This window comes from Ovis aries, chromosome 19 (assembly GCF_016772045.2).
Source record: "Ovis aries strain OAR_USU_Benz2616 breed Rambouillet chromosome 19, ARS-UI_Ramb_v3.0, whole genome shotgun sequence".
NCBI classification, from domain to species: domain Eukaryota; kingdom Metazoa; phylum Chordata; class Mammalia; order Artiodactyla; family Bovidae; genus Ovis; species Ovis aries.
The window spans coordinates 31,838,996-32,992,428 of NC_056072.1; the positions used below are offsets into that span (position 1 = coordinate 31,838,996).

The 1,153,433-nt window shown below is 41.1% G+C and overlaps 9 protein-coding genes, 1 long non-coding RNA gene, 1 other non-coding gene and 2 pseudogenes across 40 annotated transcripts in view; 6 read left to right on the forward strand and 7 right to left on the reverse strand.

Annotated features, from left to right (window-relative positions):
- MITF (melanocyte inducing transcription factor) overlaps positions 1-72,163 on the reverse strand; it is a 237,462-nt gene extending 165,299 nt beyond the window's left edge. Inside the window, 1 exon segment of the mRNA XM_004018330.5 lies at positions 71,893-72,163. Within this exon segment, the coding sequence (XP_004018379.2) occupies positions 71,893-71,996 (104 nt within the window). The 5' untranslated portion in view covers positions 71,997-72,163.
- Positions 72,164-255,021: 182,858 nt separating this feature from the next.
- FRMD4B (FERM domain containing 4B) lies at positions 255,022-629,868 on the forward strand. Of its 12 annotated transcripts, XM_042235971.2 has the most exons (25): positions 255,022-255,412; positions 330,728-330,783; positions 369,541-369,668; positions 487,440-487,505; positions 490,087-490,181; positions 501,533-501,625; positions 513,776-513,860; positions 549,433-549,489; positions 550,301-550,323; positions 575,748-575,831; positions 577,362-577,427; positions 579,909-579,966; positions 581,478-581,564; positions 602,763-602,839; positions 604,373-604,511; positions 604,993-605,134; positions 606,054-606,187; positions 606,283-606,402; positions 607,686-607,914; positions 610,421-610,477; positions 613,144-613,291; positions 618,055-618,174; positions 619,163-619,974; positions 624,044-624,176; positions 628,143-629,868. In XM_042235971.2, exons 4-25 carry the CDS (start codon positions 487,440-487,442, stop codon positions 628,261-628,263), a joined length of 2,946 nt encoding a protein of 981 aa, XP_042091905.1. In that variant the 5' UTR covers positions 255,022-255,412; positions 330,728-330,783; positions 369,541-369,668; the 3' UTR covers positions 628,264-629,868. The 12 variants fall into 12 exon arrangements, with proteins under 12 accessions (XP_042091905.1, XP_042091904.1, XP_060258211.1 ...); XM_042235970.2 differs by lacking the exon at positions 330,728-330,783; XM_060402224.1 differs by lacking the exons at positions 255,022-255,412; positions 330,728-330,783 and adding an exon at positions 357,824-358,022.
- LOC114109430 (ras-related protein Rab-2B-like) lies at positions 411,641-412,287 on the reverse strand (annotated as a pseudogene).
- LOC114109464 (U6 spliceosomal RNA) lies at positions 420,252-420,355 on the reverse strand. Its single transcript, XR_003586150.1, has one exon. It is a non-coding gene; the product is annotated as a U6 spliceosomal RNA (small nuclear RNA).
- Positions 629,869-634,170: 4,302 nt separating the features above from the next.
- On the reverse strand, positions 634,171-645,957 carry LOC114109350 (large ribosomal subunit protein uL23-like; annotated as a pseudogene).
- LMOD3 (leiomodin 3) lies at positions 639,438-684,010 on the forward strand. Of its 3 annotated transcripts, XM_060402229.1 has the most exons (7): positions 639,438-639,612; positions 654,804-655,024; positions 664,694-664,735; positions 666,274-666,400; positions 666,849-667,162; positions 669,829-671,214; positions 681,788-684,010. In XM_060402229.1, the coding sequence occupies exons 5-7, from the start codon at positions 666,872-666,874 to the stop codon at positions 681,812-681,814; spliced, it is 1,704 nt and encodes a 567-aa protein (XP_060258212.1). In that variant the 5' UTR covers positions 639,438-639,612; positions 654,804-655,024; positions 664,694-664,735; positions 666,274-666,400; positions 666,849-666,871; the 3' UTR covers positions 681,815-684,010. The 3 variants fall into 3 exon arrangements, with proteins under 3 accessions (XP_060258212.1, XP_011955082.1, XP_011955081.1); XM_012099692.4 differs by lacking the exons at positions 639,438-639,612; positions 654,804-655,024; positions 664,694-664,735 and having other exon boundaries at positions 666,241-666,400; XM_012099691.5 differs by lacking the exons at positions 639,438-639,612; positions 654,804-655,024; positions 664,694-664,735; positions 666,274-666,400 and having other exon boundaries at positions 666,663-667,162.
- A 1,076-nt stretch (positions 684,011-685,086) lies between these two features.
- On the reverse strand, positions 685,087-706,726 carry ARL6IP5 (ADP ribosylation factor like GTPase 6 interacting protein 5). Its single transcript, XM_004018335.6, has 3 exons — positions 706,511-706,726; positions 688,337-688,554; positions 685,087-686,011 (listed from the first exon to the last, which is right to left on the reverse strand). Exons 1-3 carry the CDS (start codon positions 706,684-706,686, stop codon positions 685,839-685,841), a joined length of 567 nt encoding a protein of 188 aa, XP_004018384.1. The 5' UTR covers positions 706,687-706,726; the 3' UTR covers positions 685,087-685,838.
- Positions 692,085-698,831, reverse strand: LOC121817232 (large ribosomal subunit protein uL23-like). The gene has a single exon (XM_060402230.1). It carries the CDS (start codon positions 698,823-698,825, stop codon positions 698,349-698,351), a length of 477 nt encoding a protein of 158 aa, XP_060258213.1. The 5' UTR covers positions 698,826-698,831; the 3' UTR covers positions 692,085-698,348.
- Positions 706,727-712,428: 5,702 nt separating the features above from the next.
- On the forward strand, positions 712,429-740,086 carry UBA3 (ubiquitin like modifier activating enzyme 3). Of its 5 annotated transcripts, none has more exons than XM_027958179.2 (18): positions 712,429-712,458; positions 712,644-712,685; positions 714,501-714,621; positions 716,022-716,102; positions 720,603-720,685; positions 723,838-723,918; positions 727,740-727,783; positions 728,124-728,188; positions 728,494-728,649; positions 732,182-732,284; positions 732,424-732,537; positions 737,409-737,462; positions 737,987-738,023; positions 738,110-738,191; positions 738,535-738,635; positions 738,755-738,818; positions 738,906-738,960; positions 739,302-740,086. In XM_027958179.2, the coding sequence occupies exons 1-18, from the start codon at positions 712,439-712,441 to the stop codon at positions 739,388-739,390; spliced, it is 1,392 nt and encodes a 463-aa protein (XP_027813980.1). In that variant the 5' UTR covers positions 712,429-712,438; the 3' UTR covers positions 739,391-740,086. The 5 variants fall into 5 exon arrangements, with proteins under 5 accessions (XP_027813980.1, XP_027813981.1, XP_027813982.1 ...); XM_027958180.2 differs by having other exon boundaries at positions 732,427-732,537; XM_027958181.2 differs by lacking the exon at positions 712,644-712,685.
- Positions 740,087-741,801: 1,715 nt separating this feature from the next.
- On the forward strand, positions 741,802-776,916 carry TMF1 (TATA element modulatory factor 1). Its single transcript, XM_004018337.6, has 17 exons — positions 741,802-742,160; positions 744,899-746,091; positions 748,292-748,395; positions 749,039-749,165; positions 754,993-755,098; positions 759,748-759,890; positions 760,143-760,309; positions 760,600-760,756; positions 764,989-765,081; positions 765,792-765,948; positions 769,226-769,418; positions 770,252-770,321; positions 770,549-770,641; positions 771,501-771,602; positions 771,883-772,035; positions 773,386-773,511; positions 774,082-776,916. Exons 1-17 carry the CDS (start codon positions 742,019-742,021, stop codon positions 774,223-774,225), a joined length of 3,270 nt encoding a protein of 1,089 aa, XP_004018386.2. The 5' UTR covers positions 741,802-742,018; the 3' UTR covers positions 774,226-776,916.
- Positions 776,917-783,358: 6,442 nt separating this feature from the next.
- On the forward strand, positions 783,359-839,187 carry EOGT (EGF domain specific O-linked N-acetylglucosamine transferase). 5 transcript variants are annotated; one of them, XR_003586098.2, is made up of 18 exons: positions 783,359-783,446; positions 785,026-785,081; positions 786,743-786,966; positions 788,350-788,450; positions 789,051-789,159; positions 792,677-792,771; positions 793,114-793,218; positions 796,737-796,843; positions 800,395-800,498; positions 806,267-806,359; positions 806,706-806,777; positions 808,223-808,309; positions 808,811-808,879; positions 812,671-812,732; positions 817,936-818,055; positions 820,221-820,323; positions 820,903-821,122; positions 838,904-839,187. XR_003586098.2 is itself a non-coding variant. In XM_027958182.2 (17 exons), exons 3-17 carry the CDS (start codon positions 786,757-786,759, stop codon positions 821,047-821,049), a joined length of 1,584 nt encoding a protein of 527 aa, XP_027813983.1. In that variant the 5' UTR covers positions 783,359-783,446; positions 785,026-785,081; positions 786,743-786,756; the 3' UTR covers positions 821,050-823,135. The 5 variants fall into 5 exon arrangements, 4 of the variants coding, with proteins under 4 accessions (XP_027813983.1, XP_027813984.1, XP_042091909.1 ...); XM_027958182.2 differs by lacking the exon at positions 838,904-839,187 and having other exon boundaries at positions 820,903-823,135; XM_042235975.2 differs by lacking the exon at positions 838,904-839,187 and having other exon boundaries at positions 783,422-783,776; positions 820,903-823,135.
- On the forward strand, positions 829,576-1,043,777 carry TAFA4 (TAFA chemokine like family member 4). 9 transcript variants are annotated; one of them, XM_060402233.1, is made up of 7 exons: positions 829,576-830,144; positions 910,596-910,731; positions 913,726-913,841; positions 929,265-929,369; positions 1,008,481-1,008,636; positions 1,034,725-1,034,808; positions 1,042,394-1,043,777. In XM_060402233.1, exons 3-7 carry the CDS (start codon positions 913,727-913,729, stop codon positions 1,042,576-1,042,578), a joined length of 645 nt encoding a protein of 214 aa, XP_060258216.1. In that variant the 5' UTR covers positions 829,576-830,144; positions 910,596-910,731; position 913,726; the 3' UTR covers positions 1,042,579-1,043,777. The 9 variants fall into 9 exon arrangements, with proteins under 9 accessions (XP_060258216.1, XP_060258218.1, XP_042091913.1 ...); XM_060402234.1 differs by lacking the exon at positions 829,576-830,144 and adding an exon at positions 864,943-865,112 and having other exon boundaries at positions 1,034,725-1,034,849; XM_060402231.1 differs by lacking the exon at positions 829,576-830,144 and adding an exon at positions 864,943-865,112.
- Positions 1,028,691-1,033,743, reverse strand: LOC114109432 (uncharacterized). Its single transcript, XR_003586100.3, has 2 exons — positions 1,032,178-1,033,743; positions 1,028,691-1,029,858 (listed from the first exon to the last, which is right to left on the reverse strand). It is a non-coding gene; the product is annotated as an uncharacterized LOC114109432 (long non-coding RNA).
- Positions 1,043,778-1,153,433: the final 109,656 nt, after the last annotated feature.

Sequence of the window (1,153,433 nt, forward strand, 5' to 3'; positions counted from 1 at the left end):
AGAGATGCACCGTGGCAGTCATGCCTACAGTCCACATATCTGATTCTTTGAAGCCACATATTTTACTCTGAAACCTATCATCAAAACTGGTCAATCCATAGTTAATGACAGAGCTCTCGCTCACATCAAGCTAAATATCCTGATAAGTCAATAGCAAATCTATCATTAACCACAATGTATAAATACTCATGAAATATACCTACCTTTAAAGCAGTACACCTCAACCTTAGCTGCCCAAATCATCTGAGGAGCTTCCTAAGAAATGCCAGTCCCCATGTCCCGCCCTAAACCAATTATATCAGAATCTCTGAGGGCAACCTCCTGACACTGGTTCTGTAGCTACTAAAAAGCTCCCCACGTCATTCTAATATGCAGAGTTCAGAATCACTGCTTCACAATCCTAAAAATAATGTGCAAATATATCTACAGAAATTCTTCAACATCTCTAATCCAAATTCAAAATCAGACAAATAGTAATTTAACAACATACTTTAGATCACAAGTTTGTTGTTTTTTTTTAATTTTTACTTTATTTTACTTTACAATACTGTATTGGTTTCGACATACATTGACCTGAATCCACCACGGGTGTACATGCGATCCCAACATGAACCCCCCTCCCACCTCCCTCCCCACAACATCCCTCTGGGTCATCCCCATGCACCAGCCCCAAGCATGCTATATCCTGCATCAGACATAGACTGGTGATTCAATTCTTACATGATAGTATACATGTTTCAATGCCATTCTCCCAAATCATCCCACCCTCTCCCTCTCCCTCTGACAAAACCTGGATATCAACAATTAGTTACCATGTAGTATTCATTTATATTCTTAACAAATATGAAGTAGATTATAAGCTCCATTGCCATTCTCTGTCATATCCCATACAGCATTTTGCACTGTTGATGCTTAACAAATGATTGTTGATCATACAAATAAATGAATAATATTATTTATCTCTCATAGTGGCCCTCGAAGGTGGGCATTATTAATTCCCTGTCACTAATGAGGATTTTTAAGCTAAGAAAGACTCTAATACAGTCAGAGTGACACATGTGCTCCACTTATCATAAAGAAAATGCCAAAATCACATGTCTTTTCAGAGAATTAATCAACACTGATCTTTTGAGCAAACATCAAAACCGTTATTTCATACAGATGGCCAATAGGCACGTTAGAAAATGCAAGCAAAACTATAATGAGGTATCACTTCAAAATGGTCTGAATGACCATGATTAAAAACCTACAGATAATAAATGTGCTCAACCATAATGCATTTGCAACAACGTGGATGGACCGAGAGATTACCATACTAAGTGAAGTAAGTCAGAAAGAGAAAGGCAAGCACCATGTGATATCACTTAAATGTGGAATCTAAAGTATGATACAAATGAACTTATGAATAAGGCAGAAACAAACTCACAGACATAGAAACCAAACTTATGGTTCCCAAGAGAAAAGAAGGTGGGGGGCATAAATCAGGAGTTGGAGATTAGCGGATACAAATCACTATATATAAAATAGACAAACAATAAGGACATGATGTACAGTACAGAGAACTATATTCAATATCCTATAATACCATTATGGAAAGAATATGAAAAATAACATATATATATGTATAACTAAATCAGTTTGCTATACACCAGAAACTAATACAACATTGTAGATCAATTACATTTCAATAATTCTTTTGAAAAAACTGATACATTTAAAAAGTCATTTTGAATACCAGCTCTATTATTTAATTTCAAAATCTGAGCATACTGCCACCAAATAAATCTTTCGACTGTCCAAATTCACACTGGACAGTTATCCAGGAACTCCATTTATGGCAAACATAGTTTAAACTCAAGCCACGTATCTAACTCAGTGTGTAAAGTTTTAAGAACTGAATGGAAAAAATTAACCATGTTTAATCTAAAATATGACTCAAAGCTTAGTAAAAGAATAAGTTGGTGAGCAGTAGTCAATAATTTAGTAGTCACCTAAATTATCCCTAAACACTGGTTGTTTTCAATATCAAACCCTGCAAGAAGGTGTCAAAATCTGGACTAAGCTTTTGAAAAACAACATAAAATTCTCCTGGCTAGCAAACACCAGGCTCAGGATGAAGGACCAAAGGTAAATGAAGCTGCTTAATATACTCAGCTCTAAAAATAAAAGAAAACCAAAAAGGAGGTAACAGTAGAATCAATGAAAATTCCTAACATATTTCCTCATCTCTAATCATTTGATCAAACAAATGAATGAATGATGCTATTTATCTCTCATAGTGGCCCTTTTCAGAAAAAAAAAAAAAACTTCTAATAGAAACTGGATCTCTTCCATAAAATGGAGCAAAATCTCATAATTTGCTGAGATTAAAGAGCTAAAAACTAAAGAGAAACCCATGCAAGAACCTGTGCTTCTTGACTAACTGAAACAATTTTTGGAAGAATATTCAAGATATCATCTTAAATTTTTCATAATGTTTCTTATATTAATATTATTGCTGATTTTGGCAGTACAGTATCTGAACTAAGATTTTGTAAGATGGCCCCAGAAACTGGCTTGGTTCTGCTGTTGCTAAGAAAAATATGCCCACATATCAGCAATAAAGGCAGAATGAATGACACATAATCCAGAGTGTACAAAAGAGCAAACTGCTACTTAACAACTACTATTTCGTCATCAGGCAAATACATAAATAATGACTTGAGCCTGGTGTTACGCCACATGCAAAAGCAAAAGTCTTCTTCTACCCACAACATTATGTTCTACAGAGAAAGATATACTTAGTTCCCTGGTATTTATACACGTTCACGTGACCCTGTGGGTTTTTATTTTTAATTCATAAGCTCTGTTACATCACACTTTAAGATGAGCAACAGCCTTGTATAAGAACCACGTGATAAACCAGTTGGGTCCAGTGTCTAATCTGATCTAGCACCCTGATCATAGATGAAGCATCTAGGCATCCTTACTTTAACCCCTTCAATGCACCAGGGTATTATTTAGAAAATTATTGTTCTAGTACCCTAAATGATACCTTAGTCATGCTGCCCTACAGGCTAATTGAAGAGAGATCTGGATAAGAAGTCAATGACACAGCATTACTGGTTGGGATCATTCTATAGCTCAACTCTTGCATAAGAATGTAAAGAACTGTACTCTCCCCCACACACAGCTCATTCCACCACACACTACAGAGTACGCTGATGATGCCAAATAGTTAAGATATTTTCTGAGTCTCTGACTTCTCAGGAACTATCTCCAGTCACTTCTCAGAAGTCAGTGAAGCTAGCTCTTTCTGTTCTGTGGTTTCTGCTCAGTGCTGCTGATTTTAATTTATAAAACAGGCTGAGTGGACACAAGAGAACTGTGTATCATCACAGGTGGGCACAAAACAATTCCAAACACCCTTAAGTGCCCATAAGACTCTGTTTCCAAGTCCTTCTGAGTTTTGCTCCTAGATACCTCTCAGATTCACTTTAAAGTCCCCATTACCTCTCAGCTGGACTAACACAGAAACTATCTCACCACTGTCCCCAGATTTTCCTCTTGCCACTAGCCTTGCTTTACCCCGGCACTCCCTGCTCAATCTCTTCTTCACACTGCAGCCTGAAGGATCTTTTCAAAATCCAAACCTGATCATATGATCCTTCTACCTACTTGACCCCACCCCCCCACCACCACCATTTTAAATTCTATAACAGCTTTCCATTTTGGTTGAGGTAAAGATCTAAATCCTTCCAGGGCAGTCAAGGCCCCAGGTGGTGTGGCTTCTACCAAGCTTCCTAGCTTCATCCTGCACGTGCTTTACATGGAGCCCCATGCTTGCATCACTCCTGTCTTACTGTTCCTGAAACACACCATACTCCCTTCCCACCCTAAAGCTTTTTGCACATGCTTTTTCCCTCTGAAATAGTCTACCAGAACTCAGCATAAATTTTACCTCTTTAGGAAGGCCTTCCCTAACCCCATGACCAGGTCAAATTCCCTTACTCTATGGCCTTCTATAATTTTTTCACAATTATCAATTGGTACTTAATATGTGATTATTGGATTAACTTTCATTCTCTTCATTGATTACCAGCCGCATGAGGACAGAGACCATGCCTGTGTCAACTAAGGTAACCCATTAGTCCCAATTTTCATGGAATAGTCCCAGTTCTTGCTGCTGCAGAATAATTACTAAATGTACCACCTTTACCTTCCAGAAAAACCCTATTATACTAAAACGTATATGGTTGTCTCAGGTATGATCATCACTGAACTCCCAGTAACTGCCACTACTTATATAAAGTAATCAATGAATAGTGATTGAACTACTAATGAGTATAAAATCTAATGTAATCTTGAGATATATTAAGGAAAAAAAGATCTGCTAAGTAGCTTTCCAACATACCACACTGCTAAACAGAGACAACTATCAAAGATATAGCCAAGTCTTAATAGCCTTTGGCACTGAGAATATTTTTGCTTAGTTACACACAATACTTCAGATCAACTCTAGAGAAGCACCATTGTGTCCATATTATTCCAAAATGGGTCACTGGAAGATCAACTGCTTTGATGAGGTCCGTACCCCAAAGGCTGTATAAAGAACACTTTGACCCAAATAAAGGTATCAAAGTGGGTTTTTCTACCACAGAACTGCAGTTTAAAAAAAAATGTTCTGCCTTAATTATTGCACTTAGTAAATGAAGGTGTTGTCTGTATATATGTCATTGTAGGCAATCAAGACTCCTCACATTCAACCATAGTGAGGAAGAAATTAAATTACCTCTCCATGTATTAATTGGCTTTAACCAATATAAAAGGCCTTTGTTGAACAACCATCTTTGACAAGGGAAATGTAGAATTAAGCATAGGGCATGTAAATATCTGCTTTGGGCACTAGCCAGCATTTGATCATTAAATCCATCAAAGCAGTAACAGTTTAGAACTATCTCCTGACTATAGCTCTGAATTCCCCACTAATCAGACTGAAAGAAGTAAGAGATCCACAGACTGCCAAAGGCAATAAAATAACATCCAGGCATTCCTCAGGTCTGAGGTGTGTTATGGCATCCCTAACACAGCTCCAGAGAGCTACAGTGCACCACAAGAATTTTATATAAAAGAGAAGTCAGGAAATAAGACCACCAATCAACACACTGGGGGAAATCATAAATGTTAAGAGAGGGAATCTGGCCCGGCTAGAAATAATTTTGGGAGGAGCTTCCTCAAGAAAAGGCAGGCCACTTCAATAGTTTTTCTTTACATTGAAAATTCTAAACAATCCATGTAGCCAAGATAAGAATCTTCAACAGAGAACGAGACAGGGATGAATGTGTAAAACCCTCTTCAAAAGGAAGCAGGACATCAGAATTTCCTTGCATTACTCATTTTACTGGCTTGTATTTTCTTCCTGCCTTAATTACGCATAGAACGAATCTAACAATAATTGTGATTTTAATTACAAGTCCATAGGCTCACAGAATTTTTAAAGAGTTCCATCTTCAAACTCTCAGAGGTTTGTTATTTATACAAAGCTTCAGAGAGAAAAGCCTGAATTTTCTGCATATGAGTTCAAGGACCTACATATAAAGGTCCATTAAGTCTTATTGTTACATGCACAAATTGATAGCAAACTAAATATATTTTCTCAAGATAGAATCTTTAGCTTTAAATTATAAACTGCCTCTTGACCCTCAATGTTAAGAACATTTTATTATCAAATGAATTCAACATTATAAAAAAGAAAAAGCCTCTCAGTTAAAAACATAAAATCTAAATCCCTCAGTTTAAGAAAAAATGTTTAGTACTACAAACAGATAATCTATACCCAAAATTTGCTTCTGCAAGGTAGTTTTTCACGTAACTAGCTTATATTACATGAACGCATTCATTTGTAAGGGACTTACTGTACAGTGAATAAAATTAACATTCTTCCTGCCAGCATAGCATGTACTGTCAAGTGGAAGAGATGACAATACACAAGCTAATAAGTAAATGATGAAAATACATGATCGCAGATATTCTTAATCACTTTGAAAGAAACCATCAGGAAGCTGTGATTTAGTACAGTATCAGGGAGTCAGGGAAAGGCCTCATTCTTTTTCCCTTCACCCCAAAAAAGGAGAATACACTTATAAATCATCAGAGTTCATGGGGACTACAGAGAGCTTCTTGTTCTTAGTTGAAGTACTTTTAAAATACTAAGTCAGATCTTCAAAAAGTATAGGTAAAATCATGAATATTTGTTAAAATATTACTTTAAAATTCTAGTTTCTAAACAAGAACAAAAAAAAAGATCCCAAATGGGGAAGAAATCCAGAGGATGTTACATGTGTGGCAATAGAATGAATGATTTTTTTAGTTTGAACTGGTGAGCTAAGAAGGCAAAAGGAAATTGTCAGGTCAGAAAAAGGTATAAGATAAAATTATGTCATTTTATAGACTCAGTTTTTTGGTCGCTTAAATGAAACAAGCTTGAAAAGTCGGAGAGTGATTCCAGTAACATCTGTCTCTACAATACACCCAGAAACTGGCAAGCTTTAACTGAAGAAAACTAGATTTAGAATCACCAGGAGTACACATGTACTACAGCTGTGAGGCCTCCATGTATACCCCACTGTGCTTTCCCTGTTCTAATAAGTAGAACAAAGTTGCTTCACAAGTTTTCAAATTCAAGGAATAAGATTTGCATGGTGAAGTCTTAGGACGACACCATGTCACCCCTCCACAAGACAGCCAACACCCCAGGGTCTTCCGTGGACTCAGGACTTCCTCCCCAAGGATGGTCTCTGCGCCTGGAACCCGTGAGCTTTCAGGAGCTCTAGAAACGCAGAAGAAAAAGAATTTGCAAGGAGACACATTATTCGGCATTATACCATTAAACCTTGCTCTCATAGGCTACAAGTGCAAACCACATTTTGAAACGATCAACTGTTAACTACACACATGTATATAAACTTTTCAAAATTCCAGGTAAAAAATATACACAAAAATATCAAATGCTAGTGTATATTTTTTTATTTAGAGACTTAAACATTAAAAAACACACATACACACACAACAACAACAACTTTTTCAATGTTAGACAATGGAAGAACCACAGAAGAAAAAAAAGGTAAGTGGTAAATAATGGGGAAAGGTCTGAGGGGACTCAAAATAAAAAGGGGGGTGGTGGGTGGGGGCTCAATTCTAAAAATGTGCAGAGAGTTCAGAGAGATTAACTATTGACATGAGGGGCACGAGGAACAAACCAAACTGGCAAAAATTGATCAAGAAGCAAAATAAAACACCGTAGTCATGAAAAATGGTAATGTATTTTCAGAATTCCAGAAAGATCGTAGAGTTGGCCATCTCAGTAACTTTTAAACTGTTTAAACAGCTCAGACTACACAGGAGTGACCAATGAAACTGCTCCGTGGTGCTGACTCAGTCCCTCCTTCTGAATGGGACAGGGTACATCTGCCTCACAGACTCTTTCTTCTATATAAATTAGAACAGAAACAAACCAAAAAAAAAAAAAAAAAAAATAGCCTAGCTCATCCATGATAAATATACACTTCTAAGAAGGGACTTCCCAGTATCCAGAAACTGTCTGCCTCTTCATCACTATGGGAAAATTTGTGGTTACTTTTACAAAAATGAGCTATTCAGTCAATGAAATTCTTAACAATAAAGTAAGCAATAATTCTTGCTTTTTCATGGTATAAAAGTACAAACTGTTAAGAATCAAGGTTTGCTTGTTTGTTTGTTTTATTGAGGCTTTCAATGGCTAAGTCAAAGATCTCTCTTGGTAAATGTGTCACATTATAGTTGAAAATATATGGGTTATTTTCAAATATCTTTTGATACTGATTTCTAACATAATGCCACAGTAATGAGAGAACAGACTCTGTATGATTTCAATACATTTAAGACCATGAAACTTTCGCACCTTGCTTTATTTCCCTGGATATGTTTCAATGTCTCCTCGTTTATAGTCTATGGGAACTTGAACAGAATTTGTACCCTGCTGTTGTGAAAAAAAAACTGTATAAATCTTAATTATGTTGAACTGGTTCATAGTGCTTTTCAGGTCTACTATACCCTTCTACTTTTCTATTCTTTCTATTGATTTTTGAGAGCTTGATATTGAAACTCCAAAAAATTCTTATCTACTAAAAACAGTATGTAATATATAGTAGAACTATGTGTAACTTTGCTCTGTGTTTTCCAAGTCTCCTGTAAGTATATTATTATTTTATAACTTAAAAAAAAAACAAGAATCAAGGCTTTTGATGTATCCCTTTGAGAGAGTGTGTGTGTACACATGTGTACATTCGTTTTCTGTCATTAAAGGAATTTCCATCAGAATACAGGCAGTTTTTAAAAGACACATTTGTTTTATTCCAATCTTTTTTATAAGTCAGGCAGCTCTTTTTTTTTTTCTTGAGGGAAATTAGGTATTTTATGACACTTCCCACAAAGCCCAGCAAACTCTTTCATACTAAAATAATTATTAAGAGTAAACCACAAGGCTCATTTGATATCCAAGAAAGATTCTTCCTTTCCCCAGCAAAAACCTCAGTTCAAAAGCGGTCTGAAACACAGACCAATACATCTTCTGTTTCTAAAAAGATGTTTACTGGTAATAAGAATGATAAAACTGTAGTTTCTTTCTGAAGGCTATATAAAGATTTATGGAAAGGTCACCCTGGTGGCTCAGATGGTAAAGAATCTGCCTCCAATGCAGGACTCAGGTTCGATCCCTGGGTCAGGAAGATCCCCTGGAGAAGGGAATGGCAACCCATTCCAGTATTCTTGCCTGGGGAATTCCATGGACAGAGAAGCCTGGAGGGCTACAGTCCATAGGGTCACAAAGAGTTGGACACAACTGAGCAACTAACACACACACAACAGAAGACACACTTTCTTGAGCATAAGTACCAGGACCTAACACAGTTCCTAGCAAGAAGATACCATGGATACATGCATTTATTTGAGCAGTCCATGAACAAACACATAGATTAATGGAAGGGTTCAAGTGAGACAAGTTCATAAACTGGATTTTCTAATACTGAACCTTTTTTTTTCCCACTTCTTATACTACGTTTCAGAAATGTTCTCTTCCATTTCCAAGCTGTCTGGCTAGAGGAATAGAAGTTGCATGAGAATACAGCCCACAGAGTCGGTGCTCAGTAAGCGTGTGGAGAATTAATGACTGACACATGAATTAAAACATGACTAGCAAATCAATACTTGAATGAATGAACAGGGAAAGAATAAACGGATGGTGGTGCCCTCCCACATCACCTCACTTTCTCTGGACTTGGTCTGTCACCTTCTCATGAAGCTGTATTTGAGTCTCAAGCCATTACCCCATCTTAAAGGGACTTGTCAAAACGCACTTTATGTCACTCCCTGTATTCTCACGAAGAGAAGTTTCGGGGGAAAACAGAAACATATGGTTGAGGAAAGTTGGTTCAAATTCTGCTTCTCTTCCTAAAAGCTCTGTGACTCTTGGCCAGGGTTTCTTCATCTTGGCTCTATCAACGTTTTGGGCTGCGTAACTCTTTGTCACAGAGGCTGTCCTGTGCAATGTAGAATGTTCTGCAGCTTCTTAAGCCTCTACTCACCAGATGTCAATATCACGCTGTACCCCAGTTGTGACAACCAAAGTCACGTCTCTAGATGCTGTCAAAAATCATCCCCAGGTAAGAACCACTGTTGTAGGCAAATTCTTGATGATTTAATCCTCGTTTTTCTCATTTGAAAATGTATGTTGGACTTCCCTGATGGCGCAGTGGATAAGAATCTGCCTACCAATGCAGTGGACATGGGTTCAATCCCTGGTTTGGGAAGTTCCACATGCCACGTAGCAACAAAGCCCATGTGCCACAACTACTGAGCCCACACTCTATGGAGTCTTCGAGCCTCAACTCCTGAGCCTGCATGCCTCAAGCCTGTGCTCCAAAAACAAGAGAAGCCTGTGCATGGCAACTAGAGAGTAGCCTCTGCTCACTGCAACTAGAGAAAGCCATGCAAAGCAACAAAGATGTTATAGAGCCAAAAATAAATAAATATTTTTTTAATGTGTATAATACCACATTTCTTAAGTAATGGTTGTAATAATTAAATGTAAAATAACTATAATTACAAAAAAATCTGACAACAAGAAGACTATAAATATTATTAGAGTGCCCATTATGTGTCAGGAACCAAATAGAGGGAGTCCTTTAAATTAATCCCCTTCAATCCTCACAACACCCATATGAGTGACTGTGGACACTCATTTTCACCATAATCACACAAATGAAAGCTGTCACATCCAAGAAACAAACTGAAGCTATCTGACTGCTCGAACCCAAGCTCTCACCTACCATACTCTGCAATCAAGCTCCAAACACAGCTTGTCATTCAGTAGGCCATTAACAAGTATCTGTACGCTTCCAATGTTTTCCTAATTTTCTTTCCCCAGAATAATCAGAGTTCGGTGTGTTTCCCTACTACATGAAATCTGGAAATGATGTCTTAAAGTCCTGTGTCAGTTATATCTTCCATATCAATTATATCATTGCTGCCTCTTCCATCCTTAAAATTATTGAGTGCCTCCTGCCTGATATATGCTGCAAACACTTTGTGTCTGTAGCATCTACTGGCACCAATGCTCTGTACTCAGCTGTTAAGTTCCTAAAGATCAGAGATTGGTTTCCACACATAAAAGAAGTCTCATTACATGTTTATGGGTGATGGTCTTGATCTTATACTAGAGAATAACAAAAATATATTTCTATTGATTTGACACTGTCAAGGTTTACAATGAAAAGCCATATAGAGAACATGAGAAGGGGTTAAGACAGCTGAATGTCAACTGAAATTGAGCAATTTTATTTTTTCAAATACTAAATTACATCTAATGAATAAAAGGAAAAAGAATCTATAATTGTTTAAGCTTCTCAATGCTGGGCCCTTGGCCATGATGCTTCCATTTGAAACAACAGGAAAAAAATCGGGTTGGCTAATATTAGCAGAGCTTTTTCTATAGGATTTAAAAGATCTTAGAAGATTAGTCTGTACATGAAAAATCACCATAGTTAAGAGCATATGAAGAATAAGAATTTAAAGTTAAAAAAAATAGTTATACAAAGAAAAGAAACCAAATCAGAAGACACATACAGTTTTATTACCAAATTTCTTTTTTTGACTTTTCTGTATAATAATAGGTTTCTATAATTTATACATGAGAATATTTACTTGAGGCTTACTTTAGTAGAAAAAAATCATAATTTGTAGGACATAATTGCTATTTTCCAGTTCAGTTACCTTCTGTAAGCATGCTGTTTCCCAATTATAAAGTAGTATTTCAAATACTATTCATGATTCCCTCAGTTCTAGCAAAGGTTCATTTCAAAGTCTAATCCTAATAAAAATGACAAGAACAATAACCTTTTTTTTTTTAATAAAAGAGACAGTGCGGGGGTCAGGGAAATGATCAAGTCCCACCAGAAACTACCATTTAAAAAGCCAGACATTCACTCAGTCGTGTCCAGCTCTTTGCAATCCCATCAACTATAGCCCACCAAGCTCCTCTGTCCACGGAATTCTTCAAGCAAGAATACTAGAGTGTGTAGCCATTCCCTTTTCCAGGGGATCTTCCCAACTCAGGCATCGAACCCAGGTCTCCTGCACAGCAGGCAGACTCTTCACTATCTGAGCCACCAGGGAAGTCCAAAGATCCCTTCACACACCCTAAAATGACTGTAATTTTTAAAAAAATCAACTGAAAATAAGAAGCATTGGCAAGAATATGGAAAAACTGGGCACTGGAAACTTAGTACATTGCTAGTGGGAATGTAAAATGGTACAGCTGCAGTGGAAAACAGTCTAAGAGTCCGTCAAAGCGTTTAACACAGACTTACAATATGACACAGCAATTCCACTCCTAAGTAACTACCTGAGAAAAATGAAAAATAAATTCCAATACAAAAATTTATACACAAATGCTCAGAGCCTCATTACTCATAACAGCTAAAAAGTGGAAGCCACTCAAATGTCCATCAACTGAAGAATAAAAAAAAAAAAATGTGGAACAGTCCTATGATGGAGTATTACTTGGCCACAGAAAGGAATGAAGTCCTGACACATACTTAAAACAAAGATGAACCTTGACAACTTAATTATTAAGTGAAAGAAACTGGATATAAGAGGCCATACGTTGCCTAATGCCACTGATATGAAACATCCAGTAAGCAAATCCATAGAAAGTAGATTAATGGTTGCCAGGGGGCAGGGGAAAGGAAAGTTGGAATTAACTGCTGAAAGGTACAGGGATTCTTAGGGAGATAATGGAAATATTCTGGAATTAGATAATGGTAACTAGTGCACAAGTTGTCAAACTAAAAACCACTGAAGTATAGACTTTAAAATAGTGAATTTGATCTTCTGTGAATTATATGTTAATTTAACCTAACACTAGAAAAAAAGGTTGGAGACTAAAAAAGAAAAACACTCAAAGATAAGCAGTTAGTTCTTCATCCCTGTAACCACCCAATACCCAACAGTGGTCTCAGCAGAGCTTTCTGCCCTGAAAAATCGCTCTGTCATTAGTGACATGAACAGCTGAAATGAGAAGTCAGTGCTGAATCTTTAAACATTAGAAATGGGTAAGGAGAGCCAAAGGAGGGGATTTAAATCCATTTCAGAGTAGAGAACCACACACACACACACACACACACACACACACAAGTGCACTTTTGACAGAAGAAATACGAAGATAGAGAAAGAAACTGACAAAGAGGAGGAAGAGTTCATCGTACGAAGGGAAAATGACATCAAGTCTGCACTGCCATGGTCTGTGTGCTCACTTCTGGTGTATCGGTTTGTCTGTGTAAATAAACTGATATGGCATCCTAAGGGGGAAAGAAAAGAGAACGCTACAAATCAGACTCAAAAAACACAACCAACGGCATAAACCAGAAAAATAAGAAATACAGCAGAGGAAATACATGCACAATTTTCTATCTAGTCACTTCTCAGCTATTTCCTCTTTCCAATCCTCCACAGCTATTTCCTGCTAAGCTTCTTCCTTCCTCTCTGCATTTCTTCATTTGCACGGTTTTTCCTCCCTGCACAAACACACTGCGCTTCCTTGGTGGTGTGCCAGACCATGAACTAACCTGAATTCCCCAGGGGTGAACCTCACACCCCACGACTGCCTCTGCTTCCTCAAATATTGCCCAGTTATTTTCTATTCCCATCTCAGTCATACATCCAGTCATCCACTCCCTCCCACAACAAATGCATATGAAGGGGAACTAAATCAAGAGCCAGTGGTGATCCCAGTCTGACAGTATCTCTACTCTCAGAACCTGTAGTTGAGGGATGGAATTCACTAAGTAAGCACAACAAAATGTAACATGACAAGTGACTTAAAGAATTAAGTATAACCACCTATGAAGGTATTTAATAAGGGGATGAGGAGGGAAGTAAAGAAGTATAAGGGAATGGGAAAAGAGGAGAGGACTAGTTCAAGAAGGAAAAATAGCATATGCAAGGGCTCTGTGCAAGAAAGTAGTATAACATGTGGAAAGAAATAAACAAAATCTGTAGAGGCCAAAGCACAGAAAGATCTATTGCAAAGCAAGTGGGGATTTGAGGTGGGAGGGGAAGGGCAAGAACAGATTATGATGAAGGGTCTTCATCCCAGCATCGGGAGAAGGGTTAAAGGGCTATGACAGCAACCCAGGAAGAGATAACAGTAGCTAGGCTATAGAAATGGTAGCAGAAATTCTGCAATATATACATATTGTCAAATAATAAAAATGATAATAACAACGATAGTGACAACAGCAGCTATCATTTGGTAAATGGTTATGACATGGCAAGACCTGTGCTATATACTATAAAAACATGGTCTTTTTTCTTCACAATTCTGAATGGTAAATATTAGTATTCTTATTTTACCATTGAGGAAACTGAGACTCAGAGGGAGTTCACTGACCTCGATGAGATTCCATGCCTCTGATATGTGATACAAGAGGGACTGAATAAATCTGCCTGGCTTCCATAGGCAGATTAACAAACACAACACAGTTTATTTACCATAAAAGTAACGTAAAAATATCCATTATTAAGGAGCCAGAAACAGGGCTAGCATGTTAAAAAGCAGTTGGGTTTTGAATCTTTCCAACAATTGTGTCAAATGGGCAGCAGCATCACCACTTTACACATGGGGAAACTGAGGCAGAGGCCTGTCAGCTGTGGGCATAAACGAGACCCATTAACAGCTTCCAGCTTAGTAAGCCGCAGAAGTGGGATCTGAATGCAATGAAGACAGCCAAGTTTGAGAGGGTCTTTCAATCAAGATAGAGATTGATTAAAAACTAAAACTGTGAGTCACTGCTGTATCTATAATCTGTTTAAAGGCCTCTGGAAAATCTAGAGTACACGTTGTTTCAGAAATTTACACTTGTATTTTTATTGTAATCTCTGACCCACAGCACTGGGAGTCCCAGATTTGTATCATTACATATGCCACCACAGCCCTGACAGCTCATAAAGATAACCTTGGTTATAGATGAAAAAATACTGAATATTTCCACCGAGATAGGCAGAAGAAATGATCTTGACAATTAAAGCAATATGTGGAATTATATTATTTTTCACTATTTGTATACTGAAAGTAAAGAGTTTGCCTGCAATGCAGGAGATCCCGGTTTGATTCTTGGGTGAGGAAGATCCACTACAGAAGGGATAGGCTACCCACTTCAGTATTTTAAGGCTTCCCTTGTGGCTCAGCTGGTAAAGAATCCACCTGCAATGCAGGAGACCTGGGCTCAATCCCTGGGTTGGGAAGATCCCCTGGAGAAGGGAAAGGCTATCCACTCCAGTATTCTGGCCTAGAGAATTCCATGGACTGTATAGTCCATGGAGTCACAAAGAGTCAGACACAACTAAGCGACTTTCACTTACACTGAAAGTATCAAAATTTCAAAATCAAACTGAAAATAAATGTTACTTATAGCCAAACAGAACAATGTTAGATCATGAGAATTTAAGAAAACAAAAAGTGTGAGAGAGGATCCCTGAATTCCTAATTACTCAACTATCATGAACTGTATCCCTTCAAATACAGAAATCTGAAACAGGATTGTTTTTCCCTCCCACTGAGTCCAACAAAATTGAATACTCTTCCTGTTTGGCCAAAAGAATCCTTTTTTTTCTATAAATGATTCACTCCCCCAAATTATTTAATGAATGATTCTTAGTATAATAGTAGATGCTATAAGAAATGTTCATTTATAGGATTTGTAGATATCACCACCCAGACAACAAGTACCTCTGTGAACATGAAGAATGTGAGAGTGCAGGTTAAAAAAAAAAAAAAAATACTTAGGCACAAAGATTGGCATTTTATCTTTCCCTGTGTCACCCTAACCTTCAGCTGCTGTGACAGATCTAATCCAGTTTTCATTCGCATGGCACTAAATTGCTTTGAGGAAAGCCAAATAAAAGAGGTATGCGTTATCCTTTGGGCCAAAATACAGTGCAAATTGCTGCATACTGCAATTAAAAGTAATTTCTCAACTTAGAGCAGAAGACTTTCTCTTTGCTAATGCATCTAGTGTTTATCAGAGACAGAAAAACCTACAATAAAAATCTCCTAAAAAGTGGGTATTTTTTCTGCAACCTTTATTGTCTACATGTGGTCTTGGTGCTTCTGCTTTAATAGTGTAACCCCCAAGCATCACTTGTTTATGGCATCTGCCAAAGTATTTTTACATGTTTAGTTTGTTGTCATGGCAACAGATGCAGACTAAGTAACAAGTCAGTATGTCCCAGGACTTGTTTCACAACCATCCCAAAGAGCTGTTGCTTGTCAGCTTCACAAACTACAGTGAGTCCAAAGGACATTAAAGGTTTTACTACCTGGAAAATCATTTCAAAAGATTCCTCAAGGCACTGAAAGAAAAAATCCTGTCAGATCATATCTCCTTTTTCCATTGAAAAGAACAACTGCCATACTCTTCAAAGGAATACCAACTAAATTCAACCTTTGAAAATAACAACAGATAATTAAAATTATTTCATAAACAAAGGTGATGAAATGTATGTGATGTATGATGTATGGCAACCCTGTTCTATATAATATGGTATGGTATGCATATCAGCAAAAATAAAGAGAGATCACATCACCAAAGAAGACATACAGATGGCCAAAAGCACAGGAAAAGATGCTCAACACCACTAGTTATTAGAGAAACGCAAAGCAAAACTACAATGAGGTATCACCTCACACGGTCAGAATGGCCATCACCAAAAAGTCTACAATGACCGCTGAAGAGGGTGTAGAGCAAAGGGAACCCTCCTACACTGTTGGTGGGAATATAAATTGATAAGCCACTATGGAGAACAGTATGGAAGTTCCTTAAAAAACCAAAAATACAGCTACTATTTGATCCAGCAATTTCACTCCTTGGCATATACTGGGGAAAAAAACATAATTCAAAAAGATACATGCACCCTGATGTTCACTGCAGCATTATTTTCAGTAGCCAAAACATGGAAGCAAGATAAAATGTCTATCAACACAGGAATGGATAGAGAAGATGTGATACATATATACAATGGAATATTACTCGGTCATAAAAAGAATGAAATAATGCCATTTACAGCCACATGGATAGACCTAGAGACTGCCATACAGAGTGAAATAAGTCAGAAAGAGAAAAACAAATGCCATATGATATTACCTATATGTGGAATCTAGACAAATGTTACAAATCAACTTATTTGCAAAGCAGAAACAGAGTCAAGATGTGCAGAACAAACTTATGGTTACCAAGCAATGGTGGAGGAGAAGAACTGGGAGACTAGGACTGACATATACACACTACTATGTATAAAATACATAACTAATAAAGACCTACGGTATAGCAGAGAACACTACTCAGTGATCTGCAGTGATCTAAGTGGGAAGGAAATCTTTAAAAAAAGAGTAGATATATGTATACCTATAACTGATTCACTTTGCTGTACAACAGAAATTAACACAACACTGTAAAGTAACTACTAACCCCAATAAAAACAAATAACAAAAATAAAAAGCCCTATAACTTCCTTCTTCAAATATCACACAGGGTAAAGGTTTTTCAAAATATATATATATATATATATATATATATATATATATATATACACACACACACACATATATATATATGCAGTTAAAATAAGCAACGCTATTTGTTTAGTGGGGGGTGAGGAGGAATCTGTAAACTGAATTAATCAACGGGGTATTTATATGAAGAATGATAAAATCATGATTTTTAGGTAAAGGTACTGATTCGGAGAGATAGCCACAAAGTAGCGTCAGGTGAGTAAAGTTACAGCCCACAACATGAGGCCATTTCTGTGAAAATTCTAACAAAGAGGACTTCCCTGTTGGTACAGTGGATAAGAATCCCACTGCCAATGGAGGGGACATCAGTTCAGATCCCTGGTCCGGGAAGATCCCACTTGCCCGCAGCTACTAAGTCCCTGAGCCCCAACTACTGAACCCACCCTCTAGGGCCCTTATCCTGCAGCTACTGAAGCCCATGCACCTACAGCCTGTGCTCTGCAGCAAGAGTAGCCTGCACACCACAAGGAAGAGCAGCCCCTGCTCGCCACAGCCAGAGACAGCTTGCACAAAGTCCCAAAGACCCAGTGCAGTCAAACATCAACAGATTAAGTAGTTTCTAAAAATTCAAACAAACTTTTCTATCTACGGATCTTGTTTGCCTGAGCAAGGAAATGATTGATGATACACAACAAATTATTAATATTATTTCTCTAGCAGGGCTGGATTCAAGATGGTGAGGAAGAAAATTAACATGTTTTTCTTTATGCTATTATTCCTTTGGAATTTAAATATATATATATATATATATATATATATATATATATACACACATATACAGAAAATTGAACTGAGGGAGGGAGGGAGAGAAAAATCAAAGAAAGGGAGGAGGAAGAGAAAAGAGGGGAAGGAAAAAAGAGAGAGAACAACACTACAGTGTTGCTGTCGGCAAAACCTGAATCTGTTGTTCCTGTTTTTTACCAGTGAGTGCTGCTGTTGACCAATTTAATGGATAAAAACAGGGAAATCAAATTTGGGAAAGGAACTCCAAAAGTCTGTCACTTTGTTTACTTTCGGGTCCCTTCAGCCAGCAAAGTAGTGTGGTTTAACTGGCTTGTTCTGTTTGATTTCTCTGATCTGCTGCTCGGGGTGAAAAATTCTGCACCAAAGAGTGATGGGATCAACTACAGTCATATCTCATTTCAGTAACAGAGACACCCACTTCTCTAAATGACAGCCTCACTTCTGGCAAGCGGAGATAAGGATTCAGAGTCTCAGGGCACAGCAATTTAATTACCTTAATTCTCATTATCAGAAAGTTCTCCGAATACCTCCACTCTACTGGTACTGGAGACTAAGGCTCCTCCACTGCTGCTCACTATTATTCAACACACGAAAATGAATTTTTTAAGTTCTATGACACAAACAAAACAGACCCAGCATGAAACATACAGGCATTTCTAATAATGCTCCCTGCATATACACTCACACAGATCCACACGAATGTTATGCAGGGAGTAGCTTTGAAAATTTTGGCAACTGATGCCTCTCAGAGTATTTTGCCCCTCCTTACAATGGACACTACTAGCCCTATCTTTAAAGAGTAAATAATTAGATTTAAAAGATACAAGATTTTAAAAACTGGGTCAGTCTGAACTTTCCAATAACCAAATTTTTACACTTTGCACAAGTAACTGTTTTTAATTTCATCTAAAGAGGCAGGCCCTTGGGTCTCTAGATTTCTTTCAATAGATAGACATTTCCTTACTGATTGCACATGAAAAGATCAGAAAAAAATATGATTTGTTTTTGCTTGCAAAAATTATTTATGACCATACTATTGATAGTAATCCAGCACTAGTAAAATGAACTAAGGAACACGTACTTTTCTAAGTTATGACATTCAACGAATCACCACACTATTGAGAAGAAAAACAACTTGGAGAACTTTCCAGGGGTCAGGGAGCTTCTTTCCACCCCGAGCTGAATCACAGTGGCGAAGGCGGATTTCACAATACCCCCAGGGTCTGTAAACACTGGCGCCAATCATAGCATTTGCCCTGATTAGCAAACTGGCTTCAGACCCATCAAAAACTTTCACATTTGAAATTTAACACATCTATATTTAGAACATGACTGGTAGGACATTTGCTGCAAGCAAAACAGCTAAAGGAAAAAAGGAAAAAAAAAAAAAAAAGCACTGAGTCTATATTGTTCTTAAAGACAAGAGATCAGAACTCTCAGACCTAAAACAGAAGAGGCTACTTAGGAAAGGCAGACACTGATTAGTGGAGGACATGCAGAGCACGCACAGTACAGTATCAGTAGTAATAGGGCATTAGGGATTAAGGAGTTTAATTTAAAACCAACAAACAGACCAGGAAGTTAGCAGTTGACCCTTGAACAACATGGGTTTGAACTGCATGAGTCCACCTGAACTTTTTTTCAATAGTAAATACTGGAGTACTACACTATATGCGGTTGAATGAATCTGCAGGTGCAGAGGGGCAATTTTAAGTTATATATGGGTTTTCCATAGTGTGGGCTCTCCTAACCTCTGGATTGTTCAAGGATCAACTGTACATGAGCCCTTGGACTTGATATAAGGGGGGAAAAAGGGGGAATGAGAAAAAATGTAGTCTGTTTCATGCCCTGTCTATAAAGAGGTTGGCTGGTCCTTAGTTCCAGTCATTTGTTGACTAGACAAGGCCCAATGTACAGATTTTCCAGTTTTCCAAGAGAAGCTTAGAAGCAGAGATTTTAACGTGAAATTTCCTAATTCTTTAAAATGATGACCACTGGTTCACATTTTATCCAAAAAAAAAAAAAAAAGTTTATGAGTCGATATGAATATACCTGTGATCCATATTCAGCCTTTAGGCTCAGGGTTTATAACTTTTAGATGTTCAAATAACTCAATTAAGTACTTAAATCAGTACCAGAAGACAAATACAATTTTTTTCAATTCTTATTTAAAAAACACACATCATAAAATTTACCGTCTTTTAAGTGTTCAATGGTGTTAATTATGTTCACACTGCTATGCAACCAATCTCCAAAGTTTTCTCATTTTGCGAAACTGAAACTTAATACCCACTAAAAAAATCCCCTTTTTCCTCCAACCCCTGGTTACTACCCTTCTACTTTCTGTTTCCAGGAATTTGACTATTTTAGATATCACATATAAGTGAAACCATATACTATTTCTCTTTTTGTAACCGGCTCATTTCACATACCAGTGGCCATCAAGGTTGTAGCATGTAACAGAACTCCTTCATTTTTAAGGTTAAATAGTCTTCCATTCTATGTATATACCAAACTTTGTTTATCCATTCATCCATTAATAGACATGTGAGTTGTTTCTCTCTCTTGGCTATTGTGAATAGTGCTATGCACGTGGGTGTGAAAATCTCTCTTTAAGACTTTGCTTTCAATTACCTTGGATATATACCAGAAGTGGAACTGCTGAATCATATGGCAGTTCTATTTTTAATTTTTTGAGGAACCACCATACTGTTTTCCACAGCATCTGCACCATCTCACAACCCCCTCTAATAGTGTACAAGATATCTAATTTCTTCACATCCTTACCAACACTTGTTATTTTCTGAGGTTTGTTGTTTTTTTTTTTTTAAGGGGTGAGGGGTGGCTGGTTGTTTGCTATTGTTTTTAGTAAAAGTCATCCTAACAGGTGAGATGTGATCTCTCACTGTGACTTATTTGCATTTCTCTTAATGACTAATGATGTTAAAGAACTGTTTCCATACTTGTTGGTCATTTGTATGTCATCTTTAGAGAAATCTCTATTCAAGTCCTTCACGTATTTTTTAATTGGGTTGATTATTTTTGTTGTTGAGACATTCTTCATATATTCTGGATTAACCTCGACTAGATATATGATTTGCTGATATTTTCTATAATTCCATAGCTTCTCTTTATAATCTATTGATTATGTCCTTTGATGCATAAAAGGTTTTAGGTTTGATGCAGTCCCACTAGTTTATCATTCCTTTCCTTGTCTGTGCTTTTGGTGTCATATTCAAGAAATCATTGTATAGTCCAATGTCATCAAAATTTTCCTCCATATTTTGCTTTAGGACTTTTACAGTGCTGTGTCTTATATTTAGATCTTAGTTTTTGAGTTAATTTTTGCATATGGCAAAACACAACTTCATGTTTTTGTATATGGACATCTCCCAACACAACTGGTTAAAGACACTGTCCTTTCCCCATTTTGTAATCTTGGACCCCTGTTAAAGATCATCTGACCATAAATGTGAGGGTTTGTTTCTGAGCTCTTTATTCTATTCCACTGGTCAATCTGTGTGTCTTAATGCCATTACCATGCTGTTTAAATTACTGTAGCTTTGTAGCAGACTTTGAAATCAGGAAGTGTGAGTCCTCCAACTGTGTTATTTTTCAAAATTGTTTTGGCTATCAGGGAAAATGCACATTTGTTATGAAAAACTCTGGTGTTTTTCCAAGATCCATGCTAGGAAATGCTCTTTTTCAATCCTCTACCACGACTAGTCTATAGAAGCACTAACTTCAGAAAGATTTAAACACATAATGCAACTTTCCCAACATTCCAAATTAACATTGGATGTAATATCCTGGCTTTGAAAATAGTGGAGGGAATAGTGATCAAGAGAACAGGACTCAGAGTCAAAAGATCTATATTTTATCTCCACAGTTTCCTCTCTATGTGAACTTGTACATATTATTTAATCTCAGTTTCCCCAACTATAAAATGCAAGTAATGATAGCATCTCCCAGGGCTACTGAGATGAACAAACAGAACATTGCAGATAAAGCCCTTAGCGCAGTGCCTTCCTGTCCCACAGTCAGCACTCAGTACACTTCCGGCTACTACTATCAATCTTGGAATTTATGCCTCTCAATATTAATGATTTTATTTTTAATGGTGGCATAATTTTTATGAAATAAAATGTAATGTCAGGCATCCAGGAGACCAATGTGGAAACAAATATCCTTTATTTAGTAAAGCTTGAAGTTCAATGTCAAAAGCAAGGAGCAGTCATGCTGAGATCAATAGGAAGAAGAGAGTAATAAAGCTAGGGTCATTTATATTGCCTTAATGAAACCTCAGATTTACTCACCCAAAACACATTTGGTATTAAAAACCACTGGCAGACAGAGACTCAATTTAATGCTTTACAAATTAAAAACCAAAACACCACACTGTTCAACAAGCTAAAAAGAAGAGAATCCCTCAATTTGGTCTGGTGTAGCCTGTATTACTAAGAGAGAGAGAGCTTGAAACTAAATCCCTTGTAAGTTAAATCTTGACCTAGGTCTTTTATTCATTAACTGGCCAGTTTCACATGTAACTGCTAACATGAGTATCTAAGAGAAAACTGTCAGGTAAAGTGTGTCGTGAGTCTCAAAGTTTAACCCTGCATCCATTCTCACTTATGTGGAAACCATCTGGTTTTCCATGCCTCCTTTGCAAAGTTACATGCCACCTCAGAACGGAGGAGTAGAACACGGCACAATCAGTCTAAAGCCATTCCTTCATCAGAGGCATTGGCTGATGCATGGGAACGTGATCTAAGTTTGGGTAATAAGAAAGGTTTGATCTTCTTTCTTGCTGTTCAGAAACAGCCTCCAGAAATATACCTAATCTCTCAATCTCTCTCATCTCTGGATGTGGAGAGAATAAACTGACTCAGGAATATCTGGCAGACATCTGGACATGAAGTAGAACCAAAAATAAACTGAAGGGAATTAGTAGCCTCAGGAATATCTGGTAGACATCTGGACATGAGATAGAACCAAAAAAAGACTAAAGGCGACATGTCACCGTGAAGGCACAGTAGATGCACAGAAATCAAGCCCAAGATATTAACACCAGGCCTCTGGGTCAAAACCGTCCTTACGTTCAAACCAACCCTAAAAGGACCTGCACTCTTCACCTCAAGGAACCAGTAAATCTCCTTTCTTGCTTGAGCTGGATTTTGTCATTTACAGCTAAACGGATTTTTACCTAGTACACTGATAAAAACGGATTTTTACTGGTACAATCACACAGGTAAAACAAAACTTTTAAAAAAAAGTATACACTACCAAGGATGCATGCCCAGACATATGCATTTGGGTCTCTAGCCTCAGATATTTGGATCTCGGAAGGACAAAGTCAGTCACACAAACATAAGGCTCCCACAGTCTTATGGGGAACTCAACATCAACATTGCTCCTGTTGTAACCAAGCATCTCTGCGCTAGGCTATAAGAGCCTGAAGATTTGACTCTGGGGAGTAATAAACATTTTGCAGATCTATCTTCTTCCCTCCCTCTGATGAGCTAAACTAGTTAATCTGTCCTGCTAGGACACACATTTATTTTTCAAAGTTAACCAAAATGAAGGAAGTCTGGATATTTGATGTGACATCATGAAGACCTTGGACTTCAATAGTGTCTTTCTTTAAAGCAGCTCAAAGAGTTTTACAGTCATTTATTGTCAAGATTCCCATAAAGTAGACAGAAGCAGGTATCCATGCCCCTGGGGGAAGCAAGACGGAGCCCTGATGAAGGTCACCAAACACTGGGCAGTTACAGAATAAAGCCACATTCTCAGGGAGTCTGCTCTGTTTTCAAAATAAATTATGTCTCAAAACTGCACTGGGGAGGAAGCAAAGTCAGAATAAAATGATTCTCTTGGTCGTCATTTCCCCAAGTGCACACACGCAGGTATTTTCCCTTCATTCCTCCTGCTCCTCAACAAAGGCAGATGAATTCTGTAGTGAAGTAACTCTGAGAAACACTGGACACAGATTAACAAGTGTGTTGACTGCTGGACACTTCAGAACCTTTAATATGCTGATGCACATTATGATGCTTGAGAAGGTTAAACAGGTAAACAAAAACACACACAAAAACTAAGGCTGGGGCCTGGCACATATATTCGTGCTCAGGAGATGTCACCAGAAGAGGCACTAGGAGGGGGAGTCCAGTGCCTGAGGCCAGGCTGCTTTGGTTAGGCTCCCACCTCTGCCACCCAATAGCAGGATGACCTTTCTCCATCAGTAAAATTGGGATCAAAATAATACCTTATAGTACTGGTACAGCAAAGTGCTTAAAGTGCACACAGGAAGCATTTAGTAAGTGTGAGGTGCTCTTGGTGTTCTGGTTGTTGGTGCCTTTTAACTGGATGTTAGAAGGTAGTTTACTAAATTTACTTGACCAGAGAACTCTTTTTTTTTCTTTTGCATAAAGTGTCCCTTAGCATTATTACCTGGCTGACCTCTGAACTATAATCTTAAATTATACTTAATGTCCCTCCTGCTTCTCTAAGGAGATACAAATCTCCCTGGATGTGTCTACCTGTCTACCTCTTTCTCTCTTACCCAACCCTCCCCCTGACAAGATTCCTTTTATCCCTTGAGGATTCAGTAAATGGACATGGTCTCAGGCTGAAGGTCATGCTCAGTTTCCCAAGGCTGAACTTTCTCTCTCACTTAAAACCTAAACTCATGAAAAATAAGGAAAGGGAGTCATCAGTCCCTGGATTACTCAGTAAAAAAAATTGCTAAGTAAAAACTGACTATGATGTGATTTAAGAGGGGGTGGGGAAGCTAGCAACAATGTGTACTTCAGTCAGAAAGAATGTAGTGTGGCTGTTAAATGGACACGTGTGGCCACCCAAGAGATCAGAGTTCAAGTTCCACTTCTACTTCTTACTAGTCTCCTGTCTTTGAGACGATTATCTGTAAAATGGAGATGAAAGATGGAGCTTAGTTCATGGGACTACTGCCAATTTAAATGCTATTTAACACATGTGATGGGCAAGGTGGGAGCATCAATAAATGCTCAACCAGCCACTGCTACTAAATTGTTGCTGCTGCCACAGCTGTTATTTCAGGACAGCAGTACCCCAGCACACCGTGACTCACTGCCATTGAGTCCTCATGAGAAACGCTCAAACCCCTCCCAGGACAACCCAAATTATAGTCAGGGCCACGTCCATCAGCCCAGCTCTGCCACCAAGGGTTCTCTGCCAGTACAAAAGCTTTCATCAAAGAGACACAGTAGGGAGATAAGAGATTTGTACCATTAGGGGGGAAAAAAAAATCCAACCACAGCACTTGGACAAAAAAATAACAGGTTGTCACTTGTATTAACCAGTCCAAACAAACAAAAGGAAAAACAGTGAGGTGCTAGAGCCCACAGTCCAGGCCAGTCTTTCCCAGGCTGGAATACAAAATGCTGGAGATTAACCTGAGGGTCTCTAAGAGGAAACAGACCTTGAATCTGACACTTCAGAAGGAATCACCACACAGTTTCTCTACTTTGTAACACGGAAGTGATGATTTTCCTTTTATAATAAAGAAGAATATTATAGAAGAATCTGCTTCTAACATCACTGTGTGGATTAGACAGTGGATAGTCCACTGTCTGGATACCTTTAGAAGCATCCATCTGAGTCACCTGAAAAATTTCTACTCTCTTGGAATCCAACAAGTTATTTACTACGGATTAAAGTGGAGACAATCTTGCTAGGTCAGCTTCACAACAAAGGGATTTCTCTAATATGGGAGAGGAAGGGAGGGAATTCACCTGTCAGGAATACTTTTGGTTAAAAATGTCCTATTACTAACAATCCATTAAAACCTCTAGTTTTACGACTCTTTCATATACTTAGAGGCCTAAGTTCTTGACACCATACACTGAGGGAGTTGTGACGGCCTATTCTGAGATCCCAGAAAATCCACAAAAGGATTGCTCAGAGAATTCTGATTCCTTACACTCACCCCAAAAAGCAGGCTCTAGAAACTCGGGTTTTCCAGGTGGCTCTAGTGGTAAAGAACTGCTTGCTGATGCAGGAGACTTGAGAGACACGGGTTCTATCCCTGGGTCAGGAAGAGTCCCTTGAGAAGGAAATGGCAACCCACTCCAGTAATCTTGCCTGGAGAATCCCACGTACAGAGGAGCCTGGCGGGCTACAGTCCATGGGATTGCACAGAGTCAGACAGAACTGAAGAGACTTAGCATGCACGCACGCACTAAATTCTGGGATTTATAAAAAGGACGAGTCGTAAGTTGCTGAAACCATTGATGACAATATCCACTATCAAAGAAAGCCACAGTTCATCCTGAGAAAAGAACAAACAGCATGTTGTTCCTTCTGGAGATTTACTGTGGAGAATAGTGGGCATTTAAAAAAAACCAACACTCTTCCCCAATGGCGCCTTTTGTACATACCACAAAAGGAAAGATGGAATCGTGATATTGCTAAAGTAAACAAAAGACGTTTATGAACAATTTTTCAAAATACACCATTAGAATAGCTCTTGAAATACTTTTAATATATTTGATGGAGGGGGCGGAAGACAAAAGACATAAAAGAGGACGACAAAAAGAGGAAAATGAACCAGGACAGAGAAAATTAAATTTACTCTTTATTCTCCTGTTAATACATTTCACATCATGGATCTCAAAGGATGGTATGGTGAAGAATCACAAAGGAGCCGAACAAAATGCAGTTTCCTGGAAACCCAGAATGAGTGAGGCTGGGATACTAGGACCAGTGAGGTTGGAGTGGAAGAACCAGTAAGGCTGGAGTACCAGAACCAGTGAGGCTGCAGTACCAGAACCAGTGAGGCTGCAGTACCAGGACCAGTGAGGCTGGAGTACCAGGACCAGTGAGGCTGCAGTACCAGAACCAGTGAGGCTGGAGTACCAGGACCAGTGAGGCTGCAGTCAGTGAGCCAGGAACCAGTGTGAGGCTGGAGTACCAGGACCAGTGAGGCTGCAGTACCAGGACCAGTGAGGCTGCAGTACCAGGACCAGTGAGGCTGGAGTACCAGGACCAGTGAGGCTGGAGTACCAGGACCAGTGAGGCTGCAGTACCAGAACCAGTGAGGCTGCAGTACCAGGACCAGTGAGGCTGGAGTACCAGGACCCAGGAATTCATATTTTGACCGTGCCCCCAGAGATTTTGACGCAGGTGATCCTGGGACTACACTGTGTGAAATGTTGCTTTTAGACACATGGAGTGAAACATACTCTGGATTATTCAAGACAGCCTTTATCAGAACCTTGCAAATAAGTGTAATAAGTTATCCCACAGACCCTGACAAATACTTCAACTAGAGTCGGGAAATATTCAGTTCTTATGGTCTGAAAGCAACATTAGCTGACATGCCATTTTAACAAAGACTTATGCGGATACGTGTGTATGTATATGTATGTGTGAATACATATATACATATGTGTTTCTAAGTAAACAGGTGACTAGGTATACTGTAAGCAAATAAAGCACCTCATCTTTCTTTCCTACCTGCCTGACTTGAACTATCAGTCAAGGATAACAGGGATTAAAAAAAAAAAGATGACTATCATACTGTCTGCAATTTAATACTGTACAGATGGGCAAGAGAGATGAGAAGCATCGAAGCAAAATATAATTTTTGGCACTTGAACTTGCCAAAAACCAACAGGGGCTTCCCAGGTGACTCAGTGGTACAGAATCTGCCTGCCAATGCAGGAGACATGGGTTCGATCCCTGGGTTGGAAATATCCCCTGGAGAAGGAAATAGCAACCCACTCCCGTATTTTTGCCCGGGAAATTCCATGGACAGAGGAGCCTGGTGGGCTATAGTCCATGAGGTTGCAAAAGAGTTGGACACAGCTTAACAACTAAACAAGAATAAAATAAACCATCAGAGGATACCAAGTCTCTGCTTCCAAAACAGCACTGTTCTCACACTTGGAGGAAAGAACCCATCTATCTACATGCATGGATTTAACTGGACTATCACTCTGACAGAGAAAGAGAATTTTAGTTGCTACCTGGGAAAGAAGGAAGAAAGCAAAAATGTGTTTTTCAAGAGAACTGGTCTCCACTCTCACCATGTAGCACATTATACTGAAAGCAGCATAAATGAGATGAGACTAAATTTCCTTATCAGTACTAGGGAATTCTCTAGTGAAGTTTAGGGCTCTATTCTCACCAATGTCAAGGAAATGAGTTAACTTTTATGTTCTCTTAAGGATCTCTTAAAAAACATAGCTAAAATATAATCTCTTCTACCATTTACCATTTGTAATTTCAATTAATTCAAATTGAAAATTCCTACACTCACTGAAGTAGATAGAAATAAAACCTATGGAAGACCCGGTGGTTACTCTGAAAAAGGTTAAGAATCCTGAGTCAAACAAATATAGATGGAGAATATTTCATTAGGATGATCTAGAAAAAAGAAAAGGCCCATGATAAAACAGGCTTTAAATGGTGAACTGTTACATGCAAACATTCCTCTAAAAATACAGGGTGCACCCCCTGCAATGTTGCTTGGATTTGGAAATCAGACAGAACTGGATTGAAATCTCAGCTTGTCATTTAATTAGCTATGTGACTATGGGCATGTCACACAACCATACCTGATCTCAGCGTCCTCACCTGTTAACTGGAAGAATAACCGTAACTATCTAATAGAGTTGTTGTGAAGATAAAATTAGATAACACATGCAATTCTTGGCACATAATAAGCATTCAATAAATGTTAGCTTATTATTATTCTATTATAAGGGTCAGGAATGTAGGCATGACAGTAATTTGACCTTCGCATCCACTGATTGACAGGGATGATAAAAAAAAAAAAAATTTAAGAGCTTATGATGCTCCCGGTCAAGGGCCCAAACAAGTAATTCAAAGTGGCTCATGTATTATTAAAAGCCAGCTTCGCAAACACCTCCCTTAACTACTGAGGTTCTTCCAGGGCAAGCCCTCCATGTAGGGCCACTTGGACTGAGCGGTACAGAATGCCTGGAGTTGCCATTCCTAAATCACAACTGGAAAATACCCCTTATATGGGTTGAACTGTGTGCCCCTCAAAGTTTTATGTTGAAGTCCCAACACCTCAAATGTGACCTTATTTGGAAATAATATCCCTGCAGATACCATTAGTTACGATGAAGACAGACAGGAGTAGAATGGGTCCCTAATCCAATATGACCAGTGTCCTTCCACAGGAGGGGAAAGGTGAACAGAGAGAAGCCAGGTGAAGACTGCAATTACGTCACCACAAGCTAGGGAGCCACCGGAAGACAGGAAGGGGGCCGGGAACAGATCCCTCCCTGGAGCGTTCGGGGAGAGCACAGCCCTGCTGACACCTCAACTCCAGATTTCCAGCCTCCAGAACAGAGACAACACATTTCTCTGGTTCAAGCCACTCAGTCCATGGCACCGTGTTTCGGCAGCTCTCATAAAGGCATAGACCCTATGAAGTTGGGCAATGCGGCAGCCTTATCTGGAGTCCACCGGCTACCTCCCAGAGATCTTGATCCCCAAATCCCCAGCATAACAAATGGGGCTAATATCTGTTTCAAAGGAATGTAAATGCCCATCGCTTGCACAGGTAATCTATTCTGTATGCTTCAGAAACAGAGTTCAGTAAAAAGGGAGACAACCTGTGAAACGCTCAGCCACATAGACCATCCCCACGACACTTGGTGTCCCGGGAATTCAGGAATCTGCATGGCAGAATGTTCAACCTGATGTTAGCCAAGACCAGTTGCTGTGGCCAAAAGGTATACTGCCTGCTTGGGAGCTGTTCAGACACAAAGCTTCCACGTTTTCTGATTTGTCTAAGCAGTGCTTCTGAAACTTTTCTGCGTGTCAAAATCGAATGAGAATTTGATTAGAGTCAATGGTTCTCTTCTGGGAAAACATACTTTAACGCAACATTTGCACACATGTTCAAGGGGCTACACAAGGCCAGCCTGGTGCACAGGTACGCAGTGCATTGGGCCTGGGCTTAGTTTCATGATCTGCTGTCACCATCTTAAAACTCTTACTTTTAAAACCAGGGGTCTCACATTTTCATTTTGTATTAGGTCCTGCAAATTGTATTGCTGCTTCCAGGAATACTCAGAAGTGTCATAATAATGGACAGCTGTCCCTACTGGTGGACAGTAAAGACTTGGGATTCTTATTCAATGGACTTTATTTGAGGGCCTCCTTCCTAAAAGGATACATGATCAGAAAATCAACATTAATTAATAAACTGGTTGCATATCTGAAAAGCACACGCTCAACCAAAACCAGAATCAGTCTGTCTCATCACTTAGTAGTAGTAGTATTTTTAAAGGGCTAGAAAGCAAATAACTACAAATGAGTTATGGTTCCAAAGTATGTCATACTGAAAATTAAATTTCTCCAGAATCACCGATACCATAAAAGAAACTTAGTATCAGGAAATTCTCAAAAACTTCAGAGGAACAGGAGCTGGTAAGCAGGAGAATTTGCCCTGATCTGCCAACTTATCTTGATCAACACAATAGTATCTGGGCATTGAGACTTCAGTTGCAGGTGGTCTCTAAAAACCATAGTCAGTGAACAAACAGGCCTGAGCGTTCATGCTCCTGTGTAGTTTCCTCCCACAAAAAACCTGGGCTGGCCTGAGACTTGCATTAACTAAGAAAAAGAGTGATGCTTTGGCAATTCTGGACCTAACTTCGGTGAGACTGTTAGCTTCCTTTCAATTCTGGAACGTTTACTCTGAAGATCTTCTGAGTCACCATGTAAGAAATCCAGTTATCCTGCTAGAGAGACCACAAGGAAAGGCTACCAGAGGCCCTGAAACTATAGGCAGGAAGACAAAATTCCAATTGTATCAGGGCCCAAGACAGATCTCCAGATTGCTCCAGCCCTGACCATCATATGCTTACAACTAAACAGTACCTCTATGAGGGACCCCAAGCAAGACCAGCAGAAAAATTGCCCAGGTAAGCCCAGTCAACCCTTAGAAGTGTGAGAGATAAAACAGCCATAGTTTTAAACTGCTACATTTGTATAGTATATATATATATATATATATACTATATACTATATACTATATATATATAGTATATATATATCGTCTTTCCAGTAGTCATGTACGGATATGAGAGTTGGACCATAAAGGTTAAGTGCCAAAGAATTGATGCTTTTGAACTGTGGTGTTGGAGAAGACTCTTGAAAGCCCCTTGGACTGTAAGGAGATCAAACTAGTCAATCTTAGAGGAAATCAACCCTGAATATTCACTGGAAGGACTGATGCTGATGTTTAAGCTCCAATAGTTTGGCCATCTGATGTGAGGAGCCAACTCAGTGGAAAAGACTCTGATGCTGAAAAAGATTGAGAGGAGGAGGAGAAGGAGGTAGCAGAGGATGAGATGATTGAGCATTACTGACTCAATGGACATGAGTTTGAGCAAACTCTGGGAGATAGTGGGAGACAGAAAAGCCTGGCATGCTACAGTCCATGGGGTCCCAAAGAGTCAGACACAACTGAGCAACTAACACACAGGGTGATTTTGTTACACAGCAGTGGATAACTGAAATAAACCCTAGACATTCCTGACATAAGCTCTAAACATCCCACTGAGAAAAGAGAGGCTAGGAACTGGCAATAATGAAGTCAATCAAGCGCACAGGTGAATGCTAATTGGTTTTTTTTTTTTTCAAGTTGTACTAGGTAATATTTAAAAATTGGGAGATCGCACATAAAAATCTAGATTTCTAGCTTCTGAGAAACCAGAATTATCAATCACAATGGACCTACATTCCCACATGGTCATAACCAGCAGAAGCAGAGTGGCGATTATCCCCTCTGCAAAGCACTCACTGTCCTGTCCCAAGCAACACAGCTTCACCAGCCCACCTCCCCTCAGTCACAGTGCCTGTTCTCTTGTCAGCTCACCTCTCAACCCGATGTTTAGCAGAGACTGGTACACAATTAGTCCTCAATACCTACTTGCTGAGCAATTGCACAAGGCATCAAATGCGCTTATTACCCCCATATGACTGCCAAATCCTATTATTACTACTTCAGGTATCCCTTCCCATCCGATCCTTTCACCATGGTCTTCATGTCCTCTTTTAGATCATTAACCTCCAAAGGATCTCCTAGTCTCCACGCTGTACCTCCAATCCATTCCAGGCCATCACTACCATGATCACCCATTTAAAACACAGATTCGGACATATTGTGGACTGTTCTCAAAAGTCTTCAGTGGATTTCTGGCTGTGATATTGTATTGGGGAAAACTGGGCAAGTACCCAGGATCTCTGGGTGTTATTTCTTAAAACCACACATTTTAGGAATCTACCACGATCTCAAAATATTTAATTTTTAAAATCTATGGACATCTTAAATGCACAGATTCTTTGACCCACAAAATCCACTTCTATCAAAATTAAACTTGTATGAATTTTTCAAGTGTCTGTGGTTGTTCCCCATTACCTAGAAAGCAAAGTCCAAACTCAGCGAGACTTCCAAGGCTCTTCTCAATCTGTCCTCATTGAAAACAGAAAGTCTCTGAAAGCATCAAACACACGCTGCACACCATGTCTATGCGCCCAGCCTGGGGCCATCCTCCACCATCCTGTAATCCCTCTGCATTCTCCTATTAAATACATGAGCTTCCAGTCCTCTCCTCCAAAAGGCCTTCTTAAAGTCTCCCAGCAGTCTCCCAGTTTCCTTATCCTACTCCCCATTAGATATTACTTGCATCTTCAGGGTACCCGGCCATCCTTGTTGCAGCCGTTTTTTCTATACTTATGTGGTAGGGACCATACAACTATCTCCTGCTCTCATCCCAAATTTCATAGCATCTATCAGTTCAGAGAGGTTAAATTCTATTCTCAACATCACATGGCATAGTGGTAAGCCTGAGAAGCCTTTTTCCAAAATCTCTGCACCTCCTGCCCTACTTCAGGGACAGAAAAGTTCCTTATTCTCAGAACCACTCTGAGCTAAAGCAGTCACTAGGAGAACTCTGCATATATTAGACGGGGAGACTCTCTTGAGTTAAATGGGAAGAGAATAGAGGACAAATATTTGCATCTTACGATACCCTCAATAACCTTACCTTCAGAAAGAGTGAACAAACATTTCCTCTCTCTAGTTTTAAACACAGAATAATTATATCCTTCACAGATACAAAAGTCATAGTAAAGGGGATGACATTTTCCATCACGCACTCCCTGCTTTTACACGCAATGCGTATCAGTAAGTGAATACCAAACAGAATTTTCCTCATTGGCTCTAATCCCAAAGGGGTCCACTGAGAGAGAGCTTAAGGAATTAGGAAGATATGGAATAAATCTGAGAACAAAAGTCTTCCACAGGTTAAGAATTTTAATCAGATAAGGAAAAGGTATGTTTATATGTTTTAAAGACAATTCAGAGTTATATGTGTTTGAAGGTAACAAACAAAAATATAGTTAAAGCTGAAACACACTTCATAATGTACATGTTAATAGGAAATGGTGGGCGTGTCTATGTACATATTTGACTAGGTATACTGTAGTTAAATAGAGCATCTCATCTTTCCTACCTGACCACTGAACTGTTTAGTCAAAAATAACCAGGATTTTTAAAACTATGACTCTATTGCAGACTCTAACGATGTCTGCAATTTAATACTGTGCAGATGGGCAAGAAAGACAAGAAGCATCCAAACAAAATATAATTTCTGGCACTTGAACTTGCCCATAAACCACCAGGGGATTCCCAGGTGGCTGAGTGGTAAAGAATCCGCCTGCCAATGCAGGAGACCCCAGTTTGGTCCCCGGGTTGGGAAGATCCCCTGGAGGAGGAAATGGCAACCCACTCCAGTATTCTTGCCTGGACAATCCCATAGACAGAGGAGCCTGGCAGGGTACAGTCCATAGCGTCACAAGAGTAGGACAGAACTGAGCACTCTGGCATTCATTCTGAATGCCCAGAGGAGAAGCAGCCATCTTGCAGTCACAAGATGAAAAGCAACAGAAGATAAGCCAAGATAAATCACTACAAGGATGGTTCTGACATCACGGAACCACTAAAAGAATGGCAGGGGTCACAGAGGCCTGGGTTTCTTGTATGGGAGACAAATGGATCCCCGTCTGTTTAGGTGACTGTTAGCTGGCTATTGTGTTTCATGCATGAAAATGTAAACCTGTCTGAAATACCGACTCTACCCCTAGAATCATGCCTGTCTCAGTGCTCTCTCAAGTGTCAGCTATTCTATCTCATACCCCATGCACAAAGAAGAATATCCACTCTCCTCAAACTCTTTCTCTTCCAAGAGCTTCATCTCTGTAAACAGCCGTAGTGTTCTACCCACCTGCCCATGTGAGAAATTTCAAAGCCATCTTTTCCTCCTTACTCTCTCCACTTTATGTCCAACTGATCACCCAGGGCTGTGCTTCTTCATCCCCAATGTGTCTCAGCCCCAGCCATCTCTACAACCGCCACACTAGTCCAGGGCTGTATCATCCCCAACGTACACGACTCCTCAGTTGGTCTTCTTTGTCACCACCTTCTGCAATCCATTCTCTATGGCCCTGCCACAGAGCCTTTTCAGAAACACAAACAGGATCCTTTGGCTCCTATTTAAAATTTTTCCAAAAAATAAAATAAAATAAAACTTTTCCAAGCCTCTTCACTGGCCATTGAATAAAGACCACCCTCCTAATTACGGCTTAAAAGATCCTCCATTGACACTGAACTCAAACTAACTTTCTCTCCAGATTGCATCCTTCAAACCAACCAACACTCTCAGCAGATATCCGCACACATCTGGAAGAAGTTCTCCCACATATTTCTGATTGAATAGCTTTACTCATCCTTCCAGAATCTAGGAATTCTATTAGCACCTCCATACTTTGACTTGAGAGTATCTACAACCTAGGTACAACCATTTGCATTTCTCCATGCTTCTGACTGCTCAGAGCAAGTTCTCACCTTCCATTGAAACACCAGGCACTCCCAGGTCAAACATAACACAACACCCTGCTTTTCTCAAATCCCATTTATAGTTCTGGATTACAAATGATGTTGTTGCTTCCCTACCTTTTTAGGTTTTATTTCTTTTTTAAAAAAGGAAGTTGAACTTAAAGATCTATTGCAAAACAACACAAAGGTGTAAATATGGATACTGTAGACACAGTGACCCAGATGACTAAAGTGGAAAATGTTACCAGCACTGGAATCAGTACTTAATTATTTCCGGTGACGTGTGTTATAATGTATGATTATCAGCCCTAAACGAGATTTAACAACAGAAATTCACACAATGTCAAACCTTTATGAACACAATGCCAGTTAGGATATTAAATAGACACAGACTCGATTTAAACATGGTTTAAGAGATGGCTTTTTTGTTTTTTTATTATGGAAATTTTAGTTCCTAACGTTTCCTGTGAGTCATTTTCCATGAATATAAAACTGTCCACCTAACATTGACCCTGACTAACTTTGACCTTTCGTGACCCAGAAAATTGTAAACACACGATTACGAGGCTTTTACTGAGTATTTTCAATTTGCTGAAATAGCTCCACTTATAGAAATATATCAACAAGAGACCTCAACATCATTTTCCACATATTAATCACATTGATTTCCACAGAGGGTTTGTGGAATTCATTTTAGAATAAACATTTTATATAAGACAGAAACATATTAGCCATAAAAACTTTTTAATGGAAACAATCAAGTGACAGTGATAACAATGATAACAAAAATCTTTGCTGTGCCTCTTATTTACTGAGTATTTCCCATGGTCCTTTTCTCCTTTGCCTTTCACTTCTCTTCTTTTCATAGCTATTTGTAAGGCCTCCTCAGACAACCATTTTGCCTTTTTTCTTCCAGAAAAACATCTAATTCTGCTTTATTGACTATGCCTAAGCCTTTGACTATGTTCAGTTCAGTCGCTCAGTCGTTTCCAACTCTCTGAGACCCCATGAACCACAGCACGCCAGGCCTCCCTGTCCATCACCAACTGCCAGAGTCCACCCAAACCCATGTCCATTGAGTTGGTGATGCCATCCAACCATCTCATCCTCTGTCGTCCCCTTCTCCTCCTGCCCTCAATCTTTCCCAGCATCAGGGTCTTTTCAAACGAGTCAGCTCTTCACATCATGTGACCAAAGTATTGGAGTTTCAGCTTCAACATCAGTCCTTCCAGTGAACACCCAGGACTGATATCCTTTAGGATGGACTGGTTGGATCTCCTTGCAGTCCAAGGACTCTCAAGAATGACTATGTAGATCACAACAAACTGTGGAAAATTCTTAAAGAGATGGGAATACCATACCACTTGACCCGCCTCCTGAGAAATTTGTATGCATGTCAGGAAGCAACAGTGAGAACTGGACATGGAACAACAGACTGGTTCCTAATCAGGAAAGGAGTACGTCAAGGCTGTATATTGTCACCCTGCTTATTTAACTTATATGTAGAGTACATTATGAGAAATGCTAGGCTGGAGGAAGCACAAGCTGGAATCCAGATTGCCGGGAGAAATATCAATAACCTCAGATATGCAGACGACACCACCCTTATGGCAGAAAGAAAAGAACTAAAGAGACTTTTGATAAAAGTGAAAGAAGAGAGTGAAAAAGTTGACTTAAAACTCAACATTCAGAAAACTAAGATCATGGCATCAGGTCCCATCACTTCATGGCAAATAGGTGAGGAAACAATGGAAGCAGTGAGAGACTTTATTTATGAGGAGCTCCAAAATCACTGCAGATGGTGACTGCAGCCATTAAATTAAAAGACGCTTACTCCTTGGAAGAAAAGTTATGACCAACCTAGACAACATATTAAAAAGCTGAGACATTATCTTGCCAACAAAGGTCTGTCTAGTCAAAGATATGGTTTTTCCAGTAGTCATGTACTGATGTGAGAGTTGGACTATAAAGAAAGCTGAGCACTGAAGAACTGATGCTTTTGAACTGTGGTATTGGAAGAGACTCTTGAGAGTTCCTTGGACTGCAAGGAGATCCAACCAATCAATCTTCAGATCAGTCCTGAATATTCACTGGAAGGACTGATGTTGAAGCTGAAATGCCAATACTTCAGCCACCTGATGAGAAGAACTGACTCATTTGAAAAGACCCTGATGCTGGGAAAGATTGAAGGCAGAAGAAGAAGGGGAGGACAGAGGATGAGATGGTTGGATGGCATCACCGACTCAATGGACGTGAGTTTGAGTAAACTCCGGGAGTTGATGATGGACAGGGAGGCCTGGCGTGCTGCAGTCCATCACAAAGAGTTGGACGTAACTGACCGACTGAACTGAATTGAACTCCCACGGTCCAGGCCCTATGCTAAGCACTATGCATATACATTATCTCACTGATCTCTAACAAAACTTGAGACTGCAATTAGAATCATCCATATACTACAAAAAAAAGAGAAAACAGAGGCTCAGAGAAGTTAGTAACTTCTTCATAGTCGCATATCTGGTACACGATGGAACCTTACTTATAACCCTAGGCCATCCGTCAGCAGAAGCCAGATTTCTTGATCACAAATGCAAACATCCACATAGCATTTATCGTGTAGCAGGAGCTGACAAACAGTTCATCTTCACAACAACCCGAAATAGCAGGTATTATTATATTCTCATTCTTCGTATGAGGAAACTTTAGCATGAAAGGTCAAGTTATTAGGTCAAAATGGTCGAGAGGATAAGCTGCAGAGATTCAGGATTCACACCCAGGCCAGCACCTCCAGGGTATAAACCTTTAAACCATCACCATGTCCTCTGTTGTCCCCCAAGTAATGACATCTCCAGGGCATGTATCACGTGCTAGACATTGTGAAACTTTCCATATATGATCTCATGAAATCCTCAGATAATTCTAAAGTAAGTGGTATTTTTATCCCCACTTCTCAGATGGAGGTTCTGTGGCTCAGAGAAGTTAACTCAGCTGTCTAGGGTCATGCAGCCAAGTGCCACATTGGAGGATACAAAGGGCAACGGCTGGGTTTCGCTCCCCACCTCTCCAGTTCCTTTCCTGAGGCATGAATGGCTGGGAAACAGTATGCATCAGACTTTCCGCCTCTGTAAAAAAACCATTCAGTTCGTATAGTCTAGGGTGTGACTATTCATAGGTACCTTTGAGCTAATCTACTAGGAGCCTGTGCAACCACAGTGCATCATACTACAGAACAATGCATGCTTTCTCTATAAATTACACACCCCAACCTAGCTTGGGGAAAGACCATCTTTTCAGTATGAACACTAGGAATAATTTGGTTTTAAAAACAGAGAAAGTCTACTGTTGTTGCCTTTTTTTTTTTCTGTACAGTTTGAAACTTTACTCCTTCTTCTACAGAAAGTACCTCTTGGTGTTCCATTCCTATCCACTTAAAAGTTCCATCATTTAAACCCAAACAAATCTCTCCAAAAAACACATTATGAATCTTATTAAGAAAAAGCAATTGTTTCATTATTCATTTTTAATAAAAAATGAAAGGAGTAGTATCAAAAAAAAATTAAACCTCATTTCTGGAAACAGAATTCAGTAATAAAAAATGCAACTACAGCAAAATAAACTGATAAATCATGGCCTAACATGTCAGGCCCACACAAATTAAAGAAAGCTGATTTGTGTGTGTCACTGGGCTTTTGGTTTTTGTAGAGATGACTTTAATAAAATTCCACAAGGCCACAGACTCATCTGGAGACAAAAATCACATCCTCAGCATCCTCAATAATATACAAAGTCAATAACAGTTGTTATCCTTAGCCAGGATAGGCACAGACATTTAATATGAATAGACAAGAGAAAATGCAGTCTGCCTTTTAATCATTCTTTCATTTATGGACTCATTTAATCAACAAATATTTATACAATGTCTATTCATGGGCTAATCTCTGGGAACACAATGATGAACAAAAGAGCCACACTCGCTGACTTCATGGACTGGGAAGACAAGACATAGAAGACATGGATGAATATAGTATCATTATGTAAGTAATTGAGTATGTAAGTAACTAGTATGAAGGAAAAGATCAGGAAGCCATAAAAGAATAACACAGCAAGCTAATTCAGATGAGGGGGCAAGGAGGTGGCTCAGGAAGCAACCTTTGAATTGAGACTGGACAATGGAGCAGACAGTAGGCAAAAGAGTGCTCAGAAAGTGTTCAAGATGGCAGAAAGAATGTGTGCAAAGACATAAGGTAGAAAAGATGAAAAGGAAACAGTGCCGCAGGGGTCAAGACCTCCTGGCTCTAGTTCCAGCTCAGCCACTAACCTGGCAAAGTCGTTTCACCCTTCTGGGCCTCAGTCGCTCCAACAGCGTTCACTGGCACAGTCAGCGGCCTCCTAAGCACCACCATAGGGACAGCTTAGTTGCTAAAGAGATGGCCTCATTCTTCTCAGAGTCCTAGCACTGGTACCTATGCTAACTCCCGGTGGCAGAAGCGCCTCCAGCAACCCACTCCCAAAAACGCACAAGGAGACTTCAATCGAAGGACCGCTCTGGCCAAGCAGCAGCCCTGCTGCCTCCTGGGAAGTTGCATCCAGAATCCTCAACCTGGAAACTTACAATATCCCTAGACTGTCCAAGACAAGGCCAGTTAACAGAACACAAGGAATACATTGTGTCAGTGGGTAAAAATGCCTGGGGCTCCAACTGACTCTTGACAAAGAGTTCAAATGGGAGGCCTGAGATAAGCCAAGGCTGGGGCGATATTTCCCCACAAGGGAGACAGAGCAACTGACCAGCCATGCACCTCGAAGGGGCACCTGTCTATATAAGATGCTAAAACATCAAAAGAAGTGGAAGAGATATTCTGGTAGAAAGGAGGAGGTTGAGATGCCCCAAGGACATTCTCCAGTCATAAAAGACGGTTCCTATACTGCCTCCTAAAGGGGGTTAATTGCAAGACCTTGAAACTCTTAAACAGTGTGATGCAAGTTTGGGGCAGAAACAAGTTGCTTGGGGCTGTAGAAGAGAGGCTGCCGGCCTCTGGCACCTCCCACCTTGCATAGCACAAAGTCTAACTGGATGGTGCAGACAAACTGAAAGAATACTAGTGTGAAAGTTCACCTGGTAAGTCTGCAGAGGACTCCCACGGGCCTCAGGCTGACCATGACTTCCTGCCCTCTTTCATGAACACCGCCCTGCACGGTACTTTCTTAACCAGACCTGTCTGCTCCTCCTCAACTCAGTGAGCACAGAAACTGTCTCCTGTTAATCACTCTACCTCAATCGATAGGTCACTTTAACAGTGAGGTATTAATAAATCAGCTCTATGCTGTGTAACCAAAAACTAGTATTAAGGCTATATGATAAAGCATTATAACCCTGACGTGGTAATTCAGGCTAAGAAGTCTGCAAGCCATCTTCAACTTCAATAAATAAAACTACTTCATAGTTTGCAAGGTTTTCAGTGCGAGATGCTTATAGAAAAATTTCCTGCTCTGCATATACAGAAATGTAATCAGCCACAAATAGGAAATATGCAAACACATTAAGATGATGGGGAGGGGGAGAAAATCGATGAACGTAGAGAAGCTATATCAAACCACCGGGGAAGGTCATTTGCAATTATCTACTCCACCAGCCTCGTTTTCATAAGGAGAGAAAAAAAAAATTTGAAGCTCAGAATGCTGAACGAAAATGCCCCTACCTGGTGACAAAACCATGACTTAAATGATCTCTGAGTTCTTAGATCATTGTTTTCCCCAGCACACTGGGCTGCCACTTCAATGAAATCACATCATGTTACTCCTCTAGCTGGAATCGGCAAAGGCTCTCCATTTTTCATGAGTAAGTGGCAAAGTGGGTACAAATGTCCACAGGGTCTTCCTCCATTTGGATCCCATTTCTTCTAGTGCCATTTCAACCACTTACCCCTTTGCTCAGCCAGTCTCAGCCAATCTCAGCCAAGAGGACAGTCATGCTGTCCTTGAATCAGGTACCCTCTTGCCCAGGGCCTACGTCCTAATCCTTCCCTCTGTCTGCTGAGCTTTCCCCCCAGATACTAGCATGATCCACTCTCTCTACTTCAGATCTTTCCTCCAATGCCATTTCTCAGTGAGGCCTTTCCTCGTCCACACAATGCTAAATTACAAGTCACCCTAAACCCACCCATGCTGTATCTTCTCTATAGCATGCATTGCCATTTAACATTTGTCTTTTACTTACTTATGTATTTGTTTCTACAGCTCTCCCCTCCCTGACATGTAAGCTCCTTGAATACAAGGATTTTCAACAATTTGGCTCACTGCTCTGTTCTTCAAACCTAGATGAGTGCCTGGCACACAGTAAAAACCTCATAAACATATGTTGAATAACTGGTTATATGGATTGATGGATGGAGTTCAAAAGAAGCTCAAATTCAGAGAATTCAAGAGCTGTGAAATGCCTCACAGGGTCTGGCAGCCCCTGGGCAACAGCCTGTGGCCTGGGTGTCATCTACCATCACTATGTGCCCACTCCAGAACTGGCATCCGCTGATACTGTGGGTGAAGGACGGTAAACGAATGAAGTGACACGAAGACTTGTCAAAGCAAGTCCCTGTGAGGCTGCATGACTCCTGGTTAGAAAGGCAACTAACAAGCCAGAATTTTTATCAGCAACAAGACGTTCTTACATGGAGAGATGCTGAAATCACCTCTGAATTGCTTCCCTGTGCCCCTCAGCTTAAGTAGAAGGGGATGGTTTGCTCAGATTGGACGTCCCAAAAAAGAGACCATATTTCAAAAACTTTCTGGCGTGAACCAACATTTGCCATGAAGCCTGAATGGCTGGCACAGCTGAACCTCCATGCATCATTCTAAATATAAAACATCAAGCTTCAATTATAACTTAATGACAGATATATAAAAGAAGATACTAAGAACAGCCAAAAACAAGGCAATAGGAATCAAGGCGAGATATTAAAACTGCATAGTATTTGGCCCACTCATCAAGAAAGGAACAACAATGACAACATTCAGACAGACTCAAGCGAACGTAAGCAGTTATGGTCTTTCATGTTTAAGAATCCAATAAAGGTTTGCATCCAGGCTGTATTTTACCCACTAGAACCTGAAATAGCAAAAACATCCACCAAGAACTACCTGTCTGAACTTGAAAGACACAGGCTAACCCTAATTCACAAACATGAAATCCCAGAGATCACTAAACACCTTGCTAATTTCTAGAGAGCCCAACAAATAGATAAACTGAAAACTAAAGTTTTCCATCCCCAGTCTCAGTGGGCCCTCCTGTGGGCTGGACAAGCTACCCAATCCAATGCTCTTCATGATATGCCTTTTTATGATCTGTTTACCAATGTGAATCCCCTGTTATGCTTTAATTAATTTCCTGGAGAATCAGGGGTGATCTCTATAATCACCAAATGAGGGAGAGCCATTTTTTAAGAGCATTAATTTCTTCAGAATCATTTCAGAGAAAGAAAAAAAAAAAAAAGCAAAATTGTGAGAAAAGAACTGTTGAAAAAGATTCTAGCATTTACTGAAATGGTAACTCTTACTTTCCAGTTCCCCATATTTCCATAGTTAAATCTAAGATGGGGATAGCTCTTCTCTTAAACCCACAAAGGCTGAAGCAGGTGCGTGTTTATAATATGCCATCTGTATAAACCTCCCCACTTGCTAATGGTGCACTGCTGGAGAACCATTTGGGACCATTCAAAACCATTAAGGCTATTAACTCTGACTATGGCCAAGTCTAGTAAACAAATGCCATCCCAACAGGAAATGAGTTAAGCTGGCCTCCAAAGTCACATAAGCAAATATTCCCGCAAGTCAGAGGGCCTCACAAAAAGCTTCTCATTGAATTCTTCTGCTGTTGGTTTCGCCCAATTGAAACCAGAGATATCGCTGGAAATGCTCATGTCAGGAAAAACCCACATTTAACTGGAGTGACTTGCGGCGCATTTGAAGTGACTCACAAGAGTTGCTAAGTGCTGCCCGGGTCTCTCAGGCCACCTCACTCATAGCAACAGCAGGTGCACAGAAAAATATTTAGGGAACCCTCATGGACTGTGTCCAGCTCCTCCTACATGAAGTCAAGTTCCTGATCTGGAAATTCTAGACCATAAACAGTCTCACAAAAGAGAAGAGGTCACAGCCAGTGGCGGTGCTAGGTATATTTTTGTCAGGTCCAAATAACACATTCTTTTCAAAATGGAGCTGCCTTCATGCTAAGACTACACCTAGAACACTTCATTTCCCAAATGAAATCATTCTCATCTTTGAAAAGTTCTCTCCAGTATGATCCTCCAAGAAGCCCTTCTTAGTACAGCAGGATCCATCCCTACTCCATTTGCTTTTCAGATTTAATCACTGCTTACATTCAGCCATCTGAGGTCTGGCTTTACTAGCCCAGATCCTAGCTTTAGTTATTCTGTCTTGTGTCATAATGGTTACTGCTCCACTCAACACTAAGGATCTGGGGGAACTTTTTCAATTCCTCGCTACCCCTATGCAGTTGCTTTACAACCAAGAGATACTATAAATAAATGCTGGTTGAATGGAAAGTATCTTAGTCTTGGATTTAATTTTCTCAACATCTCCAACTAGTCTAATAGCTTAAGAACCAAACCTACTTAAAAATTAACTTCAGTTTTAAGTATAATGAAATCACTCTAAGTTATTAACCCAACCACTCCATGTGTTTATTTTCCTATTTTGTAAAAGCAGGGCAGCCATTGGGTATGATCATCCCTAGGTAGGCAACTCTAAGACTAATGAGGTAATTTCCTTCAATGATGAGGTCTTCAGGATTCTCTGGAATTCACACCTCCCCATTAGTGTATCATGATTAAGACCCAGTTCCCTCTGGGGAGAAATGACACAAGAGCACTTCAGAATTTTCAAGCAACTCCTCACTACAGACTACTCAGGAGTCACCATAATCTCAATGTGATGGTCCCACTACTGTTACAGAATTAGGAGAGAGTTTACTACAGACAGGAAACGTCCCATCAGATTTGCGTAACTAGTTCTAAACTCATGTTCCAAGTGAGTAAACTCACTATGTTTGCATAAGGATTCATATACTTTTCAGTGAGTTAAAATAAAAAAAAGGATGACAGCGTAAAAGGGGTATTACCCCAAAACTCGGGTTGCAAGATCTTACAGATACAAATATAGAATGTCCAGTTAAATGTAAATTGAGTGATCAAATAATAACTTTTCAGTATAAGCATCCCATGAAATATTGGCAGAAAGTTTATACTAAAAATTATTCTTTGTACGAAATTCAAATTTACCTGGACATCCAGAATTTTATCTGGCAATCCTACTCCAAACTCAGAAACTGTATTTTTTTTTAATTTAAAAAAAAAGAGAGAGAGAGAAAGAGAGAAAGAAAGAAGAAACCACAGAGCAATGAATGTGTTTGGTGATGGCTTAATTTTCAGAAAGAATACAGTTAGTCATCAAATAGCATTACAGAACATTTCAGAACACTCGAGATAATGATGCAGGAAAAATAACAAGTAAGTTATACTGAGTACTATGTGTTGGATATTATGCCAAATCCTTATCTCATTTAATTCTTACTCCCTCCTCAAGAGGTAGTAACTATTACTATTATTACTATTAATGAAAGCAAGATACAAGGTAAACAAGTTGCTCAGTGTCACAGACTAGTAGACATAGAGTCAAATACAGACAGGTTTAATGAAAGGTCTTACCTGCTTACCAGCTGCCACATTTTACAGGTGAAGAAACCAAGAATCTTAGCATTTTGCCCAAACTCACACAGCTGCTCATCAGTGTGGCTGGGATTCGAAGCTCGCAGCGTCTGTATTCAGTCTTAGCCCTAACAAAACACAACCTCTCCAACTCATGCAAAATGGAGAAAATCCCTTTGCCACTTAAAACCAGTTGCAATTACCACTGTCATGTCAGAATGCTTCATCTTCAAAGAACAGTGAGTGCTTAAACCCAGAATGGCCTCCTCGGAATTCTTATCAGACCCATCCAGCTGAATTTGACTCCTTATAATCTTCAACGTTATCCTGAGTTAGATGGAGAATGTAGAGAAGAGTTCTAATTGGAGAAGAATTTGTTGTTACTGTCATTTCTGTACCAAAACATCTCTTTTAAAGAAGCCACTTATCTGATGTCAACTAGTCTTGCTGCCTAGGGGCAAATTCTTCCTCCTGTACATGAATCCCAAACACAGGCTATAACCTGGAACACAGACATGAAGCAGCCACCAGAGCCAGCTTCAAGATCCAATTATGTGTGGAGAGATCACAAGAGCGAAGACTTTTCCGCTTGGATCTGGAACTAAACAAACAGGATTACTACATGTAAAACGTCAGAGTTCAGAAAATATCAGAATGTATCCAGAACTCTACCTGTAGCAGACTTACCATGGGAACTCTCATATGCCTTATTTGAAGTGTTTGTCTACCTCTGGAATGAAGACAGATGTCTTTAACCAGAGAAAGAGAGAGGGAGTGTGTGAGTGTGTGTGTGTGTGTGTAAGCATGTGCGATACAAGGTATATATAATACAATGTTTATCTAACTTTACCCTCAAAAGTTCCTATAGGGAACAGAAAACATGTTGATCAGAATATGAGTTGGCTGCAGGAAAAGGAGAGGGTGTCTATGGAAAGAACTGACACAGAATTTTTCTCACTTAACTTATAAATACATAATAATCTATAACCATCTGAATACTAGACTGTGTCTTCCGTGAGAATATCGACTTTTTGAGGACAGACACCATGTCTACTTTATCCGCTATGGTGCTTCCCGGGTATATGGTACAAAGCAGGCACCCAGTGATGTGATGGATAAATGAATGAATGAGCAGGCACTGTTGCCACCAGTGAACAGTATACACACAAATCTTACTTCTGTCCTCACTGCCCTTAAAATATGTGACCGAGGTATGCATCCTCTCACAATCATGACCTCCCTTCAGAGTTAAATGGTGCGTGTGCATCACCATTTCTCACAAAGGCTATTAAGCTGGAATCATCCTAACTGGCCTCCGTGACACCAGACCTTGGCCACCCTCCAGCCTACTCTTCATCTGGCAGCCACAGTGCTCTCCGTCTACTTAAATCCACCCATGCTCCCTAGTGCTCCAGCCACACTCAAAAGTTCACGACGTCCAAAAGGCAAAATGCTGGGCTGTATTTCCAAGCATCCTGTCTAGAAGGCTCTCCTCTCATCTGCTCAGCCATCATCTTTCGATAACAAACTTGAACTTCCTTTCTTCTATGAGATTTCACTCTTCCCTTCTCCCCTCAGAGGAACTGACCCCTCCATCTTTTGTCCCTAAAGCTATAATTACAGACCTAACATCATATTCACCTTGGTGAGTTACAAGAGGCAGAACCCATGTCTTATGGACTGGCCATTGTAACCCTAGCACAGTGCCTGGAAGGCAGTCGGTACTGAACAAACGCTTCCTCAAGGGATAAACGGGTTGTAGAAAACAAACGTGGAAAACTCTGTTAAGCTAATCATTTCTTGATCTCTTATTCCACTGGAGGAATATTGTCCAGACTCATTCATTAAGTTCTATATTTATCTGCTAAATCTACCAGAACAATTATTGAAAGGAGGGACAATGGTGTGTGCTACTGTTGTTTTCATTGTTTAAGTGAACACCTGCTGACCAAGAAACTTCACAGAATGTTGCCTACTTGTACTCAGGATTGAGGTGTCAAAAACAAACCAAGGAGCCCCAAATCAGGAGCCATAGTAAGGGACCTCAGACAGAAGATACTTCTGAGAGAGCAAATAAGTTTCGCCTCTAGTGTCCATGGTGAGACATGGAAGCCTAGAGCAATGAATTCAGAAGGGCCCAAGGCTCCTTCTAGGTTCATGGAACAAAGAGAGGTGACTATAAGTAACATCTACTGAGGTGCAGTTGGGGGAAGGAATCAACAGAGCACCACATAGCCACCATTGTCCAGTCCTTCCCCTTGATTAAACATAAGAGGAGGCTGTGTGTGTGTGTGTCTGTATGTGTGGTCACTCTGTTGTGTCTGATTCTTTGCACACCCCATGGACTGCAGCCCACCAGGCTCCTCTGTCCATGGGATTTCCCAGGCAAGAATACTGGAGTGGATTGCCATTTCCTACTCCAGGGGATCTTCTTAACTCAGGGATCAAACCCACGTCTCTTGTGTCTCCTGCACCAGTAGGCAGAATATTTGCCATGGTTCCTCATGAATGGTTAGCTGAGGGTCACATGATTAACTAATGGCACAGCTGGGCCTGGAACCAGGCCTCCTAATACGGGCATTCAGTCAACATTTACTGAGCGACTGTTAGGCTCTGAATTGTGCCATCTGCTGAGATAAAATGATGAACAAAAATATTCAGAGTCATCAACCTAGTGAAATTTAGTTTCCTCGACGCCTAATCTGTGACTCCTCCTACCACTTCATAATGTTTTCAACTTCCACCTCCCCACTAGCAAACTCCCATTATATGTAGTGACACTGCCCTGATAATATAAAAGCTCTTTTTTAAAAAAAATACCTAACTCCAGGTACTTTCCTGGCAGTCCAGTGTTTAAGACTCCACACTTTCAATGCAGGAGGTGCAGGTTCAATCCCTGGTTGAGGAATTAAGGTCCCACATGCTGTGCACCAAAAAAAAAAAAAACATAAAAACCTAATTCCAAATATTTCACCCATATTATAACTATTCTTTCTTTCTCTTTATTCTATTTATCCAAACTTTTAAAAACTCATATTTAACCAACAACCCCACAGTGATATTTGAAATATTTTTCAGATAGCTATATCATTCCCAAATCTTATCATCAAAGAACTTATCACAATGTTAGAAGGAAATGTTAGTTAAGCTTACAGAGACCCTATAATTCATGTTTTCCAGAGGTTAAACAATTATCTTAATACTCAGGAACTCAAACCAGTGCATAATAGTTCTTACAGTAAGGAAGTTCTATTTTTAAACCTAGTCCAAATCTTACCACTAAAAGTTAAACTAAATCCACTGTATCATCAAAGACAACAAAAAAAACAGTCACCATCTTACATAAGATAGTGGAGTAAATGTGCTTTGGGTCTGCAATTTCTCAGTTTAATCTTTTTCTCTTTAAAAATGAGGAAAAAAATAATTAGTGGGAAAGTTAAGCAGGAAAAATGACTGCTCTGAAATCCTAAATAATTCAGCCAAAAATTTTCTTTTTTCTTCAAGGAAAGTAATTGACCCCAAAAGAAGTATTATCTACCTATAATTTTCACTAAAGAGTTTCCATTTTGACTATGAAGGAAACACATGATTTTTCAAATTCATGGTTTGCAAAATCCCAAGGCTCCAAGGAACACGTTATTTCCATAGAGTAAAAAGACACATTTGGGTCTTATTATAAAAAGGACATCAGAAATCAAAACTAATACTATGAACAAACAAATCTTAGCTAAAACTCATTGAAATAATCCAAATGGTTTCCATTCCAGGGAAAATAGTAAGTCAGCAGTTTGCATACGGCTGCCTTTTCTAAATACACAAAATAAGCAAAAACACCACCAGAGGAAAGTGCAAATGCTGAACCCTTTCTATTTCTGTTTCCATGGACTGCAATTCGATCAATATTGCCGCCTGCAGAGCTCCAGCACCATTTACGCACACATCCAGGTTGCCTCCAAAGTCCCGCCCCAAAGACTCCTAGACAAGGTTCAGGGAGCCCTCAATCAAGCCACAGAGTGACAAGACATTCTGGACTCCAGGCTCCAAACACTAGAACAGGTACTGCAAAGCCAGAAAAATTCATCTTTGAAGGTAAGGAGCAACCAAGAATGCTCACCAAGAACATTCAGATTCTAAATAAGAAAACAATGGGGACAGAGGCAGGCATTCCTTAAAGGACAAAAGACTCTGGAGGAAAAAAAAAAAAAATCAATGCATCATAACCCTTCACCTAGTACCATTAACAGTCTGTAGATGGTGAAGGACTGTTGAGTAAAAATATTCTATATAAGGAAACTTAAGGGAAGTATTCAAAACCCTTTACCCAGGATAGAAGACAACTCAATGTGCAAAATCCTAAGTGGGAAAAGTCTATCTGAGATTAAGAAAGAGTACATTAGGTAGGGAGCATCCTAAAAATCAAACTATCTTTGAAAAATAACAATAACAGAAAAGTGCTGTTTTAACATCAAGACAGAGAACTTACTTCCAAATCCCCATCTTCCTACAGAACTTGAAAGGACAATAATTAGTTAAGAAAATAGCAAAATGAGGAAGTGGTATTCGCTTACAATTTCTGTTAATCCCCACCAGCTGTAATTTAAGAAATTCAGTGACATCAGCATTTATAATGGATCCAGCAAGAATGACAGAACTGCGGATGGGGAATCATATGAGAGGGGGGAAAAGAAACTTGGGGGCAACTGGAAAACACATCTGAAGATGTGGAAAATTAATTCACTTTGCAGTGAATCACTTCAACAGCTTCAATCACCATCACTGCCAAAAATAACAGAAAAAGTGGAAAAGGAAGCAAAAGCACTCCAAATCTAATCAAACGATCCAGTGGAATATCTGAAAAAAAAAAAATCACTGAAACAAGTGAAGTAAACATTTCTGGAAACAAACAGAAAGTAATTTAACTATTCATGAGTGACAAGAACCAAAGATTTAACATTACGCAAAGAGTGTCACTTTTCAAAAAACACTCATGAACGACATGAACTTGTAAAAACGAAGTCACTTTGGTTATTATTTACATTACCTTCTTTGAAGACTGACAAAGAGTCAATTCCATGGTCGCCTTTTCCCCAGAGAGAGAAAATAGCTTCTGAGAAAACCATCCCAGTATTTTCACAGTGTCCCATCTGAGTTCACAGATGGATCCGGAACAGGTCTGAACTCCCCACACAAATGCCAACCAAGAGGTTTTACTGAGGCCAGAGTCAGAGGGAGAAGAAAACCACACCAAACTCAACTGACCGAACAACCTACAGAAGAGATGAAGACTCACCAGGGCTGCCTCAGCCCTTTGGCTGAACATTGAGTCTGCTGAACTGTCGCAAAAAGGAGATGATTACGGAGATGTGACTGTAGCTGCTTGGCCACACGCTTACATGCACCCTCTCTCAACACCAAGAAGACTAAATGAGAGATGAAGTGATAATTAATAGGATTGTTGGCAGCAGAAGCCAACTTCTTGAACAAACCAGTAATTGCTGCCTGCTTAAAATGACAGGGAATCCAGCCAGCAAGGAGGGAGGTGCTAACAATGGGAATCATAAAAGGTAAAAAAAGACTTTACATCAACAGGTTGCTTGGCTCCCATTCAAAACAGCCTCCTTATCTACACATTCAATGAACAATGATAGCAAATAAATTGAGAATCACATATAGGAGGACTAGAGATCAATAATCCTTCCAGAAATATTACCACAGATGTGAGATTTCCCTTCCACACACTCTCCAACACCCAAAATATCATATATTGATCTTGAAGACAATTATCGACTTGTAAATGATATCACACTGGAGATGAACATTTTTCCCATAAGTGCTACAGTTGACTCGGACACCCTTTGAGGATAGCCAGTCTGTTGAGAAACTTTCAACAGCAGCCACAGACGTAATTCATGCTCTCTATTTTGAAATTAAAACAAGGTCTTGGATGTAACTTCTCTAGGAAAGAAAAGGTATTTAGCTCAGAAGTTTTTTACCAGAATGACTGAACATTTCTGGCAAGGCAAAAGGACAGGTAGCACACAGTGGCTCCAATTTAAACCACTCGATCTCAAATAAGAGAGTGCTGATAACCAAACACTCTACTAAACAATGTTCCCCTGTTTAGTTCAGAGAAGACCAGCACACACTCAACACTCTCTAGCAAGAAACAGACAAATATAACTCTAACATCTTCTGATGCCCAGAGACATGAAGAGACAAGGATTCCATCTTCTGCCATGGAGAGATGTCTACAGAGATAAATCAGGGCAGCAGGCACATAGTTTCATAATGACTAATGTTGACCAAAACTCTTTATAAAATCAACTCAACAAGGAAAGACCTACCTAGCTCATTTGCTCAGGAAAACCCTGGCTCTCTGATGGTGTTGCAATGGATGACCTGACACTCTCCAGAAAACAGATCATGGCAAGAATACAGGCTTCCTGACAAGATGCAGCCCAGAAGTCCTTATGGATAACATCTCATGGAAATCTCTAACACTTTTTATGGCAGTTAAAGATACATGTGAGGTACTGAATCAGGAGCAGAAGCACTGAAAACTCAAATGGTTTTCATTTTTCTTAGTATACATGAGCATTAAGTGCTTTTTCCTTTTATTGCTGGCCTTTCTCCTCTCCCACTAATAAAAAATAAAAATGCCTTTACATTCATTCTGAGAATCTCTAACCCATTGCTGCTGGAACCCACTGTGTATATGGTTCATCGTTAAAGCCATCAATTAGAATTTTTATAACATCTTCCTCTCTATTAGATCATTATATCCTTTTATTGAAAATATTTAACTCAATACTTTGCAATGACTAATGTTCTTACACCCACATGTCAAGGCAGAAGTTATGTTCATTACACAATATTATGATGTTTCAAGACCTTTGGCATTCAAAGATAAACAGTCCAGAACGTAATAGACTGGCTACAACTTCATAAAGACATACACGAAAAGCAATTAACAAGTCAAGTTAGAGGGGAAAAAGAGAGAGAGAGATAAATAGAAAATACCAAGATGTTAGGAACTATACGTGTTCAGTGGGAGACCACAAGGATGGGCATGTAGACAAGACTTTTTGCTGTCACCAACTAAGGTCATTCAAAGAAGATCTTTAGTGGGGAATGATAAAAATTTACAACTTACACACCACAGCCCTGTGAATGACTACGTACACACCATCCCATCTTTTGCTACCTTTCTTGAAGCCTTCACAGCCTACCTCTTTTCAATCATCAGAAACAGCTTTGAAAACAAAGGACAAGGCAGCCAAGCATTCGGTGAGCACCTTTAATAAATAGATCTATTTATCTTGGATTAAGATGTCCAACCACACCCAGAGTCTCTCTTTACTTCATCAGACACCTAGTCCTGTTTCTCTTCCAAAGTCAACATGAGTTGTTGCCCCTGATCTCTTCCTATCCAGCCTTCCCTTCCATGCCTCAATATACACAGTAACCACTGCAGCAGGGTGAGCAGAGCTGACCTACTGGAAAAGACATTGATGTTGGGAAAGACTGACGGCAGGAGGAGAAAGGGACAACAGACAGCTGGATGGCATCACCAGTTCAATAGACATGAGTTTGAGCAAACTCTGGTAGGTAGTGAAGGATAGGGAAACCTGGCGTGCTGCAGTCTGTAGGGTCGCAAAGAGTCAGGCAGGATTTAGCCACTGAACAACAACTACTGTAGCAGGGCAGATAAGAGGGGAAGCTTTGAAGTCAAAGAGTCCTCCAATTTAAGTCTTGGTTCTGCCCTTATTTCAACGACTTCAGGCAAGTGACTTACAATGGCCAAGCCTAAGTTTATCTATAAAATGGGATCCTACCTATCTCATGGGGCTTCCCTTGGTGGTTCAGACGGTAAAGAATCTCCCTGCAATGCAGGAAACCTGGGTTTGATCCCTGGGTTCGGAAGATCCCCTGGAGAAGGGAATGGCAACTCACTCCAATATTCTTGCCTGGAGAACGCCATGGACAGAGGAGCCTAGTGGGCTACAGTCTATAGGGTCACAGAGAGTGAGACACGACTGAGCAACTAAACACACATACACTTACCTCACAGAATTAAATTATACAAAGCATTGGAAATGGAGCTAGTAGATGTCTCAATAACCTTGTAAGTAAACTAGATCTGAGCTATTCATTACTGCTAGTTCGGCTTCTTACTTTTCTAATACGTGAAAAATACAAAAAAAAAAAAATTACACAGGTAACTTCCTTATCCCAGGACTAAGACAGAGAGACAAAGGGAGACACACACACACACAAAAATTATTAATAAGGAAGCCATTCTTTTTATAATACACAAGGATACATTATAAAAGTGCAAAAGGTACAGATGGAACGCAGAAAAAGATGGCAACGTTCAATACTTTAACTCTATTGTTCTAGAATTTTCATTACTTTAACCCCAGTGGGTTTCAGTCTCCGAAATGCAGATGAGATTAAAGCACTGACACAAGACACAGTCTGTAGTAAGGACTTTGAAAATGCTAGGTGCTACTGCTATTATTGTCTTTGTTTGTGTTTCTTTGTTGTTATTAAACTGTATGATCTATCTGCTGTGCCTCTCGAAACTACTGGACCTACTGAAAACAATTCTTTTCTTCCCCCCTTCTTAAAAGAATTCCAAGCATTCTCAACAAGCACTCAATTAATGTTTACAATAGTGACTGTGCTTATAATTAAAATATGCTAATTTTCATTACACTGGGAGGTCAAAAGCATCACCTTTATCTTCTAGGCCATGACTAAACTGAGCTTGGTTACTTCAAAAACTGCCTGCAGAATTTCTAAGCCATCTTATTGCCTTCTGCTGGATTCTGTAGCAGTGGTCGCCACCATTGTTCTGTACTCTTTTCCCTGGTCCCTATTCTCACTCTTCATCTTCTAAAGAACAACAGAAATTATATCAAAATAAATTATATCAAAATACATATCTGAACAGCCCCACCCAACTTTAAAGATCTGGAAGTGATAAACCATTTTTATTGTAAATAAACTCATAAAAAGAGAAGATCAGGTGCCTGGAAAAGTTTCATTACTGTGGCTTCAAGTTTAGTCCACAACAATTTCAGAGCAGACAGTGTTTAAAAATATGTTCCCCAGTGAGATGCTTTTTAGATCAGAGAAAGAACCACTAGAAAACAGTTTTTAATACAACCACTCCTCATCATTCACGGATTCCCTATTTGCAAATTTACCAACTCACAAAAACTTACTTGTAACCCCAAAATTAATATTTGCAGCATTTTTACAGTCATTTGTGGACAGAGAAGTGAGAAATCTGAGTCACGCACACATGCATTTCCAACTGAGGTCAAACAAGGCAACACTCGGCCTCCTCGTTTCAGTTTTCACAAGTGTCTTGGGGTGGGGGTGGGGTTCATTCAGCACTACGCTATTTGCATTCTTTTGTTTTCTGTTGGTAACTTTACCAACAACCCCCAAGTCTCGTGGTGGTTTAATCCCTCGGTTGTGTCCAACTCTTGTGACCCTATGGACTGTAGCCCACCAGGTTCCTCTGTCCTGGGATTTTTCCAGGCAGGAATACTGGAGGGGGTTGCCATTTCCTATTCCATGGGATCTTACCAACCCAGGGATTGAACCCCAGTCTCCCACACTGCAGGCAGATTCTTTACCGTCTGAACCACCAGGGAAGCCCCTGCTAGTGCCAAGGTGTCCTCTAGTGGTACTGAGAATGAGAAGACTGTGAGGTATCTTATGGAGAAAGCACAGGTATTAGATAATCTCATTTCAGACATGACTCTGTTAGCCCTTAGTTCAATGCTATGGTTTAGTCACTAAGTCATGTCCGACTCTTGCAATCCCACAGACTATAGCGTGTCAGGCTCCTCTGTTAATGAATCTATCTTTTTTTTTCTTTTTGGCTATGCCCTGGAGTGGATTGCCATTCCCTTCTCCAGGGGATCTTGCCGACCTAGGGATCAAACCTGGATCTCCTATATTGCACGTAGATTCTTTACTATCTGAGCCACCAGGGAAGCCCATTTATATTGGTCGTTCTTTATTCAAGAAATTGTTATTGGACATTCACTATTCTGTAGGTGCCCAGGGAATTTACAAGTTACATGTTTCCTGGGGCCTCTTTCAGGTGACAACTGACAGAAATAAAATAAATATTTCCTATCAACATATTTATAGGTAGAAGATGGTTGATTTCTTAAAATACACGTCCTTTTTTAAATAAGGGCTTCAAACAAGGTGACAGCTAAAGGCTGTCTTCAGTGAAATCAGTTTAAAATATGTTTCTCACTTACACTATACATGATCTCTTACATTATCTATGATCTCACTTACATAGAGAACCTTAAAAAAAGGGGGGGGGGGGGGGGCTTCAGATACAGAAAACAGAATGTTGACTGCCAGACACAGGGGTTGTGGGGGTGGGCAAAAAGAGTGAAGGCAGTCAAAGAAAAAAAATTCCAGTTGTAAGATAAGTAAGTCATGGAATGGAATGTACAACATGGTGACTAGAGTTAATAATACTGTATTATAATAAGCAACAAGGATATACGCATACCACAGGGAACTATAGCTATTATCTTATAATAACTTTTAATGGAGTATAACCTGCAAAAATAATAAATCATAATGCTGTATACTTGAAACTAACTTAATATTGTAAATCAACTTTCCTTCAATTTTAATTAATTTTTAAATAAAAATTAGAAAAAACACAAAAAATACTGTATTGTATATTTAAAAGTTGCTAAGAGAATAAATCTTTAAAAACTTCTAATCACAAGAAAAAAATTTTTAGAAAAAAAAATTTTGTAACTATGTATAGTGATGGATATTAACTAGATTTCTTGTGGTGGTCATTTTCCAATATACACAATTATCAAATCATTACATTGTGTACCTGAAACTAATATAATGTTATAAGTCAATTATACCTCAATCAAAAAATAATATTTATATTGACTACATTTTGACTTGGTAATAACTGGATATATTGGATTAAATAACATATTGTGTGTGTGTGTGTTCTCAGTTGCTCAGTCACGTCCAACTCCTTGCAACCCCATGGACTGTAGCCCGCCAGGCTTCTCTGTCCACGGGATTTTTCCAGGCAAGAATACTGGAGTGGGTTGCCATTTCCTTCTCTAGGGGCTCTTCCCAACCCAGGGATCAAACCTGCATCTGTTGCATCTCCTGCAGGGGCAGGCAGATTCTTTACCACTGAGCCACCTGAGAAGCCCCAAATAACACACTACTCTCCTTTAATAAATATGTCACTTAAGCATATTTCTTTCACAGGGTAACTGAGTCCAAGTACACTCCTTTCTTCCCCGCCAGGAAGGGATCCTCTGGCCCAGGATGATCTGCTGTGGCTTCCGTGTTAGCCCTGGGCAGCCACGCATGTGCCAAAAGCAACAGCAGTTTAAGGTTGACCCTCTTTGTTCACCATCATCTCTAGACTCCACAGTGGACTCAATAAATATTTACTGAATATCATTTTACCTCATGGGAAAGGAAAATTTGCCCAAGGATCTTCCAAATCATTCCCAAACCATGACTCTAAGAAAATAGAGGAAGAGTTAGATCTCTTCACATCCATCTGTTGAGACACCCAAGACATAAATGTACTCTGAAAACTCCCCAAACTGCCTTGCCCATTTCCTCTTCCCTTTAGTTATGCGTGTCTTCATTTTCCACCCCAGCCTACACAGCCGATTCATCCTGTTCGCTCACTAAAATGAGGAGCTCAGAAATCCATCAGGCTGGGCAGTTTCTGGCCATCCTTCTCAGGCTTCATCCTGTGCTATGCTCAGGAATTCCCCAAACACACTGGATCTCACCCTCAAGTATCCAACTCACCACCTCTTTCACTTCTGCAGGGGTGTGAGTATGGATGTGGTGCAGGGGGGGGGGGGGGGCGGATTTCAATTACATGGAAAGAGAGAAACTGTCATTTTCCCTGTTTCTTTATAAAATTCAGGAAAGGGACTGTTGAGCAGAGAACCAAATTTCAAACAGTCCAGACAATACCACAAAAAGGCTGCAAATACCCTGAAAAATGCTGCCTTGAGAATTCCATATGTGTTTGTATGAATGTATGTCTGGTTTCTGGTAGGAAATGTCTCCCACTGATTGAGAATCAAACTAATTCCCATGCCTCTGCACACACACAACAGCTGGGGTAAGGGGTCGAAAAGACCATTGGGTGACAATCACATGCAAGTCTAGGTTAGGTTTGAAAACTCACTGCAAGAATCCCAAACACATGAAAACTGACTGTATGTGCTTAATGGTGACAAAACGATGGTAGTGTCAGCAGCACCTGCACAGATGAACCACTTCTTTGTTTCCTGTGTAAACTCCTAAATTATAATGGCAATGACACCAGTAGCAGCACTTGGGTGGAGCAGGAGGCAGAGAGTAACAGTAATGCAGGTACAGCAGCAGGTACAGCCAGCATCCACTGCGCCATTACTACAGGTAAGCACTCTCACTGCCTCACCAAACCTTCCCAGCCAGCCAATGAAGCCGGCACCCTCGTTACCCAGGTAACAAGTCTAAGCTGTAACTGATGAAGGCATCCACTTATGTGGACGAGATAATGGGGATTCTCCTCCAGAGAAAGATGGAAGTTCTTCAAACTAATCTCCCTTTCTGCTTCCCAGTGGTTGGTTTAGCCACAAGTTTGGGGGAGAAACTCTGCGAGGCTCAAGCAAAGCGTGTCATTTGACCGTGGTTGATTGTTCCACAATGTATACACAGACCAAAGCATCATGTTATACACCTGAAATATATAAAATTCTTATTTGTCAATCACACTGCAATAAAGCTGGAAAAAAGAAAAGAAAAGCAAGCTATCATGTTGGTGTGGATATTTAGTTTCTAAAATAGCTACATGGTGCTACTAGGACAGAAAAAATTCTAGAAGAGTGAAAGATACAAAGATATTGAAATTTGAGAACATGAGGTATTACAGCTTTTACTGGATAAAGGTAACTGTATAACAAGGCTGTCTTGTGAAATGTGGAAAGCTAAAGCAGGAACTCACTACAGGCCAAGTCGAAACGTGACAGTTAGGAATGACAGACGCCCGTGTGGACACAACCGTGGAGTTCGGCTGCTGCCCTACACAGCGTTGTGAAACCTAAGTTGGTGCACCTCATTATTTATTCCTCCACCTCGCTGGCCTATCATTACAATGAAAGGAAACATGTTGATAAAGGCAAAGATTGTTCTGGCAACAAAAGTAATACCTAACCCGTAAATAGCACGTGCTGTCTTTAAATACCTCTCTGTGAGGCATCCCGGAGTTTACCACTGTTCAACCTGCAGCTACTCCCAAAGTTCCTCATGCTAATCCCTGGTGGCTCAGACAGCAAAGAATCTGCCTGCAATGCAGGAGACCAGGGTTCAATCCCAGGGTCGGGAAGATCCTCTGGAGCAGGAAATGGCTACAACTCCAATATTCTTGCTAGAGAATCCCATGGACAGAGGAGCCTGGTGGGCTAAAGTTCATGGGGTCGCAAAGAGTTGGACATGACTGAGAGACTAACAGTTTTAATTTTTCACTTTTGAGAATCACAGGGTTAGTAGATTCAGAAGCCCAGGGTCAATCCAATATAAGACTCTGAAGAGCAAAAAAAGGCAGAAGAACCCTACAGAAGAATCTGGCTAGAGTTGGCCTGGGTTGGAATGATGGTTCTGGATCATCTAACCAAGAGATAATCTAGCCCTACTCCCCCTCTGTTCTGTGAACCCTCTTGTTTTCCTGCTCATTGCTTTTGAGTCATTTTACCTTAGTGCAGTGTCTCAAAGTAAAAATTCACTTCAAGTCAAAAATTCATTGCATTGCACCCTGCTGGTGCTGTGGACAAAGATGGAATCACAGTGAGAGCCTGGTTACTGAGCACAGGCTTTGGGCTGGGGAATCAAGTCAAGTATTTCTTTGTAATTCACTCAATTATCCTACAACTTAGATCATACTATTATCCACTCACCCCACTTAGTCCTCTGTTGAAACAGAGGCTACAGGAATAACTTGTTCAAAGAGGAAAAAAAAACTAGTAGCTGGTCAAACTGAAATTTAAGTTAAAAATCCTTCTTACTCTGAAGGTTGAACCCAGAACTCTAGACTTCTCTGACTGTTTACAGCTCTTAACCAGTTTACAATAAGAAGAGATTCTTTGCCAAAAAAGCATCAGGGCTTTTTGTCTGGAGAAGGTCAGCATGCAGCAAAAGAAAAAAAAAAAAAAACAAAAGAATCAGAATGCTTGGGTTTAAGTGGATTAAAAATAAGAAGAGGTTGAATTTCTTGGTAAGTAAGAAGTCCAGATCTACCCTATAGGCCCTGCTTGTTTGACATAACACTGGCCTTACCATGCCTTCTCCTCTAGAAAGAAGGATGGCCTGGTGAGATTCAGAATGAGGGGGACAATCTGTTATGTCGGGACACCCTAACATGCGACTAAACAGAGGCCGGCCAGTTGCAGTCACCCCGCCCCTCTGTTTTGGAAGCTCCCACATTCTACAAACTGTCTGGAATTCATTACAACAGGAAAACAGGCTGACAGTCGTATTTCAAATTTTATTCAGCAGAAGTTCTGTGGAAAACAATTTGGTCATGCGGGCACACTCAAAACCACCATCACTGTTTCTCAACCAAATCATTCAGTCAAGTGACTGCAGTGTGCTTCAAGTTTCACACTTTGCAAATCTCCGATAAACTACAGCCCTCTGAGACCTGGGAGAGGGCTCCTTATGGAAGCACAGCCAGGTTAACTCCAAGTCACTCAGAGCTCACATCTGGACAACCCAGCACCCTACCAGGTTTCACTGATATACATCTGATCACTAACATTCTAGAGGGAATTTTCCTTTTTTCTTTTTTTAAAATCAGTATGTGATTATTATCAATGACCCTCTCTAGCCTGACCATAACAAGCAACACCCTATTTTTTTTTTTTTAAACAAAATATATTCCAATCCAGGGTATCTTTCCTATGTGGAGACACAGGACTTATGGTAAAAGCATTAGGGAAGTGTGTGCACATCAGCATGTCCTGGGGGACTTACTGAAAGACACAGACTGCTGGGACTCCCCAGCCACAGTTTCTGATTCAGAAGGTCGTGGGTAGGGGCTGCAAATAAGCATTTCAAACAAGTTACTAAGGGACACTGAAACTGTTGGTCTGGAGGCCATATTTTGAAAATGATTGCACTAAGGTGATGGTGGTAGTGGTGGACGTACTGTTGTTGTTCGGAAATGGGGTGGTGATTTTAATCAGTGAACTGGAAATAGGAAGCAATCAATACAGAGAGGTGGGGCTCAGACAATGGATCAGCGCGGGTGGCCCCCATGGGAGCGACAGAAAATTTAAATTAACCACATTTAATCAGAAAAAGAAGATATAAAATGAAATAATAGAAAAGACCAAGGATAAACCTAAGCAAAGATAGGCACAACTCGATTCAGAAGCCAAAACCTTCCTACTAGGACCATGGTGATGATGGCTAGCTATCCACCAAAAGTGGGTTCTCCTTTCTAAGTTAGAGGTTTTGCTGCTCAGCTGGGGTCTCTCTTTCCCAGTTCCCACCCCAGCATCCAGACCTAGATATGAAACTGGACCTTGCCAGAGAATCTGAGCAGAAGTGATGCCTGTCACTTTGGGACTTAACTTACGCCTTCTCCTCTTCCTTTCCACCACCAGACACAAAAGATGCCAGGGTTCTAGGCAATGACAGAATCAGAAGATGGAAGGAGCCTGGGTTCTTGATTTGTCACATGGAGGAAAGCTGTCTGCCTACCAGGAACTACTACTTATATGATTATCATCTGCCACTTTGTTATAGCAACCAACATTAACCCAAAAGAAGGACTTAGTTTTCCCTGCCTCCAAGTTAGGGCTTCATTCTAAAACACAACAACCTTCCCAAGTTCAAGATCAATGGAAATAAAAGGAGACTCTCTGTGAGCACCCAAGCAAATCCTGGGATTCATTACGTTAGGCTTCCCTGGTGGCTCAGAGAGTAAAGCGTCTGCCTACAATGCAGGAGACCCGGTTTCGATCCCTGGGTTGGGAAGATTCCCTGGAGAAAGCAATGGCAACCCACTCCAGTACTCTTGCCTGAAAAATCTCATGGACTGAAAAGCCTGGTAGGCTACAGTCCATGGGGTCGCAAAGAGTCGGACACGACTGAGCGACTTCACTTTCACTTTCACATGTAACTCCCTGAAACTGATCCCTGTGATACAGAAGAGAGGCAAGCCTGTATCGATTTCTCCACCCCAAAGCCATGAAACTCAAGGGGCTGTTACAAGAATTTGGAAAAGTGACTATGGGCAGGCAAAATAAAGGTGCCCATTAGGGGAAACACATGAGGACAAGGGAGCTGGCTGCCAGTGAAATCTGATTAGAAAGATGACAGGTGTATGAAACCAAGAGTGAGAAAGAGGGATACCTCGGCCAGCAGAGTGACATGTGTATCACTGACTCCAGAAACAAGTCCCAATTAATTGCTCTTGCCATTCAGCCCCTTGCCATTAAAGCATGCATTTTAGCAACTGCAATACTATGATCAAGCAAATGGCATCAAATTCTCTCTCACTCACTTCTAAATCAACCGTGATATAAAGCATCCACATGCTATCAATATCGACAGAGTTGCATTTCACGACCCCGTCATTTAGCATTTATACCTCTAGCCTTCATCTAGATGTGATTAGTGTTTATTTACCTAAACACCAGTGGATAAATGACCATGCCAAGGTGATGCAAGATGTGGTTCCAGAAAGTCTACCACCAATTGTCCCATACACCACAAGCCAGGGACCAGTTTCTCTCACAGGTTACTCTCTAACCATGCTTCTTTGGAGCAATTGGGCAAACTTTTATTTGGAATGTCACCAGGAATCATGCCAGCTGTTTATATTTTTAGAGGCTCTTTTACATAAGCTATTGTAAACTCTACCTTGAAAAATGAACAGACTTTTCAAGAATGCATAGTTGGTGTCATCCTTTTCCCTTAAAAGGAAATGATCCTAACTGGCCAATACTATTTTAATGTTTATTCACAGTCATTATGCTTATTCACAGTCATTCTCTGCCCCAAGTATTATAAATTTGTTGCAAAGGGTTCTATTGGCTGAGATGCCAATTTTCTCAAGTTATACAGTTATTTGAGACTTATGAGTTATTTGAGTTTGAGTTATTTCTCAAGTTATTTGCAGTTTACACAGAGCAAACTGACCCTGAAATAAGACCTTTTCATTTTTGGCTAAAAGATTTCAAATGCAAAAAAAAATTAAACAGAAGTATACTCAGTCCTCTTGACAGAGAAGGATTGTTACAATATTGGAGTGCCTGTGAATACCACCTCCAACTGTTTAGGTTCAGGCAAGAGGAACAAGGTGGCCACATCTCACTGAGGTACCCAGGTAGACTTTATAGAGATTGCGCTAGGTTCCAAGTTAAACAGGAAAATCATCCTTATGTTTTCTGTGTGCTTTTCCCTTCATCAAGTTTCCAATCTCCAGTTATAAAAATAAAATGTATGTTTTGAAAAGCATGCTTTTTTTAGGACCAGTTAATATTCAGGAACATATCACAGAAAAGGTACTGAAGTAAGTACAGCATTCCTGTCTATTTTATCCTGATCTGACATACAACCTCAACCACGGGGCTCAATAACTTTTCTCTGCCTCAAATCTTCTTCCCATGGAAGCAAGTTAAGCTTCCCAGAAAGAAAACCTGTCCTACAAAAGCTACACACGGTCCCATCAGTGGGGACGACCACCCTTCCCATCGGCTCTTGACCTTGCGGGAAAGTAGGGGAATGTGTGTCAATGTGTCAGCAAGTTCTCCCACTCGGGGGTGGGGGTGGCAAGGGCGCAGGCCACAGAAACCTTCCTGAAATTGCTCAATAGCCCACAATTTTCTTATAGAAAGACACGATTTTACCAGTGCCTTCCCTAAAATTTCAACTTACCACGTTTGGATTTAAAATATTTGCTCCCACACAACCCAAGACCTTTTTCCCATGGACACTTGAATCAAAGAACACAGTTACTGACACTTGAATGCTTTGAAGATTTCTTTCGTAAAGGAGTGAATTAAAACACGCCATTGCCTATGGATGTCAAGTCTGATGGAAGCTAGAAGTAGTGCGTGGGAGGAGAGGCTTCTTCTTTTACTTTCTGCAGGAACACTGACATTTTCACATCAGTGTAGACAGGAAGCGTGTGACCCAGGGGCTGAAAACAGCCCTGGGAGTCAGGAGTTCTACATGGGTCATTTCTTTGTGGTGGGCATGGGCATTTGCTGAAATCGATCTCAGGCTTTACTTCTTAATCCTAGGTGACTTGGCCCTCTCCTTTGCACCAAAGATGCAGCCAAAAACTGTTCCTAAACTAAACATAAAGGAAGTATGGCCAGACCAGAATGATCTCAATGCAACAAAAGTGAAATGAGCAAGGGGACCATTCAAGTAAGACGATCCTGGAAGAAAGGAAGGATAATAAAAATACCAAGACCCATCTCCACGTTTAGTCCGGGGGTAGATTTGTAAAGACAAGCATAAATCTCTGACTCCCTGGACATTAGAAAAACATTTAAGACTAAGTTATAAACACTTATTTACAGTGAAGATTAATGCCTGTATGTCTTTCTCCACTGTTCATTTAGTAACTCTTTTCATGCATTACCTTTCATCTTCACAGAAGCCTTGCAAAGTAATTATCACTCCATCTTACAGAGGAGGGAACTCAGAGAGGTTGGTGAGCTTGTCCAAAGTCACACAGCTAGCGAATGGCAGTGGCAAGATCTGCGCTTTTAACCCAGACATTTGGCGCCTCAAAAATCACTTCCTCTATGAGGTCATTTCTAAAGACCCATCCAATAAAGCACCTTCTTTCCCAGGCACTGTCTATCAATAACATTCTATTTCATTTTCCTAGCATGAAAACTTGTCTTATTCATCTATTTGCTTCATTATCAGTTTATATCCCCCACCTCCAAGATGACAGCACCATCTAGTTTATCTGATTCTACTTTTGATTCCCTACACCAGCAAAGAGCTGTCATACGATAAGCACTTAATAAATAAGTGTTGTAAGGAAGGAGAAAAATGGGGTAGGTACAGAAAAGAAAAAAAAAACAAAAAACAAATCCATGTCCCTCTGACCCCAAAGTTATACTGCCTTTGCTGAAAGCGACTGAGTGACATTTGAGAAATGACCTGGGGAGGACAACGGGGGCTCATGACTTTGGGGTATCATTTACTTCCTAGTGGGTCTTTCTCTCACCATTGTCTCCACTTCCTGAAGCACTGCATTCCTCTCAGCCTGCCCTGGTTCAACCTCTGTGCGAACACTCCAAAGGTGTGTGTCTTTAACCTTCAGAGCATGCATGAAAGGCCACAGGAAGGAAGATGCAGCAAAGAAAGAAGGTAGCCATGTTTTAGACCAGACCTAGAGACACAAGGGGCCTGGTCCCCAGTCCTTAGGAACAGAAATAGGGTGTGGGTGTTTCAACAGAGATCCCAGATCTGCCTGCTGGTCCTCTCGCCCTCAGCTGGCTCAGGAAAGATGCAGCCTTCATGGCTTGCTGTAATTCCTTGCCCTCAAGTACACACTGTTCACCAGACTCACAAAAACCTCCTTATAAACGCTACATTTGTCTTTACAATATGAAAAGCTTGGGGCAACTACACTGACTATCTCTGACCCGCCTTCCTGACTGTTTTCTCCAAATAATGCATATTTGGAGATGAGTCAAACATATTTTTATAATTTACTTTGATGAGACAGACCTAACAGCAAAGTACATTTTATACTTAAAACACACACACAAAACAAATGAAACTCTTGCTTACCGTCCTTGAAAAATGACCAAAAAAACACAATTTAGCCAAAATTTTCTCCTCTTATTTATCCTAATACTGCCAGTTCTGAAACAAAGCAGTTGGAAGGGGAAATTTAGTAACTTTGATTTGTCCCAAGATACATTTTTTTACACTGAGGTCCTATTCCTGACAGTAAGCACATGTGACCTGTTCTAAAAAAAGGATATTTTCCACTTCTTGCACAACTGGAGCAGATATAAACATCAGCCTGTGCAAACGGCACTGCAGAACTCAAAGGGAATTAAACACACACACACATACACACACTTAAATAATTCTATAAATAGCAGTACTCGGGAAAAGGAAATCTCCAATAACACACAAAACCAACACTTAGAATCCCACTTTAATCAAGTTTTCCATCTAATCATACCACACAAGCAATCTGCATAATAAGATCTGAACATCTGCCAGGTTAACGTACTTCAATCTTGTCTATTTTGCTTCAGATACATAATTCTGCACTTGCCTTAGTGTTGTGATGCGGAGGGGGAAAATTGCAATCATGGTAAAATAGAAGAGAAGGAATTGATATTACTAGCATGTGCTAGGCACGCTACAAAGCACATTTACACATGTTATCTCAGTTTTAAAGTTTCCACCAATCCTAAGAGGACACTTCTGTAGATTCCACTTCACAGGTAAAGAAATTGAGAGTCCAGGAGGCTAAGAGTCCAGCTGTGAACACAGACACATCAGTTAAGTGGCAAAGCCGCGGGCACTGTGATTAATTAAGCATGGCTACTTCTGAACCTGTCTATGTGCATCCATTCTCTGCCACCCCAGGTGACCACAGAGCAAGAGGAAGAGCTGGGACTCTGGTGAGAAGTATAAAGGCAGGAATGTATCTGGGGGTGCAGTGGTTAAGACTCCATGCTTCCAATACAGAGGGTGCGAGTTTAATCCCTGAACGGGGAGCTAAGATGGAAGCATTATTATAACAAATTCAATAAAGACTTTAAAAATGGTTCATATAAAAAAAAATCATGCCTTAAAGCATGTAACATTTTATTTAATGTTATAAAGAACTATGCTTTGAGTATTGCTTGACATTCAATGCCAAAATCGAACCCCCTTATTTACTGACAAAACTCCACCCCAGTTTCCCTTCCTCTATTACGTTCCCATGGCTCATGCCCCTGATTATCACACTCCGTCCTGTATGTTTGGCTGGATCTGTGTGTTCCCTTCCCTCCCACTACAGAGGCGAGTTTTGGAGAAGGCGCAGCACAGGCAGGCCCCGTGCCTTTCACAGGGCAGCCCAGACTAGTGCACTGGAACACAGGACCAGAGCCAGAACCAGGCCCATCTAATCATGATGCCTTGGTTTCCTTCTCTTAAAATGTCAACAGCAAAAATACAAGCACCCAAGGTAGAAGTGAGACTTAACTGAGTTAACAGAAGTAAAATACCCAGAATCATTCCTGGCATGTAGTAAGCACTGCATGTTACTTGTTTTTAAAATTATAACCACAACATTATTGCTCTTATTTATTATTATCATCTCAAGCAGGTTGTGCAAGTTAACACATGTAAAACCACTTAGGACGGGGGCTGGCACACAGTGCGGCCTCAGTAAATGTTAATAGCATTCATCGGTATGAATTTGCAGGTACTCAATATATATGTGTACAATATGAATCTGTATGTATGTGATGATGCCACAGATGTTTTGTTTGTTTTTTTTTTAACCAGCATAAAGAAACTATTAAGGACTGCATTAAAATTATAAAACACAAAAGATTTATCTGCAGCACCTCATTAGGGGGGGAAGCAAAAAGATTTTACTAAACTTGGGATAATTTTATTGCATAACAACGCTGGCCTTAGAGAAGAAAGCCAGAGTCAACCAAATGCAAACACATTCTGGAAGGTCAGGACTCACTGCTAAGTAATAGAGAAGTAACAAGAACATCTGCTAACATTTACTGAGCACTAAATATGTGCCCAGCATTATGCTAATACTTTTCCATAGTCAATGTCACAATTAATGTCCTTAAGACCCTTAGGAGGCAGGCCCCTCAGTTGCCAGATGAAGAAACTGAGTTTAGAGGTCATCCAGCCTCCCCAAGGTCACTCAGCTTGTTAGGGACAGACAGAAATGATAGAACAATCCTCTTAAATCTCCATGTAAAGTAATTCTCTACAGATCAGACAGAAAGAAAAATCAAGAAAACTTTCCGAAATCAATACAAGATGGACAGTTCCGTCTTGCCAAGAATGAACAATCATTCATCTCATTTTATAAATGAAAGGGTATTTTTAATAGGAAGATGTGGGTGCATGCAAGGTCGCTTCAGTCGTATCCGACTCTTTGTGACCCTATGAACTGTAGCCCCCCAGGCTCCTTTGTCCATGGGCTTCTCCAGGAAAGAATACCAGAGTGGGTTGTCATGCCCTCCTCCAGGGGATCTTCCTGACCCTGGGATTGAATCTCTTATGTCTCCTGCCTTGGCAGGCAGGTTCTTTACTACTAGTGCCACCTGGGAAGCCCAGGAAAAATCTCAGACTAAATCCAAGAAATGGTGGTGACTTTACATGGAAATTCATGCATGTGAGCATGGGTTGGACACAACCATCTTTTCTTTCTCATCTGAATACAAATCTGCAACAATTTCACACACCTCTCTCTGAATCAGCATCTGGGAACCATTGCTCTATCTCATCCTGCCAATATAAACCTAATACTCATTTTCATTCCCATTTCTAATTTGTGGGAAGTTAAAGAACCATTATCTAAACCATTATTAAAACTTTGAGAAGAGGAGAAACTGGAATTAGATTAAATAAATTCTGAAGTCTGTCCAGGAAAAGGGCATTAGCAGCTACAAAGCCACAGAATTTAGCACCAAGTTGAGAGTCCCTTGGACTGCAAGGAGATCCAACCAGTCCATTCTAAAGGAGATCAGCCCTGGGTGTTCTTTGGAAGGAATGATGCTAAAGCTGAAGCTCCAGTACTTTGGCCACCTCATGCGAAGAGTTGACTCATTGGAAAAGACTCTGATGCTGGGAGGGATTGGGGGCAGAGGAAAAGGGGACGGCAGAGGATGAGATGGCTGGATGGCATCACCGACTCGATGGACATGAGTTTGAGTGAACTCCGGGAGTTGGTGATGGACAGGGAGGCCTGGCGTGCTGCGATTCATGGGGTCGCAAAGAGTCGGACACGACTGAGCGACTGAACTGAACTGAAACGAAACAAAACAACTATGAACCTGAAAGATGCTACCATATTTAAAAAAAATTTGATGGGGGGGGTACCTAAAGCCCTACAGAGAGTCCCTTCCCTGATGGTTCAATGGTTCCACATCTGACCCTGACCTGACTGTGCCCATGTGCGATATCTGGGTTCATCCTCTCATATCTGGCACCTTTCCTCTGCCACCCACCATTCACGGCTCATTTCCAGGAGAATACACCAAGGTTTCAAAAACCTTTGGGGAGGAACCAAACTGCAAACATTTCTTCAGGAGGCCCTTTTCTCTTGTGTGTGTCTCTCTATGACCCAGCTTCTCCAGTCATTGTGACCAAAGTGGAGTTCCATCACCTAAATCCACTGGCTTCACATTCCTAAAGCCTAGGAGGTCTGGGTTAGGAATGAAACTGTCTTTCCTCATCAAACACTTGCACATCTAAGCCTAGTCCAGATGAAGAATATATAAACTCCTCTTTGGAGACAGCATGGTGGATACCTATTTTAAAAGGAAGGCAGCCTTAAATGCAAAAACCAGAATCAAATGGCCCATCCAGAATGAAATACAAAGGGAGAAAACAACACATAGTCAAACAACAAAACACTATTGTGCCAGGCATTGTTCTAGGCCTGTTCATCTGCAACAGGGGTGAGTCTGTGTCCCATGGACATTTGGTGGCATCTGGACATATTTTTGGATGTCACAACTTGAGGCGGGATGCTATGGCCTTGAGCAGGAAGAAGCCTGGGATGCCGTTAAACATCCTGCAACACCCAGGACAGCCCCCACACCAAAGACCTATCCAGTCCAAAGTGTCAACAGCACTGATGATGAAACTCTGTTCTAGGTCCTGGGGGCATCACAGTAAACCAGGAAGACCCAGAAATTCCTATCCCCTTGGACCCTGCAATTTAGTACAGAGAAACACAGCATAACTGGAACCCATTAGAAAATGATAGACTAGGTCATAATGTAAGCACTGTGGGAAAAACTGAGCAGGGCAAGGGACACTGAGAGTTTAGACGGAGAGCCACAGCACAGAGCGTGCTCAAGGCAGGAAAGACATTTAAGGGAAGACATGAAGTCGGCTGGGGAGGGAATGAACGCTACTGCTCTCCGGACAAAGACAGAAAGTGCATTTGCTGGCACCAGCAAGTGCAGCTTACAAAGGGCCAGAGGTGGAGAGGTCTGGAGTGTTCCGGGAATGGTGAGGAGGCTGGCTGCAGCAGAGGGAGCCAGGGGAACAGCAACAAGAGACCCACAGTCAGCACTGACAGGGAGCCCGCCCATAAAGTGGTCTGCCTTGGACCACTTTAAGGGTCTCGAGTTTTACTGATACCAGGGAGGGTTCTGAAGAGAGAACATGATGTGATACATTTACCATGAGGTTTCTCAACCTCAGCAGTAACAATCTGGGTACAGATAATTCTTCATTGTGAGACTGTCCTGAGCACTGGAGAATGTTCAGCAGCATTTCCATTCTCTACTTACTAGAGGTCAGTAGTAACTCTCATCCATTGTAGCAACCAAAAATGTCTCCAGACATTGGTGAATGACCCCTGAGTGGGGCAAGCCACCATTCAGGTTGAAAACCAGTTTTAACATAGACATTGTGGCTCCTGTGTTGAAAAATCCACTGAGAGTCAGCAAGGAAAAAGGCAGGAGAACAGGTAAGAGAAAATTAGCCAGCGAGGCCAGGTGGCAGTCTGAACCAAAGTGGGAGCAGAGGAGTTGGTGACAAGTAGGCAGATTCTAGGGGCATCCCTGGTGGCTCAGATGGTAAAGAATCTGGCTGTAATGCAGGAGACCCACGTTGGATCCCTGGGTTGGGAAGAGCCCCTGGAGAAGGGAATGGCAATCCACTCTAGTATTCTTGTCTGGAGAATCCCAGGGACAGAGGAGCCTGGCAGGCTACAGTCTATGGGGTCGCAAAGAGTTGGACACAACTGAGCAATTAACAGTCTTCTTTTTCAGGAGGATTCTAGAGATATCTTCAACTCCAAAAGACAATCCAGAAAATACATCTGATAGACAAGGCAGTTGCAGCCATCTTCCCCTTCTGATTTCAACTTTTTCCAACCAAGATTACAAGAAGGGAGGTGCCCAGGCAAAGACTTGAGACAAAAAGCCACGAGGAGGAGGCCCTGAACATGCAGCCCTTGCAAAGTCACACAACAGATGTCGATGACAATACATCAGAAAACTGTGGAAAACTGTACTATAGGGAAATTTTGCCAACCCCATATATTTATTCACAGATTTTATTTCACTGGTTTATTTCAAAGAGCATGTGTCTGCTCCACAGACAAGTTTTACAACTTTTTTCATTTAGCCTTTCTCTGTGCACCGGTTCCATCCTGCACCTGTTTCCAGCTTCAACGTGTGAAACCAGCGCTTCCCACGTCCCCGAAATTTTCTTTACACGTGCAAGCTAGCTCCTGAGGATGCTCAACCCTTGCAAGTCTTTTTTTTTTTTTTTTTTTTTTTTGCCGACTCTGAAAAAGAACAGGCCCCAAATCCTCCAACGTGAGTTTCATGGCATTCATTTGGGTTTTTCCAGATGGTATTTTCCTCACTCTCTCAAATTTATTTAATGTTATGTATCAGCTACCATCAAAAATGTTCCAAACAGTCCGGTTAATTCATTTCTTTCAGGACTACACACACACACACACACACACACACACACACTCCCTCCCTCATTCTGGCCATGTAAGCATTTGCTTATAGAAGCAAAAGCAGAGACTGCTCGGTAAAACACTGGTCCCTTCAGCCGAATACAGATAAAGCCCCAATGAGCATAACCAACAATACCCTTTACACACTATTACTCCACACCCCCAACCCCCAACACACACAATCTAGGCTCACACACAAAACAGCCATTATGAAGAGAAACCACTAACTAAAGGCTGGTTTTAGGCAACTAACTGCATAGGAGGTTTCCTTCCAATCTCCCTGAAGCATCTGCCAAGAGGCTGCTTCAGCCACCCCGTCAGTCGGTGTGCTCTCCGCAGATTTTCTTCTCCAAAGTGGATTCAGAGTCTGACACAGCCCTGAAGGAAACGAACCTAACTGCACAAGTACCAATCCCCCATGCCCCAGCAGCTATGATCACATCCCTTCACTCCGGATTCAGTCCTTCCTTCACCATGATTTCTGGACCCTCTCCCCCTCTGCCAGCCAGGCCCCTTCACCCAAACACTATCGACAGTGAAGGGCCGGCAGGAAGGTTTGAAAAGGATGCAGAAGCACTGCTGAAGCTTCTAGTTCCAGCCTCATGCTACCTCACAACTGAGGGATGGAACTAAACCCTCTCTACTCTCAGCGCCTCAACTGACCACCTCTCTCTTAGTAAACACTGGAAATGTCCTGAGTGGCCACAGGACAGAGAGGAAGAAAGACAACCAAACTGCTCCAACGGACAAGTGGGAGTGGAGGCAGCGTAAGAAGTGAGCACTAGGGGTGATGGGACGCCAGACCAGCAGGTGTCTTCACTCTCCTCCCAAACAGTTTTAGAAGTGCCCAGAGAATTAAAGACATGTCGCGGCCCAACAGCGGTCACTCGCCAAATCTCCGTCTCAAAGTTGTTTTTTTTTTTTCCCCCTCCAGGGAAGGCCTGTATTTGAATCGGACCCCAAAGCCCTGGGAGTTCCACCTGGACAAGGAGACACACCCCCCCACCTCGCACCCCGCCCCTCCCACACAGGGGTGCCGCGGCCGGGAAGGTCAGGGGCGGGGCTCGGGAAACCTCACCTGGAGGCGGCCCGAGGTCGGTTTTCCCAGAGGGGCCCGACTCCTAAGCCGCCAACAACACAGGAGCTAATTGCTCATCTCTAACGTCGCGCTCGATCCACCGTAAGCTCTCCCTCCCCCAAGTTCTCAGCACGCTGGGATTTTCAGAAAAGGGGTTCACTCGAAACTAAAACTGACCGCGTCCCTGCCCGGCGCTCCTTCTCCCCCACCTCCGCGTCGGGGCACTCCCCAGCCCCCACCCGCTCTCCGCAGCTGGTATCCCCAACCGAGGGATCCCCTCGCCCTCGCGGGCTGTCCGGGGCTGTCCGCCGCACCCCCAAAATGCGCTCGGGCGGAGACCCTCGTTGGTGAACCCGTCCGGCCGGCACGGCCCCTAACTGCGGGGGTCAGTTCGCCCTCTGCCCCGGGGCAAGGGCACGGGGTCCTTGTCCCAGAGTCCGAGCCAGCTGCTTTCCTCGCCTCAGAGTGGGCGGCAACGGGTCCCCCAGGTGCGGGCCGCGCCTCCCTCCAGCTGTCACCACTCACCTGCTCTTCAAAGGTTGACTTTTGAGTTCGTAATAGGTTTTGGGCTCTTCGTGAAACTCCTCCCCGACTTCGAAATCCGGCACGATCCCCGATTCCGACTGCATGGCTCCAGCTTCCCGTCCTCGCACTGCTCCAAAGTGAGAACCGAGCCCGGGGTCGGAGTGGAGGTGGCGGGGCCTGGGTCCCCCGAGCGGTGCGCCCCCAAGCCTTGCAGAGCTCAGCCCGCTGGCCCGCGCGCGGCCGCCCGCCCCGGCGCCGGGAGTTTACACTCGAACCGGGACGGGAGGGGCGGCTGCCCGGCGCCGTCTGGGATCTGTAGTCACAGCCCGGCCGAGTATACCCGACTTGCCAGGGGAGCTGCTCGCCACAAAACTACAATTCCCAGAAGGCTACGCGAGGGCAGAGGCAACGTGGTAGACACCGCTAGTGCAACTCCTGTTTGGATTCATTGTCAATGTCAGCAGCTCCTCTCCCTTCTCTCTCTCCACTAGCTTCAAGGGTACAGACTTGACCATTTAATATTAATAAGAATGGACTCAGCTGTGTTCTCCTACCATCACTCCTCCAAGCTCACACATTCGCGAGGGCACGCCAAGTCCTTGTTAAAACATATATATATATAGTAAAGGGTTTTGGCACTAGAAAGTTTCAGCCTTCAAGTCTCTCTTAAACAGACTTTATATTAGGCTACATGCATTACAGCGCTGCTGCGACAAATCAACCTGTCCTCGATTTGGAACTGCGTGGAGGAACTTTCCTTCACTCTCTAAGTAAAATAGTACTGTTCTTGTGCGTCCCTTTCCTGTAACTAACTCAGTCAGGGCTTTTACGATACTTTTCATCCAGCTGAATGACTCTCTCCTTTATCGAATTAGTCACTTCTAATCCAAAGCAGCACTTGAAAGGTGCAGTTAATTTTAAAAGGCACAAAGTTACAAAACAGCGTCGTCACTGTCTGCTTTTAATTTCTCAGTTGGCTGGGACTTCAAATGAAATCGTCCTAACTTTACAGGAGTGAAGCTGTAGGGCACATAAAATGTACAAGTGTCAACTCCCCCCACCCCCACCACAGCTTCCCGGCACTCAGTTAGGTAACAGATTAACAGACACTGTTATGGCTCATTTGAACTTCCAGTCTTTCCCTCTGATTAGTTCCAGGACGGTATTTTTCTTTCTTTTAAAAGTGTTTGGAGGTATCAGGGAGGAAGTAGAGAGTTAGAGGGTGGCTTTTAAAGTTCTAAGACCCACAGTTGAAATCCCGAGTACTTCTCTAAAGTGCTGTGTAATCGTGAGCTTGTCACTTGATTCCTAGAAGCCTTAATTTCTTCAACTATAAAAGAGGAGATTGCAAAATCTGTTTTTTGAAGATGTTTCGAGGTCAAATGCAACAGAATGATCTGTAATCTATAAAAATGCTGCTCAATGGTCATTGTTTTATTTGCCAGATCTTGAAGATATTTCTTAGACTAACACTTCATTTGTGAGTTTGTCCTTTCAAAAGTAACAAATGATCATCCTGCGAGAAAATCCTAAGGAGGCTAGACTAATGACTGGTACCTCCCAGGAGTTGGCTGTTTGCTAGTTCGCCTTGGATGAAACATCACATTAGGTCCATACCAGTAAAATATTACAGAACCTGAACACTCCTGTGGAAAATAGGCATTTTGTGCTCATGAAATAGGATCCCAGATTCCATGATAGATACTACTGGAAATTAGGCATTAAAGTTAAAAAAAGACAAAAGTTATTCTCTGCCAGAAAAAAGAGGAAACGTAAAACATGCAAGAAACACTGAGACTATACTTGTGGTCTCATCTTGTTTCTCAACTATAGGTGACTGGAATATGGACTTCCCTGTAGCTCAAATGATAAAGAATCTGCCTGCAATGCAGGAGACCCGGGTTTGATCCCCGGGTTGAGAAGATCCTCTGGAGAAGGGAACAGCAATCCACTCCAGTATTCTTTCCTGGAAAATCCCATGGACAGAGGAGCCTAGCGAGCTACAGTCCATGGGGTCTCAAAGCATTGAACAAGACTGAGCAACTAACATTACTGCTACTAGAAGGGGATGAATATCATAATAACATGGAGGTGTTACAGGAATTTAAGGGGTATGGGCTAGAGACTCTTTATGTCTTGCACAATAACAAACTTTCTTATCTAAATATCATCCATACTTGTATTGAGAAACACTGGAATCTTCTTAATCTTTAGGTTCACTGGAAACCTTTTAATATGAGGAAAGCCACTGATCTGCTCCACAGAAAATGTGGATGAAAACAAGATTCTTGTGCCTAATTTTAGTCCGTTGACCTTCAAAGGCTATCAAGGACTTCGGGTTCAGTTCAGCTCAGTTCAATTGCTCAGTCATGTCCGACTCTGCAACCCCATGGACTGCAGCACGCCAGGGTTCCCTGTCCATCACCAGCTCCCGGAGCTTACTCAAGCTTATGTCCATTGAGTCAGTGATGCCATCCAAACATCTCATCCTCTGTCATTCCCTTCTCCTCCCACCTTCAATCTTTCCCAGCATCAGGGTCTTTTCTAGTGAGTCAGTTCTTCTCATCAGGTGGCCAAAGTACTGGAGTTTCAGCTTCAGCATCAGTTCTTCCAATGAATATTCAGGACTGATTTCCTTTAGGATAGATTGGTTGGATCTCCTTGCAGTCCAAGGGACTCTCAAGAGTCTTCTCCAACACCACAGTTCAAGAGCATCAGTTCTTCGGTGTTCAGCTTTCTTTACAGTCTAACTCTCACATCCATACATGACTACTGGAAAAACATAGTTTTGACTAGACAGACCTTTGTTGGCAAAGTAATGTCTCTACTTTTTAATTTGCTGTCTAGGTTGATCATAGCTTTTCTTCCAAGGATCAAGGGTCTTTTTGAATTATAATGAAATAGTCCATTTTGTCATTATATCCCACAGTGACCTGCTAGACCTAAGGGATCTAATCCAAAAGGGAATAAACTGTCAGGAAAGCTAAGACACCTGAACTTAGCTCCAACTAAGTAAGCTTGCCCTGAGGTACACACAGATAGCTGCTATTTTTTTCTCCTTCATTTTTTGTTCTGATCTCATCCTACTCGGTCCAGGAAGATGACTCTTTTCATCACCTATGGTTGGGTTATTGATGACAGTGCCATCTGCCACCCTGTAGGAGTAGCTATGAGACTGTTCCTGGCCCATCGGGGGGGCCATTTTCCTAGCCATGGTGATTCCTGGAGGGATGGACACAGTGTCCTACCGTGACTAGAAGTCCTCCTTGAGACTCTTCTTCTGGGGCATCTTGGGAAGACTGTCTGATTCTTGGAAGCATAGTGCTGGAGGTAAGGAAATCTAGAGCTTATTACTTATGGTCACAGAATAATGGCCATTTTTGATCAGCAGTGAAGCTGATAAAAAATGAGAGAAAATGAGACAAGATCAACAAAAAGAAGCAGAAACAAGCAAAATTGAGAAACAGACAATAACAGTAACATCGTTTCAGCTCCCCATTCCAACCACATCTGAAGTCAGATATCCTTGGACTTTTCAGATATATGAACCAAATTTTGTCTTTCTTTTTGCTGCAACTGTTAAAAATGTTCAAAGTAAAATGCACTGGTTATGAACATGGTATTCTGTTAGGTACCCAGACTACAAGAATGTATCTGACTTCCTGCCCTCAAGAGGCTCAAAGTTCAGGAGCTGAGTCGGGGCTTGTAGCACAATGAGAAGCCACACCCAAGGTGGCAAATGTTAGGCAGCAGATAACTGGTGTGTGATTTATACTTTATACTCATTTATCCCAACAACTATTTGTGGAGCCAACCACATTATGTGCTAGTTATGGGGGAAACGGCAGTAATGAGCCACCTGTATCCCCTGTACTCGGGATAGGGTCCCTGACTTTTTAGGAATAGTAGTGAAAATGATCTCATGGATAAATAAAGTGATAGGTAAATTCTACAAGTGTCTGAAAAAGAAGCAACCACTGAAGGCAAAAAAAGAGATAGTTCTTGGAGGAGAAGTGACTAAGCTACAAAAGAAAGAAAGAGTGGGGGAAGAAGGAAAGAGAAAAGAAAACGAGGAGGAGAGAGAGAGAAGAAGGACAGAAGAGAAAGAAAAAAAGGAAGGGAGAGAGTAAGAGAAAGAAACCTATGTATAAACTATGAAAACTACCACCAATTTCCAGGGGGAAAAAAAGAGAGAAATATGTTAATAATACCACAAGGATTCAGAAATTGAGAAATCTACAAGACATTGAGAAATCTTCAAAAAAACAAACAGCATGAAATAAAGGGGAAGGAGGAACTGCTACACAGATTTTTAAATATTTAAAAGACATATTAGGTACATGAGTTAAATCTCATTTTAAAAATGATTTTGGAAAAAAAGAGACATATCACTCAAACATTTTGCAGGCTTTATCTGAGTTCTGATTTGAACAAAGCAAAGAAGATGATTAATAAAAAATCCAAGGCAAAATTTGTGAAGCTTAGGTCTGAATATAAATTGCAACATAAATGGATTAGGAAAAGACTGGCTGAGGTATGAAGGGCGATTTAAATGAATTTAGGAAAGGAAATCTAATGAGTCTCAAGAATAGCTGATTGCCGTGCAGCAGTTGAAGAGCCACCAGGGTTAAGAGCTAAGCAATGAGTTTGAAGAGAGGCTTCCCTGGTGGCTCAGGTGGTAAAGAATTCCCCTGCAATATAGGAGACCTGGCTTCAGTCCCTGGGTTTGGAAAATCCCGTGGAGAAGGGAACAACTACCCACTGCAGTATTCTAGTATTCTGGCCTGGAGAATTCCATGGACTGTGTAGTCCATTGAGTCACGGAGAGTCAGACATGACCAAGCCACTCTCACTTTTACCTTGTTAAGAACTTCTAAAGAAAAATTATTCTGGCACTTACTAAAGAATAATAAGCCCAACATGATTCAGGGGGACTATTGCCATAGGTGTAGGAACAACAGCAATGGGTGAGGTTTTGCAGTAGAGGACACACTGGACTCAACTTCAAACACAACAAGAAAAAGTTGGAGATTTATATCCAAGAAACAGAATGTGTATTGGGATGTGGAAGGTGGTCAGTGGGTAGTAAATTACTAAAAAGGTAGTATAATTCTTTGCTTAAACTGACCTAACAGGATTCTTGCTGAAGGCAGGCTAGGTAATCAGATATTTCCTAGGGAATGGTAGGGATGAAGAAGGTGATCAGATATCGGGGTTGGGGCTGCTGGTTAAACTGACTTGACTGGATTCTTGCTAAAACTGGTCAATGCTAGTGGAAATCCAAAAGTCAAGGTCTAACTGGGAAGAGAATTCAGAGGCAACTAACTAAAGTTTAGTCCAGGAGAGAGATTCAAAGCAAAGAAGTGCCTTTTACAGGGAATAAATCCAATATTTTGTAACAACTTTAAATGGAGTATAATCTCTAAAAATTTTTAATCATTATTCTGTACTCCTGAAACTAATAAAATACTCTATAAATCAACTGTACTTCAATGGTTTAATTATTAAAAAATTGTTTAATTATTTTTTAAAAAAAGGGATGCCTTTTGAAGCTCATGAGCCCCAAAGCCCCTACAGTCCAAGGAGTCATAAAAGTTGGACACAACTTAGTGATTAAACAACCATGACCATGTTATTATTACATATTTAATTTCAAAAAATATTCAGAAGAATATCATACTGAATATACCATTTCATCACATACTTTTCCCTTTCATGTAATATGAGTAGCTTTCCTTGCCCACGACATCATTTCAATGTTTTTAAAATACACTTTCCATTCAGTAAATTTGCAAGACCTTATTTTTCTAATTTCTGTATTGCTGGACTTTTAGATTGTTTTCAATTTTTCACTATTTTAGGTAATTTCACTCCTATCCAAGTAACTAAATCTTTGCTCCCATCTACAATAATTGCCTAGAAATTAAACTGCTAGGCCAAAAAGCAGGTGTGCTTTTGAAATTTTTCCAAGAGGAATCTTTTTAAAACACAAATCTCATCTGGTCTTTTCCTTATTTTAAAATTTGAATATGCCAGGCTATTTCTGTCTGGAGCACCTTTATCTCCCCTTTTGCCCAACACACTCCTTCAAGACTCAGCTTAAATATTACCTTCTCCAGGAAGCCTTGCTTCCTTCACCAACCTTCACCAAGTTCCCAGATTGGTTTAAGGGTCCCATCCCTAAGTTTACGAGATATGCTATCTGCAGTACCCAATCCTGTAGTCATCTGCTTAACTTCTGTACACAGCTCTCACCACCCTAAAACCCCTCCTTCCTCCATCACCACCACCCCCCACCACACACACACACCCCCAATGCACTCCTCTCCCTGCCCAGATGATGAGCTCCCAGAACGCTGGGTCCATGCCCACAATGAATGTTTAAAAACTGTCTAATGCTTACTCCTTGGAAGAAAAGTTATGACCAACCTAGACAGCATATTGAAAAGCAGAGACATTACTTTGCCAACAAAGGTCCGTCTAGTCAAGGCTATGTTTTTCCAGTGGTCATGTATGGATGCGAGAGTTGGACTGTGAAGAAAGCTGAGCGCCAAAGAATTGATGCTTTTGAACCGTGGTGTTGGAGAAGACTCTTGTGAGTCCCTTGGACTGCAAGGAGATCCAACCAGTCCATTCTAAAGGAGATCAGCCCGGGGTGTTCTTTGGAAGGATTGATGCTAAACTCCAGTACTTTGGCCACCTCATGCGAAGAGTTGACTCATTGGAAAAGACTCTGATGCTGGAAGGGATTGGGGGCAGGAGAATGAGATGGCTGGATGGCATCACCGACTCGATGGACGTGAGTTTGGGTGAACTCCGGGAGATGGTGATGGACAGGGAGGCCTGGTGTGCTGCAATTCATGGGGTCGCAAAGAGTCGGACATGACTGAGCGACTCATCTGATCTGATCTGATTGAATAAATGAATGGATTACCTATCATGTGAAAAAAAAAAGTTTTCTAGCAAACACACATTGTTCCTTTTTGTAATGATAGCAAGGATATTGCAAATGAAAATAGAATTTTTAGTAGGTTTTCCACAGTGTCCATTTGTACTTAGGCAAATATTGATGGAACAAAATAACTAATTTCTTCTCCAACACTTATGCTCTATCTTAGTCTGAATTAATTTATCAAAGCAGAATTTAGCCTGTATCCCAGTGGCATGGTTGATAAGGAAACTGAGATTTTTTCATTAGAGCAACATGCAAACACGTTTAGACTTGCTCATGGGAGATTTAGAAAAATATGCTGGAAAATAACCGAATGAATCATATTTAGCACTTATTAAAGGAACTAAAATCAGAAATCGAAATAAGCCAAGATACATGCACATTTCCTGTTGTGAGGGTTGCAAGGGTAAACCTCAAGGGATCTGATGTTCCCAACCAAGTTAACACAAAACATTGTCAAAAGTTTTAAAAGACAAGGACTCATTTGTCAGGTTGCAAATGAAAATATATTCGTCTTTATTTCCTCCTAGAACTCAGTAAGGAGTAAGGACTCAGTGTGCTGTTGCTGAACTGATGTGTCAAAAGTAGTGTGCTAAAATATCAAGCCCCAGGGATCAAAGGTCAAGTAGCTGGGGGGAAAAAAAAAAACACAGAAAACTTCCAGCCTAGGAGCAAATGAAGAAGAAGAGGTCCCCAGGGACTTATTTCTTAGAGATGAGGAAAGGAATTAATATTAATTCCATAGGGATTAATACTTGTAAAATACATAGACCAGTGGTTAGCATATGACATACTCCATACAAGACTTTCATAAAGTAAGTAAAATAACTAAGTATTTCTTTATTCATTTTAAAAATATCTTTGTAGTACTTACTCTGTGCCACTCATATACTGAGAAAGACTGGTTGACTGATTCACAAAAGGTTTCCAAAGTTTGTTCAACTTAGACAAAAACAGGTTTAAATGTATACTAAACAGTGACTGTAGCCACAAAAGTAGAAGATGTTTGCTCCTTGGGATAAAAGCTATGACAAACCTGGACAGCATATTACAAAGCAGAGACATCACTTTGCCAACAAAGTTCCATACAGTCAAAGCTATGGTTTTTCCCGTAGTCATGTATGGATGTGAGAGTTGGACCATAAAGAAGGCTGAGGGCAGAAGAAAGGACTCTTTCTAGTTGTGGTGCTGGGGAAGACTCTTGAGAGTCCCTTGGACTGCAAAGAGATCAAACCAGTCAATCCTAATGGGTATCAGTCCTGAATATTCATTGGAAGGACTGATGCTGAAGCTCCAATAATTTGGCCACCTGATGCAAAGAACTGACTGACTGGAAAAGATTCTGATGTTGGGAAAGAATTAGGGCAAGAGGAGAAGAGGGCGACAGAGGATGAGATGTTTGGATGCCATCACTGACTCAAAGGATATGAGTTTGAGTGAGTTCCAGGAGATAGGGAAGGACAGGGAAGCCTGGCGTGCTGCAGTGCAGGGGGTCGCAAAGAGTCAGTTAGGACTTAATGATGGAACAACAACAAATACTCTGACCTCCTTTTCTGCATCAGAAGGGCCACTGGCTGGCTATGATCTCTGGCTCTACCAGTAACCAGCTGTGTGACCTTGAGTAAGATACCTAAAGCACCCTGATTCTCAATTTTGTTTTATGTAAGAATGGGGTGATAGTACCAAATTGGTGTTCAGTTCAGTTCAGTCGCTTAGTCGTGTCCAACTCTTTGCAACCCCATGAATCACAGCACGCCAGGCCTCCCTGTCCATCACCAACTCCCGGAGTTCACTCAAACTCAGGTCCATTGAGTCGGTGATGCCATCCAGCCATCTCATCCTCTGCCGTCCCCTTCTCCTCCTGCCCCCAATCCCTCCCAGCATCAGGGTCTTTGCCAATGAGTCAACTCTTCACATGAGGTGGCCAAAGTACTGGAGTTTCAGCTTTAGCATCATTCCTTCCAATGAACACCCAGGACTGGTCTCCTTTAGGATGGACTAGTTGGATCTCCTTGCAGTCCAAGGGACTCTCAAGAGTCTTCTCCAATACCACAGTTCAAAAGCATCAATTCTTCAGTGCTCAGCTTTCTTCACAGTCCAACTGTCACATCCATACATGACCACTGGAAAAACCATAGCCTTGACTAAACAGACCTTTTTTTGCAAAGTAATATCTCTGCTTTTCAATATACTATCTAGGTTGGTCATAACTTTCCTTCCCAGGAGTAAGCGTCTTTTAATTTCATGGCTGCAATCACCATCTGCAGTGATTTTGGAACCCAAAAAAATAAAGTCTGACACTGTAGTGAGAATTAAATAAGCATCAGTATAATACTCTTTGGTTTATATTGTCTGGAGCTCATAAGAACTCTTGGCTAACTTTATATTATTAGGAATCCACTGATGTCTGTTTAGGGACTTCCCTGGTGGCTCAGACGGTAAAGTGTCTGTCTACAGTGTGGGAGACCAGGGTTCAATCCCTGGTTTGGGAAGATCCCCTGGAGAAGGAAATGGCAATCCATTCCAGTAATATTGCCTGGAAAATCCCATGGACAGAGGAGCCTGGTAGGGTACAGTCCAAAGAGAACAGAACACTTTCTGTTTCTGTTTTAAGATCTCTTCTTGCAATTATGAAATAAATTACAGTTTGGAAAAGTATATAAACCACAAATGTATTCTTTTACAAATAATGATCTTTGTCCATTTATATCTTCTACCCTCAGAGAGGTAATCACTTTTATAGTAATCATTCCTTCTTTTCTTCTACAGTTTTAACACCTGAATATGCCACCCTAAGCCATACAGTCTATTCTTGTCTATTTGGGGGCTTTAGATATATGAAATTCGGCTAGGCAGCTTCCAAGATGGCCCTCCAGTGATTCTGGTCTCCTGGTGATCGCTCCCTACACTGAATCACGGCCGGTTGTGTGATTCATCTCTGGGGCTATCAAAAAAGTTAACTGCAACTTGTATCTAGGTCTTTCAGATTGTTGAATCTGTGTGGACCATGAGGAAAGTACAAGAGACCCATGTACACAGGAACTGAAGTTTCCCACCATGAGCCAACACCAACTAGCCAGACTTGTGACTGGGTCACATTAGAAGTGGATCCCTAGCCCAAGCCAAGCCTGAAGAAGACTGTAGACCGAAAGGGCTTTGGCCACAACATCATGAGCAACCCTGAGCCAGAAACGCTCCAAGCCACTCTTACAGCTCTGACCCACAAAACCATGAGCAGTAATAACATCTGTTGTATTAAAGCAAGAGGTTTTGGAGTCATTTGTTACAGATAAATAAATAATAGATAAATAGATAGATAAATAATCAGAAATTATACGATGTGAATTCTTGTGTATCTTGATTCTTCTACTCAACATTTTTTAGAGATTCATTTAAATGGTACTGTGTGTAACTTTATTTCTATGGCTGAATAGTGGCTTATTGTATGGATATATTTTAGTTTGGTTTTTATAATCATTTTTTGTTGTGGTGGGGAAGATTCTGTAGGGCTTGAGAAGTGGTAATTTTTGATCTGGAGATAGTTCATGGGCATCCCTGGTGAACCAGTGGTAAACAATTTACCTGAAATGCAGGAGATGCAGCAAGAGCTGCGAGTTCGATCCCTGAGCCAGGGAAGGTCCCCTGGAGAAGGAAATGGCAACACACCAGTATTCTTGCTTGGAGAATTCCACGGATAGAGGACCCTGGCAGGCTATAGTCCATGGGGTTGCGAAAGAGTCGAATACTACTTGGTAACTAAACAAACAAACAAACAAAAAGCTCTGCAGTTAGGGGAAGGGAGGATAAAACAGCATTTGCACCTTTGAGGCCAAATTTACCATTATGAATCCAAATATCTTGAATAACTCAAAACAAGAAGTTTTTGGAATGATCCTTATCTCTTTTCACTATAAACACAGTCATTCTGAGTGACAACCTTTCTTGTCCTTCATATCGTCTGACATAGACTCTAGGCTCCTCTGCCTCTGAAATCGAGCTAGAGGAAAGGACAGTGTGCACGCTTGCACCCGCCTGTAATATCCTTTCCTCTGACAATTAAAGTAAAGCTGACACGCTTTCAACCTGCTGCAGACTCAGAAAGTCATGTTTTCTTAATAGTTGGGCTGTTGATCAAGCAGGAATCCTAAGTACCTCCAACCCCCAGCCACCTGGTATGACTCAGCCCTTTGTACTCTGCCACTGTTTCGGTGGGACACACAGACTACACAACGGAGACTGCAAACCTGTTACGTGGGGGGAAACTGAGAACAAAAATTCCACGGCAAGGAATCTATATTACAGAAATACTCTCACAAAGGTGCAAAGATGTGTACACATGAATTTTCACTGAGATGTTTCTCATTACTTTGAAAAACCGGGACTATGGCAAAGGGGCGGTAGATAAATTATGATGATTCTTACAGCTGAATTCTAGGCAAGTGTTAAAAATAATTGAGACTGAGCACGATGAGCAGACAGAGAAAGAGGTCCAACATAAATTTTACATGAAAAAAAATTACACTGCAATCAATATATATCAATTCTATTTTCATTTAAGACACAAACTGTGTGTGTGTAATGGTGTACATAAATTAAACCACTAACAGCTATTATTGGGGCTGAAGAAGGAATTATAAAAAAATTCACTTTCAAAGTCACACATTTTGGATTATCTTTAGTGCTTGACATAGGACCTTCTTTTACCCACGCCTCCCAATTATTTCTACCATTAATCAAAGAGCCAGGAAAACCAGACAGCATGAAACAGATGAGCCATAAGTGATTAAAGTATATATTTCCTTTATCATAGTCCCTTTTTAACAATTTCATGAGTAATGTATTTTCACTTTCAAAAACTAGAAGGAGACTACAATAATCATTTAAACAAATTATCTGTAGTTGATCTACCAAAGGGAAATACACTTATCATTTGCCTGGACAGTGGTCCAAACTTTTGTCCAAATGTTACTATACACACACACACATATGCTAGCCTCTTCTTTTGTAGCTAATTTCTCTTCAGTATATTTTGAACAGCATTTTATATTAAAAATAAACTCATAATAATGATTAAACCTAAACAGTATTCCATTACATCAGGAATATATCAAGTGGTTGTTCATAACAATTCTTGGATTTAGAGGTAAATTTTTACTTGGTTTACAAAATACCCAAAGCTTTTATGAGAAATTATATGCACAATGTACACACATTTTTCTAGAAAGGGAGCCAGCAATTCTTCTCAGATCCTCCAAATATTAAATAATAATTAAAGAGGGAAAAAACAGAGTTGAGTGACCCTATGTTATAGCTGTACAAGAGATGTCATGACTATATAAACAATTCCTTCTTGATCATTTTCTTTGTATCGAGAAAGATATACTTTGCACTGTTATAAACAGTGCTATAAGTAAATCTAGGAGTTTTCAATTCTGATGTTTAGGAAAACATGAAAGGCATCAGTCAGTCAGTCAGTTCACTAAGTCGTGTCCAACTCTTTGCGAGCCCATGAACCGCAGCACGCCAGGCCTGCTGTCCATCACCAACTCCCGAAGTTTACTCAAACTCATGTCCATCGAATCGGTGATGCCATCCAGCCATCTCATCCTCTGTTGTCCCCTTCTCCTCCTGCCCCCAACCCCTCCCAGCATCAGGGTCTTTTCCAATGAGTCAACTCTTCTCATGAGGTGGCCAAAGTATTGGAGTTTCAGCTTTAGCATCAGTCCTTCCAAAGAACACCCAGGACTGATCTCCTTTAGGATGGACTGGTTGGATCTCCTTGCAGTCCAAGGGACTCTCAAGAGTCTTCTCCAACACCACAGTTCAAAAGCATCAATTCTTTGGGGCTCAGCTTTCTTCACAGTCCAACTCTCTCATCCATACATGACCACTGGAAAAACTATTGTCTTGACTAGACGGACCTTTGTTGGCAAAGTAATGTCTCTGCTTTTCAATATGCTATCTAGGTTGGTCATAACTTTCCTTCCAAGGGGTAAGCGTCTTTTAATTTCATGGCTGTAATAACCGTCTGCAGTGATTTTGGAGCCCCAAAAAATAAAGTCAGCCACTGTTTCCACTGTTTCCCATCTATCTGCCATGAAGTGATGGGACCAGACGCCATATCTTCGTTTTCTGAATGTTGAGCTTTAAGCCAACTTTTTCACCCTCCTCTTTCACTTTCATCAAGAGGCTCTTTAGTTCCTCTTCACTTTCTGCCATAAGAGTGGTGTCATCTGCATATCGGAGGTTATTGATATCTCTCCCAGCCATCTTGCTTCCAGCTTGTGCTTCTTTCAGCCCAGTGTTTCTCATGATGCACTCTGCATATAAGTTAAATAAGCAGGGTGACAATATACAGCCTTGACGTACTCCTTTTCCTATTTGGAACCAGTCTGTTGTTCCATGTCCAGTTTTAACTGTTACCTCCTGACCTGGAGTACTGCAATATTATTGAGACTCCTTGTGCTGAAAAACAGCTGAATGTGCTCCAGTTCAAACATCAATACAGAAGACATTTTCTTAGAGTCCTCAAAGTAGAGATTAGAAACCCCTAGATACTGAAACCCAACAAGCTCAATTATACAAAGCCTGTCACTGACTGCCAAACCTAAGACAGTGATCGGCAGAAGAAAAGCAGAAAACTCACAACAGAAAAGACGAGAGAAAAAGATAGGAACAGTTCAGCCATTAGGGAAAGAATGAAATAATGCCATTTGTAGCAACATGGATGGACCCAGAGATGATCACACTTAGTAAGTGAAGTGAGTCAGAAAAAGAAAGGCAAATATCATATGATATTGCTTATATGTGGGATCTTAAAAAGTAACACAAATGAACTCATTTTCAAAACCGAAACAGACTCACAGACAGATAAAACAAACCTATGGTTACCAAAGTGGAAAGGGACGGGGGATAAACTAGGAGTCCGAGATTAACACATATACACTACTATACACAAAACAAATAATCAACAGGACCCACTGTACAGCACAGGAATTATACTCGATATCTTATCATAACCTATAAAGGAAAAGAATGCGAATCACTCTATGTACACCTGAATCTAATACAACATTGTAAACCAACTGTACTTTAAAAAAAAAAAAAAAAGAAATGGAAAAAAAGATAGGCACAGGATGGGGGAAAAGAAATTAGGGCAGTTTTTTGAAATTACAACCGTTATTTGACTGAGTCAGCCTTCCTTCCTTTCTATCTTCTTCTCCTAAGAGCACCTCCCTTTCCCTTTGGGGAACTGCCCCCACCTCCATCACAGGTGGTATTGGTACATCTGCCAGTCAACAGTACCCAGCTCACTCTGGTCAAAGCAGTGAACTGCTGTAAACTAGGCCAAAAAACTTCTCAAATCCAGAAAGCCGAATCTCCTACAGAAATCCCAGGAAGGAGGACAATTGGAGCTGAGTCATCCAATAACAGTACCCTACAAAATCAACCCATGGGCTCCTGCTACAGAGATTCCCCCAAGAACCCCAGGTTCCTGCCCTTCCCCAGATATGATTATTTGACTCTTCCTTCTGGTCTCCAAGTTTCAACAATATTCTTCCAGTTAATTCCGTCTTTTTGCTTTAGTTAGTGAGAGTTGGTGTACAGTGATAATACATGGCCCATGGCCCACCCTTTGATTTTTTTTTTTTTTTTTTTTTTTTGCGCTGTTTAAAACGCAAACACACACACAGGCCCAATAATGCCAAGACACCTGCTAAGGTCTCACAGCTATTGATGACAGAGGCAGGACGAGGCACAGATCTGTCCTCAATAGAATATAAAAGTCTTAGGAACAGAAACAGGATCTTGTTTCATGGTGAGAACCCCATCCGTAAAACAGTGTGGTGGACAACTTAGCTATTCAATAAAAAATGAATGCTGTTACTGTTGTGTAGTCATTGTTTTTGTTTCTCGACTTAAACACAAGGAGAAGTGTCCAAGATATACTGTTAAATATAAAAACACACTTTGCAAAATGCTATGTACTGTGTGATCTTATCTTTGTCATCTGAAAATGTACTGTAATATTTATAACTGCATTGTGTAAAAAAAAAAATTACCTGGAATTAGGCTCCCCCATTCTGTTAAGAGTGGTCATCTCTGGCAGAAGAAAGGAAAAAAGCATTTAAAAAAAAATGTTTCAGTGTTATTTGAATCTTTGCAACTTAAATATATCACTTTGTGATGAGAAAATAATTGCTTAAATTCAGGAAAGGGAATAAGGAAAAAGATACAAAAAAGGATGAAAAAGACATAAGGATAAGAAAGATGAGAAGGAAGAAAGTAAAAAAGAGGAAACAGAAGAGGATTAGAAGGCAGATGGACAGTGACATTCCCTCGGGCACTCTGCCATGGACTCCTTGCTGATCCTCAGGATTACTCACCTATATTCCATTTTCTTCCTTCCAGTTCAGTTCAGTCGCTCAGTCGTATCCGACTCTTTGCGACCCCATGAATCACAGCACGCCAGGCCTCCCTGTCCATCACCATCTCCCGGAGATCACCCAGACTCACGTCCATCGAGTCCATGGTGCCATCCAGCCATCTCATCCTTTGTCGTCCCCTTCTCCTCCTGCCCCCAATCCCTCCCAGCATCAGAGTCTTTTCCAATGAGTCAACCCCTTGCATGAGGAGTTTCAGCTTTAGCATAATTCCTTCCAAAGAAATCCCAGGGCTGATCTCCTTCAGAAAGGACTGGTTGGATCTCCTTGCAGTCCAAGGGACTCTCAAGAGTCTTCTCCAACACCACAGTTCAAAAGCATCAATTCTTCAGCGCTCAGCCTTCTTCACAGTCCAACTCTCACATCCATACATGACCACAGGAAAAACCATAGCCTTGACTAGACGGACCTTTGTTGGCAAAGTAATGTCTCTGCTTTTCAATATGCTATCTAGGTTGGTCATAACTTTTCTTCCAAGGAGTAAGCGTCTTTTAATTTCATGGCTGCAGTCACCATCTGCAGTGATTTTGGAGCCCCCCAAAATAAAGTCTGACACTGTTTCCACTGTTTCCCCATCTATTTCCCATGAAGTGATAGGACCAGATGCCATGATCTTCATTTTCTGAATGTTGAGCTTTAGGCCAACTTTTTCGCTCTCCTCTTTCACTTTCATCAAGAGGCTTTTTAGTTCCTCTTCACTTTCTGCCATAAGGGTGGTGTCATCTGCATATCTTGAGGTTATTGATATTTCTCCCGGCAATCTTGATTCCAGCTTGTGTTTCTTCCAGTCCAGCGTTTCTCATGATGTACTCTGCATAGAAGTTAAATAAGCAGGGTGACAATATACAGCCTTGACGTACTCCTTTTCCTATTTGGAACCAGTCTGTTGTTCCATGTCCAGTTCTAACTGTTGCTTCCTGACCTGCAGACAGATTTCTCAAGAGGCAGGTTAGGTGGTCTGGTATTCCCATCTCTTTCAGAATTTTCCATAGTTTATTGTGATCCACACAGTCAAAGGCTTTGGCATAGTCAATAAAGCAGAAATAGATGTTTTTCTGGAACTCTCTTGCTTTTTCCATGATCCAGTGGGTGTTGGCCATTTGATCTCTGGTTCCTCTGCCTTTTCTAAAACCAGCTTGAACATGAGGGAATTCACGGTTCACATATTGCTGAAGCCTGGCTTGGAGAATTTTGAGCATTACTTTACTAGCATGTGAGATGAGTGCAGTTGTGTGGTAGTTTGAGCATTCTTTGGCATTGCCTGTCTTTGGGATTGGAATGAAAACTGACCTTTTCCAGTCCTGTGGCCACTGCTGAGTGTTCCAAATTTGCTGGCATATTGAGTGCAGCACTTTCACAGCATCATCTTTCAGGATTTGAAACAGCTCAACTGGAATTCCATCACCTCCACTAGCTTTGTTCGTAGTGATGCTTTCTAAGGCCCACTTGACTTCACATTCCAAGATGTCTGGCTCTAGATGAGTGATCACATCATCATGATTATCTGGGTCATGAAGATCTTTTTTGTACAGTTCTTCCATGTATTCTTGCCACCTCTTCTTAGTATCTTCTGCTTCTGTTAGGTCCATACCATTTCTGTCCTTTATCGAGCCCATCTTTGTATGAAATGTTCCCTTGGTATCTCTAATTTTCTTGAAGAGATCTCCAGTCTTTCCCATTCTGTTGTTTTCCTCTATTTCTTTGCATTGATCACTGAAGAAGGCTTTCTTATCTCTTGCTATTCTTTGGAACTCTGCAGAATGTGATCCACTGGAGAAGGGAATGGCAAGCCACTTCAGTATTCTTGCCTTGAGAACCCCATGAACAGTATGAAAAGGCAAAATGATAGGATACCAAAAGAGGAATTCCCCAGGTCATTAGGTGCCCAATATGCTACTGGAGATCAGTAGAGAAATAACTCCAGAAAGAATGAAGGGATAGAGCCAAAGAAAAAACAATACCCAGCTATGGATGTGACTGGTGATAAAAGTAAGATCTGATACTGTAAAGAGCAATATTGCATAGGAACCTGGAATGTCAGGTCCATGAATCAAGGCAAATTGGAAGTGGTCAAATAAGAGATGGCAAGGGTGAACGTCGACATTCTAGGAATCAGTGAACTAAAATGGACTGAAATGGGCGAATTAACTCAGATGACCATTATATCTACTACTGCGGGCAAGAATCCCTCAGAAGAAATGGAGTAGCCATCATGGTCAACAAAAGAGTCCAAAATGCAGTACTTGGATGCAGTCTCAAAAACGACAGAATGATCTCTGTTTGTTTCCAAGGCAAACCATTCAATAATATCACAGTTAACCAAGTCTATGCCCCAACCAGTAACGCTGAAGAAACTGAAGTTGAACGGTTTTATAAAGACCTACAAGACCTTTTAGAACTAACACCCAAAAAAGATGTCCTTTTCATTAAAGTAGGAAGTCAAGAAACACCTGGAGTAACAGGCAAATTTGGCCTTGGAATGCAGAATGAAGCAGGGCAAAGACTAATAGAATTTTGCCAAGAAAATGCACTGGTCATAGCAAACACCCTCTTCCAACAATACAAGAAAAGACTCTACACATGGACATCACCAGATGGTCAACACTGAAATCAGATTGATTATATTCTTTGCAGCCAAAGATGGAGAAGCTCTATACAGTCAACAAAAACAAGACCAGGAGCTGACTGTGGCTCAGATCATGAACTCCTTATTGCCAAATTCAGACTCAAATTGAAGAAAGTAGGGAAAACCGCTAGACCATTCAGGTATGACCTAAATCAAATCCCTTATGATTATACAGTCGAAGTGAGAAATAGATTTAAGGGCCTAGATCCGATAGATAGAGTGCCTGATGAACTATGGAACGAGGTTCGTGACATTGTACAGGAGACAGGGATCAAGACCATCCCCATGGAAAAGAAATGCAAAAAAGCAAAATGGCTATCTGGGGAGGCCTTACAAATAGCTATGAAAAGAAGAGAGGCGAAAAGCAAAGGAGAAAAGGAAAGATATAAGCATCTGAATGCAGAGTTCTTCCTTCCAGGCAGGTGGTAAGATTGAACTTCCCACACCCTTGAAGTTAGACTGAGCCACGTGTCTTGCTTTGGCCAAAGAAATGTGAATGAAAGCAAGTCATGTCACAGTATCCAGCTCCCAGTGAACTGCTGACCCAAGCTAGACCAAAAAGCTTCTCTCATCCAGAAAGCTGAATCTCCTACAGAAACCCCAGGAGGGAGGGGAATTGGAGCTGAGTCATCCAATAACAGTACCCTACAAAATCAACCCATGGGTTCCTGCTACAGAGATTCCCCCAAGGGCAGAAGCCTTTAATGGTAAGTGATTTATCACATGCTCTTCCCTTATCTATAGGAATCACTGATGGTAGCCACTCCTTATGGCCTGGGTCCCCAAGTGAGGCTGACAGGAACACAGCCTCCCCTCAACTCCAACCCATGATGGATATGGAGCATAAGAGATCTCTGTTATAGACAGAATGTTTGTGTCCATCCCCCACCTCAAATTCCTATGTTGATGTCCTGCCTTTGGGCAGTAACTGGGTTCAGATGAGGCTGTGAGGGTGGGGGCCTCATGATGGGATTAGTGCCCTTCTGAGAAGACAGCCGTCTCTTCACCTCTGTCAACTATGCGAGGACACAGCAGGAAGGTGGCTTTCTGTAAACCAGGAAAGGAATCCTCATCAGAACCCAACCATGCTGACACCCTGATCTGAGACTTGCCGATCTCCAGAACTATGAGAAATACATTTCTTTTGTTTAAACCACCCAGTCTATGGTATTTTGTTGTTGAAGTCCAAGATTACTATTACAGTCTCCTACAGAAAGTCAATGCTATGTCAGTGCTAACCAAAGAGTCCAGGGCTATTTCTCTAGCACTGCTTGGGCCATTCTCTCTCTCACCTCATGCACTACCACCACACCCACCCCATTCTGCTGAGCTTATACACTTCTATTAGAAGTTGTCTGAGTGTTTCATGATGCTGCAGCTATATTTTTCACTCTCTTTTGTAGGCAACCAGCCCCCCTTTTTTGCCCTTTAAGCAGCCTTCTTGAACTATTCCATCTACCCATATGTAAGCCTAACCTAGATCTCCTTCCTAAAATGTCTGCTATCACCCAGGGCTTGTCACTTTGCACATTTTTTTGTTTGGTTTGTTGGTTTTGGAGAACTTTTTTAGGTAACTTAAAAAAAAATTTTTTTTGCATAGTACCTAGAGTTTCCGTATTGCATCCACTCAGCTTCCTCTTATGTTAACATAGCCATGGTACATTTGTCAAAATTAAGAAATTAACATTCATATAATACTATTAATTAAATCACAGACTTCATTCAGATTTTCCCAGTTTTCCTACTAATGCTATTTTTCTGTTCCAGGATCTAATTCAGGATATTACAATGCATTTACTCATCAAATCTCCTTAATCTCCTAAAGTCTATACAGCTTCTCAGTCCTTTTCTTTTCTTTAAGACCTTATAACTTTTGAAAAGTACTAGTCAGGTGTCTTGTAGAATGTCCCTCAATTTGGGTTTGTCTGCTGTCTTCTCAGAACTAGTCTGGGATTATGGATTTGGGGGAAGAATATGACAAGGTGAGATAAGCTTCTCATCACACCACATCAGGAACTTACAACATCAATATGATTGATCATTAGTAATGTCAACCGTGATTGCTTGGCTAAGCTGATGTCTACCATATTTCTTCACTGTATTGTTACTATTTTTCCCTTCCCATATTTTTTTCTTCGAAAGAGGCACCAAGTCTAGCACACACTCTAGAGAAGGAGAATTAAGGTCCAACATCATTTTGGGTGGGGCTCCCCTGGTGTCTCAGTGGTAAAGAAGCTGCCTGCAATTCAGGAAACCCGGCTTCAATCCCTGGGTCAGGAAGATCTCCTGGAGGGGAAAATGGCAACCCACCCCAGTATTTTTCCCTGAGAAAGTCCATGGACAGAGGAGCCTGGCAGGCTACAGTCCATGGAGTGGCATAGAGTCAGACATGACTTAGTGACTGACAACGGCAACAACAATCATCTTGTATGCTCTCTCTCTCTCAGCTCTGGAGGGATGAGTTACTCCATCAAGTAAGCACCCCAGTGAAGAGCGTCATATGGCGAGGAACTGAACCCTCTGCCAATACGGGTGAATTTGGAAGTGCATTCTTCAGTCCCTGCTGACAACTTGAATGTACACTCGTGAGAGATCCTGAGTCACAGATACAGTCTCAGATTCCTGAACCCTGAAACTATGTGAGCTAATAAATGTTGGCCATTTGGGGGTGACTTATTGTATAGTAAGAGATAATGGGCTCACCAGAAAATACTTTCACCTCTTTTGGCTTTTCTAGCCTTATCTTCTTTGTCCTTTCCTCTCTTTTCATGTCATTCCTCAACTTCATGCCCTTGGCCGAAATGGCCTCTGAACATCTTCCTCAAGCCACCAGACCACCCTGAAGAACAGTCTCTCAGCTGTAAATTCTAGGGACAGAGAAACCCATTGGCCCTCAATGGGTCATGTGACTGACCACTCTGGTCCACGTCATGTGAATAAAATCAAGTTGTAGAAACATGGCTGCCTGGAGTCCAAGCTGCTGCGTGTATGGAGAGGGACACTTCTCAGAGGAAGAGGGTTAACATGGCCCTGGCAGACACACCTCCAGCATCCAACTCTATCTGCCTCACACTCTCAAAGGAGTGAGAGATAAAATATACGTTTTCTTCTGGACCCCAAATTCAGGAACTGATGATGAGAGACAAAAGTGTGCAGAGCTGGTGAACCTCCTCAGGTTCTTCCAAAATAGGCTATACCTACATCCACACGGCTAGACTGAGTTCACCTAGAAATGGCAGGAAGGATTCTTCCAAAAAAGGGATGACTTCAGAGACAAATGTGTAAAATGTAACATGTTATGTTATAAACAATGGAGTTCACAGCTATGTAACCTCCGTCTCCGTGGACATCCAGGGATATTTTCAGTAAGTCTTTGATTGTCAGTAAGGTGAGAGCTCTTACAAGGATTGGTTTAAAAATAAATACACTGTGGGTGAACTGCTTGAGGCAAAGCGTGAACAAAGAAACAAGTGTCCGGATGAGTTAATACTAGGCTTGGAAGGAGTCCCCTTAGGGTTTCCAGATGTTGAAGACATCTAGCTCACTTTACTAGTTGGGGTCCAGCAACAGCAGGATATTAATGACTAGTACTGTTGAAATCTAGCTCTCTGCCAGGAGGCAATGGAAATGGCAAAAGCTGTGTCGTAAAGTAACAGTCTACAAGAAAATACAATTTCTGACACTGCACAGAAATACTAAAATTAGCTTTTACAATGTGAGAACTGCCTGGGATTTTCAATTGCTTTGATATTTTAATATAGATGTGATTAACACACACATACATCAGAGCAACTGGAAAATACATAACATATCCAAATTTCAGAATCCATCACAAACACAGGTTGTGTGAAAACATTTATTTCAAGACTGTTTAAAATATCCTTGAGATAAAGAATGCAAAATTAGGGGCTTCCTTGGTGGCTCAATAGTATAGAATCTGCCTGCCAATGCAGGAGACACGGGTTTGATCCCTGGTCTGAGAGGATCCCACATCCCATGGAGCAACTAAGCTGTGCACCACAATTACTGAGCCAATGCTCTAGAGCGGGGGAGCCACAACTGCTAAGCCCATGTGCCACAACTGCTGACACTCAAGTGCCTAGAGCCAGCGCTCAGCAACAAGAGAAGTCACCGCAATGAGAAGTCCACGGGCATCACCCTCTAGTCTCAACTAGAGAAAAAAAGCCCGTGCAGCAAAGAACACCCAGCACAGACAAAAATAAATAAAATGTAAGTAGGACGTTAGAATTAAATTTTTCAAAAAAGGATGCAAAATGAATCCCTCCCAAGTGCAAAGTTATCGTGTTCAGCTCACAGCTAGACTCTTGCTAATCATCCCCTCCAGATTCAAAAGAGGGCTGATCACATCAATAATAAAGACTGCTAAAAGAAAAACCTCCCCAAATCTTCTGAGTCATCAGGTTGTAGCTGGAAAACATCAGACATAAGCTGCAGAATTCTATGGGTTTAAAAATAATCCTTTTTACTTTTAAGCCTGTCCTCTTGAATTTGACTAAAGAATTTCAGTACTCCTCTTCTCATGGCTCTTATCTGTAGAGAGAGCATCGCACCACATCAGAAGCAATAATTCATGCATTCCCTGGTGGCTTAAACAGTAAAGAACCCACCTGCAATGCAGGAGACCCAGGTTTGATCCCTGGGTCGGGAAGATTCCCTGGAGAAGGGAATGGCAACCCACTCCAGTACTCTTGCCTGGAGAATCCCATGGACAGAGGAGCCTGGTGGGCTATAGTCTATGGGGCCACAGAGTCGAACAAGACTAAGCAACTAACACACACCACGAGGATAATGCTTAACCAGAGAGGGAACACTCAGGAGACACCAGAGATGACACTGAGTAGATGGCTGGGCTCTTGTTGTCCTGTGCCTTTTGCTCTCAGCTCCATTCCTTAGGCAACAACATTCCTCAGGCTCTGTTGCCCTCTGGCTTTCAAGCAGTTTGGCCAATGGGAGGCACTGGCGCAAGGCCGAAGGACTAGAAGAGCTAAGTTGCTATTCTTTCTCTGGACTCTCTGAGTCACAGGGTACCTCTGATATGGTTGTGTCTGCTCTATAGCTTCCTTTCTACAGGAAAGCTCCTCTATCCCTGACCCTAGTTCCTGCCTGGCAGCCTATTATGATTCCAGCTTCCAGTATACGGCCCCAGATATTGGGCTCTACTAACTTATACCAAATAACTTATGTGGAAACTTTCTCTCTCCAGTCCTAAGGCTAGGACTAGCTTCCTACCTATTTCTAAACTCGTGTCCCCTCTATCATTTTTCAGTTATTTCATCACCTGTGTAACCAATCCCCTATACCAATTCCTCTGTTTGATATACCTAGTTGCTGTTGTTCAGTCACTCAGTTGTGTCTGACTCATTGCGACCCCATGAATTGCAGCATACCAGGCTTCCCTGTCCTTCACCATCTCCCGGCGCTTGCTTGAACTCATGTCCATTGAGTCGGTGATGCCATCCAACCATCTCCTCCTCTGTCACCCCTTCTCCTCCTGCCTTCAATTTTTCCCAGTGTCTTTTAATTTCATGGCTGCAGTCACCATCTGCAGTGATTCTGGAGCCCAAGATAATAAACTCTGTAATTGTTCCCATTGCTTCCCCATCTATTTGCATGAAGTGATGGTACCACAGGCCATGATCTTAGTTGTTTTAGTGTTGAGTTTTTAAGCCCACTTTTCCACTCTCCTCTTTCACTTTCATCAAGAGGCTCTTTAATTCCTCTTTACTTTCTGCCATAAGCGGTGTCATCTGCATATCTGAGGTTATAGATATTTCTCCTGGCAACCTTGATTCCAGCTTCTGCTTCATCCACCCCAGCATTTTGCATGATGTACTCTGCATATAAGTTAAATAAGTAGGGTAGCAGTATACAGTCTTGATCTACTCCTTTCCCAATTTGGAACCAGTCTGTTGTTCTATGTCCAGCTCTAACTGTTGCTTCTTGAGCTGCAGACAGGTTTCTCAGGAGGCAGGTCAGGTGGTCTGGTATTCCCATCTCTTGAAGAATTTTCCACAGTTTGTTGTGATCCCACAGAGTCAAAGGCTTCAGAGTAGCCAATGAAGCAGAAGTAGATGTTTCTCTGGAACTCTCTTCCTTTTTCTATGATCCAGCGGATGCTGGCAATTTGATCTCTGGTTCCGCTGCCTTTTCTAAATCCAGGTTGAACATCTGGAAGTTCTCAGTTCACGTACTGTTGAAACCTAGCTTGGAGAATTTTAAGCATTACTTTGCTAGTGTGTGAAATGAGTGCAATTGTGTGGGAGTTTTGAACATTCTTTAGCATTGCCCTTCTTTGGGATTGGAATGAAAACTGACCTTTTCCAGTCCTGTGGCTACTGCTAAGTTTTCCAAATTTGCTGGCATATGCAGTGCAGTGCTTTTACAGCATCATATTTTAGGATTGGAAATAGCTTAGCTGAAATTCCATCACCTCCACTACCTTTGCCTGTAGTGATGCTTCCGAAGGTCCACTTGACTTTGCAGTCCAGGATGTCTGGCTCTAGGTGAGTGATCACACCATCCTGGTTATCTGGGTCATTAACATTTTTTTTTGTAGAGTTCTTCTGTATATTCTGGCAACCTCTTCTTAATATCTTCTGCTTCTGTTAGGGCCATACCATTTCTGTCCTTTATTGTGCCCATCTTTGCATGAAATGTTCCCTTGGTATCCTTAATTTTTTTGAAGAGACCTCTAGTCTTTCCCACTCTATTGTTTTCCTCTATTCCTTTGCACTGATCACTTAGGAAGGCTTTCTTATTTCTCCTTGCTATTCTTTGGAACTCTGCATTCAGATGAGTATCTCTTTCCTTTTCTCCTTTGCCTTTAGCTTCTCTTCTTTTCTCAGCTATTTGTAAGGCCTCCTCAGACAACCATTTTGCCTTTTTTTCCTTGGGGATGGTTTTGATCACTGTCTCCTGTACAATGTTACTAACCTCCATCCATAGTTCTTCAGGCACTCTGTCTATCAGATCTAATCCCTTGAATGCATTTGTTACTTCCACTGTATAATGGTAAGGGATTTGAAGAACACGGAATAGTCTAGTGTTTTCCTTTCCCTACTTTCTTCAAGTCTGAATTTGGCAATAACGAGTTCATGATTTGAACCACAGTCAGCTCCCAGTCTTGTTTTTGCTGAGTGTATAGAGCTTCTCCATCTTTGGCTGCAAAGAATATAATGAATCTGATTTCGGTATTGACTACCTGGTGATGTCCATGTGTAGAGTCTTCTCTTGTGTTGTTGGAAGAGGGTGTTTGCTATGACCAGTGTTCTCTCTTGGCAAAAATCTGTTAACTTTTGCCCTGCTTTATTTTGTACTTCAAGGCCAAACTTGCCTGTTCCTCCAGGTATCTCTTAGCTTCCTACTTTTGCATTTCAATCCCCTATGATGAAAAGGACATCTTTTTTTGGTGTTAAGTTTTAGAAGGTCTTGCAGGTCTTCATAGGACAGTCCAGCTTCAGCTTCTTCAGCATTAGTGGTTGGGGTATAGACTTGGATTACTATGATATTGAATGGTTTGCCTTGGAAATGAACAGAGATCATTCTGTCATTTCTGAGACTGCATCCAAGTACTGCCCTTTTGTTGGTTATGAGGACTACTAACCCCTCTTTTTCTTCTAAGGGATTCTTGCCCACAGTAGCAGATATAATCACCATCTGAATTAAATTTCACCCATTCTGTTCCATTTTAGTTCACTGATTCCTAAAATGTTGATGTTCACTCTTGCCATCTCCTGTTTGACCACTTCCAATTTACCTTGATTCCTGGACCTAACTTTCCAGGTTCCTATGCAATATTGTTCTTTACAGCATCAGACTTATCTTCTACCACCAGACACATCCACAGCTGGGAGTTGTTTTAGCTTTGGCTCAGTCTCTTCATTCCTTCTGGAGCTATTTCTTTACTCTTCTCCAATAGCATATTTGGCACCTACTGACCTGGGGAATTCATCATTCAGCATCATATCTTTTTGCCTTTTCATACTACTCATGGGGTTCTCAAGGCAAGAACGCTGAAGTGTTTTGCCATTCCCTTTTCCAGTGGACCACGTTTTGTTAGAACTCTCCACCATGATCCTTATGTGGATGTGGATGTGGATCCTTATATGGATTATCCTTATGTGGATCCTTATGATCCTTATGGGTGGCCCTACATGGCATGGGTCATAGTTTCATTGAGTTAGACAAGGCTGTGATCCATGTGATCAGTTTGGTTAGTTTTCTGTGATTGTGGTTTTCATTCTGTCTGCCCTCTAATGGATGAGGATAAGAGGCTTATGGAAGTGCCTTCCTCATGGGAGGCACTGGCTGTGGGAAAAAGTGGGTCTTGCTCTGGTGGGCAGGGCCATGCTCAGAAAATCTTTAATCCAATTTTCTGCTGATGGGTGGGGCTGTGTTCCCTCCCTGTAGTTTGGCCTGAGGTAAGGGTATTGGTGGCAATGGATATACCCAGAATAACTTCAATTTTCTTGTCTAGACCCTAAATGATGCAGGGACACAAAACCAACATGCATGCATTCAAAAGTCAAAAGTAACAAAACTGTATGATTAAAGGAGTAATTTGGAGAGTCCAAAAAGTGTTCACAGAAGGCAGAAACCAGAGAAGTCTAAAGATTAAGTTTTCCTGTGGTGCATCATAGTTCCTAGTGTGACCCTTCTTCTACATCTTGACCTTATAGCTTCAGTGCCTACAAAGAATGGTCTTTTCCTCTTAGTATGAGTCAGCCAAATTTCTGAGGACTTACTAAGTTATGACATTGTTGGCACAGGATGCTGCTTTCCCTTACTCACGGTCTGGTCAGCTCTGGCCCCAAAAGACTGAGCACAACAATAATGCTACCTGACATGCACTGAACAGTAAGTCTGGGTAAGGAACCTTTAATCAGTTATCTCATTTATTTTACCTCACAACCTCATAAAGTAGGTATTATTATTTCCATTCTTAAGAGGGGGATTTCCAGACTTAGAAATTGAACACGCTATCTCTGAATACGGTTGTCTACTGCTGCATCTTCAGGGAGGATTGCACCTTCACTGGTCCTGCTCCTCCTAGAAGTCCAAGGGAGGGAAGGTTCCAGAAGAGACTGAGAATAGTGGAGGATCTAGGGGAGGTACAGTTCACGGGGTGGCAAAGAGTTGGACACAACTATGCGACTTTCACTTTCACTTTCAGAGGAGGGAGCCTGGCTGTGGAAAATTTTGCAAATAAGGCTCAGGAGGTACATTTAAAAACTGGATTCTCTGCTAAGGGGATGATGTTAGTATAAAGCATAATCTTTGTTGTTATTTAGTCCCTAAGTCATGTCCGACTCTTTGCGACCCCATGGATTATAGCCCGTCAGGCTCCACTGTCCATGGGATCTTTTCAGGCAAGAATACTGGAGTGGGTTGCCATTCCCTTCTCCAGGGAATCTTCCCAACCCAGGGATAGAACCTGCATCTCTTGCATTGGTGGGCAGATTCTTTACCATTGAGCCACCAGGGAAGTCTTTGTAGGTGGTAGCAACTGATTCAGTTTGGATTTTTTTTATAAGAAACGCCTTGGCCTACTTCTAGAGGGATCTGAAGACCTTCTCTTATTTAAAATAAACAGTATTAATATTGTGTTCAGAGTCTCCACATGAGCACAATTATTTGAAGCCCATTGACAATTCCCATCATTAAAAAAAATAAAAGGAAAGTTACCGAATTTAGAAACTGAACAATCACACTCTCCTGAAGTAAACTCATTACCATCTACCTCTTCCTCCATAAAAAATGTAATGAAAAACAATTTGGGTTATTTTTATTGCATTCCTAACCACAGCCCAGTGCATTGCAGTGATCTTTCTTGCGTGTCATGTTGAAAAGAGTATATACACAGTTTTCACAGCGTGATAGGTAAGATCATCTTCCTATACAGATACCTGCTAAAGGTTTTTAAAATTTTAATTGCACTTGTTCAAAATTAGGACCTCTGAGCTTTTGAATGGGTCAGCACAAAGCAAAACTGAGCCCAGGATTCAAATCCCCTACACACAGATGCACATACACACGTGCGCGCGCGCACACACACACACACACACACACACACACATCCATTCATGCAGTTGTATGCCTCCATTTAACTTCCTTGATGGAAGGCAGAATGTGTAAATCTATACCTCTACCCAGGGATGAGGATCTGGTCTGGAGAATCAAGGATTAAAGTGAATAATTTAAAAATACTGCACAATGAGAACAGCAACCTCTTACAAACCCTGGCTGTGCAGAACTACAGGCGGTCCAATGATGTCATGCAGCCACCACTGACATGAACCCTTTATAGAGTCCTGCCAGCTCCATGGAAAAGAGCATTCCTGCAGAAGGGTGCAGCTCAGGGTTGGAAAACAGAGTGCTGTGCTATGCTCAGTCACTTCAGACATATTTGACTCTATGTGGCGCCATGGTCTGTAGTTTACCAGGCTCCTCTGTCTGTGGGGTTTCCCAGGCAAGAATACTGGAGTGGGTAGCCACTCCCTTCTCCAGGGGATCTTCCTGACCCAGGGATTGAACCTGTGTCTCTTGCATTGCAGGTGGACTCTTTACCGCTGAGCCACAGGGGAAGCCCTAGAAAATAGGGAAACCCACTTTAATATTTGATATACATGAAAAAAGAGAAGAAAAAGTATCCTTTCTCCCCCTTGTAAATAAAAAGTCTAATTAAAATGTCAGAGGTCAATTTGAGCACCTTTGGCTAGGAATCTAAATGCAATAATGTGCCATTTCATACTATGAAGAGGAATTCTGAGAAAGGTAGAAAATGATCTGAATCTGGTTTAGTTTCAAAATTCAAATTGATTTCATTAACTTCCAAATTTGATGGTGCTGTAAACAGAGTGCTATGGGAAAATCTAAAGGCTTATCTCTAACTCTGCAGCCTTGGGCCCATTATTTGATCTCAATTTATAAAATGGGCATATTAACCCTTGCCTTACAGGCAGGGCATTATTTAAGAGTTAAACTGAAAAGTTTTATTTTTCCATCATGATACTTTCTAAGGTAAAATGTTATTTACTCTATTTCCTCATGAAAATTACGTTCTTCAGATATTCTGAATACTTTAAATTTTCAGTATAGTGAAGTGAATGTTGCTCAGCCATGTCGACTCTTTGTGACCCCAAGGAATAGTCCATGGAATTCTCCAGGCCAGAATACTGGAGTGGGTAGCTGCTCCCTTCTCTAGGAGATCTTCCCAACCCAGAGATCAAACCCAGGTCTCCCACATTACAGGTGGGTGCTTTACCAGCTGAGCCATCAGGGAAGCCCAATTTTCAGTATATATTTTTCTTAATTCTTAAAGATGAACCTAAGAACAACTGCTTGGGGGAAGCGGGAATTATAGCATGATTTTCTTTCTGCTTTTTATAGCTGGAATAAAATTAATATAGCTAAGGCTAGTGGAGAAAATTTCAGGAGTTACACATTTTACAAAAATAATAGTTAAGAAGCATATATTAAACTTGCTTATGTTTAATAGTTAGAATGATACAATATCTTCAGGGACTGGGTTTGTATCAAATATTTCTTCTTGTTTTTAATATTTAAACAACAAAAAAGAAACCCAAAGTGCTACAACTTAGACAAACCCTGAATAATCCTCCCAAATGTAGCATGTTATAAACTTCATTGTTTTTTATTATTGATACAATAGTTAGGAATATACTCCAAAGGAAACATGATAAAACAATTCCCAGGGAAAGCAAAGACTGAGTTTCCCTTTTTTTGTGAGTCCTTCGCTCAGTACATACAAAGGGAATGCAGCCAGGCAGGTCCCTCAGATGTTCATTAGCGCTAATGGGAGGACCATGGCCAAGGCATGCAGGGTAAGCGTGCGGCTCTGGAAGTGCTGGGTTATTTGGACAGGATAAGAAGCATCTGAGTGATCAGCACCTTTAGCATTTGTCATCTGCGGACTTCTTCTTCTTCAAAGAATATATTCCTGTTATTTTTTTAACTGGTCTTCATATTTTTTTGAAAGCAGAATACTTTTCCAGAGATGAATAAAATGGTAGATTATTTTACTATAATTACCAGACTGGTGAAAAAATTGAGTCCTTTCCGTATTCCTTTTAGATTCAGAAGGCAGGTTTGGAAAAAAAAAAAAAAAAGGTGTCATTAAAGAACCAATAGCAGAGTCACTTGGACTTTGTTTTAGAAAGTCGATGACAAACACAATTCTTCTGCCAATGACTTTGACTGATCTCTAGAGTCTAGATTTGGTGGAGACCACTGCTGGCAACATGAGGTTGGACCAGATGACACATAAGATCGGACATAAAAGTACAGATGAAAAAAAGGAAAAAGAAAAAAGTACAGATGAAGCCAAGTGTTCATGTTCTGATATGGCCTCATGACTCATGATGTGACCTTGAATAACTCCTCCAACACAGCTGCCCTGTCTGTCCAATGGGTAACAAATTCATACTTCACAGAGTACTGAAACTCTATTAATTTATAAGATGAACTTAGAATTGTTCCAGCGATGTTTGTTCATCAGATATTCAGATTTGGAAGCTGGCAAAGACATTCTATCCCACCACATTCTGAATTATAGGACAAAGAACCTTAAGCATTTTGCAAGTACCTCAAACTACGATGTGGAGAAGGAAATGGCAACCCACTCCAGTATTCTTGCCTACAGAATCCTGTGGACAGAGGAGCCTGGTGGGCTGCCATCTATGGGATCGCACAGAGTCAGACATTACTGAAGTGACTTATCAGCAGCAGCAGCAAATTACGATGGCTGTTTATAGTCTTACATGTTTTGACAGTTGCATCAATGACCATAACCTTTAATGAGAATCAACTACAACAGATATACCTTAATGACCAGTGCTGGCCCTTGATGGAACAAATGATGCTTTTTGATAACCTAAGTGATTAGGCCTGTGTAGTTCTATAGATATGATGACATATATGAATTCAAAATAGGAAGCTTCTTGTGTCACGAATTTGAGGAAAACAATAACTAGAGTCTGAAAATGTATTATCTAACATTGGAAGTCAGTTTCTTTGATGGCATAGCAGATTAAATAACAAATTTTTAGGGGCTATCTTGTGCAAAACTTCTTCTTTGAAGTAAAGGGAATTGATCATTTTCTGTTTGTTGGGCGTGTGTGTGTGTTTGTGTGTCTATGTTTACTGTGTACACTGGTTGAATTTGCTTATGTTACAACTCCACTGTAAATACCTGGAGGACAAGAACTGTGTTTCTAATGCCCACTACATAGGAATAAGTACTCAGAGGGTGCTTATTAATGGGTTTTGTTGTTAGTGCAACAACTAATTGCAGCTTTTAACATAATTACTGTGTAGAGCAGCTTTGAGCCATTGAACAGAAATATGCTGGGTCAGTGGTCTGGAGTCCTTAACAAACACATGGAAGGACTGCTACCAGTCTTCTTAGCTCTTGATTCTGAGTCCTTCCTCTCAGCTCTCCGCCCTCCTCCAGGCTGACAAAGTTCCTGTCCCACTCTCCCCGTGCAGTGGCCATCGTGAGTCTTCTGGGAGGCAGACACCGGTGAGCCATTCCCTCCAGTCTGGCCTGGCCCACACTCCAGTTCATCACTCTTCCCTTGTGACTCCATAGCCACACCTGTGATTTCATGTACCTAGTTCCACGAGCCAGTCTGAAACCTGCTCAGCTCTCTTCATCTGCCAGCGTGGGGTGTGCTGCCCTTGGGAGTGTGACCCACAGACCTCCAAGTGGAGGGCGGATTGTTGCCACAGCCTCAGCCACTGTATCTGACACACATCACTGTGTTTGGGCTGACGCTGTTTCCTGTGGCCAGGGACCGAGCGTGGAGGGATACTGAGGCAGGTCTGTTCATGGAGGCCACAGAGCTTCTTTGATGGGCAACTTTGGCTCAAGGGCTCCTGATGGTCTTGCCAAAGTTTCCTTGGAACTGCATTTAGAACCTCTTTCTCTTTTTCACTGGGACCAGATTTGCAACAAGGTCACCTATCATCTCCATTCTCTCTCATAGACATTTCTCCTAATGAACTTTGTCCATTTAATCCTGCTCTAGTACTTGTTTCTGAAAGGACCTAAGCTGACATACTGAAGGTAGGCTTTTACATTAAGATGGCAAATTGTATGTGGGGATGTCAATCTTATGAGGAGTTCTGGAATGAGAACAGCCTTTCAGAGTTGCCCCCCTGCCCTGGCGGTGTGGCTCTTAGAGTCTTGAGTCGAGAAGGATTCTGAAGACATGGGCTTTAGGCTAACGCGCTGCCACTCCTCCTTTCTGTACCCATGACAGACACCGCTAATTGATCATATGTACTTATGAACCAGAGCAGTGCTGAGTGAGCAATCAGCCATCAGCACAAGTGCTTATGGATGTCAGGCTCTTGTCATTATGCTTCAGACCTGAATGCAAGAACCTAAATGTGAAAGTGGTGTGTGATGACTGTTTGATTTTGGGAGGTTCAGGGTTCCTTTGTCAAGGTTTTCCAGCAACTCTCGGAATGCTTGCATGTTCCACGAGTCTGGGCTGGTTAATGCATGCCATCACCATTAGTCATCCAGTTCTGAATGTCTGCACTCACCACTTGCCACTACCATGATGGAGAAGGCCGTTTTCTACTACTTCTAACATTTTTATTACATGACTTCGAAAATTGTGTATTAAGTGAATACATGTACATAACTTGAAAAGTCTAACAAAGGTAGTCCTTAAAGTTTTAAAAATTTTAAGTTATTCCTTGCACTGTCCTTCATTTCTGACCCCCAGAAGCAATGCCTCCTTAACTCTACTAGCTGCCTCCCTTAATACTTACTTCCTTATTTCTAGAATTTTGCATGTACTAAGGTATCCACTGACTTTTATACACTTATACACACATACTTACACTTATACACACATACACTTATACCCACTCTACTCCAAAACCAAGCAATAATATATAGACATTATAGGAAGCATAATCTGCAAAGATGAAGATTTTCATTGAATAAGATAGTCTTATATGTTCTCCTGCAGAACAGTTAAAATCCTCAAGACCCTCCAGGAAGGGTCTTCCATCACATTTGTATATCAGTGTTTTCCCCCTAACCAAGGGACATTTAGCCACAAAATAATGGCAAGTGTCCATCTCCTGCAAACAGAAAATGGCTCCATTGGGAACATTTGTAATCATAGGATTTGTTTTCCCATGTACTAGAGCCTAATATTTATAGCCAATGACTGTGAAATCAGTCATTAACGGGTTCAAATTCCAGCCATGTAACTTTCGAACAGTGAGTCCTTGAGACAATTATTTCATTTCCTATGCTTCAGCTTTCTTATCTGAAAATGGGAAGAGTTGGAGAACCCACCTTAGAGAGGGGTTGCTAAAGTTAGCTGAGGAAATTCACGTGAAAAGATCTTCACACAGTGCTTAATTCAATAAATATTAACCACCATTATTATTCATTACAAGTGTGGCTGTCTTTTTTGCTTCACAGTTACAATACATTGAGTAATTCATTACTTATTAAGATAGGACATGAGTGATGTAAACTGAAAAATCTAGGCTGCTATATGGAGACTACCAATTAAAAACCATGGATGTCAGAGGTCAGAGTAGATGTTTAGCCCCAGCTAGTAAGATGATCCCCTTATGTGGCTTGAATCCCATTTCAATGAGTTAAGAAAGAGGCCCCCAATTCTGCAGGGGGTTTTTTTGGTGTTTGTTTTTTTTTTCTTTTTTCTTCTTCTCCTGACATGAGGGAGAGGCTTCAGGAATCCTTGGCCAATTTAAAGCTTGACCAATTTAAACCTGACAATTGCCTGCCAGTCTGCACTGTTCAAAAGATGACTGATAATGAGGAGTTTCTTAATTACCAGGGTTGCAGGCTTGTCAGATTATAAATCTCTTCGTGAGATGTAGCTAATTGGTACTGTCAAGGAGAGAAATTTAGAAAGACTTAGATAATAAGCAGATATTGAATTCAGTTCGGATGACTATTTTCTATTGTTTCTGGTCATAGCCCTGGTATATAATACATCTCCCATCTCTCTGCTCACATGTTGGTGGGTTTTGTCCCTCCTCCTTCTTCCTCAGTGGTACACTGGTAAGAAGTGAAATTTGTGGGATATTATTCCTCCTTGTCTCTGGAGGGCTGAAAAAATCTAAACCTAAAATCATGTAGATAGCATTTCACTAGACTAGTTTTTAAAGATCAAGAACTACGTTTTGTGAAAGAAACCTAGATTTTTAAAAATGGAAGACAAAGTTCCAGGTCTCATCTTGCTACTTTATAACACATGGGAACAGGAGTAGTATGCCCCCCTCAGTCTCATATTCCTCTCTGTAAAGCAAAGAAAGGAACATCCATTTCACAAAACTTTCTAAAAGGTAAATTAGATAAGCACATAAGCCCAGTGGCTGTCCATAGGAGGTGGCTGGTAAACTTTTTAAATTAAGAAAGTAGAACTCTTATTAGGTAGGTTTGTGGGGTTTTTTTTAATACAATTTCCAGGCACATTTTTTGGCTCTGAAAAATAGTGTTTTTATGGCTTAAAAACTCTTTTTTTTTTTTAGTGGTGAATAATGTTCCATTTCTGAATGTACACAGGTTATTATTTTTCCATTTGCCTACTGAAGGACATCTTGGTTGCTTCCCAGTTTGGGCAATCATGATTAAAGCTGCTATAAATAGTTGTGTGCAGGTGTTCGTCTCTTCGGGTAAATACCAAGAAGCATGACTACTGGATCATATGGTAAGGGTATGTGCAGCTTTACAAGAAACTACCAAACTGCCTTCCAAAGTGGCAACTTCATAGAATTTTTGCATTATCATGAAATCAAAGTCAACTTTTAATTTCTTTTCTACAATTTAAAATATAAAAACCATTCCTTAGTTGTATAACATACAAAAAAACTAGTGGTGAACTGGATTTGCCTATCCTAGACTAATTTGTTGACAGCTCCTTTGTCACCTAATTTAAATGACTTCTTTTCTTCCTTCTTTGTCATTAGACAAACATTCATGTTAGCATCAGAGTTCTCATTTTTAAAATGGAATGGTCAGTGGACCCAATATAACAACTGCTTGAGAATTATGTTGAAAGATCTATATGGTGCTCTTCCATCTCCATACACTAATACATGCACATTTTCTTGGTGTTTTATGAGTCAGGATTCTTTCAAGTGAGCGAGTGAGTGAAAGTCGCTCAGTCGTGTCCAACTCTTTGTGACCCCATGGACTGTAAGCCCACCAGGCTCTCCTCTGTCCATGGGATTCTCCAGGCAAGAATACTAGATGAGTTGCCATTCCCTTCTCCAGGGGATCTTCCCAAAACAGGGATCAAACCCAGCTTCCCTGTTTTATCTTTTTTTAGTTTTGCTTCCTTTTGGTCTTTACCCTCTGGGGTCTTTGGGAACTGTGTGTATGTGTAACACCATCTACCATACTGCTTCATTTTAGCTTAGGCTGGATTTGAAGAGCCAAAACAGGAAAACACTTAAGGAGACCTGAGACTCTCAGAGAGAAATAAATTAGAGCTGCTGTTTCTTTTAGCTTTGCTTTCCTGTTCTTTTTTTTTTTTTTTAGTGTAATCTCTCCTTTTATCAAACTTCATTTCATACTGTAAGAAAATGAAATCACTAAAGGCAAATAACCATATGAATCTGCTGAGTGTGAAGAGAAAAGGCCATGGTACAGATGAATGGATTAGAAGGGAGACACCTAACTCTAGGGGTGTATGACTTAGGATTCTTTCAAGTGCAGGTAATAAAAATCCAATTCACACTGACTTCAACAATAAAGAATATTTGTTAGTTTATATGGGCCTTCCATGGTGGCTCAGATGGTAAAGAGTCCTGCAATGTAGGAGACCTGGGTTTGATCCCTGGGTCGGGAAGATCCCCTGAAGAAGGAATGGCAACCCACTCCAGTATTCTTGCCTGGAGAATTCCATGGACAGAGGAGCCTGGAGGGCTACAGTTCATGGGGTTGCAAAGAAGTTGGACAGGACTGAGCAGCTAACACTGCTCTCTATACTGTTAGCTTATACAAACAAAAAGTTCAAACACAGCTGTACCCAGAGGTTTAGGAAAAGTCACCGAGAAGAGATCCCTCTCCATCATCCTTCCATGCAGTTTTCTTCCTTGTTGACCGTACTGTCAGACAGCTTCTCTTCCAAGGATGGCATCTGGCAGCTCCAGGCTTACATCATCCCAAGTTTCCATTCAATGTAAAAGGATCATGTCTCTTCTTCAGGTGCTCAAGCAAAATGTCAGAATTAGCTATGATTGAGCCAGACTGGCCTGACATAGGATAAATATTCATCTTTGACTATATTACCATGATTGCATGGCTGTGATATTCTGCGGTTGGGATCTCTGTCACACATCTACTCCCGGAGCAAAGGGTAAAGGCAAGGTGAAAGCAGCTCCATTCAACAACACGAACTAAGGGTGGGAAGAAGATGCTCCTCCAAAACAAAATTACCATGCTATTATCTGATTAAAAAAAAAAGAAGAAGAATGGACTTGGGCAGCAAAACTCACAAATATAAAGTTCAGAGTTTTTAATCACAGATTCTGATATCATTGAGAGTCTGGCCTAATTTCTTGCCAACGCCACAGCAATGAAATGAGAGCTATTTGCATAACTGATGATTCTGTTTTTGTAGTTGTTGATTTTATTGGGTGTTTTGCAATGTTTCAAAGAACTGCGTCTTTTCGGTCTTTAGTTGTTTGTCTCTCCCAAGAGAAATGACTTCAGAGAGTTAGATTGCTAAGGTTTAATCTCTCCCAAGAGGCCTAAAATGAAGAGCACTCTCCTCTCTTGCACCATTTCTTTATTCTCAACAAATTCCTTCCTTCCAATAAGTCCACTAGATACTGAAAGCTCAACCACAGAAAGTTTAAGCTTTCTGATCAACCAGCAGGCATTTAGTGGGTATAATAAAGAGAAGAACAGACCCCCAAATGCTGTTTCATCCACTGCTTTCAGTAAGGATACAGTTATATCACTCAAGACAGCCTAATGTTTTTCTTCAGGGAATTCCCTAGTGATAGTCCAGAAACAAAGTCTGAGATTTAATAAACACATAAAAGTATACCCCATAAAATATAACCATTTGTTGTAGCAGGGTTGACTAGGGTATTTCTTTAAAATCTCTGCTCTTTTTTGAAAATCTCTAACAACCATGCTCCAGTTAAAAATAAATACGTTCTTTCAAAAAAATGGACCCAACCTTGGTTCTTTTCCTATCTGTCCAATTGGTCTGCTTCCTCTCCTGTCATGCCCTCATTCTTGCTTTGTATCTCTCTACAAATCATGTTCTTTCTTCTCCTCCCTATTTGTCTTCTCCAGCCTCAGAGCTTTTCTCTCTATATACCTGCTTCTTTACTTATTTCATTTGTTGTCACACTTCAATGATCACTTCACTGGAGCTGGGGTCTCTGGACTGATTACTCCCCACCAGGAGCTGTATTGTCCATTTGCTCCAGTGAGCAATATATTCACCATTTTTCTTATGTGCCATAATATGTAAAATTTGGGAAACACAGTTGTAACTGCCTTCTATCCAGCTTTCTTACCATCACCAGGCTAATTCTTTTTTTTCACAAAGCTAATGGTTTCTTGCTTAGAAAACTACCTCATATTTTATTCTTCTCTCAACATCTTAAGTTTCCCACTATACACAGTCCAAAAATTCCTACCACCTGATTTAAACTTGCTTTTCAGTTTTCTGCCCAGACCTCTGCAAAAAATACACTTCTGCCAAGTGGATTGACTTAGCATCTTCTAAGAATGCCTTATTATTTCTGCCTCCCTGTCTCAGAATAAGTCTACCCTCCTAGAAAACTTCCAAACCCCAACTATCCTTCAAATCATTTCAAGTTCCTCATCCTCCATGAAGGCCACCAGATTATTCTGATCCATAATAATAATGTGTCTGTTTTGCCTCTGACCTCCAAGAAGATACTCTCTGTAACACTATGCTGTCTAATAGAATAGCTATTAGTCTTGTGTGACTATTTAAATTTAAAGAAAACTAAAATTCAGTTTCTAAATCACACTAGCTGCATTTCGGGTGCTCAGTAACCACGATGACTAGTAGCCACCATATTGGACAGCAGAAATATAAAGCGTTTCCAATCACTGCAGAAAGCTTTATTGAAAAGCTAAGTTTATGCTGGCTTCCCTGGTGGCTCGGATGGTAAAGAATCCTCCTGCAGTGTGGCAGACCTGGGTTCGATGCCAAAAAACTGAAGTTGAACGGTTCTATGAAGACCTACAAGACCTTCTAGAACTAACACCCCCCAAAAGATGTCCTTTTCATCACAGGGATTGGAATGCAAAAGTAGGAAGTCAAAAGATACCTGGAGTAACAGACAAGTTTGGCCTTGGAGTACAGAATGAAGCAAGGAAAAGGCTATTGCCAAGAGAACACACCGATCATAGCAAACACCCTCTTCCAACAACACAAGAGAAGACTCTAAACATAGACATCATCAGACAGTCAACACCAAAAATCAGACTGATTATATTGTTTGCAGCCAAAGATGGAGAAGCTCTATACAGTCAGCAAAAACACTGGAAGCTGACTGTGCCTCAGATCATAAACTCCTTATTGCCAAATTCAGACTTAAATTGAAGAAAGTAGGGAAAACCACTAGACCATTCAGATAGGACCTAAATCAAATCCCTGACGATTATACAGTGGAAGTGACAAATGTATTCAAGGGATTAGATCTGATAGACAGAGTGCCTGAAGAACTACGGATGGAGGTTAGTAACATTGTACAGGAGGTGGTGATTAAAATGATCCCCAAGAAAAAGAAATGCAAAAAAGGCAAAATGGTTGTCTGAGGAGGCCTTTTAAATAGCTGAGAAAAGAAAAGAAGCGAAAGGCAAAGGAGAAAAGGAAAGATATATCCATCTGAATGCAGAGTTCCAAAGAATAGCAAGAAGAGATAAGAAAACCTTCCTAAGTGATGAATGCAAAAAAATAGAGGAAAACAATAGAATGGGAAAGACAAGAGATCTCTTCAAGAAAATTGGAGATACCAAGAGAACATTTCATGCAAAGATGGGCACAATAAAGGATAGAAATGGTATGGACCTAACAGAAGCAGAAGATATTAAGAAGACATGGCAAGAATACACAGAAGAACTATACAAAAAAGATCTTCATGACCTAGATAACCATGATGGTGTGACCACCAACCTAGAGTCAGACATCCTAGAATGCAAAGTCAAGTGGGCCTTAGGAAGCATCACTACAAACAAAGCTAGTGGAGGTGATGGAATTCCAGTTGAGCTATTTCAAATCCTGAAAGATGATGCTTTGAAAGTGCTGCACTCAATATGCCAGCAAATTTGGAAAACTCAGCAGTGGCCACCAGACTGGAAAAGGTCAGTTTTCTTTCCAATCCCAAAGACAGTGAAAGTGAAAGTCGCTCAGTCGTGTCTGACTCTTTGCAACCGCATGGACTATCCATGGAATTCTCTAGGCCAGAATAGTGGAGTGGGTAGCCTGTCCCTTCTCCAGCAGATCTTCCCAACCCAGGAATCAAACCAGGGTCTCCTGCCTTGCAGGCAGATTTTTTACCAATTGAGCTATGAGGGAAGCCCAAAAAGGGTGGCCAAAGAACATTCAAATTACTGCACAATTGCTCTCATTTCACACACTAGCAAAGTAATGCTCAAAATTCTCCAAGCTGGGTTTCAATAATATGTGAACCTGGAACTTCCAGATGTTCAAGCTGGATTTAGAAAAGGCAGAGGAACCAGAGATCAAATTGCCAACATCCGTTGGATCATATAAAAAGAAAGACAGTTCCAGAAAAAGATCAACTTCTGCTTCATTGACTACACTGAAGTCTTTGACTGTGTGGATCACAACAAACTGGAAAATTCTTCAAGAGATGGGAATACTAGACCACCTTACCTGCATCCTGAGAAATCTATATATGCAGGTCAGGAAGGAACAGTTAGAACAGGACATGGAACAACAGACTGGTTCTAAACTGGCAAAGAAGTATGTCAAGGCTGTATATTGTCACCTTGCTTATTTAACTTATATGCAGAATACATCATGAGAAATGCCAGACTGGATGAAGCAGAAGCTGGAATCAAGATTGCCAAGAGAAATATCAATAACCTCAGATATTCAGATGACACCACCCTTATGGCAGAAAGTGAAGAACTAAAGAGCCTCTTGATGAAAGTGAAAGAGGAGAGTGAAAAAGTTGGCTTAAAAGTCAACATTCAAAAAATGAAGATCATAACATCCAGTCCTATCACTTCATGGCAAATAGATGGGGAAACAATGGAAACAGTGACAGACTTTATTTTTCTGGGCTCCAAAATCACTGCAGATGGTGACTGCAGCCATGAAATTAAAAGACGCTTGCTCCCTGGAAGAAAAGCTATGATCAACCTAGACAGCATATTAAAAAGCAGAGACATTACTTTGCTGACAAAGGTCCATCTAGTTAAAACTATGGTTATTTAGTAGTCATTTATGGATGTGAGAGTTGGACCATAGGAAGGCTGAATGCTGAAGAATTGATGCTTTTGAACTTTGGTGTTGGAGAAGACTCTTGACTGTCCCTTGGACTGCAAGTAGATCAAACCAGTCAATCCTAAAGGAAATCAGTCTTGAATATTCTTTGGAAGGACTGATGCTGAAGTTGAAACTCCAATACTTTGGCCACCTGATGCAAATAACTGACTCTTTGGAAAAGATTCTGACACTAGGCAAGATTGAAGGCAGGAGGAGAAGGGGAGGACAGAGGATGAAATGGTTGGATGACATCATTGACTCGATGGACATGAGTTTGAGTAAGCTCCGGGAGTTGGTGACGGACAGGGAGGCCTGGTGTGCTGCAGTCTGCAGTGTCACAAAGAATCGGACATGACTGAGCGACTGAACTGAACTGAAGTTTATTCTAGTTATTTAGTATTTAGTCATTGTTTCTGACTCTGGGTTGTCTTTTCCAGGGCCAATTTCCAATTGCCTTACTGCTTTGTTGCCTCCTATCATAAAGCCTGAAAAAACTAGATACTTCTATTTTCAGACTTCCTTCAAGTCGGCTTGTCCAGATCTGGCCAAAGCCTATTGGGAGGGCAACAAGTCCTTTATATGATCAAAGAGAGACGTCTTCAAGAAGATCTCTCTCATTAGATATCCTGTTCATTGCTTTTAGACATGTCCATGTGAGGATTTATCTAAATATGTAGCAGATATCTCATGATGCTGAAGGAAAAGAAAAACCAGAACTATCTCAGAAACTCCTACCCCTGAAATGGTTAAACCACTCAATCAATCCTAAGACTGCTGCTGCTAAGTCACTTCAGTTGTGTCTGACTCTGTGCAACCCCATAGACGGCAGCCCACCAGGCTCCCCCATCCCTGGGATTCTCCAGGCAAGAACACTGGAGTGGGTTGCCATTTCCTTCTCCAATGCATGAAAGTGAAAAGTGAAAGTGAAGTCGCTCAGTCATATCTGACTCTTGGTGAGCCCATGGACTGCACAGCCCACCAGGCTCCTCCGTCCATGGGAGACTACTAATACCCAGACATCTTGGTATGTGATCAATTACATTGTTATACCATTTAAACCCCTATTAGTTATAATACTAGTTGCAGTGTTAATTCTTAGGCAATAACTGCACCCTTAGTAAACATGCCTATATTTAGGCCTTGTCTCTTTAAAGACATTGGGAAAGACACTAAGACAAGAATATCCTCATAATACCTCTCTGACTCATCCATAGTGCGTAGTAGGTGCTCAGTAAACTCAAGGGTGCTGAATGATGTCTCACTGTTCCTAGGCTGGACCATGGGCTTGCAAATTTCTCTTCCGAAACTCTCTAATCTTAGCCTTTGTGAAAAAGTGTGTCATTTTAACAACAGCAACACTTCAATCTATATTTGTACCTGAAAGTTACACTGGAAAGGCGAGAAAGGAAGAAATAGAGTTCTTGATTTTTACCTCTAAGATACACCCAAGACATATCAATTACAAAAATTAATCTGGTAGCATGGTATTAGCAACAACTTGAAAGGAAGCTTTTGAGCCTCACTGAAAGCTTTGCCAGGTAATTTAGTCACACTTAGCTTTGAGAATCATTTGCAGTATATGGTGTGTGTGGTGTGCTATGTGTGTGAGTGTGTGTGTGTGTGTGTGTGTGTGTGTGACACTGTTGTGTATGTTCTCCTCAGTGGCTTATTTCAAAGACGTGTGAACTAAAATAGGATATTATTGAGTCCCTTTATCTGTTTAAGCCCTGTTTTCTAACCCATGTTGAAGTTCTCTATCTTAATCCAACAGGAATTCTCATTTCATTCATTCATTAAACAGCCATCATTTGAGTACCCACACAGACACCAAAGATCCAAAAATTAAAAAGATACAAGCTCTGCTTTATTAACATTTTATGGTGCTACCAGTTATAAATTTATCCCCTTTGATTCACTCTCCAAATCCAGCAGGAGGGGTCCTTCCTGCCCCCAGGTATGGTGCTAGCTCTAAGGCCAGCTCTAATGCTGGAAGTAACTGAACCACAAGGCCAGAGCTAGTCCCAGAGCTAAGACTGAGCTTGATTTTCTAGAGCCAATCTCTGAGCTTGATTTTCTTAATCCTGATTTTTCCTCCCTTCCATGGGAAAAAGTTTTGGGGACACTGGCTCTGGAATCAAGAGGTAGATTCCTACACCTGCCTTGTGCTAGGTGGAATAATGATGAAATACATGAGCATTCTAAGCCTTGTTTCTTTCTCTACAAGGTGGAGAACATAATAATATTTATAACAGCACCTATCCCACAGAGTTAGTGAAATTATCCAGGACATAGTCTTTTCAATGACTGCAGCAGCAGCAGCAGCAGCAGTCTTTTCAATTAGCAGTATTAAGTGCTCAATAAATGCTAGAGTGTATAGAAAACCATTTCAAAGCATCAGTTAGTGTGAACCAAGTGTATGGTGCAAGGAAGGAAAATGTCTGGAGGAGATCATATATATTCACTCCAGATTAAGTGGACAATGGGCTAGCTGGGATCAGATCAGAGATGCCCCTTTCTTCTGCAACAAGGGGCTGCACTCAAGCTCAGCTTCCCATGAAACCAAGTATAACATCCCATAGGCTCCAAGGTCTCCAGGTGCTGGGCACCTGGTATTGCCAGAACACTCCTTCTGAATAGCTGATCCTCAAATTGAGACCACCGTGCCAGAAAATCTGTGATTTCAAACCTGCTCCCTGCCCCTGAGGAGAGAATACAGTGGAATACCCTGATCTGGTGTGGACTTCTGGGGAGTAATGAGAGAGTGGGGACTCAGGCCTTCTCTTCTCTTGCTGATCTTGTATAAGTTGCTCCTTTCTCCAATAAAGACTATTTATTTCTTAAACCATAGAGTTTGTCTTGAACTCTAGTGCATGACAGGTGGAGGCTCAGAGGGGACTCAGCTTATCTAATAAGTAGGTATAAGATAGATGCTAACTGGCTGAATTATATTGGTCATAAAGCAAAGGATATCTGCAGGAAAAGAACCAAACAAGCTTTGAGAGAAAGATCATCCAGAGAAGCTGAGCATACCATAAATGAAACACAATTTGAGTCCTAAATTCCTCTTTCCTCATTCCATGTGTGTATTCCCTTTCATACACAATACTTCTATTTGCGATTTTTGTATTCTTTTTCTTAAAGGAGTACCTCAACTGTACAAGTTTCAGGCCCCGCAGACCTTGGCTGTAACTGATCAGCAATAGTGTCAAATGTAGCATCCTGTTACATGCAAGCTCTTCACTTAACATATGAAGAAACTGAAGATGGGAGAGTCATGACTTGATCTTTCTTGGCCCCACAATCAGGGTTGATAATAAGAACTTTAATCTCCGGTCCCCATAGTTGTATCAGCAACAGTAATGAGGCAACAGATCCAGCCCTTCTTCCCTCCACCCCAAGAAACAGGTAAGATTTCTGAAGCAGTTTTGGGAAATGGTTAAGTGGGGGGCATGCGACGGGGGGCGTGGGGGGGGGGGGGGGGGTGGGGACTGGAGCCAGACAGAGTTCAAAGTTTAAGCCTTAGTGATAACTATACCTGTCTCATTTAGGTATAGTTATCCTCACAAGGTTAGGATATCCTCACTAGGTTAAGTTATCCTCACTATAGGTTAGGTATAGTATCCTCACAAGGATTCAATGAATTAACTAATGAAAGCATTGGGAAGGTTGGCCAGCACATAGAAAGCACTCAATAAATGTTGGGAGAAGGACTGGAGCAGCATGCTTCTCAACTATTTTTTTTTTCCTTCATGGTTCTAGATCAACCTGCACTTGGGATGAAATGAGTGTTTTAAGCTCTGTTCCTACCACCAGATAGTAGGGATGTAAGAGATGAGCCCAGGACTGGCTTCAGGAATCAGGTTCAGAAGTTCTTTCTCTGTCCCAGGAAAAGTGCAAAGCAGTAATTCCATGAATGCGAATTCTTGCTTGATGAGATGCATCCAGGTCTAGACTTGAACAGAATACTTATGAAGTCTATAAGTGGTTACAGATCAGGTTACTTTCTTCAGTTAACCTTTACCAACAAAAATAACTCTGTTTAGATTTACTTCTTTCTCACAGGAGTCCATCTTCTCCTTACTTACCAATTGAGGGGAACAAAAGTAGGAAGAGAGTGCTGCTCTTTGGTTTCCTTCAAACAGAAGTCAAATCAACTCTGTAATTTAGGACAACCAATGCCAAATGGAGTGCTCTTTTAAGAGCTGAAGTCAGAGGCTTTCTGCTTCCCTGCTATGTTGCAAGGCAGAGGAATCTGCTGTGGCCGGAGCTCCAGGGCGAAGTGTCAAGGTACACTTGGTGCCTCCCAGGCCCCATAGAGCCATTCCTTGCTGAGGTCTTGCCAGCTCCACACTCCCCAGCCAGGGTGTGGCCCATCGGTGAGCATGGGTTCTGGAGGTACTGACGGGACACACAGATCCTTAGCTGTTGAAAATGCTGTTCCTTCTCTCTTTCATTTTTTTAAACACTCCTAGCACCTGGTATCATCAATTAGTCATAACCTAACTATTCTCTCTGCTGTGTCTGGCTGCTTTTACCTCCCATGGGATTTTATCAAACACCTTTTGCTTCTATCCCAATCCAACCTTCTTCTTCTTTCCCAGAGCATGAACTCTGGAGTTGAACAGCCTGAGTTAAAATCTGAGATCTGTTTCTTACTGGCAGTGTGACTTAGGCAAGTCACTTAAACTCTCTGTGCCTAAGTATCTGGATCTGTAAAGATAACAATTGTACCCACATAATAGGGTCCATAGGGCTGCAAAGAGTCTGACACAGCTGAAGCGACATGCACACAGTAGGGCCATTGCAAGGATAGTGCGTTAACATATCTATGCGAAGCTTTGGGAACATCCTGCTATGTAGCCAGTTGCTGACTATCATCTCTTAGTCTGCACCAAAACCCCAAGAGGTAACCATTATAATATCATTTTATAGACTGGGGTGAGGATATACTGCTACTCTGGGAATTGTGTAGACATTGATTTCATTTATATTAGGTACCAAATTCCTAAGAGGGACTTAGGCAATATCCAAGTTTATTTTTAAGGCTGGAGCAAATTATTCTCTAAGTATAATTAAGCACTTTTGAGAGTCCAGTAGGGATGATTATTCACTAATAAATGGTAATCTTAGTAATTCAAGATAATTAAAAAAAATTTTCCCTCTGACTGATCCTCAGGGAGAGACAGCTTTTTCAAACAGCTGGAGGATAGTCTAGAGGCTCAGGTAATGTTATTTCTGCAATTTATTATTTATTTACACTTGGGCAGGGGCTGACTCAACTGGCAGGAGTTAGGCCATTACTTCATTAATGTCACATTATTAATCTCATTACTTCCAATATCTCTATTTTAGAGACAGGTCCCCAGATCTTCTGAGACAGCTCTAATTTTAAAGATCCTATTGTGTTCTCCCTCAAATCATCAAAATCTCTCTCAATAAAAGTGCCAATATCAGAGCATCTCAAGTCATCTCCGAGGCTGATAGAGGCACACACAAGTAGAATCATCTTTTTACAGTGTGTGCATGGATTTCAATTTGGAAAACATCCACCCCAGGCCCCATAAATTATTGAGGCAGTAAATTTAAGAGCAATCATGTAGGATGTCCCAGTGTTAGGAGAGTCTGGATTATGGAAGCTGAGACTCTCTCTTGGCCGATTAGTTGAGGGACCATAAGCAAATTGCTTAATTCAAGTTTTCAACTTGGAAAATGAAGGTCTGTAGGCCCCTGCCCTTTGCCCTTTTTCTACTTTAAAGCAAAATGTCCAGGTAACTCTATAAACTAGTAACAGGAAAACAAACACAGAAGTAAATGCTGTGTTTCCATCTTGGGCTGAGTCAGGAGTTCTTGGTTAAGATGGAGCTGATATTTATCTGGTATGTACTGGTAAATAACAGCTGTCTTCCTTTCTGGTTAGGCCAGCATCTCTGCTGTCTGCTTAGTCTCACCCTGCCCTGAATTTTATATATTTTGGTGACACCCCTCTTCTCCTCCTCCCCTCCCTAATTAAGAGAGTTAAGGTGTATGTGAACTCTGGGGTCAGAATGACCTGGGGCTGAATCCTGACTCTGTATCCCACCAGCTCTGTGATCTCAGCTACTTAAGCTCTACTGCCTCCACTTCTATAGAGTAGGGACAACAGCAGGCACTCCTGGACATTAAATGAGCATCAAGCTCAGCGTCCGGCAAAATGTACACGTTTGCCATTATCATTAAAGTAAAAAGAAAAACCCTCAGAGTCTTCAGGTATAAAATGATAAGCAAAAACCTGTCCAATAGAAGGATTAAAGGAAAATCTAACAGTTGTGGAGAAAACCTACCATTATAAAAGGGAAAATTAAACCAAAGAGAAGAAGAAATGTAACCAAAATTTAAAATTTGCCTTATCAGTAGATAATATTCAGTTCAGCATATCAAGACAATTACAGAATATCAATTTAACTAAATACACTGTGATAGATTTATATCGGGAGGGTGAATGAAGGAAAATTTTAACAGAGCGAAGTTCATATGTGCCATAAGAGGCAATCATTAAATATCAAAACTGATTCATCAGTAAAAAGCAGCAGGGCTTCCCTGGGGACTCAGTAGTGAAGAATCTGTCTACCAATGCAAGAGGCAGGGGTTCAATCCCTGATCCGGGGAGACTGCTCTGCAGCCCGTCCTCCGCAACAAGAGAGGCCACCAGTGAGAAACCCATGAACCACAACTAGAGCCTCCACTCTGCAACTAGAGAAAAACCCATGCGGCAACAAAGACCAAGCATAATCAACAATAAATAAATACCATTATTTTTTAAAAATAGAAAAAGCAGCAAAAGCAAATCATTTAGAAAGGTGGATGGAAACAGGAAGAAATAGCAGAAAGTGTTGCACATGGCTGGTGAGCTAGACACGGATCAGGCAGCTCCTATTTTTTTCATCATTAGCCTTACAGCACAATATTAGTTAGGATTGTACAAGGCTGCAAGTAACACCAACAGCAACAAAATGTATGCCAGTAACAATGCTTAAATGTAAGAAAGTCTATTTTTCACACCACCAGAAACAGAATGTATGCAGGTAACAATCACTTAAACATAAGAAAGTCTATTTGTTGCTCAGGTGAAATTTCATAGGAGTATACTTCAGTTCTGGTGTGGGAGCTCCATTCCATGAATAAAACTTAGAAGAGCAAAACTCCTCCCAGCTCAGCACCCCTAGGAAGCAGCCTTCCTTTATGCAATCCAAAAACCACCTTTCTCCCAATAAGGTGGAAAGAAAGAAAGAAAGTGAAGTCACTCAGTCGTGTCCGACTCTTTGCGACCCCATAGACTGTTGCCTACCAGGCTCCTCCATCCATGGGATTTTCCAGGCAAGAATACTGGAGTGGGTTGCCATTTCCTTCTCCAGGGCAATAAGGTGGGGAAGGGATGAAAAAGAGACATGACAGGTTAGGGCCCGCAGTCTTTTCAGGAAGGCTCCTTGAAGCAGTCACACTTGTGCTTGCATCCTGTTGGTGAGAACCTATTCCATGCCCACACTGAGCTGTGAAGGAAGCTTAAGCACGGTTATTAGTGTTTATCTGAGACAGCCACATGCCTGACTACAGATTTCCTGTTACAGAAGAACGGGGGATTGGATATGGAATACAACTAGTTGGTCCCACAAGCACTTACAGACTAATTTAAATTTCTGAAACTTTAAATAAAATCTAAAGCAAACCAAATACAACACCATGTGTTATGTGGTAGTTAAGGGTTCAAGCTCTAGGATCAGAGGTCTGGGGACTGAATCCTATATTGTCCACTTAGCATTCCAGTTTTTTATCTGAGCCGACAATTAAAGGAGTTGATCCTAAAAAGTGCTTACAATAGTTGCTGGCATATGGTAAACATTCCTTTAGTGTTTGCTTGTTGTGTTGTCATAAACATTCCACAATTACGAAAATAAACAAGCACCTAAGCCTGTGATATCTGAGAAAAACCAATAAACGGAAGAGCCAAGATAAACAGAACAACTGAATCTCCAAGAGACATTTAGAGACTCATTCAGGGAGTAGATTAACAAATTTCAGTAAATACCTTAATAATATTCAAGAAGATATGGTATGAGTAAAAAAATAAATAAATGCATAGAAAGGGGCAACACAACAGTATGCGTGTTCATTGCAACACAACTAATACAACACACTCAGATTCTCCAGGCTTCCTCATTTCCACAGACTCACAGCGGCATCCTGGGCCTCAGCCCACCGAACATTAAAGCAACTGCCAGGCAATCACACCATGTGAGGTCAGCCAATCACAGCCCATGGTTTCTGGCTTCTCCCGCCATTTCTGGAAGTGGTGTGCATTCTGGTTTCCCCAGAAGGGATGGATGGTATAACTAGTGTTGGAGGTGAATTAATTCCAGTGGAGTAAACTTCGACCAGTGAGTGATAAGAGAGAGGAGAAAGTCAGACCACGAATATGAGAATAATAAATGTGTAATAAATGACTTCATGAATTTTCTTTTCTGCTGAGCATGAAAATGTTACTAAACATGTTCAAAATTTTATATATTAACAATGGAAACTTATGTATACTATTAGTCAAAGCCCCTAAATTAATCAGTAGAAGAAAATCAAAAATGTCAAGTTAACAAAAATTGGGAGTGTCTTGGGCAATAACAAGCTAGCAAGGAGACAACAGCTATGCTGCGAAAAACTAATAGTATAAATAGAATATGGAAGTTATAATGGTAAATGCCAGGGAAAAAAAAATCCCAAATATTGTTTTGGCAATTTTTTCTAAGTAGTAAGACCAGGAGGAACATAAGTTTTCATAGTATATTATTCTACATTGTTTAGTAAAAACTTGTAATGCTCAGATATTATGTTCCTATAGCTTCAGATATAGATAATTACCTTTTAAATTATGGAAAACTACATAAAGTCTCATGTTGGTTAACATGCCAGGGGGAGGTTTTGTCCAAGTTCTGTTCCACGTTTTATTCTTTTGGTTGCTTGAATATTGATGTGGATCAGGTATGACATTTATGAATAAAGTTATTAGGAGGGAAATTCATACCGCAATATAGACAATGCCCATCACTTCTAACACAGCAGTATAGACAATGCCCATCATGAAGTGAGCAAATAGCTAAGGAGTAAATGACACAATGTATGTAAGGCATTTAGTACAGGGCTTGGTGCCACTAAGTAAACATGGCTATTACTGTCATCTTGATATTGCTGATCTTCGGGGTTCTAGTTTTCAATTAACTGAACAGCATCCCACATGAAACTTTCAGAAACAAATCTAAAAAAAATTTCTTCCTTCTATCAACTCAGGGGCCAAAGATTTTACAAAAACTCTACGACAAATCCTGGTTCCTACCTTCACTTGTGATGAGGTTCTGAGCTTCAGTCCCCTTCTGAGAAATGGGGACAAGATGAAACTCAAAGGCTATAATTGCAACAAGCCACTAGTACACAGCTAAATCTTACTATGTGAAAGCTACTGTTGTTGCTTTTGTTACAAAGAGCCGTGAACCCAAATCCAGCAAACATACTAAATAAGAAATACTTTGACAAGCATGCAGGTCAAAGACAGATTTCTTGAGTCCCTCCTGTGCAACTGGGAAGCACAAGGGATTCACTGTCCAAATTCCCCAAGGCTGCCGTCCCCAAGGCTGCCAAGGCTAGGATCTGCTGCCTCCCTGTGGAATTTCATAGACGACACAGTCATCAGACAGGCAGGGCTTCTGGACTGGGATTTCATCACCAAGCCAAGCTCAGAAAGACCCCCCCGGGGGTTTCAGACTGTCTTGTTTGTGGGTCATTAATACTTCAGTCTTTACACAATTGTCACCTTCTCAATGAATCCTATTCAGGCTCCTCTGTATCTTTCACACTGTTCTAGCGTTTCCCTTTTTTGTTGCATTTATCACCTCGAAATATATTACCTAATTTACTTATTCCTATGCTTATTATTTGTTTTCTGTATTTTTCCTTTTACTTCACAAGGGCAGAGATTTTTGGAGTTTGTTTGTTTGGTCTAATTTGATTCCAAGTGCCTAAAATACTGCCTTCTATACTGTTTACTGCAGAAAAGGAACTCAGTATTTCTTGATTGAAAGGATGAATGAATGTCTTCTCCTGGACCATGACATGAATTGCTTGGGAACTTTGAAGCTATTAAGTGTTTTAGTTGCAATGAACATATGTGCATGGAAAACCACAGTCCATGGTGCCAGATGTAGTTTCTAATACAATCCATACTATATAATGATCAGCAACGGAAATGCAGAAGAAAGGCAGTGACACATATTCAGGTTTTGCTCCCCCAAGCAGACCCTGCTTTGTGTGCTTGTGTGTGTTATGACCCATGCAGGATTTTGAAGATGAATAATACGTGAAAGGAAGAACTAATTTCTTCCATGATGATTAGAGGGTAATAAGAGAGAAGCGGGAGTTTCATAAATCTTCAAAATTTTTATCTTATACTTTTAGCAAATGTGAAAAACATGAAACTGGCTTTTAAAAAGCACAATCCAAACGGGGACAGGCAAATAGTGAGATATGAATTCCTTTCTAGTCTAACATAACTGAAGTCCAGGATGTATGGCTTCAAAGTCAGGGCTGGGTTGAAATCTCACCTTTGAGACCTCATATGAGTCACTTTCACCACCCCTGAACTTCAGTATCCTCATCCATCAAATGCGTATTACCATTTAATTACTGAGAAATACGTGAGATAGTGAATTTGTAAATCAGCCGTTGGTGAAATCCAAACCCCAAGACACAGCTCTTTTTCTCCCTAATTATTAAAAAAAAAACAACAACAACAACAAAACTGGCTCAAGTCCATCTTCCCATCTACACTGTGAAATTAAGTCTATCTTCCCTGGACTGTTTTCAAGTGGGAGGAAGAGGTCACTTTTCCAGTGGACTGTGACTGGTCTTTGGCTATTGTTTTCTTTTCTCTGTCCCATGTTGAAAGAAATATGGAATATTTTGTCACTTGTCCCCCATACAGGGCAACTGTATGGCTCATGTCCAGTAAAAACTGGGGGGAGCAGAAGGGACCCACCTCCCAGCAAAAGGCAGCTGCTGAGTAAACGTAGCTGTTCTTAAAGGTGTATTAAACATCCCTCACGGAAATCTGTCACCGGATGTGTTTTGCTGGGGGTACACCCCTCCCAGCTCCCATCCTCCCACCCCTAGCCTCATCTACTTTTTCTTTCTCCCGGCCACCTATAACCTCTTCCTGAATGTTTGTGTTTCTAGCCTCTCGTGACCCACCTTAAGTGAACACTGAATCTGTGTCTGCATTTTCAGACACCCATAAAGAGTGTCTCCTCTGCAAGAGATGGCTCTGCTCTACAAGAAGCCATCTCACAGAGGACCTTCACCTCCTCACATAGCAGAGCAGCCACAGAACCTGGGACATACATCCACTGTTTAACACGAGTACAAACATCTTTGCTCTCAGTATGAGGAAGAAGGTAGAACACTTATGCTAGCACCATTAGAAGAAAAGTTTCTTTGCAGTTACACTTTCTCCCTCCTCTGCACCTTGCTAAGCACATGGTCGGTGCTCAGCAAATGGAGCCCTTATGATGACGCTTTCCTTGCGTTGAGATATTTGCAGCTCTGAGAGCAGAAGGCAGAAAGCAAAGCCTGAGATAGAGAAATCAATGCCGCCTTGGCTGGGTTTTCCCAAAGCAGGACCTGAGATAAGGACTCTGGAGCAGGTGGTTTATGTGGAAGCCAGGAAGCAGGGGAAGAAGAGAAGGGGGAAGTGGGAAAAGCTAATAATAGGCCTTGAAGACGTGGGTGAGTGCTCCAGGCCAAGGGGCTCCATCACACTGGGGAACCTTGGAGGAAGCAGGACAGAGATCAGGGGCCATTTGTCCATGACTCCCGACCTGCACAGATTAGAGTCTGCCTCTGGGGCACATTAACCTGTCTTTCATGCTGCATTTACAGGTTTGCCTTGCTATACGTGGAATCGTTGCCACTGTTGTGGACAAGTCCAAAGGGGAAGGGGAGGGCCATTTCTTCACTTGAATCGGGAGCTCTTGTTCTACCCCAGGTGCAGGGGAATACAGAGGTGAGCACAGGGAGGCGGAGAGGGCTGAGAACAGTATCTGTGCTGGGAGGGAAAGGCAAGAGCCCTGGATCTCACTCCGGACGTGGCTGCTAAGTACTGTTGACTAAGAACTTGAGTCTTCTGCACCCTTCACCTTTTCTGTCCTACTATGGGCAAGAAGAAAGAATGACTTCCACTGTGAACACACACTGGGTGTAGATGAATTAATCCCCCGGGAATTCCTGATGGCGATCTTGAACTACACAAGTAATAAGACAAGATATTTTTCTCTGTTCTACAGACAAGAAAACTAAGACCAGGAGAGCTAAAGGTATATACATATATGCCCAAGGTCACTCAGCTACACTACAGAAAAAAACTAAGCTTTGAGGCATTTAAAATTCCCAAATCCTTGCTCTTGCAGTCATCCAATATGAAATGGGGAAATCCATCACAGTCTGAACATACACAACAGAACACTGCAACACCAGGCAAGCAAAGGTTCTCTCAAAATGGCGCAGATTTGTTGCTGTGCTCCATAAAGCAGTCGCCCTTCTGTATTTCCTTCCTTCCTTATTAACTGTGCTGAGTGCAGTCTCTGTCCATCATTGCTCCTTGTAACATCTGCAGTCAAGAAGCAGGGGCTATTTATTCTAAGTCCATGCTGCCTTGAGGCCCTTAACACCTTAGGGGCCCAGGAAGAAGGGTCTGGCAGGCAGAAGGACTGAGACAGACTCAGGGAGGCTGGGAGTTAGGTAACTCATTTGCTAAATTTTGCTCAGCTCTACACACACACACACACACACATATTCCCCCCAGCTAGCTGCCTCTAGATACATACAAACACACACACACACACACACACATTCACACACACACGGAGTACACATTCCCCCCAGCTAGCTGCCTCTACATACACACACACTACACAGTCCCCCCAGCCAGCTGCCTAACCTTTCCAATCCAATGCAGTGAGTTGGGCTGGAAGCAAGGCTGGCAGTTCTTTCCTATGTCTGAGATTCCATAGGCCACAAGAAACTTTCTGCTGGACCAGATCCTGAACTAGTAGAATTCATATTACTTGGATGTTTCTGTTTTTCTGTTAACTTTCCTTTTCAAGGGGTATTTTTATGAGTCATTTGCTGGCTTGCCTTCTCCCAAGTCATCTGATTTTCATTTAGATGCTGCTCCAGCTTCACGATGAATTTTCTTTTTCTTTTAAAGTTGTTTTCGTTGGACTTAATTGGTCTGGTACTGTCTCTGACTGAAGTTTTGTTTCTGCTCGTTTTATGGGTGCTGGATGTGAGATTCATTTGGCTTAGTCAGCTCTGTATTTTCTTGTGTACTTTCTTACTTTTCACGCCTTTCCCCCCTACTGTTTTGCAATCAAGTAACTAAATCTTCATAGATTTTTCATTTGGCTTTATTTTTCCTAGTTGAGTTTTACTGTTTTCTAAGTGTTTCTTTCTCCTTTATTTCTTAATATGCTTTGTTCCTCTCCTGCTTTGGGACTTTGCTGAGGGAGTGATGGCTTTTCAGTCTTCTTATAAGAGGTTCCTATAGCCTCATTTGTCTTGGACAGCCCTGCTGTTCTAGTGTCCGGTCCAATACTCTTTTGAAAATGTCCCAGTTAGTGGATAAATTAAATGGTTGCTGTATCTGAAAGTGGGTTTGTTCCACTTTAATGTGCAAACCAGGACTCAACATGCTTCGATTCTACGGATCCAATGCCTGAAGACACATCCTTTTTTACATGTTACTCTCTGTGGGTTTACCTATAGTCTGAAAATGCTCCCTTTCTTTTCCTGAGAGTATATAATAAGGTAAAGTTGTTGATATACCTTGTGAGTAAATTTAAACTTGTGACTGGGCATCCATGTAGAATATGTCCTTAAGAAAGTATGGTAACTGACTGAAGATGGGAAATGAAAACAGGTAGGGAGGGATACACATTATTGGTTCATTTAAACTAAAGTGCTGAAATTAACGCTGCAATATCTTAAGTTCTGTTTCCATATTTTCCAGGAAAATAAGGAACCCTGGGGTCCCCCCCTGCATTTTTGCACTTGTAAGGGCTTTAGTTCACTGACCTGGATCTGAATCCCAGCTTCATTCCTCTCTAACTGTCCAATCTCCGACAAATTACTAATGCTTTTCTAGTCTTCTTCCGCCACTTGAAAATGCAGATAACAAAGGGCTGACCATTCAGAACGTTGTGATGATTACATAACATATATGTGGTACCAGACAGCGGTGGCAGTTGCACAACATTTTGTATGTACTAAATGCCACTGAATTTAGACTTTAAAATTGTTGATTCTATGTCAATCCACCTCAACAGAAGTTTTTAATTGAAGGAAAAGACAATGTGCGTGAAAAGTTCTAATGCATGGTGGTTGCTATATGGCCCATTCTCTGCTCTTAATAAAGGGTCAAGCTGTTCTAGGGCCTGATTGTCATAGAGCCAGGTTACCCCATGTGGGGCACTGCAGTGTCAGCGGACGCCATTCGCTTGCAGAGCAAGCATATAGCGCCCCCTGTTGTTCTGTGGCAATCTGGCCTGCTCCTTATGAATCTGGATGGTTTGTATCAGAATTCCCTGAGTCAACTCATTACAATGACAAACATGCAGATTCCACTTCTGGAAAATCTAATTCAGTAATTCTTGGGTGGGGCTCCTGATTTTCATTTTCCAACTCCCTCCCTGGGTGAATCTTACACGTGTGAGAATCAACAATTTAAACTCTTTACATCACCCTGAGCACAGTCATATGTGTCAGCTGGTACTTTAACTAGGATACTACTAATAAAAATGTCTCATAATTGTACTTTATATTCACGTGGTCCTCACTGGCTTTCTCTCAAGCACTGGGCAGCGCTTCTGATCCCGTTTCACAGATGTGGAACTGAGGTGCAGAGTTCCATCCACGGTCACACACCTCTCCAGAGGTGGACCCAGGACTGGATCCCTGACTTCCTGACATTCATCCACTGAGGCTTTCTTTCCTTTGAAAATAAAATTATTCTCATTAACTTCCAAAGCACTTTTTCTTGTTTATGCTTCCTGGGAATTTTTCCCCCATATTCTTTCTATCTCTCCTCAATTTTTTCTCTTTAAAGTGTTGACTTCCCCCTCAAATATCAGCATTATTCCTCTTCATTTATAATACTTTTTTTCTTTAACAGAGCATTCAGTTGTTTAGTTACTAAGTCATGCCCAACTCTTTGTGGCCCCATGAGAGCATTCAGAGGGGGTGGTTATATGAGTGACCATTCAACTTCACAATCAATGCACATGCAATCACCAAGAAGAGAGGCAGAGGAGGGGACTGCTTAGCACATTGAGACAGGAGAAAAGTCACAGAGGGGTATGTATGTGTGTGTGTGTGTGTATTTGCAAACAAATTTATGGAAGTACATTTATACATTCATGTTATCTGTGATGTGCCTTCTGGGTAAGGTAAACAACTATTCCAGTGTGCTGGCTCCTGGAAAACAAGACTTGGTTTCAAAACTGGGAAAGTTTCAGGCAAATAAGGATGCACTGGTCACCTTACCCCTGGGCCATGATGGGATTGGAGGTGGGGTGGGTGGGTGAGGGGCAGGTGGGAACAGACCTGTGGCCCTTCCATTGTTTTCATTAAAACAATCTCTGCAGACTTCAGGGTGCTCCAGCAGTTGCTTTGACTTAGCTTTGACTCCTACTGCCTGGCTTCAGCTGAGATGATGGATGATCTTATCTAAGGCAACTTCCAGCTCAGGACATCAATTGCCCCATTTGCTAAAGTGGGATTAGTGATAACAAGCATTTCCATAGAATTCAGAGAACTGGATCAATTAAATCACTTACAATATTATTTGGTCCACAGCAGGTACTCAAAAGGTACCAGGTATGCAACAGTTAGTACTGGACATGGCACAAAAGACTGGTTCCAAATAGGAAAAGGAGTACGTCAAGGCTATATATTATACGTCAAGGCTGTATATTATTTAACTTATAGGCAGAGTAATCATGAGAAACATTGGGCTGGTAGAAACACAAGCTGGAATCAAGATTGCAGGGAGAATATCAATAACCTCAGATATGCAGATGACACCACCCTTATGGCAAAAAGTGAAGAGGAACTAAAAAGCCTCTTGAAAGTGAAAGAGGAGAGTGAAAAAGTTGGCTTAAAGCTCAACATTCAGAAAACTAAGATCATGGCATCTGGTCCCATCATTTCATGGCAAATAGATGGGGAAACAGTGGAAACGGTGTCAGACTTTATTTTGGAGGGCTCCAAAATCACTGCAGATGGTGACTGAAGCCATGAAATTAAAAGACGCTTACTCCTTAGAAGGAAAGTTATGACCAACCTAGACAGCATATTCAAAAGCAAAGGTCCATCTAGTCAAGGCTATGGGTTTTCCAGTGGTCACGTATGGATGTGAGAGGTGGACTGTGAAGAAGGCTGAGCGCCGAAGAATTGATGCTTTTGAACTGTGGTGTTGGAGAAGACTCTTGAGAGTCCCTTGGACTGCAAGGAGATCCAACCAGTATATTCTAAAGGAGATCAGTCCTGGGTATTCTTTGAAAGGATTGACGCTAAAGCTGAAACTCCAATACTTTGGCCACCTCATGGGAAGAGTTGACTCACTGGAAAAGACTGATGCTGGGAGGGATTGGGGGCAGGAGAAGAAGGGGATGATGAAGGATGAGATGGCTAGATGTTATCACCGACTTGATGGACCTGAGTTTGAGTGAACTCCGGGAGCTGGTGATGGACAGGGAGGCCTGGCGTGCTGCGATTCATGGGGTCGCAAAGAGTTGGACACTACTGAGCGACTGAACTGAACTGATAGCACATATCTTAGCTATTTGAATATTTCATATGTGGCATTTATTAATTGCATAATTTAAATCACAAAGGTTTTTTTTTTTTTTTTTTAACTTTCAGAGAAACAAGACTTTAAAAAAGGAAAACCGTCTGATATCCTGGCACTGCTTTTTGGTCTAAGTTGTAATGATAGCTGTGTGTGTGATTCTCTGTGTCTCATCTTCTAAATATTTTCCACAGCTGTTCTTCTTTACTCTGTTATTAAATAATCTGTTTGACTTCAATTTATTTCAGTTCTCAAAATATAAAGCAGACCCTCTCTTTTGTCACATGCAGGAATGGGTCCAGTCCTACTTATTTGCTTATTGAAAGACTGTTGGTTTCCTTCTTTATCCAGTAGAAAGGGATGGCCAAAACAAGCACATTTCTGCTTTATTTAACTGCCAGCTGTGGCACTTTCTTTGTCTTAAAAGCTGTTTCTCACTCAGAGGTGCTTTGAGCGAGACTCAACAATGGAAAACAATTCACTCGTCCCTGCCTCGGGGTCCTGTTTATCCTTCCATTGTCCGGAAAACGACCTGTTTGCTTAACCAGAGGGCTTTGAGTTAAGCCTGTTCGTAAAAGTCCCCTGCTTGGAGAGCACAAATATGTGACAATTTTGAGTCTGGGGTTTCTTTAAAGATTCCTTACTCCAAATTTCTCAACGTTTTTCAGTAGGACGGAGGAATTCAAAAGTAGAAAAGTACAACTATTTATTCAAGCTGACAAACATTTTTTTCTTCACAATAGGACTGCAAACAGAACTTGATTTCAGGAGTTTGCTGCTCATTCCAACGTTGCCTTGAAGGCAGAACCTGTTTCATACTTGTACTCTGAAAGAAACAAGTTGTTCTTTTTTTTTTTAAATCCAATACAAATGCCACCTGTGCAAATTGCCCAACTTCTTTCTTATCTTTCCATTACTTGTTTTTAATGGCTTTAAAGCAGAAGACAACAGAGCTGAATGGCTGAGAATTCAGTTTTGGGGACAGGCTGCCTGAACTCACACTTTGGCCTGGCAACAATAGGCAAGTTCCTTCACCTCCCTCATTTCTAATAACAGTGAAACTTTAGCACACGGGGTCTCTGGAAGAACAAATGACATAGTAGTAAACAAGAGACTTAAAACTGGGCTTGGCACTTAGGGGAACAAACAGTGCTAATTTCCACTGGACACGTGGATGTATTTATACCAGACATGTTGCCAGCCAAAGCCTTGGCTTTCTTCTGCCCACTGAAGCCAAATAAAACACACAGAGACAAAAAACAAAAACAAACAAAAAAAAAACACAGAGACAGAGTCTGGAGGAAATACAGGATATAGAAAGGTGGCTTTAATTCTCAGCCGGCAAAGAACTGTTGGGGGTGTGAGGGGCACGTGGGACAGAGTAGGTTCCTGTCTCCAGATCTGCCCGCACCTTTCCATGAGGAGTCTAGGGGCTTATATAAGATGAGGGCTTGCAGTTAGGGGTCTGTGGTACGGAAGGATCTTCCTTCCACCTCTGTTCCTTCCACCTTCTTCTTCTTGCATTGTTTCAAAAACAGTCATAGGATGGTGTCAGTTACCCAATAACTGAGTCTGGTGGCCCTGCTGCCGCCTCCTTTCTGTAATCCAAAAAGAGAAAAACTAGAGGGGTGGTCTGTGAAGAGAGTGCTGTAAAGGTGAGCACCACATAGAGGATATAATTAGCACAGAGTCAAAGGATAACAGGTGCAAAATACAGATCATGCAGAGTTAGGGGCAGAAAAGCAAATTTAGTTACAGGCCACAGATTAGCAACACTTAAAGTAAAAACTAGGAGTGGCCAGGCCTGCTCACGGTTTCCTTCTTTTTTCTCAGGAAAGAAAAAAAAAAACTTGTTCCTCTTTTTTTTTCTTCTTTTCACTGCAATGGACAGAGCAGGGATTTGGAAACTCTCTGAAGCAGGGGTAGGCTACTGGGTAGCTAGTGAGTGTTCATGTCTGCCCAGCTCCTTCATTCCCTTCCTCTGGTAACAACTTCAGTCTTTGTGAGAATTGCTTTTGGTGGGCTCGCCCACTCCAGCACCAGATGAATTCACTGACCTACATTTGGCCGATCAGGTCCTTCCTCTGGATTTTACAAATAGACACTATGATCACGATAATGACAGCAATGATTAAAATAGTGAAATCTTTATAAAAGGCACTTACTGTGTGTCAGGCTCTAAGCACTTAATAAACTTAACCATCATGACAACCTAAGGAAGTAGATCCTACTGAAATAGGCTGGGACTCAGGACTCTTTACTGGAGTGCTTGCAACCTGGACAAAAGTCTCCTCCAGCAACTATATAAAGAACCTAAAGGGACTGAGAAATGGAGTATTTCCTGTCAAATCAGTAAAGAAGGATGTCACTGTTATCAGTGATTGCAGCTTTCCAACCTGAGCCGGTGAGCCCTGAGAAAACTAAGGAAGGAAAAGAACACCTCCCATGTAGCAGTCAAACCCTGCAGCCACTCCCTATGGTGAGCCCCGAGGAAGCTCAGGATGTGAAAACACAGAATACTGGCCTCAGATAGGTGAGGTGCATATCAAAGGAATGACTTGGTACGCCCAGACTCTTGTGTCTTCCCATACAAAGAAAAGTGCTAAATTCCTTGAGATATCTGGTTCTCCTCTAATTAACAATAACCTTTTCATGTTCAGACTACCTGCCCTTTGTCACAAAACTGCTATAAAACCTTGTTCCCATGTCGCCAGCCCCTCCGCACCTGCTCAGAGCAGCTCTCTCAGTGTTATTTGAGATGCTGCCTCCTGGCTTGAGGTCCTACAAACTCTCACCAAATAAAACACAATTCTCAACGTTTAGATTGTGAATATTTTTTCAGTCTACAGGACTAAAAATAACTGTCCACATACACATTTGGGGCAATTATGAACAATAAAATAAAATAAAATAAAACACCAACTGCCATTTCTGAGATGCTGGGAGTAAAAGCAAGGTACGTCCCTCCAATCCCTGCCAACCACTAATCTACTTCATGTCTCTATGGATTTGTCTACTCTGGGTATTTCACATCAACAGAATCATATAATAAAAAGACTTTAAGAAATTATTATTTTCATGCAAGGAAAGGCTTTAGGGGTACTCAAAGCACCCACCGACATGCATGAAGCAGAGTTCAATGTTTAAGCATCTTCCTTCTGTAAAGCTCTTACTCATGCTTTGCAGGTGATATAAAGAGGGATATTATTCACTTTCAGACTTCAAAAAGCATGTATATCATACAGACTGTAATTAAGCTACCACAGTTAGGTTTAAAAAAATGGTGTAGTACAGACCATTCTATACAGTGCAACCTAATACATAAGCAGTTTTTAAAGTTATTAAAGTTCACTTGTGATTTTAAGTCTTTGGTGGTGTGCTATTTTCAGAGAATTTTATTGCTTAATATATATACTTGGGCTTCCCTGGTGGCTTAGGGGTAAAAGAGTACACCTGTCAATACAGGAGACTCTGATTTGATCCCTGGTCCAGGAACATCCCACATGCCTCAGGGCAACTGAGACTTCGCACCACAACCACTGAGGCCTGTGCTCGAGAGCCCGGGAGCCAGGGCTACCGAGTGCTAGCGCTGCAACTACTGAGGCCCATACGCTTTCGAGCCTGTGCTTTGCAACAAGAGAAGCCGCCACAATGAGAGAACCGCAACTAGAGATCAGCCCCCACACACAGCAACCAGAGAAAAGCCTAAGCAGCCAGGAAGAGCCAGCACAACCAAAAAACTTAAAAATACATATATTTAATTAAGGACATATTCAGCCAAGCAACAAATATCTGGGGGAAGAAATGCCCTCCAAATGTGTCAGACATGGTGTAAAGTGCTAAAAATACAGATCCCCAAGAGCTTACTGAGTCTAGTAAGAATCTGGAGCATTAGCCAGCCCCCAAAATATTCATTTAATGAAAAGAAGGGAAATATGCTGAAATGTTAGGAGGATATCCTTCTAGGTTACTGGATTATGAGTCATTGTTATCATTCTCTTCTTTTTATTCTCATATTTTCTAGGCGTTTTTTAGAATGAACTTGCATTGTTTTAATAGTTAGAAAACCAGACTTTGATAAATCTATTCTCTACAGGAAGCTATACATAGAGAAAAAAATCTAAATAATTTGCGGTATGGCTAAATGGACATTTTTTATTATTAAGATGATCTTTCATAAAAAGGGTTAATGTTTTAAATGAACTTTTTTCTTTTTTGGTTTTGTTAAGCCTAAAACTAACTGTTATTCTTTTGTTTGTTTTTAAGAATTAAAACTCTTTGAAAGTGTTGCCTAGCTATGGCATTGATGTGTCTCAATTTCAAACATTTGTTTTATTGTTCCCCATACATTAATACTTTGGCCTCTTTTCATTCTGATGCTTAAGAGATTACTGCTTTGAGGAATGTGGTTACTCCAATTAAAACCTTGGAATAACTTAGGCTGTGTAGACCAAGTTTCTTGTTCAAGTAAACATCATTAATAAAAAATTTGCTCTGGGAAATGTGTGTTTTTTATGTAGTTTTGCAGATTTCTATTCCCTGAGGGGGGAAAGCAATTAAGAAGTTAAAGAAGTACATTTACAACAGAATAAATGCATTTAAACATATATGCTTTCTTCATACATCCAGTTACTATTTATTGAGAGGTTCCTCCATAAAGAATCCACCTGCAATGCAGGAGCCACAGGTTCAATCCCTGGCTCAGGAAAATCCTTTGGAGAAGGAAATGGCAATCCACTCCAGTATTCTTGCCTGGGAAATCCCATGGACAGAGGAGCCTGGCGGGCTACAGTCCATGGGGTCGCAAAGAGTCAGACACGACTGAGCAACGGAGCATGCATGCATCCTGTGTGTCAGGCACAGTACATTGGTTAATTTATGCAACCCACCTCATAACGTAACAAACCAGGATTTAGTTCCTGCCATTTCAGACATGGAACTGAAGTCTCCAGCAACCTGTTAATCCCCTAAGATCAAAGCGCTGGTATGAGGAGGAAGTGAAGTTTAAACTCAACTCTTTTGGATTTCCAAACCCATGTTTTTCCTCCATATTGTACTTCCTTTCATGGAGCAATGACTAAAAAATATATTTTAAAGTAGACTGGGATTTCTTGATTAACATTACTGACATTTTGGACCAGAAGACTCTCTATTGTGGGGGCTATCCTATGCATTTCAGCATGTTTTGCAGCTTCCCTGGCTTCCCTGTAAGATGCTGGAATCATCCCCTTTTATGATAACCAAAAATGTTTCCAGACATTGCTAAAGCCCCCTCTGGTCAAAGTCATCCCTGGCTAAGAATCATGTGCTAAATCATATTCACATTATTCAGAGAGAAAATGACCAGCTTTTAGAAAGATAGAACATAAAGGGATTTCCAAAGTCTGCTTGAAGGAGCTCATGATTATGTCAACATGAAACAAATAGAAACGGATACTGGAGATTTGACAATAATTGGTCTGGTGCAGACAGCTCAGTGAGGTAACTGAGACTCCAGAGCGGCTGTCTGCCAACTTTCCCCTTTCATTCACCACCCTGCCTCTGGGATAACAGCACTGAAGAGTAAGGGTTATGTCATATTTATACAAGCAAAGAAGGCTTTTCATTATAACATAAAGTATAGCATAGTCCTTCAGAAACATTAAATCAAATGAGATAAAAATCCAGAAAAGCAATCAGGCAGTTAACAACTTTTTTAGAAATGCTAACTCAACGACAGTCATTAGTCTAGACCCCTGGGAATTCTCAAGGGAAAAAAAAAAGTAGACTCCCCTTCATAGAGTCTGAAGTCTAGTAAGGAAGAAAGATATTAGGCAAATGTATTGTGCACAATTAATTAAATAATTAACAAAACTGTGTGGCTGCAAAGGATGAATCCTTGTTATGTGTTTTGATGTCCCGCCAAAAAGCACACGATCACCATTTATGCTAGGTATTAAGCCAGTATGTCTGAGCTCCAAATTCTTTTCTTTACATTCTGCCCTCTGGCTAAGCATTTTCCAGATGTTTCCATCAGGTGGCTTCCTGCTGGATTCTGTTAACAAGAAGCTTACAGGGAGCTCTGAAGGCAGGAGGAACTGAGAAGACAGTAGGCTTTGCTGGAGAAGGGATTTCCTCCTCTCTCTTTGCTTAGTGTTCTTGTCAAAGTTGCCCCAGCCTTTCAGCCCAGTGCAGCAGCTAGTTCCCGCCTCCAGTTCCTTCTAGCAACCCCAGAACAGCTCCATGCTCTACAGAGAAGCCAGAAGCAGATGGGAAGTGTCCTTCCTCAGAGCATCTCAATTCTGATAACCTCAACCTGTTTCCTTTTTTTTTTTCACCAGCTCCACGGGATAATCCACTGGATTAGCTCAGTGCTATGGTTTTTCCAGTAGTCATGTGTGGATGTGAGAGCTGGACCATAAAGAAGCCGAGCACAGAAGAACTGATGCTTTTGAACTGTGGTGCTGGATAAGACTCTTGAGACTCCCTTGGACTGCAAGGAGATCAAACCAGTCAATCCTAAAGGAAATCAACCTTGAATAATCATTGGAAGGACTGATGTTTAAGCTGAAGTGCCAATACTTTGGCCACCTGATGTGAAGAGCTGACTCAATGGAAAAGACCCTGACGCTGGGAAAGATTAAGGGCAAAAGGAGAAGGGGGCAGCAAAGGATGATATGGTTGGATGGCATCACTGACTCAATGGACATTGAGTTTAAGTAGGCTCCGGAAGTTGGTGATGGTCAGGGAAGCCTGGTGTGCTGCAGTCCATGGGGTCACAAAGAGTCAGACACGACTGAGCGACTGAACTGAACTGAACTGACAAAGTAGAAGCACAGGTATCCTTGCTGTGAACCAAGGCAAGGAGAAGACAATGGCTTCAAGTCGTCTCTATTCAATGGAGCAACTTCATAAGACAGAATCAGCAGGCAAGGGCTTGGGGACAGAGCAGTGAATGAGACAAAGTCCCTGCCCCCATAAAACTTGTGATCTAGCAGAAAGATCTAGACAATAAACAAGTCACAAATGAGTCACATGATTTGGCAGGACTATAAGGTCCACAAGCCAGGTGGTTTACAACAAGATAAATTCATTTTCCTACAGTTCTGGAAGCCAGAAGTCCAAAATTGAAGTTCTGGAGGGCTGGGCTCCCTGCAAAGGCTCTAGGGAGGACATTTCTTAGTCTCTTCCAGCTTTTGGGAGTGCCAGGCTTGTGGTCACACTAAGTCCTATCTCTGCCTCCATTTTCACATCACCTTTTCTTCTCTGTGTGTCTTTTATGAGGACACTTTTCTTTGGATCTAGGGCCCACCTGAACAATCCAGGATGGGCTCATCTCAAGATCCTTACCTTAACAACATCTGCAAAAATTTTTCTTCCAAAATAAGTCACATTCATAGCTTCCAGAGATTAAGATATAGCCGTATTTTTCTGGAGCCTCCACTCAACCCGTTACATGGGTGAAGGAAGAAGACAGTGACGAGGCCGGAGTAAGGCAGGCAGTTTTAGGTAAGGCTAGGACACACCTCAGTGAGCACGAGGGGCAGTTATGGACACGAGGGAAGAGCTTTCCAGACAAGAGAAAGAACAGGTTGGAAGAGCAGAGTCTTCCACCCCTCCCTTCCTTTCCCACTGCACCCTAAATACATTTCTTTTTCTGCTTCATGACATATGAATGTTCCCTCTGCATGGAACTCTTTAAATCTGTCTCCATGTAGCAGAAACCTATCATATTCTGCTTTCCATTCCCTTGGCCACCTAGCGCCTTTGGCCCCAGCTGCAGTGGACACTCCTGTAAGTTCAGATTCACCTTGTGTTCACACCACTGTGCCCCAGGCTTCCAGGCTCCCCTTCCTCTTTGCGCTTTAGCCCACCTCTGACTCTGTAGGAGCTGCTCAGCCAGAAGTGGGAGGAACTAATGCCCCCAGAGTCTGAAGCCGCTTGATAAATGCTCTTGACGCTTCAACTGGACATTCTGGCTGGCATTTTATATACTTCCATCTCTTTCCATGTGAATGTAAGCACTGGGAGGGCAGGGACTTTCTGACTCTGCAAATCCAAATATCCTCTGTCGAGTGACTCTGTGTGCATTGGTTATTTCAATCCCTCCACAACTCAGGGATTAAAATCTTGATTTTATGAGAAATCATCTCAATATTATTTAACCTTTGCTATTCTAAAATACACTAAAAGCATTATCTACTATACTTTATTCTGGAAAATAAATTAGAATTTCAATGTAGATTGCAGTAATTATACCTCAACCTAATCTTTATCAAAGTAATATAGGGAAAAGTGGAATAAGACTAATGCTATTTCTGTAAAATTAATTTATTTTTAAACTAAAACCCAAAGATGAATTTTAAAAACTCATCTACAAAGCTGAATAATTGGAGTCTTAGGCAACCTGTTAATTCACCAATTATACTCCAAGATCTTCTCCAAAACAGTGAAATTTTTTTTGGCTGTACCACACGTCATGTGGGAGCTTACTTCCCTGACAAGATATCAAAACTGTGCCCCCTGCAGTGGAACTGCAGAGTCTTAACCACTGGACTGCCAGGGACGTTCCTAAAAAGTGAAATTTAAAATCAAGTTTTCTAGATCCATATCAATACATTTCTCACTGTATTACACTTTCTTTTACTGAATAATGAAACATAACTTTAGATAACACTGGCCATCAAGTAAAATCTGATTAAATTGTGGGGGCTGAATTTCTTTTATTAAACTGCGTTTTTCCTAAACAGGGATGGGAACTAATATTTATTAAGCATCTACATCAGCGTTATTTGATTTCCTCACTAATCACACAATAGAAGATGTACTTTACAAATCCTTTTCAGTGATCTGGAAGCCCTCGATTTGACATAGAAGCACTTTCTTTTGCAGGGAAGCTGGGATAGCTGGTTTAAAAAAAAAAAATTAACCTCATAAAAGGTCATAGCTCAGCTGCTTTCAGTCAAATCAGGCCCAGTTATGATATGGCAGTAACATCATCAGATCAGTTACAGGAGGTACCATGTGGCCACATGAGAGAATGCTGCCAATCATTAACTGACTCAAAATTAAGTCTGCTAATACAAATGACATTTACTCTGGCTCTCATTTTTAACTATAGTTTTAATCCCTGTTCTGATCTCCTTATCCAAAGTAATATTTACAGGCAACTGGCATTCTATCCAGGAGATTTACCTACCTTAAACTATCCTCACGACCATCTAGAAGGTGTGTAACCATTAAAGTCCTCATTTAACAGCAGGATCACAGAAAGTCTTAATTACTGGTGAGGAGGGGGGGATAGGAAAAGTCACAGGCTACTCTTAGGGACACTCTGGGAACAAAAATGTATATAATCAGATGAAGCACAATCAAATACACATGCAATATACATATATACTTTCAAGGGTGTACACGGAACCCGATAGGTCCAAATATAAAGTTACACAAAAACTTAAAGAAAGCCTCACTAGGAGATTCAGGCTCAGAGAGCCACCAGCAGCAGTAACTTGTCTGAAGTTACCTAAACATGAAGGCTCTAGGTGTGTGGAGATGCATATCTGTTTAACCCCAAAGTCTGCTTCCAAGGGGGCAATACCATGCAATTTCCCAAGAAGTGTCAGTCAATTCAAACCCAAGCACATTCAGATTAACCTAGACAGCATAAAGAAGAGCATAACAAATATTAGTCCAACTTCATTAGCCTCGGGCCAAGTGCACTTGTCTTCTAACTCAGGAAAGATCTGAAAGTGGGAGCCCATTTGACCGGGGTACATCCCACAGCGCGACAGTCCGTTGGCCACGGGGCGCGTCCTGGCTTTGTCTCATCAAGGCTGGTCTGTGGAGCCCACTCAGGAGCGGCCAGCTGCCTTTGCTGTTGATTGACCCGATTCCCGTGGCCTGAACATTATTAGCAAAGTGCTGAGACACCGTGGACACACATCTCCAGAGGCAGACACAGACTAGGACACACTAAAGACCCCAGTTACCAACAGGCTCTGGATCAAGCTGAACAAAGCCAAGCCCTTCATTTTAGACTTGTCAGTTTTTATTTATTTCCACATGAAACGAAGAGGGAGCGCCGTGATGGGCACTTGACTGACAAGATTAAACGAATTTAGCTCTAGTCTAGGAAACTGTAGAGAGGCTGGAGCTCTGGGCTCTTTTAATTTGCTGATTTAGCCCCATGAAGATGCTTAAATTATAATGATGACTTTTTTATTAAGATGGGGAAAAAAATAAACCACCACCAGAGACTGGTATTTCTTTCATAGGGAAACCATTCACTCAGTTGTCTTGGTAGCTTAACATTTTATTTATATTACCTTAATATTCAAGCACACACACAATAGTCAAGCACAACTCATTTGGGTCCCAGGTTTTACATTAATGTGAATAACAAGAATTTTGAGTCCTGAATTATAGTTTTGAATAGTCCAGAGTTGCATTTTAGAAAATTACCAGCAGATGGCAGTATCTGACAAGGAGTTTGGATCATTTTCTCCCTGCTCTCCCTCCAATGGAGCCGAAAGTCATGGCAAATGGATGCAAACATGTAGGCAATGCCTTACAAATGCGCACGGTAGCTGATATTAGTTGTTTCGATCCTTTTGAAAAAAAATTTAAAAATAATCATTTGAATGCTTGCTCTAAACAGCCCAAATAATGGGTTCAATTTATTTCAAAAAATACCATTAACTGTGACAGGGGCTTCCCTGGTGGCTCAGAGGTTAAAGCATCTGCCTGCAATGTGGGAGACCAGGGTTCAAACCCTGGGTTGGGAAGATTACCCTGGAGAAGGAAATGGCAACCCACTCCAGTATCTTGCCTGGAGAATCCCATGGACGGAGGAGCCTGGTGGGCTACAGTCCACGGGGTCGCAAAGAGTTGGACATGACTGAGCAACTTCACTTTCACTTTCACTTATAGTAATATAAATGAATTTCCATCAATAAGAATGCTTTTTTAAAATATAGCTTTAATAGGGATGTTCCATCTCTTTGCCTCATGAATTTCTAATAACAATATCATTAGAGTTTTTCAATTCATTATTAATGTGCCAAGCACTAAATTATATATATACATATACATATATATATGTATATATACGTATATAGGTATGTGGAGCTAGGCAAGCTGCTAGACATCTCTCTTTCCCGTAGGCACCAAGAAATAATAAACAAAAAGATAATAACCAAGGGTTAAGAGAAAAGAATTTGGAATTTAGAGTGTGCCAGTTCTGGTTAGAACTCCAGTTTTACTTAACCTGAAAACTACATTTTACTATTACTACTTTTTTTCCACAGTGTCCTTTCTTTCTGTCTGGTTTAGATTATATCTCAGTAACTGTGCTTTGCAATGAAAAATGACACTATTTTATTTAATAAGTATACCTGAATTTGAGGATACAGTGGTGAAAAAAGCCAAGCCCTTCCTCTATGAAGCTTCCATTCTGGTTAGCAGAGACAAACAATAAAGATGTATACAAATAACATACCAGTTGTAGAAGTGATAATTAGTACAAAGAAAATTGAGGCAGGAAAAGAAATGCATAGTGGGAACGGAGGTGGGCTGGCGGGGCCTTTGAGAGTTGTTGGCTTTGGGGTTGAGTCCTGGGTGGTGACAGTGGTGAAACAATCTGACAGAAGAACATCCATGCTGAGAAACAGCAAATGCAAGGGCACTGAGGCAGCAAGGGACTGAGTATAATTAAGGAATTGTGGAGAAGCTCATGGGATGCAGCAGATTGAGTGGGAAAGGGTGATAGGAAATGGAGCCGGAGAGGGAGGCTGAGGTCAGACCAGGAAGGGCCTGGATACCTAGGCTAAAGAATTCTAAGTAAATTTCATTCTACATGTGTGGGGAGCCAATGAAGGTATAAAGCAGGAGGGTGATAGGGTCTGAGTCACCCTTTCACAGGATGTCCCTATGAACCATCATCTCTTCATTTTATACTTAAAGAGATTGAGGTATTCAGTGATTAAGTGATTTGCTCAAGATCACCAAGCTAGGAAGGGGTGGGTTGACTGAACTTCACTCATACATGCAGCAAGCTCTTACTAAAGCCACCTGTGAAATCCATACTTACGGTTATGACGAATAGTAAGATATGCTATCCTTGCCTTTTAGTTTTAAAAGCTAATTGAAGAAATGAGAGAGATTCAGAAAGAAGACACAATTTGAATAAAAACTATTATGCATCAGTTGATAGAAATAACATAACAAAATAAGTGGATTAATCAGGATACAACCATCAATTAATCAGATTTGGGCTTCACCAAAGAAAACAAAGGCATACCTAAAATTTTTAGAAATGTACTCTGATGGACTCATCCTAAGACGATCCCCCAAAGTGCACACCTTGTATGATTCCCTCGCCTTGAACAAGTCCAGGACCTCTGACTTGCTTCTAACCAACAGAGCAAGGCAAAGGTGATGAGATGTTACTTCTGTGATTGTATTTCTTTATTAAAAATCTATCTTAACAAAAAGGGTAAAGCCTCTCCTCGAACTGAAGAAGCAAATTGCCATGATTTCTAAATGGGAATTAATTCTGCCAACTCTGTGAATGAGCTTGCAAAATCATTCTTCCCTAATTGAGCCTCTGTTGAAACTTCAGCCCCAGCCAACTGCTGGATTGCACCAAAGCAGAGAACAAAGTTAAGCCATGCCCAGAGTTGTGAACACAGAAATAGTGAGGTAATAAAGTATGTTTATAATAAAGCCACTAAATTTGTGGCAATTTGTTATGCAGCATAAAAAACTAATACTTTCACCGATGTTGAGGAAACCACCAAGGGTTCATGTAGCTTCATCCCAGCCTTGTCTGCATCTCGTGATACTTGAGTGTAACTCCACAATCCTCAGGAAGGAAGATCTAATGTCATCCAACGAATATAAAACTCACTGGTATTTGAGGGAGGAGAGCAGTACTACTAGAAAAGATCATCCCAAAACAAACATGGAAACAAATGAACTAAAATACTTTCTGCTTAAGCCCAAACCCATCAGGACTTCAGATAACATAAGCTCTCCCTTTTCAAAGCCTTATGCAATGGAAATTGTTATTCAAAGTACAGAATGCCTGCATGCTAAGTCGCTTCAGTTGTGTCTGACTCTACAATCCAAGCATTGTAGCCTGCCGGGCTCCTCGGTCCATGGGATTTCCCAGGCAAGAATACTGGAGAGGGTTGCCATTTCCTACTACAGCGGACCTTCCTCACCCACAGACTGAATCTGCATCTCCTGCAGTTCCTGCGTTGAAGGCAGATTGTCTAGCACTGAGCCAGTAATAGTGATAATAGTGTTTCCCCAATTATGTTGGGCAGAGAAATGTCCCAAGATTTCAGTAAAGTAAAGAAGGCAAAGGAGAAGGCAATGGCACTCCAATAACTCTTGCCTGGAAAATCTTATGGGCGGAGTAGCGTGGTAGGCTGCAGTCCACAGGGTCGCGAAGAGTCGGACACGACTGAGCAACTTCACTTTCACTTTTCACTTTCATGCATTGGAGAAGGAAATGGCAACCCACTCCAGTGTTCTTGCCTGGAGAGTCCCAGGGACCGGGGAGCATGGTGGGCTGCCGTCTATGGGGTCGCACAGAGTCGTACACGACTGAAGTGACTTAGCAGCAGCAGCAGCAGCAGCAAAGAAGGGAAAAACACTTCGTGTTACACAGTCTTTGTTAGAGATTCCCAATGCACATAATAAGCATGTTAAAGGCCTGGCAAAATATACCTTGTAACATGGGTTTATGGACTTCCCTGGTAGCTCAGCTGGTAAAGAATCCGCCTGCAATGGAGGAGAACCCATTTCAATTCATGGGTCAGGAAGATCCCCTGGAAAAGGGACAGGCTACCCACTCCAGTATTCTTGGGCTTTCCTGGTGGCTCAGACGGTAAAGAATCCACCTGCAGTGCAGGAGACCTGGGTTGGATCCCTGGGTTGGGAAGATCCCCTGGAGGAGGACATGGCAACCCACTATAGTATTCTTGCCTGGAGAACCCCGCACCCATGGACAGAGGAGCCTGGTGGGCTACAGTCCATGGGGTCACAAAAAGTCAGACACAACTGAGCAACTAAGCACAATATGGATTTAGTCAAGAATTTTCCAAGTCTAATGAGGAATATCCACTTCTCTCTTCAGTATTTCCTCTTGATATTCACCAGAACTAGTGTTACCCGGGACATATTTTGATAAATGCTGGTAATAGTCATGGGTATGGCTTGCCTGACTACACATAGAAGAAGTTTAGGTAACAGGAGAAAGAGACAGAATTCAAAATTTGAAACAAATGTCCCCATGAAGTAGATGAAATATATGATGCAAAATGTGCTGAGATTTTTCTCTGTACCTTCCTCAAAAGGTCAAAAAGTTGACTATTTGGTTATTTATGTTATGATGATAAGTTGATTTGAAGCAAGACAGATTCAGCTTCACAAAGAACTAATTTTATGATTACTTACCACTTACATAAAGCTTACCATGTGCCAGATGCTACTCAAAGTACATTCAGTTCAGTTCAGTTCAGTTGCTCAGTCATGCCCCGCTCCCTGTGACCCCATGAACCACAGCATGCCAGGCCACCCTGTCCATCACCAACTCCCAGAGTCCATCCAAACCCATGTCCATCTAGTCAGTGATGCCATCCAACCACCTTATCCTCTGTCGTCCCCTTCTCCTCCTGCCCTCAATCTTTCCCAGCGTCAGGGGCTTTTTCCATGAGTCAGTTCTTCACAACAGGTGGCCAAAGTATTGGAGTTTCAGCTTTAGCACCAGTCCTTTCAATGAACACCCAGGACTGATCTCCTTTAGGTTGGATTGGCTGGCTCTCCTTACAGTCCAAGGGACTCTCAAGAGTCTTCTCCAACACCACAGTTCAAAAGCATCAATTCTTCAGCGTTCAGTTTTCTTTATAGTCCAACTCTCACATCCATACATGACCACTGGAAAAACCATAGCCTTGACTAGATGGACTTTTGTTGATAAAGCAATGTCTCTGCTTTTTAATATGCTATCTAGGTTGGTCATAATTTTCCTTCCAAGGAGTAAGCATCTTTTAATTTCATGGCTTCAGTCATCATCTGCAGTGATTTTGGAGCCCAGAAAAACAAAGTCAGCCACCATTTCCACCGTTTCCCCATCTATTTGCCATGAAGTGATGGGACCAGATGCCATGATCTTAGTTTTCTGAATGTTGAGTTTTAAACCAACTTTTTCACTCTCCTCTTTCACTTTCATCAAGAGGCTCTTTAGTTCTTCTTCACTTTCTGCCATAAGGGTGGTGTCATCTGCATATGTGAGGTTATTGATATTTCTCCCGGCAATCTTCATTCCACCTTGTGCTTCTTCCAGCCCCGCGTTTCTCATGATGTACTCTGCATAGAAGTTAAATAAGCAGGGTGACAAGCAGGAGCCTTGATGTACTCCTTTTCCTATTTGGAACCAGTCTGTTGTAGTACATTACAAACATTTATTTCCCCCATCTCACAGATCAAAAAACAGCAGCAACACACCAGCTTAGGTATGTATGTCAATTTCCTATGCTTATGAATCTGGAAAGTGGCAAGATTGGGATTTGAACCAGTGAAAAGGACAGAAATGATCTGGACCTAACAGAAGCAGAAGATATTAAGAAGAGGTGGCAAGAATACACAGAACTGTACAAAAAGATCTTCACGACCCAGATAATCACAATGGTGTGATCACTCATCTAGAGCCAGACATCCTGGAATGTGAAGTCAAGTGGGCCTTAGAAAGCATCACTACGAACAAAGCTAGTGGAGGTGATGGAATTCCAGTTGGGCTCTTTCAAATCCTGAAAGATGATGCTGTAAAAGTGCTGCTGCACTCAGTATGCCAGCAAATTTGGAAAACTCAGCAGGGGCCACAGGACTGGAAAAGGTCAGTTTTCATTCCAATCTCAAAGAAAGGCAATGCAAAAGAATGCTCAAACTACCACACAATTGCAATCATCTCACATGCTAGTAAAGTAATGCTCAAAATTCTCCAAGCCAGGCTTCAGCAATATGTGAACTGTGAACTCCCTGATGTTCAAGCTGGGTTTAGAAAAGGCAGAGGAACCAGAGATCAAATGGCCAACATCCACTGGATCATGGAAAAAGCAAGAGAGTTCCAGAAAATCATCTATTTCTGCTTTCTTGACTATGCCAAAGCCTTTGACTGTGTGGATCACAATCAACTGTGGGAAATTCTGAAAGAGATGGGAATACCAGACCAGCTGACCTGCCTCTTGAGAAATCTGTATGCAGGTCAGGAAGCAACAGTTAGAACTGGACATGGAACAACAGACTGGTTCCAAATAGGAAAAGGAGTACGTCAAGGCTGTATATTGTCACCCTGCTTATTTAACTTCTATGCAGAGTACATCATGAGAATCACTGGGCTGGAAGAAACACAAGCTGGAATCAAGATTGCAGGGAGAAATATCAATAACCTCAGATGTGCAGATGACACCACCCTTATGGCAGAAAGTGAAGAGGAACTAAAAAGCCTCTTGATGAAAGTGAAAGTGGAGAGTGAAAAAGTTGGCTAAAGCTCAACATTCAGAAAACGAAGATCATGGCATCTGGTCCCATCACTTCATGGGAAATAGATGTGGAAACAGTGGAAACAGTGTCAGACTTTATTTTGGGGGGCTCCAAAATCACTGCAGATGGTGATTGCAGCCATGAGATTAAAAGATGCTTACTTCTTGGAAGAAAAGTTATGACCAACCTAGATAGTATATTCAAAAGCAGAGACATTACTTTGCTGACTAAGGTCTAGCCAAGGCTATGGTTTTTCTAGTAGTCATGTATGGATGTGAGAGTTGGTATGTGAAGAAGGCTGAGCGCCAAAGAATTGATGCTTTTGAACTGTGGTGTTGGAGAAGACTCTTGAGAGTCCCTTGGACTGCAAGGAGATCCAACCAGTCCATTCTGAAGGAGATCAGCCCTGGGATTTCTTTGGAAGGAATGATGCTAAAGCTGAAACTCCAGTACTTTGGCCACCTCATGCGAAGAGTTGACTCATTGGAAAAGACCCTGATGCTGGGAGGGATTGGGGGCAGGAGGAGAAGGGGACGACAGAGGATGAGATGGCTGGATGGCATCACTGACTCGATGGATGTGAGTCTGAGTGAACTCCGGGAGCTGGTGATGGACAGGGAGGCCTGGCGTGCTGCGATTCATAGGGTCGCCGAGTCAAACACGACTGAGCAACTGAACTGAACTGAGTACAAATATGAAATCCAGCCCTCAAACTCTGCTGTGAAACTGCTTCTGTCATGTGAAACTCTCCTAAGAAGCTGTTAACATGAAGCTGGATTTGCAGAAAGTGCCAATTTCCAACCAAGTACTACCATGAAAGAATAGAGTGAAAAAAATCAGAATGAAACCTGTATGATTCTATTTTTATTTACAAATAAGGATAAATAAGGATATATATAATGTATATATTATATATATATTTCTAAGATATTAACTCTTTTTTTTATTTACTTACAGTTTCCAAATTTTTCTCTAATGATTTTATAAACATTCTAATTTCTGTACAGTACTAGAGAAAAAAATTTCAAATAGTGTATGTACAGTGAACACTCCACTAAACACCTAGTCTAATCATCATTCAGAAACAATTTCATCCACACTGTCATTTGTTTCAGATTCTTTGACTGAATAAATAATACCTATTACAGCTCCATTGATATTTGTATCATATTCATTATAGAAAAAGAAAATATAGGAAATCAAGAATAAAAATTAAATAGAACAAATTTATTTTAATCAGACTTCCAATAGGCAACCATGGCTTTCACTTTAGCTGTTTAGTTTTCCAATCTTTTTCTATGCATTTTTCACATATTAAAAATAAAGGCCAATAGTCATTACTGTCATGTCAATTTATTTTTTTAAAACTTTACATTTGAAATCTTTTCTCTTTGATAGTGAAGGGAAAATACAAGTTTTTGAAGTAAAAAATAACAAGTTTTTTTGATGCCTAGACCTGCACTGCTCACGGCAGCCACTAACCATACATGACTCTTGAGCACTTGAAATGCGGCTTGTCTGAATTGAGCTGTACTGTGTCAACTACACACTGGCTTTCAAAGACTCTGCACACACACACAAAAAGAATATAAAATATCTCAATAGTTTTTCATGTTGATTACATGATGAAATGATAATATTTTGATGCACTGGGTTAAATAATACACTATTAAAACTGTTAAAATTAGTTTCACCCCATTTCTCTGGGTTAGATTACATATTATCAGCCATTAATATGTTACCAGGATTATTTCACCCTGGTCCGTCTTACTTTGTTTAGAGTGGGCTGCCAGAATGCTTGCAATGCCGTATGTGCCCACATTCTGTATCTGCTGGACAGCCCCCTGCTCTCTACATCCACGTGCTCGCTCGTGTACATCCTTGGCAGCCTCCATTCTGGGACATCCTCTCAGTTCCTGTTCAGCACTAAAAAATTATGCGGAAAGAATAACCCCATTTCCTGATGTGGAAAATGGTGGGTCTGTTATCCTGGTGGATCCTGACTTTGAGGTAAAACAGTTGTGTGAAAAAACTTTAAATCTGGAAACTTCCAGAAAGTCTAGCAAACATACAGAAAGCTTACTGGCATCTTGGCTCTTAACCTTGGACCACATCACACCACAGTCAACCCGGCCAGCTCAGTATCTAAGCCAGTCCAAATAATACTAGAGCGAGACATGGCATATCGGCTTATTCTTGGGTAGCATTCGGGGTCTTACTGCGTCTTTCTGGCTAATCCCCAGCCCAGGAAGACAAGTGAAGGTTGTGCCAATGTGCAGGGAAGCCTGCAGCTCAATACCCCACCCTAGGGCATTATCAGGATTTATTCTTTCCTGCGATTCACACCATTTCCTCTCCACACCCAGCAAACTTCCTACAGTGCCCATGGCAGGTGACAGCCAACTTCACCTCCTTCCTGCAATGCACCCTCGTTTTCCAGAAGCCAGAGGCAAAGAGCCTTGATGTTTGCTAGGAAACTAGAACCAGGGAGCAGACAGAGGGCTCCCGAGTGTGATAAATCTTGATTAATATCCCTACAGCTGCCAAGTCACTCACTGTCTCCCCCAGACATAATACAAATAAGCACTTCATGCACTGAGAGCCCTCACAAAGACACACTGGTGGTTTCCAGTTGGCGACTGGGAGCAGATTTCTGTTAACTCTCAGTGAATTGAATTAAAATAAAAAACAGAATCTGATGAATTTTCCAAAAGTCTAAATTTAATCTTTTGAAAGCCTTGTCCTTTACTCCTTTATTATTAATACTTACCTTTATGTCCTTACTTTTATGAAATAATGATCATAATAAATAGCATGGATTTGTATGCTTAACATCTTGACAACCTCATATTAGCCCCCAAATACGGAAAGTGTCATAACTGCTCCAAAGACACAAATGTCTGGGAATCACTGGTCCAGGCTGACATTGAGGGGCAGCTTCCATACCTAATATGCATAAAATCTCTGTTTTATATAACAAAGACAAGCCCTTAGATTTCCATAACACCATTATCAAATTATTGCAAATAGAGATCGTCCTTTCCCTCTGCCCACCTTATTCCCACAAGATGGCTAGGACAGTGCCAGGTACATGAAGGTCCTCAGTAAATATGTATGGACATTGTGTAATGTGTCAGGCTTCCCTGATAGTTCAGTTGGTAAAGAATCTGCCTGCAAAGCAGGAGACTCCGGTTCGATTCCTGGATTGGGAAGATCCCCTGGAAAGGCTACCCACTCCAGTATTCTGGTCTGGAGAATCTGGTTGCAGAGTCAGACACAACTGAGCTAATTTCACTCTGTGTAATGCAGTAAGAATAACCGACGATGCTTCAAAACTCCATTTGATGTGCTGATTTTCTTCTGATTCTCCTTAATATTTTTGCAGAGATCCCAGAAAAGGCAAATTTAGTATAACAATTTCTTTCATAGATAACTTTTTAATATCAGTTGCCTTTACTAAGATTCTGTGTGTATATAAATAACCAAATATAGACAGTAAAGGTATAAATAACAAAATGCCTTGAGCAGTGGTGTCTTTAACTCTTTACAGACGCTAAAGAAGAGCCAACCACATCTTTATTAAGAGCCTAAACAGTTTTTTAAGTATCTATGGGTGAAACAAATGTTAAACAAGTGATATCAAGACATTGTGCTAAGTTTGTTTTGTTTTTGTTTTTGTTTTTTTTGTGCTAAGTTTTAAAGTGGTGGGATGGAATAGATCTGAGTTCAGAAAACTCCTGGACAAAGTTATCTAGTTTTTAAAAAAGGGGGTATGGGAATGAAATGGTTTAAATGAATACCTAATTCTCAGGTGAGTAGAGAAGGGAAAAAAAGAAATTTTGAGATGGAAGAGTAGGATCTCTAAAAAAGAGATTAGTGAGGTTTACATCTTGTGCTTCTCTTGGCTGGAAACTTGCTGGGGGAACCAAGGGTTACTTTGAGATTTCAGTTTTGAAACCTTGAGTGAAGGCAGAAGGCTGCCCAGATGTGAGTGGATACATCTGTACAAACATTTGGAAGAAAAGGAGCTTAAGCCAGATCAGTTGTGGACAGCTGTCCCTCATAGTAAGTGGCAATGATGGTCACTTCTTTGCACCACAGGGAAAGAGACACATGACCTTAAGTCAGCGTGAGTCACCAGCTCATTCCCAAAAAAGCATCACTGAGAAGACTATCATTTGGCATAACACATTTTAAAGATGTGCTAACATACTGGATAACATAAAGACTGTTTTGTCTGAGTTAATTCAATTTTCCTGCATTCACGCTCAATAACAATGATGTTTGGGAAATAACAGAATGATATTGGCATAAAGCAACTTCTTGGACCTATTTAGTAACATTCATGAGAGACTTTGATGTCTCCTGGTTTCTATCTGACAGCTGCTGGAGTTTATTTAATTACTTTGCTTATTCTCATCAGAGTGATGGTCTAATGAAAAGAGGAGGAAGAAATAATGGATTCTGCTGTCTGGATCAATGGGTCCCCTGAAAGCCTGCCTTGAAGGTGATAGGAGTCTAAGCGCTGTAGGGGAGGAGGTCTGTTTTATCTATTTATTGTAAATTGGAATAGAATTGACACTATTTACAAAGCATCATGCAATTTTTCCATATTTGTGGAGCAATTAACCTAGTAACTAAGCCTGAAAAAGTGAAAATATAAACTGCTGGAGAATGGCTGGGAAGGCAGGGTTAGGACTTGTGTGACCAAGCATGTGACGGGGAACCAAGGTTGAGGCCGTGGCTCTACGTGGCCAGCGATACGATATTGGACAGAGACTCTCACTGGGCCTCAGTTTGTTCACCTACAACATGGGGATGAAAATCCCATCTCCCTCCTGGGCCACTGTGAGGAGTAAATGATATTAATATGCACATGATGCTCCTAATGGTGCCTAATTTAGTAAGTATTCCATAAACTACTTTTAAAGCTTGATTAAAAGTTTTTTTAAATCAGGGACTTCCCTGGTGGTCCAGAGGCTAAGACACTGCACTCCCAATGCAGGGGGGCCAGGCACAATCCCTGGTCAGGGAACTAGATCCCACATGCCACAACTAAAGATCCTTCATGCCACAACTAAGACTCCTGTGCACCCAAATAAGTAAACAAATATTAACAAAATTTTTTTTCATCAAAGACAGTTTTTGTCGGTTTTTTTTTAAGTTTTTTGGTTGTGCCACGAGGCATTCAGGATCCTAGTTCCCCAATGAGGGGTGGGGAATTTGAATTGTATAGTCTTAGCCACTGGACCACCAGAGAAGTTCCCATAAATTATTTTTATAGCGTCATCATTATCACCACCATCTTCATGCAGTTCATTGGCTTTTATCCTGTGTTACCAGAATCTCATAGACTTCAGAGAGGATGATTACACCACCCTCCCTGAATATCACTCTGGTGGCGAAGGGTCACTGCTATCTTTTAGTCTTCCCTTTCAAACCATGCAGCGGTCCTTATATTTGTTTCAGATATTGACCAAAGAGCTCATTTGAACAAAAGTATTTTTTGTTCCCAAAATATTTAAAGTTTGTAAAAGCACTGATCTAGCATAAATCCTTCAATTATAAGTGAAGAAACTACATGAAGGAGTTAGGGCTTTGAGTTCCTCTTGGCCCTGCCTTTGCACCTCTCTCTTTTCTTTATAACTTTTTACAATAAACTATTCTGAATAAACGTAAAACTTGGTAGAATAATGAATGCCCATGTTTCCACCACCTAGCTTCTATAATATTTACTTTGTCATAATTTTAAAGTAAATACTACACAACATTACCATTTCATAAATACCACAGCATTTGTCTCTAAATGATTAAGGACTTTCAAAAACACAATTACAATGGCATTATCTCAATAGTAAAATTAAGACTATTTCCTTAATACCATGAAATATCTTGTCAATGTTAAAATTTCCAGTGGTCCCATTACATTAATGTTATTTTAAAATTTCGAGTCAGGATCTCAATGTAATCTACATGTTAAATTTGGTTAACAAGTCTAAATTTTAAAAAATACTATGGTTTTCTCCCTTCTTTCCTTGTCACTATTTATTTGTTAAACAATCATCTCTTTTGACATTTAGTGTAGTAATAATAATTTGTAATTATCGAAGGACATGGCCATATATTTTAATAATTATAGTGGTGGTTGGCAAATTTCATGCTGTTAAAAATGAGAGCCATCTACTTTAGCTTTTATGGAATGCTGATTAGATGCCAGGTGTGTATTTGGATTCATATAAATCAGTGTGAGGAAAATATTGGTATTATCCTAATTTCACAGACAAGGAAACCAAGAAACAGAATGGTTCAATCATTCTCCCAACAGGTAAGGGAGTGATTCAAGCACTCTGACTTTAGAACCAGAGTCCCCAACACAAAGTGAGACCATCCTTTATATTTCCAGGAGCTCTGCAGGCATACACAGACTTCTCAGTGTTTTGGTTTTGTTGTTACCTTTTACTTACCCCAATTTTTCACTGAGGGATCCATTTCTCCCTCAGTCTCACCCTGGGACTCAGACAGTAAGCACTGGAGACAGAGATCAAAACTGGGCATGTCAGTCTTCCCTGGTGGCTCAGTGGTAAAGAATCTGCCTGCCAATGCAGGATACATGGGTTTCAGCCCTGATCCAGGAAGATTCCACAAGCTGCAGATCCCACATGTGCAGCCTTCTTGGAGCCCAAAAAAATAAAGTCTGTCACCGTTTCCACTGTTTCCCCATCTATTTGCCATGAAGTGATGGGACCAGATGCCATGATCTTAGTTTTCTGAATGCTGAGTTTTAAGCCAAGCTGCTTATTTAACTTATATGCAGAGAGCAGCATGCAAAATGCTGGGCTGGATGAAGCACAAGCTGGAATCAAGATTGCTGGGAGAAATATCAATAACCTCAGATACACAGATGACACCACTGTTATGGCAGAAACTGAAAAAGAACTAAAGAGCCTCTTGATGAAAGTGAAAGAGGAGAGTGAAAAAGTTGGCTTAAAACTCAACATTCAGAAAACTAAGATCATGGCATCTGGTCCCATCACTTCACGGCAAATAGATGGGGAAACAATGGAAATAGTGAGACTTTATTTTGGGGGGCTCCAAAATCAACCTAGACAGCATATTAAAAAGCAAAGACATTACTTTGCCAACAAAGGTCTGTCTAGTCAAAGCTACTGTTTTTCAGTAGTCATGTATGGATGTGTGAGTTGGCCTATAAAGAAAGCTGAGCGCCAAAGAATTCATGCTTTTGAACTGTTTGTGTTGGAGAAAACTCTTGCAAGGATATCCAATCAGTCCATCCTAGAGGAAATAAGTCCTGAATATTCATTGAAAGGACTGATGCTGAAGCTGAAACTCCAAAACTTTGGCCACCTGTTGTGAAGAACTGACTCATGGGAAAAGACCCTGATTCTGGGAAAGATTGAAGGCAGGAGGAGAAAGAGACGACAGAGGATGAGATGGATGGATGCCATCACTGGCTCAATGGACATGAGTTTGAGCAAGCTCCAGGAGTTGGAGATGGGCAGGGAAGCCTGGCATGCTGCGTCCATGGGGTCACAGTCAGGCATGACTGAGCAACTGAACTGAACTGAAGAATTTTATGGAAATATTGGAAAAATCTTTCTTCTCTTTTGCATTTGAAATTACTGTCCCTATCTTGCCATCTCATGCAGGCTGAGAAAGAAAGAAACACAGAGAGGACCAAAGCTGAGAGATGGAGAGAAATTAGATCCTGGTCACTTTGTTTAAGTCCTGAGCAAGCCATGCCTGCAAAAAGACTAGCCTCGGTCTTTTGAGTTGCATGATTTAGTAACGTCAGTGCATGCGCATGTACTTGCTCACTTGTGTATGACTCTTGCGACCCTCTGGACTGTAGACTGACAGGCTCCTCTGTCCATGGCATTTTCTGGGCAGGAATATTGAAATGGATTGCCATTTGTTCCTCCAGGGGATCTTTCTGACCCAGGGATCGAACCCACATCTCCTGTGTCTCCTGCATTGCAGCCATATTCTTTACCCGCTGAGCCATCAGGGAAGCCCAACTTCCCTTTTGGCTTAAAACAGTTTGGTTGAAGGAATATAAATAAACTAAAATGGACTCTGACAGAGAACACTGCATAGTTAAAAAGGAGAAATCCTCATTCCCCTCCTTTCATGTGGCCGTGCAGATGCTGGCCAGGGGAATCACATAAAATTTTGACCTTAACAGGATATTGTTAAATGCAAAGGCTAAAAGATCTGTAGGAGAATAGCTGGTGACACCAAAAACACAATCGAAGGACATCTGCCAAATCCAAGTCCTCTATTGCCTTTATCTTGTTGTTAGGTTGAGATATGGCTTTAAGATCTTCTCCCTGAGAACTGATTTTTTTTCCCACTGTGTGACTAATCATTCTCAACTTCGTGAAGTCCATACAACACAGTTTGCCTCTTGCAGTAGATCTTAATACAATCTGTCCTGAGTGAGCGCAACCACAATTCAGTTGTTAGTTTGCTAAGTGTTGCTTGAATGTGTCCTGAACAAGGCACATATTCATTTTGGCTCTGGTTTTTGTTTTTTTTTAAATACACTTGCATTGTGATTTCTCATGGACCCTAGGCATTTTTGCTTCATGAGCTCCTTCCTCCTTAAAAAGATATTAAAAATTCTGTGTACCCAGTGCTCTGTGACAACCTAGAGGGGTGAGGGGGTAGAGGGGAGTTTCAAGAGGGAGGAGACATATGTACATTTATGGCTTATTCATATTGTTGTATAGTAGAAACCAACATAACATTGTAAAGCAATTATCCTCCAATTAAAAAAAAATCTGTGTTATCACTACATTGGTATTAAGACCAATATGGCCACACTGGGCTACATACTTTTTTTTTTAATGAGTTTATATTTTTTCCTTTTTTATTGAGGTATAGTTGATTTGCAGTGCACATTCATTTTTAAATCTGATTTTAAAATAAGTAACATTTTTGTGGACCCCTAGAAATGTATCCTAGGGCATATGATACAAACAAGTCTGGCCTGAGTAATTGTCAAATGCTAACCCACTCCAGTATTCTTGCCTGGAAAATCCCAGGGATGGGGGAGCCTGGTGGGCTGCCATCTATGGGGTCGCACAGAGTTGGACATGACTGAAACGACTTAGCAATCAAGGTATTTTAGGATGAGCACAGTTGGAAAGTGCACAGTCTAAACTTGAAATAAGCCCCCTCTATGTCTTTTCCACTATGACTATTTGACAAAAAATTTCTCTTTTCTTGGTGTAAATGAGCAGGAGCTTTAAAGCCAAATAGCACTGGGTCCCAAATATCAGCTTCCACTCTCTTCAACTCTGTCAATCAAACTTATCTGCGTATCATTGAACTAAGTGTAAAGATTGAGATCATAAAAGTTAGAGAGACCACTTAGCACAGCTTCTAGCTCATAGGAAGTGCTTAGTAACAATGGTAGTAGCATAATACCCTTTGTGATCATTCCACGCAGAGGCAGCACAGCAAAGAGAATGAGACTGTGAGCTTAGGGATCAGGGCTTGAATATGATCTCTGTATCTAAGGGGCTTCCCAGGTGACTCAATGATAAAGAATCCACTTCCCAATGCAGGAGACTCAGGTTCGATCCCTGGGTCAGGAAGATTCCCTGGAGAAGGAATGGTAACCCACTCCAGTATGCTTGCCTGGGAAATCCCATGGACAGAGGAGCCTGGCAGGTATAGTCTAAGGGGTTACAAAGAGTCAAACACAATTTAGCGACTAAACAGAAACCACTACCTAAGTAGCAGAGTGACTTTAAGCAAATAACTTAATCTCTCTCAGTCTGTTATTTCCTCTTTAAAGAAGCCACAGTAATATCTGTCTAGATTATTCTTCTAAAGGTATGCACCTTAAAGGTATACAGAGTGCTTGGCACTAAATAAGTGAAAAGTAAGTGTTATTTATTTCATTTAACCATTCTGTCTCCCCTATTTATTTGAGCTTTTTAAAATGGTATTTTTAAAAGATACTTGAAAACTTTTAAAAAAAACACCAAAAATGTCCTGAATTTCCTTTTCTTGGATTCCTTAATTGTTGCTACTCCATCATCCATATTCTTTATACATATCCCCACTACCATTAGTCATGATAATGATAGACATGATATTCCATTATCCCTAGACAGTCTAGTGTGTTTCCAAAAACACGGACATCCTCTTACAGAATCAGCATCTGAAGTTCCCAATCAGCACAGCAGAGATTCAACATACAGATCCCTTTCAAGTTTGTCAGCGTCACAGTAATGTCTCTTTGCCTTCTGGTCTGGGAATATGCTTTGCATTTAATTATCATTTAGTCGTCACTTCAGACTCCTCCAGTTTGGAGCAGTGTTTTCCTATACTGTATGTCAGTTATATTTAGAAGTATAAAAGTATGGCAGGCTTTTCATTCTGCAGAATGACTTTCAGTCTGGGTCCACTTTTCTCATGATCAAGCCCTGTTCATGCATTCTTGCCAGGAGTACCCCAGAAACAATGTTCTTTTCTGTGCATTACAAAAGGGATTGCATCAAGTTGTTCTGTCCCCTCACTGATGATATTAACCTTGACCACCTGATCAAATTGGTATCTACAGTTTTTATACCTTAAGTTCACTCATTTCTCTTTGTTAATTGACTAGTATTTTGTAACTACACCCAAATCTTTTTTCTTACCAAATCTGCACTCACCATCATTAGCATCCATTAAAGACTCCCACCTGAATTCCCACCTCTATTCCCTCATTATTTACTATTTTTTATGTCAGTATTGTGTCACAGATTTCCAATTTATTCAATGGATTTGCACTGATAATTTGGTACCATCTTTATCTTCATGCTCAAAATGCCCGTATTTGTAAGTGGGATCTCCTTCAAGCTGGCTCCTGTATATTCTTATCTACAGACACAGTAAGATATTTCAGGTTCATCTTAAATATTTCCTGTTTCCAAACCTTGGAATTGGCTATTTCTCCAAGAAGCACCGCTTCATTTTAGAAAGGAGGACATTTAAGTACCAACATCTGAATACTCAGTGTACTCATTGCTCCTAGGGTGTCATTGCTTTTTGGCTCTCAATAGAAAATATATGTATATACACACATACACATAGTGTATATACACATACATTTATACATATTAATATCCCTCTGTGTATATAAATATATTATAAAACCACAAGTGTATACTGCTATCTTCAGTTCTAAACCAATACCACTGGGTTCTTTCTAACCTTCTTTCTTCTGCATTTGTCAATATCTTTTCTGGCAGTGAGATATTTAGCTACCATTATCCTCAGTATACTTATCTATTTATTTGCTCAGCCACCATGCTGACTTTAAGCCAGGGAGGAAAGGAAAAGGAAAGAAAACAAGAGGAAAAGGAAAGCAAAACAGGAAGAGGAAGAATTTCCCTTTTTATTTAAAAATAAATACTTGCATTCTGGCTTCTTAAATTCAAACTTTAAGAAGAACTTAGGATTCATGCAGAATCCTAAGGTTCTGCATGAAACTGGAGGGTATCATATTCAGTTTAAAATTCTGCCTTGGAAATTTCTAGGTAAGGGAGGCATTCTTCACAAACACAAGCAATTATCTTAAGCAATGAAGCGAAAGGATAAGCTGATTCATATTGACCAACGTGGGAAAAACATTTTCATCAGTGTGGGTATAATCGGTTTCATATTTCCCAGGAAATACTTTGAGAAAATCTGATTAATTTCAACAGAAATAAACTTGATATGCCTAAGAGTACACCAAAGTTTCATTGAATTTTTTTTTCAACAAAGACAGCTTCTTTTATTTCAGAGAGAAATTGGAATATCCTTAATTGGTGTTTCTTTTAATCTTCTCTCAAATACATTCACTGCAGATATTATCATTTTTTTTTTTACTATTAGCACAGCAGAGATAATAAATCACAAAGAAATGGATTTGTCCTAAAATGGTAATCTCACTGGTCCCAAAGTACAGAATGGGCACTGTACATCTTCAGGGAGGCATCAATCACATAATCAATTTGATCAACATTTACAATCAATTTAGTTAGTGTTGCTGCTGCTGCTAAGTCACTTCAGTTGTGTCTGACTCTGTGCGACCCCATAGACGGCAGCCCACCAGGCTCCCCCGTCCCTGGGATTCTCCAGGCAAGAACACTGGAGTGGGTTGCCATTTCCTTCTCCAATGCATGAAAGTGAAAAGTGAAAGTGAAGTCGCTCAGTCGTGCCCGACTCTAGCGACCCCACGGACTGCAGCCTTCTAGGCTCCTCCATCCATGGGATTTTCCAGGCAAAAGTACTGGAGTGGGGTGCCATTGCCCTCTCCGCTATACCCTTTAGGGTTGCTTTTAGGAGGGTTTTATCTGGATTCTTCCTGAAAAGGAGGATTTCTCCCAGGAAATGGGGCTTAGAGTTAATCAGATGTGGGCTTAAGCATCACCCTTACTGTGTGTGGACGTTGGGCAAGTTACTCCATCTCTCTGAGCTTCAGTTACTCATCTGAAAAACAGAAAACAAGCACAAACCTGACCCACCCGCAGGATACTGTGATGCTTAGAGGAGGGCATTTATGAACACGTCCCAGAACTGTGCCTGGCAAAAGTGAGCCCTCAGGACACAGGAGCTTTTATTATTCATCAAGGGTTTTTATCCCCATTGTTTTCATCGTGGCCTTAAAAAATCCTCAGATACGCTGTTAGAGTGACCTCAGAATCCTCAAGTGACATTGCTATTAAAATACGAGGTTTTCGAATAAGATAGTCTGGGTTTGGGGGCTTCCCTGCTGGCAGAGTAGTAAAGAGTCCGCCATTAATATAATGCAAGAGATGTGAGTTTGATCCTTGGGTTGGGAAAATCCCCTGGAGAAGGAAATGGCAACCTACTCCAGTAGTCTTGCCTAGGAAATCCCATGAACAGAGGAACCTGGTAGGCTACAGTCCATGAGGTCACAGAAGAGTTGGATACAACTTAGCAACTAAACAACAAAATAACATCAAAATTCTGAGTTTATGCACTGGCTAGTCAGGGAATTTGGGCAAAGTCAAAGGAGCTCCATCAGCTGTAGTTTCTTTAGCCATATTGTGGCAGTGACCACACTCACCTCAAAGGTTTGGCAGAGGTAAATGGTGCCCAATATAGGACCTGGCACGTTTATGAAAGGCTTAATAAATAGCAACTCAGGTAATGACAATACTGATGAGGAAGAAGAAGGCAAGAACGATGCTGTTGATATTTGCATGAAAAACAATGGAATTTCATTTCTGGATCTTTCCAGCACATTCTATAGAGATTGCAAGTTTTTGAAGGCAGGGACAATATCTGGCTTGCTTTCACTTTGTTCTTTCTACTTAGCAACTCACATATAACAGGTGCTCTATAAATATTTGTTGAATGAATCAGTGAGTTGATAAATAAATTAATGCTTTGGTGATAGAACAACAAATTGTTCTACATATCAACAACTCTGGCTTCAGAGTCAGACAGATATGAGTTTGTACCTTAAAGTAATCATTTAATATGTGAATTTAACTAAGTTACTTGTTTCTGTCTCACATTTCCTACTTGTTAAATGGGAATAATAACAGAACCTACCTCATAGGGATGTGAAAGTTAAGTAAGAAACGTATATAAAGAGCTTAGCACTGTGCCTGAAACAATATGTGCTCAAAAAAAGTCAGCTAGTATGCGCTGCATGGACAGATGGCCCTTTGACCTGAACAACAACCAGAAAGGAGATTAATGTAACTTGGCTCATTTGAAGTGATGCCATGTTTTCCTAATGTACCAAAACAGCCTCCCAAGTTGGAGGGGCACAAATGTTTAGAAAGCCTCATCCTCTTGTAATACCCATCAAGATGGCAAAAATTAACGTGGAGGCCAATTACCTTGTGTGAAGCGTTCATAACCCCCACTCAGAAACTTGGTCTCAATGCACCATTACAATTAAACATGCAAATAGCAAGCCTTTTGATTCTTATCATTTCTGGTAAGGAAGAGCGTTTTCAATCTGCTGCATTTGCATCCATTTAGATAATGACGATGATGCCAACAGATTCTTTCCATTCCACTCCGCCTTTCATTCAAAGAGTCAGGCCCAGGGGTGCTTTTAGAGACCACATTTATAGATTAATTCTATCATGATGGAGCTGCAGGAATCCCTGGGGTAGCGAGAAGCACATATTAACTTTTGCCAGTGACACTGCACAAACATCAGATTATGAAAGCCAGTGGCAAATAACTCACCCCACTGAAAATATAAGGAAAATTTATGAGGCCAGAAAGAAAGAAAGAAAAAGCCACAACCAGTGGTACTATAATTTAGCTAAGGGTTTCAAATAACAAGGAATCCACAAACTAATGTCGCTTCCCCTGGCACTCTAAACATCATGGAGAGATTATTTGGGGGAATGACTCAACAGGAAGAGAGACAAATTCAAATCATTTGTCACCACCCATACCCCCTGCCATTCTGAAATTCCACAATGAATAAGACAGTGAATGAACTAAGCCTCTGGGCTTGCACTGCATACTACTGAGGTACAAAATTTCCAAGTACGGATATTTTGAACATCCCCTCCTCTTAAGACGGAAACAAGACAGTCCTGTTGACTTCATTCTTCAAGGACACTCGTGCCCACCTGCACATCTCTCAAAAGCCCCCATTCTCCCTGGATTTGTTTGTTGTTTGTTTGTTTTAGCCATGAAATTGGAAAAAGATGGACCTTAGTTTACTGAAGAGATTGAATTATAGCAGTAACCCAGCTGTGACATCACAAATGCGAATATGATGGACACATGACCAGCTACTCAGATAAAAGTGCACAAATATCCACACCCAGGTTCAATCACAATGTAACATTTATTTTAGAGGAAATTCACTGAACCCCTGCAGTTTCTCTGTGGAAGCCCTGGTCAAAAACACCTATGCCAGCTGAGTTCTAAGAGTGTGCCTCTTTTGTTTATGTATTGATTCCTTTATTCATCCATTCAGGATTTACAGAGCTACTATGTTTCAAGTGCCATGCCAGGTCCTGGAATGACAAAGGTAAATAAAGCAATGCTTCTACTTTGGGTGCCCTCAGACTGATAGAGGGTGGTAACATATGGCAACTGCCTCAGTCAGGGTATAACAACATACTGAGGACATGTAAGATGAAGGCGTGACTAAGCCTAGTCAGGAAGCCAAAGACGGCACTACTGAGGAAGTGATATTGGATCACCGTGCTTAAGATGTAACCCACCAAAAGCAGGGGAACAATGACAGGCATTCCTGGCAGAGACCACAACAGGGTCAAAGGCTTAGGAGCTGTGAAAAACCCGGGCATGACTCAGCAATGTGAAGAGCTGCATTGACTAGAACACAGAGTATGTACGGCACAGAAATGCTGGGAGAAGCAGCCAAGAACACACAGACGTGATTAAGTCGTGCTTATATGAAATTTAAACTTCATCCTTTGTGTAACAGGGAACTCCTGAACAATTTTAAGGATGGAAGAGTAACAAAATCAGATTTAAGTCACACAAAGATGATTCTATGATCTGTAGAAGAAAACAAGTCCAAGTGTTTCTGATGTCAGTGTAACTATTATCATCCTCAACTGCCCATGACTAGTTATACAAAACAAAAGCAGGCAGTTAAACCAGTCTTCAGACTACTCAAAAAGCCCAGTGGAAAAGGAAGTATATTTTTAGAGCAATGCTGTGTCTCCTACCCAGTGGGGATGGACATGCAATATTAACAGACGATGACGGGAGACACAATTTCAAACCAAGAAAAAACAGCTGCTACCTTGAACTAGTCATGAATAATATTTAAACACCAGCTGATAGCATTTTGTGGATTCCAGGCCACCATCAAAAAATGTCAAAAGTAATTTGTTATAAACACAGTGGAATTTCATCTTAAGATAGTGGTGGTGGTGGGAGGCAGAGGGGAGCTGTTGCCTAAAGCAAAAAATGGTTAGGGCCCAAATTACCCTAGAATTTCCTTAAATTGCCCACAAAGCACAGTGAGACACGTGCAGTATAGATCTAGAGTATTATTTATAAATGCAATCTGTACACAATAAGGTTTCTAAAGGAGCAGATATGAAAATGTAATTTTGCAGGACTTTTGCTATACCAGTGGATATGAGAATTTGCATAAGTTAAATGCATGCATAATATGAATGCTGCTGTAACACTTAAACAGTAAAACTGGCAAATAAATGTAATTTTAAAATACAAATTAGAAATGCTTCAAGGTTGTCCCCACAGTAATATAATGTCCTGCAAGCTGATACCCTGACCTGAGTGGGAAAACAGCACAGCCAGAAACTAGAGCTACACAAGGATCTCACATTGCTCAGAACTGCCTTAGACTGTAATGAGGTTAATAGTTATTACGGCGATCAGAGATTACTGTGGGCCTTTATTTCCCATCAAAATATTTTGAGTTTCGCAAAAAAAAAAATCTGGGTAAATCCATTCAGCGGTGCCTTGTATTTGAACAACATACGTCATGTATCCTGAAGACAGTAGCTGAAAACTACTGATTAACTAGGGCTTGGTCTAAAGCCTTCCCTCTAAAGAGGGCAGGTAGAGTGGGCAGTTCTGCACAGTCGGTACCAGAGCTCCAGGTAACATCAGGTCAACGTCCACATTTCCATGGAAGCACTCTTGGGTGTCACCCAGAGGTCACCCTCCAGCTGCGTGCTGACAGGTGGCTGAGGTCCACCCGCTGCCTGGCGGGGGCTGGCGGATCTCCGCTGGGGAGGACTTCACTGCCAGAACAGACTGTGGGAGACATCATTCCAATTTTAGGGGAGAATATCTTTTTTCTAAAACTCAGGAGGAGGCTGATCTTAAGGGCTAGTTTTGTATAAAGCTGGGTTCAGCAATGATGAGAAGTCGACTTTGAAAGACCGTAATGAAAAGTGTTTTCCCGTTGCAGAGGGCAAAGCAGGTCATGCCACTGAGACCTGTCATCCCCAGGAAGATTGACACAATCTTAAAACTGCATCACAGTCTTCCTCTGCCTTCTCCTCTTCTCTCTCTCCTCCTCTCCCCCTCAACTCTTCCCTCCACATTCTTTCACCACTTTTTTACACAGACACACTCACATCATATAGTGATTAAAAGCCTTAATTTTGCATTCAGTACATCTGGATTCTAACACATCTTTGATTCAACACATCTGATCCATTCTCAGATGGATCCTAAATAAGTTATTTACACTTCACATTGCTCAGTTGTAAAATGGGGCTAATATAACAGTTCCTACCTCCTAGGGTTGTTTTGGGAAGAGAATAACAAAACGCACATACTGTGCTCAGCACAGTGCCTGTCACACGTAAACTGCTCAACAAATACTCTTATTTTGTATTTCTATTATTATTTTTATTGTAATTATATGCTGCCTTGTAGCCTGCCAGTGTTTAATTATAATTTATACTGTGAACATTGTCTCATATCAGTAATATTCTTTAAAGTATAAGGCTGAATGACAGCATGGAAAGCCATTGTATAGGTAATGTAATTAGCAATATAATTTATGTCTTCTTAATCCTATTTCTTTTTCTTAACTAGTAAGAAAAAATGTTACTAAGGCTGCTAAATGCTTAGCCATATGCACCTAACATATGGATTTGTTTTCTCTTCACTTCAATTACAGAAAGAAGCAAGGATTATATTTCCCTAGATAACTTTTCTCTACAAATCAGTTACAGATTTACTATAAAGGATACAATTTTTATTTTTCTTGATAGCTATATCAAATGAAACTTTAAAATAACCTATTTCACCTCTAAGTGGTCCTGCCACAGGCTTTTAGTTTTGCAGTTAAGAGTGGGGACAGCTTTGCCATTTCAGAGTTTCAGTGGATGATTTGAAAAGAGGATAGTTATCTGATCCCTGTGAAAATATTCAAACTGCTTAATAATGGTGATGATGCTGATAATATTTTTCTCTAGAAAAAACAGCTCTATGATTGAGTATTCATCAAATGCTATTTCAAGAATTTTACATGCATGAATTTACTTATTTTCCTCAAGAACTCTTTTGGAGGGACATATGCTATCTCTTCACAGTTAACAGATGAAGAAACAGAGGTATTACTTCCTCATCTGAAAAAGGGAGATGTTACCGTCCACTGGTGAGCATCACAGGGCAGAGGGAAAATGAAATGCAGAAACGCTTTAGGATACTATTCACATCTCACGCAGGAATAAATCAATGATTACAACCTTCGTTTTGTGGACAGAAAACAGACATTTTTTCACACAGTATTGATAAAGTTGGGGCTTAGGCTTGAGTGTCTCATGGCTCCCAAGTTCTCAGGTGTTTGTGGCAGCCACACACTGTCTTGTTTCATAGGTTTCTCTCCTTCACAAATCAATACATCCTCTGCCAAATGGAGGAACTCATGCCCTCGTGTCAGCGAATAATTAAGAAATAGTGTGGGTTTTGCAGAAAGAATAATTTTTCTGAATAAAAATGATTTTCAATGATAAAAGTGACACATGATCTTTAGAATATGTCTACACAATGACAAAACATAAAGAAAAAATAAAAGTCACATTCATGTCACCTAGAGGGGACTGCTGATTGCATTTTGGTGATTAGTCTATCAGTTGTGTGGTGACACACACCCAACCACACACTGTAGTGACATGGAGTTCTTCAGCTCTGCAATGTGGGTTGCATGCAATAATATTAACTTATTAATTTAATGTTGATGCTAATTAATACTAATTACATCAAACATTAATTTATACCATTGTTTTTAATATCTGTACAATTCAGTTAACCACATGTATTTAACCAGACTCCTAGTTGACAGACATTATACTATTTTTTTTAATATCATAAAAATTTGATAAACCACTATGACATAATCCTTTGTATACTCTTCTGATTACCTTCTTAAGATAAACTCCTAGATGTGGAATTTCACAGTCAAAGAATACACACATTTTATATTTGGATTCATAATTAAGGTCTTAGTATCTACATAACCGGGCTTCACTGGTGGCTCAGACAGTAAAGAATCTGCCTAAAGTGCAGAAGAGACCCGGGTTCAATCCCTGGGTTAGAAAGATCCCCTGAAGGAGGGCATGGCAACCCATTCCAGAGCCTGGAGAATCCCAATGGACAGAGGGGCCAGGCAGGCTACAGTCCATGGGATCACAAAGAGTTGGACACGACTGAGTGACTAACACACACACATCCACATAATTGGTGTTTCCAAAGATAACAAAGGAGAGCTGCCACTTCGTCCTGGTTTTTAGTAAACAGCAGAGAGCTTTCACAACTGTACAACCTCTGAGTACAATTTCCCAGGTGAACAAGGTCAGAGGCCACAAATGCCAACAGGCTTGAGGATTATGCTCATTCCTCTTGGTCCACCTCCTCTCCCGCTCACGTCTCCTGAGAGAATAACAGTTTGCAGTTTGGATTAACTCAGTAGCCTGACTCTGAAATACTGTTTCTAGCACCTGCCAAGATTCGTACTGGGACCCCAGGACAATACAAATGATGGATCTCATTGCACTCTAAGAAGAAACTATCTGTGCTGACTGATGACATTTAAAACTAAAAAAAAAAAAAAATTAAGTTGTTGCTGTGAGGTGTATGTATTTGCACTGTCGTCTTTGTTTCTAGCAAGAACCAGTCAAATTATTCTCAGACTATTCTTTGTGACATCTGGGACAGAAATAAAATCTCCATGGATCTCCTCAGAAATGCAGTTCTTGAAGTCTACAGACAAGCATCCCGCCTTGTTATGAGCAAGGGGAAAAACAACCCATCCCACGGCCTTACGGATGCCTTAAATTGTAGAATGAATTAGCTGTTACTTGAAGTCTCTCTTGCTTTAGTAACTCAGTATCGCTGTATAAAAAGCAAGATTCTCAATGATTCTTCACTCTGGGGTGACACACAGCAGAGATGTAGTAGGGACACGTGGGTGAGGAACATTTTTTGTTTGACACGCACTGTCTCATTGCATTTTAATTATTTCACCCTTTGGTGTCCAGGCATGAGAAGAATATCAATGGCATTTGAAATGTTCCAAAAGCTGAAAATTTTTAATTTCCAAATTGTGTGTTTTCCTAACAGATTAATTCAGTGGTTTAGCATCAGAAAAAGCCGGTAAATTCTGACACTGGAAAAAATAATGATGCTTTATTGAAATACAGCATTTTTATTTACAAATTTTCACTCTGGCCCAAGCCTGGGTGGTAAATATTCTTCTCCCTTGACACTCTCTCAGACTAAGCCATAATGGGCTTATGTAAAGTTGCAAATGATGAGCACACAGAGAAAAGAATAAAGGGGAAGAAAATTCAAAATCTAGGAGGCTGGGAGGCAATAAGCAACCTGTACCTTTCAATTTCACCAAAGAAATGCATTTTGTCTTCCCAATACAGGTTTCCAGCACTTCTGATTTTGCAGGGCACCCCAGCAAAGGTTTACAGAAAAGAATGAAAATATCTATCCCTCTGCTTGCTCCCAGATGGATATTTCAGCAGAAATAAATGACACTGCATTCGTTGAGCACTTTATAATTTTCAAAGGACATTCACTTATCTCATTTGGCCCTCACATTGGAAGGGGCAGGTAGTTATTAATAGCTTGGTTTTATCAGAAAAGAAAAATTGAGCTCAGAAATACCTGCATAAAGTATCATGAGAAATAAAGCCTACAGATAATGCTTGGCACATAGCAAGCCTTCGATTAATGAAAGCTACTGTTATTGTTATCATTATTATTATGACCACCATAGATGACCTTAACAAGACCTCAGCCAGTGGTGGACTCTCAAATTTCCTAATTCTTTCCTCCACCATTTTAATGCAACTTACAGAAAGATGCTGAAAAATCAATAGGACCTTCTATTGTATTAATATATCTTGATTTATAAGTATATCCTGCATCTGATGTACAAGTCTTGTTATAAACAGAATACAATGGAATTATCTATCCCATGAGAAACCAGAGTCACCATCTAACCCATGATAATTTGAAGAAAAGACAGTGGAAAATTGTCTCTCAAATTAAATGACTGGATCATGGAAATTAATACCAAAATATTTTACTGCTTAAAGGATCTTTGTTTAAATATGTATCACACACTTTTCTTGTTTTTTAATCACTTGTGTCTGACTCTTCTGTAACCCCATGGACTATAGCCCGCCAGGCTCCTCTGTCCGTGGAATTCTCCAGGCAAGAATACTGGAATAGGTTGCCATTTCCTTTCTCCAAGGAATCTTCCTGACCCAGGGATTGATCCCACATCTCCTGCATTACAGGTGGATTTTTTACTGTTGATCCACCAGGGAAGCTCATATCACACAGCACTATATACAAAACAGACAATTAATGAGGACCTACTATACAGCACAGGGAACTTTACTCACTGCTCTGTAATGACCTATGTGGGAAAAGAATCTGAAAAAGAGTGGATACTTGTATATGTATATATTTGCATATGGATAACTGATTCATTTTGCAGTACAGACGAAACACAACATTTTAAATCGACCATATTTCTTGAGCGTTTCCCACAGCTGTATTTTAAAGACTGGGTGTTTATTTTTGAAAGGTAACATGGTAATCATTTTCATCTCATTATAGTGCACATTTATTTCCAATTATTTTGGTGCAGTAAGTGCAATATGTAGAAAGTTTTAGGTAATATTAAATAGAAAGTGATGTGATAAATACTTTTCCATTTTTGCTCATGTCTCAGACTTAGTGTGAACTTCAAAGAAGATATTTACCAAAGTACTTTGAAAAGCCAAAATTACATCTAAAACACTGACAATAAAAGGTAATATCTATAATAAGCATTAATCATCTAGTAATAGGTAATGATAATAATTATCTTTGTAATTATTTTTACAGTAGGTGAAAATGAAGTGCATATGTAAAACACACATGCTTCACACGTGTCAGTGCATGTTCTTTTTACAACAATTCTATGGAATAGAAACTGTTATAAACTTTTCTTATAGATGAGAAAACCGAAGTTTAGAAAACTGCAACAATTTATCAAGCTAGCATGTGGCAGAGCTAGGAAGCAAGCTCAACTCCCAAGTCCCTGTTTTGCCCCCCTAAATTTATTATTAATTTTCACACATTCACCAAATTTGGAAAAAAACTCAATGAACACTCATTTGCTAATCACACAGATTTAACACTTTTAACTTTCTTCTCTTCATTTCCCTCCCATCCTCTCCTTCTGGCTGTTTCAAGATAAATTCTAGGCAATATACGCTTCACCCACAAATATTCCAGTTAACGTCGTCTAAGAATAAGGACATCATCCTGCACAAACACAATCAAACCTATGGTAATTATCAGTAATTTCCTAGTTATCATCTCATGCTCAGTTTATAATAAAATTTCCTGAATTATTCCCCAAATGACTGTATTTTTCAAACATAAACCAAGTTTCGTATTTTGCCTTTGGATGTTATGTCTTTATATTCTAGGCCACTTCCAACAATTTTTTAAACTGGAATATAATTGCTTTATAATATTGTGTTAGTTTCTGCTGTAAAACATCTTAAACCAGTCCTAGGTGTACATATACCTCCTCTTCAGCCTCCCTCCCACCGCACCCTCCATTCCACCACTCTAGGTCATCAGAGCACTGAGCTGTCCCTGTGTTATACAGCAGCTTCCCACTAGCTAGCTATTTGACACGTTAGTGTAGGCAATGGCACCCCACTCCAGTACTCTTGCCTGGAAAATCCCATGGACGAAGGAGCCTGGTAGGCTGCAGTCCATGGGGTCGCTAAGAGTTGGACAACACAGAAGCGACTTAGCAGCAGCAGCAGCAGCAGTGTAAACAATGCCGTTGATTTTTTGAAAGACTGAGTTGTTCTGTTGAAGACTTCCCACTATGTTGTTGTGAGACTGTTTCCTTGTAACCCCTTTAATCTTTTCTTCTACTCCCCAAATTTTCAATAAAGCATCTTTTGCTGTTAAATGTCAAAAATTCTAAACTAAAAAGTGTATGTGTAAGTAAACAGCAAAACAATCCTTATCTTTAATTCTACTATGAATTAATAATGTTTGTCCTGACAGTAGAACAGTTATTAGGGGCTCAGTTCAAAGGAAAAGATAGAAGAATGAAGATACTCCACACTTAAAACTCCTTTGGTGTAAAAAACTGATGTCTGACATTTTAAAATTTGGCTACAATTTCATTCACATGCACAAATTCTGGGAAGATTTAAGCACTTGTCTTTTGAGGAACTTTGCCAAAGACACTTAAAAATCTATTGCTTCTGCCAATTATGGCAAGTCTGGTTAGATAATAGAGCCCTTTCTCTGTGATTTAAATGAAATTCAAGGAAATCATGGAGTTCAGTCCTACTCAAAAAGTCCCAGAAAAGCCTCTGAGCTACTCTTCACTACTAACCTGCTATTTTTACAAAACTAAACTTCTATTTGGACTTTATTCCACTGGCAACATTTAATTAACTGCAATATCCTAGACCTACCAAACCTGGAAATCTCAGGAAACAAGGAAAAAGGTAACATCAACTCACTTCGTAATATGTTGCAAAACTAGAGAATAACTGTGAGGAAAAGGATGGCTGGTCTCAGTCTTCAGCTTATGCAAAGGTGGAAACACTGGAGGTTGGAGAACTGGACTCAGCCTTAGAGTCAGGACCTGGGACAGGGTTGGAGACCATGTGTGATAATCACCAAGAGGCAGGTCTCTGAGGGACAAGATGCCTGAGAAGACAACATAAGCATTGTCTGGACTAGAGCAACTGGGGTTGCTGGAACATAGAGGCAGCTGCCCCTGGGAAGAGGCAAGAGACACATCAGGCAAAAAACCCCTGCCACTTAAGATATACCTTGAAACCCAACATACCAAAACACGGGAAGAAGGGAACACTGATACTCAATAAAACAGGCATTGGGAGAAAAATTCACTTCATTTATAAATGAAAATGATGAAGAAATCTGTAACCACGGTGACATGGAAGACCTGGAGATTGTCATGAGTGAGTGAGTAAAAGTCTCTCAGTCATGTCTGACTCTTTGCGACTCCATGGGCTATACAGTCCATGGAATTCCCCAGGCAAGAATACTGCAGCAGGTAGCTGTTAGGTAAAAGATGACCAGGTACACCAAAAGAATGTCTAGCAGGCTTTAATGGCGAAGCGCTCTGGGGCGGGTTCCTGGACCCCAACGGGGCAGGTCGAGGAAGTCCGCGCCTGCGGGCGTGTTAGAAGTTTGTTTATATATGCACCCTCCGAGGGATGGCAGGGTTTAGTGGATGGGGGTTTGGATAGGTTGCCGGTTCGAGGAGTCGCGGGCTGATAGGTCTTTCTATGTGGCTGGGGCGGGGCGGCTTTAGCGGTGAAGTGTGCTGTCAGACCTCTCTCCCTTAGGGACTTCTGCCGGCGGGGGGGAGAGGAGCAGCGGCTCCTCATGGCAACCGGCGAAGTGTGCTGTCATTGGTCCCCGGGAACTGGCAGGATTCTTCCGTTAGGGACCTTCTCGCCGGCGGGCGGGAGAGGAGGGGCGGCCCATCATGGCCCCTGGGGTCCGACCTTACAGTAGCCTTTTCCTTCTCCAGGAGATCTTCCCAACCCAGGGATCAAACCCCCAGGTCTCCTGCATTGCAGGCAGATTCTTTACCAGCCAAGCCACAAGGAAGCCCAAGAATACTAGAGTGGATAGCCTATCCCTTCTCCAGCACATCTTCCCAACCCAGGAATTGAACCAGGGTCTCCTGCATTACAGGCAGATTCTTTACCAACTGAGCTATCAGGGAAGCCCAGAGATTGTCATACTGAGTGAAATGTCAGAGAAAAACAGGTGTCATATGATGTCAGTTATATGTGGAATCAAAAAAAAAAAAAAAGGCACAAATGAACCCATTTACAAAAGAGAAACACAGTCACAGACATAGAGGACAAATGTATGGTTACCAAAGGTGGGGGCAGGAGTGATAAAATGGGAGACTGGACTTGACATATATACACTACTATATACATAAAATAGATGACTAATAAGTGAATAGCACAGGGAACTATACTCAATACTCTATAATGACCTATATGGGAATCAGTTCAGTTCAGTCGCTCAGTCGTGTCCAACTCTTTGCGACCCGGTGAATCACAGCACGCCAGGCCTCCCTGTCCATCACCAACTCCCAGAGTTCACTCAAACTAACGTCCATCGAGTCGGTGATGCCATCCAGCCATCTCATCCTCTGTTGTCCCTTCTCCTCCTGCCCCCAATCCCTCCCAGCATCAGCGTCTTTTCCAACGAGTCAACTCTTCTCATGAGGTTAGAATCCAAAATAAAGTGGATATATATAACTGATTCACTTTGTTGTACAGCAGAAACTAACACAACATTGTGAAACAACCGTACTCCAATAAAACATTAATTAAAAAAGAAATCTGTAACCAATGTAAAAATAATTGTTGAGGATTTCCTAAGAAAATAACATCCAGGAAAAAAATTTTAAAAGACCAAGAATGTATGAAACAAACACAGAGAAATGGGAAATGGAACAGTAAAAGGATCTGAAAAGGTAGAAATCCTGCACATGAAAGATACACTCACTGAAATTAAAAAGTGCCTCAGTAATTCTATAGTCAATAAACTGACAGTGCTGAAGCTCTCACAGAAAGTGTGGCATTGAAACATCAAAAGACAAATAAATACCAATCCTGAACTGTTATTGGCTACATAACAATCTAAAGATTCCTCGGTTCTGCCTCTGTTCAAACACGCTGGCAAATATCCGTTTTCTAAATAGGATAGCAACTGTGCTCAGTAGCTCAGTCGTGTCCAACTCTTTGCAACCCCATAGACTGTAGCCCGCCAGGCTCCTCTGTCCATGGGATTTCCCAGGCAAGAATACTGGAGTGGGTTGCCATTCTCTTCTCCAGGAGATCTTCCTGACCCAGGTATCGAACCTGCATCTCATGTCTCCTGCACTGGCAAGCGGGTTCTCTTCCACTAGCACCACCTGGAAAGCCTTTTCTAAAGAAGGTATTAATAAATTTACAAGTTCCAGGGATTACAATATAGACATTGTGGGTGGGAGAACCATTTTTGAGCCTATCATTGTGGCTAAGAATTACCCTAGTTTTAGCACCAAAAGTCTCACACTCCAGATCTCCTTCAGTCCCAAACAAACTTGGACATGTTTGCTCCTGAAATTCTCCCTGTGCTAGCAACAGAGGTGGCGGAAGTCTCTGTCTACCTGGAATTTTCTGAGTTTTAGCACTGAGAGTCCCACATTCCAGGCAACTTTTCCGTTCCAAGCAAACAGGATTGGTTGGTCACTGTCACTGAGACTCCCAGCTTCAGAGCACCAGTCCAGGAAGAGCTGTCCCCTTTATATCTTCCCCAGAGTAGAGAATACGACTAAATATTTGGAACACACATCTTAGGCAAGATGAGCCCACACAGATCTCAACAGAGCAATGGACTGAGTAGATTGCTCTATGCCATCATCAGTCAAACTTGAAAGCAAGGTTTATTTCCCAAGACAGACACAGGAGAAAGACTTTATAGGATGGTTTTTAATAAATGGTAACCAGCTGATCTGAAACATTTCTAAGGAGAAGGATAAAGAAATGGATAAACTACTGCAGGTGCAGTTTGAGGCAAGTTTATTATAGCCTTGTTTCTCTAGATGTGGGCTCCTGCCTACCAGGGCCAAAATCAACCATGGGGACTTATGAGAAATGCTAGTTCTTGGGCCTCTGAATTTATGATTCAAAATCTCTTGGGGCTGAGGTTCAGAAATCTGAATTTTAAATCATCATCATGCTTCAAAAACACCTGTTATGGACATACAGGTGTCCGCCAATGACTTCCTGTGTTGGATGTCCACATTTTTGTGTAATCTCCTCCCTCTGAGTGCTGGCAGGACCAGTGGCTTGCTTCTAACCAGAATAGGGCCAAGCTGGTGGGATGTCATTCACATGATGATGTTACATTATACTCTACATTTCAGAAGGGGGGAAAACTCTCCCTTGTGATAGGCTACCTGGCAAGAATGATGGCAGTTTCTAGATACTAAGAGGGGCCCCCGACTGACAGCCACTAAGAAAACCACCATTTCAATCTTGTGTTTGCAAGAAGATGAATTCTGCCAAAAACCTAAGGAAGTGTGGAGGAAACTCTTTCCCCAGGCGAGCCTTCAGATCCGATGAAGCCCCAGCTGATATTGGGGTTGCAAAATTCTAAGACTGAGAAGGATTCCTGACCCAGAAATTGAGAGATAATAAACATGCATTGCTTCAGGCTGCTAAGTTTGTGGTAGTCTGTTACTCTGCAAAAGATAACCAACTAATTCAACATCTAGAACTTGAGAAGCATGGCCTGGTGGTAGAGGGCACTGACTCAGGAAAAAACAGACCTGCTTTAAATTCCAGATCTGCTGCTTTTCAGCCTTGTGACCTTGGACAGTACAAAACCTCTTCAGGCTTCAGTTTCCTCTTTCATCATTGTGAAGGTCCAGTGAGGTAGAACCTGCCAACCCTGAGCACAAGGCCAGTCCTCTCATAAGAGTCCAGCACATTCAAATGCTTTCTTTATAAAATTAAAGTCTAATCTAGTCTAACGATGTGGACTACCAAAAACAGTTCCTCACAGTGAATGGGAGTCCCTTCAGGAGGACTGTCTGAACATAGTGGTAAGATCATTTAAGGTCCAATCAGATACCATCTGTCTACACAACTGAGTGACTATTAGCCACTGCTAGTATCGCTTCTCGGACCAGATGCTAGGATGGAAACACAGTGGATGATTCATTTGATTTGAAGTGAGGGAGGGGTGGTGGAAAGCATCCAAAAGGCAACAGTGTGAACAGACTAAAAATAGGCAGTTCTGTAATGCTTGGCTGTGGTTCTTTTCAAAGGTGAGACAACCAACTGCTGAATGTTTTGAGAATTCCAAGTACCTCAAGTATAGGTCACTGGGCATTACATGGCCCAGAAGAACAAATTATGCATTGCAGGTTAGGTGTCTAGGGAGACAGATTCTGAAAAGATAAGAGCTAGGAAGTTTATTAGGGAGTGCTTCTCAGGATCAGCTTTCAGGGGGGTGAGTGCAACAGAATGGGTGAAGAGAAATCAAGTTGCAGTTGCAATTTGAATAAACAATCAAAATGCAATTATAGTAAGATCTCAGTTCTAGAACTTCGATGTCTCTTTAAGGGTCCTAAGTTGCAGTGGGGTGTCACAACTTTATCCTCTTGCATCCACCAGTCTTTGGACCCAGGCTGTCCCTGAAAAGGGGCTTGACCTTCAACAAGGGAACTTTCTCCAACCAAGGGAAATTTCTGGTAAGGGCTGAGTATTGAGAGCTGTCAGACAGTCACAGAGCGAGAGTCCCGCCACACAGCACACCAAAAAGTAAAACACAGGATGCATTTCAAACAACGTCTAATTCATGGTTATTGTTATAATTTTTGTTACAATTCAATTAATGCATGCTGAGCTGCCAAGAGCACACTTTGTACTTAAATGGCCACTGCTGTCATAGACTAAGTAGAAAAACTTATCATTGGTTATCTAGTCATCCATTCATTTTATTTTATATTAAAAAAAAGCAACCCTGAAAGCTGTTCATTTTTTAAAATATGTAAAATACAAAAAGAGGATAATTAAAAATGGACATGAAAGTTAAAAAAAAAGCCAAAGATAGTGGTATGTTACAATCTAAGTGTCCTGCATTTTAAAATTTGGACCACTTACCACCATTTAGAGGGCTTCCTAGGTGGTGCAGTGTAAAGAATTTGCCTGCCAATGCAGGAGACGCAAGAGATGTGGGTTCTATCCCTGGGTCAGGAAGATCCCCTGGAATAGGAAATGACAACCCACTCCAATATTCTTGCCTGGAAAATTCCATGGACAGAGGAGCCGACCTGGTGGGCTATAGTCTACAGGGTCACAAAGAGTTGGATACGACTGAGCAACTGAGCACACAGACACACAGAACCATTTAGAACTATGTATTTATTTACATGATTTATTTAATACGTGACGCCTCTAGTCCAAAAGTATCAGAAGATAAGAATCTTTTTTTATGAGCATCTCAAACCTCTAGCATAGTATTTGACATATCAACACGTTAATATTTGTTGAATGAATGCATGCATGAAAAAAGAAACAAATGAAGCCAAGAAAAGGAATGTCTTAATAGACTGACACATTTATTATGAGCAGAGTGCAAAGGACACTACCTAATATCAGCAGCAGCCCCAAAACAACACTCGTAACATATATAGAGTCATGCTTCGTGAGGCTGTTTTTCGGGGCTCTCCCATGATATATACCAATGGTTTCTTAGGGAAGGGCTGTTAGCAACAGCAGGTAACCCCAAGTGCCTGCTGTTTTAGCTTGATCCAAAGTACAATTTGAGAATGTCTGGAAGAGCAAATGGTTGTATTCCCTGGCAACTACCTAGACCCCTGACTCTCAGCCAGTGTGAAAGTCACACTGCTGCACTGAAGAGCGTGCATAGATGTGCTGTGAAACCATGTCCAATATCTAGAATGATATGCCGTGTGATTATGGCAACTGAATGCTGCACCCAGTGGGTCCTAGGATGTCATGAAGAAAGAGGTACAATTTACTGCAAGACCAGAAAAAAGAGGAGCCAGTGGCTGCTGCAACCAGCTCAGGAGAGAAGCTTATGCCCATCTCTTTCCAAGTTCATATGCAGTGACTTCATGTTGGTCACTTATACCCAGTTCTGGTGGGTGTATTTTGTTGCTGTTTAGTTGCTAAGTCGTGTCTGACTCTGCGACCCCATGCATTGTAGTCTCTGTCCACGGATTTCTCCAGGCAAGAATACTGGAATGGGTTGCTATTTCTTTCTCCAGGGTATCTTCCCAACCCAGGGATCGAACCCACATCTCCTGCATTGGTAGGCAGATTCTTTTACCACTGAGCCACCAGGGAAGCCTGGTGGGTGTATCTACACCATGGCAATCAGCAAACCTACAAATAAAGATTTTATTTCTCCTTCAAAGAGTCAATTTACCCATATACTTCCACATATCACTTAAAGTGAAGTCTGGGATGATTCAAGACTGAGTGATAAATGTGTTTCTTCATTTATAAGAGAAGAGAGCTGATGACAGTTCTACCCAAATTGCAATACAGCACAGCACAAAGAGATGATATGACAAATAGTGTTCTGGACATTGTAAGATGAGGTTGACTGTAGCAGCTACAGTGTTGTACCTGTCCCGTAATTTGTTTAGTGCCATTTTGAATCTTCTAATTCCCTTTAAGTAGGCTGCCAAAACTGCTCTACCAGTTAACTCTCACAGCTCTGCTGGACTAAAGAAAGACAAGGGAGAGAAAACAGTTTAAAAACAGTAATTCACTAAAAGGACATGCCTTCTATGATCAGCAAAGGTGGGAGACACTAATGTGAGGCTTTCACTTGCTATCCCATTCCTCGAGTTCCTTACAAAGTGAGAATCATCTTGTCCGGAGGTGTGATTCTGGCATATAAAATGACGGATTTCTCAGTCAACATGGCTCCTCAGCAGCAGCCAACTACTTCATCTGGTGTTGACCACAGAACCAACCATCTGTTCCAGGGCTGGAAGAAAAACTGCCTGTTGGTCTTAATGATGGACAGAATAACACTGTACCTTATGGTTAACTAAAGGGATTTTTTTTTTTCAAGGGGATTTTTACTTTACACATTTTTTTTAACCCCTGCAGAAAACGTGATTCCATGGACTAGAAAGCAGAGAATACTGAATGGGATCTTAACTGCTAGTCTGGGTGAACTCGACCTGAATGACTCAGGAGAAAGCTAAGTAGACTCTGTGATCCTTTTAGCTTCCTCTTGTGAAAGCTGAGAAAATGCTAGAGCAGGGGTCCCCAATCTCTGGACTCCAATGCTTGGTGATCTGAGGTGGAGCTAATGGAAAATAATAGAAATAAAGTGCATGATAAATGTAATGTGCTTGAATCATCCTGAAACAATGCCCCCCCCAACCCAGGTCTATGGAAAAATTGTCTTCCAAAATTGTCTTTTTGGCCCCTGCTGCCAAAAGCTTGGGGACTGTGCTCTAGAGGATGCATGGAATGGAAGACAATCCCACTGCCACACAGAAAAGAGCATGAAGAATACCTGTTCCTCTGGAGTAATTAAAACCAAAGTGCCTACTGTGCAGGATACCACCCTGATCATCACCCAAACACTGGCATTTCATTACATGCCTGTCACTGTAAGTGTCAAAACACCTTCTCATAGAAAGCAAAGTCAGTTTCCTTTAATTTAGCTCCCTGATTGCTCTGCACAAGGAGATGCCATGCACAGACATCATCCTGACAGTATTCTACATTTTCTATCATAGACTCATTACACTGGTCTAAATGGAACTTCAAAATATAGTTGTCAAACATGACCATCTACACAGGATTCTGTGTCCATGAAGACAGAGAGTGCTGGCTGCAGCCTTTTGGCTCCATGGAATAGGAGACATCCAGATTGAGGAGAATTATTTATGTCATAATTTTTTACCTTTCACATCTCTTCCTATCTTTTCTGCTTGGTTGGCACTATTCAACAGGGAGTAAATGGACAAAACTATGTGCTAAAAATGACTCTTCACTACCTATCAATTACAGCATTGATTTTAATGACTCCTAAGAGTGCACATGACTTGATATAAATTTTAGTTACAGCTACCAGACTGATTAACACATTTAAGCCACCAGAGGGAGGCTTCTTGTGAGGAAAAAAAACCCCATAAAAACTTCCATTTAAGAGTTCATCTCCCTAGCCAATACATTGTCTCTTTAGGGTGGAGTTACCCTACCTGATTTATGGTTGTGGATTTGACTGAGTCTGTTGGAGAATATTCATTCGGTACAAAGGAATCTCTTGAGTTCACACAGTGACAGATCTCCTGTCCCCTTAGAGGATAAAGAACAGGCGCAGATGGTGACATCTGAAATATGACAGCTCTAAAGAGGCTATGAGAACACCACCACCTCTATTTTAGGGAGGTCAGGAAAGTGCTTTTTAAGAATCAGTGGTGCATGAGTAGGGAGTGAGATAAAAACAAACTTGGCACAAACAATATTTAGCTAGTTAATAGCATTTAGAAATATGGCTAACGTTTATTGCAGTGGCTTTCAAGCTTTTTGACTATGATTCATAATGAGAAATACATTTTACAAGGCAACTCAGGACACAAAAACACCAATATGAATACATGTAGAACAGATCTAAGTTTCATGAAACAATACCCTGATTCTTTCTATTCATTTCTGGTGTTAGTGCTGGTTATGACCCAATCAGGCCCAACCCACCTGGTGGCGCTAGTGGTAAAGAACACAACCCCAATGCAGAAGACATAAGAGACGAAGGTCCAACCCCTGGGTCAGGAAGATCCCCTGGAGGACGGCATGGCAACCCACTCCAGCATTCTCACCTGGAGAATCCCCATGGACAGAGGAGCCTGACGAGTTCATGACACAGTCCATGAGGTTGCAAAGAGTCAGACATGATCAAGTGACTTAGGAGCAGCAGCAGCATGACCCAATTAATTGATTTCATGATCCATCAGTGAATTATGGACTACAGTCCAAAATACTGATCTATAGCATACATATGATGAGCAGAGTCATGAAGACCAAGATGAAGGCATGGTGGCAAAATGTGCTCTGGAGTCAGACTGCCTCTGAGTCCTGACTCTCCTTCATACAAGCAAGTTTCTTAACTTCACTGTGACTCAGTTTTTCCATCTATAAAGTGGAATTACTAATATGTCAGGAAGTGGTTACAAAGATGGAAGGATACATGAAAAGCTCCTAGAACAGTAGCCAGCACAGTGACACCATTCCATAAATGTGAGCCCTTCTGTTGGTTATCTATGACTACAAATTTGCAAAAATTTATATTTGCTGTATAAATTATCCCCAAACTCTAAGGCCAATCAATTTAGTTCAGGAGTCTGTGGAGTTCAGATGGCTATTGGCTGATCAGCTCTCCCCCATGGGTTTCATCTCCCAACAGAATAGCTCAGTCATTTTCTTCTCATAATGATAAGAGAGACACACACAGCAAGTTCAGTTTCCCAAGCATCATGTCTGCTAACATCCAACAGCCAAAGAAAGGAAAAGTCAGAGTGGGAGGTCACTAGAATTACATAGTAAAAAGCATGGATATAAGGAGTGATAATAATTCAGGGTCATTAGCCAGAGCTATGATGATAATGGTGGAGTTTCTCTCTCTCTCTGCGCTAGGTGCTTTGCATTAATCAGGTTAAATCTTGACAACAACATATTACTGTGATAATAAAGACCGATGGCAAATGACAGTGTCCATATGAAAATTTCAAACAAAAGTCCATTTATCTGAGAAGTAGACCAGTCAAAGTGACTTAACACAGCTGAGTTAAGGTAAGGATAGCTAGACGACCCAAATGTGATCTTTGATGCTCTGTCTCCCTCCACCTCTCAACTGTTTTCCTCTACATGTTGGATCCATTGCAGAGACAACTTTTCCATGAAGCGCCTTATACCAACTCCAGATTTAAACCGCTCATGCAGCTTGTGATTTAGATAACCAACCATCCTGGTGTGTCGAGAATTCAGAGGTTTTCTGGGATGTGGGACACTCACTGCTAAAACTGAGCAAGCTCTGAGCAGACACAGATGAATTGGTCCTTCCTTTTGCAAACTCAGGGGAAGAGAGGGCATTTTCTTAATGGAGTTGGCACAAAAGTCCCTTTGTGGACTCTCACTAGTCTGCTCTGGATCATATATCTACTCCTGAACCAATGACCATGGTCAGGAAGATGAAGCCTTTGGCCAAGATTAGGTCATTTTCCAACCTGTGGTGAAGTTAACTCTACTCTTTCTGAATCTTATCAAAAGTGGTGGATGAGATAGATACCCAAAGGATCCAGGATGTACAAACAATGTAAGTCACTGGAATGCCACTGTTAACATTTTATAGATGAAGAAATTAAATCTCCAAAGAAATGGGAGTCTCTGAGAGGTTTAGTGAGTTTCTCAGGTCACATAACACAGAGTAGCTGAACCAGTATTTGAACTGCGATCTTTCTGGCTTTAAAGTCTGCACTCTTTCCATGGTCCAGGCTGTTCACCTACAGCAATAATAATACAAGTCTTCTGAATGCCTAATGCAGCACTTAAAAAACAAAACTGTACTTAAGAAAATAGTGAGAAGCTATAAATACCCTACTTTGCAATTCGCTGGGGAAAAATACAAAAATAAAGGCCATTTGCAGGGTATTTCTCCCCAAGAATATGCTTTGTCTTAATGTGTGCAATGAACTGTACAGCTTAAGAACTGTTTTTGCTGAAATATAAATAAAATAGTTGGACCATTTAAAGGTTCTTCAGGTTATGTTCAATTTGTGCAGAGGTATCAGGAAATTTTTCTCTCCCTGACCACACCCATATCCGCTGAAGAAGACTGAGAACTGCCATTGGATACATCTCAGCCACCTTCAAGTTCCCACTGACTCTTAACAATTTAGAAACCACCACACCCAGCAGTTCCCTGAGTAGCCACTGGCCACACCCAGCCTCAATCAACCCTCTTTTTGAGTGCTGAGATACTACAGACCATCCCTATTTGGGCAGCAGAGAGGAGAAAGTTTCCTTGCTTAGATTGTGTGAAACAAGGGCCCTCCGTGTCCATTCTTCACAAACATTTCTAGCCTCCTTGCCTGAAATGACTCTCTTGGCCCTACTGAGAGATGAGCAGCTGCCAGAGCTGACAGTTGGTAGTTTGTGCACCAGAGAGGCTGGCCGTGCTGGAGAAATACCATGTGGCTTATCATAACCATGCAGCATTTTGCCAGAGTAAAAATGACCAGGGCTCTATGAAAGAGCAAGAAGAAAAAGATGAATGGCCATCAGGTCCTTTGTGGATCCTAAAACCACCACTGCTCTGCCCAGCAAGGACTTGAAAGCAGCAGCTGCGGTCAGTGACCAAAATCAGAAGGGATGAAAGGAATGACAGGTCATTGTTCCTTTCAGTCCTGACTGCCTTGTCTAGAGCCATCACCCCACTGGCTGCAAAGGAGAAGATAAATAGCTGTGTGCGGCTTGAGTGTCTGTGTGCTTAAAAGCAGAGAGTGGTAAGAGAGAGGAGAAATTATTGTCATGGATGTAATGTTAAAAAATGATAGAGCAAAGCATGTAAACATTACACTTTAATGTTTTACCCTGTATGTATATTTTTAAAAGGCTTTAGTTATTAAAGGCACTGAAAAAAATTATAAAAAGTTGATGAGTCCACAAAAACTCTCCCCTTAACACAAATGGTCTATAAAGTAATACAGATTCGAGAAGAAGAAAGACATCTACTGAACAGCAGCTTGGTGTCAATCACATTATATTTAGCATCTAATTTAACCTTTACAACAGCCTTGTGAAGCAATCATCACTAAGCATAATTTTGCAGATAAGAAACTCAACTTACACAGGCTCAAAATCTTGCCTAAGAGCACACAGATAGTAAATGGGGACCTAGAACTTGAATTCCTATCTACCTAACCTCAAAGCTCATGCTGCTGCCTCCAAGCAGACAGCCTCCCAGACACAAAAACCTCTGGGGAAATTTTAACAGGAAATGCGACTCAAGAGTCAAGATAATTTGTTACTCCCATGGACTGTTAACTTTCCTAGCACTTATTTATATCCCTATCTGATTGCTAAACAGAACTACATAGATAAACATAGCCGGCTCAAATGAGAACCTTCTAAAGTATTTTATTATGCTTGTTTACTCATTTGCAATAGAGGTTTCTTCGAGACCTTTGCAGAGGTGAGATAACACACGCTCTGGTATAACCATGACCAGTGAGGTAAAGACTACATCATGACCTGAGTTACCAGGAACAAGTATTTCCTTCCAACACAATTAGCTTGGCCAGTCAACACTGCAACTGTCAAATATGGACTACTATTTTTCTATGCCAAATCAACGAGTGAGGATCCAAGATATTAATTACAGGGTAGAAATCACCCACCACATATTATTGCACCACACACTGCACAAGCAGTGTGAAGACTACCACGGGGATTCCTTCTGTTTGTAACTCAAAGCTGGGAGACATGTCAAAACAGAGGGATAAAGACTGTCAGAGCTCCAGAGCTGATGTTAAGCCATCCAGCTACAAACTGCTACAGAGGATAATGGGTCTCATTTCAGGCAAGTAAACATGTCATATTCTCATTAGAGGAAGCAGCAATGGGTAATTTGTACCTATAAAGGTAATTGAATGTGTGCATACCATTTCCTTCAGAGCCTGTGCCATGAGTATGCAAAATCTTGGAATAGAAAGCTCTTGTGTGGACTTCCCTGGTGGTCCAGTGGTTTAATAACTTTCCTTGCAATGAAGGGGACACAGGTTCAATCCCTGGTCAGGGAACTAAAATCTCACAGGCCTCAGAGTGGCTACGTCTGCATGCCACAACTAAGACCCACAGTATCCCACAACAAAGGTCCATGCAACAAAAGATCCCACAACTAAGACCCAACACAGACAAATAAATAAGTTGGTTTTTTTTTTTAAAGAAAGCTATTGCAATTGTTAAAAGGTTGCTTTGGGGTCAGATAATTCTATAATATTAATTCTGGGTCACCATCATTGCTTAGCAGTATTGACATACAACATGCCCTTGAAAACTTACCTAAGACCACGAGTGTTTCCCTTTTTCAGAAAATAGAGCTTTAAGCATTTGGGGCTAGAACTGTATGGTGTCTGGGGACATGGGGCAAATTTTATAATTCTTGGTTTCCCTAGGACCTGCTATATAGTGTATGACAAAGGCAGGCTTATAATAAATGCTTCTTGAATGAACAAAACATTTATTTAGTTTGCTTTTCAAAGTTAGCTCAATAAGTGCTACTTATTTCTGTTTAAATTATTACATCATACTTCATGTAGTTACCTCCAAGTGAGCTTGATAAAGGACAGAAACGGTATGGACCTAACAGAAGCAGAAGATATTAAGAAGAGGTAGCAAGAATACACAAAAGAACTGTACAAAAAAGATCTTCATGACCCAGATAATCACAATGGTGTGATCACTCACCTAGAGCCAGACATCCTGGAATGTGAAGTCAAGTGGGCCTTAGAAAGCATCACTACGAACAAAGCTAGTGGAGGTGATGGAATTCCAGTTGAGCTGTTTCAAATCCTGAAAGATGATGCTGTGAAACTGCTGCACTCAATATACCAGCAAATTTGGAAAACTCAGCAGGGCCACGGGATTGGAAAAGGTCAGTTTTCATTCCAACCCCAAAGAAGGGCAATGCTAAAGAATGCTCAAACTACCGCACAACTGCACTCATCTCACACACTAGCAAAGTAATGCTCAAAATTCTCCAAGCCAGGCTTCAGCAATACATGAATCTGAACTCCCAGATGTTCAAGCTGGGTTTAGAAAAGGCAGAGGAACCAGAGATCAAATTGCCAACATCCACTGGATCATGGAAAAAGCAAGAGAGTTCCAGAAAAACATCTATTTCTGCTTTCTTGACTATGCCAAAGCCTTTGACTGTGTGGATCACAATAAACTGTGGAAAATTCTGAAAGAGATGGGAATACCAGACTACCTGATCTGCCTCTTGAGAAACCTATATGCAGGTCAGGAAGCAACAGTTAGAACTGGACATGGAACAACAGACTGGTTCCCAATAGGAAAAGGAGTACGTCAAGGCTGTATATTGTCACCCTGCTTATTTAACTTATATGCAGAGTTCATAATGAGAAACGCTGGGCTGGAAGAAGCACAAGCTGGAATCAAGATTGCTGGGAGAAATATCAATAACCTCAGATATGCAGATGACACCACCCTTATGGCAGAAAGTGAAGAGGAACTAAAAGCCTCTTGATAAAAGTGAAAGAGGAGAGGGAAAAAGTTAGCTTAAAGCTCAACATTCAGAAAACGAAGATCATGACATCTGGTCCCATCACTTCATGGGAAATAGATGGGGAAACAGTGGAAACAGTGACAGACTTTATTTTGGGGGGCTCCAAAATCACTGCAGATGGTGATTGCAGCCATGAGATTAAAAGACGCTTACCCCTTGGAAGGAAAGTTATGACCAACCTAGGTGGCATATTAAAAAGCAGAGACATTACTTTGCCAACAAAGGTCCATCTAGTCAAGGCTATGGTTTTTCCAGTGGTCATGTATGGATGTAAGAGTTGGACTGTGAAGAGAGCTGAGCACCAAAGAATTGATGCTTTTGAACTGTGGTGTTGGAGAAGACTCTTGAGAGTCCCTTGGACTGCAAGGAGATCCAACCAGTCCATTCTAAAGGAGATCAGTCCTGGGTGTTCATTGGAAGGACTGATGCTAACGCTGAAACTCCAATACTTTGGCCACCTCATGCGAAGAGTTGACTCATTGGAAAAAACCCTGATGCTGGGAGAGATTGGAGGCAGGAGGAGAAGGGGACGACAGAAGATGAGATGGCTAGATGGCATCACCAACTCGATGGACATGAGTCTGAGTAAACTCTGGGAATTGGTGGTGGACAGGGAGGCCTGGCGTGCTGTGATTCATGGGGCAGCAAAGAGTCGGACACGACTGAGCGACTGAACTGAACTGAACTATAAAATACACCTCTGTCAGTGATATTTCTTACATGTATCTCATATAAAAGACAACTGATTTTTTAGTTCAATCTTGAAGGCAAAAACAAGCTAAGACACACACACACACACACACACACACACACACACACACACTATGCCTCCCTTCTGTATTCAGCCATGGCGCGCGTGCACGCACACACACACACACACACACACAATGCCTCCCTTCTGTATTCAGCCATGGCACACACACACACATACACACACACACACACACACACTATGCCTCCTTTCTGTATTCAGCCATGGCAGGTATCTCTGCTAACACTGATTCCTGTCCGGCTTTAGATACCCCACAGGGTGGCGAATCCAGGCAGCTACCACCAATTGGCTGAATTTGGCATAAAAGGCGTAGCTAATTTGGCATAAAAGGTGAAGCTATTGATCCTCCTTAATTTAGAATTTCCTTTGGGATAGATACATTAGAGATTATCAAAGTGTACAAAATAGAGCCAATTGGTGAATTTATACTTCCCACACAAAATGTAATTCTACTGGCAATACAATTCTGTTATAAGACGAAGCTTTTAATTTTGATGTTTCTTATATGAACATGATAGGGTTAGAACTATGGACTTTGTTTTGACCAGTGTCCTACCTTAGCCTGCTTTCAAGTGGTGCTGGATTCTCAAGTGTCCTTATTCCAGCTCCTTATGAGTGGGGCATTTCATGAGACATGACAAATAAAGTCTACTGTAGGATTTGTTTTTCTAATGGGATTTTAGATGGCACGATGAAAGAAAACACTTGAAATGGTCTTGGGCTACTGAGCTTGCTCTGACTCTGCTATCACCATGAGACAACAAGGGGTTGTTTCTTAAAGCTTAGTTTCAATGTGGAATATGAAACTGTATCAATGATCTTTTCTGTTTCATTACACTAAGCATTCTGTTTCATTACAACCCATTGGACTAATCTGAACTTTGAATGGATCTTTTAATCATGTATGATTTTATAATATCATGGATCAATCATGGAACATATTGGTTCACTGAGTTATGTAGATCTTTCAATTATTGCATATTTTATTAAAATACAAAAAAACACACCTATGTAAATATTACCACCATTCTCATTAGAAAAATCCATGGCATCAAACTTTTGGTATCAAGCTCACAGTGGTGCTTATAAATATTTTACAAAATTCTCATTTTCACTTGAAACCTTGAATTTTATCATTGGCAACAAATACTGTCAAGTTGTTTTCCTTGGAGTGACAGTCTAACTTTGTTCATTTACAAGAAAATGCCTGCCAAATATCCAAGTCTGGATAATCATAGTTTGTCTGTCAGTAGTTTTTCAATCAGAGATCCTGTTGCATGAAAAAAGCAGCTAGTTCAGCTCATAACTCACACAATTGCACAAATGCTTTTCTTTGACACACCTACAGTACTTCAAAATTCAGCAAAAATGCTTCAGGCATTCTTCCCATTTTGTCACACAGAATACCGAGGGTTAATATTTAATAATGATTCTTTAAAATTAACGATAAATAATTTGCTTCATTGAGGACACTCTTAAGTGAAACTGGCATTTGTTAAGTTTATTTTTTTAATTATTGCTATTTATTCCTCTGATTGATTGTAGTGAAGAATGTAATGACTGCTAAATGTTTGGTGCCACTGCTTTGATTAAAGCTCAGGCCAACTGCTTTTGTGCCAGATGTACCAATGTCAAAACTATTGTTCCAGGACTAAACCATGAAATTCAAAAACTTATTTAAGATTTAAATATTTTAGCACAGTTTTGTATTGGTTGCTGAGCATTCACCAAAAAGATAGTATGTGATGATGAGTCAATGCTGATAACACAGAAATGCAAGCCCAGCTTGTCTTTATAGTCATTCATTTATAAGATTTAATGTAATTTTGCAGATGAGATATTGATACAGTCTTTATGTTTGCAACTAAATTTGTAAATCGATGAGATGCTGTATCACTGGAAACTGGCCTGCCGCTATCCTTGCACTGACTTTTCAGGCAGCTAGCATTCAGCAATGTCAACTGTAGAGGATTTATTCGTTTATCGGCTACTGTGTGTGCTTCTCTAACCAATGAAATACTTATCTTGTAGGATGCTTCAGTAGCTGTTTCATTTCCAGTTTAAAAATCTGTAGCAAACAACTTTTGAATTTTAAAAAGCTCATCACATCTATGCTTAAAATTTTGAATTCTTTTTTCTTCAAACTCTTAATGACTACTCAAAGTCATGTCTCAACTGACACCAAAATACAATTTGAAAATGTTCTGTTGTCAAACCACAATAAGGTAAATTGCTAACAGCTATAAACATAGCTCCCCTCATCCTCAAGCTTCATCTTCTCCCACGATCCCATTTAATTACAAGTTCCACAAAGAAACTGTGGAATCCCAGCATTTATTTATCTGTGTGTATCCCAGCATTTACTAAGCAAAGCAAATTGATACTCAATAACTGACCTGTTGCACTGGATTCAAGATTTGGTGATAAAGGATTGCTTCTATACATGATATGAAAATTAAGGCTCAATTAAAATGACCATATTTTTTTGCTGCGAAGTAATGGTAATTATTCACCAAAGAATTAATCTTTGGCCACAACACACAGTCTTTCTGTTTTATTTTTAGTAAAAATAGCTACAATTACCAATGAGAGAATCCTGGTTGAATATTGCTTAAGCCACAAATGAGTTCAGTAACTATAAGTCCAGTGATGGGTTTGGCTTCAGGAACAGGTAGATCCAGGATATTAAAGATGCTGCCATACACTGCTACTGTTTGGGTCTCATTTCTCTTCTTGTGGTATTTTGGTTTTTCTCCCAGAAAGATGACTTCCACAGGTAAGGGAAGAAAATTTCTCACCGCCTGAATATATATTCCTATAGCTCATAATTCAACAAGGAGAGACATACTTTCTCTCTCCCAGCATTCATCTCTCAAGCCACCTGAAAGGATTTGTATTGGTGCTTTCCAGGGCTCACATGTTTCTGAACTTTCCAGTGATTCACATACCCCTGGATGAATCACCAAGTTAAGGAGGAAGTGGTTTTATGATTGGCCCAGACTTAAATACATGCTCACTTCTAAAAGCAGAAATAGAACAGACCACACTGGTAACTACTCTCCTAGTATTACATGGAGTGGAAGTGGATATTAAAGAAAAAAATGTCTGCTGCATTTTAGTTCATACAATACTTTTCATAATTATATGTATATTAATATATATACTTGATAATACAAAAAATAATAAGAAAAAAGTGTTATCACACAGAGAGAAGGCAGGAGAAATTTTGTGTATTTTCCTAGTTTTTCTATGGGTTGAAAATTTAAAAAGAGATCTGCTTTTAAATTTAAAGTATATTAAAGCATTTCCTCATATTCTAAAATATTATTTTACAACTTAACTGCAATGACTGGTTCAAAGAGCAGTCTTGGGAGATGTCCTAATGCTCACAAAACTCCCTCTTTCTTCAAAGTAATTTCAATCTTCTTGTAGGTAAAGTTACTATTTTCTCTGCAGTACTCCTTGGTGCTTAAGATAAGGTTACAGGGCAGAATCTGAGCCTCCTGTGTAAAGCATTTACTTTCTAGGCATAAAGATAAATTCACATTAAAATACTGAATCTAGAGAAAGATTGGAGTCACGTCAACACACACTCAGGCTTGCAGAAATTTGACATACAGCTTGGCTACATGTTTCTCTGAGTCCTGCATGTTTCTGAGCAGGCTGTGAGGCCAGAACTGAGTGTGTCCCTGAAGGCCAGAAGTGATGACCATGTTGCTGACCTAACTTGCTATTTTTGATTCTACTTTCTACTTGTTAAACAATGGAACAGTAAAACTATACAGTAGACATCCTTGAATTTGCATGAGCTGGATGCAAAGACGTTCAGTGAAAGTGTCATAAGTGAGGTGTGGAAATGAATGTGTTGTTTATGTTGTATTGTTAGGCAGGATTTGGTAAGTGGTATGCTGGGAAATATGTAACAACTGGTTCTCCAATAAAACAGTCATTATTTGTAGTGTTTGCCAATTTCTATGGAGTAAACACTCCCACAACGGTCGGTCTTAAACTGCCAACCGGACATCACTTAATATGTTACGAGGCTAAGGAGAAAACTGCTCCATTGGTTTTCACAAGCTGGTATAAGGCAGCTTCAGCACAACACTGACCCAGTCATTCCTTCTACCAGGTATTTAGTGAGCCCCCTGGGCTTCCCTGATAACTCAGTTGGTGAATCTGCCTGCAGGAGACCCCAGTTCAATTTCTGGATCAGAAAGATCCACTGGAGAAGGGATAGGTTACCCACTCCAGTATTCTTGGGCTTCCCTTGTGGCTCAGCTGGTAAAGAATCCACCTGCAATGTGGGAGACCTGGGTTCGATCCCTGGGTTGGGAAGATCCCTTCGAGAAGGGAAAGGCTACCCACTGCAGTATTCTGGCCTGGAGAATTCCATGGACTGTATAGTCCACGGGGTCGCAAAGAGTCAGACACAACTGAGCCACTTTCACTTAATTCTATGCTAGATACTGTGCTAGGCTCTGGGGATACCATCATGAGCAAATACAGATGTCATGTCTACTTTCTTGGGTTTGTAATGCAGTCAGGAAGATAGACATGAATCAAATACTCACAGAAATGAAAGTTAAACTAAACCGATGGAGAGCCATGAAACCAGGTAGTAGGTTTTACCTTGTCTGGAGGTCAATAAAGATGTCTTTGAGTGTTATGAGGCTACTGGTTTCAAACCAGAGGAAAAGCAGGTTCTGATATCTGAGTAGCTCCCCTTTTCTCCTGGTACCCAATTCCTCGAACACTTAGAATGGACTCTCTTTTTCTGATGAGACTGAATGATACATTCAGGAAGTGAATGAACTGAAATTTGTTACTTGGGGTTTTCCCTGAGCAGACAAAATCCTAAGAAAAGGATCTGAAGGTAAGTAGAGGAGTGGAGAAGAAGAGAAGGAAGTGAATAAAGAAGGGTGCATTTTCCACCCCTGTGTTCACAGCAGCACTATTCACAATAGCCAGTTCATGGAGACAACCTAAGTGTTCATTGAAAGATGCATGGATAAAGAAGATGTGGTGTGTGTATATATATACCACATCATACACACACACACAATGGAATACTACTCAGCGATAAAAAGAATGAAATAATGCCATTTGCAGCAACATAGATGGACCTACAGATTATCATACTGAGTTAAGTCAGTCAGACAAAGAAGACAAATACCATATGATATTACGATATTATGATATCACTTATATGTAGCATTTAAAATATGGCACTATAGAACTTATCCATGAAACAGAAACAGAGTCACAGGCATAGAGAACAGATTTGTGGTTGTCGAAGGGGAGGATGGTGGGGGAGGAATGGATTGAAAGTTTGGCATTAGTAGATGCAAAACATTATAAATAGAATAAAATAAATAGAATATAAAGGTCCTACAGGGAACTCTATATTCAATATCCTGTGATTAAACCGTAACGGGAAAGAATATGAAAAAGAATGTATATATATTGGCAATCCACTCCAGTATTCTTTCCAGGAGAATGCCATGGACAAAGGAGCCTGGCGGGCTACAATCCATGGGGTCACAAAGAGTCAGACACAACTGAAGCGACTTAGCACACACATGCATATATTAATATGTACAACTGAATCACTTTACCATACAGCAGAAATTAACACAACACTGTAAATCAACTAGTGTGTGTTAGTCGCTCAGCTGTGTCTGATCCTTTGTGACCCCGTGGACTAAGCCCACCAGGCTCCTCTGTCCATGTAATCCTCCAGGCAAGAATACCGGAGTGGGTAGCCATTCCCTTCTGCAGGGGATCTTCCCAAGCCAGGGATCAAACGTGGGTCTCCTGCATTGCAGTCAGATTCTTTTCTGTCTGAGCCACTAGAAAAGCCAGAAATCAACTATACTTCAGTAAAACAATTTTTTCTTTAAAAAGGTACATTATTAAGAAAGTTAGCATTACAAGCAGCCGGGGCTTAATTCTGCCTGAGACTCTGGAAGACAAGGTTGACAGCGTACCTCAGACTTAATTCATTCAAGGGGAGAGGGTGTTGGGGTATGTATCCACCAACTCCCAAAAGCCATCTGTTAAAGACTGCTTCTGAGAGGTGTAATTCCCAGCATTTCTGGACTGCTGTGCATATGCAAAGTGTATGCTCTTGTGGCAAAGAAGGACCTCAGGCAAGGAGAAGGAAGGAGACTTGGGAACGGGCATCTGGAAGTCAGGCAGATGGACCCAAATTGCTAAATGTCAAAGAGAAATGTGCAGGGCACTGACCATGACTGCTCAATTCAGCTCAGTCCAGTCGCTCAGTCGTGTCAGACTCTGCAATCCCATGGACTGCAGCACGCCAGGCCTCCCTGTCTATCAGCAACTCCTGGAATTTACTCAAACTCATGTCCATTGAGTCAGTGATGAGGTAAGTAAAAATTAAATTGTATGTGTGCAGATGCATGAATGGTAAGTGAATACCTTTGTAGACAATGTGTTTGAGGTTGTTTCGAATTGGTTCCAAGACTACAACTAGGGATGCATAAGCAGTTCATCATTGTATGCTGGAGTTCAACAACTAAATATGTTTGGATATCTCTGTAGTAATGTGTCCCCCAGACCAACACGAGTTTCATTTGTTACTCTCAAAAGCCATTGAGATTCCAACTTGTGATCTTTGAAAATGTGCAGCTGAGTGGCATGATATGCGTTGGTTGAATAGAATTCTTCAACTTCATTTCTTGACACTTCCCTCTTTTCCACAAAAGCCCTATACAGGTCATCACCAAATTACATTCACTTCCTCTGCTTCCTGCCATTGAGTTTTCACAAACCATTCTACCCATCTGGTGAATTCCTACTCGTTCTTCCACATCCAGCTCAAGCATCAGCTCCTCAGTAAAGCTATCCCTGACCCCGAGGATCAGCTCAGCTTGGGTTTAGTACTCTATATTTTAGAAGGAGAGTGGGAGGTGAAAAGCAATACCTCTAAAAAAGAAACTGCTCCCCTTTTTACTGAGATAAAACTGATATAAAATTACTCATTTTAAAGTGTACCATTCAGTGACATTCAGTATATTTACAGTGCCTTGCAACCATCATCTCCGTCTAGTTACAAAACATTTTCAACCCCTCAAAATACTTTCAACTCCTGTATCCATTAAGCAGTCACGCCCCAATTGCTTCCTCCCTTCAGCTGCTGCATTAAATGGCCTTCTATGAGTTTACTGTCCTAGATATTTCACAGAAATAAAATTTTATCAATATTGTCACTGACAAGACCTATTAACAATCCCCAGGGCATAAAAATAGACTCTGGGTAATAAAATAAAGCCTAACCTTTTTTTTTTTCTTTTGTGCTTCATCTAGTTTCATTTGGTCACGGGGTGCCCCAGGCAGAGGTCTTGCCTTCAGCACATCAGACCAGAGATCCTAGGGCAAATGGCTATACCCAGCACCTCATCCCTGAGGGCCATGCGCAGGCATGATATTGCAATTCAAAATGACGGTGGCTGGCGGAGTGTAGAGGCTTGGATCTGAGGAGCCAACACCTGTGCCAAACTTGCAAGAACTTTGCAGCCCACCGCCACTGCCCACCAGGTCCCCATAAAGTCCATAGCCCTTCCAGGAGAACATATGCTCGAGAGCGTGAGCTCACAGCTCTCCATTCTTTGATTGAAAAATAATGCTTTCCTGGACTTCCTTGTTGGTGCAGTGGATAAGAATCCGCCTACCAATACAGGGGACACAGGTTCATTCCCTGGTCCGGGAAGATTCCACATGCCGTGGGGCAACTAAGCCGACACACCACAACTACTGAGCCCACACTCTAAGGGCCCCCAAGCCACCAATACTGAGCCCACATACTGCAAGTACTAGCCTGCATGCTGCATGCTGCCCATATGCCTAGAGCCTGTGCTCCAAAACGAGCAGCCACTACTATAAGAAGTCCGTGTACCGCAAGGAAGAGTAGTCCCTACTCACTGCAACCAGAGAAAGCCTGAGCAAAGCAATGAAGACCCAGCACAACCAAAAATATAAATAAAGAAATAAAATTATTTTTTTAAAAAACAATGCTTCCCTTTGCTTCTAAACCAAAGGAATTTTGTCTTGGTCTCATTCTGTTGGCCCAAATGACACTGTGCAGGAGGACCCTTGTTAGGGACCAACTCAGAAGGGTCTGTAACAATACGTGACTGGTTTTCATGACTGGCTTCTTTCACTCGGCAGGTTTTTGAGGTTCATCCGTGTTGTAGCATGTGTCAGGACTTCATTCCTTTTACAGCTGAAGAACATTCCATTATATGGATACACCATATATATTTGTTTTTGGATTCATCAGCTGATGGAAATTTGGGTGGTTTCTACCTTTTGGCTGTTGGGACTAGTGCTACTATGAACCTTCGTGTACAAATATTTGAATACCTATTTTCAGTACTTTCAAGGATACACTTAGGAGTGGGGTTGCTGGGCCACACGGTGACTATGTTTAATTTTTTGAAGAACTGTCAAATGTTTTCCACAATGGCTGCATCATGTTACATTTTTACCAGCAATATATACGCATTCTAATTTCTAGAACTGCCCAGTTTTGATCCTAGGCTCTGCTACTTACAAAGTGTGCAAGCCTTGGGCAAGTTATTCCCTATACCCACTTTCTATCATGAATAAAAAAGAATAGAACTTACCTCAGATGATTGCCTTGAGGATTAAACCTGTTAGTATATGTAAAATACTTAAATAGTGCCTGGCCCAGGGGTAGTATTAAACATCAGTTATTTAATTATTATCTGCTATTATTGCACTTAAGCATTTTAACATTAAAATGCAAAGCTTATCTAGTTTTTCAGATTTTTATCTCCACTTCTTGGCACCAAACCTGGCAAACATAATATAATCAATGAATGTTTGGAGAATGAAATGGATGATAAAAGCTAAGAAACTTTTCAAAAATAGTGAATAAAAATATAAGCCATACTAAATATTAGACTATATAGCAACAAATAAATATCTAAACCATGTGGTACTCATACAACAATAGACGCAGAGCTGGATGTATAAGTAAGTAGTCCACAATAACCCTGACTTTTATAATTTGCATACATTTTTTTTAAATTTCAGAATGTAAGTTCTTGATATTTGATGGACAGATGATAAACAGAGAAGAAGAGATTATCCAATTACTGTTTCATAATCAACTATATACAAAAAAGGATGAAGAAGGTTATATTTGATACCAAATACCAAAGCAAATCCAAATGAATATAAATGTTAATATAAAAGTTAAATTACAAAACACTACAAGAAAATTTAACCAAGTATTCTTATATTTCTGCTTACAGAAATAAAAGCATGGAATAAATTCCCCTTAAAAGATCAATAAATTTCCATGTGTTAATTTTATATTCTGCAACTTTACTATATTCACTGATTAGCTCTAGTAATTTTCTGGTGGTGTCTTTAGGGTTTTCTATGTAGAGGATCATGTCATCTGCAAACAGTGAGCGTTTTACTTCTTCTTTTCCAGTCTGGATTCCTTTTATTTCTTTTTATTCTCTGATTGCTGTGGCTAAAACTTTCAAAACTAAGTTGAATAGCAGTGGTGAGAGTGGGCACCCTTGTCTTGTTCCTGACTTTAGAGGAAATGCTTTCAATTTTTCACCACTGAGGATAATGTTTGTTTGCATTCCTCTACACTAACAATGAGAAAACAGAAAGAGAAATTAAGGAAACAATTCCATTCACCATTGCAATGAAAACAATAAAATACTTAGGAATAAATCTACCTAAAGAAACAAAAGACCTATACATAGAAAACTACAAAACACTGATGAAAGAAATCAAAGATGACATAAATAGATGGAGAAATATACCAAGTTCATGGATCAGAAGAATCAATATAGTGAAAATGAGTATACTACCCAAAGCAAACTATAGATTTAATGCAATCCCTATCAGGCTACCAATGGTATTTTTCACAGAACTACAACAAATAATTTCATAATTTGTATGGAAATACAAAAACCTCAAATAACCAAAGCAATCTCGAGAAAGAAGAATGGAACTGGAGAAATCAACCTGCTTGACTTCAGACTGTACTACAAAGCTACAGTCATTAAGACAATATGGTACTGGCACAAAGACAGAAATATAGATCAATGGAACAAAATAGAAAGCCCAGAGATATACCACGCACCTATGGATACCTTATGTTTGACAAAGGAGGCAAGAATATACAATGGAGAAAAGACAATCTCTTTAACAAGTGGTGCTAGGAAAACTGGTCAACCACTTGTAAAAGAATGAAACTAGAACACTTTCTAACACCATACACAAAAATAAACTCAAAATGGATTAAAGATCTAAATGTAAGACCAGAAACTATAAAACTCCTACAGGAAAATACAGGCAAAACACTCTGACATAAATCAGAGCAGGATCCTCTATGACTCACCTCCCAGAGTAATGGAAATAAAAGCAAAAATAAACAAATGGGACCTAATTAAATGTAAAGGCTTTTCCACAATGAAGGAAACTATAAGCAAACTGAAAAGACAGCCTTCAGAATGGGAGAAAATTACAGCAAACAAAGCAACTGGCAAAGAATTAATCTCAAAAATACACAAGCAGCTCCTGCAGCTCAATTCCAGAAAAATAAATGACCCAATCAGAAAATGGGACAAAAAACTAAACAGATATTTCTCCACTGAAGACATACAGATGGCTAACAAACACATGAAAAGATCTCAACATCACTCATTATCAGAGTAATGCAAATCAAAACCACAATGAGCTACCATCTCACACCGGCCAGAATGGTTGCTATCAAAAAGTCCACAAACAATAAATGCTGGAGAGAGTTCAGAGAAAAGGGAACCCTCTTACACTGTCGGTGGGAATACAAACTAGTACAGCCACTATGGAGAACAGTGTGGAGATCCCTTAAAAAACTAGAAATAGAACTCCTATACGACCCAGCAATCCCATTGCTGGGCATACACACCAAGGAAACCAGAATTGAAAGAGACACATGTACCCCAATGTTCATCGTAGCACTGTTTACAATAGCTAGGACATGGAAGCAACCTAAATGTCCATCGGCAGATGAATGGATAAGAAAGCTGTGGTACATACACACAATGGAATATTACTCAGCTATTAAAAAGAATGCATTTGAATCAGTTCTAATGAGGTGGATAAAACTGGAGCCTATTATAAAAAGCAAAGTAAGTCAGAAAGAAAAACACCAATACAGCAGTATATTAATGCACATATACGGAATTTAGAAAGGTGGTAACAATGATCCTATATACGAGACAGCAAAAGGGACACAGATATAAAGAACAGGCTTTTGGACTGGGTGGGAGAAGGCGAGGGTGGGATGATTTGAGAGAATAGCATTGAAACAGTGTATTACCATATGTGAAATAGATCACCTGTTCAGGTTTGATGCATGAGACAGGGTGCTCAGGGCTGGTACACTGGGATGACCCTGAGGGATGGGATGGGGAGGAAGGTGGGAGGAGGGTTCAGGATGGGGAACACGTGTATACCCATGGCTGATTCATGTCAATGTACGGCAAAAGCCCCTACAATACTGTAAAGTAATTAGCTGCCACTTAAAATAAACAATTGATTTAAAAATCAATAAATTTCATTATTATAAACAGAAAAATATTTGATACTTCAAAACAAATAAGATGAAAAGGTGAAGAAAACTGAGAAAAAATTCTTTCCACAAGTATTACAGGGCTTATATATCCTTAATACATGAAGAATTCTTACAAGTCAATAAGTAATACAGCATAGTGGTAATAGAGAAATGGATAAAAACAGGTGAGCAATAATTTCCAAGAAGAGAAATCAATGGCAAAAAAAAAAAAACACACACATGAAAATGAAAAAGACTCAACTTTACTTGGAAACAAAGAAATGGAAATTTTAAAAGTGAAGAAGCCATTGTTACCTATCTAATTAATAGATTTTAGAAACTGTTAAGCCTTAGTGAACGATGTGAGTGCACTAAGATGGGGACTTTCAAATGTCGCTGATAAGTGTGCAAATTGTTGCAAATTTTATGAAAATTCTAGAATTTCTTTTAATGGAATCATATAGTATATTCTCCTTTATATCTGGTTTCTTTCATTTTTTAAATGTTTGATGCTTTTGAGATTTATCACTGTTTTGGTGTACAACAGTAGTCCTTTCTTTTTCACTACCAAATAATCTTCCATTGTGTGAATGTGCACAAATTGCTTATTTATCAATTTCTTGATAGACATTTGCTTTGTTTCCAGTTTGGGACTATTACAAATAAATCTGTTATGTACATCCTTTATTTTTAATTTTTAAAAATGTATTTTATTTATATTTTGGCCACACCACACGACTTACAGGATCTTAGTTCCCCGACCAGTGGTCGAACCTGCACCCCCTGCAGTAGAAGCACAGGATTGCCAGGACTGGATAACCACTGGACTGCCAAGGAAGTCCCAGCTGCTATGAACATCCTTAAACATATCTCTGTATGGACATATGATTCATTTCTTTTAGGTAAACACCTAGGAATGAAATTGCTAGACTATTCAATGAGTAAGTGAGTGTTAGTTGCTCAGTTGTGTTTGACTCTTTTGCAACCCCAAAGACTGTAGCCTACCAGGTTCCTCTGTCCTTGGGATTTCCCAGGCAAGAATACTGCAGTGGGTTGCCCTTTCCTTCTCCAGGGGATCTTCCTGACTCAGGGGTCGAACCTGGGTCTCCTGTTTTGTAGGCAGATTCTTTTCCATCTGAGCTACCAGGTAAGCCCCAGATTGCACAATAAGTGCACATTATACTTTGTAGGAAACTACCGAACTAATTTCCAAAATATCTGACTACTTTACATTTCCACAAGCAAATCCGAAGGTTAGAGTTGCTCTTTGCCTTCAGCAACACTTTGTACTGTCTTTTAAATTTTAGCTACTCTAGTGGTCATATATGTTTCTTTTTGATACAAGAATATCTTATGGGCAGTGCTGTGTTCACATTGCTCCAGATCTTGGTACATGATATCTGGTTATTTCATTCTTAACAGGTTATAGTAGATCAACAAGTTTAGGTAGCAAAAGCCTGATCCTTTTCAATCTTTCATCAGTTGACTCATCTCCTAATAATTTTTGAATCAATTATTTCATCACGGAATACAAAATGGTAATTAAAAAATTATCATTCCTTCTGCATTTTTTAAAAAATTTGGCTGCACCAGGTCTTAGTTGTGGCATACAAACTCTTAGTTGAGTTATGTGGAATCTATTTTCCTGACCAGGGATTGAACCTGGGTCCCCTGTGTTGGGAAGGGAAGTTCCCTTTCCAGATTTTTAACCAGAATTCTTTTATCAGCAACAACTTTCACATATTGATCAGGTCTACTGGGTTACCCTGAAATAGAATTTATACAGAAAACAGGGTAAATCCTTCAATCTTTCTCTATAGCCAATAAATTAAATTGTCAATAATTTTTCAGAGTTTCTATTGACATGGAAAATGTTTACAATATAATGTTTGCTGCTGCTGCTGCTAAGTCGCTTCAGTCGTGTCCAACTCTGTGCGACCCCAGAGATGGCAGCCCACCAGGCTCCCCCGTCCCTGGGATTCTCCAGGCAAGAACACTGGAGTGGGTTGCCATGTCCTTCTCCAATGCATGCAAGTGAAAAGTGAAAGGGAAGTCACTCAGTTGTGTCCGACTACTAGCGACTCCATCAACTCCAGCCTACCAGGTTCCTTCATCCATGGGATTTTCCAGGCAAGAGTACTGGAGTGGATTGCCATTTAGTGAACAAATAAAGACAAAACTATATTTATTAACAGTACTAGTTGTCTCTGCTTTGTAGGGTTATGGATAGTTCTTACTGAAACTACATTTTGCTATATTTTCCAAACTTCTATAATGAAGACGCAATACCTAAAAGATCTGTGCCATGAAAGTCATAAATTTGCTGACCTAATCAATGGATGACTGAGTTAACCTGCAGCTATCTATTGTATACTTTGTAAAAGAGGATAGAACATATTATTAATAGAGAGAAGGTAGAGTTTCAGACCGGAGAAGGCAATGGCAACCCACTCCAGTACTCTTGCCTGGAAAGTCCCATGGGTGGAGGAGCCTGGTAGGCTGCAGTCCATGGCGTCGCTAAGAGCTGGACACAACTGAGCAACTTCACTTTCACTCTTCACTTTCATGCATTGGAGAAGGACATGGCAACCCACTCCAGTGTTCTTGCCTGGAGAATCCCAGGGACGGAGGAGTCTGGTGAGCTGCCATCTATGGGGTCACACAGAGTCAGACACGACTGAAGCGACGCAGCAGCAGCAGCAGCAGCAGCAGAGTTTCAGACAGGCTAGCTCTTGAGTCTCTCAGATCTAATACATTTTCTTTCATCAGGCCTTAACATCTTTTACAAAGAAGTGAAATATTGGGTTGGCCAGAAAGTTCATTTGGATTTTTCAGTACCATGTTACGGAAAAATCTGAATGAACTTTCTGGCCAATCCAATAGAATGGGCTAGACTAGAAACAAAACTACTGGAAAGAAGAAAACATTGGGGGTTGCTACCATAAAGCCTTAAAATAAGATCTTGACAAAAAATCCAACAGAAAAAGGCCTCCTGCTCCTCTTTCTACTTATTGATAAATAATGATATTTATAGATTTTATATCAAGTCTGATCTCTCTGTTTTTATGACTCACACTAATGTTAGATACTTGTGATATGTCAGAATCCCATCCTTTCACATACAGAATCACTCAATGTGCTCAAAACAGTGCCATTTACCAATATGTGTCTTTTAAGTGTTCAAACATTTACACTAAAATGACTATTTTACAGGAAAACAACTGATCTAGGAAATCTGACTTAGGAACAAAGCTGATTACAAAATATTGCCCCCCTTTGATTCAGGCATCCAGACTTTTCCTGGAGCCACAACTTATTTACGGAAGTTGAACTCTTGCATTTTCATCTTCGGCATCTGATTGCCAGAATCTCAGAATGGCATACAAAAACACCTGAACTCACATCTTTTCCCCTGACAGCCTTTCTGTTCTTTAGAGCAGTTTTCATTTCCTTTTAGAGACAGTCTCTTTGGCCCTTTCAGAACTATTAGTCTGAAACATTCCTTAAAGCTTAAAATGATGTTTACTGAGATTGACAGTCTATGGAAGTCAGGATTTCCTGCTGGTTTGACTAAATAAAGTGTCTCCTCTATGACTATCACCATGCACTATTATATGGTCAGAGATGTTTCATGCTGTTCACCAGTGTAGTTAACCCAGAAGTGAGGACCATGAAAAGACTTCTTGAAGTAGAAATATAAAGATATCAGTATTTCTGAATAGCTGCTCTATCCTATACTTTACATTTGGCTATTTGTTTTATCCCAGCGTGTATCTCTTCTACCACCAAAAACATACACTTTTCTTTTGGAGAATCAATGCTTCCTATTTGTACCCATAATGTTTAGGTAGGATTGACTTTATCCTTCTGGGAATGGGATCCCCTCACCTTCAAACAAATGTATTTCTTTCCTTCAATCACTGTGATTTAGGAATGGATGTGTAAATAAAATGCATCAATTCCACATACTGAAAAAAGGAGCTATTTCCCTCTTCCATGGAAGCCATCAGAAAAGATAACTTACCTTTAGCTGGAGGATGTGGTGGGAGGCTGTGTGGCCTGAACTTCTACAGCCGTTGCTGAACGGTAAGCTAAGTCACTCGGGGACAAAGCCAATACACAGAGGAGAGTGAGACACAGATTTAGATCACCCACGATTCCATGAATCCTGTATCAAACAGTTATAGAGAAAGTGTTAGTCATTCAGTCATGCTTCACTCCTTGCAACCCCATGGACTGTAGCTTGCCAGGCTTCTCCGTCCATGGAATTCTCCAGGCAAGAATACTGGAGTGGGTTGCCATGTCCTCCTCCAGGGGATCTCACCAACCCAGGGATTGAATCCTGGTCTCCCACGCTGCAGGCAGATACTTTACCATTTGAGCTACCTGGTGGGCTACAAATCAAAACTCCACTGGACTTTTTAAGTTGTCAGTGATTAAATATGCCTACTTTTCTTAAACTAAGTTGGATTGAGTTTCCTGTTGTTTACAACCCAAGATTCCTAGCTGATATACTAGCTATAATTTACCATATTTCCCTCACCATAATGGGCTTTCCAGGTGGTACTAGTGGTAAAGAACCTGCCTGTCAGTGCAAGAGATTTAAGAGACTCAGGTTCAATCCCTAGGTTGGGAAGATCCCCTGGAGGAGGGTACAGCAATCCACTCCAGTATTTTTGCCAGGAGAATTCCTTGGACAGAAGAGCCTGGCAGGCTAGAGTCCATAGGGTCGCAAAGAGTTGGACATGGCTGAAGAGACTTAGCATGTACGCATGCACTTCACCATAAGCTTGTGAGATAAGTATTATTAGTACCCATCTTACAGTTAAAGATATCAACTCTCCAAGAATCTCAGTAATGATACAGCTAGGAGGTGAACTTCAGTTGTCCAAAGCCCATATTGTCAACCTCTGTGCCAACATTTCTCATAGTGTGGTCTGGGAATTTCTGAAGGGGATGTTCAAAACTCTAGGGACTTATAAAGTCAAAGCTACTTTTATTATAATACTAAGATATTATTTGTCTTTGCTACAACTATTATCTTATGAGAGCACAGTGGTGTTTTCCAGAGTCTTCATGATTTGTGATGCTATTACAAATCTGGTGGCATATAGAATATGTGCTTTTGAGTTCTATTGTTTTCTAGAATCTTCTATGGCAAGCCCTTTGGGGTTCTCAATATTAGAGTGTAAAGAACTCTCAAGATGAAAAAGTTTGAGAATCAGTGCTCCAAGCTCAAAGTGTGATTCAAAGTGCCCACAGCATTTGCAGTGATACTTTTTATCTAACATATATCATTTTCACCAGTACTTTACATAAATCAGGTGTCACCTAATTACCATTTCATGAAAAGTGGGATGACTGTTCCATCAGATTTTAGGGAGAATGTATCATTTTCTCTGTTTTTTCTTGGGGAATTCTAGAATTTGTGAATTTTAGAGAATTAAGGGCCCTTTCTAAGCTTCTTCTCAGGCTCTAAATTTAAAATGACCTCCTGGCAGAAATAAAAAATTTTCCAATTTAGTATTTCTAAACAGAGGTGTAACAGAGCGGGTGCATTAAGCCTGTGTGTGTTCTAAGTCGCTTCAGTTGTGTCCGACTCTTGCCACCCCATGGACCGTAGCCCGCCAGGCTCCTCTGTCCATGGGATTCTCCTGCCAAGAATACTGGAATGGGTTGCTATTTCCTGCTCCAAGGGATCTTCCCAACCCAGGGATCAAACCTGTGTGTCTTATGTCTCCTACATTGGCAGGTGGGTTCTTTACCACTAGTGCCACCTGGGAATCCCACATTAAGCCTGGGTATAATCAATAAAGGGGTGGATTTTCTGTAGAGGATTTAAAAACAATAGTAAAATCAATAAAAATTCTGTCTACTTTAAATCAGGAACATGCTCTGACAATCCTAAACAATGTCAAGAATAAAATACTCCTCTGATCAACAATTCAAAATTAAAAATACTTGTACTTGAATTGATATCCTAGAATTTGGCATCAGAACTCTTAAATTTTATCTCACTATGATCTCCCTGATTTGGATATGAAGTCTCTTCCTTCAGTTCTTGCCTTATAGACTCAAAATAATGATTTATACTTCATATTTGTATAGTATCTCTGACTCAATATTTACATTGAGGAATCTTCGCTCTTCCTCTGAGTCCACCCGCCTCTGATGGTCTCAAGATATTCTTGATGTATAAACAAAAATCCAGTGGAACTCCAGAGATATTCAGGATTGAAATCAACGTCAGGTCTGCAGATGCAAACTGCAGAGAATCTTCCAGTCCATTGCCTTTACACACCCTCCCATCCCATCTTCTCCTCCTCTCTTTCCCCTCTCGCAAATCACTGTAAGCACCCTGGTTCTCTCTTGGTTTTCCATGCACTCTGCTCTCCCACCTCAGGCTTTACTCATACTGTTCCTCTAGCCTAGACTGTTCCTCTCCTGTGTTACCATCTGGCTGGCTTCTTCTAACCCTCCAGGTCTCAGCTTACATACCACTTCCCTCAGGGGCCAATCCTGTCCATCTCTTCAGATGACTGACTCCCCTGTTATTCTTTCATCATCTCCTTTACTTTTCCTTCACAGCACTTATCACCATTTGTACACATACTTGGTTTTTGTCTCTCTCCCCCACCCTTGTGGCTCAGCTGGTAAAGAATACGCCTACAATGTGGGAGACCTGGGTTCAATTCCTGGACTGGGAAGATCCCCTGACGAAGGGGAAGGCTACCCACTCCAGTATTCTGGCCTGGAGAATTTCATGGACTGTACAGTCCATAGGGTCCCAAAGAGTCGGACGACTGAGCGACTCACTTTTCCCACTGAATTGTGAACTCCTAAGGGTGGTCATCATGTCTGTCTTATTCTCCATTCTCTCAACTCCACTAACACTGCCCCTGGCATATGAAAGGCAATTAATATATATTTTGTGAATAAATAAATAAATGAGTGAAAGAATGCTTCTTTCTCCAAAGAGGACAAAACGCCACCTAAAACTTCATGAGGAAGAGGCATATTATGGTTTTCAAAAAATAAGATTGCACTTGGGCACCTAAAAAGAAAAAAAATTGGAGAAACTAGTGATTTGGCCTAATTCCATCAAAGAATAATTGAGTGAAAAGAAATCAATCTTATACTGGCTCTTTTGGCAAGGTAGACATAAGAATTCATGCTGTAGAATCTATTTATGAGTTGTAAGATGGTCAACACCAAAATCAGATTGATTATATTCTTTGCAACCAAAGATGGAGAAGCTCTATACAGTCAACAAAAACAAGACCAGGAGCTGACTGTGGCTCAGATCATGAACTCCTTATTACCAAATTCAGACTCAAATTGAAGAAAGTAGGGAAAACCGCTAGACCATTCAGGTATAACCTAAATCAAATCCCTTATGATTATACAGTTGAAGTGAAAAATAGATTTAAGGGCCTAGATCTGATAGAGTGCCTGATGAACTATGGAATGAGGTTTGTGACAGTGTACAGGAGACAGGGATCAAGACCATCCCCAAGGAAAAGAAATGCAAAAAAGCAAAATGGCTGTCTGGGGAGGCCTTACAAATAGCTGTGAAAGGAAGAGAGGTGAAAAGCAAAGGAGAAAAGGAAAGATATAAGCATCTGAATGCAGAGTTCCAAAGAATAGCAAGAAGAGATACGAAAGCCTACTTCAGTGATCAATGCAAAGAAATAGAGGAAAACAACAGAATGGGAAAGACTAGAGATCTCTTCAAGAAAATTAAAGATACCAAGGGAACATTTCATGCAAAGATGGGCTCGATAAAGGACAGAAATGGTATGGACCTAACAGAACCAGAAGATATTAAGAAGAGGTGGCAAGAATACACAGAAGAACTGTACAGAAAAGATCTTCATGACCCAGATAATCATGATGATGTGATCACTCATCTAGAGCCAGACATCTTGGAATGTGAAGTCAAGTGGGCCTCAGAAACCATCACTACGAACAAAACTAGTGGAGGTGATGGAATTCCAGTTGAGCTGTTTCAAATCCTGAAAGATGATGCTGTGAAAGTGCTGCTGCACTCAATATGCCAGCAAATTTGGAAAACTCAGCAGTGGCTACAGGACTGGAAAAGGTCAGTTTTCATTCCAATTCCAAAGAAAGGCAATGCCAAGGAATGTTCAAACTATCGCACAATTGCACTCATCTCACATGCTAGTAAAGTAATGCTAAAAATTCTCTAAGCCAGGCTTCAGCAATATGTGAACCATGAACTCCCTGATGTTCAAGCTGGGTTTAGAAAAGGCAGAGGAACCAGAGATCAAATTGCCAACATCCGCTGGATCATGGAAAAAGCAACAGAGTTCCAGAAAAACATCTATTTCTGCATTATTGACTATGCCAAAGCCTTTGACTGTGTGAATCACAATAAACTGTGGAAAATTCTTCAAGAGATGGGAATACCAGACCACCTGACCTGCCTCTTGAGAAATCTGTATGCAGGTCAGGAAGCAACAGTTAGAACTGGACATGGAACAACAGACTGGGTCCAAATAGGAAAAGGAGTACGTCAAGGCTGTATATTGTCACCCTGCTTATTTAACTTCTATGCAGAGTACATCATGAGAAAAGCTGGACTGGAAGAAACACAAGCTGGAATCAAGATTCCTGGGAGAAATATCAATAACCTCAGATATGCAGATGACACCACCCTTATGGCAGAAAGTGAAGAGGAGCTAAAAAGCCTCTTGATGAAAGTAAAAGAGGAGAGTGAAAGAGTTGGCTTAAAGCTCAACATTCAGAAAACGAAGATCATGGCATCCGGTCCCATCACTTCATGGCAAATAGATGGGGAAACAATAGAAACAGTGTCAGACTTTATTTTTTGGGCTCCAAAATCACTGCAGATGGTGACTGCAGCCATGAAATTAAAAGACGCTTACTCCTTGGAAGAAAAGTTATGACCAACCTAGATAGTATATTCAAAAGCAGAGACATTACTTTGCCGACTAAGGTCCGTCTAGTCAAGGCTATGGTTTTTCCTGTGGTCATGTATGGATGTGAGAGTTGGACTGTGAAGAAGGCTGAGCGCCAAAGAATTGATGCTTTTGAACTGTGGTGTTGGAGAAGACTCTTGAGTGTCCTTTGGACTGCAAGGAGATCCAGCCAGTCCATTCTGAAGGAGATCAACCCTGGGATTTCTTTGGAAGGAATGATGCTAAAGCTGAAGCTCCAGTACTTTGGCCACCTTATGCGAAGAGTTGACTCATTGGAAAAGACCCTGATGCTGGAAGAGATTAGGGGCCGGAGGAGAAGGGGACAACAGAGGATAAGATGGCTGGATGGCATCACCAACTTGATGGACGTGAGTCTGAGTGAACTCCAGGAGTTGGTGATGGATGCCTGGCGAGCTGTGATTCATGGGGTCACAAAGAGTCAGACACGACTGAGTGACTGAACTGACTGAACTGAAATAGGAAAAACTAGTATATGGTGAATGAGTAAAAGTATTTTATAACTGGGTGGCTGGAAATGGTCTGTCTTGATCTAGATATTGAATACATGAGAATGCACATATATAATCAACAAGCTGTGTACATATTGCTGCATGCAATTTTTATCATGAAACTGAAAGTCGCTCAGTCATGTCCGACTCTTTTCAACCCCATGGACTACACAGTCCATGGAATTCTCCAGGCCACAAGGGAAGCCCATTTTTATCTTATCTTAAGATAGAATTTCCTATCTCACGTTAAAAAAATCTTCTTTATCTAAGTTGGGCTTCCCCGGTGACTCAGCTGATGCCTGCAAGGCGGGAGACCTGGGTTTGATCCCTGGGTTGGGAAGATCCCCTGGAGAAGGGAAAGACTACCCACTCCAGTATTCTGGCCTGGAGAATTCCATGGACTGTACAGTCCATGGGGTCACAAGAGTCAGACACTACTGAGTGACTTTCACTTTCACTAAATTGACAAATGAAGATTTGAACAAAATTGCTGACCAGACTAAATTGATGCTATAGCTTTTGAAAGTATCAAGAAGCAAACTGCTTTATGAAACTTCAACTAAAAAACCATGTCATGAGTTGCATTCCTGGTAGGAAGGTACATCACATAATTTAGATACATATCCTTTGGAAAAAAAAATATGTATACCTTTTCAGGAACATTACAGTGTTAAACCAATACATAGTATCCAAAAAGAACTCTGCTTTGAAATAAATAATTTTAGTGCTCACTCTTGAAATCATTTTCTCTGTCAAAGAGCATAAGTAGATGTCATCACTTTGAGCTTCTACGCTTCCAAAAGAAAGAGACAATGTAATTCATGGACATATTCAGTTGCTTCCAAAAGATGCTTGCCTTTGATAGACAGGTGGTCCATAAATTGATCTTTTCACATGGAAATTATGTTGCACTTAATTTTTCTCAGGGCCAAAACTATAAATAGAAAACAGGTCATTGTATCATGATAATAAATTGTTATTTATGCACAATGGAGATGAAAGAGTGACTTGCCTTCATAAATTACCTTTTCTGCATGATTCATTGAATTCTTCCTGACCCATGAATAATGAGTCCCCTAATTTCCTACAAAGAACTGGAGGAATTAAGACAAAGCAAGGGTGGGAGGAGTCGGAGAAAAATTATTGAATTAAGAATTTACATTGTCACATAGCAAAACATGAAGAATGTTCCATGGCCGTCTACATGAAATCGATGCTGCAAAATTTGAAAAATAGCAGACTGATGCCTCTTTATTCCCCTTGACAAGTGCAAAGGTTATTTTAACAATGGCACTTTAACAATGGCATTGAATACTTGTTCCATGAAAACAGTCTCCTTAAGAAGTACTAGTGTTAATAACATGTGGGATCCAAGCATCTTTCATGTAAAACCAGCAAAAAGTCTATTTTGCCTGTATAAGCTCTTTTTGTTTGCCCCCAAATTTAAAAGAAGCATATAAAAATGGTCTTTTCATTAAAATCACAATATGCTCAAAACTGAACTATACTCTGAAATGCAACATTCAACAGCAGAAAATGACGGTCTGTGATTAAGAATAGTTGACAATTTCATCATATGATTTTAAGGGGGGAAGAAAGAAACAGTTGACAATTTTTCTCAAAATATGTACTAATAAATTTATTAAAATGTGAGATGCTAGAGTTATCCTTTGTCTTCTCTAGGGAACCAGAAATACAGAAGATGAGCATTTACAGAAGAGAAATCAGTAACACTATTACAGAGTAATCTCATATTTATGATGTCAGTAAATTACCATAGTGTCACGATCATTTCTAATTTATAGAAGAGCAGTGTAGTAAAATACAAAACAAAAATGAAGATTCTTTCACTTTAAAAGTACTATTGGATCCATAATAGACAGAATTTTTTTCTTCTTCAAGAAAAGGAAAACAATAAATGCAGTGAAGCTTAGATGAGAGCCTGGTTTAGTTAGAAAAGATTACTTTTCTGCTCTCATACATTAAGATCTCCTTATTTCAGACTCCACTGACTTGACATTCATCATCATTTGGGTAAATGCTCAGTTAAGAGTCTTCCTTGTGGTGTCAGGTTTAGAATAGTGTCTGAGTAGCACACACTGATTCATACTCGCACGACTTCTTCTTAAAATACATATAAAGATTAAGGTGAAAATCAGAGCGATAATTCAAAGTAGATCTGATGGTCAGTCTACACCAATACATTGTATACTTATTCAATATAATAATTGTTTATAAGAAGTGTGTGCATGCTCAGTTGCTCAACTGTGTCTGACTCTTTGCAACCCTATGAACTATAGCCTCCAGGTTCCTCTGTCCATGGGATTCTCCAGGCAAGAACACTGGTTCAGTTCAGTTCAAGAATACTGGAGTGGGTTGTTATTTCCTCCTCCAGGGGATCTTCCTGACCCAGGGGTCAAACCCATGTCTTCCTGTACAGGCAGCCTGATTTTTTACCACTGTGTACCTGGGAAGTAGATCTTTTATCTGTCCAATGTTTCTGCAACACCAGATTAGACTTACTAGTAAACTATGTGGCCTCCTGCACTACAGGTGTGTGTGCGTTAGGCAGTCATATTGGTATTGTTTTCTTTCCATTCATCTTCAATTCCCTTCCTACTCAAGTAAGATCTCTCTCTCTTACTACTACTTAGAGACCAAAGATCCCAGAAATCAAAGGGATAAGAATGTAAGGAAAATGACAAAAGAAGACATAGGAAACGCCCCGCCAATAGCCGGGAATTGCTGTTTTTCATTTATTTCATCAAACACTAGATTGCGGTAACAGGGTAAGATCATATCAGATCAACAAAGATGCGCTTGAAACCATGCAAAGACACTGAGAATGGAGATGAGGGTTGAGGGTATGAATTAACTTTCCAAGGTTATATCTTAGTCTTTTTTGAAAGTTGCTCAGTCACCTCAGTCGTGTCCAACTCTGTGCGCCCCTATGGATTGTAACTTGCCAGGTTCCTCTGTCCACTGGATTCTCCAGCCAAGCATTACAGAGTGGGTTGCCCCGCCCTCCTTCAGAGGATCTTCCCAACCCATGGATCGAACCTGAGTATCTCCTGCACCCACAGGCAGGTTCTTTATCACTAGTGCCACCTGGGAAGTCCTTGTTTTGTTTTGAATGTTTCTCCCCCCAAAACCAGAGACTCTTTTAAGATCCTCATAATTTAAGAGCATATACAACCAAGAGGACAAAGCATAGATTCACTAGCGATCCTTGCACTCTATAAACAAACGAGATCAGTGGACTCCATCACTCTTTTAAATGAATAAGCAGAAAAAAAAAATTAAGAATCTATGGGAAAAAAGACAGACTCTTCTTACAGACTCAGAAGAACTAGCCTCTGGAATGATTTACCACAAAAACGGGGGGGGGGAATAAAAGAAAAATCCCTTTTTCCCCTGCACAAAAGTCCACTGTCCCCAAATCACACACACAAAAAAAAGGACAGAACATTTATGGAAGCTTTCTTAGGGAAGACTGTGGAGAGGACATATATATTTAAATCACACACCATTTAGGAGGAAAAAAAGCTGATGAATCTCCATTCACTAGTCATTTCTAATCTCAGCAGATTCCCACTTTGGTTGTACAGCTATGAGGAGGTCTTCTGGCTTCACCTTTCCTCTAAATAGTGCTTTGTTCTATTACTACTCTCCTTGAGATGCTCTCTGCCCATCCCCAACACACTCCAGATCCAATTTCTTCCTTCTCTTAGCCATGGAGACTTGAGCTTCCCTTTCCCTGGTGAAAACTGGATTCAAAAATCTAAACCAAAGACTTGCAATGGGTTTTGACAAAACATCTTGCAATGTTGGGTCTCTCTCTACACAGAGATAAGGAAATAAAAATGTCTTTGAAAGTTAAGCTCTTCTTATAAACACAGTCCACCATCCTCTTTAGTGATGTGCCCCACAAAAGTACTATAAATTCTTCAGAGGCAGGAACAGTGAGGCTAGATTTTTGTGCGTATCTATCTCCAGATACGTAGTAGTATCTCAAAACTGCATTTTACTGGGAAAACATGGAAGCTTTGATTTCAAAGAATTGTTATAAAATTCTTTGAAAGATAACTATTTTTTATGGAGTGCTGACTTTTATTAAGTGCTAGGAATTCTGCTACATATGTCCTTTAGATAGAGTATCTCAATTCTCAAAACAAACTTACAGACCATGATTTAATTAATATAGTCATTTTACAGATGAGAAAACTGGGGCTTAGAGAGATTAAGTTGCCTAAGGTCATATACCCAGTAAATACTAGAGCTGGGATTGCATAAGAAAAATGATTGTTTGAGAAATAAGAACTGTTCAGTTTTCATGATAATTTAAAGCCCTTTTTATTTGGTAAGATATTTATAGTTAATTCAGTCCTTGGTCTGCAAAAATTCTGAGTTTCATTTCTTTTATACACTGAATACTTGCAAAATGGTATAAAGTTAGTCAGTATTTATATACTCATTCCCCTTAATATCTTTGTGATACCAATAAGCATTAAGAAATTTATTCTCATTTAGTAGAACAACTTTGTTTAATTTCACTTAGTGCTTGATAAAAGGATATTTTAATGTTTCAGGCTATGTTTTGTAATATAGGAAATGCCATGCCAACACATCATTAACAGCACATTTCTGCCCACTGACTTTCCATCTAGAATAAGGAAATCTGTGTTGTGGTGATGACTGTACAGAGAGAATCAATGTCACTAATGTATCAACCAGTGAGTAGCTATATAAAACACACTATAAACAAAAGCCTAGCATAAATGGAACAGGCATGTCTCAGCTCCATCTTGGCCTAATAATTGCTGCATTTATCAATTCTCAGGCAATTACATGTTATAAGAAATACAGGACTTTAACTCTTGATGACTTATTTTCACATTCCTGATGGTGTGGATTAGCTAATTGGAAGAAGAGGAGCCTGTATGGTTAGTGTGCATTAATGTGGAGCTTGATCATGGCTGGGTTTCCACTCCCCATGGCTACAGTCAAACACGTGGTCAAAACCACTCTGCCCCATCATCTATGATACTCTTGCTAATTTTTAAAGAAAAAGCCTTTTAATGGGTCCCTATTTTAAAGAACAAATACTTAAGGAGAATGGATTGACTTTCCATGTTGTGAGGGGAAAAAAAATCCAGTTTTTAAAAGTGAATAGTTGACGTATAATATTATGGTAGTTTCAGAAAATCAAAAATTTAAAACCTTGTCTAAAAGCTCCTACTTGCTCTAGACTAGTCTAGGTTAATACCACTTGCCTCTCCTAGAGAACCTGGGTAAAAAATGAGGTTTTCTCTGCCTGAGGCTCTCTACCATACTTCTCCCTGCCACCTGTTATCTCTCCCTAGTTCTCAAATTGCAGCTGGTGTGTTACTCCCTCAGAGAAGCCAACTAACTTAGGACCTCCATCATAAACTAACTACAAACTGAACTCATATTTGGTAGCACTTATGAGTAGGCAATCCACTCCAGCACTCTTGCCTGGAAAATCCCATAGACGGAGGAGCCTGATAGGCTACAGTCCATGGGGTCGAAAAGAGTCAGACATGGCTGAGCGACTTCACTTCACTTCACTTCACGAGTAGGACTGGGCTTGCCCCCCTGGCTCAATGGTAAAGAATGCACCTGCAATGCAAGAGATGCCTATTCGATCCCTGGGTTGGGAAGATCTCATGGAGGAGAAAATGGTAACCCACTCCAGTATTTTCACCTGGAAAATTCCATGGACAGAGGAGCCTGGTGGGCTGCAGCCCATAGGGTCACTGACAGTCAGAGATGACTCGACGCACGTGCATGCACACATATGACTAGAATTAGATATTTAAAGAGCAGGCACTTTGTCTGGCAGACAAAACAACAGATGTTCTCTCAAGCCTACCTGCAAAGATGGGAGAGAAGGAGAAGGGGAGAGACAGAGAGGGGAGACAGAGAAAGGGGGAGGAAAGAGGAGGGACAAATGATCTAGTATTTTTTTGGCAGCATTTACTGCTGGGGAGCAGGTGACTGTGCCTGGTGAGGAGGAATGTTTAACCAACGTCTATCATTACATAGTATAGCTCCCACTATTGTCACAAATAAATTTACTGCTTAGGTAACATATGCAAAGCTGAAAAGATACAAGAGTTTGTAATGAAAAATGAGACTTCTGTCTGTAGTGGACTCACTTTCTGACCTGGACCTCAAAGGAAACCAGTTAGCAGCATTCTCTGTGTATTTTCAAACTTGAGCTCTTATATATTATATATATATATATTATATATAGTATGCATGTATATATGTATGCATGTATAACAATATTACTTTTGTATGTTATTTGTTGGAGAAGGCAATGGCACCCTACTCGTGTTCTTGCCTGGAGAATCCCAGGGACGGGGGAGCCTGGTGGGCTGCCGTCCATGGCGTGGCACAGAATCGGACACGACTGAATATTTCCACATAAACAGAAAAATGGTAAATTTTGAAAAAAAGAGATAAAACGTGAAAGACTTAAAATTATTTGTGTGTGGAATTGTAAATCACTCTAATTAACCTAGTCTGATTTTGTACAGGGTTTATATCACAGAGGCTCTCAGTCTGAATCCATCCTATTCTGTTATATTCCCAACATAATTTCAACTTTCCAGATATCCATTACAGGGACTTCCCTGGTGGTCCAGTGGTTAAGAACCCGCCGACCAAAGCAGGGGACAAGGGTTCAATCCCTAGTCTGGGAAGATCCCACATTCTGCAGAGCGACTAAACCCGAGTGCCACAACTACTGAGCACGGTGCTCTAGGGCCCTGGTGGCAACTGCTGAAACCAGCGCTCCTGGAGCCCACGTTCTGCAGCCAGAGAAGCCACCGCAATGAGAAGGGGGCAAGGAAGCCCCCTTCCTTGCACAACAAGGAAGACCCAGCGCAAGCAAAAATAATAATAATAATAAAAGTTTTTAGACAATAATCTTCCCTCGATAGACATTTTAAAAGCTATATATATATATATCAACTACAGAGAATCTTTTCATCCTCTAGAGTGCTTTCTCCCTTACCTCCTCACAAGCACCATTGGTGCCTCCAAACCACGCCATTCACTCCGTGCGTGTGTGTGCGCGCGCGCGAGAGAGAGAGCGTGTGCACGATTTTGCGCATGCGCATGTGCACGCACGAGCAGTTAAGGTGGGAAGTGACCCCCGGGGAGCGGGAGTGAGAGAGGAGGAGTGACACACAGAAGGTGGGACACACAATGTAAAGCCGCCACTCCTGGTGGCAGTGTAAGGTCCGCTGGGACCTTCTGAAGAGCCTTCTGAAAAGCCTCTCAGAACCGTCTGTGGTCGGGTACAAAGGAGGGTGTATTTCTCCCTGAGGCACCCAGGGCTCATTGTGAACCATTCACTTTTGGATTTGCTTCTCAATGGTACCGAGGCAAAATTGTCCGGTTGCACAGATGTTAATTATTCGAGACTACTCTTAATTAGTTGTGTGATTCAAAAAAAAAAAAATTAGTTGTGTGAATTCTGGAACTGTGACAGAAAGCCTCAGCTGGTCTGGTCTCTGAAGACAATCCCAGGAGCTTTCCAGAAGCCTGCTTTGTGGCCCCTCCCCCACGTATCTCTTCCTTCTTGAACCAGAACATTTTGTTTTAGTCAAGCTCACAGAGGCCACCCCCCCAGGGGGAACTTTAAAATTAAATGTTCAGGATGTACATGATTTTCAAACGCCCTTTGCCCATACAAACTAAAAGCTTCAGTGTCTCTGTCCAGGGAAATTATTCAGCTCGTAATCAAGTGGCATTGTGGAAGACCTAGTGGGCTCTGACTGTGAGCTGACCATTCATTTTCCTTTGACTTGTAATTTCCCTTGCTCCGGTGATTTGCACATTGCGCTGCACAGTGTATTAAGCACGTTGGCTGCCTTCAAGACCGTCTGAATAATTAAAGCGTTATTGAAGAGAGCATGGTACAGATTAGTGTATTAAATACTAATCTGCTTGTTCATTACTGCCTCCTACAAGAGCAAAACTGGGAGGCAGGAGGCCCCAATTCACATTAAATCTTCTGTTCCTCACAAAATACTTGTATGGACAAAAGGGATTGCCTAGATGGTCATTTTCAAAGAGTTTACTGGAAGACATAGCTGGTCTGTCCATCTGGTACTTCACCTTTGTGTGTGTGTGCGTGTGTGTGTGTGTGTTTTTAAACAGAACCATTAGTCGCAAAAAAATCTTCCTTCACACCAAAGACTAGCTTCAGCTAGGAGGAAATTAAATGCTCCAGGTAATAAAATATATGCATGAGGAAAATGACTTCCACTAGAGTTATACCAGGAGGAGACATAGACCAATGCTCATTTTAAAGAAATTCAGATCTAGCATTTTTTTTTGATGAGTCTGTACACAAGAGTTTGGTCAGCAGGGAGAAAAAGAAAGGATGATGTGTTATAATCACAATTTAAACTCTGCTTTACAAAATAAAGTGGCTTGTTAAAAAGAATGAGGTAGTTCTATAAAGATACCCAGAATACAATAAAAGGATAAACGAGACAGAGCAATAGCCATGATATAATCCCATTTGTGTAAAATCTAATTATTAAAAACTTTATATAGACTATCCAGATGTTTATAAGTGTGTCAAGTAATTTCTATAGGGTAACATAACCAGCTATTTTGGTGTCTCCTCTGGGAGAAGCAACTGATGCTAGGGAAGGGGAGGGTGAGCTTTTATTTGTTATATTGCACCAAAAATTTCAAAATAAGAGAAGAATACATTTTTTAAAATAGGCTAAAGAATAAAATGAATATCAGATTATATTATTAAAAAAAATTAGCTGAAGATTTTTGTACTTCCAAATACCCTTGTGATAGTTAAACTAGGGCCCTAAAACATTTTACAGCAAAGGAACTGTAGGGAAAATTGGTTTAGATTTCATAATTTTCAAAGAATCTTAAAAACGTGAAGCTCTTAGGTAGCAAGAATTTTAAACTGCAGATTTGAAGAAACGCTTATTTTTTCAGAAATCTATGTTCCCCACCTCTTTCAAAAACATTCCTCTTAACCTCAAAAGCAGTACAGTTATTTAAGAAGTACACATGGGGTTTGGAGTCAAAGAGAACTACATCAAATACTACCTCCCTTACCTATTAACTATGTGACTCAGAGAAACAGTGTTACTAAGTATCTGTTTACTCACCCATAATATGGGAGGATGGGGTGAGGAATAACAAAACTGGATCATTGTAAAACTGAACATAATGCTTATAAGGGGCTTAATCTATTGGCTGGTTCAGTTCAGTTCAGTTCAGTCACTCAGTCGTGTCCAACTCTTTGACATTCCATGCACAACAGCACGTCAGGCCTCCTGTCCATCACCAACTCCCGGACTTTACTCAAACTCATGTCCATTGAGTCGGTGATGCCATCCAACCATCTCATCCTCTGACGTCCCCTTCTCCTCCCGCCTTCAATCTTTCCCAGCATCAGGGTCTTTTCCAATGAGTCAGTTCTTCGCATCAGGTGGCCAAATTATTGGAGCTTGAGCTTCAGTATCAGTCTTTCCAATGAATATTCAGGGCTGATTTCCTTTAGGATGGACTGGTTGGATCTCCTTAGAGTCTTCTCCAACACCACAGTTCAAAAGCATCAATTCTTTGACACTCAGCTTTCTTTATAGTCCAACTCTCACATCCACACATAACCACTGGAAAAACCATGGCCTTGACTAGATGGACCTTTGCTGGCAAAGTAATGTCTCTGTTTTTAATATGCTGTCTAGGTTGGTCATAGCTTTTCTTCCAAGGAGCAAGCGTCTTTTAATTTCATGGCTGCAGTCACCATCTGCAGTGATTTTGGAGCCCCCCAAAATAAAGTCTGACACTGTTTCCACTGTTTCCCCACCTATTTCCCATGAAGTGATGAGACCAGATGCCATGATCTTCGTTTTCTGTATGTTGAGCTTTAAGCCAACTTTTTCACTCTTCTCTTTCACCTTCATCAAGAGGCTCTTTAGTTCTCTTTTGCTTTCTGACATAAGGGTGGTCATCTGCACATCTGAGGTTATTGATACTTCTCCCGGCGATCTTGATTCCAGCTTGTGCTTCATCCAGCCCAGCATTTCTCATGATGTACTCTGCATAGAAGTTAAATAAACAGGGTGACAATATAAAGCCTTGATATACTCCTTTCTCGATTTGGACCCAGTCTGTTGTTCCACGTCCAGTTCTAACTATTGCTTCCTGACCTGCATATAGATTTCTCAAGAGGCAGGTCAGGTGGTCTGTATTCCCATCTCTTTCAGAATTTTCCAGTTTGTTGTGGTCCACACAGTCAAAGGCTTTGGCATAGTCAATAAAGCAGAAGTAGATATTTTTCTGGAATGCTCTTGCTTTTTCGATGATCCACCAGATGTTGGCAATTTGATCTCTGGTTCCTCTGACTTTTTGAAATCCAACTTGAACATCTGGAAGTTCATGGTTCACGTACTGTTCAAGACTGGCTTGGAGAGTTTTGAACATTACTTTACTAGCGTGTGAGATGAGTGCAATTGTGCAATTTTTTGGCATTGCCTTTCTTTGGGATTGGAATGAAAACTGACCTTTTCCAGTCCTGTGGCCACTGCTGAGTTTTCCAAATTTGCTGGCACATTGAGTGCAGCACTTTCACAGCATCATCTTTTAGGATTTGAAATAGCTCAACTGGAATTCCATCACCTCCACTAGCTTTGTTCGTAGTGATGCTGGTATAAAACAAGAAACATTCAGTAAATGTTAGCTATTGTAGGTTTTGTAGAATTTATTACCTTTCAACATAGCGCATATACCTTCTCTGGAAGGTTTATATATCTCAGCCCTATTGAACTCTAGAGTGGCGAAATGACTTGGTTCAGCCCATGAATCACAGATAGAAGGTTCACTTCCAAGAAGATGCATCAACAGTCAATTCACGACTTATAATACATCGTTCTCTTTTGTCTCTCTCATGACATCAGCAATGTTTCAAATAAGGGCTGCACAAAAAGCCTGAATCTTGGAGTGAAGACAAAGATGGAACACTCAGCTCATCAACAATAGCTGTGATTCTAGTGTGAATGAGAAATCAACCTCAACGATGTAAGTCACTGAGATTTTGAATTGCTTGTTACTGCAGCTCAACCTAGCCTACTTGACTGATAGATGTATCTTCCCTCTCGGCTGAAAATTCCTGGGCAGACTTTTTGTTTATCAGTTAGACTTCTCATTTGTAAATATTTGAACTCTGTCTATTTAGTTTAAGCAGAGATAGAATTTGGTGAGGGATGTTAGGTGGTTCCCTGCATCTCTGGATGGCCCAGTAGTAAAGCTGGATCTACTCAGCCAGGAACAATGACCAGACTATTTAGCATTTCAGCTTCAGTGGAGATATCACAGCTGATGCCCCTACGCAGAGGCTTTGTAATTTGCACTGCCTAAGTCTGACCCTGATCTGAATCCTTTGACTGTACCTTCTTTTGATAGCATCTACCAGGTGTCCACATCTGATTGGCAGAGCCCACATCACATGCCTGCATTTAGATACAGGTGAGACTGGGGGAAAAATGTATGTCTGGAGAGTTCTACTCATAAAGTAGAATGTTCCTCAAACACAAGGAAAGTGTTCAAACATGAGGGGTGGCAAAAAGTAATTGACAAATGTCTACAACATGGTTCTGTTAAGAAAAGTATAGCTTTTTTTCTAGGTATTTACTCTTTTTGATTTGATGGTAAATGAGATTGTTTCCTTGATTTCTCATTCTGATTATTTGTTGTTAGTGTACAGGAATACAAGAGATTTCTGTGTATTAATTTTGTATCCTGTAACTTTACCAAATTCACTGATAAGCTCTAATAGTTTTCTGATAGCATCTTTAGAATTTTCTATGTATAATAACATGTTATCTGCAAACAGTGACAGCTTTACTTCTTTTCCAGCGTGGATTCTTTATATTTCTTTTTCTTCTCTGATTATCATGGCTAGGACTTCCAAAACTATATTTAATAATAGTGGTGAGAGTGGATATCCTTATCTTTTCCATGATCTTAGGGGAGATGCTTTCAGTTTTTCACCACTGAGAATGATATGTGCTGAGGGTTGTCATATATGGCCTTTATTATATTGACATAGGTTCCCTGTCTACCCACTTTCTGAAGAGTTGTGTTTTTTTTTTAATCATAAATGGATATTGAATTTTGTCAAAAGCTTTCCCTTCATCTATTGAGATAATCATATGGTTTTTGTCCTTTAATTTGTTAATGTAGGAGATTACACTGATTTTTGGACATTGAAAAATCCTTGCATCCCTGGGATAAATCCCACCTGATCATGGTATGTGATCCTTTTAATGTGTTGTTGAATTTGTTTGCTAGTATTGTTGTGGATTTTTGTGTTTTTGTTTGTCAGTTAGCCTGTAACTGTCTTTTTTTCTGATATCTTTGTCTGGTTTATATCAGGGTGATGGTGGTCTTGTAGAAAGAGTTTGGGATTATTCCTTTTTCTGCAACTTTTTGGAAGAGTTTCAGAAGGGTAGAGGGAAAGTACAGTGTACAATGATAATAAATTGTGTGCTCCGGGACCATAGCCGCTGGCCACATGTGGCTATTTAAATTTAGTTTAAATTAAGTGTAATTAAACTAAGTTCCCCCATCTTACACATTTCTAGTGGTCCATTGCTGTGTGTGGCCAGTAGCTAATATACTGGACATTGTAGTTATGGAACACTTCCTTCATTGTAGAAAGTGCTCTCCAACAGTGCTGCTCCAGGGAAATGAGCCTGATGTTGTTCTGAATTATATGGCACCATAAAGAGATGGCTGCGTGGTGCAGGATAGACAGTCCTGTGGAGTGTCCACAGGCTCTGGTATCCAGTGACGTCACCACCCCTTTGTGATACTAGGCAGATCTTTTAGTCTTTTCAGGACTTGATTTTCACATCTGTCAAACAAGGGCATGGTAATTGTCATGGAGTAAGTTCCCTCAGGCAGCCCCCCCACCCAAGACTCCAGTAATTGGCCCCCTGCTGCCACTTGTACTGAGTAGATTCCTGGATCAGAGTGCCTGTATGTAGAGATGGGGAGGGGATATGCGGGTGGGTTTCCACGCATATGAACCCTTGAGGATTGGAAACTTAGCTCCTTTTCTCTTTCAGCGGGTACCTTCTAGTCCCATATCCCCTGCAGATCTGGATTCACTATGATATGGGCTAAGTGCAGGGAGTTTCCAGCACTTCTGTATGGACAAGGACACTTATCAATCACAATCCCATGTGGTACAGGGGCCAGTTTCAGGGTTCAGCTTCTGTTTCATTTCTGTTGAAAACCAGGCACCTCCAGCCTCTAGATCTGATCTTTCTTCCTGAGTCATCCGAATTTTCTGTCCAAGACTAATGTCCTCTCGTCCTTACCCTCCTTTCCAAGCCCTGGAGGTTCAAGACCCTTTTCTCTTAGAGTACCACTTAGCAACAAGACTCCAGGTAAAAACAAGAGCCAGTTCTTCTAGTTCGAGCTCAACCTGAAGCAGTTTAATTCTCTCTCGGTTTTCACTGCCACCTCCTAGATTAAGCCACCACCACCTCTCATTGGGTCAGCTGCCAGCTTCCCTCACTGATTAATTAAATACAGTGGTGTAACAGGTGTTTATTTTCTATCTGATTGAGAGTCATGATGTTATTTTTTAACATTGCATTCCAGCCACTTAGTTGTGTGCACACCCAATAGCAGTTCAACAGCCAAAGTGGTCCTTATCAAATGGATAAACAGCATGCCTCTGCAGGCTTTAAAACCCTCTCAAGATTTCTTGTTTTCTTTAAAATAAAACCTAAAGTCATCAGATGGTCTAGAGGCCATGTAGTATGTAGATCCTGACTATCTTCTCTCCTACTATTATCCCCCTCTCTCAGACCATAGGGGGAAAATATCGGTGTGTCTATTGGAAAACTATACATTATCCAGACTTTAGATGACACCCCTCCAGGTTTTCTGATTTTGATTCTGTGGAAGTTATTTGACAAGTTTGTAATTTGGCAATGCAGAAATAATCTTTGTCTCTAGACATGCAAATCCATGTTATCTGTAAATTTAGCTGACTCTCCTCTCACCTGTGAGAGAAGTGAGTTTTGCCTCTCTCATATATGTTTATTTCAATATTCCTTTATTCCATAAAAATTTGTGCTGTTATGAATTATTCCTTGAACCATTAAATTTGCCACATTCCATATATGTGCAATGAGAGCACAGTTTTACATTTTTTTCTGAGAACTATCTTTTAACATTCCATTCCAGCCCCTTCTTTCTCCTTTCTCCTCAAATATTCTAGCTTATTCCCACTTTGGAATCTCTGTCCCTATTGTTTTCTTGTTTCAAAAGATCTTGTTTCCATGATCATCAGTTCAGTTCAGTTCAGTCACTCAGTCGTGTCTGACTCTTGCCGACCCCATGAATCGCAGCACGTCAGGCCTCCCTGTCCATCACCAACTCCCGGAGTTCACTCAGACTCACGTCCATTGAGTCAGTGATGCCATCCAGCCATCTTATCCTCTGTTGTCCCCTTCTCCTCCTGCCCCCAATCCCTCCCAGCATCAGAGTCTTTTCCAATGATTCAGCTCTTCGCATGAGGTGGCCAAAGTACTGGAGCTTCAGCTTTAGCATCATTCCTTCCAAAGAAATCCCAGGGCTGATCTCCTTCAGAATGGACTGGTTGGATCTCCTTGCAGTCCAAGGGACTCGTAAGAGTCTTCTCCAAGACCACAGTTCAAAAGCATCAATTCTTCGGTGCTCAGTCTTCTTCATAGTCCAACTCTCACATCCATACATGACTGCTGGAAAACCATAGCCTTGACTAGACGGACCTTAGTCAGCAAAGTAATGTCTCTGCTTTTGAATATGCTATCTAGGTTGGTCATAACTTATCTTCCAAGGAGCAAGCGTCTTTTAATTTCATGGCTGCAGTCACCATCTGCAGTGATTTTGGAGACCAAAAAAATAAAGTCTGACACTGTTTCCACTGTTTCCCCATCTATTTCCCATGAAGTGATGGGATCGGATGCCATGATCTTCGTTTTCTGAATGTTGAACTTTAAGCCAACTTTTTCACTCTCCTCTTTCACTTTCATCAAGAGGCTTTTGAGTTCCTCTTCACTTTCTGCCATAAGGGTGGTGTCATCTGCATATCTGAGGTTATTGATATTTCTCCCGGCAATCTTGATTCCAGCTTGTGTTTCTTCCAGTCCAGCGTTTCTCATGATGTACTCTGCATAGAAGTTAAATAAGCAGGGTGACAATATACAGCCTTGACGTACTCCTTTTCCTATTTGGACCAAGTCTGTTGTTCCATGTCCAGTTCTAACTGTTGCTTCCTGACCTGCATACAGATTTCTCAAGAGGCAGGTCAGGTGGTCTATGATCATGGATTCAGCTAAAATACCACTTCCTTAGAGAGATCTTCCTTTCCGAGGCTTATCTCTAATCTCTGTCTATTCCTCTTTTCTGTTGTCATCTTAGACTTACTACTACTACTACTACTACTAAGTCACTTCAGCCGTGTCCGACTCTGTGCGACCCCATAGATGGCAGCCCACCAGGCTCCGCCGTCCCTGGGGTTCTCCAGGCAAGAATACTGGAGTGGGTTGCCATTTCTTTCTCCAATGCATGAAAGTGAAAAGTCAAAGTGAAGTCACTCAGTCGTCTCCAACTCTTAGGGACCCCATGGACTGTAGCCCACCAGGCTCCTCCGTCCATGGGATTTTCCAGGCAAGAGCACTGGAGTGGGGTGCCATTGCCTTCTCCATTAGACTTACTAATTATCCAAATTTTCTTCTTCATGTATTTATTCAATTATTTTTTGTCCTATTCCTTCTTCTCTCTACCCTCACAAGGTAAGCTCCATGAAAGCTGGAACTCTCTATGTCCTGTTCACTACTTATCACTTGCCAGTGCTGGCAACTTAGTAGATATTCAATAAACATATGCTTATTTGAATGGATGGGTGAAAATAATTTAATACTTAAACGTTCCCTGAAATTACTATACCTTTCCAAACTGCAGTTTCATCAATTATCAAATAAATAAATGATTAAATAAACACAGTTTGACTCAGAATAATAGAAGGGGAGAAGTACATGCAGATATAGAGAAAACAAAATTAGGCATGAGTTGGTTGTTGTTGAAGCTGAGTGATGTGTGTACAAGTGTTCAGGATACAGTCTATTTTGAAATGTGATTAAGTTTTCTCTAATACAAAGTTTAAAATGAAAACAATGTATGCTGACCTTACACTGCATTGGCAGGCAGGTTCTTTACCACTAGCACTACCTGTGCATATTTGGAGGAACCCAGTGTTCAGTGTGTTTGGAGTTAGTTCAGTTCAGTCACTCAGTCATCTCCGACTCTTTGCAACCTCAGGGACTGCAGCACAGGCTTCCTTGTCCATCACCAACTCCTGGAGCTTGCTCAAACTCACGTCCATTGTGTCGATGATGCCATCCAACCATCTCATCCTCTGTCGTCCCCTTCTCCTCCCGCCTTCAATCTTTCCCAGCATCAGAGTCTTTTCCAGTGAGTCAATTCGACTTCACTTTCACTTTTCACTTTCATGTACTGGAGAAAGAAATGGCAACCCACTCCAGTGTTCTTGCCTGGAGAATTCCAGGGATGGCGGAGCCTGGTGGGCTGCATAGTCCAGTCTATGGGGTTGCATAGAGTCGGACACGACTGAAGAGACTTAGTAGCCGCAGCAGTTCTTCGCATCAGGTGGCCAAATTATTGGAGCTTCAGCATCAGTCTTTCCAATGAATATTCAGGACTGATTTTCTTTAGGATGGACTGGTTGGATCTCCTTGCAGTCCAAAGGACTCTAAAGAGTCTTCTCCAACATTACAGTTCAAAAGCATCAATTTTTCGGTGCTCAGCTTTCTTTACGGTCCAACTTTCACATCCATACATGACTACTGAGAAAACCATAGCTTTGACTAGACGGACCTTTGTCGGCAAAGTAATGTCTTTGCTTTTTAATATGCTGTCTAGGTTGGTCATAGCTTTTCTTCGAAGGAGCAAGCATCTTTTAATTTCATGGCTGCAGTCACCATCTGAAGTGATTCTGGAGTCTAAGAGTGGAGAGAATCTGGTCAGAGATGACAAAGGAGAGAGTCTGGAATGAGCAAGCACTCAGTAAGAGGGGAGCCAAGTTCAAGCTGAAGGGGTGAACTGAATTCTGTCTTCTTTATGTTTCTGAACCTTCTGCCCACCCAAGGGGAGGCAAGCCCTTTCCACTCTCCCCATGTCATTTCTGCACTTTTCTTTTGCCTCGTGTTCCTACTTTGTATCCTTCAACCTGGTTTCCACTTCCTGCCAGTTCAGCCACTTCCATGGATGCTTTACTAGAAAGCCATGTTGCTTGGTAGTTAAAAGTACTAAGATCAAAAGAAATCTGGATCTGAATCCTGGGTGTGCCACTGACTACCTGTGTGAGCATGGACAAGCATTTTAGCCTCTCTGAACTTCAGTCTTCTTATCTAAAAGAAGACAATTCTAATAGCTAGAGAGTTTTATGAAGATACAAAGAAGATAGTGTATGTGAAGAATGCAGCCAGTGAGTGGCATATAGTAAATGCTCAATAAATCAGGACTGTTGACTTGGCTCTATCCTAGCTGGATTCTTGAATGCTTCCTTCCTGCTTCATCCTTTTTCTGGCCACTGTACAAGGAAATTACATTAGGAATCACGGAAAGTACGTCTTTTCAACTTGAAATGCTAAAAGGTCCTCTTTTACTTAAGATGAAAAACTAATATTCTTCCTGCCTGGGGAGATGCTGATAGAAGGTAAAGGGACATTTCTCTTTCTCTTTTCATGGAATTTCCTTTGAACCATGGGCCTCACCCTGTCTTCCTTGGGAATTCTTTGGAGGCCTTCTATTCCTAGGTTTCTAATACTTATGAAAGTACTACTATAGGGAATCAGCCGGTAAGACAGAAAGGAGTTCATTTGAACCTCAAGTTTAGTAGAAAATATTTGTGAAGGTAAAAAGGACATTGACAAATTAGTTGGGGAGAAGTTTGATGAAAGACAGAGGAGTTGAGCATTTGGAAAACAGCTTGAAGGGATGGGGGGGTACTGACATCAATTTTCATTTCAAAGTGAAGGATGGAATTAAATATGCTATAAAGCCATCTTATACTCCCCAGCTAGCATACTGACTAGGAATGGTTGTGTTCCTAGAAAGGGAAGCATATGGTCACATTCCCACTCTGAAAAATCTGACGGCCAAGACAAACAAACGTGAACATTATGTCTGCAAGTAATGTATGAGGGCTGCTACTTTTCATTCGCTCCATGCTTGTGATTTTCAAATAGAATACAAATACTTTGATCCCGTATTTTTGCTCATGAGTGCCCCAGCCCAGGTGAACCCTTTTTATTGTTTGAGTCTTTTATTTCTCCTTCATGCCATTCTCTCTCTGGAAATTCATCGCAGAAAATATCATTGGATGCATATCTTAGTTTCATTCACAGATAAAATATGACTAAATCCACATACAAATGAGCTGGGTTTAATGGGGGTATTTCTGTTCCCATAGGATGAGTGGGATGAATAAAATACATTGCACGCATGTTTGCTTTCACCTTTTTGTACACTGAATATAAGTTTTTATGATGGGGAATGGGAGAGAGTGGCAGATTGCAGGGAAAGGAGAATATGGTGGTGGTTTAGTTGCTAAGTCGTGTCCGACTCTTGCGATCCCGTGGACTGTAGCCCACCAGGCTCGTCTGTCCATGGAATTCTCCAGGCAAGAATACTGCAGTGGGTTGCCATTTCCTTCTCTAGGGAAAGGAGAGTATAAGAGATGCCATTGAACCTGAGGGGTATACCTTCTGCAGTAAGAAGCATAAGTGACACATACCTGACACTGTTATACTAAAAAGGAAATATATTTCCATCTCAGTGGCTTCATTTCTCTCTGAGACAGCATGGTCCTGAACCACACTTTTTGGAAAGAACTCTAGATTGTTGCAGTGGTCCTGGTGTTGAGTCTCCAAGAAAAATCATAAATTCTCTGCACCTTCATTCTGCTCATCTGTCAAACAAGGAGTAAAAGGAAATTATCTGCTTGTTTGTTTCTGCCCTAAAGCCGATTCTACATCTGGTTGTCTTTTGCTGATTTAGGCAAAAGAAATAATTTTGACTACCTTTTGAACCTGAATCAGAGGGCTAGAACACAGAAAGACTTTTATGTTACTTTCTTTTATTTTAGATGCCATGGGTATCTCCAACAAAAGAGCAATGAAGATTATCATAAAATAGTCATATGAAGGGATATTAAACAATAGGTTAAAATAATATTCACACAGTTTTAGGGGCCTGGGAGCATGCTCTATATATAATGTATTTAACAAAATTGCCAAAAATTTAGGACACTAAATGACATAAACAGGATCACAACAACAATGAAAAGTGTAGAAAAAGATCAGTGTCCACATTTTAACAGTGGTTGACTCCTACTGGCAGGAATATGTCTGAGCCATTTTCTCTACTTCTCTACGTTCATTCTTTTTCTGTATTATTCTATATAGCAAAAATCCTTTCTATACACTGTTCATTTCCTAAAAGGAGCATGTTCTATTTTCTGGTCAGAGGCATGGGCTTTGAGCAGTTTTCCCTAGGCATGCGTGATGGATTTTTATGTCTGGAGTCTACAGTTCCTTGTGACAAATGGCAGGAATCTGAAAAACAGCCAGCTGGATTGGAGATATAGCCTGTGGTCACTTGATGGAGCAAAGCACTCTCAACTAAATAGCTATTGAATCCCTGGCCTTGGTGTTATTAAGGCCAATGCACCACCCAGAGAAACTAGCCATCCGTAAATGACTTTCAAACTACTGAAAGTGAATAGATCTCCCTGAGCTAGAGATAGGCCATTGACACTGTAGGTGGTTAGGCTGCAGTACAGGTGTTTCGAAGAACTTATTTGTGATACAAGCTCTTCTTCTATGAAAGAGTAGACTGTGCCAGAATTATGTGCCAGTATGGTTTTAGTGAATGTGTATTCTGTGCTCAGGCTTGTGCTAGACATAGAGGATACAGGATGAATAAGAGCCAGTTTTTATCCATAGGAACTCATAGTTTAGTACTTAACACAGACACGAAAATAAACTATGCTGCCCTGAGATGAAAGTGGTGATGGGATCAAACCCAGGAAGTTGGGTTGCTAAGTTGTGTCCAACTCTTGTGATCCCATGGACTGTAGCCCACCAGGCTCCTCTGTCCATAGAATTCTCCAGGCAAGAATACTGGACTGGGTTGCCATTTCCTTCTCCAGGGAAAGGAGAGTATAAGAGACGCCATTGAACCTGAGGGGTATACCTTCTGCAGTAAGAAACTTCCTGCTAGGCTCCAGGAAGTTGTGGGAGCTTCAAAGGGAAGTTATAAGTTAACTAAGGGCATGATTATTCTTGCGTGGGAAGTCCCATGAACAGAGGAACCTGGCAGGCTACGGTCCATGGGGTCACAGAGTTGCACATGACTGAATGATTAACACACAGACACACACACACAGACACACAGACACACACACACACACACATATACATCAGTTCAACACCTGCAGGTAACAGTCTTTTCAAGTACCAGCTCTGAATACCTGGGTTGGGGGCAGGGTGAGTGGAGGGCCAGGGTGTTAGGGCAGTCAAATTTGATTAGTCTAACCTGAAATAGTTATTGACCTCTAATTCAATCAGCTTGGGCAAGAGGGCAGTGTTACTAGCCCTATTGCCCGAAGGGCCAAAGCACTTATTACCACCAAAACCTACAGAATTGGAAAATGAAAAAGACATGAAGAAACCCAGTGGCACTGTGGGAAAAGCCCACATTTGTTACTGGACAGGCCTGGCAGAGTGGTTTCCAGTGATTCACTCTACTTCTAGGTGCCCTGATGTTTCTGTTCTGCCATACTTAAGCACGTCACACAATCAACACCATCAAGTGAGATAATGTGTCTGAAAAAAACTGTGCAAAAAAGTCAGTTATTCTTATGAATATATGTGTCCCTCTGTGTGTGTGTTAGTCACTCAGTCGTGTCCAACTCTTTGTAACCCCATAGATTGTAGCCTGCTAGGCTCCTTTATCCATGGAATTCTCCAGGCAAGGATATTGGAATGTGTACCCATTCCCTTCTCCAGGGAATCTTCCTGACTCAGGGATTGAACCTGGCTCTCCTATTTTGCAGGCATATTCTTTACCATCTGAGCCACCAGGGATACTTATGAATATAAGTATATCAAAACAAAAGTTCCGAATAGACAGAATAGAAGGACTGTATCTTTGGAATCAAATATGTGGACTTCAAATCCCAACAGCTAAACCGCTTCTAGTCATATGACCTTAGGCATGCTCTCTGCATATCTTTTTGTCAACCCAAAACAAGGATAATACTATCTAGCTTATAGGGCCAATGTAGAAATTAAATAAATGTCCCCAAATATGAATTACCTAGTCTAGTACCTTTGACACTCAGTAAATTTTAGCTGTCATCATTATTAGTAATTAAGGCATATTATTATCTCCCAGATGTGTCCACCCTTAATTTAAAAAAATCTTCCGTGATAATGCTTTAAATGGTCAATTCTGTTGGACAAAGGCCTATGACAAGGGATTTTCTTTAAACAAAGGTTCTTAACCAATAGAAATACTTGGAGAACTCTTTTAGAAATACTGAAGCCTATATCCCACTGTATACCAACTGGATCAGTATCTCTGAGCCTGGGACCCTGGCATCTGTATTTGTAAAAGCTCCACAGTAGAAGATAAAATGCTCACTAACCGTTTGTAGAATGAATGGATAAATATGTCAAATGAGTAACTGACAACCCTACAATGAACACAATGTATTTATAATAAATTGGGGGGCAAAAACATTTAATTCTGTACTCTAATGTGTGTTTTAAAAGTAGATCTATGTTTTGAAAGTAGATTTGCAAATAAAACATTTAAAGTAATTGCACAGAAGAGTTATAAGCACTTATTTGCTGGTAGAGTCTATGTTTTCTTGAGTGTGGTCATTCTTAGAAAGCCAGATGTTTTTGGTGAAAACTGCTTTACCACAGTAACAAATGGAGCAGTATAAAACTGCTATGTGAGAACACAGGTATTTGCTTCCAGGATGGAAATGCCTCTGCTTGTCTGTTGCTGTTTTCCCCTTGCATTTGCTTTTTGGTTTTTCATGCCTTTATAAGGATGGAGTTGTTGACAGACTGGAGTGCCGCAACCAGTTATACTCCTTGAGTGTTCTCTTCTTTTCCCTGATCAAGTTCTTGAGTTGCATTTACAGTTGGCATGCAGACCACTTCTTTTTCAAGCACTTAATCTACCAAACGCCACAAAGTAAAAATAAGGTAAGGATACTTGTAAGGAAAGAATTCAAAAAGAAAAAAGCTTTATATAGACTTATCAGCCCAGTTTAACCCATAAAAGGTTAGGAGGGAAAAAGTCCTCAGATAATTATGTGAGGTGAGGTACAACTGATAAGCCCTGGCAGGGTAGCTCGAAACTGTAGGCTGGGAGAGACTGAATATTTTATGGCTTAGCTGCATATGAGTTTCAGAAATGGAGACTCTTAGGAAATAAGCAATGAATTAAAAGGATTTTCAGATGAAATTCAACATAGCTATTGGAAGAAGAAAAAGGAAATTGGTTTCATTTTTATTGAAAGTGAGTTCGCTAGTCTGCGAGAGTGATCTAAAAAATAAGAAAATATAAAGTAGTTGATTAAACTGGATTCATAAATCACTCTTTAAAATTATTGCATGAAAAAAATAAATAAAATTATTGCATGGATTAGTGAAGAAGAGAGTTCATGAAAAAACACACCAAGATGTTAGAAGTCAAAGGAATCAGACATACCACATATCAAAGTCATAGAGTTGAATGTCTACAGGGTCTCTGAATCAGACGACTTGGGCGTAAGATAATAGGATGGGCTGTGAACTTAGGCGTATTGGAGTGTACATACTATTTTTTAACCCCTAGTGTTAGTTTGTTGCCATGTAGGATATAAGAGTGCAGCCTCTAATCTTTTAAAGAGAAGTTGGAAATCGAGGCTTTTTTTTTTTCCATGCAAAAAACTCCCAGTTTTTAAATATTGTAAATAAATTCAAATATTTAAGTGTATTAAATTAGCCAAATCAAATATATCAGTGGATTTGATCTGACCCATGGGCTACCGTTTGAGCATTCTGGGATATGGATCAAATATACGTAGGTATTGGAGCCTTTCAGAACTGAGTTTTAATCTCGTCCACCACAAACTATATATATGCAGTTAACCAATATTTGACAAGGGAGCCGAGACTACTCAATGGAGGAAAAATAGTCTCTTCAATAAATGATGTCGGATATCCACATGCAAAAGAATGAAACTGGTCCCCTGTATTACACCACTGACCAAAACAAACAAACAAACAAACAAAGTCAACAAAATGAAACAATCAACAAAATGAAAAGGTGACCTATGGAATGTGAGATATTTCAGATCATATATCTGATAAAGGGTTAATATCCAAAATAGTAAGAAACTCTTACAACCCAGTAGCAAAAACCAAATAATCCAGTTTAAAAATGAACAAAGGACCTGAATAGACATTTTCAAAAGAAGCTATACAAACAGCCAACAGGCACATAAAAATGTACTCAACATCACTAAACATCATGGGAATGCAAATCAAAACCACAGTGAGATAGCACCTCATATTGTTACAATGACTATTATCAAAAAGACAAATGTGGACCAGAATGTGGAGAAAAGGGAGCCCTTGTGCATTGTTGGTGGGAATATAAAATGGAACAGCCACAGTGGGAAGCAGTATGGAGTCTACTCAAAAAATTAAAAATAGAAGTAGCATACAACCCAGCAATCCCACATCTCAGTATATAGCTGAAGGAAATGAAATAACAATCTTGAAGAGATATCCACACCCCTACATTCACTGTGGTATTGTAATACCCAAGACGTGGAAATAACTTAAGTGTCCACTGATGGATGAATAAGAAAATGTCACATATATATGAATATAAATAAAGGAATATTATTCGGCCATGAAAAATAATGAGATTCTACCACTTTCAATAACATGGACTGACCATGAGGATATTATGCTAAGTGAAATGTCAGTCAGAAAAAGACAAATACTATATAATTTCACTTATAAGTGGGATAGTAAAAAAACCAAACTGATAGAGAGTAGACTGGTGATTACCAGGGACAGTAGTATTGGGAAAAAGGGTAAAAATGTCCAGTTATAATATTAATAAGTTCTGGGCACCTAATAGTGGTTATAGTTAGTGGTTGTATACTTGAAAGTTGCTAAGAAAATGGATCTTAAAATTCTCAGCACACACAGAAAAATGATAAGTATGTGAGATGATGGATGTATTAACTATCCTTGTTGTAATAATCATTTTGCAATATATACTTATATACTTTGTTTATACTTTTATAAATAATCATGTTGTACACCTAAAACTGGGGCTTCCTCAGTAGTTCAGCTGGTAAAAAGACCACCTGCAATGCAGGAGACCCCATTTGTATTCCTGAGTCAGAAAGATCCCCTGGGGAAGGGATAGGCTACCCACTCCAGTACTCATGGGCTTTCCTGGTGGTTCAGATGGTAAAGAATCCACCTGTAACGCAGGAGACCTGGGCTCGATCCCTGGATTGAGAAGATCCCCTGGAGGAGGGCATGGCAACTCACTCCAGTATTCTTGCCTGAAGAATCCCCATGGACAGAGGAGCCTGATGGGCTACAGTCCATGGGGTCACAAAGAGTAGGACATGACTGAGTGACTAAGCACAGCACACCTAACACGGTGTTGCATGTCAGGTATACCTGGATCAAGCTACAAAAACAGAACAACAACAAAAACGAATTATTTTCTCCACCCCAAAACCAATTTTCACCTCTTTGGGGATGATATTAATCAAATGAAAATATGTATTTTGAAAAGACTTACAACACAGTTCCAACTTTTGCCTCACTTTGGTATTAGAGATAATGGATACAAATCTTATTGTTCAATGCCTGAGAGAGTGTAGATGCACAATATATTATGGCTTTTACAACGAATGTCAACAAGATACATGGAGAGTAACAGGATAATTCTTTTCTTTAGAGTACTGTCAGGAGATATTCCGAGACACACCTACTTTCCGTGTTTTACTGCCACGCTCCCAGATCTTTATAAAGGCAATTTTACAACAGATCAGAAACTCTCTAGCAATCCCTCTGAGGATACCATTTCCCAGGAAATCCTGTTCTCTAAAGAATATTAGCAGCATTGCTATTCTTCTTTGCAACACTCAGCATATTTGTAAAATTCAAGGGGAAAAGAGTACTCTCAGCCGTTTTGTCAGAAAGAATAATCATCTTTGCTTAAACTTATCTTCGGTCAGTGACACACTGCTGCTTTGCAGCCAAAAGTCAATCTTTATCTTCTAAGCATAATGAAATCTATGCCCCAGATCCCTGAAGTGTATGAGAGGGTTCTTCTACTTGGCTTCATGCTTTTGTAGTGGTTTTGATGGTACATTCCTTCCAGGCTTGCTCCATTGTGATAGACTGTTAGCCAGAGTCCAGGGGAAAAGAAGATCCACAGTGCTGTAGCCTTTTAATGGCCTATTGCCTCATGCTTGGCAGGCTTCTCTGTAACAAAAGTAGAAACTGAACTAGGAGGACGTTAGGAGATCGTGTCCCAGGAGAAAATCTCTGCAGATGATGTCAGAACAATTAGATATTAAAAGTTGCAGACTCCACGATTATTAACAAGCTCAGGAAAACTAATTAAGAAGTGTGTAGAGGCTACCTGGCTTGCTCAGAAGTTTAACTTGCCAATGAAGATTCTGTACCCCAAGATTTGAGGAGTAATCTAGGAGTTTCCAACTGGGCTAACAGCTGAGGACTGGGATCGATGTCAGTATACATGGAAAAGAAACACAAAAGTTAGTCTTCTGGAGGGGCTTCTGTTATGGCCCTCAACTTGTACTTTAATTACCTATCTTGTTTTTTCAACTCGCCTGAAGGCTCCAAGGTGTCAAAATTGTAGTTTACTGCATGGTTCACTGCCAGGAACATTACTGTTAGTAAAAACTTGTTATAATGATTAATTATTATTTAACAAAGAATGAACCTTTACCATCCTGGAAGGGAATAAATATTAACATTCCCTCCAAAGAATGTATGTTTTTCAGTCAGGTGTATGAGTTTGATTTTTGGTGGTTTCACTTACACCTATGGGACATAGAGATAATTACTGTATATGTATATGGACCACCATTTCCTCATGGCAAAATAGGAATAAGTATAGACTCTGTTACTAAAGAGTTGCTGGGAAGATTAAATAAACAAATTTATATGAGTTTTATAATGTAATAATGTGTTAAGCTCAGTGCCTAGCACATAGAAGGAACTCAATAAGTGGTAAGTATTATTACTGTTGTTATGATGATGATGATAATTGCTAAGAAGTTTCATCTTATGGAAAGATGTTTTGAAAGTCAGGACATAAGAAAAAAAATCATATGTATTAAAATTTCCCTTGAAGATTCATTCATTGTGCTTAAATGAACAGAGCTCAGACTCCGGGAGGATCAAAAACCAAGAATTAACTTTTTGTTTCTTTTGCATTTTGGCCGTGACTTTCCTCTTTCCAAAGCAGTAAAGGCCAGAGCCTACTTTGAAGGGTAGAAGGGAGAAAGAGTTAATTAAATTTAATTTTCTTTTGGCCACGCTCACATCATTGAATTTGAATAAGCTGAACATATGTGTGGTGTGATTCCACTGTTTTGTAGCTCTTGATTTTTTTGAATGCTAAGTCTAAAGCAAGTTCTGGACACTTAAGAGCAACGATGGCTCATAAGAAAGGGAAGTATCTAATAGAAAAGGCTAATGAATCAAGTTAGGTAGGAAGCTCCATGGCCATTTATAGGTCACTGGAGTATTTTGTTACCCTTCCCAGGAACTTGAAAGGATAGATTTTCAAGTTTTGTGAAGTAGCCCTGATTGACTGTCCTCGTCTTAAGGTCAGCTGTGAAACCATCCCCCAGTCCTGGCCATTTCCCTCTCGAGAATGTCAATATGGGGACTTTCCTGGTGGTCAAGTGGCTAAGACTCTGAATTTCCAATGCAGGGGGCCCGGGGTTAGATGCCCTGGTTAGATCCCACATGCTGTAACTGAAGATCCTGCATGCCATGACGAAGACCAAAGATCTGTATGCTGCAACTAAGACCTGGCACAGTCAAATGAAAAAATAAATATAAAAACCAAAGAATGTCAACATGAGCAGACCTAATCATCTCCACCATCCGAATAACAATACCTAAAGTGTCCCCTGGCACATGCATCAGCTATGACCACCACTGTAAGAAACTATTGACTCTCTCGACTATAGGGAACTGGCTAGTCTAGTCCACTGAGTGCATGCTCATTCACTTCAGTTGTGTCCAACTCTTTGCAATCCTATGGACTGTAGCCCACCAGGCTCCTCTAGCCATAGGATTCTCCAGGCAAGAATACTGGAGTGGGTTGCCACACTCTCTACAGGGGATCTTCTCAACCGAATGATCAAACTCAAGTCTCCTGCATTGGCAGGCAGATTCTTAACCACTGAGCCACCTGCGAGGTCCAATTCTAGTCCATTAGTCCCTGGGAATTCTAGGAATTGAAGGAAGGTGTGGTGAGAAAGAGGAGGAAAGACAGACCAGCACAGACCCAGGCTCTTTAGAGAACCAGAGCCTTGCACAATGGTAGCTCATGAGCCATATCCAACATATTTTGTTTGGTTCACACAGTGTTAATTTTTTTTTAATTGGATGCCAACATTTTTAAAAATCAAGATATCTCTTAAATTTTGTAATTTCTGGCTTCCTTTGAAAAATCAGAAATGTTGGCAGTACTGAGCCTGTGTGCTCACATGGTTCCCAGCTGACTTCATCTGAATGGCAGTGACTTCATTGGCTCAGGTACACTTCTTCTGTTTTCTCCATGCCTAATAAGCCTTGTTCCCCTTGCTATACTTGTATTATGTATGGACTGTTACATTTCCATATTATGGATTTTCTTATGATAAAAAGAAAAGTAAAATGTTCCCTGTACCCAAAGCAGAGAATAGAAATGACCATGTGCCCGGATCTGAATTCCCTGTGCTATAGAGCAGGTTCCCACTAGGTATCTATTTTACACAAGGTAGTGTTTATCTGTCCATCCTAATCTCCCAGTTTGTCCCCCCGTCCCCTCACCTACCATGTGTCCACATGTTCCATTCTCCCCATCTGCATCTCTGTTCCTGCCCTGGAAAGAGATTCATTTCATTGTACAGCAGAAACCAACACAACATTGTAAAGCATTTGCATTCCAGTTTTAAGAAGAAGAAAAAAAAAGCCCAACCAAACAAAAATGACCATGTGATTTAAGACTTTTTATAGCCATTTGATTTTTATTCATTACAGTTAATAAAGAATTAATTTTATCTTTTTTGTTTCTTTGGCATTAAATACAATGCTTGACTTTTCTTGCTACCTATTGCCAGAACTTTATATGACTGGAGGGAATTAAGATAAAAATATCCATTTTTTTTCTTTTTAAAAAAATTTTCATTGGAATATAGTTGATTTAAAATGTTGTGTTAGTTTCCACTGTAGGGCAAAGTGATTCAGTTACACATATAGACACTGTTTTTAGATTCTTTGCCATGATTTAAGATGTTTTAAAATACTGTATATATCTTTCCATTCACATAATGTCCCACTAATACACACCTAAGGGGCACTTCTAGTTTTTTAAATTAAAAAAATAGTTTTTATTTGTTGTTGTTGTTCAGTCACTAAGTTGTGTCTGACTCTTTGTGACCCCATGAACTGTAGCACGTCAGGCTTCCCTGTCCTTCACTATCTCCCGAAGTTTGCTCAGAATCACATACATTAAGTCGGTGAGGCTATCTAACCATCTCATCCTCTGCTGCCCTGTCTCCTTTTGCCCTCAGCTTTTCCAGGATCAGGGTCTTTCCCAATGAGTCGGCTCTCTTCACATCAGGTGGCCAAAGTTTTAGAGCTTCAGCTTCAGCATCAATCCTTCCAGTAAATATTCAGGGTTTATTTCCTTTAGGATTGACTGGTCTAATCTCCTTGAAGTCTAAAGGACTCTCAAGAGTCTTTTCTGGGCTTCCCTCATAGCTCAGTTGGTAAAGAATCCACCTGCAATGCAGGAGATCCCGGTTCAATTCCTGGGTTGGGAAGATCTTCTGGAGAAGGGATAGGCTACCCACTCCAGCAGTCTTGGGCTTCCCTTGTGGCTCAACTGGTAAAGAATCCGCCTGCAATGCGGGAGACCTGGGTTCAATCCGTGGGTTGGGTAGATCCCCTGGAGAAGGGAAAGGCTACCAACTCCAATATTATTGCCTGGAGAGTTCACGGGATTGCAAAGAGTTGGACACGGCTGAGTGACTTTCATGGTTTTTCCAGTAGGCATGTACAGATGTGGGAGTTGGACCATAAAGAAGGCTGAGAGCCAAAGAATTAACTGATATGTTTGAATTGTGGTGCTGGAGAAGACTCTTAAGAGTCCTTTAGACTGCAGAGAGATCAAACCAGTCAATCCTAAAGGAAATCAACCCTGAATATTTATTTGAAGCATTGGTGCTGAAGGTGAAGTTCCAATACTTTGGCCACCTAATGCAAAGAGCTTATGGACCTTTGTCGGCAAAGTAATGTCTGCTTATAAATACACTGTCTAGATTTATCATATTTTCCTTCCAAGAAGCATCTTTTAATTTCATGGCTTCTGTTTTATACTAGTTGGTAAAAAGCCATAGTCCCCATCCCCTCAGTGTCCTCTGCTACTTACAACCACTGTAGCCCCTCCCCTGGGACCTAGGGGTTAAGGGCTGACACCAGCCCAGCAGAGGTGCTAGATGCCCATAAGCACCATTCATCTGCTAAGCTGACAGTGGCATTTTGGCGCAATCTATTACCTCCTCTGTTTCATGAGTTTCTGACCAAGGAATGCTCACTTCTGTACAGATTGGTTTTAGTTCAGTTCAGTTCAGTTCAGTCGCTCAGTCGTGTCCAACTCTTTGTGACTCCACAGCCCGCAGCACGCCAGGCCTCCCTGTCCATCACCAACTCCTGGAGTTTACCCAAACTCATGTCCATTGAGTCGGTGATGCCATCCAACCATCTCATCCTCTGTCGTCCCCTTCTCCTCCTGCCTTCAATCTTTCCCAGCATCAAGGTCTTTTCCAATGAGTCAGCTCTTCACATCAGGTGGCCAAAGTATTAATAAAGTTTTAAAATTGCTCTTTATCTTAAAAAAAAAAAAAACACAAAATTTATTTCTGCCTCTCTAAGACTTCTCATCTGTGGTACTATTCCTCACTGATAATGAACACCCTTGGTGCCCCAGCTGGTTCCAGCCCTCCAACCCAACGATTCTCAGAGCCTCCTGGTCCTCATGGGTACACATGCTAAGAAAAGTACTAAGTCCTCCTCAAAAGATGACATCCCTAGAAAATATTGCAGTGATGTTTCTGGCCTCAGGAAGAAACAAGACTATGAGTATTTGCTTAAAGAATCACAATTTAAACACAGTTTAAACATGTTTCTATTTTGCTTCCTATTCTATTTGGGGAACTATTTTTAGCTCCCAAAGTGTCATTCAGGATGTCATCCACCAGAATCGGTGTGGCTAGAGGCATCTCCATGACTCTGCTCCTCTATCTCAAACACAAGACATTCTCACCAGGCTAACTCCTCTGTGTCTTTCAAACTCTTACTTCCTCCAGGATCATGTCTACCAAGCTGATGATTTTAGCCCCTACTCTGCACCATGTAAACAGTTGCCTGTTTGCTGTACCCACTTCATATTTATCTCCAGCTCATAGGACAGTTCATAGCACACAGTCGAAATTAAAAAAAAAATTCATTGGATGAATGTCTGATTAAATGGAAGAAGATTTCAAATTCTGTAACCTGCATGCACTATCACACATCAAGACCATGAAGCAGCAGAAGTCACTGATCCCCAAAGACTCCTGTTATCACCAGCTCCACTGCTCGACTCTGAACTCTTCCCACAAGGGACCATCTTCGGAGGATTGCCTTTGAGAACTTCAGCCCCTGTCCTGGATGGAAAGCTAAAGTGCCTGAGAGTTTCTTCCTTACATCCAGAGAAGCCAAGGTCTGACTGATGTTGAAATATAAAACCCAGGTCTTTTTCCTCCAGGTGAGATAAGGTGTGAGGGATAGTTTCGAGCTCCCTTGCAGGGTCACACTGAGCTGGAACTGGACCTGAGATCTCATCCTTACCTGCCGTACCTTTCTTCCTGTCCCCCCTTACCCTATTCCCTCATCAGTTGGAGAACCCAATTCTTAGCTCAGGGTCTGCTTCTGGGAGAATCCAGTCTAAGAAGAATTGGCCAGTGAGCATTTATTGAGCACTTCCTATAGACAGAACCTCATTATTCAGTAATGCCAGAAAGTAGGTTGACTTGTGCTTGATTCCCTTTGACCCACATCTTTATCAGCAGTGCAGTTCTAAAAATACGGACCCTCAGTGATGCCATTTGAGCTAGGCCTTGTTTCAGCATTTTTTAGACTCAAACTTACCACAACAGTGTGCTGCTGCTGCTGCTAAGTCGCTTCAGTCATGTCCGACTCAAGTGTATAGCCCAATAAAAAATTAAAAAAAATAAAAGGACTCGAAAAAAATCAATAGCCTTTCCTCTGAAGTCCCAGAGAAGGTGTCAACTCCAGATTTTCTTGGATGACTCTTCCGGTGGAACTTTCACTAGCTGTAATGACATGGTTTTCCCAGGTACCAAAATAGAGAAGTTACTTTGAAAGGTCAGTAATGGAGTCTTTATGTAGGAGGTCTTAATTGAGGAAATCATTGATTTCCCCATTAATATTTTAACCTGCATAAAAGATAAGAAAGTGAAGGCTAATTTAGTTTTAAAAATACTCTACTAAAATAGATCAGGCTGTCTCAACCTTGGCAGTATTGGCATTTTGGGTCGGATAATTATCTATTGTGAGGATTGTCCTGTGCATTATAGGATATTTAGCAGCATCCTTGGCCTCCACGTCCAACACCATCTCAGCCAGCTGTGACAATCAAAACTATCTCTAAGCATTGTCAAATGTCCTCTGAGGACAAAATTGTCCCTGGGTAAAAATTATTTACCATACATAGGTATTCCATGGAAATTAAAGCCAGAGATTTTGAGGTTCAGGGGTTTTTAGAGTGTGTGTCAAAAGAGAAAACTATTATTTCTAGTCCATTAACTGTAACTGTAAAGGATGAAAGACATCATCTGAATTCTGGAGATTATCAGTAGAACCCTCTCTATAAACTGGCACCAAAGTGAATAGTTGAGATCATGACCAGCACAGATCACTCTTACATAGTGTTCTTTAGTAAAAGAGATTCACATAGTAAAGAAGATTGTTTTAAAATGTGTGCCATGATTTGTCCTGAATGATTAAAAGATTAGCTGGGAACTTGGTGGATCAAATCTAACAACTGATTAAACAGATTACTCCCTAGCACTTTTGGGTCAGCTTCTCTTGACTGCCTTTAAAAAAAGAAAGCAGGTCATAAACATCTGTTTTGAGTTCTCAGAAACTTGAAAAGATTAAAATCAAAAATAAGAAGAAAATAAACAAAGATTGTTTTACCATCTGTTTCCTAACGGTCTCTCACTTAAAAGTACTGCAGTTGCGGAGAAGGACAGAAATTGTAAATCTTTTGAATCCCTAAAGTAAGCCAGTAAAAAGGCCTTTGTGGATAACTTTACAGGCAGTGAGGATTATGCAGAATCTTTTTTTGTTTTAAATCCAATGCAAAGCGTGTATTTCCTGTCTGTTGGTGACGTCTATATCTGAGTAAAGTACATTGTCTGTCAAGCAGTCTGTGCCATATCAGGCCTCTGTCAACTTACAATCTCTTAGTGAAAACTGTAGAATCCAACAATAAATGCTTGGATATCTCAGATTCTTATTAAAATTTTTAGAAAATAATCTGAGGACACATGAACTTTCCTTATTTTGATCTCTTTAATGATCTGATGAATAAGTTATTATCATTGGAATCATTCATCAAAAATTAGTTAAAGAGAAGGTAGGAGCACTGATGCTGATGTCCCATCCGATGGCCAAAGTATTAGGGCTTCAGCTTCAGCATCAGTCCGTCCAGTGAGTATTCAGGACTCATTTCCTTTAGGATGGACTAGTTTGATCTCATACCTGTCCAAGAGACTCAAGAGTCTTCTGCAGCACCATAATTCAAAGCATCAATTCTTTGGTGCTCAGCCTTCTTTATGGTCCAGCTCCACATCTGTACATGACTACTGGAAAAACCATAGGTTTGACTATATGGACTTTGTCGGCAAAGTGATGTCTCTGCTTTTCAATATGCTGTCTAGGTTTGTCATAGCTTGGGTTCAGCTGGTAAAGAATCCACCTGTAATGTGGGAGACCTGGGTTCAGTCCCTGTGTTGGGAAGATCCTCTGCAGAAGGGAAAAACTACTCACTCCAGTATTCTGACCTGGAGAATTCCATGGACTACAGTCCATGGGGTCGCTAAGAGTCAGACGTAACTGAGGAACTTTCACTTTCATGGTTCATGGTTTCTTCCAAGGAGCAGTGTCTTTTAATTTTGTGTCTGCCATCACCATCTGCAGTGATTTTGGAGCCCAAGAAAATAAAATCTCCCGCTGTTTCCACCCATCTATTAGCCATGAAGTGATGGGATTGGATGCCATGATCTTAGTTTTTTGAATGTTGAGTTTTAAGTCATTTTTTTCACTCTCTCTTTCATACTCATCAAGAGGCTCTTTAGTTCCTGTTCACTTTCTGCCATTAGAGTGGTATCATCTGCAAAACTCTCCAGTTTTTAGCAAGTCTGTCTTTTAACAACTACGCAACTCTTCTCTCTGTCTTTTCTTCATCAGAAGTGAATGGGAGCACTCATTCTCCTACTTTGTTGAACTCTATTCTTTTCTCAAATGGGGGTGATGCCTAGGTTTCCCTCCCTCAAATGGAGAAGATTTTGTTTGAATAGATATTATACCTCAGGTCCTTTTGGAGTCTGGTGACTTATTCCCCCATCAATGCCCAAAGCCACAGACCTGGCATATCCTACTTATAATAAGGCCACAGCAAAATTTTTTCATGTGTTTCTGTTGCTATTTTACATATTAATACGCGAATGCTCTCCAGTGTTTGGCACTTTGTATTTTGGGATTTGCTTCTCAGGTTCTGTTATGTATGGTTGAACAATTAAATATCTACTCTGCTTTGTTCCTACCAAACTAATGGTTGGCTTGTTTTAAATATAAATCATCATAAACTCCATCTAGAGCCTGGCAAAGTCAACAGTTAAGTGAGTTGCCTGGTGGTCCTAATTGTAAAATGGACAGATAAGGTTTCATTGGTTTTCAACCCCAAGTTCTAGTCATTGTTTTATAGCTTAGTTGGGGAGACAGACATTAAGCAAACAATTACGCAAATAAATGTAAAACTACCAATCTGCTTAGTGCACGGGTTTTCAGTCTCAGTACTGTTGGAATTTTGGGCTGAATAATTCCTTGAGGGGCTGACCTGTGCACTGCAGGGTGAATACTAGCATCCATGGCTTCTACACGCTAAGGGACCTTCATGCCCCTCCTCTTCATCTGCGACCACCGTAGACGTCTCCAGACAATGCCAAACGGTCCCTGTGGGGCACAGTCTCCTCTGAATAAGAACCAAGAGGAGAGAGATTCATGGTATTATCCACAGCGATGATGGGAACATGATACAGCCTAGATCACCTAGAGAGATTTCCCCAAGGCTGTGGTATCTGAGCTAAGACCCTAATAATTAATAGAAGTTAACAATGACAAGAAAGAGGGGAAAGCAATTTAATCCACTCATCATTAACTTATTCATTCATTCAAGAAGTGTTCAGTCTTTAAAAAGTAAGACAAAGTTGGAGGAACAACCTGATATTAAGATTTACTATGTGGAAGACTTCCTTGGTAGTCCAGTAGTTGAGAAAACACCTTCCAATGCAGGGGATGCTGGTTTAATCCCTGGTGGGGGAACTAAGATCCCACATGTTGCAGGGCATCCACGCCTGTGGTCACAACTACAGAGGTCATGTACTCTGGAGCCCACGTGCACAACTAGAGAGAAGCCCGAGTGCCACAGTAAAGATCCTGCGTATTGCAGCTCAGTCCCAGCGCAGTCAAAAACAAAAATAAATATTTTTTAAAATAAGATTTACTATAAAGCTATAGTGGGTTTTCAAGGTGGCACTAGTGGTAAAGAACCCACCTGTCAATGCAGGAGACATAAGAGACGTGGGTTTGATCCCTGGGTTGGGAAGATTCCCTGGAGGAAGGCATGGCAACCCACTCCAGTATTCTTGCCTAGAGAATCCCATAGACAGAGAAGCCTGGCGGGCTAAAGTCCATAGAATCGCACAGAGTCCGGACACAACTGAAGTGATTTAGCATGCATGCACATAGTAATCAAGAGAATGTGGTATTGACTAAGTGATATATATGTAGAGCAATAGGACCAAATGGAGAGTCCAAAAATATTCAAAAATGACTCATGAAGTTTTTACAAAGGACTTAGACGATTCAACTGAGAAATGCTAGCTTTCTCAAGAAGTGACTTGGGAATGATTAGACACTCATATGTTTAAAAAAAAAAAAAAAGAATCTTACCCAAACCTTATACTTTATACAATTATTAACTGAAAATGTTCCATAGATCTAAATGTTAAGTGGAAAAGCATAAAACATTTAAAAGAAAACATGGAGTCAAATCTTCATGACCTGGAGTTGGACAAAGAGATTTTAAACTTTACACCAAAAGCATGATTTTAAAAAAGGAAGAAGTACTTAATGAATGCCTGCTATGTGCCAGTTCTCTTCTAGCTGCTGATGATACAGCAACAAATAAGTCAAAATAAGTCCTATGCTTATGGAATTTCCCTTGTAGTAAGAGAAGACAGTTAATAAACAGGTGAACAACTAATGCAAAGTGCAGAATCTACTTTATCTAGAGAGGACAGGGAAATACTCTCTGAAAATGTGAACTTTGTACTGATACCTGAGTAATGAGAAGGAGCCAGCCAAGCAAAACCCTGGGGGAAATAAATTCCAGGCAGGGACAGAAGCTTGCACAGAGTTACTATAGGGAAGGGTTTTAGAATGTTCAATACCAAATTTCCTTTACGTCCATTTTGAATCCCTGACCATAAGATTAAGAAACTGAAAGCCAGAGCTATTTAATGGCTAAGAAGCTGTTTTAATGATACCTATTTTTGGTGTCCATATAGGGACAAATAGACTGGTGCCCACATCACCCCTGGAATAGTAAAAATCAAGCATAAATTGTTATTTGATCTGATATTACTATGTTTAGGACAGTTTATCCAAGATCCCATTGTTTGAGTGGTCTGTTCAGTGGCTAAGAGAAAGAGCTCTTAAAATGTCATTGGCTATAAATGTAGTCCCCCTATCCTGAAGATGAAATTTATAAGAGAGATAAACAGCCTGTAATTTCTGTTAATAGGGTCTACAAGATGGCTTTATAATGAGAAAGGCAATTGACAAGATCATTTAAAACTAAATAATGTGGCAAATACATCCAGAGGCTACGTTTTCTAATAGGAAGTTTGCATTAGACAACATGTAATATTTAGCAGAGTACTTTCTCTGTGTTTATTTCTCCCCAAAACAGCAGCAGCTTCCAAAGTTCCCTACCCCAATCTGGATAGTTACCCAAGGATGCAAATGTCAAGGATGCTGTTGAATTTTAGACTGAGTGGTACCCAACTATCCTATTTTACAAACAAAGGATGCAAAGGTCAGGAAAGTTAAATGACTAGCCCAGGGTCATAAAATAATTTTTAACATTGCCAAGACAAGAACACCCTTCTCTGAGAAGTTTTCAACATTTCTTGCCTTTTATGAACTCTTGCCTCCATTTTGCACAGATTGCTCATTAAAGGAAGTATCTTACAAACTTAATTAAATCCATACTTCCCCTCAGCACTGCTCATCACATTGTCGTTGTTTAATTGCTAGGTTGTGTCCGACTCTTTTGTGACTCCATGGATTATAGGCCCACCAGGCTCCTCTGTCCACGAGATTTCCCAGGCAAGAATACTAGAGTGGGTTGCCATTTCCTTCTCCAGGGGATCTTCCTGACCCAGAGACTGAACCCGAGTCTCCTGCATTGCAGGCAGATTCTTTACCACTGAGCCATTGAGGAAGCCTGCTTATCACATTAAATCAGTGCTATTTGCCTGACCAAGAGACATTTAGCAATGTCTGGAGACATTCTGCTTATCACAGCCACTGTTAGGGTCTAAAGGCATGAAAACTCCCACAGCACAGAATCATCCAACCAGAGTGTCAGTAGTGCCACATCTGAGAAGCTCTGTCCTGGGCGTTGGTGCTGTCTTCTTCACTAGACTTCCATGTCAGTGAGAACTGGGGCTTTCCTAACTTATTCTTGTCTCAGCTACTGATGTTCAGTGCTTTCTCTGAACTTAATGGTCGGAGAAACTTAATTTAATTGTGAGCTACAATGAGAGATGAAAATTCCTTCAAAAAGTGGTAATGAGAAGCAGAAAAACTGTAGAAGGCCAATGATTACTTCCCTTGGTTAGCTGGAGACATTTAAAAGTAATGGTCTTTCATCCTTTGGGGAGCATAGATTACCCTTGAGAATCTCACAAGAGTTTTGGATGCTTTCTTCCTAAAACTGTCATTTGTAACACATTTTTCCATACAACAGGGCTACTGATATGCTAGAGAGGTCAAAGGATTCTGGATCTAGACAGACAGGTAGAATATTTTCTACTCTTCCTTGCCCTTCGGATAGTATAGTAAACTACTGGTTCAATACTGGCTTCCCAGGTCACTCAGTGGTAAAGAATCTGCCTGCCAATGCAGGAGGCCCTGGAGACTCGGGTTCAATCCCTGGGTTGGGAAGATCCCCTGAAGTAGGAAATGGCAATTCACTCCAGTATTCTTGCCTGGAAAATTCCATGGACAGAGGAGCCTGGTGGGCTACAGTCTTTGGGTTGTAAAGGGTTGGACCTGACTGAATATGTGTGCACGGTTCAATAGTGGTTGCCCTTATTCCCAAGAAAATTGGTTTCTACTTTAGATATTTTAAAATGATTCAAATATTAGAAATGGCCTACAGAGTCATCTAGTGAAATGAACAAGCAAAATGTAGATTATCATACAGTGTTTTAAAAAATGAAAATATTGAAAGTGGTAGTTGCTCAGTTGTGTCTGACTCTTTGCGATCCCATGGACTGTGGCCCATCAGGCTCCTCTGTCCATGGGATTCTCCAGGCAAGAATGCTGGAGTGGCTTGCCATTTCATTCTCCAGGGGATCTTCCCTACCCCAGGATCAACCTGGGTATCCCGCATTGCAGACAGATTCTTTACAATCTGAGCCACCAGAACTGAATCCATATCCATCAACTTGGATCACTTAAAAAAAAACGAACAACTTGTTATTAAGTGAAACACACAGGCTATGGTACCTTTCACATGCTGTGATGTCATGTATATTCAAAAACACAAATAACACAGATAAAATATTACTATATAATATACATAGAAACATATCTATACTGAAATTTGGAAGGATTCATACAAAATTCAGGATGGTAATTGCTTCTTGGGAATTAGAGATAAGAATAAGACTGGGAAGAGAAGGCAAGGGGAATGTCAAGTTTTTTGGAAACTCATTTCTTCTAATTGAAAACAAAGGACAATGGGCAAAAAAAAAAAAAAAAAAAAAAGCTAAAACGTCCAATCCTGATGGGTAGCTGCAAGGATGTTTGTTATATTCTGTATTTTAAACTGAATTATTCAGTATTTTAAATTTTTTTCTGAAAGAGGAAAAAAATCTCAGATATATAATGGAGATTTTCAGTTACTGAAACTCTAAAAGACATTATCCCACTCCTTCAAAGTATACTGGGTTCCTTACAAGTTTACTGTGTATTATGTTTGCTTTGGCAAAACAAGCAAACTGCCCTGAAATGCCTTGCATGCATGGCTTCATTTTTACAGTCATTGATTCACAAGTGTATTTTTCTTTTTCTGCCCACCTAGTTCTTATTCATGGTAGAGAAGTCAACGTGGATCCTCTAAAATATTTTAGTTTTCCTCTATATTTGGGCAGATTCAGTAAAGAGATGAAGGTAGGAAACATGTAGGGGAGGAGAGAGGCAGAAAGTTTTCTGGATTCATGAATGGAAGTAGATTTATACTGGTCTTATAAATGTTAGAACCAATTTAGGTTATGTGACCATGTGAATAAAAGCCATTTATTGCAAATTATATGCTCCAAAGCCAGTGAATATCATCATCATCATGTTTTTTTAAACAATGTACAACATTTGAAATCACATAATTAGGAACATCATTTAAATCTTAGCAAGAAAACAGAAGCAGATGTTTGTAACGGAACAGCCCCAGGTTAGAAGCCAACTGGCCAAGGTTTCCCTTCCTGTTCCACAGTAAATAGCCACTTGCCCTTGGGCAAGTCACCCTCACTCTCTGAGCCTCTATTTCCTGATCTGCAAAATGAGGGGATTGGAATGGATCAATAGTCACAACCTGGAGGCCCTTGAGTTGTTTCAAGCCTGCAAATATGTTTTTGTTTGGCCAAGTGCTTAAAATGGTTTCAAACTAGTGGTCAACATTTGGTAACTGAGAGATTTTAATAAGCATCCAGAATTCTGGGTTCTCTCGAAAAGCAAATCTGACAACACTGTTTCTCAACCATGGATTGTTACTGAGTAGTGGAGATCTTTGTAGACAGGGTATGTGCTTTCTAATTTGACCCAATGTACTTATTTGTGTTGTTGCCCGACCCTTCAAAGCTTTGAATTTGTAACCTATGGACCGAAAGTTCTCTGAATTTTTCCAAATCTAATCATTTCTTGACCCTAAAAAGGGATTGCAGCATGGCAACAGGGTCTTCCAACTGAACCAGACATATGGAAAGCTGAAACAGTATCACCACCAAATTGAAAGAGCCCTTCTAGTCATTTTTGGTTTCCCTGGTAGCTCAGAGTGTAAAGAATCCACCTGCTATGTGGGGGACCTGGGTTCATTCCCTGGGTTGGGATGATCCCCTGGAGGAGGGCATGCAACCCACTCCCATATGCTTGCTTGGAGAATCCCCATGGACAGAGGAGCCTGTGGGCTACAGTCCTTGGGGTCATAAAGAGTTGGACATGTTTGAGCGACGAAGCACAGCACAGCACAGACATTTCTGGAGTGTGGAGGAAAAACATGTTGAGCTAATGGAAATTGTGTTGCCCTGTTCTATTTACTTTTAAAGGAAATCATGAATTTTTGATGAAATAATCCTAGAAACATGAAAAGCAAGTCTAATGATTAAAGAGTGGCCTGTTTATAGAAAATTAGCATATCTAGATTAACATTTTTAAAATCTCCTTTCAGGAATAACAGAACAACATCAAGTTATATAGCTTGGACTTTAAATCTTTCCACCAAAGACACTCAAGTACATCCACACATATGAGTCAGAGGTTTCTGTTAACATATTCAAGTTTTAACCATGAGCAACTCAGGAAACACCAGACAGGCCAAAATACATGCCAGTTTGCAACCTTTTCATTGAAAGTGAGTTATTTCCAAAGTCATTACCAAATGATCTACTCCAACAAGAATGGAATCTTTGTGATTAAGTAACATTGTCGCAGAACTGCTAAAGGACATTTGTTTTATTTCCGAAGGACTGTCCTTGGCCTTTGGCAGGAAAGATGATAGTCTCTGAACGATCTGATTTAAGATTTCCTTGGACCCCAGTGCTCACTCTATTCACTAAGGAGCTGGACTGCAGGGCTGGCCTTTCTCCACGGTGTCTCAGCCAGTGAACTGCCAAAAGAAAATGATTAAAAAGCATTTTCACATATAAAAAGGACTTAGTGATGTACCCTCAAAGGATATTACAGTTATGAGGATTTCACTGGTGGTCCAGTAGTTAAGACTTCACCTTCCAGTGCAGGAGGTATGGGGTTCATCCCTGGCCTGAGAGCTGAGATCCCACATGCTTTGCAGCTAAAGAACCAAAAAACAAAACAAAAGCAACATTGTAACGAATTCAATAAAAACTGTAAAAATGGTTCACATCGACAAATCTTTTTTATAAAAGATAATTATGTGTGCATCATTGTGAGGTTCCCATTCAAGCATATCACTTCTATAATCTGGAAGTGAGGGCAGATAGCCTAACACAAGTTCACATTCAAAACTAATTATCAGCAACAGCTTCCTACTAGGTTGAATTCTATGAATTTGCTGATACTTGACCTTTAACTGCAACAAGGCAGTGTCCTATGATTTACCCTAATATTAGTTTGTGTTTCAGTTCAGTTCAGTTCAGTCGCTCAGTCGTGTCCGACTCTTTGCAACCCCACGAATCACAGCACGCCAGGCCTCCCTGTCCATCTCCATCTCCCGGAGTTCACTCAAATTCACGTCCGTCGAGTCAGTGATGCCATCCAGCCATCTCATCCTCGATTGTCCCCTTCTCCTCCTGCCCCCAATCCTTCCCAGGATCAGAGTCTTTTCCAATGAGTCAACTCTTCGCATGAGGTGGCCAAAGTACTGGAGTTTCAGCTTTAGCATCATTCCTTCCAAAGAAATCCCAGGGTTGATCTCTTTCAGAATGGACTGGTTGGATCTCCTTGCAGTCCAAGGGACACTCAAGAGTCTTCTCCAACACCACAGTTCAAAAGCATCAATTCTTCGGCGCTCAGCCTTCTTCACAGTCCAACTCTCACATCCATACATGACCACAGGAAAAACCATAGCCTTGGCTAGACGGACCTTAGTCAGCAAAGTAATGTCTCTGCTTTTGAATATGCGATCTAGGTTGATCATAACTTTTCTTCCAAGGAGTAAGCGTCTTTTAATTTCATGGCTGCAGTCACCATCTGCAGTGATTTTGGAGCCCAAAAAATAAAGTCTGACACTGTTTCCACTGTTTCCCCATCTATTTGCCATGAAGTGATGGGACCAGATGCCATGATCTTCGTTTTCTGAATGTTGAGCTTTAAGCCAATTTTTTCGCTTTCCTCTTTCACTTTCATCAAGAGGCTTTTGAGTTCCTCTTCTGTTTCTGCCATAAGGGTGGTGTCATCTGCATATCTGAGGTTATTGATATTTCTCCCGGGAATCTTGATTCCAGCTTGTGCTTCTTCTAGCCCAGTGTTTCTCATGATGTACTCTGCATATAAGTTAAATAAGCAGGGTGACAATATACAGCCTTGACGCACTCCTTTTCCCATTTCAAACCAGTCTGTTGTTCCATGTCCAGTTCTAACTATTGCTTCCTGACCTGCATACAGATTTCTCAAGAGGCAGGTCAGGTGGTCTGTATTCCCATCTCTTTCAGAATTTTCCACAGTTTATTGTGATCCACACAGTCAAAGGCTTTGGCATAGTCAATAACGCAGAAATAGATGTTTTTCTGGAACTCTCTTGCTTTTTCCATGATCCAGCGGATGTTGGCAATTTGATCTCTGGTTCCTCTGCCTTTTCTAAAACCAGCTTGAACATAAGGGAGTTCACGGTTCACATATCATTATTAGCACACTTAAAACAAAGTACTTATTTATGTTGATTTACATTATGATGTATACAAAGATTGTACATAGTAACTTCATATGTTTGTGCCACGTTTGACTATAAAAACACAGCAGCCTTAGGTTAGTGAAAGGAGAGGCTTTCATTTCATCTCAGTGCATGTGCAAAGGCCCTGAGGTTAAATGGAAAGATGAGGCATCAATTACAATAAACTCTCCCCACAGAGGCATGAAGTAACAGGTCATCCTTTTGTTATTTACGAGTGTGTTAAGTGCCTTCAGGGACAGAGTGTGTCCAGGCTTACACAAAAATGCATGATACATGGTATCTTTTCAGAAGAGGCGGAGTAACTTAGAGTGTATCAAGAGATGGCTGTCAGTCTCATTAATGGGATTCTTAGTAATTGACCCTGAGCAACAGACTAGCTGTATAAGTGTGGTTTTTGATATGGATAATATTTCTGAAATGTAATTTTTTTAATCCCTATGGTGAATCTAGAAAATAGTCCTATCTATCCAACTCATTACATTAATAATAAAATCATCAAAAAAGTTTAAATCTCATGTTGCAGTGGGGAAGACCTCCATTCCCACCGTCAGAAAGACCTGGGATCAGACCTTAACACCTGACTTACCAGCTGTGTGGGCTTCCTAGGTGGTGCTAGTGGTAAAGAACCTACCTGCCAATGCAGGAGACACAAGAGACATGAGTTCAATCCCTGGGTCAGGAAGATCTCCTGGAGGAGGGCATGGCAACCTGCACCAGTATTCTTGACTGGAGAATCCAATGGATAGAGGAGCCTGGTGGACACAGTCCATAGGGTCACAAAGAATTGGACATAAGTGAAGCAACTTAGCACATACACATTACTGGCTGTGTAATCTTTAGCAAATGCTTTCATTTCTCTGGGCCTCAGTTTCCTTGTGTGTAGTATGGAGAGAACAAGATGCTGACTTACGTAGGGTTACTATTAATAACTAAAAGGGACCACATCCATAATGTGCTTAACAAACATGAGCATGTTTTTCTTATTATAAATTAAGAAACATTTGCCCATTCACACGCTTTTAGCCACAAAATATGCAAGCAGTATATATGTTCTTTTCCTACATCTGGGTTTTCAGCAGGAGATCTTTGGAAAGCACAACGTTGCTGAAGCTAAAAGGATTGAATACTACAGTGATACTGTATTTTTTTTCATTGTCAAAAACTCATCCAGTAAGTGTGTATCTACCTCTAGCACAAACAAATACATGCATACATACACCTATTTATTTTGGAAATAAAATGTTTATGAAGCACGCTCTCATTAATTCAGAGGCGGAACCTCATGATACACATACGAAAACACATTCTTTTATACTGCACAGAACAGAGATAAAGGACTTGAAAGTGGGAGTCCAGGGAATTTCTAGCACCGTCTTGCACCAAAACGCTCAACCTTCAACATTCTGTTATGCACAGAGCAATAGGTGAGGCCCTCATTTTCACTGGAAAAGCTATTAGGGCAGAATTGCTTGCTCTTGTTGCTTATGGTGTCATTTTGTTCATAGGCATTTGTCTTGTCTCATCAACTAAATTTTGAGATTCTGAAAGTCAAGACCCATTTGTTTTATCTTGATTGTTGCCGTGTTTCTACATAGTGCCCTAACCAGCATTAAATATTCACTAGTCAGGATAAGGGGACGACAGAGGATGAGATGGTTGGATGGCATCACTGATTCAATGGACATGAGTTTGGATAAACTCTAGGAGTTGGTGATGGACAGGGATGCCTGGCATGTTGCAGTTCATGGGGTCACAGAGAGGCGGACACAACTGAGCAACTGAACTGAACTGAACTGAGTCATCCCAAAAGTATAGGAGTTGTTATTTGTTTTTTCTCTGAGTGTGTTTCTTCCAGCCAAACCCATAATATAGATCATAAGCAGGTGGTCCATAAATGGATTTAGCCTGAAGACATCTTTCATTTTATGTACAGAATATTTTGAAATTTTTGGTTGGCGTCAAGAATTTTTAAATGTTGGGAGATTTCATGTCAAAATCCAAATTTCCAGCTTTGGTTGAAAAATTAAAACATTTGATCAGTGGGACCAGCGTTCCCACATGGCAGCAGTGTGCGAGGAATGCCAGTGGCTGCGTCCTTTAGAAGGGGAGAATGCATTCTCTGGTTTGCCACAGTCTCGCCATTCCCCATTGCTTCACAGCTGTCTAGTTCACTGCTTTGTTACTTACTTGGACCATGAGTTTGTCACTTTTGAGAAGTTCTCAGGTTGCTTCTTCATACTTATAGTCTCTGGGGCTTCTCTGCTTTTCTGTTCAGTCACCGAACATACTCTCGCGTAACTGGAACAGTTTCTCTTAGGAAAGCAGTTGGAAGTGCTCCCTTCTTCAGGAAGCCATTTCCGGTTTTCCTCACTCAGATGCATCCTTTGAATTTCGCTTTTACGTGTATCACTTTTCACCTTGCCTAGGAAAAAAGCACTTGTTACAGGGCCTTGCTCATGGTAAGCACTCAAAACACCGAAGCCTTATTAGTACAGCTATTCACGTTTGCATCTTTTCTTGCAAATTGTTAAATCCCTTGCTAGAGAAAAGGATTTACTTATCTTTGTACCCCAGTTCCAGAGATTTATGTGGAATTAGTATAAATGTTCATTTAATTAAATATAAATTCAAACAGAGCTGGATTCATAATAAAAATTTGTTAAATTAGGGTGGAAAAACATCTGTGAACCTGTGACATTGAGTGGGAGACAAATGGTGTAGGGGAAGGGTGAAGCAGTGTTTCTCATGCAATGAGAATTTTTAAAAAAAAACCTTGTTAAAAATACAAATTTCTGGTCAAGGAGTCTTCTTTAAAAAAAAAAGATATATATTTATTTATTTTTGGCTGTACTGGATCTTCATTGGTGCACAGGCTTTCCGTAGTTGCAGAAAGTGGAGGCTACTCATTGTTGGGATGTACGGGCTTCTCACTGTGGCAGAGCGTGGGCTTAAGCATAAGGACTTCAGTAGTTGTGGCTCACAGATTCTGTAGAACAGGCTCAGTAGTTGTGGTACACGGGCTTAGTTGCCCCTTGGCATGTGGGATATTAGTTCCCCAACCAGGGGTTTAACCTGTGCCCTTGCATTACTAGGCAGATTCTTAACCACTAGACCACCAGGTAAGTCTCTCCATGAGCCTTTTGGAGCTGAGGTCCAGGAGTCTAGATTTGATCAAGCTCTATAGCGAGTTTCTAGGCATATCAACTTCACAGTAGTTCTCAACTGTGACTGTAACTAATTGCACCTATGGAGCCTAACTCCACTTTCAGATATTCTACTGTGATTGTGTTGAGTATTAAAAACAAAAACAAAACCATCCCCTCTCATTTGCAGCCTAAGTTGATAATTCTGTACTAGGATAAGAATAAATTTAAAATGATTTCTTTGTTCTATTGTATTGTGCCTTTTATTTAGCTATTTTTGAAAGTGATAATGAAAGTGTTAGTCGCTCAGTAGTGTCCAGCTCTTTGCGACCCCATCGACTGTAGCCCACCAGGCTCCTGGTATTTTATAAATATTGGCTTATTGGAAGACTAAGTTAGAAAGAAAGTCACTTTAATACTTTCTTTAATAATATGTAAGTTGTCATCAGGACTGAATTAGTTAATATACAGAAAGCACTTTAAAATTTTATTTATTTTTGGCTGTACTTTATTATAATAATACTTTAATAATATGAACTAATATTTATTAAGCATTTACCATGGGGTGGTGGTGGTGGTTTAGTTGCTAAATCATGTCCAGTTCTTGCGACCCCATGGACTATAGCCCTCCAGGCTCCTCTGCCAATGGGGATTCTCCAGGCAAGAATAGTAGAGTAGGTGGCCATGCCCTCCTCCAGGGGATCTTCCCAACCCAGGGATCAAACCCAGGTCTCCCGCATTGCAAGAGGATTCTTTACCTTCTGAGCCACCAGGATAGCCCTGAGGCAAGAATACTGGAGTGAATTGTGATTTCCTTCTCTAGAGGATCTTCCTGACCCGGGGATTGAACCTGCGTCTCCTGAATCTCCTGCACTGCAGGCAATTCTTCACTATCGAACCACCAGGGAAGCCCTTACCATGATTTGGCACTATTAAAACTTTTTAGGACTTCCTTGGTCCAGTGGTTAAGAATCTGCCTGTAAATGTCGGTGACACTGATTTGCTTCCTGGTCCAGGAGGATTCTACATGCCGCAGAGTATCTAAGCCTGTGTGCCACAGCTACTGAAGACTGCAAGCCTAGAGACTGTGCTTCACAAGAAGAGAAGCCACCACAGTGAGAAGCCCATGAACCACAGTGAAGAGTAGCTCCCGCCTGCCACAACTACAAAAAAGGTTCCAGTGCAACAGCTAAGACCCAGTGCAGCCAAAAATAAATTAATTAAAATTTTAAAGTGCTTTCTGTATATTGATGAATTCAGTCCTGACAACAACTTAGGTTGAATATTTAGAAAAGCTGGGCTTTCAACCCAGAGAAAACAGCCCTGGAGCTCCTATTGCCAAGCCAGAGCCCCTTTGCACCAAGAAAACCCAGAAAACATCCCACATCTTCTAGAAAATTCTCCTGGACTGCTCTGACCCAGACCAACCTTACTGACATATTTTATGTTGCATTTTTCACATTCAAGTCTGTGTCCAGTTTTTTCCTCCAAATATGCACTGAGCAACTTCTTAGGTGCTCAGCCTTATCCTATTCATCTCCCCTGCATTGCATGGCTCTGCTTTGCCCTACACTCTCGTGTGGTTCTCTAGCGACTGCTTCACATGTACCAGCTTCCTCTCCAAAGAAATTATGCCCTCATTTATGAGGGTGAAGCAAGCATTGATCTCTGCACTGCCCTCTTGCCTGTGGTCCTTTGTTGCTGTTCTCCTTGACTAGACAGTATGGCATGGTGGTTAAGGAATCTGCAGACCCAAGTTTAAATATAGGCATGACCTCTTTCTAGTTTCATATTCTTGGGTGGAGCAGTAAACTTCCCTGAGCCACAGGTTCCTCCTCTGCAAAATGGGGATCTTTTCACTCAGCTGACAGAGAATGGTCTGTTGCAATGTGCTAAGAACTGAACTAGGCAAACAAACCCTGGCCTCAAGGGGCTTCCAGGTCAACCCCTTTCTCTCAGGAGAATGAAATGACGTGATACCAAATAAAGTGCTTCCTTAGCTTATGTCAGGGGGTCATGTAATAGGCACTCAATAAATGTTATTCATTTAATATCTTCTATTTAATTAAAAGCAAGCAATCCATTCTGACACCTGAAAAAAAATTAATTAAACCTCACACTGCACAGATACAATATTATACGTTACTCCATCTCAAGCTTTTACTGATTTTGCTTTTCATTTCATGTCAGTAGCAGCTATGCCAGGGCCTGGGAAATCAAGACAGCCCCCCTCTCCCCCTTTACCATATATATATATATATATATATATATATATATATATATATATATATGTATATATATATATATATTTTGTAGGCTGGTGGTCAGAATAAGGAGGAGAACAAGGAGAAGAAGACAAGGAAGAGGAGGGGGAGGAGAAATGCCAATACCAGGGTAACAGAAGCAAGTCTCTTTCAAATACTGATACTGGATGATTCAACCAAAACATTCACCAAAATATAGAGCTGTATAATTGTGTAGTAGTCACAAAATATTCTTCAAAGCGGATTGAGTTTTAAAAATGAATTCATTCATATTGTATAGAGTAGTGGGTGTGGAACTGGGACACATTTAAAGCTGTTTGGGAAATATTTTCTCTTGGCCCTGTCCCGTGTACTCCAGGGCTCTACTTGCCAACTCATTTGGAGACAATAGGAAAACCTCAATAGATCCTTCACCAATGGTCCTCCCTTCTTCCTCTTCTTTTCTTTGCCATCCTACACTCAGCATCAGATCAAGGTGGAACCCCTGCCCTGCCGCTTATTAGCGATTTTGAATTAACCCCTCTCTCTCCTTTCTTCATCTGTAAAGAAAACACAATAAAACACTCCTGAATCACAGAACTGTTCTGCCTGGCATTGGGGAGGTTTTCTCTTTCACCCCTCTTCTTTATCTGTCTCTGCTTCTCTGTGTCATCCTCTCTCTTCTTTCTTTTCTCTTTCTCTGTACACTCCCTCCCTTCTTTCTGTTTCTTTCTTTCAAGAGCCGAAACACCAGTTTGCTGGAATCTCAAATTAAGTCATTAGTCGGACCCAGTCCCATCCTTGGCTAGATTTTGTGCCTCTTGCAGCCGCCGGTGTTTTATTCCCTTTATTCTAAGGGCAGTCGAGTTGGGATGCTTGAAACCTGGAAAGCGGAATCAAGTCCCTCCCAGTGCTGTAGAGCTGGAGGGAGAGAAGATAGGCGCGGGCTGGCGACCCCCTCCCTTTTCCCCACTCCTGGCAGCGCCAACCGCTCCGCGCCCCTTGGCACCAGCGCCTTTTCTCTGTCGGGAAGACGAGCCCAGCCCACAGCCGCGCGGCGGGGGCCGAGGGCGCCCCCTCCCTTCTCTCGCTCCCCTCTCCCCTTCTTCCCCTCCCGATACAATGACTGGGCCGGAACAGCGCCTCAGCCGTGTCTCATTGGCAGCGGCCGCCCCAGCCCCCGGAGAGGCGGCGGGAGGGGGCAGCTGGGGAGAGGGAGCCCAGAGCCGGGGCTGACAGCGAAGAGGAGGCAGGCAGGACGGAAGGACTACAGGACACGAGGAAGGGGGCCGGGAGCGCAGCTTTAAGTGTGGATCAAAGCGAGGACGCGCGGCGAGCGGCGGCGGGGGCGACTAACAGCCCTGGGTCGGGGGATGCGGCCGGCGCTGGCTGCCTTGCGAGTCCGGGAGTCTGGCTGCGCGGCTCATGTGCTGAGCTGGAGCTTGGGCAGAGAGGAGAAGGAAAAAAGCAGCCGCCCAGGAAGGCGCTACGTAGAGCGGAGTTGCGGAGCTGGCTCAGAGCCGGGTCCCCAGGTCCTGCGCGGTGAGCAGCCGAGACAATAAAGTAGCGGTCGACAGTCCGCCGAGCGCCCGAGGCTGGAAGCGGGAGAGCAGGTAGGTGGATGACTGCTCCGGGTGCCCGGAGCGCACTGAGGGGGACGACCGTGCGACGCGCCCCCACGGCGCCGCTTCCCGTGCGCCCCGGGCGCAGCGCGCGCGTTTGGAGACCCCCAGTGGAGGTGCGGGTCCCGGGCGCTCCTGCCGGCAGGAAACCCCGCCCCGCCGCTCCCTGGCTGCCTGCAGCCTCCGCTGGAGTCCCTCGGGCACTTGGCGCGGCGGCGCTTCGGTAGCTTTGGTAGTGTGGAGACAGGAAGTTTGGCGGTTTCTGGGCGTTGGCGCTGGTGGGGTTTGCAAACGCGCCGCCAGGGACCATGTGCTTTGGTTGCCGCGCGTTCGTGGGAGGTGGGGAGAAATGCTGATGAATCCCAGATCCCTCTGCCCAGAGATACTTTGAAAAAGCGGCGAAAAGAGTGGAAGGGGGAAATCCGTTGCGTTTGCAGAGGATGCTAAGGGTTTGGTTTGGCTGCTCTTTTCAAATAGGTGTGTCTGCCCCTAGCTGCTGCTGTGTTGAAGTGGCTGTGTGTGTGTGGTTCGCTCCCTCTCTATTTTCTGGAATATTTCACTTTTCATTTTTGTCTAGGGAGGGAAAAACAAAGGTGATATTTTGGGAAATTCCATTCGATCTGGGCTAGGGGATGAACTCTTCCTTTGCGTTGAATGATCTGTGCTCCGAACGATATTGCCGAGCAGTGCCTGGTCTTGTTCACAAAAGGGGTGAGAGCTTGTATTAAACCTTCCCCGGATCTGAGAAAGCTGCCGCAGGAGGAGATCTCGCTTGTTCTCCTTTGTGTGGCCGCTTCCTTCCAGATGTGAGAGGGTTGGGCTGGGCGCTCCTGGGTGGGGTAATAATTATCGTGAACATTCCTGCGATCTGCTAGGACTTGTAAGCATACCAGAGCCAACTCCTCTGAACTTTGCGAACCGACTTGGTCTGCTTGCTGGTGGTACCCAGACGGCAGCGGGGGCGTGGGGGGGGGGGCGAGGGCGGGTGAGGGGGCAGAACGACCCTGGAGTGCTGACAGCCTCAGTCTTTCGGGAAAGGTAGTTGATCCTTCACGGTTAGCTAGTGTTTGCCCATAAACTTGTCAACTCATTTGGAGGTTGGGTGCAGGATTTTAGCGCAGTCCCTGACATGCTGTTTCCTGTTGTAAAGAGAATGGGTCTGTGGAGCTTCCCTATCAAACCTCTGCAGGGGAGGAGAAGCAACTTCACCTTACTTAACCTCAGCAGACTGCTCTTTAATCCCCCAAACACACTCTCCTGCCAATGCAGGAGACCCCGGCTCAATCCCTGGGTCGGGAAAATCCCCTGGAAGAGGAAATGGCAACCCACTCCAGTATTCTTGCCTGGAGAATTGCGTGGACAGAGGAGCCTATCGGGCCACAATCCATGGGGTCACAAAGAGTCGGACACGTCTTAGTGACTGAGCACAAGCACACACATACCCTTTAGGAATGGTGCTTCAGAGAATTTACTATGAGACAGGCATCCCAATAGGCAGTTTGGGGCCATCATAAACAGTCCGCGGAGTGGTCAGCTGAGCCCTTGAGGGAGGTTAAGTAACCCGCTGTAAGTTACACTGATAATTTTTTATTTACATCAGGTCTGTTTCCAAATGCCAGGCTCTTAACCATAACAGTGCCTCTAAAAAGGCTGTGTTGTGGTGACACTGATAATGATGAAGCAAAAATAATTACAACACAATAACAATGGATTCATAAGACTATGGCTGAACCAAGGTAAACACTCAGGCTGTAATTTGGTCTCTAAATTAAATGTCATAAACTAGGTGATGGGTATATTGATAACTCTATGAGTCTTCTTTTGTGTATCTGAAAAATTTGAAATAAAGAGTAAATGTACCTGCACTTATGTGCATGCATGCGGGGACACACACACACACATGCACACGCACATTCACCCTTAGCTTTTGAACAGTGCTTATTATTGTTTTCTAAAAGATGGCCAGAAGAATTTATGCAATTCCAAGAACTTCCTGAACATAAGAGGTTTATCATTTCCTCATGACATCTCCAGATATTAATTAAACACTTCATTTGCTTCAGTTCAGTAATGCAGGTGTAACGCATTTGAACACTATGATGATGGAAATCCACCTAAACTACTATTATAGTGAGGTCTGTTTTTCATGATCCCTGGGAAAAAGTTCTCGGAAGTCTCTTCTGAGCATGCAAGCGATTGTCTTAAACTTCACTTGCTTTGAAAATGAATAATGGTTTTCAATTTGCATGTTAGTGGAGGGAAAGTTAATGGCTTCTCAAACAGGCAGACAGCTGTGTATGAGGCTGACAAGCTGGAAAAGTATGGGCAGAGTTAAGTTCACCAGCCTCTCCAGAGGGGAAATTCAGTTTTCTCAGGACTGTTTACTTGACTGGCCTCTATTTCTAGTGAGCCTGAGAATCCGAGCTCTCCATTTGAGTCCACAGACTGAATCAAGACTCTGCAGTGCTTTTGAGCAGACAAAAAGGAAATTTTGGCTAACTGACAATACAAATAAGGTACATGGAAAACAGTTAAAAATATCCTGTCCCCCCCAACCCCTGTCAAAAATGTCCTGTCTTGTCCAGCCTGCAGTTATTGTCTGAAACTTCAGGAACTCTTTATTTTATACACATTACACACTTAAATGAAGGCATCAGTCTTATTATACTGCAAGGAATTTCTCTCTCTTTCTCCCTCCTTCTCTCCATCCCTCCCCCTAAATCTGCCCTAGAGATCTGATGTTATCATGAAGGCACTATTTTAAAATACTCAGCGACTGCTGAGGTTCACTGAAATTATTATCTTTAGCTTATAGATAAATAAGTCATGTAACTCAGCTCATCAGCAGCACTTGGGTGTTAATTTCCTTAGATATCTCTCTTCTCTCTTTGTAGATGTGGTTTTTGTTTTGCTTTAAAAGCCATTTACCTTTTTTTTTTTTTTTTGGTAATTCATTTATATCTCGATCATTAAGATTCTTTTCTCTGTTAAGTGCGTGTCCTGTGTGGTCAGAGAGAAACTGTAAAGTAGCAATTTTCTGTTGCTAGATGTTTGGTTTAGGAGCCAAACCTCCTATTTTCCTCAATAGCCTGTGTCAGTTTAAAAAAAAATCTCGTTCTTTCCGGTGAAATCCATTTTTAACCTAATCTTATAAAGCAGTGTTTTTCAAAACGAAGTTCAGGAAATCAGTTTAGTAGGTCAGTCAGTATTTTCCTTTTAAGTATTACAAGGACAGAAAATATCAGCATCATCTTAATGTCAATAAAGGTTCTGTAGTTTCATGAACGTTTGAGTCTGTCCTGAATCTGAGACTGTGTGCATACTTTGCCGGATAAAGTATAAATCACACTATGATTTGCTATGAAAAAGTTTGCAAGTCACTGCCACAGGATGTGTTTGTATCATAAGTTGACAAACACCCAATTTAAATAGAATTAGGATATAGACACACACATATATATCCCATATATACAGATTGAATTTTCTAAAAGGTGCATAAGTAAGACTGATTTCAAGAGCATCTTCCTCAGGGTTGAACAGTGACTTCAGGATCTGATCTAATTTTTTTCATCTTTCATTCTGCCTTTTTCTTCCTTCCTTTTTGTTCCCTGTTGGGTAACAATCACAGTAGCAGTTGCCGGTTTACACAATTCTAGATTCAAGACCAGCAGGAAAAGCATAAACCCTCCTTCTCCAGTTGCTGAACAAAATGTCTCAGCACCAGTTCTGACTGGCCCAGTTGGCTTGGCTGAAGGAAACTCTTTGCCCTAGTGGGAGTCCCAGCCAGGTCATGTGGACCGTGGATGCTGGAGGCCTGGACCTCCAGGTGAATACTGTTGCTGGGAAGTCGAATGAATGTTCCCCACAACGCACAAGTGCCTAACTCAACATAGACTGATTTCTGTTCTCTTTGATGCCCAGGATAATGGAGGACAAGCTGATATATATTCAGGCAGATGGGTTTTCGCTATGATTTTTCGTGTGTGTAAGGAAAGCTTTAGCTGTCACTTTTACCTTGGTCAGTATCAAGATTCGCAGATCAAAATGTAGAACAGGTCAAAGTGATGGTGATGTCTGTACTTGCCGGTGACACTGAGGGGGGAAAAAAGGCAGATATACTGATTTAAAACCCATTGCAGACCCCAAATCTCTTTTTTGCACCTATGTGCAATTCTTGGGAGGCAGTTCTATTAGTCAGTGTATTGTGTGAATGTGGTGGCCATGGTTATTTCAGTAGTGTCTTCCAGAAAATTCTATGAAGAGTACATCTCCTTAAGGCCCAAGGTGAATAAATTCTCTGCTCGGCAGGTCTTCGGCCTAGAGGTATTTATCTGAGTCAGTGTCGCTTCACCCCTGGGGATGTGCTGCTTTTAATTGTCCTCTGTCACTTTATGTGCAAGTATCCAGTGGGAAGGGGACCCTATTTGTGTTTGGTTGTGAGAATAATACTCACTTCCAGCAGAGGATCCTGGAAGTCAGGTGATCATGCTGGCTTACCCCGGTCAGTCCTGCTTAATGTCTGTGACTCCAGTTTGAATGATAACTTATATGGTTACTTTACCTATAAAGGATGTTTTGGGGGGCTATGATTAGGAGTCTTTTTAATAGATTAAATTATAAAGAGCTCCTCTTACCAGGCAAGATTAAATAATATTTAAGAATGCGTGCCAGGGCTTCCCAGCTGGTGCTAATGGTAAAGAATCCATCTACCTATGCAAGAGTGTGCATGTTTACATGGTGAAAATATAAAGGAAAGTGGCTTAACTTTTTCTGTGCTTTAATTCCTTATCTCTAAAATAGGGAGAATAAGAGTTCCTACCTCATTGTGTGAATAGAGGATAAAATAAAATTGTTTCATGTGGTGCCTGCTACATACTAAATATTTCATAAATGTTAACTATTATTTGTGCTTTGATGAAGCTAGGAACAATAGTAATAGTTATTTTTTTTAATTGAACACTATGTGCCACATTTAAGTCTAAGAATTTTTTTAGCTATCATTTTCTTTATCACAAGTCTTGTGATCTGAATGTTATGGCCATTTGTTGTTGTTATTACTCCCATTTTCCAGATGAGGAAAGCTGAGATTTAATGAAATTAGCAAGTAATAAAGCCATTACTTGCAACCCCCAGTCCTTTTGATTCCAGAGCTTCTGCTCTTATTTATTATGTCATATTGTTAGACTTGGAAGGGAGTTTTGAGATAAGCCAGCCTTCAAAATTGACTCCAATATGTGATGTGACTTGGCAAGTTATTTAAGGGTGGTGCAGGCTAGAACCAAGGTTTTCTGCCTCCCACAGCCATTGATAAATTGAGGACAAATGCATCCACCCAACAAGGTGAGAGCAGGAACAAACTGGGAACACTGCATCTGGAGTTGGGAAGATGTCTTCTAATTCAGCTACAAAATGTCTAGCACTGTCTTACTAGGGTACCTAAACTCCTGGGGGTATATGGGTTAATTTTAGGTGATAGATGGAGAATCATTTTACTTCAGTGATTATTTTAATGTGTGCCAAAAGAATTTGTTTTTACACTCAGAACTTCAAACTGTATTAAATAATAAATTTCTTCATGCCTTGCCTAATAAATTATTAACAGACAATATTATTGCTTAGGGTGAGGCTAGCAAGACAGTGTCAATGTAAAATCACTTAAAAATATATATTAGGTGAAACATAGGGTGGGTAGTACTGAAAAATGGCAAAAGCTATAAAAAGGAAGATGTGAATGACTGAAGTCTGGGAAATGCTGGATTAGAGCAATGTTTCTCCAACTCTCTGCATAAGACTTAGTTGGGAATCAGATTGTGATTAAGTAGATCTGGGTTGGATTCTGAGTTTCTGGATTTCCAACAGGCTCCCTGGTGATGCCAGTGGGGCTGGTCTGTGGACCATACTTCACCTAGGAAGGGATCAGAGAACCTAGAAGATTCTTTGACACATGCTGAGTGTTGAGGAGGATTCAAAGAAATGTAAGGTATAATGAAATACCACCTCACACTTGTCAAGAAGGCTATTGTCAAAAAATCTTCAAGTGACAAATGTTGGCAAGGATGTGGAGAAAAGGGAACCCCCTTACACTATTGGTAGGAATACAAATTGATACAACTACTATGGGAAACAGTCTATAGGTTTCTAAAAAAAAAAAAAAAAACTAAACTAAAAATAATACTACCATATGACCCAGCAGTTCCACCCCGGGTATATATCTGAAAGAAACAAAAATACTAATTTGAAAAGATACATGCACCCACTGAAGGCAGGAGGAGAAGGGGCAACAGAGGATGAGATGGTTGGATGGCATCACCGACTCGATGGACGTGAGTTTGAGCAAGCTCCAGGAGTTGGCGATGGACAGGGAAGCCTGGTGTGCTGCAGTCCATGGGGTCGCAAAGAGTCGGACACGACTGAGCAACTGAACTGAACTGAATGTACCCCAACGTTCATAGCAGCATTATTTGTCCCTCAACAGATGAATGGATGAAGAAGATGTGATGTATTGGGTTAGCTTTTTCCTTCACATGTATATATACACACACGTACACACAATGGAATAATACTACTCAGTCATAAAAACAGAATGGAATTTTGCCATTTTCAACAAAATGGGTGGACTTTGAGAGTATTATGCTAAATGAAGTAAGTTCAAAAGAGACAAATATGCATGATATCGCTTACATGTAGAATATAAAAAATAAAACAAATTGGTGAATATAACAGAAAGAAACAGACTTATAGACATAGAGAACACATTAATGGTGACCAGTGGGGAGAGGGAAGGAGGGGGGCTCAAAATAGGGGTAGAAGATTAAGAGGCCAAACCATTAGGTGTAAAATAAATAGGCTACAAGGCTATATTGTACAACACAGGGAATATAGTCAATATTTTATGATAACTATAAATAGACCATACTTTTGAAAAATTGTGGATAACTATATTGTACATCTGTAACTTATATTCAGTTCAGTTTAGTCGCTCAGTCGTATCCCACTCTTTGAGACCCTGTGGATTGCATGGACTGCAGCATGCCACACCTCCCTGTCCATAACCAACTCCTGGAGTTTACTCAAACTCAGGTCCATTGAGTCGGTGATGCCATCCAACCATCTCATCCTCTGTCGTTGCCTTCTCCTCCCACCTTCAATCTTTCCCAGCATCAGGGTCTTTTCCAGTGAGTCCATTCTTCGAATCAGATGGCCAAAGTATTGGAGTTTCAGCTTCAGCATCAGTCCTTCCAGTGAATGTTCGGGACTGATTTCCTTTAGGATGGACTGGTTTGATCTCCTTGCAGTCCAAGGGACTCTCAAGAGTCTTCTCCAACATATCATACATCAACTATTTTTCAAAAAACAAAAACCATAGAGAAATGTAAGGGAATCCTATTTCTTAGAAGCTTAAGCTGGTTGGGGAGAAAAGATGTGAAGGAAGGTGGGTGGTAAACTCCCCCATCCATAGAAAGTGCAACACAGAAGGAGAGAGAGGTACAGAGACCATGGTCTGCCCCAGAGATGCTGCAGTGGGGTAGCAGGAGGGGGTTGAGTTTTGGTTTGGTCTGAAAGATTCATAGCAGCAAGTGGAGAGTTCCCAGACAGGCTTGATGAGCACGAGGAAGGGTGCAAGAAGCAGATAAGACTCCAAAAATAATGCCTGCACCTACAAAGTGGTAATTTCAGTAACAATCTGATCAACACACTGAAACATTCACTTAGAATAAGCTCTGTCTTCTAAGAACAAGCCCTGTTGCCTGGTCCTGATAGTCTGCATTGACTGTGTCTCTATCAGTGCCAGCTACTTGCCACGTGCTTTCCAGACAGTATATATTTCATTCTGTCTCCACCATGAGCCACAATAGCTCACACTTTGTAGAGGTGAAAAGGGAGGCTTGGAGGGGCTGCACCCTTGTTCAGAAACACAGCTGGTTAGTGACAGACCTGGAATTCAGAGTCAGCTGGGTCTGTGTTCTTGGACGACATGCTGCAAGTGACTCTGCTTTATGTTATCCCTGACAGTCACAGCCAGAGAGGCTCAGCTCTCTCTCCAGAGAGCATACCTCATCAGAGATGCTAACGGCTCATCTTGTTTCAGATGAGAATATTGCCCCCGAAAACAGACCCTGAACCCTCAGCCAGAGATGATTATATTTCTGCTTTGCTGAATAAGCCATGACCAGACTGCAGTTTTTAGCATTGTGACCTTCCATGAGAAATGGGTTCAAAACTGCCCCCTTGCCCTACCCCTTTCTTCTGCAAATAGACACAGAATGTTTTGTTGCAACAAGGAGGCACTTTCCTTAGGAAGTACCAAGTAGCCCAGAGAGACAGTTATTGGAAATAATTATGCCTCTGCCACAGCATGGGGCCCATCACTGCCTCTCCTGATTTTCAAAAGGTCTTTCTGGAATACCAGCATCCATCTTCCAGCTGGTGCTTATAACAGCCGACAGCGTTGGTAGGGAACCTGACAATGGATGAGGCCTGAGGATTGTTTTCTGGCTTCCCTTGTTGCACCTGACTGAGCCTAGCCATCAATTCAGTCCTCACCAAAGAGCAGGGGGACCATATGTGACCTGAATGGGAGTCCCAGATCACAGAGCCAGTTCTGGCCCTGGTTCATCCAAGTGTAATACTCCAGCAGGGTTCTGCTAGATGAGGGCGGAGCTGGGGAGAAAGAGTTGTGATCCTGGGTGGAGAGTCTGAAAGGCTAAGTTCTGATCCCATCTCAGCAGCATACTGACCTTAGCCATGTTAATTACATCTCTGATTTCTCAAGTGGGGGATGATATTTACATTATGAACCACCAGACGTGTGCTCAGACTTCAAATCTTATTAAAGATTTGCACTTTATCCACAGCCATTGCACTCTTCTCGCATTAAAACTTCTAAAAGGGCTCAGAGAACACCTCCTTGTGTTCAGAGGGATGGAGGAGAGACAAGATGAATGTAGAGAATTAAGAGATACAAACTACTATGTATAACACAGAGAAGCTACAAGGATATATTGTACAGCCAAGGGAATATAGCCAGTATTTTCTATCTTTTAAATGGAATATAAGCTATAAAAATATTGAATCACTGTGTTGTACACCTGAAACTAATATACTATTGTAAATTAACTATAATTTTTTTAAAGTCTTAGATAAATGCCTTTATTTTTTTATTTTAATTTTTACTTTATTTTACTTTACAATACTGTATTGGTTTTGCCATACATTGACATGAATCCACCACAGGTGTACATGTGATCCCAAACATGAACCCCCTCCCACCTCCCTCCCCACAACATCCCTCTGGGTCATCCCCGTGCACCAGCCCCAAGCATGCTGTATCCTACATCGGACATAGACTGGTGATTCGATTCTTACGTGATAGTATACATGTTTCAATGCCATTCTCCCAAATCATCCCACCCTCTCCCTCTCCCTCTGAGTCCAAAAGTCCGCTATACACATCTGTGTTTTTTTTGCTGTCTTGCATACAGGGTCATCATTGCCATCTTTCTAAATTCTATATATATGTGTTAGTATACTGTATTGGTGTTTTTCTTTCTGGCTTACTTCACTCTGTATAATCAGCTCCAGTTTCATCCATCTCAACAGAACTGATTCAAATGTATTCTTTTTAACAGATAAATGCCTTTAAAAGAGCTTCTTTATCTGTAGTGTGTTGGTTGGTGGAACATTTCAGTAATGTTATTTGCTGTGCGGTAAAAATGATCTTCAGTGTAACTTCTCCTATCAAGTGACCTTTCAGTTTTAAACATATCTTGAAACATTAAGATAGTGTGACTTCTTTGATAAATCAGGAAAGTTAAGGGTATTTGAGGCCACCACCAATGAAGTGATTGCATCCATTTAAACCTGCAAGTTGAAATACAGGATCCTGATTAAGTAATAAAAACCATGTGCCCTTAGACTGGGACCAGAAAGCCCAGTCCCAATGCGGCCGTAAGACACAAATTGAGGACATATCATGGTAATTTGCTCCAACTGTGTTAAATTAATTCAATTTGTATTTTGAAGAGAGGAAAAAAAAAGAAACACACGGTTGTATATACTTCCCTGTGCCCACTCTCGCTATACTTTCACTGCCTAGAAGAATGGGCTGTCCAGTTTACTAGGGGTCAAGAGTTTGTCGCAAACAAATTAAGAGTAAGAAAGTATTTTCACAATGATGCGACTGCTTTAAACAGTCCGAGCCATGAGTGGTTCTTGGTGCACTCTCTAGCGCTGAGCTTGATTACACTTGGAAAACGTAGGGGTGGACTATCATTGGTCTTTTCCAGATATCAGAGGAAAGCTGTGAAAAAAGGGTATTTAAAAATTGGTATTTTGTTAGCAAATGTTCATTCTATTGGATAGATTCTTTCACTCGATAATAAAAGGTGGAAATGTTAACTGCCTTCTTTCAGAGTACACAGTGCGAACTTCCACCCCACAGCATTGTCAAGGAATAAGACATCTGTTTCATTGAAGTGATTTTTCCAGGTGATTACAGCTTACCTCTGCCCACCTACATTATATTTTTGCTTGAACTGTTTCTGATGGAAACGTGACACGTACTTTACTTTTTTACATGGAGTCTGCAAATGTGGATACAACTTTCCTTGACTTGGGCTTCTCATGATAAACATCCAGTTTCGTCCCTTGCCATCATCCTGTTACTGTTTGACAGCAGACTTGCATTGGGCTGAGTGACTTTGTATAAATAATCACATATTTTTATTCTTTTGTAGTTGTCATTATTCCTAACAATAGAGCTCCTCTGGGTAGTTAGCAAATCCCAGGCAGGGTGCTAAGAATGTCATATACATTATAGTCTTGGTTAATCTGCCTGACTCCCTACCCCCACCAAGAAATGAGATTATTCCTTCCATTTAGGGGGAGAAAACTGAGCTTTAAAAAACTAGTAGTGAGTGGTGGAGCTGTAATTTGAACCTGGGTCTCTAACTGCAGGATGTCTGTTGCTAGGTGTTAAAAGAGTTGCCTCTTGCTCTGCTTCTCCTCTCTGTATATTTCTGTCTCTCCTCCTACTTCTGAAACCTTCCCCCAAGTAAAAGCCCAAGATGACTTCTGTGTCTTTTTTTACGGAGCATTTGTTGGTATCTTTTTCCTTCAGTGGAGTTCTGAGAATATTTTTGCTGATTCCTAGGTTCCCAGGCGTCTTCTGCACAGTTGCAGTTTCTGGAGGTCAAACCTGCGAGTTCATCACTATGAGCTAAGGCTTTGGGTGGATTGGTTATAGCAGGGGTCCCCAACCTCTGGAATCTAATGCCTGATGATCTGAGGTGGAGCTGATATAATAATAGTAGAAATAAAGGCCATAGTAAATGTAATGTCCCGAAACCAATCCCCTCAACCCCATGGTCCACAGAAAAACTGTCTTCCATGAAACAAGTCCCTGGTGCCAAAATGGTTGGGGATCACTGTGTTATAGAATTTACTGCATTATGATTTAATAGCATAATCAAGAAACCTGCGATCAGAGGAATGCCTGACAAGTCAATAATTTAGGGGTCAGCAAACTTTTTTCTGTGAAGGGCCTGTTACTAAATATATTAGGTTTTGCAGGCCATACAGTCTGGGTTGTAGCTACCTAAATCAGTCTTTGCATGGCAAGAATAGCCACAGATCAGACATAAAATGATGCATGAAGCTGTATTCAAGTAAAACCTTATTTACAAAAACAAGCAGTGGACAGGGATTGGCCCACAGGCTTGTGGTTTGTCAACACCTGTTACAATGGACAAAAGAGCCACTCAGGGTATTTAAAAAACCAAGCTAGGGTGAGAGTTCAGAGGCTGTGTAGAGCAGTGATTTCACCCAGAGACTCTGGAGACAATGCCTGGATGTGTCTCCCATCTTACCCACCAACTACTATAACTTAGCCAGTTATCTTAACCTCTCTGTTTCTCGATTTTGTTTTAAGGTTAGGACAATAATAGTCCTTCCCTTGCAAGATTGCTTTGCAAATTAAAGGAATTGTTTGTCAAGTACTGAGAACGGCGCCCAGAGCACATTTACATTTTGAAAGTGACCCCAAACTTAAATGTCAGCTGAAATAAAACAATTGTCTCTAGTTTTTTGGTTGTAAAAATCAGAGTGAAATTGAAGAGTGTGACTTTGCTTTTCCTTTATCGTCTGTGTCTCTGCTTTGCTGCTGTTTGGATGTGGCTGGCTGTGGGATAACACAACATTCTTAGTTAAGACAGTGAATTTGGAAACTATCTCTTCCCTCTCACCCCCTTCACTCAATCGATCAAGATGGGGCTTGGCAGGTGTACTCCCCACTTGTGAAGCTCTGGGTTCTCTATCTTATTTGGGGATGAAAGGAAACCTCTAAAATAGTTGCCTCACGTGTGTTCAAAAGGATACCACTGACACTCATTTGCTCCACCCTGGGTTCTCTCTCACCTTTCTTCTCCTGGGCATCCAGCTATTTTTAGTGACGTATTTTAATCAGAGATGAACTGGTGAAGATCTCTGGCCCCAAAATAAAAGAGTATGTCACAGCTGAATGAGAGACGGGGTAGGGGGAGGCGGCGGGGAGTCATGCCGCAGGTCTGAGGACATAAATAGCAAAGGGTGTGAATGCACCAGGATGTGGAAACCTCTGTGAAGCAGAATCCACGTGTGTTGTATGAACAGTGCAATGTGAAAGGAAGACCTGTGAATTTGAAGATTAGAGTGAGAGTGATGTTATGTATCAAATAAGGTAATTTTGACCCTGAAGTTGACATGTGAGTCTTCGGGGGAAAGTTGTAAGTATATCTGGAACCAGAAAGATACGTGTTTGATTCCAGAGTCCGTCACCCAGTTGTGCTTACATTGTGCAGATCATTGTACACTGTGAGCCTCAAGAGGAAGATTACTCCCAACACTTCAGTATGTGTAAAACAACAGGTTAAGATAACAAGACATCATTCTTAAAGTTCTCTTGTTGATGGGTCACTGTCAGACTCAAAAAAATAATAGTGATTAATTCTTGATTGAAAATTTTGGGTAGAGATGTCTTTTCTTTCTTTCCTTTTTAATATTATTCTTTCCAGCCTGCATCCTTGAAATGGCCAAGGGCAGGAATGGTAGACAGAATGTACATACTAAGGATGAGCGGGGAGGTGAGAAGTTTCCAGTTGTTTGGGCCCACCTTATGAGTCATCTGGCAGGCATGTCCTCTCGATGACCTGCTCCCAAACCAGAAGATGCCAGATCTTCAAGGTGGAAAGTGTCTGGGTCCCTCTACTACTGTGTGGGCCAGAGCACTGCTACCAGCTCCCACCCGCTGCTAGGGCCACTCTCTACTTGGACTTGGACTTGAATCAGAACTAATCTAAACCACTCTTGCTTGGTCTGTGCTCCAACCAAGAACCTATGTTGTAACTGATATAAAGGTTTGACACATGACTTAGCTTCAACCAACTGGGAGTTGCTAGAAAGATCATGGGAGTTGGAGCCAGAAGACCTGGGTTTAATCCTAGTTCTGTCACTTGCTGCTGCTGCTGCTGCTGCTGCTGCTGCTGAGTCGCTTCAGTCGTGTCCGACTCTGTGCGGCCCCATAGACGGCCTCCTACCAGGCTCCTCTGTCCCTGGGATTCTCCAGGCAAGAGCACTGGAGTGGGTTGCCATTTCCTTCTCCAGTGCCTGAAACTGAAAAGTGAAAGTGAAGTCGCTCAGTCGTGTCTGACTCTTAGCGACCCCATGGACTGCAGCCTACCAGGCTCCTCTGTCCACGGGATTTTCCAGGCAAGAGTACTGGAGTGGGGTGCCATTGCCTTCTCCCTGTCACTTGCTAACAGGATAATATTGAATAAGAAACTAGCCTAAACCTCTTCTGTGACTGACATGCATTACCATATTTAATATTCTGCAACAAGCCTCTGGGGGTAAAATGCCTGGCACAGTGCTTGGCACAAAGTCAACACTCAGTGAAAGATGACTATTGATGTTATTCATATGAGAGTTAATTATTCACAATGCTAAGTTGTTGCTGATCAACTCAAGCAGTGTCAGTAACTTAATACCTGCTGGCTCTGAGGTCTGGAATGAATTTTGCTAATTTCTGAAGTGGTTGGGTGATCCATGGCCAATGAGCGGGCCAGCAGAAACCAGAAGTCCCCTTAGCCCCTGTGCGAGGCATTCACCTACCTTGGGTAAAGGATGTCTTAGGATACAGCGGACAGGCTCCGGGAGTGGTGCCTTCTGATCCCTCACAAAGGGTGAGGGTGGAGCTAAGGGTGAGGCACCTGGTGATCAAGAAAAAAAACTGAGTCTTTTCCCTGACTCGCCAAAACCTTAGCACCTACCTAATACCAGTTCCTCCATTCTGAATAACAGAACCCCAGTCTTATTTGAGGTGGTAGTGTACTTTGCTAAAACACTGCATTTCCCTTCCTCCCACAATGTTAAATATGGCCAGCTGACCAACTGGTGACCAGTGAGTTTTAAGTAGTGTTCTGTGGGATGTTCAAGAAGGATCCCAGTTGGGAGCTGACACAGGTGGGAGACTTGCTTTTTTGCCTTTCCGTCCTCCCCCTCTTCCTGCTGCCAAGAACGTAGAAATGATGGATGGAGCTTCAACAAACTTTCTGTGACTTTGAAGGCAGAAGCCACAGGCTCAGGATGGTAAGGTTGAAGATAGAGGGGACCTTCATTCTGCATGAAAAGACTCCCCCTGTCCAAATATCCAAGCGCTGTCCAAAGATCCTCCCTATTATTCTGGCTTTATGTGTATGAATGAGCCTTGGCCTCATTTTGTATTACGTATTTCAATAGCCTTCAAGACTACAAGTCCCAGGGCTAAAGAACTGCGTAGCTACTCTCATCCTCTTGTGCGGCTAGTTTAATTCCTTCACCCCGCTTGCAAATGCCTAGAGCCCAGCTTCCCAGCCAAATAAGCATATGAGGCCATTGTTCTGTCTGTTGCACTAAGGACTGGACATTTCTGTGCTTAACTGCTCTCTAATTGTTTTGATTTGTTGTTTAATGGCCTTTCCGGGTGGTCAGGAATTTCTTCCAAATACTGTAACACTTCTTGTATTTTTTGTCCTGAATATGTGGATGGATTCCTGATGACTGTTCCCTCAGAGGAGGGATCCTTGGGAAAGGCCTTAGAAAAATATCCAATGGGATAACCTGAGATTTGCAGGTTCTGGTCATTTCTGTTCAGTGAGTAAACTTCACACTCTGCTGGTTATTCATCTGTTGATTATCATCTCCAAGCCCATCCTGCTCTCCTCTAAACTATGATCTGAGGTAGATGTCTATATGCTATGTTTGCCACAGCCCCTTATTAGCTGGCTTCTGGTTAGGCTGTCAGTGGGATGTGTTGACCATAGATGGGGATGGGAGAGGATTTATTTATGTTTCCATCTCAAGTTTGCATCTTCTCAGCAGCCGCAGACCTCAGTGGTGCTTCAGCCTGCAAATGTGTACTTGAGAGGGAAGACTGATCCAGTCTGATATTTACAAATGTCATCATCTGAAGGCTGAGGGACACTTTTCACCAAAGCCTGTTTCTTTTACCTCCTGGATGGCACACAGAGAAATTCTGTGTTCAACTTCCCCTTCAACAGTAGGTGAACCAAGAACTTCCAGATGTACAAGCTGGGTTTAGAAAAGGCAGAGGAACAAGAGATCAAATTGTGTTGGATCATAGAGAAATCAAGAGAATTCCAGAAAAGAATCTACTTCTGCTTCACTGAGTATACTAAAGCCTTTGACTGTGGATTATAACAAACTGTGGAAAATATTTAGAAAGGTAGGAATACCAGATCGTCTTACCTACCTCCTGAGAAACTAAAGAAGCAACAGTTAGAGGTGGACATGGAACAACAGACCTGTTCAAAATTGGGAAAAGAGTACATCAAGGCTGTATATCGATACCTTGCTTATTTAAATTATATGCAGAGTACATCATGCAAAATGCCAGGCTGGATGAAGCACAAGCTGGAATCAAGATTGTTGGGAGACATATCAATAACCTCAAATATACAAGTGCTACCACTCTAATGGCAGAAAGTGAAGAGGAACTAAAGAATCTCTTGATGAGGGTGAAAGAGGAGAATGAAAAAACTGGCTTAAAACTCAACATTCAGAAAACTAATATCATGGCATCCAGTCCCATCACTTCATGATAAATAGATGGGGAAACAATGGCAATAGTGACAGACTTTCTTGGGCTCCCAAAATCACTGAGGCCAGTTACTGCAAGCATGAAATTAAAAGATGTTTGCTTCTTGGAAGGAAAGCTATGACAAAACTGGACAGCACATTGAAAAGCAGAGACATCACTTTGTTGACAAAGGTCTGGTATAGTCAAAGCTATGGTTTTTCCAGAAGCCATTTATGGACGTGAGAGTTGGACCATAAAGAAGGATGAACGCTGAAGAACTGACACTTTCAAAGTATGGTGCTGGAGAAGAATCCCTTGGACTGCAAGGAGATCAAACTAGATAGTCCTAAAGGAAATCAATCCTGAATATTCATTGGAAGGACTGATGCTGAAGCTGAAGCTCCAATACTTTGGCCACCTGATGCAAAGAACTGACTCCTTAGAAAAGACCCTGATGCTGGGAAAGATTGAAGGCAGGAGGAGAAGGGGACGACAGAGGATGAGCTGGTTGGATGGCATCACCAACTCAATGGACATGAGTTTGAGCAAACTCAGGGAGATAATGAAGGACAAGGAAGCCTGGCATGCTGCAGTCTGTGGGATCGTAAAGAGTCAAATTTGATTGAGCAACTGAACAACAACTATAGCCTCCCCTGCTGGAGGATTATGGTGGGGAGAGGAGGAGGCTGAGTTCTGGCTAGTGGAATGAGGGTGGAAGTGTTTTTTGCTGTTACTATATAAGGTGCCATGCAAGGTGCCTCCACTACTTTCCCGACCTTCTTTACCCTCATTTGCCTTCTGGATGCAGAAGATCTGGTGCCCAATCCTGAGGCCCTGGGAGTTGACACACTAGAAGGAAGGATCCTGGGATGCCCAGACAATTTCAGGAAACAGAATTCCTTTCTACCCCACAACTGTCCTGCCCTGAATCGTGACACAATGAGAAAGCAACCTTTAATGTGCTTACCCATGAGATCTGGGGGTTGGTTTTTATAGACATTAGCTTTACATACCTTATCTAGTACGTGGACAGACTTCTAAAATTATAGCTTTTGACCCCAAGGCCTCTTGCATCCCAAGAATCAAAGTCAGAAAATGGCTTGGAATAAATAATAAGTGAATTAATCAAAGTACCACTAAACACGTGCAGACTTCACAACTTGTTAGAGGTTTCATTGTTCATTAATTCATCCTTTCAGGAAGTAATTTTTTAAAAAATATTTATTTATTTGGCTGTACCAGGTCTTAGTTGAGAAATGCAGGATCTTTTAGTTGTGGCATGTGGAATCTCATTCCCCTACTAGGGATTGAACTTGAGCCCCCTTCATTGGGAGCATGAATTTCTAGCCACTGGACCACCAGGCAAGTCCCAGGAAACACTTTTTGAGTACCTGCAGTGATTGTTATGAGGGACCATGAGGACCCTAAAGATTGAGAGAGTGTGGCTTAGGGAGGGATGTAACTTTGGATTAGCAATAGAATAAAGCCTCTCTAGAGTCTGTGTTTCATCTGAGCTAGAAAGCTGAGACTTGGAGAAGGAAATGGCAACCCACTCCAGTATTCTTACCTGGAGAATCCTGTGGACAGAGGAGCCTAGTCGCTGCTGTCCATAGGGTCACACAGAGTTGGACATGACTGAAGCGACTTAGCATGCATGCATGCATTGGAGAAGGAAATGGCAACCCAGTCCAGTATTCTTGCCTGGAGAATCCCAGGGACAGAGGATCCTGGTGGGCTGCTGTCTGTGGGGTCACACAGTCAGACACGACTGAAGTGACTTAGCAGCCGCAGCAGCAGCAGCAGAATGCTGAGAAGGAATCAGTCCTGTGAATACCTGAGCAGGTGTGCGCTCCCAGCAGAGGGTGTGATTAATGCAAAGGCCGGAAGTAGGAACGTGTCTGCTAAGTTTTAAGAACGGAAAATGAGCCAGTGTGATTGGAGCAGAGTGAGCAGGTGAGGAGTGGTAAGATGAGATTAAATCATGGTGTGCCTTGTACACCACATTGGTTGTGCCTTGTACACCACATTGGTTGTGCCTTTGTGTTTTATTCTGAGTCCAGTGGGAAGCCAATGGGATAGTGAGCAGAGAGGTGACAGGATCTGATTCACAACAGCATTTAAGTGTTGATTCCCCCAGGATAAGATAGACACTCCAGACAGAACCAAGGGTGTTCTCCTGGGAATACCTAGAACAATGTCAAAATCGGAGAGAGCTGAAGACATGAATGTTGCAGGGAAGAACCAAATCTGGACTCCATGATGAATCTGTTTCTTTGACTGTAACCTTTGTTATCCATTGCTTTTGTTATTATAATCATGCATAATGACCTTCCTTGGGGAGCCCTGCACATTGCCTGAAGCAGTTAACACATCCCCTCCTTGCATTTGGTCATTCCAAGAGTTTTTTCAAGGTAAGGGTCTTTACTTCCTCAACTCCTCCCCCTCTCTGTCCTATAAAAGAACCTGGCTTTCAGACCCAGACAGGATGGTTATTTTGAGGCATTAGTCTTCCATCTTCTCTGTCAGTCAGCTTTCTGAATAAAGTCGTATTCCAGTACTCTTGCCTAGAAAATTCCATGGATGGAGGAGCCTGGTGGGCTACAGTCCATGGGGTTGCAGAGTCGGACACGACTGAGCGACTTCACTTTCACTTTCCTTGCCTTAACACCTCATCTCTTGGTTAATAGGCCTGTCGTGTGGTGAGCAGACCAAGCTTAGACTTTTAACATGAACAAGCACCTTACAGGGAAGGCCAGGAGGGATTGACAAGCCTTTCTATATTTTTCTTTAATTCTTCTCTTTCATTATCATTATTGAGCTTCTCCTTAGAGTACAACTGGAGATGAGTGCTTGGGTGCCTGTGGTTTATTTTTGGAGGAAATCTCAAGGAGCAGGGGTTTTTATACAAGTGTTGAAACGGAAAAAAAAATGCACAACCTAAATGTGCAGAATTATGTTTTAGTCAGTGGATTTGCTGAGGGTTTAAGCCTGGGAGCAGTGCTCTCAGATAGATAAGAGAGGGACCAGAATAAATGGGAATATTTGCAACAAAATCCGGGTAGTCCAAATATCAAAAGATTACTGTTAATTAAAGAAAAAGTATACCTTTAAAGTTAATGAATTTAACACTTTTCTATGAATGGGAAGGTGCAAGAGTCTGAACTTACTGAAATCATTCTTTTGATATGTGCTGTAACTATCTAGAGCTAATACCTTTTTTTTTTTTTGCCGCCTTGAATCCCCTCAGGGTGCACAATCTGGGGCAGCTGCAGTGGCCTGTGGTTTGAAGGTCACAGGTCACAACATCTTTGTTTACTGATTTGGCAGGTGACAGTTCTTCATCCGCACAGGAAGAAGGATCCACACGCACACCATCACCAGAGGGCAGCTGCACCTCCGTCCCACTTGGGGTTGCTCCCAGAGACGCCATGCTACATGCTCCTGAGAATTTTTCCACACAATGGGAGGAAAACAGGATTATTTTTCCATGGGCTCTTGGCCCCCTTGGTCTTAAACACTTCTTGAGTGTAAGCTGCCTCCTATTTCCAGGTTCGCTCAGGCCTCGCACTGAGTGCTCCTGGCAAACTCCCAAGCTGAGCCCCAGGGCAAAAAGCCTCAAGGCCTTCTCCTGTAGGCTTTAGCATTAAATGCTCTTTTAAAATGGTGGGTTTTGATTCTACAAATGTCTGAGAAGCTCGCCAGAGAGAAACAGGGTCTGGGTAGGGGAAATAGAAAATGGCAGCCAAAATGCCAGCAGAAGCCCTGAGGCATGGAAAGGAAGAGAAGGGTGCCTGTTGGAAGAAATGAGAGATGACTCTTTCAACAAAGAGTTTTGTGTTTGTTGCGTGCTGTGGTTTCCTCTCTCTCTGTCTCTCTCTCTCTCTCTCTCTCTCTCTCTCTCTCTCTCTCTCTCTCTCACACACACACACACACACACACAGAATACAAACCACATGGAAGGACTTTTGCCCTCCCCATCAAATAATAGCCTTCTCTTGACTTAGATCCTTTGTACAACCTCCTTCTCTTGCCCCTCCCCAGTCATACACACATATACGCTTTGCCTGACTATTTCTCATTTATCCCTGAAGACCCGCATCTCAATTTGATGGCTTTCCTTAACTTTCTAAACCTGATAATAAAATACACTGTCTTAGAGCCTTTTGATTTGTCAACTTAAAAATATTCACAACCTAAAAGTTGAGTTATGTTTTATTCAGCAGGAATTTTTCAGACTTCAAACCTAGGAGGCAGCATCTCTACCCTGAGAGAACTGCTCCAGTGAGGTGAAGGGAAGATCCAGGTTATGTAGAAGTTTAGTAACAAAAGACAGGTAGTCTGAACATCAAAAGATTGTTTTTAATTGAAATAAATCAGATATCTCAAGGAGTTTAGTGCTTTTTATGGATGGGATGATCCAAGAGTGTGGGCTCACTGAAATTCTTCCTTTGATATGCACCTCTCCTATCTGGGGCCAGTATCCCTGTTTTCGTATCCTGAGTTTCTTCAGGGCTCACTTAAGGGAATGGCTGCAGTCAGATATTCTTTTCCTTCCTGAGTTTCCCTCAGGGCTGCAATCACTAATGACTGTGACATCTTTTGTTTACTGATATCGTAGGAAATATTCCATTTCTCAAATTCTAAGAACCAGACCCCCACTCACAGTTCAAGTTAAAAATGACCAGCCAAGCAAATGGATGTAGGGTAGTGTTTCTTTCTCAGCATGTAATTCCATAGACTGCTTACCTCAGGATCACTGGGTGCTGATTCCAAGTACCCATCCCTGCAGCCTGCCCACACCTGCTCAACCCCAAATCTAAGGAACTGGCACATAAGCAAGCTGCCTGGATGTTTCTTCTGCATATCCATTTTCAAGAGCCACTGCTCCAGGAGATTCTCCCAGTGCTCTTTGCAAAGAGCAGTACTTATAACTGGGCCTGAGAGGAACCAGAACTTTGTCAAGCATCTTAGATCTGTAGAAGTTTGATTTCTTGTTTCCCCACTGGTCTCCTTACTTGCTTACACTTGGTTCCCTCAGTTCTAAATTCTATTGTTCTAACAGCCAACTGGCTCAGCCTCAGAGTCCCCATCCCCAGTCCTGGATTAATCCAGCTTGGACCAGAGGTCACCCTTGCTTCAGCCAGCTATGGTCCAGGGGATGAAAGAGTTGATGTCACCTTCTCTGCAGTTACTGTGGACCAGGGCGTTTTTTTTTTACAAAAAGAATAGAAATCATCATTTCTAGTGCAGCATCCCATGGGGCTTTGACTTTCCTGGTTCTAACATCTATTAATAAAATCTAATGTAATTGGCAGTATACTTCCTAGTATCCACCATCAGACTGAGAGAAATCTAAGGACAAGACCACCATCTTAAGGACCCTTATATTCGTAAAACTTACCAGAGTGCTTATCCCCAAGAGAGGACTCAATAATTAAGATTGACCAGATATGTCACTGCAAATGTATAGGAGCACAGTTCCACTGTTTTTTAAGTTTGAAATCAATATAATTGAGGCATTGTTCACATACAGTAAAATATACCCATTTTAAGTGAACAGTTTGATGAGTATGACAAAGATGTGTACCAGTGTAACCATGTGTCAATCAAGATACAGAACATTTCCATCACTCAAGTCTCCTTTCTCAAAGGGCTGCTCCTTAATTCTTAATTTGCTTTAGAAAAGAGTAGCCCAAGCTTGGATTCACAAGGTGGTTCTCACAGCGTGCTCTGTCACCTAGGAGCACAAGCCTTTCCTGGAAACTGGCTAGCAATGCAAATCTTCGGGCCCAAACCCCTGACCTGCAGAATCAGAAACTTTGAGGATGGGACCCTGCAATCTGTGTGATGCTGGTGAAAGCTTCAGTTTGATAAACACTGCACAAGATCAGCTGCACTGACCATTTAAAAGGAGCAGCTGGAGTGGAGCCAAGATGGGTCACGGAAATACTTGAGAGCCTGCCCCGAAATCAAAAGGAAGTACAAAAATGGCATGAGCGGATGAAGCGTTTTGTGAAGAAAAGGCTGGGTGGGGCCTGCAGGATGGATTTGAAGGCAGAAGGTGGGAGTCAAAAAGACCAGCTCCTTTTACAGCAGATTCTGGAAGATCCATTGTGACTGCAAAAGCATAGAAGTACATCGCTCCACTTCTTAAGGACTTTGGTAGTTTTAGACTCTGTGCAATGAGGTATTTTGAAAGACTTTTATCTTATGATGAGATTTGGCAGTTAGGTAGTTTTCCTCCCCTTTAAAAGGGTTTAGGTCACACGTCTAATCCTGATGCTACTTTCATTAGAATTTTCTCCCTGTCTATTCAGCTCTTCCTCAGCCTTTATGAAGTTCATTTTTAAGATTTATGTGTATGACTTGCTGCTTTTTGTCCACAAGGTTGCTAGGCTGAACAAATCAACCTGACAGAAGATAGTGGCTGGGCAAGTCATCACAGAGGAAGGTGGAACAAAGGGAGTTTATTGTGTGGATTGAATGCTAGTTTGAATAAACAAGAAATATACACAAGTTCTAGCTTCAAGAACGACGTTGGCTGATGTGCAGTTGATGGTCAATAGATTTTTAGGGGAGGGGAGAAAAGGAATTAAGTGATTGCTTCAGAAATAAATATGAGCACAACAAACAGATGCTTAAAAAGGTTATTTGAAACTTGGAAGTGCAGCAAAAAGATCACTGTATGTCTTTTCAACATGATACCAGAGCAGGCCCTTCCCCAGCTCTCCAGGGGAAGGTAACCTAGTGATCAGAGTGTGGAGTTGTAGGAAATCTTTATATATAGCAACCCTTTATCAGATACAGGATTTGCAAACATTTTTGCAATTGATAGGAAGAGCCTTCTGATCGTGATTAGAGTCTGGCCCCTGTGAGAGGGGGAAGGGAAGGATGGAGGAGTGGGTAGGAAGAGTCTTAGACTCTGGGCACCTGTAAATACATTTCTTTGAGGTTGATGGGGCATCCTCAAACACGAATTGCCCATTGGAGGAGTCCCACCTCCCATAAGATGGACCCTTGTTGTGCTCGGCTTTTGGCTAGAAGAAGCCCAGAGGATCAAGAGAGCATTGGCTGGGCTGTCAGTGAGCTATGCTGTCTGCAGTCAGAGATGTGAGTGGTGCATTTTAATAGCCAGCTCATCTGCTCTCTAAGCCCCATGTCTTCTTACACAGGTGTGTGACTGTACGGGCTTTATATTATCATGCTCTTCCTTCTCTGTACTCCTCTTTACTCCACTGTGTGTGTCTGGCATGATATCCCCAGGGCTGAGCAGAGTGTCTAGCATATGTTAAATCAAAGGCAACCTGAACTTTTCAAAAATTAATTTGACATTCTTTTAAATTAAAAAAGAAAGAATTTATTAATATAAGGAAAAAAAAAACTTGGCTTAAAGAAAAAATGCCCTGTGGAGGGGGCAGTTCAAAAATCTGTAAAATCTGCAATACTGGTTGTAAACAACTGAAAACACTAACCTGAAAATCTTTGTTAGATGAAATGTAAGGAAATAAATGAACTTATGGCTGTTGATCAGGCGAAATATTGGAAATACCTAATCACAAGAAAATCTTAAGCTCGATTATCAATTCATTGTGTTTAGAAGATGGTGTTTGTTCTGGGATATCTTTATGAATTTAATAAAGTATTTATAAATGACCCCACATATAAATAAACTGCTTTACTGATCTGCAGGAATCAGATAAATGGTCATATATATTGGTCAACTATAAAAAATTTTTTTTGACTTCTCTGGTGGTCTAGTGGTTAAAAGAGTTTGATGCTGGGAGGGATTGGGGGCAGGAGGAGAAGGGGAAGACAGAGGATGAGATGGCTGGATGGCATCACTGACTCGATGAACGTGAATCTGAGTGAACTCCGGGAGTTGGTGATGGACAGGGAGGCCTGGCGTGCTGCGATTCATGGGGTCGCAAAGAGTCAGACACAACTGAGCGACTGAACTGAACTGAACTGAGTGGTTAAGACTAAGTATTTCCAATATAGGGGGCCCAGATTTAATCCTTGATTGGGGAACTAAGATCCCACATGCCATGTAACATGGCCTAAAAAATTTTGGGCTTCCCAGCTAGCACTGGTGGTAAAGAACCCGCTTGCCAATGCAGGAGACACAAGAGATGTGGGTTTGATCCCAGGGTCAGGAAGATCCCCTGGCATAGGAAATGGCAACCCACTCCAGTATTCTTGCCTGGAAAATTCCCTGGACAGAGAAGCCTGGCCAGCTACGTGAGGTCACAGTCTGACTATGACTGAGCATACATACACACACACATAAAAGTATAGATGATTCTTCTGTGCTCACTGCTTTGAAGTTGGGCAAAGAGAGGAAGTGTCAGGAAAGGGCAGACATGAAATCTGGGCTGTATGAGAACTCTTGTCTTACCTGTTGGTGGACTTGCTTTTGTACGTGTGGGTGGTCTTGAAAGTTCTTTGCTTATAGTGTAGTACATGCGAGTGTAGGGCCCCAAGTGGCAAATCTAAGTGTGAGCCTGCCTACTGCAGTCATCAACACCATTTGCTTTTCTGTTGCCTCTCAGTAGCCCTCTAGGTGTAAATTTAGACCTGTAATTTACAAGTGTGCTCCTGCTGCTGGATTTGTCTCCTCTGAGGGTGCAGGAAATCAGGTGTTTGGAAGCAGAATCCAGTTTCACTCTTGATTTGTACTTTCGGATATGCCTTGAATTCATTTAAGTTTCTTTTTATCCCAAATGGAAATTGTCTTATTGTTTTATCTGATAATAGAAAGTATTATCATTAAAGCAATTCAATATCATGGGGGAAAATAAAAAATCTGTAATTTCATCACCATGAAAGAAGCTGCTCGACATTTCTATAAAATGAATTCTAGACTGATTTAATTTCTTTTTTTTAAATGTTTATTTATTTGGTTATTTTTATTATTTCTGGCTGTGCTGAGTCTTTGCTGTTGTGTGAGGACTTTCTCTAGTTGTGGTACGCGAGCTTCTCACTGTGGTGGTCTCTCGTTCCGGAACAGGGGCCCTGGAGTGCACAGACTTCGGTAGTTGCAGTGTACCGGCTTAGCTGTCCTGTGGAATGTGTTATCTCCCTGGATCAGAGATCGAACCAGTGCATTATGCATGGCGGGTTCTTAACCACTGGACCACATAGAAAGTCCCTCTTCTTAAAAAAATTTATCTTTTATTCAAGTATAGTTGAATTACAATGTTGTGTTAATTACTGCTCTACAACAGAGTGACTCAGTTGCACATGTGTATATATATATATATATATATATATATATACACATACATACATTCTTTTCCATATTCTTTGCCATTATAATTTATCTTGAATACAGTTCCCTGTGCTGTACAATAAGACTTTGTTATTTATCTATTATATGTATACCAGTTTATATCTGCTAATCCCAAACTCCCAATCCAACCCTCTCTCTCTGCCCATTTTTCTATTGAGTTATTTGCTTTACTGTTCTCAAGTTATATGAGCTGTTTGTATATTTTTGAAATTAAGCCGTAGTCAATTGCATCGTTTGCAAATATCTTCTCCCATTCTTCAGGTTGTCTTCATTTTGTTCATGATTTCCTTTGCTGTAATGGACTGACTTCATTTCTGATCTTCATTTGACCATGGAGTCTGACACTGTCATTTTAAGTTATAATATTATCATAATCTTCTAGCCTGTCTGGAATGCCTTGTGTGTCTGCTAAGTTCCTTGCAGCCTTTCTGAGTAGACCTTCATCACTTCATAGCTGGCCAATATTTTCAGATCTACTTTACTGCTCTTGGTCTTCTAGTTCAGTTTTACGGATGAATGGTTCAAAGATGAGGGATGTTTCTGAGTGATCACTTCTGTATCTTCAGTCTCAGATGCTCATTACGATTCTTAAGTGACTGGCTGAAGTCATTATCGAGGCAAGAGCTATTACTTCAAGAGCTGGCAAACTTAATTCTTCTATTTTGCAAGCAGTCTACAATATGCTTCCTTGTGTACACACTCAACAGCACAAATTCACATTAACACACATGATTTTTCAGCTTCATTTCCAGTTTAAACGTAGAGGAGGAGTGTTGTCCAGATAAACTTGGAGAGAATCTATCAAATTTTAGGGATGAGGAGTGGATGGAAATCTAATCAGTTGCCCCAAGTATTTGAAAGATTGTGTCAAGAATTGCAATCTCAAAATGCTGGAAAGGGCCAAAACAGATTACAGGACTTCCCTGGTGGTCCATGGGTAAAGAATCTGCCTGCCGATGCAGGGGACATGGGTTCAATCCCTAGTCCGGGAAGAGCCTGCATGCCACGGAGCAACGAAGGCTGTGCACCACAGTTACTGAGCCCACATGCCCCAGAGTGATCCACAGCAGGAGAAGCCTTCAGGCCACAGCGAGAGAAAGCTCGCATGCAGCATCGAAGACCCAGAGCAGCCAAAAATAAATAATTACTTAAAAAAAAAAACAGATTACACAGTATATAATTAAGTCTGAGTAAAGCAATACGGAAGGTGAGGCCTGGGGCACACTGGCGAACCATACCTCACTTGACTTTTTTTTTAATACTTTTTTTTTGTAGTATTATACTGATCAAATAAAACAGCCAGATCACTGGCTGCCATTTGAAAATTTCAAGTTTCTGAAGTGCAAGATTAGCACAAGACAGGGAAATACCTACAGGTCTCATAAGTTTGACTATTGCATCCAAAAGGATCCCTTCTTTTATTCCCTATTTCAGCACTCCTTATATTCCCCTTTCAAGCACTTATTACAGTCTGTATAATTAGTTTCTGCTTTTAATTTGTTTTCTTGTTTATAATCTCCTTCTGTCAATGTTAAGCTTTGTGAAGGCAGGGACCTCATTTATCTAGCTCATCTCTGTAATTAACCTGTACTGCCACCGCTGCTGCTGCTGCTTAAGCGCTTCAGTTGTGCCCAACTCTGTTCGACCCTATGGACTGCAGCCTGCCAGCCTCCTCTGTCTGTGGGATTCTCTAGGCAAGAGTACTGGAATGGGTTGCCTGCACTGGCCAGGGCAAGATACATAATTGGCTTTGAAAATAGAAAATTGTTGAGGGGATAAAACAAAGAGTGTGATATATCTTATCATCATGTGATGTATCTTTTTCATCCTGGAACCCCCAGTGCCTAGTACAATTGTGGTGATGCAGTAAGTATATGTTAGATGAAATGATTGGTGATGATGGTCCACCACAGGTGGTTAACCACATGGAACTAGTTTACACTGGACGGAGGGCAGGTTCTCAAAATAGATGTGGTCAGTAGACTGGGGAGATACTCAGGCAGTGGACTCAGCTCTGCCAGGAAGTAAATGGCAAGTTTTATGGATATTAATAAAGCATGACTAGTAATAAGAGCAAGTTGCTTGGCATCAGGAATGTCTGATGATGGATAAAAACAGGAAACCCAGAAAAGGTCAGCATTCCCAGGTAAAGATATGCAGTCTGCCTTGGGTAAGCCTACTGATGCTAGAACTAAATCCACTGGAGCTGAAGGTTGAGTTCACACGTGTGGTAAGAAGGGGAATGGTGAGAGAAAGGCCCAACAGGAGACAGGGTACTAAGAAACCATCTGGACATCCAGGATGGGTTTAGGATTCTAAAATTCCAGAAATGAGCGTAAGGTGTAGATTTGCTCTCAGTGTCTAGACAGAACAGTTGCTGGAGCCCAGATCAGGCCCACACCAGCATTAGTGTTGCTTGGTGTCGAGTTCTCTAATAGATTCTACCCCAACTAAGATGCCAGTAACCCGAAGATTCACATCAGTACCCTTGGCTCTAGGGAGAAGAGATTCCAGTCCTAACTTTTGTTCTAAGTGAGTATGAACCAAGGATGTTTAATTTTTAGAACAGGAGAACCCATATAGGTTAATGCTTCCATATATTTAGCAATCAGAACTCTTTGGTTATATAGGGAACAGAAAGATCATTCATATTAACTTAAGTGAGAAAGAGAAAGCTATTGGCTGGTGTAAATACAGCGTGCAAAGGCAGAGCAGAGCTGGCCTGGGGGTTTCTTCTCTCCCCAGATTTATGTGCTGTTCTCTGCTGTGACTTCACTCTGCTCTCTGGGAGAGATTTCCCTGTAGAGAACAGCATAACCTGGTGGTGATGAACTGGGGCAGTCCCACAGCCTGAGTGTAAAGCCCATCACTCCCCTTTGACCTTAGATAAATCATCATCTATAAAATGTGCATAATTAATAGCACCAACATCATAGATTGTTTGCAAGGAGCGCATAAATGTGAAACACTCAGAATGGTGCCTGATACATAGAAAGTACTGGGTTGTTATTATTATTGGCTTCCAGCAGCTCTGGCTCATAACACAACAGTTCTGATGCCAGAGGGTAGAGAATGATTCACCCTGCCAATGCTGGTTAAAAACAGTTGTCTAGGAAGACTCATTAGCTGAAACTGAGACAGATGTATTGGCCATGTAAAAGGTGCAATCTCCTATGAAAAGGAGAAAAAATTGAGAAAGGAGGCATAGATGCCTCTGTCCGCCACATTTTGTACTCCCCTCCCGTATAGAATTGTTGCTGGGAAGTGACTGCCCAGCTCAGGTCTGTATTTCCTAGCATCTTTCCCCCTCTGCATGGGAGATGAGAAAGTGAGAGGGAAAACACTGGACTAGTTTTTATCCACGTCGTGAGGTTGAAGTGATATGTGATCCTTTCAAACCAAGGCTTTTTTAAGAGGTGGTCTTGTTTTCTCCATACTTTCTCCTTGTTATGTGATGAGGACGTTGTCCTCAATACTGTTTTACACAATGGAATCACTTGGTTATCTTAACAAAACTGATGCCAGGCCCAACATTAGACCAGTGGTTCTTAACCAAGGGGCATTTTAAATGGGCCCCCTAGTGGGCATTTGGCAAAATCTGAGAATATCTTTGGTTATCACCATTGTGTGGAGGAGTTATTGGAATCTAGTAAGCAGAGGCCAGGGATATTGCTAAACATCCTACAATGCACAGGACACTCCCCCCCCCACCACCGCCCCAACAAAGACTTACCTGGTCTGAACTGCGGGAAGGTTTATAAATCCTGCCCTAGAGGATGGAGAGCATAATGCTGAGAGATGGAAGAGCCCTGGGTGCTGCATCAAGGAAAGTTGCCAGTCAGTCTGGAGCACCTACCTTGGAGAGTCATCTGAATGGAAAGAAGCCTCTAATGTGTTAAATCTTTGAAATTTGGGGTCTTTCTGTTTGGGAGCAGCAGCAGCAGCAGCAGCAGCATTGATCACCTTAAGTAATATAAGAACTGTACTGAAGGAGCTGTGATTATTTAACTTATGAAATGGACATATATTTTTATTGCTGTCTGCCTAGGTTGCAATATTAAATTGTGGGCCATTGTTTTAATACTTAAAATTGACCAGTAATTCACAGCACAGATTTCCCTAACTAAAATCATGCAAATCAGTGTTCAGTGATTTTATGGCATGGGAATGGATTTTGAGTATTTGGTTTGTATCATGGATGAAAAATATTTGGATTCTGACCTTAATAAGTAGGTTAGGTTGTGTTTCAAGTCAAAATTTGTTTTATTTAGGATTTCATCTGTTTTATTCAGTAAATGTTAAGTTATCTTTCACATCATCTTATTGGTTATTGTTTGTAAAGAAGACAAGTTAGACTTGTAAAGTAAGAGAATAAAAAATGTTACAGATGGCAGTTTTAGTAAATATTGTAAAAATGCCAAATTCTTAAATCTGTTTGACTCTGTGAGTTACTGTGAATGCTTTGATTAATATTGAAACTCTTCAGGGATTGTGTTTTTTCAGGAATTTTAGAAGAAAGACATCAATACTCTCAGTGCTTGGGGGTGCCAGAGTCCGGGGGACCCACCTCTTCATCTGGAGTCACCAGGGCTGGACAACTAAACACTGAACTCTGGCTACACTGATAGAATTAGAGATGGGCTAGGTGAGGGTCAGGGCTTCCCAGGTGGTGCTAGTGGTAAAGAACTCACCTGCCAGTGCAGAAAACATAAGAGAAGTGGGTTCGATCCCTGGGTGGAAAAGATCCCCTGGGGGAGGACATGGCAACCCGCTTCAGTATTCTTGCCCGGAGAATCCCATGGACAGAGGACCCTGGTGGGCTACAGTCTATAGAGTCGCAAAGAGTCGGACATGACTAAAGCAAGTTCAAATGCACGCACAAAGGTGAGGGTCAATCTTGGGACTTGTTCTGGATTTGTCAGAAAAAAACATGCTTTCTTTTTTGCTGATTTGGAGCTTTACGACTGTAAGCCACAAGCTATGGGCAACCGTCTTACTTAAGAATGAAGCCATCATAAAGAACATAGATGGAAGCTGCCTCATTAAGCATAGATGCTTCATTAACAATACCACTAAAACATCAATAGTTTACAACAAAGTAAAATTGTTTCTTGTTCATGCTACTTGTCATCTGTGGGTCCACTAAGGCTCTGTTCCAAATATCTTCTCCATTCTGGGATTCATTTTGGGATCTATGGCCACTGGACAGATTAAAAAATAGAGAAAGAGAAAATGGCAGAACCATATGATTGCCCTTAAATCTTCTGCACGGATATGGCACATGTTATTTCTTCCAACACCCTATTGGCCACAGCAAGTCACATGACCAGACTTGCCATCACAGATTAGAGAACTATTCTCCTCCCAGAGGGTAGTTAATGCAAGTCACATGCAAATGGGCGCAAGGATTAGGATTTCATCTGTTTTATTCTTAATCATGAAGAATGATGAAGATAGAGATAGAGAGGTAGAAGATGAAGATAGAAAGAGAGATTAGGTTTTAATGACATCATTTGAATATCTAGGCCAAGTTATTAAGTCCTACCTTGCCTGGAAAACCCTATGGACGTACGTGCCTGGTAGGCTGCAGTCCATGAGGTCACTGGGAGTCGGACACGACTGAGCGACTTCACTTTCACTTTTCACTTTCATGCATTGGAGAAGGAAATGGCAACCCACTCCAGTGTTCTTTCCTGGAGGAGAATCCCAGGGACTGGGGAGCCTGGTGGGCTGCTGTCTATGGGGTCGCACGGAGTCGCACACAACTGAAGCGACTTAGCAGCAGCAGCAGCAGCAGAGCTTCATGGCCTTTTCATTAACCCACATCAGTAAGTTACCCTTTTTGCTTAAGCTGGTTGGGTTTTCTGTCGTTTATATCTACTTTCAGGTAACATAGATGAGATATGTTGATTATTCCTGCCATGATGAAATATATTGATTATATCTTTATTTGCTATGGTGGAATATATTATTATTATTGATTATTTGCTCCTCTCCTATGAGCTGCCATTTGCGCCCATTTGCATGTGACTTGCATCAACTACCCTCTGGGAGGAGAATAGTTCTCTAATCTGTGATGGCAAGGCACTCAGTAAATAGCAACTACTATTTTTATCATTACAGAGGAAAGTGCCCTTATGAACTCTTTTTGATGCTTCCAGTAACAAACCCCCTTGGATGGGGTTCAAGTAAAGCTTAACCAATATTAAACACTACATAATGGGTGGTATTCTGGGAAGGCTCCCAAGATAGTACTTTTATATTTTTATTTATTTATTTGGCTGTGCCAGGCCTTAGTTGTGGCATGTGGGATCTAGTTCCCTAACAGGATTGAACCCAGGCCCCCTGCATTGGGAGTGCGGAGTCTTAACCACTGAACCACCAAGGAAGTCCCAAGACATTACTTATAAAATTGCGTCTATATCATTTCAGGAAGCAGTAACTGGGAAGAATGCTGTGGAGAAAGTTGGATGAGAGTTGAAGGAATATACTGACAAGTAGGATAGCCATTCATCTTCTGAATTTTGCACATTCTTTACTTACAAGTGCCTTTCGGCAGATTTTTGTTAGAGGGCACAGGTTACATTGGTTGAACTAATTATTTAAGCATCTTAGAAAAGGGGATAAGGAATTTTTATGACAGGAGTACCTCTTAGGACAAATATCTCTGAATAATAAAGAGTAAGTCTTTTGAGTGATTCAGACTGAAAGCTGTGTATTTGTGTATGTTTGCATCCACACACATATGCCTTTCGGATGGTATGGAAAGGATCAGAATGTAACCTAACAGGAAGAAGGGAGGCACTGAGCTTGGGAATTGGGGATGCTTCCAGTTTTTTTACAATAAAAATTCCTGAATCATATAGTGTGTTCAGGCGTTGTGTTAGGGCCTAAAGGTGTAGACTCATTCATTCTTTCATTCATTCAGCAAATATTTACTGAGCACCTACAATGTGCCAGGCATTGTGCTAGCCACCTGGGAATACAATAGAGAATGCAATCAGGTATTGTCTGTGACCCTCATAGAACTGAGAGTCTAAGAAGAAATGGATGATTAAATCATGACATGCATAACTATGAAATTACAATAATGTTAGCTACAAGGAAGAAAAGTTAAAAAAAACCAGGAGGATGTTTACCAGAGGGATTTATCACTTTGCCTGTTAGTGTCAGGGAAATGACATGGTCCAGTTTGTCTTTTGAAAGATTATTCAGGCTTTGTGGTTGAAAAGAAGATTCAATGGTGAGTACAGAGAATCAGTTAGAAGTCTACCGCAGGGATCCCAGGAAGAAACATGGTTGGCTTAGAACAGGGAGGTGATGATAGAGAAGTGGACCAGTTTCAGAAATCTTGAAGAGGTGAACTCAGTTGAACTTGGTGAAGAATTGGATGAGAGAGAAGAGGGAAGTACTATCAAGAATGATTCATTTTAAGCCTCTCTCGCTGGTCTCTAGGACCTCATAAATGCACTATGAAAAATAAAGTGTTTGCCCACGCATAAGCAAAGTTACGGCACAGAGAAGTGGGACTTGGAAAAAAATGTCCTGTCACTGACCCTTGAGCTCAATTTCTGAGGGCTCAGTGTTTAAAGAAGATTAGCATATAATGTATTTGTTGCCTGGTATGTAGCCAAAGTCAACACGAGTACCCACACTATAGTGCTCTGCTCAAGGACACAATTGAATATTCCAGCCTCAGGCCAACTGTGAAGTCTAGTTTTGTGTGGTCCTGTAATATTCTCTATCTTCTCTCCCACCCCAAGTGCTTGATGCTCTTGACTTTTCAGAGCTGTTTGCAGAGCCTGAGGGATATCACGTAACAGCCTGCTCTTCAAGGAATGAACTTCACAACTTAATGAAGAGAAACTTGCATGACTTCATCTGTGCTCAGTGTTTTTTATTTCTCAGAGTGTGTTTCTGTATGGCATAGCTAGAAAAGCATATACTTATGCTAAAACATAACTGATACAATTTACAGCTTTAGAATATATAATATGTAACTTTTGGATGAGTTATAAAAGTGGACACTTAGTGGGCATTGATTAATGTTACTTATAAATGTGAAAATTGAGACCTACCAATATTAACTAACTTGCTTTTGGACTCGTGGGTACTCATTAATATTCAAAGCTTATATTTATGTCAGAACTTGTTCCTTCAACAAATATTTATTGAGTACTGTTTGCCAGGACTATTTCCAAGTAAATAATGTTACCATAGTACACTTTTGTCCACATAGAGCTCATGTTCTACTTGGAAAGATAAATAAGAAAAAATTGTATAATTTCATATAATACCATGAAGAATAAATAGGGTAGGAGATAGAATGTAATTAAGCACATTAAAACAGCCCTTTGTCAAAGAAGTCCTTTGCGAAGGGAAGATATTTGAGCTGAGATGGGATTGATGAGAAGGAAATCATTCTGGGTAGGGAACATCAAGTGCAAAGATCCTGAGGCAGGAAATAACTCAGCAGGTTTGACAACAAAAAAGGAAAAGTCATCTGGTGGGGATGTGGCAAATCCAGTGACCAATGGACTATTTCCTGCCACATCCAGTTCCCAGGTGGCACAGTGGTAAAGGATCTGCCTGCCAATGCAGGAGACGCAGGAGACACAGGTTCAGTCCCTGGCTTGGGAAGATCCTCTGGAGAAGGAAATGAAGAAGACCCACTTCAGTCTTCTTGCCTAGAGAATCCCAGGGACAGAGGAGTCTGGTGGGCTGCCGTCTGTGGGGTTGCACAGAGTCGGACAGGACTGAAGCGACTTAGCAGCAGCCCTCCAGCCTGAGCTGATCTGCCCTGAGGAAACTGAGAAAGGAAAAGAATACCTGCCATCTAGTAGCCATCAGACTGTAGCCACTCCCTGTGGTGAGCCCTGTGGAAACTCAGGATATGAAAACAGAAGATACTGGCCCTAGATAGGTGAGATGCATATCAAAAGAATGATTTCAGTGAGCCCAGAGTCTTGCATCTTCCCACACATAGAAAAGTGCTAAATTCCTCACCTTGAGACATATGGTTTTCTTTAATAAAGGATAATCTTTTGATGTTCAAACTCCAATGGTAAAGAATCTGCCTTCAATGCAGGAGACCCAGATTCAATTCCTGAGTCAGAAGAAATGGCAACTCACTGTAGTGTTCTTGCCTGGGGAATCCCGTGGACAGAGGAGCCACAGTTCTTGGTGTCGCAAAGTTGGACACACTGATCAACTAACACTTTCAGTTTTCTTTCTTTTTTTTTTTTTTACATTCAGACTACCTGTCTTTTGTTACAAAACTTCTGTATAACCTAGCTTCCCACGTACCTCCTCAGAATAGTTCTTTCAGGGTTACTTCAGATGCTGCCTCCTGGACTTGAAGTCCTAAAAATTCCCACCAAATAAAACATAACTCTCAACTTCTAGGTTGTGAATACTTTTTAAGTCCACACCGGAAAGAAGTGTATTTGAAGGCCAAGAGATTAGAAAATCTTTAGGGCTACAGTAAAGAGCTTGGATTTTATCTAAGGGTAATGGGAAGTCTTGAGAGGATTTTAAGCACTAAAGTAACATGATCTAAGTAGAATTTAAGAAGATCATCCAGTTGGCGGGTAGAATGGACAGAGTAGATATAGCAGAGAGTGAGAAGAAAGATAGCTGCTAAGAAAGCTGGTGGTTTGAACCATCATTGTAGGAACAGAGATAGAGAAGTCGGTGAATTTATAATATCTTTGAGTATCAGGTGGCAGGGTTTACTGGTGGACTGGTGATAGGAGGTAAGGAGTAAAACAGAAATAAGGGCAACTTCTATGTTTTTGACTAAAGCAATTAAATTATGAATCTCTGTAGTACTGAGGATTCAACTCAGATCACCTTGGCACTGCAGCATACTCTTCTGAAAGGCATTGTATAATTGCCTGTTCTAGTGAGGTATTTTTCCTTTTGAAGTGTTAGCTTATTATTCTGTCTACGGGAAGCAGGGAGAGAGATTGATATTTATAGGTTGCATTTGAATTCAGGTTGCCCGCCCCAGCTATCTGCTCCAAGCCTTCTCACTAGGTTAGTGATAGTTGTGGGACATTGGCTCTGCCAGTGAGGATGCCTGCCTCAGTGTCCAGTTCCTTTGCTCTAAAAGAAGACAAAGAGACCGATAGCATCAACCTGACTGGCCTTCTTGTTGCCCAGTTCTCCCTTTTGCCTGCAGCCTACTTCCTGCATCTGGTGTCCTGACTTGGTCAGAAGACTTTGGGTACACGTCTGCCAGCAAGGGTTGACAGATGGAGATCTGGACTGTGGTCCTGGGATTCTGATGGTCCCCAGAGCCTAGAGGATGACTGCCTGGTCCCCTTCGGCTCCTGGTCAGAGCAGGTTCTAGAAATCCATGATGCTCTGGAACTGGTTCACCACCGTGGTTTGGACAGACAGCAGGGTGGGGCAAAGTGTCCCCAGGCTGCTCCGGAGCTGGCTTCAGAAGAGAGACTAAGATCAGGCCTGTGGTTGAAATTACACGTGTCCCTGGCAAAATTCATGTCAGGATTTGTAAAAATAGATTTTATAACTTCAGCTGTACTTGGCAATGATCACTTCTTGGTTGAAGATGCTTGGAGGGTCTCTAAGATCATTTCTTACTGCAGATGGAGATCTGAATTCTGACAGTGAGTGAGTTACCCTTGTCTTTTGAAAGTCTCCTGAGCAGGCCCAGAGAGGAGTGTCAACCAGTCAGGATCCTGGCAGGAAATAGGATTCACCGCTGAGGGGCTTCCCTCATAGCTTAGTTGGTAAAAAGAGTCGACCTGCAATGCAGGAGACCCAGGTTTGATTCCTGTGTCGGGAAGATCCCCTGGAGAAGGGATAGGCTACCCACTCCAGTATTTTGGGGCTGCCCTTGTGGCTCAGCTGGTGAAGAATCTGCCTCAATGAGGAAGACCTGGTTTCAATCCCTGGCTTGGGAAGATCTCCTGGAGAAGGGAAAGGCTACCCACTCTAGTATTCTGGCCTGGAGAATTCCATGGACTTATAGTCCATGGGGTTGCAACATGACAGAGCGACTTTCACTTCACTTCACTTCTGATGGTTCATGTGAAGAGAATGAATGAAGCAACTATTTGCAGAAGTCTAGGTAGGGCTCAGGGACATTGAAAGGGCAGGGGAGTCACCAAGAGGCTGGCAGCAGGGCAAACTGTTACCACTCCAGGGGCCAAAGAAGATAAAGACAGAACCATAGTTACCTGAGCCAGGAGAGAACCCGAGCCATAGAGCAGGAGCCGCCAGTAGGGGTGGAGTGGTGGAGGGAGTGTTTGCTGCCAGAGAAGTGGCCCAGAAGCGGGAGCGACTGAGGAAGTTTATTCACCTCCTCTGTCCCATCGGCTCCTGCCTGCCTGTAGGAGAAAGAAGAGGGAGGAGGGTAGACCTGGAAGAGCAGATGAAAGACCAGCAATACAAGAGGGATGTCATTATTCAGTCTAGGTCATAGCGTTGGCATTATCTTCACTTTTTCTAAAATTTAAAACAAATGTTTTCATTTAATTAATTAGTTAATTTATTTTGGGGGTGCCCAGAGCCTTCGTTGCTGCACACAGGCTTTCTCTAGTTGCAGCAAGCGGGGACAACTCTTCCTTGCAGTGCATGGGCTTCACGTTGCAGTGGCTTCTCTTATGGAGCACAGGCTCTAGGCTCACAGGCTACAGCAGTTGCAGCTCCTAGGCCGTAGAGTACAGGCTATGACACCCCACTCCAGGACTCTTGTCTGGAAAATCCCATGGGTGGAGGAGCCTGGTAGGCTGCGGTCCATGGGGTCGCTAAGAGTTGGACACGACTGAGCGACTTCACTTTCACGTTTCACTTTCATGCATTGGAGAAGGAAATGGCAACCCACTCCAGTGTTCTTGCCTGGAGAATCTCAGGGACGGGGGAGCCTGGTGGGCTGCCATCTATGGGGTCATACAGAGTCAGACACGACTGAAGCGACTTAGCAGCAGCAGCAGCAGCAGGCTGTAGAGCGCAGGCTCAGTAGTTGTGGCATATGGGCTTAGTTGGGATCTTCCCAGACCAGGGATTGAAGCATGGCCCCAGCATTTCTGGGTGGATTCTTAACCACTGGACCACCAGGAAAGTCTTGATATTGTCTTTAGACACACACACACACACAAACACACACACATCCTTTTTCTCCTCCTTTTCTTTTTATAGATTTATAATAATAATCTTCAAACCCCAAGACACACATAAACCACGGCGGGGGAGAGTGATGGAACGTGAATACTACACTCTGTGGACAGTGAGGGCATCCAGGTATTCCTAGGGACGGCATGGGATGGAGCAGGGAGTGTGGCTGGGGGTCCTGGCTTAGACCCTTATTGCTGGTTGGGAGTTCACTGGCAGAATGAGAGAGGGGCTCAGGGTGAATAAGAAAAATTCTCACCCCAAAGACAATGGCACTGGGGATAGAGAGGGTCAAGGTGTGTGTTTCATGCAGACTAAGGGTGGGAGTCAAAATGAGCTTCAAAGATGAGCTTTCTACATGGGAAGAGATGGGTTTGAGGTGGTTTGATTTAAAGCCGCCAAGTTGGTATCTGGTCCAGTTTCTTAAGGGCTTGTTTAAGGCACAATTATACTTTTGGTTATATATCTTAGCAGCAAAAAATTCGGACAAACCAAAGTTCACATATTTATTTATAAATTACATCTCTCCTCAATAGTACCTTATTGACATGCTTCGGTAAGAGCACGAACCCTGGATCTCAGATTTTTGTTTTGAAAAATGATAATCCTCAAAGACCTTAGAACAACGCCTAACATGAAGTCAGCAGAATGTGGATTACATTGTAGTCAGAAACATATCCCAAACACAAGCATTTTAAGGGTTAAACCAAAGTATATAAACAGAAGTTTACATATATATATATATAAAATATACAAGAATATATATTTCCACACTCCATCTTGCACAGCTTCTGGGGCGTGTACAATCCTCACTTTGGAGTCCACCAGTTGAAACTTAGTATTTGCTGGCAGACAGACTGCTACTTTGAGTAAATTCACTTTTCCAACCTCACTCTCCTCCTCTATGAGATGAGGGCAGTTAATTGTGCCTGCTTTACAGGGCTGATAGAGGATTAAATACACCACATCCACTTAGCCCAGGCCCTGCCTGATGCATCTTCAGTTCAGTTTGTCGCTCAGTTGTGTTTGACTCTTTGTGAGACTGCAGCGTGCCAGGCTTCCCTGTCTATCACCAACTCCTGGAGCTTACTCAAACTCATGTCCATTGAGTCGGTGATGCCATCCAACTATCTCATATTCTGTCGTCCCCTTCTCCTCCTGCCCTCAATCTTTCCCAGCATCAGGGTCTTTTCCAATGAATCAGTTCTTTGCATCAGGTGGCCAAAGTTTTGGAGTTTCAGCTTCAGCATCAGTCCTTCCAATGAGTATTCAGGACTGATTTCCTTTAGGATGGACTGGTTGGATCTCCTTGCAGTCCAAAAGACTCTCAAGAGTCTTCTCCAACACCACAGTTCAAAAGCATCAATTCTTCGGCGCTCAGCCTTCTTCACAGTCCAACTCTCACATCCATACATGACTACTGGAAAAACCATAGCTTAGACTAGACAGACCTTTGTTGGCAAAGTAATGTCTCTGCTTTTTAATATTCTGTCTAGGTTGGTCATAACTTATCTTTCAAGGAGCAAGTGTCTTTTAATTTCATGGCTGCAGTCACCATCTGCAGTGATTTTGGAGCCCAGAAAAATAAAGTCTGTCACTGTTTCCATTGTTTGCCCATCTATTTGCCATGAAGTGATGGGACCAGATGCCTTGATCTTAGTTTTCTGAATGTTGAGTTTTAGGCCAACTTTTCTCTCTCCTCTTTCACTTTCATTAAGAGGCTGTTTAGTTTTTCTTTGCTTTCTGCCATAAGTGTGGTATCATCTGCATATCTGAGGTTATTGATATTTCTCCCGGCAATCTTGATTCCAGCTTGTGCTTCTTCCCGCCCAGCGTTTCTCATGATGTACTCTGCATATAAGTTAAATAAGCAGGGTGACAATACACAGCCTAGACGTACTCCTTTCCCAATTTGGACCCAGTCTGTTGTTCCATGTCCAGTTCTAACTGTTGCTTCCTGACCTGCATACAGATTTCTCAAGAGGCAGGTCAGGTGGTCTAGTATTCCTATCTGTTTCAGAATTTTCCACAGTTTGTCATGATCCACACAGTCAAAGGCTTTGGCATAGTCAGTAAAGCGAAGAGATATTTTTCTGGAGCTCTTGCTATTTCGATGATCCAACGGATGTTGGCAATTTGATCTCTGGTACCTTTGCCTTGTCTAAATCCAGCTTGAACATCTAGAAGTTCATATACTGTTGAAGCCTGGCTTGGAGAATCTTGAGCATTACTTTGCTAGCATGTGAGCTGAGTGCAATTGTGCAGTAGTTGGAGCATTCTTTGGCATTGCCTTTCTTTGGAATTGGAATGAAAACTGACCTTTTCCAGTCCTGTGGCCACTGCTGCGTATCCCAAATTTGGTGACATATTGAGTGCAGCACTTTTACAGCATCATCTTTTAGGATTTGAAGGAGCTCAACTGGAATTCTATCACCTCCACTAGCTTTGTTCGTAGTGATGCTTCCTAAGGCCCATTTGATTTCACATTCCAGGATGTCTGGCTCTAGGTTAGTGATCACACCATCATGGTTATCTGGGTCATGAAGATGTTTTTTGTATAGTTTTTCTATGTATTCTTGCCACCTCTTCTTAATATCTTCTGCTTCTGTTAAGTCCATACCATTTCTGTCCTTTATTGAGCCCATCTTTGCATGAAATGTTGCCTTGGTATCTCTCATTTTCTTGAAGAGATCTCTAGTCTTTCCCATTCTATTGTTTTCCTCTATTTCTTTGCACTGATCACTGAGGAGAGCTTTCTTATCTCTCCTTGCTATTCTTTGGAACTCTGCATTCAAATGGGTATATCTTTCCTTTTTCTCCTTTGCCTTTTGCTTCTCTTCTTTTCACAGCTATTTGTAAGGCCTCCTCAGACAACCATTTTGCCTTTTTGCATTTCTTTTTCTTGGGGATGGTCTTGATCACTGCCTCCTGTACTATGTCACGAACTTCCATCCATGATTCTTCAGGCACTTTATCAGATCTAATGCCTTGAATCTATTTGTCACTTCCACTGTATAATTGTAAGGGATTTGATTTAGGTCATACCTGAATGGTCTAGTGGTCTTCCCTAGTTTCTTCAAGTCTGAATTTGACAATAAGGATTTCATGATCTGAGCCAGTCAGTTCCCGATCTTGTTGTTGCTGACTGTATAGAGCTTCTCCATCTTTGGCTGCAAAGAATATAATCAATCTGATTTCGGTATTGACCATCTGGTGATGTGCATATGTAAAGTCTTCTCTTATGTTGTTGGAAGAGGGTGTTTGCTATGATCAGTGCATTCTCTTGGCAAAACTCTATTAGCCTTTGCCCTGCTTCATTTTGTACTTCAAAGCCAAATTTGCCTGCTACTCCAGGTGTTTCTTGACTTCCTACTTTTGCATTCCAGTCCCCTCTGCTGAAAGGGACATCTTTTTGAGTGTTAGTTCTAGAAGGTCTTGTAGCTCTTTATAGAGCCATTCAGCTGCAACTTCTTCAACATTACTGGTTGGGGCATGAACTTGGAATTCTGTGACACTGAATGGTTTGCCTTGGAAATGAACAGAGATCATTCTGTCATTTTTGAGATTGTTGACTCTGAAGGCTACTCCATTTCTTCTAAGGGATACCTGCCTGCAGTAGTAGATATAATGGTCATCTGAGTTAAATTTACCCATTCCAGTTCATTTTAGTTCACCGATTCCTAAAATGTTGATGTTCACTCTGCCATCTCCTGTTTGACCATTCCCAATTTCTGGATTCATGGAACTAACATTCCAGGTTCCTATACAATATTGCTCTTTACAGTATCGGACTTTACTTCCATCACCAGTCACATCCACAACTGGGTGTTGTTTTTTCTTTGGCTCCGTCTCTTCATTCTTTTTGGAGTTATTTCTCCACTGATTTCCAGTAGTATATTGGGCACCTACAGAGCTGGGGAGTTCATTTTTCAGTGTCCTGTCTTTTTGCCTTTTCATACTGTTCATTGGGTTCTCAAGGCAAGAATACTGAAGTGGTTTGCCATTTCCTTCTCCAGTGGACTACATTTTGTCAGAACTCTACACCATGACCTGTCCGTCTTGGGTGGCCCTACACGGCATGGCTCATAGTTTCACTGAGTTAGACAAGGCTGTGGTCCATGTGATCAGATTGGTTAGTTTTCTGTCACTGTGACTGTGGTTTTCATTCTGTCTGTCCTCTCATGGAGAAGGATAAGAGGCTCATGGAAGCTTCCTGATGGGAGAGACTGACTGAGGTGCATCTTCAAGACTCAGTAAAATGTTACATGTGCTTATTGTCACAAAAATAACGATCATTGTATTTAAATCAGCATAGAGAAAAAAATCATAATACTATAGGATCATATATGATCACTATAAAGAAACCTGGCATATTTTTAGAACTTTTTCTAAAGCTTCTGTATACACACAGGCATATTTTGCATAATTGGAATTAAAAGATGCCTACTCCTTAGAAGGAAAGTTATGACCAACCTAGACAGCATATTAAAAAGCAGAGACATTACTTTGCCAACAAAGGTTCGTCTAGTCAAGGCTATGGTTTTTCCAGTAGTCATGTATGGATGTGCGAGTTGGACTATGAAGAAAGCTGAGCATCGAAGAATTGATGCTTTTGAACTGTGGTGTTGGAGAAGACTCTTGAGAGTCCCTTGGACTGCAAGGAGATCAAACCAGTCTATCCTAAAGGAGATCAGTCCTGAGTGTTCGTTGGAAGGACTGATGTTGAAGCTAAAACTCCAATACTTTAGCCACCTGATGCGAAGAGCTGACTCACTGGAAAAGACCCTGATTCTGGGAAAGACTGAAGGCAGGAGGAGAAGGGGATGACAGAGGATGAGATGGTTGGATGGCATCACCGACTCAATGGAGATGAGTTTGGGTAATCTCCAGGAGTTGGTGATGGACAGGGAGGCCTGTGATGCTGCGGTCCATGAGGTCACAAAGAGTTGGACATGACTGAGCAACTGAACTGAATTGATTGTGTATTCTGTTGTGGACCTGTTAAAAACAGATGTAAAATCTTATAGGGTCAGAATAATTTATTTACCCACCCCTATTGCTGGTCATTTGTGTTTTTTCTAAGGTTTTTTTGTTTTAGACAACACTGTGATGAATAGTCTGTGTTTAACAGGCTTATTGGGATGTAGTTTATGTACCATTAAATGACCCACATAAAGTATGTGAGTCACTGATTTTTTAGTGTTTTCAGCATTGTATGACCGTCAGTAGAATCTAGCTTTAGAACATTGTTATTGCTGCCCAAGGAACCTGTGCTCTTGGTAGTCATCCCCATGGTCAACCCCCACAGATCCAGGCAACCACTAATCTACTTTCTGTCTCTGCAGATTTGTCATTTCTGGACATTTCAGATAAATGGGATCATACAGTATGTTGTATTTGGAGACGGGTTTCTTTCACTTCACGTAATGTTTTTTGAGGTTCACCCACCCTGTAGCACTGTCACAGCATTATTCCTTTTTATTGCCAAACATCCCACCGTGTGGATATATCATGCTTTATTCATCTGTTCGTGAATGATGGACATTTGAATTGTTTCTATGATGAATAATCTTACAGATTAATCTTAACTATTTCCTTTGAATGCCTTCCAAGACTTGAAAATTCTGAGTCAAAAGTTCTGCATTTTATTTCCAGACTTTTGACCATCAGTTCAATTCAGTTCAGTTGCTCGATCGTTGCAACCCCATGGACTGCAGCACACCAGGCTTCACTATCCATCACCAACTCCTGGAGCTTGCTCAAACTCATGTCCATCAAGTCAGTGATGCCATCCAACCATCTAATACTCTGTCGTCCCCTTCTCCTTCAATCTTTCCCAGTATCAGAGCCTTTTTCAATGAGTCAGTTCTTCGCATCAGGTGGCCGAAGTATTGGAGTTTCAGCTTTAGCATCAGTCTTTCCAGTGAATAATCAGGACTGATTTCCTTTAGGATGGATTGGTTGGATCTCCTTGCAGTCCAAGGGACTCTCAAGAGTCTTCTCTAGCACCACAGTTCAAATGCATCAATTCTTCGATGCATTTATAGTCTTCTTTATAGTCCAACTCTCACATCCATACACGACTACTGGAAAAACCATAGCCTTGGCTAGATGGACCTTTGTTTGCAAAGTAATGTCTCTGCTTTCTAATATGCTGTCTAGGTTGGTCATAGCTTTTCTAACAAGGAGCAAGCATCTTTTATATTTCATAGCTGCAGTCACCATCTGCAGTGATTTTGGAACCCAACAAAATAAAGTCTCTCACTGTTTCCATTGTTTTGACCATCAAGCACTTCTAATTAAATCTTTATCTCTCACTTGAGTACATTAATGACTGTGTTCTTCATTATTTGAACTACAAAACCTTTGTTTTCCGTGTGACACCTGGAGGTATTTACAATTTCTAATATTCCAAAGATTCGTTCTCAGGGATTCTATCCTATGTTGCGTGTCGGGGGCCATAGGACAGTAATATTCCTAAAGGGAACACCTTATATTTACTTATATAAGTCTTTATCATTTTTAGCTGGAAACCTTCTTATCATCTGGCATTAAGGAAAATCAGCAGAGACTTGTAATTGGTAGATGGTCTCTTTGAATTGTCTCACTTTGCCCTTTAAGTATGTGTATCCCCTACCAACCTCTTGGAAGTGGTTGACATCCAGAAAAATAATTTCTGTGTCAGTGGAATGTTGACCCAAGGTTTCACAGCACATATCATTTGGTTTATAATCTTATTTAATTAAAATATGTTATTGCTTAACTGACTTACCTCCTCCTTTAAAAATGTGAGAGTAAGTGAAAATTTGTAATCTACATGCTGTGGTTTTTAATTCAACATGGCTGTAAACTCCTGGGGTAGCCTCACGGGTAAAATCTACTCACACATCTTCTTTATTATATGAAAGGATCCTGCAGAGATGTCAGCTGGTGGATAAAGACCAAGCTTAAGCCTCAGTCAGTGTGAATCCTGGATGATGTTTACAAATAGAATGGTCTCTGCAGCAACCGACTAGCAGCAGATAAGAGCTCTGCCTCCCTTACAGCTGCATTTCGTCTTTCCAAAGCCTGAAAAATATTCGTTGAATCATGATGATTAGGACAGCTGATTTTGTCCTCACCTTCACCCCCGGATATTCTTCCTCACTGACCTTTCTGGCCTTAAGCAGCAGAGATGATTAAAATACTCTGCCCTTTGTACAAAGACCATCCACTGCACCCCCTGAGGCTCCCTGATGTTGTCATCAATGATGCTGATGGGTTTGCCTTGATCTTTACTTTGCTGCCTCTTGAGAACAACAGTGTGCATTTATGAGAGCATTGCCTAGATGAGAAAAAGTCTGGCAGGGACTCCTAAATGCTGGACCTCTCTTATGTGAGGCATTTTTATATAAGATATCCAATTTCAATGTCATGACTACCCATGAAGTCGGGCTTTCAGGCCCATTCTAAGGATGGGAAAGTTGAGACATCATTGATCTGTGCCTCCTGGCAGATGAGGTGTAAAAAATCATTGCAATTCAATACAGACTTACGATTACAGCATAGGAAATACAGTTATTTCTAAAAATATGCACAAGTAACCCTACTGCTAAATTCTTACCTGTCAGTTAGGATGGTACATGTCTTGGTGGCAGAACCATTAAGAAGTAAGTGCTGCAGTGTTATACTCACTGACGTGTGGTGTTCAGAGAAAATGCCCTTAAAAAAAAACCAAAACAATTTCTATGATCAAGAAATTTGGGAAATGTTGGGGTAAATGAAGACACATAAGACTGTAGATTACAGACCTTCTCACAGACTCTACTGCAGAATTGTACATTGTGAAACCCCAAGATGGGTAGAGCATAAATCCTTTGTTTGTGGGACACCTGTTAGTGGTTTAAAGAGCTGGTGTTTGTGATACACATAGCCAGAAGGAACTTCATAATGCCCTTCTTTTTTGGTTTAATTTTTTAATAGGTAATAGATATATATGATAAATTCAGAGTATGCAAAGGTTTCAGTGGAAAGGTATGTCTCTCTGCTTTTGACCATTGCCTCTGAGATTCTCTTTTAAATTTTTTAAAAAAAATTAAATTTACCACACCCTGGGGGCGGGGCGGAGAAGGCAATGGCAACCCACTCCAGTACTCTTGCCTGGAACATCTCATGGATGGAGGAGCCTGATGGGCTACATGGGGTTGCTAGGAGTCAGACACGACTGAGTGACTTCACTTTCACTTTTCACTTTCATATATTGGAGAAGGAAATGGCAACCCACTCCAGTGTTCTTGCCTGGAGAATCCCAGGGACGGTGGAGCCTGGTGGGCTACCATCTATGGGGTCACACAGTTGGACACGATTCAGGCGACTTCGCAGCAGCAGCAGCAGAGGCACGTGGAAACTTAGTTCCCTGACCAGGAATCGAACTCATGCCCCTTGAATTGGAAGGTGAAGTCTTAATCACTGGACCTCCCGGGAAGTTCTCTGAGATTCTCTCCGGAGAGATAAGCATTGTTTTCAAGAAGTGCAGGCATGTCTGTATGTGTATATGTGCATAAGTGTAAGTATGTGTGTGCATCTCAATTTTTGAACACAGTGTGTATGTTGTTCTGCACATTATTTTTTTTTCATAATGTAAATTAAAGTCATTCCATATCAGTACTTGTAAAGCTGGGTCACTTCTTCTAATATCCACATCGAATTCTATTGTATGGATGTGTCATGGTCTGTTTAACCAGTCCCTATTGATTCAGAATGTTTATAATCTTTTCCTACAGTGACCAGTGCTGCAGTGAGTACCCTTGTCCATTTGTCTTTGTCATCACGGTGTTTCTTGTATCAGCCTTTGATAAAAGCCAGGGTTGTAATGATAAAATATAATTTTGTGAAGTCAAGAATGACCCAAATTTATAGCCTTCTGAAGATCTGGCTTGATCCAGAGATATTTAGATAATTTAGAGCACTATAGATCCAAGTCCTAAAAATACATTATCAGAACTTGTTTAAAATAGTGGGACAAGGTACAGATTATTTTTCAGAGATAAGAAAAAAAGATTTATGAAGAATCATATTTCTCTTAGGAAATAAGTTTGGAGTTGATACAGTAATTGTACATGTGTTCTAACTCATGACAAAAGCAAGCTCAAGACATGATATCTCTGAAACAGGGATTTCTCAAATGGATAACCTTTGATTCTTAGTTCAAAACTTAAAGAAAACTGCTTTATTCACCCTGGTTCAAAAGCAATGGTCTTGCTTCTTCACTGTCTTGTATTGCATTCAATTTCTGCCAAATAGCATTTGAGTGACTCAAAGACTTTGAAACTTGTTTTCTCTCTTGAGCATATTTCTCCCTTTTCTCCTTTGTGAACAAAATAGAAAAATAATATAAAGGTAACTGTTTATGTAACAAGAAATAAAACCTTGCTTTTGAAAAGAGATGTTGTTGCGTAGTTGGAAATTTGACTATAGAACTTGATAGAAAGAAATTCTTCCATATTTTGTTAAACGGCTTGTTTGATAATGTCTCCCTTATTTTTTTTAGTCAGTTTGATTAATAGAGTTCAGTCTCAGAGCAGGCTGGGCAAATTTCCTTGAGGCCGAATTACCACTGGGACATCAAAGAGAATTCTCACCGTCTGTTCCTTTTTGGGAAGTGTGCTTAAGACAGGTACACTTGAGCCACTGTGCATCAAAAGGTGCCATCGCTCTGGGCCAAGCGCTTTGCATACAGTGCCTGATCATTTATACCCTTCGTAGAGTATCACTTGGACCTATAGTATTAGGTGGGAACTGCTCTTATCTCCATTTTATAAATAGACTGAGACACAGGGCAATTAAGGAACTCCCTCAAGACTGCTCAGCTAGAGCTAGAATTTGAACTCACTGTTTTAAAATCTTGTCCAGATTAGAGATGGTCTTAATCTCTCGAGTAGGTCTTATTTGAATTCTTTTAGACTCAGAGAAGTGTAATCTACAATAAGAAAACAAAGATTGTCACTGCTGCAGTCTAGTTATACCAGCAACGTGTGAATGGGTCCCCGGCATTCACAGCTCTCGGCAATGGGGGATTTGTTCTCCTAGGGCTGAGCAGTCCTGGCTCCAGAGCTGGTGTAGTTCTCAGGCCAGAGGTTGGAACAAGCACAGTGACGCAGATGACTTTTTATTTCCTCCCGTGGGATGGATAGAAGCTATCCACTGCAGTAGCTTCTAGATGTCTAGTCTTTTTTTAAAGTTTTTTTTTTTTTAATGTGGACCATTTTAAAAGTCTTTATTAAATTTGTTGTATTATTGCTTCTGTTCTGTGTTTTGGTGTTTTGGCCACAAGCCCCGTGGGGTCTTAGCTCTGGGATTGAACCCACACCCCCTGCATTGGAAGGCGAAGTCTGAAGCACTGGGCTGCCAGGGAAGTTCCTGTGATGTCTGGTCTTAACTCTGTGTCTTCACTTGAAGCCAACTCAGTAAGCAGGTTGTCCACCGTGTTCTTAAAGAAACATTCACTCACTCAAATTTTCCCTTAGAAATTTTTATAAACATTAACATCCACTTCCTATGTTGCAATATGTAGAAATGGTGGTTAGGGATGCCTGAAACTGAGCACGACACAAATTTTTAGTTTTCCCTTTATGTCAAGGAGCTGGAAGAGAGTCACTATGTGAAACCTGAGTGTTGAGGTATTTTCAGGTCATGAAGAGGAATTTGACCAGAATTGCAGGTCTAAATGAATTCAGATCCCAAGCTCTTAACCACTGCTTTGCTGTGGGCATCTGACCATTTGCATTTGTCCTCTGGGGCATTATAATCCCATCAGTGGTTTAGTGGCTAAGTCGTATCAGACTCCTGTGACCTCATGGACTGCGGCCTGCCAGGCTCCTCTGTCGATGGGATTTTCCAGGCAAGAATACTGGAGTGAGTTGCTATTTCTTTCTCCAGGGGGTCTTCCTAACCCAGGGATTGAACTCAGGTCTCTTGCATTGCAGGCAGATTCTTTACCGACTGAGCTACCAGGGAAGCCCATAACCCATCTACTGGTGGGAAAAAAATCTCAGAAATTTTATAAAAAGGAATGCCTATTGAGTGGTTACCAGGTGCCAGGAAGTATTCAATGCTCTGTATCCTTACAAATACCCAGCTGCCCAAGCTCTCTCGCCCAAACTAGGTCTTGGAAACTCTCGCTTCTGCATCTGGTCATCCCATATGCTCCACCTCCCCAAACAGGCAAGATGTAGAAATCAGAGGCAAGAGGGAGTCCTGATTGCCAGTTTCAGATTCCTGCCTGGGAGATGTAATTACAGGGCTCTCTAGAGCCTATGATAAGCTGATACTAAATTTGTTCTTGGCTGACCGTCTTGGGACGCGTGGAGACAGGACGGAGGAGGGGGAAGTAGGGGCTTAGGTGCAAGGATCCTTTTGTAATCTCTGATCTCCTCTTGTTTGAGCATGAGTACATTTCCTGAATGCTGGTCTTAAATATCTAGTAGTCATTCAGATGTAAGACTAGTCTGCAAATGTCCTTGCCCGAGACAGGGAAACAATGCTGAGTGGTTTGCTGTATGCAAACTCCTTCTTCCTGCCTTTTGTGCATCTGGCCTGAGGCTTATCTATCGGCGAGATATTTGGACAGGATGTCTCTCGAGGTGTAACAGGTAAATTGTGAAGGACTTCTGACATTTTTCTTATTGACTGTGCTGTTCACCAACACTTTCTTAGGTTAAAAAGAAATCGAGCATCAGTTGAATGGCTTTGCCTAACTTTAACTCTGTTTCTTTTTTGCAGAAGAGAAAAAATAGTTCAGGATATGAAAAAAGATAGGGTGCTTTTTTCTTTTAATTTGACGATAGTTGATTTAGAATATTGTGTTAGTTTCAGACGTACAGCTTCAGGTTCTTTCCCATTATCGGTTATTATAAGATATGAATATAGTTCCCTGTGCTATACGGTAAATCCTTCTTTTCCATTTATAAAATTGTAACATGCTAAAGGTGCATTGTGAATTATCAAGAAAAGGATACACTATTCAAAAATAGTGCTGGGACAGTTTGCAAATTGGAAAATAGAAGACAAATATAGCATCTCAACATAAAACAGATACCAAAATAATTCTTAATGGTTAAAGATTCAAATGTAAAGTGTAAATAAGTGAAAAGCTGAAAGCAAAAAAGATATGGTGCTTTTACGTGAAGTTTCTTCAGTTCTATATAGGTGCCATTTTCTTTCTTTCGATACTTTGATCTAAAAGAGTATTAGATGAGGGTATGCTCTTGCTTTTACTTCTTTTCCTTTTTTCTGGTCTTTCTCTCTGTCTCTCCTTTCCTTCCCTTTCTCCCTCCTTCCCTCTTTCTCTCTCTCTCTCTGTTTTTTTTAACGATTGAAGGGCCCAGTGCTTTGCAACCAGCTGCACAAAGGCAGCTATAAATTCAAGAAGTCTACGTTCTCCTCTTTGTTTCCTGAGAGATCATCATTTTGTCAAGGGGGTTGCCAGCCGGAGAACACCTCACTGAAAAGAGAAACAGCACAGCTCTGCCTGACTTCCTGACACCTATTGTTTGAGCTCTGCTTTGATTTTCCTTTCATTAAAAGTAGCATTAGCCTCTGTCATTTGCTTTTCTCTCTTTCGTCTCATCCATCTTGTTTGAGAATCTAGTTATCCTGAAAAGTAACATTCATCAAGCCAGTGCTGGATCTCCAAATGCTGAAGAATCTGTTTTCCTGAAATCAGTCTTTTATGAGGAGATTTTCAGTGTAAAATGTTGTTGAGGAAATTCTTTCGGGTTTTTTTTTTTTTTGGTGGAGGGGCAAGGGGCATGTTGTGGGTGGAGGTGAATGAGAGTGGTTTTGGAGAGGTATTAGGCAATCCCTTTTTCCCCCACCCTATTATAAATGCTGAGGCAGGAAATCTTATCCTGGGCTCCATTCAACCTAAAAGTTGATCAGCCAACAAGTCTTGATTACTGGCTTGGTGTGGTAGAGTCCCAAGTGGTGCTAGTGGTAAAGAACCTTCATGCCAGTGCAAGAGATATAAGACATGTGGGTTCAGTCCCTGGGTCAGGATGATACCTTGAAGAAGGAAATGGCAACATACTCCAGTATTCTTGCCTGGGAAACCCCATGGACAGAGGAGCCTGGCGGGCTACAGTCCGTGGGGGTCTCAAAGAGTAGGACACAAGAGAAGTGACTTAGCACATGATCGTAGTGGAGTCAACTATGGCCCCAGTGAGTACATGCTCTAGTGTGTAAGACAGATAGTAAACCCATAAGCCAACACAAATGTGAGTATGGAAACAGGAACACAAGCTAACATTAGGTAGAAGCTCATGCCATGAAACAAAATGAGTGGTAATGAGTGACTGTGGACTGCCTGAACCACAGAAGTTTCTCTTTTGCGTTGAACCAAAATGTTGAAAAGTCAGCAGTCCTGCAAAGGTCTGCAAGCAGAAGGAAGCACCATTGCAAATGCCTGAGACAAGAACAAGGTTGGCATGTTTGAGAGACAGGAACACTTAAGCTCTTCTGAAAGATGAGAGGAGCCAGTTTGTACTGAACAGAATCAAGGGATTCCTGAGAAAGGGAAGAACTGGGGCAAAGGTCTTTATGAAAGGAGATGGAAGAATAGCAGATGCTGTCTGGCTAGTACTGAAAACTTCATGCAGTACATGGTGCACATGTTCTTTTTAAATAACCTTCACCAAAGAATGGCATGTAATTTACACAGCAACATCCCATGAGATGTGTTTACCCATTTGAAGTGTTACTGATTTAAAATGTATAGTTCAGGGCCTTCCCTCGTGGCTCAGTGGTAAAGAATCCGCCTGCCAATGCAGGAGACATGGCGATGAGCTCTGATCCCGAAGATCCCACATGCCACGGAGCAACTACTGAGCCAGTGCTCTAGAGTCAGGGAGCTGCACCAACTGAGCTCCTGTGTCTCAGCTACTGAAGCCCACACGCCCCAGAGCCCATGCTCCACAAGAGAAGCCACCCCAGTAAGAAGCCTGTGCATCGCAACCAGAGAGTAGAACACGCTTGCCACAGCTGGAGAAAAGCCTACCCAGCAAAGACGACCCAGCACAGCCATAAATAAATAAATAAATATTATAAGAAAAAAAAAAAAAAACATTATAAGATGTATAGTTCAGTGACTCATAGTATGTTGACAGAGTTGAACAACTGTCACCATAATCTTACTTTAGAAAATTTTCATTACCACCCAGCAGAAATCCTGCACCCATTAGCAGTCCCTTCCCATATTTGCAATCCCTGCAGCAACCACTATTGAGACACAAGACTACTTACTTCCTGTGTCTGCAGATTCACTTATTCTTATTTTATATACATAAGCTCATACAATATGTGATCTTACCTGATGGCTCTAGAATGTTTTTTACGTTCTTCTATGTTATAGCGCTATTAGTATTTAATTTCTTTTCATTGCCAAATAGTATTCCCTTGTATTAATATACATTTTATCTGTCCATTCATCAGTTGAGGGACATTTGGGTTGTTTCCACTGTTTGGCTCTTATCAATAATGCTGCTATGAACCTTTGTGTACAAGTTTGGGTATAGACATATATTTTTATTTCCCTTGGGTAGATACCTAGGAGTAGAATTTCTGGGTCCTATGGCAACCCTCCGTTTAACATTTTGAGGAACTACTGAGTCGTTTTCCACTGTGGCTGCACTATTTTACATTTACATGAGCAATGTGTAAGGGTTACAATTTTTCCACATCCTTACTAACACTTGTTATTGTCTGTCTTTTTTATTATAGCCATTCTAGTGGTTTTGAAGTGATGTTTCATTGTGGCTTTGATTTGTGCTTCCATAATGATTAATGATGCTGAAACATTTTCATAGGTGCTTATTAGCCATTCATATGTTTTCTTTGGAGAAATGTCCATTTCAGATCCTTTGTCTATATTTTAGGTGAGCTACTTGCCTTTTTATTTTTTAGTTATATAAGTTATTTTTAACATTCTGGAGATAAGTTCCTTATTAGATATATGATTTGCAGATAATTTCCACAAGACAGTGGGGTTATCTTTTCACTTTCTTGATGGTGTCCTTTGAGGCACAAATATTTTTAATTTTTAGCAAGTGTAATTTTCTTTTTCTGCTTGTGCTTTTGACATTATGTAAGAAATCTCAAAGTCACAAAGATTTCATAGTGTGTTTTTTTCAGATTCTTACACTTTTAGCTCTTTTATTTAGGTCCATGACACACTTTAAGCTGTTTTTTAATTTATGAAATAGGTATCCAACTTCATTATTTTTAAAGTACTTAACTAGGTGTCCTGGTATAATTTGTTGAAAAGAATAGTGTTTCTTTATTGAATTACATTGGCCCCTTTGTAGGAAATAAATTGACCATGAGCATTAGAGTTTATTTCTGGGCTCTAAGGAGGATGCATTTTTAATTAATGGCATCTTTCTAACATGGTATGAAGGCTTCAAAGAGGCAAGCTCTGGTTTGGTAGTAAGTAGCTGTCAGGTAAATTCTGGTGTGAAGAGGCTTCATGTTCTCTGATTATAAAGTGAATTTCTGGATGAAGGCTCTGGTAATATTTATACCTATAGCACTGAAAAGATCCTTCAGGCAATTTTCAGACATTTAACAGGGCTTCATCTGAACCATCATCGACAGGGCAATATCCATTCTATTTAGGTTCCTGTTTCTTTCCTATCCTTTCCCATTCCTCTTTTCCTTCCTTCCTCTTTCTACCTCTCCCCACTCCTTTCCTTTCTTTGATTCTTTCTTCATTTCTTTCTTTAAATCCTAACTTAGGTTGAAGAGATGAGATTTATAGTCATGATACAAGTCAGTCAGCTCAGTCACTCAGTCGTGTCTGACTCTTTGTGACCCCCATGGACTGCAGCACGCCAGGCCTCCCTGTCCATCACCAACTCCTGGAGTTTACCCAGACTCCTGTCCATTGAGTCAGTGATGCCATCCAACCATCTCATCCTCTGTCACAAGAGGAGCAGTTAAATTTCACAAATTGTATGGAAATACAAAAAACCTCGAATAGCCAAAGCAATCTTGAGAAAGAAGAATGGAACTGGAGCAATCAACCTGCTTGACTTCAAGCTCTACTACAAAGCCACAGTCATCAAGACAGTATGGTACTCGCACAAAGATAGAAATATAGATCAACGGAACAAAATAGAAAGCCCAGAGATTAATCCACACACGTATGGACACCTTATCTTCGACAAAGGAGGCAAGAATATACAATGGGTTAAAGACAATCTCTTTAACAAGTGGTGCTGGGAAAACTGGTCAACCACTTGTAAAAGAATGAAACTAGATCACTTTCTAACACGATACACAAAAATAAACTCAAAATGGATTAAAGATCTAAACATAAGACCAGAAACTATAAATCTCCTAGAGGAGAACATAGGCAAAACACCCTCCGACATAAATCACAGCAGGATTCTCTATGACCCACCTCCCAGAATACTGGAAATAAAAGCAAAAATAAACAAATGGGACCAAATTAAAATTAAAAGCTTCTGCACAACAAAGGAAACTATAAGCAAGGTGAAAAGACAGCCTTCTGAATGGGAGAAAATAATAGCAAATGAAGCAACTGACAAACAACTAATCTAAAAAATATACAAGCAACTCCTGCAGCTCAATTCCAGAAAAATAAATGACCCAATCAAAAAATGGGCCAAAGAACTAAATAGACATTTCTCCAAAGAAGACATAGAGATGGCTAACAAACACATGAAAAGATGCTCAACATCGCTCATTATCAGAGAAATGCAAATCAAAACCACAATGAGCTACCATTTCACGCCAGTCAGCATGGCTGCGATCCAAAAGTCTACAAGCAATAAATGCTGGAGAGGGTGTGGAGAAAAGGGAAGCCTCTTACACTGTTAATGGGTATGCAAACTAGTATAGCCACTATGGAGAACAGTGTGGAGATTCCTTAAAAACTGGAAATAGAACTGCCTTATGACCCAGCAATCCCACTGCTGGGCATACACACCGAGGAAACCAGAATTGAAAGAGACACATGTACCCCAATGTTCATCGCAGCACTGTTTATAATAGCCAGGACATGGAAACAACCTAGATGTCCATCAGCAGATGAATGGATAAGAAAGCTGTGGTACATATACACAATGGAGTATTACTCAGCCATTAAAAAGAATACATTTGAATCAGTTCTAATGAGGTGGATGAAACTGGAGCCGATTATACAGAGTGAAGCAAGCCAGAAAGAAAAACACCAATACGGTCTACTAACGCATATATGTGGAATTTAGAAGGATGATAACCCTGTATTCGAGACAGCAAAAGAGACACAGATGTATCAAACAGTCTTGGACTCTGGGAGAGGGCGAGGGTGGGATGATTTGGGAGAATGGCATTGAAACATGTATAATATCATATAAGAAATGAATCGCCAGTCTAAGTTCGATGCAGGATACAGGATGCTTGGGGCTGGTGCACTGGGATGACCCAGAGGGATGGTGTGGGGAGGGAGGAGGGAGGGGGGTTCAGGATGGGAAACACGTGTACGCCTGTTGCAGATTCGCGTTGATGTATGGCAAAACCAATACAATACTGTGAAGTAAAAAAAAATAATAATAATAAATAATAAATAATTTAAAAAATAAAATTAAAAAAAAAACAAAAACAAAAGGAGCAGTTAAACTAGGTGATGCCTAACAATAGCAGATTCTTTACCATCTGAGCCACTAGGGAAGCCCATTTTAACAATGATGTGGATAGAACAGAATATTTGGACATATGAGATTATGTAATCACACAAACTCAGGCTAATGACTTCTTAATTTAGCAAAGTTTTTGAAGTAGATGATGAGAAATATGGACCTTGTGCATTCAACCTCCCAAGATGTATGCTTCTTCTTTTTAACACTTTTCCCTTGGGAATTTTCTCCCTGCGCCATCCTCATGTGGATAATGCTCCAACTGCATTAGCATCCCTGGACAATGTCCTGAACTCAGGTCCTAAGTGTCCTACTGGGTATTTTCACTAGGATGCCTACTAATGCCTCAGGTCCCAAACAGTCTTTGACATTTTAAAACAGCAAACAATGTACGCGTCTGGTAGATTTAGCCATTGCAGAACTGTGTTATCTACTAGATTTCCATTCCTTTTGCCTCCAAGTGATTCTCCTGAATTAGTGCAATAAAATTCTGACCAGTCTCTTCCCCTGCAGGCTCTTTCTCTTCCAGATAGATTGGATTGATTTTGTTGGAAAACTCATTGATTACATCCATCTCTAGAGCCCCAGATCTTCATTGACTTTAGGATAAAACTTAAACTTCTTCACTTGATATTCAAAATCCTGTCTGAGCTGCCTTTCACTTGCTTTCCAAGCCTTTTCTCTGACATCCTTCATATAGGAGTTTGTCTCTCTTCCAAACCACGCTGTTCAGTGTTTCCCTAACAGACCTTGAGCCTTTCTGGTTTGGGGCTTCCTATACCCTCCACAGTCCATGTAGTATGCCTACCGCCCTCCCTCCCTTCTCCTTATATTGATACAACTCTCTTTCTTTCAAGACTCAGTATAAATCCTACTTCTTCTGGTTACTCCACCATGAGTGATGGGTTCAAATCGAGATCCTTCGAGGCTTAGTTCCACGGTAGAAGGTCATGTTGCAAACTGTCAATCCATGGGCCAGGTTCAGTTTGCTGTTGTGTTTTCTTTCATTCACTTTGTGTGTATGTGTGGTTTTCTTTAGGTTGTTGTTGTTGTTTTGACATGGACCAGTTTTAACATCTTAATTTAAAACAATACTACTTCTGTTTTATGCTTTGATTTTTTTGACTACAAGGCATGTGGGATCTTAGCTCCCCAACCAGGGATTGAACTCTCATCCCTTGCATTGGAAGGTGAAATCTTAACCACTGGACTTCCCAGGAAGTCCCCCACATTGTGTTTTTTTGATTGTTTAAATTTTCAGTTAGAACCAACAGCTGAAAGTCTGATCTATCACGTTTAAAAAATAGATTTCCAGTCAATTTCAGAGCCGGGCTCTGTATTCCCAGGTGGTAACAATGGGTGATTGGTCTCTTGAGTTTCCCCATTTAGCCGAGGGGGGGGGCGGTGTGTGTGTGTGGGGGGAGTGTGTCTGTGTGTGTCTGTGTGTGTCTGTGTCTGTGTGTGTCTGTGTGTGTGTGTGTGTGTGTGTGTGTGTGTGTGTGTGTGTGTGTGTGGAGTGTATTACTCATGTGTATTCCGCATCCAGCCTCCGTGGGAGTCTGCCTGGACAGTTAATCCTGTAAGGTCTTATGACTGACTACCACTTCTTGTTATCTTGAATGTTAAATCATTCAATTAAAATACTCCTTCTAAATCGAGGACTCTAAAAAGTAAATATTCAGTTAAGCTTTATCTGGGTGGTTCAAGGGAGGTGGGGTGGATCCTAACCATCTGACACCTTCAGGCAAATGCTAAATGCTCTAAAAAGATGTGAATTGGGCAGTGTGTAAAAAATATACACCAAGATGATTTCTGTGGCACTTTTTGTATTAACAGATGTCTTGAAACAAGCCAAATGTCTATCAATAAGAGACTGTTTAGACAAGTTGTAATCTATATACTGGACTATTATGTGAGGGCTCAAAGGAACATGAGGTCAATCTGTAAATGCTATACTGATTATCAGGGAAATCTAGGAAGTATGGTTAAGTGGGGGAAAAAAGCATGATCACATTTTTTTTTAAGCTATCACTGATGTATTTGTCTGTACTTATTCTATAGGTATAGTTTGATGATCACAGAGGAGAAAGACTCATAACCACCAGAGCGTTGACAGTGGTCAGTGGTTACTGCTGGGACTGGGATGTGGGAGGCGGTCAGAGATTTACCTTATATACTCCTTTTAAGAGTAAATGATGTGATTAAAGATTTAAAAAAATACTCCTTCTATAGTACCTCCCGTGAGAGTTTGTATGTGTAAGGTACTAAATAAATGAGGCAAGGTAATTTTAATCTCCTACTTCTTGCTCAAACTATCCCACTCCTTGCATAAAAGATTTCAGGTAGTGTTTTTAACAGACCTGCACCCTAAGGAGATAGAAGAGAAATTCAAAGAATCAGAACCAAAGAAACAAGGAGCATAAAATAAATATGGTTGCCAAAATTTCATAGATAAAGGGAAAAGGCAAAGTAAGATGTATTTTATTTAAAGGAAAACCAAATCTGCAAGTTGAACCCAGGAAAGCCTCACTAACCAGCGTTCTGATAACATTATCTATTTGTGGGATATAACTGGTTTTTATTTTTAAAGGACATTTTCTTTCGAATCAGGCAACCAGTTCAGGACTTTTGCCCTGATAATAAGGTCATCATAATGGAAACTAAATCTCTATTTTTTTTCAGTTGATTTTAAAAATAACTTCATGGGTCCACAGTTGGTTAACATTTAAGGCTTTTATTTTTAAGAGTTGGCAAAGAGATGGGTCACTGTTTTTCCACAAGCAGTTTCCCGGTTTTTGTGTCTTCTTCTCATGAAGTTTCCCAGCATGAAATGTAGGGAGATGCCCCACTGGTGGCTGGTTCCCAAGACAGTCCTTTATGTTCCATTCTTTTATCATTAATCTGAGATGAGGTAGTTTTCCAGTCCATTTTCAGCTTTCCTTTAGTCAAACACTGAACATTAGTCCACTTCCCTTCTGTCATGGACTCCACAGTATCTTCATAAACTAAAAAGTTCAAGAGGAAATATCTTTCGGCTTCTCAGTTGTTATAATCATTATTGTCACCAGTGTTTAGCACTTTATAAGGGAAAATCTTTGTGCTGAAGGAAAGAAGAAGCTCCGAAGACTCATTTTAAAACAAACGAAGCTCTGGCAAAGGTCTCAGAATACATCAGCATTCTTTCCCACCTACAATATTTGATTATTACTCCCACACTGACAAAGGTTGGGAACACGGGGTCTCCTTTTGACCCAGGAATCTCACCATCAATTGTACATGCTCAGTGACTAAGAGTATTTTCCATCTCTCTGCTAACCTGTGGTCTTACCACTTCTGATACTTTTTAGGTTTCTTGACTTTTTTAAACTCAAACTATATATATGTTGTAAAGGTAACTTTACATGCCTACTATAAAAGAAAGACCAATAATCCCAGCCTAAAACTGAAGATTATTTGGATATTAAATTCAATGTAAACACATCTTTGTTATTAAGTTCTATCTAGGTCCTCCTGGAGGCCCTGCTTTTTCTCTGTACAACAGTGGGGATAGAATTGACTTTAGAGAAGTGCTAAGTAATAACACCAAACTGAAACTCTTTGAGGACTATTTAGAGGGATTGAAAGAGAAGCAAAAAGGGGCAACATTTTACCCTGGATTGTGGTATTATTGAGGGGCCCCTCTGGGGACCCCACGAGGTCATCTCAAACAACAGCACACACCCACACTTTGGCAGTCTCTGGACCAACTTGGCAATTCTTGTCTCCTTCAACATCCTTCAGGAGATATTGGTAAAAGCTTTGATCCTTAAATTAGAGGAAAGTTGGTGTGAATACCTAGAAAACCTTTTCTGTGAAATGTTTACATGAAACTTGCTTTTTGAAGAAAGATATTACAGCAGGTCCCCAGGTCAGACTGGGTTACTTTTCCTGTCTCACCGCTCATTTCCACCCTCCTTCTTTCTCCCCTCCCTTCCCCTCTTCCTCCTGTCTCTTTCTCTCCTGCTTCTCCTTCCTCCTCCTCCTCACTCCTTATTAGTCATGTTCACAGGACCAGTCACCTGTGGGAGTCTGTGTCTGATCATTAAGTACAGGAGCAGACACACTTCCCATGTCTCCAGGGTATGACCTGCAATTCCCAGCATGCTCACTTCTGTGATATTCTTAGGGCTGCAGAAGAGCTCTCAGCAACAGTGCTTGTTTAGGGTATTTTTAAAGTGCCTTGTCTCACTGAAGCTTTTACCTTTCAACCCCTTAAAAAGCAAAGGAAAGTCTAAGGAACTTGAATTTGGGTGCCTAACAACAGGTCCAAAGGAACATTTTGGCATAAGCAAATCAAATAAATCGTGCATGCTCAGTTATTTCTGAAACAGAGGTGATGATTTTTCCCTTCAGCAGAATTTCAGCTTTTAAAAGAACCTGTCTTGTTTATTCAATTATTGTTGTCTATGGCATCACTTTATGGAAGCAGTTAGCATAAAAACATCTAGTCAGTATTTGTGGAATTTTCTGCTCAGTTGCGTGCTCAGTCATGTCCAACTGTTTGTGACCCCATGGACTGTAGCCTGCCAGGCTCCTCTGTCCATGGGATTTTCCAGGCAAGACTACTGGAGTGAGTTGCCATTTCCTTTTCCAAGGGATCTTCCCAACCCAGATAATAAACCTACTTCTCTTGTGTCTCCTACATTGGCAGGCAGATTCTTTACCACCGTGCCACTTGGTAAGCTCACTCAGTCTTTTGGGAATTGCCCCCAAAGAGCCCTATTTCCCTGGTTTCTGTAGGAATAGTGATTTGATATACTAGGACCATGTTCTCTGTTGGGGATGGTTTGTCCAGAAATAGGGACCTGACTTCAACTGGCCAACTGGAGCTCTTCCCTGAGATGCTTGAACTTGAGACCCTGAAGGTTGAGGTTTTCTTTGTCCGGTGGGGATTGAATTTGGACAAGGTGAAGCTTGGGAGCTTCTGTGACCAAGTTTGCCTCTGTATAGAAAGGGTCAGTGAACCAGAAGATTGAAGTTGACATGCAGAAGGAGAATTAGCATTCTGATGGCATTTGAACTCTGGATTATATCCTTCTTGGGCCCTGGCTTTCTACCTGCCTTTTCTATTGCTTCACTGGTATGTAAAGTATGCAAAGTCTCAGAATATCCTTCTCTAAATTTCCCCAAAGCAAAAATGCTTCAGGTGTTTCACATTGGAATTTATCCATCTGTAACCACAAAATGGCCTAATAAATTACAAGTACTGGTTATTTAATCTGAGTCTCATGCAGTAACCAATGCTATTATGAGCAGAAAAAAAAAAAATACATGGGCCAGGAAATTAACATACACTGTTTCACACTCCAGACCTCACAACAACAGTACTGGGGTAAAGTATTGGTTTGGCCAAAAGAGAATGAAACATACTTTACCGTATGTAAAATAGATAGCCAATGGGAATTTGCTGTATGACTCAGGGAGCTCAAATTGGTGCTCTGTGACAACCTAGAAGTGGGGGATGGAGTGGGAGGTGGGAGGGAGTTTCCAGAGGGAGGGGACATATGTATACCTATGGCTGATGCCTGTTGATGTACAGCAGAAACCAACACAATATTATAAAGCAATTATCCTTCAATTAAAAATAAATAAATTAAGGGGAAAAAAATAACAGTCCATTTGCCCCACCAGGGAGTAGCCTCTGTGAAGGCAGAAACCCTGTTTCTCATTTTCATTATTGCCCTTCACATGGCTTGTGCTTAATATGCTTAAATGGTGACTAGAACACGTGAATAAAATAGCACAAGGCTGTGCAGCAGTGGTCTGGGGTTTAAGACAATTGAGCTCTATGATACTGGAACGTATCTTCCAGGGGAAATTCTTTGGTTTTTGCTGTGTTGAACACTTAACATTGGAATCATACAGGTAGTATTTGAACTTGTAGCTTTGGGGACAAAAATGCTCATACAAGTATCAGACACCATGTTTCTTTCTTCCTTTTTTCTTAACTTAGCGTGCTAGAACAGATTTCTGTCACTTGTCCTTAGTAGTTCCCAGTAGGTACATGAGCTAAGACTCAAGATGAGGAAGCAAGAGAAGAGCAAGTAATTCAGACCACTGGATAAATTACCGGCGGGCTCTACCATGCCTTGGGCATTTGTGTCTTAGAGACTCAAGTGACTCTCTGATTTTTGAATTACGTAGGGGTGGTTGACATGGGCTTCCCTGGTGGCTCAGTGGTTAAGTGTCCACCTACAATGCAGGAGACCTGAGTTCGAACACTGGGTTCAACCCCTGATCGGAAAGATCCCCAAGAAAAGGGAATGGCAACCCACTCCGGTATTCTTGCCTGGGGAATCCCACGGACAGAGGAGCCTGGTGGACTCTGGTCCATAGGGTCGCAAAGAGTTGGACCTGACTGAGCACATACGCACACAAATGTCCACTGTGCCATGCTGTGCTAAGTCGCTTCAGTCTTTATGACCGTATGGACCACAGCTCGCCAGGCTCCTTTGTCTGTGGGATTCCCCAGGCAGGAATACTGGAGTGGGTTGTCATTTCCTTCTCTAGGTGATCTTCCCAGCCCAGCAGTTGAATCCACATCTCTCGAGTCTCCTGCATTGCAGGCATATTCTTTACTGCTTAAGCCATCAGGGAAGCCCCATAGTGGACACTTAGCTACCAGTTATATAGAAGATTCAACTGCCTCACCCTCATGAAGCTGATAATTAGGGGAGGGAGCGTGTGCAGTTGAGAAAGAAGAAAAGCCAAAGAAATCAGAGGCTGTATATTCACAATTGGTCTCTTCCCATTCCTACTAGGTAAATTACTCCTGGAGAGAGGGTCCAAAGGTTTTTCCAGTCTTCATTTCTTTCAGGGCAAGTTCTTTCTCCTCTACTTAAAATCATAAGGAGTTCTCAGCACTGCCCCTCAAATTGAGATGTTAGATCCTGGATTGGTAATACTTCTTGAGGATATGATATGTGGAAGGAATTAGCCAAAGATACAGTTCCCCAGAGACTCACTTCAAGGCTTGAAGATGCTAACAGAGTCACCAGTGTGGGTCAAACTCACAGTCTTCTGGAGCTCCCAGTATACCCAGTATGGCACTGGTCGTCTGACCCATGTCAAGCTCCTATGAGATCATCTCATAAAACTCAGCTGATCATCTGAAGTAGAATTCGCAAAATAATGTCTTTCTATACAAAATCTTCTTCCAAGGAATAAAGCCATTTGAAATGATAAGTCGAACCAAACAATTCATTATCTCCTTGCCAGGCCATCATGAGCATGCTCTGGAAAGAAATATGCATCCTGGTGAAACAATAGCCTTGCCCATTCATATCAATATGATTTCCATAATGGACTGCATGATGGTGCCTTCCTGATGTAATTGCAAGAAGCCTCCTTGGCTGCACTGAGAAGTTTTATTCGCTACCATAAATAATAAACTTGCTCTCTGCAAAAGTAACCTCTTTGGGGAATACAGATCAGAAACATTCCCATCATCTTGGAGTCTTTAATGTGTTTTGCAGCTGAGTGTCTTGGGGTGTATTTCAACAAACCTCTGAACTAGATTTTTTTGATTCCGTCCTGCCAAGAACGGTGCTGTACCACTGTTAATCTGGAACATTCGTGGCATCACAGCAATTTGGTGAAATTGTAATTGAAACATGGTACTTGACCCCGAGGGGACCATGGAGAATGGGATTTGCTTTGGTGACGCCTCGTACATCATTTAAAACCTGCTGCCGCTGAATCCAAGTCTTGCTTCTGTCTTAATTCTGTAAACCCTTCATTGACAGCCATTTTAGCCAGGCTGCAGAACACCGCGCTTCTTGCCAGCTCAGTCATTTTTCTCTATTTGTCTGTCTTTATTTTTCCATAAATTGAATTACCCTGATTAATAATAGGATTGTGAAAGAGGAGCTTGTTATGGGATTCTGGTGACTATCAAAAGAATATAATTAAACCATAGTTGTGCAGCCTAATTGAGGAAAAGACAGTTGGAATGAAGGGAAATTGGTGAAATTCAGTTATTAATTTCATGTACACAGGGTAATCAGCTGTGCTAATTTGGGATCACTGATTGCTGGAATCCTTCTGAGATCTGCCTAAAAAGAAGAGATGAAAAGAAGTACGGTTTTACCCGTTTCTAAGTAAATAGGCATGGTTAAATCTTTGGGAAAGTGCTAAAAAGCATTTCTTTTAAATCCTGTTTACATTCTGAAGTCGTTTTAGTGAAAAAATTGTCAGTTGAAACAAATACAGGTAAGCCTCCCTTCTTCTTTAGTGGAGGCGGCTAGCTCTGTGTCCCAGTATTTATTTTTCCTTTTTTTTTCTGGTAGAAATAGAGCTGAACATATGACCACACAGAATGATAACCACGTTTTTCAGCCTTCCTTGCAGTTGAGTGCTATCACATGCCTGAGTTCCAGCCAATGAGATGTAATGTGTGTGATTAATTTCTGGGTTGTACCCTTGCAGGGGGCATTCCCTGGTGGCTCAAATGGTAACTGCAGGCAGTGGGTATCCACATCATCTCTGTCTTCTTCCCACTGGCTGGAGGCTGTAAGTGCTGCTGGGACCCAGAGCAGCTGGTTGAGATGGGAAGATGGAAGCTGCCTGCTAAGGATGCAGGAGAAACTTGGTCCCAATGATTGTAGAGCCACCTTAACCTGTCCAGGACCTGTGCTGCGAACTCTTCTGAGAAAGAAATCAACTTTTGTTCTTGGTTAAGAGACACACTTTTAGGGCATCTTTGTTACATCATCCTAATCTGTATTCCTCACTCTGGAATACTGAACCCAGACTTTACAAGTCATAGTCTGTACTGATAGCACAGGTGGGTGCTTTCCACAGCAGATAATAGATTCCTGGATGCACACAGGTTTAAATAGTGAAGCAAAATTTTAACTCTCAGAACAGCAAGTGCAGAGATGGGCCAAGCTTTCAGGTTGCTTGATTGAGGGGCTCAATAATGTTCAGAAATTAGCTTTCTTCTCCCTGTCCTCTGCCATTCTTTTTTTTAAAATATAAATTTATTATAGTTTATTTACAATGTTGTGCTGTGTCAGGTTATAGAAAAATGATTCAGTTAAACATATATTACACGCACATTCCTTTTAAAGTATTCTTTGCCATTATGGTTGATCCCAGGATATTGCATGTAGTTCTCTGTGCTGTGCAGTCGATCTGTGTTGTTTATCCGTTCTATGCATTATAGCACACATCTGCTAACTCCAGCCTCCTGCTCCAGCCCTCCCCCAGCCCTCTCCCAGTCGTCAAGCACAGGTCTGTTCTCTGAGTCTGTCTCTGTTTCACAGATGGGTTCATTCACATCATAGTTTAGACTCCACATCTAAGTCCCGACATAAGGTATTTTCTTTCTCTTTCTGACTTCCTTCACTTAGTATGATAATCGCTGGTTGCATCCATGTGGACGCAGAAGACATTATTTCATCCTTTTTAATGGCTGAGTAGTATTTCAGGGGGGCCTGGTGTGCTGCAGTCCATGGGGGTCGCAAAGCGTCAGACACAGTTGGGCGACTGAACGGCAACAGCAGCATCCATCGCACATGTGGGCCACATCTTCGCCATCCGTCGTCTGCTGATGCGCATTTAGGTTGCTTCTATGTCTGGGCTAGTGTGAAGGGAAACTCCTTTTTATTAGTTGCAGTAGGAAGTCCCATGTTGAGATCCCACTGATCCCACGTAGATTCCATACCCAGATCTAAACAAATGATGGACAGGAGAAAGTGGTGCTTGGAAGGACCAGTCATGTTCTATCCCTGGAGCTGAGAGTAGTCTCCCTCCTCTCAAACACCAGGGATCTTCAGAGGCTGATTCTTCTAAAGAGTATCCAGGGACTGTGCCAAGGGAAGACGACGTGGATCCTGGGCAGGGAAAACTGACAGAGGACCGCTGTGCTTCTGTGATCTCATTTAGGCCTCGTAACAGCTCTGGGCACATGCTGTTGTTATCCCTGTTTTACAGGTGGAAAAACTGAGACTTAAGGGCTCAAATGACTTGCCCACGATCATATCGATGAAAAGGGTAGAACTTGGATTCAAACACAGGAAGCTATCGGTGCCCCTGGGCCTACCCTGAAGGTTGTCTGTGGACAAACGTACACACTGACAAGCCTCTTTTTGTCTTTCGCCTGAGCGTGTTTGCTCTCTACCCACCGGAGTGAGCTCTTTCTGACTATGGGGCAGGCCAGACATGTGGGAGGGCAAGTGGACATCTGCAGGCGTGACCCTCACCCAAGAGGGGTAGGAGCTGTGGAACAGAACTGTAGCTTCACTGCCCCATCCGAGGCACGCTGTCATGACTCTCGGGGTTCCCGGGGAGACTGAGCCCCACTTATTTACCGCCGTAACCTGCTCACAAAGGTCCTGTGTGTTGGCTTCCTCCCTCTCCATGCTTTGCTTCCTTGCTTCCCTTTCTGTTCTTCCTCAGAGCATTTCCCCCAAAACCACCTAACCCGAATCCCTGCCCCAGGCCTGCTTTTGAAAAAACCCACTCTAAAGACACCGTTGCTGCCCTGGTGGCTCCGTGGTGAACGTGCTGGCCAATGCAGGAGACACAGGTTCAGTCCCTGAGTGGGGAAGAGCCCCTGGAGAGGGAAATGGCAACCCACTCTAGCATTCTTGCCTCGGAGCTCCCTTGGACAGAGGAGCCTGGCGAGCTACAGTCCACAGGGTTGCAGAAGAGTCAGACATGACTTAGCAACTAAAACAACAACAAAGACACAAGCCATCGGCAAAATACTATAATGATTAGTTGGGATAATATCAGTAAAACCCTCAGAGCAGTGCCTGCCTTTTAGAAAGTGCAAAATCAATGGAGCATCGTTTTGACTATCTTCCCTCCAGGTCACCCATAAGAATGGCCATGTAATTTCTCATCCAAATTGGACACTTTTGAGAGTGAAAGAGGGAACTATGGCAATTGCTCAGTGAACATAAGTGAAAAAACACGACTGTCTCTAGGGCTCAGGATGTCTTATCACCCAGTAGTCATGACTTTAGTAGAAAGGGAACTCTTTGTACAAAGGAAACAGTATTAACACCCATACCTGTTTCATAATTGCATATTTTTTTCTATTATCCTTTCTTAAAGTTGAGACTCACTGTATCCCTTTAGTGCCTAAACAGGATAATACTAAACTTTGCATTTGCAAGTTAGTGGTGAAGTTGTCACCTGCAAAGAACTGACAAGGGTGTCACACACAGAAGTGCTTTTCGGTTTCAATGCAATGAAAAGGACTGTTCAAACTTTTCCTGGTGGAACAGAGAATTGAATTTTGAGAGAATAAAAACTTCAGATGTTGAAAGCGTGGAACAGAGAATTGACTTTTGAGAGAATAAAAACTTTAGATGTCGAAAGCTAATACCCAAATGGGATGCATTTGAAAGAATATTAAGATCTCCAGCTAAATAGTGTTGACTCAGAGTAACCACTTCTTACAGTGAAAATAAGAAACGGAGAATGAGAACTCCAGTAAAGGCGAGAAGAAGACTTCTAGCATCTAATCTGGTGGATCCCAAGTGCAGCTGCCTCTCCCTGTCATCTGGAGGAGCTTTGGTAAATAAGAAAACTGGTCGTTATCCAGCAGAGACCATGTCTGGCCTAGCGGGGGGTGCGATGCAGGGTGGTCAGCAAACCATGGCCACCAGGAAAGCTGGCCAAATCTGCCACGTTTGTTGGTGGACGAATCATCTTCATCGCTGCTTTGATGACACAGTGGGAGACTTGAGCATGGCAGCTGGAACGCACATCATACAACCTACAAAGCCTAAAGTATTTGCTATCTGGCCCTTCATAGACCAAGTTTGCTGATTGCTAGTCTAGAGGAATCTGTATTTTAAAAAGCTTTCCCGAAGATTCTGGGGACACAACCAGGTTTGGGAAATACTGATGACAGTTTGCTTTCATTTATAAAAACACTAAGCCGAGAGAACCAGAGAGGTGAAGTGGCTTGCCCAAGGTTGCAAAGCCAAAACAAGACTGAGAAACTTCTCCCTTTTTTAACCCCCATCTTCCTACCACAGCATCCTCTCTCCCTAATGATGGTCCTAGCTGCTGTGATTTTAGAGACCAGACTCTTCACTGGACCACCGTGGGGCTCAGCTGACAGCCATCACTTCCCTGGCCAACAACATTTGATGATGAATAATACAGTGACTTGCCTAGGCATCTGGCACCCTGAGTTTCCTGCGTGCCAGAATGCCTTGCCTTTGTCATGGGCACCATCTGGACAGAAAACCATGTGGAATTTCCAGCAAATGGTATTTGATAGACATGTGCCACAGAAATCTCTGAAGTGAGAAGTTTGTCGAGAGTGAACGGGCTTACACATCCCCAAAGGGAATCATTCATTCATTGGTCCATTCATTCAGCAAACATCAATTGGGCACTTTACTATAAGCCAAGCACAATGCCAAGCATGGCAAATTTATTAATAGCCTCTGTCTTTATGGATCCTATAGTTTGATGAAGGAAGCAAACAGTAAATAACAGATAAATAATAAAAAATAGATAAGTAGATTTGTTGTTGTTTTAATTGCTTGGTTGTGTCCAACTCTTTTGCAACCCATGGGCTATAGCCAGGCTCCTCTGCCCATGGGATTTCCCAGGCAAGAATACTGGAGTGGGTTGCCATTTCCTTCTCTAGAGGATCTTCCCCACTCAGCGATCAAACCTGTGTCTCCTGCCTTGGCAGGCAGATTCTTTACCACTGAGCCACCAGGGAAGCCCAGATATGTAGACAGGCAATTGCAGTCGCCTCATGTGACACGCACAAGACACAATACGATGGAAACATAGAGGCAACAACTGTGAAATGCCTATTATGCCTCAGACACTCTTTAACATGTTTGTATATGTATTGACTCATTTAATGTTTACAATAGTCCTGTAGTGCTGGCAGCTTTTTTTTTTTTTTTTAAGGTCGCTCAGTTGTGTCCCATTCTTTGCGACCCCATGGACTGTATAATCTCTGGAATTCTCCAGGCCAGAATACTGGAGTGGGTAATGGTTCCCTTCTCCAGGGGATCTTCCCAACCCAGGGATCAAACCCAGGTCTCCTGCATTGCAGGCGCATTCTTTATCAGCTGAGCCACAGGGGAAGCCCAGGAATATTTGAGTGGGTAGCCTATCCCCTCTCCAGCAGATTTTCCCGACCCAGGAATCGACCCGGGGTCTCCTGCATTGCAGGCGGATTCTTTACCAACTGAGCTATGACGGAAGCCCATATATAATAATGCCCATTTTACTGATGGGGAAATTGAGTCATAAGCTGGCTAATTGACTTGCCCAAGGTCACATGGCTAAGAAATGGTGCGGCCAGGATGCAAGTATACACAGTCTAGCTCAAGAATTATTAACCATCGTGTTTTATGCTCCCCTAAAAGGGACACAGACCTAAGAAAGAGCTGTTTAAGCTCATGTGATGTCTTTTGTGATGCCTGGAGCATACATAATGAATGTGTGAATGGATTAATTAATGGAGGCATACATAGAACAGCTATGTACATGTATCTGTAAGAATTCTATCTGAACTCTTGTGAGTCCTGAATTATACATCCTCATTTCTTCCCTTTCTGAGTGTTTGAGCTATTACCAGCTATTTCAGCGAAAGCATTGCTGCACTCTTGTATGAAAGGTGAAATGCGATAATTAGACAGAGCTCATTAAATTAGTTAAATGAGTCTGAAGTAGGAACCAGAGAACCATGATTTACTGAAATGTTTCAAGTATTAGTATGCAGCGAGAATAATAAAAATAAGAAGGCAAACTATTACAGGATTGCTGCAGAGAAAAGGCCATCGATCATAAACAAACAGAAACACTGAAGCCGTATATACTGCATTTTCTTAGCGTGAAAAGCACTGTGTAAAAGTAAGCCAGTTAAGTCAGCAGGAGAAAAACAAATATCATATATTCATGCACATATGTGGAATCTAGAAAAATGATACAGATGCTCTTATTTGCAAACCAGAAATAGAGACACAGATGTAGAGATCAAAGTTATGAATACCAAGGGGGAAAAGCAGGTAGTGGGATGAATTGGGAAATTGGTATTGACATACATGCACCGCTGATATGCGCGTACTAAGTCACTTCAGTCATATCCAACTCTATGCAACTGTATGGACTGGAGCCCACCAGGCTTCTCTGTCCACGGGGATTCTCTAGACAAGAATACCGGAGTGGATTGCCACGCCCTCCTCCAGGGAATCTTCCTGACCGAGGGATCGAGCCTACGTCTCTTGCGTCTCCTGCACCGGCAGGCGAGTTCTTTACCATTAGCGCCACCTGGGAAGCCCTATACACTGCTGATACTATGTGTAAAATAGATAATTAATGAGATCCTACTGTATAGCACAGAGAACTCTACTTGGTGCTCTGTGGTGCCTTGAAAGGGAAGGAAATCCAAAAAAGAGGGGCTGTTTATATACATATATATATATATATATATATATTTACACATGGCTAATTCACTTTACTGTATAGCAGTAACTGACACAGCAGTGTAAAGCAACTTACTCAAAAAAAAAAAAATAAGTGCATGTGTTTAGGAAGAATTCAGCTGACTTACATTCTCAGGGAGTGTGTGTGCCCTGGAGGTTGGTAAGGATCAGATTTTTCTGAGGCTACTTGAGGGAATCAGCAGGCAGGCGCCCTTCACATCAGTTTAAAGTGACATCTCTGTGAACCTCACACAGTGGCTCTTTGAAACAAGTTGGAATGCCTTTGGGCACCTGGTGCAAGAGCCACGCTCTCTGCTCTTCCCAGTCAAACAAGAAGGGAATCAATCCACCAGGTGCGTTGTCTGACTGCACGGATGCTACTGCAGGCTATGCTTAAATCTTAACAGCAAACTTTCATCCTCTCAGTAATTAGAACTCTGAAGGTGTCCAAACATTTGTTCAGCCCTTGGGATCTTTAACCCATGTGAGATGAAAGGGGAGAATGTTTGGTGACTATATGATTTTAGAAGTCCTCAAACCTTTAACACGGTTGGACAGCGCATCAAATATCCACCTTCCTTGTCCAGTCCTTGTCATGGAGGAAATAACACAGCCTTCACCACTCTTTGGCCAGCTCCTACTTTCAGGCCCAGCTGAACTTGGTCTGAAGTGAGTCAGCATGAATTTTTTGAGAAGACAACACTTAGTGAAAGTTACAACTGTAGGATTCAGGACATGCTGCACAAAATATGCTCCTTTGTTGGTATACTGATTATTTTGAGCTCTAGACACTTCATATAATATACATATATACACACGTGTATGTGTGTGTGTGTGTGTGTGTGTGTGTGTGTGTGTGTGATGGATATGGGAAAGGAATCCCTCGTGATTCCATGGTAAAAGAATCAAATTGCAGTCTCTGGGTTGGGAAGATCCCCTGGAGAAGGGAATGGCACCCCACTCCAGTATTCTTGCCTGGAGAATCCCATGGGGTCACAAAGAGTCGGGTATGACTGAGTGACCAACACTTGCATTCTTTTTCAGATTCTTTTCCCTTAACAGTTATTACAAAATACTGAGTGTCGTTCCCTGTGCTATTTCGTAGGTCCTTGTTGGTTATATGTATACAGTAGTGTGTGTATGTTAATAGCAAACTCCTAATTTGTCCTTCCCTCATTCCTTCCACTTTGGTAACCATAAGTTTATTTTCTGTGTTTGTGGGTCTGTTTCTGATATGTAAATAAGTATAAAGACTTTTGTATCATTTTTTTTTCTGCTTAGATTCCACATATAAGTGATATCGTATGATGTTTGTCTTTCTCTGTCTGACCGATGTAACTTACTATGATAATCTCTAAGCTGCCTTTACCTGCAAAGACAGATCCTTCAGAAGGTGGTCAATTGTCATAAATCTCCTCATGGTGAATTTCCTCTATCAGGGAAGGTTGATAATTCACAGGAGAGGAAACTAGAAGTCCTCACCACACTGTGACAAAAACTTTGTCAAAAACTGGCATACCTCTCATCAGTTCCATTAGGGGTCCAATCATCTTTACGGGAAAAAAAAATTATTTACTCTCCCCTAAGAGGCCGACATGGGCTTCCCAGGCGGCTGTAATGGTAAAGAACTTGCCTGCTAATTCAGGAGACTTATATAAGAGACTCGGGTTCGATCCCTGGGTCAGGAAGATCCCCTGGAGGAGGGCATGGCAACCCACTCCAGTATTCTTGCCTGGAGAATCCGGTGGAAAGAGGAGCCTGGTGGGCTACAGTCCGTGGGGTTACAAAGAGTCGACATAACTGAAGAGACTGACTTGCAAGAGGCCGACATGCCCAGTTCTCTTTCCATATTAAAACGGGATTTAATCCTAAATTCTAAAGCTAGCTCTTTGGGTACTCACTTTCCTCTGGGTATCTCCCATGTATACATGAACCAAATGTTACAAACTTCTGTTTTTCTCTTTATTAATCTGTCTTTTCTTAAGGCAACTCAGCTAAAAAATCAGAAGGGTAGATGGAAAAAATTTTTTTCTTCCCGACATTAAACTTTTGTATATCTTTCTCTACTTCCACAGTACAATTTCCAAAGGCATTCTCTAATATCAATAAATGTAGTCTGTATTTAACTAGTTCACCATCACATTACCAAGACAAGACACACTCTATGTCACGTGGCAGGCCAATAAAGTGAGAGAGCAGTTGTTGACAGCAAGGTAACCAGACATTGGTTTTCTGAGTCTGAGACTGGGGGATTGGTTTGGTAAAGGAGTTCATAAATATGAATTTCTCGATTCTACGCACTTCAGCACTTCTCAGCTCTTCACTAGGGTGACATGGGCAACCAGAAGCCTAGAAAAAAGTGGTGTCCTTGGATGTAGCTTCCGGTGGAATGTGCTGGAAGAAAGAGCCTAGGGTTTGTGTCTCCCTACTATTTTCCAAGTAGCATTCCCTTTCCCAGACATCCCAAGCTCTGCCGTCACGGTGATGCTGAGGGTGCTGTGATCCATAGACTGGGTGAGACTCCCGAGGAAGGCAGCGGCAGGTGGGAACCCCAATACAGGAGCCCTGGGGAGCAGGTGACTTTTCAAAGCTCTCTCCGCATAGCGGTCCACTGTTTCTTGGGTGTTCTCGAGTTGCATGAGTTGTAAGAGGGCCCGCCTGGCTCAGGAGATCGTGGTCCCATCCACAAGGGACTGGACACTAGGGGCCCAAGAGAGGCTCATTGGCTGGTATCTTGTCCCCAACTCCCTCAGCTACACCCACAGTTCAGCCTGGAGGATGCCGGGCGACTTGGGCTCCAGGGATATGGCTACACTCTAGTCCCCGAGGACTAACGGCAACATTCTTGGCGGTATTTACAGTCCTTGTTTTTTTTTAGATTTGATTTTGCTTTAATGTTGAAATATACTTGAATTCCTGTGGTTTGATTTTTTTCAGTGTAGCGAAACAGACTCTCTTATAATATCAGCTCTTAGTCACTGGTCTTTTCCTGTGCAGCTTATCAGAGACTGTTAGGGAGGCATTCCCTGTGCTTTGCAGTAGGTACTTCTTGATGATCTCTTTCATATATAGTATTGTGTATGTGTGAATCCCACCCTCCTAAGTTCTCCCTACTTCCCCCTCCAACTTTACCACGGATTCTTCCCCTTTGAGAACCATGTTTCTTTTTGCAGACTTTAAGTCTGTTTCATAAGGGAATACAGTTGTATCACGTATTAGAATCCACCTCTAAGAGATGCCATAGTCATTCTGTTGTTCCCTCTCTAACTTCCTTCATTTAGCATGATCCTCTCCAGGTCCATCCATGTGGCTGCAAAGGCGTTAATTCATTTTCATGGCTAAATCCTATTCCATGGTACAGACTGACCGCATCTTCTTCTCCACACATCTGTCCAGGAAGCTTTGGGTTGCTAGCTATTACCCGTGGTGCTACAGTGAACTTTCGGGTACAGGTGTCTTTTCAAATTATGGTTTTTCCTTGGCCTGCAGGTCCAGGGGTGGGGTCGCTAAGTTATGTGGTAGCTCTGTTTGTAGCTTTTCCAGAGTGTCCACACTGTTCTCCACTGTGTCAGTTGCCCACTTTCATTTCTCAAAACAAGGTAGGAGGGTCCTGTTTCAGGCATGTCCTCCCTTTCCAGCTTTCCTTGTGTGTGGACTGTGTGGTGATGGCCGCTGTGACTGGTACGAGGAGTTACCTTGCTGCAGTTTTGATTTGCAGCTCTGGAAGATGAGCATTTTGGTGTTGCAGAAATCAGTACTCAAGAAACCAAGCACCACCCTCGGAGAGTTGGAGAACTCCCCAGAGGAGTTACTACTCCAAGCTCTGAGCCCTGCACAAAGGGATTACAGAGTTTTTATAGACAGACTGTAGTGGGCAACACTAGCTGTTAATAGGCTGGTTTAAACTAAGGGGTTTCGTGCACGTGGGAACAGTGGTCAAGATGGGGAGGGGGATGCCTGACCTGGACAGTCTTGATTAAGCAGGTTTGCAGGGGCTCGGTGATTGCAAAGAGCAGGACAAGGGTGAGTGAGATAAACTGCAGTTCCTAGTATTGCAAGTCCCCACTTTCTGAGACTACGTGACCTACGTGATCAAGACTTTGCAAGGGGCAGGGGAGGCTGAAAGAGAAGGAGGTTATGTAAAATTTTAACTTTTCCTCTTCAGTGGCGCATATTTAAAATATGTTCTTTTTAAAATACCAAATAGAAGAAAAAAGTATGTAAAATTAACCTCTGGAAAGCAGCTTTCAAAAGACCCATCCTCTTTTAAATTCTTTTTATATGACCTGCCCCAGGACATAGCTTGTGTGCTGGTTTCCTTTACAGTCCCTCAGGCCTTACGACTCTGAAGTGCCCAGCAGTTCAGCTCTGGCACTTGTAGTTCCAGAAAACGTCCACAAGGCGGCAGCACAACTCTGCTCCTGCCTCGGGCGACTTGGGTAATCAGAGGCCTAGAGAAAGTGATGTACCTGGGTGGTGGCTTCCAGTGGAGTGCGCTGGAAGAGAGAGTCCAGGGCTCCTCTCTTGGCACTTTACTGTGAAGTGTTCTTCCTTCTCAGAAATCCTGATTCCCGCCCTAACGGAGATGCTGAGGATGCTGTGGTCCATAGGTGGCAAGACTCCAGAGGAAGGAGGCTGCTGATAGAAACCCCAGCACAGGGGACCTGGGGAGCAGGTGACTTTTCAAAGCTCATATGGCACAGAGGACCACGTTTCCTGAATGTACTTGACTAGGGTGAGGTATAGGAGGGCCCTCCTGGACATGAGATTCGGGTCCCATTCACAGGAGACTGGGCACTCCAGGACCAAGAAGCGTTCATTCACTGGCACCTCGTCCCCAGCTCCCCCAGCTGCACCACAGTTCAGCCTAGGGGACCCTGTGTGGCCTGGGCTCCAGGGATGTGAAAGCAACCCAGTCCCCAAGCCCAAGGGGCAATATTCTTGGCGATTCTTTACTTTCCTTTTTTTTTTTCCTTTTTAGATTTGATTTTGTTTTAGTGTTGAAATATAGTTAACTTCCAGTGGTTTATTTCAATGTAGCAGAAAAGGATTCACTTATACGTATGCATATATCAACTCTTAGTCACACTCTCTTCCTGTATAGCTTATTAGAGACTGTTGAGTAGGCTTCCCTGTGCTTTGCAGTAAGTGCTTCTTGGTGATCTGTTCCATATATAATGTTGTGTATGTGTGAATCCCACCCTCCTAAGTTCTTCCTGCCGTCCCCTTGTCCTTCTTTACCCCAATTTTTTCCCCCTTGGGAACCATAAGTTTCTTTTGAAGTCTGTTTCATAAATGAGTGCAGTTGTATGGTAGTTTAGATTTGGCCTCTAAGAGTTCTCATAGTTCTGTTGTTCCCTAGCTGACTTCCTTCAGTGAGCACGATCATCTCCAGGACCATCCATGTGGCTGCAAAGGCAGTAATTCATTTTCCTGGCTAAATCCTATCCCATGGTACCGGGTGACCTCATCTTCTCCAGGCGTCTGTCCAGGGAGCTTTCCGTTGCTTGCATTGCCCATGGTGCTGCAGTGAACTTTAGGGAACAGCTGTCTTTTAAAATTATGGTTTTCCTTGGCCTGCAGGTCCAAGGGTGGGATTTCAAGGTCATGTGGCAGCTCTGTTTTTTGTGTTTTCAGGAACCTCCACACTGTTCTCCACCGTGGCTGCTGCCTGATCCATTCCTCAAAACAAGGTAGGAGGGTCCTGTTTCATGCATGCTCTTGCTGTCACGTGTTCCTTGTGGGTCGACTGTCTGGTGATGGCCCTTGTGAGTGATGAGAGGAGATACCTTGCTGCAGTTTTGATTCCTAGCTCTCTAAAAGGGGAGCATGTTTGATTTCTAGCTCTCTTATGGAGCATGTTTAAAATATGTGCTTCTTAAAAAACCAAAGGAAAGAAAAAAGAATAAACTGTGTTCATTAAATTTGAAATGACTGCTGGAAATTGGGTTCTCCAAGATCCACCCATTTCAAAATTCTTTTCCAGTAACCTGTCCGAGGACACTGTTTGCAGGCTGGTGACCTTTACACGCTTCCCAGGTGGCACTAGTGGTAAAGAACCCATCTGCCAATGCAGGAGACACAACAGACGTGGATTCAGTCCCTGACTCCGTTGCTGAGTTGGGAAGGTCCCTTGGAGGAGGACATGGCAACCCACTCCAGCGTTCTTGCTGGAAGAATCCCACAGACAGAAGAGCCTGGCTGGCCACGGTCTATAGGGTCTCAACACCACTGAAGCGACTTAGCAAGCATGTCCTTTATAGCCTTGCAGGCCTGGTGACTCTGAAGCTCTCCGAAGCACTGCTCTGACATTTGTAGTTTTGGGAAACGTCCACAAGGTGGCAGCACTTCTCAGCGCCTGGCTAGATTGCTTGGGCAACTAGAGCCCTAGAGAAAATGGAGCTTCCAGTGGAATGTGCCTGAAGAGTCCAGGGTTAGTGTCTCGGTGCTTTTTCCCACATAGCATGTCCTTTCCCAGAAATCCCAAGCCCCGCCCTAATGCTGTCCTCCATAGGCTGGGTGACTCCCAAGGAAGAAGGCTGCCTGTGGGAACCCCAGCGCCAGGAGAGCTGGGGAGCAGGCAGGTTTTCAAAGCTTTCTCTGCTCAGGGGTCCACCTTTTCCAGGATTTACTCGACTTGCGTGAGGTGTAGGAGGACCCACCTGGATCAGGAGATTGGGGTCCCATCCCCAGGTCATGGGGCACTTCAGGCGCGTGAGGGATTCATTCCCAGGTATCTGATCCCCAACTCCCTCAGCTGCACAACAGCTCAGCCTGGGGGACCTGGGTCAGCCCTTGCTCCTGGGTGTGACAGCAGCCCCAGTCCCTGAACCTAAGGGCAGCATTCTTGGCATTTCTCTGTTGCTGTTCATTGTTCAGTCCCTAAGTCGAGCCTGTTTGTGACCACATGGACTGCAGCATGCCAGCTTCCCTGTCCTTCACCATCTCCTGGAGTCTGCCCAAACTCATGTCCATTAAGTCAGTGTTACGACCCAACCGTCTCATCCTCTGTTGCCCCCTTCTCCTCTTGCCCTCAGTCCTTCCCATCATCAGGGTCTTTTCCAATGAGTCAGGTCTTCACATCAGGCGACCAAAGTATTGGAGCTTCAGCTTCAGCACAAGACCTTCCAATCAATATTCAGGGTTGATTTCCTTTCGGATTGACTGGTTTGGTCTCCTTGCTGTCCAAGGGACTCTCAAGAGTCTCCAGCACCACAGTTTGAAAGAATCAATTCATGGGCTGTCCGCCTTCTTTATGGTCCAGCTCTCACATCCATACATGACTACTGGGAAAACCATAGCTTTGACTATGAGGACCTTTGTCAGCAAAGTGGTGTCTCTGCACTTTAATTCCTTGTCTGGGTTTGTCATAGTTTTTTTCCAAGGAGCAGGCTCTTTTAATTTCATGGCGGCAGTCATTGTCCGCAGTGATCTTGGTGCCCAAGAAAATGAATTCCGATGCTGTTTCCACTTTCTCCCCATCTGTTTGCTATGAAGTGATGGGACCGGATATCATGATCTTAATTTTTTGAATCTTGGAATTTTATGGCAGTTTTTTCACTCTCCTCTTTCACTTTCATCAAGAGGCTTTTTAGTTCCTCTTCACTTTCTGCCATTAAAGTGGTTTCGTGGGCATATCTGTGGCTTTGATATTTCTCCTGACAATCTTGGTTCCAGGTTGTGCTTCTTCTGGCCCAGCATTTTGTATGATGTATTTTTCATATAAGTTAAATAAGCAGGGTGACAATATACATCCTTGGTGTACTCTTTTGTCAATTTTGAACCAGTCCAATATTCATGTCCAGTTCTAACTGTTGCTTCTTGACCTGCATACACGTTTGTCAAGAGGTAGGTAAAGTGGTCTGGTATTCCCATCACTTCAGGAATATTCCACAGTTTGTTGTGATCCACACAAAGGCTTTAGTGTAGTCAATGAAGCAGAAGGGGATGTTCTTTTGGAATTCCCATACTTTTTCTGTGATCCAGCAGATGTTGGCAGTTTGATCTTTTGATAATCCAGCTTGTACGTCTGGAAGTTCTTGATTCACATATTGTTGAAGCTTAGCTGGAAGGATTTGGGGTATTTCCTAGGGCTTCCCTTGTGGCCCAGCTGGTAAAGAATCCAGCTGCGATCCGGAGACCTGGGTTGGGAAGATCCCCTGGAAAAGGGAAGGGCTACCCACTCCAGTATTCTGGCCTGGAGAATTCCATGGACTCTATAGTCCATGGAGTTGCAAAGAGCTGGACACGACTGAGCGACTTTTGCCTTCACTTTCCACTTTTTGCTAGCATGTGAAATGAGTGCAGTCCTCCTAGATCAGGACATTGGGGTACCATCCACAGAGGACCGGGCACTCCAGGCCCAAGAGGGGCTTATTTGCTGGCACCTCGTCCCCAGCTCCCTCACCTGCACCACAGTTTAGCTGGGTGACCTGGGGCAACCTGGGTGTTGGGATGTGACAGCAGCCAGTCCCCGAGGCCTAAAGGCAGTTATTTTGGCTTTGGTTCACTTGTTTTTTCCTTTGAGATTTGATTTCGCTTCTGTATTGGCATATAGTTCAGTGCTGTGGTTGTTTCGGTGTAGCGCAAAGGGACTCGCACACACATCAGCTCTTACTCACTTTCTTTCTTGTACAGATTCTAAGAGACTGAGGAGCGTTCCCTGAGCTTTGCAGTAGGTGTCCCTTGATGATCTGGTTGTTACATAATAATGAGTATGCTTGAATCCCACCTTCCGAAGTTCTTTAGAGTGTGGGTGTCTTTTGAAATTATGGTTTTCTGTGGCATACAGGCCCAGGGGTTGTATTGCCAGGTCATGTGGCTGTTCAGTAGCTCAGTCATGTCCGACTCTTGAGACCCCATGGACTGCAGCACTCCTGGCTTCCCTGTCCTTCACTGTCTCCCAGAGTCTGCCGGACTCATGTCTACTGAGTCGCTGATCCTATCCAACCATCTCTTCCTCTGTCGCCACCTTCTCCTCCTGCCCTCAATTTTTGCCATCATCAGAGTCTTTTCCAATGAGTCAGCTCTTTGCATCAGGTGGCCAAAGTATTGGAGCTTCAGCTTCAGCATCAGTCACCATCGGAAGTGATTTTGGAGCCCCAAAAGATAAAGTCTGTCACTGTTTCCTTTTTTCCTTTTATTTGCCTTGAAGTGATGGGACCAGATGCCATGATGTTAGTGTTTTAAATGTTGAGTTTAAGCCAGCTTTTTCACTCTCTTCTTTCACCCTCATCAAGAGGTTCTTTAGTTGCTCTTCACTTGCTGCCATCAGAGTGGTGTCATCTACTTATCTGAGGTTATTGATATTTCTCCTGGCAGTCTTGACTCCACCATGAGCTTCATCCAGCCCAGCATTTCGCATGATGTACTCTGCGTATAAGTTAAAAAAGCAGGGTGACGATATACAGCTTTGACCTACTCTTTCCCAGTTTGGACCAGCCCGTCATTCCATATCTGGTTCTAACTGTTGCTTGTTGTCCTCCATACAGGTTTCTCAGGAGCCAGGTAAGCTGGTCTGGTATTCCCATCTCTTTCAGAATTTTCCACAGTTTGTTGTGATCCACACAGTCCAAGGCTTTAGTGTAGTCAGTAAAGCAGAAGTAGATGGTTCTCTGGAATTCCCTTGTCTTTTCCATGACCCAGCGGATGTTGACAATTTGATCTCTGGTTCCTCTGCCTTTTCTAAATCCAGCTTGAACATCTGGAAGTTCTCAGTTCATGTGCTGTTGAAGCCTGGCTTGGAGAATTTTGAGCATTACTTTACTAGCGTGTGAGATGAGTGCAACTGTGCGGTAGTTTGAGCTTTCTTTGGCATTGCCCTTCTTTGGGGTTGGATGAAAACTGACCTTTTCCAGTCCTGCGGCCACTGCTGAGTTTTCCAAATTTGCTGGCATATTGAGTGCAGCACTTTCACAGCATCATCTTTCAGGACTGAAGTAGCTCAGCTGGGATTCCATCACCTCCACTAAGTTTGTTCGTATGATGCTTCCTCAGGCCCACTTGACTTCACACTTCAGTGTGTCTGGCTCTAGGTGAGTGCTCACACCATCATGGTTATCCGGGTCGTTAAGATGTGTTTGGCCTTCAGGCCCAGGGATGGAATTGTCAGGTCACGTGGTACCTCTAATTTATCATTTTCAAGAACCTGGAACTGTTCTCCATCGTGGCTGTCGCCACTTCCATTCCTCAAAACAAGGTAGGAGGGTTCGGTTTCAGGCATTTCTTCCCTTTCCCATGTTCCTTGTGTGTAGAGTGTTTGGTGACTGAACAGAAGGAAAAAAAACAAACTGTGAATCAAATTTATATTGACCTCTGGAAATTGGTTATCCCGCCATCCGCCCTCTTTTGAATTCTTTGTCGTTGCCCTGCCCAAGGATATTGCATTCTCTCTGGTGGCCTTGAGAGCCCCGCAGGCCTTGTGACTCTGAAGCATGGGAATGCGCGGCTCTAGCACTTGTAGTTCCAGGAGGCGTCCACAAGGTGGCAGCACTTCTCCGTGCCCAGCTAGGTTCAGTTCAGTTCAGTTAGTTCAGTTCAGTTCAGTCGCTCAGTCCGCTCAGTCGTGTCCGACTCTTTGCGACCCCATGAATCGCAGCACGCCAGGCCTCCCTGTCCATCACCAACTCCCGGAGTTCGCCCAAACTCATGTGCATCGAGTCGATGATGCCAACCAGCCATCTCATCCTTTGTCGTCCCCTTCTCCTTCTGCCCCCAATCCCTCCCAGCATCAGGGTCTTTTCCAATGAGTCAACTCTTCGCAAGAGGTGGCCAAAGTATTGGAGTTTCAGCCTCAGCATCAGTCCTTCCAATGAACACCCAGGACAGGTCTCCTTTAGGATGGACTGGTTGGATCTCCTTGCAGTCCAAGGGACTCTCAAGAGCCTTCTCCAACACCACACTTCAAAAGCATCAATTCTTCTGCACTCAGCTTTCTTCATAGTCCAACTCTTATATCCATACATAACCACTGGAAAAACCATATCCTTGACTAGATGGACCTTTGTTGGAAAAGTAATTTCTCTACTTTTTAATATGCTATCTAGGTTGGTCATAACCTTCCTTCCAAGGTGTAAGTGTCTTTTAATTTCATGGCTGCAATCACCATCTGCAGTGATTTTGGAGCCCCCGAAAATAAAGTCTGACACTGTTTCCACTGTTTCCCCATCCATTCCCCGTGAAGTGATGGGACCGTATGCCTTGATCTTCGTTTTCTGAATGTTGAACTTTAAGCCAACTTTTTCACTCTCCTCTTTGACTTTCATCAGGAGGCTTTTCAGCTCCTCTTCACTTTCTGCCGTAACGGTGGTGTCATCTGCATATCAGAGGTTATTGATATTTCTCCCGGCAATCTTGATTCCAGCTTGTGCTTCTTCCAGCCCAGCGTTTCTCATGATGTACTCTGCATAGAAGTTAAATAAGCAGGGTGACAAATACAGCCTTGACATACTCCTTTTCCTATTTGAAACCAGTCTTTAGTTCCATGCCCAGTTCTAACTCTTGCTTCCTGACCTGCATATAGGTTTCTCAAAAGGCAGGTCAGGTGGTCTGGTATTCCCATCTCTCTCAGAATTTTCCACAGTTTATTGTGATCCACACAGTCAAAGGCTGTGGCATAGTCAATAAAGCAGAAATAGATGTTTTTCTGGGACTCTCTTACTTTTTCCATGATCCAGCAGATGTTGGCAATTTGATCTCTGGTTCCTCTGCCTTTTCTAAAACCATCTTGAACATCTGGAAGTTCATGGTTCAGTTATTGCTGAAGCCTGGCTTGGAGAATTTTGAGCAATACTTTACTAGTGTGTGAGATGAGTGTGTCATAGTTTGAGCATTCTTTGGCATTGCCTTTCTGTGGGATTGGAATGAAAACTGACCTTTTCCAGTCCTGCGGCCACTGCTGAGTTTTCCAAATTTGCTGGCATATTGAGTGCAGCACTTTCACAGCATCATCTTTCAGGATTTGAAATAGCACAGCTGGAATTCTATCACCTCCATTAGCTTTGTTCATAGTGATGCTTTCTAAGACCCACTTGACTTCACATTCCAAGATGTCTGGCTCTAGATTAGTGATCACATCATTGTGATTATCTGGGTTGTGAAGATCTTTTTTGTATAGTTCTTCTATGTATTCTTGCCACCTTATCTTAATATCTTCTGCTTCTGTTAGGTCCAGACCATGTCTGTCCTTTATCGAGCCCATCTTTGCATGAAATGTTCCCTTGGTATCTCCAATTTTCTTGAAGAGATCTCTAATCTTTCCCATTCAGTTTTTTCCCTCTATTTCTTTGCATTGATCGCTGAGGAAGGCTTTCTTATCTCTTCTTGCTATTCTTTGGAACTCTGCATTCAAATGGGAATATCTTTCCTTTTCTCCTTTGCTATTCGCCTCTCTTCTTTTCACAGCTATTTGTAAAGCCTTCTCAGACAGCCATTTTGCTTTTTGCTTTTCTTTTTTGGGGGGATGGTCTTGATCCCTGTCTCCTGTATAGTGTCACAAACCTCTGTCCATAGTTCACCAGGTACTCTGTCTATCAGATCTAGTCCCTTAAATCTATTTCTCACTTTCACTGTATAATCATAAGGGACTTGATTTAGGTCATATCTGAATGGTCTAGTGGATTTCCGTACTTTCTTCACTTTCAGTCTGGAATTTGGCAATAAGGAGTTCATGATCTGAGCCACAGTCAGCTCCTGGTCTTGTTGCTGACTGTATAGAGCTTCTCCATCTTTGGCTGCAAAGAATATAATCAGTCTGATTTCAGTGTTGACCATCTGGTGATGTCCATGTGTAGAGTCTTCTCTTGTTTTGTTGGAAGAGGGTGTTTACTGTGACCAGTGCGTTCTCTTGGCAAAATTCTATTAGTCTTTGCCCTGCTTCATTCCACATTCCAAGGCCAAATTTGCCTGTTACTCCAGATGTTTCTTGACTTCCTACTTTTGCATTCCAGTCCGCTACAATGAAAAGGATATCTTTTTTGGGTGTTAGTTCTAAAAGGTCTTGTAGGTCTTCATAGAACCGTTCAACTTCAGCTTCCTCACCGTTACTGGTTGGGGCATAGACCTGGATCACCGTGATATTGAATGGTTTGCTTTGGAGATGAACAGAGATCATCTGTCATTTTTGAGACTGCATCCAGCACTGCATTTTGGATTCTTTTGTGGACCATGATGGCTACTCCATTTCTTCTAAGGGATTCCTGCCTGCAGTAGTAGATATAATGGTCATCTGAGTTAAATTCACCCATTCCAGTCCATTTTAGTTCACTGATTCCTAGAATGTCAATGTTCACTCTTGCCATCTCCTGTTTGACTACTTCCAATTTGCCTTGATTCATGGACTTAACATTCCAGGTTCCTATGCAATATTGCTCTTTACAGCATCGAACCTTGCTTCTATCACCAGTCCCATTCACAATTGGGTATTGTTTTTGCTTTGGCTCCATCCCTCATTCTTTCTGGAGTTATTTCTCTACTGATCTCCAGTAGCATCTTGGGCACCTACTGACCTGTGGAGTTCCTCTTTCGGTATCCTATCATTTTGCCTTTTCATGCTGTTTATGGGGTTCTCAAGGCAAGAATACTGAAGTGGTTTGCCAATCCCATGTCCAGTGGACCACATTCTGTCAGACCTCTCCACCATGACCCGTCTGCCTTGGGTGACCCCACAGGGCATGGCTTAGTTTCATTGAGTTAGACAAGGCTATGATCCTAGTGTGATTAGATTGACTAGTTTTCTGTGATTATAGTTTCAGTCTATCTGCCCTCTGATGCCCTCTCTCAGCACCTACCATCTTACTTGGGTTTCTCTTACCTTGGACATGGGTTATCTCTTCACAGCTGCTCCAGGAAAGCGCAACCACTCCTCCTTACCTTGGACGAGGTCGCCCCTCCTGACCTTGAACATGGGATAGCTCCTCTTGGCCCTCCCCGCGCATCCACCACTGCTTGTTCCTGTTAAAAGCCCTAGAGAAAGGGGAGTCCTGGGTAGTAGCTTCCAGTGGAAGGTGTCAGAAGTGAGAGGCCAGGGCTCGTGTGTCCATACTTTTTCCCAAGTAGCATTCCCCACTTTCCAGAAATCCCACATCCGCCCTGCTGGCGATGCTGATGGTGCTGTTGTCCATCGGCGGATTGACTCCTGGGGAAGGAGGCTGCAGGTGAGAGCGCAGCACCAGGAGACCTGGGGAGCAGGTGACTTTTCAAGGCTCTTTCGGCTCCGAGGTCGGCCGTTGTTTTGGTTAGTCGATTTGGGTGAAGTGTAGGGGGGCCCACCTGGATCAGGAGATTGGGGTGCTGTCCTCAGGAGAGCCAGCACTCCAGCCCGAGAGGGGTTCTTTCACTGGCACCTTGTCCCCGGCTCCCTCAGCTGCACCACAGTTCAGCCTGAGGGACCCCCAGAAGGCCGGGCTCCAGAGACATTACAACAGCGCGTCCCCAAGTCCTAAGGGCAGTGTTCTTCGGTTTTCTTTACCTTCCTTCTCTTTACTTTTTGGAGTTGATTTTGCTTTCACATTGGAGTGTGGTTGCCTTCTAGCGTTGTGGTGGTTCTCTGTGTAGCACATACGGATTCCCTTACACATGTGCGTACGTCAGCTCTTATTCACGTTCTTTTCTGTGCAGCTTGTTGGGGACTGGTTGAGTAGGGTTCCCTGCACTTTGCAGTAGGTGCTTCTGATGATGTTTCATATATATCATCGTGTATATTTGAATCCCACCCTCCTAAGTTCCCCTCCCCTCCGCCTTTTACCCCAATTTTTTTCTCCTTAGGGACCACATGTTTCCTTTTGAAATATTCGAGTCTGTTTCGTAAATGGGTGCATTTGTATCACGGGTTAGCTTCCACCTCTGAGAGGTATCATAGTTGTTCTGTCGCTCCCTGTGTGACTTCCTTCATGATCATCTCCAGGTCCATTCATGTGGCTGCAGAGGCAGCAGTTCATTTTAGCGGCTGAGTCCTAGTCCGTGCTATGGGCTAAGTTGCTTCAGGCGTGTCCTACTCTTTGCGACTCTATGGATTGTAGCCCGCCAGGCCTCTCTGTCCATAGGCTTCTCCAGGCAAGAACACTGGAGTGGCTTGCCACACCCTCCTCCGGGGGATCATCCTGGCCCGGGGATCGAAACTGTGTCTCTTAGGTCATCCGAACTGGCAGGCCGGTTTTGTTTCCCTAGCGCCAGCCATGGGACAGATCGACACATCTCCTCCAGGTGTCTGTCCGGGGAGCTTTCGGTTGCTTGCGTGGCCCATGGTCCTGCAGTGAACTTTGGGGTACAGGTGACTTTTCAGATTATGATTTTTCCTTGGCCTGCAGGTCCACAGGTGGGATTGCCAGGTCACACGGTAGCTCTGCCTTCAGTGTTCCAAGAACCTCTGCACCGTTCTCCATCGTGGCTGTTGCCCACTTCCATTCCTGAAAACAGGGTAGAAAGGTTCTGTTTCGTGCATTCCCTCCCTTTCCCGAATTCCTTGTGTGTGGAGTGTTCGGTCCAGCGTTTCTCATGATGTACTCTGCATAGAAGTTAAATAAGCAGGGTGACAATATACAGCCTTGACGTACTCCTTTTCCTATTTGGAACCAGTCTGTTGTTCCATGTCCAGTTCTAACTCTTGCTTCCTGACCTGCATACAGATTTCTCAAGAGGCAGGTTAGGTAGTCTGGTATTCCCATCTCTTTCAGAATTTTCCACAGTTTGTGATCCACACAGTCAAAGGCTTTGGCATAGTCAAGAAAGTAGAAATAGATGTTTTTCTGGAACTCTCTTACTTTTTCCATGATCCAGCGGATGTTGGCAATTTGATCTCTGGTTCCTCTGCCTTTTCTAAAACCAGCTTGAACATCAGGGAGTTCATGGTTCACGTATTGCTGAAGTCTGGCTTGGAGAATTTTGAGCATTACTTTACTAGCATGTGAGATGAGTGCAGTTGTGCGGTAGTTTGAGCATTCTTTGGCATTGCCTTTCTTCGGAATTGGAATGAAAACTGACCTTTTCCAGTCCTGCGGCCACTGCTGAGTGTTCCAAACTTGCTGGCATATTGAGTGCAGCACTTTCACAGCATCATTTTTCAGGATTTGAAATAGCTCAACTGGAATTCCATCACCTCCACTAGCTTTGTTCGTAGTGATGCTTTCTAAGGCCCACTTGACTTCACATTCCAGGATGTCTGGCCCTTGATTAGTGATGATCATCATCATGATTATCTGAGTCGTGAAGATCTTTTTTGTACAGTTCTTTTGTGTATTCTTGCCACCTCTTAATATCTTCTGCTTCTGTTAGGTCCAGACCATTTCTGTCCTTCATCGAGCCCATCTTTGCATGAAATATCAATAACCTCAGATATGCAGATGACACCACCCTTATGGCAGAAAGTGAAGAGGAATTAAAAAGCCTCTTGATGAAAGTGAAAGAGGAGAGTGAAAAAGTTGGCTTAAAGCTCAACATTCAGAAAACGAAGATCATGGCATCCAGTCCCATCACTTAATGGGAAATAGATGGGGAGACAGTAGAAACAGTGTCAGACTATTTTTGGGCTCCAAAATCACTGCAGATGGTGACTGCAGCCATGAAATTAAAAGACACTTACTCCTTGTAAGAAAAGTTATGACCAACCTAGACAGTATATTCAAAAGCAGAGCCATTACTTTGCTGCCTAAGGTCTGTCTAGTCAAGGCTATGGTTTTCCTGTGGTCATGTATGGATGTGAAAGTTGGACTGTGAAGAAGGCTGAGCACCAAAGAATTGATGCTTTTGAAGTGTGGTGTTGGAGAAGACTCTTGAGAGTCCCTTGGACTGCAAGGAGGTCCAACCAGTCCATCCTAAAGGAGATCAGCCCTGGGATTTCTTTGGAAGGAATGATGCTAAAGCTGAAACTCCAATACTTTGGCCACTTCATGCGAAGAGTTGACTCACTGGAAAAGACTCTGATGCTGGGAGGGATTGGGGGCAGGAGGAGAAGGGGACGACCGAGGATGAGATGGCTGGATGGCATCACGGACTCGATGGACGTGAGTCTGAGTGAACTCCGGGAGTTGGTGATGGACAGGGAGGCCTGGCGTGCTGCGATTCATGGGGTCGCAAAGAGTCGGAAACAACTGAGCGACTGAGCTGAGCTGAACTGAACTGAGAGTGTTCGGTCAGGGCCGTTGTGAGTGGTGCAGGGAGATGCCTTGCTGCAGTTTTGATTTGCAGCCCTTGAAAATGAACATATGGAGCCAATTTAAAATAAGTGCTTCTTAAAAAACAACAACGACAACAACAACACAAAAACCGAATAGAGGGAAAAAACCATATCAGGTGAAATTTAAATTGAACTCTGGACATTGACTCCCCCGACCCCGCGCGCGCGCGCGCGCGCACACACACACACACACGCACGCACACACACACACACACGAGACACTGCTTGTAGGCTGGTGTTCTTGACAGCCCTGCAGGCCTTGTGACTGAAGCGCCTAGAAGCTCCGCTCTGACACTTGTAGTTCCGGATACGTCCACAAGTAGGCAGCACCTCTCCGCACTCGGCTAGGGTGGCTTGAGGAACCAAGAGCCCTAGAGAAAGTGGTGTCGTGAGTGGTAGTTTCCAGTGGAATGAACTAGAAGAAAGAGCCCAGTGCTCCTGTCTGGGTACTCTTTCCCGGGTGGCGTTCCCCTTTCTCAGAAATCCCAAGCCCCACCATACAGGCGATGTCAAGTCTGCACGTCCTCCTTCGCCGTGGTGACTCCACGGAAGGAGGCTGCAGGTGGCAGCCCCAGCAGCAGGGACCTGGGGAGCAGATGACTTTTCAAAGCTCTTTCGGCACAAAGGTCCACCGTTTCTTGGGTGTACCCGACTTGCGTGAGGTGTAGGAGGGCCTGCCTTGATCAGGAGATTCGGGTCCCACCCACAGGGGACTGGAGAGGCCAGACCCAAGAGGGGTTCATTCGCTGGCACCATATCGCCAGCTCCCTCAGCTGCAACACAGCTCAGCCTGGGGGACCTGGGGAGACCGCGGCACCTGGGAGGTGACAGCCCAGTCCCCAGGGCCTAAGGGCAATATTCTTGGTGATGCTTTCCTTTCCTTTTTTTTTTTTCTTTTTCGATTTGATTTTGTTTAACGTTGAAATATAGTTGACTTTCAGTCTTTGGGTTGTTTTTTTTTTTTTATGTAGGGCAGACTGACTCACTTATACATATACGTATATGTCAGCTCTTATGCATATTCTTTCCTGTATAGGTTCCTGGAGACTGAGGCGTTCTCTGCTTTGCAGGAGGTGCTTCTCGATGATCTAGCTCATTATTGTATCGTGAATGTGTGAATCGCACCTTCCTAAGTTCTCCCTGTCCTCCAGCTTTACCCCCATGCTTCTCCCCCGTGGAAAGACAGCCTTCTTTTCGAAGTCTTTGAATCTGTTTCATGAATCAGTGCAGTAGTATCGCATTTTAGAATCCATCTCTAAAAGATACCGTCGTCAGTCTGTTGTGGTTCCCTGTCTGACTTTCTTCAGTCAGCAAAATCATCTCCTGGTCCACTCATGTGGCTGCAAAGGCAGTAATTCATTCTCCTGGCCGAGTCCTATTTCACGCGACAGACTGACTACGTCTTCCCGTCCAGGCATCTGTCCAGGCAGCTTTCGGTTGCTTGCTCTTGCCATCAGTGCAGAGTTAATTCTGAGGCGCAGCTGTCTTTTCAAATTGTGATTTTTCTTGACATCCAGGCTGAGGAGTGGTGTTGCCTGGCAGTGTGGCAGCTCTGCTTTTAGTGTTTCAGGAACCTCCACACTGTTCTCCATCGTGGCTGTTGCCTACATCCATTCCTCAAAACAAGACAGGAGGGTCCTATTTCATGCATGCCCTTGCTTTCCTGCGTTCCTTGTGGGTAGACTGTTTGGTGATGGCCATTGTGATTGATGTGAGGAGATATTTGATTCCTAGCCCTCTAAAAAGGGGCCTTATGGAGCATGTTTAAAGTATGTGCTTCTTTAAAAAAAATAAGAAAAAAGAAAAAAAAGTCTGTGTTAAATTAAAATTGACCTCTGGAAATTGGGTTCCCCAAGATCTGCCCTCTTTTGAATTATTTTTCAGTCACCTGCCATTGCTTGCAGGCTGGTGCCCTTTGTGGGCTTTCCAGGTGGCATGAGTGGTAAAGAACCAGCCTGCCAATGGAGGAGACATAAGAGACTTGGATTCGATCCCTGAGTCAAGAAGATCTCCTGGAGGGGGACACGGCAGCCTGCTCCAGTTCTTGCCTGGAGAATCCCATGGACAGAGGAGCCTAGCAGGCTACAGCCCATAGGGTCATAAAGGATCTGACATGACTGAAGTGACTTCAGTTCAGTTCAGTTCAGTTGCTCAGTTGTATCCGAGTCTTTGCAACCCCATGAATCGCAGCACGCCAGGTCTCCCTGTCCATCACCAACTCCCAGAGTTCACTCAGATTCACGTCCATCGAGTCAGTGATGCCATCCAGCCATCTCATCCTCTCTCGTCCCCTTCTCCTGCTCCAAATCCCTCCCAGCATCAGGGTCTTTTCCAATGAGTCAGCTCTTCGCATGAGGTGGCCAAAGTACTGGAGTTTCAGCTTTAGCATCATTCCTTCCAAAGAAATCCCAGGGCTGATCTCCTTCAGAATGGACTGGTTGGATCTCCTTGCAGTCCAAGGGACTCTCAAGAGTCTTCTCCAACACCACAGTTCAAAAGCATCAATTCTTCGGCACTCAGCCTTTTTCACAGTCCAACTCTCACATCCACACATGGCTACAGGGAAAACCATAGCCTTGACTAGACAGACCTTAGTCGGCAAACTAATGTCTCTGCTTTTGAATATGCTATCTAGGTTGGTCATAACTTTTCTTCCAAGGAGTAAGCGTCTTTTAATTTCATGGCTGCAGTCACCATCTGCAGTGATTTTGGAGCCCCAAAAAATAAAGTCTGACACTCTTTCCACTATTTCCCCATCTATTTGCCATGAAGTGATGGGACCAGATGCCATGATCTTCGTTTTCTGAATGTTGAGCTTTAAGCCAACTTTTTCACTTTCCTCTTTCATTTTCATCAAGAGGCTTTTTAGTTCCTCTTCACTTTCTGCCATAAGGGTGGTGTCATCTGCATATCTGAGGTTATTGATATTTCTCCCTGCAATCTTGATTCCAGCTTGTGTTTCTTCCAGTCCAGCGTTTCTCATGATGTACTCTGCATAGAAGTTAAATAAGCAGGGTGACAATATACAGCCTTGACGTACTCCTTTTCCTATTTGGAACCAGTCTGTTGTTCCATGTCCAGTTCTAACTCTTGCTTCCTGACCTGCAGACAGATTTCTCAAGAGGCAGGTCAGGTGGTCTGGGATTCCCATCTCTTTCAGAATTTTCCACAGTTTATTGTGATTTACACAGTCAAAGGCTTTGGCATAGTCAATAAAGCAGAAATAGATGTTTTTCTGGAACTCTCTTGCTCTTTCCATGATCCAGCGGATGTTGGCAATTTGATCTCTGGTTCCTCTGCCTTTTCTAAAACCAGCTTGAACATCTGGGAGTTCATGGTTCACGTACTGCTGAAGCCTGGCTTGGAGAATTTTGAGCATTACTTTACTAGCGTGTGAGATGAGTGCAATTGTGCCGTAGTTTGAGCATTCTTTGGCATTGCCTTTCTTTGGGACTGGAATGAAAATGGACCTTTTCCAGTCCTGTGAAGTGACTTAGTAGGCACCAGCTCTGGGAGATGGTGAAGGACAGGAAAGCCTGGCGTGCTGCAGTCCTTGGGGTCACACAGAACCGGACACGACTGAGTGAACAGCAGCAACAGTGTCCTTTACAGCCCTGCAGGCCAGGGGACTCTGAAGTTCTCAGAAACTCCGCTCTGGCACTTGTGGGAAACTTCCGCGAATCGGCAGCACTTCTCTATACTCTGCTAGGGGGTTTAGGGTGACCAGAGCCCTAGAAAACATGGTGTCCCAGGTGGTAGCTTCCAGTGGAATGTGCCGGAAGAAACAGCCCTGGGCTCCTGTCTTGGTACTTTTTCCCACACAGTGTGCCTTTACCCAGAAATCCCTAGCTGCACCCAAACAACAATGCGGACCATGCTGTAGGCATAGAGTGGGTGAATCCTGAGGGTGGATGCTGCCGGTGGACTGGGAGGCCAGTGGAGCAGGTGGCTTGTCAAAGCTCTTTTTGGCACAGACGTCCATCGTTTTGTTGTTATTGTACTCGACTTGGGTGAGGTGTAGGAGGTCCCACCTGGATCAGGGGATTGGGGTCCCATCCACAGGGGAACAGGAACTCCAGGACCAAGAGTGGTTCATTTGCTGGCACCTCCTCCCCGATGACTCAGCTGTACCACAGTTCATCTGGGGACCCCAGATGGCCCCGGGTTCCTGGGGTGTGACAACAGCCAAGTCCCCGAGCCCTAAGGGCAATATTCTTGGCTTGTATTTGCTTTCCTTACTTTTTGTTTTTAGATTTGTTTTTGTTTCAATGTTGAAATATAGTTGACTTGTGGTGGTTTGGTTTTTCAGTATAGCGCAAATGGATTCACTTACACGCACACCATTTCATGTCCACATTCTTTGCTGCACAGGTTCTTAGAGACTGTTTAAGTGGCATTCCCTGTGCTTTGCAGTAGGTGATTCAGTTCCTGTATAGTATTGTGTGTGTGTAAATCCCACCCTCCTGAGTTCTTCCTGCCCCTGCTCCTTACCCTCATTTTACCCCCTTGGGAACCATAAGTTCTTTTAGACTGAGTCTTTGTCATTCATGCAGGCTTTTTTATCCTGTTTTAGATTCCACCTCTAAGAGATGTCATACTTGTTCTGTTGTCCCCTGTCTGACTTCTTTCGTTTAGCCTGACCATCTGCAGGTCCACGCTGCAAAGGCAGTAATTCGCTTTCCTGGCTGAGTCCTGTTTCACGGTACAGACCGACCACATCTTCTCCAGGTGTCTGTCCAGGGAGCTGTTGTCCGCCCGTGGTGCTGCAGTGAACTTTACGGTACAGGAGTCTTTCCAAATTGCGATTTTCCTCGGCCTACAGTCCAGGGGTGGGGTCGCAGGCCATGTAGTAGCTGTGTCCTTAGTGTTTTCAGGAACATCCACACTGTTCTCCATGGTGGCTGTTGCTCACTTCCATTTCTCAAAACAAGGCAGAAGAGCTCTGTTTCTGGCATGTCCTCCCTTTCCTGCATGCCTTGTGTGTAGACTGTTGGTGATGGCCATTGTGAGTGGTGCAGAGAGATCCCTCGCTGCAGTTGTGATTTGCAGCTCTCGAAAATGAGCGTTATGGAACATATTTAAAATATATGCTTTAAAAAAAAACAGAAGGGGAAAAGAAAACCCAAAACTCGTGTTCGGTAAAGAGAAGTTGAGCTTGGGAAAGTGACCTCCGAGCAATCCACCCTCTTTAGAATTTGTTTCGATGACCTGCCAGAGGACTTGCTTGCGGGTTGGTGTCCCTTACAGCCCTGCATTGTGACTCTGAAGAGCCAGAAGCACCACTTGGGCACTTGTAGTTCCAGCAAAGTTCCGCAAGAAGGCAACACTTCTCCACGCCCCTAGGGTGGCTTGGGCAACCAGAGCCCTAGAGAAGGTGGTGTCCTGGGTGGTAGCTTCTAGTGGAATGTGTCAGAAGAAAGAGCCCAGGTCTCACATCTTGGTACTCTTCCGGCATCATGTGCCCTTTCCCATAAATCCTAAGCCCGCCCTAACAGCGATGCTGAGAGTGCTGTCAAACAAAGGGCATGACTCAATGACTCTCAAGGAAAGGCGCTTCCAGTGGGAACCCCAGCATCAGGAAACCTGGGGAGCAGGTAAGTTTTCAAAGCTGTTTTGGCACAGAAGTCCACCATTTTTTCCGTATACTTGACTTGCTTGAGGTGTGGGAGGGCCCGCCTGGATCAGGAGTCCTATCCACAGGGGACCGGGCACTGTAGGCCCCAAACAGTGTCATTTGCTGGCACCTTGCCCTCAGCTCCATCAGCTGCACCACAGTTCAGCCTGGGGGACCTGGGTCGGCCCTTGCTCCTGGAGGCAACAACAGCCCAGGCCCTGAGACCTAAGGGCAGAATTTTTTAATTCTCTCTCTCTTTTTTTTTAGATTTGAGTTTTCCTTTATGTTGGAACGTAGTGGACTTACAGTGCTGTGGTTGTTTTCAGTGTATCCCAGACAGATTCACTTATTCATATACATATACATCTCAACTTTTAGTTACGCTCTTTCCTGTGTGGTTTATTAGAGACTGTTGGAGGAGCGTTGCCTGTGCTTTGCAGTAAGTACTTCTTGATGACCTAGTTCATATGTAGTATTGTGTATGTGTGAATCCCACCCTCCTGAGTTCTCCCTCCCCTCCCCACTTGACCTCATTTCTTCACCCCTTGGGAAACATACGTTTCTTTCCATATTCGTTGAGTCTGTTTCACAAATGAGTACATTTATATCATGGTTTAGATTCTTCCTCTAATTGATGTCATAGGAGTTCTGCTGTTCCCTGTCTGACTTCCTTCAGTCAGCATGATCATCTCCAGGTCCATCCGTGTGGCTGCCAAGCCAATAATTCACTTTCCTGGCTGAGTCCTGTTTCATGGTAGACACTGACCATGTCTTCTTCTCCAGGCGTCTGTCCAGGGAGCTGTTGTTCATTTTCTATTGACCGTGGCGCTGCAGTGAACTTTAGGGTTCAGGTGTCTTTTCAAATTATGATTTTCCTTGGCCTACACGTCCAGGGGTGGGATTGCCAGGTCATGTGATAGCTCTGTTTTTGCTTTTTCAAGACTGACCTCACTGTCCTCCATGTTGGCTGTTGCCCACTTCCATTTCTCAAAACAAGGTAGGAGGGTCCTGATTCATGCATGCCCTTCCTTTCCCGCATTCCTTGTGCGTAGACTGATTGGTGATGGCCATTGTGACTGCTACAAGGAGTTACCTTGCTGCAGTGATTTGCAGCTCTGGATAATGAAAATTATGGAGCATATTTAAAATATGTGCTTTAAAAAAAATAGAAGGTGGAAAAAAATGTGCATCGATTTTAAATTGACCTCTGGAAATTGGCTTCCGCATGATCTGCCCTCTTTTGAATTCTTTTCTGATGACCTGCCAGTGGACATTACTTACAGGCTGGTATCCTTTTACAGGCCCTATGATTCTGAGGCGCCCAGAAGCACAGCTCTGGCACCTGTAGTTCCGGGAAATGTCCACAAGGTGGCAGCACTCCCCTGTGCCCCGCTAGGGTTGCTTGAGCAACCAGCGCCCTAGAGAAAGTGGTGTTCTTGGGTAGCGGCTTCCAGCGGAGTGTGCCAGAAGAAAGATCCCAGGGCTTCTGTTTTGGTACTTTTTCCACGTAGCCTGGCCCTTTCTCAGAAATCCCAAGCCCCGCCATAATGGCGATGCTGAGGGTGCTTTCGTCCATAGGCAGGATGACTCTCGAGGAAGGAGGCTGCCAGTGGGAACCCCAGCGCCCAGAGCCCTGGGCAGCAGGTGGCTTTTCAAAGCTCTTCTGGCACAGAGGCCCACCGTTGTTTGGGTTACTCGACTTGCTTGAGGTGTAAGAGGACCCACCTGGATCAGGAGAGTGGGGTCCCATCCACAGGAGACCCAGTCTTCCAGGCCCAAGAGGGGTTCATTCTCTGGCACCTCGTCCCCAGCTCCCTTAGCTGCACCACAGTTCAGCCTGGGGGACCCTGGGCAGCCTGGGTCCTTGCATGAGACACTAGACCATTCCCTGAAGCCTAAGGGCCGTACTCTTGGCTCTGGTTTAGTTTCCTTTTTTCCTTTTTAGATTTGATTTTGCTTCTATATTGGGTTGCAGTTGACTTACAGTGTTGTGGTTGTTTGTGGTGTAACACAAAGGGATTAATTTATGCATAAACATATATCAGCTCTTCGGAGAAGGCAATGGCACCCCACTCCAGTACTCTTGCCTGGAAAATCCCATGGGCCGAGGAGCCTGGTGGGCTGCAGTCCATGGGGTCGCTAAGAGTCAGACACGACTGAGAAACTTCACTTTCACTTTTCCCTTTCATGCATTGGAGAAGGAAATGGCAACCCACTCCAGTGTTCTTGCCTGGAGAATCCCAGGGACGGCGGAGCCCGGTGGGCTGCCGTCTATGGGGTCGCACAGAGTCAGACACGACTGAAGCGACTTGGTGGCAGCAGCAGCAGCAGCATATCAGCTCTTTTCACTTTCTTTCTTGTACAGGTTCCAGAGACTGAGCAGCGTTCCCTGTGCTTTGCAGTAGGTGCTTCTTGATGATCAATTTCATACATGATATTGCGTGTGTTTGAACCCCACCTTCCTAACTTCTTTAGAGTACAGGTGTCTTTTCAAATTATGGTTTTCCTTGGCATACAGGCCCAGGGGTGGGATTGCCAGGTCACGTGGTTGTTCAGTTGCTCAGTCGTGTCCAGCTCTTTGCAACTCCAGGCACTGCAGCATGCCAGGCCTCCCTGTCCTTCACCGTCTCCTGAAGTTTGCCAAACTCATGTCCTTTGAGTCGGTTATTCCATCCAACTATCTCGTCCTCTGCCTCCCCCTTCTCCTCCTGTCTTCAGTCTTTCCCAGCATCAGGGTCTTTTTCAGTGAGTCAGCTCTTTGCATCAGGTGGCCACAGTACTGGAGTTTCAGCTTCAGCATCAGTCCTTCCGATGAATATTCAAAGTTGATTTCCTTTAGGATTGACTAGTTTGATCTTCTTGCTGTCCAAGGGACTCTCAAGAGTATTCTTTAGCACCATAGTTCAAAAGCATCAATTCTTGGGCGCTCAGCCTTCTTTATGGTCCAACTCTCACATCCATACATGACTACTGGAAAAACTACAGCTTTGACTACAATTTTGACTGTTGGCAAAGTGAAATCTCTGCTTTTTAATACACTGTCTAGGTTGGTCATAGCTTTTCTTCCAAGAAGCAAGTATCTTTTAATTTCATGGCTGCAGTTACCATTGGAGGTAATTTTGGAGCCCCAAAACATGAAATCTATTAGTGTTTCCTTTTTTTTCCCCATTTTTTGCCTTTGATTGATGGGACTGGATGCCATAATGTGAAGGGACCCGATGTCATTATGTTAGTTTTTTGAGTGTTGAATTTTAAGCCAGCTTTTTCACTCTCCTCTTTCACCTTCATCAAGAGGCTCTTTAGTTCCTCTTCCATTTCTGCAGTTAGGATGGTGTCATCTGCACGTCAAGATTACTGATGTTTCTCCCAGCAATCTTGATTCCGTCTTGAGCTTCATCCAGCCTAGCATTCCAGATGATGTCCTCTGCATATAAGTTAAATAAGCAGGGTGACAATATACAGCCTTGACGTACTCCTTTCCCAATTTGGAACTAGTCTGTTGTTCCATGTCCAGTTCTAACTGTTGCTTCTTGACCTGCATACTGGTTTCTCAGAAAGCAGGTCAGGTAGTCTTGTAGTCCCATCTCTTTCAGAATTTTCAGTTTGTTGTGATCCACAAAGTCAAAGTCTTTAGCCTGGTCAATGAAGCAAAAGTAGATGTTTTTCTGGAATTCTCCTGCTTTTTCTGTGGTCCAGTGGATGTTGGCGATTTGATCTCTGGTTCCTCTGCCTTTTCTAAATCCAGGTTGTATGTACACCTGGAAGTTCTCAGTTCAAGTACTGTTGAAACCTAGCTTGATGGATTTTGAGCATAATCTTGCTAGCATGTGAAATGAGTGCAACTGTGGGATAGTTTGAACATTCTTTGGCATTGCCCTTCTTTAGGATTGAAATGAAAACTGACCTTTTCCAGTCCTGTGGCCACTGCTGAGTGTTCCAAATTTACTGGCATATTGAGTGCAGCAGTTCAACAGCATCATCTTTCAGGATTTGAAATAGGTTAACTGGAATTCCATCATCTCCACTAGGTTTGTTTGTAGTAATGCCTACTAAGGCCTCCTTGACTTCACACTTCAGGATGTCTGGCTCTAGGTGGATGATCACACCATCATGGTTATCCGGGTCATTAAGACATTGTGGCATACAGGCCCAAGGGTGGAATTACCAGGTCATGTGGTACCTCTGTTTTTAGTGGTTTCAAGAACCTGGAAAAACTATTTTCCATCACAGCTGCTTCCAATTTCATTCCCCCAAAAAGGTAGGAGGGTTCTGTTTCATGCACGCCCTGCCTTTCCCCCATTCCTTATGTGTAGACAGTTTGGTGATTCACATTGTGACTGTTGCAGAGAGACACCTTGCTGCAGTTTTGATTTACAGCTTTCGAAAATGACCCTTATGGAGAATATTGAAAATATGTGATTTTTTAAAAAAACAACCAACCAAACAAAAAAACAGTATGCTTTGAATTTAAATTGACTTCTGGAAATAGGCTTCCCCCACAATCCGCCCTCTTTTCAATTCTTTTCATTGACCTGCCGGAGACAATTGTTTTCTGGCCGGTGTCCTTGACAGCCCCTCAGGCCTTGGGAATCTGAAGCGCCCAGAGGCGCCACTCTGGCACTTGTAGTTCCTGAAAATGTCCACAAGACGGCAGCACTTCTCCGCGCCCCGCTGGCGTGGCTTGGGCAACCAGAGCCGCAGAGAAGGTTGTGTCCTGGGTGGTGGCTTCCAGTGGAATGTGCTGGAAGAAGGAGCCCACGTCTCGTGTCTCCGTGCTTTTTCACAACTAGGGTTCCCGCATCCCAGAAATCCCAGGCCCCACCCTAACGGCGATGCTGAGGGTACTGTGTACACAGCAGGGTGACTCCCGAGGAAGGAGGCTGTAGCTGGGAACGGCGGCACCGGGAGATCTGGAAAACACGTGACTTTTCAAAGCTCTCTGGGCACAGAGGTCCACCGTTTTGGGTTTGTAGTCAGCTTGTGTAAGGTGTAGGAGGGCCTGCCTAGATCGGGAGATTGGAGTCCCATCCACAGGGGACCTGGCCCTCCAGGCCCAAGAGGGATTCATTCGCTGGCACCTCGTCCGCAGCTCCGTCAGCTGCACCACAGTTCAACCGGGGGACCCGGGTCGGCTGGGGCTCCTGGGATGTGACAACATCCCACCCCAAGGCCTGAGGGCAGTATTCTTGGCATTTCTTTATTTTCCTTTGTTTTTCTTTTTGCATTTGATTTTTTTTTTTCTTTGTGTTGGATTATAGTTGACTTGCAATGTTTGTTTGGTTTTTTTTTTTTTTCCGCGTAGGGCAGACAGGTTCACTTATTCATATATCTGTATCAACTCATAGTCACGTTCTTTTCCTATACAGGTTCTTAGAGATTGTTTGAGTAGATTTCCCTTTGCTTTGCCATAGGTGTTTCTTGATCTGTTTCATATATAATAGTGAGTATGTGTGAATCCCACCCTCCTACATTCTCTCTACCCTCCCCCCCAGCTTTGTCACAATTTATTCCCTCTCGGGAACCATAAGTTTCTTTCCGTAGTCTTTGAGCTGGTTCATAAATGGGTGCACTTGTATCGCGGTTTAGATTCCACCCCTAGGGAACACCATAGTCGATCTGCTGTCCCCTGTCTTCCTTAGTCAGCAGGATCGTCTGCAGGACCGTTCATGTGGCTGCGAAGGCAGTAATTCATTTTCCTGACTGAGTCCTATTCCCTGGACCAGCTTAACCACATCATCTCCAGGCATCTATGCAGGGAGCAATTGGTTGCTTGTGATGCTGCAGTGAAATTTAGATGCCAGGTGTCTTTTCAAATTTTGGGTTTCCTTGGCCTGCAGACCCAGGAATGGGAGTTCTGGGTCACGATGTAGCTCTGTTTTTAGTGTTTTCGAGAGCATCCACAGTCTTCTCTTTCGTGGCTTTTACCCACTTCCATTCCTCAAAACAAGTTAGGAGTGTTCTGTTCAATGCATGCCCTCATTTCCGACACTCCTTGTGTGCAGACCGTTTGGTGATGGCTGTTGTGACTGGTGCAAGAAGATACCTTGCTGCAGTTTTGATTCACAGTTATGCAAAAGAGGCTTATGGAGCATATTTAAAATATGTGCTTTTAAAAACTAAAAATAAAAACAGAATAAAAAAGAAAAATCCATGTGCGTTAAATTTAAGTTGACCTCTAGAAATTGGGTTCCCCACGATCCGCTTTCTGTTTAATTCTTTTTCGATGACCTGCTCCAGGACAGGCTTGTGCGTTGGTGTCCTTTACAGCCCCGCAGACCTAGTGACTCTGAAGCGCCCTGAAACACCGCTCTGGCACTTGTAGTTCCAGAAAATATCCACAAGGCGGCAGCACTTCTCCGCGCCCCGCTAGCTTGGCTTGGGCAAGCAGAGACCTAGAGAAAGTAAATGGGGGTCCTGGATGGTAGCTTCCGGTGGAATCTGCCGAAGAAAGAGCCCAGGGCTCGTGTCTCCTTACTTTTTCTGGCATAGTGTGCACTTTGCCAGAAATCCCAAGCCGCCCCCTAACGGAAATGCTGGCGGGGTTGTCGGCCGTAGAAGAGGTAACACCCGAGAATGGAAGGTGCTGCTGGGATCCCCCGCCCCGGGAGACCAGGGGAGCAGGTGACTTTTAGAAGGTTTTTCGGCACAGAGGTCCACCGTCTTTGGGGTGTATTCGACTTGACTGAGGTGTAGGAGGGCCTACCTGGATCAGGATAGTCAGGCCCAGGAGGGGTTCATTCGCTGGCACCTCGTCCCCTGCTGCCTCAGCTGCCCCGCACTTCAGCCCGGGGGACCCCGAGTGCCGGGCTCCTGGGATGCGACGGCAGCCCGGACCCTGAGGCTTAAGGGCAATGTTTTTGGCTTTTGTTGACCCTCCCCCCTTTTTTAAAAAAATAGATTTGATTTTGCTTTTATATTGAAATGTACTTGACTTAAAAGTTCTGTGTGTGTGTGTGTGTGTGTGTGTGTGTTTAGGTGTAGCTCAAATGGATTGACTTATACCTTCACAGGTATCAGCTCTTATTCACCTTCTTTCCTGTCCAGGTTCTTGGAGACTGAGTAGAATTCCCTGTGCTTTGCAGAAGGTGCTCCTTGATGATCCGTATCATATATAATACTGTGCACATGTGAATCCCATCTTCCTAAGTTTTCCCTAACCTCCCCACTTTACCCCAGTTCTTCCCCCTTGGGAACCGCAGTTTCTTTTTGAAGTCTTTGAGTAGGTTTCTTTAAGGAGGGCATGTCTATCGAGCTTAGATTGCACTCCTGAGAGATGTCACAGTCCTGTCGTTCCCTGTCTGACCTCCCTCAGTGAGCACGATCGTCTCCAGGTACATCCGTGTGGCTGCAAAGGCAGTAATTCATTTTCCTGACTGAGTCCTATCCCATGGAACCAAGTGACCACATCTTCTTCTCCGGGCGTCTGTCCAGGGAGCTTTCGGTTGCTTGCTCTGCCCATGGTGCTGCAGTGAACTTCGGGGTACAGGTGACTTTTCTAAGTGTGGTTTGCCATGGCCTCCAGGCCCAGAGGTGGGATTGCGGGGTCACTTGGTAGCTGTTTTTTGTCTTTTCAAGAACCTGCACACTATTTTTCATCTTGGCAGTTGCTCACTTCCATTCCTCAAAAAGAGGTGGGAGGATTCTGTTTCCTGCATGCCCTGTTTACCACGTTCGTTGTGTGTAGACTGTTTGGTGATGGCCATTTTGAGTGGTGCTTTGAGATATCTTGCTGCAGTTTTGATTCACAGCCTAAAAAATGGAGCATGTTTAAAACATGTGCTTTTGAGAAACCAAACAGAAGAAAAAATTTAAAAAAAATGTGAGTTAAATCTAAATTGACCTCTGGAAATTGGCTTCCACGGTCAGCTCTTTTTTGAATTATTTTTCCATGCCCTGCCCTAGGACATGGCTTGAAGGCTTGTGTCTTTTTGAGCCCCTAAGCTTTGAGACTTACAAATAGCTGTGAAAAGAAGAGAAGCAAAAAGCAAAGGAGGAAAGGAAAGATACTCCCATTTGAATGCAGAGTTCCAAAAGAATAGCAAGGAGAGATAAGAAAGCCTTCCTCAGTGATCAATGCAAAGAAATAGAGGAAAACAACAGAATGGGAAAGACTAGAGATCTCTTCAAGAAAAGTAGAGATACCAAGGGAACATGTCATGCAAAGATGGGCTCGATAAAGGACAGAAATGGTATGGAGCTAACAGAAGCAGAAGATATTAAGAAGAGGTGGCAAGAATACACAGAACTGTACAAAAAAGATCTTCACGACCAAGATAATGATGGTGTGATGACTCACCTAGAGCCAGACATCCTGGAATGTGAAGTCAAATGGGCCTTAGAAAGCATCACTACGAACAAAGCTAGTGGAGGTGATGGAATTCCACTTGAGCTATTTCAAATCCTGAAAGGTGATGCTGCGAAACTGCTGCACTCAATATGCCAGCAAATTCAGAACACTCAGCAGTGGCCACAGGAAAAGGCCAGTTTTCATTCCAATCCCAAAGAAAGACAATGCCAAAGAATGCTCAGACTACCGCACAATTGCACTCATCTCACACGCTGGTAAAGTAATGCTCAAAATTCACCAAGCCAGGCTTCAGCAATGCGTGAACCACGAACTTCCAAATGTTCAAGCTGGTTTTAGAAAAGGTAGAGGAACCAGAGATCAAATTGCCAACATCCACTGGATCATGGAAAAAGTAAGAGAGTTCCAGAAAAAACATCTATTTCTGCTTTCTTGACTATGCCAAAGCCTTTGACAGTGTGGATCACAAAAAACCGTGGAAAATTCTTCAAGAGATGGGACTACCAGATCATTCGACCTGCCTCTTGAGAAACCTATATGCAGGTCAGGAAAGCAAGAGTTAGAACTGGACATGGAACAACAGACTGGTTCCAAATAGGAAAAGGAGTACGTCAAGGCTGTATATTGTCACCCTGCTTATTTAACTTCTATGCAGAGTACATCATGAGAAACGCTGGACTGGAAGAAACACAAGCTGGAATCAAGATTGCCGGGAGAAATATCAATAACCTCAGATATGCAGATGACATCACCCTTATGGCAGAAAGTGAAGAGGAGCTAAAAAGCCTCTTGATGAAAGTGAAAGAGGAGAGTGAAAAAGTTGGCTTAAAGCTCAACATTCAGAAAATTAAGATCATGGCATCCGGTCCCATCACTTCATGGGAAATAGATGGGGAAACAGTGGAAACAGTGTCAGACTTTATTTTGGGGGGCTCCAAAATCACTGCAGATGGTGATTTCAGCTATGGAATTAGTAGATGCTTACTACTTGGAAGGAAAGTTATGACCAACCTAGATAGCATATTAAAAAACAGTTGCCAACAAAGGTCCATCTAGTCAAGGCTATGGTTTTCCAGTGGTCATGTATGGATGTGAGAGTTGGACTGTGAAGAAAGCTGAGCACCGAAGAACTGATGCTTTTGAACTGTGGTGTTGGAGAAGACTCTTGAGAGTCCCTTGGACTGCAAGGAGATCCAACCAGTCCATTTAAAGGAGGTCAGTCCTGGGTGTTCATTGGAAGGACTGGTGCTAAAGCTGAAACTCCAATACTTTGGCCACCTCATGCGAAGAGTTGACTCATTGGAAAAGACTCTGATGCTGGGAGGGACTGGGGGCAGGAGGAGAAGGGAACGACAGAGGATGAGATCGCTGGATGGCATCACCGACTTGATGGACATGAGTTTGAGTAAATTCCGGGAGTTGGTGATGGACAGGGAGGCCTGGCGTGCTGCGATTCATGGGGTCGCAAAGAGCCGGACACGACTGAGCGACACAAACTGAAGCTTTGAGACTCTTTAGCCACCATAAGTTCCGCTCTGGCACTTGTAGTTCGAGAAAACGTCCACAAGGCGGCAGCACTTCTCCGCACCCAGCTAGAGTGGGTTGGGCAACCAGAGCCCTAGAGAAAGTGGTGTCCTGGATGGTAGCTTCCTGTGGAATGTGCTGGAAGAAAGAGCCCAGGGTTCATGTCTGAATACTCTTTCCTCCATAGCGTCCCCTTTCCCAGAAATCCCAAGCCCCGCCCTAACGGCGATGCTCATGGTGCTGTCGTTCATAGGCGGTGTGACTCCTGAGGACGGAAGCTGCAGGTGGGAACTCCAGCACCAGGAACCCTGGGGAACAGGTGATGACTTTTCAAAGCTCTTCCGGCACAGAGTTTCATCATTTTGTGGGTGTACTCAACTTGCTTGAGATATAGGAGAGCCCGCCTGGATCAGAGATTGGGTTCCCATCCACAGGGGACTGGGCACTCCCAGGCCAAGGAGGGCTTATTCGCTGGCGCCTGGTTCCCAGCTCTCAGGTGCACCACACTTCAGCGTGGGGGACGCGGGGTGCGGGGGGGAGGGGGAGGGGGGGGTTGGTCTCCAGGAATACCAGTCCCTAAGGCACGCGGCACCTGGCATTTCTTTGTCTTTTATTTTTTAACATTTAATTTTTTTTATTGCAATATCATTCATTTTGTTTCCTCCTGGCTCCGTGGTAGAGAAGCCACCTGCTAATGGAAGAGATGTAGGTTTGATCCCTGGGTCAGGAGGATCCCCTCGAGGTGGAAATGGCAACCCCCTCCAGTATTCTTGCCTGGGAAACTCCATGGCCAGAGGAGCCTGGTGGGCTACAGTCTGTGGCTTCACAAAAGATGTGGATACCACTTTGTGATAAAGAACAACAACATTTTAAAGTAAATAGAAAGCTTCAGGCAATATTAGGAGCCAGGCTTAAATCTTTGGGGAAAAGAAAAAGTGGCGGGCCCTAGGTGTCCACATTTTTGCATTCACCATGTTATTATTCTTTCTGTTGTCCATTCCTAAACACTGCGCAGTGGAGGGTAAAACTCCTCAACACCCTCCCTGAGGATTTGCTTCCCACCTTGTGCGTGTGTATGAAAGCCCTCCTAAAAACTTCTAAGACCTAGAGCTGGAGTCAGCTAACTTTTCTGAAGGACCAGATAGTCTGTGTTGCAAGTACTCAGGTCTGCTGCTGCTGCTGCTAAGTCGCGTCAGTCGTGTCCGACTCTGTGTGACCCCTTAGACGGCAGCCCACCAGGCTCCTCCGTCCATGGGATTTTCTAGGCAAGAACACTGGAGTGGGTTGCCATTTCCTTCTCCAATGCATGAAAGTGAAAACTGAAAATGAAGTCGCTCAGTCGTGTCCGACTCTTCGTGACCCCATGGACTGCAGCCCACCAGGCTCCTCCGTCCACGGGATTTTCCAGGCAGGAGTCCTGTAGTGGGGTGCCATTGCCTTCTCCAACTCTGCATTATCCTGCAAAAGCAGCCCTAGAGTGTGTAAAAGAATCAGCATGATTCTGTCCCAGTAAAAGTTTACTTACAATAAATAAATTAATAATAATAAAAAAGTTTACTTACAAAAACCGGCAGAAGGTCCTGAGAGTGTAGGCTGCTGAGTCCCTACCTAGGGAAAAGCACAGATAATAGAACTTCCAGAAATACATGCCTTTTTTTTTTTTTTTTTTAAGAAAAGTAGACTCACACTACATATGATTGGATGTATTTAAATATTTGTTGGTGGCCGTTATGTGCTAGCTTGTGTATAGTGGTGCACTCAGCAGTGAGCAAGAGTGACAGGCCCTCAGCTCCAGTGGTGTGTACCGAGTGAGACTTGTACGGAACATCGTAAGTGCCCTGAGTCATGGGGGCTGTGATAGAAATCAGCTTTCTAGCGTAACTCTTGCAACCAACCCCCTATTTATTGGCGTTTAATTTCCTTAACTGTTTTCCTTGTCGTCTTCCCTGTCGTAAAGATTCTTAGGATTAAGTCTTTATGAAAAACCATCAGTTCTTACTTGGGCTAAAAATTTCTTACAGTGGAATGCCTGAGTCAAAAGGCAATTTTTATTTTTATTTTTTGATCTTTTGCTAAGCATTGTGTGTGTGCTCAGTCATGTCTGACTCTTTGCAACCGCATCGACTGTAGCCCGTCAGGCTCCTCTGTCCATGGGATTTTCCAGGCAAGAATACTTGGAGTGGCTTGTCATTTCCTCCTCCAGGGATTGAACTCTCAACTCCTGTGAGATGACTCCTGCTTTGGCAGGCAGATTCTTTATCACTGAGCCACCTGGGAAACATTTCCAAAGTACTTTCTAGAAAACTTAAACCAACCTCCGCTTTCACTTTACCTTCCTCGACTTCCTTGCTGCCTTTATGCAGCCAGATCGAGTTTCATAAATTCTGACAGTAAAATGAAAGCATATAAATCTAACCCGTGAAACAGAATTAAAGAGACAGGGAATCATTTGTGGGAGAGGAGCCCTGTTTCAGATGTTTTGTCTCTAGGGTTTCCTGTCATCTGCTCCCTATATCACAGTTAGAAATAAGTCTCAGAAGTTCTGTAGTGCTAGCCGACACCAGCTATTAACTGCCTTCACCGTGTGCCAGAAGCCCTGGTAAGCCCTTCATGTGCCTGATCCGAATTAAGCCTCAGAACAAAATGGAACGGAGAAGCTACAGACGGCCCAATGGTGGTGGAGCTGGACCTCGACTGGGTCTCTTTGAACTTGAGTAGGAATCTCAAGCTGGCAGCCCCACTGATTGCTTTCTTTGGCTCGCACAGTGTAGGCCAGCCCAGTGTTTAAAAATTTATTGACGTCATTCCAAACATTTTAAAACTGGAAAATGTCCCACAAAATCTATATTTAAAACTTGAGAAAAATTGCAAGACCCAGGCACAGTGGGGTCACCTTCCCATGTGCTGACAACGGATGGGTCCTGGGTGACTTCCACACAAGGAACATGCCTTCTGATCATGATATTATTGAGCTGAGATTAGCAACCACTCAGAAATTCCTTCTCCTGCAAACCAATAGGAAGTCTGTGATTGGGACTCAGCAGGGGGCTGCAGCAGAGAATGCTTGTCCTGTCTTCTCACCCAAGCCACTTCTTTTGTTTGCTTGCCCGTGATTGTTGCCCAGATGTTAGCTATGGGAGGAGACAGGATAGGGGAGGGGGCCGGAGGCCACTGGGTCCAGCCCCCTATGTGACCTGGCATGGCCTCCAGAGAGGGGCCGCTTTGAACACTTGATTAGGGGAGGGTATCTTCAGCTGCTGGAGGGGCAGCCTGTAAAATGACTCTTGGTTTCTGAGTGTCTGCCTTCCTCTTCTAACCTCCATCTTTCTCTTTCCTGTTTTTTTCATCACCTCGATTCCTTTTCAGTACGTGTCACCACACACTTCCCGGCCACGTGGGTCTCCCTCGTCCATCTTGCTTTAGACAATAAACTTGGGGACTTCCTCGGCAGTCTAGTGGGTATGAGTCTGAGCTTCCACTGCAGGGGGTGCAGATTCCATCCCTGGCTGGGGAACTAAGACCCCCCCCCCCATGCCATGCGGTGCGGCCAAAAGAAGGTAGACCTGACCGTGGCGGGTCAGGTGTCTCTTGCAAGGGCCATGCTCACAGCCTGGCTGTGTGCCCACCTGTCCCCTCTTGAGCATGGGCGCCCATTGGCTTCTCTGCTGGGAGTGGCTCCGGCACTTGTTTAGCTCCTGACTCTGTGGCTAGAGGGCTGGAGAGACAAAACCCTAGAGACAAAACTGGGGCTCCGCCAGACCTTGTGGCTCTGGGAGCCAGAACTTGACTCTCTCAAGTATTCATTTTGTGTTTGATTTAGTTAGAGCCATATAGTGTCATGAAGAAATCACTTATTTAAAGTACGTATCTGTGCTTTCCGTACCCCAGGCATTGTGCCAAGTAAGAGGGTCCCAGGAAGGAAGGGACAGCATGGGGGTGCGGAGGGTCAGCAGAGAGCAAGAGCCAGGCCCCAGTGCGGCTTGTGCACTGGCAGGGAGCAGATTCAGAAACTCCTTGAGGCAGAAGGAGCAGGGTCAAGGAGCCTTCTAGAAGGTGCTCCCACCAGAGCCTTCATGCCAGCAGAGAGCTCTGAAAAGCACCCAAAGTCACATCTTTTCATGTCCATCCATTCAAACCCCTCTTGCTCCACAAGCCCACCTGCCTGCGTCTGTCTTCAGCAGACACCCCCGTCTCCACACATCTGGAACCACGCTGTCCAGTACAGAAGCCAGTAGCCATGCATGGCTGCTGGTAATCTGCAGTGTGGCCAGGCTCAACTGGCATGTCGTGCAGACACAAAATGCACACAGGATTCTAAGGCTGAGAACACAGAAGGATAGAATGTAAAGTACCGCATTAGTAAACTCGTACTGCTTTCAGGTTAAAATGACAGTATTTGGCTATACTGGGTTAAATATATGGTTCTTTTATGTGGTTTTCTTGATTTTACATATGGACCGCTCACTGGTGGCTCAAGGGATTGTTGTAGCTGAGCTGGCTGCATCTCCCTGGCCTGGCTACATGAAGCGTGCTCCTTTATGACTTTGCTGTATATTTCTTACTGATTGGCTATAGGTTACAGACTGTGTGTGTGGGAATGCTCAGTTTTGTCCAACTCTTTGCTACTCCATGGACTGTAGCCCACCAAGCTCCTCTGTCTATAGGATTTTCCAGGCAAGAATACTAGAGTAAGTAGCCGTTCCCTTCTCCAGGGGTCTTCCCAACCCAGGGATGGAGTCTTTTGCATCTCCTGCATTGGCAGGTGGGTTCTTTACCACTGGCGCCACCTGGGAAGCCTGTATGTATTTGTGTGTGCGTGGAGGTAAGAATAATATATATTCTCTGTCCCTCTAACTAGGTGGAAGACAGGACTAATGTCTCATTCCTCTGTTTCCTCACTCTCTGCTCTGCCCAGGTGCCGCTTTTGCTATTAAAGACCCAGTGTGTGTTTGGTCACGATTCTTTCGTTCATTTGACAAATATTTGCCAAATTCAGACTCTCTGCCAGGTTCCCCTGGGAACTTAATGAAGTTTAACTCAATACTTGGCATTGTAAAAGAAGGTAGGAATTACTAGCTTTGTTTCTCAAGATAAGGGGATTGGGGTAAAAAGTTTAAGTGACTTGCTCAAGGTTACCTACTAGGCAAGTGGCAGGAATCAGGATTCCAACAGTCTTTTTTGTCTGGTTCCAAATGGTGTTCAGAGTGACTCCTTCACCTCATTCCAGCTGCACCCTTAACCCTGTCTTCTTGTTTGTATATACAGGCTTATTACACTGCTTCTTTTTTTTTGATAATTTCATGTATATATTGATTTTATTCTTGGCTGTGCTGAGTCTTCATTTCTGCTCGGGCTTTTCTCTAGTTGTGGCAAGTAGGTGCTACTCTCTGATTGCAGAGCACGGGCTCTAGAGCATGGGGCTTCAGTAGCTGGGGGGCAAGGGCTTAGAGCAACTAAGCTCCGTGGCATGTGGGATCTTCCCGGGCCAGAGATCGAACCCATGTCCCCTGCGTTGGCAAGTGGATTCTTTACCACTGAGCCAGCAGGGAAGCCCTACACCCTTATATATAACACCCTTATATTCTCCATTCTCAGTTTTGATCCAGTCAGTTGTTCCATGTCTAGTTCTAACTATCACTTCTTGATCTGCATACAGGTGTCTCAGGAGACAGGTAAGGTCATCTGGTATTCCCATCTTTTTAAGAGTTTTCCACAGTTTGTTATGATCCACACAGTCAAAGGCTTTAGCACGTCAATGACACAGAAGTTAGATGTTTTTGTGGAATTCCTTTGCTTTCTCTATGACCCAATGAACGCAGGCAATTTGATCTCTGGTCCTCTGCCTTTCCTAAATCCAGCTTGTACTTCTGGAAGTTCTCAGTTGATGTACCGCTAAAGCCAAGCTTGAAGGATCTTGAGCATAAACGTTGGTACGTGTGAAATGAGGGCAACTGTGCGGTAGTTTGGACATTACTTGCCATTGCCTTTCCTTGAGATTGGAATGAAAACTGACCTTTTCCAGTCCTGCGGCCGCTGCTGAGTTGTCCAAATTTGCTGACATATTGAGTGCAGCACTTCAACAGCATCATCTTTTAGGACTTGAAATAGCTTAGCTGGAATTTCATCACCTCCACTAGCTTTGTTCATAGTGATGCTTTCTAAGGCCCACTTGACTTCACACTCCAGGATGTCTGGTTCTAGGTGAGTGACCACACCATTTGGTTATCTGGGTCATGAAGACCTTTCTTTTATAGTTCTTCTGTGGATTCTTGCCACCTCTTCTTACTCTCTTCTGCTTCTGTTGGGTGGGAGTTATGAGGTGGTGTCTAGTAGATGCATTCAGCAGCTTTTTTTTTTTTTTTTCTGCCTGGAAGGTGATGATTACTTAAGAGTGAGAAACTCTTTGGGACTGCGTGGCGTAAAAAATTCATAATGGTTCCTATGTGAGTGCCCCTAGAAGCACAATAAGCTCATTTTTATTAGAACTATTGAGTTTCTCAAAACAAATGGGTTAGAACATGACCTTGGTTGTCATCACGGGACTTCTTATACAGAGCTCGACCTTTTCTATGTAGTCCCTGTCTATCACCAGTGTCAGTCCGGTTGTCTAGTTTAAATTGAGTGGTTTTGTGGTGTTGAGTTGTGATGGGAATGTTAGAGTTAAATACCTGGTATTTTATTAATGTAGTGGCATTTATAGATCTTGAGAGGCCTTGGGGTGATGAAAATCTTGAGTTATACATGGCATTAAGCAGAGTTATATAAAGCCTGTTGAATATTAATTTTGTAATGATTCATCTTACAGTTTTATGAGACTAGATATAAAAAGATACAGTGAATAATTGAGCCCATGATCTATAAAATGAAGTCTAGGGAAGAAAGAATAATTGGAAGGGAAAAGAGCAAAGCTTTTCCCTTCTTTGCTGACATCAAGTTAATTCAGTCTGAGCCCCTTTCTTCAAGTTCCAGTCCCCCAGTTTCTTAGAGCGTAAGATGAGTGTACAGTGCAAAATACAAAGCAAATAAAATGTGAATATTTTCTGCCATATTACTGCCTTCATTATTTTTAGTTTAGCCTCTAAATATATGTGATCTTCATAATCTGAATATTTCATGACTCTTTTAGTAAATATTTTTCCAAGTTCTGTTTTTCAAAAATTGTTTCTAAAATAAAACTAGTTCTTACAAATGCGAAATTCATATCTCTTACCTCTCAAATTGCCCTTTGCAGAAGTCGTGTAGCTGGGCAATAAGCATGTTAAAAAATGTTCAACATTATTAGCCCCAAGGAAACCCATATTCAAACCATAATGAAATACCACCTCATACCTATTAAAATGGACAAAATTAAAAGACTGACAATACCAAGTGTTGGTAAGGACGTGGAGCAACTGGAGCTCTCATATCCTGCTGGGAGGAATGTAAAATGGTAAAGCTGCATTGGAGCATGGTTTTTATTTTGTGTAAAATTAATATACCCTATCATAGGATGTAGCCATTCTACTCCAAAGTATTTACAGAGAAAAAAAGGATATGATGTGTGTGTGTGTGTGTGTGTGTGTGTGTGTGTGTGTACATGCGCACTTTTAGTCACTCAGATGTATCTCTTTGCGACCCCATGGACTATAACCCTTCAGGCTCCTCTGTCCTTGGAATTTTCCAGGCAAGACTACTGGCACGGATTGCCATTTCCTACTCCAGGGGATCTTCCTGATACAGGGATCAAACCTGAGTCTCTTGCGTACCTGCATTGGAAGGTGGATTCTTCACCCCTGTGCCACCTGGAAACGTGTGTGTGTGTGTGTATTTGTATACATACTAACATGTGTAACAATATGGTCGTGTCTCAGAAATAAGCTGAGTGTAAGGAGCCACATGCGAAAAAGAATTCAGACTGTCTGATTTAATTTGTATGAAATTGTAGAAAAATACGCAGCACTATATAGTGACAGGAAGGACATCAGTGGCTTCCTGGGGCAGAGATCAGAGATAAAGGGGAGAATGGAGGATGGAAGGATGTGGAGGAACTTTGCAGAGGATAAGACATGCTATATCTTGATTGAGGTGGTAGGTATAAGGGTGTGTTTATATGTCAAAAATCAACAAACTGAGCCCTTAAAATAGGAGTGTATTTTATTGTATATAAACTGTACCTCAAAAAGGTAGATTTTGAAAACACCTGTTGCATTTTCTCTCTTATTTGTTCATTAGCATTTCTAGATGATCTAAGATCTTGATTCTAAATCAAGTTTCCATATTTACTCACGGTGGGATTGCAAATCTCATACTCACATATATAAATCAGGTATAATTAGTACATCAGGCCAAGCTTTTGGAACTGCCCTGAGAAACAAAAGAGGTGATGAATGTGTAAAACTGATCTCTGAATCATGATACTATGCAGAAAATCGGCCATCAGTCTCACTCTGTAGTTCACTCTGCAAATTAGAGTGAAATTACCTTGAGAGGAGGCCCATCTAAAGTTTCAGATAGTTGATCCTCTTACCTGGGCCCCAAATGAGCTCTCCTCATAGAATGCCTGGCTAGAGCACAGAGAACCTCCTAGCAAGCTTCCTTAGCCCTTGAAAAATATCCGTCTGCCTTAGCCTATGTGCCATACCCGTCAACCCACTCAGACGCTGAGCCCTTCACTTCCGACAGTGACAGCCTACGCAATTGTTCCCCTAAGTCAAGACACGCTGTACAAGTCATCTTTGCGTGTCAGCAAGGTCTTAAGTTTCATTTGACATCTTTGAAGAATCTTCTGTTTCCAGAGCAATGAACTCTATGTTGGAGGCTAACCTAGTTGTGGGGTCACAGTGAAGGTACTCGTAGAGAGAGATGTCTCTTCTGAAAATTAACAACTTGTCTTCTAAGCAAGGCATTGACTTTGAAGGGACAGAAAGGATTGAAAAGTTGGGTCCTAATTCAATCTGAAGCATTCGTTTGATTAAAAGTCAGTCCCCTGTCTACTACTATGTGCTTTGTTCTAGGCTCTGGGCCTTTAGCACTGAATAAGACAAGCAAGCTTTTCCTTCTGCATTCTTGCTGGGGATGTGTCTTTAGGATCTTATGGGACATTATCAGGGGGAAAGAATCACACAAATGCAGATTGATAGTACTTAGGATACAGTGGTCAGGGAAGGCCATTGTGTTGGGTTGGAATGATGAGATGTAGCCAGCTATGGGACAACCTGGAGAAACAGAAATCTAAGTAAGCGGTGGGGACAGCAGATGAGAATGGCTTGGCAAAGGTAGGAAGGAAAAGGAGGCCAGCGTGAGAAATACTGACGGTGAGAGAGGATTGTCATGTGGCCACTGTGAGAAGAAGGGAGTGACCCGGGGCCGGGGTGCAGTTAGAAGCATGGCTGTGGAAGGAGTCTAAGGGAGAGATGCTGGGGCTTGGGTGAGGAATGGCACTGGGGAAAAGGAGAGAAGAACAGATAGATGGGATGTGTTTTAGAGGTGGTGCTGCAAGGACTTGATGAATGGGAAGTGGGGTGATGAAGAGAAAGGATGCATGGTTTTATGGTCGGAGCAACCAGGAAGTGATGGGGGTCTTACTTGGGAGACCACCTGGAGTGATTGGTTAGGGTGTCTGCATCCTTTGCCAGCCTCCAGAGCAGAGACTGAGTTGCTCTGAAGGCTGAAACAGCAAAAGTATTTGTAAACATCCTGGAATGATCCTGTATGATCTCCTTTTGGTGATTCTCCAGACATGTTAATAAGTGGGTGCTGGAAATGTCATGATCTTCTAATCACAGCCTTCTTTTGCTAAAGCCATTTTCAGCAGACGCCAGTTCGGAGCAAGATCCAAACCCTCTGGCTTCTGCTGTTTACTGCTGGCTTTACTGTTGGCATGCCACTGTTCACAGCATGCTGACTGGGAGTGGGAGGGGGGGCTCTGAGGAATTTACTTTTGCTCTGGGAGACTTTGGGGGAGGTTGCCTGTTTTTGTTAATTATGGCTTGTGAATTACTTTGTCAGAAATTTTTGAAACCCAGAAGTCTAAAAAAATTACAAGGCATTGTTAAATATCTAAGTACTGCTAATTTCTCTGTGTGATGTGAGATTTTGGCTGAGATTGGATCTTTGGGCTGTTTAGTTTCATCCTTATCATGTTGTTTAGAGTCACAGGGGCTTCCTTGGTGCTCAGTGGTGAAGAATCCACCTGCCAACGCAGGACATGTGGGTTCCATCCCTGGGTTGGGAAGATCCTCTGGAGGAGGAAATGGCAACCCACTCCAGGATTCTTGCCTGGGAAATCCCATGGACAGAGCAGCTGCCAGGCCACGGTCCATGGGGTCGTAAAAGAGGCAAACAGGACTTAGTGAATAAACAACAGCATAGAGTCACAGATCCAATTTTGCCTGTTAAAGCAAATTTTACATTTGTTTCATACAGTCTGTTGGATAAGCATGTGTTGAAACGTTGTTTGTTTTATATTTGTGGAGAGTCGCATAGTAAGTTTAGTACTGGAATACAAGCATCTTAGCTTGTGAAAATGTCTGAGTAACAGTGAGAAATGTTCTCTTTTAAAATGAATTATTCTTTTCTGTTACGAAAATAGTATAAGCTCATCCTTAAAAAAAAAATTGGAAGGTGTACAATAAAACTTGGCCATAGCCCAATCACAAAGAACTCCATACGAAGTTGAAGCTTCTCATGAACTGGAAGGCCTGGAAGGGGCTTGTTCTTTGATTCGCACCGACCTCTCACTTTGCATGTGAAGAAACTATCTGAATGGAAAGGTCAGAGCCTTGAGAATGGGCTATCCCGTATATTTCAGGCTCTCGGCAACGTTCCTTTACAGAAGGTACAAGCCAGCATGGCTAAGTACGAGCCACAGAGCACCAGGGTTAGAATTGAAGAAACAGATCGTATATGGAGTCAGGTTTGTTCTCTGCTTCTGTTAGAAAAGGTGGATTCATCCTAGGGCGGCGATAAGGGGAAAGGGGGAAAGATGCTTGTGAAGGAATTGCGCCAACTTCCTGTTGTCACCTTCCACCTCACACCTGCCTCCAAGTCTAAGAGGGATTGAGGGTCGAACAGGCCGGGCTCGGGGGTGCATTGGGGTTCATGGCACGACGGTGGAGTTTTACTGACCCACGTGGCAGAATGAGGACTGAATACCACGTCCACTGTCTCTGCCCTCCTGGTCCGATCTTCACTCCCTGCTGCATGTGAAACAGTTGGAGCCCGCAGTTGACGAGGGAGTGCGGTGCTTCCTGACTCAGGGAGAGCTTCTGCGGAAAAGCTGTTTTCTTTTCTAGGGAGAATGACAAATCCATATAAATGAGTGTATCTTATGGTGCAGTACACACACCACACACACACACACACACACGACATTTATTTCATCAGTATTCATGACACGCACTTCATTCCCTCCACAACTGACATCTGTTAAAAACAAGATTCGGGAGTGCCATCCTGGTTTTAGCATTTCTGAGACACACATTCCGAGGTGATATTTTATTGAGTTCCCCCCTGCTCTGACAGCCCTGATTTTACGACTGACTGTAGGTAACTTTTAGTGCTTTCAGCATCTCCTACAAAGACAGAAGCCTAACACTCTGTATTCAATGGAAGGTCAGATATGAGAAGCCACATCCGTTTCAAATCTTTAGTTGTTAAAGAGGGTGTCCTCTTTTCCTCTGTATTTTGAGATAGCTCTATTCTAAATCTCCTAATTAAGTGAATTTCTAAAACAGTGATTCAACTGTAGCCAACCAAAGGAAAATTGGAAATGCGTTAGAAGTGTCCCTGGCGTGAGATTTCTAGTTCTCTCCTCCGTGCCCACAGACATCAAGGAGCTACTCTGTTCTGTGTTCCAGGTTTTGATGAGAAATCCAGAAGAAAGAATGTGTGAAGGAAGAAGATGACATCTATGCCTGGCCAACAAAATCCAAAGGTTATTCCAGTGAAAACAAAAGGAAGGCAAGACTGAACTTTCTAGTTCAAGGTAGGCAGACATCTCAGTAAATGCTGAACTCTGGTGTGTTGTACAGGAAACTGGGTTTATGAATATTTGTGAGTGTACGTTGACTTGCCAAGTGGAAATAGGATATGATGTATGGTATGATCTACTGTCAAAAGCTCTGAGTTATGAACAATGAGGAAGAAAATCAGTAAATACAGTTAGTGCTCTCTTCTCACGTAAAAGCGAAGTACCCAAAAGTTAAATAACAGATTACATTTTACAAAGGGATTCTCTCCTCAGAAAGAAAAACAAGCAAAAAGTAACAATGTTCTAACTCTACTGTGCCATAGATACATTTCCTACAACATATTTCTAATATTTCATTTGCACACTTGTAAACTTTTCTTTTTATTTGCAGTTGAATATTTGAGTAATTTAAGTCCAGTGTACAGTTGTGAACGGCACTAATGCTTGTTTTTATGCATGCAGTGATTTTCTTCCTTAGCTTACTGGTAGTGAAGATGTGCTTTATATCTTTTATGTCAAGACTTTGGTTTTTTTTTTTTTTTTCTATTTTTCACTGCTTTTTGGAATACAATGAGGAGGAAAACGAAATATTTCAATGGTTGACCCAGCCTTGCCGTAGGGATGACAATGTGATAGAGATCAATTGTGGTTGTATAAGTAGCATTTCTATGTGATTTCTCAGGATCTTTCTTCATTAGCCAATCTCAGTAATTCATATTTGAGAGGCATATTTGAAGGGTAATTCATATTTGAAGGGTATTGATGTATAATGTGCAAAAAGTGTGAATTGTGCACAAGTATGTTGTGTAACAGTTAAAGACACCTTTTTCCTGATCTTCTCAAAATGCTGCCTCTAGTGAAATTAACAAGAGGATTGCAATTTCTGTGTGCTGGCCCCTGGCAGCAAGGACTACCCTGCAGCCATCCAGGACACAGACTCTGCCTCTCAACACCTGTGTGACTGCGGTGAAAATGATGTGTCTTCCTTTGCCTTGGTTTCCTCAGCTAGAAGAGGATGGGTAGATGAAATGAGTTAAAAGAAACAAGGCACTTGGACAAAGGCCAAACGTATAGAGAGTACTCAGTAATTATTAGCTGATTTATTTTCATCGAATGAAGTATACTTTGAAAATAGACATTTTCAGTTGTTTGTTTTTTGGGAAGTGGAGATGTGAGAAAGCCGAAAAGACATCAGGGAAGCGGAGGGTGATATGTCTAACCCTGGGCTCATCTGCAGTGTCCGAGAGGCTGTCTCAGGGACTGCCCGGCACCAGGCTGAGATGCAGGCAAGTTACAGGGATGCTCAATGCATTTGTCAGATTCTTACTGATTTCAGTACCTTGAGAAGTGCTGGAGAATATAGACTTAAATGATGTCGGAGCTTCTGAAATCACAAATGGGATCAGCTCCACCCTTGGCTGTAATCTGTAAAACTTGGTGTGACTTGACCCTCCCTGACCGTCCTCCCAGCCTGACCCCAGTAGTGTCTTGTGCTCACTCTTACCTCCTTCCCAACCCTCTAATCACACCAGCTCTTTGCACTTGGAGCCTCTGCTCACACTCCCTAGTGCAGCCTGGCTCCTCTCTCCTGGTCCTCAATTCCCGGACTTTTCCTTTGATCTCAAACTGGAGTTTCTTTGGCTTCTCTACTCAACAGGGCCTCTTTGTGAGTTTATTTCCAAAAATACCATCCTCACTGACAGTCTCATCAACACCGAATGTAGAAGCTTTTCTGTCCACATCAAGTATGTTTTCATCCTTGCTGGTCTGACAGGTGATGAGCTTGTTTATTTAAAGTTGGTATGAGGGAGGGTGTGAAGGTGTTCAGTGAGGACCGAGGTTAATCACACAGTTACTCATCTTCAGAGCCTCTTTCCTTTTTTTTTTTTTAACATATCATTGTATATAAACTATTCTTCAATTAAAAAAAAAAAGAACCTGTTTCCACTCCTGATTATTGGGCGTTCTTTTCTTTATTTGGCTGTTCAGGTATTTTTCACCTGACTTTTCTTCAGTTCAGTTCAGTCACTCAGTCGTGTCCTGCTCTTTGCGACCCCATGAATCACAGCACACCAGGCCTCCCTGTCGATCACCAACTCCTGGAGTTCACTCAGACTCAGTCCATCGAGTCGGTGATGCCATCCAGCCATCTCATCCTCTGTCGTCCCCTTCTCCTCCTGCCCCCAATCCCTCCCAGCATCAGAGTCTTTTCCAATGAGTCAACTCTTCACATGAGGTGGCCAAAGTACTGGAGTTTCAGTGTTAGCATCATTCCTTCCAAAGAAATTCCAGGGCTGATCTCCTTCAGAATGGACTGGTTGGATCTCTTTGAGGTCCAAGGGACACTCAAGAGTCTTCTCCAACACCACAGTTCAAAAGCATCAATTCTTCGGCGCCCAGCCTTCTTCACAGTCCAACTCTCACACCCATACATGACCACAGGAAAAACCATAGCCTTGACCAGACGGACCTTAGTCGGCAAAGTGATGTCTCTGCTTTTGAATATGCTATCTAGGTTGGTCATAACTTTTCTTCCAAGGAGTAAGCGTCTTTTAATTTCATGGCTGCAGTCACCATCTGCAGTGATTTTGGAGCCCCCAAAAATAAAGTCTGACACTGTTTCCCCATCTATTTGCCATGAAGTGATGGGACCGGATGCCATGATCTTCGTTTTCTGAATGTTGAGCTTTAAGCCAACTTTTTCACTCTCCTCTTTCACTTTCATTAAGAGGCTTTTCAGCTCCTCTTCACTTTCTGCCATAATGGTGGTGTCATCTGCCTATCAGAGGTTATTGAGATTTCTCCCAGCAATCTTGATTCCAGCTTGTGTTTCTTCCAGTCCAGCGTTTCTCATGATGTACTCTGCATAGAAGTTAAATAAGCAGGGTGACAATATACAGCCTTGATGTACTCCTTTTCCTATTTGGACCCAGTGTGTTGTTCCATGTCCAGTTCTAACTGTTGCTTCCTGACCTGCATACAGATTTCTTACTAGAAAGTAAAAAAAGCACGTAAGTTTTGTGAAGCCCAAGATGGCGTTTGCCTTTTCACAGTGGTATTCTGATATTCTGGTCCAGCAACTGCAGTATATGAAGTGTTCAATAAAACATTTTGGGAATGAAAGAATGAATGAGCTAGACAGCCTCCCCTGCCCTCAGGAGCAGAGGTCTCGTAAATGAAATAGACGATTGCTCTACCATGTTAGAGGTTCAGAAATGGTGTGAGGAAAAAAAATCAATTGGTTTCACAAAAAATTAGCCTCATATAGGCAGGACTGATATTCTAAGTATTAACAAGCAGTCAGCATAAATAAGGATCAAGTTGAACAGGCATGGGCCATGGTGTTGACTTTTCAGTTGCTGAATTGTGGGGAGGTGGCTGTTGCTTCTGCTGCTAAGTTGCTTCAGTCGTGTCCGACTCTGTGCAACCCCATAGACGGCAGCCCACCAGGCTCCCCCGTCCCTGGGATTCTCCAGGCAAGAACACTGGAGTGGGTTGCCATTTCCTTCTCCAAAGCATGAAAGTGAAAAGTGAAAATGAAGTCGCTCAGTCATGTCTGACCCTCAGCAACCCCATGGACTGCAGCCTTCCAGGCTCCTCTGTCCATGGGATTTTCCAGGCAAGAGTACTGGAGTGGGGTGCCATTGCCTTCGCTGGTGGGGAGGTGGAGAGGAATTCAAAGGTGACGCTCAGGACAGTGATCTGTTGCCAGCCTCTGTGGAGGAAATCTCAGTAGTTGAGTGTCAAGCACAGCTGCATGTGCATATCTCTACTAAATTTCACCACCCCTGATTATGGATATTTGATTCCTCTTGTGTGAAACATCGAGACTAGGGAAATTTGGAGAGACAAGAAGTATATTAGTCATTACCTGGAGCTGGGGTGGCTTCCCAGGTGGCTCTGAGGTAAAGAATCCACCTGCCAATGCAGGAGACACAGGTTTGATCCCTGGGTCGGGAAGATTCCCTGGAGAGGGAACTGGCTACCCTCTCCAGTTGTCTTGCCTGAAGAATCCCATGGACGGAGGAGCCTGGTGGGCTACAGCCCATGGGATTGCAGAGAGTCAGACACGACTGTGCAGCTGAGCACACACTCACGGAGCTGGGATAAGGGAAGATGAGAGTTGATGATTAATGGATACTATCTGGAGTGATGAAAAAGCTTTGGAAATAATGGTCTTGTTTGTTGTTCAGCAGTGTAATGCAGTTAATACCACTAAACCAGTTAAAACTGACTGAGGGAATTCCCTCAGTGGTCCTGTGGTTAGGACTCTATGCTTCCACTGCAGGGAGCATGGGTTCAATCCCTGGTCAGGGAATTGAGATATTGGATGCCATGCAGCATGACCAAAAACAATTAAAAAGAAAAATGATCTGCATGTTCTGATGATTCTAAAACAGTGCCATTAAAAAATGATTGTCATTTTTATAATTTTATGTCATTGTCATAAAAGTGTCAGTTTTATGTCATATATATTTTACCACAGTTTTTAAAGACTTGAAAAAAAAAGAAAAGCTAATGAATAGTCAAAATAAAAGCAGGAAATACATGCATGCATGCCCACGCACACTGTATAGTCTGGGAAGATGCATTTAGATTGTTGAAGGTGGTTGTGTCTAACAGATGGAATTAGAGGAAGAGCATAAGAAAGTTTCATCACATATACTTGTGTATTTTTGGCATTTTTCACAGTGAGCATATATTTAATCATTTTTTTAATTGAAGATTTTTTTTAACAAGTTGACCTGTGGCAAAATCTTGGAGTTGGTATGGTATTCTAGCTTGTACAACCAAAATAATCCTGAAGGTGGGTTTGCAGTCAAACTTGCCGCATCTAACATCCGTGCCGCAATGTTTAACCTAGAGTGAGAATCTAATTATAGTTTAAAACGCTGAATGGTTTTCCTTTTCCAGATTAAATTACATCTTGCAGAAAAACAGCCTCTCACTATAGAAAGAATTTGGTTTTCTGACTCCCTCAGTAAGGACTGCGTCTTCTATCTAGTAATTTACTGTAAAGAAGATGCTTCTGTGTGTAGTTTTACATCCCTTCTTTTGGTATTTAAGGCATTCTAGCTATAAAAAAAATGAGCCTCAATCCCAGAACTAAAAATTATTATGCATAATAAGAGATTTTTTTAAACCCTAATAGATTGTTGCAGAAAATACCACTTTAATGGGTCACCCATTACATAAAAAGTTTAAAGCCTATAATGAGATCATACATTTATGTAAGTAAAGGGAAAACATGAAAGAATGCACTCACTGGAGTACTCATTTTGGTAACCTCAAGGAGATTATCTGATGGATGGCACCAGATGAAAGATTATTTACTTTACTTTGTATCCCTGTGTATTATTGAGTTGTTATAATTAGGCCTTTTCTTAATTACTTTATTAAGGTACAGCTGACCTAAAAGAAACTGCACATACTTAATGTGTAAAATTTGAGAAAAAAAATTTTTGTGAATATATGAGGAGATGGATGTTAACTAAGCTTATTTGGTAATTATTTCCCAACATATGTATGTCAAGTCATCAGGAGGCACACCTTAAACTTATTCAGAGCTGGATTTTAGTTATATCTCAATAAAACCAAAGAGTGAGAGTGAGAGGTGGTAGAATGATTAAATGGATAAATTATTTTCAAATATAATTAAGACAGAGGATCCTCAGAGAACTATAAATATCTTGCTTTGTATTGGATGTTCAGCACCACTTAGGCAGTAAAAGGAAGCAGCAGCAGCTCAAAGTCCCACAAAATAAAAAGATTACATGTACAGTTTGATGTTTTGACCTACGTATATACCCACAAAACCATCACCATAATCAAGATGCTGAAAACTTGAAAAAATGGAAGTGTTAGTTACTCAGTTGTGTCCGACTCTTCGTGACCCCATGGACTGCAGCCCACCAGGCTCCTCTGTCTGTGGAATTCTCCAGGCAAAAATACTGGAGTGGGTTGCCATTTTCTTCTCCCAGGAATCTTCCTCACTCAGGGATCAAACCTGGGTCTCCCACATTGCAAGCAGACATTACCAACTGAGCCATAGGGAAGCTTAGTAAAAACTTAACTTCATTTCAAAATGTTTCTCATGTTCTTTGGTAATCCCAGCCCCTGTCTTGCCCCAGGCAACTGCTGATCTTGTTTCTCTCTCTCTCCAATAGTTTGCTTTTCATATAAGTGAAATCATATGGTACATAATCTTTTTCTTTAGCATCTTTCACTCAGCATAATTAAAGATTCATCCGCGCTATAATGTGTATGGATATTTCATTCCTTTTTATCATTGAGTTGTATTCCGTTGTATGTGTAAAGTCCCATTTGTTTATTCACCATTAGTAGATATTTGAATTGTTTCCAGATTTTCACTACTAAGAAGAACGCTATCATGAACATTCATGTACAAGTCTCCCTATGGATGTATACTTTCATTTCTCTTGAGTAAATAGCTAATGGAATGCCTGGATCATATAATAAGTGTGTGTTTAACTTGTTAACAAATTTTCCAAAGTGGCTGTACCATTTTACATCCCTACTTGCACTGAGTGAGAGGCCCAGTTCCTCCACATCCTTATCAGTATTTGGTATGGTCAATCTTTCTCCATTTTATCCATTCTAATATTAAAGTATGTAGTAGTAACTCATTGTAGTTTCAACTTGCATTTCCTTAATGACAAATGATGTTGAATATCTTTTCACTACTTGTCAGCTCTTACTTGTCAGCTGTATATCTTCTCAGTGATTGTCTTGTTCAATATTTTGTGCATTTTTTTTCCTTGGGTCATTTGTTTTCCTAATGAGTTTTCAGAGTTCTTTTTGTATATTCTGGATACAAATCCTTTATCAGATATATGCTTTGCAAAGACTTGCTCCCAGTCTTGAACTTGTTTTTTCTTTTTCTCAACAGTGTGTTTTGAAGAGAAGACGTTTTCAATGTTTTTTTTTTTTAATTGTAATTTGAATTATTACAGTAAGGGACATTTAAAGATATTTGTCAGTCTTAGGAACTTTTACATTTAGATATCTACCCCATGTTATATCAAGCATATTAAAATGCACATGTATCCCACATTAAAAGGAATTTCTTACTCTATACATGTTTAACGGTCCTAGAATTTTGCTTTTGAAATTATTTTTTTCAAAAACCTCATTTGTTATTTATTACTTTTCCAGACTCATCATGCAGTCCTGATGATTCGTGCCACATAAAATATCAAACCTAAAACCTATTTTTAAAAACAATGTTATTTATGAATACTACAGTTTACCAACTTATGTCGACATGTTAACTTTTACATATATCAAGTTAAATATTACTTTAGATTGGGTAGCTTCTGTTCATGTTTAAATGCCAGTAAGTTTGCTTGTTTTTTAGCTCTTTAGTATAATTTTTCTTCATTTCTGGAAAATGTGTCATTTCCAGACTTTGAATAAAACAGTCTGGTTAAAATACATTTGCAAAAAATAAAATAATAATTTTAAAGAAACAATAAAAATTTTTTAAACATAAAAAAGAAACAGTTTAAACATTTTCTGAAACGTTAAATAAAGTCACTAAGTGTGAGTAACAGGATTTGAAATAGATTACTTTGAGTCTGACTGGCATTTAGAACACTAAACCCTGAGGAATTTTATGTGTTTCTGCTATTATTTGAATTTCCTGCTGAAGTTTGATTAAAACAAACAAGAGACTCTTCTTAGTCTCTGAAGTCTCACAAAATGATGGCTGTTTTTTAAAATTTTCTTAATTTTCAAAATTCACTGTTTATTTTAAAATATATGCCTGATTTTTGTAAAAGTATGCAGAGTTAAAAGTATTTTGTGATGCTGACAATTAAGAGCTCTCACCATCCATACCTCAAAGTTAACTATTAAACATTTTTAATTAAAATAGACACCAGATATGTGTCCTTTCTTCCCCTTCCAAGCAAGGAAAACTTTAAAATTGTCAAAGATGCATATGTATATAGGAAAATCTAAATGTCAGATGATGGGAGCTAGTGACTGAAATCTGTGTTCTTCTCATGAAACTCTTCTTGAAGATCATTTAAAAATGTTAAGAACTTGACATTACTAGTCATTCTGTGTGTGTGTGTTAGTCTCTCAGGCGTGCCGACTCTTTGCAACCCCGTGATGTATAATAGCCCGCCAGGCTCCTCTGTCCATGGGATTCTTCAGGCAAGAATACTGGAGTGAGTTGCAGGAAATGCAAATCAAAACCACAATGAGGTACCTCTTCACATGGATTAGAATGGCTGTAATATATATAAAAAAGTGTTGGTGAGGCTGTGGTGAAATCAGATTCTTTTGCACTATTGGTTGGGATATAAAATGATGTAGCCATTGTGGAAAACAGTATGCAGTTTCTTCAAATGGAATATTTTTCATTTTACTTCCTTTAAAAGGAAGGAAATTCTGACACATGGCAGATATGGATAAACGTTAAAGACAGTATGCCAAAGGAAGTAAGCTAGGTGCAACAGGACAGATACCGTAGGATTCCATTTATATGAAGTATCTAGAGCGGTTACATTCTTGAGACAGAAAGTGGAATGGTGGTTGTTGCAGGCTGGGGGGGGGGGCAGGGAGTTGAGTGGATACAGTGTCATCTGCGATGACAAAAACGTTCTGAAGATGGATTGTGATGATATTTGCAATCTTGTGTGTGTGTGTGTGTGTGTGTGTGTGTGTTAGTCACTCAGTTGTGTCTGACTCCTTGTGACCCCATGGACTGTGGCCCGCCAGGCTCTTCCGTCCATGGAATTCTCCAGGCAGGAATACTGGAGTAGGTTACCGTTTCCTTCTCCAAACTGCAATCTTAAAAATGATTAAAACGGTAAGTTCACACACACTTCAAGTCGCTTCAGTCGTGTCCGAATCTTTGCTACCCTATGGACTGTAGCGCCCCAGGCTTCTCTGTCCACGGGATTCTCCAGGCAAGAATACTAGAGTGGATTGCTATGCCCTCCTTCAGGGGATCTTCCCGACTCAGGGATCCTTCCATCCCCTGCATTGGCAAGCAGGTTCTTTACCACTAGCGCCACCTAGACAGTTTTATATATATTTTCCCACAAATTTTTTTAAATGTTAAAAGAGGAAAATTCCCAAGGGTTTCCAAATTTTAAAAGTTAGTAGTTTAAAATATCACCCTAATACATGTTAGTGATAGTTGGCCAACATTTCTAAGTGGTCTCATCCTGAACAAAAGGTATTTTTAAAGGGAAAAAATATTGTTTTCCATTTTAAATGATACTTCATACTCCCGACTTTAGTGGTGCAAATGCAGAAACAATCAATTACTGGCCAACTGCCAGGCACTCTTTTAAGACTTTGCATGTCTTAACTCATTTAATCCTCAGCAAAGTAGGAAATGCTGCCATTTTCATTTCACAGATGAGGAACTATAGGAACAGAGAAGTTATGCAGCATGCCCAAAGTTGCACAGCTAATAAGAGGTAGAGCTGTTGTCAGAACTGTGAATATGACTACAGAGCCCGCAGCACTCTGAGCCACTGTGTTTTCCCACCTCCCAACTATGAAGAGCTTTAGAATCCAGAGAGTTGTCTATAACATTATGTGCTCATTTCTAGGATTTCTATTGGGTAGTTGTATCTGAAAAACTTGAGTGTACTGATAAGCTATCAGCTTTTCTTTGATAGAAAGCTGTGACCTGGTAAATTATTTGTCTCCAGCTGGGCATTTTTCTTTAACATAAGCCAGCTTTTTACTAATGCAGTCGTGAAGGGGAATGCTATAAAAATGCAATGTTTTCTAGGTTTTGTCAGGGAAAAGCTCTGGAAAGGAAATCTCCATATTGGAAGAGGAAGACAACCTCATAATCAATCTTTCCTTGTCTCCCAAAATGCTGGGTTAAATTAAAAATTAAAGAAAAAAAGGTCTTTCTGTCTATGTTCAAATAATAGTGAGTTAAAAGAAGTTAGTTTCTTGATTGCTGGACTTGTTGGACTCAGTTCAGTTCAGTTGCTCAGTGATGTCCGTCTCTTTGCGACCCCATGAATCGCAGCACGCCAGGCCTCCCTGTCCATCACCATCTCCTGGAGTTCACTCAGATTCACATCCATCTAGTCCATGATGCCATCCAGCCATCTCATCCTCGGTCATCCCCTTCTCCTCCTGCCCCCAATCCCTCCCAGCATCAGAGTCTTTTCCAATGAGTCAACTCTTCGCATGAGGTGGCCAAAGTACTGGAGTTTCAGCTTTAGCATCATTCCTTCCAAAGAAATCCTAGGGCTGATCTCCTTCAGAATGGACTGGTTGGATCTCCTTGCAGTCCAAGGGACTCTCAAGAGTCTTCTCCAACACCACAGTTCAAATGCATCAATTCTTCGGTGCTCAACCTTCTTCACAGTCCAACTCTCACATCCATACATGACCACAGGAAAAACCATAGCCTTGACTAGACGGACCTTAGTCGGCAAAGTCATGTCTCTGCTTTTGAATATGCTATCTAGGTTGGTCATAACTTTTCTTCCAAGGAGTAAGCGTCTTTTAATTTCATGCCTGCAGTCACCATCTGCAGTGATTTTGGAGCCCCCAAATAAAGTCTGGCAGTTTCCACTGTTTCCCCATCTATTTCCCATGAAATGATGGGACCGGATGCCATGATCTTCGTTTTCTGAATGTTGAGCTTTAAGCCAACTTTTTTGCTCTCCTCTTTCACTTTCATCAAGAGCCTTTTTAGTTCCTCTTCACTTTCTGCCATAAGGGTGGTGTCATCTGCATATCTGAGGTTATTGATATTTCTTCCGGCAATCTTGATTCCAGCTTGTGTTTCTTCCAGTCCAGCGTTTCTCATGATGTACTTTGCATAGAAGTTAAATAAGCAGGGTGACAATATACAGCCTTGACGTACTCCTTTTCCTATTTGGAACCATTCTGTTGTTCCATGTCCAGTTCTAACTGTTGCTTCCTGACCTGCATACAGATTTCTCAAGAGGCAGGTTAGGTGGTCTGGTATTCCCATCTCTCTCAGAATTTTCCACAGTTTATTGTGATTTATACAGTCAAAGGCTGTGGCATAGTCAATAAAGAAGAAATAGATGTTTTTCTGGAACTCTCTTGCTTTTTCCATGATCCAGCAGATGTTGGCCATTTGATCTCTGGTTCCTCTGCCTTTTCTAAAACCAGCTTGAACATCAGGGAGTTCACGGTGCACGTATTGCTGAAGCCTGGCTTGGAGAATTTTGAGCATTCCTTTACTAGCATGTGAGATGAGTGCAATTGTGTGGTAGTTTGAGCACTCTTTGGCATTGCCTTTCTTTGGAATTGGAATGAAAACTGATCTTTTCCAGTCCTGTAGCCACTGCTGAGTTTTCCAAATTTTCTGGCATATTGAGTGCAGCACTTTCACAGCATCATCTTTCAGGATTTGAAACAGCTCAACTGGAATTCCATCACCTCCCTAGCATGGTAATAAATACTGGGAATGTCATAAAGATATATAATATAGTAACTAAAGGATGAGTATATATTGTATAATTTTAAATTGTTTCCCAGAGTAATTTTACCATGGAGTACTCCCTTGTGAAGTTCCCTTATAGCTCAATTGGTAAAGAATTTGCCTGCAATGCAGGAGACCCGGGTTCGATTCCTGGATCGGAAAGATCCCCTGGAGAAGGAAATGGCAATCCTCTCCAGTATTCTTGCCTGGAAAATCCCACGGACAAAGGAGCCTGGTGGGCTGCAGTCCATAGGGTCTCAAGAGTTGGACACAACTTAGTGACTAACCACCACCACTTTCCCTTGTGGAAAGTCATGGGTCCAGGAACACTTTTGGGAATAATGTTCTAGGGATTTTCCTAACTGACCACCAGGGGGCAGTTCTCCCCCCCCCCCTTTTATGTACTATGATTTAAATAAATCATTGACCAACTCTTTATTTTCCCTCAGCACACCTGAGACAGGCTAACATTTCCAAGCAGACTTTGCTAAGAAGTTTAGCAAAGGGATGATGGAAAAAAAATAAGAAAAGTGGGAAGCCCAATAAATAGTCATATTTCCCAAATCCATGAGGTGGGGCCAAAGAAATTGCAAATATGCCAGGCTCTCCTAGGCCAGTGTGGAATACAAGTTCTCAGCCGCATTGCCTGCCGTTTTCCCTCCTGTTTCTCAGCCAAGTGGCCTTTCTGTCGTCTTGGCTCACAAGAGTGTCTATGGCCTTATGTTATCACAACTGAGGATAGATCCCACAGAGCTTTGTGTCATCACAACTCAGATTCTTTTCTGGCTTAAATTTCGCAGGTTGCCCCCTGGTCTTTCCTCTTAGTCCTGGTTGGCAGCTCTGAGGTACCTCCATGATGATGAACAGATATGGCAGCCCCATGAATGTTCTAATCCTGATTAAATTCGCAGTAAATGTGCCTCTCAGGCCCCATGCCAGGGCAGATGTTATTAATCATCACAGCTTGCTTTCTCTGTAGAACTCAGAGTCAGTTTCACAACCCTTCCTGACCCGGAGCCCCAGGCAGGTATTACCGATAGAGTGCCGTTAATACAAATGGGGAAATTCTCATCTAAACCTCGGATATAAAATCCACCCACCTCTGGAACCTTCTGACTCCCTCAGGTGAATGTAAATCTCCCTAATCCTCCATCCACTCCAGTATTCTGGCCTAGAGAATTCCAGGGACTGTATAGTCAGACATGACTGAGCGACTTTAAAGAAAAGAAAAATCCTCTACCCAAACACATGCATACACACTTTAAAAAGTCTACTTTAGATCTCCCAAAATCACAATCTCCACTCTAGCCCCATCACATCCTTGTCCACACCTTACCTATAGCTCACTGTCCAGGGGCTCTGACTAATTGGGAGAGGGGGTTGTTACATCCAGCACATCCCAGAGGCTCCAAACTGGGCCCAGTTCTGATTGTAATTGAAATCATGTGGCCTGTGCCCCATTTTTATTCGCTTGTCCTTGGAGTTGCCTTTGTACCCACCTGCTCAGGAAACTTCCTGTGCTCAAACTTGAGCATAAGCTGTATCAGATATTAAAAAGCCTAACATATTATGGTAGACTTTGAAACTATCTTCGGACAGGTGGTTTTTTATGCTGAAAATTTATTTGAACAAACATAATATTTTGTACTGTTCATGGGATTCCCACAGCAAGAATACTGAAGTGGTCTGCCATTCCCTCCTCCAGTGGAGCATGTTTTGTCAGAACTCTCCACTATGACCTGTCCATCTTGGGTGGCCCTACACAGCATGGCTCATAGTTTCATTGAGTTAGACAAGGCTGTGGTCCATGTGATCAGTTTAGTTAGTTTTCTGTGATTGTGGTTTTCATTCTGTCTGCCTTCTGATGGATGAGGATAAGAGGCTTATGGAAGCTTCATGATGGGAGAAACTGACTTTGTGGGGGAACAGGGTCTTGTTCATCAGGCCAGAATACTGGAGTGGGTAGCCGTTCCCTTCTCCCGGGGATCTTCCCAACCCAGGACTCGAACCCAGGTCTCCCACATTGCAGGCGGATTCTTTACCAACTGAACCATCAAGGAAGCCCAAGAATTCTGGAGTGGGTAGCCTATCCCTTCTCCAGTGGATCTTCCCAACCTAGGAATCAAACCAGGGTCTCCCGCATTGCAGCAGATTCTTTACTAGCTGAGCTACCAGGGAAGCCCAAAAGCTGACTTAAAACTTAGCATTAAAAAAACGAAGATCATGCATGGTTCCATCACTTCATGGGAAATAGATGGGGAAACAGTGACAGACTTTATTTTTCTGGGCTCCAAAATCACTGCAGATGGTGATTGCAGCCATGAAATTAAAAGACACTTGCTCCTTGGAAGAAAATCTATGACCAACCTACACAGCATATTTAAAAGCAGAGACATTACTTTGCTGACAGAGGCCCATCTAGTCAAAACTATGGCTTTCCGAGTAGTGGTGTATGGATGTGAGAGTTGGACTATAAAGAAAGCTGGGAGCCAAAGAATTGATGCTTTTGAATTGTGGTGTTGGAGAAGACTCTTGAGAGTCCCTTGGACTGCAAGGAGATCCAACCAGTCCATCCTAAAGGAAATTAGTCCTGAATATTCATTGGAAGGACTGATGCTGAAGCTGAAGCGCCAATACTTTGACCATCTGATTCGAAGAACTGACTCCTTGGAAAAGACCTTGATGCTGGGAAAGATTGAAGGCAGGAGGAGAAGGCGATGACAGAGGATGAGATGGTTGGATGGCATCACCGACTCAATGGACATGAGTTTGAGCAAGCTTGGGGAATTGGGGATGGACAGGGAAGCCTGGCATTCTGCAGTCCATGGGGTCACAAAGAGTCAGACACGGCTGAGCGACTAAACTGAGCTGAATTTATATTTATATTATGTCATCTTTTATTTATATAAACTTAATTAATAAAGAGAACAGTACGAGGTAGTCATTAAGTGTGACCTCTGGAGTTAGATAAGATTCAGCTCCATGCTCCACCGTTTGCTTGCCTTGGAGCTTCTGAAGAGTATGGGAGAAACACCTATCTTTATGGTTGATTTGTAAAATAAACGTTACTGTGCTTCTACTTTGTACGAAATAAGGCGTTTAATACACCTATTATTACTCCTCTTTTAAAGTTCTCATGTTTCAGCAGAAGCCATCATGAACGGTAGGGGGAAAGATGTATTGTCCTTGATTTCCAAACCCGTGAGAGATGAAATTTAGATGCTGGGCTCAGCAAAGTCACTATTTGTGTGTTGAAGGTGAACTTTCCGTAGTGGCCAGTGGGGGGCGCCACGTGAACAGAATAACTGCCTCCAGACCCGTTTCAGGTGCTGCCCTTCCCTTCCAGGGAAGTGGCTGAAAGTATTGACCAGCGAGTTCAGCTTTGCTGTTAATTCTCTGATTTGTGTTTCCTGCTAAATTTAATTCCATCCACATTCTTACGGGAGCAGAATTGATGAACATTTATGAAACATTCTCTTTGACCAATACATTCTGAAATGAGAAAGATGTGCTTGAGGAGTTTACAAGGCAAGCAGGAAGTGACACTGATACATTGGGTAGTTATTAGGGGAACGTTTTTGGAAATACTATAAATGAGAAGGGAACAACTGAAGACAGAGAAGAATACTGGGAAAAACTGAAAGACGAGAAAGCCTTTCAAAGCTCTGGCACATCTCATACCTTCCTATTCATTAAGACACAGTCTAGTCACAGAGGTAGGGAGAGGACTGGGGCGGGAAGATGGGTGAGCATGAGGACTAGAGGTGGGTAGAAATAAAGCCACTTCTATTCCAAGCTCTGATTACAAGGGTAAAGTTAATATCAACAGCACCTATCATTTTTATATCACTTCTCTCTAATTTGTGATTTAGAATCTTACATTCATTCTTTGACCCTTGCCTCTTCAAACAAGCTTCAGAAATTAACCCAGTCCCCCTAAGCAAATCTCAGATTTATCTTTTTATTTTCAAAAAAGTTGCTTTTATTTCAACTACAGGTTTCCATATTAGGATTTGAGGTCGTCAGCCTATATGTTACATCAATTCATGTGTTGTATACCAATAATTTGGCTTCTGACAACTGAAGAGAAGTTCTGTATCTCATTCATTTGATATTTGTTTTTGATTGTCAGCGAAGTCAATGATTTTTTTTTTATATACTTACTGGTCATTTGTATTTCTCATGAAAATTTCCCCTTCCTGTCCTTTTTGTATTGATTTGTTGATTGCATTAATAAATTAAGAGATAATTTATTTGAAGGTGACACACCAAGGTGTAAGCAGTGTGTCCTAATCGCACAGTTGCAGTCACAGAGCAGTTCCAAATAATTGGAGAATGTGAATTTTCATCTTCGGCCTGACATCTGTAGTTGACGTCTCAATGTCTCCCTCCCTCTCGGAGTCAGTCTTGAGCTCAGGGATGGCTGGTTCCCCTCTCTGAGGTGTGTGTGGCCTTTGTCAGCTGTTGGCAGGTTGCACAGGGCTGGAACTGTGGCTTCCCTGCAGAGTCACAGAGAGGAGGCAGGCGGGGCTGTGTGACCATCCTCTTCAGGAGGCAGCAGCAGCAATATTTGACTGTGAAGGCGCAAAGCTCCACGTCCACCACTGCTTTTTCCTTTGTTTGTTTGTTTTGTTTTCCGCCATCAGTTTTAAGGAAAGGAGATGCGTGATTCCTCCACCAGTCTGGGCTGTGACGGGATCTTATTCATTTCTATACCATCCTCTCTGGGCCAGCGTTGATTGGAATGATGGTGGAATAAATGATCAGTGACTCCATCTGCCCCCAATATGATTTCCCTTAGCACCACTCTCTAGAATAGGGGACCCCCTTCCACAAGTTGAATTCCTTCTCAGAGAAAAAATAATAATTGAGAATGAAAATTTAAATTAGATCATATTTAAATACACTTATTAAAATATCTGTGATATAATAACTGATGCTCATTTATGAATGTAGTAAATAATAAGCTCTAGTATACCAAAATTTCAAAGTAGTCAGAAGTGTAAACACTATTTTGTGTTACAATGACTGTAATACAATAGGGTATCTGTGATTTCTCTTGGATACCGAGTGATGTTTCTGCTAATAGTTCTGTAGTTTGTTACTTATATTCACAACTGAAGGAATGCTACATTTCAATTAGAAGTTTCTGGTAATTTTGAAATATGTAATTTTTACATGAGTTCAAGTTCTGTTCTTAAATTCTTTGCCAGGATCCTTTGGGGTTCATGGCCCCCTGACTAAAATCCCTTGGTTTCCGGGCTGAGGTGGTAGGGAGAGGTGACTGCAGAGGAGCATGGGGGAACTTTTTTGAGGTAGAACTGCTCAATCTTGATATTGATGGTGGTTAAATGACTGGATATTTGTCAAAAATGGGGAATTTTATGGTATGTATATTAGAGAAAAAGGAAGAAGGAAAGAAGAGAAAGAGATGGAGAGTAAACGAAAAAGATGAGTATTGCTGCTAATAGAAGCAGCCACTGTTAAAATCCCTTTGCACCGAAGCTGGGTTTTTTCCACAGTTTTTCAGAGTCAGTGTTATGGAAGTGGTCAAGGGAAAGGACTCTGGAACGAAACTCCCTGAGTTCAAATCCTGGCTCTGCCCATTGTTTACTGTGTGACTCAGGACAGGTTACATGACATCTCAGTGTCTAAATTTCATCATCTATAAAATGAAGATGATAATAATTCTGGCTACCTCACAAGATTTTTTTTGAGGATTAAATGGGTTCATATATTTAAAGTGCCTAGAATAGGACCTGGCATATCATAAGCACTATATTGTCGTCTAATATTTAGAAATGCTTTGGCGAGAGACCAAGGCCATTATGATGAGCTCAGTCAATGTCAGTGATTACATCAGTAATCACAGAAAGATTATATTTGGTGGAAGGAAGTTAATCATTAACAACAAAAAGTTATGTGTATATGTGTCCCTAAGACATAACAACTTGCTTATTGATATTCTTCTAAATGTGTTTGAAATATCTTAAAAAAAAAAAAAAAAAAAAAAACCAAAAAAAACCTCTGCCTGAACCTGAGATCTCAAATTTGTCAGCTTTCAACATCCTCTTCAGATCTCAAATAACTTCCCTGGCTGGACCACCTCACATGACGTATTTCCAAAGGGCAAAGCCAGTACATTTTATTCAGGGTTTGCAAATGAAAATCATACTCAAGGACATATAATAAAGGTGCCAGGTCTCCTATAAAACCCTGGTTGACTTACACAATGCATACTTAGATTTGGGTTATTAACTGTGATATTTATACCATATATAGAGAGGCTACAAAACTGTGTTGAATATTTACAACGTGGCTCCACGTTCACCAGCCAAGTTTCCAACAGAGTCCTGCTGTGATTTTAGGCCTGAGGTGTTTCACTAGTTGGAGCAGTTTGTGAACTTGCAAATTACCTACAAGTGAAGAATTTATGGAGAATAACTTTCTATGCCATTTACCAGGCAAGAGTCCATTTATCCGGAGAATGAGAAAACAGGGAATCATGGAAACCTAAAGCCATCAAATAACCTCAAAACTTTATTTAAAATGATTTCAACCTTCCTCAGTGAACCGTAAATCCAATTTATAAGGTAGAGGAGAGGCAACATACAGGCTATCATAGAAATTCCTTTTTAAGGTCGGTAAAATATATACACCATCAATTCTGTTATTTGCAGTAGTTACGTCCAATAAAGTAGCCACAGACACTGAATAAGTGAATAATGAATCATCAATTCCAGGAGAAATACAGGGTTCCTTTGACTCTCTACTCACAATATTCTCATCAGCCAGTCAATACGTAACCTTGTTTTATGTGTGTTTCTGTTTAAAGACGTTTTACTATATGATGTGGATCCATTAACACTGAACTCACAGCCAAGAGCACTGTGAGTGCTTAACTCAGGCCTGAACTGTAACTCATGCCTGAACAGAATTTTGTAACACACGGGTTTTCTCCATAAGGCACATCACAACCTTCTTATGCTTAGGGACACTAACCAGCATTTCAGCACTGTGCTGGGAGCAGGGGTGGTGGTGGGCACTTTAAACAACAAAGTTTAAAGACCTACAAAGACCTCTGTGAAGCCCATGAAACAAGAAGGCAGACTCTAGCCTTATTTGATCTTAGCTAGAGTCTTCCTCAAGGCGGTGACTCAAATTTGTCATATCTTTGCCCACAGCTGAGAATGATTACAACTGCACCCCTAGTACTAATTGGCGGGTCCCAAGTAAATCTAAAAAAGTAGATGAATTTGCAATTATGAAATCTGTGAATAATGAGGATTGACTTTATAAATTGGGTGGTCTCACAAAAAAAGGGACCTATGTGTTCCAGCCTTCCCTTCCTGAACAGCACTGACTAAGCACAGAACTTTCACTGGATAAAAGCCTAGTGAATCATATGCATGTGCCAGAGCTCGACTCTTTCTGGCTTTCAGGCTACCATTCTCTCGATCAGAGAGTTTGCAGGCTTTCAGTTCAGTTCAGTTGCTCAGTCGTGTCCGACTCTTTGCGACCCCATGAATCGCAACACGCCAGGCCTCCCTGTCCATCACCAACTCCCGGAGTTCACTCAAACTCATCTCCATCAAGTCCATGATGCCATCTAGCCATTTCATCCTCTGTCGTCCGCTTCTCCTCCTGCCCCCAATCCCTCCCAGCATCAGTCTTTTCCATGAGTCAACTCTTCACATGAGGTAGCCAAAGTATTGGAGTTTCAGCATTAGCATCAGTACTTCCAATGAACACCCAGGACTGATCTCTTTTAGAATGGACTGGTTGGATCTCCTTGCAGTCCAAGGGACTCTCCAACACCACAGTTCAAAAGCATCAACTCTTCGGCGCTCACCTTTCTTCACAGTCCAACTCTCACATCCGTACATGACCAGTAAAAAGACCATAGCCTTGACTAGACGGACCTTTGTTGGCAAACTAATGTCTCTGCTTTTGAATATGCTGTCTAGGTTGGTCATAATTTTCCTTCCAAGGAATAAGGGGCCAGGCCAGCAACCTCCAGCCTGTGGGCCAAATCCCACACACTGCCAGTTTTGCTATGGTCTCAAGCTAAGAAAGGATTTTTTTTCACTTTTAAATGGATCAGGGGAAAGAAATGGAATGAAGACTATTTCATAACATTTAAAAATTATGTGGCATTTAAATGTTGGTGTCCACCAGACAAGTATTTTGGAACACAGCCATGACCGTTTGTTTACATCATGTGTATCATTGCTTTCATGTAATGAGGCAGAGATGAGTAGTTGCCATGGAAACCATATAGCCCACAAAGCTGAAAATATTTACTACCTGATTCTTTATAGGAAAGTTAGATCATCCGTGATCTAAAACGTTGCTGGTTTGTCACCCTGGAGAGTCATGCTCAGGCAATGACAAGCAGTATATGACAGTGAAACTTTTCTAGCAGGAAGAGTAAGTATTAGGCAACATGAAATAGAGCTTTTTTCTTTTCCACACTCCTATCTCCCTTTTTAAAATACAAGTTGAGATTTCAAATCCCTATAAATAACTCAAGAATTTACTCTGCATGTTGAAGCAGATAAGTTATCAGGCTGTTCCATGAACGCATCTAGTGAACCCAATTTAAATGCAACTGAAGGGAACTCATCAAGGTGACTGCAAAACAGTGACATGAACCCATTTTGTGTTGAAATTAGGTAATGAAATTCCAGTAGCTTTGTTTCCTGTCAATGAAGAAATTAAAGTTTGTTTCAGTTTATCTTTCTTTGCAGTGTTAAGAGCCGAAGGTTACTCTAAAGATCATTTAGACCAAGGCTATGCAAAGAGAATTTTGTGTGGAGATGAGTATGTTCTCTCTGTTATCCAGTATGGTAGCCAGTATGGTACAAGTGGCTCTTGTGCATTTGAAATGTGTCTAGTGCAACTGAGGAACTAAATTTTTAATTTTGTTTACTTTTAATGGATTTTTTTTTGAAGTGTAGTTAATTTACAATGTTGTCTTAGTTTCAAACAGACAGCAAAGTGATTCAGTTACACATATATACGTACATACATATTGATTCAGTTATACATATATACATACATATATATATATTTCTTTTTCAGATTCTTTTCCCTTAGAGGCTATTACAAAATACTGAGTATAGTTCCCTGAGCTATGCAGTAGGTCCTTGTTGGTTTTCTATTTTATATGTAGTAGGTATTGCAGCCATGAAATTAAAAGACACTTGCTCCTTGGAAGAAAAGTTATGACCAACCTAGATAGCATATTCAAAAGCAGAGACATTACTTTGCCAACAAAGGTCTGTCTAGTCAAAGCTATAGTTTTTCCAGTGGTCATGTATGGATGTGAGAGTTGGACTGTGAAGAAAGCTGAGCGCCAAAGAATTGATGCTTTTGAACTGTGGTGCTGGAGAAGACTCTTGAGAGTCCCTTGGACTGCAAGGAGATCCAACCAGTCCATTCTGAAGGAGATCAGCCCTGGAATTTCTTTGGAAGGAATGATGCTAAAGCTGAAACTCCAGTACTTTGGGCACCTCATGCGAAGAGTTGACTCATTGGAAAAGACTCCGATGCTGGGAGGGATTGGGGACAGGAGGTGAAGGGGACTACCGAGGATGAGATGGCTGGATGGCATCACTGACTCGATGGGCGTGAGTCTGAGTGAACTCCCGGAGTTGGTGGTAGACAGGGAGGCCTGGCGTGCTGCGATTCATGGGATCGCAAAAGTTGGACACAACTGAGCGACTGAACTGAACTGAGCATGTATATGTTAATCGCAAACTCCTAATTTATCCCTCTCCTCCCTTTCCCCTTTGGTAAACATAAGTTTGTTTTCTGTGTCTGTGAGTCCGTTTCTATTTTGTGTATATGTTCATTTGGATCTTCTTTTTTTAAGATTTCTCATAAAAGCAATATCATATGGTATTTTTCTTTCTTTGTGTGTCTTCATTTAGTATGGCTGTCTCTAATAGAGTTGCATCCATGTTGCTGCAAATGGCATTATGTCATTCCTTTTTTATGTCTGACTAGTATTCCAGTGTGTGTGTGTGTGTGTGTGTCTACACCACATCTTCTCTATCCATTCATCTGTTGATGAACACTTAGGTTGCTTCCATGTCTTGGCTCTTGTAAAGAGTGCTGTGATGAACATTGGTGTGCATGGAATTTCAGGATCATATGTTTAGTTTTTTAAGGAGCCTCCAATACTGTTTTCCATAATGACTGTACTGTTTTACATTTCCACCAACTGTAGAGGAGGTTTCCTTTTTCTCCACACCCTCTCCAACATTTATTTCAACTTAAGTGAACTTCAGTTGAAGTAGCCACATGTACTAATGGCTCCCTTATGGAACAAGACACATCTGGACTCAAGTGTGCCATCTTGTTTTGTTTGCCTTGCACAGAGTTTTAGAAGTTTGACTTTATTCCCAAGACTGGGGGATTATATATAGAGGACCAATATCTGGCTTCTTATGGAAAACTGGAGCATCTGGGGACACTGGGGATGCTCTTTCTTGACAAGATATGTGGTCTCCAGTCCCCACTGCTCCCTGTCGGCTTCCACTCAGCCGGCTGCATTGTTTTCATTACCTGCTTGCTCTCTGTTGGCATTTGAATGTATAATCCCTGATCTAATTCCAGCCTGTACTTTTTATACAGGGAGCTAAAGTCAGGAGACAATGAGTCCCTTACCCAGAGCCGTCCAGGAAGTAATACTTGGGCTCACACCAGAATCCCTTGACTGCAGTCTCTCTACTCGGGGCCTGATTGAGGTCTCTGGGTGTGTGTAGGCGGTGGGGGGCACTCCTGGGTGGTACCTGGGTGTGTCTGAGCTGCATTCACAAGCCTCATCCTCCCCTCCTTCCAGGTCATGGGCAGGGTGGACATTGGGTAAGAGAGGTCTCTGCTTCCTCCCATCTGGGCTGAGTCACTGGGAGTCACAATGGGCAGTGAGGGCGTGGGAAGGAGGGAGGCCTGAACTTTCCTTGGCCATTTCCCTCTCTGATTTCCTCCCTCATTGTTTTCCTCTGACAATTCCGACTGTTGTCAGTGATGGTACATCTGCTAACCCTTTGCTGGCTGCTTCTGCTCCCTGGTACCTCTGTTTCGTGGAGTCCTTTTACTCACATGGTTACACTTTTCTTTTTGCACAGGGTTTTTGATTTCCTTCTGAAGTCCTAGTCAGTTCAGTCTTGGGCCGCAATACTTACTTACATTGACAAAGAAAGCTTTGAAATAGTCTTTCAAACTGCAAGAGTTCAGTTTTACTGGGTATTTCTCCAGTCTCTTGTCCTATGCAGGTCAAGGCTAATTCAGAAAGAGGAGGATTAGCTCAGTGATTATGGGGCTGGACTCACCTGGATTTGAGCCCTTGCTCTGCCACTTCCCAGATCAGTGACCTCAGAGAAAATGCCTCAACATCTTGAGACTGAATTTCCTCAAGTATCAAAGAGCTGCTGCCTAGGGCTGTGGGTGAGGAGTAAATCTGATAATGAATGTAAGGTAAAAACTTTAATACATGGATAGAGAGGGTGTAGCATTCATTTTACTGTGTCCTTTCCAGACTCTTACACGTGTTTGTCCCACCGTGGGGCTTTCTCTGAGTCTGTTCGAGTGATTCACTCATACTGTTGCCTGTTCACAAAGTACACATGTCTAATATTCCTCTGTTCTCACTGAGCTGTGAATCTCAGCCTCAGTAGGAAACAAGATTAGAATGAGAGGTCTAATGCCTATACTTGGAGGAGAACGCAGCTGCCTGCAGAGGATGGCTGGACCTATTCCTAAGTACACGCTGTATTGCAGTGAGCACCTGTAATGGTGTTACAATACAGCCCCTTGAAATGTGCTCCACATGAAACCCGACGTCATGGCAGAGCTGACAGCAGCAACGACTGCACCTATTGATCCACCCCCGTTGAAGAGATCTAAGACTATCATTGACGTTTTCTGCCCATGGACAGTCACAGAACACCTTCTGATTAAAAGGGAAGCATTATTCTCACCAGGTAAGAGGAAGAGGCATTCATTTTCTAAGGTGTGTGCTTCTCAACCAGAGAATGGAAATATGTTAGAGGGAGGGGAGAGTCTTTTAGTGCAGAACTGGCTGCTGCTGTTCATCTGTTCAATCTTATTCTAGTGTGTATCTCTCCATTGTCAAAGCAGTGCATTATTTCCTCGCGAATGAAGTCTTTTGAGAAGAGTATTGTGTATTTTATACAAGAGCTCATGGTTCTATTAAGATACTCATCTATTACCTGTAATCTTTCTCATTTGGATCCCCTCTCTGTGTAAATGAAACATCACTGTGTGATAACTTCTAGGCTCTCTTTGGATAAAGGAACATACATATCATGAGAAACAGTTGAAACTATTCCAAGTGTATACTCTCCCCCAGGGGGAGTGTATACTCCCCCCCCTCATCCTTGTTAAAGAAATTTAGTGTCTTGCAAATCCCAACAAAATCCCACCAGAATCAAGAAATGCCAGATTCAGAAGTTCCAAGGGGAGAGGGATGAAATCAGTGTAAACAAAAGAAGTTAAGCAAGTAGAAATTGTTCTCCACTTCTCCCTTGCATCTTGGAAAAACAAGTAGCAGGTTGTTCTGTTTTCTAGTCTTTTTCTCTGCAGCGCACAGTGTGTGACATGCAGGGTTTCATTGTCTTTGTTCTGCTGCTTTTCCAAATTCTGCATCTTTTTGGAAAGCACGGTGGATTCACCACATGCCCTTGAGATTAATGAGGTGATCAAGTCAAACTCTAAAACTGGTGAAAGAGAAGAAGAGGGGAAACCTTGATATTTCAGCATCTTGCGTATTTGTCTCCATTTAAAACCCACTGTTGGGATTGGATGACTTGGGAAAGTCTGGCTATGAAGTGGGGTTATGGTGATTTATGACCTTGCACGGGTGCAATTTTGAGAGGGGCAGCCTGGTGGTAAAGTGTTTGACAATTGGTGAGGAAACACAGGGTGCCTAACTGCCTTTGGGCAGGGCATCAGGTGAGGGGAGGTACGGTGTGAGGTTAAGAGATGTGTGTCTGTAACATCAGATTCCCTCTGGGCAAGTCCAGGCATCACTTGGCCAAGTCCAGAGTGGCTCAGTGTCCTTGAGTAGGTTTCTTCTCTTCTCTATGACTCAGTTTCCTTCACTGTAAAATCGAGATGATCAGAGTGAAGTCTCCTTATAATTCTCTATAACAGAGTAGTTGGGAGATTAAATGAACTTAAGAACAGGTATTATCTACCTATCTATCTATCTATCTATCCAGGTAATTTATACCTGCCTTCAGGACTTCCCTGGTGGCTCAGACGGTAAAGCGTCTGTCTACAATGCGGGAGACCTGGGTTCAATCCCTGGGTCGGGAAGATTCCCTGGAGAAGGAAATGGCAACCCACTCCAGTATTCTTGCCTAGAAATCCCATGGACAGAGGAGCCTGGTGCAGGCTACTGTCCATGCGGTCGCAAAGAGTCGGACACGACTGAGCAACTTCAGTTCAGTTCAGTTCAGTTCAGTTCAGTCGCTCAGTCATGTCTGAGTCTTTGCGACCCCATGAATCGCAGCACGCCAGGCCTCCCTGTCCATCACCAACTCCCGGAGTTCACTCAGACTCATGTCCATCGAGTCAGTGATGCCATCCAGCCATCTCATCCTCTGTCATCCCCTTCTCCTCCTGCCCCCAATCCCTCCCAGCTTCAGAGTCTTTTCCAATGAGTCAACTCTTCGCATGAGGGGTCCACATATAATCAGTGTCATATGATATTTGTCTTTGTCTGAGTTACTTCACTCAGTATGACAAGGTCTAGGTCCATCCATGTTGCTGAAAATGGCATTGTTTTTTTCTTTTTATGGCTGGGTAATATTCCATTAAAGACACTTGATCCTTGGAAGAAAAGCTATGACCAACTGAGACAGCATATTAAAAAGCAGAGATATTACTTTGCCAACCAAGGTCCGTCTAGTCAAAGCTGTGGTCTTTCCAGTAGTCATGTATGGATGTGAGTGTTGGACTGTAAAGAAAGCTGAACACTGAAGAATTGATGCTTTTGAACTGTGGTGGTGGAGAAGACTCTTGAGAGTCCCATGGACTGCAAGGAGATCCAACCAGTCCATCCTACAGAAAATCAGTCCTGAATATTCATTGGAAGGACTGATCCTTAAGCTGAAACTCCAATACTTTGGCCACCTTTGTGAAGAACTGACTCATTGGAAAAGACCCTGATGCTGGGAAAGATTGAAGGCAGGAGGAGAAGGGGATGACAGAGGATGAGATGGTTGGATGGCATCACTGACTCAATGGACATGAGTTTGAGTAAACTCTGGGAGTTGGGGATGGACAGGGAAGCCTGGCATGCTGCAGTCCATGGGGTCACAAAGAGTCAGGCACGACTGAGCGATTGAACTAAACTGAATATTCCATTGTATATACATACCACACCCTTACCCATTCCTCTGTTAATGGACATTTAGGTCACTTCTGGAGAAAACCATAATTCGAAAAGATACATATACCCCAGTGTTCACTGCAGCACTTTTATAATAATCAGGACCTAGAAGGAACCTGGGACTGTCTTACTGCCCTTGCTTATTTTACACCCATGTTCCACTCTTAGTCTCTCCCTCCTCCCACTTCTACCAACTTTCACTCCCTTGTGCTCTGATTTTTGGGCTATCACACATACACACACAAAAATAGAGTCAGTGAAATAAAATCAGCCTATTGAAAGTTGGCCCATCCACCATATTGTCTAACTCCAATGACAAGTTCTTCTATTTCCAGGCGTCCTTTCCTTTTTCTTTTTTGTAACTCTTTTTGGTAAGTGTTCATTTTATTTTAGAGTGTAGTTGATTAACAATGTTGTGTTAATTTCAGGTTTACAGCAACCTGATTCAGTTATATGTGTGTATATATATATATATACATATATGTGTACGTGTATAATTTTTATTTATGTTTTACTTAAATGTATGTTTACTTTAATATAATTTTTAGTATGTTTTAGTTTAATATTAAGTATTATTTTCAATTATAATTTATTTTAATTATTATTATATTTTGCATTACAACGTGCAGTAGGTCCTTATTCAGGTGTCCTTTACCTGTGACATCAGCGTCCTCAGTTTATCTTTCTTTCCTCTGTTGTAATTCAGTAGGTCTTTTGAATCTGCAGTTTAATCCAGTGAGGCTGTTAGCCTGGGTTCTGAAACCAGGCTCCACCCCACTGGCTAGAAAACCTTGTGCAATTTTCTTAACCCTCCTTTGCTTCATCTGAAAAAATATGGGGATAATGATAGACCCCCCTCATAGGGGTGTTGAGCCCATTAAGTGAGCTGATAGATGAAAAGTAAAGTAGTGCTTGGCACACAGTAAGCACTCAATAAATATTAGCCATTGTTATTGTCATCCAGAGAAATGAGATATCTAGCTAGATCAGCAGGTAGGGGATATGCCTGCTGTATTCCTGAGCACTCAGCCACTTGATTCTGCAACTCTGCTGAAAGACAATGAGATTGAGAAATCACTCAGGGGTCTGTTCAGATTTGATACGGATCATTGTTCAGAAGCAGGGCCCTTGGAAATAGTCCACTGTGAGAAGTGTGTGGTGAAACAACGATCTGAGGCTAGTGTATCACTAACTGGAATTCCAGTGTGAATTACATTACCGCTATGCGCCCAGATGGTTGTCTGGGATATTTCAAATTACTCACTGTGTACTTTATGTGATAGAGTTCTTAAGAGTTCCCCTAGAAAGGGATGGAAAGTCAGCTTTGGAACTAAAGACTTTGTTCAGTAGGCAAATATTTTTACAAAATTGAGACAGAACATTTCTAATGCCTCATGCTTCTGACAAACAGATTCACGCTTTGTAAGGAATTGAGCCCATGATTCATATGCTGTGGGCTGAAAAACAGAACTCAGAAACCCAAGGCTATCAACTCCTCCCTCTCCTACCAGGTTTGAATGGTGTTTCTTTATAATCATCCAAAAGTCCCTTGCTTTAGACTGAGATGGAGGGGTCAGTTGTACGTTTTATGAGTTGAATCATAGTTGTAAGTACTTTCAGGGCAGCAAGAATTTAAAGGACTCCTAAGTGAAACCTTCGTGAATTAAAGAAGCAGTTGAGAATTTAAATGTAGTTTGTACACTGGAGATGTAGTTTGAATACCATGTGACTTAATCCCCACTGTACAGAAAACTGGGACGGTTCATGTATAAACCTGGATAACTTGTTCTGGTGTATTTGATTTTACAGGGCTACCATGAGCACTTGTCAACCATCAGAGCCAAATGGCAATGTCTCCCTGTGATCAGGCATGCCAGGTCCACGTTGTCACAGGAAAACACCACCTGTAAGGCTCATAGATTTAACTCGGCTGACCCTCTAAGGCTTGCAGCCTCTGTTCCATGGGCCATGTATAGATTTTTAAACACTCAGCTTGTGTGACCCTTCCCGGGAACTTAGCTGGTAAAGAATCTGCCTGAAGTGCAGAAAACCGTGTTTTGATTCCTGGGTCGGAAAATTCCTCTGGAGAAGGGATAGGCTACCCACTCCTATATTCTTGGACTTCCCTGGTGGCTTAGATGATAAAGAATCTGCCTGCAGTGTGGGAGACCTGGGTTTGAGCCATGGGTTAGGAAGATCCCCTGGAGGAGGGCATGGCAACCAACTCCTGTATTCTTGCCTGGAGAATCTCCATGGTCAGAGGAGCCTGATGGGCTACAGCCCATGGGGTTGCAAAGAGTTAGATATGACTGAGCGACTAAGCACAGCACACAGGCTACTGTAGTTTACTATTATAAGAAAAAATGTTCTTCCCTTTTTCATTTGTTCCACAACCTTTCACTTATTTACTTTTATTAAAGGAAAGCTATGCCTTCTGCATATTGTCGTGTTACTTCCCTTCATCTTGTGGCCATTCCTGAGTCACACCTATTTCCTGTGTCCTCAGAGGACATTGGATTGACAGTCCACCCCTAGGTGAAGTGCTTATCCAGAAACAGCCTATATACACACTGCATACACGCATACACTTGCATTCACACTAACTTGCACCCACATACACTCATACGTATACACTTCTGCACACCCGCTTGCAACTTACACACACTCACATTCATACACACGCACTCACACATTCTTGCTTTTGCACAAGAATGCTGGTAGAATTATGAGAATTCCAGAGCTGGTATCAGACCTTACTTTCTGAACTTGAAATCGGTCAGACTTAGTTGATGGCAAATTAATCCAAAAGGAGTGTCAGGGCAGAGAACAGTCAGAAACAAGAGATGGGCTCAGAGAGGAAGAGGGAAGCTGCCAAGGTTAAGCTTTATCCCTCTGTCCATTTGCTGCACAGCCTGAGGGCAGCAAGCCAGGGTCTGTTTCATGTACTAGGAAATTGCGTGTGTTCTCAGGAAATCTGGTTCATTTGGTGAAAGGGTGGGGTTCTTGTTGATGTTGCTGAAGGGTCTGGGGATCCTGGAGGGAGAAGAATGCACGTGAGCAGTAGACACCCCAGTGTGAGCTGCAGTAAATAGTGACTGTTCATTGTCTGGTGTAACTGAGAAACCAATTTCAGGTGAGGTTTGATCAAGAGGCCGACACAGTGCTCTGAATTCTCTCTGTTTCGCCCTCTCCACCTGTGGGCTCTGAGGTCATATTTTCTTCCTTTATGGTAGCAAGATTGGTTGTCGCAGTTTAGTCCTCACCTCTTGGCCTCAGGTATACAGAGAAGAGAAGGTACCTTTATCCAGGTCTAAACAGTAGTCTCGAGATTCTCTCTAATGGACCGGCTTACATCTCAGGTCCACTCACGTACTAATTGGTTTATGTCAATCAGGTTTTCTTTTAATAATATGAGGACTGGGGCCATTCATGGGTTGTGTGAGGGTGGATTATGTATGAAAAATGGGATTTCACACCACAGAGGATGGATCTAGTGGCCCTTTGGTTGGAGCTCATTATCTTCTTTAGGCTTTGTTGGGCCCATGGATGACTCACTGCTTCCCCTGGCCCGGAGTCACCATAAACTTTCTGTTCTAGACACATGGAAATGGAGCCCTGCTAATTAAGAGCCTCCAACAGTGGAAACAGTGTCAGACTTTATTTTGGGGGGGCTCCAGAATCACTGCAGATGGTGACTGCAGCCATGAAATTAAAAGACGCTTACTCCTTGGAAGAAAAGTTATGACCAACCTAGATAGCATATTCAAAAGCAGAGACATGACTTTGCCGACTAAGGTCCGTCTAGTTAAGGCTATGGTTTTTCCTGTGGTCATGTATGGATGTGAGAGTTGGACTGTGAAGAAGGCTGAGCACCGAAGAATTGATGCTTTTGAACTGTGGTGTTGGAGAAGACTCTAGAGAGTCCCTTGGACTGCAAGGAGATCCAACCAGTTCATTTTGAAGGAGATCAGCCCTGGGATTTCTTTGGAAGGAATGATGCTAAAGCTGAAACTCCAGTACTTTGGCCACCTCATGTGAAGAGTTGACTCATTGGAAAAGACTCTGATGCTGGGAGGGACTGGGGGCAGGAGGACAAGGGGAAGACAGAGGATGAGATGGCTAGATGGCATCACTGACTCGATGGACGTGAGTCTGAGTGAACTCCAGGAGTTGGTTATGGACAGGGAGGCCTGACATGCTGCGATTCATGGGGTCGCAAAGAGTCAGACACGACTGAGTGACTGAACTGAACTGAACTGAACTGAACTGAAAGTTGTGTTACTTTCCTTTTCCATGAATTCTTTTCTGAATTTCTCCGTGGTCCAGCAGATTTGCCCCTCCAGCTTCAAGAGAGATGTTTAAACATATCGCTCTGGGATGGTGATTGAGTCAGAATTTGCTGGTAACCTACTCCTTCCTTTCCTGGCTCCTACTTTACTAATAAGTGCTGAACCCAGTGAAAGCCAGTGTCTTGCTGAGACAGTTTGGGTGTTAAGAGGATGTTGTCAGTCTTGTTGAGTCGCCCAGTCATGTCCTACTCTTTTCGACCCCGTGGACTGGAGCACGCCAGGCCTCCCTGTCCCTCACCATCTCCCGGAGTTTGCCCAAGTTCATGTTCATTGCATTGGTGATGCCGTCCAGCAGTCTCATCCTCTGACACCCTCCTCTCCTTCTGTCCTCAGTCTTTCCCAGCATCAGGGACTTTTCCAGTGAGTCATCTGTTCTCATCAGAGGACCAAAATACTGGAGCTTCAGCTTCAGCATCAGTCCTTCCAATGAATATTCAGTGTTGATCTCCCTTAAGATTGACTGGTTTGATCTCCTTGCTGTCTCGGGCACTTTTAGGAGTCTTCTCCAGCACCACAGTTCAAAGGCATCAGTTCTTTGGTGTTTTGCCTTCTTTACGGTCCAGCTCTCACAACTGTACATGACCAATGGGAAGACCACAGCCTTGACTATATGGACCTTTGTCGGCAGAGTAATGTCTCTGCTTTTCAGCACACCGTCTAGGTTTGTCATTGCTTTCCTGCCGAGAAGCAATTGTCTTCTGATTTCATGGCTGCAGTCACCCACCATCCACAGTGATTTTGGAGCCCAAAAAGGGAAAATCTGTCACTCTTTCCACCTTTCCCCTTCTATTTGCCATGAAGTAATGGGGCAGATGCCATGATCTTAGTGTTGTTTTTTTTTTAATATTTAGTCATAAGCCAGCTCTTTCACACTCCTTTTTCACCCTCATCAAGAGGCTTTTAGTTCCTCTTCACTCTCTGCCATTAGAGTTGTATCATGCGCAAAACTGAGGTTGTTGATGTTTCTTCTGCCTATCTTGATTCCACCTTGTAACTCACCCAGCCTGGCATTTCTCATGATGTGCTCATTGTATAGGTTAAACACAGGGTGACTGTAGGTAGCCCTGTCATACTTCTTTCACCAGTCAGTTGTTCCAAATGGGATTCCAACTGTTGTTTCTTGACCCACATACAGGTTTCTCAGGAAACAGGTATGATGGTCTGGTATTCCCATCTCGCTAAGAGCTTTCCACAGTTCGTCATGATCCACACAGTCAAAGGCTTTATCGTAGTCGATGAAACAAAAGATTGATGTTTTTCTGAAATTCCCTTGCTTTCTCTATAATCCAGGGAATGTTGGCAATTTGATCTCTAGTTCCTTTTCCTTTTCTAAACCCAACTTGGACACCTGGAAGTTCTTGGTTTGCAAAATGCTAAAGCCTAGCATGCAAGATTTTAAGCATGACCTTACTAGCATGGGAGATTAGTGCAACTGTCTGATGGTTAGCACGTTCTTTGGTACTACCCTTCTTGGGAGTTGCGATGAGGATTGACCTTTTCCAGTCCTGTGGCCACTGCTGGGTCTTCCAGATTTGCTGACATAATGAATGCAAAACCTTGATGGCATCGTCCTTTAGGATTTTGAATAGTTCTGCTGAAATTTCATCACATCCACTAGCTTTATTAACAGCAGTGCTTCTTAAGGCCCACTTGACTTTGCACTCCAGAATATCTGGCTTTGGGTGACTAACCACACCATTGTAGTAATCCAATTCATGAAGATCTTTTTTATACAGTTCTTCCATGTATTCTTTCCATCTCTTCTTGATCTCTTCAGTGTTTACTAGGTCTCTACCATTTTTATCCTTTATTGTGCCCATCTTTGAGTGAAATGCTCCCTTGATGTTTCCAGATTTCCTGAAGAGATCTCTAGTCTTTCCCCTTTTGTTGTTTCCTTCTATTATTAAGCATTGTTCATTTAAGAAAGGCTTCTTATCTCTTCTAGCTGTTTTTTTTGGGACTCTATGTTTAATTGGATGTACCTTTCACTCTCTCCCTTGCTTTTTGCTTCTATTCATTCTTCTGCTATTTGTAAAGCCTCCTCAGATAACCACTTTGCCTTCCTGCTTTTCTCTTTGAGGGGGATAGTTTTGTTCACCACCTCCTGTACAATATTACAGACCACTGTCCATAATTCTTCAGGCAACTCATTAACTAAATCTAGTCCCTTGAATCTATTTGTTACCTCTACTGCAAATTCACATGGGATTTGATTTAAGTCATATCTTCCTGGCCTATTGTTTTTCCTAGTTTCCTATAGTTTAAGCTGAATTTTGCCATGAGAAGCTGATGATCTGAGCCACAGTCAGGTTCAGGCCTTGTTTTCACTGACTGTATACAGCTTCTCCATCTTTGGCACCGAAGAATATAATCAATCCGATTTCAATATTGACCATCTAGTGATGTCCATGTGTATAGTTGTCTCTTGTGTTGTTGGAAGAGGGTGTTTGCTATGACTAGCATGTTTTCTTGGCAAAATTGAGTTAATCTTTGCCCTGCTTCATTTTGTTCTCCAAGGCCACACTTGCCTGTTACTCCAGGTACATCTTGACTTCCTACTTCTGCATTCCAATCCCCAGTGATGACTAGAAGATTTCTTTTAGGTGTTGTCGGTCTTCACAGAACTGATCAACTTCAGCTTCTTTGGCACTGGTGATAGGGGCATAGACTTGAATTGTTGTGTTATTGAATGTCTTGCCTTGAAAAGGAATTGAGATCATTCTGTCATTTTTGAGGTTGCATCCAATTACTATATTTCAGACTGTTTTGTTGATTTTGAAGGCTACTCCGTTTCTTCTATGGGATCCTTGCCCACAGTAGTAGATATAATGATCATCTGAATTAAATTCGTCAATTCTCACCCATGTTAGTTCTCTGATTCCTAGGATGTTGATGTTTATTCTTACCATCTCCTCCTTAACCATGTCCAATTTTCCTTGATTCATGGGTCTAATATTCCAGGTTCCTGGACAATACTGTTCTTTGTAGCATCAGATTTTGCTTTTATCCCCAGACATATCCACAACTGACTGTCGTATCCACTTTGGCCCAGCCACTTCATACATTCTGGGACTATTGGTAATTCTCCTCCTCTCTTCTCCAGTAGCATATTGGACACCTTGAAACCTGAGGGACTCATCCTTTGGTGTCATATCTTTTTGGCCTTTTATACAGTTTATGAGGTTCTCATGGCCATTATACTGAAGTAGTTTGCCATTTCCTTCTCCAGTGGATCACATTTTGTCAGAACTCTCTGCTGTGACCCATCCATCTTGGGTGGCCCTGCACAGCATGACTCATAGCTTCGTTGAGTTATACAAACCCCTTTGCCACGACAAGGCAGTGATCCATGAAGCGAGGTAGAAGACTAGACACTACCCAAACCCCAGGAAGAGCCAGGGACTGTTTCTAAAGATGCTGCATATGTGTTTCTTATTAATAACCTTGGAAAGGAGGTGATATTCTCACCATTTTGTTGTTAATTTAGGTGCTGAGTTGTATCCGACTCTTTGCGACCCCATAGACTTAAGCATGCCAGGCTTCCCTGTCCTTCATTAACTCCTGGAGTTTGCTCAGACTTATGTCCATTGAGTCAGTGATGCTATCTAACCATCTCTCTATTTAACAGAAGACAAATCAGAGTAAATAATTCCTCCAAGGCTATAGAGCAGATAGAGCAGAACTAGGATTTTTCCCCCCACATTGGGTAGAATCTAACTTCAAACCTCAGCCTTTCACTAGCCTCTGTCTGTATAAACACACTCTGAACTTCTGTCCTCAGTGGACCTTTGTGGGCAAGCTGCCCAGTTCTTCCCCTCCCTGCTTGAACTCTGCCCACCCCATCATCCTTGCTCTAAGAGTGACCGTGGCCCTCTGCCAATATACACGCAGTATCTCCAGATGCTGGTAGCCTCCACCTGAGGAGAGCTGGTCTTGTTTCCTGACCCACCCAGACCTAACCTGCCCAGCCAGTGCAATGAGCCGTGACCTTCCTGATTCCATTTCTCCGTTTTACAGCATTTTCCATTCAAAATGTACATGTCCCATGTCCCTCTCCTTCACAGCTATGCTCTTTGTTAGCTAAGATGCTCCCTGAAAGTTGGTGGGTTTGCATTGCTGGTTATTAATTGAAAGGAATATTTCATGTCCCAGAAATGCAGGATCCTCCACCACTTCCAGAGAAATTTTTCTGAAACATACTTCCTCCTGATTTCACCTTTCCATTTTATCTGTGTTATATCCTACCCATAGCTCTTATAATCTTGATCTAGTATGAACTGGCCATGGCCTGTTTTGTTTTGTGTTTTATTGGCACATAGCCACACCATTCATACATGGATTGTCTCTGGCTAGCTTCCCACTGGAGTGACAGAGTTGAACAGGCACAACTGAGACTGTATGTCCTGCCAAGGCAAAAATATTAGCTATCTATCCCTGATCTGGGCCTTCCCTGGTGGCTAAGCGGTAAAGAATCCACCCACATGCAAGAAACTTGGGTTCAATCTCTTGGTCAGGAAGATCCCCTGGAGAAGGAAATGGCAACCTACTCCAGTATTCTTGCCTGGAGAATCCCATGGACAGAGGGTTGCAAAGAGTTGGACACAACTGAGCGACTAAACAGCAATGACAATTCCTGAACTACGTCAGTAAGATCAGTATATACTCCTCCACAAACCCCTAACACCTTTTTGTTCATGTGGCCAGGAATAAAAACCTCCCAATGCCTGGACTCTAGGAAGGGAAAAAAGAAAAAGAAATCAAGTGCCTGATGTTTGTAAAGGAAAAACAGTCTCGTTCACAGCCTGGTCCATGCTGACACTTCTGTGGCCCCTCCCTGTTTCTAGAGCCCTGAGAGACACTGCTAATCAATCACCGCACTCTTTCCAACTGAGCCTCAGATTCTTCAAAGCAATGCCCAGGCTGCCACTACCAGTCAATCAGAGTTGGCATTGAAGTAGAAACTATTTTCCATCTGTGGTCCAGAGAATCACCTAAGACAACAATCATGTTTATAAATAATCCTTGCACATCCTTTGGGTTGCCATGTCAGAGACGGACACACTATCTCCCTTTAAGTCCAGAGTTGGAACTTAATCCACTGTTTTCTGTTTCTTTGATTAAGCACCAGATGAAGTTGTTAGCTTGCGATAAGGAATCATGTTATATGAAAAAATGCCTCCACTTCTTTTTCCTTAAGAGATTCATTACACTGTGCAGTGCTCGCGCTGTGAGAGGTACCCAGGAACTGAGGCCCACTGAGAATATTCTTGAGTAGCATGTCAATGTCATTCTCATTGAGTGGCTTCCTAGGTGGAATCACTGACACTGTTCCTGCTCTTTCTCTCCCATGGCTAATCCATTCTCTTTTAGCCAGGCTCCTGTTGAATTCATAATAGGTAAAAACACATATACAGTGTTGCCAGGGACTGAAATGGAGGTATCTCTATCACCACATCTTCTTAAAGCAAGCCGAATTCCAGGAAGTTCCTAAAAGACTCTTCAAATGCTGGAGCAGATACCTGCTCAAGCACAAACATTAACCACAGTGGGTAGGAATTGGCTAAAGACAGGTATCCATTGACAGGTGTGGGGACCTGCCCCATAGACAGTATTTACTGCAACAAAACTGACCCTGACGGAACCAGCTCCTGAGAAGGTGACAGGGAAGTCGCAAATGAGAAAGTGGCATCGCTTAGCAGTTTCTCGCTATTCTCATCTCCAGAAGTTGGAGAAGAGGCCAGGAAGGAAAGCGAATATTTCACGAAGGAAATGGGGCTTAAGGGGGCAGTTGGTTAGAGAGACTTATTCCTTCTTACTGGCTAGGGAGCATCTGAGCTCTAAGGAATGATAGCTATTCACTGGAAGAATCCAGACGCCCTGGGAAAGTTTCTTTGAGCCTCACACCGTTGGCATCTTGACAGCAAAGTTTTATGCACCGCAGTAGTGTTGACTGGAATCCTGCCGAGCTTTTCCAAGAGCCATTGTTCATCAAATTTGGGGCTTTAAAAGTTGAGCCATTGAGAGTGTGAGCATGCCTTTGGTCATTTAAAAACATTCAGCTGACCTTGGGAAAAGGTTTTAGCATTTGCACCTTGTGATTTTTTGTGTCCTACTTCTGGAAATAGTGTATAATTTGCCTTCCCAAATGGCAATGGTGAGGACCTTTTTAATGATGGTTTAAGCTTTTAGGTTTATGGGATTTCAATGAAATTAATAATGTGGTGTTGCTGATATTCTTTGAGTGAAAAAAGCAATGTACTCTTTCCTGGAACAGATAAAGAATTTAATAAGTATTATACCCAAGGTGCTGTATAAGCAAACGTTAAAAACAGAAGATAATATTATTTAAAATCACATTAATATAAAGGCTGTTACTGTACATATGGTGCATATCTTAGGGTACTCTTTCACCAAGAGGAACCAAGTTCAATTAAAATTTCAGTTGGATGGGCTGTCGTGGAACTAGAAGGCCCTTTCTGCAGACCAGAAACCTAATTTGTCTTTGTTGTTAAGTGGCTCAGTCATGTCTGATTCTTTTGTTATCCCCATGGACTACAGCCCAACAGGCTCCTCTGTCCATGGGATTTTCCAGGCAAGAATACTAGAATGGGTTGCCATGCCCTCCGCCAGGGGATCTTGCCAACCCAGAGATCAAACCTGCATCTCCTGCATTAGCAAGTGGATTCTTTACCACTGAGCCACCAAGGAAGCCCACTAGAAAGCCAGATACCATGGATTGTTTGATTTCTGGCACAAATGAGGGAAGGACTGGGGAATAAGGTATTGGAGTAAGCTTGATGTCAGGGTGTGTTCCAGAGCTTGGGGACTGCAGCTCAGCCATGGTTCTGCCTTAGCTTGGGGGTTGGTTTGCCCCCTGGGCAAGAGACTTTGTAGAAAACATACGTTGTTTCTGCTGCTTGCCAGCCCATTATCTCCTTCCTCTGGTACGGGAACTTCCTTCACCGCAAGAAAAGTTCTCTCCGCACTTTCAACCAAGTTGTTCAGTAGGGGCCTGCCAATCAAGGTAGCCTGCCCTCCTGGACCGTGGAAGGGCTCCTGCTTCTGGCTGAGCCAGTTACTACACTTACACCTCCTCCCTGCACCCTGGCCACAACTGGCCACAATCCTTATGAGAATCATTCAGCATCCTTTGCATGGCTTAACCTATGGGAGCTGGCAGGGAGTGTCCTTTCCTCTCTGATTAATAGGCTATAATGGGCTTCCGTTGTGGCTCAGCTAGTAAAGAATCTGCCCGCAATGTGGGAAACCTGGGTTCGATCCCTGGGAAGATCGCCTGGAGAAGGGAAAGGGTATCCACTCCAGTATCCTGGCCTGGAGAATTCCATGGACTCTTTAGTCCATGGGGTCGCAAAGAGCTGGACACGACTGAGTGACTTTCACTTCACTTCACTTTTTCAATGATATGTACCTGGAGCTGCCTGCCTTTGGTTGTAGTTTTTACCTTGCTGAGGTAGCACACCAAAAGAATGAATGAACCCGCAAAGGAAGCAGTGGCCAGGGCAAGGAGAAAGAAAAAGTTCTTGGCATCCACAAGGCGTGTTCTATCCTGCCTGTTCCCCAGTTTCATCACAAAAGCCCATAAATATCCTGTTTTGCTTAACTCAGGATTATGTTTCTGTCGTTTGCAAGCAAACAGCTTTAACAAATAAAGCTAGCACCCCAAATTTCTCTCCTAGGCTCATAGACTGCATTTCTAACCCTTTCACTCCTGCCTGCTTTGGCAAGCTTTCTTTAGTTGCCTGTTACCGTGTGAGCACTGTGATGGGCCCTGAAGATAGGAAGAGAGTCAGGTAGCGAAATCTGCTTAGGCACATAGTCGTGGTCCCTGCCCTCTTGGGACATGAGTGGGCATAACAAGACCTCTTGCACCTTGTTCCATCCCTGTGGAGTTTGGGGTTATGAACCATGGACTCGCCTTTCCCTAGGCCTTGTCCTTCTCTGTTGATGTCCTCATTCCCAGCTGCTCACGTGAACTTGGCCTTCTGTCTTACTTGATGTACTCTGTACCCAGATTTATTCAGCACAAAGTACTAAATTCACTGCTCCGTCCTAACTCTTGGCCTTTGGTGAGTTTTTCGTCTCTGAATCTACCCTGCCACCTTCTAACCTCTCTAAGCCTCAGGTTTGCCATCTGTAAAATGGAGGTAGCAATAGTACCTGTTTCATAGTTGTGGTGAAGATGAAATGCTTAATGGATGCTTCATAACAAAAAAATCAATATACAGTAGGAGAAGTGATTATCTGATACTTCCAACTCATAAACAGATTTAAATGTAGTATCACATTCATTTCATCTTTTGTATGAAAGAAAATAAAGCTATAAAAAAGATTTTTAGATTAGAAGGGCTATACATTTTTAATTTTAATTTTTCAGAATTATATTACTGGGCAGAAAACTCATGGGAAAAAATAATTATGCCATGTATTTCCTTTTCATACTGTTAATGGGGTTCAGAAAACTGAGATCATGGCATCTGGTCCCATCACTTTATGGCAAATAGATGGGGAAACAGTGGAAACAGTGACAGACTTTATTTTTGGGGAGGCTCCAAAATCACTGCACATGGTGACTGCAGCCATGAAATTAAAAGCTATGACCAACCTAGACAGCATATTAAAAAGCAGAGACACTACAGCTTCAGAGAACTTGTCCACCATCCAGTGAGCAAGGAAGCCTGGACCAAAGCCTTGGGGGTATGGCCCTCTTCTGCGTTTGTTCTCTCCCTGTGGGCTCTACCTTGGCCCTAGAGATGGTGATTGCTGCTCATATCTGCTATTCCTGTGTTCTTTAGAGTTCTCTTTACTCCTTATGAGCCAGTCTCCCATTACTTCAATCCCCCGCTAGAGTTAATGATTCTTTATATTATATTTTCCCTATTAAAATTGTAAAATAAATAAATGTAAATTACGATTTAAGTACATTACATTTTTAATTACTTTTCTATAAGTTGTGAGATGTGTGCTGAAGTCCATTTTTCAGTTCTTTATGTCCATTTGTTGTGGTTTTATTTCTTCTTTTCCAATATCCTTTTCTTGGGATTTTATTCATAGACAATAATGTCATCCACAAATATGGAAAAAAAATTTTATTTTACAAAAAATAAAAAATAAAAAGCAGAGACATTACTTTGCCAACAGAGGTCCGCCTAGTCAAAGGTATGGTTTTTCCAGTAGTCGTGTATGGATGTGAGAGTTGGACTATAAAGGAAGCTGAGTGCCAAAGAATTAATGCTTTTGAACTGTGGTGTTGGAGAAGACTCTTGCGAGTCCCTTGGAGATCAAAACCAGTTAATCCTAAAGGAAATCAGTCCTGCATATTCTTTGGAAGGACTGATGCTGAAGCTGAAACTTTGGCCACCTGATGCGAAGAACTGACTCATTAAAAAAGACCCTGATGATGGGCAAGACTGAAGGCAGGAGGAGAAAGGGACGACAGAAGATGAGATGGGTGGATGGCATCACCGATTCGATGGACATGAGTCTGAGTGAACTCCGGGAGTTGGTGATGGACAGGGAAGCCTGGCATGCTACAATGCATGGGTCGAAAAGAGTTGGACACGACTGAGTGACTGAACTGAACTGATCTATTTCCTGTTTGACTTTTTCTCAAAAAAGGATCTAGAAAAAAATACGTTTAGGAATAGATTTGTCTCTGATTCTAGGTAGAATTAAAATGTGCAAAGGGGGACCAGTGTGTGTGTGTGTGCGTGCAAATATCTGAGTGTGCACATGTGTATGTGTATAAAATAGAGGAAGAATGCTATATTTCACAGATAAAGTACATATGAACTTGTAAGGTCTGACTGTGTCCTTAAGCCACTTTTATTTTCCATGTGATCGCGTTAAATGCATATTTAAGATTTCTACACTGGAAAACCTGTTGAGCCTGTTTCTCTTCTCTGTGAAGGATCCTGTGACTGTATTTGAATAGTTCCTGATATCTCATAGTCTCAGGGGGCAGCAGTAATGGCAGGAATGGGGTCTACTCTTCCACTTATCTAGTGAGAAAATGTTCTCTTCTTCCTTGTTGAAATCCTTGTCACTGAACGCGTTTTCTTTGCTAGTAAAGGGCCTCTGGTAGAAAGCTCCCTTATGTGGCATCCCCTGCTGCATTTCCTATTACACGAATTCCTTCCTTGCTCAATAAAAGTAATTGCTCAGTTAGGCAAGTTTTTTTTTTTTTTTTAATGAGCAGCTTGGATACATGCATATATTTAATAATGAAACAATTCATTGACAACCAAAAAAAAAAAAAAGAGAGAGAGAGAAATTCACAAGACCGCAGTGCTGTGGAAGAAAATGAGACATCAGTATAGCAACTGACCCAGAAGGCTGCATGATAAGTACATCAAAGACAGACTTGACTAGGCTAGTATTGTATGCTCTTCAAATGGAGAAGTATCCACTTATTTGATTGCTTGGAAGCAGGCCGCTTTATTGTATGCTGCATGGAATGGAGGCAAAGAGCCAGGGAAGGGAGAGACGGGAGAGGGAGAAGAGCAATATAGAATCCAGGGTAAGCAGATAGAAGAGACTGAGATGGAATTACAAAGGGATGACTGTAAGGCTTTTTGTTTCCTCTGCAGCCGAAACTAAACCTGTTCCAAGTCTTTGTCTGTCAAAGTCACTGATCACAGGAGTAGCACTAGGCACTATGAAGGAATGGTGGAGGAAGTAGTTTACAAAGTAAAAGGATACCAGGGGTTCCTGCTCCCAGGGAGCTTAGAACCTATGTGGGGAGACAGGTTCCACGCACAAAGCTACTATAAAACATACTTACAAAGTAACATAAATACAAATAAATATACATATGAATAAACAGTATTTGCAAGCTAAAAGGTACTGTGTCAATAAGTGTTCAAAAGCCCCTAGGTCAGTCCAGGAAGGCTTTCCAAAGGAAAAAAACATGGACTCCGTGAGTATAACAGTAGTGTGCAGTAGGGCGTGTGCAAAGGCGTAGGAGTGGAAGCACATATGTTATGTGCAGTAAGCAGATTAGCTTGATAGAAAGTCTAAATAGGTCTCCTTAAGAAGTGAGTGGGATAAAACTGTAGGAGTCTATTTGGTGAAAGACACTGACTTATCAATGTTAGGTCTGGTCCCTAAAACAAAACAAACAGGGAAAGATGTTTTCTGTAGATAATGACACGAAGTGGCTATAGGTCCAGGAGCAACTCCACTGCTCTCAAAAGTTTTGTGGTTACTCTGAAGCAAGACAAGCTAGAAATGGGATGGTGGAGAAGTGTTCATCATCCTTGAGCAGCTCAGGTAGAAGGAACTGCCTTCTGCAACAATTCTTGCATAGTGGCAAGTGAAAAACCTCAATGAAATCCCTAGACTTAGGCCCTACGGCCCAACAGGCAGCCAGATCCCAGTCACCTCAAGGGCTCAAGCAGAATGTCCTAGACTTTTGTAACTAATTCTTGGTGGGGAGTAGATTGTGTCTGCTTATAAAAGAATTTATTTTTGAAATGCCATGACAATCAGCTTTGATCCTTACATTGTACAAATTAAAACAGGAGGATGAGAAGAGCCCTAATTTATAGGGAATGCTCATGTCCCTGAAGAAGGACAGGTCAATAACGGCCCAAATTCGCTTTAAGTGGAGAGGCAAAACATCACACCTTGAAAAGAGGCTTTTCTCAGCCAAAACATGTAAGACCTCTTTCTTTAAGCCTATTGATCTGAAGCTGTTCCAGGAAGGAAAAAAAGAGTCCAGACCAGTTGTTTAGCAGCAGACACAGTCAGCCCCCCGTGTCACGAGAGCCCCGCTGGGAGGCACTGGGTCCCACTAAGGTTGAAATACACTGCTGGGGGCCAATCTTGATGCCATTTGCCTCACTGTGGACATCAGATAAACCCTGCTGATTTTCCTATATATGTCTTTGGCTGTGTTAATGAAGGCCTCCTCAACATTGCAGGCTGTTTGGGTTGAAGTTTCCATGAATATAAGTCCATGTTCCCGAGCAAAGGCTGCTTCTTCTCTCTTCACATCCCTACAGGACTCTAAGTCACTCTTTTTCCCAATCAGCACGATAACCATGTTGGAACTAGAGTGCTGCTGGGTATCCTCTAACCATGAGGTCAGGTGGTTGAAAATTTCACGCCTTGTAATGTCGCACACCAGCAGTGCACCAGCTGCTCCCCTATAGCAGGAATGGGTGATAGAACAGAAGGATTCTTGTCTATCCATATCCCAGATTTGCAGCTTGATTTGTCTTCCATCAATGCTGACCATACGGGCCCCAAACTCCACGCCTGTTGTGAAGTCGTGGACCGTGGTTGGAACTGCTTGTCTGTAAACTGCAGGAGACATGACTTCCCCACACCTGTTTCCCCAATGATGATGTACTTGAAGAGATAATCATAAGTCATTGTCCCTTTCCTCTGGATTCCATATCCGCCCAGCTTCTTAGGCCAGCTTTTTTTAATAAGGATGGTGACAATCCTTCTGAGTTGTTGGACATTAGGGTGGGTTGATGAGTATGAAATTCATTATGGCAATGTCTGGAACACAACTTCTTAAGAATATCATGAAGGAGTCAATCTTTTCCAAGAAATGTCTGTGCCCATTTCAAGCCCCTGAAATCATGCCAGACCTCAAAGCACCTCTGTGATCTGAGCAGTTCACATAAATGAAGTGGTGTGGATCTTACCTAGCCCTTTAGCTGTACGCATAGGATCCACTGGATTTTCTACACGTCTGTCTGCTACTGCCATGTCCTCTGGTACATTCCACAGACACACAGCACTGTTCCTCCTGCTTCCTGCATACTATACTTAAATTTCCTCTAATCCAGATGTTCCAGCATTTGTGAAACAAAATAATCCCTTTGGATCTTCTTCAGCTGTTCTTCAACCAGCCATTTCCATACTTGTATCTCACTATATCCTTATCCCTTTCGAGTGCTGTATGTCAGGTATGATATAAATAGTATGTTGAAGTCAACTGTGCCTGACACCAACAAGCATCAGCTACCTTAATGTCATAGTGTCTGTTATCTGGCTTGCTCCTTGGTATTAGATGTCCAAGAAGTCTAAGATTGACTGAGAAATTCACTTTGTATGTCATAAGCTTGAGAATTGATTCAGTTTAGCCTAAATATGTTAATTAAGCCCCTGCTGTATATGGAATGGGCTTCCCTGGTGGTTCAGTGGTAAGGACCCCACCTGCCAATGCAGGAGATGCGAGTTTGATCCCTTAGTCTGGAAGATCCCCTGGAGAAGGAAATGGCAACCCATTCCAGTATTCTTGCCTGGAGAATCCCATAGATAGAGGAGCTTGGCAGGCTACAGTCCCTGGGGTCACAAAAGAGTCAAAGACGACTTAGCAATTAAACAACACTAATATATGGGATATTAGATTAGGCTCTGAAATACAAAGAAATATAAATCATACATCTTCCCCTTGACAAAGCTTCCAGTCCAACATAGAGTGTATTGTTAAAGATGTCCTCAAGTAGAGAAGCCACACGTATTAGTTGGCTTAATTTTAAAAAGGAAACATATAAGCAGGCATCCTGACACATCCTCTAGCACATACACACAATACTTGGAAGCCCCAGGTTTTCTTCTGGGTAATTGTCTTGCTCAAAGTAAGCTTCTGTATTGGCTTCATTTGCAGAATGGCAGCAAGAGGGCTCTAGCATCTCCCCAGCAAGGTTTCCAGAAGGCCCCTCAGGAGACGTTCCCTTAGGTCTTAATAGCCAAGACTGGACGGGAATCATTCAGTGAGAAGAGGGGGATTATCCTGACTAGTTTAGGCTAATCATTTTGGGATGGAATCGATTTTGGGTAATAGCCTCATTACCATAATAGTTGGTTAGAAATGAGAAATTACAAATTCACTATAATGTGGCTTGTACTATAATAGGAGTCTCTGAGATTCCAGCAGTGTTTCTACGTAGACTGCCATGTTTAATCACTTACTGATGAAAAACTTTTTTTTTTTAAGCAAAAAGCTGTTCTGAAGTCTGTACAGATTATAACAATTGTATCCCCCAGTGTCTGCCTCTGTGCTTGTTATACTTGGAGTAATGTGTTCTCCTCATCAGTGTATTGGGAGATGTCCTAAGAGATTATGGGAAACCCAAACTAAACATGTACATCTTCTGGGAGAACCATTTTACTTTATTTTTGGAAAGAAAGTCAAAGATACATGATAAAGAAAATCAAAGATACATGATAAAGAGTACCTCTATGTGTACTTTTAGATTAAAAATTGTGTATTCGATTTCTGATTGGTAAAAATTTTTAGGAACCTCCCCCTAGTCCCTGATGGTACATACCCACTCCCCTTTACCATGTATAACAGTTTACTTGGATGGAATAGTGAAAGAGGTTTCCATAAGCTTTCATTGTTGTGGAAAGAAATTTAATTAATCTAGATGCATTTCTTTCCACACAACTGTACTTAAGTCCAGATGATGGGCTTTTGAAAAATCTTCCCCACCTTAATCATGATCTGATGTTCACAGTAGTTATACTTTATCATGGTAGTTGCACTTTAACGTGTAAATATAATGTTTGTATTTTGTATATTTCTATTCTGAATAGCTTATTTACTTTAATGCTTTACTTTCTCTAAAATTGTATAATAGTGTATATGGAAAATGGCATTCCAAACAGGTAAAGAATGCCTCTAACTGTTGATATTGTCTCCACTCTTATAGTTAATCAGTTAACAGACATAAGTATTCTGTTTTAGAAATAGAAACAGAGAACAAATCCACTAGGCTAATAACTTCAAGTCTTCTTATCTTGCTCATAGCATAACTTGAAGTTGTTGAAAGAGAATGAGTTTCTGAGCATCCCAAAGCACTCTTGAAAGGGGGTTTAGAGAACTAAGCCACTTAGGAGGACAAATATGTCTTAGATAATCCCTGCAGCTACTGTCAAGACCCATTTGAATCAGGTCAAATTCAAATTAAGATGGTTCAGTGCCAGAGGTCTTACAGATCACTTTCTTTCTGAGCAAAAGTGTCTCACACTTAAGCCATCTGAACACTTTCCTGGGTCTCAACTGTTTTACCCCGTTGTTGGTTTTCATCCAGTGATTTGCCCTAATCCAATATACCAGCTCTGTGTTTCTCCCCTTTTCTTCCTTGGAAAATGCTTCCAGACCTAGGGAGTAGGTTCCAAGCCTTGTTATTCTTGGCTCTCAAACCATCGTAAGTTCTCTCTTAAATTACATCCAGTTTTTTGTTTTTTTTTTTTTTAATGAGAAAAGGCTCTCCTTCTGTAGGGCCATGGATTGCTTTTACATTTCACAGAGCATATGGTCTGGTGGTGAAATCAGGCATTAAGTAGGTAATTTTAAATGTGATGGGTATTATGAGAGAGAAGGATCAAGCTGGTGTGATGGAGCCACACCAGCTTCAGGGGACCAACATTTGAGCTAAGGCTTGAAAGATAATCTGGGGTTTATTGGATGAAATCCTAAGGTGGAAAAGAATGTTCAGGAATTAAGGAACAGCAACAAAGAGGCTGAGGCAAAAGAGTTGGAACCCAAAAGAAGACCAGCACAAGCTTACAGTTGGTGATAGTGGTGGTTTAGTCGCTAACTCATGTCTGACTCTTGTGACCACATGGACTGCAGCCTGCCAGGCTCCTCTGTCCATGTGATTTCCTAGGCAAGAATACTGGAGTGGGTTGCTATTTCCTACCCTAGGGGATCTTCCCGAACTAGGGATCGAGCCCACATCTCCTGCGTCTCCTGCACTACAAGCAGATTCTGTACTGCTGAGCCACTAGGGAAGCCCAGTATGGCTTTATATAACAAGACAAAACCTGGAACAGAAACAGTGGTTAAAAGGTTATTGAGAAAGTCATAATTAGATCTTGCCATTTGAATTATTTACTGATGTAACCATCACTTTATCTCAAGCAGAAACTTTAGACCAAGTTGAATGAATATAGAGATGTTAGAACACCAATTAATAAAATGCCCTAGGATTTCTGGAGAAGGAAATGGTAACCCACTCCAGTATTTTTGCCTGGAAAATCCCATGGACGGAGGAACCTGGTAGGCTGCAGTCCATGGAGTCTCTAAAAGTTGGACACGACTGAGCGAGTTCACTTTCTTTCACTTTTCTGTTTGATCAATGCACCCTGTTCTGAAGGACACAAAAGTGAATGAAACAGAAGTGCCAGGTTTCACATGGGGGCACTCACTCTCAGGTTTCTCCGCAGATTAAAATCCTAAGGCTTTCCGAAGTGGATGCTGGACAACACACACACCAGCTTGCTCTTCTAAGCCAAAGGGACTGTGATGAGTGAAGTACCAAATATCAACGCACTTGGCAATGGATACAACCAATCTCATTTGCTGCTTAAACTATGTGTGTGAATTGTGGACTGTTGATATGGAAAACAGCCCAACAATTACTGCAGTTAGAATTCTTTCCTTAGGACTTGCTTGTTCAAAATATGTTTTCCTCCCCTTAAATCCAGTTTTACCATACTACCTTGAAAGGCTTCTCTTGCAGTATTAATATTTGGATTCTGATTTTATTGTATTGCCTTTACCTGCTATTACTTTATTCTTCCTGAATAACTTTTACCTACCTACATACAGTCTTTTCTTAGATAACCTAGACTCTGTAGAGGTTTCCCCTTTGGGGGAAGGAAAAGGGCAAAGCTGCCATCTACATATCATTTTCGTGTGGTTAAGACAAAAAGGGCTGTTTCCTCAGAGTCCTGAGTTAGGGCTTGTCCAGTAGAGCCCAGGCAGGCTAGGTTATAACCTGCACTCACTACCCTAAGCCAGATGCCGTCATGTAGTAAACAACTTGAGAAACCTCACATGGAAACCCTGGAAATGAGGAGCTGGGGAACAAGGAGGAGAGAGAGACTGACATTTCATTCACTGAATAGCCTCTTGTATGATTACATGTGCATTTCAAAATTAGAAACGGAAAAGCAATATTTGCTGATATAGAAAACCAGGGAAAGAAAGCATCTCCCAGAATAAATTAAAATCTTTCAGTGCTCCCAGCTCAGAAATCACTATTGTCAATGATTTGATACATTTTCCTTTAGTTTTTTTCTATCCACATATACTCCGTTTCACAATGAAATTCACATACACTACTTTTTTCCAGTTTTTCTTTTCACTTTGTTTTGTGCTGTAGGTATTTTGTCCAATCAAGAAAAATGTTAACTCCTTTTTCTGAAGATATAAATATTGCATGCTCATTGTAGAATATTTAGCAAATACAGGAAAAGGATTTAGATGTGTTTTAGGGGAATTCTCTGGCAGTCCAGTGGTTAGGACTCAGCACTTTCATTGCAAAGGGCCCAGATGAGATCTCTGGTCAGGGGACTGTTAATAAGATCCCAGGCACAGCAGGGAAAGTGTTCTGTGGTTTTTAACCCTATTTTTTTTTTTTTTTTGGTAGTAACTTTACTAAGATGCAGTTCACGTACCATAAAACTCACCTGTTTAAAGTATATACTTCAATTGCTTTTATTGTATTTATGAAGTTGTGCCTCCATCACTACATTCTAACTGAAGTATTTTCATTGTCTTAAAAAGAAACCCTGTACTCATTAGAAGTCACTTATTTCCCTCACCCCTTCCTCCAAGCTCAGTCCTGCTGCTGCTGCTAAGTCGCTTCAGTCGTGTCCGACTCTGTGCGACCCCATAGATGGCAGCCCACCAGGCTCCCCCGTCCCTGGGATTCTCCAGGCAAGAACACTGGAGTGGGTTGCCATTTCCTTCTGCAGTGCATGAAAGTGAAAAGTGAAAGTGTAGTCGCTCAGTCGTGTCCGACTCTTCCTGATGCCATGGACTGCAGCCTTCCAGGCTCCTCCGTCCATGGGATTTTCCAGGCAAGAGTATTGGAGTGGGTGGCCGTTGCTTTCTCCGCCCTCAGTCGTAGGCAACTGCTAATCTGCTTCCTGTCTATATAGATTTACCTAATCTGGACATTTTAGATAAATGGAATTGTAAAATATGTGGTTTTTTATGACTGGCTTCTTGCACTTAACATAGTGATTTTGAGATTCATCCATGTGTAGCATAAACCCTTTTCTGAGGGAGGTACTTACTTTTCACTGATTGCTTGATTTATTCATGTACCACAAAATTCACCCTTTTAAAGTGTACAGTTTAGTGTTTTTTTAATATAATCACAAGGTTGTGCAGTTATCACTACTATTTAATTATAGATAATTTTCATTACTGCCCCCGCTCCCCTGCAAAGAGACTCCATACCCATTGTCAGTCACTCCCCAGTTCATCCCTCTAGTCACTTGACAGCCACCAGTGCACCTTCTCTCTCTGAATTTATGGCCTCTTTGTCTAGCTTGTTCTATTTCTCAGAATGTTTTCAAGATTCATCCATAATATAGTGTGTGCCTACTCCATTCTTTTGTTTTTAAAAAAAATTTTTTTTTATCTGACTGTGTCAGAACTTAGTTGCAGCATACAGAATCTTTGATTTTCATTCAGGCATGCAGGATCCTTAGTTGTGACATGGGGGATCTAGTTCCCTGACCAGGGATCAAACCTGGGCCCCCTGCATTGCAAGTGCAGAGTCTTAGCCACTGGACCACCCAGAAAGTTATACCATGTGTTATACAGCCACTCATCAAGTAACATTTGAATTGATTTCACTTTTAGCTCTCATGAAGAAGTTGCAATGAACATTCATGTCCAAGTTATTCTGTGAGGAAATATTTTCAGTTTTCTTGGGTATTTACCTCATTTCTTTTTATTGCTAAATATCACATTATATGGACATGCTGCTGCTGCTAACTCACTTCAGTCATGTCCAACCCTGTGTGACCCCAGAGACAGCAGCCCACCAGGCTCCTCATATGGATGTACTACCTTTTATAATCTGCTCATCAGCTGATGGACAAGTGGGTTGTTTATACCTTCAGGTTATTGTGAATAGTATTCATTCAAGATTTTTTAAAAACACTTGTTTTCACTTATTTGAGGTGTATACCTACGAATGGAATTTTGGGGTCACATTCAAATTCTATGGTTAACCTTTTGAGAAATAGACAGTTTTTTCCACAGCAGCTACATGATTTTACATGACCGCTAACAACATATATGTCCCAATTTCTCCATAGCCTCACCAACACTTGTTACTGTGCATTTTTTTGTCGTCACCATTGTAATAGCTATGAAGTGATATATGTCATTGTGGTTTTGATTTTTGATTCCCAAATGATTAATGGTGTTGAGTGCTTCTTCATGTGCTTACTAGGCATTCATATATCTGCTTTAAAGAAATGTATCTTTAAATCATTTGCCCACTTTTTCATTGGGCTACTTGTCTTTTTATGATTGAGTGTATTTCATTATATATTTGGTATGTAAGTTCCTAATTAGATATAAGATTTATAAATATTTTCTCCCAGTTAATGGCTTGTCTTTTCATTTTTTTTCATAGCATTTTTTGAAGCACCAAAGTTTTTCATTTTGATGAAACCAGTTTATCTGTTTTTGTTACTTATGCTTTTTATGGCATATCTAAGAAACTACTGCCAAACTCAGCATCATAAATATATAAATATTAGTCTGTTTTCTTTTAAGAATTTTATAGATTTAGCTCTGACTTTTAGTTCTGTGGTCAATATTGAGTTAATTTTTATTAATGGTGTGAGGTAGGAGTTCAGGTTAATTCTAGGTGTCCCAGCATCACTTTTAAAAAGACTGTGTTTCCCATAGGATTACACTGGCACTTTCTATTTTTTTTTTTTTTTTTGAGAAAAACATGTAAATTTTATTGAGTTTTTACATGTACACAGGAGACTTCACAAGAAAACAAAGGGTCAGAATAAGTGACCAGAGCAGGAAACTCATAACTGTTGGACAAAGAAACAATAAATTTGTGACCAACTGCCAAGACAAAGCGGTGTGGGCTAGTGGTAGTAAGTGGTACAGAAATAACTAGACGATAAGGGTGACTTTTTTTTTCCTTTAACTTTTTTTCCCCCAGAATTTTAAATTTATTTTTCTAATTGAAAGATAATTGCTTTACAGAATTTTGTGGCTTTTCTGTCATACATCAACAAGAATCAGCCACAGCTTCTTTATCCATTCATCTGTCAGTGGACATCTAGGTTGCTTCCATGTTCTAGCTATTGTAAATAGTGCTGCAGTGAATACTGGGGTACATGTTTCTTTTTCAGTTTTGTTTTCCTCAGGGCATATGCCTAGGAATGGGATTGCTGGGTCATATGGTGGTTTTATTCCTAGCTTTTTTTTTAATATAAATTTATTTATTTTAATTGGAGGCTAATTACTTTACAATATTGTATTGGTTTTGTTGTACATCAACATGAATCCATCACGGGTGTACACATGTTCCCCATCCTGAAAAAATATGGAACGCTTCACGAGTTTGCATGTCATCCTTGTGCAGGGGCCATGCTAATCTCTGTACCGTTCCAATTTTAGTATATGTGCTGCCGAAGCGAGCACTACACTGGCACTTTTGTCAAAAATCAGTTGACTATAAATGTGAGGGTTTATTTCTGGACTCTTGATTCTGTTTCATTGATCTGTATATCTACCCTTATGCTAGTACCACACTGTCTTGATTACTGTAGCTTTGGAGTGAGTTTTGAAATGTGATCTATTGAAAGTAACAAAACCCAGCTAAAAGCAGCTTGAGCTATATAAGCTCATTCACTGTTTACATCTTGTTACAAGTCATCTGAAACTAGGCTGCTCCTGAGTTTGTCTGATATGTAAGCAGTGTCATCAAGCACCTGGGCTTTTTCCACTCACTTTTCTACCATCTTTGCTGTTAATATATCCTCTTGGTGACAAGATGACTATTATAGCTCAAAGCACTGTGTCTTCATACAACAGTATCCCAAGCAGGAATCAGGAAATGTGCTGAAAAAAATTCTTGTGTTGTTCCAGTTCTTCAAAGAAGGAAATTTTTTCTAGAATCCTTAACAAAGCTTTGCTCTATATCATATTGCCTAAACAGGGTGTCATGCCTTCTTTTAGACCAGTCACTTCATACCAGAAAATCCTTCCATCTCACAAAATTAGAGTCTCTCAAAAGGGAGTAAATGGCTAATGGATAGATGACCAACATTATTTGCCAAAATACATAAGCATATAAAGAATAAGCCAAAATTATCCATAAGTCCACCAGACTGAAACATAAGAATGGATCTTTTAGGGTAAGGAGGTCTACCTTAAATTCCTTCTGTGCTAGGTACTTGAGAAATAAAACCTATTTTCTTCCTCTGTTGTTGACTCAAGACCAGATCATGTAGTTCATCTCTTCATTCCTTTCAAATACTTACTGCCTGGAGCTCTCTGAAATCTTGGTCTAAAGAATACACAACTGCTGTCTCAACTTTATAAAATATTCATAATCCTTGAGCCTTGTAGCATACTGCTTTTGGCCTCTTTATCTTCTTGTACACAATTCATTTTATAGTTGAAAACAGTATGTCGCTATTACAGACGTCAAGTTAATTTTAGGATAGCAATGCACAAGAAGTACTTTTATGTCTTTTTTTTTTTTTTTTTTTTTTAATGCTTGGCTTTGCTTTTATTTAGCTTTTACTGCTTAAGGGCCAAATAGTTGAAATTCTTTGCAATAATCCTGCCAAACCATTCTGTAGTTTTTAGTAATAATGGGAAAATGATCTGTTTTTATAACCTGTTCCCCGTATGTGTTTGTTAGCCAGATATACCTAGCTTTGAGAGATTTTACTACTTTTAAGGCCCTTCATCTTGGCTGATTTCTGTTTTTCATTTTACTACAATTGTTTGTACATAGGTAGTACAGTTAATCTTTGGAAAGTCAAGAGTTTTCATTTATTCTTTTATTTTTCTTATACCATTTATTTTATAGGAGTGAAGGTCACTGGGTTTTTGGTAACCATTCTCTTATCGTGAATAAAAAATTCAGTTACTTTTCATTACAGATATTTTTTTCTTCTCATCATTGCTTTATTCTTATTTAAACTGAGTAAACCCAAAAGGTGGACATATTGTCATATTAAGTTCCTGGATAATAAATAAGTCCTGGAGCCCTCTGTACCCTTAAATTTTAGTATTAGGCCAAAACAAATGATAACTTGTAAATACAAAAAATCCATTTATTTCTCAATTAAAGTAGGACTGAAAAATTAGCTGTGCCATTGAAGATGCTATTAAATGCTTTCTCCACAGATCTTCAGCAAATCACCCAGCTTTTCTGTGCCTTGGTTTCTTTATCCATGAAATGGGGACAGCAATATCTTTCTCCATTTGACCTTGGGAGAATATTATGTGAATTAATTGATGCTATGTACAGAGCTGCCTTTATTTATTTAGGAAAGGGTGCTATATAGACCAATGTATTTTTATTTTATTTTTGTCATTGGTGTGCATGTAAATTAAGTGTAAATAGGAGGTGACAAATTATGGGGGTGGGAGGTAAGTCACAAGATTGATATTTCTTCTTCTTTCAAGAAGAAGGTCAGCCCATATATGTGCTGCTATATATAAAATAGGTAACTAATAAGGACCTACTGTATGGCACAGGGAGTTCTACTCAGTACTCTGTAATGACCTATATGGGAAACGATTCTGAGGAAGAGTGGCTTTGTGTGCACATATAACTGAGTCATTTTGCTGTACAGCAGAGACTATAACCCAATAAAAATTTTTAGAAATTAAAATTCTTTAAAAAATAAAATGCCAAAAAAGAGAAAAAGCATTTGAAAGTGCTTAAAACATATATTAAATAGAAAAAGTTATAAAAAACAGAAAAGAAGGTTGGCCCTTTCCCTCTTATCTATGTGGACTTTCTTGAAGCCTTCATCCCCTCTAGTGTTTTCCCTTCTGCAGCAGTGACTTCTAAAACTTGACTTGGCAAAGCTTCCAATGTCTGTTTAGTGGATTAACTAGAGAAAAATGGACACAATGCAGGGTCTAATGTGTTGCTTCTTTTTTCGTATTGTTTCATCCAGTGAAGATAGCATACCTCCTCTTCCCTTTGAGCAAGGAGAATTTGATTTAATAAAATAACGGGTGAGATTATCGAGGAAAGCTGAGAAAGTTTTGTGTGTGTTTTTTTTTTTCCTTCTATGAGTGGAATGAGTTTGCTAAAGAAAGGAATATAGATCTGGATAGATACCTTGCTCCTGGATATTGTTTAGTTTGCAGTGGTTCTAGACCTCTACGGTTCCAGAAAGTGGATCAGAGTCCTAAAGGCAGTTGCAGGACTTAACCAGCCTACTGGTCAGCCCTCAGCAACGGTGATAATGGCTGATACCCTCCCCTCCAGGTCTCTGCATGTTCCCATCCACCTTCTGCTTCTGGCCAAGACTGAAGGATGCTCCTTGCTCTCCCAGCCCGAGGGAAGGAGGAGAGAAAGCGAGAGAGGAGTCAGGGGGTTCAAGGGGAAATGAAGCAGAGCTGGTGTCCTGCCAGTCCTCCTGCCTCCTCCCTGGGGCGAGATGTAGAAGGAGGGAGGGCATCCTGACCCCCTGACCAGGGAGCCTGCCTCTGCACAGTTGCACAGCCCTCCCACAGGCCACAAGAGGTGCTTGCGTTGGAGAGGGCACCTTGGCCCATCAAACTCTCACTCTATAGGTAAGGCCTGATCTGGGGGACCTGTAGACGTCATTATGTTGACATTCCTGTGATCCTGGTTAAGCCCTTTCTTCTCTCCCCTCTGGAACTCTGCAGCCACATCTCAGCTGGATTTTCCTGCCCTTCTACTTCTCAAGCAACCTCTCTAACCCTTTCCCCTCCCATCCCTCAAATCCGGGATCCCTCTTGCCATAGAGCCCTTGTTCTTAGTAGCTCATTCCACCTTGGCCTGATATTTGTGTCCCCTCCCTCGTCACCGAGCTCTCCCCTCCTCAGCCTCCAGTTCTCAGCTGCAGCAACACGTCCTCCGGGAGGCGTTCCCTGGCCCTCCCTCCATCCCCGGCATCCTTCATCATGTGTCTCTACTGTAACTGTTTGACGCTGCCTGCTTCCTCTGTGTAACTTCTTCAGATGTCTGCCTTTCTCACCCTTCTCTAAGACCCTGTTAGACAGAAATCGTCTCTGTTTTGTCCTCCTGCGTTCTAAGCACTCAGTTTCCCGACTGACATGTAGTGCAAACTCAATACGTAATTTTTTTTAATGAACAAGAGTGTGTATTTTGTGAATGGATGAACTTCTTTCTATATTCACTCTCGAGACAAATAGTCTTTCATCTGTCAGTTCAATAACCATTGATTGATTGCCTGTTATCTGCCAGCCACCCGGGAAACAAGTATGAATAAGGCCCTTTCCTAGCTTCCAGCAGTGGTTTCTGAATGGGCGTGGCTACCACCCCACCTGGAGTCATCGGAAGTGTGTGGAGGTGCTTTTTGTTGATGTCATCATGATTGGGGACACTACTGGTGTGTAGTGAGCAGAGCCTAAGGTCACTAAACATTTTCCAGTGCGTGCAGACACCCCTGCACCAGGAGGGCCACTCAGCCACCCCCCTCCACTCACCTGTAGAGACTCCTTGAAAAGTTTACAGTTCAGTAGAGGAAAGGGGAACGAAAAAGGGCAGTTTTCTCATTGTATGTGTGATGAGAGACTTCTGTAGCAACTCAAGGCCCACTGGAGGAATCAGCATTCCACTTTGGGGTTGATGTAGGGAGAATTGTTTTTGTCCTGTGCCAAAGAAAGTCCTCAATGCTACTAAGGAGCCTGTGATTTAAGTGGAATGATAAAGGCAAAAATTAAAATGCCAAGAGATAAATAGCTTATGATTAAAATGACTGCCTCATTTTTATGATAAATATTTTTTAAAGGGCTATGTGAAAATGATAGGAAATGACATTCTGGTTTCTTCTCAATGGGCTTTGAGTACATTACAGCTCTTTGTGACTGTATGAAAACCTTTATAGAGGGATTGTTGCATCTCCAGTCTGCTTTTTGGGAGAAAACAGCAAGAGGGAAGAGTGTTTCCCCCAACAAGTCCTGTGAGAGGAGGAAGAGCAGGGTGTGGGTTGAACTTGACCAGGGTTCCTTGGTGTCCACACCATTGATGTTTTGGGCAGGAGAGCTGTCTGTTTCAGGGGCTGCCCTGGGCATTGTAGGATGTTGAGCAGCATCTCTGACCTCTACCCACTAGAGGCTGGTAGCATCCCCCAAAATGCCTCCAGACATTGTAGGCGGGGTTGCAAAATTGCCCCTAATTGAGAGCCACTGAACCAGACTGTTTTCATCCCCCTGAAGCCCTGTGTCAGACATGGTCTGTCAGAATTCAGCCACACTGGCTTTTCAGCTGTGGAGAGATGAAAGTTTAAAAATATCCACCAGCATGCAATGGACTCTGTCTCTTTTATGGACAGAGGGGACCTCTGGAAGCTGCTGTGATAGAACTGCTTATCTCTTTCCAGAGGCAGGGCTTGGCATTTTGTGCTGGCCTCCTGGCACTGTGCTCTTCTTCCTGCTGATTGCTCAAAGGAGAACCTACAGGAGCCTCGGGGATAATGACAATTTCTCTTTTACGTCTGCAGCAGAGCTCCCAGGAGTATGAGCCATGCTGTCACCTGAAGCATCTTTTTAAGCCTCCGGAGAGAGCTGCAGGAAATTACAGTGTGTTGCAAGGAACTCTTTTGCTAGAGAGGGGGAAAAAATCCTCTTCTTAAATTAAAAAAAAAAAAAGGCAAGATAATTTTGAAGTCAGCTTGACTTAGCTCCCTTTCTCCGGGAAATTTTAGACCAGCTTCAAGGGTGTGTGTCTGGGAGCTGGTTTGTCCCGCATGACTTGTCCATTTTCAGAAGGATGCCACACTTGGATCATTCTTTTCTCCCCTGCTCCACACCTGGGTTCAGTTGCCACCCACTGTCACCCCTGGTGTGAAGAACTTACTGTTCATTCCCTCTCAAAGTGGTCTTTACCTAGAGCTTTGAACTTCTCCTTCTACAGAAGAAAGCTGTTTGGATAAGAAGCAGCATCCATGTTTATATTGGTGGGTACAAAATGTCTTTTCTTCTCTTGCGTCCAGCTTGGAGTATCTACTGCTTCTCCAGTTCCCCAGGAAAGGCTGGCTGTGTGATGGGGAAGATCCAGCTTCAAAGAGCTTTTGAGGGAACTTGGAAGTTAAAGACCAGCACCCTCAAAACCAAGTCACCACCAACTTTAACCTCCAACACACAGAAAGATATAGGAAACCAGATGTAGATAATCAGTAGGGAAATTTTTTTTAAACATGTTTTACAAGTACTATTTTATCTAAGGGGCTTCCCTGATAGCTCAGTTGGTAAAGAACCTGCCTGCAATGCAGGAGACCCCAGTTCAATTCCTGGTGAGAAGATCCACTGGAGAAGGGATAGGCTACCCACTCCAATATTCTTGGGCTTCCCTTGTGGCTCAGCTGGTAAAGAATCTGCCTGTGATGCGGAAACCTGGATTCGATCCCTGGGTTGGGAAGATCCCTGGAGAAAGGAAAGGCTACCTACTCCAGTATTCTGGCCTAGAGAATTCCATGGACTATATGTAGTCCACGGGGTCACAAAGAGTCGGACGTGACTGAACAACTTTCACTTTTTTTTCCATTTTATCTAAGTACCAGTAAATTAATGCTCAAAATTCTCCAAGCCAGGCTTCAGCAATACATGAACCGTGACCTTCCTGATGTTTAAGCTGGTTTTACAAAAGGCAGAGGAACCAGAGATCAAATTGCCAACATCCACTGGATCATGGAAAGAGCAAGAGAGTTCCAGAAAAAAACATCTATTTCTGCTTTCTTGACTATGGCAAAGCCTTTGACTGTGTGGATCACAAGAAACTGTGGAAAATTCTGAGAGAGATGGGAATACAGACCACCTGACCTGCCTCCTAAAAAATCTGTATGCAGGTCAGGAAGCAACAGTTAGAACTGGACATGGAACAACAGACTGGTTCCAAATAGGAAAAGGACTACGTCAAGGCTGTCTATTGTCACCCTGCTTATTTAACTTCTATGCAGAGTACATCATGAGAAACGCTGGACTGGAAGAAACACAAGCTGGAATCAAGATTGCTGGGAGAAATCTCAATAACCTCAGATATGCAAATGACACCACCCTTATGGCAGAAAGTGAAGAGGAACTAAAAAGTCTCTTGATGAAAGAGAAAGAGGAGAGTGAAAAAGTTGGCTTAAAGCTCAACATTCAGAAAACGAAGATCATGGCATCTGGTCCTATCACTTCATGGAAATTGATGGGAAACAGTGTCAGACTTTATTTTAGGGGGCTCCAAAATCACTGCCGATGGTGACTGCAGCCATGAAATTAAAAGACGCTTACTCCTTGGAAGAAAAGTTATGACCAACCTAGATAGCATATTCAAAAGCAGAGACATCACTTTGCCGACTAAGGTCCGTCTACTCAAGGCTATGGTTTTCCTGTGGTCATGTACGGATGTGAGAGTTGGACTGTGAAGAAGGCTGAGCGCCAAAGAATTGATACTTTTGAACTGTGGTGTTGGAGAAGACTCTTGAGAGTCCCTTGGACTGCAAGGAGATCCAACCAGTCCATTCCGAAGGAGATCAGCCCTGGGATTTCTTTGGAAGGAATGATGCTAAAGCTGAAACTCCAGTACTTTGGCCACCTCATGCAAAGAGTTGATTCATTGGAAAAGACTTTGATGCTGGGAAGGATTGTGGGCAGGAGGAGAAGGGAACGACAGAGGATGAGATGGCTGGATGGCATCACGGACTTGATGGACGTGAGTCTGAGTGAACTCCGGGAGTTGGTGATGGACAGGGAGGCCTGGTGTGCTGCGATTCATGGGGTTGCAAAGAGTCAGACACAACTGAGCGACTGAACTGAACTGAACTGAAGTACCAAAAAATAAAACAATTCCTAATTTTGGTGGTGGTGATCATTTTTTGGGGGGCGGGGGTGCTTATTTTTTGCCAGTCATAGCATATTCATCTGTGTTCATGCTCAGTCTCTAAGTCACATCTGTCACTTGGTGACCCCATGGACTGTAGCCTACTAGGCTCCACTGACCATGGGATTTCCCAGCAAGAATATTGGAGTAGGTTGCCATTCTCTTCTCCAGGGGCTCTTCCTGACCCAGGGATCAAACTTGTGTCTCTTGCTTTGGCACGCATGTTCTTTACCACAGAGCCACCAGGGAAACTCAGTGTGTTATACTTACTCTTTTCCAAAATGGTATGTAGTAGATTCCAATATTATCCCTGTATTATAGATGAGGACACTGAGGCTTTGTGACTTTAAGGAAGTTGTGCGGGATGCCACAGGTCTTCAGGAGCAGGGATTTAAGTCTCTTTGGAGACTTAGCTGCTAACTGCCATTCCCTGCAATAGTGCTTGTCCAACTTCAGTGAGAGTCAGCATCCCCCAGAGGCCAAGTGAGACCTCAGATTCCCTGACCATACCCTGATTCTGGAGGGGACCTAAGAACTTGCATCTAGTTCCCAGGTGATGTTGATGCTACCGGTTCAGGGACTGCACATTGAGAACCCCTGTGCTACCACACCCCATTGTCTAGAAAATAGTTGAAGCACTGACTTTGAAAACCTTGAATGCAAATCACTGAGGTTGGAATTGACAACTGACATTAGGCCAGTGCACAGGTAGATATTTGCCACGGGGTATCTAGAGCATCTCTTCTGAGAGCATGGTGTCATGAGACAGAGATAATTGACCTGTTGTAGGTTTTATTCTGGTATTCCCTTGGCTGCCCATTTCCGAGAACACAGTCACACTGCATTGTTAAAAAAAAATAAAAACGTACCACCATCATCCACTTACACTCATAGGCCCATTTTGAAGTTCAGTAGTTTTCCATTAGAAGGATGACATTTCATTTTCAAACTATACTTGGTTCATTGTCTTTTGACTTAGTGGGACCTAGTATTTTCTGAGTAAACATTGTGACCATTATCTTGGAAAATATCATCAAAATGCTAATACTGAGGAACACAGAGAGCAGATTTACTGTGAAGAAAGGTGTGCAAATCTTGCATCAGGGCAAATGTCCTCTTAACTATTTCAACAAAAACTCTTAGGCAGTTTTATTAGCAATAACGCAAAGTAAAAGAAAAGAAACATCCTTTAAAAGTTCCCCAATTATGATCACGTTGAAAACCAGGTACTTTGAGGACAAATTTTTTGTGTTCTTTTGACTGGTTGAGTTTCGCCTGAATTAAGATTCCCAAGGCACATTGGAAACCTGAAATAAAGCTGATTTGACTTGTCGATAGTCTGTTCTGAAGCCTTCTGAATTAGTTCACGAGAAAGGCTTTGGCACCTTTACCTTTGTGCCACTTAACAGCAAAGATAACACCCCAGGTGTGAAACGCCGGTAAAATACAGACGATTGTCCTAAGGATGGATTCAGGAAAAACCACCACCCTGAAATTTGCTGTGGTCCTGTTGCTGTGAGCAATGTTATACTATTGTTTGGGACTGAAATCTGCACATATTTCAGAGGAAAATAGAGACTAGTGGTATGTGGGACTCCTTGGGCTCTTTTTTCCAAATGCCTTTGGGACTATCAATTTCCTGGGGGAGAACTTAAAAAAAAAAAAAAGCATTCATTATCTGGTGACTTCATGAGTGGTGGAACAGCTTTCTTTGCTTATGAGTGGAAAATAAACTATCTGCCTGTGCAGGTTTGTGCTAGCAGTGGCTGCTACACCTGTGCAGCAGCTGAATTTTCCAGAACCAAACCAAGGATTCTCTTGTGTGCTTCTGTTTCCCAGCAAAGAACTATTTGCTAGAGACCAAGAACCGTCTTTGTGTTTCTCATGAGCTGCTGCATTGGAATTAGCGCAATACCAGGGTCGAGGGAGCCTGCTCTCTGGCTGGCAATAGGCAGGTTATTTCCTCTGAGACCCCTTGAGTTAGGTGCAAAGGCAGGTTCTGCAATCAGGAGCACACTGTTGCTCTGAGACTGATACCTTCACCTTGTGGCTTCAGCACAACCAAGGAAACGTTCAGGGCTGTTCCCCCGGGAGTGGGGTCCAGAGGGATGCTTCGGAGGATTTTTTTTCCCCCTCCTGCATCTCTGGCTGCCGGGAGATATTTATCAGTGCAGGCAGATGCCAAGCAAAAATCCTGTAATGTAAAGTAAGGTGCTCCCCAAAGCGGATTCGGAGATTGGGACTGGTGTGTGTACGCTCCTGTGTGTGCCTTGTGCAGGACGTGCGAGCCCAGTGCGCTGAGATGCAGCTCTCCTGTTTGCCTGCAAAGAGTCGCTCCACTCCCCCCGCTGCCCAGCGCACTCGGGGAGCGCCAGGGGGAGTCCTCGCTGGTCCGGGCTTCCCGCGCCCCGGGAGCACCGAGGGCTCGCCTGGCGGAGCTTAGCGCAGCTCGCTCGGCGCTGCCAGCAAGCGGGCGGGGTGGACACTGGGCTTCTGTGTGCCCGCCGCAGCCGTTGGCTGGCGGGCGCCCAATCCCGGGGCATGCCGCCCGAGCCTGGCCGGGACGCACCGTGAAAGACCAGTTTCGGGGAAGGCTTGACCCCCGGCGGCCCGCAGAAGCCGGCGTCCGGAGCCCAGGCGGCCGGGCCGCTGCGATCGGGCTGCTGCGATCGGGCTAGTTGGGCTGCAGCGGCGGGAGCCCCCAGGGAACCCCCGGGTTCAGCGGGAAGGAGAAGGCATGGCTTCAGTGTTCATGTGCGGAGTGGAGGACCTGCTGTTCAGCGGCAGCCGCTTCGTGTGGAACTTGACCGTATCCACGCTGCGGAGATGGTACACGGAGAGGCTGCGGGCTTGCCACCAGGTGCTGCGGACGTGGTGCGGGCTGCGGGAAGTGTACCAGGTGAGCCGTGGCGCGCGGCGCCCGAGGGCCCTAGCGGGATGCCTGGCGCTCGTGGGAAACCGGTTCCACCTGTATGATTTTATTGTCCCTCTCCCTCCACCGCTTTCTTTTTCAACTACTAGCCGACTGCTCGACTCTTGGGTCAAAAGCTCAGCCCCTGTAGGTAACTGCTGCCTGACAAAGCTTGTGAATTTTCCCCAATGTGTAAGGGGCACCCTCAGTGAATTACCTTTGCTTTTGCAGAGATCTGTTACAGAGTGATGGTGTTCCGGCAGGGCACTTAGCTCAGAAAGCTGTAGCTTTGCAGCAGAGCCTCTTCAGGGAGCAACTTTGACATTCACATGATTCCTTCCTTTTCATTTCATTGGGGGTGACGGTAGGCATTTCAGGGAGCAAGGATTTCACACTAGTTTATGGATTCACACTCCTCTTTGATTTTGCCTTTCCATCAGGCAGCCTCAGCGTGCAAGGCAGAGCCAGGAAAAGCTGATTCTGTGTCTGCTGGCTTTTGGAAGGAAGGACAGCAAATTGTGAACACTTTGCAGGAAGATGACGGGCTGGGGAGGGGAGTGGTGGCCTGGCTGAGCGCTGGAATGCTAACGTTTGGATTTACTCCCTGTCACACAACACAGCCTCTTTATTTCTCTGCTAGGTCCCGTCCTGCAGGCAAAAAATGCTGCAACTTTGTTCAATCTTTCTGGGGCTGTAGCTTCCCTTCATTGTTTAAAAACAGTCATTTGTGGATTTAGAGGTCCTGTGTTTTGGCTGTTAATATCATTGAGGTGGTTTTTTTTTTTTAATCGACATTGCATTTAGGAAGCTTCTACCTGGAGTTTAAAGTATAGCATCACATTTTCTTTTCTGCAATGAAGAATCAGCTTTGTTGCAGATCCTGGATTCTCCCTACTCTGACCATGTTCTCAACGTGGCTCTAATTCATATCTCATTGTATTGAGTGCCATATCTGATCAAGCTGCTAGTGTTGATAAGCCATTTTCTTCCATCAGTCAGGCAAAATGAAAAAGACCAGCACCTGGGAGCAAACTGTGGGCGTCTAAAGAACCAGCGTGGCCTTGTCTTCCCTGACATCCACGGCATCCTTGTTAAAATGTGAGAAAGGTTTGTGCTTTCCCGACTCCTGCTTTGGATAACGTGCCTGAGATGTCTTGCATTTTGAAAGACTCCAGAAGCCAGGTTGAGAACCAGGGCAGCGTGAGGCGGTTTGAGAGGATTATGGAGCTGTGGAGACAGCCCATCTGGTCACATGACACTGATCACCTGGCTCTTTGGAGTCAGAGGTGTGTCTGCCTCTCAGCCTTTTTCTCTTTGGGGAAATCATTGTTCAGTTTGCTCTGTAGGAGCACTGACCCTGATACAATTATGTTTTCACTTTTTAACATGTGAGAAAGTTTTAAAAGGAGAGCACAGGTACTCTGGTTAACCATGCAACCCTTCTGCCCCTCTCCCAAAGACTCCAGGGACTCACAGCTTACCTCTTCTTCTGGTAGTGAGCCATTCAAGAATGACAGTTTCAGAAGCCTGAGACTCCACACGTTCTTTATAAGGTTGATCAGTAATTATTTTTAAGCAGAACTGCAACTTGAACCTACTGAACTGTAGGTTTTCTCTTCTATAAAATGGATAGTGACCGAGCCAGTACCCTCTCATAATGATAAGGAGAAACACCCAAAATAACAATGGCCATCTTTGTTGCTGTTCAGTTGCTCTGTCGTGTCCGCCTTTTTGCAGCCCCACAGACTGCAGCACACTAGGTTTCCCTGTCCTTCACTGTCTCCCAGAGTTTGTTCAAATTCATGTCTGTTGAGTCGGTGGTGCTATTTTACAAGTATTGAGTCTTAAGTAGTCAAAGTTCATGTCTTTGGAAATAATTTTAAAATATTTTAAAACTTGAGAGAACTATAGATTTTTTAATTGTACAACAGAGTTGTTAGCAAAGAAATTTCCTTTAATGTCTTTCAAATTTGAGCAAGAAATATAAATTCTATAGACCTGAGCGGCCATAAAATAGACTGGTTAATACCTTTTACTCCAAGTTAAGTCGACATAGGAACAAATCCTGCCTCCACCTATGTATGGTCGTAAGTTATTTAATTTTACTATTCTTCAGTTTCATTGTTTATAAAATGGGAACTATAATAGTACAAACCATAGAGGTTGATACAAGAATTAATTGACAGTGTTGAGAGTTTTTAGGACATATTCAGTAAGTGTTGTCTGCTCTACCAGTTGGGCTATTTTTATTGCAATACGAAAATGAACTCAAAGTAACCTGCAGAACAAACAGTAGGGACTTTTGACACAACTGAAAAATCTAGCAGTAGGATAGACTTCAGGTATGGCGTGATCAGGGCACTCTGGTTGTCCTCCATGATTCTTTCAGACTTATCTTGTTCATGCAATGGCTGTATGTTAGTTGGTTTCCTCCTCATGATAGCAGATAGCCAAAGTAGTTCCAGGACGTAGGTCCGCATATTAACCCATTTAGAAAGAAAGAGGATTTCTCAAAGGCATCAACTATCAGAAAATGATTTCCCAATTTGCACTATGACGAGTCAGTTTAGGGTCTGTTCTCACCCCTACTGCCGTGCACTGATTGGCGCAGGGAATGGAAATATAATTCCTGCATTCTCAAAGGGAATGATGTGGCCCACAGCGGGCCAAAATCATTTTCTAGGGATGAGAGGGAGGCAAAAAAAAAAAACCACCCCAACTTAATCTTTGTGTATAAAGCATAGATATACATATAATACATGCACAGATATACAGTCTACTTGTGGAATTTGGGGGTGAGGTGACTAGCAAACAACATAAATATCTGCAAAGCCTCCTTAAGGGAGTGATAATAAATAAGAAGGTTGAGAAACCCTAAATTTCATCAGTTGGCTAAGGCCACTGGGGTTGCTGCATCATTTCTGAAGCCAAGAGTGAAGCTGGCCCCAGCCAGATGACAAAGCTACCAGACAGTTGGGGGGTATGCAGTCAGTGTCCACTGTTCCTGCATTACCAGAGTCTCAAATCTAGAGCTCTTTAAATAAAATGATTATTTTTCAAGATAAGTACAAACACTGATGCACAAATATATTTGTAAGTATCTCGTGACAATAATTTATTCAAGTTATGGGGGTAGGAGGCCCATCATTAGAATACCTGTATTGCTGTCCCATAATTATAAATTCTAAAACACATAGGGGAATGCTCTATTGTACTCACGCTTCTGGCATGTGAACTTAAAACACCATAGGGTTACATATTTTATTGAACTCATATATTTTTTTAAGTGTTGGTTTGCTTGCTTCTAGTCTCAGTAGTCTTGTTTGTAAGAAAATTGAGGATTCAGTCACTCTGGAGAGTGAGGGTGGGGCAGGAGATATCCATTACACGAAATACCTGGCAGTCCCCAGGGGGTGTTTTGTTTATTCATATACTATAAGTGAAATAAGATCTCTACCTATTCGTAAGGAACTTGGCAACCACATCATTGCCTGGCCAGCACAGCCGGGAACGCATAATTTCTTTGGAATTGAATACTTCCTCCACTTCTAGATATTGGAGAGGCTAGAGACTTAATTTGCCAGAAACCATGAATAATAAAGATACTAGCTACAAGGCATTTCTGTAGTCATGCAACTAAATAAAAAGCAGACTGAGGCTGTACCAAGGCTGCCTTTTAACAAAGACTTGCTTGATGAGTAAAGATTTGAATTTGACCGACATAGCAGACATGGGACATTCACTCTTCCATTTAGGGCTGAGTATTAAAAGCTGATATATCTCTCTTGTTTTATCTTGCCCAGATGGGTTGCGGTATCACAATTAATTAGGCTTAACAAACAGTTGAGGCGGAAAATGATGGGAGAGTGTCGTTGAAAAAGGATCAACACTCTCTGCTTTTTATTAAGTGTGACGTGTTCTAACAAAGCCCTCAGTTTGTTACTTGGGATATGTTCTCCTTTCATCTCCAACGTCTCAAAGGTAGAATTTCTTGCAAACCCTGAATGGAATCATTTGCCTCCAGGAGGAGGCACTTTGGACAGAATCTAGGGTACTTCAGTGACCATAACAGACTGGGTTAGCTCCCTGGGGCAGACAGCTGGCAGTGATGGGCAGCAGGCATGCCAGATCACGGCAGAGGCTGTGGGCTCCAACTTGAGCAAATCTGACCTTGAGTGGATTGCTTTTTCTCTCTGAGCCCCATTTCCTCCTCAGTAAGAGAGGAGAACTGTAGCCTTGGCACTCTGGATAGTGTAAAAAATTCATGAGATAATGTGTGTAACACTGAATGCCTTGTGTGGCACAAGGACATAAATAAACGTTAGCTCTCAGGTACATAAAGAACTGAATACCAGACCTGAAGAAGGTATCCGATAAAGGATTGCTTAGGGTTTTAATTGTTGTTTTTATAAGTGAGACTGATTCTCTGGAAACTGAATCTCCATCTTTATATGCAAAAATGTTCAGTAAGAGAGACTATGGAATCTCCCACACAGTCAGTACAGGATGGACCTTGGGTATCTGGGCTTGTGTTCCACACAGTGGATCCACATTTTTTGACGGCCCGTACAAAAATCTAGGAGGTCGCAGGCAGCTAGCAATAAGGTCTCTGAGAAGATAATCTCTTTATATTCCAAGACTCTGATGACCCATCAATCACTAACACCTGAACTTTTCATCCCGCCATATTGGTTATGGAAGACCAAGTCTCCAAATGGCAATCGCTCATTGAGCTTTCAGTGACCTGTGTACGTTTCAAACCATACATCCTTTGCTTGGCCCCACCTTCCACTCTCCACAGCCCCCAGAATTACAGAGGCCAGAAGCGGGGATGACAAATTACAACCCACAGGGGAAGACTGGCCTGCCTCCTGTTTTTGTAAATAAAATTTTATGGGCTTGCTGCTAAGTCACTTCAATCCTATCCGACTCTGTGTGACCCCATAGACGGCAGCCCACCAGGCTCCTCCGTCCCTGGGATTCTCCAGGCAAGAACACTGGAGTGGGTTGCCATTTCCTTCTCCAGTGCATGAAAGTGAAAAGTGAAAGTGAAGTCACTCAGTGTGTCCGACTCTTCGCGACCCCATGGACTGTAGCCTACCAGGCTCCTCCACCCATGGGACTTTCCAGACGAGTACTGGAGTAGGGTGCCGCAGCCCTACTCATTCATTTACATGTTGTCCATGACTTCTTTTGGAAAACAAATTGTTGTAACTCAACTAGTTCCAGTTGAATAGTTGATACAAAGAATGTATCAGCCACAAAGCTGAAAATATTTACTATTAGGTTTTTTTTAATGGAGAAAGTTTGCCAATCCTCACACTAGAAAAAGCAATATATTGGGCAGAGAATGCTAGAGGAAGAGAAGTTTAGAATTCAATCATAGAGAAATAGAACTTGAAGGAATATGGAAGAATTTTCTCATAAAAAACCTAGTCACTAGGAAATTACTACACAAATATTCAAGATCAATGTTCAGTCTGCCCTTGCTAGGTCCTTCACTTTAGAACATGGTTGGAGTTACAGATTGATTCATTCATTTGTCCATATATTCATACCTAAAAGAATTATCAGGTGCTTACTATGTCCCAGTTCCTTTGCAGAGGTGTTAGTAAGACAAAGTCAAGTAGATTGTCTCCTGTGTTCAAGGAGTCTATTGTCAAGTAGGGAAGCCATTTAAGAAAATGAAACTCTGTGGAAGGGTTTTACCTGGGTCCTTCAAGTGCTTAGGGAGTTTTAATCAGACAGGAGTAAAGCGAACGGGGAGGGATAATGGAAGCCAAGGAGACTTCCTACAGGAAGCGATTCTCAAGCTGAAGTTGAAAGGACAAGTTGGAGTTAGGTGGAGAAAGGCAGATGGGCAGGCATTTCAGGCCGTTTCAGTGGGGAAACAAGCTCTAGGGTAGGGGGATGGTTATAATGAGTTTTTAAGGTTGATGAGGAAAGAGGGGCTTCCCAGGTGGCACTAGTGGTGAAGAACCTACCTACCAATACAGGAGACATAAGAGGCGCAGGTTCGATCCCTGAGTCGGGAAGATCCCCTGGAGGAGGGCATGGCAACCCCCTCCAAATTCTTGCCTGGAGAATCCCATGGACTGAGGAGCCTGGTGGGCTACAGTCCATAGAGTTGCAAAGAGTTGGACAGAACTGAAGCAGCTTAGCACGCATGCACGAGGGAAGAGAGAGAGAGAGACAAAGTCAGAGACAGGGTTTCATTGGGAATAACATCCACATTTGAATGGTCTTTCATTATAAGATTAGGATTTGATGTTTTTCTTCAGAACTTTGAGGGCAGGAGACAGGTTAGGTTAGAACTGTCCCTGGCAGGAGTGAGGCTGATAGATGCAAAGGGTGGGGGCATGGTGGAAGCAGGAAAGGAGGGGACCTTAGGAGGCTGTTGCAGTGATGTATGTGTGCTGCTCAGAATAGGGTAGGTTTTACTATGGCAACAAACAGTCCCAACATCCTAATGGCTTAAAGAAATAAAAATTTATTTTCAGTTCAGACTACTTGTCCAGTTGCAGGTTGGCTGGAAGCTGTGCTCATCACTGTCACTCGGGTTCACAGAATGTTCCTGAACATTGCCAGTTTCCATGATAGAGAGTGAAGAGCTCTTCAGGGCTTTGCACTGGCAATTCAGTGCTTCTCTAAGTAACTCATGTCACTTGTTTCAAGTCATTGGTCACATCACTCACTCAACCACAGGGTCCAGGGAAAGCAGTCCTTCCACTAAACAGCATGAATGTTGGTGCAGATTTGTTTCCTTAAGAAGCAGACTCTGAAACAGAGCTTAACAAGCAGAAAGTTTACTAGAGAGTGCTCTGAGGATCTCTCCTGTAGAGAGAATAGAAAGAAGTAAGATTGAACAGAGAGAGAAACTGGGTTACAGTTCAGGCTTAACAAAGACTTCAGCTGACCTCACCAGTGGCTCTGAACCTAAGAGTTGTCTCCAGTTGGAACAAGAGGTCTGGGTGTCCCCACCCCACCTTCATCTCCCCATCACTGGAGATGGGCTACCCTTGAGTCAGTGGTATGTTCTGGAAGTAGACATCTCTCTTTAATTCCTTAAGTAAAATCTGAGATGACAGCTCAAAAATCTCTAGGCAGCTGATGGAATAAGTCTGGGCAGCTCATCACTATGCAAGTATCTGCCCAACAGGTGCTAGGGTCAAAACCTGAACTGTGGCGAACCAGTGGGAAGGAAGTAGAGTAAAGGGATTGCCTTGATGTGAAGAATCAAGCTTTAAAACATGGCAGTCTCCCAACTGCTCCTATGCTCTGTTGAATGAATTGTGCAACCGTGGAGTTAGTTAATAGTAGCAGCACATACAGAAAGAAGCGAAAACTTGGTTGATAAAGGAAATATGAGTCTACTTACCACTGAGGAAATCGTCTTCTGTATTTTCAGGTAACCACAGACTAGGATTTTATGGGAAATTGGGATGCTCGGGTACCCAAAAATTGATAAGAAAACTATCTTAGTATTTGAGCCCATTATTTAGCATAAATAAATTTCTAAAGGACGATATGATTTAGGATCAACACAATCAGTCACAGGATCTTTAAAAAGCATTTTTGAACCCTTGTTGTACAGTCTGTAAAACATCAAGTTAAGAATAGACTCTCTTGCCCTTTTCAGGTTGGTGTTTGTTTTTCTCCTTCCATCTTTTCCTGGTGGAGCTGCAACATAAAATAACTTCCTGTTCGTCCCCTGCTTATGTTTCTTCTGAACATTATGTTTGGGATGTCCAGTTTGGTTGTGGAAAAGTTTGAATGACTCAAATGGGATAAAAAAAATTGAAATTAAAATCCATAAGTAATTATATATGTGTATGTGCATATACATACCTAAAAGATACAAATTCTGACATTTGTGAAATAAACTTTAGCCATAAGAGAGGCTGGTCAATATGGTAAATTAAATAGAACCATTGCCTCCTATTATCGTAATCATTTTTAGTTTCTTGAATTTTGTGTGTGGGCAAAGCTTATTGCTTAAATAATTATTTTCTTCTTCTTCTTTTTTTAATTATTTTCTTCTTAACTAGCGTTTTTATATAGTCTTACTGTCTTGACAAATAGTTACTAATTATTAAGCAGCTACTTTGTGCTATGCCTTGTGCCTGGTACTTTACATGTATTATCTTTTTTTAAAGAAATATATCTTTGGAGAAATATTTCAATATACAAAAGTATAAATGATGATACAGGTAAAAACCCATGTACCCGCTGCTTAGTTTTAAGACATCTTAATATTTTACCATATTTTCTCTGGATACGTTTTTTTTTGTAATATGATAAAAATTTACAGAATCAATTGAAACCATCTTTTTACCTCTCCTTTCTCCCTAAAAATAGTCCTATTCTGAATTTCGTGGTTTTCATTCCCAGGCACATCTTTCTCATTTTGCCACATATATTCATATCTATAGACAATATATATTATTTTTGAGTTTGTAAAATTTAAATAAGGATGTGTCATTCTACTACCTTATTTTTCTCTCAGTAGGCTTTTGGGACTTGTCTCTAAATTCATTTTAACTCCTATATTCCATTGCATTAAACATACCAACCTCTTGTTGATGAACATTTAGGTTGTTGGCAAAGTTTTAGTGTCCCCAACGTACTACGCTGAAAAGGTTGTGTTTGTCTTTTGGTGCTTGTGAGCAAGAGCTTCTCCAGAGTATCTACTAAAAGGGAGACTTACTAGGTTTTTGGCTTTAATAGATGTTGTACCTTATCTCTGTCCTTGCAATCACTCTTCAAGATGATATCATGAATCCCACCTCATTGGTTTTATATACTTATTAGCTAATAAGACATTGTGCTGAAGTTTGAACCGAACTCTAAAGCTCATGAATGATATCATGATTCAACACCATGTCTTATTAGCTAATACGTATATAAAACACTTAGCCTTTTGCCCCTGACCTGCAGCTTTATTAAAAAGATATATAAAGGTAGTATCTCATTTATTCACTTATTTGCTCAGCATACATTGGGTGAAAACATAGCTGAGTGCTTAAAAATGAAATGTGTAAACTTCTTGAATTCAAATCCTAACTTCCCTTTTGTTAGCTCTGTGAGTTTTCAGAGATTGTTCTCATTAACTTTTTTCTAGGACTTCTCTGGCAGTCCAGTGTTTGGGACTTTGCGTTCCAATATAGCAGGTGCAGGTTAAAGCCTTGGTTTGGGAACTAAGATCCCACATGCCTTGGTAAGCAAAAAAACCAGAACATAAAAAGCAGACCCAATATTATAACAAATTCAATGAAGACTTTAAGCTACATCTAAAAAATATTTTTTAAAACTTTTTTCTGCTGTAAAATATGGTTAATTATAGTACCTCTCTTAAAGAGTTATGTCCCCAGGATTGTTATAAAAATAAAATGCATTAATATTTGAAAGCACTAAAACAGTGTTGGATGTATTCATGGATGGATAGGTGGATAGTGGATGGACAAGGAGATGGATGGAGAGACAGATGGGCAGATGCTTGGGTGGATGGACAAATGGTTGACTGAACTGATGATTGGGTGGATAGATGGATGGATAAAAGAATGGATGGACAGACAGATGGGAAGATGGTTGGATGGCTAGATGAACAAATGAACTAATGGTTGGATGGATGGATGAATTTCTCACAATTATCTTCATATGTGCAGTCCTCACCATCTTATGCATATGCATAACATTGGGAGCTTTTAAAATCTGCAGAAGCCTTGTCTCCTCCCTCCTCTCTCCTCTCCAAATTAAGAACTATCATCTAATGTAGCAAGTATGAAAGGGGCCCACTGACCACTGCACGGAGACCCTGTGCTCACATGGTTTCATGGCACAGCATTTTAACAGAGACTCTGTCTTCCTAATGCTGCTGACTTCTTCATTTATTCTTTGAAGGCAAAGATTCTCATAAATGTTTAATTGTTTTCTTTTTTTTCTCCAAGATGAAAGCATTAAACTTTCTCTCTCTCAACCCTGAACCCCACTCTGGTATGACTGAGAGCCCTAGATTCTCATGTATAAAGGCTCTGGGGCCCCACTGACTGATGGCATTCTCATCTGTATAAGTGCTCTTCTGATATGACTCTTAAATTTCCAACTGCTTAGGAGACCCAGTTATTACAGGCATCATGCTATGCTTGGGTAAAGTAGCCAGCAAACATTTTTACAGGAATTAGTTAGTCTCATTAAAATGTGATTAGATGCTTATTAGCTAAAAGAGAAAAGAGAGAAATAAAATGGGCTTTAGTCAGCTGGACCTGGGTTACAAATCAAGACTTCATCACTTACCTGCTGTGTGACCTTGAGCCAAGTGACTTCATTGCTCTGAATTTGTTTCTTATACAAAAGATGAAAATAAGATGTACATTTTAAGTTTGATATAAAAGTGTAACATGGATTCAGAAAAGGTAGCTTTTCCAATGTAAACATTTGGATGCCTTCACAAAGTTGATCCTAAAGCCTGAAGTTATCAAGCTAGTCACGAATAGTGCAAACTGTGATCAGGAATTAAGCCCAAAGGCCCATATATACTAGCTGTGTGTCATGAGCAAGTTACATGCTGTCTTCGTGCCCCCTTTTCTCACCTATGTGATGGGGATAGTATTATAATAGTGCCTGCCTCTTGGGGTTGTTGAGGGGACAACACAAGATTACATAATAAAATTCTCTCTGGGGTACCTGGCTCAAAATCAGCAGTTAAGGAGTGTCATTTCTACTTAATGAACATTTTCTATGTTGTCAGACATAGCGCTAAGCATTTGGCCACACTGCACCGCTTGCAGGATCTTCCTTCCCTGACCAGGGATCGAACCCAGCACCTCGGCAGGGAAAGCACCATGTTCTAACCACTGGACTACTGGGAAATTCCCTAAGCATTTCGTATTTACCATTTCATTTAATTCTTCTAACAATGACATGAAGTAGACACTATGAAACCCATTTGTCAGACATAAATATTGTTTAGCATGTTAAGTCACTTAGCCAAGAGCAGAGATGGAGGATCCAGATCTGTCTAAATCCATCCCTCAGCCACTGCATGGAATGGGCGTGGTTTGCAAACCATTCAGCCTCTTCCGTTTCCACGTGTGCCTTCATTGAGTCCTTTCTAGCACTTTTCTGGCCTCTAATCTCTGCCTCTAGCCAACCCTGTAGTCATAGCAGGTATTAATAAACCCATTGAGACTGAATGACTAATGCCATTTTCCCTCTACAGTCTACTCCCAGCCCAGCCTCCAGAGTGGTTTTGTTAAATGGTAAGTCAGATCATGTCATCCATCGTCTTGTTCAGAACCCTGTAATGACTAACAACTCAGAAGAAGCCAGTCTCACTTTTAACCTACCAGGTGCTGCATAATGGATACCTTCTCCTCTAGTGTCCTCCACCAACCACCCCCAGCAGATACACTCAACTTCTGGCCTTTTGATTATTACTAATGTTAGCATTATATTCACTGTTCTTTGTGTACGCCTGTGCATTCTAGTTAATAGTTGACATATAACATTATATTGGTTTCAAGTGTACAGCATAATGATTCAATATTTATATATATTGTGAAATGGTCACCACAATAAGTCTGGTTAACTTCCATCACCACACATAGTTACAGATTTTTTGTTCCTACAATGATAGCTTTTAAGAGCTACTCTCTTAGCAACATTCAAACATACAATATTAGTAACTATAGTGCCGTGTGGTACATTACATCCCTCGACTTATTTATTTTAGAAAGTTTATACCTTTGGATCCCTTCACCCATTTCACCCACCCTCCAAGCCGTGCCTTTGTGCACGTGTGTTCAGTCGTGTCTGACTCTTTGCAGCCCCATGGACTGCAGTCTGCCAGGCTCATCTGTCCATGGAATTTTTTCAGGCAAAGCTACTGGAGTGAGTTGCCATTTCCTACTCTAGGGGATCTTCCCGCCCCAAAGGTCAAACCCGCGTCTCCTGGGTCTCCTGCATTGGCAGGCAGATTCTTTATCACTGAGCCACCTGGGAAGCCCACCTCTGGCCAACCACCAATCTGTGTCTGTGAGCTGCCTCAACCTCTGGTCTCAGCTTGAGATGTTCTTTCTCTCTGTAAGTCTTCTCCAGCAACACGGACCTCTTTGCTGTTCCTTCAGCCCTGCCAACACATTCCATCCTCAGAGCCTTTGCCCTTGGCGTTTTCTCTGCCTGGAACTTTGTCACCCAGAGGGTCATGAGACATGCTTCCCCCTTTACTTCCTGCAGATCTTTCTTCAGATGCCACCCAACCAGTGAGGCCACCCTGGGCTGTTCTCTTATTCTGCTTTATTCTTCTCTGTAACCCTATCACCACCTGATGTTAGGAAATCTATTTGCTTAGGTGCTTACTGTGTTTCCCCAACCAGAATGTTAGCTGATGAGGTGGAGAAACTTTGCTTTGTTCACTGCAGTGTCCCCAGTTCCTGAAACATAATATTCCTTCAGAAATGGTTCTTGACTAAATGAACAAACTAGCTCAGTCAGTAGGGCATGAGAATCTTAATCTCAAGGTCGAGGGTTCGAGCCCCACATTCAGTGAGGTTTTGGGCTTCACTGGTAGCTCAGATGGTAAAAAAAAACCCACCTGCAATGCGGGAAACCTGGGTTCGATCCCTGGGTTGGAAGTTCTTCTGGAGGAGGACATGGCAATCCACTCCAGTATTCTTGCCTGGAGAATCCCATGGACAGAGGAGCCTGGTGGGTTACAAAGAGTCCGATACCACTGAGTGACTAAGCGCAGCACAAACGAACAAAGGGATCTGCTTTGCATTTTAAGAAACTTGCTCTAGCCACTGTGGTAGGGAAGGGTGGGGGAATGGTAAGAGCAGTCAGGAGGCCATTTCTGATGTCCAGCAGGACAGTGGACTGGGTAGGCTGGAATGGTGGCCGCACAGGCTATAGGAAGAAGCTAGGTATTTGGAGGAGGAGCTGCTGCACGAAGGGGACTCTGTCCAATGAGAATGTTTACAGTCTATGAAGTTTTGGAAACATCCAGGATGAAGCCGTGTGTGTTGAAATGGGTTTGTGTCTGTGTGTGTTTACTCTTTTTCATTATGGAAAATAGCCCCAAGCCAGTGTAAGCTGATGGAGAGTAGTTCTCTGAAAGTCATTCCGTTAAGGAAACATCAGGGCAGAGAGCAGAGCGAGATGTTTCCTCCCACCCCTGTAAAACAGGGTCAGTCAGGGACCCCGGCTTCTGTGTTCGACCAGCTGCAAGTCCCCTCCCGTGCCCAGCCCAGGGTGTGGAAGCTGGCAGTTTCTGCAGTTCTCGTCAGCGCTGACTGTCAAGTGATCTCTGTTTCCTGTGCCCGGCCCTGTGGTTAAGCTCTGGAAGGTGCCCTCTTTGGCCTAACCGATGCTGACAGACGTTTCAGACCCCTGGCTTTCTCTTCGTGGCACTCTGTGGAAGTTGATTATCATTCTGACCCTGGTCCAGATCATTCCCATCCCCTGGAGATAAGGATGGAAGGACCCTTTGGATTTGCCTGGATTCCTGGGAGGAAAAAAATCTTTCTTTCTGCTCTTCATTAGTGTTTAATTAAAAGCTTGCTATCCCTAAGTCTTCGGCTGTGTCCAAGCTTTTTAAAATTCTGCAAGCACAGACAATATAGAGTTCGACCTTTTGAGTTAAAGAGCTGGGTTATTGTGTCTAATTTTCAACCTCAAATAATGACGGAATCACAATCTTTTAGAACAAAAAGGAATATGAGACATTTCCCAAATATTTCCTGAAGACAAAGTGCACTTACTTTTACCCAATAGTCAAGTATCAGCTTTTAAATGTAATCAGAGTTTTAAGTTTGAAGCAGTTTGGTTCAGGATATGAAGAATCTTAACCATCAACTCATATTTAAATTTATGGGGTCTTTCCTTGCTTAAGATTTTATATATTAATCTTTCTAGGTATTGATGCCAGATATAGTTCCAGCTGAGCTCATGAGATTTTTCCTGTCAAATTCCTGCTGGAAATGAGATTTCTTTTAGTGAATGTATTTTTCCTTTAACAAACTTCAGAAACCAACTCTGAGTTTGAAAGAAATTTTTTTCTGAGATGTTAGTGCCAGAGTCTGAACAGTGTCCTTTATTCACTACCAGGTTGCATCAGTTTAAGTTTTTTTTCAGGCTCAAGCATTACATTAGGTTACAAATATAGCAAAAACTTGCCACACCTTTATGCTGTGTATTGTGTGTTTTAAGAATTTAATTATGTTTTGCTATCCTTTTCTTCCCCACCCTCTTTTTTGGAATACTTTCTCTGAGCTAACTAGGTCACACTTAAAAGTGTAAATAAATAACGTGTGTGTGTGTGTACATATATATCTGAAAAATGTATAAATGCACATACACATATGTGCTTATGTGTTTATATATGTCACTGTATCTGAAGTTTTTCCCCAAAATAAGACCACGAGCCAACATATTTACCAGACATCACTTTTCTTCCCCTAATCTTCAACATCACTTCTAAATTTGTATTATAACCCTGAAGTAAATAGCTAGTACCAATAATATGGGTTGGGTTCCATAATAGATTGTATTCTTCAGGGAGTGGCTATCAATTTTGGTGAAGTCCAGCAAATGAAGATTTGGTCAATAATTTCACTTGTTTCCCTTGGTTTAAAAATGAAGAAAATACAAAATCAGAGGACTGGTTGTGTGTTCCTGGTCACCTTCTGCATCGGCTCAGCTCACTGGTCGGTGAAATGGGGCCTTGCCGTGGGCTGCCATACTGGAGGCCGCTGGGTGGTCAGTAGACAGCAGTAGGGCAAATCTCTCAAAGTGCAGCTCTTGCCCCTGCCCCTGCCCCTTCCCCAGCAGCTCCATCCAAAGAGGACCAGGTGGGTAGTTAAGAGCTTGAGGGACCTGTGAGGAAAAAGAGGAAGCAGCCTTCTTTGGCCCATGCAGCTTCATTTATTATTTACAGATATTAATGACATCAGTCTGTTTTAATGGAACGTGTAATGAGATGAACAGCTTTATCTATCTCCTTTGAGTGATTTGCACATATCCTTTGGGAGCTAAGGATGCTGGAGTCAGATAAATATGAACTCTAATCCTGTTTCTTATGCCTTCCTGGTTGTATCACCCAAAGCTTAATACCTCATTCCTTTGAGCCTTGGTTTCCTCATCTATGAAATAGGAACATAATATATTATCATACTGTTGCCAGCTGTTTTTTTGTTTAGTTTTGATTTTTTGGCCATGCCATGCAGCATACAGGATATTAGTTCCCTGACCAGGGATTGAACCCCTGCCCCATACATTAAGAGCACAGAGTCCTAACCATTGGACTACCAGGGAGGTCCCTGTTGTCAGGTTTAAGTGAAAGGATGCCCTTGTGACTGCTCATAATGGTGTCTAGAACATGACTAGAACACAGTACATTGTAGTTTAGGGAAAAGGCCTTGGTACTGAAATATGCCAAAAAAGACAGATGTTAGAAATGGGATACTCACCTCCTCTCTCATCTCAATGAAGTTATCTTAAATAAGGATAAGAGATGAGATGGATATTTTGAAGCAGAATTAAATTGTAATCTGATAAATTGTTACAGCCTTTTCATAGTACAACTTAGTTGTATCTAATCAAAATATAAGATATGTGCCCTGTTTGATCAAACATTTCCATTTAAGGAAGTCATCTGAAGGGCATAATGGTACATGTGTAAGGATTTTCATAGCAGAATGATTTGAAATAGCAAATCAGTGGAGACATGAATAGGAGGATGATTAATAGAATGATAATCCCTCCAAAGCATGGGATTCTGTGACATCAGTAGAAAAAGTGAAGTAGACCTATATGTCACAGCCTCCCAGAATTGTCACTGATCTATTTTGGGGTAAAAATAAACACAGAAGACAGAACACTATACAGGATGTGTGTGTGTATGTGTATATACGTGTCTATAGAGGTGGCGCCTGCGGTAAAGAACCTGCCTACCAATGCAGGAGATGTAAGAGACACAGGTTCGATCCCTGGGTCAGGAAGATCCCCTGGAGGAAGGCATGGTAGCCCACTCCAGTATTCTTGCCTGGGAAATCCCGTGGACAGAGGAGTCTGGTAGTCTACAGTCCATAGGGTCACACAGAGTCAGGCATGACTGAACAGACTTAGCATGTGACACATAACTTAGAGACAAAAAGACATGAATAAATGTGAGAAGTGTGTATCTGTGTTCTTGTACATGAGAGAACAGGGTTGGAAATACATAGACCAAACCATTTATAACGTTTACCCCAGGGAAATGTCAGTAGACAAAGGGAAAGGTTTCTGCGTCTTTTACTTCAGTCATTCTGAATTTAAATTGCTTACAGCAAGGATATATGTGATATTTTTTAAACTTCCTATTCAAAACCTCTGATCCAGGCTGTTGTGTACAGTATTTCTGGGGAACAGGAATGTGTTCAGTTTAACCTTGTGTCACAGCACCTGGCATGTAGCCGTGTCTCTGCACGAGTATATCTTTTGTGTCTATTTAATGATGACTGTTAGCCATTACTGAGGCAGTTACTGTTGTTACCTAAAGTGTGTGTGGTGGAGTCTGGCTGCTCGCTGTCCAAAAGCCAATAAAGAGGCCACATTGGTGGAAAGGGAAGTTTGCTCTATTTCAGATGCCAGCAACTATGTGGTGAGGGTGGCCGACACCCCCTCACCAGCAACCAGTGGGACAAGAGCTTTTATAGACAGAAAGAGGAAGCTACTGGCAGAAATGGCACAGGTCAGCTCCGACAGTCATCTTCAAATTGGTCATTGCTGGTCTGACCAGTGTCATCTTGATTGATTGAGGTACAGTTAATCTTCCCAGAGTTCATTTGTTCCCATTTCTCTGAGGCCAGTTCTAGGAACTGTGGCAGCTTATGTCTTGGGTCAGAGGATGAGATGGCTAGATGGCATCACCATGAAATGTTCATGCAATGAACATGAACTTAAGCAAATTTGGGAAGATGGTGAGGGACAGGGAGGCCTGGCATGGTACCGTCCATGAGGTCACAGAGTCAGACACAACTGGGCGACTGAACAGTAACACGAATGTTGTGGGTACAGTCTGGTCATCGTGAAGTTAACTTCTCCGCCTGGTATTTTAGTATCTGTAAGACAGCTCATAGGATATGGCTCAGAATATTATCTATAGCCCTTGAGAAAGATCTTAAGGTCCTTGACTGTGCTTAATGACTACATTATTATTATTTAGCCTCCTTCGACTGTTTTCCTTTGTTTCCGTATTTCTCATTTCTCTGATTAAATTTGCTCTTTGACTAAAGTTTACGAAAGACAATAGACAGAGGCCATGATGTGTGTGGGGGCAGGGGTAGGGTGGTGGTGGCAAGGATAGGGTCTTGCTTCTTCACTATTAACTAAAAAGCAAGGATTTCACTGGCAGTCCAATGCCTAAGACTTCACCTTTAAATGCAGGGGGTACAGGTTTGATCGCTGGTCAGGGAACTAGGATCCCACATGATTGTGGCCAAAGAACTGAAACTTAAAACAAAAGTAATATTGTAAGAAATGCAACAGACACTTTAAAAATGGTCCACATCAAAAAAATATTTTTGAAAAGCAGTATTTGTATTCCTTGGGGAACCATAGAGTTTTTTATGGTTAAAATAAGTCCATAAGTTTTTTTATAGAAACACATGGTTTTTAGTCAAAGTCTTTTATTAGTGGTGTATATTCACCATATATTTTCTAAACATATATGACTCACATACTACGGTAATATAAAATTTTACAGAGGTGAGATCATTCTATACATCTTAGTTTGAAATGTATTTACTTACACATCTTAGATACTGATCTATCTCATTATTTTTTATAACCATTGTGTATTCGATGGTATGAATGTACCTCAATTAATTTCACCAGTCCCCTATTAATAGACATTTAGGTTGTTTCTAGATTTTACTAAGACAGATGTTACCATGAACATCCTTATGTAAAACATTTGTGGGAGAATTTCTGTAAGATACATACCTTGTTGAGAAGGACATTGAATTTCCAAAAAGTTGTACCAATTTCTGGTGCCACTGAGTGAGCAAGAACCCTTCTCTTCCATATCGTAGCCAACAAATTTTTATTTATACTGTGGTGCTAGCGAAAAAAAAAACGTTTTATATTTGTTTTCATTTTATCTACTTAATTAGTGAAACTGCTTTTCAAAGCTTTCCTGAGGGTCCTGATTCTTGGAACACTGGAACTGTACGTGACCGAGAGTGTCAGGAGGGCTTCCCAGGTGGCGCTAGTGGTAAAGAATCTAACCTGTCTGCCAGTGCAAGAGACATAAGAGACATGGGTTCCATCCCTGGGTTGGGAAGATCCCCCGGAGGAGGGCACGGCAGCACACTGCAGTATTCTTGCCTGAAGAATTCCATGGACAGAGGAGCCTGGCAGGCTACAGTCCACAGGGCTGCAAAGAGTTGGACACGACAGAAGCGACTTAGCATGAAGCAAGAGAGGGTCAGGGGACGCATACTCTGCATTTCATCACAGTATAAATCAGTTGGCATGCTTTAGAGCAAATTGTAGTCTCTTAGAAAGTGTTTGTCCTCTCATAGTGATGCAGAATTTCCTTGTATAGTTAAAGTAAGTTTGTGTAGAGCATTGCTGGTTGAAATCCAAGTATCACAAAGACAGATTTTCATGTAGTCTCTCTGCCATGTACTATATAAAGTCTTAGGATTTACAAATAGCTGAGAATAGTAATTTCTTTTCATATCCATCATACTCTTTGGTTTCATACCATGGTTTCCCCATGTACTGTTTAGTGGAGTTCAGAAATCTTGTTTTATTCTTATCTGTAAACATTCTCAACTTCATTTAGATTAGCTTGAAAGAGATCACCAAGGCTTAATTTTTTTTTTTTTAATAGGGAATAAAGCTTAGGGCAGGAGACTAGAACCATGCACCATTTATTTTCCCTTTTTCATCTTTTCTCTTTTGAGTGTCTGAGGCCTGTAAGCTTATTTGGCTCTCTAAATCCATATTTATTAACTTAAATATAATTTAGCCAGAGTTGAATTGTTGCAATGAGATTTCATAGCAACAAGCGACCATGAAACTGTCATTTGTCTCATTTTGGGGAGGCACCAGAACTGATTACTTGGGAGATGATTTGTGCTCTTAATGTCATGGTGATTTGAGATTGTACCCTGAAGGCGAGGATGGGGTGACCTGAAGATTCGTTTGTGTACAGGCTTTCTTAAGGGCCAGCCTAACTGAGAGGTAAATTGAAATGACTAGAGGAAGCCCCTCAAAGAGGGCGTTTGCCATGTGTTAGCTGGGCAGCACTCGCCATCGGCGTTCTGTTAAACACGCCAACTCCCTTCTGGAGGTGCCACCAGGCAGATGGTAAAAAGGCAGTTCTGCGTGCAAGCTTCCTACCATGCCCACCAAGGGGGCCAGATGATCCTGTCTGCTGCCTGTTCACCCTGGGGGCCAGGCCCAAGACCTCGACTTGGCCTGTGATACCCCTGTGCTCCTGCGCTCTGAGTTCTGACCTAAAGGAGAGAACCTCTAGCTCATGGTTCATCAAAGAACCATGAAAACAGCGGTGGGGGCAGGACACAGACAAGGTAGTTGATGACATGGAATACAACTCCAGGTGTTTGCGCCCTTATGAGTTCTCTTGTTTGCTGTTCATCTTCTAAGCCTGCTTACAAGGGCCGTGTCTTTTTTCCTTCTTCCATCCTGAGAGGTCTTAATTGGCTCAGAGATCAATATCTCCTCCCACGTGTCTTGAGAATACCCTGATTGGTCCTGAAGCCAGTCCTTGCCACTGTTGTTCATGTCACAGAGTCACTGTTGTTGCTGCTGTCGTTTAGTCACTAAGTTGTGTGTGCTCAGTCACTCAGCATGTCCAGCTCTTTGCAACCCAATGGATTACAGCCCACCAGGCTCCTCGGTCCATGGCATTTCCCAGGCAAGAATACTGGAGGGGGTTGCAACTTCCTTCTTTGGGGGATCTTCCCAACCCAGGGATTGAACCCAGGGATGGAACCTGCGTCTCCTGCTTGGCAGGAGGATTCTTGGGAAGCCCCATAGAGTACATACTTGATGCTAATGTTTGTGTGGTACCAGGGTAAATGTATAAGAGGCCACTCAGAGCTTGAGGTGACAACCTGCAGGATCTTAGGCTGCCTTGAGGGCTGAGCAGACCAATAGCTTAGGATACCCTTTCGCCTGTTACATGCACACACAGATTGTGAAGCTGTGGTCAAAGCTAATCATGATGACCTTATTCCTCTTGCTCATGATTGGTTTAGGGTAAGCATATGACCTAGGTGTGGCCAATGGTATGTGTGCAAGGCTTTGATGCATTTCTTGAAAAGCTCTTTTTACTCCTAAAAAAAGACATAGAGAAAGAGATAGTCCTTCTTTTGGAGTAAGGATGTGGTACTTGGAAGAGTGACAACTATATGCAACCATGAGAAAATGTTAGTTTCAGGAGAGCATGCTGAGTAGAAAAAATGGAAGGAACTTGGGACTTTGATGGCAGTGCTCTTCTGTGGACCTCACCAACCTTGGAGCTACCCTCCCTTTAGACAGCAAGATAATCGATTCATAACAGTGAAGTTGTTTTTACTTTCACTTTGTTTGTTGTTCTTCGGTTGCTAAGTCATGTCCGACTCTTTCCAACCACATAGACTGCAGCAAGCCAGGCTCCCCTGTCCTTCGCTATCTCCCAGAGTTTGCTCAAACTTATGTTCATTGAGCCAGTGATGCCATCCAACCATCTCATCCTCTGTCACCCAGTTCGCCTCCTGCCCTCAATCTTTCCCAGCATCAGGGTCTCTTCCAATGAGTTGACTCTTCCAGTCAGGTGGCCAAAGTATTGGAGCTTTCATCATCAGTCCTTCCAATGAATATTCAAGGTTGGTTTCCTTTAGGATTGACTGGTTTGATCTCCTTGCTGTCCAAGGGACTGTCAGGAGTCTTTTCCAGCACCACAGTTTGAAAGGATCAAATCCTCAGTGTGCAGCCTTCTTTATGGTCCAACTCACATCTGTACATGACTACTGGAAAAAAATAATTTTGACTAGATGGACCTTTGTTGGCAAAGTAATATCTCTGCTTTTTAATATGCTGTCTGAGTTTGTCATAGCTTTTCTTCCAAAGAGCAAGTGTCTTTTAATTTCATGGCTGTAGCCACCATCTGCAGTGATTTTGGAGCGCAAGAAAATAAAGTCTGTCATTGTTTCCACTTTTTTCCCATCTATTTGCTATGAAATGATGGGACCAGACTTAGTTTTATAATGTTGAGCTGTAAGCCAGCTTTTTCACTCTCCTCTTTCACTGGCATCTAGAGGCTCTTTAGTTCCTCTTCACTTTGTTTGATACTTACTACAAAAAGTATTCTGATATAAGTTCTGCTCAGGACTTGAGGATCACGACTTATAGAAGGATTGTCCAACCAAAAAAGTGCTCAAGAAAAGAAACTTCTAAGGAAATAATGGAATAGCTGAAGTTGAACTGGTAAAAGGAAAATTTTTTAATTCAAAGTAAGTTAGGTAAAAATAGAAGGATGCTTTTCTTAAAGTGCTTTACATTAAAAATCACAAGACTTTTTCGTTAATATGATAATGGTCTTGACTAGAAATATTTGCCAGCATCTCAGCAAAACTTTAGAGAAAGGAAAGAGATTTTTGCAGTTTTAACAATTGCAGGAGGCAGAACTGCATATAGGTCAGAAATCTGGCCCTGGAGCCAAACTGTCTAGGTTTAGATCCTGCATCTGCTACTTCCTGGTCTATGACTTCATGTAAGTTACTTAACCTCTCTGTGCTTCATTTTTCTCATCATCTGTAAAATAAAGATAATACTAGTTCCTACCTCAAAGATGTTATTGTGTATATCTTTACAAAATATAGGAACAGCATTTGGTGTATATGTACTATGTAAGGGTTTGCTAGTATTAGTTTGCAGTTATCATCAGATGGCACTAGTGGTTAAGAATCTGCCTGCCAATCAGGAGACATGGGTTCCATCCCTGGGTCAGGAAGATTCCCTGGAGACGGGAATGGCAACCCACTTCAGTATTCTTGCCTGAGATATCCCATGGACAGAGGAGCCTCGTGGGCTACAGTCCATAGGGTTACGAAGAGTTGGACACAACTGAGTGTCAGCACAAATGATCATCCAAACCTGCTGCTGCTGCTGCTGAGTCGCTTCAGTCGTGTCCGACTCTGTGCGACCCGAGACAGTAGCCCACCAGGCTCCCCCATCCCTGGGATTTTCCAGGCAAGAACACTGGAGTGGGTTGCCATTTCCCTCTCTAAGGCATGAAAGTGAAAAGTGAAAGTGAGGTCGCTCAGTCGTGCCCAACTCTTCGTGATCCCATGGACTGCAGCCTACCAGGCTCCTCTGTCCGTGGGATTTTCCGGGCAAGAGTACTCGAATGGGTTTCCCTTGCCTTCTCCGCATCCAAACCTATGCACATGTGAAAAAAAAAAGTCACTTAAACACAGGTGCTTCTATGACTACACAGTCACTAAAGTGGCTAAATTAAGAAGGTCTGTCATACTAAATGTTGGCGAAGACCTCTCGTACATTACTGATGGGAGTGTAAAATGGTGTGGCTCTTTTGGAAAATTGGGCTTCCCTGGTGGCTCAGACGGTAAAGAATCCACCTGCAATGCAGGAGACCTGGGTTCGATCCCTGGGTTTGGAAGATCCCCTGGAGGAGAGCATGGCAACTCACTCCAGTATTCTTGCCTGAAGAATCCCCACGGACAGAGGAGCCTGGTGGACTACAGTCCATGGGTTCACAGATAGTCGGACGCGACTGAGCAACTGACACTTAACACTTTGGAAAATTGACAGTTTCTTAAAAAATTAAACATGCATCCATCGCATGATCTGTTAGTGACACTTCTAAGAATTTAATCAAGAGAAATAAAAATTTATATACATACTCACATACAAACACATACGCACACAAGACTTGTAAATGAATGTTCATAGCATATTTCTTTATAATACCTCCAAACTAGAAATAGCTCACGTTTCCATTAACAGGAGAGTAAATAAACTGTTGTATATGTATGCAATAGAATACCTACTCAGCAATAAAAAATGAATTAACTGCAAATATATCCAACACCATGAATGAATTTCGAAAACATTTTGCTCAGTGAAGGAACATTCATCAAAGAATACATACTTTCTAATTCAATTCATATGATATCCTAGAACAGGAATAGCTAATCTGTGATAATAGAAATCTGAACAGTGGTTGCCTCCGAGAGATGGGGAAAGATTGGGCAGAGGCAATTGGGAGAATATTCTGCAAAGTTCTTTATCTTGGTAGGGGTGTGGACAATATAGGTGTATACATTTGTCAAACTTGATCAAGTTGTAATACCTAGAGGATGTATATTTTGCTATTTATAACTCTGTTTTAAAATGAAACAAAAAAGGATAGCAGATGCTGCACAGGTCTTGGAAAGTAAATGTACAAGATGAGCATCTTTTCATCCTGGGTAGCAACAAAAATATCAAAAACTATGAGTCATGTCTGAAGGATACAGGAGTTGACTTGAAGAGGAATTGTCTCCCAGTGGCCAGTACGGGACAGTTTGAACATCGACAAAGACAACAAATTTTATTATAGCACATATAATATATCTAAATACATATGTTTATAAATACTTAAATAAAAAACCAATTTGGCCACCATTAGAAGTGCCAGCTTACTATTTTGACAACTGGTAAATAAAGGTGAAGAACTGAGCATTTGCTATCTCTGCTTTATGAATTATACCACTTAGTAGTGGATGAGAGGAGATTTCTCACTTGAGAAATAGTCTAGCTCAAAGTAAAGGTGATAGAATTGGAAAGTCATCATATTGAAAACCTCAGTCAGTTAAATGATCTGTCTATTGAGCTAACATCACAAGAAGAAATAGCCCAAATGAGAAAACACAGATTGGTGACCAGTGAAACCATCTTGACAAAAAGAGACCTGATTGGTATCTGACCAAGCCTTCAGACTCAACCAACCTATAGGAAATACAGTGAAGAAAAGATCATGTTAAATGACACCAGAGAGATGTAATCAACAGAACTCAGATGGTGGGAGAACTGGCAGATTAAACAGCTCAGTTTCTTCAACAAATAAATTATGAGAGCGAGACAGAGAAGAGGCAAAGAAGAGGGAAAGATGAATGGGAGAGTAACTTCTAGATTAACAGAGACCTAAGAGAAATAACAACAAAATGCATATGTAAACATTTTTGGATCTTGATTTAAACAAACTTGGAAAAAAATGCCTTCATAAAATAAGTGGAAATTTGAACACTAACTGGATATTTGATGATTATTAGTTAATATTGGGCATTTTGGGGTAATTAAAGTTTCATATTTTTTAAAAATGTCCTTAGCTTTTATATTGGAATATTTACAGATAAAATTTTTTGACCATCTTAGATTTGCTCCAGAGTAATACATATAAAAGGACAGAAAGTGGATGAGAATATTAATGAAACAAGATTAGCCATGTGTTAACAACTGTTAAAACTGGTTGATGGATACATGGAGGTTCATTATACTCATCTGTCACTTTTTGTAAGGACTTGAAATTTTCTGCCATTAAAAGTTCTGTTTCGATTTCAAAGGAACACAAAGCAGGAGAAAAGAGGGGAAAACAAAACAAAAACCCAGAATCTGCAGAAATCCAGGAAGGAGATCTAACAGCATGCCTGAATGTTAACCCCTGGACTTGCTTCTCCCTGTCTGCAAGAGCCAAATGAGAAGGCTGTGTTTAACACGGAGAGCTCTGGGTTTGAATCCTGTTCTACTACACCCAGTTGTGAGGACTTCTCTTACCAGATCCTCTGAGCCTCTGTGTCTCAACTGTAAAATGGACACGAACAAGTACCCACTTCCTAGGGTCGTTGTCAGGATAAAAGAAGAATCTGTGTAAGGCACGGGGCACAATACTTGGCACTAGTCGGCACTGAATAAATGCGGGCTGTTGACTATGAGTTTACTGCATGGAACATGTAAACTCAGAAAATAAACCAATGAATATATGCACTTTTCAATGAATGCTGGAGCATTTTTGACGGCCTTTTTCTGTTGGTTTTTCCAACTATGGGAGTGAGATTAGATTTTACAGTGTGCATCGCCTGAAAAACGGCAAGTGCCTAGTGGTAAAACCAAGTCAAAAGTCATGGGGCTCTCATCTTGTGAAACAGATAGAAAAGGAATCCCCCATTCGGCCTGCCTTTCTCCCTTAGTTTTTCACCTCTGTTTTTCTATTTTTGGTTAAGAAAGCAAGAGAAGCCGCCGAGAACAAGAGACTTCCCTCTTTTGCTGCCTGGAGGGGAATGTGAGTAATGGACTTTTCCATCGGGGTTGTTTTTCCTGGACACGGTGTGCCCCCTCCAACTGCTGGAACACGTGATCCTGAGGGAGACCTTAAATAAACTTCAAATGTTCCTTATCAGTCAGCAGTGCTGTCCCAGTTCTAGTAAATTATGAATTTGTTTTCTGCATTTGCTGCTCTTCCTTTTTGAACAGAAGCCCTATTCATTCACAGTATGAGTTGAGTGATTTCCATATTCCCCACAGAAGGCCGAAGTGGTCCTGAATTCAGCCCCCAAATATGCTCATGGCTGGCTCCTTTCTTTTTTTGCTACAACTGGGGATTGAACCCAGGCCACAGGAGTGGATAACAGCAGATCCTAACCACTAGACCACCAGGGAACTCCCTTGGCTGACTCTTTTTTTTTTTTTTTTCTTATAAATGTTTTGTTTACTGGGGTGGGGAATGGGAAGAGCTGATGCAAGAGGATAGGAAGAGATGTCTACCTTCCTTCCCTTGTAGCCCAACCCCATTCAGCCAGACCCTAACATACTGCACTGAAAATAAATTTCATATGTAGTAACACACAGTAAGTTAAAGATCAAGGCAGCTTAACTGGGCTGTTTTCAGGCTTCCTGCGTAGCTCAGTCGGTAAAGCATCTGCCTGCAATGCAGGAGATCTGGGTTCAATTCATGGGTCGGGAAGATCCCCTGGAGAAAGAAATGACAACCCACTCCAGTATTCTTGCCTGGAGAGTCCCGTGGACAGACGAGCCTGGCGGGCTGCGGTTCGTGGGATCTCAAGAGATGGACATGACTTAGTGCTATCTCTTTCAGTTGAAAGAACTGTTCATTTGACTTGAAAAGATACTTGTTCAAGAAAGTTTCTGCTCAAGTTTTTTCTTCTATGTCTCAGGTGTTTTTTTGCGGGGGGGCAGAAGAAGGGGTGGTCTTTGTTGCCGTGCAGGCTATTCCCCAGTTGCGGCAAGCAGTGGGTGCTTACTAGTTGCAGTGCACGGGCTTCTCGTTGGGGTGGCCTCTCTTGTTGCAGAGCTCAGGCTCTAGAGCCTGCCAGCTTCCGTAGTTGTGGCACGTGGGCTTAGTTGCTCTTCGGATTGTGGAATCTTCCCGGATCAGGGATCGAACAGTATCACCTGCACTGGCAAGCAGATTCTTTGCCACTGAGCCACCGGAGAAGCCCCTCCCCTGAAGGGCTCCTTCCTCATCTTCAGTCCCTCCATGACTCTTCATTGCATCCTCCTGCTGTAGTTTCTTCGTAGGTCTTAACCCTCACCTGAAATTAACCTTCTTTATTATTTTTTAAATTTCTTGACCCACTCTAGACATCTCCCCCATCATCACTGTGTGCTCACCACCTAGCCCAATACCCAGCAAAACTAGCTACCTAATTGGTAGGAGCCAGTGCTCCTAGGAAAAATGTGAGCCCCAGTGTTCAAAATGTATTAAAAATTACAAGACCGCAGAACATTAAGCCAAGTGTGGTGCCCTTTTTTGCAGGTATTAGAACCATTATTATTAAGCTACCCCCACCCCCCCGCCAAAACAGTTATTGGAACGAATGCAAATCCAAGGAAAACTATCAGGAACCTAAGGGACACTGGCATCCAGATTGATAAATGATGGAAAACAAGACCTAGCCTGTGTGTGAAGGGGATGCATGAATTGTCAACTGCAGGGTTGCCTGTGAGGTGAGAAATGAGATGGTCATGCAGCTCGCCTTGAGAAACACTGAGTCTGGGCTATAAATCCCCCGAGGGTCAGGACCGTAGTGTTTTCATCTTGGATTTCCCTGGCAGGGCTTCTGCACATACATAGTGGTCCATGAATATTTGATAGGAACTGGGTCAGTTCTCAAGGCAGAATTAGAGAAGGTTGAGGAGTTATGAAGGAAAATATTCTTTTCTTTAATGCAAACCTCACCATATTCAGGAGGAGATGAGCCGGTCTGAAATTAACTTTGTCCTTTTAGTTTATGATGAGTGGTTCAGAGCTGTGCTTGGCCATCAGAGTTTTAGAATACTGCAGCACTTTGCCTGTGTTGGGATTTTATGGTGTGTCTGGCATTCATTTGGTGTTTGATGCGTTCTGTGATGAAAGTGATAGTTTTGTGAAAGTGCAAAGCTTCTGGTAAGGATTCCTAAGACTGTATTTCTTTAAAAATCAGGTCTACACTTTGACATTTTTTTCCCTAAAATGATGGGCCTATTTCCCTTGTCCCACATCTAGAGATAGTGAAAGCCCCACAAAGTCACCAGTATTCTTGTCCAAGCTCATCAGTTAGTGATCGTCCAATTGTGTCACAGTTTGCATTTTATAGGCATAATTTCACTTATGCCTATATTTCATTTGGACTTACTCTGGGGGTATAATTTCATTTTCTTTTCTAAAACTTATTTCACTGAAGTGTAGTTGATTTACAACGTTGTGTTAATTTCTGTTTTTTTTTTTTTTTTAATTTCATTTCATTTTCAGTGGGACTCAGCAGAGCTCCCTGAGTCTGCATTTGGCTCCCACATTAAGCCCTGGCCCGGGGCTGACTGTCAGAGAGGAGCCATGTGGAAGAGCAGTGGTTTCAGGTTGGGTGTAGAGTGAGAGTTGCCACTATTGCGGTGTGCACCTTTCTATGCAAATTCTAAAGGACAGAGTCTGTCTAACGCCCAGACCACAGAGCTCCTATCTGATACCAGTGTTGCAACAACTATCCTTTCCCTAAGACGGAATCCCTGGTACCCAGTGTCTTTGCACCTGGGGCCCCACCCAGGTCCCCAGTTCCGTGTTGATAATCACTGATCTTATTAAACAGTATTGGTCAGATAACAAAGGGTATTTGATTCCACTTGTCCTGTCTCTTGTGAACTACTGTATTAGATAGAACCTTTTTGTTTGCAAACCAATTAAAAAAATTTTGAACTTGCTTAAGTAAAAGTAGAAATTATAGTGATTCAGACAGTCTTTGGATTCTGTTTATCTCTAGCTCTTCTCTCTGGTCTTAAGTACTCTGGTACTCCAGATCTCATTCCAGCAGCTTTTTAACTCCAGAACAAAGACAGACACACTTCATCCCTGTTCCCTTTAACTGGGAATATAGGAGACTGGTATTTTTATTGCTATTCCTGAATCTGCGCTTCCCTGGTGACTCAATGGTAAAGAACCCGTCTGCCAGTGTAAAAGATGTGGGTTCGATCACTGGATCAGGAAGATCCCTTGAAGAAGGAAATAGCAACCCATTCCTGTATTCTTGCCTGAGAAATCCTATGGACAGAGGAACCTGGCAGACTACAGTCCATGGGGTCACAAAAAAGAGTTGGGCATGACTTACTAACTAAACAACAATTCCTGAATCACGTTTATTATCCTTTGATATAGAGACGTGAGGTTTCACCCTGATCATTTGGATGGTGCCCTCATGGAAAACCAGGGATCGTAATTAGAAAAGGTGAAACACAGTTAAGATGGTTGAAAACAACACACTTAAGCTGTGATCATATCCTGGTTTTAGTCTTCATGTGTGCTCCCACGGCCATAACCTGACCTTCACCCAACCCTGTATTTGGTCTGTAACTTTACCTGGTCCTTCAGGTTGGCTTTAGCCTCCTGGATTTAGCCCGTTCTATTGTCTTGCTTATGAAACTATTTATCAAAATTCTGATTGTCCTTCAACAGTGAAAAATTCTTTCCTTATCTTTGGAAATGTCACACTAGCTTGCTCAGTAGACTTTCCAACTCAGGGAGAAAAGTCACCGTTTACTGAGCTTTTGCTGCTATATGTCTCGAAATAGAAGGTTCCCCCAAATATAAAGTCACTCCCCATGTTCCCACTAAGAAGATTCAAGACAAGTGTTTTACCCACCTTGGTGTGTATGTGCGAGTGCTCGGTCATGTCTGACTCTTTGTAACCCCATGGACTGTAGCCCATCAGGCTGCTCTGTCCATGGGATTCTCCAGGCAAGAATACTGGAGTGCGTTGTCATTGCCTACTCCAGGGGATCTTCCCAACCCAGGGATCACACTCATGTCTCCTGTACTGGCAAGCAAATTCTTTATTACTGAGCCACTTGGGAAGTGTCTTACCCTACTTGGTGATATAAAAATTTAGGAACGTAGATGAAATAGTCCAGTATCTTCTTCTAATACTTAAGATTATTTGTCCTGTGGATTAAGAATCTGGGTGATTGCTATCTTGCACTTTCCCTCTTTATGAAGTAAATTTTTTCAGTCTCTCCACATGCATCTGTGTGCTGTGTGTTGGCCCCAAAATGGAAGCTGCTGACTGAATCATCCTTCTAGCTTACCCAAGCACAGCATCTTTGCTTCTGCCCAAGTCATTTGAGCTACAGAACCTTTTCTTTCTTTTTTTTTCATATTGATGTATAGTTGATTTAGAGTATTGTGTTAGTTTCTGGTGTACAGCAAAGTTATTCAGTTACACATATATTTTTCATATTCTTTCCCATTATGATTTATTACAGGATATTGAATATAGTTCTCTGCGTTATACAATAGGACCTTGGGTTGTTTATCCATTCTGTATATAATAGTTTGCTTCTGCTAATCCCAAACTCCTAATCCATCTTTTCCAATTCTCCCTCCTTGGCAACCACAAGACTGTTTCTGTTTCATAGATAAGTTCATTTGTGTCTTATGTAGTTAGACATGTAAGCGATATCATATGATACTTACTTGTCTCTGTCTCTCTCTGACTCATTTTGGTCAGTGTGATCCACCCTAGATGGTCAGTCTAGATCCACCCATGGAGCTGCAGGTGGCATTATTCATTCTCTTGTATAGCTGAGTAATAGTCCATTTCATATAACATCTTTATCCATTCATCCATCGATGAACAGTTAGGTTGTTTCCATGTCTTCAGTTCTGTTCAGTTCAGTCGCTCAGTGGTGTCCGACTCTTTGTGACCTCATGGACCGCAGCATACCAGGCCTCCCTGTCCATCACCAATTCCCAGAGTTTACTCACTCATGTCCATTGAGTTGGTGATGCCATCCAGCCATCTCATCCTCTGTTGTCCCCTTTTCCTCGTGCCTTCAGTCTCTCCCAGCATCAGGGTCTTTTCAAATGAATCAGTTCTTTGCATCAGGTGGCCAAAATTTTGGAGTTTCAGCTTCAGCATCAGTCCTTCCAATGAATATTCAGGACTGATTTCCTTTAGGATGGACTGGTTGGATCTCCTTGCAGTCCAGGGGACTCTCAAGAGTCTTTTCCAACACCACAGTTCAAAAGCATCAATTCTTCGGCTCCCAGCTTTCTTTATAGTCCAGTGCTCATATCCATACATGACTACTGGAAAAACCATATTTTTGACTAGACAGACCTTTGTTGGCAAAGTAATGTCTCCGCTTTTTAATAACATGTCTAGGTTGGTCATAACTTTTCTTCCAAGGAGCAAGCGTCTTTTAATATCATGGCTGCAGTCACCATCTGCAGTGATTTTGGAGCCCAAAAAAATAAAGTCTGTCACTGTTTCCACTGTTTCCCCATCTATTTGCCATGAAATGATGGGACCAGATGCCATGATTTTAGTTCTCTGAATGTTGAGTTTTAAGCTGACTTTTTCACTCTCCTCTTTCACTTTCATCAAGAAGCTCTTTAGTTCGTCCATGTCTTGGCTATTGTAAATAGTACAGCACTTTCTCAGTCTCTGTGTATGTTACTTCACTGGGAGTACTATTGCATGAGCTTTTTTTCCTCCTTTTTCATTCATCCTAGAATTGTATATGCATGGTCTTCCAGCATAACCACCTACTTCATGGCTAAGTAGTGTTAAATAACTTGGTTACTCTAGCATTCAGCCCTTCCAATTGTAAGGTCACATGCCTATAATTATTATTGAATAGGCAGTAACTCCTTTGCTACTGATTTCACCAAATGATCTTTATAAGCATCCAAACTTGATATTGAATTAGGTTGTTTCAAGGTATTGTGACTCCCTCCAACAGTACACTGTAGTTCAAAGGAATTGGAGTCTTTGAATTGTGTCTCATTTCTGAGGGACAGGGATTTTGATAGGAGAGAGGCCACCTCTCCTTTTATTTAAATACATGGTGTATGTCTATCTGCCGGTCAAATTCCTTGTGTTTTGTATGTCCAATCTCATTTAACTTCTCCAACACCCTTAATGAGACAGGACTTTTTAATCTACATTTTGCTAAGAAGGAAACAGATTATCAGAGAGGTCAAATAACTTACCCAAGGACATATGGCTACAAAATGCCAGGCTCATCTGGCTCTAGAATACATGTTTTCTTAGCTACACCACACACTAGCACAAAAGTCCAGAAGATTCTTTTTCCGGTGGGAAAAACAGGGTACCACGTCACACCCTCTTACTTAGCCATTCTAAAATTAAAAAGTGGGTTGTTGTTGTTGTTTACTGAATTTTATATATTTTTCTCTCTACTTGACTTTGCAGTATAATGGATTTTGATTATTCCCTGTCCATTGAGTTCATTAGTAATGATTTTGAAGTGCAAATGATGAAATAAATCCTTTTTCAAGACCAAGGTCATTCTCCCAAGATTTTCTGTTTGTGACTAACATCGCTGATGCCAGTTCTAATGTTATCGCATGGAATTTGGGGTTTCCTTTTGAGTGTAAATGCGAATGGTGTAGAATGACTGTGAACAGCACAGCTGAGCTCAGTGTTATTTCTTTTTGTGTTCATTGAATTCCCTGCCTGTTCAAAATGTGTACAGACTGAAGAGCCAAAACTGAAGTTTGGATTCTTAGATGGCATAGCCAATCTCTGAATAATTATCCAATGAAGATGATGCATGACCAATAAACAACATTTCATCTTGGGTTTTACACGTGTTATGAAGAAAGGCTTTAGGTGGCCAAAAAAAAAAAAAAAAAGCAGAAGTTTTGGGTTGTTGGTTTTATTTTTCCTCCCATTGCTCTCCTGACTCATGTTGAAAGGCTTTTGTTTCTAATCAAAGCAACAAACAGTAAGGTCATTTCCTTGCGATTATATGGCAGCGGAAGGCGTCGGGGTTTTTAGGTCCCTACTTCCACCAGCTTGTATTTGGAGAAAACACACACACAAGTGCTAAATACATGTGTCCTTTGTCCTGCCCGTTCTCTCCAGTCCCTTTAAATGAGCCGAGATCATGGTTCGGAGGTAAGAATAATTTCTCTTCTAATCTTTTGACTGCAGACAGCGTAATGGTGCTTCTTGAGCTCTTTCTGGCATTTCTTAGAGAATCGAGGGCAGATTTTAATATTTTACGGGGGTGAATTAACTTAAGTACTAATATTTCAGAACCCGACTTTCAGAAAAGGAAACTCCAAGAAATGTTTGTCTTCACTCTTTTCAAAGAGTTATTCCTTCCCCCAAAGACCTGGATCTACTCCAGTGTGATAGCACTGTGAAGATCATCCTTAACACTCATCTTTTGGAGGGTTTTCCTGTCATTGTGTTGAATGTTATCTCTGCCTCCTTAAAGGTGCTAAAAGGCTGATTTCTTGTTTTCAATTTCAGAACTTTGGTAATTGTTGAAGTGTATAATTCCACCTCACTGCTCCCCACAACCCCACCCCCAAACCATTCTCTCTCTTTTTTTTTGTTTAATTGTAAAGAGCTGAGCTGTTATACGGATGTGGAAAGGACAGAGCAAGGGCAGGAACGGTGTCAGTAAGCAGCATGGAAATGCTTTGAGATTTGCTGTTGTTAATCATCTCAGCACAGTGTGTTGGGAGCCATCTCTATTTCTGTGAGCATTTGGCAGGAAAGATCCTGTGGGGGACTAGAACTCATTAGTAGCTTTTCTAAAAGGACCTTTTATCGTACATCCCTGTCTTGCCTCAAAACAGAAGCAGGAAAGTGGAATTCCATCCCTCAGTCTAGTTTATGAAGACTTCATGAAATTAGAATTCAGCAGTTCAAGGTAGAGAACTCAGCAATGCCATTTTCGGGGATGGCTATCAATTAATTCATAAAATCTTTATGATTTGTCAAAGGAAGTCCTACATCCTAATTAAAGGGAAGCCTTTTTTTTTCCTTTCCGCCTGTGGATTGTGGCTATGGTAAGCTCATCAAATCCAATTCTGTGCATCCATTTTTTTTTTTCCCTCATGGGTAGAAGTTGGAAGTGGAGGAGGGGAGGAAAATCTGGGTAGACTTCAGAAAACAAAGGAAATTGTCTCATCCAGGAGGCTGCAGAGCTCTTGGGAATAAGAGGAAGTCTGTGGAGGAAGTGGGTAGGATTGGGTAGAGAGAGAAACGTCAAGGAAATAAATATATCACAATAGCGGCTGGGATCCTACCCCTTTGTCATAATCCAGCACAACAGCGTGGCCTTAGAAATCAGTCAACTGTCTCTAAATCAGTCCTATCTAAAACTATTTAATGATCTGAAGGAGTAGAAAGGAATCCAATCATATCCAAATGCAGTCCTATTGCCTGGATTCTGTTGGTGACATAGACTCGTGAGATGATCCTGCTATTAAGAATCAGGACGTAAAACCTGCCTAGAAGTAAGACCATCTTGTCATGCAACCCTTTCAGGAATCAGGAACTACATCTCTTAGCAGAGAAACTAAAATATTCCCAGAAACACCACTCCAGGGCACATTCTTTGTGTTCCAGTGCACCATTTATTTGGCCATTCATTTGGAGTACACAGAAAACCGTGTACTGATGACTATTGGAATGGGGGTTATTACGGTCAAGGACCCCACCCCCAGCACATCCTCGCCGTGGAGAGAGGGCTCAAAAACAGTGGGAAGGGTGGGAGATGGGCGGTGGACAAATACTGCTAGTTGAGTAGGATTGTTAAATGTTATTTACACTGTAGACTATTTGAGCTGGGAGAAACCTCGTAAGTCACTTTGTCCAGTCCCCTCATGCTCTTACTGAGTAGTTGGAAATCCAGAGTAGCGGAGGAAGGCTCCTAAGACCTCCTGTTGCATTAGGAGCAGGACACAGTCCCAGAGGCCCTCTCTCCAGAGCCCTGGTTTTATACTGTGCCCAGCACAATGCTGTTTCTAGGACCAGCTGGTTGCTTTGTCTGACTTCCAGTATCTCTGCATTTCATGCAGCGTGAGTTTCTTCTCATGCACTCATGTCTCTCCTGGAATAGAGAGGTGGGAGCTGCATCCCAAATGAGACTCTGCTTCTTCTTATGGGCTGCTTCCAGCTGCTTCCAACTGCTGGCAGAAACTAGTGAGCAGGTACATGAAGGACCCCAAGAAAAGAAGCAGCAGTCTTGTCACTAGTCCTAACAAGCTGCAGTACTAGATAAAAGCGTACTAAAAGACTTTCTCTTTGCTTTGAAATATTGTCCGAGCCTGAATATATTAGTTAGCTCTTAGTAGATGCGTGTCGCAAGATCATAATTCAAGAATGAGACACATTTGTTTTCCCCCTATCTGGATTCCATGAAGCTCCAGTTGAGACTTCCTCTTGCTTAATGTTGGAAAACTATGAAAATTTTTAAATGAAAAACTTTTTCTACACTGGAAAGATAAAGCTGAGTACAGGTAAAGTATACAGTAATATATGTTAGTGTAATCTGACAAGGTTAGTCAAAGTTTATCATTCCAATAAAAGCAGCAAGAGCAAAGGATGATGTTGGGCTCATTCTCTGTTTATTTTAGATGCCTTTTTTTTTTCCCCTTAAAACAAGCCTTTTTAGGTGGTGCTGTAAAGTATATGTTCACTTCTGTCCTGTCTTGGTTTATTTCCTCTTTTGGTTTTCTTCTATCCTTGCAAGTTAGAATGAAGAAGTCAGCAGAGTTTATACTGGTTGTTTCAAGATTTTACTGTATTCCACCCTTTCTGTTAGACATGTTTTATATTCAGGTTTTGCAGTCAGGAATGAGATTAGTCCAGAAGCTGACCTTCCACAGTAGGAAATCTTTATCTAAAGAGCGCAGAGAGAGTACTGGATTCTAGATCTAGGTCTGCCTCTGACTGATGAGCTCTGAGGTCTCAGTGAGCTGACTTTTTCCCATCCAGTCCAGTCCTCCGAACCCACATTCATGGGTGAAGGCATTAGTCTAGTGCCAAGACCCCTTTTCAGCTTCGAGATGCTCTAACTTTAATTATATGAAATAATTACGGTGTGGGTTTTTTTTGGTATTTATTTATTTGGCCGCATCGGGTCTTAGCTGCAACCCGAGGGATTTTCAGTCTTCGCTATGGCATGCAGGATCTTTAGCGGCGTTTAAACTCTTAACTGTGTCATGTGGGACCTACTTCCCTAACCAGGGATCAAACCCTGGCTCCCTGCATTGGGAGTGTGGAGTCTTAGCCACTGAATCACCAGGGAAGTCCCCTAGATTCCTTACAGACCAGTTGCATATGTCTCTCCCTTTCTGCTGGCCACCATCTCCCTCTCCTCATTCCTCTCTTCCTTTCCTTTTCCTTTTTCTCTCCCTTCTTCCTTCCTTTCCACTGATATTTTCCTTTTCATAAAAAGAGATGCTGAGCATGGACTATAAAGACTCAGAAGCCTGTTGAGTCAGGGGCAGTCCATGAGTAGGAGCGATGGTAGGACAGCAAAGTTGAAAATGGAGAAGTTTCCCAGGCTGCAGATTGAAATCATAAGTGGAGGTGTTATCTAGGAAGAAATCTGGACCTTGTGGGTCATGGATACATCTCTTGTGTTGAAATTTGACACTGCTCCTTAGATTCCAAATTCCTTAGAAGTCAACACCCATTTTCTGGGGGTGTCCTGCACCAACAGCCTGCCAGACTCAGGCTTACAAAGGTGAATGAGATGCAGTGACTATGTGAAGACCCGACCAGTGGAGGGAGTGCAAATTGGAATTCTTCAGGGACTCTTGGTAAGTCTTCCAAGCTTGCCTTTTAGTTCATTTACTGCTCACTCCTGGGGAGTAGAAAAGCTGTTGATATAACATGGCTGTGAGTAGTAGAATTTAATTATTATGATTTTGAGGTCAAAAGATTGAGCCAACAGGAGTTTTTAGGTAGAAATTGAAACATGTCAATTATAGCAAACAGTGACAGCCTAAAGCATTCAGGAGTCCACTGGTAAAGGTCTGTTTTTGGAGGGTGTATCCAGATGAAACAGGAACAGGAAGTGGCAGGAGTCATAGCGCATGAATCCTGCATGGCCGCTTATGAACCGAGTAGCCTTTCTGGTGTCGTGACAGACATAATTACAGTTCTCTTACTAGGTAGTTGAGAGGATTAGAGCCTTGTCACTCAAGACATACATAGTAACTGGCAGTTGCTATTATTAGGGAATATTATTATACATCTATCCCAAGTACAGGGCTTCTCAGGTGGCACTAATGGTAAAGAACCCACCTGCCAATGCAGGAGACGCCAGGGACGCAGGTTCAATCCCTTAGTCGGAAGATCCCCTGGAGAAGGGCATGGCAACCCACTCCAGTATTATTGCCTGGAAATACCATGGACAGAGGAGCCTGTGGGGCTACAGTCCATAGGGTCGCACAGAGCGGGACACGACTGAAGCGACTTAGCACACAGCATGCCTCTCAAGTACAGCGAATAAAGACAAGGGTGCCATGAAAATATGTTAAGCATCACCAGAAGACTGAGTGTACAAACTAATGAATGGATAATTTTTTTCAGGGTCTTTAATGTTCATGATAGCATAAGTGTGAATCAGTTATTCATTGTCCCACCTCTTGTCCTCATCAGGATATCCATCAGCCTTCTGTCCTCTTGGACACGCGAGATCACTTGACCTTGCAGACATTTGTCTGGATTTCACTGGGCATAGCTTCACAAATAAGTAATGAATTACCATATGTCCATTGCAAACTTGCGTCTTGGGCCTGATTGAGGTCACGTGTTCATCATTTTAAAAGACCTGGTTCTAAACCATTTTAAGGACATGAACCCAGATATAAATCTGACAAAAGTTATAGAAACTCTTCCTGGAAAAGATTCTCACACACAGGTTTTGCTTATGCTTTGGAGGGGGTTGTTGGCAAACCCCTCTCCCCACATTAATAGACTTGTAAGAAGTCCTGTATGCCAGCAGGGGAAATGGCAAATGTATGTGTCTCTCAGAGAAATGGTGAGGAACAAGTTGGCCTCTGTGTGTGATACCTGAGAAAGGAGTTTTTTTGGAGAACTCTTTAGCACTTAACCTTATTCGAGCCCACTAGAAGTGTGTGATTCGGGAATTGTCGTGGACTCCATACAAGGTATTTAGAACCTAAGGGCAAGCCCTTCCACCTGCAGAGGAGGCTCTACAGCTGTTTATACCACATCTCTGAGAGGAGTCGTGCCTCCTCCAATAACTGGAGTGTGGAGGAGGCAGGCACCCTCTTGGTACTTGGCCTTGTGTTAAGAGTAAGGTCACTCGAGTGGGACTTGCAAGTAATTGTTCTGTTCACCATTAGAGCAGTCACCTGGCTTTAGGGATTCATCCGAAAATCTGCAGAGATTACACAGTAAGCACTATATTTGAGTTGCAATGCTAGGAACTTGTTCGTAGTAACCATGCATATCCCCAAGCGCTCACCTGAAGTGCAAGCGCCCCTCTTTTTTAAAACAAGTACTGAGTTCCAACATACCACAGATCTTGGTTTTACATTATCCTTTTTTCCTTCTTTTTAAAAGAAGCTACTCATCAGCTAGATAGCGTTTAAATATTTTATGTGAGACAAGAAGACTCCGTTGTGCTCTCAGTTTTTTAAAAATGAATAAGCAACTCCATTTTTTCATCCAACAGACATTTATTGAGCAGCTGCTTCTACACGGTGCCAGCTATAAGCTCAGGGTCCAGTGATTAAGAAGACAGATAGGGTCCCTGGAGGTACATATTATACAACAAAGTACATCATTCTTTAATTACAATTGTGAGAAATGCTACAAAAGAGAAGTATAGAGAGCTGAAAGAACACAACACACACTCATAGTAAGAGTTATGGGGCCCACGGCTATTCCAGACACCCTGTTCATCAGCTTATTCAAACCTCATAGCAAGGCACTAGTACTGTTTCCATTACTCAGATCAGGAAACAGAAGAACACAGAGATGAGGTTGTTTGCCCATGTGGAGCCCCTAGCAAAACATTGAAGTCAGGATTTGAACCCTGGGCGAGCTGACTTCAGAGTCTTTACTCATAACCACTACACAATGGCTTCTATGAGAAATGAATGTTTAATCTGTGTTTTTAAGAACAAATTGGTTTAGCCAGTCACTTTCCAAACTTCCTCATGCTTTGAGGTGTGAATGAGATCATACAGAGGGAGAACTAGAAGAGGACAGTGTGGCTGGAGCCAGAGATTTAGGGGAAAAGGAGTACAAGACCAGGGAGGGTGGACAGGGAGCGAGCAGTGCAGGATTAGGTGGTCTGCAGGAGTGATGGAAGCTTTCTTCTGATTGAATCAGCTCTGAAGCTAGACCCCCTTGGTCAGGGAGACCCTCGTGGGAACCTTCCACTCCTGTGAGATGGAAGCATGGAGGGGAATTCTCCTGATCTGACTAGACTGTTTCAGATCTGTTTATCTTCTTGTGTATACAAAGCATCCTGCTTGAGGATGTTTTGTCTGTGCCATCAACCTGTCCCACTGATGTGTTTTCCAGACCCAGATGTTTTCTGCCTTTTCTGGGGCCTGCAGAACATTTTTCTTAGTGGTCCATGTAGTCACACCGTGCCTGTGGTAGGTTCAAGAGTCACCATTATTCATCATGGCTAACACAGAATGGCAGGTGCTGCGTGGGGTTCTTCCCACCCGTTCTTGTGTTTTAGCCTGAACTCCATGAGGTAGATACTGTTACTGTCCATATTTTTCAAATTAAAAAAAAACCCATTTACAAGGGTTAAATGAATTGTCCAGGTCCCACTGGCTAATTGTTGGAGTCAAGTCTTGCATCCCGGGTTGCCTAATGCTGAAGTCCGTGCTTAACCCTGCGTATCTCACTTCCTATTTTACAGATGCAAAAACTGTCCCAAGTTCATGACAGAACTATTCTAAAACAAAAAAGTGAAAGTTGAGTTGCTCAGTTGTGTCCGACTCTTTGTGACCCCATGGACTGTAGCCCACCACACTCCTCTGTCCATGGGATTTTCCAGGCAAGAGTACTGGAGTGGGTTGCCAGTTCCTTCTCCATCTAAAACTGATACTTTACACAAAGTTTCATTTTCTAGGCCAAAATTACGTTTCATAGGAAAAAGAAAGGGAACTGAATAGAGTTCACCGTGGACCTTCACCATGACCTGAAGTAGCCTTGTAAAATGTGTTATAGATTTACCAGCCAAGGGAAATATGTTACCAGGCCATCCACTGACTTGGTAACAAAGGTAGAAATAGAGGGATCTAAAAAGAGTGGGGGATCCGTGTCTGCATATTAACCAGTAAGAGTTTGGAAGAGATGATTAAAACAGAATCGTTTTAGTATTTATTATAAGAAAGTAATAGTCACTATGGGCTTCCCAGATAACTTCGTGGTAAATAATCCATCTGTCAATGCAGGAGACTCAGGAGACACAGGTTCAATCCCTGGGTCAGGAAGATCCCCTGGAGAAGGAAATGTCAACCCACTCCAGTATTCTTGCCTAGGAAATCCCATGGACAGAGGAGACTGGTGGACTATAGTCCAGGGGATCGCAGAGTAGACAGGACTTAGAGGCTGAACAACACCATGTGCCAAGCACTGCACTTTATGCTTATTCATTCATTTAATCCTCACAGTAAGCTGATAAACTTAGTCATGTTTGTATGTCCATTTTATAGATGAGGACCAGTGAAGCAGTCTTCTCGTTCTTTCTGTCTTTCTTTGATTTTTGTCACCCACCTCCAGCCTCATCTCATAGTAACCAGTTATCCTTTTGCTGGTTCTTTACCACTGAGCCACCAGGGAAGACCCTGTAGAAATTCCTTGGTTTTTATTAGTGAAAAGTGTGTTTGTAAGGTGTGTGCTCTGCTAAGCATTTTATGTATATTATCTTATGTATTCTTTCCAGCTCTTGGCAGGGGGTGCTATTGTTATTTCTTCTTTCAGACCAGGAAACCAGGGCTCAAAGTGAAGTCAAATACCTGTATAAGACCACACAGGTGCTACCGAGGAGAGCTGGGGTTTAAACCCAAGTCTTACTTCAGAGTCTATGGTCTTGAGCATCACACTTCTTAAATAACACACTGTACTTTAAAAAGTAATAAGCTGCTTCTGATAGCTTCCCAGGTGACGCTAGTGGTAAGAACCTGCCTGCCAATGCAGGAGACACAAGGGACTTAAGTTTGATCCCTGGTTTGAAAAGATCCCTGAAGAAGAACATGGCTACCCGCTCCAGTATTCTTGCCTGGGGAAATCCCATGGACAGAAGACCCTGGCGGGCTACAGTCTATAGCGTCACAAAGAGTCAGACCGGACTGAAGTGACTTAACACGCACACCCATGGGATGCTACAATGCACCAGGCAAAACTATCCCCATTTTATAGCAACTACTCAGAGAAGGTAAGTGGCTTGCCTGAAGTGTGCAGCTAGTTTGAGGCAGAGCCAGGGTCAGGCATCATGCCCACTGGTCTTCCTCAGGGCTGCTCCCAGCCACTACCCTGCACTAGCCAAGTGGGCAGCTCCACCCTGCTTAACCCCTCTGACTAAAGCAAATGTGATTAGAAAAGTACTAGAAATTCTGGAAGCTGATGACTTCCCACTGAGTCTGCATAATCCACCATTCAGAGACACCCATCCTGTTTTAAATAACCACACACCCCCTCCCTTCAGAAATGCCGCTCTAGGAGAGCACATCTAAGAAACAGGACTGAGGCAGGGCCACCAGGGGAAATATTTGGTTCGCCCCGGTTACAGCCCCAAGTGTTGGATGAGATTTCCTTTCACAAGACTCACCCGTTCTGATGGGGGCAGAACGGAACTGGGATTATTTCAGAACAGGAATAGAAGCAGGGGGAATCTTGCCGACAGAGCAGAATGACATAGGCTTGGTTCTGCTTGTGATGAAAATCCTGGAAGCGTCTTTCACCGAGGCTTTAAGGTCACGGCGGTCTGCTTTAGCAGAAGAGTTCCAGTGGTTTGATCGATTCCAGAAAGGTAGCAGCAACACAGCTGGTTGGGACCTGGCAGTTAAGAGGCAAAGGAGTCCCTCACTTGCCAATGAGACTTCAACAGTAGAAACGGGCAGAAAACCCAGAAGTGGATCAGGAGCTGAAAATGAAGGGAAATTCATTCATTCCACACATACTTACTTTGCCCTACAGTGGTCTTGGTATTGGCTTAGGGGCTAGGAAAGCAACAGTAAGTGAAGCTTACATTCTAGTACCAAAATAATGGGAAAAGCAAATGACACTGAGCATTTGATACGAGCATCCTAGTCCTGGGTCGAGAGAACCTCAGCAATGAGCTAGCCCACTGGAGACTTTTCAAATAAATAATAAAGTATAACAGGCATTGTTTATGCCCGCCTCTTTCACCAAGCTCTTCTTTCTGTCAGTAGCTATTATTAGTCCCATTTTAGAGATGTAATAAATAAATCCTAAGAAAGTTGAATCAGCTGAGCTTTGAACAGAGTAATGTCTGGACCGAAAACCTCTGTTCTTTACTTTTGTCACGTGTCTCTCAGTGGTCTCAGCATCCTGACCTAGAGCTCTGAGCAATGTCCTCCCCCTAGACCTCCTTCTCCCATTGAACTTCTCCAGTGGTATGCTGGTAAATGTTTAACAACCAGCTCTCTGGGGACAAGGGCACTGATCAGTTGTTCTTGTTTACTCGCTGAGTTGTATCTGATTCTTTTGCAACCCTATGGACTGTAGGGCACAAGGTTCCTCTGTGTATGAGATTTTCCAAACGAGGATACTGGAGTGGGTTGCCATTTCCTCCTCCAGGGAATCTTTCTGACCCAGATATCAAACCCGCATCTCCTGTATTGGCAGGTAGATTCTTTACCACTGAGCCATCGGTGAAGCCCAAGCCACCAGGTAGCATTTGCCAATTTCCATGCCCAATTTCCAATAATATTCTCACCTTGAATGACTTCATGTCATCAAGGTTAACAACACTGAGATGGGAAAAGATGAGCATTAGGCATCACTAAACAGAACTGCTACCGTACTGATTCACTAGATGTTAATAACCTCAAGAACAAAGAGAATAGTAAAAGGGAGTAAAAGATGTAAGTTAATCTATCTTAATTTTTAATATTGGTTGCACTTAAAAACCAGCTTGAAAACGGGACAGTAGATGCTCTCAAGCTGTTGGGGGATGGCTCCCTCAGAGGATTCTTTTCCCCTCGTTGTATTCCTGATGCTCACTCAGAAGTCTTCTTGCGCTCTTGTTATGAATTTCTCTCATCTCTCTGACCTGTAGCCTTCCAGTTTTGGGGTTGCTCTGTTTTAATCTTTGAATCCAACGTTAGCCTCAAAAGAAAAGACCGAATCCTCTTTGAAAGCACAACCAGCATTAGATGACATTAAAGGTTCATCACGGAATATTAGCAGTATCTAGGTTGAGGGGAATGGTTTGTTCTGTGATGGTAGAATGAGTCCTGGATGTTAAGAATTTTTCTGTATTGTCCAAAATGAAGTGACTTTTCTGTTTTCACTACTTGGTAATGCTTTTCTAAATCCCCTACTCAAATAGACATTTCTATCAACCAAGATAGGAATCTGGATCTAGTAGAATCCATTTGTATTATTAATATAATAATTATAAACTCCCTAAGGATCTATTTTAGGTTTCCCTGTAGCTCAAATGGTAAAGAATCTGCCTGTGAGGCAGGAGACCAGGGTTCAATCCCTGGGTTGGCAAGTTCCTCTGGAGAAGGAAATGGCAATCCACTCCAGTATTCTTGCCTGGAGAATTCCATGGACAGAGAAGCCTGGCGGGCTACAGTCTGTGGGGCTGCAAAGAGTTGGACACGACAGAGTGACTAACACAAGGATCTATTTTATCCTCTACTTATACTTGGACCCAAAGAACCAAGAGAGTTTGAAAAGCATAAATCAGAGACATTCTAAGAAGGCCAATGAAAAAATTGAAACATGAAAATTCTGACAATAAGTGTTTCTTCTAAAATTAGTGTAAAGTTGATTAAGGTTTTCTGATTAGTTTTTGTTTATTCTTAGGTTTGTATGGCAATGTATGTAATCTGTTTGCTCTGTAGATGGCTTATATCGAGTCCAGATTTCCAAATGTGCCTTACTGAATAAACAGTACTGAGAGTATCTTTCAGTTACAAGTACAGCAGTTTATTTTTAAAATCCCTCCACCTGAGCTGTACTTGTCTTTAAGTTTTTGAAAGACGCAGTACTTTCACTCCTTCCTACAGGCTGTTTTTCATGGGAAAAGAGAGAACTGACAGTTGGCAAAGCAAAGAGTTTCCAAACCACAGGGTGTCTGCTACTGGCATGATCACTAAAGCTAAACTTTCCAATTTCTACCCAGCGACCAGAGAGCTTCTTTTCTGGTCAACCTGAAAGGCAGACAGGAACGAAAATCCCCCTTGGCCCGGGCAGTCTTCTCAGCTTTTCTTGGTTCCACTTTGCGACTTTTCCTGTTTACAGTATCTGTACCCTCCCGTTTCTTTTTTGACTCATTTATACTGTACTATGATGTCTAAAAATACAGTCTAACAACTGGTTTTAAGTAAAGAGGATGTTTCTTTCTGGGGGGGTAAAAAAAAAGCAGACATATCCTCCATGGTTTCCTGAAAATAAACACTTGACAGTGTCTCATCAGAGTTTCTAATTGGAAAATGATGCAGAGTCTGAATATGTATATATAGAGAACCCTGTTTTCACGGCAGCTGCTTCCATGAAGAAGCTTCTGTGAGGACAGGTCACCTATTTTCCCCCTTTTCCTTTGATGAGCTCCTCCTTGAACTTGGCTCAGCCCCTTATTACCTGGGACCCTTTGGCACGCCATAACTATCTACTTCACAGGATGGTTGTGAGAATTTGGTGGATAAAATGTATGTCAAAGCACAAGACATGGACAACACAATCAACATGTATTAATTTCCATTTTGTGTTGGTGAAAACAAGAGTAGCTAGCCCCAGACATGGCTTGGTGGCAGATAAGGAGCAAGAGTTTGCAAGAGTTTTCCCAGCTTTGGGCGCATGCTTGAACTCAGGCTCAGTTGCTCAGTGGCGTCCAACTCTTTGCAACCCTGTAGACTGTAGCCTGCCAGGCTTCTCTGTCCACTGGATTTTCCAGGCAAGAATACTAGAGTGGGTTGTCATTTCTTCTTCCAGGGGATCTTCCCGACCCAGAGAGAGAAGCTGCATCTCTTGCGTCTCCTGCATTGGCAGGCAGATTCTTTACCACCGCACCACCTGGGAAGCCCATGTGGGAAGCACATTTTGTGCACATAGGCAGCTACAAATGGTGATTTTGAGTTAATCTCTTGATTATCACTGAGAAATCAGAATGGAATTAATCCCCAGCTGTTGAGTTGCCTGCTCTCTCCAGAGTTTAACTGGTGGAGTTAAACTGTTCAATGCTAATATGACAGTTTGACTTCTTAATAATCCAGGAGAACTTTTTTCTTAAGGAAAACAGTCACTTAACCAACTGAAAATAACCACTTACAGTTCACATAATAGTAGTCAGCAGCTTATAAATCATTTCCACTAATTCTAAGACTCACTGCACTGGAGTAAGGTCGGGAAAGCATGTCAGGCACTTCGCACAGATCCTAATGCATAATCTGTGCCCAGTAAATTGAGTGAATGACTGGTGATATGACTACCTTCTGACCTTTGAAGTAAATTTTACAATAGGTTCAACCTGCATTAATACAAGAGACAAAGCTAAATGAGATTGATTCTTATCATTCCCATTTTATAGGCACATACACTGAGGTTGAGAGAGTCTGATTTTCAGGCCACACTGTTAGTTACATGACAGAGCTGGGACACACACCCACACCTCCTGATTCTAAAACCTGTGCACGCCTCATTGACACCAGGCTGGTTTCTCCTGATGGCCTTCAGCTCCAGGCTTTCCCCTCCCTCCCTCCCTCCCCATTTCTGTCTTTCTTTTTCTTTCTTTCAAACCTGCCCTTTCTTTTCACCTGTCTTATGAGATCAGGAGATAATCTGATAAGGGATTGTCTTTTATGAGAATATCCTCCCTGGGGAATGTCTGCTAAAGCTGACTGAGCTTGCTTGCCAGGTTGATGCTGGAGCCACAGAAATAGCTTTTCTTGTTTGCTTTTCTCCAACCTCTGCCAGGCAGAAAGGGGCTAGCAGTTGAATGCTAACATCCAGAAAATAAGGTTATTCTTCCAATCTCTCCTGGGAGCCACCTGTCAAGAGCTGTGGTCCAATTTAACTTTTCTCCATCTACTTGCTCAAGTTTTGTGCTTCCTGGGTAAGAAGTCAGTTTCAAAGCATGTTCTTTGCACATGCTCAGAACTTCACTGCATTGCCAACTGAGCTATTTCAGAACCCTATTCTTATCTGAAAATATCTTGTTTCATTTTTTTTTCTTTTATCGTGGAGCATAGTTGATTAACAATGTTGTGTTAGTTTCAGGTGTACAGCAAAGTGATTCAGTTATACATGTACACGTATCTGTTCTTTTTCAAAGTCTTTCCCCATTAGGTTATTATAGAATATTGAGCAGCATTCCCTGTGCTATACAGGAGGTCCTTGTTGGTTATCTGCTTTAAATACAGAAGTGTGTACATATCAATCCCAAACTTCCAATCTGTCTCTACTCCCCAACCCTTGTTCATGTTTTCATCTTATCTTTAGAGCAGTTGTTCTCAATCAGGGACCATTTCGTCCTCTGTGAGACACTTTTCAGGGTCAGAAGACATATGGTTGTCACGTGGAAGGAAGGAGTACTGGCATCTAGTGGGTTGAGGCCAGGGAGGCTGCTAAAAATCCTACAGTGCATGGGGGTAGACCCCACAACAAAGAATTGTCCAGCCTCAAATGTCAATGGTGCCAGTGTTGAGAAATCACACTGTGAGACAAGCTTCAGAGACAGTGTCCTGTGGATCTCATTTATGGGTATCTTAGTACCCAGAATAGTGCTTGCATTTAGGAAGTGCTGAATATTGGTTGAGTGAATGAATGAACACATGCTGCAGAGTTTCTCTACCCTGAATCAACTGCGCTGTGTGCTGGACTGCATTCTTAAGCCCAGAATAATGGAGTCAGGCCCAGGCAGCCACCTAACCCATGAATAATCATCCTGTACCCAGAGTGCTCTCATAAGTTAGGACAGAACCGGCGGCACAAGAGGTGGGAGTTGACTCCATCCTGGTAGTCACTGAAAATCATTAACAAGCACAGAGAAGCCGTTTTGGCAACTGCAAGAGATAGCCAAGGAATGGTGATTGCAAAAACTTTTTGCACACCTCTGACCTTGCTTTCAGATAGTGGCTGGAACCAGGCAGCTGTAATTTGGTGGATCTAGATCAAGCTCTTCCAGAATAGTGTGATGCATGATGATCAAGATGATATGTAAAATGCCTCAGCCACATGTGATTTAATGTGTAAGACTAATAATTGTGGATGCTTAATCATGTCTAACTCTTTGCGACCACGTGGACTATAGCCTGCCAGGCTCCTCTGTCCGTGGGATTCTTCAGGCAAGAATACTGGAGTGGGTTGCCATTTCTCCTGGGTATTAACTTCCCAACCTGGAGACTGAACTCGTGTCTCCTGCACTCTTGCATTGGCAGGGGGCTTCTTTACCACTAGCACCACAGCTCGTAACAGAAGTAGTGAGACCCAACAGTGCAGGGCATGGACCATGGAGTCAGATGCCTGCATTGATGTCCTATTCCACCTTTCCCTGGGCTTCCCAGGGGCCTCAGTGGTAAAGAACCCACCTGCCAGTGCAGGAGCCGCAGGAGAAACAGGTTCAATCCCTGGGTCAGGAAGATCCCCTGGAGGAGGAAATGGCAATGCATTCCAGTGGGTTATTCTTGCCAGGATAATCTCACAGACAGAGGAGCCTGGCGGGCTACACACAGTCCATGGGGTCGCAAAGAGTTGGGTACGACTGAGCATAAGCCTGAGCCACCTCTTCCTAGCTCTGTAACCTTGTGGGCTGGGGTCCGTCAGTAACCTTCTCTGAGCCTCAGTTTTCTCACCAGTGTGATACAGGATTGGATCCTAGCTCTGTAACCTTGTGGGCTGGGGTCCGTCAGTTACCTTCTCTGAGCCTCAGTTTTCTCACCAGAGTGGTAAAGGATTGGAATCTACCTCACAGTGTTGTTATGAGAGAATGTAAATGGCCCACATAGAGAAAAGAAAGCTCTCTGGAAAGAGCTGGCCACAGCAGCCATTACTTCTTAGTATTTTTCTTAAAGCAGATTATTCCTCCCTGGTTAAGGGAATTCACCTCTTCTTTTTCACCCCCCAAACCCCGGCCCAGTTTCCTTTCTTCCTCTGCTTCTTTTATGCCACCTGTGCTTCTTCCTTCCTCACTGTCTCTCCTTTGCCTACTCTGGTCCCAGTGAACTGCAGGAGACTCCCAGGAGTCCTACTTTGATAGAACTAATGGTCCCGAGATTCTGCCCCAGGTCACACAGCATCTTGACCCGAGACGAGTTACTCAACATCTCTGCCCTTCAGTTTTGCCACCTACAAAATCTCAACAGGAAAACTTCTCACTTCCAAGGGTTGTTTACCGCATGAAAAAAAGACGGTACCCACGTGAACTGCTTAGCGCTCGTGTGACATGTCCTGCGTGCTTCCTCAAAGCTAAGAGAATGGGTGATTGATACTGAAAAAAGAAGTCCCCAGGGACTGCATGCTGGGAGGGCAGGCACCGTCTTGAAAGACCTTAAGGGAAATTGCAGCTGACTGGCACTGGAGACGTCTGTGTCAGTCTAGGCCATTCTCTGAACGAGAGTGTCAATAGCTTATATTCACTCAGCACCCAGAGACGGTATAAAGGGACCCTGTTCAGCTGAGGTTGACATCATGTGCGTGAAATCTAAAACTCCATCCACTCAATAGATCCTAAAGTAAGAACGTCCCAGATACGTCCCTTTTCGGTCTCTCCATTTCCTCCAAGATATCTCATCTCATGAGGAATTAATAGCACACCTTGTTCTCAGGGTGGAAAGCTTGTTTTTGTTTTTTTGTATGTGTTTGTCTGTCTGGTCAAGGCTTGGGAGGTGTTTTTGGAGCGTCCTCAATTTGCATTATGCTCTACACGTTTAAATCATTTGTGAACCAATTTCATTGGTAACTGCATCTAGACTCAGACCAGTTAAAGCATTCCTTCCCTGAGCAGAGATTTATTGTCCACTTTCTTACCACGTGCTGGGCACTGTTCCAGGCCTTGGGGATACAGTGGTGAACACATCAACCAGGGCCTCTCCCGTGGAATCAACGTTCAGAGAAGAATAAACAAACAACAACAAAATATTTCTTTTCTGGTATGTTGTCTCTCATACCACAGCAATGTGGTATGAGAGACAGTGTCCACGCTTTACACTGAGGACAGGGAAGGCCTCTTGAAGATGCTGGCATTTGATTTAACATCTGAAAGATGCAAAAGCACCCAGTCATGCCATAATCTGGGGCAAGAGTGTTCCAGACAGAGAGAACAGTGTATACTGGGTCTCAAAGTAGGAACAAGCCTTGGTTCTGAGGAAGAAAAGAGGGTCAGTGTGACTGGTGTGTCAAGTCAAGGCAGGTGGGTTGTAAATGAAGTTAGAGAGGGTGGGGGGTCAGGTTCCGTGGACAGTGTCAGTGAGGCAGGGAGCTGGATTCTCCACTGCACTGCTGGAGGAGCCTTTGGGTGTTTTTAAGCAGGGAGTGAAGGGAGATCATTCACAAGACCATAGGGAGACTGGACTTAAAAGAATGAATCCCGATTAGGTAGCTGATTTTACCCACATCCAGGTAAGAGATGATGGTGGACTAGACTCTAGATCTATCACCCCACAACACATCTTGAGGAGTCATTTCAATGAGACAGGTCCTCTTTTGCTGAACTTTCAGTAAAGGTCAAAAGGGAATGAGAGAGAGGAAATGAAGCTTGTTGCTTCCTTACCACGGTTTTACATTTCCGTGTTCCAAAGAGCTACTAAAGCAAAACCAAAGTAGGCTGGGGTTCTGGTCTTTTATTTTTTTTTTAATTTTTTTAATTTTATTTTATTTTTGTAATTGATACGTCCTATTGCTTTCTAAGCTGCCCCCAGTCATTAGGAATGATCCCACCATGCCCTGTATTGACTTGCCCTTAGGTTTGTTTGGAGGGGTTTGTTGTTGTTGTTTCTGCTTGTTTCTGGTTTTCTGACTCTCTGCTCTCATGTTCTAAATCAGGTAGTGAGACTGGGATTTGGTAGGGGGAGGTTCTCGCAGACTTGAATCCCACTACGGGCTGCACATCCAGGGCGCCCCAGGAAGCCAGAGGTCTGGCCTGTGGCCGGTTCTCACTTCCCTTCTGATCTTCCTCATTTACCGCTAAGCAGATGGAGGTCTTTCCACCAGCACTCAGCACTTAGCCTCTGAGGACCTGCTCTATCAGCTGGGGAGCAAGCGCAGGGCAGCCACTGAGGTGGGAGTTTTAATCCAACATGCACGATTTTAACCTCCAAGCTCCTGAGGTTGAAGGAGGGAAGGGGTGGTGGGAGGGATATCCAGTCTGGGTGGGTGTCAAGAGAAACTTTCCAAAGAGATCGTTTTCTTACATGTGTTTCTATTCCACGAGAAGCATTGTTGCTGTTGGCTGTCGCTATGTTGGGGTCAAATCTGAAACTGCTCCAGTGGTCCCTATGGGGCTCCAGGGTGATTTGAATGTGTCAGTATAATTATTGTGACCCTAACAGCTCCCTTCACATATGACTCCTGTGGATGACATTAGAAGAGAAAGCTTCAGTGGGAGTCATATTTGAAAATAAAGAAGAAATGCCCAGGCTTTTTCTTTTTAATGGTTACAGTAGTTTTTAAATTTTTTCCTTTTTAAATCCATCTGTTGGAGGGGGGAAGTACATTTGTGTAAAGTGTTGTTTAGCAGCTGAGTAACCTCATACTCCCCGTGTGTGCTCTGTCTGGCCTGAAAGACAGAGACCTGAGTTTTATTATATAAGTTTCAGCTGTACAACATAGTGTCTCAAAATTTTTCAAGATTTTACTGCATTTAAAGTTATTATAAAACATTGGCTATACTCCTTGTGCTGTATAATATATCCTTGTAGCGTATCTGTTTTATACCTAGTAGTTTGTGCCTCCGAGTCCCCTACCCTGCCTTGCCGCTCTCCCCTCCCCACTTTGTTCTCTATATCTGTGAGTCTGTTCCTTTTTATTATTATTATTCACTAATTGCTTTTATTTTTTAGATTCCAGAGTCCTGTATTTTAATCCTGGGGCTCATACTGACTCCCTGTGTGGTACTGGGCACATCTGTCCTTAATTTCCCCACATTCCAAATAAGCAGTGGAGATTAGATCTCTTCTAAGAGTCTAAGTTCTATGATTCTAACTGCTTCTAGTCAAATGATTCTGCCCTGGAACTGAGATGGTTTTTCATACCTGCTTTACAATGCATTGTTTTCTCTTTTCTACCCACTTATCTCCTCTCCTGAAAATGTGCTGCGTGGGAAGGCTTTCCTACAATTTGTCACTTTATAGCGTAGGGAGTACCTTGTGGGTAGCTAAGTAATTAAGAGCTTGAGCTTTGGGTATGGGTCTAGTTCTGCTGTTTATGAATCCTGTTATTTATAGTCACCCTAGTAACCTCCTTCCCCTGTGTTATTGGGAGATGAGATTACTGCCTTGTGCGAGTGTCATGAGGGTTGAATATGTTCATATGTGTAAAGTGCTTAGTGCAGTGCCTGGAATGTACAAAGAGTTTGTTAGTGGTGGTGTTAGTGTGTTTATTAAAATGCTTAGCCCAGTGACAGGGACACAGAAGGACACAGAAACTAGCTGTCTTCTCTCTTTTACTTTATTTCTGCTCCATCAGCTCTAGAGAATGTTTCTACCATGTGCTTTTTAAACTTCACCTGTCATTTATCTTCTTTAAAATGGGTTGATAACATTCTTCCTATTAAAAAGTTTTTTGTTTTAATAAAGGGAGGATAAATGGATTACAGAAAAGTTTAGCTGTTTGCTTGCTAATTTTAAAGTGTGTGGGGACTATAATAATTGTGGTTCTCAGAAGCATAGTATTTTACTCTCAAGAGTGTCAGATTAAAAACTGTCAGGATGTTGCTTCTGTGGTTTGGAAAGACTGAGTAACTTTTTTAAAGGTAATATAGATAGTAAGAGATAAAGTACAATTTTGAGCCCAAGTCTGGCTTAGAACAGTTATACAAGTTGCATCATTTCTCAGGCCTCAGGTTCCTGGTGCTTAAATGAGATTCCCCCTTCATAGGCTGTGTAGAGACTGAAATAGTAATTTTTTTTCTTTAAAGAAGAAAACATGAATTTTTTTTTCTTATTCTGCAGCCTCTCCTATTTTTCTCTTGTGATCACACAGAAACACTTTGGTTCACATGTAGCTTGGATTTCAAATTTGTATCCCCCTAAACTCTCTTAGAAACCCTGTTACGCTGGAAGCTCTGAATTAGGACTACCTGACTTTGGGTCATTTATTTTGAGATACTGTATGTTAATAAGGGTCAGGTGTCACACCCTTTGCCCCGTGCATGCCAGGCCCTTCCTGGACGTTTGGTTGTGTCTCTTCCCTCTCATCTAGTGTACTTGAATGTGGTTTGCGTATTCACATAACAGGACTCCCAGGAACCTGGCACGTAATACACATGTGTGAACCAGAGGCAACAAACGCCATCTTCAGAGGGCGCTGCTCAGCCTCACCCTGTAGCTGTGAAGGAAATCCATCCCACAGTTTCTGGATCTTACCATCTAAAATTTTATTAAGTGGCATATCCTAATTTCTAGTGTCATCAACTGAAATTTATTCATAAGCATTGTTTTGACCAACAAAATACATCCTGTCACCTCTCAACCTTTGATTTAAGTAAGTGACAAGGGCAGGTTTTTCTTTTTTTTTTTTCACTCTATTTTGTTAATGTATGGTTTGATGTACTGATCTACAATGTTGTGTTAATTTCTGCTATACAGTAAAGTGATTCCGTTACACATATATTTACATTCTTTTAGAATATTCTTTTCTAAATATTCTTGCTAAAGGAAAGAATATTCTTTTCTAAATATTCTTTTTAGAATATTACGGTTTCTTGTAGGATATTGAGTATAGTTCCCTGTGCTATACAGTAGCACCTTGGTGTTTATCCATTCTATATAAAAGAGCTTACACCAGGCAGGTTTTTCTGTTGTTACCGATGATCAAATCAGCCCTTTGACCTCCCAGAGAAGCCATCCTCCCACAAAGGAAAGGGCTTAGGCTTGTGGGCTCAGATGTGCCAGGGCTGGGACATGCCAGTGTGGACATAAAACTAGCAGCATCTCCCCAGTTCGTCTGCACTGCCCTTCTCCATCTAGCTTGTGTGTGTGTATCCTCACATCACATGGTGGGTATTTGTTAAGTCCTTTCCACTGCCCACCAGCTGTTGTATTGTCTTTGATGAGAGCATCAGTAATTTGAGTAATTTTACCATATTAATGACATCATCTGGGGAGTCCATTCTCTGGCGTCTTTAAAGAACTCACCTGCCAGGGCAGATAGACCTAAGAAACACGGGTTCAGTCTCTCGGTCGGCAAGATCCCCTGGAGGAGGACATGGCAACCCACTCCAGTGTTCTTGCCTGGAGCATCCCATGGACAGGGGAGCCTGGTGGGCTATAGTCCATGGGGTCACACAGAGTCAGGCATGACTGAAGCGACTTAGCACAAAGTATAGATACTTGTGGTGTCTTGTGAACATGCTTTTAGTTGCAATAAGCAGGCTCCAACTCAAGGGAGCTTAAGAGAGGGGCGTAGGGGAAGTGGATTTATCAAAGGAATACAGGGATATTTTATGGAACTCAAGAACAAGGATTCTGGATAAACCACAATGGAAAAGAATATAATTAAGAATGTATGCATATGTATAACTGAGTCACTTTGCTGTACAACAGAAATTAACTCAATATTGCAAATCAGCCACACTTCAATAAAGAAATAAATTTTTTTAAAAAAAGAATAAGGATTCACCTAGACCAGTGGAATGGGCTAGACGTGACTGGAGAGACACTAGAAACTCTGATAGCAACTCTCAAGCTTTTCCTCAGGCTGTGTGATTTTCTCTTGCCTCCTTCTAGTTACCTGTCTCCTTCATCCTCCCTGCAGCTGGTTTTCCTTTTTCTCTACATGCTGCAGATGGTGGCTGCCCCACAACCACCATATTTTCATCCACTCAGACTCAATTCCAGATTCCCTGGACTGAGGTTCTGATTGGCCCACCTTAGGTCAGCTGTCTTTCTCCTCAATCAACTAAGGCTAAAGGGTTACAACCAAGTTGTACAAACATGGGCACCACTCCCTATGTCTATCATGAGATGGCCAGATACACCTAAAAAATATTTACTATTCTCTGAGATAAAATAATGTATTGACAAAAGATACATTGACCTAAATCAAGGGGGATCCAAAGAAAAACTGAAAAGAGAAGAAGTTTTTTTTTTTTTTTTTTCAATCAGGAAATAAATTCATTTGGGTTATGCAGCAACAGAGTGCTTTGTAATATTTTATGAGTTTTGACATATTCCTTAATGGATTCATATTGTTTCCGTTGATCTTTTGAGTATTATTTTTTTTATATTGTTCTCTGGGGCATGTGCTTTGGGTTTGCTTGTGGGTTTTAAAAAGAGATCAAATGAGTTAAACTGAAACATTGATTTATTTCCTCCTATAGTGGGTGTATTGTTGCTAAATTGCTTCAGTTGTGTCCTACTCTTTGCTACCCCATGGACTGTAGCCCACCAGGTTCCTCTGCCCATGGGATTCTCCAGACAAGAATACTGGATTGGGTTACCATGCCCACCTCAAGGGGATCTTTCTAACCCAGGGATTGAACCTGCATCTCTTATGTCTCCTGCATTGGCAGGCAGATTCTTTACCACTAGCACCAGCTGGGAAGCCCTGTAGAACAGTAGGAAAAAAAGATGACTTTTTTTTAAAAATTCATTTAGACATTAATTCAAATTTTAACTTGGTTTTTTCTTGCCCAGGCAAATTTGAATAATTCACCTTAAACTCTGTACCTTGGTTTCCTTGTCTGTAAAATGGGGGTGTTGTCATATTGTAGAGTTTTGTGGAGTTTTAATGAGATAGTTTCCATGATGTTCCCAGCTTAGTGCCTAAAACAAAGATATGTTTCCTTTCCTCTTGCCACCAAAGACTTAGCTTTGCAGATTTAAGGACATAATCAGGGGAAATGAGACAACGTAGAACTTACTCACTTACCTCTTAACACTATTTCCAAAGTTCTTATGGGCCACATCTCCATAATGCCACCATCTAACCAACTGAGCTACTTCTAGACTTGGATTGCAGCCTAAGAGGCTCCTCTGTCCATGGGATTTTCCAGACGAGAATACTGGAGTGGGTTGCCATTTCCTTCTCCAGGAGATCTTCCCGACCCGGGGATCAAACCCGGGTCTCTCGCATTGTCGCCAGACGCTTTACTGTCTGAGCCACCAGGAAGTCTTCCAAAAGGGAGGGGATGTATATATACATATAACTGATCCACTTCATTGTACAGCAGAAACTCACATAACATTGTAGAGCAACTATACCCCAATTTTTTTAAAATGTAAGTACAGTACTATAATTAGTATCTTTCACATGGCTTATCCCACTCTGAGCCTCAATTTTCTCATCTGTTGAACTGGGGATAATAACACCAAGCTCAGATGGTGACTAGGGAACTCAGAGATAATATCATAAAAGCACTTGGAGCAACGCTGAATATGTAGTTGCTGCTCAGTAATGGAGGCGATTTTCGTTTTAAAATTGGTTATATGTATCTGAGTTTCCAGGTCTTACAGTTTTGCTTCATTTTGTGTTTGGCCAAGCCATGTGGCTTGCAGGATTTTAGTTCCAGTACCAGGGATTGAACCTGGGCCCACAGCAGTGAAAGCATAGGTCCTAACCGCTGGACCACCAGGGAATTCCCAGGGTTTTAGAATTTTGTACAACAGCTGAGAGACAAAGTGCTGTGCTTGCTTTTCAAAAGTGACCCAGCAGTTCTACATCCATGGACAAAGCTAGATGTGCAAAATTTATGATGACATTGCTTATGACAGCAAAAGGCAGAAAACAACCTAAGTGTTTCTCAACAGGACACTCATTGAATTATTATATGTCTGCACAAATGATTTGATACTGTAGGCCTTTTATGAAGAAGAGGTTGGTCTATATGTGTTGACATTGGAAAGATTTCCGAGAAATATTGAATTAAAAAAGCAAAAGGGCAAACAGTGAGTGTAGCGGTTCTACTTGAACTGAAAAAGAACCTCACACATATAAATATTCATATACACAGATACCAGATACGACACAGATACCACAGTCTCATACACACATACAAATATTAAGAGTACCTGCTTCATTTCAGAACAATGTGTCTAATTTAACAGTATTAAAATAATGTTTTTAACCCATATCTGGGAAAGATTCAAGGCGGGAGGAGAAGGGGACGACAGAGGATGAGATGGCTGGATGACATCACCGACTCAATGGATGTGGGTTTGAGTGAACTCCGGGAGTTGGTGATGGACAGGGAAGCCTGGCATGCTGCAGTCCGTGGGGTTGCAAAGCGTCAGACACGACGAATGACTGAACGGAACTGATGTGTTTTTAACATGTACATGTGTATATCTGAAAATCCATGTAAAGATGGTCTGTGAGGATTTGCCTCAAACTGACAGAGTGGTAATTTGTGCAGGTAGAATGGTTTGGAGCTTTTGGTAATCAAAGTGGATCTTTGCATTTTATGCATTGTTTAAATATTTTACAAGAAATAGATTTCTTTATGTTGCAATTATAAGTGATAAAAAATTAAATATAATTAGTAGTTTGTACATCAAGCTGTTCTTAACTGGGTATCTTAACTATTCTTAACTATCAATTACAGTAGTGATATATTACAAAGGGGAACCAAAATTTCAAAACTGGAGACTTCACTTTTTAACTTGAGTTTCATTTGTCAAATACATTATGTCAAATATGACAAATTTGTTTGTCAAATACATTATGCATGTATTGTGTTTATTGAAAGACACTAATGAATAAAAATATTTTCATTTGAAAAATAAAATACTGATTCAAGGAGAAATATAGTTGTTTCCTCTGGGCAGGAATCCTGCTTTTCATAGTTAAATTTTGTACGTGCCAGGTAGCTATTATATTTTCAACACATTGAGTGATCTTTGCTTTTCATTCTTTTCTCTTTTAAGTCTAAGAGCTAAAACAAAAAAATCAAAGAGCTGATGCCATATAATAATCTGTTTACGACGACCGAAACTGATGATTACTGCAGCTCATGGCATTTTTAGGCCAAGCACATCACATGTAGAGAAATGGCAAATCAAGCTTGAGGGTGCCCAGCCTGATACCACTCTTGCTGTCTTGTCCCCGCAGATGACGGAAGGCAGGCACTGCCAGGTGTGCCTCCTGGATGACCGGAGACTGGAGCTGCTGGTTCAGGTAGGTGTTGCCACCTGGGGACAGCGCATCCGGCTTCCCTCTGTGAGCCCCAGGCGGGGAGGGGGGGGCTTCTGGCTTATCTGCGCCTCAGAACCAGTGACACAGGATTGTTTGCAGGGGCTTCAAAGCCAATACCTGCCTGTATTTAAGAGTAACTATAGCCTGGTGACAGGATTCAGAGATGTGTGGATTCCAGTCTCAGCTTTGACACTCAGTAGCTGTTTGACCCTGGGCAAGTGACTTGATCTCTTTGAATTACCTCTTGTTGGTCAATCGCTGACCATAATGCTTCCCAGAAAGGGTTTTTTTTAGATTATTATTTTTGGCTGTGCTTGGTCTTCGCTGCTCCATGGGCTCTTCTCTAGTGGCAAGCAGGGGCCACTCTCCAGGTGCGGTGTGCGGGCTTCACGCTGTGATGAGAAGCTTCTCATGGCTTCTCTGGTTGCAGAGCGCAAGCTTTAGGGCATGCGGGCTCAGTGATTGTGGCTCCTGAGCTCTAGAGCACAGGCTCAGCAGTTGTGGCACAGGGCTTAGTTGCCTGTGGCTTGCGGGATCCTCCTGGAGAGTGACCGAACCTGTGTCTCCTGCACTGGCAGGCAGATTCTTTACCACCGAGCCACCAGGGAAGCCCCCCAGAAAGGGTTTTTATGAGCTAAGACTGCATTCTGCTGCTTTCCCTGCCACATGGCATGGTCTAAGTTAAATACTCATTTACAACGGCTGTGAGCTGGGGTTAAGACTGACTCATCTTCCTCTCAGAAATTATGGTTAAAATGAAACTAGATTAATCCCAAATTCCCAATCCTTCCCTCCCATACCTCCTCCCCCTTGTCAACCACAAGTCTGTTCCCTATGTCTGTGAGTCTGCTTGGGAGCTCGGGATTAGCAGATGTAAACTAGTAGATATAGGATGGATAAACAAAGGCCTACTGTATAGCACAGGCAACTATGTTCAATATCCTGTGATAAACCACAATGGAAAAAAAAATACGAAAAAAGAATATATGTACAACTGAGTCACTTTGTAGTAGAAATTAACACGTTTTAAATCAAGCGTTTTTCAATAAAATTAAAAAACATCAAACTAGATTATATATGTGAATGAAATCTCTGTAAAACACATGGAGCTATATGAATGACGGTATCTTAATTATTGATGCTTCTCTCTTTATTTACCCAACACTCTAGACCCAGATTATTTTTTTTGTTGTTCGTTTTACTTTTTGGCTGCCAAGCACTGGGCTCTTAATTCCCCAGCCAGGGATAGAACCAACACCCTCTGCAGTGGGACCACAGAGTATTAAACATGGGACCGCCAGGGAAGTCCCTGGACTCATAGCCTTAAAAAATCATGGAAGAGCCTGCAGACAGCCACACCTATAGCTATGACAAGAATGCCCTCCCTTGACCAAACCTAAATTCTTCTCCTTTCTGAGGCTTGTGCCTAGTCCACTATGTACAGGCTTCAATTAGAACAAAAATAGTACAGTCAGTAACAGTTTCACCAGAGTAGACCTTTTGGTCTAGATTTCTCCCTATTTCTCTTCTTTTCTCTTTTCCTTTTTTTTTTCTTTCTTTCTTCTTTTCTTTGCCAACAATAAACATCCCCAATTCTTTCTTCCCCCAACAACAAATATCCAACCCTCAGACTACCGTAATGAGTCCTAAACTGTGTGGCTGAAAGTTCGAGAAAAGTCCATCTAGAATGCCTCCCCACAGATCCCTTTTTCCTTCCCCAGTCCCTGCAAATCCACCATCCACTCTCACTCTGGACTTTCTGGCTGATTCCAAACCATCTTCTTACCTGCCAGAGCCTGTGCTTCCCAAAAGCTCACAGACTGGGTTGTTCTTCTAAGGAGGTGCCCAGTAAGTACTAATGATAATGATCTGTACAGTGGATGCAGTTACTCCATCTCTGGAGAGAAATGAAAAGCTTAGTCCTTGGAATCAGACAGAACTGGGTTCAAACCTGCTCCATAAGTGGAACATCAAATAAGATTCTTGGCTGCTCTTGGCTTTTGTTGGCACATCTATGAAATGGAAAGGACTCCTACTTCATAGGCTCATTGTAAGGATTAAAATGAAATCATGGATAGAAGAAGTTCAGTACAATAAATGGTTACTATTACTGTTTTGTTGCTTTTTTGTTGTTGTTAATTTTCTCTGTGACCCCTCAGCCTTGGATCTTGGGCCTCTTTAGTTGACCGTCACCAAGCAAAATTATTCCTACAGCCTAGGCAGTGGTTAACATTCTTTGTCTTGATCACTAGCGCCATACTGTTTATAAAAGAGCATTTTTTTCTGAAACAACAATGCATTAATAAATACACTTTTACCTTGGAGGAAAAATTAAGGCTCTGGATGGAATTGCAAATATATGAAAGCGATCATCTCAGCAATGCTCCTATTCCCATTTCCTGCCCTTCCCAAGCCCTTAGAGAATGGTCTGCAGTAGATTAACCTAAGCACAGAAAGGCACAGGTATCCAAAACAGACAAACAAAGTCTGTTTTAAACTGTTTGGGAGAGAATAAGGTGGGAGCAGTAAGTGAGAGTGTCTAATCAGGTTTATATCTCAACAGCCCAAGCTTTTATCAAGAGAGTTGCTGGATCTCGTGGCTTCTCATTTCAACCTGAAAGAAAAGGAGTACTTTGGAATCACGTTTACAGATGACACGTAAGTGTTTTAACACTTTAACCTTTTGTCTGATCTTCCTATATGCATCCCTCACAATTGGCCAAAGTGGCAGGATGCATCAAGAATTGGAGTATGTCCTGCTCGTGTGTGAGCTCAAGTTGTGTCCGACTCTCTGCGACCCCATAGACTGTAGCCCACCAAGCTCCTCTGTCTATGGGATTTTCCAGGCAAGAATACTGGAGTGGGTAGCCTTTCCTCTTCCAGGGGATCTTCCCGACCCAGAAATCAAACTCATGTCTCCGGCATCTCCTGTCCTGGCAGGTGGAATCTTTACCACTGATCCACCTTGGAAACCCCATGTCCTGCTTAGCTAAACCTTTTTTAATGCAAGATTTTTCTGTAGGACTAAGGTAAAAGGAATACTGGCCATTCTAAGAACTCAAAATATTGTCCAAGTGCTTTAGAAATTTGTTGCAACGAGCTTATTTTTCTTGATGATATTCTGTCTTCACATTTCTTTGACTGCAATTGTGCCTTCTTATTTAGCTTATCTGTCAGGGATGGAAATACTAGAATGTCATCCACTCCTGTTAAAACTGAATGAATGTTTGGACTTCATGGCAAGAAACTTTAAAGGCAATTTTGTGGCACACCCAACAAATATGTATATACTTTAATGCGGGATGAACTTTTGAACTTAGGTCTATTTTATGCTACCTTCTTACTATCATATTTTTCTTTTACTTACATTTTTTTCATGCAAACTTGGATGGTGTATATATTTATCAACAACTGAAATCCTCTCTGAAATGAGACAGCTGTATAAAAATGAATTCATAGGAATTTAAAACTTGATGTAAGCAAATGTGTTTAGTCTTACAGGCTCTTTTCTGTGTGGGTATGTGTGTGCTTTATGGCAGCCTGATTTGTCTACATTACAAGCAGCTTGATGCATCCAAAGAATTCTTCCTCTTTATGGAATAATTTCCAGAGAACTCTTCAAATATTAAAATTTAAGAAAACGTGTTACAGACACAAAATATATTGGCCAACCAGCCAGCATTCTTTGCATAACTCTCCCAGTTTAAATGCTTTTCTGTTCTTCAGGTTAACCAGGCAGAAAATAATCTCAAGAAGGGGTTAATTTGTTTTTAACACTGATTATATGCAGCCTGGACCTCTTGAAAATGCCAATGGGCTCAGGACTTGGGCAGGACAAAAACCAGACAGATGAGTTGTCAGAAGATGGAGAAGAAAAACCTTAAAACTTTGATTTCTGACTCAGGATGTTTCCTGAATAGAGTTCAACAAAGGGGAAACGTATGCTTCATATGGCCCACCTCATCTGAATCAGAAAATTATCTGTTCACTCAATTACAGTCTGAGACCTTTTCTGATCAGTCCTCTGCTGGATGAATTAGCAAATACAGATATCCAGTGAGCACAGGCTCTAGCTGGAAAGACAAGACCAGCTCATGTGGATCAGCAATTAAATATATACATACAGGCTGAGTTTGTATGTAATGGAATCATACCAAGCAATGTAAGACTTAAAACCATAAATACATGATGGCTGAGTTATATGATAAAAACCATAAGTACACAAACGCTATAATTTATGGAGAGATCACATAAAGTAGAGGCTAAAATCATGAGTATTAGAGTAATGTATCCATTTAACAGGTATTTCTTGAGTGCCAGTGAATGCCAGACATTGTTCTAGCTCCCAGGGATTCAGCCGTGAACATCACAGACATGATTCTTGCTCTCATGGCGTTTATGTTGCACTGATATATGGTCCCGCAGAACAAGTAAATAACAGATAAATGAGAAAAGACCAGAAATGACAAGTGCTTTGAAGAATGTGAAACAGGAGGCCTGGATCAAGAAAAACTAGAGGGTAAGGGAAATCAGTTTGAGAGTGAGTCAAGATGGCTTCTGAAAGGTGACGTATAATAAAAAACAAGAACCAATTCTGCAAAAGTCAGGGAGGCCATTCCCAACTAAAGCCAGTGGAAAAACTCTCAGGTGAGAATAAGATTGACTTTTTTTTTTTAATTTTGAGGGTTTTAAATTTTTTTTATTTTTGAGAAAGAAAAAGCCAGTTTGACTTGAATAGTAAGAGGCAAAGTGGTACAAGATAAGGTGGAGAGGGAGGTGGAGGTGGATGTCAGAGAAGCTTGGTATCTTAGACTGAAAATCTCTGACACTCATCTTTTCTCATCTGTACAGTGGACATAATAATAGCACCAAAATAACAAGTACTTTATAGGGTACATATAATAGGATCATGTGCGTGCATGCATGCTAAGTCATGTCTGGCTCTTTGCAACCCTATGGACAGTAGCCCGCCATGCTCCTCTGTCCGTGGGATTCTCTAGGCAACAATACTGGAATCGGGTGCCGTGCCCTCCTGCAGGGTATCTTCCCGACCCAGGAATCGAACCCGGCCTGAAAGGCCCCATAGTAGGGCCAAAGTATTGATTATATTAGAGCCTAGGCACACAATGAAAGGAAGCTGTCATCCTGTTGTTTATAGTCATGGCAGGCAGGTGTGCTCTGAAGGTGGCTACACGAGGGCTTGGGTGGGAGCCCACACAGGAGCGAAGACAAAAAGACCTTCAGTAGAGGGCAGAGGAGACAGGGCTCCAGGGAAGAGACATTTTGAGGGTCAGTACATGGACATAGTCATGGCCCAGTGGGGAAGAAACGGGCCTGAGTGTGGATTAAGGTATAAGAAGGGCTAACTCAAAGGTGAGCCCTGAGAGTCACGTAGATGGAGAAGACACGCTGGGGCCACTGAAGATTGTTTTGCAGGGAACTGACATGATTGATGACTGTGCTCTTGCAAATGTCCCAGGCTGCGAGGTTCGTGGTAGGCTGGAAAAAAGGGCTGGCAGGCATGGCAGGCTTTGGGGAATGCTCCAAGCTCAGGTGAGCATAACCAGAGGGGGCATAAATCAAGCGTTCAGGCTAGGACCTGCTCTTCAGAGAGGCGTATGTAATACGAATGACTTCCTTTGCCGACTTGGGCCACCTTCCACCTCATGTGCCTTGGGATGATCTCTTTTTAAATACTCTGTTGGAAAAAGAAAATGTCTCACTTAAGTGCCTCCTCTATCTATCGCCTTTGGTGAAAGAGGTCACTGGTTATAGCCTTTCCAAGAAGCCTGGCTCCAAAATGCCCTTTGCATACTCCCCTGCAAGTGACAACAGAGTCTGTTTTTGAATTATGATCAGTTTGGAAGGTGTCTTCTGACTCTAGCTGTGTTTATTTTTAGAAGAAGTATGAGCTCGGCTTTTGGAGCGTGGAGGGGGAATTGGCCATTTCTACCTTTCTGGGGAACAAGTCTGGAAAATTGCTTCTGTTGAAGGGTGTCTCCTTGGAATGTCTTGGTCACAGGCCTAGTTCTTTTTCTTTGTCTGGTAAATATTTTTGGAAAGTATTTTCTTTCAGCACTGCCCTCCCCCCCGCCCTCATAAAACCACTGAGTCGGATCCCTCCCAGGATGCTGAATGAATTGCATTTTCCAGCCTACATGCCACATCAGCTCTTTGCCTCCGGTGAACTTCTCCAAATGGAGTTAGGCACAGCCGAGGGGACATTTTGTCAATGAAACTAGCCACTGTCTCTATCCTACTCCACGGGCCAGGAAGAGAAATGGAAAAATGGAGTTGTGAGCTTACATAATTAAAGTAGTGACGGTGACCGACAAAAATTCATGATCCTGTTAAAGGGAGGGTTAGAGTTCCTGAGCTCAGGCTGAGTTCCTTCTGGTGTTCTGTGTGCAGAGTGAGTTTTTTACCCCTAGAGGGCAGTCACGACCCTCCTAAGGCAGCGCTCTGTTCCCCATAATGGTTCCCATCCCTTTCAACCCACTTAACTTTTCTTCCTTCCCTTGTTTGAAAGGATTTGCTGGATGAGCTTTGTTTATTATAAAATAATAAATAGGTTTCACAACACAACTGTGATTTTTGATCTCCGTTCCATCCAGTAGGCCAGAGATGATGGGCCTTTGACTGGTAAAATTCTAGCCTAAAAGGACAGATGGTTCAAAGTGGTCTCAGTTCAGTTCAGGTCAGTCGCTCAGTCATGTCTGACTCTTTGCAATCCCGTGGACTGCAGTATGCCAGGCCTCCCTGTCCATCGCCAACTCCCAAAGTATACTCAAACTCATGTCCATTGAGTCGGTGAAGCCATCCTGCCATCTCATCCAACCTCTGTTGTCCCCTTCTCCTCCCGCCTTCAACCTTTCCCAGCATCAGGGGATGCTTTTCAAATGAGTCAGTTCTTTGCATCAGGTGGCCAAAATACTGGAGTTTCAGCTTCAGCATCAGTCCTTCCGATGAACATTCAGGACTGATTTCCTTTAGGATGGACTGGTTGGATCTCCTTGCAGTCCAGGGGACTCTCAAGAGTCTTCTCCAACACCACACTTCAAAAGCATCAATTCTTTGGTGCTCAGCTTTCTTATAGTCCAACTCTCACATCCATACATGACTACTGGAAAAACCATACCTTTGACTAGACAGACCTTTGTTGGCAAAGCAATGTCTCTCCTTTTTAATATGCTGTCTAGATTGGTCATAACTTTTCTTCCAAGGAGCAAGCGTCTTTTAATATCATGGCTGCAGTCACCATCTATAGTGATTTTGGAGACCCCAAAAATAAAGTCTGTCATTGTTTCCATTATTTCCTCATCTATTTGCCATGAAGTGATAGGACCAGATGCCAAGATCTTAGTTTTCTGAATGTTGATTTTTTTTTTTTTTTTTTTGACCGTTGTTCAGGGCCTTTTATTGGGTGGTCGCTCTCGGGCAGAACTCCCGGGGCGGTTAAGCAGGGGAGCGACAGGGGTCTGCGAAGCAAAGGGAGTCAGTGGGGTCGGGTAAGCAGGGGAGCGAGGGGGGTCTGCGAAGCAAAGGGAGTCAGCGGGGTCTGAATGTTGATTTTTAAGCCAACTTTTTCACTCTCCTCTTGCACTTTCATCAAGAGGCTCTTTAGTTCTTCATTGATTTCTGCCATAGGGGTGGTATCATCTGCATATCTGAGGTTATTGATATTTCTCCCAGCAATCTTGATTCCAGCTTGTGCTTCACCCAGCCCAGCATTTCTCATGATGGTTTCCCTGGTGGCTCAGAGGATAAAGCATCTGCCTGCAATGCAGGAGACCCAGGTTCGATCCCTGGGTTGGGAAGATCCCCTGGAGAAGGAAATGGCAACCCATTCCAGTATTCTTGTGTGGAGAATCCCATGGACAGAGGAGCCTGACAGGCTACAGTCCACGGGATCGCAAAGAGTTGGACACGAATGAGAGACTTCACTTCACTTTCACTCTGCATATAAGTTAAATAAGCAGGGTGACAGTATACAGCCTTGACATACTCCTTTCTTGATTTGGAACCAGTCTATTGTTCCATGTCCAGTTCTAACTATTGCTTCCTGACCTGCATACAGATTTCTCAAGAGGCAGGTCAGGTGGTTTGGTATTCCCATCTCAGAATTTTCCACAGTTTGTTGTGATCCACACAGTCAAAGGCTTTGGCATAGTCAATAAAGCAGAAGTAGATGTTTTTCTTAAAGTCTCTGGGATTTTTCAATTATCCAACAGATGTTGGCAATTCGATCACTGGTTCCTCTGCCTTTTCTAAATCCAGCTTGAACATCTGAAAGTTCACAGTTCACATACTGTTGAAGCTTGGCTTGGAGAATTTTGAGCATTACATTGCTAACGTGTGAGATGAGTGCAGTAGTGCGGTAGTTTGAGCATTCTTTGGCATTGCCTTTCTTTGGGATTGGAGTGAAAACTGATCTTTTCCAGACCTGTGGCCACTGCTGAGTTTTCCATATTTGCTGACATGCTGAGTGCAGCACTTTCACAGCATCATCTTTTAGGATTTGACATAGCTCATTTGAAATTCCATGACCTCCACTAGCTTTGTTTGTAGTGATGCTTCCTAAGGCCCACTTGACTTCGCATTCTAGGATGTCTGGCTCTAGGTGAGTGATCACACCATCATGATTATCTGGGTCGTGAAGATCTTTTTTGTACAGTTCTTCTGTGTATTCTTGCCACCTCTTCTTAATATCTTCTGCTTCTGTTAGGTCCATACCATTTCTGTCCTTTATTGTGCTCATCTTTGCATGAAATGTTGCCTTGGTATCTCTCATTTTCTTGAAGAGATCTCTAGTCTTTCCCATTCTATTGTTTTGCTCTATTTCTTTGCATTAATCACTGAGGAAGCCTTTCTTATCTCCATGCTATTTTTTGGAACTCTGCATTCAAATGGGTTTATCTTTCCTTTTCTCCTTTGCCTTTCGCTTCTCTTCTTTTCTCAGCTATTTGTAAGACCTCCTCACATAACCATTTTGCCTTTTTGCGTTTCTTTTTCTTGGGGATGGTCTTGATCCCTGCCTCCTGTACAATGTCAGAAACCTCTGTCCATAGTTTTTCAGATACTCTATCAGATCTAATCCCTTGAATCTATTTCTTAGTTCCACTGTATAATCATAAGGGATTTGATTTAGGTCATAGCTGAATGGTCTAGTGGTTTTCCCTACTTTCTTCAATATAAGTCTGAATTGGGCAATAAGGAGTTCATGATCTGAGCGACAGTCAGCTCCCGGTCTTGTTGTTGCTGACTGTATAGAGCTTCTCCATCTTTGGCTGCAAAGAATATAATCAATCTGATTTCAGTGTTGACCATCTGGTGATGTCCATGTGTAGAGCCTTCTCTTGTGTTGCTGGAAGAGGCTGTTTGCTATGACCTGTGCGTTCTCTTGGCAAAACTCTGTTCGCCTTTGCCTTGCTTCATTCTGTACTCCAAGGCCAAATTTGCCTGTTACTCCAGGTATTTCTTGACTTCTTACTTCTGCAATCCAGTCCCCTATAATGAAAAGGACATCTTTTTTGGGTGTTAGTTCTAGAAGGTCTTGTAGGTTTTCATAGAACTGTTCAACTTCAGCTTCTTCAGCATTACTGGTCGGGGCATAGACTTAGTTTACGGTGATATTGAATGGTTTGCCTTGGAAACGAACAGAGATCATTCTGTCATTTTTGAGAGGTGCATCCAAGTACTGCATTTCAGACTCTTTTGTTGACTATAATAGCTACTGCATTTCTTCTAAGGGACTCTTGCCACAGTAGTAAATATAATAGTCATCTGAGTTAAATTCACCCATTCCAGTCCATTTTAGTTTGTTGATTCCTAAAATGTTGATGTTCACTCTGCCATCTCCTGTTTGACCACTTCCAATTTGCCTTGATTCATGGACCTGACATTCCAGGTTCCTATGCAGTATTGCTCTTTATCACATCAGACTTTACTTCCATCACCAGTCACATCCACAACTGGGTGTTGTTTTTGCTTTGGCTCTGTCTCTTCATTCTTTCTAGAGTTATTTCTCCACTAATCTCCAGTAGCATATTGGGCACCTACTGACCTGGGGAGATCATCTTTCAGTGTCCTATCTTTTGCCTTTTCATACTGTTCATGGGGTTCTCAGGCAAGAATACTGAAGTGGTTTGCCATTCCCTTCTCCAGTGGACCACATTTTGTCAGAACTCTCCACCATGACCGGTCCATCTTGGGTGGCCCTACATGGCACGGCTCATAGTTTCATTGACTGTGGTTCATGTCATCAGATTGGTTAGTTTTCTGTGATTGTAGTTTCAAAGTGGTCTATCACAGGTAATAGAGATGAAATGTGTAGATTCAGCTGTCTTTTTGAGGTATTGATTAGATCTGTCCCATTTGCTGATGGAAAAATTTGAGAAAAGCAGGTTATAAAGATAAAGTGCTTTTTGATCTCATTTTAGTCTCAGAGACTAGAAAGTAGCATGTTAACCTGAATCGTGGGGCTTCCCAAGTGGCTCAATGGTGAAGAATCCTCCTACAATGCAGGTAGACCAGGGTTGATCCCTGGGTTCAGAAGATCCCTGGGAGAAGGAAATGGCAACCCACTCCAATATTCTTCCCTAGAGAGTCCCATGGACAAAGGAACCTGGCAGGCTATACAGTCCATGTGGTTGAAAAAGAGCTGGACATGACTGTAGTGATTAACACACACACACACACCTCAGTCCTTATATATTTTTTACCCACAAAAGCAGTAATTCTATGAATCTTCCCTTATGTCATTTCTATCAGCTTATTTATCTTAATAATATTCCTTGAAGGAAAACTAGAGACAGTTATCAGAAGCCTCATCTAGTAATACCAAAAATAAAGACACACTTTTTACCCAGTATTAAAACTTGTGATAAAATAAATAATAATAATAAAAAAACATAGTAAGTGACAAGATCAAGCCGAAAGTTAGGAAAGCCGATTCACTCCCCTAATCTCACTTTCTCCTGTATTCAAAGTCTGGGTTCATATCCTAGTTCTGATAATTTTCTTTGCAGACTTACTGTAAAATATAGTATTAATATTTTCTAAAAGTACCAAGTTGGTTGTCACTAAGTACTTGCTCAATAAAAATTAGCTGCTATTATTATCGTCATTATTATTATTATTACCTCCATTTCCTAAATACTTATAATAAATATAGCTTAGAATTTTCTGATTTTTAAAAAGACATTATTTATTCAAAGACCAAAATAGATTGGAAAATATCTCCTGAATCATTATCAGTTTTGTTATAATTTGACACAACATACACCACTATCAGCATGAAGTTTTGCCTAAGCAAACAAATGAAGTCTCTGCCCTCTGGGAATTTGCAATCTTAAATGGATCAACTAGTGGGAAAGTCATGTAAACAATCTCCAGCCACAGTGTCTTCCATCCCTCAGGTCACAATTTCAGGAGAATGTTTATGCCAATGAATTTAGTGAAGCCCTTGAATGAATCTTTAGATACATGGTTAAATAGTAGGAAGTCCATAATGTATACCCAAAAACAGCTCCCAGAGAGTATTTGACCCTATATTTTAATTTTTTTAATTAATTTTTTTGATGTTTAGGTGATTTACAATGTTATTTTAGTTTCCCGCTGTAAACAAAGTGAGTCAATATTACAAACATATATATCTACTCATTTTTAGATTCTCTTCCCATATAGGTCATTACAGAGTATTGAATAGAGTTCCTTCTGCTATTCACTAGGTTCTTATTAGTTACCTATTCTGTATATACTAGTCTTGTTGTTCAGTCACTAAGTCATGTCCACCTCTGTTTGCGACCCCATGGACTGCAGCAAGCCAGGCTTCCCTGTCCTTCACTGTCTCCTGGAGTTTGTTCAGATTCATCTCCATTGAGTCTGTAATGCCATCCAACCATTGCATCCTCTGTCTCCCCCTTCTCCTCCTGCCCTCAATCTCTCCCAGCATCAAAGTTTTCCAGTGAATCGCCTCTTTGCATCAGGTGGCCAAAGTACTGGAGTTTCAGCATCAGTCCTTCCAATGAATATTCTGGGTTGATTTCCTTTAGGATTGACTGGTTTGATTTCCTTGCAATCCAAGGGACCCTCAAGAGTCTTCTTCAGCACCACGGTTGGAAAGCACCGACTCTTCAGCACTCAGCTTTCCTTATGGTGCAGTTCTCACATCCATACACGACTAGTGGAGAAATCATAGCTTTGATCAAACAGATCTTTGTTGGCAAAGTGATATGTGTGCTTTTTAATGCTGTCTAGATTTCTCACAGCTTTTCTCCTAAGGAAAACACGTCTTTTTATTCCATGCCTACAATCACCATCCTCAGTGATTTTGGAGCCCAAGAAAATAAAATCTGCCATTATTTCCATTTTTTCTCCTCTATTTGCCGTGCAGTGATGGTACTGGATGCCATGATCTTAGCTTTTTTGAGTGCTGAGTTGTAAGCCAGCTTTTTCACTCTCATCTTTCACGTTCACCTTCATCAAGAGGGTCTTTATTTCCTCTTCACTTTCTGCCATTAGGGTGGTGTCATCTGCATATCTGAGGTTGTTTATTTTTCTCCCAACAATCTTGATTCCAGCTTCATACAGCCCAGGCATTTCACATCATGTACTCATCATATAAATTAAATAAACAGGATAAAAATATACAGCCTTGTCATATTCCTTTCTCAGTTTGGAACCAGTCTGTTGTACCATGTCCAGTTCTAACTGTTGCTTCTTGTCCTGCATACTGGTTTCTCATTAAACAGGTAAAGTGGTCTTGTATTCCCACCTAAGAATTTTCCACAGTCTGTTGTGATCCACACAGTCAAAGACTTTCAAGGCTTTAGCATAGTCAATGAAGCAGAAGTAGATGCTTTTCTAAAATTCTCTTGCTTTTTCCTATGATCCAGGGGATGTTGACAATTTGATCTCTGGTTCCTCTGCCTTTTCTAAATCTAGCTTGTACATCTGGAAGTTCTCAGTTCACGTACTGTTGATGCCTAGCTTGAAGGATTTTGAGCATTACCTTGTTAGCATGTGAGATGAGCGTGATTATATGGTGGTTTGAACATTCTTTGGCACTGTCCTTCTTTGGAATTGGAATGAAAACTCATTTTTTCTAGTCCTGTGGCCATTACCGAGTTTTCCACGTTTGCTGGCGTATTGAGTGCAGCACTTTAACAGCATCATCTTTTAGGGTTTTAATAGCTCAGCTGAAATTCCGTCACTTCCACTAGCTTTGTTCAGAGTAATGCTTCCTAAGGCCCACTTGACTTTACACTTGAGGATATACTAGTGTTTCAACTCCATATTTCTTAAATAAAAGCTGTAGTATTGTTATCTGTGTTTGTCCTTTTTCATTAAAACAAAAGTTTTTCCCTTCTTGATTATCTAAAATATTTCAGATTTTGTAGTTAATAAAAACTTAGTTTTTACCTCAAAGGCAACCTGTGTTTTCAGTTTCGTGTTCATTTTATGATGCACTCTCAGAGTTATTTCTATAATATAAATACAGGTATGTCTAGGTATTCTTTTTTTAGTTAAAATAATGGCAATATATTATACTCATTATACATCTTTCATTTTCACTTAACAGTGTATTTTAAAAATCATTCACAATAAGTTAGTAAAGATACTTCCGATCTTTTGTGTGGCTGCATAGTATTTCATTGCTGTTTACATTCATTTTTTTAAAACAATATCCTGTTGGATGCGTAGGTTGTTTTGAGCCTTTTTGCTGCTACAAACAGTGCTGCAGTGAGTAGCTTTATACATGGCCCATTTTCCACATGTGTGATTTTATCTGGATTAACTCCCAGAAATGAAAATGCTGGTCCAGAGGCAGGTGCTTTTATAATCTTGATAGAAATTGCTCCGTTGACCCCATTACTGGTGGTAACAGGTTACACTCCTGCCATCCACATGTGAGTGTAACTGTTACCCCACCGCTCTGCCAACACAGTGCTTCCTGAAACTTGCTCTGGCTTTCCGTGTAATCCTTTTTCCTTGTTTTACTCTTACAGGGGTCAGCAGAACTGGCTTCAGCTAGACCACCGAGTCCTTGACCACGATTTACCCAAGAAACCAGGCCCAACCATCTTGTGCTTCTCTGTGAGGTATGTATTCAGAGACACGTCCACCATCCCCTGGGGTCTTTTTTTTTTTTTAAGAGAAAAAAAAATTCTTGGTGATCAGAGATAAAGAGTTTAAAAAAAGAAGAGACCTGTCAAAAAAAAATATTATGTGAAAGAGATTCTCTGCTGTCTTAGTCTGGGGAACGAGTTACCATAGATACGTGTAGAACTGTTTTCCTTTGAAGATGAAGGATAGGCTCACCTTCCTTTAGTTTTCAAAGGCTCTTGAATCTATGTGAAGCTGAAAAACATGTTATATACTTCAATATATAACCTGCTTTTGACTCAACATACTTCTAGATTTTTATAATTTGAAATATACAAACACTATTTTACATATTATGTACGTATGTTTTCTAGAGACTGTGGAAATAATTGAATTTTATACAGTTTCACACCTTAATTGGAATAGGCAATAAAATGCAAACAACTGCTCATGGAAAGAATTACCTTAATGCAGAAATCTACATTCTGATTTCCTGAAGAGCGACTGCTGGGAAGGAATTCTTGATTTGTTCTCTGAACTCTGCTTGGGCAGATCACTTAACCATACATATGGGCCTCAGTTATTTTCTCCTGACATGGATGTATTCCATTAAATCAGTATTTTCTTGTAGTTGGCCAATGATAGAAATATTTTTTCACATTAAAGATAATACAATGTTATAAAGAGTAATGCCCGTGTTCCTGTAGCCAGCTTAAGAAATAAAATGTTACCAGTTTTTCTGAGAACCTCTTCTTAGGTACTAGCCCCTCGCCACTATCCTGAATTTGATATATTTTCATAATAAATTTGTTTTCTTGATCTGAAGCCAAATACGATAAAATAAGCTAAGGTAGAAGATTTCCCATAAATCTAAGTGTGTTTTCATAAAGCTGGATCAACCTGAAGAATGGACCTGTATTCTAAGCTTATGTTATTTTTTGGATGTTGGACTATGCTATGTTTTATGACATGTTGGTGGAGGCTTCATGTCTTTCTTTGGGGAGGAGGGTGGTTATACAATGACTGATTACCTGATAAAATCATGTCAGTTTCCACGAACATTGTTTTTTAACCTCCTTATGCTCCATGCAATCCAAAAGTGTCATAATAAGGTGTCCTGATTGTCTTACCTTTTTGTTTGTTTTTTAATATGTATTGATGGTGATTGAGGATGGAGGCTGCTCCTTATTCAGTAAATAAAATATTGAGAGCCCCCAATTTGTTTTCTGCTTTTTACTCTGAAATCTGGTTTAGATTTTTTTTTTCCTTACCACCAGAAGTCACATTTTTAAAACCCAGGAAGGAGGTAGCATAACAGTGATTTGTCCAGGATGTAGCTGGTATGAAAAAGTGCACAGAAATCCTAAAAAAAAAAAAAAAATAGGAGTTTCCTGGAGTGTGATTTGAGTGCTATGTCCATGGAAATGGAGACGAAAACAAACACAGACCAGCAGCAATAAGAAAAAATATATACATTAGTAATTAAGCAGGGGTCCAAGCATAGAAAAACTTTCCTCTTGTATTGTGTAGGGGAAATGGCTCAACATAAATCAGTATCTTTTTTCATAAAGAATTTTATTATTACTGTAAACATTTCAAACTTCCTGAAAGTATAGAGTGAAAAAGAAGACTTATTCTCCACCAGGCCTCTCCCTTGTTTTTTCCCCAATTCGCTCTCCTTCTTAGAGAAAAATAATGCTGATAAATTATTTGGTGGTTTACTTTTTTTTCCACCCTAACCTGGATATTTTTCCTTTGTTGTTGTTGTTCAGTCACTAAGTCATGTCCAACTCTTTGTCACCCCATGGACTGCAGCACACCAGGCTCCTCTGTCCTTCACCATCTCCTAGAGTTTGCTCAGACTCAAGTCCTTGAGTCGGTGATGCCATCCAACCATCTCATCGTCTGTTGCCCCCTTCTCATCCTGCCTTCAATCTTTCCCAGCATCAGGGTCTTTTCCAGTGAGTCAGCTCTTCTCAGCAGGTGGCCAAAGTATTGGAGCTTCAGCAGATCTTTCGTTGGGTATATAAAAGTCTAATTTACGTCTTTACACATCCATAATTTAGCTGTTCAGGCTCCTATTAAGCTTGTAGGCTGTTTCCAGTGATTTATTAAAATGTGCATTGCAGCTAACATCCCTGTACTTCCATCTCTGTGCACACATGTAGTGTTTCTGTAGACTGACTACTCAATGAGAGCTTTATGTCTTTGGAGAATTTAACAAGCACTAGTTCTTTGACCACTACTCTCTGATCTATTTTTTATCTGAAAATGCCAAGGGAGAAAGTTCAGTCTTCCCTTCTGAGCAGTCACTCATAAGGCAGCCCTGTGTTTCCAAAGCAGGTTCTGGGGAGTCAGAAGTTGCCTGCTGACTGTGAGTTTCAGCTTTTATCTCACAAGTGTCCCATAATCACTTAGCTTTACTTTTGCTTAACCACTCACATGTTTAAAGGCCCTTATCAGGTTTTTAATTATTCACTTAATTCTTCTTGCCAACTGTGCAGTGAGATCATAATAGTCTTTGTTATTATTCCAATTAAGGACTTGTTGTTACTTCAATTTAATTAAAGAAATGATAGAGCAAAAAGCATACACCAAGGAAATAAGTGAACTGACCGAGGTCAGTGAGTGGAATGCAGTTTTTCGGGGGTCTCTCAAATGGGACGATAGCCACCGCAGTGAAGTCACTGGCCTCTCGGAGGGTCTCTAGCCTTCTGAGTAAACAGGACCGCTGCTGATACTTATGATACGATGTCCTAACAGACATCGCCACTACCCACCCCAGGTTGCCTGACGTGACAATAGATGTGAGTCACTGAAGAATAGAACCAAAGAGCATTTGATTGTATTTGGACACATGGTCACCATAGAAGCCTCTAGAAATACACATGATCTCTTGATTTCAAGGTCACTGCCTTTCCCGTCAGCAGGTATGAGTCGCTTGCTCCTGGACACTGAACTACACACTTGCTGAGTGCACACAGAAGAAGGAATCCCCATAGAAGCAATGTGTTATATGGATATACGTAACTGCTCTTTTCATTGCTAACAATTAAGACTATCCAAATGTAGGGGAATTCCGTCAGTGCTTTCACTGCTGGGGCCCAGGTTCAATCCTTGACCAGGGAACTAAGATCTCGCAGTGCAGCAAAAACACATAAGTGAAAATAAAGGTATCCAAATGCCAACAGTAAAGATAAGTTCAATAAGTGATGGCATTTTTACAGTGAACAAATGATCACTGTAATAGAAGCCTTACGATGAAAAGGTACATTGCATTTCAGAGCTTCCCCAGGAGGAGAAGGGCCACATATCTGAATCACTATAGGAAATTTTTTAAAGAGTCACCCCTCCAGTCCCCAAAACTTCCACTTTCCTGGCCCAAATTTTGTTACTGTGTCCTGGAGATAGTGTGATCTTGGGCAAGTTGGTTGTGAATTAAAAAGAGATCAGGGGATACAAAATAACTTTGCAGAATAATATGCAAGTATAAGAAAGTATCTCTTTTTATTTTTCAAATTATGGTGTTTATGAAAAAGAAAAATACCATAAAGCTTTGCTCTGAAGAGGTTTCCTCTCTGTTAAAATGTAGCATTAACGTTATGGCAGTCACTGTGCCACATATTTGACCTGTGTCCTTTCACTGGGCTTCCCAGGTGGCTCAGTGATAAAGAATCCGCCTCCCAGTGTGGGAGATGGGGGTTCGATCCCTGGGTTGGGAAGATGCGCAGTAATAGGAAATGGCAACCCACTCCAGTATTCTTGCCTGGAGAATCTCATGGAGCCTGGCACATTGTAAAGAGTCAAACACAACTTAGGGACCAAGCAACAACATCGCTTCACTGTTTCATCGTTTCACTGTAAGAGCTAAACACTTACATCCTTCAGATTTACAGGGAAAGACTTTCTTCTGGTTAATATCTCCCAGGAGGCAGGGAGCAGCTCAGAAACACATGCAGCTTCTGCATGGAGGGAAGAAAACATTTCAAGTGAAGGCACTTAGTTCTCCCTTGATGAATTTCAGAATTAAAATTTGTCTTTGCTGTAGTTATAAAATCTCAGTGGTAGGTGCTAACTCTAGGTGTGACACATGTGTGTATTGACGCCGCATAATTTATGTATGCACTGTAATTCATTTAACCCATCCTCTGTTTTCCTGTGAGTCCAAACGCCCCCAGGCTGCCAAGGGACTCCTCTAGCCCTGGGTTGTTATCTGCAGCTGTAAATTATCTTCCACAAACACAAAGGCCTCTTTGGTAATGCAGCCCAGATGCAAGCATTTGAAAAGCTTGATAGTGAGCAAGCAGGCATTTAAAAATCAGAAGTGAGGAGGTTAGGGAGGGGGTTGCGCGTGACCTCATTGGAAAAGCTCCCATTGCCTCAGGGGAGGAGGTGGCTCTGGCTGGTACCACCCAGCTCCAGCAGAGCCAGGGTCTTGGGTCTTTCCCCCCCTGCTATACATTTATCATACTGCCTCTTGCTCTTTTTTTTTTTTTTTTCTTTCTGGTCTTCCCGCTCTTCTTCCCCCTCTTTTTCTCCTTCTCTTTCCAAGCCATCTTTGTGAGGTTCAGGGACTGTAAGTGACTTCTCAGAGGTACCAGTTAAGTATTGTGTGTGACACTTGGGGCTGAGAATTGGCTGTGTGTAGAGAGTTCTAGTAGGAGATGTGGAGAAACACTGCTACCTTTCAGTCAAAGTTGCTGCAGAGTCTTTGAAAGACTTTTTTCAAGTCTTTTATCACCCTGGCCTGTTTCTGGAACATGTAGAGTTTAACTCAAGGAAGCATCATGACTACAACTCATGGATCCACATCATTCCAGTTGTTTGTATGCTTGTTTTTTAAAGGAAGACAAACATTTGGAATACAGCACAACAGGTAAAGATCCTGGTGAAGAAAGATTTATTGATAGAGAAAGATGCTCCCAACATATTCTAGGGAATAAAAGCAGACCACAGGATTGCACTTAAGTAAAAGATGTGAGTAGGAAAAAAATTAAACTGTTAACAGTAATTAATCTCTGGGTAGAGTGATTTCCTCAAGGGAATCAACCCTGAAAATTCATTCTAAGAACTGATGCTGAAGCCGAAACTCCAATACTTAGGCCTCCTGATTGGAAGAGCCGACTCATTGGAAAAGACCCTGATGCTGGGGAAGATTGAGCACTAAAGAAGAAGGGGGCAGCAGAGGATGAGATGGTTGGATAGGATCACCAACTCAATGGACACGAACTTGGGCAAACTCCAGGAGATAGTGAAGGTCAGGGAAACCTGGAATGCTGCAGCCCATGGGGTCACAAAGAGTCAGACACAACTTAGAGACTGAACAACAGAGAGTGATTATGGGAGTGATTTTTTGCTTGTCTACTTATATATTCCTACGATAAACACATTAAGCAATTTTTTAAAAATGCAAGTGTGAAGTGTAATAAAAGGAAGAAAAGTGAAGTGTTTGTGGCTGGATAGCAATGAGTTATTTTAGAGCTGTCAAGAGTAGGTGATTTACAGTAAGGAGAGGACAGGAAAGTTCATCTCTTTCCAGAGGAATGTGATTAAAAAGCACAGAGAAATAAAGGATTCCTTCTACCTTGGGCCCAACAGAGGTATTTGAGGCAGATGTGTGAGTCAGCCAGACGTCTTTGCCTACCACCGCACACCGATCCGAACGTTATCCCAGAACCTGGGGAAAGCATCTGTTGGTTGCCTTAATATTGACTGTGACCTCCTGGCCTAACCCATACTTGAACTTGCAGGCAGTTGGTAAGCAGCCTCTGTATTTGAGGATCCACCATCCTTATTTATATGAGAGTTGCAGAAAGGCACAGAATCATTTAAAACACAGGCTGAACCTCAATTCCACTTTCTTACAGGATTACGTTTCTGTGTGCTCCCTGGATCACATATCAGACAGCGTTTGTGGGACTCTGCTCAGTCTCCTCTCTAATCTGTCCTCAGTGTGACATCGAAAGGGCAGAGGAAAGCAGTAGTAGTATGAGGGGTGAAAAGGCTGTAGGGTACAGAAGTTCAGAGCTGGGCCATGAACTTAGGGTTTCTGGCTAACATTCCTGGGGGCCAGGTAGTTCTTCATTATAGGGAGCCAAGCTGTTCTATGGGATATTTCCAGCATCCCTGGCCAGTAGCATTCTCTAAGTCAGGAAAATTCAAAAAAAGAAAGTCTTTTGGGGCTATATGTATATTTATGGGTGATTCACGTGTTTGTACGGCAAAAACTAACACAACATTGTAAGGCAATTCTCCTCCAGTTACCAGTTAAAAAAAATAACAAAAACAAAAAAGTCTTCACCATAACCAGATGTACCTCACTCATCCCTTGAAAACCAGTGCTTTCACCTTGCTTTTGAGTTTTAACCCTAACTCTTCTGTGTATTACCTTTGTGGCCTTTGGCAGCCTCTATGGGCTTTGTTCCTCATCTAGAAGACGTAATAGGAATTGACAGTAATACAGGGGGGTTGTTGGAGGATGTTAACAAGTCATGAAGACCCTCACTAAATGTAAACTATTTTTATGATATAAAAATAACAAAGACTGCCTCAACCACCTGTTCAGGGGGTTAAAAATTCTATAATGTGATATATGGTCATTGAATATGGAAATTTGGAAACTGTCTGGCTTGGGTCTGACTCACTCTTGTTTTGTTATTAAAAAAAAAATTTACTTATTTATTTGGCTGCACCAGGTCTTAGTTTATGCATGCAGCATCTTAGTTGTGGCATGTGGGATTTAGTTCCCTGACCAGGGATTGAACGCAAGTTCTGTGCGTTGGAGTGCAGAGTCTTAGCCACTGGACCACCAGGGAAGTCCCTGACCCATTTACTTTACACTGGGTGGAAGATTTCATCATTTCTCCATCATTCACTCCGCCCAGCCATCACCTCCCTAAAAACAATTAACCTCTCCTTCCTGTCTCCTTCTCACAGAGTTTGTCCCTACTTGCTTCATGATGGACAGGGGCAGGCTATTTTGCAGTTTGAAGCAAGGATGTGGAATTCACCGTAGGACCCCAGCACTTCTCATTGCCTGGGGCAGATGACTCCCTCCCTTTTTGTACTGGTCACAGCAAGGCCCTTTCCCTCCTGGGCCTCCAGCCTTTCCCTGGAGTCATGCAGAGAGGGGAGCGACAGGGCAGGTTTCTACAGGTTCACCTGGAGGGCCCTCTCTGCTTCTTCTAGGGTTGCCTGGAAATCTGAAAGTGAGGCAGAGTTTTCCTGGCAGGGGAGCACAATGTAGAAGCCAATAGTGCTTCCCTTGGGGAGTTCTCTAAGAGCGCACCCCTCCCACAGATGAAAGGGAACATAGGGGACGCTCAGAGGTTCTGCATCATCCTTTGCAGAAAGTGAAATACACTTCAATTACCCCGCTGTCTTCAGCGTGCATCATAAAGCAGGACTATGAGGTTGCAGGGTCATTATAAGCAATAAATACAGATCTCTGTGTTCAGAATGTAGATTAGAACCTGATAGAAATCTACTTAGGCAGGTGGCTGCAGTAAATGCCTGAAATTACCCACAATAACTTTGTGAAACCAGGAACAAGGCATTTGAATGCAGCCCTCACTGGACACCAGTCACGAAGTCAGCATTGTGCAGAGTGAGAAATCATTGAGTCATTCCTGCCCAGGTTGCCTTCTTTGATGCTGTCACTCAGACAAAGCAAAGATTCTAGAAAACAAAGGGAATATGCTCAGTTGCGGAGAAGTCCTAAGTGGTCAGAAGAATATTCGTTTCGGAGTGTTTTCCTGTTCTTGGTCAAGATGGACACCTTTGTAGCACCCTACTTCCCTAAGAAAATAGGCTTAGAAAAGATACTGGAATTTCCATTCTTGTTTTTACAGTTGACGTTTTAAAGAGGTTCCCAACTAAGTCCGCACCTTTTGTTACAGTCTTCCTGGTAGACAGATAATAATAACATAGTAATAATCACCACCACTCACTGACCACTGAAACAACACGTGAGATAAGGGAGGCAACAAGAGGCCAAGCAGTTTGGCCCCAGACCCCAGCATGGATCAGTGTTGGGACTAGACTTCAACCTAGTATCTCCCCAACTCTGTGATGTTGACTCTTTCTTTTTTTGCCCCAATTTTTTTTTTTTTTTTTTTTTGCCACACCTCACAGTTCATGGCATCTTACTTAGTTCTCTGACCAGAGATTGAACCTGGACCACGGCAGTGAAAGCGCTGAATCCTAATCACTGGACCGCCAGGGAATTCCCTGTAGTGTTGACTTTTGATCATGATAAAGAAATGACACAGGAGGAAAATATGGGCCGCCTACATGACAGTGACCACTAACGGATAGCCCTTCCCAAACAGTCAGAGTCTTCTGCTTTTCAACCCACGTGTATCATCATCTGGCTGACAGGCCTGCCCCGCCTCCAACTTTGTCATGCCATTGAGGTTGATGTTCTCTTATCACTGATTAGCGGTTAGGTGAACACCTGTCCCATCAACAGGAGAGAAAAATGCTAACGGGGGGACCATGAAAAGTAGAGACAACTTCTTCTCAAGAAGGCAAATTCTCAAGAAATTACATTTGTTAAATTGTATGAGGTCTGTCTCCAGAATGTATGCTTAACCCAAAAGCTTGGGTTTGTTTCAAGGCTGAAAATTGAACCATGGGCTTTGACTTCGCAAAATCTTAGTGAAATCATTCACAGTAAGCATGCAAAAGGGAAACAGTATCCTTTTACCAAAAAAAAAAAAAAAAACGCCCTGAAACAAAAGGTCTTTATTTTACAAGTCTGGGATAGTCAGTTTCATTTCACGGAGAATCCTTAGATTCTGTTTTCAGTTCATAGAACATGTTGATAGGTATGCCTAGGGAGCCATTCTCCTGGAAAACCATATGTACTTTTCAAACCCTCGATAAATATAGTCATCACAGTGGCTCCCTTGAGGGAGAGAGGGGACCGTGGATTCAGAGAGTGGGTAATCTGACGCCTAGGCAGAAAGTTAGAAGGCAACAGGGCGGGTTGCCAGAAAGTACTGGAAAACAAGATAGGGACCTGTTTACTGGAACTAGGGTACAGTCAGGGACCCGGGCTTCAGAAACAAGAGGAACCCGATGTCTAGTATGAAGTTATCTATGCGGAGTTGGACACGTCACAAGTTGATTTGGTGCTAAGCCACCCAGCTCCCTGCATGTGATATTTTTAATTCTTGAAGACTAGAAAGAGGCTTGATCTGGCTAACATGCCCTCTCCCTGGAATGCCCTTCCTCCCTTCATTACCTGGTGAACTCATGCATTCTTTAAGACTGGGCTCAATTGTCCCTAGGGGACAGCGTGTCCTGTGACACGGAGTCTTCTGGATTTCAGTTTGGCTGCCTTCTTTCTCTTGATTCATAAGCTGACTTAATTGCATTGCTCCCTTGGGCCCCCTGGCATTGTGTACATGTTATATTTCATTGTGATTATTATTATAGGAAAGTATCCTATCATACTGGTTTGGAGTAGGAACTTTGAAGTCTGAAAGGCCTTCATTTGAATCATGGCTCCCCCATTTTCTACCTGGGTGACTTGGGGAAGTTGACTTTGTTTGTGCATCTCAGTTTTCTTATCTGTAAGATGGGTTAATAACTTGCTACCTCTGGCATCTGGTTTTGCTGAAGTTAAATGACAGCATGCGTATAGAGCCCTGCATACTGTCCCTAGCACGTGGGAAGTGCTACTGACTTGGATTCTCTGGTTGCCAGCAACAGAAACAAATTATGGCTAAGCTAACAGAATTGAAGGAAAACTGGACTAAAAAGGCTTCAGAAAAGATAGGAATCCAGGCTCTGCAGGAATCTAGGGAGCAGGAGGCAGTGGACAATTTCATCAGGGTATCACTGGCAGGACAAGAGACTCCAACCGTCTTTGATCATTAGGCTATATTGGGCACTTCATAAAGTCCCTACTATGGCCATCCTTATCTCCACCTTATAGACGAAGTATCTTAGACTCAAAGCTTAGGCCACGTCCGCCAGGCCACATAGCATTAAATTCCAGAAAATGGATTTTTATTAGCAATGATTAGTATTTGTTGCTTCACATCCTTTTGTGTTATCTCATTTAATTCTTCCAAAATGCTGTGAGGTAAGTGCAGTCATAACAGCAGTTTAGAGAAGACACAAAGAAGCTAACTAACTTGCCCAAGGCCACCCAGGTAATAAAGGATGGAACTGGGACTCCATATTCTACATTCTTGATTCCAAAGCTGGTTTTTCCCTCCAACTCTTCATCTCTCCCCACCCCTTAATCCTTAACTTTCCCTTCTTGCACATCTAACACTCATCAATCTTCATTCAGTTCAGTTCAGTTGCTCAGTCATGTCCGATTCTTTGCGACCCCATAAATCACAGCACGCCAGGCTTCCCTGTCCATCACCATCTCCCGGAGTTCACTCAAACTCACGTCCACTGAGTCAGTCATGCCATCCAGCCATCTCATCCTCTGTCATCCCCTTCTCCTCCTGCCCCCAATCCCTCCCAGCATCAGAGTCTTTTCCAGTGAGTCAACTCTTCGCATGAGGTGGCCAAAGTACTGGAGTTTCAGCTTTAGTATCATTCCTTCCAAGGAACACCCAGGGCTGATCTCCTTGAGAATAGACTGGTTGGATCTCCTTGCAGTTCAAGGGACTCTCAAGAGTCTTCTCCAACACCACAGTTCAAAAGCATCAGTTCTCCTCGGCGCTCAGCTGTCTTCACAGTCCAACTCTCACATCCATACATGACCACTGGAAAAACCATAGCCTTGACTAAAGGGACCTTTGTTGGCAAAGTAATGTCTCTGCTTTTCAATATGCTATCTAGGTTGGTCATAACTTTTCTTCCAAGGAGTAAGCGTCTTTTAATTTCATGGCTGCAATCACCATCTGCAGTGATTTTGGAGCCCAATCTTCATTAAGTTCACTAATAAGTGAGATAAACCCTTGTAAGTGAAAATAGAAAGGATTTATTCTCTTTCTGAAACCTCCTTTGATGATTCAACACTAAGGGTGGAATTTTTCAAATGATTTTTACCATCTCAGTGATAAAATCTTTCACCGCCTCTTAAAGCTGCTATATTTACGTCTCAAACATTTCCTTATTGTGAAAGGGGAGGAAAAATAAATAAAAAGCGCAAATGTCCAAGATCTATCACGATTTTGCAGAGCTAAGAGCAAAGCTCCCTGGGACTTCAGTTTGGATTTATCTTGACTCTCACCAGATTGAGAGCCTGTTCTTTTCCAGGATCCTAGCTGTGAGCTGTCTTCGGGTATTAAGTCTCTTCATGCATTATTCATCAGGTGGGGCCTCCACCCCTGGCCCATTCTTGCACCCCAGAGGCCTGCCTTCAACCAGCCAGCTTTCTACAGGACTCTCCTCCCCTCCCCACCTCAGGACCCTCAACTTTTTTCCAAAGGAGGGACTGGGCCTCACAGAGGCAACAAGCAAAGGCCCAGAAAAGGGAGTGGAGGAAGCTAGACCCAGAATACCCTGATTTGCATGAGAAAGACCAGTGTTAAGTGGGGAGCTTGGCTTCTAGCCAAGGGAAAGCCCAAAGCCTGGAAGGATGAAAGTGAAGGAAGGAAGGAGGACGTGATTGAAACTCCCCTGGGCGAGGTAAACGGGGGCCCTCACACCCACCCTGAGTCTGAAAACCGTGGAGCCACGGGCCTCTAGGTTCAGTTATACAGTAGTGTTCTCTCAGCAGACTTCTGCTTTCAGCCCTCAGAGCTCGCCTGGGCTTTGTTTCAAAGCTGTGGGAGGTATTGTGAACTCCCAGAACCTGTGTCAAAGGAACGGCAAGAATAAAGAATAAAATAAATAAATTTTATTTATATATTTTTATATAAATATATATTTATTTATAAAGAATAAAATAAAGGAAAGAAAATAAAGATGGATTTGCAGGTGGTGACCATTTTGGATTTTTCTCTCACTCACCTTCCAACACACTGTAGAAGACTTTATCTGCATGTCTGCGTATATCCACATATTTTCATACATACTTATAGGCGTGCATACATGTTGCAGATGGCTTTTAAAAGGGAAAAAAAGCACAACCATTCCCTAGCTCTTCGTAATTCTCTGAGAGACACTACATGAGGAAACCATGCAGAGAAGGGAAGGAGTCTGAAGGAGTCAACTTCTGTGCTGTTTTCCAGGTTTTACATTGAGAGCATATCGTTCCTGAAGGATAAAACCACCGTGGAGCTGTTTTTCCTGAACGCAAAGTCCTGTGTGCACAAGGTAAGGGCCCTGTTTGCTATGGACTCCAGCGGGGCTGGACTAGCAGGGAGCAATGGCACGGCCTTTGTTTTCATGTTCAAGTGGAGAAAAAAGGACATAATCTTTTTTTTTTTCTTCTTTACATTTCTCATTCTTTAGCTGTGTTTCACATGGACATACTATTCTCTGTGTTACTTTTGTTTATTAAACTTTTTATTTTGTGTTGGAGTATAGCCAGTTAACACTGTTGTGATAGTTGTAGGTGGCTAGAAAAGGGACTCAGCCATACCTTTACATGTATCCATTCTCCCCCAAACTCCCCTCCCAGCCAGGCTGCCACATAGCATTGAGCAGAGTTCCCTGTGCTGTGCAATAGAGGACATAATCTTCTTCCTTTGTGTATCCTACCCTATAAAACAAAGCAAAACAGTTTTTTTTGTTTTTTTTTTTTTTTTTAATGGAGAAAAAGCAGCTCTTCTCAAATTCTGAGTCAGGAAATACACAGAATCACCACTGCCTGCGGTGCTCTCATAACTCCACACAGAATGACCCAGAAGGACGCACAGGTGGAGCAGTCAGGCTGATCGAAGCCTCACAAAAGTCAGGCCAGAGATCTGTTCTAACAGAGTACACCCTACATTTATCCTACTTTGAAACCAGTCTTCCTTAGGGGCCTCTGCTCAGAGCCCTGTGTTTTAAGGCAGAGTCTCAGTTATCTGTGGCAAAGGATCTGATTTTTGCTTTATTGTTTTTCATTTGTATCCAAACCGTGGAGGACACACAGCTTTTATAAAATTCAGTACACGTGAATTGAGAGAAAAATGACCCCAGCTTGGATGTTGCAGCTGTGCTGCGGTCAAATTGCTGTGGAAGTTTTAGACATTTTCCATTTTTAATCTTATCTCCTTGAAGATAAACTTTGCTTTAGAGACCTCTAGTCTGGCCTCCTCTAGTCTGATCTCCTCAAACCACATCCCAGGCAAGGGTGGAGAGTCCCCCCGGCCAAGATAGGCTCAGCTGAAACCCAGCTGCTTCCTTTATCTTCACAATGTTCAGGACCTCGGATCCCACACCTGCTTCCAGGGCTGGTGGGAACCCCTTTCTGCCCTCTTCCGGTATATATCGCCCTATATCTGAGGGGTGATGAGGGACAACTGGTTGGTGCCTGGCCTGGAAAGACAAAGGGGCAGACTGTGCGTTGAGGCACCTGCGTTCATATTCCTCCCCTTGTCCCCAAAACGTTAAGGGTGGCCCACTGCACACATGCAGCTTTAATTAGTATAAGACTCGGCAAGGAGCAGAATTTTTGCTGTTGTTTTTTAAATAGCTTTATGGAGATATAATTGACTGAACATAATTAAAGTGTCTAATTTTATGTCTTAATATAAGTAACACTCTTGAAATGATCATGATAATCAAGATAGTCAATATACCCAGCAACTAAATATCTGCTTTTTCTCACAGTAGATTATACACTTTTTAGAGTTCTATATAAGTGGAATCATGTAGTAGACAATCTTTTTGTATTCTTTCAATGAGCATAATTATTTTAAGATTCTTCCATGTTGTATCAATAACCCTTTCCTTTTTTCTTTTTTTAAAATGAAAAAAATTTTTTTCTTTTTGTCTGCGCTGGGTCTTCGTGGCTGTGGGTGGGTTTTCTCTAGTTGCAGCAAGCTGGAGCTATTCTCTATTTGCCGTGCTTGGGCTTCTCATTGCAGTGGCTTCTGTTGTTGCAGAGCACAGGCGCTAGGGCTTGCTGGCTTCAGTGGTTGCAATAGCCCTTTCCTTTTTTATTGCCGAATAATATTGCATGGTATAACTACAACATTGTTTATTCATTCACCTGTGTGGCTATTTCTCCCTTTTCCTCCCAAACTTACTGGGATATAATTGACAAATAACACTGTGTGAGTTTAAGGTGTACAATATGGTGATTTGATATGTGCATATATTTTGAAATGACCCATCCACCTGTTGATGGACATTTGGATTATGCAAGTTTGGGAAATGTTACAAGTAAAATTGCTATGAACATCCATGTACAAGTCATTGTATGGACATGCACTTTTTTCATTTTTTTTTTTAAATTTATTTTAATTGGAAGATAATTTCTTTATAATATTGTGGTGTTTTTGCCATACATCGACATGAATCAGTCACGGATGCACATGTGTCCCCCCATCCTGAACTCCCCCTCCCATCTCCCCCCCACCCCATCCCTCTGGGTTGTACCAGAGCATCAGCTTTGAGTGTTCTGCTTCATGCTTCGAACTTGCAGTGGTCATCTGTTTTACATATGGCAATATACATGTTTCAATGCTATTCTCCCAAATCATCCCACCATCGCCTTCTCCCACAGAGTCCAACAGTCTGTTCTTTGCATCTGATACACTTTCTTTTTTCTTGGGTAAATACTGGGAATAGAATGGCTAGGTCATGTGGGAGATGGGATTAACTTTTTAAGGCTCTACCAAACTGTTTCTCGAAGTAGTTGTGCTATCTTAAATTCCCAACAGCAGTTTATGGTATTTATAGTTCCTTCATATTCTTGTCAACACATGAAATCAACATCTTTTCCATTTTAGTCATTCTGATAGGGGTGTAGTTTTAATTTCTATTTCCCTGATGACATATATGATATTTGAGTATCTCTTATGTGCTTATTGGACTTCCCTGGTGGCTCAGACGGTAAAGCATCTGTCTACAATGTGGGAGACCCAGGTTCAATCCCTGGGTTGGGAAGATCCCCTGGAGAAGGAAGTGGCAATCCACTCTAGTACTATTACCTGGAAAATCCCATGGACAGAGGAACCTGGTAGGCTACAGTCCATGGGGTTGCAAAGAGCTGGACACGACTGCACGACTTCACTTTCAGTTTCATGGTTATTTACATCAGTATATCTTTTTTATGTTTGAATCTTTTGCCCAGTTTCTTTGGGTTACTGTTTACTTGTTATGAGTTTTCAGAGCATATGCATTCTGGATACAGTTACATGGATTACAAATATTTTCTCCCAGTCTGTGGCTTGCTGTCCGTTCTCTTAATGTCTTTCAGAAACTAAAAGACTTTTATTTTGATGAAGTGTATCGGTTTGTTCTTAGGGATTGTGATATTGTACCTCTGTAAACGTTGCCTAATCCAAGGTCACAAAGATTTTCTCCTGTGTTTTCTTCTAGAAGTTTTAGAATTTTAGGTATTATATTTAGGTCTATTATCCATTTGGAATTAATTTTTAAAACTTATTTTATCTATTTGTGTATTTTTAGCAGTGCTGGGTCTTCACTGCTACGTGGACTTCCCTCTAGTTTCAGTGAGCAGGGGCTGCTCTCCAGTCGCTGTCCTTTCTTCTCACTGCGGCGGCTTCCCCTGTTGCAGAGCGCAGGCTCTAGGGCACACGGGCTTCAGTAGTTGCGGCATGTGAACTCGGTAGTCGCAGCTCCCAGGCTCTCGAGCACAAGCTCAATAGCTGTGGCACACGGGCTTAGTTGCTCTGAGGTATATGGGATCTTGCTGGATCAGGGATCAAACCCATGTCTCCTGCATTGGCAGGTAGATTCTTTACCACTGAGCCACCAGGGAAGCCCCATTTATAGCCGTAGTGTTCATATTTTCTTACCATTTTCACATGTGCTATCTATAGTGATATTGCCTCTCTTGATCCTGATACTAATAATTGGTATCTTCTCTCTTTTTTATTTCTTATCATCTGGCAAGATGTTTGTCTTTATTGAGCCTCGCAAAGAATCAGCTTTTGGTTTCAATGATTTTCTTATTAAAAAAAATTTTTTTTTTCTATTTCATTGATTTCTGCTATGATCTTTATTATTTTTATCTTCTATCATTATTACTTTCTTTTTCTTCTTTTGGGTTTAGTTTGCTTTTCATATACCATTCTTTTAAGTTGAAAGCTGAGATCGTTGATTAAAGATATTTCTTTCGTAATATAGGCATTTATTTATAGTACTATATAGCATTTTCTGCTAAGTACTCATTTTGTATCCCACAAATTCTGATATATTGTGTTTTATTTTGATTCACTCCTAAATATTTTTAAAGTTCCTTTTGGCTCTTTGTTATTTGGAAGTGGAAGTCTCCAATTTCCAGAAATTTGGAGACTTTCAGGGCTCTTTATTTTTAATTAAATCCACTGTGGTGAGAAAACACATTTTGTGTAAATTCTTTTAAATTTGATGTGACTTGTTTATGGTCCAGAATATGCTCCATCTTGGTCAATGGCCCATGTGCACTTGGGAAGAATGTGTACTCTGCTCTCATTGGGTGGATGTTCTAATAAATGTTAACCAGATCAACTTGATAGTATTGTTGAAGTCGACTGTATCTTGCTCATTTTATGTCTACTTCTGGTCTCAGTTGATACTGAAAGCTATGATTGTGGATTTTTCTACTTCTCTTTGTAAGTTCTATCAGTTTTTACTTCATATATTTTATTTATTTATTTATTAACACAGTCTTTAACTGCTTTATTTTTCTTAGGTCTTCCCAATGGACTCTTTTTAAAGTTTTCTTATTAGGGTATAAACATTTAAGAAGGCTGTGTCCTCTGGATTGTTTTTATTAAATGATCTTCTTTATTTTGAAATCTGCTTTGTTTGATATTAATATAGCCACTTAATGTTTCCTTTTTTCAATTTCTTAGTTGTACTCTATGTCTTTTTTTTAAAAGGGGATTTCTTACAGACAGTGTATAGTTACATCTTGAAACTTTTGTCCATTTTGTTTATCCATTTATCTATCTCTTTTAACTGGTTGTTTACTTTATTTGCATTTAATGTGACTGTTGATATGGTTAAGTTTAAGTTTGTCTTGATATTTGTTTTCTCTTTGTCCTATCTATTCTTTGTTCCTTTTTTTTTTTTTTTTTTGCCTTCTTTTGGACTTTTGAGTGTTTTACATCCTTTGTTGGATTATTAGTATAACTCCTTGTTTTGAGTTTTCTGTGATTGCTTTAGGGTTTATAGTATACGTCTTTAAATTATCAAGTCTACCTTCAAATTTGTTATATATTGTACCATTTTACAGGTAGTACAAGAACCTTATAATAGTATATTTCTATTTCTCCTCTCTCAACCTTTAAGCTGTCAATGTCATACGTTTTATTTTTAGTTCTGTTACAGATCCTTATGACATTGTCATTGTTTCTGTGTAAAAATTTAATCATGTCTGCTTTTAAGATTTTCTCTTTCTCACTACTTTGAACAATTTGCTTTCCTCTTCACACTTTCTATGATTGTGTTTACTGAGCATCTGGGACTTGTGGGTTTATAGTTTTTATCGAATTTGGGAATATTTCAGCCATGATTTCTTCAACTGTTTGTTTTTTTTTTTTTCTGTTCCCACCAATGCCACGTTTGCAAATTCTAATTACACATGTACTAGGCCTCCTGAAGTTACCCCACAGCTAAGTGATGCTCTTTTCATTTAGTTATTTCTTTCTGGGTTTATTTTGATAATTCCCATTTCAGTGTCTTCAATTTTATTTATCTTTCTTTTGCAATCTAATCTGCCATTTATCCCATCCTGTCCATTGGAGTTTTTGTCTTCAGAAGTTTGATTTGGATCATTTTAAAATTCTTCCTGTAGCTACATAACTTTGGGAATGTATGACTATAGTTATAATAACTGTTTTAATGTCTTCAGTCTGCTTATTCTTTTTTTCTTTGGCCGTGCCACATGGCTTGAGGGATCTTAATTCCCTGATCAGGGAACCTGGGCCCTGGGCAGTGAGCGTGAGACCCTCTGCATAACTTCAAGACTCTCTCTCAGTGCAACTCTGTTTTCTCTAGCACTCTGTTCCATAAAATCCTATCCATTTGCTTTCCCGAGTCTCTCAGCTCCATCTGCTCAACTCCAGAAGTCCACCTTGCTCTGTCTGGGTTTCTCCTTCACAGCCAAGTGGGGATAGTGGGGGTTTACCTCATTCACAGTTCATGGTCTTTGCTGCCTGATGTGCACTGTTTTGATGACTATTGTTTCATATTTATTCTCTAGGTTTTTTCGTTGTTGTTTTTTTTTTTTTCCAGGAAAGAGGGTAAACCGAGCGCCTGTTACTCTAAAGCAGAGGTTTTGGCTAATTCTATAAGAAAAGTAGAATGTCTCCAGCACCAAAGGCTTTATGACAGCCTCTTTTTCTCAGATGTGGGTTTCTTCAAGAATGCATTGGGTTCCCTGATAGACATCTGTATAGCAAAAGCAGCATTTACTGAGTCAGGAAAACATTTCATAAGTCATAATTGGTCATCATCTCTTATGAAGAGAAATACAATTATCCCTTGTGATATTTCTCACTACCTAGCTGGCCAAGGTCCAAAGAAATAGTCTCCTTGGTGATTTGTTTATTCTGTTGTTAATTAAAAAAAAAAAAAAAGGATGAAAAATTTAACTCTTGATTTTCTCTTGTAGCTTTTTCTGCTAATCCTGTTGACCTTAAGGAAGTAGAGTTCTTTTAAATTCTCCTCTTATGTCAAGAGCTCCTTTCTAAATGAGAGTGTTTAATGACCTGTCAAAGAATTCAGAACTTTTATAAAACACGGTGAAGTAAGACACTATGACTTGCATTATTGGGGTAATTTTTTTAGATTCATCTGTAGGAATTTACAGTTTGATATTTTCTGTCTAAGTAATATGCAGATAGCTAGTTACATACAATCCCAAGAGATGTTACAAAATCCAGTAAATAGGATAACAAGATTGGGCTGCTGTTTGTTAACGATGTATGATAATTTAAGAACATTCTGCATAAGGAATATCATCTGAATCACAGCTATAAGAGTAAATAAGTTTTATGAGAACATAGCCTCAGCAGTAGAATATAGGTGGATGGTGAATGAGTCTCCCTTCCACACTATGCAGGGGACATTCTTCCCACCAAACGCATTAGCCTCTCTATTAGTCCCTAGCCATTCTTCTTCCTTTCCGCCAGACAGCTTTCCCCTTCCACTGAGGAGAGAAATACACAGGCAGGAAAAGACAGCTATTATTTCCAAATACACACAAAGTCACCGTATCTTTTTGCATGCTTGGTTTGTAAGAAAGAGGACTTGTGATGAGGGTTAATACAGTCACTGAAGCTCTGTGTAGCTATTTAAATATGGATTTATATTCACAAAATTCAATGCTCTGTCATTGGAAGCACTGGGTGGTTTTCAATGGTTTTGTAAATGTCATCGCCCCTACTGCATAGTGAATGAGCCATCTTGTTGTTTTATTAGTTGCCAAGTTGTGTCTGATTCTTTTGTGACCCCATGGATTGTAGCCTGCCAGGCTATTCTGTCCATGAGGTTTCCCAGGCATGAATACTGGAGTGGGTTGCCATTTTCTTCTCCAGGGAATCTTCCCAACTCAGTGATCAAATCTACGTCTCCTGCATTAGCAGGTGGATTCTTTGCCACTGAGCCAACTGGGAAGCCTGGATGAGCCGTTCAGTTCAGTTCAGTAGCTCAGTCGTGTCCGACTCCTTGCAACCCCTTGAATTGCAGCACATCAGGCCTCCCTGTCCATCACCAACTCCTGGAGTTCACCCAAACTCATGTCCATCGAGTTGGTGATGCCATCCAGCCATCTCATCCTCTGTCTTCCCCTTTTCCTCCTTCACCCAGTCCCTCCCAGCATCAGAGTCTTTTCCAATGAGTCAACTCTTCGCATGAGGTGGCCAAAGTACTAGAGTTTCAGCTTTAGCATTATTCCTTCCAAAGAACACCCAGGACTGATCTCTTTTAGAATGGACTGGTTGGATCTCCTTGCAGTCCAAGGGACTCTCAAGAGTCTTCTCCAACACCACAGTTCAAAAGCATCAGTTCTTCAGTGCGCAGCTTTCTTCACAGTCCAGCTTTCACATCCATCTGTAGCCTTGACTAGACGGACCTTTGTTGGCAAAGTAATGTCTCTGCTTTTGAATATGCTATCTAGGTTGGTCATAACTTTCCTTCCAAGGAATAAGCGTCTTTTAATTTCGTGGCTGCAGTCACCATCTGCAGTGATTTTGGAGCCCAAAATATAAAGTCTGACACTGTTTCCACTGTTTTTCCCATCTATTTTCCATGAACTGATGGGACCAGATGCCATGATCTTCGTTTTCTGAATGTTGAGCTTTAAGCCAGCTTTTTCACTCTGCTCTTTCACTTTCGTCAAGAGGCTTTTTAGTTCCTCTTCACTTTCTACCATAAGGGTGGTGTCATCTGCATATCTGAGGTTATTGATATTTCTCCCAGCAATCTTGATTCCAGTTTGTGCTTCTTCTAGCCCAGCGTTTCTCTTGATGTACTCTGCATATAAGTTAAATAAGCAGGGTGACAATATACAGCCTTGACGTACTCCTTTTCCTATTTGGAACCAGTCTGTTGTTTCATGTCCAGTTCTAACTGTTGCTTCCTGATCTGCATATAGGTTTCTCAGGAGGCAGGTAAGGTGGTCTGGTATGCCCATCTCTTTCAGAATTTTCCACAGTTTATTGTGATCCACCCAGTCAAAGGCTTTGGCATAGTCAAGAAAGCAGAAATAGATGTTTTTCCTGAAACTCTCTTGCTTTTTCCATGATCCAGCGGATGTTGTTGGCAATTTGATCTCTAGTTCCTCTGCCTTTTCTAAAACCAGCTTGAACATCTGAAAGTTCACGGTTCATGTATTGCTGAAGCCTGGCTTGGAGAATTTTGAGCATTACTTTACTAGCGTGTGAGATGAGTGCAACTGTGTGATAGTCTGAGCATTCTTTGGCATTGCCTTTCTTTGGGATTGAAATGAAAACTTACCTTTTCCAGTCCTGTGGCCACTGCTGAGTTTTCCAAATTTGCTGGCATATTGAGTGCAGTACTTTCACAGCATCATATTCCAGGATTTGAAATAGCTCAACTGGAATTCTATCACTTCCACTAGCTTGGTTCGTAGTGATGCTTTATAAGGCCCACTTGACTTCACATTCCAGGATGTCTGGCTCTAGGTGAGTGATCACACCATCGTGATTATCTGGGTCATGAAGATATTTTTTGTACTGTTCTTCTGTGTATTCTTGCCACCTCTTCTTAATATCTTCTGCTTCTGTTAGGTCCATACCATTTCTGTCCTTTATCGAGCCCATTTTTGCATGAATTGTTCCCTTGGTATCTCTACTTTTCTTGAAGAGATCTCTAGTCTTTCCCATTCTGTTGTTTTCCTCTATTTCTTTGCATTGATCGCTGAGGAAGGCTTTCTTATCTCTCCTTGCTATTCTTTGAAACTCTGCATTCAGAGCTTATATCTTTCTTTTTCTCCGTTGCTTTTCACTTCTCTTCTTTTCACAGCTATTTGTAAGGCCTCCCCAGATAGCCATTTTGCTTTTTTGCATTTCTTTTCCATGGGAATGGTCCTGATTCCTGTCTCCTGTACAATGTCACAAACCTCAGTCCATAGTTCATCAGGTACTCTGTCTATCAGATTTAGTCCCATAAATTATTTCTCACTTCCAAAGTCTGAATTGGGCAATAAGGAGTTCATGATCTGAGCCACAGTCCGCTCCTGATCTTGTTTTTGTTGACTGTATAGAGCTTCTCCATCTTTGGCTGCAAAGAATATAATCAATCTGATTTCGGTGTTGACCATCTGGTGATGTCCATGTGTAGAGTCTTCTCTTGTGTTGTTGGAAGAGGGTGTTTGCTATGACTAGTGCATTCTCTTGGCAAAACTCTATTAGCCTTTGTCCTGCTTCATTCCGTATCCCAAGGCTAGATTTGCCTGTTACCCCAGGTGTTTCTTGACTTCCTACTTTTGCATTCCAGTCCCCTATAATGAAAAGGATATCTTTTTTGGGTGTGAGTTCTAAAAGGTCTTATAAGTCTTCATAAAACCATTCAACTTCAGCTTCTTCAGCGTTACTGATTGGGGCATAGACTTGGATTACCGTGATATTGAATGGTTTGCCTTGGAAACGAACAGAGATCATTCTGTCGTTTTTGAGATTGCATCCAAGTACTGCATTTTGGACTCTGTTGTTGACCATGATGGCTACTCCATTTCTTCTAAGGGATTTTTGCCCGCAGTAGTAGATATAATGGTCATCTGAGTTAAATTCACCTATTCCAGTCCATTTTAGTTCGCTGATTGCTAGAATGTCGATGTTCACTCTTGCCATCTCCTGTTTCACCTCTTCCAATTTGCCTTGATTCATGGACCTAACATTCCAGGTTCCTATGCAATATTGCTCTTTACAGCATTGGACCTTGCTTCTATCACCAGTCACATCCACAACTGGGTATTATTTTTTGCTTTGGCTCCATCCCTTCATTCTTTCTGGAGTTATTTCTCCACTGATCTCCAGTAGTATATTGGGCACCTACTGACCTGGGGAGTTATGAGCCATTGGTGCCACTTAAATGTGTTGAAAGAAAGATTGTACCTCATTTCTGATTTCGGTGTCCTGGGTATTCTGAAAAAGGGACAAATATTTCTCACTTTTATTTATTCCAAAATAATCTCCCATGCTACAGTCAAGTACACATAGGGCATTCAATTAATTGTTGGGTAATTCAATAAGTTGAATAGATATTGATGATCAACCCTTGATTCCCAGGAAATCAAGAGATAAACAAAAACAACTTATCTGATATATAGTTTGACTAGTATTGAGTATGAAATGCATCTGAATATGCTAGGAAGTTGAACCTAGTATGCTCAACAAAAACAAAAACATGTTCCAGCTATTACTGAATAACATTTAGCAGTGCTATAGTAACTTCCTGGCCAGGGAACTAAGGACCTGCAAGCCATGCCGCACAGCCAAGAAAGAGTGAAAAATGATTCTGTAAAGAACAAAATTTCATGTTTAGCCTAATGTTAAAAGAAAAGTGAAAAGATCATTGGATTTTTCTCTCATCTTTTTAGATATCAGTTAAAGGTTGTTTCTTCTAGAAAACTGGTTCTGGTAGACGTCAATTATGAAGGCACTAGTGTGTTAGCCAAATTCAAGCATCGCTAGAGCTCAGTACATATGAGTACTGCATTTATTCTGCAGGCATTTATTGCGTGCTTGCTACCTGCCACCCCATTTGAAGCTGTTTGCAACTAGAAATGCTTCAAGAATCTCTTGATTTTTCTACTGGTATTTTAAATCCCACTTAAACATCAGTGAAGATGAAATTTGTTCTCTGAGAAAAAGTATACTTCGGCAATAGTCATGACAAAATCTGGCTTAACATATGCCTGTCCTTATAAAGTAATAAATGATGTTTCTATTTTCTATGACCTGCTTAAATTTGCAATAGGAGAAAATAAGTTAAGAATCATACCGTGTTTTGATCTTGACAAGGAAATGTAGCTTTAAGGGAAGACCTTAGGGCTCAGGCTGCCCCTGAGCCACAGCAGCCGTGTGATCTTAGGAAAAGTATTTAACCTTTCTAAGATATTTTTCCCCTTTCAGAGTGATTCTCTGAGATTACAGCAGGTCTCATGTGTAACCTTTGACTCCTTTTATCAGATTGACAACAAATGCTCATTTAAATGACCAGGCTCCTGCCTCTTGTCACTCTCCAGATCCCAGACTTAGGATTGAGTGGGGAGCTGGGCATCAGTCTTTTCAACAAGGTTCTTAGGTTATTCTCCTGAACACCTTGGTTGAAGAACGATTGGATTTTCTGCGTGGTAAACATACAGAAAGTTTAAATACATATTGAAACTCGCTTTGAGAAATATGAATCAAGGTCCAGTGATAAGACTTCAGAAAGATGCCTTTTCCTTTCTCCTCCTCTTCTTTCCTGGTAGTTAAAAAAAAAAAAAAAAAGTGGAGGAAAAACAGGAAGGAGAAAAACAGGAGTTGAAAAAAGTGAAGGAAAAAGAAAAACAGGAAAGTGAAGGAAGGTGTGAAATGCATTTCCAGCTCTGAGACTAAAGAGAAGGAAAGAAACATCTAAAGAGCCTTTTGTCTACATTATCATGAGCCAGCAGTGGGCTGGGTGGTGTACAATTAACCATTAATACATTTGATCCTCCTATAGCCCTGGAAGAAGGAAACTATTCCCTTTTCCAAATAAAAGAACTGAGGCACAGAGAAGTTAAATAGTTTGCTTAACATCATAGAGCTATTATGTGGGAAAAGTGTCCTTGACAAATTATACCAGCAGGAGACCCTGGACCTTAAAAGCACCTTCCATTTACCTCAGCTGCCCCATTTAGGGGATTGCTCAGTAACTTGGAACTCAGCAACTATTGTTACAGAATGGGCCGGTTATAGCACTAACAAGTATTGAATGCATATGATTTGCTAGGCACTTACTGTGTGTATTCATGCATTCAGTTCTCATTCCAACCCTAGTATGTAAGAACCTATTAGGTAAAATCTATTATTATCCCCCATTTTACAGATGGGAATTTTGAGGTACAGACATTAAATAACATACACAGACTCACATTGCTAATAAGTGGAGGAGCCGAGATTCACACCAGGCAGTATGATGCCTGAGTCCATGAGTTAACCATGACACATGCCGCCTCTAGATGGGTGAGGGTTGTCTGCCCACTGCCCATGAGGGGGGCATATTTGTGGCATCCTCAGTTTAAGCTCCCTCTTTCCCATTTTTCGAATGTTGTTGTTCATGTCAATATTCTTAGCTTACGGTTAATAAGGTGCCTCTGCTCGTTAGGGGTCAAATGGCTTTGACCCCTTTGACAGCCTGGGCTAGGGGACAAAGCACTTCTGAAAGAAGATTTCAGAAGGGTGCTCGGGTTGGTACAGAATGTTTGAAACTGCCCGTATGGTTCAAGAGTTCCCCAGAAGAGAGCTGTTGTCTGAGTTGTCTGTTAAGTGAAGGCTCCCAAACCTGTTTGGCTTCCTTGGGGAGAATGCAGAGGGGCACACCTTGCCTGCACACAGCCACCACCCCTGCCAGAGGGTGATGATGGGGATATGACAATAATGATGCTGAGGAACCCTCTGTGTGTGGGCTGTTGCACAGCCTGCTTGGAAAAGCCTCAAATGCGTGAGAAACCCTGCAGATTTGCCCTCAGTGGTGATTTTTGCAGGTCTCTTCAACCATACCTGTGATTTAATAATCAAACCATTTATCACTACCATACCTTTGAAGACATGGTCGCAGAATTAAAATAGTATTGGCCACCTTATCTCTTTGGGTATATATGTTAGTTGCTCAGTCCTATCCAACTCTTTTGCAACCCCATGGACTGTAGGTCGCCAGGCTCCTCTGTCCATGGGATTCTCCAGGCAAGAATACTGGAGTAGGTTGCCATTTCCTTCTCTGGGGGATCTTCCTGACCCAGGGATTGAACCTGGGTCTCCTGCATTGGCAGGCAAGTTCTTTACCACATTATTATTATAATCATGAGATGACAGAAAATGAAAAAGCAGGTGGGATTCAGTAGGTGCTCTGTGGCAGAGACCATGCATGGGCAGGGGTAGGCATGAGGTGGAGGATGGGAAATGGACTTACTGAGAGCTCGAACTGATTTTTTTCCTGTATTGACTCCTCTAAGCCTCACAACTACCAATGCTGTTATTTATTATTACTTTAACAAATGAGCAAATGGAAGCATAAATAAGGTAAAAAACTTGACCATGGTTAAATAGCTCATACCCACTCCAGTACTCTTGCCTGGAAAATCCCATGGATGGAGGAGCCTGGTGGGCTGCAGTCCATGGGGTTGCGAAGAGTTGGACACGACTGAGCAAGATCCCTTTTACTTTTCACTTTCATGCATTGGAGAAGGAAATGGCAACCCACTCCAGTGTTCTTGCCTGGAGAATCCCAGGGATGGGGGAGCCTGGTAGGCTGCCGTCTCTGGGGTCGCACAGAGTCCAACACGACTGAAGCAACTTAGCAGTAGCAAATAGCTCATTAATAGTGAAGTCATCACTAGGTAATCTGGCTGTAGAAACAGTAGTATTTGTCTTCATTCACTCAATAAAAAAATTATTGTGTTCCAATTAAGGGCTAGGATTTCTAGTGAGTGCTGTGTTATCAGTGGAATGTTTAGTAATGCTGCCTTCCCATGGCCCACGCTAAGTCTTAAAGAGGCTCTCATTTGCACATTTGTGTGTGGGCATGTGTTGTGTTCATTTTAAGGGCAATATGATGGTTTGTTGTTCAATCACTCAGTAGCATCTAAGTCTGCAGCCGACCCCATGGACTTTAGCTCACCAGGCTTCCCGTCCTTCTCTATCTCCCAGAGTTTGTTCAAATTCATGTCCATTGTGTCGGTGATGCCATCCAACTATCCCATCCTCTGTCATCCCCTTCTCCTCCTGCCTTCAGTCTTTCACAGCATCAGAGTCTTTTCTAATGAGTCAGCTATTCACACCAGTTAGCCAGAGTATTGGAGCTTCAGCTTCAGTCTTCCAATGAATATTCAGGGTTGATTTCCTTTAGGATTGACTGGTTTGATCTCCTTGCTATCCATGGGACTCTCAAGAGTCTTCTCCAGCATCACAGTTTAAAACATCAATTCTTCCATTCTTAGCCTTCTTTATGGTCCAACTGCCGCATCTGTACATGACTACTGGAAAAACCATAGCTTTGAGTATACAGACCTTTTTTGGCAAAATGATATCTCTGCTTTTTAATACGCTGTCTAGGTTTATCATAGTACTTTGAATAAATGTAGAAATACGAGTGAGCCACACATTAGGAATGCTATTTAAAAAATAGAGTTATTGCAGGGCTGTCTGATCACATTTATTCTTATCCTCCCTTTTACCCCATTTCTTGACCGAGGCCTTATTAGGTGTGCCCTTTCTTCAGGAGACACGGGGAGAGCCTCAGCCCCAAGCACGCTTTGGCCACACGTGCCAGGTTAGAACATGCTGCAGAGTGTCCTAACTCTGAATGCTATTTGTGTGTAAGTGTGTGAACCTGGGGCAGCTCACGAGGCTCCTCTGTCTATGGAACTTTTCATGCAGGGATACTGGAGTGGGTTGCCATTTCCTTCTCCAGTAGACCTTCCTGACGCAGGGATCGAACCTGCATCTCCTGTGTCTTCTGCACTGCAGGCAGATTCTTTACTGCTGAGTCCCTGGGGGAGCCCATTGCATAGTTTTTATTATCTCTGAGAGCAAGATTATGGAAGGATTTTTGCTTTGTCAGTAATGCTTTTCTAAACATTTTTTAACAGGATTCTTGAATTTGTTTTATATAAGAAAAACAGATAAAAACAATCAATGTCCTTTATCTCTTTTAAACTTTTATCTCTTTAAAACTGCATGAAGAAAATAAAACCATTGTGCTGATCATTCTCCCTCCATTAGAAAAAATACCCAGTTATCTTTGTCACTGGACAAAGCTAAGTGGAAGCTGAAAATTCCTAATTGCTTTATCTGGAAAAGTAAAAGGTCTACTCTTAAGACAACTGACTGTAATTTGTCGATTGTAATCACACGCTTTTCTGTTGTAAAAATATACTTGTTGATTGTAGAACATTTAGAAAATGCAGAATAGGACAAAAAATTTTTAGGAAGGAATCAATCCATAATCCTGATACCAGTACATTAGTTGTGTTAGTTTCACCTATTTCTTTCTTTGAGGTTTGTATTTTTCTTTGTTGGGATCAGTTGCTACCTGCATTTTACATTCAGTGAGACTTTTAAATTTTTATGTATTTTGGCTACGTTGACCTCATCTTGTCCACTTTTCTTCCTATTATCTATATATTCTTGTGTTTTAAGGGCCAGCAGTCAAGATGGGGAAGGATTGCAGGGTTGCTTTGAAAATTCATGTTTTTATTTCTATATTTAATATAGACTTGCACATAGGGAGTAGGGACCAAGGTTTTTTATATATTGGAAACTCTAGAACTTAGAGGTTAGGTAAAAGGTTACTGAATGAATGGATAAGGGAAGGAGCGAATGTTTAAAGAATGAACAAATGGATTCATTAGTTGAAGCATTTGTAGGGTTAAGGCATTATTTATTTAATTTTTTTAAAAATTTTTTGGCCGTGTGGCATGTGGGATCTCAATTCCCAAGCAGGGCTCAAACCCACTCTCCCTGCATTGGAAGCACAGAGTCTTAACCGCCAGACCACCAGGGAAATCCCATGATTTGAGACATTTTAGAACATAAAATCAGCAAGACTTCATACCTCCCCACTTGGCTTGCCCCTGCTTCCTAGAGAAGCAGTATAAAGCAGTGGGGGAGAGGTGAGACTGAAACCAGACAGCCTGGATGAAAAAACATGGCTTTGGCTCTAGCCTTGGCATGTCACTTATGTTTTTAAGCCTCAGTTCTATTGACTGTAAAGTGAGGATCATAGTTCCTACTGCCACGGATAAATTAATATATACCAGGTGCATAAAATAGTGTCTAAGGCAGACATTGTTTTGCTATTAACATTTAAACTGTTATTGCTACTGCTCTGACATATCAAACCCCTTCATAGGACGCACAAGCCCCAGCTCATCACTCTAGCCTCTTCCCCACTCATCATGTTCATACTGAAATAACTCCTAACTCGCAGATTAATACCGGCTTCCTCAAGTTTCTGTGCGCTTTTAATGTATTTATTCCTGTGCTGACTATCTTTCTCTTCCTCAAGTCCTTCTTTCTCTGCTGAATGTTTCTGTTGCCTTCCGTTTCCCTCTGATTGATTTCCACTCATGCTTCTGAACTCAGCTCCAGAGTCCCCACCCCTTAACCGATTCTTCCCTTCCCTTGTGCACCCCTGCCAACCCTATCCTGAAGGTTTTAAATCCCTCCCACTTTGAAAATATCCTCTAAATACTTCTGTAGCTCTCTTCCCATTGTGGGGAATTACTCATTTTTATACCCGCTCCCTGTGCAACTGGATTGACCCCTTGGGACCAGGGTCGGCCCTTATTCAGCTTTATATCCCAACCTCTGGCACAAAGACAGGCATACGCTATAGACCCTCAATAAATATTTGTTAAGTGACTAAAGTAAATATAGTTTACATTCGCTACTAAAATGATCAGATTTTGCAAAATTGGCTTTTTAAAAAATTATTTATTTTAATTGGAGGCTAATTACAATATTGTGGTAGTTTTTGCTTGAAAAAGATTGAGCCAGATTGAAAAGCAGTTCTGAGTAACAACCTTGAGATTAGACCTTTTCAGCTTTCTATCTTAATTTTGTTTTCACTGCCTAAGATGGAGCCAGTGCTCCTAATTCAGTTTTCCAGAGTTGATATTGTACCTGCAACCCTGAAATTTAATATACTGAACCTATTGGAATACCATTTGGCATGCCGCATGATCAGATTTTAAAGCACAGGAGTTTCAGCATAAGTACTGTAACCTCTGCTGCTTTATTTACTGTAAGGACTTTTTGTAGACATTTAAGAGAATTGCTGTAAAATCAGCTACAGGGGTAGGTTGACAGACTTCTCTCCTCTTCAATTCAGACATTTTTCTTGAAATTTCAAGGAAATAAGTCATCAAGAAATTGATTGGCTTTAAGATGGAGGAGCTTTGCAAGTGTATGCAAAGGGAGTCCAGTTAATCGTAAAACCTCAATTTTAGCTAAGTCTTCCAATATATTCTTCTAGCCCTGCCATTCAGTCAAACTCTGAATAAAGTCAAAGTTACCATATGGTCATTCAGTCGCTCAGCCATGTGCGATGCTTTTCTACCCCATGTGCTGCAGCACACCAGGTTTCCCTCTCCTTCACCATCTCCTGAAAGTTTGCTCAAACTCATATCCTTTGAGTCAGTGATACCATCCAACCACCTGTCCTCTGTCGTCCCCTCCTGTCTTCAGTCTCCCAGAATCAGGGTCTTTTCCTGTGAGTCAGCTTTTCTCATCAGGTGGACAAAGTATTGGAACACAGCTTCAGCCATCAGTCCTTCCAATGAATTTTCAAGGTTGATTTCCTTTAGAATGGACTGGTTTGATCTCCTTGCAGTCCAAGGGACTCTCAAGAGTCTTCACCAACATCGCAGTTTGAAAGCATCAATTCTTTGGTGCTCAGCCTTCTTTATGGTCCAACTCTCACATCTGTACCATATAAGCAGCAGCGAAGAAGGAGTGGAAGGAAAATTGGAGAAATGAGTCATCCCAAAAGTCAATAATGAGGTCATGAGTAATCAAGCTGTGACTTTTTTGAGCGGGAAATAGTCTCCTAAAACCTAGAACAATATTTGATAATTTATTATTGTTCCAGCTGCCTGTTCATGACAAAGAGACTTTTTAAAAATAATTTTATTTATATTTATTTCTGGCTGCACTGGGTCTTCATTGCTTTGTGCAGGCTTTCTCTAGTTGCACCGAGACGGGGCTGCTCTCTAGTTGCAGTGCGCAGGCTTCTCCTTGAGGTGGCTTCTCTTGTTGCAGATCACCGGCTCTAGGCGTGTGGACTTGAGTAGCTGCAGCACATGGGTGCAGCAGTTGCGGCATGCAGCCTTTGTAGTTGCATCTCGCATGCTTAGTAGTTGTGGTGCATGGGCTTAGTTGGTCGGCAGCATGTGGGATCTTCCTGGACCAGGGATTAAACCCCTGTCCCCTGCATTATCAGGTAGATTCCTATACACGGTGCCACCAGGGAAGTCCACAAAGAGGCTTTTTAAAAAGTACACATTCATGGTAAGACTTATTAATGTCCCTGTTTACAATGCCTTAAAAGAGAGGAATTCATCTCAGCTCACCTAACAGAATATGAAGCGTATTCCTCTGTAACCAATCCATTACTGTCAGCATCTCATTCATGACTCTTGTCCTGGAATTATTCCATGTAGTTCAACGTCTGTCTGCTAGCCTGGTAGAGTTTGAGCATTTGGAATTTGAGAGTGTTTGCCTATGTGAATGTGTGTATTTTAATCCTCAAGCTCAATTTCAAGGTGCTGAAATTATTTAACGGGTCAGTAACAGAAACTGAATTTTGCAGGATGTAAGTTCTGTCTATAGAGAGGTGAGCACACTTTCTCAAAATAACTAGCCATCAGTATTTACCCAGTGAAATCACTAAGCTAAATAGCAGAGTTGGTTTGAAGACTAGCCAATCCAGGAGGAAGAAAGAAATCGAATGCCTTATTTTAAAGGGCTGTTGGGAGTTTTATAATCAATATTTCACTTTTCCCTCTTTCATGTGGTTTTCCCTCTATGTTTTCCTAACATTTAAATTACGTGTCTTATATCGTGAATATCGAGATCTATGCTGCCTTGTGCGTTTGTCTGAATGAAAGTTGTCGTAATAATAGCTTATAACACATGTCAATTGTAATCCTCAGGACCTGTCACATGTGCTTTGTCACTTGCCTTTACCACCTCTGTGAAGTGCTAAAGAGGAAATTGCTGAGTCCTTGGATGAAAAATCCAAGGCCCACCCAAAGAGGCAAAAGGACATGGTCTTAGAGTATAAGGGAAATGCACTCAGTTGGCACTGCCTGGGGTAAATTTACAAAGAATGAATTATTTATTCATTGATATTTTGCCAGCACAAGTAGGCACTCAAATATTTGTTGACTACATTGAAAAGAGCCACTAAACGTCGAGCTGGAAGATTTGTATTTCATAATGGTGCTATTTAACGTGACTTACCTTAAAACATTTAAACTTTTAGTAAATACTTTTTTGGCAAATCATCTCAGAAAGGGGTCAAAAAATAGTATTGTAGCTAAACTGTCACTCAAAAAAAGTCATAAAACTTAAAAATTGCACAATGAATGTTTGGATGACAGAAAGAGGAGGTAGATGGTCCATTCAGCTGAAAATATAGTATCTTAAAATCTAGGAATGGATGAAAAGACTCTGGAAGGTATTTTCTCAATTTATTATAGAAATCAAATTTCTTTGTATGGTTCCTGCTTTGGAAAATGCTTAAGTTGACAATCCTTGAAGACTCAAATGTTATATTTCAAAAGGAACGTAGCAAAGTAACTTCTAAAAACTAATTTATCCATACCCAGTACTCTTGCCTGGAAAATCCCATGGATGGAGGAGCCTGGTAGGCTGCAGTCCATGCTAAGGGTCGGACGTGACTGAGCGATTTCCCTTTCACGTTTCACTTTCATGCTTTGGAGAAGGAAATGGCAACCCACTCCAGTGTTCTTGCCTGGAGAATCCCAGGGACGGGGGAGCCTGGTGGGCTGCCGTCTATGGGGTCGCACAGAGTCAGACATGACTGAAGTGACTTAGCAGATTCTCTCTGTGTCCATCCATTTCCCTGTCCATCTATCATCTATTTTTTTCAACCCATGCTAGAAACAGATGTCATTTGCCTTTTTGCCCTGTTATACATGTTTAAGAGACCTAAGGAGGAGGTTTGCAAAGCTACCTTGAAATTTAATGGGAGACTTTCATTTCATAATTAAAGAATCTTAATATTAATGTTTTACAATATAAATTCATTGGGAAATAAACCAGGCTACCCATTTCAATAAACCTGTTGAATCAGCCATAAATAGTTACAATTTTAAATTTATTAAGAATGCATGAAACATATAAGAGTATGAATTACGTCTCAGCTGGAGTGAAGTCAGTAAATATTTTGTGGATGTTAGACACCACCCAAGAGTGTCTTGTTCACTCCTTGGAGAGACCAAAGTATGGGCTCAATACATGCTATGGTAAAGGTGGGGGGCACTATGGAGGGTTGGTCCCAGCTTGAATCCTGACCACTTGAATCCAGTACCACTGAAAGAGTAGGTGGACTCAAGTAAGTCTACTGTGATCTCCTAATCTTTAGTCCCCTAACCTGTGAACTGAGGTAATATTAATATCTCCTCATAGGGTTGTCCCAAGGACTCAATGAATTAATATATGTCCACCTCTAGGAACAGATCATTAGCACTTACATGTTTCTGATTTTTGTTATTGTTGTTATTGACAATATTCTTCCAAAATTCCCAAGGGGACTTTTATAAGCCATTACCATTTATAAGAAAGTGTTAGTCATTCAGTCCTGTCCCATTCTGCAATCCCATGGACTGTAGCCCTCCAGGATCCTCTGTCCGTGGAATTCTCCAGGCAAGAATACTGAAGAACTTGAGCATAAATAACCACAATTATGGCATAAAAGGAGAATGTTGGTGAAAACAATTTAAATGTGGCATACTCTATTGGGAAAAAAATAATAATAAATGGGAGGACCAATCAAATGGAGGCACAGTAATCCTAAAAATAAAAGTATCACTGAATGTTCACTCCTGGAAAAAAGCATCTAGAATATTAGGATAGGATACTAACTTTGGTGGGGCTTATTTATTCAAAAGCTTTATTTTAACATCATGACCATAACTTTCTTTCTCGTGATTAATCCTTTTCTCCCTCTAATCATCCTTGATTATCTTGTAAAGCACCTTGCACTTTTTTTTGTAAAATATGACTAGTTTTTCTCCAGGACACTCTACTGCTACAAATTCAAATTGTAATCATAAATCGGTGCCAGGGTGCATTTAAGCAATTAGAATGCTGTAATTAACATCTGCTGTGTATGTAATCTAATAATGCATAAAGATAAGTACAGAAGCAGAGAGCTAGGTTCTGAGTGTCTAATGACGGTTATTCATCTGTTCTCCAATTGTCTCCCCTCTTATTTATCAGCTGTGGGTGCCTTGGAACCTCCATGCCTATTAGCAGCAGAACCTGACCTATTTAGGCTCCCCTTTCTTGAATCTCTTAATGATTTGGCTGTAGATCACTACACCTCTCATTTTCAGAGCAGTCTCATGAACACTCACTCTCTTGCTTTGCAACTGTGTTGGTGTGAGTGTTCATTAAAGGGATTCAAATATTGTTGGCTGGAGCCAGTCTCTCTGATGTTTGGCCATGTGACAGTCTCATTCTTCCTGGGTTCAAAAGAAATAAAGCAGAGCCTCCAGATCTCGGAGTAGGAGGGGAAGTAAAAAGAATTAGATGGAAGAAGACTCATAGTTCTGGTGATATTTTTTTGCACCATCATCTGGTAGAAACTTGTTATTGAAATGTTTGGTTGTTTTTTCCTAAGTATAGATTAATTCATTTAAAAATATTGATTGAATGTCCACTATGTGCTAGACACCACACAGGTGCTGTGTGTACAGGGGTGACTTGCAACGTTGTCAACCAAGGGTCCCCAACCTCCAGGATCTAACGCCTGATGATCTAAGGTGGAGCTGATGTAATAATAATAGAAATAAAGTACACAATAAATGTAATGTGCTTGAGCCATCCCCAAACCATCTCCTCCAATCTGTGGAAAAATTGTCTTCTGCAAAACGTCCCTGGTGCCAAAAAGGTTGGGGACCACTGACTTAAGTAGATCTCTGCCCATGTGGGGTTTAGAGTTTTATGAGATAAATACCATATTTCACAAATTTTATCTAATACACAGTTCCCATTCACACTGTCTTAGTAATTACCTTTTGAGCCAGTTTGTTGTTTTTGTTTTTTCCTTTTCGGGACCAGGATCCATCTAGGATCACACATTGCTTTTAGGTGTCATGACTCTGCTGATGCTGCTGCTAAGTTGCTTCAGTCGTGTCTGACTCTGTGCGACCCCATAGATGGCAGCCCACCAGGCTCCCCGGTCCCTGGGATTCTCCAGGCAAGAACACTGGAGTGGGTTACCATTTCCTTCTCCAAAGCATGAAAGTGAAACGTGAAAGTGAAGTTGCTCAGTCGTGTCCGACTCTTCGTGACCCCATGGACGGCAGCTCACCAGGCTCCCCCGTCCCTGGGATTTTCCAGGCAAGAGTACTGGAGTGGGGTGCCATTGCCTTCTCCGGTCATGACTCTATAGTCTCCAAAATGGGAATCAGATGTCCAGTCTTTCCTTGGCTTTTCTTACTCTGGTGGTTTTTAAAAGTAAAGGCCTTTTGCCTTGAAGAATGTCTCCCAACTTGTGAAATATGGATTTGTCTAATTCAATGATTCCAGACACACAGCATGTTGGGTATGTCTCCGAATCATCTGAGAGACTGGCGAAACTACAGAGACCCACAGGCTGCCCTGTTTCACCATATCCTGCTTCATGAGTCTGGGCCTCTGTTCTTTATGGCCTTCGTGGTAACTCTACTATACAGGAGAGTTTCAGAGCCATGAGTCTAATATAATTTCTTTGTGGCAAGAATACTACATAAGTGATGTTGTGTCTTTCTCAATGTGTCTCACAAGAGGCTTGCAATGGCAGTCGGCTCTGTTTTTGGTTAAGGTGGTATCTGCCTGGAATTCCCTGGTGGTCCAGTGGTTAGGACTCAGCACTTTCACTGCCATGGCTTGGATTCAATCCCTTCTTGGAGAACTAAGATCCTGCAAGCCTCACGGTGCAGCTAATATCTGCCAGATTTCTCTTCGTCTTTTCTCCTTTGTAAGTACTAACTTCTCTGGAGTCAGCGCTTTGAGGCTGTTTGACCATCCTGTTTCCCAACTGTCTTTGACACAGTAATCTTGGCCTCCAGGGGTATTCTTGCCTAAGCCAGTTAGTTCTGTGGTTGTTGTTATTGTTCAGTCCCTTAGACCTGTCTGACTCTTTGTGACCCCATGGACTACAAGCACTCCAGGCTACCCTGTCCTTCACCATCTCCTAGAGTTTGCGCAAATTCATGCTGATTGAGTCGGTGATGCTAAGTATCTCATTCTCTGCCACGATCTTCTCCTTTTGCCTTCAATCTTTCCTAGCATCAGTGTCTTTTCCAATGAGTCAGCTCTTCACATTAGGTGACTACAGTATTAGAGCTTCAGGAACAGTCCCTCCAATAAATATTTAGGGTTAATTTCCTTTAGGATTGACTGGTTTGATCTCCTTGTAGTCCAGGGGTACTACTAACCAGAGTACTCAAGAGTACTCTGGTTAGTAGTATGATATACATTGTAAATGGTGATTTACTATTTCTATCACCTTCAATATTTATTAACGGTCATCTGTAAATAATAATTTTCCTGTCTTCTCCTCTCTACCTTTTAAAATATTTTTAAGTATCAGCATCAACTTAGGGACTTTTTTCCCCCCCTCAGTGTACCTTAATTTCCTCTCTCATTCATTTTGATCCTAACTGTTCCCACTGCCATAGCCTTGGAATCAGCCCTTTTGCTTCCAGTGGAGAATGATATCTAGAAACCAGGGTCTCGTTGGAACTTCATTCCAAGAACAAAAATATGTGTCACCTGTCCACCAAAAACTAACATGCATTTCACAAACCATACCTGGGCTCCACCGTGGAAAAAGATGGTCTGATTCACTTATTCTCATTTCCGTATCCTTTTTTCTCATTTCCATATCCATATATTCAGTTCTGTTATCCTCCTACAACCCAACACTAATTCACATTCTCATACTTTTTTCTCTTGGCCCCTATCTTCATTGTGATCTAGTTTCTGAGAAGCAGCCCATCCAGATACTTTGGTCCTACTGCTTGTGTCTTTGAAACTGTGATACACACCCATGAGACACCTGCGCTTGGTTGTTCTCATGGTTCAGATAGCTGGAAATCAAGGCAAATCAACTGTAGAGTGAATCAGGACACATCCTTCCTTTTTTGAAAAAGAAAGATAAAAATGCTCCCTCTCATCACTTTTTTGGTCACTTCTCTTCTAGTTGATATTCTACAAATATTCTGAGTACTTGCTGTCTGCCAGGCAGTGTTCTAGGTCCTGGAGATATAGCTAGGGCCAGAATAGATAAAAACCCATGCCCTAGGATCTTAACCTATTACATAGAGGTGATGGTGGATATGGAGAAAGACAATAAAGAAGATGACTAAGGTTATATTGCATTCGAAGGTGGCAACACGGTCACCACACACAGTAGCACAGGTTACTCAATTCCCGACTCTACCCAAAGGAGACCTTGGACATGAGCAACTCAGGGTCAAACTGACATTAAGTAAAATGGAAAAATGGGAAAGACTGATGGAACACTGGTAGTTCTGTTTTTTTCCTTCTCTTTATATTAAAGTGTACACATAGGAAAGTGTATGTAATATAAGGGTGCAGTTCAATGAACTTGCACAAATTGAACACATACATGCGACTAGCATCACTGTTGAGGAAACACACATCACCAATACGTGAGAAGTGTCTCACATGTTGTTCCAGTCATTAATTCCCCGACTACTAAGACTTATATTAGCATTTATTAGTTTGGGCTGATTTTGTATTTTATAACACTGAAGCCCTACAGTTTATACTTTTTTAACATATAGCTTATGTTTATGAGATTCATTCATGTTGCTGTGTGTAGTTGCAGCCAGTTGATTCACTTCCGCCCTGAATGGCAGATCAGAGTATGAATATACCACAGTTTATTGGCTTCCCTGGTGGCTCAGCTGGTAAAGAATCTGCCTGCAGTGCGGGAGACCTGGGTTCAATCCCTGAGTTGGGAAGATCCCTTGGAGAAGGGAATGGCTACCTACTCCAGTATTCTGGCCTGGAGAATTCCATGGACTGTATATCCATGGGGTTGCAAAGAGTCGGGCACTACTGAGTGACTTTCATTTTCACATTTACATAAATGGGCTTTTGGGTAGCTTGCGGTATTTGGTTATCACAGGTAGAACTGCCGTAATGATCCTAGCACCTGCTCTTTAGAGGACATATGTAAGCATATTTGTTATGTGCGTACCTAGGAGTAGAATTGCTGTGCCATAGTGCGTGTGTGTAGTATGCTTTAGTCGACCTTACCAAAAAGTTAGTCCAGAACTAACTTAAGTTGGTCCACTGGCAACGTTTGGAAGGAGTGCTATTTTGATGTGTTAAGTAAAATGTCTTCTTTAGTACAGTGCCATCAGTTATACCACCATCCATTGCAAAGAACTGAACCAAAATATTATTTACAAACAATTTCACTATGTGTCTAGGAAATAAAAATAAATTAGCCAAAGTGTATTAGCATTATTGGCTTTGGTGAAGAAATTAAATATAAGTTAAATAGACTAAAAATAATAATAATAATCCTACATAAGGATAACCAGATTAGTAGAATGAAAAACAAAAGTGGCCCATTTATATAGAAAAATGTAAAAGACATTATTAATCCTGACACAGGATGTAGGTGATCTTCATGTTATATCATAAAGGTTTATGATCACTTTAGAGCAGTTTCAATAGCGATGTGTTATAGTTCCAAAGAGGAAGACAAATTACTCTATCTTTTTAAAAACTTGATGAGATTATTTAAAAAAAATTTTTTTTAATATAAGTGGAAAAGAATGTCAAAGATTATTATGGAAAGTTAAAGCCTTTCTCAGATACTGAGACATAGTATAAAGGAAGAGTGATTAAATGTTATGGAACTACATGAAAATTGAGCAGTGTCCCAGACCAAAGTAGAGAGCCGTAGATATAATGATATATAAGGATGTAAAAAGCAATGTGGTAAACATCAGTGCAGAGAGAGTAACACTAAGAGTCTTGAGGGGCTACTCTTCATGATAAATGCTTTATATTTAGCGCCAAACAACTCAGTACTTAAGTATTATCACTCCCCATTTTTCGGGGAGGAACTGAGGAGTTTCAGAAAAAAATTACATACTCAAGGACCCATAGATTCTTCCAGTGTGGGAGGCCCAAGTCCAGTCTGACTTCACAGGAGAAGGAGAGAACGCCAGAGGGGAACAGCTTGAAGGACACAATTTCTGCTCCATACACCAGACACAGCATTAATATTGGTAGCTCAGGTTATAAAAATAAATTCTCAAATAGGTAAGTGAAAAAAAGGGTCATTTCACAGATAGGCAGTAGTAAATAATAGGCAATTGCAAGGGAAATGCTGGAGTTGGTTAGGAATCAAAAATTTACAAGCTGAAACAATTTTGCAGTATTATTTTGCACCTTTCTAATTAACAAAATCAGTTTTTTAATTTGATATGGTTTATAAAATATATATACATTTCCCTAAGGTGAAAAAATTAGTAAGCATGTTTGATATCTTGATCCAGGTGATGGTTATGTGAGTATATACACACATCAGAATTCATCAAGCTACACAGAGTTGTGCATTTTACCATATATACTTCAATAAAAAGGGGAAAAAATACTCTAAAATGTGTTAAGTGATGAAATAAGAATTATTTGTGAGAAAACAAAGGTGGAAATAATTAGATGCTGCCAAGTTAAGGTTAGTGTAAAACATTCAACATGGTGAGTATAAAGCATTTAGCTACAAATTTGAAATACACTTTCCCTCAAGAGCCAACACTCAAGAGTGTTACAATCACTTACATAATGCACAATGGTCATTAAGGTTAAAAACAAAGCAGCAGCTGAAAAGAACATAGTTATCACTGCTCCTAAGAATCAGAAACTGCTCTCGTGGGTTCTCATAAAGGGATATTATATGGTGTAATGAACCATGTCCTGAACAACACACCTAAAGTTATTAAAATAATGAGTGTCTGAGGCATATTTCTTATTTCGTTTCTCATCATAAGCCAGAAGAGTGGTGCTGGAACACAGTTTAAAAAGGAAAAAGAGTTTTACCTGGGGAAATCCTTCTGGTTCTGGTTTGTAGGTTTCTGATGATTCTAGCTTAATCTAGGAATAAACTTAGTGAATCTAGAGCAATGGTTCTCAATTCGTGTTCCCAAAGGAACCCTTTGGCAACTCTGGAGACATTTTTGGTTGTCACAACTTGGGGAGGCTGCTACTGGAATCTAGTGAGTAGAGGCTGGGAACGATGCTTAATACTTTACAATGTACAGGACAGGCCACCTACCCCCATGAAGAAATTATCTAACTCAAAATGTTAGTTGTACTGAGGTCAGTCTGAAAGAATGAATGGAAGCAATATTCACTGAGACCATCCTCTGTGGACACTGCCTCTCAAAACTAGCTTGGATGAAAAAGGAGAAAATACTGGTTTATTTACACATGGGGAAGAGGGAGTGCAAGTGTGGAATTTATGGCCTGGCCCTTTAGGGGCATGATAACTCCTAGAAAATAGGAAATTTTATTTCCTATCACCGTTCACCAGGAAAGTATGTTTTTATGGCCTAGTGAGAACTGTCTTGTTAGATGGTAAGTAGGTATTAAGTGTTTATTTGGACCCTTCCCTGCCTGATTGTATACAAAAGTAGTCAGCCAATTGCTCCGGTTTCTCTGGCCTGGCAGAATCCTCCCTCCATGTAGACATGTCCACAGAAGGTATTAGAGAGGCTCCCAGGATCCTCTAGTACCAACTCATTCATTTGTATCCTTATCCCACTAGTTAATCTCACTGTTGGCAGGCTTACTAGTAAACCAAGGTGAGAGCATGTAGGTAGCAAACAAGGTATCATTCTTTACAGTTTTTGAACTTTAACTGGACTTTTGAAGTCTGGCCCAGCCAGCAGTGGATACAGTCAATACCAACATTAAGACACTCCTTTCTGTCCATCTACGGTCACTGATTGTCTCTGGTCCACATCTTCCCATTGTCATTCATCATCAGAGAGATCCCTTAGTTCCAATTTGGAAAACCCCTAGGGAAAAGTCTTTGAACCATCCTCCATCTCTTGCCCACAGAAGGATGATTGTATTTCCATTAGATCCAGTGAGGAAGGAAGCAAGCAGTCTCCAAAAGAATGAGATGGTCTGAAAGTGGGGGCAGGGGGAAGTCGGGGTATAAGGGAGAGGAAGTCAAAACAAATAGATATCCAACACTCCAGAAAAATACATCCATTTTTTAACAAGCTTTTTATTTTGAAATAATTTCAAACTTACAAAAGAGTTGTACAAATAGCACAAGAAATGCCAGTATGTTTGCCAAGCCAAATTCACCAACTGTTGACATTTTCCACATTTGTACTGTTTCTCTCTCTCCCCCGACACACCTCCAAATGTATTGCATTTGTTTTCCTGAATCATTTGCGAGTAAGTTACACTATTTACCCCTAAATATTTCACGGTGTATCTCTTGGGATCAAGAACATCTCCCATAGAACCATATGACAGTGATCACATTCAAAACACTTAACCATGAACCTATATGTTGCCTAACATACAGTTCAGTTTTATATCAGTAGTACCTTTATAACAGCTTTCCCTCTTGATCCAGAGGGATCAAGCATTTGATGTAATACACAGCATTTAGGTGTTAGAACTTTTTAACCTTCTTTGCTTGCAAATAGTTCATCAGCCTTTCTTTGGCATTCATCACACTGACATTTTCGAAGAGTATGGGCCAGGTGTTTGTCTCAGGGTTCCTCATAATTAGATCTAGTGATGTATTTTTGGCAGGAATACCACCCAGCAGTGTGCTGGAGTCAGTCAGTACCAGCTATGAGAGCCAATTCTCACATAACTTCCCAACACTATGTTCTGTAATACCATAATGACAGCTTGAAATCCACTATGGTGGGAATGTTTACATGTTGATTTCATGGAAATCAACAAATTCTACAAATCAGTTCTTGTACCCCCTTCCCCATGTCTGGTTGTGAAACATTTACATGTACTAGCACAGCACTGCATATAGATGAAGTTACATCCTTTTCAGGGCTTTCCTGGTGGCTCAGGTGGTAAAGAATCTGCCTGCAGTGCAGAATACCTGGGTTCTATCCCGGGGTCCGAAAGATCCCCTGGAGAAGGAAATGGCTACCCTCTGTAGTATTCTTGCCTGGAGAATTCCTTGGACAGAGGAGCCTGGTGGGCTACAGTCCATGCGATACAACTGAGCGACTAACACACACACACACACACACACACACTCTCTTCTCAGTACATACCATCAGAAGGCACGTGATGCTGGTTTTCCTAATTACTGGTGATATCTCATCCCTTGGGTAGGATAGTACTTGTCAGGTTTCACCATTGAAGAATTACTGTTTTCCCCTTTGTAATTAATTTTCCCCTGTGGAGTAATCTTTTGTGATTATGTAAATATTCTGACCTGTTTCTCTTCTAATTTTCACCCAATTTTTTTTTTTTTTAGATTTTCTTATAAAATTAGTTTTACTTGGTTTTCTTAGCATTTGAATATATACCAAATGAATAGCTTTTGAATATATATCGATATATAGATATATGTTTAAAATAATTGTTATTTTTATTTATTGAAGTGTATTGCCTGTATCAATACTGCATCAATCAGTACATCAGTACTATAATTGTTGCAAACAGTAATTTTTTTATCTCTTTCATTTCTTCTACATTTATTTGTTGATGTTCTACAAGTTAATTTTTTTTTTTTTTTGTAGATTTAACCCTAAACTAATAGACTTAGAAACAAACTGGGATTTCTCAACATTTTATCAAGTAGTTCTCAATCTTAATGTCTGTGACCAGATTATTAATGGTCACTGCTATAGTTCAGAATAAGTTTACATGGAAGACTTTATCAATACAGAAAATGCAGAATGGGTCTTCAGAAATAGCTTTCCCATTCTACTGTCAATACGTGTGTTTGATGACGATATGCTGTCCTACCAACAGGGTAAGTGGCATTGGAGTCATTTCTCTGGCCTCATCTGATTGCATTTTTACCATGCTTTTAGAAGATTCCTGGTGAGATTTGCACTGGAGTCTCAGCTAATTCAGTTAACTAATGCATGGTAGAGCAGAAAGAGTGCAGAGTCAACATCTGCTGGGAGAGTGAGTAGTGTACTTCTCGCTCCTGTTCCTCAGTGCCATCACTGAGGATGTAAAATCACAGGAGTCGTGTTTTCACTAAGTTCCTTTGCAAGTTCTAAAACGTTTATTCTGTTCACCTGCTTGGGAATCGAAACCTAGAGTTCACCTCATTAGCTTGATGTTTTGGTCAACTGGGCTAACAAGCCAAGGACAAGGATAGGATGTCCAAAGTGGAGCCTGAACCCAGTGCCCTAGTGATGGGATCCACAATCCAGTTAAATTAACAGTGGGAGGGTAGCCCCAGCACTTGGTACTATTTCATGTTACCTCTGTGCATTCAGCTACATAATTTGACTCACGCCTCCACTTCTCTTTGTTTATCCTTGACAGTCATGGAAAGCCACTGAAGGATCCCATTACCCCTGTCTTTGAGGTGATCCCTTTCTCAAGTGTTAGCTTGCCCAGTACCTATAAGGTTACCTCTGTTGCCATGGTTGTAAGTAAAAGAAATGTACTATCCAAGAGCAGACTGCAGTTTCTGAAGAACTTTTACCCTTCAGGCATGAAATTCTAGAGTTCTGTATAAGTCTTAATTAAGTTTCACCATATGAAAGCACTGAGAACCAGGCAAAATCGTATTATTCTTGGTTCATCCATTGTTTGGGGTGAACTCAACACACAGGTCAGATAACCTTGACAATCAGTACTGGAACTTAAAATAATGTTGCCTTGGGTTTCCAGGACAGTGGTTAACTAAAAGGTGAGGTAGGGGCTAAGATGTTTAAAAGAATGTGGGGCTTTGCCAAACCAGGCATTGTCCTCTCCTCCTGGAATGAGACTTTTCAAGGACCCTACCTCTGCATCCCCCTGGTGCCTTCCTCCACCACAGTTGTGTTGGGGCCACTGTGTAGGTGGCTGGAGCGGCCAAACAGACTTAATTTGAAGGAAGTAGGGAAAACCACTAGACCATTCAGATAATGACCTAAATAAAATCCCTTACGATTCTACAGTGGAAGTGGGAAATAGATTCAAGGGACTAGACCTGATAGACAGAGTGCCTGATGAACTATGGACAGAGGTTTGTGGCATTGTACAGGAGACAGGGATCAAGACCATCCCCAAGAAAAAGAAATGCAAAAAAGCAAAATGACTCTCTGAGGAGGCCTTACAAATAGCTGTGAAAAGAAGAGAAGCTGAAGGCAAAGGAGAAACGGAAAGATATACCCATTTGAATGCAGAGCTCCAAAGAATAGCAAGGAAAGATAAGAAAGCCTTCCTCAATGATCAGTGCAAAGAAATGGAGGAAAACAATAGAATGGGAAAGACTAGAGATCTCTTCAAGAAAATTAGAGATACCAAGGGAACATTTCATGCAAAGATGGGCTCAAAATGGTATGGACCTAACAGAAGCAGAAGATATTAAGAAGAGGTGGCAAGAATACACAGAAGAACTATACAAAAAAGATCTTCACGACCCAGATGATCATGATGGTGTGATCACTCACCTAGAGCCAGACATCCTGGAATGTGAGGTCAAGTGGGCCTTAGGAAGCATGACTACGAACAAAGCTAGTGGAGGTGATAGAATTCCAGTTGAGCTATTTCAAGTCCTAAAAGATGATGCTGTAAAAGTGCTGCACTCAATATGTCAGCAAATTTGGAAACCTCAGCAGTAGCCACAGGACTAGAAAAGATCAGTTTTCATTCCAATCCCAAAGAAAGGCAATGCCAAAGAATGCTTGGACTACTGCACAATTGCACTCATCTCACACTCTACTAAAGTAATGCTCAAAATTCTCCAAGCCAGGCTTCAACAATACGTGAACCATGAATTTCCAGATCTTCAAGCTGGTTTTAGCAAAGGCAGAGGAACCAGAGATAATATCCAATGGATCATCAAAAAGGCAAGAGAGTTCCAGAAAACATCTATTTCTGCCTTCTTGACTATGCCAAAGCCTTTGACTATGTGGATCACAATAAACTGTGGAAAATTCTGAAAGAGATGGGAATACCAGACCACCTGACCTACCTCTTGAGAAATCTGTATGCAGGTCAGGAAGCAACAGTTAGAACTGGGCATGGAACAACAGACTGGTTCCAAATAGGAAAAGGAGTATGTCAAGGCTGTATATTGTCACCTGCATATTTAACTTATATGCAGAGTACATCATGAGAAATGCTGGGTTGGCTGAAGCATAAGCTGAAATCAAGATTGCCAGGAGAAATATCAGTAACCTCTGATATGCAGGTGACATCACTCTATGGCAGAAAGTGAAGAACTAAAGAGCCTCTTGATGAAAGTGAAAGAGGAGAGTGAAAGAGTTGGCTTAAAACTCAACATTCAGAAACTAAGATCATGACATCTGGTCCCATCACTTCATGGCAATTAGATGGGGAAACAGTGAAATCAGTGTCAGACTTTATTTTTTGGGTCTCCAAAATCACTGCAGATGGTGATTGCAGCCATGAAATTAAAAGACGTTTACTCCTTGGAAGGAAGGTTATGACCAACCTAGACAGCATATTAAAAAGGAGAGACATTACTTTGCCAACAAAGCTCCATCTTGTCAAGGCTGTGGTTTTTCCAGTAGTCATGTATGGATGTGAGAGTTGAACTATAAAGAAAGCTGAGTGCCAAAGAATTGATGCTGTTGAACTGTAGTTGAAAAAGACTCTTGAGAGTCCCTTGGACTGCAAGGAGATCCAACCAGTCCATCCTAAAGGAGATGAGTCCTGAGTGTTCATTGGAAGGACTGATGTTGAAGCTGAACCTCCAATACTTTGGCCACCTCATGCGAAGAGCTGACTCATTGGAAAAGACCCTGATCCTGGGAAAGATTGAACGTGGGAGGAGAAGGGGACGACAGGATAAGATGGTTGGATGGCATCACCGACTCAATGGACATGAGTTTGGGTAAACTCTGGGAGTTGGTGATGGATAGGGAGGCCTGGTGTGCTGCGGTCCATGCGGTCACAAAGAGTCGGACACGACTGAGCAACTGAACTGAACTGAACTGTGTAGGTGAAAAAACCTACAGGTGAGATTCCTATTTGCCTCCCTACTCCTCTAGAGCTGTCCCAGCTTGGTACTTTTCATACCTCAGCTCCTCATTTCAGCATTTTTAATATTTAATGACTCTTCTAAGTTAGAGAAATATTTGGCAGCTTACTTAAAAGTATCTGAGGTCTTTTTATCTGCTGGACTTCCATTTACTAAATTGAAAAGGTGGTGTGTAAAATAGTGTTCAAATGACTCATCTAAGATTCTGATGAAGCAAAGGGGTCACAGGGTAGCAGAGGAGTTGGCAATAATTTTCAATATATTTTATTCATCTTTAGTTGTTTTTTTTCTTGAATATTTGAACTAACACACTTGATCTCCTCTCCAATTTTAAGACAAATTTGACTTAACGAGGTCAGGTCTAATTTCAAACTCAAAGATGTTTTACAGCGGGGGCCCCCCCTGCCCCCGCGGCTGGAAGCTCCCCTCCCTCTGCATGAGGTTCTTTTTCTTTGAAGAGAAGGGATTCAGCCTTTCTAAAATTTAAATCTTGATCAGCGCCTTCCTCACCTGTTAGATTAACTGCTTCATCATCTTTCACCAGATTAGAAAACCGTTGTCTCTTGCCTGAAAGACAGAGGCCAATTGATTTCTGCTATCAACCTGTTTCTTTGATTTTATAATCTGTTTCTAGAGATTATAGGCGAGCTTTGAATTCCAAGGCTCTGGGCCTGTCAGCTTTTGAAGCAACAAACTTTGAAGCAGATCCTCTGCCTCAGGTTTCAGAAGGAATACTTAGATGTTGGAAAATGAAGTTAATTTGTTTTCATTCTGTAATAGAAGGGAAACACAGATAATTATCACTGTTGACATTGTAACATCCCTGATTTGGGGGTTGTATATTTTCATTTTATGAGTTCTAAGAGAATTATTACTAGTTTTTGTTTTTGGGGTTGTTGTTGTTTTTTTTCCTCGTTTTTTTGAGAAGCCCAGTCAAGTCATTTGGAAACCTTCCAGAAATTCTCACTGAGCTAACTGCTTCTATAAACCTACCTAATGTGCATTTACTTTAAAACTACTAAATTACTTACCACTGATACACTTGGTGTAATTACAAAACTCTTCAGCCCAGATTCAACAGGTAGAAAGGAGAAAGAAAACGTGCAGGGCAGTTTGCAGACCTGTGTTCTTAAACAGTATGCAGCCTGAGTACTAATTATACAGGATTTACATCAGGAGAGGGTTATATGAAATTGTTTTAGCCTGTGGTAATGCTTATAAGCTAGCATCTTACCACAAAAAAAATTGTTTTTTAAATAATGACCCTAGTCTACTACTCAGTGTTGAATTTATCATACAGTGCAATAATGGTATTTACTTATGTCATCACATTTAACAAAATAAATGAAGGTATATGTGAGTATTATTGATAGAGGCAACCCCCACTCCCCACCCCCCACACACACACTTGTGCATCCCTTCCTGAGTAAGTATTCCTGTTAATTACAGCCTCAAACTCCTATTCTGCTTTGGGATCTTAAAAAATAAAATACTGGGAAAGGGATAAATTAGGATTCATCAAACTTCAGTATAAAGCAACAGAATTTTAATCTTTTAAGCGTTTGCTGTAACTGGTTCTTAAGGCTTTACGTTTTCTCTATAAAACTATAAATATTAATTCAAGAGTCTCATTGACACAGAAGTGGAACTTACATTTTTTATAATGTCTGCATTGTGTATGTATACCAAAATAATTGCTATGATGCAGGAAAACTAAGAAAATCAGAGCATAAAAATGAACTTAGATAAAAATTACTCATTCATTTAGAGTCTGTCTGAATTTTCAGTCATGTGTGTTCCTTCCAGAATACTGCTCTCAAAACACAATTTCCCACAGCTAATTAAAGCGCGCACTCTCTTTCTCACACACACACACACACACACACACACACACACACACACACACACACACACACACACACACACACACACACACGCTGTGGCTTCCCCTTAACCCTGGAAGCGTCTCTCCATGTCCCCCTCCCTTTCCTCTGGAATGGTATGATCTGCATTTGATCGTAAACTGGAGGTGCCAAGCTGTGACAGCTTCCCGAACTCCACAGCCGTTTGCTACGACCTAGGGAAGCCTGTGTTCAGTGATGCTTTCCTTTTCCTCTGACAGGGGCAAATCGAAGTAGACAGCGAAACTATCTTCAGGTTAGCGGCACTCATTTTACAGGTAAGAACTGACAAACCGCTTTTTACCCGCTCTTTTTGTGTATTGGGTTTTGTGAACTGCCTGAAATTCTGAAAGTTTTGCATGGGCCAGCAGCTGATGTTCTAAAGTCGCCTGGTTGTTTGCCAGAATAAGATGTGAGCCACCGTTTTCTGTTTTAGTGTGGTTTGCATGATGAGGGAGAATGTGGCATTGTGTGTCTCAGAAGAAAATGAAATTTAGACTTCACTGAGGAAGGAGCGTTGTTAAGACCATATTCCTGGCAAAGAGCTCTGGGTGACTTGAATTTGGGAGGCGGCAGTTGTCACAACAGCTGTAATTTGCATTTAAATTTAGTAACTTTTGTATACTTTTTCTTGGGGTTGAGTTAAAGAGCCCTTTAATTCTTAAAGGCATGCATAGTAGAAAAACAATGGGTTCTATGCTGGTTTAAAAAAAGAAAGTAAATGGCATGTGTTGGTTTTTCTGTGTAATGATTTAAAAGGTCTGCATCCAGACTAGAAAGGGTGCTGCTCTGGTAGACAAGCATTTATCACGTGATCTTTGAAACTTAAAAGGAGAAATAATCATCTATGCGTTTTCAGATAGATTTGTCTTGTCTGATAAAAACAAGAAAAATTAATGAGTAATACCAATGTCTTAAATGCCACATTTTTCTCCAGTGTGGTAAATAGGGAAGATGTCTCTTGTGGGGGAAAAAAAATCCGAAACAAAACTCGGGCATTTTAAGAGTAGAGAATGATCAAGAGTAAAAATTCTTTTAGCTTGATTAACATCAGTACAAACTGATCATCTGTCTTTTTTTTTTTTTCAGGAAGCCAAAGGGGATTACACCAGGTATGATTCCTTTTCTGAAATAACTATGCAGAATAACTCACTGAATCTTTTAATGCTATTTTAAATAACAATGGATGCAAAATCAAAAGAAAGTAGATCCCTAGGCGAGAGACGGAGGTCTCTTTCCTCTTCAAATAGAACCCTATTCTTTTTGTGAATGAATCCAGGCAATGAAGCTTTCCAAGCCAGAGTGACAGAACTTGTTCTCAGAAATGCTCCAAAGTTCTATCTTCTGTCATCTGTTAGCAAATGAAAAAAATCTATAAAAAGCTTGGGTAACCCGTGCTGATTTTTTAAACTTATACTAATCCTGTATTTGAAGCGATATACTATAAGCACAAAAAGATTAAATCCATCAGCTGCTTAGTTAAGGGATTAATAGGGGCTTTCTTTTTGCAGCTGCCCCAAAGGGGCCTCACCCTTCATACACTTGACCTAACAGTTGTATTGTTGCCACCGAGACACTTACTGGTCCTAACTGCCTAACTGGCCAGATCATCAGAGAGTGTTTACATTTGAATTCACCCTCCTCTGTCCTCTCCATTCTGTTCTTTTCATGCAATAGTTGCCGTTGGAGTAGTAGAAAGGGTTAAAGGTGGAGGCCAGGCCTCCAATTCGAAACAGGGCACAGGCTGATGACCGGCTGAAAGCCTCGCCTGTACCGTGTTAATGTTCTACTCCGGGTAAACTTTACCAGTAGATTATTTACAGATCAACTAGTATTCATTCCCCGCCAAGTCTTTGACTAGTGTGCTCCTTAACAGACTGATAACCAGATCATGCCTTCCAGGCTTGAAAACTTGCAGTCACAGAGTCATGCTTCACTTCAGAAACTCGGTACACTTTCCACATCTGCCCATTTAATTTGGTAGAATGATTGAGGCTTCCACTTAACATGACACGATCCACTCACTGCATTGTCCTTTTAGCTCTGTTTTGTGATTAAAAAAATTTTTTTAGGTTAGTAAATAAGCTTTGAAGGAATCATAAAAATTACTGAAAGTGCAAGTCACTCCGTCATGTCTGACTCTGTATAGTGCATGGGGTTCTCCAGGCCAGAATACTGGAGTGGGTAGCTTTCCCTTCTCCAGGGGATCTTCCCAACCCAGGGATTGAACCAAGTTCTCCTGCATTGCAAGTGAATTCTTTACCAGCTGGGCCACAAGGGAAGGCCAAGAATACTGCAGTGGGTAGCCTATTCCTTCTCCAGCAAATCTTCCCTGATAGCTTCCTTGATAATTCTTTTTAATTAAAAGAAAATGTCAAGGCATAAAAAGAAGATAAATTAGTCTCTAGGTCGTTAACATCAAGAGAGGCTGTGTTCTCCACTCTTGTCTTCCCTGGAGGAGCCATATTTCCTAGGAAGATCAGATATGCAAGGAATTCCTTCGCTAGAGGCTGAGTCTGAAGTTGATTTATAAATGAAGGCTTTCAGAGCCAACAACTCAGACTCCACTGTCTGTGGACTGCTAACCCTTCCTCCCCCACTTTCTCCCGGTCAAGCATGTGATGGACACCCTCTGAGCCTCATTTCCCATCAAGATAATGGCACCTCCTTCACAGGTCTGTTGTGAGGTTAACTGTATGGAAACATTGCCCAGGGCGGTATCTGGGGTGCAGCAAGCTCTGTATACACTTTGGCTGTTATTATTAACTATTAAAGTATCATTATTTCCCTCTTCATTATCATCATCCTGTCCCATCTCTTGGCAACCTTTGAAGAGGTTTTTGGGACCTACATGGGTATAAAGAATGAAAGAGAAAAAGGTTGATTCCACAAACCTCCTTTAGGGAAAATGGCTTGCCTGAGGCAGAAGAAGTCTTTAAAAGAACTGTACTTGGGTAGCCCAGACCTTTTAGCCCTAAGATGTCAAGTTTGGAGAGTTAGTCTGGCCAAACCCAAGTCAATCGTTTTCCTTTATTTGAGTGTGTTCCTGGTGCTTTCCTGAGTGATTACTAAAGAAATGGTGGACAGTGTTTTGAAATTGTCTAAACCATGCTGAGTAGTAGAAGGAGCTTGGGACGGGGAATCATGAAACCAGCACCATGAAATTGAATGAGCCCTGTGCTCATTCTCAGCCTCAATTTCCTCATCTGTAAATTGGGAGTAAGGAAAATGAGACTTGGCCGGGTAGTTTTGGCGCTATGAATGGGTTCAAGGACTTTGTAGATTATAATTTGTTGTCCGAGCATTAGTTATTGCTGATGAGATTGAAAGAATAGGAAATACGATCTTTTGTCATTGGGTATATAAAGAAGCAGAATTTTTGCTCATTGTCACCACTCCTTCCCTATTTGATCTCCTCTCCTGAATGGAGAGGGTATATTTTTCCTCCAAAGTTTTGTTATAAAACTAATTTAGGAAAATCAGGCAAAAATAAAAAGTAGCATTTGTGGCAATGTTACATACTGTTTAGAGCGAAGACATTAGAACCAGATAGCCTCACTGAAGTCCCACGTCTGCCCGTTATTACCTGTGCAGTCTTGAGCAAGTTATTTAAATTTACCAAGCCTCAGTTTCCTCATCTGTAAAATAGGGCTTTTATTAGTATATACCCCATAGAATTGCTGTGATGACTGATTGAATTAATATATATAAAGTGCTTAGAATGGTTCCTCCAGTCACCACTTTCATATTCCATCAAATTGATGGACATAATCTACCACTCCCATGTTGTCTTAAATATGTATTGCTTCCCATTTTTTGCTGATATAAATAATACTTTGATGAACATCTTTGTGTAATTGGGATTGGAGTTATCTGTGATTATTTTTCTAAGTGATGTTTCTCCAGTGGGAACAAGCAAAGGCAAATTCCTCAAAGGAGGTAAAGTATGAAGTGCTGAAAGGGGACTTATACATTCCTGATACTTCCTTGCTTCCTTCCAGAGAATCTGTTTTTCTGTCCAGAGCTCCCTCAGTGACAATTCCACATCTCTCTTGGGTTACATGCCATGGCTTTTAGAACTTAACTGAGTTTGCTCACTGAGGTTTAATTATGGATCAATAGAGATCCTCAAATACTACCCTCGTGGAGTAAAGCCATGTAGCATTTTCAATTAAAACACTGATTGAACACCTAATTCTTGAGGCTGCTCTGGGCCATTCAATCCTTGTAAATATCTCATTCTTTCTCATATTTAGCATTTCTAAAGCTGAACCCGCCAGCATCCCAACCCCCAGACCAACTCCCCCGCTGCCTCCCCTTGTATAAGCTCCTTTCTCTCTTGAATCATCTCTCAGGATTTTCCCTTTTCCCTCCCACCTATCTCCTCTACCTCAGACAGCTCCCTTCTTTCCTTCTATCAGAACGCCAGTCAGCCTGACTGTAAAAGTATGCATGTGTGTGTTGATTGTTTGACTGCTTTCTATAACATTATTTTAATAGTCCATGCCTGATTTCATTCAGTTCCTACCACAGTTTCATCATCACCATTTAACAAATTAATGGATGGAAATTTTAGGCCAAACTCACATAGTCAGTGAGTTCCTGGATCTGTTCCGATTCCATTGTGTACTACATAATACCCACACATAACCCCCTGTTATCTTCCTAAGACATAAATGTGATCATTGTTGTTGACTTCCACACATCTCTTATCTCCCATTGCATAGACATCTACCTTCCAAAACCCTAACCTGGCATTCAAGGCCCCATATAATCTGCATTAATATATTTTAACTGCCCACGATCTACCATTCATACTGCTTAATATTTGTTCCTGACTCTCTTTTCTTTACATACAGTATACTGTTTTGCCATCATGGTTATGTTCAAATTTTTCTTCCTAGAATGCCTTTTAAAACAATAATCCTCCTTATTTTGTTTCTGCCCTCTTTCCTTCAGAGTATTTTAAGTTAACACTATCATAACCAAGTAGAAAACTTTGCTCTCTGGAAAGTTAATTAAAATAGTGGCGTGAGGACTTCCATTTTCTTTAAATAGTTGACAGCCTGAATTTCCAAGTCAGCCCTTAAGCTGCAAAGATAACAAGCTACTTGGGTAACACAACACAGACAAACACAGGATTCCTGAAAGCTGACACGGGAAGGTTTTATCACTCAGCCAGCAGCAAATGACTTTGTAAAAGCAAGGTGTTTCTTTTCTTTTCTTTTTTTAAGATCCTGAAAGGTGGAAATTACCAAGAAACTATGTGACTAGGGCACTTTTGCTTATAAGAAAAAGTGACTACAATTTCATTTCAGTGCTGGGTCAGAATGATAGCATATTGTCACTTAGCTTCAAATGAGTAGGAATAATGCACAATTTACAGCTGTGCTACAAAAATAGCAGCTGTTTCCCATGGGAAAGGAACTTCTCTGGATGCCTTGAGAGGAGTTAATGAAGGGAGAGAAAAAAAAAATCAAAGACTTTTAAAGAACTTGTCCTTCTACTTGTTACACCTCTAGAGCACTTAAAGCTCTAAAATATTCTGTTTCTGGGACCTTTAAAATCAGTGACCATGTTTTTCTTTTCTTTAAAAAAAAAAGCGGCTCCCATGGGCTAGGTGCTATGCTGAGTATGTCCCTACATCAATGGGAGGCAGATGTGAAGAGGACCTTTGGAATTTTATTGCTTGGGTTCAAATCCAGGCCCAGGTACCTGCTATAATACTGTGGGTAACTAACTTCTCTGGAATCTGGAACTCAGTTGCTTTGTCTCTGTTGTTTGGCTTTACTATTGCTATTAGTGTTAATCCACTGAACCTTCCCACCAGTCCCGTGATGACAGGCACTAGTGGTATCCCCATTTTACAGACAGGGAAACTGAGGTGTGGAGAGAGTAAGTAGTGGACTGTCTAGGTCACATGACTTCAAGAGTAGCCCAGTTAGGACTCTGCCTGATGCTCTTGACCTTTGTCAGGAGTCTCCTTTTAGTATTCTAACACAAACTTAAACTTGTAAGAATCATTACCTTCCATGCTGACAGAATAAAGAAGGCTGACATGACAAAAATTTAATGTTTCTGTCTGATTTCAAGCCAGAACTTTAATGAATCAGCAAAGAGCTTTTGTGAAAAACCTAGTAAGAAATGACTTTTCTTTCTCTTGGTGTTATGGCTATTTTAAGGCTTGATTTTAAACATATAGTTCTTTTATCAATCAGTTCAGCACATTTATATTTTATTTATATTTAGTAATTGGTAAATACTTCTATGTGTCAGGCTGTTTTACATGTTTTACAAACAGTAACTCATTAATCGTCATCTCTGCTCATGAGGTTGGTGGAATATTATTCCCACGTTACAACTGAGATTAAGAAACTGTGTGTGGGTAACATTATATTACTCATATTATGGTTTAACATTTCCCCATGACTTCTCCAGATGTTGAGTTGTTACATTGAATAAACACACCAGATAACAACAAGTAGGGAGCTACAGACAAATAAGCATGGGAACTATATTGTTAAAAGCAGAAACCAAGAGATACTATAAAGCAATTATGCTTCAATTAAAAATAGATAAATTAAAAAGAAACTCAACAGAGTTTAAGTTCTTTTTGATCAGTTTCAAATCCACTCATGTGCATGGCAGATCTCCCAGAAGAAAACACACAGTGTTTCCCACACTTTCTTGTCCCTGATGTTCGAGCCTCTTCCCAGACCAGTGTTTTGTGTGCTTCACCTTGTGAAGTGGAGGCTTATTTATTTGGTGAAAGCTCAGTATTAAAATGCTTTTAAAAGATAAGCAGTTCCTTTTCTTTGTACTGCCTGTCAGATTCTTACATCTCTCAATTTTAATTCCAATAACTCTTAGGGTAAACATTCATCAAATTCTGAACTTGCTTTTTCTGAAGAGCCCTGAATTTGGAAAGAATCATCCATCCCATACAGTGGGTGCTTTTTCATCTGCTCTGCACATAAGAGTATTAGCGTTGCCCCCATATTATGCATTGGAACGCTCATTTCACGCATGATGAACTAAGTGACATACCCATGACAATTCAGCTTGACAGGACCAGACCTACAGTCCCCAGACCTCCCCTACCATCTCAGAGTGCCATTCTGACTTACACGTGTATCAGGAGCCCTCCACAGATCCTTGCTGTCCATGATGGAAGGCAGTGGGGGCAGCAGGCAGTGGACTCTCTGGTAAGCGGTGTTATCAGTGGCGCGGCCCCAAGTCTAATATTAGTCACTTGAGGAGATAGCTTAAGAGTGAGAAGGCAGGAAATGAGCACTCCATCAGCAGTGACCTTGGAATGCTTGGTCTTTTTCTCATTGCTGGACCCTATTCACCCTTGTATTCAATAGATTAAACACTGAATGCCTACAGTGTACAAGGCTCTGGACCACTAAGGGCTGTGGTGGAGGCAGACTAAATTTCCGGTCTTGTACTACTTAGCCACAGTCATTTTACATCCTTTATAAGAGACACTGGAAAGTTCTGGGCCCTGGATTCAGACACGCAGGCATGAGTTGAGTGAGACAAGCCTTCCTCATCTACTAGTGACATGACCTTGAGCTAGTTCAAGCCATTGAGCCTAAGGTCCCTTTTAAAAAATTTATTTGTGTTTAACTGAAGGATGATTGTTTTACAATATTGTGTTGGTTTCTGCCATATATCAGGATGAACCAGCCATAGGTATACGTATGTCCTCCCACCCCCAAACCTCCCTCCCACCTCCCACCCCATCCCTCCCGTCTGGGTTGTCACCGAGCCCCTCGTGTGAGTTCCCTGAGTCATACAGCAAATTCCTCCTGGCCATCTATTTTATTTATGATAGTGTTTCCATGCTACTCTCTCCACTTGTCCACCCTCTCCTTCCCGGACCCCCAACACCTGTATCCACAAGTCTTTTCTCTACATCTGCACTCCATTGCTGCCCTGCAAATAAGTACATCAGCACCATTTTCTAGATTCCATATATACACGTTAATGTACGATATTTGTGTTTTCTCTCTGACTGACTTTGTATAATAGGTTCTAGGTTCATCCACCTCCCTAAGGTCCCTTTTCTTTAAGGGATTTGTTGTGAGAATTGAATGAGATCACACACCTTGCAGGATGCCTAGTACAGAATGAAGACTTAGTGCTTGGGACTTTGCTTCCACTAAGTCTGTCGAGTATACTGAGATGCATGGTTGTTGTTTTACCATCTTAATTTTTTTTGTTTTTAAATTTATTTATTTTTGGCTGTGCTGGGTCTTTGTTGTTATGCTAGGGCTTTCTCTAGTTGTGGCAAACCATGGCTACTCCTTGTTGCAGTGTGCCGGCTTGTCATTGTGGTGGCTTCTCTTGTTGTGGAGCACGGACTGTAACTTGTAGACTTTGGTAGTTGTGACGCACGGGCTTAGTTGCTCCGAGACATGTGAGATCGTCCCAGAAAAGGGATCAAGTGTATGTCCTGTGCATTGGTAGGCATACTGCTCACCACCAGCCTCCCAGGGAAGTCCCCCATCTGAACCATTTTAAGTTGCTGGGCAACCATCACCACATCCATCTCCAAGATCTTCCATCTTGAAAAATGGAAACTCTATACCCATTAAATAATAACCCTTCTCTCCTTCCCCCTGAGCCTCTAACTGTCACCATTTTACTTTCCATCTCTACAAATTCGCCTATTCTGGATGCCTTATACAAGTGAACTCATACAGTATTTGTCTTCCTGTGACTGGCTTCTTTCACTCAGCGTAATGTCCTCATGTTTCATCCATATTGTACCATGTGTTAGAATTTCCTGTACTTTAGGACTAATGTTCCACTATTATATATTTACCACTTTTGCTTATCCATTCATCTGTGAGTGAATACTTGGGTTACACCACCTTTTGGCTCTTATGAATAATACTGATACGAACACAAATATCTTTTTGAGTCCTGAATTTCAATTCTTTTGAGAAGGGAGATGTATTTTTAAAGAGAGTCCCTGGCTTCCAGACACTCCACCGTTCATTGGAGTAGGGGTGGGATGAACGCATTGGAATGTAGGATGGATATCAGATCCTTGTTCTAAATCATGAGATCTTATCAAAAGTAACACTTAAGAAGCTCAGTAACTTATATTAGAATACTTTTGTAGGTGAATATTTATTGACATGGAAAAATGATTACAATATAGAAAATAGAAAAAAACATATGTATTATCCTTTTTTATTTAAAAAGTATGCCAATATATTCAAATATATGATACATGTATAAAAACTAGTCTGTAAGTTATAGCACAGTGCAGTAACCTCTAAATTGTTTTGTTCATACAGCCCCATTCATTTGTATACTTTTAATTATTTATTTCATTATACAGTTGTAGATTTGATGGTGAAAGTCACTCAGTTGTGTCCAGTTCTTTGCAACCCCATGGATTATACAGTCCATGGAATTCTCCAGGCCAGAATACTGGAGTGGGTAGCCTTTCCCTTCTCCAGGGGATCTTCCCAACCCAGGGATTAAACCCAGGTCTCCTGCCTTGTGGGCAGATTCTTTACCAGCTGAGCCACCAGAGAAGCCCAAGAATACTGGAGTGGGTAGCCTATCCCTTCTCCAGCAGATCTTCCCAACCCAGGAATCAAACCGGGGTCTCTTGCCCTGCAGGCAGATTCTTTACCAGCTGCGCTACCAGGGAAGCCCATAGTTGTAGACATGGAGAACTATATTAACATCATGTATATTGTAAAATACTCAGAAAGAGTCATCATCAAAAGCAATGACATAGAGTAACATGTCCAAAGAATGCATACAAAGAAAGTATCATTAGAAGTTGTAGTATTTTCTTTCTACACAGCTAAAGACTCCCCACTACAAAGACTGCTGTAGAGTGGATTCTGAAGTTAGGCAAAACTGAGTTTGGCTCCAGATCCTGCCTCTCACTGGTGAACAATCTTAGCTGTGTTAGTGCACATCTCTCCACTGCAGTTTCCCATCTGTAAATAAGAATAATTACAGTTCTTTTTAAAAAGTAAGAAAAAATTTTTAATTGAGGTATGATTGACTTGTAACCATATATTAGTTTCAGGTATATAACATAATGATTCAATATTTGTATTTATTACAAAATGATCACCACAAAAAGTCTAGTTAAAATCCATCACCATACATAGTTACAAAACTTTTTTTCTTGTGATGAGGACATTGAAGATCTACTCTCTTAGCAACTTTCAAATTTGCAAAACAATATTATGGTGCATTGTACACTGCCCAGTTTATGGTAGAGGTAAAAAAAAAAAAATGAAGCTGATACTATTGTCATGACTAAGAGTTATCGTGGGATGGATGGGATAGAAATGTTTGCAATTTGCCTTCTTCACGTCAGTGTGTTTTCATTTATTGATAATGAATATACAGTGCTTATGTCCGAATTTTTTTAAATGTTATTTTGTCCTGTTAAAAAACTCATAGATTAGCACAGTGACCTACAGATCTCTGACACTGCATCGTTTTTCAAAACGAATGTAAGATTCATGGAACACTACCTACTTGACCTAACGGAAACTTCCCAAACCAAGGCTTAAAGCCCTTCCCTGCCACCCCAGAGCAACAAGGCAGCAAGCTTGTGATTCCCCCCGGCATTCGGGGGGCCCTATCCAGAACCTGCTGGCCTCCGGGGGTCTGTGTGCCTTTGTGAACAGGCTCATTTAGTTCTGGGCACAGGCGCCTGAGGCTGGGCAGGCAGAAAGGAAGCAATTAAGACAGTGGAAATCTACCAGGGAAAAATGCTGTTGGCAGGGCAGACTTCACCAGGGTGTGACCTGTGCAGTCACACAGGCCCCCCCTGCTCAGAAGGAACCCACGCTCAGTTTGATACTCTTCTGTCGCCATCTTGAGATTCCTCATGATTTTTTAAACAAAGAAGCTCCACATTTTAATTTTTCACTGGGTCTTGCAAATTGTGTAGCTTGGTCCTGGTTGTTGAAAACTGTAAGGCCTGGGTATTAGATGGATTATTAAAGAAAAGGTCCTCTTGTAGGCGTCTAAACAGGTACTCCATTGATGAAGATAGAACCACACAGAATTCTGCAAAAAAAACCCTTTTGCCTATATGTCTGGGAACCTCTTAGCCTTTTTCTGATTTCAGTAGGCATGATCTCCCAGGTCCAAGGCCCAGGGAATAACATAACCTAGACCTCCTAGGGCCATTATGAAAATCAAGAGAGAAAATGCCCATAAAAGAGTTAGAACTGTGCCTGGTACCTGTAATTCTCATTTCTGGCAGCAGTGGAATATCATCAGCCCTGGCTCAGACCTTGGGGTTTCACTGGGTTCCCCTCAACTCCTGGCAACCACCATTCTATCCTCTGTCTCTGAATTTCTGAAGTGTTTTTATTTTCAATATTTACAGATTTTTGTGTTAACCTCATTCTCAGCCTAAGTCATTTTTGTAGATTATATTTCTTCTAAAAGATGTGAAGTTTCAAAGTAGACAGGATCAGAGTTCTTGGCAAGCTGGCTAATGTTTAGAAAAAAATAACCTCTCATCACATTTTCATTATTATAAGAAATTCTTCAGATCTTAAAAAAAGTAGTTTGACAGTTGATCCCTATCAAGCATGCAGATGGACAGAGTAATTTGTCCTTGGTTACAAGTTAGACAACAGACAAGAGTTTAACAAAGGAATTCTAGATGAGAGGACACTGTTTCCCACAACACAAGCTGGTTTCTTGTCTCTGGTAGAATGCAGAGATAAGGAGGGTCTGATACAAATTCCACAGATTGGTCATAATGTTGGAGGAGCAAGTTTCAAGGCTGCACTTCCACCAGTTACCGTGGGTTCTGTTGAATCAATCCTAAAGCCACTTAGAACTAGGAACTTGCCAAGCTGCTTCCAAAGTTCTTTACCCATGTGGTTTATTACCAACTGTTAGGATTGCCAGACTGAACACATAAAATAAATAAGGCATAACTTTTTTTACTGTGTGTTCTAAATGTTTAATCTGGCAACTCTAACCTAGATCACCCACTGGGGATTCTTCTCAGTGTTAAGAAGCCACCCCTAGCCTGTTCTGAGGATGATTGAAGAAAGTATTTGGTATAATTGTTGGTTTTCTGTGCTGTGATCAGAAAGGAAAGAATACATTTAATGAACACAGGCATGTGCCTTCATAGCAACATAGCTTCATAGCATCATCCCAAGAATGCCAGAAAACACATCAGTATCCCTGCCTTTATAATGAGGAAACCGAGGCTTACATAGGTGAGTTTAGCTAAGTCCTATAAACATGGAGACCTGGAACTGAATCCAGTTCTAGGTCCTGACCTTATTACTGCACATCACAGGTCTAGGGCCAGCCAGTGAGCATGTCTGTTGATTTGTTTTTAAGTATGTGATGGTTTTACACCGGCCTATGTCCCAACCCTGGCTCCCCATGTACCAACTCTGGTGGGACAGCAGGCAGCCAGGTGGCCTCTCTAAGCCTCAGTTTCTGTATGTGTAAGTTAGAAACAGCTCCTACACCTCAGTTTGCTATAAGGATTGAATGACATCCTTTTTTTTCTCTCTCTTTCTCTTTTGTATAAGTAAAATGCTGAGCACTTGTCTGCCGCACAGCACATGCCCTTTTTCTTTTAGAGCCACAGAAGTTTCTAATTTATTGTCTTGTGAAGGAGCAGAGAGGTCCAAGGCAGCTAGAAACCAAGGGCAGCCTAGGAATGTATGCTCACACCGGAACACCAAGGAAGGAGCTGCATCTGATTAAGATGAACTGGGGTTTCCCTCCTTTTCCCAGAAGGGATGGGGGCATCCCTAGCTTCTATAATCCTTTCAGTTCTCACTTTCCACTCCAAAAAGACGACCTTGGCTTGAGGTGCGATCAAGACCTGATTAAATGGGGTGGGGAGGAAATCCTAAGAATGGAAAGACCCTCTGACTTGGGAGGGGAGGGGAAGAGTTCTGGCCCAGCCCGCCGGGCTTTTCCGGCCCCTCCCCCTGTTCCCTCCACCCAGCTTCCCAGTTCCCTCCTCTCCTTCCTCCTCCTCCCCTGCTGCCACTCAGCTTAAACCTGGAGTCCTGAGAACCAGCCAGGCAGCCTCTGGTCCTCTTGATCTAGCACTACCTCAGCGAAAGGCCCCTGGTAAGTCTTAAAGGTCGCTAGGCCCTATTTCTTGCATCTACAAACTCAGTGTCAGACCAGAGTAACTCAGATCTCTTAACCAGCTGGCAGGGTTTGGTCTGAAGGGGTGGAAAGTGAGGCAGGCACTTTATTTTAGCTATTATGAAATTGTCTCAGTCTGTGAGCAGTTTTACTAAAAACTGCAGTAATCAGTGGTGGCATTAAAATCAGGTGGATCTGAGCCCTAGCTTTTTGTCTTGGCATATGATTGACTATGAATGAGATTGACTGCTTGTTTCCCTCTTTCTCCAGCTGCTCCCAAGCCTTCTATCCTGTAACCGAGAGAACTCGTCAAGGGTTGAGATTTTACTATGAACTTCTTAGCTAGGATTACAAATGGGGCATCATTCCCTAGCAGTCTAGTGATTGAGATAACCTGAGTCCACTGCAGAGGGTGCAGGTTTGATCCCTGGTTGGGGAGCTAAGATCTCACTTGTTGGGTAGCACAGCTGGAAAAAAAAAGTGTCAAACTCAATAAAGTTTGAAAAATAAAAATCAGGCATTAGGAACACTTTGTGTGGTTTAAGGAACCTTTGTTGGATGTTGGGCTTCTCAGGTGGGCTTGCGTGCCCTAAAATTCGGCTAAAAATGACTGGAGTCTGACTTTGTAGCTCTTAAAAAGTTTTGTTTTTTTTTTTAACTAAGTTTGGAATCTTTGCTATTAGAGGACAGCTACAGACAATAGTTGGTTTGATTTAAGAAACACTGAGTGATAACACATATTCAGTCTGGTTATCTGTAATTAGATCTTTGTGGTTTAATCCAGTTTTTTACTAAACCAGATTATGTTGTTCAGTCATCAAGTTTTGTCTGACCCTTTACAATCCATGGGCTGAAGCACACCAGGCCTCCCTGTCCCACACCATCTACAATCAGATTATCTAGTTTTAAAAAAGCAACCTATCTTTACCCTAGAAACTAAGTTTAGTAAAATCAATGAGTGGCCACTATAATTACAAATCCCAAAACCTCAAGTTAAGCTGGCAAAAGCCTTCTCTTTCCCCCTTTGCTCTCCTTCCTTGTTTTCTGTCCCTTCATTTTGAAACTAGAGAAGTTAGCAGAGTTGTCCAAGTGTAGGCCTGGAATCATATCATTTCTTTCTTGCTGAGTTTAAATGAAATCTCTTTTAAATCTCAGTTTTCACATCTATGTAACAGGGATGCTAGTGATAATAGCAGAACCTTTAGAGAGGTTTTAGCCCAGTCTCTGGAGCCTAATAATGTTCAGTGAGTGTGAGCATTTCTTTTTAGGGACTGAATGGAGGTACTTACTCTGTCTGTATAACTGCTGGGTCATCCTTGGAAGGGGCTTCCCAGGTGGCTCAGTGGTAAAGAATCCACCTGGCAATGCAGGAGATGCAGGCTCCATCCCTGGGTCGGGAAGATCCCCTGGAAGAGGAAATGACAACCCATTCCAATATTCTTGCCTGGAAAATCCCATGGACAGCGGGGCCTGGTGGGACACGACTGAGTAAACAACAAGGGCCTCAGAAGGGTCTCCTGAAACTAGCCTACTGGGCTTCTTCAGCCTCTTTCACCTTCTTTCCTGTTTTAAATTGTAGATTTTATCTCTTTCTTGAAAACCTCCCTGTGTTCATATTATGTGTTCATTCTGTTATTCTGTTCCTGTGGTTCTTAAGTCATTTATTAAACGGATTGCTGGGTCCCACCTTCAGCCCTTCTGGTTCTGTAGGTCTGGAGTTTGCATTTCTAACACATCCTCAGATAGTGCTGATGCTGCTGGCCAGGGGGTTATAAGAACTACTGTATTTTCTCATGCTTGACAACCTTTAATATCCCTTTACCTGGGAATTAGTAGAGAGAAATTTTCTGTAATGAAAATTACCTTTCTGAGAAGGTAATGAACTGGATTCATCATTGAAGGCCAAGTTCCCAAATAACTGAAAGAAACATGATTTTTTTTTTTTTAAAATTAAAAAAGGGTGGTGTGAAGGCTGTCTGGCCAGTGAAAAAATGCTCTAAGTAAACTGATAACATATCTTAAACTGCTAACCACCACAGTGTTGACCAACACTGATACCATAGTTGAGGAAATTAGTGCTTATGTTCTGTATCCAGGATCCTTCTAATAATACCATGGTTAAGCAAGCTGTCAGGGCTTCCCAGGTGGCACTGGTGGTAAAGAATCCGCCTGCCAATGCAGGAGATGCAGGTTCGATCCCTGGGTCTGGAAGATCCCCTGGAGGAGGAAACAACACCACTCCAATATTGCCTGGAAAATTCCATGGACAGAGGAGCCTGGTGGGCTACAGTCCATGAATCACAAAAAGTCTGACATGCTTGAGCAGACATACACACATCCTTAAAGACCAGGTCCACCCGGAATGCTTTAGCAGTTGCATTGACACCTGTTACACCATTTAACAAACATTAAATACACTTTTTCTGGCTGTTATAATCATTGCCATGGCCCGTTCCTTCAGTTTAGTGCAAAACTTTGATAGCCACACGTCAGCTTTCCAACAAGCATAGATAAGGAAGTGGCTTATCACCAACCTCTGTGCAGGCAATTCCAGAAGACCGGCAAACGTTTCTAATTTACACCAGTTCCTAATGACAGTAAATCTTTAGCTTGCACAGAGCACAGTATTAAGTAGAGCTCCAAGCTGTGACAACTCGCTTGGATTCTCGGAGGCCCCTTAGGCTGTCTGGTAGACTTTATCTTGAGTGTTCAACAGTCATTAACTATAGCTTTTTTATATTTGCATATGCGTTTAATGGGACTTCCCTTGTGGTTCAGTGGTAAAGAATCTGCTTGCAATGCAGGAGACCTGGTTTAATCCCTGGGTTGGGAGGATCCCCTGGTGAAGGGATTGGCAACCCACTGCAGTATTCTTGCCTGGAGAAGTCCATGGACAGAGGAGCCTGGTGGGTTACAGTCCATGGGGTCACAAAGAGTCGGACATTACTGAGAGACTAAACAACAACATACATTTAATGAAACATGGATTTTGAGTTATGCTTATGTGTGGATGAGAAGACGACTCCAGTCCCAGGTTACTTCCTAAAGAGCTTAATTTTTGCCTTGGTGACATTTGACACTCATTTCCATGGGTCATTGTGCTTTTCAGATAAGGAAGAGCTTTAGCATCAAAAAGAAAAGGAAAGTTTGAGGCTTGGCCTTTCTTTTTTTTTTTTAACTGTTCTATAAACCTAGGGATGCTCCCACACCAAACACTGACAGTTACCATCTTCAAGGGATCTCATTCAGTGATTGGTTTGCTCCAAAACGGCCAGCAACCGCCGTTTGCTAATTGCCTGAACTCCCTTGCCCTCCAGCCTCGGCATGGCAGGTGGCTGATTATAACTGTGGGCAAGTCCCCAACTAGGCACAAACAGGTGCACACATCTGCTGGGGGTGGTTGTTTCCACACAACTGCTCCAGCACACACAAAGGATGGCCTCAGTTTTGCCAGCCACGTGGCTGTCTCAGAAAGGGGTGAGGTTGGCACATTCCTCCAGGGCTTGTGAGATCAGGAAAGAAAAACAAAAGCCCTTGAAAGGGGATTCTTGGGAATGCCAAAAACAATCATCGAGGCAAAAGGAGCCGCTGGTGGCTAAACGGTAAAGGCGGGTCCTGGGCCGCTTCTAGAAAGCTATCAGTATACGAACCTGGAATACCTGATGAGAATACCTGATGATGGGGGGTTTAGCCTAAGTCATCAGATAAAATGCAGTCTTCTTCATTGTAGCATCTGAATTCTTGTTGAAAGGATGAAGAATAGCAGTTTCTGGTTTGTTACCGACAAGTAGAAAGTCCTGTAGATTTATGGGCATTGTCTCTGGCTAAGACTTGGAAAAAGCAGTCCCTCTTGGCAGTTCTAGTCAACTGAGTCTTTAAAATAACACTTCCACTGCATGAGGCTCAAGAACGTCCACACAGAGTGAGTGTGTTTACTCCTGGGGAGAGGCAGAGACATCTCCATCCAGGCTTGCTTACATCCAGCTGGTTAGGGGCCCTCCCTGGGGATTCTGAGGTCACTCCTCATTCATACAAACCCAGCCTCCCGCCCTGCCTGCCTGCCTGTCTGTCAGCCCCAGGAGGGGAGGAGCCTTCTGTGCTCTAGCCAGACCTGGGCCTCCTAACTTTTCCCCCACCCACTCACAGGATCCACGTGGTCCCAGCTCCCAGGCAAATTCCCCAGCTGGGGTTCTTTGGAGGGTGAACAAATAAGCATTCTGCTACTGTCAGTCTACTCACACTTGAAATCCTGCCTGGTTCTAACCTCTGAAAATGATCAGGATGAACTTGAAAGTAATCCCCTGGTGTTTCTAACACTTGCCCTCTAACTGGCACTGGTCTTGCTCACCGGCACCCTACCTTTCACCCACTAGTCATATTTAACTTAGTTTTTGATGTGAATTATATCACCCGGATCACTGGATGTGAATTATGTCACCAGAAGGCACCACCCTTATGGCAGAAAGTGAAGAAAAACTATAGAGTCTCTTGATGAAGGTGAAAGAGGAGGGTGAAAAAGTTGGCGTAAAACTCAACATTCAGAAAACTAAGATCATGGCATCTGGTCCCATCACTTCATGGCAAATAGATGGGAAAACAATGGAAACAGTGACAGACTTTATTCTTGGGGGCTTCAAAATCACTGCAGATGATGACAATTAAGACGCTTGTTCCTTGGAAGAAAAGCTATGACCAGCCTAGAAGGCATGTTAAAAAGCAGAGACATTACTTTGCCAACAAAAGTCTGTCTAGTCAAAGCTATGGTTTTTCCAGTAGTCATGTATGGATGTGAGAGTTGAACTGTAAAGAAAGCTCAGCACTCAAGAACTGATGCTTTTGAACTGTGGTGTTGGAGAAGACTCTTGAGAGTCCCATGGACTGCAAGGAGATGCAACCAGTCCATCCTAAAGGAAATCAGTCCTGAATAGTCATTGGAAGGTCTGATGCTGAAGCTGTAACTCCAGTACTTAGGCCACCTGATGCAAAGAACTGACTCATTACAAGACCCTGATGCTGGGAAAGATTGAAGGCGGGAGGAGAAGGGGATGACAGAGGATGAGATGGTTGAATGGCATCACTGACTCAATGGACATGAGTTTGAATAAGCTCTGGGAGTTCATGATGGACAGGAAGGACTGGCATGCTGCAGTCCATGGTGTCGCGAAGAGTAGGACACGACTGAGTGACTGAACTCAACTGATAATCACCAGGAAGTATGGGTAAAACATGTATGAATGGTTTAAAAAACAGGTTAGAAGTTGCACAGCCACATAACCACACCCAGTGAGGAATGTTGCCAGGACCCCACCCACGCCCATTGTGTGCTAGCGCCCCCTTTTCCCAATAAACATTCTCTCTCTGCCCAATTGTACTCTGACTATGGAACTTATCTTCTTGTTCTGCTTTATATTGTCACCTGTGTATGATCCTCTGTATTCATTTTGCTTGCTTTCGAACATATATACAGGGGATGGTGATGTATATCTTACTTTGAGTCTTGATTCTTTGCTTAATATTTGTGAGATTCACCATATTGTGTGAAGCTAAACAGTACTTTCTTTGCCATATGGCATTCCATTATGAATACTATAATTTTATCATTTCTACTGTCATGGGATATTTGGGTTGTTTTCTTTTGTCTTACTGTGAAAAATGCTGTTATAAACTTTATTCTTTTGTGTCAGTTTCTCTAGAGATATACCTAGGAAAAGATCTCTGGGTTGTGGGGTATGCAGATTTCCAAAATGATCATATCAATAGAGTTTTCCACCGTGAATGGATGGAAGTTCCTATTGCCAAACATCTTGATGTAGCCTCTGCAGTCTGGTACAAAGTGGTAATCCATTAAAGATTTACTGTGTGTTCCCCTGAGTTCCTGTAAAGGTGAACACTTGATTCTGCCTGTTGGCCATCTGGGTTTCTACTTGCACACTGCTTGGTGAGAGATACAAGCCCTTTCACTGCCGGGCCATCCATCTCAGCCATCTTTTGTATCTTCTTGGTCCTCTGGTGTCATAGCCAGCTCCTCAGCTCAGTCACTTCCTTGTTGGTGGTGACTTGTTAGAGGTTTCCTGTACTAAATACATTCTTTCAGAAAAGTGATACTATGTATTCATGGGAAAGGATGTTTTGCAATAGCTCAAAGGAACAGATTTGGAGGATTAATAGGCACCTTCTCAAACACAAAGAAATAAGGCTTGTGTTTTTTCCTGAGAGTAATCTTTTGGAAAGCTCCAGATTCCACATTTGTCAAAATTATTTATGTTTCTCATTTATTCATGCCCTACTGACACTTTGCACTGTAAATAAATGATCTGAAACTGGAAACCAAGTTGAACTGAGAACTCTACATGCTCTTCTAATAGTTTATGTCAGAACTTGCAAAGTAATGGTCATGGTCTGCTGGAATATATGTTTTATAGGACCTGCACAATGTTTTACTTTTTTTATTTTGACTTTTTTTTTTCCTGATTGAGGCAATATTTTGAAATTGCTCTTAAAAAAAAAATGAAATTGCTCTAGGTAAAAATCTGAGATTTTGCCCCTTTTCAAAACAAGTGTAATCCTAATTAGGCAGTAGTGGATCTGTATTCCCATGTGACACAAAAGACCTGTATCTGAGCAGTGTTTCCCCATCAGCAGTGCTGTCTGTTTCTTCAGTATCCAGTCTCCTTTTTCTCCATGTTAGTAGAATTTTTAGCGATGCATGTGGCTGCCCAAAATAAAGACTTACACATCCCACTGTCCCTTGCAGTTAGCAAGAGCCTTGCGATTATTCTGGCCAGTGGGATTAGGGGAGGTGGGCAGCTTTCAGGTTCTGCCTGTAACAGAGTGGGTATGTTCTCCTTTATTCTTTTTCCCCTGCCTGATGGCTAAAATGTGGGTATGGTGATGGGCTGTCTTGGATAACATGAAGGATAGCAGCATCCCAGGAATGGTGAAGCAACAGGAGAAAGGATTGGGCCCCTGAATACTTCATGTTATTCCAGCTCTGACTTTTATATCAAGAGAAATTAACCAAAGTGTTGATCTCTGTCACACAGTCAAATCTATATTCCCAGTAATACTTCAGGTGGGCATCGTTCTCTTCCTCACAGTCCCCATCAGTCCCCATAGTCCCTGTGTCTGCTGCTGAGTTTGACTTGCCCTTCTCAGCTAGCTTACGCAGATGGATTTCTAGTACCTCTCTCCCATGGCTCCTATTAGACACTTGCACCTGAGATACTTTTATATTTTAATGTCTTAATAGACTAAGGATGACAGAAGAGAACATTTCTTCAAGTCTAAAAGATGCAGTTAGAAGTTTTAGGGTTGGATTATCAGTAGTTTTATAAGAATCCAGGTGAGGGTTTTTCAACCTCAATACTATTGACAGTTGGGGCAAGATAATTCTTTGTTGCTGGGGCCTGTCCTGCGTATTGTAGCCTGTATAGTAGCATCCTGGCGTCTGCTCAGTGGCTGCCAGTAACACTGTCTTCCCCAGGTGTGACTAAATGTCTTAAGACATTGCTAAATATTCCCTGAGGAGCAAAGTTGCCCTAGTTAAGAACCACTAATTGAAAGGAGATTTCTTTTTTAATCTTTTTAAAAAAATTAGTAGACTTTATTTTTTAAGAGTAGTTTTTGGTTTACACAAGAGTTGAATAGAAAATCCAGAGGAGGGGAAATATATACATATCTTCTCTTCTCCCCTCTCCCCTCTTTTCAGTTTCCCCATCAGTAACATCTTGTATTAGTGTTGTACATTTGTTTCGAATTATCAATATTGATACATTACTAGTTCAAGATTGCTGGGAGAAATATCAATACCCTCAGATATGCTGATGACATCACCCTTATGGCAGAAAGCAAAGAAGAACTAAAGAGCCTCTTGATGAAAGTGAAAGAGGAGAGTGAAAAAGTTGACTGAAAGCTTGACATTCAGAAAACTAAGATCATGGCATCTGGTCCCATCACTTCATGGGAAATAGATGGGGAAACAGTGGAAACAGTGTCAGACTTTATTTTTTTTGGCTCCAAAATCACTGCAGATAGTGACTGCAGCCATGAAATTAAAAGACGCTTACTCCTTGGAAGGAAAGTTATGACGAACCTAGATAGCATATTCAAAAGCATTACTTTGCCAACAAGGTCCATCTAATCAAGGCTATGGTTTTTCCTGTGGTCATGTATGGATGCAAGAGTTGGACTATAAAGAAAGCTGAGTGCCGAAGAATTGATGCTTTTGAACTGTGGTGTTGGAGAAGACTCTTGAAAGTCCCTTGGACTGCAAGGAGATCCAACCAGTCCATCCCAAAGATCAGTCCTGAGTGTTCATTGGTAGGTCTGATGTTGAAGCTGAAACTCCAAATCTTTGTCCACCTGATGTGACGAACTGACTCATTTGAAAAGACCCTGATGCGGGGAAAGATTGAAGGCAGGAGGAGAAGGGGACGACAGAGGATGAGATGGTTGGATGGCATCACCCAATGGACATGAGTTTGAGTAAACTCTGGGAGTTGGTGACAGATAGGGAGGCCTGGAGTGCTGTATTCCATCGGGTCACAGAGTCAGACACGACTGAGCGACTGAACTGAAGTGAACTGAAAGTTGATAGTCACATTATGATTCTCTCTGTGTTGTACTGATTCTATAGCTTTTGATAAATCATATATCCATGATTACACTATTATTCAGAATAGTTTCATGGCCCCCCAGATCCTTCGTGTTCCACCTATTCAAGTGTATTCCTTTTAAAGTAATCTAAACTCTCCTTGAAATGATCCCTAAGCCTATTTATTAATGCTCATTTTCCTTGCTTCTCAGTGATTGATTTGTACCCAAAAGAAGTCTTAATGAATGAATATTCATTGTTATTTAGGATGTGGGCTCATGATTAACCTTTGGTAATTTATTGATTTATTCACTCATCATTTCCAGATATATAACATCACATCTTAGAACTGGGGTAGGTTCTAATCATGCATAGTTTAAATTACTTTTGAAAATGTGTTGGGAAGGTGACCTGTCGAAGACCAAAATTCATCAGGTAGTATTTTTCTCCATTTGAAACACATAGCTGTTTCTTAAGTTAAGCACTTAAGAAATACAGAAGTTTCTTATGATTAGCGAGCATGTATTAAATGCTTAAATACTATACTAGAAAATTCTCAATATGTTGAGAGGCTGGTGCTTTACGGACATAGAAACTAAAATCATCTTAAAGGGAAACAACTTCAAACCTTCCATTTCACACTTTTTCTCAACAATCAGCTTTTGAATAGAATGATGGATAGAATTTCCCCCTTATTTCTTACCCCTTTCTTCTCTTTTTTGGCTGAATACATTTGCATAACTTAAAAGCGGTATCATGAAATAGAGGATAAACTTAGTTACCAAGGTGGGGGATGGGAGGGTGGGATGGATTGGGAGATTGGAACTGACATAAATATACTACAATGTATAAAATAAATGACTAATGAGAACCTACTGTACAGCACAGGGAATTCTATTCAATATTCTGTGGTGATATAAATTGAAAGGAAATATAAAAATAGAGTGTGTATATATATGTATGACTGATCCACTTTACCATACAACAAGAAACTAACAACATTTTAAAGCAACTATACTCTAGTAAAAATTAATTTTAAGAATTACATACAAATTTTTTTTTAAATCCAACTGCATCCTATGACACTCGTTTCTACATGCTTGGATGCAGTATACACATAATACGTATTTGCTAAATGAATGAGTGAATTTGTGGTAAATAGCAGCTTCTCTTCTACTCTAGCGAGGTCTTGATAACCACAAAATTAACTCTAATCCAAAGAAATAAGTAAATGCAAGGTTGAGTTCTTGAAACTCAGCATACAGTTCACATGAACCCAGAAGATAACACACATGTGGATGGTGGTGATGATTAATAACAAAAGGTATTATCTTTAGTCTGTCACTTCAGAACATGTACATGTATTTTCCCTTGACAAAAAAATTCATAAGCCAGCCTCTTTGAAAAGGAAATGGGATTTGAAGGACAGAATAAAAGAAATGATTAAGAAAAATAAATATCATTGTGGGAGTTGACAGATGACCTTTCCTTTGATTAAATTGGACTGTGGTATATTTTCGTTTTCAGGAAGCCCAAACCAGTTTCCCCAGATTGTCAATGTGGTTAAGTCATACTGCTCAGATTTCAAATGAATGGAGAGATTTATCCTTATGTAAGAACGGGAGCCAAGTGACTTTTCATTTCCTGGAGTGATTTGTAAAGCCGGATCTTTCACCTTTACGGAGGGCCACAAGCCTGGTTGTGTAGCATTGACAGGTGCAGATCATACTATCTCCCAGTTAGGTGATACTCTGTCTATTCTCACTGAAAGATGGTAAATTTATGTACAGGTTGCTCAGTGGGTTCACTTGATTGCCCGTGGCCTGGTGGAGAAACTGATAAAACCAGCAAATGAACCTTCTGTAGACACTGAAGGAGAACCACTCACACCACACCTCATCAGGTGACAGGAGAGAGCAGTTTCTAATCCGGCACAGTGCAACCTGGGCCAAACAAAGCCAGTCAGCACACCATGCTTGGTTGCCCAGTTTGACCTGTGACATTAGGTCTAGGAGGACTGGATGAATGCTTTGGGAGGAGATGGACCTTGAGTTCAGTGTTTCATCCTCCACTTGCAAGCTCATCTCTTCCAACATCACAATTCACACTGGGGCAAACCTCAGGGAAACAAATGTGAAAATGCTTGAGTGATGGCTTTTGAACTAATTGATTCAGAGGTTTCATTTGTAAGTAGGGGTGAGGGCAAAGGGGGAGCTCTGCCTTGCCAGAGATGAGAGTATTATGTGGGCTCTCTAGGATACTCCTCTGGGAATCTGTCAGGGAATCCGGTGATAGAATACTGTAATTACTCTATTGGTGGGTCTTGGCCTTTGAAGCTTTCTGGCTCCTCCACCTAATAGCCGTGAGACATTGAACAAGAGGCTTAGCCTCGCTGAACCTCACACTCTTACCTGTGAAGTTGTTGTTTAGTCACTAAGTTGTATATGACCCTTTTGCCACCCCTGTGGACTGTAGCCCACCAGGCACCTCTGTCCACAAGATTTCCCAGGCAAGAATACTGGAGTGGGTTGCCATTTCCTTCTTCAGGGAATCTTCCCGATCCAGGGAGCAAACCCATGTCTCCTGCATTGTCAGGTAGATTCTTTACCACTGAGCCACCTGGGAGGCCCTCTTCCCACCCCAACCCTCTAGCCCCTATAAAGTAGTCTGGGTAAATAATAGTACCTGCCACATGGGAAGAGTTGTGATGGGATTTTCATGAGGTGAACAGTGTCCTCCAAGTGCTTTCCGTGGTGCCTAGCTCTTGATAACCTCAACAAAGGGTGCGTGTGTGCTAAGTTACTTCAGTCATGTCCAACTCTTTGTGACCCTATGAATACTGGAGTGGGTTGCCATGCCCTTCTTCAGGGGATCTTCCCAACCCAGGGATCGAATCCGTGTCTCTTATATCTCCTGCATTGACAAGTAGGTTCTTTACCATTAGCACCACCTAGAAAGCTTCCCTGGTGGCTCAGAGGTTAAAGCGTCTGCCTGCAATGTGGAAGACCTGGGTTTGATCCCTGGGTCGGGAAGATCCCCTGGAGAAGAAAATGGCAACCCACTCCAGTATTCTTGCCTGGAGAATCCCATGGACGGAAGAGCCTGGTGGGCTACCGTCCACGGGGTCGCAAAGAGTCGGACACGACTGAGTGACTTCACTTTCTTTCTTTTTCACTTTCAGGAAGCCGTAGCTAGTGGCAAAGGTATGAAGAAGTGGAAAATAAGAGGAAGAGTTACCAGTATTTTGTTTGAGAAATGCCAGGGTGGTCAGGATTTTGCTCTTTAATGCACTTATCCTAAGCTCCAGTGGATTCTTTTGAGAGTCATGTCTGTTTCAGCGGAAACTGCTTTCTTAAATACCTGTAGCAATTTAAGAGTGTTTTCTATCATACAGCACAGGACCAGCTATGACTGAGTCATGCTCCCTGTTCTCCCTTGTGTTAAGTTCCTTAAAGGCCACAAGGCCACACCCATCTCTTTGGACAGCCACAATTTTGCCTTTTTTTGTTGTTGTTGTTTTTAGTTTTGTTCTCAAAAGTCATTGTTTTTGATCAAGATATTGTTGTTTGAAATATTATACATTTCATGTGTATAACATGATTCAGGTTTTAAAGATGATATTCCATTGATGGTTATTATATAAAATATTGCCTATGTGCCCTGAATTTTGCCATTTTAAAATGAGCTGATGTTTCACAAGGTACATTTTAGTTCACCTGATACAATTTGAGGGACATCTTGGGTTTCATTGGGTTTCCCTTGTGGCTCAGCTGGTGAAGAATCCGCTTGCAATGCGGGAGACCTGGGTTTGATCCCTGGGTTGGGAAGATCCCCTGGAGAAGGGAAAGGCTACCCACTCTAGTATTCTGACCTGGAGAATTCCATGGACTACACAGTCAAAAAGAGTCAGACACAACTGCGTGACTTTCACTTAGGTTTCATTAGAAGCACATTTTTCAAGTCATCTTCTGTGGTTTCCACAGATGGCCAACTTTCTTCATTTTATTCCAGAAAGCAGTAGGGAAGTAATAGAAAGGTCTACACACATCTTTTTATTGCAATAATATCTATTATGAAAAAGTGGTAATACTGTGTGAACGCTTTTAGGATAACTAATGTCCCTACATAGTGAATATTATGTAGACACTAAAGATAATTATGAGGGTGCTATAGGAACATGAAGAAAGTATATAATGACATTTGAAACATGCTATATAAAAATAGAATATGAAATATGCACAATTATAGTAATACTTTTGTAATAAAATAGATACATATGGGGAATATACAATGAAAACAGCTGTGAGTTTGTAAGGAAAATGAAATTATGGCAATTTAACATTATTTTAATGTTCTTTGGTCTTTGTAAAAGCCTCAAAAATCTCATCAGATGACTTGGTTCTCCATTTGGGCACTGTCTTTAGTTAAAGTCTATTGCCTTAAGTCTGCTCCCAATAACATTTGACACGGCCCAGTGTACTATCATTGGGCTTCCCAGGTGGCTGAGTGGTAAAGAACCTGCCTACCAGTGCAGGAGACACTTGTTCAGTCCCTGGGTCAGGAAGATCCCCTAGAGAAGGAAATGGCATTCCACTCCAATATTCTTGCCTGGGAAATCCATGGACAGAGGAGCCTGGTGGGTTACAGTCTATGGGGTCACATGTCACAAGAGTTGGACACAACTGAGCTACTAAACAACAACAAATGTGCTATAATTGTTACTTTTCAAATTTCACCTGATGACCAGCTTGGATAATCATTTAGGTAACAGCAGTTGACATACTGTATTACTTTTCTTTTTAGTGATGAAAATGCCAGGAAAGATTTAAAGACACTTCCAGCTTTTCCAACCAAAACTCTGCAGGAGCATCCCTCCCTTGCTTACTGGTAAGCTGAGCCAAGATGGCCCATGACCCCATTGCCATAGCCTCCATTGAGAACTACGTGCTCCTCAGGAGACTGCAAGAAATATAAGTGAGGGAAGTCTCAAATTGCCTATAATATGTGTCAGACTAATAAGAAGTAGACCTTGATCCTTCTAGTGACAAGGTCTTGTTAAAGCTCTCTGGAGACTGTCATCCCAAGACTTGTAGTCATATGTGGAGAGTAGCCATTTGCCTTTCCATTCAAGTGCATAAAAGATTTGTAGAGTGCTGTTAAGTGAATCATGCTTAGTATATGTGTAGTCACTGTGTAACACAGGCCTCATCTGGAGGAGTGTAATGCAAGTGGTATAAAAGACTTCCTTGAACAGAGGTGTTTGTAATAAACAGAAACAACCTGAATGATCAGAGGTTTCATCTATAGCCAGGAGTCATTGTCTATTTTGAGCCGTTTTCTTTGTCTGTGTTTTAATGAATCCATAGTACCCACCTCCCATGCAACATTTTTCCTAGAGAATTGCATTTTCTCCCCTTAAACTACTTACATTCCCTTTAAATATATTTTCCTCAGTTTAAGGCTGTGAATCCTGAAGATGGTTTTCCTTTCCACTAGAAAACTGGTTACAAAATAAATATTCACCATGAATGAGCTATAATATGAAAGTTGGGAAATTTCCCAAGTCAATAGTGAGAGTGAGTGCTGAGGCTACATTGCATCCTGAATCTGGAACCTTTTAAATGAATCATTGTTAAGTGATAGTTTCTTAACAGTAAAAAGCAAAGACTGATTACTGTTGATTATTGGGTATATAGAGATAAAAACGTTTATTCTTCTCAGTTATACTTGAGGTGTGACTAACAAGCTACCAGTCTGAAAGGAGGGTAAATAACTGAAGGGTGTCAAAAGTGATCAGAGTTCACCCGTTTTTCCCCTTTCTAGTCAAAAAGTTTTCTCCTAAGACAATAATGAAGGTATTATTACCTTCTCCTAGGGTATTATGTGCACAAGTCGTGACAGTAGAGGATTTTAGGTTGAACACTCACTTAGAAGCATTTTTAATTCTTTCTAAATCTTAGCAGTTTAAGGAAAATGTCTATAATATCTTACCCCTGCTGATCTCTTTAAAAACTTTTAATTTCCCCAGCAAGAATCTTTAGCATTTAATAATATTATTTTGTATTTATTATATTCCATCAGTTATGGGAGAAAATATTAGTTTTTCGTTTGATGAATTGATGTTATTTTCCTTTTCTAATAACTTAAGGTTTTAAAAGTTTGCACATAAGTAAGTTATATAAAATTGTAAACAGTCAAGACAAAGTAGTCAAACGTCTGAGGTCCAAGAAGCTATGTCCTACGAAAACAAAAGTCAGCCAGCTTCTATCTCCTGAACAAGCTGGTCTTCTTGTCCTGAACGTGCTGGTCTAGGCCTTCTTTCTCAACTATTTTCAGTGGCTCCCTGAAAATCTTGAAATGGAATCTGTACTTCATACAGTCGTGTATTGCTCTACTTTTCATCTCCTTGTTTTACAGTGAGGACAGAGTAATTGAACATTATTTGAAAATCAAAGGTCTGACGCGGGGTCAAGCTGTTGTTCAGTAAGTATCTTTCTGAAGATATAGTTGTAATGTCTTCTGTTCGAGAAAGTCATCTGAAATGATTTCTGTTGTACAGTTTGTGTGCACATAGTACCTGGCTAGAAGTATCTTGCCATGAATTACAAAACTTCATGGGCTATTCTATACTTTGGTGTCATCAATTCAGATGCCTACCAATGTCAGGCAGGTAACAAAAATGAGATTGTGGTGACTGTGGTGAATTAGAGAGCTTTTGACCTGGCTGGAGATAAGGCTACTCAGCCTCAGCATTCAGGCATAATATTGCCAAATCACCTAATGTTTTTCAAGAAAAAAAGGAATTTACAATTTTTAAATCCTAATTTTTTTCTTTTTTATTTATTTTAATTGGAGGCTAATTACTTTACATGAAATCCTAATTTTAATATTGCAAAGTAATATTAAGAAACTTTAGTACAACGTGAGGCAGACAATACCTGTCTGGAGACCATGTTTGGTCACCTGGTTGGCGACTCTATTTTGGGTGGAACACACAGTGCTAGGTTGGATCATCTCTTTCTTCGTGGTACAAACAGAAGACTGTAATGATAGACTTCTACATTTTAGACCTACAGAGTATCCGTTATTTATTAAGAACAGTTCACAAGCTACATTGAAGTTTTTAAATTATAAAAACTAAATTTATAATTTTTAGTTGTAAAAACTAATATAGCATTATTACTATATTGTGGAATAACGTTTATGATGATAGAAGGTTTTTTTTTGTTTGTTTTTGTAAATCTGCCGAATATAGTACAAATCATGTGAGAAGTGAAATAAGGACTTGGTGATCACTATTCCCCCGTCAGATATAGATTTCTCCCACATCCCTGCTCTTGCACTCATCTCCTTTTTAATCACAGTACACCTGCTGTGATCTTCAAGGCAGAAATCAGAAGTTAGCAGTTCCAAAGCTGAATCCCTGATTTGTGCCCATCTTTTGAAATGAAAAATAAAAAGCAATAGCAATTTCCATGAATGATTTTGCTGCTGCTGCTGCTGCTGCTGCTGCTGCTAAGTCGCTTCAGTCGTGTCCGACTCTGTGCGACCCCATAGACGGCAGCACACCAGGCTCCCTTGTCCCTGGGATTCTCCAGGCAAGAACACTGGAGTGGGTTGCCATTTCCTTCTCCAATGCATGAAAGTGCAAAGTGAAAGTGAAGTCACGCAGTCATGTCTGACTCTTAGTGACCCCATGGACTGCAGCCTTCCAGGCTCCTCCATCCATGGGATTTTCCAGGCAAGAGTACTGGAGTGGGGTGCCATTGCCTTCTCTGATGAATGATTTTAGGTTAGGTTAATGAGCATATTATGAACTGTTCTTGATTAAATGCAGTATCTTCGTATTTCCTTTGATCATTATCATTATGGCTCCAAGTAAGAGACTGTAACTCAGTAGTTAAGGCTGTAGACTGTGGAATCCGACTCACTTTGTGTGGGAATCCTGGCTATGCAGTGTAATTGCTACCTGGCCTTGGCACATCCACTTAACTGTTTATATTCACTTACATGCAGACCTTTTACTTTGAAGAATTATCACGTTTATTGATTACAAGGTTCAGAGCCACTGATCTTCAAAATGTTTTTAAACAGCCCACTTGTATCATACAGGAGTCTCAGTTTTTTGTGGGCAGAAAGGAAATCTTACACAATTTAGTCCACTCCATAAACTCTTAAGGGCTACCCTGGTGGCTCAGTGGTGAAGAATCTGCCTGCTAATGCAGGAGATGCAGGTTTGATCCCTGGGTCAGGAAAATCTCCTGGAGAAGGAAATAGCAACCCACACCACAATTCTTGCCTGGGAAATCCCATGGACTGAGAAGCCTGGCGGGCTATAGTCCATGGGGTCACAAAAGAGTCAGACACAACTGAGCAACTAAACAACAACAACATAAAGTCTTAAAAGAATAAAATAAATACTTGTTGAATTAAAAATAACAAGCGGTATATAATCACTTTAGCTTTTTTGAGGGAGTACATACATTTAAAAATCTTATTTACAATAATAAAACTCACTCTTTTAAAGCATATATTTCTAAGAGGCTTGACTTAATTTCTAAAATGTACCACCATGAATATATAGATTACCTCTATGTTTTACTTATTATGAGCAAGACTCAAAAGTTGATTATAATGTCTTACATCATTAAGTGCTAGATAAAAAAAATACTTGCAATTTGTGTTTGTAGTAACGTATATTTCTGAGTCATAGAAAATTTAATATGCAGAAAATAATATTTCCTATAGCTTTTTGAAATTGAATTTTTGTTAACAACCTTCTAACATTTGAGTAAGGTAAAATGTATTACTCCCTAGAGTGGTTTATTCTATTTCTACCTTTAGTCAAAGAAGTGGTTTTAATGAGTAAAGCAGATACAAATGGTATTTCTTTAGATCACTTTTCCCAAAAGAGCCCTCTAACTAATTTAATAAAAGGTTATAACATATATTCATTTTTCATAGGTATATGAAAATAGTAGAAGCTCTGCCAACCTATGGAGTCCATTATTATGCAGTAAAGGTAAATAGTTTCATATGACAAAGCTTTCATCATGACTGTGTTATCATATGAGCATTAGTGAACAGCACTAACTTTCTAAAATCACATAAATCAATATGCATATTTATGTAAATTATCTCTAGAAATTTCAGCCTTTAGAATAGGATTGAATTTCTTAAAAAAATAAAGGCCTGATTGTATCTTGTCATTGTCATAGCAAATTATAAAGCACATTATTTTTGTAAAATGCTAGCTATGTTCAAATGTTCCCAAAGCCTCTATTAGCCCTGAAATATTCAGATCATTCTCTTCTGATAAACCTATACATTTACCTACTTTTGCTTATTTATGTCTTTTTCAATTGGGCACCTTTCCAATACTACTAGATGTACATTTCATGGCACCTTTGTATGGGAATCATTGGAGAATCATCCCATATCATTTAAGCAGCTTCATAAAATCCTCAAGTTTCTACAAGATTTGTAGTACCCATTTTCAGTTGGTATGTTTTATATTTGAGTAGTAGTTTTAGATTTCATACACACGGATAAATTGACTAAGAAAAACTTTGAGATGATAGAGAACAAAGCATATTGTCAATAAAAGAGTCTTGTTTAAAAGAAGTATAATTTTGTATTTGGTCAATCTTGAGTGACTTTCCAAGTTCTGACAGTGTTTGCAATTCCAAATGGTGGGGAATTGGATCATACATACCTGTATGATGAGGACACCTTTTACTAAAAATATGTACCAATTCCATTTTAATTCCTACTGATTCTTAATTTATTTGCATATAGGTAATTATTTAAGCCCAAGTTTTTTCTTTCCCTTTGTCAGTATACCCTTTCTTTGCTGCTAAGTCGCTTCAGTCGTCTCCGACTCTGTGCGACCCCATAGACGGCAGCCCACCAGCCTCCCCCATCCCTTTGACAAGACCTAAAAGATAAATATATGAGTAAAAAAAAAACTCCTCCTCTCCCCATATATACCTCAAAGTCATTATTCAAGCATTTTGTCTTTGAATCATTTAACTCATCCGAAGAGTGCTTTAGTATTCCCATGTTCCTTGTTAAGTTTATAAACATAAGGATTTGGAACCACTTTTCTCATCTTGATAATTCTTTGGAAACTTCCCTGACCTTTACAGCTAGTTACTAATCAAGAGAACAAAGAGCTTTTTTCTTTTTCTTCTTTTTTTTAAAATGACTAACTGGCTTTGTACTCTGGATTAATTACTGGTTGAATTGCTTATATTTTATATCTTCTTTCTAATTTTTTAATCCTAACAGTAATACGTCTTTCTTTTTGATGGTGTTAATCGTATTGGTGTGTTTTGATTTATAGATCTTATTTGAAGGAATTCTAAGAAAGTGTTCTAATAACAAGTCAGGATTTTAAATAGTGTTTTGTTTACCAAGACAAAATTATTTTGACTTGTTGATACCTGTTAAAGCAAGAAATTGGCAGATATTACTTCATCTCTAGAAGACTTAACAATTAGGTCTTGGTTCTCATGTTTTTCCATCTTTCAGGATAAACAAGGACTTCCTTGGTGGCTTGGAATCAGCTATAAAGGAATTGGCCAGTATGATTTGCAAGATAAGGTGAAACCTCGGAAAGTAAGTGTGAATCATTTCAGACACTTATGGGAACATTAAGCTGTTCTAGAGCTAGAAACATCACTTTAAGGCAACAAGCAATCTTGGGTAAAGAATTTTTGATTAGTCAAGTCCTAGGTGTACAGAAGAGTCAAGTTAAATGTGAAATGCTTTTTATAACTCATTCATGCATCATTTATACAGCAATTCCATGTCTGATCATTTATTAGTAAAATTATACACAAAGATTTAACTACAAGGATGTTGATCACAACATAGTTTATAAGTGTACACATCTAATTTCTATTTTAAGTTAGTATGAACATGATGATGTCATTTGTTTCATAAATTTTATCTATATATAAAAATATATACAAAATCCACACACTTATGCATACATATACATCTTTACATTGAATGGATAAACAAATGGATGAACTGTAAAGATGTAAGCCAAAAATTTGAGTGCTGGTTACCTCTCAGGGGTATAGTTACAAGTAATCTTTCTACTATTGCTGTTATCCTTGCTTATCTTTGTTTCACAATTTTCCACATTTAACATGTCTACTTTTGATAAAGGAATTATGTGCTGTTTAATAAAGGTACACTATCTGGTTTGGATTTTCCAGAGCTAATAAGTTACATTCTTGGCAATTTGATTGTGAGATTGTTCCTCTTGACCAAGCATAAGTGTACAATGCTTCTTATTGCCCATGTAAGAATTGATGAGTTTGTGTAGATAACCATCTAGCTGCTCTGGCCTACTCAGTATTATAGGAACATAACTTATTCATGCTGGTAGGTTTTGCTACCCTCCCTGTCCTCTGCTGCCATGTCTGGGAATCACAGCTGTGAAACAATGGCCTATAATAACAGACCATGGTCCAGCGGCCTGCGCCATCACATCCCGACATCACAGCCTTAAATAGCTCTTAGCACTTCCATCTGTCTCTGGCTTTAATGTGTACTAGAAAAACAGCCATGTTTTTCATAAAGTCAGGCCCTGTTCATAATACCACATGCTCTTCATCTTCTAAGTGTCCATTCAGCTTCAATTGGTGCTTATAATCTTCCTCTGAGTTTAGGCAATAAATAAGGTACCCTTTTCTCCTCATTTTATGGTTGTGAAACTGGCACAGAAAACATGAAAGGGTGTCTGCCAGAGCAAACCACAGTCCCCTTTGAATGCCCATTCAGCTCTCCTGGATCAGACTGGCTGGGCACTGTGGCTTCCTATTGGGGATTCTCAATAAAAGTAAGACAGAATTCAACAGAGATCTGCCTGGTGACTGACAGTAAGCAAACCTGTGTGTAATTACACAGAACTTGATCTCTGTAATTTTGGCCCAGTGACCCAGATCAATTGAAATAAGGAATACTTAATTTTCAGGAGGAGTACAAGTAATTAGTGGTTGTGTTATGTTTTGGGTTTGAGTTTTTGTTTGTTTGTTTGTTTTGTCAGGGGCTATGGGATCTCAGTTCCCTGACCAGGGATTGAACCCTAGTCGCAGCAGTGAAAGCCCAGAACCCTAATCGCTAGGCCACTGGGCAACTCTCCAACAAGGATTACATTTGAAAGTTTGTTTCTAAGATTAAGTTTCTAATAATGATAAATAATGATAAATTTCTAATAAAGAAATGATAGGCATATCATTTTTTGAATATTTTTCAAAATCATTTTTCTGTGCAGTTATATATTTTATTTTAATGTTTTTAGCAAACATTTTAAATAATCATTTTAAAAGAAACAAACAAACAAAAAAAGCACCCACTATAGAAGCATGTCAATTGGGGTAGGAAGTCCTTCAGTCTTCATCCTTCACCTGTTTATAAACATTGTCAAGAGACCTATACTGGTTCATACAGACTTTGTCAGTGTATATAACGAGCTTTTACAGCGTGAAAGAAACCTTACTATGTATACTATTTCTTTTCTTTTTTAAAAAAACTCTTTATTTATATATATATTTGACTGTGCTGGGGCTTAGTTGCAGCACATGGAATCTTCACTCTTGGCATGTGAACTCTTAAGTTCAGCATGTGGGATCTAGTTCCCTGACCAAGGATCGAACCTTGGGAGTGTGGAGTCTTAGGCACTGAACCAGCCGAGAAGTCCCTGTATGCTATTTCGTACTATGTCATATTTCTCCAAGCCACTTATAAAACTGATCTCTTTTCACTGTTTTTAAAGCTGCCTAGTTCTCTATGGTGTCAAAATACATACTTTATTTAACCAGTTCTCTCATGATGGACGTGTGGCTTGTTTCCACTGCTAGGACGATGGGTTTGGAGCATAATGAGTTTCTTATTGAAACTAGCCCCTAGTTTATCTATTGTGTAGGATCAAATGACTGCCTATCATGTTTTCTTATGGCAGATCTCATCTCGGTTGACTTTTTTATTTTTTTTGGTAATTTATTTCTTCCCTGAATTTTATGTTAATAACATTTCTTAAAAATTGCTTGTTCTGAATTTGCATATAAAATATAACTTAAATTGACTCACAAATAATTTCTTAGCTAATGTGCCTTGAGAAAATTGAGATTCTCACAGACTCTAAATGGATCTACTGAAAACAACCAGGCTTTCTTCCAAAATAATGGTGAATCAGAATCTGCACAGTAAATATTGCTGTTAATTTCCTCTCAGTTGCTCATGACTCACAGGCCTTTCTTCACATTCACAGTTTCATAGAAATTGGTAAATATTGTTTGACACTGATCATAATCAGGTTTGCTTGTTCATTTCAGAGTCTAGACAAGGATCAGAAGCCACTTCCTTCTAGAGTTTTCCTATTTCATTTTTAAGATATGCCACTCAGTTGGAAAGGGACCATAAACAGATCATCTCATTCTTGGTTATTTTTGGAGGTATCTACTCTCTACCATAGTTCACCTCCTCCTTGCTTCTTCTGTTAAGCCTGACAAGGGATTCTGCTTCTGTATCTTTATTTTTCCCTGTCCAGACAACTTAAGGGTTTTGTTGGCGGGTGGAGTTTTTCAAGTCCCTGTCCTGGCTCAGTTGGCACAAATAAGGGAGTGCATAATTTAAAAGGACGTGAACACTGATATATAAAAGGAGGACATGCTTCAGCTGTTTTCATGGGCTGATGCTCCAGCAAGTTACCAGTGGCCGGGCAGAAAAGAAGGTCAGATTGGCAAATCGGAATGAAACAAAGGCCGGAGTGGATGGCTGGGTAAATACTCAGCCTCTTGAACCACATGCCTGCTGTATTATAATTACATGGCTTAAAAACAGACCAGAAGGAGGAAGGTTTGCCAATAATATGTCAAAAGGCTATTTTGAAAAATGGTTGGTCTGAGTCCCACAGGCTGAACCCTTCTGTCCTTTCCACGTGTCTATCAGTTATAGCCTCTGAATGTTGGGGACTGTATTTGTTTTACCTCCCAGAATACCCAGCAAAAGCATCTGTGTAGTATAATGATACAGGCCAAGGGTTTGGGAAGAAATCCAAAGCCTGTCTCTGATGTCTGTTTGCTGTGTGACCTTGGGCAAGTTGCTTAACCTATTTTTAAACTCAGTTTCCTGATCTGCACAATGGTGATGCCACCAACTACATAGGGTGGTTGTAAGAGTTAAATGAGATTATATTTAGCATTATGCCTGATTTGCAATCATTACTCCATACCTGGTAATTACTCATTGATGGTGAGGGAGACAGGCAATAAAGAAGGGTATGAGAAATATTCTTGGATTCCTATTTGATTAAGGAAGGATCCAACATTACTATAGACATAGAGCCTTAGTGTACCACCTGAGAGAACACGCTCACATTTCCTATTTTCAGAAACTGGTGAGCATTCTGCCTCTCTCAGTTCATTCACCACAATGCCCTAAGGTATGGTGCAGATTAAAAAAAAAAAGTTTTAAATTCAGAGTTATAATCCACAAAGATTTGAGGTATTAAAAATTCAGATCATAAGCAGTTTTGCTTTTAAATCTGCCCTTTCAACATGAAATGTGTCATTGCAAATTCTTTGGGAATATGAAACATACCAGAACTCAGCTTCAAATTGTAGGACATTCACACTTAAAAACGATGAAACTTTATTAAAAGAAAAAAAAACAAACACATTCCTTCTGCGTTTTTATTGTTCACTCAGTATTTCAAGTCTTCACAAAGTAGACAGTGGGTCAGTGACTGAGTAAAGTGTCAGTATCTGTCATGGCTGATTTGTACCCCTCCAGCAAGTTATTTCACTGGGGAAAGCCAGAACCTGTCAGGTGGGAGGAATAAAAATGACATGCTAGTCAAGGTGTTACAGTAGACCATCGTAGGATAAAATGCTTTTCAAGATTAATATCTTGCTGCATTATAACACTCTAAGAGAGTCTTAAGATACACTTCATTACCCCGGGACATTTCAGGGTGGGGAAGAAGCCTTTAAACATCAGTTAACTAAACTTTTTTTTTTTTTAATTATTGGATTTCCCAGTTGCCTAGAGCCAGACAAATTAAGTAACCAGCACAAAAATCTTCCTCTTGCCTTGTCATGAAAGTACAATGTTCATTTTATTTAAACTCAGTGACTTGCTTATTTTTCTAAGCGCGGCCATCTTTTTTGTGTGTGTATGTGTCTTTTTTTTTTTTTTTTTTTTAAGTTGGAGGATAATACTTTACAGTGTTGGTTTCTGTCATACAACAACATGAGTCAGCAGTAAAGTGTACTTACATCCCCTCCCTCTTGAGCCTCCCTCCTTGGCCCCCCACCCCACCCCCAGGTCATCACAGAGCACCAGGCTGAGCTCCTTGTACTACCCAGCAGCTTCCCACTAGCTATGAGCACAGCCAACTTGATGATTTCTAAATCCTGCTTGCTTGCTCCCCCAGCCGCCATCACCATGGACCTCGAATCGAATGCTAGTTCTAATGCTGCTGAAAGCCTGGAGGAGGTTAACAGTAGGAGAGAGAAGATAACGTGTGCTGCCCACTTGTACTTTCTACATCAATACAAAATGAATTGTGTGCAGGGAGGAAAGCGAATTGCAGAACCCGAAGACCAGTCCATCCTGTTTGTAAAGTCTATAATTAAGCTCCAGCCACACCAATAATCAATGTGATTGTTAAAACCTTCCACAGAGTCAGTGGGAGGAGAACCAAAGCCCTATAGTATGGATTTGAAAGAGAAACCAGTCCTGCACTCTGCTTACCCACTGGCTGACCTGCAGCTGTCTCTTAGCCTTTTGGGTCTCTATGTTCTCAACTATCAAAATCAAAGAATTCTGTCTCTCTACCTCACAGCTCCTTATGTGGACCCAATGAGTTAGTGAATTCCTTCATTGGCTACTTACTTTTCTTTCCTTTTTTAGAATTTTTATTGAAGTATAGCTGATTTACAATGTTGTGTTACTTTCAGATGGACGGCAAAGTGATTCATACAATCATGAATACATACATATACCTCTATTTTTTTCGGATTTTTTTCTTATAGGTTGTTATAAAATATTGAGTTTAGTTCCCTGTTCTATACAGTTGGTCCTTGTTGCTTATCTGTTTTATATATAGTAGTGTGTATATGTCAATCCCAAACTCCTAATTTATCCCTCCCCTCCTCCTTTCCCATAGACATTGCACACACAAAAAAAAACTTATGGTTGCTTATTTTTCCCTTCATACCATGCTCTAATTTATAGAAACTTTACGGGCAGCGTAGGTATTTGTCTTTTCTTCCTATAATTAATCACTATGAGAATCTGAAGCAGATCTTCTAAGACAGAGAACTCAGATAATTGGATGTGCTTTGGTGAGTCTCCATTTCCATCTCAAGACTAGTAGGCAGATGGAAAGAAGCCAAGGCAAGCAGCCTTGTTCATAAAAGTCACCAGGTCTAACTGCAAAAGAGGCTGGAAGTGGTGGATGGCCATGGACAAAGCCATCACTCAAGGTGTTTTGTTACGAAAAGGAAGGAGGAAAAATAGATCCTGAGGGTGACAAGTAGTTTCTGTCCTTCTGTGTTTGTTCCCTTTGAAGTCGTTCATGGAGGATGGTTAATGAGAAACAAACAAGGTAGCTGAGAATGAAGATATAGATTTTGAATAGTCTCTGATGGGAACAAAGGAGACGGAGGAATGAAAATGGGACAGGTAGGGATGTTTCCTGTGTTCAGGGAAGGCTTCTCTGAGAAGGGTAACATATGAGCTAAGACCTGAAGGGTGAGAAGGAGCCAGGCTTAAAACAAAGAATGGGCTGGCATGTTCACGTCAGAGAACAGTATGTGCTGATGGGAGGGGGACAGGCACGTTATAAAAACTGAGACCCCTACAGCTGGAGCTTAAAGAATGAGTCTGTTCCCTGTAGAAACTGAAGGTGATGGTTGAAAAAAGAAAGTGACTGCTGATCAGGCAAAACCATTAGATTTCTTTATTTCATCTGTTACTCCGTGTTGATAGGCACTTACTGAATGGCTGAATTGTTGGCATATACAGAAAAATGAAAGACAGATCTCTAATAGGACTGACCAGTCCAAATGCAGAAAAACCAGTTAGTATGTAAAGCATGGTAAAGTTTTTCTCTTTCATGAGGCATAAACGGTATTCTTCATTCTGTACTTACACCTAAAGATCAGTTTGGCTTTAATTCATTCATCCTTCTGGAACAAAATTCTAGCAATATACTCTGTTTGATATTTTTCCAACAAATTTTCTTGAGCCTGTTCTGTGTGCAAGGGCTCTGAATGTGTACCTTATATTCTTTATCCCCTTTAAGGAAAAACCCAAATCTTAGTCATCAAGGTCCTGACAATCTACCTGGAAAGACAAAATCATGATTTTTATTGAAAATATTTAATAAGCAGTGATGGTGGTTTGGCTGCTAAGTTGTGTATGACTCTTTGTGATCCCATGGACTATAGCCCAGCAGGCTCCTCTCTCCGTGCGATTTCACAGGCAAGAATACTGGAGTGGGTTGCCATTTTCTTCTCCAGGGGATCTTCCCCTCCCCGGGATTGAACCTGGGTCTCCTGCATTGCATGCAGATTCTTCACCAACTGAGCCACCAGGGAAGCCTAGGTACCAATTTGTGAGAAGGGATGCCAGCTGTCAGCATCTGGAAAAGCCATGTAGGTATCTCTGAATGACAGGTCAGCACTGGTTGTACCAGATACATGCAATGAACACTCCAGTTACTAACAGGTATCATGAGATCAGCCCTGAGAGATTAGAGATTTGGCCACAGAAGGACTTTATATGAGATGACATTCTCCTGATCAGGTTTTATATTATGCATTTTCTGATAACCAGGACATCTTCACGTAAACATTTCAAAAAATCCTCAGAATGTTTTGTTCCTTGCGTTTAACAACTAATGTTTTATGTGTGCAAGGTTATAACATCACATCTGATAAAGTAATTGTCACTACCTGAGTATGTACCATTGTGTTGTTGTTGTTCAGTCGCTAAATCGTATCCAACTCTTTGCAACCCCATGAACCTCAGCACGCCAGTCTTCTCTGTCCTCCAGTATCTCCTGAAGTTTGCTCAAACTCATGTCCATTGACTTGGTGATGCCATCCAAACATCTCATCCTCTGTCACCTCCTTCTCCTCCTGCCTTCAATCTTTCCCAGCATCAGAGTCTTTTCCAATGAGCCAGCTCTTTGCATCAGGTAGCCAAAGTATTGGAGCTTCAGCTTCATCATCAATCCTTCAAATGAATATTCAGTGTTAATTTCCTATAGAATGGACTGGTTTGATCTCCTTGCAGGAAAAAGGGACTCTTAAGAGTCTTCTCCAGCACCCGACTCGAGAGTATCAATTCTTTGGCACTCAGCCTTCTTTGTAGTCCAGCTCTCACATCTGTACATGACTACTGGAAAAACTTTGTCTGTGACTATATGGGCCTTTGTCAGCAAAGTGATATTTTACAAAATTTTCATTCAGCACACCAGACACGGAGAGCATGGCCTCTTGTTGTCTTATCAGTTGCTCTAAGTCCTTCTAGGAGGTAACATTTGCATTTAGAAAACAATCTGGGCAGCTATTTATTTCTAAAGGCATTACCTAGTTGAGAAAAAGAGAACTCCAAAATCATTATTTTATTGCAAAACTTTTATCATCTTCTTCAACACACACCACCTACCAAAGCATAGTTATATTACTAACAGTGATGAGTTAGCTTTTCTCTGTCTCTGTACTATGGCTGTTGGGGGCCAGATCATTCTGTCCTGAGCATGGTCTGATATCAGTAGTATCCCTGGCCTCTAACCACAAGATGCTAGAAACAGCCTCCCCTCCAGTGTGAGAACCAAAAGTGTCTCCAGACATGGCCAGATGTTCTGGCAGTTGTGGGTGAGGGTGAGAAGTGAAGCAAAATCATCATTGGTTGAATAAGTAAGTAAAATATGAGAGACTCGGAGTCCTTTTCCTACAAATGGCTACTGTAATTGCTGCTCTTTTTTCCTCTGAGGTAGAGCTGGAAATTACTCCTTTTTCCTCCCTTTTTTGATTAACATAACAAATCTCCATGGAGTATTCTTCTCAGATGAGAAAGGCAGGACGCTGGGGATTTTAGAGCCATCATTGTGCTTGAGTGTGAATCTCAGATCTGCACCTATTTTGCTTTGTGACCTTGCTCTGTCTACTTAAGTCTCTTTGAGCCTCAGTCTTCCCTTCTGTGAAATGGAGCTAAATGCAGTACCTCCCTATAAGGTTGTTGAGAACACTCACTCTCAGTCACATAAATATTTCATTGGTCAAAGATGGCTGGCTGAACAGAAGGTAGGTCAATTTGGCTTTCTCAAAGCTCATTATCCTACAAAATTCTAATTTTCTGGTACTCCAGAAGGCAAACAACACTGTCTTCCAACAGCACAAGAGACAGCTGTACACATGGACATTACCGGATGGTCAATACTGAAATCAGATTGATTGTTTTCTTTGCAGCTGAAGATGAAAAAAATCTCTATACAGTCATCAAAAATAAGACCTGAAGCTTACTGTGGCTCAGATCATGAACTCCTTATTGCAAAATGCAGGCTTAAATTAAAGAAAGTAGGGGAAACCACTAGACCATTCACGTATGACCTAAATCAAATCTCTTATGATTATACACTAGAGGTGACAAATAGATTCAAGGGATTAGATATGGTAGACAGGGTTCCTGAAGAACTATGGACAGAGGTTCATAATATTGTACAGGAGGACGGGACCAGAACCATCCCAAAGAAAAATGCATGAAGGCAAAGTGGTTATCTGAGGAGGACTTACAAATAGCTGAAAAAAGAAGAGAAGCAAAAGGCGAAGGAGAAAGGGAACAGTACATCCAACTGAATGCAGAGTTCCAGAGGTTAGCAAGGAGCGATAAGAAAGCCTTCTTAAATGAACGATGCAGAGAAGTAGAGGAAAATAATACAATCAGAAAGACTAGAGATCTCTTCCAGAAAATTGGAGATAGCAAGGGAATATTTCATGCAAAGTTGGGCACAATAAAGGACATAAACAGCAAGGACCTAACAGAAGCAGAGGAGATTAAGAAGAGGTGGTAAGAATACAAGGAAGAACTATACAAAAAAGATCTTAATGACCTGGATAACCATGATGGTGTGGTCACTTCGCTAGAGCCAGACATCCTGGAGTGTGAAGTCAAGTGGGCCTTCGAAAGCATTACTATGGACAAAGCTAGTGGAGGTGATGGAATCCAGCTGAGCTATTTCAAATCCTAAAAGATGATGCTATGAAAGTGCTGCACTCAATATGTCAGCAAATTTAGAAAACTCAGCAGTGGCCACAGGACTGGAAAAGATCAGTTTTTCATTCTAATCCCAAAGAAAGGCAATGTGAAAGAATGTTCAAACTATCATATAATTATACTCATCTCACATGCTAGTAAGGTAATGCTCAAAAACCTTCAAGTGGCGTTTTAGCAGTATGTGAATCAAGAACTTCCAGGTGTACAAGCTGGATTTAGAAAAGGCAGAGGAACCAGAGATCAAATTGCCAACGTCCTTTGGATCACAGAGGAAGCAAGGGAATTCCAGAAAAAAATTTGGTTCTGCTTCATTGACTAAAGTCTTTGACTGTGTGGATCACAACAAACTGGAAAATTCTGAACGAGATAGGAATACCAGAGCACCTTACTTGTCTCCTGAGAAACCTTGTCTCCTGTTACGGGTCAAGAAGCAACAGTTAGAACCAGATATGGAACAACAGACTGGTTCAAAATGGGAAAGGAGTACAATGAGGCTGTGTATTGTCACTCTGCTCAGTTAACTTTTATGCAGAGTCCACCATGTGAAATGCCGGGCTGGATGAATCACAAGCTGGAATAAGATTGGTGGGAGAAATATCAACAGCATCAGATATGGAGAGGATACCATTTCTGCTTGCTAATGGCAGAAAGCGAAGAGAAACTAAAGAGCCTCCTGGTGGAGGTGAAAGAGGAGAGTGAAAAAGCTGGTTTAAAATTCAGCATTCAAAAAACTAAAACGATGGCGTCTATTCCCATCATTTCATGGCAAACAGATGGGGAAAAAGTGGAAACACTGATTTCAACTTTCACTTCCAGTGAAAAAAACACATATTTTATTTTCCTGGGCTCCAAAATCACTGCGGATGGTGTCTTCAGCCACAAAATTAAAAGACACTTGCTCCTTGGAAAAAGAGTTATGACAAACTTAGACAGCACATTAAAAAGCAGAGATATCACTTTGCCAGCAAAGGTCCATATAGTCAAAGCTAAGCTATGGTCTTTCCAATAGTCATGTACGAATGTGAGAGCTGGACCGTAAAGAAGGCTGAGCACCGAAAAATTGATGCTTTTGAACTGTGGTACTGGAGAAGACTGTTGAGAGTCCCTTGGACTGTAAGGAGATCAAGCCAGTCAATCCTAAAGGAAATCAACCCTAAATATTCATTGGTAAGACTGATGCTGAAGCTCCAAAAGTTTGGCCACCTGATGCAAAGAGCCAGCTCATTGGAAAAGACCCTGATTTGGGGAAAGATTGAAGGCAGGAGGAGAAGGGGGTGACAAAGAGTGAGATAGTTGGATGACATCACTGACTCAATGGACATGAGTCTGAGCAAACTCCAGGAGATAGTGAAGGACAGGGAAACCTGGCTTGCTGCAGTCCATGGGGTTGCAAAGAGCTAGTCAGGATTGAGCAACTAAACAACGGCAACAAGCTGGCTTGTGGGTACTAAGAGTATACTCATCAAGTGTAATTTTTTTTACATTAAAAAAAATAAGTAATACTATGATCTTCTTTTGCTTCAAGTCATAGCAGGGGAATTACTCTGAGTCATTATTTGATGTACAGTCATACACCAGGGCTGTGACTATCCCAAATTTAGTCATTTCCAGGTGAATCTGCAGGTAAATGATTAACCTGTGTTATAAGTGCTATTTTTAAAAAAAAAAAGTTTCTGATGACATCTTTCCTATCATCACCTAGTGTTAAAACTTTGGACTCCGTCAGCTTTCAGTCCATCAAGATTCACACAGATAGTTGAATCCATTCTGTCCATGACTTTTCCATGTCTTTCACTCTCCAAAGGTCCCCCTTGCTGGTGCACACTTCTCGGCATTTTTTATGTGTTAGGGCATGTCCCTTCTGAGTGCTTTAGACCGGAGGGAACTTGCTAGCTTGCTGCCATGAGTCTCCCTGTGGGCGTGCCCTTGACCTGTCCCCATGTCCCTCCTGTGTGACCTTGGCAATACAGAAACCGTGAACAGACTTCCTACCTAGAGGGTGTAGCAGGAAACGACCGATGAAATCAACAGAGATAGAGCAGTTTTTACAGAGGCTGACGCTCATGGCTTTGGAAAGCTGAGGGACACAGATGTGTCAACAGAATAACTCGCCTGTTGCTCATCGGTGGAAAGACAGATGTGGGATCCAGACAGCTGTTTTTAGTTCTAGTTCTGCTATTAAGTGGGCTTCCCTGGTGGCGCAGATGGTAAAGAATCTGTCTCCAATGCAGGAGACTGGGTTCGATCCCTATATTGGGAAGATCCCCTGGAGAAGGAAATGGCAACCCACTCCAGTATTCTTGCCTGGGAAAGCTCAGGGATGGAGAAGCCTGGCAGGCTATAGTCCACGGGGCCACAAAGAGTCGGACATGACTGCTATTAAGTGGCTCTTCTCCATTTTCAGAAAAGATGACAAAATAAGAGAATTGGACTGAGAGTCCTTAATGGATACAACTGACTGTATCACTTCCTGAATGTTGATTCTGAGCCAGGCACTGTGCTAAATGCTTTTTGAACATAATCTCAACTAAACCCTTCCAACAATCCTCTGAGGCAGGCATTGTTGGTCCCATTTTACAGATGAGGAAACTGAAACTCAGGAAAGTTAAGCAACTTGCCAAATAAAGCACATGTGTTGAAATCAGCATGTATGCCAAGGCACTCTGATATGGTCCATTTGGTTCAGGTAAGCATCACAAGGGAGGGGACCTGGTCATTATTTTCCAACGAGACCAGGACTTCGCATGTACCAGGTGAACAAGATGTATTTGTTAATTGAAGAAGAATATGTAAAGGACAAGAGCTACTTAAGTATGTGACTTCTGGTTTCCTAAAAGTCCTTCTGCTTTTCCTTATAGTCCTTTTTTCTAAGTTTGTGATCTCAGATATTTAGGAATCAGTGTGATTGTAGGATAGGAGGGGAAAGGTGATTTCTTCCAGTTCTTTGAGTCTATAATAGTGGGGTCTAACTAACTATGGATTATAGGTTTCAACAAAATGTCTTAAATATTCAACCCACAAATCTCATTAAAGCGTAATTGTTTAGTTGCTCGGTTATTTCTGCCTCTGCAGCCCCATGGTCTGTAGCCCACCAGGCTCGTCTGTGCGTGGGATTCTCCAGGCAAGAATACTGGAGTGGGTTCCCATTTCCTTCTCCAGGGGATCTCCCGAACCCAGGGATCAAACCCAAGTCTCCTGCATTGGCAGGCAGATTCTCTGCCGCTGAGCCACCAGGGAAGCCCCAAAGTGTAATAATGTGTGACAATTATTCTAAAACTGTCAACCTCCTTTACGTCTAAGTATAAAGGGACTAGGTTCTGACTATGCTTCCCTGGTGGCTCAGAGATTAAAGCATCTGCCTGCAATGTGGGAGACCTGGGTTTGATCCCTGGGTGAGGAAGATCCCCTGGAGAGGAAATGGCAACCCGCTCCAGTATTCTTGCCTGGAGAATCCCATGGATGGAGGAGCCTGCTGGGCTACAGTCCATGGGGTTGCAAAGAGTCGGACACGACTGAGCAAGTGACTTAACTTATGGTATTATATACACATTCACTTTTTCAATGGGATTTGATTCAGCTTTGATTTTCTGTGTCAGTTATTACATCTTTGACACTTTCTTTTCCTAAGACAAGGTGATTTATAACCTAAGGAAACATTCTTTTCCTATTGTAGTTTTTTTTTATTATCTGTTTGCTACTATCACTGTTCTCATTGCTCCTCTTTGACTTTTTCAGTTATATATCTATTTATTTTGTAATCTCAAAGTTAATCCTAGCTATTATTTCATCTCCTGCTATCTTCCCTGTTTTGTTGCTAATCAGTTCAGTTGCTCAGTCGTGTCAAACTCTTTGCGACCCCATGAATCATAGCACGCCAGGCCTCCCTGTCCCGGAGTTCACTCAGACTCACTTCCATCGAGTCAGTGATGCCATCCAACCATCTCATCTTCTGTCGTCCCCTTCTCCTCCTGACCCCAAACCCTCCCAGCATCAGAGTCTTTTCCAATGAGTCAACTCTTCGCATGAGGTGGCCAAAGTACTGGAGTTTCAGCTTTAGCATCATTCCTTCCAAAGAAATCCCAGGGCTGATCTCCTTCAGAATGAACTGATTGGATCTCCTTGCAGTCCAAGGGACTCTCAAGAGTCTTCTCCAACACCACAGTTCAAAAGCATCATTCTTTGGTGCTCAGCCTTTTTCACAGTCCAACTCTCACATCCATACATGACCACTGGAAAAGCCATAGCCTTGAAGAGGCGAACCTTTGTTGGCAAAGTAATGTCTCTGCTTTTGAATATGCTATCTAGGTTGGTCATCACTTTTCTTCCAAGGAGTAAGCGTCTTTTAATTTCATGGCTGCAGTCACCATCTGCAGTGATTTTGGAGCCCCCCCAAATAAAGTCTGACACTGTTTTCCCATCTATTTCCCATGAAGTGATAGGACCAGATGCCATGATCTTCGTTTTTTGAGTGTTGAGCTTTAAGCCAACTTTTTCACTCTCCTCTTTCACTTTCATCAAGAGGCTTTTTAGTTCCTCTTCACTTTCTGCCATAAGGGTGGTGTCATCTGCATATCTGAGGTTATTGATATTTCTCCCAGCAATCGTGATTCCAGCTTGTGTTTCTTCCAGTCCAGCGTTTCTCATGATGTACTCTGCATAGAAGTTAAATAAGCAGGGTGACAATAGACAGCCTTGACGTACTCCTTTTCCTACTTGGAACCAGTCTATTGTTCCATGTCCAGTTCTAACTGTTGCTTCCTGATCTACATATAGGTTTCTCAAGAGGCAGGTCAGGTGGTCTGGTATTCCCATCTCTTTCAGAATTTTCCACAGTTTATCGTGATCCACACAGTCAAAGGCTTTGGCATAGTCAAGAAAGCAGAAATAGATGTTTTTTCTGGAACTCTCTTGCTTTTTCCATGATCCAGCGGATGTTGTTGGCAATTTGATCTCTGGTTCCTCTGCCTTTTCTAAAACCAGCTTGAACATCAGGAAGTTCTTGGTTCACATATTGCTGAAGCCTGGCTTGGAGAATTTTGAGCATTACTTTACTAGCGTGTGAGATGAGTGCAATTGTGCGGTAGTTTGAGCATTCTTTGGCATTGCCTTTCTTTGGGATTGGAATGAAAACGGACCTTTTCCAGTCCTGTGGCCACTGCTGAGTGTTCCAAATTTGCTGGCATATTGAGTGCAGCATTTTCACAGCATCATCTTTCGGGATTTGAAATAGCTCAACTGGAATTCCATCACCTCCACTAGCTTTGTTTGTAGTGATGCTTTCTAAGGCCCACTTGACTTCACATTCCAGGATGTCTGGCTCTAGGTGAGTGATCACACCATCGTGATTATCTGGGTCATGAAGATCTTTTTGTACAGTTCTTCTGTGTATTCTTGCCACTTCTTCTTAATATCTTCTGCTTCTGTTAGGTCCATACCATTTCTGTCCTTTATCGAGCCCATCTTTGCATGAAATGCTCCCTTGGTATCTCTAATTTTCTTGAAGAGATCTCTAGTCTTTCCCATTCTGTTTCTTTTCCTCTATTTCTTTGCATTGGTCGCTGAAGAAGGCTTTCTTATCTCTCCTTGCTATTCTTTGGAACTCTGCATTCAGATGCGTATATCTTTCCTTTTCTCCTTTGCTTTTCACTTCTCTTCTTTTCACAGCTATTTGTAAGTCCTCCTCAGACAGCCATTTTGCTTCTTTGCATTTTTTTTCCCATGGGGATGGTCTTGATCCTTGTCTCCTGTACAATGTCATGAACCTCTGTCCATAGCTCATCTATCAGATCTAGTGCCTTAAATCTATTTCTCACTTCCACTGTATATTAATAAGGGATTTGATTTAGGTCATATTGAATGGTCTAGTGGTTTTCCCTACTTTCTTCAATTTAAGTCTGAATTGGGCAATAAGGAGTTCATGATGTGAGCCACAGTCAGCTCCTGATCTTGTTTTTGTTGACTGTATAGAGCTTCTCCATCTTTGCCTGCAAAGAATATAATCAGTCTGATTTTGGCGTTGACCATCTGGTGATGTCCATGTGTAGAGTCTTCTCTTGTGTTGTTGGAAGAGGGTGTTTGCTATGACCAGTGCATTTTCTTGGGAAACTCTATTAGTCTTTGCCCTGCTTCATTCTGCATTCCAAGGCCAAATTTGCCTGTTACCCCAGGTGTTTCTTGACTTCCTACTTTTGCATTCCAGTCCCCTATAATGAAAAGGATATCTTTTTTGGGTGTGAGTTCTAAAAGGTCTTGTAGGTCTTCATAGAACCATTCAACTGCAGCTTCTTCAGCATTACTGGTTGGGGCATAGACTTGGATTTCCGTGATATTGATTGGTTTGCCTTGGAAACGAACAGAGATCATTCTGTTGTTTTTGAGATTGCGTCCAAGTACTGCATTTCAGACTCTGTTGTTGACCATGATGGCTACTCCATTTCTTCTAAGGGATTCCTGCCTGCAGTAGTAGATATAATGGTCATCTGAGTTAAATTCACCCATTTCAGTCCATTTTAGTTCACTGATTCCTAGAATGTCAACATTCACTCTTGCCATCTCCTGTTTCACCTCTTCCAATTTGCCTTGATTCATGGACCTAACATTCCAGGTTCCTATGCAATATTGCTGTTTACAGCATCAGACCTTGCTTCTATCACCAGTCACATCCACAGCTGGGTACTATTTTTGCTTTGGCTCCATCCCTTCATTCTTTCTGGAGTTATGTCTCCACTGATCTCCAGTAGCATATTGGGTACCTACTGACCTGGAGAGTTCCTCTTTCAGTATCCTATCATTTTGCCTTTTCATACTGTTCATGGGGTTCTCAAGGCAAGAATACTGAAGTGGTTTGCCATTCCCTTCTCCAGTGGACCACATTCTGTTAGACCTCTCCACCATGACCTGCCCATCTTGGGTGGCCCCATGGCATGGCTTAGTTTCACTGAGTTAGACAAGGCTGTGGTCCTAGTGTGGTTAGATTGACTAGTTTTCTGTGATTATGGTTTCAGTGTGTCTGCCCTCTGATGCCCTCTTACAACACCTACTGTCTTACTTGGATTTCTCTTACCTTGGATGTGGGGTATCTCTTTGATGCTAAAGAGCACAACTAATCATTCTATATAAGCATAGAGTAGATTCTTCAAAACTGTCACCCACCAGACTCCTCTGTCTATGGAATTTTCCAGCCAAGATTACTGGAATAGGTTTCCATTTCTTCAGGGGATCTTCCCAACCCAGGAATCAAACCCACATCTCTTGCCTCTCCTTTATTGGCAGGCGGATTATTTACCACTGCACCACCTGGGAAGCCCAGAAAGAAGTCTGGAAGACCTGATTTGTAGTTTTATTGTCACCATACAAGGATTTCCTTTTGTCACTAACACCATGAATTCTAAACAGAACACAATTTCAAATTCAACCCTATTAGTGAGTGCCACATAAACAACAATAAATACCAGTTAATGATTGTCATTAGGCTGGTTTAACGATCGCTTTAGGAAATAGTCCACTTTCATGCTCTTAACTCTGTGTGGCAAAGCAAATAAAACTCTTCTCCCACCCCCCACCCCCCGCCCCGGCAAATCTCCATGAGTGGGAATTTTGTTTTGGCAAAAAAAAAAAAAAATTCTTTCTATTTTAATATGAAAATTATAAATTTTCTCTGTACATATACATGCATAAAATATATATAGTGGTGGTGGCAGTTTAGTCGCTAAGTCGTGTCCAACTCTTGTGACCCTATGGATTGTAGCCTGCCAGGCTCCTCTGTTCACAGGCAAGAATACTGGAATGGGTTGCCATTTCCTTCTCTAGGGGATCATCCCGACCCAGGAATTGAACCTAGGTCTGCCTGCATTGCACGCAGATTTCTTTTCCGACTGAGCTATGAGGAAAGATTCAATATATGTAGTAGCCTTGTTCTATCCTGTAAGACATCAGACCCTATAATAGTGCTTCTCTGTATGGGGTCCAGTATTCTCCAAACAATGGAGAATGTAAAGCATACTTAGCTCGTTTGTGCCTTCCTTTGAACCTTGATCTTTTTCCTTAAATGGTTTCTTGCAACTCTTCTTCATCTTTCAGGTGATTTATTTAGAGTTGTTTAGTCACTCAGTCATGTCCAACTATTTGCAACCCCATGGGCTGTAGCCCACCAGGCTTCTCTGTTCATAGAATTTTCCAGGCAGGATTACTGGAGTGGTTTATTAACATGTCAGGCCATTTCTCTCTCTCTCTCTCTTTTTTTTTTTTTTTGCTGTACTGTGCAGCTTGACTTGCAGGGATCTTAGTTCCCCCATCAGGGATTGAACCCCAGGCCACAGAGTAAAAGCACCAAATCCTAACCACTAGACCACCAAGAGAAGCTTCCTTTATGACTCAGAAGTAAAGAATCTGCCTGCAATGCAGAAGACTTGGGTTTGATCCCTGGGTCGGGAAGATCCCCTGGAGAACAGAATGGCAATGCACTCCAGTATTCTTGCTGGGAAATTTCATGAACAGAAGAGCCTGGTGGGCTACAGTGCGTGGGGTCACAGAGAGTCAGACATGACTGAGCGTGCATACACTGGAGGCCACCAGGGAATTCAGGCCATTTCTCTTAGAGACCCTAGCAAGTTAGGTCAGCCTGGTGGATATCTTTCTCACATTTTCCCCTTATCCTTCCACTGGCCCAAAATCTTGAGTGGTTTTGACCAAAGAGGGACCTTGTATTTACCCTATAAGGAAAACACTGGCCAAAAGGACAGGAATGAAGATTGGGCAATTGACTGCTCCTGCCAGGTGCGTTCCTAGGCGTGTTGAATGAGTAAAGGAATCCACTTCACCTCAGCTCCACTCCATTTTCAGAGCCTCATCCTGGCTCTCTGAGATCTAGAACTCCAAGATAGTTTAAAGGCATGATAGAAGATTGATTTCAGAAATTTGAAAAGACAAGCTAGCTTATTTCCAGCGGCCAGCTAGATCAAGTGCCACTACAGTTAGAAGTGTTTTCCTAGCTACTTCAAACAGTGATAAGGATCACACAGGTAATACATGTCTAAATTAGATGATTCCCAATGGCTAGTGGAAATCTCACTCTTGTATGAAATAGACCGACCTTTGTTCATTTTATACAAACTTCTATAACTTTTAGAGATAAAAAAAAAACAGGAATACCAAGAATGTGACAACACCTGCATAACCACCTAAACTGCTGATGACGAATATTTTGTCATATTGACTTCATCTTATTTTTATTAATAAAATAAACATGACTGGTAATGTTGAAGTTTGTGGTGCCATGAACCCCTCGTACATTCTACTGTCCTGAACCGCTGTCATGAATGAAGTATGTGCCATTCCTGTTCACTTTTATACTATTACAGGCACATATATGAAATCACATTTTGCAAAAACTCCAGGGATCGAACTCACAGCAGTGAAAGCGCCAGGTCCTAACTACTGAGCCGCCAGGGAATTCCCCCTACCCCCGCTCGCCCATCACAACAACTTTTTAAGATTTCAGATGGGGAAATGGCTTTGCCTTTCAGACTTAAAAATGCAGTCTCATTCCCATAACTTCATTTGCAAACCCAGTTGCCATCTCATTTTTTCAAATTCTTTAAAATTAGCTGAAACCTTTCACCTTTTAAGTAGGGCTTTTGCTGCAGGGGGCTGTCTGTTCGCAACGCTGGGATGTGCCCAATGGAGAGCCTTGTGTTTCACGTTTGTAAGTGATAAGAGGGGGAGGTGGCAGCTTTACAGAGATCAGGTTTCAAGTCCAGCCCTAGTTTTTATGTGTGTGGGAATGGACGCAAAGGAAAACACAGCTGAGCTGCATTGTGGCTCTTCCTGTCGAACCTGTTCACGGCCGGGGTGAGTAAACCGGGAGCAACGTGAGCAACGTCTCCTTCGCCCAGCCTCCAGTGAAATTTGTGCCTGGATTCAAAGCAACTTGCTTCCCAGGAAATACCGTCTGAATCTCCCCCATACCCCGTGTGGAAAGTGCGTCTCTCTCCCGTGGAAATCTGCTAGAGAGAACTTGGCTGTCCTCTCCCTGATGGAGGAAGGAATGGAACCGGGGTGGTGTCACTTGGAGGAATTGCTGATGTCAGTAGCGTGTCAGCCGTGGGAGGCTCGGTTTGTGAAACTGAGTTACACCTAAGTGTCTTAGGAAGCTCCGTGCAGAACTCACCGGAGCTGCCTGGCTGGGACAGGAGGGAGTGGGGGAGGGAGAGAGCACCTCGGAGATTCCCTTCCCCTTGCTGTCTCACTTTTGGAACCTTGGAATTAAAAGACATGAAAGCTTGGAAACTACAGACATTTTAGGACATCGGTATGTACCTTTAAGCTCCCACGAATTCCTTTCTACCTGGGCGAGGGCTGTAGTTAGACGCTAGGTGCTCAGACGACGAAGCTCTGTGTTCTCAGTGGGTGATGGTTTATTTCACTGTTTGAGGTGGGGGTTCCAGTTTGAACAGGTCTGTCTTCCAGCTGTATGTGCATAGGAACCATCCGCTTGTGCTGTTCCTTTTAGATAAGGTTGGTGAAAAGTCTTGGTTCCTGTACCCCAGGAAATGGTTTTGCTGGTGGTGCATTGCAGAGAAGTTATTTTCTTAATGATTAGAATGTTTTATGAAGATTCTTTGAACGTAAGTTAAAAATCCAGCTAAAGTCTAATAGTGGAATGAAATTGCTGTGCTAGTATTTCTCTGACAAATAAGACTAGGATGGAGAAGAGGAATTTCCAACTACGAAGTCAAAGTTCAAAGGACAAGCTGGGTCTCAGGCTAATGTGAAGGGTTGGGAATTAACCCAGAAAATGCAGGAGGGCCCACTCAGTTCTGTGAATGAGCTGCTTTTTACAAGTTAAATTTTCAGATGTCCATTGCTAGTAAGTTGTATTTCTCCCACCCAACTGGCAGATAACACCTGGTGGAGCATTAGAGTATCAACAGTGGGAATATGTTGATGAGTTTTCTTACAAAAACTGGAAGCTCTAGCTCAGAAACCAAGAGGGCAGTGTCAGCATTCACTCCCATCCCACGGAGCCTCCAATTCCTAGCATTCAGTTTCTGTGGCATTTAGGGGAACTCTTGTAGGTGGGGAAATCATCATTGAGAATCACCCTTGCTTGGGGTTCTGTTTTACTTTCACTTTGCATTCTTTTGAAATTTAATCTGTGGTCTTATTGAAACATCCCTTTGAATCTCTTTCCATTTAAATATGAAGTCAACATCTTTGATCAGAAGGCATGTGCTTACTGGAATCTACAATTTCCTTACTCACTCTTTTATTTAGTTGAGTCAAAGGAAAAATAGTATGCATGTTCCCCACAGTTGCTTGGTTTTATTGTTCAAGAAACAGTGATAAAGTGAAGATTACTGTCAAAGAAGGAATAAAGTGGTTTCATGCTATAGTTAGTTTGTGAAAAGGCACATGCCTAATCTCAATTCTTGATTTTTTTAATTATTAAGCTTATTTTCTAAAAGTTAATGTTAATTAAAGCTGTGTGGTTTTTTTGTTTTCTTCATTTCTTAGTTATTCCAATGGAAACAGCTGGAGAACTTATATTTCCGTGAGAAAAAGTTTGCTGTTGAAGTTCATGATCCACGGAGGTGAGAATAAAAGCCTTTTTTTCTGTATAGGTCCAGTGACTAGCCACATATACTGCTATGAATATTCATGTGCACATGTTTTCATTTCCCTTGGGTACATACCTAGGAGTAGAATTGCTTGATCAAATCATAATTCTCTGACCTTCTGAGGAACTGCCAGACTGGTTTCCAAAGCAGCTATACCCTTTTACATCCCTACCAAAACTGCAGTTTCATTTTCTCCACATCCTCTAATATCTATTATTTTTCTGGTTGTGTGTGTGTGTGTGTGTGTGTGTGTAAATAGCTATCCTGATGGTGTGCAGTGATAACTCATACTGGTTTAGATTTGCTTGCCAAGCATCTTTTCATGGACTCATTGGCCATTTGTCTGCCTTCTTTAGAGAAACGTTTATTCAGATCCTTTGCTCATTTTTAAGTTTGCTATTCTTAGTCACTTTAAAAAGTTCCTAAATTATCAACATGAATTAAAGTCAAGATTGTAGGCTCTCTGAGTTCCTCGGAGGAATTCCTTATCAGCCCTCAGTTGTTGCTTTTCAGATATAAGTTTATGGATATTTGGAGGTCAGAGGGATGGAGGAAACAGCTGTGGCAAAAAGATGACCTGGAGATAAAAGGCAGATTCCTACAAGGAACATTGGCACTCTTCTCCCCTCAACCCCGCCCCAACACAGTGTCTGCCTCCCCGGCCCCCATCTTTCTTTCTCTTGCTCTGTCCTCCTCTGACCCTCTCTCTTTTCATCCAGTACATAAGCAGTAATCTGGGCCAGTTTTGGACATGCATATTATCAGACAATATTATTATGTTCATCCTCTGATAGTGCCAAAGCCAGACAATAGCTAGATCTGAGATGCTCTCTTTCCTTGGAGGAAGGTGCTGATCCCACAGGTCGTGATTGCTTGATCTTTAAAGTAACACGTTTATTCTCACCTTTTTGTGATGGTGGCATGTCCTGTGGTCTTTGATTTGATGTTTTTAGTACAGTCTCCAATGTGGCTAATTCTCATCTGCTTTGAAATAATTTTTAACTTCTATTATTTCCAGTATCATGCTTCTGTGCAGAGTTCAGAATGTTTATATTTATGTACATAAGCCTACTAGACTTAGGTTTTTCTAAAATATTATATGGTTGACATATTAATAATCATTTTCTCTTCATTACTTTTAAGATTTTCCTTTTGTATTAGAGCATAATTGTTTAACAATGTTGTGTTAATTTCATGCATATAGCAAAGTGATTCAGTTATACATATATATGTGTCTATTCTTTTTCTAATACTCTGTCCATTTTCTCATCTGCTTTTGAAGATGTGTGTTTGTATTGTTTAATATACTGCTTTTATGAGGAGATATTACCAAAGTGTGATTGGCTTTCTCATAAAAGGGAGAAAATCAGAGGCTTGGTCCTTGAAGGCAAGGGTGTGGCAGAGGAAAAACAATTAAGGAGGTGCTTTGTTACACCTACCCACTGGGTACATTTGATGTTATGCTGGGCCAGAAACAAATCATGAATGCTCTCCTTAATCTTTTAGGATTTCAGTATCCAGAAGAACCTTTGGGCAGAGTGGCCTCTTTGTGCAGACGTGGTATGCGAACTCCTCTCTCATCAAGTCCATCTGGGTAATGGCAATTAGTCAGCATCAGTTTTACTTGGACCGGAAGCAAAGCAAAGTAAGTAACTGAAAGTATTTCTACAAGGACAGAGTCCCATCCCTCATTTACTTTCCGTTCAGAAGATAAACTTTCTTAGAAAAGATGCAACCTCATGGGTTTTTGTTTCTTGAGTCTTGTGGGTTTTTTTTTTTAACTTTACTATCAGTTGTTTTAATTTTTCTTACATTTGACAGATGGGCAACATATAGCCTGCTCTGAAAGTTGTAAGATTTGCCAACTTTTAGGCATTGCGTGTGTGTGCACTCATGACTTTTTAATGTTAATGATTGAACTATACCATGAGGAAGAATCATGCATGATTAATAAAACATTTTAGTGACAAAGCTGAAGTCTGAATTTTTTTCTGAAAAATATTACTATAGTATATAAAAATTCTGTATTGTCCTTTGTGTTGACATTTTTATTCCATATTAACTGAATCATTTTATTAATTCAAAATAGGTGTAACTGAATGTACTTCCTTTCCATGTTGTGTTAGGCAAAAATCCCTTCAGCCAGGAGTTTAGACGATATCGCAATGGACTTGACGGAGACAGGAGCACCAAGGGTCTCCAAACTGGTGACACTCGAGGCGAAAAGCCAGTTCATTATGGCAAGCAATGGCAGTTTAATTTCCTCAGGTAATATTTTTAGATTAGAGAGTGTGCAAGCTATCTGTATCTTAATGTACCTTTTTTTTTGGTTGTAAATCACTTTTAAATGTATCTTTTAACCCATTATTTCCAGAATAAGTAAGCATATGAGAGAACCTATAGTATACAGCAGTTTTGAATAAATTTTGAAATTAATTTTTAAAAGAATATGAAGCAAGTTAAGTTACAAAGTTCAGGTTGTATAATTAACACTAGATGCTGAGACAGTGAGTGCCTCAGGGAGCTTACAAGAACATTTTCTCCCCATCCAGTCCAGAAGCTTTTTCTTTCTCCAGTGTGTAGGTTTTGATACAGACAGTTGTCTAATTTTCCATTTAACATAAAATCAACCATGATTACAACCCTTGAACTCCATCTCACCCCAAAAGTGATTTTTGCTCCTAAACCCTTACTCTGCAGACATTTTTTTTTCTGCAAACATTTATATGAGAGTATCACTAAGTATACATAATTCGCTAAAAATATTCTCATCTAAATCCCATTGTCAGCTTGTGAATCTGAAACACAGAATATCCCCTTGCCTTGCTTACTTTCCAAAAGAACATTCCAAACAACTATCTCCAGGAACATCTTACCTTCTTTCCTGCTCAGAAAAATGAATTTTTTCATTGAGTGTATCTGAAACATTAAACATTTTATCATTGCTTCCCAAATGACTGAACCAAAATGCAAAAGGCGTATATTATTACCAGGTTCTGTTAGATGCCCAGAAGCATGAGAAAATGTTCTCCAGTTTCCTTTTATTATGTTCAGAAACAAGGAGAAAAGAAAGAAACTATTATTAAATAGCAGGTTTGGCTTAAAAATCCTTTGTCCTCTGAAAAGGAAGGAAACATGCCTGTATAAACCTTCCCTGCCCTCCCTCCCCACCCCCCACGACCTCCAGGTTCTCAAGACTCAGAAGTCAGTGAGGAGCAAAAGAGAGAGAAGATCCTTGAACTCAAGAAGAAGGAAAAACTGTTGCAAGAAAAGCTCCTGAAGAAAGTTGAAGAGCTTAAGAAGATCTGTTTGCGGGAGGCTGTGAGTGTCATCTGCTTTGGGGAACGTTTCAAATTGTGTTTGACAGTTCCAGCCAGGGTCAGTAATCTCACTCTCGGTTCTGTCCTGTTTTATAGGAGCTCACAGGCAAAATGCCCAAGGAGTATCCTCTGAACGTAGGTGAGAAACCTCCTCAGGTCAGAAGGCGTATAGGTACCGCGTTCAAATTAGATGACAACTTGCTGCCAAGTGAAGAGGTATGAGCACCCGTTCTGAGCACTTCTGTCAACAGTGAGGCAGAAAAGCTGTCAGCTGAATGTAGCTGACTTGTTCCTTTGGTTTTTGAGTTACTGCTGTACATTTTTATCTCATCAGTTAAAGGTGATCATGGAGACCAAGTTGAATTCTTTCCTTCATGCACAGTTTAGTTAAAATTGACTCATGACTTTACTCCTCCAAACAGAGAGTATTAAATGAACTCTAAGTATCTCTAAATTGAGAAACATTATTTTAAGAATTAAGAATTCAGCACTAGAGTCTCCCACTTAAAACCAAGTAGCCTTTGGCAAATCATTGACCTCTCTGAAGACTCAATTCTCTGGTTTTCTCATCAATAAAATGGGAGTAATGATTGTTCTTCCCTCTGAGAGATGCAAGGAGTATTCAGTGAGATAACGCACATATAGCACTTTAGGTATAATAAAGTTAAAAGATTTGTTAGCCAGGCTGGATGGCATCACTGACTTGATGGACGTGAGTCTGAGTGAACTCCAGGAGTTGGTGATGGACAGGGAGGCCTGGCGTGCTGCGATTCATGGGGTCGCAAAGAGTCGGACACGACTGAGTGACTGAACTGAACTGATAGAGGATACTTTCCTGTTTGTGTGTCATCAGACACTATGACCCTATTCATGTTTCTTGTAGAAGTTTGACCATCTTGGCTTTAGAAAATAGTAGTGGTTTCCATTAATAATAAAGTTAGCACTGCTGTTTATTAAGTGCTCAGTGTATACCCAGCTCTGAGCTAAGCAATGCATATACATTGTTTCCTTCCATCTTCACCATAGTTTCATAAGGTGGATGTTACATCCATTTTACAAGTTAAAAAAAAAACTGAAGCATTAAAAATTAAGTAATATGTCCAGGGCCATGCAACCAGGAATTACCCAGAAAGAAGAATGGAATCTCAGTTTATCTGTTTCTGAAGCTGTGCATATAACATTCTCTGGCTGTGAATCTTGGGTGAAGGATCCCTTCTTGAAAAATATCTTCATCCAACCAGTTGAATGAATGGAAGGCCAATTCCCTTCTTTGAAAAGGAAGGAGAATTGGACTATTAAGTTAAAGTAAATGGAGGAGGGAGATCTTATCTTCTAGGAAAGTGTTTGAGAATACCTAAGCAGTAAAACTTAGGAAGATTTCATTCACAAAGAGCATGTGATGTGAGAATGCATGAGAAAGAGAAATTTTATTATCCAGGACATATGACAGTGACCGTGTGTGTCCATAAAAATAAAGCAATATCATTGTGTGAATGCAGGATCCTGCTTTGCAAGAACTGGAGAGCAATTTCCTAATACAGCAAAAGCTGGTTGAGGCTGTGAAGAAACTTGCCAGTGAGCCCGACCTTTGCAAAACCGTGAAGAAAAAACGAAAGCAAGATTACACGGATGCGGTGAAAAAGCTTCAGGAGATTGAAAATGCTATAAATGAGTACCGCATTAGATGTGGAAAGAAACCCAGCCAGAAAGCAACAGTTATCTTACCAGGTTAGTAACTAGTGAGGTTTTTTTGAGTCACCTAAGTCAGTCCTCTTGATGGAATCTACCGTTTCCTAACCAGTTCATTTGATGAGAGAGAAAAGAATGGATTGATCCTTCAGTTTCTTAGGATAAAAATGATTCGGAATTTCATTCTTACAAGTATGTTAACTTGGTTTTCTGTGACCTTCTCACTGTTATAATACTATACTGTTGCATTGCTTTAATTTTCAGGATGAAAGAGCTTTATACAGCAATATTGGTTCCCACTAAGAGAGATTCACCTCTAACTGGCCTGCTGTCATTGCAAGAAATATATTTGAAAACACAGAGTATTAAGACAGCTGGGCCCTATATAATAGTTTCTCAGAGATTTTTAATGCAGCAGACCATGTATATTTTTTAAGGACCGATCCAATATATGTGGATAGAAAAGAACTGTTACAATTATGGTTATTTATAGAGGCTATTTATGGACATATGTTCCTATTGTATTATGAAATGCAGAAGGCAGAATATAAAATTGTAGCCAAAACATAGTCCTGACATTGTATAAATATGTACACATAGAGACTAGTTGGGCAAGAGTTCAAAAATATTAATAGTTGTAGAATTTCATGTCAATTTTCTTAATTCTCTTTAGTATTTTCAAAATTCTCAGCATCATGTATCTAAAACTAATATTCAGAAAAAAATTAAACTGAAAAATCTCATCTAGATGGGTTTCAAGTCCAGCTGGCCTTCCATGTTTATTAGAATAATTTTTAGCCTTGATCATTGGTTGAAATATAATTATTTCTTTTGATTCCAAGACTCCCCACCCCCTCCCATTTAAGCATCTGTGAAATTGGGATAATTCTTATACTAGATGAGGCGTTACAGTTATGATCAGTACTTTTTCTTTTTTTTTACTGGGATATCAACTAATTCTACATCTTAGATTTGACAAAATATGGTAATGAGCTTTAAAGTATACTGAGCTTCAGGGCATATGATTTGAAAAGTAGAGATCCGGCTTTTTGGTAAGTGAATGCAGGGACATCAACACACAAGTGTTCGTCAACTACAGCTGGGGAATTTAGGATGGTTTTGACTCAATGGAAAATCCAGTTGGCCTCGTTGGTGGTCACATTCTGGACCTATAGGAGATGGGTAGTGAGCAGGTCACTTAACTTTGATAGCCATTTGTTGTTGCCCATTCATCTCCAACTGTGTAAGATTCAAATGTTATCCTTTACAGTCACTGACATTTAGGCAGCACTGATGCCAATGGTTGAGTATATATTGGGTGGATTATTTTTAAAGCCTGCCTGACAGCTGACTGTACTGGCGTCTCGCCTTCAAGCTCTACCATGTGTCCCATTAAGAGAACGTCCTCTTGGCTCTGATAGAGATTAATTTTAGATTGGATGGGGAGATTCACTTCATAATGGCTTCGAAGCTTACGTTGAGGTGTCACATTTGTCTGTAACCTTGCCCGTCCTTGACAACTGAATATGGGAAGATTTGTCAAAGCACATCAACACATCAAAGATGTCACTTTTTAAAAAAAAATTTATTGGAGTATAGTTGCTTTATAATGTTGTGTCAGTTTCTGCTGTACAGCAAAGTGAGATGGCGGTTTTTGCTAAACCCATTTTGTAACATTTGACAAGCACCAGTAATAATCACATTTTTATGGACATTTCCAACCACCAGACTTCTTTCACTAGAATGCTGTATGTAGGTAACCAAAGTAATAAGTATAGTTAATATTTATTGAGCATTTGTCTTGTACCAGGAGCAAGGCCAAGGGCTTTGCATCTATTATGTCATCGAACGCTCACCAAAGCGCTAAACACGAGGTACTATTCTCATCTCTATTTTAGAGTTGAGCCAAATGATGCATGGAGAGATTAAGTAATTTGCCCAGGGTCTCCCAGCCAATAAGTGACAAAAGCAAGCTTTGATTCCAGGTCTGTTTATTTCAGTGGTTCTCAACCAGCAGCAATTTTGCATTCTGGGGAAATGTCTGCAGACGTGTTTGATTGTCAAAACTGAGGGTGGGGATGGTACTGATATCCAGTAGTAGAGGCTAGAGATCCTACAGTGAAAAGGACAGCACCCCCCAATAAAGAATCATCCAGTCTGGAATGTCAGTAGTGCCACCCACTGTTAGGAAACCCTAGTCTGATTGAGAAGCTTCTGTACCACAAATGTCCTCACTCTATCAAGAAAAAGCCCTTTTCTTCAGGAGAGAGCTCAAAAAATAAGTTAATCTAATGGTGCAGTAGATTCTCAAGTCTGTTCCATTGTAAGAAATAATCCAGTGTAATATTTGTATAGTAGGGAAGATGTTTGTGTCTTAAGTGTTCAATGAGTCCATTCTCACAACAGGTAATTACTCCTAATGCAGTGTAACTAGTTGCATTTATCTAAGTAAAAATAAGATGCACTCCATTGAGAATTGTTTTATTGAACTATTAGGGGTGTCCAAAGGCACCATTGTACTAAAGCCAGTTTATTTTGTTCACAGAAGACATCATCCCATCAGAAAGCAGCTCCTTGTCTGACACTACCACCTGTGATGATCGTAAGTAGCTCTCCCTTTTCAGTTCAAAATGTTATATGTTCTGAAAGACTAAGAAAGGTTTTGAGTAGGAAAGCCTATTTATTACTCTTTTGGGAAAAGTAGAATCAACTAGCTTACATTTATGAAGAATGGTTGGGAAAGGGGTTAAGATTAGCTTTTACACAGGTTGTGCTGTGCTTAGTCGCTCAATCATGTCTGAATCTTTACAACCCCATGGACCGTAGCCCACCAGGCTCCTCTGTCCGTGGATATTCTCCATGCAAGACACTGGAGTGGATTGCCATGCCCTCTTCCAGGGGATCTTCCCAACCCAGGGGTCAAACCCAGGCCTCCCTTTACACAGGTTCAGTTCAGTTCAGTTCAGTCACTCAGTCGTGTCTGACTCTTTGCCACCCCATGAATCACAGCACGCCAGGCCTCCCGTGTCCATCACCAACTCCCAGAGTTCACTCAGACTCACATCCATCAAGTCAGTGATGCCATCCAGCCATCTCATCTTCTGTCATCCTCTTCTCCTCCTGCCCCCAATCCCTCCCAGCATCAGAGTCTTTTCCAATGAGTCAACTCTTCACATGAGGTGGCCAAAGTACTGGAGTTTCAGCTTTAGCATCATTCCTTCCAAAGAAATCCCAGGGCTGATCTCCTTCAGAATGGACTGGTTGGATCTCCTTGCAGTCCAAGGGACTCTCAAGAGTCTTCTCCAACACCACAGTTCAAAAACATCATTCTTTGGTGCTCAGCCTTCTTCACAGTCCAACTCTCACATCCATACATGACCACAGGAAAACCATAGCCTTGACTAGACGGACCTTTGTTGGCAAAGTAGTTCTCTGCTTTTGAATATGCTATCTAGGTTGGTCATAACTTTCCTTCCAAGGAATAAGCATCTTTTAATTTCATGGCTACAATCACCATCTGCAGTGATTCTGGAGCCCCCCCCAAAATAAAGTCTGACACTGTTTCCACTGTTTCCCATCTATTTCCCATGAAGTGTTGGGACCAGATGCCATGATCTTCGTTTTCTGAATGTTGAGCTGTAAGCCAACTTTTTCACTCTCCACTTTCACTTTCATCAAGAGGCTTTTTAGTTCCTCTTCACTTTCTGCCATAAGGGTGGTGTCATCTGCATATCTGAGGTTACACAGGTTCAATTCAGTTCAGTTCAGTCGCTCAGTCGTGTCTGACTCTTAGCAACCCCGTGAATGGCAGCACACCAGGCCTCCCTGTCTATCACCATCTCCCGGAGTTCACTCAGACTCATGTCCATCGAGTCCGTGATGCCATCCAGCCATCCCATCCTCGGTCGTCCCCTTCTCCTCCTGCCCCCAATCCCTCCCAGCATCAGAGTCTTTACCAATGAGTCAACTCTTCACATGAGGTGGCCAAAGTACTGGAGTTTCAGCTTCAGCATCATTCCTTCCAAAGAAATCCCAGGGTTGATCTCCTTCAGAATGGACTGGTTGAATCTCCTTGCAGTCCAAGGGACTCTCAAGAGGTTAGCTCAGGGTTAAATATAGTATCGTACAAATCACATGACTTCAGTGAATCAAAGTACCATAACATGAGTAAATAGGTATCTTGATAAGGATTTGTAAGGTTCTGCAGGATGTTTTTTTTTTTTTTTTAGCTTTTGAAGTAGCTATAGATTCACAGGCAGTTGCAAAGTAATAAAGAGTCATTCACCCAGCTTTGTCCAGTGGTGAAATCTTACATATTTGGTGTCTAATAACAAAACCAGGAAACGAGTGTTGTGCAGACTATACTACAGTACCAGGAAATAATAGAAAATTTGATTTTTCACTATCTACTTATTCTGGATAAGTGGGAGTTTATTTTCCTTAGGAAGAAGCACATGTTTTAGAAATTGTGTTACATGTTACTATGTTGGTTTCCTAGAAATAGACCTTATCTATTGTAATGACCCATGTTCAGCACATTTCATGATGGAATGGATTTCATATCAAATGGTAGAATATTTCCTTATAATCCCTTGCTTGTGCTTAAGCAGGGGAGCTGGCTGTCTGTTTGATGTGACTTAAAGAATTCAGGAAGCCACTAAACCCTGCTGCTTTATCTTCTTCCAAATGGAATGGTTTGTGACAGTCTTCCATTTCAGAATTCTTCCTTTTAGCTGAGGTTTGGTCATGTTTGCCACTCCTCTTTGAAAATACAAATATCAGTGAGAGACGTTAACAAGTCCCTAATGACTCATCATAAATCAGTTTCATCCCTGTCAGTGATAGGATGAGTCTTTGGCCAGCCAAGGAGGCCTAAGAATGTTAAAAGTAAAGCTGGGCAAAACTGATCCAGTCCAACTTTACAGGCCGACTTCCTCTTGGCCCTTCATACACTGAGATTTTTCTGTGGTATAACTCTTGTAAAGTATCACCCATTACACCTGAGAGATTTATGTGCTCAAAGTGGTTCCTATTGAGTTGACAGAAGTTGGGTCTGTCCCCAACAAGAACATTCAGTAATTTCTATTTGCTATTGTATAAAATATAAAAATACATTTCCTGGAACTTACGCACTTTTAAAATTACATTCTTTGGAAGAACATTTTACTCACCAGACAGAACTTCCACTTTATTTGGGGGAGGGAGGTGTTCGCAAGGCATTTGTTTGCTTCTTATTTATCTAGTTATTCATGCATTCACTTATTATAGCCAACGATACCTTCACTCTTGCTGGGCAGCGATCAAGTTCAGTACCTCATTCTCCAAGAATTCTGCCTCCCAAGTCTCTCGGTATTGAGAGAATCCATTTCAGAAAGTCGTCCATCAATGAACAGTTTGTGGATACCAGACAGTCCAGGTAAGAAGACAGATCATCAGAGAGGTGAATGCCTCACCACTGTAAGACCTGTTCTCCAAAATAGTCAACCTATTTTTGTGTTATCCTGTTTACTCTTTCAGAAAGGGTTATCTTATAAAATCAAGAGTAGAATCTAACCCAGTTATTTGTTGTTGGCAGCAAGTGGAAGTGTTTATAAAGAGGTCTTTTAAAAAATATTTGGCTGTTTCCTTAAAGTCTTATTTGGTTTGTATTAAATAATAGAGTCATTAACTATAAATCTGAATTTGGATATAGTGTCAAAGTTCTGTTTCATCACCCAAGGTCTCGGGAACATTTAATACAACTCTACCAGGCAATAGAACTGACTTCTAATCTTTCAAAGGAAAATGGGACTTGAGTACATTTTTAATCTGTAACTTCTCACATCTCTCAAGTAAATATTTTTGGGACAGTAACTTTTTAAAAGATGAAAGACCAGTGATTCCCAGAATTTGGCTGCATGGATCACTACTAGGTTGTTTGTTTGTTTGTTTGTTTGTTTGTTTAAATTGGGTCCAAGATAGGATTACCAGCTTTTTACTTTGCCTAATTAGTATTTTCACACAGGTAGCACTGTGATTTCATGAAAATATGACACACGTGCAAAATATAGTCATTGTAGTAATAATAAGATGAACATTTGTTGAGCACTTAGTATGTGCCAGACACTGCTCCAAGTGTTTAATATATAATAACAAATTTAGTTGTAAGAAAACGCTCATTGTATTACTACCATCCTTAGCATTTACAGATAAGTACACTGAGGACCAGAAAGCATGAATCACTTGTTGGGTTCATCAATTAGTAACTGTTACAATTGGGATTTAAACCGACATAGCTTGACTGCAAAGCCTATGATGTGATTTTAGCCAAAATGTTTTATTACATCTCAGGAAAGATGGAAATTAGTCTCAAAATAAAAGAGGATTATTTAGATGGAATGATTTTTCATTTATGAAAAGAGAACCAACATTTTGTTATATTTCTGATTTGTCAAAGACTGGTGAAAGTCTTTATTTCATATTAGCCCCAATGTGTAGATTAGCATCTAAGAACTGTTGCCTTAAACAATAGAGATCCAGGTGTCTAGAGCTGTGGTGTCCAGTTCAATTAAAAGCAAATAAAATTTAAAATTCAGATCTTCAGTCCTACCAGTCGCATTTCAAGTCCTAATAGGCACATGTGGCTGATGTCTGTGATGCTGGGCAGCACAGATAGAGCTCATGTCCATCACCGAAGAAAGTCCTATCAGATAGCACTGGGCAGGTGTGTTTATTATATCAGGGAAAACAAAGCTGTTTTAGCAAAAGGAATCATAACTGGGAAAATGATTATCTTAAAAAATTATTATGCCTCCATTCCCTATAGCTTCGCCCTATAGATGTGTTTGCTCTTTGATCCAGCAATTTCACTTCTAGGAATTTTTCCTCTTGAAATAACTACAGGATCCTTATCTCACAGCATTGTTTATTCTAATGACAAATAAAAACAGCCCAAATGCTCAACTAGTGGATTAAGTAAATTACAGTTAGTCCTTACGGTGGAATGCTGTGCACTCATTAAAATAACAGTATGAGTGAATATTAAGCAACATAAAATGTTAGATCAAGTTGTGTTTTTTCCTTAAGTGGGTTTTGAAAGAGAATTTATTTGAAAGAGATCTAATTTTTTGTTTTTAAAGGTATAAACACAGTATTTTTTTTTAACTTTTTTGCCATGCTTTTGTAGTAAGTGAGGTGTAATCGAAGTTGTTTTTAATTAAAATAATTTTAAATTGTGTTCTCACTGTGCTGGAAAGTGGATAAAGCAATTTAAGAATGCTGTGGATGACTGTCTACTGGCCAAATTCAGCCTGTGACCTATTTTTGTATCTCCCATGAGCTAAGCATGGTTTTTAGAATTTTGAATAATTGGAAGGAAAATAAAAAACACTAATATTTTTTATGACAATTTTGTAACATAAAAATTATATGAAAGGTGAATTTCAGTATCCACAGTCAAATCTGATTGGCACACAACCACCTCCAGTCACATACATATTGTCTGCTAGTGTCTACTGCTCTCTTACTTGAGGGGCAGACAGAATCATTGGGATAGCCTGCAAAGCCAAAAATACTTCCTATGAGACTTTTTACAGAAAAAGGACTTGCTACCCCTGCTCTCCTTGCTTTCAATCTAGTTTATTCAGTACACTCTTTTTCAAAAGTCTTTTCGTTTTTTTCCTTCATATTTATGACTCAGAGTCAGATCACTTGTTCTTCCCCTAAGACTCATCCAAGATGCACCTGGATACTAAACCACAAAGACAACTTTCCCAATTATCTCTTTATGTTCCCATTCCTTCAGCTTCCTGTTTCTTTCTTTCTTTTTTTTTTTTTAACTGGAGTATAGTTTATTTACACTGTTGTGTTTGTTTCAGGCATATAGCACAATGATTCAGTTATGCATATATATAATTATATATACAATTATCAGCAGTTATTCATACATATATATATTTCAGATTCTTTCCCCTTATAGGTTCTTACAAAATGTTGAGTATAGTTCCTTGTGCTATATAGTAGGTCCTTGTTGGGTATCTATTTTATTTTAGGTTGGAGTATAGTTGATTAACAATGTTGTATAGTTTCAAGTATACAATAAAGTGATTTAGTTATACATATACATATATCTGGGGTTTCCCTGGTGGCTCAGATGGTAAAGAATCTGCCTACAGTGCAGGAGACGCCAGAGACATGGATGCAGTCCCTGGGTCAGGAAGATCTCCTGGATAGTTCAGTTCAGTTCAGTTCAGTCGCTCAGTCATGTCCTACTCTTTGCAACCCCATGAATCGCAGCACGCCAGGCTTCCCTGTCCATCACCAACTCCCAGAGTTCACTCAGACTCATGTCCATCAAGTCAGTGATGCCATCCAGCCATCTCATCCTCTGTCTTCCCCTTCTCCTCCTGCCCCCAATCCCTCCCAGCATCAGAGTCTTTTCCAGTGAGTCAACTCTTCTCATGAGGTGGCCAAGTACTGGAGTTTCAGCTTTAGCATCATTCCTTCCGAAGAAATCCCAGGGTTGATCTCCTTCAGAATGGACTGGTTGGATCTCCTTGCAGTCCAAGGGACTCTCAAGAGTCTTCTCCAACACCACAGTTCAAAAGCATCAATTCTTCGGCGCTCAGCCTTCTTCACAGTCCAACTCTCACATCCATACATGACCACAGGAAAAACCATAGCCTTGACAAGACGGAACTTAGTTGGCAAAGTAACGTCTCTGCTTTTGAATATGCTATCTAGGTTGGTCATAACTTTCCTTCCAAGAAGTAAGCGTCTTTTAATTTCATGGCTGCAATCACCATCTACCGTGATTTTGGAGCTCCCAAAAATAAAGTCTGTCACTGTTTCCACTGTTTCCCCATCTATTTCCCATGAAGTGATGGGACCGGATGCCATGATCTTCGTTTTCTGAATGTTGAGCTTTATGACAACTTTTTTGCTCTCCCCTTTCAGTCTCATCAAGAGGCTTTTTAGTTCCTCTTCACTTTCTGCCATAAGGGTGGTGTCATCTGCATATCTGAGGTTATTGATATTTCTCCCAGCAATCTTGATTCCAGCTTGTGTTTCTTCCAGTCCAGCGTTTCTCATGATGTACTCTGCATAGAAGTTAAATAAGCAGGGTGACAATATACAGCCTTGACGTACTCCTTTTCCTATTTGGAACCAGTCTGTGGTTCCATTTCCAGTTCTAACTATTGCTTCCTGACCTGCATACAGATTTCTCAAGAGGCAGGTCAGGTGGTCTGTATTCTCATCTCTTTCAGAATTTTCCACAGTTTATTGTGATCCACACAGTCAAAGGCTTTGGCATAGTCAAGAAAGCAGAAATAGATGTTTTTCTGGAACTCTCTTGCTTTTTCCATGACCCAGCAGATGTTGGCAATTTGATTTCTGGTTCCTCTGCCTTTTCTAAAACCAGTTTGAACATCAGGAAGGTCACGGTTCACGTATTGCTAAAGCCTGGCTTGGAGAATTTTGAGCATTACTTTACTAGTGTGTGAGATGAGTGCAATTGTGTGGTAGTTTGAGCATTCTTTGGCATTGCCTTTCTTTGGGATTGGAATGAAAACTGACCTTTTCCAGTTCTGTGGCCACTGCTGAGTTTTCCAAATTTGCTGGCATATTGAGTGCAGCACTTTCACGGCATCATCTTTCAGGATTTGAAATAGCTCAACTGGAATTCCATCACCTCCACTAGCTTTGTTCATAGTGATGCTTTCTAAGGCCCACTTGACTTCACATTCCAGGATGTCTGGCTCTAGGTGAGTGATCACACCATCATGATTATCTGGGTCGTGAAGATCTTTTTTATCCCCTGGATAAGGAAATGACAACCCACTCCAGTATTCTTGCCTGGGAAATCCCATGGACAGAGAATGCTGGTGAGCTACAGTTCATGGGGTTGCAGAGAGTGAGACATGAGTGGATGACTTAACACTTTTTCACTTTTCACACATGTATCTATTCTTTTTCAGATTCTTTTCCCATATAGGTTATTGCAGAATATGGAGTAGGGTTCCCTGTGTTATATAGTAGGTCCTTGTTGATTATCTGTTTTATATATAGTGCTGTATATCTGTTATTACCAAAATCCTAATTTGTCTCTCCCCTTCCAGTAAGTTTCTAAGCAGCTTATTACAGATTTGCCAGAAATGATGGGAGGCTCATCATTTTCTGATTTCTTTCTTCCCATCACAGAGAAATGCTGTCCACACACAGCAGTCCTTACAAAACTCTGGAGAGGCGGCCCCAGGGAGGACGAAGCATGCCCACCACCCCCGTTCTCACCCGGAATGCCTACAGTAGCAGCCATTTGGAGTAAGAGAGCTTCATTCTAGTGGCTTTGTCTCCATTGACTTTTGCTCTAAGGTTTTGTTTCACTTTGCTGTGTTCTTAATCGCTTTCTGCAAGAGGACTTTATGGCTCTACGTTTTCTATGCACTTAACAGTTCAAATATATCAGCCCAGAAAATGTTCTTGAAAATATATTTTGCTTGGGTAGATATTGGATGTTTTGTGCCTTAATTCTTCCAACCAGGCATTACTCTCTGTTATTAAGTGGTGTGGACGAAGATAATGACGACAGAGACATTTTGAAGTGTTTACTTGAAGGCTGTGCTGTTTTATATGTCCTATATTATTTAGTCCCCACAACAAGTCTGATTGGAGATATTAGGTACTATTTTTGTCCTCGTTTAGAGAGGGAGATTAGTTAAATATCTTGTCCATGTTCGTACAGCTGGGAAGTGATAGAGCCATGAGTTAACCCAGAGATCTCCAGTAGCCTGGCCAGGCTTTGGCCCTCCCACCCCCCATCATCGACTGGATGGACATGGGTTTGGGTGGACTCCGGGAGCTGGTGATGGACAGTGAGGCCTGGTATCCTGCGGTTCATGGGGTTGCAAAGAGTCGGACTCGACTGAACTGAACTGAAGTGAGCCCCATGAATGCTGCCTTCAGTCTATGTATCTGTGAATGCTAGTCTGTGTATCCTGCTATCCTGTTGGGAAAAAGGACCCTCCAAAGGCATGTGGGTGTTTCTTAGGCTTTGACGCAGGTTGTCCATCATCAGTTTAGCCTATTTTCAAAGAGGAATATGGACTGCCCAATTGACAGAACCTATTTCTATTCTCATTTTGACCATGTGAACCCCGTGAATTCTGTTGTGGGTCAGCTCTGGAAACCTAAAAAAATCCTATTGCAGTTCAAGAGCTATCAACTCATTCGACATGATGTCCTTTTCCCTCATGTCAGTCCTCCTTTCCTTCTTTGTCCTTAGCAAGCTTGCCTCTCTCTCCTCTTTCAGACCCGAGCCTTCATCTCAGCACTGCCGCCAGAGGAGTGGAAGCCTCGAGTCTCAGTCTCACCTGCTGTCGGAGATGGACCACGAAAAGCCATTTTTCTCCCTCTCCAAATCCCAAAGAAGCAGCAGCACTGAAATCCTGGATGACGGGTCTTCCTACACCAGCCAGTCGAGCACCGAGTATTACTGCACCACGCCCGTGGCCGGCCCCTATTATACCACCCAGACGCTGGACACTCGCTCCCGGGGTCGCAGAAGGTCCAAGAAACAGAACGTCTCGACTTCCAATTCGGGAAGCATGCCCAACCTAGCACACAAGGATAGTCTGAGGAATGGTGTCTACCCCAAGAGTCAGGAGCAGCCTTCTTCCAGCTGCTACATTGCCGGGTACACGCCCTACGCGGAGTGTGACCTCTATTATGCCGGCGGCTACGTCTATGAGAATGACACGGAGGGACAGTACAGTGTGAATCCTTCCTACCGGTCGTCCGCCCACTACGGATACGACCACCCAAGGGACTGCAGCAGGTCCTTTCACGAGGACGAGGTCGACCGGGTGCCCCATAATCCATACGCCACACTCCGGCTGCCGCGGAAGGCTGCCGCCAAGTCAGAGCACATCACCAAAAACATCCACAAGGCCTTAGTGGCAGAGCACCTGCGAGGCTGGTACCAGCGGGCCTCTGGGCAGAAGGAGCAGGGCCACAGCGCACAGACTAGCTTTGACTCAGACAGGGGCTCTCAGAGAAGCCTGGGCTTTGCCGGGCTGCAGGTCCCCTGTTCTCCGAGCAGCCGTGCGTCCTCCTACTCCTCAGGTAAGAATGGTACCCAGATTGCATCTTCCGCATGTGCCCCTGTTCCTGCCCCACGCCCACTCCAAACCACCCTCCTCAAGGGTGCATGAGAGCAGGACCCAAGGTCAGACAAGCGGTAGCCGTTGGGTGGAGAGGCAGATTCAAGTCTAACAAACCTTCCCTGGGTTAGGGCCTTTCATGTATTTTTATCTTTTCTGGGTCTTCCACTGACAGGCACATCTCTTTAAACTGTTCTGGGCATTGGGATTATCAAATACACGCTGCTATATATAAAATAGATAACCAACAAGGGCCTACTGGATAGCAGAGGGAACACTGCTCCATATTTAATTAATAACCTATAAGGGAAAAGATTCTGAGAAAGAAATAATAACACTAATAAATATATATGAAAAGTGAAAGTGTTAGTCGCTCAGTCATGTCTGACTTTGCCACCCCATGGACTAGCTTCCCAGGCTCCTCTGTCTATGGAATGCTCCAGGCAAGTATCCTGGAGTGGGTTGCCATTCCCTTCTCCAAGGGATCTGCCCAACCCAGGGATTGAACCCGGGTCTCCTGCATTTTTTACTGTCTGAGCCACCAGGGAAGCCCAGTGTGTGTGTGTGTGTATGTGTACACTAAACTTCTGGGCTGTACACCTGAAACTAACACAACATTGTAAATTAACTTTCCTTCCATAAATATAAAATATTTATGGCATAGAGATTTGATATATTAAAAGAACAGCATAAACCCTTCAGGTAAGCAGAAAACCATCAGGATTATACATCCTTCCTTGTTCACCATGAGGAATTGGATCACCTAAAAGGCAGTTCATTCTGAATGCTCCAGTCTGTGCATGAGACTTCTAAAGTTCACTGGAGCTGGCATTTACTAAGCACTGTTCTGGCACTGTTCTAAGTATTGTGCAGGTCTTAATTCAGTAATCATATATACTCCACTTTATGGCTGATCTAAGGGACTTTCAAAGATCATTTTGATTAGAGGCACTCTCTCCATGCATTGACTTTGTTCCCTATCTCCACTATTACTGCTGCAGGACTTACCTGCAAACCTCCAGCTGTGCTAGGTACTGTAAGGAAAGAAATGGGGGCCTAAAAGGAGAGTCTTTTGAGCATTTCACTTCTTCAGCAAACAAGCAGGCATGTCCAAGATGCCGAGGAGCCAGTTTAGAGCCATTTCCTGGCCTGGATGAGTTCACGGTTTAGTTAGCAACCAGAGGAATGTATGAGTGTTAAGCAATATTAAAGCTCTAAGAAACAGGAACTGTGTGAAAAAAACTGAGGTTGGGCGTCTTGCCCCCCATCAAGCATGACACCTTAGTGAGACATAGCTCAGGGATTCTTGAATCACTGTGTGATCATCAGTGAAAACTGTTCCTTTAAAAGTTTCCTAATGTTGTTGACAAGAGGCATTTCCATGGAGATTACTGTTTGGGTTCTAGTGTTCTACTATTTGTGCGAGACTTTGGACTTTCCCACTTATTACTACATCTACCATGAAAAGCCTCCTGTACTTCTTATTTGTGGCTCTGATGTAGAGAAGGCCTTTCTTGCCCCTCAGGTTCAGGGTGTGACCTGAGAAACTTTCAGAAACTAAAACATGAGGGCTGAGATGCATGTGGATGGTCATCAGGACACAGGGCTGGTAAATCTACCCCATCATCTCTTTAACCATCGAGGCCAGGGAGAAGCAGGTGTAACTCAGAAATTTCAACATTCCTGGCCATTGGCTCAGGACTGGGGCAAAGGTGAGAATGGAGATAACACTTCCTGGTGTGAGCCTTTCTGATAAGCAGCTCGATTTGGCCCCATGGGCCAAAAGGCATCACATTTTTAAGGAATTAGAGGGATGGAATCAGTGCTCTCAGAATTGCCTTTTGGAATTTTCCTCATTCCTGTCTACATTTTATAGCTGCGGAAGTATGTTTCAACAAGCACACATCATTCTCATGGAGAGCGAATTTTCCGATGAACCCGAATCATTCAGGGGTTTTGTAATCCCTTCTAGCCACCTGAAGGCTCTCTGGGTTGACTCAGTTTTAGTAGTCAGGACAGCCAGCATTTCTTGGCAACTTGACGCTGTGCCACCCGGCCTGCTCAGCACTTTATGTGTACTCTCCCACTAAGTATATGCAACAATTCTGTGCAGTGAGTGCTGTTGCTATGTTTATTATTATTCCCCTAATCTTACAGATGAGGCACTTCTGGCTTAGAGTGCTTAAATGACCCTGCCCATAGGAATTCTATTACTGCTCTGATATCCCAACCACCACGCTTCACCGCCTGACTTAGTTATGAAACCTTCCTGGAAGTGGGACTTTTACATCCTTGAGTCAAATCCTTGTGGCATCCTGGACTACGGATGAGTTTTGAAATGTGTTAGTCTCACACTTCTCACATGTGCTTTGTGGTTATAAAAGAGAGGAGGAGGTTGCCGCCAGGAACAGGAATCAGAGGAGAGCAGGAAGGCTCCAGGAGCAGGGTGGGACTTTTGAGGCTTGGATGACGTGCACAGAGGCATGGGGCAGGGCTCATTTTAGAGTTGTTGGTGTTCAGTCACCAAGTCGTGTCCAGCTCTTTGCAAACCCCATGGACTGCAGCACACCAGGCTACCCTGTGCCTCGCGATATCCTGGAGTTTGCCCAAGTTCATGTCCATTGAATCAGTGATACCATCCAACCTTCTCATACTCTGTTGTCCTCTTCTCCTTCTGCCTTTAATGTCTTACCCAGCATCAGGGTCTTTTCCAGTGAGTCTGTTCTTTGCATCAGTTGGCCAAAGTATTGAGACAGGACAGTAAATGCCCAGCAGTGGGGCATTCACTGGGTTTTGCTCCCATATTATGCTCTTGCTTTATTTGTTTATTTTGTTTTTTACCATTTTTAAAGAAAAAATTTTAAATTGAAGTCTAGTCGATTTAGTGTTGTGTTAGTTTTAGGCATATAGCAATGTTACTTAGTTATATATGCATATGTGTGTTTATGCTTAAGTATATGTGTATATATATTCAGATGCTTTTCCTATATAGGTTATTATCAAATATTGAATATAGTTCCCTGTGCTATATATATAAAATAAGTCTTTGTTGTTTATCTGTTTTATACACAGTAATATATATATGTTACTCCCAGATTCCTGTTTTATCCCTCACCCCCACCATTCGCCTTTGGTAACCATGTTTGTCTTCTCTGTCTGTGAGTCTGTCTATTTTATAAGTAAGTTCATTTGTATTACTTTTTTAGCTTCCACATATAAGTGATATCATATGATACTTGTCTTTGTAATTTCACTTAGGATGATAATCTCTGGTTGCATCCATGTTGCTGCAAATGGCATTATTTCATTCCTTTTTATTTAGATCCTTGTTCTAGATTAGTCCCTCAGAAGAACTAAATCTCTTCTTCCTGAAATCTTTCCTATACTATTTACCTTCCCCCTACCACCATCCCAAACTTTTTTTAGAAGGCAAAACGTGCCTTGATCCTACTGGTGGTTGATACCACCTTTGGGTGAAGAGCCCGCAGGTTTCAACAAGTCAGTGTATAGAATGCATTTCCTGTAAAAGTCTCCAAGAAACTCAGACTTGTCGTCTTACCGTTACAATTGAAGTCTATCAAGCTATCCAGCCACCATAGCCTTACTGGGAGATTGGGAAGATCCTTTTACTGTATGAAAATTGTTTTTTCTGGCTTGTCTTTTGAGTTATTTTTTATAGCATATCTTTCAATTAACTTTACTCACATTTATAATAATAGCTATCATTTATTGCTAGGCACAGTGCTAAATATTTGCACTAACTAGCTTATTTAATCCTGATATTGTCCCTGTACAGAATATTGTCCCCACTTTACAGATGAAGAAACTGAGGCTTAAAGAGTATAAACTGTTTGCCCAAGGTCACATGGCCAATAAGTGACCAAATTGGAATAGCAACTCTCTTGATTCCAGATACTGGTTTTTAAGATTGACTTTGCATGCAGCTGATTATAACATGCATCTGAATGACCTAAACAGTTCTCACTTTGAATAGTCCCACTAATTTTGTCTCTTTTCATTTTTATTTCTAGTGTCTTCCACAAATGCTTCTGGGAACTGGAGGACTCAGATAACCTTAGGGCTATCCGAATACGAGATCCCAGCACATTCTTCCTACACCAGCTGCTATAGCAACATCTATAATCCTTTACCTTCTCCAGGCAGGTAAGAGAGCAATGCTCAAAAATTTTACTACCCTGTTCCTAATCTAAAGAATTCAGAAATCCAGTTTTATTTTATGAACGCTAAGTAATCTAGCTCAAGGGTTGGCAAACTATAGTCTAAAATCAGCTGCCACCTATGTTTATAAGTAAAGTTTTATTGGAAAACCAGACATGCTCATTCATTCACTTGTTGCCTATGGCTGTTTCTGTACTTATAAGGACAGAGGGGACTAGTTGCAGCAGAGATCTTATGGCCAACAAAGCTAAAAATACCTAGCCCTTTAAGAAGTTTGTTAATATTTAATCCCACTCATTCAAATTTGACCCTCTTAGAATTCTGTACTTTAAGTTCTGTGTCTGAAGGGTTCTTTTTAATTGCTGTACTTGAAACTGTATTACTGATATACCCGTTTAAGACTCTCTTGGAACCTGGCAGGGAAAAATATCTTTATGCCAGAAAACGCTGTTCATTCCTCCTAGACAGTTGGTGGGCTTGATTTCAAACATTTGCTGCCTTTTTATGTCTGACCCTGTGTTCATTAAGAAGCAACAGACGCAGCCAGCTGTCCTGTGTGTCTGTAATGGTACTCCTTTGTAAACATTTAGAGGAAATAGACAAGGAGAGTTTGTTAAAATGTGATTTTTAAAAAAGATTGCAAACTCTGGATTATGTTTTTCAGTTCTTTGCATACATGGGAGGAGTTAAAATTGAAGCTTTTGTTTTTCCCAATCACTTTCTCACAGAATATAATCTGTACCCCTGGTGCTAAGAAGTAAAGCACTTTCTGGTTTTGTTTTAAGAAAAGTTTAATTTTGCTTTCTTTAAGTCAGATTACTTCAGGCATAGGAGGCTTCCATAGACTGTAATGAGGTTACTTTCTTATTAAAGCACTCAGTGTTATAAGCAAATGGGAGATATTTAACCCCCAAAGCCTTGTTTTTATTCTCCATATTTAGCTAAAGTTTTTCTTGGCTTAAAATGTCAGGCCAATTGTCTCAACTCAACAAAGGCTGTGCTCAAAATAGAATTTTAATGAAAATATACTTCAGAGGACATCAGATAGCTTAGAGTTCTGTAAATAATGCTTGTAAATGCATTAGGAGCAGGAAGACTTTGGCCCAAAATTTGAGCTAGATTTTTTCAATTCAGTTCTAATCACTTTGTATAATACATTTGCAAGTAATTTTCCTCTTTGCATACTTTCACTTTTTGTTAACTGAATTAGAAACTATTTAAAACAAACCATTCAGGGCATAAGACGGTTCTAATGTCCTAAACACCACTTTCACTGGACTCAATAAAATAGATATTTAGACAATATCTATTTTTACAAAGTTCATCCACCTACTTCAGCCAGCCCAAGAGGGCCTGATAACAGCGTCTGGTGTCAGAGGGGCATGATACACAGGAAATTAGAAACTATTTAAAGATCCCTATTGTGTGTGTGTGCATGTGCACATAATATGAGCTCATTGTAGAAACTAGGAAAATAATAAAGGAATAAATGAGTAGGAAATAATTTACCCATAATTACACCATCTAGAGATATTAGCTAGTAACATTTCTGGCACATGTCCCCCATTTTTCTGTATTCATTTTTAACATGGTCATAATGATATCATATATACAGTTTTATATTCTTCACTATACATGAAATTCTACACCCCAATTTTTTACTTAATATCTCAACATGTATATTCCTTTTAAAAAAAAAATCTCTTTAAGCATTATTTCATGTGACCAGTATGGTATTCCACTCAGTAAATACTTTATGTATTTATTTAACAATTCTCCATAGTTTGATTTTAAATGACTTCTAAACTTCCTTTCTTTTTTTTAATTGTAAGTAATGCCTTTGAGAATCTTTGAGCCAAATATTTGTCTGAATTCCAGATTATTTCCTTAGGATATATTCCAGAAAGTTAGTTTAATGGATCAAATTGAAAAGCATATTTTTTAAACCCCTGCTTTCTAAAAGATTTGCCAACTTACCCTCCTATCACAGAGAGTTACGGAAATGCTTATTTCTACCCATTTGTCAGTTTAGGATTTTATTTTTATTATGAAACAGTCTGATCAATATAACTCGACCTATTAATAAGCCAAGTATAATAACAATCCTCCATAAAGCTTTAGAAATTTGCTCTCAAATCACATGCTATTTTTTATGACAATATAATCTTTAAATAACAGAAAAGTTGGGTTTCAAGATAAAGATAAAAGCTTTAGATCTGCCCTTAAAGATTTGAAATATTGAGTCATAGAAGAGTTTGTTTTTTAAAATGAAGTGTGTATTATGTATTTCCTCAGAGTGTCCAGAGCTTAATAATGTGATAGAAAGCTGCAAATTGATACCAATAATTTTTTTCCTTATATGATATAGTACAACTGTCAGCAGCATAAACTTTCCAAAGTTAGAAATGTTGAAGTCTCTTATGCTACTAGTATGTGTCAAATTCTTGGCTCTGCTGCTCCAAACTGTTTTAAAATGAGTTTTTTTCTTTTACTTCCTGTTTTCCATTTCCCATCCCCTTCCTTATCAAACTCTATTACTAGGCAAAACCAAGGGCTTCTGTCCCGGAGAATGGTTGTGTCTCCAGAAATGAGATCAGTTATAAATTCTCTTTTAAGTGTAGCCAGCTGTAGTAAGTACAGTGCCTCCCATCTGTGTGTTGCTTCTTGCATAGCAGGAGCTTTGCCTGTTCTGACTGATGTGTGAAGTTACAGAAATCTGCCTTTGTTTTTGTATTACAAAAAAAAAAAAGAGAAAAACCCACTAAATACCTGGCTTTGCATAGTGTTTCTTTCCAAAGCGCTTTTCCAAAGGACTTTTTATTCACCTGTACTAAAGGACATTGAGATTTAAAATAAAAAGAAAACTACTAACTATCTAACCTATTCTAACCTCCTATTACAAAAATGAGGTTTTGCTTATTGGAACGGTGTGTATAACAGGATGCCCTCATTTGGATGTATTTAATACCTTCCAAATGGGCCCGTGATCTTATGTGATGCTGTTTTAATTTACACCTGACCCATACACCCTAGGGATGTAAAATGTCCCAAGGTACCCTTGCCTCCCTTTAAATATATTCCTTTGTTTCCAAGAAAAACATCTAGTATAAGTCTCTTAATTTGAAGAATGCTTAAAGGGTAACTGTCAAAAACAGTTCAAAAATCGAAAACACAAATTTCTGTTTGTGTTACAAACAGAAAATGAGCGTATGTGAAAGATTTATTTAACTCCTTCATGAGAGAACTTACAGAATGGTAAAGCTATTCCCAGAGAATTCAAAAGACTGAATTCCACACACCAAAAGAGAGAGTACGGAGATAAGATTCCTGCAGTTGACACAAAAGCAGTTAATATCCTACTGGGCAATAAAACTATGACCATAATCTTTTTACTAGACAGAGGGTTACTGTGTATTTCTTCCATACAGAACCCCCACCAAGTTAACATGTAACTTAATCTTGGTACTCATCCATGGTAAATGAAAGTTAGACAAGTCTGTCTCTTGGGAGTCTCCTGGTGGTCCAGTGGTTAAGAATCCACTCTGCAGTGCAGTGGATATGGGTTAAGATCCCACATGCCGTGGAGCAGCTACGCCCACCTATACGGAAAGCCCGCACGCTCTAGGGCAGTATGCCACAGCTAGAAAGCCCATGCCCACAGTGAAGGATCCTGCATGATGCACCTAAGACCTGATGCCGCCAAACGAGTAAATAAATATATATTTTTAAAAAAGTCTGTCTCTCAAGAGAAATATATACTCCTTGCATGGGCCTGTTAGACCATTTTCTAGTATGACATTGAAAAAAGTGCACAGTCATCCCTTACCTTATTTTGGAGTTTGAACAGTTTTCTTAACTGTGTTTTCTACTAACTTCTTTGAGTGTAGTAACCTTTGTACTCTGGGAACAAAACTAACCCCAAGGTGTAACTTTTCTGGTTTCCTCTCATAGACCGTACACAGAGACCGGTCAACTGGACGGTACACAGGGAAGCCGGCTGGAAGACAGCCTGGGGAGTAGTGAGCAGAGGCTCTTCTGGCATGAAGACTCCAAGCCCGGAACATTAGTCTGAACTGCGGGTGGCCCCTTGACCAAGCACTGCGTTCTCACACTAGTGTGCCTTGCAAAATGTGTTCGTCTTCCTGGGAGGCCGTAGGCTTTAGAAACCTGAAGGCATCTGAGGTGGAAAGGAGGACTCCATTGGCCCCAGAAGTGAATCACACACTAAACCGCACAAAGCCCTTGAATGACACCCCGCCTTTCCAAGTCACCTAACAGAGCAAGGTCAAGACCATGTGTGAACCTTTGCCGAGGAGGACTTGGCCTTTACCAAGAGCAAGCACTTTGTAAGGGAATAAAAGTGGTTGAAGGCAGACCTCAAAACTGTGAAAAGTGCATTCAGGGTCTCCCAAAGGAAAGAGGACAGGGGAAATTTCAGAGCACAATTCAGGATGATGAGAGAAGGAAGCTGGAAGCTCTTTAGACACTGCTCACCATCAGAAAGTTTCAATGTCTGAGCTGACGAAGAATTACATACTATGTCTACCCAGACATGAACAATTCAGACAGTATTGGAGAATTACTTGAAGAGAAGCTGGATTTTCATGAAGTTCTGAATGAGTGTAAATGTTTTTAGACTGTTATCAAGAGTGATGGTTTTCATAAGCACCACAAAATGGGTTCTGGAAAGACTTACGGCCGTATTGTCCTGTAACATAACTATGGTAGCAGATTGGGAAAAATGAAGCAGCCCACTGAGTAACTGACAAACTCTGCCTGGAGAATTTTCTAAGGTACAATATCATTGAGTTCCTTTTTTCCTTTCTATGCCAACGGCATGAGCTATATTCTTCAGGCTGGTAACTCTCCAACATGGCTATCATTGCAATGGCAGACTTGATATGGAAAGTTTTTATAACCAAGAGTTTGGAAAAGTATTTTACGGTGAAAGAACCTAACACAATATAAAGAAAAACAGCAACAACAAAAAGACACAAAACCCACATCATTTTCTATGAATCATGTGCCTTAAAATTGTGAACATTTGGAAAATAAGCATATTGTCTGGATTCCCCAGGTAGTTCTAAGTCACCAAGTGACAAAAGCTGGATTACTCATTAAAAACGAAAACGAAACCCTCCAAGCTGCAGTAGATTTAATTATGAGGCTAAAACTACCTCATACTTTCCTTGGAAGAACTAATTCGCTATGGTTTATTGTAGGATGTTTTGGAGTTTTCGTTTTTTGTTGTTCTTTTTTTTAAGCAAATATTTCCATATTCTAGATGGATCTTTTTCGTCATCTTTACTCTGCTTCAGAATTCCACAGAAGGTGCTCCTTCCTTCTCTTTTATACAAGTTTCTTGTTCATATTGTGAATAGAGAAGTTTCTGAACAACTTTTTGGGGACATTTTCTATCTATATTCCAAAGCATGTAATATATACATAAAGGTGATTTGTTAAACTGGTCCTTAGTCATTTGTATCATTAAAAATGAAGTTTTGGGGGGGATATTTGGAAAACAAAAAGACATGCAAACAAATAACTTATTCCTTTTTCCATATTTGTATAGCCTTCTAGAAACAGAAATACCCTTTTGCGTATTCTTTTACTGTTCTTTTTTAGACCTATTATTTTTTTTACATAGGTCAATAAATTGAAGGTATGCTACTGAAAATGTTTATGTATCTTTCCATTTATGTTCAGGGCTCACACAAAGCAATTGAAATTGCTCTACTTCAAGTAATCAGGCTGGTGAAGATTGCAGATTTTTAGTGATATTATTACTGTATTTTATGGGTTCCAAGATGGCCATTTTTTCATACTTACAGCTTCAAAATCAGGGTGCATCTTTTGACTACTAACTTGTTATAGTTGAATTAGCAATTTTTCTTTCTTTCTTTCTTAGTGAGATATAAAATAGTGCTGTGTCTTAGAATGGGTGAAATATAGTAGTTTATTGCCTCGTGGAGGATAACCATCGCAAATTTTTAGGCTTCCTAATCTTATGAATGTTGTTTATTTGTAACAAGTCATTGTTCCTAGTTTTGCAGAGTGGCAAACAGATCTTTTACATTCAGGAATATTTCTGTTATCTTTTAATCCCATGCAATGGGGCAAGGGGCGTGGGAAGTGAGATATAGGGAGATTAGTATTTCTGTACAAGTACTTTACGTGGAAATAAGGTATCATTTATTTTCCTGTCAAAGAAATGATAGGCTCAGAATTGCAGGTATACCTTGAAAAAAATAAAACTTGGCTCTCAACTAGGACAAGAAGTTATAGAAACTGAAGACACAGTGGGTCTGCTGTTTGATTTTCCTCTCATCTTTTTTTGAAAAGCACTTCTTAACCATATTATTGATATGCTTATTAATAACCAAAAAGTGACAGAGGTAAATTTTTCAACACATCAGATTGATATGTTTTTATTGCAAAATATCATACCCTCATCTTAAAAATCTTAAATTCAAACATGAAGCAAATATTTAACATAAAAGCACCATCATGCCCTATAACCTAACATTACCAGATACAGTTGTTAATTTATTGTATATCAGTTCAGATTTTTTTCTATGCCAATAGTAGTTTCTTTAAAAACAGCATCATATAACAAGTATACTTTTACAACTTACTTTTTCCATCAAAACATGTTGGGCCTCACGTTTTGTCAGTATATATTGATCTACCTCATAAAGATGTATGGTTTACAAGGTGGATTGAAAAAAATTGCCTCACCTTCCTGGATGTTTAATTTTTTTCTCTACTTGAGGAAAGTATCCAAGGTCCTTCTTTGTATTCATAAAAGCTTAATGTTAAGCAATAAAGATTCCAGAATTGTTTTGCACTATTAGTTTAAAGCCTGTTCTTAGGAACAAAGGTTCAAATGTCAGTCCTTAAGAACTTTCAGAATTGAAATAATGCCTTTCTTCGGTATAGTAGAAAAGTTTTGATGTGAAAATACAATGTCTTCCTGAAGCCTTACAGTGCAATGAGGGAGAAACAAAAGTGATTGGCTGGAGTAGCTTAAAATGATCATTAGTCCTATGGGGGCCAAGAGTGGTGAGAAGAAAAGGGGACGTGAATAATACCTTAGTTCTGTGGGACATGAGACCTTTCTAGCAGTGATGCTGAAGCCTGATTTTAGGGATTGGTAAGAAAAGATCCAGTTAAGCAAAAAGGAAAAGAAGCTCTCCTAGGGCTTGGAGAGTGGCATTATGGCATTTGCCATGGCCCCAAAAGCTAGGAGAAGCTTTGCCAGTTTTAGAAACTGAAAGAATAGCAGGGCAGATTTTTTTTCTAGGATTAAAGAAATATAGGTAATAAAGCTGTCATTTTTGAGCTCTTGCCATTGCTGCAACGATGGACTAAGTGTTATAACACGTTACTTCGTTTAATCCTTTCTTCAATTGTGTGACAGAGGTCGTCTTATCCCAGAAAAAGGATTTAAAAGAGTTCCTTGGTGGTCTAGCGGTTATGTCGCAGGAAGGGGGACCCCCTTCCAGGGCTCCGAAAGTGGGCTCTTGTCTGACAGTCGGAAACGAATTGTCCCAGGAGACACACATGCTGAGAAAGCAAGAGACTTAATGGGGGTGGGGTGGGGGCGCCCGGGGAACAGAGCAGCATGGTAAGGGGACCCCCGAAAACAGCTCTGCCACGTGCCTTGCAGCCTCCAGTTTTAACGCAACCAGGTTAGTTTCAGTTGTCTCTGGCCAATTACCGTGACTTCCTGGTGGCGCATGCGTGCATGCATCTGCGTGTGCGTGCATCTGCGTGCCTCTGCGTGTGCGTGCCTCTGCGTGAGCGTGCGTGCCTCTGCGTGAGCGTGCATGCCTGTCTCTCAGCCAAGATGGATTCCAGTGAGAGTAATTTTGGGAGGTTGGTAGGACTTTGGGACCAGCCTCTCCTCTCTCCTTAAGAGGTTTCTCGAATTCTTCCAGTTGTCGCTACCTTGTTCTGCATTCCTTACCAGGACTCCCTGTTTAAGCTAACTCATACAAGTGGTTAGTATGGTGCCTGGCCAGGGTGGGCAGTTTCAGTTAATGGTTTCCCTAACAGGACTCTGAGCTTTCACAACTGAAGGCGCAAGTTTAATCACTAGTCCAGGAGCTAATCGCATGCTGCAAGCCACACACAACGGCAAAAAAGAAGAAAAGGATATAAAGAGATTCAGGAAGATTACCGTGGCCTTGGTGGCTTGACCACGCAGAAAGTAAGTTGTAAAGCCAAAATTCAAACCTACGTCTGACTCCAAAACTTCTGCTATCTATTGCCGTGATATTATAAATAGGGACTGCTCACCAAGCACCTTCATTTAGTGGAAGCCAAAAGAAATGAAAAAGAGAAGGAGCGAACAGGAGTCAGCCTGGGGAGGAGAAAGAGGGAGGGCCAGTGGGAGGGATGCAAATCGGAATAGCCTGGTGAAAATAACAGCGCAAAGGACAGTCCAGAGCAGTCTGCAGTTTGTGAGTTTTCAGGATGTGCAATTCAGACACTTCTTTCTGATCAGGGTGTGGCTTGAGGATATGCCTAATTGAAGGACTAGTTAACAACCAACTGGGCAAGAATTACGTTTGCACGAAGGGTGGAGGAGGAAAGCAAAGGCATTTAAGGAATGCCCTGAAAAGTCCTAGGCTTCTCTAGTGGCTCAGTGGTAAAAAAAAAAAAAAAAAAAAAAAAAAGAGAGAGAGAGAGAGAGAAAAATCCGCCTGCCAGTGTAGGATACGCAGGTTCAATCCCTGGATCAGAAAGATTCCCTGGATAAGGAAATGACAACCCACTCCACTATTTTTGCCTGGGAAATCCCATGGAGAAAGGAGACTGGTGGGCTGCAAGGAGTCAGACACAACTGAGCTGCAGGCATGACGTGGCTGGAAAGTCCTATGAATTAGACTAGCTTTGTAACCTAACCGCACTGCTCCGTCCTAGCACAAACACAGAACTTTTCCCGGAAAACCATTCTTTATATTGTCCTCTCCTCAATTTCGTGAGAAAATGGTGCCATAAGGAGATCAAAGATTGGAAAGCCAGAGTGAGAAAGATCTCTTTAGGGAGACTGACAGCCCCAAAAGTGGGAAGGGCATTCTCAGCAGCCCTTCAATTCCCATGAAAGAAGCCTTCCTGGGAGTTGATAGTGGGTGTCTGGGCAGACATCACCATCTCTTCAAAGCAGTGCTTATGTGGGCTTTGAAGTCAGGCAGATCTGGAGACACGCTGCCGGGCTTGGAATCAATCCCAACCCGACGGCTCTGGTTGTGTGATCAAGGGTCATTTTCCTAACCTCCCTGGGCCTCAGTTTCCTGTCTAGGACACATCACGCAAGGGTTTTTGTGGGCTGAACAAGATAACGCGCATACCAACGAGGACCTACTGTACAGAACATGCGCCTCTGTTCAATGTTGTTTGGCAGCCTGGATGGGAGGAGCGTTGGGGGGAGAATGGAAACATGTATACATATGGCTGAGTCCCTTCACTGTTCAACTATCACAACATTGTTAATCGCCCATATTCCAGTACAAAATGAAAAAAAAACCCAACAGACTCAAAGAAGTGACCGATCCAGGCAGTTTTTATACCTTTTAAGACAAAAGAAACAATAAATTTAAGTAGCAAGAAAAACCAAAAATATAATGCACATAAACAGCTCAGCACAAAATCTAGTCCCCAGCAGATGCTTCATAATATAAATTATGCCCTGAAAGAAAGGTGGTGATGTTAAGGATTAGAGTGTCTTGAAAGTTGGGGTTCAGAGGATTTGCACGGCCTTAGTTTAACCTCTGAAATGACAACACTATTGAAACAATTCATCAGAGGTCTCAAGTACTGTCAGGAGCATACGGAATTTTTTTTTTCTCTTATTTAATCCTCAGAGCAAGTTTGCAAGTATTAATCGCAAACAAAAGCTTGAGGAAACTGAGCAGTTTGCCCAAGTTATGTATCAAGAAAGCACACAGGCCTGGATTGTAGTTCACAAATGCATTCAGTAGAACATTTGAAAATTATGAATTCGTGCCCCGCTGGTGTACACTGTGGAAGGAGGATGCATAAAGATTAACCTAAGAAGTCAAACCAATTAAGATGTTTTCCTGACCTTTCGGTCAGAATCCTCCTGCAAGGCCAGGCCTAAGGCAGGGTATAGTTTAAAGAGCCTGAGAGTGAGTGCCCTGGCTGCTTCACCCTGGCCTTGAGCCTGCTGCTGTCTCAAAGACTGGTACCTGCCTTTTCATGTGTATAAGAGTGCAAACAAGCCAGTTAGGAGGGTAGCCAGATTTAGCAAATGCTGGATGCCCAGGTAAATTTGTAAAATAGCTCTAATTTATTGGGGGAGGGAAAAGAAAGCTGCATATAGGACATTTGGGGTATCCTGATTTTAAAAAATCAATAAGGGACACCACAGAACATGTCCCATAGATACAGGGACAGCCATACTTGCCAGTCCTCTGTCCAAGGGCAGGTGGGACAGATGTATGAAAAGTTTGGGGGGATGGTATGCTAGGGACATAGGTCTTACACCTCTGTGTGGAGAGAGGTTGGCCCTGCTCAATACAAGCCTTTCTTCATATCAGAAAACTTCCAGGCTAGGCCTGGTTTGGTCTGTCATTATGCATAGAATGAAGCTCTTCTGGAAGGGCAACCCTGAGAAAACCTTTCCTGTTTCCTCTGGCCTAGAATGCAAGTGTTGGCAAAATTGGTCAACGAGGACACCTAGAGGCCCGCATGGGTTATTGCAGGCAGGAGATTTCTGATGGGGCCACCCCACAATACTGAATTCAAATGGATGTACAAACCAGGTTTAAAGGCTATTCAGAAAAAAAAAAAAAAATTGAACACCCGACAGTTTGATTTATTAGCAACGTCTTCTTGGGGAAGTTAAAATTTTTTAAAATGTCATATTCCAATAAGATAGAAATAAAAATTGTAACACGAAATTGTAAGGATTCACTAAAACCATGAACTCCCAGTGCCTCAGACACAGCTAGCACTTATCCGTGTGTGTTGTCATTATTGTTTCTAATATGAGACTTGCAAGGGAGCTGTTATTAATAACTTTTAATAATACTATAAACTTTATCAATAAAATTTAAATGGTAAGTGTCAATAATATTTAACATTCATTGAGTACCAGGGCTGGGATTAGGTTAAAGTGAGTGAAGTACTTGCTCAAGTGCAAAATGTAAGGGGGTACCAGAAAGCCCAGATAAATAAAGATAAATAATATTTCAACAGTCTTTTAAAAATAATCAAGGGAATTTCATGGTGGGCCAGTGCCTCCACTGGCGAAGGCTGGAGTTCAATCCCTGGTCAGAGAACTAAGAGTCCACAAGCCAAGTGGCATGGCCACAAAAAAAAAAAAATTTGTTTTTTATTTTGTGAAAACTTTTATACTTGGAATTAGCCAGATGGACTCAGTTTGCCTGTACGTGCACTCAGTCATATCTACCTTTTTGCAGCCTCATGGACTGGAGCCTTCCAGGCCCGTTTATCCATGAAATTTTCCAGTCAAGAATCCTGGAGCAGGTTGCCATTTCCTTCTCCGGGGTCTTCCGTACCCAGGGATCGAACCTGCTTCTTTTGCATCTCTTGCACTGGCAGGCGGGCTCTTCACCCGCTGAGCCACCAGGGAAGCCCTGGATGATCCCAGATTTGTTGGCAACATCATCATCAGGACCAGTCGGACACATGCCTTCTTCTCTCCATCAGTCCTGATCAGGATGTTGACCTTAGCCATGTCAATGTCTCAGAGCTTCGTCACAGCCTGTTTGATTTGGTGCTTGTCGGCCTTGACATCCACAGTGAATACCAGTGTGTTGTCGTCTATTCTCTCCATGGTGAGGGGGACCTCGAAGATGACATAGCGGTCAAGTTTGTATCTTCCAGGGGTGCCCTTCCTAGGATATTTGGGCTGCCTCCTGAGTTGCAGTGTTTTGGGCTGCTGGAAGGTGGGTGACGTCTGGATTTTCTTTTCTTTTGTGTCTGTGGACGCTTTTCAGCACTGCTCTCTTGGCCTTCAAAGCCTTTGCTTTGGCTGTGGCTTTGGTAGGGGGACAGGAGCTTCCTTCTTCACCTTCAGCACCGTCTTTGTGAAAAGCCACAAAATATTTTTAAAAGTCAAAATAATCAAAACCTAGGCAAAAAAAAATCCACAATGAACAAAATATAAAAATTTAAAATAAGGTTAGAATCAGTGTTACTGCTTATTCCTTTTGCTTCTGGCTCTAACGTGACTCAGCATCACACTACATTGAACTGCACTGTGCTAACAGGTCATCCTACCACCAGAGGAGGCAAGCATTCAGTATACCCATTTTATAGATGAGAGAAAGGAAACCCGAGGAACTCCTCATATACACTGCCCAGGGCCACAGCACTAAGTATAAAGCCAGAAATCTATCCCAGATTGGGACAATTCTAAAGCTCACAACTTGCCCTTTCTATCTTCCCATTCACAAAGGGATGCAAGCGAACATTTTTCTACCCCAGGGTATAATTTCACTTGTGCTATGTGTAGAATTGCCAGAGTTACCAAATAAAAGGAAAGGATACCCAGTTAAATTTGAAGTTGAGAAAAAAATTTTAGTGTGTGTATGTCCCGTAATGTCCTTTATCTGACCACTCTCCTCCCTGCCCCATTACCAAGGCAACCAGACATTTTAATAAACAGAATTCAAAATGGGATTTTGAATCTGCTGGATTAAGCCTCCCATGTCTGTACCTGAGCACACACCAGGAATAATAAAGGGCTTTAATAGCGTACCAAGGGCCAAAAACAAAAAAATAGAGGAAATTGGCTTAAAATCTTAGGCTTAATGGCAAAGGGACAGTTTGAGCTTTCTCTGGCTCTACCAAAGCCCTTTTTTAGCCCTTAATGAGATGCTTTGGAATAAGAAATTACAAGCCAGAGTTGAAATAAAATGCTTTAGGTGTTCTGTGCTGTGTATTCTACAAATGTTATTTGTTATTTTGAGATCTCTAGTTCGAGGCGACATAAATTATTTCCTTGGCACAACAGTCTGAACCCCAATGATTTGCTCCCCCTTACGGTGTAATGAAAATGGTTAAGAACATATGAAATTGGTGTTTTAAAAGCAGTGGTAATCATGTTGCCCACCTGGAGCTGAAACATTAGCAAATTTCAGCTCCTTGGGGCTCAGTAAATTAAATATATTGTCAGAAGTTATTTCTTCCAATAATGTTGCTGCATGCAGATGGAGAAGGGGAAAATATTTCAAGGCCAGCCTGAACTTTAAGTCGTATTTGAGGAATTAGGTTTTTAATAATGTAAGAGTGAATCATTATAGCACAACAATGGATTTTTAGGAAATTGCATGACTTGAACAACTATTTCAATTCCTAATGCGCACCCTACCTACCTTGTGAAAATTTTCTAGATCCCTCCCAGGTAAATGGATCCTTCCCAAAGCAATTCCTAACACTTCACACAACCCACTAATTTCCATGTTACTGATGTGTGTGTCTGTGTGTATGTACACGCACACATGCATACTTATGCTTTCTCCCCTCCCCACCTAGTCTGTGAGCTCTTAGAAATCAGGGACCATGTTTTATTTAAATATGAATTTAGAATCTAAATCAGCTTCTTGCCCAGCATGTGGTTGTGTAATTGCATAGTGTTTCCATGCTGTATTTGTTTTCCAGAGCTGCCGTAAACAGAGTCAGAAATTATGGACATGATCTGGTTTCTTTTAAGGTGCGTGAGGGGGAATCTCTCTCATATATCTCACCTAACTTCTGGGGGTTTGCTGGCAATCTTGGGCGTACCTTGGCTTGTAATAGAAGCATCACCTTGATCTCTGCCTCCACAGTTATGTGACATTTTCCCTGTGTGCACGTCCCACTGTCTAAATTTCCCTTTTTCATAAGGATACCAATCCCACTGGACTTCCCAAGTGGCTTAGTGGTAGAGAACCTGCCTGCTAATGTAGGAGACACAGGTTCGATCCCTGGGTCAGGAAGATCCCCTGGAAAAGGAAATGGCAACTCACTCCAGTATTCTTCTCCGGGAAATCCCATAGACAGAGGAGCCTGGTGGGCTACAATCCATGGGACACAAAAGAGTGGGGCACGACTTGCAACAAGACAACAATTCTGTTAGTTTAGGCCCCACCTTACCTTGCCTACATCTGTAAAGACCTAATTTCCAAGGAAGGTTACATTCTGAGATACCTAGATGGGGGTTAGGACTCCAACATCTGAAGAATATTTTTGAGGTTCAAATAACTTAAAATTATAGATTGACAGGCTCTAGTTGATTTAAAAATCTCTACTCAGCAAAGATTCTGAGGGAGGGGTAAATTCTGATTCAAAATTATCCTGAGTAGTTGGAGAAGGAAATGGCAACCAACTCCAGTATTCTTGCCTGGAGAATCCCATGGACGGAGGAGCCTGGTGAGCCACAGTCCACTGGGTGGCAAAGAGTTGGACACGACTGAGCAACTTCACTTTCACTTTCACTTAATAATATTAAAGTGAAGACTCCTCACTTAGATCTGACTACTGACATGTAGGAAAATAATATTGTTCAGCCTGGATCTAGTGAACCAGGCTCTGCGTTTGCACGATATCCTCAGCTGAGGCTTAGGCACATTCAAAGGTTACGTTGCACTATTAACATCCTCTCCTCCCAAACCTGAAGTTACAGTGATTGTTCAGAAGCCCCACACGCTCCCCTCTCTAGGGTTTCTGTACAGCGACTTCAACTAGACCCGTGTATGTTACATCCACCCAGGAAGCTTGAAACCAAGAGTTACTAATGCTTCAGTCCTACAATGGACCCACTAAATCTGAATATCTGAGGGTGAACCAAAAGTCCTCGTGCGTGCTAAATCGCTTCAGCCATGTCCGACTTTTTGTGACCCCATGGACTGCAGCCCACCAGGCTCCTCTGTCCATGGGATTCTCCAGGCAAGAATACTGGAGTGGGTAGCCATGCGCTCCTCCAGGGGATCTTCCCAATCCAGGGATCGAACCCAGGTCTCCCATATTGCAAGTGGATTCTTTACCGTGTGAGCCACCGGGAAGCCCAAGAATCCTGGAGTGGGTAGCTATTTCCTTCTCCAGCGGATTTTCACTATCCAGAGATTGGACACGCGTCTCTCAGGTCTCCTGCATTGGCAGGAGGTTTCTTTATCTCTAGCGCCACCTATCGGAGGGTGAACCAAAAGTCCTCAGGTGATCCTAATATGAAGCACGAGGCTTTAGACCCACGGAGCTGCACCTGGCCTCTCCACGCTCCTTCCCCTGGTCAGTGAATCTCTTCGTCCTTCCTCTGACGCCTGTCTGCAGAGAGGGAGCATTTTGGCCAGCTCCTTGGCCCTGGGAGTAGTCTTATCATGGTAGTTTCTACAAGCAAGGGTGCTGATAGAGAGTCCTGTCGTGGTCCCAGGTTTCTTGTGGAATTCAGGTACTGTTGGTGAACCTAAGCCCTATGCATGCCTGGGAACCTTGTGAATATGCAGTTCTGATCCAGGAGGTATGGGGTTGGGGGTCAGGGAGCCTACATTCCTAAGGTGTTCCCAGCGCGGGCCTGAGTTTCTTGTCGGTGGCTCACACTTTAAGTAACAAGGAGCCGGCATCTGAACCATCCCTTCCGACTGGGCTTTAACGTGCTATTGACAGCACGGGTGACCTTTGAACAACGTGCGGGTGAGGAGGGGTGCCAAGCTCCCTGTGTTTGAAAAACTTCATTTAAATCAGAGTTGGTCTTCCTCCATATATGTGGTTCCTTCATTTCTGCTGTTCCTCCGTATCCAGTTTTGTATCCAAAAATTTAACCGTGGGTCATGTAGTATTGTAGTATTTATTACTGGAAAAAAAAAATCCACAGGTAAGTGGATGCACACAATTGTTCAGGAATCAGCTGTCTGTGTACTTTGTCTCCTACAGAATGCCTCTGCCCTTTTCCTGAAGTTGGGTTTGTTATTTATTGAAGAAGCCATAAGACACAAGTGACCTAGCTGTTCTGTTTCTAGTGATTCATAAACACTAAGGTAGTGTCTATGTAGTGAATCTTCTGGATTCAGGTGACAGTGAGTCTTCTTTCTCTGGAAACTACTCCTTACATTCAAAGGGCACTCCAACCCCCAAGGCCAAATCTTAAAGTGGACAGAGCTCAGGGGCTCTAGAGCCTGGCAGTGTGGGTTCAAAGCCTGGCTCTGACACCTGCTAGCCATGTGACCTTGGGAAAGTCACTCGGCTTCTCTAAGCCTCCATTTTCTCCCCTCACTTCAAAGGGCTGATCTCCAGATTAAAGAAGATAAGATGTATAAAATGCATAGACAACAGCAGCCCAGAGTAAGCTCTCATTACGCACTAGCAGTGGTAATTTTGCTATTTCCTGACCTGATCCCTTAAGTATAGTTGATGGATCCAGGGGTGTGTCTGAGCCAGGCTAGAGCAATCACATCCCCTCTAGGAATTTGGAATTGGACAGTGAAAGCCTCAGAGAATGAATGCTGTCAAAATAGCAGCATTGAACATTGCTGCTCAAATGTTTGTCAGAGGATCAGTAGCATCAGTATCACCTGGGAGCATGTTACATGATACACAATCTCAGGCTCCTTCCCAGACCTACTGAATACAGGTGGATTTTTCACAAGGTGAACATTTCAGTTTGAGACACACTAGGAGAAACGTTTACTATCTCCTTGGAAGGCATCCATCATGAGCTTTGTTTCTTCAAACCTGCAGCAATACCAATGCAGATTTTTATCAAATTGTTCAGTCGCTCAGTTGTGTCTCACTCTTTGTGTCCCCATGGACTGCAACACACCAGGCTTCCCTGTCCTTCACCATCTCCCGAAGTTTGTTCAAACTCATGTCTATCGAGTCGGTAATACTATCCAACCATCTTATCCTCTGTCGTCCCCTTCTCCTGCCTTCAATCTTTCCAGCCTCAGGGTCTTTTCCAATGAGTTGGCTGTTCACATCTGGTGGCCAAAGTATTGGAGCTTCAGCATCAGTCCTTCCAATGACTATTCAGAGTTGATTTTCTTTAGGATTTTAGGTTGTATTGTATTGAGTGTGACCAGCTAATGCCTTGTCTTTTTTTTTTTTTACATTAAAAAAAATACTTATATTTCTGGCTAAGACCCATTTTAGCTCCATCTTCGTTGCTGTGTGTGGGCTTTCTCTGGTTGCAATACGCTGGCTTCTCCTTGTACTGCTTTCTGTTGTTGCAGAGCACAGATTTTAGATGCTGGGGCTTCAGTAGCTGCAGCACAAGGGCCCTAGAGGGCGGGCTTAGTAGTTGTGGCACACGGTCTTAGAGGAATCTTTCTGGACCAGGGATTGAGCCCATGTCCCCCGGATTGGCAGGCAGTTTCTTCAATCACTGGGCCACCACGGAAGTCCTGCTTCATCTTTTATAAGTTTGGGCTAGCTGTAGTTACTTTCTGATTCTTGAGTCAGCAGTCTCAATAGCACTGCTGACTATATTGAAGAAATCTTGCAGGACGCTATAGCTTTTCCACTGTATCCTATCATGAAGATGAATCTAGAATCAGAGGAGGGGTTTAGCTTCTAAAGTTAGCACATAAGGTGAGAATTAGGTCTGGTCAAAATGTTGCCAGAAAATGTGTTAGAGATGTGCCATGTGAAACAGTGCCGTGTCATCTTTCAGCCACTGCAATACACTGCCAGAGAAGGCAATGGCGACCCACTCCAGTACTCTTGCCTGGAAAATCCCATGGATGGAGGAGCCTGGTAGGCTGCAGTCCATGGGGTCGCGAAGAGTCGGACACGACTGAGCAACTTCACTTTCACTTTTCACTTTCATGCATTGGAGAAGGAAATGGCAACCCACTGCAGTGTTCTTGCCTGGAGAGTTCCAGGGACGGCAGAGCCTGGTGGGCTGCCATATATGGGGTCGTACAGAGTCAGACACGACTGAAGCGACTTAGCAGCAGCAGCAGCAGCAATACACTGCTACATCTTCACTTGAGCCCCAGCTGAAGTAGCTTCTCCTTCATGACCACATGGTACTTATTTTTAAACCCTAGATGCACATTTTGCACAAAAAGATCTCACTATGGAAGCTGAGAAAATGGATGCATATTTCCCAGTTCATATCCACTCTGGGGCATAAGCTCATCGAATGAAATGGCAATCAACTTTACCTGCACGATTTATTTTTTCCTTTCTCGTTCTCTCTCTTGTTTCTCCTATCTCTGTTTCTCTCTGGTGTATAGAGTTGACTGTTCACAAATTAATGTGAGCATGTTAGGATGCTAAGTCTGTTGGTTCTCAAATCTTTGACATACATGGCACTGTCCAACTGAGGTATTTCTAACAGTTACTAAAAGGCATTAAAGGCTCTATGAGATAATGAAGAAGCCAGCAACCATCGCCACATAAGCACCGCTGCAGCGTCACCATGCTCGTCTTTAAAGGCCTCCAGGCAGCACGCCCTTCACCTGCCTTCCAGCCTGACCTTCACTTCTCCTCTGCCGTCTCCCGGCAGTTGTATCCCACATCTGGCCGTGTCACTGTCCAACAAGTTTCACCATAAACCAACCATGTGTGGCCTCAGTCCCAGCAAATATAAGTTTTTTCATATATTGAGCAAAATTTGGCAGAACATGGTGAAAGTCTCTAGTTCACTGCTCTGCTTAAGGATAGTCCTCATACTGCCGTGTGGATGAACCTAAAGAATGTTACGCTAAGTGAAATAAGTCAGACACAAAATGACAAATACTATATGAGTCCACTTCTACGAAATGTCCAGAACAGGCAACTTCATAGAAACAGAACATAATATTCCAGGTTACTAGGGGCTGGGAGAAGAAAAGAAGAAACCATCTGCTTGATGGTTGTAGAACTTCTGTGATGAAAAGCTTTGGAAATCGTGGTGATGGTTTCATTGTATCATTATAAATATAATTACTGCCTCTATAATTAATGGAAAATTTTATGGGACACATATTTCCCTACAGTTTAAAAAAGTGGGGAAAGTAGTGCTCTACTGTCCATATTACCTGTGGTTCAGGTGGTAGGAAATCTGCCTGCAGTGCAGGAGACTGAGGCTCTATCCCTGGGTCGGGAAGATCCCCTGGAGAAGGAAATGGTAACCCGCTCCAGTGTTCTTGCCTGGAGAGTCCCATCAGACACACCTAAGCAGCTAATAAACCCTGTCCATTTTCAGTCAGCTCAGTTCAGTCACTCAGTCGTGTCTGACCCTTTGCAACCCCATGGACTGCAGCACGCCAGGCTTCCCTGTCCATCACTAACCCCCAGATCTTACTCAAACTCAAGTGTATCAAGTCAGTGATGCCATCCAACCATCTCATCCTCTGTCATCCCCTTCTTTTCCCGCCTTCAATCTTTCCCAGCATCAGGGTCTTTTCAAATGAGTCAGTTCTGCACATTACCAGGTCTGAATTCTTAAGACTCTCATATTTCAGTTAATGGTACTGCTTCATTCATCTCCAAAGAACACCATCTACTCCATTCAAAACTCTTCCCATTCTCTCTTCATTCTCTCAAAGGCCACCACACCTGTGTATGCAAACACACTCTGAATGTTTTCCCATTTCCTTAGTTTTCCACATGCTCAAGAATTATTTATAAATTATTAATTTAAAAGATTATTACCTATTCTGTGCAAGGTACTGGGAATAGCACATTCTCATACATGGGCTCCACCCCTTAGAAGTTTGAAATCTAATCAGGGACTCAATCAAATTCATAGGTCATTGGAATATAGTGCAAAGTGGTATGATCAGGGACGCAGAATGAAGAGTGGGCAGTCAACCTCTCTGGGGGCAGGGTGCAGTCAAGGAAGGCTTCCTGAGGGACGTAACCTCTGATTCTGTGTGTATATTCAATATTTCTATTACTTTGTTAAAAAGAAAAAAAAGATTTTTTAGGCAGTATTGTATAGTCGCCATCTAAGAGCTGAGTCAGCAGCAAGCAGTGTGTGGTTAACATTGCAGGGCACTAGCCAGTTAATAGGTTCTTGTCTAGAAACCATAGCTACACAACCATTCTGACTGTAATGGACCCTCTATCCTGCAGTAATCCAAGCACATCAGAACTACAATGACCATTATTTTCAAAAGTTAAAAAAAGAAAAAGGATAAAAAAATGTTGACCAGGGTATGGGAAAACTTATTTTTATATATTACTACTAAAAATATATGTTAGCATAACCATTCCAAGGGCTATTTCAAAGCAACTGTAAAATTAAAATCCATGGTGGATGGAGGAGGGATTGATTGGGAGTTTGGGATTAGCAAATTCAAACTATAAAACATGTATAACTGAATCACTGTGCTGTACCAGAAACTAATAAAACATCATAAATCAACTATACTTCAATAAGATGATTTTTTAAATTAAAAAATATTATGATTTTCTTTTGCTTTTCTTTAAAGATTTGTTTCCTTTTTTTTTGGCTGTGCTGGGTCTTTGTTGCTGCACACAGGCTTTCTCCAGTTGCAGAGAGCAGGGGCTTTTCTTGCTGCAGAACATGAGCTCTAGGTGTGTGGGCTTCAGTAGCGAGGGCTTAGCAGGCGCACGGGCTTAGATGTTCCATGGCATGTGGGATCTTCCCAGACCAAGGATCGAACCCATGTCCCCTGCATTGGCAGGCAGATTCTTAACCACTAGGCCACCAGGGAAGCCCTGTGATTTTCTTAAAATCTGAAGGACAGGATACCTTTAGACCAAGGAAACAGCACATATAAAATGCTTGGTCTTTAGTTTCTTTTTCTTCCCTCCTCCTGTTTTGAGGGTTAGGAGGAAGGGTTCTGGAAATTAATAAGTTAAACTTGGGAGATAGGAAAAAGTGTCTGTGTATGACACCTCTGAGCCATCGCTAAGATTACATGTAAATAACTGAAAAAATGGCAGCTCCTGCTTTTTGGATGTCAAGTGATACAGTGGAAAGAACACAAGCTTTGGCGCCGCTTTCTCACATGGTGGTCTTCTTAGTAGAAATAATGATAAGACCAGTTGTCTTGTCATGCAGTCAGCTTCTGCATATGCTGTCACATTTAATCCTCACAGTGTACCCATAAAGCAAGTACTATCATTACTCCCATTTTATTTATTTGTATTATTTTTTGAAAAGCTCTCTGAAGAAGCTACAGAATTTTTGTTGGTGGTGTTGTTATTTTTATTTGTTTTAGTTTTGGCCATGTTGTACAGCTTTCAGGATCTCAGTTCCCCAGCCAGGGATTGAACCTGGGCCATGGTAGTGAAAGCACCAAATCCTAACCACTAGACGACCAGGGAACTCACCCCCATTTTATAGATAAGCAGACTGATGCTTTATTAGGTTACATGCCCAAGGTCATTTTCCTCAGCCCTCAGATGGGATTGAAGGGGCTGATTTGTTGCTGTTAGACGTGGTTAGGAAATATCCATGTATAGTATCTAACACAGGAGTTGGTTCCTCTGCCTGGGGTTAAGGCCACTGGACCACTTTAGAAATGAGCCCTCTTTGGCACCATCCCCTATGGTTACTTAAGAAACCAATACCTTTTGGCTGGAGCCCCATTTGGAAAAGCCTCATGGAATACATGTCTTTAAAAAGTTTCAAATTCTGGTTCCAGTTAACACATGCTCCTCAATAATTAAATGGTGATGTGTATAGATTTGATGCATAAATAATACTAGCCTAGCAATGAAGGGCCAACCTACCCTTCAGAAGCTGTTGCCTTGACACACCCTGCAGGTCTAGCACAGTCTCAGCAGAGCAGAAGGTTTGGTCTGGAGATCTACCAAGGATCTCAAGGGATATAGACATCGTGAGCCCAGTGTCTGTGTTAGGGCAGTGTCAGAAGTTACTGTGCCCTGAGACTAACGAGGTAATCAGATAAACCCAGAAGAAGAAAGAAAATAGTTCCAAACTCAGAGTCCCTAGGTTCTGATCAACAGTATATTTTTAACAAGCAGAAGAGTGGCGTAAATCTATGCCTGTTCTTTCAATCAATTTAGTGGCATTAATAAAACAATTGTTAACCTTTCTTTAAAGATAATATATGAAATATTAACCCTTTTTTAAAGATAATAAGTGAAAAAAGGAGATTTATGTCAATTTAAACTAAATTATGAATCAGCTCTTGGCAGTAATTATTCTTTGACACAGGCTGTTCTTACATCACAAACAAAACCTATCTGGGAAGACCAAATTTGTGTTCTAATCTTCTAAATTCATTCCCAACCTAGAGGACAGTAGTTGTACAGCTGATCGGAAAGAAGCTAAATAGAATCTCAGTTTGGTTTTATAAATATGATTTTCAATCACATATTTACTTTTATACTTAGCTTTACAAAGGATTCATTGTTGTTAAGTTCCTTGGGTTCTACTACAGTTCGTTTTATTTATTTATTTTTGGCTGTGCTGAATCTTTGTTGCTGCTCAGGCTTTTGGCTCAGATGGTAAAAGCATCTGCCAACAATGCGGGAGACCCGGGTTCGATCCCTGGGTTGGGAAGATCCCCTGGAGAAGGAAATGGCAACCCATTCCAGCATTCTTGCCTGGAAAGTTCCATGGACGGAGGAGCCTGGCAGGCTATAGTCCATGGCGTCGCAAAGAGTCGGACACCACTGAGCGACTTCACTTCACTTCAGGCTTTTCTCTAGTTGTGGCGAGAGGGGGACTACTCTTTGTTGAGCAGTGCCGGGCATGGGCTTCTCATTGCAGCAGCCTCTCTTGTTGTGAAGCAAAGGTTCTAGAGAGTTCGGGCTTCAGTGGTTGTGACATGTGGGCTCAGTAGTTGTGGCGCGCAGGCTTAGTTGCCCTGAGGCATGTGGGATCCTCCTAGACCCGGGATCAAACCCATGTCTCCTGAATTGGCAGGCAGACTCTCATCCACTGAGCCATCAGGGAAGCCTCCTGCAATTTGTTTTAAACAAATAGTTTCATAATGATGCTAATAACTGTTCTTATAACTATGAATTCTAAAAATCTCTTGGTAGGGCCCTGCTCTCTCTGGCACCTTTGTCTTGTTTGCTCCTGTGTTATAGGAAAGTTAAATGTACAAACTTAGGAAGAAACGTGGCGTGTGATCAATTGTAATTTAAGACATAGATGCTAGGGGATATTTCATGAGTGGCTCTTGGTCCAAGGTCCCTCTTTGTATATGGGGGTGTATACGGGGAGACTCCTACTTTTCTCTACTTATTATTTTCTCTAGGACAGAATTTCCTACCTCTGCACTATGGACCTTCGGGGCCACATTCTTCTGTTGTAGGCCCTGTCCTTAGGATGTTTAGCACCATGCTTTGCATAAAATAAAATCCACAGAACTTATGCATCTTATCACTAGAAGTTTGTACCCTTTGGCCAACATCCCCTCAGTCCCTGGAACCACCGTTCTACTATTGGTGTCTATGAGTTTGGCCTTTTTTAGATTCTAGATGTAATTGAGATCATACAGTACTTGTCTTTCACTATCTGCCTTTCTTGGCTTCCCAGGTGGCGCTGGTGGTAAAGAACACGCTTGCCAGCGCAGGAGACAAAGGAGATGTGGATTTGGTTCCTGGGTTGGGAAGTTCCCCTGGAGGAGGGCGTGACAACCCACGCCAGTATTCTTGCCTGGAAATCCCGTGGACAGAGGAGCCTGGTGGGCCATGGTTCATAGGGTCACGAAGACTCGGACACAACTGAAGCAACTTAGCATGCACACGTCCGACTTTCCTTGTTTCACTGCCTTCAAGGTCCATATATGTTGTTGCAAGAGGCACAATATTTCCTTTCTGGTGTCCAAATAATATTCTTTCATGTGTGTGTATAATATATAATATGTATATCAGATTTTCTTTGTGCATTCAGCTGTCAGTGGTCACTTAGGCTCTTTCCACGTCTTGGCTATGGTGACTGTTTTGCAATGAACATGAGCGATTTCTTTGAGGTCTGATTTAAACTTTTTTGAATATATACCCAGACATGAGATTGCTGGGTCATATAGTGCTTCTATTTTTGATTTTTTGAGGAGTCTGTGTATTGTTTTCCATCATGGTTGTACCAGTTTGCATTCTCACCAACAGTGGACAAGGGCCCTGTTTTCTCACCAAGAGAGCTGTTCTCTTATCTGACTCTTTGCGACCCCATGGACTGTAGCCTACCAGGCTCCTCTGTCCATGGGATTTTCCAGGCAATAGTACTGGAGTGGATTGCCATCTCCTTCTCCAGGGGATCTTCCCGACCCAGGGATCGAACCCAGGTCTCCCACATTGTAGACAGACGCTTTACTGTCTGAGCCACCAGGGAAGTCCTTTTTTGATACTAGCCATCCTAATAGGTGTGAGGTGCTATCTCACTGTGGTTTTAGTTTGCATTTCCTTGATGATTAGTCATGTTGAGCATCTTCTAATGTACCTGTTGACCATTTATATGTCTTCTTTGGAAAATGTCTGTTCAGATTGCCTGCCAATTTTTTATTGGATTATTTGGGGGATTTTTTGCTATTGAGTTGTATATATCCCACAGATACATTTGTGTGTGTGTGTGTGTGTGTGTGTGTGTGTGTGTGTGAGTGTGCGTGTGCATGGGTGCACACTCAGTCATGTCCGACTCTTTATGACCCCATGGACGCAAAGGGCTCCTCTGTCCATGGAATTTTCCATGCAAGAATACCGGAGTGGGCTTCCATTTCCTACTCCAGGAATCCTCCCAACCCAGTGATTGAACCAGCATCTCCTGCTTGGCAGATGGATTCGGTTACTACTGAACTGCCTAGGAATGAGATTATGTATTTAATTTCCACTTTGTTGAGACCTTTTATCATGAAAGTGTTGAATTTTGTGAAATGCTTTTTCTGTATTGACTGATAGGATCACATGATCTTAATCCTTAATTCTATTAATGTGATTTATCACATTTGTTTATTTGTGTATGTTAAGCCATCTTTGCATCCCAGGGATAAATCCCACTTAGTCATGGTCTGTGATCCTTTTAATGTGCTGTTAAATTCAGTTTGCTAATATTTTGTTGAGAACTTTTACATCTATATTCATCAGAGATATTGACCTGTAGTTTTATTTTCTTGGCCTTTTCTTATCTGGCTTAGGTATCAGAGTAATGCAGGCCTCATAAAATGAGTTTGGAAGTAATCATTCCTCTTCAGTTTTTTTTAACAGTTTGAAAAGGACTATTAGTTCTTGAAATGTTTGGTGACAGTCACCAGGGAAGTTGTCTGATCCTGGATTTTTCTTTGTTAAGAGGTTTTTGATTACTATTTCAAATTCCTTAGTCATTATTGGTCTGTTCAGATGTTTTATCTTTTTTGAAATTTTATTTATTTATTGAAGTATAGTTGACTTACAGTTGTTGTCAAGTTTCAATACACAGCAAAGTGATTCAGTTTTATATATATATGTATGTATATATGTATATAAATTTCTTTTCAGACCCTTGGGAGTTCCCTGGTGGTCTGGCAGGTGGGACCTGGCATTGTAGTGGCTTGAGTTCAACCCCTGGTTGCAGAACTAAAACCCCACAAGCTATGAGGCCCCTCCAAAGAAAGCCACAAAAAACAACCCCCTAAAACAGATTATTATCCATTATAGATTATTACAAGATACTGAGTATAATTCTGTGTGCCCTACAGCATGTCCTTGTTGGTTATCTTTTTATATTTAGTACTGTATGTATGTGGATCCCAAATTCCTAATTTATCCCCCTCCTTTTCCCTTTGAAAATCATGGGTATGTATTCAGATTTTCTATTTCTTCATGACTGATTCTTGGTAGGTTGTATGTTTCTAGGAAAGTTTTCGTTTTTAACTTAGGCAGTTTTTGGTGTATAGTTACTCATAGCAGTTTCTTAGGATCCCTTGTAGTTCTGTGATATCAGTTGTAATGTCTCCTCTTTCATTTATAATTTAGTTTATTGGAGTCTTCTTTTTTTCCTGGTAAGTTTAGCAAATGGTTTGTCAGTTTTTTACCTCCTCAAAACACCAACCTTTATTTTCATTGACTCTTTCCCTTGTCTTTCTAGTCTTTATTTCTTGGTTTCTACTCTAATCTTTATTATTTTCTTCTCTCTTTTAACTTTGGGATTGTTTTTTTAATCATTGTGTCAGACTCTTTTGAGACCCCATAGATTGTAGCTTACCAGGCTCCTCTGTCCATGGGATTTCCCAGGCAATAATAGGGGAGTGGGCTGCCATTACTGTCTCCAGAGGATTTTCCCAACCCAGGGATCCAGCCAGTGTGTCTGGCTTGACAGGCAGATTCTTTCCACTGAGCCACCAGGGAAGCCCAACTTTGGGATTAGATTGGTGTTATTTTTCTAATCCCTTGAGGATTAGAAGCTAGGTTGTCTATTTGAGATTCTTTTGTCTTAATAAAGGCATTTGTTGCAATCAACTTCCTTCTTAGAACTGTTTTTGCTGCATTTTATGAGTTTTAATATATTGTGTTCACATACTATTGAAGCCTAGCTTGGAGAATTTTGAACATGACCTTGCTAGGATGTGGAATGAGTGCAGTTGTGCAGTAGTTTGAACATTCTTTGGCATTGCTTGTCCTTGGGACTAAAATGAAAACTGACCTTTTCCAGTCCTGTGGCCACTGCTGAGTTTTCCAAATTTGCTGGCATATTGAGTGCAGCACTTTCACAGCATCATCTTTCAGGATTTGAAATAGCTCGACTGGAACTCCATCACCTCCACTAGCTTTGTTCGTAGTAATGTTTCCTAAGGCCCACTTGACTATACACTCCACACTGTGGCTCTAGGTAAATGATCATGCCATCATGGCTATCCAGGTCATTAAGATCTTTTTTTGTATAGTTCTTCTGTGTATTCTTGCCACTGCTTATTAATATCATCTGCTTCTGTTAGGTCCATACTGTTTCTGTCCTCTGGGTTGGTAAGATCACCTGGAGAAGGGAAAGGCTACCCACTCCAGTATTCTGGCCTGGAGAATTTCATGGACTACAGTCAATCGGGTCGTAGAGTCGGACACGACTGAGTGACTTTCACTTTCACTTTTTTGCATGAAATGTTCCCTTGGTATCTAATTTTCTTGAAGAGATCTCTAGTCTTTCCCTTTCTAGTATTTTCCTCTATTTCTTTGCATTGTTCATGTAGGAAGGCTTTCTTATGTCTCCTTGCTATTCTTTGGAACTCTGCATTCAGATGGCTTTATCTTTTTTCTCCTTTGCCTTTCATTTCTTCTTTTCTCAGCTATTTGTAAGGCCTCTTCAGACAACCATTTTACCTTTTGCATTTCTTTTTCCTGGGGATGGTTTTGATCACTGCCTCCTATACAGTGTTATAAACATCCATCCATAATTCTTCAGGCACTCTATTACATCTAATCCCATGAATCAATTTGTCACTTCCACTGTAAAATTTTAAGGGGTTTGATTTAGATCATAGCTGAATGGCCTAGTGGTCTTCTCTGCTGCTGCTGCTAAGACGCTTCAGTCGTGTCCAACTCTGTGCGACCCCATAGACGGCAGCCCACCAGGCTCCGCCATCCCTGGGACTCTCCAGGCAAGAACACTGGAGTGGAAAGTGGTTTTCTCTACTTTCTTCAATTTAAGTCTGAATTTGGCCATAAGGAGTTCATGATCTGAGCTACAGTCAGCTCCTGTTCTTGTTTTTGCTGACTGTATAGAGCTTCTCCATCTTTGGCTGCAAAGAATATAATCAATCAGATTTCAGTATTGACCATCTGGTGATGTACATGTGTAGAGTCTTCTCTTGTGTTGTTGGAAGAGGGTGTTTGCTATGACCACTACTTTCTCTTGGGAAAACTCTTGTTAGCCTTTGAACTGCTTCATTTTTTACTCCAAGACCAAATTTGCCTGCTACTCCAGGTGACCGGTTGTAGCTAAGTTCTCAGGGGCATGGAGCTGTGTCTGGGTCTGTAACCAAGACCATGGTCCGTGAGTCAGCCGCCTAGACATGCATCTGCCTTCTCACAGCATCTCTCCTCCATCTGTGTCTGAAAGGAGACTCAATCTCCTACCTTGATCTGAAAGAGCCCGCAGAGACACTTCTGTCTGTGAATAATGTCAAATTATTGTTGAAGGGGGACACAAGTGAGAAATATCTTGTGCATCCATCTTATTTGAGAAATGGATTTTAATTAGAGGTTGAATATAGGTTTCATATGAGACACTGACTTGATAGAGAGTGGCTGCCTGGTGTGGGGCTCTGTGAAAGATTCTGAGGTTGCTCCTGGGCTGAGAGAGTGCCATCCTCAATTAGTTAGGTCTGCCATGGCCGTGACTTAGGGGAGTGCTGATACAAGTGCCATGTATTTGTCATTACTGATCTGTAATATAAGCCTCAGCCAGTCGTAGTAGTTGTAATTTTCTCCTGGGTGATGCCCTGACTTGGCCTTGGCAGCCCATCTGGATGCCTTGGTAGCAACTGGGTAATTGGCTCTTTATTTATCTTGCCTAAAATAGAGTACTTTTGCACTAATTAAAATTCTATTTTAATGTTAATAACGGATTGACACAGTATGCATATGTGTTTGAGCTCTCAAGAAATGTTTAAGGCTTTAAAATATGTTCTGATGCCAAGAAAGATGGAAAATCTATTGGGATGCATGCAAGAAATAGATTTACTTTAGATCAAAATATGCTAGCGAAATACCATGTTTTGATTTTTTCATGAAACTTTGGGATGTCATTTCTTGTCATTCTTGAAACAAACATTTTGAAAAAAAGGGCACAGTCATTTTAGAAGTTATAAATGCTGTAACATATAGAAAACCTCCAAATGATTTTATTTATTAAAAACTACAGCAAAAAAAAAACTAATGCAGAGTAATTTCTTTGCCTAGATTATGCCTACACTAACTGTTAAACATGCCAATACTGCGTCCCCATAGTCTTAGTGCTTACCCAGAACCTTACACTTGTATTCCCCCAGTTGCTGAGTGGTTGTTATTGTAAAGGCACCATCTGACACTCTATAATCCCCAGATTGCATTTCAGTGGATTGCAGTTGGACAGGCAGATAAATTTTTTTTTTCAATTTTAGAAGCTCCCATCATACCCACAAGTATTTTTTAAAGTGATGCTAGTTTGTGTTACATGGAAACATTTGCTGAGCAAAGTCAGGGAAGGTCTGGCAACCAAAGACAATGAGCAATGCTTAAATCAATCACTTTGTAAGCTTTATCGGGGGGGAAATTGAAGCCAACAGTGTGAAGTTTGTTTTGAAACATTTAGCATATGACACTGTCATTAATTTAAAAATAGGACCCAAGAATTATGTTAGGTATGTAAGGAATGACGTTGGTCACAGCATTAGGGAGACAACCTCACTGTGACTAAAAAAATAAAAGCAAAATGATGGTGATAGGATGAGCACAAATCAACCTCTGGTTGTAATTTCCCTAATAGTTTTGCAGTTGTTTCTCCTTCCTGGTTGGGGTGATTTTCTGAATCCCTAGAAGAAAACCTGGGTTTTCAAATGAGAAATTCTGAAGATTGTAAGAACCATTCTGTTAAAAAATGTTCATGGCCCCTTGAAATAGTTTACTGAGAAATGTATTATGCACCAGTGAAACTGAAGAGCTCTGAAATAACCCTTCATATTGGCTGTGCCTTAAAAAAAAAAAAAAAAAAAAAACAAAAACTGGAGAAACGATAACTCTGACTCACTGCTGGTCTTCTGTGGCATTTTTTCACCTCTTAACTCCACAGTTTTCTCTGGAACAACAAAAGCTCCCAAGTTCAGTTGTTGTAACTTTGAGTCGCAGCTTGAAGACCAGCTATATAGTATGGTTGGCTATATTAGATGATGACTGGTTATTTTGGGTTCAAGTTGTTTTAAACGTTGTCACAGAACCTCCCTCCACCTCGTGGTATAAACTGAGACTCTGGTTAGTCTCCAGGCTTCATAGAATTGTCAGGTGGTGATATCTCCGTCCTGATGGAGTGGGAGCTAATATCTCCTTGTAGGAGCTCTGTTGCAGGGCTGAGACCGGTGCACAGGCCTGGTTCCACATGTCAAGGCAGAGGTGGCGACACCTGAGTTTGGGCTTTCTTTATGTTCCTGTTGTCCTCATACATTCATCAAATTATTTTTGAGAAGAACTTTGGATACTTTCGATAAGTATCACACATACCCTCCTTTTCTCCCCAATCGCCTTAAGTGGTTCATTCATTCATTCAACCAAAATACTTGATAACTCACAGTGTGCCCTGAACCATGAGAAGACATAAAGAACAGATAGGTACTATAAGTTGTCCTTACAAAGCTTTATGATGCTGGAGACACTGGCAAATCTTTTGTTATAAAAAATGCAAGGAATAACTAAGTCAACTTTAAATTAATTTACTTATATTTTATCTTTTGTATCTTAGAATGCTACCTCTCCTCCCTTTTATATCATGAAGAAAGGGGGGGAAATAGGCTAATTAACAGTGTCACCATCTGAAGGACAAACTACTGGCATATCCCACCCAGCAGCATGCCCAGCTCTTCCCATAGTCAGTCTGCATTTTCATCCTCACTCATTAATGTCCAGCCACAAAAGAAAGAGAAAGGAGAGACAGAAGGAAGGGAGAGGAATCTTGAAGACTGTGAATTATTTCAGCAATCAGTTGCCCCTAGATATATGAAAATCTATTACTCTTCATTCAGCATATTCATTTTGAATCTCTATCTCTTCTAGGCACTGAGGATAACAAAGCGCATGAGATAAAGTCTCTGATCTTATATCACTTGTACTCTAATGGACAACAAATAATCAAATTGAGAATGTTGAACAGAATCCAGCATTGACTAAAGGCAGCTCCCATAGACATTGCAAAGGTGTTTTGATGGATGGCAGAAATACCTGGTTAAGTGTATATCCTACCAAGAAGACCACAGAAGGGATCCTAAATCATTTAGGTTGGTAAACTCTAGTGTTTTCATTTTTAAAAATCATGTTTTATAGCCATTTGTAGTCATATTTCAAGTACAAGCCTAGGTAATGGTGCTTTTGTATTTGTGGGAAGAAATCATTTGTGAAGAAATATTACTACCTTAATATCACAGAACACATTCCAAGTCATAAATGGTAACATTTGAAAGACAAATTGATTTTGTCATAGACAACAATAGACCCACCTTTAGAAACAGAGTAACCAAGGAAGACAGTTTAAGATCATATCCTGAGTCCAGGGAAAACAGGATTAATTACATTGTCTACTTGTTTGCTCTTTACTAACAAAGACAGCCACAGGTTTCTGCAAAGTATGATGTGCAGAATCTTACTAACAAAATTGAAAAGATTAAAAGCAATATTTAGAAAGGTACATTTTTTTTGGAGAAAAAATAAAAGAGCCTGGGAGGAGAAAAACCACATGTTAAGAGTATATATTTGCTAACTGGTGATTTCAGTTTTTTCTTTCTGCTTATCTATAACTTCTGTTTTTTTCTATAATGAGCAAATATGATTTACATGATTTACATAAGCATTTACATATTTATTTTACACAAAGAGAAGCCATTAACTTTATTTCAGTGACCATATTTTCTAGCTCTTTCTTTGGAAAGAGACCAGGGACAAGGCTTGTATGTAGCTTAGTAAGATTTGATAAAATTGTTAAGACACTGAACATGGTTTCAGGTTATACTTCTCTAGTTTCTTGAAGCCCTGGCCTTTTCTCTGATGTCCTGAGTGCTTCTTGAGTAACAGAGCTGTGATATCTAGATTTCTCCTTGCATTTCAATCAACTGAAGTACCCTTGGCCTTATATCCTCAAGTGTGTGGTGTCACCAGTGTTGTGGTTCTTTTTTCCACTCTTGAATGGTCTACATTTTAAAAATTTCAACTTTGGTTTAAAATTTTATTTCTACATTGAGATAAGATGTGCACTGAATGAAATTCCTAGATCCTAGCTATACAAACAGATGAGTTGTGACAAATTTATCCACCTATGTGGGCTTCCTTGGTGGCTCAGTCGTAAAGAATCCTCCTGTTAATGCAGGAGATGTGGGTTCGATCCCTGGGTCAGGAAGATCTCCTGGAGAAGGAAATGGTGGCCCACTCCAGTATTCTTGCCTGGGAAATCCTTTGGGCAGAGGAACCCTGCAGCGTATAGTCCATGCGGTCAAAAAGGAGTCAGACACAACTTAGTGACTAAACAACAATGTGAAATATAACCCAAGCCCCAATCAAGATTTAGCTGTCACCTCAGAAGATTCCCTAGTGCCCACTTTCCAGTCAATCCCCACCCTCCATAAGTACTGCTCTTTTGATTTCTATCTCCACGGTTTCACTTTGCGTCTTCTTGATCTTCACACAAATGGAATCTTACTGCGTGTATTTTTTGCTGTCCAGCTTCTTTAATTTAACCAAATGTTCTTGAAATTCAACCATGTTACTATGGACATGATCTTTATTGAGTAGTCTTTTCTTGTATACAATACCACAGTTTGATTATCCATTCTTTTGTTGCTGAACTTAATACTATTGACTCATTTAAAAAGTGGCTTTATATTTTGTAAAGTAATTCAGAAAAACTGAATAGGATCTTATATAATAAATGCTAGTGAACACTTTCACCTCTTCCTTTTATGCTCTTCTTTCTCTGTTCCAAGAGTCACTATCCTGAAGTTGGTACTTCTCTTTTTATAATACTTGATTGACTTTGAGCATCTATGGCTGTAGATAAGATGTCTACTATCACTCTGATTTTCATTATTCTGTAGATAATTTTTTTCTCTATGGTAATTTCTTTCAAAGTTCTGCATTCTTATTGCAAGTTGTCTGAGAATGGCAGAGTAGGTACAGCTGTTTTAAAACTGCTGATGGTCTAAAATGATTTAAATTTTATTTTGCTTAGTATTCAGGAAGTACTTTTACTTTGAGGACTTAGTCTTCCAATTTTCCAGTTCTGGAAAATTGTTCTTGTTGTTCAGACACTCAGTCGTGTCTGACTCTTTGCGACCCCAGGGACTGCGGCATTCGAGGTTCGCCTGTCCTTCACTATCTCCCGGAGTTTTCTCAGATTCATGTCCATTGAGTTGGTGATGCTATCCATCTGTCTCATCCTCTGCCAGCCCCTTCTGTTGCCTTCAATCTTTCCCAGCATCAGGGTCTTTTCCAATGAATCAGTTCTTCGCATCAGGGGGCCAAAGTGTTGGTGCTTCAGCATCAGTCCTTCAGATGAATATTCAGGGTTGATCTCCTTTAGGACTGACTGGTTTGATTACTTGGAAAATTAACCATAATTTATCTTCAGGTATTGCTTCTTCACAATTCTCTCCACTTTTTTATTCTGGAATTCCTGTTAAACAAATGTGGGAGCCTTAGAAACGTTATCCATACTTTGGTTACTTTTTCATTCTTTCAGCTCCCCCATCTCTCATTTTGAACATCTCGGTTCTATGTTGCAGTTTAAAAATGCACTGCGTACTCAGCTGGAGTTCATCCACTCATTGTATAGTCTATTTCAATAATTGTATTGCTTATTTCCAAGATTTTTAATTAATTTTTTTCACATTGACCTATTAATAAACTATATTTCTAAAATAGAAGTTATACTTTATTTCCATGAACATTTTTGATTATTTTAAAGTCTGACAAAGTGTATAAATTAGTTTAATCTGGAAGGAACAAATGTTTGAAATACTGATTTTGCTGGTTATTCCCCCCTCCCCGCCCCCAACAAAATTTTACTCCATGGCCCATTTACTTATTGCTTTCTCCATAAAATGGTCTTAGTTCTTAAGTTTTCATTTAAATATGGTGAAACAGAGGTCCATGGTAGTTTCTGCGATAATGTATACAATGGCCTAAATTTTAATCATGTAAAATGATCCCTACAAGGATAGCTTCTAAATATTGACACACTTAAAACATGCCGTAAGGATTTTCTGATATTAAAATCATATATGCATTTGCAAAATATTCAAGTAACCTGGACATGTTTAAAGCAGAAAACAATGATTGTTTCATATTGAAAAAGAGTCAAACAGTTTATGAAATAAATATGTATAGACTGTATTTAAATGTTTTAAACATTTTAACTTAATAGGCCATTTAATAACAGGCATGTTTCACTTAATTATAGATATTATTCCATAATAATAAATATAAAGCTTCATCAGTTTTTTAAAGATATTTTAAAGTATTAGAGATAGGAATTGGGTCTGGTTTATTTCATCAGTCCCCCATTGTTGGGCATTCAGGTTGTTTCTGGTTCACTGTAATAAACAATGCTGTGAATACACTTTTAAATATCTGAAGTTGTAAGGATCTTTCAGAATAAAATATACCACCTAAATACATTTCATTTCCCTTGCTTTTTATTATTGTGATAACATAACACAAAGTTTATAAGATGAACTGTTTGGACGTGTATAGTTCAGTGGCATTAAGTACACTCACATTGTTGTGCAATCATTCTTGCTTTCAACAAGCTGGGAGTTGAATTTACAGCTCAATTGAATACATTTCTTCATGACGAAATATGTTGCAGACAACCCTCAAGAAATCCAAGGCGTGCTTTCAGTTTTTAAGCGTTTTGATATCTCTTCCTTGGATAATGTGGCTTTTCACAAAGGATTAGGGAAATGCCATACACATAAGGTATCCGAAAAGAAAGACTTGAGACCTGCCTACTATGTTTACAAATGTCATAGAAAACAATACCTAAGGGTAGAATGCCTAAGGGTTCAAGTATTTTGTTCTACAAATTTTATCAGACCTGCATTTATTTTTATCTGTTTTAACAGAGTGCTCGTATCCCAAGTTTGCAGGAAAATTAAGGCAGTTATCCTGATAGTGACTTAAATATTATTTGGGGTTATTTTATATGTCGTAGAAAGCAACTAGCATTTATTTAGTTTTCTGAACTTAGAAAAAAGATGGGAAAAAACCAAGATTGGATCCAAAAATAAAATGAATTAAAGGAAAAGTCATCAGTAATCCCTTTACTTGGAGTTGTAGCATTTTAGAATATTTCCTTCCAGTCTTTTTCCCATGTAAACCCATTAGATTGTTTTCTTCCTTTGACTTGGTTAGATCATCGTTTCACAAAATGTGTTCTGAAGAACAAATGCTCTGTATTAAAAAGCTTTTTGTGGTTATCAGTACAGAAGATGATTTTCTCAATTTAGAAATTCACAGTTCTCATTAGCATGTTCATAGCTTTTTGATTAAGAAATATCTCTAAATTTCTTTAACTCAGTATTCTCCACCCAGTTTGATTCAAGAATCCTTCTTACAGCATCTTACCATTTTCAGTAGGTATTTGGTGATGATAGCACAGCTGTCTATGACTGCATTACTTGCAGTCTGCCTATTTTCATCATTTATTTTCCCTAAGAAGTAGAACAGTTGCTTTCTTTTTTAAAAAAATTTATTTTATTGAAGTATAGTTTATTTACATTGTTGCATTAATTTCTTCTGTACAGAAAAGTGATTCAGTTATACACACACACACACACATATATACATTCTTTTTCATATTCTTTTCCATTATGGTTTATCACAGGGTATTGAATATAATTCTCTGTGCTGTACAGTAGGGACTTTTTGTTTATCCATTCTAATAGTAGTTTGCCTCTGCTAACACCAAACTCTCAGTTCACTCCTTCCCAACCTCCCCTCCTCCTTGGTGACCACAAGTCTGAGAATTCCCTTTTAGAAATGTTCTTTTGGACTGTTCTGCTTATCTAGGTGGGGGCTGATATTTACCTATTGAATCTTTCTGGGTCAGGATCTAGAGTTTCTTGTCTTCATGCCTTCCTCAATATGACTATTATTTCTTATGTGATAGTCTATGGCCAGAGAAGAATGCACTGAAATTATGGAAGTAAATGAAGATCCCCTAAATGAGAACAAACAGAGGTTATTTACCCAGAGCTTGCTTTGGCAAGGCAGTCAGTTGCCATCACTGGCCTTTGGCGGAGACCAAAGGCAAGCAGGGAAGTGGGAAAGTTTATCGTGGAAACACGGAGGCTCAAATCTCAGAGCAGTTGCTTTCTGTGCTATGTGACTCTAGTCTTGTGGGTATGTGAGATGCAATTTCTGCTGGACTGATAGGAAGCTAACAGAGGACACGGATTAAGAGCCCCAAATTTAGAGGCAGTCCTTAACTCAAATGCCTATGTTTCAGTTTTAATACCTGTCAAAGGAGGTTAATAAAAGTACCAATTATCCAAGATTATGAAAAGATTGACATATACATCTATCACTTAACACAAGCTTGGGGGTATTAAGTGCTCAAATATGCTAGCAATGTGGCTGTACAATTAATAGCAGTAGACTGTCATGTTAGTAGTAGTAATAGCAGCAATAGTACTAGTAGTTGTAGCAGCATTAGTAGTAATAGCAGTACCCATAGTAGTAGAAGCTGAATGCTAATAGCAGTAATGGTAGTGCCATTAATAGTGTAGTAGCAGTATGGGTAGTATGATAGCATCCTCATACCTTCAGAAGTGACAGAATTAATTTACCTTTGAAATTAGGCCAAAATCAAATCAGTTTAAGAATTCTGAGATGGCTTACTAAACCAATGAAAACAAAATAGTAAATATCCTTTTGTAATTCATGCTACTCTGGAGTCTGGTAAGAGTAGGACAGGCTGGGTATTTTGAGTCTAGGAAGCAATTACCTTGTAAGTGCGCCTTCTGAGGCAATGCAGTCGTGGGTCAGGGAAATTTGAGGCGAGAGCGAGGCATTTATTTCACACGCACAAAATCTTCAGGCAATTTGCAGCCAGTGAGCAGAGTTGTGGTGACCCAAATGGAATTGCATAAGAGAATAGCATGCCACAAACAGGACAGAACTGATTTATTTAGTAACATTTGGGAACCATTTATAGAAGTTGTGTCCTCTTATATTAATAGCTAGTGTTGGGGCTGATGAAATAGATGGCTTGTCCACAGTCACCGTCTCCTGAATGAAGGTGGGATGGAAAAATGGATAGATCCAAGAAAAAAGTGCTTCCTGTTACCATTAGGATTTTTCACAAATGTATAAGCCTTAAACAGTTCTTAAACAGCATAAAGAATAAAATTGAAAAGCCATTTATTTTTGGCTTGAACAATATTTGCTAGATATTAGCAGGAAAGACTCACACAATTTCTTTGTGATAATATAAGATTAACTAATGGTTAATAAGCACTTAATATGAATAATGCCATTTAGGTTTTTTCCCCCCCAAATCCTTTAAAGTAGGTCCATTTACCATCCCACTTTTACAGATGAAGTAGGAATGAGGCCCAGAGGTTGACTTGCCCGGGGCAGGGGAGGAAAAAATTCTTCCTGTTGCATTCCTAGATTCTCCAGTTCTTGCCCTATACACTGGGCCAGAAGACAGATTCACAAGAGAAATACATACAAATTTACTTAATGTAAGTTTTGCATGACATAGAATTCTTCAGAAGGGAATGAAGATCCCAAGACACGTTAAGCTTGAGTGTTTTTATCCTAGGTTTGATGAAGAGTAGAAAGTCAGGAGGAGAAAATGAGACAAGGCAGATGGTTGAACACAGGTAGTCAACTACCTGTTGACTGCAGGGCCTGTTGACAAACAGGGCCTGTTTGGATTCATCTTGAGCCCTCTGTCTTCAGAGGTAAGGACACTTCTCTTATAGGAGGGTCTCATGACCTGCTTCAGGGATGAAGAGGGAGGTCAAAGAGTCCTTCCTGCGCATGCTTTCTCAAAGTCCTCCAGCTTAAAATAGTCATTATGCCAAGGTGCCATATTTTGAGGTAGCATGTTCTGAACCTCATCAAAGGCAAAGTTTCTAAAGGTCTCTGAGCCTGATCTTTAAAATGAGTGGCTTGCAATGGTGCTGTGATTCTCATACTCATTTTTAAAAAATATTTATTTATTTGGCTGCACTGGGTCTTCATTGTGGCTTGCATGCTCTTTAGTTGCAGGATGTGAGATCTAGTTCCCTGACCAGGACTGAACCCAGGCCCCCTGAATTGGGAGCATGAAGTCTTAGCCACTGGACCACCAAGAAATTCCCTCTCATACCCATTTATATACCAGAATCACTTGAAGAGCTCTCCAAAGAAATGGAGATTCCTGGATCCAAACTTGAGAATTCTGATTTAGTAACTTTGGACATGGAACAACAGACTGGTTCCACATAGGAAAAGGAGTACATCAAGGCTGTATATTGTCACCCTGCTTATTTAACTTATATGCAGAGTACATCATGAGAAACACTGGGCTGGAAGAAGCATAAGCTGGAATCAAGATTGCCAGGAGAAATATCAATAACCTCAGATATGCAGATGACACCACCCTTATGGCAGAAAGTGAAGAGGAACTAAAAAGCCTCTTGATGAGACTGAAAGAGGAAAGTGAAAAAGTTGGATTAAAGCTCAACATTCAGAAAATGAAGATCATGGCATCTGGTCCCAACACTGCATGGGAAATAGATGGGGAAACAGTGGCTGACTTTATTTTGGGGGGTTCCAAAATCACTGCAGATGGTGACTGCAGCCATGAAATTAAAAGACGCTTATTCCTTGGAAGGAAAGTTATGACCAACCTAGATAGCATATTCAAAAGCAGAGACATGACTTTGCCAACTAAGGTCCGTCTAGTCAAGGCTATGGTTTTTCCAGTGGTCATGTATGGATGTGAGAGTTGGACTGTGAAGAAAGCTGAGTGCCGAAGAATTGATGCTTTTGAACTGTGGTGTTGGAGAAGACTCTTGAGAGTCCCTTGGACTGCAAGGAGATCCAACCAGTCCATTCTGAAGGAGATCAACCCTGGGATTTCTTTGGAAGGAATGATGCTACAGCTGAAACTCCAGTACTTTGGCCACCTCATGTGAAGAGTTGACTCAGTGGAAAAGACTCTGATGCTGGGAGGGATTGGGGGCAGGAGAAAAAGGGGACGACAGAGGTGAGATGGCTGGATGGCATCACTGACTCGATGGACGTGAGTCTGAGTGAACTCTGGGAGTTTGGGATAGACAGGGAGGCCTGGTGTGCTGTGATTCATGGGGTCGCAAAGAGTCAGACACGACAGAGTGACTGAACAGAACTGAATGGGGTGAAGGTCCCAGGCACTGAATAAACCTCTGTCAGAGAGTCTGATCTGTGATGTCCTGTATGACTATAAAAGTCAATTGGTGATCCTACAGCTTGTTGCTCTCTTGGCATCATAGCTGGATTCTGATGTGAGAAGCTGCTGAGGTGGCAGCAGCAGAACATCATTAAGAGAAAGCACAGCTAAATCATCTGTGCATCAAATGAGACTAATTACACCAGCAAAACTCTTCCCGTCCGCATATGGATGAAGTGCACCATGGAAGCAGCTGGGAGAGTTGTACCCCCTTTCCAAACTCATTCAGCAAGATGGAAGTGACCTGAGGCAGCGTCCCTTCCTGAAATTTCTGAATCTGCATGATCATCAAAAGCATTTGGTCACCAGAATAGCAATACAAATCTGAAAGCTTACAAGCAACAATTCAGATCATTTTCTCAGGATAGCTTCCTATTTACATGCAAATGATGATTTTCTATTTTCTTTATAAACATGCTCAGTTCTGTCCAATTCTTTGCAGCAACCCCATGGACTATAGCCCACTAGGCTCCTCTGTCCATGGGATTTCCCAGGCAAGGATACTGGAGTGGGTTGCCATTTCCTTCTCTAGACAATCTTCTCTTCCCAGGGACTGAACCCATATCTCCATTGGCAAGCAGATTCTTTTTCACTAGGAAACCTGGGAATCCTATTCACAGTTCCACCTAAAAGCCTCTGAGTTGCTTTCTGCAAGAGCAACAAGATTTTTTAAACCATTTTTGTTTATTGCCATTAATATAATGGTTTCTGTTATGAAAGTGGTTTATAAAATGTATTACATTTCACAGTTGCCTATGTTTTTCTTCAAGTGTTTCTGTGGCTACCTGTGAAATATGAAACTGGCAATATTTAACGGGTATTGAGGATTTGCTCTGTGCCATGTACTGTCCTACTTAATTTATATATTTACATCAATATCTATCTGTATCCTCATTTAGTTCTCTCTTTAATAGCATATGGTGAATATTACTCTGAGATATCTTTTCTATGATGAGGCATTGGGGGTCAGTAAGTTGCCAGACATCACGCAGTTACTAAGGAGTGGGCTGTGGTTTGAATCCAGCAGACTGATTCCAGGATCTTTGGCTTTTATAGTTATATCATTATTTCCCAAAGTACAAATTTTGGAAAGTAATTGCAAGGATATGAGTGATTTTTAAAAGGAAAAATAAAAGCTTGATTAACTAAATGAAGTTGGGGAGTATTGGGCTAAATAAATGGGTTTCTTTCACATATTATTTCTCAGAGTCTAAAAGTTCACGTGCTTTACAAATCTCTGAAAGACAGTTGCAGAATATAACATTTCCAAACCTCCTTGAACACAAAACTCTTTTTGGTACAGTCTCTTTGCGTGTGTGTGCATGCGCGTGCGTGTGTGCGTGCTCAGTACTGTCCAACTCTTTGTGATCACTGTTTTGCAAGCGAAGCCTCTGAAATGGTCTGCAAATCAGTTGTCTGTAAAGTGGTCTACCTCTCTGCCCACTGAGGCCAAGCTTTTACTTCCCTTTTACAGGACTGGGTGGAAGAGGAAGTCTCTACAGAGAAGAGGCCAAGAGTAAGCTGCCACTGTGTATCTATATTCTTTACTTTAAAAATGGTCATTCCAAGTAAATGGTAATAGCTTTCTGGGAAAAATGTAGCCATACATATGAAAAGCCTCTTGATCTTAGGGTGTTCAAAACAAACCATTAGAGTAGAAAGAAAATATTAGAATGTCCATTTAAAACTTCTCACATGTAATTTTTTCCATATGTTTTATTCTACAGATGTCTGTATACATTTAAATGCATTTATACTTACAAACATTATATATATATATTCAAGAATATATTGTTTGACAATGTATATTTTATATTTATGTATAAATATAATTATATATTATAGATGATATTGAAATAGTAACACATGTATATAATTTGTAAATAATATACATGTATTGAGGATGGGTTATAATAATATTGAGGGGATCACCTAGCCATACATATGAAAAGCCCTAAATTTCCTTATGTTCTTTGACTTGGTAATTACACTTCTTGGTATGTATTCAATTTATCCTAAAGAAATAAACTTGCATGTGTATATTTTACTACAGGGGATATTTATTGAAGAAGTGCTGTGAGCATCAAAAACAGTCCAAATATGCAATAATTGGAGATTGGTTTCATTAATTATGGAATTTCCATATAAAGAATCTTAACAGGGAGTTATTAAAAATAATGTAGTAGCAGAATATATTATTGACTAGAAAAAACACATGATTTTGTAAGTTAAAAAACAGACAGATGACAAAAGATTATTGAGTTTATATGCCTGGAAGAAAGGACTGACCAGAGTGATAAACCAAAATGTTCATAGTGGTAGCTCTTAGTAGTACAATAAGGGGAAATTTTATGCTTCCATGTGTTATCCTGTTTTATACAATAAGTGTATATTTTTTGAGCAGGCACTATATTTATGTTTCAAAATTTGCAGTTATAAAAGGTATACAGTAACAAAGTCTATTTTCCTAGTCCTGTCCCCCAGATAACCCATTTCTTTCTCCAACAGCATCCACTAGTATTGGTTTCTTGTGTATCTTTCCAAGGATCTATTGATAAAGTTTGTATAAATATATGTGCATACATTGTTTTTATGTTTTATGACACAAATAATAGCATACAATACACTGCTTTGTACACATATCTATTATTTCACCCATATGGGGGTTATATCTGTAGAATACATTCCTACACGGTGAAAGTATGCATTTGGTCAAAGAGAGTATGCATTTTTCATTTGGATAAATATTGCCATATTGTCCTCTGAAGTTATGAAAAAGATATTCATGATTGCTTCCAGTACTTTAATGGTTTGAGTGTTTTTTTAATATTTCAATTTAGATCCATTTACATTTTTATCCTGGCTTAATAGATATTTAATAAGTAAAACAAATTATTTAAAATATTAAATTCCTCACTCATAGTGGAAATTCAAGTGCTGCTCATCCCCATCTGTTAGATCACAGGATCAGGATGCAAATAAGGATGTCTTGCAGAGGTTCAGCTTACACCGTGGGTAAGTAACATAGCCAGGCCTCTGCTCACCTGTGTGCAGTTTTATTTGCTTCCAGAGTCTCATGATAGTCAAGAGGCAAGTCCTGAGAGCTTGATTTCCACCTTCAAATGAATTTTTCACTTCAGTAGACCTCAAGTTGCTGTTTGGATTTTTCTTCTGAAATATTGTAAGTTGTTTTCATCATTTAAATAAGAAGTGGCCTCCCCTGCAGTACTTGGGTGTGTGTATGGACTGCATGAATTTGTATAGGACAATATGAGAGCTCATAGGAAGGGAACTAAGAATTTACTCCTGTAGAGGTTTGGGAGGCCTGGCAAACCTAAGCAGCTGTACTGAAATGTCAGATGGATTTGCACAGCTGACTCAAGCTGCTGAAGAGAGAAGCATAGTAGTTCCATAAATTGACTGTCTCCAACCAAGCCCTGCTTAATATAGTTACGGCATGAACTTAGTTGCAGTCACCCCTAGCAGCTCAGCAAGCACCACTGGGGTTCTTGTGGGGGAGGGAAATCTCCTCACGGTGGTATTGACCTGGGACACTTACTAACTGGGGGAACTTCTTGAGAGAGTTTTTTCTTTTTGTAAATCTTTGTTGATTCTTTCTCCTCTTGTAGTAAGAGAAAAGTATTGAACAGTCATGTCAGAACATAGCAGGAATTCAGATCAAGAAGAAATCGATGGGGAGATTGATGAAGATGAAATCTTGGCCAACTTGTCCCCAGAAGAGCTCAAAGAACTACAGTCGGAAATGGAGGTGATGGCCCCTGACCCCAGGCTTCCTGTGGGAATGATTCAGAAGAATCAGACCGACAAGCCACCAACAGGGAACTTCGACCATAAATCTCTCGTTGATTATATGTATTGGCAAAAGGCATCCAGACGCATGCTGGAAGACGAACGTGTTCCTGTCACCTTTGTGCCAACCAAGGTAAGGGGGATTTGTGTACAAGGGCGAAATGGCTTCCTGGCCTGGGCTGATGCGTGTCCCTATTGTAACTGTCTTTTCTCAAGACTCCATGTTTTGTCTTGTTTTGTTGACGTTTATACATAAATCACAATATTTAATCCTATGCCAGATCAGAACTTTCTAGAACACTTACATAGTATAACTGGGAGGAAAAAAGTGGTAATTTCTTATAAATATCTCTTTTAAAAAATTGCTGGGGGTTTCTTGTACAGGAAAACCTGTATTCTGTAGGCATGAAATTAATATTTAATGAATTAACTCATAATGCAGAAGCATTTGTCTTTTATGCTTTTTTTGACTCACAGGACCCTTCATGATGCTGAGGAAAGTTCTTTGTCCTCCTTCTGGCACGTGTACATATGCACTGTTTCACATACAATCACAAGTGTGTCATAGTCCCCCTGAAGTTCAGCCACACGCCCTGCAATTAAACCAAGTCCACATAGATTAAAGCTTTTGCATCTGTGGCCATTAAAATGTCACTATTACACCTAAAAAAAAAAAAGAATAAATAAACCAAGTCCAGTAACCGAAAAATCCATTACCACAGTGCATTAAGTATCAGTGGTGAATTTAGAGATTGATCCTATTAGGCTGTTTTAAAGATAGTTCTTTCTTTAAATATGTTCCTTATATGAAAACTAGAAGTGCATATCAGCATATTTTTTTAATGTTTCACTTAAAAGTGACTTGGCAAAAAGAAAACAGAGATCCTCACAGGTAAAGTCTCTCGTAGTTATGCCTGCTGATTTATTTTTGGTAGGTACATCTTGTCACATTACCATCATACTAGCTGAAATTTTAGGAAAGTTATTAACTGATTTCATAGTCAGGAGAGTTTAAACATGTACTGCACTTAAGAAAATAAGTTGCTGGCTTTACCAGGTTAGAGTTTAAGGTACAATTTATAGACAGTTTACAATTTGAGTAAAAGCCAATTCTACATGAATACCAATTTCCAAGAAAAACAAACTTGGGTACTTCTAACACTGTTTTTTCCTTTTGTATAATTTAAACAGCTTAATCGTTGGCTCCCCCTGCTGAGACAAATGAGAAATGCAGAGAAAACTTTAGGTAGTTTACGTATCACTTCCAACCTATAATGTTATGAGCAGTAAAATCAAGCTCTTTCTTTTTTTTAAATTCTAGGCTTATTTTTTATTGAAATAATATTGGTTTATAACACAAGTTTCACATATACAACATTATACGTTCCTATTTCCACATACAGTATTATTCTCGGTTGCTAAGTCATGTCTGATTCTTTGCAACCCAGTGGATTGTAGCCCGCCAGGTACTCTGTCCATGGACTTTTCCAGGCTAGAATACTGGAATGGGTTGCTGTTTCCTCCTCCAGGGGATCTGCCTGACCCAAGGGTCGAATCTATGTCTTCCATGCCTTCTGCATTGGTGGCAGATTCTTTCTGACTGAGCCACCTGGGAAGGTCCATATACAGTATACTCACCACTAAAAATTTAGTTTCCATCTGTAGCTGTATAATTGACCCCCTTTCCCTGTTTCTTCCTCCACAGATTAAGTTCTTGCTCACATAAGCCTCTATGTCAAACTTCTACACCAGCTTTCGAAATGACACCTGTGAGGTATTCATCCTTTATGGGAAAGTGTATAATTAATATGTAACCATCTAAAAAACATTATTGAAAGAGACTATTATTTTCCTTTCCAAACTAAGCAATTCTTTTTTTCTGAATCTCTGATAATTTTGTCCCCTTTTATACTTGGCTTTACCTCCTAGAACATTCCTTCCCAGGGAACTGGACTGGAAAGCCTGTGCCTGAAGCATCTGGGCAGTTTTCACAGAGCTAAGCAGACAAAAAATCAAAGACAAGGGTTTTGGCATATTCCAAAATATCAAACTGCCCTCATTCCCCCCACAATAGCTTTTATTTTCAGGGAACTTTGTTGTGCACATTATATTAAATTGGCAAACATATTAGGTATGTAAATTTTGGTTAGGCCAATAAGGAAATTGTTCTGTAACACAGAGCTATGGAATACAAAATTCCTATTCAGCTGTATACAAAACAAAGACTTCAGTGAATGGGTGAATAATCCCATAAGGTTTTCAAAAATAACTTTTAACTGCTTCTGGAACTGAACACTATCTTTAAAAACAATAGAGGGTCTGAAAATTAACTGGGAGGAGAAAAACACAACCAAAAAAATGTGTGTCTGTGCCTGTGTGTGCCTATAAAAATTTAGCTTTATTTTGGTTGTATTTGCTTGTAAAACAACTAACAAAGACATACTTTGTTTCAGAAAAAATATCTTAGTTTAGAATTATGTACAAAGTTAAAATCCCCACATCCCTTCCTCAATTATCTTAATTACCTCTCTTCTTCAAGGATAACTATTAATTTGATAAAAATTACAACAGTCTGTTTTTCATATACATTTACAAACACACATATATATAGCATGTACATGCATACATATTCATAGGTACACATAAATATACATGTAAACAAAAAGAATACTATACCTAGAGCTTATTTGCTTATTTTTTTCACTAAATAATAAATCTTTTATTATCTTCAATAGATACTGCTCTTCTTCATATTTCTTCACTGCTACGTATTCTAACCTTTCTAAATTTATCTTTTAGGAAAAAGCTCAAAAACAGCATGAAGCGATAGACAAAAGCAATAACAATATGTCCCAGTATTTAAAAGAAAAACTTAACAGTGAAATCGCTGCACATAAAAGAGAATCACAGGGCAGTGACAATGTCCAAGAAGCAAATAATGATGATGAAGATAATGAAGATGAGGAGGAAGATGAAGAAGATGATGAAGATGATGCAGAAGATGAAGGAAAAGAAGACAGTGAAGAGAGTGATGGGACAAAAAGAGAGGAAGGTGAGGTAAAGCAGCAAATCAGAAATGGTGAGAACACCTGCCAACAGGTAACTAGTAAAGTAACTGAAGAACAGAAAGGCAGACCAGAGGCTCAAGACAAAATTGAGAAAAAAATATCAAAATTGGATCCCAAGAAGTTAGCTCTAGATACCAGTTTTTTGAAAGTAAGCGCAAGGCCCTCTGGAAACCAAACGGACCTGGATGGGAGCTTAAGGCGAGTGAGACAAAATGACCCTGACATGAAGGAACTCAACCTGAACAACATTGAAAACATCCCCAAAGAAATGTTGCTGGACTTTGTCAACGCAATGAAGAAAAACAAACACGTCAAAACCTTCAGTTTAGCGAATGTGGGTGCGGATGAGAATGTAGCATTCGCCTTGGCTAACATGTTGCGTGAAAATAGGAGCATTACCACTCTCAACATAGAGTCCAATTTCATCACAGGCAAGGGCATCATGGCCATCATGCGGTGTCTCCAGTTTAACGAGACACTCACTGAACTTCGGTTTCACAATCAGAGACATATGCTGGGCCACCAAGCTGAAATGGAAATAGCCAGGCTTTTGAAAGCGAACAACACTCTCCTGAAGATGGGCTACCATTTTGAGCTTCCGGGTCCACGAATGGTGGTAACCAATCTGCTCACCAGGAATCAGGATAGACAAAGGCAGAAAAGGCACGAAGAACAGAAACAGCAGCAGCTCAAAGAGCAGAGGAAGCTAATAGCCATGTTGGAGAACGGGTTGGGGCTGCCCCCTGGGATGTGGGAGATGCTGGGAGGACCAATGCCGGATTCCCGGACGCAGGAGTTCCTCCAGCCTCCTCCTCCTCGACCTCCCAACCCCCAAGCAGCCCCCTTCGGTCGACAAAATGAGGTGACGAAAAAGCCATCGCAGCCACCGAAGTACAGGACGGACCCCGACTCCTTCCGCGTGGTGAAGCTGAAGAGGATCCAGCGCAAATCTCGGATGCCGGAAGCCAGAGAGCCACCCGAGAAAACCAATCTCAAAGATGTGATCAAAACGCTCAAACCCGTGCCGAGAAACAGGCCGCCCCCGTTGGTGGAAATTACCCCCCGAGATCAGCTCTTGAACGACATTCGTCACAGTAACATCGCCTATCTTAAACCTGTAAGTAGGAGGAGGGAGAAACGGTGAACACAGGGCCACAGTCAATCTCTCCCAACTCTATTCCCTGTTCGTTTTAACACCAGGACATTCTCACTAATTGTCACTAACTGAGGGAAACCCGTCAGCATTACTGGTAGATCTAAATTATTGGTTATCCTCAAAGACACAATTACAATCTATATGACTGCTGTAACCAGGATACTAACAGCCCACATTTATGAAGCACTTCGTATGGGCCACATCCATTATATGAATTAACTCTTACAATCACCTTAACAATCCTGTAAGGTAGGTATTCTTATTCTCCCTGTTTTATAAGAAGGAAATTGAGGCTTAGAGATGTTAAATAACATTTCAGAAGTGGTAGAGTTGACTTTGGAATTCAGTCCTGAGCATCCCTGGTCAAGCTTTTGTTCACTCCTGCCACACAGAACTGACAAGCTGAGATCCCCAGGGAACTGCTGCAGGAATAAGTAAGAATGAGGCCTAATTAGGCCAGTCATTTGTGGATAAGTGCTTCTGTAGGGCTTTAAAAAGTTCTTTTTCAGTAGATGAGTGGATACCACCTGCTATTGCAATTATACTCTTGATCTTTTAGGTAGGCGGACAATAATAAATTTAACATTAATGTCTCCATGAATAAATGGAGCTTTAAAATTTTTTACTGTTATTTCAGTTTTCTTATTATGATTCACTATTACTACCGCTGATAGACAAAACTGTTCCATTCCTTTCAGCTTAAGTTACACAAATAAATTTTTTTATAGTCATTACTATGAAGAGGCTGAAAGGTGTGTGTCCAATGGCCACAGGTGGTTGATAATTAACTGTATTGTTTTAAAATCTAATATGTAATTTAGCCACGATATTACATTAATAAAATAGGCACTATGTTATGCCATTAGAGAGTCACAGTTTTTTCAAGATAGTTTAACTATTTCCATGTAAACTTGTTTTTTCCCTGCTTTAAAGAGATTTATATTCTAAAACAATACAGGGAGTTTGCTGGCAGTCCAGTGGTTAAGATTTAGCACTCTCATAGCTGAGGGCCCAGGTTCAATCCCTAGCCCATGAACTAAGATCCTTCAAGCTGTGTTGTATGGCCCCCCACAAAAAAAATCCACAAATATGATTGTTACTTATTCACATATATATGTATGTCCCTTATTCCCATCCCCTAGAAATACAGAATTGACAATACTTCATTCTTCTAAATCAAAGATGACGTTCAGCTGTGACTTAGAGGGATTCTGAATCTTCCTGTGGCAGGGGCCAGGCTGAGAGTGCTAGAGGTCACATGAGATCGGGCGGGAGATCTCTGCCTGCCCTTGGGCACAACATCAACACTTTCTGCACCTGCTCTTCTCCAGGCAGCCAGACCTCTGCAGGGGGTGAATCAGGATGCTGTTTTGAGAGAGGCTAGGGCTATCACTCCGTAACCAGTTGTCAAAGCAAATCCCAACTGCCGTGGTGGCTAGACAGTCAGAAAATAGCATTGGTCCGAAAAGAATAAAGAGAAGTCTTTTTAAAATCTGCATTAAAGGTGGAATGTAGACTCAGAGTAGACAAGAGGGTGAAGGTTAGATGATCATCTGACCCCTCTCCCTGTCTTCTGAAGGAATATGGGGGGAAAAAAAAAGTGAAAGTGATCAGTCATGGCTGAGTTGTTGTGACCCATGGACTATAGCCTACCAGGCTCCTTTGTTTGTGGAATTCTCCAGGCAGGAATACTGGAGTGGGTAGCCATTCTGTTCTCCAGGAAATCTTTTCGACCCAGGGATCAAACCCAGGTGTCCCTCATTGCAGGCAGATTCTTTATCATCTGAGCAACCAGGGAAGCCCTCTAAAGGAAGATTCTACTGAGCAAGTCTGCTTTGCCTGGAGTTGGCTGAATTTCATCCATCCATTTGTAATAAATATTCTTTTAGTGCTACCACGTGTCAGGCACCATGAGCAGTGAATAAGACAGGTATAGTCTTAGCCTCATGGAGCTTACAGTGTTGGTTTTTATCATTTTCATGGTCAAGATACTCTGTCTTTTAGTCACTTCAGCTTTGAGTCTAGATTCTAGAGCAAAAGGTATTAAGATAAATTCACCGTAATAATTACCAAACTGCCACACTCTAGTAAGTACTACATTTTCCATTTTCAATCAGTTCTTGATTGGTATCAGTTTTAAGTTGTGTGTGTGTGTTTAATGTCCATTCAGAAAGAAAAATATGCAGCAAAGTGAACTCTGACACAGTTTGTGAATGGGGGTCTTGTACATCAGTCTTTGCTTTGAAATGTCTTTTATCTATTCCAAGGGATTGGCATCTTCTGCTTTCAGTTGCCTGGCTTGGCTTGCAATAGACATCTCTTGACATGTATCTTAGATACAAAATATCACACAACTTCATCAGCGTGGTCCTATAAAATGCTCTGCAAGAAAAATGTGAAAACGCATCATCCAGCTGACAAAAATTCACTTGACTGCCATCAATTCACTCGGTACTGCTGCATTTTTGCGCCTTGCTGCATACATAATAAATGTCTGCTTTAATGCTGACTTTTAGTGTAATCTCTCTTAAAAGACATTTTTAATCTTTTTCTTTTGAAATCATTTGAAATGTGTGGAAGTTCAAAAGAGTAGAAAGAATTCTTACAGACCCAACACAATTTGTCCTATTTGCTCTGTCGTTCTTTAAGGGTATTTTAAATACCTCTGCGTGTGTTTAATTCCAACAGGGCACAGAGCTCAGTGGAAGTGCTAATGGTATGAAAAGTTATACTGTGATTGTGTGGCTGCCTGCAGCCAGCTACTCTAAAACACTATTGATTGTGAGATGCTTTCTGATGTAGGGGATATGGAAACACCAGAAAACACGCATCTTAGACTCGGTGAAATATTGTAAATGCCATCTGTGGTGAAATTTCAGGATCTCAGCAGAAAAGGGCTATTTTTGGCTGGTCAAACGAGGCACAGCAACACTCACTTTAAGGAGGTAAAACTAAAGATTCTGGGGGTTCTCCCTCCCCACTTGATTGGAGGACAGAGATGTTCTTTAAACCACCAGATTTTCAAATATGAAGTTAAAACTCAGTTTGGAAATCTTGTCATTCTTTCTACTGATGCTCCTAACTAAAATGCTGAATGTCCACAAACATACTTAGAACTTATTTACTCTTAAAGGAAAAAAGTTTTTGTTTTTCTTTCTCTCACGGACTTGGAGATATTATTTTTGTATTTTCTAGAGCATAGATCATGAAGTACTCAGTTTATATTTTAAATTTATGGGTGTTTTTTTCCTTTTAATATTTATTCTCTCCCCATCACATGCTTCTGGCTTGGGATTCCAGAATTGAAGTTGCTAGCAGAAAATAAAGGACAAAATCTGTATTCTTTCTTGGCTCAAGTGCTGCCTCCTCTAAGACGTTGCCTGTTTATATCAGTTTGAGAGAGATGTATTCCGTGGGCCAGGTATTGAAAACTAGGCGACTTAAAACCCAGCCTGCAGGCCTGTTTTGTTTGGCTTGAGTATTATTGTTCAAATTATAAAATATCCCATGATAACATCCAGGTATCTGGCAGCATTTGAAACATCAGATCCAGCCACATGGGGCCTGCATATGCATGGTACACATAAGCTGAATTGGTGGTAGTTTCTTCCTTGAGACAGGTAACAGACTCTCCAGTTTTAACTCAGTCTCCACCGTGCCCTACTGCCTAACACCTGGCCTTTTTCACTCCTTTGGATTGCTTATTGGACTCCAGTACAATTTTTCAGTTTGTTGTGTTTAGCTATGTTTTAAAGGACTTTGTCTTATCTAACTGAATTTATTAATCACTAATTTATCTCCCTCTGAGTTGATAACTCTGAGTCAATATGATGCCAGCCCAGAAGAAAGGTTTTAGACTGGTATAGACATATCCTTCATTGATAAATATATGATTTCCTTTCATCTTAAAAAAATTTGGTGGTCTGCTCACTGCCAGCCATCCCAGATGAGATACATGCACTGAGATAGAAATCTCATCTGCAAAAACTATATAATTTACAGAGACCAACTGCATTTATATCATATGCAATTTTTGGAAGTGAAACTGTCAGTTGCTCAGTTGTGTCCTACTCTTTGCAACCCCATGGACTGTAGCCCACCAGGCTCCTCTATCCATGGGAACTTTCCAGGCAAGAATACTGGAGTGGGTAGCCATTCCCTTCTCCAGGGGATCACAGGTTTGATCCCTGGGTCAGGAAGATCCCTTGGAGGAGGGTATAGCAACCCACTCCAGTATTCTCCATGGGTTGCAAAGAGTCAGACACAACTGAACAACTAACACTATGCAACCTTTCAGTTCAGTTCAGTTCAGTTCAGTCGCTCAGTCATATCTGACTCTTTGTGACCCCATGAACCGCAGCATGCCAGGCCTCCCTGTCCATCACCAACTCCCAGAGTTCACTCAAACTCATGTCCATTGAGTTGGTGATGCCATCCAGCCATCTCATCCTCTGTCATCCCCTTCTCCTGCCTTCTATCTTTCCAGTTATCAGGGTCTTTTCTAATGAGTCAGTTCTTCACATCAGGTAGCCTAAGTATTGGAGTTTCAGCTTCAACATCAGTCCTTCCAGTGAATATTCAGGACTGATTTCCTTTAGGACGGACTGGTTTGATCTCCTTGTAGTCCAAAGGACTCTCAAGAGTCTTCTCCAACACCACAGTTCAAAAGCATCAATTCTTCAGCACTCAGCTTTCTTTATAGTCCAACTCTCACATCCATACATGACTACTGGAAAAACCATAGCCTTGATTAGATGGACCTTTGTTGGCAAAGTAATGCCTCTGCTTTTTAATATGCTGTCTAGTTTGGTCATAACTGTATTCCAAGGAACAAGCATCTTTTAATTTCATTGCTGCAGTCACCATCTACAGTGATTTTGGAGCCCCCCAAAATAAAGTTTGCCACTGTTTCCACTGTTTCTCCAACTATTTGCCATGAAGTAATAAGACCAGATGCCATGATCTTAGTTTTCTGAATGTTGAGCTTTAAGCCAACTTTTTCACTCTCCTCTTTCACTTTCAGCAAGAGGCTCTTAGTTATTCTTCACTTTATGCCATAAGGGTGGTGTCATCTGCATATCTGAGGTTATTGATATTTCTCCTGGCAATCTTGATTCCAGCTTGTGCTTCATCCAGCCCAGGGGTTCTCATGATGTATTCTGAATATGTTAAATAAGCAGGATGACAATATACAGCCTTGATGTACTCCTTTTCCTATGTGGAACCAGTCTGTTGTTCCATGTCCAGTTCTAACTGTTGCTTCCTGATTTGCATACAGGCAAGAGGCAAGTCAGGTGGTCTAGTATTCCCATCTGTTTCAGAATTTTCCACAGTTTTTTTGTGATCCACCCAGTCAAAGGCTTTGGCATAGTCAATAAAGCAGAAATAGATGTTTTTCCTGGAACTCTCTTGCTTTTCCGATGATCCAGAAGATATTGGCAATTTGATCTCTGGTTCCTCTGCCTTTTCTAAAACCAGCTTGAACATCTGGAAATTCATGGTTCACATATTGTTGAAGCCTGGCTTGGAGAATTTTGAGCATTACTTTACTAGCGTGTAAGATGAGTGCAACTGTGTGATAGTCTGAGCATTCTCTGGCATTGCCTCTCTTTGGGATTGGAATGAAAACTGAGCTTTTCCAGTCCTGTGGCCACTGCTGAGTTTTCCAAATTTGCTGGCACATTGAGTGCAGCACTTTCACAGCATCATCTTTCAGGATTTGAAATAGCTCAACTGGAATTCCATCACCTCCACTAGCTTGGTTCATAGTGATGCTTCCTAAGGCCCACTTGACTTCACATTCCAGGATGTCTGGCTCTAGGTGAGTCATCACACCATCCTGATTATCTGGGTCATGAAGATGTTTTTTGTATAGATCTTCTGTGTATTCCTGATACCTCTTCTTAATGTTTTCTGCTTCTGTTAGATCCATACCATTTCTGTCCTTTATTGAGCCCATCTTTGCATGAAATGTTCCCTTGGTATCTCTAATTTTCTTGAAAAGATCTCTAGTCTTTCCCATTCTGTTGTTTTCCTCTATTTCTTTGCACTGATCGCTGAGAAAGGCTTTCTTATCTCTCCTTGCTATTCTTTTGGAACTCTGCATTCAGATGCTTATATCTTTCCTTTTCTCCTTTGCTTTTCACATCTCTTCTTTTCCCAGTTATTTGTAAGGCCTCCTCAGACAGCCATTTTGCTTTTTTGCATTTCTTTTTCTTGGGAATGATCTTGATCCCTGTCTCTTGTACAATGTCACGAACCTCTGTCCATAGTTCATCAGGCACTCTGTCTATCAGATCTAATCCCTTAAATCTATTTCTAACTTCCACTGTATAATTGTAAGGGATTTGATTTAGGTCATATCTGAATGGTCTAATGGTTTTCCCTACATACTTCAATTTCAGTCTGAATTTGGCAATAAAGAATTCATGATCTGAGCCACAGTCAGCTCCTGGTCTTGTTTTTGCTGACCGTATAGGGCTTCTTCACCTTTGGCTGCAAAGAATATAATCAATCTGATTTTGGTGTTGCCCATCTGGTGATGTCCATGTGTAGAGTCTTCTCTTGTGTTGTTGGAAGAGAGTGTTTGCTATGACCTGTGCGTTGCTATGCAACCTTTGGTGCCAATCAAATAAGACAACTGTTCTAATGCGTCCAGGTTCAGTTGCTCAATCGTGTCCAACTCTTTGTGACACTGTAGACTGTAGTTCACCAGGCTCCTCTGTCCATGGGATTTTCCAGGCAAGAATCCTGGAGTAGTTGCCATTTCCTTCTCCAGGGGATCTTCTGACTCACTGATTCAACCTACATGTTTGGCATCTCCTACATTGGCAGGCGGATTCTTTTACCACTGTGCCACCTGGGAAGCCCAGCTGTTTTATTATTCACTTAATTTTACTTTCGGCTCACTTATGTGTATCTGGACTGGTTTCAGCCAGGTGCCTAAAGACACAATTAAGTTTTTCCTTCAGAAAGATTTCACGATAATTTCCCAAGCAGCTTTAGTTAGCCAAAAGACTCTATGACACATTAGCAGTCATTATGAGTACAAAAGTTTAAGATTATAGACTCCTGAGTTTTCATTGCTGGCCATTTTTTCTTTGCCTCATTTATTATATCTTATTTCTTTTGAACTAGGATTTCTAAATTCTATCCTTTTGCAATTTTCTCCTTTTCCCCATCTTGTCTTCTCTCTTTGTTTCAATTATCACATAATCTAGGACGATCCCCCAATTTCCCTTTCCCTCTAAGTTGCTCAGGGTTTTCTTAGTACCCTTATTCAATTTGTCCCCAAATCAAGCTTCCCTTTTCTAGATCTATAGTTGTTATTTCTGGTTTCAGGTTTTTCACGTTGTCTCCATTCTCTCATACATTCAAGTTTAAAGCCACAAATGTTGTTTGTTGGTGTTTGGTGCTAAGTCATGTCCAACTCTTTTGTGACTCCATGGACTGTAGCCTGCCAGGCTTCTCTGTCCGTGGAAATCTCCAGGCAAGAATACTGGAGTGGGTAGCCATTTCCTTCTTCAGGGGATCTTCCCAACCCAGGGATTGAGCCCTCATCTCCTGCTTGGCTGGCAGATTCTTTATCACTGAGCCACCTGGGAACACAAAAACCCCGAGTTCCCTTCATTTCCTTCCTTTTTTCTGTCCATATTTTTGCCTAAAAAAAAAAAACAAAACAAAATACAAGAAGAACACCAAGAACCCAAACCCAAGAGAATCTTCAAGAGTCAAGGCCAAATCTAGAATAGAGCTTGAGCAATGTTACACTCTTTATGCAGGGAGTCTCCATGGAAGAAAGCAATGTAACATTTCAAACTCATCTCAAAGGAGCATAAGTGGACGAGAATTATACAGACCAGGAGCTGCCCTTCCCTGATACCAAGTGGGAAAAAAAAGAATTTTTATGTGCGACTTTTAAAAAGTCTATGATAGTGATTCTCACATTTTTGCATGTATCACAATCACCTGGAAGATAGAATACAGATTACTGAGCCCATCTCCAGAGTTTGGGGTCTGAGAATTTGCATTTCTGACATGTTCCTTGGCAATGCTGATGCTGCTTACTTGAAGGCCACACTTGGACACTCACTGTTCAGTGACATCCATGGCAAACCTTATCTCCTGATGCCTCGGGTTGACAGCTCTCACAGACACAGCATTAGGTCTCCTAGTGGCTTCCGAGTTCCTCAAGGTAGATCTTCCTCATCTCTGTCCCAGGCACCCACTGAGGTGTTGACCCAGAACAGGAACTCCATTTGGGTGCTGAATTAAATAACCCCTGCTGAAACGGGTCTTCTCATCCTGCCCAATTGCTCCCAGCCATTGGGTGTATGTCTCTGTGTGTGTACACTGTGTAATGCTATACATATACTTGAAAAAAAAAAGTATTTTTAACCAACAAGTGAAGGGGGGACAGGGCCCCCTAACAATAATGTGAGTAGATTCTTGTTTGTTGAAAGTTTTATAATATCAGATCTAGTTATCTTTTTCTTATTTCTTTTTCAGTCTTTTGTGGTCTGCTTGGAAATGACTTTTTAAAATCTTATTTAAATCTTTGCCTTTCTTCCTGCTTTTGGTTTATAAAAAAAATTCCATATTATAGATGGATTAAAGGGTTGGATTTTAGAAGTAAGTAGGAAGCAAGAAGTCTGCTATTTTATTTCTTTGCTAAGTAGCTAACCACTGATCAGTGACTCATTCTTTTTCCCAGTGATCTGAACTGCCAACTTGGTCACATTTTAAATATGTCAGTATATCTCTGGGTTTAGTATGTTGGGTCATTGTCATGTTTTGCTCTTGAAAATATTTTTATTAATTGGGAACCAATCTATGCATATGTATATATGAAATAACTTACTATAAAAGTATTTTTTCCATTTGACAATGGAAAGAACACAGTTTTGACTCTCTGTTGCAGCTTTGCAGTTAATTTCAGTAACTGGCATTATATATTTTACTGGTGTTCTTCTCTGATGGTGTTCTCCTTGGGTGACCCCAATCAAGTTGCAGTCCCACCCCTCCCCTCCTGAAAGTCTGGCACGAGGGAGGGAGAGAGACTCAGAAGCACATGGAGGACCCTATGGATTGAAGACCAGGCAGGCAACAGCAACACATCCAAGGTTCTCCCCAGTGGGCAGAGTGTTGGGAAACCTTTTTATCCAAAGGTTGTAGGCAAAGCACTGGCGGAAGAGAGTCCATAGCAGGTGGCTGCAGTGGTCTGTCACACGGGCGGGTGGACATGGGCAGTAGGAGGAAAGATATTTTTAAGTCATTATCATACAATATCTCAGGGTCCTTTGGACTTTAGTCAGCATTGTCTGAAAGTTACCTTCATGGTGGATAAGTCATTCTCCTTAGATGTAACACCACTTGAAACCTATTAAGAATTTGCTTTATCTTTGAATTGTTCCTATGAAACAAAACTCAAAGTTGATTTTCAGTCAGACTTATACTACTCTTTTGCAATTTTTTTTTTTTTTTTACCCTTGGACGGGGGTTCTCCAAATAACATTGTAAAATTTACTGTCAAATTAGTAATACACTCTAAAAAGGAAGGACTTCCCTAGTGGCTCAGATGATAAAGTGTCTGCCTACAATGTGGGAGACCTGGGCCCAGGTCTTTCCTGGGTCAGGAAGATCCCTTGGTGAAGGAACTGGCAACCCACTCCAGTACTCTTGCTTGGAAAATACCATGGACGGAGGAGCCTGGTAGGCTACAGTCCACAGGATCACAGAGTCGGACACAACTGAGCGACTTCACTTCGCTTCACTTTAAAGAGGAAAGAACATATTTGTATGTTCTTACAGTGGTGTTTATTTGGTGGTTGAGATGAGTAATGAAATCAGGCAGGTCCAGGTTCACATCTAGCTCTACCACTTCCTAGCCCTGTGACCTGAAGCAGATTGCCTGTTCTCTCTGAGTCCATCCCCTGTTTACAAGGTGGTCATAAGATGAAATGAGAAAATGCTTTAAAAAGAAGTGTTAGCATTGATTACTAACTTGCATCACTTAATCCTCATGGTAGCCTTGTAAATAAAATACTATGATTTTATAGCTGAGAGAATTGATGCCCAATACTATGTAACTCCCTGGAGGAGGGCATGGCAACCCACTCTAGTATTGTTGCCTGGAGAATCCCATGGACAGAGGAGACTGGTGGGGTATAGTCCACGGAGTCACAAAGAGTTGGACATGACTGAAGCGACTGAGCATAGCACAGCATAGCATTATGCAACTCGTAAACTGCATAATGGACCAGGCAGATTCTAGCACCTGCCCTCTCTTATTTACATTGTAAGCTTCACCACATGCTCAGAGCCCTTGGATCTGTCCCTGTCATCAGTAAACGCCCAGTCTGTGGTGGCTGTGGTTATTGTTGTTTTATCATGATTGGGTGGGGGGCACTCTCTGGCCAGACTTTTTAATCCACTTTATACCTTTTGAGTTATGTACATTTTGCCATTTTTGCTGTAAAACACTTGAATAACTAAGATTCATTTTTTCTTCTCTTTTCAAATGCTTAAATCACAGGTGCAGCTGCCAAAAGAACTGGCATAAGAGGCAACAGAATAATCAGGGGAAGAAGGAAGTGATTTAATGATTCTGGGATTAGAACTTGACGACTGCTTCAGCTGCATACTTCTGGATCCAGGTGGTGGAACTGGGAACATTGCTAAGTGATACGAGTATTTTGTAAAAGGCAGAATACTTAGCCTGCGACAAAACAGAAGCTGAAAAGGCAGGGGGAGGAGAAAAACTATTCAGGGCAACATTTTCTACTTCCAATTGGTTGGAGTGACTTAGATGAAATTTAGAGTCTTCTAGCAGAAGTTAATATTTTCATAAACCTTTGCTTTATTATTGCTTTCTTCTGGTAAATAACAATAAATATGATACAGGTGTTAACTACTATATTCCCATTTTTGTTTTCTTCCATCCACTCTGCTGTAATTTATCACACAGTATCTTAAAGAGAACAGAGCATGCTTCACTTTGTGGAAATGTGCAGGGTGAACTGAACTCCGGGCCCTTTGGAAGTTTTGAAATTGAATAATTTGTTCATTACCTCTTCTCTGGAGAATCAGTTGCGATTTCTGGTTTCCAGCCCTGCTAGCTTTCTGTCTTGGCCATTCCCATGTGTTGGGGGGCACTCCAGAGAGGGGTATCATGAAGAGCAAACACTTAAGCCACAGGACATGGAGAAAACAGTGTTTCTGGAAAGAGTAACAGGGAAAACAAACCCTGCTTATATATAAAACCTTTCCTGTTTGCATACATATAGAGAAAATGGGAGATAGCATGCTAGTTTTGTTTAAAAGACATTATGAATAATAGATTTACTGAGCTTTGGTTTTAGCTAAGTGTGTGTATATATATATAGTTTAGCCTGTAAATGATCTTGATCCTCTCAAAAATCTTAATGAAACGTGCTAAAGAATTAAACTTGAATTTCTTATCCTATCATTCAAGGCCCTCCATTGCCTCTTCTCAGTTTGGTAATTGTCTTATCTTCCACAGGATGCTTTATATTATTTGTTCACCTTTGTTTTTTAATCTTATTATAGTTGCTTTACAATGTAGTATATATACTATTCTTGATAATACTTCCTCATGCTTTTGCTCTCTACAGAGTACCCTTAGAGACTCCACAAAAGTCTTCCAGACAACTCCATCCCCAGTGTTTGTTCTTCTTTCCAAGTTCTCCGAGTCCACAACGATCTGTTCAAGTCACTAGGTGCAAAGAATCTGAAATTTTGTGCTGACATGGCATGAGACTTAGAAATCAGGAAGACACACTTTGATGCCTTTTCTCTCCCCCTCACCTGAGCAAATAATTGGCACCTGTCTTCTTTTATATAAGCATAGGTGACACATCACAGGCAAAACAGGCTAGGAGAGAATGGACTTAATGAGGACAAACAACACAATATTTGGAAGGAGAAGTCGTGGGAAAGAAATATGATGTTTCCATTTTTTAAAGGTAATTTAGTGGATACAAAAGTATCTGAATTTAAAGTTATAGTTTTCAATCAAGTAACTAATTTTATTTAGACTAGTCAAAGGCTGAGAGTTTTGTTTTCTCCTACTTTGCTATTTCTATAAAGCATCCCTGGATACAAATCCAGATGGTTTAAGAAGAGCTGCACTAAATACAACTTCTAAAGTGTCCAGCATATTCTGTATTTAAGAAGCTAAACTCTGATGGGACAGAGCACTCTGAACATGTTTAAAAGCTTAATTTATATTAGTAGTTGAAGTTCTGGAAAATTCTTATATGTTTGCTTATAGCAACACTATTAATAAATAAGCCAGAAATTTTACAAAGCGTTAAGAGTGCTGAAAGGGAACTTTACTCTTAGATGTCCAGAAAAGATGATCCAAATTCAAATTTACTGCCTCATTACATGGGTTTTGTCAAGACACAAGTGAAGTCATTCACACGCTTTTTTCTGTTCACCCACTCCCACCCTAAACATCTTAATTGAAAAATTTAATTTTAGCATTTCCATGCTAGAATTTTCTATTATAATCCTTCCAGAAATGACAATCAACCATTAGTAATTATAATAGCATTTTTTTTCATTCAAGTTGTCACCTTCTCCACATTTATTGCATTTTAGTCTGCAGAATTCACCATGTAGAAAATGGGTCTAAAATATGTATAAGCCCATGTCAGGTTTAAAAAAGGATCCTATTAGGATTCAATTTTATTCTGACTGGAGATTAATAAATATTAAAGTTTTATTAACAGTATTTGAAAACTAGCTGAGTATTTTTTGCTGCACAGAAACAGGCTCATCGTTTATAGGGTTGTCACTGAGTTTCTCAGACATTTAACACAGACAATAGTCTGAATAGTCTCACCCCGCACCCCCCAAAAAAAACTTTGATAAATTTTATTCTTCATATTTAGCTAAGGGTCCAAATTCTAGACCATGCGTGTGAAATCACGGTGATATCACTGTGCTGAAGATGAAGACTGCAGGTTGGGTGAGAATTCAAAATGCAAGAAAAAGCAGGAGTGGCATATGCATCGCTTCCTCTTCTAGGATGTTCAAGAGTCTCTTCAATGAGTACTGCCCCAACTGTCTGCATGCTGCTGCTGCTAAGTCACTTCAGTCGTGTCCGACTGTGTGTGACCCCATAGACGGCAGCCCACCAGGCTCCCCCGTCCCTGGGATTCTCCAGGCAAGAACACTGGAGTGGGTTGCCATTTCCTTCTCCAATGCATGAAAGTGAAAAGTGAAAGGGAAGTCGCTCAGTCATGTGCAACTCTTCACGACCCCATGGACTGCAGCCTACCAGGCTCCTCTGTCCATGGGATTTTCCAGGCAAGAGTACTGGAGTGGGGTGCCATTGCCTTCTCCAGTCTGCATGCTAGGGAAAGCTAAATATTTTCTATTCATCTCTGAAATCACTCAGCTGGCAAGGAAAACATGTTATGTCACCTATTTCAAAATACATGGGGAGTAAAAGGAAGAAAGTAACAGAAAATATAAACTCATGCTATATTAATTCTAATGTCTAGCTATAAAAACATATAGCGGTGCCAAGTGCCATCTAAAAGTTCTATGAACTGCGAAAGTCAATGATCATTTTCATTCCCATTTTTAAAGGTCTGTTTGCTTGGTCATTAAAGATGCTTTTCACATTTCAGAAGATCAGCTAGTAGTATCCTCTTTCTTCCCCCAAGGAATTAATAAAAATGCACGTTCATTTCTTACCTTCTAAATGTTGCAGTTAAAAACTGAACAAAAAGAAGAAAAAGGGGAAGAAAAAAGGGAAATATTATCTTGGATACCTCTTTGTCATTATAAAAACAAAACCCATGCAATAGAAACTCATTTTATTCTGATTTTTTTTAACAAGCTTGTCAAGAATAATACAGGCTACAGAGCTGTAACTCCCTTAAAGATGATATTTAGTTTGCAACAAATGCCTTCTAATTAATAGCATTTCAAAAATTTACAAAAAAGTTGATAAAATATTTTCCTAAGCAGCTAGCAGCTTTATGTTTGTAAACAAAATAGAAACAACTGCTTTATCCACTGCACATCAACCAGGAGGCAAAGTGATCAAGATAATTTTTTATTTTAAACAATAATAATAAAAGCTAAACTAATTGATACCCCACATATTATAACCCTAAGGAAGGAATATTTTTGGAGGAGGATGCTGAGGGGGATTAAAACAGGATAACATCATCTCCTTTCATAGTCTTTTCATTTATTCATATTGCCTTGATACTTTACAAACTCTTTCCTACAAAATAACCATATTGTTGCTGTACACCCCATGATTCTTTTATTCTCCTTAAGAAATCAGGGTGATCCGTTTCCAATCAGCTTACATAAACACACTGGAGATGTCAGACCTAACAGGAGGGTTGTTTCTTTTAGTCAGAGGCCTTTTCTCTGTGACAGCAGAGATGAGAACAGGGAGGCCTCTCTGTGCACGGTGCCACGGGTGGCTGGATGGTTCGTGCACCTCCTATTTCAAAAACACAAACGGAAAGTAGGTCTGGACAAGGGCAAACCGCAGCTCGACTTCTGCTGCAACCCTATGGCCAGGTCAGCTCCGCCTACTCCTTCATTTTACTGATATAGTCACTGAACTTGGTGATGGTTTCCTCCTGCTGCTCCAGGGCATCTAGGACAATCCCCATGGGTGTCCTCTTCAGACCAATTTCCTCCATTTTATTCTCCAGTTTGTTCTTGAGGTTCCGGAGCCTCAGCGACGCATGGATGAACATCACTACAGGGAAGTGAAAGGTGACGGTTAGCACCAAAGCACCCATTCTCCCACCCCGCTTCACAACTGAAGTAACAACTTTCTCCATTAGCTACAGTCCAGTCTGCTTCCCTAACTGACCCACGTCCCAGAGTGGATCCTTACATTTTATATAAAGCTCTTTGTCAGCCTAATAGACCCAAGTCCCTGTATGGATCCTTGGACTTTACAGTATTCTTTGTGTGTGCAGGAGAATGTCGTATTCAGCAGGAAGGACCATAATCTGGCAGCCATGCTCTCCCCTTCACACATTGTTACCACTGCCTTTCAGATACTACTTAAATACCTTAAAATTCAAAGCGAATTGATGTGATTTCAACCTACCTAAAAATGCTAACCTTTTCCGGAAAAGAACTCATGCTCAGTTCAGGGGTTATCTGTATTTTGTTCCTGCAGGAGGCACACAAGTGAAGTCCTCTTAGAATGTGCCTCCTAAGGAGCAGTTTTGCACAGTGTTGGGTATAGATACCTGGAAAAAGCTATTGCACAGTGTTGGATATAGAATGTCTGGATAAAATGCTAAGGGTTTACAGACCTTATGTAACCTGGTATTCACAGAATTTACCTGATCATTAAGAATTACCTGAGTTTGTTTGTAAGAAACAGATTTTCTCTGGCCCATCTCCTGGGCGTCCTGAACTTCTAGAACCTTTACAGAGCTGGGCTCAGGAGTCTGTATTTAAGTCAACACCTTGGGTAATCTACACCAGCACTTTTCAAACTTCTGTGTGCATACAGATCACCAGAGAGAAAGCCTGTTAGATAGGCAGATTCCTAGTCTCCAGCACCTGGAGTTGAGATTGTTGAGACAAGATAGGGTTCCGGAATGTAATGTTTCAGTAACCACTGTGGATGATTTTGATGTGGGTTATTTGGGGCCGTCATTGTGAGAAGCACTCATGTGTGTTCTCTCTGGAGGCTCCTAATCAAGAGTGACCACTAGAAACATTTGAGGAGCTTTGTAAAAATATACAGGTTCTTTGGACAGCCCTGTGGACCAAAGAATCAAGATCTCCAAGGGATGTGGCTGAGAAACATATATGTTAAAATCATCCTGGATGATTCTTACAATCATCAAAGTTTGGGAATGACTGATCTTGTCTAATTCCCTTCTTTTATGGATGAGTGAACTATAGCACATATAGGGTTATTGTTGTTGTTCAGTCACTCAGTAGTGTCTGACTCTGTGACCCCATGGACCGCAGCACTCCAGGCTTCCCTGTCCTTCACTGTTTCCCAGAATTTGCTCAAACTCATTTCCATTGAGTTGATGATCCCATCCAATTATTTCATCGTCTGTCGTCCCCTTCTCCTCCTGCCCTCAATCTTTCCCAGCATCAGGATCTTTTCCAGTGAGTCAGCTCTTCCCATATAAGACAACTGGTGCAGATCACATGGCTGGTTTCCAGCATGTCTATGAAAAGAAACCTGGACCCTTGACTCTTAACTTACGATACGTTTCATTACACTGCTCTGTTTTTTACAAGCTGTATACTGAGGTAGAATCACTGAAATACTGTCTCTAGCACATAAAGAAATCCTGAAGAGTATTTCAAAAATGTCTAAATTTAATGATTCAATTATTTTATCCAATAAGGTGTGGGGTTCACATATAAATATTCTGAGGGCTTAATCTAACAAACCCGAAACAAGGAATTGATTTTATTTAGTGGAATGGCAGCATATGAAATGCTTTTAAAAATTAAAGGGATGTTCCTGTCACTGAGTACACTATAATTCTAATTAGATTGCCATTGATGAGACTGGAGTTTTATCTGTTCTCTATTTCAGGCTTCAAGTGCTTGGGAATCTCAGTCAACAGTGCACGTACACTTTAGAAAATGTCTAGTTCTCATCACCAGAATTGGAGTCCATGGTTACCTATACTCTGGACCAACTTACGACGCTTTCGACACTAATTACGATCTTCTGAGTAAGTAGAGAGTAAACATTCATTTCTGTGTCAGCACGGGATGCCTGGCACTGAAGTGTTAAGAAAAGACTCTAATATCAGACAAATCTGGATTCCAATGCAGACCATGCCACTACTGTATGACTTGGGATCCGAATTTGTTTTGTTTACTTTTGTGTCCCCAGAAGAGTGGCACAGAGGGGGTGCCCAGTACGTATCTGTGCCATTAATGGGCTATTCAGCCTTGACCTGCTGTTGCAGAAAACTCTTGATAGTTTTGCAGACCTGCCAACACACCTCTCAGAAACAGGTTAGGACATTCTCACTGGATGAATGGATCGACATTGCTTGATGACATAAGGCTCAGATTCACTTACACAGCAAAGGAAAAGTGATACCAAACACAAAGACCATGACTCCCCCGAACAGGGAGATGAGGAAGTAGCTGGCTAGCATGACCACCATGACGAACACTGTGGGGTACTGCTTCTTCATCCGACGGAGGATGTCTTTATTGTGAGCTGCCCACACGAAGCCCGTGAACACCAGCACCACCACAATGCCTCCAAGGATCATGTTGAAGGGGCTCAGGAACCTGGAATATGGAAAAAAGGGGGCGCTCAGGTCAGGAGAAGGGAAATGAGGAAGCGGGGAGGGGAAGAGTAGCAACATAGCATACTTACCAAGCTTTTCATCTCAGTTGTCTCATTTAATCCTCATATCCTGATGAGGTCGATAGTATTAAATTACGTCTCCAAGGAAGAAACTTGGGAACAGAGATTAGAGCACGGTGGAGGGAAAATTCACAGGGAGGCAGTGTCCTACCGAACAGCCCATCACATTAGAGGCCCAACATTTCAATAGACTAGAGCCCCTTTGTTGGATGCACTGTCTTTAGCTTTCATACATCCTGGTGTCTGGTATACAATGATTGTATTTTCCGAGCTCCAAGGGCTTATTTAAATCCACCTAGAATCTGCCCTGTTAGATGAATGTGTTCAGGTCACATGGTGGGCTTCATAAGCCAGTGTGCAGTTACACTTGTGTCTGGACTGTACAATAATTTTAAAAACTTTTACTTGAATCCCAATGTGTGTGTGCGTGTTTAAATGCATCAACCTTGGGGTTTCTTGCTTCTCCTGGAAACAAGAAAATCTCATAAAACTAGTCCCAGTTTCCCACGTTAGCCACTGGCTAGAGTGCCTTCTCCTTTACATAGAATAAATGCTCTCCATTTAACCTCAGCCCCCACCACTATCTACGGAATCTTTGACACAGAGGCCCCTAGTGAGCTGCCATTAATAACTTTTTCTAACAGCTGCCTTGCCCTGGTCTCTTACATAAGCTGCCTGGCCCATGGAGGCATGGGGGTTTATGACTCCCGGTGTTAAAGAGGCCACTCTAATTCTTTACAAGGCCCAGAGTATCATTAGGAGATGGGCTATCAACTGAGATTTCCAGGCATAAAACCTCCAGTTTCATTGTTACATGAGCCAAAGGTTACACTGCTGCGGATAAAGGGGGAAAGCCATTTATAAAGAGGACATGTAGATCAAGCACTTCCTAAGTGAGAATGACTGGGCGTATTGTAGCCCCACCCACCCCCACCCCCAACCCACTGTGTGTATAAAATTCTTAAAAGACATTTGTGGTCAGCAAGTAAGATGATTTACTAACTTTTTACCCTCCTAAGAGGCTAATGAGCATGTTGCTTGGGAAGAACAAGGAGGGGTCAGTGTGTTATCATCAGCATCACTGATTTGGAAGACAGGATAATGAAAGGTGATGCCAAGAACTGACTTTCTCCGAAACAGAACAGATGAAGTCATTTCATATTGGAATTTATATTTAGGATAACAAAGATTCCTTTTTAAAAAATCTCTTGAAATTTTTCACTCTGATTCTGCCTCCTGAAACAGAAAAGCTATTTTACTATTTAATATTTAAATAGTTTCAAATAGGAGTGAAAGATTGCATATCTTAAGGGGTGAAAGCAGGGACATAATTAATGTCAAACTCCTTTGAAAAAGTTAATTTCTACTAAAATGCATGGAGCTAAACAGTGGTCAAAGTAGTAGCATGTAGTTTTAAATTAAACTCTATAATAATAAGTTGCTTATTTCATTCAGAACTCTTGGAAATACTTATATCCTTCCAGGAAAAAATCTCTTCAGAAGAGATAATGTAAAGAAATTAATAAAAATGCAAAGACTGAATTGTAACAGTATTCACATGAGTGGTATTTATGATTTATAACTTTTAGAAACAATGTATATGGCCAACAATGTACTAAATGGTGACATATATAATTTTTAAAAAGTCGAAATATGCTTTATCATGTGGGAAGGCAATAATATATTGCTTAGGTAAAAGCAATAATTCTGTCTGGTAGGTGGATTTAGAACCTGTTATATAACTCAGAAGTAGAAACTTCTACAATCAGTACCTTATTTTATGATCAGAAATAAAGTGAACATACAAAACTTAAAATGTAAAGATATAAAAGTAACTGCTCCCCAGCCCCAGCCTCCCTGGCGGCTCAGATGGTAAAGAATCTGCTTGCAATGCAGGAGACCTCAGTATAATCCCTGGGTTGAGAAGATCCCCTGGAGGAGGGTATGGCCACCCACTCTAGTATTCTTGCCTGGAGAATCCCATGGATCGAGGAGCCTGGTGAGGGCCACAGTCCATGGGGTCACACAGAGTTAGACACGATTTAGTGACTGAGTGTGCACACAGGCTCTCCAGCCCCACACCTCTGGCTTTGGGCAGGCCAACTTCAACAATCTTGCCTTGCTTCATCTCTCCAGTCATGCTGATGCAATTTCAATTCAAGAGCACAGCCAAGCTCTGCCTTCTCCCACTCACAACTCTGGTTTCCGGCTCACTGTCCAGATTCTCTTTCAACTAATCCACCCCACCCCACCCGACTCCTGAAGCTTTCCCAACATCTGGCTTATGTGCTTGTCTGTGTGTCCTCCTTCTCCCTCACCATTTTCATTATCTAGGTCTCTTGGCCCTTTTTTCTTTTCTTTTTCATGATTCTATCTGGGTTATACCTTCTCTCCAGCTTTGACCCTAGAATTGGTTTGGTAAAGACAAAAATGTCCTTCAAGGTCTGGGGAAGGAAAGATCTAGCTCAGGGCCAAAACAAGATCTTCTTTTGCAGGTGATGGGGAGACTGGGTAGAGAGGCTTAGAAACTCTCACAGACTAACATATTTCATTTCTAGCACCAAAAACATTATGAGAGAAATTTAAAAGACTCTAGCAGTTTTACTGGGTAATAGGATCATGGGTAGTATATTCCCATTTGCTTATTTCTATTTTCATATTTTTTCAATAGTCATATATTACTTAAAGATAAAATAATTGATATTTAAAAATAAAAGTAATGGGAGAAAGTTGCCTGAAAGAGACAAACCCCTTTAAATAGACTTGATGTTGACCAAATCAATATTAACTCAAAGAACTAGAGCAGAAGTTTCAAGTTTAGGCAACTCCTTTGTATAAGCTCCAATAGGAGATGGTTGCATGCTGATGATGCTATGTGTGTGTGTGCTAGTCACTTCAGTCATGTCTGACTCTTTGCGACCCTATGGACCTTAGCCCACCAGGCTCCTCTGTCCATGAGATTCCCTCCAGGCAGGAATACTGGAATGAGTTGTCAATGCCGCCTCCAGGGTATGTTCCTGACCCAGGGATTGAACCTGTCTCCTGCAGGGAGGTAGGCAGGTTCTTTATCACTAGCGGAGGCCTGGGAGATGGTTGGTTGGTATAAAATGTTAAAGGTCTCCATCTCAGTTCTTCCTAGAATATCTATTAATAATTCACAAGGCATAGCATATAAAAAATGCATGCTAAGTTTTTCCTATGTTTCTCGGTACAAGTGAGGTAGACTTCTAGGCTGAATGGCTAAATCAAGCCTAGGACAAAGAACAATGAAAAATCTAGGCCTGACTCAAGCAATTCCAAATGTGCTTTTCACCTGCTCCTGTTGCTCATGTTCAAGAAGAGAGAACAGAGCAGAGAGTCCTATAGGACTGGTTTTAGCTTACCCAATGCTCAAGCTGTGATCTATAATTAGAAACCAAAGTTACAAGCTGGAAAAAATGAACAAAGTTACTTGGAGCAGAAATGATTTTCTTCTTTATTCTGCTTAAGCACAATTCCATTCTAAGAAAGGGGAAAATGCACAGCACTCCCACTGCCCTGGCACCTCCCTGTACTTGGAGCAAAATAAAATACACAGATCATCCTCCAGAGATTAAATTCATTTTCCAGTTAGTGCAGGAGTTTTGGAAACCAGTTCTTGTTTGAAATGAGTAAAGCTTTTACTCAACAGTTTGGGTTCTTAGTGACATAAATCACCATAAAGCCCAAGGACCATTAGGATAAAACTTTCATAAATATGCCACCTAGCTTTCACGTGGACAACTGCCATTGGATTTGATAGGCGCTATTTCATTTTTCAGAGGCCCATGAATGAGAAAGAGGAAGGAAGGCTGGAAGCTAAATGGAAGCAAAGGAGAGAGGGGAAGGGAGAGAGGAGGGAGAGAAGAGAGAGACCAAAGGAGATGGAGAGATCGTGATTTTCTGTCTTTGGTGAAAACAGGACTTTCCTTTACAAATCAAAAACATTAAATATGTTTTTCTATTGTGAGTTGAAAATATATACCTACATATATATCTATCCTGGGCTTCCCAGGTGGTGCTAGAGGTAAAGAACCTGCCTGCCAATGCAGGAGACATAAGAGACCCAGGTTTGATCCCTGGGTTGGGAAGATCCCTTGGAGGAGGGCATGGCAACCCACTCCAGTATTCTTGCCTGGAGAATCCCATGGACAGAGGAGCCTGGCGGCCTATGGTCCATGGGGTTGCAAAGAGTCAGACACAGCCAAAGCAACTTAACAAGCACACACATGCATATGTATTCTACTCAGTAAGAAGATAAATGACAATATCAATATGACAGATAAATGTCATAGTTAAAAATTCTAGTGGAATCACTAACAGTTGTAAAAAGGCTTAGAATCCCATCACAGAACCCTGTAGCTGACTCTTCAAAGAGGAATAAGTGCAATCCCATTACACGGATGAATAAGCTGAGGCCCAGGGCAGTGAATAAACATATTTAGAGGAATCCAGGGGTAGGAAAAACAGTGCCAGTTGACACAATTCATAATATAACCCATTCTGTGTTGTTAACCAGCTCCAGGGATTTTCCCCCCTCAACCATTTTAGAAGCCTTTTCTTCTAGTTTGGGGTAAGCAACTAAAGGTCATTCTAGGAAATCCCTCAACATTTTCATTTGTCTCTAAAGGAAGGTAGTTATGAGCGGGTGTGGACGCAGGTCCTAAACTTGCCAACGTGGCTCAGCTAGCTATGGCTGTAGTTTCAACACAAGTTGCTAAAAGAAAAATAAAAATCTTGGCCAACTGCAGAATTTTAGAGCTAGCGTGGATCTTGAGAACACATCTCATTCTACACAGAAAGCGTTAGTTGCTCAGTCATGTCTGACTCTGCGACTCCATGGACTGTAGCCTCTGTCCACGGAATTTTCTACACAGAATGAAGATAAGAAACAGGTAAGTTAATAAATTTGTTCTGAGGCTCCCAACTGCAGTGCTGGTGACAAAAGTTTATTCAGAGATCTTCAGATTGACTCGAGTGCACATTTGTTAATGCCTGGCACGCTGTAATGCCAACAAGAACCAAAGAGGCAGTGAAATATTTTCTGAGCAACAGAAGCAGCTTTGCACTGCGTTCCAATTTTCTAACCCCCAAAAAGCTATTTTTGCAGTTTGGTTCCTGAGGAAGCCTGACTCACTAAGAAAGCAGAGGAATCATTTACTCACAGTGCACTTCTCTAAATTGGTGATATTTTTCTGAGGTTCTGAAACAACCAGGAGTCACTGCAAATATGAATCCACCCATCCATTTTCTTGCTTCCTAGTGCTTTTAGGATAAAAACAGGATTCTCTGCACATTCTACAAGGCCCTGCAGGCGCTGGCCCCTGCCTGCCTCTGCAGCCAGGGCCATTGCAGACAATTGTGTAGCTGGTATCTGGGACAAGGGTGCTGAGCTGAGGTGGGAAACAGGAGCCTGAAATTCAGGCCACACTTCACCTACCAAACCTGTGATTTGCCTTACGCTGCAGGAGGAACGGACCGTTTCAGTCATCAGTATGAGGGATGCCTAAGGGCTGTAGCATCTCTGCCTGTCAGCTTTCTCACACCACCACCGCTTGATTTTCCACACCATCCACTGGGGTTTCTGTCTGTCTCTAGAGCCTACCCTGCCCCTGGCCATCCGAAGCCTGAGCACAAGCCATTCTTTCTGCCCGATTCTTTCCTATCTCCTTCAAATCTCAGCTTAATCAGCTTTTTCCTAGTCTTTCTGACCACATCCTAGCACCATCTGCCTCTTCTTAACAAACCCTAAGATGATACACAACTGTGTGTGTGCTCAGTCATGTCCGACTCTTTGCGACCCTGTGGACTGTAGCCTGCCAGGCTCCTCTCTCCACAGGATTCTCCAGGCGAGAATACTGGAGTGAGCTGCCATAAATTCAGTGGCAATTTGATACTTATTTGAATGAGTATCTTATGAATGTCTCTGTCTCCCACTAGAGATTAAGCACTATGAGGGCAGGGACCGTGGTATTTTCTCCCCAGCACTTGGCATGACACGGCACAGAGCAGGAATTTGATAAATGTTTGTTGAAATAAAGAAAAAAAAGGTAAGTAAGAGTCTAGCACATTTTCCTGTTATTTAAAGTTAAGCTCAGCAACTTTGTATGGCCATGAAATAAGTGATGTGAGATCTGTCTTGAACAAATTGCTCTCATTCCTCACTGTACACTAAACGTTACTATAAAGATAGTCCCTGCTTTTGTACCTTCACAGAGCTGTGATGAAAGGAACAAATGAAAAACCTGAAGTAGGAAAAACTCCTATGTGATATAAGAAGAGATGAGATGAGATCATAGGACCCTCGGGCTTGCTGCAAGGACGGTGGCTTTTCTAAGTTCTGTCTCTAGTGCTGGCTGGGGGCCAGGAGGAGGGCAGGTAGGACAGAGGGAGATCCATCCTCCTACAGTCCTGCCTACATAGGCCCCCCTTGCTCTCGGATTCCACAGATAACCCCAGCCATCTTCTGTGGTTGCTTTGGTTCCCCACAGGGCTTTCTTCCTAGCAAGAACTATCTCTGATTATAAAGTATAAATGTATTAAACGCACAAATCAGTTTTGAGTAAACATGATCAGTGTCTCCTGGATCTCTTGATCACAGGCACTTAACATGGGGCAGAGTTCATCTCTTTTGTCACAGAAAGGTCAGAGTAACCTAACCTTGAGATTCTCCTAATCGACTGAATCAGCCCACAATATTTATTGCATACTCGCTGTGTAGGGAATATTTGTTACACTGTGTGTATTGGTATCATCAAACTAAACACATCTTGATGATCCACTGTCTTGGCAACAGTTGGCATGTTAAAAGTATCCATTGTAAGATATACTTTGGGAACCTCTGTGTTTTCTTCTGTGTTTATCAAGCTCATTGCTTGTTTTATTTGTATTAAACAACAGCTTGGACCTAAGTTAGAAGCTATAAGTCTCACCTCCCACAGCTGTGAAGCTTCAAATAGTCACTATACAAGGGATTAGACTGCAGCAGATCCTTTTTAAAAATATTTATTTATGTAGCTGTGCCATGTGGCAGCATGCAAACTCTTAGTTGCAGCATGTGGGATCCAGTTCCTCAACAGGGATCAAACCTGGGACCCCCACCTTGGGAGCACAGAACCCTAGCCACGGGGTCACCAGGGAAGTCCCAGGAAATCCTTTTTAAACTTTTTATTATGGCAAATTCTAAAGGTAAAGAGAATGGTGTAATGAACCTTCATGTATACTGATCACTGCCTTCAACAATTAGGAACTCATGGTTAATCTCATAATAATGCTTTGGAACGCAAGTGGAAAGATATTTGTTTAAAAACTGTTCTTTCTGAATGCTTTTAGTTGAGGTAACTAAATTGTCACATGGCAAGTTCTTACAGCGCTGTGGAGAGAAGACAGTTGTTTGGACAAATGCTAATGAGTCTGGTGACACATAAACTCCCCTCCTACAAGCAAATCCTTCTCTATTTATCTTCCACTAACCCTGGAGAAGGAAATGGCAACCCACTCCAGTATTCTTGCCTGGAGAATTTCATGGACAGAGGAGACTGGTGGGCTACAGTCTGTGGGGTCGCAAAGAGTAGGACACAAGAGACTAACACATTCACTTTCAGCCCCATTTTCTGCATTCCTTTGTATTTCCTGGAGACAAGGAGGATTTCACTGATGGGATACAAGGGGGATTTGTAGAACCAGAAGCCAAAGCCTCAGTTTTCCAGTTGGGATAGGCTTCCAACTGTCTCTATTTTGTGAATGCTCCCTGGGAGAAAAGACCAGGAAATCCTATCTATTTATATGGGTAAATGCTCCCAGAACTGAAAGACAGCCTACAGGTTTCGCTTAAGATCACAGACACAAAAGTGTTCCCAGAAAAAAGAAGCCAAGCTCACCACAGGAGACAGGATGAATGTTCTAAATATTCTGAAGCTGAGTCATTCATTTATCCAAAACAAAAATAAAAAAGTCCAATGGCACTGCTCAATTTGGTAGACGTCCAGTTCACCTTTTAGAACTGCATTTCCTGTACAGAGCTCTCTGCCCCTAGTAAGCTGACTGAGAGCTTTGGCTCTCTTAGAAAGAGATCCAAAAAACCCCTAAATCCACTTATTTATTTGCACATTTACCCAGAATCATTGTAAATCCTTACATAGGGAAAGGAGATAGAAACTACTAACTCCAGTCTGGCAGCACTAGGGGAATTTTTTTTTTTTTAGGGTATATGGGGAGATGTTAAGAAAAACAAGGTTATATGCATAGTGTCAGAGAAGATGATCTAATGAATTCTTATTTGATGAGGAATTTTCAGATTAAAATTTTACTGAGTATTGATAGACCTCTTCAAGTTCTACATTCAGAAGAAACACATGCCCTGCCAGGGAAAGACATGTGCCAGCATGCCAAGTGCAGTGCTTCAAGTGCAAATAAAAGCATGTGGGAGGGCAGGAAGAGATGAGTTCTGGGAGGATTGAGGAAGGCTGGGCGGACTTGTACTCCCATGGGTATCATCAAGGCATCCACAGTATCTGGGATGTAGCAGGTGCTCAGTAAATATCTGTCCAACTGAGTAGAAGGCATCTGAGCTGCAAGTGAGGATGGTTCCATTTAATAATCTCTTCTCCATCCACATACTCAGTGCCTCTCCCACTTTTTGATACCTGCAAGTTTTGCGATTTGGAATCATTAATGTACAGAAGAGATCAGGTTAAGTCAGGTTGAAAACGATGTGTGTTTATATACGCATATGTTTCTGTACGCTTGCTATCAGTTCAGTTCAGTTGCTCAGTTGTGTCCGACTTTTTGCGACCCCATGAAATCACAGCACGCCAGGCCTCCCTGTCCATCACCAACTCCTAGAATTCACTCAGACCCACGTCCATCAAGTCAGTGATGCCATCCAGCCATCTCATCCTCTGTCGTCCCCTTCTCCTCCTGCCCCCAATCCCTCCCAGCATCAGAGTCTTTCCCAGTGAGTCAACTCTTCACATGAGGTGGCCAAAGTACTGGAGTTTCAGCTTTAGCATCATTCCTTCCAAAGAAATCCCAGGGTTGATCTCCTTCAGAATGGACTGGTTGGATCTCCTTGCAGTCCAAGGGACTCTCAAGAGTCTTCTCCAACACCACAGTTCAAAAGCATCAATTCTTCGGCGCTCAGCCTTCTTCACAGTCCAACTCTCACATCCATACATGACCACAGGAAAAACCATAGCCTTGACTAGACGGACCTTTGTTGGCAAAGTAATGTCTCTGCTTTTGAATATACTATCTAGCTTGGTCATAACTTTTCTTCCAAGGATGTTTTCAGCATCATCCTGGTGCCTCTCTTGACTCTGAAAATTTTAAGGGCAGGAACCACAGCTTATTCTTATTCTCCACTGTATCTCATAGCATAATGCCTGAGATATTGGTAAGTGATTCATTCTCTTAGTGGAATGAATAAAGGAAGCAACACAAGTGAGAGAAATGTAGAACTGGCTTTGAAGCTGAAAAATTTCAGGAAACATTTCCATTAAGTTCAGCATAAACAGATTGCAATTAATTCTATCTGCAAAGGTTTTAATACATTCCTCCCCATCCAAGGGCTCTCTGATTCTTCTCTTCCTCTACCACCTAGAAACTTAAAAGGTATGAACAATCTGCCCATTTCTTTCTTTTTTTTTTTTTTTATAGTGAAAACTTTTATATTTGAAATTAGCCAGCTGGACTCAGTTTAGATGATTCCAATTTTGTTGGCAACATCCAAAGCATCATAGTCAGGAGCCAGTCGAACATATGCCTTCTTCTCTCCATCAGGCCTGATCAGAGTATTGACCTTGGCCACGTCAATGTCATAGAGCTTCTTCACAGCCTGTTTGATTTGGTGTTTGTTGGTCTTGACATCCACAATGAACACCAGTGTGTTATTGTCTTCCATTTTCTTCATGGCTGACTCGGTGGTGAGGGGGAATTTGATGATAGCATAGTGGTCAAGTTTGTTTCTCCTAGGGGCGCTCTTCCGAGGATATTTGGGCTGCCTCCTGAGCCGCAGCGTTTTGGGCCGCCGGAAGGTGGGTGACGTCCGGATCTTCTTTTTCTTGTGGCTGTGGACACCTTTCAACACTGCTCTCTTGGCCTTCAAAGCTTTTGCTTTGGCTTCAGCTTTAGGAGGGGCAGGGGCTTCCTTCTTCGCCTTCGGCGCCATCTTCATGAAAAGTGCCCATTTCTTAAAACCAGATGTTGGTAGCTACCAACCTACAATATATAATGAGACCACACTCATTTTGAAAAAGATTAAAGTTTAGTCTTTTCAGGTAGATACCAGCCTTCCAAAAACTCTTTACCATCCCAAGCAACTGAAAGCAAAAAGGGGTAACTCTAGTTTCTGCCCAGTGGTAACACCTCCATAGCCTATACAGGGAAGAAGTACTTCAGCTAACCAAATATGAGCTGATTCACTCACCAGCTACATTATGTTGCCTTAAAGGAGAAGCAGTAATGTACAGCACTAAGAATAAAGGTGCCTTTCTGGCTGGAGACACAGCAGAGGCATGTACATATTCATAGAATCTGTGTGTGGTTAGTACTTCTGAGGCCACGTCAGAAAACATGTGTTCTAATGGCAGGGAGTATTTGTGAGAGGGAGATAGGCATGATAATACAAATGTTGTGAGTCAGGTATGCTGTTGAATTTGGTTAATAAGGAGCTTTAGAATATATGCAATGGCTTAATGGACAAAGTATTTCAATTATACTAATAAACCAAGCTTCTATTAGCAGCTTTGGTTCAAATTAGCCTCGTGACCTTTACATCTATGAAAGCTGTGGGGTTTGATAGAATCAGTATTTTTTTTTAAGCTATCTTTCTTTTTTACTTTCTCTCTCTTTTTATTTTTTTAAATTATGAGAATATGATAACATGTACAGGAAACTTGGAAAATATGGAACAAAGTTACATATGGTCCCACTATATAAGTAGATAAATTAAGATTTTTAATTGAAATTTTAATATCAAACTCTCAAGAGTGAATAGAATGAATATACAGAGAAGTAGAAGGATACACAAGACCTGAAAAGCACCATGAACCAATTCAACATAATTAAGGTTTATATAATTTTCACACAATGCTAGGATACAAATTCTCTTCAAGTTCCCTTAGACTATAAACTAGGAGACACTGGAACATATCCAGGGACATAAAACAAGGTGCAAACATTTCATGGCCTAAAGGTACTGAAATCTATATATAGAGTCTGTTCTCTTATCACAGTGGGATTATGTTAGAAATCAATATCAACAGATGTTTTAAAAATAGTTCAGCAGCACATATTTTCAAGTTCAATGTGACATTTATCAACAGAGATCTTTGACTTGGCCATTGAAAGCCTCAAAGTTAGAAGACTGAAAAAAACACGGTGATTGCAGAGAAGAAAGCATTTAAATGAGAAAGTAATATCAAAGATACTTTAAAACCTCCAAGTATTTAGAAATTAAATGTCCACTTTTAAATGATGGGTAAGAATTGATGCTTTTGAACTATGGTGTTGGAGAAGACTCTTGAGAGTCCCTTGGATTGCAAGGAGATCCAACCAGTCCATCCTAAAGGAGATCAGTCCTGAATGTTCATTGGAAGGACTGATGCTGAAACTGAAGCTCCAATACTTTGGTCACCTGATGCGAAGAACCGACTCATTTGAAAAGACCCTGATGCTGTGAAAGATTGAAGGCATGAGGAGAAGGGGACGACAGAGGATGAGATGGTTGGATGGCATCACCAACTCGATGGACATGAGTTTGAGCAGGCTCCAGGAGATGGTGGGGGACAGGGAGGCCTGGCGTGCTGCAGCCCATGGGGTCGCAAAGAGTTGGACATGACGGAGTGACTAAACTGAACTGATATTTAACAAGCCATAACAAGGAAAATTAGAACATATTTGTAATATAATAGGGATCAATACTTCTCAGTTTTAACTTAGGAGACATATCAGAATTACTTGGGGCATTGAAATAAAAAAAACACAGATGCCTGAACCTAGCCAAGAACTATACACCAAGAATCTCCAAAGGTAACATCTGGGCTTAAAGGTTGATTTATTTATATTTTCTTACTCTTTCCTTTAAACCAGATCAGATCAGTGTTTTTTAAATTGTAATGCACCTAGGACTCATCTAAGAGTTGTGTTAAAATACAGATTCGGACCCAATAGGTCTGGGATGGACCCTGAGATTCTGCATTTCTAACAGCCTCCCAGGGTAAAAAAAAAAGAAAAAAAATACTGCAGTTCCATGGTCCACAGTTTGGACAGATTTCTCTAGCAAATCTTTTGGCGTTCTTTTAAGCACATAGATGCCTGTCTGCAACTAGAATGCATCATATACTTGGTACTTAAATTGCACGTGCAATTAGGTTATGCCTTTGCTTTTCACTTTCAAAATAGAGAGAGACATCTATTACTATAGTCAACAGAAAAAAAAAAATCCAGTGCTGAGATGTCTCCTGTGAAGGATGGAGGAGGTTAAGTCATGTCCTTTTCTATCTTAGACATTGTTTCTTTCTTGTTTTAAATGATGCAAAGTCATGTTCAACAGAACATGCATTCCTCAGCTTGTTATTCATGCTTCTTTAACTCATTTGATCTCTTCTGGAGTGATGCAAGCATTTCAAAAGGAAACAGCTCTTCAAGGAAGCAAAGGTTTCTAAGTAACAGAAGTTGCAATTACTAAAGGGTAACTATCAACCAAGAAGAGTGGGACGGGGAGGGGGATGAGAGGGAGGTTCAAAAGGGAGGGAATATACATATACCTGTGGCTGATTCATGTTGAGGTTTGACAGAAAACAACAAAATTCTGTAAAGCAATTATCCTTCAATTAAAAAATTTTTATAAATAAAAATAAAAATGAAAATTTCTACAGTAATCATCTAATACTTCTGCTCAAGAGAATACACAAGTTGGGAGACTTCTAAACATGTCTGTAATCTAGGATTTCATAGAATAATAGCAGTTAACATTTGAGTGTTATCATTTGCTAGGCCTAGAATCCCAGGGACAGGGGAGCCTGGTGGGCTGCCGTCAATGGGGGTGCACAGAGTCGGACACGACTGAAGCGACTTAGCAGCAGTAGCAGCAGTGTGTTTTATGTTAATGGAGTCATTTGATTCCTATTCTATAGCAGAAAAGCTCCAGGGCAAGTGGACTTTTGAACAGAAAGTGGATAAAAGTAAATGCCATAAGTCTATCAAAAAATAAAAAGACTGAGTCTGTGGAACCAGTAAAGGCATAGCAGAAAAACAATGATCACATAACAAATATAATAAATTAAGGCTAATGATCAAAGCTGTATAAAGCTTCAAATCCATGCCATTCTAATGTTTGAAAAGTCAGGAGCCAGGACCTAATGTCAAACTGCTCTGTTCTGTCCTTGTGAAACTCTGTTTTTGTAATTTGTTATAAAGCAACTTGCATTCCAGGTGGCTCAGTGGTAAAGAATCTGCCTGCCAATGCAGGAGATATGGGTTTGACCCCTAGGTCATTGGGAAGATACCCTGGAGAAGGAAATGGCAACCTCTCCAGTTTTCTTGCCTGGGAAAACCCATGGCCAGAGGAGCCTAGTGGGCTACAGTCCATGGGGTCACAAAGAGTTGGACATGACTGAGTGACTAAACAACAGCAACAAGGATAAAGCAACTTGCATTTAGTAAAGATGATGTTGAAGAATCATATTTTTTTTGGCAAGAGAGCAGTGGTTCTCAATTGGGGTGATTTGGATCCCAAGGGGACATTTGGCAATGTCTGGAGACATTTTTGACTGTCACAACTTAAGGGGAGGGCACTTTTTTCTTTTAGTGCAAATTACATTTAATGAATAAAACAAGTACAAACTAATGTATCAATATGCACATAGCAGAGAGCAGAGATGGTGCTTAACATCCTACAATACACAGGATAGTCCCCTACAACAAAGTATTCCACCATCCAAAATGTCAGTAGCATCAGATGGAGAAAGATCACAGAAGGGTATTTCACTGCATTTGCAAGGGCAATATGAAGTAATCAAGAGTCTGATTTTTAAACTTTTTAAAATTGAATTTTTATACCATAGTAATCCTAACCAATACGTAGTGAACACTGTCAGCAACGACCCCCGTTAATCTCACTCTGGGAGCATGTTGCTGTTATGTGCTGGCTGTTGCTGTGTGCTTCGAAATAATTTATTCCGTTAAGCAGGTTAAAAGTTGCCCCCACCCTCATGTTGAAACCTTATGTTCATTTATTTATTCTTTTCACTCATCAGCTAAGCATCTGCTATATTCTTGGCCTCAGGGATCCAGAGAATAAAAATAATGTTAAGCACAACAACAAGAAAACCCGCCCCACAAACAAAACCCACAGTCTCTGGCCTCAAGGTGTCAAGAGCACAGAGTGATGACAAGTGAACAGACAACCTAAAACTTGTGGGGTAAGTACCAGGCAAAATATAGACACAGGTGTGGGGAGGGAGGGAGAAGGGAGAATGTCTCCTCAAAGAGATAGTACCAAAGCCGAGTCCTATAGGAGAAGCATGGGTAGGTGAGTAAGTTGGGGACTGGTGTTTGGGTCAATGGAGCTGCTGGGATAAAGATGCTACCTGTGTTAGTCTATGATAACACTAACAGAGATAAAAAATAATAATAAAACTCCAAAATAAATTTCTTGCAGCAAACAGTAGAGGCCAGACACTGTATTAAGAAACTTGCCTATATTAACTCAGATAATCCTCACAATATCCCTATAACACAGGTACCAGGAATAGTCTCATTTTACAGCTGAGGAAACTGAGGCAAAGGGTGTTTCAAGTGACCTACCCAAGATCACATGGCTAGTGACTGGTAGTTGGGATTCAAAATTGACTTAACCAGGCGCTAGTGCCTAAATTCTTAACTACTATTGTCTACTATGTGAAGAGACAGAAGATATGGCAATTGCCCCCACCAGGTCTGTTAGCTAAGACTTAATTAGCTTAATTAGGTCTGTTTAGACTTAATCTGAAAGGCAGAACAGATTCTATATATGAATGGAAGTCATATGCCTGGGAAACCATGCTATTAGGATGAGGTTCAAACTTTTCTAATCATGAATTATCAGGCCATGCCTGATCAGGCCCTCACTCACAGATCTGTCTCTATCTTAATCCCTCTTAATCTCCATCTCAGTCTGGGCAGCCCCTTCAGTTGTTTTGGAGCTAGATGATATCCACTTTGTTCGCCCCCTCCGTTTCTGCAATGTTCAAGAGCAGCTTCACTCTTTCCTCACCCAAGCTAGTTTTCAACACAGGAACATTCAGAGTTGAGGCTGAAGCCCTCCAACAATGACCTGATGGCCTCTCCCGTGCAGCAGCGGGCGGCACCACTGAAGAAGACCCTTCAAACACAATCCCTTCCCCAGGAAACACCCGGGCCATATTTTCACACACACACTCTACCAAGATATGATGAGAAACCATCAGATACAGGTAGAGAGAGGATCCAGGTGGCAGCCTCCAGTACTGTTCTGATCCTCCCATCTATGGACGTCACAAAAGAGAAAATTTTTCTTTAGAATGAGAAACACATTCCAGAGTCAGCTAAGCTCCCTGACCCTGAAGATATTTGTTTTTTTCCAGCTTTAAAACACTCTAACCTCATGACTCAGAGGAAGGTGGAATAGTAGTCAGGAGCACAAGCCTGGGATTGTGACTTGGGGTTGGTCATGTAACCTCTCTGAGCCTCAGGTTTAGTAATAATATCTCATCTCATTGGGCTGCATTATGTAGCAAAGTATCTGGCACATGCAGCACTCAATAAATGTTAGCTTTTATTATAATTAAATTATGAACAAAGAAGTGAGCAATCTGGAAAGAACTATAGGCTGGGTGTTTGTAGATGCGTAGCAAACAGGTGAAGATGTCACAAAAGATTTTACTGGGGTACAAAGGAAATCCCATACTTGACATACAATCTTCAAAACAACTGACTAGCCTATATCTTTTGTAAGTTTTTAAAGATAAGGTTAATAAACAATGAAATAGCTACTTTGCACTTTGACTGCCAATCAACAGCTCCTGCTTGAAAAGGGAACTGGGAAGGGCCAACATCTCAAACTGCCTGAGTTAGTGGGCTAAGACTTCACAATGAAGGAGCTATATTTAGTCAGCGGCTGCCCCTGGCATTCATAGTGAAAAATGAATGCCATCAAGGTAGCAAGGCTGCTGGAGCTTGTGTCCATCTGGGCAGTATATCTTTTTGAAAAGCAAGTTTTTTGTTTTGTTTTCTGTACATTTGATTGGTCTGTGTCAAATCTTGCCCAATATCTAAGCCTTTGTGGGGGGTACCTAAAAAAAACACAAAAATCCTAGCTAGATCATTAGATAAGATGCCTTTACAAGGGAAAAGAAAAAGAAAGCAAAACAAGAGATGTAATCCTATTTACCCATGACTTTTTTTAAGACATTTTTTTTTATTGCTCTGGGAAATACGCATTAAGCATGAAGTTAGGGGAAGGTTTAGAAGGCAGCTGATCCAGGCCTGTCCCACTCCAACTAATTTTAACTCAGCAGAGTCTGTTCAGAGCCCAGTGCCCTCCTCACACCAAGCTGTTCTGAGTTCTTTAAGCAACACATCATGAGGATCTGAGTAATTGTCTACAGAACCCCACAAATGAGAGTCCTTTTCTGCAAAGGAGTAAACAGCCTGAACCACAACCAGAAATTACGAACTACTTTTCTCTCCCCTGAGCTGGGTATCAGGTCCTACAGCTTCTCAAAAACTGTCGCATGCTCTTTGGCCAGGATTCATGTGTGATTGATCTTGGTGTGCCTGAGCTTGGTACAGAGAAGTGACTCAATAAATAAGCCAAAGAACAGTAAACCAACCTCAGAAACCACCCTATTCATCCTTCCTCATATCTTCCAAGTTTAGATTTTTCCTTTCTCCCAGGCCAGCTTTCTCTTTCTCTGTGTTCAATTTCAAACAGAAATGCCAGCCACTTCTTTAATGACAAGCGGATTCCTTTAGGAAGTCTGAGGGTGGCTTTTTCTTTAAAGATGCATTGGATCAGCAAGATGTAGAATAGCACCACCTCATCTTGCAAAAATGAGTGAAGCATTTCTTAAAGGATGACCTACAAGAAAAAGTGGTTTCTAGAAGAGCAGGTGTTGGGTGAAATCGTATATAACACAGGACACTTAATTTTAAGACCGGGTGCGAAGATAAAGTGACCATCCCTGGCAAGTTCTGGAAGAAAAAAAAGAGCAAAAGGGACACCGTTTCTACATGGCAGACTTCGCCCTATACTGGGAGATGCGCCACCAGGCTACACCCACCCTTTTGCTCCCAAGCTCAGCTTTCTCGTACAATGTGGCAGGCGCTAGGCCGAGAAACCCATAAAGAGCATCGCTTCTCTGATATCCTTTTTACACTAACACCCCAGAAGGCAAGTTCGGATCCACACCCCGGGGGCCCAAACCTTCCAGGAAGGCGTCCGTCCCAGCCAGGTGCAGGATAAAGTTACACCACTTTCCTCTTTCTTCTTATTTTTAAGAGACCGGGGCGCGACAAATATCAACCACAGCCAAAGCGTAATCGGGGCGGAGGAAGAAAAAAAAAGTCCTTTTTTTTTTTTTTTTTTTTCTTGCTGAGGTTGGCAATATTTCTGCAGCCCTTAGGACTCCTTTCACGCTTCAGCCGGAGGCGCGGAAAAGAAAAAGGACCCCAGATTGCTGCGGCCTCGCCCTGCGAACAAGTTTCCACGGGTTTGCCCGCCTGCAGTTATCAGGGCAGGAGACCGGCGGGGAGACCGTTTCCGCATCCCGGGATCTTGCACCCAGAGCCTCCTCCGTCCTGCCCCCGATCAGTGCCCGGGAGGGGAACCCCACTTACCCCACAACGGAAATCATCATGGCAGCCACCACTAGGTAGTTGGTCTGGTAATAGAGCAGGTTGCTCACCACACGGTTGTTCCATTTGGAAATGTCCCTGAAGTCTGGCCGGGCAAAGCGGTCAGAGCCTGGGAAGAAATCGTCCCAGGCCCGGAGAGGAGCGATATTCACATCCATGTCTCGCGTCCCACCTTCCTGTTCTTTGCTTCTGGAATCTGACGGCGGCGGCGCGGCAACAGATCAGCTGAGCTGGGTTAAAGTTGACAAGAAGCTCTGCCTCGGCCGGCTCTGCGGTTGGCGGACAGTGGAGTAAAGGAAATTAGGAGCGGACGGGCGTTTCTTTTCCTCTCTACTTCTTGATTTGGTTCTAAGCGGTTGGTAACAGGAAAACAGGGGCTCCGAAGCAGAGCAAAGAAGAGATGAACTGATAGAAACCAGAGGAAATGCTCTGGGTGAAGTGAGGTGGCAGTCCGAATACAAACACCCTTCTTTAAAATACCCCTTTTGAATGTCTAACCTAGGAATGTCGTCTGGACTTTAGGGAAAATTTTTGCAGCTGTTCAGATGCACCAATCTGACTGAAAGGGAGTGGAAGGCAACTGTAGTGTTACTGAAGGATGAGCTGGTTTTGAAAGTTAAGGCGTTACTAACCTTTGCACAACCAAATGCAATTCACATGTTTTCTGTTTCACTATGAGTCATCGTAAGTGAAATCAGGTTGGCAAAATGGAAAAGAAATACGTGTTTAGAGCGGAACGGCTGGTTTGTTTTTTCACTCTTCTTTATTCTCCATCTTTGTTTGCTGTGGGCAAATTTATACCCGTACTGTGCCGTTCTGATGAAGTGGGCACTCAGGTCACTTCAACCTTCAGCTGAGCATGTTGTTTTGTTTGAAAGTAAACAGTGATCTGCAGAATACTGATTGTTCTGCTCTCCAGTAATTTTCTGGGCAGAAACATGGATTCCACTCCACAAGTTTTTCTTACTTTTATCCTAATTTCTGTGCACAACTCTAAAAGAGCATAGTATTTTAATAGATAATGTGGTAGCTTGGTATCCCAGCCCAAAGAACTGCCAAGAGATGTCATGGTTGTAAATTTCCTGCTGCTGCTGCTGCTGCTGCTAAGTCGCTTCAGTCGTGTCCGACTCTGCGCGACCCCATAGACGGCAGCCCACCAGGCTCCCCCGTCCCTAGGATTCTCCAGGCAGGAACACTGGAGTGGGTTGCCACTTCCTTCTCCAATGCATGAAACTGAAAAGTGAAAGTGAAGTCGCTCAGTCATGTCCGACTCTTAGCGACCCCATGGACTGCAGCCTACCAGGCTCCTCCATCCGTGGGATTTTCCAGGCAAGAGTACTGGAGTGGGGTGTCATTAGAAAGTGAAAGTGAAGTCACTCAGTCGTGTCCGACTCTTTGCGACCCCGTGGACTGTAGCCTACCAGGCTTCTCCGTCCCTGGGATTCTCCAGGCAAGAATACTGGAGTGGGAGTGCCATTGCCTTCTCCAAATTTCCTTCTAGGGGGTTCCAAAGAGTCATCTTTTTTCATTTGAGGGAGTGGTTGATAAAGGAAACCTCCTGTTATCAAAATGCATGAGAATAAAGTATTTTGGTTAATAATAGATCATGTGATTTCTGATGCTAATGTCTAAGAATGAAATCTCTAAACCAGCAAGTGGTGCTGTTTTTAAAAATTGAATTCATTTTCCTTAGACCACCAATTTTCAAAAAAGTTAGAAAGTGATAAACTGTATGTAATACAAAGTCTTAAAGACATAATTTGATTTCCCTGGATAATTCAGAAGGTACTAAGGAAATTCCAGTGACTCTAAGAAATTAATCCTGCTACTGGTGTTTACTGGTGGCTCAGAGGTTAAAGCGTCTTCCTGGAATGCAGGAGACCCGGGTTCGATCCCTGGGTCGGGAAGATCCCCTGGGGAAGGAAATGGCAACCCACTCTAGTACTCTTGCCTGGAGGATCCCATGGAGGGAGGAGCCTGGTAGGCTACAGTCCATGGGGTCACAAAGAGTCGAACACAACTGAGTGACTTCACTTTCACTCACTCACTGGTGTTTAGAAAAACATGGTGATTGGATAGAATCAGTTGCTCAGTCGTGTCTAACTCTTTGTGACCCCGTAGACTGCAGCTTGCCAGGCCTCCCTGTCCATCACCAACTCCCGGACTTTACCCAAACTCATGTCCATCTAGTCGGTGATGCCATCCAACCATCTCATCCTCTGTCGTCCCCTTCTCCTCCCGCCTTCAATCTTTCCCAGCATCAGGGTCTTTTCAAATAAGTCAGCTCTTCATATCAGATGGCCAAAGTATTGGAGTTTCAGTTTCAGCATCAGTCCTTCCAATGAATATTCAGGACTAATTTCCTTTAGGATGGACTGGTTTGATCTCCTTGCAGTCCAAGAAACAAAAGCATCAATTCTTCAGCACTCAGCTTTCTTTATAGTCCAACTCTCACATCCATACATGACTACTGGAAAAACCATAGCCTTGATGCTTTCTGAATAGTGTTTACAACGTGAAAGTGTTCCTGAGCTTTCACATTTTCTTGACTCTGGAAAAATGGGAAGGTTTAAAGTCAGAGCAAAATTAGAGTCCTAGCTCTTTTGTTGCTGGTGGGTGATTTTGGAGAAATTATTTAATCTCCTCCAACTTCAGTTTCTTCATGTGTAAAGTGGGTGCAATAGGAACATCTGCCAGGTAGGTGAAGATAAATAAAATAGTGGGTGGAAAGTGTTTGGAGTATAGTGATTGCTCACAGTTAGATGTTACTGTTCACTTTTTTTTTTTTAAGATGCCTGATATTTTAGCAATTTAAAATATATGTTTTATTTGGCTGGGTCAGGTGTTGGTTTTGGCAGGTAGTATCTTCAATCTTCGTTGTAGCACGAGGAATCTTTACTTATGGTCTGTGGAGTCTGTAGCTATACCATGTGAAAGCTCTTTGGTTGTGGCATGTGAACTCTTTGGTTGCAGCATGTGGGATATAGTTCCCTGATTAGGATTGGAACCCAGGTCCTCTCCTTTGGGAGTGTGGAGTCTTAGTCACTGGACCATCAAGGAGGTCCCTACCGTTACTGATATTAATCGTAATATAGGACATGATGGGCTGCCATCTATGGGGTTGTACAGAGTTGGACACGACTGAAGCAACTTAGCAGCAGCAGCAGCAGCAACAGTGCTTTAACCTGAGTTGTTTTCTATGCTGCTATAGTGAATGTTCACTGACCCTTCTCTATCTTGTTGCAGTTTTATTTCTATGATTGTATTCCAGTAGACTTGATGGCAAAAAGAAAAAGAAAAGGTTGAAAAATTTCACTGTGATGCCAAAAAATAAAGATAAAATTTGAGTCCTTTCCAGGTGAAACAGATGAAAAGAATGCAGTCTTGCTATGTCTTCAAGGATCTTGCTATTCAGTAGAGACTTAAATCCTGGACAGTGAGTACTAGATAGAGGTGTGTCAGTGCTTGGTGCTCAGTTACAGGAAGTCAGAGGGTGCGGAAGTATTCCCCGGTGCTCGAGAATTTCGAGACGCAGCTCTGTGGCCAAGCTGAGTAAATGATCTCCGTTAAGACCAATGTAGGAGCCCCAGTAGGAGCTGTGACCAAGAACTTTTACCGTCCAGTTGCTCAGGACTGCATGACCATAAGCTGTCAAGTGTGTGTTAATAATAAATCATTACTCATTGGTCATAGGCAATTGACATCCAGTAAATATTTATTCAGCGTTTTTTAATTGTTTAAACTTTCAAAGAAGTTTAAAAATAAATGAAAAAAGTTGGATAGAGCTCTGTATATAGCGTGATCCTTTTCTTCCTCTCTCCTAAAATAGTAACCGTGCTTCTCTCTCTGGTTCAACTGTGAGAGACTTTTTCCCCACTACGCATTTCTACCTTTATCATAAAATCATTTAAAATAAAAATGAACACATATGAAATCCTTACTTTATTTCTGGTGTTTCAAATGCTCTACTTTAGTAACGGCTCTTTGTCACTTTATTTAGTGGGATGGAATTCAACATAGAGGCCTTTCTGGGGCTTTTCTGTCCAAATCTCTGCTGCTAGATATGGCCGCCCAGAGTATTGTCTGTATATAAATCATAGTGGATAATCTAAAAGTTTGTTATATATTCCATTTGAAATAAGGTAAATCTGATGTAGGTTTTGCTTGCATGTCTCTGTTACTTTCATAATTGGCAAGGACAAGTGGCTATTTCTTATCAGTCACGCTGAGCCAGTGGGAGTGCCTGGTGTCGTCTATCAGAATACCACCACAGTGAGTCAGGGTGTGAGTCCCAAGGCAGGAGCAGAGCCAGATGACCTTTTCCTGGGCCAACTGGCTCAGATGGTGAAGAATCTGCCTGCAATGCAGGAGACCTGGGTTTGATCCTTGGGTTGGGAAGATCCCCTGGAGAAGGGAATGGCAACCCACTCCAGTATTCTTGCCTGGAGAATCCCATGGGCAGAGGAAACTGGTGGGCTACAGTCCATGGGGTCATAGAGAGTTGGACTCGACTGAGCAACTAACACTTTCACTTTTTTCACTTTCCTGTGCCAGCAGCTTCCTGTTTCTGGGTCTCAGCTTTGTCCTCATGAAATGGTGGGTTTGAACTATGTGGTCTCCAAGGTGCCCCTTGGTTTTTTATCATTTGAGAGGGTTGTGATGCTCACTGCCATTAATGGAAGGTCTCCTAAAAGCATTGCTGGAGACCCAGCACACATGAGCCTGTTTTGAGAAAGAAGGGTTTAACCTTAGTAGTTTCCACCTGTAAAGGAGTTTGGGGGAAAAAAAAAAAGTTTTTGGGTTGATGTTGAGACATGTGACGTGGAGAGGGGCTGGCGTCTGTCTCCTGCTGTGGGACTGCGGGCTGTGAACTCTGTCCCTCCATTGACTGTCTGGCACTGACTTTCAGCTCAATGAATGTTATTGAATTAAATTTGATTGGGGGATAATAAAGAACAGAGAGGAAATTAAATATAATTTATTAGCAGCTACATTAACTGAGTGCTAACCAGGCTTTATGCTTTCCATTTCAGCAATTCTCAAGCTTTATTTTGCACAGAATCATCCTGGGTTTAGTGAAGGTTGCAGGTAGGGCCTGAAAATTTGCATTTGTAACAAGTTCCCTAATGATGCTGATGTGGCTGATCAGGGACTATATTTTGAAAACACAATAGATTTCATTTAATTTCAGTCTTACAAGGTGAACATTATCATCCTCAGTTTACAAATGAAGACACAGTAGTGCCCAAAGTCTCACAGTTAATAGGTGGAGAGTTAAGGATTTAAATAAACTGTCCTTTCTGACTCACAATCTCATTCGTGTCCTGCTCCAAGAAAGGATATATGTATGTATGTGTATGTATATATGTGTGTGTGTGTTTTACTTGTTTTGAACATGATTGTTTCTCTTTATCCAGCCATTCAGACACATAGGAACTCAGGTGCGTGTGTGTGCAGACACATAGACACACACACACCCCTATGTATCTACCTATATGTCTGCAGCTCTATCTCTGACTCTGGAAAATAGTGCAAAGTTCTATCACCGTTTATTTTTAGGTGATGAGATGCTTTGCATATATACATAAATCATATAAACAAATAACATTTGTTATTTGTATAAATTGTAATTTATAGAATTTATATATATTCATAAATAAGCTACAGATGAGGTTGTATTTTCACACAAGATTATACATTGGGTAAGACTTCTCTAAGTGTATTTAATCATGACTTTAATTACAAAGAAGCCTTTAAACCCACGGGAGCCTCTCACAACCAGCCCCAGCAGCCCCGCCTCCTCCCCGCAGTCCCCGCCCCTCTTCACCGGCCCCTCATGGCCGGTCCCGCCCCGCCCCGCCCCTTCGCTCCTCCCACCGTGGGGGTGCATGGGAAGAGGCGGAGAACAATATGGCGGATGGCGAGGAGCCGTAAGTACCCGGGCTCTGCAGGCGCCCCGGGCCGGGCTGGGTTGTGAGAGAGCGCGGCGGTGGGCGGTCGCCGCCTCCACCCGGGGTCCTCCCACCCTCCGCCCCGTCCCCTCGCCCCCCATCCCCTCGCGGCGCCCAATGTGTAGCGTGATGCTGACCCTTCTTTTATTCTCTCTTTCTTTTAGGGAGAAGAAAAGAAGGAGAATAGAGGAGCTGCTGGCTGAGAAGTTAGTGCTGCCGGGAGGCCGGGGCCCTCTCCGGGGGCCCCCGCCTCCCTTCACCCCAGGCCTAGGGGACCAGCCGCAGCGGGCCCGGGGGGCTGGGAGGGGGGGCACCCGGAGCGCAGGCCGCGCGGCCTCATCCCCCGACCCCCACCCGCAGCCCCAGGGGCCCGGCGGGCCCTCCCGGTCTCTGTCTCGGGCGGGCGCTGGGCCCGGGTACCGCGCTCAGGTTCCGCGCCGGCCCGCCGGGGTGCCTGACCGAAAGGTCTTGCGGAAGGACCCTTGCGCCCCTCTTCCTCCATCCCAGATTGTCAGAGCCGAGACTTTGTCAGAAGGGAGTCTTACCAAAACACATGAAACGGACGATGGGCCTTTTTTTGGCCTTTCGGAAACACGGAGACAATAGTATTAATTGCAAACTTTTGATGAGAACTTTAAGTCTGGTATCGTACTAAGCACTTCAGTCATTTTTTGCAAAATCATTGGCTCTGAAAGGAGAGTGTTGCCTCCAGAGAGCTTATGTTCTCCATGTATTACACACCTGATTTCATATCAGATGCCTAGTTTTGTGCTAGTGAGACAGGTTTAAACGAAGTGTGTTACACCCCGGGCAGCATCACCTATTTTTTCTTCCTCCTTACTTGGGACGGGAAGAAAGTGCTCTTACAGTGGGCGTGGTGAGTTAGTCATTTCTGTGGCAGTCCTCAGTAGCAGGGCCTTAGGTATCTCAGAAAGTTGAATTTCAATCGCGAGAGGACTTGGAACAAGTTAAGTTTCACATTTCTTCCCACCTTTCATTTCATTCCACTTTTGCTTAAAATGACAGCTACGATTTGAATGTTTACTATATACCACGTATTGTACTAAGGCCTCTATGTGGATTATCTCTATCATTCTGATGTTAAGTAGCTACAGACAAGCTACAGATCAGGTTTATGGCTGTCTAGTGATCTGCTGAAGGTCACAATGCTATTAATTGTGGAACCAAATCCAGCTGTGACGTCAAACCCTGTAATCTTTATTGCTAGGCAATACTTGGTCCGTTTTGTAAAAATTGGATATTACTAAATATGTTTGAAATTGTGGGATTGTAGGAAATTTGAAAATTAAAAATAGTTACAAGGAAACATGAGTCTTGCAAAGAATAGAAAACATGTTTTGTTAGTGGAGTCCCTCCTTACTGGATTGTATGTTCTAAAAGGTTTGTAGATGGTATTGCCTACCTGTGATGTAATTATAATCTAAAACTTTGATTGTGTTTAGTGGCAATAGAAGCCACCTTATAGTCCTAAGAGATTCTTTTTTGAAAATTAGGACCCCAGAGAAAAATATGATGTTTCTCTCATCAGAAATAAGTTATACTTTTCAAACTTGGAAATGACACATGAGTTATGTTAGATGTCAAGCATTAGGATTCTGGAAGTGGAGGGATTTTTTTGGTTTTTGTTTTTTCTTGTAGCTTATATTTTCTGTTCCAAGGCTGTTTATAGAATAGATTGGGCAGTTTGCAGTGTTCAGTAAGTTCCAAATGTTTAGAAAGCCCATTTCTCGCTGATAGATCAGTATCCCAAGTTTGATTTTAGGTTATTTTAGGAACCCAGAAACTTACTGATTATTTCCTCAATCTGTTCTTAACTTTATATAAACTATATAATAGCAAGAAAAGACAATAAAAGCATAAGCGTAACTACATTGAATTATTACCCTTTGTATTTGAGCAGATCTGGTGTGGTTACCTTTTCATTTGGGAAAACCATATTAGTTGTAGGTGTGGCTTTTTCATACTGATCTTTGCAGCTGAATTTACTGTGTTCTGTGCAGAATGGCTGTTGATGGTGGGTGTGGGGACACTGGAGACTGGGAAGGTCGCTGGAACCATGTAAAGAAGTTCCTCGAGCGATCTGGACCCTTCACACACCCTGATTTCGAACCGAGCACTGAAGTGAGAATTGTTTATTTTTAAATAACTCCTCTAATAGTTTTATGTTGCAAATATAATAAGATGCTTCCTTTTTAATTTACTCTTATAATAAAAATACTAATAGAGTTGTGTAAGTTATCTTGAAATAGTAAATAGAATATTTGCAACTGATTTTATTTGAATATTTGAGTTATTTTCACATTTTTCAAATGTAATATGTTAATTTTCAAGAGTAAAATGACTTCATAACCTCACTTAAAATTATGTTATACTTCATTTAAAATTCCAGTTTAAAATTACTTTTGAGACACACCGTTTTAATCCCTGCTATGAAAAATTTAACTTTCATAGAGATATAGATGTGCTTGCTTAAATTTTGAAGTTTATTTGAAGTGAGTATCTTTACTTAGAAATTAATATAATTAGTTTTGGAATTGAATATAATTAATTTATAAGTAATTACTTAGAATTCAATATAATTAATTGCCTGTTAAAAAGTATAAAAAGTATGTGACTGCAGTATCATAGAGGAATAGAATTTGAAACTAGTAGTGTCTGACTTAAAGCAAATGTTCAGCTAGAAGCAACTTTTTTTTATTATGGGATGGGAAATATTCCTTTACAGTAAATTTTTTATCTCCTTTTATGTTGATGAAGACATATGTTTTGAAATAGAAGTATTGTGCTGCTCCTGAAGATAAGGTGCAGTTTTAAGTTTGACTCATTTTATCTGAGTAATCTTGGACAAAATTGACAGTCTTCTGTATTTCTTTGGATAATCCAGCATATTTTCTCATGCTTCTGATTTTCTTTTTTTGCGGGGTTGAGGCAGGGAGCTAATAATTTAAGATTCTTGTGTTAAGTGGTGGTTTCAAATCATATTTCTGCTGATAGGCAAAAAATAAGAGTTTTATTTGTTTTTTCTTCCTTCCATCTCCTGTTTTGTAAGTGTAACCAACTGTATGGAAAAGCAGCTGTTACTGTTTTTACCCTTTTTTTTTTAAAAGACCTGTAAACAGTTTGTGCAGTGCTTGATCTTCAGTCCTTATGATTTTTGCACTTTTCTATTTTTAAGAAGTCAATTAAATAATTGAGTTTGATGCTCTCCTTTCAAAGTTAAAAAAAGAGACAACTCTAAACTAAGCATATTTTTTCTTGTTAGAAATAGTAGCATTTTCATTTCAACCAATAAAACTCAATTTAGCAACATTGAAGTTGGAACTCTCAGAAATCATTAGGGTTATACAGTTTCTGGTTCTACCTTGTTAATAAATTTAAATAATTTGTTAATTTCAAAGGCTGCTCTTTATCTTCAGTTGCATTTTTCATGGAAACAGAAACTCTTTTATGGTTTATTGGTTTATTGATGGTACTTATGGTTTTTATCAACTAGATTTTAATATGCCTTTCGTTCTTTACAGTCTCTCCAGTTTTTGTTAGATACATGTAAAGTTCTAGTCATTGGAGCTGGCGGCTTAGGATGTGAGCTCCTGAAAAACCTGGTAATATATATATAAAATATGTACTTTCCTTCCCTATAATAATTAAACCTTTTTCCTTTTCTGTCATTTCTTTATTATGATTGTTAACTGTTTCTCTTGAGCCTTTGTTAAATAAGTTTAGCAGGTCAAATTCCAGATAGTAATTAAAATGATGATGTAACTTAACTTTTTAAACTCTAAAGTCCTTGGCTATAAAGTAATGATTGATAGACATTTTTATTTCTCCTTTCTTCTCTTCTTTTTATCCAGCAGATTTTTGTGCTTCCTCTTGCAAAGTGCTCTTTAATTCAGAGAAGTAAATAGCAAAACTGTTAATTCATATTTCACATGTAATTTCAAAGTATTTATTATTTTGTATGTCCCTCAAAATAATCCACTTAGGTGAATAGGACTCTATCTCATTTTATATAGAGTAAGACACAGGTTTAGGGATGTTTAGTGACAGGTTTTTTCTGGATTATGGTGGTGTGTCTGGAATCTAATCCAGGCCATCAATTTTTAGTCAAGTATTTCACTGAACCATTGTGTCATTACATGATCTAATCATACAGTAATTTTTTTTTTTTTTTTAATAACCATATGGTAATAGACCCATAAAGTATGGGAGAGCTAAACCTTTTTTGTCTTTTTTGGTCAGTCTGTTTTAAAAGAACATCATCTCAAGAGGGTACTATTTAGTGAAGCTATTCCTGTGTACTGGATGGAATCCATAATTTGTGACTTAATTAGTTTCATTGACTTCTGATAACTACAAAGTAGATCTTTATAAGATTTTATCAGTTTATTTAACAAAAATGGTTAGGGGAAGAATTGATTTGGAGCTGTTGTATGCTTGCCTTCTGATTAGTATGTGGAAAAGTGAAAATGGTAGAGCATACTCCTTAGAAAATGAAGCAAGTAACAGCTAGATGAAGGATCTAAATAGTCAGCCTTGGGACCTAAGTTTAAATATAAATAATCACATTACTTTTGCTAGGAAACACTAACGTCACTCCTAGTGAGACTGCAAAAACTTAATACACTTCCTGGTACTTAGTGTTTGGTTCTGTGGGCATTGCAGGTCATCATGATGTATGTCCGTAGTGGATTTGAAGTATTCACACAAAATAAATAGCTGTATGTATCATATAGGGCTTACCAGATGGTACAGTGGTAAAGACTCTGCTGGTCAGTGTAGGAAATGCAGGAGATGCAGGTTTGATCCCTGGGTTGGGAAGATTCCCTGGAGAAGGAAATGGCAACCCACTCCAGTATTTTGCCTGGAAAATTCCATGGACAGAGGAATCTGGTGGACTACACTACATTCCATGGGATCACACAGAGTTGGACACGACTAAGTGCACGTGGATACACACACACACGATGTGCCCTGTGAGAGACACATACATACATATGATGTGCCCTGTGAGAGAGAGACACACACACACGATGTGCTCTGTGAGAAGAGACACACACACACGCACACACACATGATGTGCCCTGTGAGAGAGAGAGAGAGAGACACACACACACACACACACACACACACACACACACACACACACACACGATGTGCCCTGTGTGAGAGAGAGAGAGAGACACACACACACACACGATGTGCTCTGTGAGAAGAGACACACACACACGCACACACATGATGTGCCCTGTGAGAGAGAGAGACACACACACACACACACACACACACACGATGTGCCCTGTGTGAGAGAGAGAGAGACACACACACACACACACACGATGTGCCCTGTGAGAGAGAGACACACACACACACACACACATGATTTGCCCTGTGATAGGATGGAGAAGGCAGTGGCACCCCACTCCAATACTCTTGCCTGGAAAATCCGATGGACAGAGGAGCCTGGTAGGCTGCAGTCTATGGGGTTGCTAAGAGTCGGACATGACTGAGCGACTTCACTTTCACTTTTCACTTTCATGCATTCGAGAAGGAAATGGCAACCCACTCCAGTGTTCTTACCTGGAGAATCCCAGGGACGGGGGAGCCTGGTAGGCTGCCGTCTATGGGGTCGCACAGTCGGACACGACTGATGTGACTTAGCAGCAGCAGCAGCAGGATGCCAAAATGACAGTACTTTATTAGATACAAATACCCTTGCAGCACAAGAACCAAAGGATTTGGGAAAGGTAGGCTGTGGTTTTCATAGGCATTGTTACGCACAAATCTAAATAGTTAGCTTTTTCCATTTCAAAGCTGTTATTGCAAACGTGATAGATACCAGTTTAAAATGTAAAGTAATTAGAGGTTAGATCTGAGGAGTAGTCATCAAGCAACTTCAGAAGTGGCTTGTTGTTCAGTGCATTGTAATAACCTCTTACATGGAAGAAAACTGGGTTTTCAATTTTACCACTCGTTACTTTGCTTGTTTCACACATAAATAACAAAAGAGATATGCATGCATATTTTTTGAATTGATCGTCAGCCCCCAAAGGCTCATTCTAAAATAAAGGATATGACATTAATATTATTGATAGAGCAAATATTTATTAAACCTCTTTCTCTATATACCAGGTACAGTTTTATATGCTAAAGATACAGCCTTGAACAAAACAGGTGTTTGTATGTTGAGGGCTTTTGTTTTAGTGGAAGGAAAAGACAAGTGAACTATGTTGTATGTCAGATGGTAATAAATGCTTAAATGCTATGGAGAAAGGAAGGATGGAATATAGATAGCCTGGCAGGAGGGGAAAGGGTTCACAAAAAGGTGCTATCTGGGCAAAAAGGTGAGCAAGAACATTCTAAGCAGAGGGAGTATCTGGTGCAAAATCTGTGAAGTGGGAACATAACTGTTATGTTCCAGGAGGACACGGAGGTCATTGTAGCTAAAGCAGAAGTGAGGAAGAGGGGCATTTTCTAGGAGGATGAGATAACAAAATGAGTTTGGAGTGAGAGTTGCAAAAGGCTTGAGGTGCTGCTGTAAGAACTTTGCCTTTTACTCTTAGTCAGGAAGTCACTGGAAGAGGTTTAAGTCTGTGAGTTGACTCCATACAACATTAACCTGGATCGCTGTGGCTGATATATTAAGAAAAGGCAAGAGGAAGAACAGACGAGGAAGCTGAGAGGCTGGTTTGAAGGTTGTTGAAGTCACCTAGGCAAGAGGTGATAGGTAGTCCCTTAGAAGAGGGTAGTAGTACTGGAGGTGGTGAGAGGAGGTTGGATTATGGATGTTTTGAAGATGAAATCAATAGGATTTGCTGGTGGATTGGTGTGGGACATAAGAGGAGTCAAGGCTGACATGATAAGGTTTTTGCTGTGAGCAGCTGGAAAGATGGAGTTGGCTTTTGCTGAAGTGAGGTGGGCTGGGTAAAGAACAGATTGGCTGGTTTGGGTCAGCAAGGGTGATTGGCTTTGGTTTTGGAAAATGTTAAATTTCAGATATTAATATCTGTTAGACGATGGTTTACCTTCCAAGATGGTCTGAAATCGCTGTAAGTAACCACAACTAATAAGTGCAAGGGCGCCCCAAATTCTGGCCAGTAAATGAGGAGGAAAACTCTTGAGCGAGTAGCGAATGAGAAACCAATTTTTAAAAAGTGTTCAGATTCTTGTGAGTGAGGTGACTAGGTGAAGAAAGTGTTTCAAGGAGGGGAATTGATCCATATACCCTGCTAAATACTTGAGATGGGTCATGTCAGAGAGAGTAAGAGTTGGTGATGGGAGGTCACTGGTGACTGACAAGTGTAGTTTTCAGTGGAGTGAAAGCTTGTTTATAGCAAGTGCAAGAGAGGAATTTGAGAATGAAAGTATGGACAACTCTTACTATAAAGAGGGCAGAAAAATGGTGAAATTATTACCAAGTGATTCAATTTGATTACCTAAGTAAGCTGACCATAACCAGAGACGCACAATTGAGTCCTGAGACCCTTTTTTTTTTCATTAATCTGCTAGTAAGTTTGAACACATTGTACTGTTAAACTATGTGGCATTATCATTGAAACACACGAGTTTTGTTGCTTTTCTCAAGCTCTTTGATTGCTTGCTCTTGACTTTGCTTTTAAGGTATTTCTTTTACATGTCCAGGATGTGTGTATATATATATATGTGTGTGTATGTTTATAATCTTATAGGTATTTCTGATTGGCAGCATGCTTATATTAGTATAAATCTTGTAGGAATTACTTTCAACAGTATTCTAGAAAAGAATAGCAACTAGAGTTAAGTAGTAAGAATAGTAAAATTAAAATGTCTAGCAGCAGCAGCAAAACAAACTCTAACAGATGTGTTTATGGGATTATGAAACAACCATAGAAATTTTGAGTTAGTCTCTTTGGGTTATGGATTATTGAAAACTGAGTACCTACACTTTTTTGACCTTTACAAGAACCTTGAGTTTTATATACCTTGTATGACTCTTTAACCATTGAATACAGTTGTGCAGAACTTATTACTGAGAACTTGTAGATTTAAGACCATTGAAAAGAAATTTTAAAATTTCAAATGTGATGAACCTTTTGCTTAATTAGATATTTTTTTTCTTTCAACAGGCCTTGTCTGGTTTTAGACAGATTCACGTTATAGACATGGACACTATAGATGTTTCCAATCTGAATAGGCAATTTTTATTTAGGTGAGTTTTAATATCCTATTTTAAAATTGTGATCATTCGAATTTGAGTACATTTTCAGTTTAATAAAAAACTGCTGAGAGGTTATTGCTAATTTTGTTAAGAACTGTCACTCCTGTCTTAGGTAAATTTTGCAGGAAAATTTTGGGCATTCTGGCAAAAATAGTTCTGTAAACAAATATATGTTTTTGTTGATTTTAAAGAAATGTCCAAAAGGTAAATGTGATCTTTGGGATGATTGTGCCTTGAAGACACCGAGTTCCACTCTTTTCCTCCTGTTGATTTCATAAAAGAACAATAAATATATATTATGCCCTAGTGAGATACATTGGTAGGGACTTATGAGCCAAGACTTGAGTGGTGACTCTGGGGCAGTGAAGTTATGATACAGTTTGAACTTTTTATAGAAGGTGAAATAAGGTGGTGAGTTAAGGAGAAAAAACCCAGGAGCAAGTGAAATGGAACAGAGAGGGGTAATTACCTTAGGTGTAAGTGAAATGCAGTAAACATCTAAGAGCAGCTTATGTGGAGTAACTAAATACTAGAAGTAGTCCTTACATGCAGATCTGAGGAAAAGTTCATTAATGAATAATACTATGTAGTGTTTAGGGACTTGAATGGCTTAGATAACAGTGTGTATTTGTTACTCAAAGAATTATACGGATGGGCTTCCCTGGTGGCTCAGATGGTAAAGAATCCGCCTGCAATGTGGGAGACCTGGGTTCAATCTCTGGGTTGGAAAGATCCCCTGGAGGAAAGCCTGGCAACCCACTCCAGTATTCTTGCCTGGAGAATCTCCATGGATTGAGAAGCCTGGTGGGCCACAGTCCATGGAATCGCAGAGTCAGACATGACTGAGCAACTAAGAACAGCACAGAGATAAGGACTTTTTTCTCTCTCTGTAGTGATCATAGAGTACTGACAAAAGGTGCTCAAATAGTCTTAGGATGCAGGATGAGGTTAGGTAGCAGAAAAGATAAAATTAACTTTAGGAAAGATCTTAAACAGGTTGAAGGATGGGTTAAACTAAGTCAAGTTAATGAAGTATTGTAATTGTAGGGTGAACCCTACATTTAACTTTTAAGGTTTTCTTTGTATATTTTTTCAGCCCTTGACATTTCTCTTCTCTTGATAGAAAAAGTTTGTGGGCCCTTTCCAGTCTGACAAATATTTAGTGTAGGACTGCTCTTGAAATGACACCACCAAATTGATTGGTTATTGACGATAAGCTATGCCCTTTAATACAGAGCTGAAATAATGATTGAAGATCATAGTGACAATGAAGGTTTGTGAAGTGCTTAGGATATATTGGACTTAGCTGGTGGCTCAGACGGTAAAGCGTCTGTCTACAATGTGGGAGACCTGGGTTGGATCCCTGGTTTGGGAAGATTCCCTGGAGAAGGAAATGGCAACCCACTCCAGTACTCTTGCCTTAAAAATCGCATGGACGGAGGAGCTTGGTGCAGGCTACTATCCATGGGGTCACAAAGAGTCTGAAGTCTGAGTGACTTCACTTTCTTTCTTTCTTTAGGATATATTAAGTACTTTCTGAGCTCTTTATCTATACTACTTAATTTAATCTCAGAGCAAACCCCATGATAGGTTCTTGCTTTCCAGGTTAAGTAGTTAGGCCAAGATACCTTGTGAGGATGATGTGTTTTTGTTGTATAACAGTGCCATTCTTGCAAGGATGATGTGTATGAAAGACCATTTCACTCAAAGTACAGTTTTTCGGAGGAGCAATTGAATCCCCTAATTCTGGGATGGTAAAGTAGCAGTTCCCATAGAAACCATCTTAGAATTCTTTTTTGGGGATCAATTATGAAAGCACATATAATACACAGTCTGAAAGATTCTTGAAACTATTTTATCTACTCTGTATACCTAAAGAGTTCTGTCCAGGGTGGGTGGATGCAATACTGAAATCAAGTTTGTTGACTTGTGCTAGAGTCTCTTGTAATTACAAGTTTGGATAAAGAATAAAACTCTTACCAAAAGTTTTGAGTCAAAAAAGCATTCTGCCTTATTGGAGAGAAGAAATTTGACCTGCTAAAGCATTTTTAAAAATTCCCATTCTATTTATTTTTAGCATTTTATTTATTTAGCACCAGAAACATTTTGTGTTGGAGTATAGCTGATTAACAGCGTTGAAGTAGTTTCAGGTGAATAGCCAAGGGACTCAGCCATACATGTGCATGTTAAAAATTCCAATTTTAAATAAAATATGATTTCTAATGCACACAGTGGCTGTTTAATTTTCACTTATTTTTCAAATGTTTACTCTGTGCTTAGCTAGGGAGGAGTACAAAGAGATAAGAGTATGGTAACTTTCTTCCAGTTGTTCATAGTCTGGTAGGTATGATAGACCTATATATATATAACCAAAAATCATGTTGTGAAAAAGTAGTAATGAAGCGCTTATTATGTATACCTGAGGGAGTGATTTATTCCCATGACGAGAATGAGAAAATATTAGGAAAGAAAAATATCGTTCATACTGAGATAAGAAGAGAGAACTCATGTCCTTTCCTGTCTGTAACTGTGGTTATTATCTAGGAGTAACCTTTTGACGTCTTTTATTATTACCTTCTTGAAGATAGTGGTAATATTTGCAATTCTAGATACTGCCTTTGGAATTATTCCTTCAAAAAACATAGTTATGGCTACTTATGGGATACAGCATTTACTAGTTAATTAGCACACATGGGAAAAAGGGGGTATATGAACATTCTCTCATCTCTAGGATCCCTTGATTTTTTTTCTGCCAAGACCTGCATAGTAATGCCTTGAAGTTCTGGGATTCAGGGCAAAGACATGGAAATCTCTGAATCTGGGATAATTTTTTATGTTAGGAAATACAATGTTGAGAAGTATCTGGGCAACATGCTATTGTTACACTTTACCTTAAAAAACTTATTTTCACTTAAATACTTAATTAGACTTGTTAGTACTTAAAAATACTTAATTTGGAATATCAACAAGGGTTTACATTTAGTGTTGAATGACTCATTCATCAGAAATACTTAGGTAAAAATATTCCTTCTAAATAGCCTCTAGATAAATTCACTGTGGATATTTTTATGTGTGAAAGTAGATTATGTATATAATCTAGATTTATATCATGAATGATAATTTAAATATAATTTTTTCTGTAGGCCTAAAGATGTTGGAAGACCTAAGGCCGAAGTTGCTGCAGAATTTCTAAATGACAGAATTCCTAATTGCAATGTAGTTCCGTATCCTTTTGACAAATAAGTTACTCAATACTTAACTATTTGAAGCTTATTATATTTATTATTATACAAGAGATGTTTAACATAGAGAATACAGATAGGCAAAAAAAATAAGCAGCAGCAGTAAGCTTATTACTGACATACCTTTTGGTAACACTTTGTTTAATATCCTCTCAATCTTTTCTTTTTAAGGTTATATAAAATGTTTTTTGGCCTAAATTAAGCTTAGGTAGCAAATACCTTCATTTATTTGCTTATTGTCTTTAAGTTTCAATTGCATATGTCCTCGACTAGACTCTTAAGTTTGTAGGCTGGATACTGGTAATCTTTGTATTGCCTTATCATAGCAGGCAAAGTAAAGAGTCAGTATATTATTAGACAAATGGAAGGTGTGTCAGAATAAATATATTTTTATAAGAAACATGTTTTAAAAAAGGACTATTCATACTTTGTTGATTCCCATACTTTTAGGTCCAGGGAACTTTTAGTATTTTATAGAAACTTAGGAAATGGGATTTGTTATGTTGGAAATACCACAAGATACAAAAGTCGACATACACAAATCATTTGTATTTCTGTATACTAGCAGTGAACACATGGAAACTGAAATTTAAACTACAGTGCCATTTATAACCACTCAAAAAAAGGAGAAATACTTAGGTGTAAACCTAACAAAATAAGTATGGTCTTGTATGCTGAATATTGCAAAATGCAAATGAAAGAAATCAAAAGCAATCTAAATAATGAAATGATAGCGTTCAAGGGCTGGATGATTCATCATAGTAAAGATGTTACTTAGCCCCAGATTTGTGTACAATTTGTATACAAGTTTCTATCAAAATTCCTGCAAACTTTTCTGTTGCTCCAAATAGGATTATTCTAAAATGTATAGAGTTAAGGATTACCTAAGACAATACTGTGAAAGAATAAAGTTGGGAATCACTGGCCAATTTCAAGAGTTATTATCTAAGTACAATAATCAAGACTGTGGTGTTGCCAAGGAGAGAATATAGACACAGATCAGCAGGACAGAATAGAGAAACCAGAAAAAACCACATGGAAGTATAGCCAATTTATACTTGACAGAGGTACAAAAACAATTCACTCTAGGAAGGACCATCTCTTCAGTAAATTGTGGTAGCAAAAAAAAAAAAAAAAATGCATCTCAAAACTCAAAATTACAAAAATAAGCTCAAGATAGATCATAGGTTAAGTATGAAATGTAAACCTGTAGAACTTTGGAAGATAACATGGGAGAAATAGCTTTGGGATGTAGGGTTTGATAAAAATCCGTAGACCACATCAAAAGAATAATCCATAAAAGTTAAAAAAAAAAGGTAAATTGAATGTCATCAAAATTAAAAATTTTTGCTCTGTGAAGGATCTTGTTAGGATGACAAGATAAGCTACACATTGGGAAATACTTATGAAGTAGGTATCTGACAAAGGATTCATCAAGAATATATGAGAAACTCTCATAACAGTAAAAAGCAGTTAGGAAATGGACCAAAAATGTGAAGGGATATTTCACTAAAGAAAATAGTAAAAAGCTCATGATAAGATACTCAGTATCACTAGCTTTAAGGGAGATCCAGGTTATGATCACAATGAGATTACTACATGGATAGCTGACATAAAAATAGTAATGAATGTTTGCAAAGATACAGGAAAACTGGAAGTGTAAAATGATAGTCATCTGGAAAATAGTTTGGCTGTTTTTTTTTTAATTTGAATATATACTTTGCATACAACTCAGCAGTTTCATTCCTGGACATTTACCATCTGTATAAAAACTTATCCTCCAATGTTCATAGCTTTGTTTGCAAGTAGCCAAAAACTGGTGACAACTCAAACATCCGTCAATAGGTGAATTGTTAACCTGTATTACAGTTATACTGTGTATACAATATACAATTATTGTACTCAGTACAATTACTGAGCAATAAAAAACTAACTAATGAGGTACAGCTTGGATGGATATCAAGAACATTATGCTGAATGAAAAGTGCCAGTCTCTAAATATCATATACTGAATGATTGCATATAACCTTCAGATACTAAAATTGCAGAAATGGAGAGCACATTAGTGATGGCCAGGGATTTGGCATGTTGGAGGGGATAGATGTGACTGTAAAGGGGTAGCAGGAGGGAGATGTTTGTGGTGCTATAAGAGTTGTGCATCTTAATTGTAGTTACACTGATCTACATGTATTTAAATGGCAGAACTTAACACACATATTGTACCAGTGTCACATTTGTAATTTTGATATGGTTCTGTGGTTTATATATGATGTAACCCTTAGGGGAAATTGTGTGAAAGAAATATGGGACACTGTGTACTGTCTTTGCAAAAATAAAAAGTTTAAACATGCAAATACATGTCCTTATAGGGAGAAGAGGGAAAGAGTGTGTAGACTCTTTTGTCTCTCTCTCTTGTTTAGATCTGGGGAACTTTGGGTATTTTGTAGAAATCCAGGAGGTAGCATTTCTTGGTCTGGCTCCTGGGTCTCCTGTTTTTGTTCCGCTAATGTTTGCTCTGGTTCTCTTTTGACTTTTGTTTTCTAGCTACAGCTTATACCTCTCGTTTGCCTGGTATTCAAAAGGAATAGGGGTCTTGGTGGGTGAGGGCTAAAATTGAACATATTTATTTGTAGGCCAGAATAATAATAATAAAATCTAGAGCACACATACTATGTATTGTCCCTCTTTTCCATTTTGGTTTTTAAAGCCTGCAATGGATGATTTGTTTTAGGGGAGTGTAATTTATGTGTTACTAAATGAAATTGCTCCATTAGAAAAAATTTAAAAAAATGCTTTTTTTGCATACGTATGCTGTTTAGCCAGTTTTGAATGGCGTTCTTTTGGCACCCTCCAGGCTGAGGAAAGCCTGCTTATATGGTGCAGGTTGGGTAGAAAGAGAGAGACTTGAAGAACTGAGTTTAGTGAGAAAGGAAGAAAATTCACCCTTCCCTCCAACAAGGGGAAAAAAATCGATAACAAATCATTAGCACCTGAAAAAACTATTGGAAATGTTTGTGTTGTCTAAAAATTAGTTTTGCAGTAACTTTTTTTTTTTTAAATTTCCTATGTCTGACATATAAAACTGTAAAGGTGTAGGCACCCCACTCCAGTACTGTCGCCTGGAAAGTCCCATGGACGGAGGGGCCTGGTAGGCTGCAGTCCATGGGGTCGCAAGAGTCGGACAGGACTGAGCGACTTTACTTTCACTTTCCACTTTCATGCGTTGGAGAAGGAAATGGCAAGCCACTCCAGTTTCTTGCCTGGAGAATCCCAGGGATGGGGGAGCCTGGTGGGTGCCGTCTATGGGGTCGCATAGAGTCGGACACAACTGAAGCGACTTAGCAGCAGCAGCACAGTGTATTAATTTGTGCAGTACATTAACTCCTAGAATCCCCTTTGTAAGTGGGAACTATAGTATATCTGTTCCCTTCACTAAACAAATTTTTATTGCCTCTCTGCTTGATGCTGATGGTTGAAGACACACATTCTATTTTCCCAGAGTTTATGGTTTTACATAAGAATTGCAGCAGAGTAGAAAGTATAACAGACATACAATTATACTGATATGAAAGCTTGGGGATGAGAGAAACTATTCTATGTCATTAGGGGAGGAGTGTTTAGAACAGTTTTCTTAGGAGGTAGGATTGTTTTCATTTTATCAGATTCCTTGAATTCCATTGCTTTGAACACTGATGGCTTAAGTCTTGTTTTAAATATACATTTATAATTTGATCCTGTGGCATTGTTGAATTCATCTTACAAATTAAAAATTTAGCAGCTTAAGTTCCTTTACTTATATTCAGACATTTCAACAAGATTCAGGATTTTAACGACACTTTCTATCGACGTAAGTTTTCCACTTGAAATTCAATTCTCACTAAATTTTTATATTTTTTAGTTGCTATTTACAGATTGCTAGCTATTTGATTACTATTTCTTTATTATTTCCTTTCATTTCTTGATGTTGGCTTTTCAGGAATATTGTTGACTGAAAGGATGGCAAACTGTTTTTAAATTCTTAGTTGGCACCATTAGCTGCATTTTTATATACTGTTTTGAGTAAGGATTACTCAAGGATTGGAAGCTGTATATTTTATAATGAAAAATGTTTTTTGTTTCTTAGAAATTGTGAATCATTTTGTGTGGCAGCATTTTTAAAAACTCAACTTGCATTTTTTTTCTTGTAGAATTTCATATAATTGTATGTGGACTGGACTCCATCATAGCCAGAAGATGGATAAATGGCATGCTGGTAAAGACTCAGTGTTTTTACAGTTCTCTGAAGTTCTTCCTGCTGCTCTTAACATACTAAAAATGAGACTTTGCATCATATTTTTGAAAAATCAAAGTTTATTCAATTTTCAGTAATAGATGTAGTTCATCGTTTATTGCCAGTCATTAATTTGCAGGTTTGGATGTAAATTGCTACTAATGTAATCCCTTGATTTGGTGTATTTGTATTCAGTAATGTGATTGACTTTTAGAATTGTTGAAAGCATTCTCCTTTTTTGAATTCTTATCCCCTCTCCTTTTAAACCCTTGAAACAATTTTCCTAGATATCTCTTCTAAATTATGAAGATGGTGTATTAGATCCAAGCTCCATTGTCCCTTTGATAGATGGGGGGACAGAAGGTTTTAAAGGAAATGCCCGAGTGATTCTGCCTGGAATGACTGCTTGTATTGAATGCACGCTGGAACTATATCCACCACAGGTAATCACAAAAGCACCTGCATCTGTTTGATAGTATCTTGGGGTGAAATAAGGGTTGCATTATTAAGATTAGTCAATATTTTTGATTTTTAATTAGGGTTCAGTTCAGTTGCTCAGTCCTGTCTTGACTCTTTGCTACCACATGAATCACAGCACACGGTTCACGGTACACATACTGCTGAAGCCTGGCTTGGAGAATTTTGAGCATTACTTTACTAGCGTGTGAGATGAGTGCAATTGGGCAGTAGTTTGAGCATTCTTTGGCATTGCCTTTCTTTGGGATTGGAATGAAAACTGACCTTTGCCAGTCCTATAGCCACTGCTGAGTTTTTCAAATTTGCTGGCATATTGAGTGCAACACTTTCACAGCATCATCTTTCAGGATTTGAAATAGATCAACTGAAATTCCGTCACCTCCACTAGCTTTGTTTGTAGTGATGCTTCCTAAGGCCCACTTGACTTCACATTCTAGGATGTCTGGCTCTAGGTGAGTGATCACACCATACTGATTATCTTGGTTGTGAAGATCTTTTTTGTACAGTTCTTCCATGTATTCTTGCCACCTCTTCTTAATACCTTCTGCTTCTGTTAGGTCCATACCATTTCTGTCCTTTATCGAGCCCATCTTTTCATGAAATGTTCCCTTGGTATCTCTAATTTTCTTAAAGAGATCTCTAGTCTTTCCCATTCTGTTGTTTTCCTCTATTTCTTTGCATTGATCGCTGAAGAAGGCTTTCTTATCTCTCCTTGCTATTCTTTGGAACTCTGCATTCAGATGCTTATATCTTTCCTTTTCTCCTTTGCTTTTCACTTCTTTTCACAGCCATTTGTAAGGCCTCCTCAGACAGCCATTTTGCTTTTTTGCATTTCTTTTCCATGGGGATGGTCTTGATCCCTATCTCCTGTACAGTGTCACGAACCTTCATCCATAGTTCATTAGGCACTCTGTCTATCAGATCTAACCCCTTAAATCTATTTCTCACTTCCACTGTGTAAATCGTAAGGGATTTGATTTAGGTCATACCTGAATGGTCTAGTGGTTTTCCCCACTTTCTTCAATTTGAGTCTGAATTTGGTAATAAGGAGTTCAGGATCTGAGCCACAGTCAGCTCCCAGTCTTGTTTTGCTGACTCTATAGAGCTTCTCCATCTTTGGCTGCAAAGAATATAATCAATCTGATTTTGGTGTTGACCATATGGTGATGTCCATGTGTAGAGTCTTCTCTTGTGTTGTTGGAAGAGAGTGTTTGCTATGACCAGTGCATTCTATTGGCAAAACTCTTATTAACCTTTGCCCTGCTTCATTCTGTACTCCAAGTCCAAATCTGCCGGTTACTTCAGGTGTTTCTTGACTTCCTGCTTTTGCATTCCAGTCCCCTGTAATGAAAAGGACATCTTTTTGGGTGTTAGTTCTAAAAGGTCTTGTAGGTCTTCATAGAACTGTTCAACTTCAGCTTCTTAAACAAACAGAAATCATTCTGTCCTTTTTGAGATTGCATCCAAGTACTGCATTTCAGACTCTGTTGTTGACCATGATGGCTATTCCATTTCTTCTAAGGGATTCCTGCCCACAGTAGTAGATATAATGGTCATCTGAGTTAAATTCACCCATTCCAGTCCATTTTAGTTCGCTGATTCCTAGAATGTTGATGTTCACTCTTGCCATCTCCTGTTTGACCACTTCCAGTTTGCCTTGATTCACAGACCTGACATTCCAGGTTCCTAAGCAATATAGCTCTCTATAGCATCGGACCTTGCTTCTATTACCAGTCACATCCACAGCTGGGTATTGTTTTTGCTTTGGCTCTGTCCCTTCATTCTTTCTGGAGTTATTTCTCCCTGATATCCAGTAGCATATTAGGCACCTACCAGCCGTGGAAGTTCCTCTTTCAGTATCCTATCATTTTGCCTTTTCATACTGTTCATGGGGTTCTCAAGGCAAGAATACTGAAGTGGTTTGCCATTCCCTTCTCCAGTGGACCACATTCTGTCAGACCTCTCCACCATGACCCGTCCATCTTGGGTGGCCCCACATGACATGACTTAGTTTCATCGAGTTAGACAAAGCTGTGGTCTGTGTGATCAGATTGGCTAGTTTTCTGTGATTATGGTTGCAGTGTGTCTGCCGTCTGATGCCCTCTTGCAACACCTACCATCTTACTTGGGTTTCTCTTACCTTGGACATGGGGAATCTCTTCACAGCTGCTCCAGCAAAGTGTAACCCCTATTTCGGGTTGGGGGTAGCTTGTCTTGGCCGCCGCCCCTGACCTCAGATGTGGGGTAGCTCCTCTTGGCCGCTGCCCCTGACCTCGGACGTGGGGTAGCCCATCTTGGCCACTGCGCCTGACCTCGGATGTGGGGTAGCTCCTCTTGGCTGCTGCCCCTGACCTTGGACATGGGTAGCTCCTCTTGGCTGCTGCCCCTGACCTCGGACGTGGGGTAGCTCATCTCGGCCGCCGCCCCTGACCTCGGACATAGGGTAGCTTCTCTTGGCCGCTGCCCCTGACCTCAGACATGGAGTAGCTCCTCTTGGCTGCTCCTGTGCCGATGCAGCCTGGCACTTGGTTGCCGCCCCTGACCTTGGGCGAGGGGTAGCTCCTCTCGGCCATGCTTCTGCGCGATCCGTCGCAGCCTGTGTGCTTCTGCAAAAAGGCATGCTAAGAACGATGATGAAATACGAAATTTTGCTCTATTTAAGGAAAGATACAGACATAATGTATCTTCCCTGATGGCTCAGTGGTAAAGAATCTGCATGCAGTGCAGGAGGCTTGGGTTCCATCCCTTGGTCTGGAGAAAGAAATGGCAACCTACTCCAGTATTGCCAGAAAAACCCCATGGACAGAGGAACCTGGTGGGCTCTAGTCCGTGGGGTTGCAAGAATTGAACACGATTAAGCAACTGAGTTCACACATACATAGACTCAATATCATTTTGATACTATTCTATTCTTATAATTCATTTCTGTTAGTTTTTTATTTGGAGAGTAAGGATCAAGGGATCAGTTAGAAAGTTATATGTGGGATGGAGCTGTAATCTGTTTTGTTTGGTTTTTGCCTGTGTTTCAGGGATATAAAGACATCAGAGATGAGAATGATATTTCCAATGATGAGGCTCTTTAATCTGCATTTCCACATGAAAGGGCATTTAGAAGTCTGATTTATAAATTTATTAGTTTTTATTTGAAATTGATTTGGTTAATTTTATATCTTCAGATTTAAATCTTAAACATAATAGAGTACTCATATTTGAGAATTTATTCACTCCTATTCTTCCCATGTTCTAACAAAGCTTAACTTTATATATTTTTTTAAGTGTAGGGCAAACCTTTTTTTTTAGGGAGATCAACCTAAGTGAAGTGACTTAGATCAGCTATGTTAATTTCAGAAGCATTCTTAATAGTATTAAATATTTTGTTTCTGTAAGGGGAAGGCTAATGTGAATTATAAGAAACTTTGCAAACTAGATCATAACTAGAAGTTGCATTTTAAAATAATTTATTTAAAATCCACTAAAAAAGGCAAACTGTGTTTTTAGGTTAATTTTCCCATGTGCACCATTGCGTCTATGCCCCGGCTACCAGAACACTGTATTGAGTATGTCAGGATATTGCAGTGGCCTAAGGAGCAGCCTTTTGGAGGTAATAAACCCAATTTCCTAATTCAGAATTACATGAGATACTTGTCTATATTATTTATTTGGACATTTACTTTAAAAATAAGTTGATTTATGTGTACATGTTTTTGTCTTCTGTTCTTTTTTCCCCCCTTTCCTGACAGAAGGGGTTCCATTAGATGGTGATGACCCTGATCATATTCAGTGGATTTTCCAAAAAGCCCTGGAAAGAGCATCACAATATAATATTAGAGGTGTTACATATAGACTCACTCAAGGTAAGTTAGTGAATTTTCATTAATAACGATCTTAAGATGGTCCCTTTTTCAGAGGATATGATGCTTTGGGCGAAATAATTGATAAGTGATTTCAGATGGTACTGTCCCATTGCTATTCAGTAAAGGTGCTCTGGAAATAACAGTTTCCAGCCGCCCAAAATTTGTTAAAAGGAAACTGAGTTTACTAGAATCCATAGCAGTTTTTAACTTGGAGGAATTTAATCATTGAATCTTATTTACTTAGGCTGGGAGGAGTCCCTGAGTCATCCAGGGCAAGCCATTCATTCACTTTATCTTTTGCCGAAGAGCAGTTGATCTGTTTCTGGGGCAGTCATTTCACATTTGGACAGTATTGTTAAGACAGTTCTTCTCTGTATTGAAGAAAAATCTCCATCTTTTTCGTGTGGGCTGGATATTGTCCCAGAGTATGCCATATGCTTATGCCATATGTAAATTTAATTCTCTTTCAAGTAATAGCCCTTAACATATTGAACCCTCCAGATTGTTATCACTCCCATCAACCTTGCTAGTTACTTTAACCCATCAACATGTTTCCATGACTCAAATTCCTATCATGCTGTTTTCTTCTAACCATCTTTCAGTTATCCATACTTCTCTGAACTATCCAGGTGAGAATGCAGTGCTCTAGGATGAGTCTTAGGATATGCTTCTGAGCACTGATGCAGTCTTAGAGGAGGCCAGGGTTTTGTATTGTTTGTGGTTTACATTGATGCTCTACTTTTGATTCCTTTAGGTTACTGTCTGCTAAAATCTGGAAGTTTTTTTCACATATGCAATTGCTAAGCCACATCCCACTGTTATAGATTTGGCAGTTTTGGGGGGATGGCATTTTTTTTCTTTCTTTATATTCAGGTATAGGTCCTTTTAAGTTTATTCTTAAACTCATCCTGCTGTTCTGTATATATGTGTATTAGGTTGGTGCAAATGTAATTACAGTTTTGAACTGAATTTTAAATCATTATAACTAGGCTTGAATACATCCTTATTAATCAAAGTAGGAACCACTATTAATCAACACATTTTTGCTAATGAAAAATGTTTGTTTATTCCTATAGTATAAAAATCTGTGTTTTGGGATTTGACAATCGCTTGGAAAGCATTTTCTGCCGCCTGCTGGTTGTGGAAGCATTTTCCCTGCAGAAAGTTGTCGAGATGCTTGAAGAAGTGTTAGTCAGTTGGCGAGAGATCAGGTGAATATGGCAGATGTGGTGAAACTTTGTACCCCAGTTAGTTCAACTTTTGAAGTGTTGGTTGTATGATGTGTAGTCAGATGTCTTGGAGAAAAATTGGGCCCTTTCTGTTGACCAATGCTGGCTATAGATGTTGCAGTTTTCAGTGCATCTCATTGATTTGCTGAGTATACGTCTCAGTAATGGTTTCACTGGGATTCAGAAAGCTGTAGTGGATCAGATGGGCAGCAGACGCCCAGTAGTGACCGTGACTTTATTTTGGTGTGAGTTTAGCTTTGGAAAGGGGTTTGGAGCTTCCTCTCAGTTCAGCCACTGAGTTGATCATCACTGGTTGTATAAAATCCACTTTTTGTTGTACATCACAATCCCATTGAGAAATGGTTCATTGTTGTGTAGAATAAGATGATGCTTCAAAATGATGGTATTTTTGATTTCCAGTTAGTTCTTGAGGCACCCACTTATTGAGCCTTTTTACCTTTCCAGTTTGCTTCAAATGCCAAATGACCGTAGAATGATTGACATTGAGTTCTTGGCAATTTCTCGTGTGGTTGTAAGAGGCTTCGCTTCGTTGATGGCTCTCAATTGTCATTGTCAACTTCCAGTGGTTGGCAACGATGCTTCTCATCTTCAAAGCTCTTGTCGCCCTTGCAGAACTTCTTGAACCACCACTGCGCTGTATCTTCGTTAGCAGTTCCTGGGTCAAATGTATTGTTGATGTTGTGAGTTGTCTCTGCTGCTTTATGGCTCATTTTGAACTCAAATAAGAAAATTGCTCTGATTTGCTTTTTGTCTAACATCATTTCTGTAGTCTAAAATAAAAAGAAAATAAACAGCAAGTCATAAGTCATTTAGTAAATAAACATAAAGTGAGAAATGTACATCAAAATGATGTATAACATAATCACATTTATTTAGAATGTATTCCAACATCAAATGGCAGATTTCAGCACTGCAAAACCAGTTACTTTTGCACCAACCTAATATGTTCTTTATGCCTGCCAACTTAACGTATTCTTTTTAGCTTCATATCACTTGTTTTGATATCTTTTTATCTCTTTTCCAAATACTTAGAAATTTTAATAAGACTAAAGTGGCTGAGAACAGATAACTGAATCATACTTCTGGTCAGGACCTTTTAGATTTATTCCCTTCTGTTGACCATATGTTCTTGAGTACTTCATGTTTCTTTATCTTGTTCACAAGGGTGTCATGAAAGACCTTTCCAGATGCTCTGTTGAGACTCATCTTCCACATTTCCCTTGGCTCTAGAACTAGTCATGGTAATTAAATGAGGTAGTCTTGTGACTTGTCTCAGTAACAATCCTAACACTCAGTTTTAGTGACTAATGTTTCTTAGTGTATCTACTCATAGTTCACCTTTCCAAGAATTTTGTCCAAGATCATTAAGCTCACCAGAAAGAGCTTTTTCTTTCTGAAAATCTGCCATTTCTCTCCTGTAATTATTTCCTGATGTTTTAGTACTGTCATTTGAAAATTCTCTTCTTAAACACTCCTTGTTGCATTTGTACACTCATTGTTCTGACCTGCTTTGTCTTCCTGGAGCACAGAAAGCATGATTCCACCTTAGAACTTGAATAATTCCTGATCCTTATGCCTGGAATACTCTTCCTTGGATTCCCCTCAGGGTTGGTTGCCTGTCCCTCAGGTATTAACTTAACAATTTCCTGATCGTACCAACTGATAATGACTTATAAACCATTCACCATTTTACCTTTTTATAATTGCTCAAAATTCAGATAGCCTTGTTTTCCTATATGAAGAATATTTCATCCTTAGAACTCTGATTCATCCCTGTTTTGGGACCTTTGTCCCTGCCATGTACACAATTGCACTTTCCCCAGGTCATTGCATGAATGAGTCTTTTTCATGGTTTAGATTTCTGTTCAAATTATTACCTCCCCAAGGAGATGGTCTAATGGACTCCTCCATCACTGTAAGATAATTTTTTTTTACTGCTTCTCTGTACAGCACCTAGAATGGTATCTGGCATATAATCCACATTTATTTGCTAATTGTTTGAATTAACAAATGAATTCTGTTTGTCGTGATCAGGAACTGCAAACTCATTTCTGTGTGTAGTCTTATTTATCCTTCCATACCTTTTAGCAAGGCTTGGTGTGCATTTCTTAGCTTGATGATTGAGGGCCTTGACAAAGAGTAGAGAAGCCAAATTGGAAGTGGAATCCAGATTTTTTGAGGGGTAAGAGATGGGTGAATCTTTTATTGGACAGTGTGTCTTCATCTTCTCACTGTTTGTGACAACCTATTTCTCCTTCCACTACATCCTGCTCTTTGTGGTTCACTGGAGAGCTTCCAGGAATTGCCAGGAGGTTAGCTCCTCCCTATTTCCTCTTTTCTGAAATTGCACATAATGGTCAGATGGTCAGAATTAATTTTTTAAAACAGCTTTCTAGCTCGTTAACTATTTTCCTTTCACATCTTCTTAGATATTTGCCTTTCTTAAGTTTTTAAAGCCTGACCTGCCAACACCTAAAATCTTGGAAACACATCTTTCAGGGCTCTCTCACAGTCTAAGATAATATAGCTACTTTTATCAGAATGTTTGTTTTCTAAAATGAACAGTACAGATGTAGTTACAGAATATTTATTTTGTACTTAAAAAATGATTTTAGGTGGAGCTTTGGTTATTCCCAATCTGTGGATACTAATATGAAAAAAGTGGGGTAGAAATAGAGAACTGTGTTTAATATTTTGTATAGTCCATGTTGTAGAGTGAAACAAAGTGTTTAGGGGCAGTTTTTCTGTTTGTCTTAAATTTTTGTGAATAGAATGGCTAAAACTAATAGACGAAGAAAAACTAGTTAGCTCTTACTCCTCATACTTTACTCGAACCTTACTGAGGATAGTATAGTATACTGTATCAGTTAAGATTATGTTCTCTTGCTCTCTCTCTCCCCCATGTGCGTACGCTCTTACCCCCAACCTGCGTTGATGCGCTCTTCCACTCTCTTCTCTTCTTTGAGGATGGATTCTCCTGCTATCTTCTAAATAAAATAGAGCTGTAACACTGATTTGTCTAAGAGCTGTGGCATGGTTTGTTCAATACCGCAGAGCTGTGACACGCCGAGGGCTTTAATGTCTGATGCTCCAAATCATTGTTGTGACGAGACAAGAACCGAGAAGGGTACACTCGCCTGACAATTCTGTACATTAGGGCAGATCTGGGTTCATATATCACCCCTATCTCTTACAAGATGTATAGCTGTGGATGTTGTTTATTTCTCTCAACATCATTTTCCTTAAAATCAGAGTAATAAGACTAACATGATGTTATGCAAATTCAGTAAAATTTTATTTAATTTTCATACTTTTGGAGCAAAATAAACACCCCAAATTTTAGGATTTATTAGTATATTATTGTCACATCTTTATATGAAATAGTGTGAAGAATTTACTTATCTTTCCTACTATAACTTAGGATTCTGAACATGCTGTTAATACAAAATAATGTGAGTGTGAAAGAAGATTGTTTCATGGTTAAACTTAAGTCTATTTTCTGACCTGAAAGCCTGAAAAATCAAGTAATGGGCATGATATTTAATAATAATCATTGTCTAATGCAAGATACCTACTTATTAAAAAAAGGAATAACCATATTTTAATTAATATATTTTTTAGGAGTAGTGAAACGAATCATTCCTGCAGTAGCTTCCACAAATGCAGTCATTGCAGGTGAGGAAAAATGGCCACAACTTAATTTTATTTCCTTCCCTTCAGATTTTCAGTACCTAAGTTGGTATTTCTGCAGCTACATGATCTCAGAAAACTAGTGTTCTGGGGATTTGATTATCTTCTTGGGTGGATGGTAGTATAATTAAGCTGCCCCCAAAACTACTGGACAAGCTATCGGACCTTGTATATATCTCGTCTTACATTATTTCATACATAAAATGCTCTATAATAAGACATTTTAGTGCCATTTCTTTTTAATCAGTATAACAGGCTACTCAATCTGAAGAAGAGGGAAGAAAACTTATAATGTTACTTTAAAATGTTACTTTGTCATTTGGATTATTCAAAACATAAAATGTTATATTCTCAGTTTTTAAAAATAATAGTGTTTTTGTATGTATTTTTCTATTTATTTTGTAATCAATAGCTTTGTAATTTTATCTGTTCTGATTTATAACTAACTTCTGTTTTTAAATGTCTAATTTTCATTGAGTTAAAGCATCTTTATTTTCTTTCCTCTTTAGCTGTGTGTGCCACTGAGGTTTTTAAAATAGCCACAAGGTAATGAGTTTCATTTTTAGTATGTATGTAAGTCTGTGTTTTGATCTGGCTCAGTTATATAAAAATGAACACTTTTTTCATTACAGTGCATATATTCCCCTTAATAATTACTTGGTTTTCAACGATGTAGATGGATTGTACACGTACACATTTGAAGCAGAGAGAAAGGTTAGTAGTAGTATACTAATGAAAGCTTTTTTGATTATGCATACTTTGATTTTTAAATATTAATTACTGGTTGGAAATGTGAATGAAATTTCCCACACCATTAGTATTTTCTGACTTCCAGAGCCCTACTTACTGTATATCTTTTGTAGTACAGCCTGAAATAAATACTGTGTGGTGAAATAATTTAGGAAAAATGGCCCATTGGGAAAAGCAGGTTTTAAAACATAAAAATTTGTCCATAGGAAATAAACAACTGATGATAAAACAACTTGATTTTTATTTCATCATTATAAATACACTGTAATTGGTACATGTGTCACCGTGATTTGTGTTTTATGTCTAGGAAAACTGCCCAGCTTGCAGCCAGCTTCCTCAAAACATTCAGTTTTCTCCATCAGCTAAACTGCAGGAGGTTTTGGATTATCTAACCAATAGTGCTTCTCTGTAAGTGTTCAGGACTTTTGTTATGTTGTAGAAAAAAATTTGTGATTTTAAAACTTGAAAAACTAGAATTGCTTTTTTTGAAAAATGATTCTGACTTTTTTTTTTTCCTTATAATTTAGGCAGATGAAATCTCCAGCTATCACAGCCACATTAGAGGGCAAAAATAGAACACTTTACTTACAGGTGATCAGTGTTCAGGTTTTTTTTCCCCCACAAAATTACATTAAAAGTTTAATTTCACTTAATGTGCTTTACATTATTGTTTTCTAGTCAGTAACCTCTATTGAAGAACGAACAAGGCCAAATCTCTCCAAGACATTGAAAGGTATTTTAAATGAGTGTATTTACTAATGCTAATCAATTTCTTCTGGTGGTTTTTTTTTTTTCAGTAAAAGTAATAAAGGCCAGTTTTAGATTTGCTCTTAATGCTTTTGAATGGTAATACCATTCTAATTAGTTATATCTTAAGAAACATTAGTAGAATTAATTGCTCTTTGAGTAGAGTGTTAAAAAACCTGTGTGAAATAAAATATTACCTTGATTAAAGAGAACTGGATTTTGATGTTTGTTTAGACCATAATTTGCTATAGTTTGTGAATGTGTTATCTCTTTTCTTGAGATTTATTTTTTTGCTTGGGTTAATTTAGCTTTTTTTTTTTTTTTTAGAATTAGGCCTCGTTGATGGGCAAGAACTGGCAGTTGCTGATGTCACCACACCACAGACTGTACTATTCAAACTTCATTTTACTTCTTAAGGAAAATAAATCTTCACTTAGTAGAAGGCTCATGAAAATACTATACTTCGTGGATGCTAAGAAATATAATTGATGTCATTTTTAGCATTAGTGTTGCTGGAATTTGACTTTTTAAAATATGAGCCACTTTTTTAACTTTATACCTTTCCCTTGAAGACAAAATTTTGGGGTTGGTGCTTGCGAGCATTTTCATTAGTAATATGGAAAACGGTGCCTGGGGAGGGAGATTAATGAGCAAATATATTGCTTCTTTTAGAGGAGGAGGCAAATACCCTCTTGTATGAGAATTTGGATATGGTCAAAGAATGCATTCTTCAGTTTTCATTTGAGCACCCACGTATACAAAAAGATGTCCCTTAAAAAAATGAGAAAATTAAGTTTTAAATAATATTAAATACTGACGTCTAGAGCATATGTTCAACATAGCCTACTTCTTGCTTGATTTAATATTAATTGTGGCTGTCCAAATGAATATTATTGCAAAAGTTACCTTGTCCATAATAATTTGAAAACGGTATATAGCTGAACACCTGTGCTTGGAAATGGGGTATATTTTCATGTGTTTACCTTCAGTGCCATAGAGGCCAATATGCACAACATTAAAGCCAAGACATGGATGTTTAAAAGAATTTAATGTTTAAACCATTACCACTGATGCTTTCACATTATTTATTAATAAAATCATATATTGTCTAATTTTGTCACTGAAATTTTTAAAATATATTTAGTAAGTAGTTCTGTACTGATGTAGAAATAATTTTAAAACGTAGCAGAGTTACTAATACAAAAATTTTATAGTACTTGATTAGTACTTTAGCAACAATAAATACCTACTGATTTAATTTGCTCTGACATAACGTAATGAAATGGAATGACTTAATTTTTATATTAAGGCCTCTTGAAATGCTTTTTCCCCCTTCCAAAAGTCTAAGGCTTAAAACAGAATTAAACATAAGTACTGAAAGTGAGTTTTAGTATCTTAGTGTGGGAACATATAGTACATGTTCTTTGTTTTTGATTTTTCTGGCAGCTTTCTGTTAAAGGCTTTGTGATTATGTATCACCAGGTTAGATTTTCATTTATTTTTGTTCTTTCTAGTTCTGTATTGACAAGTAATTTGTTTCATTATAAAAACATGGTATAAATTCATACGATCTCCTTAAAAAGTTACACATTGACTTTACAGGTGCTATATACAGATTCAGCTTACAGGTGCTATATACAGGTACAACAGTAATTTTTGTGCAAGTAGCCTTGTGAGAGCGTGATAGTATCTTCATCTGAGAGCTGAATAGATTTAGAAATTTAGGTCATTCGCCTCAGACTACACAGTTAGAGGTCTTGGAAGAGATTCTAAGTCTAACCTGACACTTCCTCAGGTTGTACATTACTGAATTGTAAAGGTTTCATTGTGCACATTTTTACAGAAGTTAGATAAAATTTTCAGAAGATCATAACTTTTCACGGGCAGAGTTTAAATCTGGCTAAAAAGTAAATGAAAATAATTCATTTATGGCATGTTTCCTTGCAGTGGGGTAAAATACTCATTAGGCAAAAACAGGTGAGAGTGGGAGAGTGTAATTAGAATAGTGGGGACTGTGACATCCTGGAGTGAAAAATATTTGTCAAAAGGGGCAACTGCTCCAGCTAACTGTTGCATGTTGGTGTACATATTTTTCAAAATCAGCTGGAAGTCTGGGTTTTTGTATGAAATCTTTTAAATGTTGATAGAATTTTAACATGGTGGCCAAACCAAACAGCTGCTGACTAGATTAGGAAGGCCAGCAATTTGTTTGATGAGCACATGCAAAAAAGGTGTGTTTTAAATAATATGCACTGTATAGAGTACTAGTCTTAATGCTAGTTTGTTTCAACTGTAGCTGAGAGTCGACCTGTATTGTGAGGAGGAGATTGTGTCTTGTTCTAATTCCTCCTTGTGGAAGATGGCTTTTTAGTTTCTCGGATCAGGTGGGTCTTTTATATGATGTGCAGTATTTTTAGACAAACTCAAACACAAAGTTCCTCTTTGAGGCCGAACACAACTGATTAAATATTTGAGAGAAGGCTATAAGAGAAATGCAAGAGCCAACTTCCCTATTTTTATTAATGGCAATGCGCTAGCTCTTAGTACGAGAGCTGTTTTCCAGGAAGGAACCCACTTGAAAACCTTCCTATTCCTCCCTAAGGAATCGGTCTCTGCTGGTTTAGCCTCAGAGTTTATCCCGAGGCGAAGAAATTTCGTGGTACGCCTGGAACCAGTTTCAGTACGAAGCGTTCCGCGTTCTTCAGTAACTATAGGCGAGCCTGCGTCCCCGGAAGTGACGTCAACGTTCTTCAGTTCTTCCGTCTATCGGCGGAACTCCGGGCTCCCGGAGTTGCCGGTTGTGTACGTGGAAGCAGCTAGCGCCTGCGCAGTTGGATCTGTCGTCTCAGCTGCGTGGGAAGCGCCGCGGGTAACATCTCGGGCTCGGGGGAGATCTTCGGGGTCATGGTTTCCCACTGACAGGGCTCGCCGAGTGGAGAAGCAGGCGAGGCTCTCCGTGCACCCTCCCCCGGGCCCCCGACCGTCGGCCTGTCCCTTGGCCTTCCCGCTTGGTGCTGCCGCTGCCCGGCGGTTGAGGAGGGGAGATGAGCTGGTTCAACGCCTCCCAGCTCTCCAGCTTCGCCAAGCAGGCCCTGTCTCAGGCCCAGAAGTCCATCGACAGGGTCCTGGACATCCAGGAAGAGGAGCCGAGCGCTTGGGCCGAAACCATTCCGTACGGAGAGCCAGGTAAGGGCGCGAGCGGCGGCGTCCCTCTATCCCCCGGGCGTCTCTCAAGAGGCCAACAGGTGAAGCGGGGGGCGGGAGGCCTGGCTCCTGCCTGTCTCTGAGCGACGGACTCCTAAGCGTCCTCGCCCCCAGCACGGCCCCGAACGCTGCTTTGGCCTCTCAGTTGAGCTTTGCTGGGGTCCCGAGGGAAAACCCAGCCCCAGGGTCCCTCCTTTCATGTGGCCCTGGGTTGGGGGCTGACGCGGACCCGATTCCGTGGGAGTGGCCCCGCGCCCTCGCTCCACAGACCACGGAGCACAGTCCCCTCTCCCCCTCCCCCGAGCCCCGGTGCGCTGCGTTCTCCGGACGCCGGGGGAGCCCAGTATCGAAATCGGTCCTCTGGGACGGGAAGAACAGTCGCAAATATTTCGCGAGCAGTGCGAGTTTGCAAGCGCTTCCTGTTCTCTGTTATGACCGTCTCTCCTGAGACGGCTCCTCGGGTTCGGGTGCTGCTCTGAGTGTGGTACCGAGACGCGCGGTCACTTCCTCTCGGCCGCTCCACCAGGGGGAGGGTCCGTGGGGGCGCGCCGGGCGATTGAGGGTTGCTGCGCAGTCTAGTCCCTGAGAGCCCAGTCTCTTTCTCAGAGACCTTGGGCTTCATCTTTCAGGGATCTTCAGTTGTTTTTGGCGCTAAGTCTAAGGAACAGTTTATCCTTTTGGTGTGTGGCTTGAGGATGGCCCCTCTTTCGGAGTGTGAACCTGTAAGAGAATAAATTATTCCTGACTACTACTTTCTGGTTTCTAATTTTACATCGTTGAGAAGTCAGGACCTAAATTTGAGGTACCTCATTTTAAGATGGTTTGGCGCAAGTGTTTATGTCAGCATCCTGTTAACTTCAGTCCTGAATATTCATTGGAAGGACTGATGTTGAAGCTGAAACTGCAATGCTTTGGCTACCTGATGCGAAGAACTGGCTTATTGGAAAAGACCCTGATGCTGGGAAAGATTGAAGGCAGGAGGAGAAGGGGACGACAGAGGATGAGATGGTTGGATGGCATCACCGACTCAATGGACATGAGTTTGAGTAAACTCCTGGAGTTGGTGATGGACAGGGAGGCCTGGTGTGCTGAAGTCCATGGGGTCGCAAAGAATCTGACACGACTGAGCTACTGAACTGAACTGCATAGGACCTTGGTGGGAGTAGCTCAACTTCCTTTTTATCAGGCTACCCCACATATTGAATGACTAAACTTTGAAAGAGAATATTAATTGTAAGGATACTTCTTTCTGTGACACCCGGGACTTAAATCCTGTACTGTGACTTCATTTTTTTAAAAAAAAATAGGTTATCCAGAATAGGTTCAGGTTTTAGTGAAATGCCATAGTGTTCACTGATCGCCTGTGTTTTATGTTGCTATCACTAAAAGATGACCAGTGATTATCACATATTTATAATCACAATCACAAGTGGATATCGCATAACCCGGCGATTTGTGTAAAACTTTCTCCAATTGGCAAATTTGAGTTCTGTCATTCATTGACATAACTTAATATAGCACTTTATTTTGCTCATTCCTTTGTATCTTTAATTTTGTTTTTCACTGTTCTGCTATATTGAATAAATGGATATAATTCTATACCCCCAAGCTAAAGTTTCCTACATACCTCCAAAGTCATATTAAATTAGGATAGACTTTAGTTTCAAGCTTGACAGCTTTTAAGAGCTTTTAGGTACTTGTGCTCTGCCCAACAATTTCTAATTGTTCACAGTATGTGATAAATTCTGCTCAGGCGCTTTTGAATTTAGAAATGGGTGACTTTTTTTTTTTTAAGAAATGCTTAAAGTATTTTAGCAAATATGCCATTTTTTGTTTATCGTTGGGTTTTTCAGTAACATTATTTGTATGACTGACACAATTACCTTTTTTGCCCAGAAGATGGTTATTTTCTCCGAGGGTTTTTTTTTTTTTTTTTAATCCTAGTGTAAACTGCTATCTTTATCAAAAAGGCAATAATTCTAAACATATGTTTCTGAAATTCATATGAACTTCTACTAATTATTAACATAATTTAGAATTCAGCAAGAGAACAAAAGTTTCTCAGGGAGTGGGTTTGGAGAGTGGGACTCAGAGAATGAGTTTGTCATTAAGTGGATGGAAATGAGTTCGTCCTTTAGAAGTTACTGTTCCCATTATTTTACTTTGATCTTTGATAAAGCATGTTTGTCACCAGTATTTTGAGTTCAGTGTTGAATGTTACTGTCTGTCTAGCTGATAATGATGCTTTATCATTGATATTCTGAGAATAAAATTAATATGAAACTATCTATATAGAAGGTAGATTCTCTTTCATGACTCCACATGACCTGTAAGTGAATATACCGCCTATTATTGTGAGATGCATAGTATGTACTTTGGACTTGGCATGGATTATTAACATCTACCATTACTTTATTAATTTGTTGTAGGAGGGAATAACATACTTGTTTCTGGCATATGCCAGGTCCAGTCTTTCATCTTTGTTCTTAGTTCCTCCTGGGCAAATGCATACCAGTTTTCATCTTTATGGCCCAAAGTTAACTGATGAACTAATTAATTATGTTGTAAGTGAGGAGTGTAACAGATACAAATTATAGGTTGTACTTTGTAGAATTTTAAAAAGATGTATCTATATTGACTTACAATAATTATTGCAATTTGCATGTTTTATATATATGTGTGTGTGTAAAATTTTCTTTTTTAATTTTTTTTTGTCAAAGGAGTAAGTCCCCCTGTCAGTGGAGGATGGGATACTTCAACCTGGGGGTTAAAATCCAACACTGAACCTCAGAGTCAGCCAGTAGTCTCTCCTAAAGCAATTACAAAGCCAGTTCGGAGAACTGTGGTAGATGAATCTGAAAATTTCTTCAGTGCCTTTCTCTCTCCAACTGATGTCCAGACCATTCAGAAGAGTCCAGTGGTATCAAAACCACCAGCTAAATCACAGCGACCAGAAGAAGAAGTGAAAAGCACCTTACAGGAGTCCTTGCACACTGGACAGTCAAAAACAACTGAAGCCACTGAGTCAAAAGTAAAGGACTCTCCTCCATGTGTATCCGAGGAAACTTCGGCAGTCAGTACTCTGTCACCTAAAACTGAGGATAAGCACGAAGAAACGGTTAATAAAGAGTCTGATACGAAGGTGCCAACAGTGCATTTGAAAATATCTGAAAGTGTTATGAATGTGAAAACAACTAGGGAAAATGTATCTAATATGTCTACACAGCCTCTCACAGCAGAAACCAAGGACATGGCTTTGGAACCTAAGGAACAAAAACATGAAGACCGACAGAGCAATACACCTTCTCCTCCTGTTAGTACCTTCTCGTCAGGTACTTCTACCACTAGTGATATTGAAGTTTTAGATCATGAAAGTGTAATAAGTGAGAGCTCAGCAAGTTCTAGACAAGAGAATACAGATTCAAAATCAAGCCTGCACTTGATGCAGACATCCTTTCAGCTTCTCTCAGCATCTGCTTGTCCTGAATATAATCGTTTAGATGATTTCCAAAAACTCACTGAGAGTTGCTGCTCATCTGATGCTTTTGAAAGAATAGACTCATTTAGTGTACAGTCATTAGATAGCCGTAGTGTCAGCGAAATCAATTCAGATGATGAACTGTCAGGCAAGGGATATGCTCTAGTACCTATTATACTTAATTCTTCAACTCCAAAGACCAAAACAATTGAATCTGTTGAAGGAAAACCTGCAGAAGCAAATGAAACATTAATTATGCCCAATGAGGAAACAGAAATGGAAGAAAGTGGACGAAGTGCAACTCCTGTTAACTGCGAACAGCCTGATATCTTGGCATCAGTAAATGAAGGACATGCTGTCCTGGCTGAGGAGGCTGAGCAGCCTGAAGCTTCAAGTCAGCCAGAGGCACCTTCTGAGAAGGAAGATGTCTGTAAGGTAACTGAGAAATGGAAGAGGGTTTTTTGATATCTTCTTCAGAGATTAAATCATTGGTTTATTTTTAATGTTCAGTGATGCCTAATGATTTGTCTTGATTAAAAAAGACAGGCCTTTTGCCATTTAAGTGTGGTGTTAAGGATCTTAAAGATGAAGAATTATTGATGTTATTTGAAATTTCTCCAGGGCAGCTATGGTAACATAAGTTGATATTTCAGTATAACTGAGCATAAAAAATCCCCATCATAGGCCTTTACTGTTGAGTTCTTATCACCTTAATATTGTCTTTTGCTATATATTCTTTGTTAGTTTGTAAAGGATTGTCTTATGTAAACAGATACCTTCAACTCCTTTGCAGATAGAGGAGCTCAAGCAAATCTAAATGTTACACAATTTTTCTTACACCAAACATTTTTTACATGTTCATATTATTTATAGGGAGATGTTAAATGAAAAAATTTGGTTTCAGATCATTGATGTTTTTGTGTTATTAATTGCTTCATTTTGTTTTCTTGTTTATATTGTTTCTGATATTTCCTATTGATAGCTGTTTTAAATGAAAAAGAGAAATGTCCAAGGATCAAAGGTGTTGCTTAGGAATGACAAATTGCTTTTACCTAGTAGATAAAAAAACTTCCCAGGTGGTGCTAGTGGTAAAGAACCCTTTTGCCAGTGCAGGAGACCGAGAGATGTGGGTTCAGTCCCTGGGTCAGGAAGATCCCCTAGAAAAGGGCATGGCAATCCACTCCAGTATTCTTGCCTGAAGAATCCCATGGACAGAGGAGCCTGGCAGGCAAAAGGAAAGTGGTGTAAATTTTTTGACATTAAGTCACAGTTTTGTTTTTTTCTATGATTTTTAGATACAGAAATTGACTCTAATCTGGCATCTTTAATAGACTCCTCTGAGATATAGGATATCTTGAAGAAATGTTCTCTAAGTGTCATGTATTTGAATTATTTAATGTACAAAAAGTGCCAGATTCTGTTACCTAGGTTTAATATTTTTCACAAACAAAATGTCGTGCTCCAGCTAAAATAGCAGTTTGAATTCCTAGAAACAACACTGTTTATTATTAAGATATTTTTGAACCATTCTTAGGAGGTCAGTGATTTCTAAGTTCACCTAGACCTAAATCAGGTTAGGACTTTATTTTTTAGTATAAAAGGCACTGTTCCTCATGCACAGGTGTATTACTGCTTCAGCAAGCCCTAAAGAATTAGATAGTCTGATCATCCCTTTTTGCTTGGCGTTATACTGATATATTGGAGAAGGAAATGGCAACCCACTTCAGAGTTCTTGCCTGGAGAATCTCGGGGACGGGGGAGCCTGGTGGGCTTCCGTCTGTGGGGTCGCACAGAGTCGGACATGACTGAAGCAACTTAGCAGCAGCAGTAGCATACTGATATATTCTGGAGATTTTAAAGTTATGTGCCTATGGATTTTCTAAAATTGCTTTTTTAAAAAATATTTATTTATTTTATTTGACTATGCCAGGTTTTAGTTGTGCCATGCAGACTCTTCAGTTGCAGCATGTGGGATCTAGTTCCCTGGCCAGGGATCGAACCCAGGCCCTTTGCATTGAGAACATGGAGTCTTGGCCACTGGACCACCAGGGAAGTCCCTAAAGTTACCTTTATTTTTTAAATGCAATGTATCATGCTAAAAAGCTTACACATTAGGGTTAAAAAATAATGTGGAGAACCAAACACTTGTATGTCCACTACCCAGATAACGTAGAGAACATTAGTAGAGGCTTTGATCTTTTTTGATTGCGTCTAATTTCCTCTCTTCTTTTACTGGACATGTCCACTCTTCCCTACATTTTTGTTATTATAAACTGCTATAAATGTTCTTATACAATTATGCAAGAGTTTTTTCCTCTGAGGTACACCTAAAAATAGAATTTTCTGCATGAAAGGTTATATAGATTTTCACCTAGATACTGCTTGTTTTCCAAAGCATTTTACCAAACCACCAGCTATCCAGCTTTGTGGTTGTACTACTGATTTATACCATCCTACCCACTGTGTGTGAGTTCTTGCTGTTCTATGTCCACTGTGTTCTGTTTTTTTATAAATTCTTTTTATGAAATAATGCTGATTTATTATAGTGATTAGGTGACCTTTACAATGTTTACCTGCATGTAAAAATGATGTTTTAATGTTAAATGTTGGACTTTTGTGTATTCTTCTTATCCAGACAGTTGAATTTCTGAATGAGAAACTGGATAAAAGGGAAGCTCAGTTATTATCTCTTAGTAAAGAAAAAGCACTTCTAGAAGAAGCTTATGATAATCTGAAAGAGTAAGTACTTTACAAATATGAGTAATTTTATGCATTTTGTGGTGGCCCATGCACTTGGTTATTACTTAAGCATGTTTTTAAAATTGAAATATTTTATATTTTAACCTATTTATAATTACTGAAAATTGAATAGCATCTCAATTCTACCCTTAGAGATTACTTTTCTCCTCAAATTATCTTACTTTTTTACCAGTGGCACTGAAGAGAGGTGTTTTGTAAAACAAAACCAGAAAAACTTCTTCCCCTTTAGTTATTAGTAATCTTTAGTATTAGAGATTTAAAAGGTATATTTAGGGAAAACTTAGATTACAGTTTAAAAAAATATTGAGCATTGCATTGGTTTGCTTTAAGGAGAGTTGACACAAAATGTGACACAATAAGATTCAAAAATAACAAGCTTTATCTTTTTCTAATTTTTGCGCATCAAATATTGGTGACATTTTCAATTTCTAATGAGTTTTCTTGAAATGTTTTAAAATAAATTAAGGAGGTAGTTTTCTTCTTAAAAGTTAACACTCCTCAAATTAATCTATTTTAATAAGGTGCATGTTGAAGAGAATATTGTTATTTTGGGGGGCAAACTGAACTCAACTTTGGAATATATAAACAAATATTTTCAGTCTTAGCATTGTTTTAAATTTAGTGAAATGATCAGAGTGAAAGAAGAGAGCAGCAGCATTTCTTCCTTGAAAGATGAGTTTACGCAAAGAATTGCAGAAGCGGAAAAGAAAGTTCAGCTAGCCTGCAAAGAGAGAGATGCTGCTAAAAAGGTAATGGAAGTTTAAAATAATATTACTCTAACTCTATAGAGACATATATTTTTGAGGAGTGCATTAATAATATTTTGGTATTGGGAAAAAAGTAAGATTAAAAGACTCATTAAAAGATTAACATCCATGGAGTATATTAACACTTAGATTTTCCAATACCTTTAGAATTTCAGATTTTTGATACTTTAAAAAAAATTAAGCAATTATTTGTTTGTATACTTTGTGTGTAAAGTCCTTGCAAGGTATGTAGCAAGGATCTTTAGAATAATTTTTATAAATTAGAATTCCATCAAAATAAATAACACTTAAATCTAAATGGTACTCTATCAATTTTAAAAGTTATCATTATTCTCATTTGTTATTTTCACTTCCACTTCGAACACACACACACACACACACATACACACACACACACTTGTTCAGGTTGAAGTTCAGTTCAGTCGCTCAGTCGTGTCTGACTCAGACTCGTGTCCATCGAATCAGTGATGCCATCCAGCCATCTCATCCTCTGTCGTCCCATTCTCCTCCTGCCCCCAGTCCCTCCCAGCATGAGACTCTTTTTCAATGAGTCAACTCTTCGCATGAGGTGGCCAAAGTACTGGAGCTTCAGCTTTAGCATCATTCCTTCCAAAGAAATCCCAGGGTTGATCTCCTTTAGAATGGACTGGTTGGATCTCCTTGCAGTCCAAGGGACCGTGAAGAGTCTTCTCCAACACCACAGTTCAAAAGCATCAGTTCTTAGGCGCTTAGCCTTCTTCATAGTCCAAGTCTCACATCCATACATGACCACAGGAAAAACCATGGTCTTGATTGGACGGACCTTAGTCAGCAAAGTAATGTCTCTGCTTTCGAATATACTATCTAGGTTGATCATAACTTTTCTTCCAAGGAGTAAGCGTCTTTTAATTTCATGGCTGCAGTCACCATCTGCAGTGATTTTGGAGCCCAGTGGAAACAGTTTCCCCATCTATTTCTCATGAAGTGATGGGACTGGATGCCATGATCTTGGTTTTCTGAATGTTGAGCTTTAAGCCAACTTTTTCCTCTCCTCTTTCACTTTCAGCAAGAGGCTTTTAGTTCCTCTTCACTTTCTGCCATAAGGGTGGCATCATCTGCATATCTGAGGTTATTGATATTTCTCCTGGCAGTCTTGATTCCAGCTTGTGTTTCTTCCAGTCCAGCGTTTTTCATGATGTACTCTGCATAGAAGTTAAATAAGCAGGGTAACAATATACAGCCTTGATGTACTCCTTTTCCTATTTGGAACCAGTGTGGTGTTCCATGTCCAGTTCTAACTGTTGCTTCCTGACCTGCATACAGATTTCTTAAGAGGCAGGTTAGGTGGTGTGGTATTCCCATCTCTCTCAGAATTTTCCACAGTTTGTCGTGATCCACCCAGTCAAAGGCTTTGGCATAGTCAATAAAGCAGAAATAGATGTTTTTCTGGAACTCTCTGGCTTTTTCCATGATCCAGTGGATGTTGGCAATTTGATCTCTAGTTCCTCTGCCTTTTCTAAAACCAGCTTGAACATCAGGGAGTTCATGGTTCATGTATTGCTGAAGCCTGGCTTGGAGAATTTTGAGCATTACTTGACTAGCATGTGAGATGAGTGCAATTGTGCGGTAGTCTGAGCATTCTTTGGCATTGCCTTTCTTTGGAATTGGAATGAAAACTGACCTTTTCCAGTCCTGTGTCCACTGCTGAGTTTTCGAAATTTGCTGGCATATTGAGTGCAGCACTTTCACAGCATCATCTTTCAGGATTTGAAATAGCTCAATTGGTATTCCATCACCTCCACTAGCTTTGTTCATAGTGATGCTTTCTAAGGCCCACTTGACTTCACATTCCAAGATGTCTGGCTCCAGATTAGTGATCACATCATCATGATTATCTGGGTCGTGAAGATCTTTTTTGTACAGTTCTTCCGTGTATTCTTGCCACCTCTTCTTAATATCTTCTGCTTCTGTTAGGTCCATACCATTTCTGTCCTTTATCGAGCCCATCTTTGCATGAAATGTTCCCTTGGTATCTCTGATTTTCTTAAAGAGAGCTCTAGTTTTTCCCATTCTGTTCTTTTCCTCTATTTATTTGCAATGATCGCTGAGGAAGGCTTTCTTATCTCTCCTTGCTATTCTTTGGAACTCTGCATTCAGATGCTTATATCTTTCCTTTTCTCCTTTGCTTTTCGCCTCTCTTCTTTTCACAGTTATTTGTAAGGCCTCCCCAGACAGCCATTTTGCTTTTTTGCATTTCTTTTCCATGGGGATGGTCTTGATCCCTGTCTCCTGTACAATATCACGAACCTCATTCCATCAGGCACTCTTATCTATCAGATCTAGGCCCTTAAATCTATTTCTCACTTCCACTGTATAATCATAAGGGATTTGATTTAGGTCATACCTGAATGGTCTAGTGGTTTTCCCTATTTTCTTCAATTTGAGTCTGTATTTGGTAATAAGGAGTTCATGATCTGAGCCACAGTCAGCTCCTGGTCTTGTTTTTGTTGACTTTATAGATCTTCTCCATCTTTGGCTGCAAAGAATATAATCAGTCTGATTTTGGTGTTGACCATCTGGTGATGTCCATGTGTAGAGTCTTCTCTTGTGTTGTTGGAAGAGGGTGTTTGCTATGACCAGTGCATTTTCTTGGGAAAACTCTATTAGTCCTTGCCCCGCTTCATTCTGCATTCCAAGGCCAAATTTGCCTGTTACTCCAGGTGTTTCTTAACTTCGTACTTTTGCATTCCAGTCCCCTATAATGAAAAGGACATCTTTTTTGGGTGTGAGTTCTAAAAGGTCTTGTAGGTCTTCATAAAACCGTTCAACTTCAGTTTCTTCAGCATTGCTGGTTGGGGCATAGACTTGGATAACTGTGATATTGAATGGTTTGCCTTGGAGATGAACAGAGATCATTCTGTCATTTATGAGATTGCACCCAAGTACTGCATTTCAAACTCTTTTGTTGACCATAATGGCTATTCCATTTCTTCTGAGGGATTCCTGCCTGCAGTAGTAGATATAATGGTCATCTGAGTTAAATTCACCCATTCCAGTCCATTTTAGTTCGCTGATTCCTAGAATGTTGACGTTCACTCTTGCCATCTCCTGTTTGACCACTTCCAATTTGCCTTGATTCATGGACCTGACATTCCAGGTTCCTATGCAGTATTGCTCTTTATAGCATCAGATCTTGCTTCTGTCACCAGTCACATCCACAACTGGGTATTGTTTTTGCTTTGGCTCCATCCCTTCATTCTGTCTGGAGTTATTTCTCCACTGATCTCCAGTAGCATATTGGGCACCTACTGACCTGGGGAGTTCCTCTTTCGGTATCCTATCATTTTGCCTTTTCATACTGTTCATGGGGTTCTCAAGGCAAGAATACTGAAGTGGTTTGCCATTCCCTTCTCCAGTGGACCACATTCTCTCAGACCTCTCCACCATGACCCACCCGTCTTGGGTTGCCCTGCAGGCATGGCTTGGTTTCATTGAGTTAGACAAGACTGTGGTCCTAGTGTGAGTAGATTGACTAGTTTTCTGTGAGTATGGTTTCAGTGTGTCTGCCGTCTGATGCCCTTTTGCAACACCTACCATCTTACTTGGGTTTCTCTTACCTTGGTCTTGGGGTATCTCTTTCCGGCTGCTCCAGCAAAGCACAGCCGCTGCTCCTTACCTTGGTCGAGGGTTATCTCCTTACCGCCGCCGTTTCTGATCTTCAATGTGGGATAGCTCCTCTAGGCCCTCCTGTGCCTGCTCAGCCACCACTCCTCGGGTTGCTTCTCCCGGCCGCCGCCCCTGGCCTCGGGCTCGGGGTGGCTCCTCAGGGTCACTGCCCCTGACCTCGGACGCGGGTTAGCTCCTCCCAGCCGTTCCTGCACCGTCGCAGCCTGGCACTCTGGGCCGCTGTCCCTGACTTCGGACGTGGGGTAGCTCTCGGCCGCGCTTAGTGCGCCGGCCTGCCGCCGCCGCCTGCGCTTGAAATTCCTAATGATTAGTGACATTGAATGTTAGAATAAAATATTGATTTATTCTAATGTAGGATTCTCCACCTCAGCATTGTTGCTATTTTGGGCTGGATGATTTTATACTGTAGTGCACTGTCCTGTGCATTGTAGGGGGTTTACCAGCTTCCCAGGCCCATATCTACAAGATAGAGTATTGTCTTGCCTTACCCACACGCCATCCCAATCCCCCCTCAATTGTGAAAATTGAAAATATTACCAAATGTCCCCCAGGAGCAAAAATACTCCTGGTTGGAAACCATTGTTCTAGTTCTTATCATTTGGAGCAGTTCAGAAATATTTTCTTGTAATTAGAATAAATATTTCTTATAATTTGGCTATTTTAGAAATTGGTAACCAATAGGTTACTAATTATTGCTTGTATCTCAACTGTTAATAGTAGCATTTCTCATTAGGTGCCTTTCTAAGCTTGTTTTCCCCTTTCTTCACTAATGTTATAATTTTTCTGTGCATATTTTTACAGAAAAGAAATAATACATGATATACTTCTGTCTTCTTGGCTGATTTAATTAGTGACTTCAATTAGTTTCATTTCAGACAGTGACAATAACTTGAGATTATCTTAACTAACTTAACTCTTCTTGTTCTTGCTCCATTCCATCTGAATACAGTACAAAAAGTAGATTTTAAGGAATGTTTGTCTTCTGTAGTGCACTTTGCATTGTAGATCTAGAATAGATCCAAACCAGTATGTTAATAGGTGGAAAAACCTTGGGTCCTAAGTTTTTAAATACATTATGTGTACTGCCATGTATGAAACCCCTGCTTAGGATCCATTGTAAATTTAAAAGTGAATTGAATTACCTTAAGTGAAGAGTTTGCCTTCCTAGTTTGAAAGACAAATAATATCAACAAACATATAGTAGTAGTGGATGAATAAGGATTTTGAAATGGTATCATGGAGGACGAATTTTAATCAGAGGAACTGAGTAAGTTTTCATGGAAGGTATAACATTCTTCCTGGACCTTGATGGATGGAATTTTGGCAGTTGAAAATGGACAGCAGTGCTGTTGATAGTTGAGAGGATAAGCTTTAGGGACTCACAGACCTGCGTTCAGGTTATAACTCTACCTCTTTATAGCTCTCTGACCTTCAAAGTTTGCTCAAGCTTTCTTAATCTTAATTTTCTTACTTGGGTAGTTGAATAGTACAAATTCCTCCCTCCTGGGACTGTTGTAAGGATTAATGATAATGGATACAAAGTATACTTTAAATACTTAGTAAATGTTAGTTGATTTGAGCTGTTGTTTAGTTTCAAAGCATTGTGAAAAGCAAATTTTAAATCATAGGACGCTTTATATCACCATTGTTTCAAAAGATGAAATATCATAACATGTTTCTGTTAAATCTCTGCTTAATTAAAGTAGATTGAACCTTATGAAGTTATGTTTTTTTTCTCTCAGTTTGCAACATAGTTTAAAGTATGAGGATGAGGAATACTCATTTTAAGTATCAGGTGAGGAAAAGAAATACAGTGAAAAATGGAGATATACTAGTTGAATGTTCCAAAAATAATGTCTCAACTGTAGAAAATATGTGTAGAAATACTCAAAAAGGGTGTTGCAAGTTAACTTACACATATTTACATTTCCATAGTAAAACCTGCTTATGTCTGAATTTAGATTTTCTATGTCAGTTTCAAAGGTCTTTACTTGCTCTTAATTAAACAAGGTAATATAAACTCAGGTTAACAAAACTTATGGATTGTTACTGAAAATACAATTAATTGAATATGGAAAAAAATGAAAAATATGCCCAGAATGAAATTAATTCTTTATGGTATTCATGTTTTTTTTTTAATTAGGAAATCAAAAGTATAAAAGAAGAACTTGCTACTAGATTAAATAGTAGTGAAACGGCAGACCTTTTGAAAGAGAAAGATGAGCAGATCCGAGGGTTAATGGAAGAAGGTAAGTAAAATATTCAGTTGGTCGTGAAAAATATTGTGACAATAAAATACTTATCATGTGAGTAGCTGCTGCTTTTTCCTAATGTAAAAACATAGGAAGCAAGAAAGGTTTGGACTTAAGCTTCAGAAGTGATAGGTAACAGTTTATGAAAGCATGTGGAGCAACACGTAGAGAAGTAGAGATATAATGTATGTAGCTTTATGTTTCTAGGGAGTTAAAAAAAAAAAAAAACGACTCTGTGAGAAATAGAATTTTGTGCTTTCCTAAGGAAGCTTGTAACAGATTTTAGAGCCCTCATTTGAACCAAGATATTTGAAAGTTCTAATTCTAGAGTTTATATGATATCTGAATCTCTAGCTTGGGTACTATATGGTATCCTTCTGTTGTTCTGGAATTTGATAGTGAATTTTTTCTTAAATTCATATTTTAATTTTTTCAATTATTAAACACTTTGTATATGAAAAGATTTATAATTAATAGGGTTATGAAAATTAAAGATTCTACAGGAGACTAGACATTGCAGTTGGACATTGGAATGTCATAGGAAAGAAGGTAGTTTTGGAAAAGATGGTTAAATAAATTTTTCTTTTTCTTAAAGTTTTTTAGTTGTAAGAATAATGCTTCCTACTTCCAGAAAATTTTTAAGTTATAGGAGGTATATGAAGAAAGAGAAAAAAGATCATAATCCAGTTTTATAAGGAATTATTCTAGTTTCCTTTTATTGCATTTTAATACATTTTTAAACATAATATCGTATATCTAATTTGCAGTGTTCTTTCTTTTAAATTTCCTTAAGCCAATAAATGTGCTTTGATACCATTATTAATGACTGTATTAAAGTGCATTATATGGATATATTTGTTTTTCTTTTCCTAATGTTATGTGTTTATTTCTAAAATGTTAATATTACAAATCATAGTGGGATGAACATTTCTGTACTTAAATCACTGCATTTAAGTGAATTTCCAGACTGAGAGTAATTGGAAATAATCACTGCATTTGAAATAGTTTTGTCCAATTTTTCTTTTTCATTTATTCAGCTTATATTTAAAATAGCTAGTTGGTCAGATTCTGTGTTTCATATAGACAAATGACAAATTTGTAATAAATGACACATTCCCTGTCCTTTAGGCACTATAGTTTAATGAGAGGGAAATAGAGGTACAGAGATAATTAAAAACAACCTAAGCACTAAAATAAAAGAAAGAAGGAAGAGTTAATTAAACACATATCTCAAGACATCTTGCAGTCTGTTACTATTTTCTGTTACAGCATTAGAGACTGAGGGGAAGGCTAAGTACATGGTTTCATAATTTTTAAAAATTATTAAAAATATCAATATCAAATTTCACTATGTTGGAATTTATTAATTTAATTGGGGAGTGAGGTGATGTTTTCTTTTGCTTAATTAGCTTCTTTATAGGGAAAACAGAATGATTTCATATAGATGTATTCACATACTGCTCCTGTATACCCTAGAGGTATTTTTAAAGTCATAGCTGAAGAGCTGTAAGTCTCAAAGCTGAAAGTACACTATAATAAGTATCTGATTACTTCATTAACTAGAGTCATTGACTGTTAAGATCTAGCTATACCGCCTCCATATCTTTCTGCACATGCATATACTACCCTTCTGCCTAACCTCTTGAATGTAGTTGACAGATATTGTATCATTCAACTCCTAAATTCTTTTTTTAATCCAACTTTGCTGTGCTGTGCTTAGTTGCTCAGTCATGTCTGACGCTTTGCGACCCTGTGAACTGCAGCCTGCCGGGTTCCTCTGTTCATGGGGATTCTCCAGCCAAGAATTCTGGAGTGGGTTGCCATGCTGTCCTCCAGGGGATCTTCCAAAACCAGGGATGGAAGCCATGTCTCCCTCATTTACTGACTGAGCCACCAGGGAGTTCCTTGAAAGTCACTTAGTTGTGTTGACTCTTTGTGGCATTCTCCAGGCAAGAATACTGGAGTGGGTAGCTATTTCCTTCTCCAGGGGGTTGTTCCAACCCAGAAATCGAACCCAGGTCTCCTGCATTGCAGGCGGATACTTTACCATCTGAGCCACCAGGGAAGCCCAAGAATACCGGAGTGGGTAGCCTATCCCTTCTCCAGGGGATCTTCCTGACCCAGTGATCAAACCGGGGTCTCGTGCATAGCAGGCAGATTCTTTACTGAGCTGAGCTACCAGGGAATTATCCAACTTTGTTGAGGTATAAAAGTTGTGTATTTGTAAGGTGTATAGTGTGACTTTTTTATACGTATATATTGTGGGATTACTACCACAGTGAAGCTAAGTAATGTATCAGTCACTTCACATAGTTACCATTTTTGTGTGTGTGATGAGAAAGCTTTAACATCTACTCTTTTTAGCAAGTTACAGGTTTATAGTATAGTATTAGTAACTCTAATTTATAGTCACCATGCTGTAAGTTACATCTCTAGAACTTACTCATTTTGCATAACTGAAACGTTGTACCCCTTGGCCAACATCTCCCCATTTCTTCTACCCACTAGCCGTTGTTGACCACCATTCTGTTCTCTGTGTCTACAAATTCAACTTTTTTGTATTCCACATTTAAGTGAGATCATCTGTATCTGTGTCTGGTTTATTTCATCCTCTAGATTCATTCATGTTGTCACAAATGGCAAGTTGTTTTTTCAAAGCTAAATAATGTTTATATCTCTCTCTATATAGATTTATCAGTCTATGTCACATTCTCTTTATCCATTTGTGCATTGACTAAACATGGATTGTTTACATATCTGGGCTATTGTAAATAAAACTACAGTGAACATGGGGATGCAGATCTCTCTTTGAGATCCTGACTTCATTTCTTTTGGGTGTATACTCAGAAGTGAGGCTGCTGGATCATATGGTTGTTCTATTTTAAAATTTTTGAGGAATCTTCATACTGTTTTCTATAGTGGCTATACCAGTTTGCATTGTCACCACTGTTACTCAAGGGTTCTCTTTTCTTCATATCCTCTCCAGTATTTATCTTTTATCTTTTTGATAATGGCTGTCCTGACAGGTATGAGATGACGTTTCACTATAGTTTTCATTTGCATTTCCCTGCTGGTGGGTGATGTTGAGCACCTTTTTCTATACCTTTTGGCCATTCATATGCATTGTTTGAGAAATGTCTCTTCAGGTCTTTAGCCCATTTTCAAAATTGACTTTTTTTTTTTGCTATCAAGTTCTAGGAATTCTTACATATTTTGGATATTAATTCCTCATCAATGTATGGTTTGCACATATTTTTTTTCCATTCTGTAGATTATCTCTCTACTCTGTTGTTTCTTTTAATGTGTAGTAGTTTTTTACTTTGATACAGCCTCACACATCCTTTTTTTGCTTTTGTAGCCTATGCTTTTGGGATCCTATTCAAAAAGCAATTCCCAAGACTTATGTCAGAAAACTTTTCCCTTTTTTTCCCCTGTGTTTTCTTCTGGTAGTTTTACAGTTTCTGGTTTTATATTTAAGTCTTTAATCTATTTTGAGTTGATTTTTATTTTTGATGTATGATGCTATAGTGTTTAGTTTTTCTGCATATGCATATCCCAGTATCATTTATGCATGAGACAGCCCTTTCCTCATGGTTGTACTCTTGACATCCTTGTTGAAGATCACTTTTTAAGCTCTCCGTTTTGTTCCATTGGTCTATATGTCTGTTTTTATGCCATTACCATACTGTTCTGATTTCTATAGCTTAGTCATATGTTTGGAAATTAGGAAATTAGGAAGTGTGATATCTCCAGCTTTGTTCTTGCTCAGACTCACTTTGGTTGTTTGAGGTCTTTTGTGGTTGCATATGACTTTTAGGGGTTTTTTTTCCTTCTATTTTTGTGAAAAATGTCATTTGGATTTTGATAGAAATTGCATTGACTCTGTAGTCCACACCTCAGTTCTTCAGTCTGCATCTCCCAAGGGCAGTTTTTCTTGACAGGCACAACATTGTCAGCATTAATTCAAAAGTGTATTCTAGCATGTATTTTGTGCTTTATCTCAGTTGTCTCTAAAAATGACTGTCATGTCTGGTTATTTGTTCTGCCCTACGATCACGACTGAAGCGACTTAGCAGCAAGATCCAATCAAAGTTCATTGCATTTGGAAATTATATTCTTTCAGTCTTCCTCTAATCTAGGATATTTTTTTCACGACATCAAAGATTTTGTGGAGTCCAGTTGTCCCATTGACTAACCCCTGTTTAGGAGTTTGTCACTTTCTTCATGATTAGATTCAGATCAGATTTCTAGTAAATATAATAGGTGATATTGTGCACCTTCTACTCCATCACATCAGTGGACACATAATGTCAGGCTGTAGCACAGTTTAGTGATGTCAGAATTGAATGTTTGGTTAAGATTATAACCAGATTTCTCTGTTGTAAAAGCACATTGTTTTTCCTTTTGTAATTTATAATATGTGGGAATGATTGTTTAAGACTGTAAATATTTTGTTCCACACCATCCTTCTGCCTAGTTAGCATTCATGTCCAAATCACTGATTCCTGTCTAAATCACTTTAACATTAATAGCATTGTGATTTTAAAAATATTCTGTCATTTTCTGTCACTGGTTAGAGAAAACATTCTACTCACATTCTTAGAGAATCATCATTATTTGAACTTAAACTTTTTTGCTATTGCCAGGAGAGAAACTTTCAAAACAGCAGCTGCATAATTCTAACATCATTAAGAAATTAAGAACTAAAGACAAAGAAAATGAAAATATTATTGCAAAGCTGAACAAAAAAGTTCAAGAGCTAGAAGAAGAGTTACAACATTTAAAACAGGTGAATATTAACCATTCTCTACATACATGTTGCTGTTACTTCCAATATGAATAGTTGGCCATGGGTTATAAAATATTTGGAGTGAATTATTGAGGTATGTCATTTGGGAGGAATTTTCAAGCAAGTAAATAGTGAATGTTAAGGTTTTTCTTCGTTATTATTGATATAGTGCTTGAGATTCCTAGAACATGGTTGTTTACTGTGGTGTATTTTTTTAATTGAAATATATCTTTGTCTCTTTTTATAATATAGGTCCTTGATGGCAAAGAAGAGGTTGAGAAACAACATAGAGAAAATATTAAGAAACTAAATTCTGTGGTAGAACGCCAAGAGAAAGACCTTGGCCGACTTCAAGTAGACATTAATGAACTTGAAGAAAAGAACCGAAGTATTCAGGCTGCTCTTGATAGTGCATACAAGTAAGGAAATGAACAAATATGCAACTCATTGAAAATAATTATCAGAGCAAGAAATGGAAGAAACACTTTTCTTATTATCTGATCACTAATAACATTTATAAGCTTCCTAGTATATGGACTTATGATTGGTTAAAGCAAGCTTCACAGAGAGTCCTCATTGTAATCAGTGTTTATTACGTGGTAAACTTCCTCATTCTGTAGATCTCATGGAAATCTACATGGAAACTTAATTAATTTGGTCATGTAATTAACTGTATATTATTTTAAATTAAAAATTATCTATTTTTAAGAGAACTTACTGATCTCCACAAAGCCAATGCTGCAAAGGATAGTGAGGCCCAGGAAGCTGCTCTAAGTCGTGAAATGAGAGCTAAAGAAGAACTTTCTGCAGCACTGGAGAAGGCCCAAGAAGAATCCCGTCAGCAGCAGGAAACATTAGCAATTCAAGTAAGCATTGGATGATAATTAGTCTTTAAAAATCTTTGTGCTTCTGCAAAATAAAGAATCCATTAGTTAATTTGAATAAAACCTTATATAGTGGCATATGTGTTGCATTTCCTTTATAATCTTTTTGGGCACTTTTCTAAGAATACTGGATTGTGCCAAATTTAATTAATTGTGTGTTTTTTAAACTGTTGTTAAAATGATGTTTACATTAAACCAGTATTGCTTATTATTTTTATGAATTTCAAACTTACTTGAGAGTGCTGTGAAAACTAGGGACATTCTTAACCAAAAGAATGCATGTATGCAGATAAATACTAAACATTGCATATAATTTCCGGAGAATCTGTTTAACTCCTGAGCTCATTCATAGCATCTGTGGGAATCAGTGGACTTCAAATGAAGGAGTAAAACCAACATTTGTCAGGCTTTGTCTTATAAAATCATCAATTGATAGATATTTGGGTTATTTACACTTTTAAATTTTATTTATTTTATTGAAGTATAGTTGTTTTATAATATATAAATTTCAGGTGTATGTCATAGTGATTCACATTTTTTTAAAGATTATATTCCATTTTTAGTTATTATCAAATACTGGCTATATTTCCCTTGCTGTACAATATATCATGTAGCTTATTTATTTTACATGTAGTAGTACCTTTTACGGAGAAGGCAATGGGCCCCCACTCCAGTACTCTTGCCTGGAGAATCCCATGGACGGGGGAGCTTGGTAGGCTGCAGTCCATGGAGTTGCAAAGAGTTGGACACGACTGAGCGACTTCACTTTCACTTTTCACTTTCATGCATTGGAGAAGGAAATGGCAACCCACTCCAGTGTTCTTGCCTAGAGAATCCCAGGGACGGGGGAGCCTGGTGGGCTGCTGTCTATGGGGTCGCAGAGTCGGACACGACAAGCGACGTAGCAGCAGCAGCAGTACCTTTTAGTCTTGTACTTCTGATTTTCCTCTCCCTTGTTTTCTGTTCCCTCTGGTAATCACCAGCTTGTTCTTTAAATTCGTGAGTCTGTTTCATTTTTGTTATATTCACTAGTTTTGTTTTTTTAGATTTCGCATATAAGTGATATTATACAGTATTTGTTCTCTGACTTATTTCACTAATCATAATACACACCATCCCTGTTGCTGCACATGACAAAGTTCCAGTCTTTTTTATGGCTGAGTAGTATTTCAGCTATATATGTATCACACCTTTTTATCTGTTCATCTATTGATGGATAGTTATTTGCTTCCATATCTTGGATATTGTAAACAGTGCTGCTATAAACATTGGAGGGTGTGTATCTTTCCAAATTAGTGTTTTCACTTCCTCTAGATATATACCCAGGAGTTTTTACACTTTTAGGTTATTATGAATAATGCTGCTCTAAACATTAATTTACAAATTTCTATGTGACCATATGTTTTAAATTCTCTTAGATATATACCCTTGGGTCATATGCTAATCTTACATTTAACTTTTTCAGGAACAACCAGACTTATCCACAGTGGCTGAACCATTTTACATTCCCACCAGCCGTATATATGGGGGTTTCGATTTCTCAACATTCTTGCCAGTGTTTCTTGTCTTTTTTTTTTTTTTTCGTTGTAGCCCTTTTAGGGGTGTTATATGGTATCTGTTATGGTATTGATTTATATTCCCTTAATTATTAATAATGTTGAGCATCTTTTTATGTGATTATTGGATTTCTGTATCTCCTTTGGAGAAATTTATTCAAATATTTAAATCCTTTGCCCATTTTTATATTATCATTTTTATTGTTCATTTGTAAGAGTTCCTTATATATTCTGCATACTGCTGCTGCTGCTGCTAAGTCGCTTCAGTTGTGTCTGACTTTGTGCAGCCCCATAGATGGCAGCCCACCAGGCTCCCCCATCCCTGGGATTCTCCAGGCAAGAACCCTGGAGTGGGTTGCCATTTCCTTCTCCAATGCATGAAAGTGAAAAGTGAAAGTGAAGTCACTCAGTCATGTCCGACTCTTAGTGACCCCATGGACTACAGCCTACCAGGCTCCTCTGCCCATGGGATTTTCCAGGCAAGAGTACTGGAGTGGGGTGCCATTGCTTTCTCTGATTCTGCATACTAGACCTTTATCAAATGTGGAATTTGTAAATATTTTTCTCCCAGTTTCTATGTTGTCTTTCACTTTCTTCAGCATGTCCTTTGATCCAAAAATTTTTTTAATTTTGATGAAGTCCAACTTACTTATTTTTTGTTTTGTTCCTTGTGCTTTTGATATCATATTTAAGAACCTCTTGCCTAATTCAAGATCACACAGATTTTCACCTATTTCCTTCTATGATTTTTATAGTCTTAGTTCTCACATTTAGGTCTTTTGCATGTGAATATCAAATTGTCCAGCACTTGATGAAAAGACTATTCTTTCCTCACTGATCTCATTGCATTTTTTATTTAATTTTACATAAATATGTAAAACATTTACATCATTCCAAAGTGAAAGCTACATAGCAAAATATACTAGGGTAACATTTGCTTCCAAATTTGTCCCTCCCCATTCCCTTTCTTTGCCTATAAATAGCTATTTTACTACAGTTAGGTTTTTTTTTTTTCAGTGTTTCTATTTGTAAATGCAATAAATTCCATATGTACATTTATTTATATTCCTCCTCAATGTGTGTATATACACATACACTTTACACATGTTTATTTGTATCTCTTTCATCTTTTCTGCATTATGTATAGTTACTGGAGAAGGAAATGGCAACCCACTCCAGTGTTCTTGACTGGAAAATTCCATGGACAGAGGACCCTGGTGGCTACAATCCATGGGGTTGCAAAGAGTCTAACATGAATAAGTGATTGAGCACACATCCTTTCTACATAAAATATAGCTTTCTATTTGTTAATATACTGTTTTATAGATTGCTCCATGTACTTAATAAAACATCCTGGTGATTATTTCATGATACAGCATAGAATTTTTTTTTTAATTTCTTTTTACAGTTTTATAGTTTATCATTCTGTGACTATACCATTCAGTCAGTTCCTATTAATGTATATTGGGGTTGTTTCCAATATTTTGCTGTTGTAGATCACACCATGGTCCATATACCCCTTGTGTTTCTGCTGCTCCTTCACTGGGATAGATAAAATATTAATATTTTAAATTAAAAATACATTGGGACAATAAAGAAAAATTGAGAGAATTGAGATAAAGAGTGCATGGGGTTACCATTCAAATATCACCTTTTACAAGTACTGTTAGTTTGTGTGTTAATTTCTTGTCCTTATCTCTTTATACATATTTTTTTATAATTTGATATGAGCTTCCCTGGTGGCTCAGATGGTAAAGAGTCTACATGCAATGCAGGAGATGTGGGTTTGATCCCTGGGTTGGGAAGATCCTCTGGAGAAGAGAATGGCCCCACTCCAGTATTCTTGCCTGGAGAATTCCATGGACGAAGGAGCCTGGCGAGCTATATAGTCCATGGGGTTGCAGAGTTGGACATGACTGAGTGACTAACAGTTTCACACTTTTTTCATATTATTTTGTAGTTTTTTTCATTTAAGATTAAATTGTACATTTATGCATGTTTTTTGTGGTCATATTAATTTTTATTGGGCATATTCATGTTGTATCAACATTGGCAAAAATAAATTACTGCTAATGGGTATTTGCAGTATTTCTTGTTTTGTTTTTGTTAGTCTAGCTGACAGTGTAGAGAATATTTTTGTATGTTTATAGATCTGTTTCTATAGAGTGAATTCTCAGGACTGGGATGATCAGATGAAAGAATGTAAAAAGTTTGATGATTCTTTCAATATGTTGTCATAATGCTTTCTGAAAAGGCTGTAGCAAGTTTACAACCTGTGCAGCTGTGTGTGAATATAGCAGCCAGTTTTTATAGCTTATATAGTTCCTATCACATTCTGCCTTACACTGCAAACATTTATGGATGCACTGTGTTTCCTCCTATATTGTATGTCAGTGTCTGGACCTTGTACATATGTATATGCTCATGTGTGTATGTGTGTGTATGTGTGTATACCTATTGTGCTTTCATAAGTACATATTGAGTACATGTGGTTCAGGGATTGCCTGAAGAATGAGATAGGTGATAATTGTATGTAAATGCTCACTGGATAGCATAGCATATTATATATGAATCATAAGTCAACACAAAAGATAATAGCAGGAAGTATAGATAATACTTGACATTGGTTGTGATAGTGTATTGGTTCTCTTCTTGCAGGTGGGGGACCTTAGGCTGGCACTGCAACGTGCAGAGCAAACAGCTGCCAGAAAAGAGGATTATTTACGCCATGAGATCAGTGAACTCCAGCAGGTACTTGTCAGAGTTTCCCTAAAATACAAATCTTGAGATGTGTTTTTCTAAAAATAATAAATGACTTAATTGGGTAATGTTCTTCAAGTTGAGAAGATTTCTGCCATACTCTTCATTTTCTGTATTTTTATGTGGTTTATGTGAATAAAATCAGAGTGGGCACTTCAGAAATTTCTAAGAAAAAAACTAATTTTGTTTTCTAGAAAGTAATTTTATCATGATAGATATGTAGTATATTGTTTTTTTTAATTTGTAATGGCTGATTGATTAATTATTATCAGTCTTAGATTACTGTGGGGCAGAAAGCAATGCCTAATTTTTATGCTACTACTCTGTTGATTTCAGTCAGTGAAGTTGTGCAGGAGAAGGGGAAGAAAATTCCACTCATATTGATCTTCCTGTTTTTATAAATACTTAGAAATATTTAGAGAGAGAAATATTTAGAGAGAAGGCAACTACTAAGAAGTTTGGATGATACTCTTTATTACCTTAAGGTAATCAAAGGCTGTCATTACATAGAAATGCTTTGAAAAGAAGCACATACTTAGTTACACCATTATGCAACTTAACTATAATTTAAAGATTGAATAGTTAGAAAGTAATAGAAAACAAATAATTTTTTCCCGAAATCTCTCATAAAGTTTGTTTGCTAGCATTTTTAGTGTTTTTACTGCTGTCAGTAATAATGACTTAAGAATGTCATAATTCAGAGACTCCAGGAAGCAGAGAATCGAAACCAAGAACTGAGTCAAAGTGTTTCATCAACAACAAGACCATTGCTTCGACAGATAGAAAATTTGCAAGCAACTCTAGGGTCCCAGACGTCATCATGGGAGAAGTTAGAGAAGAATCTTTCTGATAGACTTGGTAACTGCTTTAGTTCTTAAGCTCAATGCAGTTCTTAAGCCCTTCATCCTGTTTTAGAATTAGGGTAATGGCATGAAATTGAAATTCACTGAATCTGATGGTTTTATTTTGTGTCTCACTTGTAGATTTTGACCTCTTCTCCTCTCTTACATTTATTTTCTAATATCTTAATTGACTCTTTTCAAACCATGCCTTACATAATGTGTCAGGTACTGTCTAAAATACTTTCTTGTCATTCTTTTGCTCATTTTTACAAATTTTTGCAGTCTATTGTTTCCTTGTCCATTGCTAAATCTGACCTTGTTTTAGCTTGTCGGTGGTAGTGTAGGAGGTAGAGATCAGATATGATTCCAGTCAGTGGTGGGATTCCAAGAGCAGAGATAGGTCTAAGTTAAATCAAGTTCAGATTCTGGTAGACAGATGTTATGAAGTCTTAAGATTCCATATTTTGCTTCTTTACAAAAATACCCTGTGCTGTTAATAAAAAGAAAATTTTTTTCCAAGATACTTATTCAAGCACAAACATGTAGAATATGTATATATTAGATATCCCAGAAGCTAGCAAATGGTGAAAAATTCCTGTTTCTTTTCTTTGCCAAAAATTAACTGTTAATTTGAGAGACATCATGGTGTAGTGATAAAAGCCGACGAGAATGGGTGTCAAAACATTTGGAGTCATAGGTTTTATGGTTTGTTTTCAATCATCCAGCCAAACACTCTGGAGCAAGTCATTTACCTTCTTTGGACTACGCCCTATAAAATCATGAGGGGTGAGCTAGATTAGTGGGTTTGAAACAGTGTTCAGTAGATCTCTTGTATGTCTTAGTGCTGGCTGTCATGGTGAGAGGGAAGCTCGATAAGTAACGTGCTGGGCTTCCTCCAGGCCTCTTTAATGAAAGTAGTGCCTCCTTTGACCACCTTTTTTTTTTCCTTGTAGTTTCATGTAAGATTTTATCTGAAATAGATTCATCTGCTTAAAAAGGAATCCCCAAACAGATGAACTTTCATCTACTGTTTAATTTCTAGATATAAATTTTAGGTCTGTCATTTATGTTGGACAGCTTTTTGAGACTGATTTGTTATGAAGTATGAGATCTCTGAAAATGACACCTTCTAAAACAAATACTTATTTAGCAATAAAATTGAAGCTAGAAGCCGTTATTTCTGTGGCTTTTACCTGAGAGTGTATATGGTATTGTGCTATAGTGCAGGCAAAGCCACAGGACAAACATACTTTATAATGCTATAAATAAGAGCATAGATACAGTATAGAAAAGTATATAATGTAAAACAGATATGACTGGGTCTACTTTAGTGGGGAAAAATATGAAAAATTTTGCCTTGGTTAAATCTCAAAATTTTATCCACTAGTCTTTTGTTTTTTAAGTTGAAATTTTCTATTGAGATAACTAGATTCATACATAGTTATAATATATGCAGAAGTGATATGGAATGGTCCTTTGCACACTTTCCCCAATACTCAGATTTTAATGTTTTGCAAAATTGTAGTAGAATATCACAACCAAGGTATTGACATTGAAACAACCTTCTGATTTTATTCTGATTTGCCCAGAATACTGGTACTCTCTTGTCTATGTATGTGTGTTTATGGCTATGTGTGTATTAAGTTTTATACAAGTTGACCACGTGTAGGTTCATGTATCTGTCACTACAGTCAAGATATTGAATAGTTCGAACACCATAAAGACCCCTCATTTTGCCCTTTAAAACTGTACTACCACCCTCTTGGCCTTCCCTCCCAGACCCAAATTTCTGGCAATCATTAATCCTCTATTTCTAAACTTTTGGAATTTCAAAATGTTATATAAATAGAATTGTATAATATGTGACATTTTGGGAATGGACTTTTTTTGCTCAGTATAATTCCCTGAAGATTCATGCAAGCTCTTGTGTATATTAGAGATTTAGTCTTTACTGCTGAGTATTTTTTCTGTGTTTATATATAGCACATCTTGTTTGACCATCTACCTAACAAAGGCTGTCTGGGCTGTATCTAGATTTTGTTTGTGCAGATCAAGCTGTAATGAACATTTGTGTACAGGTTTTAGTGTGAACTTAAGTTTTCATTTCTCTGGATACATGCCCATGTGTGCAATTTCTGGGTTGTATGTCTAGTTGTGTGTGTGCCTAGTTTTTTAAGCAAATGCCAAACTGTTTTCCAAAGTGGCTGTGTCTATGAGAGTAATCTAGTTTCTTTACATCCTTGCCAGCATTTTCTTTTGGTGTTTGCCCCTATTTTTTCTTTTAGTCATTCAGACAGGGGTGTAATGATGCCTTATTATGATTTTAATTTGCATTTTCCTCATGAAAGATGGTGAATGACATTTTATATGCTTATTTTCCATTAGTACATCCTCGTCAGTAAACTGTGTCTGTTGCCCATTTTCTAATTGGACCATTTATACTTTAACTAGTGAGTTTTGAGGCTTCTTTATGTAATCTAGATACTAGTCTTAGATAATATGGTTTGTATTTATTTCCTCCAAGTATGTAGCCTGTCTTTTCATTTTTTTCACATTGAGCCAAAGTTTAAAATTTTGAGGAAGTCTGATTTATCAGTTTTTCTCTTTATGGCTCATGGTTTTGTGTTAAACCAAAGTACTCTTTGCCTATCCTTGGATCCTGAAGATTTCTTTGATTTTTTCCTAAAAATTTTATGATTAAAAAAAAAATTGAAATATAGTTGACTTACAGTATTCTATTAGTTTCAGATATACAATAGTAATTTGACTTTTTTATAGATCAGACTTCATATTAAGTTTGATGAAATATTGGCTGTATTCCCTGTGTTGTACATTATATCCTTGCAGCTTACCTGTTTTATACTTGGTAGTTGGTACCTCTTAATCCCCTTCACCTGTTTTGCCCCCCCCTTCAATATATTTTATTTTACTTTTAAGTATGTAATCCATTTGAGTTAATTTTCATATATGTTGTGAAGATTAGTTTGAGGTTATTTTTTTTTGCCTTTGACTATCCAGTTGATCCAGCACTGTTGATTCACTACTCTGCTGATATATGACTCCACTTTCAAATTAAAATATATTGGTGAAAAAAATGGTAAAGCACCTAAATAAAGATTTATAAAATTTGTCTCTGTAGGCAAGTCTGCCTTACTCAGTGAATATTTAAACAGTTTTAAGTGTGGCTATTTGCATCATTAGAAGTTTGAAGTCAGAATCTGTTTGGTATTATTATCTTGGCCTCTTGAATATATGTATATATGATTGAAATTTCTTACTTATCCTACCATCAGGTGAATCCCAGACCTTGTTGGCAGCTGCAGTTGAGAGAGAACGTGCGGCCACAGAAGAACTTCTTGCTAACAAAATTCAAATGTCTTCCATGGAGTCACAAAATTCTCTCTTAAGACAAGAAAATAGTAGATTTCAGGCTCAGCTAGAATCAGAGAAAAATAGGCTAAGAAAACTAGAGGATGAAAATAATAGGTGAGCATGTTTCTTGAGTGTTATTCTTGATAGTTTCTTGACATTTTAAAGCACTTGAAAAATATGCTGTTGGTTTTTAACTTCATCGCACTGAGAACTGGAAATACATACTTTTAGTGTTTAATGTCAGAGTCATTACTAATTAGGATGTGGAACCAAGTTAGGTTTAGGATTCACTGAACCTTGTATAGTCTCTTGAACATGTGTGGCATGTTCTGAATGTATTTGCATTTTCTAGGGAAAGGATTCATTGCTTTAATCAGATTTTTTTGAAGGAGTCTGTGACCACAAAGTAGTTGAAGACCACACTGGAGTTATTTGTGTATGACAAGGGTTTAAGCATTGTTCCTCTTTCTAAATAAACGTCTGGGCTCTTTGGAAATCACAAGCTGTAACATCTATCTGTGTGAAGTTAATTAAGGCTGTGAGGACGGGTTTTATCCTGAGAGTTCTTTGGAAGTTTTACTTTTTAAAAAAAGTAGTCAGGGAAAAATGATTTATAGACTAAAGAATATGAACTTTTGCAGACATTTTCATAGAACTCCATAATGCTTTTGCAGAATCTGAACGTATTAATATTATGGAATGGTGGTATTCGAAATTCTATTTAGGAAGTCTCTTTTTAAATGAAATCTTAACCCAAAGAACCAAAAAATACACAGACATGGTAGTTTAGCTTCTGAATAAAACCCAGGTAATCTGGAAAATACAGTTGGAAAATCAAGCTGATAATAAAAATGACTACTAAGTATGTAACTAGAGGTAATATAGTAGTATGTTTTTAATAGTCTGTACTATCATCTTTTTTTGTTTAATTCCCTTTGGCTTAATAGGTACCAGGTCGAATTAGAAAACCTAAAAGATGAATATGTAAGAACACTTGAAGAGACAAGGAAAGAAAAGGTATTTCTATTAGTGTTCACTTACCTCTTAGAGCTTCCATTAGAGAATGGTTGGGAATGGTAGCAAGTTAATGAGATGACAACACGAAATGGGTGATGTTTCTGCTTTTGGTACTTGGGTCTTTAGTGGTAGAACAAATAAGACTGTATACCTTATATTCCTAGTTTGGAGATTGACTTATGATGACTTAGATTCACAGAAATAACCTGACTGTCTCTCTCCATTAGACACTGTTGAATAGTCAGTTAGAAATGGAGAAAATGAAAGTTGAACAAGAGAGGAAGAAAGCAATTTTCACTCAAGAAGCAGTAAAAGAAAAGGTATTAAATTTTGTTACTTTCTTTTTTGATGTAACCAGTTAGTAGCTCTTGGGATTAGTCATTGTTTTGTAATTCAAGCTAAACTTTATAAATACCATTTCTTAACATTTAAAGTCAGTATAGTGATGAATTCTAGTAGTATAATCAGTGTTCTCCTCAGAGTAGATCCAGAGTGACTTGAGTTTATACAAAGAGATCTGTGATTTCTAGGAGATGAATTATGGAATGTCTTATCCCTTTTTAAATGAATTTTGTGGTCTCTCAGTGATACTGATGCACCTCATTTGGCCCATAGGCACCTGGGCGTGAAACTGGTTTGTTCACTTTGTTTCTGGTTAATGAAGGTAATTTTTCTAACGAGAGTTTCCTATATTTAAAGGAGTGTACTCAGTAATTAACATAATATGTTAAAACCACCTATATGTACATTGAGACTACCTTCTAAATTTATTTGGTCTAAAATACAGTAAAAAGAAAATGGATAAGTCAGAAACGTTACAGTTTGTAAATCTTGGTAATCTTATTCTAGAGAAATATGTTTAATTGGTGATATGTTATATAATATGAAACAGTTCATATAATTGCTCTGTTAAAAACATTCACATTTCATTAAACATAAACCAAATTATATTGTAGAATATAAATGAGTCCTGTGATGATTTGATCAACTTTGTCTATACTTTTAAATTACTAAATAATTGTGCTTTTGATAAGACTTCAGAAATCATATCTGTAACCATTTTATGAGGAAATTAGAATGAATCTTTGTTGTCATTGATCCTAGGAAAGTTTCTTGCTTTTTTATTTAACATTTTACCTTTTAATCTGAATTTAATTTTTTTTTTCTTTACACCCTAAGGAGCGGAAACCGTTTTCTGTTTCTAGCACTCCTACAATATCACGTTCAAGTTCGATAAGTGGAGTTGATATGGCAGGCCTACAGACATCTTTTCTGTCTCAGGTGATGTTTTATTTTTTGTATGCATTCTTAAGTTGAATAATAATAAAGAGAGTGTGCAGGATAGTAGTTTGGCTCTCACGATGACCTTGCCATTCTATGAACAATTTATCTGCATTTTTGTAAGGGAGTGCTAATTGCACTGGGGAAATAGAGAAAATTTTCTGCCTTTAAGAAAATCATAGACAATTTAAAGCAAGAACTGACCAAACCATTTTGTTTGAACCTTGTGCATAGTCTATAGTAGCTAAATAACTGTATGTACTTTCTTTAATTAACATAGGATGAGCCTCATGATCACTCATTTGGACCAATGTCTATGTCAGCAAATGGAAGCAATCTTTATGATGCTGTAAGGATGGGAGCGGGATCAAGCATTATTGAAAATCTACAGTCTCAGTTGAAGCTAAGGGAAGGAGAAATTTCTCATTTACAGGTATTGTAAAAATGAAATGTGCTATAAATACAAGTAAATGAAATTTTGAGGCCCAGTAACTTGCATCCTTCATTTCTACCTGCTTTTTGAGCAAATTGAGAAATAAAGTGATGGTGGCCTATAAAGCCCCAAATAAATCATGTATATTAACAATAAAGGCTGGTTGGAGAAATTAGCCAAGGATGAAAGTCAGATGGGTCTGCTGAGTGCCAGAATTTGGGAGACGGTCACAGAAAATGATAGGCTAGAGTAGGCCTCCCCACATGTGATAGGTAGCCTGCCTCAGTAAGACTTAGAGGCATCTAGAAGCAGAGAGCTCCTTGCAGGGAGCTTTTTCCAGACATGACAAAAGGTAAGTTGCTGAGCTGAGCATAGCCATTTAATTCTTCCCAGATTCACTTCATAGATAAGTTACTCCAGCACCCCCTATGAGGAAAGAACAAAGGTGATGAGAGAGATTAGAACTGTAACCTGCTCTACAGAAAAGGAAAGAGTGTGAGTGAGACATCCTCTTATCTCATCTTGCTTTTCATAAACTTAATGTGATGGGAAATGTTAAAACGTTTTACTTACCTGTTTTCATTGTTAAACTTGATACACTCAAAAGGAGAACTTTTCTGTTCTTATTTTATGATTTTAGTTAGCTGAAAATATAACTCTTATTAAAGAAGATGTCCTTGAATCGGAAGAAAATAGATCAGCATGATCTTAATACCTTTTATGTTTATGTAGCCCTATGTAATGCTTGAGGGTGCAAACAAACTTCTTTGGTAGTTGATAAGTTCTTACCAATATGACCTACGCAGTTGGCACTACATTAAAGTTAGTTTTTGCTTCCCTGGTAGCTCAGTCGGTAAAGAATCTGCCTGCACTACAGGAGGCCCGGGTTTGATCGCTGAGTCGGGAAGATCCCCTGGAGAAGGAAATGGCAACCCACTCCAATAGTCTTGCCTGGAGAACCTTATGGACAGAGAAGCCTGGCAGGCTACGGTCCATGGGGTCGCAAGAGTTGGACACAATCTAGGGACTAAACCACAGAATAACTGAAATATATTGCTATTTCCTTAGATTAGAGAAAAATATAGAGTTGCATGTTACAAACAGATTATTAAATTTTCTTTAGTTCTTTCTTTCTCATAGTAAATCTAAATCCTGTGAATGATATACCTCAGAGGAAAGTTGAAACCCTTTTTTGTGCCACTATTTCCTTTTATTTAAGAAAGAGCTTGTTCTTGGTTATATGTTCACATATCTATTTCTTAAAAATTAGCACATTATATATGTTCATATTAATGGGATTATTAAACAAGGTATATTTGTTTTAAATCACTCTCTGGTAATGTGCCTCAGCTAGAAATTGGCAATCTAGAAAAAACGCGCTCCATAATGGCTGAAGAGCTAGTTAAATTAACAAATCAAAATGATGAACTTGAAGAGAAAGTGAAGGAGATACCCAAACTTCGAATGCAGCTTAGGGTAAGTATCCTTCACTCTTATTTTCAGTTTACATGCACAGTGATTTTTCACAATCATGTTTAGTCCCAGCATAGGAAAATAACTAGATTTCGTTTGGCCAAGGCTTTAATAATCCTGAACTTTTGCATGATCTGAGTAATATTTTATTGATTAATGTTAAATGTCTCCTCACAATTAGCATATTTGGATTGCCAATTGCTGTTAACCTATATATGAGAATATATTTTCTTTTGGGGTAAATGCCAGATAAAACTACTGGGAATCATACACTTAAATTGCATCAAATGTGCTGAAATTAATGGGAGAAAAGACAGATTAAGCTACTAAATCTACAGTTGTACATTTAGTGAAGAGATATGTTAAGATTAATAGCTATCTAGTCTAGTTTTTTTTTTTTTAGTCTTTTATTCTAACAGACTAAAGTGCAAGTTTAATTTTTATGAGAGATGACTATATACTTTTATTTAGATTGTAATGTCTTTACTGCTGGCTTATTTATGATAATATAAATATAATATTAAAGATTTTCTGTACCATTATTTAAAAGTTATAAACAAATATATTTTATAGGATTTGGATCAAAGATACAACACTATTCTGCAGATGTATGGAGAAAAAGCAGAAGAGGCAGAAGAACTTCGATTAGATCTTGAAGATGTAAAAAATATGTATAAGACTCAAATAGATGAACTTTTAAGACAAAGACTCAGTTAACTTCTGCAAATTACATTCCCATCAAGCTGAATGTAAACATTTAATATCTACGTGCAGACATCCAATAAATTCTTTTATAGAATTAGAAGGTGGAATTTACTGTAGTGTTAAAAAATTGAAAAAATTCTTTTATAGTATATAGTAATATTTCCAGTTAAATTATTTTGTGCAATATTTGAACTTTATTTTTAAAACTATTCTTTAAAAGATTTATTTTTTAAAAGGTCTTTTTTTTTTTTGCCTTGAATAGCACAGAGATTTATTACTTGATCCTCATATCAGTATGGTTAGAGAAGGAGAATGGTTCATATGTTGTATTGTAGATATATTAACTAATTGTATCTATAATTTGTATGTTTTTGTATATATTGAGAACATTTAAAGAGTTATAGTAACGTTGACACTTTGAAATCTTTCACATTTAAATCTTCAATATATCTTAATTGCGATTCATGAAAATGGACATTGTTTTCAAGTAAAAATATTACTAAATCTGCAGTTATTAAAATTTTGAACTAATTTTTTTCTTTTAAAAAAAGTCTGAAGTTTAAAAGGTAAATAATTAAAACTTAAAAATTTTTGTGATCTCAAGTTTTAATTCAGTCAGATTTCACAATTAAGTCTGTACAAACTTTGGTACCTATTTGGAGAAAGCTGTAGCTATTCAAAGTTATCTAGGCATAATTGAATAGTGGAAAAATCTACTTAAAAGGATTTTGTGATAACTTCATTAACATTTTAGTGGTTTTTGAAGAGGTATTGTTTTTGCACCCTATAAAATGAATCAAAAGAAATAAAATTACTAATGTAATTTTCTTTTTAATTGTTCACATTTTGTAAAGTCTTATTTTTGGCACATTAAAAGTAAATGTTGACATTCATAATAATGTAACAAAATAGAGAAATTATAGGAGTTAAGTTTGACATTTTGCAGTTTTCTGTAATTTATCATTTAACTTTTCTCTTGGACCTTTAAAATCAAAAACAGTGTAGAATAGCTGAAAAAATAGCTATTCCTTCTCAGCTGTGTTTTAGACTTGTGAAATATTTTGATAGATTTTATTACTTAAAGTCATTTAGATGCCTTTACTTGAAAATAAGGACTCTCACTTAGTTTTTAGTTACATTTTAAACACTAGAACTTTAGAGTATAGCTACAAGTAAGCCATGCTGAAGATTGTGGAATGCTTTTCAGGGCAATTCAAGTGACCTCATTTTTGTTCTTTTTGGATTCAAGACAGTATTTCTGTCATTGGATCTCTGATTTGTAGCATTAATAAATATTCTTTCAGTGTGAGCCAAATTCATAAAATTCATTTTCTATATTTTAGTGGTAAAAAGCAGTAAAATAGCTTTTCTTTTTAAAAAATCATTATTAATATTCAGGGGTTGACAGAATGACAAAATTGATAGCAATAGGAAATTTACAAAATTGGAAAATACGGGAAACACAAGTTGCAAAATTCTATCAAGTTTTTGAAACCAGAAGTTTAGGAATTATGAAATTGTTCTTTTATGGTATCCATTAATGAAGAGGGAAAAAATCCTTCAGGGAATTGAGATAAAATTCCTTTACTTTATAATTTTATAATATTAAACATTCTCTTTTCTTAATCCTTATTAACATTAATAAAATCAATTCAACTTAAAATTTTATGGTGTTTTTAGTTTAATTTAAAAATAACAGCAGCTATTTAATATTTAAGTCGTTGACTGTATATTACCATATAATGTTCTTTATCCACAAATTAATAGCTGATATTCATAAATGAGTTTGTTTTATTATATGTTTAGATTTTCCAATACATCTATAAATTGAGAAAGTATACCAATTACTTTCTTGAAAAACTCCACTAAGTGGCAGAATACCTATTGGATATTGGTTGCTATATTTTGCTGTTTGTCATTAAAAATTATCTATCCATATTCTAGAAAATATTTGTATTTTAATAGATAAGAAAATAGTTTGCAGTCAGATGTTTCCATTCTTGAAAGAAAATAGATAATATAAATCATAATAATGTTAAGAATATTTAAAAAAAGAGTAAAAGGTATGAACATTGTCGTTTCCATATAGACAAGTGAGCACAGATTATGGGCATCCTTCTAACTCTTGGGAAGCTAAATTGAGAGTACCATTTCTTTGTTTACCTCTTTCTAGAGAACTTTGAATTGTATAGTGTGTAGCATGTGGGGATGCATCAAATCTTTGATTTTTAAGATATTCTAGATATGGGAAATTTCTGACCTAGGGAAACATGTAGTTTAAGTAAGTGAAAAGAAAAGTTCAGGAAAAGTTTTCTCTTATAATCCTTCATTTTGCGCTTATTAATTGAAAGTTTTATTTACATAATTTTAATTAAAAGTATGTGATTTATAATATATAGAAAATAGACAAAAGGAAAATAGAAAGTGACTATACTTTATCTTGTTTTACTACTCTTTGTCTAGTATGTGTACATGTATGTTCTAACATATCATAATTTTTCATTTTCATTTGAGTCTAATTTCCCTAATTTTGTTCAGTTTTAAAACATAACAACTTTAACTTCATATTTTGTAAAGGGCTAAAAGTATGATTTAAAACTACCTGATATTATATCTTAATTGATACTATATTTTAATTCTAAATGAAAGATAATGTAAATAATAAGCATGATTCTGATTTGAATAAAGATTTTAAAGTAGTAATAATGTATTTCATTTTTAACATGATTTAGAGTGGTCAGTATCAATGAGTGAAGACAGTTCTGTTTTATGAAGATAGATGACTTGTATAACTTTGAAATTCTTATTTTAAGAAAATGAGGGTAAGTCCAGATTTTTTATGAGTTATTTTACTCAGAGTTTTATAGGAATTCAGCATAGTTTTCCTAATGAAGGTATGTTTTTGGAAAATATAATTGTAAGAATTTACCTTCTTGTATAATTACTGTAAGGATGATTTGTGTCTTTTTAAGGTCTTAAAGTGTATCAAGATATTCTTCTTAAAGTCTTGAAATATTTCTGTATTCAAATAACAGATATAACCAGTATCAGTGCAATCACTCAGTCGTGTCTGACTCTTTGCGACCCCCTGAACGCCAGGCCTCCCTGTCCACCATCAACTCCCGGAGTTTACCCAAACTCATGTCCATTGAGTTGGGGATGCCATCCAACCATCTCATCCTCTGTCATCCCCTTCTCCTCCTGCCCTCAGTCTTTCCCAGCATTAGGGTCTTTTCAAATGAGTAAGCTCTTCACATCAGGTGGCCAAAGTACTGGAGTTTCAGCTTCAACATCAGTCTTTCCAATCAATATTCAGGGCTGATCTCCTTTAGGATGGACTGGTTGGATCTCCTTGCAGTCCAAGGGACTCTTAAGAGTCTTCTCCAATACCACAGTTCAAAAGCATCAATTCTTTGGCACTCAACTTTCTTTATAGTCCAACTCTCACATCCATACATGACTACTGGAAAAACCATAGCCTTGACTAGATGGATCTTTGTTGGCAAAGTAAATGTCTCTGCTTTTTAATATGCTATCTAGGTTGGTCATAACTTTCCTTCCAAGGAGTGTATCTTTTAATTTCATGGCTGCAATCACCATCTGCAATGATTTTGGAGCCCCCAAAAATAAAGTCAGCCACTGTTTCCCCATCTATTTGCCATGAAGTGATGGGACCAGAGGCCATGATCTTCGTTTTCTGAATGTTGAGCTTTAATCCAACTTTTTCACTCTCCTCTTTCACTTTCAGCAAGAGGCTGTTAGTTATTCTTCACTTTCTGCCATAAGGGTGGTGTCATCTGCATATCTGAGGTTATTGAGATTTCTCCTGGCAATCTTGATTCCAGCTTGTGCTTCTTCCAGCCCAGCGTTTCTCATGATGTACTCTGCATAGAAGTTAAATAAGCAGGGTGACAATATACAGCCTTGACGTACTCCTTTTCCTATTTGGAACCAATCTGTCATTACATGTCCAGTTCTAACTGTTGCTTCCTGACCTGCATATAGGTTTCTCAAGAGGCAAGTCAGGTGGTCTGGTATTCCTATCTCTTTCAGAATTTTCCAGTTTATTGTGATCCACACAGCCAAAGTCTTTGGCATAGTCAATAAAGCAGAAATAGATGTTTTCTGGAACTCTCGCTTTTTTGATGTTCCATCGGATGTTGATCTCTGGTTCCTCTGCCTTTTCTAAAACCAGCTTGAACATCTGCAAGTTCACGGTTCATGTATTGCTGAAGCCTGGCTTGGAGAATTTTGAGCATTACTTTACTAGTGTGTGAGATGAGTGCAATTGTGCGGTAGTTGGAGCTTTCTTTGGCATTGCCTTTCTTTGGGATTGGAATGAAAACTGACCTTTTCCAGTCCTGTGGCCACTGCTGAGTTTTCCAAATCTGCTGTCATATTGAGTGCAGCACTTCCACAGCATCATCTTTAAGGATTTGAAATAGCTCAAGTGGAATTCCATCACCTCCACTAGCTTGGTTTGTGGTGATGCTTTCTAAGGCCCAGTTGACTTCACATTCCAAGATGCCTGGCTTTAGGTGAGTGATCACACCATTGTGATTATCTGGGTCATGAAGATCGTTTTTGTAATTCTTCTGTGTAAGTATCCTCCATTCACAAGTTATTTTGACTTCATATTACTGGTACTATTGAACTCTGCAACTTTGATCCTTTAAAGTACTTTTAAGCTATTGCCATTCCTTTCTCTATGGGATCTTCCTGACCCAGGGATTAAACCTGGGTCTGCTGCATTGCAGGCAGATTCTTTACTGTCTGAGCCACCAGGGAAGCCCTATTGCCTTTACATATACTCAGCTAACTTTTAGCAAATCAAGATCCTTTAACAAGATAGAATGGAAATTAAATATTTATTAATACCTTAAAAAATACATTTTCTCAAATAAAACCTTACAATGCTGCAGTAATCCACAATTGTGATATAGAGAATTTATTCATAGTGCTGTCCTGAATTTATTCCCCATACTAACCTACTCCCAATTAAGCTAAATTTCATTTCAGTCCTCAAATAATACTAGGCAAGGGCTAATGGGAGGTTTTTCTGTTGAAACTCTCTTTTACAGGTAGTGACTGTCAGAGTATGGTAGGTAGAGGTGTTCCATGCCTATATGTCTTTTTTTAAATGACAATCTTAATTTTTACCAATACACATTATTAAACAAAAATTTGTGGTCATGGGTGATAATAGGGAACACAGTGCTTGCTTTGCTTTTGTTTAAGGAATTCGCTTATATGGAATCATAATCACTTATCCACTGTCACAAAATCTAGAAAGCTCTGAAAACCAAGTGCTTTTTAAAAATAAGCTTGTTGTCAAATCTGTTTTGGTAGTAAAGCTTGACCTTCACTAACACGAGGCTTTTACAGGCTTTATCTCACTTAGTGTGAGCATTCATGCAGTTTGCAGATCATGGTGTTAGAGTGTTTGGATGGTGTGCATACCCTATTTTATTAAAAAAAAATTCAGGAACATGTATGGTACCAAAGATTTTGGAAAAGAGATTGTGTACCTGTACTATATCTTCAGATCCTTTTAAAGTTGATACCATTATCATCTTCATTTTTAAAATGAAAAAAGGTTAAGCAATTGCTCAAGGTCATATGGCAAATAATTTATGCTGTTGGGCTGCAGAGTCCAAGCTCTGAACCATTAACTATCCAATGCTGCTTCCCTTCCTGCTCTTCTGTAAAACTGTAAGTATATAGATGAATTGTAGCATAAGATCAAATTTAGTCAAAATTTGCTTGCTTAAAATTTCAATAGCTTTCATTTATGGTTTAAGTAATTGGATATATCAGAGAACCAATAAGCTGTATTCTGCAGATAGTTCATGCTAACACTCTGTGAGCTATCCAAAATATCAATATATGAGTGGCAAACTTAGAACACATTTAGCAAACTTGTGACATAATGATTATACAAAATTTCAAAGTTACGTAAAAGAAATAGCAGGTAAATAAGTCCCATAAACTTATTAACATTTGCTTTTTAATAGCATTCAATTTATGGTCCATTCTGTTTTTTATATTTTGCTTGTGCTTCCTATTAATTATATTATTTTGAAGCAAGTTTCAGTTTCAGAAGTATGACTTACTTAAATCTGAAATGTTTCTGTAAAAGGTAACTTTTCCTCATCAACTATTTGGATACTTGCATCATAATTCATATAGGAAAGGCAGGATAAATATGCTTCATTCTTTTCCTTTACCAAATTTCACAATTGGTTCCTTTCTGTAATCAAAGATGAGAAATGAGGTTTTTGGCTTGTGTATTTAATCAATTAGTTGGATTTTTTTAAAAAAATTATTTATTTATTTATGGCTGCATTGGATCTTCATTGGTGTGTGGGCTTTCTCTAGTTGCATCAAGCCAGGGCTGTTCTTTGTTGCTGCTTGCAGGGTCTGGGCTTCAGTAGTTGTGGCACATGGGCTTTAGTTGCTTCTAGGCATGTGGAATCTTCCTGAGTCAGGGATTGAACCCATGTACCCTATATTGGCGGGGTGGATTCTTAACCTCTGGACCACCAGGAAAATCTCTAGTTGGATCTTTTTGAATTTAATATTTGAGTACATTTGTGCTTCAATCCATTATAGTTACCCAATGGATGCTTTTAAATTATTCCAATTTTGACTGGAGGGAGACTTCTCAAATTGGTTCCTGAGTCCTTATGGTATGACCCTCATAGCCTTTATTGCTTCCTTGCATCCTCCTGTAAGATCTTTCAGATTTTTCTAGTACATTTCCTGCCCCACGTCTAAGATGATTTTTCTTTGGGTATACCAATTTATCCATTTTTCTTTGGATACCATGTTCCTTAAATGGGAAAGTGTTTGCCAAGATCACAGTCTGAGCACAAGGAGTGTTTCTTGCTATAATACCGGGTTGGTTGTTTCTAGGCCTTTTCAACAGATGATGGAGAGATTTGTTTTTAAGGATAAAATATATTGTTAGTTCACACTTATTCAAATTTGGAACTACAGCTTCCATCAGGCTTATAGCTATACTGCATGTCAAAAATTTTAGCTTCAAAGATACCATCTTAATTACTCCTGAATAGTTTATCCCAACCAACCAACCAACACTGCCACCAGTAATTTGGCTTCTGAAAGCAGTTTGTGATTTATTGTAATTCTCTTAATCCTGAAGGTACATTTCACCAAATGTACGGATTCTATTTCAGAGTCACTTGGTTTAGTACCCCTATTGAGGTAAATGCCACAACTGAATGACAGTTGGATTTGTTTCATTTTACTGTCAGTTTTCAAGGATTACTTCTTAAAATTTACTTTTGTTTTATAATGTAAAATGTTTACTGATTCTAAAGTCACATCTATACAGTGTATATTTGGAGAACTTATCTTCTTTGTTCCTTATACCTATATTCCTTCCTTCTTCCTATAGGTAATCATTTTAATGTTGTTATTCTATTTGTAAATAACAATTTGTATACATAAATACATATATGTTGCCTTTCCTCAGTGATAGCATATTGCGCATTGTTTTTCTACTGTGCTTTTTCCACTTAATATATCCTGCAGTGTATAGTGATATTTTTCAGTCCTTTTTTACACCTGCCTAGCTCTGCGTTGTATGGGTGTATTATAGTTTATTCATCAGTCTACTATTAATAGACATTTGAGTTTATCATTTAAAACTAAACTTTCACATTGATATTTTGGGAGGGAAATTTCTATGTTAAGAATGGCTGTTACTGTATGATAGAACTCAACCTCTTGTTCTTAAAACCCCCTTACATTTTGTCTTCTCTGAGTCTGAATGACCACAACTTAATTGTTAGCCATTTAAAATAGCACTATGTGCACCTGGCAACAGTTGGATTGCCCTGTCTGCTCTTGTAATAAGACTATTTTTAGAAGCCTTTCTCATATATTGTTCTCATGTGTTCTTATATATCTCTATCTCTATATCTTTATTGCATATCACTTAGAAGCAAACTAGCTTGTGTGTTCTTTTTGAATCAACTGACAGAAAAGTTGTATTTCCTGTATGTGACAAAATAGGTTGGTGGCAAGTAACCTGAGAAAGCACTTTTATGGCTACTGCCCTTATTAGTAAGGGGTGGGCAAAGTATGAAATTATAATAAAGCAGTAGTTCCTTTAGAAGCACAACCTTACATGAAGAGTAAATGAGTTAGTCCTGTAAATTGCTTTAGAATAATACCATGTTTCTGCATTGCGATTATTTGAAAAAAAGAAATCCAGATAATGTGGTTCATTTAGCAGGTTACTAATGGAACTTGTAACAGTTCTCCAAACAGTATCTGGAAAGATTATTTGAAAAGTATGTAAAGATTTAGAAAAAAACCGTTGTGTTTTCTGATGATCATAGTACTTAAAACCGGTGACTTTGTGTCTGAGCATAAATGTATGATGACATCAGCTTTGATCAGTTCAAGATGAAGCAGTCATTAATGCTCAACTTTACTGTGCTCTCACTACACAGTATACTATATGGACCGAGAGTGCCAAGAGTAAAAGTGTGGGGAGATGGGCGTTCAAATAAGTACGGTAAGATAAACCAGTGCAATTTAAATAACTACAATAAAAGGATAAAAGTCAAACTCCACAAAGTGACATTTGAGCTGGTGAGTTTTCTGATAGTCACTAAGACAGATAAGAGGACTACTATATAATGTACAAGGCTTCGAAGAATTCTCACCACCAGAAGGTGCAGCCAACTACGAGCAGGCTCAGAGAATGAATGTGAGGGCGGCAACTTGCACCCTAAATAAGGATACAGTAACCCTCCACCTCAGTGCAACGGGAAGGAAGAAGGGAAAGAGTCCGGTTTTCTATGCAACCGGTCGCAGTGTCCCTTAAGCGCCTTTTCGCTACCTCTCAAGGAGGAGAGTCCAGTTTCTTAAAGTCCTCCTCCTCCCCTGGCGCTATGGCCGGGGTCGCAGCACAGAGGTCCTCGTCCTGGCGGGAAACGCAGGGAGCTGCGGACCATGCCCCTTGACTCCGCGTGAGGTCGTGCGCGCGTGGTCCCGGCTCCGGCCCCGAGGACCCTATGCGGGGCGGGGACCGGCTCCCGGCACAGCCCGGCCTAGGTGTCCGGGCAGCTCCCGGGCGCCCCCTGGCCCGGCTCCGGCGCCGGAGGTTTCCGGTGAGCTGCAGTCGCCGGTTATGACGACTCCCTCAGCCCGAGCCGCCGTCGCCGCCTCCTCCGCAGCCCCGGCTTCCCAGGCTCCAGGTGGGACTCGCCCCGCTGTCCGCGGAATCTTCACCCGCCCCCCCGCCCTCTGCCTCGCCCGGGCGCGCGGTGGGCGCTTCTGCCTGCTCCCGGCGCGGCTTCCCGGCGGGCTGGCGCTTCTCCACGGGTCCGCCCGCGCCTTCCATCGCCCGAGGGCCGAGAAGGAGGACGTGGGGAAGCCGACCTGATCCTCCCGTTACCGAGGGCTCGGCCCCTTTACGGCGCCTGCCGCGGCGCGCGGGGCCCCGGGCCCGCTGGGCACGGGGAAGCATGCCGGGTTTCCCAGGCCGGGACGTAGCCTCCTTCCAGGCCCCTCCCAGGCGTGTTGAGGTCTGTGTTGGGAGGGTGCAGTGTGCGGTGCTGCGGGGCGGGTGGTCCCCGGGAATCTCTGCGCCCCGAACCCCAGCGCGGCATCATGGCTGCGGAAGGGCGCTCGCCGCCGACCCCGCCGCTTTGGCTCCTCAGACGTTGCAGCGCACCGCTGATGGACCTCACCTGGCCATCTCAGGCCCTTTCTAGCCTCCTGCCTTGTAAAACTAGTGCTAGTTGGGGCGAGCCGTTTTAGGAGTCCTTGTGGGTCTCACATGCGTTTAAACTTTTCACCTGTCCACTGGCTTCTGTAAACTTTACAAGCTCTCTCAGAGTGTTGCCCCATCTCACCCTCACCCACTGTGTTCCTTGTCACTGTCGGAGTTTCACCTCTCATTCGCTTTCAAGCTTTCTCCCTTTCCCTTCCCCTTTCTTAGGCCAGTGGAAATCCAGTCATGATATCCCCATAGAGAGGTGGGGGGAACCAGCAGCTTTGCGCAGAAGGAAAAAGTAGCTCAGCTGCTAAAGCGTCCATCTCCTGAAGTGCGCCCGCCTGTCCCTCAGGGGCTCTCCCTGCAAGAGGACTCAACCCCGGAAAGGCTCTCTATCAGGCCCTGGGGTTGTGCTTTCATGCACAGCAGCCACTCCTGCTAGTTTATGCAAGTGGGTACGTGCCCTTTGCAAAAGCCAGGTTTCTGATCTGAACCTTTAGATTTTTCGCTTGGCGGAAAAATCGTTTACGGATCCATGCGTTTAGTTATGGCTAGAGCTCAGTAGAGGACAATGGACTTGGCTAACCAAAGGTCGACTTGGTCATAACAATGACCTGTTTCTGGGAGAGAATGGTCATTCTGCCTGTTGAATCTGAAAGCAGGGAGCAGTTTCATTGGGTGAGTCGGATTACTGTGGTGGGAACCAGTCGGATTGTCTGCTCTTGGAAATGCTGAGTGTCCTGTTAGCCTGTACCAGTTGGTGCCTGTATGAAGTGGGTCATCTCCTTCCTTCTCATTCTTAGACTCTCTTCTGTTAAGTTACTGTGTTGAGGATTGTACCTGCTTCCTCACTTTTAGTAGCTTATATTTGTTAAGGCAGAGAAAGGTTTTATAAGCCAGGCCTTCTGGTTATGGCTTATCTCACTAAATGCCAGATCCTCTGCTTACAGATTATCTCATTATCTTCTCTTTTAATATTTCTTTTAATTCAGAATATCACTGGGATGCAAAAGTCTTCTTTGACATCTTTTTAAGGCAATGTGTTTCATTTCTGACAGATTTTAGATACCTGAAACATCACAGCAACTTCTGGGTGGTTCTGAGGATTAAAGAGGTAAATGTTTCCTTATAATTAGAGTCACTGTTACTATTAATGTGTATTTTAAATTTTGTGAAATTGTTATGAACTCACAGTTGGGTAAAAGTCTCAATTAAAATATTAATTCAGGTGACTTTTATTACAAATAACAAGATACTCTTTAGGGATTCCTAAAAGAACAATTATATTTACTGCAGAGGAGAAAAGGATTTCTTCTTGGCATTCCAACTGTTCAGTTATGATTGCTTGATCTTGGAACTTGAGACGTGATTGAACGTAGCAGTCTGTTTCTAAAGGCCCCATCTCCATCAGCCATATTCACTGAAAGCTGATTTTGAACTTTGGATTTTTCCAGTGTGCTTCAGTGACAGCAGACCCTGCTGGGAAGCAACTAATATGTACTAGAGCTTTATCATCTGGTGGGGAGACCCTTTGAAAAACTAGAGCAAATATATCACTAAAATGAACCCCAAATGACATGTTTATTATCTGTGAAATACAAAGAAAAAAATCTGATTTAAGAGATTTAATCCTTCTGGGATGAGTTAGAAATGCAGGAAGGTTCATGACCATTATCTCTTTTCTCAATGCTAAAGCTAGATGGAGAGAATTTAAGGGTACAGCTCTGAGGCAGACTGTCGATTTCACTCCTAGAGTTTTCTTAGTCTTAGTTCTTAATATCATTGTTCTTACACCAAGCGAAAGAAAAGTTTCACAAGGGCTTAGGAGTTTCCTGCTGCCTCCTTGTACTTAGCAGAGTACCTGGCACGCTGCATATTCTCACATACTTCAGTGACTGTTAGTTTTAATCCAGCAGGTACACACTTGCTCGGACCCATTGTACTTCCTTTCTTCTTTCTTCCTGGCATGTTTTCCTGGATCCGCATCGTGTAGATCTCAGCTTAAATGTTACTTAGCAACCCTGCCCCATCCCGTGTAGCTTTAAACTTTTATTTAAGAAACACTTAACATAGCATTTAACATACCAGGTATATCTAGACATGTTGCCAGAATTTACCTCTGGGGAGTCCTATGAGAAAGGGTTATTCTGATTTCCATTTAACAGATGGAAAAGCTGAGGCACAGCAAGGTTAAATAACTTGCTGAAGGTCATTCTTCTTAGCTGCAGCCACATTCAAACCTAGGTGGCCTAGCTTCAAAGTCTGCATGCTTAACTAGCGAACTATGTTGTCTATCATATTACCTGACTTACTCAGGCATCAGCAAACAGGGTCCTGTCAAGGTCCTCCTCCCATCTTTGTAAATAAAATTTTATTAGAACGCAGCCCCCCATTCCTAGCAGAACTATGGCTGCTTTCCTGACGGGCGCAGACACTATCTGACCTATAAAGCCAAAAATATTTACGGCCTGGCTCTTTCCAGAAAAAATGTGCTGGCCCTTGGTTTATTTGATTCACAGCCCTTGTCATTATCTGAAGTTGTTTATTTGGTTGTTTATTTTATATCTACTGCACTAGCTTCTAAGTTCCATGAAAGCCGCGGTCTTTCCTGTTTTATTCACCACCATATACCTAGCTCCTGACACAGTGCCTGGCCTACAACAATCAGTATTTGTTGAGTAAAGGAACATTATTCAGTAAAGTAGTGAAGGTAATTTAACCCCTTTGACTTTGAAGGCTCTGTCTTAATGAAGATGTTATCAATTTGACCTTTAGGTTTGGAGGTTGCTATGTTCATGCTGCTTGTCTTTGGAGCATTGCTTCCTGAGGTCCCCCTGAGTGGCCAAGACAAGGCTCCTCCCCAGGCCAATGGCATTCCAGCCACCCCTCTGTTCAACTATGCCAGCCTCCGCCTGCCGGAAGAGCATATTCCCTTCTTTTTGCACAATAATAGGCATATTGCCACAGTCTGCAGGAAAGACTCACATTGTCCTTATAAGGTAAATCTTATTTCTCCTCTTCTTGCATATTTTTAAAAGGTTGCAATTGAGGCTGGTTTACTAGTTCCTCCATCATAACTTGAATCTGCAGGTAGACTCCTGGTTGTAACTGTGGGTCAGTGGATGTTTTTATTTCATCTCATGTTTCTTAGGACTCAACTTTGCTTAGAAGTATGTCCTGCTCACAAGGGTAAGATTACAAATCTAAATCACTAGTAAAAGAAATAGGCAGTCTGTATGGTTTGTTTAGTCTGTAAATGAAATAAATTAGATTTGATGCAGAAAAGAATATGTAGTTAAAAGTAACTGAAGAATTTCACACCTCTCTTTTCTTAAATTGCACTTAAGAGGATCTCTCAGCACTTCGTTTTGATAATAACACCTACACCTCTGTCTCTCCATAATTAAGACTGTTACTGTGGCCTTCCTTCTGTTTCAGAGTTGTTGGAAAGGTTTCAAATTGGAGCCCATTCAGACATCTCACGAGGCCTCAGAGATCAAAGCGGGGCATTGTGAGCCATTTCCTTTCCCATGGTGCTGGCACAGGAAGCACGTGGACAGGCTGGGCTGGGAAGCCAGCTGGCACTGCCCCCACGGGCCCCACAGAACAACCTCCTGGCCTGCAGCAGTTGTGTGTCCCCCAAGGGCTAGGGAGCTATAAGTATTCCCAGATCTCTGCTGGTCCTGATCAATCAATAAAGCTGCTGATCCATTCAGTTTAGTTGTGATCCTTTTGGTCATAGAAATTCCATTTTTTATGACTCTCTTGGGGCTGATTTTAGAATCAGTTTACTCACTTGACTTCTTTAAGCTACGTCAAGAAGTTTCAGTTCAGTCAAGGGGGCCGGGGGAGGGATGAAGTGGGAGCTTGGGGTTAGCAGATGTAAACTTCTCTATACAGAACGGATACATAATGAGGTCCTACTGTTTAACACAGGGAACTGTATTTGGTATCCTATGATAAACCATAATACAAAAGAAGATTTAAGAAAAGAATGTGTATGTGTATATATATATAACTGAATCAGTTTGCCACAGAACAGTAATTAACACATTGTAAATTTCAACTATAATTAAATAAAAAATGTTAATTAAAAAAAAATACCAATTCAAATGATCTGTGGTAGTCTAGCTAAAACCCAGACTTTTGTTTGGAAAACAGACCTGGTAGGGAAGGGATTGGTGACTAAAGATAATTGCTGTTAAGAATCTCAAGACTGTTTTTCTTAGAATTTACTAATTTCTCTTTCATGAGTATGTATTATAAAATGTGAAAGTGAAAGTTCTAGAAAGATTTGTTCTTTTCATGGAAAAAAAAATCTATGAATCCTCTCTGAATGTCAGAAGGTAGACCAGTCTCAACACACACCTCTTATGTTCCAGAAATACTTAGAAAACTTGAAATACTGCTGGGGTTATGAGAAATCCTGCAGACCAGAGTTCAGATTTGGTTACCCTGTTTGCAGCTATGTGGATATGGGATGGTAAGTTTCTGGATGGACTTCCCTCCTGCCCTATACTTGTCTCCTTTCTCTGCAGTGTATGCTGAAACATCAATTCCCAGCTAGACTCTTTTGCTATTAGATAATAATTCTTTTAGATATTAATTTGCTTACACATTCATGAGTAATTTCACTTGTTTTGACTGTCTCCCACTGGGACAGGAATATCTCTCATTTCCTCTGACAGAGGGATAAAACAGTATGGTTCACAGAAAATACTTTTCCTCACCATATGCTAAGAAAAGAGATGGATGGCTGACTTTGGTTTTGGAGAAGAGAGTTAAGTATAATCAGTATTTCCAATACAGGCAGGGTTAATGGGGCAAAGAAAATACAGTAATTAACAGTTTATTGTCTTCAGTTCCAAATGATCCTGATTTCCATTGTGTATGCTTATTATCAGGGAGTAAGTCTATAAATTACTTATTTTGGTAACCTCACGTAGTGAGGGTAGATTTTTAAAATTATGATAGTTTACTTAAGAAAATAATGACTGACTTCTAGCAATGTAACCTTTAGAAAATTTAAGGTTCAGAAAAAGTAAAAAGTTGAAAATCACAGAATTGTTTTGTTTGCAAACAGGACGGACACTCTTGAATCAGCCCAGGAAATATTCTGGAAGCAAGCTGACTTCGGATACGCCGGAGAGCGTCTGGAGGAGCTCCATGTGCTCTGCCAGCCGAAGGAAAAGGTGGATGTTCAACCCCTTCATAAGTGAAGATGTTTATTTAAAAATACCTGTGGTATCTATTTATTCATTTATTTATTGAGGTATAGTTGATGTATAATATTGTGTAAGATACAGTTATACAATATAGTGATTTCAGACTCACACTTTTAAAGGTTATAATCCAAATATTGCTTATATTCTTTGTGTTGTACAATATATCCTTTTAGCTTGTTTTATACATAATACTTTGCACCTCTTAATTGCTTGCACTCATAATAGTTAGATTGTAATATAAATACAAGATAGAGGGCACTATGAGAGGAAACCCTCACTCTCACATATTTATTGGCTTAAAGTTTTATTTAACTTCCAAAACCAAGTTGGAAGCCATGTCCTTGTTTTCACACACATATTATCAGGTGGTCATATTTTGAGGTCGGTCAAATATTTCTAGTTTTATAATTAATTATTCCCCTCAACATACACTAAAGAAGGTAAGTTGATGAATTACATCTTTATAAATTTCCTTGCTGGTAGTTTGGGACAGGTGATACACTCCCACCATGCTGCTCTGTATTTTTTGGCACTTTACATTTTGCAAAAAGCTTTTCAGTATGTTATCTGGTTTGATTCTCACGAACAGTATAACAGATAGGCAGGGCAGGTATTATCTGTGCTGTTGGACTAGAGAGGTAAACTGAGTCCTCAGAAATGTTAAGCAACCTGTCGAAGACCACACAGCTACTAAGTGTGGTCTTTTACAATTCTGTTGTTGTTGTCGTTCAGCTGTTAAGTTGCATCCAACTCTTTGTGACTCCGAGGACTGCACCAGGTCACATCAGACTTCCCTATCTTTAACTGTCTCCTAGAGTTCATGTCATCAGTTCATGTCCATTGAGTCAGTAATGCTATTTAACCATTTTCTGCCGCTCCCTTCTCCTTTGCCTTCAATCTTTCTAGAATTAAAATGCAGATCTTTTTCTTGTGCTTTCACTCATACCCCATTGCACTCAGTGATAAACACATTGTCAGGAGGCAGTTTGGGGTAATAGGAGAAGAATGGATTATGGGGTTCAAATCTTGATCTGTGGAAAGGGCACCCAACCTTTCCGTGTTCAGCTGCTTCTGCTTTAAAGCCACGCCTGTTTTATAACTTGTGGTAAAGCTGAAATGAGATTCCACACTGAAAAATGCTCCATACAGGGCCAGGCTCAGTGATAGTTTTTAAAGCCCCAGAGAATCATAAGCACTTAGGATTAGGGTCTACCCTTCACCTAGAGCCAGACATCCTGGAATGTGAAGTCAAGTGGGCCTTAGAAAGCATTACTACGAACAAAGCTAGTGGAGGTGATGGAATTCCAGTTGAGCTATTTCAAATCCTGAAAGATGATGTTGTGAAAACGCTGCACTCAATATGCCAGCAAATTTGGAAAACTCAGCAGTGGCCACAGGACTGGAAAAGGTAAGTTTTCATTCCAATCCCAAAGAAAGGCAATGCCAAAGAAAGCTCAAACTACCACACAATTGCACTCATCTCACACACTAGTAAAGTAATGCTCAAAATTTCCAAGCCAGGCTTTAGCAATATGTGAATTGTGAACTTGCAGATGTTCAAGCTGGTTTTAGGAAAGGCAGAGGAACCAAAGATCAAATTGCCAACATCTTCTGGATCATGGAAAAAGCAAGAGAGTTCCAGAAAAACATCTATTTCTGCTTTATTGACTGTGCCAAAGCCTTTGACTGTGTGGATCACAATAAACTGTGGAAAATTCTGAAAGAGATAGGAATACAGACCACCTGACCTGCCTCTTGAGAAACCTATATGCAGGTCAGGAAGCAACAGATAGAACTGGACATGGAACGACAGACTGGGTCCAAATAGGAAAAGGAGTACGTCAAGGCTGTATATTGTCACCCTGCTTATTTAACTTCTATGTAGAGTATATCATGAGAAATGCTGGACTGGAAGAAGAACAAGCTGGAATCAAGATTGCCAGGAGAAATATCAAGAACCTCGGATATGCAGATGACACCACCCTTATGGCAGAAAGTGAAGAGGAACTAAAAAGCCTCTTGATGAGACTGAAAGAGGAGAGTGAAAAAGTTGGCTTAAAGCTCAACATTCAGAAAACGAAGATCATGGCATCTGGTCCCATCACTTCATGGGAAATAGATGGGGAAACAGTGGAAACAGTGTCAGACTTTAATTGTTTGGGCTCCAAAATCACTGCAGATGGTGATTGCAGCCATGAAATTAAAAGATGCACTCCTTGGAAGGAAAGTTATGACCAATCTAGATAGCATATTCAAAAGCAGAGATATTACTTTGCCAACAAAGGTCCGTCTAGTCAAAGCTATGGTTTTTCCAGTGGTCATGTATGGATGTGAAAGTTGGACTGTGAAGAGAGCTGAGTGCCGAAGAATTGATGCTTTTGAACTGTGGTGCTGGGGAAGACTTGTGAGTCCCTTGGACTGCAAGGAGATCCAATCATTTCATCCCAAAGGAGATCAGTCCTGGGTGTTCATTGGAAGGACTGATGCTGAGGCTGAAACTCCAATACTCTGGCCACCTCATGCGAAGAGTTGACTCATAGGAAAAGACCGTGATGCTGGGAGGGATTGGGGGCAGGAGGAGAAGGGGACAACAGAGGATGAGATGGCTGGATGGCATCACCAACTTGATACACATGAGTTTGGGTGAACTCCGGGAGTTGGTGATGGACAGGGAGGCCTGGCGTGCTGTGATTCATGGGGTCGCAAAAAGTCTGACACGACTGAGCGACTGAGCTGAACTGAATGTTCCTGAGCTCCGCCCAAGCCTCTTTCAACACAGTTGGCAGAAGTAGAAACAGGCTCCATGGCTGACTCTTAAACTCCTTTGCCTGCATGCATACTCACTTCATTTGTGTCTGACTCTTTGCGACGCCATGCACTGTAGCCTACCAGGCTCCTCTGTCCATGGGATTTTCCTGGGAAGAATACTGGAGTGGGTTGCCATGCCGTCCTCCAAAGGATTTTCCCGACCCAAAGGTTGAACTCACATCTCGTGCATCTCCTACATTGCAGGCAGATTCTTTACTGCTAAACTACTGGGGAAAGGCTTGCTGAAAGTAACTCATATTTGACAAACTACCCTTCCTGCCTTGCGTTTTAAGGTCTGTGGCATGTGCCTTCTTATTTGTTTCCTTTGGCTCGTCTTTGAAAATGCTTTTTCACACAGCTGTGAGGGGAGTGAGGGTTCTGAGTGCCCTTTTTTTTTCTCATGAAGATAAACTGAACCATAAACCATACAACTCTGGGCTCTTAAAAGTTTGAAAATTAAAGAAATAGAACATTTTGGAGTTCTTTGTAGTAACCTAAAAGTGTGCAAGTTGGCAAAAGTATGCTTGGGCAATGCCTCCCAGGAAGGAAAATTCTTAAACAGAAGTGTCATTGGGAAGTATTCATCACAGTGTGTGGATGTCTAGCAAGTCTGGGTGTGTCCTTGCACTGTTAATGCTCACAGTTATCTTTTTCTTGTTTCTCCACCTTATTTCAGAATGACTCAAGTCTGGTGTGTTCCCGTTACCTTCAGTACTGCAGAGCCACCAATATCTACCTTGATTTAAGAAACATCAAGAGAAACCATGACAGGTACTTCAGTAGTGGATGTTAAAATCTAAGGAAAATCTTGAAATATTTGCAGGTCCAGGATTATGCCTTGGATTTGCTTCCTAATAATATGGTTAGGAGGTTTGAGAATGGGAGAGGGAGATGAATGACCCACACCTGTCATAATGAGTTGATCATTCTGAAGCTATGTGATGGCTACATTAGATATGATTTTGCTACTTTGTGGAAATTTGAAATGTTCTATTATAAGAGTTAACTTCTAATGAGAAACTGATTTTGGAAATTGGTAGACCACTTTAGTTATAACCTGTGTGCCTGAGTCATGAAAAAAAAATCCAAATTCAATTTTTTGTTATCCACTAGATTCAAGGAAGATTTTGTCCAGAGTGGGGAAATTGGAGGATACTGTAAACTTGACATTCGTTCATTGATGTCTCAAGGTCAGCGCAAAAGCCCTCTGCAGTCTTGGTAAGATATTTTGGTGGGGGGGGGTAGGGGCGGAGAATATGTTTCTGAAGTATTTGTCTTTATTTTTGATGCTTACGAATTTTGGTAGGGACTCTAAATGGAAAATGTGACTCCATTTGTGGATAATTTGGCCTGAGCTTCTGGGGAGTGATGGCTCCAGAGTGAATCATCAGTTGTATTTGACTTAAGTATGTGTTCATAAAATATTAGGAAGTGATACTGTTTACTGTTTGCTAACAAAAAAGTTCAAAAATGAATTTTTTTAGCTCCTCATAATTGCTACATGTGTTTTGGAGAATACATTTAAAAAAATACATACTTATTAAAGCAGATACCAAGCATATAGAGAAATGTACAGTTTGGATTTTGAAAAAGTAAGCCCACTTGAGTAACTCTTACCTGGTTCACAATTAGACCATCAGCTACCCAGGCTCTCTCCCAAATGCAAACCCCATCTTCCTTTCCAAAGATAAACACTACCCTGATTTTAAGCACCTGTCATAAGCTTTTTGAACTTTAGATAGATTGAAGAACACGTTTTGATTTAAAATTTTTTGAATATTAAACTAGGTCTCTCAAGACATTTACTATCTCTGGAAATTAGAGAGTTGGGGGGTTTTAAAAGCTTTATATTTTAAGATAACTTTAGAGTCATAGACACTTAAGAATAATTCAAAAGTAGCATAAGAAGTTTAAAAAGAGTACAAGGAATTTCCATTGTACCCTTACCCCAGCTTCCCCTGATGATAACATCTTAGATAAGCATAGTACAGTAATCCAAAGCAGGAAATTGACATTGGTGCAATGTTATTTTTTAATTTTTCTAAATTTTAAAATTTATTTTAATTGGAGGCTAATTACTTTACAATATTGTAGTGGTTTTGCCATACATTGACATGAATCAGCCATGGGTGTACATGTGTTCCCCATCCTGAGTCCCCCTCCCAACTCCCTCCCCCTCCCATCCCTCGGGGTCGTCCCAGTGCACCAGCCCTGAGCACCCTGTCTCATGTATCGAACCTGGACTGGCGATCTGTTTCACATATGATAATATACATGTTTCAATGCCATTCCCTCAAATCATCCCACCGTCGTCTTCTCCCACAGAGTCCAAAACTCTGTTCTTTATCTCTGCATCTCTTTTGCTGTCTCACATAAAGGGTCATTGTTACCATCTTTCTAAATTCCATATATATGCGTTAATATACTGTATTGGTGTTTTTCTTTCTGACTTACTTCACTCTGTACAATAGGCTCCAGTTTCACCCACCTCATTAGAACTGATTCAAATGCATTCTTTTTAATAGCTGAGTAATACTGCATTGTGTATATGTGGTACAATGTTATTAAATAAACACATTTGAATATTATCAGTACTTCATGCATTCTTTATTTTTTTGGATGTAGAGCTCAGTAAAATTTATATCATATGTTTAGGTAAATGTAACCACTATCACAGTCACTAAAGAAACTGTTCCCATCATCCTAGAAACTGTCATGCTTCCCTTTATAGTCATACAGGACACTCATAATGTTCATTTTCTTTCTTTTTGGTGAGATATAGTTGATATACAATATTATATAAGTTTCCAGTATATAATATAGGGATTCACAGTTTTTAAAGGTTATACTCAATACTTAGTTATTATAAAATATTGGCTATATTCCCTGGGTTGTACAATAATATTTCCTTATAACCATTCTGACAGATGCGATTTTGATTTGCATTTCCTGGATGATTAGTGATGTTGATCATGTTTTCATTAGTGATGTTGATCATCTTTTCATGTTGGCTATTGGTGTGTTGTCTTTAGAAGAAATTTCTATTCAGGTCTTCTGCCCATTTTTTAATTGAGTTGTTTGGTTTTTTGATGTTGAGTTGTATGAACTGTTGATATATTTAAGATATTAATCTCTTATCAGTCATATCATTTGTAAATATGTTCTCCCATTCTCTAGGTTGTCTTACCATGTCATTGAGGGTTTCCTTTGCTGTGCAGTAGCATTTAAGTTTACTTAGGTCCTATTTATTTATTTTGGCTTTTATTTCCTTTGCTTTAAAAAGAGATCCAAAAAAATATTAAGATTTATCTCAAAGAGTGTTCTTTTTTTTTTTTTTTGAGTGTTCGTTTTTGATGTCAAACGTTCATGCTAAGCAAACTGTTCAGGAAAACTGTCTTTCACAGATTTATGTGGCATGTTAGAGTTTGCAGTGCAAGATCTTAACTTCACATAAGAGACTTTTGGAGTAAGCATTCGTATTTTCTAGTGGGCGTTTCTATTCCTAGTACACTTTGATATCTGAGATCCAAAATCAAATATTATATATTTGTTTCCTTGTATCTTTTGATATCATGATAGTTCCCTAGGATATATTTATGTTAATTATTTATTGCTGTATCATAAATTACTCAAACATTTAGCAGCTTAAAACAGTGAAATTTTTTATCACACAAAGTTTCTGACAGCCAGGATTTGGGGGCAGCTTAGCTGTGGGTTCAGGCACAGCTGGGCTTGTAGAATCTGTTTCCTAAACTCACTCATGTAACTGTTATCTTTAGATTTTCTTCTCTGGTTGTTGGCTAGAGGTCTCATTTCTTTACCATATGGACTTCTCCCTGAGGCTGCCAACAGCCTGGCAGCCAACTTCCCCGAGATCATATTGTCTGAGAGAGAACATGTGTAAGCATGGCCCCAAACGGAGGCCTCAGTCTTTATATTTATACCCTAATGGGCACACCGAAAGTGACTACCATCACTTCTGCCATATTCTGTTCATTACAAGTGAATCACTAAGTCCAGCTCACCCTCCAGGGCAGGGAATTCATCTCCACCTCTGGAAGGAAGAAGTATTGAAGAATTTGTGGACATATTTTTGAAACCACTGGAATAAATATTTTAGCATTATGTGTGTTTTAAAAGGATCTCTTTGATACTTGTCTTAAGTCACATATAGTCTCAAAGATAAAAAGTTTACAAATGATCTGTAGGTTAACTTGTGATTGTCTTCTTTTGTATGGAATAAAATTGTACCAAGTGGCTTCAGAAGTGGTTTTCCGAGAAACAGAGTTTTCTTTCTTCTGGGAAATGTAGTTGTCTGCAGTTTTTCCCAAGGTACTTGATAAGTCTCGGTATGCCGTCTTTCTCAGAATCCAAAAAGGTTCTCTGGGTCAGTGTTCCTTCTGAGCCTTGCCAGACTGCAAGAAACCTTTCTGAATCTTTCCACATTACTGGTAGATTTTTTTGTTTTTCCAGCTCTCTGTGGAAATTTCTTCTTTGTCAGAAATGTTCCCAGTTGCTCTTGCACATTAGGCTGAAATTTAAAATCATTTGTTTCTTGCTGAACATTAAAATTGATTTCAAGCTGCATAAGTATTAGTAAGTTTGAGAAGTTTCATATGTGTTTATGAGTATTTTCTGGAAATAAAACTCACCTAATGAACAGATCCTGAATTACAGTATTGCAACAAGAGATACAGGAGGAGCCCTTTAAAGCATCTCCTGATTCTTAATTCCAGGTTTGCGGAGCTACAGAGCTACACTGAGCTCAACTTCAGACCTGTAGAAGATGCTCAGTGTGACATTGTTATTGAAAAACCAACCTACTTCATGAAACTAGATGCAGGTGAGAAGTTAAATTCTCTGTTTTATTTATTGGTTAATGTGGCTTTGTTCCTTTTTACTGATATATGTGTTCCTGTAACTTTGGGAAGCACTTCATGGCAAGTACATGGGTAACAGTGGAAACAGCTACAGATTTTATTTTCTTGGGCTCCAAAATCACTGCAGATGGTGACTGCAGCCACAAAATTAAAAAAAACACTTGCTCCTTGGAAGATGAGCTATGACAAACCTATACAGTGTTTTAAAAAGCAGAGACATCATTTTGCTGGCAAAGGTCCATATAGTGAAAGCTATGGTTTTTCAGTAATCATGTACGGATGTGAGAGTTGGGCCATAAAGAAGGCTGAGTGCTGAGGAATTGATGCTTTCGAATTGCAGTAGCTGGAGAAGACTCTTGAGAGTCCCTTGGACAGCAAGGAAATCAAATCAGTCAATCCTAAGGGAAATCAACCCTGAATATTCACTGGAAGGACTGATGCTGAAGTTGAAGCTCCAATACTTTGGCCTCCTGATGGTGAAGAACTGACTCATTGGAAAAGACCCTGAGGCTGGGAAAGATTGAGGGCAAGAGAAGAAGGAGACAACAGAGGATGAGGTGGTTGGATGGCATCACCAACTCAATGGACATGAGTTTGAGCAACTCCAGGAGATAATGAAGAATGAGGAAGCCTGGCATGCTGCAGTCTATGGGGTCTTAAAGTATCACACATGACTTAGTGACTGAACAACAGTAGCAAGGTGACATTGAACAGTAGATTTACTTTTTGCTTTCTTCTCTTGAAAAAGTGAACTAATTTGAACTTCCCACTGTTTTATGTTCTGGCGTGCTAAAGAAACTTTCATATCATTGTCAAATAACTCAGTGAAGATTGAAAGATGAGTGGAAAATGCCTGGGTACTCCTTTTGCAACTAAATTTACCCCATGTGGTTTCTCTAATCCCTTGATTTAGCTGGTGCTTCAATAGAACTTTTTAAAAATTAAGAGCCCTGTATGCAGTGTAGGTGGGAAAGGAAGGCCTGTGGCCTCTTCAGGTGGACTTTGTGATGCTGTCTCCATGACTGAAGCTAACTTGAAATTCTTTTGGAAGTTAGCCCTGGCATATATTCTTGATTAAAAAAAAAAAAGTTAAAATTATTATCCTATTTATAGTTAAAGCTTCCAATTCTCCACATGCAAGCACAGCTTTTGCTTTGTGAACTTGCTGCCCTGGAGAGAAGAAACACAAATTGTAACTATTATCCTTCTTGTTACAAGAAATGGAGATTTCTGTGCCACACCACATCCAAATTCATGAGAGGCTGGGCTTACGATGAAATATAGAGAGCCCCCTGTCACGAATATTTCAGAATTCCTCTAATTTATTGATCATATTTTTAATGTGCTCCACTTCCTGAAGTCGTAATTCTTACATGACAAAATCTGAGGTTCAGAAATCAGACAGGTTTAGGTTTTAGAAATGCAAGCAGGTAAAAATGCTGTGTTCAAGGTTCCAACACATTTTTAAAATATGCAGATTAAAATGGAGCAAAGAAAACACTGATCTGTCTGAGGAAGGGTTGAACATATGCAAATGGTTGAATTTATGTAGCTACTTATGCAATAAAGAATATAAAGTTGGAATAATAGGCGAGGGTAGATCTGCATCCTTTCTTTCCTGTGTTTATAACTCTGCCTTTTTCTTCCAACTTAACACTATCAGCCCATGTTCCTTCTCATATTAATTTTTGTTTTTAAACAGTTGAACAAATCTCATAAACATACATCAAACAGTTTTCGCTCTTTTAAAAGAAAATAACTTCTATTATTTTATTTATTTATTTTTGACTGTGCTGGCTCTGTTGCTGCACGGGCTTTCTCTAGTTGTGGCAAGTGGGGACTACTGTTTAGTGGCCGTGCCCGGGCTTCTCACTGGCAGTGATTTCTCTTGTTGCGGAGCACAGACTCTAGGGTAGTGCGGTGGGGAGAGGGGACGAGGAGGAGGGGTGAAACGCTTTAGGAGTTGCGGCTTATGGTCTCTAGAGCCCAGGCTTAGTCGCTCCGCGGCATGTGGGATCTTCCCAGATCAGGGATCCAACCCATGACTCTTGCATTGGCAGGTAGATTCTTCTACCACTGAGCCACCAGGGACGCCCCCATATTAACCGTTACCTTGAGAGCATTCCACAGAATAATACTCAAGTGGGGCCTATTTCTTGAGGACAGAGCCTTCGTTTTTTCCCTCTTTTATAAATCCTCCTGGTACCAATTGCTGTTTTATACATTTGGTCTCCCTCAGTAAGTGCTATGAAGTTGCTGAACGATTCATGAGAAGCTAATGCGGGCTGTGTGCTAATCTGGGAAAAGGAGATGGCTTGTCATAAGACATCATTTTCCTTGTTTATTTGAAAATGTGCTCTTTGGCAGGATTTTTCTGGGTGAAAATAAAAAAGTCCTTCCAAACATTCACCTAAGATACGGGTCTAAAAAGGGAGTAATTTTTTTTTTTCTTTGCCTTTTCCTTTGTTGAGATATAATTGACATCCAGCACTGTTTATGTTGAAGGCGTACACTGTAATGACCTGACTTTTATAAATGGAGTCCTTTTTCCTCTTAGTTTCTGGCACACAGTGTTATTATTTGCTAGGAATGAAGTCAGAATACTTTATGATTTCTGCTTTTGAAAGTCACTGTTAATCTTTTAACTGACCTTTCCTTTAAGGTGTCAGTTCTTAGAATTTCACCCCATTTAGATTTATACATTTATTTCTCATGAATGCCAGAATTAGGAACTTACAAAGAGCAGCGCCACCCTCCCCTTTCCTCTTTGACCCAGCACACTCCAGCTGGTTGAAGTTTTCCCTTGTGCCAGGCACTGGGGTGTCTCCTTTAGGTATGTTACCTAAAAGCTGGCGTCTAAGTATATTGACTTCCTATTTCCAGTAGAGAAGCTGAAGCTTTGGAATTTACAGACTTACCTGAGAATGTTGCTCATAATTTCAACCTCTTTTTCTGAGTCCAGAGTTCTTACGCTTTTAATTAGGACATGAGATTTCAGCTCTTTAAATGATAACTGGTTACTGTTTTCCCAAGAAGCAATATTATAAGTAGTGATTAAAAGGAGAAAAAGAGACAGGAATGAAAAAATACCAAAATGTTAATAGTTGCCATCATTGCCAGTACCATCATGAGCAGGTATCGATTGATTTTTAAAAATAAAAGATCATAAAAATAGTGATTAGTCTTAATGGCTCTATAGTTCTCATGTTGAGTTAAAGAAGCTTCTGTTACTTTTTCTGGGAACTTAGTGATCATTTATTTCTTAGTGTGTAAGGGAAAGGCATTCCTAATTTTCACATGATCGATTTGAAAATGAATGTTTGAGCATAATCAATCTGTCAACTGAGGACAACTTGTGTATGATCATTTTATGTTTAGAAAATTGTTAATTTTCCACTGATTCATTTCAGCTAAAAGTCTACCATACTATAAATGGATGGGGTAGAATAAAAATTGTGTAATCGTTTCTTTTGGGGTTAATGGACATTAATTTCTTTTTTTCTTTCAATCCTAGGTGTTAACATGTATCACCACTTCTGTGATTTCATCAATCTTTACATTACCCAGCATGTTAACAATTCCTTTAGCACAGACGTGTACGTTGTGATGTGGGACACGGTAAGAACTGGCTTTCTGCTTTAGTGCTGTCTTTACCTTGCTCAGTACTGGTTTGACTCTCATCTTATGTAATAGAATTTGCTAAGATGCACGCACTTACATTTACACATGTACACATACATATTCATGCATGTGCAGATGGTGTGAATGCATCTGTGTGGATGAATTTATGTATAGGTATACACATGGCTGGGCTTCCTTGATGGCTCAGTGATAAAGAATCCGCCCGATAATGCAGGAGATGTGGGTTTGATCCCTGGGTCAGGAAGATCCCCTGGAGGAGGGAATGATAGCCCACTCCAGTATTCTTGCCTGGAGAATCCCATGGACAGAGGATCCTGGCAGGCTACAGTCCATGGGGTCGCGAAAGAGTCAGACATGACTGAGTGACTGAACTACAACCTCGATACATATGGGAAGATGCACATGTTTTTGAAATTTAGAATGAGGTTGTAGAAGCTTGCTTTCCATGCTTTGAGGAGGTAGAGCTCAGGGTGCCTCTGAGACAAGCATAAAAGATCATCATTTGTTACACTGTGGTCCCTGGGTGGGGAGAGCCTGCCTCTGTTCACAGTCTGGCCTCTGGTGATCGCCATCCATTTCCACTGTGGTCCCTGGGTGGGGAGAGCCTGCCTCTGCTCACGGTCTGGCTTCGGTGATCGGCATCTGTTTCCACTGTGGTCCCTGGGTGGGGAGAGCCTGCCTCTGCTTACAGTCTGGCCTCTGGCGATCGCCATCCATTTCCACTGTGGTCCCTGGGTGGGGAGAGCCTGCCTCTGCTCACAGTCTGGCTTCAGTGATCACCATCCTTTTCCACTGTGGTCCCTGGGTGGGGAGAGCCTGCCTCTGCTCGTCTGGCTTCGGTGATCACCATCCTTTTCCACTGTGGTCCCTGGGTGGGGAGAGCCTGCCTCTGCTTACAGTCTGGCCTCTGGCGATCGCCATCCATTTTGCTTCACTGCGCCTTCCCGGTTGCTTCCTGCTTCGTGCCAGGTTGCGCCGCATGTATCTGAGTGTTAGGCCTACATGTAGCTGCACATGTTGAATCACAGCTGCTATGGGCTTATTTGTTTTAGTGCATCTTTTCCCCTCTTCTCTTTCTTTGCCTGCCTTTCACTTGTTTTTTTCCTATAGCTGGCCCTTCCACTGGCCAAGGTCATCCCAAAGTTGCCCTGGTACTCTCACCTCTAGAATGGGAGAATTACAGTATCTACCTCAGTGTCGTTTTGAGGATAAAGCATATCATGTGCAAACAGTCTCAGCGCCTGATCCACAACACATGTGCTCTGAATGGTAACCATGACAGTGAGCTGGAGAACACATGGTATATAGTGTGCATGCTAGAGGCTGCCCAACCTGGGAAGTGGGAACACCCACCGAGAAGTCACCTCAGGTTCACCCAGACATTCCAATGCTCAGGATGCTCACAGGCCCCCCTCTTACCCCAAGTCTATTGAGAAGGATGGTTCAGGGGAAATACAGCTTGCTGGCAGGGCAGCATTAGGCACTGCTTCTCAGGACTCCTCGCAGAGAGATGTGATTCCTCCTGGGACAGGTACAGGTCCCCCAGGGCCAGGATCTTCTGAAACAACTGCATTGGCCACACCACCAGGATCCCGAGAGGCAAGCCAGTTACAGGAGTCCTTGAGCTCTCTTCCCTCCACACTCAGTGTACCCGTCAGGTGTCTTTTAGAATCACAAGCCATGGCCCCTAGCACACGGTGGAGGCGTGCTGTCCAGTTCCAGAGGGCAGAGCTGCACCGTGAACTGAGGTCAGGTTGTCTTGCAAAAGGGGAACTGTTTTGCTAACACTTTCTTTGCTGATGAGGGGCTGGTAGCAGAGCTGTGACAAGAGGTTTCATCATCATGGCTCCCTAGCCCTATAGTTTGATTTCAAGCCTGATGAGAACTGTTTCTAACATTTTCAGCAACTTAATGCTCACTTTTTGCTTTCCTTCTTTGCATGTGTTTTCACTTCCCTTTTGTGTTTCAGTTTTGCTGCCAGTACGGTTCTATTTCTTAGAAATGTTTCTCTGAGCAAAGGGATCTGCTGTCCCTTTCTTTCCTCTTTTCGTATATGATTGTGGTTTCTAGGTCCCATGCACAGGCTCCCTGTAGCTCTGAATGATTAACTCAGGGTTGTTGTGGTTTTTTTATTTTTCATTTACATCTGATGTTCTCATAATGCTCACAAGTGTCGGTGGGCCAGGGTTTTTATTTATTTTATAGATGAGGAAGCTGAGGTGTTAGTATTTATAAGACAACACAGTCGGTGAAGGGTGGAGTCAGGGTTCTCATCTAAGCAGTTGTCCCCAGACCTGTGCCTTGCAACTACAGTGCTTCCTTGTCTCCCTGTACTTCCCTGAAGATCTTGTTAAGTTGACGGAAAGTTTTCCAGAAGCTTCCTTGTATCTCATTGCATGCTTTCCCGTGTCTTCCTCTAGTGGAGTAAACTAAACTGAGCCAGCTTCTACGGCCTCTCCCCTTCTCTAAGCCTGCTGGGGTGGAGTGAATAAGGTGCGTGGCCACCACGGGGCTCCCCAGTTACTCAGTTAATGGGACACATGGTGTTAGTGCAGCCTGACCTCGACTGCCCTGTACTTTCAGTCGAGCAAGTTGGCCGCCCTGATGTGACCTCCCTCCTCTGCTCCTCTCTGTGCATCCGTTTAGAACCTGTGTTCTTGGTCAGAGAGGCCTTTGCTCGTGGCTCAGTCAGGGTCTCAGGACAGGCAAGTACCAGGTTGTGTCAGAATTGAGACCCCCTGGAAGCCTGTAGGGAGGATGTGGGTGGGTGAGGTGTCCTGTGGCTGCCACTTGGTTCTCTTTTGCTGGGAAGGCCTTGAGGGAAGCAGCTCTGCCACCCTTGGCTGACATGAGTTGAACCCCCTGTGGTGGATGGTGTTGCCCTGGAACCAGTCTTTGTGGCCCTGGACGAGCCGTGTGCCCCGAGGAGGAGTTGGGAGCTGGCGGTGCTGCACTTCAGGTCAGTTTACAGACTCTCCCCACAAGGAAGCATCTGGGGCCACCCTTCTCACCTGCACAGAGCTCGGCAGTGTAACTGCTGACCTGGAGCCACGCGCCCGGGGACACTCCTGCAGACACATTTCTGGGCATGGCAGGATTGCTCTTACAAAGGAGCACCAGGGAGCTTTCTGCAGGCTTTCCGCCTTTCCTTGTGCTGAGAAGTGTACTATAGCTTTATTATTACTATTTTTAATTATACAGCTAAGACCAAGTTATAATGAGTTCGGTAAACCCAGAAGTATATAACGTTTTTATTTTTTTTTTAAAGTCTCCTGTATCTCCTCAAATTCCATTTCCTTTGAAGGTTAATTGCGGTTAGCATATGTGAGAATACATTGCAAGACTTTATTTTAATAAATGTAAACACATCTTTATACAACACTTAAACAAGGACTTACATAAGGATGTGTATATATACATAATGTGAAATCGCTCAGTCGTGTCTGACTCTTTTCGACCCCATGGACTGTAGCCCACCAGGCACCTCTGTCCATGGGATTCTCTAGGCAAGAATACTGAAGTGGGTTGCCGTGCCCTCCTCCAGGGGAGATCTTCCCAACCCAGGGATTGAACCTGGATCTCCTGCATTGCGGGTGGATTCTTAACTGCCTGAGCCACCAGGAATGCCTTAGTTCATGTATTTCCCTCTGCCCCTACTGTGGTCACATTTAATTTGTTTCCAGTTCTTTGCTCTTTACAGAAATTCTGTCCTGAACATCTTTTTCATATACATGTATCTTTACACAGTCATCCTAGAATTTCTGAAGGGCAGATTCCTATAAGGGGAATTTCTAAGTCATAGATTGTCTTATGTTTGAGATATACACAGGAGGAAATTTTATGTCATCTTAAGACTGTACAAATATTCTTCAACATAAGACTGGAAAAGTCCCTCCTTCCTCTGTGGCAAATCATTTGAATTTGAGGGATGTGGAAAAAGAAGCTTCTCGAGGTGGTTATTACTGAATAACACATGCCATCTCGGAAAAGGGACCAGTCAGGATCACTGTATTTTATTATTAAATTTTCCTTATTTCATCTTATTTCATCACAAGTATTTTAGCTCAGGAAACTGCCTAGAATCACTTCTTTAATTACCCTTTATGTATTATTGAACCAAAACAGGAACATGTAATTTTTGATGGTGTTGAGAAGGGCCTTTATTAGAACAGCACCAGAGACCCATTGAAGGAAAGAATTTTTATTTTTTATCATCACATCTAACAGTTCTCAATACCTTTGAAATGACTCTAATATGTGCAGCATAAAATTTTCAAAATCTGAAAAAAAGAATGCTGTAAAGATAAAAAGACATGGGCATAATGAACATCATGTGTAACCAGCTGGAGACCTTGAATGTAACCCTACAGTATGTATTTCTTATTTCTTTTGGCTGAGTTTTTCTATCTAAATTCTACCATTTTGCTATAAATTGACCTACTTCCTTCAGCTGATGGAGTAGTAATTAATGTCTACTTTTCAAAAATGAAATGCATTTGGTAAGTGTCCAGAAAGAAGTAGTTCTGCCATATACACATATGGAGGTTACACGTATGGAGTCTGGAACCAATGAGGCTGGATTTAATCCCAGCTCTGTAATCCCAGCAGCTCTACAGTTGAGGCGGGTTACTTTAACTTTGTCTCAGTTTCCTCATCTTTAAAATAGGGATAATGGTATTCCCTCACTCATGAAGTTAGTGCAGTGGTTTAATGTGTTAATAACATCAAGTTCTTAAAACAGTGCTGGGATGTAGGAAGTATGCAAGATACTCTTGTCATTACTCTTAGTAATGTCAAAGGGAATTATCAAATATTACTCATTAATCAATAGGGAGATCATTTCCTAGAGTTACTAACATTATATTTTTAATGTTAAAACTTTCAAAGCATTTTCTTACTCTCAGATTTTTTTTTTTTCCCTTGGAGGATAATTGCTTTGCAATGTTGTGGTGCCATACGTTAACATGAATCAGTCATAACTCTGTGTGTGTGTGTGTGTGTGTGTGTGTGTGTGTGTGTGTGTGTGTGTCCCCGTCCGTGTGTGTCCTCTCCCTCTTGAGCCTCCATCTCCCTGACATCCCACCCCTCTCGGTCATCACAGAGTGCCAGGCTAGGCTCCCTGTGTTATATAGCGGCTTCCCACTAGGTACTGTTTTACATATGATAGTGCGTGTATGTCTGCTCCTTTCTCAATTTGTCCTACCCTCTCTTCCCCCGCTGTGTCTACCAGTCCTTCCTCTACGTCTGCATCTCCTTTTCTTCTCTGTAAACAGGATCATCAGTACCATGTTTCTAGATTCCATAAGCGCTCAGACTTCTTTCTAAAAGTGCATTCTGTCTGCTCTGATGAGTTTTGCTCCCTGTGCATGCTCTGGTGTGTACAAAAGGTGATGTGTCTATGTGTTGTATAGTTTGCATAGAGAATTCACAGAAAAAAAAAACAACCCACAATTATTCCAGTTTCAAGGACATGAGAATAAAAAGGGCTAGGGTGAGAAAACAAAACATTTTTAGCAGACTGAGATTATAATTGTGATGATTATTTCTGATGCTATTACATCAAATTAGGGACTTGCTTAGGCAAGTCCATTTTTCCCAATGGAAAAATCCATTTTTCTTCTATGGATTTTATGAACGGTGTTTCAGGTTGTTGGTTCACTAACAAGCTAATTCAGGTATTTTCTGATGTTTTTGAAAAGCCAGGTTTAGCCACATTCCCTAACTTACTTTGTTTCCACTTTCAGAGCTCCTATGGATATGGTGACCTATTCTCCGACACGTGGAAAGCATTTACTGATTATGATGTTATACATTTGAAAACTTATGACTCCAAAAGGGTACTGGAAGCTTTACTGAAATGCCTGTAAATAACTGTCATTATCAATGACTCACTCATCAAATAAATATTTAATCTGGGTTTCTATGAGCTATTATCATTGATTTCTAACTCCTTAGTTTCTCTGTAATAACTAGAATCATCATGATTATTTTAACCACGTAGCTTTTAAAAACTTTTCCCCATAACTTTTCTGAAAATATGAATGCCATTTGATTGAAATAATTAGCTAATCAAAATATTTTAATGCAAAATAGGCATTAATTTTTTCTATAAAAAAATTGCTATTTTAGTGTGAAGGATGCAGATTGTAATTCTCTTACCTTTCAAAATATCTCCATTCTTAGGTATGTTTTAAAGAAGCTATTTTTTCCTTACTTCCTCGGATGAGATACGGGCTGTTCTATAACACCCCTCTGGTAAGCATGTCATCTGTGGTTGACAGTCATGTTCAGAGAATTGATTCTTGGTGGATTTTAAGATAACATTTAAAAGAAAAAATGAAAAAAAAATTTTTAATTGGTGGAAATTTGCTTTACAATGTTGTATTGGTTTTTGCCACACGACAGTGTGAATCAGTCATAATTATATATATATATATATATATGCACACACACACACACACACAGAGTTATATATATATACACATCCCCTCCCTCTTGAGCCTCCCTCCCCTCCCCTTATCCCACCCTTCTAGGTCATCACAGAGTGCCAGACTGGGCTCCCTGTGTTATATAGCAACTTCCCACTAACTGTCTATTTTACACGTGATAGTGACTGTATGTCATTGCTGCTTTCCCAATTCATACCACTCTCACCTTCCCCTGGTGTGTCTACAAGTCCATTCTCTACTAAGTTTATCAGTACCATTTTTCTAGATTCCATATATCCATTAATATTTGATACTTGTTTTTTCTGACTGACTTCATTCTGTGTAAGAGGCTCTAGATTCATCCACCTTACTACAGCAGACTCATATGTTTCCTTTTCACTCCATTGTATGTATGTACCCCATCTTTATCCATTCATTTGTTGATGGACATTTAGATTGCTTCCGTGCTTTGGCTATTATAGATATTGCCACTGTGAACATTGGGGTATATGTGTCTTTTTAGAATTGTGGTTTTCTCAGGGTATATGCCCAGTAGTGGGATTGCTAGGTCATATGGTAGATGACCTAGACCCAGACTGGTGATGGAAGTAAATTCCAATGCTGTAAAGAGCAATATTGCATAGGAACCTGGAATGTTAGGTCCGTGAATCAATGGTAAATTAGAAGTGGTCAAAAAGGAGATGGCAAGAGTGAACACTGACATTTTAGAAATCAGTGAACTAAAATGGACTGGAATGGGTGAATATTCTTTGGAGGAACTGATGCTGAAGCTTCAATACTTTGGCTACCTGATGCAAAGAACTGACTCATTTGAAAGGACCCGATTCTGGGAAAGATTGAAGGCGGTAGGAGAAGGGGATAATGGAGGATGAGTTGGTTGGATGGCATCACCGACTTGATGGACATGAGTCTGAGCAAGCTCTGGAAGTTGATGACGGAGAGGGAAGGCTGGCATGCTGCAGTCCATGGGGTGGCAAAGAGTCGGACTGAGCGACTGAACTGAATTGATGCTAGATTTATTGCTAGTTTTTCAAGGTATCGTCATACCGATTTCCACAATGACTGTATCAGTTCACATTCTCACCCACAGTGTAGGGGGGCCTCGTTTTCTCCATATCCTCTCCAGCATTTATTGTTTGTAGATTTTTTGATGATGGCCATTAAGATAGTACTTATGTATAACTTGAGAACATCTTAAATAGTAATGCAGAAATTACTCATTGTAATAGGAAATATTGTTTTTTATTGTAGATCTCTGGGTGTCAAAATACTGGGTTATTCAGGGCATTTTCCCAGCATGTACTGCACAGACTGAACATCACACAAGAGGGTCCCAAGGTAATGGCTGCATTATGGTTTCTGAGGTAGGCTGGACTTCTCACCCCCTGATAAAAGTCAGTATCATCTTTACAGAAAAAGATCATCAGCAGACAGTGTTTTCTGGGTTAACCAGAAATTCTGACCTGGAGTAATTTGAAATCAGATGTCAACAACCTAGGAAATTTTGATAAACTAAGAGATAGTGGAAGAATGTACTTTTTTTTCCTTTTCCTTTCCCTGTCTCTCCCCTTCCTCTCCCAAGCTCCCACCCAGTCCACGCATCCTCTGCCCCCAAATATACTCAAACAAAAGTAGTATAATGAATGCGTTTTGCCTTCTGTGGCTAAAGTGAGTACATTTTTAACCCCTGGAAGAACTGTGAAGAAATCAGGCTAAAAGGAAAAAAAAGAGTCCCATAAAGCTGTCCTTATTGAGTTTTATCTCTTGGTGAAAATCCCATTTTAAATTTTATTTATTTGTCTGTCCAGGCATAACAGCAATATTTTGCCTTTTTCACAGGGTGGAAAAATTCGAGTGACCATTCTTGCACGGAGCACAGAGTATCGGAAAATACTGAACCAAAATGAGGTCAGTTTTTGGTATGCATTTTTAACAGTGACATATTGAATTTAACTTCCTATGAGTAATGTGCTTTGTGTTTTTTTTTTTTCATACCCTACTAAATGCTTTGGTTTGAAATTATTAGCTTTTAGAATATTTTGATGGTTACACCCAGTTCATTTATTAGATTTTTACTGGAAATCATCAAACCAGACATTACTAAATGAGCTCTGCCTTACTATAGACGTTCCTCTGCACTAACTCAGAGTGGAAACAAGAGACAAAACTGCCCGAGTCCTGCCTTTGCTGCAGTGGATTGCCAAACATTTTGTCTCTGAACAAACTAGCAGCTGAGCAATGGGAGAATATCTTTGGGCAGATGGTAGATGGAGTGTGGCAAGACTATGGCCTCCAGCAGCAGATGAAGTTGGAAAGTCCTTATCCTTTTCATGAGTATCTTAGAAATTGTTCCCCTCTTATGCTTCCTGACTCATTTCAACAACATCAATTCAAAACTTATACTTAATTTCAACAAGATTGCAATGGAAGGCTCCCTGCAACAGCAGGACAGGGCAATGTGCTTGCAATAGTAAGGTTTCTAGATGTCCGGAAAAGACAAGGATTATCCCCTAGAGATTCCACAAGGAGTATAGCACTGCGTACACTTCGATTTCATCCCACTGAGACTTCTGTCTCTGTGTGTCAAATTTCTGTGCTACAGAACTGTAAGAGGATAAATTGTGTTGTTTTAAGATGATAAGTGTGTAGTAATTTGTCATGGTAGCAAATAGGCATGAAACCTACTTCTTTATTTATTTGTAAATCACTCTGGCTGCAAGAATAGGTGCAGGGAGATTGATTAAGAGCTGTTGTCCCGATAAGAGCTTAGATGAAGGGGAGGACAGGAGGGATGACAAGATAAATGGTTTCAGAATATATCTTGGAGACAGAGCCTATGACACTGCTTGTGGGAGTGTAAAGTTACAGCCTCGGTGAGGCCAGGAGAGGTAGTGAGAATCAGGCATGAACTCCTGGACTGTTAGCCTAAGCACTTCAGTGGACTTGAGATGGGAGGGAATTTGGGGGCAGCTTTTGATGGGTAAAATGTTTGGCACAAGTTAATTTGGATGCCTAAGAGGCTGATTCAAATTGTGTAATTAGCATCTCTTCTCGAGACACATATGGATTATGGAGGACATGAACATATGGTGTAATGAGGCATCGATTGTAAACTCTGTGGATGGAAGAAATGAACAGCGTGTGTATGTATGTTTTAAAGACCTGGAAATAAAAATGTATAAAGTAATGCACTGAGATGCATCATTAATAGGCAGATGAGTAGTACTTATTGGTAAGGTAACACGTTTTGGATGCAGGTATATGCCAAGCACATGTTCCCTCTGCCTGTCCTTCAACTCTCCCAGCAGACCAATAATATCAGTATTTTATTATTATTCTCCATTCTAAACGAGAACACTGAACCTTGGAGGTTAAAAAAACATGCCCAAGTTCACCCAGCTGGTGAGCAGAGTAACGGGGTGGGGTCGGGGAGGGAAAGGAGTCTACTTCATAGGCAGAGAACACTCCATAGCTGTAACCCAGCTTCACCTGGGAGGAGGCTAACCACTTTCCTTCCCTGTCTGTCGGTCAACTGCTGGAGCGAAGTCCAGTGGAAAGGTTCCACCAGTGGGTGCTGCACTGCAGCTGTCCGTGTTCTCACATCCAGCCCCTCAGGTCGCCTGGATGCCCTTGCCCTAAGGCAGGATTTGGTCATTCAGCTCCAACCCCAAGCCATCATGTGCCCAACTGGTTGCTTTGTTCCCAGGCTTGGTGTCACTGGGAAAGGTAACTCCCAGACAGAGAAGAAATTACTTTTTCCTTTTCCTTGACTCGTGAATAGATAACAAAACCTGCTGCTGCTGCTGCTGCTAAGTCGCTTCAGTCGTGTCCGACTCTGTGCGACCCCATAGATGGCAGCCCACCAGGCTCTGCTGTCCCTGGGATTCTCCAGGCAAGAACACTGGAGTGGGTTGCCATTTCCTTCTCCAATGCATGAAAGTGAAAAGTGAAAGTGAAGTTACTCAATCGTGTCTGACTCTTAGCAACCCCATGGACTGCAGCCCACCAAGCTCCTCCATCCATGGGATTTTCCAGGCAAGAGTACTGGAGTGGGGTGCCATTGCCTTCTCCAACAAAACCTAGATACCCTGATTAAATGATGGTTCATGCAGTCTTGCCCAGACTCAAGGTTACAACAGTCATTCCGGAAGGGGTATGGCCATGTCTCTGGTCTGACTAAAAATCTTGGAAAAGAGCATGCTTCCTTAGGGATCCTTGGAGACATGTGACTCCTTTTAGGTAGGCCCATCTCATTACAAGACAGGGGCTCATGCCCTCTGATTAATTCTCCCCTGAAAAGTGGAATTCTAATCTCTCCTCACTTCTTCAATACTTGCTATAAACAGTGTATCTGTGGGCATCCAGGGACTGTCCAGTGAGAGAAACTTCTACTTTATAACTCTGTGAGTGTGTGATAGGGGATGGGATTGGATTTGGGCCACTGCCTGTTGCTTTTTATGAGCGATAGAGTGGAAGTGCACTAGCCAAGAACACAGGTTCTGGGGTCAGATGACCTAGATTTAGTTTTGGCCCTGCCATTTGCTATATGGGAGATCCTGGCAAAGTTGTTTACCTTCTCTAAGACTTCAGTACATCATTTATGAAATGTGTATAATATAATACTTCCTTGGTATGGTATTTGTGAGCAGGAAGTGACATATACCTAAAGCACTTGGAAATGCCAGCATGATTTCAGTGCAGAGTCAGTGATGCTTCTGTACCTGTTGTTGTTGCAATCAAAGTGTACACATGAGAGAGCAGGATACAAATACAAAATGCTTCTGAAAAGCAGTGATCCGTGGTGTTGGGTTAAGATAGCTTATTTGTGAGGGACCTAGAGAACCATGGTGATGCTTTTGATGTGATGATGAATTGAGCTTAGTTGCTTTCTCTTTGCTAAAAGTATTGTTGTTTATCTATGTAGAGATGTTGAAATTTTTTTCTGCCAGGAATTTAGTATTTTTGGTAGATGAGGTTCCAAGCACTAGGTGTTTGTCTGAAATGATATAGTGGGTAGGAAGAAAATTCTGAAACAAAGTCGGTGCCCAGTGAATGTACATTGAAAGTTGAGGGACTAACTATTAGAATGCTGCTGCTGCTGCTGAGTCACTTCAGTCATGTCCAACTGTGCAACCCCATAGACGGCAGCCCACCAGGCTCCCCTGTCCTTGGGATTCTCCAGGCAAGAACACTAGAGTGGCTTGCCATTTCCTTCTCGAATGCATGAAAGTGAAAAGTGAAAGTGAAGTCGCTCAGTTGTGCCCGACTCTTAGCGACCCCATGGATTGCAGCCTACCAGGCCCCTCCGTCCATGGAATTTTCCAGGCAAGAGTGGGGTGCCGTCACCTTCTCCGAACTATTAGAATAACAGTAGCTAAAAGATAACATTTCATGTGTGTCTAGCTTGTCTATGACAAGCCGTTTACTTTTATGAATTTTCTCCTTTCATCCTCATAGCAGCCCAGTGCAGAGCAATTTTAGGAAGGTGGTGTGTTCCTCCCTAAAATGCAGAGGTGGAGCCTGTACTTGAATTCAGTTAAGGTTTAAAACTGAAACATATTTGTATGAAAATACAAAGGGGATTTAATACTTGAAACATAACTTTACATGAAAAATAAGAAATTTGGGGACTTTAAGGTAAATAAAACTGAAGAGAAGGAAGGAAAAGAAATTCTAAATATATTTCTTTTTTCCCCCAGCTTGTAAATGCACTGAAAACAGTATCTACATTTGAGGTCCAGATTGTTGATTATAAGTATAAGTAAGTAATAATCCAGTCTTGGGCAGATCCTGTCCTCTTTGGCTTTGGTGAGGCATCCTTTGGCAGGGAGAGGAGGGAGGACTTTGTGAATGGGAGGTGTTGGCACTCGTGGATCTGGTAGGGACAAGCGGATACCATCGGTGAATGAGGTGGGCAGGTGAAGACGCCAAGGCTAGTGAGCAGAAGTTCTTCCGCTGTGACAGGCCTGATGTTGCCACACTATCCCTTTTTAAAGAGAAGTGATGAATCCTATTTTCATTTGAAATTTCTGAATTTCTAAAGTCAGCAACTGGGGGACTTCCCTGGCGGTCCAGTGGTTAAGACTTCACCTTTCAATGTAGGGGCTGCTGGTTCAATCCCTGGTTGGGGAGCTAAATCCCACATGCTTTGTGGCCCCCAAAAATCAAAACATAAAGCAGAAGCAATATTGCAACAAATTCAATAAAGACTTTAAAAATGATCCACATTAAAAAAAAAATCTTAAAACCAGCAACTAATTCCAAATTTTAAAAAATGGCATAAGCCTAAATTGCCCTGTTAGCAGCTGGGTTTCATCTTCTGGCCTAAGATATGGGAATAATTTGAGGTTCATAGAACAGTATGAGGTTTAAAAAAAAAATCTTATAAAATATTTACATTTTGGGGACTTCCCCAGTGGTTCTGCCTTCTAATGCTGGAGGTATGGGTTAGATCCCTGGCTGGGGACCCAAGGTCCCACATGCTGTGGGGTGAGGCTAAAAATTAAAAAGAAAAAAAATTTTTTTTTTTACATTTCCTTCAAATTCTAACATAAGTAAAGAGTTAGAAAGATAGAATTTGCCTACCATTTATGTAGCCCCTGTTGATATAGATACTATATCATATGTTATATGTTATGTAACCCCTGTCTACATAACCCCTGTTGATATAGAAACTATAGGGCTATAGAAGTAATACATGTTCTTGATTGAAAAAGTCAAGCAGTATAGAAAAGTTCCAATGGAAAGTAAAAATTTTTCTCTCTCCTTTTCACCCACCCACAATCATAGTGTTGTTTTCCAAATTTAACAGCTTTTTTCTGTGTTAAAAAGTACACATTTACCAACATGCAGTGCCTGACATGGTTCGGTTTAAACTTATCAGTAAGCCTGGGTGTTTAGCACCTCATTCATTACACGTTTGTTCATTTCCACAACAAGTCTTTGTCAGGTACATGCCATAAGCTGGTCACCAGGCTTCGAAGCAGGAAGACAGTTTCGGAAGAAGCATGGCCATGTCCCTACGTCAGACACTAAGTACAAATAAATAGCAGTTGCAAGAACAGCAACTGTTTATTGAGACTTACTCTTTTTCCCCCCCCAACCTTTAAACTTTTTATTTTGTATTGGGGTAGAACCGATGAACAATATTGTGGTAATTTCAGGTGGACAGCAAAGGGACTCAGCCATACATATACATATATCCTTTCTCCCCCAAACTTCCCTCCTATCCATGCTTCCACATAACATTGAGCAGAGTTCCATGTGCTGTATGGTAGGTCCTTGTTGGTTATCCATTTTAGTATAACCGTCCATACATGATCTTCCCAACTGTCCCTTCTCACCAACAGCCATAAATTCGTTAATCTAAGTCTGTGAGCGCTGACACGTATTCTTAATGCTTTTCTTGCTCTGTCTCATCTTCCTCTTTCAAAAGTCTTGTGAAGTTTCTGAAGCTGTTTCTGTCTGACAGGTGACACTAACCGGATGGTGGCAATCCTCACTGCCACCCGAGGAGGTGCAGAGGCAAGAAGAGAGCCCAGGGTTAGTGACAGTGAATTCAGACCTTGGCAACCTGAGGGACACGATAGAAACTAACAGTGTTGAGCTTTGTGAGTTTTGATCTATAGGCATTTCCCAGAAATGACCACTCCACAAATGTATTCCCTGGACAAATGCCCCTTGTTCTCCTCAGTATCAGTTGGCATCCCGGGGAAACTGAGGCACATGTACTTCATGTGAGATGTACTTGGTACCTTTGTCTTTCTTCTCTTGTGCAGGTGTGGGATTTCTGTTCTGTCCTGAGAGGAAGCTCTTCAAAGAGGAGAAGCTGATTAAGAGGAAAGTTGCTTCCCCTTCTTCGATGCAAACAGATCTTGTTCATTTATTTTTCTTCACTGTGGGTGGGTGGGACTGGGAGATTGGGTTCTATTTTATTTATCAGAGTATTAGACCCTGTCCAGCATTTCTTCCCAGCCTCACTTCAGTGAACTTCTTTGGCTGTTGTTCTTGTTGTTCAGTCACTCAGTAATGTCAGACTCTTTGCGACCCCATGGACTGCAGCACGCCAGACCTCCCTGTTCCTTACCAACTCCCGGAGCCTGCTCAGACTCATGTCCATTGAGTCAATGATGCATTCCAACCATCTCGTCCTCTGTGTCCCTTTTCCTCCTGCGTTCTGTCTTTCCCAGCAGCAGGGTTTTTTTCCAATGAGGCAGCTCTTCGCGTCAGGTGGCCAAATCAAGAGGCTGTTTAGTTCTTTGCTTTCTGCCATAAGGGTGGTGTTGTCTACATATCTGAGATTATTGATATTTCTGCCAGAGATCTTGATTCCAGCTTGTGCTTCATCCACCCTGACATTTCACATGATGTACTCTGCATATAAGTTAAATAAGCAAGGTGACAGTATATGGCCTTGACATACTCCTTTCCCAGTTTTGAGCCAGTCTGTTGTTCCATGTCCAGTTCTAACCATTGCCTCTTGACCTGTATACAGATTTTGCAGGAGGCAAAAGGTGCTTTGGTATTCCCATGTCTTTAAGAATTTCCCACAGTTTGTTGTGATCCACACAGTCAAAGACTTCAGTGTAATCAATAAAGCAGAGGTAGATGTTTTTCTGGAATTCTCTTGCCTTTTCTATGATCCAACAGTTAGACAAATTTGGCAATTTGTTCTCTAGTTCTTCTGCCTTTCTAAATCCAGCTTGAACATCTGGGAGTTCTCAGTTCATGTACTGTTGAAGAGAATTTCGAGCATTACTTTGCTAGTGTGTGAGATGAGTGCAATTGTGTGGTAGTTTGAACGTTCTTTGGCATTGCCCTTCTTTGCGATTGGAATGAAAACTGACCTTTTCCAGTCCTGTGGCCACTGCTGAGTTTTCCAAATTTGCTGGCATATTGAGTACATCACTTTCACAGCATCATCTTTTAGAATTTGAAGTAGCTCAGCTGGAATTCCATCACTTCCACTAGCTTTGTAGTGATGCTTCCTAAGGCCCACTTGACTTCACATTCCAGGATGTCTGTCTCTAGGTGAGTGGTCACACCATTGTGGTTATCTGGGTCATGAAGATCTTTTTTGTATAGTTCTTCTGTGTATTCTTGCCACCTCTTCGCAGTGTGTTCTGCTTCTGTTAGATCCATACCATTTCTGTCCTTTATTGTGCTCATCTTTGCATGAAATGTTCCCTTGGTATCTCTCACTAGTCTTTCCTATTCTGTTGTTTTCCTCTATTTCTTTGGACTGTTCACTAGGAAGGCTTTCTTATCTCTCTTGGCTGTTCTTTAGAACTCTGCATTTAGATGGGTGTTTCTTTCCTTTTCTTCTTAGCCTTTTGTCTCTCTTCTTTTCTCAGCTATTTGTAAGGCCTCCTCAGGCAACCATTTTGCCTTTTTGCATTTCTTTTTCTTGGGGATGGCTTTCATCACTGCCTCCTGTACAATGTCATGAACCTCTGTCCATAGTTCTTCAGGTACTCTGTCTATCAGATCTAATCCCTTGAATCTGTTTGTCACTTCCAGTGTATAATCGTAAGGGATTTGATTTAGGTCATACCTGAATGGTCTAGTGGTTTTCCCTACTTTCTTCAATTTAAGTCTGAATTTTGCAATAAGAAGTTCATGATCTGAGCCACAGTCAGCTCCCAGTCTTGTTTTTGCTGACTCTATAGAGCTTCTCCATCTTCGGTTGCAAGGAATATAATCAATTTGATTTCAATATTGCCCATCTGGTGATGTCCATGTGTAGAGTCATCTCTTGTGTTATTGGAAGAGAGTGTTTGCTATGACCACTGCGTTCTCTTGGCAAAAGTCTGTTAGCCTTTGCCCTGCTTCATTTTGTACTCCAAGGCGAAACTTGCCTGTTACTCCAGGTATCTCTTTACTTCCTACTTTTGCATTCCAGTTCCCTGTGATAAAAAGGACATCTTTTTTGGGTGTTAGTTCTAGAAGGTCTTGTAGGTATTCATAGAACCATTCAATTTCAACTTCTTTGGCCTTAGTGGTTGGGGCATAAACGGATTACTGTGATACTGAATGGTTTGCCTTGGAAATGAACTGAGATCATTTTGTCGTTTTTGAGATTACACCCAAGTACTGCATTTCGGACTCTTTTGTTGACTCTGAGGGCTTCTCCATTTCTTCTAAGGGATTCTTGCCCACAGTAGTAGATATAATAGTCATCTGAATTAAATTCTCCCACTCCCATCCATTTTAGTTCACTGATTACTAAACTGTCAATGTTCACTCTTACCATCTCCTGTTTAACCACTTGCAATTTACCTTGATTCATGGACCTTTTGCCTCTTACTTTCATTTTAAAGTTTGCACATCTTTCAGTGTCTTGAATTCAAAGACCAGCACACATAAAATTGTGAATTCATCTGTTGCACAGGCAGGAAAATGCCCTCATGGTATCTGAGATAATTTTAGCAGTACACAGATGTCAACTGAATAACTCAAATCATGCAAGCAAGAATTTATTTTTGAAAAGTTCCTGTATGATCTTAAGGAAATAGTTTTCAGTTGGTTGCTAAATATATCATAACATCACAGTAATGCTTGCTAATTCCACTTTTTAAACAGTGAGTGAGCCTTGGAATCAGAGCTTTGCCTTGTAGTGTTACCTACCTACCTTGGAATAATGCTTTTTAGCTTGATTATACCCATTTTTACAGTTTTATGTCATGTGTTATTAGTTTTTCATTTAAGACAGGTATAAAAGTTTCCTTCTAAAATAAGAACATGCAAGTTTTAAAAAAGGCAAGCTTACCTTAGAAAAAAAATGTTTATTTATTAAGTAAGCCGTTAGTTATGGCAGTAGGCTTGAAATTGGCAAATATCATGAGGAAATGTACTTTCAACTGGGAAAGACACTTGTATAAATGTTGTTACCATAAATCGTGAGCTTACTCAACTCAGTACTTTCCCTCTCCTCCCCTTTCTTTTGTTGTTCTTTATGTTCACAGGGAACTTGGGTTTTTAGATCAGCTGAGAATCACGCATAACACAGACATATTTATTGGAATGCATGGAGCTGGTCTTACCCATTTGCTTTTCCTTCCAGACTGGGCTGCGGTGTTTGAACTGTAAGTGTCTGGGGATACTTTAATATTGAGGCAGCTGATAATGCTTTTTCTGCTTGCTGAGACTTTCATTCAGAGCCTCAAAAGGCTTAATATTTAATTATTACAAAGCAGTCACATCATATATACATCTAGAAAGAAAAGAAAAAAAGACCTAAAAGTTTGAAGACTGCGATTAGCATCCTTAGCAAGCAAATACCCTTTCCTCCCCCATCTCAGCAGGATTCGGGAGATGTGAATCTGTGGTTTCCTTGCTCTGAGTGGCATTCCTGTGTGCTTGTCAACTGAAAGTCTCTCTCTGCCATCAGTGTAGTTATTGTGTGAAAAGAGAACCTGTGTGTTGCATACCCATGTTCATAGCAGTGTTATCTCATTAGCCAAGTGGTAGAAGAAACTCAGTTGCCCATTGACTATGGAACGGGTAAATGAAATGTGATGCAAACTCACACGTACCCAGTGGAATACTATTTAGCTTTACAAAAGAAAGAAATCCTGTCTCGTGCAGTGACAGGGATGGACCTCGAGGACATTATGTTAAGTGAAATATTACTCTGAAAAGCACGAATACTGTATGATTTCACTTTCATGAGGTATGTAGAGAAGTCTGATTCATAGAGACAGAAAGTAGAAGGGCGGGTGTCGAACTAGTGGGAGAGGTGAAGTGTTTAATGAGGACAGAGCTTCACTTTTGCATGATGAAAGTGTTCTGGTGATTGGTTGTAACAGTGAGCTGTATGTATTACTGAACTGCACACTTAAAAATGGTTAAGATGGCAAATTTTATGTCATGTGTTTTCTACCACAATTTAAAAAGAGAGAGAGAAGGTTTGAGTATCTGTACTTCTAGTGAAGAACACAGCTCCAAAACATAAGCCAACCTCTTTGCCTGGTGCTCACAGGCACCATACCATTCCACGGGCCTGTTTGATTCCATACACACACAGGAGACTGAGGCCTCAGGTGAAAGTAATGTTCCCACAGCGTTCCTCTAACTCGGTGCTTGGTTGTGGAGACGTGGACCTCTCTCCTTTAATAATTCTACTCTGGATACCAATGGTGATTGCTGTTACCTGATTTCTTCCCCTTGTAACTAAATATCTTGATTTTGTGGTCGTATTTCAAAAATAACTTGGCATTCAAATGAGAGACTCTTTAGAAAAAGATTTGTCATGAACTTTCAACACCCTGAAAAACCCTTAAAAATAAATATATATGTTAGAGAAATAGCTAGATCATTGTGGATTCTATTTTAGTTCTTTCTCCCCGAGAAAGAGGGGGTAAAGAGAAAAAGGAAGGAAGGAAAAAAATGTCACTGAGACATTTCAGTCCTTGGAGGTCAACAGTCTTGGGATCAGTTTCTTTTGGAGAATGTGTTACCCACCCACCTCAAGGCCATGTTCCTATGCACAAAGCGGGGGTTATTAGGAGTTGATATCAAGTTCACAGACCTGTTGATAAAAATCTCCTCCATTCTTTAATCCTGTTCTGCTTTTTGAAAGTTAGGATGATTTAGTTATGGAAATATTTTTAAAATAATCTGTTTCACTCTTGTGTGTGTGTGTTTCTATAAACAAGTTTTATTTATATACCATACTATAGTTCACTCATGTAAATCATATAATTCATTGCTTTTAAGATATTGACCGAGTTGTGAAACCACCACCACAATTTTACAATATTTTCATTGCTCCCCAGAGAAAATCAGTTCTCTTCAGCAGTTACTCTCATTCCATCTTCCTCCCAGCCCCTGGAAATCACTAATCTCCTTTCTGTCTCTGTAGATTTACCATTATGGACATTTCACAGAAGTGGAATCATGCAATATGTGGGCTTTTTCTTACCAGCTGCTTTCACTTAGTGTCGTGTTTTCAAGGTTCATCCATGTTGGGGCGTGGATCAGTGCTCATACCTTTTTATTAGCAATGATTCCTTGTATGGTTATATACCACATTTTATTTCTCCATTCGTCAGTCGATAGATTCTTTTCACCTTTTGGCTATTGTGAATAATCCTGCTATGAACATGAATCTCTCTCTCTTTCCTGTGTACTGTTTATACAATCTTTTGCAAGGACGTATTTGGGTGGTGAATTTTTTTCCCCAAAGAACTGTGGATTGGTCAAAAATCCCAGGCCAAAGCCCCACGTACAGATGCCCTTGTGTCCTTAGGTACAACTGTGGAGATGAACGTTGTTACTTGGACCTGGCTAGGCTGAGAGGTGTCCACTACATCACTTGGCGAAGGCAGAACAAAGTCTTTCCTCAAGATAAGGTAAAGTTCAATGACAAAAATCATCTTGTTTTATTTTTTAATTGGCTTAAAGCATCTAATTAAATTGCAACCTGTCTTTAAGCTTCAATCCAAAGATAAAACCGTTCTTTGGAATCGTGAATTGTTTTTAATATTTGCAAACTTGTGGGAGAGGGGAAGTTAATTATTCTCTATCTTTATGTGGAAAAGTGACCTTCATGAAATTTGGGACTAGAGAGATCTGTTAAATTATTTAGAGACAGGATCTGCAAACTATAGACCAGTGGGTTATATCTGGCCCTCCACTCGTTTTTATAAATAAGGCTTTATTGGGACACAGCCCTTCTCTTCTGTTCACATGTTTTCTATGACTCCTTGAGCACTTCAGTGGCAGGGTTGAATAATTGTGGTGGAGACTCTGTGATCCACAGAGCTGAAGAAAGTACATGCTGTCTGGCCTATTACTGAAAAAAATTCCCAGCCTCTGATGTAGAGCATAAATTAAAATAGTTGCTTTTGGCCAAAGTGAAGTAATTTTATTCTTGTTCAGAAAACCACATGCTTAACAGCTTACAAATTTGTCTTTTGCTATTTTTGCAGGGCCACCACCCAACTCTGGGGGAGCATCCAAAGTTTACCAACTATTCTTTTGATGTAGAAGAATTTATGTACCTTGTCCTTCAGGCTGCAGATCATGTATTGCAACACCCAAAGTGGCCATTTAAGAAAAAACATGATGAGCTATAAATCTGTTGAGTCTTTTTGCCAAAAGGGAGTTTTTGAGCAGTCCTGCACCCAGACTTACTTCACAGTTAAATAGGTAAAACAGCCTGTTATCTCCTAGCCCCAAATCACCTTTTTTTTAAAAAAAAAACAAAAACCAATACAATGCCTTCAGGATATTACTTACGTCTTTTATAGCTTTTAAGTGTTTTGTTTGATTTTTGTGTTATTGCTATTTATCAAGATACTATTTTTGCACTGAAAACTTTACTTTTTATAGTTCAGAAATTAGGCCTGGGCTCACTGGGATCATTGAGGTTTTTTCTTAGGGATGCCAAAGTTTGCAACTTTCTTAGTTTTAGAAATTGTAAGTGTTTTTGTAGAATACCATGAGATCATCATTTTAGAGGCTTCCAACTTGATAATGATATGTTTGAGTAAAATCACAACTCATTTCTTTGCCATAGTTTGTTCATAGCACTGTTCATAGTTGGACAGGAAAACATGCAATGTACACACACACACTACTGTTCATAGTTGGAAAGGAAAACATGCAACACACCCATGCGTGCGCACGCACACGCACACGCACACACACACACACGGTTGTGGTTTTTAGGACCAAGCTATAGGACTGTGTTATAGATCAAACAGTATTATAAATAGATCTGTTTTATTCTTATCAGAGTCCAAACTTCGTCCCAATGAATTCTCTGTTATATCCTTATAGTCAACGCCAGGTTATAGTCATCCAGAACCTGAATAAATCATGCTGTTTCCTTAAGTCATATTCATATATTTCATATGCAAATCATGTTTTCCCCACATGTAGCAACCACATATGATAAAAACAAATGAGAACGTTCTTTAGAACGGTTTTATGTATCTTCTAGCTGGTTCCCACCGGCTCCTTCTTAGCTGTGGAGAGCATTTACGTATGAAACAGTGGTTTCATTGTGCACATATTTGTAAGTGCATATACCTGTGTGTATCCGTCTACCTCTTTTAGCATGGAGCTATTACAGTGTTTGATTTTGCAAACTTCAGGTTAGCCACAAGTAGAGAGTTTTTTTCCCCTATAAAAAAAGTAAAGGCAAAAAAGGGTAAAGACACATGTGAATTAGCCAGTTCAAAATGAATAAGAAGCCATAGGAAAGTGTCATAGATTAAAAAGGGTATCTGACAGCCACCCCTACTCCCTCAATGAGATTCACTTCTTACTGTTTATGAACCTTCAATTTAGTGGTTGGAAACCACGGATTTGTTTTATTGCAGAATGTGAAGTTTACATTTTATTAACACTGAGTAATCTCATTTAGAGACTAGCAACTTCTATTTTTTAAAGTAAGGAATTAACAAAGTACAGTAAAGCTAAATTTTTATGTTTTAGAGTAGTTAAAAGAAAAAAGAATATACAGCAGACAAGTGACCTGAGAATCCTAAAATATTTATTATCTGGACCTTTGCTGACTCCTGCTTTAAAGGATTATCAACAGTCTTCTAGAGTTTAGGAATATTTATTAAAATATCTGTAAATGAATTAATGAATCACTATAGCAGTAGCTTTGATTTGAGACCTTTACAATATTTAAAAAGATTTACAACATGACTTTTGAAATGATTGGTGTTGCTGCTGTTCTTTGTCCAAAATACTGAGTATCCACTGAGAAGATCATTCACATGAAAGGAATTGTCAAGGCTATGTTGCATGTTTAGTCAGAGAGGCAGAAACATCTAAAAAAAATGGCCTGGAAAAAAAAGGTTTCAGCATTTATCTTCTTACCTCATTTTAAGAAGTGTTTGGCAATGTGATTCTGTAGATGAGCAAGAATTTTAGACATTGAAAACAATTTCATAATAAAATGTTATATTTGCATATTTCACAAAGAAACAGTATGTTTTATAGAAATGAGATAATACACTAGGTACTTTATGTAATTCACTTTTATCAGACTTTCTTTTTGATGGGAGCAAAAGAAGGTCTTCAAATTGTTATAAAATTTAAAATGTTAAGACTGCTCTTTTTATTAAGTCTTTGAAAGAGATGCATGTCATTGTTTGTACATTTGGGATATGGCTTTAGAATAAATCTTTTTATACTTTATTTGAACACCAGACTATTTTCAGGATTTTCTATGTCTGAATGTCAGATGTTTACCTTTTGTGTGTGTGTGCAATCTGGTCGCTCTAGATTATACAAATTGAGTAGGTCAGTGACAATTCAATTTAAGGAAAAGTTGTACCTTACAATTATTTAGCAGTTTATTATGTGATGCTTTCATGGTATATTGCGTAATCTGTATAAACTCAACTTAGTTGTTCCCATTTTTTAATGTGACAAAAGTCAGATACTGTTTAGGGGACCTCCCTAAAGATCACATGTCTTCTGATTCCACATCTATAGTCCTACATTTATACACCAGATTATGCAGTAAATATTGATGGAGCAACTACTGTGTACATTTCTACTCTAGGTTCTGGGGATACCGAAGTGAGAACAGAAAAAAATCCTTGCCTCCATGGCCCTTGCTTTCTGATGGAGGAGACAGATATTAACATAAATAAGGAAAATATACTGTGTGTTGGATGTTGATACAAGCATGGTATGGACAAAACTAAAACAGGAATGAGGGCTCTGGAGCTCTGGGGGGTGGGTAGAGTCCAGCACACTTAGGTAGAGGGTCAGGGAAGTCCTTGTTGAGGTCACCTTTGAGTCAGGACTTAAAGTACTTAAAGGAGGAAGCAATGTAGATAGCTGGCAAAGAGTATTCCAGGATGACAGAATAGTATGTGCAAAGGTCCTGAGGCAGGAGGGTACCCAGTATGTTTGAGAAACAGCCAGGAAGCCAGTATTGGGGGCAGAGGAGATGAGGTCAAAGAGGTAATGGGCCTGGTGTTCAAATGGCAAGGCTCTTGTCCTTTGATGGTGATGAGATGGAAGTCATTGAAGGGAATATCAACAGGAGGAATGGCCTGACTTTGAAGAGGAGAACTGTAGCTATTATGCTGGGAAGAGACTCTGGAGAAATGTTTCAGGTCGTGTACCCTGGGGAACAGACTATGGGGTGTAAATTTGTATGCAGGTGGTGTGTTGGGGAAGATGCTCCTTGATGGATACCTGGAAGGAAGTAAAGGGACAAGACTGGGGTGGAGGGAGCCGTGGAGCTGCAACACAATTGCAAGTGAGGCCACAGGGAGGCACTGTAGAGCTGATTGTAAACGCTGGAGATCCTCATAGCAATGAATCCCTGAATACCAACATTTCTCCAGAGGGGTGTCGTCTGGAGCAGGGCAGCTCTTCAGCTGAAGACAGTTCCTGGAGAGGAGCTTGGTGTGATCCATCAGTGGGCAATATTCCCATTGCAGTGTGGTGGGTGGATCTCCCAGGCCCTCTACAGCATCCATAGTGCGATGTTACCATTCAGCATGTTCCACTCGTCTACTGCCTGCCAACAGAAAGTTATAGCTAAGGCTTCATTTGATTCAGATTTTGTTTTAAAGACTCCTTGAAGACAGTTCTGTGTACTTCATATGGTAGAAGGTGAGAGTGGCTTTGTGGGCCATATGAGTTCTCTGTCCCATTTTATTATGTGTTGGGCCCTACCTCTAATCTTTTAACAGACGTAAAAAACATTCTTTGGGATATTTAAACAGGTTAAGGAACTTGCCCAAAGCCATGAATTGGATATAGGGCTTTCTTTGTGAAGGAATTTAAACAGAGGTAATGTAGGAAATAAAGGATGAAAGGAAGGAAAGGAAAGAGGGAAGGAGGGAGGGAAAGAAGGAAAGAGAAGAGAGAAGTTGGGTGGAAAAGAAAATAGAGAAAGTAGTCCTGGTGTTAGGCTATTCCTTGCAGTTACAATATAGTTTTCTCTGATACACACTCAATGGAGAGAGAATTTGAAAAACACTTGCTTTTTGAAACTAAGAGCAATAATCAGATCAGGTATGGTTGCCTGGGAGAAACCAGTCTTTCAGAGTACTATATTCACAACCAAGGGCTATTATTGCCAGACACTTTAATATCGTCTTCCTCTGTTAGCTTATTGGGGCATGGCATAAGATGTCATAAGCACGCTTGTCATGGAGGAAGTGGCTTAGAGCTTGGCTGCGGTTATGTGGGCCCTCTTTGGATGGTAATGCACATTTTAACCATGAGGTGGCAGTCAAGCCCTTCCAAATGGCCTCTGCACTCTGAAAGCCTGGGTGTAATACTCTCATTGTAGATTCCAGACACCTGAGTGCCAGGAGTAAGGCCTTGCTTCTGTGTGTGATGTATTTTTTTCATCCCTGATTTGAGGTAAAGTGGGAAAATTATCCTGGACAGTTTTCAGATTTAAGTGTGGAATTTCTTAGCTGCAGCCAATTCCTGAACCCTTTGTACCATCTCCTGATCGTCCTGTGGAAAGAGCATTTGGTCTTGGGAAGTGATTTCTAGTGACAGAAACTGTTCAGTGGAATGCAGTCTCATTGATGTGAAGGAATTTTCTTGGGTAGAGAGCTCTATTGTAGGATCTCTAGATAGCCTGTTAGTTCCTCAGTCCTTTTTAGGATCTAAATTTGTTGTTATATTGGGCTTGATAGGTTATTGTGTATATAAGTGCTGTTATCATTGAGCAGAACCAGACTGTAAGTGGAAGAGTTCTTGTGCTTGTGTTTAGTTGCCCAGTCATGTCTGACTATTTGCGACCCTTTGGGCTGTAACCCACCAGGCTCCTCTGTCCATGGGATTTTTCAGGCAAGAATACTGGAGTGGGTTGCCATATCCTTCTCCAGGGGATATTCCCACCCCAGTGTCTCTTACATCTCCTGCATTGGCAGGCAGCTGCTTTACCCACTGAGCCAACGGGGAAGCCCAGTGTAAACGAAGGAGTTCATTGAGGTCTAAATGCCAAGAGTGGTACCGTGTTAATTAAAGAGGAGTTTTTAGCACAAAGGAGTATTAATATCGAGTCTTTACGTGAATCTGACCCATGCAGTTCTCCAGGTATTTGCTATTATTTGTTTTTTACAACCACAAATTGCAGTATTTGGGGATGTTTTTGCTGAAAAGGACCTTGAGATCCTTTGTAGCTTTTGTTCATTTCACTATGGTTTGTTGACTGCCCACCAGTAACAGGAACTTTCAGACCAAGAGAGAAAGTTCCTGGGAGAAGCATGTTTTGTAGACCCAGGAATTCAGCTCTAGGAATCAGAGGGCTCTGACTCCTCAGCCTTGCACATCCCTTGCAGCTGTGTGATCAGGGGTTTATTGCTTAGTGTTATGAAGCTTCAATTTTCTCATAAATTGATGGCAATATCTATTAGGCAGGGTAGATTCAAGGGTAAAAAAAATAAAGTCACACTCGTTTAGGGCTTGGTGCATACTATCTGTTCAGTAAATGCTATTATACTATGGAACATATAGAACTGTTATTATTTAAAGCTCTAGTACGTGGAAAGCGGTTACATTTTGAATCTCCAGACTTCTCCCCACACGAAAGTATTTAGATTCTCAGGGATGCCATCAGCCGACTCTCTGGTCAGATGTCCCCAGGTGTCGCATTGCACAGGGATTGGGAGCGGCTGGTCTAGGACAGAGTGACAGCTCTTGGCAGTAGATAGGTTAGGAGGTCTAAACCAGTACTTGTCAAAGTCTCTTCCACTGGGGATCCTTAAGATGTTGCATAATAAACAGTTTACCAGGGAAATACTGCCTCAAGTCGAGTTGTTTCTTGCAGGGTTTATCCCCACCTTTGACATACCCGTGCCCACTGTGAGTTTCTAAATAGGAGGAGGTCATATGTGCTGTTTCCAGATTCATTTGACCACTGGGTTTCTTTCTCAGGGAGCTTGACGATTGCTGTTACAAGAATCCCCCTCCAGGTAGGCTTCTCTCAGTACTGGCCACGGCTGTCTCCCCTCCTGGGGAATGGGTAACAGGCAGTGCTTTCGGCATGAAGCCGATCCCAGTTTGTGAGTCCTGTCAGTTTGTGCTACCCAATCACAACTGACTGGACCCGGCATCAGTAGCTGAGCCGATTCTATCCAGTCGGGAGGTTGTAAGATAAAAGGTAAAGAAACAACCCAGGTCCCTTCAGCAGGGCCATTTGGATGGAAGACGTGAGGAGGATGCCAAGGTTTCTGGAACCAAGACACCAGATCTGAGCTATTGGTGCTTTTTTTGTATCAAGTACAATCACGAGCTGGTCTTCAGTTCTTCTTGAGGCCACTTGTACTTTCAGGTCATGCATTGGGTGCCCTCTTCCAGCCTGAAAGAACCTAACCCACACAGCCATGTCTGACTCCAGGAGTGACTGTCCCACCCAACACCACGGTGATGGGAGGACATGGACCCAGACATTCGTATTCCAAGTTTAATGCCGCACTGTGGCCCCATCACACCATTGCCTCTCAAGCTGACATTGATCAGCAGGACAAGCAGAGGTAAAAAATAATGGTAGTTTACAGAATAATCTGGGAAGTAAATGTGAAGGACACACATGTAGAAGTCCTTAACGGTCTTAGGTAGAAATCGGAGCTGGGCAGAGGGTTAAATAATGGTGCCTGAGAAATCAGGCCAGTTTGCCATGAGGCAGCTGGATGAGGACTCAGCAAACAGGAGATGAAGTTAAAGGTGAAGTTTCTAAGTCTCAGAAGAAAACCTTAAAGTGGATAGGCAGTAAATAAAGCTGAGGACAAGAGTGAAAGGAGGGAATTACTAGACACACATTGTACAGGTCAGAGAAAAGGCAGGAAGAGGCCAAGATAACATTGAAAAGCTTGCGGAAAAGGGAGACTGAGGGGGACGATGCAAACACTGAGGAAGCCGGTACGTCTCTTACTGCAGCAACCCCTCCAGCCCCCAAGGGCAGCAGAAAATGGGGAGAAAAGCACGAAAGCACCGATTCACAGTGAAAGCCATTCTGCACTGATAGAAAAATGTAAATCCTCCAGAGAAATATCTTTATCTTCGCACCGTTTTTCAAAAACGCAGGGAATATTCAGCAACATTCTCAGGGAGAGAATTTACACAAGATGCTTTTAGAAGTGTTTATGGTTCACTTGGTGGAAACGGGCCCGGGAGTTTTTCCTCCTGCAGTTCACAAGATGTCAATGTATCCTCTTGCCTGTTAAATTAAAAGTAAGATGTGATGGTGGCGCGTCCTTACTGCCATCACCACACTGAGACATGGAGCCCAGATGGGATTTCCGTTCTGCCTGGCAGGTGTCTATGCAAATAAGCTGCCTTTCAGAAATTGCTGGGTAATACTATCATATTGACTTTGTACTAGATTATATGTTCTTGGATAGTCATACTTTTGCAATTCAAATAGCAGTCTGTTGAAAAGAGTTTTATGATGGCTGCTACTTGGTGCAGGCAATAAATCTGGGGGACCAGGAATAAAAGTAATAGGCAGAGAAAGGCACCCATTCTTTTACAGCTACGCTTGAGACTGATGAGAAGGGCCAATAGCTGGGAAGCGTCTTACAGTCTCCTTTTATCTTTTTGCTGCTGCTTCTTTAGTTCTTTTTTCTTCTTCCTCATCATTTCCCCCCTCCCCCCCCGAAATATTAGCATTTATAAGTTTGCTTTTGGGGGTCTTTCTTGGTGGTCCAGTGGTTAAGAATCCTCCTTGCAGGAAACGCAGGTTCGCTCCCTGCTGCGGGAGCTGAGATCCCACCTGCCATAGAGCAACTACGTCTGCGTGTCCTGCAACTACTGAGCCTGCGCAGTACAGCCCTAGCGCTGCAACTACTGAGCTTGCGCCCTGGAGCGAGGAACCACAACTACTGAGCCTGCATGTGCAACTGCTTAAGAACACATGCCCTAGAGCCCGTGCTCCACCAACAAGAGAAGCCACTGCCAGAAGGCCGAGCACCACAACTAAGGACTAGCCCCCGCTCGCCAGAACTAGAGCAAAAGCCCACACGCAGCAATGAAGAGCCTAGGCTGCAAGAACCCAGCGCAGCCCCTGCTCCCCGCCAAACGTCTGCGCTCTTGGTGAAAGTAAAGACCCGGTCAGGAACCCTACGGAAAGGTTTGGACTTGTTGGTTCCTAGTGACTGGCATGGTGATATTCATGGTCCCCCTTGGTGGTAAGACATTGCAGCAGACTTAGCGCTGACTCTTCTGGGCTGTCCATTGGAGTGGCCGCATAGGACCCGGGGATAACATCTACTTCCCCTACTCAGTTCAGACTTCATGAGATTGCCCCCCACCCCCATCCTCTGCAGGGAAATGATGTCAGGCAAGTGCAAACACATGAAGTCTTAGGACAAAAAGTAACTTTGCAGAGCCATGATGAGGAGCAGGGTGGCCTAGCAGTGGAAGGGACAGACTCTGGCCTACCACTGACTACCCCAATGACCTAGGGCAAGCCACTGACACTCAGGGAGCCTCAGTTTTCTCATCTGTGAATGGACACTACTGAGGGGACCAACCTGAAGGTTGTTGTGAGGCTGTATTTGGTCCTTGTATCTGCATGGCACTTCGTGGCACAAACAACTGTGAGGATAGAGGAGCCTGATCTTAATCAGGTAATCACGCAGGTGAGGATGTGTAAGGATAAACAGTGGGACTGCCTGGAAGAGGAGGAACTTGTAACCAAGAGATGCCGTGCCCTGGGGTGAGAGGTAAGCTTCCTCGCAGGCAAAAATAAGGTAGCACACCTGGGGTCTGGCACCCAGGGAGGCCTGCTAAGCTGGGAGAGGAGCTGGGAGGTGAAAGAAGGAGAATAGGGAGGCAGATGACGAGGAGGAAGAAGACGGAGACCCACAGGAAGCCTGGGTCCTTGGCCCGTGAGCATCTGAGAAACCTCTAGGTGATGACACCTGAGCCTGAAAGACCCTGAGGACAGTGGCCACTGAGGTCTGCTTGATTCAGTGATGGTCTGATAGTCCTGTGAGGTGGAAAAACTCCTAGAGACCAGGCGGCCCTCAGACAGAAGTTGCAGAGGCTCCAGGGCTATCAGACTTGAAATTTGCTTCCTACTGAGTGGTTTCGTCAGCATCACCTGAGAACCTCACCAACGGCAAAGGCCTGCCAGCCAGCCTACCTTCTCCTGGCCTCAGGATTCTCAGCTGCCTGGAGTCGAACTTTGCTTCTGCCCCTTCGGTCTGTGATTAAACGGCAAAAGGTATGTGATCTATGCAAATATATGCACATATTAATATGTAAGCCCAAGGATCAATTATGTAAGGTGGCCAAGCGGTCGCTCTGCCAGAAGGGAGGTTCTTCTGGGCCTCACTCTAACGTCTTTTTACAAAATGTGTGCATTCTGAATGCTGGGGAAGTGGGGATTCATTTGTTTGCTAAAAGTGTTTAAGAATGGGTTGAAACTTCAAGAAATCCTAGGATAGCCCAGAGTTTTCAATTATGTAGGAAAATGACTACTAGGAAGGTGGGGAGGGGAAATCAAATGTTGTGGTCTGTGGGTGGGTTGGAAAAGAATTTCCAGACGTGAGATGGAATGAGAGGAGACTAGAGTTTGTTACAGTGGGAGACGCTGTTAGAGCAGTGGGCCAGCTCATGGGAGAGCCGTCCCTTTTGTGGGCCAGTAGCCAATTTTTATAGCCTCAAGACAGAAAAAATTCCTACTGGAAGGGTGGCATTAGGTGATTGGTTAGGATGCTATAAGGTGGTAATAGGATGGATATTTTACCTAATATGGGTTCAGTGGAGTGACTGGTTTAGATCCAGAGGCTCATGGCAATGGTTGCTATGGGGCTCGGTCAGTCCTGGAGATTTTTGTCCTTTGACCTTGGTACAGGGCTCCACACCAAAGCTGTGTTTATTTATTTTTTTTTTAAAGAATTAAAGTGAATTGCTGTCTGTTGGAGGGAGAGGGGAGCTTGAGGCAGGTGTTATTTATGATGTTATCGCTCAGGGACACATGGTTGAGAAGGGCTCTGCTTGGACTAGGATTTGTCTCGTGAAGCCCCAAGCCTGCTCCTCCCCCGACTGCTTTTCAAATTGAAGTACAGTTGCTGTATAATAATATGTTTCAGGTGTACAGCATAGGGATTCACAGTTTAAAAGTTATATTCCAAAAAAGGAGTTACATTCCATTTATAGTTGTTACAAAATATTGACTATATTCCCCATGTTCTGTAGAATATCCTGGCAGCTTGTTTAATTTATACGTAGTAGTTTGTGCCTCTGAATTCCCTACCCTTAGCTTACCCGTCCCCGCTTCCTTCTCCCCGCTGGTAATGGCTCTTTTGTTGTCTAATATCTGTGAGTCTATTTTGTTTTTGTTACATTCGTTAGTTTGTTCTTTTCTGTAGATTTCACATATAAGGGATATGATACAGTGTTTGTCTTTTTGTGTCTGACTTATTTCAGTAAATGTAATACCCTCCAAGTCCATCCATGATGTTGCACATGGAAAAATTTCTTTTTTATGGTTGAGTGGTATTCTGCCTCTGATTTAAACATTCATCTGTCATTGGACAGTTAGGTGGCTTCCATGTCTTGGCTCTTCTAACTAATGCTGCTGGGAACCATGGAGTGTGTAGATCTTTTCAAAATAATGCTTTTATTTACTTTGGAGATATACTCAGGAGTGGAATTGCTGGGTCATATGGTAGTTCCAGTTTTAGTTTTATGGAAAAATCTCCATACTGTTTTGCACTCTGGCTGTATCAATTTACTTTTGCACCAGTAATCGATGAGGGTTCCCTTTTCACCATGTTCTTGCCAACATTTGTAATTTTTGGTATTTTTAATGACAGTCATTCTGACCCTCGTGAGATGATAGCTCATTGTGGTTTTATTTGCATTTCCCTGATGATTAGTGATGTGGAACATTTTTTCCTGTGCTTGTTGGCCATCTGTATGTCATCTTTGGAAAAATGACTGTTCAGATCTCCTGCCTATCTTTTAATTGAGTTGTTTGTTTTTTTGAGTTGAGTTGTATGAGCTCTTGATAAATTTTAGATGCATGTGTTTGTGCTAAGTCTGCTCTTTGCGACCCCATAGGCTGTAGCCTGCCAGGCTCCTCTGTCCATGGGATTCTCCCAGAAAGAATATTGGAGTGGGTTACCATGCCCTCCTCCAGGGAATCTTCCTGACCCATGGTTTGAACCCATGTCTCTTACGTGTCCTGCATGGGCAGGCAGGTTCTTTACCACTAACTCATATCACTTGCAAATGATAGAGAAACTAGAGATTTGTCTCAGTGAAGATCCAAGCCTGTCTTTTATACATGGAAAAGGTTCTTTACATGAATGAGAAGTACCTAATGCATTACGGCCTATGTGGCTGGTGACTTTTGTCAATATTCAGCATTTTGTCCATCTGCCCCTTAACATCACCAGGAGCTCCCGTCAAGTCTGCTCAGTGGGTCTGCAGGCCTTCAGAAGGTGCTCCTTTGGCCAGGAAGTGGCAGTCTGAACGTGGGTTGGAAAAGAATTTCCGAACACAGAATTGCAGAAAGGAATGAGTTCATTAAGAACAAAGGGCAGAGATAATGTGGGGGCTGTAAGCACAGCGGGCAGACCTCCCGACAGCCTTGGGAGAACCAACAGTTTTCCTGGGTTAGTAGCCATTTTTTACAGCCTCGAGACAAAGAAAGTTCTTGCTGGAAGGGTAGCATTAGGTGATTGATTGGGGCGCTGTCGGTTGAGTACCGGGGTGGGCATTTTTGCCTAATTTGGGATTAGGAAGCTGACTGGTATGAATCATGGGGGGCTTTTGGCAATGGTTACAATGGGGCCCCATAAGTTCTGGAGCTGACCTTGGCTCTGGGCTTTGCTTCTGTGTCCTTGGGGCAAGACTGCACAGCAGGGTTTAGATTTGGCCCACCCCAGTGATACAGGGATGATACTGTAGGAGCAGAGAGTAGCTTGGGAACAGGCACTGAGTTCGTGCGGGTTTTGATCTGGTTGCCTTCTGGTGGCCTTGCTTGTCTCTGAGTTAGAGAAACTGAGTTTCTGAGTTGCATGCAGTAGCAGAAAATAGTGGTCAGGTCAGAGGAAAAAGAAAAAGAGAAAAAACAAAACCCTTTCCAAGCAAGAAAGCAAAATACTATTCGGAAGGGGCTGTTTTGCTGTAATCATGTTAAAATGTGGACTCATGTATGTTTTTAATTGAGAAATGTAGAATGTGCCCCACCACCCTGACTGACAGGCTGACATTTTCCATGTCCTTGGTCCTCATCCCACCCTTCCCTCCACCTCTAAACCCTCATCCCCCTCTTCAGCCAGTCCCCACACCTGACCTCACCTTCCTAGTTTGAACCACCATGGAAAAAGTGGCGGTGTTATTCATCACCCTGAAAAATGCTACATGGAGCCCAAGGGTTGTGTGTGATGGTCATGTCAGTGGGAACAATTCATTATTCCATCAAGCACTTGGCATGTCAGTCAATGAAAAAATATGTGCTTTAGAACTGACAGCTCAAAATAGTCTTTTCAGCAATTGGCATGCCAAGATCTTGATAGTATAATGAATTATTCTTTAAACCTATCATTTCATGCCATCAATTTGGCCATGTAGACTTTACCTTTTTTGAGGGGGGAGGCCAGGACTGAATTATAGAAGTTATCTAAAATAACAAGCTAAATAACTTTGTAACCTGGGAAGCAAAGATTGGAGTTTTGAGAAGTGGGATGAGAAAGAATGTTCCTTGGGGAAGATAGGTAAACACAATTACTACTAATAAACGTGTAAGAAAAGTTCCCTGAGGTTCTGTGAGTCTTAGGCATGAAAAAATAGTTCATTCTCATTGACCACTGAAGTTTTATCCTCGTTTTCCATAATAAGGCACCGAGAAACTGAGATTATTTATTATTCTGTGTGCAGCTTGATATGTGTTTGCTGAGCAGTGTATTTAGTTCCTGCTTATTTAGGCGATGTGACTGTCTTGGAGTGAATTTTGAGTTCTGTTGGAAGGTCAGTTTTTCCCAGTTAATCTCCATACATAGATTTCTTTTCCCACACTTGATGTATGATTTTTCTAATACTCCTGTGGCTAATTAATTCCATTCCCATTCACAAGTCTGAGCCCTTCAAAGATCTGCACCCATCTCTTCTCCTCTGAGTATTTTGAAACCAGGACTGGGAACTTGCACAGCTTGCTGGCTTTTTAGAGAATGTTTAGGACCTTGGCATGTATTTTGGGTGACTTCTGAACGTGGCACACAGCATGTCAAGGTTTCAGCTGGTCAAATTGCTTTCATCCTAAAATGTCAGCTTTATTTCTAGGAGCAGCAGCTGCCACAGACCTTTTTTTTCCCCCCTCAGATATCTCCACTGAATTGCTTGGTGTGTCAATGGTTATTTTCCATCCTGTTAAATAATGCCAGTTGCTCCAGTGATGGTCATTTTAATACCGTCACAAAATAACAAGCAGTGTCAATTTGTTTTCAAGATTGGGTCTTAATTGTTCACCATTGTTTGAAAATAGAGAACAGCCTCATTAATCCACTGCTGAATATTAAACATTTCATTAAAATATTGCTTGGAAAGGAGAGTTACTTCAAATCCCCTTCACGTGTCCTTCATGGCCAGCAAAATGATCTATTCTGCATTTTTAACTCTCAACCCAGAGAAAAATTGGGGCATCTGTGACCTTTTAATTTGTGCTTCAAAGAAAACATTTCTTAATGTTATGTAATAAATCAATCATTACTTGCTTAATAATCTTAATGCATGTCTTTGAAGTCAGCAACCCACAAGAGAGGCTGGGGTTTTTAAAAATTGACAACTCTGGTCATTTGATGTAAACCGTGTTTTATTGATCAGCTGTGGAACAGTATCAACTTCATGTAAAAAGCATGTGATCATGAGGGACAATGAAAAATGAAGACTATTTTATTTATGTGTATGTGTATATGTATGCATATTTATATATAGTCTCTGAAGTACGTAGGAAATATGAAGTATGTAGGAAATATAATTTGAAATTGTACTAACTCCCTTTAAGCCTTTCTTATCTTATCTTTGTACAAGAGCATCCTAACATAAACATGATCTGTATATTTCTTGGTTTCTATAATCTTGAAATGAAAGTTTTTGCAACCATATTTTCTGTATATTCTAGAAAGCAGTTGTTTAAAATGCAGATTTACCCACATTCCTTCAATCCTCTTTAGTCTGTTTGCCTTGATTTCCCTTGTTATCTAAAGAATTTTTCAGTTCAGGCATTCCTAAAATCATGTCCTTGTTACTTGTTATTAATGCTCTGTTTATCATACCAAAAAAGGAAACCCAACCTTGGATTTTTGTTTCATTTTGTAGATGAGCTTCAGATAACGCAGTTGTAGATCCGCCGCTTCTTTAATGACTAACTGCTGAATTATAGGTTTTCTGATTTGAAGTGTATTTAGAAAAAGCAACAAAATGCAATTAATCTGATAGTAATAAGAACAGAAGTTAATATTGGCCTGAAGCTAGACTGCTCATTGTAAACATCTAGCCTGCATAATTGACAGTCACAGAGGCTCACTTCTGGTTCCTAAAATGGTCCTCTCATTACTGCTTGCACAGCCCAGCTTGACCCCATTCTTCTGCAGAGGGTTCTGCCCAGACATTCCTAAGCTCCTGCGCTGGTCACTGACACAACAGCAGCTGTGCCTCTGAGCTTTCATGGCTCTCTCATTGCTCTGGCCTGGTGAGCCCCTGAAGGGGAGTGGCAGAGGGCACCCCTGGGTTCATGACCTTAACTCAAGGCTCCCGGCTTTGAACTTGGGTAAGACGTTGACCCCAGGGGCCACCCTTGAGTTATGCTTACCTTGAGAGGTGGCTGTAAGGATGAGCAGATATTGCCTACTTATTATAGGAGCTCCAAAGAGCTCTGACACCCCCCACAGGGAGGGAAGATGCCCTGCAGTGTTCACTGTTTTGTTTTGGGTGGGGGGGCACTTCCCACCCACAGCTCCCAGCCTTGAGTTGGGATGTTGTTACCAGTCACAGGGTACCTCTTCCCTGTTCTCTCTGCTCCTTTCCGCATTACCTTTTCCATCATTTCTATTCAATAATTAATACTGCAAGGCTTTTCTTTATTGAGACAGTGCTCCCAAAAGGTTTCTTAATCTTCTTTTATCTGAACTCTTGAAAGATGTTTAGACAGAATGGGTTTTTTTTTTAAAATGTATTATCTGCTATTTTTGTTTCTTTTTTGTTTCTTATGTGGCTACTGAGGTTGATTGCAGAAATCTATGATATATAGATAGGGAAAAGTCACTTAAAGGAAACCATAGTATTTATCAATCCAGACCTAGGCTGTGCCACCAAGGGGCACACACAATTCAAACACGGACACAAATTGTACACACACAGGTTTGCAGATAAAACTTTATTTGTGCTAAGCTACAAATATATACATATTCATGGTATATATATTTTTGGATAACCTATTATTTGCTAACAATAGGAGCTAAAGGCCACCTCCTCAGTACCATAAAAATATTTACATCACTATTTTTAATGTCTGCAGGTAATTTCATTAAGCCAATCTCATGTCGTTGAGCAGTGAGACTCTTTCTAGCTACTGAGTATTACCAAAGAAAAAAATTTCTGTGCCTTGAATATCCTTACACATACATCTTTATACGTATATCCAGCTGTTTCCTTAGGATAATTTCCAAGATATAGCACTGCTTAATGTCAGGACATGCACATTTTTAGAGATTTCATTTAGGTTGCCATTTCCTCCTCCCGGGTATCTTGCTGACCCAGGAATCAAACCAGAGTTTCCTGTGCCTCCTGCATTGGCAGGCAGGTTCTTGTACCACTGAGCCGCCTGGGAAGCCCCCAGAGATTTGATTACATTCTGATAATTTTCCATCCAGAAATGTGGCACTTTTCATAGAACCCTTCAGCAGATATCTGAGTATGCCACTAGCCTACATATTCCCAACTTACTGGATATAAGTTGGCAGAAGGGTCTGTAGGTGGAGTTGCAGAAGAGCTTTTACAGAAAAACATTGAGAGAAGAAAACATATTGTATCAATCTGTATTTGATATACTGAGACAATCTGGGCACTGTGGTTAGGAAGGTGAGTTGCAGTCCTGATGCTGCGAGAAGGATCATGGCTGAATAGACAGTATCTCCAGTTCTGGACAGCTGGACCACACACCAGGAACTATTTTTTTTGATTGAATAGACCCAACAAGGAGCAGTGACGAACATTATTTAGATAGCCCAAGAGGCTGTCACTTCTCGAACTAGGTTAAGTTAAAAAAAACAGGCTAACAGGTTAATTAAAAGATAACACTGTACAATTGGACATAGCACCTGGGTAATTGTTTCTTCCACTGAGACAAGTATGTAATGAATATTACAGAGGTCTAGGGGAAAAAAAATAAACTTGTGTGACAAAGATGAGACTCTTGTACCTAAAGCTCAAGTGCTTTCCCTGTATCCCCATATTAGGTATTTATAAGCTTGGATGCATAATGGAGCAGTTTTAAATGACCTACAAATGCTGAATAGTTAGCCTGGTCAGTAGGTTTGGGTTGTGTTTAATTGTATGAAATAGATGACAATTACAAAACCCTTTTTATCTGATAAGTTTCAAATACACACAGAAGTAGAGTTGAGTGATGAACGCCCACATACTCGTGACCCACTTACAATGATCATCAATTCATGGCCGCTCTTGCTCGGTGTACACCCTACCTCCTTTGGCACTGAATTATTTTGAAGTAAATTGTGACATCATATCATTTTAGTCATAACTATTTCAATGTATAAAAAGGTGATCTGGGTGATGGGTCCTAATCAATTAAGTTTTTTGAGTTAGCATTATGAGAATATTTTTGTAAAATACTGGTTAATTGTACAACCTCCACAAAATGACTTCTCTGAGCCTCAGATTCCTGTTCTGTAAAAGGGATACCAATAATACTCAGATATGGTGGTGGTATTGTGAGGATCCTGGGAGATACTCAAGACAACATAACATCAAAGTGATAGAAAACTATTAACTCATCATGATTGCCATTGTCATCACTGGAATTCAGATTTTATAGGCAGGTGACATATGGGAGCTTTGAAAAGCTGAGTGATGAGATGTAAGAGGCTACTAGGAAAGGAGATGGTAGAAAATGTGGCAAGTATATCAGAAAAAGGTAAGGAAACCAGAAGATATAGGAAGGAGATAAGCAGGAGGAGCCAGTAGCCCAGGCATGTGGGACAGTGAGGCTATGGGTCTTCTGATCTCTGTGGCCACAGGTTCCATTTCTTGGAACCAGGATACAAACTTGGAAAAGTGAAACATCAGTGGAAGTTGAGGAGGAGACAGAGAACTTGGGGTTTTAAAATGTTAAATTCTATTAAAGTTCATACCGTATTATTAATAATAAATACTATTACAGTGTAGAAGTTGAGCTATATATATGGAAATCATTTTTTTAAGTCTTGTGTAATGGGTCCCTACTTTCCAGAAATGATGCATGCAAGTCATCTCATGGAATTTATGTTGGGGGGATTTGATTGACTCTCTAGCAATGGTAAAGATCCCCTGGAGGAGGGCATGGCAATCCACTCCAGTATTCTTGCCTGGAGAATTCCGGGCACAGAGGAGCCTGGTGGGCTACAGTCCATAGGGTTGCAAAGAGTAGGACACAACTAAGCAACTAACACATTTTCACTAGGGATGGCAGTCTTATCAAATGAAGACGATGGAATGATTCCCCAGAAAATTTTGAAATTTTGGATCAAAGGTGACTGTCTCTGCTATTTTATTCCTCGAACATTTATTTTTTTGACTAATATGGATCATGATCTAATTTCTTCATCTGAAAAATAGCACACAGGATAATTTCACAATACAGTATCTCCAGATGATAGAATTTTTCAGTGTATATTTGTAAGTTATTTTAATTGTTATGCTTTAGAAATGAATGCAGGCAAACTTTGACAACCCTTGCTTTTTTTTTAATTTCAGAACTTACCTATCCTGTCTCTCATTCTCAAAGAACTGAATAGCCACAGAGATACGTTGATGAATGAACCCCAATAAAGGAGTTAATGGCCGATATGGTGTTAATTGGGGCTACTCCTCTTAGAGACCATTTGCAATTGACAGTCTCCAGATGCCTTGACTGGAACGAAGGGATAATGGAACCCTTTGTGGTTGCAGTGCCAGCGAGAGAAATATTTGGGGGCAGGATGACATTTGGCGTCTTCACATCGAATCACACAAGAATAAAATTTGTAAATCACGTTAAAGAGTTTGGATTTTATCCTTAACCGGGTGCCTCCCAGTGAAAATGGAAAATGACATAAGTGCAGCTGGATTTTAGAAAGGTCAGTCTGGATTGTTTAGAAGCAAGGCGGGGGAGGGGGGAAGTGGGGAGAGGGCAGGGAAAATAGGAGAGAAGTATAGATAGGATACTGCTTATACTGGCAGTGAGGATGGAGGAACGCGAGCATGAACTGGGAGAGTGGCAGTGAGGGTGGAGGCTACTGGGCTCTTAGTAAATGTGAGAATCCGTAGACCTTGATTGTCAATTGAATGAAGAAAATGTGGGTGAGAGGTCAAGGATGGTACTCAGGATGCAGGTTTGAGAAACAGGGTAGATTAGTGTATCCCTTGCTGCGTCAGCTCAGGCAGGGGGAGAGGCAGGTTCTAGAGTAAAGGTGTGAGTTTCATTTTGGATGTGTGGAGTTCGAGGTGCCTGTGAGCTGGAGGTACCCTGTGGTTATTAGAATTTTGGTTCCGGGCAGGACAGATGCCTCTGGGGTAGACATGGTGGTTGAAGCTTTGGGAATGGATAGGATCAAATGGACAGCAGTCAGTCACAGAGCATACAGACACACAGATGCTGAGCCTGGCTTGCGTCAGCCCCCTCCGGTTGGTGAGTAAAGTAGCTTTGGATCCTCCATCCCCAGCCAACAGCTGAGTTATCACAGAGTGAGCCCTGGGAGCCCATTGAGTGCCACATGGAGTGGAATCACTTAGCCACGCTCCCCTGACCTCAGTCCTGTCCCACTCAATTGTGAGGTGCTAGGAGATGTTTGGGAGAAGGCAGTGGCACCCCATGCCAGTACTCTTGCCTGGAGAATCCCAGGGACGGGGGAGCCTGGTAGGCTGCAGTCCCTGGGGTCGCTAAGAGTCGGACCCGACTGAGCGACTTCACTTTCACTTTTCACTTTCATGCATTGGAGGAGGAAATGGCAACCCACTCCAGTGTTCTTGCCTGGAGAATCCCAGGGATGGGGGAGCCTGGTGGGCTGCCGTCTATGGGGCTGCACAGAGTCAGACACAACTGAAGCGACTTAGCAGCAGCAGCATGCGATGCTTATTGCTTTAAGCCACCATGTGTTGGGGTTGTTTATTCAGCACTAGAAAACTGGGCGAGTTGTCTGTGCCACACTCCCTTGTAATCCAACTTTGAAACATGATATGCTCAACTGAGTGTTGTCTTAAGCCAAAGGGACCTACACACTGGACGAAAACCTGTGTTTTCATCTGTGTATGAAGGATGATAATACCTGCCATCCCTTCTTTTCAGAATTATTTTACGGCCCAAGTAAGATAATATATGTGAATACACTTCATACATTATAAAGCCCTCTACAAATATAGATGAATTTAAATAGAATTGGAAAGCACTCTATCAATATAGCTTAATAGATTTTTATTATGGAAAGAAAGTTTTAATGATATCACAAACGTTAAAAACAGTATTAAATATTCAATGCTACTGACTGTACTTATAATTTGAAGTTACATAAGGATCATCAGAATGACTTTGACTTTCCATAAATTGATCTAGAAGCTTTTTATCTAGTTCTCTTTGTCTGTTTAGTATTTTGGTTCTTTGTCAAAGGGTGGGAGTTGATTTTTAGCTCTTCTTTCATCTTGTGTTGGTCTAAAAAGGCCTTATTTACTTAAGGAAATTGAGCAGATCCATCTTGGTGGAGAACAGGGAATAGAATTGGATCCAAATTGATACCCAGGAGTAAGAGGCTGCCTTGGATGGCTTGCTACTAGCTACTGCCAACTTGCTTTTAAACTTTGTCACGTTACCTCTTCAGTAAATCGAATTACCAAATTATCATCAGTTGCTCAGCAATCTGATGATCTGGTACCAGTTTTCTTCAGGGTAATTGAACTATTTGTGTAATTTAAATTAACACCAATCTTGAAATTTTTCCATCACAATAACTTTGAGAAAGTGGGTGGATGGAGGGTTCTAATTGAATTGTGATTCTTAATAGGTACAGAGGGAAGGATGCTTTCCCAGGTTTATTTTTAGTTCTTTGACACATGCCTGTAATAGCCAATTCAAGTAAAAGCAAAAAAAAAAAAAAAAAAAAAAGTCAGATGTGAGGTGGGATCATCTGGGTCATTCCTGTAGACTACAGTGTCTTAATATTGGCACTACTGACCATCTGGGGTTGGATAATTATTTCCAGGGTCGGGGGGTGGGGAAGCTATGCTGTCTCTTGTAGGATGTTCAACAGCATCCCTGGCCGCTGCCCATTTTGATGCTTTAGTCATTCCAACCCTCAACTCAGTCGTGCAAACCAAGAATGTATACAGATATTGCCGAAGTCTCCTAGGGGCCCAGTTACCCCCCTTTCTTTGAGAACCATTGCTGTAGATGATACAGTGTGTTTCTCCTGGTAGGAAGCAAAAATATTTTGTCCCAGACTCTTCTCTACTGCTTATCCCATCGCCCTAGCCCCAGCCCACAGCTTTGTGCATCACATACGTTTCTTGTTGAATCAGCTCATCTCCAGGGGTGCTTTCCCTGGGCAGTGATCTCATGTTTATCTCCTTGATGTTTGACAATGGACTGCTCTTCATCAGACCCACTTGGAAACTGACATCCACATTTGAAGGTGATTTTTTTTTTTTAAAGAAGTCATCCTTTAAAAGGTCATAAAACACTTGGCATTAGTTTCTTAGAGTGTGTGATGAATATTTCAATAGTTAAAAATGTAGTCAGGCAGCAAGGAGATGATTTAATGTTGTAAATAAATCTCTTTGTGGGATTTAATGTGCAAAAATGGACAGCAATGGCTTTAAAAAATCATTCCCCAAATGATGGGATCTATACAGTGGTGCTCTCTGTATGTTGAATCCATATCTGGAGATAGTGTTCATTGTATCTTTCTTAGATGTTAGAGGAAGACACTAAGATTACTTTTTCCTCTTGGGACCTCTATATCTTCTTCTCAAAAGGAGAAGCCCATAAGGTCAACTTTCTGGGAAACAGTGCTGATATCAGATCCCTGCAGAATGTACTATCCATTGCACTAATTGAATTCCAATAGATAATAGTCACAAATGATAACACAGAAGTAGTGATAATGATCAGAGAGTTGTGTGTGTTATTATTCTAATAACCCTGTCAGTTGATTGTGGAGTTGATGGTCCTCTTGGCCACATTTGGCTGCTGCTATTTTTGTAATGAGAACTAAGAACATTATTTCTATTTTTTTAAGTGATTGAAACAAATAAAAAAAAATCAAAGGATGAAGAATATTTCTTGACTTCTTAAAATTATGAGATTCAATTTCAGTGTCCACGAATAAAGTTTTATTGAGATGTAGCCATGCCCACTCATTTGCACATTGTCTGAGGCTGCTTTGACAGAGCTGAGCAATTATGACAGAGACCACACCGCCCACAAAGCCTAAAGGAGTTACTATCCAGCCCTGGATGGATAGAGCTGGCTCACCCTTGATGTGATTATGCCTGGAGAAGGAAATGGCAACCCACTCCAGTGTTCTTGCCTGGAGAATCCCAGGGACGAGGGAGCCTGATGGGCTGCCGTCTATGGGGTTGCACAGAGTCAGACACGACTGAAGCGACTTAGCAGCAGCAGCAGCAGCCCTCGTTTTATAGAGGTGAAGTAAAAGTACGGAAAATAAGTCATTTGTTTAAAGTCCTGTGTCAATAATGTGACAGAGCCAGAAATTTGAAGTTAAATACTCTGGTACCATGTGTGGTGACAGTAAAATTTGCCAGGACAGAACTCCTCTTTTTTTTTTTTTCCTTTATTTTTTAAATATTTATTTTATATTGGCCTGTAGTTGATTTACAATGTTGTATAGTTTCAGGTATACAGCAAAGTGATTCAGGTATATACATATCTATTCTTTTTCAAATTCTTTTCCCATTTAGGATATTACAGAATACTGAGCAGAGTTCCTATACTATACAGTAGGTCCTTATTGATTATCTATTTTAAATATAGTAGAGTGTATATGAGCTTCCCTGGTGGCTCAGACAGTGAAGAATCTGCCTGCAGTACAGGAGACCTGGGTTCGATCGCTGGGTTGGGAAGATCCCCTGGAGGAGGGTATGGCAACCCACTTCAGTATTCTTGCCTGGAGAATCCCATGGACAGAAGAACCTGGTGGGCTATAGTCCATGGGATCGCAAAGAGTTGAACCCCACTGAAGCGACTTGGCACACAGAAAGTGCATATTTCAACCCCCATTTCCCAGTCCCTCCCCGCACCCCTTTGGTAACCCAGAACTCATCATTTTAAAGAAATTAGCAGAAACAACTTCCCATAATTCAGCTCTTTCTTATTATACTTTGCAGTCCATTCATACTTGATTTTTGTATGTAGGTCCCCAAGCAGCAATTCCTGAATGAAGTGAAGAGCGTTTTGTACTCCTTAGGCTGTACTTGGACAATATTCTCTTCAGCCTTTCTAAGAATGGGTGTTTGTACGTTTCCTTTCATGCAGCAGGATTCCCGCCATACAAGGAAGCACCCCTGAGGGGCAGAGTCCTGAGGTCTGGAAATCTAGGTGGGTAACTGATTTTCTGCTACACAGAAACTCTTGTGAGGGAGGAAATGTCAAGGGCAGAAGGACGGTTTCTAGGTCTGCGGTAATTGAAGTTTAAATGTCTATGTAGAATAGTTAGGAACTTAAAAAAAAAAAAGAGAGAATCTCATCTGTCTGGCCCAGAATTGGCCTTGCTTCATTCAATTTCTCCATTTCAAAAGATGAAAGGCTGCATCGTCTGCCAGGATTTAGCGTCCAGTCCCAGGGCATCATTGTGTTTCTAATCTGATGTTTGGGCCATGACGCCATCCCCTCTGCCTGCCGGTCAAGATCCCTTCCTTTTTTTTTTTTTTTGTTAGATTGTTAAAAGGCCCTAGACATGGATCAATTTCAGACAGCTTTTGGCTCCATAGGGAACCAGCTCACGGGTCTTTGGTTTTATTTTATTCCTTTCGGATTTTAGAGCAGAGTTCATTCATAGTAGCAGAGGCTATAATCATTCTCATTTTAAAAATACAGCCACACACTCACAAATTAAGAGTGGGGGATGTTCTAGATCTTGACTGAAGTGATGGTTCTGTGACTGAATATACTTATCAAAGTTCATCCAAATGTATACTAAAGATCTGAGCATCTTAACTTCCACTAAAAGGGCATTAGGGGCTTCCTTGGTGGCTCAGATAGTAAAAGAATCTGCCTGCAATGTAGGAGACCCCGGTTTGATCCCAGGGTGGGAAAGATTCTCTGGAGTAGGAAATGGCAACCCACTCCAGGATTCTTGCCTGGAGAATTCCATGGGCAGAGGAGCCTAGTGGGCTACACAGTCCTTGGGGTTGCAAAGAGTAGGACACAACTGAACGACTAACACTTTGAAGAGGGCATTAGAGGGAAAATATAATACGGAAACCAGATTTTTTTAAAAAGTGAGAATAGTTAATTAGAGCACCTGTGTGAGGCTGGGTAAACCCAGAATTACTCTTTAGTAATCACTTCTAATTCTTCAGATTTCTTGAATCCCAGATCAAGGTATGTCCTTGCGGGAGGCTTAAATTCATTCCCTCTAATTTGTGTTCTGCATTCCTTTGAAGGTAGTCATTCTAAGGCTACATGAGGATAACTAATATTTATCCCTATAAATAGTCAGTGTCAGAAAGGTAATCTTTATTTTTGAATCTCTTTATTATGACACATTGGATTTACAATTAAATAAAGATACAAAATCTACCTGGGATGAAGGGCAGTGAGTGTATTTATTTTATTTTAGTGTATTTATTTTAGTGCTTATTTCCTCAAGCTTGTGAGAAAAGTGAAGTGTAAAGATAAGAAATATGACTTTAAAATAAAAAGTCTTTGGGTGGAATCATTTATCATGCCTCTGATACAGATATCCAGCCTTAGATATAAATATTTCAGGATCAAGATGCTTTCATCTCTCTCTGCCTTGCAAGAAGGGAAGATTGGAAACAATCTTCCTTAAAGTAAGCAGCTTTAATGATTGTTTCTAAATCAACTGAACTGTGTTGGGGAAAAAAAAAAGAAGCTGTATGAATCCTATAATCCCTAGTTTAGTTGTAATGAAATTGTCCAGGCTAAGAAGGGAACAGATGGATTCTGATTAATTTCTACTAAAACCAGCAAGTATCAGCCTCAATATTCTTTATAAACTTATCAGGGTAAATGTTATATAGTCATAAGAGGATGGAGGAAAAAGAGATACGTAAATGAACTTATAAGTGGGTTATGAATAGTTAAGGGGGATATGCTTAAAAACACCATTTTTAGCAACATATCAAAATGGAGATTTCATTTAATCAGGGTTTTCAGAGATCTTTTCAGATTTAATTCCTTAAAAAATAGTTCTGTTGTTGTTGTTTGTTTTTCCCAAGAGAGGATTCATGGCTCTAAGTATCCAGCAAAGTGGCCCATTGCATATTATGGGCTTAATTAACAGTAAGAAGAATGCAAACAGGATTTAGAGAGCAGAGAAGTTGTGCCTCAGATTCACCATTTATGATTCCAGGATGATAATTGAAAACAAAGATGAACTTTACCAGGACATAATTTGGAATGAACTTAGATAGTTCAGTTGCCACAGTTCATTAGTTTTATGGTTGATATTTAGGATGCTGAGGGGTACAATCTTAGCTTCCCCTGTCCTTTTTGGGACCTCCTCACTCCTCCAGTCTGTCAAAGGGGATACAAAGAAATCCAGAGGCTTAAGCTTTAAGTCTGGCATCTGCTTGAAACTAGAACTGAAAATTAAAAAGAGGCAAAGCGAATCTGAGGTGGCATTGGTCCCACATTCCCATAAGGTATGAAGTATTTACCTCCAGCAGAAAAATCAATCACTTGGTTTTAGATTTTAAAAATCCTTCTGCTGTCTAGCTTTGTCTCCTGCCTGGCATCATTTTATATCGTCCACTTCTCTCCCTGCTGGGCTGTGAGGTGGCCATAGGCTGTGAGCCTTCTAAGGAAATAGAATCCTAACTATAACTTTCAACATTGTCAATACCTAACTAATGACCAATGACCAACAAAAGGCAATACACATCATCCCCAGTGGAGTTCTCATTTAAAGACAACACAAAACCAGCTCTAACTTTGCTCTGTAGTTTTAGGAACAGAATGGGATCTTTCTGAGAACGTATAGAAAAAAATCTCTCCTTCACAGCTACTGAGTGATATATTTACATACAGAAACATGAGGTTTGTTAATAAAGTCTCTGGTGGTTGTGTCATTGGTTGCTGGAATGTGGTGACTAGTAAATGAATTTGGAATTAATTTGACACTAGATATCCCATTTCTTTGTGTTATTATCTTGTCATCATAGCTGTGACTTAGAAATAGGATCTGCTTAGGGACAAAGACACTAGTTTACTGTAATAAAAGCAGGCTGTTTGGGAAATTTGACCCTAGGATCATGATTTTAACTTGATAGTAGCCTATCTACCAGGAGAAGGCAATGGCACCCGACTCCAGTACTCCTGCCTGAAAAATCCCATAGATGGAGGAGCCTGGTAGGCTGTAGTCCATGGGGTCGCTAAGGGTCGGACATGACTGAGTGACTTCACTTTCACTTTTCACTTTCATGCATTGGAGAAGGAAATGGCAACCCACTCCAGTGTTCTTGCCTGGAGAATCCCAGGGATGGGGGTGCCTGGTGGGCTGCCCTCCATGGGGTCGCACAGAGTCGGACACGACTGAAGTAACTTAGCAGCAACTTTGCAGCAACCTATCTACCTGGGAGCTTCTGTCCATCTTCTGCCTGCTAGGTCTGTAGGTAGAAGAGACTCCGCCTTCAGAGTCCTGGCAGAAAACGACAATGACCAACTTCTCCATGAAACACAGCAAGCGCCATGCCTGGGGCCTATGAAAATGGAGCCCATGAAAATGTTTTAATTTCTTTTAAAACCAAGAGGGAAAAAGTGGCTTTAATCCAGCCAGATTATATTCATCTTTATATCAGTGCTGTCATAAACTAAAAAAATAACTGTAATAGTAATTGTAATAGTTTTTTTTTTTTTTTTTTATGGAGGAAGGATTCACAAAGGTGGAAATGCCAGGGGCCCTTAACTGTCATTGTGTGGACCTGGAAACGGATGACTCTCAAAGATTTTTCACTGAAGAGAACAAGATGCAGGGGGCTGCTTGCAGAGGTGTGGTTTGGATCAAGAAAACTGGCCAGGGAGTGGAGCATTCAAGGACTAATAACCTTGAGTTATTAGTAACTGTGATAACCATCAAGGACAACTAACCATCATCACCCTTGGGCCTGAATTGACGCATTGGCAGGTGGTGACTATTGGCTAAACCCAGCTAGAAGCCAAAGGAAAAAGTAATCCAGAGGTCATTCCACATAGGTCAGCATCATAGGACACAGAGCAGGACAGGAAGAGCAGAAAATAGACCAGAGCTGGGGAGCTGGGGTTGTCAACAAAGAAGAACCAATACTAGGACTCGTATTCCAACCACTTTCTGTCTCAAGAATTTTTTTTTTAATTAATTAATTTATTTATTTTATTTATTTATTTTTTAATTTTAAAATCTTTAATTCTTACATGCGTGCCCAAACATGAACCCCCCTCCCACCTCCCTCCCCACAACATCTCCGTGGGTCATCCCCATGCACCAGCCCCAAGCATGCTACACCCTGCGTCAGACATAGACTGGCGATTCAATTCTTACATGATAGTATACATGTTAGAATGCCATTCTCCCAAATCATCCCACCCTCTCCCTCTCCCTCTGAGTCCAAAAGTCCATTATACACATCTGTGTCTTTTTTCCTGTCTTGCATACAGGGTCGTCATTGCCATCTTCCTAAATTCCATATATATGTGTTAGTATACTGTATTGGTGTTTTTCTTTCTGGCTTACTTCAGTCTGTATAATTGGCTCCAGTTTCATCCATCTCATCAGAACTGATTCAAATGAATTCTTTTTAACGGCTGAGTAATACTCCATTGTGTATATGTACCACAGCTTTCTTATCCATTCATCTGCTGATGGACATCTAGGTTGTTTCCATGTCCTGGCTATTATAAACAGTGCTGCAATGAACATTGGGGTACATGTGTCTCTTTCAATTCTGGTTTCCTTGGTGTGTATGCCCAGCAGTGGGATTGCTGGGTCATAAGGTAGTTCTATTTGCAATTTTTAAGGAATCTCCACACTGTTCTCCATAGTGGCTGTACTAGTTTGCATTCCCACCAACAGTGTAGGAGGGTTCCCTTTTCTCCACAGCCTCTCCAGCATTTATTGCTTGCAGATTTTTGGATCGCAGCCATTCTGACTGGTGTGAAGTGGTACCTCATTGTGGTTTTGATTTGCATTTCTCTGATAATGAGTGATGTTGAGCATCTTTTCATGTGTTTGTTAGCCATCCGTATGTCTTCTTTGGAGAAATGTCTATTTAGTTCTTTGGCCCATTTTTTGATTGGGTCGTTTATTTTCTGGAATTGAGCTGCATAAGTTGCTTGTATATTTTTGAGATTAGTTGTTTGTCAGTTGCTTCATTTGCTATTATTTTTTTGTCTCAAGAATTTTTAAGTGGATGTAACCTCTGCCTTGGTATAACATTGATAGGATCCATGTGTGAATTATAGGAAAAAGGAACTTATTTTCTGCTTCAGAAAGAAAGAAACAGATTTGAAAGGCTTCTGCCCCATCAAGTGACCCCAGCCTTTCTTGCTCACTTGCTGTAGCTGGAAGCACCTAACTTTAGGGTTCTCCTCCCTTTGCAGTCAGGGCTCAATCTCCTTTTCCAGTCTAGCGAGGGGGCAGTTTGGAGAAATGGTCAAGGAAAGACTTTTGAATCAGACTGTGCCTGGCCTAGTTTGATGACTGAATAGCTATCTGACCTCCCTGTGCCTCAGTTTCTTTATCTGTAAAAATAGAACACTAGTGATACATGCTTCATAGGGTGGTAGGGAAAATTAAATGAAGTGATAGTAGTATTATGAGCCAAACACACTATTCTGAGTGCTTTATGTATGTTAATTCATTCAACCGCACAAAGAAAAGCAGAGATTAAAGCACAAAGAGAGACATTTGTGATGCTATTCTTTGGATTTCAGGATATAGCTGTGCTTGAAACTCAGCTGCCCCTGGACTTTTCATATATGTGAATCAACAAATATTCTCTAAATTTGGGGAGGAGTTCTAAGTCACTGATATGAAATTTTTGTCACTTGCAACCAAAGCAGTTCCAACAAAGTAGATACTGTATACATATGTGTGTGTACCCATAGGGGCTTCTCCGATGGCTCAGCAGGTAAAGGTTATGCCTGCGCTGCAAGAGACATGGGAGACATGGGTTTGATCCCTCGGTTGGGAAGATCCCCTGCAGGAGGAAATGGCAAACCACTCCAGTATTCTTGCCTGGAAAATCCCATGGACAGAGGAGCCTGGCGGGTTACAGTCCAAAGTGTCACAAAGAGTCAAACACGACTGAGTGACTAAGCACACACACACAAATCTATGTATATAGTGTGTTTATATAGACATAAATATGTATTTGTTAGCTGAGTAAATCAAGGAAGAGAAATGATAGAGTTCATGTGCATTGTCTCTAAACTTTGGCAGATGTTGCTCTCGATAATCTTCCATAAGAGAACTGATGAAAATGACCTCCCACTTATTCAGTACCTATGGTGCCGGGCCATTGTGTGTACCTTATTTGAAATAGTTCTCGTAGGCACTCTATGAGGGCATTATTAAAACCATACCCATTTTATAGAGGAAAATACAAAGCACCAGAGAGCTGAAATAACTTCCTCAAAGTCAATGAGCTGATGGGTTGATTGAGCTAGGATTCAAACCTAAAGCCCTTGCTCTTTTCTCATAAAAGGCTGCCTCCCTGATTTGCATTCAGCATGCAGGGAGGGATGCGTTTGAGCCAGGGTGGTTTTTGCCATCTTCTCTTGTTGCATCAGAGAAGGCGGGGATAACCACAGCACAGGGTAAAGGATAATGGGGTGAGAATTGTGGTGAAGAACAGAGTTCATAATGATAAATGAACACCATGCATCCGCTCTGAAAAGGCAGCTTTCTCTCCTACAGAATAACTGAACCAACAGAGGCTTTCCTCTACCTGTTGCCCACCCTGTGTGTGCATTAACAGCAGAGCTCTCCGTTGTTTATCTCTGCGGCAAACCATCTTACTGTGTTATGTGTTTTGGCAACAATAGAAGAGTCTGAAGCAATACTCACTGGCCCAGATCCAGAAGCTAATTCCTTCCTAATGATTTCTATTTGTTAGCAATCTTCCTGCTCTTATTGAAACAAAAAGCCCATCCTAATGGTGGATGGAGATGAGTGGGTGGCTGGGGGGTGGTGGTGGATGGTAGTTCCCAGGCCCAGAGCCTTCAGCCCCTTGGTTCCCCCAGAGTGGCCCTGGGGTAGGGGTTGGGGGGCTGATGAATTTTGAAGCCTACTCTGGCAGGCTTCAGCCTCTGAAGGATTCAGTCCTTCTCATGTCCTGCTAATCAGGAATGGAGAAACATCCTCAAATTCCTCCAAGCCCAAGAGATGAGAATCTTGGATTACCAAGGATTGCCTGTCAGACTTGTTCTGATTTTCCTCAGCATCAAATATTTTCTCCTCTTTCTGTATTTCATCGCTTTAAGAGGGCACTCACTATATTTTTCTCTATTATTTTCTCCTAATAATTATTTCCCTCTCTTTCTAATATAAAGCCAGTATATTCTAGAGCACTAAAAAAAGAAAATACTCCTAATTCCATCATCTGAAGAGAATAAATTTTAACATTTGTACTCTCTTCCTTTATTAAAAATTTTTTTTTATTTTCTAGTTAAAAGCTTGTGACTTAAGAGGACAGTGTCCTTTAAGAGGATTCTTTATATTTGGGGTCGCTACTGTATAGTAGATGCTGTGAAATGTTTGCTGAATCTAGCTGATTGAGATGAACACAGGTCCAGCATTGATTTTATCTTGTTAAAATTTTTTTTCCAATTAGTCACCTCAAAGTTGCCTGGAAAGCTCATCAGTCAATGTAGACCGATGAGGAAAGAAGTTTCTTTAGCAACTGAGGTTCCTGCACATCTCAGCCCCCTGGGTCTTTTCTTCTGACTCCTTTCTGTCTGCCTGCTTTTGTTGTTGTTGTTGTTGATTTTAGAACGTTACTGAGATAGAATTCATATACCATAAAATTCAACAACTATTTAAAGTGCTTTCAGCTTATTGACAAGAGTTATGCAACCATCACCCCTACTTATTTGTAGAACATTTTCATTCCCTTAAAGGAATCTATCCATTTAGCAGTTACTTGCTATTTCCCATTCCCTCCCATTCCCTGGCTACTGACCTACTTTTTCTTTCTATGATTTACCTGTTCTGAACACTTCAGACAAACAGAATCATACAGTATGTAGACCTTTGTAACTGGCTGGTTTCATTTGATAGTAAACTCAAGCAGTGTTCTAAAGATTCATCTGTGTTATAGCATGTAGCAGTACGTCATTCCTTTTAATTTTGCTCTGCTTGCATTTTCCTATTGACTGTTCACTTAGAGAACTCTCTCCCTAATGGTATGTGTGTGTATATCCTATGTGTAAGAAGGTCTATGCTACTTGATACTTGCCTTCTTTACCCAGGCAGTGTCACATGTAATATATCCCTTTGCTCCAGACTCCAAGGATCAAGTAACAACCATCTTAGAGTTTGCTAGCCTATAAGAAACTCTGTTTATTCCAAGTTTATGTAACGTACATTTACACACTTACATGTCTAACTATTGCTGCTGTTGTTGAGTTGCTAAGTCTTGTCCGACTCTTTGTGACCTCATGGATTGCAGCACACTAGACGTCCCTATCCTCCACTATCTCCCACAGTTTGTTCAAGTTCATGGCCATTGAGTCAGTGATGCTATCAATCTAGTCAGTGCTAGTTGGTCTATTAGAAAGCAAGTATGTTGGAAGGTAGCAGTCTTAGAGAGAGAGAGACTGGCACATACAGAACAGTTCCCTAGGACTAGATAGGCAATCAGGAAATGTAAAATAAAATTTATAGATGAATCCGTTGAATTTTGTTTTAAAAAAAGTTATGAACTTGCAAGAGTTTAATTAGCTGGAGGAAGGATTGGCGTCAACCAAATTTTAGAAAATAGAAAAGTTATATGATGTTCTAAATTGTGCTCATTTTCTAGGTATTACTAGAACCAGAGCAATTGGTTCAAGGTTTACCTGAAGCTTTAAAGTCTAGTTGTCAAATCAGTGAGTGTCAGTTACCTCAACAGATGCCACCAATTGGTATCACTTAATATTAATGGTGAAAGTGAAGTGAACCCCCATAGACTATACAGTCCATGGACTTCTCCAGGCCGGAATACTGGAGTGGGTAGACTTTTTCTTCTCCAGGGGGTCTTTCCAACCCAGGAGTCAAACCCACATTTCCCACATTGCAGGCAGATTCTTTACCAGTTGAGCCACCAGGGAAGCCCAAGAATCCTGGAGTGGGTAGCCTATCCCTTTTCCAGTGGATCTTCCTGACCCAGGAATTGAACTGGGGTTTCCTCCATTGCAGGCGGATTCTTTACCAACTGAGCTACTAGGGAAGCCCAGTGTTAGTGGTAGTGAAGTGCATCTCTGTGATGGTGGGATAATTCTTCCTTAGGAGTTCTGTCTCTGAATACAATTGAATTGTTTTTGTTTCGTATTTCAGAGGTCTCAGATATTTCTGTTATCTAATCAGCTCATTGCCTTTTTCCTCTGCATATTATTAAGGCATTCATTAGCCTTCAGTGGCACTGCAGAAGTTGGCTTTGGTTTAAAATTGTGCCCATGGTAGAAGGAATGTTTCTACAAACCACTTAAAACATTATTAAGCTGTACTCTTTTCCCCCTCAGAATTTGTTTAATCTCATTAGACCTAAAAAATGGCTAAGCAGTGGGTAGCATTTTCATTTTTTGGTGAATCAAAACATGAAAAAGAATGCAAGCATTAAGAAGTAATGAACATTGGATGCACTCTGTATTCTAACTGTTTCGAGTTATAGCAATATAAAATACTTAGATGTCATTATCTCAGATACTTATGATGGGGTTGTTTTTCCTCGATAAGAAATTAATCGGTCATAAATCTGTGTTAGAGTATAACTGAAAGTAAAAACAGACTGTACCAGCATAATTTGGCTTCAGGGATAAAAAGGAAGCAGATGTTGGAATTAGCATCTTTAAATATTATCCCTCTAAGTCAACACTGTGAGATGAGATTGGTTGTGAAATTTTGCATGGAAAGTGGTAGATTCAGTCATCCGCAGTCTCATGGCCTTGACTATGTTTTGGGACTTCTGGAATCCACTGTACTCAGAGACAGAACTCATAATCAAGAATTATCCTAATGTCCCCGTGCTCCCAAAATTGCACTTCATCCGTGAATGCGCGACACACTGATCTTCTCTGGATTATTTCAGTTTTGGTTGTTTATGTGTTGCCACTGTGAGCAGTAATAAAATCCCAGGGCTCAGGTGATACAGTGTTGCTCAGTATTGCCTTGGGCAAGTCATTTAACTTCCATGAATGTTAGTTTTCATGTCAGTAAAAAGGAACAGTTGGAAGCTGCCTTGCATACTTGGCAAAGTGGAAAGCACTGTAGAAAGATAGCACCAGTGGAATAAGGTGTATTTGAAATCAGCAAATTATGACTTCAACCAGTGCAGAAGTACGTTATACAGATGTAGCCCTCCAATATCATTTTCCCTGTCCAGAACATTCCTTAGGAATTTATCCTAAGAAAACAAAGGAATATATGAAGATGTTCATCAGAGCGTTACCAGTGAAGGTGAAATAGTAGGAGTGATCTAAATGCCCAGAAATAGGGGGTGGCTAATTAGATTATATTATGAGCATGTTAAGGATGCTATCTATACCTCTAAGAAAATTCATGTTTAAAAAAAAGTGCCAGTTACAAAACCTATGGTAATATGGCCTTACCTTTGGGTTATTTGGAAATACATATATGTGTATGAAACATTGTGTGTAGACAGAACTTGAACAATAATGATTTCTGAGTGCATAGCATATAGATAATTTTAGGGATCGGTGATTTTTTGTATTCTTACAATTTTCTGTATAAAGAACAAATGACTTTTTTAATTGAAAAGATGTGTATGTGCATGTATGTGGAATCTCTCTCTTTCTCTCCCTCCTTCATTGGTTTTCAACCAGGAGCGATTTCTCTCCTCTTCCCTAGTAGAGTTTTGGCAATGTCTGGACTTATTTTTGGCGGTCAAAGCTAGGAGGTACTACCTGCATCTAGTAACCGGAGGCCAAGATTCCTGTTCAACATCCTACAGTGGAGTAACCCCTACAACAAAGAATTTTCCAGCCAAAATGCCAACAGCAACAAGATTGAGGAACCCTTTGAATGTCTATTCTAGGTCAGACGTCTGGTCAACCTCACACAACTCAGGGGCAGCTGTCCACAGTGGTGTCTCTCGGTAACACTCACCCTCATTTGACTTTCTTTTTAAACTATCTTCTCTTCCATCCAGCCTATGGAATCTGTACCTCATCTGAAAACCAGAGGGAAGGCTATTTTTTCCCCAGTCTATTGTTCAGAGTATGCTGTGGCTTTTTGATATTCAAAACCCTGGCTTTGGAGGCTCAGAAACCCTTTCAAAGCTATTATGTCTGGCATGGGTTTCAGCGGCATGTTTTGAAACTCACAAGCTATGGTTTTGACTCTTTGTTCTCCAAGTTTTGCTTTGGTATATTTTTCCCTAGAGTTGTAAGCATATTGTCTAGCTGCTTGAATTTGTTATGGGTGAGGATGGAGAGTCATAGATGATAAGGAAGCAAAGGGAATATTTTAAAAATCATCTCAGCACATTTATTTATTCCTCAAAATTTATGTCACAGTGTGCTAATAACCTTACAAAATAAAGCGCTGACATGATGAATTATAATTTATTTTGTGTCTCTTAAAAAAAAATCTTATTAAAATGCTAGAGTAGCCCAAATTTACCAGGGGCAAAATCAACTTGGTGTGCAAGCTTGTTTATCAAGATAGGGTGGAAGAATGGCCTTAGATGTCTCCATATTCAACCTGACACCCAGTCCTTGATAGTCTGCTTCATTCTCTGCCGTTCTGGCCCTTTAGGCCTGTGCTAATTTGCAAGGTTTGTTTAGAAATTCATGTGTAAAAGCGAGATTGTCTTGAATTTTTCAGACTGGACAAAATGTGAGGATGAAGCCACTTAAAAGTCCTTCAAAACAAACTGTTTGAAGTCCCTTTCATCTTATGGTGCCTAGAAGCAAGATGACTGCTATCTCCCCCAAATCTGCCTCAGTTTCTCTTTTTCTGATAAAGTACAGAACATGCAGAATGTTGAGCACAGGGAGTACCCACAAGGTGAGCTGATGACTTACTCTGTACCTGTGACCCTTCACTTGGTGGCCTCACTCCCTTCCATGGCTTTTAAGAAATTGTAATTATTATTTTGGCTGTGCTGGGTCTTAGTTGTGGTGCAAAGGCTTGTCATTGCAGTGGCTTCTCTTGTTGTGGAGCATGGATCCTAGGGCACATGGGCTCAGTAGTTGTAGGTCCCGGGCTCTAGAGTACAGACTCAATAATTGTGGCACTCGGGCTTAGTTGCCTCATAGCATGTGGGATCTTCCTGGACCAGGGATCAAAGCCATGTCCTCTGCATTCACAGGTGGATTCTTTACCACTGGACCACTGGGGAAGTCCCCATCTGTGGCTTTCATGAGTATCACTTGGAGTCCAAGTAGATGACTGCCAAATCCAGGTGTCTAGGCCAGCTCTTTCCCTGCTGCTCAAGGTTCTGAAGCAGCTTGGAGCAGTGGTAAACATTCTCAACTCAGACGCTTTCTAGATTGACAAATCACATAAAAAAAAATCCAATAGTTTCTATGAACTTCAGGTTTTCATCTTTAAAATGGAGAGAATAGAGACTTTCTAATGGAGTTGCTATAATGAAGAAATGAGATTGAGTGAGTAAAGGCACCAAGTGCGTTAGCCAGTTCTTACCTCATACCACAGAATTTTCAGGCACTGGCATTCACAGTGAACTGAGAAATGGAACACCTTTCTGAGGTGATGTGGTCTCAGAGTCAGTATTTCTCCCTGATCTCCAGTTTCTGTAGGCTGGCTTCTTTATAACTTCAGCTGCACATTGCCTATAATTGTCTGTCACGTCATTTAGTTCAACTGCCCCAGCTAAAGACTCAGTCTGTTGGGCTCCCATTTTCAAATTTCAGGGAAAAAGTCTGTAGGCCCATGCTCCTTTTCTAGCCCAGCCACGCAAGTCAGATGGATGGCTAGTTCTTGGTTTAGGAGTCCGGACTAATCTATAATAATTAACTGTTGTTATATGGGTCAGTCCACCAAGGCATTGGACAGGGCAGATTCCTGCTTGGACATTAGTTTTTATTATCCTCTATTGGAGGAATTTATAATATGATTAAGGTGGGAGTGCTATCTTCTCCGCCTAAACTGGGCATGTAGATGAGCTTATGAAACGAGTGGGACAAGATTTCTTCAATTAGAAGCCAAAAAAGATTTCTTGTTGTGTTTAGAGTCATTTGGCTGGAAAAATATAGTGAGAACTGTTGAAGGACTTCTCCCCTACATTTGGAAAGAAGCCTCCTTTTGGTTGGAAAGAATGATGTCAACTCGTGCAAAAACAAACAAAACCCAAAGTGAAGAAATGGGGAAGACACAGGAACAAATTCATGCACTCTGTGAGCATGTGTGTGTACTCAGTCACGTTTGATCTGTTGTGACCACATGGACAGTAGCCCACCATGTCCTCTGTCTGTGAATTTTATAGGCAAGAACGCTGGAGTAGGTAGCCATGTCCTCCTCCAGGGAATCTTCCTGGCCCAGAGATTGAACCCCTGTCTCCTGTATCTCCTGTACTGGCAGGTGGATTCTTTATCGCTGTGCCCTCCCTTGAGTGCTAGTATCCAATAACGCTTCTGCAATGTCTTAGTTATGTAAAGAGGCAGTTCCCCCTTTCAGCCTATTGTCAGTTTGTGTTGAGTTTCTGTCGCTTGCAATTAAGGGTTCTGGCTAGTATGGTTTCTCTGAAGGGGTTATTTGGCAGGCAGGCAAATGTCCAGTCCTTTACTTTCTTGAAATCCATGGGATTTGAGGTCTGATAGATTAGGTTTCCCTGGTGGGTAAGTCTCTGATCAAGAGTCAAATGTCAGATGTCCAAGTGAAGCCCTTTAAATCCTGCTTTAACATTCATGACATTTTACTAAATAATGTTCTTTTAAGGTAGAGGTAAAATCTCGTCCAAAAATTAAAGTCAACTGGCATGTGGTTTTTGTTGCATGTATTGAAATAGGGCAGATACAAAGAAAGTTGGAATAAAACCCAATACTTACTTTCCTGCCTTGCCCCAGACTTTGCGCTAGAGCTCAAGGAGAGTAAAAGGGACAGATAGGTACTGGAAATGTAATCATTGTTTCCACTGTGAGTTTGCTACAGTAACAATTTGCATGATACAAACTTAGCATGCTTCCAACCTAAGCACGGGAGATACTTGACCATCTTTGATTCTTCACCACCATCCTCCTCTAGATTTAGTCTTTTCAGAAGAAGCTGAGTTGGTAAACGGGAAAGGAAGAGATTCTTAGAACACATCATTGCTCGGTGTATTGTGGGATGGCTGCCTCTAAGAGTTACAGAGTTAGAAAGGGAGAACATGAACTCGTGGTGGAGCATAAAGGAGACTTTATTGTTGCTCTGTCTCTCTGTTGTGTCCAGCTCTTTGCAAAACCATGGACTGCAGCACGCCAGGCTTCCTTGCCCTTCACCGTCTCCTGGAGCTTGGTCAAACTCATGCCCATTGAGTCAATGATGTCATCCAACCATCTTGTCCTCTGTTGTCCCCTTCTCCTCTTGCCTTCAATCTTCCCCAGCATCAGGGTCTTTTCCAATGACTATAAAACCTGTATTTCCTGATAATATCATTCTCATCAGTCTATCATTGATCAAGCATTTCTGCTAATAGAATCACTCCTATTTCTACAAACGTCACCTCTCATCCTGGTTTTCTTGGGTCTCACCCTCTTGATTTTTACTGAATGCCTAAATTACTGTTATCATAATCTTTTCTTCAACTGGAATCACCTTTTAATTTAACCTCATTATAAATAACAATTTTCATGAAAATCACAGATTTGGTACTATCATTTATCCATTTTCATAATATACATTAAAAAAAGTTACAGATACTAAAAGAAACCTTCCATATTTTAGCTAAAATTATTGTGTACACCATCTTTGGAATGGAAGCCACATTTTAGAAGAAAACTGGATTATTGTTTCTAATGTTATTGCCTGTATATGTTACAAATATGGAAGGGATGACAGAAGCTTTATACCTCGATATCATTAGTAGACTTCATAAAGACACTTGTTAGAGAGTCTAGCTGAGAATAAGTGAATTCTGATGGAGCAGGGAAGTTAGAGAAACAATAATTTCTTGTTTGTTATGTTTCTCTCCTGCTAGACTGGCAGCCCTGTGAGGACTGAGTCTGTGGCTGTTTTGTTCACTGATGTATCTGAGCAGGTAGCAGAGAGCCTATCATGTAGTAGAAACTCAGTAAATATTTGTTGGGGAAAGAAAGTATAAACTGAATAACAGACTCCATCAGGTCATCGTGGTATTCTTTTGTTACGGTTTTTGAGGTCAGGGATTATGAATGTCCTTTTTTTTTTTTTTTTTAAGAAAAGTGAAAGTGAAGTCGCTCAGTCGTGTCTGACTCTTTGGGACCCCTGTGGACTGTAGCCTACTACGCTTCTCTGTCCATGGGATTTTCCAGGCAAGAATGCTGGAGTGGGTTGCCATTTCCTTCTCCAGGGGATCCTCCTGACCCAGGGATTGAACCCGGGTCTCCTGCTTTGCAGGCAGACTCTTTACCCCTGAACCACCACCTTTTTAAAAAAAAATATGTATTTATTTGGCTGTATGGGATTTATTTAGTTGTGGCACGCAGGATCTTTAGTTGTGACATGGCAACTCTTAGCTGGCAGCATGTGGGATAGAGTTCCCTAACCAGGGATCTGTCCTGGGCCCCTTGCATTGGGAGCATGGAGTCTTCGCAGCGGGACCAGCAGATAAGTCCCATGGGTGTCTTTTAAACAGCATCTTGAGTGTCTGGTACGATGTCTAGCACACATGCAAAGATGAAAATAATTTTTTGTTGCTGTTATGTGAAGGTGTGTTTAGTCTAAGTCTGTTAAGTTGTGATACAACAGAAATAGAATCACATATCTTAAATAGCATCACATATCACATTTTAAGCTTTTCATTTTTTCCATTTTTGGTTGATTTAGGAAAATTTTCAAATTAGATTTGGAACATGTTTTTAATTGTGGTTAAATACACATAAAGTGAAATTTATTCACCACCATTTTTAAGGGCATAGTTGGGTGACGTTAACTCCCTTCACACTGGTGCGCAGCCATCTCCTCCATCCATCCCCACACACTTCTCTTCTTGCAGAGCTGAAACTCTGTACCCATTAAACACTAACTCTCTGTTCTCCCCCGCCACCTTTCCACCCCATCCTACTTTCTGTTTCTATAAGTTTGGCTGCTCTGGGTACCTCACGTACAAGACATTCTACAGCTCTTGTCTTTTTGTTAGTGGTTTATGTCACTTAGCGTAATGTCCTCAGGGTTCATCCTTGTAGCTTGTGTAGCGATTTCCTTCCCTTTAAAGGCTGGGTGACACTACATGGTATATCTGTGCTACGTTTTATTTATCCATTCATGGACACTACTTGGGTTGCTTCTCCCTGTTGTGCATAATGCTGATGTAAACACGGAGACACAAATACATCTTTGACAAACAGAGCCTTATATGAATTAATAAAAGAATCAGTGAAATAATGAAGTAAGGAATGACAGCAGCAGTCTTCTGTGTCGCTAAGGAGGAGTATGACCCTACTGGGAGATGCTGGATGGAGGGGACAAGAAGAAAGGGTCCAAGAAGGAGCCTTATTTCTCTGGTGATTTTCCCTGAGGCTGGTCCTACTTGGAACAAGCTCATAGTGCTCCATGCACCAGCTCTTGTGCGATCTCTGAAAATGCCTTCCCACTGTGGTTTTATAAATCCTTCTTATGCTGATTTGCTCCGAAGTGCTGTGCTTTTCCAGGGCATAAATTACTGAAGCAATTGTGCTCAGCAAAGGGAAAGATAGGGAGACCCACCTGAGCCTTCCAAAGTGAAGACCAGACACCTTGTCTGAGTTCCAGCAGTTCAGAGCAAGCCTGACCACGCCATCCCAGGCAGGAAGTCATGCAACTGCCAGAAGGGCCGCCCGTTTCCTTAGTGTGGCAGGGGAATCGAGGGTCCAAGGAGGCGTACCTCTCATCTCTTCACCTCTGCAAGTTCCCCAGGCTTTCTCACTGACCAGGACTGGGAATGGAAAGCAATTCACAAAGACCAGCTGAAGCCATTTTTAGGTCTTCACTCTCAGGCAAGAGGATCTGTTAGTATCTGTGGAAAGAGACTCAGAGCTAGCATCACACACAGCATTGGGTCTGGCAGGGGGCACGATGTTCCCTGTGAGTTGAGTGAGGGGAGGGACTCCCTTTGTGCTCGGGATCTGTCAGCGTGTGTGATACGGATGTCTGTCAAAGTAGACTGATGTCTAAGAAGCTTGACTCCCATTTCCTCAGAGGATGCTGAAAAACAGACAGGCTGAAAACAAAAAGTGTATCTGTCATTTCATTTATCAAAGTTCTTACAGTTCCTGGTTTGAAGCAAGGGTAAGCAAAGCAAGTATCTGGTTAGAAAAGTGAACTTGAAAGCTTGAGGGCTGGCATGTAAAAAAAAAAGTTAGAAAACAGTGCTATGAAAATCTTACAGACAAAAGCAAAAGAATAGACAAATGCTTTTTGCTTTCTGCTCACCCACCCTAGTGCAAGCCTTCTAGGGAAAGAGACCAGCTTGAGCTGTAAGTCTGCCATTTAATAGTGGTTTCAGCCCTGGGCCTATTACTTCATTTTTCTGAGCCCCAGTTTTCTCATTTGTGACGAGGATGTCATAGACTTTCCCTTGTAGGGTGGTGGGGATAATAATCCATGAGATGTGCTTAGCAGAGTGAGCCACACACAAGCCTCTGATTAATATTAGCTGTTACTTATTAGCCTCCTAAGTAAAAATTGCCTTCAAAGTACATGAGCATTACAGAAGCTGAAAACTGAAGCTTCCCTTGATAATCAGAGGATTTTATAAATAGGCCTTGTAGAGTCGGAATGTTATTTTGAAGGCACAGTCACTCATCAGCGTATTGATTAAGCACTAGGACATTCCCCAGTTGTATTCTGGATGTTATACAAATGAGGAAGATAAACACAGCATCTTAGTCATGTGATGTCACTACCTGCAAACACAGAGGCACATCCTGGGATGTTTTGTGAGAGTGTGTGAGCATCTAAAACCCTGTTGGCATGACCTCCCCAGGTTTTTACAGAAGAAAATAAACACCTTGGCCCCATTTTTATGAGAAAGACATTGATTTTGTACATCCTCAAAGGGTGCAGCGTGGGTAGCAAAGAGAGAAAGGAAGGGTGTGAAGAAATGGATGGCAAGGATATTTCCTTACAAGAGGAGTTGTGGATTTCCCTAGTGGTCACAGGTTAAGAGTCTGCCTGCCAAGGCAGGGGACATGGGTTTGATTCTTTTCGAGAAAGATCCCACATGCCCCAGAGCGACTAAGCCCGTGTCACAACTACTGAGCCAGTGCTCCACAACGAGAGAAATGAATGCAATGAGAAGCCCCGCACTGCAACCAGAGAGTAGCCCCTGCTTGCTGCAACTAGAGAAAGCCCAAGCCCAGTAATGAAGAGCCAGTGCAGCCAAAAATAAAAATAAATTCAAAAAGAGATGAGCAATTGTTATCTCCGCCTGGACCTGTTTTTGCCAGATCTTTGCTTGGATGGTCTTCTGTTATGGAAGTCTTTGTGGCAGGTGTCACCCCCTCACAGGACCCTTCCCTGGGTAGCCATTGGAAATTAAACCCATCCCCTCCCATCCCTTTATTCCTCTAGCCTTACTGTCTTTTCTTTTAAGCATTTATTCTGGTCTGAAATTAGCTTGTTTACATGTTTGTTGATTTGTTTACCGTTTAACTCTCTCCATAATGATGTCACCTGAGAGCAGGGACCACATCTGTCTTATTTGTGACTATCTCACAGCCTGACATATACTAGGCATTTGATAAATAGATGAGAAATGATTGAATAATTGGGACACCTTTGGCTTTAAAACATAATTTGTCTTTTCTTGTGGTGATTTGGTTGGTAAATCTCACCTCAGATCACTTTGGCTTCTTGCTATATTACACAAAAGGCATCATCAGTCATTAGAAATTTATCATGAGTCACTTAAACTTTAGCATCATACCTTAGAAATATACTTTTGTTAGTTTTTTAGTCCTGCTGTAACAAAGTGCTACATTGGGTAGCCAAATAGTTGTGAAGGTAGTCATTTGAGATCAAGAAGTTGGTCAAGTTGGTTCCCTCTGAGGGCTCAAAGCAAAATAGTCTGTTCCACGCTTCTCTCTTCTGCTGGAGGTTTGTCTGCAATCTTTGGCATTGCTTGCCTTATAAAAACATCATCCCGTCTCTGTGTTCACCTTCACCTGGTGGTGCTTTCTTTTGCGTCTTTCTCCAAATTTCCCCATTTTATAAGGACACTAGTCATATTGTCTTACCTAATCACTTCATTTTAATTTGATTACTTTTGTAAAGAACTTTCTCCAAGTAAGGTTGCATTCCAAGGTACTGGGGGTTAGGACATTAGTGTATGAAACCCCTAACAATCCTGAGCACCCAGGATGGAAAAATATGATAGTGGGTTGAGCCACATAAAATTGCTTATGTGTTTTTCTCTACCAGGATGAGAAAATTTCAGTTCAGGGAAACTTGGACATATGAAATACAGGAGGGCTTAAATAAACACACAGACCCATGCCAGAACCGTGCTTAGCACACCTGGTTAGCTTAGTGCTCAATCAGTATTTGGTGATTGAATGGCTGTAGAGTTCTTCAAAATGACTCCCACCCTCAGCTCTTCTAAGTCTTTGTCCCCATATTACCATCTCAGTGAAAACTAGCCTGATTCCTACATTTTAAATCATGACCTCTTGGTGCTCACTTCCCTTTCTGCACTTCATTTCTCTCTGTTGCACACTTTCTACCATACTCTGTACTTCACTTATGTGTGGTGTTTATTGCTGTCTCCCCTCAGTAGAAGTTAAGCTGTATGAGGGCAGAAATGTTTACTGTTTCATTTACTTCTGTTATGTCTGTATATACCAGCACCAGACCCAGAGTATGCCATCAGTTCCACTGACTGACTGACTGAATGAATGCCATCAGGAGCACTCTGGCATCTCTTGGCATGTAGTTTCAGGTTTTCCTTGGATCTGCCCTTGACCTTCATAGAATCTCAGTGCTGAGCAACTCCTCAGAGATAAGTTTCTGTCTCTGATACTTGAATTCCCTTTTAGACTGGTAACAACTTGGTAATAATCTTGGCTTACAGAGCCCCCAAATCAGAGTAAAAGGACAAAGGATTGAAAAGGTTAAATGATACATAAAATAATATGGCATGATGGGTGTCTCGTAGAACAAAGGAATAGGGAGCAGAGGCAGGAGGCTTGTAGTGGCGCAAGCAGTAGGCTCAGAGAAGGGCAAATATAATCTGTGTACATCTGGGGCAAAATGATGCATAATGATCACTGCAGGGTGAAAGGACCAGAGGATGATAAGGCAAACCAATGACAGTGAACAGCACAGTGATATAGAACAGTGCTCTTCAAACGTTATTCAGATACCAGTCACCTGGGGATCTTGTTAAAATGAAGATGCTGTTTCGGGGTGGGGTCTGAAAGTCTTCATTCTTAACAAGTTCTCAGGGGATGCATCTCTGGGATTGCACTTTGAATATCAAAGAACATGGATTCTGCAACCAGACTTCCAAGGTTCAAATTACACAGGGACCACTGATTAACTGTGTGATCTTCAGTAAATTATGTAATGTCTCTGTTTTTTGGTGTATAAAATGAAGATCAGATAAGGTATTCTCTGTAAAATGAATACTATTTAAGTATTAAGTCACGGATTATGACTGTTACTTGGGGACGGGAGAAGGAAGAGGATTTGGTGTGGGATTCCAGGCAAAGAAGCCTTAGCGGTACTTTCATGATTTTTTAAAATAAAGTGTTCAGGTGATCGCTGTGCAGATTTCCCTCCTTTTCCTTGCAAGCAAGTTACAAAAGAAGGTGGATTAATTATGCATGTGCTATGCTCAGGGATGTTAAGGAAAACTGCAAGCTGCCTTGGGTCCTCCGATGGAGAAACCATGTAGGGGGATTGTTTCAGCTGGTAGCTGAGCCCTAAATTCCTGTGTGATGCAGGGCTCCACGAGGCGCTCAGCTCTTCAGAAGGAAGAGCTTTCCCTAGCACCTGCTGAGTGATGACCACAGCGAGGCGCTAGGGAGAGGCGCGCGGAGTCCGATGCTTGGGAGCACCCGGACGGAGCGGGGGTGCAGGCCGGGTAGAGGGCCGACCCACGTGGACCACCAGGCGGGGCGGGGGCGGGGGCAGCCAACCAGCCTGGCCAATCACCGTGACCCGCGATGGCCCTGCCCTCCCCGTGGGCTTGCTAGCCTGGCTCTGCTGCACTGCTGGCTGCGCGCCGCCCTGGACGGGGCGCACAGAGACTGTTGCCAGACCCCAGGAGTGGAGTCGCAGCTGCTGCTTCCGCAGACGTTTGCTCTCCAGATGCAGTTTCGGACTTGTCTTCGGAGAGACTTGGGAGTTTCCTTTCAGAGCGAGCCTGCGGAGGTGATGGGCCTCTGTGGGGATGTCTGCGGGGAGGCGGCACGGTGAGCGTCCTCTGGCTCGGGTGCGGAGGGAAATCGGTGTGTCGCTCTGCACGCACAGTTTCAGACTTGGCTGCCGGCTTTAGCTGAGTGAGGAAGGATGAAAGGGCAAGGAGGAGGATGGGGTTGGGGTGACTTGGGACCCTTTGCTCACGGTCTGTCTCCTGGGCAGTAGCTGCCTCTCCGGCGATACCGACTTGCCTCCTCCCGCTCATCCTGGCGCTCTGGACTGCGGGAGTGACCTCCTGTGCGGAGGCTGCCGTGCACCCCAAAGTTGGAAGAAGCCGGGTGTGTGTGGCACGCTTCCAACTTCAGGGTTTGTGTCTGTCACTCAGAGATCCCGAGGGTGCTCCTTGAATGGCTGAGAGGTCACTTGATGGATTGGTATGTAGAGGCAGAGGGCGAACTGACCGCGAGTCCTTGTTTTGAAAAAGTCTGAGCCGGTATCTTTACAGGAGCTTGAAGGAGGGAGCGGGTTAGCCTACAGCTGATTTCCTGCTTGCCCGGCTCTTGCTGGGAGGACGCTGTGTGATCCAGGGCGCAACTTGCAGCTGTGAGCGCGAAGCTTCCCACGCAAGGGGAGAAGTGGAGCGGGTCTAGAAGTACCGTCCCTTCCCACCTTAGGTATCTAGCATTTGTCCACCAAGCCGGCGTGCTTAGATTTCTTCCCGTCTTTTTCGGTTTCGTCCGCTGTTGCTTCCTTTGCTCTCTCAGGTAGCCCCTGGAAGGGAGGGCATCCTTAACCTTAAGCCATGTTCTCTTTCCTCGGGGACGATGAAGTGGAAAGCCTGATAACCTGCACCTAGGGAGACAACCCAGGCCAGACGCGGTGCTACTGGTGCGTTTTTCTCCTGAATCAGCATCACTTAACGTTTGGGAGCTCCACAGACCCCCGTGAGAACCTTAGCTAAGCTGTGAAGCAACTCCTCAGCCAGATGTGCTTACACGAGTTCATGGTTACTCGCTGAAACCTACCCCTGTGCCCATCCCCCACATAGGATTTTAGGACCCCCTTGAGGAAGTGTCTGTATCCGTGTACTCGGTTCCTCTTTAACTTTTCAACCGCCGTCCCTCTGAGACGGGCAAGGTTGATGTGATGTGACAAGTGACCCTGGAGCGTGGGAAAAGAGGCATTCAAAGCCGTGGTCTGATTCTTTCTGTAATACCCGTGGTCTGGGGATTCAGCAACCTAAAGCCCATACCTGCAGACCCATATGCCCAAATTGGTCTACGATGATGGTTCAGCTTCCTGGTCAGACTTGCCCTCCTTCCAGGTCACTTGCTGAGGGACAGTGAGTTTGTGTGTCTGAGTCCTGTTCAGGCAGGACCCGGGTTTCAAAGCAAACAGAAAAAGGCTAAAATAATTTAAGAACATCCATTTCCTGATATGGATGTTCCTGTGTTTTGCGCTCAGTGATTTAAGGACAGATGTGTGACTTGCAGAATTCTTCAACAGCTCACTGTGGGTTTTACAATGAGGAGCATTTCTGCAGTTTGTGGTTGTAAATCAGTGTGTAAGCCCAGCACTGCCTTTGGATTGGAAACACAGATCTTAATAAGGCGGAGTGAGAGCAGTTTTCAGAATCATTACGACTAATGATGACTTATGTTCTCCCAAACTGACCGTGTGAGTGGACATTGCTCATTTGTGCAAAAAGCTTTCTTTATCTGTGTAGGCATTTCTTGATCAATATTCTCATGTCCAAAAAATGGATTTCAAGATTTTCTTCCTCAGTTCTTCTATCTCATTTTTCAGCTTTGGACGACCTTGTTCTCTTCCCTCTGTACCATCTTAACTCCCCTTTGACACTTTGAAATGTATTATAAGGTTTGTAAGTCATGATTTGACGTGGCCAGTTTTCCCTGTTAAAAGATAAGAAAATTGTTCTTACCAGATAAGCAGTGGCTGCCAGTTCACTTATTTTTGAATGGCTAATTTGTGTTTTCTTCTCCCACAAACATGCACACAAATATCTCAACTTGATTACTGAATAGTTTTTCATTTGAGGGAACTTTTCCATACATCTGGTTCTAGAATTTTCTGAAGTCACTTAAATTTCAATATTCATTTTTTGACTCCTTTTAGAGATGTGTTTTGTTTGATGACCTAGTTCCATTTAGTCACACACAGACACAGAGATTCTTTGTCCCCTTACCTACTTTTCAGTGGCACATAGCCTTTCTCTAATAGCTGCTTTTATTATCTGCACAGTTCATTTGTTGGTACACTTAATAAAATACTGTTATGTAAATGATGTATTGGTGTATATGGTATGTATATGGTATTAAAACTGCATTCAATGGAGATTAACCCTTGGGTATGACATCATCACCAGCCAATCCTCTATCTGATTTGAACATGCATTGACAAAAGTCGCATTATCATATTCAGCAAGGGTTTCTATATTGCCTGTGATGAATCAGAGAAAGAGGGAAGTCCTTTGGTTCTTCCTAACTCTCAATTAGCTGCCCAGTTGGAGAGTTTTGGGGATTTCTACACTAAGAAGCTTAGCTTAATAATAAAATTCTCAGATTGCAGTCTTATAGATCTCTTTAGAATTTGCATAAGTACATTTTCCCCCTTTTGCTTTCTTCTTTGGAAATTTTTCACCCTGCATTTTGGCTCTGTTTCTTTACTGATGGAGAGACATCATAGTAAATGGACTAAGCTTTTGATTTTTTTGTTTCTTTGAAATAGGTGGAACATCTAGGTGATGGACTCACTTGTTTGCGTACATGTGTGCTTTTCATCAAGTGTTGGGTATGAATCTGCTAGGGTTACCAGTGTACCTACAAATCTCGCAGTCAATCATAAATGACTGGGAGATCAAATAGTGTTCTTCATTCTGTCAAACAGATTCAGGATTGAGGGTAGGGGGACAGGCAATAGAAAAAGATGTCTATGAAGGGGTGAAGGGGTTGGTGAAACAATTTTGTCTACCTTAATGACTTCATAATTATTTGTTTTGAAAACACTAATAGAAGAAGTTCAGATCCTTCCTAGGCAGCCCTTACTTATATAGGCTTGAATGGGTGTGAGGAATTTGGTTTTACAATAATAGCCAACTCATTTTGTGAACTCTGGCAACCCGCTGCTCACAGCGTAAAATTAACTTTGGCTTCCCATGTTTTTAATATCTATTGAAAAAAATAAAAGTAACTCTTCTGTTTTGCAGTAGCTATTAAAGTTAAATCTACTTTCCTCCATAAAGTCAGTTAAGAAGGTTCTTGGGTTTTATTTTTAACATAAATTTAACTGTGCAGTGTGGTTTAAGGGGAGAGTCCAAGGCAAGCAGAAGTTTGAATCTGAAAAGTATCTCAGAGTTCCTTTTTCCAGAAGATCAAAAGTAGATGTTGTGACTTGGATCCACTGTGGGCTTAGACCCCTGAATCCTTACTCCTAGCCCACTGTGCTTTCTGGTGAAAATCTGCAGGGAATGGCATTAGTAATGTGCTAGGACCCACATTTTAGCTCTCTGTGGAAGGAGGACCACATCCACTTCTCCGTTATTGAGTCTTAGTTAGAGCATTATGTTCGTTGAACCCGACTCAGAGATTTGATAACTATATGCAGCAGTTAGCTTGGGTCACTTCCTGGTAGCTCAGTATTGTAATTGTAAAAGAGACATTTAACTGAGAGGTGATGGTGGAGGAGGAGTGGGTAAGGTGACTCAATTTGGACCTGAGCGCAGGGAAAGACAAGGATGATAAAACAATGCTGAGGCATCACTTAAGGTCTAAGAACTCAGGACATTTATTTATTGTGTGATAATCTCTTCCTTCATACTTTGTGCTTTCTAGTCGCTGTGCAGCCAAACCAGTCATTTGGAATAATACTCTTTTTTAAGTATGATCATGAATATTGATAATGGCATCTTACCTTTGTTGAACACTTAGTGTGTACCAGGTATAGGGTTAATAAATGCCTTTCTCTGTATGGATTGAACTACTGATTTTCAAAGGTCATTCATGTAAAACCACATTGACTCTTTGGCATTCTTTTTAATTCAAAAGATGTCAGGATCATACAGTAGCAAGTTATTAGCATGAGCATAAATAATTTTCATTCAGAAATACAGTAGCATCAGATATTAGGGAATTCTTGTTAATACAATGCCAAATAAAAGTAACATGGTGTATTTAGAAAGACACTAAAGATGTGGCTCATTTGTTTTATTTTAAGAGATTATTCGTATTATTGTTAGTACAGAAGAGTAGCATAATCCCTTTTAGAAAGAGGAAGATATGTTTATATTTCTTATAAAGAGAGAACAATGGGATTCTTTTAAAATAAAAGTACGCATTGCAGAAAAAATAGTCTATGTTGCCTTTGTTAGTACTGTAAGTTCATTCCAAGCTAGATACCAGTCAAACATTTCTGCAGGATTTCAGTTGTCTTAACTAAAAGTGGAACTGTCAAAATCTAGCATTGCTTTTATTGTTAGTTTTTTGATGACCATTAATTATGTCTGCTTGAATTCTCTTAGGTTTACATCTATGTTGTGTATCCTTAAGTTTTCTCTGAAAATTTATGGTTTTATTCCTTTATTCAATTTAATATTATCCTGTGCTTTAATGAATCATTGAAATATTGGCATGTCCTTGTTATAACAAAGGCACTTCCTTCTCCATCACCTAAAACCTCAGACTGTAGACATAGCTCCTGAGATAATCAAGGAAGGTTTCCAGCAAGGAAGAAACTGAAATCATCTAGGGCAGTGGTTCTCAACTAGGAGGCAGTTTTGCCCCCTCAGGACCATTTGGCCATGTCTGGAGTCACCTTTGGTGTTCCACATTGGGCTGGGGTTATGTGGGTCTCTAGTAAGTAGAGGCCACAGATACTGCTCAACTTCCTATAATGCACAACATGGCCTCTACAGCAGAGAACACTCTAGCCCGAAATGTCAAGAGTGCTGAGGTTGAGAAACCCTGCTGAAGTACACTTTTCTGGGCCCAGTGTTTTGAAATGGCTTATCCAGTGTCCCCAGCTCCCTGTTTCTGGCAGGGAACCTAGATCTCTAAATGCAAACCCAGGATTCTTTTAATCACGCTAGGCTTCTGTTTTGTACAGTTCTCTCTCTGTTTCTCTCTAATACATTTATAAAGATAATACATGTTTGGGGTAGAAAATTTACATACTGTAGAAGGGTATAAAATGGAAAGAGAAAGGAACCCAATTTTGCCATTGAAATAGATCCTTTTCATATAGCAGTAAATGTATTTCCAATTCCCTCCTGCTTTTCTCCACATACGGACATTTAGACCAAATCACTTTAGATAAATGGGGTCATCCCTCATATAAGGTGTGTGCTGGTTTGTTTACTTGGCAAAGGTCTCCTGGAGGGCCCTTGGTGAATCCACTGCTGGGGAAGGAGGCTGATAGCCATGTGGTCGGGCGAAATTTCCCCAGCAGTGGAGACCTCCTGTGCACTGTGACCGTTTTATACACAGTCTTGTGGAACCCATCTGTGCTTTGCAGCCAGTCTCGGAAGGATGATGAATCAGTGAAAAGAGCTGATTCTGTATGTATGCCATTCTTTTTCACGGCTGTATCTTATTCTATTTAAAAATTCATTTTAAAATGCTTTCCTCTTTGCCAAAGGCAGCAAGTTTCATGATATTAATCTTAGAATAAGTCCTTGAGTTCTACCTTTTTTTTTTTTTCTGATGTCTAGTTTGAGATTTAAAGTACCTTGAAAGCCAAAAAATATATATCCAAAGAGGTGTTTAATTGAGGCCATCTGAAGAAAATATTATTGGGGTGAATTCTCTGAATGTATCAGTGGGGGGAACAAGTCACTGGGGCCCGGTGATCTTGCCGTCTTCGTTACTATTTAAATCATTTGGCAGCTCTTCCAGAAGCAGCCAGATTGTAATGTAAACATCTGTTACCTTTTCTCTGCTTTCAGAACTGATTATGCAACCGGGCTTCACATCAGAGACCCACAGCTTTCTTCATCTGTATTCCTGGGTTAATTCCTTCTCTCTCTCTCTCACACGGACACATCCACAGGACTCAAATCAAAAGAGCCATAAAATTGGTTACCATGAGCTCAGTCCTCCCAGGATAAAACTCCTATCTTCTTTGTGTTCTGTCCTGCTCTTTGCAGACTGTCAGGTCAGCTCAGGAGCGTAGAGCTCCATTAACCAAGCTGCAGTATGACTGTGAGTCTGTCCCCTGGTACCTCTCAGTCTCCATGTGTGCTGAATTCCCACCACCTCAAGCCCTAGGGGCTGATGCTCAGCTAAGGAAATTTGGGAAACTGACAGGTTAATATTTAAACGTCCCCAATAAGGGCACATAGGGATAAGAGTGATGTGCAAGGGGTGCATAAGGAGACCTTTACATGAAGTTGAACATTTGATAGTAAATGTCTCTTTCACTAGTTTCTGCTGGTATTTGCCATATTACATTAAGGGATGTTTGAAATATTTTCTTTGTTGACCTTTTAAAAAATGATAGTAGCAACAATGACTTATTGTTTGTTGAATAAGGATATTGCTGGCTACTGCACCAACAAACATTTACAAAAATTGTGTTAAAATACAAATAATAGAAGTTTACCTATTTAATACCATTGAACTATATGCTTTAAAATGTGTAAGTCCATTCACATTGTTGAGCGGCCACCACCACCATCCATCCTCAGAACTCTGTTCATCTTGGAAAACGGAAACTCTGTACTCAGTAAACAGCATCTCTGCATTTCCCCTCCCTCCAGCCCCTGTCAGTTACCATTCTGTTTTGTATCTTTACAAATAGAGCTGCTCTAGAATCCTGCAGTATTTATCTCTTTGCGACTGGCTCAGTTCACTTAGCATGATGTCTTCAAGGTTCATCTGCGTTGTAGCGTGTATCAGAATTCCTGACTTTTTAAGTTTGGATACTGTTCTCCTGTGTGTATGCACCATGTTTTGTTTACCCATTCATCCATCCGTGGATGCTCGGGTAGTGTCCACCTTTTGGTTATTGCGAATAAAGGTGTTACACAGTTGGGTGTACACATATCTGTTGGAATCTTTGCTTTCATTTCTTTCGGGTAAATACTTGACAGTGGAATGCCTAGGTCATATAGTAATGCTGTTTTAAATTTTTTGAAGACCTGCCATCCTATTTTCCATAGAGAATGTATCCTTTTACTGCACTGAGAATTTTGATGCACTGTCTCATTCAATTCCCATACCCCCCCACCACACACACACCAAGCCCTCCAAGGTAGCCATAGTCATCGTCCCCATCCTGTGCATGAGAAAAGTAAGGCACATTGGCAGGAAGCCACACAGGTAGCTTGTGAAAGAGCCATGATTTGAACCCAGGCAGGACAGTAGAGCCAGTGCTCTCACTAGAGTATCCATTCTTCTAATTGAGGAAAGATTGACTGGACTGCACCTGCGTAGGGCCCAGGGATGGGGGTTGGGAGCGGCTAAGAACTGAGTCACAAACACGCTGATTCCAGAGAGAAGCTGTGAAAGTCCTCACCCTGCCACGCGGAGGAGTTTGATTGAGATGTGGGTCAGAAGCTCATTGAGAAACTGATCTATGATCAGAATAAACAGAGGGCAGTAAATACACACTGTGGTTATTTTGGCTGTGAATAGTGGTGCTGCCTCCAGTCTCTGGCAGTTAGTAACCATGCAGCCCATGTTTTTTAAAATGCCATGCCAGTTTCATTCCTTACTGGAGGTAGGGGGTGGTAGTGGGTTGAGACAGTACAAGGAAATGATCAAGAGCAAGGTAAGCCTTAAGCTGGCTCTGAGTGATTACCGTATTTTTACTTTACAGAGACAGTGGGCAGAGGACTTGGGCATTATTTTCTCCCCACCAAAAACACAGCTTAATGAAGTGACTGCAACAGAAAGCACGTATAGTCACTTTAGAGAATTAACAATTGATCAGGTTTGTGGTGCCCGCATCCTTTATAAGCACCCCATGTTTATTCATTATTGTGATCACACAGCGTAAGCGGCCTGGCTTGATGTGATGAGCCAAAGCAAGATGCGAAGACATTTAAATATACTTGAAATTAAAGTCTGCACAAATAGGTATCTGAAGGGATATTCTAATTTGATTCTAAAGGCCTAGAAATAAGCCTCCATCTGGGGGTGGTGGTGGTGGTGGATCCTTCTGGAATCCTAAATCAGATGTGTGTAGTTCAAATATTTCTGAACCATAGCATAAATAGACATGAACTTACAAGCGGTTGACTACATCCATATATGAGTTGCACTGCCTTCATTTACTGAGAAGGAAGTGACAAGGGAATATGAATATTGGGTTCTTGCTGATTATAGTTTTTAAATTTTTTGTCCTCTGCAAATCTTGGATTTTTAAAAAGTCTATTTCATATTATCACTGTTGCTTGGTAATACCTCCCCCCCAACCCCATTCTGGTATGATTGCAGTTCTTAATATTATTACTTGGACCAGTGCATAAGAATCACCTGGTACAGTTCAGTTCAGTTCAGTCACTCAGTCGGGTCTGACTCTGTGACCCCATGAACCGCAGCATGCCAGGCCTCCCTGTCCATCACCAACTCCCGGAGTTCACCCAAACTCATGTTCATTGTGTGGGTGATGCCATCCAGCCATCTCATCCTCTGTCGTCCCCTTCTCCTCCTGCCCTCAATCCTTCTCAGCATTAGGGCCTTTTCCAGTGAGTCGGCTCTTTGCATCAGGTGGCCAAAGAATCACCTGGAGGATTTTGTTAAAATACAGATTCCCATGTCTCACCTCCAGGGTTGCTGGTTCAGGGAGTCTGGGCTGGAGCCTGATAATGTTCACTTCTGACAAGTCCCCACAGAGCCCCTCAGACCATACTTGACTTAACACTTCTTTTTACAGCTCATCTTTTGATTTAAAATTTTTAAAATGAAAATTTTTAGAGAAAGGACTATGTTATTCGGTGGTAGGTTTTAGGTTTTGTAATACACTGATATTTGTCTAAATAGAATGATTCTGGAGATGAATTTAAATTCCTGGGCCCAAAATACAAATTAAATGTTGGTTAGATAGGTGTTATGGATGAAAAACTGATGTTGATTATGTCTGTAAGTTTCCTTTAGAGCATAAGATGCATTTTCTGTGGCTGAGAACTTTTCTTAAAATTAATTTCTTTTAATTGAAGGATAGTTGCTTTACAATATTGTGGTGGTTTTTGCCATGCATCGACATGAATCAGCCACGAGTGCAAGTGTGCCCCCATCCTAAACCCCTAAACCACCCTCCCATAAGAATCCATTGTTTAAATGGATGTTGAGGAAATTTTGTTGTATGGAGCACGTAACATGCATATTGCCTCTTTTTGTCATTGGACTGATGTCTGTATTGACTAGGGAAAATGTGGCTTCTAAGTCCATGTACTTTTGAGTCTGATTTAAATCGTAATCCTATCGGCAGGCGACATACATGAATCTCGTCTCTGTATAGTTAAGACTCAGCAGATGTTAAAAGCTGATGTGGATTTAAGATTTCATCCATTCTGGGGATAACTGAATGTTTAGTCAGGACCAGAAGATGGAGATGTAGATGGAGTTACGGTACTTGAGGGGATATGGAAAGTTTTTGCACAGATGCCTGGCTTCTTGTGTTCTCCTACCACTTGGAGGAAAAAATTATCTCCTGTGTTTGCTGAAGTGAAAAGCTTTTGGTGGATTTGACTTTTGTCTTGCACTGTTAAAAAAAAATGTGAAGTTTGCAACCTGAAGTCTCTTCTGAATAAAAGGCAAATGAGAGGAGGTTGATTTTTAATAAATCTTTTTTTTTTAAATTGGGGTTTTATGAGTTTTTTTCAGAGCTAGCTCAACTTACAGAAACATGAGGCTTTTGGCAGGAAGGGAAGAACTGGCAACCACCAAGAAGAGGGGATGGGCTGGATCAGGGCATTTAATCTCCTTTGTCTCCAGAGCTGTGTTTTAATTGTGTATCTGTGTTTGTGGTGATACTTTGCTGGAGGCTGTGGCACATTGCATGTGACTAGGTTTGTACTAACATTTTCTTGGGACCCATCAGTCACTGTTGTCCCTTCGACTGGTTTTTTACTTTGGTCTTCTCTGCCCAACTGTCAAGATGCTATGGCTCTCCTCCCTGGCTGCCTGCCACTATGCCCTTTGTCCCCTCCAGCACTCAACTCCAGACAGTTAGCAGATGAGGCTTCCAAGTTGAAAGGCAGCTGAGGGCATGACAGAAGATAGCTTACATGGAAGACTAAATGGCAGAAGCATCCAAACAACAAAATTACCCGATTTTTTTTTTTTTTAAAGAACAAATATCCACTTAGGAAAGAAACATGGCATTTGGTTTACTGTAGAGCCTGGGGAATGTAGACTGTATTCTCTGCTGGCTGAGAATGGCTGGTCAGTGTTCTTACAACTGCTAGCATTGAATCTCATAGACAAGGGTGACATCAGTTGTAATACAGGATCATAGTGACTTTGTGGGAGTCCTGCTGGTTAACTCATGAGTTCTAAAACAATAAAAGCAAAATTAGAATGAAATGAAAGGTATAGTTCAGTTCAGTCGCTCAGTCGTGTCCAACTCTTTGTGACTTCGTGGACTGCAGCACACCAGGCTTCCCGGTCCATCACCAACTCCCGGAGCTTGCTCAAACTCATGTCCATTGAGTCGGTAATGCCATCTAACCATCTCATCCTCTGTCATCCCCTTCTCCTCCTGCCTTCAATCTTTCCCAGCATCAGGGTCTTTTCAAATGACTCAGTTCTTCACATCAGGTGGCCAAAGTATTGAAGTTTCAGCTTTAGCATCAGTCCTTCTGATTAACATTCAGGACTGATTTCCTTTAGGATGGATTGGTTGGATCTCCTTGCAGTCCAAGGGACTCTCAAGAGTTTTGTCTGACACCACAGTTCCGAAGCATCAATTCTTTGGTGCTCAGCTTTCTTTATAGTCCAACTCTCACATCCATTCATGACTGTTGGAAAAACCATAGTTTTGACTAGCCAGACCTTTGTTGGCAAAGTAATGTCTCTGCTTTTTAATATGCTGTCTAGGTTGGTCATAGCATTTCTTCCAAGCAGCAAGCGTCTTTTAATGTCACGGCTGCAGTCACCATCTGCAGTGATTTTGAAGCCCAAGAAAATAAAGTCTGTCACTGTTTTCATTGTTTCTCCATCTATTTGCCATGGAGTGATGGGACCAGATGCCATGATCTTAGTTTTTTTAATGTTGAGCCAGCTTTTTTACTTTCTTTCCTCTTTCACTTTGATCAAGAGGCTTTTTAGTTCTTTTTCCCTTTCTGCCATAAGGGTGGTGTCATCTGCATATCTGAGGTTATTGGTATTTCTCCCAGCAATCTTGATTCCAGCTTGTGCTTCACCAGCCTGGCATTTCGCATGATGTACTCTGCATATAAGTTAAATAAGCAGGGTGACAATATACAGCCTTGATGTACTTCTTTCCCAATTTGGATGAAAGGTACAGATCACATTTAATTATCTCTCCACCCACTTCTGTTCTTCACTCCCCATATTTTATAGAGTTTGGCTTATATGTTTCTGCACTTATTTATAATATTTAGTATGCTTTATCCAAATGTGAAGAGAAAGAATGTACTGATCACGTCTCAGAAGACTCTCTGTAACCATTTTAAGTTGATTTGTCAGTGCTCACTGATCAACAGAAGTAGGAGGCCTATCTGGCATTTAATTTGATTTAAAGTTTAAAATGCAGAAACGTCAAAATATAGTAATTTTCTGTATTTATGTTATTTACATTGTGTGTGTGTTAAAAATATCACGTGTGTGATGTTTTATTTTTTATTTTGCTTAAATAGTAACATATAATAATTTGTGTTTTTCACTTACAACAGTCTTCCGGGTCTACCTATGTTGATACATTAGTAGAGCTTGTCCATTTCTCAATTTGCTTCGTAAAATTTTATTTTTGGCTGTTCTAGGTCTTCATTCCTGTACTCTAGCTGCAGAGAGCAGCTGGAGGGTTGTAGTGCACAGGCTTCTCATTGCAGTGGCTTCTCTTGTTGTGGAGCACAGGCTCTAGGGGCTCAGTTGTGGCTCAAGGGCTTAGCTATCCCATGGTATGTGGGATCTTCCTGGGACAGGGATCCAATTGGCATTCCTTGGCATTGCAAGGTAGATTCTTAATCACTGGACTACCAGGGAAGCCACTTGTCCATTTATTTAACTGCCATTAATGTTCACTTATGAACCTACTACATTTTAATTAGCCATTCTTGTACAGACAGGCATTCATATTTCCCCATTTTTTTCTATTACAGTGAGTATTATGAGAATATTGTTGAGCAAATTTGTACCTGACACTGAGACCCAGTGTTTACTGTTGAAGGCCCTCTCATAATTACACATCTCTTTGTAGCCTTGTGTATGTGTTTTTCTGGAGTAGAAGTGGAATTGCTGGATCAGAGGATATGTTTTAGAGTTTTAAGTTGCTTAAGAATGCATCTGGAAAATGTGGGGATGCAGAACACCCCATTCATTATTGTGTTCTCTTGAAATCAAGATGTACAAACTCCAGAAGAAGTCAGGCCCTGGACTTTCTTGATGAACAGTCTTTTAATTTCCAATAGAACTTTCTGTGATGAGGAGTGTTCTAAAATCTATGCTGTCAGCTCTCGTAGCCACTAAGTGACCCCTGAGCACTTGAAATGTAGCTATTGTGACCAAGAATCTGAATTTTAAAATTTACTTCATTTTAATTAATTTAACTTTAAATTGAAATAGCACATCTGTTTAGAGACTCACATTTTAGACAATTATAAGTGGGAGGTACTCACCATCTAGGGAGTACAGTTACTGTTTTACTTTTCAGTGCCAGAATGTTTTAGAAAGTGACTCATGCAGAGGTGGAAATGTAGTCTGTTTTGTTCAATAAGAGGTTTAAGATGTGTTAACTGAAAGTAAAGAGATAAATAATCTAATGAAAGCAAGATGCTGCTGTTAAGATTTATTGGGCACTTTTCCCCCTCGTTGAGAGACTGTTGTCTGCTCTACGTGGTTGGGCTGCCTGGTGGGAGCTGTGCAGTTCTACTGGGGCAGTTCTTTGTAAAGTGAATTGATGGCTATGTAAATACAGCCATTAACCTTAAGCACCTCGGACAGCTCCTTGGGCACTGCCGCTCTCTTGCCCTTGAAAATGTCAGTTGATGGATGTCAAGATATAAAAAAATTTTTTTTTCCTTTTCGTCTAACTGGTTGAAGCAGTGGTCCTTGCATGTCACAGCTAAAGGAACCAGTGAAATTGAGGGCCTACTAGATGTAAATACTGTAACAGGGGCTGGGAATTCTTGTCTTGCAGAGGATTATTTTAAAGGCTTACTCTCAATATGAGAGGTAGGACTGTGTATTTGTAGGTACATCTTATTTTTAAAAATACACAAACCAATGTTAAAGGAAATTTATGGAAAACCTTGTTTTAAAACAAATGATGTTTTATACTTCTGGAATTTTTATGTATTTTAAAATTAGGCATACTTTGCCATCAAAACAATACCTTCTTTTCCTTCTTTTAGAAGATAGTTTTTGAAGTAGATTGAGTGGGGGTGATGGAGGCAGACAGATTATAGATAAGATTCCCATGTTGAAAATGCGTTTGTTTGCAGGAAAAGCCAAAGTTGTATTAGAGGTAGTGGCGACACATGATGATTGCCAATGTCTTGATTTTCTGTCTGATCTCATCTGAGCCCTCGCCCCCTTGCTTGCTTTCTGGTAACGACACTGGCCATCCATCTTTCCCCTAGAATGCACTAAACTTATTTCTCCTTCAGTGGCTCTGGACTTGCCTTGGAACGTGCATCCTCTATTGGTTTTTCTCTTCTTTCCTGATTGGCTGCTTCTCATCCTTCAAGTCTCACATGTTCCCTTGAGTACTTATGTCTTTTACCTACTTGACCCAAAAGTGATCTGCCCTGTATAAAGCCATGGTGGGAGTTTCCAGATGTTATTATGTGGAAATCCTTGAAAAGCTGCAGCTCAGAGTGTCAAGATGCATTGTCGTTATTCCTGAAGTTCTGCCAGAGGCCACGTTCCTTCTGCCAAGTTGTAGTGATCTTCCATAAGGCTGGGCATTGGAGTGAAAACTCAGAGGTATTGAATTCAGAGTTTAGGTTTCTGCCAACTCATTCCATGTTACGTAAATGCCATCGTTTCTCTTAACTCTTAAGTCTTTTCCACATTGATACACAGGGGTGTGTCAGCAGTAGAGGACTTTAATTCTACTCTTGGGTTCAATGAGATATATATACATATGGTTTTATCTATAAATATCACCGGAGGCAAAAACCTAAAAGTTTAAACCGTAAAATACTTTGGTCTCATGATAAGTGCAATTGAGGTACTATTTATGCCTGAAATCTTTTATTATGTTCACAGGATAAGGAAGTATGCGATACTGACCAGTCTGAGAAGAAATGTCAAACTGAGAAGAAATACATATAATGGTGAATGTTGCTTTCTAGGGTGCTGAAATGCAGTCTTGCGGGAGGTTCCCTGAAGTGGTGAAAGACAGCATGTTGGAGAATCTTCATTTCTTTCATTTATTTGATTCTTGATGGTCATCCATGCAAAGTGCACATATATAATACAGGCTTATGGAAGAGATGCTACTTGCTTATATCTTTCCACCTCCCTTCATAATGGAACCCTGATTTCTAGCCAGGCACCTGCTGTGTGGAATCAAGACCAGATTTTAACAGACTCTCTCATGGTGTCAAATAAATGTAGAAACACTGGGTGGTGTTTCTGGGGTGTCTTCCTAAAACTAAGACAGGAACCCTTCTTGGATATCTTAAATCCTGGAAGGTGAAGTAATGGTTGACACTGCAGCAGCCGTCTTGAACTCTGAGGTGACCTTGAGAATGAAAGGCAGATGGCTGAAGGGAAGAATGGAAGTAGCCTGAGACCCTGCTATGTGGAACTGAGCTACCTGCCCTGGCCTGCCTACCATTTGACTAAGTTTTTGTAAAGGAGCAAGCCTGTATTTTTTATGTCATTGTTACATGCAGTGAGATGAAATGACACAAGTGTGATGCAGTGGCAAGTAAGGCTAGAACTTCCCTGAATTAGTTCATACTGTGGTGGAAGAGTTTATAGTCTGCCAGTCGGGAATAGGGCTTCCCTGGTGCCTCCGTGGTAAAGAATCCACCTGTCAGTGCAGGAGATGCAGGTTTGCTCCCAGATCCAGGAAGATCCCCCGGAGGAGGAAATGGCAACCCATTCCACTATTCCTGCCCGGAGAACCCCACGGACAGAGGAGCCTGGTGGGCTACAGTCCACAGGGGCACAAAGAATCCGACATGACTTAGCAACTGAACAACAGCAGCAAATCCAGAACACCCTTTCAAGTTAAGTGTAGACCTAGCTTTGGTTCTCAAAAACCCATTGAATGGAAGGCTACGCTGTACAACAGATTTGGAATCAAAGGAATGAATACTACACAGGTTGATCCTGAAAACCATTTCTAGGAGAGTCACTCAGAGATGCTCTACCATTTGGGGACAAGAAGTGAAGAAAACAGCCAAGGCTTTTAAAGGCCATCAGAGACGTCTCCAAATTGCCCATATTGAAGTTAGTTACAACTCATTCTCAAATAAATTGAAGCCTTACCCACTTGATGCATTTTGACAGGAAATGTGTATTTACTGCCTGAAACGAGTCTAGTTGCTGAGGCACAGTATTTCATAAATGATTAACATTAGACAGAGGCAGTAGAAACCTCATAAATAGCATTCCGCAAGAAAGAATTTTTCACAACCGCAAGATATTTACCCTGTTTCCAAAAGGACAAATTCATCCTGGTAGATTTTTAACTTGTCTGTCATAAAATAATTCCTGCTTTCACACATGGAGAGATAGTCACTTAAAATCTAAGGAGATGAGCACATACATTCAGTGTATCTTGATCAATTCAGTATTTATTGAGTGAGGATAGGACTTTATAAGTTTCTTCCTTTCTCCATGTATTTCTCACATGCTTATTTTGCATAAGGTGGTGGGTGTGATTCTTGATTTTAGTATGGATTTCATATTCAGTGAGCTTTCAGTGTAGTAAGGGAGATTGAGCTGCAGTGGAGCTAGCGGGAAGGACATTCCATGTGGAAGAAATAGGCCTTTTGAAAGTTCAGAGGCGGGAAAATTCATGTTCCATCACCCTTTCACAGTTACTCTTTCTTATCAGCCAATTAGCACCTCAGTTATTTTCTATCAGTGCTTTCCCAACAACACCCTTAAATGTTTATACTTTGAAGATACACTAGTGGCTTGAAAACAAAAAAGGACTCTAGAGTTGGTTGTTTTTTAAGCAAGAACTAACCCGAGGGCAGAGTAAACATTCTGGAAAACAAAATGGCCACTTACACAAGAAACTAACTTCTAATATTAGCTCCTGATATGTTGAGATTGCATTGTCTTTTGTGGCTAGGATCTTCTGATAATACTCTAGTTGTCATTGGATCAGACCTTAGAGTTCAGACACACACTGTGGGCTTTTTAAAGTCAGGATTTGAGGCCAAGAATCTTATCATATTGGGTGTTGGAGGACAGCGTCTGAGTGAGTAGAGATTAGAAAAGTAGGTAACTTTATGGGCAACATCAGTGGCAAAGATGGAAATTAGCTGCTAGGGCCAGGATCCGCCAACTTTTTCTGTATGTGGCCATATAGTAAATATTTTAGGCTTTGTGGGTCACGTGGTCTGTTACAACTTTTCAACTCTGCTGTTGCAGCAGGAACAGAGCCAGAAACATTATGTAAATGAGGGAGCAAAGCTATGTTCCAGTAACATCCTATTTGTGAACATTGAAATTTGAATTTCATATGATTTTCACATGTCAAGAAATACTATCCTTTAGATTTCCCTCAGCCATTTAAAAATGTAAAAAACCATTTTTAGTTTTGGGGTTTTAAAAAACAGGCAGTGGGCTAGATTTGGTCCCTGGGTGTAATTTCTTTGTTTTTTTTTTTCATTCTGGGCTACAATAAAGGTTCTTTTGACTTTCCTCTTTAGCTAAGTTATGTGCTGCTCATAGTTTAGTGATTTCCAAATTTTAGTCTTTTGCACACTGCCTTTGAGCGGTTTGTTGTGTTTTACCATATTTTCCCATATTTTTATTGAAACAGATGTGTCCATTCTCATCTAAACAATTATATTAATGAAATAGAGTTTAACTGCATCCATGTTTGAATATTAATTACTAAAATGGAACATACTATCACATCACATACCATACTGACTCAGTACTTTTTAATTTTTAAAAATTGAGGTGTCGCTTCTAATAAAGTACCCAAAGCTTAACCATTACAACTTAGTGAATTTGCACAGATGTACTTCTGGGTGGCACCCCACAGGTCTGCAAGCCTTGTCGTTGCCCAGCTCCTGAGGAAAGAGCCCGGAGACAGTGACAGAGACATCAGTAGCTTATTGGACAGGGGATCTTTAGCAAAAGGTCCTGGAGTGACACTCCATCATTGACAGCAGACGGCAGGCAGGGCATGGCAGCAGTCTACTGAAGAGAGGAGGGGGCTACCATTTATAGAGGGAATTGACTTCAGGTTAGCTCACTAGTTACCAGGGAAACCAGCAGCTGGGGCAGGGACAAGCCTGCAGGCAGTTACTGATTAAGCCCTATAATTCAGAGGGTTGGATTGTCATGTGAATGAAACAAGGCCTGGTTGAGCAGGGAATGTACAGAGAGCAAGACAGCAGCCATCTTGAATGGCCTAACCATATACATACACCCTCATGAAACTACTATTCAGAAAGACTACAAAATTCCGGCTCCCAGGTGGGTCCCTTGTATTGCTTTCTACTCATACCCAGCCTGTCTTAGGTGACCTCTACTCCACCTCTGCCAGCAGGGCTTAGTTTTCTCTCTTTTATGGCTTTGTGTGAACGGAAATGTACAGCCTGTGTTCCTTCCTGTCTGAATTGTTGGGTGTGCTTCATGTCTGCTGTTGCATGCAGTGGTAGTTCTTTATTGCTGTGTAGTGTTTCATTGTATGAACAGACCACTCTACTCATCCATTCTAGTGTTGAACATACAGGCTTCTTCTAGCCTATGCTTTAGGCTGCTGTGAACTCTCATCATATTTTTGGTTGACATACACACTTCTTTCTGTGGCATATACTCATGTTTTTCAGACTGGTTGGTTGAACCAGGGCTATTCCTTGGCAGAATTGTTATAAAAGTAAAACACAGTTAACACATAAATAACAGAAATTTTCTTTAATCTGTACCAAGTTTTTAAGTAGAGTTAATATGTAATATTGCATTAGATTTGGTTGTATAACATAATGAATGGGTATTTATTTGTATATATTGTAAACTGATCCCCACAATTCTCCTTACCGTCCATGCATCCCTCACTACACAAGTACAGATACTTTCTTTTGATAAGATCTTTGAAGTTTGAATCTCTCAGCATTTCCAAAAATGCAACACAGTATAATTAACTGTAGTCACCGTGTCGGACATCACATTCCCATGACTGACTTATTTTGGATGAGCCGAGCTTTCTTTTTCAGGCTTCACAGGTGGCTGTATTGGTAAATAATCTACCTGCCAATGCAAGAGACTTGGGTTCGATCCCTCGGTTGAAAAGATCTCCTGGAGAAGGAAATGGCAACTCATTTCAGTATTCTTGCCTGGAGAATTCCATGGACAGAGGGGCCTGGTATTCCATGGGGTCACAAAGAGTTGGACATGACTTAGTGACTGAGCACACACAATGCTTAAATAGCACTTAGGCTGTGTGAAATGCTATTCTGATTCCATTGAATTTATCAGCCCTTCTTGCTGGGGTGAGTAGAGTTGTTGTCTGCGTTTTACAGGAAGCTAAGGAACAGAGCGATGAAGCATTTGGCCAGGGTCACCAGCTGGTAACTTAGAGAGCTTGAATTTATTTTTCTCTCTTGGTCTTCCCATCTCAGTCTTTCTCTCATTGAGAAAGTCTTTCAAGCATTGATCAGATTAATTACACTGATTTTTTCCCCCTAAATGTAGGAACTACCATGCGTAGGGCCCTGTGCCAGAGACAGGGTAAGTGAGGAACAGCATTGCAAGTTCATCTCCAGCAGCTCACGATTTGAGCTGGAATTTGAACCCAGTTGTGGCTCCAAGGGCTCTGCCTGTAATTATTCTGCTGAGTAAAACAAGCTTCATTTTGGTCAGTTCTTCCCTGTCCCTTCCAGCACTACTCTCCCTCTCTTCCTGGGCTCTTTGCTGCTCCCACTGGCCGTGCTGTGTCCTGTAGGCCCCTGGCTCCCTTCCTGGTTGGCCAGCTTTGTTTTGCAAACCCACCTAGCCGCCACATGCGACGGGCATAACTGGACAGTCTTTAGAAAACTGGGCTCTGGTGTCACTTGCCTGGATTTAAACCTTGGCTTCTGTTGTAACTATCTGTGCAACCCTTTCAGGTGTCCTTGTCCATCAAATGGGGAAAATATCACCTGAGCAGTATGTGGGAAATGTGTATACAGCTCACAGCACAGTGTTTGACACACGGGAAGTTTCATTAGATAGAATCAGCTATTATGTTTATTGCTGTTTATTTTGGTTGTTGTTATTCAACATGTGTGTCATTAGGGCTCTTTCAATGAATGACTGGGCAGCTGAAAGCCTTCACATATTAACTCCTCTAGGACAGACAATTCCTTAATAACTCCAAGAATTGATCTGTAGTAGGATAACCTGGCTGGGGAGATATTTGGGGGCAGGGTTCCCTCCCCCACTGCCTTCGATCACACCTTTGCCAGCAGCCAGCCAGCCTGCGTTAAGAACCTGGGTAAATACCGCGAACCTTCAAAGTGAGCTCCACAAGTGGTTTAACATCCACACAGAAGAAAATACTTGAGTACTGTTTTCTTTCGATTTTGTTAATCTCAAGCAGTTTTCTGAAGCCCAGAGAGGGTTTCCATAGGGCTTTCCGATTTTCAGGGTTTTAACAGAACAGGTGAGTTTGAGCTCTTGGGGCTGAAAGAGACAGCCAGGAATCCCAGAGCACTTGAATGGCAGCCAGCAGCACCTTGGCCCTCCTGTTTTCAGCTCAGCCTGTTATTAATTCTCTGTGAATGCAGCGGCACACACACAGATGAGGAAGGTTGATTAACGGCATCCTGCTTGCTCACTCATCTGGTCTCAAACACTTTGAAAATGCAGTGGAAAGAGGGTGGGGGAAACTAGGGGTGTTCACTGTGCAGAAAAAAAGAAAAACCCAGTATAGTGTTGGATGTCCCATTTTGCACTGATGCTGCTGTTTTGCATTTAATTAGTGGCCAGTCGTTAAGTCAGGCATGTGACATTTTGGTTGTGTCCTTGAGCTGCCACAATCTTTTAATCACAGGCCCCCTGCCCCACTTCTTTTGATGTACTATTCTGCAGGCAAATAAAAGACCCAGATTTGATTCCACAGGACTAGTAAAAGTAGAAGTGGGGTTTGGGTTTGTAGGTCTTTCCTGATGTTTCATGATTAAAGAGGCCCTGGCAGGTGAAGAGAAAGAAATTGGCTTGTGTCACTCTTTAGGAGAGGGTTTCTCTTTAATGTCTCAGGAAGTGGAAAACAGACGATGGGGAAAATAATAGAATGGGATAATGGAATAAAGGTGCAGGAAATATTCTGTGAGCCTGGACCAAAAGAATGAAGGAGAAGGATCAGTGATTCACCCGAACATAGCGGATGAAACATTGATCCAGGGGAGCTTACGGGAGGGGACTGAGGCCTCCGAGGTGAGGTGCAGAGAATTGAAATGATTTCACGGTGCTTGGGCTGATGAGTTGGGTGCTAGAGCCCTCCGTGTGGTAAGAAACATATTACTACTACAAGGGTTTTGAGCCAAGGTATCCCTATTTGCTGACACAGACATCCCAACATACAGACACCCTTTCCAGGAAGGTTTGCGGCATTTTATTTTTCTGTTTCAGCTTGTTAGACATACTGTATATACATCAAGCCATCTTCCTTCTCTCCCCAACTTGCTACCCGCCCCCCCCCCACCCCCGCAAGATTACAGGTATTTCTGGATCTCACCTATTTATTGGTCCTCTGGTTTATTTACAAGTCATGCAGTGGGTGGTGGTGTCCAGCATATAGAAGACTTTCAAATATTTGTGGAGCAGATGATTTGTTTGGGGGATTCTCCTCTGTTAGAGACGTCCTCCATATTAGGGGACCCTCTTCCAAGGGTCTGGCTTCCAGTTGCTGTTTGGTGTATGTGTGTGTCTGCACAGCCTGTGTGACCTCTCTCACAGCTTGTTTCTTCCACAGTAAAACAGAGTTGATCATTTCCATCACCTAGGATGAAAGTGAGGGACCCATGACCTCACATGGGGACATTGTCCAGCACTGTGTCCCACACATGATGCCTCCCCTTTCCTTTTTACTGTCTCAGTCCAAAATCCACAGGGAATGTTCTTCTAAAACAGCAACAAAAAAAGAGGAACATTTAGTTCTAATGGACAGCAAGCTCTTAGTTGTTGATGTTTTGTCTTTATGAGAAGATGATAGAGGTGTAGGTGAAAGCAGCAAGAAATGTCCAAATGCAGGCTTCTATAGGAAAAAAAGCAAAAGGATTGTAGAGGATTAATCTTTGCAGTTCATTGTATCGATTGGCTTGGCATAATTGCTCATCTCTCGAACATCATCTGCCTCTTTGCTCTCGGCAGCAAGCTGCTAGGAATGTGAACAGTGCCCTTACTGGGTTTTGAGGTTACCGTTATTGAATTGTAAATTGTGTAGGAGAGAGAGAGATGGAGTTTGACCCTCTTTTTGGGAATGTGAGATTAAACTGAGCCAATATTTCAGGCCAAATCTGTCATCGAATCTTTTTTGCATGCTTAGTAATTTAATGGGAGGTAAGAGGATGTTCACCAAACAATTAAGTACCAAGCATTAAGTTACCCTTTTAATGATGTTTTATTAGGACAAACCTATGAGGTTTGGACAATGGAATCTGATTGCACATGGGATTTGGTGCTTAATTAAGTGTGTAAAACAAAATCATAGATAGTCAGAACTGCTCTCTGAAAAATCCCATAAGATATTTTTGTGACAAGAGGAGTATCTCCATGGGGAAGTCTGGGCATTCAAATTTATTGAATAAATGAATGTTGAGTGAATTCTGCTTAGAACTATCAAAGTTCTGTAGATGGGTAATGGGTTGAGAGGTCTTATTTCTCTGGCTTAAAGGGTTGCCTTGCTTCTCTTTTAATCTTAAGCCTCTTTAACCTAAATCTATCCTCCTAGATTTGTTGTTGTGAGGTTTAAACAGTATCATGGAGGCAAATCTGACCTTGGTTACATTCTAAAGTGAGTTTGTATATTACATGTGCCTGTAATGACTCCATTGTGCTCGTAGGGCCTCCTTTTTATAGAGGACAAGCTGGTGTGTGCTGAGTGACCTGCCAAGGTCACTGTTACAGACATTAGGGTTGTCCCACAGGATCGCCACCTCCTAGTGTTCACACCTTTCTATAGTGGCCTCCTCTTGAGACTGGGCAGGACTTGATTTGATTCTAACCAGTGGAATCCAGCAGAGGTGATGGGGTGTCACCCACTGTGATTATGTTACATTGTGTAAACTGTTCGCTTACTCTACAGACTCTCTTTGATGGCTTGGATATAGAAATGGAATGTTGGGGAGGCAGTGTGGCAGAGAAATCCACATGACTTTAAGGAGCTGAAGGCGCTCAGCCTGAGAGCCGGCAGACAGTCCCGAGGCTGTCAGTCCTGTAACCACAAGGACGGAGGAATGAATGCTGCCAACAGCCATGTGAGTGGGAAGAAGGTTCTTCCCCTGGTTGACATCTTGATTAAGCTTCATGAGACTCTAAGCAAAGCACCCAGCTAACCTGTGCCCAGACTCATGGCTTGAAGAAACTATGAGATAAAAAGTGTGTGCTGTTTGAAGTCACTAAGAAAACTCACATGTAGAAATCTGTTATACAGCCATAGGTATCTGATTAGTCCCACAAATAGCGAGTGTCAGGACTTAACGCACTGCCATCTGATGGTAGACGTGAGGCTCGTAGCAGATCTGAAGGATTTCATATGGTCCAGGTGCCTCTTGGTGGATGTCTAGCTCTTGCACGGTGTCCCTGGTCAGCCAGCTCCTGTGGGACTCCTCCTGAATTCGGGAATTAATTGTCTTTTGAGGCATTTGTATTTCATTTGGATTGCTTTCTTTTTTTTTTTTTAATTTTTTTTTAAATTTTAGTTTTTTATTTTTAAAATTTTAAAATCTTTAATTCTTACATGCATTCCCAAACATGAACCCCCCTCCCACCTCCCTCCCCATAACATCTTTCTGGGTCATCCCCTATTTTAATTGATTGATTGGTTTACTTAAATGAAGTATTTCCTGAGAGCTTCCTTGGTGCCAGGCAGGGTGCTAGGCACTGGAGGTGAGTTCAGTGGCCACAGGTACTGACGTTGTCATCATTATTAAACACTTATTTCTATATAGCCATGAATTTTATCTTACTGTGATTTCTCTGTGTCCTAGTTTTGTCCAGTGGACTCCAAAGAATATCTCTAATCCTTTTTCCATGAGACTGCACTTCAGAGATTAAACACAGTTGTCATTTTGGCCCCCTGAGTATTTTTTTCAGGGTTGCTAACCTCCCACTCAGTTCTACCATTTGGCATATGGCTCTGTTTAAAGTTCTGCAGCCTAATACGGTAGCCAGGGGCCATAAGTTCCTACATAAATTTGAATTAATTAGAATTAAGTAAAACTAAAAAAAAATTCAGTTCCTTAAGCTATATGAGCCACATATCAAGAGCTCAGTAAGCCACGTGTGGGTAGTCACTACCAAACTGGAGAAAGTCAAAGTGTTAGTTGCTTAGTCATGTCTGACTCTTTGTGACCCTATGCACTGTAGCCCACCAGGCTTCTCTGTGCATGGAATTCTCCAGGCAAGAATACTGGAGTGGGTAGCCATTCCCTTCTCCAGGGGATCTTTCTGGTCCATGGATTGAACCCGGGTCTACTGTATTGCAGGCAGATTCTTTACCATATGAGCCACCAGGGAAGTTCGAATAGAACATTTCTTCATGGCGGAAAGTGGTCTGGGTCAGGGCTGGGCTAGAATTCCTTCTCCATCCTGAGTGCAGATACTGAATGAACCCTGGCATTCTTACACTGAACTGAGTACTATAATGTCTTTCATTCTGGTACAACTAAGAGTATAACTGAACTATATGTTTTTCTGATTGTAAGTAATATACTTTTACTAATGAAACATAAGATCAAAGTAATAATTTTAGCAGCCATTTTGTAGTCCTCATTTTTAATTCAGAACCCATAAGACATTTATGAGCAATCTCTGTCCGGGTGATGTGAGAGAGCAGTGTTTCTTTCTTTCTTTTTTTTTTTTTCCCTGTGGTGTAGTTTGTCTACTTCTGTTTTTAGACCCAAGCTTCATATTTAGCATTTACCTCTGGAGAATTTAATTTTGTCAGATTCAACAAATTGTAATTTCAGATATATTGAAATTGTTTTTCAGTCTTGCTTAAAATGTTTCAGAGTCATTGTTATCCTTCCAAGCTTCAGTTCATCCCCAGACTTGACTGGAATGCCAGCAACACTGGCATCCAAGTTATTGATAAGAAAGATGAACAGGATGGGACTTTGGATGGAGCCCCATGGCATAACATTAGAGGCTGCAGTCTAAATTGACATGGATATAATTAAGCAGAGGAAAACTGAGCTGTTCAACCCACTTACTTTCAGTATGTCTAGCCTATAATTCTTTATTTTTACACTGGAATTTTATAAAAAACCTGGTCAGAGTATCTTGCAGATTTCTGAATTTTATGACCCTACCAGGCTCTTTTTGTTATAAATTTAAAAAAAACTAAATTGAAGTATCATTAATTTACAGTGTTGTATTAGTTTCAGGTATACAGCAAAGTGATTCAGTTACACATATATATTCTTTTTCAAATTCTTTACCATTTTAGGTAATTACAAGATAATGAATACGGTTCCCTGTGCTATATAGTAGGTCCTTATTGTTTACTTATTTTTTATAGTGTGTGTATGTTAATCCCCAACTCCTAATTTATCACTCTTTCCCCTCCTTTCCCATTTGGTAAGTTTCGTGACAGTCTCTTGATTGTCAGTTTCTGTGAGGATGGTGAAGGGGAATGAGCATTGCCTGGTATTAATTATTCTTAGTGAATCCACGCATGTTCCAAGTAATCTTCACTGTTCCCTGTCCCCCTACTCCCCACCCCATGTTACTAATGGCATTTGAAGAATTTCAGTTGTGAGATTAGCAGATGCTTGCTCAGTTATCATTGGCAGAACCTCTGTTTTCCTTCCTTTTCATTTGCTGGTATGTTTCGTCTTCTCCAGTGTTCTTCAGAGTTTGCCAGTGATGTTTTTGCCACCTCCCAATCTCATGCCGTCAGTGGCATGGAGTTTAATTCATCAGGGCCAGGAAGCTCGGACTCATCCGGAGAAGGGGCAGTCTGACAATCGCTGTGCTTGTTTTGGACCTCAATTCCCTCGGCCCAGTGTCCCCTGTACTCTTTGTGGGAAGCGTCTCATCCCTCTTGACAGAACACGGACGCAGAGCGGAGGCTGGGTAATTCCGCCTGCTGTCACGACGAGCATTGCAGCACCCCCTCCATGGGGGAGACCGATGTCTTAGTGTTGTTCTCCTTGCCCTGAGTGTAACAGAAATAGCCCTTTTGTTGTGCTGCACATTTTCTGCTGGGCTCAGCTCATTCCAGCCTTTTGCCTTCCTGACACTCATATCAGAGGCTGGAAGATTTTTCATTTGAGGATCGAGGCATTCTCCAGAGCAGATGACTTGAAAGGAGCCAGCTGGGTAGAAAGCTATTCTATTGAGAATGGCAGTTGGTACGTATCTTTGCCTCCACCTTCTATTTGAATAATGAGCATTAGTTTCTTGGGCAACTTTGAGTATTAGTAGAGGATCAGTTTCTCTAAACTTTCTCTCCCTTCCCTCCCTTTTTCCCCATCTTGTTAAATCACTGGGCTTCCCTGGTGGCTCAGACAATAAAAAGAATCTGCCTGCAGTGCAGGAAACCCGGGTTTGATACCTGGGTGGGGAAGATCCCCTGGAGAAGGAAATGGTAACCCACACCAGTATTCTTGCCTGGATAATTCTATAGACAGAGGAACCTGGTGGGCTACAATCCATGAGGTCACAGTCAGACATGACTGAGCAATTAACAGTTTCACTTTCAAATCACTTTATTGAGACCCTTTTCTGGTAGGTGTAATATACTGTGGGGAGTGGTTTTCAGATGGCTGTCAGTTCTCAAGAGACACAGGGTTTTCTTTATAGGCAGGCTTCCAGTGCCTTTGAAATGCCGCCACCATGGCAAGTCAGCTGTGAGGTGCCTACGGAGTTAACAAAGTCCTAGAACTCGTGGTTAGGAGATGGACTCCAGAGTCAGACCTTGGCTGTTCAAATCCCAGCTTCCCTAATAGTCTTTATGATCCTGGTCAAATGATTAACCTTGTTGCATCTGAATTCCCTGTAAGGAGGTCTGTACCTCAGAAGACTGTTGTGAGACTCAAATGAGTTCATGTATAGAACAAGTTTTCAGCACTATGTTTGGCACATGAGAAAAAAGTGAAAGTCAACTCTGACGTCATGGAGTGTAGCCCGCCAGGCTCCTCTGTCTAAGGGATTTCCCAGGCAAGAATACTGGATTAGGTTGTCATTCCCTTCTCCAGGGGATCTTCCTGACTCAGGGATCGAACCCTATATTCCAGGGAGATTCTTTACTGAGCCACCAGGGAAGCCCATAGTTAATGCTAAATAAAAGCTCTCTAATGACAGCAGTTAGGATTTGCATACTGAATCTTTCAAGAGTAAAAGTCTCCAAATAATTGAAATTAGAGGGCAGTCAGGTGGCATGATCTTGAATTCTAATGCCCAGAGAGGGACCCATGAAATTAGTACCTGGTGTTTTATTATGTCCATCAATGTATCATCAGCCAGGACATGAGAAAGGAAAGGAGATGCAGAGCTGGCTTGGCCACTTTGAGGAAGGACAGCCTATCCTTTGGGATGCGTCGAGCCCGCATCCTGCTTCCTTATCTGGCCAACTGTGTACACAGAAGTTTACTTCAGTTCAAGGTACTGAGCCCCACTGCTCCTTATCCCCTGTTCCTAAGATGGGAAAGTACTTCCTTATGGTTTACTTTTGGCCCTGGAACCATAGGCCCTTGGAGACTTTCTCTTGGGTTCAAGCCTGGTTGATGCTGTGAAGCTCCAAGTTCAGTGATCTGTGGATGGAAAGGTGGAGAGGAAAAATTAAAAAAGGAAAAGAGAAAAGAAACACTTTGGTGTGGTTGGAAGTCTGTCTAAAGAGAGGGTCCTATGTGTTGTCTCAAGTTCATTACCATCTGAAAATAGGTTTGTTTTGCAAACAATTGGCTTCCTCTCAGATGGAGGAAATCTCGTGGCTGTAATAAATGCTCTCCTCCACCCACCCAGTGGAAGGATTCACAGACTTGAGCTCTGACTGGCTTCTTTGCACTTCAGATGGCTACTATCTGAATACAAGGTGGAGGAGGGCACAGACCTCACCTGCCCTGTTTATTGCTGGGTGTCCACATCTGCACATAGTGCCTAGCATGTAGTTGGGGCTCAGAAATAGTTGGTGAGTGAATGGATTTTAAATTTTCATGCAGACATAGGTGAGTGAGATTAAAAGGTGCAAACTTTCAGTTATAAAATAAATGTCACAGGTATGAAATGTACAGTGTGGGGAATACAGTCAATAACTACATAATACTTCTGTACGGTGATGTACTAGAACTAGACTTGTGATCATTTAAAATTGTGCGTTGCTATTGTTCAGTCACTCAGTCGTGTGTGACTCTTGGTGACCTCATGGGCTGCAGCATGTCAGTTTTCCCCGTCCTTCACCATCTCCCGGAGTTTGCTCAAATTCATGTCCGTTGAACTGGTGATGCTATCTAACCATCTCATCCTCTGCCACTCCCTTCTCCTGCCTTCAATCTTTCCCAGCATCAAGGTCTATCAAAGTACCGTGCTGTAAACCAGAAACTAACATAGTGTTTGTTGTAAGTCAGTTGTAAGTCAGAAATATACAAACTCAGAGGAAAAGAGGACAGATTTGTGGTTACCAGAGGCAGGGATTAGGGAAGAGGGGGCATTGGAGGAAGGTAGCCAAAAGGTACAGACTTCCAGTTGGAAGATAAATAAGTACTAGGGACGCATAATCCCATGGACAGAGGAGTCTGGTAGGCTACAGTCCATGGGTCGCAAAGAGTTGGTCATGACTGAGCGACTTCACTTTCACTTTCATTTTCAGGGACGTAAGGTACAACATGATACATAGACTTTTCACTGCTGTACGTTATATCTGAAAGTTGTTAAGAAAGTAAAGTTTTAAGAGTTCTCATCTCAAGAAAATATATCAATTTTTTTTTCTTTCTGTAATGTTGTATCTGAGATGGTGTATGAGATGATGTATGTTCACTAAACTTAACTGTGCTCACCATTTCATGATGTCTGTAAGTCAGATCATTGTGATGTAAACTCTACATGTGGTGTCGTATGTCAATTCTATCTCAATAAAACTGGAGAAAAGTTAATGCAGGGGAAGCTACTCCAGGAGAAAAAAGCTGACATCCCACCTTCCCTCTGGGTAGCAGGTAGCTCTGGGACCTTATGTCCTAACACTAAGCTCCCCCAAGTTGCAAAGGACCATCCGAGAGGTGGCTTAGTGTGGAGATGAGGACACGAGGTACCAGCGAGAATGAGGAGCTCATGCTCTGCCCCTGGCATTCACTCAGCATCTTTTCCACCTTTGTCGTGGGGCCTTCTCTGATGTGATGATATGTGAGCAGAAGTAGCCCAGGAGAACTGGGGCATGGATGCCTCTGATGGAAACCTGAAGTGTCAATGCCCCCACCCTCTGTGCTTGGGTGGATGATTCTGGGAGCGATTCCCTTGGCTTCTTGGGAGGCCCTGGGGGAATCTAGCTGCCCTTACTCCTTCAGTAACCTCAGTCATGTGATCAGGCTCTGCTTTGGAAAGAACCCACCTGAAAACCCCATTTACACTGATAGTGTTGCTTCCTTGTTGCCTGCCATCTGTCATAGCCTGCACAGATATTTACAACCTTTTATGAAAGTCTCGATAATTGTTTGCCTGGGAATGTGTTTTATCTCTTTCAGGTCTCTTGGACTTCTGAGACCTGTTATCCTAGAAACTCGGTCTCCTTTTCCTTATAGTTGTTCACTCTGCTAGCCCCTCAACTCTCCCAGTTCCTTTCCTGAAGACACAGTCATGAGATCCAGCTCACTGTTGCTTTCCCATGTGTATTTATAGCACTGAGTTTTAGATGGTGGGCCAACTTTTGAGTTGCTTGCTTTGAAATAGACTTTCTGAAGGACTTCTGGAAATAATGAGGCCATTTCTACACTGGCAAGTTGGAATACATTACAGATAGTGGTTGCAAGAAGTACTTGAAACGATGGTGCTGTCTATACAGGGCAAATCATTTTTTTTTAACCTTCCCCAGATCATTCTGCAACTGTTACCTGGTGCTTTTGTGACTGGTTTATGTCCTATATGGAGGTCATTGCATCATCTGTCAGTTTTCTTCCAGACTTCTGAGGCAGTACCAGAAGAACTGATGGGTGAAAGGTTTGGCTTAGGTAGGGTGGCGGTGGGGAAAAGTGACAAGGCGAATGTGATACTGCACATTGAACTTAGAGTTTTGCCAGCTCCTACGATGGAGAGCCTGTAACCTCTTCTTTGCCGTGGGTTCCCTGGGAGGCAAAGAAGAGGTTAAGCCAGGGGATGCTGTCTCAAAACAGTGTCTGAAAACACAGAAAACAAAGTTCATAGGATCACAGAAGTCAGTTCTACAGAAATGTAGTGATCGACACATTAAAATTGTTCATGACACAGAGCAGGCGTGCTTCTGTAAGAATGCATGCAACGGCATGATCTCCAGGCAGGTCCCTAGAATTATGAGGTGTGATGGACACATTTTGAAGTATTTGCAACAGACTGTCATGTGACTTGAAAATACCTGAGCTTTCTGCTTGTGATCAAGTCCTAGGAACTGCTGAATACCCCTCTAGTTTGTTGCAGACATTTATAATTGAAGGGAATAATGAGGCTCAGGTAGGAGTAAGTAAAAATGAAGATGTCATTTTTCCCCCTCATCCCAGGTCATAGATCCCAAATTCTCTCCAAGGACCCCTGATTCAGAAGCCCTGCTCTCCAGATGGCAGGTGCTTTAAGGCCTGTGCCAAAGTCCTTGTTTACTAGGTGAGTGGTGGTCTTTAGCTTCAGCGTCTGCCTCGTGTTGGCTGAAGGAAAACATCGCCCAGCACCGTGCCTGCTGCTATTACAGGTCAGGTGAATGTTAAGGACGAGAGTGATGATGCTGGCTTCTTAGCTCTCAGGATTCTGGTCTTTTTTTTTTTTTTTGGTTCCTTTCATCTATTATAGAAATGGCCATTGATTGGGAGAACCAATGGTGTCTGAAATTACTTATTAGATGGAAAATACTTTAGAAAGGGCTTTTACTAACTTGGTTTGTCAGGATTTCTCTGCTGATTGCTGCTGTGCAGAACGTCGTGGAGTGAAGAGGCCAGCCTGCATCTTATTCCCCGCCCCCCGCCCCCCCGCCCTTTTTATGTCTGCACTGCACAAATTGTTGGATCCTAGTTCCCCGACCAGGGATCAAACCCATAATCCCTGCAGTGGAAGTACCAAGTCCTAACCACTGGACCTCTGGGGAATCCTCTACTTTTTGTTTTGATGTTGTGTTTTTATATCCAATAAACTTCTCCTTATTGTTGTTTAGTTGCTAAATTGTGTCGGGCTCTTTGTGACCCCATGGACTGTAGCCTGCCAGGCTTTTCTGTCCCTGGGATTTCCCAAGCAAGAATACTTGAGTGGGTTGCCATTCCTTCTCCAGGGGATCTTCCCGACCCAGGGATCGAACCTGCATCTCCTGCATTGCAGATGGATTCTCTACTGTTGAACCACGAGGGAACCCCAAGCTTCTCATACCCATATATAATATATAAGAAAAGGGAAGAATATTATGAAAGAAAGCCCCAAAGACATAACTGGAATGTGCATTCACAAAGTGAGCTGTATAGGTATTGACTCAAAGAAATGATGGTGGGGGTACAAGGGAGGGAGGGGTGAATGCCTGGTTTTAGACATTGGAAAGGTGTACCTCACTTGAATCCCCTAGTAACCTGAGAAGTTATTGTTAAATCCATATTCAAGATGAAGAACTTGAGGTTAAGAAAGGTTGAATGATTTGCCCATTGAAATGCTATGACGGGGTGCAGATGGGAACCCAAGGTTTGGGATGGCGAGACATCTGTCCAACTTCCAGTGGGTCCCACTGCTTTTAGTAGAGCAGCTGAAGTGAGCTTTTGCAGTTTGTTTCAGATTTTACATATGAAGAACGTTGTTCCTGGAACTTCCCTGGCAGTCCAGTGGTTAAAGAGTTTGCCTTCCAACCCAGGGAATGTGAGTTCGATCCCTAGCTGGGGAGCTAAGATCCCACATGTCTTGTGGCCAAAAAAACAAAACATGAAACGGAAGCAATATTGTAACAGATTCAATAAAGACTGTAAAAAATCAAAATCTTAAAAAAAGAAAAACATTGTTCCTTCAGGAACCCAGCCCCATCCCATGACACTTTCTGTAGTGGTGGAAACGTTCTGAAAATTTGACTTCACTTAAGTTCATTTAAACTTTAGTGACCGCACATGTCACTAGCAGTTACCAAATGGACAGTGCAGAGTGGCTCTTGAGTTAGAAGGCTTGGGTGGGGAGCCCAGCTCTATCACTGGTTAGGTTTGCCACCTGGGGAAGATAATTCCTAGAGACTCACTTTCCCTATCTATGAAGTGAGACAGTTCTCTTTGGATTCAATTAAAAATTCACTCCAGCAAGGTCAAACAAAGATGAAAACTGTTATTGTTTTTTGAAAAGTTGCAGCCATTCTTGAGAAACCCAGAGAAGGGGTGAAGGCAAAGCCAAGGAAAGGCTAAAAACAGAATAGCTTTCAGGGTCATGATCACACTTTCCTGGGTCATGTCTGCTCTTGGCGCATCTGTGCCGATCTCACGGGCTTTCTTTGTCCCCGCTGCATGTGATGAGAGCAGCCTGACCACCCCCAACCCCCAAATGTGTATCTGCCTCCTTTAGCAGCCTGTTCTAGAATGATCAGCTGTCTCTCTGTCTCCATTCTAAGTTCCAGGACAGGAAAGTTCTCTCGGCTTATGTTAGAATTCTATTGTTTCTGCTCCCTTGGCCCCAGTTACCAAAAATACTTTGACATTGACTATAATTGATGGGTTTTCGGGGAACTCTGTCATTTTAATTAAAGGATGAAGGTCCTATAGGTCACAAAGATAGATCTGCAGCTTTGTGCATTTTTATGTTGAACAGCAGATGATGGTAATCTTTATTTTCACCCACATTTCTCCCTTCTGAGGGTGAAGAGTGCATTTGATACCTTAAGGACCTAAACTCGTCCCTGGAAGGAGAAATCATTCTTGCTCACTTCCCATGTTTTTCTGCTTTAAAGTCTCCTAAAGTGTGTGTTGTGTCTCTTGTGCATTGGAATTATGGCATCATGACCTAATATTTCATTATATGGGTGTCCTTGCTGCCAGAATGTTTCCCTGATGCCCAAATGAAGCATGATTAGTGAATTCTTACGTGGAAATGTGAATGCAACATAGAAATGTCTCAGAACTCAGATTCTGACTGCAGTGCATCGCATCTGGCTCCATGTGGGCTGTGTCTTTTTTTAGAGCCAGAATAAGAGGAATGGCCTCACAGACCTTTTCTAAGTCAGTGATGTCAAACCATAGGAGGAGTTGAAGATAGCTGCTGTGAAAACCAAAAGATTTTTCCAGATGAGGAAAAAAGATAATCCAGAATCTATTGTCTATAGATAACAACTTGTGGTGACACCTAGAAGCCTGAATTTTGCTTTTAAATTTCATGATATATTTTATTTAACCCACCATATCTAAAATACTATCAATTCAACAAGTAATTGATACTAAAGCTTACTAATGAGGGGGTTCTTTTTTGGTTTCAAATGTTTATGACTTTCTGTGTTTTTCTGTACTTAGAGTGCACATTAAGTCAGATGGTAAATTTTCACTGGAAATGGTTGCTAGGCATTCCATTTATTCCGTAGTGTTTACATAAGAAAAAGTGGATACATGACTAAAATTATGTGACCTTCCTCCAATATGGCCAGCTGTCTTTCTTAACAGCCCCAGTATTGAAATGGGAGACATTCTGGGTTGGACTTTCTGTACTATGAAAATTCCAGTCTTGAAACAGCCTTGGCTAACTACTTTCCACTCCCATCCCTGTCTCTGGCTTTTCCAGACCTTTTTTTATTTTACCTTCCCTTTCCTCCCATATGGGGACTCTCCCAGTTTCGTTTGGAACCCTGGGTTCACTACTTACTTGCTTTGTGCTTGCTCTTGGGTAACAAAATCACTTATATTCTCCCATGTTGGAGATTTAAAACAAAATGAAGTAAAACTGCCCTGTGGGTTGTTCTGAGGGTTCTATGAGATGAGAGGTGATGGTGTCTTTTCTAATGTTAGGCTTGGTGTATGCAGCTGCTAAATTATTATCTCTATGTCAGACTCCTTGATTCTCTTTTTTAGACTTAAGATACAAAATAGATAAGACTTTCTAGTGTTTTATAGGTCCTGTGAACACTTTTCTGGATTCTTAGATTATATATTATATATGTGTTAGTCTCTCAGCCATGTCTGACTCTTTGCGACCCTATGGACTAAATAGCCCACCAAGGCTCCTCTGTCCATGGAATTTTCCATGCAAGAATACTGGAGTGGGTAGCCATTCCCTTCTCCAGGGGATCTTCCCAACCCAGGGATCGAATCCAGCTCTCCTGCATTGCAGGCAGATGCTTTCCCATTTGAACTACCTGGGAAGCCCATAATCTTAGTAATGGAAGGTGTGATTGGTTATGAGTCACTGCTGGCTAGGACTGATCTTTGCTAAACTCGTGTTCTTGGGTCCCTTCCCATCCCATCCTTTTCTACCTTGTCTTCTTTTGGGTCCCTTGACTGCACTCAGTTCTCTGACCTGCAGGGACTAAACCTTGTTTCTCACATTCTTACTCACCCTAAACCAAACCTTATATCCTTTGTCTTATTTGCTCAGACCCTGCAATCTACCAGGAAATTCATCAGTGAATCCCAAAGTGATTTACCTCCTGTTAGTTTCTATGCTATATAAGTCTAGGTAACATTTTTCATTTTATTATTTGGAAATAATGCTTTTCCCTGAGGTAACCAAGCCATGGTGGAAATTTTGACTTTTGGTCTGGCAAGTAGAATGGGTTGAAAAAAGGGAATTACAGGAAGAGACAGAACATGCTGGACATGTTAAAGCATGTGGTGTCTTGTTTACATATTCATGTATTTATATCTGTCCCCATCAAAGAAGATTTGAGAAAACTTTTAAAAATATTTTATCAAATTGTACATAAAGGGACGATAAGGACAACTAAGCAGAAGGTTAGCCTATGATATGCTTGGTGAACGGTCCTGTTCACTTACTAAAGGTGGACTCTAAATTTGACTCTGAGCTTCCTAGTAGCCAAAGTGAAGAGTAAAAACAGTGGATTATAGGATGTACAACTGCATAGATAAAAACTAGTATTCTTGGTACCAAGACCTCAGACTTGAACTTTGGACATTAATTCAGTAGTTTGACTGCACATGGAGTGTCTATCTAGCAGTGTATGTGAGCAAAACTGTTCCTAAAGAGGCCTGACTTCATTATTGCTCTGCTCTCCAGACATCTGGCCAGATTCGTTCTCTCGTACTTCTAGGTTGAGACCTTAGTCTGCAGTAGTCTCTCATTTTTCTTCTTTTGCTCCCCAGAGGGCCTTCTCCACCCAGCAGCTTGAGAGCTCTTGTGCAAACCTAAACCGTCTCCCTTTTCTCTTGTGCTTACAGCTCTCTGGTTCCATTTGGAGCCAAATCCCAACTCCATGCTCTTATCTGCAAGCTCCCTTGTGATCTGCTACTGGGACGTCTCTGATGTCACCCCCTACCCCTCTTTGCCCTGCTCACTGTCCCGCAGCCCCTCTGCTTCTGACCACACACAGCTTGTTTTGATTCTCCTACAAGGCAGAGCTGTTTCTCTTCCTGGGACATTCTTCCTCAAGAAGTCACATCCTATCATTTGTCATCATGTCAAGATGACCTTCTCAGAGAGGCCTTCCCTAAGCACCCAGTCCATGGAGCCTCTTTTCCTCCAAACCCAGATGGTTTCTATTACACTATTGACTATTGTTTTCTCTGTCATACTTAATTGGAACCCACAGTTACCTTACAGTGAAAATTCATTGGGAGGACTGATGCTGAAGTGGAAGCTCCAATACTTTGGCCACCTGATGCAAAGAGAAGACTCATTAGAAAAGACCCTGCTGCTGGAAAAGATTGAAGGCAGGAAGGAGAAGGGGACAACAGAGGATGAGATGGTTGGATGGCATCCCTGACTCAATGGACTTGAGTTTGAGCAAGTTCTGGGAGATGGTGAAGGACAGGGAAGCCTGGTGTGCTGCAGTCCATGGGGTTGCAAAGAATTAGACACAACAGAGTGACTGAACAACAACAACAGTTCTGTTATTCACACTTGTTTACCTGTCTGTCTGTCCACACTATAGTGCAAACCCCAGGGTACCTGGGACCTTATCCATTGTCCATGCCCAGCACCCAACACAAGACCTGGTCCAAGAATTGATCAAAAACTTCTTGTTTAAGGAGTCATGAAGAGGTGACCCATTGAGTGTGGGATAGGACCTGGGAGACTGCTCACCTGTTCTGTATGACTTCCGCATGCAGTCAGCCCGCCATACCTACCTCCTCTCGCTTCCCCTTTCTCTGTGTGGTTTCCGTTAGTGGCCCTTCTCTGCCACCAGATCGAATCAGGACAAGACAAAACAAACTCGCACACATGTGCAGATCTTTTCCCTTCAGCAATGACCAACAAACCAAACCAAATGTTTTAAATTCCTGAATACCTCTTTACTCTTCTCCCCAAACATTCATTTTTTGCTCCGGTGTGTTGTCTCTTCCAGGAAGTTTTCCTGGATTGCAGCAGTCCTCAGTGATCTTATTCTTCTATTTTCATTAGACAATAGTAAATTTTAAAAAAACTTTTTATTTTGTTGGAGTATAGCTGACTAACAATGTTGTGATAGTTTCAGGTGAACAGCAAAGGGACTCAGCCATACATATACATGTATCCCTTCTCCCCCAAACTCCCCTCCCATCCAGGCTGCCTCATAACATTGAGCACAATTCGCTATGCTATACAGTAGGTCCTTGTTGGTTATCCATTTTAAATACAGCAGTGTGTACATGTCCATCCCGAACTCCCTGTCCTTTTCCCCCATCCTTCTCCCTTGGCAACCATAAGTGCATTCTATAAATCTATGTATCTGTTTCTGTTTTGTAAATAAGTTCATTTGTATAATTTCTTTTTAGATTCCACATGTAAGGGTTGTCATACAACATTTTCTCTTTCTCTGTCTTACTTCACTCAGTATGGACAATCTCTAGGTCCATCAAAAGATAATGGCAAATATTATTGACCTGCTCTCTTGGTTGCCCCATGTATGTCTTTTGCAATTGGTTTGTCATTTTTGGATAGACAGGAATTAGTCATATTCTTAATTTCCCTAAGCATGTCCTAGTATTAAGCCAGAACTCAGTAGGCTTTTGTATATATAAGCTGAATGTTTAGAGTATCTTTAAGTAGCTTGGAGAGCTTTGATAGATGATATCATGGATTTGTGTTATAAAAGCAACAGGGAGAACCAATAAATATTGAATCTCATTAGGCTTGTGTTTCTTATGTGTAGTTTTCTGTATAAATAATTGCCATTTCATTTAGAAGCTTTTTACCATATTTTGATTTGACTTTTTTATGATGCAATAGCTCTTTAACTTATTTAGTATCTTATGCTTCTTTAAGGATGGTTTGCATACTGTTTTTAAATGACTTTATTTAAAAAATGAAAACATGCACTTATAATAGAAATATCCATTATAAAACAGGTAACATGTTAGCACTTTCAGAAGACTTCCCTTTTTGCCACAAGAGGGCACTGTTGTCAAACAAAAGATGAATTTTTAAGGTTGGAAATTTAATAATGGTTCTGATAAAGCTTTTAAGAAGCATTTATCTCACTAATGGATCAAAATGGTCAATATTGCCTGTGATGGGCATTGTCTTGCTGTGCAATCCTGTCACAGTTGAATTTACTGTGTATATATATCCATGAACTGTATGCTATCAATATCTGAATCTTACCATGTTTTCCCTAAAATGCTCTGTGAGTCATTGTCATAGCTGGTGGTTGAACATACAGGGACAATTGTGTCATTCAACTATATTAGTTTACAGGTGAGGAGTTAGGGAAGCATAGAAGTGAAATGACCATTTATTTGGGAGTAAAACTAGAGACTTTATTCATTTATTTAACAAACCCATGGTGTGCAGAGCATTATGTTAGAGGTTAGCATAGAAGTGAAGTAAGATCATCCCCTCCCCTCAAGAAAGTTACATTCTGTTTGTAAATGGCCAGCCCCTACCTGAGCAATGTAACTATTGAATAGTCATGGAATTCTATTTTTGCATTCTATTATATACAGCTTAGGGCTTCCCTGCGGAGAAGGCAATGGCACCCCACTCCAGTACTCTTGCCTGGAAAATCCCATGGACAGAGGAGCCTGGTAGGCTGCACTCCATGGGGTTGCAAAAAGTCGACATGACTGAGTGACTTCACTTTCACTTTTCACTTTGATGCATTGGAGAAGGAAATGGCAACCCATTCCAGTGTTCTTGCCTGGAGAAGCCCAGGGATGGGGGACCCTGGTGGGCTGCCGTCTAGCTGCCGTCTATGGGGCTGCACAGAGTCGGACACGACTGAAGCAGCAGCAGGAGGGCTTCCCTGGCAGCTCAGCTGGTAAAGAATCTGCCTGTAATGGGTTCGAACCCTGGGTTGGGAAGATCCCCTGCAGACGGGAAAACTACCCACTCCAGTATTCTGGCCTGGAGAATTCCATGGACTGTGTAGTCCATGGGGTCGTAAAGAGTTGGATGTGACTGAGCAACTTTCACTTTCATTATATATAGCTTGCTTTATTTTTTATAATATAACGTAGAAGTTAGATCATATCACACAAAAACTTTTAAAATAAAAGTTCAGGTGCTTGGCAACTTGTAAGTAGCCTTCAAAATATTATGTTGGTTATTTATTATGCTATAAAATCCTTGGACACTGTTTTGATGCTTTGAAAAATGAGAAACGGGAGGAAATTTTCCAATTAAAAACTGGTCCAATTAAAAGAAACCCTTAGACATAAGGATAATTGGGCCTTGAGAGATTTATGGCTGAATTGCCATTACCGCTCACATTAGTTCAGCCCCAGACCTGGGCAGTTTCACTTGGACAACAAGCTGTGGAATCGCGTTGAGTGTCCCTGAATTTGGTGAGTGCGTTTTGTATTTTATGTCACTCGTGGGTTTGTTTTCTGTGTTGAGTATAGACTGACTCTCAATGAACCATCGTCACTTAGTGAGGATTGCTTTTGGACAATTCATAGTCACTTGTAGGCTAGAGTTTTTCTTCACTAACAAAGGGCACCGGCCATACATACTTCCATTAGAAAGGACCATGTCACTGCATGGAAATACAGATGCTGCACGGTTGTAAGGAATTTCTCATTTCTTACAGTGATAGAGTGTGAACCATATGAGATCACAGTGTGTCTATTTAATTTGTTTAAATCATCTCTGACCAAAAGGGCTCTTTTGAAGAACTCTACAATCTAATTTAAACAAGATGGTATTGGCAACACATAAAATTAAAATGCCACGTGTAAAATTTTATACAATTCTGTACCAGACACAGCTATTGTCTTTAATGACTCACTTAGAACCTTTTAAGTTCTAAACATATTTACAGCGTGTTATAAGATGAACGAGTAAGTTCCTCATTGATATTTTTAGGCAGCAATAGAAAAGCAACTTAATGGCGTGAGTATACTGCATTTTGGCAGAGAAACCTGTCCTCTTGAACGTGTGACAGTAAGCATGCTCTAAATTACAAAGTAATTCCACACATCATGTGATAGTTATAAGTGAGAGCTCAGCTGAGGCTTTAGCTGAGTATCAGGGCTTGAAATACATTCATAAAAGTGTCAATAACCTATTAAGTACATTTACTTTCATCAGAAGCCTTTTAAATATAAAATGTTCATTAATACTTGTCTTGTTACTGCATAAATTTGTCAAGAGAGAGGTTGTACTTGGTTTGCATACTTTTGTGGAAAAGCGGTTTGAGAATTTCTAGAAGACAAATCAGTGTGGTTGTATTATATAAACATAGCATGACATGGAAACATATTTCCTCCTCTTTGTCTAAAGAAATGATGAATTATTTCATGGAGACAACTTCTCTTTCAAAATTTCCGTTGGTTATGAGACACTATTCTTGCTTAATGGGACCATCTTTTCAATACTTTTCCACTCATAAAACTCTGTTTCATACATCCAAAACTCAGGTTGCTAGTTTCACCTCTGGAGGATAGAGGTGAAATTTCTCACCTCTATCATCTTCTACCTTGACTGATTTGAAATTAGTGTGAAAAAATGATTTAACGTGATGTTTAAACTTGTTTAAGGCTGTCACCTGTTACATCATTAGCTGGAAAAATTAGTCCTACTTGTGCCCTGATTCCCCAAGGGGCTGAGAACCACAGTTACCAGGTCATCCCAGTAGATCCCACTCCAGGAGGTCAGCTGCACTAATGGTGAATCTGAAAATAGCTCGTTATTCAAGCATCCCTACTCTGCTGGTAAAGCAAGATGGGGCTTGGAAACCTCCTAGGTGAGTGGGCAGGCAGGAAAGGGCAATGGTGCAAGAGTGTCTATTTGGTTTTTAAGTGAGAATCTACCTTGCTGTACTGTCACAAAATTGCTTCTGGATTTCTTGGCAGGATGCACCGACAGAATTCCACTTTGTGTCAGTGCTGAATTCCTTCATAGAAATCGACAGAAGTCATTTAGGCTTATGTTCCGGCTCTGCGGTATTTTCACCCAAGTGTCTTTGAGGCGTTCTGATCTAAAGTGTGGTTGTTTTTCCATCTGTTTGAAAAATGGCAGCTTAAGTGCTCAAGGTCTTCAGAATTCTTGTATGTTTGGTCTTAATTTGGAAAATGACCTTAAGCCTTGAATAAACCTGTAGTAAGGCAGAACCCTGCAGCAAGTCAGAATCACTTTTATTCACCAGCTTTTCAGAGATGAGGCAAAAATTATTTAGGAGTTAATAAAAAATAACAGAGGCTCCAAGCCAGGATCTGGTCCTCATTCAGTCCAGTCATCTACTCATGTGGGTCCACTGACAAAATTTTTACTTTTAGCTTGATGACCATTGATTGCCTTGAATTCCTGAAGAAAAGAGTTTTTTTCAGTCTATTTAAAAAAGCATGAAAAGGACTAAAACTCTTTAAAAATATTTTGATAAGAATTGAAACAGTAGATTCCTTGGTGCTAGATTGCTTGCATTTGAATCATAACCTAGCCACTTGCTAGCTGAGCGATCTCGGGCAAACTCCTTGACCTATCTGTGTCTCACTGTCTTCATCTGCATAGCAGGATAGAAATAAATCCTACTTTGAAGTGAGTTATTATTTTAAGGTACTTGCACAATGACTGAACCATAGTAGATGCTATGAAAGTGCTATTTTTTCTCATCGAATACATTTTTAATTAATAAGAGTAGTTAGGAGGACATAGTATCAATCTCCTATACTTCCTATACAACTGATAGACTTTTGACCAAAGGAACACATTGAATAGCAACAGTTTTTCAATGTTATTGAATGTTATATGCTATTAAATGTCCTTGAAGATACTTCAATTACATGAGAATATTGTATGAACTAACAGCTTGAGAAATGGTAAACCAGTATGACATTTTTAAAGGAATAGCAAAAGAATACACCCAAATGTGTTTACAGAAGGTGTTCCTATGAAAGTGCTTTTTAAATAAAAGCAAATGAACTTCCTCTGGGATCTTCAGTGAGTATTAAGAGAGTCAGATGAGCTGGAATGTTTCAACTATCAACTCCTCTTATGGTTTAAGAATGGTAATAAGTTCTGAATCATTTCAGTATGTGTGATAAACCATTCTTTTTAGTGAACGTCTGTTGTCTTGTTTTGATATAATTTCTGACGTAATGAAAAGTTGGAGGAATCATACAAAGAATTCCTAGATTCATCAGTTGCTTACATTTTGTTCATTTGTTTTTGTGTTCATTCATTCATTCGCTTTTCCTTCCTTCCTTTCCTCTTCCCTTTTTCCTCTCAGAATCATTTGACAGTAAGTTCAAGACAGTTGCCCCTTTATTCTTAAATGTTTCAGGGTATATTTTAATAACAGGGACATTCTCTTAACTAATTTAATATTGATATGACACTGTAGTGTAATCTATAGGCTATATTCAGAAATTGTTATTTGTCCCAGTCATGTCCTTTATAGATAAATATGTGTGTATATATGTGTGTGTGTGTGTGATTGTACATGCAGTTCATTTGAGAGTGACTATGCGTGTATATTTTTTCTGATTTAAGATGCAACATGGGATCACCATTTCATTTGGTTGCCATGTATCATACCTTTATTTGGAACAATTCCTCAGATTATTTTGGTCTTTCATAACCTTGACAGTTTTTAAAGAACAGTTACTTTGCAGAAAGTCTCTCATGTTTAAGTTAGTCAAACGTTTGGCATTTTCCCTAGTGATTAGGTCCAGGTTTAAGGTCATTGTGAATTGTGGTTTTAAAAGGAATGTGGTATTTCATCATTGCAGAGTTTTAGAATGAAAAGATAAGAATGTCATGCTGCATAAATTGACATCTGTGGAGTGAGGTGGGTATAGCAAAACTGACATCAGAGATATTCTGAGGGTGCTTATCTATAACAAGTCAATAACTGTATTCCCCAAAATAATCCTTTCAAGGAATTCACTCTGCTAATAGTGAAGGCAAGTAGATCAAGAGAAAAGAAAGGAGGAACCTCACTATTTCCTTGATAAGAAATCAGCTGTAGGCCGGCTTCTTTCTTGGGTACAACAGAAATAAATTAAACATCTGAAGAATGGTCTCCTCTGCCTGGGAATCTCGAAGTTTCTTGGTACCAGGGAACATGAACAGGCATCCTGCTCTTTTGTAGAAAAGTGACTGTCTCCACATAAGACCAGTGTGTAAGGTGAAAGATGAAAAATGTAACCCAGCACGCAAATGCTGTTTTTTTTTTTCTCATTCCAACAGTGACCAGGCACATTTAAAACTGTTCTTAGTCTAGATATGGCAATGTCATTCATCACTGTAAACACCCAGACTCTTTAAAAATGAATGCCTTTTTTTTGTTTGAATGTTTTTATTTTATTTTAGCATTATATAACATTTTATATTATTATATAATATATATTATATAATTTATATTATATAATATTGTATTAATAAGTCATAATATAGTACTTATTGAAGTATTGTTGATTTACAATGTGTTAATTTCTGCTGTCTAACAAAGTGATTCAGTTATGTGTGTGTATATATTTACACACACACAGAATATATATTGTTTTTTTAGATTCTTTTCCATTATGGTTTATCACAGGATATTGGATATAGTTCTCTGTGCTGTACAGTAGGGCTTCCTTAGTGGCTCAGATGGTCAAGAATCCGCCTGCAATTCAGGAGACCCAGGTTCAATCCTGGGTTGGAAAGATCCCCTGGAGAAGGGATAGACTACACACTCCAGTGTTCTTGCCTGGAGAATCCCATGGACAGAGAAGTAGGATCTTGTTGTTTATCCATTTGCTGTATACTAGAAAAAGGAAGGACTTTTAAAGCAGAATGATAGGAAAGACTGTGCCATTGTTGCAGAACAACCTAGAGGGAAGTAGAGTGACTGGAAACACATGCTTTTCACGTGCACAACAGCACTGATGGTCTTGAATGTACTTAAGTTCAGAAATGACAGGAAACAGTTAATCCTTTTAAGCAAGTGCCTAGGGTACACTCGGGGAAAATCTGACTGCATGAGTTACTGCTCAGCCTAAAATTAAACTCCTGGCTTTTTGTCTAGCATGTGAACTATTGGATCACATTTGTTTTCGCTGATGGATCCTTTTTTTTTTTTTTTAACGAATTGAAAAGAGAATCCCCAGTGGTTCCCTTTATGTGAAGAAAACAAGATAAATATTAGCTAGGAAAGGTCATTTTGGTTTCCAGTATGTGGGGAGTTCATTAGGATGGGTTCTGGTAAATTATACTGTGTATTTCTTTCCGATAACAGAAGGTCAGGTAGTGCCCTTGGGTGGATATCAGGACAAACATACTTAATAAAGTTGGAGGATCTGGGAGACGAACATTCTCCAGTGATTTCTTTTCCAAGTATCTTACATTTATACAGTTACTCAAAGCTGCTTCTCTCTCGTAGAGCTAATCACTCGCGGACTCCTCTGTGTCTCCTGTGGCCCCAAAAGGATGGATCTCAAGCCTGTCACCTAAAGAGGCCTCTAGACAAACATCTGTAATTACCTCCAGGGCACCCAAAGAGGAGAAAACTATCAGCTGTATTTTGTGGTGCATTTGCAGTGGGTTCAACAGGATTCGATAATGATTAGACTATGGAGCAAGGATCTTTTGTAAAGATAATTTTATTTATCTTTGGCTATGCTAGGTCTTCGGAGAAGGCAATGGCACCCCACTCCAGTACTCTTGCCTGGAAAATCCCATGGATGGAGGAGCCTGGTAGGCTGCCGTCCATGGGGTCGCACAGAGTCGGACACGACTGAAGCGAATTAGCAGCAGCAGCAGGTCTTCATTGCTTCGCGGGCTTTTCTCTAGTTGCAGCTAGTTGGGGCTACTACACGTTAGTGGTGATGCACAGGCTTCTCATTGCAGTGGCTTCTCTTGTTGGGGAGCACAGGCTCTAGGAAGCGCAGAGTTCACTAGTGCTTGGACGCCAGAGCACAGGCTCAATAGTTGTGGCACACAGGCTTAGTTGCTCCATGGCACGTGGGAATCTTCCTTGACCTGGGATTGAACATGTGTCTCCTGCATTGGCAGATGTTTTATCACTGAACCACCTGGGAAGCCTGCAAGAATCATTTGTATGTCACATTTGCAGCTTAAATATTTATTGTTGCCTATCATTATTTCTCTTTGATCTCCATCCCTTGAAGGGATGTACTTAACTTAGTGACATTAAAAATGGGTAGTTTCATGTTCCTTTTTTTTTTTTTTGAAATGTCTTTTGGTTTGGAGTTATCTGAATCCTTCTTGAAAAATGTTTTCATTAAGTAGAAAAGTCTTTTTAGGTGTGTGCATTAAAGGAGCATGTTGAATCTCAGTTATGGTGTTAAAAAGTGTATTTTTGTGTGTTTTATGTTGGAAAAATTTTTGCCTTCTGTGTCCCATCAGCATTTTTCAAAAAGCATCCTTGTAAATTGTTTTATATCTGTATTAGTGAATGAATGAAAGTTGCTCAGTTGTGTCTGACTCTTTGTGACCCCATGGACTATAGCCCACTTGGCTTCTCTATCTGTGGAATTATCCAGGCAAGACTACTGGAGTAGGAAGCCATTCCTTTCTCCAGGGGATCTTCTTAACCTAGGGATCAAACCCAAGTCTCCTGCATTATAGGTGCATTCTTTACCATCTGAGCTACTACGGAAGCCTGTATATATAAAGCCCATTCATTAAAAAGCAATTTATTTGTTTTAATTGAAGGATAATTACTAATATTGTGGTTGTTTTTGCCATACATCAACATGAATCAGCCATGGGTGCACATGTGTTCCCCCCTTATAGATTATTATATAATATTGGGTCTACTTCCCCGTGCTATACACTGGGTTCTTCTTGGTTATCTGTTCTATAGTGGTGTGTCTTGCAAATTGTTTATCATCATCAAGTTTATGTCACAGAACATTGAAACTTAGGTCTGCATGTCGGCTTTTCCACTGTTCTGTGAACTTGGGCAGGTTGTGGAACTCTTGGGATTGGAGTGTCTCCAATTTCATTTTCATCCCATGGTTGATGAGACAGTGCAGTTTTGCATCATGCATGGTTTGGTACCGTCTGTCAACTTGGTCATGCCTTTGCTGCAGAGGGAACTTCTGCTTTAAGATTGTATTCTGTTAACTACTGTGTGGCTAATTAATAAGTGCAGAATTCTGTATTTCCCGCCCTCCCTCCATCCCCATCTATTAGGACCCTTTATAAATGTGTATGTGTTTGACTGTCAACCACTTGCCTGAAAACACAGTTGTTGTAAAAAAATTTTGCTTCTGAAAACCTGTATCATGTCAACATTAAAATGCTAATGGGTTTCTGTCTTTTTTGTATTTTAAATAGGTCTATGAAGTTAAGATAATTTTTTGGAACTGTCGAAATGGTTGGTCCTTGCTACCAATGGGAACTTGGAGTCACTCTGAAATCCATCCTGGAATAACTGTGTTTGACTGGAACCAAATTTTATAAAGTCTCCAAGGTAAAATGATTTTAGCACATACCTAGAGATGGTATCTTTATGAAGCATAAAGAATTTAGGCAGATAGAATATCTTAGAATTGATGACCCTTTATAAAAGCTTTATTTTATGTTGAATTTTTAGACATATGGAGAATTTTTAAAAAATTAACTCTGATCTTTGAAATTATTTCAGTTGATAAAGCAGTACTTTGGCTATTCAACAGGGCCAAAGGTGATATGTTTAAGATAAACTAATTCTGTTTTACATTTGGACAAAAATGCTCAATGTAGGAGAAATTGAAGCATCACAGTAGGTATGAAGGTGAAAAGTGAAAGTGTTAGTCACTCATTTGTGTCCTATTCTTTGTGACCCCATGGACTGTAGCCTACCAGGCTCCTCTGTGGAATTCTCCAGGCAAGAAAATGCTGGAATAGGTTGCCATGCCCTTCTCAAGTGGATCTTCCCAACCCAGGGGTCAAATCTGGGTCTCCTGCATTGCAGGCAGATTCTTTACTGTCTGAGTCACCACAGTAAGTGTAGTAGGTGAGATATCTTTTTACTGGGGCTCTGGATTATTGAATGACATGAAGAATCATTACTAAATAGCTGCCTACCTAGCCATAGGCATTTCTCTAGGGAATCATAGCTGTTGTTCCCTTGGAGCAGCTGCACCTAGAAAGGACTCTAGCTTCCCTATTGCTCTCCAGCGCCTTGGGCCCAGCCGGCCTACACTTTTATTGGGAGATATTTGAAATTTGACCCTTGGGTAAGAGGGATAAGCCTTTGTAACAATTAGATCAATAATGGATATTGGAGTTGACAACCGGAATTTTAAAATAGGGGAGAGGGGACAGAGCACCTCATTCAAAAACTCAGCATATATAGAATTCGGAACCTCCATGCTTTCCCTGATGAGTAATAAATTAATAATCAATTTCCTGAAGTGAAAATGTAATTACATACTAGCACCTCAAGCTCACATAGACTCGCGCATATTCTTTGCCACCTTTTGAGCTGATCCCAGGGTTTCTTCCCACCGTACATGGAGGCTGAGGTGGGGGAAACGGAGGACATGCTTTGCAAAATTAAGGTGCACGCAGGTCTTTCAAAGCAGAGGCTAGTATTTCTGTCAGTTTCAAGCGCTTGGAATTTCCAAGGCCAAGGGCAAAATGATGTCAAGCTTCAAAGCTTGACATCAAAAGGGACTTGACTCAAGTCCCTTTTGCCACCATGGTCTTCAAAGATAATCTTAGAATCTTGTGTTACTGCGGCTGTTTCAGAATGATACTGAGTCTCAAATCAGTGGCAATACAAGATCTTTCAACAAGATCTATGTGACTACTTTGTGAGAGGCCAGTGCCTGCTCCTGGGAGAGTGGTGTGGCCACCGGGTCCCCAAGGCTGCACTTCCTCTTGAGCACGGAGTCAGGGTTCTTGTTGAGACCCCGTGGGGTTGGCAGTCATGGGCTTGTTAGGCCCTTTCTTCAGGATTTCCTCAGAAGCTTTGCCTGTATTGTTACTCAAACAGGAATCCATGGGCCATGTCTTTATCATCTGCCCATGAGTGTTTATATGTATATCTTGTATATGAAAAGGGAGTTCCTTTGATCCTGTGTGGTGGATCTATTATCCTTGAAGCCAGGCAGAACCCAGTGTTACTGGAGTTTAAATGCCCAGAGCTTGGACTTCCACTTGAAAAAGTTAATTAAAAAAAGAGCAAACTAAAGTTAATCTAGTGCTATCTGAGATCAAAAAAGGCAGAAAGTTAGGGAAGGAAGTAGAACGCATATTAGCTATTTTCTTTTTATTTACTTTTTTTTGGAAAGGGAAGTGTTTCAGAATAGACCACACAGCCGCATTTGCAAACTGAATTGTCTTTGAGCAACTGTTTGGATACTGTCCATTCATATGAAGTGAAATATATTTTCCCAGTTTTTATTGAGATGTAATTGATTCATAACACTGTGTATGTTTGAGGTGTGCATTGTATTGATCCAGTATGTTTATCAACTGCAAAATGATTCCCACCATAGTATCAGCTACCACCTTCTTACTGTTGCATAGGTACTGTTTTCTTTCTTGTGATGAGAACATTTAAGATCTACCCTCTTAGAACGTTCAAGTATATGGGACAGTGTTACTAGATTAGCTGTAATAACCATGCTGAACATTAGATCCCCAAACTTGTTAATCATGTCACTGGGAGATTTGACCATTGACTAATACCTCCCCATTTCCCTCACCCTCAACCCTTGGTGACCACTGTGCTACTAAATCTGTTTCTCAGAATTTGTCTTTTTTAGATTCTACATAAAAGTGAGATTATGCAGTATTTGTCTTGACCTGACTCATTTCACTTAGCAGTAATGCCTTCAAGGTCCATCTGAAATTTTGTTTATGGCAAGATTTCCTTCATTCTCATTGCTGAATAATATTTTACCTTTATCCATTTATCTATTGATATCTATATGAAGTTGTTTATATATTTATCTGTAGTTGCCCATGTTCTCATCAAACCCTGAGATTGGATTAATACAATATTCAGCCAGTATTCTAGGCCAAAAGGCATTAATATGCAGTCAGAGAAACCAGGGGAAAGTTCTCAGGCCTGGTGTGTGAATTTCTGTGGTTTCTTTCACATGCAGAAACCACATATCTTTTATTTGAATCCTGCTTAAAGTATGTTGCTTTTTAAATTTTGTGCTATAAAATAGTATATAGCCCCATGTTCTATCAGAACCACGCAGGCTACGCTCTAGGGGTTCATAAATAGACTTCTCACTGAGGCATGCAGTTAACTTGAAAAACTTTTAATTACAAAAGGTGTGTATTGAAAACTAAGGGAATGCACAGTGCATGTAAGGTTCACTTGGCCTCTCGTCTCTTTGGTGAGGTAGGGTAGAGGTGCATTGCCCAGCATCTTCCTCTGCTCTCTGCGCCGTCTAAGGACGGTGTTTGCTCAGAGTCTCTCACCACCCACCCGTCGCTGACCTGCATCCTGCTTTCCCTCCAGGATGAGAGCCTGTGCCAGATCCGTCTTGCTGTGTAACTGGCTCTTTCTGGCCTACGTGTTGATGGTGTGCTGTAAGCTCATGTCCGCCTCCAGCCAGCACCTCCGGGGACACACAGGTAAGCCCTTTAAACTCGTCATACGCCACTGAGATCAATGAATAAAACCCTTTGAAACGTCAAAGCCCACATTTTAGGCACAGGTAATTGACAGGAGCCTTGGATGGTGTGTAAATAATCAGAGGAAGCATGAAATACAGCAGGGTAAAGCAGTTTGATGGTTTGATGCTTCCAGATATCTTTTTAAGATTTCTCCAGGTTTTCCTTTCCTGAGTACACTTCCATTCTTTGGAACTGATTTTTCTTGAGAATCCTGGAAACCCAGCAGCATTTTGTGCTTATATATTCCAGCTTCCTTTGAAGACAGAATATCTTTATTGATAAACTTGAATGAACACTGAAGGCAGTTTGCACATAATATGATTCTTTTAGGAAAAGATAGTGAATGATTTAAAAAGAAGAAAGAAAGGAAAAAAAAATGTGGTGGTAACTTTTGCACAGGACCTAAAATAGAACGTGTGTGAAGTCTAAGAGAAGCATTCTGATACTTTGTAGTGAGACCCACGTCTGTCCTTTGCTTATTTCTAAAGACAGATCAAAATAATTAGTTAAGTATCTCGGTGTGTATTGTGTATTTGTCTTCACCTTTCCCTTTAACATCTACATTTAAAGTGATACAGATTTGAAAACTCCCCAGTGAATTGTGTTTTCCTGAATAATTGATATTTGTCAGCAAACTTGTTGCTAAACAATTAATTTACTGTCTGTGCTCCAGTAATTGGAGGTGTGGCAGTGCCAGGCATGCTCTGAGTTTTTGGTCAAAGAGTGAAGCTTGAACCCTAAGCCGTGTATGTGTCAGAATTGTAAAGTCTGTGTCTAAGAAAGTGTGCTGGTCGCATAGCCTTATTCTCAGATATACAGCAGGTCAAGGTTTCCTGTTAGTTATTCTGATAATTTAGGACTAAGACTTAACTTTAGGCTGAAGTTTTTAAACTCTCTCACAATTCAATTTTCCTTAAGCAACAGTTTCAAGAAGACAAGGAAAATAATGATTGCAATTTTAATAAATCAGTGTACAATCGATACCATTTGACTGCTGTGAAAGTGCTCAGGGCTAGGTGGTTATTGTGCTGTGTATCTTTGGGTGAGCTTACTCTCAGGAATAGGGTATTTGAAGTCATCAGTCTTACCTGTTTAATACACATCTCTTTTCTTGGGTTGCAGGTAGAGATTCAGTGTAGTTCAGAAGCAGAACATTTCAGTGGGGCGGGTTAGCACCAGCACATTCCAGACTTCTCAAAACTGGGTTTGAGATTGTAATCAACAGTGATTAAACCTGAGGGAAACAGGGGCCATGACTGACCCTTCAATTCTTTATCTTTGTTGGCAATCCTCATTCCATACCATAACCTTTTAAATTTGGAAAAGGTGAGACCATAGGGTATCTGTGTGAAAGTGAAGGTGCAGTTTGGTAATAAAGTGTGTTATACGTGAGCAAAAAAAAAAAAAAAAATCTGAATTAAATCTAAGTTAAGATTAGAATCGTGAACACAAGAGATGCAGTATTTTCCCTATAAGCCAAGACTCAACTGTAACAGGGAAGGTAAGAAGTCTGAGCAAAGCCTTCGAAAGTTTTGCTCAAGAAATGAAATTTTCATAATGGATTTCTTTCAGTGATTTTATTTGGATTCTTGGTTTTTGGTTTCTCTTTGACTTTTGGGGTATTCTTCCTGATTTTGTTTTTGGAATTTAAGTACCTGTCATCCTTCATCTTTTTAAATTAATTAATTTATTTTTAATTGGAGGATAATTGCTTTGCAATGTTGTATTGGTTTCTACCATACATCAACACGAATCAGCCATAGGTACACATACGTCCCTTCCTTCTTGAACCTCCCTCCCACCTTCCACTCCATCCCACCCCTCTTGGTTGTCACAAAGCATCGAGTTGAGCTTCTTGTGTCATACAACAAATGACCACTGGCTATCTATTTTACGTATGGTAATGTGTATCTTTCCATGCTATACTCTCAATTCATCCACCTTCTCCTTCCCCCACTGTGTCCACACGTCTCCATGTCTGTATTGCCTTGGCTGCCGTGCTTAGGTTCATCAGTGCCATCTTTCTAGATTCCATATATACGTCTCACCCCTCATCTCAGTAACCATCAAAGTAGTCAGGATGGCTCCTGCCCACGGGGAGCTCTGTTCTCTCCCTGGGGCCGCAGGCTGTATATGAAGAATCATCTTTGCAGAAGTACGGATGTGCTTTGTTTTTTTGCTCTTGGCTTCTTGCTTGCACTTTACTGCCTTTTTTTTTTTTTTTTTTTTTAGCAAATCAAATGTTCGTGGCAACCCTTCATCCAGTAGGTCTATTGACTCCATTTATTCCCAAGTACGTTTGCTCTCTTTGTGGGTCTGTGTCATAGTTTGGTAATCCTTACACTATTTCAAGCTTTTCCATTATTTATTTGTTATGCTGTCTGACCCATGATCTTTGATGTGACCACTGCAAAAAGATTATGACTTGATCAAGGCTCAGATACTGGTTCGGAGAAGGCAATGGCACCCCACTCCAGTACTCTTGCCTGGAAAGTCCCATGGACAGAGGAGCCTGGTAGGCTGCAGTCCTGGGGTAGCTACTAGTCGGACACGACTGAGCGACTTCCCTTTCACTTTTCACTTTCATGCATTGGAGAAGGAAATAGCAACCCACTCCAGTGTTCTTGCCTGGAGAATCCCAGGGACGGGGAAGCCTGGTGGGCTGCCGTCTATGGGGTCATACAGAGTCGGACACGACTGAAGCGACTTAGCAGCAGGAGCAGCAGATAATGGTTAGCGTTTGTAGCAATGAAGTATTTTAAAATTAAGGGATGTGAATTCTATTTTAGACATAATGCTTTTGCACACTTACTGGACTACAGTAACATAACTTTTATATGCAGAACCAAAAAACTCACGTGTCTTGAGTTATCGCGATATTCTTTTAATTGCGGTGGTCTGGAAGCATGCTGGCAAAGTTCCTGTGATCTGCTCATACCGTTTGTTTAACTACAGTTGAAGGCTCCTGAATCCTACTGTGAAGTCTTATTCCCTCTTGGGTTTCTTAAGCTGTGTCCTTTGTGCCTGGAAGATAATGGGTGCTAAATGAATATTTATTAATAGGCTGATTTTGCCTATTTGTCACCATGGAATCAGTTATATAATTTTCTGCTGGTTTGAAAAATTCCAGACAGTAACAGGCAGGTTGAAAATATATCCTGTTAACTTTTTGTTGGTTATTAGGGTTCTCCGGAGAAACAGAACCAATAAGATATATATATATAGATATATAGATATATAGATATATAGATATACACACACACACACACACACACACACATATTGTTGTTGTTTAGTTGCTCAGCTGTGTCTATTGACTGTAGCCTGCCACGCTTCTCTGCCCATGGGATTTCCCAGGCAGGAATTCTGGAGTGGGTTGCCATTTCATTCTCCAGGGGATCTTCCCCACTCAGGGATCAAACCCACATCTCCTGTTTGGCAGCCAGATTCTTTTACCACCGAATCACCAGGGAAACCCTACATATGCACAGTGTACATCCCAGCCTTCCAAAGGCCTGTGGTCCAGGAGCACAGAGGGCAGGAGACAGTCAGTGTCCCAGCCCAGCAGTCAGGGAAGGAACACATTCCACCTTCTGCTTTTTTCATCTTTTCAAGTCCTCAAGCGCTTGGATGAAGCCCACCCACAATGGGCCATCAGCTTCACTCAGCCCCCCAGTTCAAATGCTAACTTCTTCCAGGAACACCTTCACAGACATATTCAGGGGTCATGTTTTGGCAGATATCTAGGTGTCCCCTGGGCCACTCAAGTTGACAATTTCATGTATCTTTCTAGATAATGTTTTATATAGTCATCTATATTTTCTATATAATTTTACAGTTTTTATGTATGTACACGCCTATCCTTCCAGAAAAAGGAATGTGTATACTAGTAGGTGTGTATGCACAGATATCTCACTCTATACTTTGTTTTGTACCTTGATTTTTTTTTTCCCATTTAACAGTAGAGTTTAAAGAGTCTTTGTTTGAGTGCATGCAGATTTATATCACTCTCTGTTGTACAGATGTGCTCTCATTTATTTGATCACTCCCAGTTTTGGTGGACATTTACCTTGTTGTCTGTTGTATTTCCCAAATATATGTCCTGACTTCAGATAAATCTCTAGTAGTGGAATTGTTGAATTAAAGTGCATGTAAATGTACTAGTGGGGCTTCCCAGGTGGCGTTGTTGGTAAAAGAATCCACCTGTCAGTGCGGGAGATGCAGAAGACGCAGGTTTGATCGCTGGGTCAGGAAGATCCCTTGGAGGAAGGCATGGCAACCTCCAGTATTCTTACCTGGAGAATCCCACAGACAGAGGAGCCTGTCAGGATACATTCCATGGGGTTGCAAAGAGCTGGACACGACTAAACTTCTGAGCACACACACAGCAAATGATTTAGTGAGAGTGGGCTAATTCCTGTTACACATAGACCAAATGGCTCAAACAAAAGAAGTTGTATTTCTTGCTCACGAGTGCTGGGTAGGTAACGTGTCAACTGGCTGTCCTCTACTGTGGCCTTTTTGGAATCACAGGGCATGGAAGGTATACTCTTCTCAGCCTGTGTCCTCGAAGGTTGTTCTGGAGCCCTCTTCAGCCAGCTAGAAGGGGAATGGTTGGGGAGGGTACACCTGGGAGGTGATGATGAACCGGGTTAGAAGCTGGCAGTATCCCTTGACCTGTCCTCTCTTGCCATTGGCTACAGCTGAGTGTCCATGGCCACACCTTGCTGCAGGGGCTGCTGGGAAACACCCTAGCTGGGACCCAGGTCCGAGAGGAGATGATGGTTTTTGGTGAGTGTCTTGCATCCTCTGACAACCACATTAAGATTTCAATAGTGTAGGGGGTTTCCTGGTGGTCCAGCGGTTGAGTCTGAGCTTCCTCTGTCGGGGGCACGGAGTCTATCTATCCCTAGACATAAAGTACCTGGACTATCATTTCCTTGTTTCTTCCTGCTTTTTCTTTGCCCATGGTTCTAGCGAGGCTGTGTATTCTAGTTGGCTGTGTGTGTTTATGTGTGTATGAGAGAGAGAGAGAGAGATGGGGAGGGAAATGGCGATGGGAGGCAGGTGTTGTAAATGTCTCTAATGATCTTGCAGTGGCCACGTGGATTTTCTTCCCAGAATTGTGCTCACCTGATGACAAAGTCAAGGGTCAGACTTGAGAAACTCTGGTCAGGTCTTTGGGTGTATCTGAAACAGCCTGAGAGTGGGAGCAAGCTGTAGAGAGTTAACTGCAGAAGACAGTATACTGTGTCCAAAAGGACTCCTGACACCGTCCCAAGAGCTTTGTGGTTTGTTCTGGCCAATTAAAGAAACGGTGGCCCTAGGAAACCCTAGTTGGAAGTTTACTGGATGCTTTTAATGGCTCAGATTAGAACAATTTGCTGAAGGTTGTGTATAAACAAGGAGATATTTTCCAATCCCATCTCCACTTATCCCTCGAAGGCAGAGCCAGAGGGGAAGAAGGTAGGACCCCATCCCTGATTTGGGCTGATCAGATCGGGTGTTAGGTGTGGGCCGAAGTTCACTTTAGTTCAAATGTTAGAAAACAAAAATGCACCCAATTTTCGCGGAACAGGGAGTGGGAATCTTTCTTTAAGGCATTGATCATCTTCCCCTAGAGTACAGAGGCAGTATTTTTAAGGAATTAGAAAACACAAACGGCCACCTTTGTTGTTTTTTAAGCTTCTACCTGACACAGTGATTGAGTAGGAGGCCTTGGGGTCTCGAAGAGGCAGACACGACTTAACGACGGAGGAGGGAGGAGACCGTGTGGGCGTCTGTATCCCGGAACCACAGAAAAGGTGCCTGGGGCCAATTGGTAGGTTACATTTGTTTAAAAGGAAGCCAGAGTTAACTCTCTTGTTTCTTCAAGGAGCAGTTTGTCCTTTTGTTCCCTGTCCCCCAACCTTTCCCCGCCGCTGTACGTGACGTCATTTCCCCACAAGAGGGCAGCACATGTAATGCTGTGGAAAGATGCTGACAGTTTCACAGACTTCAGAGTCATTTGAAATTAACCGCTTAGGGGATGTTTGTGAGTTTCATTCGAGGTTCACGTGATGAGTTTGGGATACAAAACATCCTGCATCCTGGAGATTTATCCCTGGGTATATTTTGTTGCTGTTCAGTCGCTCAGTCGTGTCTGTCTCTTTGCGACTCTATGGACTGCAGCATGCCAGGCTTCCCTGTCCTTCACTAACGAGCCTAAGAATGAATATTTAGACACTTTAAATTTCCCCTTTGAAGACAGAATCATAGCTACTTTTCCCATGTAGCTGAGAGAGTTGGAAACTTGGGTGCTGCTGGTTTACAGGTTCATTTTAATAGTCCCATTTCTCCAGACAGCTTTAAATATGAATAACTTTGGTCACATTTAATTCTTGCAGATGCCATGGTGCCTAGCTGCTGTTCAATATACTCTGTTTTGGTGTAAAGTCTCCTGTTTAATACATTGTGCCCAGGTGTTAAGGCCCCGAGAAACGGGAGCACAACTGAGAATGAGGCAGCAGAGCACAAGCTGATCTTCAGTAAAGCATAATCCTGGTTCTGCCACTTCCCAGCTGTGTGACCTTGTCCAAGTCACTTAACCTCTCTGAACTTGCTTCATTATCTGTAAAAATAGAATGATGTACTCAATAAAAAAGTAAGTGAAAGGATTAGTACATAGTAAACACTCAGTAAATGGTAGCTGTCTTCCTGTTTAGAGGCATTTAGAATGAGCAGGAGTCTGGAAACCTTCAAGGAATAATTGAGGGCTCCGTATGGGTGGGGGATATAGTCAGTGACATAACGTTTGAAGCTTTATCATGTACAAGAGAAAATGCTTGTTTTTCATTGTTCTAAAGAGCTGACTGTAATGAAGAGAATGTCTTTATGAAGACTGGTGTTTCACTCAACCTTAAGAAAAGAGGAAAGGAATTTCTTTCACCACGTTGGGGACAGGGCAACCCCAGGGTGCGCTGAGAGTCCTTTTACCTTCTAGTCTTCAGCCAGGTCTTCTGTAGAGGGAGGCACCTCACTGATGGGGAGCTGTGTCAAGAATTGTCGCAAGTCTGAGGCTTAACCTTCCTTGTGAGATCACAGGGCAGCCTGTTGGTTTCCTGGATGCTGGTGGAAGATGAGAGATCCTCGGCCAAAGGCAAGGGGTTTCTTCTTACTGCACAGCAAGTATCAGGGTTCAGGTTAGCTACTGCTCTCATTTCATATTTGAGCTGGTTACAGAATCTCTTTGGGACTCAGTCTCTTCTGGAAAGTGGAGATAATAAACAGTAAAAGTCATCCTTAAGGAGTTGTAAAGAGGAGTCAGTTCCTGTCTGGAAAGTGCTAAGAATTGTGTTTGTGCTGTGAATGTTCAATAAATGTTGGTCATGTTTATTGAAAACTGCCTTCTCCTTATGAGGGCATTCCATTTTATAGAGGTTCTGTGATGTTTACATTTATGGAAGTTTAGATTTTCTGTTTTCTCTGTGATACAGAATGATCGCAGAATATGAATGTTGGACTTGGGTGCCTTGTGTTGTTTTCAGCTTTGCCTAAATTGTTTGAAAAGTAACTGCACCTAAATTTGGGCTCATGTTTCTGTCCCCTAAAACAGCTGAAACTTTATAGGAACCCTGCTAATGATTTTGATTGGAATGACTAGCCCTCATTTACTGTAAGACATTTCTTTCAAAGATAACACAGATAGTTTTGAGAAATAATTAGTCTGCATTGCCAGAGTTCTGACACGAGGGGGCAGGCAGGGCTTAGAAGAGCTAAACAGGAAGAAACAGTATTCTAGCCTGATGCAGATGTTGTCTAGTAGAAATAGGAGAGCCACGTATGTAATTTTAAATGTTCTATATAACCACATTTAAAAAGTAAAAAGAAACACATGAAGCAGTAATTATATTTTATTTAATCTAATACATTGAAATATGATTATTTCAACCTGTGGCCCAAGCCACATTCTCAGCACTCAGTAGCTACATGCAGCCAGAGGCCAGTGTAATCTGCTTAGTGCAGGGGAATGAATTGAGTCTTAGCATTACTTTCTGAAAGATTAGAATTATGAGTTATTTGTATTTTCATGGGTCAATCCTAGGGCACAGTGTTGTATCTCCCTTTTGTTCACTGAATTTCTTTTTAAGTTTTTAGTTTTAGTTCTTTATTTTTTTCTTGAATGACTGCTTCTAAATTTAGGTTAAGTACCAGGTAAGTGGGGTGTGTAGCCTTCATAAAGTGTGGAAAAGATGGCTGCATTTCCTGATGAACTGCTTATACGATCATTCCTTGCAAGAGTGTTTTTTTTTTTTTTAGGAAAAGAAGAATGGCAGGATAGTATGTGTGTATCTGTGTGTGTGTGTGTGTGTGTGTGTGTGTGTATCTGTGTGTGTGTGTGTGATGGCTTCAGCCATTAAGTCTTAAAGTTAGTCCCTGGAAGTTATTTGACCATTAACAGGTATTTATCCACTGGAGTGAAGTCCAACAATATAGATTTAATATGGTTTCTTCTGTAACTTTTTCATCTTCCTGCCCTGCCCCCAGTGAATGGTTACTTCTTTAACTGTATGGGTATATTTCTATGTAGGCAACTCCACAGGAATATCCTCTATTTTATAAACCAGAAAAAGGCTCTGGAATGGCCCCAAAGCCCACGTTTTGGTAGTAAAGAGGGTTTCCATGTGATGATGCTTACTTGATTTCTCTGGGGAGCTTTTACATGAAAAAACAGAGCGGCTCCACCACAGCTATATCTGAATCTTGCACAGTGGAGCCCAGGCAACTATATTATTGAATAGTTTCCTGGTGAGTATCAGAACCACTCATTCAGAAGAAAAAAAATCAGAAGTTTGACTCAAGCTCTTGTCATGCTACAGTTTGATCCCAGTGGTGATGAGTCTCCATTTTCGGCTCACTACGCACGGTCAGGCTTGAAGAGAGGTCTGTTTGCTCCCTGTAGCGATGACCTCCATCTCCACTTCTTTGGAAGGACTGTGAGGATATTTGGTCATTTTGTACTGGCATGACTGTTTCTGGATGCTAAGAGCTCGTAGAGTGAGGGATTCCACTGACTTCCCTTGAACCCTTCATTATTTTTGTCCAGTGCCATTTGGTGGGCTCATCTTAATCTCAGTGTTCATAAGAAAAAGGAACCAATTATATGAGGTGTTAACATTTGACTTCTCATCTCAGCTGCAAGTTCATGTCCCAGTGCCACGGACAAGGTCAGCTTGGCAAAATATCTGACAAATGAGCATGCTTCACATTGTTTTTTGTGGGGAGGAAGGAGTGTTTCACAGAGAGGGGAGTAAAGAATTTCAGGTCCTTAAATAAGCTTGTGAGCCCCTGGAGGTGACAGAGCAGGCTTTTTTTTTCTGATGCATTTTTGTGCCTTTGAGGCAGAAGAGGCAACCCAAGGCCTTTGAAGAGTTCTCTGGGTAGTTAGGCAAAAGATTCTCTTTACCCTTGAGAAGAAAGCTGCTTTTTCTTTCTTCGAGTCATACCTTTGAACTTACCTAAACAAAGCCTACACTTTGGGGTTTAAAAAGCCCGAGATCTCATCTGTGTGTTGGCTTTATCCAAGGAAACCAGAATCTTTTGTATAAGGAAAACAAAATCATTTGGTAAGAAGAATCAGGAGGGTAGAGATGGCATGGGAAGAAAAATGAGGTTTTCTGTTTTTCTAGGTGTAACTTGAATGCTGGAAATAATGTGGCCCATATGGTGATAGTCATATTGTTGAAAGGATGTTCAGAAACCTATTAAAACTTTCATTCACTCAGAGGAGAGAGGGTGTGCAATAGTTAAAAACTTTCCCACTCCTTCTGCCGTGGGCTGTCAGTGCATATGTCTTGGGGAATGTCTGAAATCAGATAAAAACTACAGTCATTTTAAACTGGGCTAGGAGGGTCTGACCGGGTGGCTCAGTGCTTAAGAATCTGCCTGCAATGCAGGAGACATGGGTTCAATCCCTGAGTCAGGAAGATCCCCTGGAGGAGGAAATGGCACCCCACCCCAGTATTCTGGCCTGGAAAATCCCACAGAGATATACTCCATAGGTCACAAATAGTGGAACACGACTGAGCATACTCACAATGTGTTGTGGAACAGGTAGTGAGGGATTCAGAAAGGGAAAGAGTAGATAACTTTGTTTCAGGGAAAAGTAATACGGGCATGAGATAAAATGGAAGAATGACTCTACCAGTGGGCCTTCTTTCTATAGTTTGTTACTGACTCTTACATAATTACTCGTTAAAAGGCTAGAAGTAAATACCAGCAATCCAGGCATGTGTATGTCAGGGGAACATGAACAGTTTGAACTTGGCACAAAGTTAAAGGTGTGTGTCTTCTGCCCTCAAGCCAAACACAGTTCTAAGCTTTGCTGTTGGGAAAGCATTTGCAAGGCATGGTGGTCCAGGAAGTCATTTCTTTCAAGAGAACCATTGAAAGGCCTGGTTGGATTTGAGATATAGGCATGAACTTATTGCTATTTTCTCTACCCAACCTTCCCCAGATGTCCTATAGTCATCTAGCCGATTTCCAAAGTGCCAACCAGTGGAGATCAGTGACTTCTATTTGGAGAGATTCTATGTGTTTGAGCTATTGAAATAGGAAATACTGACTATATATAAAGCAAGATAGTGGCAGGTAACACTGAATATTTTTCTAGTTAGTGGACATCTAGAAATTTGAAACATCCACACAATGGCTAGTTCAGCGTTTTAGTTGCCAGGTCTGTGTGTGTTTTTATTCTCCAGAAGAAAAATTATGGTGTTTGATTTCTCCAGGTGGGAGCCTGTCTCTTCTACTGTATGTTGTGCTGATTTTGAGTTTGTTTCCAATGAGCCTGGCTTGTGACTCTTGGCTGTGTGACACGTCAGAACCTGGATTGTTTCTCTAAGTCACTGAAACCTTAAATTGAACCCTATTAATTTTAGAATTTGTGATGATCCTGAAATGATGGGGTTGACATTTACCCATGTTCTGTTTATGAAAGGAGATTTGCTAAGCAAATAAATAGTGTAAACAGTGGGAGCTGTTGAAGTTACCTTTAAAAAATATCAAGTGCTTTGAAAGCATTTATTTAACAGAAAATCAAAATGCTTGTGCTTTGGCTCTGTGAAGCCCTAGCTGTGTGAGTTATTGAAAAACAGTTATTCAGTCTCTCTGGCAATGGGACTGCACCCTCTATCTCAAAGTTTTTTCATGAGGTTTAAATTAAATAGTGCAGAGTTGGGTATTACATTGGGAACTTAAATGTATTTTAAAATTTTTTTAGACAGCTTTATTGAGATGTAATTGAATGCAGTAAACTTTGTGTAAGTGTGCAATTTGGTAACTTTTAGCATACATAATGCATAGGTATAATTACACACACACATCCACACACACACCCATGAAAACAATCTCGATGATCAAAATAATGAATATACCCATTACCCCTGAAAGTTTTCTTGTGCCCCTTTGTAATCAATCCCTCTTGTCCCTACCTGTACCATTGCCAGGCAACCACTGATCTTTTTTGCCATTATAGGTGAGTTTCCATTTTCTGAAATCATGTTTAAGTAAAACCATACAGGATCTGTTCTTTTTTTGCTTGGTTTCTTTTTCATAGTTGCTATATGGTTTATCTGGGGTGTCATATGCATCAGGAGCTCATTTCTTTTCTTCATTTTTATTAGAGTATAGTTGCTTTACAATACTGTGTTTCTTCCTGCTGTACAGCAAAGTGAATCACCTGTATATATATATATATATATATGTGTGTGTGTGTGTGTGTGTGTGTGTGTATATATGTGTGTGTATATTTTGGATTTCCTTTCCATTTAGGTCACTACAGAGCATTAAAAAATAGTTTTATTTATTTACTTTGGCTGTGCTGGGTCTTGCTGAGGGGGCTTTTGTCTAGTTGCAGCGAGTGGGGTCTTTTCTCTAGTTGCAGCGTGGGGCTTCTCACTGTGGTGGCTTCTCTTGTTAGGGAGCAAGGGCTGTAGGGCACACGGCCTTCAGCAGTTGTGGCTCCTGGACTCTAGAGCAGAGGCTCAATGGTTATGGCACATGGGCTTACTTGCTTCATGGCACGTAGGATTAGGGATCGAAGCTGTGTCTCCTGCACTGGCAGGTGGATTCTTTACCACTGAGCCACCAGGGAAGCCCACTGTAGAGCTGAGTAGAGGTCCCTGAGCTATACAGTAGGTTCTCATTAGTTATCTGTTTTATACATAGTAGTATATTTATGTCAATCCTAATCTCGCAATTCATCGCATCCCTGTTTCCCCTGTTAGTGTCCATACATTTGTTCTCAAAGAAGCTCATTTTATTGCTGAATAGTAGCCCATCCTGTGTCACACACTGTTTATCCATTCACGTGTTGGTGGACATTTGAGTGTTCAGTGTTAGGAACATTTCTTACAAGTGCTTACATGAACATATGCTTGCATTTCTCCTAAGGAAGTTCCTAGGGAACAGAATGGCTGGTTCATATGGTAGATGTATGATTGACTTGTCAAACTGTTCTCCGGTGTGGTTGTACCAGCTCACACTCCCCCCAGCAGAGTAAGAGAGTCTTAGTTCCTTCACATTCTTGTCAGCACTTGGCATGGTCTGTATTTTTAATTTTAGCCCATTTACTAGGTGAGTAGTGATATCACATGATGGTTTTAATTTGCATTTCCCTTATGACCGGTAACGTTGTGCATCTTTTTGTTTGCTTTTCTCTATATCTGTGAAGTGTCTATTCAGATCATTTGCCCATGTTTTAGAAAGTTGGGTTATTTTCTTAATATTGAATTTTGACAGCTCTTTACATATTCTCAATACAATTCCTTCATCAGATAAGTGAATTGCAAATATTTCCTCCCAGTCTGTTCATTCCCTTAACAGTGCCTTTTGAAAAGCAGTTTTTTGTTTTGATGAGATTCCATTTACCAGTTTGTTCTTTTAGCTACCATGCTTTTGATATCTTTTGCTTCTAACTCAAGGTCACAAAGCTTGCTTTCTATGAAATGGTTTAATTTTAGTCTTGATGTTTAGGTCTGTGATTCATTTTGAGTTAATTTCTGTAGATGATGTACTTGAGTGCATTTTGAGTAGGTAAGAAAATACTGCTCATTATAAATTCTCCTCCTGTTACCTAGGTGAAGTTGCCGGGAGTACTTGAAAATAATAAAATCATAGATTTATTTTCAAAAGACCTAGGCATTTTAGTAAGCCAGACTGATAGTCCCACACTAGGTAGTCTGAATTAGTGAGTTAAAATAACGATGTCCAATAAGGTAAACAGTACAGCTCTACAGATAAGGATATTTTAAACAGAGCGCATTTGTGAAGCTGTTAACAGTAAGAGGACTGCCATCCTGGAAGCCAGGAGACCAGCTCTTCTTCCAGACTTGGGCAGTAACCAGGCGTATAGACCGTGACAAGTTTAATCTCTTGGCCTCAGTTTCTGCAGCTGTTAAACACAGAAGTTAGATGATCTTTGCTGTTCACAGTATGTAGCTCTGTTCACTAGAGGTGGGTTGGATTCTTATGGGTCTTTATGTTCATCCTAGTACCAGTAACTGACTAGGTTGAATAGATGTCCCTCAACTGTGTGCAGCTCACTTTTCAAGCATGCATTGATGGCATCTAATGAAAAAAAAAGAAATTGACTTAAAAGGGCTTTGACTTCCTATTAATGCTATATCAGGTCTACATTTTCATAATCAAAGACTTATCAGCAGTGCAACCACTGTCTGATTGGAAATACATTGTAAACTTTATTCTTACTAGTAGGATGTAGTGGCTCAGCTAGTAAAGAATCCTCCTGCAATGTGGGAAACCTGGGTTTGATCCCTCGGTTGGGCAGATCTCCTGGAGAAGGGAAAGGCTACCCACGCCAGTATTCTGGCCTGGAGAATACCATGGACTGTATGGTCCACGGGGTTGCAAAGACTTGGATATGACTGAGCAAAAATAGTCTTACTCATTTTAGCTGGGAAACCTGTGTCTAAATGATCTTCTGCTAAGGATTTTTCAAATTTGGAGGTGTAATGAGACTGTGAGGAACTACAGTTCATCATTTGTGGCTAGTGGGTTTCAGCTGAGATGCCTCCCTGCCCTTCACAAGTCGGCTAAGTGGGTAAGAGTGGCAGGGAGCACAGGCGTCTCGCAGCCTCCTCACAGAACTCTTCCCCTTCAGGGAAGTGACTTGCTGGTCACGCGGGAAGCTGCTCTATCATGATGTCAGGTGTCCAGAGAGGTGAGCTTCCCCTCGGGCCAGCGAGGAGAGGGAACAGCAACAGGCAGAAGTGAAATCAGTTGCGCCATCTGGCAGAGTTGGGACATGGAGCTTATGTGTGACTAATTCTGGGGGAGCATCAGTAAAGTTGTCAGCGCACCAGTCCCCTCCCCACATGCCCGCATCAGGTGTCCAGTATTGAATCTCCATTCCTGACATCTGCCATGTCGGTCTGCATTGCTAGCCGGTGGGGGAGATCAGATGACAGGTCATAGATGGCTTAGTTTGCTGATGAGTCCTCGTGACCCTTTTCCAAACCATTTGGTGGCATTTCGACGGGCTCTGAAAATCTCCCATCCTTTATGTCTCAGCACAGAAAGAGACAAAGTGATAGATAAGAAGTGATTTATTAGAATAGGATGCTTGGGAAGCTTACAAGCCAGGCAGGTGAGAGGGTGCCATGCCTCACGAGCTTAGTGGGCTACAGTTTTATAATCAAGGGAAAAGTGGGGAGGAGGGAAAGATGGCCTTCTTCCTCATTCTTTTATTTTTTATTTTATTTTATTATTTATTATTATTATTTTTTTACTTTACAATATTATATTGGTTTTGCCATACATCAGCATGAATCCGCCACGGGGGTACACGTGTTCCCGATCCTGAACCCCCTCCCACCTCCCTCCCCAGAATGGACGTCACGCTTCCATCATCAGTTCTTTGACCAGTTTGGGCAGGAGAGTTTTCTTGTCCTTATATGGTCTAGCCAGGACTGTCATGACACTATGGAAAACTTAATTCAGGTCTGTCTGTTCAGTGAGGGTATTTCACTTTGAAATGTCGCCTTTCCAGAAAACATTCCGTCTCATGTGCAGAAAGCATGTCCTGGGAATCATGAACTTACTGAGCTCACTGGGCAGGATGTGGGTCTCATGCTACCATTGGTTTATTGTTTAGGGGCATGTCTCATGCTTCTGCTTATGAATTTTGTGGCTAAGCAAGCCTGCCTGGTTTTGTGGTTAAGCAAATGTGCTTCCTTGAGTAATCATTAACTTATTAACCATTGTTAACCATTAACATGTTAATGTTATCTCCCATACTTTTTTTTATAACTTATAGTGCCCTAGTGGGATGAAGTGTTTAACCCTTTGTCCCTTTACTCCTTTCCTGTCCCTTTCTCTTAGTGGAGAGAGGAGGAAGTGAGTGCTGGAACACCTCCAGGGCTGTGGGGTCCTCTCTGAGTCTGTGCCCTCTCCTCCTTGGTGAGTTCCAGCACGTGCCCTGCACAGGTATACATGACTTTGTGGCCTTTATTGTTGTGTATGAGCGTGATTTGTGCGTGTCTCCCTTTCTAGGCAAGAGTTCCAGCAGGGTAGGCACAGGGGTCTTACTTTTGTTTCACAAGGTACCTGACACTGATTTAAACATTAACAGCGTGAGTGAATATTGAATGCAACAGGATACTTTCTATCCAAAAGTAAAATTTCATCCTAGCTTTCTGGGATACAAGTGGGAGAGATTTTTCACGAGTTATTTCCTAAGAGTGAATGAAGAACAAACTAAGATTCCAAGTGCTGTGGAATATTTCATTGTGAATGCCCATCACAGGTGAATTCTTCATTCGCTTAGTCAGACAGATTGTTCTTGCTCTCCACCATCCCAGAACAGAAACAAACAACAATGAAAGTGCGCTGGTGATAATCCATGTGAATGTCCCTGTCTGGAGCTGTTCTGGAATTTTGGAGATATACAGATGGGTGGGAGGAATTACTGGGTAGCCAGGGAAGAGGGTGCATACATAATATGACAAAATACTAACAGATGGGCTGGCCACAGCAGCCACTCTCCTTTGCAGTCCCTGAAGCTGTGTGTGAGATATATTCTTTGAAAGGAAGGAATTTGAAGGCAAAGATTGTAGACAATAATATCTGTGCCTCGCTTGATGAGTTTCAGGGTCTTAGCCCATTGATTAGTATATATGATTAAAATTTTGGATCAGGGACCTAAGTGCTACATAAGTACTTGAGGACTTAAAGTTTTTTTGCAATCATAGGATTCAAGCATTCTACATAAATAGTTGTTGTCGCTAAGTTGTGACTCTTTGAGACCCCATGAACTGTAGCCCACCAGTCTCCTCTGTCCATCCAACCATCTCATCCTCTGTTGTCCCCTTCTCCTCTCACCTTCAACCTTTCCCAGCAGCAGAGTCTTTTCAAATGAGTCAGTTCTTCACATCAGGTAGCCAAAGTATTGGAGTTTCAGCTTCAACTACAGTCCTTCCAATGAATATTCAGGACTGATTTCCCTTCGGATGGACTGGTTGCATCTCCTTGCAGTCCAAGGATCTCTCAAGAGTCTTCTCCAGCACCACAGTTCGAAACCATCAGTTCTTCGGTGCTCAGCTTTCTTTATAGTCCAGCTCTCATATCCATACACGACCGCTGAAAAAAACCATAGCTTTGTCTAGATAGACCTTTGTCGGCAAAGTAATGTCTCTGCTTTTTAATATGCTGTCTAGGTTGGCCAAAACTTTTCTTCCGAGGAGCAAGCATCTTTTAATTTCTTAGCTTCAGTCACCATCTGCAGGGATTTGAGGGCCCAAGAAAATAAAGTCAGCCACTGTTTGCACTGTTTCCCCATCTATTTGCCATGAAGCGATGGGACCAGATGCGTTGATCTTAGTTTTCTGAATGTTGAGTTTTAAGGCAACTTTTTTCACTCTCCTCTTTCACTTTCATCAAGAGGCTCTTTAGTTCTTCTTAACTTTCTGCCTTAAGGGTGGTATCATCTGTATATCTGAGGTTATTGATATTTCTCCTGGCAATCTTGATTCTAGCATGTGCTTCAGCCAGCCTGGCATCTTGCATGATGTACTCTGCATAGAAGTTACATAAGCAGGGTGACAATATACAGCCTTGACGTACTCCTTTCCCGATTTGGAACCAGTCTGTTTTCCCAAGTTCAGTTCTAACTGTTGCTTCTTGACCTGCATACAGATTTCTCAGGAGGCAGGTCAGGTGGTCTGATATTCCCATCTCTTTAAGAATTTTCCACAGTCTGTTGTGATCCACACAGTCAAAGGCTTTCATGTAGTCAGTAAAGCAGAAATAGTTGTTTTTCTGGAACTCTCTTGCTTTTTCAGTGATCCAGCGAATGTTGGGTATTTGATCTCTGGTTCCTATGCCTTTTCTAAACCCAGCTTGAACATCTGGACGTTCATGGTTCAACATACTGTTGAAGGCTGGCTTGAAGAATTTTGAGCATTACTTTGCTAGCATGTGAGATGAGTGGAATTGGGTGGTAGTTTGAACATTCTTTGGCATTGCCTTTCTTTGGGGTTGGAATGAAAACTGACCTTTTCCACTCCTGTGGCCACTGGTGTATATTCCAGCTTTGCTGGCATATTGAGTGCAGCACTTTCACAGCATCATCTTTTAGGATTTAAAATAGCTCAACTGAAATTCCATCACCTCCAGTAGCTTTGTTTGTAGTGATGCTTTCTAAGGCCCACTTGACTTCACATTTCAGGATATCTGGCTCTAGATGAGTAATCACAGCATCATGGTTATCTCAGTCATGATCTTTTTTGTATAGTTCTTCTGTGTAATCTTGCTGCCTGTCCTTAATATCTTCTGCTTCTGTTAGGTCCATAACATTTCTGTCCTTTATTGTGCTCATCTTTGCATGAAATGTTCCCTTGATATCTCTAATTTTCTTGAAGAGATCTCTAGCCTTTCCCATTCTACCTTTTGTTAGAGTTGTAAGAGTCCTCGCTGGTGGTTAAGCTCTTGGCAAAGCCGTGTGCTGGGCTGACTTGGTGTGTGTAGCTTTCACTGTACGGATGCAGCACGATGCAGGGTTGATGCATGGTTGGGAAGTTCTCTGCCTAAATCGTTTCCATTATTTCCCAAGTCTCAGTCCATTAACTAACTTGGTCAAAAGGCCAGGAAGAAAAATGGCATTCTCGAAATATTATTAGTATTTGCGGTCAATGCTAACTACTGTACATTTACAGCCGATTAAGTTTTGCTCTCTGTTTTATTATACAGTATGACAGGGATTTTGAGACTGAATTCTGTTAAATAATAAATAGAACCAGCAAGGTCACTTTCTACCTCACCAAAGGTAAACTTTGCAGCAGGAAGACATGAATGAAGAAACAGATCGAGCTAAACATCTCAGGGGGGTGGGGTGGGGTAGGCAGGGATTCAAGATTTTCAGAATCAAAGAGAATCCAACAGATGCTGGGGACTTCCCAGCGGTCCAGTGGCTAAGACTCTGGACTCCAAAGGCACAAGGCCAAGGTTTGATCCCTCATCAGGGAACTAGATCCCAAATGCTGCAACTCATACCTGGCATAGTCAAAGAAATATTTAAACATAAAAGAATTTTCTATAACTGGGAAGAATACTAAAGAACAAGAAAAAAAATCAATCAAATGGATGCCAAATAAACACCTGCAATGAAATGTGAATATTGCCATTATTTATTGCCAGTGATTTGATGGATTTTTTTTTTCTCATCAAAATTGCTAGGGCTTGAAACAAGGGTCTCCAAGTGACAGCCCATAGGCAAATTAGGCCCATGGATGTGTTTTGTTTGGCTCAGATGATGTTTAAAAAGCATCTTCAAAATCAGTTGTATTGTTTGAAAATCACAGGGTTGCACACATAAATCCAGATTTTGGGCAACACTAGGTTTTCCCCTCTGCTTTGTAGCAGTTCGCTGTAGCTGACTGCTGGCTGCTCTCAGCAGAATGGGCCATTTTTCATCCTCTGTCACCTGCTTCCCTCATTTATATTGACCCCCTTGACTCTGAAGTATAAACAATTGAGTTTGAGAGCCTTGACTCCCATGTTTCAAAATGAAGACAAAGATAACTAGAAGATTGTGTTTCAGCTTCCAAGCCTCTTTGTTATTTTATAGCATAGTGGTTAAGAGTTGGGTTTTGGGATCAGAATTGCATGGAAACATGTGCTGGTTTCTTCCAGTTTAGCTGTGTGACCTTAAGAGGGTTATTTAACCTCTCTGAATACTCGTTTTCTTGTTTAAATTGGACCGCAGTTTCATCTGCCTCCTAAGATTGCTACAAGGATTCCGTTTGTGTCTGTGTGGATGTGTATCCATTCAACATTATCACACAGATAAACTAACCCACACACCACTTAGAGTAGTATCTCGTTCATGCTAACTCATCTTATATTTTTAAGTAAAGTTGGTTGAAAAAGAAAATTTTATTGATAAATAAAAGGATAATTTCTCTTCTATTACTCATCAGTTGAAAAAGGCAAAAAGTGATATTTTTCAGGCTTCATGTGATTTTTCTTAAAATGCAGGTATGCTAGGTTGATGGTATTATTAACTCCATTCTAACTTGACTACAAAAGAGAAATTGTCAAAGCTGATGGACATTGTCCTGCTCTTGATATTCTGCCAAGCAGTGAGACTTGAGAAGATGGTGCATTGTATAAAGGATGCCAAGCATTTCCACAAAGCGTTTTTGTTATGTATGTGAGCCTTGTTCCTTATACATGAATCAGATGGCTCTAAGTGACGGCTTCCATGATCCACCTAAGGAGGTGGAGATGATTCCAGGTTAATGGATAAAGTGAGCAGGATCTGACAGTCCACAGGGGCAGAAAAGCAGGATCAGTCTCAGAGACAGTGTCTCATGCTGATGGCTGGTGTTTGATACGCAAATGGGGCATCAGAAATCAGATTTAAACTACTGGGTGATGGAAGGAGATGGAGATAAATTGGCTTGCTTTAATCATTATGTCCTCTCTTGACTAGAATCAGAGCTTAATATATTGTTTTTCTTCAGCTGCTTCTTATTTTAAAAGATGATGATATTGTTTTTCTCCACCCGCTTCTTATTTTAAAAGATGATGTTGGCTTCCAAAGCTATTTAGTGCTAAAACTAAGTGCTGTTTCTGAGTGTTTTTCCCCTCTCTGGAACTCTTAACACTCAAGAAAATTAGTAACACATAACTATAGTACATGTATGTGTGTGTGTATCTATATGCTACATATATGTATATGAATTTACATTTCACTTCTATGTAATGTATTTTAGATAATGATAAATTAGTAAAGCAATCATAGTATGTAAGGTGAAGTGAAATGAAAGTTGCTCAGTCGTTTCCGACTCTTTGTGACCCCATGGACTATACAGTCCATGGAATTCTCCAGGCCAGAATACTGGAGCGGGTAGCCATTCCCTTCTCCGGGGGATCTTCCCAACCCAGGGATCGAACCCACGTCTGCCGCATCTGCAGGCAGATTCTTTACCAGTTGAGCTACCGGGGAAGCCCTAGCAGTCTGTAAAAGTCATTTTTAATTTCAGTGATTTGATAATTAAGAGCGTTATCTGGGTGATAAAAGATTTCCATCTGTGGGTTCTAATTAGCTACCATTATTTCTTGTTGATCCTTTTATACCGTAGAGTGCAGGCATTGTGTTTCTGTCCTTCTAACACTGTGTAAGCATACAGTGCTTAACGAATCAACAGGTTATGATATTTCTTTATTAAGAGGGACTTTGTCCTTTAGCTGTGCTGTGTTATTTAACACTTGTGCCACCAATTTATCTTTGAGTTTTCAGAACTGGTTATGTTACTATATTTTGACAATTTGCATAAAATGGAGCATCACTGAATGCCATGGTGAAAGGGAATCTGATTGTCACACTTCGTACATACAACAGGTACATGGAAGCTGATAATAAGAATGCTCAGGAATGTAAGCTTAATTCAGAAAGAATGTTATTACATACTAATGAGTTTAATTAATATTAATACCTAGAATATTATTAATTATTATACTGGGCCAAATGCTCTACCCCGTGTACATCCCATTTGACTTACTCTCAGTCGTGGAGGTCTGTGTTGTTACCTCCTAACATGTGCACTGAGGCTCAGACCTCTTCAGTGAGTGGCCCGACGTCACACAGCCAGCAGATGGTGGAGCTGGGGCTGGAATGGTACTGGTTTTCCTTCTTCCCTCCGTATCCCAGTGCTTCACCCGTGATAGGTTTCGTTTCTGAGTTGTGGTTCTCACCTGCATCTCCCTGAGAACGGGTGAGGTGGAATTATCATTTATTCCATCCACAGGAATGCTGACAATGCTGACTTTCTCAGTACTGATGTGTGCTAGGGGTGAGAGGGAACCGTGTCTTGTTTTCTAGCTTAAGCTTCCTACTATTCTTAGGAGTTAATTTGAAAATCATATGAGGTTTACTGCTCTATAGCTAGTAAAGTCTGGTACCCCAAGAGGTTGCCTAATAAGTTGAAGCCACAGGTCAACAGAAGTTTTCATAAACTCTGGGAGAATGTTCTGAGAGGAGTGAGACAAGTTAGGTGTGCTTGGGACCATCTCAGGCTCTGGATATGGATGCTGTATGAGGTAACCGTAAGAGACTGCCTTATTCCTCTGTGCCTCTTTACACATAGACTCTCAGAATGATCCTCTATTTTATTATTATTTACTTTTATTGAGAAATGATGGCTTACAATGCTATATTAGTTTCAGATATACAACAGTGATTCCATATTTTTATACATTAAGAAGTGATCATTATGCTAAGTCTAGTCACCGTCTGGCATCTATCTTTGAATTAAGTATGACATAAATAACGATGCTGCTGCCACTTAGTCGCTAAGTCGTGTCCAACTCTTTGCGACCCTGTGGACTGTAGCCTGCCGGGCTCCTTTGTCCATGGCATTTCCCAGGCAAGAATACTGGAGTGGGTTGCCATGCCTTTCTCCAGGGGATCTTCCCAACCCAGGGATCAGACCCTAGTCTCCTGCTTGGCAAGCAGATTGTTTACCACTGAGCCACCTGGGAAGCCCCGACATAAATAATACAGATTGTTATTTTAAAACCTTTAAAAAGATAAAGCTGCCTTACATCTCCCAGTCCTCTTCTCCCATTGTGCCCTTAACAGTTTTCTCCTCAGGGTAATCACTTTTGTAAGAGTGGTGTATGAATCCTTTAGGATTGTGTCATCTACCTGTAATCAACTAAACGTAATAAGAAGGCAATGGCGCCCCACTCCAGTACTCTTGCCTGGAAAATCCCACGGATGGAGGAGCCTGGTAGGCTGCAATCCATGGGGTCGCTAAGAGTCAGACACGACTGAGTGACTTCACTTTCACTTTTCCCTTTCATGCATTGGAGAAGGAAATGGCAACCCACTCCAGTGTTCTTGCCTGGAGAATCCCAGGGACGGGGGAGCCTGGTGGGCTGCCGTCTATGGAGTCGCACAGAGTCAGACATGACTGAAGCGACTTAGCAGCTCCCTCTTAACAAGGAATCTAGCGATGCATAGTCCAGAGAGGCACAACTGTTCAAAAATCCAGACTCCTCCCTTTCTGCCTCACCATCCTTAGTTTGCAACTTTTGTTTTCATGGTGGCAAGATGGCTGCTCTAGCTGTGGAGAGCCTGTGTGCCTTTGGGGCAGAACAAACAGGAAAGGGCAAACAGAAACAGGTGCATGGCAGCGGATTCTGGTCCTTTTTCTAGGAAAACAGTAACTTTTCCGGAGACCAGGGACATCTTCTTATCTTTAATAGTCAGAATGTTGTCACAAACCACTTGGGAAAAACAAATGATGTTTCTCATAGTAAGAAAAATGGGATAAAGGGATGTTGAGCTGGTACTTATCAGTGTCTGCTTAGTCATTCATTCTTTTTTCAACGAATTTATATATCTGTTTAACTATGTATATATAGAGTCCCTCTCTCTTTTTTATTCTAACTGACGTATACTCGCAATATTGTTCTGCAGCTTATTTTCCCTGCTTATCAGTTTGTTACGTTAGTAATTTATTGGGCTTCATTACAGAAATAAAATTTTCTTCCCATTATGAGTAAAATACAAGAGTAAATCAAGCTGTTTCTATCATACAGCAAAACTTTGCTGATTTTAACCATTTTGCATAGAACTCCATCTAGATGATAATTTACTGTTTACTTTCTTGTAAATGAAAAGATACAAAACATAATTGAAATCTTTGGTGTCAGCCACTTTAGAAATAACTAGTTTGGAGTTTGGGGAGAGCACCCAGCATAGTTCTGTTGTAATTTAGATTTCCTTTCTTACTGAGCTTTTTTCTTTTAATTTTATTTATTTTTGACTGCACTGGGTCTTTGTTGCTGCACGGGCCTTTCTCTAGTTGCAGTGAGCGGAAGCTCTTTAGTTGGGGTGTATGGGCTTCTCATTGTGGTGGTTGCTCTTATTGGGGAGCATGAGCTTCAGTAGTTGGGGGTCCCGGGCTCTAGAGCATAGGCTCAGTAGCTGTGGTACACGGACTCAGTTGCTCTGAGGCATGTGGGATCTTCCCAGACCAGGGATCAAACCTGTGTCTCCTGCATTGGCAGATAGATTCCTTACCACTGAGCCACCAGGGAAGGTCTTTACTTAGGTTTTATAGAATCACCTTTTACTTATCATTGTCAGTTTTCTGGCCCCTAAGGACTCCACTGTTCCCTGTTACGATTTTTATTCTGTTGGGAGTTTGGGACCAGAGCTATTGGAATTCTGTGTCAACCAAGAGTGAGTTGGAGTGTGTCCAGATGGTTACAAGTAAAATACAGACGTAGTGTGTTGGGAAATTGATTCTTGGAGAGCTCAGTAGACTGTTTCTTGTTTTTCAAGACTGTTTGAGAAGCTTGAGGTTGTTGGAAAATGGACTTCAGTGAAGGTGAAATTGTTGTTCAGCTGTCTTTGAATGTTGGTTAGGAAAGGAGGCAATCCCCGTCCCACGACCAACACCACCCGCCCCGCCCCGCCCCGCCCCGCCCCGGCCCCCCTGCTCCACACATACACACAAAAACAGAACAGAGAAAAAACATACTCCAAGATGCTTGGTGACTTTTTCTTTTTAAACTGTGTCAACTGAGAGGCAAAGATCATTCTTTCAGTCAAACAAGGCTTTTATCATGAATCTGTTCCCTGCCCCATGTGAACTGTATAAGAGTCCAAGAATTTTAAGACTTGGTGCCTGCCAACAAGCAACTCAGAGCTCACAAGAGCAACTAGCGAACATATGTAATTGTTTTGACAATTAGTGAAAATGTATGTGATTCTAGCATGTTCTCCACATAGCAGATGATGTCACACCCCTCCCCCCCCCCCCTCCCCCACCCCCAGCATGTAACCCTCCAGCAGCTTCCTATAATTCTTAGAATAAAGCCGTCATCCTTCCTGTTACCTCTAAGGCTGTCTTCAGTCTGGGCCCTGGCTACACCCTTGGCATCATCTCCTGTCTTTTTCTTTCTTACTCTCTTTTTCTAACTACACTGGGCACCTTGCCCTTCCTCACAGAACATTCTCATCGTGGGCTTGAGTTCCCTCTGCCTTGAACCCTCTTTCCTGTTCACTGTCCCATTTCATTGAGAACTTTGCTTAAATGTCATCTCTTCTGGGATTGCCGCTCTGCTCCATCTCTCTCCCCATTTTCTCTGCTTTGGCGTTCTTTATGGAACTCATTGTTATCTGATATCCTGGTATGTCTTCATTCATTTTTCTCCTGGTTCTTGTTTTTCTCTCTCAATGAAAAAGAGAATTTTCACACTCACATCCCCTGAATAGTGTTGGGTACATAGTAGGTGCTCAGTAAATCTTTGCTAAATCAGTGAATGAGTTCTAAAATATGAAACGGACACCTTGCCCTATTTATTTGTGTACTTCCTGAGCCCAGGGATATGATTAGGAGTAGTGATAAAAGTAACAGCTAATGTTTGCTGAAGCTTTCTACACTCCAAGCCCTGTTCCATGTGCTTTGCAAGTGTGGATTTATTTGAGGACTCTTTGAGGTGCGTCAGACTGTTAGCTCTCTTTGTAGAGAGGAGGAAGCCGAGGCACAGAGGTTGACCAGTTAGCCTGAAGTCAAGCAGGTAGTAAGTGGAGGATCCTTGTATGTGGGCATTCTGTGATCCCTTAACCACTTCACTGCAGTGTCTTTGCCTCCAGAAGACCTTCTGTAAATAGTTATTGCATTGAAATGAATAATAAAGGGCCATATTATGGAAAATGGATGATAAGAGACTAAAGGAGTGTGTAGAGAGGCAGTAATTGTCTGTATAAATTAGTAGAGTAGGATTTAGCCAGGGTAGGATCAGGGAAGGAAGGGTTGTGGCCCAACCCCTCCCTGGAAGGAGAGATAGGGCTTATCTGGACTTTATAAGTCTCTTTTAGTAGGCAGAGAAGGGGAGAGGTGGCTTTCCAGGGGAAATGAATAGAAACCGTATATCATGCATTTAAAACATTACTTAAAATAGACTTGAAGGTAATAGAAGGAATATGGGTGTTTCAGAGTCACACTCTCCTGTATTAAAAACACAACTGAGTCATATCTATTAACAACTCAAGGTTTATTTTTAGAACACTGGCAAGGGAAAATTTTTTTTCCCTTAAACTCTGTAGTAGGTAATGATAATAATTAAGACTATTAGATGTATAAACATTGTGACACTCCAACTTTATATCTATTTGACATTGTAAATTAAAGTATAATTTACTTATGCAGCAATCACATTGCTTCATACGCTCTTACCATGTTCTTGCAAAAGACTCAGGGGAATCACAGCTGAACCTTCGCATTTCTGTGGAATCTAAGAAGTACAACAGAATTCTCTAGTGACTATAACAAAAAAGAATCACAGATATCCAGTGGGGGGGCAGCAAAGGAGTGAGGGGATGGGAGGTACAAACTGTTGGGTGTTGGATAGGCTCAAAGGTATATTGTACAACACGGGGAATATAACCAATATTTTGTAATAACCACAAGTGGATTGTAACCTTTAAAACTGTATATCAGATTAAAAATTAGATTTACAAAAGCAGACAAAAATCACCAAAAAAGGAATAAAAAACCCTCAGATTTTCTTTGAAGGAAGAAGAGTTTATTAAGGAGGAGTTATTTTAGAACACTTTTGGGAAACATGTAAGGTTTTTAGATTCAAAAGGATTATGTAATCTGATCATGAATATGAGATGAGGGGATTTTTGTTGTTGTTGTTGTTCTTGTCTTATACCTCTCCCCCACAACCCTGGGCCCTTAAGAACCAAGGAGCTCAGTGTTGCTAGTTAGCTTTCTTTTTGGACTTTGACAATGCTAAGTTGAGGGTGCCCTAATGGTGTTTGGGACCTTTGTTAATGACTTTCAGTGACTAAGGAGCCAAGCTTAATAAATCTGAAAGGAAATTGATGACTATTGTGTATTGACTTTTCTGCAGAAGCTGGAGCTTGACCAAACCATTCTGAAACTTGTGATTGGAGTTTTGGGAGGCCTGGGAACTTGCACCCCCTACTTTGAGTCTAAACTGGTTGAGAGAGAGCTATGAAGTCAGGCAAGTGGAGATGAGCATATTGCCTTGGGCACTGTTCAAGCTGGTTGGAGAATGTGCCTTCATGTCTGTAGCCAGGGGAGCTTGCTGATGCTTCTGCATGAAATTAGATGGACTTCTCTACCCTGTCCCTGGCGGGGTTGGACAAGCACAGCCCCTGACACAGGAATAGCCCTCAGATGACGCACAACTGACCAAATGCAAATGTCCTGAAGGAATGCAAGTCCCAAAGTAGGAAAGGGAAGGAACTGGGTTCAGTTTATCCTTCAAAACTTAGTATTTCAGTTAGTTGCTCCTCTTCGGATGCCTGATCCCTCCTAATTGTATCTGGCATGAAACAGTCACCTCCCTCGAAACCAGCCCCTCCTCATCTCCCTACTTCTATCTTAGCTGTTCTAAATCTTGAGACATAAGAGTCACTGATTCATCTTTTCTTTTCATCTTTGTCACCCATCAGGGGATTAGATCTCAAGCAGGGATTTTCAGAGTGGTTTGTGGCCACTGTATCAGAATCACCAGGAAGATGTCAAAACATACATTCCTGGGATCCCACTCAGAGGCACTGAATCAAAGTCTCTTGGTCGGAGCCTGGGAGTCTGAATTTTTAAGGTGGTCATCTGCTCCTTCTGAGGCATGCTGAAGTTTGCTCACCCTGGTTCGACCTTAATACTGCCTCCTGAAATGTGTTCGTTCCATTTCTGCTAATATCGCCCCACGATCCAGGCTCATTTATCTCTACCTAGGTTGTTTCCCCTTCACGTCTTGCCAGACTTTCTCCTTTCCTTTGATTTTTCTGCACCTACTATGACTATATAGTGAGTTTTGAAATCAGATAACCCAATTTCTGGGCTTCCCTGGTGGTACTAGTGGTAACGAACCCACCTGCCAATACAGGAGATGTAAGAGATACAGGTTCAGTCCCTGGGTCAGGAAGATCCCCTGGAGGAGGGCCTGGCAACCCACTCCAGTATTCTTGCCTGGAGAATTCCATGGACAGAGGAGCCTGGCAGGCTATAGTCCATGGGGTCACAAAAAAATTGCACATGACTGAAGCAATTTAGCACACACACGCAACCCAGTTGCTAAAGCCTACCCCCTCAGTGTTTAGTAGTAATGAGTTGCATTTATGTAAAGGTATAAGAGCCCTTAGCAGATCAGATGAGATTTGAAAAGGACGTCCTACATCTGGTTGTTTCCCAGTGAAAGAGACAACTGTGGACCATGGTGGTAAATGACAACCAGCACTCACAACACCCTCTGGAGAGGCAGAGAGGAGTGGGGGAGGGAAGGAACCTGGTGGGGGCTGGTGAGTGAGCTGTTCAGTAGCAGAGGAAGAGGCAAGTGAGGCAACATGAATTAAAATTGGTGTTTTGTGAAGGGACTGGTGTTCCACTTGTTTAATGCAACCTAAGAAATGACTCCTAAAATTGTGACTTAAAGCAATGTTTTATCTTAGATTGTGATTTCAGATCAGGACTTCCAGACACTTGGTTAAGGGTGGTTCTCCACAGGGACTGGCTTGCTTGGTGATATTCAGATGACATCTGGGCTAGTTTGAAGGATTCAGGTACCTTCAGTCACATTGGGAGGTTGGAGGCACTGAATCTCTTTGCGTGAGTCTCAGAGCCTGTCCATGTTGTCTTCTGGGAGGTGGTGGTTATTATACTTGTCAGCAGTGGCTCAGGGCTCAAGAACAAACTTTCCAAAAGCCAAGGAATGGGAGCTGCCAGTCTCTTAAGGTCCAGATCCAGAAACTGGTGCAGTGTCATTTCTGCCACATTCTATTATTCAGAATGGTCACAGAGCACATCATCTTCAAAGAGGGGCAGAGACCCCACCCCTCCGTCAGAGGAACATCAAAGCCTTTGCAGCCATCTTTCTTGTGTCACAGTGACTTACTGTCTCTTTCTGATGCATCTCTTGGCCAGAAGAAAGTTAAGAGATATGAGAAGAAGGAAATAGGTGTTGGAATGCAATAATCCTACTAGAATAGCCAAGGAAAGATAAATGTAGAAAAACTATACATACATTATATTCATCAGCTGTAGTTTCTCTTGCACCTGTTTTTCTGGATGGATAACTTGTCCCAGTGATCATGTACAGTTGTGAGAGCTGGACCATAAAGAAGGCAGAATACCAATGTCTCACGTCTAGAAATAGAGTTGTATAGAGCCTCAGAAAATCCTGAACTGGTTAATTTTGTGTCTTTCCACTGAAATATGGAGAAGACAGATTTCCACAGACATGACGAGCTGGTATGGGGGGGCAGCAGTTAGTGCTGGTATGGTGGGGGAGCGCTTAGTAGCATAAGCCCTGGGGTCATATTTCTTGTGATCTGATCATGGTGCTGCCATAGAATAGCTGAGACACTAAGATTGTTATTTAATCTTTCTTTCCTCAGTTTCCCCACCAAGAAGTGAGGCTAACAGTAGCATTTCCTTCTTGGTAGAAGTGTGAAAATTAAAATACATGACTGTATATAAAGTGGACAGAGAGCTATCAAAATGATAGCTCTTAGCAGTAGTGGTGGTTCTCTTTTCTAGAGCAATTCCTGACATCAGTTCTTGGCAAAAAGTAGGGTGAGTGAATTTGGCACGTGTTTCCCTTGGCCTTTGGAGGACATGTTCATAGCAAGAAGTACAGGAAAAGTTAGTAAATATTTCCAAAACATGCTGTACACCTGGGAAATTAATGTGCATTTCATGACCAAGTGATTTTGTACCTTACTGTGCTCAAATCTACCAATCTGGAACTTGTGACCTTTGAGAAGTTCAGTTCCTCTGAAACCTGTCCGGTAAATCAGTTGGAGGTGACATCACATGAATTGTGGAGGGTCATAGTCACGCCTTGCTATTTAGCTCAGGGCCTGGGGGCCTTGTGCTATCAGGGAAGAAAGGCAAGAACTCTGGCAGTCAGTTGTGGAACCAGAGAGATATAATGCAAATTAAAAGTGTTTTTTTTTTTTTTTTTTGCATGTGTGTATGTACTTTTAAGATCACCTTCAATTTAGACTTGTGAAGAAAGGGTGAACGCCTTGGAGTGTTGTAAGGTTTTCACACTGCAGTGTTTATCTTGACAATAGATGTGGGGAGTGGGTGACAGGGAAAGTCCAGCATTAAGAAGACGCTCCACTTAGTTCAGTATTTCAGGAAGTAACAGTGAGTGAGGCCAGGGTGATTCTCACCACAGTGGGGGCAAGTGGTGTTTGGCAGGCGTGGTGGCACCTAGGGACAGACTATGAAAGGCTTGTCATGCAGGCAGAGTGTTTGCTGCTAAACCAACTGTGAAACTATGATTTTTTTCCCCATGGGGAAGGGCTGGGGCTCTATTTTCCCTTCTCTGTCACCGTATTGGGTACGTGTAAATGTCACCTGCTCACTTCTCAGGTTCTGTCTTTGTTTGCTGAAGAAAACAGAATGTTAGTTTTAATTTTGAAAAGTCATGTATATTATATCTCTCCAGCATTTCTTAGAGAGACTTCCAGCCTAGCCTGACAATTGCTTTTTATTATTCTTGGCAGTTCAATTAAAAAAAATTTATTAAAAATTTTTTTAAATTAAATTTTTTTTTAAATTTTATTAAAAATTAAAAAATATTTTTTATATTGGAATATAGTTGATTCACAATGGTATCTTAGTTGTAGGTGTACCACAAAGTGATTCATTTATACCCCTGCAAGCATCCATTCTTTTTCAGATTCTTTTCCCATTTAGGTTATTATAGAATATTGAGCCAGGTTCCCTGTGTTGTGCAGTAGGTCCTTGTTCATCTGTTTTAAATATAGTAGTATATACACGTCAATTCCAAACTCCGAATCTATTCTTCCCCCCACCCTTTCCTCCTGGTAACCATAAGTTTGTTCTCTTAAGTCTGTGAGTGTTTCTATTTTGTATATAAGTTCATTTGCACCAAACAAATGGTATTCCTAAAACTACTAAGTGGCGAGACCTGTAATCTAGTCAGGGAAAGTTTACTGATGTAGCCCGTGCTTGCCATGGGGTCTTTTGTCCTCCAATCTGCATCTTTTCTTGAGATTTTAGCATCAGGGAACAAAAGCTTCTTTTTTGGAGGAAAGACAGAATTGTATCACAGGTTCTACCTGGAAGCAGAAGGACGTGATGAGACTCTAAGAAAGCTTTCTGCTGCTGCTGGTGCTGCTGCTGCTAAGTTGCTTCAGTCGTGGCCGACTCTGTGCGGCCCCATAGACGGCAGCCACCAGGCTCCCCCGTCCCTGGGATTCTCCAGGCAAGAACACTGGAGTGGGTTGCCATTTCCTTCTCCAATGCATGAACGTGAAAAGTGAAAGTCCAACTCTTAATGACCCCATGAACTGCAGCCTACCAGGCTCCTCTGCCCATGGGATTCTCCAGGCAAGAGTACTGGAGTGGGGTGCCATTGCGAAAGCTTTCTGGCTGTGTATTAAGTCTGTGGCCAGTGCTGCATGTTCATGGGGGCCCATCAGTGGTCTTTTACACTTTCTCCTTCCATCTCAGCCCAGTGCCTCTGGGACTATAGTTGATGGTCTGTCTGACCTCTGAAACTTGCAACCAGCTTAAGGAGTTGCTCTCTCTCGATTTCCCCCTCTTAACTGTAACTTCCCAAGGCACCTCCTTTACAACAAACTGCTTTGGTGAGGACCCACAGACCTCAACGTTGATACTTCTAATGGATTACCATGAGGCTAGAAAGCAGGGCAGCAGGCCATGTGTCAGGGAAGGGAGGAATTAGAATGGTTTTCTAAGAGGCAGGGGAACATTTCTCAATATGAAAAGGTTGTGAATTGCATCTGGGTGTTAATGAAGCTTGGTTGGTACCAACTTTCCCAGGGGCCATTTGAAGCGCTTGCTTTCACATCATGTGGTAAAATTTTCACATTCCTCCTTGATGGTGTGTGTGTGTGTCCTGAGGCCCATTTCATACCGCATGACTTCTGTGTGTTTGTTTTGGACATTGTTTCTACCATTCCCCAAATGGTGTTAATGTCATTCTCCACGATGAGATTTTTTTTTAAGCTTTTTATTTTATTAATTTTTTTCTTTGCTGGATCTTCACTGCTATGAGGACTTTAGTCGCAGCAAGTGGGGGCTGCCCTTGAGTTGTGATCACGGACTTCTCACTGGAGCAGCTTCTCTTGTTGCGGAGCATAATCTTCAGAAGTTGTCGCTCCCTGGGCTTTAGAGCACAGGCTCAGTAGTTGTGGCCCACAGGCTCAATTGCCCTGCAACATGTAGAATCTTCACAGATCAGGGATCAAACCTGTGTCTCCTGAATTAGCATTTGGATTCTTTGCCTCTGAGTCACCGGGAAAGCCCCTCATGATAATAATTTATTGTGAGCAAGTCTTGCCATATCTGGAAGAGTACTCATTTCCCCACCTGATTCAAATCTCTGCTTAAATGTCACCTTCCTTGGCCACCTCCTATGACTGTCCTCTTCTGCTGTCATTCTTTAATCCCTTTAGTATTTTTTTCTTCGTAGAGCTTAATTGCTATCATCATTTTACTGTCTTTGTTTATCATACATGTCCTTCTGCTAGCGCGCACTCTCCGTAAAGGCAGGGACTTTTTTCACGCCTGTATTCATTCCTATCACCTAGACTAAGGATTGAAAAATGACAGCCCACAGACTACATCTGGCTCATGGCTTGTTTTTGTGGATTGCTTGAGAATCAAGAACGATTTTTGCATTTTTTTAAAAGGCTTTTAAATGATTTTTGTTTTAAAGGGTTGCAGAAGGGGTAACAAAGAAACAGAGGAATAATATAAGACAGAGACTATATGTGGCCCACAAAGCCTAAAATATTGACCATCTACCCTTTGGAGAAAACATCTGCTGACCCCTGACATAGAACAGTGCCTGGCTGTTGAGCCAACCCTCATCAAATATTTGAGGAGTGAAAGAATGTCCCTTGGGTCCCCCGATTTTGTTCTCTCCATCTTCCTAGAATGATGTCTCACTGACATCTGGTGTTGAATAAAATGTCTTGAATATGGCCCTGAAGACTTCAACCTGGACTCCTGTCATTGAAAACAGTAATTGTAGTGAAATATTTTTTTTTATAGCTCTTAGAGTTTGCAGCACCTGACTCCCAGGTAGCCACAGAGGCACCGTGAGTCTTTACTTTACAATAAACTGTAGCTCTCAGGTCTCCTGGATATTTTAAGTGTCCAAAAGTAAAACTCTGATAGTGATGGACACAAATGATGCTTCTTGATTTTGGCCCCAACTGTGATGGAGGTGGTTTAGTCTCTCGGGCTTTCCTGGTGACTCTGTTGGTAAAAAATCAATTACTGCCAATTCAGGAGACCTGGGTTCAATCCCTGGGTCAGGAAGATCCCCTGGAGAAGAAAATGGCAACCCACTCCAATATTCTTGCCTGGGAAATCCCATGGGCAGAGGAGCCTGGCGGGCTACAGATTCAAAAGTCTACTGTTTTAAAGCAGTGTTTCCAGAGTAATGTCCCAGGCTCACTTGTGTCTGAATCTTCTCAGGGGTACTTGTTTAAAAATTCTGGAGTCTTTGACTCCATCTCAGGTACGCTGAATCAGAATCACTGGAGGGAGGTCCCGGACTTTATATTTCTTACAAGCTCCGTTTGTGATTCTGATTTTACTAAGGTGGAAAGTCATTGTTTTGAATTCCGATATTGGTAGGAAGGGGTAGGGTGAAATTTACATCAGTGTAGAGCATGGGTATTTCTATCATCATGAAACACTCCATGGCAGTGTTTCCCAAGCTTCAGTGTCATAGAATCCCACTTGGGGATCTTGTTACAATGTAGATTCTGATTCAGTTTTGGAGTAGAACCTCAGATTCTGCATTTCAAATAAGCCAGGGTGATAGTATCTGTTCTTGAACCTCATTCAGTATAACAGGGGATTAGAGCAGCAGCTGTCAAATTTTTTTTTCCTAAAGGATGAGGAAGTAAAAATATTAGGCTTTGCGGGTTGTAAACCCTCTGTCTCAACTACTCAACTCTGCCTGTAGCTCCAAAGCAGCCACAGATTATATATAAATGAATGGCGGTGTGGCTGTTTCCCAATAAAACTTTATTTGCAAAAACAGGCGGCCAGTCAGACTTGGTCTGAGGGCTATGATTTGCCAATGCTGTGTTAGAAAATCATACCAATCAATATCACTGTTCTTCAGAATTATTGAGCATCTTCCATATGACAAGTCATTTGGTGGGTGGTTTCATTCATTTGTTTCCTGGTAGCATATGCAAAAATAGTTCTGAAAGGTTAATTAAGGAACATTCAGAGCTACCACTTGGGAGAGTTGAGATTTGAGCTTTTCCGACTTCTGGGCTCCCATGTGAGTGTTTCTTATACTGTACAAGGCGAGTTCCACATTAGCAATGAAACTTGCTTTGAAAATAACTTTCCTTTTGAAGGACAAATAGAATGGAGACTTCATGAGGGCAGGAATTTATACCTTTGGTTCTCTCTGTATCCTCACTGCCTGGAAGAGGGCTTGGAACACAGTAAGTAGTTCACAGTTCAGTGAACATTTATTGAATGAATGACTATTTCATGATTTCCCACTTCTAATAATAGTGTTTTATGGGAAGGGGTTTTCTATGTAAAGTGATGCAACCCATTATACAGTTAGTGACCCTGAGTGCAAGTCCTAGGAACCAGGTTGTTCTGCACTCAGGCTCTTTCATTCTGAGAAGTGCACTCAAGTTAGATAGAAGACGATTTGTAGGGACCGCAACTGTGACCTTGTAGCTTCCAGCAGATACTACCCACCTCTTAATTTTAAGTCTTCAGTCTCTCTTCAACATTGTGAATAAAATTGTGTTTTGACAAACCTCCTGGTGAATGGAGGAGTCAAGGACTATTCTTGGGGCAAGAGATCCCAGACAAAACTCCTGTCTTCTTGTTGTAGGGAGTTCCTCCAAATCATTAGTCATGTCACCAATCAGAAGAAAAAGGGGCCCGACAAAAGGGACCCTCTTCTTTGTTCTTCTTTGGAGTTTCTCATTTTAGGACACTTAAGAAGATTTTTGCAATGAAATCCATAGATCTTGCTAGAATGAGTTTCTTGGTAATAGTATTGCATAAAACCACTGTAATTGGCACAAGGTGCTTCTGACTCAAGGAAGGGCAGTTGACAGGTGTGTTGAAAGCATCACAAATAATTTTTGAAGAAGGATATGAGAAGAAGCCCGAATGACTGCTTGAGGTGGAATTTACTAGAGATGCTGCTGCAAGGCTGGGAGTCAGGGTTTTGATCCTAAGGCAGCAAGAGGGGAAGGTACACCTGCTAAAGCTACAAAGAGACTGACTTGAGAAGTTGAATCGAGCTCTTTATCATTTCTAAGCCTTCTTGCTTCAGGTGACCTAATGGTGTCACCTCTGAGCTGACTTTGCGGCCCATGCAAGACTGCCCCCTGATGTCTAAGCTTCATAATGAGATTTCTCACAAAAGTGTTCCCTTTGTACTGCACTTGAACAACTAACTTGACTAGTTTACCTTCGATGGAGAAATTGAAACTGTATAATCTGGGTACTTATTTTTTCATGGTGTTATCAGGCCTTGCAGAAGCCAGTCAGCAAGGAAGAAATATATTTGTTTCTATCATATACCTTGACTTCACTCATTCATTTTTTCATTTATTCATTCTACAAATATTTGCATACTGACTGTGTGTCAGATAGCATTCTCATTCTAGGAAAAGCCTGCCTTCCAGTTGTTTTTAATCCGAGTGCATTGAGAGAGATAGTCAACAGACAGAAAAAAGTAAACATCAGATGGCTACCAGTTCTAAGGAGAAAAATACCAGATTCAAGGGATCTGGGGAGCAGGGTGGGTGTGGGGGAGGTAAGTATATAGGGCCGTTAGGGAGGCTTTGATGGGGGTACCCCTTAGATAAAGACCGAGGATACGTGGGAGCCAGTGTTCCAGGTAGGGCGCACAGCAAATGTGAAGGCTGTGAGAGAGGAGGTGGAGGAATAGAGGGTTCAGTGGAGGGAATGCGGCACTTGCCACCCCTGGATGGAGATGCAGACAGTTTTGGGCTTATGGGCCGTTGTGAAGACTTCGGCTTCTCTCCTGAATGAGATGCAAGATTTTGAAGGTTGGTTTTTTTTTTCAATTGGAGTATAGTTGCTTCGCAGTGTTGTGTTAGTTTCTGCTGAGTGAATCAGCTGTATGTTTACGTGAAAGTGAAAGTGTTAGTCGCTGTTGTATCTGACTTGTTGAGACCCTATGGACTGGAGCCCACTAGGCTCCTCTGTCGATGTAATTCTTCAGCCATAATACTGGAGTAGGTTGCCATTCACTTCTCCAGGGGATCTTCCCAACCTAGGGATCAAACCCAGGTCTGCTGCATTGCAGGCAGGTTCTTTACCATCTGAGCCACCAGGGAAACCAAGTATGCCCTCTCCTTTTTGGATTTCCTTCCCATTTAGGTCACCACAGAGCATTGGGTAGAGTTCCCTGTGCTATATAGTAGGTTCTTATTATCTGTTTTATACGTAATATCAATAGTGTATATATGTCAATCCCAATCTCTCAATCTATTCCGCACCACCCCCCACCTTGGTATCCATAAGTTTGTTCTCTATGTCTTTGTTTCTGCTTTGCAAATAAGATCTGTACTATTTTTCTAGATTCCACATGTATGTGTTAATGTATGATATTTGTTTTTCTCTTTCTGACTTAACTTTGCTCTCTGTGACAGTCTCTAGATCCATCCACGTCTCTGCAAATGGCACAATTTGATTCCTTTTTATGGCTGAGTAACATTCCATTGTATGTAGGTACCACATCTTCTTATTCCTTTCTTCTGTTGATGGACATTCAGGTTGTTTCATGTCCTGGCTATTATAAATAGTCTGGCAGTGAACACTGAAGTGCGTGTCTCTTTTGAATTGTGGTTTTCTCTGGGTATATGCCCAGGAGTGGGATTGCTGGATTATGTGGCAGCTCTGTTTTCAGTTTTTTAAGGAACCTCCAGGCTGTTCTAATGTTGGAGGGTTTTGAGCAGGGCGACAGGGTCTGACTAGCACTTGAAAAGCACCACTCTTGTGCTATATTGGCGAGTAGAAGAGCAAGAACCAGAACAGGGTGACCACTTAGGGGCCTATTGAAATAAATTCCTGGCAAGAACTGTGGGTAGCTTGGATGAGGGTGGTAGCAGTAGAGATTTAATAAGCTCTGAAAATGTTGTGCAGTGGAGCCAACACAATTTTTCTGACAGGTAGAATGTAGATGGTGAGAGAGAGAGATCAAGGATGAGGCCAGTATTTTGGGCCTGAGCAACCAGAAGGGAGGTAATGCTGCTTCTAAGATGAGGGAGTGTATGGGGGAAACAGGGGTTGGGGGTGGGCATGGAAGTCAGGAGTTTGACTTGGGGTATGTTGAGTGGAAATGCTGATGACCTCGGATGAAGAGGCCAGGAAGGCACCCGGGTGTGTGGTGGTGAAGATGGTAGGGAGGGTTCGGAAGATGCTGTGATGCTGGTAAGAGTCATTAGGATTGAGTGCCTTTTATTTGAATGTACGAAAACAGTAAAGAACCTTCTTTTTCACAAGTGTCTGCATTCAGAACCAAGTGATACATGAAAACAAAAGCTATATAGTTACAGAGCTGAAATTTCAACTTTATTGCTCATAATGGCAGGATTAGAGAACGTGGCTTTGAGTCTATGGCAAAGTGGACTTGCCCATGCTTTACTTTTGAATCACATGGACTTTTCTACCAGGCATGGTTAAGATGGACATTTTCAGGGATGAGTCCCTTCTTGAGTGGAGGTCCCGAGCAAATCAGAATGTTAGCCTGTGCTCAGGTAAGCGGATTCTAAATGAACACTTACCACAAACAGACTTTTGAATGTCAGCTTCCTTCTTGAACTTGCCAGTTAGTCAACTGCATAAGTCATTTTTCTTCCTCCAGAGAGGGGCTCCAGATGTTTGGGGAGAGAAGCCAGGGTGTGCATTAACTTACATAATGGAGTGTCAGGAGTTGGGAACACATATCTAACTGAATGTTAGATTCTTTATACTTACTGTTTCAAGTGATCTTCACATCTTTATTACCATTTTACCGATGAGGCAGCACTCTGCTTAAAGATGTTACTTTACCTAATATCATATAGCTTGGAATGGGAAGACCTCTATGTACATTTGACACTAGTCTAATTCCACTGTATGTCTGCCAAAGAAATGAACTATCAAATGGGTGATCATTTTATTTTATTTCTTAAACTATAGACATGAAAACATTTGTTATTGTTGATGGGGTGTTCAGAGTATATGTCATTTAAGAGAAACTTGTATTCACGTCACAAAAGAATTAAGAAAAAAACCACATTGAATATTTACATGCAATTTAAACATAAAAGACTGTGACTGTTCATTATCATTGAACTTATTTTTAGGAAAACTTTTTCCTCTCACTTTTATTCCCAAGTGCCTGAATGCTTCAAAGATTCAAAATCATCCTGACATTGGCATTTTTATTGGGACTTCTTAGACAGACATGCAGCTGTAAGTATTTCATACAAAGTCAGGTTTCAGTTGTGGAAAATTCTAGACTGTGATCTCTGTGTTCATCGGCTAAATCTGTGATTATTCTGTGGTCTTTTGAGAAATAAAGTCCTTTAAAATGGAAATTTTCTGAAATAATAAGGACCTGTTATTTCTTCTCATACCTTGTTGCTCTCATATTACTGAGTAAGAAAGAATTTGCAGGAGAAAGTATTGACTCTTCAGAAGAAATATAGGTTTCCCTGACTCTTGAGCTTCTTCAGAGCAGACTGAATCTCCACTCCTCCCAGTGAGACTTTTCTTTTGGGGTTCTGCCCTCAAATTCAGGTCAACATCTACACTGGCTTAGTTATTTTATTTTTGCAAACCACCTCCCTGAACAGCCTTTCTTTCATCCCTTGTTATGGGTGACAGAACTTGAGATGATGGAGTATTTGTGGTTCCACAGGTAGTGGCAGAACTGGTCCTTGAACGTCAGCCTTCTAATTCCAAGTCCAGTGTTCTATTTCTAACTCACTGCCTTGCTTCAGCCCCCAACAAAACTCTGAACTACACCATCATTTCTGTTCCACAGCCTTCGCTCAACTGCAAAACCCTCTTCATTCTGCAGAGCTCCCTGCCTGTTCTCAAGGTCCTACTGGTTTGATCTGTTTGCTTATTAAAAGCCCCTTCATGATGCTGACCTAAAGCCTGGGTCACTGACTGAGTCCCCCCTCTATTGAAGAGTCATGTTTGCACTGGTTGATTTCTACTTATTCCCTCTCCCATCCCTTATGTTATAAACAGTGTGTGAGCAGGGACAGGTGCCTTTCCGTGTCCCCAACAGATTCCATGACAAAGTCTTGCACCAGTGAGTGGAGATGGTCATTGAATCGGCCTGAGAGTCCCTGTAAAAGGCCTGAGATATTGAAAGTCATTCCCTTCAAAGGTTGCATTTTCATTCTTATGAATTATGGGGGCCACGTTCATTGAAGGATAAAGAAGCTGCTAAGTCTCTGCTCTTGTTTGCCCCCCATGCTGAAGTTTGTACAGTAATACAAGTTAATAATGGATGAATAAACATTCAATTCAGGGACATAACAATGAAGGTACCAGGCATTCGAGAGCCATGAAGAAAGCATTAAGCTTTGCATCCAAGTGTAAATGGGACTTGGTCTAGAGAGCATGGGACAGCAAGTCTGGAGGGTAAAGTACAAGGGAATCTGGATATAAAGCATTTGATATATAGAAGGGAGGGCTTCTATATATCAGGTAAAGAAACCGCCTGCAATGCAGGAGACCTGGGTTCAATCCCTGGGTCAGGAAGATCCCCTGGAGAAGAGAATGGCTACCCAGTCCAGTATTCTTGCTTGGGAAATCCTGTGGACAGAGGAGCCTGACAGGATACAGTCCTTGGGGTTGCAGAGTCAAATATGACTGAGCAACTAAGCACACACGCACACATCAGCACACACACACACATAAACACACACAAGCACACACACACATAAGCACACACACACACATAAGCGCGCACACACACACACATAAGCACACACACACACACAAGCACATGGGCAGCTCATAGAAGCTGGAGAAGTCAGGGAGACAGCTTCTCCCCTCGAGCTTTCAGAGCAAACACAGTGCTGCTGGCATTTTGATTTTGACCCATTAGATCCGTTTTGGATTTCTGAGAGATCCAGCCCAGAGAGATAATGCTTGTGTTGTTTTAAGCCACTGAATTTGAGATGATTTGTGTAACCAATTTCCAGCAGTAACAGGAAACCAATTCAGTAAGCATTCATCTGTATTGTGGTTGCTGTTGTTGTCACTATTATTTCTGGAGTAATTTACAGTAATTTAAAGCTTAAAGTTGCTGAAGTAAGTTACCCTCTCCAAGCTTTGGGTGCTCACCTGTACTCTGATACCGGCACTGTACTGCACTTCATTTTGTTCTTTTTCTGAACCGTGCACCCGTTTGGTAGCATATTATGTAAAGCCTGTGGATGATTCTCATAATTATTTTAATTCATAAAGTCAGTATTGCAACACAGAAAACCCATTATATTGAATCATGTTTATCAAATATATATATAAAAAACTCAAGTGTTGCATTAAATTGATGTTTGAACCTTAGTAACTCATCAAAAAAGATCTTGTGTGAGGCCTTAAATCTACTGTACTTTTGAAATAGTAATGACCGTAAATGGTATTTCAACACATCTGCAAAAACTGAAATGTGAGATGAAAATATTCATGATTTCTTTTGGTGATAAAACCTCAGGTACCTCTGATACTATTTCATTTCATTGCCTCATCTTTGGAGGAACGGCTAGATTGCAGTTCAAGATTAGTGGAATGAAAATGTAATTTCCTCCTCCCCCGATCCTGGTTCACTTGCCAAGTCTCCCAAGCTCCATTTCTCTCTGTGGACCTCCTTGGGGGCCTGAGGCCCTCAGGTGAGAATCCCTGGGAAGGACAGTGTTGAAAGACCACAAGGCAGGATAGTGAAACTTCAAGAGCTTAGTACCTCTAGCAAGATTCAGTGTGTGTATTCTGCGAATACTTGAGGATAGAAGGGTGATAGGTCTGTTAGAATGAGGAAATGACTGCTCTGTTTCATTTGGGAAAGGCCAAAACCATGATTGTAAACCCAACTGAATTTATTTGGGCTTCATGGTTTGAAACATTTTTTTTTGTAAAGCTAACTTACCAGGAGAGAAGACGTATCAATAAACAGTAGGATAGGGTGATGAGAGTGAAATTAATTCCATATTAGCAAAGCATAATTGCCTCTTAGAGGAAATTCTGGGTATATATCAGTGGTCAGGGAAATACTCTTGACCAAGAATGAGCAAGTTGCTCTGGAAATGGTACTGACCATTGTCACAGAGCAGTATCCACAGGTGAGCTTCAACCAGAGTTGAAAGAGAGAGCTCCAACCAGAGAGAGGAGCTCATGGGATAGCACATCAAATAGCTTGTTTGGTGAGAGTTTTAGGCTTAAATCTGGCACACGGCTTTGCACATAGTAAGCGTGCTCATGGTTGTCAAATTGGCTTGCCTCAAGAACCTTTTACCCCCTTCTCACCATTTGGATTACACTTTTGGAAAAGTCAGTATTCTCACTGGATAATTTAGAAAGACAGCTGTGGCAGCCACAAGGAAGCATGTAGCTTTTCAAAGCTGTCCACACCTGCCATATAACAAGAGCGAGCATAATACATTTTTATTTTGTTAACACGAGGCTCAACAGGATTGCAAAATTAATAACAGTAGAGCTTTTCTTCAGGCAGTTTCCATTGCAGATTGACTGGAGGACTTGCAAGTATCTTTGTAAGTGATGGATTTGACAGCCATGTCTTGAAATAGAAGACAGAGAGCTGTTAGGTACTTAGCATGGTTTAAACAGCCAGTATTTTCTCATTTGTCTTTCAGATAAAAAGTTACATAGGGGCAAAACACCCCAATGAAGCATAGTTATTGGGAATATGCCTTCTTGGATTCACTCTTTATGGCAAGGTTTAAAATTCAGAGTGGCAGTGGGGTTTTTTGTGAGGAGTGGTACCTAAAGAAATCACATAATTCACGGTGCATAATGCATCCGAGCCTTATTTTCTTCTGGAAAAAAAAAATCAAATGGGGTTGCCTTCATGGACCATAAATCTACAGCCATCATGTCTTATTGTTTCGATGCTATGTGTATTTCCTTAGTATTATTTCTAATGTCTCAGAGTTTGTTCTTAAATTAACAGTATGGTATATGTTGGCAGTGGTTCAAAAGCTATTGATTTTTTTGCTGTGTTTTTCAGCATCAGTGAATGTATGGATGACATTATTATAGATTTTTTAAAAATTTAATCTGTAAGTATTGACTGTTAAAAACAACAGCCAAAATAGTCACTAAAATAATTGGCAGAATTGGTTTCCACAATGTTAACAAAGTCCGTGTATTGGCAACTTTATATGGTGCAGTGCAAACGATAGTTTCCATAGCTCACCAACTCTGAAATGAAATCCTTTATCTTTAATTGTGAAGGGTTTATGTTGTTTCCAACTTTGTACATATAGTGAGATTTAATAATATTTTATATCTTGCCATACCAAAATTGTGTATTTCAGAACTGCCTAAAAGAAGCAACCAAATTATGTTGGCAACAAATTATGTTTCTAGATAAATAACTCTAAATGCCATGCTGTTAATAGTGAACTTTAAATCCATGTCCAGATTATTTTGTTGTACTAGAATTTCATTGCATTGGTTAGCTGAGGTCACAAACTGGCAATCCAAAGGAGATGTTATTGGTTGTTATTCATACAGATCAACTGTGTTTTGGGGGTTTCAGTTTATACTTTAAAATATACAAATCTACTGCTGTCATCACATTAGAACAGAATACAGGCAAAGCTCAAAGATCATATAGGTTTAGTTCCAGACCACTGCAATAAAGATTGCAATTACGAGAGTCACACAAATCTTTTGGTTTTCCAACACATATAGAAGTTTTGTTTACGCTGTACTGTGGTCTGTTAAGTGTGCAGTAGATAGCATTGTCTAAAAAGAATAATGTACATACCTTAAGTTAAAAATATATATTTGCTAAAAAAAAACACTAACCATTCTCTGAGCCCTCATCGAGTCATCATCACTGTGCAATGGTCACATCAAAGATCACTGTCCACAGTCATCACCATAACAGAAACAATAATAATGAAAAAGTGTCAAATATTGCAAAAATTACCAAAATGCGACAAAGATACAAAGTCAGCAGAGGCTGTTGGAAAAATGGTGCCTATAGATCTGCTTGATACACAATTGCCACAAGGCTTCAGTCTGTAGAAAACACAGTGTCTGCAAAATGCAATAAAGTGAGGTCTGCCTCGCAGAAACGGCTTGTTGCTGACCATGGAACTTGTGCAGTCCTCTGGAGATTTGAGACTATGCCTGGGAAGTGATCACGAGCTATGCAAGTTGATTCAACCACTGTTGATTTTAATGTTATTTGAAAACATTTGTTGCCCTGCTTTTTCCTGTCTCATTGACATCAGGTTTGGTCATGTGGTTTTCTCTGGCCAGTGAAATCTGAGTGGAAATGACTTGTGAACTTTCTGGGCAAAAGCTTAAAAGTTACTGGGGCTTCCCATGTTCTCTCTTCTTGATGTGCAGCAACCTTCCAGATCAAAGCTGGTTCCCTTTCTCATCCCCAGCTCCCAGAACAATTTCTGATACACCTTAGCACTCAGTGAACAACTACTGAATGAATATTGGTGGCATTTGTATATCTTCAGAGTGTTGTATACTCTTGGCCAAGTCCTGGATGGTAAGCTTTTTTGTAACAATAACAAAAACTTAACCACAGAATATATAATGTGAGATTTTAGACAGGTAACCTGGAATGGTAAACAAAATCAGGAGGGATTGTTTCTTCTTTAGAAATTCGCTTGAATTGAAACAGTGTTTTCTCATTTGTTGCTTTTGACATTTTTAAAAAGTTTTTAATTTTTTAAAAAATTGAAGTATTGTTGATTTACAGTGCAGTGTTAATTTCAAGAGTAGAACAAAGTGATTCAATATATATACATATGTATATGATTGTGTGTGGGTATACTCAGTAATGTCTGACTCTTTGCGACCCCATGGACTGTATTCTACCAGGGTTTCCTGTCCATGGGATTTCCCAGGCAAGAGTATTGGAGTAGGTTGCCATTTCCTCTTCTAGAAGATCTTCCTGATTCAGGGATTGGACCCCCATATCTTGCATCTCCTGTATTGGCAAGTGGATTCTTTACCACTGTTACCACTATGCCACGTGGAAAGCCCATATATATGATCATGCATATACTTTTTAAACATTATTTTCCACTATAGATTATTATATCATGCATATCTTATATAGAATATATACATATATTCTTTTTCAGATTTGTTTCCCTTGTAGGTTATTACATAGAGTTCCTTGTGCTATAAAATAGGTCCTTTGCTGTTTATTTTGTATCTGTTAATCCAAAGCTCCTAATATATCCCTCCTCCCCTTTCCCCTTTGATAACTGTAAGTTTGTTTCCTGTGTCTGTGGGTCTGTTTTTTTTTTTTTTTGTCTTTGTCTTTGCTATATTGAAGTATATAGTTGGTACCTAATACTATGTAAGTTACAGGTGTAAAATATAGAGATTCACAATTTTTAAAGGTTATACTCCAGTCATAGTTACTGTAAAATATTGGGTGTATTCCCCAGTGGTATAATATATCCCTATAGCTCATATTTTTGTTGGTTTTATAAAAACATTTATATTTGGGTGTGTTGAGTTTTCATTGCTGTGCGTGAACTGTCTCTAGTTGGGGAGGGCGGGGGCTATTCTCTGTTGTGGTGTGTGGTCTTCTCATTGCAGTGGCTTCAGTCGTGGAGCATGGGCTGTATGGTGCATGAGCTTCAGTTGTTGTGGCATGCGGGATCTTCCTGGACCAGGGGTCGAACTGGTGTCCCCTGCATTGCAAAGTAGATTCTTAACCACTGGACCTCCAGGGAAACCCCAGTCATACAGTTTTTATTCTTCAATTTGTTAATGTGGTATATCACATAGATTGATTTGCATATATTGAAGAATCCTTGGATCCCTGGGATAAATTCCACTTGATCTAGGTGTATCATCCTTTTAATGTGTTGTTGTATTTGCTAGTAGTTTGTTGAGGATTTTTGCATCTGTGTTCATCAGTGATATAGACCTGTGATTTTGTGTGTGTCTGTGGTATCTTTGGTTTTGGTATCATGGTGATGATGGTCTCATAGAATGAGCTTGGTAGTATTCCTTCCTCTGCAATTTTTGAAACAGTTTCAGAAGTGTAGGTGTTAACTTTTCTCTAAATGTTTGATAATTGTAAAGTCACCTGCCCTGGATTTTTGTTTGTTGGAAGATTTTTAGTCAGAGTTTCAATTTCAGTACTTGCGATTGGTCTGTTCATACTTCCTATTTCTTCCTGGTTCAGTCTTGGAAGGTTATATCTTTCTAAGAATTTGTCCATTTTTCTAGATTGTCTGTTTTTCTTGGTGTATAGTTGCTTGTAGCAATCTCTTATGATTCTTTGTATCTCTGTGGTGTCTGTTGTAACTTCTCCTTTTTCATTTATAATTTTATTGATTTGAATCCTCTCCCTTCTTTTCTTGATGAGTCTGGGTAAGGGCTTATTAATTTTCTTTATTTCTGTTTTGTATATGTTCATTTGTGTAATTATTTTAGATTCCATATGTAAGTGATAATATTTGCTTTTCTCTGCCTTTTTGATAATTTTTAAAGTAGACAATTATGTGTGGAAACCAGTAGAAAAGTGTCTTCTACCGACTAGTCGAATTTGAGCAAAACACTTTTTCTCCTTACTTGGAAAGCACAACATTCCTGGTGAAAGTCTTTTTTTCTCTGCCCTGTGATTACCAGGTCATAAACTCTTTAATAACTACTGCTCAGGTCACTGGCATATGAGTTTTGGTGTTGTTTTTTTTTTTACAGTGTTTAGACTGTTACCAAGTGCTTAAAGCCACCTAAATCCAAGACACCAGGTACTCAATTTTCTGTTTTTATTTTCTTATATAATATTTTATATGTAACTAATGCCATTGGTGTATTGACTTAATTGGAGACTGTGTTCTTAGATGTCTGTAGGCGTATAGACTGGTAGTTCCTTTAAAGGGTTGAATTGAATTCATGTTTCTTGGAAAAGTGGGCTAGATTTTCTTTTCTACTCATGGTTTAATTATATTATATATAGTGTATATGAAAAAAATCTGAAGTAAAGATCCTGGAAGGCTCTGAGCTTCTTGAGGGCAGGAATCTTATTTGTTGGGGTCTGAGAGCTGTTAAGGAGTAAGAGCTATCTTTTTTTTCGACTTAATGAACCTTGTGAAAAGCAGACACAGGCAGAAAAAAATCAAAATATCAATTTTACGTCTAATGTTAAGAGAGTAAAACAGAGTTGAAGAATGAGGCTGAGACCTCTAACCCAGGCAGACTTTTTCAGCTCTCTATTAATTACTTGGCTGCACTGCACAGCATGTGAAATCTTAGTTCCCTGCCAGGGACTGAATCTGCATCCCCTGCAATGGAAGGGTGAGTCTTAACCACTGGATTGCCAGAAAATCCCCAGATGGACTTCTTGATTCCTCCCTCCTGACCCTGAGTTTCCTCCATGGGACTCACACATGGGAGAACAGTCATCCAGTAACCCAAGGGCAGCATCTTGGTGGATCATGGCCTTCGTCAATACAGCGACTATGAATCAGTCGGCCTTGCCCAGGACCGAACAGTGAACCAGGGATTTGGGATTCTCGTTATTTCACCAATCAAATCAGTTCCTCCTTTCCCCGTTTGGGGGACTGAGTGTGAGAAGGCCGCAGTGTCAAAACCAACTGTGTAGGAACACAGGGAGAGGGGTATTGTTTTCTGTAAATTATTCATCCCTGTATTTCTTGTTATCTCGCACAGCACATAATAGGCATTAACAAATAGATGGATGGCTCTCACTTGTGTTTATTTATTGAAGTCTGGTAACTAAAAAATACTATGGCTGTAGCTGCTGCAGATATAGAGTGAGCTACTTTCGTAATTCATCAGTGAAGGGAATTTTCAGTAAAGATCTCTTTGGGTGGCATCTCAGGTACTCATTTAGGCAGATGGGAACAAGGGGGGAAAATCACAGTGCCTAGAGAAGGGTGGAAAGTTACTCTTAAGCAGAAGCTTACCATCCTATTAGAGTTCTCCTTTGCAACTTACAGCTCTTCATCTTACTAGTAAGCTGCAGTTTTGACAGCAAGTTTCCAAAGAAGAAAGCACTTGAAATTCTATTTCAAGTTCTTTGTTGCAAAAATGTGGTAATTTAATTGAAAGAAAGGCTAACTTCCTTGCCATGGAAGCTTTTTAAAATGGGGCTGCTCTATGCTTTACTGCTGTGTGGGGAAAGCTAGGTGACATCTCAGAAGCTCTGCTTAGAAACCGTCCTGTCTGGGGGCAGGATTCGCCTTCTTCTATAGGTGTCAGACGCTTCTCTCTGTGCTGTGTGTTGTTCAACAGCGTTGTGTTTTGGCTGCTCTTCAGAGCACTTCTGGGGCTTCCATATTTACGATAACTTCAGGCCATCTGCTGCTCGACTGCTATCAGAATGAAGAAGAATCTTCAACTTAAACAGAGCCATACTCCTCATGCCAAAGCACTTTCCATAGTATTTATCTTCCAGTGCAGTAGATTTTGTTGTTGTAAACTCCCATTGAGTTCACATTGAGTTATGATTTGTAGCCTTTTTTTTTTTTTTTGGAATTATCTTTCATGCCATCAAAAAAATAAAAAACAAAAACAAAACCAACATGCTGCCTTCTATTTCTGGGCCTATGTATGGGGCTCTAAATATGACAAAGATTCATTCTGACCTTCTGATTCAGCATGTAAATTAGGATACTTGAAGCAGAAGGCTCCGCATTTTCTTCCAGTTCATGTGTAATGCCAGCAGATTGGTATGAATCAAAATGGAACACTTAGAAGCAGCTACCATTTATAAAATGTCAATTAGAGAAGGCTAAACTGCATATAAAAGTTAGCTAACTGGTGATATCAATTAGAAGAGCTTTCTTTCCGTGTTGCTTAATACTGCTATCATTGTTTTGCAATAGAGTAAAAATATAATGTAATCCCCACCCTGTTATTTTGAGAAAAACATCATGGATGTAAGTGTGCATCAATATTCCTTAATTATATTTACCTGCAGCAAATCCTGAAGCTCCCAATGGTGCATCTAATACACCCTATTGATCTCTGGGCTCCAGGAAAACACACACACAAACTACAGGGATTTAATGTAAAGAATTTGAATGATTAAGGGAACAGTTCAAAATTCAAATTCCAGGATTCCCACCCCTCGACCTGTGAATAGACTTTCTTAATTATCTAAATTTTCGTGGTTGTTGAGTTGCTACGTCCTGTCCAGCTCTTTGTGACCCCATGGGACTGCAGCACGCCAGGCTTGCCTGTGCTTTACTATCTCCCGGAGTTTGCTTAAACTCATGTCCACTGAGTTGGTGATGCCATCCGACCATCTCATCCTCTGTCGTCCCCTTCTCCTCCTGCCCTCAATCTTTCCCAGCATCAGGTCTTTTCCAGTGAGTCAGCTCTTCGCATCAGGTGGCCAAAGTATTGGAGCTTCAGCATCAGTCCTTCCAATGAATATTCAGGGTTGACTTCCTTTAGCTAGGTGAGAGGTTGGCAAAGTATGGCACTTGTGCTAATGCTGGCCCACTACCTCTTTCTGTAGGATCTATGAGCAAGAATATTCTTTACACTTTTAAAAGATTATGTTTCAAATGATTGTTTAGGCATGGATATAATAGCCTTAATTCTGCCTCTTGGGCCTGAAAGCCTAATGTATTTACTGTTTGGTCTTTTAAGAAAAAGTTTGCCAACCTCTGGTCTAGATTATGGTGATAAGACTTTGCCTAATTGCATTGCTATGATAGGTAGACAGTAGGTAAAAAATAGGTGAAGCAGAAGAAAGTGTTAGTCTCTCAGTCATGTCCAACTCTTTTTGACCCCATGGACTATACTCCCCCTGGCTCCTCTGTCCATGGAATTCTCCAGGCAAGAATACTGGAGTGGGTAGCCATTTCCTTCTCCTCTGTAGTAAATTAAAATTAAAAAAAAAAAAGGCTTTCTGAGCCACATTGATGTTGTGGTCACCAGAGCATTGTCGTAAGCAAAGCAGCAGTGCGGTTGGTGCTGTGAGTGGAGAACCTTTGTAAACTAAGAAGGTTCTTAATCCCAATTTTTCACATAAGCCACTGAACAGCCATCAGTGGAAAAGAGATGAGAGAGATTCCTAACCTGGATCCGATAATCCCCCTGAAGCCTGCCACAAAATCCATGGGATTCTGGAGCTTATTCAGAGGTATAAGGGGATGGTCAATCAGGCAGAGACAGAATTCAACCCAGGGATACATCAGCAAAATGGCAGTGCTTCCTAGTATTTCAGCTGGTGAGGATATGGTGTGAGTTTTCACTTAGAAATCTACATGCCGATAGAAGTAACTGAATATTATATATATTGAATTTACTATTGTCATAAAACTCATGACCTTAGGGGTTGTAGGGTGAGGGGAGTTACCTTCCTGGAACTTAAATCCAAAACAGATCTGGCTGTCAGACTCTGGGGCCTTGAGGGGCCGGTCCTGAAAGTTACTGGGGGGGCTCTTTCATACCAGGCAGCTGTGGCCATTTGACACTTGCAAGCCCAATTAGCTTTGTGGCTGTGCAAGGGGTGCCATCTGCTCTGTTCACCTCGATGCTTGGCACACACCCGTGGCTTTGCTAACAAAGCTGGTGTCCCATCACTTTGATCTGACTTTGTCCCATTCTGAGCCTTATTTTCAATTCCACATCTTGGTAGTAATGATACCGACTTATTTCTTCACGTGCTTCAGTTCTCATTAGGTCTGTGGAATATACACCTGGCAGAAGAGCTTACTTTTCTTTCTCCCTTTAAGTGGTGGCAAGTATTTCAAACATGCCTTAATAACACTCTTCAAAAACAGGCTTTATGTTCCAGTGCCAGGCTCGGAGAGCTTGAAGAAAGTGTGGAGCGAACCTGTTCAGAGATAAGGGTGAGCTGGAGGCCGAGAACTCACACATTATGAGTTTGGCAGGTTGCCTGGAGGCACCATGGCTTAGTTTTTTTTTCATATAAGTCAAATTGTGGAGTTGAACAAGAGCCACAGCATGTTTCCAGCTGTTTTGAAAAGTTTGACTTTAGGACAGAGTATCTGTATGAAAATCGCTTTCTGCCACACACTTGATTTCCTAAAACAACACAAATTTATTACTTTATAGTTCCAGAGGTGAGAACTCCTAAAACCAGACTTCCACAGGGCTGTGGAAAATTGAATTTGCATGAAAGAAACAGTGAAAGTGTTAGTCACTCAGTCATGTCCGATTCTCTGCGACCCCATGGACTATAGCCCGCCAGGCTCTTCTGTCCATGGAATTCTCCTGGCAAGAGCAGTGGAGTGGGCTGCCATTTCTTTCTCCATGAATTTACATACTTTACTATTTTCCTGGGTTCTATTTTATTTTATATAAGTTAGTTTTCCTAGTTCTGCTTTCCTGGAAAAGTAGTTGATGATTTTTTAATGTTTGGTAAATGGAAAACTCACTTTTCTATCTCTCTGTCTAGGGGAAACCCACTTCTTTCCTGTTATGTCTTTCTTCCCTGTGTGTTTCCTTTCATTCAAGGGAATGCCTCACTTCGACACTGCTGCTCATCTAATGTGTGGAGGTATTTACACCACATCAAGCAATTCTCTGACACCGGCTGGCTGTCCTACAATTTAATGGAATTCTAGTTAAATTTTATTTTGTACTGGAGTTTAGGTGATTTACAATGCTGTGTTAGTTGCAGCTGTACACCAAAGTACACCTGAGTAGTTTTCTCTGAGTGTACCCCTTGGACTGCAATTTACAGATCATATGGTACTTCTTTTTTTAGTTTATTAAGAAACCTCCATACTGTTCTCCGTTGTGGCTGTTACCAATTTACATCCCCCCAAGTACTGTAGGAGGCTTTCGTTTTCTCCATGCCCTCTCCGACATCTACTGTTGGTAGTCTTTTTGCTAACGCACATTCTGACTGTTGCAGTGTGATACCGCCTTATAGATGTGAGCATCTTTTCATGTGCTTTAAAAAAACCCCCACACACAGTGCATTAAATTGACCTCTTGCAACTGGCTTCTTGAAGGTCTGCCCTGTTTTGAATTGCTTTTCCATTACCTACCCCAGGACATTTGTCAAGGGCAGGCGTCCTGTACAGGCCATCAGGCCTTGTGATTTTGGAGTGCCCCTAGCTGTGCTGTGCTCAGTCGCGTCTGACTCTTTGCAACCCCATGGACTGTAGCCCTCCAGGCCCCTCTGTCCATGGGATTTCCCAGGCAGGAATACTGGTGTGGGTTTCCTTCTCTGGGGGCTCTCCCGACCCACGGATCAAACCCACACCTCTTGCCTCTCGTGCATTGGCAGATGGATTCTTTACCAGTAGTGGCACCTGGGGAATCCCAGAGTGCCCCATGCACTGACTGTAAAGTTGTTGTTATGGGAAATGTCCACAAGGTGGCAGCACTCCCCCATGCCCTTCTCGGGTTCCTCCGGCAACTGGAACCCTAGAGAAAGGCATGTTCCTGGGTTGTGGATCAGAGTGGACTGTGCCAGGGCTCCTGTCTCATGACTTCTTCCCCCCTAACCCTGGGACCCCCAGACAGATCCCAGATCCTGCCAAAACTGAGGCTGCAGGTGCTGTCCTAGTTAGGCGGAGGGACTCTGAGGAAGGAGGCTGCCGCTGGGAACCCCACATTGGGAGACTTGGAGACCTGGTAACATTTCAAAGCTCTTTCAGCGCAGAGGGTCCATTGTTTTGGATTGCGCTAGGCTTGGTTGAGCTGTATGAGGGCCTGCCTGGATCTGGAGGTCAGGGTCCCTCCACAGGGAACCAGGCACTCCAGTTCCAAGAGAGGCTTATTTGCTGCCACATCCTCCCCGTTCCCACAGCTCCACCAGAGTCCAGCCTTGGGATCCAGGGCTGTCAGACTTTAGGGATGTGACAGCAGTTGAGGCATTTCTCTGCTTTTCTTTTGCATTTAATTTTTATTTTATATTGGAGTCTAGTTGATTTAAAAAAAAGGTTGTATTTGTTTTGGGGGTACAGCAACCTGATTCAGTTATACATATATATATTTTTCTTCTTCGGATCGTTTTTATATATAGGCTATTAAAGAACATTCAGTAGAGTTCCCTGTGCTTTACAATAGTTGCTTGTTGATTGACTTTTTTATGTATGTTACTGAATTTATGTTAATCAAAGGCTCCTAGTTTATTCTTTGCGCTGCCTCTTGTGTTTTGTAACCATAAGCTTGTTTGCAAAATTGTTGAGTCTGTATTTGTTTGGTAAATAAGGTCATGTACCTTGATTTTTAGATTCTCCTTGTAAGTGGTATCATAGGTTATTTGTCTTTCTATGTCCAACTTCCTTCACTTGGTATGGTCATCTCCAGGTCCATTCGTGCTGCTGCTGCTAAGTCACTTCAGTCGTGTACAACTCTGTGTGACCCCATAGGCGGCAGCCCACCAGGCTCCCCCGTACCTGGGATTCTCTAGGCAAGAACACTGGAGTGGGTTGCCATTTCCTTCGCCAATGCATGAAAGTGAAAAGTCAAAGTGAAGTCACTCAGTCATGTCCGACTCTTAGTGACCCCATGGACTGCAGGCTCCTCCGTCCATGGGATTTTCCAGGCAAGAGTACTGGCGTGGGGTTCCATTGCCTTCTCCATTTGTGTTGCTAGAAAAGGCATTATTTTATTCTTCTTAATGGCTGAGGAATATTTCATTGTATGTATATACCACATTTTCTTTATCCATCCTTCTGATGATGGATATGTTGCTTGTGTCCATTAAGGTTGGAATACATGTCTTTTTTTAAAATTTATTTTAATTGGAGGCTAATTACGTTACAATATTGTATTGGTTTTGCCATACATCAACATGAATCCACCACAGGTGTACACGTGTTCCCCTTCCTGAACCCCCCTCCTTCTTCCCTCCCCGTACCATCCCTCTGGGTCATCCCAGTGCACCAGCCCCAAGCATCCTGTATCCTGCATCGAACCTGGACTGGCGATTCATTTCTTACATGATATTATACATGTTTCAATGCCATTCTCCCAAATCATCCCACCCTCTCCCTCTCCCACAGAGCCCAAAAGACTGTTCTATACATCTGTGTCTCTTTTGCTGTCTCGCATACAGGATTATCGTTACCATCTTTCTAAATTCCATATATATGTGTTAGTATACTGTATTGGTGTTTTTCTTTCTGGCTTACTTCACTCTGTATAATAGGCTCCAGTTTCATCTACCTCATTAGACCTGATTCAAATGTATTCTTTTTAATGGCTGAGTAATACTCCATTGTGTATATGTACCACAGGTTTCTTATCCATTCATCTGCTGATGGACATCTAGGTTGCTTCCATGCCCTGGCTATTATAAACAGCACTGCGATGAACATTGGGGTACAAGTGTCTCTTTCAATTCTGGTTTCCTCGGTGTGTATGCCCAGCAGTGGGATTGCTGGGTCATAAGGCAGTCCCGTTTTTTAAGGGATCTCCACACTGTTCTCCATAGTGGCTGTACTAGTTTGCATTCCCACCAACAGTGTAATAGGGTTCCCTTTTCTCCACACCCTTTCCAGCATTTATTGCTTGTAAATTTTTGGATCGCAGCCATTCTGACTGGCGTGAAATGGTACCTCATTGTGGTTTTGATTTGCATTTCTCTGATAATGAGTGATGTTGAGCATCTTTTCATGTGTTTGTTAGCCATCTGTATGTCTTCTTTGGAGAAATGTCTATTTCGTTCTTTGGCCCATTTTTTGATTGGGTCATTTATTTTTCTGGAATTGAGCTGCAGGAGTTGCTTGTATATTTTTGAGATTAGTTGTTTGTCAGTTGCTTCATTTGCTATTATTTTCTCCCATTCTGAAGGCTGTCTTTTTCACCTTGCTTATAGTTTCATTTGTTGTGCAGAAGCTTTTCAGTTTAATTAGATCCCATTTGTTTATTTTTGCTTTTATTTCCAATATTCTGGGAAGTGGGTCATAGAGGATCCTGCTGTGATTTATGTCTGAGAGTGTTTTGCCTATGTTCTCCTCTAGGAGTTTTATAGTTTCTGGTCTTACTTTTATATCTTTAATCCATTTTGAGTTTATTTTTGTGTATGGTGTTAGAAAGTGATCTAGTTTCATTCTTTTATAAGTGGTTGACCAGTTTTCCCAGCACCACTTGTTAAAGAGATTGTCTTTAATCCATTGTATATTCTTGCCTCCTTTGTCAAAGATAACGTGGTGCGTGGATTTATCTCTGGGCTTTCTATTTTGTTCCATTGACCTGTATTTCTGTCTTTGTGCCAGTACCATACTGTCTTGATGACTGTGGCTTTGTAGTAGAGCCTGAAGTCAGGCAGGTTGATTCCTCCAGTTCCATTCTTCTTTCTCAATATTGCTTTGGCTATTTGAGTTTTTTTTTTTAAATTTCCATATAAATTGTGAAGTTATTTGTTCTAGCTCTGTGAAAAATACTGTTGGTAGCTTGATAGGGATTGCATTGAATCTATAGATTGCTTTAGGTAGTATACTCATTTTCACTATACTGATTCTTCCAATCCATGAACATGGTATGTTTCTCCATCTATTAGTGTCCTCTTTGATTTCTTTCACCAGTGTTTTATAGTTTTCTATATATAGGTCTTTAGTTTCTTTAGGTAGATATATTCCTAAGTATTTTATTCTTTTCATTGCAATGGTGAACGGAATTGTTCCCTTAATTTCTCTTTCTATTTTCTCTTTATTAGTGTATAGGAATGCAAGGGATTTCTGTGTGTTGATTTTATATCCTGCAACTTTACTATATTCATTGATTAGCTCTAGTAATTTTCTGGTGGAGTCTTTTTAGGGTTTTCTATGTAGAGGATCATGTCATCTGCAAACAGTGAGAATTTTACTTCTTTTCCAATTTGGATTCCTTTTATTTCTTTTTCTGCTCTGATTGCTGTGGCCAAAACGTCCAAAACTTTGTTGAACAGTAGTGGTGAGAGTGGTCACCCTTGTCTTGTTCCTGACTTTAGGGGAAATGCTTTCAATTTTTCACCATTGAGGATAATGTTTGCTGTGGGTTTGTCATATATAGCTTGTATTATGTTGAGGTATGTTCCTTCTATTCCTGCTTTCTGGAGAGGTTTTTTTTTTTTTTTTTTTTTTAAATCATAAGTGGGTATTGAATTTTGTCAAAGGCTTTCTCTGCATCTGTTGAGATAATCATATGGCTCTTATCTTTCAATTTCTTAATGTGATATATTACATTGATTGATTTGTGGATATTGAAGAATCCTTGCATCCCTGGGATAAAGCCCACTTGGTCATGGTGTATGATCTTTTTAATGTGTTGTTGGATTCTGATTGCTAGAATTTTGTTAAGGATTTTTGCATCTATGTTCATCAGTGATATTGGCCTATAGTTTTCTCTTTTTGTGGCATCTTTGTGGGGTTTTGGTATCAGGGTGATGGTGGCCTCATAGAATCAGTTTGGAAGTTTACCTTCCTCTGCAATTTTCTGGAAGAGTTTGATTAGGATAGGTGTTAGGTCTTTTATAAATTTTTGGTAGAATTTAGCTGTGAAGCCATCTGGACCTGGGCTTTTGTTTGCTGGAAGATTTCTGATTACAGTTTCAATTTCCGTGCTTGTGATGGGTCTGTTAAGATTTTCTATTTCTTCCTGGTTCAGTTTTGGAAAGTTGTACTTTTCTAAGAATTTGTCCATTTCTTCCAAGTTGTCCATTTTATTGGCATATAATTGCTGATAGTAGTCTCTTATGATCCTTTGTATTTCTGTGTTGTCTGTTGTAATGTCTCCATTTTCATTTCTAATTTTATTGATTTGATTTTTCTCCCTTTGTTTCTTGATGAGTCTGACTAATGGTTTGTCAATTTTATTTATCCTTTCAAAGAACCAGCTTTTGGCTTTGTTGATTTTTGCTATGGTCTCTTTTGTTTCTTTGCATTTATTTCTGCCCTAATTTTTAAGATTTCTTTCCTTCTACTAACCCTGGGGTTCTTCATTTCTTCCTTTTCTAGTGGCTTTAGGTGTAGAGTTAGGTTATTTATTTGACTTGTTTCTTGTTTCTTGAGATATGCCTGTATTGCTATGAACCTTCCCCTTGGCATTGCTTTTACAGTGTCCCACAGGTTTTGGGTTGTTGTGTTTTCATTTTCATTCATTTCTATGCCTATTTTGATTTCTTTTTTGATTTCTTCTGTGATTTGTTGGTTATTCAGCAGTGTGTTGTTCAGCCTCCATATGTTACAATTTTTAATAGTTTTTCTCCTGTAATTCAGATCTAATCTTACTGCATTGTGGTCAGAAAAGATGCTTGGAATTATTTCAATTTTTTGAATTTACCAAGGCTAGATTTATGGCCCAGGATATGATCTATCCTGGAGAAGGTTCCGTGTGCACTTGAGAAAAGGTGAAATTCATTGTTTTGGGATGAAATGTCCTATAGATATCAATTAGGTCTAACTGGTCTATTGTATCATTTAAAGTTTGTGTTTCCTTGTTAATTTTCTGTTTAGTTGATCTGTCCATAGGTGTGAGTGGGGTATTAAAGTCTCCCACTATTATTGTGTTATTGTTGATTTCCCCTTTCATACTTGTTAGCATTTGTCTTACATATTGCAGTGCTCCTATGTTGGGTGCATATATATTTATAATTGTTATATCTTCTTGGATTGATCCTTTGATCATTATGTAGTGTCCTTCTTTGTCTCTTTTCACAGCCTTTGTTTTAAAGTCTATTTTATCTGATATGAGTATTGCTACTCCTGCTTTCTTTTGGTCTCTATTTGCATGGAATATCTTTTCCAGCCCTTCACTTTCAGTCTGTATGTATCTCCTGTTTTGAGGTGGGTCTCTTGTAGACAACATATATAGGGGTCTTGTTTTTGTATCCATTCAGCCAGTCTTTGTCTTTTGGTTGGGGCGTTCAACCCATTTACATTTAAGGTAATTATTGATAAGTATGATCCTGTTGCCATTTACTTTATTGTTTTGGGTTCGAGTTTATACACCCTTTTTGTGTTTCCTGTCTAGAGAATATCCTTTAGCATTTGTTGGAGAGCTGGCTTGGTGGTGCTGAATTCTCTCAGCTTTTGCTTGTCTGTAAAGCTTTTGATTTCTCCTTCATATTTGAATGAGAACCTCACTGGGTACAGTAATCTGGGCTGTAGGTTATTTTCTTTCATCACTTGAAGTATGTCTTGCCATTCCCTCCTGGCCTGAAGAGTTTCTATTGAAAGATCAGCTGTTATCCTTATGGGAATCCTTTTGTGTATTATTTGTTGTTTTTCCCTTGCTGCTTTTAATATTTGTTCTTTGTGTTTGATCTTTGTTAATTTGATTAATATGTGTATTGGGGTGTTTCACCTTGGGTTTATCCTGTTTGGGACTCTCTGGGTTTCTTGGACTTGGGTGATTATTTCCTTCCCCATTAAAACTCCCCTAAAAGGAAGTTTTCAACTATTATTGCAAGTATTTTCTCATGGTCTTTCTTTTTGTCTTCTTCTTCTGGGACTCCTATGATTCAAATGTTGGGGTGTTTAATATTGTCGTGGAGGTCTCTGAGATTGTCCTCATTTCTTTTAATTTGTTTTTTTTTCTCTCTGATTCATTTATTTCTACCATTCTATCTTCTACTTCACTAATCCTATCTTCTGCCTCCATTATTCTACTATTTGTTGCCTCCAGAGTGTTTTTGATCTCATTTATTGCATTATTCATTATATATTGACTCTTTTTTATTTCTTCTAGGTCCTTGTTAAACCCTACTTGCATCTTCTCAATCCTTGTTTCCAGGCTATTTATCTGTGATTCCATTTTGATTTCAAGATTTTGGATCATTTTCACTATCATTATTTGGAATTTTTTATCAGGTAGATTTCCTATCTCTTCCTCTTTTGTTTGGTTTGGTGGGCATTTATCCTGTTCCTTTACCTGCTGGGTATTCCTCTGTCTCTTCATCTCTTTATATTGCTGCATTTGGGGTGGCCTTTCTGTATTCTGGCAGTCTGTGGAGTTCTCTTTATTGTGGAGTTTCCTCAATGTGGATGGGGTTGTACAGGTGGCTTGTCAAGGGTTCCTGGTTAGGGAAGCTTGTGTTGGTGTTCTGGTGGGTGGAGCTGGATTTCTTCTCTCTGGAGTGCAATGAAGTGTCCAGTAATGAGTTTGGAGTAACTTTGGGCAGCCTGTATATTGAAGCTCAGAGCTGTGTTCCTGTGTTGCTGGAGAGTTTGTGTGGTATATCTTGCTCTGGAACTTGTTGGCCCTTGGGTGGTGCTTGGTTTCAGTGTAGGTATGGAGGCCATCTTTTTGAATTATGGTTTTTGTCAGGATTATAGGCCCAGAAATGGCTTTTCCAGATCATGTGGCTGCTCTAATTTTAGTTTTCTAAGGAACCTTCATACTGTTTTCCCCTGTGTCTGTTACCAACTTACATTCCCCCAAATAGCACAGATGTTTCCTTTTGCTCCATGCTTTCCCCTGCATTTTTTGTTTGTAGACTTTATGATGATGGCCATTGAGACCAGTGGGAGGTGACACCTCGTTGTACTTTTGATTGGCATTCCTGTAATAATTAGTGATGCTGACAGAGGATGAGATGGTTGGATGGCATCACCAACTCAATGGACATGAGTTTGAGCAAGCTCTGGGAGTTGGTGATGGTCAGGGAAGCCTGGCGTGCTGCAGTTCATGGGATCACAAAGAGTCAAACACGACTGAGCGACTCAACCGAGCTGAGCATCCTGTGCTGCGGTGGTTTTGTGTTTTTCGCTTTTTTTTCCCTTCAGGAATGTGAGAAAAATTTACCTGTTGCAATTGGCTTCTTGAAAATTGGTTGTGTTTGGAACTGACTTGTGAAATAACTATCCCAGGAAACTTCCTGAGGGCAGCTGTCATTAACAGTCCCCCAGGCCTTGTGTTCTTGCCTGGAGAATCCCAGGGTCGGGGGAGCCTGGTGGGCTGCTGTCTATGGGGTTGCACAGAGTCGGGCACGACTGAAGCGACTTAACAGCAGCTGCAACAGGCCTTGTGAATTGGAGGTGACAGTAAGCAGCAGTCAGAGAAGGCAATGGCACCCCACTCCAGTACTCTGGCCTGGAAAATCCCATGGACGGAAGAGCCTGGTAGGCTGCAGTCCATGGGGTCGCTGAGAGTAGGACATGACTGAGCAACTTCACTTTCACTTTTCACTTTCATGCATTGGAGAAGGAAATGGCAGCCTAGTCCAGTGTTCTTGCCTGGAGAATCCCAGGGAAGGGGGAGCCTGTTGGGTTGCCGTCTATGGGGTCGCACAGAGTCGGACACGACTGAAGCGACTTAGCAGCTGCAGCTGCAGGCCTTGTGAATTAGAGGTGCCAGTAAGCAGCAGTGGTCAAATTGTAGTTACAGGAAATGCCCACAAGGCGGCAGCACTTTTTCATGCCGCTGGGGCAGTCACGTGGGGCCACAGGCCCCACAGGTTCCTCAGGCCACCAGAGCCTTAAGGAAAGCCGGCTTCCTGGGGTGTGAATTAGATGACATGTGCCTAAGAAAACACGCAGGGCCTTGTGTCTCACTGCTTCTTCCTCCTAAAGATTCACCACCCCGCCAACTCCAGGCTCATCCCAACCTGAGCCACAGCACCCTGCTGAGGGTTCATAGGTGCCTAGAAGTCTGCACTCTCAGGAAGGAGGCTTGAGCTGAGAAACCCAGGGCAAGGTGACTTTTCCAAGGTCTTCAAGGATACGGGGTTGGGCCAGCATCATTTGGGTGCACTAGGGACTCTGGTTCCAGCCAGAGCAAATCAGACACTCGAGGTCTAAGAAGGGGGCTCAATAAAGGGCACCCCCTTGGCTGCCTTGACCACAGCACAGTCGAGCCGTGGGACTCAAACCTTCTGAGGCTCTAGGGATGTGATAGCAGCCCAAGTCAAGGAAGCCGGAGTGTAGAAACCTTGCATTGCTTTTCATTTCTTTAACTTCATTATGATGCCATGTTGGAGTATAGTCAATTTGCAATGTTTAGCTTGTTGTCTATTTCAGTTATGACATGTACATACCTGTATGTCTGTTCTTTTTAGGACTCATTTGCCATAGAGGTTATTGCAGAAGGTTGAGCAAAGTCCCTGTGCTGAACATCAGTCCCTTGCTCATGGCTTATCTAGTACAGTTGCAGATTTCTGTGTATATGTTAATTCCAACCTCCTAACTGATCCCTAGCCCTTCAACACTTTTTTTTTCTTTTTTGTAGCCCTGTGTTTGAATTCTGAGAGTCTCTCTTTGTTTTCTAAATCAGTTCCTTTGTATTTCTTTTTTCATTTTGCCTAGAAGGGAGATTTTATGCTATTATCTTCCTCTCTCTGCCTGACTTCACTTAGCGTGTGATCCTCCAAGGTCATTTCTGTGCCTTGGAGGCATAATTTCATTCATTTTTTTTATGGCTGAGTAATAGTACATTTTATGTATGTACCTCGTCTTTTTAAGCTTTAATCTGTTGGTGGACATTTTGCTGGTTCATTCCTGGCTATTATAAGTAGTGCTGCAATGAACAGTGGGGCGCATGTGTCTTTTTAAATTATGATTTTCTCGGGATATAGACCCAGGTGTGGGCATGTCAGATCCGAGGCTTAGTTCTTCTGATAGGTTTTTCTGGCATTTGGTGACTGTCCTTTGTAGTGGCTGTTGCCGATGTACATTCCCACCAGCAGTGTAGGTGGGTTCCCTCTCCTGCAGGCCCTCTCCTGCATTTATTGTTTGTAGACTTGTGAGGATGGCCATTCTGACTGGTGGAATTTGATTTCTTGTTGTAGTTTTGATGGGCATTCCTGTAATAAGAGAGATAAGGTCACACCTCACAGGTTGAGGGCTCAGTTTCACAAGATGACCCCCTGGCTGCCCCAGCACAACCTCAGATATCAGCTGCAAGCCTGGCTTGTCACCTGTGCTTGTGACTAACTGGCGGTAGATTGGGTGTTCCCAAAGCCTCTCGCTGAGTTCAGTTCACTTGCTGTGGCAGATCACAGAACCCAGAGGCACTTACCTACATCTACTAGTTTGTTAAAAGGTATGAAAGAGGACGCACATGAATGGCCAGGTGCGAGATGTGTGGAGCTGAGTATGTTTTAAGGGCCAGAGCTTCCTTGCCCTCTCCCAGCCGTCATTCTCCCAAGTGTTCAGCAACCAGGAAGCTCTGTGAACCGCATCATGCTGGGTCTCTATGGTGGGTTCATTCCACAGGCAAGATAGATAGAATCATCAGCCACTGATACTTTAACTCAATCTCCAGCCCTTTTCCCCTCCCCCGAGGTTAGGGGATGGGACTGGCAATTCCAACCGTCTAATCACAGGGTTGGCTCCACTGGCATCCAGCCCTCATCTTAGGTCCTGTCCAAAAGTGATGTCAGTAACCTAACAAAAGACATCTTTATCACTCTCTTCACTTAGGAAATTCCAAAGGTTTGGGAGCTCTGTGCCGGAAATCAGAAATGAAGATCAAATATATATTTACTATAAATCACTGTATCACCATTCTGTATATAGATTTCAAAAATACTGAGGAGTACCCCTGTATTCTTTGTTGAAGTAGTATGGTATGTGAACCGTGCAATCAGGCCTTTGCTCCTCTGTAATTGGCCAAGAAATATTTTTCATAAGCTCCACCCCCTAGGCACCAACCTATAGACTTCCTGCAACCAACATGTAGTTTATTGAGGGTCTGGATCTTTCGTAAGTTTCTGGATCTTTCAAAAGAATAATTCCTTATTCTACTTAGGTCTCTTTCCAAGTGTCAGAAACTCGTCCACTTTGCTCAAGCAGAGGGCAAATATGGTGGCTCTTGTGAGGGCAGAATTTGTTCTAATTATAGCTTGAATAGCACTGAGATACAGTTTTCCTCTATCTCTTGCCTCTGCTTTCATCCAGATTTTATTTTTATTTTTGGGGTCCCTGTGGTAGCAAGATAGGAGCAGTAGTTCCACCCTTCGAGTTTCAGTGTCCTGGGATAGAGTGATATATTTGTTAGTAGTGTATAAGACCAGGCTAGCTTTATCTAGGTAGACTCGAGCTCATCACTAAAGCAATAATATTAAAAAAATTAGTTGAAGTATAGCTGATTTATAGTACTGTGTTAATTTCCACTATATAGCAAAGTAACTCAGTTATGCATATATATGTGTTCTTTTTCATAGTCTTTTCCACTATAGTTTATCATAGGATATATATTATACTTTCCTGTGCTATACAGTAGGACCTTATTGTTTACTAAACCAATTATTGTGACTTACGGGAAATACGAGATGCTGAAATTTGGGTCTGGATCATAAGATCTGTAGGTGGAGCTGGAAGAATCATGAGACTGAAGATGGGGAAGGCTTTTACTGAAGTCAGATCAGGCTCTTACTAGCACTGAAGGAGGTGGATGGTGCTGAGTGGCCCCAAATTAACAGCTGTTGGAACTCTCCTCTCCTGAATGCTTTCTGCTCTCCCTATTGTTATTAGTGTCTGCATCTCTTCTTTAACATCTAGCTAAAACTTTACCTCTTCTTGGAGTCCTTCCTGTAAGGTTCCCAGAGCAAAGTGATCTTGAACTTGCCTGATTATTTATGGAATCTGTCCGTTTACTTAATAAATACCTGAAGTATGTTCATCTTTTGGCATCTGTGTTCTAAGCATTTGAAAGGTTGATTATTTCCTCTGAGGGGTTTAGTAGGTAGTGGAGGTGACTGGCATTTCACAGGTAATTGTAGGTGCAATGAAAATTACAAGAGGAAAAGGGGGTGAGAGAATTTAACAGGAACAATTAATCTGTGGGATCAGAGGGCTTCCACAAGGAGATGTTGTTTAACGTGAATTCTGGAATTACCGAGATGCAGATGAGGATAGTTTAGGGTGAATGGAATGCTGTAGATGGAAGGAGGTAGACAGGCCCAGAAACTGTCGTACATCAAGGATTTCAGACTCCTCTGTCTGGGGGGAGGATGAATAATTGAAAGAAGTCCACTGTCATGAAGACAATACAGGTTGGCAGGGTTGTGAGTCAAAGGGCTATTTTAAATAGCTTTGTCCTCTCAGCTCTAGTCCAGATTGCCAGATCTTCTGATGTTTGAAGAGTTTTTATTTCACTTTTGCCAATTCAAAAATTTTGGCAGTGGATTAAAATTTTCTAAACTCTGTGTGGGAAAAATAAAATTCTGCTGGCTAAAGTGATCCTTTGTCTAGTTTGCAGTGTCTGCTAATCCTGAATCTGTTTAGGTAGATACAACTTGTAATCTCTGGATTTTTTGCCTAAGAAGTTCTAATTTGAGATCGCTAGGATGATGCTTTGTTATCTCAATTTTTTAAACCAATCTTTTATTTATTATTATTAGCCATGCTGCACAGCATGTGGGATCTTAGTTTCCCAACCGAGTCAAACCCACCCCCTGGATTGGTATCGTGGAATCTTAACCTCCGGACCACTAGGGAAGTCCCATTTGTTATTCCAATTTTTAACTAGTGTTCTTCCCATGAGATTGTTTTTAAAAGGATCAGATTATAGAGTTTGAGAAGGAAAGAGAAGCAGAATCTGGTCCTATAAACCTTCTAGGATTTGACATGTAAAGTTTGGGTTTTATTCTGAGTTTAATGGGGAACCATTGGAAGTTTTAAGGAGAGAAGTGTGTTGTGCTAGGGTGAGTTTCATACTGGTCCATGAGAGCTGGTGGTTCTTTTTTCAAAATTTGGGCAAGCAAGTGGTTAAACAATTGGTAGCTTGAAAATAATTGGTAGCCATGAGGGGCTGTTGTTTACACCATGCAAATTGGCAGATGCTACAAATGACTGTTCCTGCCCTTGGGAGGATCACTAAATATTTATCATACATCAGTGAGTACATTTATGAAATATATGTATGTTGATATGTATATAAATCTGTACATTGTATATTTTATGTACAACGTATATTTATATAGTATATAATATTTATGTACGTATACATGTACACGCATATAGGTATAATTTCAAAGATCCATCTAGATGCATTGTGGAGAGTAGATGGGAAGATGTAATAGTCTGGGTGAGAAATTATGACAGCAGAGGGCAGAGATGAGTAAGTTGATGTGTGAGCTTTTGCCTCAAAACTTAAGGCTTAAAACAATAGCATTTATTCAGCTCACAGGGCTTCTGGACAGTTCTCTTGGTTTGTGACAGGCTGTTGCTTTGACTAGGTTTGCTTGTTTGTCTGTGGTCACTTAGCAGGTCAGCAGGGGCCTAAGTGGTCAGAATGATCCTATTTACATGTTTGAGGAGGGCTGCCTGCTGGCTGGGTGAGGGGGTGATGGCACCCTATGCCTCTCGTCATGCAGAATTACCCACGGCTTGTTCACAGGGCAGCCAGTTATAAAGAGCAGCAAGGAGGCAAGTCTCCACGCTGAGGGCTTTCCAAATGTTTGCTGAGGTTGTACTGGCCAAAGCAGGTCTCAAGTCCAACCCTGGTTCAGGTGTAGAAAAAGTCTTTTTTATTTTTTAAACTGAAGGCCATACTTTATTCAGATTCCTTAGTCTCTACCCAGTGTTCTTTTTCTGTTCTGGAAATCCCATCTAGTATGCCACGTTCCATTTAGTCTTTATGTCTCCATAGGCTCCTCTTGGCTGTGACAGTTTCTCAGACTTTCCTTGTTTTTAATGACCTTGACCATTTTGTTTCTGTTTATCTGTTTGTTTGATTTTTGGCTGTGCCTTGTGACTTGTGGGATCTTACTTCCCCACCCAGGAACCAAACCCCTGCCCCTGCAATGGAAGACTCCACCTCTTGACGGAGAAGGTACCAGATTACACTGCATAGATGAAAGAGGGAAGGAGCCTGTGGCCAGTCTGGCATTCCACCATGATTGATTTATGAGATAGGACAGTGTTATCAGGACATGGGTGACTGAATGGGGAGGTGAGGGAGAAGTCACTGAGGCATCATTGGTTAAGTGTGTGTGTGTGTGTGTGTGTGTGTGTATGTGTGTGTGATCTGCTGCCAACCAGAATTTAAATACAGGACAGAGAGCATTAAAAAGTATAAGAAACTATTGCCCAACACCTTGAGCAACGATCTCTACCTCTTAGGTACATATTTGTTGTCTAGTGAAGTAGACTCGTCCTCCTCTTAATTTTGTCACCTGTCTGAATTTGACCAAGTCACAGCACCAGTTTTGCTATACATGGACTATTAGTCCATGTTCTTAATTTCCTTGCAGATAAACCTTACTCCAACCTTTCCTGTTCCAAAAAGTCCTCCCTGAAGAATAACATTTACACATTCCGGTTCTTCCGATGTCATGCGTTTGATAATCATGTATATTGAGACCTGGCTCTTCAGCCTCGGTCCTATGTGTGTGTATGTACAGGTCCAGTGGTTTGTAATTCTCCTAACGACGTACGATGTTGTAATATCTGTTGTTACTCTCAGACTCATCCAGTGAGCAGAGCAGAGAAGCTTGTATGCTTCATGGGGGTGGGATCCTTCCTGTTCAGAGCTGCAGCCCTGATGCTCACACAGTGTGGACACACAGTAGCCTTGAAACACCCAAGTATTAGAGAAGGAAGTGGGTGCCCACTCCAGTATTCTTGCCCAGAGGATCCCATGGACAGAGGAACCTGGCGGGCTGCATACAGTCCATGGGGTCGCAAAGAGCCGGGCATGACTTAGCAACTGAACAGCAACAAATTGATAGAGGAAGCCCTTGGAATCTCTTCTGTAGCTCATGGACTCATATATCTGACTTTCTTCTCTAAACAAGACTGTGAGAGCACATCAGAAACCCAGCTTCCACTCAAAGTCTACTTCCTTTGTTCTTTGCTCTGATTCCTTAGGAAATTCCACATCCAGAGAATTGCTTCTGCAAGCAAATGTGTTTTATGCTCATTCTTTCTGTAACATGCTATTCTTGTCCAGGTCGCAATAAAAATCCAGGTATGTTTTTAAGTGCTAGTAAAGCACTTATAACACTCTGAATTTAATTTTTCAAAATTAATTGTGATATCCCTATTGAAGCATAAATGTGAGTCAAAAGCACACACTTAGTTTAGACTTTATAATAACTCTCGGTAGCATAAGTTTTTTCATCTGTATCAATACTTGGTTCTGCTGAGGTAAAAATCATTGCTCAAGTTGCTATATATTTTTTCTTCTTTGTTTTTGATGGGGTCAATTCCTGTTAGTCTTTGCTTTAGTGGAGTTAAGTAGGTGATACTTAAAAATAGTAGTAAAAAGAATCAGAATCATTGGGCCACAATCAATAAAGGGGTGATATATATACACCCCATATTGATTCCTCATGGTTAGCAAAGGCATCTTTCTGGCCTTCAGTTACTCTTATAACTGCAGGGAGGCCTAAGCTGTTCACTGAAATCAGTATATGGTGTGGAATTTTGAAAGAGATGTGAAGAAAGGAGGGCACCATGGAAAACAGGAAGAAGTGATAAGGAAATGTAAGGAGATGGAAAAACAGACCAGCGACCAACTAGGGGAAGAGGAAAAAGTCATCTGAAGGCCAGAGCTGTCCCTGTTGTTTTTAGTTCACTGAGACTGAGGGTCTTTAAAGTTACCGTGTGTTACTCGATACTAGTCCAGCATGTATTTAACACAAGTCAGATAGGAAGATTGTTATAGACATTATAGCTTTTCAAAGTACAAGGAAAAAAAGGAACACAGCCAGGGTAGAAAATAGACCTCCCTGTGTTAGTAATGAGTTCTCCAGAAAAGGGTAGGTGGAGGAGAAAAAAATGGCACAAATTAACTGGTACCATTTCCTTAGCTTGTATTCATGGATACCCACTCCTTGTAGCGTGAAGTCTATATTTGCATCAATGGCAAAATAAATTGGCATATTCCAACCAGGATTCGTTAAGATCTTGAATTTTGAAGAACATCTTTTATTCCAAGGAGAGGATTGTGAAAAAATAAAAAATAAGGAGTTGCACTGGTCAGGATCCTAGCAGATCCTCAGGGAATAAGAGGTGTTTATGTTTCATTGGTTGTGATAACCTGCCCACTTTTGAATGAGTCACTGGGAACAGGTTGTAAGTGGAGCAGCTTTGCCATTCCAGTGTCTTGACTTTTTATTATTACTATTCCATTAAACACAGAGAGACCGCATCTTGGGTGATTAAATAGATTGGCAGGTAAAGATGGCATTTTCTGAATTTCACTTTATCTGATTTGGAATCCCTCGTTATGTGTCTACATTTGATTCATTATTACAGAGTGAATTAAACATGCATCCGAGATGCAGTCTTCTAAAATCCATAACTTGAGCACAGCAATAAAAATGGCAGCTCCCCTTAAAAAAAAAAGACAAAAGAAAAACTGGCTCCAAGTTTTGTTCATTGCTTTTGCGCAAAAGATCGTAATTGTTACTCTCTGAAGTTCAGCTAACTGTTACAAGAGGAGATTGGTTCATGCTCAGTGTTTTTAATGTTCTCTTGCTCAAATGTAAGCTCAAAATTAAAATGCCATTTTTGCCATTTAGCTTTACGACTAATCATTATCTAAGTGGCAGTTGGATTTCTAAGCTGGGCTTTCTAGCTCTGAACAGCCAAATAGGATTGCTTATCGGAAACAGTTTGCTGCAAAACCAAACCCTGCAACGAATTACAAGCGAGCAATTAAAACAGAGGGTGTTCTTCAATAGAGCAGTGATCATCTTAATGTACTTATTGGGCCTATATTCTCTTAATGATGAAATCTGCTTGTGCCTGCTTAGTCACTTCAGTTGCGTTCAACTCTTTGCAACCCTATGAACCATAGCCTGCCAAGCTCCTCTGTCCGTGAGGATTCTCCAGGCAAGAATGCTGGAGAGGGTTGCCATTTCTGTCTCCAGGGCATCTTCCCAATTTGGGGATCGAACCCACACCTCTTAAGTTTCCTACATTGGCAGGTGGGTTCTTTACCACTACTGCCACCAAAAGTCCAGTTTCTTTTTCTGTTTAGTAAATTCTGGGGTTGTGTTCATGGACCATCTTCTTTTTTCTGACTTTTTCAAAGGATCTCGTTTGAAAATCTATGTCCCAGAGGGAGATTTGGATATGTCAGCTTCTACCCTGACCCCACAGAGCGATTAACTGCCTGTATGTGCTTGCCAAAGTTGAGATGCTTTGCGAAGTTAAAAATAACGAAAGCAGAAACACAGGAAAAACATAATCCCACTATTAAGAGATAATATAACCCGTTGATCTCACAGAAGCAGTAGCACAGCTGTACAAGGATGATGAAGAGAATGAGGAGGCTTTTTACCGGTGTGTAGATGGCCATCAATTTGATAGAAATATAAAAGTATCAAACTCATTTCATTTTAGTGTTTGAAATTCTGCTTGAATTTAAGATGAAAGGTCTGAGTTTCATTAGAAATGGAAGCACAGTTGTATCTGTCTTCAGAACACATTTTGTTCATAATAAGTGGCATTTCTTTAATCTAGTTAATTTGAAAACATTTTAGATGAAAATTACTGCTGCATGAAGAACAATGATGATAAAATGATGTGGGCAACTTTAGAGAATTTGAGGAAACTAGAAGATTTTCATTAACTGAAAATCAGAGCAAGAGATGGCATAAATCAATCTTTTTTTTCCCCCTGAAACTTTGAAAGCTTTGAAGGGATTATCTTTGGGGTATGAGTGCATATCATACTTTGAATTTTAAATAGAGAATGTTATCTCAGTGTTAGAAATGCCCTTCATTCTACTCTCTGTTGTAGAGTTTTGCAAACTTTGCTGCACGCTAAAATCGTCAGGGAAACTTAAAAATCCTGATATGTAGGCCATATCCCAGACCATGAATTGAGGATGTGTGTCCCCGAATTTGAAATTTTATATTTGTCTCTTCCAAAAAATTTCCTTGACTTGCAGAGGAATAAAATTATTGTGAATGGATCAGTCCACATGTGTCGTTGTAGCTAATGTTCCCAACCAAACATAGGAATAAGATTATATTTGATATTTTCCCTCCACTAATGATGATGAGTTAAGGGTTATTTTTTGTCCATTAAGCTCTGTCTTTGATAAGTACTGTTTGATAATGTATCAGCCCCACATGTCATTTTCTGGAAAAGTAGGAGGAGCTTGCTGGGGCCTCTCTGGTGGTCTGGTGTTCAGGGCTCACCTTCCAGTGTAGAGGGTGTGGGTTCCATCCCTGGTCATGGAGCCAGGAGCCATGTGCCTTCCAGCCAAGGAGCCAAAACACACACACACACACAAAAGAGAAGCAGGGTTGTAACAAATCCAATAAAGATTAAAAAAAAAAAAGCATGCAAGGATGGATGATGAAGGTATTTTTCTAAGAACATCTAAGAGTATTTAATACTTGGGAAACTCTAGGCATCTCATAAAATCCATCGGTAGATTGTAAAATTTTGTAGGTGAGTGACTTTCCTGCTGATCTTGGGAATCTTTGCCTTGAGGTGCAGGGACGTGATTATAAGGAGATATTATCAGCTGGTGGCTTGTGGGACATGTTCAGCCCAAATACGAGGTGTGTTCAGTCTGCAGTGTTCAGTGTGGGAATATCAAAATCCTAATCTCTAGTTGTGAACAAAATATTAGCATATCTTTGTTACAGTAGGTAGACTTAACAGATATATACGAAATATTGCATCTAAAAACAACAGCGCAGATGGAACATTGTCCAGGATAGCTCATACATTAGGCCACCAAACAAGTCATAATACATTTAAGATTGAAATCATATCAAGCATCTTTGCCAACCACAGTGATACAAGACCAGAAATCAATTCCAAAAGAAAACTATAAAATTCAGAAGCATGTGGAGATTAAACCACATGCTACCGAACAACCAATGGATCAAGGAAGAAATCAAAAGAGAAATTTTAAAAAGTACTTGAAATAAATGGAAATGGGCCTACCATTTTGTACTTTGTTTTCTGTTTGTAACTTCCATTTTTTGTTTCATGTTCCCCTTCTTGCCTTCTTTTGGGTCATTTGAATAATTTTTAATGTTTTATATTACTTTGTCTGTTGGCCTTTTGGCTATAGCTCTTTCTTTCTTTCTTTTTTTTTTTTTCAGAGCTTGCTCTCAGGCTTAGAAGGTACGTACTAATCTTGCCCAGTCACTTTAGAGTTAACATTTTGACACCCTGAGCAAAATGTAAAAGCATTATGTGCATATAGATCCATTTATCTTCTTGACTTTGTGTATACATGATACACTGCAAACCCTACCAGATAATGTTATAAGTGTTGCTTTCAATAGTCCTCCATATTTTTAAGAACTGAAAAATAAACCCTGTTTACCTATGTTTACCATGTACCTGTTGTTTTGCCATCATGGATGAAAGTCCAAGTTTCCCTCTAAAATGATTTCCCTTCAGCTTGCAGAATAGTTTTAGGGAAAAAAATCATCCCTAATAAATGGTACTCTTCTTTTAGAAGTATGCGACCAATATCGTTTCACTGATGTATGTGGGTATTTGTTGAATGTGTGATTTTCTTTTGTTTTCTGATGAGAAGCAAAGTTAATTTGTCCAGTGAGATTTTTTTTCCCATTCTTCTTCTGTACCCAGTGCTGATATTCATCAGAAAAATGATGACAGAGAGGTGAACAAAACAGATAAACACCTTTGCTTTCTTGAGGCTTATTACATCATGTGTGAAGGGAGACTGACAACAAATACGGAAGAACAACGTAGTGTGTCATATGTCATGAGTTCTAGGGAAAAAATAAAACCAGGGTCAGAGATAGAATTTTATTTATTTGCTTTTAATTTTCTTTTCTTTTTTTTTCTGCACTGGGTCTTAGTTGCAGCTCACAGGATCTTTAGTGGTGGCATGCAAACTTTTAGTTGCAGAATGCAGGACCTAGTTTCCCAACCAGGGGTTGAACCTGAGCCCCATGCATTGGGAGTGTGGAGTTTAGCCACTGGACCACGAGGGAAGTCCCCAGAGATGGACTTTTAAAAAGGGTGGTCAGAAAGACGACCTCTCAGAGAAGGAAATCTGAGCACAAAGACTCACATGAGGGAATCAGCCCTGATGATACCTGGGGGAAGAATGTTCCAGGTGAGGGAACAGCAAGTGGAGGTGGCCTGACACAGAGGGTGACCAGCAAGGGCGATGAGGCAATGGGAGTAGGGCCAGATGGGGGAAGATGTGGTCATAGAGATGGTGCTGCACAACAGAGGTAAGAAGAACAGCCATCTGCTATACCACATGAGACTGAGGTATGGAAAACTCTTATTTTTGTTTTATTTTTTAGTGCAAGCTTTATTAATTTCAGTTTATTCTTGCAACAACATAAAGTTAGAACAAAGCTCATATACTTAATTTAAATACACTTATCACTAAACTATTATGCAGTCCCGTGCAACTGTGCCTCTGGTCTGCCCCAGCTTGTTATGCATTGTACATAAAATAGGCTGTTGGTGTTAATCACCTCAGTAAAAATAACATTTATGCTAGTAATGGCTCATTATGTGCCAAGCACTGTGTTGGAGGATGTTAAGAACCATTTCTCCTCTGGAGAGACAGCTGGAGTGGTGTCTGTTATTTATATTAATTCACTCTTCTGGGGCAATAAAAAGGGTAAAAAAGCTCAAATACCTAAGACTAGTCTTATCTCCTCTTGAAATAGGCAAATGTGGGCCTAGCATTGCAATCTTCCAGTTTTGCCAAACAAGCTAGAGACAGACTGTTCAGGGACTTCTCTTAACTTTAATATTGACAACTGAAAAATGAGAGAATTTTTGGAGCTTTGAGCCAACATAACACCCATGGGTTAGAATGAGGCTGCAAATTGCTTTATATGAGTGCTGGTCTGGAAGCTTGATCAGTCAATAAGCAGCTCCTTTCCATCCCTCTTTAAGGAAAACAATGGTGTGTGCTCAGCTGGTTTTGAGTCTTGATTTGCAGCCTTCGTCCTCTTTTGTTTAATGTGTGCGTGTGCTCAGTCCCTTCAGTTCAGTCGTTCAGTCGTGTCCGACTCTTTGCGACCCCATGAATCGCAGCACGCCAGGCCTCCCTGTCCATCACCAACTCCCGGAGTTCACTCAGACTCACATCCATCGAGTCAGTGACACCATCCAGCCGTCTCATCCTCTGTCGTCCCCTTCTCCTCCTGCCCCCAGTCCCTCCCAGCATCAGAGTCTTTTCCAATGAGTCAACTTTTCGCATGAGGTGGCCAAAGTACTGGAGTTTCAGCTTTAGCATCATGGCCTCCAAAGAAATACCAGGGTTGATCTCCTTCAGAATGGACTGGTTGGATCTTCTTGCAGTTCAAGGGACTCTCAAGCGTCTTCTCCAACACCACAGTTCAAAAGCATCAATTCTTTGGTGCTCAGCTTTTTTTATAGTCCAACTCGCACATCCATACATGACCACTGGAAAAACCATAGCCTTGACTAGATGGACCTTTGTTGGCAAAGTAATGTCTCTGCTTTTCAACATGCTGTCTAGGTTGGTCATAACTTTTCTTCCAAGGAGTAAGTATCTTTTAATTTCATGGCTGCAGTCACCATCTGCAGTGATTTTGGAGCCCCCCAAAAATAAAGTCAGCCACTGTTTCCTCTGTTTCCCCATCTATTTCCCATAAAATGATGGGACCAGATGCCATGATCTGAGTTTTCTGAATGTTGAGCTTTAAGCCAACTTTTTCACTCTCTACTTTCACTTTCATCAAGAGGCTTTTTAGTTCTCTTCACTTTCTGCCATAAGGGTGGTGTCAGTTGTGTCCAACTCTTTGCGACCCCATGGACTGTAGCCCACCAGGCTACTTTGTCCATGGGATTCTGCAGGTGAGAAGGCTGAAGTGGTTACCATTTCCTCCTCCAGGGGATCTTCCTGACCTAGGGATCAAACTCGTCTCCTTCACTGGCAGGTTGAGCCACCTGGGTAGCCCAGGGACTGTGTACCAAGTGAATAACTTGGTGAAATACATATTTCCTTGCAGGTGTGGCTGCTTGTGGCATTGATTAGACGTGACCCAGCGGGGTGGTTGGTGGGGCTCTGATGTGTAAGCGGCGCAAGGACGAGTCCCCCGATGTTACTGGGCGTCCACTCTGCCCTTCTGTCCTCCTGACTCGGCAGGTTGTGGACATTCATCTGACTTTATTGCCCGAGAGGTTCATTATACTTAGCACAGCTTTCTCCACAGCCTGGTGATATAATTATGATTGTTATCTTCTCCTTTTCTTTCCCCTCTCTCCCTTTTATGAGATGAAAACCTCTGGTATAAATATGTGGCAGTGAGGGCATGCATTTTCCCTTACTCTCCGCCTAATGGATGAACAGCTGGGAGTTAATGAGCTTTTAATAGGAAGTGTAGGGGGTGAGTTTGTTGCAGTTTCAGTCTCCGCAGAATACTCTGAGGTCTCGTTGTTTTTCTGTTTCTCTTTAACGTTAGCTTTATTGATACCTGCAAACACCTGTTTAAAATGCACTCAGCATGGAGGGAACATATTTTTCTTTCGATCACCTTGGCCTCCACTGACTCTCCTTTAATTATAAGGCTCCTGTGCAACCTCACACAAGGTTTTTATCTTCATTTTTAAGGACCTTGAAAATGTTCTATAGGCCTGAGTTTTTATTTAGCAATTTTTTAAAGTTTACATGAGCATTTGTATATATTTTTTGCCCCTTTTTATTCTTCTATTCTGACCTTAAAGGCAAACAAGACCAAAGCCTTGTTCCACTCATATTTTGTAGCAGGGTTCTTAGCCTTTCTCATTCATCCTTTTCCCTAAAACTTTCCTCATACCTAGCCATTGTAAATCCTGGGTTATAAAATGATTTTCTGTAGCTAAAAAGTCATCATTAGCAATAATACCTAACTTCTGAGCATTATAGGCTTCCCTAGTGGCTCAGCTAGTAAAGAATCCGCCTGCAATGCTGGAGACCTTGGTTCAATTCCTGGGTCAGGAAGATCCGCTGGAGGAGGGATAAGCTACCCACCCCAGTAATCTTGGGTTTCCCTGGTGGCTCAGCTGATAAAGAATCCACCTGCCATGCGGGAGACCTGGGTTTGATCCCTGGGTTGGGAAGATCCCCCGGAGTAGGGAAAGGCTACCCACTTCAGTATTCTGGCCTGGAGAATTCCATGGGCTTTACATTCCATGGGGTCGCAAAGAGTTGGACACAACTGAGCGACTTTCACTTTCACTTTCTATGCATTCCTATGTAAAGCTGATAAATCTCTTTCAGTGCACCTGCATTTTCTCCTTTGGTATTCCAAATACCATCTGGAGTTAACTAGACAAGTATTATTACCATCTTACAGAGTAGAAAACCAAGATCATTGGTCAAGGTTAAATGCTTATAAAAGCTAATACAGGTAAACGGTAAAATTTGAAACAGCACAGAGGATGCACAGATGTTTCCCTACCAAGAGATAACCATACTTAATCATTTTCTTGTGTTTCTTCCTGTAGTTTTCCAGTTTTCCATGCATGTTCAAACACGTATCTGCTTTCTTTTTTAAACACAAAGAGGATAATGTTCTTCATAGTGTGGCAACTTGCTTTATTTCTTTTTGTGGATGGAAAGTGAATATATATGATCACAGGTCCTGCAGCTATCCCTGTGGCATTGTAGGGACTTAACAGAGTTTATTTACCCAGTCCCCTATGGGTGGACATCTAGGTTGCTTCCACTTCTTTAGGACCATGCAAGCTATATCGCAGATGCCTGTTCCTAGACAAATGGGCAAATTCCTAGGAGTAGAATTGCTGAGTTGTCAGGTAGATGTGTTTAAAATTTTGATGCATGTTTCTAAAAGTGTCTTAATACATCCTTAAAATATTTACACAGTAAATCAGTTTTCATGAAAGGTGGTGCCTTCACCTTGCTGTTGTTGCTTAGTTGCTAAGTTGTGTCCGACTCTTGCAACCCTATGGATTGTAGGCTGCCAGGCTCCTCTGTCCATGGGATTTTCCAGGCAAGAATACTGGAGTGGGTGGCCATTTCCTTCTCCAGAGAATCTTCCCGGCTCAGGGATTGAAGCTGGGTCTCTTACTGCTGAGCCACCAGGGAAACCAACTAGTCTAATACCCTAAATCATAAACCTTTTTAAATTGACAGTCTGTTTTAATCTGTATTTCTTTAATTAGTGAGATTGGTCATCTTTTCATAGAATTATAGGCAATTTGTATTTCATTTCCTATTCTCTGTTCTGTTATTCATTTTTTAAAAAATCTTAATGAATCTAAGCACTCTGTGTATTGAAGAACATATCTGTCCTGCTGCAGATATTTTTCCCAACTTATCATTTATGTTTTGACCCTTTAAAATTTTAAAGACTCACTTTTTATTACAATAGTAAACATGGCCATTGTAAGATTATAGTTGGTAAAATCTGGAAAGCAAAAAGAAGAAAATGAAAGGCAGCATAATTCCGTCATTTAGCGACAACCACTTTTGTCATTTCGTTGTAACATCTTCTAGTCTTTTTCTAATATGTGTGTGCGTGGTAATTGTTTTTCAAAATTTGTTTTAGCTTGCAGTTGCTGTAGCCCTGTGGGGGTCAGAAAGGTAGGTGGTAAGCTCTGAAGTAGATCCCTCAACTTGTGTGTATCACCTCCCTTTCCCCATTTTCTTTAGGGAGGAAAGTCCTCAGTGCTTATAAGGATCCTTCTCTTTGTTTCTCTAAGGAGGGTGTAAAAGGGTTGCTCCATTTACTGTTTGCTCACATTGCTGAAGTTCCCAAACTGGATGGAGCTCCTTTGTCTGTATTTGTCTGTCTGATTCTGAGACTGTCTTTGTTTTGGTTTGTTATTAGTGGACATAATTATTACCCTTTAGGATCACTCTCTGCTTCTCAGCTCACATTTTTTTTTTAGAAGTTAGATTTATTAAGACATAATTTACATATACACAGTTACCCTTTCCAATGTAGTTTGATGAGCTTTGATAGACATATATATGTGTATCTGTATATATATTATATATATAGTAAGTTTAATCATCATAGTCACAGATACCAAAAATTTCCACCACCCCGAAAAGTATCCTCAGACACTTACGCAGTCTACCATCTCCTTGACATCCAGCTCTGATTTCTGTCTCTCTAATTTTCCTATTTTTAGGTTGATAGATGATAGAATCACAGAGTATACAGACTTCTGAGTTGGCTTCTTTCGCTCACGTAACACACCTAGGATTCATCCATGTTGTTGAGTGTCAGTGATTCATTCATTTTTATTGTTCAGTAATAGTATTGAGTTCTATGGATATACCACAGTTTGCTTATCTGATCACCAGGTAATGGACATTTGGGATGTTTGCACTTGTTGACTATTATGAAAGAAAGCTGCTATTGCCATTCATATATAGTCTTTGTATAAAAATATGATTTCATTCCTCTACTGAGGAATTAGATTGTTGAGTTGTATGGTAATTGCATGCTTATCTTTGTGATCAACTGTGAACTTGCGTCCCATAGTGACTATACCATTTTGCGTTCCCACCAATAATGTATGAGATTTCTAGTTGGTCCTCATTCTTACCAGCAGTTGGTTTTGTCACTTTTATGATTTTAGCCATTTTAGTAGATACTTAAGCAGTATCTTACTGTAGTTTTAATTTGTGAAAGCTTCTCTGTTGGTGTTGTGAGTACTTTCATATGCTAAATTGTCTATTCATAAATTGTCTTTGACGAAATATCTCTTTAATGCTGTGCCTGTTGTTTGGTGAGAGAAGGTGTTTATTTTCTTATTGAGCTGGAAGAGTTCTTTTTGTATTCTAGATTAAAGACATTTATTAGATATGTTTTCCAAATTATATTTCCCAGCATGTATCTTATAATTTAATTCTTAAATGTATTTTGATAATTAATATGTTTTTAATTATCATGAAGTTCCCTTTATCTTGTGATTTCTGGCCTGTTATTTTAGTGTCAAATATGTATCTAAGAATCCACTGCTAAATCCAAGTTTATGAAGGTTTACTCCTCTGTTATCTTATAAAAGTTTTCGTTTTAGCTCTTATTGATTTATTTGATTTTAAATGCTATGAAAGTGCTGCACTCAATATGTCAGCAAATTTGGAAAACTCAGCAGTGGCCACAGGACTGGAAAAGGTCGGTTTTCATTCCAATCCCAAAGAAAGGCAATGCCAAAGAATGCTCAAACTACTGTATAATTGCACTCATCTCACACGCTAGTAAAATAGTGCTCAAAATTCTCCAAGCCAGGCTTCAACAGTATGTGAACCGCGAACTTCCAGATGTTCAAGCTGGTTTTAGAAAAGGCAGAGGAACCGGAGATCAAATTGCCGGCATCTTCTGGATCATGGAAAAAGCAAGAGAGTTCCAGAAAAACATCTATTTCTGCTTCATTGACTATACTGAAGCCTTTGACTGTGTGGATCACAATAAACTGTGGAAAATTATGAAAGAGATGGGAGTACCAGACCACTTGCCCTGCCTCTTGAGAAACCTATATGCAGATCAGGAAGCAACAGTTAGAACTGGAACAATAGACTGGTTCCAAATCGGGAAAGGAGTACATCAAGGCTGTATATTGTCACCCTGCTTATTTAATTTATATGAAGAGTACATCATGAGAAACGCTGGACTGGATGAAGCGCAAGCTGGAATTAAGATTGCCGGGAGAAATATCAATAACCTCAGATATGCAGATGACACCACCCTTATGGCAGAAAGTGAAGAGGAACTAAAGAGCCTCTTGATGAAAGTGAAAGAGGAGAGTGAAAAAGTTGGCCTAAAGCTCAACATTCAGAAAACTAAGATCATGGCATCCGGTCCCATCACTTCATGGCCAATAGATGAGGAAACAGTGGAAACAGTGGCTGACTTTATTTTCTTGGGCTCCAAAATCACTGCAAATGGTGACTGCAGCCAAGAAATTAAAAGATACTTACTCCTTGGAAGAAAAGTTATGACCAACCTAGATAGCATATTAAAAAGCAGAGCCATTACTTTGCCAACAAAGGTCTGTTTAGTCAAGGCTATGGTTTTTCCAGTGGTCATGTATGGATGTGCGAGTTGGACTATAAAGAAAGCTGAGCACCAAAGAATTGATGCTTTTGAACTGTGTTGTTGGAGAAGACTCTTAAGAGTCCTTGGACTGCAAGGAGATTCAACCAGTCCATCCTAAAGGAAATCAGTCCTGAATATTCATTGGAAGAATTGATGCTGAAGCTGAAACTCCAACTCTTTGGCCACCTGATGCGATGAACTGACTCATTTGAAAAGACCCTGATGCTGGGAAAGGTTGATGGCGGGAGAAGAAGGTGATGACAGAGGGTGAGATGGTTGGATGGCATTACCGACTCAGTGGACATGAGTTTGAGTAATTCCGGGAGTTGGTGATGGACAAGGAGGCCTGGCATGCTGCAGTCCATGGGGTTGCAAAGAGTTGGACACGACAGAGTGACTGAACTGAACTGAATAGTTCTAAATTAATTGAGACATATTATATGGCACATAGTATGGTCTTTTCTGATTAACTTACTATATGTGTCCAAAATAACATATTTCCTGTTGTTGAGTAGAGTGTTCTTTAAATCTTGTCAAATTGGTTGATAGTGCTGTTTTGATTTTCTGTGTCGCTGTTGACTTCATCTTGTTATTGTAATAGTTGCTGAGAGAAGGGGATGAAATCCCCCCTTCCTCCTCTCTCTTTTCTTTTGAAGTCATACTACTACTGTTAGTACTTGTAGGTCTTTGTTTGTCCCTTGAGTTAAGTCTTTGTTTGTTCCTTGTGTTAAATCTTTGTCCTCTAGTTTTATTTTTCCTATTAGTTTATTTTGCTAATTTTCTTGTTGGAAACTTTCTATGTTGTACCTCCTTATAGAAGAGTGGAATCTCTGAGTACGTACAGGACTTGGTGATCAGTGGACTTTGGTTTTGAGTGTATGGGTGTTCAGGCAGGCCTCCTTCTTTGAGCGCCATGCCTCGAAGGACCTTGAGGTCCTTGCAAGTGAAGTGGTTGCATCGTCTTACTTCTCCTGTCCCCATCAGTCACTTCTAATCACCTGCCTTCCATCTCCCAAAACACAATGAAATGTTTCTCACTTGTTTGATGTGTTAACGTTTATTTTTTGTTCTTGTGAGTTTGACTCCTTTGTCTTCCTCAACTATAGTAATGGTTGCATCTCTGGAAGGAGAAAACACTGACCTAAGTGGTTAATTTACCATTTTCAACTGGAACTTAAAAAATTAAAACATTTACTGAAAACTGGTTCTGCTAAGTTGCTGTTCAGAAAAGGTTCATGGTGGCATGTCAGGTTCAGAATGCTATTTTAATTCTGGGCTTAGATAGTTAGTGACATGTATAATATGACAACAAAAATAATGCTTATAAGAGAGTTTAACAACTAAAAATTGTTTAGTTTTTGTTAAAAAAAATCATTATGCAGTATTTTTGTTCTAGTCTATTTTAGCTAGAAGTAAAATGGAACAAAATTTTCTAAGAGAAAATGTGAAAAAAATAATATATTTTTTATGTTTGAAATGTACAAGTGGAAGCTTATTGCCAGTTTATACATGCATATAGATTTATTCATTTTTGTCTACTGAGATGGTTCTGCATATAAATTTAGTAGAATGATTAAGAAATCTATCCAACTGTGCAAAAAATGTTGTTGAAATCACAGATACAGATATTGAAAGGACTTGCAGGGACTAAAACAAGTCCTTTTGTTTATTTTTATCTTTTAACTCTCTGTTTGGCTTTATTCTGACATTAGCATACACACACACACACACTAGTTGTGTAACAGGTTCTTTGAAACTGAAGTCAGCAGTTACACTTATTTTTTTTCTTTCTTGCACTTGCTTCTGATTTACATTGGAGTGCTAGGAATGGGGAGGAGTGTGTCTGGGGCTGGGAGGGAGGGTGCCAGTAAATCCTAATGTCAGTTCTCTACTTGATCAGCTACCGCTATGGGAGAGGCGTTTTGCAGTCTTTTCCATGTCTCTGCAATCATGTTCCTCTTTCGGAAGAAAACGGCTCAATCTGATCCTCTGAGCATGGGAAGCCACTTTATTTGATTTCCCGTCCTCCAGTGGGGGCCTGCTGAATTTAAAACCTTTGAAGGTACGAGGCAGTGATGAAACCAGGAACCAGAGACACGGAAACTGGAGCGCCCAGTATGTAGTCCAGTGCAGTGGGGATAGGAGTCGTGACTCATGCTTGAAGATGCCCTAAATTTGGCAGCAGCTGGCTTATAATGGGAGAGTCAAGGGTTTAAGGAAGCACTGAAGGAATATTTCTTAGGAAATAAAGGAATTAATGCACCAGGTGAGGGCTTCCTTGGTGGCTCAGCTGATAAAGAATCTGCCTGCAATGCTGGAGGCCTGGGTTTTATCCCTGGATTGGGAATATCCCCAGGAGAAGGAAATGGCAACCCATTGCAGTATTCTTGCCTGGGAAATCCCATGGACACAGGAGCCTGTAGTCCTGGACACAGGGCTACAGTTCACAGACTCACAAGAGTCGGACATGACTGAGCAACAAAACCACCACCACATACCAGGTGGGAAAAAATTAAAACAGAGGTTGCTATTTCAAATCTTTGATAATTATCAGTTGAGTGAGGGGAGCATTATTAGGGGGATGTTTTGCTAACAGAAGGCATTTACTTTTTCCTTGTTCTGAGAAGTATAATTTTTTTTTAATGATTTGAATTCAGTTCTTTGCATTCTTCCTAGATCATCCCAGTTTAACAGTTATTTAAGTAGTCCGTCATAATTACAGCAGTGATGTTACTGTCACGTGTGGGTGTGTGAGTCACTCGGTCGTGTCCGACTCTTTGTGACCCCATGCACTGTAGCCCACCAGGCTCCTCTGTCCGTGGGATTCTCCAGGCAAGGTTACTGTTGATTAGCAGTAAAAACTTTATTGAAGTTGAACATTGAACAATGTTGTGTTAGTTTCTGCTGCATAGAAAAGCTACTCAGCTATCCATATACATATTCTTTTTCATATTCCTTTCCATGTAATTTATCAGAGGATGTTGAATATAGTTCCCTGTGCTATACAGTAGGACCTTATTGTCATATTCGTCCTGAGTATACTAGTTTGCGCCTCATACTTCCATATGTATTGAACACTTACCACTTCACCTGTTTTACTGTTTATCCTCAACCCACCCTCTGAAGGTTTATTATTTTGCAGACATGGAAACGGAGGCAAACAGGAATGAAGTTACTTGTTGAAAACCTCCCAGAAGTAGAGAGATGGCAAGCTAGCTGTTGAAACAGAGGTACCTGGAGTCTTTAAAGACTGGAATGACTTTGAGTTCTTTCTTGAAATGTTAGCTTCTCCCACCCCCAACTTATTATTTGGAAACTCCTCAAATCTAGAGAAAGGTTGAATGAAAAATATATCTTCATATCCCTTATGAGGCATTGCAGGCAGATTGTTTACCATCTGAGCCACCACGGAGGCCCCCCTATCATATTAGAACTGCCAGTTACACACTCCTATGCCTCTGATGCTGGGAGGGATAGGGGCAGGAGGAGAAGGGGACAACAGAGGATCAGATGGCTGGATGGCATCACTGACTCGATGGACGTGAGTCTGAGTGAACTCCGGGAGTTGGTGATGGACAGGGAGGCCTGGCGTGCTGCGATTCATGGGGTCGCAAAGAGTTGGACACGACTGAGCGACTGAACTGAATTGAACTGATGCCTGTGTAGGTATTCCTTTTTTTTTTTTTAATTGTTTGAAAGTAACTGACAAACTGCATATATTTTCCAAGAATAAGACCATTCTCCAAAACAATTTACTACTGTAACAAACTATGTCACTATAAACTAAAGCAAATAATGAATTGGGCTTAAGTCTCCAATTTACCACACAGACACACGCACTTTTTCAGAATCACAAATGATCCCAAACAATGTATTTTGTCCAGTTGTGTTAGCGCTGTGATACCTCTTGATGTGAAGCTCATCACCTTCTTGCAGTCCGTGAAATGAGAATGAGTAAGTGACAATGTATGAGTCATCTCAGGCTGCCATAACATATTAGCACAGACTGGGTGGTATAAACAGTAGGAATTTATTTTCTCATAGTTCTTGAAGTAGGAAGTCCAAGATCAAGGTGTCAGCACATTCATCTTCCGGTGTGATCTCTTCCTGGCTTGCAGACTCCCCTCTTCTCACTGTGTCCTTGCACAGCCTGTTCTGTGTGCGTGTGCAGAGGGGCCAGGTCTCTGGTATCTCTTCCTTTTCTTATAAGAACACCAGTCCTCTTGGGTTGGGGCTCTGCCCTTAAGACCTCATTTAAATCTCCAAATACTGTCATATGGGGATTATGAGATTCAGCATACAGATTTTTGTGGGAAGAGGGCATAATTCAGTCTATGACAGATGCCTTGAAGGAATACTTCTGAAATATAGGAAGATTCAGTCACTCATTCGGTCTGACTCTTTGCGATCCCAGGACTACAGCATGCCAGGCCTCCCTGTCCATCACCAACTCCTGGAGTTCATCTAAACCCATGTCCATTGAGTCAGTGATGCCATCCAACCATTTCATCATCTGTCATCCCTTTCTTCTCCACCTTCAATCTTTCCCAGCATCTTTGCCAATGAGTCAGTTCTTCACATCAGGTGGCCAAAGTATTGGAGTTTCAGCTTTAACATCAGTCCTTCCAATGAACACTCAGGACTGATCTCCTTTACGATGGACTGGTTGGATCTCCTTGCTGTCCAAGGGACTCTCAAGAGTCTTCTCCAATACCACAGTTCAAAAACATTAATTTCTCGGTGCTCAGCTTTCTTTATAGTCCAACTCTCACGTCCATACATGACCACTGGAAAAGGCGCATCTCAGTGTAACATGTGAAAGTATATGTTACTAATTAAAGACAGCTTTTATATTATGTAATAATTAATCTGGAACTTTTAGTTTGTATATATAAATAATCAGAAATACATGTGAAATATATAGTCATCTAATATTGAGATCCTCTCGAGCGCTTATTCTATGTTGCTTATTGTCTTCCCTGTATATGTGTCTTCTAGTTAATGGTATTTTTAACAAAGAATGGCAAAGAGATAATGACCTTGATTAAGTGTGGAGGGAAAGTCTTTAGAATACGTGTGTTGTTGAGTAGTGAAAGAAGAAAATTTTTGGTAAGATGAATTAAACTTGCTGAGTATGGGAAGTTTGTAGATACTCTAAAAACTAAGGAAAGCGACTGAGTTGTGTTGAGTTAGAACGTATTATTCTTTTGACTTTTAATCTGTTATTGAAAATTATATTTATAATATCTATTATAATAGGATAGTAATAATTTTCTCCCCAAAAATGGTATTGTGTTTTTTGAGTACAGGAAGAAGGTCTTGAGGGGGGAAAGAGCAAGTAGGTGGGATATAATTCTTAGACTTAGATATGACTTAGATTAGATATGACTTTATACCTTGAAAAGTTGTTACATAGTGTAATGTGTAATTTTTAATTTTATTATTGCCTTCTGCTGTATGATGATAAATGTCTACGAAACCATTCAGGAGCGTCCCTCATTTCTCTATGAGCTTCTCTTTAGCCCTTTGACACTTCAGTCAGTCTCTCTTTTTTAAAAACATATTAATTTGTTTGTGCCAGGTCTTAGCTGTGGCACATGGATCTTTAGTTGTAGCATGCGAACTCTTAGTTGTGGGATCTAGTTCTCTGTGGGAACTTACCTGTGGGATCTAGTTCCCTGATGAGGGACTGAGGATCGAACCCTGCCCCCTGCATTGGGAGCACAGAGTCTTAAACACTGGGCCACCAGGGACGTCCCAGCCACTCTCTTCTGAGAAGTGTTTCCAGGTGACTTTCTCCTCTTGACTTAAATCTGCTGTATTCTCAGTAAAAGGGCTTTGAGTAGTATTCAGGCAGCTATTCTATTCATGCCACTGGCAATGGCTTTATGAGATTCTTCAGCATTTGTAATACTCGCGTCATGGGATGTTTTGGACCATTGCCAAGAGGCTGCCCTGAGACTTGACGGTACAGTTCCTGCTGTTGAGCGGGGGCTAGATTTGTGTGACCAGGCATAATTTTTTAACTGATGATGTCAGTGAATAGTCATATAGCAGTGAACACAGGTTCCATATGGAATATCTGGCACAATGGTGACGCCCAGAAAACTGGGATAAGGAGGGTTATAAGTGAGCTGTGTGTGCTTCTATCAAATGCCCACCTCTTCACATAGGTTGCGCCCATAACCTCCTACCTGCTCAGATGTCTCTATAGCAGTTTTCTGTATCCAGTTCTCTCCAATAAAACCTAGGAAGCATATTGGAAAGCAGAGACATTACTTTGCCAATAAAGGTCCATCTAGTCAAAGCTGTGGTTTTTCCAGTAGTCATGTATGGATGTGAGAGTTGGACTATAAAGAAAGCTGAGCACCGAAGAATTGATGCTTTTGAATTGTGGTGTTGGAGAACTCGAGAGTCCCTTGGACTGCAAGGAGATCCAACCAGTCCATCCTAAATGAGATCAGTCCTGAGTATTCATTGGAAGGACTGATGTTGAAGCTGACACTCTAATACTTTGGCCACCTGATGCGAAGAGCTGGTTTATTTGAAGAGACCCCGATGCTGGAAAAGATTGAAGGCGGGAGAAGAGGGGGATGACAGGATGAATTGGCATCACCGATTCAATGGAAATGAATCTGAGTAAACTCCAGTAGTTGGTGATGGACAGGGAGGCCTGGTGTACTGCAGTCCATGGGGTCGCAAAGAATTGGACACGACTGAGTGACTGAACTGAACTGATGATATATGTTTGCTATAAACTCTCCTACCTAAAAATTGCTAACATCTGTATACCATATGCATTCTTATTTTTCTTCTGCCTTTCACAGCACAATTTCTAGCTGTAATTATTGTTTCCAATTTCTCACTTTACATGTTTTCTTGAAACCTGTTCCAATCGTGATTTGCCTCCACTGTTCTTCTGATACTTTTCTTGCGAACGCCACCAGTGGCTTTAACACTGTAATGTCCAGGGGTCCTCATCTTACTTCAGTTCACAGCAGCATTTAACACGATCACTCCCTTATCTTTGAAACCTTTGTCCCCTGGGGCTGCCAGGATACCCCTCATTCATCCTTGGTTCTCGTTTTAGGCCGCTGGTCACTCCTTTTCTTCCAAATGTGTACCATTAAAGTGAGCCTTAAAAAAAATTCTTGAGGTCCAATTACTTCCTTGGGGATTTGACCCAGTCTGACGACTTTAAATACCATCCACATATTCTAATGATGGACAGACTTAAGCCAACCTTCTCTCTTAATCTTCAGACTCAAGTCTCACACCTAACCACCTAGTTGATGTTCCTCAGTTAGGTGTCTAACCAGCAACCTAAAACCAAGTAAGCTCCTGGTTTGCTCTCATTTCTTGGAGGATCATCACCACCCTTCTTGTTGTTCAAGGCAGCAGCCTCAGAGTCTGCTTTGACGCCTATCTTCCGCTCACACCGTACATGTAACCCCTCAGCACATCCCATCACCTCTGCCTTCTAACTGTATCCAAATCCCCACCTTTCATCACCAGTGCTGCCACCTGCTCCACGCCATCGCCACCTCTCGCTGGACTATGGTGACAGGAGCTGCGTCCCTGCTCCCAGCCTTGCTCCTCTTCAGTCTGCTCTCATCACAGGAGAGCCTTTACAGAGGTTTATCATAGCAGGTCACTCCAAGTTCACACTTCCCAGGGGCTCTGAGTCATATTGTAAGTAAAGCCCAAGCCCCCACCGTGACCCACGAGGTGCTGGGGAAGCTGCCCACTCAGTCTGCATTATCTCTCACGCGGCACCAGGTGTCAGGGCCTCTTGCCCTCAGATATCTGCAAGTGTTCGTCTCTTCGTCTCTCATCTACTGCGATGGCACACTGACATGTTAGGTTCTTGCCCCCCCCCCCATTTTAAGTTCCATCTCTGCTGCTTTGTGTTGCTTTCATCACCAGAATCTGAGAGGTCCTTGTCCTGTCTTGGTCAGTGTTACGTTTCCATGTGTCTGGCACAGAGCAAGTGTTCAACAAATAGTTATTGAATAAATGTGTAAACAAAAACCCAAAGTCATTTATTCAACATCTATGGTGTTTGAAGTAGCTCATGATATCATTAAGCACTTTAATTGAAATTCAGAACCATCGTGTGTGATAGATAAGACTAGCTGTGTATTCAGAAAAATGAGGTTGAATTACTGAGTTGAATTCCCCAAGTCTGGAAGCTGGCATTGCAGCTCAGTAATTCTGACTCCAAGTCCAGTGCTTTCTTCTTGGTTACCTTCAGGGAAGAAGTCCGTTTCCACTTTGGGAGAATCATCAGATACCGCCATTTGTTATCTCTACTTGCTGAGGCCAGAAGCACCTCTCTTCTTTACTACTGTCTGCTCAACGCCAGTGGAGGCCTGGAGCATAGCAGGAGCCCAGGGGATACTTGTCTGCACAACAAAGTTATGACTTTTGTCCAGCTGATGGTCCCGTGGCTACCATAGTCTTAATGTCCATAGTGTCATGTATCTCGTTTTGACAGAGAGCCAAGTTGGGGCCAGGACTGGGGAAGAAAGTTGAGAGTTTAGATGGAAAGCACAACTAGGCGTAGTGAGCTTGTCTCCCAAAGGCAAGTGGCACACCACGGCCTCATTCTGTGCTTTCATGAAGTCTTGTTTTCAGCCTTCTGTTTGCTGTGTTCCACTCCCATGGAGGGGGAGGCTGAGAATACTGTAGAGAAAACCCTGCTCAAATCAAAGAAACACTTGCTAAGATCACTGGAGTGTGAGGCTTCCCTCTGAGGGTGTATTTTCCTGTGCTGGGCTGGAGGAGGAAGCAGGGAAAGGATTTAAACAAAAGCAAAAGGATGTGAGGGAAATAACAGTATCAAGAAACTCACGCTAATCGGACGCCTTCTGTCTCTCCATCAGCTTTTAGTTAGCTTCAGCCAATCAAAGTAGAACTTTTATTGCAAATGAGGTTTTGTATTTTATCCCTTTTATCCTGGGAAGACCCTGACTGCACTGGGACAAATATGCATTTATTTACCCTGCTGTCAACTTTTCTTAAAAACATACTTAATAAGAAAAACAGATACATATTTAAGCATATAACGTTAATCTATCCTCTGTAGCAATCCCAAAGCAATGAATTTTTGTCGTAAGGATTGTCATAACTCTTTTAATGGTATATACATAAATTATTCAGGTGAGTGAGAAGCCAGGCATATTAGATTTTACAATTCTGCCAGTATGTTATGTCACCTTTTGGGAAAAGAACATATACTACCTGACTGCAAATTCAGAAGTGTGGAAAGCAATAAGAAGGTGAGATGATTTGAGAGAGTAGCACTGAAATGTATATATTACCATATGTAAAATATATAGCCCGTGGGAATTTGCTGTATAACACAGGGAGCCCAAAGGCGGTGCTCTGTGACAACTTAGAGGGGCGGGATGGGGTGGGAGGTTTTAGAAGGAGGGGACGTATGTATACCTATGGCTGATTCATGTTGATACGTGGCAGAAGCTATCACAATATTGCAAAGTAATTATCCTCCAATTAAAAAAAAGTAAAATTAAAAATAAATAATTTTTCAAGTTTCCCCAGTTTAAAAATATGCCTCTAAGAGCACTAGGAATAGTGTCTGGCACATAGTACACTGTATGAAACTGTTGGTTAAATAAATAGAAATAATACACTTCCATCCACCTATCCAGAGAAGAAGCTTGGAAAGGAAATGGCTTAGAAACTGACAAGGATTAATGGCGTAAAAAGGATAGTGATTTTCTTTTCTTCCCCCTTCTTTGGCCAGTTTCTGTCCAGTGAACCTGGCTCCACTTCTGCGTAACTCATTTGTCCATCCTCCACCCACACCTTGAAGCTCTAAAGTAAACCTCACATGAGAAATTTCAGCACAACTTCTCACTTACTGCATAGCCCTTTTGTTATTATATGTATGTTGCTGTAGTTTTCAAGACAGTTCCCCTAGCAAAATGTTCCTTGCTGTTTAAGAGAGAAAATGCATCTTTGTTTTAAGTGAATTTATCTGAAGTGGCCAATTCCTGGTACTAAGCTTACTGAACAAGGCATCCCTCTTCTATGTCTTCATAGAGAACTAAGCCGCTAGTTTCTTGTCTGCTTCCTACTCTCATCATTTTCCTGTCTAGCAACACTAAACTTCATAGATAGATGTATGATGTTTATGATGGTTACATTTATATGTCAGCTTGACTGGTGGGGTGCCTGGTCAAACATTATTCTGGGTGTTTCTGTGAGAGTGTTTTGGATAAGATGATCGTTTGAATTTATAGGTTAATCTTTATTTTTTATTTTTTTAAATGCCCTGATTTTATTATTATTATTTTTTATTTTACTTTACATTACTGTATTGGTTTTGCCATACATCAACATGAATCTGCCACGGGTGTACATGTGTTCCCAATCCTGAACCCCCTCCCACCTCCCTCCCCATACCATCCCTCTGGGTCACCGCAGTGCACCAGCCCCAAGCATCCTGTATCCTGCATCGAACCTAGACTGGCGATTCGTTTCTTATCTGATATTATACATGTTTCAATGCCATTCTCCCAAATCATCCCACCTTTTCCCTCTCCCATAGAGTCCAAAAGACTGATACATCTGTGTCTCTTTTGCTGTCTTGCATACAGGGTTATCATTACCATCTTTCTAAATTCCATATATATGTGTTAGTATACTGTATTGGTATTTTTCTTTCTGGCTTACTTCACTCTGTATAATTGGCTCCAGTTTCATCCACCTCATTAGACCTGATTCAAATGTATTCTTTTTAATGGCTGAGTAATACTCCATTGTGTATATGTACCACAGGTTTCTTATCCATTCATCTGCTGATGGACATCTAGGTTGCTTCCATGCCCTGGCTATTATAAACAGTGCTGTGATGAACATTGGGGTACATGTGTCTCTTTCAATTCTGGTTTCCTCGGTGTGTATGCCCAGCAGTGAGATTGCTGGGTCATATGGCAGTTCTATTTCCAGTTTTTTAAGGAATCTCCACACTGTTCTCCATAGTGGCTGTACTAGTTTGCATTCCCACCAACAGTGTAAGAGGGTTCCCTTTTCTCCACACCCTCTCCAGCATTTATTGCTTGTAGACTTTTGGATTACAGCCATTCTGACTGGTGTGAAATGGTACCTCATTGTGGTTTTGATTTGCATTTCTCTGATAATGAGTGATGCTGAGCATCTTTTCATGTGTTTATTAGTTGACCTCCCCAAAATGAGTGGGCCTCATCCAATCAGTTGAAGGCCTAAATAGAGCAAAAAGCTGTATGTCCCTCTTGAATAAGAGAGATTTCTTCCAAACTTTTTAGACGCTAACTGAAACACACACTTCCTGGGTCTTGAGTTTGTCCACCTTTGGACTAGAATGACACTGTGGCTCTCCTGCTTCTCCAGCTTGCTGATTCACCCTGTAGATCTTGGGAATTGCCAGCTTCCATAATCACTTGAGCCAGTTCCTTAGGATAAATCTCTTTCTGTGTATATACAACCTGCTGTAGCATTCTTGCCTGGAAAATCTCATGGACAGAGGAGCCTGGCCAGCTACAGGCCATGGGGTTGCAAAAAGTCACACACGACTAACTAACTGAACATACATACAGTAAAATATTAGCTATCATAGCTACTGCATTATCCACCATCCTGTGACATCGTAGACACTATATAGGTTTGAATCTCTCCTCTTTCCATTCTCTAGTTGTGTTAATGCGGGCAAATTAATTTCTGGATATTGTGTTAAATGTAAAATAGAAATGAAAATAGTACCTACATCATAGCATCTTTAAAGACTACATGGGACAATATTTATAGGAAGTTTAGAACACTGCTTGCAACCTGCCATAGTTCATCAAGTCAGGAATGCTGTCGGTTGTGAAATACACTGCTATTTTGTGTATTTCAAAGAAGGGAAAGCAATGCCAATTATAATGGTAAGATGCTATCAGTTGTGACATCTCCTGACATGTTAAAAGATGAAAAAAAAAAATGTTTCTTAAAATCAATAAAGTACCAGAGTTGGTGCTATATAAGTGAATAAAATCTACACCAGGCAAGCTGATTATTCAGAGACAAGACTGAATAGAAAAAAAAAATCTATTTGCGTTTGTGGATGGTTATCTAAATAGCAACAAACTCTCAGCAAACTATAATATTAATGAATGTTCACATCACTTCTTGGCTAGTCTAGGAAGTTACTAAAGCATATTTCTTTTATTTTCTTAATGGGGTATACAGCTGCTTTCATTATAGACTCTCTATGGCCATTTAAAGTCTAATTAAGGCATGATGGCTGTTATAGGCTTCCCCCACCAAATTCATATGTTGAAGCCCTGAGCCCCAAATGCAGCTGTGTTTGGAGACAGGGTCTATGAGGAAGCGATAAAAGTTAAATGAAGTCATAGGGTGGGCCCTAATTTAACAGGGCTGGTGTCCTTAGAGAAAAGAGGAAGCAATGCTAAAGCGTGCTATCTCTGCCACGTGAGGACACGGTAAGAAGGAGGGGGACTTCCCTATGGGCCACTGGCTGTGACTCTGACCTCCCAGTTCAGGGGGGTCAGGTGAACTAAGAGCCTGCCCACATGCTGTGCAGCCAAAAAACTAAAGGAAATTAATTAAAATAAAAAACAACAGGCTATCTAAAGCCAGGGAAAGAACTCTCACCAGGAATTGAATTGGCCAGCACCTTGGTCTTGGGTGTCTAGCTTTCAGAACTCTGAGACACAAAGTCTGTTTGGAGGCCACCCAGTCTGGGTTAGTGTGTCGCGGCAGCTGATGGGGAGGGTGGCCACTGGGACAGGACTGGTCCCCCTCTCCCCCGGCCCCCAGTCATTGCCTGTCTGGGATTGTTTGACCCGAAGGCGCTTATGTGCAATTGGAAACCAGAGAAAGACTCTCCCGTGAACTCTCCCCGTCCTCACTTCTCTGCTCATGTGGTGCTGAAGTTCCATGCTACTTTACCGACACTGTAATTACTCTTTATTTTTTATTTATGTACTTTCTTACAATCACAACTACCTATGGGAAATAAACACTCTTCTTGTGAACATTTAATTAGGTTTATAGTTTTAATTATATCTTTCATATTTATGTGTTCTTGTGTTGTGGATTGAAAGCTGTCTCTCATGTTGGCGGTTTGAGTCTCTGGGTCCTGGTTTCACTTTTATGTATTTTACAAATGAAACTTTGCCTTAGTGTTTGTTCCCACCATTATTTGGATTTTGTTTTTCCCCGTTTAAGATGGTATGATAGGGAAAAGCCAGAAAATCATTCAGCATGATACAGAGATTATTTTGCAGAAGGCCTGTCTGTATGGACTGAAAATCTGAAATCCGGAATTTTTTAAATGAGTTTTGTTATTCAAAGCATATTCGCCAAACAACAGAGACCGAGCAAAACATTAACCCGTGGGACTCCTTGGGGAAACCTGTTTTAATGAGTAGATGAGATTTCTTGTAATTCACAGAACAATTTATATGTAAATGGAATCTGTGAAAACCGTGAGTTGGGTGCTCTGAGGGTACTCAAAAGCTTGCCTTTCATTAATAATTTCTTAACACTGCCTCCGTAATGTTGTTTGTATTGCTTTTTAAAAATTAGAGCAAAGCTAAGTCTTTCCATCCTAGTTATAACCAGAGTTAGTGTATTGGTTATCTATTACTCTGTAACAAATTAGCCCTGATCTTAGATGCTTGAAACAATGTACAGTTGACCCTTGAACAACATGGGCTTGAACTGTGCAGGTCCACTATCCTCTGATTTTTTTTAATAAATATGCACTGTAGTGCCATATGACCTGTGGTTGGTTGAATTCGTGGATGTGTAACTGTAGGTAAGGAGCGCCAACAATAAGTTACACTCAGATTTTCGATTGTCTGTGGGAGTTGGTGCTTCTGACTCCTGCATTGTTCACAGGTCAGCTGTATATTATTTTACTCACTCCTGTGACTGGTGACAGCAGACTTTAACTCCTGGCCGCAGGCCCTCAGAGTTGCACGCCCATGGCTTCCTCAAACCCCTGCTCCTGGTGTTTGCTGTTGGTATTGGCACACAGACCAGTGCTGGTGCAGCATCAGAGGAAATATACCTAGAAGCTCATGTACAGGGTTAGGGGCAAGAGGCTTCAGTTTCTTTATAAGGGCCGCTTATGCCATGGTTTCCTTAGAGTGTGATCCGAAGCGCATAGGAAGAGTGGCCACCTAATGTTGGAAGTGCTGTTTTACGACAGCAGGCTCTTGGTCATGCAGACCCACCCTGGTACCATGTGGGAAGGGACTGTACAAGTGTGTGGTCTAGGGGAGGCAGGGCTGACTGGGGGTCACCTTAGATGGTGGTTGCCACAGCTGACATGACCTTGAACAGAATGACGGAGTCACTGAGTAGAGTCATTCCCTCAGGGTCACTCATGAGAATAGGTTCAGCTACTATTAACCTGGGCTTCCCTGGTGGCTCAGATGGTAAAGAATCCACCTGTAATGGAGGAGACCTGGGTTTGATCCCTGGATTGGGAAGATCCCCTGGAGGAGGGCATGGCAACCCACTCCAGTATTCTTGGCCTGGGGGAAATCCCATGGACAGAGAAGCCTGGGGGGCTACAGTCCACGGGGTCGCGAAGAGTCAGACACGACTGAGTGACTAAGCGCACACACATTATTAAGCTAAGTTCTCTCTTTGCTCTGCACGCTCCTGATACTCTTCCAGCAAATCCTCTTTGAATTAAGTGAGCTCAGATCAGTTTCCGTTGTTATAACAGAAGAGTTCTAACTGATAAAATGAACTCCAAAGTAAATTAAACCCAAACTACTTTTTGTTTGTTACAGGACTATGGAAGTCAGGTTTCTCATTGTTGGTGTCAGGAGATACAAATAGAGAATTGTGGACAGAGCAGTGAGAACCTGTGGTGCTAGGTTGGAATTGGAGATATTGGTGTGAACTTACGCTGTACACACACATGCACACACACACTCCTAGATCTATCTATCCTTTCAGCCCCAAATCACTCCCTGGTAGCAAAGAATAAACCTTTGTGCCAAGACCTTGGTTTCTAAATCTGATGCCCCGCTAAGAACAATCAGGTCTCCTTTGAGAAGAATGATGACGGCAGGGAAAATAAAGGGTGAGTCTGGCACATCTTTGAGTCTCCATTTGAGCCAGAAAGTTAGTAAGAACTCAAAGAGTAATGGGGATATGTCAAAATGACAGAGCTGCCAGTGTGAAGGGTCTCCTCCTGTCTAGATCTGAGAGAATTTGAACATTAATATAGAATCAGTTATGCAACCATCATGTTAATAACTGGTTCAGATAGAAATCATCGATGGATGCTAAAAATGGGTGAACGTTTGATGGGGTGTTGCCATTGTTTCAATATATCTCCCCTTAAAATGCATATTAATTACAAAGGGCAAAATAATACCTTTAGAGATGGAGAAACATGGTAGACACCACCTTAAGCATGTAATTAACAGTTACAGCACCGGTCGTGGAATAAATGGACGTTAAGTGCCTCCTGATAGGATGCACTGAGAACAGAGTCACTTCTAGGGTAATCTGCCAAAGTGCATTGCCTGACTCTCATCGGGAAGAAACATCAGACAAATCCAAAGTGAGGAACATTCTACACGATAACTGACTATATCCTTTAAAAATGCCAAAGTTGTGAAAGATAAAGCCTGAGGAATAGTTCTGCCAAAAGAAGACTAAAGAAAGGTGAATTGAATATAATGTAGGATCCTGCATTAGATCCTGAGGGAGAAGGAAAACTGCTCTGAAGGACAGTCTGGGAAATTACTTCGGCCACCTGATGTGAAGATGACTCATTACAAAGGACCCTGATGCTGGGAAAGATTGAAGGCGGGAGGAGAAGGGGACGACAGAGGATGAGATGGTTGGATGGCATCACCGACTCAATGGACATGGGTTTGAGCAAGCTCCAGAAGTTGGTGATGGACAGGGAGGCCTGGCATGCTGCAGTCCATGGGGTCGCAAAGAGTCGGACACGACTGAGCAACTGAACTGAACTGAGGATTGTCAATTATGTAACAGCTTTATGTTAACATTCTTTTGTGAATTTGTTAATTATGTCAGAGAGTTAATTAATTATTCTTGGGAAATACACAGTACTTAAGGGTGAAGGAATGTCATGTCTTCAACTTACTCTTAAATGGCTCAGAAAAAAGATATGAAAGAAAGTGAATGATGAAGCAAATGGGGTCACATGTTAATGATGAGGGTATCTTGGCGAAAGGTCTTTTATCAGTTTGCTATTACTCCTCTGACAAATGACCATAAATTTAGTGGCTTGTTTCTATGAGAAGACTGGCGCAGCTTGGCTGGTTTCTCTGGGTTAAATTCAAAGCGTCAACAGAACAGCATTCCTTTATGGGGTCCTGAAGGAAGAATCTGTTTCCAAGCACACCCATGTTTTTGGCAGATTTCAGCTCCTTGTAGTTGTAGGACTGAGGTCTCCATTTCCTTGGCTCTTGGCCCCTCTGTCTTCAAGCCAACAGTGAGGCTTTTGAACCCTCCTCAGATTTTCAGCCTGCCTTCCCCTTCTGATTCTCTCTCTCTGCTTTGAAGGGCTCGCATGATGACATTAGCTCCACATAGGTAACCGAGGATAATCCCCCTCTCTGAAACTCAACCAATTAATAATCTTAATTACAGCTGCAAAATCTCTCTGCCATGTAAATAACATAACATAGCCATGGGTATGATACCAGGGGACTAAAGGTCCCAGAAGCCAAATCTCTGTCTACTGCAGGTTCATAGGAGTTCATGCCACTATTCTTTTGTTACCTTTATCTAAGTTTAAGGTTACATCCAAACAAAAACGTTACATAGATTCATGAATACCGTGCATGGAATTGGAAAGCTGTAGTTGTGGCGTCGTTGATCCTCTTGGTAGTTCCATTTCTTCCTAACAGTCCTGGGTCTCTTTTGTTCCCCTCTTATCCACCAGGTCACCAGCAAATCAAGCAAGGGACCTGTGAGGTGGTTGCAGTGCACAGGTGCTGTAACAAGAACCGCATAGAGGAGCGATCCCAGACGGTCAAGTGTTCTTGCTTCCCAGGACAGGTTGCTGGCACGACTCGGGCTCAGCCCTCTTGTGTTGAAGGTAAGACCTTTACAGTCAGTTTCCCTAATGTTGCCAAAGGACCTAACACTGTAAGAACCTTCTTGCTTTATTGTCTTTGCAACTCCAAAGAAAAGTAGGCTGCACCTAGGTCAACTATGTCAGTGTCATTTAAAAAATGAACATAAAGGGACTTCCCTGGTGGTACAGTGGTTAAGAATCTGCCTGCCAGTGCAGGGGTCACAAGTTTGATTCCTGGCCTGGGAGGATTCCCTAGGACCCCCCAACTAAGCCCATATGCCACCAACTACTGAGCCTGTGCTCTAGAGTGCATGCTCCACAGCAAGAAGCCGGTGTGCATTGCAATTAGAGGAAGCCTGTCGGTAGCAAAGAAGACCTAGTGTGGCGAAAAATAAAATTAAATAAAAATAAGCATAAATATAACCCTACACATTTCTTGATGAGAAAGGCATTAATGATGTCTCTCAAAAGGTACCAATGAGGAGTTCTCTTACTGGACAATGAGGAAGATATGGTTTGATTTCTTCTTCTGGCTGTCTCTTCAGATATCATCCAATGGAGCAGTTACCTCCCCAGACACACTCTTCTCCCTGCTCTCAAACGCTGCTCAAAAAGTTAGCAACCTGGTTTTCTCCCCTCCTCTTTAATGTTACAGACTAATACTCTCTTTTCTTTTCCTAGTTTACTATTTGTGAGACATCTTTGGGGCAGGTTCCCTGAGAATAGTCTGGGATCATGTATCATTTATTTGTTGTTTCCACATCCCCCAGCTGAGTACTGAGCCAGTAGTTTAGAAAAATGAATGAGGATAGATGGTTGTAGATGGAGGCCTGGGACTGATTCCTTTTGATGCCCCTGGCTCCTTCCAGCAGACACCTTGTTAGACACAAGTGTAGTCCCCAGGGGAACACACACATGAGGTAAGTCTTGTAGCTGTTTCTCTACAGCGGTGTGGAACCTCTGTGAAAATGAACACTTCCCATCTTACCGGATGCATCTCTAAAGGTAAGTGGTTAAAACACACACCCCCATTCTTATCTCTGGAATTATACAGTTGACAACAATAGCTGACTTACACGTGCCAACTCCCCTACTGAAGGCAGACACAGATTTATAGATTGTATAGCGTATTTGTGTGGTATGCATGCCCGTGGTCTGTAGCAGCACGATCTTAGTCACCCTTCAAGCTGGAGGGTGAACGTGGAATGTTTCCCGACTACAATTCCTCACCAGAAACCCTGGAGGTCAGGTGAGTTGCCAAATGCAGATTTCGTCAGATTTTCTCAAGGTAAAAAAGTACATATACCATCTATTAGCTAACAGTCCTGAAGTCTTCTTCAGTTGCACCCCATAATCACAGATACTAATATTTATGCAGTGAAATATATGAATATTCATGCAGGATGGGATAAGCCAAGATGAAGAGCCTCATGTTAATTCAAGTCAGGTATTGCTACCATCATAAATAAATTCTTGCCATTTCCAGAGCTTTTCGGATTTGGGGATTAAAGATAACGGATTGTGAAAGTGAAATGAAGTCGTTCAGTCGTGTCCGACTCTTTGCGACCCCGTGGACTGTAACCTACCAGGCTCCTCCGTCCATGGGATTCTCCAGGCAAGAATACTGGAGTGGGTTAAAAATAGAATGAGGAGCTTTTACTTTTTTTTTTAATTGCTAATTTTGGCTCTCCAGCTGGAACAGTTTTGTTGTTGTCGTCGTTGTTGTTCAGTTGCTCAGTCGTGTCTGACTCTTTGCGACCCCATGGACTGCAGCACACTGGGCTTCCCTGTCCTTCATCATCTCCCGGAGCTTGCTCAAACTCATGGCCATCGAGTTGGTGATGCCATCCAACCATCTCATTCTCTGTCATCCCTTTCTCCTCCTGCATTTGGTGACTCACCTGACCTCCAGGGTTTCTGGTGAGGAATTGTAGTCTTTCCCAGCATCAGGGTGTCTTCTAATGAGTCAGCCTTTCACATCAGGTGGCCAAAGTATTGGAGCTTTAGCTTTAGCATCAGTCCTTCCAATGAATATTTAGGACTGATTTCCTTTAGGATTGATGGGTTTGATAGCCTTGCAGTCCAAGAAACTCTCAAGAGACTTCTCCAACACCATATGGAAAAGCATCAATTCTTCGGTGCCCAGCCTTCTTTATGGTTCAACTTTCACCTCCATATGTGACTACTGGAAAAACCATAGCTTCGACTATATGGACCTTTGTCAGCAAAGTAATGTCTCTGCTTTTTAATACACTGTTTAGATTGGTTAGAGCTTTTCTTCCAAGGAGCAAGCATATTTTAATTTCATGGCTGCAGTCACCATCTGCAGTGATTTGGGAACCCAAGAAAATAAAGTCTGTCACTTTTTCCATTGTTTCCCCATCTATTTGCCATGAAGTGATGGGACTGGGTGCCATGATCTTCGTTTTTTGAATGTTGAGTCTTAAGCCAACTTTTCCACTCTCCTCTTTTACCTTCAAGAGGCTCTTTTGTTCTTCACTTTCTGCCACTAGGGTGGTGTCATCTGCATATCTGAGGTTATTGATAGTTCTCCCAGCAATCTTGATTCCAGCTGTGCTTCATCCAGTCTGGCATTTCGCATGATGTACTCTGCATATAAATTAAATAAGCAAGGTGACAATATACCGCCTTGACATATTCCTTTCCTGATTTAGAACCAGTTCATTGTTCTATATCCAGTTCTGACTGTTGCTTCTTGACCTGCATACAGGCTTCTCAGAAGGCAGGTCAGGTGATCTGGTATTCCCATCACTTTAATAATTTTCCACAGTTTGTTGTGATCCACACAGTCAAAGGCTTTAGCATAGCCAATGAAGCAGTAGATGTTTTTCTGGAATTCTCTTGGTTTTTCTATGATCCAATGGATGTTGGCAATTTGATCTCTAGTTCATCTGTCTTTCCTAAATCCTGCTTGAACATCTGAAAATTCTCGTTTCATGTGCTGTTGAAACCTAGCTTAGAGGATTTTGAGCATTACTTTGCTAGCTTGTGAGATGAGTGCATCTGTGTGGTAGTTTGAACACTCTCTGGCATGGCCTTTCTTTGGGATTGGAATGAAAACTGACCTTTGCCAGGCCTGTATCCTCTGCTGAGTTTTCCCAATTTGCTGGCATATTGAGTGCAGCAGTTTTGCTCACCACCTCCTGTACAGTGTTATGAACAGTTTAATACGTGTATTTCTCCATTATTGAGCCCAAATCATACTCGCTCCTTGTTCTTGCTCAGATCAGTTCACTTTTCTGTACTCTGCTGTCCCCTCCACAGTCTAAGAGCCTTGTCATATTTTGCAGAGCTTACTATCTTAGCATTCCAACATTCACCCAGTAGCCAGAATGATCTTTCCACGGAAATAGAACTCATCACGTCACTCTCATTTATTAATAAACCTTACTTCAGTGACTTTCTACTGTCTTTAAAATGAAATCTAAAGTCCTTACCCTGTTGGTGTGGCTGATGAAACCCTGCATAATCTGGTTTTGTCTTTTTTTCTTTCCACTACTGTACCCTAGCCACACTGGAGTCTTCTCTGTTCTCTTTCATCTCTGCACTTCACCCATCTGTATCCACTACTTGAATCTTTGCCTTTGTCCCCTCAAAACACATTTGTCCAGTTGATGCCTGTTCTTTCAAATCTATATGTTCTGTATCTCACCATACTTCCAGTTCCTGACATGGATCTCATTTTGTTGTAAAAACTTGCTGAATGTTTGTCTTCCTATTAGTCTACAAGTTGCTTGAAGATGGGAATGGGATCTTTTATTTATATCTCTCCACATTGGCTGATGCTTGGTGAGTGTTAGCATAGCAGAGAATTATTTCATCTTCACTAATCACAGATTCATTTCAAAAAGTAACAGCAGTGTTTGCTTGCCTCTGTAGATTTTTGATTTTTTAATAAAAATCATGTAGATTCTTATTGTTTTTGTTGAATTATTATGACAGTAGTAATAGTTGACAGTATTATGATAGTTTTAAGTGATCAACATAGTGATTCAATATTGATATACATTACACAGTGATCACCATGGTAAGTCTAGTAACTATCTGTTGCCATACAAAATTATTAAAGTATTACTGATTGTATTCCCATGCTGTATATTATATCCCCATGGCTTAATTTATAACTGGAAGTTTGTACCTCTTAATTCTCTTCACCTGTTTTGTCTAACCTCCCATACTTCTCCCCTCTGGAGACCACTAGTTGTTTTTTTTTTTCCTGTATCTTTGAAATTTTTTCTGTTTTGTTTGTTCAATTATTTGATTTTATGGATTCCACATACAAGTGAAATCGTATGTTATATTTTCTTTATCTGACTCATTTCACTTAGCATGATACCCTTTAGATACATCCATGTTGTTGCAGATGACAGCATTTCATTCTTTTTATGGCTGAGTAATATTTCACTGTGTGTATAGGGACTTCCCGCATGGCTCAGTGGTAAAGAATCCACCTGCCAACGCAGGAGACGTGGGTTCAATCCCTGGGTCAGGAAGATCCTCTGGAGGAGGGCATGGCAATCCACTCCAATATTCATGCCAGGATAATCCCACGGACAGAGGAGCATGGCAGGCTGCAGTCCATGGGGTTGCAAAGAGCTGGACATAACTGAGCACGCACGCGCACACACACACACATACACACACATCTGTATCTCATATCTTCTTTATCCATACATTGGCTATTGTAAATAATGCTGCAGTGAACATAGGGGTGCATATTTCTTTTCCAATTAGTTTTCTTTTTATTCTTTGCATGAATAGCCAGAAATGGGATCGCTGGATCATATGGTAGTCCTAACATTAGTATTTTGAGCAATCTCCATACTGTTTTCCATAGCGGCTGCACCAGTTTAAATTCCCACCAGTGGTGTATGAGATTGACTTATCCCATGTGGGATCATTTTCTGAACTTTTCTTTCTGATAGTTTGTTACTAGCTTATAGAAATACAGTATACTTATGTATATTGATTTTTGTATCCTGCAACTTTACTGAATCCCTTGATCAGTTTTAAGTTTTTTGGTGGCATCTTTAAGGTTTTTAAAAAATACATACTATTGTAACATCTGCAAACAGTGACAGTTTTTGCTTCTTTCTTTCTAATGTGGATAACTTTTATTTCTTTCTCATAGGAGTGGGACTTCAATACTGCATTGAATAAAGGTGATAGTAGGGATCCTTGTCTTGTTCCTGATCTTAGAGGAAAAGCTCTCAGCTTTTCACCTTTGACTGTGATGCTACCTGTGGTCTCTTGTATGTGGCTTTTATTATGTGAGGTGCATTCCTCTATACTCACTTTGTTGTGAGCTTCTAAGCAACTGGATGTTGAATTTTGTCAAGTGCTTTTCCTTTATCTGTTGAGATGATCATGCAGTTTTCTCCTTTATTTTGTAAATGTGGTCTATCACTTTGATTGATTTGCAGATACTGAATCACCCTAAAATTCCTGGAATAAATCCCACTTAATCATGGCATGTGGTCCTTTTAGAGTTTCCCTGGTGCTCAGTTGGTGAAGAATCTGCCTGCCAATGCAGGAGACCCAAGTTTGATCCCCAGGTCAGGAAGATCCCCTGGAGAAGGAAATGGCAGCCCACTCCAGTATTCTTCCCAGGAGAATCCCATGGACAGGGGAGCCTAGCAGGCTACAATCCATAGGGTTGCAGAGAGTTGGACATGACTGAGTGACTGGACCACTACCATGGTCCTTCTAATGTATATTGTTGAATTAGGCTTGCTGATATTTTGTTGAGATTTTTTTGCATCTATGTTCACTACGTTCACTGGTCAGTAATTTTCTTTCTTTCTTTCTTTTTTTTTTGGTAGAGTCTTGGTCTTAAGTTTTGGTCTGTAGTTTTAGTATAAGGATAATGAGTTTGGAAACATTCCTTCCTCTTTAAATTTTTGGAATAATATGAATAGAATAGGTATTAACTCTTTCTTTAAGTGTTTTACAGAATTCGTCTGTGAAGCCATCTGGTCCTGGACTTTGTTTTGAGTTTTTTGATCAGTGATTCCATTTCAATACTGGTAATCAATTTATCCATATTTTCTATTTCTTCTTGATTGTCTTGGAAGTACGTGTTTCTAGATTTCTTTGAGGTTGTTCAGTTTGTTGGTATATGATTATCTGTACTAATCTCTTACTATTCTCTGTATTTCTGTGGTGTCGGTTGTAACTTCTCTTTCATTTCTGATTTTATTTATTTGGGCCCTTTCTCTTTTTTGGCTTGATGAGTCTGGCTAAAGGTTAATCAATTTTGTTTATCTTTTCAGAGAACCAGCTCTTAGTTTTACCGATCTTGTCTATTTTCTTTCTGATCTCTATTTCATTTGTTTCTGCTCTAATATTTCTTTCTTATGCTGACTTTGGGCTGTGTTTGTTGTTCTTCTAATTTCTTTAGATGGTAAGTTAGGTTGGTTCAGATTTTTCTTGTTTCTTGAGGTAGGCCTGTATCACTATGACTTCCCTCTTAGAACTACATTTCCTGTGTCCTATAGATTTTGGAAAATTGTATTTTATTTTTATTTTTGAGATATTTTCTGATTTCCTCTTTGATTTCTTCATTGACTCATTGTTTGTTTGTTTGTTTGTTTTTAGTAACATGTTATTCCAATGCCTCATCTTTGTGTTTTCTCCAGGTTTCTTCTTGTGATTTGATTTCTTGTTTCATACTTTTGTGGTTGGTAAAGATGCTTGGTTTCAGTCATCTTAAATTTATTGAGACTTGTTTTATGGCAATAATGTGATCTGTCCTGGAAAGTGTTCATGACACTTGTATGTGCTTTTTCTGTTGTTTTTAAAAATTATTTTTATTGGAGTGTAGTTAATAGTATTGTGTTTCAGGTGTACAGCAAAGTGACTTGGTTATACATATACATGTGTCTATTCTTTCCCAAAGTCTTTTCCTATTTAGATTATTACAGAATACTGAACAGAGTTCCATGCAACTATATAGTAGGTTCTTATTGGTTATCTATTTTAATACAGCTGTGTGTAATTTTCAGTTTTACCTCAATGAAAAAGTTCTGAACTTATATATATAACATGCCATTATATATTAACTATGACACACATATGTATATATATTTAATCATTTTAAAATGACCTCATGGTTTGGGACATATGCTTGTAACAAATACATTTACAAATAAAAGAAAAATATAGCAGTGTGTACATGCGAATACTAGACTCCCAATCTATAGGTTCACCCCTGGGGACCATTAACTTCTTACTCTAATAAGTTAATAAATATATTAATTAGCATTTTAAAAAAAGATTCCACATAGAGATTATATTATATGATACTTGTCTTTCTCTTTCTGACTTTATTTGATAATCTCCAGAGAAGGAAATGGCAACCCACTCCAGTGTTCTTGCCTGGAGAATCCCACGGATGGGGGAGCTTGGTGGGCTGCTGTCTATGGGGTCATGCAGAGTCAGACACGACTGAAGTGACTTAGCAGCAGCAGCAGCAGTACCATCCAGTTCAGTTGAGTTCAGTCTCTCAGTCATGTCTGACTCTTTGCGACCCCATGAATCGCAGCATGCCAGGCCTCCCTGTCCATCACCAACTCCCGGAGTTCACTCAGACTCACGTCCATCGAGTCAGTGATGCCATCCAGCCATCTCATCCTCTGTCGTCCCCTTCTCCTCCTGCCCCCAATCCCTCCCAGCATCAGGGTCTTTTCCAATGAGTCAGCTGTTCGCATGAGGTGGCCAAAGTACTGGAGTTTCAGCTTCAGCATCAGTCCCTCCAGTGAACACCCAGGACTGATCTTCTTTAGGATGGACTGGTTGGATCTCCTTGCAGTCCAAGGGACTCTCAAGAGTCTTCTCCAACACCACAGTTCAAAAGCATCAATTCTTCAGTGCTCAGCTTTCTTCACAGTCCAACTCTCACATCCATACATGACTACTGGAAAAACCATAGCCTTGACTAGACAGACCTGTGTTGGCAAAGTAATATCTCTGCTTTTCAATGTGCTATATTGTCACCCTGCTTATTTAACTTCTATACAGAGTACATCATGAGAAACGCTGGGCTGGAAGAAGCACAAGCTGGAATCAAGATTGCTGGGAGAAATATCAATAACCTCAGATATGCAGATGACACCACCCTTATGGCAGAAAGTGAAGAGGAACTAAAAAGCCTCTTGATGAAAGTGAAAGAGGAGAGGGAAAAAGTTGGCTTAAAGCTCAACATTCAGAAAACGAAGATCATGGCATCTGGTCCTGTCACTTCATGGCAAATAGATGGAGAAACAGTGGAAACAGTGGCTGACTTTATTTTTCTGGGCTCCAAAGTCACTGCAGATGGTGACTGCAGCCATGAAATTAAAAGACACTCCTTGGAAGGAAAGTTATGACCAACCTAGATAGCATATTGAAAAGCAGAGATATTACTTTGCCAGTACCATCCATGTTGCTGTAAATAGCGTTATTTTTCTTTTTAATGGCTGAGTCATATTCCATTGTGTATATATACAGCATCTTTGTCATACATTCATCTGTCGATAGCCATTTAGATTGCTTCCCTGTCTTGGCTAATGTAAGCAGTGCTGGAGTGAAACTTGGAGTGCATTTATGTTAGTGTTTTCTGTGGATATATGCCCAGGAGTGGGAGTGCTAGATCATACGCTAGCTCAATTCTTGGTTTTCTAAGGAAACTTTATAGTGTTCTCCATAGTGGCTACACCAGTTTGCATCGTCACTAAGAGTGTAGGAAGAGGGTTCTCTTTCTTCCACAGCCTCCCCAGCATTTATTCTTCGTGGGCTTTTTGATGATGGCCGCTGTGACTAGTGCAAGGTGACACCTTGTTTAGATTTTCAGATGGTTAATAATGAGCCGTGTGGAGCATCTTGTGCTTTAAAATATGCGTGCGTTAAACTGACCTCTTTAGATCGGCTTCCTTATGGTCTGACCTGTTTTGAATTCTTGATTTCAATTACCTACCTACTCCAGGATATTTCTTGAGGAGAGATGTCCTTTACAGCCCTGCAGGCTTTGCCTGTATGCTGCTGCTGCTAAGTTGCTTCAGTCGTGTCCGACTCTGTGCGATCCCATAGACGGCAGCCCACTGGGCTCCTCCGTCCCTGGGATTCTCCAGGCAAGAACACTGGAGTGGGTTGCCATTTCCTTCTCCAGTGCATGAAAGGGAAAGGTGAAAGTGAAGTCGCTCAGTTGGCCGGATTCTTAGTGCCCATAAGTGAAGTCGCTCAGTCGTGTCTGACTCTGCGACCCTAGGGACTGCAGCCTACCAGGCTCCTCCGTTCATGGGATTTTCCAGGCAAGAGTACTGGAGTGGGTTGCCATTTCCTTTTCCAGAGGATCTTCCCAACCCAGGGATCGAACCCAGGTCTCCCACATTAGAGGCAGACACTTTACCGCCTGAGCCAAATAAGCCGCGATTTTAAAGTTGTTGTTATGGAAAATGTCCACAAGGCGGCAGCACTTTCTGTTGTTAATTTATTTAGCTTTGGCTGTGCCTGGTCTTTGTCACTGCATTGGCTTTTCTCTAGTTGCAGAGGGCGGGGGCTACTCTCGTTTGTGGCGCTTGGATTTCTCACTGTGGCGGATTCTCTTGTTGCAGAGCACAGGGTCTAGAGTGCAGGCTTGGTAGCCGTGGCGCTCGGGCCCAGTTGCTCCACGACATGTGATATCTTCCCAGACCAGGGATCAGACTCGCGTCCCCTGCACTGGCAGGCAGATTCCTATCTACTGTACCCCCAGGGAAATTCTTGGCAGCACTTCCTGATGCTCCAGTCAGGTTCCTTGGGCAAACAGAACTCTAGAGAAAGTCATGTTCCTGGCTTGTAGATTACAGAGTGCGCTGTGCCAGGGCTCCTGTCTCACGACTTCTTCCCCCGCTACCCTCCACCACCCAGACAGATCCTAAGTCCTGTCAGAACTGTGATGCTGAGGGTGCTGTCCTCGTTAGGTGGGGGGGCTCTGAGGAAGGAGATAGCTGGTGGGAACCTCAGCACTGGGAGACTTGGAGACCAGGTGACTTCTTAGAGCTCTTCTGGCCCAGAGGGTCCACTGTTCTTTGGGTGTACTAGGTTTGGTTGAGCTGTAGGAGGGCCTGCCTGGATCTGGAGAAGGGGGTCCCATCCATAGGGCTTCCCTGGTGGCTAAGATGGTAAAGAATCTGCCTGCAGTGCTGGAGACCCTGGTTCAGTCCCTGGGTTTGGAAGATCCCCTGGAGGAGGGCATGGCAACCCACTCCAGTATTCTTGCCTGGAGAATCCCATGGACAGAGGAGCCTGGCGGGCTACAGTCCATGGGGTGGCAAAGAGTCAGACACGACTGAACACCTAACACTTTCACTTTCCACAGGGGACCAGGCATGCTAGGTTTCAGTTCAGTCGCTCAGTCGTGTCCGACTCTTTGCGACCCCATGAATCACAGCATGCCAGGCCTCCCTGGTCAATCACAACTCCCGGAGTTTACTCAGACTCACGTTCATCAAGTCAGTGATGCCATCCAGCCATTTCATCCTCTGTCGTCCCCTTCTCCTCCTGCCCCCAATCCCTCCCAGCATCAGACTCTTTTCCAATGAGTCAGCTGTTCGCATGAGGTGGCCAAAGTACTGGAGTTTCAGCTGTAGCATCATTCCCTCCAAAGAAATCCCAGGGCTGATCTCCTTCAGAATGGACTGGTTGGATCTCCTTGCAGTCCAAGGGACTCTCAAGAGTCTTCTCCAACACCACAGTTCAAAAGCATAAATTCTTCGGCACTCAGCTTTCTTCACAGTCCAACTCTCACATCCATACATGACCACAGGAAAAACCATAGCCTTGACGGGACGGACCTTAGTCGGCAAAGTAATGTCTCTGCTTTTGAATATGCTGTCTGGGTTGGTCATAACATTTCTTCCAAGGAGTAAGCGTCTTTTAATTGCATGGCTGCAGTCACCATCTGCAGTGACTTTGGAGCCCAGAAAAATAAAGTCAGCCACTGTTTCCACTGTTTCTCCATCTATTTCCCATGAAGTGATGGGACCGGATGCCATGATCTTCATTTTCTGAATGTTGAGCTTTAAGCCAACTTTTTCACTCTCCTCTTTCAGTTTCATCAAGAGGCTTTTTAGTTCCTCTTCACTTTCTGCTATAAGGGTGGTGTCATCTGTATATCTGAGGTTATTGATATTTCTCCCAGCAATCTTGATTCCAGCTTGTGCTTCTTCCAGTCCAGCGTTTCTCATGATGTACTCTGCATAGAAGTTAAATAAGCAGGGTGACAATATACAGCCTTGATGTACTCCTTTTCCTATTTGGAACCAGTCTGTTGTTCCATGTCCAGTTCTAACTGTTGCTTCCTGACCTGCCTACAGATTTCTCAAGAGGCAGTTCAGGTGGTCTGGTATTCCCATCTCTTTCAGAATTGTCCACAGTTTATTGTGATCCACATAGTCAAAGGCTTTGGCATAGTCAATAAAGCAGAAATAGATGTTTTTCTGGAACTCTCTTGCTTTTTCCATGATCCAGTGGATGTTGGCAATTTGATCTCTGAGGGGGCTCATTTGCTGGCACATCCCTCCCCAGACCCCTCAGCTCCACCCCAGTCCAGCCTTGGGACCCAAGGCAGCTCAGGCTTCAGGGATGTGACACCAGGCCAGGTACCTGAGGCCTGAGGGGAATATTGATGGCATTTAAAAAATCTTTTTATTTTCTATTGGAATATAGTTGATTTATAATCTTGTGTTTGAGTGTACAGCAACTTGATTCAGTGAACATAGGCCTATATCTATTCTGCTTTGGATTGTTTTCCTATTTAGGTTATTACAGTGTTCTGTTGAGTTCTCTGTACTATACAGTAGGTCCTCATTGATTAACTTGTTTATATATATTAATGGGTATATGTTCATCCCAGCCTCCTCATTCATCCCTCCCTCCGCCCCACCTTTCCTGTTTGGTAACACTAAGTTTGTTATCTAAGGTGTGGGTCACTGTTTTTCCTTTGCAAATGAGTTCGTTTGCTTTGATTTTTAGATTCTACCCATAAGTGATCCTGTAGGCTGTTTGTCGTTCTCTGACTTCCTTCACTTAGTACCGTCATCTCTAGATCCATCTATGTTGCTGGCAGAGGCCTTGTTTCATCCTTTTTTTTATGGCTGAGTCATTGTACCGCATCTTCTTCGTCATCCATCTGTCCATGCACATACTGGCTGCTTCCCCATCGTGGCTATTGTAAATAGTGCTGCAGTGAATGTTGGCTTGCAAGCATCTTTTCCAGTTTTTCTCTGCCTATAGGCCCAAAGGTGGAATTACTAGATCGTGTGGTAGCTCTGTTTTTATTTTTTTAAGGAACCGGCCTACTATTCTCCATTTTGACTATTACCAATTTACACTCCCGCCAAGAAAAAAACAAAAAACAACAGAATGGGAAGGTTCCCTTTCTCCATGTGCTCTCTAGCATTTACTGTTTGTAGACTTTATGATGATGGCCATTGTGACCGGTAAGGGGTGGTACCTCATTGTGGTTTTGATTTGCAGTTCTCTAATGAGCCATGTGGAGCATCTTTCCGTGTGCTTTAAAAAAAAAAAGGTTATGTTAAATTGACCTCTTGAAATTGGCTTCTTGAAGGTCTGCCTTGTGAATTCTTTTTCAGTTACCTACTTCAGGACATTACATGAGGGCAGGTGTCCTTTCCATCCCGGAATAGTGAATTTGAAGTGTCCCAAGTCCTGGTTTTCAAGTTGCTGTTACAGGAGAAGTCCACAAGGCGGCAGCACTTTCTCTGGCCCCACTTAGGTTCCTCAGGCAACCAGAGCCCCAGAGAAAATCTGTTCCAGAGTTGTCTCGTGACTTCGTCCCCCTTAACCTGCACTCCCCGCAGAAATCCCAAGCCCTCCCCTAACTGTGATGCTGAGTGTGCTGTGGTACTTAGGTGGGAGGACTGCCAGGAAGGAGGCTGCTGGTGGGAACCCCACCACTGGGGTTGTGGGAGGACAGGGGACTTCTTTAAGATCCCAGCTCAAAGGGTCGGCATCGTTTGAGAGCACTGGGTTTGCCTGAGCGGTAGGAGGGTGCATCTGGATATGGAGATTGGGGTCCCATCCACAGGGACCAGGCACTTCAGGTTGAAGGGGGCTTATTTACTGGCACATCCTCCCCAGCTCCAGCCCAGTCCAGCCTTGGAACTCAGGGTGGCTCAGGCTCCAAGGATGTGACATCAGGCCAGGGGTCCAAGGCCTATACCGTTGGCATTTATCTTTTTAACTTTTGTTTTATATTGGAGTAACACTGACATACAGTGTTGTGCTTCTTCTCAGCATACATCAACCTGGTTCAGTTATACATATGCACATATCAATTCTTCTTCAGATTCTCTTCCCACACATCTTACTGCAGTGTGTTGAGTGGAGTTCCGTCTGCTATACAAATGGTCCTGGTTGATTCATTACTGTGTATGTGTTAATTTCAGTCTCCTAATTTGTGCTTCCCTGCCACCCCACCTTGCCCCTTGGGAGCCGTTTGTTTTTTATGTCTGTGATTCTGTCTCTGTTTTGCAAATGAGTGCATGTGTATCGATTCTGAGGTTGCAGGCGACAGTGATACCATTGCCATTTTGTCATTCCTGGTCTGACTTCCTTCACTTAGGATGATTATATCCAGATCTACCCATGTTGCTGGAATAGGCATTTTTTTCACGCTGTTTTATTCCTGAGGAATATTCCACTGTATATATGTACCACTTCTTTATCTGTTCATCTCTGGATGGAGATTCTCATTGCTTCCACCCCTTGGGTTTTGCCAGCAGTGCTCCAGTGAACATTTACGTGCATCTGCCAATTCCAGTTATGGTTTTTGTTTCCATATGGGCCTAGGAGTGGTCATGTGGTACTTCTTTTGTTAGTTTATTCAGGAACTTCCATACTGTTCTCCATCGTGGCTGTTAACAATTTTCATTCCCCAAACGAGTGCTTAGGAGGGTTCCTTTTTCTCCATGCTTTCTCTGGCATTTATTATTTGTAGATTTTTGATGTTGGTCATCCTGACTAGTGGCAGATGATACCTCATTGTAGTTTTGATTTCAGTTCTGTAATAATAAGCCATGTGGAGCATCTTTCCATGTGCTTAAAAAAAAAAAAAAAGCTGTGTTAAATTTACCTCTTGAAATTGCCTTCGTGGAAGTCCTCCATGTTGTGAATTCTTCTTTGATTACCTACCCCAGGACATTTCTTGAGGGCAGGTGTGCTTTCAGTTCAGTTCAGTCGCTCAGTCGTGTCCAACTCTTTGCGACCCCATGAATCACAGCACGCCAGGCCTCCCGTGTCCATCACCAACTCCCAGAGTTCACTCAGACTCACGTCCATCGAGTCAGTGATACCATCCAGCCATCTCATCTTCTGTCGTCCCCTTCTCCTCCTGCCCCCAATCCCTCCCAGCATCAGAGTCTTTTCCAATGAGTCAACTCTTCACATGAGGTGGCCAAAGTACTGGAGTTTCAGCTTTAGCATCATTCCTTCCAAAGAAATCCCAGGACTGATCTCCTTCAAAATGGACTGGTTGGATCTCCTTGCAGTCCAGGGACTCTCAAGAGTCTTCTCCAACACCACAGTTCAAAAGCATAAATTCTTTGGCACTCAGCTTTCTTCACAGTCCAACTCTCACATCCATACATGACCACAGGAAAAACCATAGCCTTGATGAGACAGACCTTAGTCGGCAAAGTAATGTCTCTGCTTTTGAATATACTATCTAGGTTGGTCACAACTTTTCTTCCAAGGAGCAACCACATTTTAATTTCATGGCTGCAATCAGCACCTGCAGTGATTTTGGAGCCCCAAAAATAAAGTCTGACACTGTTTCCACTGTTTCCCCATCTATTTCCCATGAAGTGATGGGACTGGATGCCATGATCTTCATTTTCTGAATGTTGAGCTTTAAGCCAACTTTTTCACTTTCCTCTTTCACTTTCAGCAAGAGACTTTTTAGTTCCTGTTCACTTTCTGCCATAAGGGTGGTGTCATCTGCATATCTGAGGTTATTGATATTTCTCCCAGAAATCTTGATTCCAGCTTGTGCTTCTTCCAGTCCAGCGTTTCTCATGATGTACTCTGCATAGAAGTTAAATAAGCAGGGTGACAATATACAGCCTTGACGTACTCCTTTTCCTATTTGGAACCAGTCTGTTGTTCCATGTCCAGTTCTAACTGTTGCTTTCTGACCTGCATACAGATTTCTCAAGAGGCAGGTCAGGTGGTCTTGTATTCCCATCTCTTTCAGAATTTTCCACAGTTTATTGTGATCCACACAGTCAAAGGCTTTAGCATAGTCAATAAAGCAGAAATAGATGTTTTTCTGGAACTCTCTTGCTTTTTCGATGATCCAGCAGATGTTGGCAATTTGATCTCTGGTTCCTCTGCCTTTTCTAAAACCAGCTTGAACATCAGGAAGTTCACGGTTCACGTATTGCTGAAGCCTGGCTTGGAGAATTTTGAGCATTACTTTACTAGCATGTGAGATGAGTGCAATTGTGCAGTAGTTTGAGCATTCTTTGGCACTGCCTTTGTTTGGAATTGGAATGAAAACTGACCTTTTCCAGTCCTGTAGCCACTGCTGAGTTTTCCGAATTTGCTGGCATACTGAGTGCAGCACTTTCACAGCATCATCTTTCAGGATTTGAAACAGCTCAACTGGAATTCCATCACCTCCACTAGCTTTGTTCATAGTGATGCTTTCTAAGGCCCACTTGACCTCACATTCCAGGATGTCTGGCTCTAGATTAGTGATCACACCATCATGATTATCTGGGTCGTGAAGATCTTTTTTGTACAGTTCTTCTGTATATTCTTGCCCCCTCTTCTTAATATTTTCTGCTTCTGGGCAAAGAGCCCATCTTTGCATGAAATGTTCCCTTGGTATCTCTAATTTTCTTGAAGAGATCTCTAGTCTTTCCCATTCTGTTCCTCTGTTTCTTTGCATTGATCGCTGAAGAAGGCTTGCTTATCTCTTCTTGCTATTCTCTGGAACTCTGCATTCAGATGCTTATATCTTTCCTTTTCTCCTTTGCTTTTCGCCTCTCTTCTTTTCACAGCTATTTGTAAGGCCTCCCCAGACAGCCATTTTGCTTTTTTGCATTTCTTTTCCCCACAAACTTTGTAAATACGAAGTGCCAGAAACACTGGGTTTAAAGTTGTTAATACAGGAAATGTCCACAAGGCGGCAGCACTTCTCCATGCCCCACCCCGGTTCTTCTGGCAACCAGAGCTCTCGAGAAAAGTGTTCCTGGCTTGCAGATTAGAGAGGAGTGTGCCAGGGCTCAGGTCCCATATGTCTTCCCCCTTACCCTGCACCCCCCAGACACCGGAATCACCGGCGTGGGCCGCGTGCACCTTTCTTTTAGGGCTGAGTCTCTACTGCTCTAGACACACTGGTGGGCAGGGCTGACGCCCAGGATGGCTGGTTGCGTGGGTTGGCCAGGACTGTTTATGGCACAACCTGGGTATAAAATTGGTCTCTGGGACAACTGGCTGTGAGGCTTGATCACGACGCTTGTGAGAGTGTGGTTGTGCGGAGTTGCCTGAGTGGGAGCTGGTTTGCAGGGGCACCTGGGCGCTGAGGTGGCCCACCAGGGAGGGGGGAATCTCCTTGGGAGAGACTGACCCCAGCGAGGCGGGGCGGGGCGGGGCACAGTGTTAGCCTGGTAGATGGGGCTGCAGAAATGCTGCTCAGCAGCGCTGGGCCAGCTAGGTAAAAAGAGGGTTAAAGAAAACATTCCGTGTCAGCACTTCTGTCCCTGGAGGTGATACCAGAGGCTTGCCTCTCTGGTGCACGTCCTAAACGTAGTCCCTGAATTTCCTTCCCGTGTGACAGGGGCACTTTGCAAGCTGCTGCCTCTGTCCTGGGACTTGGAATAAGTGAGTTTGTGTGTGAACCCTTCGAGAGCGGAGTGTCAGTTGTCTGCGCTCCCCCAGCTCTCCTCGCCGTGAGTCCCGCTGGTTTTCAAGGCCGTTCTAAGGGCTCACCTTGCTGCAGGACCCCTGGGCTGAGCTACCCGACGTGGTGCCCATCCCTCCGCTCCTGGGCAGGGGGCTTCCCGGTCGCGACGTCCCTCCCGCCCTGGGTCCCGCACCAGGGGTGTGGGTTCTGACTGCCCCTGTGCCCCTCCTACCTGTTTGGACCTGACGTTTTCTTTTATAGACTTACTTGCAGGAAACCTGTTCTCCCAGCCTTCAGGTCATTCTCGGAAATAGTTCTTCTGTATCTGCTTGTGGCTTTGGTGTCTCCAGGGTAGGAGATGAACTCAAGTTCTTCCTTCTCTGCCATTTTATCCAGACCAAACATGACCTCTGTAGATTTCACATGTCTACAGGAAGTCATGAATCAGTACATAAACTGTGTTCATACTCTGCCTGGTTTGGGATATTTGAATATAAAAATCTTATATGTCTAAATCATGTGTTACAATTCGTTAAGCACGTTTACTGGGGCCTGGAAAGTACAGATAAGGTAGTAGTTCCCATTAGCATCTGTCTCTTAGTAAAGGAAATGCTAATCCCTTACCGTAAACTAGCTTGTTTTACGTTTGATATGTGGGAAAATCCTTTTTGGCCTCTACTCTCTGGGTAACTACATTTCTCTGTTTGGTCAATATATATACTGGTGTATTTAAAACAGGTCTGTAGAAAATGTGGTAGATCTTGGAATGAATGTGTATTACACAAACGGATATCCCAGGGGCTATTTCTTTTCTTTTTCTTTTTTTTTTTTTTTTAACTTTACTTTACTTTACAATACTGTATTGGTTTTGCCATACATTGACATGAATCCACCATGGGTGTACATGCGTTCCCAAACATGAACCCCCCTCCCACCTCCCTCCCCATAACATCTCTCTGGGTCATCACTGTGCACCAGCCCCAAGCATGCTGCATCCTGCGTTGGACATAGACTGGCGATTCGATTCTTACATGATAGTATACATGTTACAATGCCATTCTCCCAAATCATCCCACCCTCTCCCTCTCCCTCTGAGTCCAAAAGTCCGTTATACACATCTGTGTCTTTTTGCTGTCTTGCATACAGGGTCGTCATTGCCGTCTTCCTAAATTCCATATATATGTGTTAGTATACTGTATTGGTGTTTTTCTTTCTGGCTTACTTCACTCTGTATAATCGGCTCCAGTTTCATCCATCTCATCAGAACTGATTCAAATGAATTCTTTTTAACGGCTGAGTAATACTCCATTGTGTATATGTACCACAGCTTTCTTATCCATTCATCTGCTGATGGACATCTAGGTTGTTTCCATGTCCTGGCTATTATAAACAGTGCTGCGATGAACATTGGGGTACATGTGTGTCTTTCAATTCTGGTTTCCTTGGTGTGTATGCCCAGCAGTGGGATTGCTGGGTCATAAGGTAGTTCTATTTGCAATTTTTTAAGGGATCTCCACACTGTTCTCCAAAGTGGCTGTACTAGTTTGCATTCAGTGTACAGTACTCCTCTTACTACCAGGTTGTGGAGGCCTTTGTGTGCTAGTACCTGTTGACCTGTTTTCTTTTTAATTGCTCCATAGCATTCCTTCATAAGGACAGGTTGTAATTTATTTAGCTGTTCTACTGAAAGGCATTTTGGTTCCGTCTCTGGCAAAGGAAACATGCTCACAGGCTACATGAGTGCCTTGGTGGGGAGGACCGGTGAGTGTTGGAGACAGATTATCTGCTCGCAGAGCGGACTCTGCACAGCAGAACTTTCTGTGATGATGCAAGTGTTCTTTCTGTGCATCTCCGTCTCTGAGCGGCATCATATAGGTTTGTCCAGTGTGACTGGGAGCCGCTAAGCATGTGAGCCTCCAGAGCATTCCAGATGCGCGAGTGTGTTTAAGTGGCAACGTGGGACCTGAAGCTTCTGTGTTGGGCAGTGCAGGATAAGCTTTATGCCATTGTGTAAGCTTAGTGTAATTTGGTGGCCAGGGCATCCAGAAACCCTGAGAGAGATAGGACTGTGTCTTCATATCTGTGTCCCCTGCACGAGCACTGCCTGGCAAATAGTCGGTGGTCGGTCAGTGTTCATGGGCTCAAAGTCACGGAGGCAGTGTTAGAAATTGTACTTTAGACTCTAGTTAGGATGTATGACTGTTCTCGTACGTCTCTGATCTTCTGTTCCTTATTTGAATGTGTTTGAGTCGAGCTTTTTAGCTTTACCTGCTTAATCTTTATCCTATAATAATTATGCAATATCATGCTGCTAACTGGCACGTGGGGAGATCTAGTGTCTGCTGATACCTTCCTTTTATCTTATTTGTCAATAAGGATAGAGAGGATCTAAAATGTGAAATTTACTTGAATTTACATTTAAATTAAAGGCGAGAAGAGGGGCATTAATTTTGGTACAGACATTGGACTGTCTTTATGCGTTTTTGTTAATCCATACCACAGATACTTATCTAGTGTTTTTGTTGCTTTTCCAGGAAAGCACAGCTTTTAGTAGTTAAAAATAGCTCTCTTTTCCTCCCGTCAAGCTTTGTTATAATTAACTTATGAAATCCCCCTGAATCATTGAAATGTGTCTGTAATACACATTTGGGATTTGGGAGAAGGAATGAAGAATTATTTGATGGAAGCGATGATTACTTGGATCCTGAAACAGAAACTATTTAGCTGTTAAGCATTCTTACTTTCGCATCTTCCACTGGCATAGACAAGGCTGTTTCGTGGTAGGAACTGTATTCTACACATTTATCAAAATACAGCCCTATAGAGATAATGCTGGATTGTTTTATGATAAAATGAGATAAATATGTACTACAGTGAAGCTTAATTTACTTTGTCAAACTGAATGCTCTCTAAACATCAGGTTTATAAAAGCTTAATAAGACAAAAGCCTAGGACTAGAAGACAGTTACTTTTCAAAGGTTTTTTTTTTTTTTTTTCCTTTTCTTTCAGTGATGTCCCAGTGCCTTTTCTGAGATGTCAGACTTCGCTTGGTTAAGGATAAGAGTTACTGTGTGTCCTGAAGACGTCTTTTGTGAATTGGGTTGTGTGGTGAGATGTAGGGTCTGTCTTTAAGATGTGAGTTCACAAGGTTTTGTTCCTAGCTGTGTTCTCTGTGCCACCTGAACGATGAAGCACTTTTCTGAGTTTTTCTCGGTGTTGGTCAGCTAAGTGACAATGAAGTATCCTTTACTAAAGCACTTTGACAGTTGGAAGGATATGTGTGTGCATTTATCTAGTTTTAATTTAGCTCTTTTGTGCCTGGCAAGTCCTAGATGCTGGAGGTCCTGTTTTCAACCCAGAGTTTGCTAATAATAAGCAAGACAGATAATTAAAGTCTAGTAAATGAAGGACTCTTGGAGAATAGAGAAGGGGTCAAGGGGTGGTACCCATGAGGAGCCATGAGTCTGACTACTATGTAGGAGGAGGGGCGGGGGTGTAGGGCACCTGAGAATGAGCGGGGGCAGCCTTGGGAAATGGAAGCAGCTCATCTGGCTCAGAAATGGTAGAAGACAAATCTGGAGGTGTGCACAGGGCCTGTGATAGTAAAGGTCTGAGAGCAAATCAACTTTTTGGACTTACTGCCTGCTGTCTGGGAATTTGTATTCAAGGAGAGTGGACGAAGCCCGCTCTGCCAATAAGAAAGGTAGGAAATGCTGTGAGCGAAGTTCGTATCAAATACCCTGAGATTTCTCAGAAGGAAAAATGTGTTCTCTGAATTTGACAGGTCAGATGGATTGTCAGCCTAGGTGTCATGGTGAGCCCAGGATTTGGGTGTCTGTAGGGGACAGAGAAACATGCAGATGTTAGACTTGTGGAATTACCTTCAGTGGGAAGAAGGGACACAGGACTAGAGCTGACATATTAGAGTGAGTTGTATTTTCACCTGGCCAAGCTTTGATGAGGTTTGATGAACTAGCAAAGCCTCTCATTCTGGGCTGAGGACATCTGGATCATAACTGTATGTGACCGGAGACCATTGTTGCTCAACTGGGGGTGGTTTTCTGCAGCTTGGAAACATGTGATAATGCCTGGAGATGCTTTTGGTCTTTATGCTGGGGGAGAGGGTTGTGCTGCTGAATATCTTAACACGCATAGGCTGTACCCCTGAAGTGAAGAATTAGATGGCTCCAAATGTCAGGCGTGTCAAGGTTGAGAAGCCGGGCCTTCGAGGTCTCTGCTGTGTGTGGATGTGCTTGTGCAAGGTCGCATTTAGATGCATCTTAGATCACAGAGGAGGAGTGTGTATATCTTCATCCACAGCCTCACTGTGTACTCTGTGGAAATAACAATGCTGGGTCATAGGTAAAATGTGTGAACAAGTAAAAGATTCCTTAAAAAAAAAAAAACCATAGTCCTCACACTACTGCTTTTATGCATGTTAGCTGGGTCAGCTTCTAATGGCTTCCTTTCTTGAATTCTAAGCATATCTATTGGCAGGCTTTTCCACCTACCTTTCTTAAAAGTTAATCAGTGGCTTAATATTGAAGGAACATGTCAGGTGTCTTGAAATAACACAGGTAAGAGCAAAAGAGCTAAAGATGAAATACATCAAAACCTCTTCTTGTTTTGATGTTCTTGTGACTGTTTCCATTTTACAGAGGACACATATCCTGGGGAAGATGCTTCTTAAACCTTTCTGTCCATAGTGTCAGTGTAGAAACACACTTTTCTTTAGAAAAGCCTTACCTGTTTGTAAAAACAATCAAAATAAACCAATAAAGGAGAGACCAGCTATAGAGAAGTGAGCCTCTTAGTCTTATTTGAAGGTGGGCTTATCTAAATAATTATGTATTAAAGAAAACAGAGTATGTATTTAGAGTGATATTTATTTGGAACAAGGGCAAGAAACCAAAAACATCCATCTATTTTATACAACAGAGAGATAAAGACAGTGCATCCGCTTTCCTTAGCTACTTAGCCACCTCGCCACACTGTCCCCCAAAGAGAATATAGGAAGTAGTAGCTGCTTCCATAAAACGGGAGCATCACTGTCTTTTTAAAATTTCCTTTCCTACATAAAACCAGAAACTTGTTACAGCTCGGCAGCTTGGAGATAGGGATATTTTGTGTTTTTCTAAGTCAGGAAGGCATGGGGCTTTTTAAAGAATTTCATTTTAAAAATAGAAGTGACAAGATAAGTTTCTCATTTAAAATATATTATGGTACTTGGTAACAGGAAAAAAAAAACATGTATTCCTCCTACAAACTTATTTTCCTGCAGAGACAAGACTCAGTTAAGTGGGCAGATGTTCTCAAGAGTTATTTTAATAGAGTCCTATTTCTGAGTCCTTTGTCTCAGTTTACAGCCCTACTCCGTGTGCACAGAGGCTGATACTCGCAGGCTCCTTAATCACTCTCTTCTCTGTTAGGTCAGCCCCCTGCTTGGTTCTCCCCTTCACTGTGCCTTCTTTCCTCAATCCTTAACTCCTAAAGGAATGTGAAACTTGTATTTTGGCTACCGGGGCGCCTCTTACTATGTCTCTCTTTTTTGAAAAAGCATCGGGGATTAAGTTTTTCACAAAAACCTTTATCCTGGATACAGTATGGACCTATGGAAGCCCCTCCCTCTTTGTGTTCTATCGACTATGAACAGGGTTTCTTTTTCACAAGTTAGCAGTGTTTTACATTCCAGGACAGCTTTGCTAGTTTTAGGAGTCAGTTGTGAATCTGTCTTTAGAAATACTATCTGTGTTTTCCAATTAAATGACAGGATCGTGGTAAATGATTTCATAAGGTCTTGATGGTGTCAATATATGCTTCTTTGATTTATTAAAATACACTTCAATCTTTAAACAAAACTAGGCAGTTCACTAGTTAGGAATTGGCCTGTTTGTCTGTGATGAATGCCTGAATCCATCATCCTTCCCCCTCAAGATCTGTTTCTAGATTTGTCTTGGATCCCCATGGTCCAGGGAGGAGATACCAGCACTTCTCTGCTCTGAAGGTGAGAGAATTGGATTCCATCCATTTCCTCGGCAGGGAGTTTATTCCTCGACTTCTCACCTCACTCCAGCTCAGCTGGTCTTTTCTCTCAGACTCCTTTTTGTTCTACATTCTCTCATCTTCTAGGGACACAGGTTTCCTGGCTGAAGGTGCTATCTTGGTCACAAGCTTCTCAGAGCTTCCTACTGCTGAGAGAACCAAGTGTTCACTTGTCCCTGACAGCCACTGAGTGTCCATTGCTTCCTTGCTGACCACTCACTTCAGCCACCCCTTCACTGTCCCTCTTACCTTCACTCGGATCTCTAGGCACCTGTCAGAGCTTCTTTCGAATCATCCATGTAGCTCTGATAGCTGCCAGGAGTACACAGGTCTCCACTGCTGAGTGGAAGAAAGTTTGTCTGTGGAACAGTTTTAAAGATTTTCCTGGACAGTATTTCATGTTCAATTTTAACTCTGTGTAAATATAACAAAGTCTGTCAACATTTATATAACTTTTCTGCCTGGAGATGGTATTTTGAATTGAAGGCTGGAAACCCCTTATCTTTGTACCTACTTGGGACCAGACTAAGGCATTCAGAAAATAGGCAATGACTAGTCAGCACTATGAATATGGTCAACTCTGCGTAGCACTTCCGCATCTAAACTATTACCTTAAACTCTGGCGTAAGCAGAAAGGTTGATGGATGCAGAGTCTGGATTCAGATACTACTCATGGTGTGGAAAGCTCTTGTGTTTTGTCTGGAACCATCTGCCTCCTGTTCTTGCTTCTGAAGGTTCTGGGGACAATCACAAGAACAGTACATAGAAGTGTTTAAAAAGGACACTGCTCTGTACAGTTTTAAGGTGAAACTGTTGTGATATTGGGAGCTGAAAAAAATATAACTTTCCTAGACTTGACCCCAGTGTGTCCATCCATCAAGTTCAGTCTCTGACACAATAAATAAGCCATTTAGCGTTATGCCTTTCTCAGTGTTGGCACCTTCTGATTTCAGTTGCTGCTGCTGCTAAGTCGCTTCAGTCGTGTCCGACTCTGTGCAACCCCATAGACGGCAGCCCACCAGGCTCCCCTGTCCCTGGGATTCTCCAGGCAAGAACACTGGGGTGGGTTGCCATTTCCTTCTCCAATGCATGAAAGTAAACAGTGAAAGTGAAGTCGCTCAGTCATGTCCGACTCTTCGAGACCCCATGGACCGCAGCCTACCAGGCTCCTCCATCCATGGAATTTTCCAGGCAAGAGTACTGGAGTGGGGTGCCATTGCCTTCTCTGATTTCAGTAGCAGCTGGTTATTCTAGATCACAAATCTGCCTTACTCAGGCACTGTCTTGGTTTGGAGGGGACTTACTGGGTAACACCTCAGTGTTGGGTCAGAACCTGGAATGGTGTTTGCACGCAGAGAAGGCACAGTAAGTCGTCACTTCAGCCAGTAACGGAACCGTTCTGTCCCCTTGTCATGCCACGTCACGTTTGCTCTGTTACCTGACGTTGTTGCTGCCTCCAGTCGGGCCTCTGCTGGGGAGTAGGTAGGTACTAAGTGTTGTGCTGGGGCACCTCTGTTCAAATGCCGTTTGGCTACTTGCAAAGACTGTGACTTTGGGCAGGTTGCTTAATACCACTGGACCTCAGTTTTCCCTCCTGTGTAAAATTCAGGAAAAAAACCCCCACTGTTAACCTTAGAGTTGTAATGAATTTGAAATTACTGAGTGTCTTCCCTTCATTTTTAAGGTGTCCTGCATTCACGACAAAGTAACTGTTAGGATTTAGTCATGCCTCGTTTGATTGTACTTCACAGATACTGCGTTTTGACAAATTGAAGGTTTGAGGCAACCCCGCATTGAGTGAGTCTATCAGCACCATTTTCCCCACCGCCTTTGCTCGCTTTGTGTATTTGTGTCACAGTTTGGCAATTTTTGCAGTACTTCAAATCTTCTATCAGCGAAAAGAATATGACTCACTAAAGGCTCAGATGATAGTTAGCAATTTTGAGCAGTAAAATATTTTTAAAATTATGGTATGTATACATTGAGGTTTGCTTTTTAAAAATAGATACAGTGCCATTGCACCCTTAAGAGACTACGGGGTAGTGTGAACCTGACCTTCATATGCACTGGGAAGTCATAAAGTTGTGTCACTTTATGGTGATCCGGATTCCTCCAAGGTAGGCTTGTGTAACGCCTGCTTTTTCTTGAACTTGACTTTCAGAGTTCTGAGGCAGTAGTAGAATCCATTGGGGAATTATTAAAAAAGCAACCTGTTACTGTTTCAACAACAACGAAAGGTTAATCTGCTTCCACCCCCAATCCACACACACTACCCGCAGCTTTGGAACTTGGTCCTCTACCTGCATGGGAGTCCCCTTAAAAAACCTATCACCATCTTTTTTACCCTTTGAAATCTATGGAAATAACTAGTCATGCTGATGGTTTTTTTCCTTAATTTCTCATCTTTACCTGCAAACTCAGAGAACTGGGGTGCTAGTTTCTGATTCATGGGCTTGCAGCATGAATCACTGTATTGGCAGACTGCTGTGGGGACAGTGAGGTGAAGGGAAGTCACAGGTTAGCCACCTAACTGGTCAAGAATGTGGGCTTGTGAAGGGGTGCCGGTGCTCCCTCTCTTAACTTGGCACCCAGGTGCCTCAGGTTGACTCACCTAGTTGGAATGGCATGGAGAGATGAGCACCTTCTGGGATGAAAATATTGTCTGTTCCCAGTCTTGACACTCTGTTGTCAACAGCACTCACACCTGCAGTATCAGCGTCCTCCACTGCCACCTGCAACCAGAGATGGAGACACGGTAACAGCTAATATCTCCTGACAACACAGTGCCTGGTGCAAAGTCAGCCAGGGCTTTTACCTGGATCGGCTGTATCCCCTTGCCATCCTTTGGGGAGGCTCTATTTTTCTCCCCATTGTACAGGTGAAGAAACCAAAGCTTGAGAGTAAAACAGCTCATCCGAGCTCCTTTAAAGAAGGGCGCACAGTCTGAGATCTTACTACCTGCATCATAATGTTAGCCAACTGCATAAAAAAGAAATAGTGTTTTTCTGTTAAGTATATGGGTGGTTGGATTCTTTCCTTATGGTGACACCTATACGCAGTCTTGGAAACCAGTGTACTAACCTGCATTGAGCTTTACGTTGCCTGGATTTGGAGGGAAGAAACCGCATCACAAATGTTACATGGCCTTTGTCTTCCAGCTTCCATTGTGATTCAGAAATGGTGGTGTCACATGGATCCTTGTTTGGAAGGAGAGGACTGCCGAGTGCTGCCCGATTACTCAGGTTGGTCCTGTAGCAGTGGCAACAAAGTCAAAACTACCAAGGCAAGTATAGACGGAATGCAACTGCACGCGACAGCTTCCGCACGCTGTAGCCTGCCCCCTACATTCATCCTGCCGCCAAGAGGGAGGGTAAAGTTCCGTGGGCAATGCCCCGCTAGGAGTGGGGCCCTGTGAAAGGCCCATTTCTCAGCATCACCCTCCATTTCGGATTTATGGAGTCGTGACTGGTGGAGGGATGCCTTATCTGAAGCAGGGCTCCTGAATTCATTTCAGCTCCTTCACGGGCCAATTTAAAGTAAAGGTTTCACAGTTGACAGTCCCGTGCATCAAACGAGTGTGGCCAGACCCCACATCCTGGTGACTCACTGAAATAGAATACCTGCCACCTCGGTGGAGATTTAGTCTGGCTGAATTGGCTGAAGACTCCAAGTCAAGCCTTTGTAAGTCGTGTTTCCTCCCCATTCATCCTCGTTCTAGTTGTGTCTCTGAAACACTCCATTTTCTACCCAGTTCTTGAGCCAGGAACTGCACTTCTTTCTCCTCTCCTGCCGTCCACGCTCTTGTTTTGTCTTAGGGACTGGTACTTCCACGCCCCGCCCCCTCTCTGCATCACCATAGTTACCATCCCCGGGTGGTCTCTGCTGTGTCTGGATGACCAAGGTTGCTTCCTCATATCCACTCTTGCTTCCCTTCCTGCCTGTTCTCCATAGAATGGAGTCATTTTTGTCAATTGCAGATCTGCTAAGCTAGTCCACCCCCAAATCTCTTGAGTGGCTTCTCTGTGCTCCTTAGCTCCCCTCTGCTTGTGTGGCCCTCACTAAAACACTCCGCAGAGCACCTACCTTTGTTCTTTCTGCTCCAACCATCTCAGCCTCGGTTAGTCCTTCCCGTGGCGCATTTCTAGCTGCAAAGGAATGCGCTTTCTGCCATCCTTCTCTAGAACGAAACCATTCTTCAGGGAATCCTTCACTGATAGGATGCACATCCCTTGTATCTCTGAGTGCATTATGTAAAACACAGTTCACAGGCCTTGCTCCACTTACTTGCTTCATTCTGTCAGCTTCCTGTCTGGGAGGCGAGCAGTGAAGTCAGGGCCTCTTGCTGAGTCGCTCACCTAATAGTCCCAGAGCTGGCTGAATATCTCTGTACTGTTTCTTGTACAAAAATTAATAAAACAGGTCAGTCTAGGATTCTAATGAGCTACACACACTGGAACGGAATGGCTGTTTAATCCTGGTTGCTGTGTCAGCTTTGGCCCCCCAAAGAGGTAGACTATCCCTTGAATGGTTTCTCACCTTGCTTACATTTTCCCCCTTTATGAGTGTTTTGAATTACTCAAGTTCTCAGTCATCTTCAGCCACTGAGGGCAAGAACAGGTGAGCTCTCCTGTGTGTGCACATGAGGTATTATAATAAGCAAGATCTTATAAATATTTAAACAAGTCATTAATAAAAGATTAAGTCTAAAACATACTATTGTAAAACAAGATTTAAAAATAAACTTTACATGTAAATTTTAGCTGATATTTATTACATCTCAGATTATTAATAGTCTAGTAAGTTGTCTGATTTATTCTTTATTATGTAGGTAAAATAATTTCAAAATCAAGATCATTTTACCATTAATTACAATTATCAACGAAGTTGTCCTTGTTAGTGATATGATGATCACTAGGTTAAATGACCTGATCTATGCTTTTTTATCCAGGGCAGTAGAGGTTCATGGAGGTTGTTGGTAGAGGAAGGAAGTTACTACTGCCACCATTTAAAAAAAAAATTGGAGTATAATTGCTTTACAATGTTGTTATTTTTTGCTGTACAATTAAGTGAATCAGCCATATGGATGCATCGATCACCTCTTTCCCATCCCCCACCCATCTAGGTCATCACAGAGCACCAAGCTGAGCTTCCTGTGTTATACAGCAGCTTTCTACTAGCTGTCTGTTTTACATATGGTAGTGAATATATCGGAGAAGGCAATGGCACCCCACTCCAGGACTCTTGCCTGGAAAATCCCATGGATGGAGGAGCCTGGGCTGCAGTCCATGGGGTTGCAGAGAGCTGGACACGACTCAGTGACTTCACTTTCACGCGTTGGAGAAGGAAATGGCAACCCACTCCAGTGTTCTTGCCTGGAGAATCGCAGGGACGGCAGAGCCTGGTGGGCTGCCGTCTACGGGGTCACACAGAGTCACAGAGTCGGACACGACTAAAGCGACTTAGCGGCAGCAGCAGCAGTGACTGTATGTTATACCCTAAGCAAACCGTAATTCTAAAAGACACATGGACGCCAGTGGTCACTGCAGCACTGTTTCCAACACTGCCATCATTTTTATCAGCTCCTTTTCTAACCCACTCCCATAAACTTTCAATCTGGGTAAACCCAAGTGTGCCTGTTAAACAAATCCTGCCTTAAGATAATTCCAGTGTCCTTTCCCATGGGCCCCCATCAGCCTCTTTTCCCTTACCTCTTCCAAAATCCAAATCTTGCAGTGGCCAAAGAGCTAGAGTCTTAAATCCGTCAACCATAAACCTTTCCTTTTTTCGTGTTTCTTGTAGACTAAGAAATAACGTTTTGCAAGGTTATACTTGTATTGACTGTTACACAGAAATATAAGGTAAGATACTGAGCACCAGTCAGCTGTGTTCTGGGACAGAATGCGTCTAAGGAGCCCCTTGCTTGAGCAGCTCCCTGCTGTTTCCGTACAGTTAGCGAGGGTATTTGCACGAAGTGGGCCTGGAGGGGTGTTGTAGCTCTGTGTGCTGGGATTAGGAGTTTGCTCTAGTGAATCCTCAACGGCAGTGACATTTCATTTAGCGCTGTGAAAAGCTGCAGAGGCATGATACAGTTCCCCCAGCCCTCATGATACATAGCTGCTTTTCTTTTTTCTTTTTTGTGATACAGCACTGGAGAATAATCTTGGAGTCATAAAACTTTGTTTCCTTTGGTAATCCAAGTCGGTGTGACTTGAACTATATAAAACATTTTATGTCTTTTATGGAGCTTATGCACATAGAGTAAATCCATTTGTGGAGTGGTGACTGGCATCGAGCTCACAAAAGCTGTGTCTGACACTGGATCTCACACCCTAGGTGAGACCACAGTCACATAAAGATAGAACACTTGCCTCTCTCAAGGGGGTATTAGTAACTATATAGCAAAATAGTTTCCATTTTCATTAACAGTCCATGCATGGCAGCATCAAAACACAGAAGAGCTAAAAGAAAAAGATTAGCTACTGTCAGGCATCTAGGTCCAAATTTTCTTTCCCACTGAAATGCGAATGTAACAAAGTTAGCAGTCAACCTGCGATGCGAATAGTCTTAGATGAAGATAGGAACGTGAGAGTGGACAACTCCCTAACCAGGAAGCCAGACACCGAGCTGATTCTGCTTGTATTGTTTTCAATATCCCCGGAGAGGAGGCAGGTACTGCTTTGTTGGGGGAAATCTAACTTCTCTGACATCCTGCCTTGATTTTCCTTAATTAAATTCTGAGTTTTATTACCTGAAAGTGAAAAGTGTAAGTTGCTCAGTTGTGTCCAACTCTTTGCAACCCCATGGACTATACAGGCCATGGAATTCTCTAGGCCAGAATACTGGAGTGGGTAGCCTTTTCCCTTCTCCAGGGGATCTTCCCAACCCAGGGATTGAACCCAGGTCTCCCCACATTGCAGGCGGATTCTTCAGTCACAAGGGAAGCCCAAGAATACTGGAGTGGGTAGCCTATCCCTTCCCCAGTGGAACTTCCCAACCCAGGAATCAAACCAGGGTCTCCTGTAATTGCTAATGTGCCGAATCATTTCTCCCTGTTTGAGTTGTTGGTGTTAAGGCTCCTTACAAGTGTGTAGTGTTTTAGCACCACAGGCAATGGTTTGAAGGCTTTTTTGTTGTTTGCAAATACAAGCAGATCACATGCTGAAGTTTGAGAAGTTTTAGATTTGTACATGTTCCTAATTTTAAGACTTCTAAGAGTAAAGAAGTGTGCGTTGAGAGTGGCGATTCCCACTGAGGGACAGTTTTGCCCTCAAGGAGATGTTTGGCAATGTCTGAGGATGTTTTTAGTTGTCACACAGTGGGGAGGGGGTTGCTGTGGGCTTCCGTGGTCAGAGGCCAGAGATGCGGCTCAACATCCTGAAATGCACAGGGCTGTCCCCACGACAGAGTTGTATAGCCCCACACAGCAGTAGTGCTAAAGCTGGAAAACAGGTAGTTCTTTCGGTAACTGTGTGTGTCAGCATCCTACCTGATCCCATTGCTTCCTTTTGTTCTTCAGAGTTTCTATTAAGTGTCCAAGTGTTTGCAGTATTTCATACTGGAAAAGCTAGAGGTAGGAGGTAAGACACTCTCTTCCACACCTCCCTCTCCTCAGGATCTAAGGTGACCAACGGCTCTGGTTCCTTCCTCACTGGTCCCTAATTGATACCCTTCCCTCTGGCTCTTGGTCTCCTGCAACAGGTCATCCTTATCCTCTCTGCTGCTGCTGCTAAGTCACTGCAGTTGTGTCCGACTCTGTGTGACCCCATAGACGGCAGCCCACCAGGCTCCCCCGTCCCTGGGATTCTCCAGGCAAGAACACTGGACTGGGTTGCCATTTCCTTCTCCAATGCATGAAAGTGAAAAGTGAAAGGGAAGTCGCTCAGTCATGTCCGACTCTTTGCGACCCCATGGACTGCAGCCCACTAGGCTCCTCCATCCGTGGGATTTTCCAGGCAAGAGCACTGGAGTGGGGTGCCATCGCCTTCTCCGTGTCCTCTCTACCACCATGTTATAATTGTTTCATGATACCAGTGGCTGTAGAACAATCATCACGGGAACTTGTTAAAAATACAACTATTTTGAGCCTCATTCTAGGATGTTCTGGGATGGGGATTAGAAAACCATACTTTAAAAACAGTTGTTCTTAGGGAGATTCTGATGAGCAAACAGTATACCCTCGGTTTTCGAGCTCCCTACCTGCTCTCAGTTCCTACCTTTATCTTGGCTTTCTGTGCCACGAGGGTGAGGTCCCTGCCCAGGTTCCTTCCTGGAATCATCAATGGATGCCCCTTGGTAACTGCTAGAAAATGTAGAATATAAGCATCTTGGGATGGGCCTTCGTGGCTACTCAGCCGACAGGCCTGTGTGTCCACACCTTCCTCTCCATCCCCTTCCACCTCTCAAGTCCACTTGTCTTTCAAGGTCGCGCCAAGGTGACTCTTATCCTGAAGTCTTAGCTTCTCTGATCCCTAGAGCCTGAACTCTTCGGGGCACAGTGTCACGTGAGAGTGGAGCTGATAGCGACACGATAGCAACCTTTCATCCACCAAGATGCAATGCGCCTTCCACCTACAATCAGCAAGACACAATTTTCAAAGCAACTAAATCTGAAAGCATCTCATCCAACCATCAGTGCAGAAAGGTTCCTCAAAGGGTTGGATGTGGAGAATGCGCTCCCTCAAATAAGATGCTTTTGAGAATTACATTCTAGATGTAGACTGCTACTTGGCTGACTATAGAGATGGTTGGGTTTGAAACAGATGCATGAAAGAGATCCAGGAACAGCTACCATGACAACAGTCACTGTTCCTTGAGCACGAACCTCACGACAAGTAGCGACCACACCCTTCGTGCAGTTCACTCCCTTCTCACGACAACTTAAGGAGGGTAGATGCTACTGTTTTTCATTTAGCAGATGAGGAACCTGAGGCTGAGAGAGCGAGTCCTCCCTGCACAGAGAATGACCCGCTTCCTCCTCTGGCTGCACGAGCCTAAGACCCGAGAGCTGTCCTTGACGCCTTTCCCGCACATCCTGTATTCGTCACGAGTCCTGCTGGCTCCCCTCTTACCAAGTGGTCTCTCTGAGTTGACAGCCTGGAACCACATTCCTTGTCTCATCTCTGTGCCTCCCTTAGAAAAAGGCCAAAATCCTTGAGTTTCCCTCTCCCGGGACAGTTCTTCCCTCAAGTAGTCAGGGCCCCATTCTCCCAAGGTTCTCTGCAGGCACCTCCTTCCCCGACAAGCCTCTGTGAAATAGCGGCCGTCTCCCCTCCCTGCCCCAGTCCTGGGCACCATACACTCTATCACCTTTTGATATACTTTTAATTTACCTATTTGTCCAGCCCTTTTCCTCTAGGTTAGCAATAAGCGAGCTATGTCTTATGAGCTAAATCCAGCCCTTAGCTCACAGGTCCTTAAAACAGCAGAGAAAGAATGAGTTGTAATTTTTTTTTTTAATGGTTGGGGAAAAAAACAAAAGGAGTGTGCTTTTCTTAGCATGAAAATTTTGTGAGTTTCAATTTGGACATCCAAAAATCAAGAGTATTGGGACCTAGCAAAGCCCACTGGTTTATGTATTGCCTACGGCTGCTTTCACGGTATGAAGGCAGAGTGCAGTGGATACAACAGCGACGGTGTGGCCTGCAAAACTGAAGATTCTCTGCCATTTGGTGTTTCACAGGAAAACTATCTCTCTCCCTATTTTAGCTAAGTTCCACGAGGAAAGGGTTTTAATACTATTTGTGCTGAGAATACTGTATAGCAAACAAAAGAGCAGTTTCAGAATGCACAAATAAAGGGCTGTGTCACTTGAAAGCAGATCTGAAGTGTGAATACATACCTGATTGGATGATGACATCAAGTAGTCACGATGACTGTGTGAGCAGAGAATATCATTTACTTTAAAAGTATGCGGATGGTGTAGATGGGTTAACATATTATGCTTCTATTTATTCCTAGTTGGTGTATCGATTATCTAACCTGTACCATTTATTACACGATGATTTCAAACTATAGAAACTGCAGACCTGTTTTCTTAGAGGCCAAGTAATGGTGAGCCTGGGTGCTTGAAAGTGGAAGAAACCACACATTTTTTAATGGATGTAGGTTTTCAGAAAGGGTTTCCCTTGTAGCTTAGTTGGTAAAGAATCTGCCTGCAATGCAGGAGGCCTGGGTTCAATTCCTGGATCGGGAAGATCCCCTGGAGGAGGGCATGGCAACCCACTCCAGTATTCTTGCCTGGAGAATCCCATGGACAAAGGAGCCTGGCAGGCTATAGTCAATGGGGTTGCAAAAAGTCAGACACGACTTAGCATCTAAACCACCACCACATTTTCAGAAAATATTGTAGTTTTATAAAATAACCTATTTTTGAAAACAAAAGTTAACTACCTTGTGCTTAGTGGCTCCTTAAAAATATAACAAAGGCAGTATTCTGATCCTGACATACACTGATTTAAATCAGCACTCATCTGGCAAAAGTTTAGTCCCATTAATAAAAGCATGTCTTAGCATACGTTGAGTTACCTCGATGAGCAATCAATGTACCTAATCTGCTGGGATTTTATATAAACCCCACAAGATACAGAACTAGGGCCTATAACCATGTTGTGGAATGTTTTGGGTGTGTTTTCCTCTGCAACCTAAAAGGAAGACAAATAGAAGAATTTGATGTCAACAGCTGATTGGGAGAGGTTGGTTACAGATCAAGGGGCCCGACTATTAATTGTACACATCTGACACAGACAGGGACTTCTGGGTCTGTTAAGAGGAAGGAATACCTTTGGTGGTTCTAGGGTGCTGAATGCTAACTTTCAAAATTCATTTCAGGTAACACGGTAGCAAAGAGAGAGGTGCCTCCACGCTGGAGGATGGACGGGCTGCAGCACTCTCCTGTTGGGACTGCCGTCCCGGACTTTGTGGGAAGTTGTCTTAGATTTTGCCCACGTCACATTGGCATCTCTGCTGTGAATGGTGGTGTTTACTTAACTGTTCCAGCTCTCACTGCCTCGTGACTTGACTACAGTGAGTTACAACCATGGGCTGCCACACACACAGCGGACAGCCCACCTGGATTCCTAAGGAGCATACCTCCAAGAGACTCTGGACCAGCAAATTGGAAGTTGGAGAAATGGATCATCACTGAAGGAAGAAGGCTGGGTCTGCAGCTTCTTTCTGCATTTGCACAGGAGCACGGGCCTGTTTCTGAGGATCCTCATTCCCTTCCTCCTGTGAACTTTTCCTTCAGCCCTGTGTTGGTCATTTGAAAGCGTCCAAATAACAAAACATTTTAGCAGAACATTTTTTTTTTTTTTGCAAATGTAGATTGATGAACTCTGATTAACTGGTGACGAAAACTTATTTTATAAACCTTGAGGAATAGAAGGACTTACGTTGGGGTTACTGTGTGTGCATTTGTTTCACTGCTTTTAAATTCTCTGCATTGTAAGGTCCTTTGGCAGGTCAGCAGAAATAAAATGCTCCCATTGTAACTTCTGTGTGCCATTTCACCCAGTGCTAAGAAGTGTATCAACCCCAATAGTTTACAGCCAAAGCCCTCTCGTGACAGATACACAACAGAAAGGAAACCTGCTGGGATTTCTATGGCTTAAGTGTAGGCAGAGAGGTAAATCACTGAAAATATAGAATACTTTCTGTTTAGATCAAGGGTGATTTCTTAGATCCAGTTTATGTCAATCAAACTGTTTTACTAACTCTGAGACAAAAGTCATTAACGGCAGAACTTTTAGACTCTGACTGAGTTAGCCCTGCGCCTTCCCTCCTTATTTATTAGTTAGCTCATTTTTAAAATGTGAGTAAAATCTGAGTCATTTTTTTTCTTGGTTAAATGACTTTGCAGCAGCTGTGTCTCCACACATTCTCAGACGCTGTCATGCAGAAATGTATTACAGACAACAAGTGACCCAGATTTGAAATGCATAATGTTATTAAATAGATACCACTATAACAATATGGAAGACATTTTATATGTTAAGAAATGCCAAAAACATACTTTCTGCACTGTTGATTATCCCTGTCCTATCACAATTATGGGAGAAAATAATATTATTGTATTGTTTGTAACAGTAACAGTCTTGCAGAAGGAACGGAGAAAGGTGATATAGCTACTTGTTTGCTAAATTTTGTTTGATTGACTAGATGCTTACCAGAATTGTTACTCTCATATTAGTAAGTAAAAAATTAGTTTCACTGATGGTGTTTGGTGTACACACTTTTGTGACTGTTTTATTCCATAAGACTTGGTGTTAACATTCTTAGGCTTGCAAATTTTTATGATCAATGTGAAAACTTTACATAAACTTTAATGTTAGTATATGGCAATTTATATAGAGATCACTAATTTGTTTCTTCTCCAAAACCTATGTAGCACTAAGGAGAATTTAAAATGTAGGAAGATTTAATTAAGTTGAGGCCCATTCATAATGTTTTACATGCATTCTGCTGCCTTTAGTATAAGATGTTCCATTGTAAAAAAGCGAGTCAAAATGAAACCGTGTGGAACATGAGACAATGTCTTAGTTTTTCAGCCACACATCTGATCTTTTGCCCCAAACAAGATCAAGTAAAAATGACATCGCTTCACCTTGAGGTTCATTCCAGGATATAAACTACCTCCAGGGAGTAAACAGTCCATTTGGGAAAGTGGCAGGTATGGAAGCTGCCATTTCATCCATTATTGCTTCAAAGTGTTCTTTATACCTAGTTCGCAAGTCAGCTCTGAAATGGGTATTTGAGAAGCACTTTAGTGTTATCATTCCTTTTTTTTTTTTCTGGTAGGGAAGCAGATAGGAGTCTTTGCTTTAAATTCTGTAAAAACCCAGAAAAGATACCAAAGGAGGTACCGGTCATGTCAACCTCTGGCTGTCAGACGGTGGCGCAAGTGGTCTCAACACCGGAGAGACATTCGATTCTCCCATCTTAGGACTTTCGGCTGCCCTGCTAGGCCTGTGGACTAGGACAGGGCCTCTCGTAAGGCAGCAGCAACCTCCTCAATTTTAGAGTGCTCCCTCAGGTTCCAGGGTGCTGCTCAGAACTACACAGACGCCTGTAGCTCATGCCCTTGGAAAAGTGGAATTCTGCTGACACGGCAAATTCAACACCACTTAGTGAACCTTCCCACGAGCCCTCAGAGTTCTGGGGAAGATTTTTCATCCTTTTACACACAAATAAATCTATCGAACCCTATGTCCACTGTACTCTTTGCCACTGGATACATGCATGAAAAATGTCACACTTCCAACACTAAAAACAATTGGAAAAAGTATTCAGTATTGAACTTCAACATGAGATTACAAGAAAAACTATATTCTTTATGTATTAAAAAAAATGGTTGGAAACTCACAGTTAGCATCATTCTTGACAGCAAAAAACTGAAAGCATTCCCTCTCGTATCAGGAAAAAGACCTGGGTGCCCATTGTCACCATTTCTACTCAGCATAGTTTTGGAAGACCTAACCAAGGTGGTCAGAAATGAAAGGAATCCAAATTGGAAAAGAAGTAAAACTTTCCCTGTTTGCAGATAACATGATACTACACATAGAAAATCATAAAAATGCTACCAGGAAATTATGAGAGCTCATCAAGGAATTCAGTAAAGATGGAAGATACAAAATTAATACACAGATGACACCAGCATTCCTATACACTAACAGGAAAAGATCAGAAAGAAAAAGGAAATGATCCCGTTTACCATTGCAACAAGACAAATAAAAATACCTAGGAATAAACCTACCCAAGAAGACAGAGGTACTCTGAAAACTGTAAGACACTGATTAGTTGTGTTGGAAAAACTGGACAGCGACATATAAATGAATGACATTAGAACATTCTCTAATACCACACACACAAATAAATTCAAAATGGACCAAAGACTAAAATATAAAGTGGGACACCATAAAACTCTTAGAGGAAAATATAGGCGGAACACTTTTGAAACAAATTGCAGCAATATCTTTTTTGAACCACCTCCTAAAGTAATGGAAAAAAAAAACCCCCACAAAAATAAACAGATGGGACCTAATTAAACTTAAAACATTTTGCACACCAAAGGAAACCATAAATAAAACACAAAGCAACGCACAAAATGCAAGGAAAAGTTTAGATATGTGGCACCAACAGGGGATTAATCTCCAAATTATTCAGAGAGCTCATGCAGCCATATGTCAAACAAATAAAGAATCCAATCAGACAATGCACAGAAGATCTAAGTACACATTTCTCAGAAGAACACATACGGATGGACAAAACCACATGAAGAGATGCTAAATATCAGTAATAATGGAGGCAATGCAAATCACAACATCAGCTCTCAGTTCAGAATGGCCATCACCAAAAACTAAACACAGCAACTCCTGGACAGAGTGTGCAGAGAAAGGAATACGTCCTGTTGGTAGGAATTTAAGTTGGTACAGCCATTATGGAAAACATGTTGGAAGTTTCTTGAAAAACGAAAACTACAAGTACCATATTATCCAACAATCCCATTGCTGAGCAGCAGTCGGAACACACGAGAATTTGGAAGGATATATCCACCTCAATGGTCACGCATCACTACTGACAACAGCTAAAAGATAAAAGCAAGCTAAGCTCACAGAGGAGTGGGCACAGAAGACATAGGGCATATACACACAGGAATTAAGAAAATGAAGGCAATACTGCCATTGGCAGAAAAATGAATGGCTTATCGTACAACTGTAATCAGACAGAATGACGGACAGGCAATGATATCACTGATATGCCTGCAACCTCAAAATGGACACAAAGGAACTCTTTACAAAACACAGAGAGACCTGCAGAGTTGAAAAAGAAACTTATTAAAAAAGAAAGGTAAGAAGACACAGATAAACTAGCAAGTTGGGATTAACCTACATAGAGTAACACACTTAAACTCGATAATCAAAATGGACCTACTGCACAGCACGGGGAAGCCCACTCCATATACTATGATAATAGGCATGGGAAAGAACATGAAAAAATATATGCATATGTGTAACCAAATCAGGTTGGTGTACACCGAAAAAGAAACATATGGAAAATCATCTATGTTCCCATAGAAAATTAAAAAATTAAAATGAAAAAATGCCAATGATATTTCCCTCAGGTCTCAGGCACCTGGCCAGGTGACACATTTCTGGAGCTTGGACAGCCTTGCGTCCCAGGGCTGGACAGGGTGGAGTGGAGGCAGTGGGGGAGGCGGGGGCAGCATGTAAGCCCACTGCAAACCGAGCGCCTGGTTCCCTGTGAGGATCCACATCTCCAGACCCACACAGGCCCTCCTACAGCTCAGCCAAACTCAGTGCACTGCAGTGATGCGGGCCCTTTGGGCTGGAAAACCTTTGAAAAGACCCCTGCTCTCCGAGTCTCCTGTTGGGGGGTCCCCAGGGATAACCTCCTTCCTGGAGTCGCCTCTCCTACATGTGACTGCTTCCTCTGCTTAGTGGTGTAGGCAGGGCTTGGGACTTGCCTGGAGCTTGAGTTGTAAGGTGCAAGACATCATGAGATAGGAGCTCTGGACTCTTACTTCTTGCACATTCCATTCTAATCTACAAGTGTGTTGCTTGGTCGTGTCCAACTCTTTGCGACCCCATAGACCTTAGCCCTGGAGAAGGAAATGGCAACCCACTTCAGTGTTCTTGCCTGGAGAACCCCAGGGATGGGGGAGCCTGGTGGGCTGCCGTCTATGGGGTCGCACAGAGTCGGACATGACTGAAGCGACTTGGCAGCAGCAGCAGCAGCAGACCTTAGCCTGCCAGGCCTCTCTGTCCATGCAATTTCCCAGGCCAGAATACTGGAGTGGGTAGCTGTTCCCTTCTCCAGTTCACAAGGCCTGCAGGGCTATTACAAAAAAAACCCACTTTGCCTTAAGGAATGTCTTGGGGAGGTAACTGAAAAAGAATTCAAAACAGGGTAGGTCTTGAAGAAGCCAATCTCAAGCATACATTTAAAGCACAACATGGGTGTTTTGTTTTTAAAATTTTTAAACTCCCTAAAAGATGCTCCAACATGGCTCATTTTCAGGGAAAGGAAGTGAAAACTACAAAGACGTATCATATCCCACCAAACAGAATGGCTGTCACCAAAAACTGATAAACAGTAAATGCAGGAGAAGGCATGGAGAAAAGGGAACACTCCTATGCTCTTTTGGGGGGGAGATGAAAATTGGTAACAGCCACCATGGAGAGCAGTATGGAGATTCCTTAATAGATGAACAAAAGAGGTACCACACGATCCAGCCATCTCATTCTTGGACCCAGATGCAAATACAAATCACAGCCAAGAGATGGAAGAAAAGATATCTATCCAGACATGGTTTCGATTAAGATGATGTGGAACACACACACACACACACACACACACACACACACACACACACAGCACATAACACATACAATGGAATACACCTCAGTCATAAAAAAAAGAATAAAATAATGTCTTTTCCAGCAACACCAGTGGACGTAAGCATAATACTGAGTGACGGAAGTCGGACAGAAAAACAACAAACTGCCCCTGATATCACTTATGCTTACAACCTCAAAACAAACAGAAATGGACTCATTAATAAGACAGATAGACACCCACAGATCAAAAAGGAATGTACTGTTACCAGAAAACAAAGGTCAGAAAGCAAGGATAAATTAGAACGGTTAAGTTAACATATACACAGTCACATGGGTTCCACACAACATACTCTTATAACATGTATGGGAAAAGAATCTGAAAACCAATGGATTTATGAATATGTATAAAGCAATCAGGTTGGTCTATACTGAAAAGGAACACGTGGAAAACCATCTATATTCCCATAGAAAAGAAAAAATTAAAAACCAAAATGCCAACATTATTTCCCTCAGGTCTCGGGCACCTGGCCTGGTGACACATTTCTGGAGCTTGAACAGCCTGATGCCAAGGCTGGACAGGGTGGAGCGGAGGCAGTTGGGGAGGTGGTGCCAGCAAGTAAACCCCACTGCAAAACTCCCTGTGGCGGATCCACATCTCCAGAGCCACACGGGCCCTCCTACAGCTCAGCCAAGCGCGGTGCACTGCAGAGACGTGGACCCTCTCAGCTGGAAAACCTTCGAAAAGACCCCCTGCTCTCCGAGTCTCCTGTTGGTGGGGAATTCAGGGGCAGCCTCTTTCCTGGAGTTGCCTCTCTTACATATGACAGCACCCTCAGCATTGTGGTGTAGGCAGGGCTTGGGATTTGTCTGGGGGTTGAAACGTAAGGGGGATGAAGTAATGAGACAGGAGCCCTGGACTGTTTCTTCTGGCACATTCCATTCCTATCTATAACCCAGGAACAGAACCTTTCTCTTTAGATCTCTGTGCCCCAGCAACCCGAATGGGGCATTAAGAAATATTGCCACCTGGTGGACATTCCCTGTAACGACAACTTGAAACCTAGTGTTTTGGCCACCACATACACTCATAGACCTTGAAGGGCTTAAAAAAAAGCACTTGCCCTTAAAGAATGTCCCAGGGAAGAAATCGAAGAATAGAAAACACAGTGGACCTTGAAGAAGCCAATCTCAGCATACATTTAAAGTACACTGTGGGTGGTTTTTTCATTTATTTTTAAACTCATGAAAAGATAACTCCACATGGCTCAGTTTTAGGGAACTGAATGAAAAGTACAATGAGGTATCGTCTCCCACCCAAAAGAATAGCTGTCACCAAAAATCTACAATTAGTGAATGCAGGAAAGAGTATGGAGGAAAGGGAACCCTCTATGCCCGTTTTTTGGGAGATGAAAATTGGTAACAGCCACGATGGAGAGCAGTATGGACATTCCTTAGTAAATGAACAAAAGAGGTACCACATGATTCATACTCCCACTCTTGGGTCAGATACAAATAAAAAGCAGAACTGGAACAGACACATGCACCCGAATGTTCAGCAGCATCACTGACAACAGGCAAGAGATGAAGCAAGAAAGATGACCGTCGAGACTTCCATGGTTAAAGAGGTCATGGTACATAAATCCAATGGACTGTTCCTTGGCCATTCAAAAGAATAAAGTAAGGCCTTTTTGAGCAACGTGGGTGGAACTAACATGATAATACTAAGTGACGGAGCTCAGACCGAGGACAAAATGACACTGATAACACTTGTGGCCTGCAACCTCAAAATAGATAGAAATGAACTCATTTACAAAAGACAGACACCCACAGTTCAAAAACAACTGTGTCATTCCCAAGAAAGAAAGTGGGAAGGGAGGGATAAACTAGGAGGTTGGGATTAACATGTACACAGTAATATATTTAAACTAAATAATCAGCAAACACTGACTGTATAGCACAGGTAACTCCACCCAGCATGCTATAACTCCACGTATGATTAGAGAATTGAAAAAGAAATGATATATGGGTAGGTGTAACTGAATCAGGTTGGTGTACACCGAAAAGGAAATGCATGGAAAGTCATCTATGTTCTCATAGAAAATAAAAATTTATTTAGAAAGAAAAAAAATGGCAACGATATTTCCCTCAGGTCTGCGCCTGTTTCCCTGTGAGGATCCACATCTCCAGACCCACACGGGCCCTCCTACAGCTCAGCCAAGCCCAGTGCACTGCAGGGACGTGGACCCTGTCAGTTGGAAAACCTTTGAAAAGACCCCTGCTCTCCGCGTCTCCTGTTGGTGGGGTCCCCAGAGGCAGCCTCCTTCCTGGAGGCGCCTCTCCTCCCTATGGCCGCTCCCTCTGCATAGTGGTGTAGACAGGGCTTGGGACTTGTCTGGAGCTTGAACTGTACGTTGGAAGAAGTAATGAGACAGGAGCTTTGGATGGCTGCTTCTGGGATATTCCATTCTAATCTACGACTCAGTAACAGGAATTCTCTTTAGCTTTCCTTGCCTGAGCCACCTGAGTGGAGGGCGGTGGAAACCAGAAAATGCTGCCGCCTTGTGGCCATTTCCTGGAACAACAACGGTAAGCCTGGTGCTTCTGGGTACCACATACTCAAAAGGCCTGAGGTGTAAAAGCCTCCCTTGCCCTTAAGGACGTCCCGCGTAGCTAATTGAATAACAATGGAAAACACAGTGGACCTTTAAAAAGCCAATCTCAAGGATATATTTAAAGCATACCGTAAGTTTATATTTTTTTGAAGCACATGAATATATGCTCCACATGCCTTATTATTAGGGAACTGAAATCCAAACGAGAATGAAGTATCAGGTCTGTCTGGTGGTCCAGTGGTTGAGTCTGCCTGCCAGTGCCAGGGACGTGGGTTTGATCGCTGCCTTGGGAAGATTCCACATGCTGCGGAGTTGTTAAACCTGTGCCTTATATCTACTGAGCCCACACCCTAGTGCCCGCCAGTGCCAACTACTGAAGCCTGCGTGCCCTAGAGCCCGTGCTCTATAGTAAGGCAAGCCACCACAATGAGAAGCCTGTACATTGCAAGGAAGAATAGCCCCCACTGGCCACAACTAGAGAAAGCCCATACAGCAACAAAGACCCAGGGTAGCCAAATATAAATAATAAATACATGAACCTTAAAGAAAAAAACAAAAACCCACAATGAGGTATCGCGTCACATAGGTCACAATGGCCAGCATCATAAAGTCTATAAACAGTAAATGTTGAAGCAGTTATGGAGAGAAGTGAACTGTTTGTGGGAACGTAAGTTGGTACAGTCAGTATGCAGAACCGTATGGATTTTCACTGAAAAAAAAAAAAAAAAAGTAAAATAGGTACTTTACTGATGGTTCAGTTTCAAGACCTGGTGCTCCCAACTGAGGGGCCAGTTTCAGTCCCCGGTCAGGGAATGAGATCCCAGAGGTCACAAGTAAGAGTTTTTAGGCCACAACGAAATATCCCGCATGCATCACTGAAGTTCCTGCATGCCTCCACCAATTACAAATAAATAAATAAATAAAGAGGATCCCACATTCCGAAAGTAAAGATTTCTGCATGCCTCAGTGATGGCTGAAGAAGGTGCATTCAGCAACTAGGACCAAGCACAGACGAATAATTATTTAAAAAAAAACCAAGAAACAAAAAACTAACCATAGTGCTCCCATATGATCCAGCAGTCCCATTCCTGGGCATAAATCCAGGGGAAACCATACTTTGAAAAGGCACATGAACCCCAGTGTTAACTCCAGTACTGTTTACAATAGCCAAGACATGGTTGTAAGCTAAATGTCTATTGAGAGATGATTGGATAAAGAAGTCATATATGTATATGTCTACACACACACACGCACATACAATGGAATACTACTCAGGCATAAAGAAAATAAAGTGATTCATTTGCAGCAACAGAGATGGGCCTGAGAGAGGCATTTCCTAGGCAGGTTGATAAGTCTAGGGGTCCCCAAGGAGAGTGGGGTCTGGAATTCTCAAGGAGGAAGAAAGGACAAACTCTTTTTCCTTCTCTACATTCCTTAGGATTATATAACAACAATGTATTCTGCCTGAGGACAGTCTCTGGATTAAACCGTCTGGCTAATTTCGTTATCTTAAAAAGTAAATTATGGGAGTAGGTCTGATGAGGTCTTTACAACCTCCAGACATGCTTTGGATTTACTGGAGAGTATGTAACTTCATTGCTAACACTAACAAGCGGATACTCTTTCTACCCCCTTTTGATGCCTATGTTAGAAGCTTTCTCTATCTCCTTTATACTTTAATAAAACTTTATTACACAAAAGCCCTGAGCGATCAAGCCTCGTCTCTGGCCCCGGATTGAATTCTTCTCCTCCGGGGGCCAAAAATCCCAGCGTCGTGATTCAACAACAACCTTTCAGGCCTAGATATTATCATACAAAATGACATACTTCAGAAATTCCATATGCTAACACTTATATGTGAAATTTAAAAAAAAAAAAACGAGACAAATGGACTTGTTTACAGAACAGAAAGAGACTGACAGTTACCAAAAACAATCTTACAGTTACCAAAGGGGAAGGACGTGGGGAGGAATAAACCAGGAGCTTGGGATGAACATGTACACACTACTATGCATAAGATGGATAAGGTCCAGCAAGGGCCTTATTATACAGCGCAGGAAGTTCTACTCAATACTCTGGGATAAGCTATTTGAGAGAAAAATCTGAAAAGAATGAATATATTTCCATTAGAACTAAATCACACCCAAAACTAAGACAGTATTTTAAATCCACTATATTCCAATAAAACTTTAAATAGAAAACAACAAAAAATCGACCCCAAAGAATAATTTTTTAAAAAATACTATTGTCTGGTATAATATGAAAAATTAATTGAGCTGCTGTTAGTATGACTTATATACCATGAGCAGTGTTAAAGTTCTCTACCCCACTGTATACCCTGGCAGTACACCAGCCCTTCTCTATGTAAGTTTCAGTCAGAGGCTGTGTAAGTGCTGATGGATCTCAAGTATATGTTCCATGGATTTCTAAGGCCTTTTGAAGATGCAGTGACATCGAGTCCATATCCGTCCATGTCAGTGTCATCAGCTGGAGTGGAGACAGCAGCCCCTTCAATTCACAATACCACCCCCTACCCATCACAGCCCAATGACCTGCCCGCTCGGCCGGCAACCCTCACTTGAATATTCGATATCTGCTTGCAGTATGGCATCTTGGAAAGAACTGGTTAGTGCACAAAGTCGGGAGCTGACTTCTGTCGATGTCTGTGGAAACAACCCCATCGAGGTGCCTGCGTCATTCAGTTCAGTTCATTCGCTCAGTCGTGTCCAACTCTTTGCGACCCCATGGACTGCAGCATGCCAGGCTTCCCTGTCCATCATGCCTGTGTTATATTAATAGGTAATTTCTCCAAGACTGGAGCATGCTTCTGCGCAAAATTCTTAGTGATGGGCAATTAGGGACTCACTGGCCAAGGATTAACCCACTGCTGAGCTGGTCTCTCCGAACGAGGCAAAGCGTTATTAAGAATCGTATCTCAAATTAAAGTCCTACCTGGGTTCTCCTATACTGTGTACTTAGTCACTCAGTTGTGCCCAACTCTTTGTGATCCCATGGACTGTAGCTCTCCAGGCTCCTCTGTCCATGGGGATTCTCCAGAATCCTGGAAGAATTCTCCAAGAATACTTGAGTGGGTAGCCATGCCCTCCTGCAGGGGATCTTCCCAATCCAGGGATTGAACCCAGGTCTCTCGCACTGCAGGTGGATTCTTTTACCAGCTGAGCTACAAGGGAAGCCCTCTTCTATACTAGGGATTGGTAAAGCGTGGTCAAATTCAGCCAGCCCGGGTTTGTTAGTAAAGGTATATTAGAAAGCAGCCATGCTGTGTGTGTGGAGAACCTCGAGCTTTGCATACTACAACACAGAGCAGACTGTGACAGAGCCCGCATGTTCCACAAAGTTTACGATATTTACTCTGCAGAGAAGGTGGCCAATTCATGTTCTATACAATGGAAGAGCGTAATATTCTTTTTTGAGTTCACTGAAACGCCGCAACACTGGCAGAGAGCTGAAGTGTTGGAGTCAGAAGAATAATCAAAGTTTAAATGTAGATTCTGCTACTCATTTTTCAAAGGTTTTATACATCAACTGCAGTTTCTGTATAAAATGGGGATAAGGGGACGATGATATATACAGCCCAAAGGAGTTGTTTTGATAAGAATTCTATATCAACAAACTCTTAGCATGGTGGTGAGCAAATAATAAACTCTTGTAAAAGTGGTGCCTCTGTTGTGAGCAACCCATAATCCAGTAGTCACCTCCTACAAAAAAGCAAAGGACTGCCCTGGTGCTCCAGTGGATAGGAATCTGCCTGCCAATGTAGGGGACATGGGTTCGATCCCTGGTCTAGGAAGATCCCACATGCCATGGGACAATGAAGTCTGTGTGCCACAACTACTGAGCCCACCTGCCCCAGAGCGTGTGCTCTGCAACAGGAGAAGCTGCCACAATGAGAAGTCCATGCGCCGTGCCGTCCATGCGTGAGCCCCTGCTCACCACACCTAGAGAAAAACTTGTACAGTAGTGAAGACCCAGTGCAGTGGGGAAGAAAAAAAAAAAGCAAGCAGCAGGCCCTGGGCTCAAAAGTGGGGTGTAAGTTTAAGTAGACACAACTGATGGAAATCGGGGTCTGCTAAGATTAGACCTTCCCCTTCATGGATCACTGCATTGTTGTGGTGAGGGGGCTTGTGTAACTCAGTGAAGCTATGAGCCATGCCATGCAGGCCTATCCAAGATGCGTGGGTCATAGTGAAGAGTTCTGACAAAATTTGGTCCACTGGAGGAGGGAATGGCAAACCACTCCAGCATTCTTGCCGTGAGAAAACCAGGAACAGCATGAAAAGGCAAAAAGACAAGACCCTGGAAGATGAGCCCCTCAGGCTGGAAGGGTGTCCAGATCTGCTACTGGGGAAGAGTGCAGGACAGCTAGTAGTAGCTCCAGAGAGAATGAAGCAGCTGGGCCAAAGCAGAAACAATGCTCAGTTGTGGATGTTGCTGGTGGTGAAAGTAAAATCCAATTGCATAGGAACCTGGGATGTTAGGTCCATATATTACGGTAAATTAGACACGGTCAAGCAGGAGATGGCAAGCGTGAACATCAACATCTTAGGGATCAGTGAACTAAACTGGATGGGAATGGGCAAATTCAATTCAGATGGCTGTTTTATATCTCCTACTGTGGGCAAGAATCTCTTAGAAGAAATGGAGACGCCCTCATAGTCAACAAGAGTCCAGAATGCAGTACTTGGGTGCAAACTCAAAAATGACAGAAAAATGGTTTCTAAGGCAAACCATTCAACTCACAGTAATCCAAATCTATGCCCCAACCACCGATGCTGAAGAAGCTGAAGTTGATCAGTTCTGTGAAGACCTATAAGATCTTATATAACTAAAAAACCAAACTATAAAACAACAACAAAAAAAGATGTGCTATTCATTATAGGGGACTGGAATGCAAAAGGAGGAAGTCAAGAGATACCTGGCTTAACAGGTCAGTTTGGCCTTGGAGTACAAAATGAAGCAGGCAAAGGCTAACAGAATTCTGCCAAGAGAACACACTGGTCATAGCAAACAGTTTTCCAACAACATAAGAGATGACTCTACACATGTACATCACTAGATGGACAATACCAAAATCAGACTGATTACGTTCTTTGCAGCCAAGAACATAAAGATGGAGAAGATGGAAAGATGGAGAAGCTCTATACAGTTAGCAAAAAGAAGACCAGGAGGTGACTGTGGCTCAGATCATCACCTCCTTATAATAAAATTCATATAGCAAAAACCTAACATTATAGGCTTAAACTAAAGAAAGTGGGGAAAACCGCTGGTCATTCAGGTATGGCCTAAATCAAATCACTTATGATTATACAGTGGAGGTGATGAACAGATTCAAGGGATTAGATCTAGCAAACAGAGTGCCTGAAGAACTGTGGATTCAGGTTCATAATACTGTACAGGAGACAAAGACCAAAACCATCCCCATGAAAAAGAAATGCAGGAAGGCCAAGTGTTGTCTCAGGAGGCTTTCCAAGTAGCTGAAGAAAGAAGGGAAGTGAAAGATACTGGAGAAAGGGAAAGATGTACCCAACTGAATGCAGAGCTCCAAGGAATAGCAAGGAGAGACAAGAAAGCCTTCTTGAGTGAACAGTGGGAAAAAACACAGGAAAACCATAGAATGGGAAAGACTAGAGATCTCTTCAAGAAAACTGGAGATATCAAGGAACATTTCATGCAAGGATGGGCATGATAAACGACAGAAATAGTGAAGACCTAACAGAGGCAGAAGAGGTTAAGAGGTGGCATGAGCACACGGAACTGTACCAGAAAGGCTTATTGGCCAGGGTGACCACGATGGTGTGGCTACTCACCGAGAGCCAGACATTCTGGAGTGTGAAGTCAAGAGGACCTTAGGAAGTGTTGCGACAAATAAAGCTAATGGAGGTGGAGAAATTCCAGCTGAGCTATTTCAAAGCCTAAAAGATGATGCTGTTAAAGTGCTGCACTCAGTATGTCAGTGAATTTGGAAAACTCAGCAGTGGCCACAGGCCTGGAAAACGTCAGTCTTCATCCAAATTCCAAAGAAGGGCAGTGCTAAAGAATGTTTAAACTATCAGACAGTTTTGGTAACTTCCCATGTTAGTAAGGTTATACCCCAGTTCCTTCAAGCTAGGTTTCAACAGTAGTTGAATCGAGAACTTCCAGATGTGCAACCTGGATTTAGAAAAGGCAGAGGAATCAGAGGTCAAATTCCCAACATTTGTTCAATTATAGAGATAGCATGGGAATTAGAAAAAAACAACAATCTCATGTACTTCTGCTTCACTGACTATGCTAAACCATTTGACTGTGTGGATCACAACAAACTGTGGAAAATTCTGAAAGAAATGAGGCTAACAAGCCATCTTACCTCTCTCTTCAGAAACCTGTATGCAGGTCAAGAAGCAACAGTTAGAACCAGGCACAGAACAATGGATGGTTCAAAATTGGGAAAAGAGTACGGCAAGGCTGTATACCGTCACCCTGTTTATTTAACTTATACACAGAGTTCGTCATGTGAAATGCCAGCTTGGATGACTGACAAGCTGGAATCAAGATTACTAGGAGTAATATCAACAACCTCAGATATGCAGATGATACCACTCTAATGGCAGAAAGTGAAGAGGAACTAGAGAGAGTCTTGATGAGGGTGAAAGAGGAGAGTGGAAAAGCTGGCTTAAAACTCAGTATTAAAAAAAAAAACCTAAGATCATGGCATCTGGTCACATCACTTCATGGCAAATAGATGGGGAAAGTGGAAACAGTGGCAGATTTTATCTTCTTGGGCTCCAAAATCACAGTGGACGGTGACTGCAGCCATGAAATCAGAAGAGGCTTGCTCCTTGGAAGGAAAGCATTAACAAACCTAGCCAGGGTATTAAAAAACATCACGCTGCTGATGAAGGTTCATGTAGTCAGAACTATGGTTTTTCCAGCAGTCATGTACAGACGTGAGAGTTGGACCATAAGGAAGACTGAGTGCCCAAGAATCAATGCTTTTAAATTATGGTGCTGGAGAAGACTCTCAAGAGTCTCACTGGATTTCAAAGAGATCAAATCAGTCAATCCTAAAGGAAATCAACCCTGAATATTCGCTGGAAGGGACTGATGCTGAAGCTGAAGCGCCAGTACTTTGGCTACCTAATGTGAAGGGCTGACTCACTGGAAAAGACCCTGATGCTGGGGAAGATTGAGCAGGAGGAGAAGAGGACGACAGAGGATGAGATGGTTGGATGGCATCACTGACTCAACGGACCTGAGTTTGAGCAAATTCCGGGAGATAGAGAGGGACAGGGAAGCCTGGCGTGCTGCAGTCTATGGGGTAGCAAAGAGTCAGACAGGACTTAGTGGCTGAACAACAACAATAAGACTGGACCTTGATGTATTTTCTCCTGGTTTTTTCAGTCAGTTAAATCTCTTGAGAAAAGGTGGGCAAGGACAAACTCTGCAAACGACTCAAGAGGCATGGCTTCCCCCTGGCTTTCGCTGTCCTTTGGCAGATACTGAAAATGCTTACGCTTTCTACATGGAGAGGTCAGTCTTGAGTCTGTAATACCTATCTGGGGGAATCCCGAGCACCAGTGGAAAGATGTATTACACAGTGATGCTGATTTGAACCTGCAGTCTGAGTTGAGGGATATAGGACATACAGAAACACCATTCTTTCAGGTTCATCTGGTAAAAGACTCAAGCCCCCAGCCAGCAGCCGCATGAAAGGAAACAACCATTTCTAGTTACAAAGTAATCTTGTAAACAGAAAGTGTGAACAAAAGAGCCCAGTAAATAATTGATGACTGGTTACTGAAGCATGTTGGGCAGTCTTTGTACTATCGATTTGGGGCTGTGAACAAAGCAGGGCGCTGCAAGCTCGTGCTGGAGTTTTTTCCTGTTCTCTTCGGTTCCCATGAGAGGCATGAGCAATGGTACTGCTCTCTCATATTGCTCACCTGGGCCTTTGCTCTCTGTGGATAGGGTCTGTGACCCATCCTTTAATTATCAGCTTTGATTCTCTTAAAGAGGAGTTATCAAAATAGTTCAGGACACTGAATTATTAATTGAAAACTGTAATTAACAACCAAGGGATGGAAGCAAGCAGATGAACTTGGGTCCTCTATTCCAAATCTAAAATCCTACTATCAGGAATTCAGCGTGCATCTCTGAACTGGCCTGCCCTCTTTTTGAATTGCCTCTTCACCCTTGCTTTCTTGTTACATATATTAACTTCAACATTCAGGGTTTTATTGCCTGTACACAGACATCATAGAAAATTTAATCATGCCCTTATTATTTTAGCATGCAATAACTGAAAAGAAAACATAAAAAAAAAATCCATACAGTCTCTCTTCACACGCAAATCGATAGGGTGGACTGCTGAGGTCAGCTAGGTGGAGGCATGGGTTGAAATAGGAATCAGGACAACACTTTGAGACATTTAAATACCCATCTGACAGGACTGAAACAGGTCCTTACTGCCACAGTGAAGAGGGAAGGAAAGCCACCAAGCCTCAGCTGGAGAAAAAAGTCAGTGACAACTCTTAAAACTGTCAGAGTCAGAAAAACCACTATCTGATGACGCCATATGCTGTTTCAATCACAGTCTCTCCTGATTCACTACTAGAGCCCAGATGATGAGCGGCGATAGGGGAGGGGGATCTTTACAAGACACCATGTCTAATGTTCTCACGGGAAAGGGTCTTTCCTGTAGAAAATCAGTTCCGATGGCTCTGATGTGGTGATGTAGGCACCTGGGATGTGGTCAGACGGAGTCAAGCAGAAAATGGGTGTGAGTGTGGTTTTGAACAGCTCTTACTTCACTTCTGATTAGATAGAAACCTACCGGAGAAGGTCTTCCCATTTGTCACTCCACTTGTCTTCCTGCACTTTAAAGAGAGCTGTATCACTTTCTCTTCCCCACCCTGACATTTCAAATGTAAAAAGGGGTTGAAAGGGGGAAGGAGATCTCTTCAGGCTCAGAGTAGGACCTGGAAGGTCAATCTCCTCAGCAAGAAAAAATTTGTAAAAAGTGATAGATTTGACTCCATAAAAAGCAAAATCTGGGGCATGGCCAAACCACAGAAACTCAACTAAAAGTTGCACTGGGACAAGTATTTGCAGCTTATATAGGCAAACAAAGTATTTATATCCATATACACAAAACTTATACAAACCAGTAAGCTGAAGACGAGCACCTCGATACAAAAGCAAACAAAAGGCGTAATAATTCACAAAAGAAGAGAAACAAGAAGGCCAGATGGTTTGCAATCTTTGATGAGAAGCTGATGTTGAAGAATAGTCTCTCATGTCAGTTTGGCTGATATTAAAAAGAAAGAATACTTAACAGGAGCTGCAAGGGCTGGGACACTACCCAGTTCATACCGCACCAAGAGTCTTAGCAGTCAACCTTCTTGTCTCAAGGTTTCTACTTATAGAAATGTGAGGGAGTATGAGGCCAAGTGGCATAGGCGAGACTATGAATCCCAGAACTGTTCAGAAGGGCTAGCAATCAGAAATCCTATGTCACCAGCTATCCTATATTGCCATCTGGTTCTGAGGACAATGCATTCCGCTTTACTCAACAATGTTGATCTCAACAGAAATCCCTGGACAAAACCCATTAAAAACCTGGCAGGCTCAAAGATGGATGACAGAGACAAGCTGGAATTTGGGGACTCAGGGGTCAACTGAAAACTGTCACTTGAAGTCACTGGCCACTGTAGGTTTCAGCACACCCTGATGGGAGTCCATGGTGCAGATGAGGAAGGAGGTACTCTGTACTATAGGAAAAAAAGGCAGAAGAGGGCTTCAGATAGAAAGTTTCAGGAAAAGATGGTATCAGCCCAATTTCTGGCATCTTCTCATATCTGCTGCTGCTAAGTCGCTTCAGTTGTGTCTGACTCCATGCGACCCCATAGACGGCAGCCCACCAGGCTCCCCTGTCCCTGGGATTCTCCAGGCAAGAACACTGGAGTGGGTTGCCATTTCCTTCTCCAATGCATGAAAGTGAAAAGTGAAAGTGAAGTTGCTCAGTCATGTCCGACTCTTTGCGACCCCATGGACTGCAGCCTACCAGGCTCCTCCGTCCATGGGATTTTCCAGGCAGGAGTACTGGAGTGGGTTGTCATATCTAGAAAAGCACAAAAATCATTTACAGAGACATAGGCTCCTCATGAAGACCTGCAAGACCTTCTAGAACTGACTACAAAAATAGATGTCCTCTTCATCATCAGTTCAGTTGCTCAGTCGTGTCTGATTGCTTGTGACCCCATGGACTGCAGCACGCCAGGCCTCCTTGTCCATCACCAACTTCTGGAGCTTACTCAGACTCATGTCTGTTGAGTTGGTGATGCCATCCAACCAACTTATCCTCTATTGTCCCCTTCTCCTCCTGCCTTCAATCTTTCCTAGCATCAGGGTCTTTTCAAATGAGTCAGTTCTTCACATCAGGTAGCCAAAGTATTGAAGTTTCAGCCTCAGCATCAATCCATCCAATGAATATTCATGACTGATTTCCTTTAAGATGGATTGGTTGGATCTCCTTGCAGTTCAAGTGACTCTCAAGAGTCTTCTCCAACACCACAGTTCAAAAGCGTTCTTCGGCGCTCAGCTTTCTTTATAGTCCAACTCTCACATCCAGACATGGACACTGGAAAAACCATAGCTTTGACTAGATAGACCTTTGCTGGCAAAGTAATGTCTCTGCTTTTGAATATGCTATCTAGGTTGGTCATAGCGTTTCTTTCAAGGAGCAAGCATCTTTTAATTTCATGGCTGCAGTGATTTTGGAGCCCAAAATTAAAGTCTTTCACTGTTTCCCCATCTATTTCCCATCAAGTGATGGGACCAGATCCCATGATCTTAGTTTTCTGAATGTTGAGTTTTAAACCAACTTTTTTACTCTCCTCTTTCACTTTCATCAAGAGACTCTAGTTCTTCACTTTCTGCCATAAGGGTGGTGTTATCTGCATATCTGAGGTTACTGATATTTCTCCTGGCAATCTTGATTCCAGCTTGTGCTTCATCCAGCCCAGCATTTTGCAAAATGTATACTGCATATACGTTAAATAAGCTGGGTGACAGTATTCAGCCTTGATGTACTCCTTTCCTGATTTTGACAGTCTGTTGTTCCATGTCCAGTTCTAACTGTTGCTTTTTGACCTGCATATAGACTTCTCAGGAGGCAGGTAAGGTGGTCTGGTGTTCCTATCTCTTGAAGAAATTTCCACAGTTTGTTGTGATCCACACAGTCAAAGGCTTTGGCATATTCAATAAAGCAGAAGTAGATGTTTTTCTGGAACTCTCTTGCTTTTTCCATGATCCAGTGGATGTTGGCAACTTGATCTCTGGTTCCTCTGGTTCTTCACCATAGAGGACTGGAATGCAAAAGTAGGAAGTCAAGGGATACCTGGAACAACAGGCAAATTTGGCCTTGGAGTACAAAATGAAGCTGGGCAAAGGCTAGCAGAGTTTTTGTCGAGAGAACACACTGGTCATAGCAAACCCCCTCTTCCAACATCTCAAGAGATAGCTCTACACATGGACATCACCAGATGGTCAACACCGAAATCAGATTGATCATATTCTTTGCACCCAAAGACAGAGAAGCTCCATACAGTCAGCAAAAACAAGACCTGGAGCTGACTGTGGCTCAGATCACGGGCTTCTTATTACAAATTGAGACTTAAATTGAAGAAAGTAGCAAAAAACCACTAGGCCATTCAGGTATGACCTAAATCAAATCTCTTATGATTATACAGTGGAAGTGACAAATAGATTCAAGAGATTAGATCTGATAGACAGAGTGCCTGAAGAACTATGGACAGAGGTTCGTAACACAGTACAGAAAGTGGTGACCAAAATCATCTCAAAGAAAAAGAAATTCAAGAAGGCAAAATGGGTGTCTGAGGAGGCCTTACAGATAGCTGAGACAAGAAGTGAAAGGCAGAGGAGCAAGAGAAACATATATCCAACTGAATTCAGCGTTCCAAAAAATAGGAAAGAGAGAGAAGAAAGCCTTAAGTGAACAATGCTAAGAAATACAGTAAAATGATACAATGGGATAGACTAGAGAACTCTTCAAGAAAATCAGAGCTACCAAGGGAATATTTCATGCAAAAATGGGCTCAATAATGGATAGAAATGGCAAGAGTCTAACAGAAGCAGAAGGATTAAGAAGAGGTGGCAAGAATACGCAGAAGAACTGTACAAAAAAGTTCTTAATGACCCAATAACCATGATGGAGTGATCACTCACCTAGAGGCAGACATCATGGAGTGTGAACTCCGGTGGGCCTTAGAAAGCATTACTACAAACAAAGCTACTGGAAGTGATGGAATTCCAGCTGAGCTATTTTAAATCTTGAAAGATGATGCTGTCAAAGTGCTGCACTCACTATGCCAGCAAATTTGGAAAACTCAGCAGTGGCCACAGAAATGGAAAAAGTCAGTTTTCATCACAATCCCAAAGAACAGCAATGCCGAAGTATGTTCTAACTACTACACAATTGCACTCATTTCACATGCCAGCAAGGTAATGCTCAAAATTCTTCAAGCTAGGCTTCAACAGTACATGAACCAAGAACTTTCAGATGTACAAGCTGGATTTAGTAAAGGCAGAGGAACCAGAGATCAAAATGTCAACATCTGTTGGATCACAGAGAAAACAAAGGAATTTCAGAAAAAAAAAAAAACATCTACTTCTGCTTCACTGACTACGCTAAAACCTTTAATTGTGGGAATCACAACAAACTGTGGAAAACTCTTAAAGACATGGGAATACCAGACTACCTTATCTGCCTCCTGAGAAACCTGTATGCCGGACAAAAAGCAACAGTTAGAACCAGATATGGAACAATGGACTGGTTCAAAATTGGGAAAGGAGTATGACAAGGCTGTATATTGTTACCCTGCTTATTTAACTCATATGCAGAGTACATCATGCCAAATGCTGGGCTGGATGAATCACATGCTGGAATGAAGATTGTTGGGAGAAATGTCATCAACCTCAGATATGTAGATGATACCAATCTAATGACAGAAAGTGAAGAGGGACTAAAGAGCCTCTTGGTGAGGGTGAAAGAGGAGAGTGGAAAAGCTGGCTTAAAACCTAACACTCAAAACACTAAGATTATGGCACCTAGTCCCATCATTTCATGGCAAACAGATGGGGATAAAAATGGAAACAGTGGCAGATTTTATTTTCTTGGGCTCCAAAATCACTGTGGACAGTGACTACAGCCTTAGAAGACACTTTCTTCTTGGAAGAAAAGCTATGACAAACCTAGAGAGCATATTAAAAAAAGCAGATAAATCACTTTGCTGACAAAGGTCTGTAGAGTCAAAGCGATGGTTTTCTCAGTAGTCACGAATGGATGTAAGAGTTGGACCATAAGGAAGGCTGAATACCGAAGAACTGATGCTTTTGTATTGTGGTGCTGGAGAAGACTCATGAGAGTCGCTTGGACAGCAAGGAGATCAAACCAGTCAATCCTAAAGAAAATCAACCCTGAATACTCATTGCAAGGATTGATGCTGAAGCTCCAATACTTTGGCCACCTGATGCAAAGAGCCAACCCATTGGAAAAGACCCTGATGCTGGGAAAGACTGAAGGCTAGAGAAGGGAGGGACAGAGGATGAGATGGTTGGATGGCATCAAACTCATGTGTTTGAGCCCACTCTGGGAGTTGGTGACGGACAGGAAAGCCTGGGTGCTGCAGTCCATGGGGTCGCAAAGAGTCAGACATGACTTAGTGACGGAACAATAAAGTGGTCCTCAAGTCTAGCAACAGACTTCTTATGATTAGCAGTAACTTTCTGCCAAAATCTGAGCTTGACTGCCTGTATTCCTCTTCACTAAAATCAATACATACTACCTTTCCCCTCACTTCAGAGTAGTTCTTCAGAGATATCCGAGAGGCTGGTTCTTAGACTGTAGTCCTCATTTTGCACCCCAAAATGTAACTGACAACTCACATTGCACATTTTTTTTTTTCAGCAATGCAAGAACAACCCAGAAGTGATGTCTGATTTGTATTTTCTTTTCCCCTTTTATTCTGTGTAACCCAGCTGGGTTTGGAGAAACCCGAAACCCAGAAATGCCAAAGGGTGTAGACAAAACATAGCTCCCCAAAAAACCTGCTTTCTTTCACACAAAGGACTAGGAAAAGGGCAGTCCAACAGAATAGAAACTTTTGGCCATATCTGCCTGTTCTTGATATTAGATAGCGCTTCCCTGATAGCTCAGTTGGTAAAGAATCATCCTGCAATGCAGGAGACCTTGGCTTGATTCCTGGGTTGGGAAGATCCCCTGGAGAAGGGATAGGCTACGCACTCCAATAATCTTGGGATTCCCTGGTGGCTCAGTCGGTAAAGAATCCACCTGTAATGCAGGAGACCTCAGTTCGATCCCTGGATTGGGAAGATCCTCTGGAGGAGGGCATGGTAACCCATTCCTGTATTCTTGCCTGAAGAATCCCCATGGACAGAGGAGCCTGGTAGGCTGCAGTCCATGGGGTCGCAAAGAGTTGGACACTGGCCACCTTGAAAACCCTGTGTAGCCATCCCTCCCCCAGTGTGCACTGCAGCTGGGGGTCTGCAGGAACTCTGTCCTTCATCTCTGTCTCCAAAAGTGTGTATCCCTCCCCTGCAGGGATAGGGGATGAACTAAGACTTCCTCCACATTCTTGCAGGGGCAAGGAGGTGTGTCCCCTTCCTGTGCAGGCTTTGGTCAGACCCCTGCCTGCCACATCCTTGTAATCAGATAGCTCTCCTTTCCTACTAAGCCTGCTGCAAAACCCTGAATTCCATGATTTCCACTCTGAATGATAAGGCAACTTTCCTCTCCTGTGGGGCAGAACTCTGACGTGTACCCTCACTCCACCACCATGATGATGAGGGGACACCCTGCCTCTGTGGAGCCTGTGGGCAAGATTTTTATTCAACCTTCTCTGCAGAAACACGGTGGCCCCTCCTCCCCTAGGTCTGTCACTGCAGAAGACTCCACCCTCTTTCCCCATCCTGCAGAGATGAGGTGTCTCTCCTCTTCCCACCTCCAGCCACCACTGAGGACACTATAGTGTCGACTCCTATCATCCAAGTAACATGCAAGTTGGGGGAAGAAAACAGCATTGTGGAGGCTGTATAAGCTAAACTGATATTTGAACCATGAACCACAAGAGTGAACGAGGATAAGTATTTAGAATAGGTTGATTAGAAGATTTAAATAGGAACCAAATCCTAATAGTGTAATATTCAAAGCCTGGGATGCAGTCCAAAATTACTCATCATATCAAGTCAAAGGAAAAATCTCAACTCAAGTGAGAAAATGTGAGCAACAGATTCCAACACTGAAAAGACACAGATTTTGCAATTTTCTAACAATGTTTTTCAAGCAGCTGTCACAAAAATGCTGCAGCAGGCAACTATGAACACTCCTGAGCAAATTTAAAAACAGCCTATCTCAACAATAAAACAGAAGACAAAAAAGAAGAAACAAATTAAACTTTTAGAATTGAAAAATACGACAACATTTTTTTGAAAATTTCACTGGATGGGTTTCATTGCAGAACTGAAATAATGAAAGACTCAGTGAATTTGAAGATCGGCTAATAGAAATCACCTGATCTGGAAAACAGGGAGGAAACTGACTGAAATAAAATAAATTGCGCCTTAGAGGCACATTATACAATAACAAGAGATCTACCATTCATGTCCTCAGAGACCCACAAGGAGAGGAGAAAGAATATGGAGTTCAAAAAATGTTTTGAAAAATGGCTGAACATGTCCCAAATTTGACAAAAGACATAAACTTACAAATTCCAAGGTACATATGTGAATGTAAGTTTTTGTTTCTCTGGGATTAATATCCAGGAGGTATAATTACTAGGTTACATGGTAAATGTGTATTTAACTTTATAAGCTTCCAGACTTTTACAGAGCTGTGGTGCCACCCTACATTTCCACCTGCAGTGTGCAAGAGACAGACCTACTCACTCCACTCCTCACCAGCTTTGTACAGGCGATTCTGATTATTCACAGTGGGTATGGTCTACAGCATCACCAGGAACGCTGAATGAATGAATCCTGAATCATCGCTCCTATGGGAAGCACAAGGCTGTGTTTCTATGGGCTTCCAGGGACAATATTTCATCAACTTATTAATATCAGAACATTAATATTAATATCAGAACATTACCTTTTTCAGTGTGTATTTCTGTTTAAGGACACTATATGTAATGTATAATGTTGAGTGATTAACATTGGACTTATGACCAACAGCACTGTAACTTCTGTTGGAATGAAGTTTTTTTAATACACACATTTTCTCCATAAGGCATACGGCAGCCTTCCTGTACATAGAAGCACTAGCCAGGAGGCCATCTTAACAGTAAATTTGGTTACAGAAAGCATAAAAATGCAAGAAAACATGGTGGTAAATAGACTGTATAAAAGGCACTTGTTTATATTATGAGAGCTGAAACAAGAAGGCAGAGTGTCTCCATGCTTAGCCTCTGCTGTGAACATTTACATGGAGCAACTAAAAATTTTCATCATTCTGTGCAGACACATGTCCAAATGACTGTGGAAGGACTGAGGTTGTTGATTTTGGTTTTACAAATAAATTCTGGTCAGTAGACAAGTTCACAAATTTGAGTACCTCATTATTCAGGATCCATGAATAACAAGGACTGATTATACTGCCATGATTTTTCTGGTTTGACATGGTATTATAGTTATGTAAGATATTATTATCAGGAGAATCTGGTTAAAAGGTACACATAAATTCTACTATATTTTTTTTGGGGGGGGTAACTTTCTATGAGTCAAACGAAGGTTTAAAAATGAAGTTATTATAAAGAAGAGGTGGCTAAATAGTTATAGTATTTCCAAGCAATAAATATTATAGAACTGTTAAAATGGTACTGATTTACACTGAACTATCTAGTATAATCCCATTTTATTAAAATACAGGTAGAGATCTCATATATAAAGTATTAAGGGGAAGGAGGATGGGTGGTTTTAGATTCCTTCTTTACACAATCTTTTTTTGAGACAGATTCACTAATATATTTAATCTCTAACTGATCTCCCTTTAGATATTCTCTGGGTTTACCAAGTCATTCTAACTTAAACTGAGTTATTATTCCATGTCAGGGAGGACAATTTCCAGATACCTAGAAATAACATTCTATCGACTATTGAAACACCCCAAGAAGACCACTCTTTCAACTTTATCTCTCAAATGTGAGTCTCACCAATCCAGAAATGTCACGTGTCAGAAAGTTTGGAGAGAGATTTGTATAGCCATCAGAATTCATCTATTACCTCTCCATCCAATCCCTCACATTTCAGATTTCGATGTAAGCCTAAAACATCTTTGGCTCCAGTGTACAAAAATCCCTAGAGAGAAAAAGAGAATTGATTTTTACCAGACACAAAGGATATGTAAGGTGGAACATCATAGCTCTCCAGTATTTTCCAGATGAAAAGACTGAAAGAAAGAATGAGAAGCCGCCCTGAACACAGGAAGTGTTCGAGCTAAGATTCACGCCTTCTGTCACGTTCCTCCCTAGCCTTTCTAGTCTTTCTCTCGGGCATGTCCAGCTCTTTGAGACCCCAGGGACTGTAGCCCTCCAGGCTCCTCTGTTCATGGGATTCTCCAGGCAAGAATACTGGAGTGGGTTGCCATGCCCTTCTCCAGGGGATCTTCCCAACCTAGGAATCCAACCCAGGTCTCCCACATTGTAGGCAGATTCTTTACCCCTCTGAAACCCCTAGTCTTTCATAGAAGTTTGCAATTTGACAGTAAATGTTAGTAAATAGTAACATCAGGACCTCAAGTCATTTTCAGTGCCTTAAGGCTTCAGCAAATCCAACTCCCCTCAGAGAAGGCATTGTAAAAACAAAGCCACATCAGGGTGGTGATAATAGAAGTCAAAAGGAGAGAGATTTGGAGCTTAATGCTATAATTAATTTTGTAATTACATAAAAGACTATCCAGAATTGGGAATGTGAGCTCTTAGAAAGTTAGTAAATTTAAATGAGAACTGCTTAACTAAAAATTTGATAAGACACTAATTGATTTTAGTAAAGAGACATTATGTGAAGTATCGTCAGCAAGACTGTGAAATGAGAAAGCACGCGTCTAAGAGTTTAATGGAACATCATCCCAATCGCTGAGACCCTGTCTCAGCAGAAAATAGGAGCCAACAGGGTGTAATTAGCTAGAAGGAGGTTGTTTTTCATGGCTCAGAGGAGGAGCAAGCAGGGCCTGGAGAAAAAACTCTCTTCTGCTTTTGCAGCTATGCAAGTGCTGACCACCTACTCTGTGCTCTGAACATCAGACTCCAGATTTCCTTGGTCAGCCGAACATTTCTTTCCATTAGAGAAAGATATCCCTTCTAGCTGGGCCACTACTCCAAGCACTGGTCTAGGGTGAAAATGAAAGTGTTATTTGCTCAGTCGTGTCTGACTCTTTGTGACCCCATGGACTGTAGCCCACCAGGCTCCTCTGTCCATGGAATTTTCCAGGCAAGAATACTGGAGTGGGTTGCCACTCCCTTCTCCAGGGGATCTTCTCAGGGATAGAACCAGGGTCTCTTGCACTGCCAGGCAGATTCTTTACCATCTGACCCACCAGGGAAGCCAGAGAAACAATGACAAAATAAAACCATGAGAGAAAAAGAGGCGTATTTTCTTTTTTTCTCCCATGAAGCCATAATTATTTTTTAATAAACATCTTCATTCTACTTTCTCATAATATTGCCTAACAAAAGGAGAATTTCTTTCATCTTTTTATCTGAAAAGTTCCCCTCAAAAAGATACTTTTTTATCATCGCTGATATCAAGTCAGTTCTAATGACTGCATTTGAAAAGAAATACAGGTATTCAAAAGGACAAATTACAAAACCAAGCTCTGTTTTACGGTATCCCCAGGGAGGACCCCTAGAGAAGGTTGATTTAATGAATCAGAGTAAAGCCTTTGTAGGTAAAAGTGCCTGATGATATATGTCTAAAAGACATTTGATCACATGTCATGTTTTAACTCTGTTTTAGTATTTCAATGGACACGGGGAAGCAAAAGTAATTCCCTGGTTTCACAGTTAAAAAACAGGAAGAGTCAATAAACAAGGGAAAGTTTCCTTTTGTTTTCTTCTGATCTCTGGAACATCTGTGGTGTGGCACACATCAATTGCTAAATATTCCTTTCTCTGTGACATGCATTCAACAGGTACCCTGATTTAATCATTCAGAATAATTCTGTGCTCCCTAGGAGAGGTTAAGAACCTAGAGTACTTCAGCGTCAGTGTTCCTGAAGTTATTATCTTCCACTTGTATGTGAAATGCAGTTGTCCAGACAGCACCAAGACACTGTAAGGATACATGTACTCAATTTGCCCATCAGAATCTGAGAGGTTTTGAAGGGTCGGCAGATTAATCTCAGTGAACTTGACACTTTAAACAATGCAGACAGTTGTTAGGAAAATAGCAGGTTGACAAGCTTGCCCCTCCAGTGTGAATGGTTTTCCTTTGGGTTTGTCAAGTTTTTATTTTGAAATAATTACAGAAGTTACAGAGATAGCAGAGATATGGGTCCCTTGTACCTTTCTCCCAGATCATCCACGGGTTCCATCTTACATAACCCTAGCACAATGCCCAAAGCAGGAATTTCACACTGATACAACCTTTGTGTGTGTGCCACACAGTTAGATATGCTGCTGCTGCTGCTAAGTCACTTCAGTCATGTCTGACTCTGTGTGACCCCATAGACGGCAGCCCACCAGGCTCCCCTGTCCCTGGGATTCTCCAGGCAAGAACACTGGAGTGGGCTGCCATTGCCTTCTCCAAAGCATGAAAGTGAAAAGTGAAAGTGAAGTTACTTAGTCATGTCCAACCCTCAGCACCCCATGGACTGCAGCCTACCAGGCTCCTCTGTCCATGGGATTTTCCAGGCAAGTGTACTGGAGTGGGGTGCCATTGCCTTCTCTGATGTTAGATATAAACCTATTCAATTACCCTAGGTCTCACTCATTGCTCCCTTTTTAGTTACACTCCCCTGTGACCCACCATTCCTGATCCTTGATAACTACTAATGTTGAATTCTATCTCTATAAAAATTCAGCCTGATGCCCTTGAAATTTACCTTATGTCAATAGTTTTTTGTAAGTGCTGAGTAGTATTCCATGGCAGGGATAAACCACGGTTTCTTTAGTCTATTCTCCAATTAAGGCATATATTGATTGTTTCCAGTTTCTAGCTATTTTAAACATGTTTTCTATGAACAACTATGTGTCAGTTTTTGAGTGAACATTAGATTTCCATTTCTCTGGGAAAAATGCCCAAGAGTGCAATTGCTGTGTCGAGTGGTAATTGTACGTGTAATTTTTTTTTTTTTTTTTTTACAAGAAAGTGACAGATTTTTTTCATCATTTTACATGTTGAGTTTTAAGTGTTCTTTACACATTATAGGTATGAATCCTTTGACAGGAATGTAGTTTGCAAATATTTTCTCCTACTCTATAGCTTGCCTTTTAACTGAGTCTTACACAGAGTAAAACTTTAAAACTTTGATGAAATAGAATTTATCAATTTTCCTCTTTGATCATGCTTTTTATGTCATGTTTAACAACATTTCAACAAACCCTGGTAGGTCCTGAAGATTTTCTTCCATGCTGTCTTCTAAAGTTTTATAGTTCTACATTTTATATTTAAATCTATAATCCATTTTGAGCTAATTTTTCTATAATACATGAAATTTAAGTCAAGATTCATTTTTTGCCTATGGATGTTCAATTGCTCCAGCATGTGCTAAAGAGGCTAAACTCCTCCATTGAGTTGCTTTTGCACCACTGTCAAAAATCAATTGGCCAAGAAGGAAGTAGTACAGCTTATCTGAAGTGATGAAAGGTAAAACCTACAAGGAAGAATACTCTACCCAGTGAGGCTCTCTTTCAGATTTAATGGAAAATCAAAAGCTTTACAGACAAGCAGAGCTAAGAAAATTCAGCACCACCAAATCAGCTTTACAAAAAATGTGAAAGGAAATTCTCTAGGTGGAAAAGGAAAAGTTGCAAACAGAAACAAGAAAATTACAAATGGGAAAGCTCACCAGTGAAGAAAAGGAAACATATTCCCATTTGAATGCAGAGTTCCAAAGAATAGCAAGAAGAGATAAGAAAGACTTCCTCAGTGATCAATGCAAAGAAATAGAGGAAAACAACAGAATGGGAAAGACTAGAGATCTCTTCAAGAAAATTAGAGATACCAAGGGAACATTTCATGCAAAGATGGGCTCGATAAAAGACATAAATTGTATGGACCTAACAGAAGCAGAAGATATTAAGAGGTGGCAAGAATACACAGAAGAACTGTACAAAAAAGATCTTTATGACCAAGATAATCATGATGGTGTGATCACTCACCTAGAGCCAGACATCCTGGAATGCGAAGTCAAGTGGGCCTTAGAAAGCATCACTGTGAACAAAGGTAGTGGAGGTGATGGAATTCCAGTTGAGCTGTTTCAAATCCTGAAAGATGATGCTGTGAAACTGCTGCACTCAATATGCCAGCAAATTTGGAAAGCTCAGCAGTGGCCACAGGACTGGAAAAGGTCAGTTTTCATTCCAATCCCAAAGAAAGGCAATGCCAAAGAATGCTCAAACTACCGCCCAATTGCACTCATCTCACACACTAGTAAAGTAATACTTAAAATTCTCCAAGCCAGGCTTCATCAATACGTGAACCGTGAACTTCCTGATGTTCAAGCTGGTTTTAGAAAAGGCAGAGGAAGCAGAGATCAAATTGCCAACATCCGCTGGATCATGGAAAAGCAAGAGTTCCAGAAAAACATCTATTTCTGCTTTATTGACTGTGTGGATCACAATAAACTGTGGAAAACTCTGAAAGAGATGGGAATACCAGACCACCTGACCAGCCTCTTGAGAAACCTATATGCAGGTCAGGAAGCAACAGTTAGAACTGGACATGGGACAACACACTGGTTCCAAATAGGAAACAGAGTACGTCAAGGCTGTATATTGTCACCTGCTTATTTAACTTATATGCAGAGTACATCATGAGAAACGCTGGACTGGATGAAGCACAAGCTGGAATCAAGATTGCAGGGAGAAATATCAATAACCTCAGATATGCAGATGACACCACCCTTATGGCAGAAAGTGAAGAGGAACTCAAAAGCCTCTTGATGAAAGTGAAAGAGGAGAGTGAAAAAGTTGGCTTAAAGCTCAACATTCAGAAAATGAAGATCATGGCATCCGGTCCCATCACTTCATGGCAAATAGATGGGGAAACAGTGGAAACAGTATCAGACTTTATTTTCCTGGGCTCCAAAATCACTGCAGATGGTGATTGCAGCCATGAAATTAAAAGACGCTTACTCCTTGGAAGGAAAGTTGTGACCAACCTAAATAGCATATTCAAAAGCAGAGACATTACTTTGCCAACAAAGGTCCATCTAATCAAGGCTATGGTTTTTTCAGTGGTTATATATAGATGTGAGAGTTGGACTGTGAAGAAAGCTGAGCACCGAAGAATTGATGCTTTTGAACTGTGGTGTTGGAGAAGACTCTTGAATATCCCTTGGACCGCAGGGAGATGCAAGCAGTCCATTCTAAAGGACATCAGTCCTGGGTGTCCATTGGAAGGACTGCTGCTAAAGCTGAAACTCCAGTACTTTGGCCACCTCATGAGAAGAGTTGACTCATTGGAAAAGAATCTGATGCTGGGAGGGATTGGGGGCAGGAGGTGAAGGGGACGTCAGAGGATGAGCTGGCTGGATGGTATCACTGACTTGATGGACGTGAGTCTGAGTGAACTCCGGGAGTTGGTGATGGACAGGGAGGCCTGGTGTGCTGCGATTCATGGGGTCGCAAAGAGTCGGACACGACTGAGCGACTGAACTGAACTGAACTGAACTGAAGGCAAACATACAGTAAAGGAAGGAAATCATCCACACACAAACATGGTATCAAAACCAGCATTCATGAGGAGAGGAGAGCAAGAACGCAGGAGACTGGATATGCATATGAAATTAAGTGACCAGCAACTTAAAACAATCTTGTTTATATACAGACTACTACATCAAAACCTCAAGGCAACCGCAAACGAAAAATTTACAACAGATACACACACAAAAAAGAAGACGCAATCCAACCACAACACAAACACCGGTCATCAAGTCACAAGAGAACAAAGGAGGAAGGGAAGAAAAAGAACCTACAGAACTGAACCCAAAACAAAGAACAAAATGGCAATAAGAACATACATGTCAATAATCATCTGAAATGGAAATAGATTAAATGCTCCAACCAAAAGACAGACTGACTGACTGGATACAAAAGCAAGACCCATATATATGCTGTCTGTAAGAAACCCATTTTAGATGTAGGGACCCATACAGACTGAAAGGGAGGGGATTGAAAAAGGTACTCTATGCAAATGGAAATCAAAACACAACTGGAGTAGCAATACTTCTATCAAACAAAATCGACTTTAGAGACTGTTGCAAGAGACAAAGAAGGATACTACATAATGATCACGGGAGCAATCCAAGAAGAAGTATAACAAGTGTAAATATATACAAACCTGGCACAGGGTCACCTGCTTGTACAAGGTGAATGCTAACCGTCATAAAATGCGACACTAACACAGCGATAGTGGGAAACTTTCACACCCCACTTCCATCAGTGAACAGATCATCCAGATAGACTGATAAGGAAACGCAGGCCTTAAATGACCCATTAGACCAGGTGAACAGTATGGAGGTTCCTTAGAAAATGAAAAATTTAGAGCTACCGTATGATGAGCAATCCCACTCCTGGGCCTATGTCCTCGGAAAACTAATTCAAAAAGATACAAGCACCTTGTGGCTCAATGTACCACTATGTACAATAGCCAAGACACTGAAGCAAGCCAAATGTTCACTGACAGAGGAATAAAGAATATGGTGTATATATACACACAATGGGGATATTACTCAGCCATAGAAAAGAATGAAATGATGCCATGTGCAGCAACATGGATGGACCCAACGATAATGATATGAAGTCAGACAGAGAACAAATGTCCTATGATTATCACTTAAATGTGGAATCTAAAAATGGATACACGTGAGCTAATTTACAAAACAGCAACAGACTCACAGAGTTAGAAAACAAACTTACGGTTCCCAGAGGGAAAAGTGGGGAGAGGGATGCATTAGGAGGATGGCATTCACATGTACACATTAACATGGATACAACAGATAATCCACCAGGACCTACTGCAGACCGCAGGAATGCTACTCAACACTGGCAGGTCCTATATGGGAAGGGAGCCTCAAAAAATTATATATATATGTATGTATGTATGTATGTATGTATGTATGTATGTATATATATGTAAATATATACTGGGCTGGAGCCTGAGCAGCCTTGGGTCAAGCTGAGGGAGCTGGGGAGGATGGGCCAGCAAGGGAGCCCCTTTGGACGCAGAGTGCCTGGTCCCCTGTGGATGGGACTCCAATCTCCAGATCCAGGTGGGTCCTCCTCCAGATGAACCAAGCTTACTGCATGCAAAAGAAGGAGGACCCTCCAGGCTGGAAGAGCTTTGAAAATCCCCCTGGTCTCCAAGTCTCCTGGTGTGGGAGTTCCTACCTTTAACCTCATGCCTCAGAACTGTCCCACCCCTACAAGTGCAACGGAACTGTCAGCATTGGTCTATTGCAGGGCCTGAGATTAGTCTAGGAGGATGCAGGGAAAGAAGGAAGAAGTATGAGACACAAACCCTTGTGTGTCTCTTCTGGCACATTCTACCCTAATTTACAATCCAGCAACACTATTTTCATAAGGCTCTGGTTGCCCCTGTAACCCTGATGGGGCATGAAGAAATGCTGCCACCTTGCGACCATTCCTATAACTACAACTTGAAAACCAGTGCTTATTTGAGATGGTTGGATGGCATCACCTACTCAATGGACATGAGTTTGAGTAAACTCTGGGAGTTGGTGATGGACAGGGGGGCCTGGCATGCTGCAGTCCATGTGGTCGCAAAGAGTCAGACACGACTGAGCAACTGAACTGAACTGAATAGACACTTCATATTCACAAGGTCTGAGGGGCTGTAAAACATAACTGCCCTCAAGAAATGTCCTGGGGTACGTAATTGAAAATGAAATCCAAACAGGGCAGACCTTCAAGAAGTCAATTTAGACAGGTACATTTTTTGCACACAATTGAAAAACCTGCTCAATGTGGCTATTTATTAGAGAAAGGCAAATTAAAACTACAACGAGGTATCACCTCACACCACTCACAACGGCCAAAATCAAAAACTCTACCAGTAATAAATGCTGAAAAGAATGTGGAAAAAAGGGAACCCTCCTATACGCTTGAGGGGAATGTAAACTGGCACAGCCACTATGCAGAATTGTATGGAGATTCCTTTAAAAATGAAAAAGAGAGCTACCATTGTTCAGTTGCTCAGTCATGTCTCTGCAACCCCATGGACTGCAGCATGCCAGGCTTCTGATTTCCGCTATCTCCCAGAGTTTGCTCAAACTCATGTCCATTAAGTCAGTGATGCTATCTAACCATTTCAACCTCTGCCGACCGTATATGATCCAGCAATCCCACTCCTGGGTGTATATTCTCAGAAAACCATAATTGGAAAAGACACGTGCATCTTGTGATTCACAACATGTGCGCTAAGTTGGTTTAGTCATGTCCGACTCTGTGTGACTCTATGGACTGTAGCCCACCAGGCTCCTCTGTCCATGGGATTCTCCAAGCAATAGTACTGGAGTGGGTTGCCATACCCGTCTCCAGGGGATCTTCCTGACCCAGGGATCAAACTTGCATCTCTTACGTCTCTTGCATCGGCAGGCAGGATCTTTACTGCTAGCACTACCTGAGTGACTCACTGCACCACTATTTAAATAGCCAAGGCATGGAAGTAACCAAAATGTCCGTCAACAGAGGAATGGATAAAGAGGACATGGTACATACACACAATGGGATATTACTCAGCCGTAAAAAATGGCATACAGCCATTTGCAGCAACACGGATGGACGTGGTGATGACCATACAAAGTGAGGTAAGTCACACAGAGGACAAATATCATATGATATCACTTATATGTGGAGTCTAAAAATGGATATAAATGAACTAATTCACAAAGCTGATACAGACTCACAGACTGAAAAACAAACTTACGTTTACCAAAGGGGAAAGACAGGGAGGAGAAGTTAGGGACTTGGGATTAATATATAGACAGTAGTATATATGAAACAGATAATCAGCCAGGACCTACAATATGGCACAGGGAAATCTACTCAGTATTCTGTAGTAACTGATATGGGAAAAGAATCTGCAAAAGGAATGGATATCCAGATTCAGTGAAAGTCATTCAGTCGTATCCAACTCTTTGCAACCCATGGACTGTAGCCCCTGAGGCTCCTCTGCTCATGGAATTTTCCAGGCAAGAATACTGGAGTGGGTAGCCATTCCTGTCTCCAGGGGATCCTTCCAATCCCAGAGATCAAACCTGGGTTTTCTGCACTGCAGGCAGATTCTTTACTGTATGAATCACCTGGATGTGTAAAACTGAATCTCTTGGCTGTACACCTGATGCTAATACAACACTGTGGATCAACTAGACTCCAATATAAAACTAAAATTAAATAAAAAAGAGGAAAAATCATGCTTAGTGACTCTATCTCTGGATTTTCTATTCAGTTCCATTTATCTGTGTGTCTGTCCCTCCAAACATAAAAGATTACTACATACTCTGCAAAGTGACGGAGCACTTCCTTCCATTTTATTCTTATTTTTCAGAATTATTTTTAGTTATTCTAGTTCTGTTGCCTTTCCATACAAATGTTAGAGTAGTATTTTCTATATCGACAAAAAAAAAATGACTGTGTTAAAATCTGTGTATTAATGTTGGGGAACTAGTTTTTACTAATGGGAGCCTTCCAGTTCATGAACATGGAATCTCTCTTCATGTATTTAGATTCTCTTTGATTTCTTTTGTGGCATGGTCAAGTTTTTAGCATACAACTCCTATATGGATTTTGATAGGTTTATACAGAAGCCATTTCATATTTTTGGAGCAAATATAAGTCATATTGTATTTTGAATTTCATTTTCCATGTGTTCTTTGGGAGTATATAGAAATACAATTGATTTTTGTATATCAATCATGTTTCTTGACACCTCACTGAACTCATTATTCTAGGAGACTTTTTTTTTTTTTGGTACTTTCTTTGGAATATTTCTGTTAAATAGCACACCATCTACAAAAAAAAAAAAAAAAGCAGTTTTACTTCTTCCTTTTTGGTATGGGTGCCTTTTCTTTTCTCTCCTTATCACCCGGGATAAAACTTGTGGTACCACAGAGAATAAGAATGGTGAAATCAATCATCCTTGCTTGGTTTATAATTTTAGGAGGCAAGCGTTCAGTCTTTTACTGTAAAGTGTAATATTAACCATATTATGTTCTTTTTTTTTTTGTGGATTCTCTTTATCAGTGTGAGGGCTTTCAACTCTATTCCTATTTCTCTGAGAGATTTTTACCATCACAAATAGGTACTGAATGTTGTCAAACGCTTCCCTCCCACCCCCTACCACATTGACTGACATGATCTTATCCTGTTTATTCTTTTGTATATTAATGGGGTGAGCTAAGGCAATGCCAAATAATGCTCTAACTACTGCACAATTGCACTCATCTCACACGCTAGTAAAGTAATGCTCAAAATTCTCCAAGCCAGGCTTCAGCAATACGTGAACCATGAACTTCCTGATGTCCAAGCTGGTTTTAGAAAAGGCAGAGGAACCAGAGATCAAATTGCCAACATCCACTGGATCATGGAAAAGCAAGAGAGTTCCAAAAAAACATGTATTTCTGCTTTATTGACTATGCCAAAGCCTTTGACTGTGTGGATCACACTAAACTGTGGAAAATTCTGAGAGAGATGGGAATACTAGACCACCTGACCTGCCTCTTGAGAAATCTGTATGCAGGTCAGGAAGCAACAGTTAGAACTGGACATGGAACAACAGACTGGTTCCAAATAGGAAAAGGAGTACATCAAGGCTGTATATTGTCACCCTGCTTATTTAACTCATATGCAAAGTACATCATGAGAAATGCTGGGCTGGAAGTAGCACAAGCTGGAATCAAGATTGCAGGGAGATATATCAATAACCTCAGATATGCAGATGACACCACCCTTATGGCAGAAAGTGAAGAGGAACTAAAAAGTCTCTTGAAAAAGTGAAAGAGGAGTGTGAAAAAGTTGGCTTAAAGCTCAACATTCAGAAAACGAAGATCATGGCATCCAGTCCCATCACTTCATGGGAAATAGATGGGGAAACAGTGGAAACGGTGTCAGACTTTATTTTTTTGGGCTCCAAAATCACTGCAGATGGTGACTGCAGCCATGAAATTAAAAGACGCTTACTCCTTGGAAGGAAAGTTGTGACCAACCTAGATAGTATATTCAAAAGCAGAGACATTACTTTGCCGACTAAGGTCCGTCTAGTCAAGGCTATGCTTGTTCCAGTGATCATGTATGGATGTGAGAGTTGGATGGTGAAGAAAGCTGAGTGCCAAAGAATTGATGCTTTTGAACTGTGGTGTTGGAGAAGACTCTTGAGAGTCCCTTGGACTGCAAGGAGATCCAACCAGTCCATTCTGAAGGAGATCAGCCCTGGGATTTCTTTGGAAGGAATGATGCTAAAGCTGAAACTCCAATTCTTTGGCCACCTGATGTGAAGAGTTGACTCACTGGAAAAGACTCTGATGCTGGGAGGGATTGGGGGCAGGAGGAGAAGGGGATGACAGAGGATGACATGGCTGGATGGCATCACTGACTTGATGGACATGAGTTTGAGTGAACTCCCGGAGTTGGTGATGGACAGGGAGGCCTGGTGTGCTGCAGTTCATGGGGTCGCAAATAGTCAGACACAACTGAGCAACTGAACTGAAATGAGCTATATCAATTGAAATCTGAATACTTTGACAACCTTGCAGCCCCGGAATAAATCCCAATCAGCCACAGTATATAGTTGTCTTCATAAATTATTCAATTCTTTTTATAAATATTTTGTTAAGGATTATTGTGTCTATGTCCATGAGAGATGCTGGTGTGTAGTTTCCCGTTTTCTTTGTATTGCCTTTGACTGGTCTGGATTTAGAACAATAGTTTCATAAAAGAAATTGACAGGTGTTCCCTTCTTTTTTCCGTCAGAGACTTTTTAAAGCTGGTATTAATCCTTCAAAAATTTGGTAGACAGTGCTGCGATGAACCTTGGGGTACATGTGTCTCTTTCTATTCTGGTTTCCTCGGTGTGTATGCCAAGCAGTGGGATTGCTGGGTCATAAGGCAGTTCTATTTGCAATTTTTTAAGGAATCTCCACACTGTTCTCCATAGTGGCTGTTTATAATAGCCAGGACATGGAAACAACCTAGATGTCCATCAGCAGATGAATGGATAAGAAAGCTGTGGTACATATACACAATGGAGTATTACTCAGCTATTAAAAAGAATACATTTGAATCAGTTCTAATGAGATGGATGAAACTGGAGCCGATTATACAGAGTGAAGTAAGCCAGAAAGAAAAACACCAATACAGTATACTAACACATATATATGGAATTTAGAAAGATGGCAATGACGACCCTGTATGCAAGACAGCAAAAGAGACACAGATGTGTAGAGCGGACTTTTGGACTCTGAGGGAGAGGGAGAGGGTGGGATGATTTGGGTGAATGGCATTGAAACGCGTATACTATCATGTAAGAAATGAATCGTCAGTCTATGTTCGATGCAGGATGCAGGATGCTTGGGGCTGGTTCACAGGGATGATCCAGAGAGATGGTGTGGGGTGGCAGGTGGGAGAGGGGTTCATGTTTGGGAGCTCATGTACACCCGTGGTGGATTCATGTCAATGTATGGCAAAACCAATACAGTATTGTAAAGTAAAATAAAGTTAAAAAAAAAAATTTGGTAGACTTGTCTAGTGAAATCGTGTAGGTCTTGAGATAGCCCCGGGTGTTCCGAGGTTGGTGCTTTCACCCAGCAGCCAGCCTGAGATATACCTGAAGCAGAGAGAGGAAGCTGGGAACTCACTGCCATATTTCCTGGATCCCAAACTCCTTATTTCGTCTGTCTTCTTCTTTCCACTTTTTAGACATCTGTTATATTTTCCCAGAGTTTTTATTTGTACTTATTGGTGAGAGTCCCTTGGACTGCAAGGAGATCCAGCCAGTCCATTCTGAAGGAGATCAGCCCTGGGATTTCTTTGAAAGGAATGATGCTAAAGCTGAAACTCCAGTACTTTGGCCACCTCATGCGAAGAGTTGACTCATTGGAAAAGACTCTGATGCTGGGAGGGATTGGGGGCAGGAGGAGAAGGGGACAACAGAGGATGACATGGCTGGATGGCATCACTGACTAGATGGACGTGAGTCTGAGTGAACTCCGGGAGTTGGTGATGGACAGGGAGGCCTGGCGTGCTGTGACTCATGGGGACTCAAAGAGTCGGACATGACTGAGTGAATGATCTGAACTGAACTGATTGGGAGAAATAAGGACCTCCTTTCAGAAGTGGAAGTTTCCCACAGGATTTTAACTTGATGGATATCTAAAAAGAAATGTGTTTAGGAGAGAGGGAAAATAATGGGAAATTCTACAGAACCATTCTGTCTTAGACGTAAGCAAATGTGAGGCTTTGCATTTAGTGATAAACCGCCTACTCCATCTGCCTTGTGGGTGTTTATTTTTTTATTTTTTAAATTTTAAAATCTTTAATTCTTACATGCTTTCCCAAACATGACCCCCCCCCCCACCTCCCTCCCCACAACATCTCTCTGGGTCATCCCCATGCACCAGCCCCAAGCATGCTGCACCCTACGTCAGACATGGACTGGTGATTCAATTCTTACATGATAGTATCCATGTTAGAATTCCCATTCTCCCAAATCATCCCACCCTCTCCCTCTCCCTCTGAGTCCAAAAGTCCGTTATACACATCTGTGTCTTTTTTGCTGTCTTGCATACAGGGTCGTCATTGCCATCTTCCTAAATTCCATATATATGTGTTAGTATACTGTATTGGTGTTTTTCTTTCTGGCTTACTTCACTCTGTATAATTGGCTCCAGTTTCATCCATCTCATCAGAACTGATTCAAATGAATTCTTTTTAACGGCTGAGTAATACTCCATTGTGTATATGTACCACAGCTTTCTTATCTATTCATCTGCTGATGGACATCTAGGTTGTTTCCATGTCCTGGCTATTATAAACAGTGCTGCGATGAACATTGGGGTACATGTGTGTCTTTCAATTCTGGTTTTCCTCGGTGTGTATGCCCAGCAGTGGGATTGCTGGGTCACCTTATCCCACTGCTGGGCATACACACCGAGGAAACCAGAATTGTTTTTTTTTTTTTTCTTTTTCTACTGACATGTAATTCATATACCATAAAATTCACTATTTTAACATATGTAATTCAGTGAATTTTTAGTATATCCAGAGTTCTATAGCCACCACCACTATCTAATTCAGAACATTTTATCTGGAGAAATATCAACTCAAATACTTCACATATTTTAAAAGATTTTAATTTTTAATTGAACTACAGTTGCTGTATAATATTTTATAAGCTACAGGTGTACAATATAGGGACTCACAATTTTTAAAGTTTGTACTCCATTTACAGTTATTATAAGATACTGGCTATATCCTCTGTGTTCTCCAATATATCCTTGTACTCCATTTTATATTATATGTAATAGTTTGTGCCTCTTAACTCCTTGCCCCTTCCCCCGTTTCCCTCTCCCCATTGGTAACCAAGAGTTTGTTCTGTATCTGTGAGTCTGTTTCTCTGCTGTTATATTCACTAGTTTGTTCTATTTTTAGATTCTATATATAAGTGACATCATACATTTTTATCTTTATCTAACTTATTTCACTTATTGTAATACCCTCCAAATCCATTCATGTTGCTACAAATAAAATTTCATTTCCATGGCTGAGTAGTATTCCACCGTGTGTGCGTGTGTGTGTGTGTGTGTGTGTGTGTGTGCATATGAACAGATACACTCATACACACATCACCTCTTATCCATTCATCTGTTGATGGACACTGAGGTTGCTTCTGTAACTTGACAATAGCATATAATGCCACCATGAACATTGGGGTGCAAGTATGTTTTCAAATTAGTGGATTTTTCTAGATATATACCAAGGATTAGATTGCTGGGTCATTTTGGCAGGTCCAGTTTTACTTTTTGAGAGAGCTCCATACTGTTTCCCCCAGTGACTGCATGGCTTTATATTTCTGCCAAAAGTTCCCTTTTTCTCTGTATCCTCATGTAAGGTTATGCTATTGACTGGAGATTTTTCTTTTCTAACATAGGTGTTTACAGCGATACACTTCCCTCCAAACACCATGTGAGTCGCATCCGCTAAGTTTTGGCACACTGCGCTTTTTTTTTCATCCATCTCAAAGTATATCCATGTATTTATGAAGTCTCTGATTTCGCTTGTTAATGATTCCCAATTTCATTCCACTGCGGTTGAAGAATATACTTTGTATGATTTCAATTCTTTAGAAACATTTTAAGGCTTACTTTATCGCCAAACATATGGTTTATACCGTGGAAGTTTTCATCTGCACTTGAGAAAGAGGAGTAAGCTAGTGTTTGTTGTTGGAGAAAGTGTGCTATAGATGTCTCTTAGCTTATTTGGTTCAAAGTGTGGTGCCAGTCTTCTATTTGTTTATTCATCTTTTGTGGAGTTGTTCTATCCATCATTGAAAGTATAGAATATGAAGTCTCTGACTATCATTATTGAAAATATGGCATATTTCTTACTTTGTCGGTTTTCACTTCACATCTTTTGGGAATACATTGTTAGGTGTACTGTCTTCTCTTGACACACTTGCCATCATAATTGACTCTGTTGTGGGTTAAACGGACACAGAAATAGTCTAAATACATTTTGTATGTAACAGTCTTTACAAAGATAATTTAATAACCAGTGTTCTAGACCAGGGGCCTCCAAAACTTTCTCAGTAAAGGACAAAGTAATATTTTAGGTTCTGCAAGCCATATGGCCTCTGTCGCAACTACTCAGCTCTACAGCTGCAGTGACAAAACAGCTGTAGAGAACATGAGACCAAGTAAGTGTGATTACGTTATAGCAAAGCTTTATTTATAAACACAGGCAGTGGGCTGGACCGTATTTACCACTCCCTGGTCTGATAAATGGTTTTCGGCAGTGTGATTTATTAACCATGTTCTTTTATCATTATCATTCTCTGTGTTCTTTGGGGATATTTCCTCTGCATAGTTCCAACAAGTAATTTGATTTTGTAAACCTTACTGAATTACAGAGATTCTAATCTACCAGTTCGTGATGAGTTTATTTACAAGAACAATGCTTCTTTCTACAGGGTCTCCAGCTCTGAAACAGGGATGTGAAAATACACTTCCATTTTGGTTACCAGCCATGTCTGCGTTACTGGAAACTCACATATTGACATTTGACACATAATGAGCCTGAGAAAACATAATATTCTCATTTCAAACCAAGACATCCTTATGTGTGGATTTGAATGAGTCGCATCTGCTTTCACAACAGATGCCTGCAAATCAATTACAAAAGAGCATCCTAAGAAGCATCATATTTAGCTGAGAATGCATGAAACTACGTGTCAGGAAAGAACTGGCCAGTATTGAGTCTTCAAGACTCCAAGAATACTCCTGAGGTCTCAAAGGTGCCCATTCCAACATACAGGTGTGACAACAGGAAAACTGAGCGCTAATTGATTACGTGCTGTTCAGCAGTATGCAGCAGTCTGTAGCAGAATCCAAATGACTAAATAATCAAATTCCAGCTATAAAGTAATGGGATGATAGATTGCCCAGGAAGGTTCTGTTACCCAGCCATGTTAGTCAGAGAGCTGCAAGAATACCTTTATACTCTGGGGAGGAAACAAGAGACCTGGAAGCAAGGTATTTATCACCATATAATTATCCCATGACATGTTTCTTCTACAAACGTCGATCAGCTACCACATACCTCCTCAGCCAAAGGAGGAGGAGGGGGAGGTTATCTCAGCTTGACAGAGTTGGAAATGATGGTCCAGAGTGGCTCAGTGACACACGGGTAAGGTTGTTCATTTCAGCTCTGTAGCTCCTCCTGGGACAAAACCTGGCAGCTTCCCAGACTGCCTGCCTTCCCCTGCGTTATGGCAACAGGTATTTGTCTTTCTTTGGCTGTGCCTGGTGACAAGGATAAGGAGGACAACAGCAGCTGCCAGCTATTGCTCCTCTGGTGCTAGGCCCAGGGTTAAGGGTTTAATGTACGTTATCTCATTGTTTTCTCACAGGTAATACTGTATTGCGATTAAAATGATCCCCATTTTAAAGATGAGGAATCTGAGGACTGTAAAAGGAGTTGAAGATTGTTGCAACTTCTCTCTGATTTCAAAACTTTTGAAAACACTTTCTGCGGTTTTCCTGGCCAGCACAGTTGTTCTAATCTTCCTGGTGGTGATATTTTGTGCCAAAAACCAGTGATGTCATTCCTTGAAATTAGAACATTTTCTAACACTGTACACAAAAATAAACTCAAAATGGATTAAAGACCTAAATGTAAGACCGGATACTATAAAACCCTTAGAGGAAAATATAAGCAGAACACTCTCTGACATAAACTGCAGCAAGATTTCTTTTTGATCCACCTCTGAGAGTAATGAAAATAAAAACAAACAAATGTGACCTAATTAAACTTAAAAGCTTTTGCACAGCAGAGGAAGCCATCAGCAAAATGAAAAGAAAACCCACAGAATTGGAGAAAATATTTGCATATGAAGTGACTGACAAGAGATTAATCTCTGAAGTATGCAAACAGCTCATGCAGCTCAGTATCAAAAAACCAACAACCTAATCAAAAAATGGGCATAAGATCTAAATAGACATTTCCCTAAAGAAGACATACAGATGGCCAAGAGGCACATGAAGAGATGCTCAACATCTCTAATTATTAGATAAATGCAAATCAAAGCTACAATGAGGAATCACCTCACACCAGTTGTAATGGCCATCATCAGAAAGTCTCCAAACAATAAATGCTGGAGAGGGTATGGACAAAAGGGAACCCTGCTACAATGCTGGTGGTAATGTAAACTGGTACAGCAACTATGGAGAACAATATGGAGATTTCTTTTTTTTTTTTTCAACTTTTATTTTGTATTGGGGTATAGCCAATTAACAATGTTGTGATAATTTCAGGTGAACAGTGAAGGGACTTGGCCATGCATATATAGGTGTACACTCTCCCCTAAACCCCCCTGCCACCCAGGCTGGGCTCCAAGTGCTATTCAGAAGGTCCTTGTTGGTTATCCATTTTAAATACAGAAGTGTAATGATATGGCAATTTCTTAAACTAAAAACAGAGCCCCCACATGATCCACCAAAGCCACTCCTGGGCATATATCCAGAGGAAGCCATCATTTGAAACAATATACACAGCCCTATGTTCACTGTGGCACTATTTACAATAGCCAGGACGTGGAAGCAAGCTCAGTGTCCACTGACAGAGGAAGGGATCAAGCAGATGTGGTGCAGATATGTGATGGGATATTGCTCAGCCATAAGAAAGAGTGAAATAATGCCATCTGCAGTGACATGGATGGACCTAGAGATTGTCATACTGAGTGAAGTACGTCAGGAAGAGAAAGACAAATATCTTATGATGCTGCTTATATGTGGAATAAAAAAAAAAGGCACAAATAAACCTATTTACAAAACAGAATTTGAGTCACAGACGTAGAAAACAAACTTCTGGTTTCCAGAGGGGAAATTATGGCGGAGGGATAAACTGGGAGATTGGGGTTGATATATACGCACTACTATACAGAGAATTTTGCCAAGAGAAGGCACTGGTCATAGCAAACACCCTCTTCCAACAACACAAGAGAAGACTCTACACATAGACATCACCAGATGGTCAATACTGAAATCAGATTGATTATATTCTTTGCAGCCAAAGATGGAGAAGTTATATACAGTCAGCAAAAACAAGACCAGGAGCTGACTGGCTCAGATCATGAACTCCTTATTGTCAAATACAGACTTAAATAGAAGAAAGTAGGGAAAACCACTAGACCATTCAGGTATGACCTAAATCTAATCCTTGACAATTATACAGTGGAGAGTGCCTGAAGAACTATGGATGGAGGTTCGTGACATTGTACAGGGGGCAGTAATCAAGATCCATCCCCAAGAAAAAGAAATGCAAAAAGGCAAAATGGTTGTCTGAGGAGGCCTTACAAATAGCTGTGAAAAGAAGAGAAGTGAAAGGCAAAGGAGAAAAGGAAAGATATACTCATTTGAATGCAGGGTTCTAACAAACTACCCAACAATTGCACTCATCTCACATGCTAGCAAAGTCACGCTCAAAATTATCCAAGTCAGGCTTCAACAGTACGTGAACCGTGAACTTCCAGATGTTCAAGTTGGATTTAGAAAAGGCAGAGGAACCAGAGATCAAGTTGCCAACATCCATTGGATCATCAACAAAGCAAGAGAGTTCCAGAAAACATCTGCTTCTGTTTTATTGACTATGCCAAAGACTTTGGCTGTGTGGATCACAACAAACTGTGGAAAATTCTTCAAAAGATGGGAATACCAGACCACCTCACCTGCCTCCTGAGAAATCTGCAGGTCAAGAAGCAACAGTTAGAACTGGACATGGAACAATAGACTGGTTCCAAATTGGGAAACGAGTATGTGAAGGCTGTATATTGTCACCCTGCTTATTTAACTTATATGCAGAGTACATCATGAGAAATGTTGGGCTGGATGAAGTACAAGCTGGAATCAAGATTGCCAAGAAAAATGTCAATAACCTCAGATATGCAGATGACACAAGACTTATGGCAGAAAGCAAAGAAGAACTAAAGAGTCTCTTGATGAAAGTGAAAGAGGAGAGTGAAAAAGTTGGCTTAAAATTCAACATTCAGAAAACTAAGATCATGGCATCTGATCCCATCACTTCATGGCAAATAGATGGGGAAACAGTGGAAACAGTGACAGATTTTATTTTGGGGGGGCTCCAAAATCACTGCAGATGGTGACTACAGCCATGAAATTAAAAGATGCTTGTTCCCTGGAAGAAAAGTTATGACCAACCTAGACAGCATATTAAAAAGCAGAGACATTGATTGGGTCGTTTATTTTCTGGAGTTGAGCTGCATAAGTTGCTTGTATATTTTTGAGATTAGTTGTTTGTCAGTTTCTTCATTTGCTATTATTTTCTCCCATTCAGAAGGCTGTCTTTTCACCTTGCTTATAGTTTCCTTTGTTGTGCAAAAGCAAAAAATGGGCCAAAGAACTAAATAGACATTTCTCCAAAGAAGACATACGGATGGCTAACAAACACATGAAAAGATGCTCAACATCACTCATTATTAGAGAAATGCAAATCAAAACCACAATGAGGTACCACTTCACACCAGTCAGAATGGCTGCGATCCAAAAATCTGCAAGCAATAAATGCTGGAGAGGGTGTGGAGAAAGGGAACCCTCCTACACTGTTGGTGGGAATGCAAACTAGTACAGCCACTATGGAGAACAGTGTGAGATTCCTTAAAAATTGCAAATAGAACTACCTTATGACCCAGCAATCCCACTTCTGGGCATACACACTGAGGAAACCAGAATTGAAAGAGACACATGTACCCCAATGTTCATCACAGCACTGTTTATAATAGCCAGGACATGGAAACAACCTAGATGTGCATCAGCAGATGAATGGATAAGAAAGCTGTGGTACATATACACAATGGAGTATTACTCAGCCGTTAAAAAGAATTCATTTGAATCAGTTCTGATGAGATGGATGAAACTGGAGCCGATTATACAGAGTGAAGTAAGCCAGAAAGAAAAACACCAATACAGTATACTAACACATATATATGGAATTTAGGAGGATGGCAATGACGACCCTGTATGCAAGACAGGAAAAGACACAGATGTGTATAACGGACTTTTGAACTCAGAGGGAGAGGGAGAGGTGGGATGATTTGGGAGAATGGGAATTCTAACATGTATACTATCATGTAAGAATTGAATCGGTAGTCCATGTCTGACGTAGGGTGCAGCATGCTTGGGGCTGGTGCATGGGGATGACCCAGGAGATGTTTGGGAACGCATGTAAGAATTAAAGATTTTAAAATTAAAAAAATTAATAAATAAAAAAAATTAAAAAAAAAAAAGCAGAGACATTACTTTGCCAACAAAGGTCCATCTAGTCAAAGCTATGGTTTTTCCAGTCGTCATATATGGATGTGAGAGTTGGACGATAAAGAAAGCTGAGCACCGAAGAATTGATGCTTTTGAACTGTGGTGTTGGAGAAGACTCTTGAGAGTCCCTTGGACTGCAAGGAGATCCAACCAGTCCATCCTCAAGGAAATCAGTCCTGAATATTCATTGGAAGGACTGATATGTTGGAGCTGAAACTCAAATATTTTGGCCACCTGATGCAAAGAACTGGCTTCTTAGGGAAGACCCTGTTGCTGGGTAAGACTGAAGGTGGGAGGAGAAGGGGACGACAGAGGATGAGATGGTACTGGCATCACTGACGCAATGGACATGAGTCTGAGTAAACTCTGGGTGTTGGTGACTGGCAGCGAGGCCTGGCATGCTGCAGTCCACAGAGCCGCAAAGAGCTGGACATGACTGAGCAACTGAACTGATATATAGACAACTAATGAGAACCTACTGAATGGCACAGGGAACTCTATTCAAACCTGTATGGGAAAAAAATTTTAAAAAGGTAGATATATGTATCCGTAAAACTGATTTACTTTGCTGTACAGCAGAAACTAACACAGCATTGTAAATCAACTATACTCCAAGTGAAAGGTGAAAGTGAAAGTTGCTCAGTTGTGTCCGACTCTTGCGACCCCGTGGACTACAGAGTCCATGGAATTCTCCAGGCCAGAATACTGGAGTGGGTAGCCTTTCCTTTTTCCAGGCGATCTTTCCAACCCAGGGATTGAACCCAGGTCTCCTGCATTGCAGGTGGATTCTTTACCAACTGGGCCACAAGGGAAGCAATACTCTTGCAATCCCATGGACTGTAGCCTGCCAGGCTCCTCTGTCTATGGGATTCTCCAGGCAAGAATACTGGGGTGGGTTGCCATTTCCTTCTCCAGGCGATCTTCCTGACCAGGAATCAAACCCGGGTCTCCTGTACTGCAGGCAGATTCTTTATTGACTGACCTGTGAGGGAAGCTGAGATGAAAGTGAAGTGAAAGTGAAAGTTGTTCAGCTGTGTCCAACTCTTTGCAACCCCATGGACTGTATAGGCCAGAATACAGCAGTGGGTAGACTTTCCCTTCTCCAGGGGATCTTCCCAACCCAGGGACCAAACCCAGGTCTCCTGCATTGCAGGTGCATACTTTACCAACTGAGCTTTTAATATTGTTGTTTAATAGTCTCAATACAAACTGCAAAGAGACCACTGGGGTAAGTAGAAAAAGAGCTCAGACTTATGGAATTGGGCTTTAATATTGAGGGAGATGTCACTCAGCTGAGAAATACTACAGGAGGTTTTATACCTGTTCCTTGGACACTACTATTAGAAAATTAGTTTTTCCCTGAAAGTTACCCCAACAACTTGTGACTGTTCAATAAGCCCCTTTACTCTTGGACGATGCTTGAGATACGGCAAGCACCGATAACCTTCCCACGTGCTGCAGTTGGAAAGATACTTTAAAAATTGTCTCTAGATGGCTTTTTACTCCCATCCTTTAAGCTCTGAGTTGATGAAACAAAAAGTTATGTGAGGGATACAATTTGATATTCTTAGTGTGTTTCTAGCTTTACAATTAATTCATGGATGAGAGAGTCATTATCCAATAGCATCCCGAAAGATGGAGACCATTCGTTTCAGACAAATACCCCCAATACTGTTATAGGTTTTGATTAAAATGAAAACTTACCAAGTTTTATTCCTCAAAATATGATAAATTCACAGGCAATTGAAGTCAGCTAGTTCCATTGTTGGGTTTCTAATTCCAAGGCTTATAATAATATTTTTTGGAGTCAAATATGACATAATGCTAGGACTCCTGGAGCTAGCAAAGATGATAAAGTGTTTTAGCCCCAGCAGGTGCTCAGCACAATCCTTTATTAAAAAGAGCTGCCACACGCAGGCTCTGAGTGTGACGGATTGTATAGGAATTAGGAGTGACATGCTATGAATTTGCAACATTAAATTTTCCCCCCTAATTAAAGAAGTGGGAATGGCCTCCAAACACAGTCTGGCTGCAGCTGGACAAGAATGACTGTATTCCCCAAGACTCCAGAAGGAGGATTCTTGACCCAGTGCTTCCACATAAGAGTGCTTGAATTAGAGCACGAGCTGACAGGAAAAGATAACTGACGTTCCTGAATTAAAAGTCTCTCTTTTCTGTTATACTTTGACTTCTATTCCCAGCTTGATATGTGCACATTTTCCTTTTTTTAATGTGTATAATTAGACTTGGTAAGGTAGCTGTCCTGTTGACAGAATAAACCCATGTAAAAGTAGGGTGGCTGACTTCCAAACATCAGAAGGACCCACAGAGTACTGCAAACTGTGCCGGTGTGTGTGTTAGCAGTGACGAAGACAAGCTTCACAAGCAGTATCTCCCAACAGCTCCGTGATTGCCTGGGATGGTGTTGAAAGACCTGACTTCATCTGCACGTTCTTGCACAGAGGGAAATGAAGGTGTGTGTATGTCCCCAGGAAAAGGTACTACATCAGCCACAACTATGATGCAAGAGCAGACGACTCACAGGTTTTTGGAAGAAAAAGAATGAGTGGCCAGGTATCTGTGCCAAATGCATCATGTATGGGACAAAGAATTATTCAGAAACAATAAGTTTACTCAAATGAATACTAGATTCTGCTGCTAAATGAGCTCATTCCCCTTCCCTGACTTTCTTGTTCATCTTCTGTCACTAAGGTTGTTCTCAAATAAATCCATGTGGGGACACCTGAGTGCTTCCTTCATTCAGCAGATTTTTAGTTTTCTTTCCCTTAGAACTCCGAGAGGAACATGAAGAGGAAAACATTTCCTTAATATTTCCACCCATCCCCAAACACACACACATGGAAGAAGTTAATGTCTCACTGTTCCTTAAATACATCTGTATTTCTCATCATGATAAATCATTTATTTGAATTATCTTTCTCTACTAGGATGAACAACAGTGTTATTAATAGCATGGATTTCAGAGCCAGGCGTCTCCACTGTTTCCTGACTAGACGATCTTGGGCAAGTTACTGAACTAAGTCACTTTTGCAAAAGGGGGATGTTAATACTAATTATCCTCAAAGAGTTGTTCTGAAGATGAAATGAAGTTATGCATATATATCAAGCATTGGGGGATGTACCCAGTAAATGTTAGCTGTAAGTATTTGCCATTATTATATTATCAATAAACTGAGACCTGAAATCACTGAAGAGAATAAAAAATTACCTAGGCAGAATGCTGAAATTGGTAATCAATTATACAACTAGTTCAGCAAGACAAAGAAAGGCCTCTGATTTTATTCTTATGTTCCTCTTTTCAACAGTCTTATTCTTAGGGGTGGGTGATGTCAGAAAGAGAGGGCGTATGGAAAAGGTGAGTTGGTGATATGGAGAGGAAACGTCAGAATGGAGGAGTAAGAAGGAAGCAGCTGAGGTACATAATTTTAAGGCTCCATTCTGACATTTTCCCCAAACTTGCAACTTCTCTGACTGTTCCACTTAATTTAATAGAGCACCAGCTTCCTGCTCACATGCTTCTGAACTCTCCAAATACTTTCCATTCACTATGATTTTATGGTGTCAGACTCAGACCTGAAATATCCTTCTTGCTACCGAAACACCATCCACCCATCAGTCTATTCTCTCCAAACCTATGTGACTTCTGAGTCTATAGTTTAAGGTTGGCAACTAGTGTGCATCTCAGACACCGTCTCCCATTGAGTTGTTATGCCCACTTGCATTGCGATGATGAAAAGATTTCTGAGTCCATGTCTGGGTACAGCAGGAAAGAGTGATACGACTCATCTTATGTCTGCCACAAGCATGGGAGTGGGGAGTGGAGCTGAGATTGTCATGTATTATTGTCCCTCTTGTGAGTTTTGCCATCCCTTATCATCACCATCTAATTGCTTGGCTGGTAAGTCATGTCCAACTCTTCTGTGACACCAAGAGGACTCTAGCCCATCAGCTCTCCTGTCCATGGGATTTTCCAGGCAAGAATATTGGAGTGAGCTGCCATTTCCTTCTGCAGGGGATCTTCTTGGATCAGGGCTTGAACCGGCACCTCCTGCATTGTAGGTGGATTCTTTTCCATTGAGCCACCCAGGAAGCTTTATGTTGGTTATAAATCCCATCCTGCCTTGAGGTCTCTCTTGTGTAACATCATTTCACCTTTTCCTCAAACTTTTGGAGGAATTCAGAGAAGAGGTTATTTTTCCTTCTTTGTATTAACAGTTCCACGTGAATGCTTTGTATGTTGTAAATACTTGGTAATTACGTGTTGAATGATTGACACCCAGGAACAGAAATAAATGTGTTTGAGAGAGGAGAGGCAGCCACATGACAGATCTTCCTTTTCTTTAGAATTTTTTCTCTCTCCCCATCCAGGGTGTAAAACCGTACGAATTCCCTTGGTGCTTTTCAAAGAAAGACACTCACACACACCCTATATGTGGAAAGAAAGGTGTGTCTGCCACATGCTGTAGAATTAGTCTCTGGAACACAGAATTACTGACTCTGAATAGCTCAATATTATCTTTTCTGTCCTGCAAGTCATTGGGAATGGCAGACTGCAAACAGTAGACCTATTGAAAGGGAAGTCATAGCCACTTGTCTCCACAGGAACCACATTGAAAGGGTGTTCAAAAGCCAGGCACACAAGAGCTGAGGCTTGGCAAGCATCACAGCTAGCTTGGAGAGCAAGCGACTATTCACAGTGCTGCTGCCTAACTGTCCGTATTCCCCACTGCCTCTCTCATTGGTTCATTAAAAAGCCATAAGAAACCAACATGGCAGGGGTGGGCTGTCAGCAAGTCAGAATGACTGTGATAACTTTTGGGCTGCCTGGATACAGGTGAGAGAGACAAGCTCTATGTTGAGATGGAAAGAGTGGTGAGTGAGTGAGTGTGTGTGTGTGTGTGTGTGTGTGTCTGAACCAGTGAAGGTTCAGATGGGATTAGCTCAACCACCTCAATTTCTCAGACTCTCGCCAATTCAGATCAAGCCAGAGAGGTAGGCACAATCAAGTACGTTTGCGTTGCTTTGACAAGGGCTAATAGCTAGAGGAATATGGTTGACCACACTTAAAGCATATGAAGGGGATTTAAATTCTTCAGCTCAGACAAGAGTTTCTCATCCTTGGCACTATTGGCAGTTTTGGACAAAGAACTCTTTGTTAGTGTGAGGGGCTGTCTGGTGCACAGCAGAATGCTGAGCAGTATTTCTTGCCTCTACCCACTGGATGCCAACAGTACCCATCCCTCAGTAGTGATAAGCACAAGTGTTTCCAGATGTTACCAAATATTTTCTGGGGAAAAAATTGTCCCTGTTGAGAACAACTGAACCAACTGTCCTCTTTGATTAATTATTAATAGTTACCCGTTAGTAAGAAAGACATCAAATCAACACAGAATCGCTTGGTGATAATTTCATAAATCATATATACATATCTTGTGTATTTTATCACTCAGTAGTGCTTTAAGAGAAATTTCTGTCTCAAGCAGCTATTGTGTTAAAAATGTCTTTAGTGTATTAAATACTCACACAGAACACAGCATTTTAATTTGGAAATATATCAGCTTACATTTATCAGAGCATTTTCATGCAGATAGAAATATATAACCAAAACAAAGACGTTATAACCATAAATCATGGCAAAGCTGGCAGTGTAACTAAATTGGAAATGAGTTTACAAAATAAATGAAAACAAAAACATATTACAGAATAAGTATGCCCCTTACTGCATTCTTTTTGGGATTGTTATAAATTGGAAAGAAAAGATAGCTGCATACAGTGGGAGTTAGATTACAATACATTCCACCTGTCAAAATACACTAACACAAATAGATCTATGAGCAGGTGTAGCTAACTGCTGTTGTCATTAGTCTGGATTTACAAACATCTTGACTTTCCAATGAAAAGGTGAACAAAAATAAACGAAATCTTCATAAGCCTTAATTGAATGACAAAGCAATATTTAAATCATATTGTATCACTATCTTTCAGTCAAAATCTTTACACCTTTCATTACAAGACATTCCTTCTATTTGTTTACGAGTTGGCCACTATTAATTAACTTAGTAGATAAACATGATGTGAAGAGTACAAAGAGAGACAAATGACTTTAAGGAAGCTTTCTAGTTCTGATATATATTCTTTAGTACAAAGACAAGCACTTAACCAAATTGTTTTGGAACAGTAAACTGACTATTAATTTAGCAGATTCAAGGCTTGAATGAGGGTTGTTTCAAGTATAGTTCTTATCACTAAAAAAAGAAAAAGGTAAACAAACACACAAACTCACTTGGACATTATACTGAGGTTGGATAATTTAAGTAAGAAGCAATTTTATCAATGCTAATCATTACATTGTTCTTTCCCATTCTAAAATCAAAGACTTTTTTTTTAGTCTACATTAAACTTTTCTTAAACTCCCAACAGCTTTCTTACCCATAGTTGAAGTCTTAAGGGAAAGTCTTCCCACTTTACCTGATAATAGTATTTAGTATTTTGCTTGATAACCAGGTATCTGCAATAGAATAATATCTGTACCACATTGGTAATTTGTTTATGTTTTTATTATGAAGTTTGCTAAAGTATCTCCCATGCCTCCATCTCAGGTATCAGTGTGTGAAACTACTGATACACTTTTCTCTCTTTCCAAAAATGCAGCTGGCTAGTCCAACTGAACTGCTCACATATTTGTCAAAATGCATTTTATTTTGCTGACTGATGTTAACGTCTTTCATGAGTCTCTCTATATGATCAAATGACTAGAGTTATCTTCAGACCAGAGACTGCTGTCTCCTCAAACCATTAGTGTCAGGGAGCTCATCTTGCCAGGCTTCAGCAATACATGAACCGTGAAATTTCAGATGTTTAAGCTGGTTTTAGAAAAGGCAGAGGAACCAGAGATCAAATTGCCAACATCCACTGGATCATCAAAAAAGCAAGAGAGTTCCAGAAAAACATCTACTTCTGCTTTATTGACTATGCCAAAACCTTTGACTGTGTGGATCACACTAAACTGTGGAAAATTCTGAAAGAGATGGGAATACAGACCACCTGACCTGCCTCTTGAGAAACCTATATGCAGGTCAGGAAGCAACAGTTAGAACTGGACATGGAACAACAGACTGGTTCCAAATAGGAAAAGGAGTACGTCAAGGCTGTATATTGTCACCCTGCTTATTTAACTTATATGCAGAGTACATCATGAGAAACGCTGGGCTGGATGAAGCACAAGCTGGAATCAAGATTGCCGGGAGAAATATCAATAACCTCAGATATGCAGATGACACCACCCTTATGACAGAAAGTGAAGAGGAACTCAAAAGCCTCTTGATGAAAGTGAAAGAGGAGAGTGAAAAAGTTGGCTTAAAGCTCAACATTCAAAAAACGAAGATCATGGCATCTGGTCCCATCACGTCATGGGAAATAGATGAGGAAACAGTGGAAGCAGTGTCAGAGTTTATTTTATTGGGCTCCAAAATCACTGCAGATGGTGATTGCAGCCATGAAATTAAAAGACGCTTGCTCCTTCAAAGAAAAGTTATGACCAACCTATACAGCATTTTAAAAAGCAGAGACCTTACTTTGCCAAGAAAAGTCCGTCCAGGCAAAGCTATGGTTTTTCCAGTAGCCATGTATGGATGTGAGAGCTGGAGTATAATGAAAGCTGCACTGAAGAATTGATCCTTTTGAACTGTGGTGTTGCAGAAGACTCTTAAGAGTTCCTTTGACTACAAGGAATCATCTTAAAGTAAATCATTCCATCCTAAAGGAAATCAATTGTGAATATTCATTGGAAGGATGGATGCTGAAGCTGAAACTCCAATACTTTGGCCACTTGGTACGAAGAACTGACTCACTGGAAAGACCCTAATGCTGGGAAAGATATAGGGCAGGAGGAGAAGGGGACGACGGAGGATGAGATGGTTGGATGGCATCACCAACTCAATGGACATGAGTTTGAGAAGATCTGGGAGTTGGTGCTGGACAGGGAAGCCTGGTGTGCTGTAGTCCATGGGGTTGCAAAGAGTTGGACACGACTGAGGGACTGAACTCAACTATGGAAAACAGTTTGGAGGTTCCTCAAGAAACTAAAAATAAAGTTGTGCTGCTGCTGCTAAGTCCAGTAATCCCACTCCTGGGCATACCTCTTGACAAAACTGTAATGGAAAAGGATATGTTCACTCTTTACAATAGCCAAGACATGGAAACAACCTAAAAGTCCATTAACAAATGAGTGGATAAAGAAGACATCATTCCTTTGTACAATGGACTACTATTCAGCCATAACGAACAATGAAATAATACCATTTGCAGCAACGTGGATGAACCTAAAGGTTATCATACTAAGTGAAGTCAGTCAGGAAGAAAAACACAAATATCATATTATATTACATGTAGAATCTAAAATATGACACAGATGAATTTATCTACAAAATAGAAACAGACTCACCAACAGAGAAAACAGACTTGTGGTTGCCAAGAGGTAGGGGCTTTGGAAGAGGGACTGGGAGTTTGGGATTAGCAGATGCAAATTATTACATATAGAATGGATGAACAAGATCCTACTGTATAGCATGGGAGCTATGTCCAATATTTTGTGGTAAACCATAATGAAAAAGAATCTGAAAAAAATCACTTTGCTGTATAGTAGAAATTAATACAACACTGTAAATCAGCTATACTTCAACAAAATAAATTAAAACATACTTTTTAAAGCTTAAAGATGCTATAGTATCTCTAAATGATAAAAACGGAATTATTTTTAAAATGATAATTTTGAGGAATTCTATATGGCATGCAAAACTTCCTTTGCTATAAAGCTGAGTGAAAAAAATATAAAACAGTATATATCATCTCTTTCTAATATAATTATAAGAAGAGATACAACTATAAATTCACATAAATAATTGTTAAAACCTGGAAACCATGCATAATAAAACAGTAAAGAAACAAAATGGGAGAAGTTAATTTTCATAATTTTATTTAACTCATACAACCAAAATACTATTTCAGTACATCAATATAAAAATTATAGATGAGATATTTTACACTCTTTTTTTTAAATAATAGATTTGCCAAATCTGGAGTATATCTCCCACTTGTACCACATCTCAAAAAAGACTATCTGCATTTCAGATGCTGAACAGCACCATGTGGCTGGTGGCTACACTACTGGGTAGCGTAGAGATAATAGAGTGATTCCTATTAAACACAGTTAGTTGGCCAGTGTATCTGTCTATCTACATTAAAAAGAAAAAACTGTTGGCAGGAAATGAAGTATTATATTCATTGTCATTTCCTTTAGGATAAAGAGACATAGACACTTTCTCTTCATTCTTTTAAAAACTGTTCAAAAGTTATTATGTTTAGGATCAAGAAAATACAGTTTTCACATACAGTCTCTGAGGAGATACATTTTTTTTCTCCCAAAAAGTAAAATGAACATGTGAGGCACGGAACACTACATTCAACCTAAGTATCCTAAAACTAGCGCAATCATTAAGGTTCTGATGGAATACGAGAAGATGGGAAGGAAAGGGCCACAGACGCCTTTGAGACAAGGTTTCTCCAACATGAAAAAACAGCTAGGGATCCAGCTGCCGGTAATAGAAGGCTAGCTTTTCCAGACAAATCCTACTATGAAAAACACCAAAAATGCAGAATAAATCATAAAACAAACTTTTAAAAACAGCAAAGAGAAACAGAAGAGTAAGAAATTAGCTGACCAAAATTGAAAGGAAAACTAAGAAGGCAGAGATTAAGCAGATAACAAAAACAACGCCCTTTAGTTTTGAAAAGTTCTCAGGGAGATGTCATAGCCCAAGGAATTGGTGATTCTAATAGGAGACTCTTTCCACAATAATCTACACCTCTGAAGGGCTGCACAGTCAGGGGGAAGATAAAGCAGATAATTAAATAATACCCAAATTATGTAGAAGAAAGAGGGTAATTAAAGTTAAAAAAAGACACCAATGATACACAAAACCAGCAAACAATAAAGAAAACTAATGTTATCAACATCACTAATAATCAGGGATCAAAAAAATGAATGGATAAAGAAGATGAGGTGTATATATACACAGTGGAATATTACTGAGCCATAAAAAGAAAAATTTGCCATTTTCTGCAACATGAATGGACCTGGAGGGCATTATGCAAAGTCAGTCAGACGGATAAAAACAAATACTCTATGGTATCATTTATACATGCAATCTAAAAAATACAACTAATTAGTGAATATAACAAAAATGCAGCAGACTCACAAACTAGTAGTTACCAGTGGGGAGAAGGATGTGGAGAGGGGCAACTTAGAGGCAGGGAATTAAGAGGTGTAGAATATTAAGTACAAAATCAGCTATAAGGATTATATTGTATGACACAGGGAGTATAGTCAGTATTTTACAATAACGCTGCTGCTGCTGCTGCTAAGTCGCTTCAGTTGTGTCCAGCTCTGTGTGACCCCTTTAACAACTGTGAATCACTATACTGTACACCTGTACCTTACATAATATTGTACAGCAACTTTTCAATAAGAAAGAAAATATCTGTAAAACTCCTAGATGTCTTTTAGCTAATGGAACATTATAGAAAATTCATCTAATTAGATTTATATGAGGCTATTAACAATGCTGAACTAAATCTATATTCATCATCAGGGAAACTGTTCCTAAGTTTTAAAAATCAGGTTAACAAGTAGTACGAACACCTTCATGAAACATACATTACACACATATACAAAGTCAAAGAGTGGATAGTTTTCAAATGTAAGAGATATTTGGAGTTGGGAAAATAAATATCAACAGCAGCAATTATCCCTATGATGCTGTATTGAGTGTTTATTTTTCTTTTCTTGTATTTTCTGATTATTCTTTAATAAACATGCAGCATTCACAAAAATTATAAAATATATAAAAATGTGTTAAACAGTAAGAAAGGCAGTGAAAGATGATAAAATATCCATGGAAATCAGTTACTGCAGAATGTAGCAACCTTGTTAAATACACTCAGAATGCAGGCAAAAATAGATAAAACTAATGGGAGAAAAGGTCAGAAACATGGAAAAATACATATGAGGAAAACCTGAAATACAACAGAATTGATGAAGCAGAGTAAGTAAAAAAGAAAACAACACCAGGCAATTTTTCTGTCTTTAAGAAAGGCCTGAAGAAAAATTAATGAGAACAAAATGTCTAAGCTTATCCTATTACAACTTTTGAGTTTTATGGATTTAAAAAAACATCTTATAAATAACAAGGAAAAATGTCACTTGCAAAGGAGCAAGACTCTATAATGCAAAAACTAAAAAATAAGTGAATCACCAACACTTGAGAAAAACACTTAATTCAAGAAATCTATCTGCCTAAATAATTTTTCATTTCTCAGGACAACAGCAAGCTGGTCTTAGAAATCTTATAAAGCATATCACACATATAGCTTTCCTTAAAACAATTATGTGTGTGTGTGTATGTGTATATATATATACACACACATACATAAATTGGGCTTTCCTAGTGGCTAAGACAGTAAATAATCTGCCTTCAATGCAAGAAACCCAGGTTTGATCCCTGGGTCAGGAATATCTCCTGGAGAAGGGAATGGCCCCATTCCATTATTCTTGCCTGGAGAATTCCATGGACAGAGGAGCCTGGCAGGCTACAGCCATGGGGTCACAAAGAGTCAGACATGACTGAGGAACTTTCACATTCAAACATAAATTACATATACATACATTTAATTATATATAATTATATAAATTTAATACATGTAATTATATATATAATTTTATACATTTTAATAATTTTATATATTAAATTTTATTTATATAATTTTTATATATGTAAAATTTATTTTTTATATATATGTAAAATTTAGATACATATGTGAAAACTTGAAATGAATTACTCATAGTATAATAGGAATAATTAACAAATAAATAAGAATTCTATATAACTAATATTAATGTGGTCACAAAACAAAGTTAAATTAAACATAAATCTTAAAAGAGAGTATTTATAACATTTAAAAAGTCAACCTAGTGGTCATTAGGTCAAGAGAAAATATAATAAGGACTTATATATAGAGAGCCAGATATTCTTTTCATTTTCAACATTAAAAAACTTATAACAATGTGTTAATTTTTTTTTCTTATGTTAAAATTAACCATTAGTCAGGAGGTAGGGCAGAAGAATGAGGAATTCAGATTAGGCCTTAAGATAAAATATTCACCACATCATTATTTACAATAACCAAGATTTGGAAGTAACCTAAGTGTCCAATGATGGATGAATGGATAAAGTGTGTATATACATATATAATGGAATATTACTCAGCCATAGAAAAGAATGAAATCTTGTCATCTGCAACATTATAAAGGGTATTATGCTAAGTAAAATAAGTCAGACAAATAATATAAGATCTCACTTATACATGGAATCTAAAAACCAAGACAAACCAACAAAACAAAATTAAAACAGACTCATAGATACAGAGAACAAATGAGTGGTTGCCAGAGGAGGGCAGACTGAGGACGGGTGAAACAGATGAAGGGAAGTAAGAGGTAAAGCTTACACTTATAAAATAAATAAGTCATGGGGATGTAATATACAGCATAAAGAATATGGTCAATAAAACTAATAACTTTGTATGGGGCAGATGGTTGTTAGACTAAGCACAGTGATCATTTTGTTATGTATTTAAATGTTATATATGTGAAGCTAACATAATACTGTATGTCAATTATAGTTCAGCCAAAAAGTCAATCATTTTTCAGAGGCTGTCTAAACACCTGGGACTATATAATAGATTTAATCCAACCAAATGGATAAGTATATTTCTCCTCCCACTAGTAATAAGAGTATAGTGGACTACAGTTTTTCCAGCAGATTTATTGAGTTGAGAATATAGGGATTTTCACCAATCACAAATGATAGGAATGATCTTAAATACTTAATCATGGTTCCTTTAAGGTCCAATAGGAAAAAAGAAGTTGAAGACAAAATTGGGTTATTTGGTCATGTAATACTGCTTTTTCTTTCAAGGTCAGCCCACATAAAAGGTGTGCCTAGTATAAAACTACAGTAGAATGACATAGAGAATCACACAATTAAAATAGCAATAAGAGAGCGTGTTTAGATGAGGCTTACTATATCAGACTCTTGAGACCAAAGAGCAGGTGTTTCTGAAATGGATAGGTTAAAAAAAAAATCCAGGGATGAATTTTCAAACAGCCCTCCACAAATTCTAGTGCTTTTCAAAGCAACAGCTGTTTCAGGGGAAATAGTTTCTATCTCTATAGATGTGAACTTTCAACAGGCCCTTAAAAAACTTACAGAGAACTGTTATGATGAGTTCACATAGACAGCAGCATTACTCAGAAAAGCATGGCTTATACCTTAAAGAAGAAAGATCTCCTTGCAGTCCAAGGGACTCTCAAAAGTCTTCTCTAACACCACAGTTCAAAAGCATCAATTCTTCAGCACTCAGCTTTCTTTATAGTCCAACTCTCACATCCATACATGACTGCTGGAAAAACCATAGCCTTGACTAGACAGACCTTTGTGGGCAAAGTAATGTCTCTGCTTTTTAATATGCTGTCTAGGTTGGTCATAACTTTCCTCCCAAGGAGTAAGTGCCTTTTAATTTCATGGTTGCAGTCACCAACTGCAGTGATTTTGGAGCCCTCCAAAATAAAGTCTGCCACTGTTTCCGTTGTTTCCCCATCTATTTTCTGAGTTTTGAGCTTTAAGCCTTAAGGCTTAAGTGCATGAGTAGGCTTATTTAAATGAGAAAGGGTAAAAGGGCATTGGTTTAAGGGACATTTTAAAAAAATTATTATGAGACTGCAAGCTTCAAGGAGATATGAAAGCTACCTGGGAGATATGAAAGCTCCACAGGTAGGACTCAGAAAGCTGCTATCAGTTTTGGTATTGTCAGTGGGTGGCCCTGAGAAAGTGAAGTAGCCTTTGAGGCTACTTGGTTTATTGAACCCCTCTCACTGTCTGCTTTCCAAAACCCCCAGAAGGACCATTGAGCAGCCATCAGTGCATGGTACTGGATAAGAGCCCAGGGGTTAGGTGTCCAACAACTTTAGTTCAAATTCTGATTTGACCAAAAAGGTAGCTGTGAGACCAAGGGCACTCATGTAATTGATCTTTGCTTTTCATTGTTCTCATTTGCAAAGAGGGCCATAATCCTTATTTTATCATTATTCATGGAATCAGTAAATGTAAATTATACATTCCAAAGGTAGTTCAGTTGTTAATTCATGTCTGACTTTTTGCGACCCCATGGACTGTAGCCCACCAGGCTCTTCTGTCCATGGGATTTCCCAGGCAAGAATATTGGAGTGGATTACCATTTACTTCTCCAAGGGATCTTCCCGACCCAGGGATCAGACCCATGTCTCTTGCATCTCTTGCATTGGTAGGTAGCTTTTTTACCACTGAGCCACCGGGGAAGCCCATATATTACACGTGACATAGACTGAAAATTGGGTGTTCAAAAATTCAGTCTCCCTCTCCTTCTTTATCAGAAGGAAAATATTCTTGAAATAAGAGAACAGTACTCATAAAGCTTGCTTACTTGTATGTCAGGCACTTAATTATTACCTACAACAATTCCTTTAGAAAGTTTTTATCATTCCAATTTTACTGATTACAAAACAGCCTGGAGGGGATAATAAACTTGCTCAAACAGTAAATACAACCACAGAGCTTCTATTCTGTTCCATGTCTAATTTATTCTAGAATTCAGCCTTTAGTCACCACCATTTCTTACCTTAATAAAAAACATATATATATATATATAAGATTTTACATACATTACACATTTCACCTAAAAATTACACCATTAAAACACAGTCTTCGTTTCCCTTTGCTGATCTTAAATTGAGACTGCTAGTTCAATGGTGTGCACAGTTAGTTCCTTAGAGAGTTAGAACAATTATAAGCCTGTGTGTGTGTGTGTGTGTGTGTGTGTGTGTAAGTTGCTCAGTCATGTATGACTCTTTGCGACCCCGCGGACTGTAGCCTGGCAGGCTTCTCTGTCCATGGAATTCTCCAGGCAAGAATACAGGAGTGGATTGCCTCTAAGGAATCAATAAATGAAATTTGCCAAGAAGTAAAATATTATAAATGTAGTTGCTATTAATTTTTACATAATTAATGGATCCTAGTTCCATCAGTAAGAAGTTTCATATATATTCTGCCTAATTTGATGGAGCTAAACTTCAAAAACAGATTAAGTTCTTTTTAGTTTTTCACCTCAAACAAAGATAATTAGCTTGAAATACGGAAGATGAGAATAAATCACAAATACTGTTATTTCAAAGACATTTTCTTTCACTTGATCCTGGTTTGCCTGATGTCTCCACACATAAAAAGTAATGTTCCATCTGTATGCAAGTTTTGCACATTTTGCTCAGAAATACCATTCTTATATTTTAGCCCCTAGATGGTAATTTTGAAGGTTTCATATCCTCTCATTTGACAGCTACTCAGTGATTGCTTGGAATCTCATGAGTATAAACAGCAAATAAGGAAATGCAGTAAAACTGAGAAATATCATGAGGTCAAAGATGAAGTGAGGGAATTCTTCTTGATAAGCTTGAGAGAAACAGTGCAATTCTCCTTTCTGCATGGAAAGACTAAGTCCTTCTCCTGTGGCTTGGTTACATCAATCTGAGCTCTCACTGGCCTAGAAGGAGCCTCAAGAAGACACACTCACGTACTGAGGGTTTTGAGACAGATTTTATGCAATATACCAGCACAAGCATCTGGGAAGTGCCTGGAAAACTGAAATAAACATTTGTCAACAAAGCCCTAAGTATGCCTGGGAAGTTAGCAAAATTGTCTGATAGTCTGAACATTCTTTAGCACTGCCCTTCTTTGGAATTGGGATGAAGACTGATCTTTCCCAGACCTGTGGCCATTGCTGAGTTTTCCAACATTGCTGACATACTGAGTGCAGCACTTTCACAGCATCATTTTTCAGGATTTGAAACAGCTCAACTGGAATTCCATCACCTCCACTAGCTTTGCTTATAGTGATGCGTCCTAAGGCCCACTTGACCTTGCATTCCAGGATGTCTGGCTCTAGGTGAGTGATCACACCATCATGATTATCTGGGTCATGAAGATCTTTTTTGTATAGTTCTTCTGTGTATTCTTGCCACCTCTACTTAATATCTTCTGCTTCTGTTAGGTCCATACAGTTTCTGTCCTTTATTGTGCCCATCTTTGCATGAAATGTCCCCTTGGCAACTCTAATTTTCTTGAAGAGATCTCTAGTCTTTCCCATTCTACTCTTTCCTCTATTTCTCTGCATTGATTGCTGAGGAAGGCTTTCTTATCTCTCCTTGGTGTTCTTTGGAACTCTGCATTCAAATGGTTATATCTTTCCTTTTCTTCTTTCCCTTCTGCTTCTCTTCTTTTCACAGCTCTTCATACAACCATTTTGCCTTTTTGCATTTCTTTTTCTTGGGGATGGTCTTGATTACTGCCTCCTGTACAATGTCATGAACCTCCATCCATAGTTCTTCAGGCACTCTGTTTATCAGATCTAGTCCCTTAAATCTATTTCTCACTTCCACTGTATAATCATAAGGGATTTGATTTAGGTCATACCTGAATGGTCTAGTGGTTTTCCCTACTTTCTTCAATTTAAGTCTGAATTTGGCAATAAGGAGTGTATGATCTGAGCCACAGTCAGTTCCTGGTCTTAGTTTTGCTGACTGTATAGAGCTTTTCCATCTTTGGCTGCAAAGAATAGAATCTGTCTGATTTTGGCATTGACCGTCTGGTGATGTCCATGTGTAGAGTCTTGTGTTGTTGGAAGAGGGTATTTGCTATGACCAGTGCATTCTCCTGGCAAAACTCTATTAGCCTTAGAGTTACTCAGAAGCCATAAAAAGAATGAAATAAAGCCATTTGCAACATGGATGAATCTATTATTGTCATACTGAGTGAAGCCAGGCAGAGAATGACAAATATCATATGATATTTTTTTATTTGGAATCTAAATAGTGGTACAAATGAACCTATTTACAAAACATAAACTTAATCACAGATGTAGAAAACAAATATATGATTACCTAGGGGGAGAGGGCAAAGGATAAACTGGGATTGATAGGTATACACTACTATACATATTATAAAGTAGATAACTAATAAGAACCATTCGTATAGCATGTGAAACTCTACTCAGTATTCTGTAAGGACTTATGGAAACAGAATCTAAAAAGAATGGATACACATAGATGTATAACTGACTCACTGACTCACTTTGTTATAAGAAACAGAACATTGTAAATCACCTACACCCTAATAACAAAATTGATTAAGAACAACATCTAGTGAAAAGACAACCCTCAGAATGGGAGAAAATAACTGGAAATGAAGCAAATGACAAAGGATTAATCTTCAAAATATAAAAGCAGTTTATGAAGCTCAATATCAGATGAACAAACAACCCAATCAAAAAAAAGCAGAGAAGACCTACACAGACATTTCACCAAAGAAGACATACAGACAGCCAACAAACATGTGAAAATATGTGCAACAGTGCTCATTATCAGCGAACCACTGTTCCAGACTGAGGCACAGCATAAGGAAAGATCGCTGGCACAATATGTGGCACATAAGGAACATTAAACGAACACTGACGTCACTGCTTACAACCATTTTGGATGCTGAATCACTGCAGATGAATTAGAGGAAGCTTGGATGTGAATATTTCTAGTGAAAATCGTTGTATGGTAGTTCTGCAAGCTTTCTTAGAAGGTTAGGTAACTATTTTCTCCTTTGGTTACCTGAGTACGGTTAAGAAAAAATATAATGTGATTTTGAGCATCTCAAGTGGATGTCTAGCCCTTAATTAAAACAAAACAGTTGCGTTATAATTTACCAGTGTTTTTCCTTTTAATCAGTGGGGAGTCAATAAATCCATACACAAGACTTGAAAATGTATCCTCAAATGTGATCCACTTGTTTTATTTGTGAGAATTATAATTGATTGCCTGCCTATGAACACTTTTTTCTCCTCTTTTCCCTTTAAATATTTAAAGCCACACACACTTTGTCTAAGGAATCCATTTTGTCAAGAAAGCAAATAGAAAAGGTGAGGAAGAAAATTAGTGTTATAAACATCATTTTCGCTTCATTCTTTAAACATACGGCCACTCTAACAGCTTCAAACACACATGAGTTTCCCTGGGATCAGGGGCACCTGACAACTGAGGATGTGATGTGAACTACAGGCAGGTGTGACTTGGCTCTCCTCCATCAAAGAACTCAGTGAGGACTGGTGTCCCCACAGAAGCATGGTGGACATGGATCTCAGAGAGAATTCTGCTTTTAACGTTGGGTTCAAAAGAATGAATTGGAAACCTTAGTAAGACAGGTAAAATGAAAGAAACAGTAGGGAAGCGAGCCTGAGTTCTGCCCACATTATACCACAATGGCAGCTACCCCTATAACAACAACATCAACAGCAAAGGCCACAAACAATGCCTATTTCTCTTACAAGAACTATTGCTAGCACTATGCACTTCTCTCCACGGCTCTAACTATACAACCACAAGTGCTATCACGGCTGCACGGCCACCACAGCAACAGTTGCTATGATAACAGTTGCTCCTCCACAGTTGCTACTACTTTCCACTGTTGCTGGAAAAAACAAACAAACAAACAAACAAAAAACTATCTGGAAGTCACTATATACTGTGGTCTTTAAATAATCCAATGAGTTAAACATTGGAACTCTGTTTTCCAAAATGGAGTCTTAGCCTTTGACTACTTGTGCTCACAGAATGCTGTAACCAGGGATCCAGGGAGTCTGAACCTGGATCTCCAGATCTACGAGGTGCTGCTGCACGCAGTGACTGGAGGACTTCGCCTTCCTGGAACCTGGTCACCTCATTACAGAGGCAGAGGATAGATTAGATGATGTGTAAGCTATTTCCTCTATTTTTTTTTTCTCAGACGAACTCTCTCAGCCTATCATGTGAGCCTGAAGAGCATGGCCATGTTCAAATGTGTCCCCTGGGTTCCCAAGGGGGCAGATGGCTAGAACTGTGACTCAGGCAAACTTTTTTTTTTTTTTTTAACACAATTTGTCTTCTCCTGGCCAAGAGGCCAACGCTGGGATGAGAACTGCCACTATCCACACCAAGGCTGGCCACAGAGGGACCATTTTTATTTGAACTTTGAGATTAAAAAATGATGACTATGGACACTCCATAAATCAGACATTCTTCAAAAACATGTTCCCTCAAGAAGAAAGTCTGAGGAGGATGAGTGAATAGGCAGAACAGGTTAAGGCCTGTTTGTAAATAACAGAATTGGGAATGACAGCAACATTCCTGGTAATGTTATAATAGCAACATTTTGGATACCACTTAAGTGTCCATCTGGAGGTTGCTGGTTACATTTTGAATCCTCTACATCATGCAGCCATTAAAAATGTCTAGTTCTATATCTAACAGAATGGCACTCATTTAACATAAATGACAAGCTAAATTATTATCATAATTCCATTTACAAAAGAAAAGTATTTATTTTGAACTCTATAAAAAGATAGATGCAAAAACATAAATCACAGGTACCTCTTGGCAGTGAGATTACACTTGATCTTATGTTATCTGTATGCATTTTAAGACATAAGCAGAAAAAATGACATAAAGCTAATTCTAATTAAGGGGAAATTCAAGTGGCTACAATTACATACTAGTGTCTTTTTACATCTCACATCAACTTTGCAAATTGTAGATTTAATTTACACTGTACTAGAAAATCAGGCCTCTTTAAAATTTCAAATTTCCTATCTGATCCACCATGTTATTTGTTAGCCCTTGACTCAGAACACCTGATAGTTTCTAGAAAGTAAATCCCTCTGAAAGGAGATGTACTAGGATGCTGGGAGGTGCAAAATGATTCCACATAAGTTATCAAAAGCAGCTCATGTGAACAGCTCTAGGATAAGTGCTAAGCTGCAAAGGCAACTACTTTGAAAGAAATAAAGCTATCTGGATACATTCATTGTAAGGCATGAAGGAAGAAAAGTATTTTTTTTAAGACATAAAGGAACAAATGGAAAGATACAGTCAGCTCCTTTTTAGCATCAGTATTATGTGATTTTCAGATTAAGTCCTTCCAATCTCTAGTCTTGCCTCTCAGACCCAATTTGGCTGGCTGATCTAGTTTCATCCATCAATTTTCTCTTTGATGAGGGTGCATTTTGGGCTCATCTTTTCCTAGAGGCCTGAAGACATTTTAATAGGATGAGTCAACAAGTGAACTTACTTGATCCTGTCGCGCCTTCCTTTACGCCAGGCTGATGTTGAGCGGCTCAGTCCTTTTCTGAAAAATGCATAACTCTAGAAAAATGCATTTCCATCTTATTTTCTTTGCTGAACGAATAGTCACCTATCTATTATTCAACACACAGTGACCAGAAGATTACAAGCATCCTCACTGTAAACGACATGTTTTCCCAACACTGCCAGTTTAATGCTGGAACAGTACCCAGTGATTTATAGCAGCTGTTCTCCGAAGAGGTTCAATGGCTTTCAGATACCTTCTCAGTTTCTCCCTGTCCCACCTTGATAAAATCTTGGTGATGAGAGGGCAAGAAAGAAAAAACTTTACATACCTGAGGATTAAGAACTACTCAATGCCAACATCAAACTTTGACATAAGAGCCCAGCAAGGTATTTTTTTCATGTGTCTCCAAATTCCAGTTCTGCCTGCCAGGGTTTGCCCTCTCCTCCATACTTTGTTAAGACTCAACGAATTCCTTGGTGTGTCTTGAAAACATTCCTAAAACCAATGCCCGGTGCTGAAAAAATTACCTGTCCCCAGCCTCCATTCAACACAACACGGCAGAAAGGGACTCCCTCACTTTCCTATCCCTTGACCCTTCTTCTGGTGTGAACCGCACTCCTGGCACTAGAACCACATCGGCTCTGTCTCCCATTTGCTTTCTGACATCTCTTCCCTTTTCCCATTCATCATTCTTAGCTAACAATCAAGGCGTTTCCGTCCTTGAGAAGATTAAAGAGTTAACAAGAGGACTTCCACAAACTTCCACCGTGACACTGACTCACCTTCAATGTCTTCTTGTCATCACGGTAGGCAAGCGGACCACACTTTTGTCCCAAGGCCACAACTTCCTCATGCACAAGAGCTGGTCCTTGCTCTCACACTCACAAATGTGCTCAGCAGCTCATGAGTCTCTCCTCCCATGTCATCAGAGCGTCTGTTTCTTCTTAGATTGCTCCCAGCTTCATAAAACTACTGACATCCTTCCCACCCTAAAGTCTCTTGGATCCCATTGCTCCTTCCCTCTGAAGCGTCCCTTTTTGGATCTACTTGAGCAAAACTCCTTTAAGAATTGTTAATGCAAACACGCATCACATGCCGCACTTTGGCTCTGAAACAGTTGAACCAGTCTTTCCAGGCTTTTGCCCACACCACTGCACTGAATGCATTCTCAGTGATGTCACCGATGAGTTCCTTGTTGTCCTGTTTCATAACCTCTTCACTAGTCTGGCTTTTCCCGTCTTTGATCCCCATAAAATATTTCAAACTCTGCAACGTGGTGTAAGTCAAATCATGTCACATTTCTGCTCAAGACACGTTCATAGTTTCTGTCGATTAAAACAGTCAACACACAATTGTCCAGGGAGTTTGTAGTTTCCTCGGTTCTCACTGCAGCAAAAAGTTGAAGTGATGAATGGACCAGTGTTACGGCTGGGTGTTATGGCTGTTTTATTTGGCAAGCAAAGGAAAATACATCCTCGAGGAGTGAGGGTGGGCCAACCCAAAAGATAGTAAGAGAAGCCAGCGGCTCAAATTTGGCTCCTCTTTTTAAATGTTTTTTCTCCTCCTCCTGAGCCTGCCCTATGTAAATTGGGCTAGCCAGGAGGGCTGTTTGTTTCACATGAGGCTCTCACTCTGTTCCTCGGACCTTCCTTTGTTCTATTTTCGTGGGCTTTTCCCTTCTTTGTCTTTTAGCCACTGCCATTCTGGACTCCTTTGTCCTATTCTAGGTACCTAACAATCAATAATAAGATCAGAAAAGGCTGTTATTTGAGCCAAACTACTGTATAGTCAGAGCTATTGTTTTTCCATTAGTCATGTACACATGTGAGAATTAGACCCTAAAGAAGGCTGAGCACTGAAGAACTGATGCTTCTGAATTGTGTTGCTGGAGAAGACTCTTGAGAGGCCCTTGGACAGCAAGGAGATCAAACCAGTCAATCCTAAAGGAAATCAACCCTGAATACTCATTGGAAGGACTGATGCTGAAGCTCCAGTACTTTGGTCACCTGACGCAAACAGTCAAATTTCCCTGATGCTGGCAAAGACTGAGGGCAGGAGGAGAAGAGGGTGATAGAGGATGAAGCGGTTCAATGCCATCACCGACCCAGTGGACATGAGTTTGAGCAAACTCCAGGAGACAGTGAAAGACAGGGAAGCCTGGCGTGCTGCAGTCCACGGGGTCACAAAGAGCTGGACATGACTCAGTCACTTAACAACAGCTGAAGACTAGGCTGGAAGGCCGCTTTCCAGATGACTCTGAGAAACTACTCCTGAGAAGCATGGTTTTATATTTTGTTGGAACAAAGAATATTAAACAATCAGGGTTACATTTCTTTAAAGTCAAAAAAAAAGAACAACAAACAGATCTGCATGTATACAGCGAGTCAGTGTGGCCGTGGTGCCTGGGAAGGGACTCCTATCATCAAAGGAATACCAGCAATATCTTCCTGGTGTCCCAGGAAGAGAGGCATTTAGTTTTCACTTTTAACATGGACGTTCTTTACTTTTGGTCAGTATGTCCTTTTCTCTAATAATTAAAGTAGATGTACCATGTATGTTTGATAGGCTACAAGCAGGCTCTTTTAATTAGCATAAAATTCAAGTTAACTCATGTATAAGCCAGAATGACTTCCTTACATTGCAATATGTGAAAATTTCTTATATCACTTTGCATTGTATGGAGTCCATATAATTTTATGCAAGATTCTATGTGATATTCTTCCCACCTCACCCCCACATTTACTCTTAACTCTTATCCCCTCATCCTCTGTCTCTTGCTCACTCTGCTTCAGCCACGTCATCTCCTTGGTACTTATTCAATAAATCTGGCACACACCCACCTCAAGGCCTTTGCACTGGCTGCCCTTGTCCTGATCTGCTCTTCCCTTAGATGCATGCTGGAGTATTTTTCCTCCAATCCTCCGGGTGCCTGCTCACATGTTACTCCCTTACTGAGGTCACCCGGTCTACCCTACTATCTCCACTCCTGGGATTCCCACTCTACCACTATCCTCTCCCCATTTAGGTTTGATGTTTTCCCATGTCATTTACCACATTTCTTTATACTATATAATTTACTTATTTATTATGTTTATTGCCTGTCTCCCCCAATAGAATGAAAGCTCAATGAAGGAAGTGATATTTCCAGCTTTTAGAGCAATTCTTAGCATAGTACATGCTCAGAAAATCGATCTTGAGTGAAGGAATTTGTGGCAAAATGACCAAGAGTACTCTATGGAACTGGGAATTGGGTCTCAAAGATTCTGTAAAAACTGCAAATTCAGTGACTCTGCACATGATTATTAAGTTATGGTCTCTGGAGGTGGGCCCTGAGAATCTGGTTGGTTCTCAGGCATAATGATTCCTTGTAAGTGATGCTTCCAAGAAGGCTAAGGGGCCAGAGTTAGTTCCAGGATTCTGAATGGCTATTTTGTAGCAAACCAAGGAGAGGTTGGCCACTCAACCAGGTTGACTAGGCCAATAATTTTGAACCTAGGTCCCTTTTGCCCCCTAGGACATACTTGGCAATGTCTGGAGACATTGTAAGTTGTCCAAACTGAGGTAGTGGGGGTAGTGGGAGAGGCATGCTCCAGGTCTCCAATAAGTAGAAGGTCTAAGAGCAGACTGAGGAACTGGGCTTGACCAAGGAGCATTTTATTCTCTTGATGACAGTGACTGCAACTAAATCAATAGAAATTCTGGGATTTTTTTTTTTTTCCTCTACTGGAGATTTGACTCTTGCCTTCTGCTGGCTTGAAGCTGGGAGCAGCTCTCAGGTGTCTTCACAAAGCTGCCCGACAGGAAAGCAGAACTGAGAGACAGACAGAAACTTAGTCCTGATGGCTTACAACTGAACAAGTCCTGCCTCAAATTTCCTGGAAGAGCATATAAAGAGGTAGATTAACACTGCAGCGATATGTGGACAAGATGCGCTAAATTGGATCCGAGAGCCAATATCACCAATAATGATCCCTGGCAAGTTGAGCATTTGCCCCCAAAGAAATGGCACCTGCAATTCAAGTTTGAGGTAGAAGGTGGGGATTAGAAGGCATCCCAACACTCTTTTCTTTAATGAATGTTAGAGGGCCCCTTGTAACATTTGCAGAAGTTAAAGTTTAGGTGGGGCAAGCTGACTCTGGCCTATTGGAAGAAGAGAGGGAGAGGAGAAGAAATACAACAGTAAATTAATATTTAATGTGTGGCAGCCCAACTGGTTTTGCTAGTAAGGTATCAGGTAATAAAAACATTCCATGATGTAGCCAGTATGGAAAGAGGGTTTATTGGCCCTAGGAGAAGGCAGTCATAATTCAGAGCTATTAACAAAAATAATAGGGCTGGGGCCCCGAGGAGATTTTCTTAGAATGCCTGCACACATTCTACCTAACCTAATTTAAGGGATGTCATGAGTCAGAGCAGATCCCCATCAAGTCTGTCATGCTTGTCATAACATGGCATTTGAATAGCAGACATCCCGTCCCAGGAGATATTCCTGCTAAGGAACTGTGTTATTTAATGGGGTTTAAAGACTCCTTTTAAATTTCAGGGCCTGTTTGTATAAAATCTGCATTGGGAAAAGCACCATTTGGCTAAGCTCTTCTTAAAGGGAAACAAGCTTCCTCCAGGCTAGGATTTGGAGAGCAGGTGCCACAAGTGTAATTAGCTAAGGATGGCAAGGGAGTGTAGGAGCACAGAAAGGAATGGGGACTTTGAATATGGAATGACAGAGATGGCTTTTGAAAAGCTACCATCTGTGATTTGGCATTACTTCTAAAATAACCCCATGGTTATTAATGAAACGGGGTTTGTATTTCCTGGCGTCACCCTCTGGATAAGGTGACTGGATCTTATCCACCCTCTGGATAAGGTGAACACCTGGCCCAGGTTTGGCCATCAGAGTCTCTTGGGATGTGGAAATGAGATACAGAGGCACCTTAATCTGCTTATGGTTGTTGTTTCTTGAACTTGGAACATACGTGTTTCAAGAGACATAGGCTGATGGCAGCCTCAGTCCTACATTCCCATTTATCTAAGAGGAAGAAACAGAGTTAGCTTTGAAACTTTTAGAGGAAGCCCTGGAAAAACCAGAAAGGGATCTACAGGGAGAGAGACCCAGTGCCCTTAGAAACTGTAGTCTCTGGTTTCCAGACACAAGGTAGATTCCTTTCCAGGTTAGTGATTTCAGGATTAGTCAGTGTTAAGGAAAAAGAACATGTCTAATGATCAAATCCACTTTATATTTTCATTTCAAAAAGCAAACTCTCATTATGTTCCTGCTGACATAGAATTAATAAAATAAGAATGCTGCTGGAGTTACACAAGCAGACAATCCTGGAGGCATCTTAATCATGTCTGTCTTTAAATTCTTTCCTTCTTCTAGTCTAGACCTTTTTGATGGATAGTCACTCACTCTGGAAATATTTTTTGACTTAATGTAGAGAAATTAATAAAAATTGTACCTAAGAAATATTGCCAAAATAGCACAGTAGACTCCATCTTATATAATCCATGGAGAAGGATATCTGCTCTTGGAAAGGCAGACACTGATTGTAGACATGAAAGGCTAGCTTGGCATGTCAATCATGGACTGAGATATTGCTTGTTTGTAAATATCTATGCTCATCTTGGACAGCAAAGAGATCAAACCAGGCAGTGCTAAAGGAAATCAACTCTGAATATTCACTGGAAGGAATGACACTGAAGTTGAAGCTCCAATATTTTGGCCACCTGATGCAAAGAGCTGACTCACTGGAAAAGACCCTGATGCTGGGAATGATTGAGGGCAGGAGGAGAAGGGTGGCAGAGGATGAGATGGTTGGATGGCATCACTGACTCAGTGGACATGAGTGTGAGCAAACTCCAGGAGATAGTGGACAGGGAAGCCTGGCTTGCTGCAGTCCATCGGGTCACAAAAAGCTGTACACGACTTAGCAGCTGAACAATGAACAACAACATCTTGATGTCACAGGCTGGGGCAGTATCCAGGGGTTCACTATTCCTATGGACATGTTTCTCCAAGTTTACTTGGCAACTAAGCAGCAAGAAAAAGTTACTTTTTTTTCACATCAGGAAAAATTTATGAATAAAATGAAACCTTTCCTTAGTGGCTCTCCTTTCTAAATGCTATGTTGCTTTATTTATCACAAATCATAACAGCACATCATTTGGAACTTATACTTCTGCTTCCCTTTCTTTCTTGACCTATTGTTATCTGTCTCTTTCCCCTCTGTGATTAGGAAAGTGTCTTAAATGCGTATTAAAATAGGAAATGTGCTGGTAGGAACTTCTGGAAAAGACAATGGTTGGGGTAGAAGGGAGAAAAGCAGCCTCTATTGTTTCATGTTTGGAGAATTAAGGCAGCAAGCAACAGTTGGAATCTTTTTGGCTAAAGTAAAATGAGGCTACCAAAACATCCATCGACAGATGAATGAGTAAAGAAGATGTACCTATACACAATGGAATATTACTCAGCCATATACAGGAATGGAATTAGGTCATTTGTAGAGATGTGGATGGACCTAGAGTCTGTCATACAGAGTGGAGTAAGTCTGAAAGAGAAAAACAAATGTCATATATTGATGCATGTCTGTGGAATCCAGAAAAATGGTACAGGTGAAACTGTTTCCAGGGCAGGAATAGAGCACACCCAAATGGAATGCGTATGGGGGTGGGATAAATTGGGAGGCTGAGACTGAGACTGATGTATATGCATTGCCACCAGTAAAACAGGTAGCTAGTGGGGACCTGCTCTATGGCACAGGGAGCTCAGCTGGGTGCTCTGTGGTAACCTAGATGGATGGAGTGGGTTTGGGGGTGGGAGGCAGATCATAGAGGCTGGGGATATATGTATAAGTACAGCTGAATCACTTCCTTGCACAGCAGAAACACAAATTGTAAAACAACTATATCCCAATAAAAAAGGAAAAGGCTATCTCTGTATCCTTTCTTCAGTGTCACTTAGAAAGAGAATGCTTGTTGTTCATTATAAAGGGATGACTTAGCCTTCATAGTTGCAGGGGGACAGAGGCATTGTTTGACTGACTGTAAAAATTCTTTACAACCAGCACTGACACAGTGACTGTGGTCAGCCTCCCAGGCATATGGAGGTGGTGCTGGGGGTTTGGTCAGCAGTACACGTGCCCAACCAATCAGCCCTGGGATGATTCTAACAGCATTTGAACAGCAGCTGCAGAGTATCTTAGATGGGAAAACAAATTTTTGAACACAAGGATTTATCCCAATATGAAGTCCTGAAATACCTGTCAGTTCAGGCAATCAGTTTTGTCCAGCTCTTTGTGACCCCATAGACTGCAGCATGCCAGGCTTCCCTGTCCATCACCAACTCCCAGAGCTTACTCAAACTCATGTCCATCAAGTCAGTGATGCCATCCAACCATCTCATCCTCTGTCACCCCCTTCTCCTCCCGCCTTCAATCTTTCCCAGCATCAGGGTTTTTTCCAGTGAGTCAATTCTTTGCATCAGGTGGCCAAAATATTGGAGCTTCAGCTTCAGCATCAGTCCTTCCAATGAATATTCAGGACTGATTTCCTTTAGGATGGACTGGTTGGATCTCCTTGCAGTCCAAGGGACTCTCAAGAATCTTCTGCAACACCACAGTTCAAAAGCATGAGTTCTTCAGTGCTCAGCTTTCTTTATGGTCCAACTGTCACATTCATACATGATTTCTGGAAAAACCATAGCCTTGACTAGATGGACCTTTGTTGGCAAAGTAATGTCTCTGCTTTTGAATACATTGTCTAGCCTGGTCATAGCTTTTCTTTCCAAGGAGCAAGTGTCTATTAATTTCATGGCTGCAGTCACCATCTGCAGTGATGGTGTTTAAAGCCTCTCACTGTTTCCTTTATTTCCTCATCTATTTGCCCTTATAAAGTGATGGGACTGGATGCCATGATCTTAGTTTTCCAAATGTTGAGTTTTAAGTCAAGATTTTCACTCTCCTCTTTCACTTTCATCAAGAGGCTCTTTAGTTTTTCTTTGCTTTCTGCCATAAGGATGGTGTTATCTGCATATCTGAGGTTATTGATAATTCTCCCGACAAACTTGATTCCAGCTTGTGCTTCAGCCAGGCGTTTCACTTGATGTACTCTGCAAATAAGTTAAATAAGCAGGGTGACAATATACAGCCTTGACGTACTCCTCTCCTGATTTAGAAGCAGTCTGTTGTTTCATGTCCAATTCTAACGGTTGCTTCTTGACCTGTATAGAGATTTCTCAGGAGTCAGGTAAGGTGGTCTGTTATTCCCATCTCTTGAAGAAATTTCCACAGTTTGTTGTGATCCACACAGTGAAAGGCTTTGGCATAGTCAATAAAGCAGAAGTAGGTATTTTTCTGGAACTCTCGCTTTTTTGATGATCCAGCAGATATTGGCAATTTGATCTCTAGTTCATCTGCCTTTTCTAAATAAGCTTGAATGTGTGGAAGTTCACAGTTCACATACTGTTGAAGCCTGGCTTGGTGGATTTTGAGCATTATTTTGCTAGCTTGTGAGATGAGTGCAATTGTGCGGTAGTTTGAACATTTTTGACAATGCCTTTCTTTGGGAGTGAAATGAGAACTGACCTTTCCCAGTCCTGTGGCCATTGCTGAGTTTTCCAAATTTGCAGTCATACTGAGTGCAATATGACTTTTAGGGTTTGAAATAGCTCAACTGGAATTCCATCACCTCCACCAGCTTTGTTCATAGTGATGTGTCCTAAGGCCCACTTGACTTTGCATTCCAGGATGTCTGGCTCTAGGTGAGTGATCACACCGTTGTGGTTATCTGGATCATGAAGATCTTTTCTGTATAGTTCTTCTGTGTATTCTTGCCACCTCTTCTTAATATCTTCTGCTTCTGTTAGGTCCGTATCATTTCTGTCCTTTATGGTGCCCATCTTTGCATGAAATATTCGCTTGGTATCTCTAAATTTCTTGAAGAGTCTTTTTTATTCTATTGTTTTCCTCTCTTTCTTTGGATTAATCACTGAGGAAGGGTTTCTTATATCTCCTTGCTATTCTTTGGAACTGGCATTCAAATGGGTATATCTTTCCTTTTCTCCTTTGCCTTTCACTCCTCTTCTATTTGTAAGGCCTCCTTAGTCAACCATTTTGCCTTTTTGCATTTCTTTTTCTTGATCATCTGTACCTCCTGTACAATGTCACGAACCTCTGTCCATAGTTCTTCAGGTACTCTGTCTATCAGATCTAATCCCTTAAATCTATTTGTCACTTCCCCAGTATAACCTTAAGTGGTTTGATTTAGGTTATAACTGAATGGTCTAGTGGTTGTCCCTACTTTCTTCAATTTAAGTCTGAATTTGGCAAGAAGGAGTTCATGATCTGAGCCACAGTCATCTCCTAGTATTGTTTTTGCTGACTGTATAGAACTTCTCCATCTTTGGTTGCAAAGAATATAATCAATCTAATTTTATTATTGACCATCTGGTGATGTCCATGTGTAGAGTCTTCTCCTGTGTTGTTGGAAGAGTGTGTTTCCTATAACCAGTGTGCTTTCATTGCAAAACTCTGTTAGCCTTTGCCCTGCTTCATTCTGTACTCTAAGGCCAAATTTGCCTGTTACTCCAGGTGTTTCTTGACTTCCTACTTCTGCATTCCAGTTCCCTATAATGAAAAGGACATCTTTTTTGGGTGTTAGTTCTAAAAGGTCTTGTAGGTCTTCATAGAACCATTCAACTTCAGCTTCAACTGGGAAAGCCAAAGCCATGCCAAAGCCTTTCACTGTGTGGATCACAACAAACTGTGGAAACTTCTTCAAGGGATGGGAATAACAGACTATTTTACCTGCCTCCTGAGAAATCTCTATGTAGGTCAAGAAGCAACAGTTAGAACTGGACATGGAATAACAGACTGGTTCCAAATCAGGAAAGGAGTACGTCAAGATGTATATTGACTCCCTGTTTATTTAACTTATATGCAGAAGGCATCCTGCAAAATGCTGGGCTGGATGAAGCACAAGCTGGAATCAAGATTGCCGGGAGAAACACCAATAACCTCAGATAGGCAGATGACATCATCCTTATTGCAGAAAGGAAGAGGAACTAAAGAGCTTTTTGATGAAAGTGAAAGAGGAGAGTAAAATGTTGACTTAAAGCTCAACATTCAGAAAACTAAGATCATGGCATCCAGGTCCCATCACTTCATGGCAAATAGATGGGGAAACAAAGGACACAGTGAGAGGCTTTATTCTTTGGGCTCCAAAATCACTGCAGATGATGACTGCAGCCATGAAATTAAAAGCTTGTTCCTTGGAAGAAAAGCTATGACCAACCTAGATAATATATTCAAAAACAGAGACATTACTTTGCCCACAAAGGTCCATTTAGTCAAGGTTATGGTTTTTCCAGGAGTCATGTATGGATGTGAGAGTTGTACCATAAAAAAAGCTGAGCACTGAAGAACTCATGCTTTTGAACTGTGGTGTTGCAGAAGATTCTTGAGAGTCCCTTGGACTGCAAGGAGATCCAACCAGTCCATCCTAAAGGAAATCAGTCCTGAATATTCATTGGAAGGACTGACGCTGAAGCTGAAGCTCCAATATTTTGGCCACCTGATGCGAAGAACTGACTCACTAGAAAAGACCCTGATGCTGGGAAAGATTGAAGGCGGGAGGAGAAGGGGGTGACAGAGGATGAGATGGTTGGATGGCATCACCAACTCGATGGACATGAGTTTGAGTAAGCTCTGGGATTTGGTGACGGACAGGGAAGCCTGGTGTGCTGCAGTCCATGAAGTCACAAAGAGTTGGACACAACTGAGTGACTGAACTGAACTGACTGAACAGTATTCTTGCAGTTAATTCATTCTGGTCTGGTTTGGGTAATGACTGATAGACTCACTGGCCAGACCAATGGGAGGGTTCTTTCCTGGAATAAGATGTTTATGTGTGTGTGTGTGTATGTGTATGAGACACTGTTTTCAGCTCCCACTGAAACTCATAGACCAAGAGTAAAAAAAAGGAGACTTCTCAAAGGAGAAACTAGGTGCAATTACCAGAAGAAGGGCGACTGAGGATGTGTTTACAAAAGCAATGCTTTCAGATATTTACCACAATGAGACCCTCACAAGAACTACTTTTCATACTCAAGTACGCTAGTTTGGTAATTACCCAGGTAGGTTATAAATGATCATGTACCCTCATTTACATTCACATACTAGCTGAACCTGCCTAATTTAGGCTTGACCTATTGTAAATTGTTCAGGATGAGGTTAGATAGAAGGAGAGGAGGTTTATCTTTACTGAGTGCCTATTATCTACCTATCAATCTCATACTTCGGATTTCATTCTCTCCTTCTGATGCTCTTCCAAGGCTGGTATTATTTTCCCATTTTAATATTGAAACCAAAAAAGGGAAACAAGAAAGAGATCTGTCTGCACTCATATAGCTAGTGAGAATCTAGTCTTCAACATAGCACATTATTTTCATATTTATAAAATTCAAGAAACTAATTAAAAAGCCAGAGATCTCCTGTCTGGTGCTGATGGTGGGGGTCACTCCAAAAGACTCAAACATGTTGCTATCTTTCTAGCTCCTGATAAAATTTCTGTGGTTCCATTGTTCATTTTAGTCTGCTCAAGCTGCTACAACAAAATACCAGATACTGGGTGACTTAAAGAATAGACCTTTGCTTCCCACAGTTCTGGAGGCTGGCAAAGTTCAAGATCAGGGTGCCAGCATGGTTCGGTTCTTGAGCTAATGTCCTGCTTTGCAGATGGTCACCTATTTGCTGTGTACTTATATGTTGCAGAGAGAAAGAAATCTGGTCTCCTTTTCTTCTTATAAGGACACTAACTCCATCCTAAGGGCCCTACTCTCATGACCTCATCTAAACCTAATACCTCCCAAAGGCCCCCATCTCCACATTCCATCACATCAGGGATTAGGGCTTCAACATAATCATTTTTTTGTTTGGTTTTTGTTCTTTTTATTTTTACTTTATTTTACTTTACAATACTGTATAGGTTTTGCCATACATTGACATGAATCCAGCATGGGTGTGAAAGGATGCAGTCAGTCAGTCTATAACATCATCCTATCCTTCCATCTGAGCTGATCCTTAATCATGGCCATTTATTCTCTTATCCTTTTCCTGTTTCTGACCGCCTCATCTCTGCCAAACGTATCCATGGCATGATATGAATTTATTTTGGAAAATAAACTGGATTCAGTTCTCTCTCCATTCCCTTAAACCTGAATTCAGGCATCCTTTGGCAGACATGTCAACTCAAAGAAGGGAAAACTGGCTCTCTGGATCTGCTCTTGCTTCCATGTGTAACATCACCTATGTCTCTGAGCCAGAAGAGGCACAGAGCTCATTTTCTCCTTTAGTCAGATTTGCCACATTTCATCCCAATACATCTGGGGAGTTTTCAACCAGTAATAGTTATCAATTGAATTCCCAATTAACTTCTACCAATGAAGAGGAGGGGCACAAAGCCACCTCACTCCATTTGATAAAACACTTTATCTGGCATTTACTGACAGTAACAGGCTTAAGGTGTTAGGTAGCTGCGTTGAGTAGATTAATAACTTGCCCTGGGTTATCAGCAGAGTTTCATCCACAAAGAAATCCTGTCTGATCTCTTGGGACAAGCCATGAGATTATTCTATCTATTCTAGAGGCAAGGATTTTTTTGCCTTGTAACTGAGCAGCAAAATGACTTTGACTAGAGCATATTTTGTGTGTCGTAGGCTTTGGCTAATTTATGAATTAGAATCATGGGAGAAAGATGGCTTGCTCACTGTCACCAGCAAGTTTTAATCAAGGAGCATATGATTAAGTGGGATCAGTGGTTCTCAGCCTGAGGGCAGTTTTGCTGCTCTTTCTCTCCACAGGGGGCCTTTGGAAATGCCCAGAGACATTTCCAATCATCATGATTGAGGAGGAGAGGTACTAGTCTCATCTACTGGATAGAAGCAAGGGGTGGAGCTTAGCATCCTGCAATACACAGGATGGCTCCACCACAAGCAGTTATTGAGCCAGAATGTTAATAGTGCTGAGGTTAAAGAGGTTTAGAAACCCTTAGGTAAATCACAAGTAGTCAAAGATACTATGTTGGCTTCCAATCAGGTAGAATGTTTTCTGAAACTTCATCAGGAAACACCCACAAATGTTTCTCTTGAACTTAGTCCCAGAAGAGATTTGTCCTTTCTCATTAGACTATCCTTTCTTAACAGCAAGGCTTCAATTTGTCTCCACCTATAACTCTACCTAAATATGACATCAGGCAAAAAAGATAAGAAGTCATTTACCCTGCACCTTCAAATCCTAGAATTTCTTTCCTGTGGTCTCTTTTGAGAAAGGCAGCATGATGCAGTGGGAAGCATGCTGATTCTCAAGTACACAGACTCCAGCCATGAACGCCAGTTTCCCCCTTACCAAGCAGTAGCGACTATTGGCAAGTCACTAACTCTCTCCCAGTTCCAGTTTCCTCATTTGTAAAATGGAGCTCATAAGGGTTCCCACTGAAATACTTCAGGAAGGACCAGAACAGGATATCGGAAGGACTTTACACAGAATGCAGGAGATGCGGGTTAAATCCCTGGGTCAGGAAGATTCCCCTGGAGAAGGAAATGGCAACCCACTCCAGTATTGTTGCCTGAACAATCCCGTGGACAGAGGAGCCTGGTGAACTATAGTCCATTGGGTTGCAGAGAGTCGGAGACGACTGAGTGACTAAAGGTCAGGCACGCAGTGGGTAGCAGATGAGTGAGGCCTCTCATCACCAGCCTTAGACTTCCCTTCTGCCTCTGGTCATCAGACACATCGCTTACTCACATGCAGACTTATCAAGTTCAAGTCAGATTACATAGCTATCCTTTACCACTTCTTCACCTCCCCCAGGGGCTTGTAAAGAACTTAATATGAGGACTAGTTACAGTTGCTCACACTCCTCATTTCACATTTGAAATCGCTTATTTTTTTTCCAATATCTTTAAATGTAATGCACTTGTCTTGTAATTGGATGCTATAAAAGCCTCTCCTTTTTTTTCTTTTTTCATTACCCAGCTGAGTATCTTCTGAAAGGTGCTGACTCTATAGTTTTTGAAACCTGTTACTAATGGAGTAATTTTTCACTTGGAAAATAATCCCTCGTTTTCACGGAGCACACAGGGTTGGTGTCACCGCCAATTAGGAAGCTTTACAATCCTCCGTTCCATTTACGTGTCTCATTTGGAATTATTTTCCCAGAGGAAAAACAATGATATTGACATTTTTGATCTATCTCATGTGTCGAGAAAGTTTGAACCCTGACATTTTAATTTTATGATGCAATATTTATCTGGATCTGACTGGTGGGCAATTGAAAGCTTGGAATCTGGAGTTAGGGAGGATGGAATTTGAATTCTAACTCTGCCACTTACTATCTGTGTGGCTTTGGGCTAGATTTTTACTCTTTCTGTGTCTCAGTTTACCCATCTATAGAATGGAGATTATAATAGAATCTCATTAACAAGGTTTTGTGAGATGAAACAGCACAATAGTGCCAAATGCATATATTATTATCATTATTACTTCTGTCATTACTATTAATATTGTTATTATTATTGTTTATTACTACTATCACACTACTACAGATATTTATGTTTGGGATAAATTTATCTGTTAAATGTAAAGTGGTTAGCATGAAGTCTGGCACAAAGTAGGTTCTTAGTAAAAGGCAAATATTATTCATTAAGTTTTATTCATCAAAAGATTTAATAAATGTTAAATTCTGTAATCATTGTCCTATGTATAGGTTCCATTATACCCATTTCAAAGATGGGTAAACTGAGGCCCCAAGTGGCTAAATATATTCCTTATAGTCACACAGGTATTAAGTGGCAAAGCTGGAACTTGAACTTGGGCAGTTATTAAACAGAGATCCATTTTATTCATGGGGCTACAAGATGCTACTCCAAATAAGATCTCTCAGGGAAATGTCCCTGGTGTGTGACTTAAGTCGTGGCTATGCTGAATGGCCAGGTCGATTACTGAGAGCCAGGCAAGAGATGTGCGACTATAAAAATATTACTGCACCTAATACAGAGTCCTCCCCTTCCAGAGCAGCACACTGTCTAGACGGCCCAGAGGAGGGAGGAAGTCATAATCCTTAATAAACTACCATCCTCCGTGTGGACCAGACTTGAATTAAGCATCCATGGAAATGAGAGAGACACCCACTGATTCAAGCAGATGACTTCTTTAGTGAGAATGAGAAATCTTTCCTTGTTTTTATGGCAATTTAAACAACTCCTAATCACCAGCAGCCTCGCTCCCATCAGAAGAAAGATGGCCTGAAAGGGGAAGATGAGGTTTAGGAACACAGCTTCTGATGGGAAGCTGAAGTGAGAGATTACATTGTGATGCTGATTGCAGGCGGTTCAGTTAGGGTGATTGGCCGAGAGAATTCCAGGGTGATGGCTCCTGGAAATCAGCTGGCTGGGTAACTCCATGCAAGGTCGAAGTGCTGCTTCTCCCAGATAACACTCTTTGGCTCAGTGCAGCCTGCTGCGGATGCAGCCCCTGCATTTTATAGTGCAGTAGCAATGATGGATTTGACAATAGTATCCTGAATGGATACCATTTATTGACCATTTGCCCAGTGCTTGGCCCTTTCCATACTAATTCTCGTAGATCCCTTACACTAGGCATCTCAAGGAAGGAGAACTGTTTTCATCATTTCACAGATGAAGAAATCAAGACACAAAAGCTAGAATGCTCCCATGTAGCAGAGTCAGGACATAAACCCGGGTTGGTGCGACTCTATCTCCTCTGAGTCTAATTACTGAGCTACACAGGCAGCCACGTACGGCAGAAAGAACCAGATCAGAATTTTAGCCAGCCAGGAGGTTTACAGGATGGCACTTTGGTTTTCTATTCCCTACAATGAGGAGTTTGCATACTGAACATCCTTGCTGTCCTTCTGAGAGCTGTCCTGAGGAACAGAAATCAACATATATCAGTAAATTTTGGAAATACAAACAAGGATTCTAATTTAGGCAGTTCACTTGATTTTCAAACTATTGCAACAAAAAATATTAAAGCAAGGATGAGGAATATAAAAACCAAATTCAGACCAGATTTAATAAGAAATGCAAAGACTGGCCTGTAGCACTGAGAACTCTGGAATAATTGTACTTGAGTTAGACTAGCTGATTATCTAATAGCTTACTCCATAGGTCAACAGCAGTGCTCCTTAAACTTTAGTGTGAATTCAAATCACCCAGAAAGCTCATTAAAATGTAGATTGTGGAACTCCACATAGAGTTCTGATTCAGGAAGTCTGCAGTAGGTACCCAACAGTTTGCATCTCTAACAAGTTTTCAGCTAAGGCTAACTCTGCTGATGCAGGGACCACACAATGGAGAAGACTACTCTAGAGACTGCAGTATATTTCACATGGGGTTTCATTCAAAGGTATAGACATGGGTGGACTTATAGAGATTATCATACTCAGTGAACTAAGTCAGAAAGAGATAAATACCATATGACATCCCTTATATGTGGAATCTAAAATGTGGCACAAATGAACCTATCCATGAAACAGAATCATAGACATGGAGAACAGACTTGTGATCGCCAAGTAGAGGGTGGGGAGAGGGATGGAACAGGAGTTTGGGATTAGCAGATGCAATGAATGGATAAACAACAAGGTCCTACTAAACAGCTCAAACAACTATATACAATATCCTGTGATAAACCAAAATGGAAAAGAATATGAAAAAGGACATACATATATATGTATATATGTACATATATAACTGGATCACTTTGCTGTACATCAGAAATTAATGCAACATTATACATCAACTATATGTCAATATAAAACCAAAGGCACAAACACTGTCACCAGCACCTGAGTGGCTCTCCTCTGTCCTGCCATCTGCTCAGTGTCCTTCATCTCTGGGCTCTGCATTTGCCTTTAGCAACCATTCCTGCTCTATAAGGACTTCCCAGGTGGCTGAGTAGTAGTAGTACAGAATCCATCTGCCAAAGCAGGAGACACAGGAGATGCGGGTTTGATTCCTGGGTCAGGAAAATCCCCTGGAGAAGGAAATGGCAACCCACTCCAGTATTATGGCCTGAACAATCCCATGGACAGAGGAGCCTGGTGGGCTGCAGTCCACTGCGGTCACAAAGAGTTGGACGCAACTGAGCACGTTGTAATGACAGCAGTGTTTCTGTAGCGTAACTAGATTTCATCTCCTCACACCTCACTTTATAGGAACTGAGAAAGCCAGAGCTGCTCATTCCTGGAAACACTCTTTCTCCCTCCAAAATGGTTCCTGTATCTTAGTGGCTCTGATGTGGTCAGATGTTCATTCTTGAGCCAGTCCCTTGGGGAAGGATCTTGACTTAGGCCTATCGGAGACTATGGAAATAAAAGCGTGAGGTGAACCCCCCCGACACACGTGATGAGAAAGGATAAGGGATGAAGCTCCCAAAGGGAAACCAGGGACCTGATTTTTGGTAGGGTGGAGTGGGGCAGATAGTGGAGAGATAAAGGACAGATTCCCCAAATTTTGTGATATGATGAGATCTCTTGAAAAAAATACCTGACTCCTCTTAGATTACTAAAGTGTGGCTTGAGTGGGGCTCAGCTCCACTTTTCCAACTTCTTTAGTGGATATCACTTGTTCAAGATACATTTTATTTCTTCCTGCCTACATGGTTCCATCTCACTTGAAAAATAGGAGACTTTATGGTCAAAAGGTCCAAACTTTCCGGTCTAAGATAAATTCTGGGGAGTAGCGTGCCACATGGTGACTATAGGAAATAATGCGTGTGTACACACTCAGTCACTCAGTCGCGTCTGACTCTTTGTGACCCTATAGACTGTATCCCATCAGGATGCTTTGTCCAAAGGATTTTCCAGGCAAGAATACTGGAATGGATTGAAATGCCCTCCTCCAGGGGATCTTTCCGACCCAGGGATTGAACCCATGGTCCCCTGTGGCCCCTGTATTGGCTTACAGATTCTTTACCACCGAGCAACCTGAGAAGCCCCATAGGTAATAATACTGTATAATATATTTGTAAGTCACTGAGAGATTAGGTCTTAGAAGTTCCCATCACAGGCAAAAAGAAAACAAATTGTAACTGTGTGTGGTGGTGGATACTAACTACACTTATTGTGGTGTAGTTACTTTGCAATATATCCATATATCAAGCCATTACATTGTACATCTAAAACTAACACAATATTATACACTTACTTTGCAATATATCCATATATCAAACCATTATGTTGTACATCTAAAGCTAATACAATACTATATCTCAATTTAAAAAAAGAGAGTGAGACTGTAAAAACCCGTAGTGTGACCAATCTGAAAACCCTCAAAATCTTAACGCGGTAACCACAGCGCTGAGGATGACCAAGGAGGGTAAAAAGAACTCATTTCTCAATTCCAGGTAATTATTTAGGCTATAAGCATCCTTATTGTGCAGCTCAGAAGGGTCCCCAGACCTCAAGTTCACTGTCAAAGCAGGGAGGAAAAATGCTTCCCTTTATCTTGTTCTTTTTTGTCCTCACTGTATGGCTTGTGGAATATTAGTTCCCTGACTAGGGATCAAACCCACACCCTCGACAGTGAAAGTAAGGAGTCCTAACCACTGGACCTCCAGGGCATTCCCCAAAATGCTTCCCTTTAGACAAAGCTTTGGTCAAGGAAAAGATTACAGACTGCCTTCTCTGCTCCGCACCTGGTGGGAACGACTCAAGCTGGCCAGGGCTTATATATATTTGGCTTCTTATGGGTGGTGACAGCTCTCCTGTCCCCTAACTCACCCACTTCCTTGGTCTCTTAGACTGACCCATGCCAGTGCTGGGGATCCTTGACATTGTCCCCAATTCCCCACAACCTCACGTTACTCCATGAAAGTGAGAGCTCAAAATGACAAACGCTGGGGAATGATTAGCCATTTTTGTTGGACTTGGGCTTCTGGTTAATACTCTTGTAGGACTATCATTCATCCATTTCTATAAATGAGCTGTTCAGTCAATCTGTTTAGCTGCTGCTGGGGTCAATGACTGCCAGACTTTAAAAAGCATTTTGGGGGGCTTGGAGTGATTGTGAGGGGGGGAGTTGGCCCAGGGAAGGAAGAAAGACATTATTCTCTCTGCAGGAAGCACCGTCTCTGAGTCATTTCACTCATATATTAAAAGCCATGACCTCATTTTGGACCACAGGCTAGTGAGATTACAAGTCAGGAGAATAAAGACAACAACAGCTACAATAATCTTCAGTATCTTTTTGAGGCTCACTATATGTGAAGCATTTTAAAAAGCACTTTATACATTTTAGCTCTTTTGAAACACATCATAACAGTGACAAACACTATTTCTATCCATATTTCCCAGATGCAAGAATTAAGGAAAAGAGGTGGGGTTACTTGCCTAAAGTCACATAGCTGGTAAGTTCACACATGCTTCTCTCAGTCTTAGATTGGTGGGTCTCAAACTTTAACAAGCAACAAAATTCCCCTGGAGCATTCATTAAAACACAGATGACTGGGTCCCACCTCTAGAGTCTCTGTCCTTAGACGTTTGGGATGGGGCTTAAGAGTTTGTGTTTCTAAGTTCACAGGTAGGGCTGCTGTTGCTTCCCAAGGGTTACACTTGGAGAACCATGATCTTACATAAACAGACTTTACAAATGTGGGGCAAAAAGAATGCTCGTTGAAAAATTGTGGCACATGTCGTTTGACTTTTACACTGTACACTTCTGGCACAGGAGCCCATTTTTATGACAAGGGCAGGTCATTTTCTCTCTTTCCTACAAGACCATGATCATTCGAACTGTCAGTACCTGAGTGCTTCTTGTAGATTTCCCACACCGTAGGAGGATGGCTTTCCTTCTCCTCCTGAGTCATTTGCTACAGTGACTGTGGGAGTCCAGTGTCTGGCAGTCACCGTTCAGTGATCGTGCTCAGTTATGTCTGACTCTTTGTGGCCCCAAGGACTGCAGCCCACCAGGCTCCTCTGTCCATGGAATTCTTTAGGCAAGAATACTGGAGTGGTTGCCACTTCCTACTCCAGGGGATATTCCCTCCCCAGGGATCAAACCCACATCTCTTGTGTCTCCTGCATTCATAGGCAGATTCTTTACCACTGAGCCACCTGGGAAAGTACATACATCTAAACAAAGGAATACGACAAAGTTGGGGAAGAATGATGGTCTTCCTGAAATCTGTTTTCCAGTTTTTATTGGCTATATGGCTGGCCATATATGGCTGGCCAGTTAGATCAGTAATTTCCTAGCTTTCTGTGCAGCTAGGGGTGGCCATGGAATTAAAGGCTGCCAAAGCCTTTGACTGTGTGGATCACAATAAACTGTGGAAAATCCTGAAAGAGATGGAAATACCAGACCACCTGACCAGCCTCTTGAGAAATCTGTATGCAGGACAGGAAGCAACAGTAAGAACTGGACATGGAAAACAGACTGGTTCCAAAAAGGAAAAGGAGTACGTCAAGGCTCCATATTGTCACCCTGCTTATTTAACTTCTATGCAGAGTACATCATGAGAAACGCTGGACTGGAGGAAACACAAGCTGAAATCAAGATTGCTGGGAGAAATATCGATAACCTCAGATATGCAGATGACACCACCCTTATGGCAGAAAGTGAAGAGGAAATAAAAAGCCTCTTGATGAAAGTAAAAGAGGAGAATGAAAAAGTTGGCTTAAAGCTCAACATTCAGAAAATGAAGATCATGGCATCCGGTCCCATCACCTCATAGGAAATAGATGGGGAAACAGTGGAAACAGTGTCAGACTTTATTTTGGGGGGCTCCAAAATCACTGCAGATGGTGATTGCAGCCATGAAATTAAAAGACGCTTACTCCTTGGAAGAAAAGTTATGGGCAACCTAGATAGTATATTCAAAAGCAGAGACATTACTTTGCTGACTAAGGTCTGTCTAGTCAAGGCTATGGTTTTTCTAGTAGTCATGTATGGATGTGAGAGTTGGACTGTGAAGAAGGCTGAGTGCCGAAGAATTGATGCTTTTGAACTGTGGTATTGGAGAAGACTCTTGAAAGTCCCTTGGACTGCAAGGAGATCCAACCAGTCCATTCTGAAGGAGATCAGCCCTGGGATTTCTTTGGAAGGACTGATGCTAAAGCTGAAACTCCAGTACTTTGGCCACCTCATATGAAGAGTTGACTCACTGGAAAAGACTTTGATGCTGGGAGGGATTGGGGGCAGGAGGAGAAGGGGACGACAGAGGATGAGATGGCTGGATAGCATCACTGACTCGATGGACGCGAGTCTGAGTGAACTCCGGGAGTTGGGGATGGACAGGGAGGCCTGGTGTGCTGCGATTCATGGGGTCGCAAAGAGTTGGACACAACTGAGAAACTGAACTGAACTGATATGAGATGGATGCAGTTTTCATTTTACTCTCTTTATAAGAAAGCTGCATACCTTCGGTGTCTTTACTTTCTCCTTTCTTTGAGCTGGTATACAGAGAGCATAGCAACCAGCTTTGATCTTAGAGATGATGACAGTGCCTAGGTAATAGCAAAGCAACAGACAGCAGGGACCTGGGTATCTGAAAGACTGTATGGAGAACAGTTTCTCCACCAGGCTGGACCTCACATGTCCAACCTATTTATGGCAGAGAAAGAGTCTTCTTATTTTAAGTCATTGAATTTTAAGATTGTTGTTTCTTTGTTATTATCATTTGCAACAGCAAAGAAAAATGGAGTTTGCGACAACAAACAAAAATGGAGTGTGATGGTATATATTGGTTATCTAAAATTACCATCTACCCTCTAAAATCACCCTCTGTGGATGTGCTAATTCACTTTAGTTGTGTCTGACTCTTTCTGACCCTATGGACTGTAGTCCGCCAGGCTTCTCTGTCCATGGGATTTCCCGGGCAAGAATACTGGAGTGGGAGGCTGTTTCCTTCTCTGGGGGATCTTCCCAATCCAGGGATCACGTCTCCTGCATTGGCAGGCAGATTCTTTATCACTGAGCCACCTGGTAAGCCCTTACCTATACACACATATGCACATCAGTGCCTAAAGACTCTTTCTGAAAGGATACCTAATGAACTGATACCAGTTGCATCAGCTGGATTTAGGGGACTAGCAGGTTGCAGCAGAAAAGTAGCATCTTCTATAACATATATCATTTTCACAGTTTGATCAATTGATTGATCAATGTTTAGTGAAAACATTTTAAATAAACCAAACCAAAAAAATAAAACGCCAACAAAGCGAACACGAATTGTTATCCAAATTTGAGTCCACCATACAGTCATCCCTAAGAGAGCAAGCTGGTATTAGAATCTGATGTTGCTTCTTTTACTTTTTTCTCAGACCAATAAGTCACATTGAATCAAATAACATGGTTTTTTTTCTATGTAAAAAGCAGTTTTCTAAAGAAACAGTTTCTTTGCAGAGTTAATATCTTTGCTATAATGCACAAATATTTGGAAGTTCAAGCTGGAAGTGCAGGAAAATAAACGGTGTCATCAATAGCAAATGTGTTCAACAGGCAAAAATAACAGTGAGACATAATGAACTCCATATTTCACGTTTAGAATAACAACTTTTGTTTTTTAATCACCAAGAGCATTTAAAATGCACCTAATTGATACGGCTTGTGTCTTGAAACAAAGCAGCCCATGCCCACAGATTTGCAAAGATTTTTGCAAACAATGAACAAACTCTGTTCCCTAGGAAATTTACTGAAAGTTTATTTTAGATTGTGTTCTTTCAAAGGAAAAAGGAGATTTTGGAATGAGCTAGAATACTTAGTTAGCAGAGATGATAGCAATTCTTTGTTTCGGACCTGAGGTTTGGGTTATGTAAATACCTAGGGAAAAGTTGGAGATAGCAAGCTTTTTTCCCCACATTTGTGACCATTTACAGGCTGTTAGCCATGTCAGTCCATCTCAGATCCTCAGCAGGGAACAAAGTTTTTACCATTTTCCAAGCCATGGGATGACCAGTGCCACAGGCACCTCAGCAGATGAGCTTGACCACATCCAAACCAGCCCATTGCCTTTGAAATAAATTAAGCCCCCTGAATACACGCCTGGATGTCATGGCAATGTCACATTGCTACAGATGTTTCTACAGGTTCATTTCTATACTTATTGTGTCCCAGATCTAGTCAGTTCATAAAAGGCATGAGTCACTGGGCCAGACACTAAGGTGGATCGCAGATAATAGGTGGGAGGTGACTTGGGTCAGAGAAAGTCTAGTTGGCTTGTCTAATAAGTTGAACTGTGTCCTCCGAAAAGACATGTTCAAGTCCTAAGCCCTGATACTGTGAATGTGACCAAATTTGGAAGTAGGGTCTTTCTGGCTAGAATCAATTAAGATGGAGTCACACTGGATTGGGGTGGGCCCTAAGTCCAGCGATGTTCCAGTGTTCCTGCGTGCGTAGTCGCTCAATTGTGTCTGACTCTTTGCAATCCCATGGACTGTAGCCCGCCAGGCTCCTCTGTCCAGGGGATTTCCCAGGCAAAAATACTGCAGTGGATTGCCATTGCCTTCTCCAGGGGGTCTTCCCAACCCAGGGATCGAACCTATGTCCCCTGCATTGCAGGTGGATTCTTTACTGTCTGAGCCACTAGGGAAGCCAAACCCTGGGATGGGTGTCTGTTTAAAGGAGAGATGTCAAGATCCGAGGGGACAAAGGGAGGACGGCCATCTGCACGTGGAGGTAGAGACTGAAGTCACACAGTTGGACGTGGAGGAATGCCAGGACTTGCCCTAGAGGACAGGAAGAGTTAGGAAGATTGCTTCCTCCTCCTCTAGAGCTTTCAGAGACAGAGAACCTTGCTGACACCTAGATTCTGTTTGTCTAGCTCCCAGAACTGTGGAGGGTGCCCTTCTGTCATTTGACACTGAGTTTGTGGTACTTTGTTACCACAGCCCTAACAAACAAACATGAGCACCAATAGTGGATTCTGGGGAAAAAAATTTCAATATTTATTAGGCCAAAAATAATTTTTTTTATGGTCAAAAAGTTTTAACAAGAAAAAAGTTCAAGATTTAATCTCTGTAACATATCTCAGGGCTTTTGATATAAAATTATCAGTGGACTCAGATCTGTCATTGGATAAATGTTCTACTGCTGAGAGTATTTTAGGGATCAAGCAGTGTGGGATCTCTGGAAAACCAAGTGAAGCAAAGTGATTATCAATGGTTCCAGAGGTGCAGACACATTTAAAGAGCTGAACAATTTATTCTTGTACCCAAATATTCCTATTGGAAATCAACTCTTATATGTGTGTGTGCGCAGGATTTGGGAATTGAGCAGGGAGGCATGTGTTGTTTACCACTAGCGCCACCTGGGAAGCTCTTTGCATCCGATCTATCCTGAAAACACTCAGATCAGACTTTGTACACAGATCACTGCACTGAATCACTCCGGTCAAGATAGCTATGGTTCTGTCTTGCCAAATCTTACTCAACCTATTAGCACAATCACTTGTGAAATGGCTAATCACTTCTTTGAAACTCTTTCTTTCTTAGGTTTCCAGGATACCAAACACAACTGGTTTTTCTCCTATTTCATTGGTTGCTTCTTTTTCAATCTCCTTTGTTTGATTGCCTTCCTCTGACCTCTAAATGGTAGGGCTCAATCCCTGAAACTCTTTTCTTCACTCTCTATACTTAGTTCCTAAGAGCTCTCATCTGGTCGCCTGGCTTTAAATACCATCTATTGAATTGCTGTCTCCTGTATTTGTCTCTCTAGCTTTGAACTTTGCCCTGAGCACTGGGCTCACAGACAGAACTGCTTCTTTGGCATCCCCTCCCTGCAGCTTCCTAATAGGTACCTTGCACGTATCTGCCCCCTGGAGCAGAACTCATAATTTTCCTCCCCCTCTGCCCTCTAGCCAGCTTGTACAGGTTGCATTCTGTGGAAACAAACACTGAGAAAAGAGGCTGGTGAGCAGGGCATTGACTAGGGATCAGCATCTGTGGACGGGAAGGTGGAGAGGGAGTGAGAAGTGGGGTGAAGAGAGCAAAGAGAGAAGTTGGGTTGTGAGGCAGGCCCAGCAAAGTCTTGGCTCACGGGGTGGAGAGCTCTGCAGTGTGCTGGACCCATTAGAGCTGTCGCAGGTTGGGCCAGGTCTTTATCCTCCCACTACACCCGACACTGCTGTGGGCTGCCCTCAGTGTCCCCTTGGCTGAGGCAGCTCTCTGTAGCTGAGCAAATCACGGAGACACTGACAGCTGGCGGAGTGAGTCTCTGACGCAGTAACTCTGCTGTGACTAGAAACACTTTGGGTTGCCGCGGCTGAAGGACTGAGTGTGTGCGTGTGCACACACACACATACATTCTAGAGCATATCACCTTCATGGCTTACTTTAACATGCAACTCATGAAGGGAGAATCCAGGTATTCTGCTAATTTTGGCTATTTTATCCCAAGCTGCAAGCATGCTTTGTATAACGTCTGGACACTGTTTCCCCACTCATTCTGCGTTCACTATGCTTGTGATCTCCTCAGTGCCACTACCTGTCACCCTATTTTATTTTAAAGAGATTTTTAAAGGCCTACTTATGACACTGACACTTTGCAACTGTGAGGGTCATATCTCCAAAAAGAAATACTCAAGATTGAAAGACAAGCAGAAATTAAATGTGAAAAATTAACCCTACAAGTATCTTATACTAACACTGACTGAGTGTCTTTCAGGCTTGGTTTTCCCTAAACGATGCTTGGTAGTTCCAAAGAAAGTACTTTAGTAACTTTGTATGAACTTCTACTGGAAGGTGACTCCCTATTTTCTGAATGGTGAATTTTGAAAAAAATACCTTGCCTTATATTCAGGCACATATGCTATTTAAGACTATATAAAAACCAGATCGATTGGTCGCAATAGCTGAAATAAACCTTATTCTATTTACTGAAGTCAATTTCTCACAAGTCCAAACAACAAAACCACTTTTCTTCAAAGCAACACTTCTTGAGAAAAATCCTACATCCCTGGTTCACCTCTATTTCATTTGTCACGTAAAGCCTCTCTTGAAAACACAAGCATTTCATGGAACAAGTGACAGACCCTTAATTCAAGGCACAGATTTAGTATTCCCACAATACATGGGCTCAGGAAACCAATTTCATATTTTATAAGCTGCTTTTAGAAAACTTGGCCTGTCCCCTTTTCTTCTGGAGTTGGTTTCCTCATCTATGACATTTTCTTCTGAACTCAAGAAATAATAATGAGAATGCCTGGGGCGCGGGGGTACTCCTGCCTTTAGCACAGGTCTCTGAAGCCCACACAGACTGCAATTGTGTTCCAGTGGAAGGTAAGGGTATTTTTGCCACCTCATTCTGCCACCTCACAATTTGTCAAGACATCAGAAGTGGATGAATATAGAATTGAGAAATGAACATGTAAAGTTGAACAAGATCCAGATTAGTAAGTTTCATATTTAGAAAGTTCAACAAATGGAAAACTTTTAAGCTATTCTCTATTTTTCAAGACTTCCTAGCAAAATAAACAATTTTTCAAAGTTTCACTCCTGTGCTAACCCCAACTTCACTCTGCCTACTATTACTAAAAACTTACAAAGTGATTATCATAAAAAAAGAATTGGTAATATGGTTTAACTTTATCATATGATCTCCTAAGATGGCCTGAAGTCATGTGGACCACTATACAGCCTGCCTGGGGATCATCAATGCACAGCCTCCTTTTCAATGGCTTGTCTCTCACTATCTTTCTCTCCTATAACATCTTCTGGTTTTAAAAATTGAGATGAATCATTATTATAAAACAACCCAAGGAACAGCAGCTATTTATAAACTGTATATGGTGTTTCCGGGTGATACGTATAAACTATCTCTTGTGAAGTGGACATTACTACTAAGCCCATTTTCCAGATAAGAAAACAGAGACTTAAAGAAGTTAAGAAACTTCACAGACAAGGCTATTTAAGTGGTAGGCCTGGCCCACCTGCCAAAACCCATGCTCTTGACCTCTGCATATTGCCTCATGCTCAGAGCTAAAATGCACTCAGCAGTTTCTCTGTTCCAGCTGCCTCATGATCAAGACAACAAAACGGAATTCCAGAAAGGTAGAGTGACTCATTTGAGGTTACACAAGAGCTGACTCACATCACAGCCTGGATCTTTCCTGTTTTCAGTCCAATGGTCCAGGTATAATATGATACTGCCTCCAACATGATTAGGATTCTGAAACATGCGACTCATTGCTTACCTGGCTTTTGACTTAAAAAAAAAAAAAAAGCAATTTCAGTAGAGTTATGTATAGGCAGACACTCAGGAGAGAGAGGAGTGACTATGTAGTTCCAGCTACTTTTCAGCTTCTTTTAACTCATTTCCGTCAGGCTAAATTGGCACCCTTCAGTGATGCCTGTATAAAGTGCTGCCATTGATTTGTTGTCTTAACTGTTTGGATATTTGGGTATGACCAGGAGGAAATCACTTTTGATCATCTCATCCTTTAGGACTTGGCTCTAACTTCATCCATCATGCTTGTTTAGAAAGTAAGACCAACTACAGTGGTCTTTTTCAGAGCTATTTCATCTGGATGCTGATTTTTCAAGGATATATAGAACCTTTTCTCCCTCTGAGCTTCCTTATTCTATCCAATATCTATCTATTTATCTACCTATCTATCCTCTGTTTAACTATGTGCAATTATATTTTTCTGTCTGTAATTACCAGATGAGAAAACCAGATTCATACACCAAGTGAAGTATGGGAGATAAACGAACTGGTTGTCTCACAGACTTCATAGTTGATTTTCTACACACTCTGATTCACCTATTTTTTTTTCTAGGCTTTTTTTAAGAACTGATAATGTTGCAGAATTTCAGAACCACTTCTGAAGGTCAACCACCAAACCTACAAATTAATAAAATTAACAAGAACAGTGACTCCATGCAGTGATGGCACAAGGGGCAATCTTACACAGTGTGCCACAGATTTTCATCTACAAAACTCTTCTAAAAGATTGCCTGGCTGGAGTTTCAGTTCTTATTTGCCATGATATTAATGCATACTATTTTTCATGGATGAAAACAAATGATTGTGTTGAAGAATAATTTGCCACTTCTTCTTGTGGAATTTGATAGAACTATTCAAAGCGATGTGATCAATGAATTATTTATAAACTACAGAACTAACATTTGATAGCAATGCTATTGTTAAGGGTCTGTGAGGCTTTCCGATAGAGCTTGGCTTAATTTTTTTTTCCCCTCTCGGAGTGTGGATCACTTGCCCATTTTAAATTGTAACAAGGGGAAACTTGGTGGAGAGAATGATATTTTATAGCAAAAATAACCAACAGCTCAGTAGATAGCAAAGAAAATTGCCCTCTCCCCAGTCACATTTAAATTCCTAGGCACACAATGTTTGAAGGTAAAGAAGTTGGAATAAGCATGTATTTCTTCTCAAAATAAAATCCAGGTTGGTTTATTATCAAGGAGAATGATACAATATGTTTTCACATAAAATTTAACATAAGGTGAATATACAAATAAAATTCTAGGCAAACTTATTCTCATACTACTTGTTTCACATTTATAAGGATATATGTCCCCTGACAGAGTCACCTAAATTCTCCTACCCCCTAAATTCTCTCAAGGCAGCATTCCCTAACATCCACTTTTCTGAACACCTTGAACTGCCCATCATTTAAGCTGCAAAAATGTGATGCCCATGGCCGTGACCGACATCAACTGCAGCACGATCACCGACCTCTTGGCTGCTGAACCTGCCTTGACCAAAGTGTAATTAACCCACTAGTTGTTTATGCACTGGTATCCATTGCAGATGCCCTCTACTACTCCCATTTTATAGGAAGGGCGAAGATAGTGTTGAAAGTTACATGGCCAGGACTGGAAGCAATGTCTAAATTCTACTTTAAATCGGTTTAACCATTGTTCTAGGTACTGTGGAGATAGATACCATGGAGATGATGGGAGAAGAATAAGACATTACTTCAGTGCTCATTAGCTCACTGGGTCAGCCACAACATTTTCTCTGTTCTCTAGCTGTATCTCCATATCTATTTAGATAGATATGGATGCAGACCTTTTGTCTATCTATGTATCTATCTTTCTATCTGTCTTATCTTTCCAGAGTAAGGTATCTAGTTCCTAAGCTTAAAGCCACAGATGTTCAATGAATAGTAGGGATAAATAGAATTTGGACTTAAAGGCCAGGCGCTGGGAGTTGGTTGAAAAAAAAAGTTTCCACGTACATTAGAATGAACTGGATTTTAGTTGTAAGTTAAATAAGTTCTGGAGCTGTAACTTACAGCATGATGACTTTAACATTCCTGTATTTTATATTTGAAAGTTGCTAAAAGGGTAGATTTTTAAAGCTGTCATTATAAGAAAAAATTGTAACTCTGTGAGGTGATATATATTAATCTATTCATTGTGGTAATCATTTTACAATATATGCATACATCAAATTGTTATGTTTTACACTTAAACTAATAGAACTTGATAAAACTGGAAAATAAATGTTAAAATAAAATACTAGCTCAACACTGAAAAGAAAAAGAATGAACCAGGTTTCCTTCATTATCCCTCAACCCACACTCTGAATCAAATCCTACCAGATCTGCTGAAACTTAAACCAGAGATAATTACTAATTCTTATGTGCCACTGAGACTTTGTGGTAACTTGTTATGCAGCAGAAGCTGACTAATATACTAGATGTGAAAAATATATCCACTTATTTCCGTCCTGCAAACACAGAATTTGTAAATATGTCATAGACACAACAACACTAAGAAGGGACTTTGTGTCATGGTAGTTATTAGGGAGACTGGTCTGGGGCTCTGGTAATTTTTTTGCCATATCAGTTACCCCCAAATTGGTCTGAGGACGTTTATTCTGCCTGAGGACTCACATATAGTATCTGCCAGTTTTGTGGGAGAGCGGCAGAGGAAGTGATTTTAGTACCCCTTGCTTGCTTACTTCTCCATAAAGCTATCCATAGTTGATGAATAATGATAAGGCTCTTTTGAATAATTCACATCTTTTTTTTTATAGAGAGAAACTGGCTTTTTGAAATCTGATTAAATGTGTCTTGCTATTAGCTGAATGTATACTAGTTCTAGTTTAGCCATAAGAAAGGAAACGTGTGTCAGATTAGGGAAGGTAATGGATGAGACTGTAAAAAATGTGTTTGCCAGAAAGCAAATAAAAGGTAATATACAGGAATGGTGGAGGCACTCAGCACTGGACTAAAATTATATCCTCACTTACTTACAATCCATGGTCTTTGCCTACGGACTGAATTAAGTAACACGTTTACTCGTTTCCACATCTTGTATAAATAGCTGCTGTAAGGCCCAGGAATCGAAACATAAAACAGATTTTGTTTAACTTTCTGTCCCTAGTACATGGCCTCAAGCCTGATACGAAGTATATGCTCACTAAGCCTTTTAAAAATAGATGCATAGGAGCCAGGGTGGAGCTCTCAAAATCTAAGACCTGTCCTGTCGCTCCTTCATTCAGTCTTTCTGTGGCTTTCACATCACCAGAGACGGACAAAAGAGTCCCTGTGATGACTTCCAAAGCCTTACGTGGTCTGACCGTGAATGCCTGTTCTAACCGCATCAACTTCATTCTTCCCTAGCCACACGGTTCTCCTCCTAGTTTTCAAACTCACTGAGCTTATTTCTGTCTCAGGACCTTGGTACTTTTCACCTCCTCTACCTGAATTGCTCTTCCCTTGAATATGTGCAAGGCTCCCTTTCCTGCTTCCCTGAGGTCTTTATTCAAATATTTCCCATTCCATTTGACCTTCCCTGGACACAGGAGATGCGAAAAATTACAACTCCCTGCCTCACTCTCAAGCATTTCCTGCTTCCATGGACAGGTTGTTAATTCACTTTTTTTCTTTGTTCTCACCCAATATAACAATAGATACTGATATATTTATCTCTTTGTCTAGCTAGGCTGTAAGCTTACTCTAATGATGAAAGTTTTCTATTTTTTGGTTTATTGCTAGATCTTAAAACAGTACTTGACAGATAGCAGTCACACAATACCTCTTTGTTAGTGATGGAGTGGCAGTTTATGCCACACGTTGGGTGGTTCCATGAACAAAGAGATGTACCTTGGCAATGGATTCTGTTGCCTCAGCTTAGGACCAGGACTGTCTGTCTGCACAGCACTCACCTGAAAGGGATGCTGGTTTTAAGAGAGGTGGAAGGTGTGTAGGAGATAATTCTTCAAGTTGTTCGTGATGATCTGATATTGACAACTGGAATAATAAACCAACCTGTTGCTAATGTGCAGTGTAGAGGTAGCAAGTGTGCATTAGCTCTGTATCACAAAATCAGCCTGCATCTTTGTACCGGTCAATGGGAACAGCCAGATAACTACTGTGATTTATTAACTGTGTCTCCCTAATTAAGATAAAATATTTGATGCATTAATATTTCCTCTGTCTGCTGCTTGAGCTTTAGGATAAGAAACCCAGTGACAGATAGGTCCTCCTAGATTCTGATAAATTCTTTAAGGGGAGGAAATTTTTTTTAATTGGAGGATAATTGCTTTACAATATTGTATTGATTTCTTCCATATAACAACATGAATCAGCCATAGGTATACATATGTTCCATCCCTCCCTTCTCCCACTATATCCCACCCCTTTAGGTTGTCACCACAGAATATTGGATTCAAGCTCCCTGCGTCATACAGTAAGTTTCTGCTGGCTATCTAATTTTACATATAGTAACGTATATGTTTCAATGCTGCTCTCTCAATTCATTCCACCCTCTCCTTTCCCTGGCTATGTCCACAAGTCTTTCCTCTGTGTCTGGAACTCCGCAAGGAGGGACTTTTAAAAAGCTGATTCTTTTCTGATGAAAAGAAGTAGGGAGAGACATCCTAGAAATTCTGAGCTCTGGAAGAGATTGAAGCTGTATCTTTGCCATTACAATCAGCCATTAGAGTAAGACTCTAAGAACAAATGTTACTTCATTGGCTCTTCCTGAATGGGAAAGATGGAAGCTCAAGTAAATGATTCAGAAAGTGCCATTAATGTAGCTTCTCCAGGTGAAACCAGACCGAGTGGGAAGGGACATTGTCTACCTTGAATATCTTCCATCAGTTTTATCTTTATCTTTTTCTATCTCTATTACATACACATTCATACATCCCTGTATGAATATTTGGATCAGAGAATGTTTACATCTGATAAAGCAAGTTTGTGAGGTAAAGAAAACTCAAATACACTCAAATAAACAAAAGCAGTTTTGAAATAATCCAAATGATAGGGTATAAAATCATTAGGGATGAATATGCAAAAAAAAATTCCAGTCTATAAAATCCTGGTGCATAGATAGGGGAATCCAGTGAAGTGCAAACACATATACCGAATATTGGCAATGTACGGGCAAGATGCATTAGAGATATTACCTAGCATAATTCTCTTTCTAAACTCATTAAGCAGGTAATATCTTCATTTATTGATAAGCATTAGAAGGTTGATATAACTTGACTGAATTATTATAATCCTATTTTTTATCAATTAGTAGATATTTGTAGTGAAGTTCAGCAACTTGTCCAAAACCAAATAGTTGGAAATGGCAGAGCCATAATGTAAACCTGGATCCTTCTCCTCCCAAGTCCTTGTCACTATACTCCATCACCTCACTGGCAGCTTGAGAGGATTGACTTGATAGTACCTCAAAGAAATTCATAATACACAAAATATAATCCATTGCAAAATTCATTTCCCCAAAATGACATTACTGGAAAGCTCAGAGGTTCTACAAGGTTTCTGTATAAATTCAGCACTTGCCCACATCTTTGACTTTGTATCCTATTTTATTTAACTCTCCAGCTCAATACTACTCCTCACAAGATTTCCTGTCTCCATGTTTTTGCATAGATATTAGTCTTCCACATAGGATGCCTCAGCTTTCAACCCAAATGCTACATATTTTCCAAAACTTAGATAAAATGCGCATGTTCTTTGAAGCCATCCTATATTTACTCAGGAACTGAGATACTTGTCACTTTATACACCTCACCAGGATCCAGCCTTTTTTAATTTTTTATTTTTCTGATGTATTGCTACGATGCATAGCAGACACCCAGTACACGGTTAAAAAATGAATGTGTGAAAACAGATACAATGCTATACTCTGCAAGAAATATGAATCAGAGCTGCTTTTGTGGACAACATCTCAGATCAGCACCTTGGAGAGGAGCCAGCTCTACTAAGAACTTGGCCTTGTGTGGGCCCCTGTCCTCATCCCTTCTGATATTCGTGTATGTCCTTTGAAGAACTCTCTCACTTGTTATTAAGGAGGTACAGGTGAAATAGTGAAGATAATTTACAAAGATGGGATTATTTTTCACCCAGACCCAAACATCACATGCGTTAAGTGACGTTTTGACTGTCATGGTTTACAACAACACATGATACAGAATTCAGAGAAATGGTCTTTTCCTAGAAGCACAAGAGGCAGTTTTTCAGTAGGGAAATAATGCCAGCAAATGAGTCATGCATTATAATCCCAGATATGCTATTTTGGGAAATCACTTAATCTTTCACACAGCTCAATTTTCTCATTTATAAACAAAATTAATCATATGTTTCTGCCTATTTTGGAGGGTGATTTCAAGAATCATATGAAAAGATATTATGTCAGATATATTCTGTATAAGCATAGTTTAATTATTTTTTTGACTAAGTAACAAAACCCTATAACTTGTTAAGATAATCATGACCCCATAAACCCCAAAACTGAGCAACCAGTCCATTAGCCATCTGGGGTTGTGTGGGTGGGAAGAGAATATTTAAATCTACCACAAACTAGATTTCTTTTAAACAGGGCACTATCTTATTTCTGAAGTTGCCTATTACTAGAATATTATAACATTAAAACTTAGAGTTTCTTTTTTTCTTTTTGTAGGGTTTAAATGTCTCAAGAGGTGAATTGAGAGGAAAAACAACTCTATGTTTAAGGTGATTGCTACTCCTCAAAGTTTCAAAGCAGCGTTTAAGACTATGTCTCAAAAACCTTAATAGAAAGGGAAATTATGCTAATTAGGATAATGGGAATTTATATATCTAAGTGTAAGGATCCTTTTGAGGAAGGGAGATGCTTCCTTGGGCAGCTCCTCACTCAACTGGGAGTGGAAAAGCTACACTGGGAAAGTGAAAAAGGTTTACCAGTCTATGAAACTACATTTAGGAGGCATTATTTTCCCCTCTGCTTGGGGAAGATTTAAAGCTGTGACCAAGACTCTGAAGGATTTCTTAGGGGTCTGGAACCAACAGATACTCGTCTATTTCTCATTCTCTTGTGTAATTTCCCTACACACACACACACATGCACACACACACACACACACACACACACATACACCCCTGCAATGCCCTGCGGATCTCATTTTCCCCATTAAGCCTACTTGCATGAAGATAGCCCTGCATGCCATAAGAGCTTATCAACTTTCTTTATCACTCTTTCCATTGCTCCGCCCAAGAAAACGGAATGCTCATTTTATTGGTTAGACTATAGATTCCTTTATGAAAAAATTTATTAGTGGATGGAGTCATTGGAAATTAAGAGGTTACCTGTTGGTTTGAAGAACAGTTCGAAACTTTTAAAGTTCAATGTCAAAATAGAGTTTGAATGAACTAAAGTAGATTGTAAATCTAGAACTCCTCCCCAAATATCAGTCTCAGGTATACAAAAATAGATCCCTTACAATGGTCAAACAATGCATAATAAATTTTCTGGGTTCTCTTTCCCTCCCAGACAACTGAATTAGATTTTCTCTTTTATTCACATATTCAGTTCTGCAAGTCAGTTACAGTCCACTGTAAGCAAAGGTACAGGTATGAAAGGTGAATAAAAGTTAGTTTTCCTATCCAGGACTTTATACTTTTGAAGTCTTATTACTGGGTTCCAAGGAGTTTATTCTCTTATCTTTGGAGTATGAAGTGATAAGCTTTCTCAGGCCTCCTCCTCTCACTGTGTCTTACAGATGGCATTTACAGTCTTGGCTGAAGGAATTAGTATGGAGCAATATGTTACTCCTGCAATGCAGGAGACCTAGGTTTGATCCTTGGGTTGGGAACATTCCCTGGAGAAGGAAATAGCTACCCATTCCAGTATTCTTGCCTGGAGAATTCCATGGACAGAGGAGCCTGGTGGGCTATCGTCCAGGGGGCCACAAAGAGCTGGACATGACTGAGTGACTAACACACACTGTATATGTTACTTGCTATCACTTCGGAGTTCTATAAAATCCTTATGAAAACCTTTATTTCCAAGTCATCTTGATAGAGGAACTCTGCTTGCTCTCCTGACACAGGATACACCAACGGGAAGAACGAACCTCCAGTTCTGCCAACCTTACGGTCTTTCTTAGACCTCTTTCTTAGGGACACTGACTGGAGGGGAGTGGGTGGCGTGGGATTGTCATTAGACATAACAACTGAATGTACCTCTCTCTCAGCTTTTCTCTCTTCTGTATCTCACCCCGTTACATGGAGATAAATGTGCATGAAATCACTGGAGAGACCTTGCTAACATACAGATACTGATTTCATAGTTTTGGAGAGAGGACAGATATTCTGCATTTCTCCTACGCTCTCATGTTAAACAGGTGCCGCTGGGCTGTGGACAGCCCAAAGCTTTCACTCAGCTTGCCAGGGCGTGCCAACCTCTGCATAAATCCACCCAGCAGGCAGCTGGTCCTGGCTTTCTTCTGCTTCTGTCACCCATGTGTACAATTCCCTCAAGCTCTTTTTGTGGCAGAATGCTTTTCAAGGGAGAGGTAGGGTCTTCTGCTGCAAATACTACATTGATACCCTCAGGATGGTACCACTCGTCCTGTATCCCACTGTTCCATTAAGAATTCTAGATATAAAAGTGCAGCAGTGAAGTACTTACTATCCAGAGGATGATGGCCGATGGCCAAATGGGTGTCATTGTCAATTTTATTGTTTTTCTCCTTGACTTATGTTTAAGTTTCTTAAGACATCTAATTTCCATGGAAGCCATCATCAGTTAAGCTGCTAATATTTTTGGAGACTCCTGTGCAAGGGCTTTAAGCCAACTTTTTCACTCTCCTCTTTCACTTTCATCAAGAGGCTTTTTAGTTCCTCTTCACTCTCTGCCATAAGGGTGGTGTCATCTGCATATCTGAGGTTATTGATATTTCTCCCAGCAATCTTGATTCCAGCTTCTGCTTCTTCCAGCCTAGCATTTCTCATGATGTACTCTGCATAGAAGTTAAATAAGCAGGGTGACAATATACAACCTTGACATACTCCTTTTCCTATTTGGAACCAGTCTATTGTTCCATGTCCAGTTCTAACTGTTGCTTCCTGACCTGCATATAGGTTTCTCAAGAGGCAGGTCAGGTGGTCTGTATTCCCATCTCTTTCAGAATTTTCCACAGTGTATTGTGATCCACGCAGTCAAAGGCTTTGGCATAGTCAATAAAGCAGAAGTAGGTGTTTTTCTGGAACTCTCTTGCTTTGTTGATGATCCAGTGGATGTTGGCAATTTGATTTCTGGTTCCTCTGCCTTTTCTAAAACCAGCTTGAACATCTGGAAGTTCACGGTTCATGTATTGCTGAAGCCTGGCTTGGAGAATTTTGAGCATTACTTTACTAGCGTGAGATGAGTGCAATTGTGTGTAGTTTGAGCATTCTTTGGCATTGCCTTTCTTTGGGATTGGAAGATCATGGCATCTGGTCCCATCACTTCATGGGAAATAGATGGGGAAACAGTGGATACAGTGTCAGACTTTATTTTCTGGGCTCCAAAATCACTGCAGGTGGTGATTGCAGCCATGAATTTAAAGGATACTTACTCCTTGGAAGAAAAGTTATGACCAACCTAGATAGCATGTTGAAAAGCAGAGACGTTACTTTGTCAACAAAGGTCCGTCTAGTCAAGGCTATGGTTTTCCCAGCAGTCATGTATAGATGTGAGAGTTGGACTGTGAAGAAAGCTGAATGCCGAAGAATTGATGCTTTTGAACTGTCATGTTGGAGAAGATTCTTGAAAGTCCCTTGGACAGCAAGGAGATCCAACCAGTCCATTCTGAAGGAGATCAGCCCTGGGATTTCTTTGGAAGGAATGATGCTAAAGCTGAAACTCCAATACTTTGGCCACCTCATGCGAAGAGTTGACTCATTGGAAAAGACTGTGATGCTGGGAGGGATTTGGGGCAGGAGGAAAAGGGGACGACAGAGGATGAGATGGCTGGATGGCATCACTGACTCTATGGATGTGAGTCTGAGTGAACTCTGAGAGTTGGTGATGGACAGGGAGGCCTGGTGTGCTGTGATTCGTGGGGTCGCAAAGAGTCGGACACAACTGAGCGACTGAAGTGAACTGAACTGTGCAAGGGCTGGTAAGAACTTTTTCCAACTTAATGACATCGGAGTTAAAATAACTAACTCTCACAAACACAGATTTAAACACAAATTGAAACTCAACAAAGTTATAGAAGCACATTAGCTGGCTTAACCAAAGAGGCAGGGAGATAGAAAACTATTCTGGTTGGACTGAGAAAGTCAGCAGCCTCTGTCAAATAACTGTTCTTTGGTATCAGTAATAATTCTGATTTCTCTTTCTTTAGGGGATGGTTCTTTTATAAATGCTACTGAACATATGGTTTTTGTCAGGGACCATGTGAGGTTCTGTGGGAGTAAAAAAAGATACATAAGATAAGTGCTTGCTTTCCAGAGATCTAAATGGAGGCCAGAACTAACACATAAATAACATGAGTTTTTAAAGGCTCTCATAGGCCATTAGTGACTAACAGCTTATTACCATGTGCCAAGCCACATTAATTATCATCATGTCCATTATTTTCAGCTATATTGTAAGATCATTTCCTCCAAGGGAATGTAAGTTAGAAAAAGAATTCTAGAGAATGTTCTCTAGTAAAGAGTGTAGGTTTTTGAATATGACTTAAAAATATACTCTCTTGGTGGCTGGGGCTTCCCTGGTGGCTCAGACAGTGAAGAATCCTGCTTCCGTGCAGGAGACTCAAATTCAATCCTGGGTCAGGAAGATCCCCTGGAGAAGGGTATGGCTACCCACTCCAGCATTCTTGCCTGGAGAAGTCCATGGATGAGGAGCTTGGCCAGCTACAGTTCATAGGGTCACAAAGAGTCAGATATAACTGAATGACTAACACTATAATTATACAATACATTTAAAGCTATGCTTTGGGTAAGAACAATGCGCTAGGTGTTGGGGGATGTAAGTTCCCATCCTCATTCAACTATTTATTAAATGTAACCTTGGGCAGAATACTTATTTCTCTCATGTATAAAATAAAAATATTGAATTATGTAATCTGCAAGGCCTCACTCAGCTCTAAATTTCTTCTGTGGAAATCAATGTGGGGTTTGAAATCAGAGAACCTGGTACTTCTCACTATCTGGGGACCTTGGCAAAGTCACTTGATGTTCCTGAAACCAGGTTCCTCATTTGAGAATGAAGAGACACATGATGTTATCTAGAATTACAGATCCAGCATTTTCGCACAATGCTGGGCACTTAGTAGGAACTACAAAAGCTCTTTTTCAATGGAGGAATACTTTTCTACCCTGTGAAAATTAAATGAGATCACGCATATGAAAGAAGTTTGGAAATGTTATACCACTGTTTCAGTAATGGTTCGTACACTTCTTATGAACTCAATTTACACTATAAAAAAAAAAAAGCAAAAAACAACAACTTCCCTGTGTTCTGGGCTGAGTATGGTTCTTTATCCAGCATTATTTGTTAACACAAGGGCACATCTCCAAATTTTGCATCACACATTACAACAGCAAAAAGTAAGCCTGGGGTAGGGGGCAGGAAATGACTGGGTAAACCATTTAATGAGCTATTAAATTTCCTATCAGAAAGCCAGAAACTCACAGGGAGTCCAAAATAGCAACTTCTGAATAAACAGCCAAATAATAACCTACATTTGAAAGCCAGCAATCCATTCTTAACACGCCTACAAGATAAACTAAACAGGAAAAAAAGAAAAGCCAGCTTGGGCTCAGAGATTTCCCTTAAGGTAACTTTATTCATCATTTCTAACGCTTCCAATTTCTAGACAACGGTCACTTAATATGGACTTGCAGGTTTCATATGAGAATGACAAGAAGTTTAAGGTATGAAAATGTGCTGCTTCTGTGGCAGAGAATTTGTCTTAGGTTGGAATTTCTTTGAAATGATGGTTTGAGTTCAGCCTGTCTGTGTTATGTAAATTCCATGGGAGTTTTTCACCCTGGTTCCCCCACTGTCTATCCTCTCATTCTAGTTTTTCCGTTGCTGTTTTCCTATTCTTGAAAGGGTTGTAGAGGGGACCAGCTGTAGTTTGGTCTGGCTTTGATGTTCAGTAGACTCCCCAGGTTTCCCATGAATGATTTCTCTCATTGAGACTTACTTTGAGCTGGAGGGAGAGTTGAATGTTCTCAAAAGACTAAAACAAATTCCCTTAGGTATATGATAGAAAGAAAGAACATTGCCTCCTTATTTCTGCTCCAGTTCATCTATCTAGAAACACAGGCCAGTGGGAAGGCTGGAACAAAGGCTAGGATTGCACCAGGAAGCCAGCAGGGTGCCTCATGGAGTAGGCTGGAAAGGAGAAGGCAAAGATGGCTGTAAGTAAAAAGGGCTTAATAGATAAGAGCTAATGTTTCCTCAGTGGGTAGTACGGGCCAGATATGTTATTGGTAAGAACAGCAGCAGAAAATAGAAGCTACACCAATAATGGCAAAGCAACTACTATTTAACAGATTGCCTACTGCGTGTTATGTTTGATAACAAGGTTGATCATATATGTTGATTTGCTTATTCACTGCAAAAACCATGTGACATTTTCACAGATTAGGAAGTGGAAGTAAAAAGAGGTTTAGTGATTTGTGCAAAATTACATAACTGTAATAAAGTTTCAAATCAAAGTCCATCTCAGTCTATAGCCCATGGTCTTTCCATTTCATTATGCTATGAAGTATCAAGAAGGGTCTCAAGAACATTTGCATGGCGGCCTTATTTTGTTTACACCCCTGACTTCCATGGCTGACATCAGTCCACATATGGAGTGGCCTTTGAGCTAATAGAATGGCCTCGTTTTGCTGAAGGAATAAGAGAGCATAGCTTCTTTTCTAGTTTAAAGCTAAAACTATTCACAATCTGAATTATCAGAAGTCTGCAAAGGGAAGAAGTGGTAGGAAAGGGAGAGAGCATCTGCTATTAAAGTAAGCATTTTTTTGCTAACAAAAAGGTTGGCCCCCAGTCGTCTGAATCCACTCTCTCTACACAGCAGCTGAGCTGCCACAGGGTTAGGCAAGCACTCTGAGACTTGCCATGCATGGGCAGCAACCAGTTCACAACCATCCTGGCTGAATACCCTAAGCCTCACTCTCCTCTGCAGCAGACAAGCCACAACTGCGATGGGCAAGCAGCTCAAAACCCGGCTCTCTCCCTTTAGTGGCTGAGCCACAGTAAGACAGGGGAGCACCCTGAGCCCCACCCTCCCTGTGCACCAGCCACAGCCCTATCAAGCTAGTGGGCACAGCGCAGTCCATACCATAGCTCTGGTGGCCAGGTGAAACTGTGCTTCTAGGCCACATGGAACAGCTCCTATCAAAACCCTTCCTTTATGATTGAGGGAGGAAACCATTCGACCTAACCAGGGGGAGACAGAGGAATATGTTCCAAACCAAAGTACAAGGCAAATCCCCAGAAAAAGACTTTAATGAAATAGAGATAAGCCATGTACTTGATAAAGAGATCAAAGCAATGGTTATAAAGATGCTCACCAATCTCAGGAGAAGAATAGATGACCACAGAAGCAACCTCAACAAAGAAATATACAAGAAAGCAGTGCACAGAAGTTATTACTGAACTGGAAAATACCCTAGAAGGGTTCACGAGCAAAATGGAAGAAACACAAGCATGAGTCAGCAAGCTAAAAGACAGAGCAACGGAAATCACCCAGACAAAGCAGCAAAGTAGAAAATACATTCTAAAAAGTGAGGGTATCTTAAGGGACCTCTGGGACAACATCAAGTGGAATAATATTCACATTATAAAGTTCCCAGAAGAAGAAGAGACAGAAAGGGCCAGAAAAATTAGTTGAAGAAAGAATGGCTGAAAATATCCCTATTCTAGGAAAGGAAACAGATATCCAGATCAAGGAAGCCTCGAGGGTTCCAAATAAAACTAAGGCAAAGAAATGACAAAAAGATAAAATTACAGGCCAATATCCCTGATGAACACAGATGAAAGGTCTTCGGCAAAATTTTAGCGAATCAAATTCAACAATACATTAAAAAGAGTCATAAACTATGATCAAGTGGGATTCATTTGGAGAGGCAGATGATTTAACAAGTGCAAATCAATCAATACAATATGCTACATTAACAAAACAAAGGATAAAAATCATATGATCATCTTGATATATAAAGAAAAAGCATATGAAAAAAATCAATATTCATTTATGACAAATATTCTCAATAAGTCGATATGAAGGGAATGTACCTCAGCATAATAAAGGCTGTATATGATAAATCCACAGCTAACATCAAATTCAACAGTGAAAAGCTGGAAGCTTTCCCTCTAAGATCAGGAAAAAAATAAGGATACCCATTTCTATAAAACTGTCACTATTTGCAGATGACATGGTCCTGTATATAGAAAATCCTTCAGACTCCACCAAAAAACTCTTAGATCCAATAAATAAATTCAGTGAACTTGTAGGATACAAAATAGTTTACAGAAATCTATTGCATTTCTATATGCTAATAATGAACTATCAGAAAGAGAAGGCAAAAAAATCCCATTTAAAATTGCATCAAAAAATAAAACTGCATCAAAAAAGAGTAAAATACTTAGGAATAAATTTAACCAAGTACTCTGAAAACTATATGACACTGATGAAAGAAACTGAAGATGATACAAAAAAAAATAGACTTATATTCTCTGTTCATGAACTGAAAGAACTGACATTGTTAAAATGTACATACTACCCAAAGCAATCTACAGAGTCCATACAGTCCCTATCAAGATATTCATGGCATTTTTACTAGAACCAAAACAAATAATCTGAAAATTGGTATGAAATTACAAAAGACTACAAACAACCACAGCAATTCTGAGAAAGAAGAAAAAAACTTGGAGGTATCATGCTACTGCAAAACTATAGTAATCAAAATCAGATGGTACCAACAACAACAACAACAACAAAAACCCAAAACCAAACCAAAACAAAAACCTAGGCATATAGATCAATGGGCAAATTGGAGAGGCTAGAAATAAACCAACACTTACATGATCAAGTAATATACAACCATGGATATACAATGAGGGAAAGAGTCTTTTCCATAAATGGTACTGGGAAAGCTACAGCTACAAGCAAAAGAATGAAACTTGACTACTTTCTTCAGTCAGTTCAGTCGCTCAGTCGTGTCCGACTTTGTGACCCCATGAATCGCAGCATGCCAGGCCTCCCTGTCCATCATCAACTCCTGGAGTTCATTCAGATTCACGTCCATTGAGGCAGTGATGCCATCCAGCCATCTCATCCTCTGTCGTCCCCTTCTCCTCCTGCCCCAAATCCCTCCTAGCATCACAGTCTTTTCCAATGAGTCAACTCTTCACATGAGGTGGCCAAAGTACTGGAGTTTCAGCTTTAGCATCATTCCAAAGAAATCCCAGGGCTGATCTCCTTCAGAATGGACTGGTTGGATCTCCTTGCAGTCCAAGGGACTCTCAAGAGTCTTCTCCAATACCACAGTTCAAAAGCATCAATTCTTTGGGGCTCAGTTTTCTTCACAGTCCAACTCACAGGCATACACGACTACTGGAAAAACCATAGCCTTGACTAGATGGACCTTCGTTGGCAAAGTAATGTCTCTGCTTTTCAATATGCTATCTAGGTTGGTCATAACTTTTCTTCCAAGGAGTAAGCATCTTTTAATTTCATGGCTGCAGTCACCATCTGCAGTGATTTTGGAGCCCCCAAAAATAAAGTCTGACACTGTTTCCACTGTTTCCCCATCTATTTCCCATGAAATGATGGGACCAGATGCCATGATCTTTGTTTTCTGAATGTTGAGCTTTAAGCCAACTTTTTCACTCTCCCCTTTCACTTTCATCAAGAGGCTTTTTAGTTCCTCTTTACTTTCTGCCATAAGGGTGGTGTCATCTGCATATCTGAGGTTATTGAGATTTCTCCTGGCAATCTCGATTCCAGCTTGTGTTTCTTCCAGTCCAGCGTTTCCCATGATGTACTCTGCATAGAAGTTAAATAAGCAGGGTGACAATATACAGCCTTGACATACTCCTTTTCCAATTTGAAACCAGTGTGTTGTTCCATGTCCAGTTCTAACTGTTGCTTCCTGACCTGCATATAGGTTTCACAAGAGGCAGGTCAGGTGGTCTGGTATTCCCATCTCTTTCAGAATTTTCCACAGTTTAGTGTGATCCACATAGTTGAAGGCTTTGGCATAGTCAATAAAGCAGAAATAGATGTTTTTCTGGAATTCTCTTGCTTTTTCGATGATCCAGTGGATGTTGGCAATTTGATCTCTGGTTCCGCTGCCTTTTCTAAAACCAGCTTGAACATCTGGAAGTTCACGGTTCATGTACTGCTGAAGCCTGGCTTGGAGAATTTTGAGCATTACTTTACTAGCATGTGAGATGAGTGCAATTGTGCAGTAGTTTGAGCATTCTTTGGCATTGCCTGTCTTTGGGATTGGAATGAAAACTGACCTTTTCCAGTCCTGTGGCCACTGCTGAGTGTTTCAAATTTGCTGGCATATTGAGTGCAGCACTTTCACAGCATCATCTTTCAGGATTTGAAATAGCTCAAACTGGACCGCTTTCTGACATCATATACAAAAATAAACTTAAAATGGATTAAAGGCTTAAATGTATTTAAGACTGGAAACCATAACATTCCTAGAAGTAAACATAGGCAGTAAGCTCTCTGACGTTAGTCGTAGAAACATCTGTTTTGAATCTGTCTTGTCACGCAAGGGAAACAAAGGAAAAATAAACAAATGTGACTACACTGAACTAAAAGCTTTATGGAGCAAAGGAAAGTATCAACAAAATGAAAAGGCAACATACAGATTGAGAGGAGATACTGACAAATGATACTATCCTTAACTGTTTGATATCCAAACTATATAAAGAATTCATACAACTCAATGTCAAAAAACAAATTCATACAACTTTATGACAAAAACCAAACAATCTGATTAACACATGGGCAGGGGACCCGAGTCAACA

Coding starts and splice junctions, on each gene's coding strand:
- FRMD4B (XM_027958177.3), top strand. CDS start 430,498: ATGGCTTCAGTGTTCATGTGCGGAGTGGAGGACCTGCTGTTCAGCGGC. Junction 487,506..490,086: donor GACTGGAGCTGCTGGTTCAG/GTAGGTGTTGCC, acceptor ATATCTCAACAG/CCCAAGCTTTTATCAAGAGA. Junction 605,135..606,053: donor TGGCAGTTTAATTTCCTCAG/GTAATATTTTTA, acceptor CACGACCTCCAG/GTTCTCAAGACTCAGAAGTC.
- LMOD3 (XM_060402229.1), top strand. CDS start 666,872: ATGTCAGAACATAGCAGGAATTCAGATCAAGAAGAAATCGATGGGGAG. Junction 667,163..669,828: donor TCACCTTTGTGCCAACCAAG/GTAAGGGGGATT, acceptor TTTATCTTTTAG/GAAAAAGCTCAAAAACAGCA. Junction 671,215..681,787: donor ACATCGCCTATCTTAAACCT/GTAAGTAGGAGG, acceptor CTTAAATCACAG/GTGCAGCTGCCAAAAGAACT.
- LOC121817232 (XM_060402230.1), bottom strand. CDS start 698,825: ATGAAGATGGCGCCGAAGGCGAAGAAGGAAGCCCCTGCCCCTCCTAAA.
- ARL6IP5 (XM_004018335.6), bottom strand. CDS start 706,686: ATGGATGTGAATATCGCTCCTCTCCGGGCCTGGGACGATTTCTTCCCA. Junction 688,555..706,510: donor ATGATGATTTCCGTTGTGGG/GTAAGTGGGGTT, acceptor TCCATATTCCAG/GTTCCTGAGCCCCTTCAACA. Junction 686,012..688,336: donor TATCACTTTTCCTTTGCTGT/GTAAGTGAATCT, acceptor ACTTCCCTGTAG/TGATGTTCATCCATGCGTCG.
- UBA3 (XM_027958179.2), top strand. CDS start 712,439: ATGGCGGATGGCGAGGAGCC. Junction 732,538..737,408: donor TACATATAGACTCACTCAAG/GTAAGTTAGTGA, acceptor TATATTTTTTAG/GAGTAGTGAAACGAATCATT. Junction 738,961..739,301: donor TCTCTCCAAGACATTGAAAG/GTATTTTAAATG, acceptor TTTTTTTTTTAG/AATTAGGCCTCGTTGATGGG.
- TMF1 (XM_004018337.6), top strand. CDS start 742,019: ATGAGCTGGTTCAACGCCTCCCAGCTCTCCAGCTTCGCCAAGCAGGCC. Junction 746,092..748,291: donor AGAAGGAAGATGTCTGTAAG/GTAACTGAGAAA, acceptor CTTCTTATCCAG/ACAGTTGAATTTCTGAATGA. Junction 760,310..760,599: donor GCTCTTGATAGTGCATACAA/GTAAGGAAATGA, acceptor TCTATTTTTAAG/AGAACTTACTGATCTCCACA.
- EOGT (XM_027958182.2), top strand. CDS start 786,757: ATGTTCATGCTGCTTGTCTTTGGAGCATTGCTTCCTGAGGTCCCCCTG. Junction 796,844..800,394: donor CTTCATGAAACTAGATGCAG/GTGAGAAGTTAA, acceptor TTTCAATCCTAG/GTGTTAACATGTATCACCAC. Junction 806,360..806,705: donor AAACTTATGACTCCAAAAGG/GTACTGGAAGCT, acceptor CTCCATTCTTAG/GTATGTTTTAAAGAAGCTAT.
- TAFA4 (XM_060402233.1), top strand. CDS start 913,727: ATGAGAGCCTGTGCCAGATCCGTCTTGCTGTGTAACTGGCTCTTTCTG. Junction 1,008,637..1,034,724: donor TCAGCCCTCTTGTGTTGAAG/GTAAGACCTTTA, acceptor TTTGTCTTCCAG/CTTCCATTGTGATTCAGAAA. Junction 1,034,809..1,042,393: donor AGTGCTGCCCGATTACTCAG/GTTGGTCCTGTA, acceptor AATTCATTTCAG/GTAACACGGTAGCAAAGAGA.